Below are 1,148,002 nucleotides of genomic sequence, written 5' to 3' on the forward strand. Positions count from 1 at the left end.
CACAGCCACAACCTCCTGCATGTCGAGGAAGAAGCCTTTCTGCAACCAGGAATTGGACTACCTCGTGGACTACGTGCGGGACCACAGCCATGACATGCTAGTGGGGCCTAATTGTCAGACTACGGCTGCCCACCGTGATACCCACTGGAAGCAAGTTGCGGAACATGTGAATGTATTCGGCCATGAGGTGCGCACGGCACAAGAGTGCAAAAAGCGTTGGAATGACCTCAAACGCAGTGCTAAGGCTAAGCATGCCTCAAATTACAACTTGACTCTGGTGACTGGCAGTGGGCCTGCACCTGAGGAGGAAGACTTCAATCCGCACGAGTCACTTGTTGCGGAGTTCATACCACCTGAATCGGTCGAAGGAGTGGGAGAGATGCTGGATTTTGATGCCCAGTCCAGTGAGTGTTGCTGCGTGTTTGTTGAGGACATGTGTGTTTTACTTGTGTAATGTGTTGTGCATGACTGCCACTACATGTCATGTGTACATGGTCCTGATGTGCAAGTAATGCAATGCTTCACTGATGCATGGCTGCTCTGCAGGATGGTGGAATGGTGGAGCAGACGTAGACTGTCTGCATCACCACTATTGCGCCCTTCTCACATGCTGTTCACCAGGATGCCCCTCCGGTCCATGTTCCAGCTCACTGGCCCTTCTGCATGTAGCCTGGGGGGACCTTCCTCTCAGCTCTGGGACTATGTCATAGAATGACTGACATGCATGTGTCCTCTGCCTGCATGCGGGTACTCCACATAGGCATGCTCCCTTGCCCCTCCACCCCCCCTCTGCACCCCAATTTCACCTTTGCACTGGACTGCATCAATTTTGTGCCTGTTCATGCGTCCTGTCTACATGCTAACTTCCACCAGCCAACCTGCCAGACATATGCTGTGTGGTACATCCTTTGTACTTGATGCAGGGTGTCTCACTTGGACTGTGCAGATGTCAGATGCTCTGCAGGGACATGAGTGGCCATTCATGCTCCATGTGCATTCCATGCATGCCCCTGTGTGTCCTTGACTTGATGATCATTGTAGTACGTGTCCAGGGTGACCTACATTACATGGCATTTCACCAGCCTTCCCATGGCCACTGTGGCTCAGTCCTGCGTCGCACACATGTTTAGGGTGTGACAGTCTGTGTGGGTCACAGGCCTCAGCCTGTTTCATGCCCAATGACTCTGTCCAACTGGTGTAGTGTCTTCTTCACACGTGGGTGTACTCTGGAGGTTTCACCATGTGTCCTGCTTACTGTCCCATCATCTGCTGTGTTGTCACTTGACTCACAAGATGCAATTGATGCTAGTCAACACTGTCTGTCAATACACAGGTCTATGGTCATCCTTTTGATAACATGCAAGGCATCCCTGCATTTGCACTTGGGGGAGGGCTGGTTTGCTTGTAGCCATGCTACCCTTTGCATGCACATTGCACGTGATGCCTGAAGTTGACCTTGCACTGCCTTCACATTTCCTGATACACATCATGAAGTACTTGTACATGTAGATAGTGAGTAACGTACAAATTTGCTGCACTGCATCAACCCACTTCTGAGCGACATAACACCCTTCTATATGCCTAATCACAGAAGCAATGTCAAGTTGACCCAGCATGCATGGCAGGTTCTCTTGTGTGTGATGTGTTTGGGGTCTGTGTGATGTCTATGTGTGTTGTGCGCTTCTAACATGTGTAGTGACCTCTTCTCTCTCTACTTTTCAGATGACACAATGGAGCCAGAGGATGCTGTTGTCATGCCAGGCACAGGGTTGTTATCACTATAGCAACACGGCACAAGTGGGGGCCGTGGGGTGGTAGGCCACGAAAACCCACATGTGTTACAGTCCATCTTGTCTTTGGCTGGCAATGAGTCCAGCCCTGATGGCCACTCTGACGTGATGTCGAGTTGGATGTGCATCAGGTCCATATGTCAGGGGTGAGTGATTCTGATGTGGGCACTCCTCTGTCCGCGACACCTGCACTGAGGGGTCAGACAGTGTTGGAACCTCCGCCTGTGGTGGATCGGGACGCAGGGTCACCCTCCACACCAGTCACTGATGTGCCTGGGCCATCACGTCGACGGGGCATGTAGTAGTGCAGCCGCGGGCGGTGCCAATACAACAAGGACACCCGGTCCTTGGGTCCCGCAGGTGTCAAGCCCAGCAACGCGGTGGCCGCACGCTACCACGGTATACTGAGTGGGAGCAAGACATGACTGCCAATGCTGAACTCCAGGGGGCAGCATTGATGAACATCGCTGTGAGCATGGAGCGTGTGGCCCAATCCGTGCTCCCCCCCGCTAGGCAAGTGCTTCTCCAGCAGCGGGCGGCACGGTCCACGGCACGCTCGCTCAGGCTGGGCATGGCAGCCTCAGACAGGGCACGCCAGGCTGAAATGTTGTCTCTGTGTCAAGCAGTTGCTGCTCACGCAGAGGAACACATGGAGGCCCTGAGGGCTGAGTATGAGTCCCTCAGATCCACTCTGGGTGTCTTCTCGATGTCCCAGAGGGCGCGGTCAGAGGAGAGGTTTGAGCAGCTTGAGCGTACCATCTCGGCTGAGCTATGTGCTTGCCGGGAGGTGCATCAGTTGTCCAGCCAGGCCTTGCACGAAGAACTCTGTGTTACACGTGTTACCTTGCAAGAGGAAGCACGCGTATCATGGGAGGTTCTGCATGTAGACCTACGTGTCATCGCCACACAGAACCAGGCTCACCCGTCCGGGGCAAGCTGCGGCTAGGCGTGGTCCGACTTCTGTGCCACTTCCTCCTTTCCAGGAAGAGCCAGACTCGGACGACGAGGTATCTCCCACATAGGTCGGGCTGTGCAGGCGTTGAGCCCAAGGAGTTTTTTTTTTCCTCAACATCATCACATGTGGGTGTTGAGCAGCACCCTGTACCTCCCCCCTCCTGGGTGCCTCCCCCCCAGGTCATATGTGGCCTTTTTTGATTTTTCTTTTAGTTTAGTTAATTAAGTTTCAATTTGATAGTTTAATTAGGTAATGTAGGTTTTTCATAGTTAGTCTAATTAGTTAATATAGTTTAAAATTGCTTGTCTATTGTGCTTTCATGTGACAGTGAGGTGCTTTGTGGCTTTTGAAAGCATCCACTGTATGTTCCAGCTGGTCCCTTCAAGCTTGTCTCGTGTATGTGTTTGCAGCTTGGGGTCCTGACTCACATATGCCACTCCTGCTTCCCTTATCCATGGCTTGCAAGGATGGTTCGGTTGTTACAGCCTATTACACAAGGGATTTGGACTGTCATATCTGTGGCATGTCTGCTGCTGTACTACTTGTGTTGACACCCCTAGTGGGGATGATGGGGGTGATATTGACCACAGTTGTTCCTTTGCTAGATGGTTGGTTTCATGATACATGTGTGCATTAATTGCTATACATTGTATAGAATGTTGCTTATCTTTGCTGTACATGTGCTTGATGCAATTCATGCTGTAGACTGTGGCTAACACACTTTGCCTGTGAAAGTCGCACTGATGGAGTGATTTCTGATGTACGTCTGACATGGTCCAGTCATGACATGCCAGAGGAGACACACACAGGGAAATTTCATGCATTAATCCTTTTTTTCTGCCCTTTCTGCAGGGGGATGAGCCTCCAGACCACCTTTCCCAGCAGACATGGGCCATTGGACGTCTGGAAGATTACCACGTTTGGTGGTGCAGACATGCGCAAGCAGAGCCACAGGGATTGCGCTCATACATCCTACAGAAGCTGACGTGTTTCAAGGAACTCCAGGCAAGGTGAGCAGCACAAGGGGGCCACACCGCAGCCAACCGTCCACCGGGCCAGTTGCACATGCATGCTAAGTAGCACCACTGACGGTGAGCTTGGACAGATATTGGTGTTGAAGCGCACAGTACAGCTAAGATGCGTTAGTGGACTAATGACTAGTTGATGGGGAAAGTTGTCAGGGGCACATGCAGGGGCAGTGGCACATATCCTTCGGGCCACCAATGTCCATTGAGGCAGTTGTATTAGCCATGTAGCGTTCCAAGACAGAGAAAGAAGCAGCTCACAGGGACAGACAGCGACGGACAGACTCATGTGCAGTGCATTTCATTTTCAGGTTGAAATGTCCACATGCACTACCTACTTTATTTAGGTTATGCTCGAACACGACTTGTACTGAAGTCGTACCTTGATAAATGCATCTGGCTGCTTACCCAGGGAACATTGGATGTTTATGAATCTGGACACATTGGTCTTCCATTTGCCACGCACCCACCGGCACCTGACTTGCTGCATTGACTGTGTATCACTGGGTACGAAGCACCACACCAGATAGTTTGTTTGTACAGTATTTTGTTACTTTGGGGCATGTGTGGTGGTGTGTGTGTGTGTTATGGGCATGCACAGATTAGTAACTCTGGCTCTCTTTGCAGCATTGAACTGCTCATGTTACCGGACCGGAGAGTACGCAGGCAGGAGGCCAGCACTCACCCCAGAGATAAGTTTCTCTTTGCCTTCAATTTGAGTAATTTGGTACTATGTGCATGATTTACACGTTTGGTCTGATTGTGTATGTGTTAATGTGATTCTTATGTTTTTGTACATTTCCTACTTTCCCTTGTCAATCCTACTCCCCTCTCCTGCCCCTCATTCCGGTTATCCAGTATACCAATGCCTGTCCCGACTGCATATCCCTGACCCTCCTTCCTCACCAGGGTCTCAGAGGCCTGTGTGAGTTTGACCTTGCAGGCACCCAGACCACAGTGAGGGTGGTTGGTTCGTGCCACTCCTGCACCTGTACACGGGAGCTGTGACAGTACACATCAGTTCGTGGTGCATCATTCTATATTATGTACCACATGTGGTACACATCCTGTTGTGACATAGTTTTACTGTGCTACCTTGGTTGTTCCATCATTGTGCTAGTACTTGGCCTTTGTGACGTAATGCTACTTCAAGTCATCTACTGGAGGCTCTTCTGGTTTGTTTTGCTGCCTGCAGGCTTTTTGCTTGGCTTCTGTGTTTGCCTGCTTTGAGTTCTCTTTGATTTTGTGTTTTTGCAAGTCAAGGTGGCCTCTGAGGGTGCTGTACACTTTTTACACGCAAGGTGGAAAATGGAGACGAAGGGGAAGGGTGATCCTGTGGCCAGGTGAACTTCAAGGATGAAGGCTACATACCCCATGCGCAGTAGTTCAGTGGGTCATGGTGATATGTGAGGGAGGGGGGGTATTTTGTTGTTGGACAGTTGCCTTGCCCCACAGTGTGATGGGCACCCTGACATTGTAATTGTGGTATCCTATGTACATGATGTATTCTGCTGATCAATGGCTGTTCATGTGTTGTGTTTACCTTTCAGGTGTGAGGGTATAGTTGTGGTTTGACATGCTGGGGCGTACACATGGGCAATGTTCACATGTGATGAGGACACTGATGGTCACTTGATTGCACATGCATGTATGGAGTGCATGTCCCTACTGACACACACACTCGCACTATGATCCACAACATGTACAAACACCCTTCCATGTCCTTCCATTTGCCTTCAGGGGCCCACTGTGTCCCTGCAGCACATGATCTATGACCATTTGTGCATCCTGTACATGCATAATTTTTTTTAAATTTAGTTTGTCGTTTTCATGCGATGCTCAGGGTGTGCGTCATACACAATGGCTGGTCACTATGCTGTGTGCTGAGCAGTGTGTTGCAGGAGATGGACACAGCACATGTTCTATGCAGTGTTGATTTTGCCATGCATAATGTGCATGTGTACAGGCATTTGATTGTTCAAGCTACAACTGTTGTTATGCATTTGGGTATGACTTGCTTTGTGTGGGAGGTTGTTGGTCAGTAATTTCATCTGATTCCATGTCAGGCATCATTGTCTGACGCCACTTTGCATTTTTCACATGTCAATGTGTACATTATTGTTACTGTGTTGGTGTTTTGCTATTGCTTGCCATGTCATGTTGTGGTTTTGGTGGCTTTGTGTGACATACCAGTGATTGTCATGGCCTGTTTTGCCGGTCTGTGTGATACACACCTTGCATGTGTACCTTTTGGTCACACAGGATTGGTTAGGTTTGAGTAGCTAGGGATGCACACAATGTGGCACTTCCATGGCAACATTCTCAGGGGGGTAAGGTTGTGACAGTTGACTGTCTCCTTGTCATCATTGATTGTCACCTGGTATGTGCCAGGCCTGTGTGCACTCCGCAGGGGTGGGAGTTTAGGTGAAAAATGTGGCCACAAGCTGGGTCCGGGCTGCCTCGCCAAGTGCCCTATTCCCTCCCATGGGCAGCGCATGTGCCTGTGGTTGAGGATGTGGGGGCACCACCATGTCCACCGGTACGCCCTGCCATGTTGCAACATTGTGCAGGACACAAGCTGCCACAATGATCCTGCACACTACTAGGGGTGCATAGAGTAGCTGCCCGCCAGAGCTGTCAAGGGAGAGGAAGCGTGACTTGAGCACTCCGAATGTGCGCTCCACTATGGTGCTGGTTGCAATATGGGCAGCGTTGTATCTTACCTGGGGTGGTGTGGTGGGGTTCCGGCTTGGCGTCGTCATGTGGTTGCTCAGAGGGTAGGCACTATCCCCTGGAGAGGTGATAATGGTTGTGATTATTGGGGTTTGTGTATTTGTCTGTGTGTGACATGCATGCATGTGCACGGGCATTTGTACTCAACTAGGAGCCTTGCTGCCCAGCTTCCAGGACCCGGCTCAGGGCAGACATTCTGTATATGAAACTGTCATGGGTGGAGCCAGGGTAGTTTGCATAGACCGAGGTGATGATTCCCTTGGCATCGCATACCACCTGCACATTGATGGAATGCCAGTGCTTGCGGTTTCGGTAGATGTGCTCAGTGGTCCTAGGTGGACGTAGGGCCACATGGGTGCAATCTATGGCACCGAGCACTTTGGGGAAGTGTGCCACCCTGTAAAAGTCCTGGACAACGGCCTGCCTTTCTGCGGGTGTTCTGGGCATGTAGATGTGCCTGCGGACTGAGGGGCGTGCAGTCATGATTGCCAACACCTGGTGTAGGCAGCGTGACTGCGTGGCCTGTGAGACCCCCCCCCCCACTATGGCAGTAGCCTGCTGAAATGACCCAGTGGCCAAAAAATGCAGGACATTGAGCACCTTCTCCAAGGGCCTCAATGCTTGGGAGCAGAGGGTGGGGGATGTAAGGTCATCTTCCCACTCCCTGACCAGGTCTAGGATATGAGGTGGAAACCTATACCTGCCGTAGACCTGGTCGTCCGGCATCCCAAAAAGGCTAGTCCGGGCAGGAAAAAATGCGGGCCCTGGCTATTCTCCTCCTTCTGCGGTGTCCCACGATCAGTGCTGCGACAAATGGGGCATTCATCGTAGCGGGATGTACGTGTTTGTTGTTTGTGCGCACTTTTATACTGTGCGCGGGGACGCTTACGCCTGCCTTCCTGTGGCATCTTTTAGCGTGCGCTTGTACCCCAAATTCAAATCCATGAATACGAGTTGTTGGTGTGCCTGTGGGCGTTCCTTGTATTTGCCTGCAGTACTTCCCCCAGTTATGCCTTCTTTTTCACGCGTTGTTCCCCATTCCGTGCGTTACGCCCCATGTCCTGCCCCCTTTTTGGAGTGTGCGTGGACGTTGTGCGCTGTCCCTGTGCGCGACGCGCCCGGCGTTCGGGTTGTTGCAATGACGTGTGACCCCGTGTGTGTGCTTTCTCACGCTTGCACCACCTTGCGCCACTTTTTTCTGTGCATATTTGTTCCATGAATCGGCCTGTCGGAGTCTTCCACCATACTAGTTTAATGCCAGGATGGCAGTGCTCGGTCATAAACCCAAAAGAGCTGGGGCCTCATTACGGGTTTGGAGGTCTGGGTCCGTGGTCCCTGAATGGGGAAATACCGGGCCATTCCAACCTTGGAGGGCTCGATATTTCCCCATTCAGGGTACACATCCCCATTCCCATTTCAGCCCCCATAGGGCTCAATGGGAATGGGAAGGGAGCTAACAACGGGTCCGTTGTTAGCTCCCTGGTCCCCTCGCGGGACCCGCAAAGGACGTCTGGTCTGAACAGATGTCCAGAGTGGGTCCCGCAAGGGAACCTCGTAATAGGGCGGAATGGGATTAACGGCACCGGCACCTTTACCGGCACCGTTAAACCCATTCCACTTGCCTCGTAATGAGGCCACTGGTCTATTAGAAGAATGGAGCATATGGCTCCTAGAGTGGTTCTAGAATGTATCATGCAGGATAATAATAAACCCCTACTCAAAAGAACGAATGATTTGGCACTGTTGTGTGATATTCCAACATTGAGACTTATCACTTCACAGGACATTGAATTGGTAGAATTCCTAGATGAGAAACGTGTTGATCTGGTCTTCTTAGAAATACCGTCAAGGGATATAAGGGAGATGCTGCTGTCAGAAACCAAATGTTTTAGGTCTGTGAGCTGCGATATAGCTCCCTATTCTGAGGGTTTTTGGCAGCAGACAGTGCCCTCATGACAGCAGGAATATAGATGCACGGACCACAAGGGAGGGGAGGAACTGACAATTACCTGTACAAACTCTGCTTGAGGTTATAATAATGGTAGAGTTATCAATGTATGTAATAGTCAATTGAGGAGTAATTTGGAGTGGTCATGGCTTCTGTCTTGCCCTAGCGAACCTCAATAAGCAGAAAACCTCTGATATTAGTAGGCTTTAGCCAGGAAAAGTGTCTGAAAGTAGTGTCCTGGAACACGAGAGGGCATGGACAATTATCTACAAGTATGAGCTTATGTGAAGCCCTCTGTGAGCATCACATAATTGTCCTCCAATAAACATGGCTTCTGTAGCAAATTTACTTAGATGGTTTTCAGGTGTTTTGCCAATTTGCCATACAGGGCTCTGTGGGTCAGCCATCATGTGGCCTCTTAACAGCAATGAGAAACTGCTTAGGTTTAAAGGCACAAACATTTTGGAAGCTCACCAGGGTTTCCTGGCTACAGAATATAACTTTGTGTCAATATATACATTCTGTGATGTTATTGTACATTTATACTGGAATCCTACGAAAGATAATATTACTATCTATTTTAAGAATATAATAATGGCATTGACACATCTTGTTTTCCTGTACTGTAGAGATTGGTAATTTGTCTGTGAAAAGAGCTAAAATCATTGCCCCAGAGTATCCCTGAGCATTGAAGGTAGTACCTGACATTGGGTATTTTCCCTCACGGACACAGGAATGAATGACTCTCACTCACTTTAGTGTGCTTGATTGGGTGTTTCTGTACACATATTATCTTCTACTATATTTGGGAAAGCCTTCCCACTGAATTCCATGACTGCTGGATATGCTGAGCGAATATGAGAGAAAGTCTAGTTTTAAAATAAACTGGTTCAAGTCAGTCTTTGTGGAAATTATATGGTTAAGTACATTTTATGTTTATTTCAAGCTGCATATCATAAACAGATAACGAACCAAGATAAATTAATTTGTACAACACATATAAAATACCTTACTCTATCGCCCTGCTCTCCCTACTTACCAGCTGGTTGCATAAACCTGCACCACACGCTGGATGAGAAAGAAACATCTCAAAAAGAGGACTCGGGCACTTCAAGATAGGGCTGTTATGCCAAGTATCTCGCCAAACACGAGGCCCTGCCTCCCACCCGTGTCACCAACTGTCACCTCCCAGTTCCTGTTTTTCTGCCTTACGGGTTGGACGCCAGCAGAGCTTCCTATGTGTTCCTTCCCTTTTTGGGGATGTGTGCTTTCTCTTGTTGCTGGCTCCCCTTCTTCAGGGGTGAATGTCTCACTTTGATTGGCTATTTGATATAACACTTGCCTCCCTTCCCATTGACGGCAGGTTTCAAGTGGTGCACAGAATGTAGTAAGCACTTCTCGGCAGCGGATAATCCTAGGGATTGCCTAAATTGTCTCAGGAACATTCACCTACTGAGTTCCAACATAGGCCACTGAAAACTTGCCTGGTCTCTATGCTAAGAAGGGTCCGGTGTATCAGGTCATCGTGGACTTCATGGAGGGGAGGAAAACGTATCCTAATAGTAAGAGGGACTGAGGAAAGGAAGCAGTCAGTATGGCCTTTCCGTACCAGTGGTAAGGTCGTCCTCCAGTTTCCAAGAGACCGCCCACCCCCATTACAGAGTTCACTTTGGGCGCACACATTTGTGTGTACGTCTTACTTGGAAAGGACCAAGTCACAAACCTCTACCTGCAGTACTGGACAACTTTTTCACCCCAGATAAGGTTCAGAAGTTGCTGCAGAGGAATGCTCCTAATTCAGCAGTGTCCCAAACAGGTAAATTATACTCTGGGGAAAACAAACCCACTAAGATGGCGGAGCACAGCTCCCTTCCTCCAGAGGTTGAGACTTATCCTTTCTAGGGTCTTGGTACTGATGATCTGGCACCAAGGGTACCTAGTCCTGCTACTTCGGTACCAGGAAATTTGAAACCATCTATGCCAGCCTCTTTGGGTCATTCCCATTATATGAAGAAAGACCACAGCCTTCATTCGGCTCCGTCTTCAATGCCATCTGCAGCCCCATCTTTTGTATTATTTTATGGTATCGCCTCAGCAACCTTTCCATGCTCCAGTGAAGGAGGCGGCTTCAGCTGCCCCTCAGTTTTCTCTGGAAGATGATGATCTACATTCTGCTCAGTCATTAGTCCCGATTTTCTCAACTAATATTCAAATGTTAAGACCAGTTGCTTTAAATGAGTTTCATAACCCGGTCAATACTTTGATTATTCCTTCTTTGCCAGGGTTCACATCTTGGTCGACTCCTGTACCTCCCATATGGTTTCTATTAAAGAGGATACTGCTTCTGGACCATCCATTCCATCTCTAGGATTGGTCAAATCTATCACTAATTCAGACTGTCATTTCAGATGGGTTTCTAGACATTTTGGCTTCTAAACATAGTAACAAAGGTTTGCATCTGGTTCCTCCTCAGGCTCCAGTTCCATCTTTTCATCCTGTTGACATTCTGTCAGAATCTCCTCCCCCTTCTAAGGTACCAAGGATTCACATCAGCAATGATGAAATGTCAGATTTTGAGTGTGAGATCTCTGCCCTTTCATCTAAACAGTTTTATTTAGTGATTTCTAAGGGCATGCGGATACTGAATGTGTTACTTTGTGGGAAGCCTGAAATTTCTGGCTTTTTTTCAAGCCACACCCCAAACAAGCTCTTATTTGCAATGGTGAATTCTATCATGGAACAGGCACTTCAGAATTGGTCCAGGCCCCACTCTGAGCTTTCCATTTCAAAGTCTTTAGATGTAAAATATAACATTCCCAAGAAGAAAACGTTTATGTTGTGATGTGGTGAAACAGCACACAACTAGCCTCCTTACCATCTAGGCAAGCTTAGACGTGTTGCTGTACGGAAAGGAGCTATGGGCTACGGGCTTCTAACAAGGATAGGAAATCTACTCAGCAACCCATGGATGGGTAAAATGCTATAATGGCAGTTCCATCTACACCAGACGTTCCTAGAGAAGATGGGTGTGATCTATCAAGAATGAGGAAAGTGGCCAAAAACAAGGGCCAAACTATAGAGGACTAATGTGATTCTATTACTGTGACATCAGCTGCGCCAAAGGTCCCTAAACCAAATACTAAAGTCACAAGCTGAAAGGGGGGAATTCTAATAAAATCCTCCGGAATCCTTTTGAGAACCTTGACACTACAAACAAGCATGGGGTTGATTAGAAGCGTGTAACCCCTACAATCCCGGACCAACTTTATGAAGATCTAATGGAAAGGCAAAAATAAAAACAGTCGTCGCCGATGATGGACGCCATCGAGGATTGCTCTACTGAGATAAGTTTCCCAATGGATCATCCTGTTGTCAATAATAATGGGACTGTTGAGCTTGAACATCTGAATAGGGATGGTCATAAAGGATAGTGTCCCCAGGTACATCTAAGAGGGCGATATTTGTAATTTTTCTAACGCCCCCTGGACAGCACCTACAATGGCTAAAACGACTCAACTGTTATCTCAATCTTAGAAGATTGATATCCTGAGGATTTAATTAAGGACGGGGTGGTGTCATTAAATAAGTCTGACATTCAGAGTCTTCCAACATACTAGTTAAATTCCAGGATGGCAGTGCTCGGTCATAAACCCAAAAGAGCAAAAGAGAATGCAGCATATGGCTCCTAGAATGTATTGTGCAGGATAATAATAAACCCCTACTCAAAAGAACGAATGATTTGGCACTTTTGTGTGATATTCCAACATTGGGAGTTATCACTTCACAGGACATTGAATTTGTAGCATTCCTTGATGAGAAACGTGTTGATCTGGTCTTCTTAGAAATACCGAATTGTGGACAGTGGTGCACACCTAGTAACATTAGGTAAACATTTCAAATAGTAAATCTCAGTCCAGCAATGCTGGTTTAGGAATTTTCAAGTGCGGGGGAGAAAAAAAGGCCTTGGCACAAAGCCTAAATCAATAAAGAGAAATGAAAGAGGATTATTGAGGAAACCGAGATTGAAGATGTTTTTTTAATCTGATTCGGACCAAGAATCACAGGCTCCAGATGATGACAACTTACAGATTCGCCCCAAAAGTACTTTCGATCCACAGATTCAAAACTCGATTTTGGACCTCTTCGAGAAGAGTGTCATTAATGACCTTAAAAGAATCAACTACCATAGTACTAAACCAGTGAATATCAAGAATAGCCAACTAGAACATGTGGAACAACTGGCCAAAGATGAAGACCTTACTATCAAACCTGCAGATAAGGGTGGGGCTATTGTCGTCATGGATTCATCCTACTACACAAGGAGATGTCTGGAACTACTTAACGACACTGTCACCTACACAAAACTTGACAATGACCCATTACATAGAATCAAAGTCATTATAAGAGAGAGCCATTGATAACGCTTTGAAAACAATTGGATCGATGCAAAAACAAGTCCGTTCCTTATAAACAAATACCCAATCATGCCTGTGTTCTATGGCCTACCCAAGGTCCATAAAGACAATGTAAATCCCCCATTAAGACCAATAGTAGCAGGTACAGATAGCGTGTTTGACCCATTGGCCATCTATGTGGACCGCTTTCTTCAACCCTTAATCCAGGAAATACCAACTTACCTGAAGGACACTACAGACTTTCTCAACTGCCTACAGGAAATTATAGCCCTAGACACCCGCTGCGTACTTTTCAGCATGGATGTATGTAGCCTCTATACCTCTATTCCCCACATCGATGGGATAAATGCTGTACTTTGGCTCTTGTTGAATCACACACGTATAAGAGGGAATCATGAGTTTGTTGTGGAACTATTAGAAATAATACTCTACAACAGTTACTTTCGTTTTCAGGACCAATACTATGTACAATCCTCAGGGACTTCAATGGGGTCGGCCATGGCTCCGGTGTATGCGAACACATACATGTATAAATTTGAAAAAGAAAATGTTTTGGATCATCCACTGTGGTCACTTAAGATCTTGATCTGGAAACGATACATAGATGATATCTTCGGTATCTGGTGCGGAACACAAGATGAATTGGATCTCTTTTTGGAGCATCTGAATTCAGTGAATAATACAATCAAATTCACAATGGAAGTAGGAGAACCTTCATTACATTTTTTAGATGTGAGCTTGCAGATTAAGGAGGGCTACATCGAAACCACGGTGTATCATAAACCAACAGACGTGAACAATCTTCTACATTTTAGCAGTTTCCATCCAAAACCTATACTAAAAAGTCTCCCATTTAGTCAAATGTTAAGTTTGAAGAGAATTATCTCAGACCCAGCAGGCCTTGACTCAGAATGTTCACTCTTGGTTGAACGATTTGAATACAGGGTTTATCCAGATAGTCACAGGAGAAGCCCGTAATAGATCAGCTACCTTCATGAAGGAACAACTCCGCATTCCGAAAGTCAATGATAAGTCCACACCACTACTTTATATCTCTAAGTACTCAAGTCAGAGTTTCCAAATCAGCAAAACTATGCGTAAAAACTGGACCATTCTACACAACGACCCTGCTCTTTTGAAATTATTTCCCAAAGCACGGATGATGGCTTTTAAACGTGGGCACAATCTCAAAGACAAATTAGTGAGAGCGGAAAGACCTCCTAAGGACAAACAACTTATATTGAGCACTAGAAAGAAGGGCACCTTTCCCTGCCTGAACTGTACGAACTGCAACAGTGTCATAAAAGGGGAAACGATATCTCACCCACAAACTGGGAAGAAACTGAAAATCAGAGACTTTGCTACCTGCCACTCTGCAGGAGTCATTTACGCATTAAAATGTCCCTGCGGGAAATTATATATAGGTCAAACAAGAAGACCCGTTAAAGAAAGATGGTCTGAACACAAATCCACCATCAGGTGCAAGAACCTCAGATCCCCAGTGGCAAGGCATTTTATCGAACACCAGCATACGATTGCACAAATGAAATTTCAAGTTGTAGAAATTGTCAAACGACCACACAGGGGTGGTAATTTTCAATCCCTACTGTCACAGCGAGAGAAGTACTGGATTCACACACTGGATACTCTTCAACCTAAGGGTTTGAACGAGGAATTCTCTGAGTTGCTTTTTATAGATAATTGCTAAACTATAATCACAGGTCACACCGTCAACCACTGTATGTAAGTGATTGTAACCCATCCCTTGTTTTTATCTATGTCTTTCAACCCTTTTATTCCCTCTAACCATGGTGACTCTGCTAAGCATTCATGGGAGGTGTGATTTCCTCTGTATGACCTGTATATATGACCTGTATATATCCTCTTAACTGTTTGTATCTGCTCATGAATGACCAATTGAGGCAACCCTCTATCGGCTCGTACTTTGTATTAGTCATATGGTACACTGCAATCTGTTTATTTCTGTTTTCAATCTCCTTGTTACTGACCAAACTTGATTGACTATATAATGAGAAGCCTCTTGTCCCTGTATGATTTGTTCTGTATCACTAAGAGTAACCACATGTGCTATTTGCATTTTCTATCATGATTACAATGAATGTTGTTGTCTTTACAAATTTCTGTTTCATTAGGACTAAAATAATATGATATGATGCGATGCGGTGGTGAACATCAGAATTTCTATGGTTCACCATGGATACTATTCACTCTATATTTCTTTATATTTTCCTATATCTGTCTAGTTCTTATGAGCGCGTCTATATTCTTCACCCTTTCAAGATGGCTGCCCATTTTCTTATTGATCGGCATCTGCGCCTTTTTCTATGTCGATACCCCGATTCTTTTTCCTTCTTGGCGGCTTGAATCCAGCGCAGCACGTTTCCTAGGTAACGACCGCGCTGGGTCACTGTCTGCCGGGTCCAGTTTGCATACACCTTGTTCCTTGAACTGAACAGGTAAGCGACCGTAATCCGTTACTCTCTGCCCGAGCGGTAGGCCAATGGCATATTGCTAACCATAATATTAGACATACATGTGTTTTTATTTAGATGCTAGCAGTACGTGGTTTCCAACAGACGCCCTGCATCTGATCTTTGCTACCTCCCGACATTCGTTGTCCACGCGGATGCCTCAGTTGCCTAGGTTATTCGCCATGCAACCTGAGTGAGTCTATACATTAATCCGTGCCCGGTTTGAATTTAGCATTTTTTTTTAAATCTCATTGAGCACATATAATGCTTTTGATTAACTACATCCATACATAGGCGGCTTTTTGCCACTCTTAAATTCGCTCCCTATGCACAATTTTTCCGTGTCCAACACTTGTTCACGCCGTATTGTATACCCCTCCCCACAGGTGGACCTTACTCAACTCACCTCTTTTGGAATGGGTTCGTTTATAAGCACAAGGTGGTCATCTTGAATATATTAGTTCATTCTTTTTACTACACCGGGACTTTAGTATTCTGCTCTTTACCATCGCCCCAGCATCTTGCGATATGTATTGCATGTTAGTGTTCTACTGGCATTGAAATGAAATTTTTTCTTCTTTCTCCTTGAATTGTTGAAAATAGTCCAATTAGGCCCTTTTGAAGAAGAGGAACTCCTCGAAACGCGTCGGCCACCCCATAATTGGACAGCATTCCTTCTGCATCATCTATTGCTTCTTTGCAGTTTTTAAAATGCTAAATGTTACCAATTATTTCTTGCAAACGAATGTGCCTCTAGGCAAATGTTGTTCTTTTGCCAAATAAACTGTTATGCTTTCAATTGACAAACTACTGTTATGTTTACATGTTTGAATGCCCTTTGTGGCATCAGAAATTAATGTGCAGGGGACGGGAGGGCCCCACCTTTGGGTCCTCTTTCGTTTCTCTTCTTAGAAATACCGTCAAGGGATGTAAGGGAGATGCTGCTGTCAGAAACCAAATGTTTTAGGTCTGTGGGCTGCGATATAGCTCAATGTTCAGAGGGTTTTTGGCACCAGACTGTGCCCTCATGACAGCAGGAATATAGATGCACGGACCACGAGAGAGGGGAGGAACTGACAATTACCTGTACAAACTCTGCTTGAGGTTATAATAATGGTAGCGTTGTCAATGTATGTAATAGTCAATTAAGGAGTAATTTGGAGTGGTAATGGCTTCTGTCTTGCCCTAGCGAACCTCAATAAGCAGAAAACCTCCGATATTATAAATGCCTTACTCTATCTCCCTGCTCTCCCTACTTACCAGCTGGTTGCATAAACCTGCACCACACGCTGAATGAGAAGAAGTTACTTACCAACTGTAACGTTCTTTCGACTGGATGTTCCTCCCACGTATTCCTCATCTTATGATATTCATATCCTGCCAGCTTTGCTGCTTCCGAAAATAAAATTTCTCAGCAGAGGGCGCTGTGCACAAGGTAGTGGCATCGATGTCCCTCGACGGGCTCCGTACCGTGTCGACGTCACCATCGGTATAAAAAGCTTGTGCCGCACCCGTTGGCTTCAGTTCTGATTTTTCGAGGAAATATTCAAGGAACACCCAGTCATGCCTGATAGACCCTTCATGAGAGGGAAGTGTAACTAACATAAACTGTTCTGTGGGGTAGGATGGGAGGGGCGATGAGGAATACGTGGGGGGAACATCCAGTCAAAAGAACGTTACAGTTGGTAAGTAACTTGTTCTTCGAATGGATTGTGTCCTCCCACGTATTCCTAATTTTATGATAGACTACCATAGCACTGGTAATTTTGGAGGTGGGAGTACTAATTATTTTTCTCATGCACGGAATGAAGTACCGCCTTGGCAAATAAACCTTCATTGGAAGGAGAGGCATCTAAACAATAATGCTTGATGAAGGTATGCATTGATGCCCATGTTGCAGCTGAACAAATATCTGCTGCAGGGACTCCCCTCTTCAGAGCCGCAGAAGTAGCCATCCCCCTAGTGGAATGGGCTCGAAGCCCATCCGGTGGGTCCTTTCCCGCCAATCTGTAGCACTCAATTATAGCCAGAATGATCCAGCAGGATATAGTCTGTTTTGTCACGCTAATCCCAATTTATGGCCTGTATAACCTACAAAAAGTTGGTCATCCTGACGCAATCTTGACATTCCTGAAATGTAAAAACTGAGAGCCCTTTTAAGGTCCAGTATATGCAATCTCTCCTCTTCTTTGACCACATGAGGAGGAAGATAGAATGTTGGTAATATGATTTTTTGTGACAAGTGGAAGTCAGAAACTACTTTTGGTAAGAAAGAGAGTTTAACCTTAAGAACCACTTTGTCCTTGTAAAAAGTAGTATGTGGAGGTTTACACGAGAGAGCCTGTAGCTCACTAACCCTGCGGGCTGATGTTCAGGCCACAAGAAGGACAGTTTTTAATGTTAGAAGCCTCAAGGGACAGGAGTGCAGAGGCTCAAAAGGTATACAATTTAGAAACTTAAGTACCAGATTTGAATCCCAAGTTGGGACATGGAAGGGGACTGCAGGGTACACATTAGTAAACCCTTTCAGGAATTGAATTATTAATGCAATTTTGAAGTAAGAAACCTCTTCCGAGCAGCGCTTGAAAATGGACAGCACAGCTAGATATCCTTTAATTGTCCCAATCTGGAGCCCCAGATTGGCTAGATGCAATAGGAAAGAAAACACCATTGGGGTGCCACATTGAAAAGGAACCACATCCTTATCTTTGCACCAGTTACTGAACTTGTTCCAACGACACCAGTACTAGGATTTTGTTGCTGGCCTTCTGGCCGAAAGCAAAATCTCCATTAAGTCACCTGGGCGATCCCAATACTTGTATCTCAACCTCTCAGAAACCATGCGTGAAGGTTGATTGTTTTGCCCTCTGGATGGAGAACCCGACCTCATCTTGCGAGAGAAGATCCTCTCTTTGCGGAAGACGTATTGGAGGGTAGATGGACATGTCCAGAAGGTCCGGGTACCACGTCCTCCTGGCCCAATCTGGGGCAATTAGGATTATGGGTTTCCCGAACTTTCTCAACCTCGTGATTACATGAGGAATCACGGGGACTGGAGGAAACACGTACAGAAGTGTGAACTTCCAATCCACCACAAACGCATCTATTTGAGCTCCTCTCTGAGGAAATTCCCTTGAGCAGTACTGTTCGCACTTCTGGTTGACTGCAGTCGCAAACAGATCCACTTGAGGGGTTCCCCAAAGCGAGAAGATCTCCAGAAGGACTTCCTGAGCTAGTTCCCACTCGTGGGACACTGTGCTCTGCCACTCAGAGGGTCTGCCGCTGTGTTCTACTCTCGGCTAGGTGAACTGCCGACAGAGATTCCTTCTCATCTTGCCCAGAACCAGAGCTTCATTGCCTCTCTGCACAGTGGTAGTGATCCTATGCCTCCTCTCTTGTTGAGGTAGTACATTGCCACCATGTTGTCCATCATTATCAGGACATCCATTCCCTGTACAGAGGGCAGGAAGGCCTTCAGCGCTAGTCTGATTGCCCTCAGCTCCAAAAGGTTGATGTGTAGTTTGGACTCTGATGGAGACCAATGACTGCTGATTGTCAGATCGTTGGTGTGGGCTCCCCACCCCGTAAGTGAGGCGTCCGTCACTACTGTTATCTCCGGCCATGGTTGCCAAAAAGATTCTCCCTTGGGGATATTGTTGTTGCAAGCCCACCATAGCAGATCCTGAGCAACTGCGCTCGGCACTTGCAGAAGATCCGACATACTCCCTGAGAATTGGGACCACTGAGTTCTGAGGACCCATTGAAGAGATCTCATCCTCAGTCGAGCATCTGGCACCAGAGAAATGCAGGATGCCATGAGGCTGAGCAATCTCAGAAAATCGAAGGCCAGTAGATGTTGGGCATTCTGGAACTTTGTTACCATCTGCAGAATGTGGAGAGCTCTCACCTCGGGAGGCGAGGCTTTGCCCGGGGAAGTATCCAAGACTGCTCCAATAAACTGGAGCTTTTGGGATGGTACCATGTGAGACTTCTTGAAATTGAGGGAGAAACCCAGTTTGTGAAGGAAGTGACAGGTGATCGACAGATGTTCCTGAGCTTATTCGGGAGAACGCGCTCTGATCAACCAATAGTCCAGGTAAGGGTAGACATGAATTCCCCCTCTCCTGAGACTCGCTGCCACAGCCACCATCAGTTTGGTGAAAACCCTTGGGGCGGAGGTCAGCCCGAATGGCAGAACTCGAAACTGATAGTGAGAACCGCCAACTGCGAACCTCAGGTACTTTCTGTACTTGGGATGGATTGGCACATGAAAATAAGCATCCTGAAGGTCCAGTGATACCAACCAGTCTTGGAGTTGGAGAGCCTGCAGGATCTGAGAAAGGGTTACCATCTTGAACTTGTCCTTCCTGAGGAACTTGTTCAAGTTTCTTAAGCCCAAGATGGGTCTCAATCCTCTGTCCTCCTTTGGAATGAGAAAGTAAGGGGAGTCCCAACCCTTGTTCCTCTCCGCTACCGGTACATGTTCTATTGCACCTTTCTCTAGCAGGGTTAAAATTTCCTTCAACAGGAGCGGATCTGGAATTTTGACAGAGTTGGTTCCCGGTGGATGGTCCTGAGGCCTTTTTAGGAAGGGAAGGAAGGAACCTTGAGATACTGTCTCCAGGGCCCAAGCATCTGAAGTAATGCCCCGCCATTCTTTCAGATGCTGAGAGATTCTGCCTCCCACCAAGGTTTTGTGTGATACGGCCTCAGAGTGACTTAGAGGCAGCTGAAGGAGCCCCTGAGGGACCCTCGCATATGGAAACAAGGCACAATCACCACATACGAACTGATACGCCAGACACAAGGTTGTATTCCCAAAATCTAGGGTTTATTGCAAAGCAAATAGTCTCAGTTGGCCAACTGGGTGCCACGTCCCGCGACGTGTGTTACCAGACCTCGGGGGACGCAAGAGAGCGAGAATCGTACAACAGTTACATATGTACAAAGCAAGTATCTTGCAATCAGTAGCGACACATCCAATACCGTCCCTAATACATTTCCTTTGAATTGGGCACGATGATTGACAATGGTGACGAGTACGACACCTTCAAACATTCATTTAGCAAAAGTTTGCATTTTCGCAAGCCTACAGACATAAGTCTTTGTTTTAAAGAACACAATGCTTCTGTTTCTGCAGCAAGCTGCGTTCAGGGGAGAGAAACATTCCAGGCCTTGCTATCTCCTAGTTTCTATTTGTGTACTGGGGGTCAACTTGTTCTCCAGGGCTTCAGGAAAGGGGGGCCACAAAGAAGAGCATAATTCAAGTCATTTAATGTTCGTTCCTAGCATTTCTACTGTGTTTCCAAGACTAGCTGGCACCTGTTGTACTGATTAGAATGCCTTGCTGCTTACTTCCAAGGATATGTGAGGGAGGAGACCAGGCATTTCTGTCTGGGTTGCTGCGTTATGTTTCAACATGTCTCTCGCGGCCTTGCGTTATGCACTAGTGGAGCAGAATAATACTTCAGCAAAGCAGTTTTAACAGAAGGCAAAAAGCAAACTTTAGAGAAAACAAAATGGCGATTTCAGTCACCTTTAAAATGGCTGCACATTAGTCAAGCTTATGGCTACATATTTCTAATACTAAACACATGAGGCGGTTGGTCTTCGGACAACAAAGTACATTGCCTTACGATCGAGGGGTGTCTACTTTTTCTGGACTGACAAACCCTCCTTTTGGCCGTATGCCAAAAGCCTCATCCATACATTGCATCCTCTTCTGATCGAGTATCTGACTCTAATTCTGATTCTTGTATACTATTGGTCTCCTCATTGTCATCAATATCGATTGACATGAATTCTTTTACCGTTTTTTAATTTTTTTTTAAACTTGTTTTTATTGTTTTCACAGAAAAAGCAACAGTTACAACTTTTCAACTGTCCCCCTGCCCACCGTCCCCACTCCCCTCCCTGACCCACCCTCTGCCGGAACAGATCTCAATGTTCAGTAGTTCTCGGGACTGTCTGAGGTGAAAAGGTCCGTAATTCTAATGTTATGTGGGCACCGTTGTTCCATGTTGTCCGACTCAAGATACTCAGCCACTCCCCCCCCATTCCTTCAGGATGGTGTCCTGTGTTCCCTGGAGGTTATGCGTAATCTTCTCCATAGTCATTTGCTACCAGACCTTCTGTAGCCAGGTGAAGATTAATGGTGGGTCTTGCTTCTTCCAGTTCAGTGCAATTGTGGCCCAGGCCTCAATGACTAGGCCCATGAAGCTTCTCCACTGCGCCTTGGTGTATTTTTTTGCTTGATGCCCTTTCAGTCCACAGAGCCAGACCTTTTCCCCTAATTGATCCGTCTCTGGAAACATTTTTTTCATTTCCGTGATCAGTTCTATCCAGAAGCCTTTGACTCCCTGGCAGTCCCACCAGATGTGTCTCCAAGTGCCTTGGTCACTGCAGCCCCTCCAACAGCGGTTCGATGTTTGCAGATACATGCTGTTGAGCCTCTCGGGCGTGCAATGCCATTGTGTGATTATTTGTATCCACATTTCCCTGGTTTGGGCCGCTCGTGTTTATTTGGGGATGTCCGCCTATAACGTCTGCCACTGTAGGGTCGGGATTGCCTACCCCAATGTATTCTCCCATTTTTTCATGTAGGCCCATTTTGATTCCTCTTCCTGCGTGTTAATGAAGTTGTATAGCGTGGAGACTAGCTTCTTGCCCCCTGAGTTGGAGAGAAGGTACCTTTCAAATGTAGTTAGTTCCCGGTCGCCGCCTGGGTTATCTCGGGCGTTGTCAACCAGTGTTTGAGTTGTTCATATTTGAACTTGTCAGCAGTTGTTAGTTTCCACAAGGTCCTGCATTCTGAAAAAGTTCTTACTTCTTGGTCTAGGAACATTTCCCCTATTTTCCTGCAACCAGCCTCCCCCCACTTCTCAAAAGCACTGTGCTCCAATCCCGGAGAGAATTGTGGGTTCCTACATATAGGAGTGAACGGGGCGGTCTCCGTGGTTATGCTCCCTTTCCGCGTTTGCTCGCCCCATGCGTCCAGCGTTGCTTTCATGATCCCACTAATGCGAAGGTTTGGGTGGCTATGATGCTTAAGTTTCCATAACAGATCTTCAAGAGGGATTCTTGCTACCGCCCTATCCTGAGTCACCCAAATCGTTCGCTGGTCATCCCCTAGCCATTCTTTCAGAACCCAAAGTTGTGCCGCATGGTAGTAGTTTCTAAAGTGTGGAAGTGCAAGACCCCCTTCTCTGGTGAGCCGTGAGGACTACTCTGGCAACTCTTGGGGGTTTCTTGTTCCAAATGAACGCTGAGATTGACTTAGCGAGAGCCCTAAAGAACGTGTTCGGGACTGCAATCGGGAGGGCCTGAAAGTGGTACAGCAGCTTAGGGAGAGTGTTCATTTTCACTGATTGAATCCTTCCCTACCAGGAGATGTTTAGCGGGCACCAGTGTTCTAGGTCTTTTTTTATTCTAACAAGAAGCGGGGGGTAATTACTTTTAAATAGGGCTCTATTTTGTGCGTAAGAGTAATCCCCAGGTATTTGATACCCTCCTTCGCAATTTTGAGTCCTACCCGACCCACTTCCTCTAACAGATTTTCCCTATTCCCGGCTAAGTGCAAGATTTCCGATTTATTTTTGTTAATTTTTAGATCTGAGATGTCCCCAAATGACTCTAGCAACTGTATGACGCAGGGTAGGGAATTTGCTGGGTCCTCGAGTGCTAGCAGCATATCGTCTGCGTTGGCAATTACTTTATGCTGTCTGCCAGCCATCTCGATCCCCTTAATTTGGGTTGATTCCCTAATTTTAATTAGGAGCGGTTCGAGGAATATAGCATACAGGAGGGGGGAAAGTGGACAGCCCTGTTTCGTACCCCTTGTGATCATAACCCTCCCCGTAACTTCCCCATTTATCGCTATTCTAACCGCTGGGGAGGCGTAATTGGCCTTGATCATTTTTATAAACTGATCCCCAACTCCCATGTGTTCCAGGGTCTTAAAGTATGGACCATTCCACTCGGTCAAAATCCTTTTCGGCATCCAGTGATAAGAGCACTGCTGGGGTGTGGGTGAAGCCTATTTTTTCTATCAAGTGAAGTAGCCTCCTAAGGTTGTCATGGGTCTGCCTCCCCGGGATGAATCCCGACTGATCTGGATTGATTAAGGTGGGAAGCAGCGGGGAGAGCCTAGCTGCCAGAATTCTCGTATAGATCTTCGAGTCCAAATTTATCAGAGCTATGGGTCTGTATGAGCCTGGGAGGGAGGGATCTTTCCCTTGTTTGTGGAATACCATAACCTTAGCCTCGTTCATGGAAGGGGTCACGTTCCCATTGTCTTTAAAGGAGTTTAGCAATCTGGTGAGGAATGGGGTTAAGATGTTCTCAAATTTTTTATAGAATGGAGCTGTGTAGCCGTCTGGGCCTGGTGCCTTATTAAGAGGGAGATCTTTTATCGCCTTTTTTACTTCGCTTTCCGTTATTTGAGCATCTAGTGCCAGTTTGGCTTCTTCTGAAATTTTTGGAATGTGTAGTGACGGAAGGAAGCTCTCTTGACCTGACTCATCCGGGTGCTCTGATGTATATAAATCCTGATAGAATACCCTTAAAGTCTCCCCAATATCTTTGGTACGCGTGAGCGTATCTCCCTGTGCGTCTTTGATGTTCCGGATGGTCAGGGACTTTTGCTTTGCAGAGAGTTGTCTTGCTAACAGTCGATCTGCCCTGTTGGCTTTAATATAGTATCTTTGCTTAAGGTACAGGAGGGATCTCTCTGCCTTTTTGTTACGGAGGAGTTCGAGTTGTCCCTGCATATGTTTTAGGGCCCTCTTTAAGATTCTGGTGGGTCGAGTCATTAGTTCATCTCGGATCTTGGTCAGTTTCTTCTCCAATTCACGTTCCCATCCCATTCTTTGTTTGTCCTTTGAGGCTTTCAGGGCTATCATGTGTCCCCTGGTAACTGCCTTGAATGCCTCCCAGACTGTGCCTATAGGAACCTCTCCTGTGTCGTTGTGGTCGAAGAATTCTCTGATTTTGTCCCGTATTGATTCACCCATCACTGGGTCAGAGAGGAGTTCCTGTGGGAGCTTCCAGCGCCAAAGGCCTCTCTCCTTCCCCGGGGATGATAGGTCCAGCCAAAGCGGTGCATGATCTGACAGTGCTATGGGGCCAAGCTCCATCCCCTGAACCTTGCCTATAATCCCTGCCAAGACCCAACAATAATCTATCCTCAACGTCGTATTGTGTACCTGCGAGTAATACGTGTATCCTAGGTTTTGTCCTTTAAGTTCCCTCCATGCATCACAAAGCACCATACCTTCCATCCTTTTTTTGAGCTGTTCTGAAGGGGCGCCTTGGTGGTGAGGTCCCCCCGCGCTCCTGTCTGTCTGGTGGTGCCAGGCCATGTTAAAGTCACCCCCTATTATTAGATCCCCTTTCGCAAACCCCTCCAACCTCCCCATTGTGTCCCGCATGAAGCCATCTTGGCCCGTGTTAGGAGCATATATGGATGCCAGAGTCAACTTGGTATTATGTATTTTGACGTTGGCGAATGCATATCTTCCATCTTTGTCCATCTGTTTGTCTATCGGTGAAGCCTCCATTCCCCCTTTTACTGCTATCATTACCCCTGCTCGTTTCCCTGCTGCATTTGATTGTGTTAGTACATCATATCCTCTCGGGCAGATTTTCACCTTATCCAAGGTCCTGATGTGAGTTTCCTGTAGCAGGAGCACGTCAGCCTTTTCCCTCCTGAGCATGCTTTCCATCTTTTTCCTTTTTACGGGGGAGTTCAGAGTCAATATCCTAGTCTTCCCCATTTCAGATGGCTCTTGTGGGTTACCCTGTAAGCCCGAATGCTGTAGTCCCCCCCTCTCTTCCGGCTGAGTCCACCCCTCCCCCCCAAACCCCCCAACTGTCCCCCAACCATGAACCTACTATCAACTTTACTCCTGAGGAGGGCCCGGGTACCTATGGTAGCTATGGTATTCCGCCTATTGCTCCCTGCCCTCTGTAGACTCAAGACAAACTTTGCGGGGGGTCCTAAACCCTGCTTCATCCTCAGGCCGTAGTGTGAGTTGTTCCAGCTCCTCATCCGGGCCTAAAGACTATTCGAAATCTAACCCCTTCATCGGGTACTTCTCCATGCCCCTTGGAGGTGAGCATGGCCTTGTCGACTATCCGCCGGGTGTTACCACTACTCGGTTACTGCCGATTTGTACTTTCCCCGCCCGTTCCGTTTCTTATTCTGACGACTCCATTCCCACCCTCTCAGCCTCTTTTGGTGATCCCCCATTGTCTTTTCGCCTCCACTCGATGCCTCCTCCGCCGAAAAGTCCATGATGTGAAGCCCCTCTTCCCAGGTGGTCACTCTCCTTTGCTTCCCCTCCCACTCGAAGAGCAGACCGAATGGGAAAGTCCATTTATATTTAATTTCCTTCGCGACCAGCTCCTTGATCAGTGGGGCCATTTCTCTTCTCTTTAGGAGTGTTACGGCCGCCAGATCTTGATAAAGTTGAATGTCGACCCCATTCATCCTGATTTGGTCCAGCTGCCTCGCTCTCCTTAGGATGAGTTATTTTTGCGGGTACAAGGAAATAGCTACCAGCACATCTCTGGGTCTTTCCCCAGGTGCCCCTGTGCGCTTGGGACCCACTCTATGGATACGGTCTATCCCAATGTCCTCTGGTTCTAGTGCTTCAATTATGTCCATGAACACTTCCTGTACCGCTTTCTTTAGGTCCTTGTCCAGTACAGTTTCTGGCATGTTTTTTATGCGAATGTTCAATCTGCAGGACCTGTTCTCTAGATCTTCCCACTGAATCTCCAGATTGTGGGTCAAACGCACTAAATGCTCCTGAGTTTCGCTGTTCTGTTGAGCCTCTTCTCCTGCGTTTTGCACAGTTTTTTCCAAGGTGTCTGTCCTTTTTTCAAGCTGGGCCAGATCGTGTTTTATGTCTTTGACTGCCTGTTTCATGCCGTTCTTTATTGCCACGAACTGGTCCTGTACTGTCGTCATTAGCTTATCTTGTAATTCAACAAACCAGGCATGCATATCGTCCCTTGATGCGGGGTTGGTTGCCTGAGGTGACGTGGATAGGGTCTGTTGTGGGTACTAGTCTTCCTGTGACCTACCTCTGGTGGTCACTGGGGTGTCCGAGGCCCACATCTGTAGGATACTAGAGTCTTGTTTTGAGGACTGTGGGTTTTGTTGGGACCCCCCAGCCTCCCCTCCCTTTCACTTTGGACATGGCCCTTTCAAGGTTGCTTTGCCGCCGCTATGACCAGAATCTTCCTCTCTTTTATGAAGCGGCTGCGGGGCGCTCTCGTAGTTGGGGCCATTCTAGTCGCTCTGTGAATTCGGATTTTCCAGTGGGGTAACAGACCCACCTCGAGTGCACAAATCGCTCCCCCTTGGGAGGGAGCCCCAGATAAATGAGGCTTGCTGGTGGCTATTGATGGTGGGCTCTGATTCTCTTATCCTCTGCTCCGCTTTGCTTTGCTCCCTTTCCGCATGCGGGGCCCTGCGCCCTATGTTGGGGGAGGTGAGGTCTTCCCCCGATGGGATCAGGGATGCCCAACCTTCCTTATCTTGCTTGTGGGGAAAGAGGGTGTCCCCCCCCCCCAGCCTTCGGTTCATTGGGACCTTTCTCCTGCGTGCGGGGGCTATGAGGAAGGGGGGAGCCTCTCACCTGTCATTCCGCAGCCCACAGGACCGGCATCCACCGCTGGAGTCCCCGCTTCAGAGCCGCCGCGCTCACCCGTCTCCTGCGCAGCCTCTCCGCGACCTTCCCCTTGCCACTCGCAGCGTCCCGGGGATCTCCCGAGTGTTCTCCGCTTCCCGGGGCTCAATGGTGCTGGAGTCTCTTCGAGTCACCCGGGCCCCGTCTCCCGTGGAGCCTCTGCCGGTTTTCGTGGGGGGGGGGGCAAGGCAGCGTTCTCTCTGCTTGGTCGCGGCTCTACTTGCGCCCGGAGTAGCCCATATCCAGCTGCAGCCGCCGTCCCTCCGTGCCACTGGTGACTTCGCTCCCCGCTGTTCCAGCGTTGTCAGAGCCGCGGCCCCATCCGATTCTCTGCCGCGGGGGAAGAGTCTCTGACGCGGTGGGGGATGGGCGTCCTGCTCTGTCAGCGTTGCCTCGATACGGTCCTCGGGGATTTCACTTCCCCTGTAGTTCCAGTGTCTACGGAGGGTTATAGGTGCCATAGGTGAGACTGGTACCCTCGGGGTCGTAGCTAAGTGAGGAGCTGCAGACAGGCCCGGCCAGAGCGCAACTCACTCACGCCTCCCTGCGCTGGCGGCCATTTTGGATCCCCTTTTACCTTTTTAACTCCTCATTTCCATGGGTACTTGGTTTAATACTGCTCTTTTTTTCTATCATCTGTACACACTCCTGGCTTATTTCAGTACATATTATGAGTAAGCAATGTATGCAACAACATTTCATGAATATTCCTAGCGCTGCTACTAGGATCGCAAATAATTTCCATCCCCATGATCGTAATACTTCCCAGAACCAGGAGCTTATGTTTAAATCCAAACTCCCTTCACGGGGGTGAAGGTCACAGCTTAAAACGTGCAACTTTCTTATCGCTTCGAAAATCAATCGTAGGGGAGGAGTCGCTTACAAATACGGGACACGCTGATCCCACGATTTTGCCAACACCGCCGCGATCAACCAGGATTACATCAAGCGCCATACTATTTTGGAGGGTCATTAATCTAATTCCCTTTTCCTCTAATGTCATATTGTATAATATATCTGTTGTCCTATTTATCGTTTTCTCTAAAATCCTGGACAGTTGTCTTATATTATGAGTTTATTGCTTGGCCCCAAAATGGTATAAATGATTTTGCTATGTCCTCTGCAATTAAACCTCCTTCCTCATTCCACCGTGGTCTTGACCTGGCCAATTTGGCTATGTCCGCTGTGTTTGAAAGGAACACCCCTGGGAACAAAAATCCCAAGTAACAAGTACCTCCCCAGTTTCTAGGTAACCAGGGATACGCTTTTTCTTCACATATAAAATAAACAGGATCTCCTACATACACTGGCTCTACTTCCTTAACAAGTAATGCTATATTCATACATCTGGTGAATGTCCCTACCGAATAGGAACCCTTCTTCCTCAGGCAAAAAGAACTGACCGTGGACTGTAATTTACTGTATAGGAGGGGGGCACTGTATCTTTATTTCCTTCTGGGTTCATTTGAAACGTGATTACAGATGACTTACAGGGCATAAATAGTCTATCCTGCCGCCTCACCACTGGTGTAATCGGTCGTGCTTTGTGAAATATAGAACAAACAACGGGTTTCATAATGATCTCTTCAAATTCATTCATATTTGTTCTATCCAATTGACCAGTTTCACTTTCGTTCCATTTCCCATAATATAATGCACTCAACGAAGTGTAACATGCAGAACTCAATGGCAGGGGCTGCACATACCAACCAATCCCCTTACCAAGATGCTGTGGCAAGTGGGCACAAACCCAACAATTATTTTTTCTTAATATTGAGTGTGTCATATTCATTATTAGCAGTAATGTGTTACTCCCATAACCTTCCCTGTGTCTTTCTTCCATTGGCGACAAAGTGTAAGTAATCACATGGACCGGGATTTCAGTAGTGGAAATGTTTCTGACAGGCAAGAGCACTTCTAATGGGTGTATTTCTTCCAAGTACCATAATACCAGTACTGTCTTTATTGGAGCTAATATACTCATTATGCACATTACTATTGTTAAGATCAGCATACAATTTTTTCGACAAATTCTTTTTTGTAACCTTTCAGTCTCTGTTTAATTCATTATCAACAGTGGCGCAGGAGGGGGGCAGAAGCTGATTTCGGCATCTTTCTCTCGCTATTCTTCTTCTCCAACAATGTTCGTCGTGAATATCTCCTCTTGCTGCACTCGTTCGAATGTCAATAAGTTCGGTAATTGTCCACAATCTATTCTGACAGTTCTTAACAGCCTGGATTGCTATGCGGTGGGCAAGATCTCTGTGAATTTGCACATTGCTCAAAGAACTCCAGAGCAGTTATCATTTGCCTTCGTACCATGTGAGCCCCTCTTGTCCGTAAGGGGTGATCTGCACATCGATTTCTTTAGCACAGAGGAGCCTCGCTTTTTGGGCTGTCCGATTTGCACAACCCTCATGCCGCTCTCCTTTAGGCCTAGGCCTCTGGTTCCTACTTCATCCACAAATAGGAAACGGAGGCAACAAAGATCAAAAGAAATGACGATTTGATCACTCCTTCTTTCGGTTCCGCAAATTATATCGCCTTGCTCCTGGTATCGTGTGATCGATGAATGGTGCGGACGCAATTCCAGACTCAAGCTCGGAGTCAGCTTGTGGCGCAATGGAAGATGGTGGTGGGCGCCAAAGTGATGATGCAGATTTTGTTTCAGGCTGCGGCGCAACAAAAGATGGTGGGCGCCACAGTGGTACACGTTTTGTGTCAGTCAGCAGTGATGCAGATTCTGCTGGACAACGTTGGGGCACTCTGCCCTTCCTCTTTTACAGCAATCTTTTCAGGCTTCGTTTCAGGATCAGGCAGATTTTGTGGCAAAGAACTGGCAAACGCTTCTTTTGTTTCTGGGACCGCTGTCTCTTTCTGGTCGTCTCGATCAGGCAGTTTTTCAGACGGTGACGGGACCTTCTTAGCGTGCGTTGCATGAATCCACGCTTTCCTTCTGTCTACACGAATGGCCGTCTGTGTTGTTAGAAGTATCAGATAGGGTCCACGCCACCTGGGTGCAAGCGATGTCTTCCTTTCAACGTTTTTTATAAGTACCCATTCTCTGGGTTCCAGTGCATGCCCTGGACCAGTGTATCTTATTGGTAATGCCTCCTGCACCTGCTGATGAATCAAACGCAATTTTTGTATTAAGATTACAATAAATGCTGAGCACAGGGTATTCGAGCTCCCTTAACCGTTTCAGTTGCGGAGCACACCAAACATTTGCCGGTCTACCCATAATTATTTCATAAGGGGAGAGCCCAGTTCTTGCCTGCACAGATGTACGCATGCACAGTAACGCTAGTGGCAGTGCGTCCACCCAGCTTAACTTGCTTCCTGCACAAATCTTTCTTATTTTGGCTTTCAGAATGCCGCTGTGGCGTTCAATAAGACCGGCACTCATGGGGTGTCTAGAACAATGGAATCACTTGTCTATCTGGAGACCTGCGCAAACCTGTAATATTACTGCGCCCACAAAATGCAGACCGTTATCTGACCATATGACACGGGGCAGACCAAAACGGGAGAAGTACTCCTTCAACATTACTTTTGCAGTGCTCATGTCGGTACAGTCTTTTAATGGATACGCTGCCACCCATTTAGTGAATGCACATATAACCACTAGGACATACTTCAAGTTTTGGCATCTCTTCATCTCTATGAAATCAAAATGGATTACCTCGAATGGCATAGAGGGAGGGCCGAAACTGCCTGTTGGGGTCACCGTTCCCTTCCCCACATTGTGTTGTAGGCACGTGATACAATTCTGAACCAGTCTCTCTGCATTTTTCTTTGTGTGTGTTCTCCCAAACTGTGGCTAAATGCTGAACTATCTTTTTGGCACAAATATGAGTAGGGCTGTGGGCCATCGTGACCTTTGCAGTTACATAGGAGTTGGGCAACATCCAGTTTTTACTCTTCTTGTCCACCCAGCAACCTTCTAGATCTAATTCAGCAGAGCCCTCAGCCCACCCTTGTACTTCATCGGCAGTGGCTTCTGCCTGCATCTCTTTGACGGTAGAAATTCCATTTTCTATCATGCAGGGCACATCCTCAGACTGTACTGTTAACATTTTGGTATTCAAGTCAGTGGCAGTTTGTTTCGCAATCCTGTCTGCAAATGCGTTTCCTTCTCCCACTCTGCATGTCCCTTCTTTGTGACTCGCATTTCACAATTGCTAGGCACTTTGGACACGTAAGTGCAGACAGCAATCGTACAATCAAAGGGCCATGTTGAATTCTGGCCCCATGTGATGTCAAGAAACCCCTCTCAGGCCAAAGTTATGAACCACGCCAAAGGCGTATTGGCTGTCAGTATATATTTACACTCAGATTTTCAGAAATCTCACAGGGTCTGGTTAAGGCTATTATCTCTGCTGCTTGTGCAGAGTTGTAGGGTATTCTTTTACTTTCCACAATACTCTTCAATATGGTTATAGCATAGCCAGCAGTTGATGTGCCATCAGGTAGTTTAAAACAGGAGCCGTCACAAAACAGTTCTCCATCTGGCTCTTTTTGTGGGGTATCGCTTAAATCAATCCTCCCCTTTGTTTCTTCAACAGTAACCATTAAGCAATCATGGGGAGGTGTATCATTCTCACCAAGTTCTTCCGTGGGCAGTGGCATTCATTCTGCAGGATTCAAAGCGCTACACCTCATAATTTGGATATGTGGTGCAAAAAGGCCAATTTCGTATCTAGTCAATCTGGCAGAGGTGAGGTGTTGCGTCTGCGTTCTATTCAATAGAACGTCTATGGCATGTGGCACCATCAAAATTAAGGTGTGCCCCAATACCATTCCTTCGGTTTGTTTCACTGATGCAGCAGCCGCTGCAACAGCTCGCAAACATCGTGGTAGTGCGCGCGTGCTTCAGGGTCCAGCGCGGAAGAAAAATAGCCGCATGGCCTATTTCTTCCACCTTGTTCCTGTGTCAAAACGGACAACCCGCAGCCTTCACTCTCGTGTACAAACAATCTGAAAACTTTTTCATAATCTGGTGTGCCCAAAACTGGAGCAGAACACAATGCAGTTTTGAGCAGATCAAATGCTCTCTGACATTCTTCATTCCACTGCAAAGGCATCACAACATCCTTCTTTGTCAACTCCATCATCAGCTTCACAATCAATGGAAAGTTTACAATCCACTGCCGACAATAGGAAGCCATGCCTATTATGGCTGACTCCTTTCTGTGTTTTTGGAATAGGCATACCAGGAATGCTTTCTATTCTTTCTGGCGTCAGTCTTCTCCCTTCTCTCGAAAGTAGGTAACCCAAATAAGTCACCTCCTTTCGACAATATTGGAATTTCTTTAAGCTCGCTTTGTGGCCATGTGCTGCTAAGTATGTTAATAGTAAAACAGTACTCGTTTTACAAATCTCTTCTGTATCTGCAGCGATCAATAAATCATCTATATATTGTATCAATACACAACCTGCCGGTAATTCTAGCATATCTAGTTTTTCTTTCAATACTCTGCTGTAAATACTCAGACTCTCTGTGTAGCCTTGTGGAATGCGTGTGAATGTGAATGATTGTCCTCCTAATGTGAAGGCGAACAAATATCTGCTTTCCTTGTGTACTGGAATACTGAAGAAAGCATTTTTTAAATCTAATAACACTAAAGTATTCAGCTGAGGCAGGAATCATTGTCAAAATTGTGGTGACGTCTGGAACCAATGGGAATTGAGGATTTACTGCCTTGTTTAATGCACGCAGTTCAATTATGAAATGATACAGTACCTCATTACCTCCTTTCTTATACACCGGAAGAATGGGACTGTTACAGGTACTGCCTGTAATTTCTTCAATAACTCCCAAGTTTACCAAATCAGACACAATACTTTTCAATCCTTTCTCTCCTTCTGCTGAGATTTTGTACTGTGGAATACGCGGTAACGTTACTCCTTCTTTCAGGGCAATTTTCACTGGCTCTATCTTCAAGCATCCCACATCATTGTCATTCATTGCCCATATACAAGTTGGCACTTCACTCAATTCTCCTGGCAAAGGTTTGGACAAAAATTCAGATACTGGTACATTCTTTGGTGAAATGGTCAAAAATACTCCATCTGGCGTACAGTGGATAACTGCACTCAGTTTTTTCAATAGATTTAACCCCAAAAGATTCTCCCCACAATTCTCTGTTAAGAGAAATGGACAATATTCAATGAATGGGCCTAACGTCACTGCTACTGGTTGGGATACTGGATTTATCACTGGGGTGATAACCCTAGTTAAATATTTCTTTGCCCTGACAGTGGTATTTCTGGAACCAAGTGATGATCTATTGAGCACTTTTGTGCCCCAGTATCTACGAGAAAGCTTTGCTCTTTATTCCTGACTTTGATTTCTACGTAGGGTCCTTTCTGATTCACAGGAATAGACACTGGTTCCAACCCCTGTCTTGGGCTGTCCTATTGGGGAAACAGCACATCATCCGATGTGTAATCACTGCTGTTATTATAGTACGCGTTTCATTGAGTGTCAAAAATGTTCCCGCCCCTTACTCTATTCCCATTTTGCGTGTTTTGATGGCTCTGATTCTGAGTAGAGGCAGTTTGATTATGAGATTGGTTCTGAGTTTGGGCACCATTCCCTTGGCTATTTTGGTGCTGCTGCATGCTATTTCTATTTTGCCCATTAGTTCCTGGATGCCCCCTATGCTGTCTTCTCTGGCCATACCCATTCCTATTTTGCAGATGTGGACATTGCGCTCGCCAGTGACCTTCCTCCCTACAATACGCACACTGATTTAATCCCAAAGGCCCTCCATTCATAATCGAATTACCTCTGCCTTGTGCATTTCCTCTTCCTCTATTGTGTCCCGCCACTTGCTGAAGTAGCACCCTTGTTTTCAAATTTGCCTCTTTCTCTGTGTTCACTCTGTTCTCATAATATTGGGCCATATGTAATACTTCGCTCAACATTTTTGCTTGCGATGCGCTTTCTGATGTCATTATTAAGTTTTGAATTGGAAGTATTAACCCTCTCACATACTTGTCGACAAATAGTATTTTTCCTGCTTCTGTGCTTACATCCTGTCCATTAAAATCTGTGAATACTTCCTCAAATCTATTAAAATAATCTGTAGCTTACTCATCCTTGCCCTGAACGCACGCAGTCAATTTGTCCCATTGAATTCTTTTTTCTGGAACAATTCCTTTCAATTTTTGTATTATCCGTGCTGGTAACGCCACCATATTTGGCCCCTGTTTTCCACCCACTTCTTTATTCCTGTCCTCCAGTATTAAATTCGCCCAAGTGGCGCCATAGGCCGTTTCATCATCCACTTTTCTTATTTGCTTCCATATATCTGCTGGCAGGATTACTGGGAATATTAGATCTATGTCACCCATAGTGAGCACGGATGATTGCAGACAGGACTCTACTTCTTTATAAAATCCCCCGGGATTCTTTCTTATATCGGGAATCGTCTGTTTTATATTATTCACTTCCTGTCTGGAAAAGGGGACATGTACATATTGGGCTGTATAATGTGCTTCCGTTACCTGCGCTGTGCCCCCATTAACACCAGCAACACCAGGAATTTCTACTTTTGGCACAACGGTAGGTGGGATTTCTCTCATGGGAAATGCCGAACTCACTGTTTCTCCCCCTTCTCTCATAAGCAATAATATACCCAAGTCAAGTGATAAGGCTGTTTCTCCCAGGGGCGTAGGAGACACATACAATCTGGGGGGGACAGGGGACATCTTGGGGACTTTGCTTTATTTATTTATTGTGTTTTAGTCAAATAACTCGACTTTTCACAAAATTAGAATTAAAATAGCAGTACGTATTAAATTACAAATATCACTGTATAAAACAAGAGAAAAGAAGAAAAGAAAACCGAAGAAAATTAAAGGATGCAGCAGCAAAGAACATGTCTTTGTATGTTGCATTTCTGGATTTTTCATCTGACTATGAGCTCATGGTAAGAGAGAGGAAATTAAAATGACTTCCAGTGGGCCACAGCTAGGACGCCAGCTCGTTAAGAGGCAGATCACCGGAAATGGACTCCTGCCAAATAAAGGAGTTGCAGCCTTTTCTATCAACTGCAAGTTGCTACTTTTTTGTGTGGGGCAAGGAGACGTGTGTGTGTGTGTGTGTGTGTGTGTCTTGGAATGGAAAGATGGGTGTTTCAAAGAAAGAGGAAATCTTGTTTGTAACTCTGAGTAAGCCCTGTTATGGGAGTAGAGGGACCAGGTGTGTGATGTTGCTGCTCTGACTGTCCTCCGGGGGGTACAGCAAATAAAGAGGATGAGCGATCGCAAGCCCAACCCCTTATAAGCACTCCCCAGGTCTGCGGCCGGATGTGTCAGACCCTGGGGATGCCTAGTAGGTGGGGTGTATGTGGACCCAAGGGGGTGGCCAGAGGGGCAGCCCGCTATGTGGGCTGCCCCTCTAGCGCCCCCGCGAGGGCCAGGGCACCCTCTCATGAGGAGTCTGGTCCCTCTTATTCCATCTCATGCTGGCTTCAGAGCTTAGCCTTTCTTTGCCTTTGTTATTCTGAATGCAGAGCTGGACTCTGTTCCTTTCTCGTTTAACATTTGCTGCAAAGCCTGATCTATTTGATTCCCTCATATGTTACTAGGACGGCAGAGCATGGGTCCTCTGCCCTGTTACATTATTCCAAGAGCCCCTCTGGCCTTTCTTTGTCTCTCCCTTGTCTCACTGCTTGCTTAATACATACCTCCTTGTTTGAACACTCAACATATTCTCCCTAACACAGCAATGGCAGCAGCAGTCTGTCTTAACTTCTATTTGTTCCGTGTCTTGAATTGGCCTCTTATTTCCGCTTTTCTGTCTGCAGGGGAAAGGCATTTGCCAGTCACTGCCACAATGGTTCTACCTGGCCATAAGAGGGCAACAGCTAGCCAATATTGGAAGAACATGGGCATATTATGCCAGAGGCTGGCAACTGCCTTCCTAATGCCTACACAAGAGACACAACTCTTGCCTTTGTTTCTAACAGTAATTCAGTGGATGAAGAAACGCGAGAACACACATATTGCTTATAAATGAAGGGGATGATGTCACACTTGGTTAAGACATTTTGATCACGCCAGGAGCTAATTTCCAGCTGCAATTAAGCGATTACCTTTTAGACTTCTGGCTTTAAATAACTTTAGTATCACCTGGAAAGCACAGAGGTGGCTCAACAGGGTTCCTGGAGCATGAGGGGTACCCTACTCGTTGGCATGGATGATTGGAGGGCATTCTTGCCCTGGTTTGGAGCCTGGCCCTTACAGCCATGATGGGGGAGGGGCCTATTACTTTTGGTTGTACGTACCCTTTGAGGGTGGGCAGACATTGCCTCTGCTTTAGCCCACTACCAGCTCTGCTTTGCAACTTTATCACACATACCTGTCAGGTGGCATGTAACTCAATGCTACTAATGTTATCAGCCTCAGAAGTCTGGAATCCTTTGCCACATCAACTAGGGTACAGGCTTGCCACCTGAGACTTACCCAAGTCTGAGTCTGCATCTGTCGCCCTGTGGGGAAGACACACACAGAAAGAGCAGGGCACAGTGCCCTTGTGGGTTTTTCACACTTCTTCCTCTGGGTGGGCACAATTCACTCCGCAGAGAAAGTGGCACATGCTGGGCAACATTCTCCCACTTTTACAATGTCATCCAAAGAGCGAAATTGGCCATTTGAAATACCTCTGTCGACTTATTATTGCGCAATCCACACTGATGGGTTTAAGCACCTGCTTAACGCGAGGTGCCAATTAAGGGCATTTGGCCAACGCACTCAAGAAGCACAGGACACTCTCTTACCAGCGACATGCCATGCTCACTCATTCTGATCACGAATTGCCAAGTATCTGAGGTCATGTTAAATGTATTTATTTATTACATGTGTAGCATCACGCAAACCCCCAAGCATCAAGGCGCAAAGTAAACTGCATGGAGTGGACCACTTCCATTGGCGCACGTTTTTACTTTTCCGCCACAAAATGGAAGCTGTTAGCGTAAAAGGCAGGTGAAATCACATTGCTTTTCCACTTTGGAAGAGTGTAATTACCTTGCGCAATTAGTGATTGCTGGCGGAATTGACAATGGCTTCTTCTGGATTCCGCCCGCTTTTACCAGGTTTAACTACCAAGCAGATCCCAGAGGAATCCCTTTCCTTATTTCCAGCATGAGAATCCATGCTGGCATTAAGGCCGCATTTGTCGGGTGGAGCGGGAAATACTGGGGGTCCTGGTGTGTCCACTCGGCTCCCGAATTCCGCCCAGAAAATGCACGAAAATGTGGCCAATTAGAAATGCGACAGTAATAGTGTTTTCCACCACTTTTTCTGAACCAATTGACCTGGAAAATGCTGTTGCATCGGAAGCTGAATGCATTCACTCTGCCTATTATCCCACCGGAAGATTAAGCCAGGTACTGAACACAGGTGTTACATATTCCTGTGCACAATCTGCATTTGGAGCATTTACTAACTGAGATACCTTACAAATGATATCTCCTCTGGGGATTTACCGTCTTAACCCCTTAACTGCCATGGGTATTTCCCCCCAGTGCCAAGGCCTTTTTTGGTGATTTTGGTATGTTGTCATTCAATCCCTTGTAACTTCTTTGTTACATGAGATATCTTGGCCAAAGTTGTCCCTTTTTCCCCACATCTAGGCGGTCGTAACGCCTAGTTTGCTGTAGGGGTGTGAGAGAAAATGACCAAAAAAGAGAACATTTGGGTTTTTTTCAGGAAATGGCAATAAAATGTTGTACAAAGAAGCCTGTGGTGTTTTCCTTGTAAGAGCTTGGAACAAATGGTTTGCTGTGCTGGATTTGCCATTTTCCAGGCTTTCAACAGATTGAGTGGAAACCAAAATAACATATTTTGATATGCTAATCAGCCGTTTTGTGAGAGGTAGGCGATTTTGGCGTTTTTTTGTCCAATAGGACATGCTTGGACGGAATGGAAGAAAAGGGTAAGAAAGCTAAATGGGAAGCCAGAAAGGCATACATTTCTGAAAAGTAGACAATATTCCAAGTTTAGGAAGGGGTGATTTGCGCAGGTCAGGCAACAACTATGTAGGGAAAGATTCCATAATTTGGGGGGAAATCGGGAAAATGACAGAAAAAAAAACACAATTTCCGCACATTTCACTCTGGTCACCCACCGAAACACGCAGCCAACAACACATGGCCTACCTTCCTGAGTTTTCACAGGTTTCCCGATGAAAACGGTTCCTCACATGTGTGGGTGCACCTACCTGGGTGCAGAGGGAAAAGCCTAAAACACTGGTAACCCCAAGTCTTTTCGCATAGCAGATTTTCAGGAATTTTGCACATGTGGACAACCTACAGATTTGGGCATAGGGTGTCGAAGCCACAAAGAAAAACAGGGAACCCCATGTATTTCCGAAAAGAAGACTCCCGTGGGAATCTACAGAGGTCTGACTTGCACGAATCGCCCCATAATTTATGACCCACAATCCGTGACAAAGTCTGACATTTGGTGGAAAAAACACAATTTTCACTTTGTCTACGATTGTGGGTAAAACATTCTGGGCGATTCACGCAAGTCAGACCGATGTGGATTTCTACGAGTGTCCTCTTTTTGGAAATGCATGGGGTACCCTGTTTTCATTCGTGGCTTTGACACCCTTTGCCCAAATCTGTAGGCTGGCTCCCCAAACCCTTTGGGGGTTACTAGTGGTTTAGCCTTTTCCCTTTGCGCCCAGGTACGTGCACCCACACATGGGAGGTACCGTTTACATCGGGACACCTGTGGGAACGCGGGAAGGTAGGACATGTGGTGTTGGATGTGTGTTTCGGTAGGTAGCAAGACGGAAATATCTGAAAATTGTGTTTTTTTCACCAATCTTCAGAGACATTTCCCTCTGCCCACCCACCGAAACACACCGCCAACAAGAGATGTCCTACCTTCCCGCATTCCCACAGGTGTCCCGACGAAAACAGTGCATCACATGTGTGGATGCACCTACTTCGGCGAAAAGGGAAAAGGCTAACCCACTGATAACCCCAAGCCTTTCGGCAAAGCAGATTTTGCTCATGTGGACAACCTACAGATTTGAGCCTAGGGTGTCGAAGCCACCAAGGAAAACAGAGAACCTCATGAGTTTCTGAAAAGAAGACACACGTGGGCACCCCCTTTCCACTAAAAACATCCATGGTGGTTTAGTGACCCCCACACCGACCCAAAACAAGTTATGCTTTTTTTAAATTTTTGTTTTGACCCTTTCCTAGGGGCAGTTGGGCACATGTGTGTGGCTATCTTTCCCCCGGGGGGGGAGAACGTACTGCCCCAGGCTTGGGGGGTGGCTCTGCCAATATTTGCAGTGGCCTCCCCCTCACCCCAAATGGATGGGGGTATCTCATGTACCCCTTCCTAGGGGCAGAAATCTACCCCCAGGGAAGGCTATATAAGGTGCCCCCATCACCTTAGGGTTGGGGCAGAGGGCCACCCCCCCTTTCAAACACAAAAAATCCCGGTGGTCTAGTGGGACCCCACCCAAAACAAGTTAACATAAATATATTTTTGTTTTGCCGTTCCCTAGGGGCAGATGGGCACAAGTGTGTGGCCATCTGCCCCCAAAAGGGGGTCAAAACATACTGCCCCAGGCTTGGGAGGGGTGGCACTGCCAATATTTGCAGCGGCCTCTCCCACGACCCCAAATGGATGGAGGGCATCTCATGTACCCCTTCCTAGGGGCAGAAATCTGCCCCCAGGGAGGGCTACATAAGGTGCCACCCTCCACTTAGAGTGGGGGATGAGAGGACCACCCCCCTTGCAAAAATCCCTGGTGGCTAGTGGTCACACACGCACCCACCCCACCCAAAACTACGTTTTTGCCCCCTTCCCTGGGTGCAGATGATCACCCATCTGCCCCCAGAGTATTGCCCCCATGCTTTGGGGACCAGGGGGGAGAAGGCAGCTTACACAGTAAGCAGCCCTTCCCCCCACTTTGAAACAGATCCCTGCACCAAACACATATTCTGGGGGGGATAAATGACATCACATGCCCCCCACTTAAAATTGTGGGGGGGATTTAGCCCTGCTGCCCCCCCCCCCCATGTCCTACGCCCATGGTTTCTCCTGTTCCACGTTCTAGTGCTCTCTTATATACTGACTTTATTTCAGGGGGGCTAGCTTTCTTACCATTTATATCTTTGTCTATCAAATGTTCAGCCATTGTCTGCAGTACTTTTCTTTCATGGGCAAGGGGTATTCATCAAATATCTCATGTATTCCCATTGTGGGGATACTAGGATCTAAAATCCATTTTAACGCCTCTCGTATACATACTTTTAATTTATCGCCTGTCTGTCTTGATGACGGCAAAAATCGCTGCTGTATATAGGGCTCCACTGTTTCCTTCCTATCTCTCCTAATATCTTTACTCCTCTACCCTGATGTGGCAAACATTTCAACATATTCATCATGAAGTTCATTCTTAAATTCAAAAAGTCGGTCTACATGTTCCCTTATTTCTTCATCTCTCCCTCTACAACGTGCTAATGCATTCAAATCCAACAATCGTCGTGGCGGTAGCCTTCCAATTAACTGTTTCCATCTCGCCACTAAATATTCCCCCATGCATTCCAACACTACCTGTCTTTCATTGCTCCTCCTGAAGTCATACATCGAAGCTAGCGCTGACGTTTCATCATTCCCGTTTATATACATTTCGGCCTGTTCTTGCAACTCCCGTCTTCTCTCCTTGCTGATCGCACTGCGAGTCACTCTCGCACATCCACTTTGTCCGGCCCCTTCTCTTGTTTCAACGAGTTCAAGTTCAATTACGGGAGGGACAGAAACGATCTCTAGAGAGGGAGATGCAGATGGGACAACGGGAAAGGGAAGTGACTGTTGCGGCACTGACTGGCTAATGGGAGGCGCTGATTGTGTGGGCTGTGGCTGTGCTGGGATTTGGTCAGTTGGGAGAGGCTGAGCAACTGGAGGGGGCTGAACAATAGTTACTGATGCAGTCTTTTTAGTCTCTTCCCTTGGGCCTCGCTTTGTATCAGTCAGTATTTTATTTATTAATTCATCTGATGAATGCAATTCTCGTTGTGGATATATTTTTTCTATACTCAACTGGTCACGTCTATTTGACTTTCTCAAACTATCATTCCACTCCTCCTCCTCCTTTCACTCTCTCTGTTTTTGACTTATGCCTGCGCGCATGTTTCTCTCTACTTCTCCAACAAAGCATAGCTTCCCTTCTCCAGTCCCTAAGGATATCAAATGCTGCAGGGCTTGTTTTCTTTTTCATCAACACCTTCTCCAAGTTATCTATTCTCATGATCTCAAAACTCCCATGATTCGGCCACTGAAGATCTTCCTGTTTTCTGGTTTGCCTATGCCAAGTCTCACAAAACATTATCGCTCCCACACCAAATTTCACATACATCTCATACGCCGGCGTTCCCATGGGTGGCGCAACCTGGCCAGTTTCAAAAGATTGTCTACCGCAGCGGAAAAATCCTGCTAGGGTGGACAATACCCCAGGCATGTTTTAACCTTACCCTTGGCTAATCAACCTTACACTGGGTGTTTGATTTTGCAAAATCAACTCTCAACCAATATCAGGATTACTTTGAATCGGGGCACAACTCACCTGATCAGTCAAGTTGTCTTTCAAGACACAATTCGTCCGTATATTGACGCAACCAATGACGTCTTGTCTGCGTATGTTGGCTCACTCTGCCTCATTTCGGGACCCTCGCCTCCTTGTTCTCTGGCCAGGTACGTCGATCAGGGATCAGTTGTGTGCAGATCTGCAAAGGAGTCTCTCATTGCTTTGACAGGGGCGCCCTGAACACCTCTTGAATCCCGGCTCGATCGTCCCGTCCTCGCCGTTCTCTCCGCCTTCCTTATTTTACAACGTACACGATGGAACAAGTGGGGGAGTGTCCCTATTCGAGCGCCATCTTGAAGGGGCCCCTAAGGGACCCTTGCATATGCAAACAAGGCCCAATCACCACACATGAACTGATACGCCAGACACAAGGTTGTATTCCCAAAATCTAGGGTTTATTGCAAAGCAAATAGTCTCAGTTGGCCAACTGGGTCCCACGTCCCGCGACGTGTGTTACCAGACGTCGGGGGACGCAAGAGAGCGAGAATCATACAACAGTTACATATATACAAAGCAAGTATCTTTCAATCAGTAGTGACACATCCAATACCGCCCCTAATACATTTTCTTTGAATTGGGCACAATGATTTACAATGGGTCACCAGTATGGGTCACTCGTCAGAGTATGACACCTTCAAACATTCATTTAGCAACAGTTTGCATTTTCGCGAGCCTACAGACCTAAGTCTTTGTTTTAAATAACACAATGCTTCTGTTTCTGCAGCAAGCTGCGTGCAGGGGAGAGACACATTCCAAGCATTGCTATCTCCTAGTTTCTATTCGTGTACTGGGGGTCAACTTGCTCTCCAGGGCTCTACATGGCTCAGGAAAGGGGGACCGCAAAGAAGAGCATAATTCAAGTAATTTAATGTTCGATTCTAGCATTTCTACTGTGTTTCGAGACTAGTTGGCACCCTGTTGTACTGATTAGAATGCCTTGCTGCTTACTTCCAAGGATATGGAGGAGGAGACCGGGCATTTCTGTCTCGGTTGCTGCGTTATGTTTCAACATGTCTCTCGCGGCCTTGCTTTTATGCACTAGTGGAGCAGAATAATATTTAACAGAAGGCAAAAAGCAAACATTAGAGAAAACAAATTGGCGATTTCAGTCACCTTTAAAATGGCTGCGCTTTAGTCAAGCTTATGGCTACATATTTCTAACACTAAAACATGAGGCGGTTGGTCTTCGGCCAACAAAGTACATTGCCTTACGATCGAGGTGTGTTTACTTTTTCTGGACTGACACAGCTGCAGGAGCGGCTGAGGGCAAAGATGCCTTTCCTGAGGCTGGTTTTGCACTTTTTCCTCGTTCACCACGAGCAACATTTCTTTTGCCTCTTTGTATGGCCTGTCCTCTTCCTCTACCAAAAGAGGAGTAGTACCAAAAAGAACGACCGCTCCAGGAAGATGAGCCCGAATAAGGTTTCTGAGGCTGTCGCATAGAGGTGCTAAGAGATTTAGCTGCTGCTTTTGAGGTCTGTATTTTTTTAAGCTTTCATCAGCTTTACTACCAAACAGCCTCAACCCATCAAAAGGCATGTTGAGTAGCCTGGCCTGCACGTCTGGTGCAAACCCCGACTTCCTCAACCACGCAAATCTGCGTAACGCTGTGCTTGCAGCCATGGATCTGCTGATAGTATCAGCAGTATCCAGTCCAGACTGAAGACATTCCCCCATTGCCTCCTTTCCATCTTTGACAATATTCAGGAAGCCTTCCCTTTCATCGCCTTCCGGAATATGTTCAGCCGCTGCCGAAATGCAGTGCCACAGGGTATGGGTAAACCTGGCCAGGGTACAGATGACATTAGTTGACTTGAGAGCCATGCTACCCGAGGTAAAGACCTTACGGACCCAAGCATCCACCTTCTTATCCTCTCTATCCGGGGGGATAGATGGATAGGCTGTTTGTCTTGACGAAGTTGATGCCTGAATAACCAGACTTTCTGGAGTGGGATGCCTACTTAAGTAATCTGGGTCAGAACTAGAATTTCTGTACTTTTTTGGAAAATTACTGTTGACTGTAGCAACAGCATCAGGAACCTCCCAGTTTTTTTCCACTGTTCTCTGAAGTGCCCTATGGAAGGGGAGAACTGGGTCCTTCTGGGGGCCCTGATCAAGTATATCAGTCATATCATCCTGATCAAAAGTGGGTGAGGCTCTACCCCAACCCATGTATTCAACAACCCTATTAATTAGACTCCTGTACTCTGAATCTGCATGTTCTGCAGGGTCAGGTTTTGTGAACTCTAGCTATGGTGACATATCAATGCCACTAGCAGAGTGAAGGGTGTCACACAGGTCTCTCATTTTCGATTCTGGATCGATTAATTCTTCTGAAACCTCTCTGGTACCATATCGTACTCCAAAAGGAGAAACATCTTTTTCCTCAGAGACACTTTCTTCAAATATAGAAGACATAGGGCCTCATTACGAGTTTGGAGGTAGCCATGCCGCTATTTGCAGCATCGCTGCCTCCAAACTCTGGTCCGGGATCCCTGAATGGGGACTTACTGGGTCATTCCAACCTTGGAGGACCCGGTATTTCCCCATTCAGGGAAGCCATCCCCATTCGAGCCCCATAGGGCTCAATGGGAACGGGGAGGACGCTAATAACGGGCCTGTTAATAACAGTCTGTTATAAGCTCCCTGGTCCTTTAGCGGCTCGTCTTACCAGCCGTCCTTAGCGGGACCCGCTAAAGGACCTCGGAATATGGCGTAAGGGGTTAACGGCACCGGCATCCTTACCAGCGCCATTAACCCCATACCGCCGCACTCGGAATGAGGCCCATAGACTTAAAGAAGTCTGACATAGGTAAAGAAGTAAATCTCCTTTCCTGTACTTGAGTTTGTGTCAAAGGAATCTTCGATGGTATCGAAGGAGTCTTCGAAGACACCGATGACGTCTTCAACAAAGGTGTCGAACGCCTTTGGCTTCGATGTCGAAGCCGTCGGCACCGATGGTGTCAAAAAAGTCGTTGAGGGCTCCCACGTCTTATGTTTTTTAGTCGGTGTCGGGGAAACACTCGATTCTCGATGAATCTTAGACGATTTGACATTGACTCGAGATTTTCGAGGTTCACCTTTACTACTGGATCTTTCCACAGGAGGATTCTTTGAGGGGGTTGAGATCGCTTTCTCAAAGACCTTCATCATCTTCCTTCTAAATTCATCCCATTTTCTTGGGGAATCCGACTTAGTCGGACATCTTACCAATTCGGTAGACGTATCAGAGGAAGAGGAGGGATATCTATGTCTCCTCTTAACCTTCTTTGAAGAGGAAGATGAAGAGCGTCTCGATCTACTGCGTGATTGAGACTTCTTAGAATGTTTACAGCAATCCGATTCTTTCGAATCGCTTGATTTTCTATGCTTTTTTGATGAGGCCTTCGAGGAGGACTTGGAAGCTTCCCTTTCCACCGCCAGTTTACTTTTCCTCTCACAAAGGGCCTTCTCCGTCATCGACTGAGCCACAGTCGCCAGTTTGATGGTCTGAACCTAGGCACCAAAGACAAATGCAGTGAGGATCTGTAATCGACATTTTCGATCTGCAGTCAATACATTTTTTTAACCCGTCTTGGTTGTAGTAGAGGTGGACGAAGATGACATTTTCTGAAGAAAATTTCGAAGCGCGCCGTTCTCAAGTGCGAAACAATCAGAAAAACGGAATTGAAGCCAACGGGCGCGGCACAAGCTTTTTATACTGATGGTGACGTTGACACGGTACGGAGCCCGTCGAGGGACATCAACGCCACAACCTCGTGCACAGCGCCCTCTGCTGAGAATTTTTTTTTTCCAAAGCAGCGAAGCTGGCAGTATACGAATATCATAAGATGAGGAATACGTGGGAGGACACAATCCATTCGAAAGAAACATCTCGAAAAGAGGACGCAGACACTTCAAGGTAGGGCTGTTATGCACAAGCATCTCTCCACACATGAGGCCCTGCCTCCCACCTGTGTCACCAACTGTCACCTCCCAGTTCCTGTTTTTCTGCCTTACGGGTTGGACGCCAGAAGAGCTTCCTATGTGTTCATTCCCTTTTTGGGGATGTGTGCTTCTCCTTGTTGCTGGCTCCCCTTCATCAGGGCTGAATTTCTCACTTTGATTGGCTATTTCATATGACAATTGCCTACCTTCCCTTTGACGGTAGGTTTCAAGTGATCCACAGAATGCAATAAGCACTTCTCGGCAGCGGATAATCCCAGGGATTGCCTAAATTGTCTCAGGAACATTCACCTACTGAGTTCCAACATGGGCCACTGAAAACTTGCCTGGTCTCTATGCTAAGAAGATTCAGGTGTATCAGGTCATTGTGGACTTCATGGAGGGGAGGAAAACGTATCCTAATAGTAAGAGGGACTAAGGAAAGGAAGCAGTCAGTTTTGCCTTTCGGTACTGGTGATAAGGTCGTCCCGCAGTTTCCAAGAGACCGCCCACCCCCATTACGGAGTTCACTTTGGGTGCACACATTTGTGGGTATGTCTTACTTGGAAAGGACCAAGTCACAAGCCTCTACCTGCAGTACTGGACAACTTTTTCACCCCAGATAAGATTCAAAAGTTGCTGCAGAGGAATGCTCCTACTTCAGCAGTGTCCCAAACAGGTAAATTATATTCTGGGGGAAACAAACCAACTAAGATGGTAGAGCACGGCTCCCTTCCTCCAGAGGTTGAGACTGTCCCTTTGTAGGGTCTTGGTACTGATGATCTGGCACCAAGGGTACCTACTCCTGCTACTTCGGTACCGGGAAATTCAAAACCATCTATGCCAGCCTCTTTGGGTCATTCCCATTATATGAAGAAAGACCGCAGTCCTTATTCGGCTCCATTTTTCGATGCCATCTGAAGCCCCATCTTTTTCTAAGTACAAGAAGCATAAGCACAAACCTAATCCCTCTCGTAAATCTGGCGAGGGCTTGCCTTCCTTAGAGCTCATACATATACCTGATATGGAATGTGAGTCTTTTAATCCTTTGGATTATTTTATGGTATCACCTTAGCAACCTTTCCATACTCCAGTGGAGGAGGCTTCAGCTGCCCCTCAGTTTTCTCTGGAAGATGATGATCTACATTCTTCTTCTCGGTCATTAGTCACGATTTTCTCAACTAATATTCAAGTGCTAAAACCAGTTGCTTTAAATGAGTTTCATAACCAGGTCAATACTTTGATTATTCCTTCTTTGCCAGGGTTCACATCTTTAATAGAAATCATACGAGAGGTAGAGGAGTCGACTAAAGAGGATACTGCTTCTGGACCATCCATTCCATCTCTGGGCTTGGTCAAATCTATCACTAATTCAGACTGTAATTTCAGATGGGTTTCTAGACATTTTGCCTTCTAAACATAGCAACAAAGGTTTGCATCTGGTTCCTCCTCAGGCTCCAGTTCCATCTTGTCATCCTGTTGACATTCTGTCAGAATCTCCTCCCCCTTCTAAGGTACCAAGGATTCACATCAGCAATGATGAAATGTCGGATCTTGAGTGTGAGATTTCTGTCCTTTCATCTAAACAGTTTTATTTAGTGATTTCTAAGGGCATGTGGATACTGAATTTATTACTTTGTGGGAAGCCTGCAATTTCTGGCTTTTTTTCAAGCCACACCCCAAACAAGCTCTTATTTGCAATGGTGAATTCTATCATGGAACAGGCACTTCAGAATTGGTCAAGGCCCCACTCCGAGCTTTCCATTTCAAGGTCTTTAGATGTAAAATATAAAATTCCCAAGAGCAAACGTTTTTGCTGTAATGGGAAATTTTCCAGCCCAATCTGTGGTGGTGAAAACAACCTTAAGTAAAGGTAAAGGTAAAGGTCCAGTTTACAACACCTCTGTGGTTTGGATGAAGACTCCCAAGCTTGGGGGTCTTGAGGCAAAAAACACTACCAGAATTCTACTTTGACTCAAGGGCAGATGAATTCTGCTTCTGTTCTTACTGGATATAATTTTCAAAATAGCAAAGAGTTGGAACAGTTTGGTGATTTCCTTCATCTGGTCGCCCAAGAAGAATTATTATTCAGGCCTTCTGAGGGGAAAGTAGCATTTTTGTAACAGCTCCAGTTCAACAAAGAAATTACTGGTAGAGCTTCTACGGCATTAATTATCAGCATGTATGCATAGATTCACTTATTTGAAGACATCTTCTCTTCTTTTTGACATTTCCGACATTTGGGACAAGGTGATGGATCTCAATATGGTATTCACATCTACTTATCAACTTATAGGACAATATCAGATTTGAGGTGTAACAGCACACAACTAGCCTCCTTACCATCTAGGCAAGCTTAGACTTGTTGCTGTACGGAAAGGAGCTATGGGCTTCTAACAAGGATAGGAAATCTACTCAGCAACTTATGGGTGGGGAAAATGCTACAATGGCAGTTCCATCTACAGCAGACGTTCCTAGAGAAGGTGTGTGTGATCTATCAAGAATGAGGACAGTAGCCGAAAACAAGGGCGAAACTATAGAGGACTAATGTGATTCTATTACTGTGACATCAGCTGCGCCAAAGGTCCCTAAACCAAATAATAAAGTCACGAGCTGAAAGATCCTCCAGAATCCTTTTGAGAACATTGACACTACAACAAGCATGGGGTTGATTAGAAGCATGTAACCTCTACAATCCCGGACCAACTTTATGAAGATCTAATGGAAAGGCAAAAATCAAAACAGTCCTCCCTGACGATGGAAGCCATCAAGGATTGCTCTACTGAGATAATTTTCCCTATGGAACATCCTGTTGTCAATAATAATGGGACTGTTGAGCTTGAACATCTGAATAGGGATGCAGAAGTGATGGTCCTAAAGGATAGTGTCCCCAGGTACATCGAAGAGCACGATATTAGTAACCCCCTAGACAGCATCTACAATGGATATATTGCAGTCTAAATTGACTCAACTGTTATCTCAATCTTAGAAGATTGATATCCTGAGGATTTAATTAAGGACGGGTTGGTGTAATTAAATAAGTCTGACATTCAGAGTCTTCCATCATACTAGTTAAATGCCAGGATGGCAGTGCTTGGTCACAAACCCAAAAGAGCTGGTCTACTAGAAGAATGCAGCATATGGCTCCTAGAGTGGTTTTAGAATGTATCGTGCAGGATAATAATAAACCCCTACTCAAAAGAACGAATGATTTGGCACTGTTGTGTGATATTCCAACATTGAGACTTATCACTTCACAGGACATTGAATTGGTAGAATTCCTAGATAAGAAACATGTTGATCTGGTCTTCTTAGAAATACCGTCAAGGGATATAAGGGAGATGCTGCTGTCAGAAACCAAATGTTTCAGGTCTGTTGGCTGCGATATAGCTCTCTATTCGGAGGGTTTTTGGCAGCAGACTGCGCCCTCATGACAGCAGGAATATAGATGCACGGACCACGAGGGAGGGGAGAAACTCACAATTACCTGTACAAACTCTGCTTGAGGTTATAATAATGCTAGAGTTGTCAATTAGGGATGTAACGGTATAACAGTATACCGTTAAAGATACCGTGAACAACTTAATTGAACAATAATAACCACCACAGTGTTTATAACGGTATACCGTTTATACCATTAAGTGTGCTTTTCAATCTGATTTCAAACGACTCAGCCAGCAGGAGCAGAAATGTATCGATTCAGCCTGGCCCGGCATCATGTGCCATTAGTTCAGTAAGTTAAGGTCCTACAGCACTAAGCAAACACATTGGAACAGCTCTTGCTCTGGCTGTGCAAATTGTAAAAAAAAAAATGGACGGCCAGTGAAATCATGCATATCTAATTACTCTCCCCAAGGTTTAGATTCAAGGTACTTAAGTTTCTCATGGTCATCGATCGGATAGCCATCCAGTTCTGTTTTAGCTTAGAATTCTGGGATTTGTAGTTTTCCCACCAATTTGAAAGATGGGGAACTACACATCCCAGAAATTCAAAGGTGGGAATGAACTGGATGCCCTTCTGATGCATGTCCACAAACAACTTTAGCTCTGTAGATGAGGCATTGACTGGCCTTTAGGTCAATATGCCCATAGCCGAACCAAATAAGCAAAATGCTTGTGTGGGCCAGTTTTTTGGGTCAAAGTGGGGCACTTTTTTGGCCAAAGTGGGCCAGTTTGATGAGTGGCTTCACTATGCGGATAATAGTTTTGACCACTTTTGCTGAATAAATATTCTTTTAAATGTACAATTTGCATCACATTTTATCAAAAATCTCCCCCTTGGTTACTATTCAAACAGTGTTCCAAAAGGAATGAATTCCCATTTGCAACTGTGTGCCACATTTATGTTGGTGCCAGAGACAATTTTATGCCCCATTCTGACCCTGCTGTAGACTGTGTGAACACTGGGCCTATCAGTGCTTTCATCTAGTAAATAAACTGCCCCCTCACTGTCCTCTGAAGATTTGCACATTGGCACTAGAGTTATTGCTTCACTTGATCCTTCACCTACCTGCCTTCTGCATATGGCACTGGACTCAAGCCGGCAGGGCAGATTCTACATTCAATTTGAAGTATCTAGAGCAATGGGGGTGAAATATTGTTTAGGTCTATTCTCAATTTGTGACACCACCCATGAAAGCATTCCTCCCTCTGAACTCGCATCACAAGGGTCCTAATGCATTCAGACCTTGGGAAAACGGTAATGATGGGGCTTTGGTGAGGTGGTGGTCTATGCCATATGTGTGCCGATATGCATTTGAACTTTGTCATTTTCAAAGTTTTTTGTTATTTTGTCACAATCTTTAAGAAGGTAAATGAACATGTATTGCAAGAATCAAGAAAGAAATCAACAACGCCCACTGAACGCTGTACCTTTAAGATTACATGGTCAGTGGTGACTCCGACATCAGACCTTCATAATACACCAGGCAGGTGGTAAGCAAGCTATAGTGAGTAGATCACTATGCAACCTTTCAGTGTGTCTGTGTTGGCTATGGCATTTTGACAAAAGAAACACAATGACATCAGACCGCATACAAGTGACTTTTCTCCCTTTAATGGGATAAAGAGTTGCCAAAACAAACTTTGTCACAGCGAGGCATCATGATGGACATGTCATGTGGTTCCAAAAAAAATGCAAGTCGATGCCTATTTTCAAACCGATGACCTGTGACTGAGCAGCAAGCTCAATGCTCAAAATGTGCATTATAACACTTCCACTAGTCACTCTGTCATTCAAGGCAATCAACGAGTGAGCGCCATGAAAGACCAATTCTGCAGCCGCCTTAGATTCCTGGAGGATCGGCTAAATATGTGCAGAGACAAGTTTCAAAATGCTACCTTGCTACAGCTGGAAAATCCTGCCTTCGTATTCGTAAGATAACTAAAAAGCATTGACTTAATGGTAAGTTAAACAACTTCAAATGCAAAAAGGCAATGTAAAAATAAGTTCTTTTTTTTGGTACAAGTAGTTTCAGTTAGAGTAGTTTTTAATGCCATTCCGTAACCACACGTGCCTGACACAAAATCATTATGTTAGCAATAGGAAGAATAAATACAGTGCCAAGAATGAAAAGGATTTACTTTGGGTTGGTGGCTTTGGGGTTTATATATTTATAATGGATAATGTTTTCTAAACATATGACAATGGGGGATTTCGCTGCTTCTATCATTGTATTTACATATAATAAGTCACACCACGAAATTCACTCATCTCTTTGGGTATTCCCTGCTGCCATACCAAAGGGTAAAATGTCTGTGATTACTGAACACCTTTTGGCCCGCACGTAAACTAAAGGCTGTAAAGTAAAGAGAGAGAGAGTGTATGTGTGTGTATGCGCACAAGCACATACTACCGTCGGCCTCCATTGATCTGTGGCATGCAGATAATCAAGATGGCAACATGTTCATCTTCACCAGTAGCCAGTGGGGGAGCCAAAAGCCTAAATGACCCCTCCTCCTCTCAACACGTGTTTTTGTGTCTAGTGGAAGCAAGGGGTGGAAAGTATGTTGCAAAAAGCCCAATTCTGGCCCTGGGTGCCTGGTTTTGTTTGTGATGATAAATTCGACAATTTATGACCTTTTAAGAAAATATTTGTTAATATTAGTTAACTCCACCTGTTACACTGTGATAACCATGATATACCGTCATTTGGCAAGAAGGTTATCGTACCGCCATAAAACTAATACTGTGACACCCCTATTGTCAATGTATGTAATAGTCAATTGAGGAGTAATTTGGAGTGGTCATGGCTTCTGACTTGCCCTAGCTAACCCCAATAAGCAGAAAACCTCTCATATCAGTAGGCTTTAGCCAGGAAAAGTGTCTGAAAGTAGTGTCCTGGAACACAAGAGGGCATAGACAATTATGTACAAATATGAGCTTATGTGAAGCCCTCTGTGAGCATCACACAATTGTCCTCCAATAAACATGGCTTCTGTAGCAAATCTGGTTTTCAGGTGATCTGCCAATTTACTATACAGGGCTCTGTGGGTCAGCCGTCAGGTGGCCTCTTAATAGCAATAAGAAATTGCTTAGGTTTAAAGGCACAACGATTTTGGAAGCTTACCATGGCTTCCTGGCTGCAGAATATAACTTTGTGTCAATATATACATTCTGTGATTTTATTGTACATTTATACTGGAATCCTATGAAAGATATTACTATCTATTTTGTGGAACTTTCAACTATACTTGAATGGATTTCAGAGGTACATATGGCATATGTTCTGTTAGCTGCGGATCTTCACTCCTTTTGCATTGACCTAGATATGTCAGAGAGGTATTTGTGGCGAGATGATGACCAATAAACAGTGGGCTTGCATGGTCAGCCTTTTAAGAAAAGATGGGATCTCACAAAACTCAATGGGGATGACAAATTGGCATCAGGGGGCCCCCTCGTCCTGTACTGATTATATTTCCGTGAGATCCAATTTGTTCCACAAATGTAACAGCTTTAAGGCGATAACATTGGAGCTTAGTGATCACAATATGTTATCTGCAGAGTTTTTGATTTGTGTGTGGGATCAAGGGTCAAAAAGGGCACACATTAATTAATTGTTAATTTTTGTTGTATTTGTTTTTTAAAACCTTATACAATCTTCAGAAAACAAGAAATTTCTTTTTTTATTAAGTTATATGGTTATACAACAACCTTTATCCCAAACAATAGACACATTTTCACAAAGTAATAAAAACAACGCCATTAATACATTAAATTTCCTAAAATTCAAAAGTCAAAAACTTTAAAACAGTTTTAAAATCCATCAACCATTAATTTAAAAAAAAGGTTTTAATAAGTAATTTCAGTTAATTCATCTAAATATTTTAAAAGAATCAACCACGTTAAAATATTAAAATTCATCATAAAATAAGTTTTATCAACCATCCTCCCTTTGACTTTCCAAGTTCAATGAATAAAAAAAAATTGAGTGTCAACACATGAAAGGTGGACCTGCCACAAAGAACCATGAGCACCCAAATCTAAAAGCTCTGCGGAACGCCTAAAATATAGTTCTTGTTTCCCTTGAAGGGCTGAGCATAAGATTACAACGTGCTCAAGTGTCTCGACCATACTATCGGCAATACAATAACGATATGTGGCCAGATTATTAGATGTTGTACCACATCGTTCCCTGGTTGGGGCTAAGTTCCACCTGAATCTTGCAAAATCTCGTCGGACAGTCTGTTCTGGATAAATCAAAAAGTATGGTGCAAGTGCACAGCAGGTTTGTAGTCACATTTTAAATGTTTTAGAGATATATATATACGACTGAAGGGAATTAATTGTGGATGCCCAATCATGATCAAACAGCATACACCCCTTACACAGAGTATTGTATTTAAATCAGCAAAGAGGCAGAACTCATTCACAGGACATACAATCTTATAATAAAAAGATAAATATTTCCAAAAGCACAGCATTTAAATCAATATAATCCAAGCTCATTCCTCAATTCTACAAGGGGAATCCCACTCGATACCCACAAGAGCTTTCTCCACATCAACCCTTCAATAACAGGCAGCCAGTCCAAGGCTCAAAAAGGAAGGATTTCAATACCATACAGAATTTTTGTCACTATCTTCCCCTCAAAGAATCTCACACATGGGAGAAGAGAAAATGTGCCATACTTTACATCTGCCCCAATCAACTGGTTACTGAGTGCTGCACCTCTAGACATGACCAATTCCTTAATACATATTTTGCGCTGAATGTAAAAGATGGGAAAACCCAGGTAGATGAAGCTTTCGACCTTATAGAGGTAGTTCTGCCCTACTCAATTAAAAGACGTTTTTTTCCTCTTGGTAATTCTTTTTTCTAAGGATTTACCTTAAGATTATGCATCCATTCAAAATTTACAAAAGCATCAACCAGGCCCTGCAGACCGATCTGTGTACAATCGGAAATTAAACAATCCTCTGCATAGGCAGTCCAAAATGGTTTCAAATTATGGATTTTAGGCATAGCGAATGCAGCAGGACTTAAATATTCGCCAGACACTCCTATAGAGAACAAACAGGCAGGGCGTGACAACGCAGCCCTGCCTCGGCCCCCGAAAGGTCTAAATCCTACGAGACAGAGTGCTATTCTGATTGAGTAGTATCTGTAGGTTAGAATTAGAATATAATTCTACAATTAAACATAGCAAACCATAAGGGATTCCCCAGCTCTGCAATTTTGCCCACGAAAGCCCCTGATTAACAGCATCAAAGGCTGCTGAGAGGTCAATTGTTGCCAGGTAAATCAATTTGTATTTCTTGTGCCATACCTGGCTTAAGGTTGCTTTCAGGAGAAACCCATTCAAGGGGGTGCCAATGTGCTTACGTAGGCCGGTCTGCCATTTTTCAATCCTGCCTATTGCTTTTTCCCACCTTTCAAAATGCTGAACAGCAAGGCCGAGAAGACCTTGCTGTCTGCATTGAGAAGCGCTATGGGACGATAATTAATCGGATCAGACCGAGAGCCTTTTTTAAATATTGGAAGAATATGAGCAGATGGCCAGGACTCGGGAAAAGTATGGGTGATCACAATGTTCTGAAATAAAATGGTCAAGATAGAGGCCCAATCTCTTGGCTCCCCCTTGAATAACAAATTCAACAAATTGTACATCCTTGGTACACGAGAGGAGCTAATCTTCAATATTATATCTTTTATGTGATCACAGTCAACCGGTAATGTCCATTGGCAGACTGGAGCAGAAATGAGCAACTCCCGGTTGTCAACCCAGCCCTTAGGTTTGGCAAACACCTTTCCATAATGATTGACCCACTGTTGCTCGGAAATGGATAAAATGCAAAGTTCTGTCCGGCTAATTTCCAATTCAATCGTCAGGCTTCAAAAAGACCTGCTCAAGGTCTGCCTACCACAAAGCCAATTTTTGTATGGCGGTTTTATTTTTTTAATATGCAAAAGCATCATATCATAGGAAGTGCTCCCTTTAAGCTTTAATTTGTGCATGCATACACGTTTTCCTATTAGCAACCTCGGAATCAAAAAAGTGCAGGTGCTTCCTAGGAGGTTTCCTTATACGAAAGTGGGGTGGCAAACTAGATTCTATTAGGTCCTCCAGAGATCTCTCGTACTTCTCAACACGAAACGTGCTGTACTGACAATCATTAGAGGTGGCATTTGAACATGCTGACTTACTATCATTAAACATTCCAAACCGAGTCCATCAGACTCGGTTACCAGATGGATTGACAGTTAAGGCTCATGTGTCCTGTACCGAATCGAAGTTGCCACTCATCATAAACAAAAAGACTGCAGTAAGGTGGCAATGATCACTGAACTCGGAGGGGGGGGGAATCAGGAGGGAATTGCAAATATTGAGCAAACCTTTGCTCACAAAGATATAATCCAGTATTGAATTAGAAACACCATTGGACTAGGTGAATTTACTGGGAACATCTCCTTCCGTCGATCCATTTAATATAGAAAGATCGATTCCCTCCAAGCTCGTCAGCCAAACATAACATAATGCCTCCCACCGTGATCAGCCAAAGAAGAAATTGTCTTACAGTTGCTGGATATACAGAAAACATTCAGATCACCTACTAGGACAATTTGACCCTAAACGTTCTTATCTAACCAATCAAAAAATAGTCATGGGCGCCCCTCTGCGAGAACAAACACAGCTAAATTACCTGTTCTTTGGGAAGGTACCCACTCTAGAGTCCGCAGCCACACTTAAGCTCACTGTACCTTCACAGGAGGGAAACAATCCATTTGCATATCCGTCTTTGTCCTACCCAAAGTTGCCTAATATGCAAAACAAGGGGGGTTCTGGGAGTCCCTCTACCAGCACGAACATGGCCCATTGATCTGTTCTTGGGTGGATGGCCCCCGGGAGAGTCTCAACCAAGTCTTTAGCTCACTGCCCATTTCACAAAGGAGAAATATCCCTGCATATCAGTCTTTGTCCTGCCCAGGGGCAGTCCAGCACCAAAATGCTATGGCAACTCTCTTCTGAACAAGAGTACCAACAGCAACCCCAGACACGTGTTTCAGCTTTGCTGTGCCTCTTTGAGCACAGTGAGCAAGGGGTCCATGTCTGGATGAACCTAGGAAACTTAGGGTGATTAAACCTAAGTCCCTTAAACAATCAAAAAATAGTCAGAGGCACCCCTCTGCGAGAACTAACTTGGCTAAATGACCAGATGTGGACCCCTTGCTCACTGTTCTTCGAGAGGCATAGCTCCACCTCACTGATGAGGCCCGACTAGGCCGAAACACCTGTCTGGTGTTGCTGTTGGTACTCTTGTTCAGAGGAGAATTGCCTAGCATTTCGGTGCTGGACCTGCCCCTGGGCAGGACAAAGGGCCTCATATGAGTATGGAGGTAGCCATGGTGCTATTAGAGCCATGGCTACCCGCATACCGGGTCCCTTGAATGGGGAATTACCGGGTCATTCCAACCTTGGAGGACCTGGTAATTCCTCATTTAAAATACCCATCCCCATTCGAGCCCCCATAGGGCTCAATGGGAGTGGGGAGGGAGCTAATAACGGGCCCGTTATTAGCTCCCTGGTCCTTTAGCGGCGTCCACTAAGTGCGCCTGGTAAAACCAGCTGCCCTTAGCGGGACCCGCTAAAGGACCTCGTAATGCGGCGGTAAGGGGTTAACGGCACCGGCATCCTTACCGGCGCCATTAACCGTTTACCGCCGATCTCGTAATAAGGCCTAAAGACTGATAAGCAGGGATATTTCTCCTTTGTTAATGGGGCAGTGAGTTAAAGACTTGGTTGAGACTCTCCCGGGGGCCATCCACCCAAGAACAGGTCAATGGGCTGTGTTCGTGCCAGTAGAGGGACTCCCAGAGGTTACAGGTGATAGGATCTAAAACAAAAGGATCAAATGCCTTTTTATCGACACCAAACGGACTGGAAAAAAGGGTCTACTTTTTTTATGGGGGGTTCCCCCGACCCCCTGTTTTCTTTTTAAAAAAAACTTTTTTTTGCATACTAAACAAAAAAATATATACATAAATAAAAAAGCATTCAACACTTTTTTTTCGGTCCTTTTTGGTTTTGAAAAAAAGGGCATTCGATCCTTTTTTTTTATCCTTTGGCTGGACACCCTCCCAGAACCCCCTTGTTTTGCATATTTAGTAACTTTGGGTTTCAACCTTAGTTACCAGGGGAACCCAGACATGGAAATCTTGCTCACCGTTCTTAGAAAGGCACAGCTCCACCCCACTGATGAGGCCTGGCTAGGCCGAAACACGTGTCTGGGAATGCTGTTGGTACTCTTGTTCAAAGGAGAATTGCCTAGCATTTCGGTGCTGGACAGCCCCTGGACAGGACAAAGACAGATATGCAGGGATATTTCTCCTTTGTGAAAGGGACAGTGAGCTAAAGACTTGGTTGAGACTCTCCTGGGGGCCATCCACCCAAGAACAGGTCAATGGGCTGTCTTTGTGCCGGTAGACGGACTCCCAGAACCCCCTGTGTTTTGCATATTAAGTAACTTTGGGTTCACCCTTAGTTACCAGGGTAATCCAGACATGGAACCCTTGCTCACTATTCTTAGAGAGGCACAGTTCCTGAGGCCCGTTTAGGCCGAGACATGTGTCTGGAGTTGCTGTTAGTACTCTTGTTCAGAGGAGAATTGCCTAGCACGTCAGTGCTGGACTGCCTCTGTGCAGGGCAAAGACTGATATGCAGGGATATTTCTCTTTTGTGAAATGGACAGTGAGCTAAAGACTTGGTTGGGACTCTCCCGGGGGCCATCCACCCAAGAACAGGTCAATGGTCCGTGTTCCTGCCAGTAGAGGGACTCCCTGAACGCCCTTGTTTTGCATATTAAGCAACTTTGGGTTTCAGATGTGGACCCCTTGCTCACTGTTCTCAGCGAGGCACAGCTCCACCTCACTGATGAGGCCCGACTAGCCCGAAACACGTGCCTGGGGTTGCTGTTGGTTCCCTTGTTCAGAGGAGAATTGCCTAGCATTTTGGTGCTGGACTGCCCCTGGGCAGGGCAAAGACTGATATGCAGGGATATTTCTCATTTGTAAAAGGGACAGTGAGCTAAAGACTTGGTTGAGACTCTCCCGGGGGCCATCCACCCAAAAACAGATCAATGGGCTCTGTTTTGAGACACAACCCCCCCTTGTGTTCTTATTCAACCACTCATTAATACAGGTCAAAATTAATTCAATGAAGATAACACGGTCACAGACTCCAGCGTACCAATAAACATTAAGTATAAATATGTCACACACATGATCAAGCATTAACCTAATGTGAGTGGCCAACACACCAAAAGTATATTGAATGGATTGAATAATTGAAAAATGTATAGATGTGTGTACCATAGTCACTAAGCCACCAAACAGGCGACCAAAGCCACCTTTTCTCGCCTGCTGGAAACTGATAGTGTAACCATTGAATGCTGGCAAATGAACCAGCCACGTTTCCTGAATTGCAACAATACAGTGATTTGTTAACAGCAGTCCTACTGAAGGATTAATATGTCCCCTTGTATTCCAAGAAAATAGTGTTAAGAAAATGCTAGAGGGCTGAATATTAGGGAGAAAGATAAGTCAGCCCTCTCTTGGTGGTAAAGGTCCCTCTAGGTTAATCCAGACCACAATTTAGAGACGCAACAATCTCCTTAGGCAGGGGCTGGCAATGCTTTCCATCATTCAAATCTTCCCTGCAACCCTCCAGTCCTTAATGAAAGATCAAAGCCCAATGATCGAATTGTGTGCAATTCATAAGATAAGATCCAATACAATCCTTGATCGAAGAAATATAATTAGGCAATCACTTTTAAAGTGATCTATAAAATCCAGTCGATCTATATCCCTGAGGCTACTGTAGCAAGGGCAGGAATTGAGCAAAATAGGTGAGAAATATTGGTTCGATTTAAATTCACTGTTTTGTTTTCCGGGAAAACACTTTCTAAAAGTAATTTTGAAATGTGATTGTTGTTATAAATAGAAAGAGACTTACCACCAAAAGTGCCTATTCTGTGCAAAGGAGGGGGAAAAGTGGAATTAATCGGTGCGTGGGAGTCTCTAAAAGACTCAGCACCCCTAGAACCTCTGAGAACAGTATACAAAATATTGTTATGAGTAATTTCCCTAATGCCACCTTCAATTCGGTTAAATTCTTTCACTGATTAAAGATGTGGCACCAGCACCCAAAAAAGGATTGTGAGACGCAATTGTTACCAGGTGTTTCCCACAAGTCTACAATAGGTGCAGTACCCACTGAGCCCCTGCCAACACCGTAGCTGGTGGCTGCCGAGATTGTGGCTATTTCGGAAATGTTGACTATCCTCATCTGTGAGTCCGTCTGAACTGGTTGAGCAATTGCCACATAAGTGCTCAAACAAACAGCCTCTGCAACCTGACCCGCTTGAATAAGTGCCTCAGAGGGAGCAATTGCTGTCGAACAAGCAACTATACCTAAACAATGATCTAAGAGTGCACTAACATCATTTTCCACCTTTGTCTCATAGGCGATTAAAGTGGGACTTGCCCCCTTCTGCTCAAGTATTGCTTTAACTTCTGGTTGCTTTAAAAGGTACCAAAGCAAATGCTTGGATGCTTGTTTGTTATTATTTTGTACCACAACATTTTTCGTTTTTTTTAATCACTTTTCGATAATTTCTCTTCACAGTTCCATCAGTTAAAAGTGGTTTACCTTTGCCAAGAGCCTGAATGGTAGCTACAATTGTACCCTCTGTTTGTAGATGTGTAACCATAAAATAATCTAAAATAACCCCTTCAGGATTATTTGCCAATTAGGGGCCTCGACCTACTTGTCAAGTCTACTGGATCAGGGACAAGTGAATGAGATGGAGAATGATTCAAGGTATTGCCTAAATAATGAATTTCAACAATCCAATCATCTGCTGAAACCACAACAGCAAGAGCTGGAATGGGGACAAAAGGAAGAGTGGGTTCAATAGTGTGGCTTCCAGAGTCACCTTTGTGAGCCCCTTGGGCTGAAGGCACCACACGTTCGTTTACCACCATTTCTGTCACTCCCCCAAGTCTCACGACCGGCCTTTGATAGAATAAAAAGACCTTTACAGTGCTAAGATGTACATTCTCAAACCTAAATAGTAATGATTCTAACAAGACCGAGTGAGACTTGGATCCCTTTGTGCAATGAAACCAGCTCACATAAAACTTGGTTGATCTCAGACAGAACTTCAGCATTCAATTAATCTGTACATTGGTTAAATAGTTTGAGAGCCGCCGAAAGCTGCCATGGCGGCATAAATGGAGGAGAAGAGTAAATAGATTAAAAGGACGAGTCAATGTCTAAGGGATCTGCCAAATGAATTTCCGGAGTGTTTGGCATACAAATAGAGGCAACCTCCTCAGATGCTGCCTCTGACAGTTCCGCCAAAGAAGCAATAGTCCAACAGTCGCTTGGTCCATTTGGGCCGGCGTTTGCACCGACGTGTCACACAAAGTAGCTGTTTTACTCAGGCTAGGTAAAAAAGCAGTAATCTTTCCAGAATGATCCTGAGAGAGAGTTGCTTGCATAATGTTTGATGGTTCCCACTACCCAAGTGGGGAGAGTTTGAAGAAGCCACGACTGGGCTTAGCCTTTCAATAAGGGAACTTGCTCATTACTGCAGTTACTACCCTCCCACCGTGATGGAGGTAGAGGCAGAGAAAACTGCCAGCAACATTTCGTGATCTGAGATGGAAGCCTGATTTACACCCATCAACAGGGCAGGCCCCCTCCACTCCTCAGGTCACACATGATCGAACTGCAGTAGAACTTCAACATTTTAGCGAGAGAACTTACAGAGTTGGATGTGTGAATAACAAAGAAGAGCGGCACCCCAGAGAATTATTCTTCTCCCACAGCACACCGTGCACAGCAAAACTGCACACAGCTCGCTCACAGTCCGCATGCCGCACTGGGTGCAAGTTGTAAAGATAGGCAGGCCTCAAGCGCTGTAGAAACAGTAAACAGACCGCAGCACAGAGATTCTCCTGTTCCTCCACGAACTCCACAGCAAAACTGCACACAGCTCCATACCACATGCCTACTGTGCCGGGTGCAGGTTTTAAGGATAGGCACGCCTTAAAAGCTGTAGAAATAATAAACAGATAGCAGCACAGAGATTATCCTGTTCCTCCACGAACTGCACAGCAAAACTGCTCACAAATGCAACAAATCTTACTAAATATATATATGCAATTCATCATCAAATAAATATGCATTAAAATCAGTTACACACATACAAAAGGAGATTCCAATTGTTCATATTGAACCTGACAAATCCAAAAAGGCCAATTCATCGCTCAAATTTTAAATTGGTTAAAAATGTAGTTGCTGCAATCACCAGAGATACTGAACTCCCACCCATAATTCTATACCAGAAAGGAGTTTGATTTAAAGAGGATACATCATGTACAAATATGGCAAAATGTAACATTCTTTGTTCTTGTAGAATAGTACAGAAAACAAAGGTGTTTTAATGTCTAAACCTCCTTCTCACAAAATCTACAATTATTTTTCTTCATTTTCCTATAAAAAAAAGAATGTCCCCCGTTGGAAAAAGATTAAATCTTAATCTTAAATGCATAGAAACACCTAGTTTTATTTTCAAAGCATAGATCATTCTTTGTTTTGTATGCTCCTCTTGCATGAGACGTATCACACCAGTCGGCATCCAATATTTTATTTTCGGCCTTAACTGGGTTCCTTATGAGAAGATCCAAACTAATATTATATCTAGTCATTGCCTCAATACATGTGTATTTAAAATTAGATAAACACCCACTTGAAGCCATCTCCAAATCCTTCCCCAGCAAGTCATACAAAGCATTTTCTGATCCCACAATCATCTTCCTAAATAGCGATATAGCTCTCCATATAACTATACATTTCATGGATGTCAGTCCAAACTCAAAATTTATGTTTGTAATTGGAACACAATTTGGCAATTCTAAAGCTTTACATCATAGCCTTCCTTGTAGTCTACAAAAATTAAATGTTCCTGAGCAGGAAATGGTCTTCCAGCCCATAGAACAATGCAGATAAAACCTTGCGATTATAGAAATTGACCAACGACTAATGCAACAAAATTATTAAGATGGCCCCAGAGTTATGGGTCTCTATACTGAATTTGCTATTTTGGAATATCCGGAGTAAAAAAGCGACTCCGGAGTCCTGGAAGACATTAATTATAGTTCCAATTTTTAAGAAACGGGATTGCATGTTGCCTGGAAGCTACCGCCCCATCGCCCTCGGGAAGGCAGGAAGCAAGATTTATGCTGTTCTTCTGTTAAAAGAAATAGAGGAATGGATAGGTCTTGTTAATCGTCTTTAAAAATTCAAGACAGGGTCCAGGAGGGGGATCGGGACAGAGACTAATGGTGTATTAATAAATGGGCTAATTCAAAAAGCCATGAAAGCAGGAGCGGACCCATTGTATGTCACCTCTGTTGATTCAATTCTAGCATTCAACATGATCGATAGAACACAGTTATGGGAAAAATTAAGAAGCTGAAATTTCCAGAGTCCCCTTCTATCCATCCTGGTCTATTTACATTCTGAGACCAATTTAAGAGTACGATTTGACTCGCAGGTAGCGGTACCTCGTGTAATACCAACGGCAAGGGGTTTCAGGCAGGGGTGCGCGTTAGCCCCCTGCCTATTAATTTGTACATCTCTGATGTGGGTGATTCATTTGATCCAGATTCTTTTGTAACTCCAAAAACCAGTAGTGAAAAGTGCCCCTCGTTATGTACGCCAATGGCATCTTATTGATGGATAGGACACTGATGGGACTCCAACGGCTGCTATCTGGCTTCTCGTCTTACGCTAGTCTAAACAAGCTAAAAGGGAACTCCAGCAAAACAAGTATTTTATGTTTTAATGATGGCAAGCAGAAAGTACCTAGATTTACCTGGAAGGTAAATAGTGATTTACTAGTTGTTGTACAAACCACACCACAAGTATCTGAGCTTAACACTGGTCAGCACTTCACAAAAGACCTTCATAGGAAACTGCCTTATGGAAAACAGGAACGCAATTTGGAGCGCAAATGCAAGCTTTTGCAGCAAAAGTGTGTCGATTTACAGGGTATCATAAGCTTTGTGTATTGCCAATAAAATATTCTCCATGTTTAAATTGATCTCCCACGAACCCCCATAACCTACTTCAAAACACTCTGAGATTGTTGCCTGATATAGCTCCAAAAAATTAGCCACCTATGTAGGCTCTCTGATGGGATTAGTTAAGGAGTCTACATTATTAGCTCCCTGGTTCTGCACTGCTCCCTTCTGCTGTAGCCAACTAAGCAGCAACGTGGTCCCTTTGTCATGTAGACTTTCCCTGACACGCATCTCTCTTTGAACACGTTTGTTAGAAGTCATCCTTTTATTTCTGTTTTTGTTCCCCTATATGCCACTCGTATAATGACCACTGCATGTACCTATTGGTCTTTCTCAGAAGGAGAGTTCATTTCCTCCCTGAGTCAATCATCATTGTAAATGGCACTCTCTGTATGTACACTTTATCATTTGGGCCATCTTCCTCCCCTCCTACTGCAAATATTGCCTCTTCATTCTTCACACATTTCCTCTTCTAGGTTGTTTCCCACATTTGACCTACAGCATCTTGCTCGATGTCCCTTGCCTTTGCTGCTATAATATTTATTGCCAGACATGTTGAATACTGGAGATATGCCCTGTAGAATCACACCTATCATATTTGCGCGTTGATGCATCTTGACTGTTCACTTCACCAGGTCTTCCATCATGTGTGTTTACACATGTGCTGCGTCTTCCCACTGAATTGGGTGTCTTTATCGGCAGTATACTGTGGTTGTGTTGTTCTCACATTTGTGTCTGATGTGTTGTCTACACTTTCTTTCAGGCCATCAGTGTAATTTCTAAATACTTTCTTTCCTATGTCTTAATGCATTTAAAGGAATTCTCTACTTCCTTTGCTATGTGTAACACCTCCTCCAACATGGTATCTCCCTTAAACCATATTTGTTCTCTGATCTTGCTGTGCTTGCATTCCAACCTGGATTTCTCACTATTTCGCGCTGTGTGCCGAGGACTGGGCCAAGCCCCAACATTTTAAATTTCATAAGTCCATGGGAGTTAGTGTTTGGCATAGATGAAAATTGTTTATGCTATTAAGAGTAGCTAAAATGTTCGATCTCCGGGCCGTATCGGCCTGAGTAACCATGCCCTAAAGGCGAATTTTGATATGTGGGCCAGGTATCTTTCCCCAGAAAATGTTAAGTGGGGAAGTATTCTCATATTTTTCCCATTTTTAAAAAAGGGAACAAGCTTGCCCCCTCGATCTACCGACCAATCGTGTTTTTGGACGTTCATTTTCTTTTCAGCTCACTGGTACTGAGAGATCTTTCACAGTGGTCTAATGAGAAAGGCATACTAAAATATAACCAAGTGGTATTTAGGAAAGGTATTGGCACCACGTTACCGGGAGCTATTATGGATTATTTTCAGCACTCCGCTGTAATACCTGGTGTTTTACAGATTTATGAGGCAAGTATTGACCTTTCTCAGGCCTTAGACATGGTGAACAGGAGTATTTTGTGGGGAAAGGTAAGTGCTTGGGGTATTCCTGTCCAAAAACGGAACATTCTCATCGGTTTACATACAGACTCTGTTAAAAATCAGATTTAGGGGCCAATTCATTGAATCCAGCACAGAAGTCCCGCAAGCGCCTCGCGCAGTGAGGGAGCGTGCGCCACACATGCGCCAGGCGCAGCGCAAAACAGCTTTTTCGCGCACCACAAATTCATGGATTTCCTGAGCCATTACCGGCCGTGGTGCAGTGAACATCCAGCAGCGCCAGTTACGCCCCCAACCCCACCCCTTGCGCAGGAAAAAGCCAGTGAAATGATCATAATCGTGTGAAAAATCGTAGCGTACCCCGCTTGCGGCATCGAAATCGTGTGAAAATGGCCTTGCGCACACCCTTGAAATCCTGTACCCCGCTCGCGCCAGTCAAATCGCATGAAAAGTGCCTTGCATACCCCGTGAAATCACCTACCCTACTGGCGCCAGTCAAATTGCGTGAAAACACCCTTGCGTATTCCCGCGCCAGCCAAATTGCGTGGAAAGGGCTGCGTGTGTGGTGAAGGATGTTGGGTGGTCCTATGGTCATGGGTGTTGGGGGGGGGTCCCCTGTGTTGTGGGCTGCCTGCGGGGCATGGTCATGGGTGTTGGGGGAGGAGGGGTCCCATGTGGTGTGGGCTGCCTGTGAGACATGGTCACAGGTGCTGGGCTGGCTGCGGGGCATGGTCATGGGTGTTGGGCATCCCCTGTGGGGTGGGCTGCCTGCAGGGCAGGGTGACAGGTGTTGGGGGTCCCCTGTGGTGTGGGCTGCCTGTGAGGCATGGTCACGGGGGATGGGCTGCCTGTGGTGTGGGCTGCCTGAAGGGCATGGTCATGGGTGTTGGGGGGGTCCCCTGTGGTGTAGGCTGCCTGCGGGGCATGGTCATGGGTGTTGGGTGGGTCCCCTGTGGTGTGGGCTGCCTGCAGGACATGGTCAGGGGTGATGGGCTGGCTTTGGGGGCATGGTCACGGGTGTTGGGGGGTCCCCTGTGGCGTGCGCTGCCTGTGGGGCATGGTCATGGGTGTTGGGGGGTCCCCTGTGGTGTGGGCTGCCTGTGGGGCATGGTCATGTGTGTTGGGGTGTCCCCTGTGGTGCGGATTGCCTGCGGTGTATGGACACGGGTCTTGGGGGGTCCCCTATGGTGTAGGCTGCCTGAGGGACATGGTCATGGGTGATGGGCTGCCTGCGGGACATGGTCATAAGTGTTGGGGGTCCCCTGTGATGTGGGATGCCTGCGGGGCATAGACACGGGTGTTGGGGGTCCCCTGTGGTGTGGGCTGCCTGCGGGACATGGTCACGGGTGATGGGCTGGCTGCGGGGCATGGTCATTGGTGTTGGGGGGTTCCCCTGTGGTGTGGGCTGCCTGCGGGGGCATGGTCATGGTTGATGGGCTGCCTGCGGGGCATGGTCATGGGTGTTGGGGGGGTCCTCTGTGGTGTGGGCTGCCTGCGGGACATGGTCATAAGTGTTGGGGGTCCCCTGTGATGTGGGCTGCCTGTGGGGCATGGTCATGGGTGTCATGGGTGTCGGGGGGGGGGGTGCCCTGTTGTGTGGGATGCCTGCGGGACATGGTCATGGGTGATGGGCTGGCTGCGTGGCATGGTCATGGGTGTTGGGGGGGTCCCCTGAGGTCCCTGCTGCCTGTGGGGCATGCTCACGGGTGTTGGGGAGTCCCCTGTGGTTGGGCTGCCTGTGGGGCATGGTCACGGGTGATGGGCTGCCTGCGGGGTATGGACATGGGTGTTGGGGATCCCCTGTGGGGTGGGCTGCCTGCAGGGCAGGGTCACAGGTGTTGGGGATCCCCTGTGGAGTGGGCTGCCTGCAGGGCAGGGTCGCAGGTGTTGGGGGGTCCCCTGTGGTGTGGGCTGCCTGTGAGGCATGGTCACGGGGGATGGGCTGCCTGTTGTGTGGGCTGCCTGAAGGGCATGGTCACGGTGTTGGGGGGGTCCCCTGTGGTGTGAGCTGCCTGCAGGGCGTGGACACAGGTGTTGGAGGTCCCCTGTGGTGTAGGCTGCCTGCGGGGCATGGTCATGGGTGTTGGGGTCGTCTGTGGTGTGGGCTGCCTGCAGGGCATGGTCATGGGTGTTGGGGGGGGTCCCCTGTGGTGTGGGCTGCCTGCGGGACATGGTCAGGGGTGATGGGCTGGCTGCGGGGCATGGTCACGGGTGTTGGGGGGGCCCCTGTGGTGTGGGCTGCCTGCGGGGCATGGTCATGTGTGTTGGGGTGTCCCCTGTGGTGCGGGTTGCCTGCGGTGTATGGACACGGGTGTTGTGGTGTCCTCTGTGGTGCGGGTTGCCTGTGGTGTATGGACACGGGTGTTGGGGGGTCCCTTAATGGTGTAGGCTGCCTGCGGGACATGGTCACGGGTGATGGGCTGGCTGCGGGGCATGGTCATGGGTGTTGGGGTTCCCCTGTGGTGTGGGCTGCCTGCGGGGCATGGTCATGGGTGTTGGGCTGCCTGCGGGGCATGGTCATGGGTGTTGGGCTGCCTGCGGGGCATGGTCATGGGTATTGGGGGTCCCCTGTGATGTGGGCTGCCTGTGGGACATGGTCATGGGTGTCAGGGGGGGGTCCCCTGTGGTGTAGGATGCCTGCGGGGCATAGACACGGGTGTTGGGGGTCCCCTGTGGTGTGGCCTGCTTGCGGGACATGGTCACGGTTGATGGGCTGGCTGCGTGGCATGGTCATGGGTGTTGGGGGGTCCCCTGTGGTCCCCGCTGCCTGTGGGGCATGGTGACGGGTGATGGGCTGCCTGCGGGGTATGGACATGGGTGTTGGGGGTCCCCTGTGGTGTGGGCTGCCTGTGGGCATGGTCATGGTTGTTAGGGGTCCACTGTGGTGTGGACTGCCTTTGGGGTATGGTCATGGGTGATGGGGGGGGGTCCCCTGTGGTGATGGGCTGGCTGTGGGGCATGGTCACAGCTGTTAAGGGGTCCCCTGTGGTGTGGGCTGCCTGTGGGGCTTGGTCACGGGTGTTGGGGGATCCCCTGTGGTGTGGGCTGCCTGCGGGACATGGTCACGGGTGATGGGCTGGCTGCTGGCTGGCATGGTCATGGGTGTTGGGGGGACCCTGTGGCATGGGCTGCCTGCGGGGCATGGTCATGGGTGTTGGGGGTCCCCTGTGGCGTGGGCTGCCTGCAGGGCATGGACACGGGTGATGGGCTGCCTGCAGGGCATGGACACGGGTGTTGTGGGATCCCCTGTGGTGTGGGCTGCCTGCGGGACATGGTAACGGGTGATGGGCTGGCTGCTGGGCATGGTCAAGGGTGTTGGGGGTGGAGGGGTGCCCTGTGGTGTGGGCTGCCTGCGGGGCAAGGTCATGGGTGTTGGGGGGTCCTTTGTGGTGTGAGCTACCTGCGGGACATGGTCACGGGTGATGGGCTGGCTGCTGGCTGGCATGGTCATGGGTGTTGGGGGGACCCTGTGGCATGGGCTGCATGCGGGGCATGGTCATGGGTGTTGGGGGTCCCCTGTGGCGTGGGCTGCCTGCAGGGCATGGACACGGGTGATGGGCTGCCTGCAGGGCATGGACACAGGTGATGGGCTGGCTGCTGGGCATGGTCAAGGGTGTTGGGGGTGGGGGGTGCCCTGTGGTGTGGGCTGCCTGCGGGGCAAGGTCATGGGTGTTGGGGGGTCCTTTGTGGTGTGGGCTGCCTGCGGGACATGGTCACGGGTGATGGGCTGCATGCGGGGCATGGTCACGGGTGTTGGGGGGGTCCTGTCATGATCTCTGCTTCCAAAAGATCAGGACTTGCCCGACTCCCTTGGAAGCAGACCCATAACCCCGGTTCCGAGTGCCAGCCAGTCCCAATTGGGACCTTTTGGACCCTGTCCTGGCGCCAGTGGCACCAGGCTCATAAAGATTCCCAGTCCCAGCGCTGGAAGCGCCGGGCTCATAATGCTTGGGTGGACTTACCTGCAGCAGACCATGCTGCTTACTTACCTGCCAGTTGAACCCCTGATCCTCTTCTGTTTGGGACTACTTTTCCTGTTGGGTGGGGCAGGAGCCACTCCCTAGGTTCAGAACACTGGAACTCTTCTGGAAAGCAGGAACTCTTTTCTTACCTAGGCGTGGCTGTGGAAGGAGACACCTAAGCACTACAGGAGGCTATTTAAACCACACCCGATGGATGAATCTTGCTTTGCGTTATTCTGCATTCTCTGCAGCAGAACGCTCATCGTGTCTTCTGCTTCTGATACTGGGCCTAAGGGAACAAAGGCTTACCATCCTGGAATCCAGTCTTCAGCAGCACCTGTAAAGACAAAGAAAGAACAGGTTAGCACTACGGTCTTCAGTGGCAGCGCATCTCTTACCTGGTCCATCGGCTGTCACCAACGCCTCGTGCTGCATTCCGGCATCTGAAAGACAAAGGCTTACCTACTCTTCGCATGCTCCGGAGGTCTTCGCACTGCATTCCGGCATCTGAAAGACAAAAGCTTACCAGCTCTTCGCACGCTCCGGAGGCCTTCGGCGCGGCATCCCGCATCTGAAAGACAAAAGAAGGTGTGTTTAAAGACATTGGGCAACTTTATTACTCACGTGCCATTACTCCTTCCCACGCCGAATCCAGTGGGTACTCCAGCACCCTTCAGCTTCTCTAAAGCTCCGAACTTGTACCTGCAAGATAAAAGGGACAGTTAGTGCGCATCGTGAAGCAGGCTACAAGCGCTTACTTACGTGCTTCCAGGCGCTTCTATTCCTCACGCGGGTTCGATCCTCAACTCTCATCAGCCCGCCATCCGCCATCGCCGGAACCCTGCAAAACAAGAGATATCATTACAAAAGACTTTTAAGACATTTGAAGTGCCCAGAACTTACCGTTCGTGCAGTTAACGACGGACAGCAGTCCTCTGAGGTCAAGAGGCCTGCACCCTTATCCAGTGAAGAAACTGGTTACGGCACCCTGCCCCGAGGCAGATGGAGAGCTCGGCGTTCACTTACCTAAGGTGAGGGTGTTAACCTTTGGGGTTCTACAGGAGAAGAGAAAGGGAAGAGGAGAGAGGCACCCAATAACCCCAGTTCATTAATCCCATATTTTCTATCTGCAGACATCTTACTCTTCGAGTCAGACATACAGTGCACAGAGGTCCAGCCCAAAGAGCCAACCGTGTGTTACACACCACCTTTGAAGATACGGCATTCACCCAGTCAAGACCGGCGCCTCTGCGGGAATCAGGTGAGCGTTACAGAACGCAAAGCCAATCGCAAAACTCCCACCCAGGCGCTATGGAAACCTCGGATACCGACCAGCTTGCCCAGTTACTTGGGGAACTAAGAGCAGAAGTGCATGCAGCCCGTCAGGAAACAAATGCTCTAAGAAGGGAACTGATTATTTCCAAGGAGCGAACAGACGATCTCGCTAGAGAATTGCTACAGTCACAAGCCGGACAAACTCCATTACCCGCATCAGGGGCAAATCTTCCTTCAACATCCTCTACGAACCCAGTGCAGATCAACCTACCTGGGAATGTACCTCTGGCTCCGCCCGAACGATTTTCTGGTGACCCAAAGAGGTTTGCAGTATTTATTAATCAGTGCCGGTTGCACTTCTTATGCCGGCCAGCAGCCTTTCCAACTGATCAAGCTAAGGTAGCTTTCGTACCTTAGTGGCAATGCGGCAGACTGGTCGATCCCTCTAGTTAATCAAGATGATCCCGTTCTCCATGATTTTCAAGCTTTTCAGCTCAGTATGGAAAAACTGTTTGCAAGACATTCACAGGGGCAGGCCTTGGACAATGAGCTCCTTTCATTGCGACAGGGTAATCAAGACCTTTTGGCTTATATTGCGTCTTTCAACAGACTGATAGTGGAAACTCGATGGCCTGAGGACAAAAGGATTACGCTGTTTTATAGAGGTCTACGTGGAGAGCTCAAAGATGTGTTAGCCCAAGTAGTGAATCCCCCGCAAGACTGTTCGGACTATATTGACTTAGTCGTTCAAATTGACCACAGACTGCAGAACAGGAAGGCCGATCGTTCCAAGTTTGATGCTCGAGTATTTTCCAAACCACCAACTCCTACCAAAGGAGTAGACTCCGGGGAACCCATGCAAATACGGGGTCTGAAAGGACCACTAACACAAAAGGAGCGGGAAAGGAGAAAACAGCTGAAATTATGCCTCTATTGCGGAAACTCGGGGCTCTTTCTTCGAGACTGTCCGGTGAAACCAACCAAGAAGGCAGTAGGAGCTGCAGTTACCAGGGTCACAAACTCTGAGCAGGGAAACAACCTCGCCCGACAAGAATAGAGGTCCTCTTGCCGAGCGTTAAAACCAGTTCCGTGACCTCGCATTTCGTGATACCTATGGTCCTCATTAGCCCTGAACATCCGGATCGATTACATGCGATTGAAGCTTACGTCGACAGCGGTGCCATCGGCAATTATGTGGATCATGAAATGGTTTTGAGGATGAATCTGACTCTTTGTCCAAAGGCTGTAAAGGACGTCATTACTACGGTGGATGGTACGGAGATAGCCTCCGGACCAGTAACGCATACCACCCAAGAAGTGACGCTAGTAAGTCAAGATGGACACCATGAGAAGATCGTGTTCGATGTGATCAAGGCCCCTCAGTTCCAGATTATTCTAGGAATTCCTTGGTTAGAGAAGCACAATCCTCAGATCGATTGGCGAGCAAGAACGGTTCAGTTTCCAGAATGTGTCTCTACTTGTCACCCTCGACCTGGTGTTGCACTGGCAGCAATTTCCTCGGAGGCTCCTCAGTTACCTCCTGAATACCTAGAATTCCAAGATGTTTTCCGGAAGGATCAGGCTAACTCTCTACCTCCTCATAGGTCTTATGACTGCCAGATAGACCTGATACCTGGATCTACTCCTTCTTGTAGTAGAATTTATGCCCTCACCGAGCCTGAGAATCTTCACCTCCGACAATACCTGGATCTATACCTAGCGAATGGGTTTATTCGTCCTTCCAAGTCCCCTGCTTCCTCAGCTTTGTTCTTCGTTCCAAAAAAAGAAGGGGACCTTAGAACTTGTATAGATTATCACGCCCTGAACCAGATCACCGTTAAGAATAGATATCCGTTACCTTTGATCCCTGAACTCCTGGACCAAGTCAGAAAAGCATGCATATATACAAAGCTGGATCTTAGAGGAGCCTACCACTTGGTACGAGTAAAAGAGGGCGATGAATGGAAGACGGCCTTCCGCACCAAGTATGGGCTATTTGAATATCAGGTCATGCCCTTCGCACTTTGCAATGCCCCGGCCGCCTTTCAATATTTTATGAACGATGTCCTCAGAGAGCTCATAGATGTGTGTGTTGTTGTTTACATTGACGACATCCTCGTTCATTCTTCATCGGAAACTGAACATCGGAAACATGTGAAAATGGTCCTCGAGAGATTGCGTCAACACAAACTTTTCGCTAAGTTGGAAAAATGTGTTTTCAACGTGACTGAAGTTGAATTCTTGGGATTCATATTATCACCTAGCGGAGTGCGTATGGATTCAAAGAAGGTCGATGCAATTCTCAAATGGCCATCGCCATCCTCCGTAAAAGGTGTTCAAAGCATGTTAGGCTTCGCTAACTTTTACCGCAGGTTTATCCCCGAATTCTCTCGAATAGTCCAGCCCATCACCGCCTTGTTAAAGAAAAACAAACGTTTTGAATGGTCTACTGAGGCGGAACAAGCTTTCCAGAATTTGAAGACTAGATTTATCTCTGCACCGATCTTAAAACATCCTCGCCCAGAACTTCCCTACATCGTTGAAACTGATGCTTCGAGCCTTGCCATGGCGGCAGTTCTATCACAAAAGGACCCAGTAACCAATCAGTTGCATCCCGTGGCATTTTGGTCCCGCAAATTCTCGCCTCCTGAAATCAATTACACTATTACTGATAAGGAACTTCTAGCTATCAAGTCCGCCTTTAAGGCTTGGCGGCATTATCTTCTGGGGGCCCGACACACCGTTACTGTGATTACAGATCACCGAAACCTGCAATATTTGAAAACCGCAAAAGCTCAATCCTCTAGGCAACTCCGTTGGGCACTATTCTTTGCCGAGTTTGACTTCATAATTACCTATCGACCTGGTACAAAAAACGGTAAAGCTGATGCCCTTTCTCGGATGGGATTGGAAGAACATTTGATCAATCCTGAACCTGTACCTATCATTCCCGAACAAAGAATTCTAGGTGTAATCGCCACACAATCCATAGAGGAAGTTAAGGATAAAGCCAGGCTACTGGTAACTCCAGCAGACATACAGAATTGGCATCTGCAGGGAAAGGACTTTACGGTGAAGGACAACCTATTATATTTCCAAGAACGGTTATACCTGCCCAGCACAGATTTACAGAAAAAGGTAATCTCTTGTTATCACGATTCTTTAATGGAAGGACATCCCGGTATGACCAAGACCTCGGAAAAGATCAAGCGCTACTTCTGGTGGCCGTCTTGGAAAAAAGATATCAGAGACTTTATAATGTCCTGTGGAGTATGCGCCCAAAACAAGAGTCAAAAGGAAAAACCAGCCGGCCTCTTACGCCCTATTGACATCCCGCCTCGCCCTTGGCATACGCTTTCTATGGACTTCATCACCAATATACCTCCATGCTCCGGATACAATACGATCCTAGTAATCGTGGACCTATTCTCCAAGATGGCGCATTTCATTCCACTCAAAGGCTTACCAACAGCAGCAACTCTGGCCCGAGAATTTCTCGAAAACATCGTCCGACTGCATGGTTTTCCTTCAGTTCTAATTTCGGATCGAGGTAGTCAATTTATTTCTCATTTTTGGCGAAGTTGCTGTCGGTCGGCTCAAATTGATGTGAGACTTTCGACCAGCCACCACCCTCAAACCGACGGACAAACCGAGAGGACTAATCAAACTCTGGAACAGTATTTGCGCTGCATGCTACAACAAACTGAAAAAACTTGGAAAGATATCCTTTGGATAGCCGAATATGCCTACAATAACTCTGTCCACTCGGGAACTGGGAAGACCCCGTTTTTTCTTTTATACGGTAGTCACCCTCGAACCTCGGAGTTGGATCCACTCCAAGATCTTGGAACACCAGCAGTAGACCACCTGCATTCTACAATCACCCAAGCCTTTAAGGAAGCCGTTTCTCACCTTCAAAGGGCTAAAGAACAATATAAGAAAGGAGCAGACCAACATCGGAAGGAAGCCCCCAATATCAAGTAGGAGATCAAGTCTGGTTATCCACCAAATATCTACCTCTAAAAGGACCACGCACATTCAACCCAAGATACCTTGGTCCCTATTCCATCACTATCATAGTAAATCCAGTAGCGGTCAAGTTGGACTTGCCCCCTCACATGAAGATACATCCGGTCTTCCACGTCTCTCTATTAAAACCCGTGCAACCTCAAACCCGACTAGCTACATCTCCAAAACCTATTCTAGTTGATGGAGAACTCGAGTTTGAAGTCAAAAGCATCCTGGATTCCAAGATCTCCAAATCTAAACTATTTTACCTGATTGACTGGAAAGGCTACGGTCCCCAAGAAAGATCCTGGGAACCTGCAGAATATGTCCACGCGCCTCGTCTAATCAAAAGATTTCATCGAACATTTCCTAATAAGCCCAAACCCCCGGAGAAGCCTGGTTTGGGAGGGGCCTTGAGGGGGGGGGGGGTGCTGTCATGATCTCTGCTTCCAAAAGATCAGGGCTTGCCCGACTCCCTTGGAAGCAGACCCATAACCCCGGTTCCGAGTGCCAGCCAGTCCCAATTGGGACCTTTTGGACCCTGTCCTGGCGCCAGTGGCACCAGGCTCATAAAGATTCCCAGTCCCAGCGCTGGAAGCGCCAGGCTCATAATGCTTGGGTGGACTTACCTGCAGCAGACCATGCTGCTTACTTACCTGCCAGTTGAACCCCTGATCCTCTTCTGTTTGGGACTACTTTTCCTGTTGGGTGGGGCAGGAGCCACTCCCTAGGTTCAGAACACTGGAACTCTTCTGGAAAGCAGGAACTCTTTTCTTACCTAGGCGTGGCTGTGGAAGGAGACACCTAAGCACTACAGGAGGCTATTTAAACCACACCCGATGGATGAATCTTGCTTTGCGTTATTCTGCATTCTCTGCAGCAGAACGCTCATCGTGTCTTCTGCTTCTGGGCCTAAGGGAACAAAGGCTTACCATCCTGGAATCCAGTCTTCAGCAGCACCTATAAAAACAAAGAAAGAACAGGTTAGCACTACGGTCTTCAGTGGCAGCGCATCTCTTACCTGGTCCATCGGCTGTCACCAACGCCTCGCGCTGCATTCCGGCATCTGAAAGACAAAGGCTTACCTACTCTTCGCATGCTCCGGAGGTCTTCGCACTGCATTCCGGCATCTGAAAGACAAAAGCTTACCAGCTCTTCGCACGCTCCGGAGGCCTTCGGCGCTGCATCCCGCATCTGAAAGACAAAAGAAGGTGTGTTTAAAGACATTGGGCAACTTTATTACTCACGTGCCATTACTCCTTCCCACGCCGAATCCAGTGGGTACTCCAGCACCCTTCAGCTTCTCTAAAGCCCCGAACTTGTACCTGCAAGATAAAAGGGACAGTTAGTGCGCATCGTGAAGCAGGCTACAAGCGCTTACTTACGTGCTTCCAGGCGCTTCTATTCCTCACGCGGGTTCGATCCTCAACTCTCATCAGCCCGCCATCCGCCATCGCCGGAACCCTGCAAAACAAGAGATATCATTACAAAAGACTTTTAAGACATTTGAAGTGCCCAGAACTTACCGTTCGTGCAGTTAACGACGGACAGCAGTCCTCTGAGGTCAAGAGGCCTGCACCCTTATCCAGTGAAGAAACTGGTTACGGCACCCTGCCCCGAGGCAGATGGAGAGCTCGGCGTTCACTTACCTAAGGTGAGGGTGTTAACCTTTGGGGTTCTACAGGAGAAGAGAAAGGGAAGAGGAGAGAGGCACCCAATAACCCCAGTTCATTAATCCCATATTTTCTATCTGCAGACATCTTACTCTTCGAGTCAGACATACAGTGCACAGAGGTCCAGCCCAAAGAGCCAACCGTGTGTTACACACCACCTTTGAAGATACGGCATTCACCCAGTCAAGACCGGCGCCTCTGCGGGAATCAGGTGAGCGTTACAGGTCCCCAGCGGGTGTGGGCTGCCTGCAGGGCATGCTCATGGGTGTTGTGGGATCCCCTGTGGTGTGGGCTGCCTGCGGGACATGGTCACGGGTGATGGGCTGACTGCTGGGCATGGTCAAGGGTGTTGGGGGTGGAGGGGTGCCCTGTGGTGTGGGCTGCCTGCGGGGCAAGGTCATGGGTTTTGGGGGGTCCTTTGTGGTGTGGGTGCCTGCGGGACATGGTCACGGGTGATGGGCTGCATGCGGGGCATGGTCACGGGTGTTGGGGGTTCCCCTGTGGTGTGGGCTGCCTGCAGGGCATGCTCATGGGTGTTGGGGGGGTCCCCTGTGGTGTGGGCTGCCTGCGGGGCATGGTCATGGGTGATGGGCTGGCTGCGGGGCATAGTTATGGGTGTTGGGGAGGTGCCCAGTGGTTTGGGCAGCCTGTGGGGCATGGTCATGGGTGATGGGCTGTCTGTGGGGCATGGTCATGGATGTTGGGGGGTCCCCTGTGTTTTGGGCTGCCTGCGGGGCATGGTCTTAGGTGTTGGGGGGGGGTCCCCTTTGGTGTGGGCTGCCTGCAGGACATGGTCACGGGTGATGGGCTGGCTGCGGGGCATGGTCATGGGTGTTAGGGTCGCCTGTGGTGTCGGCTGCCTGCAGGGCATGGTCATGGGTGTTGGGGGGGTCCCCTGTGGTGTGGGCTGCCTGTGGGACATGCTCAGGGGGGATGGGCTGGCTGCGGGGCATGCTCATGGGTGTTGGGGGGTGCCCTGTGGTGTGCGCTGCCTGTGAGGCATGGTCATGGGTGTTGGGGGTCCCTTGTGGTGTGGGCTGCCTGCGGGACATGGTTACGGGTGATGGGCTGGCTGCTGGGCATGGTCATGGGTGTTGGGGGGGTGTGGGGTGGAGTCCCCTGTGGCGTGGGCTGCCTGCGAGGCATGGTCACGGGTGATGGGCTGAATGCAGGCCATGTTCATGGGTGTTGGGGGGTCCCCTGTGGTGTGGGCTGCCTGCGGGACATGGTCAGGGATGATGGGCTAGCTGCGGGGCATGGTCACGGGTTTTGGGGGGGTCCCCTGTGGTGTGGGCTGCCTGTGAGGCATGGTCATGGGTGCTTGGGGGTCCCCTGTGGTGTGGGCTGCCTGCGGGGCATGGTCCTGGGTGTTGGGGTGTCCCCTGTGGTGTGGGCTGCTTGCGGGGCATGGTCATGGGTGTTGGGGTGTCCCCTGTGGTGTGGGCTGCCTGTGGGGCATGGTCATGGGTGTTGGGGTGTCCCCTGTGGTGCGGGTTGCCTGCGGTGTATGGACATGGGTGGTGGGGGGTCCCCTATGGTGTAGGCTGCCTGAGGGACATGGTCATGGGTGATGGGCTGGCTGCAGGGCATGGTCATGGGTGTTGGGGGGGGGGGTCCCCTGTGGTGTGGGCTGCCTGCAGGACATGGTCACGGGTGATGGGCTGCCTGCGGGGGCAAGGTCATGGTTGATGGGCTGCCTGTGGGGCATGGCCATGGGTGTTGGGGGGGGTCCTCTGTGGTGTGCTGCCTGCGGGACATGGTCATAAGTGTTGGGGGTCCCCTGTGATGTGGGATGCCTGCGGGGCATAGACACGGGTGTTGGGGGGTCCCCTGTGGTGTGGGCTGCCTGCGGGACATGGTCACGGGTGATGGGCTGGCTGCGGGGCATGGTCATTGGTGTTGGGGGTTCCCCTGTGGTGTGGGCTGCCTGCGGGGGCATGGTCATGGTTGATGGGCTGCCTGCGGGGCATGGTCATGGGTGTTGGGGGGGTCCTCTGTGGTGTGGGCTGCCTGCGGGACATGGTCATAAGTGTTGGGGGTCCCCTGTGATGTGGGCTGCCTGTGGGGCATGGTCATGGGTGTCATGGGTGTCGGTGGGGGAGAGGGGTCCCCTGTGGTCCCCGCTGCCTGTGGGGCATGCTCACGGGTGTTGGGGAGTCCCCTGTGGTGTGGGCTGCCTGTGGGGCATGGTCACGGGTGATGGGCTGCCTGCGGGGTATGGACATGGGTGTTGGGGATCCCCTGTGGGGTGGGCTGCCTGCAGGGCAGGGTCACAGGTGTTGGGGATCCCCTGTGGAGTGGGCTGCCTGCAGGGCATGGTCGCAGGTGTTGGCGCTCCCCTGTGGTGTGGGCTGCCTGTGAGGCATGGTCACGGGGGATGGGCTGCCTGTGGTGTGGGCTGCCTGAAGGGCATGGACACGGGTGTTGGAGGTCCCCTGTGGTGTAGGCTGCCTGCGGGGCATGGTCATGGGTGTTGGGGTCGTCTGTGGTGTGGGCTGCCTGCAGGGCATGGTCATGGGTGTTGGGGGGGGTCCCCTGTGGTGTGGGCTGCCTGCGGGACATGGTCAGGGGTGATGGGCTGGCTGCGGGGCATGGTCACGGGTGTTGGGGGGGGGGGGCCCTGTGGTGTGGGCTGCCTGCCGGGGCATGGTCATGTGTGTTGGGGTGTCCCCTGTGGTGCGGGCTGCCTGCGGTGTATGGACACGGGTGTTGTGGTGTCCTCTGTGGTGCGGGTTGCCTGTGGTGTATGGACACGGGTGTTGGGGGGTCCCCTATGGTGTAGGCTGCCTGCGGGACATGGTCACGGGTGATGGGCTGGCTGCGGGGCATGGTCATGGGTGTTGGGGTTCCCCTGTGGTGTGGGCTGCCTGCGGGGCATGATCATGGTTGATGGGATGCCTGCGAGGCATGGTCATGGGTGTTGGGCTGTCTGTGGGGCATGGTCATGGGTGTTGGGGGTCCCCTGTGATGTGGGCTGCCTGTGGGACATGGTCATGGGTGTCAGGGGGGGTCCCCTGTGGTGTGGGATGCCTGCGGGGCATAGACACGGGTGTTGGGGGTCCCCTGTGGTGTGGCCTGCTTGCGGGACATGGTCACGGTTGATGGGCTGGCTGCGTGGCATGGTCATGGGTGTTGGGGGGTCCCCTGTGGTCCCCGCTGCCTGTGGGGCATGGTCACGGGTGATGGGCTGCCTGCGGGGTATGGACATGGGTGTTGGGGGTCCCCTGTGGTGTGGGCTGCCTGTGGGGCTTGGTCACGGGTGTTGGGGGATCCCCTGTGGTGTGGGCTGCCTGCGGGACATGGTCACGGGTGATGGGCTGGCTGCTGGCTGGCATGGTCATGGGTGTTGGGGGGACCCTGTGGCATGGGCTGCCTGCGGGGCATGGTCATGGGTGTTGGGGGTCCCCTGTGGCGTGGGCTGCCTGCAGGGCATGGACACGGGTGATGGGCTGCCTGCAGGGCATGGACACGGGTGATGGGCTGCCTGCAGGGCATGGACACAGGTGTTGTGGGATCCCCTGTGGTGTGGGCTGTCTGCGGGACATGGTCACGGGTGATGGGCTGGCTGCTGGGCATGGTCAAGGGTGTTGGGGGTGGGGGGGTGCCCTGTGGTGTGGGCTGCCTGCGGGGCAAGGTCATGGGTGTTGGGGGGTCCTTTGTGGTGTGGGCTGCCTGCGGGACATGGTCACGGGTGATGGGCTGCATGCGGGGCATGGTCACGGGTGTTGGGGGTTGTCCCCTGTGGTGTGGGCTGCCTGCAGGGCATGGTCATGGGTGTTGGGGGGGGTCCCCTGTGGTGTGGGCTGCCTGCGGGGCATGGTCATGGTTGATGGGCTGGCTGCGGGGCATAGTTATGGGTGTTGGGGAGGTGCCCAGTGGTTTGGGCAGCCTGTGGGGCATGGTCATGGTGATGGGCTGTCTGTGGGGCATGGTCATGGGTGGTGGGGGATCCCCTGTGTTTTGGGCTGCCTGTGGGGCATGGTCATGGGTGTTGGGGGGGGGTCCCCTGTGGTGTGGGCTGCCTGCAGGACATGGTCACGGGTGATGGGCTGGCTGCGGGGCATGGTCATGGGTGTTAGGGTCGCCTGTGGTGTCGGCTGCCTGCAGGGCATGGGTGTTGGGGGTCCCTTGTGATGTGGGCTGCCTGCGGGACATGGTTACGGGTGATGGGCTGGCCGCTGGGCATGGTCATGGGTGTTGGGGGGGTGTGGGGTGGAGTCCCCTGTGGCGTGGGCTGCCTGCGAGGCATGGTCATGGTGTTGGGGGAGTCCTTTGTGGTGTGGGCTGCCTGCGGGACATGGTCACGGGTGATGGGCTGAATGCAGGGCATGTTCATGGGTGTTGGGGGGTCCCCTGTGGTGTGGGCTGCCTGCGGGACATGGTCAGGGATGATGGGCTAGCTGTGGGGCATGGTCACGGGTTTTGGGGGGTCCCCTGTGGTGTGGGCTGCCTGTGAGGCATGGTCATGGGTGCTTGGGGGTCCCCTGTGGTGTGGGCTGCCTGCGGGGCATGGTCCTGGGTGTTGGGGTGTCCCCTGTGGTGTGGGCTGCTTGCGGGGCATGGACATGTGTGTTGGGGGTCCCCTATGGTGTGGGCTGCCTGCGGGACATGGTCACGGGTGATGGGCTGGCTACGGGGCATGGTCATGGGTGTTGGGGGCCCCCTGTAGTGTGGGCTGCCTGCAGGGCATGGTTATGGATGTTTGGGGGTCCCCTGTGGTGTGGGCTGCCTGCGGGACATGGACACGGGTGATGGGCTGCCTGCGGGGCATGGTCATGAGTGCTGGGGGGTCCCCTGTGGTGTGGGCTGTCTGCAGGGCATAGACACGGGTGTTGGGGGGGGTCCCCTGTGGTGTGGGCTGCCTGCGGGGTATGGTCACGGGTGTTGGGGGTCCCCTGTGGTGTGGGCTGCCTGCGGGGTATGGTCACGGGTGTTGGGGGTCCCCTGTGGTGTGGGCTGGCTGCAGGGCATGGTCATGGGTGTTAGGGGTCCCCTGTGGTGTGGGCTGCCTGCGGGGTATGGTCACGGGTGTTGGGTGTCCCCTGTGGTGTGGGCTGCCTGCAGGGCATGGTCATGGGTGTTGGAGGTCCCCTGTGGTGTGGGCTGCCTGCGGGGCATGGTCATGGGTGTTAGGGTGTCCCCTGTGGTGTGGGCTGCTTGCGGGGCATGGACACGGGTGTTGGGGGTCCCCTATGGTGTGGGCTGCCTGCGGGACATGGTCACGGGTGATGGGCTGGCTGCGGGGCATGCTCACGGGTGTTGGGGGGTGCCCTGTGGTGTGCGCTGCCTGTGGGACATGGGTGTTGGGGGTCCCTTGTGGTGTGGGCTGCCTGCGGGACATGGTTACGGGTGATGGGCTGCCTGCGGGGCATGGTCATGGTGTTGGGGGGAGTCCTTTGTGGTGTGGGCTGCCTGCGGGACATGGTCACGGGTGATGGGCTGAATGCAGGGCATGGTCATGGGTGTTGGGGGTCCCCTGTGGCGTGGGCTGCCTGCAGGGCATGGACACGGGTGATGGGCTGCCTGCAGGGCATGGACACAGGTGTTGTGGGATCCCCTGTGGTGTGGGCTGCCTGCGGGACATGGTCACGGGTGATGGGCTGGCTGCTGGGCATGGTCAAGGGTGTTGGGGGTGGGGGGGTGCCCTGTGGTGTGGGCTGCCTGCGGGGCAAGGTCATGGGTGTTGGGGGGTCCTTTGTGGTGTGGGCTGCCTGCGGGACATGGTCACGGGTGATGGGCTGCATGCGGGGCATGGTCACGGGTGTTGGGGGGGTCCCCTGTGGTGTGGGCTGCCTGCAGGGCATGGCCATGGGTGTTGGGGGGGTCCCCTGTGGTGTGGGCTGCCTGCGGGGCATGGTCATGGGTGATGGGCTGGCTGCGGGGCATAGTTATGGGTGTTGGGGAGGTGCCCAGTGGTTTGGGCAGCCTGTGGGGCATGGTCATGGGTGATGGGCTGTCTGTGGTGCATGGTCATGGGTGTTGGGGGGTCCCCTGTGTTTTGGGCTTCCTGCGGGGCAAGGTCATGGGTGTTGGGGGGTCCCCTGTGGTGTGGGCTGCCTGCAGGACATGGTTACGGGTGATGGGCTGGCTGCAGGGCATGGTCATGGGTGTTAGGGTCGCCTGTGGTGTCGGCTGCCTGCAGGGCATGGTCATGGGTGTTGGGGGGGTCCCCTGTGGTGTGGGCTGCCTGTGGGACATGCTCAGGGGGGATGGGCTGGCTGCGGGGCATGCTCACGGGTGTTGGGGGGTGCCCTGTGGTGTGCGCTGCCTGTGGGGCATGGTCATGGGTGTTGGGGGTCCCTTGTGGTGTGGGCTGCCTGCGGACATGGTTACGGGTGATGGGCTGGCTGCTGGGCATGGTCATGGGTGTTGGGGGATGTGGGGTGGAGTCCCCTGTGGCGTGGGCTGCCTGCGAGGCATGGTCATAGTGTTGGGGGGAGTCCTTTGTGGTGTGGGCTGCCTGCGGGACATGGTCACGGGTGATGGGCTGAATGCAGGGCATGTTCATGGGTGTTGGGGGGTCCCCTGTGGTGTGGGCTGCCTGCGGGACATGGTCAGGGATGATGGGCTAGCTGTGGGGCATGGTCACGGGTTTTGGGGTGTCCCCTGTGGTGTGGGCTGCTTGCGGGGCATGGTCATGGGTGCTTCGGGTGTCCCCTGTGGTGTGGGCTGCTTGCGGGGCATGGACACGGGTGTTGGTGGTCCCCTATGGTGTGGGCTGCCTGCGGGACATGGTCACGGGTGATGGGCTGGCTATGGGGCATGGTCATGGGTGCTCAGGGCCCCTGTAGTGTGGGCTGCCTGCAGGGCATGGTTATGGATGTTTGGGGGTCCCCTGTGGTGTGGGCTGCCTGCGGGACATGGACACGGGTGATGGGCTGCCTGCGGGGCATGGTCATGAGTGCTGGGGGGGTCCCCTGTGGTGTGGGCTGTCTGCAGGGCATAGACACGGGTGTTGGGGGGGGTCCCCTGTGGTGTGGGCTGCCTGTGGGGCATGGTCATGGGTTATGGGCTGGCTGCGGGGCATGGTCATGGGTGTTAGGGGTCCCCTGTGGTGTGGGCTGCCTGCGGGGTATGGTCACGGGTGTTGGGGGGTCCCCTGTGGTGTGGGCTGCCTGCAGGGCATGGTCATGGGTGTTAGGGTGTCCCCTGTGGTGTGGGCTGCTTGCGGGGCATGGACACAGGTGTTGGGGGTCCCCTATGGTGTGGGCTGCCTGCGGGACATGGTCACGGGTGATGGGCTGGCTGCGGGGCATGCTCACGGGTTTTGGGGGGTGCCCTGTGGTGTGCGCTGCCTGTGGGACATGGTCATGGGTGTTGGGGGTCCCTTGTGGTGTGGGCTGCCTGCGGGACATGGTCATGGTGTTGGGCGGAGTCCTTTGTGGTGTGGGCTGCCTGCGGGACATGGTCAGGGATGATGGGCTAGCTGTGGGGCATGGTCACGGGTGTTGGGGGTCCCCTGTGGTGTGGGCTGCCTGCAGGGCCTGGTCATGGGTGTTGGGGGTCCCCTGTGGTGTGGGATGCCTCCAGGGCATGTCATGGGTGTTGGGGGTCCCCTGTGGTGTGGGCTGCCTGCGGGGCATGGTCATGGTCATGGGTGTTGGGGGGTCCCCTGTGGTGTGGGCTGCCTGCGGGGCATGGTCATGGGTGTTGGGGGGTCCCCTGTGGTGTGGGCTGCCTGCGGGGCATGGTCATGAGTGCTGGGGGTCCCCTGTTGTGTGGGCTGCCTGCAGGGCATAGGCATGGGTGTTGGGGGGGGGGGGGGTCCCCTGTGGTGTGGGCTGCCTGTGGGGCATGGTCATGGGTTATGGGCTGCCTGCGGGCATGGTCACGGGTGATGGGGGGGTCCACCCCACAGCCAAATCGCGTGTAAAGTTCCTTGCGTACCCCACGGAATCCCGTACCCCGCTCGCGCCATTCAAATCGTGTGAAAAGTGCCTTGCATACCCCACGAAATCGCATGAAAACGCCCTTGCTTAAACGCATGCCAGTTAAATTGCTTGAAAATGGCCTTGCATACCCAACGCAAAATCCTGTGCCCCGCCCGCACCAGACAAATCGCGTGGAAAGGGCTGCACGTGTGGTGAAGGGTGTTGGGGGGTCCCATGTGGTGTGGGCTGCCTGCGGGGCATGCTAATGGGTGTTGGGGAGTCCCCGGTGGTGTGGGCTGCCTGCAGGGCATGGTCATGGGTGTTGGGTGTGGGCTGTGATGTGGGCTGCCTGCGGGGCATGGTCATGGGTTTTGGGGGGGTCCCCTGTGGTGTGGGCTGCCTGCCGGGCATAGACACAGGTGTTGGGGGGGGTCCCCTGTGGGGTGGGCTGGCTGCGGGACATGATCACGGGTGATGGGCTGGCTGCGGGGCATGGTCATGGGTGTTGGGGGGGAGGGGTCCCCTGTGGTGTGGGCTGCCTGTGGGGCATGGTTGGACTCATGAAATGGCCTGTCCCAGAATTCTGTGTATATGCACACTTCCCTCTGCAACTCTGCCAGACCTGTACTGTGTGGTACATCCTTTGGCCTTGATGCAGGGTGTCTCACTTGCACTGTGCAGATGGCACAGTCTCAGAGTGGCCATGAGTGTTCATTCATGGACCATGTGCATTCCCAGCAAGCACCTATGGGTCTGTGGCAAGCTAGTCATTCTACTGTCAGGACGCTGTTGCTGAAGGGTCCTGCAGGACTGAAGCTGGTCCTCTAAACCCCCTAAGCCTGACTGCCCAACAATCCAGTAACTATAAAACTACTGGACAGGCAAACCCAAGGGGAAAGGGGAATTGGAGAGAGAGAGACAACAATTCTGGAACTCCTACTGCTGGCACTTCAGTCTTTCTTCACTGGAATGACCTTGTATTTATATTTCAGTTGAGTTCCTAAAATAAAAGTTCCTAACTCTCTACAAATGACTAAACTTTCTAATCTACTAAATTCTATTACCCTTAGCCTAAGCTTGAATTGCCGTTAGGCTGTTTTATTTCCGTAAATTGTTATGTGGCTATATTGATGGTAGACTTCTGCAACTCTTTTCTTTGCGATTTGTAATGTCAAAATATCTTTTCTTTTAAAAGAACAATTTTTTCTTCAGAGGTTCTTTCAAGTAAACTCTTCCTCAAGAACCATGAATGAATGTCCTTAAAAATAAACACCAACAAATTTTATCACTATTACTATCCTAGTCTTAAAATTTTAACTTAGAAAATAGTCTTTCTTAATATTAAGTACCCGATGCCGTATGAGATGATGGTAATAATCAAAATTGTAGTATGGAAACTCAAAATCGGTATACGCCGCTTCTAAAAAGAAAAGTCTTCAGTTCAAAAGTCCTTTGAGTGATGCAACGCACTTGCAACGAAGAAAAAACGAAATCCAAGATGGCTGCGACGCACGTACGATGTTGTAAGGTCCTTTTCTCTAATCGCGCACATAAAAAATAACACATGGTACGCGCGGGCAAACGAACACGACTCGCATCCGTAGAAAAATAAAATTAGTTCTTCTAAAACATTCTATGTTAATACTTCGGCGAATTACAACCGCGCGTCTTGTTAATAATATTAAATACACTAAATCGCGTTTAAGCAATCTTAAAAAGTTAAAAACCAATTCACAAAATTTACAGTTTGAAAAGCAGTTGAAAAGACTAAAAAGATAAAAATAAATACACTTGAATCCAATATACAATTATTTCTGACGATCCAAAAGTTCACTTAGCTTTGTCTTTAGCTGGAGGACTGGAATCAGCTGCACAGCACCAGAGTCACTTAGAATTTGTTTCTTTCTTCTACTGTAGTCTTCACCTAAATTGAGTACTATGCTAGATGTAGTGAAAACTAAAATATAAGTTATCTACAACCTTTTTTAAATGAAAACGTAAACTTTATTTACTGGAGCTAACTATAACATGACCTACTCTGGTAGAAACTTTAATGAAAGGCAGTTTGGAACTGTCGAGAACATTCCAAACGACAACACAATGCTGCCTGCAGTAAACTAAACCAATCACTGCTGGGAAAGTGTTCCACCATCTTGGCTTGGGAGCATTTCATCTTTCTAAATGAAAGTTAGTTAAGGAGGAAAATAGATCAAACTTACAAATTAAGTTTTCTACTCTCTAACCACGTCTTATTTAATATTTTAACAAACCTCCCTTTCTAACTTTCCTGGAAAAATATTTGAAATAACCAATTCTCATAGAACCCATGCCAATGTGAGGTACAAAATGTGAAAACCTGACAGTACCCCCCCATAAAGCCCTGTCCCAGGGCCTGGTTTTAAGGGTTGTAAACAATGAAACTTTTTGATTAATCTAGGGGCATGAACATCCCCACTTCTAATCCAAGATCTCTCTTCAGGACCGTACCCTTTCCAATCCACTAAATATTGCAAATGACCTCGAAAAATTCGAGAATCCAGAATAGCTTGAATTTCATATTCACACATCAGAAAATACTGGACCAGGTACTCCAAACAATCTAGTGTCACTTCTACATGGCTTCAACAATTTGACATGAAATGTAGGGTGTATTTTCATATTAGATGGCAACTTCAGCTTCAAAGTAACTGGGGAAAATACCTTTTCAACTTCAAATGGTCCAATAAAGCGAGGACTAAATTTGTTCTTCCCTTTCAGAGCAAATTTTTTATTGGATAACCGTACCTTATCTCCTTCCTGATATTTAGGAGCCTCGCTACGTTTCCTATCAGCAAATTTCTTGTAAGTCATTTTGCTTACTTTCAAAGCTCGAACTGCCTTCTCCAAATTCTGTCTCATAGTTCTCAACCTGCACTCTACATCAGGAACCTCCACCTCTTCTAGAACTACTCCTCTCAGAAAACGTCGATGAAAACCCTGGTTTAAAAAAAATTGTGACATAGAAGTAGAATCCTTTACAGTGTTGTTATAACAAAATTCTGCCAACCACAACAACTCCACCCAACTGTAATCAGAACCCAAATAATAACGAATGTATTTTTCTAACTCCTGGTTTACCCTTTCTGTTTGGCCATTACCCTCAGGATGATAACTAGTAGTCAAATTCATTTCAATTCTCAATTCTTTACTGAAAGCCTTCCAAAACCTTGAGACAAACTGTGTTCCACGATCTGAAATCACTTGACATGATAACCCATGAAGTTGCACTACATTCTGCAAAAAGGCTTGTGCCAAAGACATAGCTGTAGCGGCACCCTTAATAGGAATAAAATGTCCTGCTTTAGAAAAAACATCTACTACCACTAAAATTGTTGAACATCCCTTGTCAGATGGCAACTCAACAATATAATCCATCGATACAGTATGCCATGGACGAGGTGGAATTGGCAGGGGTACTAATAAACCAGCAGCCTTTTGATGATCAGATTTTGCTCGAATACATACTTCACAAGTTCTAACATAGTTCTCTGTGTCGTCACGCATCGTTTCCCACCAAAATTCTCTTTGAAGAAGTTCTAAACTTTTCTTTACTCCTGGATGACCTGCCAATGGTGAGTCATAGCAATTCTTCAAAGCCTCTTCCTGTAATTCCTCAGAAGGAAGATACAATTTTGCATCTACATAAGGCAAACCTTCCTTAATACTTTGCACAGGATCTCCAGCTTCCCATTCTTCCAATTCTTCCTTAGATAATAACTGATGAATTTGTTCTCGAAAATCTACTTCCTTATGCACTTCACCCACTACAAAATTCTTTTTAGACAAGATTGATACTGGAGCACAATCATCCGTCTTTAAACTTACTGGAACACATTGAGATAGAGCATCAGCCTTTCCATTCAAACGTCCAGGCTTAAATGTTATTACTAAATCAAATTCTGCAAAAAACAGTGACCAACGCAGTTGTCTTGGTGTCAAGGTTTTGGTGGAACAAAGAAACGACAAATTTCTGTCTTTATTCCTCAAACGCAGATTTGATGGCCAAAAGTTCTGTCTGTAATTGTATAATTCTTCTCGGCTGATGTAAACTTTTTTGAAAAGAATGCTACTGGATGAATCTGTCCTGTTTTTGGATGCCGTTGCGATAAAACTGCCCCCATGGCACAATCGGAAGCATCTGCCTCCACAAAGAAAGGTTGATTCACATCAGGATTTAGCAAAATTGGTCCTGAAATAAATCTTTCTTTTACAAATTTAAAAGCTTCTTCGGCCTCCTCACTCCATACAAACTTCATTCCTTGATTCAACAATTTAGTAATTGGAGATACTACCTGAGAAAAATTTTGAATAAATCGATGATAAAAATTAGCAAATCCAATAAAACATTGAATATCTTTTACAGAACCTGGTCTCGGCCAGTCTCTAACAGCTTTTACTTTATTCAAATCCATCTCAAGACCCTCCGGAGATAGCACAAAGCCCAAAAATTCCACACAATTTGTGTGGAACTGGCTTTTTTCCAGTTTTGCAAATAGATGATTCTCACGTAATTTTGTTAAAACCTTCTTTACATGTTCCAAATCTTCTTCTTCTTTAGAAAAAATTAAAATATCATCAATGTACACAACTACAAATACATCTAAGTATTCGCAAAGGACTTGATTTATAAAAATTTGAAATGCCGCTGGTGCGTTGCAATGGCCAAATGGCATCACCTGGTACTCAAATAGTCCATAGCGTGTTCTAAATGCAGTTTTCCACTCGTCTCCTTCACGAACACGAACCAGGTGATAGGCCCCTCGTAGATCCAATTTTGTGAAAATCTTAGCTCCTTGAATTCTATCCAACATTACTGATATTAAAGGTAATGGATAGCGATTTTTGATAGTAATTTTATTCAGAGCTCAGTAGTCAATGCAAGTTCTCAGGGTTTTGTCTTTCTTTGGAACAAAGAACAGGGGTGAGGCTGCTGGTGATTGCGAGTGTCTAATAAATCCTTTAGCTAAATTTTCCTCTAAATATTCTTTTAAGAATTCGTTTTCCTTTTCTGTAAGAGCATAAATTCTTCCACAAGGAATTGGTGCTCCTACTTCAGATCAATTTTGCAATCAAAGGGTCTATGAGGTGGTAATTCATTAGCTTCCTTCTTATCAAAAACATCCTGAAAATCCTTATAACACTCTGGGAAGACTCCAGCTACAGCCCCCACTATATGCTCGTTCACCACCCCTGCTGCTAAACATACTCCAATAGATTTAGAAATTCCTTCCTGACCTTCCTCTACCAACCTTGTTAAGCATTGTTCCTTACAAAAACCCTAATTAAACTCTACTGTTCTTTTTCCCCAATCAATCATGGGATTATGTAAAGATAGCCATGGCATGCCTAAAATAATCAGTAACTGTGGTGCATCAATTAATTCAAACTCAATTTCTTCACTATGCTCTTCTCCAAGATTCATCTTCAATTTAGCTGTCATTTGAGTTATCAACCCTGATGTAAGGGGTGATCCATCTACAGCTCGTACTTGCTCAGGTACTCCCTTTTTACTACTGGAATTCCCAATCTACCTGCCAAACCTATATCAAAAAAATGTCTTGTTGCCCCAGAATCAATAACACACGGTCTACCACATTTTGGCTTACCTTCCCAAAAAAAGGATACGTTTAATGTGATACATGGAACTGCTGTTTGAACTGTATTCGCCACCTGTTGACCTTTTCCAGTAAATGGTTGAAATCACTTTGGGGCACGGGGACATTTTCCTACAAAGTGAGTTCTATCACCACAATATAGACACACATTTTCTTTTCTTCTTCTGTCCTTTTCTTCTTTAGTCAACGGTGATCTAACTGAACTAACTGTTTCATTCCGCAGAGAACCCTTAACCTCCTTAACTTGCTCTGTTCTGGGACGCTAATTCCTGAACCAAACCCTATTCTCAGAAAAACGTCTTCGCTTTTCTAATCTTCTTTCTCCCAATCTCATATCTTATTGCATCACTAAATTAATCAAATCTTCACTAAAGGCTGGTCTCTCTACAATAGTTGATAAAGCATCTTTAAACTCATCTCGTAAACCTCTATAAAAAATGGAAGCTCTTTTTTCTTCTGGCCAACCACTTTCCAACACTAATCCCCTGAACTGTGTGATATAAGAAATCAACTCACGATTTCCCTGGCGTAACTCTAAAAGTTCTCCATCTACACTCTGGGAATGTGTTCGTTTATCAAACATTCTTCCAAAAATCAACTTAAAATCTGACCAACTATGTAGCTCTACTGCTCTTCTCTCTACCAGAGGCACAGACCAAGCTGCCGCTTCTTCTGTGAGATATGAGATTAAAAATGCTACTCTAGAAGTTTCTGTGGGAAATGCCTCTGGTCTGCACATATAATGCAATTCACATTGCATAATGAATGATTTGAATTTCATGAAATCCCCTCCAAATCTTTCAGGTGGAGCTAAAGGTGTAGATACTATTGTTCCTCCCGAAGAAATATTTACTCCTCTTTCTTTCTGTGTTAGAATTCTGGGTTCTTTTTCTTCAACTTCTTCTGGATACAAAATAGGTGGTTCTCTTTCTAACCCAAATCTCAAACCTGAAGATCCTGCTGAATCTCCCTTTTTGACTTGACTTTTTAACTCCTCCATCTTAATTCCCAGGGACAAGGTCTCTTTCCTAGTCTCCCTTAATTCTTCTTTTACTTCTAATAAAATCTTTTCCAAAGCTACTAAACTCAACCCTGACTCAGGATCCATCTTCACTCGGGCAGGATCAATTTTGTGGGCCTTTCATTCTGTCAGGACGCTGTTGCTGAAGGATCCTGCAGGAGTGAAGCTGGTCCTCTAAACCCTCTAAGCCTGCCTGCCCAACAATCCAGTAACTATAAAACTACTGGACAGGCAAACCCAAGGGGAAAGGGGAATTGGAGAGAGAGAGAGACAGACAATAATTCTGGAACTCTCTGGAACTCCTACTGCTGGCACTTCAGTCTGTCTTCACTGGAATGGCCGTGTAATTATATTTCAGTTGAGTTCCTAAAATAGAATGCAACCTTTTAATACATTTTCTAACTCTCTACAAATGACTAAATGTTCGAATCTACTAAATTATATTACCTTTAGCCTAAGCTTGAATTGCCGTTAGGCTGTTTTATTTCCGTAAATTGTTATGTGGCTATATTGATGGTAGACTTCTGCAACTCTTTTCTTTGCGATTTGTAATGTCAAAATATCTTTTCTTTTAAAAGAACAATATTTTCTTCAGAAGTTCTTTCAAGTAAACTCCTCCTCAAGAACCATGAATGAATGTCCTTAAAAATAAACACCAAAGAATTTGATCACTATTACTATCCTAGTCTTAAAATTTGAACTTAGAAAATAGTCTTTCTTAATGTTAAGTACCTGATGCTGTATGAGATGATGGTAATAATCAAAATTGTAGTATGGAAACTCAAAATCGGTATACTCCGCTTCTAAAAAGAAAAGCCTTCAGTTCAAAAGTCCTTCGAGTGATGAAACGCACTTGCAACGAAGAAAAAACAAAATCCAAGATGGCTGCGACGCAGTACAACGGCGTAAGGTCCTTTTCTCTAATCGCGCACATAAAAAATAACACATGGTACGTGCGGGCAAACGAACACGACTCGCGTCCGTAGAAAAATGAAATTAGTTCTTCTAAAACATTCTATGTTAATACTTGGACGAATTAGAACCGCGCGCCTTGTTAATAGTATTAAATACACTAAATCGCGTTTAAGCAATCTTAAAAAGTTAAAAACCAATTCACAAAATTTACAGTTCCAAAAGCAGTTGAAAAGACTAAAAAGATAAAAATAAATACACTTGAATCCAATATACAATTATTTCTGACAATCCAAAAGTTCACTTAGCTTTGTCTTTAACTGGAGGACTGGAATCAGCTGCACAGCATCAGAGTCACTTAGAATTTGTTTCTTTCTTCTACTGTAGTCTTCACCTAAATTGAGTACTATGCTAGATGTAGTGAAAACTAAAATATAAGTTATCTACAACCTTTTTTAAATGAAAACTTAAACTTTATTTACTGGAGCTAACTATAACATGACCTACTCTGGTAGAAACTTTAATGAAAGGCAGTTTGGAACTGTCGAGAACATTCCAAACGACAACACAATGCTGCCTGCAGTAAACTAAACCAATCACTGCTGGGAAAGTGTTCCACCATCTTGGCTTGGGAGCATTTCATCTTTCTAAATGAAAGTTAGTTAAGGGAAATAGATCAAACTTACAAATGAAGTTTTCTACTCTCTAACCAGTTTTTATTTAATATTTTAACAAACCTCCCTTTCTAACTTTCCTGGAGAAATATTTGAAATAACCAATTCTCATAGAACCCTTGCCAATGTGAGGTACAAAATGTGAAAACCTGATAGTACCCTCCCCCAACCCCCCGTAAATCCCTGTCCCAGGGCCTGGTTTTAAACAATGAAACTTCATCTCCGGGATTTCATACGTCTCATGGTATTTGGTCATCCCTTTCATGCTCACTCAGGGTCAGTACCTCATCACGCCCAGTTTCTGGGTATCCTCGTCTGTCTCGAGTGTAGGACTCCATCTGGTACAGCCTCCCTGCCTCTATGCAACCGGTGTTGTAGCTTCTCCGTGTCTTTGAGGGGGTTACTGTATCCCGAAAATCCACTGCCAACACTTTGCACACGATGACTGCAATTGCCCTTACACTGCCATCATCACACAACATTGACATGACTGCGTTTGTGTTTCGATTGACAGTTGAGACCGTACACATATACTGCACTGTACCCACACACTTCTGAGCCCTGTTTCAGCATTCTACATGCCTAGTCACTTGTGTGATGTCAAGGTGACCTAGCATTTATGTACCCATAAACACACGGGCATTGTTGCATCCTGTGACACGTTGTGCTTTTTGTCGTAGTGATTGACATGTAATGTATGGTGACATGCTTTCTACATGAATGAGATGAGAAGCCACTCAATAATTGCGCCACACTTGTATGGTACAAACCTCAAAAGAAAGCCCTTTATTACTTGTTTACACGTGTTTCGGCTACTCAAGAGCCTTTCTCAAAACAAAATAGGGCATTGACAGGGTACACATCATATTCTATTTACATAATTATTTTTCAGTGTTCATATATTGTACCCAAAATGGTTCAGGAAAGATGAATTTTATGAGATTAATTTACATATATGTAAGAGGTGAATAATGAACATTACAATTGCATTTCACCGCAATACATTTGTTAGGTCAGTGTGCACACCCAAGTGTGCGAGGCGACGCAAGGAGACTGAATGATAACAAGCTCAGGGTAAGCTAACAGCGGTGCGTCCCGAACGAGGGGAAGGAGACGTCTTTGTATGCCCGCATTCAGGCGTTTGAAGTATGCACATGGGAGTCCATTTAGACCGGGGGCAATCTTCTAATGAGGATTATGCCGAACTGAATGTAGAAAAATCAGAATCATTATAAACAAGGTGCACTTACTTATAAAACGGGATTGCACAAAACTAACGCGGAGGGATACAATACGATAATCCGTAAACTAAAATGAAACACAATCTATGTGAGTAATAAGTCGGGAAGCTGTGCGCTAGTAAACAGGACCGCACTTTGCTTTCACGTTAGAGAGATAAACATATAAAAAAGAACGGGAATACTATGAGCACGGGATACAACATCCCATATAAAAAAAACGCGTATGAAAAATTCAATGATAAACATACAATTGGATTGGAAATCTTTTTTCTGCATTGTTTTGTATATAGGGATTTACCCGGGACTTATGGAAAAAGACGGGTAAGGATTTTCTATTCACCTATTTTGCCCGCACACGTGTACTTATTGCTAAGTGTCGAATGGAACATGCCTTCAATCCACTAGGAATAATATACTGTAGGCTTTAATACATGGTATAACAGATTGCAAGTATTAAATGAGAACTCATGTTAAATGAGGATGCTTGAACTGAAACTATAAATAATCAAATTTTGGACTTATTCAAGATTAATTATGCTAAAACAATTCTTCTTTGTTTCTCTGTTATTTTATATTTATTGTTTTTTTGTTTCTTTTTATTCTCATTGATTATTATCATTTATTTCTTTTTGTATATATTGTGACTTGGGTGTGCACACTGACCTAACAAATGTATTGCGGTGAAATGCAATTGTAATGTTCATTATTCACCTCTCACATACATGTAAATTAATCTTATAAAACCCTCCATCTTTCCTGAACCATTTTGGGTACAATATATAAACATTGAAAAATAATTATGTAAATAGAATATGATGTGTACCCTGTCAATGCCCTATTTTGTTTTGAGAAAGGCTCTTGAGTAGCCGAGACACGTGTAAACAAGTAATAAAGGGCTTTCTTTTGAGGTTTGTACCAGACAAGTGTGGCGCAATTCTTGAGTGGCTGCTCATCTCATTCTTGTGACCAACCAAGGAGGTAGGGGATTGGTTCCTCCAACAAGTGCCACACAGGATGCGACACGGCTGAAAAGCCAACAAAAGTTAATCTAGGTCGCCAACACAAGAGGTTGTACCGACAAATATCCCGAAATAACAATCTATGCTTTCAACATGGGCCACGACAGTACTATATGACTTCCATCTAGGGCTGGTTGACAGTTTTGCCATGCATATGCTATGTGCCATATGTTTGTTGGCATCCGTCATGTTTGTGCAATGTCTATGCAATGAAGGAGCTTGTGTGTGATGCAGGTGCTATGCAACATGCAGTACATGTGTAGGCTTCACATTTGACACGCATACATGTCTGCTTTCAGGGTCACCTTCCATTTCATTTCCACTGCATGCATGCTGGAGTTTCTCATGTGTGACATGGCTGCTTCATGTGTTGGCTGTCAATGTTGTGATGTCTGTGTGTGGTATATGCTGGTGACATGTGTGCTCGTGTTTTTGCAGAGGATGAGGACGAGGAGATGGCAGAGAGGCTGGAGGGTTCAGGGCACCAACCAAGCACCAGTGGAGGGCTTGGTGTGGTAGGCCATGAGCATCCATTGGTACTCCAGACCATCCTGTCCCGGACTGGCTCTGGGTACACCTTTGAGGATCTCTTTGACTCTGATGCTGATCAGATGTTCATCAATCCATGCCATTGCAGGTGAGTGATTCTGCAGTGGATGATGTTCTGCCCGACACACCTGTAGTGGGGGTAGAACCCTCAAGAGGCCAGTCAATGTTGGGATGTCCGCCTGTGGTGGTTACGAGTGCAGGGTCACGCTCCACACCAGTTGCTCCTGTTCCTGGGGCAGCAGATCAACGGAGGAATGCAGTCCTGCAGCAACAGGCAGCACCAGCGCAGCAAGGACCAGGGCTACTTGGGCAAAACAGGTGTGCTGTCCGGCAGCGAGGTGGCCGTGCGCCACCGGGGAACACTGTGTGGGAGAATCACACATATTCCATTGCACAGCAACAGGGGGCAGCTATTGAGATGATGGCTCAGGGCATGGAACGTGTGGCCGATTCCATTCTCCCCCCTGGTAGGCAGGTGGAGCTCCAGCAGCAGGCAATGCCGTCCACGTGACGCTCACACAGGCTGGACATGTTGGCTGCCAACAGGGACCGACAGGCTGAACTGGAGGCTCTGTGCACAGCCATTGCTGCTGAGGCAGAGGCCCACAGGGAAGCCCTGAGGGAAGAGAACATCTCCCTCAGACATACTCTGGCTACACTTTTGATGGACCAGGGTATATGGGCGGACCAGCGGATGGAACAGCTGGAACGCACCATCTCGGCTGAACTCCATGCAAGCCATGAGGACGTCCGTCTGTCACGTGAGGCCATGCAGGCAGAACTCTGTGCTACACGCGAGACCTTGCAGGAGGAACTCCGTGCTACACGTGAGGTGCTGCATGGGGACCTCCGTGCCATCTGCCTGCAGGACCAGGCTTACCAGACGTGCATGCTTGCTGCCATGGAGGGGCATGTCGGGGATATGCATGGACAGGCACCCTTACCATGCACACCTCCTGATATTTAGCCAGAGGGTGACAACAGCGACAACTGAACTCTCACTTCAGCCTAGCCGTGCAGACCATGAGACCATGGAGGATTTTTATTTTGTCTCAACATCAACGCATGTGGGTGTTGAGGTGCACCCTGCCCCTCCCCCCTATGAGTGTCCCCCCCGCCCCACCCTGGTCGACAATGGCCATTTTTATTTTATTTGTCCCTTTTTTGCCTATTGTGCATTCATGTCACAGTGTGTTGCTTTGTGGCATCCAATGTGTGTTCCGGCTTGGCCCATACAGGCTTGTCTCGTGTTAGGGTTTGTGGCTTTGGGTCCGGACACACCCCTTTGCCAAATTTAGCATCTTTCCCAAAAGATGAATCCAAAGTGTAATGCTTGCAAAAAGCATGTGGAGTAGCCCAAGTAGCCACCCTGAAACTTTCTGCAAAGGAGACGTGCCTAATAAAGGCTACTGATGCTGCCTTGTGTGATGAATCACAAGTGATTATTCCAAAGACCCTGGCCTAGGACTCTTCTCATGGGGCCAGGGAAAGGCAGAAGCTTTCTAATCCTTACCCTGGGGGTGGTGTTCTGCGGGAGAAACACATGGGAGGGGACTTGGGAGAACCTGCTAACCAACTTCCCAGATTACCCCACAGTTTTAATGGCCTATTGTAAAACTGAGGCCGTTAATATAAAAATAAACCAGGTAATTGGACAAGGAAGAGGGGCTCAGAGGCACAGAACTGCAGTATGCAGTCTAGTGTTTCTAATGGCCTATTACTAAGCAGGACATTTGGTTAGTTAAAGCCCCTTCAGGTGCAGTCCATGAAGAGAAGCAGGAGAAGAAGCAGTAGGAGAAGTAATAAGCAGCCTTGAATGCAGCCTGGGCAGAAGAGTGAAGACGCCAGGACCACCACTGTGTTCGTAGCAGATTATGGTGCAGAGGGAATTGCAGGAGTGAGAAGCCGGAACTGCAGAGGTTGCGCAGCGGGAAGTGTTCTTGTGACAGGCTGTCCTGTGGGAGAGAGAAGCTCGCTTTATCTCCGGTGGCTGGCGAGCATCAGAGAACGTGAGGAGCAAAGTAGGCTCCCGTGGTGAAAGGCTTGGGACACGGAAATACAACCGGAGCTGTCAAAAGCTCTGAACACTAAGTCACAGCAGCAGCGGGTTAAGTGGACGTGCAAGGAAAGACTGTGAGTTGGCCTTTGATAGGTGACCACGGGCGCTCTGCGAAAAGACTGCTGGCCGCTTATAAATGTTTTGTATGCCAAACCAATGAAAGAACGTTTTTGGGGAATAATTCTCATATTGGAGTGAAATCACGAGGAGGAGGTTTGCAACTATTATTACCCAAGTAAAGCGGGGGCAATATTTAACCCAAACTGTAATGGACATTGTCAAAGTAAAGAGAAGGCAATATTTAAGCCAAATAACAAACCGGTCATTACAGATAAAAGGGGAGAATGCTTTCTTAAAGAGAGAAACCTTAATAAGAGACCTTACCAACAGTTACCTAGTGTGATAGTAGGAACTCAAAGGTAGTAAGCAAAAAGGAACTTCCCATTGAAAGGAACTTTGGGTTGCCCTTGAGGCAGAATTTGACTATTATAAAGAACTTTGCTAACTGAAACTTTTATTTGCAAAATCCTGCTCAACTCCGGGGAAGGGAATCCGATCCTGGTTCCAAGGATATTTGGTTATATAGTGTGTTTAAGTATAACTGTTATTTTGTTAAGTTTGAACAGCCATATAAATATCTATATGCTTTTGTTTTATGTACAAGTGTGAGGGGCAGATACCTTTTGATGTTAGTGTTTCCCTTTAGTCTTAGTTTTACAGGGAGGGGAAATCCTTGTTAAGTTAGGGAAAGTGAGGTGTTTGTCACATCTTTATGATTTAATAAAATGGCTACTTACGAAATACCTTCATTAAGTTGTCCGCCTTCCATTTTTGACCCCTCACACTTGGCTCTTGTGGAGTGGGCCCGAAGTCTGTGTGGAGACAAAAGTCCCCTTTTTTATTTATTTCAAATGTTTAAAGCTCTCACACAGCCCGCAGGCATCGAGGCACTGTTACAGGAATTGTTTGTATTTTGGTTGCGTAATTGTTTTTGTCTTAGTTGCATATTTATAACGTGCTTAAACACCCAGAGGTTTCTAAGCGCGGACCAGGGGATCGAACTTGTGTTGTTTCGTGTCGCCTTGCTTCCAAGGCACGCACGTTGCCGCTGAGCTATCCTCTCAGGACCTCCCTTACATCATAAGCCTTTGCAATACACAAGACAACCTACCTGGCAATTGAAGCTTTTGCATTTTTATTCCCAGGAGAAAGGCCACCATAGGTGACAAAGGGTTGGTCTGTTTTTCGGAAAAGTTTGGTTCTTTCTAAATAACATTTTAGAGGCCGTGATATGTTCATATTATGGAAGGCCTCTTCGGCCAGTGAAGAATGTGGTCTGGAATGAAAGACCTGGAAGGACATTTTTTTGATTCAGATGAAATTCCAAAACTAATTTAGGTAGAAAGGAGGGCACCGTATGAAGGACTATCTTATCTCTATGAAAAATCAGATTAGGTTCCTTTGAGGACAAAGCCTGAAGCTCTCTCCTACTCTCCTTGCTGAAGTAATGGCTACTAAAAAAGCCGTCTTCCATGTTAAGAGATCCAAATCACAAGAAGCCATAGGTTCAAAAGGTTTGTGCATTAATGCAGACAGAACCAAATTTAAATTCCAGTGAGGTGAAGGATCACAAATAGATGGATGCAAATGTAGGAGGCCTTCAAAATGGCTCCTAATTGTCTCATTTCATAAAGAAAAAGATTGTTGTTCTCTGTTCAAATAGGCACCTATTTTTTTTTTTTTTTTATTATTATTGTTTTATCAAAATATGATTTTACAATACTGAACTTTTTGTAGTGAACTACAAAAGGAAGACATGTCTTTGTTTTCTGTTTTGCAGACTTCTGTTTTGCTATTCATTGTTCGCATTTAGTAACTTTGCATCAATATGTTCTAGTATTTTTGCAGTTGCTATTTGCCACGTTGTTTTGTCTCCCCCGATGAGTCTGCACCACCACAGTTGTTCTTCTGGCAGTGCGCTGAAGCCTGGTATCATTGGCAGATAGCACTGTCTAAGTGCTGCGGTCGCTGTGCATGTCATGAGTAAATTTCTTATCGTCTCCGTTGGAGGTTGTGTATCGTTGGAGCAGAATCTGCAGGTGTTTGACTGTGTTTGTCCTCGTACGTATCTTATTTCGTTTGTTTTGAACAGGTTGAGCCTAGCGCGTAGGATTAAGTTCTGTGCTTGCCTATTTGGAAATTGCTTTATATAGTTTTGTAGTTCATTTCTTTTTGCAGTGAAACTTGGCAGGTGAGCGATGAGTTTTAACGTCGAGGTGTCATCGATCGTTTTGGCCCAGTCCATGTCTTTTATCTTCTTTAGCACTTTGCATGGATTTGTGATGAGTTCGTCTTCATCTGAGTTGATTGCCTCTAATACTTTTTGATTTTGCCTTTGCCAGTTGGTTATCATGTTACACGTATTGTCATTCATTTCTTGTTTAATGAAGCTGAAGATTTTGTTTTTGCTGTCCATTCTGCATTTACGGTATAGCATGATTCCATTACAGGTTACGGCACAATGTTTGCAAGTGTCAACGTTCACTCCTGTTGATACCAGAAAAAACATAAAAGACATTACATCGTCTACCAATGCTTTCAAAGGGTTTAAATTGTGGTCCAAATCCCAATGGCAAAAACGCAACCAACCATTTGGTTCGGTATTGCTTCCTTGTGGATGCCTTCCTGGAAGCTGTCATAACCCTTAGCTTCTGTTCAGATAAATGAAAATGTGCCACGGTCAGCTCTTCAGGAACCAAGTCGCCAAGTTCAGTAATTGAGGGGAGGGGTGAAGCACCTGCCACTTCTGCTGAGTCAGAAGATCTTGTGAAATCGGTAGAAATACACTCAAGGACCCTGCCAGATCCAGAAGATCTGGAAATCAAATCTGATGTGTCCAGAACAGGACTATGAGGATCATTGGCGAGTTCTGGGTCGTTTTGAACTGAATCAACATCTTGTGTATCAGATGAAGTGGAGGAAACACGTACAGCATCTTGTTGGACCAGTCCAGCTGCAGGGCGTCCCCCAAAGAGTGACGTCACTGAAGCTCCCTCAATGCATAAAGAGGGCATAGGGCATTGCACTGGGTTGCATATAGGTCTACTGCCAGTCGACCCCACTTCTGGAAAAGTGTTTTCACCACTGATGTTCTCAGTTCCTATTTGTAAGGAGCAGATTGTAGTCTGCTCAGTTTATCCGCCAAGACATTCTGCTTTCCCTCTAGATGGGACGATATCAGAAAAATGTGGCTTTCCCCAGAACCAATCCCATAGTTTTTCTGCGAGAACACACAGACGGCGGGAGCAGGTGCCCCCTTGTTTTTTAACATTGTGGTGGTATTGTCCGTTAAAAAAAAAATATTTGTCACCTTTCCCTAAATAGAGGGAACAAATGACTTTAGAGCAAAAATTGCTCTCAACTCCAAAGCATGTATGTGGTCTCTCCTTTCCTGTTTTGATCAAATTCCATGTGCAGTCAATTCCTGACAATGGGCTCCCCACTCGTATTCCGACGAATCCGTTATCACAATTTGATGATGTGGGGTTTGAAACGGAAATCCAATCAACAGATTTTCTGATTTGTTCCACCACTACAGGTATTCTTGAATGTGGCTCGCTACTGGTACCTCAGTGCTCTGAGGCTCTAACAGCTGATTCCAGTTGCTGGCAAGATGCCATTGAATAATTCTAATCAGAAGTCTCACGAAAGGGTACTAGATGGATGCAAGATGCCATTAGCCCAAAGAGCCTTTGGAACCACCAGATGTAAGTATTAATGCTCTCTCTAAGCTTGGGGTGAGGTGATAAGTCAGGTGATTGGTTAAGATGTTTTGATCTCACCTTTGACTTGAAATGCGACGCAGAGATGGATGATTTGCTGTGGCAATCCTTTTTCGGAAATTGGGAGTCGTGCAGATAGGGGCGACTCTCTCCAGATGCCACCCTACCCGCTAGATGATTCACCAGGCAGGCAAAACACCCAGAGCAAGCCGCCAGGCAGGGAAAACCCCTCAGAAGACGGAAGAAACTGTTCAGATTGTCAGACAAATTATAGAATGCACTTCAATATGGGCAGCAGGATTCAATAGCAAAGTCCCAGGACAAGGACAAGAACAACAAGAGGGAGGAGAACAAACAGCCAGGGACCAGAACGGCAGGCAATCCAGGAGACAAGTGGACCCAGGAAGCCAGGAAAGAGAAGGACAAGAATACCAAGAAGAAACACAGAGGGAGCGCTGAGCTATGGCACGAATACCTTGGCGTTGAGATGCAGTGTTCTGTTCCTGCAGCAGCCTGATATTGCCTTCCGATGAGGAGTTGAAAGAACGGCTAGCACAGCGTCCGGTGCTCTCAGCACATCACTTTGTTGGACGGAAACCACAATCCAGAGAATGGTTGAATGGCAGCACCAACTTGAAATGGAGCGCACCAGCAATATTGCAGCTTTCATTTAGACCATACGGATCAATACATTTTCATGACAATAGGCTGATAGAGACCGATGTGTCATCAAAACTGCAATTACTTGAATTGCTGAGATCCTGTCTAGATGGGGAAAACCCTTTCTTTTTTAGAGTATTATCTATCACTGCTCCAATTAATTGAATCCTTTGAGATGGGATTAATTTCTACTTGGCCAGGTTTATCGAGAAGCCTACTTCATGCAACGTGTCGGATGTAAGCTGCACCTTCTGCAACACTTCCTTCGGGGATTGGGTTTTTATCAGCCAGTCATCCAGGTATGGGTAGAGGTTAACCTTCCTCAACTGAAGGTGAGCTGCCACAGCACCTAGGACTTTGGTGAAAACCTTGGGAGCCACATTCACCCTGATCTCAGACAGGTGCATTGCTAATGCATCTTCCCTATGGTAAACCTCAGCTATTCATGGTGTTCCTTCAAAATGGGAATGTGAACATATGTATCTTGAAGATCTAGAGATGCCACCCAGTCGTTGTGCTGGAGTGCTGTTAGGATCTGAGGCACAGTGACCATGTGAAATGTTTCCACTAGCAAAAATTAGTTCAGATCCAAAAGATCAAATGTCTGTCTTTTTTTTGGAATTATAAAATAGCGGGACTAGAACCACCGACCTATTTCTTTTTCTGGAACCAATTCTTTCGCCCCAGAGAGAGAGGTTTTTGAATCTCTTTGAGAAGCCTGAGATGATTTTGGAGCTTTGGTGGGGAAGATGGTGGTGTAGAAGGAAGGGCCAGTGAGTAACCATGCCAAATTATGTTCAATAACCAATACTCTTGCATGTTGTTCTCCCATTGATGTAGGAACCTTTCAATCCTTCCTGCTACCAGGGATGTATGTTCCTTGATGCAGATTGGGCAGATGGTTTGTACATCCCCCAATGGAAGTCAATTGGACTTCTTATCCTGAGAGGTAGAAGACGAGAGGGTGACCTCTGACTTTGCCTTTGGCCTGTGTCTCCGCTTCTTAATTGAGGAATAGTAAGGTTAATTAGTAGGTGCTGTACCATTATCAACCTGAGAACGTGGCTTAAAGGACCTACAATTTTGATGTTACGGTTGTTTCACTGAAATGGAACAGAGATTTTGCCGCTGTAACACTCACTTGGCATTTTTGAAGAACTTTGTAGGTCGACAGATCAAATATTGTTTTACCATGAAATGGAAGGTCTAACACTTTGTCTTGAATTTCTTGATGCAAGAATGTAGCTGATAAATATGCATGTCTATGCATGCACACCGCACTTGTTACAGCCTTGCTGTAGTGTCTGTTTGATCCTTGACCACCTGCAGTAGTTGTATCGCAGCCGCTTTATCTTTTGAGACCCATAAGAGAAATTCATCTGCAGCTTCCTGTGGGAGCAACTCTGTAAAATGATTCAGGTTTTCCCAATTCAAGATATTAAAACTCGCTAGAACCGTAGCCACATTGACCTGAGTTCTAGTGAAGCATTGGTATAAGACTTTACCTTGTGCCTCCCAGGCCTTAGCATTTTTATCCAGCACTGAAGCAGGAGAAGATGCAGGACCTTTACCCTTAGAACCTAAAGCTACAGAGACCAAAGATGATTGTGCAGGTAGATTTCCCATCAGACAAAGGGTTCCTCTTTAGGGATCTTGTACTTAGCATCCAAAGCTTAGGACAAATGAGGATCAGAATGCGGTTTACCCCAAAGATTTAAGGCCTGTTCCATGACAGACAATTCCATAGGCAATGGAGACTTGTTCTGTTGAGAATGCGTCAGTTTCCCAAAAACCCCATGCAGTCTCGGGTTTGGCTGTTGGCGCAATCTCTAAGGCCTGCATGGCCTTCGCCACGATGTCATGGAACATTTTTGAAGGAGACACAGATGAGTTGACGTCATCTGACTCTGAATCGGTATCTTTCGACACCTTCTGTTTCTTGTTAGAAGGGACAGCACTCTCTCCTTCAACTGTTATAGGTGCTGGCACCTTGGGATCTGCTCCTTGAGGAGGTCCAGGACACCCCATCTTATTCTTTATATGTTGGGCTAACACTTCCAGAAAAGATTCAGACAACATAGTCTCAAGAAATGTATTAGTAATGTCTTTAGCCATATCTGATGGTTCGCCTTGGATATCTTCTAGTCTCAAGGGAGATGTAGAAGAATCAAACCTGGATGATAGTTGAGCAGGATTGTAAATGTTGAACACAGCAAGTATGGGTACCTGTATATTGGTCAGCACCAACTGCGAAGTCGATTGAGTAGGTTCTGCCAAAATCAGCTCAGTCTCAAGAGAAAATTGGGGAAACATTTCTGGAGTCTTAAGCTGCACTGGAGGGCCATAAAGTTCCACAGGTGCAACTGTGAAATATTTTGATTAATCAAAATCCTCTTAGCCAGAAATGAGGCTAACATGCTCATTTGGACTTTCTGGTACTGATGCCACTATGGTGCATCTGTCTTTAGAAGATTTCCTTCTTTTCTTTGGAGAAGCTGGTACTGACTGAGAATGTTTATGCCTCTTATGAGAGCTTTTTCCGTCTTTCTTAGGTAGCAAAGAACCCAAAGGTTCAACTGCGGTAGCCAAAATGGGTACTGATGCAGTCATAGGGGAACCAGTTGGTACTGATTCAACCCTGGAGATTTTCGACTCTTCATCGCTAATCTTGCCTGTACTGTTAACTTGTGAGGCAGAAGAGCTCTTTCCCGGGACTGTAGCGATTATGTTTGGAGTGAAAAAATCTTCAGTTATGTGGTGCACCTTTTCAGATCCTTTCCCACCTGGAGGTTCTAACATTTTCCCACAAAGAGGTAATAATGTTTTCCCATCCAGAGGTGCTTGCAGCTGTAAGTGCTTGGGGTTTCCCCTAAACGGTCCTGGGAAGACCCCATAACTGGGGTGGCAGTTTTCACCTGCGTATAGAGGGCTGGTGCCAAAACACATACCCCACCTGCAGGTACAGTCTCCCTTTTACTGGTGTCGGCCTCCTTCCTGGGCCTTACGCAGTGTTTGGTCGCCTTCGGTACCAGTCCCAGCTGTGAATTGGAAAGAAGACCACTACGCAGAGACCTTGGGTGAATTTCACAACAGAAGACACACAAACTCGCTGCGTGATAGATCCCCAGGCATTGGATGTAGGCATGATGAGGATCGGTCGCTGAGAACTGCTTCCTACAACATATGCTTTGCTTGAATCCAGTAGTAAACAACATGCGTCAGAGTGAGGCATCGCGATGAAGAAATAATATAAAAATACACCAAACCAAATGGAAAAAGGGAGTGAACAGCCAAAAAGTAATGCCCCTAAAAAGTTATGTCACGCAATGCAGCATTTCCGACCCGCCCAGTAGGTGGACAAAACAGGAACAGGGTGTGGGTGGTTGGTGACGTAGGGGTGAAGGGAAGGACTGGCCCACTGAGGGGCGAAAAGCGCGCACTATAGTCCCATCATGTTAAAGTGGCAGCTCTCTTTTTGAGCCTGTTTCTTACAACTTGCCTGCCAGGATGCAGGCATTCCAAACCATTTGTGAAGGAGGGAGAGCAGGACGAAGAGAAATAAACATACAGCAGAGATCATAGCAGATGGGGCAAATTTCTCCTTATCCGCAGCACTTTCCCTCACCCGGGTTAAGATCAATTATGATGCAATTTCGATTTAATCTATTAGGGACAATTTAGCAAACTAAACTAAACTAAGGAACCTTAAGTGATCAATGTAGATTCTGGGCTGTAGAGAGTGGCTGGTTCTAGGGACTGGTTACATGTCTGATTAGACTCTTACCCACTCTTCCTCCAGGGCATTTACAGCGACTTCCACTTTGGCGAGAGCAGAAGTCTAACAACAAGGAGTGCTAAGGTTTAGTCCTACCTCCTCCCCAGTGGCACTCCATTTCTCTGGTAACTTGGCTGCACCCCACTTTAGGTGAGTGCTACATTTTTAACGTACATTTTTTACGTAGCTTTCCTAATCTTTGAGATTTTACCATATGATAATGTTGTCCTTGGTTTTTTTGCTCTTTTTAAAAAAGGCAAAAATGTGCGTTTTTTTGTATTAGATACACAGTAGGCTCGATTCTCCAGCCGACTACAACTTAATTGATGAAATTGAGAGCCCCCACAAGCTCCAATTAAGGTATTTTTTCCGACTTTTCTGGTCCTTTTATTCACCTTCATGTGACCACAACAAAGATATTAAGCTACTAAGAGCTGACATTTTGTCCTTTGTCTTATTGAAAACCCACAGGTTGCACCCTAACCAGCTTTCCTTTATAACTGGACTCTTTTGAGTGTACTAGGATCTTCGTAATTTTTCTTCTCCCGATGAATGTTCAAGACCAGGCTGCTTAACAACAGAAACATGTTGAGATAATTCTCTGGATTGAAACAGGGATTAAAAACTAAATTGTTGCATCAGACTAAGAACAAATTAAGAAAACGGTACATAAGGGATTTGTCTTGTGTGCATATATATCAATTTGTAATGATTATACATTGAATGTAATTCAAGATGTCCTGTTTTATGTATCTTACTTTGACGTATATGTTGGTTTTTGTAAACCAGTCTATTTAATAACCCTTTAATGACAATATTTGATAAAAAATGTGATTGTTTTTATGATGGTTTTTAGCTGTCGGTAAGTTTTCTTTGGTGCAACCTGTGGGACCGAGCTCTGTCTCTTATATATTGAAGTCTCAACGCCCCCCACCCCCGGGTTTAGACAGAGTAGACGCATCCCCCAAGCCCTTATGGTACTGTGTTTACCGGGGTTCCTCCTTTATAGTGACCTCTATGGTGGCTAAGCGTCACAGGAATCTATTACAAGTGGGGAACCGGTGTTCAACATTAATCATATGGTAACAATTTTCTAATCCTGTCGGAAGACAGAACACTCACCTACAGCGATGACTACGCCGCAGCATTGATGAAGGCCATTTCGATCCTTAATAAGAACGACATAGGAGACCCAACTCCTAACACAGATGAATGGAATGAGCTAGTACAATTGAAGAAACGACTTACACGCAGGGAACTACATGAAGCAATAATGTTAGAGTATCTGAAGAACAAAGCTCTACCACAGGGACTGACAGTCTTAAATGAACCTAGACTGTTCCTGTACAATGACAAATTATGCATATAGTGGAGTTACATTGCAAACCGCAGTGGCTGTGAGTGGCTGATACGGATTATAGATGCAGCAAAGGAAACGGCAACTAAAATTGAAATCGATCTACTTAAAATTGAAGAGAACATCAAAGAACTACAAGAAAAGGCTAGAAGAGATTGAAAAAGATGAAGGAATTCAAATTTCAGAACACTAATGAATAGATACAGCGTATGAAGAAAGATTTAGCTAGGTTCACACATGAAAAAGCTTTTCCCTATGTGAAAGACGACTATGTAAACAAAACGTTCCAACAGAATGCTCCAACTAGAAACAACAGAAGAGTAAGATTTAGAAATACATCTTACAGTACTAGTAACAATAGTAGTGATCCAGATGATCTAGGAGAAGGTACATCAGCTGTCCACAAACAAACAACTAAAGGAGGACGAGGCCCACCTGGAGACGTCCAGGGAATGGTGGAAGGAGGAGTAACCAGGGCTGTTTTTTATACCAGGGCCAGAACCGCAACCACTGGGATAAAGGAGCAAAACAAACCAGAAGCGGGAATAGCTTCTGATAAATCTCTCTGATTACCAACCGACAGATGCTGAAAAAGAAGTCCTCAATAAAGGACTAGGCTCTGTCATCAAGAAGGAACATGACCCCTTTGAATTCCGCATCGAGTTCAAAAATTTAATGAGGAAGATCCACCTGAGAGAGTTCTTTGCATTAGAACCGGATATGATGAGACAAACCCAGATCAATCATACAGGCCTGCGAAACCCCTCCACATTCTACCCTCCAGCTAGTAGTTTCTCTCCGGAATCACTCATTTTTGAGAAGAAAGTCAATGCTGACATTGCTGCCATTGAAGTTAACCAACATTAACGAACGTTCAGAATCTGACTAGATCAGAACAAGGAGCTTTAAAATCTTTAGCTGCAAATACCTCCATCATAATTAAAAAAGCAGATAAAAGCGGCGGTATCGTGATCCAGAACAAGAAAGACTACATTAGTGAATGTGAAACCCAATTGAGTAACAGAGACTATTACATGCCCCTCAGGGATGACCCGACTAAAGAACTACAACTTCTAATTGCAGAGAAAGTATCAAAAGCCAGAGAACGCAAATGGATCTCTAAACAGGAGGCGGACTTCCTTTATAACACCAAACCGACTGTCCCCACCTTTTACACCCTTCCGAAGGTACATAAGACTCTCACCAAACCACCAGGCAGACCCATAGTTGCGGGTATAAACTCTGTCCTTGAACCTCTTTCCATATTTGCAGACCACTACTTAAAATGCTATGTTCAAGAAATGAAATCGTACCTATAAGACTCTAGAGATGTGATCAATCTCTATGAAGATCGCCATTTCAATCCAGAAACTTCCTTACTTATTGGTCTAGACATAGTGTCAGTGTACACTAATATACCTCAACATGCAACACTAAAACCGTAGAAGAGACTCTGCTCACCAGGCTTGATAATGATCCGGTACCAACATCTTTCATTGTATGGTGTGTAGAACTAGCACTTAAACACAATTACTTTGAGTTGAATGGTACCTATTACCAGCAAGTTGAGGGAACAGCGATGGGAGCCACGATGGCGCCCAGTGTGGCCAATCTATATGTCGAAACTTTTGAAAAGGCCCATATTTACAGCAAAACTAATCCTTTCAAACATAACATTAAGCAATGCAACCATTTTATTGATGACATTCTAGTGATTTGGGAAGGTACTCTGGAAAATGCTAACAACATTTTCACATGGCTCAATACTCGGAACCAACACCTGCATTTCACCATGACTGCTAGCAATGAGACAACTAATTTCCTTGATTTGACGATTTACCATCATGAAGGGATACTTAAAATCAAGCCCTACCATAAACCCACCGATATGAACCCTCTCCTAGACTATACCAGTCATCGCATTAAACATCTATGGGATAATTTACCATTCGCTCAATTCTTGCGGCTTAAAAGGAACAGCTCGGACAATGCTACTTACGAATTTGAAGTAAACCTACTCAACAAGAAATTACATTAAAGAGGGCATCCTAAGAAGCTGGTTAAACGCGCAGCGAAACGTGCTTCCAACAATAACAGAGAGGCCTTATTGGAAGGTAAACCCAAGAAGCCAAGAGATGATAGAATCGTGTGTGTGAACACTTTCACAGACCAGAGTCTGAAAATCAAAAGCATCATTATGAAACATTGGAAAATATTCGCCACATCTAAAATCCTGCTACCTCCACCTATCTTTGCATATAAAAAAAGTAGCACCATTGGCAAAAGTGTTAGTAGCAGTAAATTGAAATCCAACTCTCTGCACACTATGAATTTGACTACCGTCTGGGGCTTACCGCCCACGACTGGCCACTATCCGTGTGGGAACTGTGGTGTTTGTAAATTGACTACTAAAAGCAAGGAGCTTCACTTGGGACTTGGAAAACCATGGACCCAAAGAAGCCTGACAAATTGTAACACCGATCATGTAGTCTACCTCATCAAATGCAACTGTGGATTTTTATATGTGGGTAAAACTATCCGCAAAGTTAAAACATGTATTATGGAACATCGTAGTTGTCTAAAAAATAAGACTGAAAAGGCCCCGATGGTCAAACATTTTGTGCGCTAAAACATGGACATGATGAGTTCACCTGGACAGTACTCTTAGCTCTAAAAGGTGGCAACCTTCAAATTCTGGCTAATAGATTATTTAGAAAAGAACAACAAATGATGTATATGTTGCAAAGTGATTCCAGGGGGATGAATGACTCTGTGGAGTGGCACAAAATTAAGCACTAAACTTAAGGGGTAACACACCCAAACCATTTCTTAATATGATGCCAAGTTAATGCCTGTTAGTCAGGTCATGGGCTGGGGGGCATTCTGTGATAACACCAAGATATGTTGTAACCCTTGTCTCCATTACCGACGGTATACCACACAATGTCCTGTTTATCCATGAGATGGAAGTCCTTGTGCATTGAACAATGAGAACTTTAGTGGTATTATATGCACAAGACTATCTAAATGATTTTCAATACTTTCGGAAATGTTATAATCTAACAGTAATATGACTATGGACAGATGGCTCATATTCATGTGCTTGTATCCTTACATTCTTGTGCTCACTTAGGAATTGTTATTCCATTCTCCCTAGTCCCTCTGGCCCACTAGGTAAATTTGACCGCCACCCCTAGATATAGACCTGCATCTATGCACTGATACCTGTGCACAATTATATTTATTTAGTATACTTTTATAGTTCACAGGTGGCCATCTGGATAGTGCCATGCTATAAGGCCTTACGAAGACAGCTACCTTTTTTTACTAAGTACCACTAAGGGGGTCGGTCCTCTGCTCTTGTGGCTGAGGTCAGCTACTTACAGACTTGTTCCATTTGCTTATTTCATGTACTTGCGTGTCGCCTTGGGATAAACAACACTGTTTTTAAATCTTTCCAAAAATTTAGAAAAAGATATTCATTTATAAAAATAAATTCTCCATATGTGGGACTCGACACTCAGGATAGTAGTCACCAGCTCACCTTTCAACAGGTCCAGCGCTCGGGTTCATATTGATTTGTACTTCAACTTCAAAGTAAACTTCACCACTCCAAGACCGCGGTCACGCTCCCGTTCCAACAGGAGGCTTGTAAACAGAATGGAAGGACTAGGTTACCTTGGCAACCCACTTATACACACTGACAGCCGCGCGTGCCCGATTGGAGACGCGCAGGGGACGAGACTCGCACTTCACTGAGCCTGACAGGTACGGCCGCAACTGTACGGACACTGTCCAGACACTGTCCAGCCCCATACTTTGCTTTACTGAACAAGCACCCGGTAAGTGTAGCCCTCCTTTTTTGCCATACAACGGTGGCGTTAGACTATAACATATTTAGGAGGCCCGCAATGAGGAGCGTACCTATTCGTCTTAATTTGACTTACAGAATGTACAGACTCCAGAAACGAGTAGCTGTAGTCTCTCACCACTATTTGAATAGCGTCATCTAAAGCAGTAGACGATTTCTACACCACTACCCCAAGTAATGGATTATAATTATATACCTTACCTTCCCACCTTTTATCTACACTATGTGATCTATACAGTGCGGTCAGACCCTGCAGGACTCCAATCCTACTAAGACCTGGTATAATCGCTATATTGTTACAGCTATGTGGACCGCCCTAACCTACAGACCTTGTTTATTGACCCCAGGGACTGTGTTTTAGAAGGAAGGCCTGACCTATGACCACGACTACTTCCACTTCGCGAACTAATAAGGTACTTGTTTTGTCTATACTAGAGTTCCATGTGTGACGGCTCCAGCAATACTGTTTCTAGGGGCTGGTTACATTTCTGATTAGACTCTTGCCCACTTTTCCTCCATGGCATTTACAGCGACTTCCACTTTGGTGAGTGCCGAAGTCTAACAACAAGGAGTGCTAAGGTTTAGTCCTACCACCTCCCCAGTGGCACTCCATTTCTCTGGGAACTTGGCTGCACCCCACTTTAGGTGAGTGCAAAATGTTTTACGTAGCTTTCCGAATCTTTGAGATTTTACCGTATGATAATGTTGGCCTTGGTTTTTTTGCTCTTTTTAAAATTAGTGCTTTTTTTGTATTAGATACACAGTAGGTTTGATTCTCCAGCCGACTACAACTTAATGCATGAAGTTGAGAGCCCCCACAAGCACTAATTAAGGTATATTTTTCTGGTCCTTTTGTTCACCTTCATGTGACCACAACAAAGTTATTAAGCTACTAAGAGCTGACACTTTGTCCTTTCTCCTATTGAAACACCACAGTTTGCAGCCTATCCAGCTTTCCTTATAACCGGACAATTTTGAGTGTACTAGGATCTTTGTAATTTTTCTTCTCCTGATGAATGTTCAAGACTAGGCTGCTTAAGAACAGAAACATTTTGAGATAATTCACTGGATTGAAACAGGGATTAAAAACTAAATTGTTGCATCAGACTAAGAACAAATTAAGAAAACAGTACACAAGGGATTTGTCTTGTGTGTATATATATCAATTTGTAATGATTATACATTGAATGTAATTCAAGATGTCCTATGTATCTCACTTTTACGTATATTTTGGTTTTTGTAAACCAGTCTATTTAATAACCTTTTAATGACTATATTTGATTAAAAATGTGATTGTTTTTATGATGGTTTTTAGCTACTGTCACAAAGTTTCTTTTTTGGTGCACCATGTAGAACCGACGTCTGTCTCTTATATATGGAAGCTGCAGAGAGTGAAACCTTAAAGCATTTGGTGCTATATTGCACTGAGCAAAATGATGTGCGGTCATTATGCTTTGGTTGTTTTGTGAACAATACTTTGTTTACCTTAAGTGATGTTTTGTGGGAAAGATTTTATATGACCACTTCGATAGCACTGAATTTTGCATTGCTGCATTTGTTACAAAGGATCAAATTAGTTACTTTTTAATGAGTGGGTTAGGGAGATTTTAAATGTTTGCAATGTAAAATTGTTAATATGATGAATGGGGATTAGTGTTGTGGTTTTGTTTATGGCTTTGATTTTTTTTGCTTGTTTTCTTTCTGCTTGTTTTTTTGTCCATTCTTGTATGTGTTATACCCCTTTGTGTAAGATTTATTAATTTAACCAAATGCACAAATAAAAAATAAAGACATTAATGGAGGGGGCGCTGCTAAGCAGCCTATAAGATGGCTGCAATATAGGTGAGCTCCACACCTCCACGAGTCACCTGCCACTCTGCACCCAAACAACAATTGCTGTTAGACGCCAAGCTTCGTTGGTAACTTCTTAGGAGGGGGACATCTGCTTGAGATTTGCTATTGCACACTGATGAGAGGATCAGCTGGTCGAAGAACAATCTTGCATCAAGCGGCAGTCTTCCGTGACACTGGCAATCTTGTGGCAATGGAGGGGCAGACTCGGGCTTCTGATTCAGCCTGCTGTTGCTGCAGCTCCTGCAGGCGCTGGTGGTGCAGGGTGCAGCACCGACTGTGATCCATTACTATTAACTGGCGTTCCGGACCCACTGTTATTTGGTATTGTGGCGGCCTCTAGGCGAGTGCATCCACACCAGGGGTGCCATCTTTGATTGGTCTGGAGCATCAGTGGTGGGTATCGCAGCTACCCGCTGATACGAGATAAGTGCTGAGGGTTGGAGCATGAAATAAACTACAGTTGCAGGGAAGGATTGCGACAGGGCACCCAGATAAGTTTGGCATAGTCTATTTTACAAGTGCTCTATAAACAATGTTGTATGCACATTATATCCTGTCTATGAATAATGAATATGTGCAACAGTAGCAATAAAAAGCAGGGGAAAATGGATACCTTCACAAAACAGCCCACTAGAATGCCAAATATTCACAACAAAGATCACACAGAACAGCAACTAGAACAGGAGGTGCTGTATGTACAGCTCCTACTTGCCAGTACGCAGGCTGGCGTTGCCTCAGTAAACACTAAGCTGGATTATATTGCTGCAAACAGCAGCATATTACGAGTCAAACTGAAAAAAGAAACAGTGAGAATTACAGGGGCCAAGTGAAGAATTGGCTCATTGGAGATGGTATGGTGCATGGATGCCAGAAGAGGAGGAAAGGCTTCTGTGCATTTGTAGGTATCGAAAGGCAGCCTCCATGCTGCTGGAGCACTGCGAGACCCTGAGCAGGCGAGCGGTAACCGTGAGGGGCACAGAAGCCACAGAGCAGAGGCAGCAAACCCAAAGAGAGGGAGGGGGATGCCGAATAGCTGCTGCAGGTTAGCCGCAAGGGAACCAACGCACTCCACAGAGAGCCTGTGAGTCCACCCAGGGGAAGCAGGGATACCGGGGCATTTCGGCAACTCTACCAAAGGTAAATAAAAGTAAATGAAGCATATGAGAGAGAACGAGAGAGTCAATATTTCTTAAAGAGACAGAACAAAATAAATATAAGAGACTTTCAAGTTTGTAAGTGATTCAAGTTGCAAGTATACCAGGCAGATTCAAGTTGCAAGTGTAATCATATGAGAAAAGCTCTGGCAGTAGAGTATACCAGGCATATTCATGGTGAAAGTGTATTCATTTGAGAAAAGCTCTGGCAGAAAGGTATATCGGGTAGATTCAAGTTGAAAGCGTGTCCATATAAAAAAGCCCTAGCAAGAGAGCATACCAGGAGTACATCACATGAGGACGTTCTGAAAAGTATACATCGGGAATAGCCAAAGTCGTCTGTTAAATTATATTAAAGAGGAGAAGAAACCTGGCAGGAGAGTACACCAGGTATCCTACCAAGATTCAGCCAAGTTGTTTTGCATACCAATTGTGCTGTTGATCAAAAGAAACTCAAAGCACTGATATTCTTAAAAGTATAAAGCAGAGTGAGGAGAAATCAAGGGACAGGGGACCATCCTCTGGACCTGTGAACTTTATCCTTCTGGAACTTTTGTGTTGGAGTTACGCATTTCCTTTTAGAACATTTGTGCACTACTCAAGGCCAAATATATTTTCCCTTTTCACCATAGAGTTGATTTCTTTTTAATGTGAGGGCCAGAAAAGTACGTTGGACACAAGACATTTTGCTTTGGATATCTTAACATTGGTCAGACCCCTTAGTTTTGTTTTAGGTATGTAAATACCTCTTGGAGTAGGGACAGAGAGGCATTTCCCAACCCCTTTTTGTTACAATAAAGGTTTAGGTCCAAAACCATACATCCCCTGTGTCTGTGTCTCATTCCTGGTTCCTCACAGTAACTAAACTATATAGCGAGACCTGCAGTGGTCAGGTGGTACAATGAGGGTGATTGCCCTGGTAGACATTTGTCCAGACTTCTTAGAGGTGAAAACAGGAGTACACAATCATACTGGGGAAGTAGTGTGCAGACTTCACAAAATGAATAATGTATTTTATTAATATTACTGTAGTCTATATAAATTGCAGGATTATGAAAATGGTCAAAGAAATTGAGGCTTTCCTGGATGAAATACTGTAGTGTCGAGCGTGACAAGAGACCATTTAGAACAACCATAGAAGAAAGATCTTCAGCCATTAATGACCTACCTACTGGACCCCTAGGGCCTGACAAACTTAATGCAGAATTGTACAAGGCGTTCCATGACTTATTTGCACTACACCTACTATCCTTATGGGATGAGACAAGGGTCACCAAAGTGCTCCCACTAACTGTCCATGATGGTACCATCAGATTGTTGCTTAATCCTGACAAACTCCCATTAGAATGTGGGTTGTCTCGCCCACTCCTTTTAATGAATACAGATACCAAAATGTATGTGAAAGTGCTCACTAATTGCCTTATGTCATACGCAAGACATATACTTAATCTGGATCATGCTGGATTTATCCCTGGTCGCTTTATTGCTTTAGGTTGTTAGGGAGAATTCTCAATAAATGGCTGTTTCCCCTTACCTAATGAGTCCCTCAGCAGCTTTGCTGGATTTCTAGGATTTATTTTTTTCACCTGGTAAGAGTGTGAGCCTTTTTCCCACTGTTACATGTGTTTTGCTGTGTGCGTTTTCACTTTTTGTGTGATCTTGGGCACTGGAGCCTCACCTACTCCAAGTGCACCACTTTTTGTGTGTGTTACACAGCACCTTCAGTGCACTGACACTGGGTTGTCTTTGAGACTTCCCTCTGACTCCATTCTTCTGGGGATGACTACTGTCCCCAGAAACAGTAAAGTTGCCATTCACTTTATATATATTATAGTTTAAATTACAGACCCAGTACACTCCATCCTACATGGGGTACTGGAAAGGGTTAAATCCTATCCCTTTTTGTTTGTGCCTCTTGGAGCCTTGTTTTGCTGCCTTAACGTTAAGACTTGGCTGGTGCAGTGGTATGTACCCGAACTTTTCTACCGCAATTATACTATATAAACGTGGTATTGTTTTAGGCTATTATAGTAGCCTCGAACATAAACCTGCTTGACCAAATACATTTTATTTTGGTTCCGGCTGGTGTTTTACTCTACGCGCCAAACTGGGGATGATTCCTTTGTTCGCTGTCTTTTCGCGGGCTTCTGCACAGAAGCCCTCCTTAAGGCGCCTGATAGTCTAGAAGGGCAGAATGTGAGGAGGGATCTTCGGACTCCTGCCATGGGTTGCCTTAGCAACCCAAGTCGCACTCTTTTCTGATTGGCTAAGGGGACTGGCCTTGCCAGGCCAGCCACCCTGCTGTGTGATTGACAGCCAGGCTGTATGAATGGGGGAAAACTGCATATAAAGCAGGTCTCTGGGACTGGGAGAGCAGAGTCGCCACTGGAACTAAAGAACCAACGAGGAACTGGAAGAAGAGGACCCCTACCACGACTGAACCGCCCGGCGAAGCCCTGCTGCAGGTCCGAATCTCCAAATCCGACAACAGAGAAGATCCTCCAGGAAACTTCTTCCCTTGAGCTGGTGGGACCAACCAGTTTTCCCAAACTGCAAGCCAGGACCCCTCCTCTGGTCAAATTCGTTGTAGAGAGCTACAGTGGGCCGGATAGCCAGGAAGGTCGTACCCTGCTTGGGTTTTAAGGAGTGCACCTTTTATTCGTTCTTTTGCTCTGCTGCTGGTTTCTTCCCTGGGTGGCGCAGAACCCCGCAGTCTTCCTACTTCTTGTCAGTCCGACAGTCGCTTCAGGAACCGTGAGCCTGCAGGAACCACCAGGAACGTCCGCCTCAGCTACAGCTCCCTCTCCGTTTTAAGAACACTGAGCAAATCCGGTTGTGCGTTTCGCTCAGCCGCAGTGAAAGTGTTTGAAATCTTTCTCCAATCCGAGGGCTTGTCCTTCTCTTCTCTTTTACCTAACTTTTCTACCGACCAACCTCGTCCAGAATCTGTGCCACAAACTTTACTGCGAACTACACGGATCCTATTATCTTGAGCAAAAGGCTTTTGAACCATTGACTTTGGCCCTAAGCCTTTTCTATCTGCTTTTACCCTTGTAGTCTCTCTTGTTCAGTTGCCCTGCTTACTTACCTGTTGGTTTTGCCTAATTTGTAATAATGTTGTCTTTCCCTCCCTTTTAAATTGCTGGGATGCCATTTTGCTCCCACTTCATTTTGTGAGCCTAACTTGTCTAGAATTTAAGGGAAGTGGTGTAGTGTATTTTTGATTGTTATTTTTATCTTGCTTATAATAGTGAAATGTTATACAACTGTTGAGTAAATAAATATATATTCTTTTACTTAGAAACCTTGAGTCAGTGTTCGCCTGAATCATAGTAATTGCTGTCCCTTGTGTAAACATGTGTACTGCTCACTTACTCTTGAGATAAGTCTGGCTGCTCCGCTACTGCTACCACCATAACTGTGTAGTACACGCTTGTACCAAAGGTGAAATTGTACTGTCACTTGTAGTCTTAATTGTGTGTAGTGTTCCCAAAGTGTACTGCATGTAATTCTGCCTAACATAGGTATTCACAGACTTTTCAATATTATGGTACACATTAATCCTTCGGTCCGTGCAGTGGCTGTGTTGATGCGCAAAACGCTTTCAATATGGTGTCATGGCTATTTCTTTTTGCTGTGTTATACAAATATGGACTTGGTCCCATATTCATTCACTACATTTGAATGCTGTACACCCTACTGTCAGCCAGTACGCAAAAATGGACAGATGTCAGAACCTATACACTTGATTTATCTTTTGCAATAGTCATAGAACGGTTGGTGGATGGATTAGACTCAAATACTCTCGTAGGGGCGTCTGTATAGCAGGAGCACCCAAAATAATGTCTTTATATGCAGATGATGTGCTATTGTACACCAGGAACCCACGAAGCAATCTTAATCCAGTACTTCTGGATGTTAAAAATATATGGATCCTACTCAGGATTGCGCATAAATCAATCTGAATTCTTTCTGCTTACAGATGTCACAGACCCCAAGCCAGAAGTAATTGTGATGAAATGATCACCGGATCAGATAAAATACTTGGAGATCAATTTTCGCAGGACACAACAATCACTATTCAATAATAACAACGATGGCGTCTATAGGGTACATATGACAAGTAAACTAAATAAACGGAAACAGTTACGCATGCCAATGGTGATGCATATCAATTTGATAAAAATAACAATATCACCCAAGCTGTTATATCTATTCTAAGATCTTCCTATTTGGCCTGGCAAGGAATACACTGCACAACATCTTGTACAATATCTGTGGGATTCGGGAGGAAGAACAAGCTACTTCTTACCTGGTAACGTTCTTTCGATGGGATGTTCCTCCGACGTATTCCTTATCGATGATATTTGTATCTCCAGCTTGCTGGCCTCGGAAAAAATGTTCCCAGTAGAGGGCGCTGTGCGTCGACGTCCGTCGAGTAGGTGTTCCTCGACAGCCACTGTATCGACGCTGACGTCATCATGCCTATAAATGGCCACGCGCAGCGTCCGTTGCTCAGTTCCGTTTTGTAGAGTAAGGTAGTTATTGTATGAATGGTTACTACCCTTGAAGGAGCGTTAGCTGCAACCACAAGGGAAATGTTACTGCAGGGATGGATGGGAGGGGCGATAAGGAATACGTCGGAGGAACATCCCATCGAAAGAACGTTACCAGGTAAGAAGTAACTTGGTCTTCGAAGGGATTGTGTCCTCCGACGTATTCCTTATCTATGATAGACTCCCATAGCAGTGGTATGTGATTGGAGGCGGGAGTCAGAGATGCCATATTACTCTTTAAGAATGAACAGAGTGTAACACAGCTTTGCCAAATCTAGTCTCTTGACTAGAGGAGGAATCCAGGCTATAAAAATTGGTAAAGGTATGTGCGGATGACCATGTGGCAGCCGCACATATGTCTCTAATTGGTACCCCTCTTTGAAGAGCTGAGGAGGCTGCGATACCCCTGGTCGAATGAGCCCTTAGATTTTGAGGGGGCTCTTTCCCTGCCAGTTTGTAGCATTCCAGAATGGCTAAAATAATCCATCTGGAGATGGTTTGTTTGGTTATTGGTAATCCCAACTTATGTCCTGCGTAACCTACAAAGAGTTGGTCTGCTTGTCTAATTTTAGCAAGTCTACTGATATAAAAACTCAAGGCTCGCTTAGGGTCCAGCCTGTGTAGTCTCTCTTCCTCTTTCGCCGGATGGGGAGGAGGATAGAATGAAGGTAAAGTAATCTTCTGAGTAATGTGAAATTCAGAAACTACCTTTGGGAGGAAGTTCGGCTTCACCTGTAGAACGACTTTGTCCTTGTGAAAAATTGTATGAGGAGGTTTACAAGATAGGGCTTGTATCTCGCTAACCCTTCTAGCAGATGTTAATGCTACCAATAAAACAGTTTTGAGGGTGAGAAACTTCAATGAACAAGAGTGGAGTGGTTCAAAAGGAGCACCCTTTAGGAAGTTTAAAACTAGATTTAAGTCCCATAAGGGAACTTGGAATGGTCTTGGAGGGTAAACATTAGTTAGACCTTTCAGGTATTGTATTACCAATGGAATTTTGAAATACGATGGCTCCTCTGCAGTGCGCTTAAAGATTGATAGCGCTGCGAGATAGCCCTTAATAGTGCCAACTTGAAGGCCTGAATTTGCCAAATAAAGTAAGAAGGACAACACTGCAGGTGTACCACATGAAAAGGGTTTGATATTCTTTTCTCTGCACCAGCTGCAAAATGTATTCCAACGGCAGCGGTATAGAGTTTTAGTTGCTGGCCTTCTGGCCGAAAGCAACACCTCCATGACGTCATCTGGAAGGTCCCAATCCTTGTACCTCAACCTTTCAGATACCAAGCGTGAAGGTTGAGGGTCTTGATGGCTGGATGGAGAACCTGACCTCTCTTCTGCGAGAGAAGATCCTCTCTGTACGATAGACGAATTGGAGGATGGATGGACATGTCCACAAGGTCCGGGTACCACGTTCTCCTGGCCCAATCCGGGGCAATTAGGATCATGGTCTTCCAAAACCTTCTCAAACTCCTGATCATTTGAGGAATGACAGGGACCGGAGGAAACGCATACAGAAGTGGGAACTCCCAGTCCACTGCGAACGCGTCTCCTAGAGCTCCTCTCGGGGGAAATTCCCTTGAGCAAAATCTGTCGCACTTCCTGTTGATACTGGTGGCGAACAGATCCACTTGAGGGGTTCCCCAAAGGGCGAAGATCTCTTGAAGGACTTCCTGAGCTATCTCCCACTCGTGGGAGACTGTGTTCTGCCTGCTCAGAGCGTCCGCTGTCAAGTTCTTCTCTCCGGCTAGGTGAATTGCCGATAGAGAGATTCCTTCCTGAATTGCCCAAAACCAGAGCTGCATCGCCTCTCTGCACAGTGGCAGTGACCCTGCTACTCCTCTTTTGTTTAGGTAGTGCATGGCCACTGTATTGTCCGTCATTATCAGGACGTTTCTCCCCCGTACAGACGGCAGAAAAGCCTTCAGTGCCAGTCTGATGGCTCTCAGCTCCAACAGGTTGATGTGTAGTCTGGACTCCAATGGAGACCAACGACCGCTGATGGTCAAGTCGTTGGCATGGGCTCCCCACCCCGTGAGTGAGGCGTCTGTGACTACTGTTATCTCCGGCCATGGTTGCCAAAACAGTTCTCCTTTCAAGATGTTCTCTGGAGAGGCCCACCATTGAAGGTCGTGGGCTTCCTTGTACGGAATCTGGAGGAGATCTGTCATCCTCCCTGAGAATTGTGACCACTGAGTCCTCAGTGCCCACTGAAGGGATCTCATTCTCAGGCGAGCCTCTGGCACAAGGGATATGCAGGATGCCATGAGGCCTAGCAACCTCAAAAAGTCGTAGGCTGGGAGACGTTGGGCATTTTGAAACCTGGTGACCATCTGCAGAATATCTTGAGCCCTTACCTCTGGTGGCGAGGCTTTTCCCAGGGACGTGTCCAGGACTGCTCCAATGAACTGGAGTCTCTGTGATGGTATCATCTGTGACTTCTTTAAATTGAGGGAGAAGCCCAGCTTGTGAAGGAAGTGGCAGACATAATCTAGTTGGATCCGAGCTTGTTCCGAAGAAACTGCTCTGATCAACCAATCATCCAGGTAGGGGTAGACGTGAATCCCTTCCCTCCTTAGACTTGCTGCCACAACCGACATTAGCTTGGTGAAGACCCTTGGGGCGGAGGTCAGCCCAAATGGCAGAACTCGAAATTGATAATGAGAGTTGCCAATTGCGAACCTCAGGTACTTCCTGTGCTTGGGATGGATTGGCACATGGAAATAAGCATCCTGAAGGTCCAGAGATACCAACCAGTCCTAAAGCTGGAGGGCCTGAAGGATCTGAGAGAGAGTTACCATCTTGAACTTGTCCTTCCTGAGGAACTTGTTCAATTCTCGTAAGTCCAGGATGGGTCTCAGTCCTCCGTCTTTCTTTGGTATGAGAAAGTAGGTGGAGTACCAGCCATTGTTCCTGTCCGCTACAGGTACCGGTTCTATGGCACCTTTCTCTAGCAGGTCTACAATTTCCTGCAAGAGGAGCGGATCCGGCACTTTCAGAGAGCTGTTCCCCGGTGGATGGCTCTGAGGGATGCGTAGAAAAGGCAGGCAGTAACCGTGGGCAACTGACTCCAATGCCCAAGCATCTGACGTAATAGCCTGCCATTCCGTCAGATGGTGAGTTAACCTGCCCCCTACAGGTGTCTTGTGATGGGAGACCTCAGAGTGGTTTGGGAGCGGCTGATGCAGTTGCCGAAGGTAAAGCGGCTCCTGCTCCTGCTGATGGGGCTTTCTTTCCTTTACCCCGTCCACCACGGGTAAATTTTCCTTGGCCTCTTTGAGCCGGCCGTCCTCTGCCTCTTCCATATGAGGAATAATAGCGAAAGGACCCTCCTCTCCAAGAGGATCCCGAGGGCCGAAAATTAGTTTGGCGGATTGCAGCTCCTAGTGACTTGGCTGCTGCTTTAGATGTTTGCAGTTTTTCCAAACTGTCATCCGCCTTTTTACCAAACAGGGAAGAGGCGTCAAAGGGCATATTTAAAAGTCTGGCCTGTACGTCAGAAGCAAAGCCGGACTTTCTCAACCACGCATGCCTGCGGATTGTGGTACTTGCCGCCATGGCCCTGCTGATACTGTCAGCAGAATCAATGCCAGTTTGAAGGGACTCACACATTGCATCTTTACCATCTCTGATGATATTTAAAAATGCGTCCCTTTCTTCTCCTTCCTGGAGGCAGTCGGCCGCTGATGAAGCACACTCCCAAAGAGTGTGGCTGAACCTAGCGAGCGTACAAGTCGCATTAATAGATTTTAAAGCCATGCTACAGGCAGAGAAGACTTTCTTAGCCATGGCATCATATTTTTTATCATCCCTATCCTGTGGAGCAGTGGGGTACGCAGATGTACTGCCTGATGAAGATGAAGTTGCAGCCTGGACCACCAGACTCTCTGGAGTAGGGTGCTTAGATAGGTATTCAGGGTCAGCAGCAGATACCCTATATTTCGCTGACAACTTCTTGTTAACCGCAGGGACAACTTCAGGAGTTTCCCAGTTGGTTAAAATCTTTCTTTGTAAAGCAGAATGAAAGAGAACCACAGGATCCTCCTGTGGACCTTTATCCAGAATATCTGTGAGGTCATCCTGTTGACCAACCCATGAACTCCATAATTCTTGACATTAGGGTTCTATAAGGGGTTTCAGCATGTTCCCCTGGGTCTGGTTTGACAAATTCCACTTCTGGGGAAGTGTCTAGGCCACTTGCTTCCTGTAATGCATCCTGAAGGTCTTTCAACCTTCTTTCCTCAGAAGCAAAGGTCTCTGGTTCAGGTGATGTGGTCCTCTGCAGTCCAAAAGGCCTTTCTTGATCAGAATCTTCCCTTTCTTCATTAATTAAAGTTAAGGGAGGATGCTCTGGCCTGTGAAATGGTATAAAACCCATCTCTAAAGCAGAGGGAGCCATCATCAGTGGCCTTGAAAAGGTCGATGTCGTCGACGCCGATGTAAAAATCCTCAAAGGCGCCGAGAAAACTGGAAGAGGCCTCGAAGAACTCGAGAGGATCGGAATCCTGCTCGAAGATGTCGACGACGTCCTCGACGTCGTGTCGGAGGCTCTCGGTGTAACCGTTGGCTGTGGAGTAGCCATGGGTTTTTCTTTTATCGGCGTCGATGTCGGCGTCGACTCGATCGACGGATGCGTCGAAGAACCCTTCGATAACGGCGTCGATGGTGCCGATCTATGCTTCGAAGGGGCTTTCGCTGATGGCGTCGAAGATGCTTTACTTCCCGATGGCTCATGGCGCTTTCGGGTCGACTCTTTCGCCGGGTGCTTCGACTCGCGGCGTTTAGATTTTCACCCAGGGTATCACCCTCAGCTGACTTCGAGGGGGTCGAGGCCGCTTTCTCGAAGACGCTTAGCATCTTTTTTCTGAATTCCTCCCACTCAGCCTGAGAGCTGTGTTTTGTGGGGCAATTTACTGTTTCAGGCGAACTAGAAGACGACGACAAAGGAGATCTTCTACGTCTCTTTTTCGAGTGTCTAGACCTCGACGAGTGGTGGGAGCCACTTCGAGACCTAGACCGAGAATGCTTTCGACGTGATGACGTCGGCGTCGATACGGTGGCTGTCGAGAAACACCTACTCGACGGACGTCGACGCACAGCGCCCTCTACTAGGAAAAACTTTCAGAGGCCAGCAAGCTGGAGATACAAATATCATAGATAAGGAATACGTCGGAGGACACAATCCCTTCGAAATGGCTATATTTAACCAGAACCTTTGAATCTGGTGGGATTTAAAGGCCCTGATTTCGAACTTGAATGGACTGGTGGAGGCGCAGTATGCATCTTACTTGTTCTAGACTGCACAACCTTCACCTCTAATGAAAACTGAGCCAGCTGCGGCTGGTGATAGTGATACTCGTACACTTTTCGTTCGTTTGCAATTAGATCAAAAAGGCCATTGTTTCCTAATGAACCCATGGATTACCCATTTATCGTATATATGGCAAATTCCCAAGTCTGTTGACATATTGTTTTTTTTTTTTTTTAATTCTTTATTTTTGTTGCACACAGTTGATACAAACACTTAGCTGTAATATTGATATGTTCATACATTGTGCAATTTCAATTACTGTTCAGAGTCAGGGTGTTCTTGCTCGGTCTTTTCAAGTAGGTACAGTTTGCATCTTTCCCATATAGTCTTTGGCCGGGAAACAGGCAGTACCGAGTCTATATATAGTTCCTCCATGTCATTTGCCCATACCATGTCTCTGTCCCAGTCCGCCTTGGTTGGGGGATTTGCAATTTTCCATTTGAGCAGAATCGCCCTCTTGGCTAGGAGCAGACTTAAGTTCAACAGTTTCCGCCATATCGGGTTCATTTTCTCGACTACCCCCAACAGGCACATCCGTGGGGTCCATTCCACTGGTTGATCTGCCATCCCATCCAATGCCAGTCACACCTCCTCCCAATATCCCCTCAGTTGTACACATGCCCATAACATATGGTAAATGTTTGCATTTTCAGCATTGCATCTCGGGCAGTTCCTGGTCATGGTCGGGTATATGCATTTGAGCTTCATAGGAGTGTAGTGTGTTCTTTGTATTATCTTATAGTGAATTAGCCTGTATCTAGAATTACATGAAATCTGTTTGGTGAGTGCACAGTGTCGGGACCATTCATCGTCTTCAATCTGCTCTCCCAAGTCTTGTTCCCACTTGGCCTTAGTTGTGCGTTGCTCTATCGGGTGTGTTTGGAGTATAATCTTATACAGTGCTGACGCCGTTATCTTTTGAGATCCCTCCGTGAACATATAACCCAATCCCATGTTCAGTGGTGGTTCATTAGGAAAGGTCGGACATATACTTTGTATGGCTGCCCGTATACGGGAATATTGTTGTCTGGGCCCGTGCGTATTCCCCACTACATCCTTGATATCATCCCACTGAATAAAGTGCCCATCCGTGAACAGTTGACCCCATTGTGATATGCCCCTGAGGACCAATGGCGGGCTACTTCCCCCCTCTATACTGAAGGGTGTCTGGGGCTCACCCCAGAGCGGCATACTCGGGTGGTGTATCTTATCCGTGCCAAGTATCTCAACTATTTTGGCCCATGCCGTAGTCACCACCTTTGATGGTTTCAGGGCGTTATAATGCTTGGGAGTTGGCCTTGTGAGTTGGCGGAGCGCCAACACAGCCTCTTTTTCGGGCTGGCTCGGTACAGGGCCCGCTGAATTAAGAAATATTGTGGCCAACTGGGCGGCTTGCTGTGCCTGTGCAGACAAATAGTACAGTTCGAGGTCTGGTGCCAACAAACTGCCCTTTGGGTAGTCATCATTTAGTACCCTCCAGCTTACCCTAGGGTGACCACCCCATACAAATGAGACACTGAGAATCTACCAAATCGTTCTACTTCTCTGCCAGGACCCTCCCCAATGTTCTGTCTGGGTTTTTTAGGTACAGCAAAATATCATCTGCATATAGATTTATGATGTGCAGTTTACTCCCTATCCTTAGCCCGTATGCGCTGTAGCGAGTCCTCAATATGTCCGCCAGTGGTTCTATTATTAGGGCGAACAGTAATGGTGACAATGGGCAACCCTGTCTAGTGCCCCCTCGTAGTTCGAGCTTTTCTGTTAGGGTGCCATTAACTCTAAACTCTGGCCTGGGGGCCTGTGTATAGTAGTTGTATCCATTTCAGGAAGTTTGCACCAAACCCATAATTTCGTAAGACCCCGAACAGGAAGGGCCAGGATACCGTGTCAAATGCTTTGCGCATGACTAGTGACACGGCTATGGCCTGCTGACCTGAGGGTGTTGTAGTCAGGATCTCATGGCATCTTCTGAGGTTAGTGGCCGTGGACCTGCCAGGAATGAACCCTGCCTGATCCTCGTTGACCATATATGGCATCAAAGGTGTTAACCTAGTGGCGAGTATCTTTGCCAAGACCTTTGCAACCGTATTAATTAATGATAGAGGTCTATAAGACCCGCAGTCATCCGGGGGCTTCCCTGATTTAAACAGTAGCGTTATTACTGCTTCTCTTGTGGTCTCAGGGAGCTCTCCCCTATCTAGGGCTTCGGTCCACATCGCCAGTAGTCCAATAGATGTTTAAACTCCTTGTAGAACTCTGCACTAAGGCCATCAGTGCCAGGGGCCTTCCCTTTGGGGAGTGCCTCAATTGCCTCCACAACTTCCGCCTCAGTTATCGGAGTCTCCAACAACTCCCTGGTATCCTCCCCCAGTAATGTCGTTGGGATTTGGGAGAGGTAATGTTCAATCTCTGCATCCGTAGCGTCGGATTGAGGTGAGTAAAGTTCTTCATAGAATGCGTGAAATGTGTCACGTATCTTACCCTGATCTGTGGTGACCAAGCCGTCCGCTGTTTGTATACATGGGATATCTGTTGATTCCCTTTCTCCCCTCACTGCTCTGGCTAACAACCTCCCCGGGCGTTCGCTTTCTCCATAGCGGCGTGCAGCTGCCGGTCTGTCAAAGTAGCGGATCTCTTGGTCCGCTGTGTCCGTATATTCGTCTAGCTTTTTCTTCATATCTAAAGAGAGTTGTGGTGTCGGAGGAAGCACATATTGGGTTTGTATTGATGCTATTTGTGCTTCTAGTCGTTGCAATCTATTCCTAATGTCTTTGAGGATGCCACTTTCCTTTGAAATGGATGCGCCCCTTATATACACCTTAAATGCTTGCCACAATACCGCGAGAGAGGACACTGAGTTCTCATTGAGATCAAAGTATTCTTGTATGTTCTGGTCCATTGCGTTTCTATAGACCAGATCTCGTAGCGCAGCTGGTTTGAATCTCCATGGGGGCCTGCCCACCGCGGCGCCGGGTATCCGCAATGCCATCAGTATGGGGGAATGATCTGAGTATGTCCTGGGGAGTATCTGAGTGTCTATGATCCATGATAATACTGTGTTATCCACCAACCAAACATCTATCCTGGAGTGCATGTCGTGTACTGTCGAGTAATATGTGTATCCTCTCGCAGAGGGGTGTAGTGTCCTCCATGCATCCTTCAGTCTCAAATCTGCCATGTGAGTGATAATTGTCTGAGCTGCTTTGGATAGTGCTCTCACTTGTGTCGAAGTACGATCGATATTTACATCAAGAATGGTGTTAAAGTCCACCCCGCATATTAGATGGGCCGTGGGGTAGTTTCCCGAAGATTGTGGAGTAGAATTCCGGGTCATCTATGTTCGGCCCGTATATGTTAAGGAGGACTATCTCTTTATCTCGTAGAGTACCATGTACTAACACGTATCTCCCCCCAGAGTCACATTCCACTTCTTTGCACGTGAACCGCAAGGTCTTGTGTAACAAGAGTGCTGTACCTCTAGCTCTTTTCGAGTAAGTTGTGTAATATTGGTGTGGTCCCCAATTCGGAACCAGCTGCCCCTCCTGTTGTGGCCCAATGTGCGTCTCTTGTAGGAAAAGAATCTTGGGAGTCTGTCTGTTAATGTATGCTATAATTTTCTGTTTCTTACTCTGGAGCCTAGACCTCGAACATTCCAGCTCATTACTTTAATATCATCAATGCCTGTTTCAGCCATTCCACACGAAATGATCGTAAATGTGTGTTTGCGAATGTTGCTTTACAATGCTTTCAAATTTTCCAGTGTACATTACCTGTGTGCTTTTTACTTTCTTCCCCACCATAACATAACTCCCGCCCAACGTGTCAAACTCTCCCCCTCCCCCCACCCTCACAGTTCCCCTAACTTCAACTATGCTTTTAGGATCCCAACCCTTCCCTCCCTCCAACTGCATGTGCGCCTGCTACAGGGGGGCCTGCAGCGATTCCCAGGGCCTATGCCTTTCCAAACCTTGAATAAGGGTAACCGGTACCATACGTTGCTCTCACACTTGTTATTGTCAGCGGGGGACATTGCAATGCAGCATATCACACTTATTGAGACATTCCCGCCCCCACATAGAGCTGCCCCCAAAAGGGGGGAGCCGATGCTACAGGACTTATGCATCATTAGTTGAACATTCTGTTAATGTGCACCCGTGAAGATTATTCCTGTTCGTTAACTTCAGTGCTTCTCGACGGAGTGGGGATATGTGTCTCTATGAAGCTGGCGGCTTCCTCGGGGAAGGTGAAGAAGTGGATCTTGTTTTGATATTGAATTTTAAGTCTTGTCGGGTAGAGCATGGCGTACTGAACCTGCCATTGCAGTTTCTTAACCCCATTGAATTGTTTCCTTTCTTGTTGCACCGCTAGTGTAAAGTCTGGAAAGATCCGTATAACGTTGGCTTCCCATCTCAGCTCCTGCTTTTCCCTTGCCGCCCTCAGTATCGGGTCCCTGTCCCTGTAGTTCATCACACGTGCTATGATTGGTCTAGGGATATGCTCCCGGCTTCGGGGCCAGAGACCTGTGAGCCTGCTCAATAATGAACATTGGTGACCACCCGGAGTCCCCCAGCAGTGTGCGCAGGAGGGCCTCAACTCCTTTTTCCATGGAGCCCTTCATCGCTTCCTCCGGCACCCCCACTATGCAAATATTGTTGCATCTTGACCTCGCTTCTAAATCCTCGCATTTAGTCTTCACCGTTCCTAGTTCGATCTCCATTGTGGATACCGTACTTTTCAGGGCTTCAATGGCATCTTCAGTGCCCGATATTCTTGTTTCCGCCTCCGTTATACGTGTTGTCGTTTTGTCCAATTTTGTTTTAATGGACGCCATGTTTGCGGTGATCCCGTCAAGTTTGTCGTTCAGTGTTGCAAAACCCTGTTGCATTGCGAGGAAGACCGCTTGCGGGTCCATCAACGTGGTTGGCGGGGCCTGCTGGTTGAGCAGGATCGTTACCTCCTCTATCTCGGGTGTTGGATCTTTCTGGATAGTCGTGGTGTATTTGTCGATAGCCCCCTTGTTCTTTTTATGACCAAAATTCTTGGGCATTATTCCCTTTTTTTTTTATCGATTGTTCAGCAGGATTAACGTGCTCTGCCTTCTCTGATGGGCGTATGGCGGCAATTGCAATGTGTGGTCGTGGCCCTCGGTGTGATCAGGCCAACACAACACTCGTTTTGCAGCAAGTCTTATTAGTGGTGGGGAGTCGATGCCAATATGCATTGTTGCAGGTAGTGCGTATTCGGTGTCGCAGCACCAGTGCCGTGGTAAGTGCTCGATACAGCCTCCTGGTCGCTAGTTGTGAGGATACAGTTCTGGGGTGTCCCTGAGAGGCCTCGCTTCCCGCTTTCGTATACACTGTCCGCCACGCAAAAACCAAAATTCTTTCCACTCATTTCTGTCTGCTCTGTATGTTTGTAATTCACCTCCAATTTATTGCGGGGGCCAAGGGAGTTCGTGCCTAGTGCAATGCTGCCACCTCCCTCTCGCCGCCCCACTTATCTGCGTTGTTTTCGCCGAGGAGTTCGTCGGTGGATTCTTGTTGCCGGGTATGGGCCGAGCACTGGCCGTTCAGCGGTGCTTGAAGGAGGGGGATGGCGGGAGCCAGTGGGGGGACCCGGCAGGCGCTCTACGAGGAGCAGAGCACCCGCAGCAGGCCCCGATGGCGATGGGCCTCCGGTGTCTTGGGCGCAGAACCGCACCTACTTCCGCCGAGCTCCTCCCCTCGAGTTCCGGCTCGACCTCAGGCTCCGCTCCCCGCTGTCCGTCGAGTTCGAGAGTCCGTCGAGTTCGGAGAGTCGTTCACCATCGGCTTCCAGGTTTCGCAGTCCTGTTCAGTAGTGACTGACATTCAATCCATGTTTCATAGAAGTAGAACCGGACCCGTTGAACAGTTATATTTGCATTACGGCCCTGGTTCACTCCGGAGCTCACACAAGAGTGGCCATTTTCTCCCGTGGTCAACAGCGCCCCGCTGTTGACATATTGTTAAAAAGCTTGAAGCCCATATGCAAAAAGCCATACCAACGACATTGGACAAACTGTGCAGCTGATGGGAGGTTGATTTGGGAGTGAGTATCACGTATGATGATTGGCACAATAGGTGTAAGCTAAAGGGCAGTGTATCACTTAACTCAAGATTTCATATACTGCAGTTCAAAGTGTTACATAGGTTACACTATACACGTGCCAAAATGAAACTAATCAGTGTAAACAATAATGGGCAATGTACCAGATGTAATACTGAAGATGCTGGATTTTTGTATATGATTTGGGCCTGCCCTGTTCTACATTATTTAAAGACGTGGTGGAGGAAATAAGAACGTCAGTCCCAGCAGTATGGCTACTTGGTGCGTTGGGTAAAATGCCACTGAATGTATGCTGCCTGCTGGCAAAAGCCCCCTTGGGTTGAAAGCTGGCTCAAGGATGTCACGTGCGCCAACAATAATGAGGAACTGTGCATCGCCATGGTGCCGCAAACTTCTAGGCGTAAGGACATTTGGGTATATTTCAGGAATTATTTTTTTTAAAGAAATCTAATAGTGTTGTTAGTACCTAGGTGTTCTCCTCATGGATGGCGTGGAGATACACTTTCTAGTATGGCTGACGGACTGTATAACAAATTAAACATGTCGGGTGGGGTTCTGGACTCTTTCACATGAACCATACTGTTAAGAAGTTTTGATTATGACTGTATATTCACTGATATACTGCCGCCTTTTTTCAGAAAATGTAACAGTAAAAGGTGACAAAAACAGTTGTTTGAAGTGGCCTATAACCAAGTGAATAAATACACGTTTTTAGTAGATAAATAAATCATGGCAAGTGTTGTAATTCCAAATAAAAACAAAATTACTAATGTCTCAGTATATATGAGGTACGCTTTTGGCATATGTGATGAAGACGTTCATAGAAAGAAATCTCTCAAAATATATGCCTCCGATGAAGGCGAGGCGCTAGCCCCAAAGGTTTCAGACAAGCCTAATGCAACAAAATTTTTAATTAACAAGGCTGTAACTAGTTGCTGTAATACAACAAGCTGAACTGAATACATGCTCTATTATTCTTCAAATTGCCATGGATATACAATTGGTATGTGGCTATTTCAGTTGATTGCGATTGGATAGTGGGTGAAAATGGTATTAAAATGTGTGGGTACAACGATTCAACAGTTCAGAAATGGGTGTTCATGAAAATAGAACAGTAAAACGTTATAATTTTGTAATTACTTTTATGGCGCTATAATGATCGATTATTGCTCTTTATAGACGAAACTTAAAATACAAAATAAAAAAATCAACAAGGGACATGTACTGCTGACAGATCTGACTCAATAGCAAACTTAGAAACTTAACATTTATATAATTTGAAATTAAAATATTGAATCGTGGTAGTCCAACCTTATGGTAGTGACTCTGAACGTATTTGCTTCCCACCAAGTACCTACTACTTATGGGGCAAGAAGTAGTGTTATAACATTCATGTTTGGGGTCCATATAGCACTGCCCAAAGAATCACTAATGATGATAGTCTACACACATCACAGACCCTATTTCTTTCATCTGATTGTGACCTCTTGGACACTATTGAAGCACCTCTCTACTGCAAATCAATAACAGGATGACTGTGGTTATAGCCTGTAATGCTTCACACGTCTTATGGTATTCCATTCGTACAACCTAGTAATTCCATTCAGTGTATATTCAAGAACGATGAACCCTGAGGAATAAAAGAACATACGTATAATTAGTAAAACCAAATAAAGAAGTGAGTGGAGAAAAAAACATCAAATCAGCCCATCTTGATCGAATGACATCTCTTATGGTGGAACCACACAAGCTATACTGCCATCATGGCTGCCAAGAGGCCCTATTTGATGTGTTACACTGTGAGAGAGTGCTAATCTTTTAGACAAACACAGTTTGCATTCTGGAACATATAGTTTTCTTTTGTTTTTTTCTTCAAATTATATTTATTCTTTTAAGACACATAGGGCCTCATCACGACCCAGGCGGTAACCATGGCGCTAGTAGCGCCATGGTTGCCGCTGGTATTTTACCGATTCCGCCATGGTGAATGGCGGAATTACCGCCCCATTCCAAGGTTGGTGGGGCGCTAATTCCCCATTCACTATTGGCCCTTTCCCATTCTTGCCCCCCTAGGGCTCAAAGGAAATGGGGAAGGCAGTAGTTACGGTACCGCAAATTGTGGTACCGTAATTACCTCCAAGGTCCCTTTGCGGGTCCAATCCCGCAAAGGGACCTCGTAATTAGGCGGTAAGTGGTTAACGGCGCCGCCACCTTTTACGGCGCCGTTAACCCCTTACCGCCTGGGTCGTAGTGAGGCCCATATAGTTTTCTTATTGTATAATAAGTATGTATCTATTAGTCTGAGCATACGAAGTACTGTTGACTAAAAGTTACTTGCTGAATAGGTCACATAAGACATTGGGCTGTTTGGCAACTGAACTCCCCATCCATCAATCGAAAGATGGGGTGCAGGAGGCAGATTTTTGTGGTATAAGCTCCATCATCACAATGAAGCTGATGTGTGCTATCATGTGAGGTCAATGCAGTATAGGGTGGGAATTTGAACCCTTACTGACCTGCCATTCTCTCGTTGTCAGGTGCTTGCCAGACCATTTCCTGTGCCCCTATGCCACTACTTTCTGTTAGACATTCGATGATTAAATCACGTACAACATGTGGAATGAAATGAGATTACCAAGATAAATAATTTTCATTGCTTTATTCATAAGCCCAATATAAGAATTGCCAAATTCCATATATAGCTGAATATATAAATAATTATGAGATGCCATTCCATAAAATGAGAACACAGTTAACAAAGGAAAGGTTTTATTTGCTTTACAAACAAACAGGGTAAACAAAGCAAGAATCGGATTCCTTGTCAGATTATTGCCAACTGTATCATCTGGATACCAGTCTGAAGAGGCGCGTGGGAGCAAGTACTGAATGTGTAGTAGCTCAGGGAGAAATGCACAATAAGCTGTTCTACAATAAAGGGATTCTCTTACAAATATATGCAGATATTTCCATCACAGAACATTTGGAGACACTTTTACAGAAAAACATTTAATGGTATAATCTTTTTTTTAAAATAGTTTATATTTGCTAGACACATTTCAATGAACTCAGGCTTCCATCTAACATGGTAATTAAAAAACAATCATGACCAAGAAAATGGCAACAGAGATTGGAAAGCAAAGGTAATGTACTATACAATAGAACTGCTTCATCTGCCCCTCTTCCCAGCATCAGTTTGGGGCAGGTGGAGAACATGATGGAAATCAGCTCAGACTGAGACTATGTTGCTGAATGTTTGGCCAAACCCCACCTGGATCACCACAACCTGGCATCTCAACTAGGGGCACAGGAAAAGAATTTGCATAGCAGGAGCACAGACGAGAGGGCACGAGGCCATGTACGTCTGTATACAGTACCAATCCCTTTTAATCATCAGTAGTAAAAGATAGGTCTGTCAGCTATTAAGAAAACACATGACACAGCCAACCAAACAAATACATAGGACGTAGTTGTTCTTTCCCTGAGACGGAAAGTCTCCCAAAATATGTAACATTGACATTTCTGCTGTATTCACATTACCGGTCACTTTAAAGAAAAACAAGTACAATGAACAATCTAATAAATAAGCAACATATAAAATATTAGAGTGAGTATCCAGATGTAATGTAAACAAACATGTGGGTCCTAAAGCTATGTCGGATCAAGTGAGCGGCTAATAAAACAAAATGCAGAAATGGCTATTTAAAAAATAAAAAAAACGTTTATTATTGCACTTGTGTAGACATAGTTGTACATGAGGACTTGCAAGCAATTGATGCTTCTCATTCAGCGAGCGGTGCCACAATTAGAGGTCTAGAGTTTCCATTCATTATTCATCATGACTACGAAATAGCCGTCGTTGTCGATAGAGGCGCTCACACCGCAGTAGTAGTTCAAAAACTCCTCAGCTGTCACCTGTGGTAAAAGGGAAAACATTCAAGTGTTGAGCACCAGAGGAAACAAAAGGCAGAGTTGCCAGATTGGTTTTTACTCTGATGTGGGAAAGAATACTTGGTGTATGTGTGGCATATGCCTGAGTTTTATTTTTTCAAAGTCAAAATGGAACAATCATACCAGAACTGCAATAATGTCCCCTTCCGCAACCTCCCACTCACCACCTTTTCTTCAGCTTGACACTTATTGTAAAACAACTGCCTAGCCTTCTTTTTTTAAGTACTTCTACATATACAAAACTTAAGAAGAGACTGCAATGTATGGAATCAGAAAATCATATAATCAAACATATTGATTTTACATGTTTTAATATGTTTTGGCGGTGTAACTCAATTTGAAATTGATAAATTAGTCAGGTTATTAATTGTTATGGCATAACAAAAGGCAGAATATCTCCTACTTTTCTGACCATTAAGCTAGATTAACTTAATCTAAAGGTCAAATATAAAATGATAAAACCTTTTCTTTTTAAATATAATGCTGTGAGAAAGCCCCATCACTGAGGTCCTAGGGGTGCGGGAAGGCCACTACTAGCTGTGTGATGCTAGTCCCAAAGTGGGAATAATGTGACGGGGCTGTCTAATTGCAAAATGGAAGACCCAATTATTACAAGCTGAGTGCAAGGACCATCAATTATTCAGACATTAGTGGTTACACATGGTTTGGCGGAAGGACTTACTTACAATAGTAGGACAAACTTCTAATCAAGAGAGAAGAACAAGTTACTTACCGACTAACGTTCTTTGGACTGGATGTTCCTCCCACATATTCCTTATCTTTGATAAATCCATTTCAAGCTTGCTGGCCTCGGAATATTTTTTTCTGTAGAGGGTGTTGCACGTCGACATCGCCCTCGAGTCGGTGTCCCTCGAAGGCCTCGGTATTGGCACCGACGTCACCATAGGTATAAATAGTCTTGTGCAGCTCTGTTGCTCAGTTCCATTTTGAGATGCTGTGTTTGTCCAGGATGAGATGGCTAGTCCCCTTGAAGCAGCGTAGGCTGCAATTACAAGGGAAATTTTACTGCAGGGAAGGATGGGAGGGGCAATAAGGAATATGTGAGAGGAACATCCAGTCTACAGAACGTTACAGTTGAAAATTAACTTGTTCTTAGAATGGATTGTGTCCTCCCATGTATTCCTTATCTTTGATAGACTCCCAAAGCAGTAATGAAAATTGGAGGTGGGAGTAAAATTAATGTGGTCTAAGTGTGCACAGAGTGCAATACAGCTTTCCCAAATTTTGTCTCCTGGCTAGTGGAGGAATCTAGACTGTAGAATGTGGTAAAGGATGTGCAGACAGCCATGTGGCAGCCGCACAGATGTCTTTTATTGGAACTCCTCTCTGGAGAGCTGACAAGGCTGTGATACCCCTGGTTGAATGAGCCCTGAGGTGTTGAGGAGGGTCTTTTCCTGCCAATTTATAGCACTCTAGGATAGTTAGAATTATCCATCTTGAGATGGTCTGTTTGGTGATGGCTAGGCCTAGTTTATGTCCTGCATACCCCACAAACAACTGGTCTGCTTGTCTAATTCTTGCAGGTCTGCTAATGTAAAAACTCAAAGCACGCTTGGGATCCAGCCTCTGCAATCTCTCTTCTTCTTTCCCCGGATGAGGAGGAGGGAAAAATGAAGGCAAGGTTATTTTTTGCGTGATATAGAATTCTGAGACAACCTTTGGGAGGAAATTAGGCTTCACTTGAAGAACTAATTTATCCTTGTGGAAAATAGTATGTGGAGGTTTGCAAGATAAAGCTTGTAGCTCGCTCACTCTTCTGGCGGAAGTTATAGCCACTAGGAAAATTGTTTTGAGAGTGAAAAACCTTAATGGACAGGAATGGAGAGGCTCAAAGGGAGTGCCCATTATGAATTTTAAAACTTAGATTTAAATCCCACAGGGGAACTTGGAAAGGAGTCGGGGGTAGACATTAGTCAACCCTTTCAGAAACTGAATGACTAGAGGGATTTTAAAATATGAAGATTCCTCAGCCGTGCGTCTGAAGATTGATAGCTAGGCAAGGTAACCCTTTATTGTGACAACTTGAAGTCCTAAATTCCAACGGCAGCGGTATAATGATTTGGTTGCTGGTCTTCTGGCCGAAAGCAACACCTACATTACGTCATCCGGAAGGTCCCAATCATTGTATCTCAACCTTTCAGAAACCATGCGTGATGGTTGAGAGTCCTGATATCCGATGGAAAACCTGACCCTCCTCTTGCGAGAGAAGATCCTCCCTTTGTGGAAGACGAATTGGAGGACAGATGGACATGTCTAGAAGATCCGGGTTGCATGTCCTCCTGGCCCAATCTGGGGCAATTAGAATCATGGATTTCAGGAATCTTCTCAGCCTCCTTATTACGTGAGGAATAACAGGGACTGGAGGAAAAGCGTATAGAAGTGGAAACTACCAGTCCACCACAAACACATCTCCTAGAGCTCCTCTCGGGAGAAATTCCCTTGAACAGTATAGTTCGCATTTCTTGTTGACACTCGTTGCGAACAGATCCACTGGAGGGGTTCCCCAAAGGGTGAGGATCTCTTGAAGGACTTCCTGAGCTAGTTCCCACTCATGGGAGACTGAGGTCTACCTGCTAAGAGCGTCCGCCGCTGTGTTCTTCTCACCGGCTAGGTGAACTGCCGATAGCGAGATTCCTTCCTGTATTGCTCAGAACCAGAGCTGCATTGCCTCTGCCCAGTGGCAGTGATCCTACGCCACCTCTTTTGTTGAGGTATTGCATGGCCACTGTGTTGTCCATCATGATCAGAATGTTTTTTGACTGTACTGATGGCAGAAAAGCTTTCAGTGCTAGCCTGATTGCCCTCAGCTCTGTAGTCTGGACTCCGATGGAGACCAACAACCGCTGATGGTTAAGTTGTTGGTATGGGCTCCCCACCCCGTGAGTGAGGCGTCCGTCACTATTGTTATCTCCGGCCATGGTTGCCTAAACAGTTCTCCTTTCAAGATGTTCTCCCGACAGGCCCACCACTGGAGGTCTCGCGCTACTCTGTTCAGGATTTGTAGGAGATCTGACATCCTTACTGAGAATTGTAACCATTGGTTCCTTAGAGCCCACTAGAGAGATCTCATTCTCAGGCGAGCCTATGGCACTAGAAAAATGCAGGATGCCATTAGGGTGAGCAACCTCAAAAAAGTCGAAGACTGGTAGACGCTGGGCATTTTGAAATCTGGTGACCATGTGAAGAATATCTTGAGCCCTCACCTCTGGTGGCAAGGCTTTTCCCAGGGGTGTGTCTAGGAATGCTCCAATGAACTGGAGTTTCTGTGATGGTATCATATGTGACTTCTTTAAGTTGAGGGAGAAGCCCAGCTTGTGGAGGAAGTGGCAAACATAATCTAGATGAATCTGAGCTTGTTCCGGGCACACTGCTTTGATCAACCAGTCATCCAGGTAGGGGTAGACATGAATTCCTCCCCTCCTTAGACTTGCTGCCACAACCGCCATTAGCTTGGTGAATACCCTCGGGCGGAGGTCAGCCCAAATTGCAGAACTCGAAATTGATAGTGAGAACTGCCAATGGTGAACCTCAGGTACTTTCTGTGCTTCAGATGGATAGGCACATGAAAGTAAGCATCCTGAAGGTCCAGAGATACCAACCAATCCTGAAACTGGAGGGCCTGAAGGATCTGAGAAAGGGTTACCATCTTGAACTTGTCCTTCCTGAGGAATTTGTTCAATTCCTGTAAATCCAAGATGGGTCTCATTCCTCCGTCCTTTTTCGGTATTAGGAAGTATGGGGCGTACCAACCCTTGTTCCTCTCCGTTACAGGTACTGGTTCTATAGCACTTTTCTCTAGCAGTTCTAAAATCTCCTGCATAAGGAGCGGATCTGGAAACATCAAAGAGTCGTTCCCCAGTGGATGACGCTGAGGATTGTATAGGAAAGGCAGGCAGTAACCTTGGGCAATTGTCTGCAATGCCCAAGCATCTGAAGTAATAGCCTGCCATTCTGTCAGATGTTGAGTTAACCTGCCTCCTACTGGTGTTTTGTGTGGTGAGACCTCAGAGGGGTTCTGGAGTGACTGACGCAGATGCTTGAAGGTAAGGAAGCGCCTGCCGATGCAGACTTTGTACCTTTTCCCAGTCCACTACGGGTGATTCGTCTCTGGCCCCTTTGAGCTGGCTGCCCTCTGCCTTTTCCGAATGCGTAGTAAAAACGAAAGGGCTTTCCCCTCCAGGACGTACCTTTGGGACAGCTTGGAGTTTGGCGAATTGCAGCTCCAAGGGATTTGGCCGCCGCTTTGGAGTTTTGCATTTCTCCAAACTGTCATCAGTTTTTTTGCCAAATAGAGAGGTGCCGTCAAAGGGCATATTTAGACGTCTGGAGCAAAACCCGATTTCCGCAACCACGCAAACCTGCAGATTGTGGTACTGGCCTCCATAGCTCTGCTAACGCTGCCAGCAGAGTCGAGACCTGTTTAAAGGGACTCGCACATTGCATCCTTTCCGTCCTTGATGATATTCAAGAATGTGTCTCGTTCCTCCCCTTCTGGGAGACGGTCAGCCGTCGTTGAAGCGCACTCCCAAAGGGTGTGGCTGAACCTCGCCGGCGTGCAAGTGGCGTTAGCTGACTTAAGAGCCATGCTGCATGCCGAGAAGACCTTTTTGGCCATGGCGTAAAATTTCTCGTCATCTCGATCCTGCGGTATTGTGGAGTATGCCAATTGTCTGCCTGATGAAGTCGCAGCCTGCACTACTAAACTCTCTGGGGTCGGAGGCTTTGCTAAATAGAGAGGGTCTGAAACCGACGATCTATATTTCGCAGAGAGTTTTTTGTTAACTGCAGGAATTACTTCCAGAGTCTCCAAGTTTGAAGTCACTTTTTTCTGTAATGCTGCATGGAAAGGAACTATAAGGTCTTCCGGAGGTCCCTTATTTAAGATGTCTGTTAAGTCATCCTGGTGAAAAGTGGGTGTAGGTGTTGACCACGCCATGAACTCCATTATTCTACCCATAAGTGATCTATAAGATACCTCTGCATGGTCACCAGGCTCTGGTTTGCTGAAATCTACCTCTGGAGAGGTATCTATGCCACTGGCCTACTGTAAGGACTCTTGCAGCTCTCTCAGTCTGACCCCTTCTGATATCAGCTCTTTTGGTAGAGCAGGTTTCATGGGCTGTAAACCGAAAGGTCTTTCAGAATCAGAGTCTTCCCCTTCCTCATGAATAGAAGATAAAGCTCTGAAATAATCTTTTACCGAAGTCGACGATGCAGTCTTGGGTTTCGAAGGTGCGTCGAAGAGGCCTTGTCTCTACTCGAGGGTTTGTGACACTCTCGAGGATTTTGCCTTGCCGAGGTCGACCACTCGCAGCGCTTATTTTTATTGGGTTTTTCCCCCGGGTATCACCTTCAGGCATCTCCGAGGGGGCCAAGGCAGCGTTCTCGAAGACCCTTAACATTTTCAAGCAAAATTTTTCCCACTTAGCCGGAGAGCTGTGTTTCATGGGGGGGGGGTGACTCTTTCTGGCGAATTGGAGGATGAAGAGGAGGGTGATCTATGGCGCCTCTTCCTGCTGTGTCTCGATTTAAATGAGTGGTGAGAACCACTGAGATTTCGAGCGGGAATGTTTTCTCCTTCAACGAGGAGACAAATGGCTTGACTCGCCCGAGGACAATTTCGAAGGGGTAGAAGATTTAATGGTCTTACCTTTTTCCAGCCTCCCCCTATGCTCCCTTAAGGCTTTCGCTGTCAGACATACATTCCTCACACTCCGCGCACAGGTTCTCTGGGCACAGGCACCATAGGCAGACCCTGTGAGGATCGGCCAAAGACATCTTTTTACCACAAACCCGGCATTTTTTAAAAGCGGATCAGGGCGTTGATGAAGATGACGAACATGCCATCGTAGATTGAAGATTTTCTTCACAGAAATTGGAAGTTTTTTTTAGATTCTCTGAGGAACCGAGAATTACGTCTCTGAGGCTTACGAAATGCAGAAAAACGGAACTGAGCAACGGACGCTGCGCAAGACTATTTATACCTATGGTGACGTTGGCACCGATACGGAGGCCTTCGAGGGACACCGACTCGAGGGACGTCAACGTGCAGCACCCTCTACTGAAAAAATTATTCAGAGGCCAGCAAGCTGGAAATTGATTTATCAAAGATAAGGAATACGTGGGAGGACACAATCCATTTGAAAGTCAGTTATTCTGAGTGGGTGGTCACATTGAAAAACTCATTGCCTAAATCCACCATATGGCACAAGTATAAGAAAGGTCTAGGGCCATGCCTGATTGAGGGAGTTTGAAGATGAGCCCACCACATGGAGGCATGCAGAGAAAACAATGAGAACAGTGTAGGGAGGTGGCCAAAGAAGGGAAGAGAAAGCTTTGGAGGGGGAAGATCAGGGGAGTTAGTGAAGGGGGAAAGGAGAGTCAGAGAAAGGTCAGAAAGTGGAGGTTGGTTGTTTTCATATGGTTGTTTTAGGAGGAGAAGGAAGGTGAAGGAAAGGTGATGAAGGAGGTTAGAGGAGAGGGATGTCGAAAGAAATGAGGGCACTGGAAGCAGAGAGAGGGTGGGGAATGGTCAAAGAGAAGGAAGTGGAGGTCCAAAGGAAAGTATACGCATGGGCCATAAGAAGAGGGCGAGACTAGGTGGTGCTAAGAGGCAGGTGGGGAAAACCAGGGGGGGAGGGGGGGCAAACAGGGAAGCAGCCAAGATACAAGTGTTAGGGGGGGCGTGTAGAGCCTTGCTGACCTGTGCCCAAAACTGATAGGGTCAGAAGCCTGAAGACACCAAGAGAGCCTGAGAGATTGAGCGAGAGGATGACAGAGGCTAGCTGGAAACCATAGTCTAGATTCTGGTGGTACTGGCAAGCCTAGAAGGAAAATAAATAACATTTGAGCAAGGAAGGCTCATTGAGAATCTAGTCCTGGTAGGCTCATTGAGAATCTGGTCCTGAAAGGCTCATGGATAATATGGGCCAAGTGGTTAATCGATATTCTGAGCCAGTGAGACTCACAAGACATTCCAGTTGAAGCCCTGACTCCAAAAGGGACTTTAGTCGGTGGAGGATGTCTCACCGTCCTTCATCCCCTTTGGCAGGATCTGTAATGAAAATCAACTCAGGACAGATGGAGAAGAAATAGACTGTCATCCGGAAGCTCAATACCCACTGTGCAGGAGGGCCACAATAAATTAGTAGCTGCAAGGGGTAGTTCCGGAAACATTGAAACCTTGAGACCGCCAGGAAAGCTTGCCCTGATCATGAACTGTGATATCATAGAACTTAGGAAATCAGGCCCACCATTATTTCAGAAGGCTGGCTCTGGATTCTGAACATTCCTCACACTTTCTTTTAAGGCAAATATCCATATTTGTTCATTTGACTCAAACCCTTTCTGTTTTTGAACCAAACAAACGTTTTCATGAAAACCTTCTATGAGTCTTGGTGCCTTTGTTTGGTATCTGTGTCTGTAGCACTGCATCAATTGTCTCTGGCAATGTGGTCCTTTTTGTCTAAATTGTCAAATAATTAAATCATTACATTTTGAAAGGTTGTACAGGTTTTGTGTCCGCATTATTGTATCCTCACGATATTCCTAAACGTACACTGATTTCATTGCATTCACATCTTTGAGAGTTCACATTTTTTGAAGAGCTGAACATTCTAGAAATGTGTTCAACCGATATTTCAGAATTGGCTCTATTAGATTTAACCATTGGTTGGGAAACAATCAGTTTCTAACAAATAGTGGTTGCAGTAAATACCTGGCTTTGAGGTTTCATAAGCATCTGCACAGCCTTTCGACTGATGAAAAATAAAATTAGAAATCTTGTGCGATCAATATCTATATAAGCTGCGTGTGAGCTGCATTAGAAAACATTTGGCCAGATGTACTGTGAGGAACCTGAGGGCGTCCTCACTTCCTTCTCCCTGAAATACTCTGCTCAGGTGGCCAGGGAAAGACCATCGCTTTTGGATCCCGACCCGGGAGGAGGATATGCGAGGGAGGATCACCTGGGTAGAGGAGACCTGGGGTATGGAAGGGGATGTCCTTGGGTGAGACGCAGTATCCCCCATTTCCATTTCATGATGAACCTTCAGTCCCAGTGTGAGGGTCATGCATGTCCAGAGAATAGAAGTAAGTGTGGTCAGGCAACTGAACTTAAGGACTCGCACCTGCAACCTGTTAACAGGTCATAGGTGCATAAAAGGTGGAGTCGACAGCAAGATTGGGAAAACCAGCAGGAGAGACGGGGCTGAGAGGGGAGAATTCCTTCCCAGGATGGGGCTGCCGAGGAGAGTCCTGCCTGGAGGCCAGCATAAAGGCTACTGTAGAGGAGAGAAAGATGCCTGAGCGGACCGTGAGAGGGTCGACGCCGCTACAGTGTCCTCTGCCTTGTGCCCACAGCCAGAGCTCTGGGGCATGGAAGACTCTAGAGTGCTGTAGGCCACCAGTGCGTCCGCCGGTGAATAGTGGAGTTACCGGCAACTCACAACGAAATTTACAGAAGGCGAGCAGTGCTCAAGTAGCTCCGGAGAAGTGTGCGTGGAGCCGATGAACGCCTGGAGAAATAAGAGCAAGGATGCCCGGAGGAGCAGCCATGGACCAGTGAGTGAATTGAAGGGAACACTTGTACCGGAGCGCTCCTTAGGCTACAAGTGGGCATATGGTAATGCCGGATGAACTAAAATATGGGTGCAGTTGATGATGAACCCAAAGTGAGAGGTTTTTGCACAACGAGCTAACTAGAAGTAAGGGAACTTGAATATAAAGCAAGCATTATTGAATACCGAACTAAAGGAAAGCTTTGAGAAGCCTACGAATAAAATAAAAGAAAGTGTGAAACACAGGTATTTGTATTTGTATTTATTTTATTTATAAAGCGCAGCCAGGCCCGGGGGCATAAGGGCGCGTAAATGTGGAGCTGGTTACAAGGAACAGTTAAATGAGTTACGTTACAGTTACATTTGCAGGAAGGTTACAGTTACATAAGTGTGCAATAACAACAATACAGACAACCAGGTTCCAAAAATGGTTACAGGTAGGAGCTGGCGTCGTAAACAAGTGCATATTCCGAGTGATTGGTCATGTTCAGTAGGTTAAGGTTTAAGCTGTCATGAGTCCATGTTATGGAGCCAACACTTCGTGCTATATTTGAATCGGTTAAATGATGGTTCTGCACGTAGATGTGGGGGGATGGTGTTCCATAGTTTAGAAGCTTGTACCGGGAAGCTAGCTCCACCCGAATTGTGGAGTTTAAATCTCGGGGTGGTCAAGGTGTTAGTTTGGGCTGCTCTAAGAGGTCTCGAGGCGGAGTGTGGTGTAAAATGGTTAGTGAGGTATGCTGGAGCAAGGTTAGCTCTAACTTTGTGTGTGAGGGCAAGCGTTTTCAGGGATATTCTGTGCTTGACTGGGAGCCAATGCAGGTTACGTCTGGTCTCAGATATGTGTGCTTTTTTGGGGATGTTAAGGGCAGCTCTGATTGCATTATTTTGGACTACTTGTAATTTATTGATATTTTTGTGGCTGGTGCCCAAGTAAAGGGCGTTACAGTAGTCTATTTTGGAGAGGACTAAAGCTCTCGCGAGAGTGATACAGTTGGGAGCGGATAAGAATGGTCTACATGCTGTAATAAGCTTGCAAGTGTAGGCAGCTGATGCCGCTACTGCGTTAGTTTGTTTAGAGAAGGATAAGGTAGCATCGATGTAAATACCAAGAGTTTTAGTATTGTTAGAGACTGAAATGAGGTTGCCATCTATGGTAAAGGCTTTGAAGGAAGGATTGAGATTTTTAAGTTTGGCGGGAGTGCCCAGGATGATCAACTCAGTTTTATCGTCATTGAGACACAAGCCATGGTGTGCCATCCATGCTTGTATAACTGAGTAGATTTCATTGAGGGTTGTGCTGTCAGTTTCATAGTCACCCGTGATAGGAAAGAGTATCTGGGTGTCGTCCGCATAGTTGGTATACGTAACACCCAGATAGTCTAGGATATCGAAGAGGGGTTTCGTGAATATATTATAAAGTGTCAGGGACACGCAGGAGCCTTGCGGGACACCACAGGGTACTGGGGCCGGCTCGGCGGAATCTGTGGGAGAGAAGACCCTCATGGTTCTGTTCGCCAGGAAGGAGCTGATCCATGCCGTGGCTGCATCTGAAAAGTGGGCTGCAGATTTCAGGTGTTGACAGAGTGTTTGATGGTTAACCAAATCAAACGCTGCTGACAGGTCAAGCAGTAGAAGGAGTGCTAGTTTGCCTTGGTCTTTCAAGGTTTGGATCTGGGTGGTGAGGTCAATAAGTGCGGTTTCCGTACCGTGTCTTGGTCGGAAGCCTGATTGCCTGAGCCCTAGGAGATTATTAGCTTCTAGATAATCCTGTATTTGTAGATAGGCTGCTCTGTCCAGTATTTTTAATAGGAATGGTACTGTCGTTATTGGTCTGTAGTTAGACGGGTTGGCTGGGTCAAGCGTAGGTTTTTTGAGGAGTGGAATGACCCAGGCGTCTTTAAGATTGTCAGGGACTATTCCGGATGTGAAAGAGGCATTTATGAAGTTGGTGATGAATGGCGCCAGATCGTGTGCTGCTGCTTTAACAATCGGGGCGGGGCAGGCATCCCCTTGGCAGTTTGAAGGTTTTAGTTTCCTGATGATGTTTTCTACTTCCTATGTTGAGAGGGGTGAGAAGCTGAAAGGTTTACAAGTCGTCTGAGAGGTTGGAGGTATGTTGGGAGGTTGTTTGTAGTTGGGATCAGCAGATAACAGGGATTTTTTAGCGGTAATTTTGGATTGTAGGCGAGCTATTTTATCTAATAAGGCTTTCTGGATGTTGCTACACCATAGTGCGTCAGAAATACCTTTGTCACTTGGGGCAATAGGTGATTCTAATTCTTTGAGTATTTTGAAAAGTTCTTTAGTGTTGGATTCAGCTTGAGTAATCCTTGTGTTATAGGAGTCTTTTTTGGCTACGAGTATGGCTGCTTTGTAGCTAGAGGATACTAGGGTTAGTTCAGCTTTGTTAGGAGCTGTGGGGTATTTTTTCCATAGTGCCTGAGCGGTTCTTTTGGCTTTACGTAATTCTCTTAACTGTGGCGAGAACCATGAGTTGAGGTGACGCTGTGGGGGCAGTGGAGTCCAGGGCTTTAAGTATAGCCTGGTTATAAATGTCCACTAGAGCTGTTGGGTCTGCGTTTGAATCAATATTATTCAGAATAGGGAGTAGAATAGGTAGAAGTTTGTCAGGAGTAATGTCTTTCTTGTTTCGCGTGCGGATGGCAGTGGCGATGATAGGTGCAAGGTGAGTAGATTTAGCTTTAATAGCGAAGGTTAGTTTGTGGTGGTCCGACCAGATGCATGGGTCATTAGATAGGAGGTCGATAGAGCAGTTGCTGTGTGAGAGCCAGTCTAGGGTTCTACCTCTGATATGGGTGGGTTCGTGGATAATGTGTGTGTGACCCAGATCAGATAGGGAATTAGCTAAGTCAAGGGCGTTGATGTCTTTGGGATCGTTGAAACCGAGGTTAAAGTCCCCAAGTAAGATAGTTTGCGAGTTGGGTTTGGTATTTATAGATATAAGTGATGCAATGTCCTCAGTGAAAGAGGAGATGGGTCCTGGTGGTCGATAAATGAGGTGCACGGTGGCCGTGTGGTTGGGTGAGAGAGGTAACTTCATTGACAGGGATTCGGCAGACGGGATTTGCGCATCTTGGATGATTTTGATGTCGAATGTATTTCTATATATGAAGGAAAGTCCGCCTCCCTTTGTTTGAGTAGTGTTTCTGTCAGATCTTATAATGGCATAATCGTTAGGTATTGCGAGTGCCAGAGATGGTCCGGATGCGGCATTTAGCCAGGTTTCCGTGACTGCGAGGACATCAAGGTTTTCAAAGGTTATAAAGTCAGCAATGTCGAGAGCATGGGCAGGAATGGACCTGGCATTCACAAGTGCTGCTTTGATGAGTTTATCTTTTTTGATATTTTTTTCAGATGTAGGCGGTGGGTTATGGGCTGGATTATTGGCGTCAGAGAGGGGAGCAACGTGGTTATGGGCAAGATGCAAGTGTTTCATGGTCCGGGCCCTTAGTCTAGTGTTCCTGTTTAAGATACTGGGGTGGTGAGAATATGGGGGGGGGTAGAAGGACTGGTTCGGATGTTTAGACTAGTATTTCTCTTCAGTGTGTTAAGGTGGATCGAACCTAGGTGAGTGGGTGGTCTAGTTCTGGAGTTCAGTCTGGAATTTCTGATGGAGATAGTACAGGGCTGGTTAGGTGTTGGTTTGGTGGCAAAGTGGAGTAACCAGAGTGCTGGATCGTCCAAGTATAAATTTGCAGGGGTCATGGTGCTAGGCCTCAGGGAGGATGTGGTGGGTGCCATACCTAGTCTGGTGAGGGTATATTGTTTAGGGTGTATAGACTGACTAGCCCAATAACTACTATAAGTATACAGTAGATGGATGAGCGTTGATATGTACCAATACATGATGTTTAAGGTGATGCTGGTACACAGGGCGACGGGGATGACCAATGCACAGCAATTGTAGATGTGGTCTGAGAGGCGACCAGAAGGCGCAACACACTAGTGAATGTAGTCAGATAGGCGACCTAAAGGCACAACACAGTAGTGAATGTAGTCAAATAGGCGACCAAAAGGCACAACACAGTAGTGAATGTAGTCAAATAGGCGACCTAAAGGCACAACACAGTGGTAAATGTGGTCAGATAGGCGACCAAAAGGCACAACACAGTAGTGAATGTAGTCAAATAGGCGATCAAAAGGCACAACACAGTAGTGAATGTAGTCAGATAGGCGACCTAAAGGCACAACACAGTAGTGAATGTAGTCAAATAGGCGACCAAAAGGCACAACACAGTAGTGAATGTAGTCAAATAGGCGACCTAAAGGCACAACACAGTGGTAAATGTGGTCAGATAGGCGACCAAAAGGCACAACACAGTAGTGAATGTAGTCAAATAGGCGACCAAAAGGCACAACACAGTAGTGAATGTAGTCAGATAGGCGACCAAAAGGCACAACACAATGGTAAATGTGGTCAGTTAGGCGACCAAAAGGCACAACACAGTGGTAAATGTGGTCGGATAGGCGACCAAAAGGCACAACACAGTAGTGAATGTAGTCAAATAGGCGACCTAAAGGCACAACACAGTGGTAAATGTGGTCAGATAGGCGACCAAAAGGCACAACACAGTAGTGAATGTAGTCAAATAGGCGACCAAAAGGCACAACACAGTAGTGAATGTAGTCAGATAGGCGACCGTAAGGCATCTAACATTACTAGCCATGAGCTAGGACTGCCCTGGCAAAGAGTTTGCGTCAGGCCACGATCGACCAACATGTGATAGACGGATGTGCTATCCGCGTGTTATGAGCGGGGGAATAGACATAGACACAGGAGGGGCTTTGTAAGTGTGCAAGAGTAGGGCACAAATCCTACCAGAGTGTTCACGAAGCTCTCGCCATACAAAGCCTGCTTTGCGGAGGGCAGCACGTACGCATTGTTCCGGAAGCAGCTAGGGTTCCTACGGGTCGCAATATGAGAAGCGAAGCAGTGTTCCGCGCCGTGCCGCTAGGTGCGGACAGGGGCAGACAGGAGGGGCCTTTGGCTCACGGGCCTTAGGCAGCTAGGGCCGGCTTCCGCCTCCGGTCGCCAGGCGCTGTCGATATGCAGATGAGGGTTGCTAGGCAACCATAGGGAGCGTCGGGGAGACGAACTGTGCGGCGGCCATCTTGTGGCCGGGATCTCGTCGGTTTCGCGTTGCCTCGTCGGTGTTGAAGGCCAGGTCTATGGCCAGGGGTGCACCGTGCACTACGGGTGCAGGCAGTCAGATGCTGCAAGTGAGAGTGCGCTCGGGATGGTGGGAAATGGCAGCGGATCCGTGTCCCAGCTGCTCCTGCAGCATGGGCGAATCGATGTGCCTCCGAGCACGATCGAGTGTTCGCGATGCGAGCGGGGCTCCAGCAGGGCTCCTGCCCGAGTGTAGAGTGAGCTGAGGGGCAGACAGGAGGGGCCTTTGGCTCACGGGCCTTAGGCAGCTAGGGCCGGCTTCCGCCTCCGGTCGCCAGGCGCTGTCGATATGCAGATGAGGGTTGCTAGGCAACCATAGGGAGCGTCGGGGAGACGAACTGTGCGGCGGCCATCTTGTGGCCGGGATCTCGTCGGTTTCGCGTTGCCTCGTCAGTGTTGAAGGCCAGGTCTATGGCCAGGGGTGCACCGTGCACTACGGGTGCAGGCAGTCAGATGCTGCAAGTGAGAGTGCGCTCGGGATGGTGGGAAATGGCAGCGGATCCGTGTCCCAGCTGCTCCTGCAGCATGGGCGAATCGATGTGCCTCCAAGCACGATTGAGTGTTCGCGATGCGAGCGGGGCTCCAGCAGGGCTCCTGCCCGAGTGTAGAGTGAGCTGAGGGGCTGACAGGAGGGGCCTTTGGCTCACGGGCCTTAGGCAGCTAGGGCCGGCTTCCGCCTTCGGTCGCCAGGCGCTGTCGATATGCAGATGAGGGTTGCTAGGCAACCATAGGGAGCGTCGGGGAGACGAACTGTGCGGCGGCCATCTTGTGGCCGGGATCTCGTCGGTTTCGCGTTGCCTCGTCGGTGTTGAAGGCCAGGTCTATGGCCAGGGGTGCACCGTGCACTACGGGTGCAGGCAGTCAGATGCTGCAAGTGAGAGTGCGCTCGGGATGGTGGGAAATGGCAGCGGATCCGTGTCCCAGCTGCTCCTGCAGCATGGGCGAATCGATGTGCCTCCGAGCACGATCGAGTGTTCGCGATGCGAGCGGGGCTCCAGCAGGGCTCCTGCCCGAGTGTAGAGTGAGCTGAGGGGCAGACAGGAGGGGCCTTTGGCTCACGGGCCTTAGGCAGCTAGGGCCGGCTTCCGCCTCCGGTCGCCAGGCGCTGTCGATATGCAGATGAGGGTTGCTAGGCAACCATAGGGAGCGTCGGGGAGACGAACTGTGCGGCGGCCATTTTGTGGCCGGGATCTCGTCGGTTTCGCGTTGCCTCGTCGGTGTTGAAGGCCAGGTCTATGGCCAGGGGTGCACCGTGCACTACGGGTGCAGGCAGTCAGATGCTGCAAGTGAGAGTGCGCTCGGGATGGTGGGAAATGGCAGCGGATCCGTGTCCCAGCTGCTCCTGCAGCATGGGCGAATCGATGTGCCTCCAAGCACGATTGAGTGTTCGCGATGCGAGCGGGGCTCCAGCAGGGCTCCTGCCCGAGTGTAGAGTGAGCTGAGGGGCTGACAGGAGGGGCCTTTGGCTCATGGGCCTTAGGCAGCTAGGGCCGGCTTCCGCCTCCGGTCGACAGGCACTGTCGATATGCAGATGAGGGTTGCTAGGCAACCATAGGGAGCGTCGGGGAGACGAACTGTGCGGCGGCCATCTTGTGGCCGGGATCTCGTCGGTTTCGCGATGCCTCGTCGGTGTTGAAGGCCTGGTCTATGGCCAGGGGTGCACCGTGCACTACGGGTGCAGGCAGTCAGATGCTGCAAGTGAGAGTGCGCTCGGGATGGTGGGAAATGGCAGCGGATCCGTGTCCCAGCTGCTCCTGCAGCATGGGCGAATCGATGTGCCTCCGAGCACGATCGAGTGTTCGCGATGCGAGCGGGGCTCCAGCAGGGCTCCTGCCCGAGTGTAGAGTGAGCTGAGGGGCAGACAGGAGGGGCCTTTGGCTCACGGGCCTTAGGCAGCTAGGGCCGGCTTCCGCCTCCGGTCGCCAGGCGCTGTCGATATGCAGATGAGGGTTGCTAGGCAACCATAGGGAGCGTCGGGGAGACGAACTGTGCGGCGGCCATCTTGTGGCCGGGATCTCGTCGGTTTCGCGTTGCCTCGTCGGTGTTGAAGGCCAGGTCTATGGCCAGGGGTGCACCGTGCACTACGGGTGCAGGCAGTCAGATGCTGCAAGTGAGAGTGCGCTCGGGATGGTGGGAAATGGCAGCGGATCCGTGTCCCAGCTGCTCCTGCAGCATGGGCGAATCGATGTGCCTCCGAGCACGATCGAGTGTTCGCGATGCGAGCGGGGCTCCAGCAGGGCTCCTGCCCGAGTGTAGAGTGAGCTGAGGGGCAGACAGGAGGGGCCTTTGGCTCACGGGCCTTAGGCAGCTAGGGCCGGCTTCCGCCTCCGGTCGCCAGGCGCTGTCGGTGATGAACACATAAAGATAAGACAAAGGATGATTATTTATGAATAAAGTAAAGCAAATGATTAGCACTTGTGAAGTTTGTGAAAGCAAGGTGGTGGAAGACAGTGAGCACCACAGAGTGATTTGCGTGGAAGAACACACTGTGGCAAAGCCAAAAGACTGTCAAGGAGAATCCAAAGTGAATATAAACCAAAGCACAGGTGCCGTGAGCGAGAAACCTAGGTGGGCAAGAATATCTAGGGTTATCGGTTGTGTGGCCTGTAATGGGTGGACCGTGTGGACCGACAACTGCACCCAGACCGAGGATACCCTGTCTGCAAAATCCAAGAAAAGTAAAGATAAAGAATCTTCACTTGTGAATTAGACTGCTGAGGTGAATGCGAAAGATGGCAATCTGTATAAATCATTGAAGAGTGTAGGGGAGGATTGGTCCAAAAGACCCCCCTCCCATGCATCCTCTCCCCCGGTGAGGGTCATGGCTCGTCAGGGGTCCCCTCCCTACCACCAGGGCCCAGGTGGTGGATGGGTCACCTGCCGAAGACATTGACCAAACCTGCTGAATTTAGCTAGGCCTCGGAAACCATTTTGTCTAATGAAGATGGTTTGAGCCCTGCGCACCGCAGCGCGGCCCCCACCTTTGGAGAGTTTCAATTATCCCTGTGGCCACAGCTCTCTGGCAGATCCGCTGTGAGCCCGTTCCCACGAACAAGACGGACATGAGCTAGTGTCAGATACCAACACTGTAACATTTCACCTTCCACAGTGTATCGCTGCTCCCAGCATGACCCGGCCAGCAGGGCCTGGGTGGAAAAAGAACTGTAAAATGGTCCTTTGACAAAAGCAAAGTTCCCAAATACTAATGAGAAAACTACCTGCGATGAAAGCGTTCTCTCCACAACTTCTCTGACTAAAAAACCTGTATAATGTATAAATATGGCAAAATGTGTGCTCATATGACATTAGGAATGAAGCACCCACATCCCTGCAGTTATGCGCAAATAGTAAAAACGTCCCGCGGGTTTTTGTGTTGTGTGTCATTGAAAAGATTGCACCCCACGGTCCCGCGCCATAACCGAACTAATGCTGCTAGAGTGCAAAGAAAGACAAATGCAACCATATTGAGGGCTCGTGTAAAGGGTGCACGAAAATGCACCATATGTGTGTGTCCAAGCCCACTATGTGCCACTGCCGTCAGTCTCAGTGGCGAGTTGTTTCTGTGTGCTCCACCAACCTTACTACTACCTCACTTACCGCGAATGTATAAGCATATAACCAAATATTGTAGTTGTCAAAAACATAGTGTACAAGTAATGTGCTCGGATTGGCCATATGAATGGCACTAGCAATGTTAAAACGTGAGCTTTGGAAAGACTCAATGAGTATTGTATATTATTTGAATGTTTATGCTTCTTCCACCTAAAATCGGCAACACACGAGGAAAATACCTTTGTGAACACATGCAAGGCCATTCCCCCTCCCTCCCAGCGAAGCCTGCCAGACCAAAAAGCAGAGGCCTGTGCCACGCTGCTCCACCTCCCCCAACTCGGCTGGAGCCGCTTCAAAGATTCGTAGTTCCCCCTGCAGCACCCAAGGCCACGGCCTGCCACCTGTATTATTTACAACCCAGCAGTAAACCCCGGCGCTAAAACACAGATGCAGAGGCGCCCTTTCTTAGGCTCCACGACCCACTGGCTCACCTTAGGTTAATGGCCCCTGTAAAATTAGGACATCTAATATTATGTCAACATTACAGCAACACATCCATAATGACTTCTAACAAGACATGATGACATGGACCGCCTGTCCCATGCCCCGAGACCCAACCCCATGACCTACGATACCCGGTCAACAGGACGCTGGTAACCATGTATTGATAAATCGCCAGCAGACCCCACTTTAGGTGCATTCCTCCTGTGTTGCATTAACCTGTAGAATAACCTATTGGAAGATTTACCAGGGAAGATAATATTGCAAATGGTTGAATGACTGCGGTGTGCATGGCCCTAGGGCAAAAAGTCAGGAAAAGACATTCATCTCTGACACTGGCCACAGTGGCACAACAACACCGCCCGGATGAACCCAGCTGACCTGCCAGGCCCAGCCCAACCCATGCGGGTAACCAGTGACATCCTCCAGCCGCGGCCAACCACATCGCAGCAGCACCTATAGCTAGTCGTCGCCACCCAATCCCCACGAACTTGTGCCCCCTATAGTATGTAGGTTCTGATGACGTTTTTTGTAAATATATACGCCTGTCTTTGCTATTGTCAGACAGAGCGCTCTCGGAGTTTTCAGAGTTCTTTGCATGCCCTATTTTGATTAATAAACTCCCATTTACGCTCACCCGCACTTTGTCTTGGCCTTATTCCCATCCTGGGAGAGTCCATTATTGTCTCTCATTGTGGGGAGGATCGTGCTAGCTGGGGACACTCGCCTACAAGAGCTTGAAAGATTATAATGTTGATCTGGAACTGGCTTTGAGAATTAAGAGACTTGAACTGATTGTGAGTTTAGAAGCTGGAAGAGCAGACGTCTTGGGGAGGGAAACCAGAGACTTGGTGATCCGTGTTGCCCCCTAGGGGAAGGGAACCCAGAGGCCTTTTTGGAACTGTGTTATCTTCATGGGGAAGGGGAACCTGAGGCCTTTTTTCTTTTGGAACTGTGTTGTCTTCTTGGGGAAGGGAACCCTGAGGCTTTTTGGAACTGTGTTGAACTTGGGGAAGGGGGGCTGGAGAGTAGGCAGAGAGCTGGAAGAAGCTCAGAACTTTATATGCAACACTTTTTCTTTTGTTGCTGACACATTGCTTAGCTTTAGTTGTGATGGTAAGCATAGCATTTAGACACAGACAGACTTTTAAGTTGAACTTACTGACTCAGACTATCCTTAGCTTCTTTAGGTAGGGAAATCCCACCTTAGCATAGGGCAAGTTAGGTCTTACACCATCCTGACATTTAAGAATATTAAAGTGTTTTGTTTGAACATTGAATCTGTTGTCTATGTCTTGCTTCATGATGCCTTCACAGTACACACATGAAGGAAATCTCCTTTATAAAATCTTTTTATATGGTACTTGATGCCAAATAAACTGAATATAATGTGCTCCACATTAGCAACAGTATATTGCTAAAATTGTCAAGAAAAGGGGACTAGGTTACATATCTGATGACCATATACTATAACGCAAATGTTTTGGAAAGAGCTGCTTTTGCAGATTAAACTGATCACTGTAACTGTCTAACCTGCAGATCCAAAGGTAATTGTACCAGCAGAGAAATATTTATTGCGCATTTGTAAGGCGCTTATACATCAAGTAAATTATGTTTCAAAGTGCCCACAGGGCAACAGGGAGGGAACATGGGAATGAAAAGCAAATATAACAATGAGGCGGCCCTACTAGGCCTTGTTAGCATTTCAGAATGTCAAAGTGTACAGAGAGAAGGGATGAGGGAATGGGGGGGATTGTGAACGGAGGATAGCACTGGGGCAGCGCTCTGATCTTGGAACAAAGACACGCAGTGCAACAGAGGTTTGAATCCCGGATCTGCACTTAGAAACCGAACTCAGGTACGGTATTAGGCGCGTTCTAAAAAAACTATTACAAAAATAAAAAAAATGATTGCTATGAGTATCACAGAGGGAAGTGTTAGGGAGTATGCAGCTGTTAAGTGATTAAGTGAGAGTGGTCAGCTGCCAATAAATAAGTGCAGGCCTGTGGTGGCATAGGCCAGTGGGTGTCAAGGCAAGTGCTGCAAGTGGGCGGAGGATGAAGGTGATTGGGTGTGGGAGGCCAGGACCCAGGAGGACACAAAAGGATCCTGGTCATCAATCTCTGCAACTGTGGGGTTTAGCAGAGGAGGGAGAAAGGGAAAGAGGAAGGTCTTGAGGAGCTTCCTGAATTTGGGGAGATCCTCAAAGATGACTAAAGTGGTATGCTATATAAAGAACATTGGCACAAACTAAAATCTAACTCAGAAATACACAACTATTTGTGGACTGCTTATTACAATGAATGTATGTGTCCAACACCTTTGAGGACACAACTATATACTTATATGGAAGGGAACAGTGCTAAATGGAATCCCTTTTAATAGTATAGAAAGTGATTAATCGGCATAAAGAAATGTTCTTTGAATTTCTGAAGAAAATCCTTGGAAAAAATAAAAGCATTTGTCATAATGTTTTGAGACCTGGCCATGTTATAAGCATGTGAAGGTGACCCACAGACGCTTGTCAGCATTTGTGATAGATTTGTGGTATTTACCAAAGGAAAATGAGGAGTAAAGAGCGATCTGATACCAGATGGAAGGGCCCAGAAGTGTGAATCTGATTCAACTGCCAACAAGTAGACACATTAGTTTCCTTTGTCAGGAATCCACTGCACATTCATTTTGGGATCCTGATTTAGCTTACGAATGAGCTCATGCTGACTAACAAGCCATGATTTATTGATGGCGGGTGAATCAAATCTGGCCTTCTGGGCCCTTCCACTCCCCATAGACAGAGAATAATCACATTATAATGTGAATTCTTGCAGATGAACAACAACTACCCGAGGAGTGTTTCTGCCTTGTAAATGATTACAAAGGAATAGCATAATTTGGAGTATTCCTTTTGGGCAACCCAATCTGGTTTAAACAATGTTTCTTAGGATTTGTTCATAGCCCCCACCTCCTAAACTTGAGTCATTTCCCATGTTCAAGACACAGCCTAGCCAAATTCATCCGATCCTGAAGGGGTGACACTTATGTTTACAATCCTTGTTTAGCCGAAACCGAAGTTGACCAGAACTACTTCTATTGAAAATTAACCTAGCAAAAAGAAGTCGGAAATTGATTAAAAAAGACATTTTCTCTTTGAATACATGTACATCTGATTTCTCTATGTTTGTACCACATGTTTGGAATTAGTATAATATATTATAATTGTATAGGATCATGTCATTATCATACATTATGTTGTCATACATCCAGGTATGTCTTAATTCTACGTATGGCTTTATTGAATTTCCACAGTCTATTTTTTTGATATTTTACATGTGATTCATACATCATTGCAAGTACTCATTGCTCCTTTGAGATTACATAAACAGAATCTTTTGAGTAGTTTTAACCTTTGCATCTGAATAAAATTCAGTACCCTAAGGATGTTGACTTTGGATTTCTTTCTTTCTCCCAAATCCCCCTACCCTTACCCCACACATGGCATCCCAGTAATTCTTTAATTGGTTGAACCCGGCGGGTCATGTGAGCTGGACTAAGCAAGGTTGTCCCTCCCCTTGAGGCTGCATTGTAGCATGGGGCTAATTTTGTTCTACACAGAGGAAAAGTGCCAAAGTAGACAACTAATTCTGGTGATTTTTTGGGTGAATCTTTAACCTGGCCTTAGCTTCCCCAGCTTGCACAAGCACCCCCTGCTCTTTTTCCAACACAAGTTGGTTGACCTGGGTGTGACTCATGACCTGGGCTGACCTGCCTACTTGCCCAGACGTCCTAGTCCACCCTTTCCCATCATAAGTTGTTGCACCACAGTGTTTTCTGCTCCTACATATCTAGATTCGTTTTTGACCCAGTGCATCTATTGCCTTGTATGCTGCATTAATTGCTGCCCCATTGTATTACTGCTCCATAGTGTCCTAGAGTATTTGTTGCCCCACTTTACTTTCTGCTCGTTTGTATTCTGGATTAATATTGACCACTGTATTTTCTGTTCTTTTGTATCCTAGATAGTTACTTCAGTTTATTTCTGCTTATTGGTATTGTAGGTAGTGTGGCAGGTCGGAAGAAGGAGTCGGACACACCGAGAACATGCTTCAATACCTTTATTGAACTTATAAGTAAAAGGCCTAACTTCCCCTATCATGAAAGGGAATATCTTACCTATCCAAGGAAACTAAAAGGTGCTTGTCAGTTGTTAGGAAGTGCAAAGTAAAAATGCCCTCCATCCAAACTAACTATCTGACCCTACGACTATATTCAACTAACTTAAATAGCCCAAGAGAATGTCATATCTTCGCCTGGTCTCTTCTTGGTCTTCCATAAGCTTTTTATTTACAGTCTTTCTCTATGGTAGAGATATTTCTCGACATAATCTCCCTGGATAGTCTTTGAGATCAGTTCTTAAGTTCTTCAAGAATAGTCTTGGCTTTCGTAGTTTCTGTAGTTCTATATCTACAATAACTTCCCCTCAGGTACTTTCTCACACTCTTGTCATCACTCGTAGACTCTTTCCTCTTTTTACATTCAGACTTTCGTGAGGTGTTTTTCTTGGTACCTTTTGTAATTTTTAATTTTTTTTTAATTTAATGATTTAGTTTGATTTACAAACTTTTTCATTATTTCCAAATACCATTTGTATAATTCATATACAAATCCTCATGATTACTTCTATAAAAAAAATGCTTATTTGCATCATTAAGTTATTTACAGATCTTCAGACTATTTACAATTGTTCACTATTGTCAATTATTGCATTCCAGATTGTATGATTCTGGAGATCAGCTGTTTATTTTCTTCCAACACGATCGAGGCCCAACTTTCATTTTGGGTATGTTGCGTTCTGGGCTGAGGTAACAAAGTCTTATAGCTGTCTCTTTTTTGTTGAAGCGCCTTGCAATCCATAATGATATGTTCAAGTGTTTCGATTGCATCTGGCTGTTTGCAGCATCAACAGAATATCTGTGTTTGTGGTATCTGCTTAGTTCTAACCAGAATTTCTCAGATTGGCAATACATTCAACCGTAATCGGAGAAAGGTGTCTCTTATATATCACACTGGAAAAAGTTGGAGGTATTGTGGAAGTTGATTTAGTGTTCTTGCCTCCAAAGGACAGTTTAATGCTAGTTGGTATTTTGCTTTCTTTTCAATCGTACGGATCCAGTCGTTTCTTTGGATGTGTATTTTGGCTTTTTGAGGTCGGTGCAGAAGCATTTCTTCAGTTCTGTTTTCATTTTTCATTATCGGTTTACATGCTTCTTTCCATCGGTTCAGCACTGTTTGGTTTCCAGGTTGATGTTTTCCACGTAGTATTTCAATCGAAGGAATGTCTTAGTTACTGATTATTTTCCTATATAGATCAAGGTTTTTCCAGTTCCTCAAGGATTCCAAGGATTGTAAAGCTAACACATAGCGAATCTGCGTCATTGGATATGCCATGGGTAGAGCAAGAATCTTGCGCCATATGATTCCTTCCAATTGTTCCCAGATATTAGATGGGATGTTCAGTAGAGCTTCACTACGATATATTAAAATGGCTGTTATTTTCTGTGTATAGTAGGTTATGATTGGTTTTAATGAAAATGTTCCATATTTTTGTGTAAAATTAGCTAGGGAACGCGCTTTGTCTTTCAAGAGAAGTTGCCATTTTTTTTGTTTTCTGATTGATTGATTTTTATCCCCAGATATTTTATCGAGTTAACATTCTCTAGTTTGTTCCCTTCTAAGAATATCTTCAGAAGTTTTTCTTGCACTCTTCCTTTTCTTTGATTGTTTAGGGACATTATTTGGGATTTCTGTATGTTTATGTTTAGATCATTCGTTTTTATGTACGCCTACAGCGCTTCAATTCTTCTTTGTAGACCGACCTGGGTTTTGTCCTGAATAACCAGGTAGTCTGTGTACATCATGTATGGTAAGTGTTCTCCATTTGTTTTTGGCGGATTTGTTATTATATTTTGCTGGTTCTCTGCAATGTCCGATGTATAAAGATTAAAAAGCGTGGCTGCTAGAGGGCATCCCAGCTATAGACCATTCATGCTTTGAATTTCTCTTGATAGGATTCCTTGTTGTGTTAGTCTGACTTTAATCGAGGTATTAGAATATAGTGCCTTCATTGTTTCCAATATGTCCAGTGGACAGTTGCAGGTTGTTCATTTTGCCCATAATTTTGTTCTATTCACAGCTTCAAATGCCATCTGTAGGTCGATAAAGGCTGCATGTGTGTTAGAATGATCTTTTTTTGCTTGAAATTTCCAGAATGTTTTTTGGAGGATGAAGTTGATATTAGTTCCAACATTTTTAACAAAGCCTGTTTGGCGTGGATTTTGCCTTCCATTTTCTTTGGCCCAGGTTGTTAATCTTCTCAATAGCAGTGTCGCAAAGACTTTACCCAGAGGGTCGAGCAGCGCAATCAGGCGGTAGTTATTTGGCAGTTTTCTGTCTCCATGCTTATAGATAGGAATAAGAATTGCAGTTTTCCATGTAGCCGGAATGGCTTTATTGTTTGCAATGATCTTGAACAATTGCATGCAAAAAGCGGTCCATATTTCTGGGTTTTGTCTCAAAGTGGCATTGGTAAGGCCATCAGGTCCCGGCACACGAGAGGTGTTTACATTTTTGATAAGAGTATACATTTCTTGCTAGTCCCATTCGATTTGCCATCTGGCATTTTTTCCCGTGGGATGTTTCAATTCTTGTACTTTTGGTTCCTTTTCTTTATATAGTGCTGAGAAATGGCTTATCCAATCTGATTCTCGGACGTCGGTGATAAGACGTTCTGATTGGTTCTGATTTTGGTTCAGTAGGTTCCACAGAAATCTGCTGTTTTTGTTTTTCATTGCTTTCAGGATTTCTTCTGCATCAGCCTGCATTAGTTTGATTTTGATCATTTTTATCCAGTTTTTGTAACGTTTAATTAGTGTTTTAAATGTATATTTGATGATTAAACACATGTGTATGTTTGTTTTTAGGAATAGATTTCTTAGAATCTGTAGCTTTGAATGGGATAAAGAGCCGTTCATACTGGAGTTTTTCCGTTTCAAGTAGACTATTATCTCGAAAAATTACAGGTAGTTCTTTTAATCGTTCATCTGGGATTCAGAGTCTATTTGTTTCCATATTCATTTCTAATCTGGGGATATACGCTTTCTTAGATTGTTCCAGTTCGTAAGGCACTATATTTGATTTTGTGATGATCGCTGTATATAGAAGTAGTATTGCTTATTGTATTCACCTTGTCCATGCTCCCATCAGACGTAAAGATATAATCCAAATATGCAATTGATGTGCCCTTCACCCAAGTTAGTTTGGGTTTTTCATTTTTGGACTGGGTATTGGTTATTAATGTAATGTTTCTTATAACCATTTCTTTTAACCCCGTTTGCCCTCTTGTTGGTAGTTTTCCTAGGGTGTTCTCAATTCCATTTTTGTGAAAGAGGTGGATTTTCAGATCTCTGCATATTATGAGTTCTATTTACACGTTTTTTAGTTCAATAGCTGTTAGAACTGTGTCGATGAAACAATAATCATATATCGCTGTTGGATTCCAATAAAGGTATAGGACTCCTAGTTTGATTATAGTTCATTTTTCTAGTTCATTCTTTTCCCTTTCTCGATCTTTATATTTTACATCAATGATGGTTAATTGGGCCCTTGGATTCAGATTAGTTGTTTTAATCAGATCGATGTTGCCATCTCATTATATTAGTGTTAACATCCCGATGAGGGCCGCCCCGTTTTTCTACATATGGCAGGTTTCATACATGTTAAATATCCCTCGCAAACTGGTTGTTTGTGTATCCAGGTTTCTTGTAAGCATATTATATTGTATTCCAATAGATCTTGGTTATCTTTTCCAAACAGATGCGTTGAGTCTGTTTCAGGTACAAAGAGAGTTTTCCTTTTGATTTTATAGTTGATTGTTAATTTTGTGGGTTCTTCCGTGGTCTTCGGGTGTTAGGCAGAAACCTGGACCACTGCAAAAGATTTAGGTCTACAGGTGGTTGGCAGTAAACCCAATTGGTAGCAGTCTCTACCACCCAGATTTACCTGGTAGCTGTGGCTGAGCAGTCAGACTTCTCTCAAGATGAGTTAGGCAGTATACAGTGTATACACAATAGGTACAGAGATACAGTAGCACAAGCAAACACTGACCAGAGCTTTGGTGTAAAAGTATATAATTATTTATTTAAAGACACACTTGTAAATTACACTAGCACAAAAAGAGGTAAGTAAATTCAACACCCAGTCACTATTATATATATACAACCCTGATTACTTATTAGACAATTCTTAATGAGAAACACCACTTATTTTCAGACAGAGGTGAGCGCTTAACATAAGATGGCACTCTAATAAGTTATAGAAAAAGGGAGGGAAAAGGTAAAGTTATGAAAGCACTCAATTTCAATACTTTTCAAAGAACCACAGTGAGGCAAGTTAGGCAGAGTCTACTGGAGAGCAAGGAAGTTCAAATGCCAGGCCCACTCTTAGAGAGAGCAAGCGAAATTTGTCCAGGATCACACAGTGGGGTTATGCCCAAAGAGTATTTGTAGATAGTTCATAAAAGAGTGAGATCAAGTCAGGAAAAGTTAGTTAACAGACCCCAGGCTAACCCAGGTTAGAAAGTCGAGGATTTACTGTCAGCCCGAACGATCTGTCGCAAGGGAAGCCAGGTGGGACACAGTACCTGAAATGGGAAGAACACTCCAGCGGGGGCAGTTGTTTCTGGCATCGGTTGCAAGTCGGTGTTTTCGTCCAGAGGAAGAGGTCTCAACGTGGAGGAAAGATGAAGGTCGTTGCACTGCCAGGGAAGCAACCAGCCGCGGAGTTCTCCGGTTACAAGGTACTACCCTTTCCTTCGCGGTAGTGGTAAACCGTGGTGTTCCGGTTGCCGGGGTGCTTGGCACAGGCAAGGCAGCCACGAGATGGTCCAGGAAGGCGAAAAGACGGGCAAACTGGTTATCCCCACCAGTCAGAGGAAGAAGACTCTCTGGACTGGAGATCTCCTCTGTCGTCGGGAAAAGTGGTGAGACGCTTCAGCAGGGCTCCACCGGTGGTGTCGTCGTTGCAGGTCGGCTCGGCTTCTCCCTCCTCGGATTCTTTAGGTCCTGTGGTGACTTCTGAATTTCCAGCCCCCAAAGCCCTGCTTTTATGCAGAAAACCCCCATTCATTCAGCCTACCTGTCACTCAAACATGCTAAGTGGGGAGCTGGGCGGCTCACCACTTGGGCCAGTCACACAAGAGTGCGACTTGAGTTGCCGAGGCAACTCAGTCCAGGGTGCCTAAACCCCCTCCCACACCCCCTGTGGTACCCAGAAAGAGTGGCACCACTTTTGGAGGCTTCTGTGGAGAAGCCCACCAAAAAGTGGAACAAAGGGCTCGACTTGGGTTGGAGTCACAGAAGCGAACACAAACGCCATTTTGGAACCAAGTTTCAGCAAAAAATACCAACCAGTGAATTTATATTAATTTAATAAACCAGCGGTATGTTCGAGGCTATATTAAAAAGTGGTAGCCTCGAACAATGGGAAAATCCCATAGGAATATATTTGTGGTCGAATATAAAAAGTAGTATCCACTGCCACCAGCCAAAACTCAGTCGGGGGAGATTGGACGGTGCCCCCTCGAACAACAGACCCCGGGGCAATCTAATTGCCCCGACCAGTACGTCCACAATATGATGGTTTGTATTGGTTCTGTTCACAATTTAAGACTAGTAAAGCCAATGGTGACTTTACATGCCCTGGGAGACAGTAGTCAGTCCCAGGGTATGGAGTCTATGTTTGGGGGACGCTACGACACCCCTGGGTTACTGCACGGAGGGTGCTGTGTAACTCACATATCAAAAACACATGAAATCCTATGGGGTAAAGGACCCCAAAGCCCATAGAAAACATACAAAGTCAAAGGAACACCTCAAATCATGTCTAAGAGTGGGAGAAAAAGAGTCTCACTCTTAGCAGGAGAAAAAAATAAACCCCAAAAAATCCAGCAAAGCTGCTGGGGGACTCACTAGGTTTGGGAAATTAGCCTTAACAGAGAATTCTCCCTAACATCGGGAGACTTTGCTGTCTTCTGACAGTCTTTTAAATGGGCATGATGATGCACGTCGTTCTTCTCTCATTTGATATGGCCTGGATACAGGAGATTTAAAGTTATAGTTTTCTGTTGACTCTATATCTGATATGGATAGTTGTTCTATTGAGTCTGCTCGATATGTTCTTCTCTTTTCACTCTCTTCTTCTGCTGTCTTTGTTTGAGGTAGATTTAAGTCGGAGTCTTTTTCGTAGTGTGTGCACCTAAAGTCCAATTTATGTAGCTTATGTGCGTTTGCCATCACATTTTCTAGCTTTTGCTTTGTTGAGAATTTAATCTGGACCTTATCCGTGATTTTTTCATGTATAAATTCCACACATTTTATATCACTGGATTTGATGGAATTTAGAGTCGGTATTGCATGGAGTAACCATAAGATATTCGTTCTGTTTGATATTAATTAATCATTTTCATGTTCAACTCTCTCCAATGTTATGATGTATGAAGGCTCTTTTCTTCCTGGGTTGATGAAGGTGGGCAGTTTAAAGCGCTCTTCATCCTTTTCTGACCAGTGTCCTGTTTGTTCGTCGGCAGAATCTGAATTTACAATAGTCTGATGGTCTTTGTCGTTTAGAAAATCTTCGTTATTGGTGTTTTCATATTGAGTGGCATCTACTTTGCAATCTGATATTTCTTCGCAAGAAAGGTTTATGCCATTGTAATTCTCAGAGTTTCCTTCTTCGTATTCATCTATTATTATTAATGACGGGTCATCTTCTTTTATAGTTTCCTCATTCTTTGAGTGAATTTGTTCGTGTTCATAAACTGATAGATTCATCATGATCTCTCGTTGGTTGGCTTCTTCTTCAGTTAGTGGTTTTTGTTTTTCGATTTTATTAGTTTGCTCTTGTTCTTTTACCTTTCCTTGCTCTTTTACACTTATTTTTTTCCTTGCCGTTGGTTTGTGTCGTACGTTTTCTGTTGTCAGGTATCTTTAAGTTCCTTAAGAACGCTCTCAATCCTCTTTTGCTTGCTTTTCCTTTGTTGGTCATTTGTTTTTTGTTGTTGTATTTTTTGCTGTTTTACATTGTCATTCTTTGAAACATTAGTATTGTGCTCATTTCTTGAGCGATCAAAGATTGGAAATGTATCCATTCCTTGGGTTTTGTTAAGTCCTCTCTGTTTTGATGTATCTTGGGCTTTCTGCTGTGTTTTAGTATTTCGTTCAGCTTTGTGTGGCGCTAGATAGGATGGGGGGCGTTGTCTTGAGTTATATTTTCTTGAGTTGGGTGTGCCATCTTTGCCTGCTTTTTTTCGTGTTGAATTCCATTCTGTCTAATATGCTCCTGGTATCGGTTCTGTTCTGTGCTTTCTTTATTGTAGTTGGTTCTGTTTTGCTTTTGTGAGAACATTTCTAACATTGCTGACATCATCATTGCTTTATCTGCGCGATCATTTCTGGAGATATTTTTTTTTTTTTTTTTGTTTTATTGGTTAGACAAAGTTAAACCTTTAACATTCCTTTAGCAATCCCTCCTCAAGGAGGTGGAGGCCCCCCAAAAATAGGGTAGAGTTCAAAGGTCTCTAAATGATCACCCCTAGGCCAGAGTCACCAGCTGTTTAGGTGGCGTCCACCTCAGACTCTCCCTCCTCCCACCCCAGGTTCAAAGATTCAACAAATTTCAATGCGTCCAAGGTACGGCCCACTTTCTCAGCTGTGATGAGCCTTTCCCAATACTCTTCTTCATTCTCCTCCGTGATCAGACTCGTATAGTTTCCCATATACATCAGACGAATCAATTCCAGGTTCGGACAAGTTAGCATGACATGCCTTATAGTTTCCAGTTGGCCCTTCTTTCTGCAAAATCTACAGTATGCTAGTGATTTATCAATTTGCCTTCTACGCCACCTTATTTCTCTCGACTGCCAGATGTTAAATCTACAGCGCATAAGCAGATCTCGATAGTGCTGTGAGGGAAATTTCATCAGATATGGCGGTAGCAGATTCAGGACTTTGCGTTCCCAGATGATGTTATGACATAAATCACGTGCTAATTTCTTTTCCTGAGTTTCCTCCCAGTCTTTTTCTCGATTTATTCTTTTAGCCTTTTCTGGATTATTTTTCAGAGTGTCATCGGAAATTGCCAGGTGTTTTAAAATTTCTTCAGAGCTCTTTTTCCAGTCTTGGAGAATTGAGTCACAACTGAAAACGCCTGGCTTTGCTAGGATTCTAAATGGCACAGGCGGATTGTCTAAAATGCACTGTCTGTAGAGTGATAATGATTTCCACGTCGTGATCGAGGAAATGGATTGCAGTCTTAATTCCATTCTTATAAGTTCCAAAGGTAGGGAATTTGGTAGGCGTAGGATCTTTCGCCAAAAATAGGCTTCGCAAAGGTTCCAGACCTCCCATCTTAGGGCTAGAAGGGCCTCGGCTCCATATGTGATGACAGCTATTACCTTTTGCTTATAGAAGGTTATAATCGGCAATAGAGAAAATTTCCCGTATCTGCGATGTACAAGTAGCCCTTGATTAACCAGACTTTTTAGTTTTTCTCTGATCAGGGTATAGTGATCCCGCTCATTATTGCTTCTATTAATTCTTATCCCGAGGTAGATCGTAGTATCGACCACTGCCAATTTTTCTTTATCCAACGACCAAGACTGTATTTTCCCTGCCAATTTCTTTCCGCGAGTTGATTTCATGGTCAAAATCATAGATTTTTTTGCATTTACTTTCATATCATTGGCTTTCAGATATTCATTGAAGGCCTCGATCCTGCGCTGAAGACCTATCGGCGTCTGATCTAAGAGCACTGCGTCATCCGCGTATAGCATCCATGGTATTTCTATGCCATTTACCTTCGGAGGTAAGGCCCGGATCCGATCTTGTGAGGATTTCATGTCAGCCATATAAAGTATGAAGAGAAAAGGGGCGAGGGCACACCCCTGCTTAATACCTCGGGATGTCTTAATCCTCCTTGATAGACCACCATCTGCATTAATCTGAACTTGGATTGAGGTACCGGTGTATAGTGCCTGGATTGCCTCCAATAGGTCCACAGGGCATCCCCAATTGCTCAATTTGGCCCACAGCCGTTCTCTATTTATTCCATCAAATGCCTGTTCTAGATCTATAAAGGCCAGGTAGATAGGTGTTTTTCCTTTTAAGGCCTTCGCTTTTAATATATTGATCAGGAACAGGTTAAGGCAAGTGCCCACTCCACTCACGAAAGCAGTTTGTCTCTCGTCTAGAATTCCGGCTTGAGCTGCCCAGTTCTTTAAATCCCGCAGGAGAATGGATGCAAAAAGCTTGCCAATGGAGTCTAGTAGCGCAATTGGCCTATAATTTCTAGGATTGCCGCGGTCACCTTTTTTAAAAATAGGCACGATGTAGGCCTCCGTCCACGAACTTGGTATTTGTTTGGTTCTCGCTACTTGTTTGAAGAGTGCGTAAATTAGGTCAGACCAGCCTTCCATACTTGCTTTTAGCATTTTATTGGAGATGCCGTCTGGACCGGCAGCCCTGGAAGAGCTTAATTTTTTAATCAGCATTTGAATGTCTTCTTTATCAAAGTACAATGACCACGTAGCGTTTCCTGGTCTTTTTTCAGTAATCTTTCCCTCAGTTTTTCCTTTAAACAGGGCAGTGTAATGGTGGAACCAGTTTTTCTCGGAGACTTGGTTAATACCTATGGCCGACTCATTAGAATCTCTGTTGTTGATTAGATCCCAGGTACTTTTTGTGTTATTTGCTGCTAAGGCTGCCATCATGTGTTCTGCGTCACTTTGAGTTCTTTGATATCTGGTTGACTTTAGCCAATTCTTGTAAGTTTGACGGCATTTTCTTTCCAGGTCGCGCTTGTCCAGGCTATGGGATTTTTTAATACGCCTAAGGTCAGCTCTGTATCTTTTTCGTCTAGCGACTACAAATTCGTTAAAGGCGTGTTTCTTTTTTATCTGCTTCAGCTTAGATGGATCATACTGAACCTCATAGGCTTTGAACAGCCATTTATAATCAACCACCTCCTCTCCCTTTTTTACAGCTTCCTGGAAGTTTTCCACCAGTGTAGGTATGATCTGATCTTTCAGTCGCAGTCTGTTTCTTCCCCATGATATCTCAGTTTCCATCACCTTTCCTCCCTTAGGGAGAGTTCTTGAATCCCATGCAAGCTCAGTTTCCAGGAGAGAGTGGTCACTATTGGCTTGCTTGATGACTCGAAACGAATTTATCCAGGCAAGCGTATCTCTTCCCACAAAACAATAGTCCAAGCAGGCTCTCAATTTTCCACTATGCCAAGTATCAGCCCCCAATAGGTCACCCTTTGTTTGGCTATTTAGCATCATCATATCCCGTATGCCCATTTCCGTCGTCCATTGGCTTTCTTTTCCTGTGAGATTTCCAAACTCTTTAATTTTGCCCCTTTTGTCTAGGAGCTTGATGTTTAAATCACCATTCAGCAATATGAGCTGATCGTCTTCCTCCGTCATGGACTTGTCAATGGCGTTCGTGATTGATTTTAGGTATGACCCTGGGTTTGGCATGTTTTCCCTCCAGTATGTATTGATCAATAGCAATTTAGTCGGCTCCTCCTGATTTTCTATTGTAGAGACTATTTTCAATATTTGGACATAAGGATTTGGGATTTCGTGCTTAAGTATTTGTAAGTGGCTATCGATTTTTTTTAGTACCATTAGGCCAGCAAACGGTCGGCCTCTCAGCCCCTTCTTTGCCGGATTGAAGTAGACTTCAAATCCTTCACATATTGGAGGTTCACACAGCCATGATTCTTGGATACAAATGAGATCATATTTGGTCAAGAAAGCGCTTTCCGTCGAGAACAGATGATGGAATCCTCTGGTATTCCATGAGGCACAGCGAACGGATCCATGCCCAGTTTCCTTATTCTATTGTTTCTTTTTTGAGTTACGATCATTTGACATGGGGGGCCAAACATTTGATTTATTTTCGAATTTATTTTCGTTTATTTTATCCTTCCTTGGGTTTTGTGAATTATCAACCGTGAATCTCAAAGATTTTAAGTTTTCGACATTTTCTTTGGTGCTGTGTAAATGGATTTCAGGGTTATTGTTGCCTTCTTTTAAGTTTTCATTTGGAATCTTCCTATTTTTTCCTTCTTTTGCTTGACCATTTTTTTCCCACCTTTTCCCCATAGACTCTTCTTCGATACGGGATGAGAGCTCATTTTTTTCTTTTCTTCTGTCCTTTGGGGATATATTGATATTATCATGCTTAATGTCATCCTCCAATTCTGTCAAGCGAAATCCCTTTTTTTTTAAGATGTCAGTTGCCTTCAAAAATTTCTGCTTAATGTCATTTGAGTTAAGATGCAATATAACTTGGTCCATTCTTCGTTCTCGTGGGAATTCCACAACTTTGATGTCTTCGGTAGATATCATGCGTAGGGCTGATGTTTGGTTGCAAAGCGAGACAACGTAGCTCCTATTGAGCAAAGCCCTTCTTGGTCCATTTAGTGTCGTCTCTAATTTCAAACAGCATTCTTTTTATGGAGCTGGCCTCAAGGGAGGGGCGGACACTTTCGTTCCTTTATTGCTCTTCTTTGTTTCTTTAATTCTGTTTTTTCCATCCTGTTTTGGGTGAGAGTTTTCGAGTTGAAATTGGACCCTCCTTTCTTTCGTAGCCAGCTCTAGTCTTTTTTGCTCTAGGGTTTTGAAGTTAGCAGAATTGTCATCAGCCTCACTGAATTCTTCCATTTCAAATGATTCGGGTCGGCTTTTTGTCTCCTTTAAGATTATCGGCGGGATATCTCGTTGGGAATTCTTACAATTAGAGGGATTAGAGCTCCTCTCCACCATCTCCCAGTTGTCTATAGTTTCCCATTCTGATGGGCTGATGCATTGCCATTCTTCATCCTCCCTATATTCTTCCATAATGTCAATCAGATCACTAAGATCCGCTCGTTGGTCTAATTCATCTCCATTAACCTTCAGGGCGGGAGTGGGGTGGTTCCGCCCTCCTACATCCTTACCATCAGTATCTACCAAAATGTTCGTGTCTCCCATTGCCAGTTCTCTCCTCGGCTTCTTTGCCTGTTGGGAGTTTTCTCGTCTTGGAGGCGTTTTTAGATTCCTTAAGAATGCCCTAGAGCCATTTGTTTTCCGTTTTAAGCCTTCATTTTTAGTTTTTTTACCATTTTCGTTAGGTTTTTCCTTCTGTTCATTTTTCTTATCTGAGGGCAGATCCTTGGATGCCCCACCTCTAAAGATGGCAAAGTTTGTTTTTTCTGGTAGAAGTTTAGAGTCAAAAGTTCCCGCCCCCTTACAGCCAGGAGAGATCAATATTACCTCTTTGGTCATTTGCTCAGTTTGCATAGGTTGATGTGGCTTATTTTGACTCAATTTCATGGGACCTTTGCCTCGACGCGGGTTTTCAACCAAACTTATCTCATCTTTTCTCTGTTTGCATAGATTTCGCATCCACTTACAGTCTTCCAGAACCGCCTCCATCAATAGGGACTTATCATTGGCATCTCTCCTTGCCAGATCCGTGAGGCGATTTTGCCATGTGAGCGATTTTTCGGCTTCTTTGTCCATTCGTACATTCAAATTCCTCAGGGACAATTGTGTTTGTATATTTGCCTCTTTAATTTGTGTGTTAGTAGTAGTCATTTCTTTCACAGAATCATTTATCATCTCATACAATTTTAGGTATGGGGCCAGTGTGATGTTCAATGAGGTCATGATCACTTGCTGAAGGTGTTTCAAATCCATTTCTCTGTCCATTTGGTAAGTGTCTTTAATTAGATGTATAATTTGGTCTTTCGTAAAAGTTTCACGACACTGCTCTTGGCCATTCAACACAAGCGGCTGAGTAATCTTTGTTATCACTTGGGGTTCTACAGAATGGCTTGTGGTTTTGAGCTTTACAGTCTATCTTCGAGACATGGATTTCTCCTATCAGTTAGAGATCTTTGTGGTAGGGTCAGTGACCTGAGGTCTCTTTGGGTTTTTGTTACGAGGAGCTCGGCCCCCCCTACCTCCAGCTCCAGGGAGCTCCCTTTGGTTTGGTCCTTTTCAAGTTCAGCCATTTTCTCGCTTATTATCGAGAAACTCCTCCTTTTTTCTCTCTCAATTTTCCCCGTCAAAAGGGTGAGGTCTTGCATGATTTTGCTAGCTAGATTTGAATTGCTCAGATTAGCTAGTGGCAACATAGTCGTTCCTTCGGTGCCTGTAGTTTTTGACGGAGTTTCACTTCCAAAATTCCACAGGGTTTTCTTTTCTAGTCTGGCCTTTGGGGGGAGCATCCCCTTAGGGTAGGGTGTCTCCGGCATATCTTTATGAAGGGTCCAAGGAGGAGATTGATGGGCCGTTAGGTCATTAGGTAACAGGGCAGTAGTCCCCTGCTGGGTGTTATTTTGGGGGTTCTTATCCTTGGGCCACTGACCTCTGTTCTCTTCCCTGTATGGCTGGAAGATATCGCTTATCGTTGTGGATTCCTCCATGGCTCTTAGATGTTGCTTTTTTTTCTCTATTTCCTTGTTGGAATCCAACGAAGCTTTCTCCCAGAGTTCTAGATCATTTGTGGCCCAATGATCCTCCTTTTCCCCGATAGACTCACACAGTAAAGATCTATTTATAGTTTCCATTAAAGTCAAAGTAGGGGAGGCCACTGCCGCATCCAGACTAGAATTTTCGTCCAAAATGCTTTCACACATGTTCCGTATAGGTGCAATTCCACAATTGGCTACCTCAAGAATCGGCATGTTTACAGAGTCAATTTCCTTTCTTGGGGAAATTACAGGTGGAATCAGACCACGTAAGTCACTCCAGTTATCAGGGTTGCTAGGTTGGTCTAGTATATCCGTCGTCTTTTCAAGGCTCAGATTCGCCGAGAGAACTGGACCTTTCTCGGATGACATCCCTACCGTCTGATTAACTTCAACTGAACTTTTTCCTTTGTCTCCTGGGGACACAGTATTGATCATTTTGCTCGGATAGCCTTCACCAGGAATTAGATCTGAGTTCTTAGCCTGATCGGTGTCCTCCTCATACAAGTTTGATGTTTCAAGGGGGGGGGGTGGCTTATAGGTGCTTCGAGAGTGAAAGCTGTGCAAGCCTTAGGTAGAGCAGGTGATTCTTCCCTTCCTCTCCTTCCCCCAGAAGCTCACTGTCTCCCGAGCCCTGGTTCTCTCAAGGCTGGACTACTGCAACAGCCTCTATCTTAATCTGCCTGCCTCCACTCTCCGCCCTCTGCAACTTATCCAGAACAGAACTGCGAGACTTGTCCTTGGCCTCAAGCCCAGGGACCGTATCTCTCCAGGACTGAAATCTCTTCACTGGCTCCCAGTGGCTGCGAGGATTAAGTTCAAAACCCTCTGCATTGTCCACAAGGCCTTCTGGGGCCTGGGGCCTAAATACCTTCAACTCTCTCTTCCTAAATAGCTTCCTTCACGAGCCCTTCGCTCATCCGTCTCCAACTCCCTCATGGTCAGCCGCTTCTCTAAGCAACGAGCTGGGGGTAGATCTCTCTCCGCAGCAGGGGCCTCCCTCTGGAACAGCCTTCCTGCCTCCCTGAAACTTGAGGAGAACCATCTCCGGTTCCGGAAGCACCTCAAAACCTTCCTCTTCGCTTCTGCCTTCTCTCTCCCTCTCCCCTGCTAAACCTGCTTAACTCCCCACTGAATTCTGCACTAAACTTGCATCTCGGCCACTCTCAGCGACCTCGGTCCAGGACCCAGCCACTCTCCACTTGCACTGCCTCCCTGGCTCCCCCTGCACTGTGGGACTGTCACTGTATCCCTACAGCCCCCTTCCCTGCACTTGCCACCAGCTGGCCCTTTTTATATATTATTTATTATTTATTATTTTATTACACTACTTACCTTGTACTGCACTTTCCCCCCCACCTCCTCCCCCTGCACTTTCTCCTTTTCCCCCTACCTCTGCACTTGCGCGATCTGAATGACACTTGGCCTAGTAGGATCGTTTGTCTGTCTTCCCCTTGTTTTCCCTCCCTCCCTGCCTCGTCGCGCCTTGAAACACCTGTGTATAGGCGCGTTACAAATACCATATCATATCATATCATATCATATCATATCATTTTGGGACTAATCGCACAGGGTCTTCTATAGCCATACTCAACCTTTTTCCACTACCTATATCGATCGTGGTGGCCCCCATAGATGAGCTTTTCCGCTTCTTGGGGAAAAAGGGTAGACAAGATTGTTTCAACGTCGGCATGTTCTGTACACACTCCGGGCTACCATTAGCTTCTGGGAGTGATGTAAATTTTTGCCTTACCTGCAGGCGAGTTCGCACGGCTGTTCCTGATGAATCCATATGCACAGCCGTAGGTTTCATCTTGTAGTGCAGCTCCTTGGTGTGAGCTTTATTTCCTCAGCTCTGCCTGTCGTAGCAGTTGGCTTTTGTAGTGTACTACTTGCTTACGCAGCCCAGCAGCCAAACAGCACAACAGCAGGATACTCCGTATGATCGATGCCCTTTGCGCGCTCGGGCTTAGCGCCGCAAGGGTGCTTGGGAAGATCCTTTATGGCACTTCCTGGAGGCGGTGCCCGGGGGCGGGAAAGGGGCGGAGCTAGAACCGCACTTCTCTCTCCTTCAATGCACCGCTCCTCGCTCTCCTCGTTCTCGTTCTCCTCACTCCTCCCAACAGCTGATTGTGGGTCGTAGATGCAGCCACAGCACAACAGCAGGATACTCCGTATGATCGATGCCCTTTGCGCGCTCGGGCTTAGCGCCGCAAGGGTGCTTGGGAAGATCCTTTATGGCACTTCCTGGAGGCGGTGCCCGGGGGCGGGAAAGGGGCGGAGCTAGAACCGCACTTCTCTCTCCTTCAATGCACCGCTCCTCGCTCTCCTCGTTCTCGTTCTCCTCACTCCTCCCAACAGCTGATTGTGGGTCGTAGATGCAGCCACAGCACAACAGCAGGATACTCCGTATGATCGATGCCCTTTGCGCGCTCGGGCTTAGCGCCGCAAGGGTGCTTGGGAAGATCCTTTATGGCACTTTCTGGAGGCGGTGCCCGGAGGCGGGAAAGGGGCGGAGCTAGAACCGCACTTCTCTCTCCTTCAATGCACCGCTCCTCGCTCTCCTCGTTCTCGTTCTCCTCACTCCTCCCAACAGCTGATTGTGGGTCGTAGATGCAGCCACAGCACAACAGCAGGATACTCCGTATGATCAATGCCCTTTGCGCGCTCGGGCTTAGCGCCGCAAGGGTGCTTGGGAAGATCCTTTATGGCACTTCCTGGAGGCGGTGCCCGGGGGCGGGAAAGGGGCGGAGCTAGAACCGCACTTCTCTCTCCTTCAATGCACCGCTCCTCGCTCTCCTCGTTCTCGTTCTCCTCACTCCTCCCAACAGCTGATTGTGGGTCGTAGATGCAGCCACAGCACAACAGCAGGATACTCTGTATGATCGATGCCCTTTGCGCGCTCGGGCTTAGCGCCGCAAGGGTGCTTGGGAAGATCCTTTATGGCACTTCCTGGAGGCGGTGCCCGGGGGCGGGAAAGGGGCGGAGCTAGAACCGCACTTCTCTCTCCTTCAATGCACCGCTCCTCGCTCTCCTCGTTCTCGTTCTCCTCACTCCTCCCAACAGCTGATTGTGGGTCGTAGATGCAGCCACAGCACAATAGCAGGATACTCCGTATGATCGATGCCCTTTGCGCGCTCGGGCTTAGCACTGATTTGATGTTTCAGCTTCTCGGTATAATCTAGTCTGGATTTTGTCAATAAATGATTCAAGATAGACTTGTTTGATATGTATCAGGGCCAGTAATGTCGCTTGGTGTTTGAGTTTCTCAGCCACGGTTTCGTATACTTTAATGAACGTTATCATTATGTGGGTTGTTGCTGTTACCAGCATGTTTTTCAAGTCATTCATGGTGGTGCGGATTCTTTCTTGTTGTGGTTCGGGCGGCAGGGTGCAATTGTTATTCTCTTCGGACTTAAGTTGTTGCTCTTTTTTATTTGGTGGCGATAAAAATTCTTGTTTCATTTGCGGCAGTGCTGGGTGCGCGTGATCAATATCCATCATTATTTCATTCACATGTTTGGGCGTCCAAGTATTTGGTGTTGAGTTCATTCCGCAGTTCATTGCTATCAAGTTCGATATTGGCAGTTTCTTGAAGACTTCTCTGCATTTTTCGTGGCTGCTCATAAGAGTTTCTATTTCCGTTATATCTAGGGAAAGACGCGTCAATCGTTTATGTTGTATTTCTGGTAGGGTTCGAGGATCAGCCGTAGTGTTATTCATGTTATCAAATTTGTGTTGCTACTGTTGTTTGGCTTCTAGGGCCCGCAGTTTTTGAATGATTGTTTGAGAAGTACCATTTTAGCGATCTCGGTTGTTGGTCAGTGCCTCTTTCGGTCGGTTTTCCTCCTTTCTTTTAGAAATTCTCTTTTCTTTATTTCTGTATGCAGAATTTTGTTTTTTAATATTTGCAAGTGGCCGCATAAGAAGATCAATCCCATTCCGTACTTTATTTTCCAGTATGTCTTTGTTCAATGGATCTTCCACAGAATGCGGCAAAGATTGGTCGTCCTCTTCGGGTTGGTTTGCAAAATCGCTGTTCGTCTTACATTTGAAATTAGCAGTTTGAGAGCCGCTGTGTGAGGGGTTTCAATTTTCAACAAATTGCGTTACAGTTTTGGTTGTATTCCTTTTTCCTTCTTCAAACGGTAGCGAGATGTCAAACTCTACTTGTGGAGGGTGTAGCTTATCAGCCGTTTGGTTGGTCTCTGCTGGTTCAAATGTTGGTTCTGACATCCATCATGTCTGATTGTTTTCTGCTGATAATAGTTCTGGAATGGGGTCATGGTAGGCGAGGAGGGAAGATTGCCTATAGATGAGATCTTTGTTTGATGTCTTGCTCGGGGTCTGTTGGAAGTGGCCATCTTCGATTCAAATCTATTTATTGGTAGATTTTATTCTTACTTGCCGGTTTGATCAAAGGGAACGTAGTCCCGACAGTCTCAGACCAGTCAGTATTTCCGCAAATTCTGATTCTCGTTAGCGTGATCAAAGGGAACGCCGTCCAAACAGTCTCAGGTCAATGAGGCAAGTTAGTATATGTTTTATTTTATTTTCCTTTTCAATTATTGCACCCAGGCTTGCTACACTCGCATCAGGTATATCCACAAGTTGCCACAAATTGCTACCGTTGTATCAAGATTGCTCGAGCATCTCACTGTTTACTATTTTGTCTTTAGGGTCTTATGCGAGAATCAGAGTGTTTTCGCGTTCTTTATTTTGCGGAAATCGTTTACGTGGCCGTTTGAGACAGGAATGCACATGTACACATGCAAGTAGATAGATTGCTTTGCATACCGTTTCCACAACGCACGTGATTCATGCAGACTACAATTCTGAATGTCGCGTTATATGCTCACTCTTGCTCACTCACCGCTCATGTTGTTTTGGTCGTCCTCTTCCGTATCTGCAGTCTGCAGACTGTGCCACTTGTCGATCCACTTCGCGGCCCGCTTCGAGTGAGTGCAGGGTTTTGTAGAGTTCAGCAGGCAGAGCCTGCTATGAGTAGAATCTGAAAGAATACTGCAAGTCAATCCAGGAAAGCATGTAGTAGACTGCAGACTGTGCCACTTGTCGACCCACCTTTTTAGGCTTTCTTCATCATAACTACTCGGTCTTACAATGTCTCTCCTTTTATCTTGTGCATTCAAGATTATGTACTGTTTCTCATTTTATATTTTTCTGTTAGAATTGCTCCGGTCTTCAATTCTGAGGTTATTGGGTTTCTTTAATTCATTGTAATAAGCTGGGAAAACTGTCATCTTCCTCGAACTTAAGAATTGTAATGTGACTGACTTGTTTTTATATTTGTGTTCTGTTTTGTTTGCATTTTTATGTTTTTATGTATAACTGTGTGTTATATTGTAGTGCTCTGAGGCCTTTGGGTGAGTCAGCACTTTCTGAAAATTAAAACAAACAAACAAACATCCCAGGGAACTTGTTTCCAGTCTCTGCATGTTCCCCACAGGGTTGCTTCAACCCCTCTGTTACAGGCTCCTCACTTCTTTTCTAAACTGGTTTCTCTTTTGGAGTCTCTCTCTGCGTATAATAACCCTTTTCACTATTCAGGCTATTCTTACTGGCTTACAATTCCAATAACAAAATCTTAATCTTATCTTCTCATCCATAAGACTGGGACAAGGTTCTTCAGGTTTATAACGATGCCCGGCGGCCTCCCGCTTCTCCTCGCTTTCCTCAGTAACTCTATCTCTGCCAGGGATGGTTGCAGGGTTCAGCTCTCACTCGGTTGTGCTTTCTCATTCTTCTCACCTGTCGGATTCTTGTTCCCAGTTCCTCGTCTGGTTACGGCTCGTGACTCGCATTGGCTACGGAAGCAGTCTGGTATTTTTTGTTAATAACTTATTAACAGATGTAATAGTATCTGTCTTCCTTCTTACTCTCAAGGCTGCATGAAATGGCAAAACAGCTTCTCTAATTGGCCCACTGTCTAAGATATCAGTGAGGTCATCACTCTACACAGTAGCTGCAGGTCTGGACCATCCCAGATATTCAGCTACTTTACCAATAACTGCCCTGTAAGAAGGATCAGTATAACCAGATATTTCAGCATTACCAAATTCTGTCTCTGGTGATGTTTCCCAGCTACTGGTTTCCTTTAATGTTTCCACAAGATTCTGCATCTTGGACTCATCTGAAATTAAATCCTCTGAAATGTTTGGAGCTCCATATTCATACCCAAAAGGGGGCTGATACTCTTCCTCCTCGTCTTCTTCAAAGATTGAACCCATCTGCCTAAAGATATAAGGTCTAGGAATGGGTTGGAAGAATTTCGGAATATAAGTAATAGACTTTCCAGTCTTCAAGAGCAAAGAATGCTCTGACGAAGCTGAAGGCATCGAAGGCTTTGACGGATTATTCAAAATTGTCGACCAATGTGTCAGCACTTTATGTTGCTTTGAAGGCTCAATATGTATTATAGGCCTGCAAGGTTCAGGTGACAAACATAAATGTTTCGATTCCTTCGAAGAAGGCTTTAATGCTGTTCGTGAATGTTTCGAGGAAACAGACACCAGCTTTTTCTTGTGCGTCGAGAAAGATTCCTTCAATTTATGTCGAGGAACCCCTCTTCTTGGGCTTTTAGGCGCACAAGAAGGGGACATACGGTACTCCCCACCGGTCTCAATTGACGCCGAGGAGTGCCCACTTTTCTTGGACTCCTTTAGAGCACACTCGGAGGAGCGTGTTTTTAAAAAATGTCTAAAACATCATTATTTTTTTTTAATGTGTTTATTGTTTTCAAATACAAACATAATAGTCAATATTGTGCAAAATCCCCCCCCTGACTGAAGATAGTCTTGGACCGTTCCCCATTCCTTTGTGAAAGATCCGCCCGTACCTTGGATTGTGCCCAAACCTTCTGGAGGCATGTGTAGACTAGTGGAGGGTCTCACTTTTCCCAACTTTGGGCTATTGCTATCCATGCCGCCATGAGCAGTCCCATAACACTCCTCCACTGTGACTTTGTGTATTTCATAGCCGCCTTGTCTTTCATTCCACATAGACATACCTTTTCCCCCAGTTGTTAAATTTCTGGAAACATTTTACCCTTCTCAGTCTTTATTTCCGACCAGAAACTTTTGATCCCCTTGCATTCTCACCATATGTGTTTCCACGTTCCCACCTCTGCACACACTCTCCAGCATAGGTTAGAAGTTTGAGGGTACATTGTGTGCAGTCTTTCTGGGGTGTAATGCCATTGGGATACTATTTTTACCCACATTTCCCTCATTTGGACTGAGCGGATCATTTTTGGATTTGTATCCACAATCTGACCATTGATGTCTTGATAATTCCTCCCCCAAGTGACTTCTTCGTCTTGGGAGTTTATGAAGGAGTATAGTGCCGAGACCCATTTCTTAGCCCCAGAGTTGGTAGTGACATAAGTTTTGAACGGTGTGAGGTTTCTTGTTGCCGCCCTTTTGATTTCAGGCGTCACCAGCCAGTGCCTGAGCTGGTCGTATTTACACTTATCACCCTCTGTGAGGTTCAGAGGAGATTTACGTGCCACGTACGTTCTTATTTCCTTGTCCTGGAACATTTCCCCTATTTTCGTGCACCCCGCTGCTTCCAATTTCTCAAAGGCCCCCCCTTCCATTCCGGGTGGGAATTGGGGGTTCCAACAGATAGGCGTGAAGGGGCTTTCCACTGTAGTCATTATACCATTTTGCGTTTGGTCGTCCCAGGCCTCCAATGGGGTCTTCATAACTTAGCTGATGTGGAGGTTGGGGTGCCTGTGTTATTTAGCTTTCCACAGGAGTTCCACCAGTGGGGATCTAGCGACTGCCCTATCTTGTGTCGGCCAGATTGTTTGCGGATCGTCCCTCATCCATTCCCAAAGCACCCTAAGTTGTGCAGCCTGGAAATATTTTTAAAAGTGGGGAAGGACCACCCCCACCCCCTCCCGAGTAGAAGCTGTGAGGACCGCCCTGGCGACCCTCTAGGCTTTCCTTTTCCATATGTAGGTCGCAACCGCTTTCGATAGTGCTTTGAAAAATGATCTGGGAACCCTGATTGGGAGTGCTTGGAAGTAGTATAAAAGCCTCGGAAGGATGTTCATCTTGACCGACTGTATTGTGCCCCACCAAGATACCGTCAGGGGGTTCCATCTCTCCAGGTCCCTCCTTATGTGTTCTAAGAGTGGGGGATAATTGCCTTTGTATAGTAGCCCTACCCGGTGTGTTAGTGTTATTCGAAGGTACTTGATCCTTTTTTCTGCGATCTTAAGGTCTAATGCTGGTGCTTCCCTTTCTACCTCTCCTCGTTCGCCTGCCAGAATCAGTATTTCTGATTTTATTCTATTGATTTTAAGTCCGGAAATAGCCCCGAATGACTCCAGTTCTCTAACAATTGCCGCCAGTGTCCTCCCCGGGTCTTCTAGGGCTATTAGCATGTCGTCCGCATAGGCTATCACTTTGTACTGCGTGCCTGCCATTTCTATCCCCTTAATGTGAGTGGATTCTCTTATTTTAATTAGGAATGGTTCTAGGATAATGGCATATAATAGGTGGGAGAGTGGACATCCCTGCTTTGTACCCCTTGAGATATCCACCCTTCCAGTGACCTCCCCATTGATGGCAATCCTAATTGATGGAGAATTATAGTTGGCTCTTATCATTGCTATATACTGATCCCCGAATCCCATACATTTTAGAGTTTTAAACAGAAGTGTCCACTCCACCTGGTCGAATGCTTTCTCGGCATCTACCGATAGCAGCAATGCCGGTGTATGTGTGATGCCTGTCTTTTCCAGTAAATGTATAAGCCGTCTGAGGTTATCGTGTGTTTGTCGACCCGGTATAAAGCCTGATTGGTCTAAGTTTATCAGGTTGGGCAGGGGCAGAGACAATCTTGCTGCCAGGACCTTTGTGTAGATTTTGGAGTCTAAGTTTATCAGGGCTATGGGACGGTAGGAAGCGGGGTATGTTGGGTCTTTCCCTGCTTTGTAAGACTAGTACCTTTACTTCATTCATTGTGGGGGTCACGTTCCTGCTATCTTTGAAGGGGTTTAGGAGCCTGGTTAGGAATGGGATTAAATTGTCCACGTATTTCTTATAGAAAGGGGGTGTGAAGCCATCTGGGCCGGGTGCTTTGTTGAGTGGGAGGTCTGCTATTGCCTTTTTCACTTCCTCTTCCCTTATCAGGCTCTCCAGTGCTAATCTATCCTCTTCTGATATTTGTGGGATAGGAAGGATCTGTAGGTAGGTGTCCTGTGCGTTACTATCCGGAGAGTCCGTAGTATACAGCATTTGATAGAATTCCTTAAAAGCCTCTCCCATGTCATGTGTGCGTGTTAATGGCTCACTGTGTGTGCTTCGGATGTTTTTAAACATCATTCCCTTCTGTTTTTCGCAGAGCTGTCTGGCCAAGAATATGTCGGCCTTGTTGGCCTTAATATAATAGCGTTGTTTGAGATATAAAAGTGATTTCTCTGCATTTTTGGTGCAAAGCATTTCTAGTTGACCATGTGTATGTCTTAACGACTTTTTTAAGCTACGGGTGGGGTGTGTCAGAATTTTCTCTTGGATGTCTGCGATTGTGCTTTCCAGCTCTTTTTCCCATCTGTCCCTCTGTTTGTCCCTTGAGACCTTTAGAGCTATCATTTTACCGTGGATCACCGTTTTGAACGCCTCCCAGTGGGACCTCTCCTGTGTCGTTTTGCGCAAAATATTCGTCCACCATATCCCTGATCGATTCTCCCGCTACGGGATCCTGGAGCAGGTCCTGTGGGAGCCTCCAATGCCAGAGGCGATTCTTTCAGGGGAATTTCACCTCCATCCATAGTGGAGCACGATCTGACAATGAGATTGACCCCTTTTTCTATTCCCTGTATCTTTATATATTTATTATTTAGTCCCACTGATGCCCAGAAATAATCAATTCTCGACACTGTGTTGTGTACATGCGAGAAATACGTATATCCCCTCTGGTCGCCTTTGAGTTCCCTCCATACATCACAGAGGGCCAAGTGTTCCATCTTTTGCCGGAGATGCTTCAATGGCGCCCCTTGGCCGTGGAAACCTCCCGAACATCTGTCTATTTGTGGGTGCTATGCCAGGTTAAGATCTCTTCCCAGAATCACCTCTCCTTTTGCAAAGTCTTCGAGCTTCCCTAATGTGTCCCTCAGAAAACCGTCTTGTCCTACGTTGGGAACTCCGATTGAAGCCAGGGTGAGGCGGTGTCCTATCACTGTGTTGGCAAATGCAAACCTCCCATTCTTATCTATGTGTTTTTACTGCAATCAGCACCCCTGCTTTTTTTTCAGTTGCGTTTGACTGGGCCCAGATCTTGTACCCCCTAATGTGAGCTTTCTGTTTGTCCCTGACTCTAATGTGCGTCTCCTGGTGTAGTAAAACATCTGCTTTATCCCTCTTAAGCAAGTTCGCCAGCTTTTTCCTCTTTGCTGGGGAGTTAAGGCCCCTAAGGTTGTATGTTAGAATTTGAAGTTTCGCCATGGCATCTTAGCCCAGGTCCAGTGTCCTTCTTGGGTTCCCCTTAATTGCTATGCTTCCCGTCGTCCGGGTTCTCCCCCCCTCTCCCCACTCCTGACAACTCCCCCCCAACCATTAACTGCAAACCATACAACTTTCCCCCGAGTAGGGCTCGGGTTCCTAAGGATGCTAGGGCGTTTCGCCCATCGCCCCCTGCCCTCCTTAAACTCGGGGAGATCTTTGCAGGGATTCCTAAACCCTGCATCTCACACTGTCCTTACCGGATTCCAATACCAGGGGTTTGCCCCGGGCCGATGTGTAGAATTTCTCTGGATGCCTCTGAATTACCACTCCACTCTTTCCAACCGGCGAACTTATCTGGGTCCCTGCGGAGTGACATCCGGTTCTGGCCTTGTCCGCGTTAGTCGTCCTGGGGCATCGTCCTGCGGCTCTCTTTTCCTGTGTTCTTCTTTCTTTGCCGAGCCGTTTCCCATCCTCTCAGCCTTCTTTGGTGCTCTCCCCTTGCTTTGCTGTCTCTTTCCTCCCCTCCGTCTGCATGTACACCCATCATGTTGACGCCTTCCTCCCATGGGGTCGCTCTTCTTTGTTTGCTCTCCCAGGTGAACAGCAGCCCAAAAGGGAACGTCCACTTGCAGCGGATTTGCCTCACCACTATTTCTTTGACTAAGGGGGGGGCATCTCTCTTTTTTGCAAAGTTACTAGGTCCAGATCTTGGTACAGCTGAATGTCTTCCCCATTCTTTCTTATGTGGTCCATCCCTCTTGCCCTCCTCAAGATTTGCTCTTTTTGTGGGTATGAGGAGAGGGCCACAAGTACGTCTGGCGGTCTCTCCCCTGGCGCTCCATTTCTCTTTGGGCCCACCCTGTGCACTCTGTCAATCCCAATTGCGTCTGTCTCTTGTGCCTCTAGGATGTCTCTCAACACCTCCTGGACTGCCATTTTGAGATCCTTGTCTAGAACTGACTCCGCCATGTTTTTTATGCGTATGTTAGATCTTCGTGAGCGGTTCTCGAGGTCCTCGCATTGTATCTCTAGATTGTGGGTTAGTCACACCAGATGTTCCTGCATCTCACTGATTTGTTGTGTTACTTCTTCTGTATTTTGGAGTGTTCTCTCAAGTATATCTGTCCGCTCCTCCAGCTTGGTCACATCCAGCTTCAGGTCGTGGACCACCTGCTTCATTGATTTGATTTGTATGTTTAGATTTGTATGTTTATAGTGCGTCGGTAGCCCGCAGGCATCAGGGGGCAGAGAGACAGATTCATGTTAAGTCGTGGGTAGGAGAGAAGCTAAGAGGTCATGTCATTCCTTATCGTGGCGAAGTGTTCCTGCACTGGTGACATGAACTTCTCTTGTAGTTCCGTGAACCAAGCTTGCATGTCATCCCTTGAGGGCGGCTGGTGGTGGGATACGGGGATGTTGCCTTTGCCTGGGGGATCTTCCTGTGCCCTTCCTCTGGTTTGTATTGGGGTATCTGCTGACCACATTTGTAGGAGGTTGGCGTCCTGTTTGGTGTTCTGAGGGTTTGGTTGTGCCGTGTTCCCTTTAACCTTGGCCTTTGACATGATCCCTTGGGCTTGTGGCGCTGTCTTTGGCTATGCCGGGGGTGTTGCAACATGTCTTTGCACTCCGCAGGCACTCTCCACTCGGTGGCGTGGGTGGGGAGGTCGGTTGTGTTATTTTGGGTGATGTCCGCTTACCGCAAAGTCTGCTGACCCTGCTGTGTCGCTCCTTTTACTATCTTGGGAGAGTTGCCCTTCTTCTTAGCCCCTCTTCATAGTCCCCCCCCATTCTGGCTTGTGTGGGGGAGGGGAGACCTCTCTTCTTGGCCCCCTTCTCACCAGCCCCGCTTAGGGGTGTCGGGGTGGTTGGTGGGGGCTTGTGTTGTCCCGCCTTTGATGCCTATTCTGGCAGGGGGGGGTATGCTGCGATGTGGGGGGTGTCCCGTGCCCGCCAGACTGTGGGGCAGAGGGGCGCTCACCTTCTGTGTACTCCGCAGTCAGCCGCCCTCCTCGGGTTCCAGTCTGGGCCTTGGGCAGGTCTCTCCTTGCGTCCACGTCGTCTATACTTCAATCCTCCCTCCTCTCACTGAAGTCGAGGGGGGGGGAGGTCGCCACCGCCGTCAGTATGTTCCCCTTAGAGAGCCGCTCCTCCTCTGTGACTATGGGGAGGAGGCGGGCAGTCTCCCTGCTTCTCGCGGGTGATCCGCCGTGTCCCCGCGTGTCGGCACTCTGATGCGGTCTGTTACTTCCAGGCCGCCCGCGCCTCTTCCAGCGAATGCCTCAAGTGTTCTTCGGTGGGGGAGGGGCAGTCTCCCCTTCTCCGTTCCGGGCCCTTGTGTGGTCGCATCCGCGGGGTCCCTCTGCCACTCGCGCCGGAAGTTAGAAGAAATGTGGGGCTCCTTCCAACCTTATTTTATTCGTATGGCATAGTTTAAGGTGCATCTTTGTGGCGGCCAAAGATGGAACACTTGGCCCTATGAAAATATCTACCATTTTTAAGCTGAGGTTTTCTAACTCTACTGAAGTCGAGTTATTTTTTGGGAAAGTAACTCTTTCAGAAGAGGAAGACGAGGACCTGCAACACCTTTTCTTACCTTTTTATGGGAAGAGGAGGACAAGCGTCATGTTTTGAATGTTTTTTTACAGGAGAGACATCTCTTGAGTCAGAGGAGGATTTCCTCTTCGAAGGGGTAAGGGCCGAGGATTCGGGGGAGGGCTTACCTGCATCGAGTTTACGCTTCCGTTCCCGCAAGGCCTAAACCGTCATCGATTGACACGAGCCACAGTCGTCGAACTTATGGCCCGATCCCAAGCACCACAGACAAATGCAGTGCGGGTCTGTGATCGACATCTTGGCCCCACAGTCTGAACACTGCTTGAAGCCCGTCTTTGGTGTGGAGGCCACATCGAAGTAAAACGCTATTTAATCGCTGAGGTGAGTAGCTCAGAAGCATGCAGCAATGCAGAAAAAACAGAACTGAGGTGACGGTCAGCGGGCGTGCCACTATATACCAGCGTCAATGTCACGAGGGACGCTACAGAGACCGACGAGGACCAAGATTCGAAAGCTGCACGACGCTCGACCCTATGAAAAAAAGATTCTGAAGCAAGTTGCAAGCAGACTTGGATATATCAAAGATGAGGAATACGTGGGAGGACACAATCCATTTGAAACTACCGTTACAATATTCAGCTTGTCTTACGCTTATTTAGGAGCTCAGCAAAGGCATCACTATACTTTCAGAGCTATCTGAAAACTGAACAAGTGAATGGTTTCTCACTGACTAAAACTGAACTCTGACATAACTGTATATTGGTTGTTGGGGTTGCACCGGGCACTTGGCATGCTTCCCTGGATTTCCTCTGAGCGTGGTGTTCACACCATCTACCTAGCTATCAGATTTTACTGTGAGCTTTCACTTGTCTCTCACACGGCTGTGTATTGCAGAAATGTATTTCCATATTAAATAGTTGCAGAATAACCTCCCTTTTCTTAACCATCACCCTCTATTAGTTGCTATAGCCCTCGTTGTTTTCCAGACTATGGCGATGCCATTTGTTTCTGTGCTCCTTGACATTTGTAACTAACTTTAAGTGGCATAGAACGTGCCAACCTACTTCTTTCAGGCGTTCAGAAATGTGGCCATATCACTCTGGTTCATTACAAGCTATGTGTGCTTAACTCAGAGCACATGTTTTAAATCTAGGCATGCTTAACACAGTACATGTTTTAAATTTAGGTGTGCTTAATTGATAGTACTTGTTCTGAAGCTTGGTGAGCTTAACTCACAGCACATGTTTTGAATCTATGGGGGTCATTACGACCTTGGAGGTAACCATGCCGCAATTTGCGGCATGGTTACCCCCTTCCCGGGTACCAGGTCCGGGTTCCTTAAATGAGGAATTACCGGACGATTCCAACCTTGGAGGACCCAGTAATTCCTCATTTGAGGAACCCGGACCCAGTACATCCCCATTCCCATTTGAGCCCCTATAGGGCTCAATGGGAATGGGGAGGGAGCTAACAACGGACTGTTGTTAGCTCCCTGGTCTGCTAGCCGGACCCACTAAGGGCACCTGGTTTTACCAGGCACCCTTTGCGGGTTCCGCGAGCAGACTTGCAATGAGGCGGTAAGGGGTTGAGTTCTCCAGCACCTTTACCAGCGCCGTTAACCCCTTACCGCCTCACTTGTAATGACCCCCAATGTGTGCTTAACTCGACATACAGATTTCGAATCCAGGTGTGCTTAGCTCAAAGCACCTGTTTTGAAGCCAACTGTGCATATTTCACAGTACATGTTTTGAATTAAAGCAGGCTTAGCTCACAGTATATTCTGAAACTAGCAGCAGTTGAGCACTGTCCTCACATTGTAACTCCAACCACAGTAAAAGCTACTGCACTCTTTCGCAACCAGCCGCATATCAGGTACTGTCTTTCCTCAGGAACATAGCTGCATTTTAGACACGTACCACCGCTCTGGTATTGTTACACGTCGAAACTACTCTCTTTTGCACATGGCGCCTCACAAGTAGCCCCTGTCTTAAACATTACTGCGCTTTCCAACAAGCCATCGTATTGAACCTTGATGTACCTCCTGGCTGGCCACTGTATTAAATCTTACTGCACCCTACAGATAGCCGTTGTGTTAAACCTTGCTTTGCTTTCTAGTTAGCCATTGAGTTTACCATGCTGTACTTTCTAATTTGCCACTCTGTTAAACTTTACTGTGTCTCATAGATGGCCACTGTGCTAGACATTGCTGCACTCTCCAGTTAACTATTGTGTTAAACCATACATCACTTTCCAGGTAGCCATTGTGTTGAACACTGCTGTACTCTCTAGTTGGCCACTCTGGTGAACCTTACTGTGCCTCATAGACACCCACTGTGTTAAACCCCGCTGTACTTCCTTGTAAGCCACTTGTTAAACCTCGCTGTGCCCTACGGAAACCACTTTAATAAACCTTGCTGTGCGTTCCTGTTTAGCCATTGTGTTGTACCTTGCTGTACTCTCTAGATACTCACTCTGTTAAACCTTACAGTGCCTCACAAATAGCCTCTGTGTTAAACCTTGCTGTGCTTTCCAGTTAGCTACTGTGTCAAACCTTAATGCGCTTTCCTGTCAGCCAATTGTGTTAAACCTTTATTGCACTTTCTGGCTAGCCAGTGAGTTGAACCTTGTTGTATTTTCTAGCTAGCCACTGTATTGAACCTTGCTGCACTTTCTAGTCAGCCACTGTGTTAACCCTTACTGGGCGTTAGAGATAACCACTATGTTAAACCTGCTGCGACCTCCATTTAGCCACTGTTTTACACCTTATTGCACATACCAGCTAGCCACTGTGTTGAACCTTGCTGTATTTTCTAGCTAGCCATTGTATTTAACCTGCTGTACTTCTAGGCAGCCACTGTGTTAAACTGTACTGTGTATTATAGATACCCACTCTGACAAACTGTGCTGGTCCTTCAAGCTAGTCATTGTGTCAACCTCACTGCAATGTACAGTTAACCATTGTGCTGCACCCTGCGGCAATGTTTAGTTAGCCACTGTGCTAAACCTTACTGTACTTTACACCCTGCTGCGTCTTCCAGCTAACCTGTGTGTTAAACCCTGCCTTACTTCCTAGCTAGCCACTATATTGAACCCCACTGCACCATACATAAAGAACCCTTCCTCCCCATCTTTTTGCCCCCCCCCCAACCATTCCACAAAACGGCCAAACTCGGACGGGTCAGGTAGACTTCAACCTCTATGAATCAATCAAAAGTGCACTACAAAGAGAGTCACAAGGAGAGACAGTAACTCGAGATCCCATAAGGAAAAAAGTAGCACCTCGGGTCAACAAAGGAACAGATACAGCAAGAACAAAAGTTATGATTGGAAAACGAGCATACAAGATCCATAAGAAACCAATCCACACAACCACAGAGAGGCTAACATCTCAGTGAAACAGATAGAACCAAACCCAACCAAGAAGACCCACAAGGAAAGACCAGCATGGAAGAAAACACACACATCCACAAGAAGCTAACCAACACACCACCATAGGGAGGCTAACGCCTCTGTGAGCCTGATACAGCAAGATCAACCCATAAGAGCACACACTGAAAGACAAGGAAACACGACACCAGAAGAGAAATTCTGACCACTGGAGGTGACTAAAGGTGTCACCCATAAGAACACACCTCTTAACAAAACATCTAATCGCCAAAGGACTAAATTAACTGAGTACATGGATAATAATGTGGGGCGCGTAGGAAGCTGGGACACGGTCTGGGAGGCACTGAAGGTTGTGGTTAGGGGGGAAGTAATTGCCAGCGCTGGGGGCATCAGGAAAACGCTGAGGAAAGGACTAGAGGTAGGTGAGGGGGAAGATAAGACAGATGCAAGCCAGGGCTCTGAGAACAAGGGAGGGGGAAAAGGAATTATCAGCTGTCAGGGACGAATGCCAAAATGCCTGGGCTAGATTAGCTAAGTTTGATTATATCGCAAAAACCACTAGGGCACACATGGAGGGTGACAAACCTGGTAGACTATTGTTGTGGCTGTGCAAGAGGAAAAACATGAAACATCCGATTACAGAAATTAAAGACCCAACAGGTCTGGTGCATACGTCGCAATCAGCAATTAATGACGTATTTAAATGCTTTTACTCTCAACTGTACTGCCACGAGACAATGGTACCCCAAGGTGATATACTGGACACACTAGAGGAGATAGGACTTCCTGCATTGAATGATGCCCAGCGGGATATGTTAACAGGGAACTGACAGTCAAAGACATAAGTGACGTGATTAAATCGCTAACCACTTGCAGGACCCCCAGGAGCGATGGGTTGAACCCTGAGTTTTACAAGGCATTTGACACAGAACTAGCTGCGGTCCTTCAGGAGGTATTCAAGGAGTCGTACGAAACAGGGGTCCTGCCGAGAAGCATTAGGGAGGCATACCTAAGCCCGGGAAACCAGTAGCTGAGTGCAGTTTGAACAGGCCGCTAGCCATGCTGAACTACGAATAAAAATCTTGACGACCATACTGGCCAAGAGACTGTCGAAAATTATAGGGACCATAGTACATGGGGACAAGAACGGGTTTATACCAGGTCGAAATACGGCGGCAAACCTGCGCAGACTGCAACATATTATCGTGCAAACAACGGACTTGCAAGAGCCGTATGCGGTAGTCTCCCTGGACGCCATAAAGGCGTTTGAATTTATATACTGGCATTGGCTCCTTGGTGTCCTGAGACAATTTGGGCTGGGCGACTACTTCCTCCGGTGGATCAGAATTCTGTATGAAACACTAGGGTAAAAACTGGGAGAACAGTGTCAGCACAGTGGGACATTCAAAGGGGCACCATACAAGGTTGCCCGCTGTCACCAATGCTCTATGTCTTGGGGTTGGAGCCAAAAGCCAAATACATCAGGAAGCAATTCTTCGATGCTGGCATCAGGGTAGGGGGTGAGTACCATGTTGTCTCCTTATACACAGACGATGTGCTGCTATACTTGAGACCCACACCTCAATGTGCCAGTAATCTTAGAGGTGCTAGGGAATTTTGCGCGAGTATCGGTGATCTCCTTCAGCGTGGAGAAATCATGCATATTCCCACTGGCGGAGCTGGCAAAGACCAAGGAAGTAGACCTCCCGAACGTAGGGGTCCGGTGGAAGCCACACTCGTTTAGATTCCCAGGGGTTAATATCTGGCACACCTGAACAGATGCATGGGGGCAACACTCAACTGGCAGTGCAGGGGCTCAGGAAGTCCACAAAGTTCTGGTCCAAACTGCCACTATCAGTGATGGGTAGGGTCGCAGTCATTAAAATGATAGTCCTGCCGAGGTTCCTATACTTTTTCCACAACGTTGACTACTATATAGCAGCCTCCTTTTTTCGACTGCTGGAGAAATTACTGAGGACGCTGCTGTGGGGCCCTGCCAGACACAGACTAGCTCTGAGCATGCTAATGCTACAAGAAAAGGCGGGCGGGGTCCAACTACCGGATCTGGAGAGGTATACCTGGCGGCTCAACTCAGCTTTGTGGCCAAGTGGCTTGCAGATGAGACCACCTTGGAAACGGGGCTACTGAGGCAGCTTGTAGCACCAGCGTGCCTGAAGGAAGTGCTGTGGGTCCCAATGAGATGCTTAGGAGAGGCTCCAATGATCATACAGCTAGGTAGGAGAGTTTGGGGCAGGGCCCTGAAGTTGGTGGGACGTGTGCACCCCTAATCCCCTGAGTCTCTGATCGCTGCTGATGTCTGTGTAGGAAGGGCAGATCTGGCGCCGGTAAGGCAATGGGAGGGACACGGCATCTATACTTGGGAGGATGTATACGAGGAAGGTGTCTTCAGAGAATTTGAATCCATGGGGGAGTAGGAGGGGCTACCTAATGGGCAATTTTTATGGTACCAGAGGATCAGGAAGGTGGCAAAAGTCAAATGGAAAGACTTGTCGGAGGAACCAGAGGCAGATCCAACACTAACACTTCTACACAACCTGGGCGAAGGGTGGAAACCAGTGTCCAGGCTCTACACCCAACTTGCAGATAGACCCAACCCTAAGAGTGACATGTTGAAGCACTGGTGACAGGCAGATCTGGGAATCCGCATAACTGAGAAGGAATGGGAGAGGATCCTACTATACCCCGGGAAGTGTTGAGAAACGCTCGATTTAGGCTGATCCAACTGAATATCCTATACAGAACATATATGACACTGAGCAGAATAGCCAAATTCAGCAAAAACACGAACCCATTGTATCCCTGGTGCAGATCGGAAGAGGAGGAATGTCGCACAGGTTCTGGGGGTGCCCGAAGATACAGCACTTCTGGGCCAAGATAGAACAAGCTTGTAGAAGGGCGGGAGTGACGCGGTATGAATGGTCACCAAAAGAATGCCTTCTGGGGCCTACCCACGAATAAGCAAAGTTAGGCACTTGTTAAATTTATGGACATGGTATGCGTGCTGGCCAAAAGGGACATTGCAATGGCGTGGAAAACAGCAGGGCCACAATATGCCAGATGGCACAGTGAACTGGAACACTGGACGGGGGCAGAAACCAGGGTGCAGGTAGAAGGGGTAGCTAAAGCAGGAGGGGATGCAAGCCCAGCCTATGAGGCCTGGAAAACTCTAATTTGGGATATGTTTCACCCATCGGACGATAAACCCCTGTGAGGGACCCGAGTCCACTTACAAGGTGGCCAGAGATCATTGGAGGTTGGGTTGTTAGGGAGAATTCTCATTTATGGCTAATTTCCCTTACCTAGTGAGTCCCTCAGCAGCTTTGCTAGATTTCTGGGGTTTATTTTTTCCACCTGGTAAGAGTGTGAGCCTTTTTCCCCACTCTTAGTGTATTTTTTGTGTGATTTGTACTTTTTGTGCTCATGCGCTATGGAGTGTTACCAACTCTCTAGGCATCATCTTTTTACTTATGTGTCACACAGCACCCTTAGTGCAGTGACACAGGGATGTATTTTAGACTTCCCTTGTGAACCCCATTTCTGGGGATGACTACTGTCCCCCAGAGACATGTAAAGTCACCATTGGCTTTACTAGTCCTTTTAAAATGCAGATCCAGTACAAACCATCTTACAATGGAGTACTGAAGGGGAATATCTTTCCCCTGTCCTTCTGTAACTCAAGGGGCACTTTGTGTCCCCCTTCCCGACTCGACATGGCTGGTGGCAGTGGTACTTATCATTTTTACACGGAGCCCCTGTTAATGTTCTGGCTGTGGTGACAGACACAGCATAAAACCTGCTACCCCATATCATTTTTATCGTGGCCTATTTCGTGTTGGAAAGGTCCTTGTTTGCTTTTCGCGCCAAACCAGGTTTGGTTTCCTTGTTCTGCACAGAAGCCATCCTTTGGCGTCTGGGTGTCTAGGTGGGCTGAATGTGAGGGAGGGGTTTAGTAACCCCCTGCACAGGGTCTCCTTGGAGACCCAAGTTGCACTCTGTGTCGATTGGCTGAGGTGGTTGTCCGGGCCGGACAACCCCCCTGCTGTGTGATTGACAGCCAGTCTGTGTGAATGGGGGATTTTGGCATAAAAGGCAGGACTCTTGGGCTGGAAGTCAGAGTCGCCACTGGAACTACAAGAACCGAAGAGAAGCAGAGAAGAAGACGGCTGCTACAACTCCTGGATCCCGGAGAAGCCCTGCTGCTGCTTCCCTTGAACCAGCTCACCTTCAACAGCCAGAGAATCCTCTTCTGGGACAAAATCACTGCACAGAACTGTAGTGGTCCGGATAGCCATCAGAAGAGCCGTCTCCTGTTTTTAAGGAGCGCACCTTTTATTCATCGTTGCTTTGCTGCTGCTGGCTTCATCCCTGGGTAGTGCAGATCGCTCCAGACGTCCTGCTTCTTGTCCCCACGACTGAAGCTTCAGGAACCGTGAGTCTGCAGGAACTACCAGGAACAACTGCTGTAGCACCAGCTTTCTTCATCCGAATAAGGTACTGTGTCCATTTGGTCGTTCTCTCTGTCTAACCTTGAGGAATCGGGGTGAACCCTTTTCCTTTACAAAGGCTTGTCCTTTCTTCTTTCCATCTTATAACTTTTGCTTCCCTTTGACAATATCCAGTACTCCTGGCAAACTTTAATCGTGAACTACTCTAACCGTGTGATTCTCGACAACAGATCCCCTGCTCCATTTGACACTGGTGCAGGCCTATTGACTTTTATCTGCCTCTTAGAAAGCGTCCTCTGATTCTATTGCCTTGACAAAAGTATTGCCTATGATTTTTATCTAATATTCCCTTGTTTTAATTCTATGTGCTAAGTGTGTTTGACTTCGGGTGTATTTCTTCTCAAGGGTACGCTTTATTTTTCATAAGACCGAACTGTCATTACTGTCAAAAAGTTATCGCGTATTAACCCACGGTAACGTCTTTGTTTCGAAACACTGGTCTGTCAAATTCTACTTACCTTGAATTGACCTGAACAAGAGGAATTGATTGTGTGTAGTATATTTAGAGTGTGGTTTTATTTAATAGAAGTGAAGTGTTTTGTGAACAGATGGTTTAAAAATAAATGTACTTATATTTTTTAACAGAATCCTTGAGTCAGTGTTTGTTTGAGTCACGGTAATTGTAGTCCTTTGTGTAATCCCTATTAATGCTCATTTGCTCTTGAGAGAAGTCTGGCTGCTCAGCCATCGCTACCACTTTACTGTGTAGTACAGGCTTGTACCAAAGGTGAAATTGTACTATCACTTGTAGTCTTAATTGTATGTAGTGTTCCCTAAGGGTACTGCATATGATTCTGCCTAACATGGGTCTTTACAATGAGGCAATCCGACCTAACGTGCCAGGTCCCCGAAATCCCCAGGGACACCCCAGGTGCCAGAACCATTCAGGGGACGGGGCTGTGAGCCCCCATGAGAGGACATGCAATGAAGACTATGTTTACTGTTATTGTACAAGTTATCTGTTGTTGCCAATTTATCTTAAGTACACGTTGACTAGCGATTGGAAATTGAGCAGTGAACTGTTAATGTACATTATAAATGCCAATAAAAACATTTAATAATAAATAAATCGCCACAGGAGAGGGCCTCTCGCCTTTTACAAGACCACTACAACAAATGTAAAAGACCAAAACCAGAGAAACACGGGAAGGCTTTCGCAATTGTGAACCCTAAAAACAACTACATAACCACAAGCCCTCTAAAGGAAGTCAAACCGAAGTAAGAACAGGAAGGCTTTTGCAACTGTGAACCGATGTATACACAAGTCACCCCAGGTAGAACGTCTCAACTGACAACTCATTACAGCTACCTCTACCCAATATTGGTCGAATATTCCACGCACCAGGAAAGACCAATGTACAAGAAACATCCAAAACAGAACTAATGAAATGGAGCATTCTGAGAAGACCACACCCTGGGACTACACACCAACACACTCAACAGAATTAAGCCCTTACATGGTAAGACCAAAATCGCTCTACCTCACACCATATATGTCAATCCACCACCAACTCGAACAATCTCCGACACTTAAGAACTACAAGCACATCAACAGAATAACAGAAGAAGTGGAAAGCTATGAAACACACTGAAAAAAGATAAAAAAAAAGCGACACGACCACACCGTTCATCACCAAAAACTGGCCCAACCAAAGGCACCATCAAACACGTCAATGAGAAGACCACGAAGAAGACATTAACCCAATCCGGAACCTTACCAAACTTCTCAATGATGAAACAGACTCTGCAGATCAAAACACGCAATCCAACAGCATCAACAAATACCGACATGAACATCAAAGGACACAGCCAAACAACAAACAGACCTCAACTGAAAAAAAGAGACTACAGCCTAACCCATGCCAGATCAATGACAGAACATACAACTGAAATCTACTATCGACGGAGGGTTAGACATCCTATCCATAACCGAAACCTGGCTGACTCAAAACTACAGGGTCATAGTGCACAACTGCTTACCCGACAACTTCAAAATCAAGCAAGCCAACCGAGAAGGAAAAAGAGGAGGAGGACTCGCTGTGGTCTAGAAGGACCATCTACAAATAACAGTTCAACCATTAAACATCTCAAACTGCGAATCTAACCTAACCTCAGACTCTCAAACAAATTCAACATTTGTACTCATCTACAGTCACCAACATGGCCATTAAGCAAGACCACCTAATCATCCTTGGACACTTCAACAATTGGTTTGAAGAGGAGAACATCCACTCACCGAAATCTCTAACCAATCCACTAGCAACAATGCAACTACTGCAAATGGTAAAAGGAGCGATGCACACAGCAGGCCACACGCTAAACGCAATCTTCTGCAACAAAAACCTGGCCACAACGGCACCACCAATGCAAATCCTTTGGAATGATCACCTCATTATACCCTTTGTGGTACAGTCCCCATCTAGAGCACTCAACAAGCCCTCTAACAATCCTCCGACCTTGAAAAGAAACTGGAGCAGCATTAACAGCATGGACCTATATGCCAAACTAGCGTCAAACCTATCACCCAGCACCCCAGACATAAACGGCATAGAAGAAAGAACAGACACAATCCTAAAATGAAGAATGGAAACAATTGAGGACATCACACCAGAAAGACCTTTCATCCCATTATGCAAAAAATCAGTGGAAAAATGGTCCATGCCGCACCTCACAGCAATGAAGAAAAAGAAACCGGAGATTAGAACAAAAATGGAGAAAAAACCTACGACCAACACAAAAAAACACATATCAAAGACAAATCAGATCATACAAAGCAGAGATACTCAAACAAAAAAAACCACTGCAACAAACCAGAGCAGACAGCGCCCAAAAATAAGTGTTTGCATAATAAACGAGATGAGAAACCCATCCATTTGCAAAAACTCACCGACCCCTTCACAAAACGATGCAACAACCTCAACAAAATCGTCAATATTCAGCAAATCATACTAAGCAGGCCAAATAACCCAAATTACCAACTCAGACAGCCAACACCAGAGCCAACGACCAGTCTAAACCGCCTTCCCTAACCTCAACAGATAAATTCAACAGTCTGGTAAGCAAAAGCAACAAAACGGCCCCCCAGCAGATCCCTGCCCACCAGACGTCTACAAAACCATCCTCTCCCACAAAACACCAGCAGAATACTATCTCAGTCTCCTCAACCTCTCACTAGAAACAGAAACAGTGCCACAAGTCTTCAAATCAGTTTACATCAAACCACTGCTTAAAGACCAGACTGAAGACTTGCAAGACCTTACCAACTACCGACCAATCTCGAACATCCCAAAGCTACTAGAAAACTATGCCTACGAATAAATTGTGGAATACGTGGAAAACAACCATCTCCTAGATTAGGCACAAGTAGGCTTCAGACCCATGAGAGGAACGGAAACCACCCTGCGGCCTATCTGGGAGGACCTAAAGACCAACAGTGACTCCAACACCAACTCAGCAGTAATACTACTCTACCTCTCAGCAGCCTTCGACACAGTCAACCACGACACCCTCCTCAAAAGACTAGAAGACATTGTGATTGGCAAAACAGCCCCCCTCTGGCTAAAGTCATTCCTGACAGAAAGAACCAAAACAACTTGGCTAGCAACTTTCAAATCAACACCTCGAAAAATAACATGTGGAGTCCCACAGGGTTCTTAGCTGTTACCGTTACTCTTCAACACCTACATGACACCACTAATCAACCTCATCAAAAGACATGGCCTCACCTGCTTCAATTATGCAGACGACACCCAAACTATCTATAACATTTTACGCCAACAAAGAGAAAAATACAACACAAACCGACTGTCTCAAGGAACTAAACCAATGGATGAGGACCAACAGCCTAAAACCCAACCCGGACAAAACTGAAATCATGATTACACCCAGTGACATAGCAAACAACCAGCACTTTCTATGTCTGACCTAGCTGGGAAAACCGCCAGAACCATCCAAGGTGGAATCCAAAATCCAAAACCTTGGAATCCTAATGGACAAAGAACTAACACTAGAACCACAGGTCAATGCAATAGTTAAGAAAAGCTTCTTCCACCTGCACACGATCAAGAAGATACTTCCATTCCTGCCCTTCCCACACAGAACACTCGCCATCATCTCCATCGTCATATCAAGAATATACTACGCCAACAGCATCTACGTGGAAATGCCAGGCTACCTGTTACGAAAGCTACAATGGATACACAATGCAGCAGCAAGACTACTATTTAAACTCACCAGAAGAGACCACATCACAATGGCACTAAGAATGCTACATTGGCTATCAGTCAAAAAGCAAATCTTCAAAGCACTGTGCATAACACATACAGCGAACCACGGCCAAGGAGTAGACTGTATACAAGAAAAATTCATGAACCACAAACCAGCATGAACGCTAAAATCCAGCAATTACATCCGCCTTGAACAGAAACAATGCTTAAAACAAAAACGTGGAGTGTCCGCGTTCTCCTGCATAGCAGCGAAACTCTGGAACTTGCTCCAAAAGGAAATACGAATGACATAGGATCACCACAACTTCTGGAAACTATTAGAAACATGGCCTTCAACAATCCTAACTAAGAACACCCCTTAATGACAAAACCCACCCACCACACAACAAGAGAAATTGACGAGAATAAAACTACCATAAACACATGCCGCGCAGACAAACTCCGAGAGTTGGCAATCTACTTGAGTCTAGCTGTGTCAGCAAGTAACCCGTATTTTGGATCTGGATGTGTTAGGGGAATCTATTATGTTAAACCTGGATATAGCTGAGGAAAAATCTTTTCCAAAATTCTGGGGCAACAGCGGGAGGGTGTGCTCTCCGACTTGACCCACCCAGATCAGACAGGCTTTATTGCAGGGTGCCTGACTCTTGACAATATTAGGAAACTAGACCCCCCCTGATAAATACTGGATGGACTTTGGGGGGTGGGAAAGGAGTAGCACTTAGATGGATTCTGGGGGATAGAAAATGAGTGACACCCATCTAACCAAACTAAAAACTCAATTTTCTGCATACTCACCCTCAAACTCTAAACTTAACATAACCCACCTCTACCGTACACACTTCACAACATCCAGCATGAGACCGAACACAAGCACACACAAAGCACTGTGAGGAATGTATGGCATCAAAGTAAGACACACAAGTGATTACAGTGCAGGGGTGTTTATTAAACTGTAAAATGGGTGAGATAAACGCCTAATCCAAACATAAATCTAAGATGGGAACAAGCTACGACCATCAAATAATAATAACGTACAAGTGGAGTCTAGTCAAATAAAAGGGCCTATACTAAGAAACCTTTTGCCAATCCTTACCGCTTTGTTACAAAATAGTGTGGGATAATGTTCATAAGAAAAGAAAGAAGTGTTCACAAAATTTTAAGTCAGGATGTTATGGCCGGGATCTCCTTCCCCACGTTTTTAGCATGGGACAAGGTGGGATTCTCGAGCACAGCACACTCCTAGGCTTCTCTGGCACAATCTTACAGTTCCTTTTCTCAGTATCAGGGACCACTGTGCCCAGGATTCTTCTCATCCGCAGCCTCTTGCTTCAAAGGGCCTAATACTCCAAAACAACAAAACAAAAGTTCCTTCTGTTAACCTTTACACTGGGTGATTACCCTTCACCCTTGGATCCCCCTCAGCCACGCTTCAATCCTTCTCTCAGTCATCAACCTCCCTCAGTTGGGCTCAGACCAACCACTCACTGTGGACATCCCTCAGTCAGGTTCATACTTGCCATCAAAATGTTGCTCACTTTTCAACAGAAAGTCCTTCTAGACCTCTTAGGTTCTTGGCTTTACCTAAGTCTGGATCTCAGCCCCCAGTCAGGCCTTCTCTAAAGCCCCCAGTCAGGCTTCGCACAGTTGTAATACTCAAAAAGTCTTAATGTCTTTTTAAACAATCCCTTTGGCTAAGTGCAGTCACCCTCATCCGGGCTCAGACCTTCCATGCACTGGCCAATCTTTAAACAGAGACTTCCGAAGGGTGATCTCGTCTCGCTGGGTCACTCTGTTAGCCTACGGCAAGCACAGACTTCATACCTTCACAGTTCGCACAGCGTTCTCCTCAGCCGGGCGCAAATGCCTGTTTCACAATATCAAAAGTTCTGCAATGTGTCAAGGACTTTCGATTGTACAAAGGATTTGGCTTGACCCTTGTATGACCACCTTAACACCTTATACCAGCCTTCCCCATGGCCTCTTGGTACTTGAGTTTTATTTAGATAAGTCACAATGTTCATCACAGTCTCTTTGCTCAGGAGAGGGGTACCAGCCAGAGACCTTCGAATGAGCGCCCACGTGGCACTGGACCACTCTGACTCTGGTACCAAGTTTGAGCACAAAAGACCTCTTGTCTATTTATCTTCTTAATGTTGCTACTGCAACCTTGAGCTTAACACAGTCCGTGTGACTATCAGGTTCTTCCGACTCACCGGTTGTGCTGAAATCGTTGGCGGTTCCTGTGCCTCTGGAGTCAAGAATGGTACCACAATGGCAACCACGTCTCCGCGCCCTGGCTATCAGTGCGGGAAGGAGCCACGTACCGCTGACATCCGTTTTACCATTTGCCAGCTGTGATTTCGGTCTTATGTTGCTTTCATCTGAGGCTTTGCGGGTCTGGGTTGAAAAGGGCAAGGGAACTTCCTCCTTGACATCCTTTCAGGTCTTGCTGCCTTTCTCCTCCGTATGAACTGTCGTCCTGGAATGGCTGCTTTCTCGTGCGTTCGGTCTTGCTCGGAGTGTGCTCTTGTGCCCTGCCTTTTATCCCTATGGGGAAGGGAAAAGGATAGTCACATGTGTGTAGTTGTCGGTAATTGCCTGACTCTGCCTGACCGTTGTGTTGGGACATGTCAGGTAAACGGCTCAGGTATAAGTCCATTGTCGTTCACGCTGTGAGACAGTGTTTGTGTTGGAAAACGGTGGGGTAGAGCGTTTAAGTATCTTACTGGACAGGATGGGGAAAATGTGTCACAAGGAAGGGGATACCATGTCTCAACCCTCAGGGCATCATCACGACTTTGGCGGTAACCCTTAAATCCGGCGGTAGCGCTATTACCGCCGGATTTAAGCGTCCGCCAAATCAGGACTTCAGCGGATTTCGCCCCAGCTCTGAGCTGGGAGGAAATCTGCCGAAAATTCACGCTATTACCGCCGGCGGGAAATCCGCCGGCGGTAAGAGTGCAAATTTTCTCCATTGAGCCCAATGGGGAATGGGGCATTCCCGAATGGGCTCAATGGGGAATGGGGATTTACTTTACCGCCGAACTCGTGATCCGGCGCTATTAGCGCTGGGGAATTCGGCGGTAGGGCTAATACCGCCGGCGGTAATACCACCGGCGTTACCGCCCAAGTCGTAATGAGGCCCTAAGTGTCCCACTTCCACTCCCAGAAGACCCCCCCATCCAGGTGATCCTCCCGCACTGGTCCACCCCCAGGAACTGGATCCAATAATGATGGCTATGCCGTGGCCACCTAGATGAAAGATCACCAGAGACTAGTGAGTGAGACGCCTTCAAGTTTCTCACAGCACCCATGCACATTCATACCCCAACACCACATGACGGCTAATGACCAAAAATGCACCAATGCTCAGTGACTGATTTTTCTGAACTGAAGCTGCCAACAGCACATCAACGCTCCCTTGCTCTTCTCCCTCTTAATCCCACTAAAAAACCACCCCCAACCTCCTTTCATTGCACCAAGAGACCACGCAAGTGGCACCGGTGCTTGGTACAAGACCACATAGCATGACATAACATAACCTGGATGAAGGACTTATTCCATAAAAAGCCTTCCGCCAGCACCATAGGAGGAACTAAAATACACTGATTTGCTAATCGATTATTGCTGCTTTTATTTTATTTATTTTTAAATTTGTATAGCGCACAAACAGCTCGTTGGCATCGCGATGCTGTTACAGAAGTAGGTACAAGCAACTTAGTTACAGGTATGCATAACATATCAGATATGCATGTGGCATCATGATGAAGCAGGAGCTGGTGTGAAGTGAGTTAGTTAAACAGCCACGTTTTGAGTGCTTTGCGGAAAGCAGGGTGGGACGGTTCAGATCTGAGGGTGAGCAGAAGGGAGTTCCATTGTCTGGCAGCAATGAATAGAAAGCTGGCGCCACCTGCTCTGGCGTGTTTGACTCTAAGGACCATGAGACTGTGGGTGTATGGGGTTCTGGTGAGTCTGGAGGAGCCTGATCTGACAACTTTTTGGGCGAGGTAGGGTGGGTCCGTGTGCGTGATGCACTTGTGTGTGATGGAGAGTGTTTTAAATAGGACGTGTTCTTTAATGGGGAGCCAGGGTACTTCCCTTCTTGCTGCAGAAATGTGTTCTCTTTTGGGGATACCAAGTGCAGCCCGAAGAGCGTTATTCTGGATTGTTTGCAGTGTGAGTATCCTTTTGGTTGAGGTGCCAGCGAAGAGGACATTGCAATAGTCCAGTGTTGAGCCAATTATCGCTCTGGCAACGGAGAGGCAGTTTTCGGTGGTAAGGAATGGTTTGGCAACGTTAAGAAGCTTAGTAGAGTATGCTGCAGATAAGGCGATAGCGTTGACTTGCCTAGACATGGAGAGGGTGGCGTCAAGGTAAATACCTAGGGTCTTCACCATGGGTGAGACTTTGATTTGTTTGAAGTCAATGGTGAATGACGAGTATAGGAGTTTGGTTTTGTCCCTGTTAAGGCAAAGCCAGTTGGCTGCCATCCAGGCCTGAATGGTGGAGTAAGCTAATTTAAGAGCTTTGGCATCTGTTTCATAATCCCATGAGAGTGGGAGGAGGACTTGAGTATCGTCTGATTAGTTTGTATATGCTATGCTGGTGGAGTCAAGAATCTGAAAGAGTGGTCGGGTGAAGATGTTATAGAGAGTGGGGGAGATACAGGAGCCCCTTGGTACTCCACATAGTATGGTGCTGGATCTGCGTGGGCCTGGGTTGAAAAAAATCTCATGGCTCTACCTTCTAGGAAGAAGGTGATCCAGGTGATTACTTTGGGAGAGAAGTGGGCAGATGTGGAGAGATGGTGACATAGGGTTTTATGGTCTACTAGGTCGGAAGCAGAAGATGGGTCCAAAAGGAGGAGTAGGGCTGGCTTGCCTCTATCTTTAATTTCATCCAACTGTTTTTTAAATCCAGTAGGGCTGTTTCCATGCCATGGGCGAAAGCCAGATTGGTGTAGGACAAGGATACTGTGTGATTCAAGGAATTGTTGGACCTGTAAGTATGCTGCTTTATCGAGGATTTTTAGCAGGAAGGGGACAGTTGTTATGGGCCGCTAGTTGCTAGGGGATGTCTGGTCCAGAGAGGTTTTCTTTTAGAAGTGGGCACACCCATGCCTCCTTAAGGCAAGAAGGGACGAGCTCCAAGGCAAAGGAGGCATTGATGAAGGCAGTGAGGAATGGGGCTAGGATGGCTGAGCAGTCCTTGATGATTGGGGCCGAGCAGATGTCACCTTTACAGTTGGATGGTTTGATATTTTTCATGAGTGTGAGAACTTCAGGTTCAATTATGTCCTTAAAGGAGAATGGTGGGACGTCTTGCTTAGCTATGTTCAAATTGGCTGTGTCTTTGGTTAGGTGTAGAGGTGTGGTGAGGAGGTTCAGGTTGGTAAGTATTTTACTGTGTAGTAGGTCTATTTTGTTGAACATGGACGTTTGTATGTTAGAACACCAGGTTCCATCCTTGACGGCCTGCAGGGATGGAGCTGGGTCTTCAAGTTCCCTGAAAATGGCAAAGATTTCTTTGGACCCTGAGCTGGCATTGGCAATCCTTTCATTGAAGGAGGTGGCTTTAGCTAGGATAATTGCCTTTTTGTATTGCTTGGATATCCTGTTGAATTCTAGTTTTGACGACTCTTGAGAGCTTGTTTGCCACGGGTGGTTTTGGCCTTCCGAGCGGCTAGAGGGGCTATGGCATAAACTGCCTGTTTTATGGTCGAGTTGTAGATGTCAGCCAGTGCAGTAGGATCATTGGAGAAGGGGGGTCTTAGCGGTGGGGTTTCGAGGAATGGGAGTAGGTTTTCTTTAGTTAGCTTCCTAGAACTCCTGGCTAGAGTTGGCAGTAGAGGTGGTGTTGTGGGTTTCGTCTTAATCTGTGGGGGGATGGAGATAAGAATGAGATGGTGGTCCGTCCATGGACATGGGACATTGGAGCCAATTGACGGGGGGCAGTTATGGTCCGCTATCCAGTCCAGGATGCAGCCTTTGATGTGTGTAGGGTTTGTGAGAGATTGTCTAAAGCCCATGGCATCTAGTGCTTTAGCGAGGGCCTTGGTTTGTAGGTCATTAGGATCGCTGAACCCTAAGTTCAAGTCTCCTAGTAGAATGGCCTTAGATGAGATTTTTAGATTGTTGGATAGGATGTGGAGGAGGTTCTGGTGGAAGTCCCCTATGGTGCCTGGAGGCCGAAAGACACTATGGGCCTCATTACGAGGTAGGAGGTAGCCATGGTGCTATTAGCACCATGGCTACCCCCTTACCGCATTCCGGGTCCGGGTTACCGAAATAGGGACTTACAGGGTCCTTCCAACCTTGGAGGACCCGGTAAATCCCTATTCCGGGAACCATTCCCCATTCCCATTCGAGCCCCCATAGAGCTCAATGGGAATGGGGATGGAGCTAATAACGGTACAGCAATTTGCGGTACCGTTATTAGCTCTGAAGTCCCTTAACGGGTCCCTTCCATAACGCCTGGTAAAATCAGGTGTTAAGGAAGGGACACGCTAAGGGATTTCGGAATAGGGTGATATGGGATTACCGGCACCGGTGTCCTTACCAGTGCCGGTAATCCCTTACCACCTAACTCGTAATGAGGCCCTATGTAGGGTGGTGGTGAAGTTGTGGGCGGAAGAGAGTTTGAGGGCTAGGTAATCGCTGTGGCCTTTCAAAGGAAGTGTTGATCTATCTTAGTGATATGGATTCTTTGGCTATGATGGCTACTCCGCCCCCTTTGGCCTGTGGGCAGTCTTGTCTATAAATGGTGTATCCTGGGGAAGAGCTAGGGAAATGGCTGGGCTAGAGGCTTTGGGAAGCCAGATTGCAGAGATTGCGGGTGGTCAAGGTTGTGGACAGTGAGCAGGTTGTGTATGTCTAGTGCATGCTCTGGGAGGGAGCGTGCATTGATCAGAGCGCATTTTAACGGGAGCTGGGCAGTGTTGGGTTTGTAAGGTAATTTGGGGAGGTGGCCTTTGTCCTTGGTTGGAGGTGTTGTGGGGGTGGTAGAGCGTGGGTTTGTCACCAGTGGAGTTACTATAGGGGTAGCCGGCATGGGATGTGGAGCACCAGTGCTGGGCTTACATACACGGGAGGGCGTTTGCAGGTATATCAACATTAGCAGCAGTCGCTACTAGTGATCAAGGTACACAAGAGGGCATTTACAGGTAGAACATCATTTACAGCAGGAGCAAGATTGCAGTCGCAAGCAATGTTCAAGGTACAAGCATCATTTACAGCAGTGGTACCATCACTTGCAACGCTCGGGGTAGCCAGGAGGGCAGTCACAAGGGAAACACCATTTACAGCAGGAGAAGTGGTACAGTTGCTAGCAGTGCCTGTGGTACATAATGTGGTATGCATTGTCGTTCCAACTTCGGTGGAGATAAAAGTGGTGCAATCGTTGGCAGTAAGGGAGTTTGGCGGTAGAACATTACCTAGTGCAGTGGCATGTGGACATTGGCTATTTGCATGGAGAGTCTTCAGATGCAATGGTGCTTAGTTAGCGTTGGGTATGGTGACAAGTAGGCGGGTAGATGCTGCGAGGTGTGAGGGAACACCTGGTGGCTTACGATGAATCTCTTCAACGGAAGCAGCAGTGTGCGGAAGAGTGGGTGCGCTTTGGAAGGAGAAAGGTGGGTTACCTAAGGTCATGGGGATGTTTCCTTGTTAGTTTAGGAAGGGACACGATGCAGGATTGGATGGCGAGTGCAGAGATGCGTAGGGGGGGTGGATGGCTTGTCTTAAGAGGCGAGCGGTCAGTGGGTGTGCTGTAGTGACTTAGTGGCTTGGATAAGTTTGAGGGCCTAGGTTGACATGAGTAATAGGTGGCTTGTTGTGATTCTGACAGTTGTATGGGATTGGTATAGGCCTTTGGGGGCCATGTGTTTGGAGGGAGTGGGGAGGTGTGGTGCGGCTGGGTGCTGCAGGGTTTTGTGAGTAGAGAGTATTACTCCTGCTACCGGTGGCTGAGGTCGCAGATTGATAGCCAATAGGGGTAAGTGCCAGTGATCTGGTGCAAAGGCCCAGAGAGCCGTTTCTGGATCCGGAGTCCCTAGGGCATGCAGAAGAACAAGTTACTTCTTACCTTGTAACGTTCTTTCGATGGGATGTTCCTCCGACGTATTCCTTATCTATGATATTTGTATCTCCAGCTTGCTGGCCTCTGAAAATTTTTTCCCAGTAGAGGGCGCTGTACGTCGACGTCTGTCCAGTAGGTGCTCCTCGACGGCCACCGTATCGACACCGACGTCATCATGCCTATAAATGGCCACGCGCAGCGTCCGTTGCTCAGTTCCGTTTTGTAGAGTAAAGTAGTTATTGTATGAATGGTTACTACCCTTGAAGGAGCGTAAGCTGCAACCACAAGGGAAATGTTACTGCGGGGATGGATGGGAGGGGCGATAAGGAATACGTCGGAGGAACATCCCATCGAAACAACGTTACAAGGTAAGAAGTAACTTGTTCTTCGAAGGGATTGTGTCCTCCGACATATTCCTTATCTATGATAGACTCCCATAGCAGTGGTATGTGACTGGAGGCGGGAGTAAGAGATGCCATATTACTCTTTAAGAATGAACAGAGTGTAACACAGCTTTGCCAAATCTAGTCTCTTGACTAGAGGAGGAATCCAGACTATAAAATTTGGTAAAGGTATGTGCGGACGACCATGTGGCAGCTGCACATATGTCTCTAATTGGTACCCCTCTTTGAAGAGCTGAGGAGGCTGCGATACCCGTGGTCGAATGAGCCCTTAGATTTTGAGGGGGCTCTTTCCCTGCCAGTTTGTAGCATTCCAGAATGGCTAAAATAATCCATCTGGAGATGGTTTGTTTGGTTATTGGTAATCCTAACTTATGTCCTGCGTAACCTACAAAGAGTTGGTCTGCTTGTCTAATTTTAGCAAGTCTACTGATATAAAAACTCAAGGCTCGCTTAGGGTCCAGCCTGTGTAGTCTCTCTTCCTCTTTCCCTGGATGGGGAGGAGGATAGAATGAAGGTAGAGTAATCTTCTGAGTAATGTGAAATTCCGAAAACTACCTTTGGGAGGAAGTTAGGCTTCACCTGTAGCACTACTTTGTCCTTGTGAAAAGTTGTATGAGGAGGTTTACAAGACAGGGCTTGTATCTCGCTAACCCTTCTAGCAGATGTTAATGCTGCCAATAAAACAGTTTTGAGGGTGAGAAACTTCAATGAGCAAGAGTGGACTGGTTCAAAAGGAGCACCCTTTAGGAAGTTTAAAACTAGATTTAAGTCCCATAAGGGAACTTGGAATGGTCTTGGAGGGTAAACATTAGTTAGACGTTTCAGGTATTGTATTACCAATGGAATTTTGAAATACGACGGCTCCTCTGCAGTGCGCTTAAAGATTGATAGCGCTGCGAGATAGCCCTTAATAGTGCCAATTTGAAGGCCCGAATTTGCCAAATAAAGTAAGAAGGATAACACCGCAGGTGTACCACATGAAAAGGGTTCGATATTCTTTTCTCTGCACCAGCTGCAAAATGTATTCCAACGGCAGCGGTATAGAGTCTTAGTTGCCGGTCTTCTGACCGAAAGCAACACCTCCATGACGTCATCTGGAAGGTCCCAATCCTTGTACCTCAACCTTTCAGATACCAAGCGTGAAGTTTGAGGGTCTTGATGGCTGGATGGAGAACCTGACCTCCCTTCTGCGAGAGAAGATCCTCTCTGTACGGTAGACGAATTGGAGGACAGATGGACATGTCCAGAAGGTCCGGGTACCACGTTCTCCTGGCCCAATCCGGGGCAATTAGGATCATGGTCTTCCGAAACCGTCTCAACCTCCTGATCATTTGAGGAATGACAGGGACCGGAGGAAACCCGTACAGAAGTGGGAACTCCCAGTCCACTACGAACGCGTCTCGTAGAGCTCCTCTCGGGGGAAATTCCCTTGAGCAAAATCTGTCGCACTTCCTGTTGATACTGGTGGCAAACAGATCCACTTGAGGGGTTCCCCAAAGGGCGAAGATCTCTTGAAGGACTTCCTGAGCTATCTCCCATTCGTGGGAGACTGTGTTCTGCCTGCTCAGAGCGTCCGCTGTCAAGTTCTTCTCTCCGGCTAGGTGAATTGCCGAAAGAGAGATTCCTTCCTGAATTGCCGAAAACCAGAGCTGCATCGCCTCTCTGCACAGTGGCAGTGACCCTACGCCTCCTCTTTTGTTCCGGTAGTGCATGGCCACTGTATTGTCCGTCATTATCAGGACGTTTCTCCCCCGTACAGACGGCAGAAAAGCCTTCAGTGCCAGTCTGATGGCTCTCAGCTCCAACAGGTTGATGTGTAGTCTGGACTCCGATGGGGACCAACGACCGCTGATGGTCAAGTCGTTGGCATGGGCTCCCCACCCCGTGAGTGAGGCGTCGTGACTACTGTTATCTCCGGCCATGGTTGCCAAAACAGTTCTCCTTTCAAGATGTTCTCTGGAGAGGCCCACCATTGAAGGTCGTGGGCTACCTTGTCCGGAATCCGGAGGAGATCTGACATCCTCCCTGAGAATTGTGACCACTGAGTCCTCAGTGCCCACTGAAGGGATCTCATTCTCAGGCGAGCCTCTGGCACAAGGAATATGCAGGATGCCATGAGGCCTAGAAACCTCAAAAAGTCGTAGGCTGGGAGACGTTGGGCATTTTGAAATTTGGTGACCATCTGCAGAATATCTTGAGCCATCACCTCTGGTGGCGAGGCTTTTCCCAGGGACGTGTCCAGGACTGCTCCAATGAACTGGAGTCTCTGTGATGGTGTCATCTGTGACTTCTTTAAATTGAGGGAGAAGCCCAGCCTGTGAAGGGAGTGGCAGACATAATCTAGTTGGATCCGAGCTTGTTCCGAAGAAACTGCTCTGATCAACCAATCGTCCAGGTAGGGGTAGACGTGAATCCCTTCCCTCCTTAGACTTGCAGCCACAACCGACATTAGCTTGGTGAAGACCCTCGGGCGGAGGTCAGCCTAAATGGCAGAACTCGAAATTGATAATGAGAGTGGCCAATTGCGAACCTCGGGTACTTCCTGTGCTTGGGATGGATAGGCACATGGAAATAAGCATCCTGAAGGTCCAGAGATACCAACCAGTCCTGAAGCTGGAGGGCCTGAAGGATCTGAGAGAGAGTTACCATCTTGAACTTGTCCTTCCTGAGGAACTTGTTCAACTCTCGTAAATCCACGATGGGTCTCAGTCCTCCGTCTTTCTTTGGTATGAGCAAGTAGGGGGAGTACCAGCCCTTGTTCCTGTCCACTACAGGTACCGGTTCTATGGCACCTTTCTCTAGCAGGTCTACAACTTCCTGCAAGATGAGCGGATCCGGCACTTTCAGAGAGCTGTTCCCCGGTGGATGTCTCTGAGGGATGCGTAGAAAAGGCAGGCAGTAACCTTGGGCAACTGTCTCCAATGCCCAAGCATCTGACGTAATAGCCTGCCATTCCGTCAGATGGTGAGTTAACGTGTCCCCTACAGGTGTCTTGTGATGGGAGACCTCAGAGTGGTTTGGGAGCGGCTGATGCAGTTGCCGAAGGTAAAGCGGCTCCTGCTCCTGTTGATGCGGCTTTCTTTCCTTTACCCCGTCCACCACAGGTAAATTTTCCTTGGCCTCTTTGAGTCGGCCGTCCTCTGCCTCTTCCATATGAGGAATAATAGCGAAACGACCTTCCTCTCCAAGAGGATCCTGAGGGAGGAAAATTAGTTTGTCGGATTGCAGCTCCTAGTGACTTAGCTGCTGCTTTAGATGTTTGTAGTTTTTCCAAACTGTCATCCGCCTTTTTACCAAATAGGGAAGAACCGTCAAAGGGCATATTTAAAAGTCTGGCCTGTACGTCAGAAGCAAAGCCGGACTTTCTCAACCACGCATGCCTGCGGATTGTGGTACTTGCCGCCATGGCCCTGCTGATACTGTCAGCAGAATCAATGCCAGTTTGAAGGGACTCACACATTGCATCTTTACCATCTCTGATGATATTTAAAAATGAGTCCCTTTCTTCTCCTTCCAGTATGCAGTCAGCCGCCGATGAAGCACACTCCCAAAGAGTGTGGCTGAACCTAGCGAGCGTACAAGTTGCATTAATAGATGTTAAAGCCATGCTACAGGCTGAGAAGACTTTCTTAGCCATGGCATCATATTTTTATCATCCCTATCCTGAGGAGCAGTGGGGTAAGCAGAAGTACTGCCTGATGAAGTTGCAGCCTGGACCACAAGACTCTCTGGAGTAGGGTGCTTAGATAGGTATTCAGGGTCAGCAGCAGATACCCTATATTTCGCTGACAACTTCTTGTTAACCGCAGGGACAACTTCAGGAGTTTCCCAGTTAGTTAAAATCTTTCTTTGTAAAGCAGAATGAAAGGGAACCACAGGATCCTCCTGTGGACCTTTATCCAGAATATCTGTGAGGTCATCCTGTTGAAAAACAGGTGAAGGCACAGACCAACCCATAAACTCCATAATTCTTGACATTAGGGTTCTATAAGGGGTATCAGAATGTTCCCCTGGGTCTGGTTTGACAAATTCCACTTCTGGGGAAGTGTCTAAGCCACTTGCTTCCTGTAATGCATCCTGAAGGTCTTTCAACCTTCTTTCCTCAGAGGCAAAAGTCTCTGGTTCAGGTAATGTGGTCCTCTGCAGCCCAAAAGGCCTTTCTTGGTCAGAATCTTCCCTTTCTTCAAAAATTGAAGTTAAGGGGGGATGCTCTGGTCTGTGAAATGGTATAAAACCCATCTCTAAGGCAGAGGAAGCCATCATCAGAGGCCTTGAAAAGGTCGATGTTGTCGACGCCGATGTAAAAATCCTCAAAGGCGCCGACAAAGGCGTCGAGAAAACTGGAAGAGGCCTCGAAGAACTCGAGAGGATAGGAATCCTGCTCGAGGATGTCACTGACGTTCTCGACGTCGTGTCGGAGGCTCTCGGTGTAACCGTTGGCTGTGGAGTAGCCATGGGTCTTTCTTTTATCGGCGTCGATGTCGACGCCGGCGTCAACTCGATCGACAGATGCGTCGAAGAACCCTTTGATAACAGCGTTGATGGCGCTGATCTATGCTTCGAAGGGGCTTTCGACGATGGCGTCGAAGATGCTTTACTTCCCGATGGCTCATGGCGCTTTCGGGTCGACTCTTTCGCCGGGTGCTTCGACTCGCGGCGTTGAGATTTTTTGGGCTTTTCACCCGGGGTATCACCCTCAGCTGACTTCGAGGGGGACGAGGCCGCTTTTTCGAAGACGCTTAGCATCTTTTTTCTGGATTCCTCCCACTCAGCTTGAGAGCTGTGTTTTGTGGGGCAATTTACTCTTTCAGGGGAACTAGAAGACGACGATAACGGGGATCTTCTTCATGTTTTTTTCGAGTGTCTAGACCTCGACGAGTGGTGGGAGCCACTTCGAGACCTAGACCGAGAATGCTTTCGAATGTCTCGACTCTACCGCGGAAATTTTCGAGGAAGTTAAAATTCCTCACACTCCGAACACTGGTGTTCGATTCCCAGACACCACAAACAGATCCTGTGAGGATCCGTCAATAACATTTTCTTCCCACAGTCTCGGCATTTTTTGAAACCGGACCGAGGAGTCGTCGGGTCGGAGGAGGAAGCCATCGAGTACGAGTCGGTTTTCTCGAGGAAATATGTAATATATATCGACTGATGAACTGAGCAACGGTAGTCGGAGGCACACGAAGCGCGGAAAAACGGAACTGAGCAACAGACGCTGCGCGTGGCCTTTATAGGCATGATGACGTCGGCGTCGATACGGTGGCCGTCGAGGAGCACCTACTCGACGGACGTCGACGGACAGCGCCCTCTACTGGGGAAAAAAATTCCGAGGCCAGCAAGCTGGAGATACAAATATCATAGATAAGGAATACGTCGGAGGACACAATCCCTTCGAATGGTGGGCTGTTTTGGTGCGGGCATGCAGTGTGTAGAACCTGCGGAATAGTACATTTCAAGCGGGTTCATTGTTTGAGTGCGCTTCGGTGGTCATGCCTGTGCATAGTTGGATAGATCTGGGACTCAGGGGGAGTGCAGCGGATAAAACCGGGTGAGTGCCGGAGTAATGGAATTACAATCCGGTTTCAGAGCACAATCACAGTCTGTGCAAGGTGATTTGTCAGCCAAACCATGCAGTCTTGCAGGCAGCTTACCTTCCAAGCTTGAATCCTTGGTTGCGCCGGCACGCACCGGTAAGCAGTGGAGAGCACCTGAGAGCTCCTGCTCTAGCCTTGGACAACGGCCTTTGATTAAGACCGGCTTTACTATCTAGTGAATATTCCCGGGCTGGTCATGTGCTGCACTCAGCCAATCATGTGCGCCCGACGAGACAGGCAGAAATCCCAAGTGGTTGGTGGCATCCATGGCGGCCATCTTTCTGTTAGCACGGCTGTGCTTTGCGTCTGGGATTCTGTGGATGCTTCTGGAAAGGTGAGGGATTCCAGGGGGCCCTGCTGCAATCAGTGGGTGCAGTGGAGCAGCTGAGAGCTCCTGCTCTAGCCTTGGACAACGGCCTTTGACTAAGGCCGGTTTCACCATCCGGAGAATGTTTCCGGGCTGGTCATGTGCTGCACTCAGCCAATCATGTGCGCCCGACGATGCAGGCAGTAATCTCAAGTGACTGGTGGCATCCATGGCAGCCACCTTTCTGTTAGCACGGCTGTGCTTTGCGTCTGGGATTCCGTGGGTGCTTCTGGGGAAGTGCAGGGTTCCTGGGGTGTCTGCTGCAATCAGAGGGCGCAGCGAAGCGGCTGAAAGCTCCTGCTCTAGCCTTGGACAATGGCCACGTTTATTAGACAGGGATGTGATGCAGATTATTATTTGCATTGCAATGTAATAAACTGACTCTTGCTGTACTTCCAAATTATTTGTGTGGTCTTTGTTTTCCTGGTTAGCACCGTGTTCTCTTCTCAATAATCGTGCATGCCCAAAAAGGAACTCCGGCTCTGTTTAGTTAGTGGTCTTACAATGGTAAAAAAAAACAATAATTCTGAAAGAATAGATCAGGGGACATTTCTCACCCAGCTCAGGTCAAGCAGATTGCATTTAAGCTACAAAAGGAAAGTAACATTCATAGAAAAATCTGGAACAGTACCATTAAACCAAGAAGAGGTTTACAATGCAAACTGATTGAAATACCCCTCCACGAAAGCAATTGATATATCTTTGCCTTGTATCACAGGGGAACGGTCACTGGAGAAAAATGTGCTAGGAACAAAGAGTTCACATCCTTGTGGTATCTAGGTACCACTATTTCATTCACACTGGACTGCTCTCCCTGTCGGAAGAACACCCTGTCCCTGCCTATATGGTGCCCTCTATCGCTAGGCTCTGAGTGTTGTAACGCCTATCTAACGGGGGATAGGAGAGAGGCTGAACCTATCTAGACTTCTTTCATACCACTGCTTGTCCATACACCGAGTCAGATGCTTAACCCATTCAACTACTAAAAAGACAATAACATCAGTATGGGCTGTTGGCAGATATGTGCATTATAAATATCTCTAATCAAATGGTGATGTGCTGTCCTCGCTTCAGGATTTTTGAGCGGATTTTAATTTACCATTTGTTGAGAGGCAGACACAACCATTATAAGCCCATCCTGAGTAATTGGCGCTATAAAAATGCCCTTGCTAAAGAGCATGCCTAAATAGGCTATACTAAATTTGCAGGATTATTATTTTTTTTTAAAACAATGTCATTCAATTGTGAGACATCCATATGCAAGTGGGTGGAGTATTGTCTACAGCATGAGGTCACTCATGCCCTGTGTGGTCGACTGGTTTCAATGATTCTCGTAACTTGGATCATCTTCTTCAGGACCTGTTGTTTGAGGTGGATCAATTCCTTAGAGACACTGGTCTCTGGAGCACTTCTGTTACCTAGGGGTACAGGCACAAAAGCAGGAATTCAGAGGTAGTAAATAACCCTCTGAACAAGTACCCGAAACTCACATGGTGACGGGTATGGTAGTGTGATTCGAATTTCTGTAAAATAGACCATATGCTATGAAAACTCCAGGACCCACCAATGGGCACCACGTTATTGCATGTTAAAAACAAAGGCACCCCGGGGTGCGAGGGGGGGCTTGGGAGTGTCCAGCTGGGGGATGTACCTAACACCAAGCTGTGACTGTGCTGTGATGATGTCAGAAGCTACTTATACCACTGGTGTATAGCATGCTGCCAGTGTAAATATCTGGGGCTCAGAGAGTGTTTTACCTGGTGGCTGGAAGAGCCACATCACTTTGTTGCTTAAACAAAAGTGTTGGGGTGCTGATGCCCAAATGTGTGGTGGGGAGTCAGCAGTACTTTCCTTCTAAATAGTAGTGAAATTAGAGAGACAATCCAATATAAATATATGGCCAAAGTGACTGCTGTCATTACAACTCAATCCCGCCAGTATTGCTACTTAGATTACCTCAATGGCAAGTGCCGTGAAGGCGAGGTAACCGGCTGGTCTATATTGCAGCCAAGCGTCTGTACTTCCTGCTTCGGAAGCACGTCTGTAGAGAAAAAGACACCGACAGAAATTCTCTTCTCTCATTCTCAAGCTATCATCCAAGGGCCCTTAGAGACAACTTGCCATTTGGACAATTCCTCAGGTACAGACGACTCTGCTTGTGTGACGTAGTCCTCTGCATTTGTACAAAGGAACTCAAAACACAACTGACCAACAGAGGATACCCCAAACAGATTGTCAATACCACATACAGACGTGTGCGGAACATCCCCAGAACTATCACCTTGCAACAACATCCTAAGCCCCCGGCACGAGAGACCATCACAGCAGTTTCAGCTATTCACCCCTTCTGAATCAAATCAAGTGCAAAATCAAAACACTTTGGCCCACCCTTAACAAAGGAGAACAGCCAGTACAGGAGCCCTCTTTTGCTCTGAAGCGCAGAACGAATGTCCATGATAAACTGGTTGAACCCCTAGCAGAACCACAGAATAGGAATTCCACACAAACAACACTCTGGAATACCGACCCTCCAACATGGCATTCCCCGTGTGGCAACTGCAATGTACGTTTACAAACATGTCGGAGTACACAGATTGATGTAGGGTTAAAAACTCCCTGGATTCAAAAGACGCTCACCAACTGTAACACCTCGGTAGTTATCTACCTTATCATCTGCCCCTGTAATTTACGGTTTGTAGGTATGACACTAAGGAAGGTTAAGAGCAGGATGATAGAACACAAATCGTGCATAAGGACCTACTGCTCCCTTGTAAATCACTTTTTACAAGCTGGACACAGTGCAGACCAGTTCAGATGGACAGTCATAGAGAAAATACACCTACCAAACGTGGAGGTAACTTACATGATAGGTTACTCAAGAGAGAACAAAGTTGGATTTTTAAACACAAAACCAACAAAGTTGGCCTCAACGAACAAATACAATGGAATGAACTGGCAGTGATGTATGGATAAGCATCTTGCTCTAAAACATTGCCACACATCTCGAAGTAAGTGCAGAGAATGTGAGTAATCTAGGGACACCAACATCTTGTCCCTAGCCCGGTACACTACCAGACTTAGCACAACGCAGGCACCTCCCCCCACTGTCATCCCCACGCACATAAAAGAGATAGTCCCGCAGCAGTTCACCTATGCCACATACTTGTTGATCCTCTGAGCTCTAGATGCTCCATAAGGCACCTTCGCACAGTGGTGCCCCTACACCACACCTTGCGGGGGACAAAGATATCAGGCAATTCCAGCCAGTGCAGATGGCCCTCAGCCACCTTAGTAGCCTATCCTCTAGCTAGGCAGTACTCTGGCCTCTACTTCCTATACCCGGACCTGGGCTATTTAGCCCCTATCACCCCCACAGGAGGTTCAGGTGTCACAGCTGACACAAGGACATTTTAATGATCCATGCTGCATCCTGGTATTTGTTCCAACTAAGTACTTTTTGCAAAGTACTTCTTGCACATATCTGCTTCATTTTTTCGCATCCTGCACACTGTTCATCTTTTTCACGATGCGCATGTGCACATCACTCTACATATAACAACAGCATGTAGACTGAACTAACGCCGCGTAATACAATGGCCGGGCAATGCGGCATACAGCACAGGATGCATTTCCCGTGCACTCCGCATCATTGCATTTGCTGACTTGGGCTCGACCCACACCCACCCAAGATGGTGGGCGGAAGCATGAGGAGGAATTCTAGCTAACATATGCTCCACGCTTCCTCCACCGTGCATGCCACAAGATATCAGAACGCTCCACTGCTGATGGGACATATGCAACGGCAGACTACGCGCCGACTTGGAAACGACAGGCAAGATGAACACCCAGCTGCGGGCACACCAGGCTCCCCCTGCGGGCCCATGAGACAGTCCGTAGACACCCACAGATTGAGCCCCCCCTCACTCTGCCCCTGTCCGTTTGTCCCCCCACAGGAGCCCTTTCAGACGTGCTTCCGAAGCAGGAAGTACAGACGCTTGGGTGCAATATAGACCAGCTGGTTACCTCACCTTCACAGCACTTGCCAGTAAGGTAATCTAAGTAGCATTACGGGCGGGATTGAGTTCTCATGACAGCAGCCTCTTTGGCCATATATTTATATTGGATTGTCTCTCTAATTTCACTACTATTTAGAAGGGAAGTACTGCTGACTCCCCACCACGCATTTGGGCATCAGCACCCCGACGCATTTGTTTAAGCAACGAAGTGATGTGGCTCTTCCAGCCACCAGGTAAAACACTCAGAGCCCCAGATATTTACACTGGCAGTATGCTATACACTGGTCGTATTAGTAGCTTCTGACATCATCACAGCACAGTCACAGCTTGGTGTTAAGTACATCCCCCAGCTGGACACTCCCCAACCCCCCCCTCCTCTCGCACCCGGGGTTCCTTTGTTTTTAACATGCATGAAAGTGGTGCCCATTAGTGGGCCCTGGAGTTTTCATAGCATACTGTCTATTTTCTTAAAAGAAGCACAGAAATTCGAATCACACTACCATACCCGTCACCATGTGAGTTTCGGGTACTTGTTCAGAGGGTTATTTACTACCTCTGAATTCCTGCTTTTGTGCCTTTACCCCTAGGTAACAGAAGTGCTTCAGAGACCAGTGTCTCTTTAAGGAATTGATCCACCTCAAACAACAGGTCCTAAAGAAGATGATCCAAGTTACGAGAATCATTGAAACCGGTCGACTACATAGGGCATGAGTGACCTTATGCTGTAGACAATGCTCCACCCACTTGGATATGGATATGTCTCACAATTGAAAATTGAATGACATTGTTTTTTAAAAAAATAATCCATTAAATTTAGTATAGCCTATTTAGGTATGGTCTTTAGCAAGGGCCTTTTTATAGCGCCAATTACTCAGTATGAGCTTATAATTGTTGTGTCTGCCTCTCAACAAATGGTAAATTAAGATCAGCACAAAAATCCTGAAGCGAGGACAGCACATCACCATTTGATTAGAGATATATATAATGTACATTATGTCTCTAGAGTATTAGCTGCCAACAGCCCATACTGATGTTATTGTCTTTTTAGTAGTTGAATGGGTTAAGCATCTGACTTGGTGTATTGACAAGCAATGGTATGAAAGAAGTCTAGTTAGGGTCAGCCTCTCTCCTATCCCCTGTGAGATAGGAGTTACAACACTCTGAGCCTAGGAATAGAGGGCACCATATAGGCAGGGACAGGGTGTTCTTCCGACAGGGAGAGCAGTCCAGTGTAAATGAAGTGGTGGTACCTAGATACCACAAGGATGTGAACTCTTTGTTCCTAACACATTTTTCTCCAGTGACCGTTCCCCTGTGATACAAGTAGTAGCATTAACGGTTGGATAATGTTTCTGGCCCTAAGAGTCCCCCCAATTATGAGCTCTTGGTGTTTTTGAGTATATCTTTGCCTTGCCAGGAATATCCTTTCCATCCTCAGTTGTCCCACCCGTACCACTCCACCTCAACAACTCTCCTGACTCTTTCCCCATTATCTCCCAAAATGACCTACGAGACAAATTACTGGCACCCACCATGCCTGTGAACATGTAGAAAAATTAGAACACATGCGGCAAAGGAAGGAAACATTTTTTATCTTCAAGCTTTGTACATTTCAAGATAAGGTAGAGTATGACTGTATAAAACCTGCAGAGACAATCATTGAACTGTAAATGCACTTCCTTGCTTGTTGCAATATCAAAAGGTTTGCAACAGCTATTATAATTTGTTCCAAAAAGAAAAAAGACATATTAGCATTTGTATGTAAAATATTATTCTTTTGTTATATACTACTTGTTAATTTTATATGTCAATAAAAGCAATCACTGTAAACAATAAGATTAATGAGATTGTATGTTCACTTCTAGTCTACAACTGAGTACACGCAAAGTAAAATTTCAAAATAATAGATACTGAGTAATGCATGTTTTTTGATTCTCTGTCTGCATTGACAGTAGCTTCCAGGAACCGTTCGTTACATGTGATAATGTCCGCTGGGAAAAGTCGCCAGGTAGGTGACTTTTTTCGATGTACCCCTAAAAGCATTCCCCACACATACATTTGAGAGGGTTTATACCACACCCCTGTTCTCCCTTATTTTAGTGTTTAGCTATATAATTATTGCTTTTGGCTATCCAGCTGGCTTGACACCATACCATTCCTGGTAAAGTTCCTGCCCTCCCCAAACAATTTAGGTTGTGGAGTTCTGGGTAGATGTATTATTTTTACACTTACATAGCATTTTGCGTTCCAGTTCTACTAATATTGGACACGTATATAGTATGTGTTTAAAAGATTAGGTTTCAAGGGCCTATGGGAATATGAAGTATTATAGTCACCTACCTATTCATCGGTAAAATATCATTAATACTAACCGAAAGATTTATTTTCCTGTCACCTTTTTGTTTTTTTAGCAGTACAAGAAATAACTGCTGTACACTCTTCACATTAAACATATTCCCCTGAACAAACTGACTTTCAGACCCTGAGGAACTTTGAAGCAATTTTGTGACCCATTGGTCGAAATTAGTTGATGTTAAAATCAATGTTTAGTAAAGTCCCAATGGTTAGGGAGCACAATTTGAAATATGCATGGCACTTATATTACGAAAGTACAGTTGTTTGTATTCACAAGATCAACTTTTTCTTTTGATTTGGAATTTTGGTATGAATGTTGGAGTGTGCAGAAGTTGCATTTATGGACGAGTAGTTTGGAATAAAATATTCAATGTTTGGTTGGAAGTGAATTATTGGTTTTCAGTGTAAGCAGAGCTTTTATTCTTTTCCACTCACTGTAACGTAACTCTTGCTCTTTAGAATCATGTCCTAAAACCCACATAGTCAGGATGCTTGTTATACTAGTGCTGATAGAGTATGCTCATACAGTGTTCTGGTTGCTGTGTCCGTTTCCTCATTAGAGACTTTATATGTGATAAGTGTTCCCGTAATGGTGCCACCTTCACTCCATTTGCTTGGTGCACTATTTTCCTTGGTTTCATGTGTGGTATATATGTCAATAACTGAGATCGGCCATGCCTGCCACCCATGGTTCTAGTTTATGACATGCCTATCTGCCATGATGTGTTCATGGCAGCCTGCTAATATCACTTGCTGGCTCCTCTGTATGGTACTGAGTTTCTTCTCCGAGTCTGTTAGGGAGAATTCTCTGTTTAGGCTGAATTTCCTAACCTAGTGTGTCCCCCAGCAGCTTTGCTGGATTTTTGGGGTTATTTTTTTCTCCTGCCAAGAGTGAGACTCTTTTACCCTCACTCTTGGACATGATTTGAGTGTGTTTCTCTGGATCTAGATGTGTTTAATGGGCTATGGGGTCTTTTACCCCATAGGGCTTCATGTGTTTTTGTGATGTGTGTTACACAGCACCCTCAGTGCACTAACATAGGGGTGTCATAGTGACCCCCCAGTATAGACTCCATACCCTGGGACTGACTACTGTCTCCCAGGGCATGTAAAGTCCCCATTGACTTTACTAGTCTTAAATTCTGAACAGAACCAGTACAAACCATCATATTGTGGACGTACTGGCTGGGGCAATTCGATTGCCCCAGGGTCTGTTAGTCGAGGGGGCATGTCTCCGTCCCCCCTGATCGAGTTTTGGCTGGTGGCAGTGGATACTACTTTTTATATTCAACCGCGAATATTTTCCTATGGGATTTCCCATTGTTTTAGGCTATCTTTATTTAATTATTTACGGTAGCCTCAAAAATACCTCCGGTTTATTTAATTAATATTAATTCTCCGGTTGTTATTTTTTGCCAAAACTTGATTCTAAAATGGCGTTTGTGTTCTCTTCTGTGACTCCAAACCAAGTCGAGCCCTTTGTTCCACTTTTTGGTGGGCTTCTCCACAGAAGCCCTCCAAAGTGGTGCCACTCTGTCTGGGGTACTTAGAAGGGGTGGAGGGGAATTTAGGCACCCTGGACTGAGTTGTGTAGGCAACTCAAGTCACACTCCATCCTGATTGGCCCAAGTGGTGAGCCGGCCGGCTCACCACTTAGCATGTTTGAGTGACAGCTAGGCTGAGTGAATGGGGGTTTTCTGCATAAAAGCAGGGCTTTGGGGACTGGAACTTCAGAAGTCGCCACAGGATCTAAGAATCCAACGAGGGAGAAGCTGAGCCGACCTGCCACAACACCACCACCGGTGGAGCCCTGCTGGACCGTCTCACCACTTTTTCCCCAACGACAGAGGAGATCTCCCGCCGGAGAGTCTTCTTCCTTTGACTGGTGGGGATAACCAGTTTCACCGTCTTTTCACCTTCCCGACGTACCTCGTGGCCGCCTTGCCTGTGCCAAGCACCCCTGCAACCGGGATACCACGTTTTACCACGGCCGCGTAAACAAAGGTACCACCTCTAACCAGAAAACTCCACGGCTGGTTTCTTCCCTGGTAGTGCAACGACCTTCATCTTTCCTCCAAGTCGAGATCTTCTCTTCCCCTTGTCGACGACGCAACTTGCACCCACTACCAGGAACAACTGCCACCGCTGGAGGATCCTTCTCACTTAAGGTACCGGGTCCCACCTGGCTTTCTTTGCTGCCGACTGTACGGGGTAGATTTAGCCCCCGGCTTCCGAACCTGGGTTAGCCTGGGACACTCTGGCTAAACTTTCCGAAGCCTCTCTAAACTCTTTTTGAACCCTCTGCAAGACTGTCTAAGCCTAGTGTAACTGTGTGATCTTGGGCGCATTTGTGCTCTGCTCTCTCTAAGAGTGGGCCAAGCCTTTGGACTTTGGCTCACCAGTGACTTTTGCTCTTCTGCCTTGCTAACAGTGTTCTTGAATCTTAGAGTGGTGTACCTTTCCATATTCTGTCTTTTTCCCTCCCTTTCTCACAAACTTATTGGAGTGCCATCTAGTTAAACGTTCACCTCTGTATGAAAATAAGTGGTGTTTTACAGTGACTTATCTGATAAGGAAAAAGGGGTGTATATATTACAATAGTAACTGTGTTTAGAATATTTTACAATAAGAGTGCTGGAGTGTTTCAAACCGTGTGTTTTTAAATAAATAATTATATACTTTGATACCAAAGCTCTGGTCAGTGTTTGCTTGTATTATTGTACCTGAGTGCCTATTGTGTATACTTTGCATACTGCCTAACTCTTCTTGAGGGAAGTCTGACTGCTCAGCCACAGCTACCAGGTAAATCTGGGTGGTGCAGACTGCTACCAAGTGGGTTTACTGCCAACACCTGTAGTCCTAAATCTTTTGCAGTGGTCCCTAAGGGAAATGCACAGGTTTCTGCCTAACACTGGTGTACAGCGGTGGGATTTGTATTGAGTATACACTTTAGAGTGCTTTAGGATACCTTAGTACAACTAACCACAAAGCTTAGCACTGACAAAGTAACCTTTCTAACATGTCAACTATGGAAACTTATAGTCAAGAGTCCCTTGCTACAAAAACTGCTGATTGTTTAAGAGTATTATGTAAGCATAAGAACCTCCTGACTAAAGGCAAGAAAATTGAATTAATAGAAAGGTTGTTAGCTAACCAAAGTCTGGATGATGGTTCTGAGGAACCTACCATGACAGAAAATGTAGATAACAGTATAGAAATTGATATTGATCACAATGTTGATAATCTTGAGGAAGAATCAGAAGAGGAGGGTGAGGCTGCTGTGTCTGTCCCCCCTAGGCCTCTGTCTGCTCTACCTGCTGTACCTACTGGGCCTTTGCCAAGTCCCACACTTAGTCCTCAATATCTCAAATTAGAGAAAATGAAACTTGAACTAGAGTTCAAGAGACTGAATACTCTGGCTGAACAGAGACATCAGGAAATGAATCAAGAACTAAGGCTAAGGGAAATGGAGCTCAAGCATGAGCTAGAAATGAAGAAATTATCTGTCGAAAATGCTTCTGTCTCTGGCTCCTCTAGAAGTTCCAGTCCTAAAAGACCCCGGATGCCTAAAGAATTGGTTGGTATGTATGAGCCTAAGTTGGATGTGTTGGATTGGTTGTCTCTGTTTGAATATAATCATGGGCTCCAGAACATCACAGGAAATGACTTACTCACCTGGTTGTTCTCTAGGCTTCCCCCTGTTGCAACTGATGTGGTAATGGAGTTGGGGGAGGAGGATAGGAAAGAGTATGAATGTGTGAAACTAGCTCTGATAGCTAGATTTGGGAAAACCCCTTCCCAGTATCTTAAGAGGTTTAGAACCCTCAAAAAGCATGATGGTACCCCTTGGGCTACCTAGGTGAGTGAAGGGTTGAAAAACTTAGAGGGATGGATTAAGGGTTACAAAGTGAACACTTATGAAGGTATGAAGAATCTTTTTATGTTGGAGTCAATTTATGATGCCTGCTCTCCTGAGCTCAGACAGCACTTGGCTGATACAAAGGAATTAGATTCCCGAAAACTAGCTAAGGCTGCTGACTTGTGGGTTGCCAACAGGGCCACTCACAAGGATTCTGGGGTAACTCAGAAAAAGGATGAGGGGAAACAGCCTAAAAAGGACTCCAAAGAGAATTCTAATACTGCAAATTCCAAAGAGGGCCCCAAACAAAACCAGAAGGGTAAGCCACCAGGGAAACCACAGCAGAATAGTGTCTCCTCTGGTGCCAAACCAGAGGGAGGTCAGAACAAGCCTCCATTCCAGAAGGCATTTGGTAAATGCTTTGTTTGTGGCTCTACTGACCATGTGAAAGGAGATCCCAGATGCAAGGGTAAACCTTCAGGGATCCAACTTGCCTCCTTAGCCTTCGCTCCAGAAGAGGAAGTCCCCATGGCAAGTGGAAACTTTCTACTGCTGGCTGATGAACCCATTGGTGTCTCAGCCAGTGTTTCTTTAGTCTCTCTGGGGTTGTGGGAACAACAGAATTTAGATGTGTATAATTCTATCCCAGATAATACTAAAGAGTATTATAAAGACAGTGTCCGGGTGAATGGTCAGGAGACTCCTGCCATTAGAGACACTGGGGCCAGCATAACTGTGGTGGATGAATCTTTTTTCAAGGCAGAGGATGTTGCTAAGGCACCCAAATGCCTCACCAAGTTAGCTGGAGGGCCTGTGCAGATATGTTACCAGTTCTCATCCAGTGTAATGACATGGCTGTAAAAATACCTGTCAGTGTACAATGTGAAGTGCCAGGTAGGGTTCTGTTGGGTAATGACCTGAAAGCTCTTGGAGTTGTGTCACATACCCCCAGACCACCTAGTAAAAAGTTACAGGAGCCCACAAAACCGGCAAGAGAGAAAACCCTGCAAGGATTATCTCAGGAGATGAAGACAGAGATCATTCCTTTACCACTGGAGCAACTCACTGCAGTAACTACCAGATCAGGAGCAAAGGGGCAACCCAAGACTCCTAGGAAAAAGTCAGCAGCAAGCACGCCAGTGCTTCCAAAAGTTACACTTGTAACTCCACCTCCAGCTGAGGCTGAGAGGGAGGTACAACCCTGTATGGTTGAACTAGACTCTGAAGAAGAGCTAGTGGGAGGCCAAGAACTTATTGGAGATCTAGACCCCGAGGACCATCCTGAGCTGCAGTCTTTACTGGCAGAAGGTGGGCCCAGCAGGGCAGCTTTCCGTAAGGGACAAAGAGAATGCCCAACTCTGGAGGGTCTCCGCCAACAGGCAGCTGCTCAGGCTGATGGGCAAGAGCCTGGGAAGTATAGGTTGCACTGGGAAGATGGCCTCTTCTACAGTGAACCAACTGAGTCTGAACCTGGAGACTACAAACGCCTTGTAGTACCTCAAGAAAACAGACAACAGTTCTTGCACTTAGCCCACGAGATTCCTTTGGCTGGTCACTTGAGCTTCAAGAAGACCAAGGAAAGGCTCTCACTCTACTTCTGGTGGCCAAAAATGGGGGCAGAAGTAGATAGGTTTTGCAAGAGCTGCCATACCTGCCAAACTTCTGGTAAGGTTGGCGCCAAGAATGTGGCACCCTTAGTGCCTCTCCCAGTTGTGGGAGTCCCATTTGAGAGGGTAGGGATTGACATTGTTGGTCCCCTTGATCCCCCTACCTCCTCAGGCAACAGGTTTATCCTTGTTGTAGTAGACCATGCTACTAGATACCCTGAGGCAATTCCTATGAGGACTTACAGCTCCGGCTGTGGCTAAGGCCTTCCTTGGTATTTTTACCAGGGTTGGGTTTCCTAAGGAAGTAATATCCGACAGGGGTTCAAACTTTATGTCCCACTACATGAAAGCCATGTGGAAAACCTGTGGAGTTACTTACAAGTTCTCAACCGCCTACCACCCCCAAACCAATGGGTTGGTAGAAAGATTTAACAGAACCATGAAGAGCATGATAGGTGCTTTAGAGGAACCTCTGAAAAGAAAGTGGGACCTTCTACTGCCATGCCTTCTCTTTGCTTATAGAGAAGTCCCTCAGGAGGGAGTAGGTTATTCTCCCTTTGAACTTCTCTATGGCCATCCGGTCAGAGGTCCATTGGCCCTGATTAAGGAGGGGTTGGAAGGCGCTCCTCCCCTCAAGCCAGTCAGAGTGACTATGTGATAGGTCTCCGAAGGAGAATGTCACACATGATGGCAGAAGCTAGTGATAACCTGAAAGCTGGACAAGCTTTGTTCAAGCATTGGCATGATCAAAAGGCTAACATGGTTGAGTTCACTCAAGACATGCTAGTTCTCGTTATGCTCCCAACAAGGCAGAGGGCCTTGCAAGACAAATGGATGGGACCCTTCAAAGTTGTGGGAAAACTTGGAGAGGTCAACTATCTGGTGGATCTGGGCAGACCCAGGGAAGCTCCTAGAGTCTTCCACACCAACCGACTGAAAGCGTACATCTCCAGACCTGAAGTAGGAGCCTTGCTTCTAGCTTCAGCAGCAGAGGAAGAAGAGAGTGAGACTCTCCCTGATCTCCTCAGAGGTGTACCTTTGGATGAAAAAATTGAAGGAGTCAATCTCTCTTCAGATCTGACACCTGAGCAACAAGAGGAGTGCAAATCTATGTTAAATCAGTTTGCCTCCCTGTTCTCACTCTCACCAGGCTTCACCCCTTGGGGACAGCATGAGATACTCACTGGTGACTGTCTGCCAGTCAAAAGCAGAGGATACCGAATGTCAGAAAATGTGAGAACCCATATCAAGGGGGAGGTCAAGAAGATGCTTGATCTCAGGGTAATAGAACCCTCTACTAGTCCATGGTCTAGCCCAGTGGTGTTAGTACCAAAGGCAGGATCCAAAGACTTGAGATTCTGTGTGGACTATAGAGCTCTTAATGCAGTCACCAAGACTAATGCCCAACCTTTACCAAGGACAGATGAGTTGGTGGATAAACTTGGTGCAGCCAAGTACCTCAGCACATTTGACCTTACGTCAGGCTATTGGCAAATAGCCTTGACAGACCATGTCAAGGAGAAAACTGCATTTTCCACCCCAGTTGGCTTGTACCAGTTTAAGGTCATGCCTTTTGGATTAAAAAATGCACCTGCTACATTCCAAAGGATGGTAAATCAAGTTCTGGCTGGGATGGAGGACTTCTGCATGGCATACTTGGATGACATTGAAGTCTTCAGCCACTCCTGGGAAGATCATGTGAACCACCTAGGACATGTTTTGCAGGTTCTTGGACAGGACAATTTGACTATCAAGGCAAGTAAATGCCAGATAGGTCAAGGTAAGGTGGTCTACCTTGGGCATGAGGTAGGAGGTGGAGAAATAAGGCCTTTGCTCAGCAAGATTGAAGCTGTGCAAAATTGGACAACACCTACTACTCAAACCCAAGTGAGAGCCTTCCTAGGCCTCACTGGGTATTACAGGAATTTCATTGAGAACTATGAGACCATAGCTTCTCCACTGAATGTAATCTCCTCTCCAAAATTCCCTAAAAAGGTCAAATGGAATGAGGAGTGCAATCAGGCCTTTGAAAAACTGAAGAAAGCTCTTTGCCAAGCTCCAGTATTGAGAGCTCCTGACTACCACCAAACTTTCATTGTACAAACTGATGCTTCCAATGTAGGTATAGGTGCAGTTCTAAGCCAACTGGATGAGAAGGGTAGGGAGCACCCCATTTGCTTCATCAGCCGTAAGCTGAAGGATCCTGAGACAAGGTGGGCAACAATAGAAAGAGAATGCTTTGCTATTGTGTGGGCACTGAAGAAGTTTAGGCCATACTTGTATGGTTCTACTTTTGTCATTCAGACTGACCACCAACCCTTGAGATGGTTAATGCAAATGAAGGGAAAAAATCCAAAACTATTGAGATGGTCAATCTGCCTGCAAGGGTTTGTTTTCACCATTGAACACAGGTCAGGGTGCCACCATCAAAATGCTGATGGACTCTCTAGGATGTATGTCATCGAGTAGAGGTATGAGGTTCATCCAGGAGTGGATTAAATCCTCCTGTCCCTTAGTCTGGGGGGGGGGGGGGCGAGTGTTAGGAAGAATTCTCTGTTTAGGCTGAATTTCCTAACCTAGTGAGTCCCCCAGCAGCTTTGCTGGATTTTTGGGGTTATTTTTTTCTCCTACCAAGAGTGAGACTCTTTTACCCTCACTCTTGGACATGATTTGAGTGTGTTTCTCTGGATCTAGATGTGTTTAATGGGCTATGGGGTATTTTACCCATAGGGCTTCATGTGTTTTTGTGATGTGTGTTACACAGCACCCTCAGTGCAGTAACACAGGGGTGTCATAGTGACCCCCCCAGAATAGACTCCATACCCTGGGACTGACTACTGTCTTCCAGGGCATGTAAAGTCACCATTGACTTTACTAGTCTTAGATTCTGAACAGAACCAGTACAAACCATCATATTGTGGACGTACTGGCTGGGGCAATTCGATTGCCCCATGGTCTGTTAGTCGAGGGAGCACGTCTCCGTCCCCCCTGATCGAGTTTTGGCTGGTGGCAGTGGATACTACTTTTTATATTCAATCGCGAATATTTTCCTATGGGATTGCCCATTGTTTTAGGCTACTATCTTTATTTAATTATTTACGGTAGCCTCGAACATACCGCCGGTTTATTTAATTAATATTAATTCTCCGGTTGGTAATTTTTGCCAAAACTTGATTCTAAAATGGCGTTTGTGTTCTCTTCTGTGACTCCAACCCAAGTCGAGCCCTTTGTTCCACTTTTTGGCGAGCTTCTCCACAGAAGCCCTCCAAAGTGGTGCCACTCTGTCTGGGGTACTTAGGAGGGGTGGAGGGGAATTTAGGCACCCTGGACTTAGTTGCCTAGGCAACTCAAGTCGAACTCCATCCTGATTGGCCCAAGTGGTGAGCCAGCCGGCTCACCACTTAGCATGTTTGAGTGACAGCTAGGCTGAGTGAATGGGGGTTTTCTACATAAAAGCAGGGCTTTGGGGACTGGAACTTCAGAAGTCGCCACAGGACCCAAGAATCTGACGAGGGAGAAGCTGAGCCGACCTGCCACGACACCACCACCGGAGGTGGTGCCCTGCTGGACCGTCTCACCACTTTTTCCCCAACGACAGAGGAGATCTCCCGCCGGAGAGTCTTCTTCCTTTGACTGGTGGGGATAACCAGTTTCACCGTCTTTTCGCCTTCCTGACGTACCTCGTGGCCGCCTTGCCTGTGCCAAGCACCCTGGCAACCGGGATACCACGTTTTACCATGACCGCGAAACAAAGGTACCACCTTTAACCTGACAACTCCACGGCTGGTTTCTTCCCTGGTAGTGCAACGACCTTCATATTTCCTCCAAGTCGAGATCTTCTCTTCCCCTGGACGACGATGACGCAACTTGCACCCACTACCAGGAACAACTGCCACCGCTGGAGGGTCATTCCCACTTAAGGTACCGTGTCCCGCCTGGCTTCCCTTGCTACCGACTTTACGGGGTAGATTTAGCCCCCTGCTTTCAAACCTGGGTTAGCCTGGGACACTCTGGCTAAACTTTCCGAAGCCTCTCTAAACTCTTTTTGAACCCTCTGCAAGACTTTCTAAGCCTAGTGTAACTGTGTGATCTTGGGCCCATTTGTGCTCTGCTCTCTCTAAGAGTGGGCCCAGCCTTTGGCTCACCGGTGACTTTTGCTCTTCTGCCTTGCTAACAGTTTCTTGAATCTTAGAGTGGTGTACCTTTCCATATTCTGTCTTTTTCCCTCCCTTTCTCACAAACTTATTGGAGTGCCATCATGTTAAGCGCTCACCTCTGTATGAAAATAAGTGGTGTTTTACAGTGACTTATCTGATAAGGAAAAAGGGGTGTATATATTACAATAGTAACTGTGTTTAGAATATTTTACAATAAGAGTGCTGGAGTGTTTCAAACTGTGTGTTTTTAAATAAATAATTATTTACTGTGATACCAAAGCTCTGGTCAGTGTTTGCTTGTATTATTGTACCTGAGTGCCTATTGTGTATACTTTGCATACTGCCTAACTCTTCTTGAGGGAAGTCTGACTGCTCAGCCACAGCTACCAGGTAAATCTGGGTGGTGCAGACTGCTACCAAGTGGGTTTACTGCCAACACCTGTAGTCCTAAATCTTTTGCAGTGGTCCCAAAGAGAACTGCACAGGTTTCTGTCTAACAGAGTCCAATGCCATACCATCGAGCGGGGTGATAGCTTTTTGTTTTCCTGTGCTGTTGTGGGAGTACCATTCTGCTGTGGCCCGTGCTCCAAGCCTGTGCTTGCGCAGCCAATGCACGCTGCCTGATATGTCTCTCTGTGCATGAAGCCGATGCTGGAAACTGAGTGGCACATTCAGCCAAAGTTTGTGATCCCTCTTAGAATAAGTCACCCTTTTCCTTGCCAGTAGGACTATCATGCTCTGCAGCTAATCTTCAAGATACAGTCTGGTACTACACTTCCAGTGTTTTAGACTTTGCTTTCTGCCAATGACCAGTGCTCTCTAAACCCATTTTTTGGTGAATATCTGAAAACAGTCCCAAGATGCAACAGAGGGAAGACTTAAAAAAAACAGGCCTAAAACCAGATCAACTTTCTGGAGTTAGTTGGGGGGGGCGTGGCTATCCAGCCATGGAGTAGGACGTGCTTTCCTGGGAAGCTCCTGCCGATACGGAATTGATCTTAATGAAAGTATGCTAAAAGCCAGCTGTGGTCTCCAAAACTGAAGGGAGGTGCGTCGAAAGATGTGCTGTACATAAGCTGAAGATTACGAGTGCCCCGGAAAGTGGATTTGTGTGATGTGGAGCTTTTTGAGATGCAGACGCTCGCATACAATGAAAACAAGATGGCGGACCCGGACAACAAAGGGACCGCATAATACAATGCAGACACAGAAGACTCGTGCTGAGGTCCGCGCGGCAGGAGAACTGGAAGAGAGGCCAGCGCATAATGCACATAGAGAGCACTGACCTCGGTTCCGCCTAATCGGCATAGAGCAGAGGTCTGCCGCATGCGACTGCAGCTGCGGCATCCGAAGACGAGGGAGCGCTTGCCTGGAGAGCGGAAGGGTCAGATTGGGAACCCATCAATAAGGACACACGAGACAGCAGCCCGCTTGCGCATCTGTGTGCAGAAGCAGAGTGTCCCACACTGGAGAGGGGCACATGAGACAGAAAGAAGCAGACTGGGGAAAAAACAAAATACACAAAAAAAACCAAAAGGGGGGCTGCGAGGGGGAGCAGGCTGTGCAGATGTGAATGCACATTGCCAGCTTGCCACTGAATGGAACGCACAGAGAGGGGCACACCGGGGAGATTGTGTGCATGGACCCGAACGAGCAGAACTGAGTTCCTCAAATGTAATCGACACCAGCCGTGGAATCTGGGAAACAAAATTGACTAGACGCCAAGCAGGATACATAGCCACGCGAGCGCGGCGAAAGAGCTGAAAAAGAGACAGACGTGCTCAAATAAGGTACGACGTGGGCCGGAAAGATCAGGGACATCTGTGTGTGTAAGCTGCGCTCCATAGATGCTATTGGAGGCAGATAAAAGAAACAAAATAAACGGACACTCTGCTAGATACATTACAGCAGACAAGCCAACGCGGCACATGATCTGGATGGAAGATAAATGTGCACAAATAGGGCACAACGTGAGCTGATGATTAACAGGTGACACCAAAGGCATGCGCAGGCCTGCAGGGCGAGAGGACACAGAGGTGGCCACAGGCACTACGGAGGTGGAGCGCGAGTGTGGCAGTGGCACACTGGAAGTGGTGTCTTGCAGGTGGTGAGATCATATGCTATAGGCATTAAGATACCTGATGATAAATGTGCACAACAGGGCACAACATGAGCTGATGAGAACAGGAGACATCAAAGGCATGCGCAGGCCTGCAGGGCGAGAGGACACAGAGGTGGCCACAGGCACTACGGAGGTGGAGCGCAAGTGTGGCAGTGGCACACTGGAAGTGGTGTCTTGCTGGTGGTGAGATCATATGCTATAGGCATTACGGTACCTCAACACCCTGGGGGAGACCTGGTGGACCATACAGAAACAACATTGAACACTCGTAAATTCCCCACTCAGTGGACTAGAATATTAAGAATTCACATGGCTGGCAGTGCAATAAGAAGCTCTGCTGCTACGAAGAAGAGGCTGAGGGGTTGCACAAGAACCCAAACACCACCGAGGAAACGTAGCCTGGAGCAGAGACCGGGTGGTGCAATGTCTTCAAAAGGGGGAAAAAGCTAAGGCCAAACAGCCAACAATGGACATATTCACCAAGTTGCAGCAGTCCCCGACCACTCCAGTACAAGTCTTGGCTATTACACTCGCAGATGTTGCCCTGCCGAGAGACGACCAGATGATCCTCGCAGCCATTACGGAACTAAAATCCTCGTGGGGAATAGTGATGGCGGATCTGAAAGCGGCACCGGAAACTAAAATTGACGCAGTGGGGATAGAGGTCAATCTATTGAGACAGGATGTGAGAGGGCTTGCAGAAAGAACAAGTGGCCTAGAGAGCGCTGTGAAAAGCAACACAGACACCAGCACCAATAATGCCAAGGAGGTCCACATACTAAAACAGGTGTCCAACCTGGAAAAACCAGCAGTGGAGGCCGAAGGGCGAGCGAGACACAATAACCTGCGCGTGGTCGGCCTACCAGAGGGAGAAGAAGGCCAAGACCCTACGGACTATGTGGAGAACATGATTATCCAGGAAATAGGAGCCAGCAAGCTCCCCCAGGGAGGTTCGCGATCGAACGTGCACACAGGGCCCTGACGAGAAGGCCGCAACCCAGGGCCCTTCCCCGCACAATCTTAGCAAAGATCCTGAACTATAGTGAAGTGGAAGAATGGGAGAAAAAGCTCCCCCCAATCTCCTCGTGACCATGGACTGGAGGATCGTGGCCCAGGCATCAACCACAAGATGAGTTCGTCTATCTACCAGATGACAAAATACCCTGGTTCAAGAACATAAGGATATGCCCACCAGCCTGTCCTACTCAAGCCGACACCTGCGGCATGGATGAACTCGACTAAGACTTTAACAACGAGCACCCACATCGTTAGAGATGCCATAACGACCTAGCCAACTGCCAAGAACACACGTGCCACCATGCACACTGGTCACTCGCGCACCAGCCTACACGAAGAATATATTCAGTGCTATGACGTAGGTGACGGATACACCTACTGACGCGCATCTTTATTATTTTTCACATAGGCCCCTTTATAGTAATGCAGAAACGCAAGACGCCTAAAGCACTCGCGTATACGCTTGCTGACGCTCCTCCCACCCCTCGCATCGTGATGAGAATATAATGAAGACGTAATATTGCTTATGAGGCCATATCAAACCGCAACACAGGTGCCGTGCATTACACATCCCCACCCATGAACCAGGCCCAAGTGGGCCGCAAGCAAGAGCCGCCATGAACACTGTATGAGCGAGAGTACAAGTGCTGATCACGCAGAACGAGCCCAGCGAGAGCTCATAGCCAAGGGCGCAGTGTTGCAACTCGTATGCTACCAGCCGGCGCCAAGGTCACACCTGTAAGCAAAGCCAAGCACACGGAAGCAAAATACAACTTTAAATGTGCAGAATTCCACCCCAGCTACAGTCTCTCCACACGTGACCAAGCCGACCTGACAAGGTGCCAGACCCACGAGGAAGAAGTCGCCTGGGTCCCACGTCTGGGACACAGGTTGCAACAGTGAAATGACAAGATGGACACCTACGGCGATGGGAATGGCCTGCTCTCAGGCCTATGAGCAAACCCGCACATTGTCTGCACAAACACATAGTTACACATTGTTGATAGTGACAGGTACACCGCAAGCTGGGAATGATGAGGGTCCCAGACTGGGGGGCTTGCGGGAGGCCCAATCAGAACATGAGGGCACTCATCACTGACGCCACTAACATTAGCCAATCATTAGGGGTCTTCGTGTAACAAATTTCAAGTATCTAATAGAAGGGACAGCCCAAGTATACCACCTGACTCATCCTTAACCAGTAATATTGCTCTCTATATATATACTATACTAACCCTACCACTCGATTACCCAATCTGAAGTGGCAATAGGTTTTTCGCTAACTTTCCCAGGTGACGCAAGTAGCGCGTCATACTGCGGTAAAAAGGGCCTGCGAGCCCCACGAATTTTGAGTCTGGACGGACGCGTACGATCCTAGACCCATCCCTGCCGTTGTTTAATAAACAGCAGAACCGCCTTGCTCCTTGTGTGTGTCTCATACTCATTTTTGGGAAGCACGGGAGGAGTTGGGGCCTCCCAGCCCGGAGGTCCGCGGACGGCTCAGCCGACCCCGGGATAACCACCCCGACAAGTTGGAGGCACTGCTGAGATCTCTCTTTAAGATCTACCTTTTTTTAAAAAAAATTCCGAGGCCTCTCGTTGCGAGGACTACAGGACCATCGCGGAACTGCGAGAAGACCGGACAGCGCAATCCGGATATTGGCCCTCAGGAGCCGGTTGAGAAGTATCCCGCCCGCAGTTGGCGAGTGTCCAGACGTGGTCCAGACGAGGGGAGGCGGCAAGCTGCTTGGAGGGGTGCACGCAGTCGAGCGGCCCAGCATCAAGAGAACTTGGTGAGTATGTCACACCCAACAAGCAATGTGAGATTGTGAGGGAGGAGGAAGGAGTTGGGAGGAGGGAGGAGTTGTAATAAGGGCGGGTGGAGGTGTTACTAAGGTGTGCGGCGAAGATTTTATCAATTAGTGTTGACGGTGAAGTGAGTGGTAGCGGGACAGGCGCGAGAGCCGTCTGCTGCAACGTCACGGAAGAAGGGTGGGTGGAGCAAAAAAGCACCACGTGCGGTTGCTCGTAGACACTGATTGGCCTAGGTCGTGGCCACCTGTAAAGAGTGTGTGTGTGTGTGTGTGTGTGTGTGTGGCTTTCCTACGAATTGGCGTTTTTGATCAATGAGTAGATGAGGATCCCTATTGATCGAGCAGTGAAGCTCGATAGATAGATGACGTTTTCCTGTAGGAGGAAGCTAAATTGTTGCCAAGTATGGAATATAATTGGCTGGTTAAGCCCTCCCGGCGAGGGGCGTGTCACACGCGAAGCGACGCAGCGTGCGCAGTCCGATTATACGAGTGTATTGTTGGTTACCTTGTTCCGGCCGTAACAAGAGGACAGCTGTGGGGATAACGGGGACAAGCAGTTAAAACTTATTGCGCGCTCTCTTGAAGTGTAAAAGATCTTACCAGTAGTTGTTGGAAGAGGCTGGTGACGTCACCCGTAGGGCTTTCATAGGACACCTTGACCACACAGCGTTGTTGAAGGGTGGTGGGGAAGTGAATAGAGGGCAGGGGCAGTGAAACAGAGGTGGGGGCAGGGGGTGCGCACGGAGACCGCCGGTCACCCCAAATACGGGACCGGTGGAGAGGGGGAAGTGACCGCGCACGGAGAACGCCGGCCACGCTGAGTGAGGTGAAAGGAGGAGGGGAGGAGACAAAGTGGGACGGCTGTATAAGCACGTCACACAGGACATGCAGCCGCAGGGGGCTTCGTGCGCCGTGGCCGCAGGGGGCCGTAATGGTATTAAGGAAGAAAACAAACACAGGAAAAGACTGTATATTTGCAATTGTTATATTTGGCTGTTTTCTTTTAGCGGACGGTCGAAAGTCCCCAAACTACGGGGCCAGGTAACGACAACTATACTGAAGGGAGCTAAAAACACAGTGTAACCATGTCATACGGGTTAGAATCGGGAGGGTGGGGGAATACCCTGACTACCCCACTCCAGCATATTTGTAAAACACTATCACCCATAAGAAAAAACTGATCAAATACAGCATAGAATGGACACAAGGAACAGATAACAAAATGACGCCACCCTGGCCGCCTAACGGCAGTTTCGACCCGTACGTCCAACACTCACTACTGACACACATACATAACACATACAAAGGGAAGAAGCTGGCGCATCACGTGGAGGTGTTTAACTTATGGAGGATGTTCCAGGGGTCCCGACCAGGGCCAACCGGGATGTTCACTGTGGAGGAAACGAAGGAGGGGAAGAAGATTAAGGAGGAAGAGGGAAACGGGGAACAGGAGGTTGATAGCGCACAGTGTGCGGGAAGAGACAGAAAGGGAGACGAAAAGCTTGGCATCGTAAGTGAAGTAGAAGTAAAGAAGGAAGGGACCGACGACATGCCCCTAGCGAAAGTAGTGAAGAAGGAAGAAGGGGGGTTATATCCTGTGACGGAACTACGAGAAGCAGCAAGGCAACAACTAATGGCAGCTGAGGGATATTCGAGCCCCGCGTACAGCCCACCACCATATACAGCCACAGGTAGCTACACATGGGGGGAGGAGGTGACAAGCACGGTAGGCCCAACTTGTACGAAGGTGCATGCAAGGGAAGGTAAGAACAGCGAAGAACCCATCCCAAATATAGGACACGACGAGTGGGTAGCAGCGCAGGTGCTGTTAAAATTGCGAGGGACACTAACGGGAGAAGAAAAGGAGGTAGTACGGAGAATGAACAAGGACGACGAGGGTAGCACTGAAATAAGAGGAGGAAGGTAAAACGAGAGAAGGGGAGCTGTCACGAGAAGAGGAGGAGATGTTGGAGGAACGATTGGCAGAATTATAGAATGAGCAAAATGCACTGATCAAACAGCTCGAGAAAGAGGCACGAAGGAGAAGGAGGGAAAGGAAGGAAAGTAGGGATGAGTTAGAGAAAATGAGGGAACGAACTGAAAAACGGAAGAGGAAAGCTGAGAGAATGAAGGCAATAGCAGAAAGGGTATCCCGAGCAACACAGCGTGACAGGAAAAGAGAGGAAGAAGAGAAAGAAAAGGAAATGGAACTATGGAAGAAGAAAATACTCTCCGAGAGCACCAGGAAATACGAAGAAGGTAAAGTCATAGAAAGCATATTAGAAAGGAAGAGAGAGAAATGGGAAAGGAGGAGAGAGGAAGAAAGGATATTAGAGAAGGTAAGCAATGAGGTGATGGAGGAATTGAAAAAGAAAAGAGAGGAAATAGGTGGTGAAATAGTGGAGAAGAGGGAAGAGGAAAGAAGAGAGAGGAAAGGGGGAGTGGGGTAAGAACATATGTACGTCGGGATGCAGAAGTAGCCACAACATCAGCGCGAAGGGGAGAAATTGGTAAAGGAGAACAGGAAGGAATGGATTTAATAGACTTAAAAACGGTGATGATTAGGGGGAAAAGGACAGATTGGGGGTTGTCGCTCCTGGATGAATTCTGCAGCGAAGAAGAAGAGGGAATGGGGGGAGAAGGAAGAAGCGGCGGTAGGGAAAGCTTAGACAAATTGTACATCACACGCACCAACTGGGAATCACCATGGGCATGCAGAAAGAAGGAAGAAGTAGAGGGAAGTGAGGAGAAAGAACGAGAAGTGGCGGGAGGGCAAACACGTGCAGTCACACCTGCATCATTCCGCCCAACATGCCCACCCACACCCGCTCCTGAACACACCCCCTATGCCGACAGGCTTAGAGATCTCCCGGGACGTAGGCAGGAAGAACGGACACACACACCTGCATTAAATAAAGAGAGTAATAAGAGGAGGGGGAGAAATGAAGGGGAAACTACAACAAGCAGCAGTAATATGGACATGACAGATGATATAGTTGACACAGAGGAAGAGGAGGGTTATACGGGCTCCACCCGCGACAACTGGGGGGGACAGATGGGGCACAATCTAATGCCGCTATTGGAGAGGGTGGGGCTAGACCACAATACGTCCCTTGGAAGCATGCCGATAAGGAAAATATAAAGTGCAGGCTCCCATCACTAAGTGGAGGAGCGGGAAAATGGATATACGAGATGGAAAAGCACACTGCAGGACAGAAACTAGCAGTAGGAGACGTGAAGGGCCTATTAATATCTATATTAGGGGATGCGGCAGATGACATCTGGAAGAGGGCAGGGTTCCCCGGGGTTACAATAACGAACACATCACATGACGGGGCGCCATTTGCGAATTGCAGGCATGCATTATAGCAAGCTCTGAGGATACCGTATCCAGACACCTCAGATATAGGAGCAATTACGGCACGCAAGATGCGTGAGAACGAAGATCCTGTTGATTATATCCAGGAGATTCAGGAGAAGTGGCGCATGGAAATTAGAGAGCAATGGGACAAGACAAAGGCAATCTTTTACCACATACTAATACAAGGGCTTCCGGAGGCAGTACAAAAACAATTGAAGAAGATAGTGGGGATGGAAGCCAAGGCCTGGCCGGAAATACAATTAACAATAGTACACCATTGTAGGATGTGGCAAGAAAAGATTAAACAAAAGGAAGAAGATAGAAAAGCGGAAGAGGCTAAATTAGTGCAGAAAAAACTGACCAAGTACACCATGGAAGGAGCACTAATAACTACACCAACAACAATGACACCAAACCCCACGCAAGTAGTGGCTGTACAGGATCCCTCACAACTACAAATAGCACCACTACGACAATCACCACGACTTATAACACAACAGATGCCACCACCCCCACCATACACGGATAACATAGGAGGAGGGTATATGGTACCGGGAAATGGATATTATAACAACATCAGGGGAAGGGGAGGAAAGATGAGGGGGAGGGGATATGGCCAACCTGCACAACAGCAAGGGGGAGGATTTCGGAGTTTCTACCCCAATGGGCAACCAGGGTACCAAGATAATGCTGGAAGTTTCCCATGGCAGACCAGGGAACCACCTGTATGTTGGGTCTGTGGGATGTTGGGACACATGTCGCGTACGTGTAGAATGAGACCCTCCACACCAGCATGGGGGGAACAAGGACAACAAGGGCCTATGAGGGAGCAGCAGGGTTACCATCAACCACAGGGAATACAACAGAGCAGCACACAGCAGCAATTAGCAACACAACAACAGTTGCAGACATACTCACTACCGCAACAACAGGTGGCAATAACACAACAACACCAAATACAACCAGTGCAACAGCTCACTCAAATACAGGACCATAAGTTAACCCCCACCGATACACAGCTACAACACACACAGTTGGGAAGAGTGACTATCCTGGGACACAACCCTTACACAGGAAGCGGTCAGTCATTGAACCCACAATAGGACAGCCCACAGACGTCCTTGGTGTGTCCCATCCTGTCGATAACACCTAATAGTGCGGAGGAACCACGCATTGAGGTAACGATAGGTGACAAAAAATGATCATTCCTTGTTGACACTGGGGCAAACCAGGTCTTGCATAAGGGAGGTTAGATTTAAAACGTCAAGTGAGGCCATGAACACCAAAGGATTTTCTGGGGTTAGGGGGTTGGTTCCCTTTACTGATAACATATTCTTATCCATAGGAGATTATGACATGTCTGTCCCACTCCTGTACTCAAGGGAGTCGCCAGTGAACATACTTGGGAGGGACATAATGAGCAGGTCAAATATGACAATCTCCTTCACGGAGAATGGCATAATTTGTTCCATACCTGGAATAAACATGCTTACTGCACGGCAAATACTGCAAGCGTACTGTGGCCAGACAGTAGCTCGAGCTGAGTCGGTGGATTGCGAACTGTTCCAGTACGGAACAGACATGGCATTTGCATGGATGCCAGGAATAGAAGGAAAGATTTGGAGGAGGCCAGCAGCATATTTGTTCAGGCCTGAGACACCAGCCAGTGAACCAGAAGGGAAGGTGATTTCGGTGAGCATCGAGAGTATTATAGCAACTGCTGATTACATCGCAGTACATGCCCAAGACAGGGAAGGGAGAGCATGGAGGGCAGTGATAGCCCTGGCTGAGGGATGCAGGCTCACCCAGGTGTCCAATGAAGAGCTCTTTTCAGAAGACAGGGAAGAAGGAGAGATGGTATTTATGATGAGTGTAGATATCTGGCTAAGAGTGACATACAAACAAGTGGCACAGAAAATGGCCATGGCACTCGAGGCACCCGCATCTACCCCAGTACCATTCTACGAGGAAGATATGGCTAAGGTTCCAGCATCACTGTGGACCACCAGTCCCTATGACGTGGGCTGCATAAAGAGTATCGGAGGAGTAAGAATAAAGCTGAAAAAGGGTGCAATACTACCTAGAGTGAAGCAATACCCACTATCAAAAGAGGCAGATGAGGGCATATATACAAAACCATAACAGCCCTGATAAATAATGGCATATTGGTACCATCAGAATCACCATGTAACACGGCCGTGTACCCAGTGCGCAAAGCTAAAGGAGGGTCTTGGCGTTTTATCCAGGACCTCAGGCCCTTGAATAACATTGTAGAGGCAGAATACCCCATAGCAGCAAACCCAGCCGTAATATTATGTGGAATTCCGGCAGAGGCCTCATGGTTCACCGTGATTGACCTCAAAAATGCCTTTTTCTCAATACCTCTGCACCCAGATTCACAAGACTTGACAAGCTTCACATACAGGAACACAAAATGGAAACACACCAGGTTACCACAAGGGTACTGCGAGTCACCCTCAATTTTCAACAGAGTCATACAGATGGATTTGGGGAACATCGAATTAGAAAGTACGGTGCTGCAATATGTTGACGATATAATAATTTGCAGCACAACTGAGAAAAGGTGCAGGGAGGACTCGATGAAAATGCTGACAGTGTTGGCTGAAAAGGGGTACAAGGTAGACAAAGAAAAGTTACAGTACTGTCAGGAACAGGTACTATACATTGGTCAACTAATATCCCAGCACGGAAGAAAGATTGCACCACAAAGAGCACAAGCTATATCCAACACGCCACAACCACAAACGGTGAGGGAACTGCAGCAGTTCCTGGGCTTATGCAACTACTGTAGAGCATGGGTTTTTGACTACAGCTCATACATAGGACCCCTACTTGAGGCATTGAGAGAAGCACACAAAGGGGACAAAACATTGGGATGGACAAGAGAAATGAAGGAGGCGTTTGATGAGTTGAAACACGCCATATCCAAAGCTCCGGTACTAGCCACCCCAGATTATGAATGACAGTTCTTCATCTTTTCACATTGCGACTCAGCAGTAATGAAAGCAGTATTGACTCAGAAAACCAGCATGGGACACAAGCCAATAGCGTTCTACAGCGGTCACTTGGACCCTATCATTCTAGGACATTTCCCTTGCGAACAGAGTCTCGCCGCAGCTGCATTTGCGGTGGAGAAATCATCATCGATTACAATGGGGTGCCCCACCACACTATTTGTGGAGCATGCGCTATTTGCAATATTGAATAAGCCTAAGTCCACACTAACCACACAGAGGGCGTCAGGTTATGAGATTATCTTATCTAGACCCGAATTGTCAATTGTCAGATGCAGTACAGTTAACCCAGCCAGATTTATAGCGGAAATTATTGAGGAAGGTGATTATGCTCACGATTGTACACAGACTATTGAAACGTACTCATGCACTAGAAAAGTTGAGGAGGATGCACTTAAAGGTGGGGCGATTTTGTACATTGATGGTTCATCAACCATAGACCAAAGTGATGGGATAAGGAGAACTGGTGCATGCAGGTGTAAAAATGACAGAAGATTTGATGTATGTCCCGGTGAAATGCATGCAGTTACCACAGCATTATTCTGCTCGAGCAGCGGAATTGGTTGCGCTGATCTTGGCGTTGAAGGAAAGCATTGACAAAAGAGTTACCATATATTCTGATAGCGCATATGTCACATCAACCGTCCACTCAGGGCTGATAAAATGGCAGAGAAGAGGGTTTAGGAGAGCTGATGGCACCCCAGTGCAACATGCTCTTTTATTAGCAGAATTAATTGAAGTAATTAATGATCCCCAAGAGATAGCTTTGGTTAAATGCCGGCACACACTAATGGAGACGACCATATCTCGAAAGGGAATGAAACAGCAGACGCACATGCCAAGCATACGGCATACTTTGTTGAAATATGGAACCCCCCAGAGGGAGAGGGAGGGGAATGGCAAAACAGATGATGATGAAAGAAGGGTACCTTATCTCCCCGCAACACAGATAATGGAATTACAGGCAGCCGCACCAATGACAGAAAAGGAACGATGGGTAAAAAGAGGATGTACGATGTCCCCAACTGACGCACTGTGGTGTCAAAATAACACCGGAAAAGTGGTCATGCCATTGGCACTGTTGAACACCGGCCTGGCCCAGCTCCATCATCCAGCACATACAGGAAAGGAAGTAATTGCACCACGAATTAGGGAAGATTGGTTCTGCCCCGAGTTAAATTCTCATGTCACCAATTTCATCAGCAACTGCCTCACATGCCAACAGTTTACGGCCGGTCACACGCTGCAAGTGATAAAAGGTACTATACCCCGGCCAGAGGGACCCTTCCTACACATTCATATTGACTACGTTGATATGATCAATGTATGTCAAGGACATAGGTATATGATTGTAGTGGTATGTTCATTCTCCAGGTGGATCGGGGCCGGACCCTGCTCACACGCGGATGCGTTCAGAGCAGCTACATTTTTAGTGAGAGAGGTCTTCCCCAGGTGGGGTGTGTGCGAAGTGCTGCGATCGGATAACGGCCCACACTTTGCTGATGAAATGTTTCAGCACATCACATCCTTGCTGGGTATTAAACATAAATTTGCATCTGCATACCACCCGCAGGCCAATGGTGTATGTGAACGCCTGAACGGCCTATTGAAAGAAGAGATCGCAAAAATTCAGCAGACAACCAAGAAGAGCTGGTTGTACTGTCTTCCGCTGGCTTTATTTGAGCTAAGGAATAGGCCAGGGTCTGATCACCACCTCACTCCCCACGAGGTGGTGACAGGACGTCAAATGCGCTTTCCTCTAACGCCTACATCAAGAGCATTCACGGACTATGAAAACACTGCAACTGTTCTTGGTGACGAAATGTATCAATATGTGTCTTCTTTGATTACTAGTGTTGCGTTTGTATCTCAACAGCTCGAGCGCACGCGGGGGGGGGTCGAAGAGTTCTCAACAAGAAGACACCAGCAAAGAACTGGGAAAGGAAGGACTATGCACTATTGCTAAAGGTGACCATGTGCTACTCCGCAACTTTAATAGAAAGTGGAACGGCCCACGTTTTACCGGCCCTCATTTGGTAGAAGAGGTAGCTACCAGTGCAGTGAAATTGCAGGATAAGCGCGCCTGGAATCACCTACATGACGTAAAGATCTACAAACTCCAGACCCACCCTAGCGTTAACGACAGGGCCATTGGAAGAACAACGACATCAACAGCATCGGCTACAGAGAAGGAGACATCGACCACAGCTGACGACAATAGTGTCACTACACTTGATCACCCCCCAGATTCCCCAGAAGCAACTACTGCCATAGACATTGGACGCTTGCCCACAGCCCATCCCATGGTCACGAGATCACAAAGTAAACAAACTTCTGCCCAGTAGAGCCCCAGCCCCCTCCCCCTCCCCTCAAAGGTCACCACCGATTGAAGGACGTTGCATAACAAACTTGGATATTGCACACATATAAAACACTTGTATGTTTTCTCTATTTTTTCTCTCGCACATGCAGGTACCGTATATAATTGTATTGTTTAGAAAATAAGTAACTAACAGTGTGCTCTGCCCAGGAGTAGATGCTGCCCACGGATGATCACACCCCTGAAGCCCTATCACACCAATGTGTATATCATATAAGAAGGCCAAAGTACCTAAAAAGAAGAAGGGTACGCGTATATTACACTGCATTTGTTTTGGCCATAGAACAATCATTTCCCCATCTACACGAGCACTTACCGGCTCTAAGAGATAGATCACTAAGATTAGCGTGGGAACAGCTCTTCGCCTGGGCACTGAACGATTACTTGGTAGGGAGAGCTTAATAACAACCACTAACAATAATAACAAGCATATTGAGGATTTTCAGGCGGGCACCTTTAACGTCGCAAGAATAAGCTGCCGGACTGCAGCAAGGTAAGAGCAAAATGCCGGTGAGACTAGCTCTTGTAATAAAAATGATAGGAATATTGGTTATCACTGGTTTGTTGGCTGCCTCTGTATGGCAGAAAAGTTATGCTATAAATATTATGGCTGCACCCAAAACTACAATGCATCCTCCCACGGCTGCAACAGGTATGACGTCAGGTGGTACTAGCAACCCTAAGGATAAGGGAAGTAGAGTTAAACGCAGCACATATACTGATAACAAAGGTATTGATAATTACATAACAGATTCAGCACACGTCTCAAACAACATGGGGTACCAGCACATGACCCAAATTGGTAAGCAGACAACGGAAGATAGCTGTTATGTGTGCTCATTGATCCCATACGCCATGAGCGCTTCACGGGCATTCGTCGCCACAGAAATACAGGAAAAGACAGCGCAATGTATAGTATATCTGGCACTATTTCAAACGAGAGGACGATTTCAAGGAACGGTGGTGAGAATTCAGTGGGAAACAAGAGACACATACCCATACGAAAACAATTTCCTCAAGTCATATTTGAGTTACCATAAGAGCAGCTTACACGCTGAAGCATTCAGATACATGACGAATGGCCCTGACAAGGGAGAACCGAAGAAGATAACACTACAATACCTGCCATGTGATTGGTACGCCACTGAAGTTCCTGGTATACAAGGATGTTGGGAAAGGCCACTGATGATAATAACAGGGAAGGTATACATGAACAATGAATGGGAAATAGGAGTGGTTGGTAGCAACATGATAACCAGAGAAAATATTACCACCCTACAGGAACACAACGACAGATGCTGGACGACATGTGGCAAATATGTACCCATACTGACATGGATGGAGAAGAATGAAGACCCAATAAGCATACTACCGCTGACCGCACCCAAGTTATGCTATCAACACAGAGGAGATGTGGAGGTGGGATATAACACCAAATGCGGAAGCATGTTAGAACTACCAGAGGGGGGTGCTGGAACGGCAGTAATAATGGATCACTATTGGGCCTGAGGAGATAAGGCATACTACACCTTGCCTCCGTTGTGGAATGGTATATGCATCAATGTACCATCACTAGTGGTGCCCCAAAAACATGTGAACATGGCCAATTTTCCCAAAACGGATGAAGGAAACAAGAGGAAGACGAGATCCGTACAATCACAAGAGGGAGAGAACAACAACAACAATAACATCCTAACAAGAATAAAAAGATAAGGAGAACCCCTGACAGGAAACTACCTGTGGGGAAGGTCGGAAACAGCACTCACTTCCATTCCACCAGAACATAGATTCAGCAGGGATGCAATGTTCTTCTCGTCAATAATACACCCAGGACTACAAGCATATGCGAATGCGAAATGGCTCCAGATCACCCGATGGGAACTAATGATGATTAATTCAACAGTAAACAGATTCAATGCCATAAAAGAGGAGCTGCGAGCGGTAAGAATGGTAGCATTGCAGAACAGATATGTACTGGATCTTCTCACAGCAATGGAAGGAGGAGTTTGTGCAAAAATAGGACAATCATGCTGCACATTTATTCCTGCTAACGATGCAGATAATGGAACACTTACTGAAGCAGTATCACAAGTGGCCCAGATGCACTCCAAAATGATGGAAGAAAGTAAAGGAGTAAAGAATGAGAATAGCTGGTTTTCATTATTATGGTCATGGATGCTATCATGGCTGTCAGACGGGCTGAAGGTAATAGTTGGATGCATAATACTGGCTGCAGCAGTATTAATTGTAATAAGGTTCTGGAAGGCCAGGAAGGCACGCACTACAGACGAAATGATCGAAATGGTTGGCATGCATCCCTTGATGCCAACTGATGATGACCAGCACACCGACGTGATAAAAAAGAAAAGGGAGAAACTGCGCAAACAGATCATCACTTAGACCCACCATCTGTAAAGCTGGAGAACCCAAGAAACTCGAGGAGCTATGTTGGAAGATGGGTATACTGCAAACCGGGAGGGAGCTGTGTTTATATGTACTGGTCATTTGAAGACCATGTCAACCACTATGGACACCTGGGCGGAATAACTAAAATATGGAGGGTAAGAGGAGATAAAGAGAAGGATATGTTTGTGGTCGACAAGTCGACCAGCCGGGGGACTGAAGTGGGAGAATGGGAGAAAAAGCTCCCCCCAATCTCCTCGCGACCATGGCCTAGAGGATTGCGGCCCAGGCATCCACCACGAGATGAGTTTGTCTATCTACCAGATGACAAAATACCCTGGTTCAATAACATAAGGATATGCCCACCAGCCTGTCCTACTCAAGCCGACACCTGCTGCATGGATGAACTCGACTAAGACTTTAACAACGAGCACCCACATCGTTAGAGATGCCATAACGACCTAGCCAACTGCCAAGAACACACATGCCACCATACACACTGGTCACTCACGCACCAGCCTACACGAAGAATATATTCAGTGCTATGACGTAGGTGACGGATACACCCACTGACGCGCATCTTTATTATTTTTCACATAGGCCCCTTTATAGTAATGCAGAAACACAAGACGCCTAAAGCACTCGCGTATACGCTTGCTGACGCTCCTCCCACCCCTCGCATCGTGATGAGAATATAATGAAGACGTAATATTGCTTATGAGGCCATGTCAAACCGCAACACAGGTGCCGTGCATTACGCATCCCCACCCATGAACCAGGCCCAAGTAGGCCGCAAGCAAGAACCGCCGTGAACACTGCATGAGCGAGAGTACAAGTGCTTATCACGCAGAACGAGCCCAGCGAGAGCTCATAGCCAAGGGCACGGTGTTGCAACTCGTATGCTACCAGCCGGCGCCAAGGTCATACCTGTAAGCAGAGCCAAGCACACGGAAGCAAAATACAACTTTAAATGTGCAGAATTCCGCCCCAGCTACGGTCTCTCCACACGTGACCAAGCTGACCTGACTAGGTGCCAGACCCACGAGGAAGAAGTCGCCTGGGTCCTACGTCTGGGACACAGGTTGCAACAGTGAAATGACAAGATGGACACCTACGGCGATGGGAATGGCCTGCTCTCAGGCCTATGAGCAAACCCGCACATTGTCTGCACAAACACATAGTTAGACATTGTTGCTAGTGACAGGTACACCGCGAGCTGGGAACGACGATGGTCCCAGACTGGGGGGCTCGCGGGAGGACCAATCAGAACATGAGGGCACTCATCACTGACGCCACTAACATTAGCCAATCATTAGGGGTCTTTGTGTAACAATTTTCAAGTATCTAATAGAAGGGACAGCCCAAGTATACCACCTGACTCATCCTTAACCACTAATATTTCTCTCTATATGTATACTATACTAACCTACCACTCGATTACCCAATCCGAAGTGGCAATAGGTTTTTTTGCTAACTTTCCCAGGTGACGCAAGTAGCGCGTCATACTGCGGTAAAAAGGGACTGCGAGCCTCACGAATTTTGAGAGTCTGGATGGACGTGTACGATCCTAGACCCATCCCTGCCGTTGTTTAATAAACAGCAGAACCGCCTTGCTCCTTGTGTGTGTCTCATACTCATTTTTGGGAAGCACGGGAGGAGTTGGGGCCTCCCAGCCATGAGGTCTGCGGACGGCTCAGCCGACCCCGAGATAACCACCCCGACAAGTGGGATAGGGAGAAGATCCTGGAATTTTTCAGGAAAGGAGGAACGATAACGAGGGCATCGACAACCATCACTGCATACCCCAACTACACTATGCTTGTGCAGAGACAACGCTACGGATATGCAGCGATAAAAAGGAGACTGCACACAGCCGGATTCAAATACATGCTCTTGTATCCCGCAAAGCTCAAGATTTTACACAGAGGCAAAACATACTTCTTTGACACCCGGAAGACGCGTCGAACTAGCTGGACGCCCAGGACTGGCCAGAGCGTGAAGATGAGCAGGAGCGAGACGAACACGATAAATGATATAATGATACGCCAGATGCAGTTCGGTGTTAGGGTATCTGGGGCGGAGACATTGGACAGGGATAATAATGGGCGCAGATAAACATGATAGTACTGATTGATTACAATGTGCAATATATGGACTTGTTGGACTGGAATATAGACTGCACAAATCAGAGGTTAGCGATAAGCGCGCTTAGTTTGATGGTTAATGCAGGAGACACAGGAAGGAGACGACCTACCCTCAGTAGATAGAGTAAGGAGAAGAGCCACTAGAGCGATATCTCCCTGCTGAGCCCTGAGTACGGGCAATTGCAGAGAAAAGGGCTAGATGCGGGGGTGCCTGAGATCCAGGGATGGAGCTGGGCAACAGTTGGGAGGGGGGAGGAGCAGTAGTGGGTTGAAGACTAAGTTGGGGCAGGGTAGGGAGGGGGGTGGGAAGGGAGTTGGGTGTGAGAATGTTAGTCGGGGACCGAGCCTATATCTATATACCAATATGCCAGTTGAAGGCAGAGTGGAGGAGGAGCGGAAAGTTATTGAATCATGGGGGACCTTAAAGTAATTACTTGGAATGTTAGGGGGCTCAATAGCTACCTAAAAAGGAATAAGGTTATGATGTATCTGCGCAGACAGAAAATAGTCCTAGCCCTGATAAAAGAGACTCACCTCACAAAAGAAAGATTAGAGGTGATCCAGAAAAAGTGGAAGGGGACTGTTGTCGGTGCAACATATTCAGCTTACGCAAGAGGGGTGATCACCTGGGTAGCACCGCATGTCCCATTCCAGTTACTACAGTCCACAGTGGAAGCATATGGGAGGATGGTTTCAATAAGGGGGCTGGTGGAAAATAAAGAAATATGCATCATAAATACATATGTCCCAAACCAGGACATACTTCAAGACTCTGTACACCAAAATATGCATGTACATAGGGGGGGGCAATGATCTGGGGAGGTGACTTTAACTGTACACTAAACCCGGAAATAGACAGATCGGATAACAAAATTAGACAGACCCACCCCGGCTGCCAGAGCGTTGCAGTCATTGTTGACGGATTTTATGTTTGAGGATGAATGGAGGATGCGCCACCCACAGGACAGACAGTATTCACATCACTCAGCCCCACGAAATTTGCACACCAGGCTAGATTACATGTTTGTCACACAGGAGCTAATGGCAGAAACAGTTCAGACAGAATACAAAGCAAGGGTCCTATCAGACCACTCGCCATTGGTCCTAATTTGGCAATGCCAACCTCCAAGAGCAAGGATACCAACGTGGCGCCTCAGAGCTGAGGCACTAAAAGATAGAATGTTCTGGGAGGATTTAAGAGAAGAAATAACAAGTTACTTTGAGACAAATTCTGGTAGTGTTGAGTCAGCTGGCACGCTATGGGAAGCCTTCAAAGTGGTAATGACGGGGGAGAGCCATAGCTAAGTCCAAGGGACTACAAAGAGGGTTATTAATAGAATCACAGGAGGCGGAAAAAATGCTAGAAACAGCGTTGAGCAGAGAGGGTAACACCAAGAAAGATACTGAAACCATACTCGGGCTGCAACAGAAATGTGCAGAACATTGGGAGAGACTGTGCAATCTAAACTATAAAAAGTATGTAGAGAGACAACATGCGGGTGGAGATGAACCAGGGAGGATGCTGGCATGGTTATATAAAAGCGAGACCCCCAGACCAACAATCAGAGCAATAATGAAGGAGGATGGGCGTATAGTGGACACCCAAGAGGGCGTGAATCAGGAATTTTTAAGGTACTATCAACAACTGTATGGGGATGAAGGAGGAAGTGACTGCAGGGAAATAAAGGAAACTCTGGAAGACATAGGCATGCCACGAATTAGCGAGGAGGAGTGAGAGGATTTAGATGCCCTGATTACCTAGGTGGAATTAGAAGAGGTGGTAGTGCAGCTACCCACCAGCAAGACTCTGGGGACCGATGGACTCCCTAGCAAATTCTATAAAATGTATATAAAGGAGGTGCTTCCCCCACTTTTAGCAATGCTAAATGAAGCATACGAAACAGGAAGGTTGCCAGAGTCCCTGAGAGAAGCGATTATCATACCGCTCCCTAAACCTAATGAGCCTGGCAAAGATTGCGGATCATTCAGACCGCTGTCAATGCTTAAGCAAGATAGCAAAATGCTCACTGCAATTCTGGCAAACAGAATGACACGGATCATTAACAAACTAATACACCCTGATCAGACAGGATATGTGCCACATAGGAATATATACAATAGCCTCAGGCGACTTCACCGAGTGATAGAGCCCACGAAAGGGGACGCAGGCGAAATTGCAATTGTATCGTTGGATGCAATAAAAGCCTTTGATTCAGTCAAATGGCCTTGGCTGATTGCAGCCCTGTACACTTATGGGATAGGGCCTGGGTATCTTAAATGGGTCAAACTGTTATATAGCGCACCGCTGGCCAGGGTCAAAACGGGAGCAATAATATCAGAGAGGTGGCAACTTAGTAGGGGTACTAGACAGGGATGCCCGTGGTCCCCTATGCTGTATATCTTAGCAGTAGAGCCCCTGGCGATATATATAAGGCAGCAGTTTGACATAATAGGGATTAACATTGAAGGGGAGCCGCATTTAGTCTCCTTGTATGCAGACGATATGCTGTTGTATTTATGATACCCTGAAGAAAACCTCCAATATGTTTTGGAAGTGATGGAGCGATTTGCGTCGCTATCAGGTTTAGCGGTAAACCCCAAAAAATAATGTATATTTTTGCTGGGTAGGTATGTAGGGATCCCGCGAGATCAATTACCAGTTCTACAAATACCATGGGAGGTCAGCAAGTTCAGAAATCTGGGGATAAACATTTACCATACAGTGGAGGCAGAGCACCAACATAACACAGAGAAAGTGGTCAGGAGCATCGAAAATAGCATGAAGTTCTGGGCAAAGCTCCCCTTGACGATGATGGCAAGAGGGGCAATGCTGAAAATGGTAGTTCTGCTGAGATTATTGCATTATTTCGGGAACATACCATATCTGATACCAAGGCGATTTTTTGCTAGGATACATAGCATATGTAGGGAATTTCTCTGGCACGGGAAGAGGAACAGAATTGCCCTTTGGAAGTTACAAAATTCATATGATAAGGGGAGTATAAAACTGCCAACCTACGAGATTTACTATCTAGCGAGCCAACTACAATATGTGGCAAAGTTGCTATCAGAGGACCCAACCTCAGAATCTAGGTTGTTTAGACTGGAATGTGCCCCATTCTTCCTGAAAGAAATGATAAGGCTGCCCAAATCCGATATGAAAGAGCACCCAGAGATGATGATATTGGGATGGAAAATATGGCATAGGGCCTGTCAGGTAATGGAGACCCCAACCCTGTGTTCCCCAGAAGTGCCACTTGTCGCATTGACGGGAAAAGAAGGCCAATTAATGAAGATGATCAGGAAGCACTGGGAACTGGTATGGATAGCAACAGTGGGAGACATATGGCAAGAGGGGAGGATAAAAGAATTTGGGATGTTGGTGGAGGAAACGGGGTTGCATAGGGGACAATATATTACATACCATAGGATGGTGCGGCGAATCCAAGAGACATGGTCCGAAATAGTACTAGAGGAACAACCGGACGCCGTCATAGAAATGATGTACGAAACAGCAGAAGGAGGGCACGAGATATCGAGGAAATATGAGCTGGTGATGTCCAAAGTGGGGAAGGAAGTGGTACAACTCAGACAGGACTGGGAGGAAGAAGTGGGTGCCCCTATGAGTGATGGGATGTGGAAGCGGGCCCAAGGGTACCACAAGAAGGTGTCAAGGAACGCAAGGCTACAGCAAATACAATTGTATCTAACCCACAGGGCTTACTTGACACCCCAGAGGAAAGTTACATTTAAAAATGCAGAACGACAAACATGCCGCAAATGCGAAGAGGAAAACGCTGGGATGACGCATATGTTCTGGGCATGCCCAGAAATTGAGAAATTTTGGGGAGAAGTCGCCCACAGATTAGAAGAAAAAGGGATTACGCTAACTGTTGAAATAGCATGGGCATGTCTGTTAGGTGGGTTTCCCAGACCACGTAAACCTTTTTGGCATATATACTTGCGAAGCGTAGAATTGCTATGGGATGGAAGGCATGCCACAGACCAAGGATAGAAATATGGTGGAAAGAAATGGGCGGAAGCCGAAACTGCAGTATGGCTGGGAGCTAGCAACACTGGAGGGGATGAAGAAGCAGAAACCCTGACAGCCTGAAAACATTTAATAGCCACTCTGTTTGGGCCCACTCAGGACTGGTAGAGGACAAGGACCCAGCAGAGAATACAGGAGAGGGAACCCCTCTGCAAGGTGAAGAAGCAGATCGTGAAGTAGTGTAGGCTCGGATGCGGGGGAGGGAACGGGAGACACAGTAGACATTGTTTGAGTTGCACAAAATTGAAATACTGTAATATGTACTGCAAGTTTGGTTGTTTGTTGTTTGTTGAAATAAAATCAATAAAAGTGGTTAAAAAAAAAAATAATAACTTTCTGGAGTTAGTTCCTCTCAGAATGTCACATTTTTTTCGCAATCCCAGAACACATGTAGGTTTGTCCCTTTCATGTTGGCCCAAGTCCTCTAGTCGTTCGAGGGAAGACGTTTGCTTTCCCTTTACATCTATGATGGCCAATACAAACGTATGCATAGTTCAGAGTTAAGCACCACTTGCATCTATATTTTGAAAGAGAAATTGGGTGACAGAATTACAAAGTTTAGGTTCTGTGGCGTTGCCAGAACAAGGACTTGGACTAGAAGACATGCTTTTTAATACATGAGTTTCATTTAAATTAAAGAACATGCTAACTGACCTTACTGCTAATAGGGATGCTCCCTACCTACTAAACTAAGGGTGCTCGTCAATGTTAGTCAAAATAATAGAGCTCCAAATACTAACCTCTAAACTGGCCCTACCACTTAGGACAAATAACTGTAATGAGAAATCGGACAATACAAGTTGCCCTCAATGTTATTTACTCTGTCGTCTCTGTGTTCCCAGGAACCTCTCCTGATTACGTGTCCACAAAGATTTAATAGGAGGCAGGTCTCCTGACTTGATCAGTTCCTGTCTATCTTGTCAAAGTTCCAAATAAAGAAAAGGTCTTTCCTCAGGTATATAACAAACTCTCAAGTTACAACAAAAAAGTCAATTGTCTCAGTGGTCGTAGATGAAGGGATACCTCTTTAATCTTCCTCCACAACCTACGGGATCTCCCTCCACGAGATTCCAGTTTCACTTGATTCTGATTTCCCCTTGGGATGATTCTTAATTTTACTTTATAGGGCCCTCTTGGCTCCCTTGTTTCACTTGTTCCCAGTTTCTTGCTTGATTTGCAAGGGAATGGGCATCCCCTCCTAGTATATCCTCCTCCACCAAGTACGTGGGTCTCTCCCCACACGATTCCAGTCTTGCCTGATTCTGGTTTCCTTTTGGGATGATTCTTTACTTGCTTTTGTAGGGCCCGCCTGGCTCCCTTGATTCTCTTGAATCTAGTTACTCCTTGATTCATAGGGGTATTTGTCTGCCCTCCTAATAGATCTTTCTCTTGATTTTAGTATATGGCTATCAGCCATTTGATAGTTTGAAAAAGTCAGGTTTGTAGGACTCTGGTAGTCACTTGAATGTTTATGTCAGTCTCCCTCTTTAGACCTTGTTATGCCTCACAATGATCTAGATTCATTTTACTTTCTCCCCTTCTCACAGTTTAGTCTCTGTGCCCCAATCTACTGTGAGCAACCCACATACCTTCTCTGTAGCAGGTCCTACACCAGCAGGGTGGCTTTGACTCAGTAACACTGAAGTTCTCCTCAGCTCCTGGGCGTCCTATCCTGAAGACAAGCGGGAGTGTTTCTTTAGTCACCGCTATGTAACTATCTAGTTCCACGTAGTGTGAGCAGAAGACTCGTTCCTCTCTCTCTCTCGCTGAATTTGGCTTGGTTTCCTTGGCTTCAAGCTTACCGTGTCCTACGCGTGGGCACACCTTTCCTCAGCCTTGCCAACCCGCACTGCCTTGTGCCCCGTCTGCCACGTCTCTCATTCCCTCAGGTTTCTTTCTCGGTTTCTCTCCTGGTCTCCATCCACACCTCCTTCTGGGTCCTTCTTCGTGCCCCAGCTGGCTGCGCTCGGTAGTGCGACTCTGCCTCCCAATGACATGGGTGAGTCGGCGGCTTGCATCTGCGTATAGCTTCTCCTCCTCATTTCAAGAAGCAACGTTGTGTTCTTCTTACCAGATACCACAGGGGTGTGTTTAACTGTCAAGTCCACTGAGAGGCCACCATTGCCTTATGCCAACTATTCCAATGCACTTTATACAGTATTTGGAGTTCCACAGCTGAAAGTCAGATCCACTTCTGGTAGTCCATATATGCAGACCATGTCTCAGTTGTAGGAAGTTCCTTACCGGAATGGTAGTGTCTGTCCCCTGGTGGCGTGTCACTCGTAGTGAGGTCCCACTTTTCCAAACCCCTAGGGGGTTTTTTGCTTAGCGGGCTCGCCTCCCTAGCCTCAATTGGGGTGTCTCCCCCCACAGAAGAAGGGACAAAACCTCCAGATTCATCACAATTCCTTACATTTCTTGTTACTGACTACAATGTATGTCTGTTGCCCGCTATCAGAGCAGTCAACCCAATACTATATCACCTGGAGGACGGGTAGAAGAGCACCAGTCAATGTTTCAAAGCTCCTTGCACAATGTGTACAACAGTTCACCTTGCCCGGATGGCTTGCTGTTTTTATATATTTAGTAGCAATCAGAATTTCCTCAATTAACATCTTTTTTCGACAATCATGTATGATTCTAGAAAAAAGCACCACATTCACAGGCAGAAAAGACCTGCTAGTCTGAACCAACATAGGTCTAAGAGAAGCAAGGGACTCTGTGGGGGCTTAAGGATGTTACCGCTCCTGTCTGCCTGTGAACAAGGTACTTATCGCTATTAGCACATACATCCAGGGTGCAATTGCTTTCTGAAAAGTTTTTTTTTAGAAAATTCAGCTGTGTTCCTTAAAAAAAACTACAAAGATGGCCACCATACAAAATAGTAAAGGGAGTACGTCCATGGATGGGCCAGGAGGATGCAAGACTGAGACAACAATGCTGCAGTGATGAAGTTAAGTGTGGTGGTGCTGTAGGGGTGGGGGTCAGAGGTCCAGGATGTTGTGGGAGGAAGTTGGTAGGTATGAGGAGGGGGAAATCGGTGGTTGCCAGAATAATACAAATGTTGGACCAGGTAAAAGGTGCCAGTGGGCAGAAGAGAACATTCAAGGTTACTGGGAGATTTCGATGCATTCCTAGCCACCTGATTAGCCGGTACCTCATTGAATCAATGCTATATCCATTGCACACAATACATTAATATAGATTATTGGCCCTAAACTCAAAAGTGAGCAAAGTGGCAAACTACAGAACAACTCACTGAAAACTAATTTAAAATGTCCTGCCCAGCCCACGACAGCTGCACAATCTAAGACATTTTGTGTACTGTAGTGACCTGATGGCTGCAGGTTTTCTTCAGCAACTGGAGCCAGCTAATCTCCTGAATCTCTCTCGACTATCCCTGGAAGCACCCCATTGAGTGTCAGCAGACCCAGGAATAAAATGGAACTATCCCTCTCAGCTATGTCAGGCACCATTGCTCCGTGGCTGAGAATGCAGGACAGAGTTTGTGAGGCTGTTGTGAGCAAGAAACACATGCAAGGAAGTGCTCCTCAAGCCTGCCGAAAATGGGCACATGCAATGCTGGAGATGGGATGTGACATCATAGACAAATGAGATAATGGCCAGACAGTCTGAGCTAAGGTTTTGTTTGAAAGGGCTACTATTTTTTCCAGAAATCCTATCTGGAAACGTACTTCATGTGAGGATATGTCCAAATATTTTTTTGCTTCTGACTCTTTTGGAGTAAAGGAAGAAAGAATAATGCTAGCCTTGTGTCTATAATGAAATCAGTACTCCTATGTGCAATTCAGTATCTGCAATCTGCTTTGTACATACTCACGTTCTATGTATAATAACCTACTCAATCTAGCCATTTATTATAATGCTAAGGGCTTTAGCGAAAACGGCCAGCTAGTCTGAGCCTTAATCATTACCGCCCAAGTCCGCCCAGGAACACAAAGCTTAATGCTACTGGTACCGGCCCGTTGCGTTGGGTGCTAAAAGTGTTCACAAAAAAATGTATCTCTTTAATGAATGGGCACATGCGCTGCAGCACTCATTCATCAAAGGGAAGAATAGGCCTTTTAAAGATGGCCTCCCTCATGAGTGAGTCCCTTCTCATCTTTCATGGCACCATCATGAGGCGGGCTGAGGGAGATCCCTGTAGAGAGACGGAGGCCGGGGAGAGCAGGTAAGAGAAAAGAGGTGGGGGCGGTGGGGCTGGCAGGGGGCAGGAGCAGTGGGTGGGTACAGGACAGAGGAGCCAGAGGTATTTCCACAAATCTACCCTATTTCAGATTTACTACTGACAGTTGTATAATGTCTGCAATACCTCCAGAGGTATTCCAAAAATACCATCTCTGCCAGATGTTTATCTTAAAGTGTATTTTATAACTATTTTTCTACTCATTACTGCCTTCAATGGGATGGCTGAAATGGAAAACGTACAATAGTGGGTTCATACCTCTACTGTGCATTTTTCTGTCAATACAGAAAATGGTAAATATTGAGCTTTTTTGTATTATATGAGTACGGTGGAGAGAGGGGGGTATGAGATAGTCCCACCTTTTCATCAACATACTCTGCTCCACAAGTGCTTCCCTTCTTTACAGAAAAGGAAAATGTATTGGGCCTCATTACAAGGTCTCCTCCTCCTTTGAGGGATGCTAGATGAAATTCTTAAACTACCTTAGGTCGAAAGGTAGGATGGACTCTCAAAACCAACTTCTCTTCGTAAAAAGTGGTAAAAGGAGGTTTACACAAAAGAGCCTGCAATTCACTGACTGATGTAATGGGCGTGAAGAAAACAGTTTTGAGGGTCAACATCCTCAGAGGACATGAAGGAAGAGGCTGAAAAGAAGCACACATGAGAAACTTCAGTACAAGGTTCAAGTCCCAAACTGGTATAATGAAAGGGACTGGAGGGAACACATTAGTAAACCCTTCAAAAATTGGACTACAATAGGTATCTTAAAATGGGACCCCTGCTCTGGCGAGCACTTAAAAATAGATAGTGCTGCCAGATAGCCTTTTACAGGAGGCCACCTGAAGTCCCTGATGGGCCAAATGAAGCAAAAAGGACAACATGACCAGTGTCGCTAACAGAAATATCCACATTCTTAGCTCTACACCAGCTGCAAAACGTATTCCAACGGCAGCGGTACAGAATTTGTTGCTGGTCTTCTAGCCGAAAGCAACACTTCTATTACGTCTTCTGGAATGTTCCAATCTTTGTATCTCAACCACTCAGAAACCAGGCGTGGAGGTTGAGTCCTGATCTCTGGGTGAAGAATGCAACCTCCCTCTTGCGAGAGCAGGTCCTTTCTCTGGGGAAGACAAATCTGTGGGCAGATGGACATGTCGAGAAGGTCCGGGTGCCATGTCCTCCTGGCCCAATATAAGCAATCAAGATAATGGATTTCCTGAAATCCCTCAACCTCCTGATGATATGAGGAATGACGGGTACAGGGGAAAATGCGCATACGAGTGGAAAGTCCCAGTCTACTACAAACGCGTCACCCAGAGCTTCTCTCTGAGGAAATTCCCTGGAGCAGAACAGGTTGCACTACCTGTTGACAGTGGACATGAACCGGTCCACTTGAGGGGCTCCCCAAAGGGCGAAGATCTCTTGAAAGACTTCCTGAGCTAGCAGCCACTTGTGGGAAACTCTGCTATGCCTGCTCATAAAGCATCCACCGCCATGTTATCCTCTCCGGCTAGGTGAATGCCTGCGAGAGAGATTCTTTCCTGCAGTGCCTAAAAACAGAGCTGTATTGCCTCTCTGCACAGTCGGAGTGACCCTACACCTCTCTTGTTGAGGTAGTGCAGGACCACTGTATTGTCTGTCATTATCCGGACATTCTTGCCTGTACAGAGGGCAGAAAAGCCATCAGCGCTAATCTGATTGCCCTCAGTTCTAAAAGGTTGATGTGTAGCTTGGACTCCAATGGAGACCAATGACCACTGATTGTCAGATGGGTGTTGTGGGTTCCCTAACCTGTGAAGAAAGCATCCGTAACTACTGTTATCTTCGGCCATGGTTGCCAAAAAGGCACCGAAGATCCTGTGCAACCTTGCTCAGGACTTGAAGTAGGTCTGTCTTTCTGCCAGAGAACTGAGACCATTGGTACCTTAGGGCCCACTGGAGAGATCTTATTTTACAAACAGGCTTCTGGGACCAGAAAAATGCAGGATGCCATGAGACCCAGCAACCTTAGAAAATCGCAGGCCTGTGGACGTTGGGTATTCTGAAACCTGATGACCATCTGCCGAATGTGTTGATCCCTCATCTCAGGTGACAAGGCTTTCCCTGTGGAAGAATTCGGGACAGCTCCAATGAACAGAAGCTTCTGAGAAGGCATCATGTGGGACTCTTGAAATTGAGGGGAAGCTTGTGGAGAGAGTGGCAGGTGATACTGAGATGTACCAGGACCAGTTCGGGAGAACGGGCTGTGATCAGCCAATCGTCTAGGTAGGGGTAGATGTGAATCCCTGCCCTCCTTAGACTCCCTGCAACTATCACCATCAACTTGGTGAAAACCCTAGGGGCAGAGGGGAGTCCGAGTAGCAGAACCCGAATCTGAAAATGAGAACTGCCAATGGCAAACCTCAGGTACTTCCTGTGCTTGTGATGAATAGGTACATGAAAGTAAGCACCCTGAAGGTCCAATTATACCACCCAATCCTGGAGCAGGGGATCCTGAAGGATTTGAGAAAGAGTTACCATCTTCAACTTCCTGAGGAACTTGTTCAAGTATCTCAAGTCCAAGATGGGAGTGGTTACCTGGTGGATGATCTGGAGGCCGCCTCAAGAAAGGGAGGCAGTAACCCTGGGCTACGTTTTGCAAAGCCCATGCATTGGAAGTAATGCCCCGCTATTCTCTCAAATGGTGAGTGAGCCTGCCCTCACAACAATCCTGAAGACCAAGGCCTCAGAGAGGTTTGGTGTAGCTGTGGTAGTAGCTGATAGCAAGGAGGTTGCTGCCTGTCTGGCCTTTCCACCACAACCTCGTCCACGGTAAAGAAATCTTCTCTAGCCCCTTTGGTTGGCCTGACTGCTTGTCCTTCCGAAAGAAGTATAATTGCAAAAGGACCGACCCTTCCAACCTTGAGGAGTCGGATGGGCCAGCTGTGGCTGTTAATTGCTGCACCACACAGCAAAAAAGGGGAGGCTTGGCCACATGTTATTTTAACTTCGACCTGACACAAGTGGCATCATAAACAAAGCAAAACAAGGTCAGTACAGGTCTGATAATATACGCAAAATGTATAATGCTCAAGATTAACATTTAAAAAAAAAATATATATATATATATATTTATATTGTTCTTTACACTAATCAAGATAAAATACCAAATATTCTTAAGGAAACATATTGAAAAATCAAACATTAACACAAATTACACATTCATCTAAAATACAATCAAACAATACCCAACCCGAAAGGACCAAAGCAAGCAGAGAAGAGAAAAAGAACCCACCACCACAAAGTGCCAACCGATGCCTGTGCACTAAATAAATCCAATTTAGTCAACAACCTAAAAAGAAGCATGTTTTAACAAAACAAAATGCCGAATTGAGTTTTGGCTTAATCAGCCAACCGTGTTGCAAAGGGCCAAGCCTTCCTCAGGGCAGCAGGAAAGAATGATGAACACTTGGGTGGGTGTTGTGCTCCTATCGAAAATACAAAAACGTAAACATTGGTTGGAACAAAACTGCTCTACAAGAGACAAATACTGACACAACAATTCAAAAGTAGCCATACTTAGTTAAGTGCTGTATTCTTTGTATATCTTTTCTCCAAAGCTAAACCAGTATTTGTAATAACCACGCATCACAAGCATGGCTTGGACCCCCTACTCAATTCATGGATTATCTGTAATCAAAGTGAAGGGAAAAAAAGGAAATCCCAATGAGCCAAATCCAAACGCACAAATGGACAGAAGGAATTTCAACGAGGAAGGGAAAGGTACAAGAAAAACATCCCATAGACACTCCAAATCTCAGCCAGCAATAGTATAGACATGTTACCTAAATTAGGCACGTCACATGAACTCCAGTCCAAAAGGACATCAAGACGAATCCTGCGTTGAAAAAAATTGTAAATTGCGACTAATTCTTCACATTATCTGGTTTGCACTCGCCGGTACTCAGTGGTTCACTAGAAAATAGAAAAAGAAACTAATGTGGCTATGTCACACAGCGTTGTCAACGTGACTGCTGCTTCGTGCAGTTGTGGAATTTCAATGCGGTGGGGCCGGCATCCCGCGGCGTACCCGTGTGGTGGTTTACTCCGACTTTTCCTTACATAAATTTGCAGGAGCCTCTAATATCTGTGGCAAGACGGAGCAGTGAACACGCCCGCCTTTGTTGCCAGAGGCTTATTTATGCTTCCCGTTTAGGACACGCGAGTCAGAATGGAATTTCTCAACCACCCTATGTTGAATGATGTAATGCCTGCCCTAACGCGTTGACTGGCAATTAGTCTAATCTAACCCCTAGTCAAAAGCACAAACAATTTAAATGTGAACACAAGGTTCGTTCGCCCGGCCGAGCAGAATGCATGTTGCCAGGGGGATGGCAGTCATCAGCCATGGATGTGATGAAGGAAACACACCAAATTTCGTTCAATGTACACAGCAGGACTGAATACATACTATAAAGGAACCAGCAGTGACCGGACATCAGTATTAAAAAGGAAAATGATCCGGGTTTCAGTTCAAAGCCCAACCAGATGTCTGGTGGGATAGTGGAGAGCAAAAGCCACCCTCTTGGGAGATAAACTAGAACTCTTATGGATAATCACTCTCTATAATAGGTACACTGCTAGGGTAGGCCTACTGAACCAGGTGAGAACACACTAGACCTACTGAAATAGGTGAGAACACACTAGATCAAACTTCAACGCCCTACCAAGGTGTATCTCTGTCTCTGCGCACTGGCAGGGCTTAGGCTTGTATAAGTGCACTCCACGTAATCTCATCATTGAGCCCATCTTCATGCGATTTCAGACAGAATATCAGTTTTTGCTCAAAATGGCACAACCTGTTATGTACTAAACCCACGAGCATCGCGGAAAACCCTGTCGATGACCATCTATTGAAGGTCATGCTCAGTGTGATTCAAATACTGGAAGTGCTGAACTAATGGAGCTAATGTACCTGTTCTGATTCAGGATCTGTGTTCCCCAATTCTGGTAGACACTCGCCTGGTGGTCATGCCTACATAGAGATTGGGGCACGGTAATTTGATGATATTTACCACATTGGTGGTGTTGGAATCTGTATGTGATTTTAATGTCCAAGTCACATATGTAAAGCAAAACACTTGATTTGTGATGCATGTGTCACATGCGGCACAAATCCCACATGGGAAATGACCCAAGACAGGTTGCCATGGCACATTCCAACAATCTTCCAAGGTGTTAGTATGTGGTGGATCTAATGTTAGTCGGGAGTGAACCAACTGGTCCCTGGTGTTGCTCCCCCGCTTTAGGGCAAACAGCGGTGGTTTGGAAGTGCAGCCAATGCTGCATACAAAATGTCAGTGCTTTTTGATCAGGCTCTTGAGTCTTTCAGTATCAGGTGAAAAGGTGCTAATGCATGCTAGTCGATCAGCACTAGAATGTTTCTCCCATTTCGTAAGGGAAACCTCACAGTCCGTTTAAAAAGGGCCAGTTTTGCAGAATTTTTAAATAATTTGAACGGGTAACCCCTATGCTCAAGTCTAGATATGAGATCATTGGAATGGGTGGTAAAATAGTCTTTAAAGGTGCAGTTACGTCTTATCTTTAGCATTGACTATATAGAAGGTTCTCCCGTAGGGCTTGTGGATGTTGACTACTGAAAAGGAGGCAAGTATATCAGTCTCCTTGCGATAAAGAACTCAATACAGGCTGCCATGGTCATGTTTTACAAGTAGATCCAAGAAAGGAACCTGCTTGGGACTCCAGTCATGGGTAAATTGGAGGTTGGAATTACAAATGTTCAGCCAGTCAATACATTCTGATAAAGTGGCTAAATCACCATGCCAAATAAACAGGATATCGTCAATGTAACGCTTCCAGTCAATGATGTATGCCTCAAAGGGATTATTGTTAAAGATGTCGTTATTTTCAAAATCTGCCATGTAGCTGGTCGCAAGGCTGACCCCATAGTCGTGCCTCTAATATGCATGAACAGATTCTTGCCCAAGGCAAATAAATTATTGCATAAAGCTATGCGGAGCAGCTCCATCAGAGAAGTGGTCGGGACTTCATGGGGTTGTGGACACTGGTTTAAAGAATGTTCAATCACCTCCAAGGTCGCTTCCTGGGGAATATTGGTGTACAATGCAATGATATCACAAGTAACCAATAGATCCATGGAGCTGTCAAATGGATGTCCCTCCAACCATCAAATTGTGGCAATGGTGTCCTTAAAATGTGACCACATCCCCTTAACCAGAGGTTGCAGGAAATAATCAAGGTATTTGCCACAGGGCTCTAGGACTGACCCACATAAGGATACAGTGGGACGTCCCAGAGGGTTCATCTGATCTTTGTGGATATTAGGTAGTGTTTATAGAACCAGTGTATGCACATCCCTAGGGGTGAAGAACATTGCTTCCTGGTGTGATAGGAAGACACCTTACACGCCTGCCGTACACAGTTGTTGCAATCTGAGCATGATGGAACCTGTGAGGTCCGATCTTATGCGAGTATAATGAGAGGAATTTGTCAATACAGAGTTTTCCATAGTTAAAGGTGTCCATCAAAACAATGCCTCTGCCTTTGTCGGCAGGCTTGATTGTCAATTTTCTTGTTTCTCTTGGACCTAAATTGTTGCAATGGTGAGGAGCACCCTACGTATGGTTCTAGGTAACCCTCTAAGCACCGTTCTTTTGAAAGCGAACATTTCTGGAGGGGTTTCTTTAACGGAGGTGTAAATTCTTAAGGCAGACAAAACAGGGAAAGACAAGTCTGTAGTGGCTCCATACGGTCACTGAAGAATGCAGCAAGTCTGATCTTCCCAAAAAAAAAACCACGTAACTCCAGCTCTACCCGACCTGTGTTGGTATATTGTGTAGAGACAAAGCTCAAACCCATGCAATCACATTGGTCTGTGCAGGGGTGAGCTGTTGTGAAGAAAGATTGAGTATGGGCAAGTTGCCTAGCAGGAATAATTCTGTCGTTGTGTGTCTAAAGTTTTAGAATGTGCCTGGTTCTGTTGATTGGATATGCCCTGTTCGGTCTGATTCTGCACTTCTGTCTTATCTTGTATAGACTTTCGGCATCCTGACGCCAAACCTTGTCCCAAAAAAGGCCTGGAAGACGTGCCCTGTTGCTCCAAACCATTGGGATTTGTAACATCTTCATTGGAAGAACTTGAAGTGTTCGAAAAGGACACCCATTTTCGTCTCGATTTGTCCTGTAATCTTGCTCCCTGTCCAGGTTATAAGGAAGGTGGAGGCCTGTAGTCTGACCTCGGGTATGAATATGCATGTTCTTCTGAAAAGTAGTTTATGTCCTACATTTCTTATGGAGATATAAATGTCCTCAAGTCTTCAACCTCTTTATTGATAGATGCAAGTTTATTAATAGCATCTGCAATAGCGTGTTTATCAAGAAGGATTGATTGTGTACTTCAAGCTCTACTTTGATCTGATCTGCAAGCTTGATTGGGTTGTTAATCGTGTGAAGCATGAGGTTGCGGCTACACTTTGTCGCAATCTGTGAAAATCCTTCTTTATATTCCTCGTCCTCTAAAAAAGGAACCGGAACTGTTTGAATTCTGTGCCCTAGAGGGATTACATTAACTTTTAATGTGGAGTTCTCTACAGAATGCTTTCTTTTTAAGCCGCAAAAGTCTATCTGGCGTGGTGACTTAATCACTATTGTTGACAGATGGCAGATTATCAAAAATCAAAGGCCCGCTGATGACTGCCTGTAGTTCAGCTTCTGAAAAGGATAGAGTGTCAGATTCAGCTTTACTACCGAATAGATGGGAACCATTGAAACAGATGTTCAACAATCTAGTCTGAACATCAGGTGCAAAGACAGCCATGCAAACCGGTGCAGAACAGTACTGGATGCCATAGCCCGGCTGACACTGTCAGCAGAATCAAGCCCAGTCTGCAGTGATGAGCACATGGCCTCCTTCCCATGCTTGATTATGTCCAAGAATCAATCCCTTTCCCCCTTCAGGGATGTGGTCCGCAGCCATAGTTATGGCATCCCATAGGGTGAATGAAAATTGAGCCAATGAACAAGTAGCATTCATGGATTTTAAAGCCATGCTACTGGCAGAAAAAACTGTTTTGGCCAAAATGTCAGAGCTTTTATCATCCCTGTGGGGGGGGGGGGGAATAGTCGGGTAGGCAGCGGCCATGTATGATGAGGTGGCTATCTGCACCACCAAACCTTAGGGCAATGGGTGTTGGGACAAAAAGTACAGATCCACGCTTGAAGGTTTAAACTTTCTGGTGAGATCTTTACTCACTGCCAGATTTGTATCTGGGGCTTCCCAATTGGCCATTACTTTACACTTTAGAGCTTTATGGAAGGGCAAGATATGATATTTTTGTGGACCCTTATCCAAAATATTAGTAATGTCATCCTGCTGATAAACTATGGCAGGCCTTCCCCATCCCAGATACTCCATAACCCTACTCATAAGTGCCCTGTAAGAGGCCCCTGCATGAGCAGTCGGTTGTTATGTGGCAAACTCCACTTCAGGAGAGGTATCAAAGCCTCTTGAATCTCTCTACAAGAGTCTATCAAGGGTTCCATCCTAGACTTCTCTGAAATCAGAGCCTCAGGAACCTTTGATGTCCCAAATTCAAGCCCAAAAGGAGGAGTACCTTGATCAGAAGGCTCATGCTGCTAAAAAATCGAAGACATCAACTTAAAGACTTTCTTCGGAAGAGGCTTAAAAATCTTCACAGGCTCAGTCGATGACATCGAAGAACCCGACCCGAGACTCGATGGAGTAACAGAGGAAGGAGGCATACACCTCTCCTTGTCTCAAGGCTTCAAGTATTCTGAAGGGGGCTAAGGCTTTGAGCTCGGGCTCGAGGGCGCACAAGCTGACACCTTGACAGACACCTTCTTGACCTTACGAGGCACGATGGGGTAATGTGTCGCCTTCAACTCTTTGGAAGGGGCGGGAGAAGCCGCCTTCTTGAATATTTTTAACATGTGAAGGCGAAAATCCTCCCACTCTGCCCCTACATTGGGAGATGGGAGAAGAGTAGGAAGACAAAGAGCTGGACCTATGACGCCTCTTATTTGCTTTCCTTTGAGAAGCCAAGGACAAAGAGTGGTGCGATCCACATCTAGACCGCAAAAGCGCTTCTTGGAGCGCTTCCCAGTCGGCAAAACACCCCTCAAGCTACTTTCATCTGAAGATCTGCTCTTTAAAGGAGTCGTTAATGGGGATTTGGATAACGGACCACTGGCAGCGAGTTTCCCCCTCTTCTCTTTTAGCACCTTTCCTGTCATGGACTGACAGGAACAACAGTCTTCCCTCTTGTGCTCGATGCCCAGACACTAGAGGCAAATGCAGTGTGGATCTGTAATGGGCATATTCGGCCCACGCTCGCCCCATCTCTTAAAGCCTTTTGTGTAGAGAATTTGTCAAGGAACAGGTACACATAGTGGCACTACAAGAGACACATCATCTAGCACAAGATCACAATAGGCTCAAACACAAAGCTCACTCAATTCATTTCCATTCCTCCACTGAAAGCAAGACAGGGGGAGTAGCACTATTATTTCATACAATCTCCTGATTTAAGGTGAACAAGCAGAAAAGGGATCAAAAGGAAGATATGTTATGGTGAAGGCTAAAATCTACACACAAACATATACATTTGCATCTCTCTATGCACCTAATGCAAATTCAAACAAATGTATTTGAATGTTCTTGCTCAAAATTAGGGCATTTGCAGACGGGAAATGCATAAAAGTGGAAGATTTGAACATGATACAGAAACCAGACTTTGACGGGTCATTGAGTAGAATGGGCCTGCATTCAGAGTTTGCATAAATTATGTTACTCTTCGTAGTGACTAACATACTCCTAGTCCATAGTCCCCTTTCCTCCATATTGTATGGGGCGTCCCTCACAAAGGACGGGAGACAGAACCTTTTTCACCCGAAAAATCATATTCCCCTTTAAATTTGGATGCGCGCGGAGGCACGCCCTGGGAGAATGCGCAACCCTGACTCCGTCCACAGGCGCCACTCCTCAGTCCCCTTTGACGCGTCGACAATATTAACATTGCCTCATCACACCAGTTTTATTAGGGGGGAGGATAGTGGGACGCATGGAGGAAAGGGGACTATGTACTCGGAGTACATTAGTTACTCCGGTGAGTAACTTATAATTACTCCTATGTCCCGTCCCCTTTGCTCCATACTGTATGGGCGATAACAACTGAATGTGGCCCCAGGGTGAAGAGTTGCCCCTCTTAAGAAAACAAGTTCCTTAACACTGCCTGACAAACTGCTGCACCCGACCTGAAGCTGGCATCCAAGCAGTAGTGCTTTTAGAAGGTAGAGGGAGTAGCCCATGTAGCCGCCTTGCTGATAACCCGCCACAGGATGTGCCTCTGGAAAGCAACCGCCATGGCTTTAGCTCTGATTGTGTGGGCATGCATGTTTGCTGGAAGAGGTTTGTGTTGCCCCTGGTACACCTCCTTGATGGCCGTAACAACCACCTTGAAATGGAAGGCTTGGAGGCTTGACAGCCAGGCTTTGACCACCCAAAGGTGACAAAGAGGGCGTCTGATTTGCGGAAGCGCTTGGTCCTGTCCAGGTAGTATCTCAGCGCACGCCTCACATCCAGACAGTGCAGTACCCTCTGAGCGTCATCCTTAGGCTCCACGAAGAATGCGGGGTGAGTTCTAAGCACCATCTTGTCCTTATGAAAAGTAGTACAAGGATCTGAAGCCACCAGCATATGGATTTCACTGATCCTGCGTGCCGAGGTAAGGCCCACCAGAAGGGCTGTCTTGATGGTGACTAGCCTGATGTCTCCAGATGCTATAGGTTTGAATGGTTTATGCGCCAGGGCGCCCAAGACCACAATGAGGTCCCACACCAGGTGTGGTTTCTTGATAGGTGGGTAAAGCCTAGTCAGGCCCGCCAAGTGTCTTTTACCCACTGGATTAGAGGATGAAAATACCTCCTCCTCCCGGTTCCTGTAAGCTCCAATAGCCGCCAGATACATGCAGCATGTGTCTACCTGCACCCCCGAGTGTTCGAGGTGTGTAGAGAAGGATAGCACGTCGTCCAACGTGCAGGTCTACGGATCGAACTCCTTTGATTCAGCCCAGTGACAAAAGCTGCTCCACTTGCTTTTGTACTGGCTCCTGGTAGCATTGATCGTAGCCCCTTGTATAATGTCTAGGCTAGCCAGTGACGAATGCAGATGCCTTTGTGTGACTTGTTCAGGAACCACGCTGCAAAGGCTAACTTCTGGGGGAGGTGGGGTGGATGACCGTGCCTCCCTGCTGAGAGAGCAGGTGTGCTGGGCCCAGCAGAAGGTGTATGGGGGCCTGAATCGACAGGCTGAGTAGTTCCGAGAACCATGGCCTTGCTGGTCACCACAGAGCTATCAGGTTGATGCGGATGTGCCGGACCCCCTGATCTTGCAGATTACTCTGTGTACCAGGGGAGTGGGAGTGTGAGGGAAGGCATACGCGTTCATGTTGTCCTACTGGATCTGCCTCGCGTCGCTCAGAGAGCCCTTGCCCAGACCCTGCCAGGACGTGAACTGTGGGCACCACCTGTTGGACCAGGAGGCAAACAGATCCACCTGAGGGTGACCCCACCTGTTGAAGATCCCCTGCAGGACCTGTTTGTTCAACTGCCATTCGTAGTTGTCTGCACCCAGCCTGCTGAGCATGTCAGGCTCTAGGTTGGACACCTCAGGGAGGTGGTAATTTGGTAATATTTATTTGTATAGCGCCTATACACAAGACACGTGTTTCAAAGCGCTCAAGGAGGGGTCAAGGGGATCAGGGGGAGAAAAACAACAGTCATTCAGGGATCTTGAAGTTTGCCTGCAAGGCAGAGCGAGAGCATAAATACATTTAACAGGGTAGAGAAAAGCAAATACGTCTGACGACGATTCTGCAGTTTTTCCAAGAGCATAGGGCACGACCATGCAGGAGGGAAGACAGGGGAGAAAAAGGTGGACGATCTTCAGGCATGGTACGATCAGATCATGCAAGTGCACAGCAGGTAATAAGGAGAGGGGAGGAGGGATGGGGTAGGGATGCAGTGGGGGGGGGGGAAACAGGTGCGCCTGTTAGTAAGAGTGCTGGTAGGTGCTGGGAGAAGTCGTTTTCATGGGTCAATGACCAACTGCAGTAGCAGTGGGGCATGTGCAAGCCCTGAGGCAGTGCTGGATGACTGGCGAGGGAACCAGGGACCTTTGAGAATCTGAGGTACCCACGGCAGCCAGTCGGTATGCTCTATGGAATGGGAGGGGGAGCGGAGAGGAGGGTGGAGAAGAGAAATGTCTTGAGGAGTTTCCGGAAATTAAGGAGATCAGGCTCAAGATGTAGGGCGGCAGGGAGGCTGTTCTAGAGGGAGGCGCCTGCTGAGGATAAAGATCTGCCTCCAAATCTCTGCTTAGAGAACCGGCTCAGTCGCAGAAGGTTGGAGGTAGATTAACAGAGGGCTCGGGAGGGACAGTATTTGGGAAGGAACTTATGTAGATAGGTGGGTCCCAGGCCCCAGAAAGACTTGTGGACAATGCAGAGGGTCTTAAACTTGATACTTGCAGCCACAGGGAGCCAGTGGAAGGATTTCAGCACCAGAGAGATGCGGTCCCAGGGCTTGAGGCCAAGGATAAGTTTCCCCTGTTGTGTTCTGGATGAATAACAGAGGGTGCAGAGAAGAGGCGGGGAGGTTGAGAAAGAGGCTGTTGCAGTAGTCCAGCCTTGAGAAAACCAGGGCTCTGGAGACAGTGAGCCTCTGGGGGAAGGTGAGAAAAGGAAGAGTACCTCTGAGGAGGTGCAGCTGTTAGTTGGACTTTTTAGAGATGTCCGAGATGTGAGTGGAGAAAGAGAGGGTGGAGTCGAAGATGACCCCGATATTTTTTGCCTCGCAGGTGGTTGCGGGCGCAGGGCCGAGGGAGGCCGGCCAGAGTGAGAGTGGGAAAGCGGGAGCTGGAGTCCCATTGTGAACAATCTCAGTCTTGCTGGCGTTGAGGCAGAGATCGTTTGCAGCACACCATGACTGAATTGCGGCCAGGCAGTCAGATAAGAGCGGGGTAGAGGAGGTGGCTGACGGTAGCCTGAAGGAGAGTTGTGTGTCATCCGTATAACACTGGACCCTGCAAGTTGAAAGAGTGATAGTAGAGAGAAAGGGCTCAAGTTCTACCTGGGATGGGCGGTCCAAGAGGAAGGAGGCTAACCACGCCAGAGCCTGACCTGTGATTCAAAGGGTGTCACAGAGACGTGCAATCAAGATGCTGTGGTTTACTGTGTCAAAGGCAGAGGAGAGGTCAAGAAGAATGAGGACAGAGGGAGTGTTAGTGTCAAGATTTGAGAGCAGGTCTTCACAGGTGTTCAGGAGAGCAGTTTCCATGCCTCTGGATGATCTAAAGCCAAACTGATGGTTGTGGAGGCAACCAACATATTCAGTGTGGAGAGAGAGCTGAGAGATAGACAGCTTCTCCAGAGTTTACCCAGGAAAGGGGTGATGGAGATGGGGCGGTAGTTAGCCAGAATAGAGCGGTTGGCCGAGGGTTTGTTAAGGAGAGGGTTTTCCAAAGGAGTGCGTGAGAGCGGTTGGGAAAACTCCATTGGTGAAGGAGAAATTGCAGATATCATCCAAGGCTGGAGCGTGAGAGTCAATGTATCTCCAGGTTCCTGGATTCAAGCCTCCATTTACCAATAACCCTGACACTCTCTCCACCACTTAAATCTCTATCATCTCTCAAGCCGTGGACACCATTGCCCCACTTACTCAAAGAAAAGCCAAAACCACTAAACAAACTAACTCTTGGTTCACCCCAGAGCTCCTCCAGCTGCGTACAAAAAAAGAGATCAGCCCTCTCATCATTGCAAACCAAACCCAGCGACTCCACTAAACTTGCTTTCAAAAATATCGCTAAACACTACAAATCCGCCATCATCACAGCTAAAGCCAACCCTGTCAATTCAAGGATAGCCAACGCCAAATCTGGATCCAGGGAAATCTTTGCAATGTTTACAGATCTGGAAACGCCCGTCCCCCCACCTAACTCCGTTACCAAAGACAAAGAATGGTGCAACAAAATCCAAGAAGCTATGCTCAACAAACTGAACACCTTACAAGAAAAAATCATTGGCCAACAAAGAGCCTTAAAGCAACAACTATCCAACTTGCGCCTGAAAGCCCCAGCGGAAATCCCAGCATTTTCATTCCAAGAAATGAAAGAACAGGACGTCCTGACTATACTCAATTCTATTAAGCCGTCAAATTGCAAGGGTGACACATGTCTGGCTCAGCTCATCAAGGATAGCTCTCCCACCTTGGGACCCTTCTTCACTGCCTTCATCAACGCCGCCTTCAAATCCAACCAAGTGCCCTCCTGCCTTAAAGAAGTCTGGGTGCGTCCATTATTGAAAAAACCTACACTGCATCCAAAAACTCCAAGGAACTACAGGCCCATTACCACGTTACCCTTCCTACTGCAGATTTTGGATAAAGCAGCATATCTTCAAGTCCAGAAATACCTAGAAACTCATCACCTACTGGGCCTCCGACAGTCAGGCTTCCGCCCCAACCATGGAACAGGGACTGCCTTACTGGATCTCAAGAACCAAATAGACGACCTCCGGGACGCAGGAAAACCTGCCCTCTTACTACTCCTTGACTTATCCGCGGCCTTTGATTTGGTCGACCATGACACCTTATGCCACCACCTCTCTACGGCTGGCAACTTCTCACCCAATGCCACTGCCTGGATCTCATACTTCCTCAGTGGTAGAGCAATGAAGGTCTTCTCAGACCAAGCCTGTGCCCAACCCCACCTAATAAAATGTGGAGTGCCACAAGGATCCTGCATCTCGCCCACCCTGTACAACCTATTTACTAGGTCATTATTCAACTATCTAGACTCCATGGGCATCACATACACCAATTATGCTGATGATACGCAGGTCCTCATCCCCCTCATGGGAGACTACGAGGCCGTCCAGAAAACCCTCACCTTCATCTACGCCACCATCCAGACCTGGATGGCTGAAAATTGGCTTTGTCTTAATAGGGAAAAGACAGAACTTCTACTCATCGGTTCACCGGACACTATCAGAAAAATGGGATCAAAATATGACTCCTTCCTCATCGACAACACTCGCATCCCTGTATCTCAGTCAGTCAAAACCTTGGGAGTATACCTAGACTCTAACCTCACCATGGCCAGACAGGTGAATGCAGTATAATCGGCAGCAGTGTACCACACAAAACTCATCACGGCTGCCAGCCATTTTTAACGCAACAAAATTGCATCACCATCTCAAGAGCCATTATTGGATCTCGCCTGTATTACTGCAACGCGCTCCTTCTAGGCACTTTAGCAAAGAACATCAAGGAACTCCAGATGGTGCCAAACAATGCCCTCAGAGCAGGCACAGGCATCTCCAGGAGAGACGATATCTCTGCAACAAAGAAATCTGTCCGTTGGCTACCCGTTAAGGAACGTATCCTTTTTAAGTCCTTGGCACTAACACACAAGTGTCTCCATGACACAGCACCTCGCTACCTCTCTCAAAGATTCTCAGCTCCTCCCTCGAACAGACCCACCAGATCCAACTACACTAACCGCTTATCCATCCCCAAAAGCGTCAGGGTCCGAGCAGGGGGCTCAAGCTTCCCAGTCTTAGCTGCCACCAACTGGAACCTGCTCCCTCCCACACTCAGATGCATTGAGTCCCACACGGCCTTCAGAAAAGCAATCAAAACAATGCTGTTTGTGTAAACTCTAAAGTGCCATGCTACCAGCACTTCACCTGCACATTATGTCTAAAGTATCACTGTAATGTACTACATCTCTAGTATCTCATCTATGTTTTCTGATGCCTGCACATCCACCTTGTAAGGCACAGGCCATATGTATCCCATGCATTGCCTCTCTACTTATGTAACTAAGGCACCTTCTTGGAACAGCGCCTCGATGCCTCTGGGCTGCTAGGCGCTTTACAAATGCAACAAATAAATAAATAAATAAATAAATAATGTTGTCCTTAATGGTTTTGGAGGGGCAGGGGTCCACCTGTTTGGATGAGGCCCTCATAGACTGAAGTTGTCTGGCGACATCATCAGGTGTGATGGGAGAGAGAGAAGAGAGGAGAAGTGATGGAGGGGCAAAGGAAGGCTCCAGGTGTGTAGGTAATTGATGTGGTGTTGGAGTGAGAGAGTAGAGTATGTCGTGGGTTTTTGCGGTAAAGTGAGAGGCCAGGGCCAAGCAGAGGTCCTGGGTGGATGTGACAGAAGAAGAGGCTGCTGCAGGATTGGCTAGTTCCTTGCAGACTTTGAAAAGTTCAGCCATGTTGTTTGAGGCCGCAGAGATGCAGGCTTGAATAAAGACTCTTTTCTTGGTGCGGATGCAGAGTCGATAGTGCCTTTGAAGGAGCTGGCATGCCAGTTTATCAGAGGGTCTGCCAGATGCATTCCATTTCCACTCAGCTGCCCTACACTTCCGTTTGAGGGCAGCCAGATCAGAGTTGTTCCAAGAGTTGCACTTTTTGGAGGGCTTCAGTCGGACCATCATGACAGGGGCGAGAGTGTCAAAGGTATTGGAGATTTAGATTAGCGTGGGCTGTGTCAGGGTGGGATTCAGCCTCAGGAGTAGGAGGCGGAGAGTAGGTGGAGCAAAAGACAGACACTGTCACTCCTTTCATGGGTTTGGTGACTTTGAAACCGAGTGGCTGCGATGGATGTGCACCATTTGAAAGGGGAGAGGAGAGCTCCTTGAAGAGAGAAGAGGGTGGTCTGTCCAGGAGAGAGAGAGAGGTGGTGACAGGGGTAGCGAGAGGGATGTCGGTGGACATGAGAGCATCCCAAGTGTGGCCGCTGTGTGCGTGGAGCCAGAGGGTAAGATAGAGAGGGAGTCGCAAAGGTTGCGGAAAGGTCCTGAGGAGTCGGGAGAGTCCAGGTGGATGTTGAGGACGCCCAATAGGAGGAGTTGATAGGAGGAGGATAGAAGAGAGGAGGCTAGGTCAGTCCATACTGAGAGGAAGAGAGTGGAATGTCCCGGTGGCTGATAGAAAGTGGCCATAAGCAGAGAGGATTTAGGAGAGAGTGAGAGCCTGCATACAAGGCAGATGAATTAGGAGTAGGCCTGAGTGGGGATGATGGACACAGGTATCCATTCTGGGAAGATCAATGCCATTCCCTCTCCGAACCCCTTGGGCCTGGAGACAGAATGGATCTTGTATCCTACAGGGAGAAGTGTGTCAAAGCTTGTTACAGAGCTGTCCTTGAACCATGTCTCTGTGATGGCGAGCACATCAAGGTCCATAAGTTCAAGGAAGTTGCAGATGTCAGACGAGTGCTTGACAGCAGAGCGAGAGTTTAGTGTGGCAATATGGACAAGCTTGTCATCTTTGATGGTCTTCCGGGGGGGGGTGCGGGGGGCACAGGGGACGGTGGTCCCCCCTGGGGGAGGCAGGAGAGTCAGAGGAATATTGGAGGATGGCGGGGGAGGCACTGCCAACAGGGGAGCCGGGACACCAAGGCAAGGGTGCCAGTGAAGAGGAGGAGGAGGAGGAGGAGGGCACAACAGGCAAAGGAGCCTGTGCTGAGGAGGAGGAAGGCACAGCAGGCAAGGGAGCCTTTGCAGAGGAGAAGGAAGGTACAGTGTGCAAGGGAGCATGTTCATGGGGAGAGGTAAGGTTTGAGAGTTGGGTTAAGAGCCTGTCAAAGAGAAGAAGGTTGTGTTGAGGGCCCTGCACCATGTCGGTACCATTCAGATAGACACTGATGATGACCCTGGAAATGGCTAAGAGGTCGAGGAGGACCTCCCAGCGGATGCCAACATTGATAGGAGGAGAGGCGATAGGAGAGAGAAGAACAAGTTACTTACCAACTGGTAGCGTTCTTTCGACTGGAAATTTCCTCCCAAGTATTCCTCATCTTTGACATGTGTTGTTCAACATTGGCTGCTTTGGAAAACTTTTGGCAGAGTGCGCCCTGCATCGATGGCGTCGAGTCCATGTCCCTCGAAAGCCGCCATCGAGTTTGACATCATCGAGGTTATATATAGCACGCACAGCGCCTGTTGGTCTCAGTTCTGTTTTTCCAAAATACAGGCATGACAGTACTCAGCCTTGTTGGAACGAAAGCTGTAATATCATGGGAAATTCTACAGAGGGGTAGGTTGGGATGGTGATGTGGAATACGTTGTAGGAACGTCCAGTTGAAAGAACGTTACCAGTTGGTAAGTAACTTGTTCTTCGAATGGATTGTGTCCTCCAACGTATTCCTCATCTTTGACAGACTCCCAAAGCAGTATCCATGAATGGAGGAGGGAGTAGAATTTGCGTATGCAGAATTTTAAAGGGCGGAATAAAGCACCACTTTACCAAAAGCAACATCCTGAGCATGGGAAGCATCCAGAGAATAATGCTTTGTAAACGTGTGTATTGAGGACCATGTTGCAGCATCACGCATCACATATGTTCTTAATAGGGACACCCCTTTGAAGGGCTGTCAATGTAGCCATGCCCTTGGTGGAATGAGCATGTAAACCCTCAGGAGGGTGTTTGCCTGCCAGTCTGTGGCATTCAGATATGGCTAAAATGATCCATCGAGACAAGGTCTGTTTGGTAACAGCCTATCCCAGCACCAGAAGTGTGTCCAAAGTGTGCTGTTTGGATGGTTCCCCTGTTGGTTCCTGTCTGGCTCTCTATGTGCACAAGGAAGTGACTGTATGCCGTTACACAGCAAAACTCTTCCATAGAACGGGACAAGTAACAGCCTTTACATTAATTTGTCTATATTACCTTTGGACTCTCGTTGGAACTTTAACAAGTAAGTTAAATATTTTTTTTTCTTTCTTTAATCTCACAGTTGCCGCACGGCCCCGCCCACCTCCTCCCAGTAGCCTTACATTAGCACCGGGGACGCGCACCAGTAGTGTGCCAAAAGTGTGCTGTTTGGCTGGCTCCCCTGTTGGTTCCTGTCTGGCTCTCTATGTGCACGAGGAAGTGACTGTATGCTGTTGCACAGCAAAACTCTTCCATAGAACGGGACAAGTAAAAGCCTTTACATTACTTTGTCTATATTACCTTTGGACCTTTGGACTCTCCTTGGAACTTTATCAAGCAACTTAAATCTTTTTTTATTCATTTTTCTTTCTTTAATCTCACAGTTGCCGCCCGGTCCCGCCCATCTCCTACCAGCAGCCTTATTTTAGCACTGGGAACACGCACCAGAAGTGTGCCCAAAGTGTGCTGTTTGGCTGTTCGGGTGAGCGGGGTACAGGTCGCACTGGACGTTTTATGCACTCTGTTACTTGTTTCCTTGTATTTGATTTTTTCAATCATTGGATACTTTGTAAAATAATTGCATATGCTTTCTTTAGGCATGCAATCTTCTTTTCTTTTGTGATTTTCTGTATCTGCTTTCACTTTGTGTGCTATGTAGCAACTCGTGAGCTCTATATATCAATGCGATAGGCTCCAATTGTTCTCTACCGCAAGGCACCGTCTATGTTTGTCGGCGTTGGTGTGGCATTGAATTCAGCCAATGGCACGTGCCTCTCTGACCGTGCCACTATACTTGCCGATCCACCCGCTCTGACTAGATGGGACGCCTCCCCATTTACTATTGAACACTGTAACCTTCCAATAGGTAGCCTTACTTTGCTAGCCATCATTTGTTAGGTAGCTCCTCTTAAAGCACATATAGGTTTAACAAGGTGGTAATTTGTTCTTTAAATCCCTGCGAATAGTAGATGGGACCCCCAGCTTTCAACTAGCGTACAGTGTTCCATCGGAATTCTAAGCTCAATCTAGTAGGGTAATTCTGCTGGGTGCTTTATACCTCCATAAGTTTGCCGAGCATGGTTGGTAGTCTTAGAAGGGGCAGAATCTGCAGAAATCACGACTGCAAAGATCCTACCATGCTTTCTTTCTCCTCCCAGCCATCGGCCATTCCGATGGCCCTTGACAACTCTTCCGAGTCTCAAAGCTCACGTCACCCTGCTCCATATGACCCGAATACTATTAAGGGCTCTAATCATAATGAGGATGAAGTTTCCGTACCTGACATAGTCTTTGCTCACATGCATGCTCAAATCCATTCACATCTGGATGCCGTGAAAAAGTCTCACGCTTCTCAACCACAAAAGGCCTTTGATATGGATCTCGTACAACAACACAGTTTCCTCTATATGCGCGAGCAATCATATACGTCGCCTACTGCTCCATCAATTGACCCATTAAACGCTCTGCCATCTGATGTATCCGTTCTTGCTCCCGTAGTAATGGCCACAAAGGAGAAACTAGTGTGCCTTTCTTTAGGCCCTTCCACACCAGCAGCGGCTGGCGGAATTTACAATGTGCACCTTCATCATCATAGGCCTGGCGCGCCTGCTGGCTCTAATACCATACTTATAGACTATGCTTGTCACGCCATTCCTCTCTGGAGGCCCACTGCTAGCACACTCCTAAGTTAAGTCCTTACAACTACTTACAGCAAACTCAAGACTGTATTCAACCGCCCTCTGGACTTAATAAGTCTTTGCAAACCCAGCAAATTTCACTGAATATGCACAATGCTGTGACGACCACACACTGACTAACCACTCACATTTAACTCAGGACTTACAGAGTCTGGAATCTTCATTCCCTATCCTCACAAGGATCTTAAACTTGTTAGATAAGGGCCATGATTTCACCCATTGAAAGCGAAGGGATCTAAAAACATCAATGTCCGACATCTTGGCTAAGCTACATAAGCTTGAAGGTTTCATGTGCACTGAAACAACTATAATGTCCCGCAAATCTGCAAGTCTGTAACCCACATCAGGAGGCCATAAGATCGCTAGGGTCTCAAACTCTTGCAACCCTAATCTCCTCAAAATAAACTCAAACATCTAGCCCCGAGCAAGATTGCATTTTAGCCCCTTGCTCTTACGCACAAGTTCTTGCGACCTACCTGAAACACCTGTAAGCCCTTCAGTTGACTATTTGAAACTATGTCAGAACGTCTCTCTCAACAAAGCACAAATTGAACAGCTGCAGTTATTATGCAAAATGTCTTCCTTTCCACCCAACAGTGACCTGCTTAAGTGTTGTGTGCAGCCCGAAGTTACCACCATAGAAGTGCTGCACACTTCTGATCATCTAGATAGTCCTTCAGTATTGACTAGCTTAATAGAACAGGACTCAAGACGAGCAAATACTGATACAGACACACACAATGCTTCTGTAGAGATGATCAAAACGTGCTCTGATAAGCAATTTCTCTCTCGCAAAGAAAAACGGCTGGATGTCCAAGCACTCAAACGAAGGGCTCTCAGACAAGGAACTCAAAAGGATGCAGATAAAAACAACATTTAAAAAATGATTTCAGTTAAGAGTAGAGGACACAAATCGTGTATCAAAAATATTTGCAATTCATCAAATGAAGAGGCAATGCTTCTTCTTAGCCAGCTTAATGATGAGAGTACGGTAGCTCTGCAAATGAAAGCAACATCTCCCAAGTCAGGAGACATGCCAGCCTTAAGAAAAACCCAAAGATGTTACGTCTAAAACTAATGAGACTTCATGGGAATGCCCATCGAACTTTGAGCCCAATGCTCATGTAACAGGTAAAAGCAAGGATATTGCAGCTATGGATACCTCTTTGGTCTCCAATTCTGCACTTGCAGCACCTTGGCAGTCTCAACTCTCTACATTTTTCCCTCAGCTTCCTAATAAAGAAATCACACACCATTCCTCAAATCTCCATAGGACCTTCTGTCAATCCACGCCCCTTTTCCAATGCATCGGATTCTCCTGCTGCTCCTCCATCTGTTCAGGTAGCAACCGTCATCTTGCCACCTGTTAATTCTTCAGTTTGCACTCCTACTGACACCAATATCACAAGCCAATTGCAATCTGGAGCCGCTTGCGACAGCTCCCCACAAGAACTCCCAATGAAGGAAAATCAGGAAAAATCCTAACGCCCTCGCTGTTACCGACTTTACGGCCAATACGTCCAACATCATTAGTTGGCTGAGCAACTCCTCTATTAATGAGGGAAAAAGACTCAATCGCTCCTCCATCCTCCAGGCTTTCCAAAACATTCCTGCATTAAGAAACTTCATCTCCGAAGACACTGACTAGGTTACACTTACCATTATCAATAATGACCGTATGACTTGCGAGTTTCATTCGCCAATCATAACAAAATTAATATGGGCACACAGATTAGACTTTATACACATTGTCCTAACGCCTCATTTATTTAAATCCAAAGCCGACGCCACCACCTTCATTGAAACCTATGACATTATTCCTATAGAACCTATTAAAACAACTTTTAGCAACCCAACCACATCTCTTCCAGATTCTTCTGTGATTGGACAACTTGCAGATCTGTCTGTCATCAAAGAATCAAAGACTGGTCATGGCTGACACCCTTGGCAAACAGTCTTAACACTGTTAAAGAACCGACTAAGCTAGCGAGCTAGCGTAGCCCATTTTTTCTATCGATCGCGTCATGGACTTCTTGCGGTTTTGCTAACTTATCTTCCTGGCTGACTTCTATTTCCTCCAATAACCAATTTTCTATTATATTATGTCATGAAACTATGGAACTTCAAAATGTTCATATAAATGGCTATACATCGTATTCTGTTACTGCTGAAAGGGGCCCTTTGGGGGAAGGCCCTATGGCGGTCTTGGTATTTTGGTGAATAAGGGCTTTCTGGCCTCATTGAAAATTATTATGACTTCGCCATACTTTGTAGTCATTACAGTAATCCCTGCTGATACCCCCCAGATAAGCTACCTAATAATTTCTCTTTACTGGAATCCTGCTCACCAACCGCTTGGGAATTGGACATTTGAATAGGTTACTTTAATGTGATGGGTACACTAACGGCTTTGACTTGGAATGTCAAAGGACTGAATTGCCCGCGTAAGCGTAGGAAAGTTATGGCGAGATTGTGGAGAGCGAAAGCAGACTTTGTGTTTTTGCAGGAGACATATTTGGTGAGTGAGGGCAGTCACTTTTTACTTAATTCAAGATATCGTAAAGAACGTTCTCATTTTCATTTGTCTAAGTCGAGAGGAGTCAGCATTTTGTTTAGAAAGGTTTACAATTCAGTGTTGATAAGGTGGTAATCGATAGGGAGGGCCGGATGATTTTTGTTGACATCCAACATAGATGCAAGAAAATCACTTTGGGGTGCATTTATGGTCCGTGCTCGCCGGGTAAGTTAATCTTTGATGGCATGTCTTGATTGCTCAGTGAAATGCATGGGAGACAGTTATTTTAGGAGGGGATTTTAACTGTGTTCGTGATTACAAAATTGATCGGACAGGTCTGTGTAAGTACCCGAATTTTGGTGTATGTAAAGAATTTGATTTTTTATTACAGAAGTTTAGCTTGGTGGATATTTGGAAGGAACTTCATCCATCTTCAAGAGAAGAACAAGTTACTTCTTACCTTGTAACGTTCTTTCGATGGGATGTTCCTCCGACGTATTCCTTATCTTGATAGATTACTTCCAGCTTGTTGGCCTCGGAAATTATTTTCAGTAGAGGGCGCTGCGCATCGACGTCCCTCGTGTTGGTGTCCCTTGACAGCCTCCGTATCAGCGCTGACGTCATTGTGCGTATAAATAGACTCGCACAGCGTCCGTTGCTCAGTTCCGTTTTGAAGCTTAAGAGTAGCAGTGCATGAATTGATTATTGACCTTGAAGGGGCGCAAGCTGCAACTACAAGGGAAGTTTTACTGAGGGGATGGATGTGGGGGGCAATAAGGAATACGTCGAAAGAATGTTACAAGGTAAGAAGTAACTTGTTCTTCGAAGGGATTGTGTCCTCCGACGTATTCCTTATCTTGATAGACTCCATAGCAGTGGTGTGTAAACGGAGGTGGGATTAAAATTGTAATATTTCCCTTTAAGAATGAACAGAGTGTAACACAGCTTTGCCAAATCTTGTCTCCTGGCTAGAGAAGGAATCCAGATTGTAGAATTTTGTAAAGGTATGTGCAGACGACCATGTGGCAGCCACACATATGTCTCGAATCGGTACCCCTCTTTGGAGGGCCGAAGAGGCTGCGATACCCCTGGTTGAATGAGCCCTAAGGTGTTGAGGGGGGTCTTTCCCTGCCAATTTGTAGCATTCTAGAATGGCTAAAATAATGCATCTTGAAATGGTTTGTTTTGTGATTGGCAATCCTAATTTGTATCCTGCATAACCTATAAACAGTTGGTCTGCTTGCCTTATCCTGGCTAGTCTGCTGATATAAAAACTCAAGGCTCGCCTTGGATCCAGCCTATGTAGCCTCTCTTCCTCTTTCCCTGGATGGGGAGGAGGATAGAATGAAGGTAAGATTATCTTCTGAGTGATGTGGAATTCAGAGACTACCTTTGGGAGGAAATTAGGCTTCACTTGTAGGACAACTTTGTCTTTGTGAAAAATTGTAAGAGGAGGTTTGCAAGATAGAGCTTGTAATTCGCTCACTCTTCTGGCAGATGTCAAAGCCACTAGTAAGACTGTTTTAAGGGTGAGAAATCTTAATGAACAAGAATGGAGTGTTCAAAAGGAGTACCCATCAGGAAATTTAAGACTAGATTTAAGTCCCACAAGGGAACATGAAACGGCTTTGGGGGATAGACATTAATTAACCCCTTCAGAAATCGAATTACTAGGGGTAATTTGAAATATGATGGCTCCTCCGCAGTACGCTTGAAAATCGACAGCGCTGCGAGGTAGCCCTTGATCATACCAACTTGAAGACCTGAATTCGCCAAATAGAGCAAAAAAAGATAACACCATTGGTGTACCGCATGAAAAGGGTTTGATATTTTTTTCTCTACACCAGCTGCAAAACTTGTTCCAACGGTAGCAGTATAAAGTCCTTGTTGCTGGCCTTCTAGCCGAAAGCAACACCTCCATGACGTCATCTGGGAGGTCCCAATCCTTGTATCGCAACCTTTCAGAAACCAAGCGTGAAGGTTGAGGGTTCTTAATGCCCACTGGAGGGATCTCATTCTCAGGCTAGCCTCTGGCACAAGGAAGATGCAGGATGCCATAAGGCCTAGTAACCTCAGAAAGTTGAAGTCTGGGAGACGTTGGGCATTTTGAAACTTGGTGACTATCTGCAGAATATCTTGAGCCCTCACCTCTGGTGGCGAGGCTTTCCCCAGGGAAGTGTCCAGGACCGCTCCGATGAACTGGAGTCTCTGTGATGGTATCATCTGTGACTTCTTTAAATTGAGGGAGAAGCCCAGTTTGTGAAGGATGTGGCAGACATAATCTAGTTGGATCTGAGCTTGTTCAGAAGATACTGCTCTGATCAACCAATCGTCTAGGTAGGGGTAGATGTGGATCCCTTCCCTCCTTAGACTTGCAGCCACTACCGACATTAACCTGGTGAAGACCCTCGGGGCAGAGGTCAGCCCAAATGGCAGAACTCAAAATTGATAGTGAGAGTTGCCAATTGCGAACCTCAGATATTTCCTGTGTTTGAGATGGATTGGCACATGGAAATAAGCATCCTGAAGGTCTAGAGATACCAGCCAGTCCTGAAGCTGCAGGGCCTGAAGGATCTGAGAGAGAATTACCATCTTGAACTTGTCCTTCCTGAGGAATTTGTTCAATTCTCGTAAGTCCAAGATGGGTCTCAGTCCTCCGTCCTTCTTCGGTACTAGAAAGTAGGGGGGAATACCAACGCTTGTTCCTCTCCGCTACAGGTACAGGTTCTATGGCACCTTTCTCTAGCAGGTCTAGAATCTCCTGTGAAAGGAGCGGGTCTGGAAACTTCAAAGAGTTGTTCCCAGGTGGATGACTGTGAGGGGTGCGTAGAAAGGGCAGGCAGTAACCTTGGGCAACTGTCTCCAATGCCCAAACATCTGACGTAATAGCCTGCCATTCCGTCAGATGTTGAGTTAACCTGCCCCCTACTGGTGTCTTGTGAGGAGAGACCTCAGAGTGGTTTAGAGGCGGCTGATGCGGCTGATGCAGATGCCGAGGGCAAGTACTTTTAACCCGTCCACCGCGGGTGAATCGTTTTTGACCCCTTTGAGCCGGCTGTCCTCTGCCTTTTCCAAATGCGGAATAAAAGCGAAAGGACCTACCCCTCCAAGAGGTTCCTGAGGGGCGATACAGAGTTTGACGGATTGCAGCTCCAAGAGATTTTGCTGCTGTCGTGGACGTTTGTAGCTTATCTAGGCTGTCATCAGCCTTCTTACCAAACAAAGAAGTGCCGTCAAAGGGCATATTCAAAAGTCTGGCCTGTACACCTGGAGCAAAACCAGACTTTCGCAACCACGCAAATCTGTGGATTGTAGTACTTGCCGCCATGGCCCTGCTGATACTGTCAGCAGAATCAATGCCAGTTTGAAGGGACTCACACATTGCGTCTTTACCATCTTTAATGATGTTCAGAAATGCTTCCCTTTCCTCTCCTTCCGGGAGACAGTCAGCCGCAGATGAAGCACACTCCCAAAGTGTATGGCTGAATCTTGCCAGCGTGCAAGTAGCATTAATGGATTTAAGTGCCATGCTACATGCCGAGAAGACCTTTTTTGACATAGCGTCAAACCTTTTATCATCCCTGTCTTGTGGAATAGTAGGGTATGCAGATCTACTATTCGATGAAGTTGCTGCTTGTACAACCAAACTCTCTGGAGATGGATGTTTGCTCAAATATTCAGGGTCAGAAGCAGACACCCTATATTTGGCAGATAGTTTTTTGTTACCTGCCGGGATAACCTAAGGAGATTCCCAGTTGACAGATATTTTTCTCTGCAATGCAGCATGAAAGGGAACCACAGGATCTTCCTGTCAGCCTTTAAGTAAAATGTCTGTAAGATTATCCTGTTGAAAAGAAGGTGAAGGTGTAGACCACCCCATGCACTCTATTATTCTGGCCATTAAGACCCTATAAGGGGTCTCAGCATGTTCCCCTGTGTCTGGTTTAGCGAATTCTACTTCGGGAGAAGTATCTAAACCACTTGCCTCATTCAAAGAGTCTTGAAGGTCCTTCAATCTGTTCTCTTCAGAGATAAATTCCTCTGATATAGGTGTAGTGGTCCTCTGTAACCCAAAGGGTCTTTCATGGTCAGAATCCTCCCCTTCCTCATATATAGAGGACAAAGCTCTGAAATAATCTGACCTTGAGTATGGTTTAAAACCCATTTCCAGAGCAGAAGGGGCCAAGCTTGAAGTCACCGGTTGAGAAGACGTTGAAGTTGTCGACGCAGAAGTCAAAGGCTTCGATGAAACCGAAAAAGGCGTCGAAAAATATGAAGAGGCCTCGAAGAACTCGAGAGGATTGGAATCCTACTCGGAGTCATCGAGGTTATCGACGACATCCTCGAGGTCATGGTCGAAGCCCTCAGTACATCTACTGACTGAGATGTAGTAACAGCAGTAGGTCTGTCCTTTATCGGTGTCGACAGCGGCGTCGAGGACGACGTCGATTCGACCGATTTGTGTGTCGACGGGCCCTTTGATAAAGGCGTCGATGACGCAGATTTATGAATCGAAGGAACCTTCAACGACGGCGTCGTTGACGCGACCTTACTGCCTTTGCTCAAGGTTTCATAATGCTCTCGGGCAGTTTCTTTCGCCGGGTGCAACGACTCGCAGCGTTTCGATTTTTCGGGTCTTTCACTCAGGGTATCACCTTTAGCCGTCTCCGAGGGGGTCGAGCATTTTTTTTACGGAATTCCTCCCACTTAGCTGGAGAGCTGTGTTTCGTGGGGCAGGTGACCCTTTCCGGGGAAGTGGAAGACGACGAAGAAGAGGGAGATCTACGACGCCTCTTTTTCGAGTGTTTGAATCTTGAAGACTGATGGGAACTGCTTCGAGACCTTGAACGGCAATGTTTCCTGTGACGGCGAGAAGACGAATGTCTCGACTCTGCCGAGGAAACCTTCGAAGAAGAACAAGTTACTTTCTTACCTGGTAACGTTCTTTCGATGGGATGGTCCGACGACGTATTCCATATCTATGACAGGTAATCACCACAGCTGTGCTGCTTCGGAAACTTTTTTCTGCGTCCTGCGTCGAAGACGTCGATGCGCCGTCGTCGAGGACCTGCTCCGACATCCGACATCATCCGATGTGATAAGTGGGACGCACGACGCCCGTAGCCTCAGTTGCAGTTTTTTCCCCCAGAACGTGTGACATTAGTCTACTGCCAGTCAGACACAAAGCCTTGTGGAACGTAAGCTGCAATCGCAAAGGAAATTCTGCAGCGGGGAAGGTAGGGAGGGAGCGATATGGAATACGTCGTCGGACCAACCCATCGAAAGAACGTTACCAGGTAAGAAAGTAACTTGTTCTTCGAGGGGATTGGGTCCTCCGACGTATTCCATATCTATGACAGACTCCCAAAGCAGTACCAGAGCAAGGAGGAGGGAAAGAATTTAGAATCAAAATTTAGAAATGCCAATCAAATAGCAGAGCAAAGGACCGCCTTGCCAAAGGCCAGACCCTGTCCTCGGATGGAATCGAGGGAATAGTGACATACAAATGTATGTACTGAAGCCCAGGTGGCTGCATCACAGATGTTGCGAATAGGAACACCCCTCTGCAGGGCAGTAGATGCAGCCATACCCCTGGTCGAATGGGCCCGCAAGCCAGGCGGTGGGTCCTTACCCGCCAAGCTGTAACACTCCGAGATGGTCAAAATAATCCAGCGAGACAAAGTCTGTTTCGTCACAGCTTGTCCCAAACGCTTTCCAGCGTAACCAATAAAGAGTTGATCGTCCACTCTGACCTGGGACATGCGTGAAACATAGAAGCTTAAAGCTCTTCTAGGATCAAGCCTATGGAGCCTCTCCTCTTCCTTACCAGGATGTGGAGGAGGATAGAACGCCGGAAGAACAACCTTCTGAGGACAACCCTATCCTTGTGAAATACAGTGAAGGGTGGCTTAACTGAAAGTGCCTGTAACTCACTCACTCTGCGAGCGGCAGTAACCGCAACTGAAAACACAGTTTTCAGAGTTAACAGCCTCAAAGGGCAAGAATGTAAAGGCTCAAACGGAGCACCCATAAGATACTTAAGAACATGGTTTAAATTCCAACCGGGCACCAGGAAAGGTGACGGAGGGAACACATTAGTGATCCCTTTCAGAAACTGTGAAATTAAAGGGATTTTAAAGTAAGAACACTCTTCAGACGAGCGCTTAAAGATGGACAGCGCCGCCAGGTAACCTTTAATGGTACCCACTTGCAAGCCCCTGTGGGCCAAAGAAAGTAAAAAGGACAGAACCATGGGGATGTCACATGCAAAAGGATCCACATTCTGAACTCTGCACCAGTCGCAGAACTTACGGCAACGGTACAGAGACTTCGTTGCTGGCCGTCGGGCCGAGAGCAACACCTCCAACACGTCTTCAGGGAGGTCCCAATCCTTATACCTCAACCTTTCAGAAGGCAAGCGTGAAGGTTGAGGGATCTGAACTCTGGATGGAGAACCTGACCCCCCTCCCGTGAGAGCAGATCGTCTCGGTAGGGAAGACGACGTGGAGGACAGATGGACAAGTCGAGAAGGTCCAGGTACCACGTCCTCCGAGCCCACGCCGGAGCAATGAGGATCATCTGGGAACCAAACTTCCGTAACCTCCGCAGCACTTGCAGGATGACGGGGACTGGAGGAAACACGTACAGCAGTGGGCATGACCACTCCACCATGAACCCGTCTCCCAAGGCTCCTTTTGGAGGAAATTCCCGCAAGCAGAACCTCTCGCACTTCCGGTTGACACTGGAGGCGTAAGAGATCCACTTGAGGGGTCCCCCAAAGGGCAAAGATCTCCAGAAGAATCTCCTGAGCCAACTCCCACTCGTGAGAGATCGTGCTCTGCCTGCTCAGAGCGTCCGCCGTCACGTTTTCGTCTCCGGCCAGATGAACTGCCGAGATCGAAACTTCCTGCTGGATGGCCCAGAACTCGAGCTGCATCACCTCCCTGCACAGAGGAAGTGACCCTGCCCCCCCCTTTTTGTTGCGGTAGTGCATGGCCACTGTGTTGTCCGTCAGGATCAGGACATTCTTTCCTCGCACAGTCGGCAGAAAAGCCTTCAGGGCTAGCCTGACAGCCCTCAGCTCCAACAGATTGATATGGAGTCACGATCCAACGTGATCCATCCATCACGATCGTCACCTCCGGCCAGGGAAGCCAAAACGGAGCCCCCTTCAACAGGTTGCCTTCGACGGCCCACCACAGAAGGTCCTGGCCGACCGAGGGCGGCACCTGAACCGGGTCCGACATCCTGCCGGAGGACTGCGACCATTGCATCTTGAGTGCCCACTGCAAAGATCTCATCCGCAGGTGAGCTTCTGGCACCAGAAGAATGCAGGATGCCATGAGGCCGAGCAACCTCAAGAACTCGAACGCTGGGAGCGTCTGGGCATGCTGAAACTTGTGCACCATCTGCTGAATGTGAAGAGCCCTCACCTGGGGAGGAAAACACTGCCCCAGGGAAGTGTCGAGCACTGCTCCGATGTACTGGAGCCGCCGTGTTGGCGTCAAATGGGACTTCTTTAAATTGAGGGAGAAGCCCAGCCTGTGAAGGGAGTGGCAGGTGACTGACAGATGATCCAGGACTTGCTCGGGAGAGCGCCCCCTGATCAACCAATCGTCCAGGTAGGGGTAGACGTGAATCCCCCCTTGCCTGAGATGTGCTGCCACCACCACCATTAGCTTGGTGAAAACCCTCGGGCGGAGGTCTATCCGAACGGCAGGACCCGAAACTGAAAGTGCGAGTCGCCAACCGCGAACCTCAGGTACTTCTTGTGCTTGGGATGGATCGGCACATGGAAGTAAGCATCCTTGAGGTCAAGAGACACCAACCAGTCCTGAAGCTGAAGGGCCTGGAGGACTTGAGAGAGAGTAAGCATCTTGAACTTGTCCTTCCTGAGGAGTTTGTTCAAACCGCACAAGTCCATGCTGAGTCTCAATCACCTGTCTTTCTTCGAAATCAAAAAATAAGGGGAATACCATCCCTTGTTCCTCTCTGCTACAGGCACCAGTTCTATGGCGCCTTTCTCCAGCAGGGATTGAATTTCCTGCGCAAGGAGCGGATCCGGACTCTTCAAAGAGAGGTTCCCTGGTGGATTGTCGTGAGGCCTCTGCCGAAATGGAAGACAGTAGCCGTGGGTTATGATCTCCAGAACCCACACATCTGAAGTAATGGCACGCCACTCTACAAGATGCTGCGCCAGCCTTCCCCCAACCGGCGAACCATGGGACATGGCCTCATGACTGAGTGGTAGCGGCTGCGCCGTTACCTGAGGGCAAAGAGGCAACTGCCCGAGCGGCCTTGGTCGTCCACCTCTGGTACCCCTGCGTTGGCCTCTTTGACTGCTAGCTCCTCTCGCTTTACTGAAGGACAAGTAATAGCGAAAGGAAGCACCCCTCCATTGCTGTCCCCTAGGACGGAAAGGCAGAGGTTGGCGAACTGCAGCGCCCAACGACTTCGCTGCAGCTTTGGAGGTCTGCAACCTCTCAAGGCTCTCGTCAGCCTTGCTGCCAAAAAGGTGTTCACCATCAAAGGGCATGTTGAGGAGCCGGGACTGCACATCAGGAGCAAACCCCGACTTCCGCAACCACGCAAACCTGCGTATCACGGTGCTCGCCGCCATGGACCTGCTGACGCATTCAGCCATGTCCAAACCCGACTGAACGGACTCACACATGGCATCCTTACCATCCTGGACCATAGCAAGGCAACCATCCCGTTCGTCCCCTTCGGGAATATGTTCAGCCGCTAACGCAACATAGTTCCACAGAGTGTGAAACGAGACAAGGCACATTTGGAGTTGGCCGCCTGAAGCGCCATACCACCCGAAGAAAACACTTTCTTCGCCCAGCCATCAAAGCGTTTGTCGTCCCTATCAGGAGGGATGGTAGGGTACGACGCCTGCTTTGCCGGGGCCGTGGCCGCCTGCACCACCAAACTCTCCGGAGTGGGGTGCCTGGTCAAGTAGCAGGGGTCGCTACTGGCTGGATGGTATTTTCGCGACAAGAACCTGCTCACCGCCGGGAGACTCTCCGGAGCAGTCCAAGCCGCCGCCACCCTTCTCTGTAGAGCCATATGAAACGGCATTACCGGGTCAGTTGGGGGACCAACATCAAGGATGTCCGTGAGATCATCCTGCACAAACTCCCCTGGGGGAGCAGACCATCCCAAGTACTCGGAGACCCTAGCCAAAAGGCGCCGGTATGAGGAATCGGCATGAGAGCCAGGCTCAGGCCTACAAAACTCCACCTCCGGAGAGGTTTCCAGTCCACTGGCATCATGCAGTGACTGCCTCAAATTGTCAAATTGACTATGGCCCGAGACCATCTCATCTGGAACCTGACTAGGAACCAGGCCATCAGAATCCTCATCCACCTCCGAAATATATTCCAGGTGGTGAAAAGAAGGCACCCGAGAGTGCTTGCTCTTAACCAGAGCCTTTCTAGGGGGTTCCCCCGTGCCACGGGGTACCTCCGACACCCCAGCCTCGAAAGGCATCGAGGGCGTCAAGTGAATTGGCGCCGGCGTCGAGAGAACAGGCATCGGCACCAAGAGGATCAGCGTTGACGTCAGATGCAGCGCCGCCAGCATCGACGGCATCGACACAGTCCTCAAAGCCGGAGCTCTGAGCGTGTCCTTCGACGACCTGAGCGTCGACGGCTTCGACGACTTCCTCTGAGCCGGAGCCTCGAGAAAGCCTGTCGCCTCCCTCGACGCCTAAGGCGTCGATGTCTTCCTCGAAGACATCACAGGTGCACACAGTCTCGAACGCGTCGAGGACCGGGACCTGGAACGGGTACGTCGAGAACGAGTCCCCTTGTCCGAACGGGACCTCTCCCGTGACTCGTGCCGACCACTCTTGCGAGCCGTGTCTCTCGACCTCTCACAGCCCACCCCACTCGGGGGCGCGGACGGCTTCGTACCCTGCGACACGAGAATCGCCAGCATTTTCTTCCCGAAGGAAGCCCATTCCTCTGGCGTCACACGGCTGGTGGGGTAAGCGACGTGCCGGGCAGAGTCCTCAGAAGAGGACCTGGAAGACGACCGCTGTCAGCGCTTCCGAGAATGCCTCGAAGAGGTCGAGGAGTGGCGAGACCGACTCCTAGAAGGAGACCCATGAGACTTCTGACGACGACGCGGAGAGTCACCTCTCAAATCATCTGTCGAAAACCCTGCAGACTTCGACTTCCGGGGCTTGGACACCCGACCTACCAACAACTTCTTCTTACGTTCCCGTAAGGCTTTGGACGTGAGCGACTGGCAGTCGATACAGCCATCCGTATCGTGGGCCTCCCCGAGGCACCAGAGGCAGGCATCGTGCGAGTCCGTCACCGACATCTTGGACCCACACTCCCCGCACTTCTTGAAGCCCGGACGCGGGGTCGAAGACAAAGTAGAAGACATCTTCGTCCGAAGGATTTTCTCACAAAAACGAACAGGTTTGAAGAACCGAGAAGAACAGAACTCCAAAGAGTCGAGGCGTAACCGAGATTCACGAAGCAACACGTTCGCGGAAAAAACGGAACTGAGGCTACAGGCGTTGTGCGTCCTACTTATCACATCGGATGACGTCGGAGGAGGTCCTCGACGACGGCGCATCGACGTCATCGACGCAGGAAGCAGACGCCGAAAAAGTTTCCGAAGCAGCACAGCTGTGGTGATTACCTGTCATAGATATGGAATACGTCGGAGGACCCAATCCCCTCGAAGTTGAAGTTTTAAGAGTCTTACCTCTTACTAGCTTCCCCTTACGCTCCTTCAAGGCTTTCGCCGTCATGGGCATACAGTCCTCGCATTCCGAACAGTGATGCTCCGATCCCAGGCACCACAAACAGATCCTGTGAGGATCCATCAACAACATTTTCTTCCCACAATCTCGATGCTTTTTGAAGCCGGACCGTGGGGTCGACGGTTCGGAAGAGGAAGCCATCGAATGAAGAAGATATCTTCGAGGAATAATAAGAAATACTTGAAAAAAGAACTGAGCAACACGATTCTGAGGCCCACGAAGCGCGGAAAAACGGAACTGAGCAAAGGACGCTGCACAAGTCTATTTATACACACAATGACGTCGCCGATACAGAGGCTGTCGAAGGACACCAACTCGAGGGACGTCGACGCACAGCGCCCTCTACTGAAAAAAAATTCAGGGGCCGGCAAGCTGAAAGTAATCTATCAAGATAAGGAATACGTCGGAGGACACAATCCCTTCGAATATACATTTTATTCTCCAGTGCATGATACATTTTCTAGAATAGATTTTGTTTTAGTCACTGATAGATTGTTGGATAAAACAGTTAATGTGGATATTAGGGAAAGGGGAAAAGAGAGATCTCGGATGATGCTATGGATAGGGAAGTTCCCACATTCATGAGGTGCCGTCTTAAAGTGGGGGTTCTGGATGATGAGGGGGTTCAGGAAAGCATTCAGACATTAATGGAGAGGTATTTTGGGGGGGAATGAGGGGTCGGTTGACTTTAGGGTGGTGTGGGATGGCTTTAAGGCTGTAGTGAGAGGGGAATTTATAAGTAAAACCGCATACTTGAGAAAGAAACATTTATGTGAATTGAAATCAATGGAGGATAGGCTATCGTATTTTCAACAGAAATTTGCACAGTCAGGTCGGGCTAAGGGTAGATTAGAGATGTTACAAACTCGCAGGTTGTTGGCGAGTAAGACTGACTTATTAGCTGAGAAAGGCCTAACACGCATTGTGATCATTTTTCCCTGTCCATATCCGCCGAGTTGTGGACGAAGTATTTCACTAATAAATTTCAAATGCTACCCAAATTCCAATATGTGACATTACCCATCTCCCTTAGACTTAATTTCTCTCTCTGCGCTTGGTCTGTTATAGATATTTTTTTTACTGTTTATTGGTTCAACTGATTTACATAGACATATAAACAAGCTTGAAGAAAAATCTTGAAATTGCACAAATATCCATTTAAAACATTGCTTTAGATCTCTATATCCCTTTAGACATGATTAGAGTAGCTTCTATAAATTGCAATACTTCTAAGCAGAGGACTATTCTCCCCGCCATCAAAATCCACTCCCACCATTGGCAGTTAAGTTCAGTGCAGTGATTGTTTTTCAGTTTTTTCAGATATTTCGAACATAGACTTGTGAGACGGGGGCAAGTCGTTACCCAATCATACAATGATTCCACGACTCCAAACTCATTGCAATGTCGGCAACATGAGTCTTCCTGTCGAATTAATTTTCTTTCTAGTCTCACTTCTCTGGTGTCAAGCATGTTTAATCTTGCCCTTAGCAAGAGATTACGGAAATGGGCGGATGGAAATTTCTTCAGTTGATTTAGTCCCCTTTTTTCCATTTCCCAGCAGGTCCTTAGAAGGTCAAGATTCCTTATACGTATTGGTTCGATCCAATCTTGCTCCTCTAACTGCTTTTTTATTTTCATGGGATTCATGAGAAGATCCTTTACATCAAGTTCTCGATCTACCATGATTTCCTCGATTCTGCCTTGCCATTTCATTAGAGATGTGTTAGTGTTTTTTTCTGTTGCAGAGAAAATTTCGAAAGGTGAGCCTCTTTCCGCCAACATGCATTTCCGGTACAAGGTTAGGGTTTTCCATGAAGTGATTTCCTCTAATGATTGAAGTCTTAATTCTTGCCTTATCACTGACATGGAAAGGGAATTGGGGAATCTGAAAAACCTCCTCCAGAATAGGCCCTCCAACAGGATCCCATTTTTCCAGGGCGTGTTCAGCATTCCCTCCGAACCACAGGTTAAGATGGGAGTAACCTTTTGGCGATAAAAGGTCATTAATGGCGTGAGGGAGAACTTGCTGTACCTATGAGAATTCTCATGCCCTTGGCTACCAGGCATTTGGTCGTCGATCCGAGAGATGTATAGTGGGCACTGTCAGAGTTTTTGTTGATGACAACACCCAGGTATATCATGGTGTCTACAACTTCCACCTTTTCTTCGCCTATCCACCAGGCTTGATCTTTGGGCTTATTTCTATGAGCGGATTGCATGTTTAGGATTTTGGACTTGCGTACATTAATTTCCATGTTGTTGCCATTCAAGAATTGATGGAAACACTTGATTCTCCCCTGAAGGCCTACTGTTGTCAAGTCCATAAATACGATGTTGTCCGCAAATGAGACACATAGTATGGTGGATCCATTTATTTTTGGTGGAAACGCCCTCACCTCTTCTTGTGATTCTCCCAGATCGGAGCTGTAGAGACTAAATAAGAGAGAGGCAAGGGCGCAACCCTGCTTCAATCCCCAGTGTGTCATGATTTTCTTGGAGAGAACACCTGTATTCGCCAGTCTGATTTGAACTGATGTGTTCGTGTAAAGGGCTTGAATCACTGCCAGAAGGTCAGCTCGGCAGTTCCATTTTTGTAGCTTGGCCCAGAGCTTTCCCCTGTTTACACAGTCAAAGTCCTGTTTTAAATCAAGGAAAGCCATGTGAATGCAGGCCCCTGACTCTAACGCTCTTGATTTGAGGATTCCAATTATGAAGAGATTTAAGGAGGTTCCCACCCCTTTTATGAACCCCGTTTGATGAAGATCCATCCTTCCTGAGCTGCTAGCCCATTCTGTTAGATCTCGCAGGAGCACAGAGGCAAACAGTTTTCCCATTGAGTCTAGGAGGGCGATCAGCCGATAGTTGCACGGATGTGATTTTTCGCCCTTCTTTTAAATGGGTACCACTATTGCCTCACACGAAGTGGAGGGAATCTGTCCTCTACAGAGGACTTGCTCAAAGATCTGCATCAGAAGGAGGCTCCATTCTTCCGGGTTTTCTTTTAGAAGATGTTTTGAGACCCCATCGGGGCCATCTGCTCTTGAGGAGCTGAGACCTTTGATCCTTGATATCAAGTCCTCTTGTTCCATTTCTATATCCCGGGAGTCTCCCAAATTAGAGAAGAGCTCAGAGTAGTGTGCTACCCAAATTGCCTCGCTTACTTGTCCCAATATGAGGTTAGCTCTGAACGACCCACCATTGTTTTATAGTTCCGAGAGGTGTCTTGTGTTTTTTCGACCTATGGCTTTCAACATCAGTTCTGCTTCATCTTGTGAATGTTGACATTTGTTGGTGATTAGCCAGTTCTTTTACTTCTGTTTCCGTTGTCGCCTCAATTCTAGCCACTCCAACAAGTTTTGGTCTTGATAGCTCTCAGGTCACTTCTAAGTTTTTTTTTGGCCTGGCTGACTATGGGATCACAGACGTGCTTGAGTGTTGTGCCAGCTTTTATACCCTTTTTCTTTGTTTTTGTGAAGTCCTTGAGGATCCAGTTGTACTCAACTCAGGTGTTATCAGCCTCTACGGCCTCCTTGAATTGTCGATTGATCTTTAGGATCTCTCTCTTTCCAATTTTCAGCCTATTCTTAGCCCAAGCCACTAGAAATCAGATTGTGAACGCTCGCAGATAGCTCTTTTATTTCAAGTCTCTTAATTCTGTCTTTTACATTTTCGGAGATGAAGTAATAGTCCAAACAAGACCTTGTCAGGCCACTTTCCCACAGGCACTTCCCTGGGATGTCTCCCTCCGTCTGTCCCTTTAACATGCGTACATTTCTTGAACTTGTTTCCTCGACCCACTTCCGGGCCCTTCCTTCTAACTCTCTCTTCTTTTGGGTGGCTCTTTGTTCAACAAGTGCATACTGAGATCTCCTCAGATGATCATCAAAGCTTCATCTCAGTTTGTTAACGTTTGGTCTATCTCTTCACATACAGATTGTACAAAAGCGATTTCTTTCTCCGAGTTCACTCTCCAATAAACATTAAATAGAACCAGATGTTCCTGTGTTTTGGCGATTTTCCTCACCAACTTTAAGACTTGCACATATGGATTCGGTGATAAATGAGCTATCCCTTCCAATTCCGAGTCCACCCTTACTAGAGTTAATAGCCCTGAAAATGGTCATCCCATGACTCCCTTCCCTGCAGGGTTCAGGAATGCTTCATATCCATCACAGCATAGTGCATTCCTGAGCCAGGTTTCCTGTAGACAGATGACATCATACTTGTTTAGGGTCCTCATTTCCTCCATAAATAGTGGTTTGAAACTCCTTGTATGGATGCAAACCAGGTTTCCTGGGGGGCCTTCTTATGAAAAGTCTATTTCTTGATCTTCTGTGCGAGAGTTTCGGCTAGCCACTTCCAGTTCTCACCCCCTTCTAAGTGATCTGTTCTACCATTTCTCTGGGAAATGTTCACTGTGAATCTGAGGTTGCTTAAGTCACTTTTGTCCATGGCTAGGGTCTTTTCCTTATCTTTCATTGGTAAACGGTGAATGGTTGATTTCTCTTCCATGGTTGTTGACAGTCTTACATTGTTGACTTCTGGTTTCGCATTTTTCCTCTGCTCAGGCGAGAGCCTCTTTATTATGGTTATTATGGTTTTAATGGTTCCCCCAAATCTAGATATGGGCGTTCTCTCTCTTCCTGTTGTGGGGCAGGTTTGTTGGTGAATTTTCCACTTGGGCAGTTCATTAGACACATCCATTTTGCGGTTGTCTCTGTATGGGGCTCTGTGGTTTTGTATTTTCTTATATCATAGCCAAGGGGCAAGATTTTCTCACTCTGTTCGAGAATTGTTGTCTTTATTTCCCACAAGGCTAAATGGAGAATTACCCAATCCATTGTTTGTTCTGAAGCAAATTCTATAATTTTGATGTCGTTGGACGAGACACATGTCAAACGTAGGATGTGTTAGAATAGTTTTAGGACATGCTTTCTGTTTAGAATAGGAGATCATCCCCCCTAATTACTCTTTCAAATGGATTTCTAAATTTGGGGGTTGTCTTTCCGATGATAGCTGGCTTCTGCACGGCATGGTGGATTTCATTTGGGTCAATTTTCTCAGCGTTTCCTCCATCGTGAGGACACTTCTGCTGGATTTGTCATTGGCTTCGGAATCGTCGGCAGTATTGGTTTGTTCACCTCAGGGTTACACTCTGTTGTTACCTGGGCAGCCAATCGTTCAATTTCATTCCATTCTGAACTGGGGAAGTTGGTCCAATTGGCATCTTCTCCATCCAATTCTATGATTTCTACAAGGTCACTGAGGCATGTGTCTTCCCAAGTTCTATGGAATTTTCTCTGGATAGATGATTTGCTCCTTTGAACATACTTAATTTCTTTTCCGTACAAGAGCCTTTAGTCAGAATTATTAATTATTTTCTGGCTCTTTTGGGTGATTGACTTTGTAGCAATGGTGGAGGGGTCCTTAGGTTACAAAGAAACGCTCTCGAACCGATGGATCTATTTTTCTTTGGAGGCGGTTGGTTTTTGGGTTTCTTTTCCTTTGTTAGTGATCTTGCTCTTTCTCCTTGCTTTCCAACCACATCTTTATCTACAAATATCGAGAAGATGTGTGTCTTCTTTTTCTTTCTCTTTGTTTGCTGGAATTCTGCTGGGATGGTCTCTTTTGGCTTTCGAATGGTAGGCACGATCACCTTTGGTAGAGGTGCGGGATCTAATTGTTGATCAGATTTCCACAATGCCCGCATCCATCGACAGTTTTCTAGGAGGGCCTCCATTAGAGTAGTTTTGTCAGAAGATTCTCTGCGGTCTAGGTCACACAGTCGATATTGCCATTGGACAGAGGTTTCAGCCTCTTTATCCAAACGGGACTAGACTTTGTTTGCTAGGTTTTCTAATGCCACAGTTTGACCTGCAGCATTGCAATCAAGGTTCCCTGATCTTGCATGGTTTCGTTGATGGTCTCATATCATTTTACAAATGAGTTTAGGGAGATTGCGAGAGACGCCAAGATGGTCCTTTGAATTTCTGATGCATCTAAGGTTGTGGATGGAGGGGCTGTCTTTCTGCTTCTATTAGCCCATTCCGAATCATTCAAACTGGAGTCTGAAGGATCAATTGAATTGTTCTTGGTCGAATTAGTAGAAAATGTGTTGACTGGGGATATTGTGCTTGCCTGGGCCTGTGTGATTGAAGGGAAGACCAAGCGATTGTTTCCACACTGCTCTTGGTCCTCATTTTCCTCAGCAGATGTTCTTTGGGGCTTTTTTGTCTCCGAGTGGGTTGAATTCATAGAGGTCAATTCTTCCAGTGACATGTTGGCCTCAATTTCAGAGAGTCTAGTTTGGATGGAAGCAAGGCTTCTTCTCTTTTGTGAGGACATTTTTTCTGTTAGGACTGACAGATCTTTAGCCACTTGGGCGGCAATATCAGAGTTTTTGCGCTGATTTTGTTGTTCCGGTTTAACACTTTCTCTTTTCTCAGGCTTCACAATTCAGCTCTTTCAATCTCTGTCAGGGGTGGCTTGTGCTGCAGAGACTTCCTGAGGTGTCTCTGAGGCAGTAAGAGGCGTCACTTTGTCCTTTGAGTGTTCAACGAACTTGCATTTCTCTATCAGCTCAATCGGGTTCTGTGCATCACTCTCTTCCTCTTCTGGATTGTTTGAGTCAACTTGTGTGTTCTTTTTTTTCCTTATGGTGCTGTTGTTGTGATCATTTTCAGTTTTTTCACTTTCAAAGGGATTCAGAACAGTCCACCAATGGGGGAGCTTTTGCCCTTGCTCAGAGTTAGGTCTTATTGCTCCGAGGCTTTGCTTGAGCACTTTATGGTTCAGTTAAGGGAGGGGGCATGTCCAAACTGTTTGATGTGTTTGCCCTTTCTCCTGATGGACCAACACTTTTAGTCTGGTGGCAGGTTTTCATGTTGTACATAGTTTTCAGATAGATTGAATGCAGAGGTTTGTCGTTATGAATAGTTGCTCAACATAGGCTGTGGTGGTCTCGCTGCGATGGTGTATGTTCTTCAAGGTGAGTGAGTGGTTTCCTCTTTCACATCAGACAAGGGATGTTTAATCAACTGGCAGGAGTGTTCTCACCCTTGTATGTCGGTTTCAGATTGCGTTGTTTTATGCGTCTGGCCGATGGGATCAAAGGGCTTCACCCTGCAGACTCCTCGCAGCATGCAGTCAAATCAGTGTTCTTGAGTAATAGACGGTTCAGGATAATCACAGACAATCAAAGGGATTGAGTAGCTCGAGAAGCTCACTTCATACGATGCAACGTTGCAGTACTTACAGTTTGTCGACTAGGGTTAGGATGTCGGACTGTCTTCAGGAACATAGACTAGGCGGCAGGTGGTCAAGCGGGTGTGGCCCCAGCCACAGCCGCTCTCCACTAACTGCCCACTTAACGACTGCCCGCTTAATGCCACTTTTCGTCGCTTCACGCCGCTTCACGCCGCTTCACGGGTAGTTGTGGGTTTTAGGCTGACTTGAAGTGGGGGGTGGAGCACAGCGTTTCAAACGGGATTAAAGGTGCAGTAACCTTTCTTCCTTTCAGCTCGTTCCGCTCCCGATACAGTTCAATAGAATGCAATCCAAGAAGCAAAAAAAAGCGAGCAGCAGAGTATCTGCGTTGGCTCCTGCCAACTGCCCAATTAAAGCCACTTCACGCCGCATCGGTTGGTTGTGGGTTTTAGGCTGACTTTAAGCGGGGGGTGGAGCACAGCGTTTCAAACGGGATTAAAGGTGCAGTAACCTTTCTTCCTTTCAGCTTGTTCCTCTGCTCATACAGTTCGATAGAATGCAATCCAAGAAGCAAAAATAAATAAGCAGCAGAGTATCAGCGTTTGCTCCTGCCAACTGCTCACTAAACGCCACTTATAGATATAATCTCCAAGCTTAATCACTCGAAAGCCCATGGACCGGATGGCATTCTCCCATGTGTGCTCAAAAAGGATCCTAGCTTTTGGGCTACTGTTCTTAAAACAAGATATGACAATATCTATCTTTCAACTACCTTACCACGACCTTGGCTCCAATCTATCATTGTTCCTATTTTCAAAAAGGGTAATCCGGCTGATCCAGAAAATGTCCGCCCTATTGCATTATGGGATGCGTTAGCCAAGGTCTTTTCTATTTTGCTTGTCAGAGAGATGGAAAGCAACATAAATCACAATCAAATTCTGTCCCGTTTTCAAATTGGCATTCGCAAGCAGATGGGTATGTCGCTAAATGCCAGCATTATGGCCCATCTACTTGCCAAAGGCAAATTATGTAATTTTGGTCTGATATACATGGCATCCATCGACCTTGCAGCAGCTTTTGACTGCATGATTCGTAGCCTATAGTGGGGAAAAATGTTAAAATGTGGCTTTCCTCCACAATTGATCACCTTAATAGCTAAACTGCATCAGAACAACACCTACTTGGTTAAAACCAACCAACACGATGCCATAACTCAGCCAATATCCACCAGCGTAGGTATAAAGCAGGGCTGTAATTTAGCCACAACCTAATTCTAAATTAGGGAATTTACAGGTAAACTGGTTGGCATTTGCGGACGACATTCTTATCTTTGTCCGCACACCTTTTGGGTTACAAGCCAAACTTGATCTCTTCACTGATTATTCACAGGCTCACAATCTTCACTTTAATTTGACTAAATCAAGAATTATAATTTTTAATAATCTCAAAAGGAAAATATACTCTTTTAACTGGGCCATTGACGGACTCAATGTTGATTGTGCAAAGTTGGTTAGATACCTGGGTTACGACTTAGGAGATTCAAACTCAGTAACTAGGTGGAAGCTTGCGCTCCGCAAGAAAATTACTCCTTTACTTGCACATATGTAAATTGTCTATAGCAGATACTGCAAATTCTCTATGTTGCCTCTAATCGAGTTTTACATATTGAAAGTAGAGGCAATTGGACTGGATATGTGCCTGAACAACATTGAAGCCACTCTTACTCAAATACAAGGCTCTTTATGGAAACTAACATTGAGAGTAGCAAGCTCACTACCCAATGCCATACTGAGACACAAATTGGGTCTCTCCGCACTGCCAGAAAGCTATCATTGGCGACTACTCAATAACTTTGCCAAGATGTTCCTCCTACCAACTTGTTATATGAGAATCTTGGTACTATGATAGCGAAGCCCAATCCGCCATCTGTTGCAAAATACTATGACAGAATGTTACAACTGCTTCAGTCAATTGCACTAAATGTTGATGACTTGCAACTCGGGCCAGCCTACATAAAATAAAAACGATATGAACGAGACTGGTGTCATAAGGTTGAACTGATTACTACATATCAGAGCTATAAGGAAATAACACAGTTTGCAAACAAAAGATTGCCTCGCCAACTTTACTTAATTCGCTTTCCTTGCAACAAAACACGTGACCTTTTCTCTGATTTAAATTGAACCAGATTGCGATCTATGAAAGAATCAGACACTGGTACGCCCATATGAAAGAGCCATCTAATGATGCCTGCAGATTCTGCAATTCCCAATCCCAGAAAGAGACCACTAAACATCAAGTTATTTTTTGTGATTTCTTTGAAGCACACAGAATTTATATCATTTTCCTTCATAAAATTGGCCTCACTCAATCTTCAAGGGACTGGCTATGGATAACTTGTATGTGGGGCACCAGTACTAGCTTGGTCCTTTCATTAACTCGACTGCTCGCAATTATTAAAGAAGAGCTTGCGCTTAAACTAGTACTACTTACAGAGGAATCCAATTAATAAACGTGGTGTTTCAATTGTGTTTGGCTAGTTACCATGAATCAGTTTCTATTGAATGTAATTCTACAATATGCACTTTATATCATGCCCAGTGCTTGCGCCTTTACATCTATCCATATTCGCCCTTAGTCACAGGCTTCCTAGCAAAGTTCTAACTTATTTTGCAAGCCTATTAACTAATGTTTACTGTCCTTGGTCCTGTAAAGATTAGTTATTCATATGGTCACTTACCTGTATGTTATGATATGTATGTCTACTCTCGAAATGACTTGCTAACTATTTTGTTACCTTCACTTGCTGTACGACTATCTATATAGCTATTTCAGAATGTACTTATGTGAGCAAAATGTATTTAGAAGGAACAAAATAACTTATTTTTTTTTAATCGTTTTAATCTGAATGTTATTCTACAAATATTCCTTTCGAATTTTATCGAACTTTGTGATGAGAAATACATCTGCTGTTTATATAATTTAATTGTATAATAAGCAAAATCTCTTTTACATTGTAAAAGTTTGTTTACAAACTGAAAAAAGGGAATAAAAAAAGAAAAAACGAAAAAAAAAAGAAAATAGCCTGTCCCAGCTTGGGTCTTGCATACCCTACAAAGAGCTGGTCGTCCACTCTCAACTTTGACATTCTGGCGATGTAAAAGCTTAACGCTCTCCTAGGGTCCAGCCTATGGAGCCTCTCCTCTTCCTTACCAGGATGAGGCGGAGGATAGAAAGCCGGTAGCATGATTTTCTGACTTAAATGGAAGTTTGAGACTACCTTAGGCAAGAAGGAAGGTCTTACCCGTAACACAACCCTGTCCTTGTGGAATATGGTAAAGGGTGGCTTGGAAGAAAGTGCCTTCAACTCGCTCACTCTATGTGCTTATGTTATAGCAACCAATAGTATTGTCTTAAAGGTTAAAAACCTTAACGGACATGTGTGCAAAGGTTCAAATGGGGCACACATAAGACATTTTAAAACCAGGTTGAGGTCCCAAACTGGATCCTGAAAAGGAGATGGGGGGAACACATTAGTAAATCCCTTTAGAAATTGAGTCATTATTGGGATCTTGAAATAGGAGCATCCCTCTGATGAGCGCTTAAAGATTGATAGCGCTGCTAAGTAGCCCTTAATGGTGCCAACCTGAAGCTCTTTATGTGCAAAAACCTCTGGAGTATTACACTGAAAAGGATCAATGTTCTTTTCTCTGCACCAGTCGCAAAACTTATTCCAACGTCAATGGTACAGAGATTTTGTGGCTGGTCTTCTGGCCAAACGCAACACCTCCATCACGTCATCCGGGAGGTCCCAATCCTTATATCTCAGCCTTTCAGAAAGCAAGCGTGAAGGTTGAGATTCTTGACCTCTGGATGGAGAACCCGACCCTTCCCCTGCGAGAGAAGGTCCTCTCTTTGTGGAAGACGCATCAGAGAACAAATGGACATGTCCAGAACATCCGGATACCACGTTCTCCTGGCCCAATCAGGGGCAATTAGGATCATGTGTTTGCCGAACCTTTGCAACCTCCTGATTACATGAGGAATGACGGGGACTGGAGGAAACGCGTACAGTAGTGGGAACTCCCAGTCCACGACAAACGCGTCTCCCAGAGCTCCTCTTGGAGGAAATTCCCTTGAGCAGTACTGCTCGCACTTCCGGTTGGCACCGGTCGTGAACAGATCCACCTGAGGGGTTCCCCAAAGGGTGAAGATCTCCTGCAGGACATCCTGTGCTAGTTTCCACTCGTGAGAGACTGTGCTCTGCCTGCTCAGAGCATCCGCCACCGTGTGCTCCTCCTTTTTCCTTCTTGAATAGCACAGTACCAGAGCTGCATTGCCGCTCTGCACAGAGCTAGTGACCCTACACCGCCTCTTGTTGAGACAGTGCATGGGCACAGTGTTGTCCGTCATTATCAGGACATTCTTTCCCCTTTACGGAGGGCAGGAAAGCCATCAGTGCTAGTCTGATTGCGCTCAGCTCCAAAAGATTGATGTGTAGTTTGGACTCCGATGGAGACCAGCGACCACTGATGGTCAGATCATTGGTGTGAGCTCCCCACCCCATGAGTGAGGCGTCCATCACTACAGTGACCTCTGGCCATGGTTGTCAAAAGGGTTCTTCCTTCAGAATATTCTCCTTGCAGGCCCACCACAGAAGATCTTGTGAGACCCTGCTTGAAACCTGAAGTAGGTCTGACATCTTGCCTGAAAATTGTGACCATTGAGTCCTGAGAGCCCCTTTGGAGAGATATCATTTTCAGACCAGCTTCTGGCACCAGAAAATGCAGGATGCCTTAAGGCCGAGCAACCACAAAATATCAAAGGACGGAAGACGCTGGGGACTCTGAAATTTGGAGACCTTCTGCAGAATGTCTTGAGCCCTCACCTTTGGTGGCAAACTCTTTCCCAAAGATGTATCCAGCACCGCCCTGATGAATTGGAGCTTTTGAGATGGTGTCATATGGGACTTCTTATAATTGACAGAGAAGCCCAGTCTGTGAAGAGAGTGGCAGGTGACGTTAAAAAGATTCAGGACTTTTTCGGGAGAACACGCCCTGATCAGCCAATCGTCCAGGTAGGGGTAAACGCGAATCCCCCATCTCCTGACACTCGTTGATACTACTGCCATCAGTTTGGTGAAAACCCTTGGGGTGGAGGTCAGCCTGAATGGCAGAACTCAAAATTGATAATGAGAACGCCCAGCTGCGAACCTCATGTATTTCCTGTGCTTGAGATGGATTGGGACATGAAAATAAACATCCTGAAGGTCCAATGACACCAACCAATCGTGGAGTTGGAGGGCCTGAAGGATCTGAGAAAGTGTGACCATCTTGAACTTCCTGAGGAACTTGTTCAAGTATCTTAAATCCAAAATGGGTCTGAGTCCTCTGTCCTCCTTGAATATTAGGAAATATGGAGAGTACCATCCTTTGTTCCTCTCCGCTACAGACACTGGTTCTATAGCGCCTTTCTCTATCAGGGTCAACATTTCCTGCACAAGAAGTGGATCTGGAACCCTCAAAGAATGGTTCCCCGGTGGATGGTTCTGAGATCTCTGAATAAAGGGAAGGCAGTAGAATTGGGCTATGGTTTTCAATGCCCAAGCATCCGAAGTAATGTCTTGCCATTCTTTCAGATGCTGAGACAGCCTGCATCCCACTGTTTTTTTGTGAAGCTGTGGCTATTGGTAAGGAAGCCCCTGCTTGAGCAGGCTTTGCATCTCTCCCTCGTCCACCACGAGGGAATCTTCTTTGGCCTCTTTGACCAGCCATTCCTCTTGCTCTTCCAACCAAGGAGTAGGAGTGAGAAGATCTACCCATCCAAGGCTGTCCACTGGAGCGAAAGGGCTGAGGCTGCCTAATAGCGCCACCTAAGGATTTCGTTGCCACCTTCGAGGTCTGCAACATCCCAAGGCTTTCGTCAGCCTTTCTGCCAAAAAGGTGATACCCGTCAAAAGGCATGTTAAGGAGTCTGGATTGCACATCCGGCGCAAATCCCGACTTCCTCAACCACTGATGCTGTCAGTAGAATACAGACCCGACTGAAGAGATTCGCACATGGCTTCTTTGCCGTCTCTAACAATAGCCAAGAATCTGTCTCTTTCCTGCCCCTCGGGAATATGCTCAGTTGCCATGGAAATACAGTCCCATAGAGTGAATGAGAACTTTGATAAGGCACATGTGGAGTTGGCCGATTTAAGAGCCATGCTCCCTGAAGGAAATACTTTCCTTGCCAATGCATCTATTCTCTTATTATCCCTATCTGAAGCGATGGTTGGGTAATCTGCCTGTTTTGAAGTTGGCGTAGCTGCCTGCACCACCAGACCTTCTGGGGTGGGGTGTTTTGACAAGTAGTTGGGGTCACTACTAGATGGGAGGTATTTTCTAGTCAGGTTTTTGTTTGCTACCGGACTTGACTCTGGCGTTTCCCAATTTGCTGCCACCATTTTATGAAGCGCAATCTTGAATGGTAAAATGGGATCAATTTGCGGACCCGGATCAAGGATGTCTGTTAGATCATCCTGCTCAAAGGGGAGGGTAAGTCTACTCCATCCCAAGTAATCTACAACCTTAGACATTAACTGTCTATATGATGCATCTGCATGCTCACCAGCTTCACATTTACCAAATTCTAGCTCCAATTGTCCACTTCACTGGCTGTTTGCAAGCTGTCATAAAGATCTTTTAGTCTTGACTCCTCTGAAGTAAAACTCCCAGGCACATATTGGTGTACCATATTGTAGCCCAAATGGTACATCGTTATCCGATAGCTCATTTTCCTCATAAATTGAGGTTATTGATTTGAAATAATCCTTTCCTGGTAAAGGAGTACATGTCTTATCTGGGATAGGCATCTAAGGCTTCAGAAATGTTGAACTCGACGCTCGAGCAGTCGTCGATATTTTTACAGAAGTCGTTTTCGGCTTCGACAGCATCGAAGGCTTCAATTGTGTCAAAGGTGCCATTGATGTAGATGGCGCCACCGGTGTCGATGGCGCAGCTGGCATCGAAGGCGCACCTGGCATTTATGGGGTCGATGATCTCGACTTATGCTTCGACTTATGGCTCGAAGGATACTTTGATGATTTCTCATTGCGTCGAGGCCTTGACGGCTCTCAATGAGGATCTGGCCTTCATCTCGGGCTCAAAGGCACGCAGGATTTGGCTCGAGCCCTTTCCTTACCAGCCTTACAAGGCGCGGTAGGAGCATGGCTTGTCGAGGGTTTTTGTTTCTCAAATATTTTTTGCATTTCTAACCTAAAGGCTTCCCATTTGGCAGGAGTGGAGGCCAAGACATAGCTCTCTCAGGGGAGAAGTCTGACGACAAAGTCGAAGAGGGCGACCTGTGGTGCCTCTTTCAACTTCGACAATGAGGAGTGGTGGAGCCACTCCTCGACCTGGACCTTTTTACCTTCTTCCTTTGGGGAGAGTCACCTCTATGCTTGTCTGAAGAAGGTTTTTTCGGCGGGGTAGTTGATGGGGATTTCTTGGCGTTTCTACCTACTGCCAATCTCCCCTTTTGCTCCTGAGCTTTTCCGGTCATCGACTGGCATTTCGAGCAGGCCGAGGTCTTAAGCTCCACACCAAGACACCACAAACATACTCAATGTGGGTCGGTTATCGAAATCTTGGAGCCGCAGCCCTGACACTTCTTGAACCCGGTCTTCGGGGTAGTAGGTGTCGAGGATGAAGACATTTTCACAAATTAACAATAGAAGCGTGCCGTAGCTTCTCGAAGCGTAAGCTCACTCAGAAAAACTGATCTGAAGCCAACGGGTGCTGCGCATGCCATATATACCTTCGATGACATCCTTCTTGAGACGGAGGCCTTCGAGGTACATTGAGTCAAGTGCATCAACGCACAGCACCCTATGCCAAAAATTGTTTCCGGAGCAGCACAAAAGCTGGATATCGAATATCAAAGATGAGGAATGCGTGGGAGGACACAATCCATTTGAAATGCGAGACTGACACAAAGGTATTGTTTTCTCGCGAGTTGCCATTCTATTCAATAAAAAGGGGTGAGACAAATGCCTATCTTTCCCTAACCTACCAAGGATGTCCCTGCCTAACAAACTAAGGCTAATGAAAAAGCCTTATATAAACTAGTGTCCAAAAAGTATCTTACCCTCACACTAAAATACACAACCCAAATTATACAAGGTTAGTTTGGCTGTCTTAAATTCCACAAAATAACATATTGATTTGAACTCAAAATCTTTCAACAGTAATCCCTGTGATCAGGGTTGGATTCCCTTCCCCTGGGTCAATTCAGGAATATCTAAAACAAGTTCCAAATTCAAGAAAGTTCTGTGCAATAACAAAGTTCCATTCGGTGTAGCTTACAAAGTCTTTTCCATTCAATATCCTTTCACTTGGCAAAGTAAATATCTCTCTTCCAGGGGTTTGTTCACAAATCAAAGCAAATGTAAATGTGTCCACAGTCTCCTGCTTGGCAAAACAAAAGACTTTTGCTCCCAAACACAAATTAATCAATGCAAATGTTCTTTTCTCAAAGGCCAAGCACTTGTTAGCATATCATGATTCTTCAAACGAAACACTTTAGTCAAGATAGCTCAATGATCACTTTCTGAAATGTATCAGTTTGACAAGACAAGGTGATGAATTAACACTTCCTCCTATACCACACCTTTTTACCATAACCACCGTACTTCAAATCATCTTCTTCTTTCCTGGTATACTCGCCTGTCAGGACTAACTACAATTGGTCCCTTGCCAAGACTAACTACAATTGGTCCCTTCACTCGTGTACTCGCCTGTACTCGCCTGTCAGTATAAAACTCCTACTGCTCCAATTGTACTTTGTGGTAATGTTTTTTTCAAAACTCTCCACATGAGAATCATGGCAGTGCCGGTTACAATTATATCCCAATTGGCATTCGTTTTTGCACCCTGTATGCCCTTGTATCAATCTTCTGCTGATTTGACAATGCAGGTTACGATTGTCTCCTAATTGCCCCCAGTTTGCATCAGCTCATTTGTTCGGTATTCGAAATAGTTACTTTCACCTAGCGGTCTCCTTTCAGAGCGCCCAGGGGTCACCTGCTTCAGGCGAACTCACTGGTATGCCTTGTTGTCTCCTTCTGACTCATTGGTGTTGCTGCGGTCCTCTTCAGGCCTCCTCTGCTACTGCCTGCTCTGGTTTCACTGCCACCACGCGTGCAGTGCTTCACTGGAGCTCTGATAGCTCTGTGTGATCTCCGGTGCGACTTCGGCATCCAAGCAGTTCACGGCAGAAGCTCCTCCCCCACACAGCGTGGCTTGCTTCAGCACTGCTTCCTGCTGCGCATTCTCTGCATGGCCTTGTTTCCCCAGCATCTACTGCATCTCCCACACATCGTTCTGCTGCCTCCACGACTGCACCATCAGCTTCCTCCTCCCGCTGCACCTTAAGTCTATTTATATTTTTAAAAGTCCCGCTCTGATGCCTTCTCTCCCATAAAACAGACCTCTCATGACTCTTCATTAAATGAGTCCCTCTTCCACGTCCCAATACTATGGGCATTATGGGACTTGGAGTCCATAATGTTCTTGTTGTTTTATAATCAGTTAACTTGATCTGATTGGTTACCTGAGAGTGTTCAAACTTATGGGAAGTTGGTAAAGGAGTTAACGGTTTACCCTTGAGTTTAGGACCGCCAATGTACCACTTTCATGCTGGTTAAAAGAACTTTCATGTTCTGTATTTTGGGTAATTCTGGGAGAGGGAATCGTACATTGAAAACATGCCATTAGATATTTGGGTATTAGGGGAACCTCATCCTCAGAAGAGGATGAATACTGCGTCTCTCTTAACAGAATCAACACTTCCCCCTTACAGACGTCTTCGCCCATGTGATCCTCCCTCATGTTACCACCCTCCGCGGCTGCCTTCCCCTGGCCACATGGGAGACATTAGGCTGGGGTTTAGTGATGACACTGCAGGATTCATCACAGCACACTAGGTATCCTATCAAAATCAAGATGAACAGCCAAGTTGTTTTGCAACAAGTTGTTTTGAGACCAAAAGAAACCCAAGGAAAACTCACATCCTTAAAAGTGTCAAGTGCAGTGAAGAGAAATCTTGGGGAAGGGAGCCATCCTCTGGAACTGTGAACTTTATCCATCTGAAACCTTTATGTTGGAGTTACTTTACCATTTTGAATATCTGTGCACTTTTGAAGGCCAACAACATTTCCCTTTTCCCCTTGGAGTTAATTTTCAGATTGTGAGGGCCAGAATAGTATTTTAGACACAGGACATTTTGCTTTGGACATCTTGACACTGGACAAGTCCTTCGTTTTTTCTTTAGGCAGGGAAATACCTCCTAGAATAGGGATAGTGAGGCATTTTCAAACCCCTTTTTGTTTCAACGATTATAATCTCGTAAATAATTCTTATTTTTTAATTAAAGTTTAGTGCCAAAGCCATGAGTCCTCTGTGTCCTTGTCTCATTCCTGGCTCCCGACACAGAACACACAAATGGGATCTACAAAATCCTGAATAAGCATTGGAACATTTTACATCTTGATGAGGAACTGAAAGACTACATTGGGGACAAACCAGATGTAGTACTGACCAAAGCAGGAACAGTTAGACAAAAAATGTGTCCCAGTTACTTGCCTATTATAACTTCAAACACAAATGAAAATTGGCTTAGTAGACCCACAGGTTTTTACAAATGTGGCACATGCAACTTGTGTAAATATGCACTAAACAAAATTACCCAATATAAACCCTACACCTATAGGATGGTTTACATTGAGGGATTTCTCAACTGCAAATCAACTTTTTTTATACAAATGACTATGGGCCTCATCACGAGTTTGGCGTTAACCCTTAAATCCGGCGGTAACGCTATCAGCGCCGGATTTAAGGGTCCCCCAGATCACGAGTACAAATACCGCCGGCGCAAGTACAGCCGGCTATAAAAGCGTTGGCTGTAAAAGCGCCAGTATCCATTTGCGCTATTACAGAGCAATCACGAGTCTGGAGTAGGCGCTATTAGCGCCAGAAAAGCGGAGCATAATCCGCCGAAAATACCCCTAGCCAAATGCTGGAGGTAAAAGAACACAGGACACAGCAATAAGGGCCCAGGTGAAACCAATGCAAATCAGAGGCCTACAAAGGACCCACCCATGCACAACACGCCCTCCCCAACACCATTACACCAGCAGGAGCAGGAAAGAGACAGCAATAAGGGCCCAGGTGAAACCAATGCAAATCGGAGGCCTACAAAGGACCCATCCATGCACAACACACCCTCCCCAACACCATTACACCAGCAGGAGCAGGGAAGAGACAACAATAAGGGCCCAGGTGAAACCAATGCAAATCAGAGGCGTACAAAGGACCTACCCATGCATAACACACCCTCCCCAACACCATTACACCAGCAGGAGCAGGGAGGAGACAGCAATAAGGGCCCAGGTGAAACCAATGCAAATCAGAGGCCCACAAAAGACCCACCCATGCACAACACACACTTTCAAACACCATGCTGCCATTTGGAGCCAGGAGCCTTGATGTGGACATCTACCTGCTGCGCCTGGAGCTACAGAGGCCAGCCAACCAGGCCAGGGCCCTGGGAGCGCAGGGGGTGGTGGGGATGAGGAGAAGGAGGAGGAGAGCAGCACCAGCAAGGTGGTCAGCCATCCCCAGGGTCAGGCCAACACCCTGGGCCATGACTGATGGCCAGTTGGTGACCGAGTATAGGCTGGACAGGGCAACTATAACCCAGTTGCTGGACACAACCCAGGCTGACATCGGCAGCCGTATAGCCATCAGCACTGCAGTGCCCCCGCTCGTGAAGCTTGTGTCCGTGCTACAATTCCTCGGGACTGGCAGCTACCAACACACCGCTGCCATGATGCATGGCATGACCCAGTCCACCTTCAGTGCCATGCTGGCATAGGTGCTGGATGCACTGCTGCTCCATGTGAATGAGCACATTGCATTGCCAGCCACACAGGCACAGGTGAACCAGCTGAAGGGTCACTTCCATGCCATTGGCCAAGTTCTGAATGCCATAGCCGCCCTGGACTGCACACATGTAGCACTAGTGCCACTCCAGGCACATGAGGTAGCCTACAGAAACTGGAAAAATTACCATTCCATGAACAGATGACATGTAGCCCTGACCTCACCTTCAGCCACTGCTGTGCCCGCTACCCAGGATCCACCCACGACTCTGTGGTCCTGCGCAACAGTATCCTGCCAGCGCACATGGAAAGGCACCGAGGCCAAAACACATGGATGCTGGGTGAGTACAAATGTAGTCCGTAATGCATGTTAAATGGCATCTGGTGGGACTGGGCATACACAGTGAAATCCCTGCATGCCAATAGGCAACACCAGCACTGCAACATTCCCATGTATGTACCTCGCACGAGAACCCTTGGACAGGTCCAACACAGCAGAACACACCCAGTCTGGATGGCAAAGACATGTGGCAGCACAGTCACATATGGAAGCCCAACTACCACAAAGCCTCCTTTGTGTGTTGCAGTATTGCTTCCCACCCTGACACAGCACAGACATCCCACCCTGGCCACCCGACAGTCATGCCAATGTTACACGAAAGTAGGCACATCCACAGAAGCACTACACAAAACTAGTTTGAATAACGACAATGTACATCCCTGAAACACTGACCCCTGATTGGCCAATCACATGCCTGGATAACTGTACATAATAGTGCCAATCAGCAAATGCAACAGCAGCCAAAGGGAATGCCAATGACACATGGGCTAACCACATGTTGCATGCACAAGCAGCTAGAAGGGTCCCCTCCTCCAGTGACAAGGAATAGAGTAGTGTTACATTTAGTAAAAGAGGTGTTGCAAGTTGTAAGTACTTCATTGAATCAATGCTGCCCCTAGCACAGCACACACTACAAGGGAATAGTTCCTTACCTGTAACTCCATTTCTCCAGCATTGGAATCTTTCATGGATTCACATGCTTATAATATTATCCGTCGTCAGACTGGGAACCCTCGGTACATTTATAAAGCCGTTTTTCCCTAGGAAAACTTCGACACTTTTGTGTCCTACCCACGTCGTTCCTGAGGCTGTCCACGCATGCCCCAATAGGACGTGGCCATATAAATGCCCCGCCCCCGCGGCTCCCTTCAGATTTTAAACCCTCCAAAGCAGCATAGGGGGAAATACAGTGTGTACATTGCATTCAGGAGAGGCCGGCGGGCGCATGTGAATCCATGAAAGATACCAATGCTGGAGAAATGGAGTTACAGGTAAGAAACTATTCCCTTCTCCAGAATTGGATCTTTCATGGATTCACATGCTTAGAATAGATTGCACAGCAGTAACTCTGATATGGCGGTGTGAATGCAATTAACATCAATTTTATCACATCCTTTATATACCCATGTGCCCACATATACACACACATGTATAAAAATGATATATATATACGTAAATATATATATATATATATATATATATATATATACAGACACACATAAACACTACCTGCGCTTAAGTACAAGGATATATCTACATATCTCTACCCATATCTACACATATGGAAAGAAGCACAAATATATATATATTTGCGTATAAACATATATATAGTCATTCCCGCTGGACGGGACTTACCTCACTGAAACAGATGGCGCAGGACTGCTCTTCCCATCTGCACATCGTCCGCATGCTGCCTTTCAAGGCAGTAATGGCGGGTAAACGTGTGTGGCACTGACCAGGACGCTGCTTGGCAAATGTCCGTCAGCGGAATCCCTGCCCACAGTGCCGCCGATGACGACGTTGATCTCGTGGAATGAGCCCTCGGACGTCCTTCCAGCGTTTTTCCCGCCTTGGAGTGACAAAAAGCAATCGTCGACGAGACCCATCTAGCTGGTCCTTGTTTTGAGATTGCCTTTCCTCTCGTCGACGGGCCATAAGCCACAAACAGTTGCTGCGTAGTTCTGAATTGCTGGGACCGATGAAGGTAGAATTTCAGAGCTCTCTTCACGTCCAAAGTATGGAGGGCTTTTTCCGCAGCTGACGAAGGAGTTGCGAAGAAGGTAGGTAGAACAATTGACGAATGTTTATGATAAACAGTAGGCACTTTCGGAATAAAATGAGGATTAGTCGACAGCACCACTTTGTCCTTAAAGAACCTCAAGTACGGTGGATTTATGACCAACGCTTGTATCTCCGAGAGCCGTCGAGCTGACTTGATAGCTATTAGAAAAGTGAACTTCCACGATAAGAACTTCATAGACGAGGAAGCCATCTGTTCGAAGGGAGCTTTCATTAGCCCCGCTAACACCAAGTTGAGACTCCATGTCGGTGGAAAGCGCTTAATCGGAGGGAATGTACGGAACAGACCCCTCATGAAGTGCTTTATCAGCCTATCACTAAACAAGGGAGACGACTGCCTTTTCCTCGTGAACCTTGAGATGGCCGCCAGGTGTACCTTTATCGACGAAAAAGACAATCCGCTCTCTGCCAAATGCAACAGATATGGTAGAAGTTGTTCCGGAGTTACATTCAAGGGGTGCAATCCTGGCTGGCTTTGACACCACCCACAGAATCTTCTCCACTTGCATGCATACGATGTGTTCGTGGAAGGAGCTTGTGCGGCCTGCAGGATTCTCTGACAATCCGACGAAATGCTTAGGGCACCAAACTCCGAAAAGTCAGGAGCCAAGCTGTGAGATTGAGACTGTCCGGGTCATGATGCCACACGGTCCCTTTGTCCAGGGACAGGAGGTCCAGGGTTTTCCGAAATGTTATCAGCTGCTCTACTGACAGTTGGAGCAGGTCAAAAAACCACGCTTGCCTCAGCCAATACGGAGCCACTAGGATGACCCGACAACTGTATCTGCGAATCCATTGTAGGGTCCTCTGTATGAGAGGAAACGGGGGAAAAGCGTAGAGAAACTTGTCCGTCCACGGAAAGGAGAAGGCTTCCCCCAGAGAGCCCTTCTGTGGCCACCTGCTGGCGTACTGTTCGCACTTCTTGTTCTCCTTCGTTGCAAAGAGATCTAGGGAGGGTTGCCCCCACTTCTCAAAGATCTTCGATAACTGAAGGCTGTCTATCTCCCATTCGTGTACCAGGTCCATATTTCTGCTGTTCTTCTGTTTGTTCCTTACTCCAGGGAGATGGTGAGCTACGATGGTTATATCGTGCTTCAGAGCCCAATGCCATACCTTCTGAGCCTTGGTGGAAAGGGTTCCGCACCGCGTGCCTCCTTGTTTTCTCATGTAAAACATTGCTGTCATGTTGTCTGCCAATATTCTCACTACTGAGCCTTTTATGTGTTGCAGGAAAGATTTTAGGGCCCAGCGCACTGCCCTCAACTCCAGAACGTTGATGTGCAGGAGAGATTCCCTGGGAGACCACAGACCTTCGGTTTGGAGAGTACCAATATGTGCTCCGCAGCCCGTCAGGGACGTGTCTGTCACTATGGTCACGCGAAATTCTGGTTCCTGAAGGGGTACCCCCTTGGATAGGTTCTGAAAGCTCTGTCACCATCGAAGAGCTCATACGAGCTTGTCGTCGACTATCAGTTTGTCCGACCAGAGACCTTGGGTCTGGGTCCACCGATCCACCAGGAAATCTTGAATTGGCCTCATGAACAGGCAGCAGTTGTTCACCAGAGGAATGCAAGACGCCATAGCGCCCACAATCGACATGCATTTCCTCACTGACACTTTGGTATTGAACCTCCACTGACCTGCCATCCGATTGAGTCTGTGGATTCTGTCGACGGATGGTTTTACTAACCCCCGACTGGGTTTCGAACTGTGCACCCAAGAACACTAAGTTTCTCGATGGAGTCAACAGAGACTTCTCGAAGTTTACTGCAAATCCCAGCCGTCGTAGCAGCTGCATGGTGGCTTGCAAACTTGAGTTGCCATAGGAGAGGATCCTCTCACCAACCAGTCGTCGAGGTACAGGGACACGTGATGGCCTGGCTTTCTCAACCAAGCTGCAACAGGTTCTAAACATTTCGTGAACGTCCTGGGAGAGGATTTTAGTCCAAACGGGAGCACTGTGAACTGGTAGTGAGTCCGTCCTACCCAAACCTTAAGAACTTTCTGTGTCGTCGATGCATTGGTATGTGGAAGTACGCGTTCTGAAGATCCAGAGACGCCAGAAAGTCCCCTCCTTTGATAGACCGGATCACTTCCTGGAGTGTTAGCATCTTGAATTTTTGCCTTTTCAACGTTTTGTTGAGGTTGCGAAGGTCGAGAATGGGATGCCATTTTCCGTTTGGATTTTTCACTACGAAGTATCGGGAATAAACCCCCTGATCCCTCTGTGATGCAGGGACCAATTCTATAGCCCCTTTTTGTAGCATAAGCGCTACCTCCTGTTGCAACACGCTCAGGTGGGGTTGAGCCAAAAACGCTAAATGTAAATAGTAGTAGATGTAATATGTAATATAGATGTAAGATGTAATATGTAAATAGAAGTAGATGTAAATGGCATAGCTCTCTTTCCTGGAACATGCAGAGGGTTGCTCTTGAATTGCAGGGAGTGTCCAAGCCTTACGGTGTCCAGCACCCACTGATCTGTGGTTATTTGCTCCCATTCATCGACACAATGCGATACCCTGCCTCCCAGGACGTTCTGACGCGCATCATTGTTGGTCTTTGGGCTTATCTCTCGACGACAACGAGTAGGCCGTCTTCTTCCTGAAGGTCTGGTAGACTCGGCGTCGCTTCGCCGCTTGCGAGGCCCGTCTGTAGCCCTGCGATGAATACATCAGTCTATTGAAAGGCCTGTCTCTCGATGCTGAGAAACGGGAGTTCCCTGATGCTCCCCTAAAGGGGCGAAAAGAACGAAAATTCCTTCCACTCTGGAGGGCACCCAAAGAACGCACCGTGTCAGAGTCCTCCTTCATGCCCTTTAAGGCCTCATCCACCTTTTTGCCAAACAGAAGGTCTCCCTCAAAGGGCATATCCAGCACCTTGCATTGCACCTCAGGTCTAAAGTTGATGCATTTTAGCCACGCTTGCCTCTGTAGAACCACCCGTTGTTGACTTGTTTAAATCCTGATTCTGCGAGGTCCACAGCGATGTTAGTAGAATGATTTGAGGCCTCCTCACCTTCTCGGACGAGTAACATAACCGCTTTCCTATGTTCTTCTGGAAGATGCTCTAGTATAGGTGCCAAGTGGTGCCACACCTCTCTATCATATCTGGCCATTATAGCCAGAGAGTTGGCGGCCTTCACTGTTGTCGCCCCCACCGACAACACCTTCTTGCCAAAGGCATCCTGTCTTCTTGCCTCGTTCTCCAGGGGGGGTCGAGCATTTGTGCTGGGACCTAGCTTTTCTCGCCGCCGCCGCTGACACTACCAAGTCTGGGGCTGGTTGGGAGGATAGACACTTGGGGGTGGATTCTGGAGCCTTAAATTTCTTCTCCAGCCTACCTTTAATTGCGGGCTCCGAGAAAGGATGATGCATCGTCTGTAAACCCTCCTGCCACACATGATCCAGGATGGGCACCGAGAAAACCGACCTCCTTCTCTTCCCCATGTGGTCGAATAGAAAACAGTCTTTTTTCTCTTCCTCCTGAGCTAATCCGAACTCGGTACATGCTTTGCTCATCATAGCATGAAACGACCCAATGTCGTCCGGGGGGGACGGTTGAGCTGGGCTCCTTGGGGACTCGAATTCTGCCTCCGACTCCCAGGTTGGATCCCTAGAGGGGGACAACGAAACATCCGATAAGGACCCTCCTTCTGAGTCTGACAGTTCCCCTTCCTCCTGGCGTGCACCTGCGAGGTCCTCACGCGTCGGTACAGCCGTCGACATCGTCGGAGTTGGCTGACGGGAAGGGCCAGGTTCATCGACAGTCAATTTGGTCAGAGTTGCCACCTGAGGTAATCTTTCGTCCAATTTCTTTAACAAGGTCTGCAATGTGGATAGAACTTCTAGTGATAGAAGAGACTGCGGGTTAAGAAGAGGGGTTGTAACTGGAATATTAGTTCCACTGCAAAGAGTTAACTTGCTAACCCCTTGTAACCCGAGCTGTGCAGGCCCAGCTATCCTCTCACACTCCTCTTGAACAGAGGACACCGGTAAGACGGGGTCGAATACCTCCGGTGGCCAGGCTTCCTGCGGGATATCCGTCAACGAGACTAAGATTGGGTCAGCCGTCGTCGTAGCCACTACCTGTGTTATAACAATCGACGAAACCAACTGCGTCATTGGTAGTGAGGGAGTCGACGATCTCCCCGCCGTCAACGACGGTGGTGCCTGTGCAGTTCCTTGAGGCGTTCCCGCCTTTCTGAACTTGACCTGTGCTTCTCAGACTCTCTACTTGAGGCTGATCTATGGTGATCACCTGAGGAGGAGGATTTCGACTTCTCCTTTCTCTCCTTCTTAGACGATGGTGATGATGAGGTTTTCTTCAGCGAAGACTCCCTTGCGGAATGGCTTCCCGACGACCTTTTCTCTGCTGGGCGTGGTTTCTTCACCGGGGGTTCGGCCGATGCCAAATGGCGGGGTGTCTCTGAGGATTTTGATGCCGAGGCCATGCTGCGCGTGGAGCCTACCTCCGAAGGAGGGTACGCACCCGCTCCATCGCTCAACCAGGCCACTAACCGCCGACTCCGGTCTTTAAGAGTCTTTTGGGAGAAGCCCTTACATATGTTGCACTTGTCTGCCGAGTGGTGAGGGTGTAGACAATATATGCAGTCCATGTGTTCATCCCCGCATACACTTTCTTTAGCCCGCACGTAGCGCACGGGCGGAACAGAGCTTTTCCAGACATTAGGAAAAAATACAACGAACAACCTTGACAAAACAATAGCTGATGCGAGGTGATCCCACTGCTTTGGAAGACGGTTGAAATCTGAAGGGAGCCGCGGGGGCGGGGCATTTATACGGCCACGTCCTATTGGGGCATGCGTGGACAGCCTCAGGAACGACATGGGTAGGACACAAAAGTGTCAAAGTTTTCCTAGGGAAAAACAGCTTTATAAATGTACCGAGGGTTCCCAGTCTGACGACGGGGAATATTCTAAGCATGTGAATCCATGAAAGATCCAATGCAGGAGGATCTAAGTGACTAAATGACAACTAGCCCACATGTAATACATGAGTGTAATGCACATAACAACTCACATAAACATAGATACACAGCTGCATGGCAACCTCACACCATGCATGTCCCGGAAGGCAAAGGGTGGCTGCCAACATTGCAATGGGATAGCATGACCTCTTCAACACAAACTTGATCCTGCTGCCAATGTCACTGATAACTGAGCCTTGTACACCCACTGAACCTACCTTGTCCTCATACCTGCATTCTCTCCCCTGCAGGTGATTCTGGATATCCCCAGTACACATGGCTCATGACCCCTGTGCGTCATCCACACACTGCAGCTGAGCAGGCATACAACATTGCCCATGGACGTACACGCATCTGCGTGGAGAGGGCATTTGGACTGCTGAAGGCACGCTTCCGGTGCTTAGACCATACGGGAGGGGCATTGATGTATGCACCTGAAAAAGTTGGCAAAACTGTACTTACATGTGCCATGCTGCACAACATTTGCTGTCGCAGGAATGTGCCACTGCCCCTCGATGCTCATGTGCAGCCACCTGAGGATGGGAGTGGAGATGATGATGTGCCAGAAGGTGTTGCACGTGTACACAGGAATGGGGTGTGGGAGGGGAGGTTGGCCAGACAGTGCTTGATTGAGAATTATTTTTGATACGGGTGATGGCTACATTTTGACATATCACTTGAACATTAAAAAGCACTTAATCATAATCATGACTGTCCATGCTTTGTATGAATTCTGAAAGTTAATTATTTAAAGAATGTCAATCCCCCTGCCCCCAGTGAACACCCAGCACACAATCCCACATCCCCCCATTGAACACCCAGCACACAATCCCCCAACCCCCCAGTGAACACCCAGCACACAATCTCCCCTCCCCCCAGTGAACACCCAGCACAAAATCCCCCCTCCCTCAGTGAACCCCCAGCACACAATCCCCCCTCCCCAGTTAACTCCCCACAACAGTGCAGGTAGGTGCATGTTCTCAGGGCACCCACAACAATGCCATGTCCATCTATGATGGTCGCGGGTGCTTTCCATGTCCTGGCCCCTCTGGTGTGTGGCATCTCAGGTAGCGCAATGAACGGCGCCTAGGTGAAGGCTCAAGGGATCCCTCTGTGGGTGTAGTGGAGGTTGATGGGACAGACCCGGTTGCCTGCAGATGCTGACGGAGAAGGTTGTTTGATTCCTACCCTTTGGCCAAAACCTGTCAGGGCTGAGGTGCATTCAGGGCTGAGGTGCATTGCTCCACCACTCTCTGTGTGCGCGCGTTGTCTCGGGCCATGTACTTGCAGCCATGCCGTATGGATCCGCTGATGGCCTTGATGTGCCGGCTGTGCACTTTAGCCATGGACTCCACTTTTGCCTGTTTGGCCTCAATTATGTCCAGACATCCCATCACAGCTGCTCCCGTGACGAAAGGTACCCCTGGTGCGGCGGGTACTGGGCTGGCAGCTGTGCGCTGCTGGGGGGTGGGAGGGCTGCATAGGGACATCTTGGCAGCTTGAATGGGGCTGCTGTGGTCTGAGTGCCGGTCTTCTGGGGTACCATATGATGGTGTGTCTACATCAGGCTCTGGCGTGCGGACACGATGCACATGCACACATGGGGTCTCTGCTCCCTGTGTGACTGGCCCTGGGCTCCCCTGTGGTGTGGCCATCCCTTCGGTGTCGCTGCATCTAGGGAAAAAGCAACAGTTCTGCCTGAGGCGCAGATGGAGGTGTCTGTCCCTCATCGGGCTCTGACCCACAGGTGACTCCCTCTGCATCGAGAGTCTGCATGATGGGTTGGGGCGAGGTAGGCGCTGACACCCTGCGGCCATGCGGGTGCTGCAGCCATCTGGTTGGGCTGTGGTGATGTGGGATGGGTCCGGCGTCAGTTTGCTTCTGGGTGGCCCCTTTGCGGGCTGGTGGTGCTGGTCGAGGTACGCTGCCTCGGGCGCTGTGAGGAAGTGGCCTCCTCACCGTCATCGTCATCCCGTGACGATCACCGTGTGTCTGTGGGGTACATAGGGTGTGGATTGAGTTCAGGGCAGCCTACATTAGTATCATGCAGTTCATGGCATCAAGTGGGATTGTAGGCAGTAGCGATTATGCATCGCACTTGCATTGTGTTCAATCCACATGTAGTGATTGGTGGAATGTGTCAGTGTGGAGGAACACTGCAGGGAAATGTTTGTGTGTCATCACATGCGTGATGGGGATGCACCATGCACATGGTCCTGGGGGTTTATTCATGCACACTCACACTCTACTTAGCTGTGCCATGGCAATGGATGTCTGTCCCCTGGCCCTTGTATTGATGCAGTGCACGTACATGGGAGTCTAGGGGGCACAATGGTTCAGTGGTTCAAAGGCTCAGTTATGGGTGTGTGCCTCACACACATTTCATGCACATTCATTCACTCAGGGTCTGCATGTGTGGTCCTTTCAGATGCATGCATTTGGGGTGGGACTCACCTGCAGCCGGCTGGATACCAGTGCCAGCCTACGCTCCACCAACTCCCTCTATGGTGCCCATGTCGATTAGCGCAGTCATCTTCTCCTCTCAGGGTGTAAGCTCAGGTGGTGGTGGCCCTCCTCCAGTGCCCCTGCTTGCACCTCTGTGCTGTGAGAGTATGCTGCGTACTCTGACACGCAAGTCATTGAGGCGCTTGCGACAGTCCTCCCCATCCTGGAGCACGCGCACCACTGCAGACACCCTCTGGCTGATGTTCCACCAAATCTGTGCACGACGCTGCCCGCTTGTCTTGCGCTGCTGTAATTCATCATGGTGGATCTCTGCCTCCTCCACTAGCACAGCCAGCTCCTGCTCACTGAATTCGGGTTTCCTGACCCTGTCCAGGGCTGACTTGCCCCTAGTGCACTCCAGTGACATATTTCACTCTTCCCAGGGGTGGATGGCTTGCAGGGGCTGTGATATCCGATGGATTGTGATTTCCAAAAAGGGCGCCGCTTTGTTTCCTGTTCCGGACGTAACGCATTTCCTGCACGCTAATAGCGCGCGCATATGGTGCACGCTATTAGCGCGGGATGGCGGAAGTGCACGGTGCTCTGGATTTATGGGTTCTTGGGCCATTTTTACATCGCCATGTCCCTCTGCGCGTGCACGCAAACTCGTGATCTGGCAGACTATCTGGTGGGGGGGTTGGCGTTAATACCGCTCGACGGGAAAACTGCCGGATTACCGCCAAACTCGTGATGAGGCCCTATGTGTCTGCAACATATTTTAAATCGGGAACTTTCCTTGAGGATCCGGAAACACCTGTATGCAATCAAAAGGGAATTTACAGTATCCGTTTGCATCACACTGGTACTCAGAACACCATAATGGACCAAAACTGGAAGACAGAGAAGCAAGAATGAGAAGAAAAGAGGCCAGATTCATTTTTGAACTCGGAGCAATCAAAGATGGCCTAAACCAAGACAGTGAACTGAATATCTTTATTTAATTGAAACCTGACAATTAACGTTTCAGAGTTTAACTTTGACTTCAGTCTAGCATACAATGAAATACGCATGTATGATAGTCTTAATCAGAATGAGCACTATTCACTGGCTCCTCGTTGTGACTGGTTCATAATGAACATAGTTATTTTTTCCACAAGTGACACTTTGAGATTATAGTAATTGGTACTTTGCTTTCATCTATCCTGTGATAGAATTACCATCTTGCACCTCCTGATATTGTTCCCCCCGTCCCCCATCTATAGACTTAGATCTAGCGGTTATTTGCCTGCCATTATTAACCACAATCTAATCCCAACTCCTAATATGATGTTTACAAAATATGCATATTATCACTTCAAAGGATGTAAGGTTCACAACCTTTGCTCTTCTCTCCGCATCACAGCTAGAACATGCAATATGATTCATGATAGTACACGAGCAAAAAACACACGGGGCACACCTATGATTTAACAAAAGAGTATTAGGGTATTTTAGAGTAACCTTTATAGAATTAGAGCGAATTTGAGGTGCGGGGGAGAAAAGACTCAACCTTGGCAACTAGGTTGGGAAAATGGAGGACAAAAAGTGGTTGTTCCTAAAGAGTTTAGGAACTCCCGTCCCCTGCACATGATAGTACACAACAGAATTATTTTTGGGGATACCTGACTGATAGCCTTTGTATTTAACATTGTGATTAAGATTTATTCAAACTTTCAATAATAGACCAATCCAAATCGATTGAACAGTTTAACTTTAATCATTAATATTTCATTTCAAAGGACTTTATACAAGTAACAGCACCGACTGATTCACTGCAGCAGCACGCTATGCACATTAAAGAGCATTGCTATAAAATGGAGCTCGCTTTTTAGATCTCAGCAGCACCCTCGCAATAGAAAGTTGTCTGTCTATCTTCACAATTAAGTGTTGCGCAGTTAACAACCTTGAATATAAGAAAGCACGAATATCTTTTGCGTCAAACCGAATAGCGGTCTGGATGGAGGACAGCTTTCTGCCCACTTTCAGTGAAGGGGGAATTATTGCTATGTAACACAGAAGAAACATAGTTAGGAATAAACTACTGTGCATGCATCTGGACCAGATGACAGAGACTAATAGCAATGTTTGTTAGGGAGAATTCTCTTCTAAGGCTAATTTCCCTTACCTATAGAGTCCCCCAGCAGCGTTGCAGGATTTGAAGGGTTTATTTTTTTCTCCTGCTAAGAGTGAGACCCTTTTTTCCCCACTCTTAGACAGATTGCTAGTGTGTGTTTTAGGCTATCTTGTGTGCTTATGGTCTATGGGGTTTTTCTCACCCTCATAGGAATCATCTTTTTAACATGTGTGGTACACAGCACCCTCTGTGCCGTACCACAGGGGTGTCGTAGCGACCCTCAAACATAGACTCCATACCATGGGACTGACTACTGTCTCCCAAAGCATGTAAAGTCCCCATTGACTTTACTAGTCAATACTTATGAACTAAACCAGTACAACCCATCTTACTATGGAAGTACTGGAAAGGGTTAATAGTTTTTCCCTAGTGTTCATTTTGGTTGGGGTACCGTACAGTCCCTCTCTCAAAAGTTTCTGGCTGGTGGCAGTGGTTACTACCGTAAATATCCGACTGCGAATATTTCCCTATGGGATTTTCCCATTGTTCGAGGCTACCACTTTTACTGACAGCCTCTAAAATACCGCCGGTTTATTTTAATATTAACTTTACTCCGGTAGGTTTTTATTGCCAGAACTTTAATAATATTTAATAATATGTCTTTCTCTATAATCCTAACCCAGGTCGGGGATCCTTTGTTCGTCCTTTTGGCGGGCTTCTGCACAGAAGCCCTCCTCTCAGCGCCACTGAGTCTGGGGTAGACAGGATGTGTGGGAGGGGGAATAGGCACCTTGGACAGGGTTGCCTACGCAACCCAAGTCGCACTCTGCCCTGATAGGCTGGGGGGTTCTCCTGCCAGGAGAGCCACCCCACTGTGTGAGTGACAGCTAGGCTGTATGAATGGGGGGTCTTGTTGCATAAAAGCAGGGTCCTGAGGCCTGGAGGACAAGACGTCGCCACTGGAACTAAGAAACCGAAGAGGAGAGAAGCTGAAGACATCTGCAATGACTGAACCACTGGTGAAGCCCTGCTGCAGATCCCCACCACTTTTCTCCAACGACTTGAGAAGCTCTTCCTCTGCAAGAGTCTTCTTCCCTTGAGCTGGTGGGGCCAACCAGTTCGCCAATTGCCTTCCAGGACCTGCCTTGGTCGAATCGCCAGTGCCCTGCACTCGGAGACCGGATAGCAAGGCACCCGTCCACCAGTGCCGCGTTTTAAAGGAGCGTACCTTTTATTCGTTTTGGCAGCACCACTGCTGGTTTCATCCCTGGGCAGTGCAGTAACTCGAACCTTGCTCCACGACGAGAGCCTCTCTTCCTCTGCTGGATCTTCCGAACTGCAGGAACTGCCAGGAACTACCGCCACCGCAGGAGCCTCTTCTACTTTAAAGGTACATTGTTCCGCCAGGCCTCCCGTTTCGTTGGGTATCGCTAAAGGTGTTTTCAATCCTTTACTTACCTACTGAGTTGGCCGCCCCTATCATCTAACATTGTCTTTCATCTTCTGCAACCGCCTTTTCGAATCGTTAAACAAAGCCTTGACTGCAGCTACTAGAACAGTTTGATCCTGGGCACATTGCCTTGTACCATTTACACTGGCACAGGCCTATTGACTCTCGCTAAATATGTTACAACTGCCTTCTCTAGATTGCTTCTCACCTAGAAATGTGTTGGTGCACCTAACTCTTATAACCACCTTTTTCCTTCCCCTTTTTAAACTTGTGAAGTGCCATTTTGCTCGGTTTTCACCTCAGTATTGCTTATGCTAAAGTACTGCCTTGCCTAACTTGTTCACAATCTACTTGCGAAGTGTTGCTGGTGTGTTAAAGAGTCTAAACCTGTATAACATGTCCTTTCCCTCCCCTTTGAGAAATTGTTAGAGTGCCATTTGTGCTTGGTTTTCACTGTGCCGTTTTGCTCAGTTTTCACTCTTTCTCAAACTTGTCTACAATTTAAATAGGGAGTGGTGTATACTTTTCTGGACTGATTTAACTTGCTTTAGTAATAGTGATTTGTGTGTGAACATCAGAGTGTGTAAAATAAATATATATATTCTTTTTGATACAAAGCTTTGGTCAGTGTTTCCTTGTTCCATAGTACTGAGGCCCTAATGTGTAAACCCTGAATACTGCTCATCTCCCTCTTGAGATAAGTCTGACTGCTTAGCCACAGCTACCACCTAAATCTTTGTGGTACGGACTGATACCAAAGGGGATTTCTTGCATATACCTGTAGTCTTAATCTTCTGTAGTGCTCCCTAAGGGAACTGCACAGGATTCTGCCTAACAATGTTAATATGGCGTTTCACCTCACTCAGGATACAGAACTGATCCGTGAAAATGCACACAGAGCACTAGCCAAATGGCCAACCAATACTCAACACAAAGCTGAATGATCTACTACTGTGCAATTTCAAAAAGAAGGTTGGTTTACCAATATCTATTGCACCTCTCTATAGTTCCTAGAAGTACACCAAAACATATACGTCATGTTTTCTAGTACATAACACAATATTTATCCCAGATAGAAACATCATATTGGAGGCGTAGAATTCGTGAAATGGATGAAATATTGTACAACGGGTAACCCGTCTACAACCTAATGCATGAACTTATGTAGAGCCTTTATTCACATCTCACGCATGTCTCCATTAGTAATTTCCACATAGCCATGCCAAATTACAACAAGAATTCACATTTAAACTTTCAACCATTAACCATTGTGCATATAATTACCCCGATTGGATTGGCTAAAGCTTTCCAAGAATTATCGCACCAGGCGTGTTCCAAGTGTATTACTCACGGGTGCAGGATGGTATTTCTGGGCAGTACTTGTATTTACCTTGAAGTAACCAACATAAAGAGCAACCACATTAGTGGAAACGATTTTTGATTACTTAGTAATTTATCTTGATCAATTTTCTGTGTTTTCTGTCTCTCCATTTCACATGCTATTTTTTGTTGATATCATTTCATGCTTATAATTTCTCTTTAACCTTATTCTTTAACCCATGCATGTATTGCCTTTTTCTTTAAAAATGCATTCAGTGACACTATACTGTTCTCCCACAATGGTGGACCCGATTATCGCGATACCATTGACTGTAGGATTTTTCTTGTCATTTTTAAATGTTCATTTTCCACAATAATATGCATGTTACAAACTAATGGATCGTTTAGTTTTCCCTGCTAACAGTAGCCATTCTTTACTATTAACACTTACTAAAGAGTTTAATGTGTTCGAATTATTTTTTTTAAATGCACATGTGTATTTTTACATTGTTCGGTCTCAGATAAATAATTCTTTGTGGTTCAGTTAACTATTTTTTCAGGAAATATAATGTAAGTTGTCAGCAGCTAACTATTGCAAGCCTTCATATACAAAGAGAAGAAAACTGCAAAATTGGACTGAAAACACAAAGCCACTGAACTGACTATTGTGCACATACCCGAGGAGCTGTGTAGATGGAGCTTCCCAAAGAAGCTCAACCCTGAAGCAGTTGCAAGGACAAGGATTTTGTTTAAAAATGCAACATCAATAGAAAAAAAAGAAAGACTGAATAGAGGTGGCCTTAGGCATATACGCAGAGTGTCGAGTGACAAGTACCCATATCATTAAATCACCATTTCAATTGATTGCTCCGAGGGCAGTCTATTTTGTCGGTTCTCAACAAACTGATGCCAAATGAAGTAAGATACATTCACCAGTATTATTTCACAAGATCATTCATAGATATATTTTATCTACAACAGCTCCACAACCCAACTCCCAGTTCCACGGCACAGTTACCTCGTGTTGATACAAATGTATTACATAACACTCAATTCAACAAAGTATCAGGAAAATGTTCTAGGACTAATGCGTTGCAATGAAAGTAATTTTATTCCTTACATAACATTATAGAGATTTGGCTTCTTGAGGGACTGTTTGCGAGTATGGGATGGATGAGGGTTTTGAGAAATGAGCTTTAGATTAGTAAATTAGCTCTACTCACAAGAACTACATTTATGATTTTGATGATATAAACATAAAATAACTTCCAGGAGAACGTGCATTCCTACCTTTCCATCTTTATTGTCTGGTGAATCAAAGTTGTCCAGAAAATTCTTAAAAACCTGATCTTGATTCCACTCTCCATTTTGGTACTTCTGGTGACTCTTTGGATTGTATGTTCCCCTAAGATCATCAATTGTCACAACGCCATCCCCGGTCTTATCCATTTTACAGAAGGCATCATTGATGACACGCTTTCTAGTCTCGGACATGGCAGGCTGCAAACATAAACAGTGTTACCACAAAACAAACATGCTAGTTGGCATGACATGTTTGTTTTTTGCAATAGCTTCTTTTCTCCCATCCCACACATTTCCCATCAACAATAGGACCAGATTATGTAACATTTGCATCAGTGAAAAGAACTCCTGGATTGTTCCCATGGCATGAAAAAAGGTTATGGCCCTCCTTACAAATCTGCCGGTAGCTCTGGACCTTAACGGCAAATTTTTCACTGAAGCACTGGCACTGTTACTAACTGCTTTGCCTCGCCTTTACTCAAGATGCCATGTATTAGGGTTCTAGGTACATTATAAGCAATCCCCATTTCCTTTATATCCAATCACCTACTGAAAACAACAGGCAAAACATTAGGTAATGTGCATGAGGCAATACAGTTTTGCACCATTCTGTAGTACACAAGCAGCAGAAATGGTGCTTAGTGCATTTACCCAATATTTGTGTCCGCAATCTTGCTCTATAAGTAAATGGTGTAATGTAAAACACAGAGACCAAAACATAATCTAAGTTAAGAAGACAGTTGGGGCTTTATCGCATGACTGCCAGGTTAGGACTATTATACAAAGATTATGCACTGCTGAAAGCATTTAATTCCCAAAAGGAGACTTTAGCAAGCATAACCATATATCGCACCACATTCTAATTTGGTCCGGACACAAATTTCATGTTGGGAAACAAGGATTGTGTGGTGATGGTAAACTTTTGACATAAAATGCATGTCAAGTTCACATACAGGTCAGTGCACAACATTATAGACCTGTTAACAAAGCTGGCCGTTTAAGTGCATATTTTATATTGTATTTATTTGACTATCACCACATGACACTGTCAGGGCCTATCCATAGTTGCAGTGAGTCGATCAAAAAGCCCTCAATTGCCCCAGGCCAGGATCATAGGACGCAGAACTCGAAAAGTAAGAAGGCACTTTGTCCCAGATGGGGATGCCAAATTCTCGGTCTGTAGAGGGCGGGGCTCCATGGTGGGAGAAATCTGAACACCTGGACCACTGAGGAATGTGCCAAGAGCCCTAGGAAAATGCTGTAGCGACGAGAATGAGACATGTAACAGGCCTCCTAGTGCCCCTGCTCTGCAAAGGCGACCAGCCAAATCAAGCAGCATGGCGCTCATAGCAGGCCTGCACTGTGGCCTACCTCATGTAAACAAGAAAGATACACGCACGCCACCAAAGCTCTCGGCTGTCCATGCTAATGATCACTGAGAACTAAGATGGGACCACCGGATCAATGGGAGGGGCAGGGCCATTGAATGGATAACCAGTCCCTTGCAAGTAGAAGTTCCCACCGACCCTTCTCCCCCCAAGTACACAGGGAATGCCAAAGGGAAATACTTCAAGAGCAAAGTCCCCATCTCGAGTGATTATTTGCATTTCAGACAAACAAGCAACAACAACGTGACAGGAAGATATAATCCATACCAGCTCTGACAAGAACCGGAGAGGAAAGCCGGCACTGAGATCCCTGTCACATGGGTCCAATATGGAGAGAGTTCAATAGCATCCCTTTGAATATAAAGAGTCATGAGTCCCACGAGTAGTGGAGGCTGTGGGATCCATGACCGCACCTTGCCCGATGACCAACACCATCTACAACAGATGCTACTGCTTCAAAGTCAACAATCCCAGGCAACTGCCAGGCTGTCCAACAGGCCATTTAGCTGCAGGAGTACTGTCAAACCACAGCTCAGGAGAATCACCACGGGGCACTGATACAGTTGAAGTCCACTGTGCCCTCATCAGTGCTACAAAATGTGGACCCCGACTATCTTTACTAATTTAGAAAGAGTAACCAGAAATACCAAATGGCATTAAGAGAGGTGGGGTCAGTGCATTCCCCGCTCTTAACCGGTCATATGCACACTGCAAACTGATTACTAGGCCACCGAACCAACCATCAATACAACTTACATGCACATTAAAAAGGCGATATTGGAGAGATGAAGTAATTTTGTAGGAGATCCCCCAAGTTGGCATAAGCTGGTATCTCAGGAACCAAACGGTCAAGTTCTGCAATGGATGGCAAGCATAAAGTACTGCACCCCCTTGCTGGACTAGGAGGGCCAGAGACTTGGGGAGAAACTGAAACCCTCCCTTTGATAGAAGAAGTAGGTCAGAGAACCACATCTATCCAGTGAGGCCAATAAGGTGCTACCAGAGTGAGAATGCTGTTGTGTGCCCTGATGAAAGAGCACATGGTTGGATGAAGAAGAGGGAAGAGCATAAATACATAAAGGGACTTTCTTGACCAATCCAGTTTGAAAATGTCCCCTATGGAATGGAGTCCCATTGACCTGAGATGTATAAGCCGGACACAGGTGGTTATTTTCCATCACAAACATATCTACCATCAGGAACCCCATTTGAGGAAGAAAGAACAAGTTACTTCTTACCTTGTAACGTTCTTTCGACGGGATGTTCCTCCGACGTATTCCTTATCTTTGATAATACGTTTCCAGCTTGCTGGCCTCAGAAATTTTTTCTGTAGAGAGCGCTGCGCGTCGACGTCCGCCGAGTCGATGTCCCTCGACGGCCACCGTATCGGCGCCAACGTCACCATGCCCATAAATAGCCACGCGCTGCGTCCGTTGCTCAGTTACGTTTTGTAGCATAAGAAAAGTCATGCCTGAATTGGTTATTGACCTTGAAGGAGCGTAAGCTGCGACCACAAGGGAAGTATCACTGCGGGTATGGATGGGAACGGCGATAAGGAATACGTCGGAGGAACATCCCGCCGAAAGAACGTTACAAGGTAAGAAGTAACTTGTTCTTCGAAGGGTTTGTGTCCTCCGACGTATTCCTTATCTTTGATAGACTCCCATAGCAGTGGCATGTAATTGGAGGTGGGAGTGAGAATGTTATGCATCCCTTTAGGGATGGACCGAATGTAATACGGCCTTGCCAAATCTGGTCTCTTGAGTAGTGGAGGAATCCAGATTGTAAAATTTTGTGAATGTATGTGCGGACGACCATGTGGCAGCCGCACATATATCACGGACCGGTACCGCTCTTTGGAGAGCCGAAGAGGCTGTGATACCCCTGGTTGAATGAGCCCTGAGCTTTTGGGGTGGCTCTTTCCCTGCCAGTTTGTAACATTCCAGAATGGCCAAAATAATCCACCTGGAGATGGTTTGTTTTGTTATGGGTAGTCCCAACTTGTGACCTGAGTATCCTACAAACAGTTGGTCTGCTTGCCTGATCCTAGCCATTCTGCTGATATAAAAGCTGAGAGCTCGCCTTGGGTCAGCCTATGTAGCCTTTCCTCCTCTTTCCCCGGATGGGGCGGAGGGTAGAACGAAGGTAAGGTAATTTTCTGAGTAATATGAAATTCAGAAACCACCTTTGGGAGGAAAGTAGGCTTCACCTGTAGGACAACTTTGTCCTTGTGGAAAACTGTATGTGGGGGTTTACAGGAGAGAGCTTGTAGCTCGCTCACCCTCCTAGCAGATGTTAGTGCTACCAATAGGACAGTTTTAAGCGTGAGAAATCTCAGCGAACAAGAGTGAAGTGGTTCGAATGGAGTGCCCATTAGGAAGTTTAAGACTAAGGGGTCGATTCATGGAATTAATGTGTGCCGAAAATTCATGCGCAGAGGTGCCAAAACGTGCGAATCGCAGGAAAAGTGCAAAAATCGCAGTGCAAGTGCGAAAATCGCAGGAAAACCAGCGCACAGCGATTCATGGAAGTCCGTGCGCAAGAAAAACATTGGATGTGCGCTAAAAATGTGCGCCGCGCACGCCGGCACACAGGTCATCCAACAGCGTGCGCCACGGCCACTGCGAAATCGCACATAGCGCGGCGCACATCACAAAAGTAGGCGGAACACGGGGCATAACACTCGGAATGGGGAACAACGCGTGAAAATATGGGCGTCACGGGGGAAGTACAGGAGGCAAGTGCGCGGAACGCCCACACGCTCGCCTACAACCCGTATTCATGGAATCGAAGAGGGCAAACCAGCGCACGGTCAAAAATGCGCACAGGGCCAAACAAGTACGCCACAAGAAAGCAGGCGGTAGCGCCCCTGCGACTGAAAAAAATGTGCGCCAAAATGTGCGCTAACAAAAAGCACCCATATACAGCCATGATGAATGGCCCATACAGTGGCCCTCTAGGACAAATGAGGTGCAAAGGGGCACCGACAAACACGGACACCCGCGGTGTGAAAAATAGCGTGTGCGCGTGTTCCTGGGTGCGCGGGAAGTTCCACACGCGATTAGCCTCGGTACGTGTACTTTGGGGTGTGCGGGAAGTTCCACACGCGATTAGCCTGGGTACGTGTACTACGGGGTGCGCGGGAAGTTCCACACGCGATTGGCCTGGGTAGGTGGGGGTGCATGGGAATTTCCACACGCGATTGGCCTGGGTACGTGTACTACGGGGTGCGCGGGAAGTTCCACACGCGATTGGCCTGGGAACGTGTATTCCGAGGTGCGCGGAAGATTCACACGCAATTTCTGCAGGGTACGTGTATTTCGGTAGTGCCGGGGAATGCTACATGTGATTTGGCCATGTGGGTCCCCCCAGGTGTTCCCTCTACACCCTCCACGGCCCCTGCAGGCAGCCCACACCACAGGGTACTACCCTGCACCCCTGCTCATGTCCCACAGGCAACCCATCCACCATGGCCATGCCCACCAGCCAACCCACATGTCACCTTGCACTACTGATCACCAACACATGTCTCCCACCACCCCCACCCCCCAGCAGTGCAGGGGCAGCCTCCACCAGGCCCCCACTCATGTCTCCCATCACCCCCACCCCCCAGCCACCAGGGGCAGCCTCCACCAGGCCCCCACTCATGTCTCCCACCAACCACACCCCCCAGCAGTGCAGGGGCAGCCTCCACCAGGCCCCCACTCATGTCCCCCTGCACCCCCACCCCCCAGCCGTGCGATTTGCCTGGGTACATGTACTTTGGGGTGCGCGGGAAGTTCCACACGCGATTGGCCTGGGTACGTGTACCTCGGGGTGCGCGGGAAGTTCCACACGCGATTAGCCTGGGTACGTGTACTTCGGGGTGCGCGGGAAGTCCCACACGCGATTGGCCTGGGTACGTGTACCTCGGGGTGTGTGGGAAGTTCCACACGCGATTAACCTGGGTACGTGTACTTCGGGGTGCGCGGGAAGTCCCACACGCGATTGGCCTGGGTACGTGTACTTCGGGGTGCGCGGGAACTTCCACACGCGATTGGGCCTGTGAGAGTGGGGTACATGTATTCCAGGGGTGGCCGGGAATATTTACCCGCGACTGTGCCTGTGAGAGCGTGCTACATGTATTCCTGGGGTGGGCGGGAAGATTCACACGTTCGCCTACGACGTGCCGAAAAATAAATGGTCCAATCCTGAGACACATACGCCAGCATGAAGCAGGCGTACGTCGACCCGCGCAGCATAAAAGTGCGCGCAAACAACAAACAAGCTCATACGCCAGGATGAATATACCATTCCTAGCAACAGTGGCCGTGGGTTACCAAAGGAGGAGGAGGAGGATAGTGAGGGGCCGAATTTTCACTCCCAGAACCAGCCTTTTTGGGATGCCTGATGACCAGGTGTATGGGAGGTACAGGTTTCCCCTACACATAATACTGGACCTGGTCAGTGAGTGGGAGGATGACCTCACATCACCCACCCTGTGCTCCCAAGCACTCAGCCCCCTGGAGAAGGTCCTCAATGTACTGCACTTCTTGGCCACAGGATCATTTCAGCGGACAAGTGCCATAGTGGGTGGGGTGTCACAAGCCACGCAGTCACGCTGCCTACACCAGGTCTTGAACATCATCACTGCACGCCCATCCGTCCGTAGGCACATATACCTGCCCAGGACACCTGCAGAAAGGCAGGCTGCCACCCTCGATTTCTGCGGTGTGGCACAATTCCCAAAAGTGCTAGGTGCCATTGACTGCACCCATGTGGCACTACGTCCCCCCAGGGCATCTGAGCACATCTATAGGAACCGCAAGCACTGGCATTCCATCAACGTGCAGGTAGTATGTAATGCTAAGGGAATCATCACCTCAGTATATGCCAACTATCCAGGGTCCACCCACGACAGCTTCATTTACCGAATGTGTACCATAAGCCGGGACCTAGAAGCTGGGCGGCATGGCGATACATGGCTGCTTGGTGAGTATGAATGCCAGTGCACATGCATGCATGTCAGATGCAGAGTTATGTCACTACCCCACTAATGATACCCATCACCTCCTCACCAGGGGACAGTGCCTACCCTCTGAGCACCCACATGATGACGCCAGTTCGGAACCCCATCACACCTCCAGAGGTAAGATACAACACAGCCCATATTGCAACCCGGGGCATAGTGGAGCGCCCATTCGGAGTGCTCAAGTCACGCTTTCGCTCCCTTCACCGTTCTGGCGGACAGCTGTTATATGCGCCCCCAGTAGTGTGCAGGATCATAGTGGCAGCATGTGTCCTGCACAATGTTGCAACACGCCGGGGCCTGGCTGTGGACATGGTGGTGCCCCCACATCCCCAACCACATGCACGGCCGCTGCGCATGGGAGGGGAGAGGGCACGGGGTGAGGCAGCCCGTACGCAGCTGGTGGCTAATTACTTCACATAGAAATCACACCCCACTGGAGTGCACACAGGCCTGGCACATACCATCTGATAAGCAATGATGACTCGACCTGACAATTAAGACGAACAAAGGGACTGTCAACTGTCAGAACCATAGCAGCCTGAGATTGTTCATGTGGAAGTGTCACAATGTGTGCATCCCTACCTACACAAACACCACCAATGCAGTGTCATGAAAAGACACTTCCATGCTGCAGAAATGAATACCCACTTGCAAAATACTACATGAAAACAGTGCCATGTCACCCATCCCCTCCCCGGCACAGCCACACAACACACCATGGCATGTCATGCAATGTGAGAGGAAAGAAATTAATCCCCACAACATGCCCCAAGTGTCAGCAGCTACAGTGTCCCTAATGGAAACATGTCCACACATGAAATGCTCACAGTAATGCAGGACCTACAACCCACATTACCAAATACTTACCAAGAATACCAATCACCTACACAACCTCCAACCTACCTTAAACATGACATTACAGACTTAAAAATTAGCTAGCCTCACCACCTGATGATGACAGCCCTCCGAACACTTCCAAGTATACAGTGTTAGCGCAACGCAAGAGTGTAGGTGCACTGCTTACAACATGGACTCCAGTTCCAAGGTGGACCGCATTGTGAAGACATGAGGAATGGACCTGCAAATATGGAGGATGAGATGGATGCAGAGGCACATATCAATACACCACGCAGTGTACAATACAACAACAATATGCACTATGAATGTATACACAGTATTGACTACAGACTGCCCACACAGCTCATGGGAGTCCAATGTCACCATGTACGTCAATGTCACTTGGGCACACCCTTTGCAAGCCCATGGAAACGGGAAGCAGGAGGGGTGTGTGTGACAAAAACCCAAGCATCTGAACCAAATCCATGACAAGCCTGCATGTGCCCAGCCACAATGCAGCGTATGCCCACGGGAGCCACACAAGGCAACACACTGTCCAAAAAAAAAAAATGGCCATTAATGGGCCCAGGGGGATGGGGGAGGCCACCCAGGAGGTCCGAGGACAGGGTGCACACCAAAACCCACCTGTGTGGATCTTGCGAAAAATAAACACCTCCATGGGCTCATGGCCTACACGGCTACCCTATTGTGGGAGTATCACTGCTGTCGCTATCCTCACCCTCTGCAGCTGCATCATGAGGGGGTGGCACTATGGGAGGCAGCCCACGCAAAGCCCCAGTCTGTTCCTCCATGGCTGCAAGCATGCGGGTGTGGTAGGTCTCATTCTGGAGGATAAGTGTGCGGAGGTCCCCATGCAACAACTCACGGGATGCCCGGACCTCCGCCCTAGTTGCCTGCATCTCAGCTGAGAGCGTACGGGTGAGACGCTCCAGATGCTGTTCTATCCTTCGGTTTGTTGAAGCCTCAAGCTCAACAAGAGTCGTCCTGAGGTGATGAGTTCCAGCCTCAGGGCTTCTCTGTGGCCCTGGGACTCTATGGAGATGGCTTCCTGCCGAGTCGCAAGTGCCGCCCGCCTGTCCCTGTCGGACGCCAACAGGTCCTCCCTGTGTGACTGGCAGATGGAGTCGGTTGCCTGCTGAAGTCGCTCCATCAGCCTTTCGGGGGGGACAATGGAAGTGGCCACCCTATCCCTGGCCTGAGCCATCATCTCTGATGATGCTGCCTGTTGGGTTGCCATACCGTAAATGGATTGCTCCCATGCGGTATTGCCAGGTGGCGTACGGCCACCACGTCGGCGGGCACCACACCTGTCTGGGGCAAGGCGAACTGCGCCTTGCTGTGCCGGCACTGCCTGAGGCTGCAGGACTGCATTCCCCCTCTGATCTGCTGGCCCAGGAACAGGATCAGATGTCGCGGAGTGTGACCCTGCATCCGTAACCACCAAAGGCGTACCTGCCAACACTGACATCCCAATTGAGGGTTCTAACCCTGGTGCAGGTGGGTCGGACAGAAAAGAATCCCTCCCAGGAACACTCACCTGCGACGGCACGTAGGTCTCATCATCCGAATCGACACCTGAGTACAGCTCGGGGGAGGTGCAGCCAGAGACACCCCTTGAGAGCACGACCTGCAGCAGTTGTGGGTTCTCACCCACCACCACACCACGTCCCTCACTGGTGGTCGGTCGGCCCTCAGACCCCTCCTGGGTCTGCACCATCTCCACAACCCCAGCAGTATCAAGTGCGTCTTCCCCTGCAAAGACATAAAAGAAAACAAATGGGAACAGGCATTAGCACTATGGCACACAATTAGGGCTGAGAGGCTACAGAAACAGTACTTGATTGACACATGTCCCACATGACTAAAACACTCCCATGCATGCACCGTCACTGCGTGTGATGGGGAGGCAGATGGCACACATTGATGACACCAAGATGGAAGATGAACACATTTGCTGCATGCTGCCTAGCAGTGGCATCACACATTGGCCAGTGATTGGCAGGTCAAATACACATGCCATCACACAGATGGCATGTACCCTAGCCATGAAGTGAAGAGGGAGAGGAGGTCACCAATTGTTCATTCAGTCCAGTTTGTTCATATAATTGATTATTTTCATTGTAATGGTTCAAATGTTTAACCTGCAGCTGCCAGTCAAAAACGGTCCTATAGCACAGGGACATGTCCAAACTAATCATGTCCACGAAACTGAGCCAGTCCACTGTACCATAGCCATGTCAGACATGTGACAATAGGACTGAGAAATCCTGAGTAAAAGTGGTGGTATGCAAACAATCTGCGTGAATAAACAGAGGTAAATAAGCAACCGTGTTGTGGCAAGATGACACTCCAAGGGCAACTGGCGTGGTGTTGGGCTGGATGTCTAATGTTGGCCGAAGGGATGCTGCTATACCCAAATGCTGTTGCCAAGAATGTATAGGAAGAGGCACATGGGTGAGCCGAACCACTCAGGCACACACACCCTCCTCTGGCACCCAAACAGAAGCCCTCCCACACACACCATGCACATGGATGACACACACATGCATGTGCACTCACCGGACAATGCCTCGTAATCTGCCAGTTCTCCCACGCCTTGGATCTGTTCCTCCGTGACGTAGGTCCCAGCAACCTGCTCATGTGGAGTGAGTTCTATGTCGTCTGCTGGAGACCCACCTCCAGTCACTAGAGTTGCGGCATGACTTGAGGCCAGCTTATTCTTTGCCCTGCGCTTCAGGTCATTCCAGCGCTTGTAGCATTCATTAGCTGTGTGCCTCACGATTCCAAGGGCACTTATGATGTCCGCAATGGTCTGCCAGTGTGCCTGACGTTGTGCAGGTGTGGTCTTGGATCCTGCAACAATCACCATTTCGCGGTCATGTGCGGACACATACTCTACAAGTGCATTCAGTTCGGCCTCATTGAAGCTGGGCTTCCTTGACGAGCCGGACTGTGTAGCCATGTCTGGGGCATCAGCCTCTACTGGACGAGCACTCTTCCTCTTCCGCTTGGAAGGTGGTGGGGATCCTGAGTGTCCTACGCCGCTCTGGACACTAGGGGCAGGAGCGTGGGATTGCACACTCAGCATGGGAGTTGGTGCAGGCATTATCTCAAGTGTGATGGTGTCAAGGGGAATGTCAACATGCTGGACTTGGACCGACACTGTCCTGGATGGGTGTGTGAGAGGTGGGGTGGATGGAGCCGCAGCTGCCCCTGCAGCCTCCCCAGCCTGCCTACGCGGGGCAGCAGATGACCTACCTGCCCCTGGTCCACGTGGCCTGATGACACCAACGTTCACCGGCGCACGTGGCCTAGACCTGCTGACCTGGAAGTCAGCCATGGAGTCACCCTGTGCCAGGTCTGGTTCCACAGTGGGCTGGTCCAACAAGGGCTGAGCATGGATGGTGTCAGCCACGGTAACCTCAACCAGGGGTGGGGGCATGGGTGTCCCTGACTGCTCCTCCACACATGGGGGGCTAGGGGCACCCTGCAAGTCACGGCCACGTCCCCTACTGGATCCACCACGGCCACCACTTGGGGCTCGGCCACCTTTGCCACCCTTACGGCTTGGTCGCCTCCCAGCCATGGCACTGATGTTATTGTGTATGGGAGTCGATGTGAACTATTGTCCTGGGCAATTGGGGGTCAAAGGGGTTGGGTACCAGATGGTAATCGTACCCTAGTGCTCTAGCAAGGCTGTATGTCACCCCTGGGTAAAGATGATGGGTCACGCAACGCACAGGCACCCCAAAAAAGCGAAGTAAGGTGCACGCAACCCCTCCTAGACCACGTGCATGGAAAAATAAACCTGCACTACGCTGTGGCACCCAGGAACACAAGAATGAAAGTATGCGTGTCACACGCAGCCTAGAATGACCTCTGAAGGGGTACGCGACACACGGGGCAAGCACAGATGTTAAATACGTGTGCGACTCACCGTCTGCCAGGATCAAAAGTGTGAAAAATATGCGCGTGTGCGCATTGGCAACACCCCCGCCAAAAGAAGAATTGTACGCTGTCTGAGGAGACAGGACAACAGTAGTAGGGAACGCTGTTTGAGGAAACAGGCCCAGGAAAAAGAGGAAAAGAGAAAAAGCTGTCAGAGGTAACAGGGAGTACGAACTGGAAACGCTGTGAAGTAAATCGCGTGTGAACCGACAAGAAGTACAGATTTCACGAAAAGCACATACAAGGAAATGGCGTTCTACACGTACCTTTTATACACACGTCACAGACGCGCATACGCGATGAGGCCATTTCCACCAATTACGCGCTTTGACACTCGGACGTGTATCTCTTCATTTTTACACGCGCCATTCTCTACGGCCATGCGCGTGACGTCACAGCTGCGCATGGTGGCCTTTGGGCCAATGAAATCGCATATGCGAGCACACGTGGTAAAACTGCACGTCCGAGTGTCATCGCGTGTAATCGGAGGGAAGTGAGCGTACACGCGATTGGCCTGGGTACGTGTATTTCTGGGGTGTGCAGGAAGTTCCACACACGATTGGTGGAAATCCACGTGTGCTCTGTCATCACGTGTAATGAGGGAAACACCCGTGCGCCTCACGTCACAGACGCGCTCACGCGCTAAGGGCCTTTGGTCCAATGAAATGGCATATGCGTGCTGACGTGCATACGCGCTAAGGGCCTTTCCTCGATTTACACGCAGACGTGCAGGATTTTCACGTGCCAAATCACTCCGTATCAAGCTGGCCACGCGTAAGCACACGGAAGACCACGCTCCTGCCCAAAAGGCCGAATTACTGCCCCCCAGAGCCCCGAGCAGCCTCCCACGAGCCATCTGCGGCTGCCTGCCTGCCTGCTGCCACCGTGCCCTGCCATTTGATGCCTGCACATCAGCCATCTGCAGGGTTCCATTTGCTGTGTCCACCCCTGCTGGAACAGAAGACTCCCGACTGGGATACCATCGCTCCACAGCCCACCCACTCCTGCCTCTGGGGTTGCCATGTCGGGCACTGCAACATCTGGCACCACTGGCAACCCCTGGCCAGAGAGGCAGAGGGGCACCAGCTTCACTGCCACCGAAGTTGGTGTCCTGGTGGAGCAAGACCTGGGGCAGTATGATGCCCTCTTCGGAAGTAAGCGCGCCAACAAGGAAGGACGGACTCGGATCTGGACGGACATCGTGACTGCCATCAACGCAAAGGGGGTGGCAGTCCGCGACTACCAACATGTCAAGAAGCGCTGGGATGACTGCAGGTCCAGGACCCTCTTGAAGGCCCGGCGCCTCGTGGAGGTGGGCCGGGGCCGCATGAGTACCTTCCAGATGAGGGTCCTGGAACGTGTAGGCCCAGCGCTCCATGCCCAGATCCTTGAGAGGCAGACCCGTCTGGAGTTGAGCGGTAAGTGGCCAAGCATTGCTGTGTGAGACAGGGCATGTCGCATTGTGCTGGTTGTCTGATACTTGCCTGTATGTGTGACATAGGCCATGTATGCATGTGTGTGTGCAGGGACGTCATGCATGTGAGACCAGTAATGTGTGAACCACACGGTTGGTGCATGTGTTCAAATGCAACATGGGTTGCCCTATGCGGAATGGCCACATGAAAGCATGCCAGTCTCTGTTCCTGGACATGGGTGAGGGATGGGTGCTGATGCCATGTACATGTATGCTGTCCATGTTTGTGTGTCTGACCTGCGTGTCTGTGACTTGTGAATGCCAGGGATGCATGACACATGTCTGTCGCAATGTTCAGGTTCACTGATGCAGCCTATTCATCCTTGTATCCACTGTGTCTGTGGTCTACGAAGCCAGATGGATGAAACTAGGGTGAAGTGTGTGCATGTGATAGGCATGGCCCATGATGCATGTGAGTTCCAAAACAACAGTGTATGTTTCAAGAATCACTTGGACATGTATGCTAATGTCCATAGCATGCGTCATGTCTGTTACCGCATGTGTTTTACCTGCACTGAGCCATGTGTTGTGGAGGGACATGATGGAAGTGATCTTTGACAGTGCCACTCATCTGCTATTGCTTCCTGTCTAGGGGACCATTGTACAGTACCCTGATGCTTGTGTTCTATGTCTCCCTCTACACAGCGCCACGTGAAGAAGAGGGAGGAGACGGCTCTGTGGAGCAAAGCGGCGGGGATGCCCCCACGGCTGCAGCGGAAGGGGTGGGTGAGCCCCCACAGGGGGTTGCAACGGCGGAAGACGGGGTGGAGCCATCCAGGTTGGTGGTTTCCACAGAGGAGGAGGAGGCCGCTACTGAGGCGCACATGGGGCCTGGTGGGGGCATCCCTGCTGGTGCAAGTGTTGCAGTCCAGGGGCAGGGGCAGGAGGCAGCACAGGTCGCCGTGGAGGGGCCTGTGCATGTCACTGTCCCTGACACTGTGACTGCACCACCATGCACCAGCAGGGATGCCCCCACCAGGCCCGTCCGCAGGTAGGGGGGATGTCCATGTCATCTGACTCCCCTGCACCTGCGGACGAGGGGACCCCTGGCCGTATGGAGAAGGTCCTGATTGGTGTCGCGTTGCGTGGTTCCCGGGAGGAGCATGCACGTCATCACGGAGAGCACCGTGCCGACGTGGCCCAGATGAGGTCCGGCCATGGTCGGGGGTTTCCTACATGTGACAGCCAATCTGGCGACCCTCTCCTCCTCTGTGGAGACTATGCACCAGTCGTTCTCCATGCCGTCTTCCGGCCCAGATGCCACCAGGGCCCACAGCAACTGGACCCCAGCAGATGGAGGATGTGACGGCATCATCGGGCAGGGCACGTGCATGACGGCGTCAGTGGATTCCATCAGCCCGGATGCCGTCGTGCTGGCACAGGCAGTTGCGTCGGAAGCAGCGGCAGGCTCGACGTGGGAGGCATCATGGCTCGGGCCATCAACATCAGGGGTGCAGGCATCGGCCGGAGGGCAGGAGAACCCTGGAATGGGAGTGGCTTCCGTGTGGGAGCGGTTGGGCCAGCAGATAGGTGCGGAGTGGCAGCGGGCAGAGGAGGAACGGCTCACAATGGTCAGGGCGGAGAACTCCATGCGGAGGGCGCTGAGGCGGGCTGAGTGCCTCGAGGGTCTTCGCAGGGAGTTGGAGCTGGACACTGCTTTATCCCTGCGAGACCTCGGGGCCAGGGAACATGCCCACCTCCAAGCCATTGAACAGGAGTTCGATAATGCCCTGGCCCATGACAACATCCAGTGAGCCGTTGGACTAGCCCGCTGCCCATGTAAATAGTTATGTAGTTAGTGTTAGGTTTCCTTTGTTTTTGCATTTTCTTTGGACCTTTTGGACAATGGGCCACATTTTTGTATATAGTTATTTTTTATTAGGTAGTGTTGTTAGATATGTTTCATTTCTTTTGTTGGGATCATGGACCCTGGCTTGTTCACCTGTACATAGTTCACTGTTGGATTTTCTTTTCTTTTTACAATTTCCCCATGGAGCAATGGCTTTCAATTATAATTTCCCATTGGATTTTCTTTTGTGGACTGTGACTTTGGACACCATTCCTTTGGATTCTGATTTTTGGCTTTGCATTTTTTCACGGACATGCTTCTTTTTACTTTTTTTACATTCCCATTTCTGTTAGTTTATTTTTGATTCAATTCATGTTTCCTTTAATACATATTTTTTGATCAAACTTCAATGTGTAGTATCATCTCATTGGTTTCATGCATATGATGATATGGGTTTTGAGATTCACTGACACCCATTGGGTGTATGTGAGGGACATGTGTTCGTTTCCAAACTTGCAATTGCTGTTCTATCATGTTATTGCCATTTCTGAGTGGGTGGATGCAATACTTGGGTGGGTGTTTTGCATTTGGAGGCTGACCATAGGGACCAGGGATCTAGATTGTGATGACATGTTGGCTGGGGAACATGAGTTGGACATGAGTGGGGGCCTGCTGGCAGGTGCCCCACAGTGCTGGGGTGCAGGGGAACATGAGTTGGACATGAGTGGGGGCCTGCTGGCAGGTGCCCCACAGAGATGGGGGGTGGGGGTGCAGGGGACCATGAGTTGGACATGAGTGGGGGCCTGCTGGCAGGTGCCCCACAGTGCTGGGGGGTGGGGGTGGCGGGAGACATGAGTGGGGGCCTGGTGGTGGGTGCCCCTGACTGCTGGGGGGTGGGGGTGCAGGGAGACAGGAGTGGGGGCCTGGTGGAGGCTGCCCCTGCACTGCTGGGGGGTAGGGGTGGTGGGAGACATGAGTGGGGGCCTGCTGGAGGCTGCCCCTGCACTGCTGGGGGCGTGGGTGCAGGGAGACATGGGTGGGGCCCTGGTGGAGGCTGCCCCTGCACTGCTGGGGGGTGGGGGTGGTGGGAGACATGAGTGGGGGCCTGGTGGAGGCTGCCCCTGGTGGCTGGGGGGTGGGGGTGGTGGGAGACATGGGTGGGGGCCTGGTGGAGGCTGCCCCTGCACTGCTGGGGGGTGGGGGTAATAGGGGACATGAGTGGGGGCATGGTGGAGGCTGCCCCTGGTGGCTGGGGGGTGGGGGTGCAGGGAGACATGAGTGGGGGCCTGGTGGAGGCTGCCCCTGATGGCTGGGGGGTGGGGGTGGTGGGAGACATGAGTGGGGGCCTGGTGGAGGCTGCCCCTGGTGGCTGGGGGGTGGGGGTGGTGGGAGACATCAGTGGGGGCCTGGTGGAGGCTGCCCCTGCACTGCTAGGGGTGGGGGAGCAGGGAGACATGGGTGGGGCCCTGGCGGAGGCTGTCCCTGGTGGCTGGGGGGTGGTGGGAGACATGAGTGGGGGCCTGGTGGAGGCTGCCCCTGCACTGCTGGGGGGTGGGGGTGGTGGGAGACAGGAGTGGGAGCCTGGTGGAGGGCGCCCCTGACTGCTGGGGGTTAGGGGGTGCTGGGAGACATGAGTGGGGGCCTGGTGGAGGCTGCCCCTGGTGGCTGGGGGGTGGGGGTGATGGGAGACAGGAGTGGGGGCCTGGTGGAGGCTGCCCCTGCACTGCTGTGGGGTGGGGGTGAAGGGAGACATGGGTGGGGCCCTGGTGGAGGCTGCCCCTGGTGGCTGCGGGGTGGGGGTGGTGGGAGACATGGGTGGAGGCCTGGTGGAGGCTGCCCCTGCACTGCTGGGGGGTGGGGGTAATAGGGGACATGAGTGGGGGCCTGGTGGAGGCTGCCCCTGGTGGCTGGGGGGTGGGGGGTGGTGGGAGTGGTGGAAGACATGGGTGGGGGCCTGGTGGAGGCTGCCCCTGCACTGCTGGGGGGTGGGGGTGGTGGGAGACAGGAGTGGGAGCCTGGTGGAGGGTGCCCCTGACTGCTGGGGGTAGGGGGTGCAGGAAGACATGAGTGGGGGCCTGGTGGAGGCTGCCCCTGCACTGCTGGGGGTGGGGGTGGTGGGATACATGAGTGGGGGCCTGGTGGAGGCTGCCCCTGGTGGCTGGGGGGTGGGGGTGGTGGGAGACTTGAGTGGGGGCCTGGTGGAGGCTGCCCCTGGTGGCTGGGGGGGTGGGGGTGGTGGGAGACATGGGTGGGGGCCTGATGGAGGCTGCCCCTGCACTGCTGGGGGGTGGGGGTAATAGGGGACATGAGTGGGGGCCTGGTGGAGGCTGCCCCTGGTGGCTGGGGGGTGGGGGTGGTGGGAGACATGAGTGGGGGCCTGGTGGAGGCTGCCCCTGCACTGCTGGGGGGTGGTGAGTGCAGGGAGACATGGGTGGGGCCCTGGTGGAGGCTGCCCCTGCACTGCTGGGGGTGGGGGTGCAGGGAGACATGGGTGGGGCCCTGGTGGAGGCTGCCCCTGCACTGCTGGGGGATGGGGTGGTGGGAGACATGAGTGGGGGCCTGGTGGAGGCTGCCCCTGGTGGCTGTGGGGTGGGGGTGGTGGGAGACATGGGTGGGGGCCTGGTGGAGGCTGCCCCTGCACTGCTGGGGGGTGGGGGCAATAGGGGACATGACTGGGGGCCTGGTGGAGGCTGCCCCTGCACTGCTGGGGGGTGGGGGTGGTGGGAGACAGGAGTGGGGGCCTGGTGGAGGCTGCCCCTGCACTGCTGAGGGGTGGGGGTCATAGGGGACATGAGTGGGGGCCTGGTGGAGGCTGCCCCTGGTGGCTGGGGGGTGGGGGAGATGGGAGACATGAGTGGGGGCCTGGTGGAGGCTGCCCCTGGTGGCTGGGGGTGGGGGTGGTGGGAGACATGAGTGGGGGCCTGGTGGAGGCTGCCCCTGCACTGCTGGGGGGTGGGGGTGATGGGAGACATGAGTGGGGGCCTGGTGGAGGCTGCCCCTGTACTGCTAGGGGGTGGGGGTGGTGGGAGACATGAGTTGGACATGAGTGGGGGCCTGGTGGAGGCTGCCCCTGGTGGCTGGGGGGTGGGGGTGATGGGAGACAGGAGTGGGGGCCTAGTGGAAGGTGCCCCTGACTGCTGGGGGTGCAGGGAGACATGGGTGGGGCCCTGGTGGAGGCTACCCCTGCACTGCTGGGGGTGGGGGTGCAGGGAGACATGGGTGGGGCCCTGGTGGAGGCTGCCCCTGAACTGCTGGGGGGTGGGGGTGGTGGGAGACATGAGTGGGGGCCTGGTGGAGGCTGCCCCTGGTGGCTGGGGGGTGGGGGTGGTCGGAGACATGGGTGGGGGCCTGGTGGAGGCTGCCCCTGCACTGCTGGGGGGTGGGGGTAATAGGGGACATGATTGGGGGCCTGGTGGAGGCTGCCCCTGCACTGCTGGGGGGTGGGGGTGGTGATGGACAGGAGTGGGAGCCTGGTGGAGGGTGCCCCTGACTGCTGTGGGGGAGGGGGTGCAGGGAGACAGGAGTGGGGGCCTGGTGGAGGGTGCCCCTGACTGCTAGGGGGTGGGGGTGCAGGGAGACATGGGTGGGGCCCTGGTGAAGGCTGCCCCTACACTGCTGGGGGGTGGCGGTGCAGGGAGACATGGGTGGGGCCCTGGTGGAGGCTGCCCCTGGTGGCTGGGGGGTGGGGGTGGTGGGAGACATGGGTGGGGGCCTGGTGGAGGCTGCCCCTGCACTGCTGGGGGGTGGGGGCAATAGGGGACATGAGTGGGGGCCTGGTGGAGGCTGCCGCTGGGGGGTGGGGGTGGTGGGAGACATGAGTGGGGGCCTGGTGGAGGCTGCCCCTACACTGCTGGGGGGTGGGGGTAATAGGGGACATGAGTGGGGGCCTGGTGGAGGCTGCCCCTGGTGGCTGAGGGGTGGGGGTGGTGGGAGACATGAGTGGGGGCCTAGTGCAGGCTGCCCCTGCACTGCTGGGGGGTGGGGGTGGTGGGAGACAGGAGTGGGAGCCTGGTGGAGGGTGCCCCTGACTGCTGGGGGGTGGGGGTGGTGGGAGACATGAGTGGGGGCCTGGTGGAGGCTGCCCCTGGTGGTTGGGGGTGCTGGGAGACAGGAGTGGGAGCCTGGTGGAGGGTGCCCCTGACTGCTGGGGGGTAGGGGGTGCAGGGAGACAGGAGTGGGGGCCTGGTGGAGGGTGCCCCTGACTGCTGGGGGGTGGGGGTGCAGGGAGACAGGAGTGGGGGCCTGGTGGAGGTTGCCCCTGACTGCTGGGGGGTAGGGGGTGCAGGGAGACAGGAGTGGGGGCCTGGTGGAGGGTGCCCCTGACTGCTGGGGGGTGGGGGTGCTGGGCGACATGCATTGGTAATCAGTAGTGCAAGGTGACATGTGGGTTGGCTGGGGGGCATGCCCATGGTGGATGGGCTGCCTGCGGGACATGAGCAGGGGTGCAGTGTAGTCCCCAGTGGTGTGGGCTCCCTGCAGGGGCCGTGGAGGATGTAGAGCGAACACCTGGGAGGACCCACACGGCCAATTCACGTGTAGTACTCCCCAGAACCCCTGAAATACACGTACCCTGCTGAAATCGCGTGTGGAACTTCCCGCGCACCCCTGAAATACACGTACCCTGCTGAAATCGCGTGTGGAACTTCCCGCGCACCCCTGGAATACACGTACCCTGCTCGCACGGGGCCAATCGCGTGTGAACTTCCCGCGCACCCCTGAAATACACGTACCCTGCTCGCACGGGGCCAATCGCGTGTGGAACTTCCCGTGCACCCCTGAAATACACATACCCTGCTGTAATCGCGTGTGGAACTTCCCGCGCACCCCTGAAATACACGTACCCTGCTGAAATCGCATGTGGAACTTCCCGCGCACCCCAGTGGGGGACATGAGTGGGGGCCTGGTGGAGGCTGCCCCTGCACTGCTGGGGGGTGGGGGTGGTGGGAGACAGGAGTGGGAGCCTGGTGGAGGGTGCCCCTGACTGCTGGGGGGTGGGGGTGGTGGGAGACATGAGTGGGGGCCTGGTGGAGGCTGCCCCTGGTGGCTGGAGGGTGGGGGTGCTGGGAGACAGGAGTGGGAGCCTGGTGGAGGGTGCCCCTGAATGCTGGGGGGTAGGGGGTGCAGGGAGACAGGAGTGGGGGCCTGGTGGAGGGTGCCCCTGACTGCTGGGGGGTGGGGGTGCAGGGAGACAGGAGTGGGGGCCTGGTGGAGGTTGCCCCTGACTGCTGGGGGGTAGGGGGTGCAGGGAGACAGGAGTGGGGGCCTGGTGGAGGGTGCCCCTGACTGCTGGGGGGTGGGGGTGCTGGAAGACATGCATTGTTAATCAGTAGTGCAAGGTGACATGTGGGTTGGCTGGGGGGCATGCCCATGGTGGATGGGCTGCCTGCGGGACATGAGCAGGGGTGCAGTGTAGTCCCCAGTGGTGTGGGCTCCCTGCAGGGGCCGTGGAGGTTGTAGAGCGAACACCTGGGAGGACCCACACGGCCAATTCACGTGTAGTACTCCCCAGAACCCCTGAAATACACGTACCCTGCTGAAATCGCGTGTGGAACTTCCCATGCACCCCTGAAATACACGTACCCTGCTGAAATCGCGTGTGGAACTTCCCGCGCACCCCTGGAATACACGTACCCTGCTCGCACGGGGCCAATCGCGTGTGAACTTCCCGCGCACCCCTGAAATACACGTACCCTGCTCGCACGGGGCCAATCGCGTGTGGAACTTCCCGCGCACCCCTGAAATACACATACCCTGCTGTAATCGCGTGTGGAACTTCCCGCGCACCCCTGAAATACACGTACCCTGCTGAAATCGCATGTGGAACTTCCCGCGCACCCCTGAAATACACGTACCCTGCTGAAATCACGTGTGGAACTTCCCGCGCACCCCTGAAATACACGTACCCTGCTCGCACGTGGGCCAATCGCGTGTGGAACTTCCCGCACACTCCTGAAATACATGTACCCTGCTGAAATTGCGTGTGGAACTTCCCGCGCACCCCTGAAATACACGTACCCTGATGGAATCGCGTGTGGAACTTCCCGCGCACCCCTGAAATACACGTACCTTGCTGAAATCACATGTGGAACTTCCCGCGCACCCCTGAAATACACATACCCTGCTCGCACGGGGCCAATCGCGTGTGGAACTTCCTGCGCACCCCTGAAATGCACGTACCCTGCTGAAATCGCGTGTGGAACTTCCCGCGCACCCCTGGAATACACATACCCTGCTCGCACGGGGCCAATCGCGTGTGGAACTTCCCGCGCACCCCTGAAATACACGTACCCTGCTCGCACGGGGCCAATCGCGTGTGGAACTTCCCGAGCACCCCTGAAATACACGTACCCTGCTGAAATCGCATGTGGAACTTCACGCGCACCCCTGTAATACACGTACCCTGCTGGAATCGCGTGTGATACTTCCCGCGCACCCCTGAAATACACGTACCCTGCTGGAATCGCGTGTGATACTTCCCGCGCTCCCCTGAAATACACGTACCCTTCTGATTTTCTGTGTGATACTTCCTGCGCACCCCTAATGCACACGTACACAGGACAATCGCGTGTGGAACTTCCCGCGAACCACTGAAATACACGTTCCCCGCTTGGCGTTTGCCAGCCCTGTGAACTGGTCCAGGGTTAGCGCAGCCCTTTGCGATTATTTGAGGATTTTGAAGGCTTTTCCTTGCGCGAGGGCGTTCTTGGGGGCGTAACTGGCGCTGCTGCAGGGTCGCTGCGCCACGCTGCGCCACGGCTGGTTTTGGATGCGAAAATCCATGAATACGCTGTGCGCGGAAATCGATTTTAGCGCACGCGGCTGGCGCAGACATTCGCACGGGCACACTGTGCGCCAGTCGCGTGCGCCACTTTTGTGCGAATTTCTATGAATTACCCTGTAAATTTAAGTCCCACAAGGGAACCTGGAATGGTTTTGGGGGATAAACATTAGTTAATCCCTTGAGAAATTGTACCACTAGAGGAAGTTTGAAATACGATGGTTCCTCCGCAGTGCGCTTGAAGATAGAAAGCGCTGCGAGATAGCCTTTTACAGTGCCAACGTGAAGGCCTGAGTTTGCCAAGTAGAGTAGAAACGATAACACCGTTGGTGTACCACATGAAAAAGGGTCGATATTCTCTTCCCTACACCAGCTGCAAAATTTGCTCCAACGGCAGCGGTATAAAGACTTTGTTACTGGCCTTCTGGCCGAAAGCAACACCTCCATGACGTCATCAGGGAGATCCCAATCCTTGTACCTCACCCTTTCAGAAGTCAAGCGTGAAGGTTGAGGGTGCTGGTGTCTGGATGGAGAACCTGACCTCCCTTCTGCGAGAGAAGAACAAGTTACTTCTTACCTGGTAACGTTCTTTCGACGGGATGTTCCTCCGATGTATTCCTTATCTTTGATAATACGTTTGCAGCTTGCTGGCCTCGGAAAATTTTTCTGTAGAGAGCGCTGTGCGTCGACGTCCGCCGAGTCGATGTCCTTCGACGGCCACCGTATCGGCGCCAACGTCACCATGCCCATAAATAGCCACGCGCTGCGTCTGTTGCTCAGTTCCGTTTTGTAGCATAAGAAAAGTCATGCCTGAATTGGTTAGAGACCTTGAAGGAGCGTAAACTGCAACCACAAGGGAAGTTATCACTGCGGGGATGGTTGGGAGGGGCGATAAGGAATACGTCGGAGGAACATCCCGTCGAAAGAACGTTACCAGGTAAGAATTAACTTGTTCTTCGAAGGGATTGTGTCCTCCGACGTATTCCTTATCTTTGATAGACTCCCATAGCAGTGGCATGTAATTGGAGGCAGGAGTGAGAGTGTTATGTATCCCTTTAGGGATGGATCCAATGTAATACGGCCTTGCCAAATCTGGTCTCTTGAGTAGTGGAGGAATCCAGATTGTAAAATTTTGTGAATGTATGTGTGGACGACCATGTGGCATCCGCACATATGTCCCGGACCGGTACCCCTCTTTGGAGAGCCGAACAGGCTGCGATACCCCTGGTTGACTGAGCCCTGAGATTTTGGGGTGGCTCTTTCCCTGCTAGTCTATAACATTCCAGGATGGCCAAAATAATCCACCTGGAGATGGTTTGTTTTGTTATGGGTAGTCCCAAATTGTGACCTGAGTATCCTACAAACAGTTGGTCTGCTTGCCTGATCCTAGCCATTCTGGTGATGTAAAAGCTGAGAGCTCGCCTAGGGTCCAGCCTATGTAGCCTTTCCTCCTCTTTCCCCGGATGGGGAGGAGGGTAGAACGAAGGCAAGGTAATTTTCTGAGTAATATGAAATTCAGAAACCACCTTTGGGAGGAAATTAGGCTTCACCTGTAGGACACCCTTGTCCTTGTGGAAGATTGTATGTGGGGGTTTACAGGAGAGAGCTTGTAGCTCGCTCACCCTCCTAGCAGATGTTAGTGCTACGAATAGGACAGTTTTAAGCGTGAGAAATCTCAGCGCGCAAAAGTGAAGTGGTTCGAATGGAGTCCCCATTAAGAAGTTTAAGACTAAATTTAAGTCCCATAAGGGAATCTGGAATGGTTTTGGAGGGTAAACATTAGTTTGTCCCTTGAGAAATTGTACCACTAGAGGAATTTTGAAATACGATGGTTCCTCCGCAGTGCGCTTGAAGATAGAAAGCGCTGCAAGATAGCCTTTTACAGTGCCCACTTGAAGGCCTGAGTTTGCCAAGTAGAGCAGAAACGATAACACCGTTGGTGTACCACATGAAAAAGGGTTGATATTCTCTTTCCTACACCAACTGCAAAATTTGTTCCAACAGCAGCAGTATAAAGACTTTGTTGCCGGTCTTCTGGCCGAAAGCAACACCTCTATGACATCATCAGGGAGATCCCAATCCTTGTACCTCAACCGTTCAGAAGCCAAGCGTGAAGGTTGAGGGTTCTGGTGTCTGGATGGAGAACCTGACCTCCCTTCTGTGAGAGAAGATTCTCTTTGAGTGGAAGACGGATTGGAGGACAGATGGACATATCTAGAAGGTCCGGGTACCACGTTCTCCTGGCCCAATCCGGGGCAATTAGGATCATGGTTTTCCGGAATCTTCTCAACCTCCTGATCATTTGAGGAATAACAGGGAGTGGAAACTCCCAGTCCACTACGAACGCATCTCCTAGAGCTCCTTTCGGGGGAAATTCCCTTTAACAGAACAGATCGCACTTCTTGTTGTTGCTTGTGGCGAACAGATCCACCTGAGGGGTTCCCCAAATGGTGCAGATCTCTTGAAGGACTTCCTGAGCTAGCTCCCACTTGTGGGAGACTGTGCTCTGCCTGCTCAGAGCGTCTGCTGTCAAGTTCTTCTCTCCGGCTAGGTGGACAGCCGATAGAGAGATTCCTTCTTGGATTGCCCAAAACCAGAGCTGCATCACCTCTCTGCACAGTGGCAGTGATCCTACGCCTCCTCTTTTGTTGAGGTAGTGCATGGCCACCGTGTTGTCCGTCATTATCAGGACATTTCTCCCCTGTACTGGTGTCAAGAAAGCTTTCAGCGCTAGTCTGATTGCTCTCAGCTCTAATAGGTTGATGTGTAGTCTGGACTCGCTGATGGTCAAGTCGTTGGCATGGGCTCCCCACCCCGTGAGTGAGGCGTCTGTGACTACTGTTCTCTCCGGCCATGGTTGCCAAAACAGTTCTCCTTTCAAGATGTTCTCTGGATAGGCCTACCATTGAAGGTCGCGGGCTACCTTGTCCGGAATCCGGAGGAGATCTGTCATTCTCCCTGAGAATTGCGACCACTGACTTCTCAGTGCCCACTGAAGAGATCTCATTCTCAGGCGAGCCTCTGGCACAAGGAAGATGCAGGATGCCATGAGGCCTAACAACCTCAAAAAGTCGAAGGCTGGGAGACGTTGGGCATTTTGAAACTTGGTGACCATCTGTAGAATATCTTGAGCCCTCACCTCTGGTGGCGAGGCTTTTCCCAGGGAAGTGTCCAGGACCGCTCCAATGAACTGGAGTCTCTGTGATGGTATCATCTGTGACTTCTTTAAATTGAGGGAGAAGCCCAGTCTGTGAAGGAAGTGGCAGACATAATCTAGCTGGGCCTGGGCCTGTTCCGTAGATACAGCCCTGATCAGCCAGTCGTCCAGGTAGGGGTAGACGTGGATCCCTTCCCTCCTTAGACTCGCCGCCACTACCGACATCAGCTTGGTGAAGACCCTTGGGGCGGAGGTCAGCCCAAATGGCAGAACTCGAAATTGATAATGAGAGTCGCCAATTGCGAACCTCAGGTATTTCCTGTGTTTTAGATGGATTGGCACATGGAAATAAACATCCTGAAGGTCCAGAGATACCAGCTGGTCCTGGAGCTGGAGGGCCTGAAGGATCTGAGAGAGAGTTACCATCTTGAATTTGTCCTTCCTGAGGAACTTGTTCAATTCACGTAAATCCAGGATGGGTCTCAGTCCTCCGTCCTTCTTTGGTATGAGAAACTAGGGGGAGTACCAGCCCTTGTTCCTGTCCGCTACATGTACCGGTTCTATGGCACCTTTCTCTAGCAGGTCTATAATTTCCTGCAAGAGGAGCGGATCTGGAACTTTGAGAGAGCTGTGCCCCGGTGGATGACTCTGAGGGATGTGTAGAAAGGGTATGCAGTAACCCTGGGCAACTGTCTCCAATGCACAAGCATCTGACGTTATAGCCTGCCATTCAGTCAGATGGTGAGTTAACCTGCCCCCTACAGGTGTATTGTGTGGAAAGGCCTCAGAGTGGTTTGGGGGTGGCTGATGCAGATGCCGAGGGTAAAGAGGCACCTGCTGCTGCTGCGGCCTTAGTACTTTTGACCCGTCCACCTCGGGTGGATCTCCTATGGCCTCTTTGAGCCGCTGTCCTCTGCCTTTCCCGAATGCGGAATAATAGCGAAAGGACTTTCCTCTCCCAGAGGTTCCTGAGGGGCGAAAAGGAGTTTGGCGGATAGCAGCTCCTAAAGATTTTGCTGCTGCTTTAGAAGTCTGTAACTTTTCTAGACTGTCATCAGCCTTTTTTCCGAATAGTGAAGAGCCGTCAAAGGGCATATTCAAAAGTCTGGCCTGTACATCTGGAGCAAAGCCAGACTTTCGCAACCACGCATGCCTGCGGATTGTTGTACTTGCCGCCATGGCCCTGCTGATACTGTCAGCGGAATCGATGCCAGTTTGAAGTGATTCGCACATGGCATCTTTGCCATCTTTAATAATGTTAAGGAAGGCTTCCTTTTCCTCTCCTTCGGGTATGCAGTCAGCCGCTGATGAAGCACACTCCCATAGTGTGCGACTGAACCTGGCGAGCGTACAGGTGGCGTTGATGGACTTCAACGCCATACTACAAGCAGAGAAGACTTTCTTCGCCATAGAATCGTACCTCTTGTCATCTCTATCCTGTGGGACAGTAGGGTAAGCGGTCCTACTGCTAGATGAAGTTGCCGCTTGAACCACCAGGCTCTCTGGAGTCGGGTGTTTTGATAAGTATTCAGGGTCAGCAGCCGCTACCCTATACTTGGCTGACAATCTTTTATTAACCGCAGGAATAACTTCAGGAGTTTCCCAATTAGATGTAATTTTTCTTTGTAAGGCTGCATGGAAGGGGACCACAGGGTCCTCCTGCGGACCTTTGTCTAATATGTTTGTTAGGTCATCCTGTTGAAAAACAGGGGAAGGCGCAGACCAACCCATAAATTCAATAATTCTTGCCATAAGGGTTCTATAGGGTGTTTTGGCATGTTCCCCTGGGTCTGGCTTAACAAATTCCACTTCTGGGGAAGTGTCCAGCCCACTTGCCTCATGTAGTGACTCCTGTAGGTCCTTCAGCCTTCTTTCCTCAGAGGTGAAATCCTCTGCAATAGGTAGTGTGGCCCTCTGTAACCCAAATGTTTCCTGGTCAGAATCTTCCCCCTCTTCATAAATTGAAGATAGTCCAGGGTACTCTGACCTCTGAAATGGTGTAAAACCCATCTCTAAGGCAGAAGTAGCCAAACTCGTCATTACTGGGTGAGAAAACGTCGATGTCGTCGACGCTGATGTGACAGGCTTCAAAGGCGCCGAGAACGGCGTTGAAAAAACTGGAAGGGGTCTCGAAGAACAGGAGAGGATCGGGATCCTACTTGAGGACATCGACGATGGTCTCGGCCTCGTGCCGGAGGCACTTGGAATCACCGTTGTCTGTGGAGTAGCCTTGGTCTTCTCTTTCATCGGCGTCGATGTCGGCATCGACGATGGCGTCGAGTCGATCGACCGATGCATCGAGGAACCCTTCGACAACGGCGTTGATGGCGCCGATCCATGCGTCGAAGGAATCTTCGACGACGGCGTCGAAGGAATCCTCGATGACGGCGTCGAAGATGGTGCCTTCTTACCCGATGGCTCATGGTGCTCTCGGGTGGAATGTTTCACCGGGTGCGACTCGCAGCGTTTTGATTTTTTGGGTTTTTCACCCGGGGTATCACCCTCAGCTGTCTTCGAGGGGGTCGAGGCTGCGTTCTCGAAGACGCTTAACATTTTCTTTCTGAATTCCTCCCACTCAGCTTGAGAGCTGTGTTTCGTGGGACAGGAGACCCTTTCTGGGGACACAGAAGACGACGAGGAAGTGAATCTTCGATGTCTCTTTTTTGAGTGTCTTGATCTCGACGAATGGTGGGAGCTACTTCGAGATCTAGAATGGGAATGTTTTCGACGGCGAGGAGACGAATGCCTCGACTCAGCCGAGGAGGTTTTTGACTTACCTCTCTCGAGCTTCCCCTTGCGCTCCTTCAAGGCTTTCGCCGTCATGGACATGCAGTCTTCACACTCCGAGCAATGGTGTTCGGATCCCAAGCACCACAAGCAGATCCTGTGTGGATCCGTTATCGACATTATTTTACCGCAGTCTTGAAATTTCTTGAAGCCGGATCACGGCGTCGTCGGTTCCGATGAAGAAGCCATCGAGAACGAGTAGGTATTATTCGAGTAGATATAGAGTTATCCTGACTGAACTGAGCAACGACGTTCCGAGGCCCCATGAAGCGTGGAAAAACAGAACTGAGCAACGGACGCAGCGCGTGGCTTTTTATGGGCATGGTGACGTCGGCGCCAATAAGGTGGCCGTCGAGGGACATCGACTCGGCGGACGTCGACGCGCAGCGCCCTCTACAGAAAAAATTTCCGAGGCCAGCAAGCTAGAAAGGTATTATCAAAGATAAGGAATACGTCAGAGGACACAATCACTTCGAAAGTGTGATTACAGACGTGTTCATCTCACATACATGTGGGGTGTGAAAGAGTCTGCTTAGGATATCCACTTTCCAGTTCTTTTCTCTCTCTAGATGGGATACAACAGGGTGAATGTGATTCAGGAGATACCACTCCTAATGTTGACCGGCTAGGAAACAGAGGGACGTACAATGTATTGATTCAAATTGTGAGGAACCTGAGGGTGCCCTCACTTCTTTTACCCCAGGATCCTCCTTTCAGGTGGTCATGGAAGGGCCATCGCTTTTGGATTCCGACCTCAGGGGTGGATATGCGAGGGAGGATCACCTGGGTGGAGGGAACTTGGGGAGCCAGGAGATGACGTCCTTGGGTGAGACATGGTATCCCCCTTTCCATTTTCACAATGAACCCTCTATCCCTAAAACCTTTGTGGGGTATTGTTACCCCGTTCCCCTTTCCTCCTTTCAAACTATTCCCCAGAAACAACACCTTAGTACTGGGACGAGGAAGAGACCAACTAGGAGGACACACGCTCATGTTACTGATCCACACACATATCAGAGACAAAACAGAGTTATGAATGCTCCTTTTATTAAATCACAGTTCAAAACACCACTCTGGTACTGAGACACAGAAGAGATTTAGGAGGCATACCAATGGAACAACCAGGCATGTCCGCCTAATGTAGGTTTCCATAGTCAGGTAATGGAACTCAATGACCCACACCTGCAGTCAGTTAGCACACCTGATGAGATATAAAAATGCCCGCCGCTTTGGGAGATGGAAAACGGGCTGGAGGAAAGGTAGCTGGAGACCTAGGTGCCGGGAGCAATGTTGTGCAGGAGAAAGACGCCTGAGCCGTGGTCGGCTGTTCGAGGGTCCATAGATCCTCTTACCTTCCAGAGTGTGTCTGCTTCATGGAAACTGGGGAACTCCCACTGACCCCAACGGCTGTTGCAGGAAGCCAGGAGAGTGAGCAGTACTCTCTGCGGAGGCTGCGAAGGAGTCTGGGGAAGCTGGGAAGCTGAAGAAGCCTGTTAAAGCCTGTTGCAAAGGACGCCAAAGAGAAGGGTGCTGCAGTGTGCGACCAGTGAGTGTAAAGCAGTTACACATTCATGCCAGGGCACTCCGGTGATGCATGACAAAGTCCTTTGCAAAAGTCAAGAGAATACCAAAAAGGGTATGAAATTGAGAAACTAAGTATTGGCCTCAAGCCAAGAGGGGACCAGGAATTGCAGACTAAGAGGAAACCTGTGATGGCAAGAGCCAGAGGAATACAGAAAAGGATAACGAAGTGCATAATTGTTGATGGAAAAAATAAGAAGGGGTATCGGTTGCGTGACCTGTAATGGGTGGACCGTGTGGTCCGACAACTGCGCCTAGACCGAGAGCCCTACATGGAAGAAGCCAATGAAAGTATGTCTAAAGAAGTTTATGTTTTGCAATAGTCTGAAATGGGAAATTGAAGTTAAGAAACAGAACTGACTAAATTAACTGGTACAAGATACTACTCTTAAAGGAACTGTGAAGTGTCCCAAGGAACTGTATTATTTTGGAACAGCTGGAAGGTTTGAACTCTTGGGGAAGGGAACCCCGAGACTTTGTGAACTGTGTTGAACTCTTGGGGGAAGGGATCCCTGAGACTTTGTGAACTGTGCTGAACTTAGAGAAGGGGAAGCTGAGAACAAGCCAAGAGCTGGAAGAAGCTTGGAACGTTTTATTTTTTTACCATTATTCAATTTGTTGCTGTCATCTCTATACTTTGTTTACAGTTATTTGTGAGGGCAAGTATAGGTTTTGGATACAGGCAGTCATTTGATGTGGACAACCTGACAGAGACTATCCTTAGTGTTCTTTAGGTAGGGAATTCCCACCTTAGCATAGACCAAGTTAGGCCTTACTCCATCCAGACTTTTAAGTGAAATAAACCTTTTTGACTATAAATTTGAATCTGTTGTCTGTGATGCCTTCACAAAATGAAAATCACAAAGAACCTTTGGGATTATGAATGGAACTATTCGAAGAACACCTCATACCTATGGAAGGTGATGAAAGGATCTTCTGGTGTCCACAAACACGCTACCAGAATCAGACTGCAGCAGTGTGCCCTCATAAAAGAGCACAGAAAAGGAAGAGGGGAAACACATAGAGGGACTTGTATTGTATTGGTCATTTATATAGCGCCCTTTCCCAATTTGTGTGGCCTCAATGCGTTTTGTGGTTGGAACGCCCTCAGTGACCGCAGACCATGTGTAGGAGGTTCTACGAGTTGAAAATAAAGATGTTTGTGTGCATTGCTGCTGGGTTAGGACTTGGGTGGGTAGGCTAGGCTTAAATAAGCAGCCCGGAGGACAGTCGCGTGGGTGGGTGCAGTTGGTGGGTTTGGATAGAGTTATTGTGCTGAAGATTCATTGTGTGCCCACCTAACCGAATTTTTGTTCGTTGGTTGTCACTGTATACTGATGGCAGAGGTGTTGACGTACGTCAGGAGTTTTTGTTTGGATGGCTATGTGCTCTGTGAGAGCGGAATAGCATAGCTGTAGATGCATTCTAGAGTGCATGGATGGGTGGCCATGCCTGTGTCCACAGATGTGGTCTAAGGTATACGTAGTATAGGTTTGGCTGGAGTTAGACTGCAGTGTTCTTTTTTTCTTGGTTGAGTGCGGTTTGCTGGTCTCGTCTCGCTATTCGTGGTTTCCCTGGAACGAAATAGTAGTGGGAGAGGGCATGGAGGGATGACGGGGCAGGGGTGGGGGGAGGACGGTAGTTTGTATTGGTGTGCCTCTGCAAACGCTGCTGGCATCCGTGGGTTATTGGTGGGTAGGAGTGTTGTTGTGTTTGGGTCAGCGTTTCTGTGAGTCTTTTGAGAGTGTAGAGTGGGGGAGGGCTTCAAGAGGAGGGAGGGAAAAGCCAGGTTTTGAGGGCCTTTCTGAATGCCAGGTGATTGTCAATATTGCAAATGTACAGGGTAGTTGCAGATGATCGGCGCTTGGACAGAGAAAGAGGATCCGCAGAGTCTGGAGAAGTTGTACTTTGGTACTACTAGGAGAGATGGTGTACCAGATCTGAGAGCCCTTGAGGGGTGGTAGCGGGTGACTTTGTCTTTAAGGAATTCCAGCCCTGTGTTGTGAATGGCCCGGTGGGTGATGCACATGGCTTTCAAAGGTAGTGCATCGGCCAATGGGGAGCCAATGGAGGACTCTCAGTGTAGTGCTGATGTGTTCTCTGGGAAGTAGGTTAATGAGCAGGCAGGCTGCAGCGTTTTGGATTCTTTGCAGTTTCCTTAGCTGAAACCCTGGTGCGCCTAGATAAAGGCAGTGTGCGTAGTCTAAGCAGGAGAGGATGATGGTGAAGAAACGTTGAGGATAGGTGAGGTAAGAGAAGATACACCTTAGGATGCGTTGGTGGAAGAAACAGGTTCTGGAAACAGAGTGCATCCAAGGTTTTTCACTGAGGTGGAGGTTGCCGGGTGGGGGTCGTAAGGATTGCGACCAGGGAATAGGTTGGGGGAGGAGCAATGTTTTCCTGCAGACTAGGATTTCAGTTTTCCCAGGATTGACAATGAGGTAGTTGTTCATCCAGTAGTCAATATCCGAGAGGCATGATGACAGATCTGGATGGTTGGGCCTGGCAATTTTGGGATTTTAAGGATGATCTGCGTGTCGTCTGCATAGTTGTAGCAGGTAAGATTGTGGAAGCGGATGAGTGCGGGCAGAGGGTTTAGATAGATGTTGAAGGGCAGAGAAGATAGGCATGCTCCTTGTTGGACACCTTTGTTACTGATTGTGAGGTGACAGAGTATGATTTTGAATAATTAGAGATGAAAGAAGAGATCCGAGACAGGGCTGTGTCTTTGATGCCTAGTGAGTGTCTAGGAGAATGCTGTGATCAATGGTATTGAAGGCGGCATAGAGGTAAAAAAGGATGAGTACAGGGCAGCCATTTGCATCAGCTGTTCTTTTAGGCCGTCCCAGAAAGACACTAGGAAAGACTCTGTTCCTTGGAGCGGTCTCAAGCCAGATTGAGCAGGGTCCAGGAGGTTGTTCATTTCAGTGCAAAGGCCAAGCTGCTTGAACGCTGTGCAGTCCACGAGTTTGCCCATGAAGCGGTTGTTGGAGATAGGCTGGCAGTTCTGGGGGAGGAGTGGGTCAGGTGTAGGTTTTTTGAGGAGGGGTTTGACATAGAAGGTTTTTAGGGCTTCCGGGAAAGATCCTGATGTTAGGGAGTGGTTGAGGATTGAGCGTGCGATACTGCCTGCACAGGTTGAGGCTAGGATGCTTTTGAGGAGAGTGGGCGGGCAGGGGTCGTCAGGGGAGACTGATGGGCGGTTTTGTGCTAGGAGTGAGAGGAACTTCTGGTGTGTGATTGAAGGGAAAGAGGCTAAAGTTTGTATCGAAGGGGCGTTTCGACAGGGCTTGGGCTGTGGGTGGGTAGGGGGTGGAGGCATGTGTTCCAATTTAGAGATGATGGCAGAGTGCCTGTCGATAGCGACATTGTGGAAGTGTTCTGATAAGGTGTCGCATAGGGATTGGGAGATGGGTGTTGGGAGGTTAGACCGGGCCGGGGAGTTGAATTTAGAAATCAATCTATGCAGTTCCTTGCTCTGGTTTCCATGAGTTTAAGATTCTGTTCCCATAGAATGCTTTCTTGTTTTTTCTGATTTCTAGTCTGTATGCTCTGCTTAGTCTTGCTAGGGCGGTTTTGTTCTGGGCGATAGGGATGGTTCTCCAGGTCCGTTTCAGCCAGTGCTTGAGGGATTTTAGTGATTTGAGGTTAGAGGGGTACCACCTGGGTGTGGGTCTTAATCTCTGAGAGAACCGTTTTGTTGGGGTGAGTGGTGTAAGGGTGTTCACTTGCGAGAGGTCAATCGAGTTTGATATGGGGTGGCCCTTCCTGGAGGGATAGTGTCGGGAGAGAGGAGAGGAGGGAGTTGGCTAGATCTGGGGAGATAATGACTTTATTCCATAGCGGAATGAGTGGTGTGGGGGTTGGTAAAGGTCGGGCATGACCTTGGGTGCGAGCCGTGGTGGTCAGTGGTACAGAGAAGAAGATTGCTGAGTGAGCAGTCCATGATAGGAGGTGAGGGAGCATTGTGGATATGTTTGAAGTGGTGAAGATCGCATCAAGAGAGTGAACTCCAGTGTGGGAGGGCATGGAGATGCGTTGTGTCAGGTTGAATGCTTCTAGGTTGTGTGTGTGTTAGGCAGGAACCTGTGCAGTTCCCTTTGGGAACACTGCAAAAGATTTAGGACTACAGGTGTTAGCAGTAAACCCACTTGGTAGCAGTCTGTACCACCCAGATTTACCTGGTAGCTGTGGCTGAGCAGTCAGACTTCACTCAAGAAGAGTTAGGCAGTATGCAAAGTATACACAATAGGCACTCAGGTACAATAATACAAGCAAACACTGAACAGAGCTTTGGTATGAAAGTATATAATTATTTATTTAAAAACACACTGTTTGAAACACTCCAGCACTCTTATTGTAAAACACTCTAAACACAGTTACTATTATAATATATACAAACCTTATTCCTTATCAGATAAGTCTTAGTTAACACCACTTATTTCCATACAGAGGTGAGCGCTTAACTATAGATGGCACTCCAATAGGTTTATGAAGAAGGGAGGGAAAAAGTCAGAATATGGGAAGATACACCACTCTAAGATTTAGGAACACTTTTAGTAAGGAGGAAGAGCAAAAGTCACGTGTGAGCCAAAGTCCATAGGCTGGGCCCACTCTTGGAGAGAGCAGAGCACAAATGCGCCCAAGATCACACAGTTACACTAGGCTTAGAAAGTCTTGCAGAGAGTTCGAAAAGAGTTTAGAGAGGCTAAGAAAAGTTTAGCCAGTGTGTCCCAGGCTAACGCAGGTTCGAAACCGGGGGCTAAATCTACCCCGTACAGTCGGTGGCAAGGGAAGCAAGGCGGGACACGGTACCTTAAGTGGGAAGGATCCTCCAGCGGTGGCAGTTGTTCCTGGCAGCGGGTGCAAGTCTCGTCGTCGTCCAGGGGAAGAGAAGATCTCGACTTGGAGGAAAGATGAAGGTCGTTGCACTGCCAGGGAAGAAACCAGCCGCAGAGTTTTCCGGTTAAAGGTATTACCCTTTATTTCGCGGTCGTGGTAAAACGTGGTATTCCGGTTGCCGGGGTGCTTGGCACAGGCAAGGCGGCCACGAGATGCATTGGGAAGGCGAAAAGACGGTGAAACTGGTTATCCCCACCAGTCAAAGGAAGAAGACTCTCCGGCGGGAGATCTCCTCTGTCGTTGGGAAAAGTGGTGAGACGGTCCAGCAGGGCTCCACCGGTGGTGTCGTCGTGGCAGGTCGGCTCAGCTTCTCCCTCGTCGGATTCTTAGGTCCTGTGGCGACTTCTGAAGTTCCAGTCCCCAAAGCCCTGCTTTTATGCAGAAAACCCCCATTCACTCAGCCTAGCTGTCACTCAAACATGCTAAGTGGTGAGCCGGCCGGCTCACCACTTGGGCCAATCAGGACGGAGTGCGACTTGAGTTGCCTATGCAACTCAGTCCAGGGTGCCTAAATCCCCCTCCACCCCTTCTAAGTACCCCAGACAGAGTGGCACCACTTTGGAGGGCTTCTGTGGAGAAGCCCGCCAAAAAGTGGAACAAAGGGCTCGACTTGGGTTGGAGTCACAGAAGAGAACACAAACGCCATTTTAGAACCGAGTTTTGGCAAAAAATACCAACCGGAGAATTAATAATAATTAAATAAACCGGCGGTATGTTCGAGGCTATCGTAATTAAATAAATAAAGATAGTAGCCTCGAACAATGGGAAAATCCCATAGAGAAATATTCGCGGTTGAATATAAAAAGTAGTATCCACTGCCACCAGCCAAAACTCGATCAGGGGGGACGGAGACGTACCCCCTCGACTAACAGACCCTGGGGCAATTGAATTGCCCCAGCCAGTACGTCCACAATATGATGGTTTGTACTGGTTCTGTTCAGAATTCAAGACTAGTAAAGTCAATGGTGACTTTACATGCCCTGGGAGACAGTAGTCAGTCCCAGGGTATGGAGTATATACTGTGGGGTCACTATGACACCCCGGTGTTACTGCACTGAGGGTGCTGTGTAACACAAATCACAAAAACATATGAAGCCCTATGGAGTAAAAGACCCCATAGCCCATTAAACACACCTAGAGTCAAAGGAACACACTCAAATCATGTCCAAGAGTGAGGGTAAAAGAGTCTCACTCTTGGCAGGAGAAAAAAATAAACCCCAAAAATCCAGCAAAGCTGCTGGGGGACTCACTAGGTTAGGAAATTCAACATAACCAGAGAATTCTCCCTAACAGTGTGAGAGATCCCCAACCAATAGAGCTTGAAAGCATCTCCTAGAGAATGGAGCCCCATCGCCTGTTGAGATGCATAAGCCAAACTGTTCAAATGGATTTCTGAACTCTGACCTGGTGGGCAGAGGTTCAGAAGGCCAGCCTAGTTTCTTGGAACAGGGTAACCTTCTGGACAAGCAAGACGAATCAAGGTAGCATTGACGGCGGTCAAGACTAAGGGGGTCATTCCGAGGTTGGAGATAAGGGAAAAAAGATGCTGGTAAAGGATTACCGGCATTGCTTACCGCTCTGTCCTATTCCGACCTGCCAACCCGCTATTAGCGGCACTCTAAATAACGGTGCCTCTAATAGCGGCATGGGCGCGGGCACGCGCCCCATCATACTGGCAATAGCGGTATGCCGCTAAAGGGAGTAAATCACAAGTCAGGAGGCCAAGCAAATACCAGCATCATTAAGGCGCAAATAGTGGATACCCGCATGCCGTAAATACCGGCATCGAAAACCAACCGTAAAATGGTATGTGCAGTGTTCCCAACTGCCACAGGTGCACACTATCAACACAGGTGGAGGCAATGGAGTCTGGGCCAGTACAAAAGGAGCACACCCACACACCACACCCCTTCCCACACCAAGATGATTCCAATAGTAGTAGCAATACTGGAGCTGGAGGACATGCTTGCATTGCAACACCACCAACAACAACAACAGCAACAGCAGGCACCACAGAGGAGACGCAGCAGGAGAAGGAGGGTGAGACAGGCCCAGCATGCCCCACCAGTGCAGCCAGCGTAACCACGCAGGCAGCCCCCAATCCCTGGCATCAGAGCCAGCCCTTTCAACCTAACCCCTGAGCAGATCCTCACCCTGTACCGTCTGGACCAGGACACCATCACCACCATCGTGGACATGATACACAACGACATAGTCAGCCTCATTGAAATATGCACCGCCACCCCCCCTCTACTGAAGGTAGTGCTACCATTACCAACCCATGTAGCAAGCAACGTGATCATCCAAACTCAAATGCCTATTACCCTTGATTGTGTAGATGATCAATTGTACAAATGTATGCATGATGCCATCACTAATGCCGTCCTCTCTTCGACCCCCACAGGTTCAGACCATGAGAGGGATGCGCAGGACTCACCCCCACAGCCAACCACACCCCGGAAGAGGGCCCTGATGAGGCCAACAGGCCTTCCACCTCAAAGGGCCAACCCAAGGCCCGCCATGCACCACCAAGGAAACCACCTCAAGTTGCCACGGCACCAGTGCTGCGAAGGGCCATCGAGATGGAAGCCCCAACACCTGTCACACTGCCACAGGACACAGCTGAGCACAATCAAGGTAGCATTGACGGCGGTCAAGACTAAGGGGTCATTCCGAGGTTGGAGGTAAGGGAAAAAAGATGCTGGTAAAGGATTACCGGCATTGCTTACCGCTCCGTCCTATTCCGACCTGCCAACCCGCTATTAGCGGCACTGTAAATAACGGTGCCTCTAATAGCGGCATGGGCGCGGGCACGCGGCCCATCTTACAGGCAATAGTGGCATGCCGCTAAAGGGAGTAAATCACAAGTTAGGAGGCCAAGCAAATACCGGCATCATTAAGGCGTAAATAGTGGATACCGGCATGCCGTAACTACCGGCATCGAGAACCAACCGTAAAATGGTATGTGCAGTGTTCCCAACTGCCACAGGTGCACACTATCAGCAGAGGTGGAGGCAATGGAGTCTGGGCAAGTACAAAAGGAGCACACCCACACACCACACCCCTTCCCACACCAAGATGATTCCAATAGTAGTAACAATACTGGAGCTGGTGGACATGCTTGCATTGCAACACCACCAACAACAACAGCAACAGCAGGCACCACAGAGGAGACGCAGCAGGAGAAGGCGGGTGAGACAGGCCCAGCATGCCCCACCAGTGCAGCCAGCGTAACCACGCAGGCAGCCCCCAATCCCTCGCATCAGAGCCAGTCCTTTCAACCTAACCCCTGAGCAGATCCACACCCTGTACCGTCTGGACCAGGACACCATCACCACCATCGTGGACATGACACTCGACGACACAGTCAGCCTCATTGAAATACGCACCGCCATCCCCCCTCTACTGAAGTTAGTGTCTGTGCTCCACTTCCTTGCCACAGGCACCTACCAGCACACAGTGGGGCACATGCATGGCATATCACCACCCTTATTTTCTCACATTCTGAAGCAAGTGCTGGATGCCCTCCTCAAGCACACAAGGGACTATATATCCCTAACACGGACTCCCCAGGAGATTTTTGAAACAAAAGTTGGCTTCCATGCACTGGCAGGCATGCCAAATTGTATAGGTGCCCTCGACTGCACCCACGTGGAGTTGGTGGCCCCGCATGCCATGGAGGTGGTGTACCGCAACTGCAAGCAATACCACTCCATCAAAGTGCAGATCGTATGCAACGCCAGCAAGATCATCACACATTGTTGTGCCCGATATCCCAAATCAACCACAGGAATGCTGCATGTCACCATGGGAAAAATCAGTGCTGAATGCCTAATATTGCAGAGCCTACTGCCAACGCTCCCAATCAGAAAATCCTACAGAACACAACACATCACTAAATGGACACGGACACAGCTGTATGCGTACACAATGCAGGAGCTACAAGACTGCAGAGCACACCGTGTATCATCTTGAAGATGCAACCCACACCATAATTCCATGGCACAGGACACATTGAGGGCCTAAAAATGGCGTACATACAACCAGGGTCATGTGCATGTGACCAATGATACTCTGCCGGCATGTGTGACTAGTACAGCTGTCCATCATCAATTGACTGACATATACCTTTTTTTGCCTCCCATGCAGGTGACAGTGGCTATCCCTTGATGCCGTGGCTCCTCACCCCTGTCCGATAACCCACAGAACAGGCACGAGGAGGACTACTATCGATCCCAAACCCGTACGGTCATTGAGCAGACCTTTGGCCTGTTGAAGGCATGGTTTCGCTGCCTTAGCCCATCGTGTGGGGCACTCCTCTACAGGCAGGAGAAGGTGGCTAAGATCATCATGGCATGTGTCATGCTGCACAACATGTGTATCCGACGCAACGTGCCCCTGCCCCCTGACATTGAACTGCAACCACCTGGTGGTGATGAAGGGGATGAAGAAGAAGTGGCTGCACATCAATGCGGTGCTGATGCACAGGAGGGACGTGCTGTGTGTCAGTCAGTGATTGCACAATATTACTGACACACATGGCTGCAGAGGGTGACATGATAGTTGGACAGAGGGCACTGGGTGTGGGGGTACATGTACACTATGCACTGTATATGAATAAATGACGCATGCTCAATGATGAATGTCCACTCAAGTCTTTCTATTAACACAACGGGTGTATTGAAATTTACAATGAAAACGAAAGTGCACTAACCCTCCACCACCCTCACACCCCTCCCCCTCCCCCTACAACTCCCCCACACACCCTCCAGCTCCTCCCCCACAACACCCAACACCCACCATCCCTCCCCCCACAACTCTCCCACACATGTCCCAACAAGTGTCTAATGCCTTCATCAGGCGGGCCAGTCTACTTTTTGGCACTCCCTGGACCTGCTGGCGGCATGTCCGGCCGGCGCAGGATGCACGACGACCTGCGGAATGGGCTGGTCTGGGTTGAGCTGGAGGACGATGGTGTGGCCGCTGCTCCTTCTGGGGTGCTGGACGTTCAGCCTCCATAGCATCAGCGATGCGGCCGAGGACCTGCCGCAGGGCGGATACCTCCTCGCACAGTCTATTAGTATTGTCTGCAAAGATCTTGCCCAGGGAGGCGATGTTGTCGGCAATTATCTTGCCCAGGGAGGGAGTGTTTTCACGCCATTCAAGCCTTGATTGGGCATTGTCATCCACAAACTGACGCACATTGGGCAATCAGCTCCTCATGCCGCTGTGGCCCCGCCGGTGCACCTGTGGAGGTGGACGGTGCTTGGGTGTCATGTTTGGCTTCAATGCGCTCCACTATGGGACTCATGGCCCCTTGATTATGCTCCCCACCAGACTGCTCTGAGGTGGTGCCATGGTCAGACTCCAAAGATGTGACCTGGGGGGATGGTAGTGGACTGGGTGTGCGGGGCAGTTCGGAGGAATCGTCCTCCACGGGCACCCACACCTCTTCCTGTGCCTCCTTCTCAACCAGGGGTGCTGTGGCTGCCACCTCCCCAACCGAACTGGACTCTGCTGAGTGTGGAGCCTCAGCTGTGTCCTGTGGCAGTGTGACAGGTGTTGGGGCTTCTGTCTCGACAGCCCTTGGCAGCACTGGTGCAGTGGCAACTTGAGGTGGTTTCCTTGGTGGTGCATGGCGGGCCTTGGGTTGGCCCTTTGAGGTGGAAGGCCTGTTGGCCTCATCCGGGCCCTCTTCCGGGGTATGGTTGGCTGTGGGGGTGAGTCCTGCGCATCGCTGTCATGGTCTGAACCTGTGGGGGTCGAAGAGAGGGACGGCATGAGTGATGGTTTGATAGGCATCATGCATACATTTGTACAATTGATCATCTACACAATCAAGGGTAATAGGCATTTGAGTTTGGATGATCACGTTGCTTGCTACATGGGTTGGTAATGCAGGCATACGTTGAGGTCACTCATGTTGGGGCAGACGTATGGTATGTGACATGCATATTTGTTGGGGCCTGCATGCAGTGTGACTTATGCCATTTACATCTTTGTGTGGTATGTGTCAGGTACGGCATTGCCTTGCTGCAGGCAACTGCATATGTCTGTGCTGTGTCTGACAACTTTGCTGGGAATGTGTGTGTATTGGCCCATGGCTTGCCTCTTTGGACAGACATATTGGTGGACTTTCATCAGACTCTGCATTACAGTGTTTTCTTAGGACAATCACCTCCATCCGCCAATGTTGTGGCGCAACATTGCATGTCTCTGACCCCTTCTATGCCCTCCATGCCGATCAGGCTAGCACAGATGTCCTCCCACCGGGACAGCTTTATGGGGAAGCTTGCTCCTCTGCCAGTTGACATTGCCCGCCTCCTGTTGGCAGAGAGTATGTTGCGGACTCGCAAGTCGTCCCACCACTTCCTGCAGTCCTTGATAGTGCAGGAGGTGTTACCGACCGCGCTTACTTTCTGCGCCACAAGTGCCCAGATCTCCTTCTTGCATATTATGGTCTCCCTCTTCACGCTCTGGGCAAACATGACGTCTGCATATTCTTGCAGGGTGTCAGCTAGCATGCTCAGCTCATCTTCATTGAAGCGCTCCTTGCGCTGGTGGGAGGCTCCCTTCTTCACAGCCTTAGCTATTGTGGTATGTTATAGGATGAGTTTTCACAAACAGCAGTATCCAACAGGTCCTGGCTGCTGAGGATGGCAATGGATTGTGTTTTTAAAGATGGCCGGCATGCTCCTTCCCGTTCCTGTGCGATGACGCTACTTCCGGTTCCACTTGTTTACGGTGACTGTTATTAGCCGCCACCGCTAATAGCGGTGAGCGCTATTAGTGGTGGCCGCTAATGCTGCATTGGTTCATGCCGGTAGTGCAATCTGCGCTTTACATGATGCCGCTAAGGGCCTTTTTCGGGCCTTTTACGGCATGGCGGTGATGCCCTTAACGGCATGGCACAAAGCTCGTGCCCGCAAAGTCGTAATAGCCCTCTATTAGCGGGCTCGTGACTACACGGACACTTTATTTGCTCCATGCCGGTAAGGATAGTTACTTACCTCCAAACTCGGAATGACCCCCTAAGTCTTAGGAGGTGTGAGGGTGACCGAAAGACCTCAATGACCAGAGTAAAGGACACTACAAATCAGTCCCAGTCAAGTGTATATATATTAAAAGTACATGTACATTTATTCAAGGCCTTTGAACTTCAACACAAAGCAATTATTCAATAGTAATACATGAAACCAATACAACACTACTATAACACATACATCCAATACCAAGTGGCCTAAAGGGTTAAAAGCACAGAATGGGCCCACAACCTAAAAGGGAAGGAAACAAACAGTGCAAATAGTCTTTAGGCAATTCTTCATGAAACTAACCCTAACTGAGAGGCAGTCTAGTCCCTACGAAGAGAGGAGCCTAGCGCTCAATGTACTTTCAAATGCTGGTGAACGCGATAGTGGAGAAGGGCGGAAACAGGGTCTCTTGCAGTGGCTGTAGCAGCTCAGGAAGGTGGGTGACACAATGAAGAATAAGTTCCCACTATTCGTGGAGGGTCTCCCCAAGAGGGCAGAACAGTTTCCAGGAGTTGGGAATGGGGCGGTAGCAGAGGCTACCTGTAGAAAGGTGAGTGGGCCTCAGGGGACACTTGTGCGTAAAAGTGGCTGGATGCCCTAGGGGCCACCGGTAAGAGTTGCAGGTAATGACTGACCCCGGCGCACTCCGGACCAAACTTCGGCAGTTGAGTCAATTTCGGTTGCAGGTTCAAATGTGGCAGTTGTGCGGCGCTGCGGCTTTCAGCTTAAAAATTACAGAGATGCTTCCATGACGGGACAGTGGCGATTTCTCAGCTCATGATGGATGGATCAGTCCAGTTTCACTGTAGCAGGCTTCAGGGCGCAGGGGGGCACAGTAGCAAGGCACCTGGGAAGTTAGTTACCACAGCCAGGCAACACAGCGCGTGTACTCCGGTTTGGGCGCTCTCTCTTTACTACAGACCTGGGAAAGCCAAGTGTATGAAATTCGGTGTGAGTGCAGTGAGCACAGAGCTTGCGATGTTCCAGGTTTCAAGGGTCTCCTACATACGGAGATGGTGTCAGAGCAAAGGTCCTGCGTAAACTGGTCAGCCCAATGGTTGGCCCAGGGACACTTCTGAAAAGTCTTACTTGCAGGGTTGATGAAGGTGCCAAGAATAGTTCGTCCCACTATTGCAATGGGTCGAAGCGTCTTTGCAGACCTTCTAGTTCAATCAGATGCAGAGGGGTCCAGCAGGACAACACCGAGGTCAGGGTGCCAGAACCCTCCAGCGGGTCACCAGTGGTTCCTCAACTTAGCTTCTTAGTTTCAGGATACTTGGATCCTATCCTAGGTTCAGTGAGAACTCAAAAGATCGACCTGGTGTGGGTGTTTGGGGCCTTCTCTTATCCAGAATCTCCTTTGCGCCAAAACAAAGAGGACCCAATGGGAGATCTGCTCACATACAGGCACACCAGATGTGGACCAATCACGGGCCACGGTGGTCCCAGTCATTCACATCACACCAGTCTCTCTGGCACCCAGGATGTGTATTGGACCTAGACAGTCCAGCCCACATCCAGGAAGCGCACACACACCAGGAATGCAGAAGCCCGCGAAAGCTTGGCGTTTCGTGGGAGAATGCATGCCCAAATAAGGACTGACCCGGGTCAGCTCGACCTGGGGAAGGTAAAGGGGGAAGATGGCCAAACGACAGGACAAAGAACCTCGTGGCATAGCCATTTTGGAGCCAGGCCACCTTCCTGTGCCAACCGCGGTAAATGTGGTTTGCATGGCAAGAAAGGGTTAAAAATACGCGAAAAGATAAGCTGCCACCAGCCCTGTCCAAGGCACATCTGCACTTCTCCTAAAAAATCCTTTGAGGGAGTCCATGGCCTTTGGAAATGAAAGGAAGACCCAAGCGCACTGTACTGTAAGGTACATTGTGCACTTGTAACATGTTGCAGAAAAGTTGCAACATTGGAAAGGACTAAGGGAAACAAAGTCTCCCAGTACTGACTGTCTTTAAAGGCATGTCAGTATCCCCATAGCAAAGTGAGCAAAAGCCCAGTGGAGTGCAGCGGAAGGCTGCACAGCAGCAAAATGTTGTGGAGTACACAACTGGAGGGAAAATTACACATCAATGGGAATCTTTCCTAACACAGACACAGATGGTTGTTCTCCATCGTGAACAAATCTACCATCAGGCATCCCCCTTTCTGTAAGAACAGAATGGGGTAATGGACGTACTTGTACATCTCCCATTCATGTGGGGTGTGACAATCTGAAAAGGGCATCCACTTTTGAGCTCTTCTTCCTCTCTAGATGGGATGCAATAGGAAGAATGTTTTTCCACAGGCACCACACCCAAAGTTGAAAGACTTGTAAACAGAGAGGGGGCATTTTGTTCCTCCCTGCCTGTTCAAATAAAACATGGCTGCTCTATTGCCAGTTAGCGCATGAACCACTTTTCCCTGGATGAGAGGAAGGAATGATTTTAGATTCAGAATAATGGCTTTTATTTACAATTGACGGATGTAGAGCAGCCTTTCTTTGAGAACTCCACAAGCCATGAGTCTGGTGATCCTGACAATGCTTTCACCATCAGGAGAGGTAAGAGTCTGTTGTCACTGAGATTTGATAAGAAGGTGGAAGAAAGGGGGTCCCTCTAAGACCAACCAACAGAGAAACCTTTGAAAGTCTTCAGAGACTGATAGCGGTGAGCGCTATTAGTGGTGGCCGCTAATGCTGCATTGGTTCATGCCGGTAGTGCAATCTGCGCTTTACATGATGCCGCTAAGGGCCTTCAGAGACTGAGGATCTGACAGCAGGTTCCAGTTGGATAGAAGATGCATCTGAGCCTGGCCTGGGGCACAATTAGAATGCATGAGACCATAAGGCTCTAGAACCAGTAGGCAGATAATGAATTGTATGTTTCAAGGCTAGAAACCTGTCAGAGGATGAAAGGACATTCCCTGAGAGGTATTTATTTTTTTTACAGAAAGTTCGTTAGTCTTTGAGTTTAATGCTTTAGGGTTTAGAGTCGGTGATTGTTTTTTTGTTTAGTTCCAATATAGCGCTTAGAAAAAGAACAATTGCGTAGGTGTACTTATTATTATGGCCACTGAGAAGGGTGGCCCACCTTTCTTCCGTGGACATTTGTTTGGTTGAAAGTTGAAAAAACGTTCCAAATTGTTTACGTTGTTGTGGGGAGAGTTCTTTGCATTCCATGACTAGGTGAAAGATGGTTTCAGTGATTTTTTGATCTTTGCAGAACCTACAGTAGTTGTTTCCAGCATCAATCTGTCTTGTTGTAGATAAGTATGATTTTGTGGGAAGAATGTTCAGACGTACTTTTAAGAACGTTGTTCGAATGGTTTGGTCTGGGAAGATTTGCAAGTAGGCTGGTGGTTCGTGGATTTTCCTATTATCATTTGTACATTGGAGATTCTGTTTGTAAGTATTCTTTTTTTGAATGGTCTTTATCCAGTCATTGTGCAGAAGTTTTATTTTTGCATGTTGTGGGCGGAGCGTGAGAAGTTCTTCTGTAATGTCTTCGATCTCCCTTTCATTTCTCATTGAAGATTTCCATTTTTGAAGTATTGTGGTATTGAAGGTGTTTTTTTTAGCTCGTAGAATTTGGAGTGCTGGAGTTTTTTCGTCTGTCAGTATTTTGCGGAAGATGTCTAATCTTTTCCATTGTACAAAGGATTCGATTGACTGAGTTGCCATTTCGTAGCGTATTCTTGGCATTGGGCATGTTTGTGGAAGTCGGAGGATTTTACGCCAGAAGATTGATTCATATTTCGTCCAGTTGATTTTTCAGGCATTCAGCATTGCTTCTGTTCCATATGTTAAGATTGGGATGTACTTCTGTCTGTAATAGGCAATAATGGGCTTGAAAGAGAACTTGCCATATTTTCTGTGAAGTATACAGCCTTGCCTTGATAGAGTTTGAGCTGCGTGGTCAATTTTGTCTATCCATTGATCTTCTGCTTTCGATTGATTTATTGGGATGCCAAGGTATTTAAAGGATGTCACATTTTCAATTTTGAAGGCGTTGATCATAAAGCTCGGTTGGTATGTTTTTTTTCCTGTATGGTTTGGTGAGGGTCATTGTCTTAGTTTTTCCAGTATAAATCGTTAATTCATTTGTTCCCATATATTGGCTCAGGGCTGTCAGCGTAGCTTGTAGTCCAGTTGGTGTTTTATCTAGTAAGACGATATCGTCTGCATATGCCATAGCCGGAACTGGAATCAAATTGATTTTTGGAGGGTTGGTTTTATTGGATGTTAGGTGCTCTTCGATGTCAGCAGTGAACAGATTGTAAAGTGTTGCTGCCAGAGGACAACCTTGTTTTAGACCGTTTGCTGGTGATATGGCAGATGTTGTGGCTCCTTGTTTTGATAGTCTTACTTTTATAGTGGTTTTTGAGTACAGTAGAATAATCGGTTCAAGAATGTTCGGTGGACAATTCCATGCTCTAAGTTTCGACCATAGTTTTTCGCGTGGAATTGCATCGAAGGCCATCTTTAGGTCAATGAATGCTGCATACTTAGAGTTGGAATTGATAGCTTCATGCTTGATTAATTGCAATAGTATCAGATTAAGGTTTGTTCCAACGTTAGCTGTAAAACCTGTTTGCCTAGTCGAGAATTTGTTGTTTTTTTGGCCCACGTGGTTAGTTGTTTTAGTAGTACTGCTGCAAATAATTTTCCTAGTGGATCGAGGAGGGCAATCGGACGGAAGTTTTGGGGATCTTCTCTTGATCCTTGCTTGTAGATTGGTACAATTATTGCTGATCTCCATGAGTTTGGTATTCGGTGTAGTGTATAGATCAAAGTTGTGATATGACACAAGAAGTTCGCCCAGGCAATCGGGTCTTCTTTAATGACAGCATTAGATAGACCTTCAGGGCCTGGTGCTCTGGAGGTGTTAAGCTTTTTGATCAGTTGAATGAAGTCTTCGAATTCCGCATGTACTTTCCATGTTGGTTCTATTGCAGGCAGTGTGTTCTGTAGATCTGTTCTACGTGATGCGTAGATGGTGGCAAAGTGAGTTATCCAAGTTTCTTGTGCTTGAGAGGTATTGTGTTAAGTCTGCCTAGGGAGGCGGTCAAGATGTCATGCTTACAATGTGGTGCTCGTCAGAAAGTCTTACTGATCTCGGATAGTTCTCTGTCACAAAAGCATAATCTAACCTGAGCGTTGGCCCAAACACTAATAAAGCAAACTAGAATAAGGTTAACCAGAATCAATCTCTAGCACCTTTCTCCCTAATGGCTGGACTAGTGGCTGGCTTCTGACCTCCACCCAATTGTCCATCTATATGTTTCAAGGTCTTGTGTTACATTGTATAGTTCAAAGGTGTGGTAAGAGGGTATTTTTAGTCTCTTGTGTTTTCTAATACAGCAGTATATGATTTTACCCTGGAGTATGATTCCTTTCAGTTGTTGTTGGGTTTGTGTAGCCTTTGCACCTTCTTGGGGTAGTTTGGCTTTCTCCCTGCCAAGGACTTTCTGGTTGCTCACCCCATCATGGGGTATGATATCTCTCACTCATTCTTTTTTTTTTCTTTAAACATATTTTTATTGAATTTTCTTATATGTGAAAGACCCACAAATTACCACCCTCCCCACGAACAAAAACAGAAATTAAAACATCAAAACTGCAGAGGGTACAAATTAAACTTGTAGGGTTACATTAATCCAAATGTGTAAGGCCTGGACCATTGATCAACAACTTGGGTATCGGTTTTCAACTATTAACATTTCCCCTTAAGAACTCAAGTCAAGATCATTCTGGTGCATGGAAGAGCGTTCGTCCCCTAGTACTGTCTCAGCGACTGCTCCCCCCAACCTTCTCACCCTTCAATCCCAGACCTCACCCTACAATTCCCGACTCCCTTTCCATCCCTCTGTCCTATTCCCCTCTCTGGCTCAACCTCCCAAAGGAACAAAATCCCACTCCCTGAGTTCCCCATTTCTCTGTGAATGGACCCCCTTCTTCCTCCAAGGATCCTGTATCATTGTGTGCCAAATACATCAATTTCTCTGTTGAGTAGATGTCACACCTTATTTAGCCATTCCTGCTTCTCAGGCACTAACTGATTTTTCCTTGTTTGGGCCTCTGCCAGCCTGCCCGCCCTTAACATGGCTTCCCACATCCTTGGGAACAGATGCAGGTCAATGTGGATCGGGGGAATTCCAAGTAGTACAAGCAAAGGGGTTCAATTCCAGCTAGACTCTCGGCACCTCTTATCTAGTTTAATAACTCAATACATTTAATAAGAGGACAAGACCACCACATGTCAACAGAAGACACCACCTGCATGCAGCCCCTAGCACATAACAGAAAGGCAGCAACATACATTTTAGATAACTTCCGCTGGCCTCTATTCCATGAAGTTGTGTTCCATTACATGAGTGAAGAGACTGCCATGAAACATAACCTTTTATATCTTTTGCCAGAGGGGCTCCAGGATTTTCTCCACAGCCAATGTATCCCAATACATTTTAAAGTTTTGTCAACCCTCTAGATCACTTGCAATAAGAACCCAATACATTTTCAAAATTATCCCTTTCCTTGAGGTTGATTGTCCAAGACCTTTTCAAAAGCAGTAAGATCCCTCCAATGTCTAATGTCCCTTCAAACGTAGATAGTTAAAAACAACAATAGTGTCCCATTCCACCATCTTGCAAACTTTGTAATATCCCTTCAACTTGCAGTTCAAAAACATCTGTCCAGCACTTTCTAAGCCCCTATCAGACCAATCTTGATATTTACGAAAGCCTAAACGCTTCAAGTCAAAAGGAGTGAACTCAGGGGAGAGGGCACAATGAACTCAGGGGAGAGGGCACAATTTCTAATTTTCTTCTAAACTGTCCAGAGTAGGATGGGAGAGCACCCGGTTGGGTACCATCTTCACTGGAGACCACAGCATATCACAAACCTTTTGGTGTGTGCTACCCAGTCATCACAGAAAGACCAATATGAACTGAGGTCATATGTTCCAGGAGGATTCTAAGTTGGGAAGCCCTATAATAATTTAATATGTTGGGGAATCTAAATCATCCTTGGTCCTTCGGGAGTTTCAGGGTCACCCTTTTAATCCCGGGTTTTTTCCCTGCAATATAAACCTACATATCATAAAATCAAATTCTCTAAAAAAAACCTCTCGGGTACTGGTGAAGAGATCGTAGTGAATAGAAAAAGCAAGTGGGGAAGAACATTCATCTTCACTGAGGTCTTCCTACCAGACCAAGAGACAGTGAGCACCACCCACCACTTAAGATCAATTTTCAAGGTCTCGATAAGAGGGTCATAATTTAAAGCACATAGTCTAATTAGGTTGTTAAAAATTCTTACAAATATGTAATTGACTCTTTCTCCACCTTCGTCCGATGGACCTCCCTCTTCTGCGCTAGGCTTGACCCATTTAGCCAAATTGCTAAAATGCACGACTTAGCCACATTAATCCTCAAGCCTACAAATTCTTCAAACCTTCTCCTAGTCCCCATCATTTTCCGAAGAGACTAACCCGTGTCATCCAGGTATCCCACAATGTCATCCGCAAATAGAGATCATTTAAATTTGACTTCACAACACTTAATCCCTCTGATATTGGGATTGATTCTAATAGCTACTGCAAGGGGTTGAATGGCTAAAGCATAGAGGAGCAGAGACAGTGGACACCCCAGTCTCGTGCCACGTGATAACTTGAAGGGATCTGTTAAAGTACCATTTACCTGTGTAAAAGCAAGGAAATATCGAAGCTGAGTACCACAAAAGGAAATACACCAAACACTGGCTATAAAGATTCACAGATCTTTAATACTGCACAGTTACAAAGAAACACAGATCTGATACAGATAGCTATCTGGCTCTCGACACCCCCCGCAATGAGTACCAGCCCGTCAGAGTGAGGAGGGAGAGTGCTGGACCTCTAAAAATTCGCATTTTTATACATTTCCTACAATATTGTCCAGCCCCTCTACAGGTTAATAATCTGCGGTCTAGAGTTTGTGCCAAGTTCACATATAGCTCATACAATAATATGCACATGGATTACATAGGTTTGTGTTTCCAACAAGTTACAATGGCGAAGTGTATTCCTGGATTTAGCGGTGAGCCTTAGTACATATACCTTCACAATGTAGTTCTGCGAGTGTCCACGCTCGACATTTGCATAACATTGTCCTCAATATGCATTTGTGGATGAGGCTTGTTAGTGCAGACAATCCTAGGACAACAAGTCATGCTTGGTGCAAGGTCTCGTTACCTAGTCTAAACAGTCGGCCCCCGGACAGTCTAACCATTTACAGAACTCAAAGGTCGGGAAGGCTTGGTTGCAAGTTAGAAACACAGTCCACCATTTTAGAACAGAGAATCACATAAGAACAGAAATTAAAATGGCAGATGATTCTAAAATGGCGGCGAAGTCGATCTAAAATCAGAACTCTGCAATGCGGTTTTCTTCGCAGAGCAACTAGGCTTAGGCCAATCTAAATCGAAAGGAGGCACGATATGATTTCCCGTTTCACAAACCCTCCTTTTGGCCTAAGCCAAGCGCTAAACTACAACTAGTCACTTTACTGAGTATCTCCACGTCTCAATTTCCATACAACCTGAATCACAATCATCAGAGATATCGATCACCATAAGGTCTGTAACAGAAGTTTCCTTCAACACAAATTCGTTGGTCATTCTTTACGGTGCGTGTACCTTTTGCCCTAACGTTCCATTAGTCTGTGCACAACATCCCACTAACATTGAACATATGGCAGGAAGACATTGAATACAGCAACAGCAGAACAACAGAATACCTAGAATAATCAATAAGACCGAAAGAAGCTTCCATCCCCAAGATCGTAAGTAGTCCCAGAACCAAGCGCTAAGATCCCAATTTCCCTCAGGAACATGCACTTCTGAACTAAGGACGTGCAGATTTTGTATAGCCTTAAAAATGGTTGGGGAGGAATCTGGTGCGAAAATGCAACAAGTGGTCCCCACTAATTTGCATACTCCACCACGCTCAGGCAGGATGACGTCTAACGCCATCCGGTTCTGTAGTGCCACTAACCTTATTGCTATCTGTTCTAGAGTCATGTTATAGAGTATGTCAGTGGTCCGATTGATGGTTCTCTCCAGTACTCTTGCTAGTCACCTGATATCCTCGGAGTTTAGTATTTGCCCCCAAAAAGGTACAAAGGATTTTGCTACGTCACCCAGAACTTGTGACGAAGTATCGCCATTCTCATCCCGCCTTGGACGAGCCCTAGATATTTCTGTGGTACTAGCTATAAATACCCCTGGCAACAGAATTCCTAAAAAACAGGTTCCCTGCCAATCCCTAGGCAGCCATGGGAAAGCTTCATTACCGCAAACGAAATAGACAGGTTCGCCTACATACAAAGGTCTGTCCTCACTGGTCAAGTTCGCAACATTGGTTCAACCCTTGAAATCACCCATTGACTGAGTACCATTACTCTGTATGCAGAAAGAAACTGAGTTGGGGCTATGGTTAACAGTATAGGAAGGTGGCGTGGCATCCCTATTGCCTATAGGAGCCATCTTGAAAGAGATCAAAGTTTGAAAAGGTCGAGACAGTCTATCAGAAGGACAAATGGAAGCGACATTTAGCTTGCTTCTATTTGCAAAAAGTGAGCATCCCAGGGGCGTTAGAACTCGTCTTTCAAACTTGTTCAGATTCGTTCCATCAAAATTCCCCGAGATGCTATCATTCCAAGGGCCAAAGAATAGTGCCCTTAGAGAAGCATAACATGCAGTAGTTAGAGGCAAAGGATGAATATACCAGCCCAACCCTTTGTCTCCATGTTGCAGTAAATGAGAGCAGACCCAACAGTTAGACCTGTTCAAAATGGCATGTGTTGCATTCATTATAAGAAGTAGTGTGTTATTGTGGTAACTCTGTCTGTGTCAAGAGTGTGCAGATGCACGAAAGGTGTAGATACAGTGGGTACATTTTCAGTAGGCAAAAATGCTTCAATCAGACGTATTTCTTCCATGTACCAAAATCCTAAAACAATTACTATTGTGAAACCGGTTAACATGATTACAAGAAAACAATAAGTTTTAAAAGAGCATGTATTCGATCGTCCATTGTCTTTGCTGGCCACATAATCACTCATTTGTTCCGTACGGGTAGAGGCGATAACAGGCATTGTTCCTTTGAAACGAAAACACCGTAGTTCATTTGCTGGTGATCTCCAGATCACGCGTTTCCTTAGTATTTCCCTATCCCCAGCCAACAACTTTCCTTTGTATGCAAAAGACAGGGCAAAGGGCAAGCCCTATGATGATTTTCCTGTTGGCACAGCCGAACCGTGCAGTAAGTTTAGCTCCGTGGACGCAGATTGTACCTTGTGACTCCTGGTACAGTGTGATCTGCGAACAGCGTGTCGTTGCTTCCTGATGGAAGTGATGAATTTGCAGCAGAACCAGATGGAGATGCAAAAGGATCTGTAGGAGAGTGTGGAGATAAAGCAGCTGTTTCCCCAGGCCCCACGGGCTCAGGGAGTGTCTCTGAAGCACTCTCAGTACTGCTCAATGCTGAGTGATCGATGGGAGCAGAGCAGGTAAGTTTCTCCGTATCTTCTCTGTCGTGTGGCAAAGGGAAGGGTATCCTCTTGACATGCGATGCATGTATCCAGTGCCTCTTGCCCTCCACCCGAATCGCCGTCTGTGTGGCCAGGAGGACCTGGTGTGGCCCTCTCCACCGCAGTGCGAGACAGGATGCTCTTTCGAATGCCTTAACGAGCACCCACTCCCCAGGTTGGATACTATGACCTGGCCCCTCGTATTTTACTGGGAGGGTTTCTCGCACCTGTTGGTAAATAAAAAAAAGATTTTTAGTTAACCGGTCACAGTAATCAGAAAGAAGTACATGCTCAATGTCCCTCAGAGCCCTAGGTTTTGGGAGGTTCCAAATGTTAGCTGGCCTACCCATGACCACCTCATATGGGGAGAGCCCAGTCTTAGTCTGTGGGGTGGTACGCATTGACAGTAACACTATCGGTAAGGCGTCCGGCCATTTCAAATTGGTGCCGACACACGTCTTAGCGAGCTTGTTCTTTAAAATTCCATTGTGTTTCTCTACCAATCCAGCACTCTGAGCATGTCTAGCCGAATGGAACCGTTAATCGATCTGTAATCCCGTACATATCTGCAGAATTACAGCAGCGATAAAATGTGGACCATTGTCCGACCAGATGACCCTTAGCAAACCAAACCTAGGAAAATATTCCTTAAGCATGGTTTTCGCCGTTGTCATTGCTGTGGCATCTTTTACAGGAAAGGCTTCAACCCATTTACTAAAGGCGCAAATAACAACCAAAACAAATTTTAAATTGTTACAACGCTCCATTTCAATAAAGTCAAAGTGGATCACTTCAAAGGGAACAGAAGGTGGACCAAAACTACCCCTTGGTCTCGATGTGCCCTTCCCCATATTGTGCTGTAGACAGACCATGCAACTCTGGACAAAACGCTCAGCTCTTTTCGGGATGTTATCGTTTACCCAAACTTTTTCTAGCATTTTGCAAATTATCCTTGCGCAGATGTGGGTGGGCCCATGAGCCATTGCGACCATCATAGTAATGTACGCATCTGACAGCATCCATTTTCCCTCTAACTTATCCACCCAACACCCATCATCATCCAACCTCACCAAACCCTCAGCCCATTGCTTAGTTTCCTCTGAAGAGGCATCGGCTTGGATATTCTTTACAGATTCAATACCCTCATCTATGGTACAGACATTTGTGGCTTCCCTTGTAGTGTACATATTTGAATAGAGATCAGTAGCAGTTTGTTTGGCTATCTAGTCAGTGAAAGCATTCCCTTTTCCTACATCATTTATGATTTTCTGATGCGCTGCGCATTTCATGATCACTAACTGAGTGGAAAGTGCAAGCGCTGAAAGTAACCGCACTATGAAGGAGCCATGTTGAATCTTCGTTCCATGTGAGGTCAAGAAACCTCAGTCTGCCCAATGTCTACCGAAGTTGTAAACTACCCCAAAAGCATACTGACTATCAGTATATATGTTTACTCTAAGCCCTTCAGAAAGTTCACAAGCTCGAGTCAATGTGATAATCTCTGCGGCCTGTGCAGAGTTATGCAAAATTCTTTTGGTTTCCACAACCGTACTTAGTGTAGTGATGGCATAAGCAGCCGTGGATGTACCATCCGGAAGTTTGAAACAGGAGCCATCGCAAAACAGCTCCCCTTGTGGGTCGTTCAAAGGTGTATCTTTCAGATCAATCCTGCCTTTAGTTTCTTGCTCTGTGGTGTAAAGGCAGTCATGTGACATTTCGTCACTACAAGCAGTACCTTGCGGGAAAGGTAACAGTTCAGCCGGATTCAACACACAACACCTCTTGATTTGTATATGCGTGCAAACAAGATCAATTCATATCTCATTAATCTTGGGGAGGTGAGGTGTTGTGTTTGCATTCTATTTAATAGAACATCTACAGAGTGAGGTACCAACAAGGTTAAAGCATGGCCTAAGACCATACCCTCGCTCTGTTTTACAGACGCAGCAGCAGCAGCGACAGCTCTGACATCTCGGCAAAGCGCATGCAACAGGATCAAGGGCAGAAGAAAATTAACCAAACTGCCTATTCTTCCCTCCATGTTCCTGCGTTAATACAGCCAAAGCACATCCATCACAGTCATGCACATACAACTCGAAGGCCTTTTCATAATTTGGTGTGCCCAAAACTGGTGCTGAACACAGTGCAGTCTTGAGAAGATCAAAAGCTTTCTGGTGTTCCAAGTTCCACGGTAATGGCAAAGAAATGCCCTTCTTTGTCAAAGCCAACATTGGTTTTATCACTAGTGAGAAATTGGGGATCCAGGGATCCACTGCCTACAGTAAGAAGCCATTCCTATCAAGGCTCTGACTTCCTTCTGTGTATTTGGGACAGGCATGCCAGAAATGATTTTAATCCGTTCAGGCGTCAACCTTCTTCCCTCCTTTGACAGGAGATAGCCTAAATAGGCGACCTCCTGTGGGCAATATTGAAACTTTTTGAGTGAAGCTTTATGTCCATGTTTTGCTAAGTGAATAAGCATCAACACAGTGCCCTCCTTACAGGCACTTTCTGAATCAGCAGCTAAAAGAAGATCATCTACTGACTGAAGCAATGTATAAGTGGTAGGCAACTCGAGTGTATCAAGCTGCTCTTTCAAAGCCCTACTATAAATGCTCGGACTTTCCGTGTATCCTTGTGGCGCACGGGTGAATGTAAACGAGCGTCCCCCTAGGGTGAACGCGAACAGGTATCTGCTATCCTTGTGTATAGGAATGCTAAAGAAAGCATTCTTAAGATCTACAACACTAAAATGAGTAGCAGAAACTGGGATCATAGTTAATATCGTCGTTACATCAGGCACAATAGGAAATTGTGGAGCAACAATCTTATTAATAGCGCGTAAATCAATGATGAAACGAAAAGGAATTGCATCATCTCCTTTCTTATACACAGGCAAAATCGACCTATTGCACAAACTACCTGCAATTTCTTCAATTACCCCACGGTGTACAAAATCGGAAACTATACACTTCAAAGTGTGCTCACCATCAACCGAAATCTTATACTGAGGAATATGTGGCAACTTCACTCTAGGTTTCAAAATGATTTTAACAGGCTCAATCTATAGAACACCAACATCGTTGTCATCAATCGCCCATAAACACTCCGGAACATCACTAAATTCCGGCACCAAAGGTCTAGTTAGGAACTGTGAGGCATAAAGTTGCTGTGGTGAAATTGTCAAACGCACTCCATCCGAAGAACAATGAATTACCGCATTTAATTCCTTCAACAGATTCAACCCCAGCAAATTCTCTCCACAGTTCGTTGTCAAAAGAAACGGACAGTGATCCGTAAATGGACCCAGTGTAATCGGTTACCGGCGTAGAAACTGGACTAACCACTGGTGTACCAGAAAACCCTACAGAGACATTGGTTTGCCCTGACAGTGGAATGCTTGGAACCCGTGAATGGTCAATGGAACACTTATGTGCTCCTGTATCTATCAAGAATAGATGTTTCCTATTTCCCACTATCATTTCAACGTAGGGACCTTTCTAATTATCATTTCAACGTAGGGACCTTTCTAATTAACGGGAATAGGTGTTGGTTCGAAACCCTGCTTCGGGCAATCCTAGCGAAACAATATATCATCAAAAGGAAGGTCTTCAGAAAGATATGCAGCAGAGGGATGATCAAAAATGTTTTTATTATCCACACTCGGTGACTGATTGTCTTGTGAAAAAGACTGTGAATTCGGAGAAAAATGGCTTCTACCAGGACCCCCTGCCTCAGGCCGGACTCTGGATCATCTACCCATGATACCAAATGTGTTATTCGACCTCTGCTGGAGGATTGGGCATTGTGCTCGCCAATGACACAGTAACTTGTGGAACATACTGTCCCCTAAACTGTGTACTACCCCCTCTAGGACCTCTAACAATCTGTTGCAATAAAACTTTAATGTTCAGGTCTCCCTTTTTCTTTTCAATCCTTTCTTTTTCATTATTGACTCGGTTTTCATAGTACTGAGCCATATGCAACACTTCAGACTGAGACTTAGCTTGCCAAGCGCTCTCGGAAGACATAATTTGCGACTGGATGTCAGGTAACAATCCACGCACAAATTTGTCTACAAATAGTCATTTTCCAGACTCTGTGCATAAATCTTGTCCACTGAAATATGAAAACACTTGTTCAAACCGATTAAAGAATTCGGTAGCACCCTCAGACTTTCCTTGGACGCAAGCAGTAAGTTTGTCCCAGACAATTCTTCTCTCAGGAATTAAGGCTTTCAGTTTTGTCACTATTCTATTAGGCAAAGTCAGTATTACCTGTGGCCGTCTCTCGCCAGCTGGTCTATCTCTATCCTGTCTAGCCATATTATTCCATGTGTCCCCTAGCCCTGCTGCATCACCTACTGTCCCAATTTGTTTCCACAAATCAATGGGTAGGAGCACGGGAAATAACAAATCTATATCACTCAGAGTAAATACTGACGATTGCAAGACAGATTCGATCTCTTTATAGAACCCTGTTGGATTCTTTCTACTGTCTGGGATGGATTGTCTAATGGTGTTCACTTCTTGTCTTGAGAACGGGACATGAACAAACTGCGATACATAATGCAGGAATGTCGTAAGCAGCAGTACCTGCTGCGGCATTAGCTGGAACCAGAATTTTTGGGACAAATGTCGGCAGAACTTCTCTCATAGGCAACTGAGAAGTAGGCAACTCCGAACGCTTACTGAGCAACAGAGCTAAATTGAGCGCTAAAGCAGCTGAAGGAGTGTCAGAAGAAAAAGCTCTCTTATAGACATTCAATAATTCTGCAGGAAAACAAATCTTTCTTTTCATACATTCATCCTGCAGGTATTCTACCATAACCTGTATCACTTTCCTCGGTATTTCTGGCGTATACGGACTATACGTGTCATATACTTCTACAGGAGATATCGACATGTCTGAAATCCATCTAATTGAATCTTTTGTGCAAATTCGTGTTTCCTCACTCATCGACTTACAAAGAGGAAGGAACCGTTTCTGTACAAAAATAGCGTTCAAACTATCACCATCAATTTCTTCATTCCATAATCTTTCCAACTCCCTTCTACACTCAAAAACCCTCTCAACATGCTCATATACTTTCTCTGCAGTATCTCTTGAATATGCTAAAACATTCAGATCCCTTAACCCTTGTGGAAGATCTACATCACTCAGTCTGTTCCACATTACGGATAAATGAATTCCCAATCCTTCGATAAAAACATTTTTCTCAGGAAAACTTTCTAGATTAGAGAGTGTGGCAAAAACATCAGATTGTTCACCCTTCCCCATGCACTATCTAGCCCATGCAGTCAAATCACGCTTTCTCTCTTTAGACACTGTATTGCGAGTTACAATCTTTGATTCCGCTCCCTTATCAACTACAAGCAGAACAGAACCACTCGTAAGAGAAAGAGTAGACAAATCTTGTCCAATCGGTAACAAAGGTGCTATCACTGGTGCAGAAGACAAATCTACAAAACCTGTAACAGTAGGCGGAGGTACAAGTGGAGGAGCAACGATAGGAGGAGGAACAATAACCGGAGGAAGAGGAGCAATAGGAGGAACGATAGGAAGAGCAGGAATTACTAGGGGAGGAGGAACGACAGCAGGAAGAGGTAAAGCAACAGGAATAGGAACATACGGAGGTGGCGCAGTGGCACCAGGCCTTCGTTCATTTAGAAGCTTGGCAATTAATTCATCAGACACATGAAAATCTTTAGACTGATATATTTTCTGAATACCAAGTTGAAAAGCAGCCCTGTCCATATTTCTAACTGACTCTGACTGTTTGTTTTGATCATATAATAATGCTTTCTCAGCGTTGGACATATGTCGGCGTGCATGTTTCTCTCTACCTTTAAGTTGCTGCATAGCTTCCTTCTTCCAATTTAGCTTTTTTCTTTAATAATATAGACTCTAAATATTCTATACGAGGAATCTCAAAGCTACCATTGATTGACCACTGAAGTTCAGAAGCATGTCTAGTTTGTCTGTGCCAAATATCATTAAACACTATACTACCAGTGACGTGCTTACAGTACATAGTACATGCAGGCGACCCCTCCTGTGGCACCGGACAGCCAAATTCCAAAGATTGTCTGTCTCTGCGGAATAATGCCCTGAAACAGGCAGACAATTTCTCAGGCATATAAGATTCCTGGTGTTACCTGGTCAATAATTGTGCTCACAAGTACAATACGCCAAAATCAAATTATCAGGATACTTAAGAATTGGGTCTCGACTCACCTGATCAAAGAACTAAAGGAGGTCCGATCGGATTACAAAGGATAACACAGGACCCTCGTGGTTGGTGATTTTGGTAAAACTGCCCGCCTTGATATATGGACCCTCGTCAAGATGGCTCACCGTCCAGGGATCGGGTCGTGCAGTACTGTTGAGGTATTGCGTCTCATCCAAGAAGGGGCCCCCTTTCTCACTGTCCGATCCTGGTCCGATAGCCGCGTCAACACTTCAACCAGATGGCATCAATCTTGAGGGTCCCTATTCGGGTGCCATCTGTAAAAGTAAGGAAATATCGAGGCTGAGTACCACAAAAGGAAATACACCAATCACTGTCTATAAAGATTCACAGATCTTTAATACTGCACAGTTACAAAGAAAAACAGATCTGATACAGATAGCTATCTGGCTCTCGACACCCCACAATGAGTACCAGCCCGTCAGAGTGAGGAGGGAGAGTGCTGGACATCTAAACATTCGCATTTTTATACATTTCCTACAATATTGTCCAGCCCCTCTACAGGTTAATAATCTGCGGTCTAGTGTTCGTGCCGAGTTCACATATAGCTCATACAATAATATGCACATGGATTACATAGGTTTGTGTTTCCAACAAGTTACAATGGCGAAGTATATTCCTGGATTTAGCAGTGAGCCTTAGTACATATCCCTTCACAATGTAGTTCTGCCAGTGTCCACGCTCGACATTTGCATAACATTGTCCTCGATGTGTATTCGTGGATGAGGCTTGTTAGTGCAGACAATCCTAGGACAACAAGTCATGCTTGGTGCAAGGTCTCATTACCTAGTCTAAACAGTCGGCTCCCGGACAGTCTAACTATTTACAGAACTCAAAGGTCGCGAAGGCTTGTTTGCAAGTTAGAAACACAGTCCACCATTTTAGAACAGAGAATCACATACGAACAGAAATCAAAATGGCGGATGTTTCTAAAATGGCAGCGAAGTCGAACTAAAATCGGAACTTTGCAACGCGGTTTTCTTTGCAGAGCGACTAGGCTTAGGCCAATATAAATCGAAAGGAGGCACAATATGATTTCCCATTTGACACCTGAACCCTGGCGGCTGGAGAGCTATACAGCAAAGCTACCCACCTTTGGAAGTTCAAGCCAAAGCCAGTTCTCACAAGGACATTCCCCACAAACTGCCATTCCACTCCGTCGAACGCTTTCTCTGAATCTAGAGTTATCATAGACTACCCGAGAGTGTGGGATATGGACTGAAAAGACCATTTTCGAATTTCCCCTGCTCTTTCAATTTCCAGGACAATAACTTATTTGCCTTTTCTCCCTTTTCATAGTATTTTTGTTTGCGGAATTGCAGCTTCCTTTCAGTTCCATGTATCAATAATGCCTTTAACTCTGCTTTATAAATCTTAAACTCCTTTGAGATGGCCAGATTGATGTAGTTTGTGACCGTCCTCCCAGCTAGAAATCTGTAATCTTAACCCTTATTGCTGCTTCCTTCATTTTTCGCTCCCTTTTTTTGTGTGATTCTATCCTAATTAACTCTCCCCTAATTTGACCGGCCTCCCGGCTAGAAATCTGTAATCTTAACCCTCAATGCTGCTTCCTTCATTTTTCGCTCCCTTTTTTTCTGTGATTCTATCCTAATTAACTCTCCCCTAATTGCGACCCAAGTTGTTCAAGTATTCTAGGTCGTAGGTAGTCAGAAATCTAACCCAAGCCATGTTCTTAGAATCCAGCGGCAGAAAGAGCTCCCAACACAGGTCAGAGGAATATTTTTTTATTTTGTATTATTGTATTAGGTGAAATTAATCAGCGTTTCAATAGAAACATTCAAATAATAACACATTAAAAAATGTATACATCAAAGAATAAATAAAACAATAATATACCTGTTATACTTAAAAATAAAACAGTTACCTATACATCACACTCAATACAATGTTACCATCATTTTCAACTAAAACTAAAACAGTGCATTATTAGCCTATATAACACAGGAAAACACACATTCCTATACATTCATCTACAAACAAAAGTGAACCCATTGCTTCCATTTCAATGCCATCTGATAACAGTATTCACACTGTGCTTAGTATTTTAGCAGGACAGCTATCATTACCCAGATTCAATGATTTCAGAAAATTTACCAACGCTGCCTGTATTATGCTTTTGTCAGAACATAAAAGAAAGGACCAGCGTAAGTCCTGTTCAACATGCTCTAGGATTGAGATAGCACTCGCAAAATGTGTTATTCTTGAGTTATTTAATGCTGGACAATGACACAGAAGATGTTCAAGCGATTCCACTACATTAGGATTTGTACAAAATCTACAAAAATGTGAAGCATTGAGTATTAGTTTCCTTCTGGCTTGTACTTGTCTGGTGGCTCACAAATCAAAGCGCGCTCTTAAAAAGCTGATCTAAATGCCACAGACGGTGATTTCAAAAGATATGATTCTATCATTTTGGCTTTTTTGGGCCAAAATCTGAATTTGCAAATCTGGTGAAACTTTAAACATTGTGTTCTTGTAGCTATCCAGTCACATTAATAAATTAATGTTTTTGCTTTTTCTGGATTTGTCACCAGCATGTCAATTGATATACTAGCATCACCCAGAATTGTCAAGATTTTCTCTACCCATCTCTTAGCAAATTTATTACATGAGGAGAACATATAATTTGCAATCACTTTCAACATATTTGTGTGCTGAGTTACAACCAGGTACTTTCGAAATAAGGCACAAAGTCGCCAGAAGTAAAGAGCATTAAGGGAAATCAAACCCAATTCATAACGCAACCACACCCCCGGTACACACTGTGGCAAGTGCAAAACTGATCTCCAAAATTTGGCTTCCATTCTATCAAAATTTGGTTCTTGCCAACTCAGTAGAGTTTCTGTACCATATAGGATTGTGGGAATAGTTTTCAAATTCCAAAAAATGATTGCTGCTTTTATCGTGAACTTGCCATATTGATGCAATAAGATTTTTGACTGAGGTATGGCTGTGTTCAATTTCTACTCCATGCTCTCTATCTGGCCCTTTGGATTAATTACACCTTCAAAGGTCATTCCCAAATAGGCATACTTGCTTACTACTTCAAGCTTAGTTTGATTTATAGTCCAAGTATATGTGTTCCAATTACTCTTGGAAGCTGTTTATGTCACTATTTGGGTTTTATTTGTGTTGATTTTTAATTGATTCATCTCCAAATACGAATTGAAAGGACAAAGCAGATTTTGCAGCCCCACTGGGGTTTTAGAGATAAGGACTATATCGTCGGTATATTTTAGATTTGTAATTATTTTACCATTAAGCATCAGTGAGTCAGATGTTATATGCAAATAATAATACTGGATATCTTGTATAAAATAGTTGAAGATTGCTGATGCCAATAAACAGCCTTGCTTAAGTCCACGAGCTGTCATGATTGGAGCGGATAGTAATCCTTCGAATGTAAAACGAATACGGATGGAGGTATCCGAGTGAAAGGCATGAATGATGTCCTGGAATGCTGGTGGACACCCATCTCTCTTTAACTTGGCCATGAGGAAAACACTGGAGATGGAGTCAAAGGCCGCGTGTAAATCCACAAAGGCAAAGAACACTGATTGTTTGGTTGTATGACATTGCGTTTTTATGGCATTGAGAGACAATAAATTGACATTTGCTCCTAATCCTGCAACAAAACCTGTTTGTTGTGGGTCTCTCAACCTGAACGACCTTGTCCAAGCATTAAATTTGCTTAGTATTATTTTAGCAAAACGGTCGCCTTTTTTATATATAGGCATAATAATAGATGTTTTCCAAGATGCCGGTAGCATGCGTCTTGCCATAATTTCCTTAAAGATTATAAAAAGGATTTTTCCCCAATACTGCGGATCCTCTTTAAACAGGGCATTATGCAGGCCAACAGGGCCCGCCGCTCTTGAAGAGCTTAGTTTTTTTAATTAGTTCTTCTAAGATCTCTGGCGAGCATTCAATTGACCATTTTGATGTTGTTTGTCTTACATAATCAGCTGGTTTGAATTCACTATCCTTAAACAAGGCTGTGTAATGAGCCACCCACTGCTGTTCCTGTACGGCGCTTGTTTGCGCATTTGCTTGGCTCAAATCGTTCACTGTCACGTCATTTGTTCACTGTCACGTTGGAAAACCAGAGATCGTCGGCCACGTATCCAATTAAGATATTTACATTTAGCTGATCTCAATGCTTGAATGGGATTACTTAAATTTGCAGCCATTATTAACCTTCTTTCCTTGTGATAGTCCGCTTTTCGAAGTTTAATTTCGGGATCAAAGGTATGAGTATGAATTCTGTTACTTTGCGATGCAATATTCGTATTCTTAAATGGTTCTAACAGATCTGTATAATGAATCAGAGCATGTGAGTTTGCATTAATATTAACTGACCGTGAAAACTTCAACAATTTGGTTTGTGACCACTTGAGTCGTGTTTTTGTATTATTAGTGGCCACCTGCTGCATCATCCACTCGCGCTTCAATTTCACTGTCGTCCATTGGATGTTCAACGATAGTAAATGGTGGTCGCTTTGTGTTTGAGGAATTACTTCAAATGAGCGGGTTTTGTCAAACAACTTCTGATCTACATACATCGATCGTACTCCTTCTTGTTTCTCGATACCAAGTGTGTTTTGATGGCATATCTCCTTCCGCTGCTCCATTTAACATACAAAAATGTCGATCACTCATGAAGTTAGTCCACATCTTTAGCCTTATGTTTAGATGTAGTAGATAAACAATCAAGATTTAAATCCCCAACTATGATGGCGTCAATGATTCCCACAATCATAGTTATCAAATCCAACAGTCTTGCCAATCCTTGATCAAATGCTTCATCTACCAACCCCACCGGGTTACGATATATTTGTTTACCAATGTAATGGCATGTTGTGAACATGTTATTTTCACCAATTGTAGGTACATACTTACATTCCCCCATGCTTCAATTGTAAGACCATGCTTTAGATTTACAGCTGCTAATAGCCCCGAAAAGGGACAACCTCACTGGCCCGCTCTTCGAGGCAGGAGGACCACATCATAGTTATCCCATGTCGCAGTCTCAGTAGACCATGTCTCCTGGAGAGCAATTATGTCATATTGTACTGGAAATTTTTTTTATGGAAGCTTGCAAATGACAGTGCCCTCAAGAGTTCCAACTTGCCACCCTAAAAGAGGGTGGTTGAGGGACCGTTGATGGTTATACTGTCGAGGTCAGAGCCACCCTGGTACAACCCTCATTGCGGGAGCCCAAGTAGATCTTATCTTGTGATTTAAACACTTCTGCTCTCAGCGCTAATCGCTCAGGGTCCTGTGCAATCAAAAACCCCATTTCAAACAGTGCCATTTTTGATTTCCATATGGCGTTTTAGACTACTCCCGATGGTATCCATAATCTCCCAATTGAGGTGACTGTATCTGAGAGATATTCTACCTGTGCAATGTCGCGGGGCACACTGTCTTCAAGCTCTACCACATCACCAAGACGTTAAGAACACTTTGTCTGTTCAAGTTATAAGAATCAAAGGGACCCACACGACATTTTAGAATTAGGGAATGGCAATCAGACTTTAAAGCAATTGAATGTCGTGACACGCCAGGAATCGGGTTCATTAAGGTGCTGTTTACAGCCCCGTTAGTAAGTTCTTTAGGCATGTACTTTGGTATATCAGCAACTTGGGGAGCTGTATTCTGCATTGGTCTTTGGTGTGTATTATCTGCTCTACTTGGTGCTTTGGAACAGTCATCCACCATGCTCGCCCAAGAGACCAATTTAGGATGCACTCCATGCCCATTCTTGCTCTGTTCAGCATTCACACCTTGCGCATGTTCATCCAAATAAGTATCAACAGCTTTACGCAATTCAGTTAGCATCGCTGATCTTTCAGAGATTAATTCCCTTGCACTTGGTGCCTCATCAGCTCTTATACTGGCCACTAGTGCTTCCTGAGGGCTTAAGGCCATATGAGAATTCAGAATGGCAGCTTGTTTCAGCTCACAAGCGAACTCATCCAAAGGCTTATGAGATGGCGTAGAGTTAATGGTATCTTTGTCCAGGAGTTTGGCTGCCTGCGGGACATTAGTCACTTGATCCACTATCGGATTACTGCAGTTTGTGTCTTCGTCAAGGTCATTTAAAAAAAAAAGGAATTTAGGGAAGCTTTCGCATTTCTTAGTGACAGCATTTTCTTTGATTTTTTTGCCATGGTTACATTCTTTTTTTTAATCAACTGTGTGGAGCCATGGTGGCCCTCTCCTATGGCTCTCAAATCGTCTCTGGTCGGAGGTCGCAGCGGACCAGGATCTGTCTCTCCGCATTTCACCGGCGAGTCCAACACACTGGTTCACGATGCATTACCCACCTGAGAGGACGGTAGTTTGACAGCATCCGTTAATGGCCTAATTATGTTCTCAATCGCTGGAAATGCTGTCAAGGTCATCTTATCCGTCTCCCTCAACACTGGCTCAATTCCAACGACTAAAGACTCATCTACCTTGAGGTGGAGGTTGTTTAGGGTACTTAGGCCAATTACCCTTATTTTGGAGCCAGGCCGATAGGGAATCTACTTGTGATGCTTGTTTGGAAATGTTTGCATCAAGAGTTTCAAACAGTTTGAAAAGCGGCAATGAAGTGGTGTTAATAGCGGTTAACACCGTTTGAATCAACTGGGTCTGCACCTCTAAACTCTCTGCTAAAGGCCTCAATGTGGGCCATCGTGGAGTAGGCTGAACGAAAGATACAGATTGGTCTTCAAAAGACGAATCTATTGAAGACATAGTTTTATGATTAATCTGAGAGCTGCGAATGGAAATAGGAGATTCGTATTGACTTGCATATAATGAAAACTCCTGCTTATCCGCACTTTGTGCTAGTTGAGGCTGTTAAGTGCGAGCTGATTGACTGGTGTCCCCATCTACGTGCTGGGATAGGACAGGGGGAAGGAAGCAAAGATGGTGTCATCAGATAAAACTTGGGGGACCCCACCCCCTCCCACGCTGCCCAGTGTACACTGGTTAATTGAAAAATCGGCATTATATCGATTTATAGCTGCACTGTCAAGTATGACCCTACCTGTATGAATGGGTTTTGGTGTATATAAACCATGAGGTTTAAAGAAAGGTATACCACCACAATGGAGTGGAGTAGGTGAAGGATTAAGAACAATTGACTTGTGGGTCACATGCAGTTTTTTGTTTAATGTTTTTTCTGAGATGTTATATAATCCAACCGCGTTCGGCATATCAGATTTTAGTGAATATGTTCTGCCGCGTGCATTCATTCTCGCTCACACAAGATACAAAACACTGACCTTTACACAACCAAAATGTCCCCGCTACCCACCAGCCGCCGGCTACTCGACTAAGCGGCCAAGCTGTACTTGATGCGAGTACTTGCTTGCGAGTGTGCACGGTGTGCGTGCGTACTCGTGTATTTGGGAAAATGTGTGGTTTGAAGAAAAGAAAATGCACAGGCAGGACCTAGAAAGATGAAACTAAAATCAATAGGTATCACGGCCAAGCAATCTCGTTGCCACAAAGTTGCAAGCGGCCAGCAGCCTCTTGCTTACTTCCTGCTCAGTCCAAGTCCACTCTCTTAAAGGAGCCGCAATGTTAATCCTCACAGAGGAGGCACAGTCACACAGGATCCGGCTCAAAGCAATCCACACGATCCAAATGCTAGTGTCTGCCAACAAGTCCACAGTCCAGGAAGGCAGCCAAGTGGTACTTGATGCGAGTACTTGCTTGTGAGTGCGAGTTGTCCGTTTTTTGAGCTGCAGTGTAGATACATTCAGAAAAGGCAGTTGACTTGTGCCCGAAAGGCAGCAGAGCTTGAGTAAGAGTTTGCTGATTAGGTCAGATGCTGTGAGAATTCTCAGATAAGATCATCAGAGGGTTAGTGACAGGATGTTCATGGGATCAAAGGGGCAAGCCCCCGCAGTCTCCCGGACACTGGTCTAGGTTATAGTTGTTTGCTGTCTTCAGTTGTTACTAAGAGGAGCTCCAGCAAGTATATGTTAGCACATGGGATTATGATATGATTATAGAGTTTCGCAGGTTGGAGATTGCTGGCTGAGTGTCACTGAGGCTGGTGGGGCTTTAGACCCAAGGGAGGTACGAGAGAGCAGACAGCGAGCATGCAACAAGCTGGACACGGGATCAAAGGGTCGAAGCTCCCACAGTTTCCCGGATGCCGCTGCTTTGCTGTCTGCGATTAAAAGTGTAGGGAAAATGATCTCCTCCCTGAAGCCATCTAGATGCCAGGGTGACAACTTCCCAGCAGAATTAATCAAAGATGCAGCGAGAGACTTGTCACCATTTATCACCAAACTCATCAATGCATCCTTTTCAACTAATATTGTCCCAAGTAACTTGAAAGTATCCTGGGTCCTACCTCTGCTGAAAAAACAAACCTTAGATCCAGCTATTCCAAATAATTACAGGCCCATCACGACGGTTCCCTTCTTCTTAAAGATACTTGACAGGGTAGCGCACATTCAGCTACAACAATACCTGGAATCTAATCACCTCCTCGGCACCCGCCAATCAGGTTTCAGGCTGCAACATGGCACTGAAACTGCATTGATTGACTTAAAAACACAAATCGAAGCACTCACAGACAAAGGAAAAACCACTATGCTGCTCCTCCTTGACTTGTCAGCTGCTTTTGACTTGGTGGACCACAAAGTCCTCTGCAAACACCTTGCCTCAGCAGCTCACTTTTCTGAGGACGCAGTAGCATGGGTTCAATCATTCCTCAACAATAGAACTATGCAAGTATTCTCCCCCTTAGACTCAGCACAACCTATCGCGGTGTTCCACAAGGTTCATGCGTACCCCCTACCATGTATAATATCTTCACGAAGCCACTGTTTGACAAATTGGGCAATCTGGGTGTCACCTACACAAACTATGCAGATGACACCCAGATCCTCATACCCCTTTCGGGCAATTACATCACTGACACCGCTCTTGTGAACAAAATCTATCTCCTCATTCAGGCATGAATGGCCACACACGGCCTCTGCCTGAATGACGACAAGACCGAACTTCTAATACTAGGTACCCCGGCCAACCTTAAAAAACTCAATAACGAATATTCCTCCTTCCACATTGATGGCAACTCCATCAAGGTTGTAAAGGAAGTAAAAACGCTTGGATTCTACCTTGACTCCACCCTAACCATGAGCAAACAAGTCCATTCCTTAGCATTCACATCAGCATACACATGCAAACTGATCAGGGCTTGCAGACCTTACCTATCCCCAACCAGCTGCATTACCCTCGCAAATGCCCTTATACTCTCAAGATTGGATTATTATAATGCTCTCTATATGGGGACTAACAAGTACATCTTAAACAAAATCCCAACGCTACAAAACAACGCACTAAGAACGGCACTAAATATCCCAAACAGAGGTCACATATCTGATCAGAAGACAAAACCATTGGCTGTCAATTAAAGACAGAATCATGCTAAAACGACTTCCCTGACCCACAAATGCCTCAACAATGCTGTACCTTTTAGACCGGATAGCCAAGAAAACTACCAACCGCCTGACTAGGTCCTCAAACTCATGCTACCTTAGCGTACCGCGTTTCAACCTAGCCAAATCTGGCGGCAGAAGCTTCCCAGTTATGGCAGCCCAAACATGGAACTCACTCCCATACTCACTCCAGGCTGATCAAACCTACCCCAGCTTCAGACGAAACATACAGAAATGGATCAGAACTAATGACGCTCACCCAATAACTTAGTGTCAACAACAGACTAAGCTAGTATCTGCCACCACATAAATCGACAACTGAAACTTTACCTATATTGCCCTCCGTAATGTAACTGTATATATTGTAATCTAATGTATATATATTTAACTGCTCACCAGTAACATTTGTCCGGTAACTCTATGACTGTAATTCTATGACTGTAATTCCTGTATCATCAAGCCTAAAGTTTCCTTGTACTGCTTGCGCCCAGTTACCTTTGGGTTTGGTGCACCATATAAAAACAATAAATAAACAAAGAAACAAACAAAACTCCAACAGGGGATGTTTTGCCCATTAACACCCTAACCACCATGTATTGTTGTTTAAAGGGTGAAAACTCTCAAGCTCAAGTTAAGGTTCCCTTTCACACCAAGAATCTTATTTCTGGAGACTCAACGCTCTTGGCCCGCAGTCGCCCCCGTTATAGGGGCAATTGATTGTGCAGAGGAACAAACATAGAAGGGAAAGAAACTGTTGTAATGCTGTGCAAGTGCTTAAGTGGACAAGGAAAGCACAGCCCGACACAACAGAGGCTTAAAAGAGACTTAAGGGAGTCTCGGTAATGCAGTACAGGAGCAAATTAAAATGTTAAAATGCTCACCGAAAAAAGAAAAAAAATGCACACCCAGAGTCCCTGCTTACCGTGTACCGCATACCGCTTACTGACTGCAGCACTTCCAACTTTCTGCTTGTGTTCTGCGGTCTCTGCCGTCTCTCACGAGCAGCAAGCAGCAATCAGCTACGATCAGCAGTAGGAATGTGTTAGAGAAAATAACCTCTCTGCATAGAATGTTGGGCGTCAAACCGTCACCGTCAGGGTCACTGAATCACTGAATCACTGAAACGATGGCCGCTTTCGACACCATGTGTTTCGGGTTAATACACACAAATCCTTGTTTCTGTACAGAGGAATATATATTAGATGTCAAAAGGTATGCACGCCAGCAAATGTGGGCATTAAAGCTGCTGGCAATAACAACCTTGCCACTTGCGCATGTTTCCATCCATCTAAATAGAATATTATCCAGTATGGCACGTAAATTTCTTGTAAAACAGACACCGGCAGGGTTATAGATGTTGATAATTAATATGGCACAAGAAGGATGGGATAGATCATTGAAAAAAAGTACATAGGGAGAGGCCATAGTAGTTGTAAAATCCTTCAACAAATACTTGGATTGGGCACCAATAGCAAGTCCATCAACAGGGAGACCTTTAGGACCTAGAGTAGCATTACAGAAAAGAATATTACAGCCATCGATATGGAAATGCGTGGTGGAACAGGTTTCTTGTAATAAGAAAACCCCACTTGAGTGTATATGTGAGATACCAACAGGATGTTCCAAAAAGGAGCGATGGCCACAAATGTTCCAGAAAACCAATTGGATAGAATAAAAAAAGTTAGATTGTCATTGCTTATCCATACTAGGTAGTTCAGGTAGCCATCGTGTGGTCTCTTTTACCATAAATGGTTTATCAGATGCTCTGACTAATGTGGTCAGCTGACTAGATCTTTCAGACAATTGGTCAATAACAGGGTTAAGCACTGATGGAATATTCGCATGACCTGTGGAATTGACGTCATCATAGATTTTAATTGTTTGCTTGCGACATACAGTAAGTTGATAACCCAGATTTTGTAGCAAATTGGAACACATATATAATAAGGAAGTTACCACTGGTGTTACAAATTCAATTAGTGCCCAATTCGTAGGACTGTACAAATTCGGTAGTTCTGCATGAAGTATGTCATCACCCGGAATCTGCTTCCATACAGCTAAAGGAAAGCTCGGTTTAGGAACGGCCTCTCGGCTTTGGGATTAATGTCATCAATTTGAACTGACTTCCCCAAAAGTGACGCATTATAAAATTCATTATAGGGAGGTTTCCTAGTCACATTTGGTATGTTCAAATTTGAGCATGGAGTCGAGAGAGGCAATCTATCCTTTAGTCACTTAGGACGGGTTACCATAGTAAGAGATGGTGGGGAAGCATTAACAGTGGGCTCCCAATTGGTTATCAATTTCCCATTAATCCGTTAGAGACGACACAGTCGCGGCTGATGCTGCAGTGGTAGTATCAGGGTGAAGCCATTTACCTATGGGCCCATGCATAACAACCTGCCTGAAAGTGCCATCAACTTGGTCCCCGGTAACCAATGTATACTCAGATGTAGTAATGCAAGATTTACAAGGAACCAGACAAGTGTGAAGCCGAGAGGCGATGGTATTTGTTAGTTCAAAGCGACCAACAGAAGAAGGCTTATTTATAAGCAACACCTTAATCATTTTTGACAAAATAACTCACCGTAGTGACTACCTTCCTCCTGGTCCATAGTCCCCTTTCCTCCATACTTGTGGGACATTCCGTCCTTCGGGATGGGACCAGAGCACTTTTTAAAAGCATAAAATAAATTAACTTTTTTGTCCTTCAGTCATTTTCTATCACCAGGTCCAAGACCATTTAGCAATAATAGAAGATACTTTTTAGAGGGGTCGGCGAATGGAGGAAAGGGGACAATGTTCTAGGAGTAAGGTAGTCACTATGGTGAGTAACTTTGTCATACTCCTACGTCCAGTCCCCTTTCCTCCATACTTGTGGGAGATTCCCAAGCACTGACCATAGGTATTACGGGTGGATGGGAATTTCCCTTATTGGAACAAATTCTTGAGAACTGCCTGGCCGAATTGGGCATCAGCCTAGGAGCTCAGGTAGAGACAGTAATGTCAGCAAAAAGCCGATGGGGAGGCCCACGTAGCCACCTTGGCAATGGACTCCCAAGGGACGTACTTTTGGAAGGCAACCGCAGCCACTTTGCCATGGACCAGATGTGCATGGATGCCCTTTGGTGATTGAAGGCCTTGAAGCCTTTAGGCCTCAGAAATACATGAGGCTATCCAACGGGAGATGGATGCTTTTGAGGCTGGTTTCCCTTTAGGGTCACCGAACGTAACAAAAGAGTTGTGAAGAGCTTCGGAGTTCACTCACTCTATTGAGGTAGAACTTCAGAGCTCGTCTGACGTCTAGGTTGTGCAGAACTCTCTCGGCCTCAGAGGCCGGGTTCGGGAAGAAGACTGGTCAAGATATTGACTGGTTCAAATGGAATTCAGAAACCACTTTAGGAAGGAAGGAAGGCTGAGTGCGAAGCACAACCATATCCTTATGGAAAGTTAGGAAGGGATGTTTCACAGAAAGAGCTTGAAGCTTGCTTATCCGCCTTGCTGATGTTACCGCAATCAGAAAAGCTACCTTCCAAGAAAGGTATTTGAGTTTGGTCGTGGCCATAGGCTCAAAATGTTTATGGCATAAAGCGGTGATGACCACATTCAGATCCCATTAGGGATGAGGGGTTCGAACCGGTGGGAAAAGATGAAGAAGACCTGCAAAGTGTCTCTTGATGACTGGATAAGTCAGTGAAAAGGAGCAACTGACAGTATATAGGTAAGCTGCAATGGAGGATAAATAAGTCCTGCAAGATAAGACATGTATGCCAGAGGCTGCAAGGTCCGATATGAAAGACAAAACAGTGTCGATAGAGGCATGCCTCGGATCAAGCTCTTTGGCTAGACACCAGTGACAAAAACTGTATGCCGCCTGTATTATACACATGTTGTCCTCGGAGAGGTTGAACTCTGCTAATGGTCAGAACTCAGGCACCAGGCCGCAAAGCTGAGTGATTGTGAGGAGGGGTGCCACAACTGGTGATGGCTCTGGTGAAGAGGGTCAGGAATCTGTGACAGCCTAATCAGAGAGGATATCGACAGGTGCTGCAGGTCTGAAAACCAGAACCTGGCTGGCCACCAAGTCGCTATGAAGAGGAGATTGCAGTTGGACACACTCCTGAGTTTCCAAAGTGACCGATGTATCAGTGGCAAAGGAGGGAAAGCGTAAACTCTCATGTTGTCCCACAGGATCTCGAGGGCGTACCACAAGGAAGACACTCCGAGCTAGTCCCTGGAAGCATAAAGAGGAAGTTTCCTGTTCGATGATGTCGCAAAGAGGTCCACCTGTGGAGTGCCCCATTGCTGGAAGATCTCAGTGAGAACATCAGTGTTAATCTCCCATTCAAAACCCGCCGCAGATTGGCAGTCACATTGATGTGGCTCGGAAGGTGCACAGCTTGGAGCTAAACATTGGGTCTCATTACAACCCTGGCGGAATTGGTTTAACGGCGCCGGTAAAGGTGCTTGTGCCGTTAAACCCATTCCGCCCTATTACGAGGTTCTCTCGCGGGACCTGCTCTGGACGTCTGGTCAGATCAGACGTCCTTTGCGGGTCCCGCGAGGGAACTAGCATGCTAACAGCTGGCCCTTTACTAACGGGCCCATTGTTAGCAGGCTCACCATTCCCATTGAGCCCTATGGGGGCTCAAATGGGAATGGGGATGGTCTGGGTTCCCTGAATGGGGAATTACTGGGCCCTCCTAGGTCAGAAAGGCCCGGTAATTCCCCATTCAGGGAACCTGGACCCAGACCCGAGTTTGGAGGCAGCCATGCCCTTATTAAGGGCATGGCTGCCTCAGAACTCGTAATGAGGCCATTGTGTTGGATAGCCCAATTCAAATTTGGATAGCAAGGTCCACCAGGAGGAGAGACTTGGTGCCCCCCTGTTTGTTGATTTAAAACATTGCTACAGAATGGTCAGTGTGAATTCGAACCACACTGTTGGTGATCGAGGGTTGAAAAGCCTTGAGCGCCAGAAAAACTGGGAGGAACTCCAGGTAATAGATATGGAAGTGCCTGTCTTGAGGCGTCCACAGATCGTACACCTCGAGGTGACGCAGTGTCGCACCCAAACCCAGAAGGGAGGAGTCTGTAGTAACCGTTACTTATGAGCAGGGTTCCTGGAAGGAGGTCCGCACTGAGAGGTTGCTGGTGGATGACCACCATTGGAGGTCCACCGTCATGGAAGACGGGACTGGAATCATCTTGGAATCCGGGTCCATAGCCTGGGACCAGCAGCTCCGAAGAGCAAGCTGAGTGCGTCTCATTTTCAGGCGTGCAAGAGGAAGAGCTAATACGCAAGAGGCCATGAAGCCCAGAAGTCTCTGGAACCACCAGGCCGACATGTGGGAGGACTGCAGGAAGAGTTGGCATGTGAATGAAAGGTCCGTAATCCTGTCCCCTCTGTTTGGAGGTCTTCAAAGCAATAGTACAAGTACCAGCAAATGCTTATCAGGACAGAAGGTATTAAGCAAGGGTGACGCAGAAAGCCACAGATCTGGCAGGTCAGACAGCAAACTCCACCGGAAAAGGAGCCACGCACACCGCTCACACCAGAAAACTCTGCACTCCGTAAGAGATGCAGTATACATGGTCCGGACTACGTTTGTTGCCGCGCCCCCGATTTCCAATCACGGCGATAGGATTTCCCGCGAGACCGGCTGCATTGCTCAGCCCTGCAGGTAGAACTAAGGAATCAATCCATTGCATCTGCGCCAACACGGCTTGAAAAACCAATACCGAGTGAACTCTGCTCCCTATAAACATAGAGCAAGTCCATTTTGGGGACGCTAAATATCAAGACACCACGCATTCCTGACCTTGTATAATTTACAACCACAACAAGTTGCGGTTCCATATTACAAGCTTCCACAGTAATATATACAGTATATACAGATCACTTGACTATTTGGACCAAAAGAACATTTGGCTATTGCTGTACTTTTTACAGCACATATCTGATACTCAACAAGATCTCGTCACCATTTAATGCATAGTGGGTTCTATTTTTCATAACAGTACGGTCAACAAGAAGTACTCAACACTATCAAGTTTCATATTTCTTTCTTCCTCCTGTCCTGAAGACGGCTACATTTGTATCAACAGACAATTGTTTTGTGTATTGCCTGATTCTTTTTGTTGCTATTAGCCGAAACATATGCCGACTTTCACAAAAACAAACCTAAGATGTCTAATAGGTTTTTTTGATAGAGCCGGTTCGATCAAGAAGTGCTCTACATTTCTGTGCTCAATGTTGTACATTTAGTGTCTACATGACACCATACTCACGTACTAACCCCACCACAGCTCCCATATGTGTTACATCAGATTTTTTTGTCTGGTTTTGCTAAATTTCTGTTTTCATTTTTACACTCGATGTGAAGATTGCTTCTCTTTTTAACAAAGACATTTTACACAGTTTTTTAGTGTGATTTAAAATAAAATTAGTTTTGCAATTATCTAGTGGTTGGTTTTGTAATTGTCTTTGTATTTTTTGATAGGCTGTGTGCCATTTCTATACGCACAGGCTTCTGCATGGTGTTTTAGTGGCTACGTCTTCCGACAATAGGCACATTGTTTACCTGATTGTGGCACTAAGAGACAGGGTCACCACCTCCTTTGTTCTTTTATCACGTTCCCTCTGATCCCCGAGGGTGGTGTTCCCATAAACTGGATTGTCCCGAACTGTAAAACAGACGCCTCGGAGTGGGCCTGGGAAATCTGGTTCGCAGTTTGCAGAGAAGGTTGATGATGTTATAAGAGGCTCTCTGGTGGGATGGGGAGGGGGAAAGGAATGTACAAAATGCCACAATGTTAGTGACTCTAGGACCCAGGATCAATCTTCTTCCCCCAACCATTGATTGATTACATTTTGTATTCTCCAAGCCAATTCCATAGGTGTTTCATTGGGGAGCAATTGGGTATTCTGGAGTTTCCTTTGAAGAAGAACAAGTTACTTATCCCTGGTAACGTTCTTTCCTTCCACGTATTCCTCATCTTTTGATATTTCCTTTGCAGCTTCAGCTGCTTCAGAAAAATGTTTTCCTCGACAGAGGACACTGTCCACTGGTCCTGTCGTCTCGATGTCCTTCGAGGGCCTCCGTTGGACGTCATCACCAGTATATGCAGCATGCGCTGCACCTGTTAACTTCAGTTCTGTTTTCCCCCTTTTGAGGAATTACTGGCAATCATATTAAACCGTAATAGACTGTAAAAGATCGTAAAGTGTAAACAAAAGTAAATTCTACAGCAGGGTAGGCTGGGAGGGGCGATAACAAGGATACCCACTGTAGTGCTTACCTTACGTCTAGTCCATAGTCCCCTTTCCTCCATACATTTGGGACATTCCGTCCTGTGGGATGGGACAGGAGCACTTTTTGTAAAAAAGCATCAAATTGAAAAATGTGTCCTCCTTCTCTTTTTATGCAGGGTACCGCACGCGGACATAACCCCGCCCTCCTTAGCTGTGCCCCGCGCATTGCCCTTCAGTCCTTTTCTATCGCCAGGTCTGAGTCCATTTAAGCAATAATAGAGGATACTTATTAAAGGGAACTGCAGGCAGGCGTATGGCGGAAAGGGGACTATGGACTAGGAGTAAGGTAGTCACTACGGTGAGTAACTTTGTTATACTTCTACGTCCCGTCCCCTTTCCTCCAAACTTTTGGGAGATTACCAAGCACTCCTCACAGGAAAACGGGTGGATGGAACTCCTTTACTGAAAGAGGTTTTTAAGAACCGCCAGCCCGAACTGAGCATCGGCTCTGGCGCTCAGGTCTAAGCAGTAATGCTTACAAAAAGCTGATGGGGAAGCCCACGTAGCTGCTCTGGCAATGGTTTCCCAGGGATCATATTTCTGGGAGACAACGGCAGCTGCCTTGCCCCGCACCAGATGGGCATGAATTTCCTCATACTGTTCAGGGCTGAAAGCCCTGAACAGTATACGCCTCTGAAATACAGGAAGCAATCCATCGGGAGATAGTTGCTTTCGAGGCCGGCTTTCCTTTCGGATCTCTGAAGGTCACAAAAAGCTGGAAGGAGCTCCTAAGTTTAGATGTTCTGTCCAAATAAAACTTTAGAGCTAGTCTGACATCCAAATTATGCGATACCCTCTCGGCATCTGAGGCCGGATCTGGAAAGAAAAACGAGTAAGGAAATAGACTGGTTCAGATGAAAATCGGATACCACCTTTGGAAGGAAAGAAGGATTATTCCGGAGGACAACATTATCCTTGTGAAAGGTGAGGAATGGATGTTCTACAGACTGTTGTCTAGTGAAAGAGCCCACCGACAGAGGTTCATTTTGGCAGACAGGTGCACCATGGTCTATGAAGCAGTCGGGAGAGGACATATAGAGCAGTGATTAATTAAAAAATAATAAAGAAAAATAAGCCAGCAGTACATTAGTGAATTGAAGGGGTACTGCAATTGGCATACGAGGAAGACAAGGTGGCCCTTCAGTCGAACTGAAAGCTGTCCTTGGTATGAAAACACGACTAAGGAGTACTTAGTTAGCCAGTGAGCTTGGTGAAGTGAGCTATGCTCTATTGCCTCTGGATTGCCACCCTTTGGGAGAACATTGGGGGTGGGGGGTTCTTAGAGCATCAGTTGCAGAGAATGAAGTGCATCCAGAAGGAGGTGGTCTGAGTGAGTTGGTAGTCCTTTCTCCAGATGGTTCAGTGGATGGCTAGCAAGGCGAACATGAAAGCTTAGTGCAAACATTTAAGTCCAGGAGCCGACAATCTAGCCGCTATGATAAGAGAAATAAAATCCATCCTGGAGGAGATCAGGGACATGACAGTGTGTATGGAGCTTAAAATGGAGGAGATGAAAAGCAGGATGGACTAAAGAGTACAGGTGGGTAGAGCTTAACTAAATGTCAATGCCCTATTAGAACCTTAGATTGATGCAAGATTATCTGTGATGGATGGGCAGGCTGAAGAACATTATCTCAAATGTGACTTGTAGAAAACAGGGAGAGGCAGTACAATCTGAAATTCTTTGGCATACCAGAGAAAGAAGAACAGAGCATACAAGATGTGGAAAAGGTAATACAGGAAATAGTGGACAAGTATAGCTGGGGCACACAAGTGGACATGGTGGAGGAAAGAGTCCATGGTACGAGGTGGTAAGGGTTCTAGTTCTATTTTGAAAAGTTGAGGATCTTGAATCAGGTTTGTGTCAAGATGCCAATAAACTTTAAAAAAAACGCATACATTGGGATGTGTCCACCTGCACGTTGATGAAACATAGACAGTGCAGGGACTTGATCCTGTGGATCGTAGGCAAAGGCTCCAATATCACTGGTAGTTTCCCTTCTTCTCAACGTTTGAATGGAAAGGGATGATATACTCTCTTGTTAAGGATGACGATATCCATCGAGTCACGACAGATCTGGTAGAGAGTGAAAAGGAAGTGTCAGGGGAGACGCAGTGGTTTAAGGGATACTGTTGGTTTATAATTAGGAATGGAAGAGAGTTTGAGATGAGAAAAGTAATCAGAAAGGGGAGGAGAAAAGGGTCAGAAAGGGAGAGGGAAAAGAAAGATTTAGGTGGTTATACAAAAGAATGTGGGGGTGGAGATCAGATGGGGATGACAGTGGAGGTAGAAAAAGGAAAGGGGTCAGAGAGGCAAGAAAAGGAGTAAAGAAGAGAAATAGGGCAAGGAGTGGATGGGTCATGGTGAGGGGGAAGTGAGTGGGGGAGAGAAAAAAGGGCAGAAAAAGGAAAACCATAAAAGGGGTCTGTTATAACGTTTGGAGCACATATAATTGGGAAGCTTAGTCCAAGGAGAGTTGGCTTGGATGAAATGCAAATTGCAGGGGAAAATCAGTGGAGTATAGGGGGGAGACGGCATAGGGATATTTACTCCGATATAGCATTCAATTGTGTTGGGAGGAGATGGGGTGGTGGGAAGGGCATGGGGGTCCTTAGTGGTTAGACGCTAAAGGGTGAAGGTGGGGAAAAAGGGATGAATGGCAGTTGTAAACCTATGGTTGAATTATTTAAAGTTTAAACTGTTAAGAGAGATGAAAGGGGACAGACAGAGAGGGGTAGGTGCAAGGGGAACTTTGTTTTTGAGGTTGTCTTGAAAATTTGCAGAGGGTCTGTTGGTGGTAGGGAGATTTTAATATGGTGTTAAACCCTCAGTTGTAGAGGCTAGAGCAGGGGTCTGAAACCTGCGGCTCTCCAGATGTTATGGACTACAATTTCCATGGTCCCCCATCAATGACTATGCTGGCTAGTGTTGATGGGAGTTGTAGTCCAAACCATCTGGAGAGCGAAAGGTTGTAGATAACTGGGCTAGGGGAACTGGGTCCAGAGAGGAAAGAAGCACGGAGAAGTGTGGTACAGCGGTTTGAGGAGTTAAACAGGGAACTGGTCTTGAAAGACACTGATGGGAGTGCAAGGCTGGTGAAAAGGGCAACGCATGTCATTCGCTCGTACACAACTCCCTTGCAGGCATTGAATTGATCTTAGTTGATGCTTGCACGGATAGAAGATGATGAGACCCACTCTGTACCAAAGGGCCTCATTACACGGATGGCGGTAAGGAAATAATGATACCGGTAAGGGATTACCGGTATCGTTAAATTCCCTTGCTGATTATGACCCGGCCAACCGCTATTAGCGGCACCGCTAAGAACGGTGCCACTAATAGCGGCTAGTCGCAAGGCGCGCGGCCCCTCATCCCGTAAATAGCAGCATGGCGCTATTAGCACCCAATCACAAGCCATGCGGACGTGCTAATAGCGGCATGGATCAGCCCCCAAAATCCCATACCGGCATGGCGTAAATACCACCATCGCGAACCACCCATTTAAGAGAACTGAGCAGTGTTCACACCTGCCACAGGTGGACACAATCAGCACAGGTGTTGGCAATGGAGACTGTGGCAGCACACAAGGAGCACACCACACCCCTTCACACACCCCTTCCGACCAAGATGGTTCCAATACTAGCAGCATTACATGGGCTGGAGGACATGATTGCATTGCAGCACCAACAACAGCAGGCAGCACAGAGGAGACGCAGGAGGAGGAGGATGAGGGCGAGACAGGCGCAGCAAGCACCACCAGGGCACATCAACAACAACATCGTGAGCCTCATAGACATCCGAACTGCCATCCCCCGTCTACTGAAGGTGGGGACTGTGCTCCACTTCCCGGCCACAGGCACCTACCAGCATACAGTAGGGCAGATGCATGGCATCTCAGAACCAGTATTCTCACGCACAGTGACCCAGGTGCTCGATGCCCCCCTGAAGCACACAAGTGAACACATATCCCTGCCACGGACTGGCCAGGAGATCGCAAACACCAAAGTTGGCTTCTATTCACTGGCAGGCATCCCAAGTTGCATTGGGGCCATCGACTGTACCCATGTGGAATTGGTGGTCCCACATCACAATGAAGTAGTCTACCGAAATAGAAAGCAATTCCACTCCATCAATGTCCAAATGGTATGTGACTCAAACAAGATAATCACACATTGCTGTTCCCGATATCCCGGATCAACCCATGATTCAATGGTCCTGCGGAACTCAACCATACCACGCTACATGGAGCGACAAGCCGGACAACGTTCGTGGCTACTTGGTGAGTAGCAGGGCAAGTACATGGCAGTGTGATGTGGGGTGTGATTTGGGGGGGGGGTGCATACTGTCACGCTCACCTGATTCCCACGGGGGCGCTGGCCTGGTTTCGAGTGCTGATGCCTCTTCAATGGTGAAGCGCAGGGCTCTGAAGATGGATAGGACGGGCCCCTCAACTCTGGCTAATCTGGCCCACAGGAATATCCTCCTGTACGTGAAAAGGGAGTATTACAATCTGGCGGAATAATGCTCGAGCCTCCCACTTCCTTCCAACCCTCCTCGATACCCTTCCACGATTCCCTGTGAAGTCTCACCTTAGGGTCTGAAAGGACGAGCTCTCCATCCTGCTTCTGACGCAGGGGCGCGTTGAACCCAGTTACTTCACTGGATTGAGGTTGGATGGGAGTTCAGGTAAGCTTGATTATACTGGTAAGGCGCTGTAAAAGTTCTGTTGCAAGTTCAAAAGTTCAAGCTTTAAATAATAATGTTCATTGTCTTTTTTCAGATGATGAATGAAGATTCCTTTGGAGACTTCTTGCAACAAAGCGCTAATGTTGATGTCTTTTCCCCATAGGGGCCGGGGTTCGGAATGCCGGAGATATGGCGCCGACCCGAAGTGAAACGTGCAGTTCCAGTAAAGATCTGGTAAATCCTAGATGAGCGCTCAGGTAATGTTTTTGCATTCGCTCATCTAATGTCTTTGTCTTTTTTCCCCATAGGGGCCGGGGTCCTGAAAATGCTTGGAAGCAGCAAGACCCGAAATGAAATGGGAATGACCCAACAGGTAAGTCTTAGAAGGAAACTGAGCTTTTCCTATTCCCTTCCTTCTCTCACCTTGTGTTCTTGTCTTTTTCTCTCTAGGCTCTGGGAAGTGGCTGCGGATCCGGATGATCGCTGCTGAAGATGGAGGCGCCCAAGAAAGGTGAGTGAAATGCAGCGCTGCAGCGATCGGAGCGAAATGCTTTAAAAAATGATGTCTTCCTTTTCAGGATCGTCGGTGAAATGTCTCCGTGATGTAGGTTTAGCAGGTAAGCCTTCTTCCTCCCCAATTCTCTTCTTATTACCCTTAGCAGGTGTCCCAGGATGCTGACAGGCGTGGCTGAAGTCCAGAAGCAGGAGCAGACACGGTGAGCGTCCAGCTGCTAGGTGCAGAACAACGCGAAGCACGTGTGGCTGTTCGGTGGGGTTTAAATAGCTTTGGAAGAAGTTCCACGTATGTATCCTTCCACCGATCAGGTATGTATCCTTCCTCGACCACACCCGGGTGGAAAGTAGTCCCACAGGTAAAGTAGTCCCATTCAGGCCTCAAGAGGGCCTGGATGTAGCAGCATGGTCTGCATCAGGTAAGTGCACACTAAAACACTTGAACACATGTCCAGCTTTATGAGCCTGGCGCCTAAGGCGCCAGGACTGGGGTCCAACATGAGCCTGGCGCCTAAGGCGCCAGGACTGCGTCCAAAGGGCCCCAGCTTGGGCCCGCTGGAACTTCCCTGGGGGGAATAATGCCTGCCTCTGGGGTTGCTGGGTCGGACCTGGCTCCTTGGAGGTAGGCATCATGACAGTACCCCCCCTCAAGGCCCCTCCCAAGGTTGTTCCCTCCGGGGCTTTTGGCTTGTTCGGAAATCTCCGGTGGAACCTTTGTATTAATCGAGGTGCGTGAACATGGTTACTAGGCTCCCACGATCTCTCCTGAGGTCCATATCCCTTCCAGTCAACAAGATAGAAGAGTTTCGACTTTAACACCTTTGAGTCTAAAATGTCTTTAACTTCGAATTCTAATTCCCCTTCAATTTGAACTGGGTCTGGAGGCTTGGACAGTCGGGTTCCTGGTTGTACTGGCTTCAAAAGTGACGCATGAAAAACTGGATGAATACGCATGTTGGACGGTAAATCCAGTTTAAAGGCCACTGGGTTGATTATAGCTTTGATGGGATAAGGTCCTATGAATCTGGGATTGAAGGTTCGCGGGCCCTTGAGGGGTAAATGTTTAGTTGCTAGCCATACCTGGTCTCCTACTTGATAAGGAGGAGTTTTACTTCGGTGCAAATCAGCGTTTTCTTTATACTTTTTCTTGGCTTGCTGTAAATGAGTTGCAGCTTCTTTGAAGGCTCGGGTTATTGTGGAATGCAGATGATTTACTGCGGGCATTTCCAGGGTCAGAGGTGGATCTAGGTCAGAGGTCCGAGGATGGTGACCATACAAAGTATAAAAAGGAGTTTGTCTGGTTCCAGAATGCACTGAATTGTTGTATGCATATTCTGCGATCCAAAGGATGTCTTTCCAATTCAACTCGGATTGGTGTAACATACACCGAAGATATTGCTCGAGAGTCTGATTGGTTCTCTCGGTTTGTCCGTCGGTCTGGGGGTGGTGGCTGGTGGATAACCGCACATCTATTTGTGCTAGTTGACAACACTTCTTCCAAAAATGGGAGACAAACTGACTTCCACGATCCGGATCTAATATGGAAGGGAAACCATGTATGCGAACTATATTCTCCAGAAATGCCTTGGCCAAGGTGGAAGCTGAAGGCAACCCTTTTAAAGGGATAAAGTGGGCCATTTTGGAGAATAGATCCACAATTACAAGGATAGTGTTGTAACCACCACAAAGAGGCAGGTCAGTTATAAAGTCCATTGACAAGGTGTGCCATGGTGCCGGTGGAATATCCAAGGGTTGAAGTAGGCCGGCTGGCCTTTTCTTTTGACCCTTGCTTTGGGCGCAAATTCCGCAAGACAACACAAAAGTCTTTATGTCTCTTCTCCAAGAAGGCCACCAGAAGTGGCGTTTGATTTTTTCCTCCGTTTTAGCGATACCAGGGTGTCCTTCCATTAATGATTCATGATGATGGGCAATAACAAGTTCCTGCAATTCTTTACTTGGCAGAAACAACCGCTCCTGGAAGTAGGGTAAATCATCCTTAACGGTGTAATGAGGACCTTTTTGACTCCATTCCAGTAAGGCCGAAGAGTCTAGAAGTTGTTTTACTTGCGTTTAGATATCCTCAATAGTTTGCAATGAAGTTAAGCCTAAGATTCTTTGTTCAGGTATGATTGGCACAGGTTCTAAACTCGAATTGGGTTCTTCCATGCCAATCCGGGATAAGGCGTCTGCTTTACCATTCTTGCAGCCAGGGCGATAGGTAATTACAAAATCAAATTCCGCAAAGAATAGAGCCCATCGGAGTTGTCGTGAAGATTGAGCTCTGGCCGTCTTTAAATACTGCAAATTTCTGTGGTCCGTAATTACGGTAATGGTGTGTCTGGCCCCGAGAAGGTAGTGACGCCAAGCCTTGAAAGCAGATTTAATAGCCAGTAACTCTTTGTCGGTAATTGCGTAGTTGATTTCAGGAGGAGAGAATTTTCTGGACCAAAAGGCCACAGGGTGTAGTTGGTTGGTTTCTGGGTCTCTTTGCGACAGGACAGCTCCCATGGCCGAACTGGATGCGTCGGTTTCCACAATGTAAGGGAGATCTGGGTGCGGGTGCCTCAATACAGGTGCAGAGGTGAATTTACTTTTCAGGTCCTGAAAGGCTTGTTCGGCCTCAAGAGTCCATTCGAAGCGTTTATTTTTCTTTAGGAGAGCTGTGATGGGTTGGACTGTTCGGGAAAATTCCGGGATGAATCTTCGATAGAAATTGGCAAAGCCAAGCATGCTCTGAACTCCCTTCACCGAGCTAGGAGATGGCTATTTGAGGATGGCGTCCACCTTTCGCGAGTCCATTCGGACTCCTTGAGGTGTCAGGATGAATCCGAGAAACTCAACTTCTGTGGTATGAAAAACGCATTTTTCGAGCTTGGCAAATAGTTTGTGCTGGCGCAATTTCTCAAGAACTGCCCTAACATGTTTTCTGTGATCGGATTCTGAAGAAGAGTACACCAGGATGTCGTCAATGTAAACAATGACACAGACATCAATAAGTTCCAAAAAACATCATTCATAAAGTACTGAAAGGCGGCAGGTGCATTGCACAAACCGAAGGGCATCACCTGATATTCGAAGAGCCCAAATTTGGTGCGGAATGCAGTCTTCCATTCGTGCCTTCTTTTATACGCACCAGGTGATAAGCTCCTCGGAGATCTAACTTGGTGTACACACTAGCGTCTTTCACCTGGTCGATAAGCTCAGGGATCAGGGGCAGAGGATAACGATTCTTAATCGTTATTTGGTTTAGGGCACGATAGTCTATACATGTTCTAAGGTCGCCCTCTTTTTTCGGCCCGAAGAACAAAGCTGAAGAGACAGGAGACTTGGACGGGCGAATAAAACCATTGGCTAGGTACTGATCTAAATACTGACGCAAATGCAGGTTCTCAGGTTCCGTAAGAGCATAAATCCTACTACAAGGTAGTTGAGCATTGGGTACCAGATCGATTTGGCAATCATAAGATCGATGGGGAGGTAACGTGTTAGCCTGTTCTTTCTGAAAAACGTCTTGGAATTCTTGGTATTCAGACGGTAGCTGTACAGAGGTGGAAGTTGCTGAGGCTAAACCCATAGCTGAATTTCTTGGATAACAAGTTGGTTCACAATCAGGAAAACTTATCTTCTTTGCTCGCCAGTCTGTTCTTGGATTATGTGTTTCTAACCAAGGAATTCCAAGAATTAATTGAAATTGTGGGGCCTTGATCACATCAAACACAATTGCTTCCCGATGTCCATCCTGACCCACCAGTGTCAATTCAACAGTGGAATGCGTTACAGGCCCTGAGGTTATTTCGGTTCCATCTACTGTAGTAATGACATCTTGGGTTACTTTCGGGCGGAGAGGGAGCTTAATCCTGGAAGCCAATTCACGGTCTACGTAATTTCCAATAGCTCCACTGTCGATGTATGCTTTTATAGCATGCAACTGCTGAGGCTGTTTTGGGTCCACGAGCACCATTGGCATGACAAAATGCGAGGTCAAAGAGTTTGTTTTCAAGCTCGGCAAGCGGACCCCTACGCTTGTCGGGCTAGGTCGTTTCCCGAATCAGGTGTCAATAAATCGTTATCAGTGGCTCCAACCACCTTCTTAGGTAGTTTAACTGGACAATTTCGAAGAAAGTGACCGGAAGCCCCGCAATACAGACAAAGTTGCATTTGCCGCCTTCTCTCCCGTTCCTTCTGCGTTAATGGTCCTTTAACACCACCGATTTGCATAGGTTTGGATACATCGGCACTCTTGGAGTTAGCGTGGGTTTTGATCGGTACTCGGGTTTCATACTTGAACCAATCTGCTTTTCTATTTTGAAGTCTGTGATCAAGTTGAACCACAAAGTCTATGTAGTCTGCGCAGACCTGGGGTGGATTTACTATCTGAGCTAGAACATCTTTAAGCTCTCCGCGCAGGCCTCGATGAAACAATGTGATCCTTTTATTTTCTGGCCATCCAGTTTCCACAACCAGTCTATTAAAGGTGGCAATGTAGGACAGGAGATCCTGATTACCTTGTCGTAAGGATAGCAGTTCGTTATCAAGGGCCTGTCCTTGAGAGTGTCGAGCAAACATTCTGTCCATGCTGGCCTGAAAGCTCTGAAAATCCTGGAGAATGGGATCATCCTGATTTACCAATGGAATAGACCAATCGGCAGCACTGCCACTGAGGTAAGATAGTATAAAGGCTACCATGGTTTGGTCGTTAGGGAAGGCCTCGGGTCTGCATAGAAAGTGTAAACGACATTGGTTCATAAAGACGGCATATTTCTTGGGATCCCCCGCAAAACGGGGGATCCCAAGAAATCCAGGTAGATTGATTTGTACCGGGTTATTCAATCCCATTGATGTGGAAGTACCACCGGAATTCGGTAAAGGAGTGTGCCCTGCCTGGGCCTGCAATAACCTTTTGGCCAGGTCATCTGTTCTTTCCTTGGATAGGATCAGTTCTCTTTTGAGAGCGTTAGTCTCCTGGCGGGCTGAGTGCACCTCTGCCCGTAATTCCCCCAAAAGCTGGGCCAGCTGTTCAGTCTCGGAAGTCTCCATAGTGCCCGGGTGGGTAATTGTGGGTAGTCTTCGCGTTCTGTCACGCTCACCTGATTCCCACGGGGGCGGTGGCCTGGTTTCGAGTGCTGATGCCTCTTCAATGGTGAAGTGCAGGGCTCTGAAGATGGATAGGACGGGCCCCTCAACTCTGGCTAATCTGGCTCGCAGGAATATCCTCCTGTACGTGAAAAGGGAGTATTACAATCTGGCGGCATAATGCTCGAGCCTCCCACTTCCTTCCAACCCTCCTCGATACCCTTCCACGATTCCCCGTGAAGTCTCACCTTAGGGTCTGAAATGATGAGCTCTCCATCCTGCTTCTGACGCAGGGGCGCGTTGAACCCAGTTACTTCACTGGATTGAGGTTGGATGGGAGTTCAGGTAAGCTTGATTATACTGGTAAGGCGATGTAAAAGTTCTGTTGCAAGTTCAAAAGTTCAAGCTTTAAATAATAATGTTCATTGTCTTTTTTCAGATGATGAATGAAGATTCCTTTGGAGACTTCTTGCAACAAAGCGCTAATGTTGATGTCTTTTCCCCATGGGGCCGGGGTTCGGAATGCCGGAGATATGGCGCCGACCCGAAGTGAAACGTGCAGTTCCAGTAAAGATCTGGTAAGTCCTAGATGAGCGCTCAGGTAATGTTTTTGCATTCGCTCATCTAATGTCTTTGTGTAACGCTCACCTGATTCCCGCAGAGGCGCCGGTCTTGACTGGGTGAATGCCGTATCTTCAACGGTGATGTGTAACACGGTTGGCTCTTTGGGCTGGACCTCTGTGCACTGTATGTCTGACTCGAAGAGTAAGATGTCTACAGATAGAAAATATGGGATTAATGAACTGGGGTTATTGGGTGCCTCTCTCCTCTTCCCTTTCTCTTCTCCTGTAGAACCCCAAAGGTTAACGCCCTCACCTTAGGTAAGTGAACGCCGAGCTCTCCATCTGCCTCGGGGCAGGGTGCCGTAACCAGTTTCTTCACTGGATAAGGGTGCAGGCCTCTTGACCTCAGAGGACTGCTGTCCGTCGTTAACTGCACGAACGGTAAGTTCTGGGCACTTCAAATGTCTTAAAAGTCTTTTGTAATGATATCTCTTGTTTTGCAGGGTTCCGGCGATGGCGGATGGCGGGCTGATGAGAGTTGAGGATCGAACCCGCGTGAGGAATAGAAGCACCTGGAAGCACGTAAGTAAGAGCTTGTAGCCTGCTTCACGATGCGCACTAACTGTCCCTTTTATCTTGCAGGTAGAAGTTCAGAGCTTTAGAGAAGCTGAAGGGTGCTGGAATACCCACTGGATTCGGCGTGGGAAGGAGTAATGGCACGTGAGTAATAAAGTTGCCCAATGTCTTTAAACGCACCTTCTTTTGTCTTTCAGATGCGGGATGCAGGGCCGAAGGCCTCCGGAGCGTGCGAAGAGTAGGTAAGCCTTTATCTTTCAGATGCCGGAATGCAGCGCGAGGCGTTGGTGACAGCCGATGGACCAGGTAAGAGATGCGCTGCCACTGAAGACCGTAGTGCTAACCTGTTCTTTCTTTGTCTTTACAGGTGCTGCTGAAGACTGGATTCCAGGATGGTAAGCCTTTGTTCCCTTAGGCCCAGGATCAGAAGCAGAAGACACGATGAGCGTTCTGCTGCAGAGAATGCAGAATAACGCAAAGCAAGATTCATCCATCGGGTGTGGTTTAAATAGCCTCCTGTAGTGCATAGGTGTCTCCTTCCACAGCCACGCCTTTGTAAGAAAAGAGTTCCTGCTTTCCAGAAGAGTTCCAGTGTTCTGAACCTAGGGAGTGGCTCCTGCCCCACCCAACAGGAAAAGTAGTCCCAAACAGAAGAGGATCAGGGGTTCAACTGGCAGGTAAGTAAGCAGCATGGTCTGCTGCAGGTAAGTCCACCCAAGCATTATGAGCCCGGCGCTTCCAGCGCTGGGACTGGGCATCTTTATGAGCCTGGTGCCACTGGCGCCAGGACAGGGTCCAAAAGGTCCCAATTGGGACTGGCTGGCACTCGGAACCGGGGTTATGGGTCTGCTTCCAAGGGAGTCGGGCAAGTCCTGATCTTTTGGAAGCAGAGATCATGACAGCACCCCCCTCAAGGCCCCTCCTAAGCCGGGCTTCTCCGGGGGTTTGGGCTTGTTAGGAAATGTTCGATGAAATCGTTTGATTACACGAGGCGCGTGGACATATTCTGCAGGTTCCCAGGATCTTTCTTGGGGACCGTAGCCTTTCCAGTCAATCAGGTAAAATAGTTTAGATTTGGAGATCTTGGAATCCAGGATGCTTTTGACTTCAAACTCGAGTTCTCCATCAACTAGAATAGGTTTTGGAGATGTAGTTAGTCGGGTTTGAGGTTGCACGGGTTTTAATAGAGAGACGTGGAAGACCGGATGTATCTTCATGTGAGGGGGCAAGTACAACTTGACCGCTACTGGATTTACTATGGTAGTGATGGAATAGGGACAAAGGTATCTTGGGTTGAATGTGCGTGGTCCTTTTAGAGGTAGATATTTGGTGGATAACCAGACTTGATCTCCTACTTGATATTGGGGGGCTTCCTTCCGATGTTGGTCTGCTCCTTTCTTGTATTGTTCTTTAGCCCTTTGAAGGTGAGAAACGGCTTCCTTAAAGGCTTGGGAGAGTGTAGAATGCAGGTGGTCTACTGCTGGTGTTCCAAGATCTTGGAGTGGATCCAACTCTGAGGTTCGAGGGTGACTACCGTATAAAAGAAAAAACGGGGTCTTCCCAGTTCCCGAGTGGACAGAGTTATTGTAGGCATATTCGGCTATCCAAAGGATATCTTTCCAAGTTTTTTCAGTTTGTTGTAGCATGCAGCGCAAATACTGTTCCAGAGTTTGATTGGTCCTCTCGGTTTGTCCGTCGGTTTGAGGGTGGTGGCTGGTCGAAAGTCTCACATCAATTTGAGCCGACCGACAGCAACTTCGCCAAAAATGAGAAATAAATTGACTACCTCGATCCGAAATTAGAACTGAAGGAAAACCGTGCAGTCGGACGATGTTTTCGAGAAATTCTCGGGCCAGAGTTGCTGCTGTTGGTAAGCCTTTGAGTGGAATGAAATGCGCCATCTTGGAGAATAGGTCCACGATTACTAGGATCGTATTGTATCCGGAGCATGGAGGTAGATCGGTGATGAAGTCCATAGAAAGCGTATGCCAAGGGCGAGGCGGGATGTCAATAGGGCGTAAGAGGCCGGCTGGTTTTTCCTTTTGACTCTTGTTTTGGGCGCATACTCCACAGGACATTATAAAGTCTCTGATATCTTTTTTCCAAGACGGCCACCAGAAGTAGCGCTTGATCTTTTCCGAGGTCTTGGTCATACCGGGATGTCCTTCCATTAAAGAATCGTGATAACAAGAGATTACCTTTTTTTGTAAATCTGTGCTGGGCAGGTATAACCGTTCTTGGAAATATAATAGGTTGTCCTTCACCGTAAAGTCCTTTCCCTGCAGATGCCAATTCTGTATGTCTGCTGGAGTTACCAGTAGCCTGGCTTTATCCTTAACTTCCTCTATGGATTGTGTGGCGATTACACCTAGAATTCTTTGTTCGGGAATGATAGGTACAGGTTTAGGATTGATCAAATGTTCTTCCACTCCCATCCGAGAAAGGGCATCAGCTTTACCGTTTTTTGTACCAGGTCGATAGGTAATTATGAAGTCAAACTCGGCAAAGAAAAGTGCCCAACGGAGTTGCCTAGAGGATTGAGCTTTTGCGGTTTTCAAATATTGCAGGTTTCGGTGATCTGTAATCACAGTAACGGTGTGTCGGGCCCCCAGAAGATAATGCCGCCAAGCCTTAAAGGCGGACTTGATAGCTAGAAGTTCCTTATCAGTAATAGTGTAATTGATTTCAGGAGGCGAGAATTTGCGGGACCAAAATGCCACGGGATGCAACTGATTGGTTACTGGGTCCTTTTGTGATAGAACTGCCCCCATGGCAAGGCTCGAAGCATCAGTTTCAACGATGTAGGGGAGTTCTGGGCGAGGATGTTTTAAGATCGGTGCAGAGATAAATCTAGTCTTCAAATTCTGGAAAGCTTGTTCCGCCTCGGTAGACCATTCAAAACGTTTGTTTTTCTTTAACAAGGCGGTGATGGGCTGGACTATTCGAGAGAATTCGGGGATAAACCTGCGGTAAAAGTTAGCGAAGCCTAACATGCTTTGAACACCTTTTACGGAGGATGGCGATAGCCATTTGAGAACTGCATCGACCTTCTTTGAATCCATACGCACTCCGCTAGGTGATAATATGAATCCCAAGAATTCAACTTCAGTCACGTTGAAAACACATTTTTCCAACTTAGCGAAAAGTTTGTGTTGACGCAATCTCTCGAGGACCATTTTCACGTGTTTCCGATGTTCAGTTTCCGATGAAGAATAAACGAGGATGTCGTCAATGTAAACAACAACACACACATCTATGAGCTATCTGAGGACCTCGTTCATAAAATATTGAAAGGCGGCCGGGGCATTGCAAAGTCCGAAGGGCATGACCTGATATTCAAATAACCCATACTTGGTGCGGAAGGCCGTCTTCCATTCATCGCCCTCTTTTACTCGTACCAAGTGGTAGGCTCCTCTAAGATCCAGCTTTGTATATATGCATGCTTTTCTGACTTGGTGCAGGAGTTCAGGGATCAAAGGTAACGGATATCTATTCTTAACGGTGATCTGGTTCAGGGCGCGATAATCTATACAAGTTCTAAGGTCCCCTTCTTTTTTTGGAACGAAGAACAAAGCTGAGGAAGCAGGGGACTTGGAAGGACGAATAAACCCATTCGCTAGGTATTGATCCAGGTATTGTTGGAAGTGAAGATTCTCAGGCTCGGTGAGGGCATAAATTCTACTACAAGGAGGAGTAGATCCAGGTATCAGGTCTATCTGGCAGTCATAAGACCTATGAGGAGGTAGAGAGTTAGCCTGATCCTTCCGGAAAACATCTTGGAATTCTAGGTATTCAGGAGGTAACTGGGGAGCCTCCGAGGAAATTGCTGCCAGTGCAACACCAGGTCGAGGGTGACAAGTAGAGACACATTCTGGAAACTGAACCGTTCTTGCTCGCCAATCGATCTGAGGATTGTGCTTCTCTAACCAAGGAATTCCTAGAATAATCTGGAACTGAGGGGCCTTGATCACATCGAACACGATCTTCTCATGGTGTCCATCTTGACTTACTAGCGTCACTTCTTGGGTGGTATGCGTTACTGGTCCGGAGGCTATCTCCGTACCATCCACCGTAGTAATGACGTCCTTTACAGCCTTTGGACAAAGAGTCAGATTCATCCTCAAAACCATTTCATGATCCACATAATTGCCGATGGCACCGCTGTCGACGTAAGCTTCAATCGCATGTAATCAATCCGGATGTTCAGGGCTAATGAGGACCATAGGTATCACGAAATGCGAGGTCATGGAACTGGTTTTAACGCTCGGCAAGAGGACCTCTATTCTTGTCGGGCGAGGTTGTTTCCCTGCTCAGAGTTTGTGATCCTGGTAACTGCAGCTCCTACTGCCTTCTTGGCTGGTTTCACCGGACAGTCTCGAAGAAAGTGCCCCGAGTTTCCGCAATAGAGGCATAATTGCAGCTGTTTTCTCCTTTCCCGCTCCTTTTGTGTTAGTGGTCCTTTCAGGCCCCCTATTTGCATGGGTTCCCCGGAGTCTACTCCTTTGGTAGGAGTTGGTGGTTTGGAAAATACTCGAGCATCAAACTTGGAACGATCGGCCTTCCTGTTCTGCAGTCTGTGGTCAATTTGAACGACTAAGTCAATATAGTCCGAACAGTCTTGCGGTGGATTCACTACTTGGGCTAACACATCTTTGAGCTCTCCACGTAGACCTCTATAAAACAGCGTAATCCTTTTGTCCTCAGGCCATCGAGTTTCCACTTTCAGTCTGTTGAAAGACGCAATATAAGCCAAAAGGTCTTGATTACCCTGTCGCAATGAAAGGAGCTCATTGTCCAAGGCCTGCCCCTGTGAATGTCTTGCAAACAGTTTTTCCATACTGAGCTGAAAAGCTTGAAAATCATGGAGAACCGGATCATCTTGATTAACTAGAGGGATCGACCAGTCTGCCGCATTGCCACTAAGGTACGAAAGCACGAAAGCTACCTTAGCTTGATCAGTTGGAAAGGCTGCTGGCCGGCATAAGAAGTGCAACCGGCACTGATTAATAAATACTGCAAACCTCTTTGGGTCACCAGAAAATCGTTCGGGCGGAGCCAGAGGTACATTCCCAGGTAGGTTGATCTGCACTGGGTTCGTAGAGGATGTTGAAGGAAGATTTGCCCCTGATGCGGGTAACAGAGTTTGTCCGGCTTGTGACTGTAGCAATTGTCTAGCGAGATCGTCTGTTCGCTCCTTGGAAATAATCAGTTCCCTTCTTAGAGCATTCGTTTCCTGACGGGCTGCATGCACTTCTGCTCTTAGTTCCCCAAGTAACTGGGCTAGCTGGTCGGTATCCGAGGTTTCCATAGCGCCTGGGTGGGAGTTTTGCGGTAGGCTTTGCGTTCTGGAACGCTCACCTGATTCCCGCAGAGGCGCCGGTCTTGACTGGGTGAATGCCGTATCTTCAAAGGTGATGTATAACACACGGTTGGCTCTTTGGGCTGGACCTCTGTGCACTGTATGTCTGACTCGAAGAGTAAGATGTCTGCAGATAGAAAATATGGGATTAATGAACTGGGGTTATTGGGTGCCTCTCTCCTCTTCCCTTTCTCTTCTCCTGTAGAACCCCAAAGGTTAACGCCCTCACCTTAGGTAAGTGAACGCAGAGCTCTCCATCTGCCTCGGGGCAGGGTGCCGTAACCAGTTTCTTCACTGGATAAGGGTGCAGGCCTCTTGACCTCAGAGGACTGCTGTCCGTCGTTAACTGCACGAACGGTAAGTTCTGGGCACTTCAAATGTCTTAAAAGTCTTTTGTAATGATATCTCTTGTTTTGCAGGGTTCCGGCGATGGCGGATGGCGGGCTGATGAGAGTTGCGGAGCGAACCCGCGTGAGGAATAGAAGCGCCTGGAAGCACGTAAGTAAGCGCTTGTAGCCTGCTTCACGATGCGCACTAACTGTCCCTTTTATCTTGCAGGTACAAGTTCGGAGCTTTAGAGAAGCTGAAGGGTGCTGGAATACCCACTGGATTCGGCGTGGGAAGGAGTAATGGCACGTGAGTAATAAAGTTGCCCAATGTCTTTAAACGCACCTTCTTTTGTCTTTCAGATGCGGGATGCAGCGCCGAAGGCCTCCGGAGCGTGCGAAGAGTAGGTAAGCCTTTGTCTTTCAGATGCCGGAATGCAGCGCGAGGCGTTGGTGACAGCCGATGGACCAGGTAAGAGATGCGCTGCCACTGAAGACCGTAGTGCTAACCTGTTCTTTCTTTGTCTTTACAGGTGCTGCTGAAGACTGGATTCCAGGATGGTAAGCCTTTGTTCCCTTAGGCCCAGGATCAGAAGCAGAAGACACGATGAGCGTTCTGCTGCAGAGAATGCAGAATAACGCAAAGCAAGATTCATCCATCGGGTGTGGTTTAAATAGCCTCCTGTAGTGCTTAGGTGTCTCCTTCCACAGCCACGCCTAGGTAAGAAAAGAGTTCCTGCTTTCCAGAAGAGTTCCAGTGTTCTGAACCTAGGGAGTGGCTCCTGCCCCACCCAACAGGAAAAGTAGTCCCAAACAGAAGAGGATCAGGGGTTCAACTGGCAGGTAAGTAAGCAGCATGGTCTGCTGCAGATAAGTCCATCCAAGCATTATGAGCCCGGCGCTTCCAGCGCTGGGACTGGGCATCTTTATGAGCCTGGTGCCACTGGCGCCAGGACAGGGTCCAAAAGGTCCCAATTGGGACTGGCTGGCACTCGGAACCGGGGTTATGGGTCTGCTTCCAAGGGAGTCGGGCAAGTCCTGATCTTTTGGAAGCAGAGATCATGACACTTTGTCTTTTTTCCCCATAGGGGCCGGGGTCCGGAAAATGCTCGGAAGCAGCAAGACCCGAAATGAAATGGGAATGACCCAACAGGTAAGTCTTAGAAGGAAACTGAGCTTTTCCTATTCCCTTCCTTCTCTCACCTTGTGTTCTTGTCTTTTTCTCTCTAGGCTCTGGGAAGTGGCTGCGGATCCGGATGATCGCTGCTGAAGATGGAGGCGCCCAAGAAAGATGAGTGAAATGCAGCGCTGCAGCGATCGGAGCGAAATGCTTTAAAAAAATGATGTCTTCCTTTTCAGGATCGTCGGTGAAATGTCTCTGTGATGCAGGTTTAGCAGGTAAGCCTTCTTCCTCCCCAATTCTCTTCTTATTACCCTTAGCAGGTGTCCCAGGATGCTGACAGGCGTGGATGAAGTCCAGAAGCAGGAGCAGACACGGTGAGCGTCCAGCTGCTAGGTGCAGAACAACGCGAAGCACGTGTGGCTGTTCGGGTGGGGTTTAAATAGCTTTGGAAGAAGTTCCAGGTATGTATCCTTCCACCGATCAGGTATGTATCCTTCCCCGACCACACCCGGGTGGAAAGTAGTCCCACAGGTAAAGTAGTCCCATTCAGGCCTCAAGAGGGCCTGGATGTAGCAGCATGGTCTGCATCAGGTAAGTGCACACTAAAACACTTGAACACATGTCCAGCTTTATGAGCCTGGCGCCTAAGGCGCCAGGACTGGGGTCCAACATGAGCCTGGCGCCTAAGGCGCCAGGACTGCGTCCAAAGGGCCCCAGCTTGGGCCCGCTGGAACTTCCCTGGGGGGAATGATGCCTGCCTCTGGGGTTGCTGGGTCGGACCTGGCTCCTTGGAGGTAGGCATCATGACACATACTACAACTGGGTGTGATTGGGGGAAAGGGGAGATGCATACTCCAACTGGGTGTGATTGGGGGAAAGGGGAGATGCATACTCCAACTGGGTGTGATTGGGGGGGGGGAGATGCATAATCCAACTGGGTGTGATTGGGGGGGGGGGAGATGCATACTCCAACTGGGTGTGATTGGGGGGAGAGAGATGCATACTCCAACTGGGTGTGATCAGGGGGGGGGGATGCATACTCCAACTGGGTGTGATTGGGGGGGGAGAGATGCATACTCCAACGGGGTGTGATTGGGGGGGGAGAGATGCATACTCCAACTGGGTGTGATGGGGGGGGGGATGCATACTCCAAATGGGTGTGATTGGGGGGGAGAGATGCATACTCCAACTGGGTGTGATTGGGGGGGGGGAGAGATGCATACTCCAACTGGGTGTGGACTGTCGTCTGTAGAACAAATGGACATACAGATGTACGCGAATGTCCATCAAGGAAGGCCACAATTTACTGGACAAGAACCCACATGCAATTTGAAGCTGCACAACATTGAAAACAATCCAAGATGCCAAACATGACACATCCATCCACATGCACATTTCACATCATGCCACAACACATATGACACAAATCAGCAACATGGCGTCAATATAGTAATAGAAAATTAGCGCTGCACAACATCAATACAGCAATGCGCCCTTGAGTGCATGCAAAGGGATCACCTCTAGCCATTGCACTGAACCACACCCCTATACCACCACTGAAGTGACGCTTCACAGCATGGCAACATCGATGTCAGAATGGCAGTACACTAGCAGTGTGGTACCAAATTTGCCTGGGCCCAGGGACACCTAAGACCAGTCCTCACCCAGGACATGTCAATGACTGTCTGAGGCATGCATGGGGCATGTCCACTTGCAGGGACAAGCTCACCTTCGCACATTGCAGTTACAAAGATCATCTGCATACATGCTGGGATTTGTGGATGCCAATCACAATGCAAAGTCGATTAGGGTGATATGTACAGGTTGCACTTGAGGTGAACAGTAACAAGTCCCCATTCTTCCACCCATGCAGGTGATGCTGGCTATCCCCTGAAGAGGTGGCTCCTTACCCCTGTACGGAACCCACAGAACAGGCACGAAGAGGAATACAATCGTGCACATACCCGTACCCGCGTCGTGATTGAGCAGACATTTGGCCTTTTGAAGACACGGTTCCGGTGCCTAAGCAGGTCGGGTGAGGCTCTCCTGTACGGCCATGAGAAGGTGGCCAAGATCACCATGGCATGTGTCATGCTGCACAATATGTGTATCAGACAGAATGTGCCACTGCCCCCTGACGTTGAAATGCAACCACCTGATGAGGATGATGATGGGGATGAGGACGGAGGGGACGGGGCTGCAGGTCATGCAAGAGGCGATGCCCAGGAGGGACGCGGTGTGCGTCAGCATCTGATCAACCAAATATTCTGAGACACATGGTTCAACTCTTGGCTGGATATGGGTATTAGTGCACTGGTGTTCGTGGTGAAGCACACAATGGGCTCTGTCCCCAATAAAGTACACATACACAATGATGAAGTCCAAGCCTGTGTTTTAACTAGTCATCAGTGTATTGAACATATCATGAGATGAAAAAGTGCATGTCCCCAACTATGTCACCACCCTTTCCCCCTCCCCCACAACACTCCCAAAACACCCTTTCCCCCCTGCCCCCACAACACTCCCAAAACACCCTTTACCCCCTCCCTCCACAACACTCCCAAAACACCCTTTCCCCCTTCCCCCACAACAACCCCATGTGTGGCTTGCACAACGTTGGTGTCCTGCTGCACATGTGCCAGCTAGACCCTGCTGTCCCTAATGCCCATTCCCACCACCACCATTAGGAGGTTGGGAGGGTGTGCATCTCATGGTGCGCAAGGAGCGGCGGCGGGGGCTTGTCTGCCTTGAACTTGCAGAGGATGAGGTGCCCGTTTGTCCCTGTGGTGGCGGTGGGTACTGTCGGTCCATCGCGTCTGCTATGCGCGTGAGGACCTGCCTCAGTTGTGCCATCTCCTCGCACAGCCTGTTGGTACAGGCTTCCATGGCCTCCCTCGACTGCCTAGCATTCTCCGTGACCTCCCCCCCTCAGACGGGCAGCCTCATCTACATGCTGGCCAACCAACGCTGTAATATCCTCCTGGCGCTGCCTGATGGTGGCCAGGTCATGGCCACTGTGGACGGCTCGTGGTGGGGCTGCTGCACCTTCCTCTAGGTCTCGGCCATCAGGTGAGGCCACCTGTGGGCTTCAGCACCCTGCCGTGGTCTCCTCGCCAGACTGGCCATGGATACTGGATGGTGGTGTTGTCCGTGGGCTTGCTTCTCAGGATCCTGGGGGTGTGCATTTGCATGGGGAACTCACTGGGGTCCTCCATGTCAGACAACGGCGCAGTGGCTGCTGCCTCACCAGTCGAATTGGTGGCAGCGAAGAGTGGGCCCTTCGTGGGTGTGTCCTGTGTTGGGGGGATCACAGCAGTGGGTGCGGCAATTGTTGCAGCCGTGGATTCAGGTCTTGGTGCAGTGGCACTCTTGCTATGTGTGCCCCTCTGCAGGTGCTCACTCCTCCCTGTGCCCCTTGATGTGGTGCACAGGCTTGTTTTTTGGCAGGGGGAGCCTGAGTCGCTGTGTCCTGTTCTTCGCTGTCGGTCTGTGAGCCTGTGGGGGACAAAGATGGGGATGGCATTGGTGATGGTTCAACGTGCTTCATGCAGATTCTGTTCATCATGCTGTTCTGTGCATTGGGACTTCATTAGTGGCCATTCTAGTCATGGGGCTGTTGAGTGGGTCATCCATGCATGGGTCAGTGTGGCACGTGTCTGTGGTGATGCGTGCATGTGTGTGTGTTGGGGTGTGACACTCACATGGGCAGGGTTGTGTGCATGTATGTTTGTGGCCGCATCCATGAGGTGATTCTGGGCTCACATTTGGGGGGTGCCTCACCTTTCACAGTACATTGTTTCATGTGTACACTCACCTCCATCTGATGTTGTGGCTGCACCACACTCCATGTCCCCGACTCCCTCGATGGATTCTACGGCAATCGTGCTGGCGCAGGTCTCCTCCCACTCCCTGAGTTTGATGGGAGAATCAGCGCCACCTCCTGTGGCCATGGCCAGTTTACGGTTAGAAGACAGTATGCTGCGGACCCGGAGGCGGAGATCGTCCCACCGCTTCCTGCACTCTTTAACGGTGCGGGTGGTGGTGCCCACCGCACTGACTTTCAGTGCCACCTCTACCCAGATGTCCTTTTTTTAATCAGGGTCTCCCGCCGCATGTCAGTAACAAAGACAACATCAGCGTTTGCTGCAAGGGTCTCCGTCAGCATTATCAGCTCCTCATTCGTGAATTTCTCCTTGCGCTGGCGGTCTGCGCCTTTCTTGATTGCCTTTGGCATTGTGAGGGGATCCTTGAGGCTTTGGGATGGCACTGGTGTGCAAACAGGTCCTGGGGGCAGAGGATGGCAATGGATTGTGTTTTAAAGATGGCCGCCGTGCTCTTTCCTGTTCCTGTGCGATGCCGCTATTTCCGGTTCCGTAGTTTTACAGTGACCGCTATTAGCGGTCGCCGCTAATAGCGGTGACCGCTATTAGCATGTTGCAGGAGGTCGGAAGTGCTATCAGCACTTTCGTCAGTGGCGCTAAGAGTCTTTTCGGGGTCTTTAGCGGCATGGTGGTAGGATCATTACCGGCATGGCGCTGTGCTCGTGTCCGCGTACTGGAGATGGCACGCAATTAGCGGCCCCTTCCCAAGGTGGACACGTTATTAGCGCCATGCCGGTGAAAGCCGGAATTTAGCGCATAACGTGTAATGAGGCCCAAAGTCGGACCATAACATGGTGTACACATCCTTGGATAACTGGACACGGTATCCCTTAGGGGGAAATGGATATGCATTAACTACCTGATCAAGGATGAGATAAATGTGAAGGAACTGGGACAGAAGACTCAACAATATTTTAACCTTAAAAAAGGCAGTCACTGGGGATAACCACAGCCTGGGGAGGGTTTAAAGTGACCACTAACAACAAACTCATTAGAATAGGTGCAACAAAAAAATGTGAAATAAGATTGACAGTGGAAAATTTAAGAATAACAATTGTGGATCTGCAAGTAAGAGTGGAAGGGGGAGAAGAAGAAAAAGGGTTGCAACAGAAGACATTGAAGGTCTGCAGGTCCGAACGTATTGTATTTGTATTGTATTTATTGTGTTTATATAGCGCTTTCATCCAAAGTTGAAATTAAATTGGGATTTCTTCAGCAGAAGTATTATGAGAAAGGGGGGAAAGCAGACACATTATTGGTATACAGCTGCAATGCCAGCAAAGAGCCCGAACTGTTTGAGGAATTCAAAGGGACAATGGCTTGCTAATGAGAGACAAGGAGGTGATTGCTGAGGAGATTTAGCAATGTTATGATAACCTATAAGCCTCTAGCTCAAAGGGAAATGTAGAAGGTAGAAAGCAGCACTTGGATACGCTTCATTGTCTGTGAATTAACTCTGAGGAGATACATATGTGAGACACCCAAATTACCTCTGAAGCGGTTGTACATGTGTGGAATTATAGACGGGAGACAGGCGGATGATGAAAGTATATTCTTCCCCATCCGGGCAGGCCTGAAGACAAGGTAAGCCAAGTGCGGCGTCATCGGTACTGTCGGAAGCGGGTTCCCCGCCTGCTTCTGTAGCTGAGTAAATGGACGGCGGGACCTGTCGGGAGGTCCCGTTACTATAGATCCCTGTGTCCCTGGGACCGGGTGCGTACGGCCCACGCCGCGGTTCTAGGCGAGGCGCGCTCGGAGCACGCCGTGGCTCCAGCCGAGGTGTGTTTGGTGTACGCTGCGGCTCTAGCCGAGGCGTGTCCGGAGCACGCCGCGGCTCTAGCCGAGGCGTAGCCTCACACCATGTAATAAAAAAGCATGCCCAGTGGGAATGCACAGGGAGAAGATGTGAATATGGCACATTTTTATGAGATCTTTTGGAGGATATTTGTCTCCCTTTCACACTAAATTTTGAAATGACTGAACTCGGGGATTGAGCCTTCCACGCTTGCTGCTACGAACTCTAATTTCAGTAATTCTGAAGTGGGGGAGATTCCCTATGCAATGCTAATCTTAGAGATCCATCTCTCTCTTAAATACTGATATCAACATTCTGGGCAAAATACTGGGGCATAGGTTATAGTTGTACCGAAGCCGATATACAGCGATTAGGTGGGCTTTATTCAGGGACATCCAAGAGCCGATAATATTAGAACATCTCTCAATTTGTTACATCTGGCTTAGGAGAGGGGTAACATTTCTGCCTCACTTCACTAGATGCCGAAAAGGTGTTTGACCATATGGAGTGGCCATTTCTGGGACCGTTCTGGATAGAACTGGGATGGGGAATAACTTCAAGTCCTCGGTGGCAACACTTGATCAGTGTACGAGCTCATGTCCAAGTTTAAGGGCATCACCTGAAAGGGTTTTCACCTGTCTCGGGAACCCGGCAAAAGTGCTCCCTTTCTTCCCCCCTTTTTGCCCATGTGGTCAAACCCCTAGCCAGTGTAATCCTTCAAAATAGCAAAGTACAGGCGTGAAGACCTAGAGTCCAAAATGCCACTTTTCGCATGATGCACTCTGATATATATTGCAATCAACATTTTCTCTAGGGACAGTAATAGACCAACTGTGCATATATGGGCATTTGCCAGGGCTCTGGGTTAGGAACAAGTTACTTACCTGTAACTGTTGTTCTCCAGCATGGGTCTGGCATGGATTCACATGCTCATGAATATTCCCAGTCGTCAGGCTGGGAATCCTCGGTAAAGAAAAAAATCAGCATCCGTTTCGTTTCTGATCTGTCTTTCTTAGTAGTAACCAATCACTGATCTCTGGGTCATACTGCCCCCAGCCAATGACTGCCCTCTCCCTAAGCCCCGCCTCTGGCAGCCTTCCTCAGATTTGGTAGCATGCCAAGTGGCAGTATGACCAAGTGAAGAGCCGCAGAGGGGTAGGTGGGAGGGTTCGCATGTGAATCCATGCCAGACCCATGCTGGAGAACAACAGTTACAGGTAAGTAACTTGTTCCTTCTCCAGCATGGGGTCTGGCATGGATTCACATGCTCATGAATAAAGAATACATAGCAGTATACACATGCACAACCACGGGAGGTGGCAAAGGCTCAACATTAAGCATTACATCCAAAACTCAACATTAAGCAATTCTTACCTCCTCACCAGGCTCACCTTAGGCGAACAGGTTTCGCAGCACTGCTTGGCCGACCCTGGACTCCTCCCTGGAGTCCCGATCGACGCAGTAGAATCTTGTGAAGGTGTGTGTCGACCTCCACGTAGCAGCCCTGCAGATGTCCAGCAGAGGGCACACCAGACAGGAACGCCGCGGTAGCAGCGACCGCTCTGGTCGAATGGGCTCTCGGACGGCCGGGCAGCGGTCGGTTTGCCAACCGGTGACAGTGCATGATGCAGCCGAGGAGCCATCTGAAAATGGAAGTCTTCGAGAGAGCCTTCCCTTGATTCACAGACCCAAAGTTCACAAACAGTTGTGACGTCTTCCGAAAACTCTTTGTGTGGTCCACGTAGAACTTCAGCGCTCTAGCTACATCCAGCGAGTGCAAAGTCCTCTCGGCCAGCGTCGAAGGCGACGGGAAGAAAACTGGTAACACCAAGGGCTCGTTGAGGTAGAAGTCCGACGGCACCTTGGGCATAAAGGAGGGGTGTGTCCTCAGCACCACCTTCGTGTGATGAAAAGTCAAGTATGGAGGCTTGCAAGATAGGGCATGGATCTCTCCCACTCATTGTGCGGAGGTGATGGCCACGAGGAAAGCTGTCTTCCATGACAGGAACTTCAAAGGCGCCAAATGCATAGGCTGGAATGGGGCCCCCATGAGCCTGGTCAGCACCACATTAAGCTCCCACGCCGGGGCAGGAGCCTTCACTGGCGGGAATAATCAGAATATTCCCTTCATGAATACTTTCACCAGGTGATGAGACCACAAGGACGCCCGTCCCGTAGTCCTGCTATATCGGAGATGGCAGCCAGATGTATTTTGATGGAGGCGTGAGCCAGTCCAGCTTTGGCCAGCGACAGTAAGTACAGCAGTACTTGAGGGGCCGCAATCCGCAGATGGTTAATCTTCTGTGCACGGCACCAGACAGAGAACCTCTTCCATTTATGACCGTAACACTTGAGAGTTGAGGACGCCCTGGCTTTTGCAAGAACCTATCTGCAATCAGCTGGTATATCGTACCCTCCAAACTCTAGTGCCGCAGGAGCCAGGCCTGCAAGTTCTTATTCTGTGGGTCGTGATGGAGAATGGCGCCTCCTTCCCTGGAGAGAAGATCCGCGTCCGCCGGCAGCTTGACTGGTGGGGACGTTGACAAGTCCAGAAGGTCCGGGAACCAGATCTGCCTCGGCCACGCCGGTGCGACGAGGATCATCCTACACCTGGACCTCTTGAGCTGGTTGATGAGGCGGAGCAGCAACAGCAACGGAGGGAGCGCGTATAGAAACAGGCCATCCCAGGGGAACGAGAAAGCATCGCCTATGCTCCTCGGCTGTGGGAACCTGCTGGCGAACCTCTGGCACTTGGAGTTCGTGGCCGTCGCAAACAGGTCGATCTGGGGTTTGCCCCATCATTGGAAGAGCCGATCCACTTGATCCTGTTGCAGTTCTCACTCGTGGCACGAGCGCAGATCCCTGCTGAGTGAGTCGGCGATGGTGTTTTTTATTCCTGCCAAGTGGAAGGGAACCAGAAACATCCCCTGGGCGACAGCCCAGTGCCACAGATCCTGGGCCTCCTTGGATAGAGCTGGGGATCTGGTGCCCCCCTGCTTCCGTATGTAGAACATCATCGTGGTGTTGTCGGTGAAGATCCTCACCACTTTGTCCTTGAGGGACGGAAGGAATGACTTGAGCGCCCAGAACACTGCTCGGAGCTCCAGGTTGTTGATGTGGAGAGACCTCTCCTCCAGGAGCCAAAGGCCTCTTGCGTGGAGATCTCCGGTGTGGGCCCCCCAACCCTCCAGAGAGGCGTCCGTCGTCACCGTCTCCTGAAACGCCGGGGTTTGAAAGTCTGTGCCTGTAGTGAGGTGAGCCCGGGTGCCCCACCATAGGATCGCCTGACGGAACTCCTCGTCGAGAGGGATCCTGTCCTCGAAGCAGCCCGTCGCCTGAAACCAGTGGGCATTGAGGAACTCCTGTAGCGGACGCATCCAAAATCTGCAAAGGGGTACAAGGTAGATGCATGAGGACCTCACCCTGGCCACGTCCGTGGCTAACAGGCACCGCACCTTGCCCAGGATGGTCTTGGTCCTCTCCCAGAAACAGTGCTACTTGCGATGGAACCAGGTGGGATTTGGGGTAGTTGATGGAGAACCCCAGCTCTGTGAGTAACCGGACGGTCCTTGCCGTATGTTCGACGGCGAGTTCCCTCTTTCTTGCCCAGATTAGCCAGTCGTCCAGGGAGGGGTAGACGTGGATCCCCTGCAGGCGCAGCCGCGCCGCCACTGGTGCCAGGCACTTGGTGAAAACCCTGGGTGCCGACTTTAATCCGAACGGTAGGGCTCTGAATTGGTAGTGGCGTCCCTGAACCACGAACCTGAGGAACTTCCTGTGCCTTTTTAGAATGGGGATGTGGAAGTAAGCATCCTCCAGGTCCAACGACGATAGGATGTCGCCTTCCTCCAGCTGTCCCAGCACGTGCTGGAGGGTGACCATCCTGCATCTCTGCACCTTGAGGTATTTGTTTGCCTTACCAAAAAGGTTGTTGCCATCGAACGGCATGTCCAGCACTCTGGTCTGGACGTCCTTGCGAAAGTCTGTCGCCTTGAGCCATCCTTGTCGTCGGAGGCAAACTCTGTTGCCCAGCTGTCGAAATCCGGTATCGGCAATGTCCGTTGCCACCGTTATGGCGTGATCCGACGCCACCTCGCCTTCCTGCAGAATTTCTAGGGCCTCTGCCCTTTTGTCATCAGGCAGGAAATCTAGCAGGGGAGCTATCTTGAACCAGAGCTCCCTGTCGTAGCGGGCCACGATCACTAAGGCATTGGCCGCCTTAATCGTCGTCGCCGCCGACGAGATGACTCGTCGTCCCATAGAGTCCAACTTCTTGCCCTCGCTGTCCGGCGGGGAAGTGGAAGTTGAAGCCGCCGCGCCCGCTGTCTTCTTCTTAGCTGCTGCCGAGACAACCGAGTCCGGCGTGGGCTGGGCCCTGAGGCACAAGGGGGCAGCATCAGGGACTCAGTACTTCTTCTCGTACCTGTCCCTCTTGGCGGGTGTCGTGGAAGGGTTCTTGAGGACAGCAAGCCCCTCGTCCCAGATGTCAAGTAAAGGCACCGCGAGGACCGTCTTCCTCTTGGCCTCTCGCTGTTGGTACAGAAACCCCTCCTTTTTCTGTTCTTCACGGCAGAGCTGGAAGAGCTCGGATGCCCTGGTTATCATGGCGTTGTCATGATCTCTGCTTCCAAAAGGTCAGGGTTTTCCCAACTCCCTTGGAAGCAGATCCATAACCCAGGTTCCGAGGGCCAACCAGTCCCAATTGGGACCTTTTGGACCCAGTCCTGGCGCCAGTGGCACCAGGCTCATAAATATGCCCAGTCCCAGCGCTGGAAGCGCCGGGCTCATAATGCTTGGGTGGACTTACCTGCAGCAGACCATGCTGCTTACTTGCCTGCCAGCTGAGCCTCTGATCCTCTTCTGTTTGGAACTACTTTTCCTGTTGGGTGGGGCAGGAGCCACTCCCTAGATTCAGAACACTGGAACTCTTCTGGAAAGCAGGAACTCTTTTCTTACCAAGGCGTGGCTGTGGAAGGAGACACCTAAGCACTACAGGAGGCTATTTAAACCACACCCGGTGGATGAATCTTGCTTTGCGTTATTCTGCATCCTCTGCAGCAGAACGCTCATCGTGTCTTCTGCATCGGATCCTGGGCCTAAGGAAAAAGGCTTACCATCCTGAATCCAGTCTTCAGCAACACCTATAAAGACAAGAAAGAACAGGTTAGCATTCCGGCATCTGAAAGACAAAGGCTTACCTACTCTTCGTGCGCTCCGGAGGTCTTCACACTGCATTCCGGCATCTGAAAGACAAAAGCTTACCAACTCTTCGCACGCTCCGGAGGCCTTCGGCGCTGCATCCTGCATCTGAAAGACAAAACAAGGTGCGTTTAAAGACATTGGGGAACTTTAATACTCACGTGCCATTACTCTAACCCAGTGGGTATTCCGGCACCCTGCAGCCGCTCCAAACTCGTACCTGCAAAATAAAAGACAGTTAGAGCGCATCGTGAAGCAGGCAACAAGCGCTTACTTACGTGCTTCCAGGCGCTTCTATTCATCACACAGACTCCATCTTCAACTCACTTCAGCCCGTCATCCGCCATCGCCGGAACCTGCAAAACAAGAGACATCATTACTAAAGACTTTAAAGACAATAGAATTACTCGAAACTTACCGTTCGTGCAGTAAACGACGGACAGCAGTCCTCTGAAGTCAAGAGGCCTGCGCTACCGATCCAGTGAAGAAACTGGTTACAGCACCCTGCCCCGAGGCAGATGGAGAGCTCGGCATTCACTTACCTAAGGTGAGAGCGTTAACCTTTGGGGGTCTACAGGAGAGCAAAAAAGGAAAGAGATAGGGACACCCCAATAACCCCAGTTCATTAATCCCATATTTTCTATCTGCAGACATCTTACTCTTGAAGTCAGGCATACAGTGCACAGAGGTCCAGCCCAAAGAGCCAACCGGGTGCTACACATCACCTTTGAAGATACGGTAGTCGCCCAGTCAAGACCGGCGCCTCTGCGAGAATCAGGTGAGCGTTACAGGCGTGGAAAGAGCCAACCTCGTCAGCTGGAGAAGCCCGCGGGAGGGGGGGGCGACGACGGGATGTCCTCTGTGTCATCGCCGCCGTCATCGTCCGTCCCCGTCGCTGTATCCGTCGCCGTATCCTCTCTAGGGTCCGGCGAGGGGGATGAGGGTTCCACCGGTCTCGCAGGCACGCAGGGCGGAGCGGGGTGGACTCTCCTCCGCTTGTTCGGAGGGCTTCCCGACGGGCCTGGTTCTGGCTCCTCCGTCGGGGTGCGTGGTAATCTCGTCCTTATCTCGGTACATAAGGATTGGATTGCCAACAAAATGGCCGCCGAGCTATCCGGGCAATGGCTGCGACGGACGGGATGGCCGCTCCACTGGGCCCTGTTCGTCATCATCGTCGCTATCTTCGATCACATCAGCAGGGACCGTCCCCTGGGATCGAACCTTCTCGAACCTCTCGTTGAGGCTTATGAACCTCTCGTTGAGGCCTATGGACCTTTCGTTGAGGCCCTTCTCGGTTTCCACCAGTTCCTCCTCAGAGGCTGATTCCGAGTCTGTAATGGCCACCGCCCCCCCCCCCTCTTTTTCAGCCAGGGGCTTCACGGGGGTCTTAGTGATGGGCTGGAAAGAGGGTTCCCTCTGCGGTGGCAGGGATACTCTGGGCCCAGAGGCCGTTTCCACTGGCGTAGTCTCAGCCGGCTCCGCCAGGGTCGCAGCGACCACTTCGGTAGAGGCCTTAGCCGGGTGGATCAAAGCCCTCACCACCTTAGGTGCGTCCTGGACCTTCGCCTTGGGGGGAGGGTCAGTGCCTCGCTCCCCCTTCGAGATCGACCGGGTCCGCTCCAGCGGCCTACCCGGGTTCTCGGACTTCCTCTTCCCCGAACCAGAGCGCTGGCTCGTGGTCGAACGTACCGGGGAAGTAGCGCCCTGCTTGCCAACCGAAGAGCCCGACCTTTCGGCGCTCCCTGTGCCCGCGGACTCGCAGTGCTTGGCCTTCTGTTGGGCCCCCGTCGCCGGGGCGCCCTCACAGGACTTAAAAGCCCGCTCAGATTTCTTCTTCGCCTTCTCACATGCTGTGCCCTTCTCCAGCCAGGTGGCAAGGCGGGAATGACGAACTTGTTTAGTCCGTTCCGAAAGGTTCTTGCAGAACGCACAGTCTTTCTCCACGTGCGTCTTGTTCTCATGAAGGCAGTAGAGACATCGCGAATGCTCATCCTCCTTGAAAACGTTATATAATCCGCATCCAGGGCAGTTCCTGAACAGCTTGGATCCGGGCGTCGAGCTTACCTTGTCCTGGGCCATGTCCGTTGAGGTAGGCCGCAGATCTTCCGGAATCCTGCAAGAAGTGTAAACTCGACAAAAACTTCACCCTTGAGGGGCGTAGAAGAATTCCGAAACGGGTCCCTGTTATCGGAAGTAGAAACGGTGCAGCTTGAGGCTCGATTAAACCGAAAAAATGAGAAAATCTCCTGAAAAAGCGTGAAAACGCAGTAAAAAAACTCGAGAGCTAAACCCGAGGACTCCCAACAATTGAGCGTGCAGTAAAAATCTGAGGAAGGCTGCCAGAGGCGGGGTTTAGGAAGAGGGCAGTCATTGGCTGGGGGCAGTATGACCCAGAGATCAGTGATTGGTTACTACTAAGAAAGACAGATCAGAAACGAAACTGATACTGATTTTTTCTTTACCGAGGATTCCCAGCCTGACGACGGGGAATGTTCATGAGCATGTGAATCCATGCCAGACCACATGCTGGAGAAACTGCAATACATTGTTTGTATTCCTGATAGATAGTGGATGGAAGTGATAAGCTGGGCTGTAGAAGTGTGTGGCATGGCTTTGGACCGCACTCACTAAAATACTTGGGAATAATCAAATCTTGGAAATTAAATAAATTGCATAACCTGAATTTCAAACTGATAGAAAACCTGGAGAACTGACTTAAAGGGGCGGGGCAGATTGACAATATCATAGCATGGTACATCTGACCACAGCTAAAGAACAAATTAATGACTTCTGGTAATGGTCTTTTTCTGGTGCATAGATTCCCCATCTTAGAGATATTTAACAGCTTGTTAAATTCATTATCTCGAGTAAAAATAGTTTCACCTATTTCTGTCTTGTATGGTTGCAAATGGAGCCTGTGCACAGGATTAGACACACATTTTGGGCCTCATTACCAGGCTGGCGGCCGCGGAATGAACAGTGCCAGTATGGTATCGGCACCGTTAATTCCAGGCCGCCACATTACGAGTTTGCTCGCGGGTGGCAGTATGCACGTCTGGGCCAGACCAGACATGCATACTGCCACCCGCGAGCAGACCAGGATGATAACAACGGACCCGTTATAAACGGGTCCATTGTTAGCATCCTCCCCATTCCCATTCAGCCCTATGGGGGCTCGAATGGTAATGGGGATGTACCGGGTCCGGGTCCTTAGAAAAGGGAATTACCGGGCCTGCAAAAGTCGGAATGGCCCGGTAATTCCCTTTTTTCGGGACCCGGACATTTCCTTCTCTGACTGCAGGATGTTGGATGTTCATTCTCCAATGTACAAGTGACTTCAGGAGCTTTAGGTCACTATTAAGAGCTCTTTCCTACATGGCCCCCTCCACCATAAAGGAAAACAGTTGGAGGCTCTACAAAAAGACTGCTAAAAACAAACAAAAATAAAGTCCAATAAGAATTGTGATATTCCCAGCTCAGATCAAGCAGGAGTCTCTGACTGGGCATCTGTTAAAAGGCATTTAACATCTTTGTTTGCAAATTTACAAAGGTTGTGTTTCAATGTGCGTAATACCAAGATACTTGCATGTGTCAAACAAGGACTACATGCAAGTAACTTTTACACAGGCTCTTCTGTATTGTAAGTCTGAAAGAAGTACAGCCCTATGTATGGTGGTTTGCAGAGTTCTTCAGCTGTGCCATGTCAAATGTGAAGTAATGTAACAGTCCTGGCTTTTAGTTTCACATCATATTGCATTATGGTACATGTATACCTGCATCTTTAACCACTTAACTGCCATGGGTCCCCGCCCGCCAGTGCCAAGGCCTTTTTTGGTGATTTCAGTATTTCACCATTCAATGGCTTCTAATGTTTTCTCTTTCATTAATATGCATACAAAATTGCATGTATATTTTTATTGGTTTTGTACATACATTGCATCAACTGTTTGCGAATCCATAAAGAGCGCTGCGCGCAGCGCGATTGAGTTTAGAGGTGCAAGTAGTAGAACAACAAGGACAATGTCCTTCATAACAAAACAACAATCATAACAGGTCAGAGGGCAGTTCATGGGTCGAAGCAAGCGTTTAGTCTAGCCCTGATGGGCAGTGATGGATTGCATGTGGGCGGAAAGGGATCCTAGTATGGGCTTTAGGTACTGAGTCATTCTTAGATTGCGGTGAGCGATAGATTATTCGGGCATTGGAGCATCATTCCTGAGTTCATTAGCAGTCCGGACCCTGGGCCAATCTGTACCTCTGCTCTGCTTTGTCCCCTTTGTGTTTATTCGGTTTTGTCCATCCATCGTAGGGAGGGGGGGTTGTCGTGCCAGACCTGGGAATTTCTGGGTGAAGTCCAAAAAGGGAGCCCATGTTTGGGAGAATTTGTCTCTGTTTCCGAACCGAAGGGCCGTAATTTTTTCCACTGCAATTATGTCCCAGCATTTTGTCCACCACATTTGTACTGCCGGGCCCTCTGGGTTTTTCCACAGCCTAGGTTTGGAGATTTTTGCGGCCGTTAACAGGTGGGAGCATAGCTCTGCTCTGTGCCCGGAGAGGGGGAATTGGCCCTCCCCGCTTGATCCCAATAGAACGATGACCGGGTCCCATGGGATAGTAAGTCCTGTGATTTTATTGATGTGATCCAGCACTGTTTTCCAGAATTGAGTAGCCTTGGGACATGACCAGAACAGATGAAAGAGTGTGCCTTTGTCCGGGCATCCTCTCCAGCAAGCCGGGGGAACTGTGGGGTTGCATTTATTGAGTGTCTCCGGGGTCCGATACCACCTGAAGCATACCTTAAATGCCCCTTCCTTGTTGGAGACGCATTTTGAGCTTCTGTTTGCTCTTGCCCAGATGTGGTTCCACTCCTCCACCTCGATAGGCCTCCCAATGTCGTTTTCCCACTTCAGCATATATGGCTCTTTGCGGGATGGGTCTGTTCTGTCCAAGAGCTTGTAGAGGATGGAGATTCCGCCCTTTGGCGGGGACCCTGTGAGGGTGAGTTCCAGGGCTGTGAGGGCTCTGCTTCCGTGACGTTTCATCTCCCTGCTCGAGAGCCAGTGGCGGAGCTGGGAGTATCTGAATCTCTCGCTCTCCGGCACATCGAATTTCGCCTTGCAGGCCTCGAAGTCTAGGGGGTTTTCTTCCTCGTAAAAATCTTGTATTCTCTCCAGACCTCCATTTTTCCAGCTCCTAAAATTCCTGGGGTTACAGCCCGGGGTAAATTCTGGGTTTCCCCAGACCGGGGTGAGTGGGCCCGTCGTGCCGCGAAGGTTCCAGTCGCGCCGCTTTCTTCCAGCTCCTTACTGTATTTTCAGTTGCCGCCAGGGGACCCCTGCCCTCGTTTGCGCTGGGTTCCTTAAGGTGTGGCAGCGAGGTTATTGGGCTTGGACTCCAGGCCTCCTCCAACTCCAACCAGCGAGGCTTAGATGTGGCGGGGAGCCAAGCGAACGCCGATGAGAGCTGAGCGGCCAGCACATATCTTGCAGCATCGGGCGCACCCAGACCTCCCGTCTCCCGACCCCGGAGCATGACCCTCCGCGGGATGCGTGGCTGTTTCCCCTCCCAGATGTAACTCATGATATTCTTTTGTAGCTTCTGGATCTCTTGTTTCGGGATTGTGGTGGGTATGGCAGCACATTGGTAAAGGAGTCTAGGGATGAGGTTCATCTTCAAGGCCGTGATTTTTCCGAACCATGAGATCTCCTGCTTTTGCCAGCGTATGAGATCGCCTCTGAGTTCTTTCAGGAGTGCCGGAAAGTTGGCTTTATATAATCTACTGGGAGCGCCGGGAAGCTGGACCCCCAGATACGGGAGGTTCTTTTTGGCCCAAGGGATCTGATATTCTTTCTCCAGGCCTGATACTAGCTGGCTAGGTAGATTGATGCTTAATGCTGTAGACTTGGTAAGGTTAACCTTAAAGCCCGAGGCTTCCCCGAATTCTAGTAGTTCCTTCCATAGGGCCTTCATGGATTCCTCTGGTTTGGTTAAGGTGAGGAGGACATCATCGGCGTAAAGGGCGGCTTTATATGTTTGGGACTTGATTGCCAGACCTTGGATCCTTGCATTGTGGCGAACTCTGATCGCGAATGGCTCCATGGAGAGGGCGAATACCAGAGGGGACAGGGGACAACCCTGTCTAGTGCCTCTTGAGATTTTGATCATTTCGGACCCGACTCCATTCATTCTGAGGCTGGTGGAGGGGTGCTGATAGTTTGCTAATGTCCATTTTATGAAGTTTGGGCCGAAGCCGAAATGTGAGAGTGAGTTTCGGATGTAGCCCCAGTCAAGCATATCAAAAGCTTTGTGTGCGTCCAAGGATAGTATCATCAGTGCCTGCCCCCTTCTATTGGCAGATTCGATGACGTTGATGGTTCTTCTTATGTTATCATGGGTACTGCGGCCGGGTATGAATCCCGTCTAGTCCGGGTGGATGATAGACGGAAGCAAGGGGGCCAACCTGTTCGCTAGGGTTTTGGTAAAAATTTTTGCATCATAGTTCAGAAGGGAGATAGGTCTGTAGGAGGCGCACTGGCTCCGGTCCTTTCCAGGCTTCGGCAGTAGTACCGTTATTGATTCTTCCATAGAGGGGGTGGTCGTGCCTGAGGATAGGAATGAGTTGAAGAGGGTGGCCAGGTGGGGAGATAGGATGTATGAACATTTTTTATAGAATTCGGCGGTAAGCCCATCTGGACCAGGGGTTGAATTTTTCAGTTTGGTTATGGTTTCACTAACTTCTTCTGCCGAGAAGGGGGCCTCCAGGGCCTCGAGTTGCGGGCATGGGACGGCTATTTGCGCTTCGGCTAGGTATTTGGCTTGTGCTGCTTCGGACGTGGGGACCCCCGACATAATCGTTCTGTGATGAGAAACCAGGATTTCCATTTTCTCTTTGATGGAGTAACGAAGAGTCCCTTGTGCATCCGCGAGGCTATGGATGAGGTTTCTTGTTTGTAGATTTTTTAATTTGTGGACCAGGAGCCGATTTGCTTTGTTCTGTGCACATAATAAAACTGTTTGGTGTATGTTAGAGCCCTGGCCGCTTTGTCGGCCAGATGCATTTCTAGGGAACGTTTCGCCCTCTGGAGCATGCGGCTAGCTTTCCTGTTCGGGCCTCGTTTAAGGATGCTTTCCGCTTCTGCCACCTCTACTTCAAGTGCGTCTTGTTGTAGCTTGCCAAGACGTCTGAGTCGAGCTGTGCAGTCGTTTGCCGTGCCCCTAATGACAGGTTTCATGGTGTCCCAAATCGTGGCCAACGAGGAGTCTTTGGTGGTATTTTCCCTGAAATAATTTTTAAGGGTTTCCGCAATTTCCGTTCTGATTGCGATGTCCGATAGAATGTGCTCTTGCAGTTTCCATTGCCTCTGGGGCGGCTCCGGGAGGCATGATACCCTCAGGTTCAATGTGACTGGAGCATGATCCGAGAGGGCTCTGAGCCCGATTTGGATGGATTCGACGCAGGGAATGAGGGCGCTTGAGATGAGAAGAAGATCGATCCGTGAGTGACCGAGGTGCACATGGGAGAAAAATGTGTAGTCCCTTTTTCCCCTGTTGGCCAATCTCCACACATCTATGGTGTCGGTTTCCCTTAAGAATTCCGCCATGGCCAGGGCCTTGCTAAAATCCTCTTTCGATGGAGGGAGCGATTTATCCAGGTTTGGGTCGGGGGTCAAGTTGAAGTCGCCCCCTATAAATACTCGACCTTCAGTGAAGGCAGCAAGTGTTGGTAGGAGGTTCCGAAGGAATTTGCTTTGCCCGGTGTTTGGGCAGTATATAGCGGCGATGGTGATGGGAAGTTCTACCAAGAGACCTTTTAGCAGGAGATAACGACCCTCGGGGTCCCGTTTGGTGGTTATATTGGTTAATGGTAAGTCCCGGCTTAGCAGGATGGCAACCCCTCTCTTTTTGAGATCCGCTGAGGCGAAGAATCTTTTGGTGTAGCGTTGAAAGGTTATGCGGCGTTCGTCGCTTCTGAGTAGATGAGTCTCCTGCAAGCAAATAATGTCGGGTGCCAGTTGGGCAAGCCTATGCTCCACGGACTTTCTTTTCCGGGGGGAGTTCAGACCCTGGACGTTCCAGGTCAAGATTGAGAGTTCCTTATCCGGCTGAGGCATTGTTGGGTGGGTTTGATAACAACTTTATGCTGCATCTTTTGGATTGTGGAGCTGGAGCCCCCACAGAACTGATAGGACCCTTCGCCGCTGCCTTGGGGCTACCGAGCAGGGAGGAGGGCGCTCCGACAGCTTGTATTTTTGACCTTCGTTTCCCCCACGCCTCCCGCTCGAGCCCAAGCTCCAGCTCCCCTTTTCCCCCTGACCAAGGAGAACCAACAACATAAACTAAAACATAACTTAAAACAGCAAACAAATAAAGGTATCCAGGCCAGCCTTCTACCAACAGGGCTGTCGGCTGGGCCACAGACGCCATCTGTGTCAGAGACCAAGGGGTCTCATGCTGTAGTGGTGAAGATCTTGTAGCTCAAGAGAGCGCTCTGCAGACTGCCTCGGCCCACAAGCTTGTAAGGTTAGAGGATCGTTCAACAGCAACCCAGATGGGCCAGGTAATTGTGAGGCTATAGAATTGACATCTAGACTCCCAGAGGGCGGACAGGCGGCCGCTGCAGGGCCCCGGAGAGGATAAGCTTGGAACTGGGGCGTTCGTGCTCTCAATGGGTGTTGGTGTTTTTCCCCTTTGCAAGAGGGCCTCGCATCCTGCGTCGCCCGACCACCCGGGACCAGGGGCGAAGAGCCCCCCCCTCAGCCCCTTCGGGAGAGCGGGCCGGGCTTCTTGGGACCTCCTCCTCCGAGTCCGGGTTCATAAATGCTGCCGCTTCCCGTGGAGATGGAATTTGCTGAGTCTTCCCCTCCCAAGTGAAGGAGAGGCCTGAAGGGAAGCTCCAGCGGTAGGGGATCTTGCGTTCTCGTAGCCAATCAGTCATGGGTTTGAGAGCTCTTCGTTTGGCTAGGGTAGAAGCAGCTAAGTCCTGAAACAGGGCAATCTCTGAGTCGCGGAAGTGGATCTGACCCATGGCCCTGGCCTCCTGCATGATCTCCTCCTTGAGCTTATAGAAATGATCCCTGACCAGGACATCAGCCGCCCCGCTGGGCCTCTGCCTGGGTCTAGCCCTGTGTACTCTGTCCAGCTCCAGGGGGGAGTTATCTGGGAGGGTGATAATGTGGCGGAGGAGATCGGAAACATAGGATGAGAGATCCTTCTCCGGGACTGCAGCCGGGATATCCTGGATTCTGATGTTATTCCGCCTCGAGCGGTTTTCGGCATCCTCTTGTCTAGCTTCCAGCGCCTCGCACCTGCACTCCAGGGCCCTAACCCTGTCCGCCCCCTCTCTGATCTCAAAGTTCTGCTCACACAATGTAGTCTCAATCTCCTCGGTTCTTGCTTCCACCTCCCCCACTCTCTTATCCAACTGGGCAATTTGGGTCTTAACTTCTTCAGTGCCCTTCTGGAATTCCCTGGTGAGGACCGATAGAAGGTCATGGAGGTCTGCTTTCATGACCGCCTGTGATGCTTGGTCCTCGGGGAGGCCGTTCCCCACCCCAGCGTCAATGCGTTCACCCCTCTTGCTTTTTCCCCCCCAATAGGCATAGTTAATAGTGTAGAAATATCCGTCTGCTTGGCGGCTTTACCCGATTTGGACATGGCAGCCCGAAGCCGCCCCTGCAGCTAAGACAGAGGCGGAGGGGCAACCAGCCAGGCCCGGAGGGCAGCAGAGCGTCCAGGCAGGGCGGGATGCGGCAGGTGCCGCCCTACCTTGTGGCAGTAGCTTAGGAAGGCTGCCTCCCCTCTCTGGAGGTGAGCCAGAAGCGTGTGGCGAGAGGGAGTCCAGGGGCCCAGAGGCGTGGAGCATTAGCTGAGGGGAGCCCCGGCGCGGACTCAACCTGCAGCGTTGGGAGCGTGGAGAGACCCCGGGAACCGGGTCTCCCAACTGCTGCCTCAGGGCACCGAGGGGGGGACCTTGTTGTGCCTCCAATGCTGTGCGGGGAGGGGGGCCGTCAGTTGCCAGGTTCACCTTGCTTCCGGAGATGAGCCCCCCCCCCTGGGAGGTATGCTGGATGATGGGGGCCTTCGTGGCCCTGAGGCGAGTGGGCCCCGTCCACACTGCAGCGGGCAGATCCAGGCGCCGGCGTGGCTGAAAGTTGGCGAGGAAAGGGTGGGAGCTGTTGAGGAGCCGGATCCCTCCGATCGCGGTGGCCGGAGGATGAAGCAGGAGGGGGCACGGTGAGTAGCGAATTGGTTGCAGCCCCTGGGCGGCTGTTAGATTGCGGCTTCTGTCCGGGCTCACCGCCGGAGGCCCCCGGAACGTTCCGCGAGGTTGCCGGCCTGGAGGCCGGGTCCCCAGATGACCCGCCGCGGCTAGCTGTCCTCCAGGTCGGCTCGATTTGCTGCTGGACTGCCCCCACAGGAGACCGGAGGCAGACGGGAGCCGCCGATGTAATTATCCGGGAGGAGGGAGGAGGAGGCGGGGAGGCCCCCGGACACCCAGCCCCCCGCTCAGGCACCACGGTCCAGGCCGAGTAGTTGGAGTGCGGGGCTGGTATGGAACTGTGGGCCGCCGATCCCGCCGATCTCCGATCCCCGGAGCAGGAGAGGTGGGGGAGGGGCTCCGAGAGCCGGGCTCCCCGTCGGGTGCAGCCGGGCCCCAGGAGGGAGCCGGCGAGCCTCAGGGGTGATGTGGTGGCCAAGTCACTGAATCCCGCCAGCCCAGTCCCGCCTCCGGGGTGCTCCACCACCAGCCCCCCGGCCCCGAACCCAGCGCCGGGCTGGGGAAGAGGCCGCCATCTTGTTCCGTCCCTCGCACCCTCTTGGTGTGTCGCAGGCGGCGGATCTATGCAATCCGCATCGGTGGGGCTTCGTTATGCAGCCCAGGCATGCTGCAGCATCTCAGCTTTCGATCGCTGTCGAGTGGATCGATTAGATCTGGCGTTCACGCGGGCATTTTCAGTGGCGACGTGACACCAGCCGGGAGCTCTCACAGAGCACGTCCGACTGCCATGGCTCCAAGCGAGTGAATTCAGCATACATTTTAAGAAACAGTTGTGTACATGAAGTATTGATGTTAGGTGAGAAGAACAAATGACTTACCCGTGGTAATATTCTTTCGACTGGATGTTCCTCCCATGTATTCCTCATTTTTGATATACTCATATATCCTGTTTGCAACTCGGAAACTTTTCTCAGCAGAGGGTGCCATGCGTCGTTGTCGACCTCTTGTCCGTCGAGAGCCTCCGTCCTCCTCGAGTGTGATGTCGACGCTGGTATATATGGCACTCACCGCGCCTGTTGCCTCAGTTCGTGTTTTTCCTCTCACCAGCACAGCAGTCTCAGAGATGAGAATACTTGAGCATAAACAGAGAGGAAGGTGTAAACTACAGAAACTCCTTCTTGACAGAGGGGCAGATTGGGAGGGACGATGAGGAATATGTGGCATGAACATCCAGTCAAAAGAACATTACCAGGGGTAAGTAATGTATTCTTCAAATGGATCGTGTCCTCCCCCGTATTCCTCATCTTTGATATTCTCCCATAGTAGTTGTGTTGCAGGAGGTGAGAAAGAAGAGTTTGATTTTGATTTAATTTTGGTTTATTCTGTGTAACACAGCCTTTCGAAATCTGGATTCCTGGCCCGAAAGGGATTCGAAACAGTAATATTTCACAAATGTATGCACAGAAGACCAGGTGGCAGCATTGCAGATGTCTTGTAGCAGTACCCCTCTCTCGAGGGCTGAAGAAGTAGCTACACCTCTGGTTGAGTGGGCCCTTAGACCTTCAGGATCCTCTTTTCCAGCCATGTTGTAACATTCAGATATACATAGTATGATCCACCGAGACAGAATTTGTTTAGTAACCGCTTGTCCCTTTCTGTGGCTCGCATAGCCGACTTATAGTTGGTCATCCACTCTTATCTTATAAACCCTGTTGATATAAAAGCTCAAGGCTCTTCTAGGGTCAAGTCTGTGTAATCTCTCCTCCTCTTTAGATGTATGAGGAGGAGGGTAGAAAGCTGGTAAGACAATCTTTTGTGTCAAATGATAGGATATGATATGATAGTTTATTGATATAGCGCCTATACACAATGTGTTTCAAAGCTCTTCAAGGCAAGGGAGGGAACAAGGGAAAAAACAATGACATTCTTACAGGCCATGAACAGTAAGGATGTGAAATTAACTATCGTACATTTCAGATGATGCAAGAGCTCAGACATAGATAAGGAAGGGAGGGGGAGAGTGGGAAGGAAATGGAAACAGACAGGTGACTACCGTACTAGGCATGACATTTCTGGTAGAGCCGGAAAAAAACAAGAGGTGAGGGAGAGAGGTGCAGAAAGGTAGGGGAGGAACAAAACAACCGACTATCATACTAGGCCTGACGACATTTAGATACCTCAGATAGTGCTGGAGGTGGGGTGGGGAGGAAAAAAACAGTAAGGGGAGGGAGGAGGAGACAGATGAGGTTGCTATCATACTAGGTCCAGAGACAATTCTGATAGAGTAAGTGCATAGAAGAAAGGAAGGGGAGGGGATAGGAAAAGGGAGAAGGGAAAGGAGGGGAGAATAGAGAGTTAGCAGTCAAAAAGAGTGGAGAAGCAAGAGGGGAGAGTGAATACAATCGCACAAGTCAGTAGAAACACATAATGTTGCAAGCCAGGATACAGGATGAAGATGAGAACAGCATGATTCAGGGCCACCATGAGTACAAGATGCAAAGGAAGTTCAGCATGAGAGTTGAGAAAGGGTGACGCACCATGAAGGAATGAAGTCCATAAAAGTCAAATCCAGCATTGGCCACAAGACAGTGATGGTGAAACCAGAATGTATCATGACAGACTCCTGCAGAAGTAGGCTTGCGTGGAGTGAAGGGGGAGCAGGGTAGAAGAATCAAGCAAAACAGGCAACAACTGTGTGAGAGAAAGGGGGGGGGGCACAAGGGAACATCACGGGGGGATCAGAGGGAGCAAAACATGTTGGTGCATGCTTACCTGCTGTCTGAGGTCCAAACAGGAATTGCCCTTTTCTTTGTCTGCCCTTCGCTTAGGACGCCCGGGCGAGAGACGCCCTTGATCTAATAGTTAAGAGCAGAAAGGAAGAGGCAGGGCTAAGAAGGTGGGTGGTGCTTGCTAAGTGGTGAAAAAGAGCGGCAGGCAGGAAGGCACCAGGTGGGCGGGGTTTAGGACAGGTGACCTAGATCCATTTGACCCTGCTCCCCAACTGCAATGGATAAGAGGCTGGCGGGCTCCTTAAGTAGGGAAAAAGAGCGGCAAACAGGAAGGCACTAGGTGGGTGGGGCTTGCTAAGTGGTGAAAAAGAGCGGCAGGCAAGAAGGCGCCAGGTGGGCGGGGCTTAGGCCAGGTGACCTAGATCCACTTGCACCTGCTCCCTATCTACAAAGGAAAAGAGGCTGGAGGGCTCCTTAAGTAGGGAAAAAGAGTGGCAAACAGGAAGGCACCAGGTGGGAGGGGCTTGCCAAAATGACATTTTGACACTATTTTTGGCAGAAAAGTGGGACGAACCCTCAAAACTACCCTGTCCTCATGATCGGGAATGGTGGTTTTGAAGACAAGGCCTGAAGCTCGCTCACTCTGCGAGCAGAAGTAATGGCCGTTAAGAATATAGTTTTCAAAGACAACATCCTAAATGGACAAGAATGTAATGGCACAAATGGAGAACCCATCAGGAAGCTTAAAACTAGGTTGAGATTCCAAACCGGAACAATAAAAGGATCCGGTGAGAAGATGTTGGTCAACCCATTTAGAAATTGGATGACTATAGGAACCTTGAAGTAGGAACCTTGTTCCGGAGAGCGCTTGAAAATGTACAGCGCAGCCAGATAGCCTATGGCTGTAGCAACCTGTAGCCCCTGATGGGTTAAAAAAGTAGTAGAAAAGACAAAACCGATGGTGTCTCACAAGTAAATAGATCAATTCCTTTATCTCTACACCAGCTGCAAAATGTGTTCCAACTGTAGCAGTATAAAGATTTTGTTGCTGGCCTTCTGGCCGAAAGCAACACCTTCATGACATCTTCCAGAAGGTTCTGATCTTTGTAGTTCAACCTCTCAGAAACCATGCATGGAGATTGAGGGTCCTGATCTCTGGATGAAGAATGTGACCCACCTCTTGCGAGATAAGGTCCTCTCTCTGAGGAAGACGTACTGGAGGACAGATGGACATGTCTAGAAGGTCCGGGTACCACATTCTCCTGGCCCAATCCGGGGCAATTAGGATCATGCGGTTCCCGAACCGTCTCAGTCTCCTGATGACCTGAGGAATGACGTGAATCAGAGGGAACGCATAAAATAGTGGGAAATTCCATTCCACCACGAACGCGTCCCCCAGTGCTCCTCTCGGGGGAAATTCCCTTGAGCAATACCTTTCGCACTTTCGGTTGATATCGGTCCCAAATAGGTCTACCTGAGGGGTTCCCCAAAGGGCGAAGATCTCTACAATGACTTCCTGAGCCAGTTCCCACTCACGGGATACTGTGCTCTGCCTGCTCAGAGCATCTGCCGTCATATTCTCTTCTCCGGCTAGGTGAACTGCCGTTAAAGAGATTCCTTCTCGAATTGCCCGATACCAGAGCTGCATTGGCTCTCTGCACAGAGGTAGTGACCCTACACCTCCTCTTTTGTTTAGATAATGCATGGCCACTGTGTTGTCCGTCATTATCAGGACATTCTTCCCTTTGACAGATGGCAGGAAAGCCTTCAGCGCTAGTCTGATTGCTCTCAGCTCCAAAAGATTGATATGTCGTTTGGACTCCGATGGAGACCAACGACCGCTGATTGTCAGATCGTTGGCATGTGCTCCCCACCCCTTGAGTGAGGCATCCCTCACTACTGTAATCTCCGGCCAAGGCTGCCAAAAGGGATCTCCTTTCAGAATATTCTCTGAAAAAGTACACCATAGAAGATCCTGACAAATTTTGTTCGGAATCTGGAGAAGATCTGTCATTTGACCTGAGAACTGGGACCATTGAGTCTTTAGAGCCCATTGAAGGGATCTCATTCTCAGGCGTGCCTCTGGCACCAGAAAAATGCAGGATGCCATGAGGCCGAGCAACCTTAAGAAGTCGTAAGCTTGAAGATTTTGGGTGTTTTGGAATTTGGAAACCATCTGAAGAATGTCTTGAGCCCTCGAACTGGGAGGCGAGCTCTTTCCCAGGGATGTGTCTAACACAGCACCTATATATTGGAGCCGTTGAGAAGGTGTCATTTGTGACTTCTTGAAATTGAGGGAGAAGCCCAGACTGTGGAGGAAGTGGCAGATGACTTTCAGGTGATCCAGTGCCTGTTCGACAGATTGTGCTCTGATCAATCAATCGTCCAGATAGGAGTAGACATGATTCCCCCCTATCCTGAGGTGTGCTGCCACTACTACCATCAATTTGGTGAAGACCCTCTGGCAGAGGTCAATCCAAATGGAAGGACTCGAAACTGATAATGTGAGTCGCCAACCACGAACCTCGGGTATTTTCTGTGCTTGGTATGAATCGGCACATGAAAATAAGCATCATGTAGGTCCAATGACACCAACCAGTCCTGAAGCTGGAGGGCCTGACGGTTCTGAGAAAGAGTGACCATCTTGAACTTGTCCTTCCTGAGGAACTTGTTCAAGTTTCTTAAGTCCAGAATGGGTCTCAGTCCTCCGTCCTTTTTGGGGATCAAAAAATATGGGGAGTACCATCCCATGTTCCTCTCCGCTGCAGGTACCGGTTCTATAGCACCTTTCTCCAGCAGGGTTAGAACTTCCTGCTGTAGGAGCGGGTCCGGAAACTTCAAAGGGTGTCTCCCTGGTGGATTGCTTTGAGGTTGCGTTAGAAAAGGAAGACAGTAACCTTGGGCTATTATTTCTAGAGCCCAAACATCTGAAGTAATGGCTCGCCATTCTTGCAGATGCTGTGACAGCCTGCCTCCTAAAGGTGTTTTGTGATGCAAGTCCTCAAAGTGGTTTTGTGGCGGTTGCTGCAGCCGCTGATGGCAAAGAGGCTGTAGCTGGAGCTGGCTTTGCACGTTTTGCTCGTCCACCGCGAGTGGCTTTTCTTTGGCCCCTTTGACTGGCCGTTCCTCTCGTTCTTCCATATGGGGAGTAGTAACGATAGGATCGTCCCCTCCAAGATTGATTTGTCGTACGAAAGGGCTGAGGTTGCCTGATAGCAGCTCCCAACGACTTGGCAGCTGCCTTTGAGGTCTGCAACCTCTCAAGGCTCTCGTCCGCCTTGCTGCCAAAAAGGTGAGACCCGTCAAAGGACATGTTCAGAAGACGGTTCTGTACGTCTGGTGCAAAACCCGACTTCCGTAACCATGCAAATCTACGCATTACTGTGCTAGTAGCCATGGACCTGCTCACACTATCAACAGTGTCCAAACCAGATTCAAGGGATTCCTGCATAGCTTCCTTTCCATCTCTAACAATGGCTAGGAATCCTTCCCTTTCTTCCCCTTCTGGTATGTGCTCCGCCGCCATTGCAATGCACTCCCAAAGAGTGTACGAAAACTTTGCCAAGGCACAAGTGGAGTTGGCCGATTTTAATGCCATGTTCCCAGCTGAAAATACCTTCCGCGCCTAGCCATCCACACGATTATCGTCCCTGTCTGGAGGGATAGACGGGTACGCAAGTTTGTTAGAAGCTGTGGCTGCCTGTATGACCAAACATTCGGGAGTGGGATGTTTAGACAGATAGCCGGGGTCGCTACTGGCAGGGCGGTATTTTGAAGTAAGGGATTCATTCACTGGAGGAATAGAATCCGGCGTCTCCCAATTTTTGGCCACCCTATTTTGTAAGGCCACATAGAAAGGCAGAATTGGGTCTTCAGTAGGACCATGGTCCAGTATGTCTGTAAGATCATCTTGGATAAATTGGGCTGTAGGCTTGGCTCAGCCCAAATAATCTACTACCATAGTCATTAACTGACGGTATGATGAGTTTACATGTTCACCTGGCTCTGGTCTACCAAATTCATTTTCTGCGGATGTATCAATACCACTTGGCTTTGTGTAATGATTCAACCAAATCCTTCATCCTGCTTTCCTCTGAAATCAGGCATTTAGGAACATTTGGAGTACCAAATTCAAGCCCAAAAGGTACATTTTCCTCATCGGATCTTTCTTCTTCCTCAAAAATGGAGGTCAAAGATTTGAAAAACTCCTTCCTAGGCAGAGGCTTGAAAACCTTCTCTGGAGGAGGTAGAGGAGTGCTAATGGGTCCTGAATGCAACCCAGGTGTTTTAGCCTTTTGTTTCTCTCTTCCTAGCTGATCTTGTCGAGCTGGAAGTTTTGGCGTCGAAGGCTTCGGCGTCGACATTGGCCTCGATAACGTCGACGTAGTACCCGACTTCGACGGCATCGGCTTCGAGGGCGTCGAGGCACTCTTCGAAGACATGCCCTTCGAGGTATGTTCGGCCTCGGACGGCGTCGGTGACCTCGAGCTGTCGACTCGACCAATCTTTTTCAATCGACGTCCTAGAAGGTTCCCTATCCTTCCTCCTTCCATCACCCGGGCTCGAGGGCGTGCGAGTGTCGGAGCGATAACGCTCTCGGCCGGCTTCCGAGGAAGGCGCGGACCGAGGCTTTGCTTTCTCGAACACCTCCATCATTCTTACTCTAAATGCTTCCCATTCCTCGGATGGTGAATGTTTTGTGGGACATTTCATCCTTTTTGGGGATTCATCCGAAGACAAAGTGGAGGGGGATCTGTGGCGTTGTTTCTTCGATTTTTCCGTCAAAGACGACGAGCGATGGGAACCGCTTAGGGACCTAGACCGATGCCTTTCGCGTCGAGGAGATTTCTCCTCACCGGACTTCGACTCGACGCTAGAAGCTTTTCAGTCGGATTTACGACCTACCTGCAGTTTTCCCCTCCTCTCTCGCAAGGCTTTCCCCGTCATCGCTTGACACTTCGTACAGGCCTCTATGTCGTGGCCTTCTCCAAGGCACCATAAGCACTCTCGGTGCGGATCGGTAATCGACATTTCTTGAAACCCGATTTCGGTGTCGGCGTTGATGACAAAGACATATTTTGTTTTTTATTCTTTCTTCACAGAACTCGAGGCGTGTCGAATCTCGGAAGCAACGTACACTGCGGAAAAACGGAACTGAGGCCAACGGGCGCCGCGCGTGCTACTTATAAACTGGATGATGTCACCCTCGACGGAGGCCTTCGAGGGACCATCGACTCGATGACATCGACGCACAGCGTCCTCTGCCGAAATTTTATTTCCAAAGCAGCTGAAGCTGATGGAATACATCAAAGATGAGGAATACGTTGGAGGACACAATCCCCTCGAACTCTATTTTTCACTGATATATGGAAGGGAAGGACTGGCTCCTTAAGAGGTCCCCTGTCCAAAGTATTTGCAAGGTCATCCTGCTCATATTCAACAGATGATCTACCCCGTCCAAGGTAGATGCATGATCTGGATCTTCAGCATGACCTGAACCTTCAGGAGTGCCAAAATCAAACTCTGGCAAGGTGTCTAGACCACTGGCACCATGCAGGGTGTCCACAAGGTCTCTCATGTTAGATTCTTCGGATGTTAGCTCCTCTGGAACACCAGGAGTGGCGTATTCCCTACCAAAACTATAAACAGGGCTTTCTTCCTCCACCTCCTCCTCATAAATAGAGGCCATGTACTTAAAGTCTCTTTTTCCCTGAGGTTTAAAAACGGACTTGCAAAAGGCCTTGAGGGGTCGAGGCCCTGAGAGGCACACAAGATGCCTTTGAGGTCTTCGAATCCTTCGACCTACTGTCCGGCCCTTCGGGCACGCAGTCAGTGGTTTTCATAGACAACACCATTTCGGCCTTTCACACGATGGGGTTGGGAGTCTCTAACGACTTCAACAAAGGGGCTGGCTTCGCCACCTTCTCAAACATCTTTAACATCTGCTAGCAGAACTATTGCAGTTCTGCTTGACTAGCCCCCTTTTTAGGAAATCTTACCCTTTTCCCTTCGGGCGAGGAATCCATAGAGGACGACCTGGAGCAGTGACCCTTTTCTTTGACCTCCACGAAGATGACCGCCGAGTTCTCGAATGCTTCAAACTTTTATGTGCCTCTTGGCCGGTATGGAGATCTCCTGCTTTGACTGTTATCCTGGGACAAAACTTTTCTGGGGGTCACCGAAGACAAACTCAGGGATGGTTTGCCCTAAACAAGTTTCCCCTTCCTCTCTTTTTTTAACTTCAATTTTTATTAGCATTTGTATGAATTATAACATTAACATCTGGTATAGCCACATAACTGCAATTGTTCCCCCCGCCCCCCCATTGTACCCCCCTCCCTCAATTGTCACAATGTGCGAGGGCCAGGCCTTGGGCATTTCTATGTTTTGGTCCGTTGACGAGAAGATGCTTTGCATGCGCTGTGTTCTCTTCTGGCGCTTGGGTACTTTCCTGGATGGTTTATTTCCGTCGTTGCTTTTAGTCATTAGACTTGTGCTTGGTTGAGGCCCCGCTCCCTCTGGGTGTATCCTTCTCGTTCCTGACCCCTTTGACTGGGTCTCTGTCGCTCCCTCCCCCCTTTCGATCCTGTCTGTTATGGTGTCTCGGTTTCAGTGAACCTCCCAATGCCAAGACTGTTGCACTCCGTCCCAGTTTGTTCTGAAGGTTTCCGGGTCATCATGGACCATTGCTGTCAATTTGTCCATGAGGAACATTTGTTTCAGTTTGTTCTGCCATTCCTTTTCACTGGGGACATTTGCGCTTTTCCATTTTTGTGCTAGGGCCAGCCTCCCTGCTCGTAGCATCGTTTCCCACATCCTTGGGTATACATACACGTCCAAGTCCATTTGCGGGAGGCCGAGTAATATGGTTAGTGGTTCTTGTGGTAGCCGTTCCCCAATAACCTCTGCCATCCTCCCCCTTAAGTCCCCCCAATACCTCTTTATCAGTGGACATGACAACCACATGTGTTCCCTTGTACCCACCTGGCCGCATCCCCTTGGGCACTTCGACGAGGCCCCTGTGAACATCTTTGACAGCTTTAGTGGGTCTCAGTGCCATCCCTGTAGGACTTTCAAATTGTGCTCCATGTTTGCCCTGAACAGATTCCTATGGAAGGCTATCCGGAATACCTTCTTCCACGCCTCCTCAGTGAGGGCATTCCCCGCCAGTTCCTCCCTATAGTGCCGGAACCCTCTCCTTTCTGTGAGTTTGTTGTTATTTAGTATTTTATACAGTTTGGATACCATACCCGTCCGAGAGCCGTCGTGTCTAATGCTTTCTCGAAGGGAGCTAGAGCTCTTGGAAGCTTTTGTTCACACTTCTGGTTGCATAGAATGCCCTTTAACCGAAGTTATTCAAATATATAAATCATTCCCGGGCTCAATATCTCAGCCTCTTCCTCGTATGACATGAACTTGCCTGCCTTGAACCATTGGCCCATCCTTTCCATACCTCCGTCCGACCAGTGCTGTGCTTTTCTGAATCCCTTGTTCCCTAGTCCAATTACTGGGCCCCACAAGGAGACCATCGGGGAGGGCCATGTCGTAAGATGCTCTGTGTGTTTCCCTTCCCTCCAGATTGACCAGAGTACCTCTACCTCTAGGGTCGGATGGTGTGCAAGTTTACTCCGAACAGATCTTTGTGGTGGCCATAGGCGGTCACGCACTTTAAGGGGGTGTGTGTTCATGTCTTGTAGATAGGTCCAGTATGTGTTTGTATTGTCTTGCATGTGTTCAAAGAGGACCTGCAATTGGGCTGCCCTGAAATATAAGTGGAAGTCAGGAAGACCAAAACCCCCTTCCTCCCGGGGGAGAGTGAGGATCATTCTCTTAGTCCTCAGAGTTTTCCCCTGCCATATGAAGGCCTGGGTTGCCTTCTGGAGATCGCTGAAGGTCCTGTCAGGGACCTGTATTGGGAGGGACGTGAAGAGGTAGAGGAGTCTTGGTAAGATGTTCACCTTAACCGCCGTCATGCGGCAGTACCTTTACATCCTTTTAACCCCCCCCGCCCACCCGAGTATTTTCGCTAGGATTTTAACATCAGTGTTCAAGAGTGATATCGGTCTGTAGGAGGAGCATTCGGAGGGGTCCTTTCCTTCCTTGGGTATAACCACTATGATTGCCCTCATCATAGTTTCCGGAAGGATGCTGCCATCCAGGACTGCAATGAATACCTTGGCTAGGTGGGGGGGCCAGTGTTGAACAATATATTTTGTAGAATTTTACAGAAATTCCGTCTTCCCTTTCATTCCCTTGATTGCCATTACTACCTCCTCCTCGTCTATAGGGGCCTCTAGGTTTTCCGATGCCTCCTTCGTTAAGCCCGGGAGTGCGTCTTCCCCCTCATATTCCGACTTGTACAGTTTCTCATAGTATTTTTGGAAGGCCGTCCCTATACTCTGGGCATCGTACTTCAACTCCCCGTTCTCTAAATTCGTGGCTCTCACCATCTTGCTTTTCTGTGCCACCCTGAGCTTCCACACCAGTATCCTGTCCGCTCAATCCCCTTTTTCGTAGTATTTTTGCTTGAGCAACTGGAGACTTCTCTCTGTTTTGCTCAACAGGAGTTCTTTCAACTGGGTCTTATATTGCTTGAGGGCTATCGCCTGTTCTGAGGAGATCCGGCTGCCTGGGGTGCGGCCCGGCAGGATCTCCCCTATTTTCTCACGGAGGCTTTTTTCTTATTTCTTCCTTTCCCTTTTCCTCTGCGCCCACCGTTTTGATAAGGACTCCCCTAATTGTTGCCTTAAAGGCGTCCCATACAGTGTGTGTGGGCTGACCTCTTCAGTATCGTTCAGGGCACAGTATTCCACTATGTTGTCTAGGATCTAGGATCATTCTCGCTGTCACCTCATCCTTGAGAAGGGCATTGTTGCACTTCCATCTCCCCCTGACTCCGTCTACCCCCCCCAACAGTGTGATCCTCACCAGGTCGTGATCTGACCAAGGGAATGGTTCTACTCTATGGTCTGTCACATAGGGAAGAAGTGCGTTGTCAATTAGTATGTAATCGATCCTGGAAAAGGACTGATGTATCTTAGAATAGTATGTGAAGGCGGGTCACCTGTTGTGTCGCTCGGAAGCGTGGTGTGTAGACCCAGCTCCTGATTAATACTGCAAAAGCATTGCAACGTGAGATCGCCAAGCACCTGGGGTCCGTGCGGTTTTAACTTCTTTCTATCCCTTGGGGGGTCTAAAACCAGACTGAAATCCCCTCCCACTATTAATGTACCTTGTGTGAAGAGTTGGAGTCTGTATCTCAACTTTTCCCAGAATTGTGCTTGGGCCTCATTGGGTCCATAGACTACTGCCAGGGTCAACAGGGTTCCCTGGAGTGTGCCCTTTACAAGGAGGTATCAGCCTTCCATGTCCTTAAGTGTGATTTCCGCTGTAAAGGCTGTTCCTTTTGCTATTAGTATCGCCACCCCTCTCTTTTTAGATTTGTGGGAGGCGTGTAGACATTCCGCTAGCACCCCCCTCGAGGAGGGTTATTTGCCTCTTGCCCAGTGTGTCTCTTGAAAAAATAGGATGTCCAGGCTCGCCCTGCGAAACACCCTACTAATCAGGGATCTCTTAGTGGGGGTATTCAGCCCTCTGACATTAAGGGAGCCTATGTCCAGCACTGGGAGTCGATCAACCATTGTTACCGCCCATGTTTCCCATGGACCTTTTCCCCAAAGCACCAGTTGGCCTTATTTCCCTGTTGCTCTTGGTCCTTATTAGAGGAACTTCGATCGGCTGTGATCCTTTGCAAAATATTGGTTCCCCACTTCACCCCTTTTATCCTCCTTCCTCTGTAAAAGGTTTGGACCCTTTGCTCCCCTCCCCGGCGCGTGCCCAACTGCCACCCCTTCTCACCCACAACTCCCGCAACGTAACCTTCGTCTGTCCCCCCACGCCCCTTCCCTGGCACCCGGCCAAACAGAGTGAACATTCCCTGTGCTCAGCCGGACCACCAATTTGCTCACCCCTACCGGGCCGCTAGATAATCCACTGTTCCCATGGAGCCCTCCCTGTCCCTTCCCCACCCATGCCTGTATCTTTTTCCCGCCTGAGTGGTCTTTCTTACTTGCTGCTCTCTAAAATTGTTATTTTTACCTCTGCCCACTGCCAGGAAACGTCTGGGCCAGACCGGCTTCTCTCATCCCTCCAGGTTCCCTCCGCCTCCGTCCCTCATCGGGGAGGGGGTGTTCAGTTTCTTAATTTTTCTGAAGCCTGTTATCTTCCTCCTGTCTCTTGGCCTCCCTCCCTGTCCCAGACGTTCCTGGTGCAGCGTCCCCCGTTGGGCCTCTCTGGGCCTCCGGGTCCTCTACGTAGTCCTGAATCGTTCCTCTAATGTCTTCCTCTGTGTTCAGGGTTGTTCTCTGTCCAATGTATTCGAACGACAGGGAGAACGGGTACCGCCACCTGTACCTCACCCCATTTTCCCTCAAGCTTTGGGTTAGAGGGCGGCAGAGCCTCCGTTAAACCAAAGTGTATGCAGAGAGATCTTGAAAGATCGTGATGTTTGCGTTGTTGTACGTGATGTCCCATGGCTTCCTGGCCCTTTGTAGCACCTTTGTTTTCTCTGTGTAATAATGAAACCGGACCAAGATGGAGCGGGTTGCTCCTGCCCTGCCCCCCGCTCTGTGCGCTCTGTCTATGGTGGGATCTGTGGTAGATTTGTTTCCAAAGAGGAGGCATATCACATCTCTAACCGTTCTGCCGTTCTGCGTATGTCTCTTTCCGTATACCCTTCTGCTTCCGGGACACCAATGAAGCAGAGGTTATTCTTTCTCTCACTATTTTCAAAGTCGTCCATTTGCCGGGCCCTCTCCTCATCTCTTTTCTCTAATGTTACTAGTCTCACTTCGAGCTGTGCTTCCTGGATAGATGAGGTCGATTGGTTGGTTTCAAGCTGAAGCAATCTATCTTCCACTTTATCCACCCTCTGGTCCATTTTCTCAAACTTTTGGGCTATGTCTGACGGCATGTCTCTTATTTCCTGCAGTTCTATCTTACTCATCAGGTTCGAGTTTCCTCAGGCTCCTGCTACCTCCTGGAATCTATACACTTGCAGTGCTGCCTTCCAGCTCATATAGTTCCTCTCTGTGTTGTGGTGGTGAGGCGGGGAGTGTCCTAGCGGTTTCTCTGTAATCCTCCCCGGCTAAGTACTGGGTTCCACAAAGAGTGACCGCTGAATCTAGGGCACTGTTTGTTGGGGGGGATTGTGTGTGTCTCCTATGTTTCCGCTCCCAATCCTGTGTGTCCAGGAAGGGGTGCGGGAGTCCGTGCTCCCGTTCCTGAGGTCCAACATGGTTCTGATGGGGGGCTTCCAGGAGAACTCACGCCCCAGAACGAGGTCCGGGGGCCACCACCCTTAGTTTCTGCAAGCTCCGACCCTTCATTGCTGTGTCACCTCCTCCGCTCTTGGGTCTACTCTCCTGTATGGGCAGATGGGTCACGTCTTGCAAGCCTCCGTGGGCAGGCACACGCCCCGGACCGGGGCCCAGGGGCCAACACCCAGGAAGGGCCAGGCTTCAGGAGGCTGTCTTCCCCCTGTTCGCTTACCCCAAACCTGTGGGGTCTCAGGCCTCCTCCTGTGCATTCCCCTTAGCCGCTGTTCACCTCTGGGGCAGTTTTTCCAGTGGGTACTGGGTCCCACCCACTCTCCTACCCCAGGGGTCCTGTTACCTGGAGTCTCCTGGCCCCTCTCCTTCCCTGGCGTTGTGGGCTGCTTTCTGTTGACTGTTTGTTGGTCCCTGCCACCTTGCTGTGTGGGGTGAGGTGTCCCCTTGCTCTCTTTTAACGTTTTTCCAGTCATAGACTGGCATGAGCCACTATCTTCGACGATGTGGCCGACCCCCAGGAACCAGAGACATGCTCGATGAGGATCGGTTGTGGACATCTTAGCCGAACACTCAGCACATTTCTTGAAGCCTGTTTTGAAGGTACAAATACACTTTTTTTTTGCAATGAACTCATAACTACGAAGTAAATAACACGCTGTGGCGAAGAACTGTTCCGAGCAGCTGTGCGGAAAAACAGAACTGAGGCAACGAGCGGGCAGTGTGCCATATATACTAGCATCAACCTTCTACTCGAAGAGGACAGAGGCTCTCGAGGGACAAGAGGTCGACGACGAGGCACAGCGCCCTCTGCTGAGAAAAGTTTCCCAGCTGCAAGCAGGATAAGGGAGTATATCAAAAATGAGGAATACGTGGGACGACACAATCCATTCGTAAGGTGACGTTCTGTATTACTATACTAAGTGGACTTTAAAAAAAGTTGTTTGCAGTTGCTTTGCATGCATGTTACTGTTGTGTGCCATAAGAGAGGATATGCAAATGCTCGATTCTGGCAGGACTGACACTGTGTTACCTATACATTGTCAATAAAAAGAATACTATTTAGTTGCATAATACCAACATGCAATACTTAAACTATTGTGCTACTTGCTGTGATGCAGCGCATTTCACTCCTTTGCCTGTGACAAGTCTTTTAGTAAGTGTGATTGTTTGGGCAATTCCCTCAACAAGCTGTGCATCTGGTCTCAAAGCCTCCACACACCACAATTAGCACTTCAACCTTCCAAGGCAACAAATTAACTCACAAAGTAAACTCCCTTTCTTTCTTAACTCCTTAGTTTATTTCCATAATATCTGCTTGCTAGATATACATAAACGGTTTGCTTTTTTTGTAACACCAAATCTTTCACCAGATCAAGGTGAACAAGAAGTTGCATGCCATTGTCAAGCAAAAATTACCATTGCCCTTATCACAGAGGTCTATTTGTTGTGTGTCTTGAAAGTAAAGTAGTAAATCTCAGGAGATGCTTTTTTGGGCTAAAATCACGTTGGTGCTCATTTTAAATGAAACCTGAAATAGCAGAGTGGATCACTTACAAATACACCAACGTTTAAGCAGTCCTGTACATGCTATTATGAGCAGCTTTGTCAGTGGGTGTAAATATAAGATGGAAATCCAGGTGGGCCTGGTTTCTGTGATATATTTATACCATTAACAAAACATTGTAAATGCTGGCTGGCAGATGGCATGGTAGATGGCATTTAGTTGGCTTCCTCTGGAATCCAGCTGTTTTTTGCTGATGCAAAAACATGGAAACTTCATCTGTCAAGAGTATCTCCAGCCATATCAAAATCGGATGCAGGTGGAGGGACACGGATTTGATAGGCGGAGTGGATGGGAGTAGAGGATTCGATCATTACAATCCATGATGCCTCCCTGACTCGCAAATACAATAAGAAAAAAAACACAGGTAAAACATTTTACAGATTGCACTGGGTCCACATGTATGATGTGCAGGTCCACCCTGGCAATAAATGCAGGTTACATCACTGAGTGGAGCAATCAGCAATTAGCAAAATGTTCTTTCAACTCTCCAAACCATTGTTCTACATCCTGCCAAGCCATTACAGAGAGGGGAAAGACAGTATGCAAATCAGGCTTGGTCGCACCACAAAATTAGAAGTTCAGTCCAAACTGCTTGGTCACCTCACTTCTACACAAGACTTCAGCCTCACCGGGCTTCATCAGTGAGGTATAGCTTGGGTCTCTGGGCCCATCAAGCAAGATGTTTTTTTTAAAAGTAGGAACTTCAGGTTCTTCCTAATGTGTAAGATGGATTGGGGGGGAGGTGAGACCTGCTTTGGTAACTTGTTCCAGAGATGTGGTGCATAGCAGGAAAATACCAGATTCCTGTTTCTGTTACCTTTTGAAGTTCTTTTTTTCAGTCTGACAAATGTTATGGCTTCTGGTGGTGTTCTGGCCTGGTGAGCTTCTCTGTAAGGTATAATGGTGTTTTGGTTGTGACTGCTTTGTTTTGAGAGACAGGTTGTCTCGAACATTATGCATGCTTGAAGGATCAGTCAGTGCCATTCCGTGAGGTTGGGAATGGTGTGTTTGAATGTTCTCAGTGCTTTGAGGAGATGTGCTTCAGTTTACTGCACGGCTTTGAGGGGCCAAGGAGGCAGCTGGGACTACTGTGAGTAGAGCAGTGTCAGCGTCCAGCTGGGAGATGATCAGGGCTTGAACAACTGTTATGAAATTTAAGTCAGGGATGAAAGGCTTGACTTTGCGGAAGATCGTAAGCTAATAAATTGCTGAGTGGGTCTTCTTGGCAATGTGCATTTTGAATGAGAGGCTGTTAGGGAGAATTCTCAAGAATGTGCTAATTTCCCTTACTTTTAGAGACCCCCAGCAACTTTGCTAGATTTCTAGGATTTTCATTTTTACCTGGAAAGACTGTGATCCTTTCTTTCCCCACTCTTTCATGCATTTTGATGTGTGTTTTACTTTTGTGTTCTTTGGATATGGTGTTTTAGACAAACTCCATAGGCATCATATTTTTCTTGTGTGTCACACAGCACCTTCAGTGTGTCTTTCAGACTTCCCAAGGTTTAAATACCTTCTCTGGGACTGACTACTGTCTCCCAGTGCATGTAAAGTTAAATTGACTTTGCTAGTCTTTTTAAATTCATAGACCCAGCACAAACTATCTTCCTATAGAGTGCTGGATGGGTTGCCTAGCATCCCCTATGTCCAAACCCTCATGTAACAGTCAAATGTTACCCTTTCCTCTTGAAATTGCTGGTGGCAGTGGACACCAGTGGACGCGAACACTGGTAGCTAAAAATCGGGTGAGCCATGTTTTTCAATATGGCACCCAAGACCCCATTCTGTAAAAAAAGACTCTGGTCATGTTTTTTTGCTGTTTATTTTAGGAAAGGTGCTTTTAGTGTTTAACTCTGTGCGCCAAACCAGGTTTGGTCCCTTTGTTCGATGCCCTTTGGTGGGCTTCAGTGCTGAACACCTCCTCTGGCACTTGAGTGTCTGGGGTGGATAGGATGTGAGGGAGGTGCCCCGAAACTCCCTGTGCTTAGTCTCCTAGGAGACCTGAATTCACTCTGGTGTGATTGGCTGGCTGACTGTCCGGCAAGGACAGCAACCCTGCTGGGTGAGTGACAGCTAGGCTAGAATGAATGGGAGAAAACTGTTTAAAAGCTGGTCTCTGGAACTTGGGAAGCAGAGTCGACTACTGGAACGAAAGAACCGAAGAGGAGCTGAAGGAAGACGACTACTGCAACTTCTGTACCGCTGGTTTGCCCGGTGAAGCCCTGCTGCAGGTCCGAATTGCCTGAAACTCCCTCGACAGAGAAGCCCCATCAAGGACGACTTCTTCCCTTGAGCTGGTGAGAACAAACAACTCACAAGCCACTTGAACACCGTATCCATACTGGTCGAATTTTCTTCAGCGTGCTGTTGAAAACCGGATAGCCAGTGAGAAGGATACCAGTTTGTGGACTAAGGCACTCACACCTTAAAACCGACATTTAGCCAAGCCTGTGGCTTCCTCCCTGGGCAGTGCATGAACCTCCCGACACCCTCCTTCTTGTCCCCACGACTGAAGCTCAGGAACAGCAAGATCGGCAGGAACTGCCAGGAACAACTGCCTCAGCTACTGCTTTTATTCATTCATAAGGTACTGTGCAAACATTGTGTGGAAATACTTTCTACCGCAGTGAAAGTTTGTGAAACTTTCCCAACTTTGGAGTCTTGTTCGCTCCTAATCTGACATATAACTCTTTTTCTGGCAAACTACTTCTAAGAACATTGGCAAAGACTTAACCGTTTACTACCAGAACTGTGCTATCCTATCCAAGAAACTGAACCATTGACTTTGGCCCAGGCCTATTGAATTGAATTGCCTTTTGTAGTGAACTGAAACTATTTGCCCTGCCTATGAAAGTAATTGTGTTTTGATTCTTATAACCTTTGTCTTTCTACCCCTTTTGAAAGTTACTGAAGTGCCATTTTGCTCCCACTTCAGGGGAGCCCAACTTGTTCAGAAACTTACTGGTTGTGCACTGTAGTGTATTATCGTGTGATATTGAGCTGCTTCTTACTAGTGGAATGTTTTCCAACGAAATGTGTAAATAAATGTATATTCTTTTACAAAGAAACCTTGAGTAAGTGTTTGCTTGAACTACTGTGATTGCAAGTCCTTTGTGTAACATCTTGTACTGCTCACATCTCTCTTGAGATACGTATGGCTGCTCAGCCACTGCTACCACATAACTGTGTAGTACTGGCTTGTACCAAAGGTGAGATTGTGTTCCTAAAGGGTACTGCATGTAATTCTGCCTAACAGAGGTTATTGTCGATGATAAAGCAGAGAAATTGATTCTATGGCCCTCATTATAGGTTTGCCGGTACACTGTGGATCATGCCTCCCTCATTCAAACACTTTCCATGTTTGGTTTCATGCCACTATACCTGAATACTCTTGTGCAACTGCATGAGCCTACTTCTTCATGCTACTTCTTCATGTAACCTTATACTCTTTTGCTCCTCTCAACAAAGTCCCCAACTTTATGACGCACCTTTTTCATCCTACTCAGATTCTTCTCCAACTCCTCCTCCTCACCAAGCTTGGTGGCTTTCCATGCAAAATTGCTCCCTTTTAATTCCGCTACTCGGCTATAAACCCATCCATCCATGCCTTGCCCCTCCCACCCCCCACTACCTTGCTGAGTGCATCTCACTGTAATCTCTGTTCATCCTCTCTTCACAACGTACTATCCCGGCACCTCTGTGCCTCATCCCGCTTTCACTTCTTTTCCCTACTTTCCCTACTCCACTGAAATGCTCTTACTCTAACCAGGAAAGCCATCCAACTCTTTAAAACGTGACTCAAATTCCACCTGCTAATGATGGAAGAAACATCCAAAACCCTTCTACCCTGAAATCTAACTAATGGCACAAACCCACCTCTTCTGCTTTCTACCCTCATGACCACTCTCTAATTTGAAAATATGTAAATACTAGCTGTCAAAGTTAAAAATATTGTTATGCCCTCCAGTCCCTATCAGTGGTGTATGCTCCCCCTCTGAATATTTCACCACCTGGTAGATGCAACTCAATTAAACAGTTGTCCGATTTAAAAGGTACCTTATCCTAGGACTGCCTCGGCTCTCTGTCACAGCCTACTTTGTAAGTCATTTCTCGTCAATATGATGACCTGTTTCAATAACTACAATAAAACCTACAATCAGATCTGTTCCAGGACAGGATGGCTTTTCCATCAAGTGAAACTGCTTCTGGATGTTGAAGTTGAACAAATATGATGCTCGGGACATCAAGATGCAAACTTCTCTCATCCACTAGTAACTTCTTGGGCATCTTCCTTAGGATGTTTGTATTCCCCTAATTTGTCTCATGTGATTTCCTCATCGTGGACTGCCAGACATCACATTTCTGTAGTCATCATGGGAGATGACCCCTTTCCCTTTGCTCAGAAAAAAAAGCTTTAGAGGCTTGAAGTGGTAGAACTGGTATATTCTTTGGCAGTGGCAAATGTATTGTTGGAGTAGTTACCAGAACCACCATCTGTGCTCTTAGCCCCCGTGGTACAAAAAGTGTGGTAGTGTGACTGGTCTGAGTGGCATCACCGGGAAATATGAAGCGGGTCAGGCAATGTTTATGATGCAGGAGGATGAAAACTGATCATATATGACTATTGTTTGCTCCCAAAAACAAAAACGTTCCACACAAAAGACTTGTGTCCCAGTCTTTGCTTTTAGTCAGAAGGTGGATAAATCAATACCACAGTATATCTGGTCAACACACTCCTCATCAACTTCATAATACTGCAATATGTGTTCAAACTACTTTTATTAGGGTCAATGCTGGTACAGCAGGTAATTCTCTGGTTGCTTCTGCCCTTTAGGTTATGCAGAAGCTACAAACAATGTAGACATCAGTCCATGGTGGTGGTAGATGACATCAATGCCAAAGACTAGCACTTGGCCAACATCGAGATCTTACTTGACATTAATCTGTTGAATACTGATGGGGCAGGTGAATATGCTTCTGATAATGCCACAGATTGCAGTGGCTTGGACAATGAGGAGTCCAGCGCAGAGGTTTTCAATTGTCGGGACAGCCAATGATAAAGTGGTGGATAATGACATTTTCATGGCATACCACTGTGGAATCCAGGGTAAGATATGATATGGCATTTATAACGCGCCTATACACAAGTGTTTCAAGGCGCAGCAAGGGAGGGGAGCAGAGGGCAGACAGAGACAACGATCTTACTAAGCCAGGTGACATTGGGATTGTGCAAGTGCAAGGGAGGTGAAAAGTGTGAGGGGAAAGGGGGACGAGAAGTGCAGTACATAGGATAAACAGTAAATAAATTAAAACAATAAATAAGTAGTGCAGCCAGCTGGTGTCAGGTACAACGGTAAGTGCAGTCATCAGGTGTTGAGTGGTGGTAAGGGCTCTAGGGATACAGAAACAGCCCCAGAGTGAAAGGGTTGTCAGGGGGCAGTGCAGTTGTGCAACTGGCAGGGAGGGGGGCCTGGGCCAGAGAACAGAGGGTAGCCAGGTGACCAGTTCAGTTTCAGGCAGGAGTTCAGCAGGGGAGAGCAGGAGAGAAAGCAGAAGCAAAGAGTAAGGTCTTGAGGTGCTTCCGGAACTGGAGATGGTTCTCCTCAAGTTTCAGAGAGGCAGGGAGGCTGTTCCATAGGGAGGACCCAGCCGAAGAAAGATCTACCACCAAATTTTTGCTTGGAGAGGCGACTGACCCTGGGGGAGTTGGAGGCAGATGAGCGAAGAGCTTGAAAAGGAAGATATTTAGGAAGAGAGAGTTGAAGGTATTGAGGCCCCAGGCCCCAGAAGGCCATGTGGACAATGCAGAGGGTTTTGAACTTAATTCCTGCAGCCACTGGGAGCCAGTGCAGAGATTTCAGTCCTGGAGAGATACGATCCGTGGGCTTGAGGCCAAGGACAAGTCTTGCAGTCCTGTTTTGGATGAATTGCAGAGGGCGGAGAGTAGAGGCAGGCACATTTAGAAAGAGACTGTTGCAGTAGCCCAGCCTAGAGAGAACCAGAGCTCTGGAGACAGTGAGTTCTGGGGGAAGGAGAGGAAAGGAAGAATACCTCTGAGGAGGTGCAGCTGGTAGTGTGACTTCTTATAGACATCAGATATGTGAGGAGGGAAGAAGAGTGTGGAGTCGAAGATGACCCTGAGGTTTTTAGCCTCGTAGGTGGGAGTAGGAAGAGGGCCAAGAGAGGCTGGTCAGAGAGTGACATAAAGGAGGGAGTGGGTGTGCCGATGAGGAGAATCTCAGTCTTACTGGCATTAAGGCAGAGATCATTGTCGGCACACCACTCCTGGATAGCAGACAGACAGTCAGAGATGAGTGAAGGAGAAGAGGTGGCTGAAGGCAGCCTGAAAATTAGCTGAGTGTCATCCGCATAGCACTGAAAGTTGGGGCAGAGAGCGACAATGCAGTGGGCAAGAAGTGCCAGGTATTGGTTGAACAGCCAGGGAGAGAGGTTAGACCCCTGGAGGACACCACAGGTAGAGATAGAGGAGAGGAAGGACCCAAGTTCAAACTGGGAGGGTCGATTTGAGAGGAAAGAAGTCAGCCAAGGCCTGATCGGTGTTACCCCGGTTATCACAGAGATGGTTGAGCAGAATGACATGGTTGACCGTGTCAAAGGCAGAGGAGAGATCAAGTAAGATGAGGACACAGGTGATGTTGGAATCAAGGTTGGAGAGCAGGTCTTCACGGAGAGCAGTTTCCGTGCTTATGGCAGCTATGAAGCCAGACTGATGGTCATGAAGACAACCAACAGATTCAGTGTGAAGATTAAGCTGGGAGATGGCCAGCTTTTCCAGGAGTTCTCCCAGGAAAGGGGTGATGGAGATTGGGCGATAGTTGGCCGGGCAGGACGGGTCGGCAGAGGGTTTCTTAAGAATAGGCGGTACGGGGGGCGTGGCTTGGAGCCGCCGCGAGTGGTATGGCTTTGTGAGAGCTCCTGCGTGGCTCATTGCACCATCACCGACCCTGCCACCTCCAGACCCCGTTTTAAGGCGCAAACAGAATGCCTCCTGCATGAACCTACCCTGCGGCTGCCGGCTGAGCGGATTCTCATTCCGCGGCCGAATTGCAAAGTTTCGGTGCTCTTTCCCCCGCGGGTCCTGCACTGAGCCAAGATGGCGGCCGCGGGGCTCCAGCAGAGGAGCGCTTCCATAAGGGGGAGGGGCAGGCGCACAATAGCGAACGAGGCCGCCTGATATTTGCAGCTCTTCGCCCCGCACTGGCTCTTCCAGCATCTCCCTCAGCATCTACCCCAGCAGTAAGCGACTGCATCCAAACCCACTTGCGGTGAGCGGCTCCGGGACCCGGGGCGGCGCGGGTGAAGCAACGGGGGAGAGTGACGCCACCTCTGTCGGAGGCCTCTCCGGTATCCATTTCGGACACCCGCTGACGGCGCACCTCCTTCTCCCCACGCTGCACAGGGACTGGGTCGGGCTCCGCTTCCCAAGCTCTGACTGAGCTGGGTCCTCTCCCCCTGGAGGGGGAGCTGTGAGTTTCTCTTCTCCGGCGATCGCACCACTGTAGGTGTCCCAGCCTTCCATCCGGATACTAGCCGCGAGCGGAGGAACCCGCCACATCGCGACATCTCCGGTTTGCTGCAGACGAATTCCACCTAGCCCTACGACCCCAGCAGACTGTCGACCGCAGCAACCCACCAGCAGCCCACTCTGCCTTGATCCACATCGTATCCGGAGCAGCATACCGGGCCTATTCATCTGGGGCCACGAGGGATCATGCAGAGTCCCCCTTGCCTTCTGAGGAGCACAACAGATCAAACGCTCTAAGGTGAGGAGGGGGTGGATCGGGGGAATCTCCATCTGTCACGACCGTTCTCCTTACCGCTAGTGGGCTCTCAAATCACAGCACCACGGAACGCTGTGGGCTGAGTGACCCACCTGGGCCCCGGGTACTCCCTCAAAGATCCTCGCCTCGGCACTCTACCGCACCTATCTACACCACTAGGATCAATCAGTCAATCCTTTGGATCTCGCCATATTCAGCAAAGGACCACTGATAATCCATTGCAGTTCAACCCCTCATCAATAACAGAGCTCCCCGGAACGTTCCTGGAGGGCGAAACACCCAAAGTAGATACCTGAACTCTCTCCCTGGGCTGAATACCAAAAACCTCACGTAGATAGCCTTACCTCTGTGACCCAACAACACCAAAATGTCAAAAAACAACAAGACATCTAAACAAGCGGATATTGTTTCCCTATTGTCTAACACTGCATCTGAAAGATCCAGAAAGGGGGACCCGCCGGAAGTCACACCCAGCAACCCTATGTCTACGGCTTCGGTACCAACCCACTGCCCATCCCAAGCGGTCACCAAGGCCGACCTACAAGACCTACGTTCGGCCCTGACCAAGGAAATTCAAAAAAGCACAGAAGAGGCCACAAAGAAAATCAACTTTTTGGATAATCGGGTGGGAGAAGTAGAACGCCGAACAGCCGAGCTTGAATCGGAGGTCTGTGACCAAAGATTTGAAGAGGAACAGGACAGGGACAGAATCACAGCTCTGGAGGCAAGGTGCAACCTTCTGGAAGCAAAACAGGAGGACGCGGAAAACCGCTCTCGGAGGAATAACATTCGGTTACGAGGGATCCCGTCCACAATCCCAGATACAGAATTGAAAGGCTATGGGCCTCATTACACGGATGGCGGAGAACCATGGCGCTATTAGTGCCATGGTTCATGCCGGTAAAATACCTGCACCGCCTTGGCGGAAAGGGGAATTACCGGCCCATTCCAAGGTTGGTGGGGCGGTAATTCCCCCTTCCACCATTGCCCTTCCCCATTCCCATTCTTGCCCCATAGGGCTCAATGGGAATGGGGAAGGCGCTAATTACGGTACCGCAAATTGCGGTACCGTAATTAGCTCCCTGGGTCCCTTTGCGGGTTGGTTTTTAATGCCTGCAAAAAGCAGGCGTTAAATCCCCCAACCCGCAAAGGGACCTCGTAGTAAGGCGGTAAGGATTTACCGGTACCGGTATTTTACCGGTACCGGTAAATCCTTACCGCCATCCGTGTAATGAGGCCCTATGTCTCTGACCTGCTCAGATTCATTAACACACTCCCGGACACCGCACCCCTGGAGCTGGATCGGGTGCACAAAACATCCCCGAGGCGAGAATCTACATTCCCCCCGGACGTCCTAGCTAGAATCCACTTTTTTCGTATGAAGCAGGAAATCATGCGTGAGGCGTGGCAAATGCATCAGATCATCTTTCAGGGATCAACGATTTCACTCTACCAGGACTTAGCTGCCTCCACCCTCCAGAAGCGAAAAAACATCCGCCCACTGACGGAATGGCTGCGTAAAAAAAAGACCCCATACCAATGGGGATTCCCAACCTCAGTGAAATTCAAGTGGGAAGGTACCATGAAGCAAATTCACACTCCAAAGGAAGCAGATAAATTCATGGGCCTCAGAAGGTCGGATGGGGAGTTGGAATCAGAGGCACCGGCCCGCCCCCCCGGGGGGTAGTTCTTCTGCAGGCGATTGGTCAAAAGCCAGCAGAAAACGCAGGCTGCGGGATCCCCTTAAGAAAATCAACAACCCGGGGTGACCATACCAGCATTATCTCAGTGGAGTCCTGGAACTCTGGGTTCAGGCTAGCACCCTTCGCAAGTATCCTGCTCACTGAAAAGGAGTATCTTCTCGCTTACAATGACCTGAGGTTCATGCATCAATGAAGCCATCTGAAACACCCGCTTACAAGCACACCACCAGTGCAGGAGTAATGTTCGAGCTCCAATGTTCTTCAGTTCAGCGGCCCAGTTGGCCAACGATTTGCGCTTTGATTTTGATGCCACCAGTTCCCCAGTGGCAGCAGGGCAATGGTTCTACTACCAGTTCAATCGGGAGGGGGGAGGGTGGCGGGACATAGACTATCAGGGCATTATGCCCAAAGATGGGCGCACCATACCCCGCGGGGTCCGGCTATACACTTATCACAGGACCTTGAAATAACAGCAACTAAACTCTCACTTGAACAATGCAGCAACCAATCTCCTCCAGCAGTTTCTCGGCCCCGTGGTGAGGTCATGGATCAAAACACATCTAATGCAGCAGCATATAGCAATGGCTGACGCTAGCGAGATAGTAATACTCTCATGGAACGTCCAAGGTCTGAACTCGCCAAGAAAGTGCAAGTCAGTTGAACACAGACTGGGACAATTATCAGGAGACATCGTTCTTCTTCAAGAAACTCACCTGCTGCAGGAAGACGAAAGCCGGATAAGATTCAACAGGTATAAAAACAGGGCATATTTCGCCTCTTCTGGACAGAAAAAAAGAGGAGTGGCAATTCTACTAAGTGATAGGGTCCCACTGTCGAAAATCACCATAAAAAGAGATCCGGAAGGCCGCTTCCTACTATTAAAGGGCCTATTTGAAGAACTTCCCATCACCATAGTCTCAATTTACGGCCCCAACACTTCCCAAGCCAACTTCATCACAAACTTAATCCCAACCATCACATCCTCCTGTGAGGGCCACCTAATCATGAGTGGTGACTTCAACAGCATGCCAAATTCCCAATTGGATAAAACTTTACCCCCCACGAATACTGACTTTGCACAAGCGCTAGCAATAGCCAAACTGCTCAGAGAAACCGAATCCGTAGATGTTTGGAGGCTATTCAATGGCACTGCAAGAGACTACACGCACTACTCCTGTGTGCATAAAGGCTTTGCAAGAATCAACCTCATACTAATGTCTGGAGTCCGGTTCCCGTGCCTCAACAATGCAGAAATTCACACCTGCGTGATCTCGGACCACGCTCCAGTATCAGCTAAACTAGCCATCTCAGGCAGAAAGCGCCCTGTCCAAAGGCACTGGAAACTCAACGATGCACTGCTATTAGATGAATGCATTCGACTGGAAATGGAAGAAACGCTCCTCAACTACTACAAAGAAAATACAACAGAGAACTCGCCCATCAACATCATTTGGGATGCCATGAAAGCAGTTGTCAGAGGCACACTGATTAGTGCCGGAACGGAACAGAGAAGGGTCTCGAACATCATGGCAGCTAAACTGGAGGAAAAAGTGAAACATTTGGAGGGTGAACTGAAGTCACGCAGCTCCAGAAAGACGGAGAGAGCTCTGAGGAAAGCCAGAACAGCACTAGAAATGCATTGCGCCGATCGCACGGCGAAAGCCTTAGCATTCACGAAGCAATTTTATTACAGCAAAGGGAACAAGGCGGATAAAGTACTGGTGCAAAAATTGAAAAAACTCCGGAGTCGGAACAACATTCTGAAACTAAGAGGGGAAGATGGAAAAATGTACTTCTCGGAGGCAGAAAAGATTGAAGAACTGACAAACCACCACAAATCAGTCATGTCTGGGAACCCCACGGCACTGGACAATTTACCAGAATACTTGAGCACATTCCCCCTCCGAGACACACCTCAACTCGAATCCCTAGAACTACCCATCTCCACCGAAGAAATCATAGACGCAGTCAAATCTCTCAAGCCCGCCGCGCCGGGCCCTGATGGCCTATCTGCAAACTTCTATAAAAGGTTCGCTAGAATCCTAGCTCCCCAGATGACAGCCCTATTTAACTCCTTCATTGACTCAAAATCAGTAACCGGATCAATGGCAGAATCACTCACTGTACTGTTACACAAACCTGGACAAGACCCCGAACTAGCAGCCTCCTATCGACCTATCTCACTATTAAACAACGACGGGAAGATCTTTGCCAAAGTACTGGCCAGTAGGCTGGGTCCAATCCTACCCACTCTAATTGATCAAGACCAAACGGGGTTCATCCCTGGGAGGGGAACATACGACAACATCAGAAGGACGATAAACATCATTGAAAGTGCCCACAAACTAAAAATAGGAATGGCCGCTATTTTGCTAGACGCACACAAAGCCTTTGACCTGGTTGACTGGGGGTACATCCGAGCAGTTCTGGAACACTTGGGTTTCGGTCCAAACTTCATCACGTGGGTAATGGCCAACTACCAATCCCCCACCACACAGCTGCGAGTCAATGGGTGCAGGTCTAGCAAAATCCACATAACTAGGGGCACTAGGCAGGGATGCCCACTCTCACCTTTAATCTTTGCTCTGTCTATGGAGCCCTTTGCCGCAAAAATCAGGCAAAACCCTCAGCAAAAAGGGGATAATGGTGGGGGGTCATGAATATAAAGTAGCGCTATATGCGGATGATGTCTTGATAACAACGACCAACCTGACAAAATCCTTGAAAGCGCCCCCTAATGCCTATCCCATGGCCCACAGGCCCAATCGATTATCTCGGGGTACACATCCCCAAAGACCCATCACGCCTATATTCGAGCAACTTCCCGCAACTGATCAGAGATCTCCAAAATGATCTCAAAAGATGGAAGCCCCAGGAAATATCTTGGTTCAGTAGGATCACTGCTGTCAAAATGAACCTAATCCCCAGGTGGCTGTACTATTGCACAGCACTCCCTGTAAGCATTCCGGGTCCGGCTCTGGCAGCCTTACAAAAACAAATTAAAAAATCCGTATCGGGGGGAAAAAGACCTCGCATAGCCAAACAAACAATGTTGAGGGGCATATCACAGGGAGGTCTGTGAGTACCAGATCTAGCAAGGTACACTCTAGCCGCACAGCTGTCTCACGCCATCACATGGGTCCAAGAGGCAGACAGACCGAAATGGACACATCTCGAAGAAGCTTGGTCTCCGGTGTCACCCTCAGTTCTCCCACACCTACCAACAATAAAACCACAGGCAAGCAGCGGAACCCTACTGGCAACGACAACAACAGTTCGCTGCTGGAAAGAAGCAGCCCGTAAATGGGGCATCTGTAGTCCCATGGGCCCCCTACCTCCCATCTGGAATAACCCTGAATTCACCCCAGGCCTTTTAACACACAGCTTCCAACCCGGGGTAGAGGGAGGTCTACGGACAACCTGCGACTTTCTTGAGGCAGGTACGCCCATCACATTTGAAAGGTGCAAAGTAAAATTCGGGGTGGGGCAACAGGAAAGATTCCACTATGCCCAAATCCGCCATTGGCTGTCCCACAGAGCAATCAGGGAAAAGTTCTCCAGAGAATTAACAGCTCTGGAACTCTCTTTAACAACTCCTATAAGTAAAGGCAGGATCTCAACTCTATCGACTTCTCGACAGAGCAGACCCCTCAAAAAAAGAAAGGTACATGCTTGAGTGGGAAAAAGATCTGGGAAAGGAAATTGCAGTCGAGGAATGGGGCAAAATCTGGGCCAGACTACATAAAAGCTCGCAATGCATTACAGACATAGAAGGGGGCTATAAAATTTGCTACAGGTACTACGCAACTCCGGCGCAAATTAACAAGGCCAATCCATCCATACCCGGAACTTGCTGGCGAGGATGCCCGATCCCCGGATCATTATTCCACATGTTATGGTCATGCCCGAAAGCTGAACTGTACTTGAGAGAGGTAATCAATCATATCAAGGAAATATCGGGCCTCTCCATCCCATGGGACCCTGGAATCATTCTCCTGGGCGACACAGGTGGGGGCGCACTCCCAATCTCAGGCCACATCCCCAAGCTATGTACGCATCTACTTCTAGCAGCAAAAATAGCAATGGCCCGGGTATGGAAAAACAAAGAAGGTGTCATGATCTCTGCTTCCAAAAGATCAGGACTTGCCCGACTCCCTTGGAAGCAGACCCATAACCCTGGTTCCGAGTGCCAGCCAGTCCCAATTGGAACCTTTTGGACCCTGTCCTGGCGCCAGTGGCACCAGGCTCATAAAGATGCCCAGTCCCAGCGCTGGAAGCGCCGGGCTCATAATGCTTGGGTGGACTTACCTGCAGCAGACCATGCTGCTTACTTACCTGCCAGTTGAACCCCTGATCCTCTTCTGTTTGGGACTACTTTTCCTGTTGGGTGGGGCAGGAGCCACTCCCTAGGTTCAGAATACTGGAACTCTTCTGGAAAGCAGGAACTCTTTTCTTACCTATGCGTGGCTGTGGAAGGAGGGACCTAAGCACTACAGGAGGCTATTTAAACCACACCCGATGGATGAATCTTGCTTTGTGTTATTCTGCATTCTCTGCAGCAGAACGCTCATCGTGTCTTCTGCTTCTGATCCTGGGCCTAAGGGAACAAAGGCTTACCATCCTGGAATCCAGTCTTCAGCAGCACCTGTAAAGACAAAGAAAGAACAGGTTAGCACTACGGTCTTCAGTGGCAGCGCATCTCTTACCTGGTCCATCGGCTGTCACCAACGCCTCGCGCTGCATTCCGGCATCTGAAAGACAAAGGCTTACCTACTCTTCGCATGCTCCGGAGGTCTTCGCACTGCATTCCGGCATCTGAAAGACAAAAGCTTACCAGCTCTTCGCACGCTCCGGAGGCCTTCGGCGCTGCATCCCGCATCTGAAAGACAAAAGAAGGTGCGTTTAAAGACATTGGGCAACTTTATTACTCACGTGCCATTACTCCTTCCCACGCCGAATCCAGTGGGTATTGCAGCACCCTTCAGCTTCTCTAAAGCTCCGAACTTGTACCTGCAAGATAAAAGGGACAGTTAGTGCGCATCGTGAAGCAGGCTACAAGCGCTTACTTACGCGCTTCCAGGCGCTTCTATTCCTCACGCGGGTTCGATCCTCGACTCTCATCAGCCCGCCATCCGCCATCGCCGGAACCCTGCAAAACAAGAGATATCATTACAAAAGACTTTTAAGACATTTGAAGTGCCCAGAACTTACCGTTCGTGCAGTTAACGACGGACAGCAGTCCTCTGAGGTCAAGAGGCCTGCACCCTTATCCAGTGAAGAAACTGGTTACGGCACCCTGCCCCGAGGCAGATGGAGAGCTCGGCGTTCACTTACCTAAGGTGAGGGCGTTAACCTTTGGGGTTCTACAGGAGAAGAGAAAGGGAAGAGGAGAGAGGCACCCAATAACCCCAGTTCATTAATCCCATATTTTCTATCTGCAGACATCTTACTCTTCGAGTCAGACATACAGTGCACAGAGGTCCAGCCCAAAGAGCCAACCGTGTGTTACACATCACCTTTGAAGATACGGCATTCACCCAGTCAAGACCGGCGCCTCTGCGGGAATCAGGTGAGCGTTCCAGAACGCAAAGCCTACCGCAAAACTCCCACCCAGGCGCTATGGAAACCTCGGATACCGACCAGCTAGCCCAGTTACTTGGGGAACTAAGAGCAGAAGTGCATGCAGCCCGTCAGGAGACGAATGCTCTAAGCAGGGAACTGATTATTTCCAAGGAGCGAACAGACAATCTCGCTAGACAATTGCTACAGTCACAAGCCGGACAAACTCTGTTACCCGCATCAGGGGCAAATCTTCCTTCAACATCCTCTACGAACCCAGTGCAGATCAACCTACCTGGGAATGTACCTCTGGCTCCGCCCGAACGATTTTCTGGTGACCCAAAGAGGTTTGCAGTATTTATTAATCAGTGCCGGTTGCACTTCTTATGCCGGCCAGCAGCCTTTCCAACTGATCAAGCTAAGGTAGCTTTCGTGCTTTCGTACCTTAGTGGCAATGCGGCAGACTGGTCGATGCCTCTAGTTAATCAAGATGATCCGGTTCTCCATGATTTTCAAGCTTTTCAGCTCAGTATGGAAAAACTGTTTGCAAGACATTCACAGGGGCAGGCCTTGGACAATGAGCTCCTTTCATTGCGACAGGGTAATCAAGACCTTTTGGCTTATATTGCGTCTTTCAACAGACTGATAGTGGAAACTCGATGGCCTGAGGACAAAAGGATTACGCTGTTTTATAGAGGTCTACGTGGAGAGCTCAAAGATGTGTTAGCCCAAGTAGTGAATCCCCCGCAAGACTGTTCGGACTATATTGACTTAGTCGTTCAAATTGACCACAGACTGCAGAACAGGAAGGCCGATCGTTCCAAGTTTGATGCTCGAGTATTTTCCAAACCACCAACTCCTACCAAAGGAGTAGACTCCGGGGAACCCATGCAAATAGGGGGCCTGAAAAGACAACTAACACAAAAGGAGCGGGAAAGGAGAAAACAGCTGCAATTATGCCTCTATTGCGGAAACTCAGGGCACTTTCTTCGAGACTGTCCGGTGAAACCAGCCAAGAAGGCAGTAGGAGCTGCTGTTACCAGGGTCACAAACTCTGAGCAGGGAAACAACCTCGCCCGACAAGAATAGAGGTCCTCTTGCCGAGCGTTAAAACCAGTTCAGTGACCTCGCATTTCGTGATACCTATGGTCCTCATTAGCCCTGAACATCCGGATCGATTACATGCGATTGAAGCTTACGTCGACAGCGGTGCCATCGGCAATTATGTGGATCATGAAATGGTTTTGAGGATGAATCTGACTCTTTGTCCAAAGGCTGTAAAGGACGTCATTACTACGGTGGATGGTACGGAGATAGCCTCCGGACCAGTAACGCATACCACCCAAGAAGTGACGCTAGTAAGTCAAGATGGACGCCATGAGAAGATCGTGTTCGATGTGATCAAGGCCCCTCAGTTCCAGATTATTCTAGGAATTCCTTGGTTAGAGAAGCACAATCCTCAGATCGATTGGCGAGCAAGAACGGTTCAGTTTCCAGAATGTGTCTCTACTTGTCACCCTCGACCTGGCGTTGCACTGGCAGCAATTTCCTCGGAGGCTCCCCAGTTACCTCCTGAATACCTAGAATTCCAAGATGTTTTCCGGAAGGATCAGGCTAACCCTCTACCTCCTCATAGGTCTTATGACTGCCAGATAGACCTGATACCTGGATCTACTCCTCCTTGTAGTAGAATTTATGCCCTCACCGAGCCTGAGAATCTTCACCTCCGACAATACCTGGATCAATACCTAGCGAATGGGTTTATTCGTCCTTCCAAGTCCCCTGCTTCCTCAGCTTTGTTCTTCGTTCCAAAAAAAGAAGGGGACCTTAGAACTTGTATCACGCCCTGAACCAGATCACCGTTAAGAATAGATATCCGTTACCTTTGATCCCTGAACTCCTGGACCAAGTCAGAAAAGCATGCATATATACAAAGCTGGATCTTAGAGGAGCCTACCACTTGTTACGAGTAAAAGAGGGCGATGAATGGAAGACGGCCTTCCGCACCAAGTATGGGCTATTTGAATATCAGGTCATGCCCTTCGGACTTTGCAATGCCCCGGCCGCCTTTCAATATTTTATGAACGATGTCCTCAGAGAGCTCATAGATGTGTGTGTTGTTGTTTACATTGACGACATCCTCGTTTATTCTTCATCGGAAACTGAACATCGGAAACACGTGAAAATGGTCCTTGAGAGATTGCGTCAACACAAACTTTTCGCTAAGTTGGAAAAATGTGTTTTCAACGTGACTGAAGTTGAATTCTTGGGATTCATATTATCACCTAGCGGAGTGCGTATGGATTCAAAGAAGGTCGATGCAATTCTCAAATGGCCATCGCCATCCTCCGTAAAAGGTGTTCAAAGCATGTTAGGCTTCGCTAACTTTTACCGCAGGTTTATCCCCGAATTCTCTCGAATAGTCCAGCCCATCACCGCCTTGTTAAAGAAAAACAAACGTTTTGAATGGTCTACCGAGGCGGGACAAGCTTTCCAGAATTTGAAGACTAGATTTATCTCTGCACCGATCTTAAAACATCCTCGCCCAGAACTCCCCTACATCGTTGAAACTGATGCTTCGAGTCTTGCCATGGGGGCAGTTCTATCACAAAAGGACCCAGTAACCAATCAGTTGCATCCCGTGGCATTTTGGTCCCGCAAATTCTCGCCTCCTGAAATCAATTACACTATTACTGATAAGGAACTTCTAGCTATCATGTCCGCCTTTAAGGCTTGGCGGCATTATCTTCTGGGGGCCCGACACACCGTTACTGTGATTACAGATCACCGAAACCTGCAATATTTGAAAACCGCAAAAGCTCAATCCTCTAGGCAACTCCGTTGGGCACTATTCTTTGCCGAGTTTGACTTCATAATTACCTATCGACCTGGTACAAAAAACGGTAAAGCTGATGCCCTTTCTCGGATGGGAGTGGAAGAACATTTGATCAATCCTAAACCTGTACCTATCATTCCCGAACAAAGAATTCTAGGTGTAATCGCCACACAATCCATAGAGGAAGTTAAGGATAAAGCCAGGCTACTGGTAACTCCAGAAGACATACAGAATTGGCATCTGCAGGGAAAGGACTTTACAGTGAAGGACAACCTATTATATTTCCAAGAACGGTTATACCTGCCCAGCACAGAGTTACAGAAAAAGGTAATCTCTTGTTATCACGATTCTTTAATGGAAGGACATCCCGGTATGACCAAGACCTCGGAAAAGATCAAGCGCTACTTCTGGTGGCCGTCTTGGAAAAAAGATATCAGAGACTTTATAATGTCCTGTGGAGTATGCGCCCAAAACAAGAGTCAAAAGGAAAAACCAGCTAGCCTCTTACGCCCTATTGACATCCCGCCTCGCCCTTGGCATACGCTTTCTATGGACTTCATCACCGATCTACCTCCATGCTCCGGATACAATACGATCCTAGTAATCATGGACCTATTCTCCAAGATGGCGCATTTCATTCCACTCAAAGGCTTACCAACAGCAGCAACTCTGGCCCGAGAATTTCTCGAAAACATCGTCCGACTGCACGGTTTTCCTTCAGTTCTAATTTCGGATCGAGGTAGTCAATTTATTTCTCATTTTTGGCGAAGTTGCTGTCGGTCGGCTCAAATTGATGTGAGACTTTCGACCAGCCACCACCCTCAAACCGACGGACAAACCGAGAGGACCAATCAAACTCTGGAACAGTATTTGCGCTGCATGCTACAACAAACTGAAAAAACTTGGAAAGATATCCTTTGGATAGCCGAATATGCCTACAATAACTCTGTCCACTCGGGAACTGGGAAGACCCCGTTTTTTCTTTTATACGGTAGTCACCCTCGAACCTCGGAGTTGGATCCACTCCAAGATCTTGGAACACCAGCAGTAGACCACCTGCATTGTACAATCACCCAAGCCTTTAAGGAAGCCGTTTCTCACCTTCAAAGGGCTAAAGAACAATACAAGAAAGGAGCAGACCAACATCGGAAGGAAGCCCCCCAATATCAAGTAGGAGATCAAGTCTGGTTATCCACCAAATATCTACCTCTAAAAGGACCACGCACATTCAACCCAAGATACCTTGGTCCCTATTCCATCACTACCATAGTAAATCCAGTAGCGGTCAAGTTGGACTTGCCCCCTCACATGAAGATACATCCGGTCTTCCACGTCTCTCTATTAAAACCCGTGCAACCTCAAACCCGACTAACTACATCTCCAAAACCTATTCTAGTTGATGGAGAACTCGAGTTTGAAGTCAAAAGCATCCTGGATTCCAAGATCTCCAAATCTAAACTATTTTACCGGATTGACTGGAAAGGCTACGGTCCCCAAGAAAGATCCTGGGAACCTGCAGAATATGTCCACGCACCTCGTCTAATCAAAAGATTTCATCGAACATTTCCTAACAAGCCCAAACCCCCGGAGAAGCCCGGTTTGGGAGGGGCCTTGAGGGGGGGTGCTGTCATGATCTCTGCTTCCAAAAGATCAGGACTTGCCTGACTCCCTTGGAAGCAGACCCATAACCCCGGTTCCGAGTGCCAGCCAGTCCCAATTGGGACCTTTTGGACCCTGTCCTGGCGCCAGTGGCACCAGGCTCATAAAGATGCCCAGTCCCAGCGCTGGAAGCGCCGGGCTCATAATGCTTGGGTGGACTTACCTGCAGCAGACCATGCTGCTTACTTACCTGCCAGTTGAACCCCTGATCCTCTTCTGTTTGGGACTACTTTTCCTGTTGGGTGGGGCAGGAGCCACTCCCTAGGTTCAGAATACTGGAACTCTTCTGGAAAGCAGGAACTCTTTTCTTACCTAGGCGTGGCTGTGGAAGGAGACACCTAAGCACTACAGGAGGCTATTTAAACCACACCCGATGGATGAATCTTGCTTTGTGTTATTCTGCATTCTCTGCAGCAGAACGCTCATCGTGTCTTCTGCTTCTGATCCTGGGCCTAAGGGAACAAAGGCTTACCATCCTGGAATCCAGTCTTCAGCAGCACCTGTAAAGACAAAGAAAGAACAGGTAAGCACTACGGTCTTCAGTGGCAGCGCATCTCTTACCTGGTCCATCGGCTGTCACCAACGCCTCGCGCTGCATTCCGGCATCTGAAAGACAAAGGCTTACCTACTCTTCGCATGCTCCGGAGGTCTTCGCACTGCATTCCGGCATCTGAAAGACAAAAGCTTACCAGCTCTTCGCACGCTCCGGAGGCCTTCGGCGCTGCATCCTGCATCTGAAAGACAAAAGAAGGTGCGTTTAAAGACATTGGGCAACTTTATTACTCACGTGCCATTACTCCTTCCCACGCCGAATCCAGTGGGTATTCCAGCACCCTTCAGCTTCTCTAAAGCTCCGAACTTGTACCTGCAAGATAAAAGGGACAGTTAGTGCGAATCGTGAAGCAGGCTACAAGCGCTTACTTACGTGCTTCCAGGCGCTTCTATTCCTCACGCGGGTTCGATCCTCAACTCTCATTAGCCCGCCATCCGCCATCGCCGGAACCCTGCAAAACAAGAGATATCATTACAAAAGACTTTTAAGACATTTGAAGTGCCCAGAACTTACCGTTCGTGCAGTTAACGACGGACAGCAGTCCTCTGAGGTCAAGAGGCCTGCACCCTTATCCAGTGAAGAAACTGGTTACGGCACCCTGCCCCGAGGCAGATGGAGAGCTCGGCATTCACTTACCTAAGGTGAGGGCGTTAACCTTTGGGGTTCTACAGGAGAAGAGAAAGGGAAGAGGAGAGAGGCACCCAATAACCCCAGTTCATTAATCCCATATTTTCTATCTGCAGACATCTTACTCTTCGAGTCAGACATACAGTGCACAGAGGTCCAGCCCAAAGATCCAACCGTGTGTTACACATCACCTTTGAAGATACGGCATTCACCCAGTCAAGACCGGCGCCTCTGCGGGAATCAGGTGAGCGTTACAGAAGGCCCTTCAGTGGCTCTCTGGTGGGCGAAATGTTGGGACACAGCGGTGGCCGAAAAAATCACGGCGATCCGTACAGGCTTCCTAAACAGAACCCTGAACATATGGGACCCGTTTATGGACTATGCTGCCAAATTCCAGGCCCTCACCAGGAGGCCCCCGCTGACCAGATGGCTCCAAGGTAGCCCGCTCTACTGAACCACAACCCTACCCCACTGCGTCCCATCACGCCGCAATATGTGTATCCCACTTGGCATCCGAGGACGAGATTGACCACGGACAATAATACTTCTTCCAGCACTAAGAGTCCCAACACACCGGTTTCTCCGATAGACACTGATGCCCTAACATATTATCGAATGCTGCACCATTACTGCTGTTATGTTCAATGTAACGCTCTTTGAAAATGCCAATAAAATGTTGTTATGAAAAAAAGAAGAGGGGGCACAAGGGAGTGCTTCAGGGGGGAAGGGAAGACTCCAGTGGCAAAGGAGTGGTTGCAGAAGTCGGCCAGAGCAGGAGCCAGGGTGTCAATGAGGTCCTTGATGGTTTTGGAAGAACAGGGGTGAACCTGTTTTGATGAGACGGTCATAGATCGGACTTGTCTAGAAACCTTGTCTGGGGAGATCAGGGGAAAGGCAGAGAAGGAGAGAGGAGAGGTGGCCGAAGAAGGGCCAGAGGAAGTGCAGGAAGTAGAGGGAGGAGGGGGAGAGGAAGAGATGAAATGAGAAGCCAGAGCCATGAAGAGAGCCTGGGAGGGGACAGGAGAGGTAGAGAATGCAGCAGGATTGGCCAGTTCCTTGCATATTTTGGCTTAGTAACACCAAGAGCTGGTCTTGGACCTTTTCTGTATTTCAGAATACTTTACGTCTGTGGGCCTCATTACGAGTCCGGCGGTAACTGAGCCGAAAAAAACAGCAGGTTACCGCCGGACCTGTATTAACATTCCGCCTCTGTGATTCCCGAAATCACTGGGGCATTACGACCCCGGTGGCCCGGGAATTCCGGAGGCGGAATTGTGTAAGTCCCCATTCCCATGGAGCCCCATAGGACTCCATGGGGATGGGGACAATGGAACCACCAGTTCCGTCTATGACAGAGCCAGTGTTTCCATGTCCGCCTGCAGGCGGGTGGTGTTAAACCCGCCAGGTCGGACCTGGCGGGAGTGACACCTCCCACCTGCAGGACTCTTAATCAGCCGGTCCGGAAAGAACGGTGACCGGCAGGGTCATAATGAGGCCCTATGTCTTGGTACTGGCTCACAGAGTGAGAGCTTTGGAGCGTACACATTAAAACGGCTGGTATCATGAGGAAATATTTTGCTCTTGAACACAACGAAAGGGCACTACCATGAACCGTTTCCTCATTTGAGGATAATAAAGAGCTCTTAGTCAAGAAAAATAATAATCTTTTGACCTTAGACTTTAAGATCCTGGTGGAAAAGGTACCACAAATTCACTGAGAGTGTTCCTTATTATCTGGGTACAAGCAATATATACAATCTGTATTTAAAGCATTTTGTCACGGGTAAATATATCAGGTTGTAAGCGACTAGCAGGAATAAAAGTCACTCACTACCTGACTGGAATGCCAGTTCACCACATGCGCAACACGCCGTTTCTTACTAGCTGAGAACTAATGATAACTTAACTATGGCTAGTGCAAATTAAGTAACTTGACATTGTCAAACATTCTTCTGCCCACATTTTTGACATTGCTTAAGGGAAGTTAATTTCCACTTGGTTTCTTCCGGGGTTGTAGACATCCTGTCAGGGGACTACTAATCTAGTGAGGAGACATGGCCAACGTAAGAACAAACAATTCAGATGTTCACTAGGAATGTAGAGTTAAAAGCTTTGCAGCAGCTTCTGCAATTGTACAATAGAGTTTTATGATGAAAATAATTTAAACATTGGGATTAAATGCCAGGCATTGCTAAGAAGGGTTCACCAAGAAATTCCTCTCTTGGCGTGTACTACCTGAATTAAAAAAGGGCCACGTTGGAGCAGAGCTTGCTGCTCATTTACCGACTGGATGGTGTGAAAACGACCCAAAATCATGGTGAGGACTACAGCTGAAAGAAATGTTTTCTACATTTTAACTGTTTTATATGCTATTGTACTGTGGCTATTACAGCCTGAAGGCAGGGAATAATAAAGCAATTGAATCTTCAAAAGGTTCTTTGCTGCAGAACCACTTCATGTCCAGAAGAACATAATGCCAAGCAGTTCAATAGGTTGCACCATAACACCAAAAATAGTGTAATTGAGTTCTAAGATGATTCCCCACTGACAGGGTACATTGTAACAGCTTTTCACCATACTGAGGTTTTCCATAATGGATTCAGAGTACAAATTAAGGATTGCAATTAGCCCATCCTGTATTAACAATCTAACAACATTGCGTGGTCAAAGCACTTGTGATATGGGCAAGTTGCAAAAATTAAATAAGAAAGTATACGTTTCTGAATGAAAAGAGACTGTGCTGTGCGCATAAACAGATTGAACATACCCGTAAAGCCTTCAGAAACTCTTCAAAGTTGATATTCCCATTGCCATTTTTGTCGAACAGCTTGAACACAGTCGCCACTTCATCATTGTCCAACAATACCCCATAATCATGCAAACCCTTGGAGAATTCCTCCATGTCCAATGATTTACTTCCATTATCATCCATGATTCGAAAAGCCCTGTAACAGATACCAAAGATGTTGAAAGGAGAATGTAGGGTGGGATATCCAAGGTGTTAACAAAGACATGTGTGCTGAACCCACTATACTGCCAAACTGTGCAAAATAGCACTATCAAAGGTACTGTGAGTAATTGTTTAGACATTGTGATTTTGAGTTTTCACCTTTCACCATACCAATGAGTCAAATATATGTCTCCACAGGGCAGAGCTCGTTTGAGGAAGAAGAGGGCATTACTGTTGATCTCCAGCATAAAATCAAGAAAACATTTCAAGTTGGCATGTGCTCTCATTTTACACAGAAGCAACACCCCACACCCAGAAGAGAAAACTGTTACTCCCTTTATGCTGACAATATCAGGCACCCTTCTGGACACTACCTGACCTTGAGCTGTATATATGAGCGATTTATTTTTTAGGATGGTTACTACTTATAAAAATTCAAGCCTTAAAATGTGGGAAAAACAAGCACCATTAAGGATACCATAAACAGAAAGGGTAAATGAATATTCATAAACATATATATTGTCCTTCACTCTACAAATGAAACCTTAACTTATCCTACCACTGCTTGACAACATTCACTTTAAATATGCAGCAATTAACAACAGGAGTATAGGCAGTGAATGTAAATTTTGACCTCACAGCACATCACTTATTCACAACACTCACCTTAACTATGGTATACGCCTGATGTTAACTGCATAGTATTTAAAGTGATTGTTGTGAAGTACTGATGCGGTGTGATCTAATGGATCACTTGTAGTAGGATAGACTATATTTATATTAATGTGATTTTATGTGACTATGCTTTTCTTTTTCTTGTTAAATCTTTTTTATTAGATACCAAACAACAATTGAAATAGCTTGATACATAGGGTGAGCACAAAAGATAGCATTTTGTTAACAATTGAATGTAAACATAGCATTTATCCTATTACCACATATGGCAGTGATGTAAATTGATTGGCTTGTCCCTTCCTTCATTCAGTGCTACCACCCCACCCTCACCCCTCCCTATCCTCCTGTAGGTCCCTGCCCACATTGCCCGTTAACCCTACCATCTCTTATTTGTCTAACCTGTATACTTTGATTATCGAATGTTAATTAATTAGTGCTCTATATTGCAGTGTTGCTGGTCTGGGCCCTAAATCCCCTGATTTGTGAATCTTGTGTTGTGCCCTTGCCACCAGTTGTATAGTTGTGGTGTATACATGCGTTACAGTCTTCCTAATTGGGTCCGTCAGTGTGGTGTCCTCGTCCTCTGCCTAGCGTCTATTAGTGTTTCCTAGTTATTTATGCACATGGCCCTTTGATTGCTTATCGTTTTATGTTCAAACTGTTCATGCGTCTGTCAATTCTTTAAATCGTGCAACTTGTGCGGGTCTAGCGCAGTGTTTGTATATGTTATATTCCAGGGAGAGTAGTTTGGAGAGTAGTGATTGCCACATAGAGTTGGTGGGTGGGTCGGCTGCTTTCCAATTAAGGATCAAAGTTTTACGCGCATCGAATAGCATTAAATGTACTATGCTACGCTGCATGGGGTCGGAGTGCCAGTCCTCGCAGAAGTAGGAAGCCTGCGGTAATCGTAATTTCCATCTTGTCAATTCACAATATCTGTCTATATACTTTGTCCCAGAATGTCTTTATCTTCGGATATGACCATAGAATGCGTCCTAGGGAACCCTGTCCCCCACATAGTCTCCAGCAGTCCGGGGAGTGTGTTAGGCCCATGCGAAACAACTTGCTTGGTGTATAGTACATCCTTTGGATGAGTTTGTATTGTATGTCTCAATTGCAAATGTTCACCGAGACCATTGGTATGGCTTCAAAACAGTCATAGAGATCGCCTGGGTCCAGCTGGATTCCCAGATCATCGGACCATTGAGAATCGAGGATGCAAATTCGTATTAGATTATTGGGGGTGCATATTGTGTAGAAATTGCGTACGTGTGGGTATGTTGCCAAAGTTCTGCACCATTTCTGATTCTCCCGTTGTCGGGGGAGGGCATACAGGATTGTTCAGTGGTGTGTTTATCAATCACTGATAGTAAGATCATGTATTGTAGCCAATCTGATTCGCCTAGCCCAAGTAGCTGCGTCCCGTCTGGAAAGCTAAGCGAGGATTGATCTTCGTGGAGGTCCATTACCCTGATATGTTGCCATCTTGTATCTTGGTTAGCATGTACCCTGTAATTTAACCCATATGAAAGCAATACCCTGACACTACTCCACTTTGGGGCCACCTGTGTTGAAGAGCCTAGTGACGCTCGGAGTCTATGCCATTGCGTAAGCGTTGGGCCCAGTACCGGATGTTTTTAAATTTTAGCCAGCAGTTTGCGTGGGGGAATAGCCAGGACCTCAACCGGTGTAAGCGGAGTCAGTAGGGATATTTGCATCATTTTCCAGCTGGTCAGGTCTGCTTCGTTGAGCCAACGTTTTACCCAGCATACCTGTGCCGCCTGGTAATATGATCTCCATTGCGGGAGTGCTAGAGGCCTGAAGGATTTAGAGTCTGAGCCGCGCTTTTTTGCCCCTCTAGATAAATTTGGTTATGTAGGAATCTAAGGGCCTCATTACAACCATGGCGGTATGGGGTTAACGGCGCCGGTAGAGCTGCCGGCGCCGTTGACCCCATGCCACCTCATTACGAGGTCCGCTCGCGGGACCCGCTCAGGATGCCTGGTTTTATCAGACATCCTTAGTGGGTCCCGCGAACGGCCCAGCATGCTAACAACGGCTCCGTCATTAACGGGCCCGTTGTTAGCATGCTTCCCATTCCCATTGGAGCCTATGGGGGCTCAAATGGGAATGGGGATGTACCGGGTCCAGGTTCCTTGAATGGGGAAATACCGGGCCATTCAGGGAACCCTTATTAAGGGCATGGCTACCCCGAAACTCGTAATGAGGCCCTAAGTCTTTGAACATCTGGTTAGTAGGGGAAAAGGGGAGCATCAAAGCCAAATAAATCAGTTTCGGGAGTAGAATGTTTAGTACAATCGGATGGTAGTTTCATTGGAGTATTACATTCAAGGTCTGGCATATTTTAACCCCCACGTACATGATATGGTGGAGATGGAGTATAAATGGGGCCACCCCGCCTGGGTCCCAAGGGATGTCTAGTCTCAATGGTAGGAATTCGGACTTTGTCCAGTTTATAACATAGCCTGCCATGGGGCAGAGGTGTTTCAGTAATTGATGCAGCCTCGGGAGCGCAGTCTTGTAGTCACTTCAGTATATAAGGAGGTTGTCCGCATAGAGGGCGACCCAGTTTTCCTCTGTCTTGCGTCGTATCCATGTCCATCCACGGCCTGTTCGTAATTTGATCGCTAGCGGCTCTATAGTAAGAGCGTAAAGGAGGGGGGACAGAGGGCATCCCTGTCGGTGCCCGAGTGGAGGCTGAAGGGAGCAGAAGTTATGCGATTCATCACCACTGCTGCTGTGGGGCCAGTGTATAGTAGTTTGATGAGTTTGGTAAACTCTGGTGGTAAGCCGAAGGCGTTCAGCACTTGGAACATAAAGTCCCATGGGACCTTGTCGAAAGCCTTCTCTACGTCAAGAGGATCCCCTCGTCTGGGGTTGTCTCCCCCGCCATGACGTGAAGGAGACAGCGGACATTGTTTGGTCTTTGTGGATAAAGTTAGGGAGTAGGCCCTCTAAGCGATGGGCCAGACATTTCGCTAAAATCTTTCCATCTGCATTAATTAACGATATCAGGCGATATGATCCGCAGTCCACCGGGTCTCTGCCTTTCTTATGGAACACTACTATATGAGCTGAGAGCATGGAGCGCAGGAGGGAGCCAGTGTTTCCGGCCTCGGTATAAACAGCTTCAAGGGTGGGTGCTAGGTGGTCGGCTAGTGCTTTATAGAAATCGATGGGGAGCCCATCGGGGCCTGCGGCCTTATCTGCCGAAAGGGATCCGATCACTCAAAGGATCTCATGTGCAGTGATTGGAGTGGTCAGGGTTTCTATATGGGTTGTCTTCAATTTCGTGAGCTCAGTGGTAGTTAGGAATTCATTAATATGTTGTGGGTCTGTCTTGGTTGGTTCTGCGTATAGTGCTTTATAAAATTGTGCGAACCGCTCATTGATCTGTTCGTCCCCCTTCAACGGGTTCCCGTTTCTGTCATTGATGGCATCGATAATTTGTGCTGCCTGCCTATTGCGCAGAGCAAGTGCCATAAGGTGAAGGGGTTGGTCACCTTTGCAGTAATACGTTTGTGACCAACTGGTGAATGATTTCTGAGCCTGGGAGGAGGAGACTGCTTTTAATTCTGTGCGGAGCCCCACCAGTTCAGTGTGTGTTTGAGGCTCGTGCAAGCGTTTATAATCTCTTTCCGTGATCAATATGTCGACCATTAGTTGTGCCTCCCGTTTACCCCATGTTTTTTTGTTTGTGAGCCTGGCGTGCTATACACCGTCCCCTAATGTATGTCTTATAGACGTCCCCACATTTCAGGGCCGTAAATTCATCGGACATATTGGTTAGCCAAAATGTGTTTGTGTCCTCCACTAGGTGTTCGAGGAAGTCCGGGTATCCCAGAGCTCTCAAATTGAGATACCACACCAGTCTCTTAAGTGGGGCTTCAGGGAGGTCTACCCGTAGTAGTACAGGTGAATGATCCGAACGGGTGGAGGCCAATATTTTACACTCTCTAATAAGGTGAGTGGAGTTAGAGGGAAGAAACCAATAGTCTCATCTGGAGTAGCTTCCGTGTCTACTGGAATAGAATATGAAGTCTCTTTGTTGTCCGTGAATGATCCGCCATGCATCTACAAAACAAAGCTCCCCAGGAGGGATCGAAGGGTGGTGAGTTTTCGTGGCATCGGGTGTGCTGTCGTAGCTGTGCTTTGGCGGTCAACTGATGGCACTAGGGCTATATTGAAGTCTCCCCCAGTCAGTGTGATAGCACTCATGTATCGAGCTTATGTACAAAAGGTGTGGGTGAAGAAGGATGGCATATCGGTTGTGGACCTATATATTTTAAGAAGTGTGACCACGTGGTGGGATATGTGGCCTTGTATCAATACGTAGCTGCCTTTGTTATCCATCAGTGTGTTAAGGATCTGCAAGTGCACCCTTTTGTGTATTAGGATAGATACTCCCCTTTCCATGGCATGGGAAGTGAACCGCTGTTCCCACCCATCCCTGACAAAGTTTCTCTGACTCGATTGAGTTGAGGTGCGTTTCTTGGAGAAACAGTATGTCTGTTGGCATATTGTGCATGTAGTAAAGCATTCGTTTTCTCTTTATGTGGTGGGTTAGACCCTGGATGTTAAGGTTGATACAGTTGAGAGTAGTCATATTAGTTTGAGGCATGGGAATAAACCCGGTCTGTGGTTAGGGACTGTTTTCTCATCAGTAATATGCGTCTGAACTGGGGCCGGGAGTTCATACAGAGGAATGTGCCCCTAAAGATACCCCAACATTTCAAACCATGAACAAACGGTGTTACAAACAGTTACAGTGTAACAATGAAACACTGGGGACGTAGAACTGTGCCACAGTACGGAAAGATAAAAGCCCATGCCTAGGGGTGGTTGGGGAGGCCCTGGGATCTCCTCCACTTTCCACACATACTAAAGTCCCCTTCCTCTGTGTATCGGTGTTGCCATGAACTCTCTTTATCCTCATGTCTCTCATCGTTCACCAGAAATGAACAGGGTGGGAGACAAGAGAACCATTCGAGAAAAAGAGTAAGAGAAAAAATGAAAAAACCTGGGTGGGGTAAATGAACTTCAGGCAGCGTAGCTGTTAACGCCATCCCGTCTATTGTTGAAGAGTCGGAGATACATACCCCTAGGGCCCAGTGTCTCTTCAGAGTCTGCTTCGAGGGAGATAAGAGCGAGACCATTTTGGTCGAGGCCTTTTAACAGGAGTTCAGCTTCTAAGGGTATTGCGCACCAGGCCAGTGTTAGTATAGAGGGCCAGGTTCAGGTGTCTATGATAATCATTTTGTTGGGGGTTCTTGTTGGTTTCCCCGGTCTATTGGATGTCTGCCCGTTTTCTTCCTGCAACCTTGTGGTCTATTGCAGCATTGAGGTCTAGGTAGAGACGGCTCCCTTTCTGAACAAGGGTTGCCTGTGCTGGGGAATTCTGTGGAGGCAATTTCTCTTTGTTGCAGGAAGTGCCGTGCCGCCATTAGGTCTTCAAATGAGTGCATTGTTTGTCCAGCTGGATGCACCACACGGCGGGAAACTCAAGTAGAATATGTGATCTGTGCTCTTCAAAGCTGGTCAGATAGCACAGCGAGTAGAGCACTTGCTTTGACATCTGTGCAGAGCCTGCTGGCGCAGGTTCGAAATCCCGGCAGGGCCAAACTCAGCCTTTCATCCTTCCGAGGTTGATAAATGAGCACCACACACTGTGGGAAATAAACAGCGCTCAGATGCCTGAGGGTTCGTAGTGCTATATAAAATGCAAAAAAAGATCGGGCTAAACTCTTTCCTGCGTTTGTAGACCTAGATGGAAAAGTCATTGAAAATACTAATATCAGCCCTGTCTATCTGTATCGCCGCAGCGGCTCTGTATGCCTTCAGAATGGATAGTTTGTGTTCGAAGTTTAAGAACCGTATTATGATGACCCACAGGCGTTTTCCGGAGGCGGGTTTGGGGACAGGGGCCCTGTGCACTCGCTCTATGATAAAGTTCTGCGGTTCTTGAAGCTGCAGCTTATCCTGAAAGAACCCATAGATATAGGCTTCCAGGTCGAATCCCTCGCTGTTTGCCGACAGACACACCAGGTGTAGGTTGTTCCTCCTAGACATGTTTTCCTGGTCCTCCATCTGTGCGCCAAGTCTTTGGACCTCTCTAATCAGGCCATCTATATCGGTGGTGGCCATCTCGACATTGTCTTTCAGGGAACTGATGCGTTGTGCATTGTCAGTCGTCCGGTCAGCTTGCACAGAGAATCTTGTGTGGACTTCCTGAAGGTCACGTTTAATATCTTGAAAAAGGTACTGGGGGTACCTCTGTCAACCCCTACCGCTGTCATTCGAAGAGGACTGGCCGTTTCATCTCTCAAGTGTATAGTTGAATGGAACAGACTTGCCTTGTTTGGGAAATGCTGTACACCTTCATGTCTTCTGATTCTGGAGATGATACACAGAAAAATGATGTCCGATCGTAACCCAATTCTGAATGGTTGGTGATTGAGAACAACAAAATATCTGGCAGAGTTTGGAAGCTCTTTAGATCAATTGGTGACTAAATCGGTGCGAGTAAAAAAAAAAAAGTAAAAGTGCACGATTGGATTTTAACTCTGGAGGCGGCCGGTAACTATCAATCCGTTGCCCATTTACCAGCAGAACATCTGAAACTAAACACGGTTTGTGAATACCTGAAGCAGTTCCCTAACAAGAAGTTTAGGGACCAATTCTTTCGAGCTCGTTTAAACCATCGCCCAACGAACGAAATTCAAGCAATCCGGGGTCAATCACAAGGAAACTATTGCAGGCACTGCAATGACGTTTCCAAGGTAGAAACTTTGCTCCATCTTGTTACAACATGCCTGGCATTAAGAGATGAATGATCAAAACACTTTAGACCTCTTTTTTCAGACTTCTTAATTTCAGACTCAGAAGACTGGTGGAGGTCCTTAATGGACGGATGAAAAAAAACGAAACATGTAATCACTGTGGCTAGATTATTGTCGGACGTTCTTCCAGAGGTTGGAACTGCTTAACCCCGGCCCTTATCGCTCGCTAAGGCTCAGATGCCATATGATAGTTATTATATGTGCTCTTTTTCTTTCTTTTTTTCTGTCGTCTTCTTTTTATATTTCTCTTTGGGGGTGCAAGAGGGCCCTGGTTCCTTCCCAACATTCCCCCCTTTTGTTACTTCTACAGTAACAAACTCATCCCCATCTTACATATCTACAACCCCAAAAATACCAGTTTGAGTTTCGCTGTTTATTGTATGGCAAGGTGTTTTCGATCCCGTAATTGATACCATCATCTTTGGACTATTCGGTACTATAATGACACAACATCGGAGACCCGATTGGCATGTGCAGAAGAGGACCAAGAAAAATACGATAACGGGCGCCAGTATTTCTACTGCTGCCCCCAGCCATCATGGGACCCACTCAAAGGCAAGCGTTAGCCAATCCGTGTTCTGAACCCCACCTTCTTTCTTCATTTGAACACCTAGATTGTGCACCACCTCGATGACGTGGGATAGTGATGCATTCTGAGCATCCTCCAGGGGTACAAAAGTGCAGCAGCTGCTTCCCAACTTTTTACACACTCCTCCTTCTATGGCTGTTAGCAAATCCAGCATGTAGCGGTTTTGCATCGTCATGAGTCTCAATGCACAAAGCTCTACTTTGATGGCGTTGAATCCATTCTCTTTGTCATGGGCCAGCTGGACTAGCTCCCATCAGATGAACTGAACTCACTTGGCGTTAGCAGCTGCTTGTACCCCAGGAGCCAGAAAAGATTAAAAAGTCTCTGCTGAACTAAAAAAAATAAAAATCGATGCTTGTCATGTATTCCTCTGAGCAGTGTGGAAGAGTCTTTCAAGACATAGTTTGATCTCTTCTCTCTTCTCAGCTGTTGAAATCGTTCTTTTTCTGGCAGCATATGAAATTCTGTGATCTGCAAGTTTCTTTCTGCTTATTTAGGTGCTGGAGTGGCTGTTGGCACCTTGAAGACATTTCTTTTCACTTCAGGTCTTCTTCCGGGATTACTAGTAGTACTGAGTGCAGGGTAGCCAGTGATGAACACTTGCCCCTCCAGGATGATTGGAGGTGCAAGAAGGCTTGTCGGCCACAAACCCAGTAGTAATCCATCACTGCTGCCGTACCTTTCGTCATATCAGGGATCACAAGAGTGTGGTTGCACTGTGTGTTTGTGCTAACAGGAACAGTTCCTTCATTGCTAGTTCATAGTCCATCTCTCTATGTATTCGTACTGGCTTCTCCATTGTTGCAATCCATGTCAGCCTTGTGATGTATTGGGAACATATTTGCGCACACATAGTCCTTACTTGGGCTATTGTTTCTTTGCTGTACTTGATCAGTCCTTCTGCCAGCCACGTCACTGTGGTGCCCTGCCATTTCTCATTGACATGGAACAAGTTACTTACCTGTAACTGTTGTTCTCCAGCATGGGTCTGGCATGGATTCACATGCTCATGAATATAAGAATACATAGCAGTACACACATGCACAACCACGGGAGGTGGCAAGGCTCAACATTAAGCATTTACATCAACTCAACATTAAGCATCTCTTACCCCTTCCCCAGGCGCACCTTCAGGCGAACAGGTTGCGCAGCACTGCCTGGCCGACTCTGGACTCCTACCTGGAATCCCGGTCGATGCAGTAGAATCTCGTGAAGGTGTGCGTCGACCTCCATGTAGCAGCCCTGCAGATGTCCAGCAAGGGCACACCAGACAGGAACGCCGTGGTAGCAGCGATCGCTCTGGTTGAATGGGCTCTCGGACGGCCGGGCAACGGTCGGTTTGCCAACCGGTGACAGTGCATGATGCAGCCGGAGAGCCATCAGGAAATGGAAGCCTTCGAGAGGGCCTTCCCTTGGTTCACAGGTCCAAAGTTCACAAATAGCTGTGATGTCTTCCGAAGGGTCTTCCTGCGGTCCATGTAGAACTTCAGCGCTCTAGCCACCTCCAGCGAGTGCAAAGTCCTCTCGGCCGGCGACGAAGGCGACGGGAAGAAAACAGGTAACACCAAGGGCTCGTTGAGATAGAAGTCTGACGGCACCTTGGGCATGAAGGAGGGGTGCATCCTCAGCACCACCCTTGTCTCGTGGAAAGTCAGATATGGAGGTTTACAGGGGAGGGCCTGGATCTCTCCCACTCGTCGTGCGGAGGTGATGGCCACAAGAAACGCTGTCTTCCACGACAGGAACTTCAACGGCGCTGAATGCAGAGGCTTGAATGGCGGTCCCATGAGCCTGCTCAGCACCACGTTGAGCTCCCACGCCGGGCCGGAGCCTTCACCGGTGGGAATGACCGGAACAGTCCTTTCATGAACTCCTTCATCAGGCGATGAGACCACAGAGATGATCGCCCCGGAGTTCTGGTGTAGCGGGAAATCGCATCTAGATGGATTTTGATGGAGGCATGAGCTAGCCTCGCCTGGCCAGCGACAGTAGGTACGGCAGCACTTGAGGGGCCGTAATCCGCAGAGGGTTAATCTTCTGTGCACGGCACCAGGCAGAGAACCGCTTCCATTTGTGTCCATAGCACTTGAGGGTTGAGGACGCCCTGGCCTTTGAAAGCACCTCCTTGCAATCCACCGGGATATCATACCCTCCAAACTCTAGTGATGCAGGAGCCAGGCCTGCAAGTTCAGCGACCCCGGGTCATGGTGGAGGATGGCGCCTCCTTCTCTGGCGAGAAGATCCGCGTCCGTCGGCAGTTTGACTGGGGGGGAGGCTGACATGTTCAGAAGGTCCAGATCTGCCTCAGCCACGCCAGTGCGACGAGGATCATCCTGAACCAGGACCGTCTGAGTTGATTGATGAGTCGCAGCAGCAACGGCAACGGTGGAAACGCATACAGGAACAGGCCGTCACAGGGGAATGAGAAGGCATCGGCCATGCTCCCCTGGGGAAACCTGCTGGCGAACATCTGGCACTTGGTGTTTGTCGCCGTCGCAAATAGGTCGATCTGGGGAATGCCCCATCGTTGGAATAGCAGATCCACTTGATCCTGCCGCAGTTCCCACTCGTGGCACAAGCGCAGCTCCCTACTGAGTGAGTCGGCGATGGTGTTCTTTATTCCTGCCAGGTGGAAGGAAACATCCCTTGGGCGACGGCCCAGTGCCACAGATCCTGGGCCTCATTGGATAGGGCTGGGGATCTGGTGCATCCCTGCTTCCGGATGTAGAACAACGTGGTGGTGTTGTCGGTGAAGACCCTCACCACCTTGCCCTTGAGGGACGGAAGGAACGCCCTGAGGGCCCAGAACACCGCTCGGAGCTCCAGGACGTTGATGTGTAGTGACCTCGCCTCCGGGAGCCAAAGGCCTCTTGCGTGGAGATCTCTGGTGTGCGCTCCCCATCCCTCCAGGGAGGCGTCCGTCGTCACCGTCTCCTGATGTGCCGGGGTCTGGAAGTCCATACCCGCTGCCAGATGCGTGAGGGTGCCCCATCACCGGATCGCTTGGCGGAAGGTCTAGTTGAGTGAGATCCTGTCTTCGAAGCGGCCCGCCGCTTGCATCCAATGGGCATCGAGGAACTCTTGCAGTGGACGCATCCGCAGCCTGCACAGGCGCACAAGGTAGATGCATGAGGACATCATGCCGAGAACAGACTTGATGGACCTCACCCTGGCCACGTCCATGGTCGACAGTCGTTGCACCTTGCCCAGGATGGCCTTCGTCCTTTCCTCCGACGGAGAGGTCAAATGCGCCACTGTGTCGAGCCTGGCTCCCAGGAACAGGGCGACTTGCGATGGTACCAAGTGGGATTTCGCGAAGTTGATCGAAAATCCCAGATCCGTGAGCAGTTGGACGGTCTTCTCTGTGTGCCTGATGGCGAGTTCTCTTGTCTTTGCTCGGATGACCCAATCATCCAGGTAGTGGTAGACGTGGATCCCCTGCAGGCACAGCCGCGCCGCCACTCGTGCTAGGCACTTGGTGAATACCCTGGGCGCCGACTTCAATCCGAAGGGAAGGGCCTTGAACTGGTAGTGTCGCCCTTGGACTACGAATCTGAGGAACTTTCGATGTCCTTTTAGAATGGGGATGTGAAAGTAGGCATCCTCCAAGTCTAGCGACGATAGTAAGTCGCCGTCCTCCAGCTGTCCCAGCACGTGCTGGAGGGTGACCATCCGGAACTTCTGGGACTTGATGTACTTGTTTAAATGACGAACGTCCAGGATGGGTCGCCAGCCGCCGTTCTTCTTTATTACGAGGAAGTATCGTGAGTACACTCCGGAGCCCCGGAGCCTCTTTGGGACAAGCTTGATGGCTCCATTCTTCAGCATCGCCCTTACTTCCAGCAGCAGTTGAGGGACGTGCTTTTCCTTCCTGGCCACAGGTGGAATGCAGGGGCACTTCTTTAGAAACTCAAGAGTGTGCCCGCGGGCCAGGGCATCCAGCACCCATCAGTCGCTGGAGATGAAGCCCCACACGCTGACTCTCACCGGGGTGCTCAGGTGGGGGCCCGACGCTACGGCCGGTTCAGTCCTGCTTGGCAGCGGCCTTGCCACCATGGCCTCCTTGGCCTCCTTGTCGATGATGACAAGATCCTCCTGACTTGCCGCGTCCTCTATAGGCCTCCTGCGACAAGGAGCGGGCCGCATGACGGTATGTCGAGGAGGTGCTGCCGAATCCTTTGGAGGCAACTTGCTTGCGTCCAGAGTTCCGAAAGGGCGGCCGTCGTTGCTGCAAAACCCCCAAGGCCCGAGCCGTCTCTGTGTCGGCCTTGATGGCCTGCAGTGACTCATCCACTGTCTTGCCAAACAGGTTGTTCCCGTCGAACGGCATGTCCAGAACTCTGGTCTGCACGTCTTGGCGGAAATCAATTGCCTTGAGCCAACCACGCCGGCGAAGGCAAACACTGTTGCCCATCTGGCAAAAACCGGTATCAGCAATGTCCATGGCCACTGTTATGGCTTGGTCTGACGCCACCTAGCCTTCCTGTAGGATCTCCAGGGCCTCAGCCCTCTTGTCGTCCGGGAGGAAGTCCAGCAGGGCAGCGATCTTAAACCACAGCTCCCTGTCATAGTGGGCCACAATCGCAAGGGCGTTGGCCGCTTTAATCGTTGTCGCCGCCGACGAGATGACCCGCCGTCCCATGGCGTCCAGTTTCTTCCCCTCGCCGTCCGGCGGGGAAGTCGAAGTTGAAGCCGTCGCCGCCGCCTCTTTCTTCTTGGCCGCCGCGGAGACGACCGAATCCGGGGTCGGCTCTGCCCTAAGGCACATGGGGGGGGAATCCGGGACCCAGTACTTCTTCTCATACCGGTCTCTCTTGGCAGGAGTCGTGGACGGGTTCTTCAGGAGCGACAGCCCCTCGTCCCAGATGTCGTCAAGTAATGGAACCGAGAGGACCGTCTTCCTCTTGGCCTCACGCTGTTGATAGAGGGAACCTTCCTTCTTCTGTTACTCGGGCAGAGTGTTAGGCAGAATCCAGTGCAGTTCCCTTAGGAAGCACTACACCAGATTAGGACTACAGGTGAGAGCAATAAATCCCCTTTTGGTATCAGTCTGTGCCACAAAGATTTAGTTGGTAGCTGTGGCTGAGCAGTCAGACTTATCTCAAGAGGGAGATGAGCAGTATTTAGGGTTTACACAATAGGCCTACAAGACTATGACACAAGGAAACACTGACCAAAGCTTTGTATTAAAAAGTAGTTATATTTTTATTTTTATTTTATACACTTCTAATAAAACACATGTATCACAGTTATCAAGCCAGTTAAATTTAGTCAAAGGAAAAATATACACACACTCAAGTTGAATTATACACCAAGTGAACCAGAGTGAAAACTGAGCAAAACGGCACAGTGACAACTACACACAAGGGATTCTCTAACAATTCCTCACAGGGGAAGGAAAACACAAGTTATCTAGAAATAGTTTCTTATACACCCTAGCAACACTTCGCATCAGTTTGTGGACCAGTTCAGCAAGACAGTGCATCAGTATAGGCAATACTTAAAATGAAAACAGAGCAAAATGGCATTTCACAATGTTTAAGAATGGGAAGGAAAGGGTAGTTAAAAGAAATAGGTGCACCAACACAGTTCTCAGTGAGAATCAATCTAAAGAAAGCAGAGCTAACAAATGCGACCAGAGTCAGTAGGCCTGTGCCAGAGTCAGTGGTACAGGGCAAGGGCTCAGGAGCAAAATGTTCTTGTAGCTGCAGTCAAGTCTTTGGTTAACGAATTTGAAAAGGTGGTTGCCGAAGTTGAAAACACAATGTTAAGAGAGAGAGAAAGGATTTAAAACACCTTTAGTGCTACCGCGAAGAAAGGGCGGCCTGGCAGGACAATGTACCTTTAAATGAAGAAGTGTCTCATGCGGTGGCGGTTGTTCCTGGTAGTTCTTGCAGTTCGGGTGATCCAGCAGATGAAGAGAGGCTCTCGTCGTAGAGGAAGGTTCAAGTTACTGCACTACCCAGGGATGAAACCAGCCGCAGTGCTGCCCAACGAATAAAAGGTATGCTCCTTTAAATCGCGGTCCGGGTGGACTCGTGCCTGGCTATCCGGCCTCCGAGTACAGGGTACGGGAGATTCGACCAAGGCAGGTCCGGGAAGGCGATTGGCAAACTGGTTGGCCCCATCAGCTCAAGGGAAGAAAGCTCTTGCAGGTGAAGATCTTCTCTCATCGTGTGGAGAAAAGTGGTGAGACGCTGCAGCAGGGCTTCACCGGTGGTTCAGTCGTTGCAGATGTCTTTGGCTTCTTTCCTCTTCGGCTTCTTAGTTCCAGTGGCAACGTCTTGCTCTTCCAGTCCTCAGGACCCTGCTTTTATGCAAAAAAAATCCCCATTCATACAGCCAAGCTGTCACTCACACAGTGTCCAGGGGTCCTACTCCCCCTCCCACACAATGGGCCCACCACAGACTCAGTGGCGCCGAAAGGAGGGCTTCTCGGTAGAAGCCCGCCAAAAGGACGAACAAGGGATCCCCGACCTGGGTTAGGAGTTTAGAGAAAGACACGAGAAAGAAGTTTTATTAAAGTTCTGGCAAATAAAACCTACCGGAGCAAAGTTAATATCAAAATGCACCGGCGGTATGTTAGAGGCTGTCAGAAAAAGTGGTAGCCTCAAACAATGGGAAAATCCCATAGGGAAATATTTGCGGTCGAATATTTATGGTAGTAACCACTGCCACCAGCCAGAAACTTTTGAGAGAGGGACTGTTGGGTACCCTCTCGAAAATGAACATAGGGGAAAAACTATTAACCCCTCCCAGTACCTCCATAGTAAGATGGGTTGCACTGGTTTAGTTCATAGGATTTGACTAGTAAAGTCAATGGGGGTGTAACGCTCACCTGATTCCCACAGAGACGCTGACCCGAACTGGACTGCTACCGTTTCTTCTATCGTGAGGCGCAGGGCCCGGAAGATGCTCTGGACGGGGCCTCCGAATTTGGATTGCCTGGCTTGTAGAGTAAGTTTTCTGCAGGTGGAAGAAAAGGGATTGATTACCAGCTGGGGTATATATGTGTTCCCACCAATCTCCCGTTTCTCACTCTTCTTGACCCCCAACTTGGTTTCTGCGAGCTCTCACCTTAGGTATTGTAAAGATGAGCTCTCCATCCTGCTTCAGGTGCAGGGGTGCGTAGCATCCAGTTAAGTCACTGGATGGGAAATAGTTGCAGACACTGTGTCCTTCGTTTCTCCTACGGTAGCCTTAAGTATGAGTGTCTTTTCTCCACAGGAGCCGGGGCCCAGAAACCTAAAGCTGGTAAGTCTCTTGGTGAGTATTTGTTCTCCGTGCTTAGTTAGTGCTCACCATGTATTCCTCTTATGCAGGTGCTGGGATGTAGCTGGCGTCGTAGCCGCGGTGGAGGAAGGTAAGTGAAAGAAAAGCGACTGCTTACTTCTAATGATTGTCTTTTTCTGCTTACAGGTGCTGAGATGCTGCCGGCCACACAGCCGCTGTCGCGCGTGATGAGGCACGTAAGTAAGTGGAAGAAATGTGGCCGCTTAAGAGCGGGCCCCTCTAATGACTGTCTTTTTCTGTTTTTCAGGTGCCGAGATGCTGCCGGCGTCGTGGCCGCGGTGGAGTTCGGCGAGGCCACGGATGGGTAAGGCAAGGCGGCGCGGCTGCGAGCGTTTGAGAGCGCTGCTAATCTTGTACCTTTCCTATGCAGGATCGTCGGAGGTAGGATTGCTGAGGCCGGATTCCGGTAAGTAATTTCGAATGCTCGCCTTCTCTTTTCTTGTCTGTTTGCAGGTGTTCCGGGTGCTGGCGGGCGTGTCAGGAGCCAGGATGCAGGAGCCGACTCGGTGAGCGTCCTGCTGCTGATGCAGAATAACGCGAAGCACGTGTATTCCATCGGGCGTGGTTTAAATAGCAGAGAAGTGCTTCAGGTGTGTGTTCTTCCACCGGCCCCACCCGGGTAAGAAAAGAGTTCCTGAATAGAGGAAATAGTTCCTCCCAGCCCTGATGGCTGGGGACTTCAGCCAGACTGGATTGTTCTGGGTAAGTATGCAGCATGGTCTGCCTCAGGTAAGTCCACCCAAGCATTATTACACAGTTTATCAATATGAGCCCGGCACCTATGGCGCCAGGACTGAAGTCCTTTATGAGCCTGGCGCCAAAGGCACCAGGACACGGTCCGAAGGGCCCCTGTAGGGGTCTGCTGGGTCCGTAGATGTGGAAGAAGGGTCTGCTTCCGGGGGCGCTGGGCCAGTCCTGGCTCCTCGGGAGTAGTGCTCATGACAGGGGGCTTTACATGCCCTGGGAGATAGTAGTCAGTCCCAGGGTATGGAGTCTATGTTTGGGGGTCGCTACGACACCCCTGTGTCACTGCACTGAGGGTGTTGTGTAACACATGTGAATAAAGATGGTTCCTATGGGGTTGAGAAAGATCCCATAGGCATTAAACACAAAAATAGCCTAGAAAACACATAGCAAAAATGCCTAAGAGTGGGAAAAAGAGTCTCACTCTTAGCAGGTAAAAAGAAACAAACCCTTCAAATCCAGCAAAGCTGCTGGGGGACTCTTTAGGTAAGGGAAATTAGCCATAAAATGAGAATTCTCCCTAACACAGAGCTGGAAGAGCTCGGATGCCCTGGCGATCATGGTGTGGAAGGAGCCAATTTCGTCGGGCGAGGAGGCCCGAGGAGGTGGTGATGGAAGGCCCATCCCGTCGTCACCACTGTCGTCATCCGACCCCGTCGTGGCCGTCTCGGGTTCCCGTGTCATCCCTCGGATCAGGAGAAGGAGATGAAGGCTGTGAAGGCCGTAAAGGCTGGAAGGGCGGGGGGGATGAATTCTCCTGCTTGCTTGGAGGGCTTCCCGACGGTCCAGTCTCCGCTGGATTGTCCGTTGGGGATAAGGGCAACCTTGTCCTTATCTGTGTACGCAAGGCCTGGATCGACATCAATATTGCTCCCGAGTTGTCCTGTGGCCCAGGTAACGGCTGCGACGGGCGCGACGGTTGGGGAGTGGAATCCTCTGCCTCCACGGTCTCCTCGTTGGCACCACCGTCGCTTTCTTCGTCCGCCTCGTCGGGATCCCTCCCATGGGACCAGACCTCCTTGAACTTCTTGTTCAGGATCTTCGCGACTCCAGCCAGCTCCTCTTCAGAGGCTGTATCTGTGTCCGTGATGGCCACTGGGCCCCCCCTCTTTTTCCATCGGGGTTTTATAGGGGTTTTATCGATGGGTTGAAAAGAGGATTCCCTCCGCGGTGGCAGGGAAACTCTGGGCCCCCGAGGTCGCCTCCACTGGGGTAGCCTCCACAGGCTTCGCCAGGGCCGCCACGACTCCCTCGATAGAGGCCTTAGCCGGGTGAATCAGGGCCTTCACGACTTTGGACGCGCTTGAGGCCTTCACCTTGGGGGGAAGGTCACTGCCTCTCTCCCCCTCGGCTGTCTCTGTCGGGATCGACCGGGACTTCTCCCGAAGCTTACCCGGGTTCTCCGATTTCCTCTTCCCCGAGCCAGAGCATTGGCTCGTGGTTGATGGCGTCGGTGAAAGTGCGCCCTGCCTGGCAACCGAGGCGCCGACCGATCGGCGCTACCGGTGCCCGTGGACGCGCAGTGCTTTGCCTTTTGTTGGGCGCCCATCGCCGGAGCGCCCTCAAAGGTCTTAGAAGACCGCTCAGACTTCTTCTTCTCACCTACCGCTGGGTTCTTCCCTTCCAGCCAGTTGGTGAGGCGGATACGCCGATCCCTCATAGTCCGTTCCGACACGTTCTTGCAAAACGCACAGCCCTTCTCCACGTGCGTTTTGTCTTCGTGAAGGCAGTAGAAGCATCTGGAATGCTCGTCCTCCTTGAAGACATTCTGCAATCCGCATCCAGGACAGCTCCTGAACAGCTTGGATTCGGGCGTCGTGTTTCCTTTGTCCTGGGCCATGTCCACGCGGGGTAGGCCTCAAAGATCTTCCGGAATCCTCCAAGAAGCGAAACTCGACGTAAACTTTGCCCTTGAGGGGCGCAAAAAATTCCGAAACGGGTCCCTGTTGATCGGAAGTAAAAATGGTGGAGCTTGAGGCTCGATTGTCCAAAAAAATGAGATTAAACTCTTTGAAAAATCGCAAAACGCAGTAAAAGCTTGAGAGCTATAGCACGAGGACTCCCAACACTTGAACGTGCGGTAAAAATCTGAAGAGGGCTGCCAGAGGAGGGGTAGAGGGCAGTCATTGGTTGGGGGCAGTATGACCCAGAGACCAGTGATTGGTTATTAGTAGAAAGACAGTTCAGAAACAAAACTGAAACTGATTTTTTCTTTACTGAGGATTCCCAGCCTGACAACAGGGAATATTCATGAGCATGTGAATCCATGCCAGACCCCATGCTGGAGAAGTGAGTGACCTCCTAAGGAAAAATATGGGGCTTGTAGACACTTGCTGCATTTCTTACTGCCATTGCATAGCGCTGGGTCTAAATCAATGCTCCTCACTGCATGCTGTGTGCCTGGAATGTGTCCTTTATACTACATAGTGCAAGATGTACCAGGCATTGTGCCTCTGTAATTGGGACCTGATGTGGAACTAAAACCTTAGGAGCCCGTGACGCATGCCGGATGAGTGCACCCACGTAACAGCTTTAAATGATCACATTTCTTCATGCAGTATGCATATCGTAGTACCAGCTAGTCAATGATTCTGAATGTCAGAAATGGCATCAAAGCCCAACCCCTTATATAAATCATACGTCATTCGTACTTCCCATTTTATTTGTCTAAGAAAACCTGTAGAGGTGGAAGGCAAAAAGTGAGACATTGTTATATTCTTTTTTATCATAGACATATTCATACTAGCATTTCCTTCCAACTCTCCCCCTCCCTTCCTTATCTATGTCTTAGCTCTTGCACTATCTGAAATGTCGTCAGGCCGAGTACGATAGTTAATTTCACATCCTTACTGTTCACGGCCTGTAAGAATGTGGTTGTATTTTCCCTTGTTCCCTCCCTTGCCTTGAAGCGCTTTGAAACACATTGTGTATAGGCGCTATATATAAATAAACAATCAATCATAGCATTATGTAACTGTCCATTCCCCCTTTATATGGCTACCCCATATAACAGACATACCTTCATACACTCCAACAACCAAGACCAGTGTCACACAAAACAATATAATACCAAAAAAGCATAATGCATAATTCCTATAACCAATCACATTCTTTTTAACATTATCCCTACATAACAGAGAAGTTTCAACACATTGGTCAGGCATCCTTGCTTATCCCTGGAGAGTAAAAAAAAGGTTACCAAGAAAGAGAGAGAGAGACAGAGAGAGAGAGAGAGAGAGAGAGAGAGAGAGAGAGAAAGAGAGTGAGAGAGAGAAAGACAGTGAGTGAGAGAGAGAAAGAGAGTGTGTGAGAGAGAAAGAAAGAGAGCGAGAGAGAGAGAGAGAGGGAGAGGTACAGGGAGAGGGAGAGGGAGAGGGGGAGGCAGAGGGAGAGGGAGAGAGAGACCGAGAGAGAGAGAGACCGAGTTCTGCACCTTCAAAATTTGAAAAAAGGATAAAAAATAAAAGAACAATGAAAAAAGAAAATGAAAAAAGAAAAGAAAGAAAAAGAAAATTCAGGCGTGTGCCACTACACACCACCCTGCCATGGATCCTTTACTAAACGTCTTCTTCTTCAATTATGTCCTTACTCTGTAGATTGAGCTTTTCCTTGTCTCAGGTGCTCTTCGGACATCCGAGAGATGCACCCAATATCGTAACTCCTTCAGGGGAACGGTGAGAGGCGTACAGAACAACGCCTCATATGGACCTTGAAACCCATGATTGTTCCATCAATGCACAATGTTTTTTACATAGGTCAACTCAGCTGGTAATATTGGTCAAGTTGTGGCAGAAATGTTTGCAGTTGCTGTCCCTTCCAGTGTTTCAGGTCCTTCGTTCCTGGGTGGCGCAATCTGTCAGAGATATATTTGATAGCACATGTTAGTGCTGTTAAATATTCCCTAACTTCCTCTGGTAGTACTGTCGCTGCTTGATGTGCATCTGATGCTTTCCTCACAGGGGATATAGGGGTTTGAATGTGTCTGCCTGTGACAATTTCATGTGGTGTCAAATGGTGGTCCTTACTAGGTTCTTTGCATAAAATGAAGAGGGCCAAGGGCAAACAGTGTACCCAATTTTTCTTCAAAGTGGAACACAATTTTGACAGTTTACTTTTCAAAAGTCCATTGATCCTCTCCACAATGCCTTTAGCCTGAGGGTTGTAAATTGAGCACATTCGATGTTTTATGCCCAATAGCGCTGCAACATGCTGAAATAGTGCATTAAAAAATGTGTGCCATTATCTGAACTCAATACTTTGCACACGCCCCATCGTGGAAACACCTCTCTGACCAGCAACCGTTCTGCACACTTCGCATCTGGGTGTGCACATGGTCCAACCTCCACACACCTTGAAAAGGGGCAAACCACCACAATAAGCTACCTATATCCATTGCACCTTTCCCCCATATCTGCATAATCTATATACAGTTCACGGAAGGGCCCCATAGAGCTCGGCAATGTACCTCTTAATGTCCGTAATGTCATCCCTGTGCTGAAACTTTGGCATGTCAGACAGTGTATTGCTTTTTCCGAAATGCTCTCCTTTAAGGTTTGGAACAAACCAGTCCTCCTGGATATCTACCACAATATGTTGTTTGGAGCTGTGGGAGGGGAAATGTAGTTGCTGAAATGCCACAGAGAGTAATTCTTGGGGCATCACCACCTTCCCAGAACTCTCCTGCCTCCACAATAGATCAGTGGGAGACTGGTTGCATCCCCTCCGCAATCATAGCTCCTTTTGCTCCTCAGGCGCTTTCCCTTGCAACTCTATGGTCTGTGATATGGGCGATGCCGTGTATAGAACTGTGGTCTCTCTTTTTAAGGATGGTCACTATACACTCTGTTAACATTGTATCTGGGAGACAGGCCGCCAACTTGCCACCTGGTCTACAGCTGTGTTGCCCTTAGAGATTTCATCTGTGGCATTAGTATGGGCAGCGCATTCGTCGATTGCTACAGCGGAAGGCCGTGATAAGGCTTCAATCAGTTCTTCCAACAGCCTTGCATGCTGCACTGGAGAGCCATCTGCCCTCCGAAACCCTCTCCTCTTCCACCGAGACAGACCCGCACGCACTGTTGTCATAACATATGCAGAGTCTGAGTAGATGGTAACACACTGCCCTTGAGAGGCTCTCAATTCCTCAATGAGAGCAACAAGTTCTGCTGCCTGAGCTGAATAATACATAGGTAATCTTTTCATGATCAGAACTTCACTCTCCCACCCTTTACCGCGCACCACTGCCGCCCCTGTATGCCTCTGTCCCGTCTCCTAGGCAATTGTTGATGAACCATCAACATATAGAATCTCTCCTTCTGTCAATGCACTGTCTCTAGTTTTAGGTTTACCCACCTGTTCACCATCAGATGTAGCATAGTCATACGTTTTAGGTCATCATCAGTGGATGCCTCTGTCAAAAATGTGGCGGGATTCACCGTCCTACACCTTACTATATGAATATGAGGTTTCAATACTATATTCTCATATGCAGAGGATCTTTGAGTTGCCAAGGTCGATTCAGATCTTTCCAAAATGGCAAATAGTGAATGTTCCACAAACAAGGTAACAGAGCACCCCATGACAACCGTTGAACTTTTCTCTATTGCAAATGCAGCCACTGTTTGTGCTTGTTCGCATGCAAACTGTCCCTGCATGACTGAGTCGAGCGCCCCACTATAATAAGCCAATGGCTTGTGGCCCATTGTACTCTTTTGGGTCAATACTGCAGCCATGAGCCGTCCATCAAAGTGGAAAAATAAATAAAACTCATGTGTATAATCCGGAGTTGCTAAAACAGGGGCCATGCAAATAGCTTCTTTCAAGTTCTCAAATTGTCTATCCATTTCTTCAGTCCATTCCAATGTATAATTTTTTGTCTTCTGTCCTTCTCTGAGACTTTCTAACAGCGGCCTTGTGTAGGCTGCATAGTCTAGGATCCATGCCCTACAATAATTACTGCCACCCAATCTGGTCATATTTTTTCCCTGTTTACAGAAATAAGTTGCCCTAAGTTTAGTACCTCCCACTGGCAGTATTGTAGCTTCTTTTTATCTGCCTTGTACCCTTTTTGAGCCAGCAACTGCAATAATGCAAGAGAATCCCTCCTGCATGGATGTTCATTTTCACTTCATACCAGCAGATCATTCACATACTGGATGATCGTGCTAGGCACCTGAATATTTCCCACGTTGGCATGCAGTACTCTATTGAAAATACTTGGACTTTCACAGTACCCTTGAGGCAATCTCGTGTGCTTGAAGCGTCGTTGACCATGTGTAAACGCAGTCAGATACCATGAATCAGGGTGGAGTGGGATTGAGAAGAACACATTCTTCAGATCCACCACTGTGAAGTACGTCACTGACTTGGGAATGCTAATATGATTGTCGCCAGATTTGGAACTACCGGAAACTACTTCTGCACCACGTCATTAGGAGGACGTAGATCCTGGATCATCCTCCAACTACCCCGTGTTGCTTTCTTTCAATAACTTTTTATTAGCATTTTAATACAACCAGAACAACTTTCAACAAGTGGTTTATCCCCCCCGCCCCCTACTGCCCTCCTCCTCTCCCCTCCCACCCCCCTCTTCCCACCCCCCACTGCCCCCTGTTCCGGGAGTTGTCCTTGCTGTTATCCTTTCCCTCCATGATTTCGGATTAACCGTCAGAGCCCCAAGAGCTGCCTTCTCGGGGTCCCCCTTTGTGTTTCTGGCTCTGTGTGGGATGTTACGGGTCGCTCTCTTCCTGCGGATCGATTATTCCCAGCTGGACCATAGCTCTGAGGCACCAGGCGCGGCGCACTGTTCTTTAGGTATCTTAGTAAGCTTGTTCAATGTGTTCTGAACCTTAAGTGTTTGCCTTGGATTGAGTATGTAAACCACTCCATTTCCGCTATTGACCAGATTTGTGCAATCCATTCGTGTTCTTGGGGAGGGTCCTTTGATTTCCATTTGCGTGCCAGTGCTAGCGCTGCTGACATCATCTTGGTATACAGTTTGCGGTCTGGTTTCGTGGCAATGCTTTCTAGTACCCCGTTCAGTCCTATCATTTCTAGGCCCCAGTTCCCGCCCAGTGTAATTCCCAGGACCTGGCCTATTGCGTCTCGTACTACTTTCCAGTACTGCTCCACTTTTGGGCACTCCCACTACACCAGGCACCTACCCCTCCGCACTCCCGCCCGCAGTAACGCAAGCTCTTGGGGTACATTCTGTGTAGTCTGGCCGGAGTTAAATCCCACTGGAGCATCAGCTTCAGCCAAGTCTCTCTAATTTGGATCAACCAGGTTAGTTTGGGGATTTGCGCCGATAGGGACTTCCACTCTGCCTCCTCTATTTTGCCCCCTGTTTCTGATTCCCATCTCTGTATATATGGTCGGGGGGTCTTCTCCTTCCTTAATGTGTTTGTAGATGGACGCCACCACCCTTCTATCTCCTGGTCTGTGTTAAGATATCTATCGAAGGGGGTGAGCTGGCGGGACCCTGCTTGCCTCATTGTGGGGTGTGAGAGCCAATACCTCAGCTGAATGTAGCCGAATCTCTGTTTTTCCCCCAGCTCGAAATCTGTTTTGCACAGTTCAAACAGTTTAACCTGGTCTCCGGTAACACTCTCAGCTTATGGCATCACCCCTTTTGCCAGGCCTCAAAGGTGGATGTTTTATGACCAGGGGAATATTGCAGGTTGTCGAAGAGGGGGGTGTGTGGTGAAGGGTATGTTGTGATGTGCGCTCTAGAACCTGCGTGGACCCATGCGTTCCCTACTGCTGAGAGTATTTGGCTGCAATAAATTTGGGGGGGCCTGTCTGATCTCGGCATCCACAACACTCCCTCCAGGTTCCCTCCGGCTACTGCCCTGTCCATTGGCCGCCATAATTTCTCCCTGTTGTCTCTTAGCCAGTCCCTGATGACTCTTGTTTGTGAGGCTTTGTAATATGTCTGGAAGTCTAGTTCCTCCATGCTCCCTTGGAAGGTCGGTATTCTCATTAGCCTGGTGGCTACTCTCGGGTGTTTGTGCTTCCATACAAACTGATTTGTAATTTTCTGGAGAGATCTAAAGAAGGCGGGTGGAAAGCCTATAGGGAGCGCCGTAAAGCAATATAGAAGCTGCATCAGCACCACCATCTTTAGGGCATTTATGCGTCCTAGGCAGGTTAAGGACAGCGGTCCCTAGTCAATTAGTTTAGATTTAAGTTTCTCTATAAGGGAAAGGTAGTTCGCTCGATAGAGTTCGCCCTCCATTTTGCTCAGGTGTATCCCCAGATATTTTATGGTTCTTGTAATAACACGCTGGACAGGTTGTAAAGTGTTTTCAAAACCAAGGTTAGTCTTTATTGACTAATAAGGAAATAGAAATAAAGGATAGTTTCTCCTTAAATGTAGCCCAAAATTGTCTTAGGTCTAGGGCTTCTCCTAGGATAAGGTAGGAACCTGGAATTAGTCATCGTAAGCCCACCGCAGTCCTGGTGCTCCTTCCTCGCCTTCGTGTCTGTTCTGAAACAGAAGGGAGAAGATTTCATTAGTCCCTTCTTGCTGTTGTCTTTATATAGGGGCTGGAGTCGCCTAGTCCAATCACGGATCACTTTACCAGGAAACTTTGATAAGCCCCCCCAAGCCCTGCCCCCTTCTTTCTGGAATACAGGTCTCCATAATGGATTCCACACGGACGACACGCGAGGACTGTCAGATGGGAACTCATGCTCCGGGGAATTATATAAGTCCACATAATCATTATCTAATCCTTCCGTGTTCTCTAACATTCGTAACTTCTTTGCCTCCTGCAACCGATGTTCTGTCGGCTCCAAGTCACCCACACAGCGCCACTCCAGGTCGACAGCTCTAGGCATTCCCCTGGGTTTCTCTTGGTTCCCTCAGCTGACCCGCTTCAGGAACTCTCCTCGCAGTAGTGGCCACACTGTCAATGTCCTCCTCCATACCGTTATGTAGGGTACCCTCATTCACCTTGAACGTAGTTTGTTCACTGCCGAGGTTAGCGTTCCCATTGTTCATATTTACCCCAGTGGTGTTTTCTGTCGGGGAGGCTGACTCGTATACTTCTTTCCCCCACCAGTGAGTTTCCGTGGCGCCTTCTCCACTATTCTCCGTTGTCGAGGTAGTGCCGGTTCGATTGGGTAGTGCTGTCCCGTTTTCTAAGGCGGGCCCCTCTGCCTGGCTATGGGTTTTACATACATCCCCCGAGGAATCGAGCCGGTCGGGCCGATCCATGCTTCGTGATAGATAGTCTGGCACAACCTGAAACGATGCCGGTTTGTTTACAGTCTTGAAGCAGAAGGCCTGTAGAGTAAGGAACCACCTCAAAACCCTCTGGTTCGAGTCCTTGTGCATCGCCAACCATGTAGCGGAGTGTGGTCGGTAAAAACCATGAAGGCTCTCCCCAACAGATAGTTTCTTAGGTTTTCGATGGCTCATTTTATGGCTAAACACTTTTTCCAGGGTTGAATACGCCAATTCGTGTGGTAGCAGTTTGCGGCTTATGAATGCCACTGGATACAGTACTTCGCCTGTGCCTTGCGACAAAACAGCTCCCAAACCAGTACCTGAGGCATCTGTTTGTACAAAAATGGATTCTCAAAGTTGGGCCACTGTAGAACCGGCAATGCTGAAAGGTGTTTTTTTAGAAGCTGGAATGCGGCTATTGCCGAGGTGTCTTGTAGGATGTCTCCTTTATATGAAGCTTTGAGGGCTTCAGTAAGAGGACTGGCAATACTTGAAAATAGAGATATAAACCGCCTATAGTACCTAACAAACCCTAAGAAAGCACGGAACTGTTTTCTGTTGCATGACATGGATAACCTCATGATTGCCTCCACTTTGTCCGATTGGGGTTTTAGGACCCCTCCACCAATAATGTAACCAAGATATCTTGTTTCTCTTGCGGCCAGGATGGTTTTCTTCGGGTTTATATGTAGCCTGGTTATTTCCAGCGCCAAAATCACTTGCTGCAGATGGGTTAAGTGTTCCTCCCATGATCGTCTGGAAACAACAATGTCATCCAGATAGGCAGAACTGTATGGTTCGTGTGGGGCTAGAACTCTGTTCATTAATGCCTGGAACGTTGCTGGGGCGCTGTGTAAACCGAAGGGTAAAACGGTGAATTGGTATAAACCCGAAGGCATTGAAAAAGCGGTCTTCAGTTTATCCTCCTGGTGTAGTGGAATCTGCTAATATCCTTTTGTCAGATCGATGGTGTTAATGTATTGAGCTGCTCCCAACCTTTCTAACAGTTCATCAATCCTTGGCATGGGGTAGGCTTGATACGTAGAGATGGCATTTAGCTTCCTATAGTCCATACAGAACCTGGTAGACCCGTCTGGCCCGTCTGGCTTAGGCACTACGCTTAGTGGAATCTGCTAATATCCTTTTGTCAGATCGATGGTGTTAATGTATTGAGCTGCTCCCAACCTTTCTAACAGTTCATCAATCCTTGGCATGGGGTAGGCTTGATACGTAGAGATGGCATTTAGCTTCCTATAGTCCATACAGAACCTGGTAGACCCGTCTGGCTTAGGCACTACGCTTAGGGATGACCAGTGACTAGTGGATGGTTCTATAACACCTAAACGTAACATCTCTTCTACTTATTTTTAAATGGTGGCTTCTTTTTTTTCTGATAGTCTGTATGGCCGTATTCTTAATGTTTGATTTGGGTCTGTGTTAATCTCATGTTCCACCAGAATGGTCCTTCCCGGATAGAAAGAAAACACGTGGCTCATAGATTGGAGGTGTGTCTCCAGTTCCTGTTGTTGTTTAGGGCTGAGTTGAGCCTCCCACTGTACCGCACTGAAAGCGGACTCTGAACAGTCCACGTGACTCACACTCCGGGCATCCATCTTGGGCTCTTTCCATTCCTTCAAGAGATTAATATGATAGTTCTGGGACTTTTCTTTTCTTGTCGGTTGTTCCACCAAATAATTCACTGGGCCTAGAACGGATGTGATTCTATAGGGACCTCGCCATTGGGCCAGCATCCTGTTATGGGATGTTGGTAACAAAACCAAGACTTTGTCGCCCACCTGAAATGTCGGAGCCCTTGTGTTGTTGTTGTAATATTTATCCTGAGGGGTTTGTGCTCTCCCCATGTTCTCCCGTGCCAACTCTCTCAATTTGGTAAGGTGCGTTCTTAGATCAGTCACATAGTCTGTGAGGTTTGTTTCTACCTCATGTTCTTCCCACTCTGTTTTAGATATGTCGAGTTTTGGGCCGATGGCCGAATAGCAACTCAAAAGGTGCGAACCCTGTGGAGGACTGTGGGGTGTCCCTCAATACCATAAACACCCAGGGCAACACTTGGTCCCAATCTTTACCTGTCGGAGCAGTGACCCTCTTCAGCATCGACTTGATTGTCTTGTTATACCGCTCTGCCAACCCATCGGTCTGAGGGTGATAGAGGTACGTAATTGTTTAATGCGTAGTTGTTGGCACACTTTGTGCATCACCCCTGAAACAAAGTTCCTTCCGTGGTCCGTTACAATTTCGGATGGTAACCCTACATGGGCAAAAAACGGAACCAGTTGGTGACATACTTGTGTGGAACTTATCCCCCTGATAGGAAAGGCCTCCGGGTATCTAGTGGCATAGTCGACTATGACTAGTATGTATTGGTGTCCGTGGCTATTAGGTTCCAGAGGACCAACAAGGTCCATACCAATCCTAGAGAAAGGTTCTTTTAAAAGTGGCATGGGAAGCAACAGAGCTTTTCTGGTCTGTTTGGACTGGTCTTCTAACACATTTGACACTCTTCACAGTATTTGGCCACTTCCCTATATACTCCAGGCCAAAATAATCTTTTTAGGAGTTTTTATTGGGTTTTATCTTGGCCAAGTGGTGACCTCCCACCACATCATCATGTGCTAATCTTAACACAGTGGGTCTGAAACTGACAGGAACCAATAATCGTTCTATTTCCTTTTCTTGTTGGTTATAGTAACCCGGTATATGAGGCCCCTATTTGCTTTGAACCATGGGTATCCAGTTCCTGGACCCGGGGTAGGAATGGCTTGTTCCCGTGCGACTCTCAATGTTTGGTCTGTTAATAGTTCACTCCGGAAGGTTGTCTTCTGATCTTCGGGTAACCAATCTATTAGTCCCATGTATCGGTTGGTTTCCGCCCATATTATTTTGGCTTCCCTCACTTCTCTCTGGGTTTTCATAGGAGTAGTTTTCTCTCTTGCCTCGATATCGGATTGACAGTATGGGGCTGTTTTTAGCCATTCGGTATCGTTAACCCATTTCTCAAAGCACGGGAGATCAGTCCCAACTAACACAGGAGCCGGTATATGTGGCATTATGGCAACCCTCATTCTGGAAAGAACCCCATTCACTAGGTCAATCTCTTAACGGGTATGTTTTTATGTCCCCATGAACGCACTTAATGGGTATGCGACATTCCCCACACATCACATCCCCACTTACTTCTGGTCTTATGGCGGACAGTTCGCTCCCAGTGTCGAGAAGTCCTTGTCGTGGTGTTCCATCCACTCTGACTTCCACTAGATATGGCTCTCTTCTTCTTCTGAACTCCCTTGATTAAGCGTATCCAACTTCCATTGGTTCAACTTTAGGTTTCCTTGGACAAAAACGGGCAATATGCCCCCATTTCCCACAATCAAAGCAGTGAGGCTGTCTATTGACTGTTGGCCATCCAGTTCCCCTGGTCTCAGGGCGTAGGAGTTTGGTCTCCGCTGGGCCTGGTCCTTGGCTTACCACCTTAGTTGACTCAATGGGGGTTAAACGGGAGGGCCCAGCCTTCTGGAAGGCGGTCGCTATGTCAATTGCTTCAGCCAGAGTAGTTTGGTGGTGTTGGCGGACCCATCGTTGCATTGTCGGTGGCAGGGCCTCTACAAACTGTTCTAGTTTGATTCTATCCATTATTTTCTGCACAGACCCAGTCATTGGTTTTAGCCACTTGTCGCTTAGATCGTGTATACGGTAATAGAGTTGTCTTGGCATTTCCCCATTGCGTAGTCTGGTCTCTCTCAGCCTTGCTCTATAAGCCTCCTCGTCAACACCCATCCTTTCCAATATGTTTTTTTTAATGTCCGTATAAGTGGAATCACCTGCTGGATTTGCAGCCTGGTATGCTCCTTGCTGGGGCCCGTCAATAAGGGTGCAATGAAGTGCCCCCATTTTTCCACCGGCCACTGGTAGTTGCGTGCCACTCTTTCGAAATTGGTAAAGAAGTACCCTGGGTCTTCTCCTTGTTGGTACTTCTGTAACACATTGGTTGGGGCTATGTTCGTACCCCTTGAAGCAGCCATGGCTTCAGTGACTTGTTTTAGGGCAGCCTGGTTTGCCGCCTGTAGTTGAATGGCCTGCTGTAGAGCCTGCCTGTCCGTCTGGGCTTGATGCGTCTGCACTTGCATCAGTTGTTGCAGCTGTTGTCCATCGGTCAGGGCTTTAATGATGTCCTCCATGGCGTTTCTCGATCCCACTGCTGCCACCAAATTTTGTAATGACACGCTGGACAGGTGGTAAAGTGTTTTCAAAACTAAGGTTAGTCTTTATTGGCTAATAAGGAAATAGAAATAAAGGATAGTTTCTCCTTAAATGTAGCCCAAAATTGTCTTAGGTCTAGGGCTTCTCCTAGGATAAGGTAAGAGCCTGGAATTAGTCCTCGTAAACCCACTGCAGTCCTGGTGCTCCTTCCTCGCCTTCGTGTCTGTTGTGAAACAGAAGGGAGAAGATTTCATTAGTCCCTTCTTGCTGTTGTCTTTATATAGGGGCTGGAGTCGCCTAGTCCAATCAGGGATCACCTTACCAAGAAACCTAGATAAGCCCCCACAAGCCCCGCTTCCTTCTTTCTGGAGTGCCGGTCGCCATAATGGATTCCACACGGGCGAGGCGTGAGGACTGTCGGATGGGAACTCATGCTCCGGGATATGAGTTCAGTCCACATAATTATTATCTAATTCCTCCATGTTCTCCAACGTTCGTAACTTCTTTGCCTCCTGCAACCGATGTTCTGTCGGCTCCAAGCCACCCACACGGCGCCACTCCGGGTCGACAGCTCTAGGCATTCCCCTGGGTTTCTCTCTTGTTTCCCTCAGCTGACCCGCTTCAGGAACTCTCCCCGCAGTAGTGGCCACACTGGCAATGTCCTCCTCCATAACGTTATGAAGGGCACCCTCATTCACCTTGAACGTAGTTTGTTCTCTGCCGAGGTTAGCGTTCCCATTGTTCCTGTTTACCCCAGTAGCATTTTCTGTTGGGGAGGCTGACTCGTATACTTCTTTCCCCCACCAGTGTGTTTCCGTGGTGTCTTCTCCACTATTCTCCGTTGTCGAGCTAGAGACGGTTTGATTCGGTAGTGCTGTCCCGCTTTCTAAGACGGGCCCCTCTGCCTGGCTATGGGTTTTACAGTTCTGTCAACCCATCTGCATTTATTGGCCCTTTTGTAAGCCTGCTCTAGTGATTTCGGTATGTTGAGGGGAAGCACTTCGGATTTGGTCGTATTCACTTTTAACTCTGCCACTTGTCCAAAGCGGGCTAGTTCCTCGCCCACCGCCCTCCGAGAGGTGTCCGACTGGGTAAATGTCAGCAACATATTGTCCGGGAATGCGGCTATATTATGGTTGTACCCACCAAATGGTATTTCTTTTATCTCTCCGTTTGATCGTATTGCTGTCAGAAATGGTTCCAGGTGTAGGGCGTATAGCAGGGGAGACAAGGGGCAGCCTTGTTTGGGGCCCCTCTCGACTAGGACTGGTTCAGATATCTGTCCATTGATTGCTATGTGAAGGAGGGAGTGTTGATAGTTGGCCTTGATCCTACTTAGATATTTGGGGCCGAAGCCCATCTTGGTCATGCTGACGAACAGAAATCCCCACTCCACCCTGTCGAATGCTTTTTCAGCACTGATTGCGAGCACGCTGGCGGGTATTTCCCTTTTTTGAGCCTTTTCGATTAGATGAGCAATCCTTCTGACATTGTCTCCTGTTTGCCTTCCTCTGAAAAAGCCAGATTGGTTGGGCTGTATTAATTTGGGGAGGATCCTGTCTAGCCTAGTTGCCATGATTTTAGTGTGTATTTTCGCGTCAACGTTTATCAACGCTGTGGGACGATAGGACCCGCATTCCGTGGGGTCTTTGCCTTGCTTGTGAATTAGTATTACTTTCGCCTCCTCCATTGATTTGGGGAGCGCTTTAGTAGGCCCTATGTGGTTGAAAAGGTTAGTGGGGTGAGGGATCAGGGTTTCTTTGTGTTTTATAAAACTCTGCTACGAATCCATCAGGACCGGGGCTTTGTTAGATGGCAGGTCATTTATTGCCTGCCTGACCTCATCGCCCGCGATGTCCCCTTCCAGGCTTTCTCTTTCCTCATCGGAGATTCTTTGCAGGGGTATCTTATCTAGATAGGTTTCCTGGTTTGAGGGTGGTGAGGTATTGGAACTATATCATTTAGTATAGGAGCGGACAAACTCCCTTTCTATATCTTTGTTATTGGTGCTCGTGCCGCCTCCGACCCTCATATTTAATTTTCAGAATTATTTTCTCCCTTTCTTCCTTCCTCAGCAGTCTAACTAGGAGACGATCGGATTTATAAGCCTTAATGTAGTATTTGTGTCGGAGACGCAGTAGATTGCGTTCCGCTGCTCTATTTTAATTGAGATTGAGCTGCCCTCTTACTGCCCTGTACTCTCTTTTAGTTGCTGCTATTTGTTTTGCGCCCATCTTTGCCATTATCTCTTTTAGCCTAGTCTCGAGTTGATCTTCCTCCAGACTTAACTCCCTGTCCCTTCTCGCCTTCGTTGCTATAATTTTGCCTCGTATTGTCGCTTTGAGGGCGTCCCACCATATCTGTGGTGTGGTATCTTCCATATTGTTAAGGGCTGTGTACGCCTCTATTTCCTCTTCTATTTCTTGGGCGAGGGTTGCATCTTTAAAGAGCGAGGTCGGGTATCCCCTGCAGAGCAACTGCCAAGTACCTCCTGTGATCATTCTTCTGCTTCCCTTTGATTGTCAGGTCTGCCCATCTTTCAGGGCTATTAGCACACACTTTTTTTTGTTTGGTTGAGTGGCTTGGAGGATTGTTGAGTAACCCCAAAAACGTACCTTATACATGTCACGGGTTTGTATGTGGGTCTCTTGTAGTGTCACTATGTGTGGTTTTTCCCTCCTTATGAATCTTTCGACCTTCTTCCTTTTAATCTGTGAGTTTAATCCGTTGACATTCAGTGATAGGAGTCTCAATTGATCTTTGTTAGCCATTTATATGTCTCTCATGTAGATCCCTCTCCCTGGCGAGCCCGGGGGCTCCTGCGCCGCCCCTTTCACAAGGGCTTTGAGATAGCCGTTGCAGAGTCCTTGCTTGCTTTGTACTGCTCCCAGATCCTGAATCCCCCCCATGGTACCCCTTCTCCCTGCACTGCCCTTTTCCCCCTGGGTGGGCTCAGCTGCCTCTCAGCCCCCATCTTGTTGTGTTGGCGAGAGCTGAGCCCTAGGACATACCCAGGCATTCCCCACACGGGATCTCCCGTTCCCATTCCAAGTTCCCACCCCCCCCCCCTGCTTAACTGCTTTTGGTTCTTATTGTTCTCCTGAAGCGCTGACCTTTTATTGTTGAAGCTGGTGCCCTCCCCGGGACCGCCGTCGTGTTAAGGCCCTTTCTCCAGGCTGCTTGCTTTCAAGAGGTACAGGACGGCGGGCTCTTTTGGTGTTCGGTCGTGAGGTTCTTAGGGTCATTTCTGGGTATGGGGGTATGAGTCCCCTTTTTCTGCCGCTTGGACCTCGCCATGGACCATTCCCATTGTTTACGGGGATTCGGTTGGGAGGGTGAGGGACGGGGCTCGTTGTAGGATTGTTTTACAAACCCAGGAGGCCCAGCCCTTGGTCGCAGGTTGTTACTTTGTGTTGCCTGCCTTGCCAATTAAAGCTCAGACCAAAAGGGAGGGTCCATCTATATCGGATCTGTTGGGATCTCAAGTGGGCCAGTACCGGGCCCATTTGCCTCCTTTTCACGAGGGTAATCTGTGCGAGGTTTCCACTCCATTGTAGATAATAGATAATGTGTTCCACTTTCCTGGTCCTCCCTCTCAAGTATTCTCTCTTTGATTGCATAGCTGTGGAAGGCCACCAGGACGTCCCTCGGCCTTGCCCCAGGTTCTTGTCGGCGCGGACCCACCCAATGAATCATATCGAATTGGAGTTCTGTCCCTGTGTCTGTCTCTAGGAGATCGCTGAAAATGCTCTTGAGTGTTCTTGTTAGGTCCTGATCTTTTATGTCCTGTAGTAGGGATTTGATCTGAATATTGGCCCTTCTGGATCAATTCTCCAAGCCCTCGGCTTGGAGAATTCCAAGTTAATTCTAAGTTTTGGGTGGCCAATGCCAGCGTCTCCAGCAAACTGTCGGCTTTCCTTGTGTCCTCTGTCAGTTCCTGTATGGCCCGCTCACTAATGTTGACTCTTTCCTCCATTGTATTGATGTCCCTTTTTATTTCTTTTATTCCCTCGGCCAGGTCTTCCCTTAGGGTGTCCATCTGCTTCTGGCTGGCCGTCGTGATTTTGTCCACCAGCTCGCCCATGAATTGTTTGAGTGCCGAGTGTGTGACCGGCCTATCTTGATCCACCTGCCTCGGGTCGGTGGCCCGATCCTCCGGCCAGTCCTCTGTGTCTTGTTCTCCGGCGGATTCGGTCTCCTTCACCCATATCTTTGTAAACGATCCATTCTGCCCTTTTTTAAGGTTCTTCACAGTAGCCAGAGTTTCTTTCATCCTGTTTCGTGACATTTCCAGCCTGGGTTTGTGGAGTTTGTTCAGTGTGTTCTGGGCAGCTTCCACAACCTGTTCCAGCTACGGTTCTTGGGTTTGTGGTAGTGGACTTGCAGACTTTGGGTATGGGGCTTCCACTCCCGCTAGTGGGCCCCCCCTTTTCCCAGCTCTTCTCTTTATCCATGATTCTGCTCCTTGATCTGGAGTTGGGGGGCCCCCAATGTTCTTGTCGGTGGGAGCCGGTGCAGTGACCCGTCCGGGTTGGGGTGTGGGCCTCTTGGCTTGGCCATTGTTGGGGGGGGGGTTCTCTCACTACATAGGTCCCCCAGGGATGTCGTGTTGTCCGTGGGTGGGTATCCTTGCTCTTCCTCTCCCACTGCCTTCAAACTGTTCCTGCTATGTGTCTCCCTGTCCTGCTCCTTGATTCTCTTACAATGGTGGACTATTATACTTTGTATCTCTGCCCACCTTTGGCTTCAGCTCCCACAATTGTATCTAGTGCGTACTGGACCTCTTTTGGGAATCCCCTCTTTACGATAAAATAGAAAAATGATACTGAGTGGTCCGATTGCCATCCTGTCTTAACTCTCCACATTTCCTGTAACTTAAGAATAAACCTAACTGGGTCCTCATCATCACCCCTTGTGCACTGCATTAAAGAATGTAAGTCAGGGGTATCTGGGTACCTTTTTCGTAGGGTATCCCATACCATTGCTCTTACTTCATTAAAGGCTGCTCCATCATGTTCATTGTCTGCAAGACTTATCTCAGAGTACCAAGCCCTTGCCCATATGTCCCCAGCCTGGTCCCCTACTATGGCGGCAAGTAAACTCCTAAGCTCTCCTAGTGCTAAAGCTACCCCTGCTGTTTGTTTTTCAAACTCATATATCCATTTACTGGCTCCGACTGTAAGCTGGAGGAGAGCTTTAATCACATTTCTTTTTCCATTTGAGGCCATGGGACATACTGCGTTATCTCAACTCCTTTATGTATAAGAGGCATATGCATGTCTATTTGGTTTTCTATCCCTTTTTTAGTATTTTTCTGATATTGTACTACCACCATTAAATTTGGTCGATTTCTTGGTATATCCCTTCTCACTGCCTCTTGTGGTGGGGATGGGTTTCTCGCCTCCTCCTCTCCTTGATCTCTTTCTTGCCCTACCTCTTCATTATTTCTGCCACCTTGATCTTCCCATTCATTTTCCCTTGCTTGTTCTACTTCTTGTCCCAGGACCGTCCATACCCTCTCCCAATCTTTTTCGACAAACATTTCTTATTGCCCCAGGGTTGAGTCTAACCAAAAAATCTACTTACTTCCAATCCCCTATTTTCTGCACCGGTACCCTTATTTCTGGTGTCACTTCTTTGGATTCTTGTAACCTGCCTAACCTTTCCCGCAATGTTCTTAACTCGTTTATATCTGCTTGTGAACCCCCTGAGTACACTGATGCTACGGGCATGTCAGCGATTTTGGATGTGTTATATGGAGGTGGAGGTGCAAAAGCTTTTGGGTTCCTCCCTATAGTTGCTATTCCTGATAATCCTGTTGTTGACACTCTCTCTACCACTGGAGCTTTATAGACTGGGTTTGTATACCCTACTACAGGTTTAGGCATTACAGGGTATATCTCCTTACATTGGATCCCTTCCAGATCCTTGAATAATTGCTAGAGATCTAAAATTCTTTTCTTTTTTGTAATTGTTTCCCTTTATATTTTGCTGCTAAAAAGATGGACATGTTTTCTAGCATGTTTCTGTTATGGGAGCCCTGCTCCTGCCAGGAGCAGGACATCCTCCCTTCTTTTGTTTCCAATACCCATTGTTTATGATATTCGTCTATCCACAGTACAGTGGCAGGACCCTATTTATGTGCCTTATTGGGGTTTCTTCCCCCATAATGTTGCGGGTGTCCCTAATGCTTCACTTAGACCTTACTTCTATGCTGCACACGCTGCTGCTTATTACACAAAAATACATATCAACCCACTTTTTCCCCCACCCCTTTATTCTTTTCCAATTTGTTTTTACACACACACCGCGACTCATCCACCTTCCTTCCTTTTTTACCACAAACTACATCAAGAGAAAATATACAAAACTAACTGACTAAAATCCAGGCTCATTCCTTATACCGAGTCATTACTTTTCTTTCCCAGCTTTTTTTTATATGCTGAGGATCCCATTGCTGTTATCGTCATAAAAGAATATTGCGTGGTACTACCTTCGCAACCAATTATGGCTGAGGATCCCTTTCCTCTCACTCTTTATACGCTGAGGCTCCTTTTTTCAATTATAAAAAGTAGAAAAACAGAAATACACGACAATTTCAATACATAACCTACCTCCTAGCCAATCTATACCTTAACACAACACAAAAGGTCCTATACAATCTATTGATCTCGTACTTCATCCATTCATACCAACATACTGGGCCTCATTACGAGGTCGGAGGTAAGGGAAAAACGATGCTGGTAAAGGATTACCAGCATCGCTTACCGCTCCGGTCTATTACGACCCGCCAACCCGCTATTAGCGGCACTGTAAATAACGGTGCCTCTAATAGCGCAATTGGCGCGGGCACGCAACCCCATATGCCGGCAATAGCGGCATGGCGTAAACAGGAGCTGAACACAAGTCAGGCGGACATGCAAATAACGGCCTACAGAAGCCAGAAAAGTACCTTACTGGCATGGAGTAAATACCGGCATCGCCAACCACCCGTAAACGGCCATGTGCAGTGTTCCTGACTGCCACAGGTGCACACAATCATCACAGGTGGAGGCAATGCAGACTGGGCCAGCACAAAAGGAGCACACCCCACCCCTTCCCACACCCAGTCACACACAAAAATGATACCAATACTAGTAGCAATGTTGGGGCTGGAGGACATGATTGCAGTGGAACTCCAGCAACAACAACAACAACAGGCAGCACAGAGCAGACGCAGGAGGAGAAGGAGGGTGAGGCAGGCACAGCATGCACCACCAGTGCAGGCAGTTGTACCACACAGGCAGCCCCCAATCCCTCGAATCAGAGCCAATTCATTCAGCCTAACCCCTGAGCAGATCCACACTCTGTACCGTCTGGACCGGGACACCATCACCACCATTATGGACATGATACATAACGACATTGCCAGCCTCAGACATCTGTACCGCCATCCCCCCCTCTACTGAAGGTGGTGTCTGTGCTCCACTTCCTGGCCACAGGCACCTACCAGCGCACAGTAGGGCAGATGCATGGCATATCACAACCATTATTCTCACGTATGCTGAACCAAGTGCTTGATGCCCTCCTGAAGCACACAGGCGACCACATATTCCTACCACGGTCAGCCCAGGAGATCTCCAACACCAAAGTTGGCTTCCATTCACTGGCAGGGATCCCAGGTTGCATTGGTGCCATCGACTGCACCCATGTTGAATTGGTGGTCCCACATGCCATGGAGGTAGTGTACCGCAACCGTAAATTATACCACTCCATCAACTTGCAAATGGTATGTGACTCAAACAAGATCATCACACATTGTTGTGCCCGATTTCCCGGATCAACCCATGATTCAATGGTCATGCGGAACTCCACGATACCACGCTACATGGAGCGACACGCAGGGCAAAGATCCTGGCTACTCGGTGAGTTGCATGTCAAGCTCATGGCAGTGTGATGTGGGGAGATGATTGGGGGGAGAGATGCATACTTCACCTGGCTGAGATGGGGGTGGGGGAGATGCATACTTCACCTGGCTGAGATGGGAGGGGGAGAGATGCATACTTCACCTGGCTGAGATGGGGCGGGGGGAGAGATGCATACTTCACCTGGCTGAGATGGGGGGGAGATGCATACTTCACCTGGCTGAGATGGGGGGGAGAGATGCATACTTCACCTGGCTGAGATGGGGGGGTGGGGAGAGATGCATACTTCACCTGGCTGAGATGGGGGGGAGAGATGCATACTTCACCTGGCTGAGATGGGGGGGGGGGAGATGCATACTTCACCTGGCTGAGATGGGAGGGGGGAGATGCATACTTCACCTGGCTGAGATGGGGGGGGGGAGAGATGCATACTTCACCTGGCTGAGATGGGGGGGGGAGATGCATACTTCACCTGGCTGAGATGGGGGGAGAGATGCATACTTCACCTGGCTGAGATGGGGGAGAGATGCATACTTCACCAGGCTGAGATGGGTGGGGGAGTGGGGAGAGATGCATACTTCACCTGGCTGAGATGGGGGGGAGAGTTGCAAACTTCACCTGGGTGAGAGTACCTGAGAGGATGGACCATGCTCATACCCCAAAGCAGGCCAGACTGGACCTGACACCTAAATGCAAGACGTAAGCTGCCCTACTATGAATATGAGGCAGTGCTACAACCATTCCATAGCCATGAACATGTACACTGCACATAATCAGACCGTAGCCCCCGCAACACAATGCAGCGACATGCATTTAGTATGGCCAATGCACAGGACCAAATTCCATCATCAAAAAGAACAGTTGTCCATTACTGCGTACAAGGGAGTCCCATGAGGGCAAAATACATGAACCCACTCCTACACCAACACAGAGGTCCAGCATAACAGCATGGCAACATCTGCCGTGGAAAGTGAGATCATCAAGATTCTGCCATCAATGGTGACAGGATGAAAGCATACAATTGACTACACATCACCTAGATCATGGCAACAACTGGCGTGGACTACCACAGTGCATGAGCACTCATAAGGTCTAGGACACCCCTGCGCCCACTAGACAATGCCACGCACACCTGTCGGTCAGATGAATTCACACATTGCAGTTACTTTATGTGGCTCTATTCATGCATGGATATGTGGATGAAAACAGGAAATAAATGCATGCTATTTTGTCATTGATACAGGTCCCATTTGATGTAATCACTTACACATAACCATTGTTGTACACATGCAGGTGATGTTGGCTATCCCTTGAAGAGGTGGCTCCTTACCCCTGTCCGGAACCCGCAGAACAGGCACGAAGAGGACTACAATTGTGTGCATACACCTACCCGTGTGGTGATTGAGCAGACATTTGGCCTTTTGAAGGCACGGTTTCGCTGCCTCAGCAGGTCTGGTGGGGCACTCCTGTACGGGTATGAGAAGGTGGGCAAGATCATCATGGCATGTGTCATGCTACACAATATGTGCATCAGACGCAATGTGCCTCTGCTCCCTGACGCTGAACTGCAACAACCTGACGAGGGGGATGAGGAGGGTGGAGATGGGGCTGCACTTCAGGGAGGTAGCGATGCACAGGAGGGAGGTGCCGTGCGCCAGACTTTGATTAACCAATGTTTCTAACACACATGGATGCAGAGTGTGCCATGAAGGTGGGACTCAGGGCACTGGGTGTGTCAGGGACATGGACACTGTACACTGTTCACCAATAAAGCACACGTACACAATAAGCAATGTCCTGTCATGTGAATTCCCATTTCACAACAGGTGTATTGAACAAATAGAACATAGAAAGTGTCCAAGCCCTCCACCCCACACACCCTCTCCCCCCTCCCCCTTTAACTTCCCCACACACCCTCTCCCCTTCCCCCTCCCCCCTCAACTTCCTCACACACCCTCTCCCCTTTACCCCTCCCCCCTCAACTTCCCCACACATGGTGTGCACTCGCATGCACCATTAGTCTTCATGAGTTCCGAATGGCAGGCTGCACCTACACCCCTTGTCCACTGCCAGCATCAGGTGGACCCCTGTCCGACCTGTGCAAGTTCCGTCCATAGCTACGCAGGGGGCTGGTCCGAGTGGAGCTGGCATTTGAGGAGGTGCCAGGTTGTTCAACCACCTGTGCGGGACGCAGGGCCTCCAATGCTACCACCATGTGGGTGAGGACCTGCCTCACAGCCGCCAATGTGTTGCATATGTCTTTGGAAGTAGACTCAATGGCAGATTTGAGGGACGCTGCGCATTCCCAGATATCCTCCCTTGCCTGGCCACATTCGATGATGTGCTGGGTCACCAGCCCTGTCAGCTCCTCTTGGCGCTGTTGGATTACCCTGATCCCCTCTTGCCTGTCCCGGACACTGGTGGATGTCGAAGGTGCATGCGACATGGTTGGTGCTTCATGCATGCTCACCGTGGGGCTGAGGCTCCCTGGCCATGACTCCAAAGCAGACAGCTCATAGCTGCTAGTTTTGTGTATGCTGGGTGGGGAGAGTTGGGGTGACTGCAGGGGGCCTGTAGCGATAGGTGTGCCAGGTGTAGGACTATGTGCTTCATCATCTGACACGGCTGCTGTGGCAGCTGCCTCTCCGGCAGTACTGCTGGCAGTGGATACAGTGCCTTCAGCCACTGGCTCCTGTGTGGTGGTGGCTGGCGTGGGTGCTGTGGTGGTGGGGATATTGCACATTGGTGCTGCAGGTTCTTCGGTTGTGTGGGGCTTGTGAGGTAGTGCTGGTTTCACTCTTGCCCTTGATGTTGAGGGCCTGTTTGCTCCCTCCATGCCCCTGGACTTCTTGACTGGTGTCGCAGGTTGCTCCCTGGGGTCATGATCATCGCTGTCTGATTGTGTGTCTGTGAGGGACGAAGAGAGGGAGAGCATTAGTGATGGGTCTACATGCATCAGGCATGCATTGGGGTAGCAGCATTTCTATGGAATGATGGGTATTTGCCGTTGGAGCAGTGACATACGGGTTGCTTAACTTTTGGGTGGGTCATGCAGGGATGCATCTGGGCTGACACATGTATGGGGTGCATCATGCATGTGGACAAGATGGTGCTGTGCACTGCCTGCAGGCAGGTTTGCATACATGTGTCTGGTGGCGCCTGCTTTGCATCATTACACTGTCAGTTCGGGGGGACATCTTCATGGTTTCCATTACACTGGTTTATTTGGGACATCTACCTGCATCAGCCTGTCAATCTGGAAAAGTGAATACCTTTCATTTGAATGACAGACGTAACTTGATGGCCAAAGGCCAACCGTCTTATGCACAGAATTATAGAAATACAGACTGCTATGCTTGACCAACAAGCGGCCATTTTAAACCTAGCAAGAATCGCCATTTTGCTTGTTAACCATTGCTCATTACTTTCTGTCTAAAACTGCTTTGCAGCTTGCAATTCTTGCGAATTCTGCTTACTCTGCTCAACTGTTAACATTGTTGTCTGAATATGAAAGGGCAAGGTCGCGGGACTGAGGAGTTCGTTGAAACTCCTCATGAGTAGCCCAGAAAGGAATGCCCACGCTCCCTCTCTGTAGCCTTGAGGGAGAGCTGCAGGGCATTTAATCATTTCACAGCTGCCAGCCAGTCTCGTACTGTGGTAGAATATGTTAGAATAAAGCAGCTAAAGGCTTGAATTATGCTCTTCTTACGGCCCCCCTTCGCAAAACCCTTTAGAGCGTGTCGGCTCCCAGGACACGAATAGTACCTCATAGATAGCAAAGCTTGGAATGTGGCTCTTCCCCCGTGTGCAGCTTGCTTCCAAGAACAGAACCACCGTGTTCTGTTCAACAACTAAAAGATGCCTCCGCACTTTCTAATTGCACATTGTTACTAGAATAGACATCGAAAGTGTCATAATTGTCATACCTGTTGGAAATGTCCATTGTCATCCCGAGTTCAAAGAAACTTAATAAAGGGGGGTGTTAAACATGACATAGCTGATTGTATGATATGCATTTTGTATATATGTAACTGATGTACGTAATTCGCTCTCTTGCGTCCCTCGAGGTCTAGGAAACTCACGCCGCGGGGCGTGAGACCACCGTTGGCCAATTGGGACTATTTTTGCTTGCAATAAACCCTAGCATTGGGAATTTGAACCTCGTGTCTGGCGCATCTTTTCGTGTATGGTTATTGCCTTGTTACCATATCGCGAGGGACCCCTAGGGGCCCCTTTCAAGATGGCACCCGAATAGGGACCCTCCCCCACTTGCCCCATCGTATACGTTGTAACGGAGTAAAGGCGGAAGAACGGCGAGGACGGGACGATCGAACCGGGACGCCCTGTAGAAGTGAGGAGAGATTCCTTCGCAGATCTGCACACATCTGATCCCTGATCGACGTACCGGGCCAGAGGGCAAAGGAGGCGAGGGTCACGAGACGAGGCAGAAGCCAGAGAAGCGCAGACATGACGTTGGCAGAGGTTGCGTTGGGACAGGCAACTTGTTTTATCAGGTGAGTCATTCCCCGAGTCAAACAAAAACCTGATTTTTGGTAGAGTGTTGATTTTGCAAATTCAAACGTCCAGGTAAAGGTTAGCTAACCAAAGGGGAAGGTTAAAACATGCCTGGAGTACTGTCCACTTTAGCGGGGCTTTTCCGCTGTGGTAGACAGTCCTTGGAATATGGCCGAAGTGCACCGCCTGGGGGAACGCTGGCTTATGACATGTATGCAAAATATGGTGTGGGTGCGATAATATTTTGTGAAATTTGGCATAGGCAAACTAGAAAGCAACAGGACCATCAGTGGCCGATTAATGGTAGTTTTGAGATTGCGAGGATAGATAATCTAGAATGGGTGCCGATTAGGAAAAAAGCGCGACCCGCAGCTTTTGAGACTGTCAAAGATTGGAGGAGGGAAGCAATGCTCAGACTTAGGAGTAGAGAGAAGCATGCGCGTAGGCACAAATCGAAGCTTGAGGTAGCAGAAGAAAAGGAGGAGGAGGAGTGGACGGCAAGTCTAAGACGGGAAGGGAGACGTGAGCAAATGAACATAGAAGGAGTATACCCGCAGCGGGAACTACACATAGCAGACGAATTAAATGGAACAATTGCTAACTAATATGGGTCGAGGCCCAAAACCAGAATCGAAACCAAACACGCCAGTAGTGATTGCGCAGGCCCAACCAGTAGCTCTCATACCCCCTCCCAAAGCCCAAGCACTTCCCCTCACGCAAGCATTAACCCAAGCCCCACCCACAGCTCAAGCCCTCCCACAAGCGCAGACCGCAGACACACAATTTCCCAGCACCCAGGAAGGCCCTTCACAGATGCCACCTGTGTCACTTGTCCCATCCGCACTTCCCGCTCCAGAGACAGATTCAGCACCATCCGCCCCTCCCGAAGTCGAAATTGAGACTGGGGAGGCGAGAGGCGGGGCTGAAGGGACAGGATTTGGACGGGTAACTCGAAGCGCGATCAGCAAAGAAAGAAAGATTGAATTACAGCAAGAGGCAGAAATGTACATAGAAGGAAATGATGGGACGGCAGCATTGGCCTCATTGTATGGGTACCGAAGAAGCAACGAGAGACAGGTAGTGTTGGAATGCATGGGGAAATGTTTGGTGGGAAAATGGAAAAAGTTACTTGAGAAATTACCGCCACAACGATTGTTAGATTTGAACCAATTAGCATGTTGTAGAATAAAAGATGAAGAAGTAAAGGAACATGTGAATGGACTTTTTGATCTTAAAAATGAGTTGGATAATGAGTATGCCGAAATGTTTGCTGCACCTGGATACAGGGGTTGGGATATTAGAAGAGATGGGAGAGGGACGGTAGAACCATACATACAGCGAAGACATTCAATGCCGTCTGTACAGAGGGGCGACAAGCTGAAAGTGTGTATACGAGAAGCGATAAAGTGGGTGTCAAATCCTAGTATCCCAACAATGGTCATACATGACATATTTGACGAATATTCCATGCCAATGAAAAGAAAGGCACTGCAATCGATGGCTGAACATTTGATAGACAAGGATATAAAAAATAATAAGGCCAGGCCACCTGAGATACTAGCGGTATACAAGAGAGCTTTCGAGCGAAGTACAGGAGAAACGGGCCTATCACTGGATTTAGGAATACTATTGAACCTAAGAGAAGGGGGAGGGATCGTGAGTGCGGCATTTCCAATGAGAGAGGTTCCGCCCACGTTTGTTCCAAAAGTAGAGATCCCTGCGACAGGTACAGTAGGAGCGCAGGTAACACCAGCCCATTTCACCGCCCAGTATGTGCATGTCCCTTTTTCCAGGCAAGAGGTGAATACTATAAAACAGACGATTCCCGATATAAGAAAGAATCTAGCAGGTTTCTACAAGGAAGTAGAGTCAACCCTGAGATCAGCAGTGCTTACTATGAGCGATATAGATTTGATTTTCCCAGTCATTTTGCCAGCAGATATATGGAAACAGATGAGGACGGTAGATGACGTGGGGGCTTTTGGCGCCACATGGGCGGAGTTACTATTGGAGGACAAAAATAGAAAAGTAGGGGAAAATCCGGGAACCCGCATGGCAGATCTACCAGAACGGATAATGCGGAGATTGAGGGAAATAATTCCAGAAAAAAGGATTCAGTGGGACAAATTAACTACATGTGTACAGGGCAAGGATGAGCCAGTAACAGATTATTTCAATAGATTTGAAGGAGTATTCACAGACTTCAGTGGGCAGGATGTGAGCACAGAGTCGGGGAAAAGGCTATTTGTTGATAAATATGTGAGGGGACTAATATCACCAATTCAAGATATGTTAATGACTTCGGAAAGTTCCTGGGCAGCAAAACCGGTGAGTGAGATATTACACATAGCCCAATATTACGAGAACAGGGTAAATGTGGCGAAAGAAAGAGAGGTGAAGGATAGAGTAAAAGTAAATTTAAAAACGAGGGTGTTACTACAGCAGGTCATTGTATACAAGAGGTAGAGGAAATGCACAAGGCAGGGGAAATTTGAATAATATGGACGGGGTGTCAATGGGAGTAAATCAATGTGCGTACTGTAAGGAGGAAGGACACTGGCGAGCGCAATGCCCGCACCTACAGAATAGAGGTGGGTTTGGCCAGAGAAGGCCTCATAGAGGACATCAGGGGTCAAATGGCCCAAGCAGAAATAGCATGCAGCAGCAACAGGGATATACCAATGGAGGTAATCAAAACCAATCCTATGGCCAAAACCAAGCGCAACAGAACCAGGCATTGAACCAAAGTGTTCCGAACCAAAATCAGGGCGGGCAGGGCCAACAGAGAAATGATCAGAGTGGAGGACACCTAGGGGGAAATGGGAATATTTTTGATACACAGCCAAACGCGTATTATAGCAGCAGCGGTGACTACACATTGGACAATGTGTTATTTTCGCAATAGGACAGCCCACGGTAAGGGTCAGAACCAGTGTCTATTCCCGTGAATCAGAGAGGACCCTACGTAGAAATGAGAGTCGGGAATAAGGAGCACCGTTTCCTTGTAGATACAGGGGCGCACCACTTGGTTCCGGAGATCCCACTGTTGGGGCAAAAGAATGTTTCTGTAGGGTTCGCAGGTACACCAGTAATTAACCCCATGTCCGAAGCTGTCCCAATTACAATAGGACCATTTACGGAACAGTGTCCATTTCTTCTGACAGAAAATTGTGGGGAGAACTTGCTAGGATTAAATTTGTTGAGAAAATTGGGGGCAGTTATACATTGTACGGCAGATGGGGTGTTCCTCACGATGTGGCCTCACAATGCACCGGTGACAGAATTTATGTCAAAAGCGTTACCAGAAGAGCTAAGTAGAGTACCAACCTGTCTGTGGGCAATGCATGATAACGATGTAGGATGCTTGAAAATAGAGCCAGCAAAAACAACTTTGAAAGAAGGTGTTACATTACCACAAATTCCCCAGTATAGAATTTCTGTTGAAGGTGAGAAGGGATTAAAAAGTATTGTTACTGACCTGGTGAGATTGGGGGTGGTTGAAGAAATTGCAGGTAGCACGTGCAACAGCCCGATTCTTCCAGTTTACAAGAAAGGAGGCAATGAAGTACCATATCGTTTCATAATTGATCTGCGCGCATTGAACAAAGTGGTAGACCCACAATTCCCTTTGGTCCCAGATGTCACAACAATACTGACAATGATACCGCCCACTGCAGAATATTTTAGTGTAGTTGATTTGAAGAACGCGTTCTTTAGCATTCCAGTGGATAAAAGCAGTAGATATCTGTTCGCGTTCACTCTAGGAGGTCGATCATTCACATTCACACGCATTCCACAAGGATACACAGAAAGCCCGAGCATTTACAGCAGAGCGCTAAAAGAGCAGCTAGACATGTTAGAATTACCCGAAGGTTGCGTACTCTTGCAGTACATAGATGACTTATTACTAGCTGCTGACACAAAAGAGATCTGCAAAGAAAGTACTATATTACTATTGACACACCTAGAGACCCATGGTCACAAAGCAAGTTTGAAGAAATTCCAGTATAATCAAAAGGAGGTGTCTTATTTGGGTTACCTACTTTCGAAAGAAGGGAGAAGATTAACACCAGAATGCATAGAAAGTATTTCTAGTATGCCTATCCCAAAAACTCAAAAAGGAGTGAGAGCTGTAATAGGCATGGCCTCTTACTGTCGGCAGTGGATCAGTAATTTTGCGTTGATTGTGAAGCCGATGATAAAGTTAACTAAAAAGGATGCAGTGATGCCTTTACAGTGGGCTGAGGAATGTCAGAAAGAGTTTGAGCAATTGAAAGCTGCATTGTGTGCTGCGCCAGTTTTAGGCACTCCTAACTATAAAAAGATCTTTAGACTATTTGTGAGCGAGAGTGAAGGATGTGCATTGGCGGTTTTGACACAGGAACAAGGTGGAAGAAATAGGCCGTCCGGCTATTATTCTTCCGCGCTGGACCCTGTACCGCGCGCACTACCATGATGTTTGCGATCCGTCGCAGCGGCTGCTGCGTCAGTGAAACAAACGGAAGGAATGGTATTGGGGCACACTTTAATTCTGATGGTGCCACATGCCATAGACGTTCTATTAAACAGAACACAGACGCAACACCTCACCTCTGCTAGACTAACAAGATATGAGCTCATCTTGTTTGCACCCCACATCCAAATTATGAGGTGTAGCGCATTGAATCCTGCAGAATTAATGGCACTGCCCATAGCAAAAATTGGTGACAACAAATCACCACCCCATGATTGTTTAATGGTCACTGAAGAAGAAACAAAGGGAAGAGTTGACTTGAGCGACAGCCCACAGAAAGAGCCAGATGGGGAGTTGTTTTGTGACGGCTCTTGTTTTAAATTACCTGATGGCACATCAACGGCCGCATATGCAATTACTACCCTAGAGAGTGTTGTAGAAAGCAGAAGAATCCCCTACAATTCGGCACAAGCCGCAGAAATAATAGCACTGACCCGAGCCTGTGAACTCTCTGAGAATTTGAATGTGAACATTTATACTGACAGCCAGTACGCCTTTGGCGTGGTTCATAACTTTGGCCGACTCTGGGCTGAGAGGGGTTTCTTGACATCACATGGGGCCAGGATTCAGTATGGGCCTTTGATTGTGCGATTGTTGTCTGCACTCACGTTTCCAAAGCGCCTAGCTATAGTGAAATGCGAGGCGCATAAAAAAGTAACATGTAAAGTGGGAGAGGGAAACGCATTTGCAGACAGGATTGCGAAGCAAACAGCCACCGATTTGGGAAATAAGAGGAAGTATCTTGTATGATAGAGAATGGAGTTGCCACAGTCAAAGAAATGCAGGCTGAGGCCACGACCGAAGAGATTCAGGGGTGGGCTGAGGGCTCTGCTGAGTTAGATTTGGAAGGATGTTGGGTGGACAAGGAAACAAAGAACTGGATGTTGCCAAATTGTTACGTGACTGCAATGGTTACGTTGGCGCATAGCCCTACCCACATTTGCGCGAAGAAAATGGTAAAGCATTTATCCACAGTATGGAAAAATGAGCACATAAAAAAGAATGCAGAAAGGCTAGTGCAGAATTGTATTACGTGCCTGCAACACAATGTAGGGAAGGGAACCGTGACTCCAGTAGGTAGTTTTGGCCCATCCTCTAGGCCATTTGAGGTGATCCATTTTGATTTCATAGAAATGGAAAGGTGCCAGAATTACAAATATGTGTTAGTGGTGATTTGTGCATTTAGCAAGTGGGTGGAGGCATATCCTTTAAAAGACTGCACTGCCATGTCAACGGCAAAAGTAATGTTGAAAGAGTATTTCTCCCGGTTCGGGTTGCCCCGTGTCCTGTGGTCAGACAACGGCCCACACTTTGTGGGCGCAGTAGTACTACAGATCTGTGCAGGTCTACAGATAGAGAAACGATTCCACAGTTCCAGGCATCCCAGTTCTGCCAGGCTTGTTGAGAGACATAACGGTATCTTAAAGTCAAAGATAGCTAAAATCTGTGCTGGGAGCAAGTTGAGTTGGGTGGATGCATTACCCCTAGCGCTATTGTGCATGCGCACGTCTGTGCAGGCTAAAACTAGGCTCTCCCCCTATGAAATTATAATGGGGAGACCGGCAAATGTATGGTGCGCACCGCAGCCCAAAAGATTATGTGAGGTCGAGCATCCTATGTTAAGCACGTACTGTGGCCTTTTAATGCAGAAGTTGCGTTTGATTCATCAGCAGGTGCAGGAGGCGTTACCAGTGCGATACACCGGACCGGGGCACTCGCTGGAGCCTGGAAGCTGGGTCCTGATAAAGAACTTTGAGTGGAAGACAGCATTAGCACCCAGGTGGCGTGGCCCCTACCAAGTACTTTTGGCGACGCAAACGGCCATTCGAGTGGACGGACGGAAGGCCTGGATCCATGCAAACATGCCAAAAGATTCCCAGGACTGCTGACAACTTCCGACGACCAGAGAAAGGGAACGGTCTCGGAAACGAAAGAAACTGTTGCCAGTCCACTGCCACAGCATCAGCCTGAGCGAGAAGTGAAAGATGAAACAAAGCCCAAGCGAGAAGTGAAACTCGAAACAGAGCCTGAGGAGGTTGCCAGTAAGGGGAAAGGGCGAAAAGTGCCCCAACGTTGCTCAGCAGAAACAACATCACTGCCGAGCGACACAAACCCTGCATTGCAAACACGAGCAGAAACAACGCGTGTACCCCTTTGGCGGCCGTCAGTCTCTGCAAACGCACCAAAGCCAAAGAAAGAAACTACATCATTGCCACGGCGCTCATCGCTACCTATCATTGTGCCACAGGCTGACACTGAGCCTGATACTGGAAGTGCGACGGCACTATTCACGGATCATACAATACCAGGAGTGAAACGGTATAATTTGCGGCCTCGACAGGCAAAGTAATCCACATATCTTTGGTGCTTTTCTTTTGCCTTTGGTTCCACCAACGGACTGAGTAGGAGCCAGGGGCGTAGAGGAGAGAAGTGTGACAGTTGTGCAAGTCGGACAATTCAAGACTCACGGCGCCTCGGTGCGCTTATAAAAAGTACATGTGTCAGGAGCCAGAGCAGGACAAGTTGGACGCACATAAGTACTAAGGCTGATAGAGTACATGTGTCCTAAGCCAGAGCGGGACAAGCTGGATGCACATAGTACTCTATCAATAAAGAACTGTTCAGAAATCGTCTGAGCAGTGGGAGAAAGAACAACTAATCTTGCTCGGAGTGGATAAGTGTTCTAGGCTGTGAAAGGACTGGCAGAATTGAACTGTGATATTTTCGTTGAACTTTTCTGGCATCAAGAACGAGAGACATTTGCGACGAACTTTGCCAGCAAGAAGAAGGACGATGAAGAACAAATCAAGACCGGTTTCAGCCTCCTCCTGCACCCCTGCTGAAAAGATGATAGTTTTAGAGACTGTAAATTTAGGGAAAAAGCATGGTAAAAGGAATAAGGTACTGATTTGGACATTGGTCCTGTGTTTCTTAAGTATGATAGTACCAACAATAACAGCTATTACACTATGGTTCCTGGAGTCCGCGCACCCATTAGAAACACTTTTGCCAAAAGCAGCTACTGAAAGCCCGGTTCATGTAATCACTGGTACTTTGCCCACAATGGAAGAAAGACATAGAGAAGGATATGGCAATAATACATTGTTGCTCATCATGAACATGACCCATGCGGTTTTAAAGAAAAAAGATTGCTGGGTTTGTGCCCATTTACCACAGCACGGTGGGAAAGGGATAGGCTGGTATGTACAACCGTTACCATTGGTTTATTCATGTGAAGTATCGTTGAGTGCAATGTTCTTTGGGAAATGGAACAAGAGTAATGCGGGTCAGCTAGATGAGACCAATATGAATGAATTTGAGGAAGTGATCATGAGACCTGTGGGTTGTTCCATATTCCACAAAGCTTGCATGTTTTCACCAGATCCCATGAGGAAGAATACACGAAAGACAACAAGACTAGATAGATTACATAGGCAGAATAGACCAACCCCGCCAGCAGAAGAAACATCAGTAATGACATTTCGAATGAGGGATGAATGGAATAAAGATGCTGTGCCCCCTGCCTATACAGTGGATCACAGCCCCGAAACTGCTCCCCTATGTTTACAGAAAAAAGGTTCCTATAAAGTAGGAACGTTTGGCAGCTGCCTGAACACAGTGGTTTTGAAGCACGAAATAGAACCCGTGTACGTAGGGGACCCTGTTTACTTTATATGTGGGAAAAAAGCATATCCATGGTTACCTAGGAACTGGGGAGGTACATGCAACCTAGGTCTACTGTTTCCAGGAGTGTTCCTCTTGGAGACAGCAGAAGTAGCCAGACGAACAAAAGGTAGAACTCAAAGGAGTAGCGAGGATGGAATGATAGCAATAGATGAACAAGTTACTTCTTACCTTGCAACGTTCTTTCGACGGGATGTTCCTCCGACGTATTCCTCATCTTAGATATCTCCTTCCAGCTCTGCTAGCCTCGGAAAATGTTTTCACTAGAGGGCGCTGCGCGTCGACGTCCTCCGAGTCGATGTCCCTCGACAGCCGCCGTTTCGACGCCGACGTCATCCTGGCTATAAAGGCCGCGCGCAGCGCCCGTTGCTCAGTTCCGTTTTGTAGCCCACAATAATGCTTTCTGGACTAAACTAATCACCCTGAAGGAGCGTAAGCTGCAACAACAAGGGGAAGTAGAACTGCGGGGATGGATGGGAGGGTCGATGAGGAATACGTCGGAGGAACATCCCGTCGAAAGAACGTTACAAGGTAAGAAGTAACTTGTTCTTCGAAGGGATTGTGTCCTCCGACGTATTCCTCATCTTAGATAGGCTCCCATAGCAGTATTCTATTATTGGAGGAGGGAGTACTGACTTCATGCTGTCTTCTATTGATGAATAGAATGCAGTACAGCCCTTCCAAACCTAGTCTCTTGACTGGAGGAGGAATCCAAGTTGTAAAATCGTGTAAAGGTATGGACAGACGACCATGTAGCGGCCGCACAGATGTCTTTAACCGGCACACCTCTTTTGAGGGCCGATGAAGCTGCAATACCTCTGGTCGAATGAGCCCTAAGGTTTTGAGGGGGCTCTTTTCCTGCCAGTTTATAACATTCCAGAATGGCTAGAATGATCCATCTGGAAATGGTCTGCTTAGTTATTGGTAACCCCAGCTTGTGACCTGTGTAACCTACAAACAGCTGGTCTGCCTGTCTTATCCTGGCTAGTCTACTGATGTAAAAACTTAAAGCCCTTCTAGGGTCTAGCCTGTGTAACCTCTCTTCCTCTTTCCCCGGTTGAGGAGGAGGATAGAAAGATGGTAGGGTAATCTTCTGAGTGATATGAAATTCAGAAACCACCTTTGGGAGGAAATGAGGCTTCATTTGCAGGACAACTTTGTCTTTGTGAAAGATAGTGTGAGGGGGTTTACAAGAAAGAGCTTGTAATTCGCTCACCCTTCTAGCAGATGTAAGTGCTATTAATAAAACAGTTTTAAGGGTAAGGAATCGTAACGAACAAGAATGGAGTGGTTCGAAAGGTGTGCCCATCAGGAAAGTTAGGACTAAGTTTAAATCCCATAGGGGAACTTGGAATGGTCTTGGGGGATAAACTTTGGTTAACCCCTTTAGAAATTGTATTACCAAGGGTAACTTGAAAAAGGATGGTTCTTCCGCAGTGCGCTTAAAGATGGATAGCGCTGCGAGATAGCCCTTAATGGTGCCAACTTGAAGGCCTGAATTTGCCAAATATAGTAGGAAGGACAAAACCATTGGTGTACCACATGAAAAAGGGTCGATATTCTGTTCTCTACACCAGCTGCAAAATCTGTTCCAACGGCAGCGGTATAAAGACTTTGTTGCTGGTCTCCTTGCCGAAAGCAACACCTCCATAACATCATCAGGGAGGTCCCAATCCTTGTACCTCAGCCTTTCAGAAGCCAAGCGTGAAGGTTGAGGGTTTTGATGTCTGGATGGAGAACCTGACCTCCCTTCTGTGAGAGTAGGTTCTCTCTGAGTGGAAGTCGAATTGGAGGGCAGATGGACAAGTCTAGAAGGTCCGGGTACCACGTTCTCCTGGCCCAATACGGGGCAATTAGGATCATGGTTCTCCGAAATCTTCTCAACCTCCTGATCATTTGAGGAATGACAGGGACCGATGGGAACGCGTACAGAAGCGGAAACTCCCAGTCCACTATGAACGCGTCTCCCAGAGCTCCTCTCGGGGGAAATTCCCTTGAGCAGAACAGATCGCACTTCCTGTTGATGCTGGTGGCGAACAGATCTACCTGAGGGGTTCCCCAAAGGGCGAAGATCTCTTGAAGGACTTCCTGAGCTAGCTCCCACTCGTGGGAGACTGTGCTCTGCCTGCTCAGAGTGTCCGCTGTCAAGTTCTTCTCTCCGGCAAGGTGAACTGCCGATAGAGAATTCCTTCTTGGATTGCCCAAAACCAGAGCTGCATTGCCTCTCTGCACAGGGACAGTGATCCTACGCCTCCTCTTTTGTTAAGGTAGTGCATGGCCACCGTGTTGTCCGTCATTATCAGGATGTTTTTCCCTTGTACAGCTGGCAGGAACGCCTTCAGTGCAAGTCTGATGGCTCTCAGCTCTAACAGGTTGATATGTAGTCTGGACTCCGATGGAGACCAACGACCGCTGATGGTCAAGTCGTTGGCGTGGGCTCCCCACCCCGTGAGTGAGGCATCCGTGACTACTGTTATCTCCGGCCAGGGTTGCCAAAACTGTTCTCCTTTCAGAATGTTCTCCTGACAGGCCCACCACTGAAGGTCTCGAGCCACCCTGTCGGGAATCTGAAGAAGATCTGTCATTCTCCCTGAGAATTGTGACCACTGAGTCCTCAGTGCCCACTGGAGGGATCTCATTCTCAGGCGAGCCTCTGGCACTAGGAAAATGCAGGATGCCATGAGGCCTAGCAACCTCAAAAAGTCGAAGGCTGGGAGACGTTGGGCATGTTTGAACTTGGTAACCATCTGTAGAATATCTTGAGCCCTCACCTCTGGTGGCGAGGCTTTTCCCAGGGAAGTGTCCAGGATCGCTCCCATGAACTGGAGTCTCTGCGATGGTATCATTTGTGACTTCTTTAAATTGAGGGAGAAGCCCAGTCTGTGAAGGGAGTGGCACACATGATTTAGCTGGATCTGAGCTTGTTCCGAAGAAACAGCCCTGATCAACCAATCGTCCAGGTAGGGGTAGACGTGAATCCCTTCCCTCCTTAGACTTGCCGCCACTACCGACATTAACTTGGTGAAGACCCTCGGGGCGGAGGTCAGCCCAAATGGCAGCACTCGAAATTGATAGTGAGAGTTGCCAATTGCGAACCTCAGGTATTTCCTGTGTTTGAGATGGATAGGCACATGGAAATAAGCGTCCTGAAGGTCCAGAGATACCAACCAGTCATGGAACTGAAGGGCTTGGAGGATCTGAGAAAGAGTGACCATCTTGAATTTGTCTTTCCTGAGGAATTTTTTCAATTCTCGCAAGTCCAAGATGGGTCTCAGTCCTCCGTCTTTCTTTGGAATGAGAAAGTAAGGGGAATACCAGCCCTTGTTCCTCTCCGCTACAGGTACCGGTTCTATGGCACCTTTCTCTAGCAGGTCCAAAATTTCCTGCAAGAGGACCGGATCTGGAGTTTTCTGAGAGCTGATCCCCGGTGGATGACTCTGAGGTATACGTAGGAAAGGTAGGCAGTAACCTTGGGCAACTGTCTCCAATGCCCAAGCATCTGACGTGATAGCCTGCCATACCGCCAGATGTTGAGTCAACCTGCCTCCTACAGGTGTCCTGTGAGGGAAGTCCTCAGAGTGGTTTTGGGGCGGCTGATGCAGATGCTGATGGTAAAGAGGCACCTGCTGTTGCTGCGGCTTTTGAATATCTACCCCTTCCACCTCGGGTAGTTCTTCTTTGTCCCCTTTGAGCCGGTCGTCCTCTACCTCTTCCGAATGCGGAGTAGAAGCGAAAGGACTTGCCCCTCGCAGAGGTTCCTGTGGGACGAAAAGGTGTCTGATGGATTGCAGCGCCTAGGGATTTTGCTGCTGCCTTTGAAGTTTGCAGTTTCTCTAAACTGTCATCCGCCTTTTTCCCGAACAAAGAAGAGCCATCGAATGGCATGTTCAAGAGCCTGGCTTGCACATCTGGGGCAAAACCAGACTTTCTCAACCAAGCGAATCTCCTGGTTGTTGTACTTGCTGCCATTGCACTGCTGATACTGTCAGCCGAATCAATGCCCGTCTGGAGGGATTCGCACATAGAGTCTTTACCGTCCTGTATAATATTCAGGAACGCATCCCTTTCTTCTCCCTCCGGGATGCAGTCAGCCGCTGTAGAAGCACACTCCCAAAGTGTATGGCTGAATCTAGCAAGGGTGCAAGTAGCATTAACAGATTTTAACGCCATGCTACATGCCGAAAAAACTTTCTTTTTTTTTATTTTTTTTATTATTAAGTTTATTGAATTTTATAGAAAATATACAAGCAACAAACTTATCATCATTGTAATCGTAGAACTCATTGCATAGAATCCACACCCCATATCCATCCCCAACCTTCACAGAATCTAAAAAGCAAAACAGGCCAACTTATTATCACATGTCATCCAAAAACCCACCCCACATATCATCAAACAATTTCAACTTTTTGTTCCTGCGAAGGATAACCTTCTCAATTCTGGCCACTTGCCTCAAGTCCTCCACCCATTCTGAACAGGTCGGTCTCTCATCACATTTCCATTTTCTCAAAACAATTTTTTTCGCAGAATTTGTAGCCCTAAAAAACCGAAAAAACTTTCTTTGCCATAGTATCATATTTTTTATCGTCCCTGTCCTGTGGGACGGTAGGGTAAGCCGTCTTGACATCGGTAGAGGATGCTGCCTGTACCACCAGACTTTCTGGGGATGGATGTTTAGACAAAAACTCCGGGTCTGTAGAGGATACCCTGTACTTTGTAGACAGTTTTTTATTTACTGCTGGTACGACATCTGGGGTTTCCCAGTTTGTCATAATCTTCCTCTGAAGAGCTTGATGAAAAGGCACCACAGGATCCTCCTGTGGGCCTTTGTCAAGAATATCCGTGAGGTCATCTTGTTGGAAAGATTGTGAGGGTGCAGACCACCCCATAAACTCTGTGATCCTGGCCATTAAGGCTCTATAGAGGGTTTCAGCATGTTTCCCCGGGTCTGGCCTAGCAAACTCCACCTCAGGGGAGGTGTCTAACCCACTTGCCTCATGTAAGGAATCATGAAGATCCTTTAACCTGCGTTCTTCAGAGGGAAATTCCTCTCTAATTGGGGTTACAGGTCCCTGCAACTCAAATGTGTCTTCCTGTTCAGGCAATTCCCCCTCTTCCATAATTGAGGACATAGTTCTGAACTCATAAAGGGTGTAAACCCCATTTCCAAAGCAGAGGGTGCCGAACTTGTCATAATCTGTCTCGAAAACGTCGATGTCGTCGACGCCGAAGGCTTCGAGCGTGGCGTCGAAAACAAAGGCGGAGGCCTCGAAGACCTCGACAGAATTGGAATCCTGCTCGACAATCTCGAAGCCATCGACGTCGAGGACCTGGGGATAGTCACTGGGTGTGTCGTAACCGTGACTTTTCTTGGCGTCGACACCAGTGTCGAAGCTGGCGTCGAGTTGACAGACTCGTGTGTCGAAGATCCCTTCGACAACGGCGTCGAAGACATCGACCTCGACGGAACCTTCGTCGACGGCGTCGACGGAACCTTCGAGGAAGGTTTGGAGGTCATAGTCCTACTCGAGGGTTCGTGACGCGCTCGAGAGGTTTCCTTCGCCGGGTACTGCGACTCGCAGCGTTTTTGACCTTCGGGTCTTTCGACCAGAGCATCGCTCTCGGCAGTCTTCGAGGGGGTCGAGGCCGCTTTCTCGAAGACGCTCATCATATTTTTGCGGAATTCCTCCCATTCAGCCCGGGAACTATGTTTCGTGGGGCACGGGATTCTCTTTGGCGAAACAGAGGAAGACGAAGACGGAGAAGGGGATCTTCGACGTCTCCTCTTCGAGTGCTTCGATCTCGAGGAGTGATGAGACTCACTCCGAGATCTGGAGCGCGAATGGTGACGAGGAGGCGAATGTCTCGACTTCGTCGAGGAAGAAGAAGCTTTAAAAGTCTTATCTTTCTCCAGCTTCCCCCTACGCTCCCTCAGGGCCTTAGCTGTCATGGACATACAGTCCTCGCACTCCGAACAATTGTGTTCAGCTCCCAAACATCACAGACAAACTCTGTGAGGGTCAGTCAGTGACATCTTTTTCCCACAATCTCAGCATTTTTTGAAGCCGGATCGGGGAGTTGTCGGTTCCGACGAAGAAGCCATCGAGTACGGATCGAATAACTCGAGGTAAATAGGTTAAACTCTGACAAAACTGAGCAACGGTATTCCGAGGCACTGAGTAAGCGCGGAAAAACGGAACTGAGCAACGGGCGCTGCGCGCTGCCTTTATAGCCAGGATGACGTCGGCGTCGATACGGCGGCTGTCGAGGGACATCGACTCGGAGGACGTCGACGCGCAGCGCCCTCTAGTGAAAACATTTTCCGAGGCCAGCAGAGCTGGAAGGAGATATCTAAGATGAGGAATACGTCGGAGGACACAATCCCTTCGAAATAGCCAAATCATTTATACCATTCTTGTCCCAAATAGAAAATTCCTACAATATAAGAAAACTGTCTAGAATATTAAAAAATACAATAGATTCAACAACGGATATTTTATTAAATATGACGTTAGAAGAAAAATAAATAAGACTAATGGCACTACAAAACATATAATATTAGTTGATCGTGGAGGAGTTTGCAAACTCGTAAAAACTGCATGCTGTGTGTGTATAGATGATTACTCCCCTACGACATTTAAAGCAATCCGGAAATTACATGTCCTAAGTTCCACACTCTCTACTGAAGAAGGGGGTTGGGGGATAGGATCCTGGTTGTGGGGACTATTGCGGTCCTGGGGATGGAAGTTAATTTCGATACTAATGGTGGTACTTGGTATATTCATAACATGTTGCTGTTGCATACAATGCTTACCAATAGTTTGCACTGAAATAACTGATGGATGTACTAAGGGATGTATGCACATGGTGGCGAGAGGAAAACAAACGCATGGCCGAAATAACAGACACTGAGCGTGTCGGCTCCCAGGACATGAATAGTACCTCATAGATAGCAAAGCTTGGAATGTGGCTCTTCCCCCGTGTGCAGCTTGCTTCCAAGAACAGAACCACCGTGTTCTGTTCAACAACTAAAAGATGCCTCTGCACTTTCTAATTGCACATTGTTACTAGAATAGACATCGAAAGTGTCATAATTGTCATACCCGTCGGAAATGTCCATCGTCATCCCGAGTTCAAAGAAACTTAATAAAGGGGGGTGTTAAACATGACATAGCTGATTGTATGATATGCATTTTGTATATATGTTACTGATGTACGCAATTCGCTCTCTTGCGTCCCTCGAGGTCTAGGAAACTCACGTCGCGGGGCGTGAGACCACCGTTGGCCAATTGGGACTATTTTTGCTTGCAATAAACCCTAGCATTGGGAATTTGAACCTCGTGTCTGGCGCATCTTTTCATGTATGGTTATTATCTTGTTACCATATCGCGAGGGACCCTTGGGGGAATGGTGGGTATTTGCCGTTGGAGCAGTGACATACGGGGGTTGCTTACCTTTTGGGTGGGTCATGCAGGGATGCATCTTGGCTGACACATGTATGGGGTGCAACCTGCATGTGGACAAGATGGTGCTGTGCACTGCCTGTAGGCAGTGCTGACACATGTATGACACACTGTTTGCTCCCTCCATGCCCCTGGACTTCTTGACTGGTGTCGCAGGCTGCTCCCTGGGGTCATTATCATCGCTGTCAGATTGTGTGCCTGTGAGGGACGAAGAGAGGGAGAGCATTAGTGATGGGTCTACGTGCATCAGGCATGCATTGGGGTAGCAGCATTTCTATGGAATGGTGGGTATTTGCCGTTGGAGCAGTGACATACGGGTTGCTTACCTTTTGGGTGGGTCATGCAGGGATGCATGTGGGCTGACACATGTATGGGGTGCATCATGCATGTGGACAAGATGGTGCTGTGCACTGCCTGTAGGCAGGTTTGCATACATGTGTCTGGTTGCGCCTGCTTTGCATCATTACACTGTCAGTGCGGGGGGACATCTTCATGGTTTCCATTACACTGGTTTATTTGGGACATCTACCTGCATCAGCCGATGACGGGGCTCCTCGCTCCATATCCTCCACTCCCTCAATTGCCTCCAATCCGATGGTGCTCGCACAAGTCTCCTCCCAGCGAGTCATCTTTATGGGTGAGCCACCTCCACCAACTGTTGCCATTCCCTGGCTACGGTTTGCCGAGATGATATTCCGGATGCGTAGCTGCAGGTCCTCCCAGCGCTTCTGGACATCTTTCACTGTGCGTGGGGTGGTGCCAACCGCGCTCACTTTACGCGCCGCCTCCGCCCAGATTTCTTTTTTGTGCAACAGTGCATTTTCTGCCAAGGTGTCCGTGAGCATGTTGAACTCTTCTTTGGAGAAGCACTCCTTGCGCATACGCGCAGCACCTGTTTTCAGGGCCTTGGGCATTCTAATATGCTGCTGGTTTGTTTTGGGACAGGTGTGTGGTGCAGAGGATGGCAATGGATTGTGTTTTTCAAGATGGCCGCCGTGCTCTTTTCCGTTCCTGTGCGGTGACGCTACTTCCGTTCCGCCTATTTGCGGTCACCGATATTAGCGGTGGCCACTATTAGCGGTCACCGCTAATAGCGGTCACTGCTAATGCCGGAGGCATGGATGGCGATGGTGCTATCTGCACTTTATTCGATGCCGCTAAGGGCGATTTTTGGGTCTTTTGCGGCATGGCAGTAAGGTCGTTACCGGCATGGCGCAAAGCTTGTGCCCGCGAAGTCATAATAGCCCTCTAATAGCGGGCTCTAGGCTACACGGACACAGTATTTGCTCCATGCCAGTAAGGACCGTAACTTACCTCCAACCTCGTAATGACCCCCACTGTCATACAAACATGTCCTCTTGTTGTTATCTCTTACAATGGTATACTCGCATGTGCGTTTTCACTCGAGTTTTCCTCAGTTACGAGGTCTCAATACTGGCCGGTCTTTCTTTCTGGAGTCATGCACTGCTTCAGTGAGCAGAGAGTATTTCTTTTAAAATGGCTTCTACTAAAACAGAGCAGGAAACAAGTGTTTTTTTGAGTTTGGGGGACTGGTCTCTGTAGATGGGCGTGACTCCTTCCTGGTGACTAGGCCTGGGCCTTCGCAAAGTACGGGGGAAAACTGAGATCATGTCGGGAAAGTCACCTCTTGTAAGGGTATCCCTAATTACGCTCACACCAGAATAAAAAACACCCCTATAGGGAAATAAGACCAAGCGTCCTTCTTGTAAGGATAACAAGTTTAATCTTACAAAAATGAGGATGGTAGCAAAGGGCTGCCTGAACAGTCTTCTCCTGTCTCTCTTCCGTTCCTTTCTTGCCACAGTGGTTCCAGGCAGGGGTTTAGATAGTCCTATCTTGCTGTAGTGGCATTACTGGATATGGGCCATACCTTCATCCCAAACCGTCCTTCCATACAAGGGGTGCTCCAAAGCCTTCTTTTTTTCATCATCAGCGGTTTTGTCAGAACACGCTGATCTACATTTTGCTAGCTTATGCAAGAATACTCTGTAGCTCATGCTTTCCTTCATTTTGCTACCTATGAACATTTTATGCATACAAACATTTTCCAGTCATTCTCTCCATAGTCTATTCATTATAGTCATGTTTTTATCTGGTCCTGTAATCTCATTTACACCTTATACTTATAATATGTCCAATTTATGTATTCTGTGCACAGAGCATGTATATCCCATGTTTAGCCTGCATGGACCCTTGACGGACAGTAGACAGCTGGTGAGTCACTACGTGTGCTCTGCCAGTGCTAGCCTTAGTGGCAAAGTTAGGCCACATTCTTCCTGGGAGGGAGGAGGAGTTTTTGACTCATACCACACTAAGATTTCACAATGCATAGGATCTGACATTACAAATCTATCCAACTAATAGTTACTTGCGGTTTATATTTAAACAATAACTGCCTTCTTCGGTGCCTGCCCATGTCCCATGTCTGTGTATGTGATCATATCTACATGAGAGAGCCTTCCCAGTGCCCCTCACCCCCCCAGTCCATTATAGCACCTAAAAGAGGTCTTGCCTGACTCTAAAGCAGTTGGGGGGGTGTGGCAGGTCACTGGTTCCTTCCCAACAATATTGAGGCCTTGTCCTTCTCAAATCAATGTACTCTTTACAGTTATATTAAATTCACTTACAATAACATTTCCCATCAACATACATGATTCCATGATAGTGGGTATGTGTGGCTTTGGCGAAGTATCAAGATAATACAAAAACCAATGGCTTTTCCAATGCCTGTTATATGGTTGTTCAGCTCTATGCATGTATATCACATTACACTTCATGAAATGAGAACAAAGCTATGACAATGAGTTTGTAAGGCTGTTATGCGGGTACACACGTGTTTGATGGCTAAGTGCTTTTTCAATACAATAAATGTTCTTATTTTCAATTAAATTTAATAATACAGTTTTACCTGTAATAGCATAAGATAACCCCTTCTAGCAACATTGTCAATTAATATATCTGGAACTTATATAGCGCAGACTCACCCAAAGGCATCATGCGCTCTTAAAGATGACCAGCGGAGAAGACAGGCAGGAACAAAAAAGAAAACTTCATGCGACCAAATAGGTTTTCAAATGTGCCTTAAACTGGTTGAAATCTTGAATGACATGAATGGAGAAAGTTTCGACCCAGTAGCAATGAAAGCACAATGATCATAACATTCTAAACAATAACAGGAGACCGAAAGGCGAGCCAAGGAAGCATAGGGCAATATGCGCCCAAGAACATAAGGTAGAAATCTTGTTGCAAAGATAAGCAGCCTTTATTTTGAAATGCCCGATGAATCATACAGAGAGATTTGAATTTTATGCGTGCTACAATGGGAAGACAATGAAGGTCCTGCTGAGCCACAGATACTGGATGGCTATAAGGAATACCTCTGGCCAAACAGACTGCAGTGTTCTGCAGCACTTGCAAATGATTTAAAAGATAGGAAGGTTGAGCCAACACAAGGGTATTACAGTAGTCAAGGTGTGGCGACAAGGAATGAAGAGGCTGACCAGGTGGTGCTGGGATGATTGCTACAAACGTTTATTCAAAAATAAAGATGAAACCTATCTGTCCTTTACTCTAATGGATGTCCCTACTGTAAGGGTATAGAGGTAGGACACTGACACATAGGTTGTATTCTTTTGTCTATAGAAAATATTTTTTTAAATAATAAAAAAAAGAATTATAATTATGTAAAATAAAAGAGAATACCCTACCTGACCCTATCACTAAGGTATTTCCCTGCCTCAACCAAATACTAAGGATTACATCAGGATCTCTGTCCAAAACAAGTAGTCCCTCACCATATGTCAAAACCTATTTTCTTCTCTCACACTCTAAACTAAGTAAATTGGCAATCTTCTTGGTCCAGAAGAATGTCTCCCACTTTCGAGTGATGAAAAAGAAAAGGTTCTTCAAAAAGGTCAAAACCAAAAAGTCTCAAAAGCTTTCTTGACTTGGCACTCCACCAACCCACATGGAAAAAGGAAGTCTCATATTTCAAAGTGTTAGGGAGATGACTTCCTCACCCCCTATCCTTCTTCAGGTTCCTCAATACTTTTCACAGCACCAGGATGAACGACTTCCCTCTCTTGGCCTTTACCATGCCATTCACAATAACAGGGGGAATGACTACCTTCCCCTGGTCTGTCATAGATTTTTCACAATGTCAGGGGAATGACTACTCTCCCTCGGTTTCTCACACAATGTTTGCAACCACCAGGGTGGGAAAATTCTCTTTTCCTGGCCTTTCTCCGACTCTTCACAATGCCAAGAGAATTACTCCCTTCTGGGATGAATCCAATGGAGTCATCAAGGATTAGCCGGCGGTGACATCCACCCTTGTGGCCAGGGGACGGCAGCCGCTACCTGATCCTGACCCTGGGGGTGGCTGTATGAAGAAGGATCATAAGGGAGCAGACAGCCTCCGGGGAGATGTCATTGCTTCATTGGATGAGACTTGGTATCCACCCATTTGCCCATGAAGAAACCTTGTGATACCAAATACCCTAATGGCCTACTGCCATGTATCTATACCCACCGCCCCTTTAGGGAAAATAGAGAAACCGTTTCCCAAAATCCTTTAGGCTAAACTTCCATCCATGGTCTAAAAAGAAAAAGCTCCATGAATACTTTTTCCAGTTCCAATTCCCCTCAATATAGAACTGGCTTATAATATGGAAACAAGTGAAGTGATTTACCAAGTAATCTGCATCAGTTAACAGCAATGGACACCCATTTCCGCAAACACCAAGTACTGGGATGAGGAGGAAGAAGGCAACGATGCAGAGCAGAAGGTGCCTCAAGCTCAATGTGTGTGCTAGTTGTTTTCAAAATGCATATGCGCACTGGACATTTAAAGATGGAAAACAAAGTCTAAGCAGCTGCTGTTTGGGAGAAGTCGTTACACTTCTATGTGAGGCGTGTGGATGCTGGAAGCATGAACCGGTGTGACAGAACCAATGGAAGATTCCTGGGCATTCGGCAGTCGGAGAAAGCAACGTTTCACCTACCAGGACCTGAAGCAAGGCAGGGGTGCAGTAGCAAATCCCCAAGAGAAACCACAACAACATAGAAGTAGTCCAGAGTGGAAAGCTGGCAGCAAAGCGGTTGCCGCGTAAGAACGAACAGGACCGAAGACGCCACACAGAGCCGGTGAGTCAAACCAAGCAAAGTGGGGACCTTGGGGTCAGAGACAGTAAGAAGATTGTTTGTAAACCAAGAAGGCATATTGCAAACATGAACCCCAGTCAGATATGAGTGTGTGGAATGCAAATATGGGGAAACCCAGACTGGATGTTGAAACAACCACATATAAAAAACCAAGGAAGATATATACAATTGTGGAGGTAAAAGAGGAACTGTTACCTATAGAAATAAGGCCTGGCAGGCGAGTAAACCAGGCAGCTACAAGTGCATGAGAAGTCCTAGCAGGGGAGTATACCAGGCCAGCACAAGTGCATAAGAGGTCCTGGCAGGGGGGTACACCAGGCAATTGCAAATCTACAGGAAGTGCCAGGAAAGTACTGTGTTTATTGAACAAAAAATTTACTTTTGAAAGAAGGAACTACAAGGCAAATTAGCTTTGTAGCAAAAAGGATTATTGTGGGCCAAGAAAGACACAAAGAACTGTTAGACCAAGAAGCATTGGCATAGTGTTGAAGAATCCAGGGGAAAGGAATCAGCCTCTGGAACCAAGGTTATTTTGCCACCAACTTTTATGTTGGAGCTCTTCTATTTATCATCTATTAACACTTTTTGCAATTACCAGGTTAAAGACAATTACCCTTTTCACATCATCATTTGGTTTGTAGTGTGAAGGTCGGGACAGAACATTTGGACACAGGGACAGTTTTGATTTTGACAACCTGACACGGACAGATCTTTAGTTTTTGGTTTTACGTAGGGTAATTCCTCTCAGAGCAGGGTAAGGGAGGCCTTTTCACAAACCTTCTTATGTTAATAAAAGTCTTTAACCAAAAACATGGCAACTTTGTGTCTGACTTTCATTTCTGACTCACATATGGTGTCAGGGGCGGGATCGGGCTCAGTTGATATAAACTGGGTGACCCTTAGATTTGAGAAACTCAGCAACCGAGCTTCCGATCCATCAGTTGCCACAGAGCACTCTATCAGGTTTGACTTGTGCAGTAGCAGGGGAGAATTGATCTAACCCGGGGACTGAGTTTTAATACCCACAGACGTAGTCCTCATTCCCCCGCCCAGAACTTACGTTAGACTTGTTTCTAATTTGGGTCTCACCTGGTGAAAAGGCTGGGACGTCATGGCAGGAGAAAGAGACCCCGACTATAGAGGTGACATAACAATCTTGATGCAAAATGATCAAAAAGAGGCAGATGTTTAGGAGTACGGCCGGAGACCGCAGGGAAAAATCTATATCTCACAGTATGCACCGTAGATTAGGGTAGATTCCTGAGGTAATGCTAGCATATAACAGAAGCAGGATGCATACCAAGCTGATATGAGTTGAGACAGATATTCACAGGAACTGCAGAAGCAGGAGCTGGATGTAAGTAAAAAGACAGAGAGAAAGCAAAGACAAGCAAATATACTGGGCAACACAGATTGATCAGAATAACCGGTGTACTGGAATATGATAAGGGGTATCCATGGATTTGGGAAAGCCCCTGGCATCGGTCCAGAAGATTACTTTTAACAACTGTCATACAGCAGCATCATGAGTTGGGTGTGCCAAAGATACTGTTGTACTCAGTGTAAAGGTAAAACTGGAGACCATACACGGAGGCAGGTAAGACTCCAACAGACTAGGCTAAGGCAACAGAAGTCTTTGCCTTATCTGATCTGAAGGTAGACCAACCCAGGGGGTCACACTGTAAATGGATACAGAGCAGAGGCACAACAGTGGACCAAGATGTAATACAGGCAAAAAGCAGTATTAGAATACACAGGGCAAAGGACTCTGACAAGATAGGTCGCTGCCAACACAGCGAATACGAGGGGTTCAGGAACCTCAGAGTACTTAAGAACAGCATTAAAAGTATGGACTGAAATGTGGTAATATCACAGGCAATGAACAAACAGGAAAACTTAAAAGAGGCTGGGATTGCAGAGAGGACAACAAGTTACTAGCAACTGTAACGTTCTTTCGATTGGATGTTCCTCCCACGTATTCCTCATCTAATGATAATCGTATCCCAGCTTCAGCTGCTTCGTAAAAAATGTTCACCAGGGGGTGCTGTGTTCGAGACCATGGAGTCGAAGTGCCTCGAAGGCCGCCGTCGGACGTCGATGTCACCCGCTGTATAAAGGGCTCGAGCAGCGCCCGTTACCTCAGTTCTGTTTTCACAGTGTTTATGGTTTCACCAGTTGATCAGGCTTTAAGTCTTCAGGCTCTTAAGCAAGTCAGAGTGCAACTGTCGTAAACTGTACGGAGGGGTAAAATGGTATGGTTGATGAGGAATACTTTGGAGGAACATCCAATCGAAAGAACGTTACAGTTGGTAAGTAACTTGTTCTTCGAATGGATGTGTCCTCCCACATATTGTGTCCCCCTCCTCTACTAGTACTTTTAGTACAAAGCCCACAATGACTACCTATGCGCTATGCCTACTAAACACCAGGTCTCTCCTGGCTCACGCTGGTGAGATCTGGAATCTGTTAGCAGATAGGCAATCAGACATCATATGCCTGACAGAAACTTGGCTCACTCCCAGCTCGGCACCTGCTATTGTCCAAGCACTCCCCTCAAACTATCGCAGCATCCTCCATCATGACCGTCCACCTCCTAAGTGTGGTGGAGGCATTGCAGTCATCTTTAAAGCTATATATATGGTTACCCAGATATCATGCCCACATACATTAAATATGGAAGCCCTCCTCTGTCGGTGTGTACTCTCGCCCTCGTGCATTAACCACCTCTTGCTCATTTACCGCCCCCCAGGCCCTATAGGCACTTTTGGGAAAGGCTTTGCCGATCTTATCGCTGATCTAAACCTGCATTATACCAATCTTGTGTTACTAGGTGATTTTAATCTACATTTCAGTTTACCTAGATCGGACAAACTCAATTCATTTTTCGATGGCCTCTCTGACCTCCACCTCCGCCAGCTAATTCAAGCTCCCACCCATCTGCACAGAAATATCCTTGACCTGGTATTTGCCAAAGATGCCCTGCTCCATCCGGGTCCGATCGAGCCAGTAACATGGCCTGATCACTACTTGGTTTCATGTTCATTTTTGTTAGCTACCCCCTTTTGTAAAGTACCTCCCCCTAAGACGTTACTCCGCTCCTGGCGCTCTGCGATCCCCAGGCACTTAGTGCTCATATAGCCTCTAATTGTGCCTCCCTGAGACCCCTATCATTAACCACACTCTCACAGTCATTAGTGTCTGCTGCCAACTGCTATGCCCCACTGAAACTGACTCAAGGCCGCAGACTACCATCTCAGCCCTGGTTCAATGATCTGCTCAAAAATGCCCGTCTTCAACTCAGACAAGCTGAACGTAAGTGGCGGATCAATTACAATCCGACACTTAGAGACTCATACAAGCTCAGTCTCTCTACCTATCTAGCTAATGTTAAGCTTGTTAAATCAACTTTCTTTGCTCAAAGAATTGAAACTGCTCTTCTTAAGCCAAAAGCTTTGTTCTCTATTGTTCATGCGCTCGCTTCCTCTGAACCTTTGACCTCCATGGTCAAGCCATCACAAAAGTTTTGCAATGACCTTGCCAGCCTCCCTTGGCCCTCCTCCCACCCCCACTTGCGCGGCTAAGAACCTTGGGGTTATCTTTGAGTCTACACTTTCCTTCTCCGCACACATCTCTGATGTCTCCAAAAAATCTATCTTTTTATTCCACCTCCTTAGAGGTACTCTACCTTTCCTCTCCTTCCCTCAAAAGCTCACTGTCTCCCAAGCTCTGGTTCTTTCCAGACTGAATTACTGTAACAGCCTCTTCCTAAATCTACCTGCCTCCACTCTCCGCCCTCTACAACTAATCCAGAACAGGACTGCAAGTCTTGTCCTTGGCCTCAAGCCCTGGGATCATATCTCTCCAGCCTTGAAATCCCTTCATTGGCTCCCAGTGGATGCAAGGATTACATTTAAAACCCTCTGCATTGTCCACAAGGCTTTCTGGGGCCTGGGTCCAAAATACCTTCAACTATCCCTCTGTAAATATCTCCCCTCTCAAGCCCTTCGCTCCTCTACTTCAAACTCCCTCAGGGTTAGTGGTTTTGCAAAAGAACGAGCTGGGGGTAGATCTCTGTCTTCGGCTGGTGCCTCCCTTTGGAACAGCCTCCCGGCCACCTTGAAACTTGAGGAAAAACATCTTCGGTTCCGGAAACTTCTCAAGACCTTCCTCTTTGCCTCTGCCTTTGCCCCCCTTCTCCCCTGTTGATCTGTTTCTTCTCATGGCATTGTGCACCTGGCCACCCTCTGTTCTTTCGGGCCCAGGTATCTGCTCATCCTGCCACCCTCCTGCACTGCCTCCAGGCCACCATCTGCACTAGAGTTCTGTATCTGTACCCATACAGTCCCCCTCCCACGTTTCTTCTGCACTTATCAGATATACCTTTCTGACTAACTTTCACATGCCACTTGCTTGCTGCACTACCATGGTTTAAAGCCCTTATTTATTATTTATTCTATTTAATATTTATTTATGTTTCCTCTTCTCTGCTTCGCACTTTCCACTCCCTCCACCCCCTGCACTTCTCCCCCATTTTCCTTTCCCTTGCACTTGCGCTTTCTTAAATGTCACTGGGCCTAGTAAGATCGCTGTTTTCTGTTTTTTCTTTGTTCCCCTCCCTTTCTGCCTGGTCGCGCTCTGAAACACTTGTGTACGAGCGCGATATAAATAAAATATCATTTCATTTCATTTCATCCTTTTTCACCACTAAAATCAATGTCATTCGATCAAACATCGTTAAATCCTCAACGACACTGCCTCCTGGTACCACCAGCTTTGTGCCATCCCCTCCTACTGATCCCCCTGCTAGTTGGTCCGCCTTTCCTTTGTTCAATGAGGCAGAAGTCCTAGCAGCCATTTTAAGGATTAAATCTTCCTCCCCTGAGGATACCATCCCCGCCATTATCATGAAGACGATCGCCCCTGATATCCTAGCTGATATCACCACGGCTATTAATAACTCCTGCCAATCCGGATTGGTCCCCCAGAACTGAAATCTGCGAGGGTTATCCCTCTCCTTAAGAAACCATCACTTGACCCTACCATCCCTGCTAATTTTCGCCCCATTTCTCTACTTCCATTCCTGGCTAAACTTTTGGAATCTTTGGTCACGCTCCTTCTATCCTCCTTCGTGGGATCTTCAAAGATTTTCAATAACGCCCAGGCAGGTTTTAGGCCAGGGAGAGGGACGGAGAGTGTGCTTGTCTCAGTACAAGACGATATGTCCAGACTAGTAGATGCGGGTGGAGTAGGGGCCCTGATCTTACTTTATTTATCTGCCACGTTTGATACGGTGGACCATCCTATCTTTCTATCTCGTCTCGCACAGATTGGGATATCTGGCTCTGTTCTCGCTTGGTTTACTTCCTTTCTTTCAGACCGCACTCAGACCCTTGCTATGCCTCCCTTCCTTTCTGCCCCTTGTGTTCTTAGTTGTGGTGTCCCTCAGGGATCTTCGCTCCCTCCGATTCTGTTTAACATTTATATTTCGGCACTAGTCTGCCTTATTCGTTCCTATGGACTTAATTGTTATTCCTACGCTGATGACACCCAAATCCTAATCTGGCTTGATCAGGACCAAACTGTGGTCTCAGCTTGTCTTCACGACTGCCTTAAAGCAGTCGGCGCTTGGATGGACCAAAACTGGCTCAAGCTCAATGGCGATAAAACAGAAGTAATGTTGGTGGGTTGCCCCCCCAACCTCTCGCTATGGACCCCTGCCTTTTGGCCCACATCGTTGGGTCCATTGCCTTATCCAGTCAACAAAGTTAAGAATTTAGGGGTTATTCTTTCAGCCTCTCTCTCCATGTCAAATCAGGTTACGGCTGTCTGTCAGTCTGCCCATCACCAGATCAGGGTTCTAAAGAGGGTCCTGCCTATGATCCCGGAAGCCATGCGTCCTCCCGTGGTGGCTGCGCTGGTCCTTTCACGGTTGGACTATTGTAACTCCCCTGTATCTATCTCAACCGATTGACTTGCTTCAACGGCTCCAACGTATGCAGAACCTGGCAGCCAGATTAGCTACTGGCTCCCCCTATGGTGCCCATATTTCACTGGTGCTTCGTCAACTCCACTGGCTACCGGTGGTGCAGCGAGTTAAGTTCAAGTCATTATGTATTGTCCATCGGGCAATCCATGGCTTAGGAGCGGAATTTCTCCAATCCAAATTTTCTCGTTATATTCCGGAACGTAATCTGCGTTCCTCGACCACTAACCTCCTTATGGTCCCCAGGTTTAACTGGGACAGACTTGGCGGCAGAGCCTTTTCCATTGCCGCGGCCAAGCTTTGGAAGACTCTCCCACTACCACTCAAATCTACCTCCAACCATTTGGCTTTCAGGAAAGCTTTGAAAACCACCCTGCTCTAGCTTTCTGACTTACTACTGATCTTCTCTAGCCTGTAGCTTCCTCACCAGCGCCATGATGCCTTGGGGCGACCGTGCGCTCTACAAATTCAGGTAACATAACATAACATATTCCTCATCTTATGATAGACTCCCATAGCAGTGGTAATTTTGGAGGTGGGAGTACTAGACATTTTAATTATGGACTGAATGAAGGCCAACTTTTGCAAATAGTCCTCCTTGGTATGAAGTAGAGTCCAAGCAGTAATGCTTTACAAAGGTGTGCATTGACGACCAGGTGGCCGCAGCACAAATATCCTGCACCGGGACACACCTCTCTGAAGGGCCGTGGAAGTTGCCATGTCTCTGGTTGAATGAGCCTTTAATCCATCTGGAGGCTCTTTCCCAGCCAGTTCATAGCATTCAGAGATTGCTAGAATTATCCATCTGGATAGAGTTTGTTTAGATATTGCAAGACCCAATTTGTGCCCAGTATATCCAACGAATACTCAGAGATTTTCCAATCTGGAAATATAGAAACTGAGAGCCCTTTTTGGGTCCGGTCTATGTAACCTTTCCTCTTCCTTACTAGCGTGAGATGGAGGATAAAAGAAAGGTAAGACAATCTTTTGTGACAGATGAAAATCAGACACTATTTTAGGCAAGAAAGATGGCTTGACTTTTAAAATAACCTTGTCCCTATGGAAAACGGTGTGAGGAGGCTTACAAGACAGTGCCTGAAACTCACTTACCTTGCAGGCTGATGTTATAGCAAGTAACAGAATTGTTTTAAGAGTGAGCAGTCTTAATGGACAAGAATGTAAAGGTTCGAAAGGAGCACACATGAGAAATTTTAAGACTAGATTTAAATCCCAGGTGGGCACCTGAAAAGGTGTTGGAGGGTATACATTTGTCAACCCTTTCAAGTATTGAATGACTAAAGGCATTTTAAAATAGGACACCTCTTCCGAGGAATGCTTAAAGATAGATAGCTCTGCCAAGTAACCCTTTATCGTTCCAACTTGGAGCCCCAAAGTGTAAAGTGTAAGAGAAAAGAAAGTACTGTTGGAGTATTACAAAGAAATTGATCCACATTCTTATCCCTGCACCAGTTACTAAACTTGTTCCAAAGACACTGATGCAGGGATTTTGTTGCTGGCCTTCTGGCCAAAAGCAAAATCTCCATTACGTCATCTGGGAAGTCCCAATCCTTATATCTTAGCCTCTCAGAAACCATGCGTGAAGGCTGAGTGTCTTGACATCTGGATGGAGAACCCGACCTTCCAATTGCGAGAGATGATCCTCTCTTTGTGGAAGACGTATTGGAGGGAAGATGGACATGTCCAAAAGGTCCGGGTACCACGTCCTCCTGGCCCAATCCGGGGCAATTAGGATCATGGTTTTCCTGAACTTTCTCAACCTCCTGATTACATGAGGAATCACGGGGACTGGAGGTAACACGTAAAGAAGTGGAAATACCCAGTCCACTACGAACGCGTCCCCTAGAGCTCCTCTTGGGGGAAATTCCCTTCAGCAATACAGTTCGCACTTCCGGTTGGCCCCGGTCACGAACAGATCCACTTGAGGCGTTCCCCAAAGGGCGAAGATCTCTTGAAGGACTTCCTGAGTTAGCTCCCATTCGTGGGGGACTGTGCTCTGCCTGCTCAGAGCGTTTGCCGTCGTGTTCAGCTCTCCGGCGAGGTGAACTGCCGATAGAGAGATTCCTTCTTGCATTGCCCAGAACCAGAGCTACATTGCCTCTCTACACAGTGGAAGTGAACCTCCGCTTCCTCTTTGGTTGAGGTAGTATATGGCCACTGTGTTGTCCGTCATTATCAGGACATTCTTTCCCTGTACAGAGGGCAGAAAAGCCTTCAGTGCTAGTCTGATTGCTCTCAGCTCCAAAAGGTTGATGTGTAAGTTGGAGTCCGATGGAGACCAATGACCGCTGATTGTCAGATCGTTGGTGTGGGCTCCCCACCCTGTGAGTGAGGCGTCCGTCACTACCGTTATCTCCGGCCATGGTTGCCAAAAAGGTTCCCCCTTGAGGATATTCTCCTTGCAAGCCCACCATAGGAGATCTTGAGTCACTTTGGTCAGGACTTGTAGAAGATCTGACATCTTCCCTGAAAACTGGGACCATGGAGTCCTGAGGGCCCACTGAAGGGATTTCATCCTCAATATGGCCTCTGGCACCAGAAAAATGCAGGAAGCCATGTGGCCTAGCAACCTTAGAAAGTCGAATGCCGGTAGGTGTTGGGCATTATGAAATTTCATTACTATCTGCAGAATGTGGTGAGCTCTCTCCTCGGGAGGCGAGGCTTTCCCTGAGGAACTATCCAGGATCGCTCCGATGAATTGGAGTCTTCGGCTTGGAATCATTTGTGACTTCTTGTAATTGAGAGAGAAGCCCAGACTGTGTAGGAAGTGGCAGGTCAAGGCCAGATGTTCCTGGGCTCGATCGGATGAACTCGCCCTGATTAGCCAATCGTCCAGATAAGGGTAGACGTGAATCCCCCTTCTTCTGATACTCGCTGCCACCACCAGCATCAGTTTGGTGAAAACCCTCGGGCGGAGGTTAGTCCAAATGGTAGAACCCGAAACTGATAATGAGAACCACCAATTGCGAACCTCAGGTATGTTCTGTGCTTGAGATGGATTGGCACATGAAAATAAGCATCCTGAAGGTCCAACGAAACCAGCCAGTCCTGAAGCTGAAGAGCCTGAAGGATCTGAGAAAGGGTCACCATCTTGAACTTGCCGTTCCTGAGGAATTTGTTCAAATATATCAAGTTCAAGATAGGTTTCAGTCCTCCATCCTTCTTGGGTATTAGGAAATATGGAGAATATCACCCCTTGTTCCTCTCCGCGACAGGCATTTCTCTAGCAGGGTTAAAATTTCCTAACAATGAGCAGATCTGGCATCCTCAAAGAGTGGCTTCCCGGTGGATTGTTCTGAGGTCTCTGAATGATAGGAAGGCAGTAACCATGGGCTATGGTTTCCAATGCCCAGGCATCTGAAGTAATGTCTCGCCATTCTTCTAGATGCTGAGACAGTCTGCCTCCCACTGGTGAGCTGTGACTCAAGACCTCAGAGGTTTTCAGGCGGCTGATGCAGTGGCTGATGGTAAGGATGCTCCTGCTTGAGCGGGCTTAGCGCCTCTCCCTCATCCACCATGAGGGAATGTCCTTTGGCCTCTTTGACCAGCCATTCCTCTCGCTCTTCCAATTGAGGAGTAGTAGCGAAAGGATCTACCTCTCAAAGGCTGTCCATTAGGACGAAAAGGCTGAGGGTGCCTAATGGCGGTACCTAACGATTTGTCTGCCGCCTTTGAGGTCTGCAACTTCTCAAGGCTTTCGTCAGCCTTGTTGCCAAAAAGATGAGACCTGTCTAACGTCATGTGGAGGAGTCTGGATTGCATATCCGGCGTAAACCCTGACTTCCTCAACCATGCAAATCTGCGTATTACAGTGCTAGTAGCCAGCAGAATCCAGACCCAGACCCGTGTGAAGAGACTCACACATGAATTCTTTGCTGTCTCTAACAATAGCCAAGAACCCGTCTCTTTCCTCCCCCTCGGGAATGTGCTCTGCTGCCATGGAAATGCAGTCCCATAGAGTGAATGAGAATTTTTTCAAGGGCACATGTGGAGTTGGCTGATTTAAGCGCCATACTCCCTGCAGAAAATACCTTTCTTGCCGCTCCATCTACTCTCTTGTCAGCCCTATTTGGAGGGATAGTAGGATAAGCTGCCTGCCTGGAATTTGCGGTAGCTGCCTGTACAGCATACTCTCTGGAGTGGGGTGTTTAGACACGTAGTCGGGATCACTTCTGAAAGGGTAGTATTTTTTGGTCAGATTTCTGTTCATTGCCGGATAAGTTTCTGGCGCATCACAGTTCTTCCCTCCGCTCTGTACCAACTCTGCAGAGTCTCCAACATTTGAACAAGCTCTCATGAAAAAGATTGTTGAACGAAAGAAACATATACCGTTCGTACAGGACAACTGTTCTAAAACACAACTGTCAGATTTGCCTAAAAACACTGCCATAACCAATAAACCAGCAGATAAGGGAGGAGCCACCGTGATTAAGGACCCACAAGACTACAGCAATATGGTCAATACACTCCTACGAGATGAGACCAGCTAAGGTACTCTTCCTGGGGATCCGACAGATACCTTGAAGATCCTGATAGGTACAGTGGTCGAAGAAGATGAAGCGGAAAGGTATATTAGCCACACAGAATTTTTTTTCTTATGCCTACACACCCAAGACTCCCAGTGTTTTATGCAATGCCCAAAATACATAAGGGGCTGACCGCCCCGCCGGGGCACCCCATCGTCTCTGGGATCAATTTCATCCTCAAACCTCTCTCTCAGTTCGTCGATGTCTTTATAAAAGACGAAATACCGAAAATGAAGGCCTACATAAAAGTTTCTACAGCGATGCTAACCCCTTTGGACACACTACAATTCGATAAAGACACTGAATGGTTAGTAAACATGGACATAGGGGGTCATTCCGAATTTGAAGGTAGCCATGGTGCTATTAGCGCCATGGCTGCCTCCAAACCCGGGTCCGGTCTCACTGAATGGAGACTTACCGGGTCATTCCGACCTTGGAGGACCCGGTAAGTCCCCATTCAGTAAACCATTCCCTTTTGAGCTCCCATAGGGCTCAATGGAATGGGGAAGGAGCTAATTACGGGCCTGCAAATAGCGGGCCCGTTATTAGCGCCCTGGTCACTTAGCGGGACCCGCTAAGGACGTCTGGTTCGCTAAGGGACCTCGGAATAGGGTGGTAAGGGTTTACCGGCACCGGCATCCTTATCGGTGTCCGTAAACCATTACAGCCCAACTCGGAATAACCCCATTTGTCTCAGTTTTAAGGCGAACAAAGGTGTCTGGATGGGATGGTCTCCTTTATTCAAAATCGGCCATAATCTTTCGATCTTCTTTTTGAATTTGTTGACTAAGGGCGATTAGCTGGACACGGCAGTAATATTTTCTCTAGTGGGAGCTTTTGGAAGTTGTTGAAGAGTAATTTCTTTTGGGATGTTAAGTGCCCGCTTGTATGTGGTATTCACTGTATGTTTAGGATATCTACGATTGATCAGTTGTGTTTTTAACATTTTACCCAGGGCCATGTAGTCCGATGTGTTCGTGCATATCCGTCGGTATCGTAGAAACTGGCCAAAAGGGAGATTGGGGGTCATTCCGAGGTTGGAGGTAAGGAATTACCGGCACCGGTAACGGTGCCGATGCCAGTAATCCCTTACCTCTGTATTCCGAGGTCCCTTTGCAGGTCCTTCCTTACCTCCTGCTTTTAGCAGGAGTAAAGTACGGGACCCGCAAAGGTACTTTGGAGGTAATTACGGTACCGTAATTTACGGTGCCGTAATTACCTCCTTCCCCATTCCCATTGAGCCCTATGGGGCAGAAATGGGAATGGGGAAGGGCAAAAGGTGAATGGGGAATTACCGGTCCCTCCAACCCTGGAATGGACCGGTAATTACACCATTCACCATGCAGGATTTGGGACGGTTTCGGAGGCAACCATGGAGCTAATTACTCCATGGTTACCTCCAAACCCGGAATGAGGCTCAAAATCTGAAAGATAGATTGGTAAAAATATTTCCCAAAGAAATGCCGGTAATCAGGAAACCCAACGCACACTATGGTCTAGTAAGCCACCAAAGGGACACTCTCATTGTGGACAATGTTCCATGTGCACACAAACTAGACAGAGTGAACAGATAGACATCGGTTGGCAGACCCTGTGTGTCCAAAAGACATTTACGAATTGCAATAGTTTGGGTGTCATCTATTTAATTACCTGCCTGTGGAACTTAAAATATGTCAGTATGGCGATAAGAGCAGTCAAAAAAAGAATGATCAAGCACAGATCTTGTTTACGGACCAAGAAATTAACGGCACCCCAAGTGCCACATTTCTTGGCAGAAGGACACAGCCCGGAGAAGTTTACCTGGACCATTATTGAGCACATCTATCCGCCCAGAAGCGGAGGCAACTACTACAACTTGCTCCTACGGAGGAAACAACAGTGAATTCTTAGACTTAACACACACAATACAGGACTGAACAAAGCTATATATAGACAGTGGCATAAATTGGCCAACATGCAACGTTGAACAAGTCAAGATGTGATCTATACTCTATCCTGGGGTAGACTGACCACACTGTACAAACATTCCCACTATATCACGAGACTACTAACTAACCAACCGATCCAGCACATGTAGATCCACAGAGGCTCCAATATCTCAGATGCGACCTTCCCAGTTGATTATCCAATGGAGTCCATAATTTCGTACATATGACTCCATTGCTTTGTCATTGGCCCCATGAGTTATCCAGAGGGAGAGAGGGATTCTTGTCACTTCAATATACCAACTGCCGTCTGTCAGCGGTGGCCATGCTTTTAGTCATGGACACGTGTTAGACCTGGGGTCCTGATACTTTGGCAGACTTCCCTTGCAATTTGTGCATCTAAGAACCGTTCTGGCACAGATGCCGGGTCCCCTTGTAAGCTAACTCCGAGATTTAGTCAGATCTGACTGCTACGGCATCTGTCATTGGACCATATCGGCCCTTTTCAAGAAACAGCTGTCGTGGACCATCGTCAACAATTGTTTGGAGAGGCCATGTTAAACAATGCCAGCTCTGAAAGATAGTCTTAGTTTCTGCATGTTTACAGTTGTTTATAGATGGACGCCGCGACAATGCGATACCACACAGTCATACGCAGAATAATGCCCAAAGACTGATATACAAATGGATATTTCCCATCTGTGAAAGGTACAGTGAGCAAAAAGCGTGTGCTGCAAACTCTCATCTCAGAACATGTTATCATGCCATGTTCTCTCTGGAGAGGAGCGCCTGCTACCTTTTTTGAAATATTTGCAAGGAACTTGGGGTTGGTCACCCTAAGTTACCTGGGGGCAACCAGACGTGGACTCCCTGCTCACTGTGCTCAGAGAGGCACAGCTTCACCTCACTGATGAGGCCCAAGAAGGCTAAAACACGTGTATGTAGTTGCTGTTGGTACTCTTGTTCAGAGAGGAATTGCCATAGCATTTCGGTGCTGGACTGCCCATGTGGGCAGGACAAAGACTGATATGCAAATTGATATTTCCCATCTGTGAAAGGTACAATGAGCAAAAAGCGTGTGCTGCAAACTCTCATCTCAGAACATGTTATCATGCCATGTTCTCTCTGAAGAGGAGCGCCTGCTACCTTTTTTGCAATATGAAAAGGTAGTATAGGATACTTCTGCGGACCATTATTCAGGATATCTGTCAGATCATCCTGTTCAAATGGGAGGGGAGTCCTACTCCACCCCATTTAGTCTACCACTTTGGACATTAGCTGTCTATATGAGGCATCTGCATTCTCCCCAGTCAAGTCTCCCAAAATCCAGCTCAGGCGAGGTGTCCAACCCACTGGCCGTGTGCAGATTATCATGAAGGCCTTTTAACCTGGACTCTTCAGAAATTAAGCTTTCAGGCACATTTGGTGTACCAAATTGGAGACCAAAAGGTACATAATTGTCTGAAGGTTCATTTTCCTCATATATTGAGCTGAGAGACTTAAAATAATCTTTCCTTGGTAAATGAACATAGGTTTTTTTCAGGTATAAGCATAGAGGGCTTAGTAAACTGTGGATTCGACACTCGAGGAGTCATCAAAATCTTTTTTGGCTTTGATGGCGCCATAGGTTTAAGTGGAGCGGTGGCGCAGCTTACATCGGTGGCGCAGCTGGAGTCGATGGCGCCGCCGGAGTCGATGGTGTCGCTGATGTTGAGGGCTTAGCCGGCATCGAGGACGCAGCTGGCTACGATGACGTTGATGGTGTCTACGACCTCGACTTATGTTTATGTTTACGGCTCGAAGGATCCTTCCATGACTGGTCATCGCATGAGGGCCTCAATGGCTCTCCATGAGGATCAGGCCTCGGTCCCAGGCTCGAGGGAGCTGGATTTGGCTCAAGCCCTTTCCTTACTGGCTTCTTTGGAAGGCGCAATAGGAGCATGGCTTGCCATGGGTTTTTGTTGTTGAAATATTTTCAGCATTTCTGCTCTAAAAGCTTCCCATTCGGCAGTTATGGAGTTTTTTTGTGGGGCAAGATACACTCTCAAGGGAGTTGTCGAAGAAGGCGACCTGTGGTGCATATTTTTGGACTTCCTCGACAATGATAAGTAGTGGTGGGGGCCACTCCTTGATCTTGATCTTTTAACTTTCTATCTCCGAGGAGAGACGCCTATCGACTCGTCGGTCGAAGGTTTTTTGGTCAGGGTAGATGGAGATTTTTTGGGGTTTCTACCTACCGCCAATTTCCCCTTTCGCTGCTTCAGGGCCTTTCCAGACATAGACCGGCACTTGGAGCAGGCCGAGGTCTTATGCTCCACCCCGAGACACCATAGACATATGGTGTGGGTCGGTTAACAACATTTTCGAATCGCAATCTCGACACTTCTTGAACCCGGTCTTCGGGGTAGTCAGTGTCAACGAAGAAGATATAGTCGCTAAGTAACAATGAAGCGTGCCGTATTTCTTGAAACAATAGCTTATGCGGAAAAACGGAACTGAAGCCAACGGGCGCTTTGCGTGCTATATATGCCTTCGATTACATCATCCTCGAGACGGAGGTCCACTAGGGACATGGAGCTGACTGCATTGATGCACAGCGCCCTCTGCAGAAAAAAAATTCTGAAGCAGCTGAAGCTGGATATCGAATATCAAAGATGAGGAATACGTGGGAGAACACAATGTTTGTTTGTTTTAATCACTTGTAATGCGCACCAGACCCAGAGGTTACCGGGTGCTGCAGTACAGAAAATGCAAGACTTAAGTTGCAGGTTACAGATAATGTACAGTGACGAAGATAAATATAAATTTATGAACACGTTACAATAATGTACAATCATATGCATGTCTATACAATTATATACAGGTTATGAGATGACTGGAAGGCAAAGATTATATAGGGCTGGCTGGCTAGTTGTAAGTGAAGCTGTTGAGCAATGGAGTGCGGTATAGGGTAATATACTGGCCGGCTACAGCCAAGCTAAATATACATAGACCGTGGGGTCAACTAGGGGCCAGATGAACTGGCGTAGAATAGGTCCTGGCAAGCTTACTAACACTAAGCGGGGGGGTGCAAGTGTAGTGGCATGGAAGCCAGGTGGGAACTGGCATGGATGCTAGTGGTGAGTGGCAAATCTGCACTAGAGGTATGGGCAATGGGTGGTTGCAGGTTGACTAGATGTCGGCAGCTTTTAGGAAATTGATGTAATTCGATCTAAATTTCAGAAAGGGCTGCTCTTCACGTAGGGTAGGTAGCAGTGAGTTCCAGAGTTGGGCTGATTGTACCTGGAAGCTGCTTCCTCCGGCCTTGGACAGTCTGAATCTCGGTATGATGAGGCTGTTGACATTGGAAGTTCTTGTTGGTCTAGTAGAGCATCTTTTAGTGAATTTATCTGTGAGATAGCTAGGAGCGGCATTATGCAGGGCTTTGCGAACCAATGATGCCGATTTTAGGTGAATTTTGTTAAGAGTGGAGAGCCAGTTATTTTGACGCCTAATATGCGATATGTGTAGTCTTTTGGGTACGCCAAGAGCAGCTTGCAAGGCGTTGTTTTGAAGGGTTTGTAGTCTGTGGATGATAGATTTATTGGCGGCAATGTAAAGGACATTGCAGTAATCCGGCCGAGATAGGATTAGGGCTCTGGCTAGGATGATGCAGTTATTCTTAGATAGGAAGTGTTTGCCACTCTAATAAGTTTGCAGGTGTAGGCGGTGGCTGAGGTCAGGGACTTCACCTGTTTGTCGAATGAGAGGGTGGAATCCAGGTAGAAGCCGAGCGTCTTCACTTCCTTGGACACCTTGATGGAGTTACCATCAATCACGAATGAGGCATAGTCATGGCCTAATTGTTTTAGGTTGGCATGAGTCCCCAGGATGATAAGTTCTGTTTTATCATCATTCAGGCATAGACCGTGTGAGGCCATCCATGCCTGGATGATGATATATTGCCTATTCACCAAGGCCAAATCCTTGTTGTAATCCCCAGAAAGAGGGAGGAGAATCTGGGTATCGTCTGCATAGTTTGTGTAGCTGATACCAAGATAGTCCAGATAATCAAAAAGGGGCTTAGTGAATATGTTGTATAGTGTGGGGGAGACACAGGAGCCCTGTGGGACTCCACATGAGATGGGGATTGGGTCGGCTGCTACTGAGGGGGAGAACACTCTCATCGTCCTATCGCTGAGGAAGGACTCTATCCAGGTTATGGCCTCTTTAGAGAAGTGAGCGGCCGAGTCCAGGTGGCTGCAAAGGACCCCGTGGTTTGCCTTTGTCTCGCATGACGTCAATCTGAGCCTTCAGATCGATAAGGGCTGTCTCAGTGCCGTGTTGTGGCCGGAATCCAGATTGGCGTACTCCTAGGAGCTTGAGTATTTCCAGGAATTTTTTTATCTGGTTATAGGCAATCTTGTCCAGGATTTTGAGCAGAAACGGGAATGTCGTGAAGGGGCGATAGTTCGTGGGAATAAGTGGGTCTAGGGTTTGCTTCCTGAGCAGAGGGAGTACCCAGGATTGTTTTAGATTAGTCGGTGCAATACCTGTCGCAAAGGAGGAGTTGACAAGTTTTGAGATAAATGGGGAGAGGTCTCTGGCTGCATCTTTTATAAGCTGGGCAGGGCAGGGGTCACCCTGGCAGTTAGATGGCTTAAGGGCCAGGATGACCTTCTCGACCTCAAGGGTGGTGACTCTAGAGAGCGTGAAGCGTGCAATGGTGCCCTGTTCCTTAGGAGGTAGTACTGTATTGACGTTGCTGGACTGGAGTGGTAGACTGAGGCTAGCCTTTTTCTTAGATATTTTGATTTGGAGCATCGTTATTTTATTAGAAAGTGCTTGTTGAATATTCGAGCACCATGTTTTATCTTTAGAGCATGTGTCTGGGGTGGGTATGGGGGACTCTAATGCCTTGAGGATAGTGAACAGTTCTTTCATGTTTGATTTGGCATTCGCTATGTGCGTGTTATATGAGTTTTGTTTGGCCAGATAGATTTCTTTTTTGTATCGCGAGGAGATTTCCGTGAGTTTGTTTTTATGGTCCTTAGAGGGGCATAATCTCCAAGCTGATTCACAGCTCCTTTTGAGGAGTCGTAGGTCTTTTAATTCCGGGGTAAACCATTTATTTAAGTGGGCTTTGAGTGACAATCCAATCGAAAGAGAGAAAGGCTAGGCAGAAACAGGACAAGTCTGAAGCAGAACTGCTTACAGAAAACAGGGTGTCACAGAAAGTCAGAAAGGCAAAGCAGACATCAGCAAAGAACTGAATGTCTAACAGGAAAACAGGACAAGGTTTCAGAAGTCAAAAGCTGGAATTCAAGGAAAAGGTTCAAGAACAGGCAGACTGCAAAAGCAGACTGGAAAGGTGCTCCAAAGCAGCAACAAGAAACAGGATTCAAAAGTCAAAATCAGGCTATTAAGAAAAGGTTCAAAAGCAAGTGGAAGCAGTTGACTGAACAGCTGCTTCTGTTCAAAGTGAGCTTATGAAGGCCCTCCCAGCCAACAGCCCAACAGGGTGGAGCTGATTACAGTCTCGGGAAGCTGTGTTCAATTAAGCCCAGCCCATGCTTCAGTATCCTGCAGCAGTGGATTGTAATAAAAGTATCTTTAGCTCTCAGCAGCCCAGCCTGCAGTGGCTTGGAACAGGTGAATGCAATTAGGGCCTCTCCAGCTCTTATTAGCTTGCTGCAAACAAATGTACTCAGTATGCCTCCTCCAGCCCTCTGCCTCTTGGACAGCATACATGAACCAGAATGCATCTGCTGGTTTAACCCAAAACCCGGAATGGAACATTAAATTAGATTAGTCCAAAACTGCAGCAGTAAAACAAGTAAATGAACGCAGTTGTAGGTTTTTACTGTGCAATTACGCCACAGAATCTCTGAATGCATGCATGTAGCAGTGCTGGGTGGCAGGCATAGGATGCTGACATTACCCCCCCTTCTCAAAGGGCACCTCCGGGTGTCCCAAAAGAAAGTAAAGTCCATGATATTCTTTAAGCTGCAGTAGCCAGAGTAAGGGTTGAAACACTAAAGTCAAAACAAGCCCATGGAAAGGTTCTATACACTGTCAATATATTACTTTGATTAAAAAAAAGCAAGCGGATGACTGATCTTTGCAGCCCACTTAACTGACTGACAAGGTACAATAGAAAGTAATGTGGATGCACAGGAAAATAGAACTGTAGACTGTAGCTTCTTATACTACTGCAATAGGGAATGGCACAGACATAGGAATTGCTGGTTTCAGGTTGTTCTTGGGATGCATCGGTTGTGAATGTGACTCCAAGTGTAAAGAAATAGTTTTACTTTCAGACGACTAGCAAAACTGAACTATCTTGATGGCTTTCAGGAAGGGCAAGTATTCTCTTTGCCACCAACAGTCGGTTTTCTCATGGCATTACTTCACCTGGCATGGGGATTCCTGCAGGCAGAATGTAGCATTGCACTGTAGATACCACACTCATGCAGTTGTTCACAGGATTAGAGTTTTCATGTATTGTGACAGGGGATATGATATTATAGTTTATTTAGATCGCGCCTATACACAAGTGTTTCAATGTGCGACGAGGTGAGGGAGGGGAACAAGAGGGAACAAGACAATCTTACTAGGCACAGTGACATTGAGACCGTGCAAGTGCAGGGGAGAGGGAAGGGGAGAAGTGCCAGGGAGGAGGAGCAAGTGCAGGACACAGGATCAACATTGAAAAACAAGAAGTGCGGCCAGCAAGTGGCAGTGCAAGGGCAGTGCAAGGGTTAAGTGCAGAAAAACAGGTGATAGATAAGTGCAAGTATGGGGGGGTTGTAGGGTTGCAGATACAGGCCCAAGAGCAGGATTGCCATGGGCAGTGCAGGAGTGCAACTAGGAGGGCAGGAACTTGGGCCAGTGGTTCAGAGGGTAGCCAGGTAGCCAGTGCAGTATAAGACAGGAGATCAGCAAGGTAGCGGAAAAGAGAAGGCAGAAGCAAAGAGGAAAGACTTGAGCTGCTTCCGGAACCGGAGATGGTTCTGCTCAAGTTTCAGGGAGATAGGGAGGCTGTTACAGAGAGAGGCACCAGCCGAAGATAGAGATCTGCCCCCAACCCGTTGCTTGGAAAAGCGACTGACCCTCAAGGAGTTGGAGGTGGAGGAGCGAAGTGCTCGGGTAGGAGGATACTTCAGAAGAGAAAGCTGGAGATATTTTGGTCCCAGGCCCCAGTAGGCCTTGTGGACAATGCAAAGGGTCTTGAACCTGATCCTTGCAGCCACTGGGAGCCAATGGAGAGGTTTGAGTGCTGGAGAGATACGATCCCTGGGCTTGTGTTATGCTCACCTGGTATCCACGGGGACGCCACCCAGCTGTGGGGACTCTGGTATCCTTCTCAGCCGCTCCCAGGTATGATCAGCGGAGAAGTTCTGCCTGGAATGCAGGTGGGCAATGTTCAAGACTGGGCAACTGGGGTAAGAGCCTCCCAACACCCCGTATGCCCGCAGCCCCTCCCCGGACCTTTCCTCACCTTGTTATGGGTTTTGGCGTGCTATCCGTCCTGCCTTCATGGCAGGGACGCGTTGTCCTTTGTGGGCGAGTACGATCTAGTTACTTCACTGATGCAGGCCCTTTAGAGTCTTTCAGGTAGGTCTTATTACTGTTATACTTGTATGCCTTTCTTGGGTTTAAGTAATGTCTTTTCTCTCTCCTTAGGTGCGCGGAAGTTCGCTGTGGAACGTTGGCTGAGTTGGGACTCGCCGGTAGGTGATGGTGCTTCGAGATTGTCTTGATGCGTTAAGTAGGCGCTATGCGCAGCGCTATGATGCCTTGCCTTTGCTAACCTGTTGTCTTTTGTTCCCGTAGTCTGCAGTGCTCACCCGGAGCAAGAAGTCCCAAGGCAATGCTGGTCGATGGGCGACTCGTGAGGTAAGCTGCCGGCACAATTGTAAAATGTCTAATGTCCTGTTTCTTTCCTTTTTGCAGATCCATCGGTCCCGGAGGTTCGCTGTTCCTTGGATGCTGTTTGCAGGTGCGGGGGGCAGCTAGCTGTGGAATCACAGCTAAGCTGCTACTATTAACGATGTCCTTTTGTTTTTCAGATGCTGTTCTTCCGAGGTTCGCAGGTGCAGCTGAACACAATGAGCGTCACGTTGCAGGATTGCAAAGTAACGCAAAGCATGTTCTTCAAGTCGGGTGTGGTTTAAATAGATTCAGAAAGGTAGTCCAGGTAAAGTATTTCCTAGGCTACCACACCCAAAACACTATACTGCATAGCTTGGTTCCAAGGGAACCAAGCTATGTGGGTGCCTCCATGTTGGCTGGCACTGGAAATAAAGTAGTCCCAAAACACAAGTCCTCACGAAGTATGAGCCTGGCGCCAACGGCGCCAGGACTGGCCCCAAGAGGGCTTCAGCAAAGGATGCCTGAGTTTGTTTGAGACCCGATCCAAGGCCCCTCCTGGCCCATGGGGTGGCCAGGGTGGGGAGGGGGGGGGTTTGATATGGGTCGTGACAGCTTGATGCCAAGGACAAGTCTTGTAGTCCTGTTCTGGATGAGTTGCAGAGGACGGAGAGAGAGGCAGATTTAAAAAGGAGGCTGTTACAGTAGTCAAGCCTAGAGAGAACCAGTACTCTAGATACAGTGAACTTCTGGGGAAGGGAGAGGAAAGAAAGAATATCTCTGAGGAGGTGCAGTTGGTGGTTCGACTTCTTAGAGACGTCGGAAATATGAGGAGAGAAGGAGAGCGAGGAGTCAAAGATAACCCAGAGGTTCTTAGCCTCGGAGGTGGGAGCAGGAGGAGGGCTGGGGGAGGCCGGCCAGAGAGTGGCGGGAAAGAGGGGTGCAGGTGTGTCGATGAGGAGGATCTCCGTCTTGCTTGCGTTCAGACGGAGATCATTGGCGGCACACCACTCCTGGATTTCTATGAGACAATCTGGGATGAGAGAGGAGGAGGAGGAGGCAGCAGAGGGGAGCCTGAAGGTGAGCTGGGTGTCATCCGCATAGCAATGGAAATTGGAGCAGAGAGCATCAATGCGGTGGGCGAGAGGTGCCAGGTATTGGTTGAACATCCAGGGAGAAAGGTTAGAACTCTGGGGATCACTGCAGGTGGAGAGAGAGATAGAGGAGAGGAAGGACCTAAGTTGGAGCTGGGAGGGTCAGTCACAGAGGAAAGAAGTCAGCCAGCCCAGAGCCTGATCAGTGATACCCAGGTTTTCACAGAGCCTGTTGAGCTGGATGGCATGGTTGACCGTGTCAAAGGCAGAAGAGAGATCAAGTAGGATGAGGACAGAGGGGAGATTAAAATCAGGGTTAGAGAGGTCTTCGCGGATGTTCAGGAGAGCAGTTTCTGTGCTTCTGGCTGCTCTGAAGCCAGACTGGTGGTCATGGAGACAACCAACAGATTCAGTGTGAAGATTAAGCTGGGAGATGGCCAGCTTTGCTAGTAGTTTGCCCAGGAAAGGAGTGATAGAGATTGGGCGATAGTTCGCCATCGGCTCTGGGTTTCTTGAGAAGATGGTGCACAAGCGAGTGCTTCAGGGGGGAGGGGAAGGTCCTGTTTAGAAGAGGTTTTCATAGATCGGACTGTTCTTGAAACCTCGCTTGGGGAGATGAGAGGAAAGGCAGAGAAGGGAGGGAGGGGGGGTGGCTGCAGTGGGGCCAGAGGAAGTGGAGAGAGCGGAGGAGAGGCAGGAGAAGCCACGAGGGTGGACAGGATGTCCTGGGTTTTAGAGATGAAGCGAGAAGCCAGGGCCGAACAGAGGGACTGGGAAGGGACAGGAGATGAGAGGAAGACACTGCAGCAGGATTGGGCAGCTCCTTGCAGATCTTAAAGTGTTCTGCTTAGTTGTTAAGATACTGCAGAAACGCAGGCTTGGATGTGAGCTCTCTTCTTAGTGAGGACAGAGTCGAAATTGCATTTGGAGCAGGCGGCAGGCCAGTTTGTCAGAGGATGTAGAAGATGCCAACCACATCCTCTCAGCCACCCTGCACTTGCGTTTAAGGGTGAAGAGGTCTGAGTCATACCAGGAATTGCACTTGATTTTAGGCTTCATGCAGATCCTCATGACAGGGGCAAGTACATGGAGAGTATCAGAGATAGAGTGGAGCATGGAAAGGGCTGTGTCAGGGCAGCCAGAGGTGCGGGAGGGTGAGAGAAAGATGAGGCAAAAGTCTTAATTGACACACGCTTCATGGTTTGAATGACCGAGAAGGAGGGTGGCAGTTTGGGGGTAGGCTTGGACTGAGGGAAAGAGAGAGATGAGAGGAAAGGAGAAAGGCTTGGACTGAGGGAAAGAGAGAGATGAGAGGAAAGGAGAAAGTGGCCACCCCAGGAGAGAGGAGTCGTAGTCCCTCGAGGGTCACCGTCGATCGTCAACGTCATCTGCAGTATTAAGGGCTTGAGCCGCGCCCGTTAACTCAGTTCTGTTTTTACAGTGTTTATGGTCGCATCAGTTGATCAGGCTTTCAAAGTCCTTCGGCTCTTAAGGGAGTTTGAGTACAACTGGCATAAACTGTACGGAGAGGTAGGTTGGGAGGGTCGACGAGGAATACGTGGGAGGAACATCCAGTCGAAAGAACGTTACAGTTGGTAAGTAACTTGTTCTTAGAATGGATTGTGTCCTCCAAGGTATTCCTCATCTTAGATAGGCTCCCAAAGCAGTAAGAAATTGGAGGAGGGAGTACCAGAGATTTCAATCATGGACTGAATGAAGGATGGCTTTTGCAAAGAGGCCTCCTTGATAAGATGTATAGTCCAAGCAGTAATGTTTTACGAAAGTGCATTGACGACCAGGTAACCACCGCACAAATAGCCTGCACCGGAACACCCCTCTGAAGAGCCGTAGAAGTTGCTATGCCGCTGGTTGAATGAGCCCTTAGCCCATCCGCAGGCTCCTTCCCAGCCAATTTGAAGCACTCCAAAATTGCCAGAATTATCTATCTGGATAGAGTTTGTTTAGACACTCCAAGACCCAATTTGTGCCCAGTATATCCAACAAAAAGGTGTTCATTTTGTCGTAAATTCGCTAGTCTAGAAATATAGAAACTGAGAGTCCTTTTTGGATCCAGCCTGTGTAATCTCTCCTCCTCTTTACTTGCGTGGGGAGGAGGGTAAAAAGAGGGTAAGCTAATTTTCTGTGACAGGTGGAAATCAGAGACTATTTTAGGTAAGAATGCTGGTTTGACCTTTAGAATGACCTTGTTCTTATGGAAAATGGTGTGTGGAGGCTTAAAAGAGATCACCTGCAACTCACTCACCCTGTGGGCTGTTACAGCCACTAGCAAAATTGTTTTCAAAATGAGGAGCCTTAACGGGCAAGAATGTAAAGGCTCAAAGGAGGCACACATGAGAAATTTTAAAACTAAATTTAAAATCCAGATGGGAACCTGAAAAGGTGTTGGAGGGTACACATTGGTTAGTCCTTTTAGAAACTGGGTAACTAAAGGCATTTTAAGATAAGAAAACTCTTCAGAGGAGCGCTTAACTATAGATAGCGCTGCTAAATATCCTTTTAGCGTACCAACATCGAGCCGCAAATTGGCCAAGTGTAAAAGGAAAGAAAGTACTGTAGGAGTATTACATAAGAATGGGTCCACATTCTTATCCTTGCACCAGTTACTGAACTTGTTACAATGACACCGGTACAAGGATTTTGTTGCTGACCTTCTGGCCAAAAGCAAAATCTCCATTACGTCATCCGGGAGGTCCCAATCCTTATATCTCAGCCTCTCAGAAACCATGCATGAAGGCTGAGTGTCTTGACCTCTGGATGGAGAACCCGACCTTCCTCTTGCGAGAGAAGATCCTCTCTTTGTGGAAGACGTATTGGAGGGCAGATGGACATGTCCAGAAGGTCCAGGTACCACGTCCTCCTGGCCCAATCCGGGGAAATTAGGATCATGGATTTCCTGAACTTTCTCAACCTCCTGATTACATGAGGAATCACAGGGACTGGAGTAAACCCAGTACACCATGAACGTGTCCCCTAGTGCTCCTCTCGTTAGAAATTCCCTTGAGCAGTACAGTTCGCACTTCCTGTTGACACTGGTCGTAAACAGATACTCTTGAGGGGTTCCCCAAAGGGCAAAGATCTTTTGAAGGACTTTCTGAGCTAGTTCCCATTCATGGGAAACTGTGCTCTGCCTGCTCAGAGCATCTGCCGCCGTGTTCTGCTTTGCGGCTAGGCGAATTGCTGACAGAGATTCCTTCTTGCATTACCCAGAACCAGAGCTAAATTGCCTCTCTGCACAGTGGTAGTGACCCTACGCCTCCTATCTTGTTGAGGTAGTACATGGCCACTGTGTTGTCTGTCATTATCAGGACATTCTTTCCTCGTACATAGGGCAGAAAGGCCTTCAGCGCTAGTCTGATTGCCCTCAGCTCGAACAGGTTGATGTGTAGTTTGGACTCCGATGGAGACCAACGACCGCTGGTTGTCAGATCGTTGGTATGAGCTCCCCACCCCGTGAGTGAGGCGTCCGTCACTACTGTTATCTCTGGCCATGGTTGCCAAAAAGACTCTCCCTTGAGGATATTTTCCTTACAAGCCCACCATAGAAGATATTGAACCACTCTGGCCGGAACTTGCAGAAGATCTGACATATCCCCGAAAATTGGGACCATTGAGTCCTGAGGGGCCATTGAAGGGATCTCATTCTCAATCTGGCCTCTGGCACCAGAAAAATGCAGGATGCCATGAGGCCGAGCAACCTCAGAAAATCGAAGGCTGGCAGAAGTAGGGCATTTTGAAACCTTGTTACCATCTGCAGAATGTGGTAAGCTCTCTCCTCGGGAGGCAAGGCTTTGTCCGAGGATGTATCCAGGACTGCTCCGATGAATTGGAGTCTTTGGCATGGAATCATTTGTCACTTCTTGTAATTTAGCCGGGAGAAGCCCAGTCTGTGTAAGAAGTGACAGGTCATGGTCAGATGTTCCTGGGCTCGTTCGGGTGAACTCACCCTGATTAACCAGTCGTCCAGGTAAGGGTAGACATGAATTCCCCCCCCACCCTGAGACTCGCTGCCACCACAGCCATCAGCTTGGTGAAAACCCTCGGGCGGAGGTTAGCCCAAAAGGCAGAACTCGAAACTGATGGTGAGAACCGCCAACCGCGAACCTCAGGTACTTTCTGTGCTTGAGATGGTTCGGCACATGAAGGTAAGCATCCTGAAGATCCAATGAAACCAGCCAGTCCTGAAGTTGAAGAGCCTGAAGGATCTGAGAAAGGGTCCCATCTTGAACTTGTCCTTCCTGAGGAATCTGTTCAAATTTCTTAAGTCGAAGATGGGTCTCAATCCTCCGTCCTTCTCGGGAATGAGAAAGTAAGGGGAGTACCAACCCTTGTTCCTCTCCACTACAGGTACATGTTCTATTGCACTTTTCTCTAGCAGGACTAAAATCTCCTGCACAAGGAGCGGGTCTGGAATTTTGACAGAATTGGCTCCCGGTGGATGATCTTGAGGTCTTTGTCGAAAAGGAAGGCAGTAACCATGGGTCACTATCTCTAGTGCCCAGGCATCTGACGTAATGCCCGCCATTCGCTCAGATACCGAGTGATCCTGCCTCCCACCGGGGTCTTGTGGGTCAAGACCTCAGAGTGGCTTTGCAGCGGCTGCAGCATTGGATGAGGAGGTAGTAGCCGCTGCTGGGGCTGATTTAGCATCTTTCCCTCTTCCACCACAAGAGGGTTTTCTCTGTTGGCCTCTTTGACTGGCCTGTCCCCTCCCTCTTCGAAAAGAGGAGTAGAAAGGGACGGCTCCTCCAGGAAGATGACCCAGCGTAGGAGTGTTGCTGAGGCTGCCTTATAGCAGCGCTGAGTGATTTACCTGCCGCTTTAGAGGTCTGCAGCTTCTCCAAGCTCTCGTCCGCCATGCTGCCGAACAACCTTAAGCCGTCAAAGGGCATATTGAGTAATCTGGATTGCACGTCAGGTGCAAAACCAGATTTCCTCAGCCATGCAAATCTGCATAGGACCGTGCTAGATGCCATGGACCTGCTTACACTATCAGCAGTGTACAATCCAGACTGGAGGCATTCCTCCATAGCCTCATTACCATCCTTTACTATTGCCAGAAAACCATCCCATTCCTCGCCCTCTGGGATGTGTTCAGCCGCTGATGTCAATCAGTCCCACAGGATGTATGTAAACTTTCCCAGAGTGCAAGTTACATTCGTAGATTTAAGGGCCTTGCTGCCCAAAGAGAAGACTTTCATGTCATCCCTATCAGGTGGTATCGAAGGATAAACTGACTGTCTAGTGGAGGTTGCAGTTGTACCACCAAGCTTTCTGGCGAGGGATGCTTTGACAGGTACTCAGGATCTGATGAGGATGGTCTGTACTTCCCTACGAACTTCTTATTTACTGCAGGCTCAGAGTCTGTGGTATCACAAGTTGCCATCACCCTTTTTTGCAATGCCTTATGGAAAGGGAGGACAGGGTCCCTTTGAGGTCCTTCATTCAGGATGTCTGTCATATCGTCCTGGTCAAATCTTGAGGAAGCTGTTCTCCATCCCATGAAATCAATGACTCTCTCCATTAGGTTTCTATACCCAGAGTCTGTATGATCTGAAGGGTCTGGCTTCTCAAACTCTACTTCAGCAGAAGTATCTAGGCCACTGGCTGTCTGAAGGCAATTATAAAGATCAGCCATTTTAGAGTTTGGGTCCATCAACTCCTCAGGAACCTCTTTAGTTCCAAATCTAACCCCAGCTGAAGTAACATCCTCTTCAGAGGATTGCACCTCGTAAATAGAGGACATAGATCTAAAGAATTCTTGCCTGGGTTGAGGATGGAAGATCTTCTGTGGTGAAGGGGGTGGCATTGATCTAGGCTTAGACAAAGGTGTCAATTTTGGCATCGGAATTAAAGAATGCCTCGACAAAAGGCGATGATTATAAAGAAGCTGGTTTTGATATTTTCGAAGGAGGCTTCGACGTCGTCGAGAGAGACCTCGACACGGTCGTGGACTGTATCAACGCCATCTTCGGCGGCGGCCTCGACGTTGTCCTTAAATGGAGCGGCAATAGCGTTACCACCGCATTTAAGGGCTACTGACCAACTCCAGATGGGGCCCAAAGTCCCATCCCACTGTACTGGGTTTGGCAGAAAGACTGTGCAAAATATTTGGCACAGAGGAACAAGTTACTTACCAACTGGTAACGTTCTTTTGATTGGATGTTCCTCCAACGTATTCCTCATCTTTGATGTATTCCATCCAGCTCAGCTGCTTCGGAATTTTTTTTTCGGCAGAGGGCTCCCTGCGTCAATGTCGTCGAGTCGATGGTCCCTCGAAGGCCTCCATCGAGGGTGACGTCATTGGGTGTATAAGTAGCACGTGCAGCGCCCGTTGGCCTCAGTTCTGTTTTTCCGCATTCTTTGGTATGGACTACACTATGCAGACTGTGTCGGTAGACAGGTACTTTGCCTTGCGAGAGTTGGAGTGGCAAAAGCCCGGGAAAAATCTACAGAGGGGTAGGTTGGGAGGGCGATGAGGAATACGTTGGAGGAACATCCAATCGAAAGAACGTTACCAGTTGGTAAGTAACTTGTTCTTCGAGTGGATTGTGTCCTCCAACGTATTCCTCATCTTTGATAGACTCCCAAAGCAGTAAGGACAATCCTTATGGCCGAGTATAGGACTGCTCTGCCAAAATTCAACCCTTCAGATTGGGAAGCATCTAGGTTGTAGAATTTTGAAAAAGTATGCAGCGATGACCAAGTCGCTGCTTCACAAATGGACTTTATAGGAACACCTCTTTGCAGGGCTGCAGACGAAGCAATGCCCCTGGTGGAATGAGCCCTTAAACCTTCTGGTGGGTCTTTCCCCGCCAGTCTGTAGCATTCTGAAATGCAAAGGACAATCCAATGGGATATGGTCTGTTTTGTTACTGATTAACCCAATCTTTTTCCTGTGTAGCCAATAAACAGTTGGTTATCCAATCTAAGCCTAGATAGTCTAGCGATATAAAAGCTTAAAGCTCTTTTTGGATCCAATCTGTGGAGTCTTTCCTCCTCCTTACTAGGATGGGGTGGAGGATAGAAAGTCTGTAACACAATTTTTTGATTTAAGTGAAACTCAGATATCACTTTTGGTAAAAAAAGAGGGTTTGACCTTCAAAACAACTCTGTCCTTATGGAACACAGTATAGGGTGGCCCAGAAGACAGTGCCTGCATTTCGCTCACTCTTCTTGCAGATGTTAAGGCAACTAGAAAGGCAGTTTTCCATGTTAGCAATCTCAATGGACACGTGTGCAGCGGTTCAAAAGGAGCACACATTAAGAATTTTAAGACCAAATTGAGATCCCAAATCGGTACTTGAAATGGGTGAGGAGGAAACACATTAGTGAGTCCTTTTAGGAATTGTGTTATCAAAGGAATTTTGAAATAGGAGCATTCTTCCGACGAGCGCTTGAAGATGGAAAGCGCTGCAAGGTAACCTTTTATTGTTCCAATATTTTGACCTCTATGCGCTAGGGTCAGAAGGAAAGATAGTACTTCCGGGATAGAACATAGAAAAGGATCGACATTCCTTTCTCTGCACCAGTTGCAAAACTTTTTCCAACGGCAACGGTATAGAGACTTTGTCGCTGGCCTTCTTGCCGAAAGCAACACCTCCATAACGTCATCTGGAAGGTTCCAATAACTGTATCTCAGCCTTTCAGATACCAAGTGTGAAGGTGGAGCATTTTGACCTCTGGGTAGAGAACCTGACCTTCCATTTGAGAGAGAAGGTTCTCTCTCTGAGGAAGACGTACTGGAGGACAGATGGACATGTCTAGAAGGTCCGGGTACCACGTTCTCCTGGCCCAATCCGGGGCAATTAGGATCATACGGCTCCCGAACCGTCTCAACCTCCTGATGACCTGAGGAATGACGGGGATCGGAGGGAACGCATAAAGTAGTGGGAAGTTCCACTCCACCATGAACCCGTCCCCTAGGGCTCCTCTCGGGGGAAATTCCCTTGAGCAATACTTTTTGTACTTTCGGTTGGTACCGGTCGCAAATAAGTCTACCTGAGGGGTTCCCCAAAGGGCGAAGATCTCTAGAATTACTTCCTGATCCAGTTCCCATTCGTGAGACACCGTGCTCTGCCTGCTCAGAGCATCTGCCGTCATATTCTCTTCCCCGGCTAGATTAACTGCCGTTAAAGAGATTCCTTCTTGAATTGCCCAATACCAGAGTTGCATTGCCTCTCTGCACAGAGGTAGTGACCCTACACCTCCTCTTTTGTTTAGATAATGCATGGCCACTATGATGTCCGTCATTATCAGGACATTCTTCCCTCTGACAGATGGCAGGAAAGCCTTCAGCGCTAGTCTGATTGCCCTCAGCTCCAAAAGATTGATGTGTAGTTTGGACTCCGATGGAGACCAACGACTGCTGATTGTCAGATCGTCGGCGTGAGCTCCCCACCCATTGAGTGAGGCGTCCGTCACTACTGTGAACTCCGGCCATGGTTGCCAAAAAGGTTCCCCTTTTAGGATGTTCTCTGTACAAGTCCACCATGCAAGGTCCTGTCGAACCTTGTTCGGAATCTGGAGAAGATCCGTCATTTGACCTGAGAACTGGGACCATTGAGTCTTTAACGCCCACTGAAGGGATCTCATTCTCAATCGTGCCTCTGGCACCAGGAAGATGCAGGATGCCATGAGGCTGAGCAACCTTAAAAAGTCGTAAGCCTGGAGATTTTTGGCATTCTGGAATTTGGAAACCATCTGAAGAATGTCTTGTTCTTGGGAAGGTGTCATTTGGGACTTCTTGAAATTGAGGGAGAAGCTCAGTTTGTGGAGGAAGTGGCAGGTGACTTTCAGATGATCCAGTGCTTGTTCGGCAGAACGCGCCCTGATCAACCAATCCTCCAGGTAGGGGTACACATGAATCCGCCCTGTCCTGAGGTGCGCTGCTACCACTACCATTAACTTGGTGAAGACCCTCGTGGCGGAGGTCAGCCCGAATGGCAGGACTCGAAACTGATAGTGTGAGTCGCCAACTACGAACCTCAGGTATTTCCTGTGCTTGAGATGAATCGCCACATGAAAATAAGCATCCTGGAGGTCCAATGACACCAACCAGTCCTGAAGTTGGAGGGCCTGAAGGATCTGAGAAAGGGTAACCATCTTGAACTTGTCCTTCCTGAGGAACTTGTTTAAGTTTCTTAAGTCCAAGATGGGTCTCTATCCTCCGTCCTTTTTGGGGGATCAAAAAATATGAGTACATCCCTTGATCCTTTGCGCTGCATGGTACTGGTTCTATAGCACCTTTCTCCAGCAGGGTTAGAATTTCATGCTGTAGGAGCGGATCCGAAGACTTCAATGGGTGTCTCCCTGGTGGATTGCTTTGAGGTTGCGTTAGAAAAGGAAGGCAGTAACCTTGGGCTATTATTTCTAAGGCCCAAACATCTGAAGTAATGGCTCGCCATTCTTGCAGATGCTGTGACAGCCTGCCTCCCACCGGTGTCTTGTGATGCAAGTCCTCAAAGTGGTTTTGTGGCGGTTGCTGCAGCCGCTGAAGGCATAGAGGCCACTGCGAGTGGCCTTTCTTTGGCCCCTTTGACTGGCCATTCCTCTCGTCTTCCCGTATGAGGTGTAATAACGATAGGAAAAGGCTCTTGCGCACGAAAAGGCTCAAGTTGCCTAATAGCAGCTCCTAAAGATTTGGCCGCTGCTTTTGAGGTCTGCAACTTCTCGTCAGCCTTGTTGTCAAAAAGGTGAGACCCGTCAAAGGACATGTTCAGGAGACGGTTCTGCACGTCCGGTGCAAAACCTGACTTCCTTAGCCATGCAAATCTACGCATTACTGTGGTAGTGGCCATGGACCTGCTCACACTATCAACAGTGTCCAAACCAGATTCAAGGGATTCCTGCATAGCTTCCTTTCCATTCCTAACAATGGCTAGGAATCCTTCCCTTTCTTCCCCTTCTGGAATATGCTCCACCGCCATTGCAATGCATTCCCAAAGAGTGTACGAAAACTTTGCCAAGGCACAAGTGGTGTTGGCTGATTTTAATGCCATGCTCCCGGCTGAAAATACCTTTCTTGCCCAGCCATCCACACGCTTATCGTCCCTGTCTGGAGGGATAGACGGGTACGCAAGTTTGTTTGACGCTGTGGCTGCCTGTATAACTAAACTTTCTGGAGAGGGATGCTTAGACAGATCGCTGCGGTCGCTACTGGTAGGGTGGTATTTTGAGGTAAGGGATTTATTAACTGGAGGAATAGAATCCGGCGTCTCCCAATTTCTGGCCATCCTATTTTGTAAGGCCACATGGAAAGGTAGAATTGGGTCTTCAGTAGGACCATGGTCCAATATGTCTGTAAGATCATATTGAACAAATTGGGCTGTAGGTTTGGCCCAGCCCAAATAATCCACAACCTTATTCATTAATTGACGATATGATGGATGAGCATGTTCACCTGGCTCTGGTCTGCCAAATTCGTTCTCTGGGGACGTATCAATACCACTTGCATTGTGTAATGTTTCTACTAAATCCTTCATCCTGCTTTCCTCTGAAATCAGGCATTCAGGAACATTTGGAGTACCATATTCAAGGCCAAAGGGAACATTTTCTTCATCAGACTTGTCTTGTTCCTCAATAATTGAGGTCAAGGATTTGAAGAACTCCTTCCTAGGTAAAGGCTTAAAAACCTTTTCTGGTGGTGGCATAGGAGGAGTGCTACTGGGTCCTGAATGTGACCCAGGTGCTTTTGTCTTTTCTTTGTCTCTTTCCAGCTAATCTTGTCGAGCTGGAAGTTTCGGCGTCGAGAGCTTCGCGTCGATGTCGACAAAGGCGTCGACAACTTCGACATATTATCCGACTTCGACGGCGGCGACTTCGACGGCGTCGACTTCGAGGGCGTCGAGGCACCCTTCGAGGACTTGCCCTTTGAGGTATGTTCGGTACAGGACGGCGTCGGTGACCTCGATCGGTCGACTCGACTTGAGCGGCCGCTCGGCGTCCTAAAAGGTTCTCTAGCCTTTGTCTTTCGACCACCCGGGCTCGAGGGCGCGCGAGTGTCGGAGCGATGGCGCTCCCGGCCGGCTTCCGAGGAAGGCGCAGACCGAGGCTTTGCTTTGTCAAAAACCTCCAACATTTTCATCCTAAAAGCTTCCCATTCTTCGGATGATGAATGTTTTGTGGGACATTTCATCATTTTTGTAGATTCGTCCGAAGACGAAGTGGAGGGGGATCTATGGCATTGTTTCTTCGATTTTTTTTGTCGAAGACGACGAGTGATGGGAATCACTTCGGGACCCCGACCGATGCCTTTCGCGTCGAGGAGATTTCTCCTCACGGGACCTCGACTCAACGCTGGAGGCTTTTCGGTCGGATTTTCGACCTACCTGCAGTTTTCCCCTCCTCTCTCGCAAGGCTTTTCCCGTCATCGATTGACACTTCATGCAGGCTTCCATGTCGTGGCCCTCTCCAAGGCACCATAAACATTCTCGGTGCGGGTCGGTAATCGACATTTTCGAGCCGCAAGATTTACATTTTTGAAACCCGATTTCTGGGTCATGGTCGACGTCGATGACGAAGACATATTTGTTATATTTGCTATTTTCACAGAACTCGAGGCGCGCCAATTCTCCGAAGCAACGCGGAAAAACGGAACTGAGGCCAACGGGCGCCGCGCGTGCTACTTATACACCCGATGACGTCACCCTCGACGGAGGCCTTCGAGGGACCATCGACTCAGCGACATCGACGCACGGTGCCCTCTGCCGAAAATTTGTTTCGGAAGCAGCTGAGCTGGATGGAATACATCAAAGATGAGGAATACGTTGGAGGACACAATCCACTCGAAATAGCCATTCTCTCCATGGAGGGTGTTTTCATTTGGGGTAACAGACTCATGTAACTGGGAGTTGGCATTGTAATCCGGTTGCATAGGATTGGCCTATTTGTTTCAATAGTCAGATTTGAATACCGGATTCACAGAAGCCCCAGGGTCTGATGCAGCAAAACACTAAAAGGAGGGTAGTTCTCTGGCTGTACTATTAGCTGGTGAAAGAAATCATTCTCCTCTTCAAGTTTATGTGCAGCCATCAGCACAGAGATATTCATTGTCTATCTAGGTTTTTGTGGGCTGTTTCCTTTGGGCAGTAGGTTTTTTATTTTTCATCAGAGGCAACTTGGATCTAGCTATGCTAAGCATTGCCCTATGAATCGAATTATGGGTTCAGTCAACAGACTGGCCGTAGACCACAAGGCAACAGCTCTTTTTCACAGTATGCACTGTAGATAAGGTAGATTCCTGAGGAGATGCTAGCATTTTAACTTACCTGGACAAATTCAGGTAACAGTGAATGCTAACATGAGGGTTACCTATTTGAGACTGCACACATGATCAGCACTGTCAGGTTATATGGCAATGGGGATTTACAACACTGTCTATAACAGTCTGGTGTCTACTTCCATTAATGGGGAACATATATGCCATAATCAATGTAGTGCTTATCCATGGTGGGCAATGTATATGTTGAGCTGTTTAACATTAGTATATTTTTGTGGGCCAGGTGCCTTCTTCATAGTGGATAGGGTTTTGTTTACATTCTCTGTATAATCTTTTGCTTATTTTTCATCTGCATTGGCGGTGGGAGGTTTTGTTATACCTTCCATTTAGCTTCTATGGATAATATTTCTTTCCCCTTTGTCATGGACTTCTATGGATTGATTCAGTGAATGTGCGCACATAGATGCGTCTATTATGCTGCGACCTCCTCCTTTTGGGTGTTGGTAGGGCTCCTCTGGAGATACTATTATGCTCTAGTTCTATTTCTGTCAGTATCTCATTTCCCATGTATTTAATCCGGTCTGGTTTATGAGGTATAGTGATTCAACGCAAACATGCCTATTGGACATGAATTCTGTGATTTGGGAATGGGTATAAATGAGCATTATGACACATCTAGAAGACATTTAAAATGTAATTGGGTGTATATAATTGAGAGTTATAGTTTGCATCTCATATGGGTATTACATTTGCAGAGCGCTATGCAACAGCTCCTGGTTTACCAGCAGTAGCTTGTGTTCTCTAAGTGATGACACACACCCAGGAGCTTCATTCAGCTCCTGCTAGTGAAATACGTATTACAATGTCTGCAAGATAGCTTTAAACCTGTATAATATGAAGCCTCCAGTCTTGACATAGAATGGCTAAACCCCCTCACTATCGTGAGCGGGGGTTTAGATTCTATTAAAGACACAGAGGCGGGTATTATCCCTCCCTCCCTCCCTCTCTTCCTCCCTCCCACATTGATGGCAGTTATTTTCACCCCAGGGATATGTTGAATTAAAGAAATGTAGTTGCAAAGGGGAAGGCTACCCTTTAGCATGAAGGCATTTCCCTTCCAGGTTTGCAATTTTTCGCACTTACCTGGTTTCAGCATTGTGTGTTAGGAGATAGATGGTTAGTTTCTCACCCTGTATGCCTAGGAACTTGTCTGTACTTGGGTTCCTGTGTTTATTCTCCCAGGTGTTTGCTTCAAATGACTTCCATTGTACAGTTTTGTTTCCCCTCAGAATACTGTTGTGCTCACGTCATCAAGTGGCCCTTATTACTGGCATTGCTTGGCAATATGGGATGTGTTAACTTTGAGGGAGGATTTGTGTGAGGTGTCCTGTCAAGAGATACATGGAACATCAATGGGTGTGTTAATTATCAGGGATGTAAGAAGGTAATAAGGGGTGGGCTTAACCTATTTTGTTCATGTTAGGGTTCAGGAAAATATTTTTTCCTCTCAAGGTATATTAATTGGAAGAAAGGTATCCTTTTATGATGCTATGAGGAATACTCCTATTGATAATTTTGTTGCAATGGCCGATTTGTTTCATCCAGAAGAACAAGTTACTTCTTACCTTGTAACGTTCTTTCGACAGGATGTTCCTCCGACGTATTCCTCATCTTAGATATATATCCTTCCAGCTCTGCTGGCCTCGGAAAATGTTTTCTCTAGAGGGCGCTGCGCGTCGACGTCCCTCGAGTCGATGTCCCTCGACAGCCGCCGTATCGACGCTCGACGTCATCCTGCCTATAAAGGCCGCGCGCAGCGTCCGTTGCTTAGTTCCGTTTTGTAGCCCACAGTATTACTGTCTGGACTAGACTAATCACCCTGAAGGAGCGTAAGCTGCAACAACAAGGGAAGTAGAACTGCGGGGATGGATGTGAGGGTCGATGAGGAATACGTTGGAGGAACATCCCGTCGAAAGAACGTTACAAGGTAAGAAGTAACTTGTTCTTCGAAGGGATTGTGTCCTCCGACGTATTCCTCATCTTAGATAGGCTCCCATAGCAGTATTCTATATTCGGAGGAGGGAGTACTGACTTCACGCTGTCTTCTATTGATGAATAGAATGCAGTACAGCCCTTCCAAACCTAGTCTCTTGACTGGAGGAGGAATCCAGATTGTAAAAACGTGTAAAGGTATGGACAGACGACCATGTAGCGGCCGCACATATGTCTTTAACCGGCACGCCTCTTTTGAGGGCCGATGAAGCTGCAATACCTCTGGTCGAATGAGCCCTAAGGTTTTGAGGGGGCTCTTTCCCTGCCAGTTTATAACATTCCAGAATGGCTAGAATGATCCATCTGGAAATGGTCTGCTTAGTTATTGGTAACCCCAGCTTGTGACCTGCGTAACCTACAAACAGCTGGTCTGCCTGTCTTATCCTGGCTAGTCTACTAATGTAAAAACTTAAAACCCTCCTAGGGTCTAGTCTGTGTAACCTCTCTTCCTCTTTCCCCGGGTGAGGAGGAGGATAGAAAGATGGTAGGGTAATCTTCTGAGTGATATGGAATTCAGAAACCACCTTTGGGAGGAAATTAGGCTTCACTTGCAGGACAACTTTGTCTTTGTGAAAGATTGTATGAGGGGGTTTACAAGAAAGAGCTTGTAATTCGCTCACCCTTCTAGCAGATGTAAGTGCTATTAATAAAACAGTTTTAAGGGTAAGGAATCTTAACGAACAAGAATGGAGAGGTTCGAAAGGTGTACCCATCAGGAAAGTTAGTACTAAGTTTAAATCCCATAGGGGAACTTGGAATGGTCTTGGGGGATAAACATTGGTTAACCCCTTTAGAAACTGTATTACCAAGAGTAATTTGAAAAAGGATGGTTCTTCCGCAGTACGCTTAAAGATGGATAGCGCTGCGAGATAGCCCTTAATGGTGCCAACTTGAAGGCCTGAATTTGCCAAATATAGTAGGAAGGACAAAATCATTGGTGTACCACATGAAAATGGGTCGATATTCTTTTCTCTACACCAGCTGCAAAATCTGTTCCAACGGCAGCGGTATAAAGACTTTGTTGCTGGCCTCCTTGCCGAAAGCAACACCTCCATAACATCATCAGGGAGGTCCCAATCCTTGTACCTCAGCCGTTCAGAAGCCAAGCGTGAAGGTTGAGGGTTTTGATGTCTGGATGGAGAACCTGACCTCCATTCTGTGAGAGTAGGTTCTCTCTGAGAGGAAGTCGAATTGGAGGGCAGATGGACAAGTCTAGAAGGTCCGGGTACCACGTTCTCCTGGCCCAATCCGGGGCAATTAGGATCATGGTTTGCCGGAATCTTCTCAACCTCCTGATCATTTGAGGAATGACAGGGACCGGTGGGAACGCATACAGAAGCGGAAACTCCCAGTCCACTATGAACGCATCTCCCAGAGCTCCTCTCGGAGGAAATTCCCTTGAGCAGAACAGGTCGCATTTCCTGTTTAGGCTGGTGGCGAACAGATCTACCTGAGGGGTTCCCCAAAGGGCAAAGATCTCTTGAAGGACTTCCTGAGCTAGCTCCCACTCGTGGGAGACTGTTCTGCCTGCTCAGAGCGTCCGCTGTCAAGTTCTTCTCTCCGGCTAGGTGAACTGCCGATAGAGAGATTCCTTCTTGGATTGCCCAAAACCAGAGCTGCATCGCCTCTCTGCACAGGGGTAGTGATCCTACGCCTCCTCTTTTGTTGAGGTAATGCATGGCCACCGTGTTGTCCGTCATTATCAGGACGTTCTTCCCTTGTACAGCTGGCAGGAAAGCCTTCAACGCAAGTCTGATGGCTCTCAGCTCTAACAGGTTGATGTGTAGTCTGGACTCCGATGGAGACCAACGACCGCTGATGGTCAAGTCGTTGGCGTGGGCTCCCCACCCCGTGAGTGAGGCATCCGTGACTACTGTTATCTCCGGCCAGGGTTGCCAAAACTGTTCTCCTTTCAGAATGTTCTCCTGACAGGCCCACCATTGAAGGTCTCGAGCCACCCTGCCGGGAACCTGAAGAAGATCTGTCATTCTCCCTGAGAATTGTGACCACTGAGTCCTCAGTGCCCACTGGAGGGATCTCATTCTCAGGCGAGCCTCTGGCACAAGGAAAATGCAGGATGCCATGAGGCCTAGCAACCTCAAAAAGTCGAAGGCTGGGAGACGTTGGGCATGCTGGAACTTGGTAACCATATGTAGAATATCTTGAGCCCTCACCTCTGGTGGCGAGGCTTTTCCCAGGGAAGTATCCAGGATCGCTCCTATGAACTGGAGTCTCTGCGATGGTATCATTTGTGACTTATTTAAATTGAGGGAGAAGCCCAGTCTGTGAAGGAAATGGCACACGTGATTTAGCTGGATCTTAGCTTGCTCCGAAGAAACAGCCCTGATCAGCCAATCGTCCAGGTAGGGGTAGACGTGAATCCCTTCCCTCCTTAGACTTGCAGCCACTACCGACATTAACTTGGTGAAGACCCTCGGGGCGGAGGTCAGCCCAAATGGCAGTACTCGAAATTGATAGTGAGAGTTGCCAATTGCGAACCTCAGGTATTTCCTGTGTTTGAGATGGATAGGCACATGGAAATAAGCGTCCTGAAGGTCCAGAGATACCAACCAGTCCTGAAACTGAAGGGCCTGGAGGATCTGAGAAAGAGTGACCATCTTGAATTTGTCTTTTCTGAGGAATTTGTTCAATTCTCGCAAGTCCAAGATGGGTCTCAGTCCTCCGTCTTTCTTCGGAATGAGAAAGTAAGGGGAGTACTAGCCCTTGTCCCTCTCCGGTACAGGTACCGGTTCTATGGCACCTTTCTCTAGCAGGTCCAAAATTTCCTGCAAGAGGAGCGGATCTGGAGCTTTCTGAGAGCTGATCCACGGTGGATGACTCTGAGGTATACGTAGGAAAGGCAGGCAGTAACCTTGGGCGACTGTTTCCAATGCCCAAGAATCTGACGTGATAGCCTGCCATACCGTCAGATGTTGAGTCAACCTGCCTCCTACAGGTGTCCTGTGAGGGGAGTCCTCAGAGTGGTTTTGGGGCGGCTGATGCAGATGCCGATGGTAAAGAGGCACCTGCTGTTGCTGCGGCTTTAGAATATCTACCCCGTCCACCTCGGGTAGTAGTTCTTTGACCCCTTTGAGCCGGTCGTCCTCTACCTCTTCCGAATGCGGAGTAGAAGCGAAATGACTTGCCCCTCGCAGAGGTTCCTGTGGGACGAAAAGGAGTCTGACGGATTGCAGCTCCTAGGGATTTTGCTGCAGCTTTTGAAGTTTGCAGTTTCTCTAAACTGTCATCCGCCTTTTTCCCGAACAAAGAAGAGCCATCGAATGGCATGTTCAAGAGCCTGGCTTGCACATCTGGGGCAAAACCCGACTTTCTCAACCAAGCGAATCTCCTGGTTGATGTACTTGCCGCCATTGCTCTGCTGATACTGTCAGCCGAATCAATGCCCGTCTGGAGGGATTCGCACATAGCGTCTTTACCGTCCTGTATAATATTCAGGAACGCATCCCTTTCTTCTCCCTCCGGGATGCAGTCAGCCGCTGTAGAAGCACACTCCCAAAGTGTATGGCTGAACCTAGCAAGGGTGCAAGTAGCATTAACAGACTTTAATGCCATGCTACATGCTGAAAAGACTTTCTTTGCCATAGCATCATATTTTTTATCGTCCCTGTCCTGTGGGACTGTAGGATAAGCCGTCTTGACATCGGTAGAGGATGCTGCTTGTACCACCAGACTTTCTGGGGATGGATGTTTAGACAAAAACTCTGGGTCTGTGGAAGATACCCTGTACTTTGCAGACAGTTTTTTATTTACTGCTGGTATTACATCTGGGGTTTCCCAGTTTGTCATGATCTTTCTCTGAAGAGCTTTATGAAAGGGCACCACAGGATCCTCTTGTAGGCCTTTGTCGAGAATATCTGTGAGGTCATCTTGCTGGAAAGATTGTGAAGGTGCAGACCACCCCATGAACTCTGTAATCCTGGCCATTAAGGCTCTGTAGGGGGTTTCAGCATGCTCCCCCGGGTCTGGCTTAGCAAAATCCACCTCAGGGGAAGTGTCTAACCCACTTGCCTCATGTAAAGAATCATGAAGATCCTTTAATCTGCGCTCTTCAGAGGAAAATTCCTCTCTAACTGGGGTTACAGGTCCCTGTAACTCAAATGTGTCTTGTTCAGACAAATCACCCTCTTCTAAAATTGAGGATATAGTTCTCAATTGTTCTGAACTCATAAAGGGAGTAAATCCCATTTCCAAGGCAGAGGGTGCCGAACTTGTCATTATTGGCCTCGAAAACGTCGATGTCGTCGACGCCGACGTCGAAGGCTTCGAGCGTGGCGTCGAAAACAGAGGTGGAGGCCTCGAGGACCTCGAAAGAATTGGAATTCTACTCGACAATATCGACGCCATCGACGTCGAGGGCCTGGGGATAGTCACTGGATGTGTGGTCACCGTGACTTTTCTTGGCGTCGACGCCGGTGTCGAGGCCGGCGTCGAGTCGACAGACCCGTGTGTCGAAGGTCCCTTCGACAACGGCGTCGAAGACATCGACCTCGAGGTCGACGGAACCTTCGTCGACGGCGTCGACGGAACCTTCGAGGAAGGTTTGGAGGTCATAGTCCTGCTCGAGGGTTCGAGACGCGCTCGAGAGGTTTCTTTCGCCGGGTACTGCGACTCGCGGCGTTTTTGACCTTCGGGTCTTTCGACCAGAGCATCGCTCTCGGCAGTCTTCGAGGGGGTCGAGGCCGCTTTCTCGAAGACGCTCATCATATTTTTTCGGAATTCCTCCCATTCAGCCCGGGAACTATGTTTCGTGGGGCAAGGGATTCTTTTTGGCGAAACAGAGGAAGAGGAAGACAGAGAAGGGGATCTTCGACGTCTCCTCTTCGAGTGCTTCGATCTCGAGGAGTGATGAGACCCACTCCGAGACCTGGAGCGCGAATGGTGACGAGGAGACGAATGTCTCGACTTCGTCGACGATGAAGAAGCTTTAAAAGTCTTACCTTTCTCCAGCTTCCCCCTACGCTCCTTCAGGGCCTTAGCTGTCATGGACATACAGTCCTCGCATTCCAAACAATGGTGTTCAGCTCCCAAGCACCACAGACAATTTCTGTGAGGATCGGTCAACGACATCTTTTTCCCACAATCTCGACATTTTTTGAAGCCGGATCGAGGAGTTGTCGGTTCCGACGAGGAAGCCATCGAGTACGGATCGAATAACTCGAGGTAAATAGGATTAATCTGACTAAGAACTGAGCAACGGTATTCCGAGGCACCGAGTAAGCGCAGAAAAACGGAACTGAGCAACGGACGCTGCGCGCGGCCTTTATAGGCAGGATGACGTCGAGCGTCGATACAGCGGCTGTCGAGGGACATCGACTCGAGGGACGTCGACGCGCAGCGCCCTCTAGAGAAAAAAATTTCCGAGGCCAGCAGAGCTGGAAGGATATATATCTAAGATGAGGAATACGTCGGAGGACACAATCCCTTCGAATGCTCATTTATCCCAACACAGGTGATACTCTTACATGGACGCATGTGATACTGGTTTTCATTTTAATCCACCCTATTTGGGTAGTATTGAAATGGGTATTAAGGTCTAGCCCTCTCTTTTCTTCCTCTTGTTTCTTTCAACATTCATTGATTTGGATAATGGAAGCTCATCATTCTTGTAAAAGATCTACTTAGGTCCTAGTGGCCTTCTAGGTTAGGGTAATTTATTTTCTCTTGCACCCTGGCTTTGAGTTTGTTTGGCCATTGAGTATCTACTTGTTGCACATGCTCATCTTAATAATTATGAGGTGATGTGAGTGGTGCCCTAGTGGTTACAAGTTCCATGAATAACCATAGACAGGTAGGTGGGGGAGGTTCACTTGGTTCCTGTAAAGATGGGGGTCTAATTACAGCCTTACAGCCATTATTTTGTTCCACCAATGATAATAACCCTCTATTCCCAAGAAAATCGTCAATCATACCTGGGTCAGTCGTTCTGTAAAGTCCTTCCTGGGAACACTTATTACCTTCAGGGAGCTAATCCTCCTGTAGTGTCGTTTCTCGCTTACACAGGTGTTTGCTTTTCCATACTTGTTGATGTAGATGCCACTCTTCAGTGGGTCATACTGTTCCCTCCTTCTCAGGGTACAATAGAGTGCTGCAATATACATGTAGTTGCTATCGTTATCTACTGCAGTTTGGATGTCAGGAGAATAAAGTATGTAATGTCACTATTACCTGCCACCCATTGGATTTTTTTTTATCTTGCCTCAGATATAGGACTGGGCCTCATGGATCTAAAAACGTTTCCTGGCGTATCAGGGATGAATGAGATGAAGGTTCTTGGAGGGCGTTCATTTCCATGCACAACATTGCAGAACAATGGCTGAAGTGGACAGTGATGCTGGGTTACATCTTGTTTGGACCCTTGATGTGGAGATTGCATCAAGTACATGTTTTCATTCTGAGCACTAAAGAAGAAGAAGAAGAAGAAAGAGGGACTAATGGTGCCGCCTTTTATCAAATGGGTCTGGCTGTGATGGGCTGTTACTGAGGTCATAGACCCAAGCTCGTTATGCTACTCCATTTCATGTTCGCACAAAACTGTTTCATTTGTCTTACACATTTTCTACTTAAAGTGTAATTTTTCTTTGTTGCTGGACGAGTAGATAAAGAAGTAAATCAATAATATTCACCTCTGTGTCTTTAATGGAATCTAAACCCCCACTCACGATAGTGAGGGGGATTAACCATTGATCAGAATAAAGGCTGTACTGGAATATGATAAGGGGTCTCCCATCGATTAGGGAAATCCCTTGGGATCGGTACCAGCAGATTACTCTTAACAACTGTCATACAGCAGCGTCATGAGTTAGGTGTGCCGGATAGACTGTTGCACTCAGTGTAAGGGTAAAACTGGAGACTATACACTGAGGCAGGTAAGACTCCAATGGACTAGCGAAGGCAACAGAAGTCTTTTCCTTATTTGATCTGAACAGAGACCAACCCAGGGGTCACATTGTAAATGGATACAGAGCTGAGGCACACAGTGGACCAAGATGTAATGCAGGCGGAAAGTAGTATTGAACGAATTAGCCAGGTGCAGGACAGGATAGAGAAACAGTAGAAAGCAGAGACTGGACTATCAGAATACACAAGGCAAAGGACTCTGACAAGAGAGTCACTGCCAACACAGTGAATATGAGGGGTTCAGGAACCTCAGAATACTTAAGAACAGGCACTAGAACTATGGACTGAAGTCTGGTAATAATATCACAGGCAGGGAACAAACAGGAAATCTTAATCAGACTGGGATTGCAGAGAGAAAGAGAGAAAAGCTAGGCAGAAACAGGACAAGCATGTGAAGCCGAAATGCTTACAGAAAACAGGGTGTTTACAGAAAGTCAGAAAGGCAAAAAAAGATAACGGCAAAGAACTGAATGTCTATAACAGCAAAACAGGACAAGGTTTTAGAAGTCAAAAGCTGGAAAACAAGGAAAATGTTAAAAAACAGGCAGACTGGAACTACAAAGCAACAACAAGAAATAGGATTTAAAAGACAAAATCAGGCTATTCAGAAAAGGTTCCAAATCATGAACTCCCAGTGGAAGCAGTTGATTGAACAACTGCTTCTGTTCAAAGTAAGCTTATAAAGGCACTCCCAGCCAACAGCCCAACAGGGTGGAGCTGATTGCAGTCTCAGGCAGCTGTGTTCCATTAAGCCCTGCCCCTGCTTCAGTAGCCTGCAGCACTGGATTGCAATTAAAGTCTCTTTAGCTCTCAGCAGACTTGCCTGCAATGGCTTGGAACAGGTGAATGCAATCAGGGCCTCTGCAGCTCTTAGTAGCTTGCTGCAAACAAATGTACTCAGTATACCTCCTCCAGCCCTCTGCCTCTTGGACAGCATACATGTACCAGAATGCATCTGCTGGTTCAACCCAAACCTAGAATGTAACATGAAATTAGATTGGTCCAAAACTGCAGCGGTAAAACAAGTAAATGAATGCAGAGGCAGTTTGTAGGTTGTAACTGCGCAATTATGCCACAAACAGAGTCTCTGAATGCGTGCATGTAGCAGTGTTGGGTGACAGGTGGCTAGGATCCTGGCACATATTAAGTAAAGGTGTGAGAGAGAACAGCCCATGGGATTCTGGAAAGGGCTCTGTTTCCAAACCCAAGGAAATGAAAAGCTCTAACAAAACTGAAAGGGGTACCAAGGGTTTTGGGGAGGCAGACATAGATTCTCATACCACATCAGAGGCAGTCCCACCTCAGATGTCGGGTAAAGAGGCCAAAGTTATTCCTGACCTAGCCTTTGGCCAAAGGAATGCTCCCTTACTTGCTGGACATTTCCTTCTGGTCTTACCTGTAAGAGGAGGGTAGGAAAAAAGTGGGGACAATTTTTCTCCCTAAAAGCTGGACTATTATACAGGGGAGATAGTGGGCCGGATGGCGCCTGTAGATCACACATAATTGTACCCAAAAGTGGAATGTAATGGATTAACATCATTCAAGGGTCAATGTTTTATTGAATGATTATCCACAGGTAGACTTGGCTTCTGGGAATTATGAAGGGGTAGCCCTGGGACAGACAGGCTTAGTTCCTCCTGGTCCGAAAGACAATACCCTGAAAGGAACCTGCATTCTTAGTAAGAGGGATCCGGTCCACCCTTTACAAGGGATGATGGAGTAGGGAACAGTATCCCTTCCTCTTCACTTTCTACTACAAGTGTCTCTTGGTTTTCAGGGGGCATGGATGAGTCTGATAGGGTATCTTCCTTCTCCCTCTCATACTTGTTGGAATTATTATCCAAGGTAGAAAGTATGACCTCTTTTGAGTGAGAGGTTTTGTAATTGTCTGTCTCAAATTGGAAAATCAGTATTACTTCTGACCAGGGTCCTATTATGGTCCCAGTTCTGTTGGAGGGTTGAGGGGGATATTGACACTGAATGCTTGGGTACTTCACTGCCTTCTAAAAGGTAGAACGATATTCTTGTTTAGTTTATAGTCCACCTCCCTTTCTAGTGGAAGAGGAAGGTTTTCCAGGGGTACTTCCCCTTAAGGTCAACTTTCAAAGTAATATTTTCCCCTTTTCCTGCGGACCTCATGGGAAGGAGGCTCTGCTATCCTCTCATACACTAGCCTTCCAAACAGCTTTGGATTTTAATCAAGGTTAGAGAAAAATGTAAGAGTACAAGCTTTAATTTAGGCCCACAGGACAAGATGACAAAGTTACTCACCGTAGTGACTACCTTACGCCTAGTCCATAAGTCCCCTTTCCTGCATACTTGTGGGACATTCCGTCCATCGGGACGGGACCGGAGCACTTTTTAAGCATCAAAAATAAAATGTTTGTCCTTCTTTTATTTTTACGCAGGGCCACCGCACGTGACCGTAGCCCCGCCCTCCTGAGCTCCGCCCCACGCATCGCCCTTCTGTCCTTTTCTATCGCCAGGACCATTCAGCAACAATAGAGGATACTTATTAGAGGGGACGGCGGGCAGGCATATGGAGGATAGAGGACTATGGACTCGGATTAAGGTAGTCACTACGGTGAGTAACTTTGTGATACTCCTACGTCCCATCCCCTTTCCTCCATATTTGTGGGAGATTCCCAAGCACTGACCATAGGTACTACGGGTGGATGAAAATGTACCTAAGGGAACAGGTACTTAAAAACTGCCTGGCCAAATTGGGCATCAGTCTGGGAGCTCAGGTCAAGACAGTAATGACTTGAAAAAGCAGATGGGGAGGTCCACATAGACGCCTTGGCAATGGACTCCCAAGGGATGTATTTTTGGAAGGCAACAGCAGCTGCTTTGCCATGGACCAGATGTGCATGAATGCCCTTTGGTGACTGAAGGCCTTGACCCTTGTAGGCCTCGAAAATTCAAAAAGCTATCCAACACGAGATGGATGCCTTTGAGGCTGGGTTCCCCTTGGGGTCACCAAATGTAGAAGAGAGTTGTGAGGAGCTTCTGAGTTCACTAGTTCTATCGAGGTAGAACTTCAGAGCTCGTCTGACGTCTAGGTTGTGCAGAACCCTCTTGGCCACAGAGGCCGGGTTCGGGAAGAAAAGCGGTAAAGATATTTGCTGGTTCAATTGGAATTCAGGAACCACTTTAGGAAGGGTGAGTGCGAAGTACAACATTATCCTTATGGAAAGTTAGGAACGGATGTTCCACAGAAAGATCTTGCAGCTCGCTTATTCGCTTTGCAGATGTAACCGCAATCAGAAAAGCCACCTTCCATGAAAGGTACTTGAGTTCGGTAGTGCCCATGGGCTCAAAAGGTTTGCGACATAAAGTGGTGAGGACCACATTCAGATCCCGGAGAAGGGGCCGAACTGGTGGGAAAAGATGAAGAAAACCTGCAAAATGTCTCTTGATGACTGGATTAGCCAGTGAAAAAGAGCAACTGTCTGATAAGCCGCAATAGCGGACAAATAAGTCCTGCATGATAGGACATGTATGCCAGAGGCTACCAGATCAGATACAAAAGACAAAACAGTGTCAATAGAAGCATGCCTGGGATCGAGCTCCTTGGCTAGACACCAATGACAAAAACAGAGCCACTTGCTCCTGTATTGTTGCTCTCGTAGAGGGCTTTCGAGCCGCTTGAATTATATGCATGTTGTCCTCGGAGAGGTTGAACTGCGCTAATGATTGGAACTCAGGCACCAGGCTGCCAAGCTCAGCGATTGTGGGGAGGGGTGCCACAACTGGTGATTGTTCTGGTGAAGAAGGTCAGGAATCTGCGGCAACCTGATTGGGGAGGACACCGACAAGTGCTGCAGTTCCAAATACCAGAAACTGGCTGGCCACCAAGGTGCTATGAAGAGGAGAGTGCAGTTCGACACACTCCTGAGTCTCTGAAGCGACCGATGAATCAGTGGTAAAGGAGGGAAAGCGTAAGCTCTCATGTTGTCCCACGGGATCTCGAGGACGTCCTCCAAGGAAGTCGCCGTCCCTGGAGGCATAAAGAGGAAGTTTCCTGCTTGCTTGATGACGTCACAAAGAGCTCCACCTATGGAGTACCCCATTTCTGGAGGATCTTGGTGAGAACATTGGTGTTCATCTCCCCCTCTGGTAACACGCCGCAGATTCGCGTCTGATGGAGTCTGTGGCCCGGAACGTGTACAGCTAGAAGCCAGACATTGGGCCTCATTACGAGTCCGGCGGTAAAACCGCCTGGTTACCGCCGGACTCGTATTACCATTCCGCCTCCGTGATTCCCGGAATTACCGGGGCATTACAACCCCGGTTTTCTGGGAATCACCGAGGCGGAATGGTGTTAATCCCCATTCCCATTGAGTCCTAAGGGACTCAATGGGAATGGGGATCATGGAAACACCGGCAGCATCTTGTAATGCTGCCGGTGTTTCCTCGTCTGCCTGCAGGCGGGCGGTGTTAAACCCGCCAGGTCAGACCTGGCGGGAACATCACCCCCCGCCTGCAGGAGTTGTGATCGCCCGGCATGGAAACAACAGTGGCAGCGGGTTTACCGCCAACGTTGTTTCCATACCGGGCGATTTGTAATGAGGCCCCTTCTGTTGGATAGCCCAGATACAAATATGGATAGCAAGGTCCACCAAGAGGGGAGACTTGGTGCACCTCTCTTTGTTGATGTAGAACATCGTTACGGAATTGTCCATGCGAATTCGAACCACACTGTTGGTGATAGAGGGTTGAAAAGCCCTCAGTGCCAGAAAAACTGCCAGGAGCTCAAGGAAATTGATATGGAACCGCCTGCCTTGAGGTGTGCAAAACCGTACAGCTTGAGGGTGACACAGTGTCGTACCCCACCCCAGAAGGGAGGAGACAGTAGTACTGTTACTTGTGGGCAAGGCTCCTGGAAGGAGGTTCCCACTGAAAGCTTGCTGGCGGATAACCACCATTGAAGATCCGCCGTCATGCAGGATGGAACTGGAATCATCTTGCAATCTGGATCCGTAGTCTGGGACCAGCAGTTCCGAAGAGCAAGTGGAGTGTGTCTCATTTTCAGCCGTGCAAGAGGAAGAGCCAACACACAGTCTCTGGAACGACAATGTGGGAAGACTCCAGGAAGAGCTGGCATGTGGTCAAGAGGTCTGCAATCCTGTCCTCCGTCAGGAACATTCTGGTGCTGACAGTATCCTAACGGAAACCCAGAAAGATCAGTTCTTGAGAGATTGTCAGACGTTTTCTGTCAGTTCACTGACAGCCCGAGATGGAACAGGAGTTGAAGCAGTGACTGTCAACCTGTGGGCAAGGACTGTGCAGGAGCCAATCGTCCAAGTATGGAAACACATGAACTCCCTGCAGTCTGAGGAATGCTCAGATGACCGACTTTATCTGGCAGGGCGTAATCATCTTGAATTTCTCTTGTGGTAGGAAGAGATTGAACTGTGAGAGGTCGAGGATAGTGCGCAGGCCAGGCACTGTAAACAGACGGGAATAATAGCCTCCCCTTGCTGCCGCAAGGGAACAGGTTCCACTGCTCTGAGGTCTAGAAGTTTCTGTACCTCAGCTCTGAGGGAGGGTGACCCGGTCTGTTGGAGAGGAGGGTGAGAGGGTGCGGTAGGGGGAAGGGACAAATAGAAGCCTGCCTGAGTTATTGACAAAACCCATCAGTCTTCTGTGATGGTCTGCCACGCCTCCAGATAAGACGAAATTCGTCCTTCCACCGGAGTCTCGTGCGACCGATCGAAAATATCATTTAGATGTTTTGTCGGCAGAGAGACCACACATTGCGGAAGAGGAGGCTGCTGGCCAAGAGAAAAACCGGCCACCTTGCCGTTGCTGCTTACGGCGGGCCCGCCAGCCAGAGCTTCAGCACGGCACGCACTGCAATCCTGAAAGCCTCTGAAACCAGAGAAGGACATCGTTTGAAAACCCGACCACTGAGTAGAAGGTGCCTCTGCTGGTGTTTTCACAAGGACTGACAATGACTTGGCAGTTTGAGTGCTTACCTTGGTCTTCGTGAGGTCCTCATCCGTGGAGGAGTGGAACAGCTCTTTTCCCAACGGAGGGGGAGATCAAGCACCTTGTCCTGAACTTCCTTCGAAAACTTTGTAGCATGCAGCCACGCTTGGCAGATGGCCCGCAGCCTCAAGTAGATCCTGCACCAGAACCCTGGTATCAGATAAGCCACCCTTGAATTCTTTGAAACTATCAGGAGGAATACAATCCTGAAACTCTGCAAGCTCCTTCCACAGCTTGACATTAGCAGCCGAAAGGATAAGCTCGGTATTAGCTTGACGCAGCTGAAAAGCTGAGAAGCTTGTCTTCCTTGTGTAAAGACTGGTAGGGGGTGTCTGTACTTCCGCTCTCTATATGGTAGAGGAGAGACACAGAAGACCCCAGCCAAGATTCTCTATAGGGTAGCAATGGACGAGCAATCAAGGCCTAGCTTCTCAAGAGGTGATGCAGGCTGGTTCTTAAGTACAGTGTAGTCCCCGAACCCCCACAAAGGAATGTCAACACACTGTATTACTGAAAACACAGTCTTTATATAATTAATATTCAATGGTATGTACACGATCACAATAACGCACTTTGTACTTGGAAGTCAATAATGATAAATATATAGAATTCTAAAGTGGTACCACTAATGTTATCGAATCTCATTAAAGTGCATCAACTGTACGGTTAAAATGTCACACAGATTAATAACGAGGAAACCAGCAATAGAGATAGGGAGGAACGTAAGATGGTTGAAACAATAGGCAGAATGCTGGCGCCGTTACCTAGACACAGTTCTGTGTGGAGATCCCCCCACCTGGGCAACCTGTAAAATAAGGATTTATCGCACAAGCCCAGTCCATAGGTTCAATAGTCTTACTTCTTCCTATTAAGGTTTTACCCCCCCCAATGTACTAGGTGGAGTAGAGTTCTCTGACGATGCGTCGACCGATCCTTCTTGAGTGCCTCCCTTTCAGGTGGGAGCCACAGATCGTCGAGAGGTGTCGGGGAACTTGGCGTTCGGTGTCGGGGAATCGACGGTCCTTCTTGAGTGCCCTCCCTTTAAGGCAGGAGTCACGGGTCGTCGAACGTCCGACGGTGAACAGGGTGAACTACGGCAGAGAAGTGGCAGCTTCGTTCCTAGCAGTGCTCGTCGACGACAGAGCGTTGGCGTCCTGCAAGGAAGAGGCATGCGGGGCACCTCGGTGACGATAGTTCTGGACCGCAAAGAGATGATGAAGAACTGTGGCCCAGCAAGGGCGTCGAGTCGTCGGCATCTCTGTGGTCCTTAGGTGGCGGGAAACCCACCGGTGGATGCTCCTCGGCGCGTCGACGGTCAGGTCTTCTCCAGCCAGAGACAAGCGGGTGACGATGCAGACGAGAGCGTCCGATGTTCTTAGGCAAACAGGAGCACGGCGGCTTCGGTCGGCGACGGCGGTCGTCGACAGTGGCGGACAACAGTCCGAGTGCTTCTCCTTGGAGTTCCGTAGCAGTCCCCGTATCGGGTCGGCAGCCTGTCGTAGGTCTGTCTACCAGGGAGCTTTGGCAAAGATCAGCTGTGCATGATGGTCCCTCGTAGCTCGGGAAGAGGGCGCCTTACCAGGTCCTCTCTGGGTAAGTCCTTGGAGGAACAGCAGCTTTCAGATTGTGAAGGAGAGCAACAGCAATTCGTTTCATCCAGCAGGGCTTCAAGGTCAAGCGTCAGTTAATCCAGTTACTCGTCGTAGTGGACTTCAGCTTCTGAACACGATACACGATTCCTAGCAGTGAGAGGTCCCCAGATATACTGTTGATCTCCCATTCATTCCGCTGGGTCACACTCAAGCATCCAATCACAACTACGGGCATTCATGCAGGCAGGCAGCCAATCAGGCACACGAGGTATTCAGGCCATTCACTTCTCTCCAGACACTCACAACAAGGTATGTGTATTGGGACAAGTACCGAGCCATTCAACACTCCAAGCTGCATTCATACCGGTTTCGGGCAGGGTTGTCTCAGTCATTGTGTCAACCACCAGATACTAGACACCCACAACACAGAATGCATATTCGTCACACACTCCATTCACCCAGGTCCCACCCACAGGAGGTACCCGCAACATACATCACCGGGAAGGCTCCAGCTAATCTGGCCGGGCCTTCACAACAACACCATATATGACATTTCCACCCAACAGCCAGTCAGGGGGAAGGGACAGAGTCAGGGCTTCTCAGGACTTTGGGAAAACAAAGTAATGGGTAATAGAAAGCAAGAGGCCACCGGGGCCATCTTGTTTTCCATCAGGAATCAACTGATCCCAATGGCAGGGCCGGGGTATCCTGAAATGGAGGATACGCCGCACACCTGTCAAACTCAGCATGGAGCAGCCACCAGCCCATACCCTGCTCTGCGGGCCACCCACAGGTGCCCAAAAACATACACTAGGGGCACAGGGTTGTACCCCTACCAATGGGTGCCATAAGGGGTCCGTTCACCAAACCAAAAGAGAGAGAGCTGCACCGCCAGGAGTCCCACATGAACTCCTGCGTGGAAAACACGACAGAACACACGATAAAAAGCAGTAAAGGACAAGGATACGGAGGCCCTGTCCCTCCGATGCATTTCCAGCATCACACCTTGGAAAGGATCGGAAATGCTGCTGTGGAGGATGTAGAGATCGGCTTTGACTGGAGCGTAGCTGTTGCCACCACCGTCGAAGAGAGGAGCGGGCATGCCAACAAGGATATGTCCTCAGACGCGTGAGGGATGTAGAGAGCGTCAATTTTCTGGTTTATGTGCTGCCAAGAATGAGATTTTTCCCCAGGCCTTACGGGCCTCGGCCAGGAGGTCCTTCTGAAGTAACAGGCCGGTGCACTCCTGTGTCGACAGAATGAAGACTCCCGAAAGCGCCTCCTCCCATGGAGCTGAGGGCTCGGGTACTAGGATGTCTAGCAACGCCATCATGTCCAGCACCCGGTCGTGAAAGGCTCGAATAGAGCAGGGAAGGTCATCACTGTCCTCGTCCGCCTGGTCCTCATCCACAAGTTTGATCCGCCGCACATGGCCCCTCAGGACCCGAGGGCGTGGTTAACAGAGCAGCCAGAGTCTTTTCCACAGGGGAAAGTGGAGGCAGTGGAGGAGGAGGTCCCACAGGGAGTGGTGGAATAGGCGGCACTACTGGAACCTGCATAAGGATTGTCGGAGAAGGGGCCGGTTCAGGCGGCTTGGGATACATTTCCATAAATGAATCCTTAAAGTACGCCTTCATGGGATCAGAATGCATAAGCGCCTGAAACTTGCCAAAAAACGCATCCTCAGACGAAGGTCTAGGAGCTGGTGTGGGCAGAGTCAGCTCGGAAGGGGCATACACCCAGGACCGCAAGGAGGATGGTTACCAGAATGGTCCTCCACCAACTGGATCCACATAGATTAAAGGCGCGGATGTAGGAGGAAGCGAGACTGCATGCAGCAGCGTAGTCCGAACACGCTAATCCATTGGAGGGCGGAACGGGTTCTTATTGTCCACAAATCTTGGAAAAGGCTGCTCAGCCCCAATAACAGAACCCTCAGCACCAGCCGTAGTGAACAGTGGTGCAAGAGAGGTAGTCAAAATGGCCTCTGTGGACCGCGGGGGTCGGACCATAATTTTGTTAATGCCTGAGGCAAACTGCATCACAGGTGTAAGTGAGGCCGTGGTCACCACAGGGGAGTCAGGGGTCTTATGTTCCATTTTAGCCTTGTGACAAGGAACCTCTGCGGAGCCGGTGCTAGAAGACTTATTGTGCTTGACCGGCTTCTTTGCCCCCTAAGCAGGATTGGTTCCACCACAGGTAGGAGTGTGGGAAGGCTTAGAGTCACCCCCTGAAGCCAGAACCCTGAAAGGGGGCCCCTCAATCCTGCTGGTCTTAGATATAGCCCCACACAGTGGAACCTCAGGGATAAACCCGGTCCATTTAGTCACCTTGAGAGGGACCTCGAGCCGAGGCTCGGTACACTTAGTTCCAGATGTGGAAACCTCAGCCTGACCGTGGTGATAATAGCCACAGAAGTACTGGGCCTAGATTTAGCCCCTAGAAGTTTAATTTCAGAAGAAGAACCAGTTTTGGCAGACCAGTTGCAGGGGACCTTTGGAGGAAACTCTGGAGCGCCTGTTAGATCCCTTCCGGGATACCTCAGAGGAATCCCAGGTAATAGGGCCACTTGAGCCTCTTCCGGACCACAAAGACCCCGGGAAGGAGTCCCCTGGACGGGGTGCCCTGAAAACGAACAAACTTTCCGGCCGTTTCCTTTTTTATTCGATGAACTGTTGTAAATGTGGTGGAGGAAAGCTTTGGAACTCCTCCTCCCACCTGACAAGGTGACGCTGGAGTGCACAGACGGAAAGGGAGTCACATGAGAAAAACAAGTCCCAACGGTGGTCTGGTTCCTAAGCACTCCAGGCAAAGAGAGAGGGGATCCGCCCTAGCAAAGCGACGTCCGCAGGATGAACTGGACACAAATCCCTGACGCTCGGGCATAGACGGAGGAAGAGATGACCGTAGAACTGGAGCAGGAATGAAGGACAAGAGAACAAAAATAAATAAAAAATCCCTGTGATGCAAGTGCATCTGACCCCGACCATGCGGAGAAAAGTACTGAATCTCTGACAGAAAAGGAATGGGTATGCATGAGGCGTAGCTCAAGAGGGCGGGGCTACGGTCACGTGAGGTGGCACGTGTAAAAGTAAAAGAAGGACAACATGTTTATTTTTGATGCTTAAAAAGTGCTCCGGTCCCATCCCGATAGACGTAATGTCCCAATAGTATGGAGGAAAGGGGACGGGACGTAGGAGTATGGGCAATATCTTCAACTCCTCTTTCCTACAATATAAATCATACATGACAATTTTAGCCGGGAAGTCCATACGTAAACCGAGCAAGACTATTATCTTTCCTTTTCCCTGTATCAGACAATCTATGGGACAAAAAAGCCGATAGATGTAACCCTCCACTGTTTCCTTCACAGGAAAAATAGCCTGTGAGGTCAAAAGATAAAAGGAGCCCAGATGTTTATGGGGTTCATCATTTCTTACCCAACTCTGCTTTTGTAGTCTTGACTCAATGGAACGGGGAGGATCAGTCTCTGTCTCTCAAGAAAATTACTCACTGGAGGAAAAGATGTTGTCAGTCTAGTTCTCCCCATATATAGTCACAGGGCTAGAGTTTCCCGTACTTCTGTGGCATCCCCAGTTTGTGTCAACTGAGCCAGATCACACTTGGAAACCATACGTGAGGAGCCAGGAATGAGACACGGTCACAGAGGAGACATGTTTGTGGTTACATACATTTATTTAAAAGAAATGGCGGTTGGAAAATACCTCACTGTCCCTATTCTAGGAGGAATTTCCCTACCTCAACCAAAAAAATGAATGAGTCTGTCCAGTGTCAAGGTGTCCAAACAAAAATATGTCCTTTTCCCGTAATCCAATTCGGGCCCTCACACTCTGAATAAACTCCACAGTGCAAAGCTGCCTCTTGTTATTTACAAGTGCTCAAATGTTCAGGTTAAAATCAAAAGTTCAAATCCAACAAAAAGGGTTCCAGTGACCAATGTTCACAGTTCCAGGGAACAGCTTCCTTTCCCAGTTTCCTTATGTCATTCTTACCAGTTCAAAAGGAATACGATTTCTTGTATGTCTTACCAGTACAAAAAGAATAATCAAGTTCCAAGAGGATAACTCTCTCTCCCCTTGGTCAAAAGGAGTTGCAATGAACAATGTCCACAATCTCAGGTAATGGCTTCCTTTCCCAGTCTCACCAGTTCAAAAAGAAAAAAACAGGTTCCAAGAGGATTACTTTCTCCCCTTGAGGTATTCACTTTTCTTGGGGCATCGAGTCCCTTCCCAAAGCTTTCTCTTCCGCTTTAATATTAGCAAATCCTAAGGGTATGTCTCTTCCTAAGGACTCTTCTTTCTTTTGGATTTGTTCTCAACAGTTCATAATTTCAAGGGCATGTCTTTCCTGGAAGTTCTTTAACATTGTGCACTATATTTTTCTTCACCTGGTATACTCTCCTGCCAGGACTTTATTACAGAAATGCTTAACTTCACCTGGTAAACTTACAGTGTTGTAGCGATAGTGCGCCTTTGATAAGTAAATTTGTTTTTTCAAAAGTCTGTAATAAACTAAATGAAAATAAAAAAATAAAAATGCTTTAACTTCACCTGGTAAACTGGTCTGTCAGGACCTTATTACATAAATTACTCATTCTTGAAGATTGGGGTTTAATAACTCATTAGTGGCTTTCTGTACTATTACTTTCACATCTCTGTTGGCTTTGCTGTTCACTTCGCGTTGCGTTTTCAAGAAGCGATTTACTTTTAGGCCATCCGGTAACCCACTTGCTTTCATTAGGTTCACCGTTGGTTTCTGGCTTCCCCTTGTTTCGTTTCCCTTCAGTTTCTGTTATTTCGATGAAGCGACATTTACATGCTGGCAACCCCCCAGTAACCCTCTTTCCTTCCCAGGGCTTAACCGTTGCGGTGTACGGTACCTTCTGCTCCCTCTCTTTCAGCCATGGACTGCCTGCACCCAGGCTTCTCCTCTCCTGCTCTGGATTCGGCTGCACGTCGCCTGCCACGGCATGTTCCTACCCAGCCTGGTGCTCAGCTTGGTAACAGGCGCACTGCACTTCAGTATCTGCAGCTCTCCTCTCTCCCTCTCAGTGTCAGCTGACATCGGCCCGTATTTGAACTTCCTAGCTTGCTTAATCATTTTCCAACAACTAGACCACTGCATTGGTCGCCCAGTCCTAGTGATCTTCATTACTCTGTTGTTCTTTTTCGTTTCAGTAGTTCTGGGACCATTTCCAGTAAGGCTTTGAGGAAGTGGATACTGAGCCTCCTTGGAAGTGATCTTCACTACTCCTTGCCTCTTCCTTATCCCAGTTGCCAATGTACCATCCCTAATGGGAGTTTGGGGAGCAAAATCAGTATATCTATCAGGAAGTTGCAGAGGAATGTGGCAATATGCCACTAAGGCAACCAGGACAGAGGAAACATCCCTAAAAAGAACAAGGGGGAAAGTGGTTTCCTCTGACAACACCCTATTACTCTCCCGAGGTGTACCTCCCCCCAGATGGTCCTCCCTCTTTTAGCAAGCGTTAGGAAAGATTTCATAATTGTATGTAATTTTCCCTCCATGTGTCAACCCCCAAACATTTTGCTGCTGTTTAGACACCATTGACTGACTTTCCCAGAGAAGCACAGCCTTCAGCTGCACTCCTCTGGGCTTTGGCTCACTTTTATGGGGAAACTGACATGCCCTTAAGACAGTCAGTACTGGGAGACTGTGTTTCCTTTAGTCCTTTTCTCATGTTGCAACGTTTGTGCAACATGTAACAAGTGTGCAATGTATCTTACCATACAGCACAGCCATACAGCACACTTGGGTCTATAGTCATCTTCCAAATGTCCTATATACTCTTGCTGGACTTTTTATGAACTGTGCAGATATGTCATGGACAGGACTGGGGGCAGTTATCTTTTCACATTATTTATAACCCTTTCCTGCCATGTTAACTGCGTTAGGCACAAATAGGTGGCCTGGCTGCTAAATGCAAAACCGAAAGGTGATGGCTGGAAGGTTTTGAATTAATCATAACGACGGGCAAAGCTCTGGGCAACCCTCCAGACCATCGTTTTTCAGCCTGCCAAGCCATTACAGAAGGGGAAAAACCATATGCAAATCAGGCTTGGTCCCACCCCAAAAGGGGCAGTCCAGCCCGAACTGCTAGGTCACATCCCGTCTGCACGAGACCACAAGCATCCCCAGACATGTTTCGGCCTTGTTGGGCGTCATCAGTGAGGAGTAGCTTGGGTCTCTAGGCCTGGCAGACTCGGGACCCACGTCTGGGCATACCCGTCCCACTCGGGGTGACTTTGGCAAAACAGAAAGGTGATGGCTGGAAGGTTTTGAATTAATCATAACCACGGGCAAAGCTCTGGGCAACCCTCCAGACCATCATTTTTCAGCCTGCCAAGCCATTACAGAAGGGGAAAAACCATATGCAAATCAGGCTTGGTCCCACCCCAAAAGGGGCAGTCCAGCCCGAACTGCTAGGTCACATCCCGTCTGCACGAGACCACAAGCATCCCCAGACATGTTTCGGCCTTGTTGGGCGTCATCAGTGAGGAGCAGCTTGGGTCTCTAGGCCTGGCAGACTCGGGACCCACGTCTGGGCATACCCGTCCCACTCGCGGTGACTTTGGCAAAACAGAAAGGTGATGGCTGGAAGGTTTTGAATTAATCTTAACCACTGGCAATGCTCTGGGCAACCCTCCAGACCACCGTTCTTCGCCTGCCAAGCCATTACAGAAGGGAAAGACCATATGCAAATGACGCTTGGCCCCACCCCAAAAGGGGCAGTCCAGGCCGAACTGCTAGGCCACATCCCTTCTGCACAAGACCACAAGCATCCCCAAACAGATACGGTCCCTGGGCTTCAGTCCTGTTCTGGATTAGTTGTAGAGGGCGGAGAGGAGAGGAAGGTAACTTGAGAAAGAGACTGTTGCAGTAGTCCTGCCTAGAGAGAACCAGAGCTCTGGACACAGTGAGCTTTTGGGGAAAAGTGAGAAAATGAAGAATACCTCCGAGGAGGTGCAGCTGGTAATGGGCCTTCTTGGCAACATCCGTGATGTGAGGAGAGAAGAAGAGAGTGGAGTGAAGATGACACCAAGGTTTTTTGACTCAGAAGAAGGCGAAGGAGGGGGGCCTGAGGAGAGCCCAACGAGGGCAGCCAGAGTGAGAGAGGGAAAGCAGGAGCAGGGGTCCCAATGAGAAAGAGCTCAGTCTTACTAGCATTAAAGCAGAGATTGTTGGAGGCCATCAATCCTAAATCACGGATAGTCAGGAATGAGCGAGAGAGGAGAGGAGACTGAGGGGAGCCTGAAAGAGAGAGAGTGTCATCCGCATAACACTGAAAGTTAGAGGAGAAGGTAGAGATAAGATGGGCCAAAGGGGCAAAGTAGACATTGAAGAGCCAGGGTGAGAGATTAGAGCCCTGGGGAACACCACATGTGGAGAGAGCGATGGTGGGGAGAAAGGACCCAAGTTGGACCTGGGAGGGTTGGTCCAGTAGGAAGAAGGACAACCATTGCAGGGCCTGATCCGTGATGCTCAAGTTCTCACAGAGTCGATTGATCAGGATGGCGTCATTGACCGTGTCAAAGGCAGAGGAAAGGTCTAGGAGGATGAGGACTGAAGGAAGGCTTGAATCGAGATGAGTGAGCAGATTATAAAGGGTGTTCAGGAGAGCAGTTTCCGTGCCTCTGGCTGGTCTGAAGCTAGACTGATGGTCATGGAGACAACCAACAGATTCAGTGTGCACATGGCTTCTTTGTCGTCTTTGTCGTCTCTAACAATAGCGAAGAATCCGTCTCTTTCCTCCCCCTCTGGAATGTGCTCCTCCGCCATGGAAATACAGTCCTATAGAGTGAATGAGAATTCTGCTAAGGAACATGTGGAGTTGGCTGATTAAAGAGCCATGCTCCCTGCAGAAAATACTTTCCTTGCCCATGCATCTACTCTCTTGTCATCCCTATCTGGAGGATCGTAGGCTAAGCCACTTGCTTTGAGGTTGCCGTAGCTGCCTGGGCGTTTTGATACGTAGTTGAGGTCACTACTAGGTGGCCGGTATTTTCTATTTTCTTTTTAATGTAGGATTAGCCTCTGGCATTTCCCAATTTGCTGCCACCCTTTTCTGGAGAGCGATGTGAAATGGTAAAATGGGATTCCTTTGCAGACCCTTATTAAGGATGTCCGTCAGATCATCATGCTCGAAGGGGAGGGTAAGCCTACTCCATCCCAAGTAGTCTACAACCTTAGACATTAAGTGTCTATGTGATGCATCTGAAAGCTCACCAGCTTCAGGTCTACCAGATTCTAGCTCTTGTTAAGTGTCTACCCCACTGGCTGTTTGCAAGTTGTCATAAAGATCTTTTAAATCTTAATTCTTCTGAAATAAAACTCTCAGGCACATTTGCTGTAGCATATTGAAGCCCAAATGGCGCATCAGTAGCTGAAGGCTCATTTTCCTCATAAATTGAGGTTAGTGATTTTAAATAATCTTTCCTTGGTAAATATATGTCTTATCAGGAATGGGCATTGCAGATTTCCGAGGAGTCGTAGATATTTTTACTGAAGTCGATTTCGGTTTCAATGGTGTTGAAGGTGCCATGTAGATGGTGTGGCTGGCGTCGATGGCGCAGCTGGCATTGATGGTGCAGCTGGCATCAATGGTGCTGCCAGTGTCGAGGGCGCAGCTGGCGTCGAAGACCTCGTTCTCGATTTATGCTTTGACTTACGGCTCGACACATCCTTGGATGATTTCTCATTGCATCGAGGTCTCAATGGCTCTCTAAGAGGATCTGGCCTTCGTTCCGGGCTCAAGGGCGTGCAGGCTTTTGGCTCAAGCCCTTTCCTTAGGAGCATTAGAAGGCGCGGTAGGAACATAGCTTGTCAAGGGTTTTTGCCTCTCAAATATTTGTATAATTTCTGACCTAAATCCTTCTTATTCGGCAGGAGTGGAGGCCTTTGTGGGACAATATACCCTCTCTGGGGAGGTGTCTGACAACAAAGTCGAAGGCGGCGACCTATGGTGCCTCTTTTTCAATTTCCTCGATAACGATGAGGAGAGGTGGGAGCCACTCCTTGACCTGTACCTTTTAACCTTCTTCCTTCGATGAGAGTCGCTTCTCGGCTCGTCCAAAGAAGGTTTCTTCGATGAGGTAGTCGATGGGGATTTTTTGGGGTTTCTACCTACTGCCAATTCCCCTTTTGATCCTTCAGTGCCTTTACAGTCATCGACTGGCATTTGGAGCAGGGAGAGGTCTTGTGCTCTGCATCAAGTCACCAACATTTGGAGCAGGCCGAGGTCTTGTGCTCTGCACCGAGACACCACAAACATACTCTATGTGGGTCGGTTATCGTCATCTTGGAGCCGCAGTCCTGACACTTTTTGAACCTGGTCTTCGGGGTAGTAGGTGTCGAGGAAGAAGACATTGCAAATAGAACAAAAGAAGCGAGCTGTAGTTTCTCGAAGCGTGAGCTTACTTGGAAACACGTAACTGAAGCAAATGGGCGCTGTATGTGCTTATATACCTTGGATGACATCACCCTTGAGATGGAGGCCCTCGAGGGACATCAAGTGGACTGCATCGAAGCATGGCACCCTCTGGCGAAAAATCAGAAGCAGCTGAAGCTTGATAGCATATATCAAAGATGAGGAATACATGGGAGAACACAATCCATTCAAAAGAGTGATTGCAGAAATCGGCCAAGGCTGGAACGAGGGTGTCAATCTGGTCCTTCATGGTTCTCGAGGAGCAGGGGAGCACCTGTTTGGATAACATTTTCATAGCTCTGACATGTCTAGAGACCTCATCAGGTGTAGTCAGAGAGAAAGAAGGGAGGAGGAGAGGGAGAGGGAGGGGTGGCCAGAAGTGGGGCCGTAAGAGGCAGAAGGATAGGAAGAGGAGAGAGAGGGCAGAATGTCCTGAGTTTTAGTGATGAAGTGAGAAGCCAGAGCTGTACAGAGGGCCTGGGGGGGAACAGTAGAGTTGGAGCCTGCAGAAGGATTCACCAGCTCCTTGCAGATTTTAAAGAGTTTGGCCATGCCATTAGAGGCCACAGAGACACAGGTTTGGATGTGTGTTCTCTTCTTGGACAGGACAGAGAGTCTGCATTGCCTTTGGAGCAGGCGGCAGACCAGTTTGTCAGAGGATGCGCCCAATACCCTCCACTTCCTCTCACCCACCTTACACTTGCGTTTCAGGGTGGTGAGGTTGGAGTCATACCAAGAGTTGCACTTGGAGGTAGGCTTCCGATGGATTCTCGTGACAGGGGCAAAGACGTCCAGAGAGTTGGAGATAGAGAGATGCAGGTTAGAGAGGGCTGTGTCAGAGTGAGAGTCAGCCGCAGGTGTGGGAGCTAAGGCATCCTCTGAAAGACACTTCATGGGCCGAATGACCGAGAAGGTAGGCTGCAGTGCTGGGGTGGGCTTAGCCTGGGGGACAGAGAGCATCTGGTGAGAGGAGAGCAGACAGTGGTCAGTCCAAGAGAGAGGAGTGGTGAAAGGCTTTGAGAGGGGGATGTCTGAGGCGATGAGAACATCCAAGGTATGCCCGGCAGAGTATGTCAGACCAGAGGGTAGAATGGAAAGATAGAATGTTGCGATGGAGCCCAGAGGAGGGATTTGATGCATTCAGGTGGATTTTGAGGTCTCTCAGAAGGAGTAGTTGAGAAGTAGAGGCAAGGATAGAAGAGGAGAGGTCAGCCCACTCAGAGGAAGAAGGCGACCTGGCCAGGTGGCCTGTAGATGGTGGCCACAGTCAGAGAGAGAGGCCAGGCGAGATAGAGAGCCTGCAGACCAGGCATTCAAAGGAGGAGTAGGCCTGCATAGGAATGACAGCAGCAGGTACCCACTCCTGAAAGATCAGAGCTACTCCCCCTCTGTGACGTTTGGTTCCGGGTTCTGAGAGGATCTTGTAGTCATCAGAGAGGAGAGTATCAAATCTCGTGACTGAGCTGACCGTGAACCATGTCTCAGTGAGAGCCAGGAGATCCAGGCCAAGTTCTTCGAGGAGGTGGCGATGTCAGAGGAATGTTTGACAGCAGAGCGAGAATTGAGAGTAGCGATGTGGAACAGATTGCCACATTTGAAAGACTTCTTTGGTGTGGTACAGGCTTGAAGTACGCCCTGTGGAAGTGGGAGGGGCCCGAGTGGGCAGAGGTGGTAGAAAGAGGTGGCATAGTAGCCAGAGAGGAGGAGGGGGTGCCAGAGATGCGGCGGAAGAAGGAGGTGGCAGAAGGGGCCATTGAGGTGCTATTAGGAGTAGTAGGAGAAGGAAGAAAGTTGATAAGACATGGGAAACGCCTATCGAAAAGGAGGAGATTGGGCTGAGGGCCCTGGACCAAGATGGTGTCATTTGGATAGATGTTAATGATGATCTTGGAGGAGTGGAAGGAGGCCAAGAGGGCCTCCCACCGAATGCCACCATTAATGCGAGAGGAGGAGAAAGGAGAGAGAACAGATCATATGAGGAGTCCATAGGTCTGGGGAGGGAACGACAAAGAGGATGTCAGTCAGAGTCTGTCTGGAGGAAGCACTGATGTAGGTATCAGTGAAAGGGAGGCCTGGTTTGGAGACCAGGATGTTTCTCTTGAACATCTCTCTTCCCAACTTAGTGAGAGGTGTAAGGAAGGCATGGTAACAAACAGTAAAACAGACACAAGTGAACACAGTTCTAGGGTGTTTATTGACCTTCAATTGTTTTTTTTATTTTTGTATTTGTATATGGTTACAAAACCTTTTACAAAAAAAAAGAAATATATAACAAAAGAAAAAAGAAAAAAAGGAAAGATATCTAAAAAAAAAACAAAGTGAGAAGCAACTAACATAACTCGTTTCAAAGTTTAAAAATATGGTAATTTATAAGAGTTTCGAAACATTAAGAATGTGGGTTCATAAAAACAGAGGAAACAAAAATAAAAAGGATTGCATATTGTAAGCCAAACAGAAGCAAGCGTACATCCGCCACTTTCTTTCAGGCATAAAACTTGAGCAAACCGTTCTTGGGCAACTCTTATAAACAAGAAGTGTTTTCAATGGACAATATTAGTTCTTTCCAAAACCTGAACCACAGAAGTTAATGCTGTGTTGTAATCAGAGGCAGTCTATCCCAGAACCGATCAGAGAGTATTCCCTCTTCTCCAACCATAAATCTGCTAAACGGGTCTGATTGTGCTGGCCAGGTGCTCACACACTCCATCAACAGATGTTTTAAGGATTGATTTGACTGATTTTTACATATGTCACATAATGTATTAGTGGCCTCCCCTTGCCCTCTTTTGGCAAGGACCTCTCCAGTATGAACCAGATTCAAACGAATTGTAAGAAGGTTTTTCCTAACCTTCCAGTCAAGAAACTTCATAAGATATCTTGGGAGAGTCCATACTTTCTTGTCAACCCTCAAGAATGAGTTTAAGGGGGCTAAAGACTGCATATTTTCGATTGTTGTGATCCAGTCCATCAATTCTAATGCCTTCTTTGCTTTTACAGGATTATTGATCAGTGTCTCTAGATCGGTGTCTGGCTTGTCAGGGATCTTCTTAACCTTTATATGTGGGTTTAACAGCATTTTTTATTTTGAGTGTTCCAAATGGGCCTCAATATCTGCATATAGCGTATGTTCCTGAGCAGTAATGATTAAAATGAAGAGGAAAGCCAGTCTCCAGTCTGCAAGTACTTTCAGGGACCTCAAGCCCAGCTCAAATCTTAGGCTGGAAGTACAGAGACTGATTGGAAGCCCAAGGACTCTCTTCCAAACTAAGCCCTCCAGTTTTTGCCAATTTATACTCCAAAGGGGGGGTTTAGCCTCCAGCCCGTACAGGATCACTGGAATAACCTTTGCTGTATAATATTTAATCAGGGGGAGGATTCAGAATTTATACTATTTGAAAAGTACCCTTTTCAATTGTGGTATTAACTGCATGATTTTCCCCTGCACATCCAACTCCACCTTACTTAAAGAGGGCGACGCATAGACCATGTATACCAGGTAAACTACTTCCTCCACTCTCAGTATAACCTGCCTGTCCAAAACAAAAATTGGGAATATTCAACCCTTTTGCGCGCATGCCTGAAAACAACCATTTTAGATTTTGCTGAATTTATGGAGAGTCCATCCACCTTAGCATAGTCACCCAGCTTATTTAGAATGCGCTGCAACCCACTGAGGTGTTGTCCTGCAAGGCGATGTCATCGGCGTAGGCCAGCCATTGAATCTTGGTCCCATTGATCACCGGGCTGGCCAAGGCCGATGATTCCAGGTGAATAACCAAGTCTGCCAAGTACAGGTTGAAGAAGAGAGTTGCCCCCAGGCCGCCCTGTTTGACTCAATTTTCCACCCTGATAGGGTCCGACAGATTTCCTTCGTCGTCAAGTCTCACTCTCAGGGTGGTATCCCTGTGTAGCTCGACTAACATTGACAGGATGCCATCAGGAATTCCCCAATTTCTAAGCTTGTTCCAGAGGCGAACTCGGTTACTCTGATCAAAGGCCCTTGAGAAGTCCACCCAAGCCCCGTACAGTTCTAGATCTCACTTTCGCCTATCTAACCCCAAATTTAAAAATGGGAGCAAGCTACGACCATCAAATAATAATAACGCAGTCCTAGTCGAATCTGTTAAAATAAAAAGGACCTATACTAATAAACCTATTGTCAATCCTTACTTCTAAATACAGAATAGTGTGAGAAACAATGTTATGCAAAAAAGAAGTGTTCAAGAAATGATATGTCAGGATTTTCAAGCAGTTGGGCTCCCTTCCCCACATTTTCAGCACTGGACAAGGCGGCACACTCGAGCTAAGCACAGTCTCTGGCTTCTCTAGCACGAGGATGCAGTTCAAATCTCAGTATCAGGGCCTTCTATGTCAAAGTCTATTTGCCATTCAAAGTCTCTTACTTCAGAGGGCCTGATGTGACAAACAAATATTGAAAAGTTCCTTTCCCCTCAGGATTCTCATGCACAGCTTCTTGGGTGATTTTCGGTTCAACCCGGGTCCCCCTGTGCCGGGCTCAGACCCAATTTAACACAAAGCTTTCAATTGATCTCCCTCTGTTGGGCTGAGACCAAATCCATGTACTTTTCCAAACTTTCTCTAATTCATCGAAATCGAAGACTTTCAACTGTGTGCAGGATTTGACTTGACCCATCGCAGGAACACTTTGATTCACATGTATTCGTTCTCTTTCAATTGATCTCCCTCCACCGGGCACGGACCAACTTTATCTACTTTTGTTACTTCTCAGCTGGATACCTTACAGAGACCTTCGATTTAGCATCCATGTAGTGCCGGACCATTCTGTCAAAGGTTTTGTAGCTTGCTTTACAGTTCAATCACTCATCAGCAGTTTAACTTCATTTGCATCTCTTATCACACACGTTTTAACAAGGTTCGTTCCAGCACTCGCCATACAATGTTTCTGCTTCCAACCTTGATTTCAACACAGACGGCCTTGTATCTGGTCTCCCCAGCTCACTGGCTGTGTGGATTTCACTGAAGCGGCTTTGTTCTTCAAGCAAAGGACAGTTCCACAGTGGCTGGAGATTCTCCCCACCTTGTTTACTGATGCAAGAGGGCCCTGGGTACCTCCGGCACACAATGCAGGATTCTTTGGCCTGGTTTCCTGGTCTTACGCGTTCTTTTCTCTGGGTTTTGTGAAAGTAACAGCTCCTTGTCGAAAAGGCCAAGGGAACTTCCCTCCTTGCGACCCCCTTCTGTTTCGCTGTCTTTCTCCTCTCGTTAAACTGCAATCTTGGAAGTGCTGTTTCCTCGTGTGCTTTGCCTCGCTCAGAGTGTGCTCTCGTGCTCCGCCTTTTATCCGTGTGGGGAAGTGTAATGAAGGTCAGGTGTGCGTGATGATCAGTAATTGTGTGACCTTGCCTGACCATTGCATTGGGACACGTCAGGTATACGGCTCGGGTGTTCGTCTGTTTCCTCTCATAGCGGGCTGTCAGTGAGAAAGTGTTTGTGTCGTAAAAGAGGGTGGGTAAAGTCAATATTTGACTTGGTAGGATGGGAAAAGGTGTTGTAGAGAAGGGGATACCACGTCTCACCATCCGGTGTCCCACTCCCTGAAGACCCCTCACCCAGGTGATCCTTCCACACTGGTCCAACCTCAGGAACTGGATCCAAAAGTGATGGCTGTGTCCTGGCCATCACTTTTGGATGACACATCCCCGGGGACTAGCTGGTGAGACACCTTCTGATGTCTCACAGAGGGATATGATAGGAGATAGAATAGCATTAAGGGAAGATGGGGGAGACGGAGAGCACCATAGAGGGGGCAAGGGGACAGTAGGTGGAGGGAGCAAAAGAGAGCGGAAGAGATGCACAGCCCAGAGCTGCACAGCACAGGATGCACAGAGGGGGGGAGTGGTAAGTGGGATGTATAAGCAGGATTCGGCTGCCATAAATACCATCTATAAACCATCCAGGCCTGGACGGCAGACAACTCACTCGTCCTTAACTGTAAAAAGACAGCTCTTGATTGTGGCATCTAAAGTTCGTCTGGGCAAATTAGATCCTGCCTATGCCAACTTTACTATTTCTGACAACACCTTCCCAGTATTAAAAAAAGGTCAAAACGCTGGGGGTCATTCTTGATGATGAGCTATCAATGCGGCCACATGTCTCCTTTATTTGTTCATCTTGCTGCCTTATCACTAAGCAAATTAATTAGATTTGCCCTTTCTTTCCACCAATAACTGCAGCTTGCTTGCCACCGCACTAGTCAACTCCAGACTTGACTATTGTAATAGGCTACCAGCGGGCACCTCACAATTTAACATTAAAGCCTTGCAAGTTGCGAAGAACAACACGGTTCAAGCAATTCAGGGACGGGCCAAATGTGCTCATATCTCGGAGTCCAGGAGGGCACTTCACTGGCTGCCTATACGACATAGGATCACTCATAAGATCTTGACCTTGTCTTTCAAATGTCGAATGAATGCCTGCCCGGTCTATCTTATTGACAGCAAAATCTCCAAGTAGGCGGAAGGAAGCTACACTCCTCCGCTTGCCCTACACTCATCCAACCTAGATACAAACTGCTGCGCTTTGGAGGTACTTCCTTCAATACCCAAGCACCGCTGCAGTGGAATCTTCTCCCAGGACATATACGCATGGCCGGAAATGTGGCACTTTTAAAAAAAGAAATAAAAACTTTCCTGTTCAACTTTAACCCGGGCTGGACCTAGCTTGCTTCCTTTCTGATGACACCCCCATGCTATTCACCTCTCTTTTGTCCCTTTGTTTTGTTTTTTGTGCGCTCTAAGGCAGACAGGCGTGTGGTGCTTTATAAAAATTGAAATAAATTAAAATAAATATAAAAGTGGCAGGGGGGTCACACAGTGTGAAAACACAGAAGGGCAGACAGGTACATTCAACAGTAAAAAGGCACTCCCATTGGGGTGGGGACTTAGAGAGTGAGGGAGAGCCTAATGAGACAAGTCAACAGTACCACAGTTAACACAATGCAAACCAATGCAAACATGTCTACTGGTCTTATTAGTCACCATCAGGATGGTGACAGGAGAAATGTGGCAGACACCAGCCTTGGTGGAGTCAAGGCTGTAGGAATATTTATGGATGCATCCTGGGAACACTCACATCAGATCCAACTCAGTCCAAAGGGATCAGTTGTGTTAGTGGGAGGTGTAAATGGACACCCTCCATCTTCAGGGTCAATAGTGGAATGCATGGTGCCCTTGTTCATGGTAGTGGCAGCCCATCATGTAAAGCTATCTTTCGGTTTGATTCTAACAGGCACTTTCCCATCTTATTGGGAATTCCACAGTTACGGGTTCACAACCCTTACGTGAAGAGGACAGCTGGTACGCTCTTCCTAAATTCTGAGTATTGCTGCCAGCATTGTACCATGGCATCTGTTGCAGGAGAACCTTTTGATAGTTTCATTACCCCTGTATTGCTGCAGACAGCTACTGTTCCCACCAAGTACTCTGAATGCATGAACCTATTCCTAGAAAATAATTAACGTAGTTTACTACCACACCGACCAGAACATGGTTGCACAGACCTGGTACCGTATGCCATCCTGCCTTTTGGACACATGTTTGCTCTGGGCGAAGTAGAATAAAAAGGGCACTAAATGAATATCCGGACACCAACCTTAGTAATAGGCCTATCATGGAAACATTATTCTTTGTGCAAAAAAAAAAAAGATACAGATGAATTGTGTCCTTGCCTGGATTTTCTGTGATTAAACCAGGTGACGATAAAAGACAAACACCAATTGACGCTGATCGCTGATATTTTAATTGGAGTATAGGGGTTGTGATCTTTACAAAACTGGACCTAAGAGGTGCCTACCACTTAATCAGGATAAGAGCTAGCTACGAGTGGAAGACGGACTTTAGAACCCCTTTCAGTCACTTCCAATACACAGGTGCTGGCCGGTTTGACGAACACTCCTGCAGTCTTCCAACAATTTATGGAACATGTTTTTTAAGACTTCATCGGACACAATATCATTGTGTATTTGGATAACACCCTGATCTTCAACAAAAAAAACTGCAGGCATATCAATGGTGTTAAAGGATTCCTATGAAGACTGCAAAGCCACCATCTACTAGTCAAACCCTAGAAGTGTAATTTTGATGTCCAGTCAGTCTTGTTTTTATGGTTCCATCTAGTGGCAGAAGGCATTTCCGTTGATACTCAGAAGTTTGAAGTCATTGTAAGGTGGTTGGTTCCTGCTTCTACCATATAGGGCCAGCGTTTCATTTGATTGGCACATTTTTACAGGCAATTCATCCCGCTCTTCTCTATGGTAGTGCTCCTCTTGACTTCCATTCTCAAAGGAAACGCCATATTTCAGTGGTCAGAGGATGCCAGACGTGCCTTCCAGTGTTTGAAGAAAGTGTTAAACACAGCTCCTGTGCTTTCTTTTTTGCCGAATATGACCTTTTTGGTACATGCATCCCAGGTTCTGAGAACATAGTTGCAGACTTCCTTTCACAATGAGGTGTGGTTGCTCCCGATGCAACTACTTATCCTGGAAAGGCACTGAAAGGTAAACATTTTGTTTACCAGGTTACCACCTTCTTTACTGAAGGAAGAGCAGCTCAGGAACAAGAAAATGCTGTCACACCAAATACAGGTCTACATATCCATCAGGATTTGCTTTTTAGAGGCAGCTGTTTATAAGTCCCTCCAGCCTCCGTTCAGCAATGTGTTATCTTTATGCCACGATTCCACTCTAGCAGACACAGGGGATATTAATCTATGTAGGACCTCATATATCAATACTTCTGGTGGCCTTAAGTTTGGAAGGATGTTCACGACTACATATCCTCCTGCCACATATGCACACAGAATAAGGGTTCTCTGAGTCTACCTGTGGGAAAGCGTTGTCCTCCTACACTACATTCTGCTCCCTGGAAAGATTGCGCAACAGACATTGTGGAATTAACCCCTTCTAATGGCTGCACTGCTATTATGGTCACAATTGACCACTTGACTAAGCTGGCCCATTTTTCACCCCGCCTCAATTACCCTCTGCCAATGTTATGGCCCAGTGTTAGTAAAGGGCATTTTCCGCTTAAATGGCCTTCCGGATTCCATGATATTGACTGTGGACCCCAATACACCAATCGTTATTGGGCAGCTCTCTGTAAACTACTGGGAATCACACGTCTATTCTCTGGGTTCCATCCCCAATCTAAAGGAGTTAATGAACGGCTCAATCAAACGCTGAAACAGTACCTTAGATGCTTCTCTTCAGCTAGACAGGATGATTGGTATCAGATGCTTCCTCTAGCAGAGTTTGCCTATAGCAACAGCAAACATAGTGCTCTTCGAGGTAGACCGTTTTACTACACTTAAGATTACCACCCCTGGGATTTCCCTTTATATGTGAAAGAGGAAAAATCTGTTCCATCAGTGGCAACCCACACACAATTTCTGCAATTTAGCCATAGCCATGCTTTTCTTTTATTTGTGGAAGAGGACATATCTGTTCCCTCTGTGGCAACCCATGTGAAAGTCCTTCAATGTGGCCATAGGAAACTTCTTAAGGAAGCTCGACAAAGGATGAAGACCGCAGCTGATGCACACCGTTCTCAGGAACCTGTATACCAAGTGGGTGACTGTGTCTGGCTGGTTAGCAAATACTTGCCTGCACCACTATCTGCAACCAAACTGGCATGGAAGTACTTTGTCTCTTTTTGGATCATGAAAAGGATTAAGGCTACTTACCGACTGCAATTGCCCCGGTCCTGGGATAGGAACCACTCTAGTTTTCATGTTTACCTGCTTCGTGAATTTGTGGAAAATAGATTTCTGGCTCAGAGCCCAACACCTCCTCCCCAAATCTACACATCTAGAGCACTGGAATATAATTTGCAGAACATCTATGACTTTCACTACCATCACGGTAAACTGAAGTACCTAATCTATTGGGAGGGTTATGGACCCTGTGAGAGGACCTGGGAGCCTGCCCTGACCGTCTGATGCTTCCTTGCCTGTTTTCATCTGAAATACCCTTAAAGCCAGATCCACAGGGCCTGAGTGGAGGCATGCTGTTATGATCGGCAGGAGACTTCCCTGGAAGATCAGCACTCGCTACTTCCATTCTAGCCATAGCAAACACAGTGCTCTAGTTCTGCACACATCATCATGTCTCTGATTTGTCCTCCTTAACGTAGAACCAGGAAGCTGCATATTTGGTACTACGGATGGCCTCGGGCGTCTCAATGCTCCATTTTCCTCAGAGCAGATGCTGTGTTACCAACCCGTAAGCCCCTCTTCTTCTTTCGTTCTTGGCTCCCTCTTACCTTAGCTTCTGTATGTCACATCCTGCTGTGTCCCTGGAACCTAGCTACATGCATCAAGGTAGATACTGTTTTTCTGCCTGGTGCCTTATGCATTTGTTTTCCTCTCCAAATATTCTTCAGCACTGTCTGCTCTTGAAGCTTTATCAGATTACCAACGCCTTCTCAGTTGAATCCCTGGAACATCTGGCGACTACATCTGACTGGCTTACTGGTGGAGGTTTTTTCCTGCCATTCTGCTTTTTCCAGTGGTCGAAGTGTACAAAAAGAAGTAGTGGCACTATGATCCCTACTGGCCCGCCCCTGCTCCCCACAAATCCCACCGCCATGCACTCCCCACCCCTGAGGTACAATACAAACCCCAAACACATGCACTTGCTGTTTAACATTCCTACACTTTTATTTAAAAACAAAACCATTCCAGAACAGTTTATTTTTAAAATAAAAGTATAGGAACAGTAAAAAGTAATTTTAAAAAGTACAAGAGTACCGCTCCCAACTACACAAGCCCACTTTGACCACTGGCTTTTTTGTACACCACCCTTTGCGATCTTCCTTACCACAACTTACCATCTGCATTTTGCAGCAAAGAAAAGTGGTAAAATAAAATCTGCCAAAATGCACTCAGCGAAAGTGTAGGTTGGCAAAGGTGAGCTAGATCACAATAAGGTTTACACTTGTCAAAAGCGTTTGCATGCAATGGGCCTCCTGGACACACAAACTTAGTGAAAAGGCAGGAGATTGTGGTGGGGATAGCAAGGATGGCCCGGTACGAAGTAGGATAATGGGGTATTCTCCTCTTCTCCATGTATATGGCAATAATAAGAAATTAGAAGTTAACACACTTTTCCCAGCTGTCAATGGCCTCATAGGAGTGTCGTTTTCTCTTTTGGTATTGTTTGTAATATGAGATTATGGAAATGTTGTTTCCCGCTCTTCTATTTATTTTGTAAGATACTGCATTGCATACCTTTCAAAAACCAATAAAACAATAGCATACAAAAAATATCTTCACTCAGACAATTGTCTTGAGCTGCCTTTTGGAGACTCGGACATGTCGGAATGAATGAGTTATCAACTGTGTCACAATTATTTATCAGTGATCAAGCGATTACTTATTTCTTGCTTTGTCTACCGTTGTGTATGTGAAAATATAAGTTGGTGGTTTTCTTGCCAAAGGTGGACATTATTTTGCTGGAGGGGCTGTGGGTCACTTTAATGGGCACTTCTTATATCAAAGTGCACTAAACGGCAACTGGCTTAAAATTATTAAGAGCCAGGTCTTCAGAGCCCACCTCATTTTGCAAAATCATAGAGGTATCCGGCAAGATCTCTGTGACCGACTGGCTTTGGAGGTTATTACCATCTGCATACATGCTGGAGAAAGGATCAGCAATCGGTTTGTCACCAAACAATTAGATAGAATCCAAGTATAGTACTGAAATAAAGTAGTGGCTGTAATTACTTCAAAATTAACGTGGCATAGAAAAAGCTCTTAAAAGACCTTGAGACTGCAACAAACTGATTAGACTGCTCCGACTTGGCTCGCCACTTGAGGTCATCATGTGATTCATGTTCACAATGACAGGTCCAAATGCGAGCACAAATCCAGTCTGATGGAGCAAGACTCCTATTCCAAGTACAGCAGACTTCTTACAGTGCTCACACTTACCTCGCCACTTCACTAAGGATAGAATTAAATCATTTGATGAGTGCAAGCTGGATTTTGGGGTTCATGAGAACAAATAGACTTCAGTACTATCAGATTTGTTATTGCGTATGGGAGAGAAAATATAAGAAGGAGCCATGATTCAATGTACTAGATATAAAAAATGTGTCTGGACCATGTCCTCAACGAAGAAGCCAATATCTAGCTTACAAACCAGGATGTGTGTCTTCTCAAATACATTGACAAATGAAATGCTGGCTTTAGTGAAAAACTTGATGAAAACACATGGGAATGGATAAATCCACTAATCGCCTTTTTATTAGCATTCAGCAAACTGAAAAAGCCATAAGATTTTTACAAGATGCTCTTTGGTCGCAACACACACTTCAATATAGATAAGACAGGGGTTTGTTGGAAAAGCTGTGGAGGAGCAGGTACCTTTTCAATGTTTTGAGGTCTTATGCCAATCTGATGAAATGTTGCAAGAATATTTTAACAGAACTAAAGCAAATCACTGGATTAGAATCATCACATTTTCCAACACAGTGCTTGCTATGTGTCTTATCCGAATTACTGCAGTTTATTTCCAGTGGGGTTAAAGCAGCAACACTAAACCTGCTATTGGCTGATAGACTATTGGTTGCCTCACCCTGCAAGTGTAAGCATACACTTTCAATTTCTGAATGGGCAATGAAAACATGGATTTTGCTTACGTATAAGAAAATGACTTGTGCACTACAGGATACAATTCCATCATTCCTTTTCATAATTTGGGGTGTTTTCATAAACTGTATCAAAAGCACAGACATTTTACGTGTCTCAATCATTAAAGGACACTTTGACTTTTAAAATGTTGATGTTATGCTGAGATGTCTTTATCTTTTATCATTTTCAAAGTAGTATGGTTTGAGGCAACGTGGATAGCGAGGGAGGACTGGGGAGGGAGAAATAGGGAGGTGGATTGTGGGAGGGGATGTAGACCTGATAATCCGATTTATGTAGCTGCTGTTTGGATATTATTTTGCTTTTTTGTTAATTAGAAAATGGCAATAAAATGATCTTGACCAAAAGAGCATTTCGTCTCCCAACTCCGATCCCTTTTTCTGAGAAGTGAGTCCCTGTCATTATGGTCCGGAAAGATAGGGATGATGAAAGTAAGGATTTGGCTGTTGGTGATAACTGGATGCGCTTGTTTTCTACTACGACTCAGATGATCTGGGAACTGCTGAAGCCTGCTCTCCTGGGTGACTGCAAATGGTTGATGTATTCTCTCTGAGGTCTGTTCCTGACCAGAGTGTGTTCTGCCATGCGAAAGGAAGGGGGTGGTAAGGATTTTATTTGATCAGACTGTGTTTAAGGTTGTGGATCTATTTCTTTCATCCTATCTCTGAACTCTCTCCTGACAAATTAACCCTTTAGATACATTATATTACACCAGCATGTACAAATCAAATTCAGTTTTGAGATCTACTGATCTCAAAGTTCAGAAAGGATTTTATGGGCAATGCATTTTCAATGTCTGTATTCGGTATGCCTGATCTGATTAATAAATGGCTGTTGTAAAACATGGATTACCTCTCACAAAACAAAACAGAACAGAACTGCAAACACAGATCCCTTGTATGATGTGGAGATGGTGGGGAAGGGGGTGCCTGCAGTCGCTACAGTAGCTCACTATTTACATGCTTGCTGGACTTAAATAACCGGTTTACTGTGATTGCAGTCTTGCAGAGAATAGCAAACAAGAGATCTTTGGGTGGATGCTCCATTGTGGATCAAGTTTTATTTGCATACAGGCCCTGTTCAGCAATCTCAGTTCCCACCTCCATCCTACAGAACCCTAACCACCACAAACACACACAATGTACCTTCTTGGAATACAGAGCTACTGTTGGCAGCTCACCGAACGGTTTAACCTCACCACACTGGACAAAAGCCAAGACAATTTAAGGTGCAGTACGTGGGCACACTGGTTAGCCTTTTGTTTGTTTTTTCAAGCTAGAGTTCTGTTTTTGAAAAGACTGTAACAATCCTAGAACATATAGATTTAAACGCTTTGGTAACATACAACATGTTTCCCAGAAATACTCCCTGCAAACCTACAGAAACTCATAATTGTAACAATGTCTTGTAGTTATGTCACTTTATTCACCAAATACATTTTACACTATAAAAAAGAAAATAAGTGCCTAATTAAGTTACCATTATTCAGTTTTCTCCACAGAAGAACAAGATACTTACCAACTGTAACGTTCTTTCGACTGGATTTCCTCCCACGTATTCCTCATCTTGTGATAGACTCCCATAGCAGTGATCAACTTGGAGGTGGGAGTGCTAGTTTTTGTTTTCATGGACAAGAGTGAAGTACTGCTCTGGCAAATAGTCCCTCATTGGACGAAGAGGCATCTAAACAGTAATGTTTGATAAAAGTATGCATTGATGCCTATGTTGCAGCCGAGCAAATTTCTTTTGCAGGGACACACCTCTTCAAAGCCGCAGAAGTAGCCATTCCCCTAGTGGAGTGAGCATGTAGCCCATCCGGTGGGTCTTTTCCTGCTAATCTGTAGCATTCCAATATAGCTAGAATGATCCAGCGGGATATAGTTTGTTTTGTCACCGCGAACCCCAATTTACGACCTATGTAACCCACAAAGAGTTGGTCGTCTTGACGTAATTTTGTCAGTCTTGAAATGTAAAAGCTAAGGGCCCTCTTGGGGTCCAGCTTATGTAATCTCTCCTCTTTTTTTCCCAAATGAAGTCGGAAACTACTTTCGGTAAGAAAGATGGTTTAACTTTCAGAACTAACTTGTCCTTGTAAAATGTAGTGTATGGAGGTTTACATGAGAGAGCCTGTAGTTCACTAACCCTGCGGGCTGATGTTAATGCCACAAGAAGAACAGTCTTTAGTGTTAAAAGCCTGCAGGAGTGCAGAGGCTCAAATGGTATACATGTTAGGAATTTAAGAATTACATTTAAATCCCAAGTTGGAACATGAAATGGTATTGGTGGATATACATTTGTAAGTCCTTTCAGGAACTGTATTATTAAAGGAATGGTTCGGTCAACATTTTTTATTGTCCCTACGGGACGGCCATGTGTTTTTAAGCCTAAGTCGCTCGATTTTAGAAAAATTTCCTATGGACCTTACCCGAGTTTTCGTCCATTAAACGCACGGGAAAACAGGCATCAGGGTGCTGCCATTTTGTGATAATCCTATCACTTGCCCCATCGCCCTGGCTGACCTGCTTTTGCGGCACTAAATCATATCCCCCGCCCCTGAGCCTGTCATCTGCAGACACGTACCGCCCATTTCACAACGCCAAAGCACGTCTCGTGTCAACATTCACTGCGCTTCAGCTAATGACGTGTCGCCATGGAAATGGCAGGACGTCTCTTTCCTCAATAAGTATAAACAGACCGTTTCACAACACACAGCAGCAGATTTTCGATTCCATTCCTCTCTCTGTGTTACTTTGAGTATTCTGTGACTTGTTTCTGTGCTCTGGTCAGCTACCTTCGTTGCTTGTAGCCCGTGTGAACAGATACCAGGACCATGGCTATAAATTATTTTAGTTTGTTTAACACACAATGACTACAATAATGCCCTACATGTACGAGCCCGAGTATACCGAGGAGGAACTACTGGAAAGGGAAACACGCGAAAACGATGGGTCTTCGGACGGCAGGTGGGAGGACGATTCAACAGCTGAAGAGCCTGGACCTAGTGGCATGGACAGTGTTTCCACCTGGTGCACATGCACTCGGTGCGAGCTAATGCCAACCAAGGACGAGAACTGCTGCTGCTGTGAAAACTCTGGATGCGTGGCCTACATTTCGAAAGGCGAGCCACGACCGCAATGCATCACCGAGCTGCCAGACTTCAGGGCAGCCTGCCTCACACGGTCCGTGTTGAGGATAATGATGGTGCTTATGCACAAACTTCGCGCAACTGTTCGTCCTCGTAATCCGAGTAACGAGTAAGTATACTCTGCTTGTCATGCCACTCCTATTTCATGGTCTTCTACTATATCCAAAATTACATATACAGATCATTGTAACGCATGAAAGTCGTTCAATAGTGTGCAGTGTCTAGATAGCATTTGTCCGAGCAGAATGCCATTAGTTACAAGAATTGTCATTGACAACAAACGTTTATTAAACTTATCTTGGTCATTTAAAAACAGTTTGTTTCATTCCTTTTCACAGGTGGTACAGGCTGGTGGCCTATCGTTCCTTTAAATGGTGGCTTCACGGGAGGCTTGGACACCGCGTTCGAAGAGTAATACCCGCCTGTGCCGTTCGTGCCATAAGAGACACTTTCCCAAGTGGCAGCGGTCAGAACAGGGTATTTTCTCTCGCTGTGCTGCAACCTGACCTGTACAATGTGTAAAGTCTTGTATTTTTGTGTCATCAAAATAAGATACAAAATAAAACACCACATATATTTTAACAATGGTTGTTTCAATTTTTTAAATGAATCAAGTGTGTCTCCATTCAAGGATGGACGTCAAACATCTGTGCTCCGAATGGGTGAAGGTCAGGTCGCTGTGAAGCAGGGTGGTCACTATATAAGCTAACATAATATATTCTCAATAATGCATGCACTAAATAACACTTGTTCAAAGTCTTTCAGTCGGTTATGTCTCTATAAAAGTCACACATATATCTATACTATCAATTAACATTGGATTATACAGGACTTAGGTTAAGGGTCTTGACCACTATAATTCACTGTTTGAAGTGTGGGTCTGTGCTCAAAAGAATCTCTGGTATGTGGCATTTGTTATTGATAGGCAACAATATACTGCAGTAGGGGTCTAATGTTAGTCGGGGATCTGCTAGGTGGGCATCATGGCGTGGTCAGTGGTCTGGCACATGAAGAGAATACCTTGCAGGGACACAGGGTCAGAATGGCAGTAAGTTTCCACTGGCGAGGGTGCGTGGGCCAGGACACGTTTGTGGAGATGAAGGAGCTATGTGCTTAGTTCTGGCTGGTTCACATGCAGGACAGTGATCTCAGAGGAAGAGTGATGTGTTACATTTATTAGCTGTTGCAAATACCTCTGGAGTTTTCCAGTCAGAGTGGGAACGAGGGTGGGGGCCATGTGCTCTGCGCATTGAGTCCTGGTCACCAAGGTGGAGTGGAAAGGGGGTACAAAAATGGATGCCCCGTGTCCTGCTCAGAGGCCCCATCTACGCGAATGTCAACCAAAGTTAACATCACATAAGGGCAAGGGGTGAACCCACTACTGGAGGCACTTGGTCCGAGTTTCTACTGAGAAGTAAAGGATGAGAGGGGCCTGATGGCCCCTCGCTCTCACACACTTGCCTGCACGCCCAACGGCCCATCCATCCCACCCCCCTCTATCAAAGGCGGTTCGCACCCGGGGATGAGCGCTGGCATGGGGGGCTGTCACGGGCGCAAACGGCCAAGGTGCCAAACAGCATGTACACTTCAAAAGGTATCCTACGCCCAGGGGCCATCGCTCACATGGCCTTCTCAGACCCCGTGTCTCCAGGCAGGCCTCCCCTGAGGCAGGCCACGCCCCTGCAATCCACATAAGTGTGTCTCCATTCGGCAGTCTTCCTGTGCCTTAACTGCACGCCCCAGGCCAATCCATCCCACCCCCCTCTATCAAAGGCAGTTCGCACCCGAGGATGAGCGCTGGCATGGGGGGCTGTCACGGGCGCAAACGGCCAAGGTGCCAAACAGCATGTACACTTCAAAAGGTATCCCACGCCCAGGGGCCATCGCTCACATGGCCTCCTCAGACCCGTGTCTCCAGGCAAGCCTCCCCTCAGGCAGGCTGCCCCCCCTGCAATCCACATAAATGTGTCTCCATTCAACAGTCTTCCTGTGCCTTATCTGCATGCCCCAGGCCCCTCCATTCCACCCCCCCTCTATCAAAGGCGGTTCGCACCCGGGGATGAGTGCTGGCATGGGGGGCTGGCACGAGGGCAAACAGCCAAGGTGCCAAACAGCATTTACACTTCAAAAGGTATCCCACGCCCAGGGGCCATCGCTCACATGGCCTCCTCAGACCCCGTGTCTCCAGGCAGGCCTCCCCTGAGGCAGGCTGCCCCCCTGCAAACCACATAATACCACAACATACACACGCCATTCATTCACAAACACACCCCTGTTTCTAATACTTTATAAACCACTTGATATGTCTCATGAGAACATCTTTGTGCTTTGCAAGTTAACTCCTGAACCTTCTACCTGAGAAGCACTGAGATCTATGCTAATCTGCTCGTCGTCGTGCTATTTGTGACCGCTTCGAGCAAACTCGTCAGTGTGCTACATGTGGCCATCTACCTGTTCTCCTGCAACATACTGCTCGGCCTGCTGAATCCAACTGTTTGTTAGTCAAGGTAAGGCCATGTATCCTAGTCATATTTCGGTCATTTTTACTTTTCTATCTATTTGCGATTACAGTACCCAATAGTGCTATGGTCATTGGTCTCATTGCTATTGACTTGAGTTTCAATTGTTATGCTATCAATAGATCTATTTATTTTCATCTGTGTCAATTGTCATCGAATTGCATCCTTCGGGGGTCCAGTCTATAATGTAAGCACGTTTCCTTCTCGTGCAAGACAGAACATCCAAGGGACGAGTCACATGTTCAGAGTTTAGTCACATCATTTAAAACATTTCTGTAACTTATGCAAATACTAAGCCGCACATGAGGAACTGGTATAGTTCCGGCGACCAAAACAAACCTTGCATTGAACATGGAATGGTTCATTTACTTTTTTATTACATTTTTATTCATCAAGGTTTTATAATAATCTTGATATTTACTTTTCAGAATTTTCAACAATGCCTCCCTGTTCGATTAGCGGTTGCCCTTCGAAGACACATGCTAAATCTGAAGGCACTACAATGCATGTATTCCCTAAAAGTGTTGATCGAATAAGAGAATGGGTCAGACATTGCGGATATCCACCGGAAGAGCTTGAAAGTAGAGTCCAGCAAGTCTTTGAGGACAAGAGGGGTGATCGAAACCGCATCTGCAGCCGGCACTTTTCATCGAACATGTACGCCACATCTTGGGTAACAAAGAAGAATAAACGGCGAAACGACACGAAAATTGCTCGCAAACGCTATTCGTCCACATTCCGCCACTGGTGAGTCAAGTGTCCGGATTTAGCTTTAGGCCTTGCGGTAGTGTGTAGGTAGCCGAATGGATTAATTGATATTTTAGGTGTTGTGTCCCTTGTAATACTTTCGATATTGATATGAGTGTATAGCTTTTTGAATAATGACATTTATCAATAAATTATTTTTCGATTTTATAACCCCCAAAGGAAATCTATTTATGGGCACAGGGAACAGTGCTATATTGCTCATTTTCAATAGCATTATTCTCAAGTAATCTGTCGGTTTACATGGCAATTTTTTAATATTTGCATTTCATTATCAAACAATAATTTACCTTTACAACTGCTTGACTATCCACTGAATCTGAAGCAAGAACATTCTACATCTGTGACGTGCCCGCAGTTATCAACCACTTCTAGCGCGTATCAGGTAATCATACTTGGCTATTCCGCTACAGACTTGTTTTATGCTTGTCAAGTAATAGTTTTTATGTATCTTTTGATTATTTTACCAATTGTTTGGTTAGTGCTTTCCAATTGATATACACCTTAGTTGTCGTCCCCTGGTGTTTGTTTTCAGTTATAATTAGTGTTATCCATACTAATGCAAGTACTGTCTTTCAGGGAGATGATGAAGCGTCCACCACATTGACAACAGCCCTAGATGTTCTTCAGCAGCACGAGGTATGGATACTGACAGCTCCATCAACCGTGATCATCAAGAATGGAACACTTGTCATTTGATTGTTCTACACCATGTTTCATTTGTGGTTAGCCATTGATATGTACCTGTGCGGTCGACCCCAAGTGTGTGTTGTGTTTTCAATATTGTAATCCTTACTAATGCAAATTCTATGTTTCAGGCAGTTGTTGAAGCGTCAACCCACGCACTTGGTGCGGAGCCTGACATTCAAGTAATTCCAGGGGAAGTGGAAGCGGGACCATGCGGATACGAATCGGCGCAACAGCTTTCGGAATTGCGCACCACATTTACAACATCCATAGATATTCTTCAGCAGCACGAGGTATGGATACTGACAGCTCCATCGAGAGTGATCATATAACGTGATTCCATGTGCTATACTTTCTTCCCTATTAACGCAAGTACTGTGTTTCAGGGAGACAATGGAGCTTCCACTACAATCACAAAATCCCATTTAGATGATGCAGATGTAAAGAAATCGGAGAAATAAGTCGATTAAATCTGATCATATTTAAATATTCTTTGATTCTTTTAGACAATGCATCATTTGTGGTTATCTCTTTATATGTACCTCTGCCGTCGACCCAAAGTGTGTGTTATGTTTAAAATATTGAAAACCATACTAACGCAAGTACTGTGTTTGAGGGGGTTGCTGAGGCCTCCTCTCCAATACAATCATTCATGGCAGTCCATGCAGAGCCAGAGGTATGGATACTGACAGTTCCATGGAACTAGGTCATCAGATCTCGAATACTTGTCGTTTGATTGTTCTACACAATGTTTAATTAGTGTTGAGCTATTGAGATGTACCTGTGTGTTCGTCCTCACGTGTCTTTTATGTTATCAATATTGTGATACATAGTAATGAAAGTACTATGTTTCAGGGAGTCGATGGAGCCTCATTGCGTGCTGTCTATGCGGATACAGAAAATATAGTCGTTGCAGCGCAAGAGGAAGGGAAGAGATGCGGAAACGAATCGGAGCTACAGCGTGCAGATGTTGAAGGTCGAGTCAAGAAAGTTGCAAAGAAAAGAAACAAAAATAAGGTTAGTTACAAACAGTTCATAACTTTAGAATTTCTTTGTGCTGGGGATTATTTTATGTTTTTTGCAGTAAATTGTACTATACTTTATCTTGTGTTTAAACTGAACATCCCTTTTCCAATCTGTCCTGTAGTTGCTCGTGGGTCTACGAACTATACATACACAGACAGTGAAGCGAATGAGAGATGTTGCTTGCCAGACCATTTACACTATGGAGGAACTATTAATTCAGACGCCGCGTGTTGAGACTAGAGATGCTCAAATCCAATGGCCAGAACATGAAATGATTGTGTATGGAGTATCCAGTAAAGTGAAATGGATCATTGCTACAGCGCGACTGCACCACCACAAGAAGATGGTACATACAGGCCGATTCATGGAATAATTAGCGCGGCGCAAGTGGGCCAAAACGTGCGAATCGCAGTGGAATAGCGAAAATCGCAGTGCAAGTGCGAAAATCGCACAAAAAGCAGCGCACATCGATTCATGGAAGTCCGTGCGTGAGAAAACCAGCGGATGTGCGATAAAAAAGTGTGCGGCGCACGTTGGCGCACAGGCCATCTAACAGCGTGCGCCAGGTCACAGCGAAAATCGCACAGGCCACAGCGAAATTCGCACATAGCGCGGCGCACGCAACAAAAGTAGGCGGAACACGGGCGTAACACTCGGAATGGGGAACAACTTGCCAAAACGTGGGCGTCACGGGGGAAGTACAGGGCACAAGTGCGCGGAACGCCCACACGCTCGCCTACAACACGTATTCATGGAATAGAATAGGGGAAAAAAGCGCACGCTCAAACCAGCGCACAGGCACAAACACGACCGCCACAAGAAAGCAGACGGTAGCGTCTCTGCGGCTGTAAGAAATGTGCGCCAAAAGGTGCGCCAACAAATAGCACCTATATACTGCCATGATGAATGTCCTGTACTGTGGCCCTCCAGGACAAATGACGTGCAAAGGGGTACCCACAGGCACGGACACCCGCTGACAAAAAATACGTGTGCGTGTATACCGGGGTGCGTGGGAAGTCTCACACGCGATTTCAGCAGGGTACGTGTATTTCAGGGGTGCGCGGGAAGTTCCACACGCAATTTCATCAGGGTACGTGTATTTCAGGGGTGCGCGGGAATTTCCACACGCGATTTCAGCAGGGTACGTGTATTTCAGGGGTGCGCGGGAAGTTCCACACGCGATTTCATCAGGGTACGTGTATTTCAGGGGTTCGCGTGAAGTTTCTCACGCGATCGGGCCTGGGGGAGCGTGCTACGTGTATTTCAGGGGTTCGCGTGCAGTTTCTCACGCGATCGGGCCTGGGGGAGCGGGCTACGTGTATTTCAGGGGTTCGTGTGAAGTTTCTCTCGCGATCGGGCCTGGGGGAGTGTGCTACGTGTATTACAGGGGTTCGCGTGAAGTTTCTCACGCGATCGGGCCTGGGGGAGCGTGCTAAGTGTATTTCAGGGGTTCGCGTGAAGTTTTTCACGCGATCGGGCCTGGGGGAGCGTGCTACGTGTATTTCAGGGGTTCGCGTGAAGTTTCTCACGCGATTGGGCCTGGGGAGCGTGCTACGTGTATTACAGGGGTTCGCGTGAAGTTTCTCACGCGATCGGGCCTGGGGGAGCGGACTACGTGTATTTCAGGGGTTCGCGTGAAGTTTCTCACGCGATCGGGCCTGGGGGAGCGGGCTACGTGTATTTCAGGGGTTCGCGTGAAGTTATTCACGCGATCGGGCCTGGGGGAGCGGGCTACGTGTATTTCAGGGGTTCGCGTGAAGTTTTTCACGCGATCGGCCCTGGGGGAGCGGGCTACGTGTATTTCAGGGGTTCGCGTGAAGTTTCTCACGCGATCGGGCCTGGGGGAGCGTGCTACGTGTATTACAGGGGTTCCGGGCCTGGGGGAGCGTGCTACGTGTATTACAGGGGTTCGCGTGAAGTTTCTCACGCGATCGGGCCTGGGGGAGCGGGCAACGTGTATTTCAGGGGTTCGCGTGAAGTTTTTCACGCGATCGGGCCTGGGGGAGCGGGCTACGTGTATTTCAGGGGTTCGCGTGAAGTTTCTCACGCGATCGGGCCTGGGGGACCGGGCTACGTGTATTTCAGGGGTTCGCGTGAAGTTTTTCACGCAATCGGGCCTGGGGGACCGGGCTACGTGTATTTCAGGGGTTCGCGTGAAGTTTCTCACGCGATCGGGGCTACGTGTATTACAGGGGTTCGCGTGAAGTTTCTCACGCGATCGGGCCTGGGGGAGTGTGCTACGTGTATTACAGGGGTTCGCGTGAAGTTTTTCACGCGATCGGGCCTGGGGGAGCGTGCTACGTGTATTTCAGGGGTTCGCGTGAAGTTTCTCACGCGATCGGGGCTACGTGTATTACAGGGGTTCGCGTGAAGTTTCTCACGCGATCGGGCTTGGGGGAGCGTGCTACGTGTATTACAGGGGTTCGCGTGAAGTTTTTCACGCGATCGGGCCTGGGGGAGCGTGCTACGTGTATTTCAGGGGTTCGCGTGAAGTTTCTCACGCGATCGGGCCTGGGGGACCGGGCTATGTGTATTTCAGGGGTTCGCGTGAAGTTTTTCACGCGATCGGGCCTGGGGGAGCGTGCTACGTGTATTTCAAGGGTTCGCGTGAAGTTTCTCACGCGATCGGGGCTACGTGTATTTCAGGGGTTCGCGTGAAGTTTCTCACGCGATCGGGCCTGGGGGAGCGTGCTACGTGTATTACAGGGGTTCGCGTGAAGTTTTTCACGCGATCGGGCCTGGGGGAGCGTGCTACGTGTATTTCAGGGGTTCGCGTGAAGTTTCTCACGCGATTGGGGCTACGTGTATTACAGGGGTTCGCGTGAAGTTTCTCACGCGATTGGGCCTGGGGGAGCGTGCTACGTGTATTTCAGGGGTTCGCGTGAAGTTTTTCACGCGATCGGGCCTGGGGGAGCGGGCTACGTGTATTACAGGGGTTCGCGTGAAGTTTCTCACGCGATCGGGCCTGGGGGAGCGTGCTACGTGTATTACAGGGGTTCGCGTGAAGTTTTTCACGCGATCGGGCCTGGGGGAGCGTGCTACGTGTATTTCAGGGGCTCGCGTGAAGTTTCTCACGCGATCGGGCCTGGGGGAGCGGGGTACCACTCACCGTCTGCCTTGCGTGTAGAAGAACGCGTAGCCAACACCCGCTGTGAAGTAATAGCGTGTGAACCCCAACGGATGGAAAACACACGCACCGCACGAAAAGCACGTACAGAACATAAAGGCACGCGGGTTCACCAAGCCCTGCCAGGGCAACGCCCGTGCGCAAAACGTCACAGACGCGCTTAAGCTGTAAGGGCCTTTGGTCCAATGAAATCGCGTACGCATGCTGACGCGCTTACGCGCTAAGGGCCTTTCCTCGATTTTCACGCTGACGTGCAGGATTTTCACGTGCCAAATCACTCCGTATCAAGCTGGCCACGCGAAAACACACGGAAGGCCACGCTCCTGCCCAGAAGGCCGAATTACTGCCCCCCAGTGCCCCGAGCAGCCTCCCACGTGCCATCTGCTGCTGTCTGCCTGCTGCCACCGTGCCCTGCCATTTGGTGCCTGCACATCAGCCATCTGCAGGTGTCCAGTTGCTGTGTCCACCCCTGCTGGAACAGAAGACTCCCGACTCGGATAACATCGCTCCACAGCCCAGCCCCAGGACCCAGTTGCCCACCTACTCCTGCCCCTGGGGTTGCCATGTCGGGCACATCAACATCTGGCACCAGTGGCAACCCCCAGCCAGAGGGGCAGAGGGGCACCAGCTTCACTGCCACCGAAGTTGGTGTCCTGGTGGAGCAAGTCCTGGGGCAGTATGATGCCCTCTTCGGATCGTCCCGCGCCAACAAGGAAGGACGGGACAGGATCTGGGCCGACTGTGTGGTTGCCATCAACGCGGAGGGGGTGGCAACCCGCACCATCCAGAAGGTCAAGAAGCGCTGGGAAGACTTGAGGTCCAGGACCCTCATGAAGGCCCGGCGCCTCGTGGAGGGGGGCCGGGGCCGCATGAGTTCCATCCAGTTGAGGGTCCTGGAACGCGCACACCCAGCGCTCCACGCCAAGGTCCTTGAGAGGGAGACCCGTCTGGAGTTGAGCGGTAAGTGGCCAAGCATTGCTGTGTGAGACAGGGCATGTTGCAGTGTGCTGGTTGTCTGATACTTGCCTGCATGTGTGACATAGGCCATGTACGCATGTATGTGTGCAGGGACATCATGGGAATGCATGTGCGACCTGTAATGTGTGAACCGCACGGTTGTTGCATGTGTTTGAATGCGACATGGGGAGCCCTGTGCAGAATGCACACATGAGAGCATGGCAGTCTCTGTTCCTGGACATGGGTGGGGGCGAGGGATGGGTGCTGATGCCAGATACATATGTGGTATCCATGTCTGTGTGCCTGACCTGCGTGTCTGTGACTTGTGAGTGCCATGGATGCATGACACATGTCTGTGACAATGTACAGATTCACTGATGCAGCCTACTCATCCTTGTATGCACTGTGATTGGGGTGTACGGGGCCAGATGGATGTGACTGAGGTGAAGTGTGTGCATGTGATAGGCATGACCCATGATGCATGGGAGTCCCATTACATTGTATGATTCGAGAGTCCATTGGACATGCATTGAAATGTCCATGGCACGCACCATGACTGTCACTGTGTGTGTTTTGCCTGGACTGACACATGTGTTGTGGTGTGACATGATGGAAGTGTACTTTGACAGTGGCACTCATCTGCTATTGCTTCCTGTCTAGGGGACCATTGTACAGTACCCTGATGCTTGTGTTCTATGTCTCCCTCTACGCAGCGGCTAGTGAAGGAGAGGGCGGAGACGGCGCTGTGGAGCAAGGCGGCGGGGATGCCCCCACGGCTGCAGCGGAAGGGGTGGGTGAGCCCCCACAGGGGCCTGCTACGGCGGTAGACGGCGATGAGCCATCCAGGTTGGTGGTTTCCACAGAGGAGGAGGAGGCCGCCACTGAGGCGCACATGGGGCCTGGTGGGGGCATCCCTGCTGGTGCAAGTGGTGCAGTCCAGGGGCAGGGGCAGGAGGCAGCACAGGTCACCGTGGAGGGGCCTGTGCATGTCGCTGTCCCTGAACCTGTGGGTGCACCACCTTGCACCAGCAGGGATGCCCCGTCCCAGGCCCGTTCGCAGGTAGAGGGGATGTCCATGTCATCTGACTCCCCTCCACCTGCGGACGAGGGGACCCCTGGCCGTGTGGAGAAGGTCCTGATTGGGGTCGCGATTCGCACGGCTGTGATTCGTGATGCCGTGCGTGCTTCCCAGGAGGAGCACGCACGTCATCACGAAGAGCACTGTGCCGACGTGGCCCAATTGGGATCGGCCATGTTCGGGGGTTTCCTGCATGTGTCGGCCAATCTGGCGGTCCTCTCCTCCTCTGTGGAGACTATACGCCAGTCGTTCTCCTTGCCGTCTTCCGGCCCAGATGCCACCAGGGCCCCCTGTGGACTTGCCCTGACCAATGCAGCCAGCTCGGTGGGGATCCCATCCCTGCCACAGTCGGGAGTCAGAGGTCCAGCAGGGGTGGACAACACAGCAACTGGACCCCAGCAGATGGAGGATGTGACGGCATCATCGGGCAGGGCACGTGCACAACGGCGTCGGTGGTTTCCATCATCCTGGATGCCGTCGTGCTGGCAGAGGCAGTGGCGTCGGAGGCAGCAGCAGGCTCGACGTGGGAGGCATCATGGCTCGGGGCCATCAAGATCAGAGGGGCAGGCATCGGCCGGAGGGCAGGAGAACCCTGGGATGGTAGTGTCTTCCGTGTGGGAGCAGTTGGTCCAGCGGATAGGTGCGGAGCGGCAGCGGGCGGAAGAGGAGCGGCTCACCATGGTCAGGGCGGAGTTCTCCATGCGTCGGGCGTTGAGGCGGGCTGAGTGCCTCGAGGAAGCTCGCAGGGAGTTTGAGGTGAACATGGGGTTATCCCTGCGAGACCTCGGGGCCAGGACAGAGTCCCGCCTCCAGGACATCGACATGGAGTTCGATGATGCCCTGGCCGGCAACATCACAGAGTGAGCCACAGGACTTGCCCGCTGCCATTGTATATAGTTCTTTAGTTAGTTAGTGTTAGGTTTCCTTTATTTTATGAGATTTTTTTGGACCGCTCGGACAATGGCCACTTTTCTGTATATAGTTTTTTTATTAGGTAGTAGTAGGTTTCATTTATAGTGTTGGGCTCATGGACCCTGGAATATTCTTGTGTATAGTTGGATTTTTTAAAATACATTTTTTTGATTTACATTTGTGTTCACCATGAGGCAATGGTTTTTCCTTATTTTTTTTCACCATGATTTTGCTTTGGACAACATTAGTTTTTGGATTCCTTTGTTTTTTTGATTTTTACATTACTTATCGTACAAGGTCAATTTATTTTGTTATCCCCATTGTTGTATGTTTGATTATTTTACTTCATTTTCTTCGTTAATACATGTTTTTATAACTTTCTTTTGTGGTATTTTGTCATTGGTTTCATGCATGTCATGATATGGGTTTTGACATTCACTTACACCCATTGTGTATGTGTGTGTGACGGACATGTGTTCATTTACATACTTGCCATTGGGGTTGTATCATGGAATTGCATTTGCTATGTGGGTGGATGCATTCCTTGGCTGGGTGTTTGTGCTGGGTATGCTGCCCATTACTGCCATGATTGTGTATCGTCAGGACCTGGGGGCAGGGGCACATGGTTGGGGGCCTGCTGGCAGGTGCCCCACAGTGCTGGGGGGTGGGGGTGGTGCGGAACATGAGTTGGACATGGGTGGGGGCCTGCTGGCAGGTGCCCCACAGTGCTGGGGGGTGGGGGTGGTGGGGAACATGAGTTGGACATGGGTGGGGGCCTGCTGGCAGGTGCCCCACAGTGCTGGGGGGTGGGGGTGGTGGGGAACATGAGTTGGACATGGGTGGGAGCCTGCTGGCAGGTGCCCCACAGTGCTGGGGGGTGGGGGTGGTGGGGAACATGAGTTGGACATGGGTGGGGGCCTGCTGGCAGGTGCCCCACAGTGCTGGGGGGTGGGGGTGGTGGGGAACATGAGTTGGACATGGGTGGGGGCCTGCTGGCAGGTGCCCCACAGTGCTGGGGGGTGGGGGTGGTGGGAGACATGAGTGGGGGCCTGGTGGAGGGTGCCCATGCACTGCTGGGTGGTGGGAGACATGAGTGGGGGCCTGGTGGAGGGTGCCCCTGCACTGCTTGGGGGTGGGGTGGTGGGAGACATGAGTGGGGGCCTGGTGGAGGGTGCCCCACAGTGCTGGGGGTGGGGGTGGTGGGAGACATGAGTGGGGGCCTGGTGGAGGGTGCCCATGCACTGCTGGGTGGTGGGGGTGGTGGGAGACATGAGTGGGGGCCTGGTGGAGGGTGCCCCTGCACTGCTTGGGGGTGGGGTGGTGGGAGACATGAGTGGGGGCCTGGTGGAGGGTGCCCCACAGTGCTGGGGGGTGGGGGTGCAGGGGGACATGTGTGGGGGCCTGGTGGAGGGTGCCCATGCACTGCTGGGGGTGGGAGTGCAGGGGGACATGAGTGGGGGCCTGGTGGGGGCTGCCCATGGTGGCTGGGGGGTGGGAGACATGAGTGGGGGCCTGGTGGAGGGTGCCCCTGCACTGCTTGGGGGTGGGGTGGTGGGAGACATGAGTGGGGGCCTGGTGGAGGGTGCCCATGCACTGCTGGGTGGTGGGAGACATGAGTGGGGGCCTGGTGGAGGGTGCCCCACAGTGCTGGGGGGTGGGGGTGCAGGGGGACATGAGTGGGGGCCTGGTGGAGGGTGCCCATGCACTGCTGGGGGTGGGGGTGCAGGGGGACATGAGTGGGGGCCTGGTGGGGGCTGCCCATGGTGGCTGGGGGTGGGGGTGGATGGGAGACATGAGTGGGGGCCTGGTGGAGGGTGCCCCTGCACTGCTTGGGGGTGGGGTGGTGGGAGACATGAGTGGGGGCCTGGTGGAGGGTGCCCCACAGTGCTGGGGGGTGGGGGTGCAGGGGGACATGTGTGGGGGCCTGGTGGAGGGTGCCCATGCACTGCTGGGGGTGGGAGTGCAGGGGGACATGAGTGGGGGCCTGGTGGGGGCTGCCCATGGTGGCTGGGGGGTGGGAGACATGAGTGGGGGCCTGGTGGAGGGTGCCCCTGCACTGCTTGGGGGTGGGGTGGTGGGAGACATGAGTGGGGGCCTGGTGGAGGGTGCCCATGCACTGCTGGGTGGTGGGAGACATGAGTGGGGGCCTGGTGGAGGGTGCCCCACAGTGCTGGGGGGTGGGGGTGCAGGGGGACATGAGTGGGGGCCTGGTGGAGGGTGCCCATGCACTGCTGGGGGTGGGGGTGCAGGGGGACATGAGTGGGGGCCTGGTGGGGGCTGCCCATGGTGGCTGGGGGTGGGGGTGGATGGGAGACATGAGTGGGGGCCTGGTGGAGGGTGCCCCTGCACTGCTTGGGGGTGGGGTGGTGGGAGACATGAGTGGGGGCCTGGTGGAGGGTGCCCATGCACTGCTGGGGGGTGGGGGTGCAGGGGGACATGAGTGGGGGCCTGGTGGGGGCTGCCCATGGTGGATGGGCTGCCTGCGGGACATGAGCAGGGGTGCAGGATAGTCCCCCGTGGTGTGGGCTGCCTGCAGGGGCCGTGGAGGTTGTGGAGCGTACACCTGGGAGGACCCACACGGCCAATTCACGTGTAGTACTCCCCAGAACCCCTGATATACACGTACCCTGCTGAAATCGCGTGTGGAACTTCCCGCGCACCCCTGAAATACACGTACCCTGCTGAAATCGCGTGTGGAACTTCCCGCGCACCCCTGAAATACACGTACCCTGCTGGAATCGCGTGTGGAACTTCCCGCGCACCCCTGAAATACACGTACCCTGCTGGAATCGCGTGTGGAACTTCCCGCGCACCCCTGAAATACACGTACCCTGCTGGAATCGCGTGTGGAACTTCCCGCGCACCCCTGAAATACACGTACCCTGCTGGAATCGCGTGTGGAACTTCCCGCGCACCCCTGAAATCCACGTACCCTGCTGGAATCGCGTGTGGAACTTCCCGCGCACCCCTGAAATACACGTACCCTGCTGGAATCGCGTGTGGAACTTCCCGCGCACCCCTGAAATACACGTACCCTGCAGTAATCGCGTGTGGAACTTCCCGCGCACCCCTGAAATTCACGTACCCTGCTTGCACGGGGCCAGTCGCGTGTGGAACTTCCCGCGCACCCCTGCAATACACGTTCCCCGCTTGCCGTTTGCTGTTTGCCAGCCCGGTGAACTGGTCCAGAGTTAGCGCAGCCCTTTGCGATGATTTAGCGATTTGGATGGCTTTTCCTTGCGCGAGGGCGTTCTTGGGAGCGTTACTGGCGCTGCTGCAGGGTCGCTGCGATTCTCTGCGCCACGGCTGGTTTGGAAGCCTGAAATCCATGAATACGCTGTGCGCGGAAATCGGTTTTAGCGCACGTGCGTGGCGCAGTCAATCGCACGCGGACACTCTGCGCCAGCCGCTTGCGACACTTTTCTGCGAAATTCTATGAATTACCCTGTGAATGTATTGAGGATAGCTCGGAAGTAGTCGCAGATCAATTCACACAATCTACACCCACCAAAAAATTGCCACCAAAAAAGCTGTCGACAATGTTGTGTTCTCCCATCAATCTTGAAGTAACAGATGTTGAAATGACAGAGAATGAACCAGCAGCAGCATTCACCGACGCATCAGAACCTGATATCGGCGATATTTCTTTCAGTTGTGGTGAAATGTCCTCAACGAGGCAGTCCGAAACAAGCGTTACACCGGATGACAGTCTAACGAAAGAGGGCAAATACATAGTATTCGACAGTTGTTTGATGGATATTATAAGTATGCTGAAATGTGGGCATTCCGTCAGAGGGAAAGTATGTCGGAGGCCATTGATTCATGTGACTCGTCAAAAACAAGGCAGTAACGTCAAAATACATGCCGCCTGTAGATTAAATCATGCGTTCTCATGGTCTGCACAACCGATGCTGGGGATGCTGCCAGCAGGCGATCTACTGTGTGCAGCTGCATCACTTTTTAGTGGGTCCAGTTTTAGAAAGTTAGAGTCTTTCTTTCAGTTTGTGGGACTTCATTTCATTTCTAAAACACAGTACTACAAATACCAACATGATTATCGGTTTCCGGCCATTAGTGATGCTTGGAAAATTGAACAATTGTCTCTAGCAAGTACATTTCAAGGGAAATGATTCAGGCTAGCCGGCGATGGACAGTGCGATAGCCCTGGATTTTCTGCCAGGTACTGCACCTACCACTTTCAGGACATTGATAGTAAGAAAATTGTGAGTTCGGTGGTCGTGCAGGTAACACAATGTACATCCTCAGTGGCCATGGAGAAGAACAAGTTACTTCTTACCTTGTAACGTTCTTTCGACGGGATGTTCCTCCGACATATTCCTCATCTTAGATATCTCCTTCCAGCTCTGCTGGCCTCGGAAAGTTTTTTCTCTAGAGGGCGCTGCGCATTGACGTCCTCCGAGTCGATGTCCCTCGACAGCCGCCGTATCGACGTCGACGTCATCCTGCCTATAAAGGCCGCGCGCAGCGTCCGTTGCTCAGTTCCGTTTTGTAGCCCACAATAATACTTTCTGGACTAACTAATCACCCTGAAGGAGCGTAAGCTGCAACAACAAGGGAAGTAGAACTGCGGGGATGGATGGGAGGGTTGATGAGGAATACGTCGGAGGAACATCCCGTCGAAAGAACGTTACAAGGTAAGAAGTAACTTGTTCTTCGAAGGGATTGTGTCCTCCGACGTATTCCTCATCTTAGATAGGCTCCCATAGCAGTATTCTATTATCGGAGGAGGGAGTACTGACTTCACGCTGTCTTCTATTGATGAATAGAATGCAGTACAGCCCTTCCAAACCTAGTCTCTTGACTGGAGGAGGAATCCAAATTGTAAAAACGTGTAAAGGTATGGACAGACGACCATGTAGCGGCCGCACATATGTCTTTAACCGGCACGCCTCTTTTGAGGGCCGATGAAGCTGCAATACCTCTGGTCGAATGAGCCCTAAGGTTTTGAGGGGGCTCTTTCCCTGCCAGTTTATAACATTCCAGAATGGCTAGAATGATCCATCTGGAAATGGTCTGCTTAGTTATTGGTAACCCCAGCTTGTGACGGCGTAACCTACAAACAGCTGGTCTGCCTGTCTTATCCTGGCTAGTCTACTGATGTAAAAACTTAAAGCCCTCCTAGGGTCTAGCCTGTGTAACCTCTCTTCCTCTTTCCCCGGGTGAGGAGGAGGATAGAAAGATGGTAGGGTAATCTTCTGAGTGATATGGAATTCAGAAACCACCTTTGGGAGGAAATTAGGCTTCACTTGCAGGACAACTTTGTCTTTGTGAAATATTGTGTGAGGGGGTTTACAAGAAAGAGCTTGTAATTCGCTCACCCTTCTAGCAGATGTAAGTGCTATTAATAAAACAGTTTTAAGGGTAAGGAATCTTAACGAACAAGAATGGAGAGGTTCGAAAGGTGTACCCATCAGGAAAGTTAGTACTAAGTTTAAATCCCATAGGGGAATTTGGAATGGTCTTGGGGGATAAACATTGGTTAACCCCTTTAGAAACTGTATTACCGAGGGTAATTTGAAATAGGATGGTTCTTCCGCAGTCACTTAAAGATGGATAGCGCTGCGAGATAGCCCTTAATGGTGCCAACTTGAAGGCCTGAATTTGCCAAATGTAGTAGGAAGGACAAAACCATTGGTGTACCACATGAAAAAGGGTCGATATTCTGTTCTCTACACCAGCTGCAAAATCTGTTCCAATGGCAGCGGTATAAAGACTTTGTTGCTGGCCTTCTTGCCGAAAGCAACACCTCCATAACATCATCAGGGAGGTCCCAATCCTTGTACCTCAGCCTTTCAGAACCCAAGCGTGAAGGTTGAGGGTTTTGATGTCTGGATGGAGAACCTGACCTCCCTTCTGTGAGAGTAGGTTCTCTCTGAGTGGAAGTCGAATTAGAGGGCAAATGGACAAGTCTAGAAGGTCCGGGTACCACGTTCTCCTGGCCCAATACGGGGCAATTAGGATCATGGTTCTCCGGAATCTTCTCAACCTCCTGATCATTTGAGGAATGACAGGGACCGGTGGGAAAGCGTACAGAAGCGGAAACTCCCAGTCCACTATGAACGCGTCTCCCAGAGCTCCTCTCGGGGAAAATTCCCTTGAGCAGAACAGGTCGCATTTCCTGTTTAGGCTGGTGGCGAACAGATCTACCTGAGGGGTTCCCCAAAGGGCGAAGATCTCTTGAAGGACTTCCTGAGCTAGCTCCCACTCGTGGGAGACTGTGTTCTGCCTGCTCAGAGCGTCCGCTGTCAAGTTCTTCTCTCCGGCCAGGTGAACTGCCGATAGAGAGATTCCTTCTTGGATTGCCCAAAACCAGTGCTGCATCGCCTCTCTGCACAGGGGTAGTGATCCTACGCCTCCTCTTTTGTTCAGGTAATGCATGGCCACCGTGTTGTCCGTCATTATCAGGACGTTCTTCCCTTGTACAGCTGGCAGGAACGCCTTCAGCGCAAGTCTGATGGCTCTCAGCTCTAACAGGTTGATATGTAGTCTGGACTCAGATGGAGACCAACGACCGCTGATGGTCAAGTCGTTGGCGTGGGCTCCCCACCCCGTGAGTGAGGCATCCGTGACTACTGTTATCTCCGGCCAGGGTTGCCAAAACTGTTCTCCTTTCAGAATGTTCTCCTGACAGGCCCACAACTGAAGGTCTCGAGCCACTCTGCCGGGAACCTGAAGAAGATCTGTCACTCTCCCTGAGAATTGTGACCACTGAGTCCTCAGTGCCCACTGGAGGGATCTCATTCTCAGGCGAGCCTCTGGCACTAGAAAAATGCAGGATGCCATGAGGCCTGGCAACCTCAAAAAGTCGAAGGCTGGGAGACGTTGGGCATGTTGGAACTTGGTAACCATCTGTAGAATATCTTGAGCCCTCACCTCTGGTGGCGAGGCTTTTCCCAGGGAAGTGTCCAGGATCGCTCCTATGAACTGGAGTCTCTGCGATGGTATCATTTGTGACTTCTTTAAATTGAGGGAGAAGCCCAGTCTGTGAAGGAAGTGGCACACGTGATTTAGCTGGATCTGAGCTTGTTCCGGAGAAACAGCCCTGATCAACCAATCGTCCAGGTAGGGGTAGACGTGAATCCCTTCCCTCCTTAGACTTGCAGCCACTACCGACATTAACTTGGTGAAGACCCTCGGGGCGGAGGTCAGCCCAAATGGCAGCACTCGAAATTGATAGTGAGAGTTGCCAATTGCGAACCTCAGGTATTTCCTGTGTTTGAGATGGATAGGCACATGGAAATAAGTGTCCTGAAGGTCCAGAGATACCAACCAGTCCTGGAACTGAAGGGCCTGGAGGATCTGAGAAAGAGTGACCATCTTGAATTTGTCTTTTCTGAGGAATTTGTTCAATTCTCGCAAGTCCAAGATGGGTCTCAGTCCTCCGTCTTTCTTTGGAATGAGAAAGTAAGGGGAGTACCAGCCCTTGTTCCTCTCCACTACAGGTACCGGTTCTATGGCACCTTTCTCTAGCAGGTCCCAAATTTCCTGCAAGAGGAGCGGATCTGGAGCTTTCTGAGAGCTGATCCCCGGTGGATGACTCTGAGGTATACGTAGGAAAGGCAGGTAGTAACCTTGGGCAACTGTTTCCAATGCCCAAGCATCTGACGTGATAGCCTGCCATACCGCCAGATGTTGAGTCAACCTGCCTCCTACAGGTGTCCTGTGAGGGATGTCCTCAGAGTGGTTTTGGGGCGGCTGATGCAGATGCCGATGGTAAAGAGGTACCTGCTGTTGCTGCGGCTCTTGAATATCTACCCCGTCCACCTCGGGTAGTTCTTCTTTGTCCCCTTTGAGCCGGTCGTCCTCTACCTCTCCTGAATGCGGAGTAGAAGCGAAAGGACTTGCCCCTCGCAGAGGTTCCTGTGGGACGAAAAGGAGTCTGACGGATTGCAGCTCCTAGGGATTTTGCTGCTGCTTTTGAAGTTTGCAGTTTCTCTAAACTGTCATCCGCCTTTTTCCCAAACAAAGAAGAGCCATCGAATGGCATGTTCAAGAGCCTGGCTTGCACATCTGGGGCAAAACCAGACTTTCTCAACCAAGCGAATCTCCTGGTTGATGTACTTGCCGCCATTGCTCTGCTGATACTGTCAGCCGAATCAATGCCCGTCTGGAGGGATTCACACATAGCATCTTTACCGTCCTGTATAATATTCAGGAACGCATCCCTTTCTTCTCCCTCCGGGATGCAGTCAGCCGCTGTAGAAGCACACTCCCAAAGTGTATGGCTGAACCTAGCAAGGGTGCAAGTAGCATTAACAGATTTTAACGCCATGCTACATGCTGAAAAGACTTTCTTTGCCATAGTATCATATTTTTTATCGTCCCTGTCCTGTGGGACGGTAGGATAAGCCGTCTTGACATCGGTAGAGGATGCTGCCTGTACCACCAGACTTTCAGGGGATGGGTGTTTAGACAAAAACTCTGGGTCTGTAGAAGATACCCTGTACTTTGTAGACAGTTTTTTATTTACTGCTGGTACTACATCTGGGGTTTCCCAGTTTGTTATGATCTTTCTCTGAAGAGCTTTATGAAAAGGCACCACAGGATCCTCCTGTGGGCCTTTGTCAAGAATATCCGTGAGGTCATCTTGTTGGAAAGATTGTGAAGGTGCAGACCACCCCATGAACTCTGTGATCCTGGCCATTAAGGCTCTATAGGGGGTTTCAGCATGCTCCCCCGGGTCTGGCTTAGCAAACTCCACCTCAGGGGAAGTGTCTAACCCAATTGCCTCATGTAAGGAATCATGAAGATCCCTTAACCTGCGCTCTTCAGAGGAAAATTCCTCTCTAATTGGGGTTACAGGTCCCTGCAACACAAATGTGTCTTCCTGTTCAGACAATTCACCATCTTCCAAAATTGAGGACATAGTTCTCAATTGTTCTGAACTCATAAAGGGAGTAAATCCCATTTCCAAGGCAGAGGGTGCCGAACTTGTCATTATCGGCCTCGAAAACGTCGATGTCCTCGACGTCGAAGGCTTCGAGCGTGGCGTCGAAAACAAAGGCGGAGGCCTCGAAGACCTCGGCAGAATTGGAATTCTACTCGACAATCTCGAAGCCATCGACGTCGCGGACCTGGGGATAGTCACTGGGTGTGTCGTAACCGTGACTTTTCTTGGCGTCGACGCCGGTGACGAAGCTGGCGTCGAGTCGACAGACCCGTGTGTCGAAGGTCCCTTCGACAACGGCGTCGAAGACATCGACCTCGACGGAACCCTCGTCGACGGCATCGACGGAACCTTCGAGGAAGGTTTGGAGGTCATAGTCGTACTCGAGGGTTCGAGACGGGCTCGAGAGGTTTCCTTCGCCGGGTACTGCGACTCGCAGCGTTTTTGACCTTCGGTTCTTTCGACCAGAGCATCGCTCTCGGCAGTCTTCGAGGGGGTCGAGGCCGCTTTCTCGAAGACGCTCATCATATTTTTGCGGAATTCCTCCCATTCAGCCCGGGAACCATGTTTCGTGGGGCAAGGGATTCTTTTTGGCGAAACAGAGGAAGAGGAAGACGGAGAAGGGGATCTTCGACGTCTCCTCTTCGAGTGCTTCGATCTCAAGGAGTGATGAGACCCACTCCGAGACCTGGAGCGCGAATGGTGACGAGGAGACGAATGTCTCGACTTCGTCGACGAAGAAGAAGCTTTAAAAGTCTTACCTTTCTCCAGCTTCCCCCTACGCTCCTTCAGGGCCCCAGCTGTCATGGACATACAGTCCTCGCATTCCGAACAATGGTGTTCAGCTCCCAAACACCACAGACAAACTCTGTGAGGGTCAGTCAACGACATCTTTTTCCCACAATCTCAACATTTCTTGAAGCCGGATCGAGGAGTTGTCGGTTCCGATGAGGAAGCCATCAAGTACGGATCGAATGACTCGAGGTAAATAGGATTAATCTGACTAAGAACTGAGCAACGGTATTCCGAGGCACTGAGTAAGCGCGGAAAAACGGAACTGAGCAACGGACGCTGCGCGCGGCCTTTATAGGCAGGATGACGTCGACGTCGATACGGCGGCTGTCGAGGGACATCGACTCGGAGGACGTCGACGCGCAGCGCCCTCTAGAGAAAACATTTTACGAGGCCAGCAGAGCTGGAAGGAGATATCTAAGATTAGGAATACGTCGGAGGACACAATCCCTTCGAAATTAGGATTTATAAAATCAGTGGAATATCTACAATCGAGGGGAATGCACATCGACCTCATAGCCAAGGACAGGCATGTTTCAATTGCCAAGACAATGAGAGAGCAGTTCCCACATATTAAACATCAATTTGATGTATGGCATTTTGCTAAATCAATCAATAAGAAAATCTCGGCTGCAGGGAAAAAAAAAGGTTTGGAAAGTATTTCACAGTGGTCCCAGTCTATCAGCAACCATCTTTGGTGGAGCTCCAAAACTTGTGAAGGGTCAGTGGAAATACTACTTGAAAAATGGCGGTCACTGAAGCACCACTGTACCAACGTTCACCGCTGGTCAGAAAACCTACATTTCCACCAATGTGAACATGGCCCTTTGTCCCCAGAGGAGGCAAGGAAGAAGAAGTAGTTGATTCCATCTTCACCGACACCGAAAGCCATTGAGAAGAGTGTTTTCGATAAAACTCTATCAAGAGATTTGAGGGGACTGACAGAATTCTGTCACACAGGAGGTTTGGAGGTGTTCCACAATACGTGCCTAAAGTACAGGCCAAAGCGCTTGCATTTCAGCATACAGGGCACGAAACATAGGACTCTACTTATGGTCTTGGCCCATAACGAGAATCTCTGCTGTGAACAATCTAGGACTACGGGTAATGTAAGGATGCCTCGCTACACTAAGGTGTTTTCTAAAAGAAGTAAGCAATGGGTCATCAAACCAGTCTATGAAGAAATGGAGTTCGACTTTGTAAAAAGCCTTATTGTTGCTGTACTCGAGAAGCACAGATATGGAATTTTGAACGTTTCTGTGGAGAGCTCTGATGCATTGCCACCAAACATTGCCACTGTGCCATGTCCACCCAAAGCAGAGCTGGTTGTAAAGTACAAATCCCGGTTTAAATAATTGTAATACGATTGTCTTTTTGTAAATAAATGTTATTGTATAGTGTACATACAAAGTATGCTAACCCTAACCCCTCCCTTCACCATCCTGGGTGGCGAACAACCTGGGTGTCATGTTTGACTTCTCTCTCTATTCACCTATATCGCTGACCTTGTCAATATGTGTATGTATATATTTTTGTTGCTGTAACTAAGTTTCGCAAGGCTTGCGTGTTGCAAATAATAAAACAAACAATAAATCTCACTTTCAACTCAACTCCTCGGGTACGTTATACTTTCCCTGACCTTCCCCCAAAAAGTCAATGTCTCCATAGTTATGGTTCTCTAGGGCTGCAAAGCACGCGGACAACAAGGACAAAATTGGGGGCCTCAGGACGCGCCAAGCGAGCCGTTGCAGATGGGAGAGAAGCCAGTTCACATTTGCACATTGAGGGATAGTACATAGATGGATTCGAAAATTCAAGTTCTCACAGATGGCTTTACTACGGGATGTTGCAAAGTAAGAATGTATGCTCGTTTAGAGTGAAGGTCAGCGGCTTTGATTTTCAGCTGGCGGCCTGAAGAGGCCCACCACTCACACTGGCAGTATAAGGTTCTATTGTTTTTTGACCTTGAGAGACAGGGACCATGCCGAAAGGACTTCATTTGAAGGAGGGGTGCAATAATGTAAAAGACGATAAGGCAGAAAATTCTGAAACTAGACCGAGTTTCATGTTAGTTTAGTATATGAAAAATCGTTGTCAAGAGCACAGTGGGATTTATGGACTGCATTACGCAGAGACACAATGGAAATTGCAAATATAATGTAAGTAACTCTTTAGACGCTTTTATACCGGTATGAAGAATTAATGAATGGATAAATGAAGAGCAAGTAAAACGTTTGTGGGATCGTCTTTGTACCGGGCACATGGGCATGCAGGTCCACATTCCACACGCATGTAGACAAACAGTCGTTTCTAATTGTGTGTTAACCTCGATTTATTTCGTTAGTTTTCGCATTGATTTTAGAGCCAAACATACTCCATTGCACTATCCTTGAAAGCAAATAGTTTCAGATCGGTCGTAATAAATAAAATGAATAATATTAATAAAGATCGGCTGGCGAGACTAATTATAATTTTTATGTTTTCAAAACAGGTATATCCTACCCTACTGCTACTGCCACCAGTTCCAGACCCCGGCAGATGGTTTCTTCAACCGCCAGCTGCAGCTTATCATAAACAACTGCACCACTTTGACGATCTTATGGGACGATCGCCAAGGGCCCATATGCCCTTACGCGGTATTAGCGGCTAGAAGCAACATATCAACCTTTACGCTGGCCTAGTGCCTAGTTGATAGAACAGCCTTGCGGTTCACCGTGCGACCAAAGTGCTTCTTTTAATGAAAACCAACACCCTGTGTACCATAAAGTAACAGCACGTGACTCACGATAAAACGGAACAGGATTTGCGGATAGAGAGAAAAGAAAAAAAACATTTCGATTTAATATGCCAATTGCTGAATATTCTATAAACATTTAATGTTAAATAAATGTACTTTACCAAATGTACCGTGTTGCTGTTTGATTTGAAAGTAGTTTCATATTCCGAATTGTGGCGCGCTGTGTTGTGAGTTGATCTGTGTTGGTTTCCGGGTTCTGTGTGAAGTCGCGTAGAAGACGACTGGGCGTGTTTGCCTACGCAGCACAGTAACGTCATGGAGAGAGGCGGGGAATATGAATGTTTTGATAATGTCAGGCTCAGGGGCGGGGGATATGATTTAGTGCCGCAAAAGCAGGTCAGCTAGGGCGATGGGGCAAGTGATAGGATTATCACAAAATGGCAGCACCCTGATGCCTGTTTTCGCGTGCGTTTAATGGACGAAAACCCGGGTAAGGTCCATAGAAAATGTTTCTAAATCGAGCGACTTAGGCTTAAAAACACATGGCCGACCCGTAGGGACAATAACATTTTTTGAAAGAACCATTCCTTTAATGGTATTTTCAAGTAAGAAACCTCTTTCGAGGACCGCTTAAAAATGGACAGCGCAGCAAGATATCCTTTGATTGTTCCGATCTGGAGCCCCAGATTGGCTAGATGTAATAGAAAAGAAAGCTCCATTGGTGTGCTACATTGAAAAGGGTGCACATCCCTATCTTTGCACCAGTTACTGAACTTATTCCAACAACACCGGTACAAGGATTTTGTTGCTGGCCTCCTGTCCGAAAGCAAAATCTCCATTACGTCATCCGGAAGATCCCAATCCTTGTATCTCAACCTCTCAGAAACCATGCATGAAGGTTCAGTGTGTTGACCTCTGGATGGAGAACCTGACCTTCCTCTTGCGAGAGAAGATCCTCTCTTTGTGGAAGATGTACTGGAGGGCAGATGGACATGTCCAGAAGGTCAGGGTACCACGTCCTCCTGGCCCAGTCTGGGGCAATTAGGATCATGGTTTTCCTGAACTTTCTCAACCTCCTGATTACTTGAGGAATCACGGGGACTGGAGGAAACGCATACAGCAGGGGAAAATCTCAATCCACTACGAACGAGTCTCCTAGAGCTCCTCTCGGGGGAAATTCCCTTGAGCAATACTGATCGCACTTCCGGTTTACCATGGTTGCGAACAGATCCACTTCAGGGGTTCCCCAAAGGGCGAAGATCTCCAGAAGGACTTCCTAAGCTAACTCCCATTCGTGGGAGACTGTGCTCTGCCTGCTCAGAGCGTCTGCCACCGTATTCTGCTCTCCGGCTAGGTGAACTGCCGATAGAGAGATTCCCTCTTGTATAGCCCAGAACCAGAGCTGCATTGCCTCTCTGCACAGAGGTAGTGATCCTACGCCTCCTCTTTTGTTGAGGTAGTACATGGCCACTGTGTTGTCCGTCATTATCAGGACATTCTTTCTCTGTACGGAGGGCAGGAAGGCCTTCAGCGCTAGTCTGATTGCCCTCAGCTCCAAAAGGTTGATGTGTAGTTTGGATTCCGATGGAGACCAACGTTCGCTGATTGACAGATCGTTGGTGTGAGCTCCCCACCCCGTGAGTGAGGTGTCCGTCACTACTGTTATCTCCAGCCATGGTTGCCAAAAAGATTCTCCCTTGAGGATGTTGTCTTTGCAAGCCCACCATGATAGATCCTGAGCAACTGTGCTCGGAACTTGCAGCAGATCAGACATATTCCCTGAGAATTGGGACCACTGTGTTCTGAGAGCCCATTGGAGGGATCTCATTCTCAGTCTGGCCTCTGGCACCAGAAAAATGCAGGATGCCATGAGGCCGAGCAACCTCAGGAAATCGAAGGCAGGCAGATGCTGGGCTTTCTGGAATTTTGTTACCATCTGCTGGATGTGGAGAGCTCTCACCGCGGGCGGCGAGGCCTTGCCTGAGGAAGTGTCCAAGACTGCTCCGATAAACTGGAGTTGTTGGAATGGTATCATGTGAGACTTCTTGAAATTGAGGGAGAAGCCCAGGTTGTGGAGGAAGTGGCAGGTGATCGACAGATGGAGAACGTGCTCTGATTAGCCAGTCGTCCAGGTAGGGGTAGACGTGAATCCCCTTCTCCTGAGACTCGCTGCCACTAGCGCCATCAGTTTGCTGAAAACCCTCGGAGCGGAGGTCAGCCCGAATGGCAGAACTTGAAACTGATAGTGAGAACCACCAACTGTGAACCTCAGGTATTTTCTGTGCTTGGGATGGATTGGCACATGAAAATAAGCATCCTGAAGGTCCAATGATACCAACCAGTCGTGGAGTTGGAGAGCATGAAGGTTCTATGTAAGGCCAGAAAGAGGGACAAGAAAGTGGTTGCTCTTCATAAGGGGCTACGGCGCCATCATGCACCTTTTTTCTCACGGTGGCAGCTGCCATGGAGAATAGCTGCAACAAACTACATTTCCCAGAAAACCTGCCATGGGTTGTAGTTCCCGGCATTAATACGGGAGCCTCGTTTTCGATTATGTTCCGCCTCCTTGTTGTATTTAAACCACAGCGGTTTCCAGAACGCCGCTTCTGTTTATAGTTACTAGCGGCATTTTCTGAAGTGCTACTTTCTGTACCTTAATTCCGGAAGTCTCCTATTTTCTCTGTGTACCGACCTTGCCTGCACACAGACTCCTACATCTTGATTCTACTTTGGTATTGTTTTCTGTCCGCCCGTGTACCGACCTTGACTGCACACGGTCTTCTAATTCCTGATCCTGTCTTGGTTTTGTTTGCTGACCGTCCGTGTACCAGACCCCTTGGCTGCTCCTGGACTCCTGGATTGTGATTTTGTTGTGTTTGCTGACCGCCCGTGTACCAGACCTTTTGCCTGCTCCTGGACCCCTGGTTTAAGACTTTGCTACTACTACTTCCTGTATGAATACCATCTCTCACTTGGCCACGGACTCTTGAACCCATTCCTCACAGTGCTTGCGTTCTTCTGGGGAATAACACTGGTAAGAACAATTCTTCATTTTGGGATCCTGTCTTCATCGAACTGTTACCTCATCTTTGGATAACATTGCTTCATTTCTAAAGTGCATTTTGGAACGCTTTGCGGTGGTGCACCATCCCGAAACCAGTGCGACCCTCGTTCCGTCCGGGGATAGCTTCCCTACTAACCTTCCTTTTTTTTGTTTTATACTTTCGTTGTTGCCCAGGATTCTTTGCACTACTCTTACCTCCACCAGTGGTAAAGTATATTTCCTTGATTACCATCATTGGGCAGTTTTCACATTTAGCTAGTATCTAAAGTCTCTTCTGCTTTATAGGTTGCTCCAGGTCCTTTTTTGTGGCTTAAGGGGAACTCACTCAGGTACTCTATTAAGGGTAATAGTCTTGGGGAAAGCCAGGGTTGAATCCGATAGAATGTTCATCTCTTGTCTTTTCTTTACAGCTGGGTCCGTGGCGGTGTGTTCTCCCCGCTCTTTTGATTGATCGTCCCCTTGTCTGTATAGTTCAGCAGGTGGTCATATCAGTTTAAAGAGTTCATTCCCTCACAGAGAGGAGGCTCGGGTGGAGGCTCCAACCCGAGCTCTTCAAGCAAATTCCCAGCACAAGAGGACCGGTCTGTTTTATACGCACTCCCCATACCGGTGAGTAACAAGTGCTCCCTAAGGGAACTGCACTGGATTCTGCCTATCAGAGACATTCCCCCATTGCCTCCTTCCCGTCATTGACTATATTCAGGAAGCCTTCCCTTTCCTCGCCTTCCGGAATATGTTCAGCCACCACTGAAATGCATTCCCACAGGGTATGTGTGAACCTGGCCAGGGTACAGGTGACATTGGTCGATTTCAAAGCCATGCTACCCGAAGTAAAAACTTTACGAGCCCAGGCATCAACCTTTTTTTCCTCCCTGTCCGGAGTTATGGCTGGGTATGCTGTCTACCTGGAAGTAGTAGCAGCCTGAATAACCAGACTTTCTGGCGTAGGGTGTCTATTCAGGTATTCTGGATCAGAAGTATAAGTTTTGTACTTCTTTGGAAGATTGCTGTCTACTGCAGCAATGCTATCAGGTTTTTCCCAGTTCCTTTCAACTGTCCTTTGGAGCGCCCTATGGAAAGGCAGAACTGGGTCTTTCCGGGGTCCCCGGACTATAATATCCGTCATATCGTCTTGCTCAAACGTAGGGGAGGCTCTTCCCCAACCCATATATTCAATCACCCTACTCGTCAAATTCCTATACCATGAGTCTGCATGTTCTGCAGGATCAGGTGCAGCAAACTCCAATTCAGGTGATGTGTCCACACCACTAGCAGAATGCAGAGTTTCACATAGGTCTCTCATTTTTGTTTCAGGGTTTATAAGTTCCTCTGGAACTTGTCTAGTGCCATATTTTACTCCAAAAGGAGTGACATCTTCATCTTCTGAGCCAGATTCTTCAAAAATTGAAGACATGGACCTAAAAAAGTCTGATTTGGGTAAAGGTGTAAACCTTCTCTCTTCCTCCTGATTTTTTGTCGAAGTAATAGGTGTTTTCTTCGAAGGGGTCGAAGGAACCTTCGACACACTCGACGACGCCTTCGAAAAAGGCGTCAAGGATAATATAGGCTTCGTTGTCGAAGCTGTCGGCGCCAATGGCATCGACGAAGTTGCACTCGACTTTGACAATTTCTGCCTTTTGTGAGGGATCGGAGAAACACTCGATCCTCGAGGATCTCTCGACAATATGTCGACTCGAGTTTTACAGGTACTACTGGGCTTTACCGTCGTAGTTCCAGACTTCCCTGCGTCGTCCTGTGGAGCGACCGGGGTCTGGCTTTTCTGAGGTTTCTTTGAGGGGGTCGAGGCCGCGTTCTCAAAGACCTGCATCATTTTTCTTCTAAAGCTCTCCCATTTTGAAGGAGAATCCGATCTTGTTGGACATCAAACTAATTCCGTTGATGTATCGGATGATGACGATGGAGATCTATGTCTCCTTTTTAGATTTTTAGAAGAAGATGAAGAAGATCGTCTCGACCTGCTACGAGATCGGGATCTCTTCGAATGTTTTTGATGACGTTCCGATTCTTTTGAATCGGACCATTTCTTATGTTTTTTTGACAAGGCTTTTGAAGAGCCCTTCGACGCCTCCCGCTCCACCGCTAACTTACTTTTCCTCTCACAGAGGGCCTTCTCCGTCATTGACTGACAGGAGCCACAGTCGCTAGTTCGATGGTCTGAGCCCAAACACCAAAGACAGATACGGTGAGGATCGGTGATAGACATCTTCGATCCGCAGTCGATACACTTCTTAAACCCAGTTTTGGGAGTCGAAGCGGTTGATGAAGAAGACATTTTCTTGACAGAAAATCTTGAAGCGCGCCGTTCACGAGAGCGAAGCAATCAGAAAAACGGAACTGAAGCCAACGGGCGCAGCTCAAGCTACTTACACCATCAGTGACGTCGACACGATACGGAGCCCGTCGAGGGACAGTCGATGCCACGACCTCGAGCACAGCGCCCTCTGCCGAAAAACATTTTTTTCCGAAGCAGCGAAGCTGGCGATAACGAGTTATCACAAGATGAGGAATACGTGGGAGGAGACAATCCATTCGAAATATAGGTATTATACTGTAAATTCCTAGGACAAATACTTTTTTGTTACAGCTGGAAAATCCTAAAAATACATTTGTCGAATCTTTGTGTGCAAGAGTTCAAAAAACAAAAATAATAAATCATGATACTTTCATACTTATTCCACTCATGCAATGTTCTAATAATGAATCCACCTGCACCTGATAAAATAAACAACTGCATATCAGCGTTCAGCAATGGTGTGGCACCAGACTATGTTCACACACTGCATGAAATTTGGCCAATCTAAAGATAAACTCTCCTTTTCTTTGTAGGAGTGAACTTCTAACTCCAAGATGGTCACCGACCACAGACCAGGCTGATACAAGCTTTTGTCGGTGAAAGATTAGTTTGCCAACTACTCCCACTCCATTGTATGCGCCTTACAGCTCTGCCCTGACATGCATGTTCCATCACTTATATACCTTAATAAAGGCTCCCAATCTTCTCCCACACATAGTAAACTCTCCTAATGTGACATTGTCACATTAAACCACCTACCACACTCAGGCAGGATTGGAAATAAATACTGCATTTGATAATCCTCACTTGCACTGGCACAAAGCAAATGAATGATATCTAAACAAATTAGTACACTGATTATTTTACATTTTCATTAGGTTTTTAGTGCAGTGTGCACATGATAATTTACATCATGTTCCAAATGCTGAATGTCATAGTCAATTGACATGTTTCTCATAATTAGGGGGTTTTCAAAGCCTGTTAAGCACTAATACAAATAACTCTGACTTATTGTCAGCTTATTGCCATACTTTAATGATTTTATATTCTCAGGTAAATGAACAACCTAATGGAAAAGCTTGTCCAGGCATCAAAGCTGATTTAGCTAAGGAAACCAATAAAAACTCTACAAAGCATTGAAATGTGCTGAGAATATGTGAAAACGTACCTCTGTTAATGTTTGCCAGTGCCAATTGCGCACAAAACATGTGTCAATTGTGCTTGAAGTTCTATATTTGTAACAACATATTAAAGCTTACTGTGTACAGACATCATTAGTTTGTCATGTGCCATCACAATCATTAATTTGCTACGAGTCAGCGTAAGTGAGGCATATCAAAAGCAACAATTATTTCTCACAGACACCAGACAGGGCTCTGTCCCCTCACATTCCCATTGATTCAGCATCAAGTACATAGAACTCAACACAAAGGGCTTGCATGGAGAAAGTTATTTCCTGCAAACCAAAACTATTTGAGATAAAAACAAATAATTGGTATCTGCCCATCTTGCTGCCTCCGTTTCGCTGAATTTGTTCAATATTGTCACCACATTTTATTGAAGTATTTTTAGGGGGTGCTGGGTCAAAGAGTAGTTCAAAAGGGATTTCGAGGGTGAAGGGGCGATAGAAGAGGTTGCAAGGGGTTGCCCTCTATAAAAATGCGGAATATAATGTGGTGAAATGCCCCGCCACCAGATGTGCCAGATCCTAATAATAACCATGAGGCCAGATTAATAATAACTATCAGGAAGAACTAGAAACAACGTCCAAATCCGACAAGATTATAAATAATATGTTAGCCTTTCCCAGGGTTCCATGCAGTACCCTTCACCTTCTTGGCCTTGCCAGATTTCTTCAAGATCCCATTGTTTGTGCCCTGCTCTTGCATGCCCCCTGCCCTCCATTGAGACCCAGAAGGGCTTTACCTGTGTTTTGAAGATGTCTGCCCCTTCTCCTATGCAACCTCCCCATGGCTCTTGGCAGTGTATTTCTGTGGGTCCTCTGTCCAGCCAACATGCAGCCTAATACAAATTGCGTTCCCAGCACCTGTGTAGCATCACAGGGGTTTCTAGGATGTGCTCCTGTATTGTCTTTCACTGAATTGTTCCTTGTGGCAATCTGGTGGAGTCAGTAGGTTTTCTATTTACCGTTGTTATGGCCTGGCCTCTTTCCATGGGACATATGTGCCTGTTGCACTGCAGCACCTTTGTGTTTCAGGTTTGGGGGAGTGAGCTAGGTGACAACAGTTCGAATGCAAGATCCTACAAAATGCCACTGACTTCTTGTGAACTATAGGGGAGTCCCCCACCCCTGCTGAAATACAACAGCAGATGCTGTAACCCACACCTAACAAGTTATTTTTCAGCAAGACATCCCTGAAGGATAAATGGCACCACAGCACAGGTTCTATAGAGCCAGCAAAGGCAAAATAAGCACCGGTTTAAGGGATTCCCTATCCCATTCCCTGTTTCTCACAGCAAAATACCTGTATGTATTCTAAAACGCTGTTTGTTGAGATTGTGGAGCTCTTCCAGGTGCTCTGGTAGTGTTCTGTTAAGAACCATGCGCCCACTGTATTGAGCCTCTGGGTAAGGATCCTGTTGGCTGCACAAAACCTTTCCTCAGCTGGGGTGGAACAAAGAGCACGTTTGTGTCCCAGTCACCCGATGATGACAGGGTTTGGGAGAATTTTCATAATCCTTGTTGAGTACATAATGGGCCCAGCTCCCATTATATTGACAAACAATAGGGGGTTGGTTTTGCTGGACTGTAAATCCATGAGTATAGACTGTGATGAAGCCCCCTGTCTTGCTCTGGGGACATTAATGGAGTGACCCAGGGAGCCAGGTGCTCCCCCAAACTAGAGCATGGTGGGCCTTATGGGGAGGATCCCCTGGTCACTCTACCTTAGTCCTCATCGGATGACAGGACACAGTCACATGCAGAATCTATACAGATCCCCCTCACCACTTTAAAGAGCCTGAAGGTCGCACTAGACAGACCCAAAGTCCCTAAGGGAAAGAAACAAACACATCAACATTCAGCTTTATAAACAGAATGCTTTTAAAATCCACACTGTTACTGTTGCAGAAGTTCCTGAGGTAAAGAAAAACTTGCTGCAAAGGACCAGAGAACATTTCTCTGAGCCTCAGATTCGATCAAGGCACACAATTCTGCCAGTTCACTGTTTACCAGCAGCATTTCCACACACATATGATACAACTTTATCAATCCTTTGCCTACTAGCAGTTATACAAAGTTGCAAATCTATCAAAGACAAGTCATCCTTTCACGCTCAAAAATTTTTTTTTTTAAAACATATCTTTATTATTTTAGTGAACAGCGTACAGTCAACTTGTACTAACTTTCCCCCCCCAACTCCCCCTCCCGCCCACCCCCCCGGGACACATGATATTTAACTCGGAAGGATTATTCTATGCATTGAATACGTCTGCAACCTTTATATTGTGGGGGCACCATTGTTCCATATAGTCCGACTGTAGGTGTTCCATGACACTGCCCCATTCTTTGACGAACCTGTCCTTTGTGCCTTGGATTGTGTGGGTGACTTTTTCCATTGTTGACTGTGCCCAGACTTTCTGTAGCCATGTAAATACTAGTGGTGTTTCCCTCTTTTTCCAACTCTGTGCAATTGTTGCCCAAGCCGCTATGAGGAGTCCCACAAAGCTTCTCAATCGTGCTTTCGTGTATCTTTTTGTTGTGTCGTCTCTCATTCCGCACATCCAAACGCCTTCACTTATTTGCTCCACATCTGGGAACATTTTGTCCATTTCTCCCTTAACTTCCTCCCAGAATGGCACTATTCCTTTACAGGACCACCAAATGTGTTTCCACGTCCCCACCTCTCCGCATTCCCTCCAACAGAGGTTAGACGTTTTTGGGAACATGGTGTGCAGTCTCTCTGGCGTGTAGTGCCACTGAGTCACTATTTGGGTCTTTTCTCCTTTGCTTTAGGACTTGTCTCCCTCTTTATTCTCTTCACTCTTCTAATAGTCTGAATTCCATATTTCTCAACATGCGTCTCGGCGCTTTGCACCCAGTTAATATCGTAATAGCATTTCCTACATAACTCGTAACATGTCAGCGTTGAATAATACGTAGCGCAACGGTGCCCACTTTCAACATCAGAAATCGTCTACATATGTTTTGTCCGGCAGCCGTTCAATTCGTATTAGAGCGGTGCTCTTTCTTTCATAGTATTAGCTTACCGCTAATCAGCTGGGTCACGTCAATGGGTCTTCCACTCGATCCTGCGGGGTCACTCCCCTGCTTGCTCCCTCGCATTCATCCACGTTGGTTTACACCATTTCCGAGGGTCGCCTTCTGTCCACTCTGTCAGCCTGTAACGACTTTCTCTCTCTCACCTCCTGGCAACTTCGGGGAATCAATCACGGTCGCGTCCTCTTCTTAGCCGTGACACACGATCAGCTGTTCGTCTTGGCGTTCCCCGCTGACCAAAAACTTCTATCCTCGGGAGGCTCAGCGAGTCATCAGCTGCTCGGCTCGGTGCGGTCTCCGTTGTTACGAGCTCCGCCGCAGCTACTCCCTTCGGCAGATCAGCTGTTCTGTCATACGCTGACTCTCCCTTTTTCCGCTTTCTCTCGGCCTCACATGGGACAAGCTCAATAGCGATTTCTAACTATCGCATATATTATTAGTTTCTTTAACTTCTGATTAACTCGGTGCAACGGCACAACTTCCCTCTTCTGTTCAGCTGTCTCAATACGCCCAGTTCCAACCGTCCTCCTTCAAAAGCTCCTCCTCGGTCTCCTGGCAACCAAAACAAAAAACAAAGAAGGGACAATTGTTGTCATCAAACTTCATCTCCCTCCAATCTTCTCTGTGATTGGCCCAGTGACCTGTCAATTACTCCCTTCCATTAGATATCATCAATTAACCCTTCATATGGTCTTTCTGCCTAGTATTAACAGAGCCTGAGCCAGCCGGTGTCTTTGTTACCAAATCTGCTCCATTTTTATCACATACCCTCCCCTCTAGTCCCTTACGTTTGGTAAGGGAATTGTTCCGGGATAAGAAATCTGCCTGGGCCATTAATTTTCCTGGACGATGAACTGTTTTGAACGTAAAAGGTTGTAGTGATAAAAACCATCTCAGTACTCGGGGATTAGTATCTTTGTTACGTGCCAACCATATAAGAGGTGCATGATCAGTCACCAGAGTAAACTCTCTTCCTAATAAGTAATAGCGTAATGCCTCTATGGCCCATTTCACTGCAAGACATTCCTTTTCAATTGTAGCATAATGTTGTTCATGTGGTAAGAGCTTCCTGCTTATGAAAAGTATGGGTTTTTCTGATTCACCTTGCCCCTGAAACAATACCGCTCCAAGCCCTGTTCCAGAGGCATCTGTGTGTAGGAAGAACGGAGCTGAGAAATCTGGACATTTTAAAATGGCTTTTTCAGATAAAGCATTCTTTAGGTTATTAAATGCATTCATTGTCTCTGTTGTATACCAGTTCTTCTTCTTGCTAGATGAGTTTTTCAACAAATCTGTCAGAGGTGTTGCTATTGTTGAAAAATGGGGGATGAACCTTCTATAGTACCCAATAAAACCAAGAAAGGCTCGCACTTGTCGGAGGTTTGTAGGAAATTGTAAGCTTTTTATGGCTTTCAGCTTGTCTTCTTGTGGTTTAATCATCCCCTGTCCTACAAAGTATCCCAAATATTTAGTATAGAAATTAGCCATGAACGTTTTCTTTGGATTTATGTGTAGACCAGATTCTTGTAATAGTCTAAGTACATTTTCCAAATGGGTTAAATGATCGTCCCAAGTTTGACTGAAGACAATAATATCGTCAAGGTAGGCTCCTACATATTCTTCCTGTCCTCTAAGGATTGAATTCATGAGCCTTTGAAATGTTGCTGGTGCCCCATGCAACCCAAACGGTAAGACTGTAAATTGGAAAAGTCCCGATGGTGTGGCAAAAGCAGTTTTTTCTTTATCCTCGGGGAGCAACGGTATTTGCCAATATCCTTTTGTTAAGTCTATAGTAGTTAGAAATTTAGCTTTTCCCAGCTTGTCTAGTAAATCTTCGATTCGTGGCATAGGGTAGGCGTCGAACTTGGAAATCTCATTCAATTTCCTAAAGTCCATGCAAAAACGAACCGTTCCGTCAGGCTTTGGCACCATTACTACAGGGGATGACCACTCGCTATGAGAGGGTTCTATTACGCCCATCTCCAACATTTCTTTGATCTCCTTATTGATAGATTGAAGTTTTGTCTCCGGAATTCTATAGGGTCTAATTCTTACTACTTCTCCTGGCTGAGTTATAATACGATGACATACCATGTTCGTTCTCCCCGGTAAGGACGAAAAAGTATTTGCAAATCTCCTTACCAACCCGAGGAGTTCTTTCTTCTGTAACTCAGATATATTTTGATTTATGTTTAACGCTTCCAGTCCCAGATCTTCTTTTAACCTTGGAAAAGGTTCGAAAGATGTCTCCTTAGTATTAATCACTGCCACCGCCGTTATAGGTTCTACCCATTTCTTTAGTAGATTCACATGATATGTCTGTGTTGGGAATCTTCGGTCATTTTGTTTCACCTTGTATGTTAGTGGACCTAGGACCTCTTCAATTTCATAGGGTCCTCTCCATGCTGCCAGCATCTTGTTCTCAGACGTCGGGAGTAAGACCAACACTTTATCTCCCTTGTTAAATGATCTTAATTGAGTGTTTAGATTATAGTAGTATTCTTGTTTGGTTTGTGCTTGTAACAGATTTTCTTTGGCAATGTTCTGTAACTTTTCTACCCTCTCTTTAAGTTGGTATGCATACTCAGTAAGTGAGATCTCTTGACTCGGCTCCTCTTCCCAGTTTTCCTTCAAAATATCGAGTAGCGTTCTCACTGATCTTCCAAACAGAAGTTCAAAGGGCGAAAACCCTGTCGACGACTGTGGTGTATTCCTTAAGGTAAGGAGTATCCATGGGAGCAACCTGTCCCAATTCTTTCCTCCTGGCTCTCCTGTTTTACGCAACATTTGTTTTATGGTTTGATTGTACCTCTCTACAAGGCCATCAGTTTGAGGATGATAGACAGCGGTTTTTAAATGCTTCATTTGTAGAATCGTACACACTTGTTCCATCACTGATGACATAAAGTTGGATCCTCTGTCGGTAACAAACTCCTTCGGTATTCCCACTCGGCTAATAAAGGGTATCAAGGCATCACATATACTTTGTGCACTAGTAGACCTAAGAGGAAAGGCCTCCGGATACCTGGTAGCATAGTCGACAATCACTAAGATATATTTATGACCTCTGGATGAAGGTTCTAAGGGGCCAACAATATCTAACCCAATCCGATGGAAAGGTTCCAACACGACTGGCATCGGCTGTAAAGGTGCTTTCCTCACATTGGCTTTATTTTTCTTCTGGCATTCTGGACAGGCTTGGCAGAAACGAGCCACCTGAGCATAAAGCCCCGGCCAATAAAACCTGGCAAGGATTTTCTGTGTGGTCTTCTCTGTTCCTAAATGACCTTCACCAATTTGTAGATGTGCCACTTCCAACACCGTTTGATAATATTTCTTGGGTACTAGCAACTGTTTCAGAATAGTTCCAGTGGCATCCTTGCTAGTTCGATAGTATAATCCTTTTTCTTTAACAAAAGAGGGACCATTTCCCGATACCCCTGAGTTAACTGCAGCCCTAGCATTTCCTAATAATGGATCTATTTCTTGTGCCATTCTGAAAGTATCTCCCGCTTCATCAATTTTCCAGTCCACTGCAATGGGACAAACATTTTTTTCGGCCCAAACTTCCTTTAACTTTCTTAACTCCGACTTCACTTTCCTTTCTTTATTTAGCGGCTCTGCAATGGTCTCATGGGCGAACGGGGCACTTCTTAACCAATTTTCTTCTATCGACTTTATGATCCGTGAAAAATTGGGAACATCGGAACCAATAAGTAGAGGCTCTGGTAATACTGGCATTAGGGCTGCCCTCACCTCCATCTGTTCCCCGGCTACTTTTAACCTAATCTCTTTGGTCGGGTAAGGTTTGACATCTCCATGGACACAACGTATGGGAATTAATGTATTCGGGTCCCCAGTATTCCCCACAAGTTCTGTACTTACAACCGTTTGCAAACTGCCGGTATCCACCATAGCTCTTGTAGGTTTCCCATCAACTTCTGCTTCGCAAATATACGAATACGAGGTTTTAGGGATTGTCGTTCCTTCTTGATATTCTCCTTCTCTGGGAACCTCCATGTTTCCCACGTCCATAGGTTCAGCCTTAACTCTTTTGGGACACATTCTTGCTAGGTGTCCCCACTCACCACATTCAAAACATTGTATGCCTTTTGGTACCATACTAGCGGGCCTGATGCCTACAGGGCTCTCACTCGTTGGTCTCCCTTTTGGAGCCTCCCACTCCGGCTTACGTAACATTGAGTTCGGCCATCTTGTCACAGTAGTTGTTCTGAGAGAATGGTTATTCCAACTGGGTGTGGGGGTTGGTTTGTTGTTTATCGCATATGTCATGGATCTGCTTTGTCCAGCCTTTTGATAGGCTGAAGCGATGTTAACAGCTTCAACCAGGCTGGGTCGGTGATGTTGGCGCACCCAGCGTTGCATTGGTAAAGGTAAGGCTTCCACAAACTGCTCCATAACAATTTTCTCTGACATCTCATGAGTGGTACTGGTGTTAGACTGCAACCATTTCTCTCCTAACTCTTTGACTCTATAAAAGAGCTGCCTCGGTGTTTCTTCGGCTTGTAGCTTGACTTCTCTAAATTTTATCCTATATGCCTCTTCATCATGTCCCAAGCGTTCCAGTACTACTCGTTTCATATCTGCATACGGGGTTTCCCCGGTTGGATTGGCTGCTTGGTAAGCACTCTGCATCTCACCTGTCATGAGGGGTGCTATGTAGTGACACCAGCTATCGTTTGGCCATTGAGCGTTCCTAGCCACTCTCTCGAAGTTCACAAAGAAGTGAGCTGGGTCCTCTCCTACTGCGTACTTTTGTAAGACTGATGCTGGAACCTGGGAATGTCGTCGTACGGTGGTCGCCTCCATTAATTGAGCTTGTTGTAGTTGTATGGCCTGTTGAAATGCTTGCCTATCTGCTTGGGCTTGTTGGTTCTGTAACTGTACCGCCTGTTGAAGTAATTGTTGCCCCTCACTTAGCGTTTTAATGAGTTCTTCCATGGTGTTCGGCTTTATATCCCACTTCTGACACCAAATTGTGAGGTTTGTACACAATATTGGTAAATAAACACAGTTAAACGGAGAATGTATATTCTTATTCCCAAGGTAAGTTTTATTATCAACGTATAACTCTTCTAATATTTGTTTTTTATGTTTTCTTTCAGATAACCAAATAAAAGGATACAGGTGGTCTCCCGATATCTTCTGGAGAGGACAGAGTTCTTTTTGGCCAAGCGGGACAGAATATTTCAGGTAAGTCTTTGTTTGACTTCGTGTCTTCCTTTCTTTGACGTCTACAATATTGTTTGGGTCTTTTCTCCTTTGCTTTAGGACTTGTCTCCCTCTTTATTCTCTTCACTCTTCTAATAGTCTGAATTCCATATTTCTCAACATGCGTCTCGGCGCTTTGCACCCAGTAATATCGTAATAGCATTTCCTACATAACTCGTAACATGTCAGCGTTGAATAATACGTAGCGCAACGGTGCCCACTTTCAACATCAGAAATCGTCTACATATGTTTTGTCCGGCAGCCGTTCAATTCGTATTAGAGCGGTGCTCTTTCTTTCATAGTATTAGCTTACCGCTAATCAGCTGGGTCACGTCAATGGGTCTTCCACTCGATCCTGCGGGGTCACTCCCCTGCTTGCTCCCTCGCATTCATCCACGTTGGTTTACACCATTTCCGAGGGTCGCCTTCTGTCCACTCTGTCAGCCTGTAACGACTTTCTCTCTCTCACCTCCTGGCAACTTCGGGGAATCAATCACGGTCGCGTCCTCTTCTTAGCCGTGACACACGATCAGCTGTTCGTCTTGGCGTTCCCCGCTGACCAAAAACTTCTATCCTCGGGAGGCTCAGCGAGTCATCAGCTGCTCGGCTCGGTGCGGTCTCCGTTGTTACGAGCTCCGCCGCAGCTACTCCCTTCGGCAGATCAGCTGTTCTGTCATACGCTGACTCTCCCTTTTTCCGCTTTCTCTCGGCCTCACATGGGACAAGCTCAATAGCGATTTCTAACTATCGCATATATTATTAGTTTCTTTAACTTCTGATTAACTCGGTGCAACGGCACAACTTCCCTCTTCTGTTCAGCTGTCTCAATACGCCCAGTTCCAACCATCCTCCTTCAAAAGCTCCTCCTCGGTCTCCTGGCAACCAAAACAAAAAACAAAGAAGGGACAATTGTTGTCATCAAACTTCATCTCCATCCAATCTTCTCTGTGTTTGGCCCAGTGACCTGTCAATTACTCCCTTCCATTAGATATCATCAATTAACCCTTCATATGGTCTTTCTGCCTAGTATTAACAGAGCCTGAGCCAGCCGGTGTCTTTGTTACCAAATCTGCTCCATTTTTATCACAGGATGCCTATGCTGTTTCTGTTTCCAGAGTAGTTCCACCAATGGGGTTCTAGCCACCGCCCTATCTTGAACTGCCCATAGTTGTTGTGGGTCTTCTCCCAGCCACTCCCGGAGCACCTTTAGTTGGGCGGCTTGGTAATACTTTTGGAAGTGGGGTAGCGCCATCCCTCCCTCCCTTGTTGTCGATGTTAAGACAGCCCTGGACAGTCTTGGAGTTTTCCCCTTCCACACAAAAGTAGAGATCGCCCTTAGGAGTGAGCCGAAAAATGAGCAGGGAATCTTTACCGGTAGGGCTTGGAAGTAGTAAAGGAGCCTAGGGAGAATGGTCATCTTTACCGCCTGAATCCTACCCCACCATGAGATCTGCAGGGGGTTCCATTTACCCATGTCTCCTCGGACGCTGGACAGTAGCTGCGGGTAGTTTTTGCTGTATAGTTGTTCCACCTTATGTGTGAGGGTGATTCCTAGGTATTTGATACCCTCTTCTGCTATTTTGAGGTTGAGTGCCCTTGCTTCTCTTTTTATCTTTTCCCCGTCTCCTGCTAGTATTAGTATTTCTGACTTGTTTCTATTGATTTTTAACCCCGAGATGGCCCCGAAGCTCTCTAGCTCTCCCACTGCTGCAGCCAGCGTGTGTTCCGGCTCTCCTAGTACCAGCAGCAAATCGTCTGCATATGCGGTTACCTTATGTTGCATACCTGCCATCTCTATCCCTTTTATATGCGTGGCTTCCCTGATTTTCATCAGTAGGGGCTCTAGGAAAATGGCGTATAAAAGTGGTGATAGTGGGCACCCCTGTTTTGTTCCTCGGGATATGTTTACCCTTTCGGTTACCTCCCCATTGATGGCCACTCTGCAGATTGGGGTGTTGTAGTTCGCTCTGATTCTAGCCAGAAAGTGTTCCCCGAATCCCATGCATTGTAGTGTCTTAAATAACATGGACCATTCAACACGATCGAATGCTTTTTCGGCATCAAGTGCCAAGAGGATTGCTGGGGTTTGCTTTACTCCTATCTTTTCCACTAGGTGGATGATCCTTCTGAGGTTGTCATGTGTTTGTCTTCCCGGGATGAAGCCTGATTGATCTAAATGAATAAGCTTCGGAAGGAGCGGGGATAGCCTAGCTGCTAATATCTTCGTATATATTTTGGCGTCGATATTTATCAATGAGATTGGTCTATATGAGGCAGGGGATGATGGGTCTTTCCCTGGTTTGTGAAAAACCAGGACCTTTGCTTCGTTCATTGTGGGGGTCACATTGCCGCTATCTTTGAAGGAGTTTAAGAGTCTGGTTAGAACCGGGGTGAGTTGATCCGCGTATTTTTTATAAAATGGGGCAGTGAAGCCGTCCGGGCCTGGGGCCTTATTTTTAGGGAGTTCATTTATTGCTTTTCTAACCTCGTCTTCCCTTATGGGATCTTCTAAGGCTTGCCTATCTGTCGTTGTGATTTGCTGGAATGTGAGGGATGCCAGATATGTGTCTTGTGCCTCAGGTTCCGGGTGGTCTGAGTTATACAGTTTCTGGTAGTATTCTCTGAAGACGTCCCCTATGTCATGTGTACGTGTCAGGTGTTTCCCTTTTGTGTCTGTGATGTTTTTAATTGTTATGTCTTTCTGTTTGGCGCGGAGTTGCCTCGCTAGTAACCTATCTGCTTTATTTGCTTTTATGTAATATCTTTGTCTTAGGTACAGGAGGCTCCTTTCCGCTCCCTTTGTGCGTAGCATTTCTAGTTGGCCCTGAGTGTGTTTGAGAGTCCTCCTAAGTTCCCTTGTGGGTTGTGTCAGTATTTTCCCTTGTAGCTCCGATATTGATCTTTCCAATTCTTTTTCCCACGCATACCTCTGCTTTTCCCTCGTTATTTTCAGCGCCATTAGTTTCCCTCGGATCACTGCTTTAAACGCCTCCCAGACTGTGGAGATTGATACTGCTCCTGAATCATTTTCGGTGAAGTATTCTTCTATCTCTACCCTTATGGTCTCCCCCATCGCCTTGTCCTGGATTATGTCTTCCGGCAATCTCCACCTCCACATGCCTCTAGATTTCCCCTGTAGCTTCAAGTCGAGCCATAAGGGGGCGTGATCCGAGAGTGCAATTGTCCCCTTTTCTACCCCCTGGATTTTGCCCATGAGGCTAGCAGATGCCCACAGGTAGTCAATTCGTGACATAGAGCCGTGCACATGCGAGAAATATGTGAACCCGCTTTGGTCCCCCCTAAGTTCCCTCCATACATCGCCCAGGGCCAATTGGTCCATTTGTTGCTTGAGCCGTTTTGAAGGTGCCCCATGGCTAAATGTTCCTCCGGCACTTCTGTCCCTCTGTGGGTCCCAAGCTATGTTCAGATCTCCTCCCAGGATAACCTCCCCCCTTGCGAAGGATTCTAGTTTGTCCAGGGTGTCTCTTAGGAAACCGTCCTGTCCCACATTGGGCGCGTATACTGACGCGAGGGTGATCCTCTGTCCCTCCAGTACTGCATTGACGAAAGCATACCTTCCCTCCTTATCTGTGATGGAGTCCTCTACAGTGGCTTCCATTCCTGTCTTCATTGCTATGAGGACCCCCGCCCTTTTTTCCGTTGCATTCGCCTGGGCCCATATTGTATATCCCCTTACCCTTGCCTTTAGTTTGTCTTTTTTCCTAATATGTGTTTCTTGGAGGAGGAGGAGGTCCACCCCTTCCCTTTTCAGTATTTTCTCCAGTTTCACCCTTTTTGTTGGATGGTTCATCCCCCTTATGTTATAGGTCACAATGCGTATCTTTCCCATTTAATATGGCACAAGTTCAAAGTCCATGCGATCCCTTCCTTCGGTGCTGCCCTTTGGCTGTGGTCCAGGTCCCTACTTAACGCCCCTCTGAGGTCCCCCCTCCCCCCCAACTGGTAACAATAACAGAACCAAACTTGTTGCCCCCGAGTAGGGCGAGGGTTCCTACTGATGCCTGGGCGTTGCGCCCCAAGCTCCCTGCCCTCCTTCCTCTCGGGGGAGATGTGCATGGGGAATCCTAAACCCCACATTAGTGTCATATCTTACCCGATTCCAAGCCGGGTGATCCGTCCCGGACCGCCTGCTCCGGTTCTAGCGCGGCTGTTTGTGTTCTCTCCCTCCCCCTCACCAGAGTCAGCACGATGTCGCACGGTTGTCCTCTTCTCCCTCTGTGACTTAACCTCCTTTCATCTTTGCTTCCTACGGTCTTCTCTTCCCAGGACCGGCCTTTTTTGCTTGATCGTTTCCCATCCCTTCGGGCTTCTCCTTAGTTCTCCTCTGGTTGCTGTTTGATCCCCTTCCTCCGTATCACCCTGGAGGCCCATTATGCTGAGGCCCTCTTCCCAGGTGGTTGCTCTCCTCTGTTTCCCTTCCCATGTAAACGTCAGCCCAAACGGGAAGGTCCATTTGTATCGGATTTCTTTCGCCTGTAGGGCCTTGACTAGTGGGGCCATCGCTCTTCTCTTTTGCAGTGTAGTTAGTGCCAGATCTTGGTACAATTGAATTTCCTGACCGTTCATTCTTATGTGGACCAATTCTCTGGCTGTCCTCAGGATTTGTTCTTTTTGCGGGTAGGAGGAAAGCGCCACCAGAACGTCCCTTGGCCTCTCACCAGGTGTTCCCGATCTTTTAGGGCCGACCCGGTGTACTCTGTCGACTCCGATTGAATCCGTTTCTGCTGCGCCCAGGATGTCTCTGAACACCTCCTTAACTGCCGACATCAAATCTCTGTCCAGTACTGTTTCCGCCATGTTTTTGATGCGAATGTTGGAGCGCCTGGAACGATTCTCCAAATCCTCACACTGTATCTCGAGGTTATGGGTGAGTCTCACCAGACGCTCCTGGGTTTCGCTAGCCTGCTGCGTTTCTTCATCTATCTCTTGGAGTGTTCTTTCCAATGTGTCGGTTCTTTCCTCCAGTTTCGCCACATCTACCCGCAGGTCTTGGACTGCCTGTTTCAAATCATTTTTCATTGTCGAGAACTCTTCCTGCACTGTGGACATGAATTTTTCCTGTAGTTCGTGGAACCATGTTTGCATGTCCTCCTTAGAGGGTGAATGATTGGGTTTCGCCTGTGCCATTCCTTCAAGCTGTTGGTTGTCCTGTGGATTCCCTTTAGGTTGTTGCGCAGCGTCCGTGGACCACAGTTGTAGGATATTGGCTTCTTGCCTCGTGGGTTGAGGGGTTTGTTGGGCTACGGTGCTTTTGTTTTTTGCTCTCGACATGGTATGGATGTGTCCTAGAGTTCACAGGGGCCGCTGTATTTCCCTCTTGAATCCTGTGCTTAGCCCCCCTTTCACTCACGGAGCTGTCCTCTAGGGTCTCCTGTGGGATCCGATTGGAGTAGTCCGTTAGTGTGGGTTCTCCCCCTTTCTCGGTCCCACCACCGGGCCCCCCGTAACCCTTTGTTGCGTCCTTGCCCTTCTTATTGAGCACCGTTGGGTGTCTTGTGCCGCATTCAAGGATTTATCCGTTGCCCCACCACCTTAGGCTCAGCCCTCCTTTCCTTGGGGAGCAGTTTCTTCCTGGCGGCAAACGGGGGGGGGCGCCGGGGGCGCACACCTACTTTGTGTGAGGCTTGATTCCGTCTTTCCTCCGCCGAGCCCCGCGGCGCTCTGCCCGTCGTCAGGTGGTCCGGTGCCGCAACAGTCCCTGGATCTCCACTGCAGGGGGGGGCCGGCACGACCCCGGTCGCTGCTATAGGTGAGCCGGTCCGGCTCCCGCGGCGGGGGGGGTCGCTCCGCGTCTCCGTAGCCGGGGCCCGCGCCGCCGCAGTAGTCCTCGCTCCCGCTTCGCCCCTGGGAGCCTCTGGGCCTGAGGCGGGGATCTCTCGATGGGGGAGGGGCGGGCGCCGCGGAGTCGCGTACCCTGCTTCCCGGCGCTCCTCCGCGATGCGCCTGGTGCCTCTGGTCTGCGGGAAGCTGCGGGGGGGATAACTGTATTCGGCGCTCCGCGTAGGCTGCAATATGTGCTATTTTTCGGCGGCCCGGGACGAGCGCGGCTTAGTCGCGACCCGTCTCCACGGCGGCCATCTTGGAATGATCACGCGCTCAAAATTTTAAAAGGTTTTTCCAAATTTATCAGCATCAGTTTCACACACTGGGGAAGCAGAAGAGCTGTGTCCTTCCTATTCAGTGCTCTGCAGTTACAGAAAAAAGAAGTGGATTACAAGATGGTGGACAGGCCAAATAAAGACTGACTAGTCCCTAAACCCCAAATTAGCTCAGCAGGGCCTACTGAGACAGCCAACCCAGCCACAAAGCAATTCCAGGACACAGGTGGATACCCTCCCAAACAGACAGCGCAGGTCAAGGATGCACAGTGTTTTAAAAGAGCACAAGCTCAGTCTGGCAGTGTGGGTCTTTGCCAAGAGAATGTTGCATTTTGGTAAAGGAACTAGAGCTGATACGAGAAGTTTGGCACAGATTAGCTAATACTGAGAGTTTATGGAGGAGGCTGGAGGAGAAGTGCTTGAGGCTTGGTGAGGCCAGCCATGGGAGAACAAGTGGTCAGTGAAGAATCAGGAGGTTTGGGTCCAGGAGGCCCGACGTGGCGAGATCAGGAAGAGTGACCCATTCTGGACAAAGACCTGGGAAGTTAGAAGGGAGACCCAAAGGGCTAGGTAAGGCCATGCCATGAAGGACTCCTTTAGGATAAAGACCCTGGAGGCTGGAGATTAGATCTGGAGATGGGAAGCAGTGAAGAGAGTAAGTAGGAGGTTGGTGAAGAACATAAGTAGAAGATTGGCAATAGTAAGGAGGAGGTTGAGAGGAAGAAGAGGTGGTTGAGGGGAAGACAAATGAGGTTGGAGAATATCAGGAGGTTCATAGAGATAGTTCAACTGAGGTTGGTGATGATACAAAGGAGATTAGTGGCAGGTGTCAGGAGGTTGATGGAGAAGGAGAACAGGAGGTTAGTGATGGCAAATGATAGAACAGACCTTAAAATTAAAATGGTCAAAGAACATTAGGAGGAAGTTGGAGTATATGAGAAAGAGGAAGTGGGTAAACAGCAGGAGGTTATCAATTATCAGGACATGTTATGTAGGGGGTGGAGACGTGCTCAGGCATTGGCAAAGTACGTTTTGGGAGGAGACTGAAGATTAGAGCGGGGGACAGAGACAGTTGAAGAGGATAGGTTGGAGGCAAGAGAATACCCGGAAGTGGTAGGAGGAAGTAAGGAGGGGAGTCAAGAGTATCAGAAAGTGGTAGAGGAAATTAAGGATGAGGTTGAAGACTATCCGAAAGAGGTAGAGGGACCGAGGAGCCTAAACAATAGGCATGCAAGAAGGGTTCCAGAGGGCCCGATTGGCCCTAGGCAGGTGTTAAGAGTTGGGAGGAGGAACAGGCACTTGGCAGGAAGCATGCATGTGTTCATAGTAGCAAATAACCAGGTTACTCACCATAGTGACCACCTTACTCCTAAGTCCATAGTCCCCTTTCTTCCATACTTATGGGACATTCCTCTGTCCTGTGGGACGGTACCGGAGCACTTTGTAAAAAGCATCACATTTCTCAAAAATGTGTCCTTCCTCTCTTTTTACGCGGGGTACCGCACCCGGCCGTAACCCTGCCCTTCTCAGCTCCACCCAGCGCATCGCCCATCAGTCCTTTTCTATCGCCAGGTCAGAGACCTTTAAGCAATAATAGAGGAACCTTATTAGAGGGGACGGCGGGCGGGCGTATGGAGGAAAGAGGACTATGGACTAGGAGTAAGGTGGTCACTACGGTGAGTAACCTGGTAATACTCCTACGTCCCGTCCCCTTTCCTCCATACTTAAGGGAGATTCCCAAGCACTCCTCACAGGAACTACGGGTGGATGGAAACCCCCTTACTGAAAAAGGGTACAGCCTGCCCAAACTGAGCATAAGATCTGGAACTCAAGTCCAAGCAGTAATGTTTACAAAAAGCCGATGGGGAGGTCCATGTAGCCGCTTTCGCAATGGTCTCCCAGGGGACATACTTTTGAAAGGCAACAGCAGCTGGCTTGCCCCGCACCACATGAGCATGAATCCCTTTAGTAGGCTGTAGACCTTGGACAGTGTAAGACTCCGTAATACAGGCAGCAATCCATCTGGAGATAGTAGCTTTGGAGGCCTGCTTGCCCTGAGGGTTACCAAAGGTTACCAAAAGTTGAGAGGAACTCCTATGTTCAGAAGTTCTGTCTAGATAGAATTTAAGAGCACTATTCACATCAAGGCAATGCAAAACCCTCTCGGCTTCCGAAGGCGGGTTTGGAAAGAAGACAGGCAGCGAGATTGACTGATTTAGATGGAAATCAGAAACCACCTTTGGCAAGAGGATAACCTCATCCTCATTGGCTTATGGTACAAAGCTGTAAGAACCACGTTCAGATCCCACGTCGGATGCGGTTTGCGAACAGGAGGAAAAAGACGCATAAGACCCACAAAGTGCTGTTTAATCAATGGGTTTGACAGTGAGAGACGAAGGACAACACTGTGTCAATCGTAGCCACCCTGGGGTCCAGCTGTTTGGCTAAGCACCAGTGACAGAACCAAAGCCACTTGCTCTTATACTGCGACCTCGTCGAAGGCTTCCTGGCTGCCTGAATTATGCGCATGTTGTCAGCAGACAGGTTGAGATGTTCTAAAGATCTGAACTCAGGCACCATGCTGCCAAGCTGAACGATTGTGGGGAGGGGTGCCATAGCTGTCGATCTCTCTGGTGAAGCAGATCGGGAACTAGCGGAAGCCTGATCGGTGCACACACCGACAGATGTTGAAGCTCTGAAAACCAGAACCTGGCCAGCCACCACAGAGCTATGAGCAGAAGAGAACAATTTACTGTGTTCTTCAGCTTGCAAATCATCCGATGAATCAGAGGCAGAGGCGGGAAAGCATAGGCCCTCATGTTGTGCCATGGGATCTCGAGAGCATCTCTCAGACAGGAAGCTCCCAGCCCGTTTCTGGAGGCATACAGAGGAAGTTTCTTGCAAAGAGGTCCAATTCCGGAGTGCCCCAACACAGGAATATCTGCAAGAGCACCTCCGCTTTCAATTTCCACTCGTAGCTGACCATTGTTTGTCGGCTGAGGGCATCTGCTGTGACGTTCAGGTGGCCCGGGGTGTGTACTGCCACCAGCCAGACACCATGCTGAACCGCGCATTACCAAATCAGAATGGCCAGATCCACAAGAGGAGGAGACTTGGTGCCCCCCTGTTTGTTGATGTAAAACATGGACACCACGAACCACTTTGTTGGCAAAGACTGGCCTGAACGTCTTGAACACCAGGAAAATCACCAGAAGCTCCAAATGATTTATATGAAGGAACTTGTCTTGTGGCGACCAGAGGTCGGAGACCTGAAGAAGATCCAACGTTACACCCCACCCCAGAAGGGAGGAGTCTGTTGGGATCGTCACCATTGGAGCGGGGTCCTGGAAACCCTCACCCACCGACAGGTTGCTGAGAGAAGACCACCACACCAGGTCCATTCTCATGAAAGCCGGAATCAATATTATCTTGGAGTCCGGATCCACAGCCTGATGCCAAGAACTCAGAAGAGCCATCTGCGTCCGCCTCATCTTGAGTCGAGCAAGGGGAACAGCCAATACACACGAGGCCATGAAGCCCAGAAGCCTCTGGAACCACCAGGCCGACATGCTCTCCCCGACTGCGCAAATATCTGACACGTGGCCAACAGATCCGCCATTCTATCCAAGGTCAGGTAAACTCTGCAGTCGATCATGTTCCAACGAAAACCCGGGAAAGTCAGGTCCTGAGAGACCATCATGGAAGATTTCTGCCAGTTCACCAACAGCCCAAGGCGAAACAGGACCTGGAGGAGAGACTGAAGATTACTTGACGCTTTCAGCGGACAAGGACTGCGCAGCAGCCAATCGTCCAAATACGGATACACATGTATACCCTGTAGGCGAAGATAAGCTGCGATAACCAACATCATCTTCGTAAAGACACGTGGTGCCGAGCTGAAGCCAAAAGGGAGCACTCAGAACTGCAATATAAAGTTTATTTAAAAAAAGCTCATAATAGAAAGTTAAATGATACATTAAAATGCATTTTACATATATTTTTGAGTCATGTGTTTAGCATCAGCAAGCATGTTGTTCTTCTTAATGGTTGCCCAGAATGATATGTGTTCCCATTAGGGTCTAAATAACCAGTGTACACTGAATTCTCCCTGTACAGCTCCTAGATTTATAGAGGGGAGGACAACCCCCTTGTTATAACCAGGAATCCCTGAAAGCCTGCAATGCAAGATTCATAAAACCCTGCAAGTGCACAATGGACACCTAATTCAGGTTTCAAACTTGCCAGGTGCTATGAGCTATTGGCACCTGCTTGTAGCATAGTAGAGCCTGATCAGCTTGACACCAACTACCAGGAGCTACTTTTGACACTCTATACCAACTTGTGCCATACAAAAATCCCAATGTGATAGCAACTCAAGTATTAGGCAATGTGTCTAAAGGAGCTATTGCAACACATGAGAAAAGCTATTTAAACCATAATGAGTCATATAAAATTAACACAAGGTTATAGTTTACCTCTCATTAGAAGTAAGATTTGCAACTCACTAAGTACTAGCACATTGCCCCAAGAGGTAGCGCTACTTACCAGGAGATATCCAACAACCAGAAAAGCCTTTTTGCTCAACAGATCCTTATTTCGATCCCTTGTAAAGGAACCAGGCTACAGCTCAGCTCAGCTCGTTATCCCATCTGTAAAAGCCCTGTGCCGGCGAGGTCCTTACACGGATTGTACCTCTGACGAACTCTGCTGTTACCTGCTAAACGACGTATGCGCAATAGGAAGTTTGCTGCGCTCGTCTTCAGCGAAACACGGACTTCTACTCCATGGACTTCAACACCCAAAAGCCAACTCACGTCTAAGCCACGCCCACCACTCCACAGCACCACCCAGCGACACGTTATAAGCCAGTGCGCATGCACATTTTGCACGCGCATTTAAGTGTCATTAAGTGTGGTGTTTGGTGTTGAGGTGCGGGGGATGTGGCAGACTCTCTGTTAAACAGTAAACTTTATGGTACGCAAACATTTGTCAATAAGGAATAAGCACATTGCTATAAAGACAAATTACGTTTTAAGGTTATCCAGATAAACCTTCATATTACATATATTTGCACTGAGCAGTGTGTGGCTCATGTCCCCAGATAGTCAACGCCCTTATTTACTTAGATGGAAGCAAAGTGCCCCCTTTTGACGAATCCTTTGAAAGTAAAGCCTGCGACACATCATTCTGTTTAGCAGCATAAGTCATACACAAAGATGGAAAGCACGCTGCGTAATGGAAAAAAAATTAAAGACTCTGCTCTAAAAGAGCCTTTAGGTACAAGCCCCTCAATGACTAAAAATAACAAAAAAAAACTAATTGAAAGTACGGCCTCTTTCTTAAAAGAAAAACGCTCCTTCCTCTCAATGTCAGTCCAAGTGGCTCAAGACGATCACCTCCTTGACAATGCTGGCGAAATCAGTCACAATACAGACACTCAAGAAGGTAAAGTTTTGTGCTCCCTGAAAGCAGTAAATGAAGATATTACTCACAACCCTTTTTCTGAAAAAGAAAACAAAGAAAACATATCCACAGGATATAGACACTCACGAAGACAAGTTTTTGCCTGCTGCGGATATATCTATGTTAGCACCTGTCATTATGGCAGACCTTGATAAAAGGGTACGTCTTTCATTAGGTCCATCCATGCCAGTGTCCACTTTTGGACACTTTTGAGAACATGTCCATTTTCACAAACCGAATATGAAAGAACATGGTAATCTCTCACAAAGCTTTTCTCAAAATGGAGAAGAATTCACTTCTAAAGATCCATTCCGATCTACTACCTCACCATCCTCGTTATTGGCAAACAAACACAAATCTACACCAGAGAGGTATATAGCAGGTTAATTAGAAGCTTCGGTCCCTGTATTTAATAGCAGCCACTCATCAGAGGTACCTGTTCAAGCAGAGAGGAAGTTTTCAGAATCCCTAGGGAAAGAAACGCAAGAGTTCCCAGTAATAACTAGAATTCTCAACCGGTTGGACAAGGGGCACAAACTCACGCATACTTTACTGAAGGATATAAGAAACAATATCTCGTTAAACTCAGAAAAACTAAGTAAAGTATAAGGATACATCCTGGCACAAGAAGCCTGTCACAAATTCCACTTGGAATGCCCTACAAGAGCTGCCCTGATAGTAAAACAGGAAGGCTTAGTATCTGAATCAATACTAAAAAACTCTATAGGGACACAAACGATAAATCATCACCTACTGCACCAAGGAATTCCTAGGTCATTCGCAAATATGGCAAAGAACCCGATTATATCCACAACCACTGGCGTTAATGGGGAATCGATTGACATAATTGAAATAGCTAAATTACAACATAAACGATTATGGCAGATTGAACAAATCTTGTATGAAACAAATCCTCAATTGCACCACTCTGAAACGCCACAAATGGTTGCACCTTTAATACCTGAGGTTGAAATGCAGAATTCCTCTCCTGATAGCCCCTCTGCGATATTAGAAATTATAGAGCAGGACATGGAGGTAGAGAAAATTTCTGAAGAAGCAGAGAATACACTTGCATCCGCCGCACTAAAAGAAGGCATAAGAAACAGGGAAGTGAGAATGGAACACATATAGGCTTGAAGAAACTCACAGTCTGTCCCAAGAAAGGCAAAACACAGAAACAACTCCCCACCTTAAATATAGACGATCATGCCTTGAATTTAAGCCAACTGAACGAAGAAAGCAAAATTGTACTTCAAATACCCCCACAAGATGCTAATGGGGAATCCAGGGTGGAAGAAAACAATCAACCGACTGCCCATGAAGAGCTGAAAGCGGCACAAATAACCCAAACTAAAATGAAGGCATATTTTCCTGAAATGCAAACAAAAAAAACAGGAAATCCTAAGAAAACAGAATGCCAGGCGGGGAGAGAATACTCTCTCCAAAGAGTGGTAATCTGAAAACCCCTGATATAGCGTCTGTACCAAGTATGTCAACTAAACAAAAACCCCTGACAGTTTGGATTTTACCACATGTTTGTACCAAAGTAGAAACAGCCCCTATTGAACAGCAAGCATCGAACCTTTCAGATGTACCAAATAATGCCCAGCCTCTACAGAATCCAGCCACTTCTCCTCAAGTGAGCAATCCCATCAACTTGAAATCGATTGCTACATCCATCCCGGTGGAAAATAAAAATAGTTCAAGAGCTTTAGTATCGTTCCCAGATGCATGAAATTTAGTAAATAATTTGCCACTGCTTGAAAAAATGCCCTCGCCTAGTGACTTAGTGTCTATTATTGCTGGGCAGGAAATAATTACTCAACCCTTGACTATTTCCGAATCAAGCTTAGTAGCATTTAACAATATTTCTGAGGCTATGAAACAACTATTGGATGAAAGAGCGATCCAACGATGAATGGAAAGGAATGTATTAATCGCTCCTTCCTAATGAAATCTCTATACAAAATTCCATCTCTTAGAAATTTAGTCTGTAATGATATTGAAAGCATTCGGCTATCCAATACAAACAATAACCGCATGCTCTCAACCATGCTTTCCCCCATTATTGCAAAATTATTATGGGAACATAAAACTGACCTAATGATGTTAGGTCTAGAATTGTATGCATTCTCAGTGGAAGATGCAATGGCTTTTCTTGATTTTCAGCCACCAATTGTAACAGCTTCCGTTAACAATATAAATCAGGACACTTCTAATAAAGATACCTCAAAACAAATGATGGAACATCTAGCCTCTCTTACTACAGTACTAAATGGCTTATCTTGGTTGGGTAATATAACAACGAACAGGGTATAGCTGTTGTAGAAAAAAGGGGGGCACGGGCAAGCTGTTGGTTTCCTTTGAGCCGTTAATAGGATAAGGCGTGGTAACACAAAAACAACGGTTTTATAGGAACATTTATTTGGTTCATCAGAATTAATGAAGCAAAGAACTGGAAATACAGTTCCTCAAGCTTGAGTGCAAGGGGTGGAGGGAGGGTGGCAGATCCATTTTTGTTGATACAGAGCTATCCAGAACTGGGGATTAGATTCTGTAGCGGTCTTGTTGTGATTGGAAAGACCTGGGCTAGGTGAACTGTTCGTATTCCGTTTCATGTGTGAATCTTTAATCATTCCTGTAGGTCACAGAAAGTTGGAGATACTTGGAGTTCAGAAAATGGAAATGCACAGTCTAAAAAGGCCATGGGGTAAGGGGCAGCTCTTCTAAAAGTTGCACACTCTTTCCATCTGGGTGTGCGCAGGAACAGTTGTTGTCTCACAATATCTTTTTCCTTTCAGTAGAGATATTTGATGTAGGTCACGAGAGCCCTCATGGCCTATGCGGTCGACCGGTTTCAATGGCACTCAAGGATTGGGCCATCTTCATCAGGACCATGATTCCATGTGGAGGTAAATCCAAAAAAGTTCAGAATGTCTGAACAGGGTCAAGCACCTCCTGCAGGGATACAGAAGGAGGGGAGGGGAAACAAGGGGGAACCAATGAATGCTAAATGGAGGGCAAGGGCTGAGCAAATCTGGCCTAAAAAAGAGGGGGGCAGAGTGTTCTTAACCTTACCACAAGAGTATGAGGAAAAGTGAAATTATTTACCCAATATAGTGGTAATATTAAATTGCAGGGAAGTACTGGTGCCTGAACACCGGTGTCCATGGTTCATCATAAGTGGGGGGAGTGAGGGATGGAGTAAAGGGGGGGTGATTGGGAAGTGAGGACCCCGATCCCTCGTGGGAACATGGTGGGTGGCTCAGAGGCATTCAAAGAAACAGACTCGTGGGTACCTCTGTACACAGGACGTGTGCTGAAGGAGGTCTGTCCCAAAGGTGGCAGGCAGCGCTGGAGAAAAACAAGGGTTAAAGTCAATCTGGCCTTAAAAATGGGGCGTGCTACATGGTAGGACAGTGAAAGCAGTATCAGATCCAGGTCAGTGTCTCCGAGCGAAGCGTCTGCTCTGTTGGAAGGAACCGCTCGAAATGAGCGCGATCAACAAACAAGGCCTATCGCCTATAAAAACAAAAGTGCAGAGCGCGCCCACCTAGCGTCGGGATGACGTAGGCGGGCGTCTAGACAATATCTGCGAAGAGCAGTATGGGCCTGCCCAGGCGCAACGTGCCCGATCGCCTCTAAAGAAACAAAGAAAACATGTGAAAAACAGCTGTTGAACCCGGGAGCTGTGCTGTGCAATGATAAGCTAAGGTAGCAGGCGGATGGCCCGACCTGTGTTCAAAAGGCAATGGGGCAGCAACATGTCCCTGGAATGCAAGGGGGGGCAAAGGAAGGAGAGAGCGGTGGGATGAAAGAAAGGGGAGTGCATGTCTGGCCCGGGGGTCCAGCAGAGCAGTGCAGAAGAGGGCAAGGGGCAAGGGCCCAATGGTGAGAGCCCAATGGAGTCAAGGTCATTGCTCAAAAATTGCAGGAGACAAGGACTGGCATCCGGGGGGCCTAGGGTAGCACTGCTAGGTCGTGCCACTGGATATTTACGTTTAGGCCTTTGGAGCACGTGTTAAGTCTGAAGATCCACTGCTGTTCCCTTCTAAACAGAATGTTGTTAAAGTTGCCCCCTCCCGCAGGTGGTGTGACCCTTTCCATTATGGTCCATTTGAAAGAGTCTGCAGTTTGTCCTTCAGCTGCAAAATGTTGGACTAATGAGGCTGTGAGTTTGTTAGTGCGTATGCATGACCGATGTTCGATCATGCGTATACGGACTGTCCTGGTTGTCCTACCAATGTACCTAAGATCACAGGGGCATGTGATCATGTAGATCACTACTTTTGAATTGCAGTTGGTCAATGTCATTTGCCTCCACGGTGTCTGCCATCCTATGTCGAACTCTGTGGTGCGTGATGTCTGGGGGCACATGGAGCAGTTACCACAAGGTGCATGTCCTGTGGCTGGTGCTGTGTTCCAGAAGGTCCGCTGGCTCAATTCTGTGGTCGGGGTGCTGTGTGTCAATGTTTTCACTACTTTGTCTCTCAAATTGGATCATCTTTTTAGAGCAAAGCGTGGGACAGGTATGGTGGTGTTCCCTGTGTTCAAGATGGGCCATAGTCTCTTTACCTCTTTCTTGATTTTGTTAAGAAGAGGCGAGTAACTGAATACTGCTGTGAGTCCTGTAGTGCTAGCTGGTTTGATGTTTTGTTGCAAGGTTACAGATCTGGGGATATTTCTAGCTCTCTTGTAGATGTCTCTAATGATTTTTTGCGGGTAACCCCTGTCTGACAATTGTTTGCGTAAAAGGCTAGACTGTGTGGTGTAGGTTGGAGTCTGGCTGCACAGCCTTCGGTATCGCAAGAACTGTCCAAAAGGGAGATTGTCTCTAAGTGCTTTAGGGTGGTAACTGGAATAGCATAGAAGAGAGTTTCTATCTGTAGATTTTTTGTAAACACTTGAGACAAGTCTTCCATTGTTTTCTGAGATGGCAAGGTCCAGGAAATGAGTGGTGTGTTTCTCTTTGTCTAATGTGAACTGTAGGTGTGGATTGAGTGAGTTGAGCCAGGCATGAAAAGATACAAGGTCCTGTTCAGTCCCTTTGAAGATTACAAAAATGTCGTCTATGTATCTACGCCATATGCCCAGTTTGGCAAGGAATGGGTTTGGTGGTCGGGTAGATATGTTCTTGTTCAAAAAGGTCGGCGTAGAGGTTGGCAAGGCGGGGGCAAAAGTTGCTCCCATCGCGGTGCCGGATACTTGTTGATAAAAGGTGTTTTCAAACAAAAAATAGTTCTTGGTCAATGCGATCGCTGCCAGTTGGTGAATGAAGGCCGGCGACACACCATATAGTTTAATGCCAGAATGTAGTAGACTGCTCAGCATGTTCAGGGTCTCTTGTTGGGGTATCCGAGTGTAAAGGGACTCGGTGTCTATTGTCAATAGCCATTGGTTGGAACCTTTGATAAAAGCAGCTTCTGCGATAAGTTCTATGCAAGCACCCTCATAATTGAGAGATCTAAAAATCATCAAGTGGAATTGTTGTGGTTCCAATAATCTTAGAAAATGGTTGCAGAATGCTCAGTGGACCATGCTATCACATATATTTTAATTCAAGAAACCATGTCTACGTTTGAAATGCACTTTGACGGTTTTACCTCCTTTGTCCACCATGCAGATGGTGGAAGAGGTGGTAGACCGACAGGTGGCTTGGCTATCCTCATTAACAACGCACTTTCCTTTAAGGTGAACCATACTTACCATTCACATTTGCTACTTTTAGCAGATGTGACAATAAATTCCCTGCACAAGCTCAATGTTTTTCTGATTTCATTATACTGGAATCCATCTCTTATGTCAATTTCAAAAGCTTGTGAAATTTGTGACACAGATCTAATGGAGGCGTATGAAAAAACTCCACAAGCAGAAATTCTGATTGGAGGAGATTTTAATGCAACCTTTCCATCTTCTCCCGTTCCCAAAACTAACTGCCAATCCAAGTATCACTCAAGACTCACGCATGAAAAAGGGGAAATGTGGCTACAATATTTAGAGAGCCAGGACTTATACACCATACAACCAGATGTTACTCACAAAGTATTTACAAAGAAAAGAGGCTTATATTCTTCGTGGATAGATTACTTGGTAGGATCCAAAACATTATTCTGGGTGGATGTCTCTTTCGAGTACTATTGATCCCGCATTAGGTGACCATTTAATGATTGCCTCCTCGATGGCATGCAAAATTACAAAATACGTATGTGACTCTCCACTGACTATGATACAGAGCAATATAACAAGGCTCTTGAATAATTGGAACACAAGTACATGTAGAAACATTTCATTTCTGGTTAATCGTGACTTATGGATATGTAAGAGCCTGATACCTAAAGAGATGGAATCTATCATGCAATGGAATCTGAAGATGATTGCCTTTCACTTAGGATCCATAGCTACTGCATATAAATGTCAGGATTGCACTAAATATGTAATTTCTCATGGCTCTCCTGAAATTATAGAGCTTAATCGTAAAAAAAACATGGAATTGAGGAAAATAAGGAAGTCCCTTATCCTCCATGATTCTAATTTCTTTGCAATTGCAAAAAAAAAAAATACTTATGCAATTTAAAAATGATTTATCACGTATTCGCTCTCTTACTTTCCTTAAACAAAATCAAAACATGGTTGTGATGCTATGTAAACGTAATATCAAAGACATATTGAAACATCTCAGACCCACAAATAAAGAACAGTATCTAGAATTCGATTCAGCAATCGACAGAGCAACATGGACCTCCTTTTTCCTCCACAAATATGCAATTCCTCCTGCTTTTTCTCACCTAGAAAGATCTCCTACTTGTATAAACATTCCTGACATTTGCCTGTGGGATAGCGATGATATCTTGTATCCCATTCACAAATTAAAAGCGTCCAAATTCTCAGGTCCTGATGGTTTGCCCCCATGCGTCATTAAAGACGATCCAGTATTCTGGGCACAAATTTTCCTAGAAAATTTCAAAGCAATATTTAGAAACAAAAAAATTCTGTCGTCTTGGCTCACATCCATTATTATACCCTTACACAAAAAAGGGCCCATTGACAACCCCAACAACTTCAGGCCCATAGCCCTAATAGATGTGGCAGCCAAAATATACACCATTCTGATCTTGCAAGAAGTAGAGATTGTGATTCGCAATACCGATTGTCTAAGTGCACCTCAAGTAGGCTTTCGAAAAGCTATGGGGACAACTTTAAATGCAAGTATTCTTGCCCACCTGATAGCATCCTGTAAATCATCAGACAAAAGCCTGATCTTTGCTGCATCACTGGACCTGAAAGCTACTTTTGATTGTGCTATTAGAGGGATCTTATGGCAAAAAATGATAAATGCTCCTTTCCGCCATACTTAGCAACACTAATTTCCATGCTTCACTATAAAACAAACTTTAAAGTAAGGATTAACCGTGAAGGCACTCTCACTGAAGCCATCCCCAGTTGTATAGGTGTAAAGCAAGGGTGTAACTTGGCAGCCATATTGTTTAATCTGTATATGGCTGATCTTGATAATATTTAGAAGGAAAAAAAATCCTTTGCAGTGCGATTGGGAAATCTCAAGTTATCATGGCTAGCCTATGCAGATGATGTTATTTTTCACAGAACTCAATCAGGACTACAAGCTAAACTAGAGAGCTTCTTACTGCAAAAGTAACAATCTCACGGTCAATCCTCAAAAATCAAACATCATGATCTTTTCAAATCGAAAGAAAGTACGCCATTTCACATGGAACATTGATGCAACACAGATAAAGGTGGTTCAAGAATTGTCCTACTTGGGTTACCATGTCTCGAATAACATCTCATTGGAAAAAGCAAAGGAACAGTTGATGGTGAAATTGCGACCTCTCAAAGGAAAAATGAAAATGATTTATCACAAATTGTGGAATTTCTCGCTTATCCCACTTCATGAATACTATAATAAGAAAGCTGAAGCGATTCTATTATACGGTGTGGAATTACATTTGGGGGACCTGGGACCCTTCTTCAACCGTTTACAAGGAATTCTATGGAAAAATGCTTTAGGCCTGCCTGTCTCGCTTCCAAATGCCATCTTAAGACACAAACTAGGGCTAACATCCTTAGAAGCACACTATCACTGGCGTCTGCTGTCACTTTACTTCAAAATGTTAGATCCTCCAAAAAATTCTATCTAAATAGAATTTGCCAAAATGTTAACTCAGAACAATCCGGTAACAGTTGCAAAATTTAAGGATAGAATGGATAAGCTTTTAGATAAGATCAATCTACGAGCATGTGATCTCGATTTGAATACAAACCTGATGAAAAAAAAAAACTAATGGATTGGGCAGAATGCATAACACAAGTACAGTCATATTCGTCCTTTGGTCAATATGCAGAATTCATTCATCCACAAACCCCTCGTCTGGCATATTTATTACTTTGTCCTGATAAAATGATTCGCAGAACATATATGCTATTTCAAATGGATCTGATTCACACTAAAGTTAGAACCAGATACTGGACTAAGAATCAAGACACTCGAATTGATGAAATTTGTAGATTCTGTAAAGAGACGGAGGAATCACTAAAACACCTATTTCTTTATTGTTCTCATTTTGAATAAATGCGTGTAATCATGTTGAAAGAATTTACAAATGACAATACGATTTTTGCAAGAAACTGCATATGGAAGCATTGCATGTGGGGTTCGAGTAATACGGCCATAAAAGCGACGGTCCGTCTTGTAAATTACATTAGAACCGAAATGGAAAAGGACTGTATTTTAGTACAAATGAATTATGAAAAATTTATATTTTAGATTTGAAGAATGTTCTTTGTTTTATTCTTTTTTGATATGGAAGGATGTACTTATGGAAATTAATTTGTAAAGGTGTTTTACACTTAAAACACATTTTTGAATAAAAAAAAAGGAACCAGGTCTCAGGCTTATCAGAGACTTTGGGTTGAGCATTTTATTTTATGCAAGGGACCCTTCCCTCATTAAGTTACCAAAACAGCCATGCATGAGCAAGTCCTCCATTGTTTTTTTTCTTTCTCTTACTTATAACAATCCATTAATTTCACTCAATATCATAATGGAATTACAGCCTGCATTGTCTATTCAATAATGGTTGCTATATGTCCTCCTCCTTTGCTAAGCACCTTCTGCTACACCCATAGCACCTACCTTCGGAGTAGGCCGAAAACATTTGTTACAGCTTGCCAAGGAGGTTTCAAATGTCTCAATACTGCATTCTGTTGAGTTATGATATGCATACTTGTATAGCGCACGTACGCTAGAGGAATCATGGCGCTGAAGATACAGACATAACTGCTAAAGTAAGTAGACCCAGGGAGGACAAAAACAGATAGTTCTTCAATAGACGTCTGAACTTTTCAGTTGCCCTAAGAGACAGCGGTAAGATGTTCCACAGTTTGGCTGCAGCGATAGAAAAAGGAGCGACCACCAATCCTGGTTAGCTGAAACCAGGGAACCAAAAACAGACAAGCATCCTGGGAGCGCAATACACGTACAGGAAGGTAAGGTGGACACTTCTCCTGCAAATATTCTGTGCCCAACCATAAAATACCCGATGAACTATACAGTGACTTGAAGAAAATGCCCTTAGACACAGTCACCAGTGTAGGGAACAGAGCATGGGGTAATTTTGAGAACCATAAGGAGTGTCAGTAGTCACACGTGTTGCCAAATTATTTTGAAGAATCTTAAGGCGATGGATGAGATACAAAGGGTGTGCAAGAAAGAGAGAGTTGCAATAGTCCATGCAACTCAAGATTAGACAGCAAATGACTGGGGCACGAAGATAAAAGGGGAGAAAGGGAAGAACTTTTTGGAGGACATTTAGCTGGAAATGGCCGGTCTAGCAGATGGAAATAACTTGCGCCTCAGTGGACAGAGAGCGGAAATGTGAAAGCCAAGACACCACAAATACTGGTGTAGGAAAGGGGCCAAGATCTAAAGGCCAAAAAGAAGAAATCCAAAAGGAAGAGGGGCGAGGAAGGAGGGGGCAACCTCCAGTACCTTAGTCTTGTCCCCATTTAATTTAAGCCAGTTGCCACTCATCAAACATCCGACTGCCGCCAAGCAACTCCTAAACTGAGATGCTGTGTCTGACTCAGAGATTAAGCCGGATGATGTTTTGCGTATCATCAGCAGAGGAGTAGCAGCAGAGGCCATTTGAGTGGATGAGTTGCACATGAGACTGGATGTAAACACTGAATAAATTGGGGGACCAGGCAGAGGTCTGAGGGACCCCACATGAAAGAGTGCAGGAAGAAGAATGAAAAGAGGGCGAGAGCAAAAATTTGACCCCCGTCGGGCAGGAAAGGGCTCAACCATGACATGACCGGCCCAGAGAGTCCAGCCAAGGACAGGCCGCAGAGCAGGAGGGAGTGGCCAACCATATCAAAGGCTGCTGACAGATTCAAGAGAATCAGGGTGCCGACTTCACCTTGTTAACCAACCGAGTAAGATTGTCCATTACCGAGACCAGCACGCTCTCCGTGCCACGGCCCAACCGAAATCCTGACTGAAAGAGGTCAAAGAAATTAGAGCTCTCCAAAAAGGAACTGAGAAAGGGGAGGGATCAGAGATTCTAAAAGTTTCATAATAAAAGAAATAAGAGAAATAGGGCGGAAATGAGAAGGTATGGCCAGATGCAAGGAAGGCTTCTTCAAAGGGGGAATAACAAGCGCTTGCTTTAGTTCAACAGGGATAGTACCGACCGTGCATGGAAAGATTCACTGCTTGGGCCACCCAAGGGGCGATAGCCGGCATAATCTCCTTGTGGACACTTAGAAGAATGGAATCTAACGGAGAGGATGACTTAAAACGGCCGGTAGCCAGTAAAATGTCATCAGGAGAGAATACCAGAAAAGAAGATCATGTGTGGGAAGGGCCAGCCACCTGAGCAATGCCTCCAGAGTTGCTGGCTCTTAATCCCACAGACAGGTTTTTCTTCCTAATATCCTCAATCTTCTTGATGAAGAAATCAGAAAGGGAGTCACAAAGTGATTGAGAAGGTGTGACCCCAGCCATGAGATTAGCATTGGATAGAAGTGACCGTATCAAGGAGAATAACTCCTTAGGTTGATTCAAGGCACTAACCACTTTATTGGTACAAAAGGAGCATTTGGATTCCTGAATAGCCAGACGGTACTGCCTATTGATAAGCTGAAACTACATCTTATCATGAGAGTAGGCGGAGCGCCACTTGCACACAGATTGCCTTTGCTTAAGCCAGAGATATTTAATATTCTCACTGAACCAAGGTTCAAATGGACAACAGCGAACCTTCAGAGACTTCAGAGTAGCAAAGTGGTCGGCTAGGGAAACAAGTGTCTGGTACAAAAAGGAAACATCCACTAGGTTAACGAATGAAGGAGATAATGTCATCCTTGGCCACAGTATGCCAATAGAGTTTAAGAACGTCCTTAGGTGCTGGAGCGAACGAGTGGCCAAGGTCTGGATTGTAAAAAGAATTCCAAAGTGACCAGACCGAGTAATTTGGAAAGGGGGAAAGGCAGTGGTGAGCGACTCATCCGAAAAGACGAGGTCCAATGAGTGAGTAGGTTCCACGAGTTGCTTCAAGTTCAAGTCATTCATAGCATCGAAAAACAGAGGCAAAGGGAGGAATGGGGGCATTACATTCTGAGGGCAGTACCAGGTGTTAATAGCCAGCAGACTAAGTAAATAGGCTCAAGTACAGCAAAAACCCTGGGTGCTAATTGAGCATTGTTACCCAACCTTTCAGACCTTCATGAGTGTTGATGACCCACAGATAAAGGTGGCAAATGAAGGGCCTTTAATCAGTGCAATAACAAGGTTAATAGAAACCACAAACCACAGTCTGCTTTTGAACCTTTCTCATGCCGTGTAGGGAACTATGCTACCAGAAAAAAAACATATCCCAAGATACACTAGTGAGCTACTGGAAAAACTCAAACTAGAATATGCATGGTTCAACCTTTTTGATGCTGTTATTTTGCCTATCATGCCATCAGCAGGTGTGTGGAATAGTTTTAAAAATCTAAGGGACAAAATGTTAAACAAATCTACTTGTCCTGTAAAAATAATCTACCTGTCACTCTGTGGCCTACGTTTATGAAATATGGCACACAGACACAACATGCTATTTTATATTTGACAACCGCTAAATATACCAGACAGATCCATGCTTAGAAATTAATGCAACAAAGAATGTTCAGCTGTAACTAAAACTTGACCAAAGTGTCTGGCTTTATACTTTACACTGGTGTCGTGAGGAGTTGGTGCTTCTTTGTTGCACTGTGCTTTACGACTTTCAATCTAAGCCGCAATATTTGCAGAGCATCGGAAGTCCTCTTTTCATCTCCATTACTCCTAAAAGGCCCAGCAGGAGCAGAGCGCGTCAGAGTGTTTGGTGTTCCAGGAGCGAGGCAGCAGCGGCAAGGTATTCACTTGCAAAATATGCAAGGTGAGCCGCAAGACTTTTACCCCTCCCACTAGCTCTCGCACTAAACCAACGTTCCGCTTTCAGTTCTTGTGTTCACTTTAAACTGGCAGACTCGTCTAGCCCAATCTTTGTACATCTGTTTTATGGTCCTGTGGTAGCAGTAACAGGTACCTGGACAATTACAAACGTTTTCTTTCTTTCTTTTTTAAATTTTTCCTGTGTAACTAACTTTATCCATCCATCCACCTATCGGACACAAGGTGGCCACAAAAGCCTCAGAAAGTGGGCTGCATTGGATTTAGGTGCCGGGGGCATTCTTAGCTTCATCTGATTGTTATTGCTGTTGAAGGGAAAGTCCTTTAAAGTATCACAGGCCTGCATCACGGGCTGAAAGAGCAACATCACTGCTATACACACCCAACTCAAATTCAATCCAACACAACTAATCCTGAGAGGAATTTCTGACATTGACATTCTGTTCTCTCTCTCAGGGAAGCGAAGGGAGCGAGGAAGTGCCTGTGGGCTATTAGAGCCTTTGAGCTTGCACTGATTTCAATAGCAGTGGTGGGGGTGACCCATATAGAATCGCTGCCAGTGGGAATACCAAGCACCTTTAATAAATTAACCAACTAGCCAATTAAGCGGACCTTTACGACGCATAACAAGGCACAGATACACGTGCCCCTCCACGTACTTGGTTCAACGCGGCCTGTGTGAGAAGTGACTGTGGGCATTTGCTTTGGAGCTTCTCAGCCATAAGCAAATGTGTAGAAACCTGATACGCCTCAATAATCTGGTGAGCAAACTATTACGGTACGATTTATAGCACATAATCAGGTGGAAAACTCAATGATGCCGCCTGTTCAAACAATAAAGAAACAACACTGACAGTCACGGTTCTGAGTAAGCAAACTAACAAGCAGAAAACTCGGACCAAGTTCCATTCCCTGGAATCAGTACTGTAGGCCCAAGCAGTCCAGGACGTGACGTCAGGGGACCTGATTAGTTTGGCTGATTCTGTGAATACAGCGTCAGCCTTACTAGAGCAAGAAAAAGTATATTGAATGCCATTTGTGCTGGCCTGGGCATTGTAGAAGTAAAACAACCATCTACTATCACGGGGAGTGGGAATGACACCGGTACTCAACGGGAAACAATGCAAACAACTCAAAACATACCAGTGACAGATAGCAATGTGGGAGAAAATCAATCAACTCCAGGTGCGTCACAGAGGCAACAAAGCTTCTTCAATCCCATGGGTGTGAGTACCTTAGTAAAGAATATCCGCCCGCCAGTCCATTTGAATTTAGATAGAGGCAGCATGAGTGACATTAGCTTTTTGGAGGGTTTAGGAGAACTAGGATGTGTGGAAGGAGATACCCGGGCCAATAAGAGCTTGTGCTTATCTGAACCTACAAGGAATGGGGGGGGGGGGTAGATGACAGCTGCGCATGGCCTGGTGAACATTATCAGGGCCCCATGAGAGGTTCACCATCGGAATTAGTGGAATTAATGTCACTAAGTAATCTTGCATAAGGTCCTGAAGCAAGTCGAACAAATACACTCCACAACACTTTACGAGAAGCAGACGAATGTATAAAACTCATCACCTTCAATCTCTGCACTGAATTCTATATGGAGCGCTCATGTTGCCCCATATGATAACATCAGGGATGAGGTAAGAGCCCACATACTAATTCTCTCAGAGCTAAAAGTAAAAATAAATAAAAAATGACATACTGAGTACTAGTTGCTTTAGTATGCAAAAAATGACAAAGAACTTAAGTGAGAAAGCAGTAGGAACAGACAACAGAGCTGAGGAAGTAAGCACTATCATGACAAAAGATCTCCCCTAGGAGAAAATGATATAACCATATAACCAAAGAATTCCAGAAAGGCTAAGAAAAAATCATTGAATGGTAGGAGGAACCAACTGAAGAAAGATTCGAGAAAGTATTTAAGAGATGTGATCTGACAGTCAAAGAAGGAAGTGGAAGTAAAGGCTAAAGGCGAAGGCACCAGTAAAGTAAGAAAACTACCTGAGCTGGTGTCCATAGCAGAGAAGAACAAGTTACTTCTTACCTTGCAACGTTCTTTCGACGGGATGTTCCTCCGACGTATTCCTTATCTTTGATAATACATTTCCAGCTTGCTGCTGGCCTCGGAAATTTTTTCTCTGTAGAGGGCGCTGCGCGTCGACGTCCGCCGAGGCTATGGCCCTCGACGGCCACCGTATCGGCGCCGACGTCACCATGCCCATAAATAGCCACGCGCGGCATCCGTTGCTCAGTTCCGTTTTGTAGCATAAGAAAAGTCATGCCTGAATTGGTTATTGACCTTGAAGGAGCATAAGCTGCAATCACAAAGGAAGTATTACTGCGGGGATGGATGGGAGGGGCGATAAGGAATACGTCGGAGGAACATCCCGTCGTAATAACGTTACAAGGTAAGAAGTAACTTGTTCTTCGAAGGGATTGTGTCCTCCGACGTATTCCTTATCTTTGATAGACTCGCATAGCAGTGGCATGTAATTGGAGGTGGGAGTAAGAATGTTATGTATCCCTTTAGGGATGGACCGAATGTAATACGGCCTTGCCAAATCTGGTCTCTTGACTAGTGGAGGAATCCAGGTTGTAAAATTTTGTGAATGTATGTGCGGACGACCATGTGGCAGCCGCACATATGTCTCTGACCGGTACCCCTCTTTGGAGAGCCGAAGAGGCTGCAATACCCCTGGTTGAATGAGCCCTAAGATTTTGGGGTAGCTCTTTCCTTGCCAGTTTGTAACATTCCAAAATGGCCAAAATAATCCACCTGGAAATGGTTTGTTTTGTTATGGGTAGTCCCAACTTGTGACCTGAGTATCCTACAAACAGTTGGTCTGCTTGCCTGATCCTAGCCATTCTGCTGATGTAAAAGCTTACAGCTCGCCTTGGGTCCAGCCTATGTAGCCTTTCTTCCTCTTTCCCCGGATGGGGAGGAGGGTAGAACGAAGGTAAGGTAATTTTCTGAGTAATATGAAATTCAGAAACCACCTTCGGGAGGAAATTAGAATTCACCTGTAGGACAACTTTATCCTTGTGGAAAATTGTATGTGGGGGTTTACAGGAGAGAGCTTGTAGCTCGCTCACCCTCCTAGCAGATGTTAGTGCTACCAATAAGACAGTTTTAAGCGTGAGAAATCTCAGCGAACAAGAGTGAAGTGGTTCGAATGGAGTGCCCATTAGGAAGTTTAAGACTAAATTTAAGTCCCATAAGGGAACCTGGAATGGTTTTGGAGGATAAACATTAGTTAATCCTTTGAGAAATTGTATCACTAGAGGTAGTTTGAAATACGATGGTTCCTCCGCAGTGCGCTTGAAGTTTGAAAGCGCTGCGAGATAGCCTTTTACAGTGCCAACTTGAAGGCCTGAGTTTGCTAAGTAGAGTAGAAACGATAACACCGTTGGTGTACCACATGAAAAAGGGTCGATATTCTCTTCCCTACACCAGCTGCATAATTTGTTCCACGGCAGCGGTATAAAGACTTTGTTGCTGGCCTTCTGGCCGAAAGACGACGTCATCAGCGAGATCCCAATCCTTTTACCTCACCCTTTCAGCAGCCAAGCGTGAAGGTTGAGGGTTCTGGTGTCTGGATGGAGAACCTGACCTCCCTTCTGCGAGAGAAGATTCTCTTTGAGTGGAAGACGGATTGGAGGGCAGATGGACATATCTAGAAGGTCTGGGTACCACGTTCTCCTGGCCCAGTCCGGGGCAATTAGGATAATGGTTTTCCGGAATCTTCTCAACCTCCTGATCATTAGAGGAATAACAGGGACTGGTGGAAATGCGTAAAGGAGTGGAAATTCCTAGTCCAGTACGAACGCGTCTCCCAGAGCTCCTCTCGGGGGAAATTCCCTTGAACAGAACAGATCGCACTTCCTGTTGGTGCTTGTGGCGAACAGATCCACCTGAGGGGTTCCCCAAAGGGCGAAGATCTCTTGAAGGACTTCCTGAGCTAGCTCCCACTCGTGGGAGACTGTGCTCTGCCTGCTCAGAGCGTCCGCTGTCAAGTTCTTCTCTCCGGCTAGGTGGACTGCCGATAGAGAGATTCCTTCCCGAATTGCCCAAAACCAGAGCTGCATTGCCTCTCTGCACAGTGGCAGTGACCCTACGCCTCCTCTTTTGTTGAGGTAGTGCATGGCCACCCTGTTGTCCGTCATTATCAGGACATTTCTCCCCTGTACTGATGGCAGGAAAGCTTTCAGCGCTAGTCTGATCGATCTCAGCTCCAATAGGTTGATGTGTAGTCTGGACTTCGATGGAGACCAACGACCGTTGATGGTGAAGTCGTTGGCATGGGCTCCCCACCCCGTGAGTGAGGCGTCTGTGACTACTGTTATCACCGGCCATGGTTGCCAAAACAGTTCTCCTTTCAAGATGTTCTCTGGATAGGCCCACCATTGAAGGTCGCGGGCTACTTTGTCCGGAATCTGGAGGAGATCTGTCATTCTCCCTGAGAATTGCGACCACTGAGTTCTCAGTGCCCACTGAAGAGATCTCATTCTCAGGCGAGCCTCTGGCACAAGGAAGATGCAGGATGCCATGAGGCCTAGCAACCTCAAAAAGTCGAAGGCTGGGAGACGTTGGGCATTTTGAAACTTGTTGACCATCTGCAGAATATCTTGAGCCCTCACCTCTGGTGGTGAGGCTTTTCCCAGGGAAGTGTCCAGGACCGCTCCAATGAATTGGAGTCTGTGTGATGGTATCATCTGTGACTTCTTTAAATTGAGGGAGAAGCCCAGTTTGTGAAGGAAGTGGCATACATAAACTAGTTGGATCAGCTTGTTCCGAAGATACAGCCCTGATCAGCCAATAGTCCAGGTAGGGGTAGATGTGGATCCCTTCCTTCCTTAGACTCGCAGCCACTACCGACATTAGCTTGGTGAAGACCCTCGGGCGGAGGTCAGCCCAAATGGCAGAACTCGAAATTGATAATGAGAGTCGCCAATTGTGAACCTCAGGTATTTCCTGCGTTTGGGATGGATTGGCACATGGAAATAAGCATCCTGAAGGTCCAGAGATACCAGCCAGTCCTGGAGCTGGAGGGCCTGAATGATCTGAGAGAGTTACCATCTTGAACTTGTCCTTCCTGAGGAACTTGTTCAATTCTCGTAAGACCAGGATGGGTCTCAGTCCTCCGTCCTTCTTTGGTATGAGAAAGTAGGGGGAGTACCAGCCCTTGTTCCTGTCCGCTACAGGTACCAGTTCTATGGCACCTTTCTCTAGCAGGTCGATAATTTCCTGCAAGAGGAGCGGATCTGGAACTTTTCGAGAGCTGTTCCCCGGTGGATGACCCCCGGTGGATGACTCTGAGGGATGTGTAGAAAGGGTAGGCAGTAACCCTGGGCAACTGTCTCCAATGCCCAAGCATCTGACGTTATAGCCTGCCATTCCGTCAGATGGTGAGTTAACCTGCCCCCTACAGGTGTCTTGTGTGGAAAGACCTCAGAGTGGTTTGGGGGCGGCTGATGCAGATGCCGAGGGTAAAGAGGCACCTGCTGCGGCCTTAGTACCTTTGACCCGTCCACCTTGGGTGGATCTCCTTTGGCCTCTTTGAGCCGGCTGTCCTCTGCCTTTCCCGAATGTGGAATAATAGCGAAAGGACTTTCCTCTCCCAGAGGTTCCTGAAGGGCGAAAAGGAGTTTGGCGGATAGCAGCTCCTAAAGATTTTGCTGCTGCTTTAGATGTCTACAGCTTTTCCAGACTGTCATCAACCTTTTTTCCGAATAATGAAGAGCCGTCAAAGGGCATATTCAAAAGTCTGGCCTGTACATCTGGAGCAAAGCCAGACTTTCGCAACCACGCATGCCTGCGGATTGTTGTACTTGTCGCCATGGCCCTGCTGATACTGTCAGCGGAATCGATGCCAGTTTGAAGTGACTCGCACATGGCATCTTTGCCATCTTTAATAATGTTAAGGAAGGCTTCCTTTTCCTCTCCTTCGGGTATGCAGTCAGCCGCTGATGAAGCACACTCCCACAGTGTGTGACTGAACCTGGCGAGCGTACAGGTGGCGTTGATGGACTTAAACGCCATACTACAAGCAGAGAAGACTTTCTTTGCCATAGAATCGTACCTCTTGTCATATCTATCCTGTGGGATAGTAGGGTAAGCGGTCCTGCTGCTTGATGAAGTTGCCGCTTGGACCACCAGGCTACCTGGAGTCGGGTGTTTCGATAAGTATTCAGGGTCAGCAGCAGCTACCCTATACTTGGATGATAATCTTTTATTGACAGCAGGGATAACTTCAGGAGTTTCCCAGTTAGATGCAATTTTTCTTTGTAAGGCTGTATGGAAGGGGACCACAGGATCCTCCTGTGGACCTTAGTCTAATATGTCTGTCAGGTCATCCTGTTGAAAAACAGGCGAGGGCGCAGACCAACCCATGAATTCAATAATTCTTGCCATCAGGGTTCTATAGGGTGTTTCGGCATGTTCCCCGGGGTTTGCCTCATGTAATGACTCCTGTAGGTCTTTCAACCTTCTTTCCTCAGAGGTGAAATCCTCTGAAACAGGTAGTGTGGTCCTCTGCAACTCGAACGTTTCCTGGTCAGAATCTTCCCCTTCTTCATAAATTGAAGATAATCCAGGGTACTCTGACCTCTGAAATGGTATAAAACCCATTTCTAAGGCAGAAGGAGCCAAATTCGTCATTATTCGGCGAGAAAACGTCGATGTCGTCGACGCCGATGTGACAGGCTTCGAAGGTGCCGAAAAGGGCGTCGAGAAAACTGGAAGGGGTCTCGAAGAACTCGAGAGGATCGGGATCCTACTCAAGCACATCGACCACGGTCTTGGCGTTGTACCGGAGGCTCTTGGAATCACCGTTGGCTGTGGAGTAGCCGTGGTCTTCTCTTTCATCGGCGTCGATGTCGGCATCGACAATGGCGTCGAGTCGATCAACCGATGCGTCGAAGAACCCTTCGACAACGGCGTCGATGGCGCCGATCCATGCGTCGAAGGGATCTTCGACGACGTCGAAGACGGTGCCTTCTTACCCGATGGCCCGTGGCGCTCTCGGGTGGAATGTTTCGCCAGGTGCTGCGACTCGTGGCGTTTTGATTTTTTGGGTTTTTCACCCGAGGTATTACCCTCAGCTGTCTTCGAGGGGGACGAGGCCGCTTTCTCGAAGACGCTTAACATTTTCTTCCTGAATTCCTCCCACTCAGCCTGAGAGCTGTGTTTTGTGGGGCAGGAGACCCTTTCTGGGGAAACAGAAGACAACAAGGAAGGGGATCTTCGACGTCTCTTCTTTGAGTGTCTTGATCTCGATGAATGGTGGGAGCTACTTCGAGATCTAGAATGGAAATGATTCGACAGCGAGGAGACGAATGCCTCGACTCGGCCGAAGAAACTTTCGAGGAGGTTTTGACTGACTTACCTCTCTCGAGCTTCCCCTTGTGCTCCTTCAAGGCTATCGCTGTCATGGACACGCAGTCCTCACACTCTGAACAATGGTGCTCGGCTCCCAAGCACCACAAGCAGATCCTGTGTGGATCTGTTATCGACACTGTTTTACCGCAGTTTCGACATTTTTTGAAGCCGGATCGCGGCGTTGTCGGTTCCGATGAAGATACCATCGAGAACGAGTTGGTATATTTCGAGTAGATGTAGATTAGTTATCTGAATGAACTGAGCAATGATGTTCCGAGGCCCCACGAAGCGCGGAAAAACGGAACTGAGCAACGGATGCCGCACGTGGCTATTTATGGGCATGGTGATGTCGGCGCTGATACGGTGGCTGTCGAGGGACATCGACTCGTCGGACGTTGGCAGCGCCCTCTACAGAGAAAAGATTTCCAAAGCCAGCAGCAAGCTGGAAACTTATTATCAAAGATAAGGAATACGTCGGAGGACACAATCCCTTCGAAAGAAGCGTCTATGGATATTGTCCAAGCAAGAGATTCCATAAGCCTCATTGAAGTGGGGGATTACATTACTTCTGATAGTGACTCCCTTGACTTCCCGACAAATATCAAAGGGAAGAACGACAGGCCATTGCCTAATCAGCAGTTCTCATCCAAAATGAAGGGAGTCGACCCCAGTACTGTTCGTTCTGGCTCTCCTTACCTAGAGCAAGAGCGGAACTATCAGGGGAAAACACGAATCCCGGAATAACAGGTGAAAGAAAGGTTGATGGCTATAGAAGCTGAGGAACAATAGGCTTCACTTTTTTCCATCCCTGCGACTAGTCAGGATTGCCTCAAACAAGGGCAAGTGGGTCCTCTAAACAGGGACCCATCGTAGGACCAATAATGGCAGTGCCCGAACAATCTACTGAAGAAGATAAGTGCAAAGAGGCTCTGAATAGACCAGAAGAAGCTGCTGGGGATGTTGAAGGTCAACCCAGGGTGGGTCCATTGGATCGACTAAGGAGTCTGTTTTCCACAACAAAAGCAACGCAGGAGGAAGACAATAATCATATCAGAAAGAGTATTATACAAAGGAATGTGACCCAGCAAACAGATAAGGCGGCTGATGGTGATTGTAGGGTGAAGCCGGCAAGAGACCAGAACATTATGTATTTGGAAATGTACCAATATGTTGACTTCAATATTGTGTTCAATAGATCAAACATTCTCATCTTATTGAGGCAGGCTAGTCACCTGGCAAAATTATCATCATGTGACATAACATATGTCAGCTTCCCATACGAAGACAGATGCGACCTTTCAGAAGTGGCCTGGAGGTCGTCATTTGTTAAACGAATGGTATTGAATGAAAGAGCAGAAAAAGTGAAGTATGGATGTGTGGTGTATGAAGAACGTCACAAGGTGAGAAGTATGCTCTCTGAACCCAAGCCAGGAGCAATGCAGAGTGAAATGGGGGTGTACAATCTGGTGTATTCAAAAGGATGATAACAAATAGTCCAAACGTGAAGGTAGTGACATCTAACCCCGTAGTAAGCGAGCAGCATGGGTTAGCTCTGACTGTTTTACAGTTATTGAAAAATTAATTACTGGGAGCAAGGGGTTGTCTGACTAATCTCTGACAGATGAAAAGCTGCGCTGCTTAAATTGGAACACAAGAGGCTATATGTCTTGGGTTTGAGGGGGAAAATCACATTTTGTAGGAGCAAGATATTATCACCTTTCAGGAAACCTGGCTTACCAGCAAATTATCCCGAGATGGGTTTACTATATTACTATACTATATTACAGCAAGAGGCCAAGAAAGAAACCCAATAGAGGTAGACCAAGGGCTAACAACAAAAAATTCTAAAATATCATCATCCTGCATTATATCGAATCAAATAGAAGTTATTTTGGCGGTCAAAATGGAGGTAGTATGTGAGGGGTTAAAAAGGAAGATGTTGGTGGTAAATATATATTGGAAAAATCAATTAGAAACCCTTCATAGCTACATTAATTATATCTCTGAACTGGTGGGTAAATGGCTGTGTGAGGGTGACTCATTTGTTATGATAGCCGGCGATTTCAATACTGACTGTGTTAACTATGAGCTTTGTCCAATGTCTGCTCGGAAGAATGGGGAAAAAAAATGGGACAATCTCTGTAAGACCTGGGACCTCCATATTCTGAACAAAGTGATGGCCACAAATAAAAAAATGGCCAATACCTGGAGGCAGGGAGAGTCGCACTCTATAATTGATTTTATTATAGTTTCTAGACCATTGCTAGACATTTGTAATTGCTTTGCAGTGAAAGAGACCACATTGAGCGATCATAATACGTTAGTCACTCAACTGTCTATGAGAACAAGCAGGGTGGGAACCCAAGGACCTACTGATTTGTCGGTCAATCCTGCTGGAAACCGGATTCGCAAATTTAGGTCCAAGGATAGACCACTGAATCAGAAGATAACAAATTATGTATCTTATGTTAGTAGAGAAGCTCTAGCAGAAAACTGCTCAGTTGAGTGCTTTATTGAATTCCTCTTGGAACGGAAGACTCCCAACACAATACATTTAGCAAACAACTGGCATAAATACACTTTTGATAAAGATGTTTGATTTAAAAAAAAAAAGAGAATGAACTATCAATTGAGACAGCTCAGAATTAATGAGCTTGGTACAGGAAACTATATGAGCAAGAAAAAGGAAGTTCTGTCGGCCTATAAGTGGTGGCTAAGGGGACACAGACAATTATTGAATAATAAATCCAGTGAGAAGATGCTGGAGATTCTCATCAAAAAAGATACTAGGCAATTTCGGTCCATAATAAATGAAAGAGTACCCTCAATGCGTGATCCAATTGACTGGTGTGACCGAGGACGCCTGGATCACACTGGAAAAATTGAAAACTATAAATGGTATGGGTACTGAAGGGTCCAGCCGGGTGGCCAATGGTAATGAATCATGTACACTAGAATTTGAGGCATCAGACAGAGAGAATAATAGTAAAAGCATCTACGTCTGCAGCGTGTGGTCCAAATTGATTATCTAATGCTGTTCCTAAAAATAATGTAAAACTATGGGCTGTGTTGTTGGACCTGCTTTTCAAGGACATTCTGAGGAAACGTACTATCCCGCAATCCTGGAGAGAATCCATTGTTGTTCCCATACACAAAAGAGAAACGGTCAGACCCATTGAATTACCGTCCGATCACCTTGCTGCACCCGGCCAATAAAATATTTGCCACAATTGTACTTGAAAAGTTAAATGACTGCGTGAAAGAAAAATGCCTCCTGCCCTAAGCTCAAACTGGGTTCCGAAAGGGAATGGGAACAATGCTCAATGGCTTAATCTTGTCGGTTATTAAGGACAAAATTGCAAATGATCGTGGGAGAAATCAAACAAGAGTCTTCGTGGCTTTAACAGACTTCTCTAAAGCATTTGATCTCGTGGCTAGGGAAGGCCTATGGACTCAACTAAAAGCATGGGGAATTCCCAGGTCATTACATGCAATACTTGAGCACATCCACCAAGAGACCTGGATTAAAAAAAGATTGAATTCTACAGGACCATTAACAGCACCAATCAGAACATATAAAGGCTTAAGGCAAGGATGCATATTTGCGCCATGCCTTTTTAATCTTTTCATGGCCGATTTTTTCAGGCAATGAAGGATGTTGGTCTAATCTCACCCAAAGTGGCCAGAGAAAAAATAAACTGGTTAGCATACGCTGAAGATTTGGCATTCATAGACTCTAAACCTGTAGGATTACAACATCTAATAACAAAAATGTCTGAATATGCTGAACTAAATGGATTGGTAATCAATCAGAAGTGCCTGATCATCCAGTTGTCTCATCTAAAGGTGGCCAGAGTAAAATACAATTGGCAGATAAATAATATCAACATACCACCCCAGAGGGAGGTGATCTATTTAGGGTTCCAGTTATGGGACTGAACATCCCGTGAGGGCAGCATTAAGCAAATATTAGATAATAGTGAACACATTATATATCAACTGAAGAAGGTTTATGCTACATACTGTAGATTCACAATTAAACAGTTGGTGATCTATTACGAAGGTAAGGTTAGCTCGAAGATAATGTATGGGATGGAAATTAACCCAGTGAGCCCAACTATTCCGTGGGTCAAGATTGAAGGCCACATATGGAAAAGGGTTTTGAATTTCCCCATGGGGACACCAATGCCATCAATTCGATTTGAATTGGGGATACTGTCCTAGGAATATTGGTACCAATGGAAAGTCCTGACTGTAGTAGAAAAAATATTTAATCCAATGAAAAACACACTCTTTGAGAATCTGGAAAGGGAACTAGGAGCAAGCAACTCACCATTCCTTACTGATATGGCTAACATCGCTGATGCTATTCTATTGGAATGTGACATGGGCAGAAGAGACTTACATGAAAATCCTAATTCGATCAAAAAAAGACTAAACGCGAGAGCCTGGATCAGGACAATCACCATGGTTAGAAATTATAAAAGGCATGGTACATGGGCCAGGATTGATAAGCCATTGGGTACACAACAAAAATATTTAAACGCAATTCCTGTGTCCTAGAATTAGGAATCACTTTTTCCAATTTCGTCCTAATCTATTGCCCACAGGGGAGAAGTATTGGCTATGAGATCAGCACAAATATGTGAAACCATAGATAGGTGTCGCTACTGAAAAGAGCATGAGGAGTCCTTGCGTCACATAATGGTAGAATGTGCTGCTCTGAAAACAATAAGAACACATTTTCTAAGTGGATTTTTCTCAATGGGCAGGATAGACCTGCAAAAGAAATGTGGGATAGATTGAGTGGAGGCAATGAGGTTTTCTTGACTGCAGAGGTGATCCGAATGTAGGATGAGTTTGGCTGTACTAAACTTAATTAAGGAGTGTTGCCTATGCTCCTCAGATGTTGGGATGAAATTATGATTTATTATATAGTCATAAAATAGGGATGCATTATTAATTAATAGGATGAATTGTGCTTATTTTAATAGTTGTATTGATTTGTTTATTTGTATGGATTTGCGGATACGTAAAGAATGTTAGAGTGTATTTATTTAAGAAGATATTGATGATGAATGAATGTTATTTGTTGTATAATGTTATGATTGATTTGATTCTTTTTCTCTCTTCTAGCCTTCTTTTTTGTACTGTAGATGTGTAAAAGTTCAAATACTGAACATAAGCACAATAAAAAAGTTAAATAAAAAATATGTTTAAATGTAGAGCCTTTCATAGGCAAAATAGATGTATATATAATTTGGAACTTAAGCTTAAATACTTTAGCTAAGCTGGGGAAAATAGAAAAAAAATGAATTCTTTTTTCACCAAAACTATAAGAATAATAAGAACAAGTTTCCAGATAAAGTTTCTAGTGCTTCCATGCCATCGTCTGAAGTTGGAGGATATTAGATGGTTTGATTCTCGCTTCATTTTGTTAGGTATGGGAGAAGCGAGAAACAAGCACATTGGACTTGAAGGTCAAGTTTGAAGATGTGTACATCACAATATATAAAATGATCCATTAAAACACAATTGTTAAATTTAAAAAAAAAATCCATTGCGCATCATGACTTCCAATAGTCACAAATAATGTTTGAGCTATAGGGGGGCCCATAACAGCAATGTACAAAGTGCAAGAGTTTAAGAATATAAAGACAAAAGTACCTCATTATAAAATCCATATTCCAGTAGTTCAGTGGGCGTTTTATACTATCGTTCTAAGATCATCACAACCAGATGTGCATGAAATCAATGTATGTAACGGTAAATGCAACCCATTAAGCATTGTAGCAATAATGTTATCCAGGTAATATATTTGTGTTGCAACTTCTATTGACAGTTACCTCATCCACTTCAATGTATTTAGTTTCCTCTCGATTCCAGCCAGGGTTAAATCATAGCTTATGTCATTGATCTACAGGAACTCATCAAACACCATCCCAGAATTGTTCTGACCTAATGTACTCAATATTGTGCATATATTTTCCCAGAGTCACAATATACCATGCCTGCAGGCGGTGGTATGATGTTAAAACATGTTGGTTGTTTTCAGGTGCATCCTTGTTCTTCATCGCTACACCCTTCCAAATCCACATACCGTCAGTGTGGGTAGTTTACCCAAAGGTAGGAGCATAAAATACCTTTGGTATTGCAGATAAGGAAATTGAGTGAGGTAGGGTTGTAGCTTACAAAATGTGTGCTCAAGACGCGCAAATCGTTTATAGCTCTTTAATTCGGCGAAGTACTGGTATGCGTTGATCCAAGTCCCCCGACTTTAACTGTAAATTACTTTTTTAAAGCATAAAAGTCCTTACTTCAATCTGGCACTCTTCCTATGCCAGCGAAATATGCTTAGAGTTCCTTAATAAAACAGCTGAGTAGCCATTTGTACCGCTAAAAGCTTTTGCCAGCAGACTCAACAGAGGGCACACTGGATGAGTCTTAGCTTTAATATATATGAGCTCTCTGTTAATCAAGACGCAAGTATGTATGGATGTTAGACTTAGCTCTTATCTTATTGCTTCAACCGGAATTCCTTGTGATAACCCCAGGACATGCCTCCATTAAGAGGTCTCAATTTATTCAGACAATTATCATGTTTTCTGTAATTCAATTCCAGACCATACATTACCATGACCACGAATCACTGTTTATAGGCCAGGACTTTACCTTTCAGACTGAATCTTGTCATTTTATTCACAATGTTTTTGATCACAGTCATCAAATTATTAGCTTTCCTATTTTTTTCTGCAATCAAATCGCTGTAGCCTCCATTACTAGCAACCTCCTGCCCAAGTAGATGTAAGATGTCACCTGTTCGATAGAACCCATCGGGTGATATTCATTGGAGTGTAGTTTCTTGAGTCAATACACATAAATGTGGTTTTATTTATGTTTATCATAAGGTCGTTAGTCCTGGCATATTCACAGAGCCTCAGAGCACTGCGTTTCAGACCTATGTATGTTTGATTGAAGAACATGATGCTGTCCGCATACGCCATCAACACCACGCGTCTACCTCCCAATTTCACGAAAAAGTATCTTACGGTAGACACATCTGGTAGGTCTGCCGGGTAATGATTGAACAGCAAAGGGGCAAGCACACAGCCTTGCTTCAAACCACGACCTCTGTGCATTTCTTTGGTCATTCTCCCCATACTGTCCATCCTAACCTGCACAGGTTAGGAAGTGTGTAGTTGAGCTATAATCGATATTAAACCCTTTGGCGTTCCTAACCTAACAAACAGCATGTATAATCGGGAGAACTTCTTAGATCTAGGATTGTACATCAAGGTATTTAAAACCAAGATGTTATGGGAGGTGGAACAGCCAGCCTGGAATAGGATCTGGAAATGACTTCAAATAGAGTGAGTGGATACCTAAGTTTTTAATTCTCTCAATATCAGAGAAGCAAAACTTTTGCTAGCCACATCCAGAAGTACCAATAGTCTATAATCAGCAGTATCATGGCCGGAGCCTTTCTTATAGACAGTTGCGATTACATCTTTTTTCCAAGAGATCGAATAGTGCTAGTGTACATGATATTAACAAGTAGCTGCATCAGAAATTATCCCAAAATTCAGCATGTTTCTTATAATTTATATACGCTCGACCATCAGGATCAGGGGCCCAGTACATTTTCAAATTAATAACAATTTCCAATATGTCTTCTCTATCGAACTTATCAACACAGAATGTGGCTTTTAGGGGAGTAATGCTATGCTTTTTCGGATCCCAGTACTTCTCCCCAATTAACGATTACCATTCTGCAGCTAAAATGGAGTTAGTTATAAATCCAGCCTTTGAACCTCAGGCCTTATTTAACATTCCCCAGAATGTCCTTGTATTGCCTGTTCAGAGAATGCTATACATTGCTTGCCATTCCGTGTTAGCAATAGAAAACCTATGCCGTTTCAGCCAATTATTAGTGTTTTTAGTTTTCCCACCTGAAGCGAGCCTGCAATATCAGTTTTAAATATCCTTTTACATCTCCTAACGTCTTGTCTCAGTGTTCATTTGCAGTCTGTATAGCACAGTGATAAACCTCCTGATTGTTAGTTTGTGTGCAGTGCCTCCGAAAGGAAAGAATTCAGAGGTTAGATGAGAGATCCAGGCTATATAATCGTCGGGATCTTGGAATCTCAATGCACAAAAAGCATTTTCATTTAAGCCATCCATGTGCCTACTTATGGCAATTATGTTGCGTTCTGTCCATCAGAGTCTATATGTATCAGATTTTACTAGGCAAGTTAGCATGAGAACCAAAGTTAAGTTCACAAAGTACCACTGCATGGTCGCTATAAACATTAAAAATGTATTACGAGCCAGCACTAACTCAGCACCAGCATTGTTAATTAATATATAATCACTGGTTGGCATGCTAGTACCTGACCTCAAGTGTAATTACCTGGTGTTCCCCCTTCAGACGGCCACTGAGCATAAAGAGATTCCAATCCGTCATAAAACCCTTCTCTTGTCTGTTTGTGATGGTTTGTTTCATCATATAATTGGCATGAACAATAGCAGGGCCGACATTAGCCATGGCACAAACCGAGCATGTGTTAAAAATCGCCCCCAATTATGCTGACATCGGTACCCATCATATCATAATTATTTAAAAAATGTCATAAAGTTCTAACATAATACTGTCACATTCTGCACCACCCAGGGATCTTACACATTCACAAGTAGCAGTTGCTGTTTGGTGTCTATACGCTGATGGACTACTCTAACCACAATAATGTGAGGGCTGGCCTTGGAGCCAATTTCCATCTCCATGTATTGACTACTAACACCTATCAGCAAACCTCCAAAAAGGTCGCAACATTGCTTCACACGTTTATGGAAGATCTTATATCCATCCCAACATAAGATGCTGGTTAGATAGCTCTCTTGTATTATAACTATGTCTGCCTTGTTTAGAATAGAGTGCCCGCCACTGCTACTTTTGTAGTGTCTGTTACCTCGGGTGTTCCATGATATATTTTGATATGATGTGGCATTTATAACGCACCTGTACACAAATGTTTCTAGGTGCGACAAGACAAGGAGGGGGAAACAAAGGGAGGACAAAATAACGATCTTACTAGGTCTTGTGTCATTCAGATCGCGCAAGTACAGGGAAGAGGGAAGGGGAGAAGTGCCAGGGGAAAGGGAAGTGCAGTTAACTCACAAGTGCAGCCAGTGGGTGGCTCATTAGTACAGAGAGAAGGGACCGTAGGGTTTCAGATACAGACCCTTAAGTGCCAGGGAGCCCAGAAGCAGTGCAAGGGCAACTGGACATGCAGGAGCCTGGGCCAGAATTCAGAGGGTGACCAGGTGACCAGTCCGTGGAGCAGTCAGTTGCATCAGCAGGGGAGAGGAAAAGAGAAAGCGGAAGAGAAAAGGAAGGCCTTGAGTTGCTTCCGGAACCAGGAGGTGGTTCTGCTCAAGTTTGACAGAGGCAGGGAGGCTGTGAGAGTATTATGCTCCAGAAGGAGGCCCCAGCCGAGGAGATAGATCTGCCCCCAAATCTCTGCTTGGAAAAGCGTCTGACCATCAGAGAGTTGGAGGTGGATGAGCGGAGAGCTCGGGAAGGAAAATGTTTTGGAAGAGAAAGTTCGAGATAGAGCGGTTCAAGGCCACAGAAAGCCTTGTGGACGATGCAGAGGGTCTTGAACTTGATCCTTGCAGCTACAGGGAGCCAGTGAAGAGATTTTGACCTGAGAGATACGAAACCTGGGCTTGAGGCCAAGGACAAGTCTCGCAGTCCTGTTCTGGATAAGTTGTAAAGGTCGAAGAGTAGAGGCAGGAGGATTTAGAAAGAGGCTGTTGCGATAGTCCAGCCTAGAGAGGACCAGAGCTCTGGAGACAGTGATCTTCTGGGGGAAAGTGAGAAAAGGAAGAATACCTCTGATGAAATGCAGAGAGGCATTAAGGCAGTGCTCATTGGAGGCACACCATTCCTGAATTGTGGCAATACAGTCTGGTATAAGAGAAGAAGCAGAGGTGGCTGAAGCAAGCCTGAAAGAGAGCCGGGTGTCAACCGCATAACATTGAAAATTGGAGCAGAAAGTAGTGATGTGGTGGGCAAGAGGTGCCAGGTAGTGGTTGAAGAGCCAGGGAGAGAGGTTAGACCCCTTGGGAACACCAAAAGTAGAGAGAGATATATAAGAGAGGAAAGACCCCAGTTGGACCAGAGAGTGTCAGTCAGTGAGAAAGTAGGTCAACCAGGCTAGTGCCTGATCTGTAATATCGAGGATGTCGCGCATGCGATTGAAAGGAGAACGAAGAAGGAGAGACTGCCTCAGACGGACTAGGAGTGGTAGAGGAGGAAGAGGAGGTAGAGGAAGAGAGGGTGGACAGAATGTCCTGAGTTTTAGTATTGAAATGAGAAGCCAAAGCCATGCAGAGAGTCTGGAAGGGAACAGGGGAGGTCAAGACTGCAGGAGTATTGGTCAGCTCCTTGCAGATTTTGAAAAGTTTGTCTGTGTTGTTAGATGCCACAGAGCAGGCTTGAATGTAGGCTCTCTTCTTAGAGAGGACAGAGAGTCTCTACAGCCTTTGGAGCAGGGGGCGGCAGGCCAGGTATTCAGGGGTGTGCCCGATGCCCTCCACTTCCTCACCACCACCACCCTACACTTGTGTTTAAGGGTGGCGAGATTGGAATTGTACCAAGAGTTGCACTTGGATTTGGGCTTCAAGCGGATCCTCGTGAGAGGGCTGTGTCAGGGTGTTAGTCAGCCAAAGGTGCAGGAGGAGGAGAGAAAGTAGTGGTGAAAGCCTAAACTGACACACGCTTCATGGGACGGATGACCGAAAAGGTAGGTGGCAGTGCTGGGGTCGGCTTTACTTGCGGGGGAAGAGAGAGAGAAAGAGAGAGCAAGAGAGAGAGAGAGAGAGAGAGAGAGAGAGAGAGAGAGAGAGAGAGAGAGAGAGAGAGAGAGAGAGAGAGAGAAAGTGATCACTCCAAGAGAGAGGGGTGGTGAGAGGGTTAGAGATGGGGAGGTCAGAGGAGATCAGAACATCCAGGGTGTGCTCTGCAGAGTGAGTCGGGCCAGAGGGAAAAATAGAGAGAGAATCGCAGAGGTTGCGAAAGAGTTCTGAAGAAAGGCTGGCAGCATCCAGGTGGATGTTCAAGTCTCAGAGGAGGAGAAGTTGAGAGGTAGAAGCAAGGAGAGAGGAGGAGAGGTCAGCCCACTCAGATAGGAAGAGGGCAACTTGGCCAGGCGGCTTGTAGATAGTGGCTACAGTGAGAGAGAGGCCAGGAGTGATAGAGAGTCTGCAGACCAGGCATTTAAAGGAGGAGGAGTAGTGCTGGATTAGAATGATAGAAGCAGGGATCCACTCTGGAAAAATCAAGGCTACACCGCCACTGGGATGGTTGGTTCTGGGCTCAGAGAGGATCTTGTAGCCATCGGGAAAGAGTGTCAAAACTCGTGACAGAACTGTCCGTTAACTAATTCTCAGTGAGACCGAGTACATCCAAATCAAGGTCTTCCAGCAGATGGCAGATGTCAGAGGAGTGTTTGATAGCTGAACGAGAGTTGAGAGTAGCGATGTGGTGCAGGTTGCCACATTTGAAGGACTCCCGTGGAGGGGTACAGGCCAGAGGTGTTGGAGGTGCCTGAGAATGGGCAGAGGAAGAAGGAAGAGAAGGCAGGGCAGTCAGAGAGGGAGAAGAGGGTGGCATAAGTGTACCAGATGATATGCCCCTCTAAGATCTAGCTTGGTATAGATTTGGGCATTTTTAACTTGGTCCAAAAGTTCAGGAATTAGTGGCAAGGGGTAACGGGTTTTAACTGTGACTTGATTTAATGCACGGTAATCGATGCAAGTCCTAAGGTCTCCTTCTTTTTTAGGCACGAAGAACAAGGGCGAGGCTGCTGGGGACTTGGATGGGCGGATAAAGCTGTTGGCCAGGTAGTGGTCCAGATACTTTTTTAAATGCAGATTTTCAGGTTCTGTAAGTGCGTAGATTTGGCCACATGGAATCTGTGCGCCAGGTACAAGGTCGATCTGACAATCGTACGATCTATGGGGAGGAAGATTATTCGCTTGGTCCTTCTGGAAAACATCCTGATAGTCTTGGTATTCTGGAAATTGTGGAGCCTTGATTAGATCGAACATGATCTCTTCCCGATGTCCGTCTTGGCACAAAAGTGTCATTCCTGTTGTCGAGTGTGTTACTGGTCCCGAAGCGATCTCAGTGTCCATCAACAGTGGTGACTAAATCTGTAGTTGCCTTTTCGCACAGAGGAAGATTCATCCTTGTAGCCAAATCGTGATCCATATAATTTCCAATGGCTCCGCTATCGATATATACGCTCTGGCTGCATGCATTTGTGACAGCTGTTGGCGATTTATGAGGATCATTGGTAAGACGAGGTGCGAGGTCTGAGAGTCCTTCTTTTCCCTCGACAAGCGGACCTCTACGCTTGTCGGGCGAGGAAGTTTTCCGACTCCGGCTCCGTTTCCACTTTGCCGGCAACTCCAACTGCCTTCTTGGGTGGTTTTACAGGGCAGTCTCAAAGGAAGTGGCCGGCTGAGCCGCAACACAAACATAGCTGTTGTTGTCTTCTTCTATCTCTTTCAGCCTTGGTTAACGGCCCTCGCACTCCTCCAATCTGCATGGGTTCGGCCAAATCGGAAGTCTTGGATGCATTCTCCTTTGGACGTACGAAAACCCGAGTGTCCATTCTAGCTCGATCTGCCTTACGGTTCCGTAGTCTATGATCAAGCTGAACCACTAGATCTATGTATTCCGCACAATCACTAGGAGGGTTGACCACTTGAGCTAAAACATCCTTCAACTCCCCTCTTAAGCCCCGGTAAAACAGAGTTGTTCTTTTGTCGTCTGGCCAATCAGATTTTACTATCAGTCTATTAAAGGTTGCGATGTATGTCAACAGATCTTGATTGCCTTGGCGCAGGGACAAGAGTTCTTTATCCAATGCCTGACCCTGAGGGTGGCGGGCAAACAACTTCTCCATGTTCATTTGGAACCTCTGGAAGTCTCGCAAGATGGAATCGTCCCGTTTGACTAGAGGTACCGACCAGTCCGCAGCACTGCCACCGAGATAAGACAATAAAAAGGCTACCCTTGATTGGTCGTTTGGAAAGGCCCCTGGCCTACATAGGAAATGTAGTCGGCACTGGTTCATGAAAACTGCATACCTTTTTGGGTCTCCCGCAAAGCGTTCTGGAGGTGCCAAAGGTACGACTCCTGGAAGGACAACTTGAACTGGATTGCTGGGTGTAGTCGGAACCGTTGACCCCAATCCAGGTAACGGTGTTTGCCCCGCCTGGGATTGAAGCAATTGTTTAGCAAGCTCATCGGTACGGTCTTTAGCCACAATCAATTCCCTCCTTAAAGCATTGGTCTCCTGCCAGGCCGAATGTACCTCGGCCCTGAGTTTCCCCAAAAGCTGGGCTAGTTGGTCTGTCTCTGAGGTTTCCATTACACCCAGGTAGAAAATTTGTAGAAGGCTTCGCGTTCTGTCACGCTCACCTGGTCTCCACGGGGGCGTAGCACGTAGTCGTATGACCGATATCTGTACTGGCGTAGTTTTATTGGTATGATGGTGTCCTTTTCCCTGTTATCTCCCCAGGAGGCGTTAGCCTGCAATGTTGAAACAAGCCGTTAGCTAATGAGTGGGTTGGATTGGTCCCACTTCCTGCAACCTCCTGATGCCCGACTCCTCTCCTGCTCACCTTTGAGTTTGGTGAGGTTGGCTCTCCGTCCTGCTTGACCTTCAGCAGGGGCGCAGTAGGCTCAGTCTTTCTCTGGACACAGTTACTTCACTGCTACTGAGTGGCTGTTGCTGTGTTTCGGGAATGCTTGGATTAATCAGGTAAGTCTCTATCCCAATGACAGCTTGGTATAGATAGCTCAAAGTCTTATTGTTCCAAGGTTTAAACGTGTTTTGTCTTTCTTGCAGAGGCGGTTTCGTACGGAAGGTTAGAAGAAAAATTAACTCTCCTAGGATGCTGAACTGGTTGCCTCCAGGTGAGTATTAGCGCGGATGAGTGGCGCTGGATGGCTGAACAATTGTTCGTTTTTGTATTGTGCGCGACTAACCTGCTGTTTTCTGTTCCCTTTTTGGAGGCGTGGCGCGGCCCCAAGATGAAGAATGGAAGAACCGCTCCGAAGTAAACCAGAGGAATGCAGAATCCCGGGTGACTATTGGATGCCTGCGCGGAAGTCCTTTCCCAACAGGGGCGGCAGTGAGAAGACCAGATGGAAACGAGACCGATGGACGGAATTGCAGGTAAGGCCTTTGTTGCTGTTGTAACACCTTTTCTTCTCCTTTTCTTCCTCCAGGCACCGATGGATGGGAATCTCAGACGCGCGTGGCTGTAGAAACTCGAGGGCAGAGCAGACACGGTGAGCGTTACGCTGCAGGAGTGCAGAATAACGCGAAGCGTGTTCTGCCTGCAGGGTGTGGCTTAAATAGCCTTGCAAGTAGTTCCAGGTAAAGTAGTCCCTTTACCACACCCTGTCTCTCAGGAAAAGTAGTCCCTCTGCCACACCCTGGATATACAGAAGGTTCAGCCTCACTAGGCAGATTAAGTAGTTCCATAAATTCAGCCCATTTCATGAGCCTGGCGCCAACGGCGCCAGGACTGAGTCTATGAGGCTCTGGGGCTCTTCCTTGGGGCCTGACAAGTCCTTCTGGGTGCCAGGGACTGGAGTGGGCCCAACAGTTCCAGGGGTTTCAGAGCACGCACCATGGACAATAGGGGTGGCGGAGGAGGGAGGCAACAGAGTGGCCAGAGTAGCAGCAGGGGGTGCCAAAGAGGTGGCAGAGGAAGTAGGCAGCAGAGGTGCCAGAGAGAGGTAAGAGGGGATATCAGGAGAGGAAAGGAAGTTGATAAGGCACAGAAAGCGTCTATCAAAGTGGAGAAGGTTGGCCGGCGGACCCGGGACAAAGATGGTGTCATTTAAGTAGACATTAATGATGGTCTTAGAGGCGTGGAAGGGGGCCAGGAGGGCATCCCAACGGGTGCCACCATTAATGGGGGAAGAGGAAAAAGGAAAGCGAACAGAGACATATGGGGGGGGGGTCCATAGGCCTGGAGAGGGAACAACAAAGAGTATGTCAGTAAGGGTCTGTCTAGAGGAAGCACTGGTATAGGTATCAGCGAAAGGGAGGCCTGGGTTGGAGACTAGGATGTCCCTTTTGAGCTTCTTCCTACCAGACTAAGTAAGAGGCATAGGATAGTCGATAGGAAAGCAGTAAGAAAAGATAGGTGAGACAGAGAGCACCATAGGGGGTATGGGAGAAAAGAAGGGGGTAGGGAGAGGGGAGCACAGGCAGGGTAGGAGGGAGGGGAGGTCACACAGGGGGCAGCAGACAGGAGTGAGGCACCTGGGGGACATGAAAGTGAGGGGGCACAACAAAGAACAAGAACAATGGACCTAAAAATCAGATGCAGTACAGAACCATCAGCAAAGAAAAGAGCACAACAGGGAACCTAGAAGTAGAGAATACAGATGCAATACATGACCAAAAGCAAAACATAGAGGTCAGCAGGGAACCTATAAGTTAATGATGCAGGCAATTGCATTGTGATGCCACAAACCGTGGATAGCAATACAATATCATGAACCGAAGAGAGCAAACACAAAGTCAAAACTGTCAACAAGACACATAACACAACAGAATGCAGGCAATGCAAAGTAATGCCAGAAAAACAGTGGAGCACGAGACAGTGTCAGAATAGTATACAATATATCACAGAAGGAAGGGCTGAGATGCAAGAGGAAGGAAGGGAAATGCAGGGGGGGGGGCGGAACAGGATGCAGCGACATACAATGTTAGGGAGCGCACGCAGCTAGAGAAGCAAGAAAGCGCACGCGGCCAAGTTGTGTGGGAGTGCATGCACGCAAACAGGATGAGGGGTCCTACGATGCGAGGGAGCGCATGCAGCTAGGGAAGCAAGGGAGCGCACACGGCCAAGCTGCATGGAAGCGCACGCGCGAGAACAGAATGAGGGGACATACGATTCGAGGGAGCGCACGCGGATAGGGAAACAAGGGAGTGCAAGTGGCCTGAAGCTGTGGGGGAAACCACACGGCTTGAGTTGAAGGGAGCGCACGGAGAAGGAGACGCAAGCTTGTGGGGGTGGGAGGGTCAGTGCATGGGGTGCAACGCGTTTGCAAGAGGGGAAGAGGCGCAAGGTCAGGGTGACTGGTTGGGTGAAGCAAAGCTAAGACTTCCCAAACCTTCTTACTTTGCGGCCGCAGACAGTAGGGTGAGGTCATCTGTGCTCACAGTCTGCGCCACTACCCCATTGCCGCTAAACACCTTCTTCACTCAACACTGCGGCCTTGCCCTGTGAGGGCTTTGCCACAGAGAGTGTGAAAACGTCCAGATTCGACTTTCCCAGAAGTGGGCAAAAAGGCATTTTTTTTAGCACAGGACAATACAACACACGCAGATTCGACTTACCTGATCAGTCGCAGCAGGTCAACAGCTGCAGGCTATCTGCTACCACAGCAGACACCGGCAGACACCACTGGAACGGTCCTTAGCCTCTGGTCCTTGGCCGAGGGGGCTGCCACAGCAGGGGGTTTCTTGGCTGGCCGATTTAAAGAGCCCGCCAACCAATGGGAGCACGATGGGAGAGAGGCCGAGGGCTATGAAAAATCAATGTGCATGGTCTAAGGTCACTGCAAAGACCTATTAGGCAGAAAGCCTGATTACCAACACCAACTACTCGCTGCACCCAACTTCTCTGGACCCTCAATGTCATAACGTGTGTTACACACCACCATTCTACCGAGTTCATTTGTCGTAATTTTGAGCACCATGTCATTATGTTTAGCACTTTGCACCCCCAAACCTATTGTTCGGGCGTGAGGGTTGTCCAGATCAAAACGATACCTAAGGAAACTACTTGTGCGGGCCTTAATCATATTTACTATCACAGCAGAGACATAATGTACCCGTGTAGTAGGAATAGTGGTTTTGTACAGAAATTCTATGTAATTTATATTCTTTGTGAGTACTCAAAGGGGAGGAATATAATGTAACAGTTGCAAAATATAACCGCGATTGAGCACTACACTGTTCTTGTCTGGGAATAAATTACTTATTGCAAAAGATAAAGAATTGTGCTAGGCAATACCGCAGTTGCCGAAGTTAAACTCCTTTTCTGAACTAATTGCGTTAGAGGGCTTCTAATGCTGTCCTTGTCTATCTCTGAAGAACTCTTCGGAGGCGGGCCAGCTTGATCATCAGCCTTCATACAAGTACTAGAGAGTGATGATTGTAGTTCTGATTCTTCGTTTAGAGTCCTGTTTGTCAGCATGTTATTGGGTTTAATTATCCAATTAGTCAAGTCTCCACATTGAAGGCACCTTTTTAGCCTTCTTTTGGGCCACTTCTTGGCTTTCCTATTAATGGTAGGTCCCTCAGCTGGGGCACAAAACCCTGTGCTTCTATTGATTGGAGTCCCGGTAGGCTTAGGTTTTTTGCTAAGCCCTTTTTGTTGCCTTTAATTTGTTGATAGGTTTCAGTCTTCTGCGCTACTTGTGTATGGTATATTTGCCTCTGTCGCTATGCACACTTTGCATATCAAGGTTTATAACAGGTTCAGTGCGAGTTCCTTCCTCCACATTGTTAGGTTCGAGCATATATTTTTTAGGGCACCTTTAGGTGTGTCACGCTGATATGTGGGTATACTTTGTGCACTTACTCTATCAATAATATAATCAGAAGGGTCATGAGCCCCAACAATATCAGTGTCCTTAGGAGAACTGGTGCCTCCCCAACCTATGTCCAAGCTTTGTAGTATTCGTGTATTCTGCACATGTTCATATATTTTACCGCACAACTGCAGCAATATTTTTAGTGTGAAATGGGTGGAATCATTATTTGCTGTAGCTTGAGATGTAATTATGGAAGAGGCACCCACACTGATATCTGTTAGTACTGAATGAATTTTCAGCCTTGTTTTATATTAGCACTTTGTTTTACTATGCACTTTATTCAACAATAATATGCTGCTATTTAGAGATGAGCTCGTAACAAAATGTAAAATTTAATATGTATGTTTTAAACAAATGAAATTTAAATAAAATATTCATGTTTTTCAATTATTGTTTGGTTCATACAGCCTGATCTGTGATTCCGAATCCGGGGGCCCTCTCTCTCCAACTCATTGCCGGTCACCTCTTTAACTTGAATCTGGTTTCCGCTGACAGACTCTCTATTCACTACATTTGCTATTTCCTCTTGGTTAGCGAAGTAGAGGTTTACCCATCGTTTGTTTTGCTTGTTCAGTGCAGTCTGTTGATTGCACGGGTTTACCTTTTCCGGTTTTTTACAGGTTCAATGTTTATTTAGCAGGGAGACCGTCGACGGCAGCCCTTCCTATAGTCTATTTATGTGGATATCTCTTCCTCTTTTTGAATTCTTTTATTTAATTTGTCTTCGTTTGGGATACTCAACGTTCATACTTCACAATTTATTATTTTTTCAGGATTAAGCGTTGTTTTTTCCTTTCTTAGATTTTCACGATGGCTGCTTCGGACATTTTTTCCTTCAGCGAGGAACAACTTGCTGAAGCGATTCGTGTGCCTTCCTTTTTTGATTCATGAATCCAGACAGCGGGCGAGGAATCAAGTGGAGGCATCACTAGTGAGAGTATACTCAAACGTAGGAAAAAGAAGTTTAGAACGGAAATGCATGGTCACTTACTCACGGAATATTTAAAGAAAAACATTATCCCTCAGGGAGTATTGGTGAGGAATGAACCATGCCTGTTCATTGACGACTTAGAGTACAAAACCGCTTTTTCAAGCATAGGCACCAAATGCAGTAGGGATTGGATGTTATTAACTATCAACACTGCCCTCAAAAAAAGTATTGCAGTTGGCAATGAAATAGACGAGGCGGAAGCAGCTTTCGCACTTGACACTACCATCTTGAACATAAAAGAGAAACTGGACCTCATTGACAAACACACAAAGGAAATCATTAAATTAACAACTACTAAAAAAATTGAAAAGCTTAAAAAGGACATCTCCAATTTTTCAAAGGAAAATGCTTATCCATATTGAAGTCCAGATTATATTGGTCCTGGGCAATGGCATGATTCAACTATGGCCAACCAAGGCCAGCAGAACTACTGAAAAAGGGTTACCTTTTCTGACAGTTCTTCAGATGGTAGTGGCTCTTACCCCAACCAAAACTCACGTGGTCAGAGAAGCCGCTCGTGGAACAGGGGCCAATACAGGGGGCGACGTGGACGACAAAACGGCCAATTTCAACAGTATCCTCTGATGCCCATGTATGCCCCCCAAGGCCCATACCCTGGGTTTCCTTCACCTAATCTCCCTTTTCCTCCCACCGATCTAGGGCACCCGCCCATAGAAAATGTATTCCAAACCAGGAGGAAGGCGTATCGACGTTGAACAGGGTTGGCACTAATCCTTCAGCCGTCTATAACATTTCCAAACGCATACTTTCTACCCAGGAAACTGAGATCCTAGAAAAGGGTTTTTCATTCATTCCCATGAAAAATCCCACTCAGATGGACTTAGAAATAGAACTCTGGAATTTTTTCCGAAAAGTTTGTCTTAAAGATTATATTGGTTCTATTAGTCCTGAGCCAATAGATGAGGAGAATACTCCATTCCATTTGAAGTCCACATTCACACCGACTTCGCAAATGGTTTCCCCTGAAACTGTTATTTTTGAACAGTCAGTACTCCGAGATTTCCATTCTATCTTCGCTTCTCCTAATGTTTCTAAACACAATAGGTCATACAATTTCTCTACGCGTGAATGGGAGTGTCTTCAAAACCTCAAAGGAGATCCCTCCATTATCATTAAGCAGGCTGATAAAGGGGGAGGGAGGGTAGTTTGTGATTCTACATACTATGACTCCGAGGTAATGAGACAACTAAACAACACCTCCTTTTATTTGAAACTTAGTGGAGACCCGACAGACCGTATACGGGACGAGATCCTTGCCCTGGCCACACGGGCACGTGATATCAACATTTTGAGCCCCAAAGAATTTCAATATCTTACTATTAAAGGCACTAGAGCTCCACTCTTTTACATCCTTCCGAAAATCCATAAGGATAGATTAAACCCACCAGGAAGACCCATAGTGTCTTTATGTGCCTCTATCTTAGAGCCTTTGGGCAAGTATCTCGATTTCTTTCTCAAACCTCTGGCTGCTGAAACTCCCACCTATCTGGCAGATACAACGGATGCCATTGTCCATTTAGAGGGCTTACCTTTCGATACTGCTATCAATTTATTCATCACTTTAGACGTGGAGTCTTTATATTCTAATATTCCACAGTTGGAATCACTCCCCATAACAAAATTCTTTTTGGACATGAGAGGTGACCCTCAGCAGGTGCCTAGCGAATTCCTCATTGACCTTCTTGAAATTGCACTTACAAAGAACTATTTTCGGTTCAAGGAGGACTTCTTTTTACAAGTTAAAGGTACCGCCATGGGAGCCGCATTTGCTCCAAATTTTGCTACACTTTTTATGTGGGCTTTTGAGAAGGTCTCCATCTTTGATGAATCTAATCCTTACCTTCAATCTATTATCTTTTATCGTAGATATATAGACGATATTATAATAATCGGGGACAGAACTTTGGGTAACCATGAAACTTTCCTTACATGGATAAATTCGCTGAATGACCATCTTTGCTTCACCATGTCTTCTGACACTATGTCAATACCCTTTCTGGACCTCTTATTGAAGGCTAAAGATGGGGCTATTGCAGTGGAACTATACTGCAAGCCCACGCACAGAAATACTATCCTCCACTTTGAAAGTTTCCACCCTCAATCCATTAGAGTCAGCATTCCCTATGGCCAGTTTTTAAGGGCCAGGCGCAATTGCACTGACAAAAAAGACTTTGCCAAACAGGCCGACATTATTGAAGATCGACTCATGGATCGTGGATATCCACATCATGTATTGCGTCAGTCTCGTAAGAGGGCACGACACCAGCATCGAGAGATTCTTTTGACCAAGAACACTCGCGAGAAACCCAACCAGTCTAGAATGGTTTGTGCAATGACCTATAGCACTCACCATTCGGCCATTAAGAAAGCAATTAGCAAGCATTGGCACCTTTTACAGTTGAACCATTCAGATCTGGCTCTTCCCATGTTTGCGTTCAGAAAAGGTAAAAACCTTAAGAGTTGGCTTTCTAAGGCCGATAGATCTGTGCCGTTGTCATGCCCTAGAACTGTTACTGAGATTTGGGGGATGAACAAAGTCCATGGTCATTTTCCATGTGGCTATTGTTGCCATTGTGGGTCCACCACAGCCACTACCACTGTAAACATCAACAACAGGATATGGAATCTCAGGGACCATACAACATGTAATTCGAAGAACGTCATATATATTCGATTACATGTCCCTGCGATAAGACCTACATAGGTAAGACATCGAGACCTGTGAAACTCAGAATTTCTGAACACAAGTCTAAGATTCGTACGGGCAACCGCACATCTCTTCTTGCACTCCATTTCGGAGATCAGCAGCATGATTGCAATGTTCTACGTTGGTGGGCGCTAGAACAAGTAAGAGGTTTTGACTCCAATACCTCTGCTAATAGACTATCCACTCGAGAAAACTGGTGGATTTACAACACCCAAAGTCATATAGTGGGCCTGAATTCACAGGAGGAGTGGGCTGCCATCACCCACACATTTGTACAAACCTAGAAGATTTGTTTTGGCAGTTTAGACTATTTTTGCTTTTATTCAGAAGAATTGCTGTCCCAGCCTAAAGCTTTAAGTTTCTAACTTTATTTGCATTATAAATGTTATGTTCCCATACACATTTCATAGTTTTTTCCTTTAGTTTGCGTGTGCTTTTTAGTCCTTTTCCATTTGTATAATTCAAATGGCTTCACTTATCAATTTGGCGCTTTCATTATTTGTGATTCATTTTAGTTTTGTCCATTGGGTTCCTTATTTCATTCCATTCATTCATTTTATTTAATTTTTACAACCTAGTCTGTGAGCCTTGAGCGAGCGGCGCAGTTGCCTCGGTTCATTTTGTTTATTTTGCAACTTGGGCTGTGATTTAAGACTTTACAACACCAGACACGGCTTGCTCATTAAAGCCAGCTAGAAACTGTCTGAGCTTGCACTGGCAATTAAGCACTTTCGTCTCAAAGCGTGATGCAGCACGCCTAGATCTGCCCCTCCTCCCTCTCCCCTCCCCTTCTTTGGTTATTTAATTCCGTTCAACCTATGTTCTGTGAGAGAGCCATTGAGGCTTCAGCGCAGGCGGGATGGTTCATGCATAGACTGACGGTGAGTTGGGATGTTGGGCCGTTTATTTGAACATTCAGAAATTATTTTCTGTAGTCGTCTGTTGCGAACTAGGACATAACTGGGGGGCCTTTTGGAGTGCTAACTTAGGCGCTCAACTAATACATCAGGTTTTAAACACGGCCGCAGCAGTTATCAGCACTGGCGTTCTGCCGGCAACTATGCCTGCCATTAATCAGCAGGGTTCACACTGACCTCGGCTACATGCTGGGACGGATGCTATTTTCCTGCATTTCCATTTTAGCTGCCAAACATGAATTATATTGGCCGCAACTTTCAGCATTTGCTGTTGTAGCTGTCTTTATTATATCAATTTTAGTACTGTTTCCATTAGTTTCCTTAGCATTGGAGGAATCAGTTTAACATCATGGGGCGAGTGATGCATTCCATGCTGTAGGACTACTTGCCCTGTAACCCTCAATATTGACTGCTCACACAGCCTGTTTATTTATTTAATTATTTATGTCACCACAGCTATCTGCGCACGTACCACAACGCGGTGAACAACACTAGATTCCAGTAGGACAGATCTTTCCAGATGCCTTATTGTGATTGGTCGACCGCGATACAATTGTGCGATTGAATTCCTATGCTCGTGGTCCGTTCCCATTTTAGGTGAGCACCAATTCTTGGGTTTGTGTTTACTTTTTTAGTTAGTTTTTTCTATTGCTATAGTAGGAAGAACTGCCGTCTGGCGTGTACCCTTGGCTTTTTGTTTTTGGAGTGGATATTAGCTATTGACTATCCCTCCTGTATTACAACATGTTCCTGTCTCTCTTTTCTTGCAGTTCTACTTGACTGAGAACTTGCCCTGCAGGTCCACATACATTTCCCAGGATGTACATTCGGGAATAAGTGGCCAGCTTCAAGGTTGAGATATTGGTAAATTTGATAATTTAATTGTCTAACCATGTTTTCTCCCATCATTTAGTAAGGAGGGTGTTTTTCCGGACAGTGTACCATGGGGATAGGGAGGGGGTTATCCTGTTCGCCAATCACAGATCAGTATGTTTTAACCATTTTGTCCTCTGTCTTTTTGATTTGATTTAGTCTTGCAGGTTGATACACAATGTATCCTCGGTGTTGATTATGTATTTACCGTTTATTATTTGTTTTTCACTCTTTTTTGTTTGTTTTTTTAGGTAAAACTATGGATTCAGTTTGCATAATTCTTTATTTCTGTATAAATTACTGCCTTATTACTACATTAAAATCTTCTAGTGGCAAACATTCCAACGGGAGTGCGCCGTCATGAAGAAGATGGGCATCAACTGTGAAACAGCTTAGATGCTCCGCACCATCGAAACTACTTCCTGTGTATATGCCAGACCTAGTGTATTTAGCAGGTCATGACAGTACAGTAGTCGACGTATGGCACCCCTTTTTCTAGTCAGGAACTAAATGTGGCTATAGCCTCTGACCATCAGCCGGGTGATCCCCTTCAGCCGACTTGAGGTTCAGACAGCTTGGCAACATGAAGTTAGTATTGACTGAATTTTCAGCCTTGTTTTATATTAGCACTTTATTTTACTATGCACTTTATTCAACAATAATATGCTGCTATTTAGAAATGAGCTTGTAACAACATTTAAAATGTAATATGTATGTTTTAAACAAATGAAATTTAGATAAAATATTCATGTTTTTCAATTATTGTTTGGGTTATACGGCCTGATCTGTGATTCCGAATCCGGGGGCCCTCTCTCCCCAACTCATTGCCGGTCACCTCTTTAACTTGAATCTGGTTTCCGCTGACACACTCTCTGTTCACTACACCCACACTGATATCAGCCATGTCATTCTGCTTGTTGTTGAAAAGATCCAGAGTAGCCGTAAGACTGCCATTCAAACCAGTAGCAGGGTTCTAGTAAATCGTATCAGGCCCCAGAAGTTGAAAGGGCTCAGCTTGTACCACAGGCCCCACCGTACACTCTGCAATGAATAACATAGATTTAAGAGAGAGTTATTATCAATTTAATCAGTTGTCTTGGAGGAGTTAATCATAGTGTGAGCAGGTTTTACATCTTGCGCCTCAGGTGCTTTTGTTTCCATTTGTGCTTTAGAAAAAGGCATTATTTGCCCTGTGTCATTGTTTGGGCGCAGAGCTTTCAATGCCTCTTTCACTGTTGATTAACTCCCAATTTCCAAATTCCCTTTTTCAGCTCCACTTCTTTGGTTATAGTTAGTTTTTAGCTCCCGCTTATCATGGATTAATGACAATAGTCAAAGGTACTGACAGAGCCTGCCTCAAAGAACAGTTACAATTCTTAACGGGATCCAGGTGCAGACCCAATAAATAGCGGCCAGTGTGTACAGGTAAATATTGTCAGTAGGAGGCATAAAATGTGTATCAGATAGCTTACTTTTGCATGCAGGAAAGGAAAGGGGTGGGGCCTTGTCTACCCGGTCTGCCCATCACTTGCCTGAGACTGCCACACATGTCCGCACTCAGCACATGCCTGAGGGCTTAGTGCTCTTTTGGTGTCGCTGGCAATAGGGATCGACCAGCAACAAGGAAAACTCCAGCACAGGGCCGCTCTGTGTCAGACTGCAACACTCGTCTGCACTCCGCGCAGTGGGTTTTTTACTTCCCGGTTGAAAGCACTGGGGTTTTCATGAAACAAAGAGAGGAATGGTCACATACCAGCGTGCAGTGAACTACTTCAATTTTCACCACTCGACTCCAACATCATGAAAACATGATGGCGTGCACAGTGGTTTACCAGTGCCCAGGATATTGTTCCACCTATGTGAGAGGGAATGCCTGATAGCTCAATCAGTATTTCTAACCATTTGGCTTGATAACAGTTAATTAACAGTTCATTAATATGGTTAATAATCGACCATAAAAAATATTTTAATAAGGTTTATTATAATTGTTACCATTATATATATTTATAGTGCAAATCCAGTGCGGAAGCAATAGATCGCTGTACAGGTCATATGGCAAACTAATGTAGCAAGAGTTTAACAATTCATCAAGTAAACATTAGTAATAATTACCACAGTACAATATATGGATAGGGTTGTGCACAACATAGTCGGAATTCAGGCTACACCAAGGTGTTGTTGGACAGGACAGGTCTTCAGCTCTTTGCCACACTGAAGGAGAATTAGAGTAGTTCAGATATCCACCGGAATGGAGCTTCAGAGGACTGGAGGGTAGCATGAATTGTTTCCTCATTTCCCGCTTGTAAGCCCATCTAGTTTGCCGTGTGGTGATGGTCTTGCTGTGTTCTGCCCAATCTATTTAGTTTGGTGTAAAATAGGCCAACATACCAGCAGTGGTTGCTTTGTGGGTGAGGTGCACACAGTTTTGAGCCAGATCCTAGCCGGGATGGGAAGCCAGTGTTTTCATACAAGGTGGGGGTGATGTGGTTGCATTTCCTACAGCTGGTGATGAGGCGAGCCAAGGCATTGTGGGCCACTTTGAGGGGGGCCAGGTGAGCAGCCACAAGCTCTCCGAAGGATGTTGCCCCCATGGATTATGCAAGATCACCAAGGCCTGCAACTCTGTTGGAAAGTCCTGGAGTGGTAGGAATGGCTTGATCTTGCAGAGAAGAGAGATCCGAGACTATGCCATTCAAACAATTTTAGTTTGAGCTATTAGGTGGTGCTTTAGCCGAAACAAATGCATTAGAGTACAGGCAGGGAGAAATGGCCTATGAAGAAGGACACAAAGGTTGAAGATGTTTGCCTACCCATTCACTGCAATTGTTGAGATGAAATTCTAAGCTCTGGCCTGGTGGACAGAGTTTAGGAGGCCACCCAAGTTATAGCGAAAAGGGGAAATCTAGGTGTTTAGCTACACCAATCAAGGTAGCATGGAGTGTGGTCAAGGCTAAGTCTCAGGAGAGGTGAGTGGGGTCAGGGATCCACAATGGGTCCACACAGTGAAATACACAATGATTACATTTGGACACTAAGTAACAAATACTATACTTATTATAGGCCCAAAAACACATGAGGAAAATGAATCAAGCCGGTAATGTTATCACACAATACTACTAAATATAAAACATCTACACAGTCACAGTTAACACAACGCATACAGTTCACCAATACCTGGAACGAAAGGAGCGATTGTATTAAGCAGTCCACAGGAATAGGAGCCCTAACTTGGTACGTCCAACCCCAAAGCACTTTTAGAAGTTGGGAACTTGGGGAAATGTTCCTGTGGATGTGAAGATTAGTCCAGAATACTTGCAAAGGACTAGCTGAAGACCATCGAAGTTCCAGGCCAAAACACGGAACAGCGGCACATCTAGCGCGGTAGCCCAAAAAGGTGTTGGTCAGTCCACCGGGTGGTCCAGGGACGCTTCCGAAGACTCCAGGCTGCAGTAACGTGAGAAGGCGTCAAGACTGGTTGGTCCCACCAGTCTAAAGGAAGCAAGGGTCTCCTGAGATCAGTAGTCAGACAGAGTTCCACCAGGATAGCAGCAAGAAATGGTCACCAGGTCTCTTCAGGATTCATCATCAGGTCTTCCGTCGTCTGCACAGCTATATAGGATACTTGGCTTCTCTTCTGATCTGGGGGAATGGCTGCAGGACTCCTTGTTTTATCCCAAATTCAGATGAGTGCTCAGACTCAGCCCTCCAATGGAAAGATCTGCCCCACATATGCACACCAACAGTGGTTCAATTGGGACTGCGCATGCGCGCCTGACGCATGCGTACCTAATCGCCTCGGCTCCCGACAGCCGCTACAATTATCCTGCAAGAACTCCCGTTAAAGTTTATTATTCCCACCCCGGCTGTGCCCCGGGGGTAGCGGATGCAGTAGAGAACCAGTGCCCGCAACCCCGAAGACAATCGGAGTAGGAGACGCGAGATCCTTCCCGAAGTCGGCAGACGGACGAGGCACGGCAGTTGAGGCCCTGACGCAGCGCTCGCCCCCTCCACGACACAGTGTGCGCGGGGAACCCTCCTTGAGAAGGCACACAGAGACAACCCGACTCCAAGAACCGGCGCCCTGTAGATACCGCTGGAGACCCACGGCGATCTCCTCTGTCGACCCGACACTGGGCGAATCCTCAAGGCGCTTCCCCAGCAGGACAGCGGCACCAGGGTCGAGCTGCAGCAGGACAAAGAGAATCGGGGGCTGCACTCCCCCGTGGCCGGAGATTCGCTGCCAACGAACTATATTAAGGCGCAGCCAGCATACGGACACACAATGGGCTCCTGCGCTGCTTGAGCACACCCGCTTGGCATACGCTAGCCCTTTTCCAAACCCTACACCCACCCCTTGGGTGAACACTTGAAGCGGCTGTGCCCACACTGCACGGGGCCGATCAACCGCCGATCAACCGCGACATGGGGAAGGAAAAGACCAAGCGACAAACACTGCAAAGCAAAATGGACCTCTACACCGTGGAGGCCTCTCCACGCCGTGGACCTCAGCCTCCAGAAAACAAAGGGGCCGGCGACGAGCCTCAGGACCCCCCCAATTTCCTTGACGGACCTCATGAGAGCGATTGGGGAATCAAGGACATCGCTGGAACGTAAAATAGGTGGCATATCCACCGAGGTGTCCCTCATACGCCAAGACCTCCGCAATCTATCGGCCAGGGTTGGTGAGGCAGAACAGAGAGTGTCGGACACAGAAGACATGGTGCACCGCTTGGAGCAACAACTTGCCGCGATCACCCAAAAAATTGCCCAACTGGAATACCGTGCTGAGGACAGCGAAGGGAGAGCGCGGCGCAATAACCTCAGGATCCTCGGAATACCGGAGGAGGAAGGCCCCAGCGCTGAACTGTTCCTGGAGGATTGGCTAACTCATGTCTTCGCCCCCAAAAAACTGTCCAAATTCTTCTCCATAGAAAGGACGCACAGAGTCCCCACCGGCCCACCTACCCCGGGCGCCCCACCTAGAACGATAATCGCACGCCTGCTGAACTACCGTGATCGAGATGCAATCCTACAAATGGCAAGGGCCTCTGGCCCGATCACATACAATGGCTATAGGGTCGGGTTCTACCCCAAGGAAGTCCAAAAGGCCTGCCAATCTTTTGACTCGGTCAAGAAGAAACTTCAGTCGCTTTCTATCAAATATGCTTTATTTTTCCCGGCATTGCTCAAAGTCCACCATGAGGGCACCACGCATCTATTTTACACTCCCAAAGAAGCATGGGACTGGCTGGAAACCCAAGTTCTCTCGGATTCCAGAACGAGGTGCACACCACCGGGCCCATCCACACAGAGGTTGCGACCCGAGCGGCTCTCACCCCCTCGATCTCCGGCCAACACAGACAACGACATGACTGTGACCCCCACGGAAAAGGGGTAAGGCCCACGCAGTGGGGGAGACTAAGCTGCAACGTATTAACATGGAAGCGCTCACCGAGCGGCCGCCGCTCCTAAGGCGACGCGGGCGCTATCGCAGTCAGGGTTATCCCGAGGAAGTTTACCAAGTTATAAGTTTAATGTTTGGGCGACAGGTGCTCCCAGTTGGGGGGGAAAAGTACAGGGTGGGGGGCGTTTGGGGGACCTAAGGAACCATGGGACAAGAAGGCTTGAAACCGACATACATAGGCAAGGAAAACAAACACTCTCTTTGGCCAGGACCGTGGACGCCATTATCAGCCACTCAGCAGGCACCTCAATGCGAGGCAACCCTCGGATGTCTCCCTTGGAAGGAAACCGCCATATGTCCCCAGAAAAAGCGCAATTGCCACTGATCCTTCTAGATGTCCCAACAAGAAGACTCACGCACATAGATTGAATTCCAACAAGGTAACCATACTGTCCTGGAACGTCAATGGCCTTGGCTCCAGCATAAAGCGAAGATTGGTGCTCCAGTACCTAAACCGACACTCGCCAGACATTGCCCTCCTAAATGATACGCACTTGATAGGCACAAACGCCAACTTTTTCAAAAGGTCCAATTATCCGCATACCTACCATGCCGGATTCACGAAAGGTGCCAGGGGCACAATGATACTCGTTCACAAACGAGTTCCCCTCCAGGTAAGGAAGATCAAGACCGACCCCCGATGCCGATATGTACTGTTGCTAGCTGATATCTGGGGCAAGAAATGGGGCCTCGCAGCAATCTGCCCTCCCCCCCCCACGCTGGCGAAAGAATTACTCTCCGAACTACAGAACTTGCTCCTGGAAGAAGAGGCCGATACTTGGGTGATTGGGGGGGCTTTAATGAAGTAATGGACACCACAGTCGATAGATCCTATAGGAGACCTGGAACCCGCCCCACCTCCACACCGCTCGCCGCGTTTGCCGAGGCCTTGGGACTGACGGACACATGGCGTTCGCTTCATAACAACATGGCTGGCTTTTCCTTCTATTCGGGCGTCCACAAATCGTTCTCCAGGATCGATTATGCCTTTATCCCCCGCAACATAAATCACAGGCTTCTCAACGCTGAATTCCTTGCAAGAGGAATTTCGGACCACTCTCCGCTCCTCCTAACCATGAAAAACTCCTGCCGCCACCCAGACCGTAACTGGCGCCTAAACGCATACCATCTCCGCCTCCCTGAAATCACTGAGGAGCTTGAAAAAAAGACAACGGAATATTTCGAACTCAATGAAGGCTCCGTGGACTGCCCGATCTCGAAAGACGGTCCTCCGGTGGGAAGCTATCTCAGCGGTTTCCGCCTATCAACAACGTCAAGTCCAGAAGGTCAGAGAAGCGGAAACACAAGTCCTGGAGTGTGAACAGCAAGTCCTAGTACACGGCACCCAAGAAGCAAAAGAGGCGATGCTCACGGCGCAAGACGCCCTTAGCAACCTATCTCTAGATAATGCACGAACGGCCCACCAATTAGTTCGAAGCCAAATATATGAACGAGGCGACAAAGCTAACAAGACTCTGGCCTGGTTAGAGAGACGCGAACAAAGCAGGGGACATGTACGGGCCATTAGATCTCCAGATGGAACACTGCTGACAGAAGACTCTGACATTGTCGAGGCATTCGCCGACTACTACAAAAATCTCTACACCCCTCCCACTGAGAACCCGCCAGTTGAACCCTCACGCTACCTCGACCGAATCGAGGTTCCGATACTCCCACAGCACCAATCAGATCTCCTGAATGCTGACATCACCGACACCGAGGTGCAAGAGGCGCTGGCACAGCTCCAGTCCGGGAAAACTCCAGGCCCCAACGGGTTCCCAACGGAAACGTGGAAATGCCTCGGTGGCACACTATCTACCCACATGCACCGCATGTTCCTACGCAGCAGAGAGCTAGGAGCACTCCCCCCAGACCTCAGGAAGGCATGCATTGTAGTCATACACAAGCCTGGAAAACCCCCGGAGGAATGTGCCTCCTACCGCCCGATATCCCTGATCAACGGCGAGGCCAAGGTCCTCGCCAGAACACTTGCCAATAGACTACTGCAGGTGATTGAGACCCTTGTCCACCCGGACCAATGTGGATTCATGCCCAATAAATCAACTCGAATTAACTTACGTAGAGTCCAACTGGCACTGAGCAGAGCGAAAGAAATAACAGCCCCACTCGCCCTCCTGGCGTTTGACTCCGTGGGGTGGGAAGCTCTGTGGGCGATCATGGCTAGGATGAACCTGGGGCAGACATTTATATCATGGGTAAAACTTCTTTATGCATCCCCAGAAGCCACAGTGAGGGTGAATGGCAGGTCTTCCAAATCATTCCCCTTGGGTGGGGGCACGAGGCAGGGGTGCCCGCTATCCCCACTCCTCTTCCTCCTGGCCATTGAACCGCTAGCAATTGAGCTTAGAGCCAATACCAACTGGACCGGTTTCGTTTGGCCGTAAGGGGGAGAGGACCATTGCCTTTCGCTCTATGCGGATGACCTTCTCATATACCTCAGTAACCCGTGCATCTCATGCCCGGCTGTCTCCCTCATTCTCAGGGAATATCAGAATTTTGCGGGCCTAAAGGTTAATGCAGCCAAAACCATCTTCTTCCTGATTCAGGGGGGCGAGTCTGCGATCCCGGAGACCTGCCCATACCATGTCTCTATTAAGCAATTTAAATACCTGGATATACGGCTTGACCCGACACTCGAGGAGTATTCCCGACTTAATCTACAACCAGTAATTGAGCGGTTCACCAGAGACACCCCCCATTGGCAATCACTTCCCCTATCGCTAATGAGTAGAGCCGCGCTATTCAAAATGATGACCCTCCCCAGGCTGTTCTATGTCCTTCAGAACGCCCCATTCCTCATCCCCCGAGAAACCTTCGAATTCATTGACAAGTACCTACGCACACTGCTATGGGGCGGGAATCAATCCCGGATCGCTCCAGAGATCAGTATGGGAGGGAGGCATCGGTTTACCCTGCATACGCACCCACATTGCCACACATCCGTATCGAACTGGAGATCATGGCCCCGTTGACACCGCTGCAAATCCTGTACGCCACCCATGCCCAACTCCCGGCGCTGCCCAAAATGACCCACCATATACGTCGCGCCTGGCGAGACGCACACAAACTAACCGGCTGGAAAGGACAGCCAAAGGTATCACAACCCATATGGCACAATGCGCTCCTACCAGAAATAGTGAGAATGGGCTCCTTTGGCCACTGGCATGAAAAAGGAATACACACACTAGCACAGGTGATACAAGGGGGTCACCTCCTGGGCTTTGAGACCATCCGAGAACAATTCGACCTGGCACCCATTGACCGATTTCGGCACGCACAACTAGCCCACGCTATCCGCACCCAATTCCCTGATACGACAATCATACACCCCTGCTCCCCCATCGAGACCAATATCCTCCCGCAACGCATCTCCTCTAAGGTCACCTCCACTCTTTACCAGGCCCTCAACTCCTTCGGGGCTACACAGCTAGACGGGCTCAAAGCAAAGTGGGAAAGGGACGTAGGTCACCTCGAACCTGAAGATTGGGTTGATGCATTAATGTCTCCTAGAGAAATTGGTATGGAATCCAAGCTTAGGCTAATACAGTTGAGAATCCTCCATCGCTCATACCACTCACGTGCTGTAATGGTCAGATGGGGTGGACTAGAAGACGGGACATGCATTCGATGCAAAAATGAACCTGCCACCTTCTACCACATGATATGGGACTGTCGGGTGTTACAGGCCTTCTGGGAGGACTGTATTAGTACAATCTCTGCCGCCCTGGTGACACCAATCCCTAGGGATCCCAAAATGGTTCTCTTAGGCATCTGGGGTGAAGTAGACCTGTCAAAATATGGGAAAATGTTTCTGGCAATCGCATTGGGGGCCGGCAAAAGACTGATTGCAGCTAATTGGGGATCTGCGGACCCACTGTGCCTGAACCGTTGGAGTAACGAGCTGGACAGGTGCGCAGCTTCAGAGCGCCGGATTTATAACGCACGGGGCTGCCCCCGTAAATTTGAAAAAATATGGGGTAAATGGCTAGATGCTCACTGAGATCCGCTGGTGGGGATAGATTAATATCACTGTTAGCATTGGTTACCTGCCTTGTTTTGTTATTGTCTCACGGTCCTCAGCCTTATGGGCTTCTTCTAACTGTTATTAATGCTATGCTGCCTTCATCCTATGTATGCCGATGATCCATGTTTGTTTTTCTATGTTGTGTTGTTCAAACTCAATAAACAGAGTTAAAAAAAAAAAAACAGTGGTTCAATTAGGGACCACTGTCGATCTGACTCATGCATGCACACCCAGACATACTGGCACCAGTATATGGATTGGGACCAGACAGTCCCAACCCACTTCCTGGGTCCCAACACACATGGCACGCAGTAGCCTGCGAAAAGCACTGCTTTCCCGGGGAAATGCATGACCATAAAAGGGAATTCCTGACATGAGAAGGCAGGAAGAAGGTCAAAGAACAAAATGGCCAAAGAACAAGCGAAAAATCTTGTGGCATGGCCATCTTAGGACATCAGCCACAGTTAGTAGCCAAATGTGGTAAACGAGAATGAGACAACTAAAAACCCTTCAGTATAGGTCTAGGGTGATACAAAAGATACAAAAATATCCCCATTGCACTGCATTGAAAGATGGTTTGTGCCACATGAACAGGTTACCCAAACAGATAACATGTAAAAAGACAAAAAGGGAAACATAGTTCACCATTACTGACAGTGTGAAGGACAAGTCAGTTTCCCCATAACAAATGATCAAAAGGCCCAGTGAAGTGAAGCTCAGGGCTTCACTTCACTATAAAAAGTCAGGTCAAGATGTAAAACAAAAGCTAAATGTTTTGGGGCCATAGAATATGGAGGAATGGTTGCCTAAAAGAGAAACCTTTCTAACATTCACCCCCACCCCCAAGGGACAGGGGGAACTAATCCACCACTGGGTGGGTCTCCTGTTCCAGTACGTTATACAGTCTGGACAACCCATCACAATTGCAATGTTGAACACCTGGTTTATGCTCAATAGTGAAGCCAAAGCCTTGAAGACTTATGGACCACCTGAGCAACTTAGGATTGTCCCCCTTCATGTTCATTAATCACTTTAAGGGCCTAGGGTCAGTCTGCACAGTGAAGTGAGTCCCATGGAGGTAGAATCTGAACTTCTTAAGACTCCAAACCATGGAAAAACATTTCTTCTCCACAGTAGACCACCTGAGCTCTCTGTCTTTATGCTGACAACTAATTAAACATATAGGATGTTCCCTGCCTTTGTCATCGAGCTGTGATAGTTCTGCTCTTATCCCAGTGTTGGAGGCATCTGCCTGCACTGTGAAAGGTCTCTGATAATCAGGGGCCCCGAGTACAGGGGCCTGACAAAGGGAATCCTTCAGGCCTGGAAAGTCTTCTCACACTCCTCAGACCAGGAAACGTTCTTTTGTTTCTTTGGAGTAGTGAGGGCTGTTAGTGGGACAGCTTTGTAAGGTGTGAAACAAAAGCGAAATGTTTGGGGGTCCATAGAATATGGAGGAAAAGTTGCCTAAAAGAGAAACATTCCTAACACTAATCCCTTTGGCCATTCCCATCCAGTCCCTCCCCGTGCCCTTCCAAACTACCTCCTTATGGGAACGCTTTGAGCTCGCTTTAATCACGCCTTACCATTAAAATTTGCACTCAAAGTGCCTGCCAGTGTTTTTATTAAAGCCGTCTTCTGAGAGGTAATGGCTTAATTGGAGCTTTAGACGCAACTACTGATGTAATAGAAAAGGTCTTATCCATTTCTGCCTTCAGTAACTCTTTATTTTTTTAAAACTTTTGTTTATTAGGTTTACAATAAAATACATCAGTTCCACATAGGTGTAAATTAACATTACAGTACTTATTAACATATGAAAGTCATGAACAACTAATTTAACCAAATCCTATAATAAAATCAACTATGCAAAACTTAAATAAATGAACCCCATCAAATGTTCTAACAATACACACAAAACATCACAAAGACAATACAAAACATCACAAGGAGAAGGAGAGTAAAAGAAAGAAGAGAAGAGAACAAAAGAGAAGAGGGAAAGAAAAAAAAAAAAGAAAGAAAAAAAAAATGGCTATGCGTGCCCTTCACTGAAGTTTTGATAATAACAGTATTGGCAAAGTCAACAGTTTTGGCTTGTGTATAAGTATTAGACATTTGCCAGACACTGCTGTTAGATGCCCAGGTAGTCTCACAATTCTGCACCTGCTACCATCAATGGCAAGTTAATACCACTACGGCAGTGCCTGGCAAGTGCCTTTCCCATGCCTACACAAAAGCCTAAACTGTTGGCATTGCCAATGCTTGTTTGCAATGTCTTGGTGGAAGAAGATTTATATATATTATCTGCAATGAAGACTAAGGATTTTGCTAAGTGGTGAGGGTTGAACCCATCCAAGTGCATTTTGTCCAGCCACCATTGAGCAGGTGCTTGCTTGGAGGTGTGGGCTGAGAGTACAAAGTCAGTCCTGGTGAGGTTAGGCTTTAAGCAGGCACTTGTTATTGATGTTTGAATGGCTGCCTGGCATGAGCGAAGGCCAGCAATATCTCATGGGCCCTTGACCTTTAGGTACAACTGTGTATCATCTACATTCTGGTGTTTTGCAATGTTGAGGTCCTCTAGAAGTGAGCCCAATAGTTCCATTGTGATGAATCAAATTCTGAGGCACCTGTGGTCCAGGGATGAATATCGGTTTCTAAACTATCAATCAGCCCCACACCTCTAGTACACCAGAAGGGATCTGAACAGATTGGAACACAAGTCAATTATAAACCTCCTTGTCCAATTTTGGTAACGTGGATGGAACGGCAGGCTTATCTCTGCAAGGTCGTGGATCGTTGGTTAGTTGCAACACAGCGAAAATACAATTATTACCCAATGATAAAAAGGGACTGTCCAGTCAAGGTTGTATAAAAAAAGATGTACTTTATTATTACTACAACAGACAGTTTTAGCACACTACAAAATACAACCCACCCTGTAAAGGAACACAGAGGACAGACAGTTTCACTAAGGAACGGGATGCATTCTGGATACTGACAGGAGGGTAGTCAGTAAAGCAATCAGTCTTAACTCTTCAAGGTTATTTGGTTTCAGCACCCAAGGAGCAAGGGGGTGTAAATGCCACTAGTGGCCTTCGGAGAAGGACCCGGGGGACAGAACCACAACGTACCTGGTGTTTGAGATGTTCTTGATGCTGGCAGGGTGAAGTCGGTTCCAGGACGCTGTGCAGCTTCTGCAGCAGAGTTCAAGACGGGAGACAGCTGCGGGTATCAGGCTGCAGGCAGTTTGGCAAGCGAGGTTGGAGAGGAGGCTGCAGGCAGGCCTACACAGCGGCTCAGATTCAAGAATCATTGTCTCAGTGCTGGTTGGCGGATCTGGAACACTGGTCGAGGCGTCTCGGCGGCTTGAGTGACTGCAGCATGACAACAGTCAGTGGTGCAGCCGATCGTGGTTCGAGGGCTCGACTGTCTAGAAAATGTCCTTAAAAGATGGAAGCTGGTTTATGCTTGTGTGGCACTTGTAAGAAACCTGAAGGTGTCTCACCCATCAGTCCCCGGGGATCTGTTGTTCAGGTGGCCAGGACACGGCCATCGCTATTGGATCCAGTTCCTGGGGTCGACCAGTGCGGGAGAATCACCTGGATGAGGGGTCCTCAGTGTGATGCTGGAAATGCATTGGAGGGACAGGGCCTCCCTGTCCTTGTCCTGTAGTCCTTTTTCATTTGTGTTCTGTATTGTTTTCTGCCCGGAGTGTTAGCAGAGTGTTTGGTGCCTGTGCCTGGAAGCTACCCTGCTGGACCTGAGTATCTTTTCTCTTTCCACTGCCTGGAGGTGGTGCCTGGAGGTGGTGCCTGAACATAAGCTCACTCTAGACGCGGAGCGTCCGCGGAGTGTTAGCAGAGTGTTTGGTGCCTGTGCCTGGAAGCTACCCTGCTGGACCTGAGTATCTTTTCTCTTTCCACTGCCTGGAGGTGGTGCCTGGAGGTGGTGCCTGAACATAAGCTCACTCTAGACGCGGAGCGTCCGCGGAGTGTTAGCAGAGTGTTTGGTGCCTGTGCCTGGAAGCTACCCTGCTGGACCTGAGTATCTTTTCTCTTTCCACTGCCTGGAGGTGGTGCCTGGAGGTGGTGCCTGAACATAAGCTCACTCTAGACGCGGAGCGTCCGCGGAGTGTTAGCAGAGTGTTTGGTGCCTGTGCCTGGAAGCTACCCTGCTGGACCTGAGTATCTTTTCTCTTTCCACTGCCTGGAGGTGGTGCCTGGAGGTGGTGCCTGAACATAAGCTCACTCTAGACGCGGAGCGTCCGCGGAGTGTTAGCAGAGTGTTCGCAGAGAGGGCGCAGAAGGCGACATGGACATAAGACAAACAGCGTTAAACCACCCAAAGAAACAAGCACCTCATACACGGAGCCGCTCAAAAATGACCGACGCCTTGTATGAAGTAGATGAGGCGCCTTACCCTGTGCCTTCTGATGAAACGCAGATGGACAAAAACAACACTCGGAATGAACGTGTCAACGGCTTCGGCATGCCAATATGCAATGGACCCCAATGCGCCAGTGTTGAACACAACAGAGAGCCAGTGGATACTATCTCCGCCCCCGCAGCTGGCCTGTCAGAAACAGGTGCCCTGCGGCTGGCGGTTTTTCCAAATACGGAAACTGCGGTCAATGGACCAAAAGGTACGTGTCAAACAATCTGTTCCCCAGTCTCGAAAAACTTTAAGGCCTCCTCCCTAACGGGGTGCCTCCCCTCCCCTGCGGCTGCCGTGCGGCTCGTTGAGTCTGGAGTGGCTTCGCTGGCCCACTGCTCCGGCCGCTCGCTGCGGGGGGCGGGTGGAGGTGCCTCTGGGAGTGTGGCCGGTGTGCCGGGGGGGTTTCTGGAGCCGGTGAGCGGGCCTCCCCTGCTGGGGGTTTGTGGGGAGTACGTCCTCAAGACCCTTGGTTCTAGGGTAGCTGTGTGCGCTCAGACAGGAAGGTCGAATGACCGCCCCCCGATCACCGGTGGTGGCGGTGTGGTGGGGAGAGAGGGAGTGGGTGTGGCTAGAAGGGCTGTGTGTTTGGACGATACACCTACTGACCCGCGGTCCGGAGGTACGGCCCCAACAGTGTCGCAAACGGAAGAGGATGGGATTCAAAACTCCATAGGAGTCGAAGAGACAGAGAGCGTGGGAAAATTTGTTTTCTGCGCTCCCCGTGAAGAAGCCTTTTTTACGCTTCCACAAACACAGCTAAATAAAGGAACTGAAGAGCTATGTGAAAGCCCAACCTCTCCTGCATATGTGGATGCCATGGGAGACCTCTGGAACGACAATGAACTTTCCCCGAACCCCCGTTTTCCCACTAAAAAGCAAAGTCTGGCTCTCTCTCAAAAAGTCCACGCCCCCCTGACCTTTGAAGAGCCCCCGATTCTAAAAGGACAAAATCAAAACTGCAGTTTAAAGCAACCAGCAAAATCAACCATGTGCAAAAGCACTAAATCAACAAGCCCACCAGCCGCAAAAAAGGACTTACTCAGAGCAAATAAAAGCCATACTCAAAATTTTACTCAAAAGAGTAAAGCAAGAGCAAATTCTCTCACGGACATAAAATCAATTAGATGGCACTTTAATAAAAAAGACCTCGGAACAGCAACAAAAGTAGCCTCCGGTATCAACGGAGAACAATGTTCAATGACAGCTGCACTAGAAGTTACTGATCAAGAATTACTCCAAGCGTCTGGAACCGGAGAACCAGTTGCAAGCGTAACGAACCAGACATTAGCAAAAGATGGAGACCGGAGGAGTCTTCTTTCAGAGAATCACAGTCCATGCAATCCTGCTTGCATAGAGCGACCGCAAACTGTAGCTGGTCCAGTCCCCAGCCAAGACTGTTCCTCGAAGCCACAAGACGCACAAAATGGACAAACATCAAACATTTCAATTACAGAAGCTGAGGCCCTGGCGGTGCTTACCAGCCCAACAAAAACCTCAACCCCTCACCCAAATAGATCGAAACGAGGCTTGGGAGAAGAAGTAATAACTCCAGCTAACTTCAAAACAGCCCCAGAAATAAAATCTAAATCTGTATTGACGCAGCCAAGTCAAATGAAAGAGTTCTACAATGAATTGCTGTTCTCAGCTACAGCAAATAGCAGTTTGCAGAAACAAGCAGGACAAACGAAAAGAAAGGACAGTGACATCGAGCCAACCACAATTGAAAGTACAGATGACGAACACGAGATTCCGCCTGCTAAAGCGTCTTCAAAGCGCAGCCAGGCAGAGATTGCCTACGACAAAATTGCACCAGCAATATTAAAAGCTAATGCAGAAGCCTGCGCTAACATGCAAGCTGCAGTGGGATCTATGATGACAATAACCATGGCACCGTTCCTCAAATTATATGAAGTACTTTATGAAAACTACAAGGATCAATCAACTCTTTTGGCTCTAATTCAATCCAAATTAATATACATAGAATCGTATATTACGACTATTAAAGAAAAGAGAGCAAGAGAGGAAGAAACAGAACATGTCATTTTCAAAACTCTCATCGATCTGATGAAAGATGCCAGAGAAGACAAGAAGGCGTTTCTCCACTGTTTCAGTGATACAATAACAATGATGAAACCGGATGTACTCAGGTATCAAGGCCAAACTATGGAAAAATATACGTCCACAGAAAACGCATGGAGTTGCACGAACGAAAGTGATAATATGTCAGATAAAACAGCGGTTATTGACAGTCATCCAGAACTAGTGAGGCCGGAGTCATCAATGGGACAACAAAACACCAGCTGTAAAGAAAGACCCGTGAATGCCCCAGCAACTGGTCCTGCTGCACAATCGGACACACAGGATTTGATAATAAATCCATTGACAGGCCATGTTGACAACTGTCCTAAGGTAGATAAAAATAAAGCCCTATTTCCTTTATTTTCCACAGAAAGTCCACTAGCAACAAAGGAAAAGGAAACGGGTGGCCAACCCAAACAAACTGCTGTGAAATTCTCCAAAAAAAAGGAAATTGCTTTGGGGAAAACAGCTAAGAAGTTAAAAAATCTTCCACTGCCAAAACACACCTCGGCAGAAGGAACCCGTTACTTCATTCGTAATTTGAAACCGATTGGAACCTTGCCGCATAATGCCGAAAGAAGTTTTCAAATAAACGGCTCCCAAAAATGCCAAAACTATAAAAATCGAGAATTCGTTCCAAAACCAATAACTGTAGATACAGAGGAAGACGAATCAAATACCAGCGAAGACATAGATGCCCTCCTGCAACTCTCGGTCCACGAGTGCGACAGATCTGTAGACTCTGCCAGTCAAGAAGACCTAGTGAACGCCGACCAACAGGACGACGAGAACGTGGTACTAAACCACAGCGAGACCCAATCACCAACATTCAAAACTTTACAGGAAAAAAGAGATTTGCTGGAACGCAAAAGCATAAACGAAATGAGACAAAAACAATTATTGGATGCTATGTTGGACCATTCAAATCAGGAGAACCAGAAAAAGAAAGATCTGCCTCGACGAGAAACCATAAGGAATGAAACAAAAAAACAATCTGATCGACTCGTGCGGAACGCGTCCATGGAAAAGCGAGCTAAAAAGGAGGAGAAAGGCCATATAATCATAGTCGAACGAGTGTTGAAAGCTAGAGATGGTCTGATCTTAAATAGATCAAATCTTATGAGACTTTTGCATAACGTACCACAACTACGAGTCATTGAGCCTAAAGACATCAAGATAGTGGCTTTTCCTAAAGAAGACGAAACCGATCGAATTTGCCTCCATCTGTTTTCAAAAGCAATCATGAATCTTATTTGGTTAGCTGCCGATGCACTCAGATCCCTTGGCTTTGACATCAAATCGGTTGAATCTAAAAACCAAGACCAAGGATTAAATCAGTTGCATAATTTGCCACGGTCCCCGAGCCACTCTCCATCAAGGGCCGCCTTGACAACAGATGATTTGAATGCAAAACCAATAAGGTTCTCTCCAACAATTTTGCGAGGACCCACCGCTCTCAGAATGAGAATAAAGGGAAACGTAGGATGCAAGGCGTTGTGCCCTTTAGCTGGTAGCGAAGCAGCTCTTGTGACAAAAATCGACACAACTAAACCTTGGAACTGGCTCGCTGGAACATTATCCACAAAAAACAACCTGTAGATCGACTGCGGAGACGTCTCAAATAACCTGCGAATAGTGTCATGGAATACTCGTGGGCATCGACATCTGCTAGATCATCTGAATAAGGAATTACAATCGTCAGACATTATCTGTATCCAAGAATGCTGGCTTCTAGAACCCCCAGTCATGGGGGGGTCCACATGTTTGCTTAACAAAGGATATAAAGGTCTGAAAGGGAGACCTTCCGCAGGACTGTTGACAGTGATAAAAAACGAATACAAAGGAAATATACTCCGGGTTATGACTCCCTCACCACTTATACAAATAACCATAATTCAAGAGTATATTGGAGGTTTTCATCAATCCAAGAAGCACTATCAAATTATTATTAATCTTTACTGGAATCCTAAAGCCAAGGACGGTGAGAAGTTCCTAGGAACTGTGCTTCAACACATTGACGAACTGAGAGCCGAATTTGAGAAACCCACACTAATCATTTGTGGTGATCTCAATATAGACTGTATAAAGAAGTCTCATGTTGAACAAAGAGGAGTCTCACAACAGAGAGCAACGCGTATGAAAAGATGGTTAGCGGAGATGAATAGTCGAGACCTCCTGCAGGTAAATGGAAATGTGAACGGCGACCGACAAGGAGCAGTCACATGGGCTTCAAATAATCAAAACGCAACCCTTGACTATTTCTTTGTGGATAGAGAAACGTTCAAAACAATCTCTTCGCTGAATATAATTCCAACAAGCAAAAGCGACCACAAAATACTTCTCCTTACGTGTGTATCTACAATCAAACCACAGGAAAGTGCATCGGCCTACCAAAAAAACTGGCCTTACAAGGTCGAAACGAACAATGGCCTTAACAGATTACGAATAGCACCAAATATGACATCGAAGCTCAAAAAAACCATAGAACGCTGGAAACTAACAACTAACACGGGAGTTGAATACGAAACATGTCTTTCCACCTTCAGAGTAAAATCGGGCCACAAGATACAGCGAAAAATTCCTCGACTGCATAAATATAACTCTGAACTGGCCGAAAGAAAATCAAAGCTAGCAATAAAGATAAGAGCTCTAAACAAACTGAACACCGAGGGGGCATGTGAAGAAAGGGCAATGTTAAAAAAAGCCTACCGGAATTGGGCCAAATCTCACAGGGCCTTATTGTTTCAAAGAGACTCTGAAGAGATGCTGTCAGCTACCGCCAATAAAAACGCTAAATTCATGTGGGCCCTAATGAATCAAACAAGTGTACCACAAGGAATAGAACAGATAAACCCGATTCACGAAGGAAAATGGATCCAATATTTCCAAAAAGCGTATAGCCAAGAGATGCTAGAAGAGACGCAAATAATTACGGACCAGACTCCGTGGAACATTCCATTCGAGAAATCGGAAATCATTGTACTAATCAACAAGGCAAGCAGTTCGCGGGCACCTGGGCCCGATGGTCTAACAAACGCCATATTAAAACAATCACCTGAAGTGTGGGCCGACATGTGCTACATACTGTTTGAACGAATCATCAAAACTAAACAAATACCGGAATCTTGGACTAAAGCGATTATTATTCCCATTCACAAAAAGGGAGATAGATGCAAGCCTGAGAACTATCGTCCAATATCTTTGTTGGACGTAATAGGCAAAATATTCGCAGGTATCCTCTTAAAGAGATTAAAGGAATGGATCATAGACTCAAGAAACTACGACCATCGGCAGACAGGGTTCGTTGAAAAAGTTGACTGCGGGCTAAATCTGCTCATACTCAACCTATTAAAGGCTAAAATCATCTGCGAAAAACAGAAACTTTACCTGGCGTGCATAGACATGGCTGCCGCCTTTGATAAAGTGGATAGACAAATCCTGTGGAAAAAGCTAAAGCAAAGGGGATGTCCTGAAGATCTCGTGGCTGCTATTAAAGCCATGCATACTGACACATGTATCCAAGTAAGGTTAAACCAAAAAGGTAACCTAACCAAACCGATCCCGACAACAAGAGGCCTAAAGCAAGGGTGCCCTATGGCAGCGATCCTTTATAACTTTTACATTCTGGAGATAAAGGACAGGCTTGTCATGCCGAGAGGCTGTTCGCCTAAAATAGGCACCTCAGCAGTGGGCCATCTGTTGTACGCAGATGATTTGATCATCATAGATAAGACCCCAATCGGTTTGCAGAAAAAACTGGAAGCCCTAGAAACATACGTCAAAGAAAATAACCAAGAAATAAATCCTGAAAAATCTGAAATCCTAATAATGAAAACATCAAGAGCCAGAGAGAAAAAGTCTTTCAAATGGTATGTTGGGAATAAAGTTATTCCAATAACAACGAGCGCAAAATATCTGGGAGCAATAATAAGTGCAGACTGGAATGACCGACCGTGGATAGAGCATATAATGCGTAAAATGAGTCAACTAACGGCACAAGCGCTTATATTGAAACAAAAATTCGGAAAGTTTTCGATCCAACCAACAGTTGACTTTTATAACACAAAAGTTATTCCGTCTGTTGCCTATGCCGGAGACACAGCACTCAGAATACCATCAGAATTTTGGGGTAAGGTCGAAGCTACATTTTGGAGAAGACTAATGAGACTACCTCAATGTGTCCCAATGATTATAATACGACATGAACTGGGCTTGTACTCCTTGCAGGCCACAATTATATGGAAAGCCCTATTAACATTCAGAAAGACACTAATCAAAGACTGTCCACCTCAATATGAAATCTTAAAGGACGAAAACATAAAAGCGCAATTCTGGCCACTGGCTAGTTGGAAAGAAAAATGTAAAGATCTCTTACAGAACTTAAATATGTCTGAGGACACACTATGCAATAACCCTAAAAGGGTGAAGATTGCGTTACTGTGTGCTGACTGGGATAAAACAGAAACTGCTCGCGCCAATTCCAAATCTCACACTCTTTCAAACAATCTCAGATCAGTACCAAAAACTCTATCTACCTATCTGAAAAAGAGTGGGAATCCTATTCATCGGGATCTAATCTTACGATTTAGATTAAATATCCTAAGAACAAAAACAAATTTGAAGAAATACGGCACAGTAAGTGATAACATGTGCCGGCTCTGTGAGAAGGAAGTGGAATCTCTAAAACACTTAATAATGTTTTGTCCTGAACTAAGATTAGCAAGAGATTTATTCCTACACCCAGCATTAACTCCGACGTGCGGGGTGGATGCTGATTTATGGTGGGAAACCTTGTACGTTAACCCTAATCAGAAAACCACGAGAGCTCTTGGAATTTTTCTCCAAACGATGATGGTCAAATTGGAAAACAAACCGGAATTACACAGTGAAATAGAAAAGGATCTCATGACGAAGGAAAAAGCATAACCTTTGATATATGTCTATACTTAGGCCAAACCAAACAGGACTTGAATAAACAATTAAAAAGTGGCAAGTATGGGAGGAATTGCGATAGAAATATAAAGAAGACTTCAAGATATGGTTTGGCCTTGTAAGTGAGCGAAATAAGCAAAAGTTTGTATTTATTTACTCTATATGCTTAATAAAAAAAAATAAAAAAAAAAAAAATTGTTTTCTGCCCAGGAGTCCATGTGGGACTCCCGGCAGTGCAGCTCTTCCTGTTTTTGGTTTGGTGTACAGACCCATGGGATACCCTTATGGCACCCATGGGTGGGGGTGCAACCCTGTGCCCCTAGTGTATCTTTTCTGGGCACCTATGTGTGGCCCACAGAGCAGGGTATGGGCTGGTGGCAGCTCCATGCTGAATTTGACAGATGCTCAGAGTATCCTCCATTTTGGGATACCCAGGCTCTGCCATTGGAATCAGTTGATTGCTGATAGGAAACAAGATGGCCCCTGTGGCCTCTTGCTTTCTATTGCCTGTTACCTTGTTTTCCCAAAGTCCTGGGAAGCCGTGACTCTGTCCCTTCCCCCTGACTGGCTGTTGGGTGGAAGTTCCATATATGGTGTTGTTGTGAAGTCCAGGCCAGACTGGCTGGAGCCTTCCCAGTGACTGTATGTTGTGGGTACACCCTGTGGGTGGGACCTGGGTGAATGGAGTGTGTGACCAATATGCACTTCTTGTTGTGGATGTCTGGTTTCTGGTATGAGAGACAAAGACTGAGACAGCCCTGCCCAAAACTGGCATGAATGCAGTGTGTAGTGTTGAATAGCTGGGTACTTGTCCCAATCCATATTCCTTGTTGTGAGTGTCTGAGAGGGAGGAGTATTGCCTAAATGCACTGTATGCCTGATTGGCTGACTGACTGCATTAATGCCCTTCTGTATGACTGGCTGCTGAGTGACCCAGCAGTGTGGATGAGAGAGAGAATAGTATATCTAGGGACCTCTCACCACTGGAAATTGTTCAGAAGCTGAGTGGACACTTGGAGAGTAACTGGAACTGCTTATCCTCGAGGCCCAGCTGGAAGACAAACTGCTGCTGTATTTGCTTCGACCCGATTCCGAAAGCTGTCGAGTTCATTGAGGACTAATCCGAGAGAGGACCTGGTTAGGTGCCCTCTTCCCGTGCTCTGAGGGACCATCGAGCACCGCTAACCTTCACCGTAGCTCCCTGGAAGTCAGACCCTCGAAGGGCTACCGACCGGAGACGGGGACCGCTGCGGAGAATGAAGTTAAGCACTCGGACATAGAGGCCGTCGAAGTCCACTGCCTTCGACCAGGGTTTGGAGTATCGCTGTAACCGCTGGAGGCCCGTCGAAGCCGTGTTGCCCAGAAGAGGGGACCACTTGACGCTGTGCCGCCGACGACCGGAGCCACGCGCTCCTTTGCCTAAGACTGTTGAATCGAAGGACTCCCTTGTCCGCACCGTCGACTGCTTTATCCCGCCGGAGAAAGTCGAGGACGCCGACGCACCGAGGAGAATCCGCCGGTGGGTTTCCCGCCACCCAAAGACCACAAAGATTTTGACGACTCGACACCCTTGTCGGGCCACAGTTCTTCAGAAACTCTTTGCAGTCCTGAACTATCAATCGCTGAGGTGCCCCGCACACCTCATCCTCGCAGGACGTCGCCGACGAGCACCGCCTGGATCGATGCTGTGGTCTCGGCACCCTTGAACCTTTCATCAACGCCGTTGACACCAAGTTCACCTTCTTCGATGCCTCTCGATGATCCGTGGCTCCTGCTTTAAAGGGAGTCACTCAAGAAGGATCCATCAACTCCTCTTTGAAGAACTCTGATCTATCAGGTACATTGGGGGGGTAGAAACATAGAAGGAAATAAGACTTATAGAACAATATATGGACTGGGCTTGTGTTATATCTTTATTTTTACAGGTTGCCCATGTGGAGGGGGGATCTCCACATAGAACTGTGTCTAGTGGTAGGGGCCAGTATTCTGCCAATTGTTCTAACCAACTGCTTTCCTGCCTTTATTAAGTGAGTATAGTTGATGCACTTTAATGAGATCTGATAATAATTGTGGTACCACTTTAGAACTGTATGCATTTACCATTGTTGATTTTATGAGTACAAAGTGAGTTATGGTGATAGTGTACATAACCTTGAATATTAATTATATAAAGACTGTGTTTTAACTAATACAGTGTGTGGACATTCCTTTGTGGGGCTTGGGGACTACACTATACTTAGGAACCAGCCTGCATCACCTCCTGAGAAGCTAGGCCTTGATTGCTCGTCCATTGCTACTGTAATAGAGAATCTTGGCTGGGGTCCTCTGTGCCTCTCCTCTACCATATAGAGAGCAGAAGTACAGACCCCCCCCTCCAGTATTTACACTCATCGAGTGGAAGTGGGACACCGAAGATGGCGACGCGGTACCCGCCCCTTCCCTATAACACATTTTCCCCATCCTAACAGGTAGGATATTTAGGAACTCAAGCCTTTCCCCCCCTTCCCGACATAGACACTTTCTCACAGACAACTCACTGTGGGCGACACCAGGACTACCCTCTCTACTCCCCTCACCCCCTGGCCCCCCGGCCCCTTTCTCAACAGTATTTTTCCAGATGTTCCTAAACTTACTAGTGAAAACTACAATCCACATAATTCCTCCCCTCTGTTCTTTTCTAAAGTCACTGAGATGACGAGGAGGAGAGAGATAGGGAGGATGAAGATTACCAACAGGGAACCACAGACACAGAAAACAGACGGCCCCCTTTCTACAGCAGACTGTCACATTAATGAGACCAGGCTAAGTCAGGCCTCCTTCTTTAATTACTCGCACCCGTCTCTCCCAGGCAGAAGAAAAGGCGGAGCAGGACAGCACACTTTGAATTAGTCGGGAATGCTGGAAGGTGCCGGAGAGAAGGAGAAAGCACTAGTCAGCTGCAGAAGCCCTGGAAGACCTGGAGGAGGAGAAAACAGCCCAAATACTGGCCCTGCTATTTGAGAGGAGACTGCAGTGTGGAGGAGGGAGCTGTAGCTGTACTTCCAGAAGTCAGGACCAGGGGCAGCTGGGGGTTGCCTGGCGGTACCTACAGCAGAACTCCTCCCCTGGGGCCAGACAGGCGATCCCAAGTACATGAGAGTCAGGAGGTAAGAGCCTGACCTCATTGAAACATCCCCCTTGTGGATCCTACAGCTCCCAAAACATGGAATGCTGTTTTGGGAAGCTGTGAAGAGGGAGCAAAATGATCACTTGGGAGTCCAAAAACATACTTTTGGAAGATTGTGAGCTTTGTGAGAGGGGTCTGAGTCTGACAGAGGGAGACCCATGGTGAACTTTGTGAGAAGGGTTTAAGCCTGACAGAGTGAGACCCTTGTGAGAGGGAGACCTTGTGAACATTTGCGAGAGAAACTGGCACCAGATAATAATGGTCCAGCGTCACGTGGGCCCTCTTTTGAAGGTCTCTGGCTGGTGCCCCCCTCTCCCGAACCAGGAGAAACAACAAGTACCAAGAGGCCTTAGGGGAAGCCGGCACAAGGTGCCAAGGTGGTCATACGAGGGTCAAACCAAACCCCTTGTACAGTCGAATGTCTTTGACACGTTGTGGAGGCAAATGTGAACCCGACTGAGGGATGCCTGTGAATTGGGGTGAACCCTAACACGCCCCAGAACATTGTGATGAATGAACTGTGTGAAGCCTGGCTGGGGGCTCTAGAGAGAGCTTGACTCGTGGCTAAGACCCGGACATAGGTAAAGGGAAGATCCTAGGGGGTCTAGAATGACTTTTTGTAGAAATGTGAACTTTGGAAAATGTGAACCCGGCGGAGGGATGCCAAGAGAAAGCTAGGGGAAGGGAACCCCCGCTTTCTGATAAGATTTAGAAATTGTGAACTGTGGAAAGTGTGAACCCGACTGAGGGAATTGTGGAACTGGCGTTTGCGCCCAGCTAAGGGAACGCCGTGCGAACTGTGATATTGTGAAGCACCCACTTGCCATAGAATAACAGAGTGACCCAGCGAGACGTGATCGCCCTTCGGAAGCCTCTGTTTGAATTGGCAAGTGCTTTGAGAGGCTAATGCTGAAAGAAGGATAGGAGCCTGTCTAAGGGGGATCCTAGGGTGAAGAGTAATCACCCAGTGTGAAGGTTACCAGAAGGAACTGTTTGTTTTGTTTCTTTTGGCATATCAGGCCCTCTGAAGGAAGAGACTTTGCATGAGAAGAGACTTGGGCACAGAAGGCCCCGATATAGAGAAAAAGAACTGTAAACTCGTGCCAGAGAATATCTGTGAGGTCATCCTGTTGGAAAGCCTGTGAAGGTGTTGACCACCCCATAAATACTGTGATCCTGGCCATTAAGGCTCTATAAGGGGTTTCAGCATGCTCCCCCGGGTCTGGCCTAGCGAACTCCACCTCTAGGGAAGTGTCTAAACCACCTGCCTCATATAAGGAATCATGGAGTTCCTTTAATCTGCGTTCCTCTGAGGATAACTCCTCTTGAACTGGGGTTGCAGATCCCTGCAACTCAAATGTCTCTTCTTGGTCCGATAGTTCTCCCTCTTCCATAATTGAGGACATTGTTCTCAATTGGTCTGAACTCACAAAGGGTGTGAAACCCATCTCCAAGGCAGAGGGTGCCAAACTTGTTGTAATCGGCCTCGAAAACGTCGATGTCGTCGACGCCGACGGCTTCGAACGTGGCGTCGAAAACAAAGGTGGAGGCCTTGAGGTCCTCAATAGAATTGGAATTCTGCTTGAGGATGTCGACAATCTCGACGACATCGTCATCGAAGACCTGGGAATAGCCACTGGGTGCGCCGCAACCGTGACTTTCCTTGGCGTCGACGCCGGTGTTGAGGATGGCGTCGAGTCGACAGACCCGTGTGTCGAAGGTCCCTTCGACAACGGCGTCGAAGACACCGACCTCGGCGTCGACGGAACCTTCGTCGACGGAACCTTCGAAGAAGGATTCGAGGTCTTTGCTTTATTCGAGGGTTCGTGACGCGCTCGAGAAGCTTCCTTCGCCGGGTACTGCGACTCGCTGCGTTTTGGACCTTTGGGTCTTTCGACCAGAGCATCGCTCTCGGCAGTCTTCGATGGGGTCGAGGCCGCTTTCTCGAAGACGCTCATCATATTTTTTAGGAATTCCTCCCATTCAGCCCGGGAACTATGTTTCATGGGGCAAGGCATTCTCTTAGGTGAAACAGAGGAAGAGGAGGACGAAGAAGGGGATCTTCGGCGTCTCCTTTTCGAGTGCTTCAATCTCGAGGAGTGATGGGACCCGCTTCGAGACCTGGAGCTCGAATGGTGACGAGGAGACGAATGTCTCGACTTCGTCGAGGAAGAAGAAGCTTTAGAAGTCTTACCTTTTTCCAGCTTCCCCCTACGCTCCTTCAGGGCCTTAGCTGTCATGGACATACAGTCCTCGCACTCCGAACAATGGTGTTCAGCTCCCATACACCACAGACAGACCCTGTGAGGGTCAGTCAGCGACATCTTTTTTCCACAGTCTCTGCATTTTTTAAAGCCGGACCGAGGGGTCGTCGGTTCAGACGAGGAAGCCATCGAGTATGGATTGAATATCTCGAGGAAATTGTAATAATTCTCTACGAAACTGAGCAACGATATTCTGAGGCACTGAGTAAGCGCGGAAAAACGGAACTGAGCAACAGACGCTGCGCGGCCTTTATAGGCAGGATGACGTTGACCTCGATAGGGCGGCTGTCGAGGGATATCGACTCGGCTGACGTCGACGCGCAGCGCCCTCTAGAGAGAAAAAATTTCCGAGGCCAGCAAAGCTGAATAGAGATATATAAGATAAGGAATACGTCGGAGGACACAATCCCTTCGAATTTAGGTTTAGATTAGTCATTTATCTCACCCATTTTTACAGTTTAATAAACAGCCTTGAACTGTGATCACTTATGTCTGTCTTACTTTGATACCATGTCTTCCTTACACTCTCCTCCTAGCTTCTTCGCAGGGTTCATGCGTCCTTTCAAGGAAGACGGCCCAAAGCTGGGGAGAGTGTTTGCAGGCAACAGCGTTGTCATTTATTCAGAGACTCTCTGGCACTTCCCACCAAGGAAGTTTGCTGGCAGAGCCTAGCAGGGCACTCTGTGTGCTGGCTGGGTACTGGTTCTGGAGCTGCTGGACGGGTCTTCTGAGTCCGGTATCTCCCTTTGTTCCCTGGGAGATGTTTAGGGAGGGATCTTGCAAATCTTGGAAATCCTGGTCTTCCTTCACTGGCGGAAGCTATAAGGCAGACTGTTTAGTTTATTATTTGTAGAGCGTACCTAACTCTGAGGTATCTGGGCGCTAGAACTTAGAAGGATGTTACAGTTACAAAACAAGTAGAGGTACATTAGAAATGGGCAGTGACACCTGTTACATATCGGTCAGCAAGCCGGCATGTACAAAGATTTACAAAGAGGAAACGATATATATACAGTTGTAGTTAATTTAAAACAATATAAAGACAGGTGTAAAGCCAAGTTGTAAGTGAGCAGAGTTCGGGGTGGTCGGTCCTGAATTTAATTTAATTTTGCTGAGCAAAGAGCCATGCTTTTACTTTAGATCTGAAGACCCAGAAGGACGGTTCAGCCCTGAGATCTACAGGAAGGGAGTTCCAGAGCTTCGCTGCTAGCACCAGAAAGCTGGACCCTCCTGCAGTTTTTTCAAGTTGAACTTGTGGATTTAGAGACAGTGTGAATATGCGGATATAGTGGGCCGAGTGGATTGGTTCCTGGAGAATTTGTCAGCCAGGTATTTAGGTGCAGAATTATAAAGACATTTGTGTGTGATTACTAACGTGCACAGAGAGATTCTGTCACGCACTGGCAGCCAGTGAGTGTCCTGTCTAATGGCAGAGATATGGTTGGAGCGTGGAATGTTTAAGAGCATTGTTCTGTAATTTATTCAAGTTTCGTTCAGAGGATCCTAAGAGTAGGTTGTTTTAATAATCCAGTTTGTATAAAATTAAGGCTTTGGCAAGAATAATGCAACTATTGGTGGATAGGTACGGTTTGCAGGAATTAATTAGTTTAGCAGTATATGCGGTGGCTGATGCTGTGGCATTGACTTGCTTATTGAGTGAGTGAAGTCTAGATAGACACCAAGTGTTTTGACCTCTTTGACGACTTTGATGATGTTCCCATCAATGTTGAATGCTTTGTACTGTGCGTCTAGTTTGTTTAGGCGAGCTTGGGAGCCTATGCTAAGTAGCTCAGTCTTATCATCGTTTAGACAAAAGCTGTGCCATCCATGCTCGAATGTGATGGTAGATATCATTTAGCATTTTAGAATCTTTGTCATAGGAGCCAGTGAGAGTGATGAGGACTTGGGTGTCATCTGCATAGTTTGTGTAGGTGACACCCAAGCTATCAAGATGATCGAAGAGGAGCTTTGTGAATATATTATAGAGGGTGGGCGAGACAAACGGGCCCTGTGGGACTCCACAAGTAATAGCTACTGGCTCGGTGGACAATGTAGGTGCGAAAACCATTGTTGTTCTGTTAGATAAGAATGATTCTATCCAGCTTGCGGCTTTAGGAGAGAATGAGGCACCTGTGGCTAGGTGTTTGGTAAGGATATGACGGTCAACGAGATTGAACGCTGCTGAGAGGTCCAACAAAAAGAGGATGGGGAGGATTACCTTTATCTTTAGTCTCGTCCATCTGGATTTTAAGGTCAAGGAGGGCTGTTTCAGTGCAGTGCTTGGGCCTAAAACCTGATTGGCGCAGGCCTAGGAGATTATTGTCCTCTAGGTGAGGAATGGGACTGTTGTTATAGGTCTGTAATTAGTTGGTATAATTGGATCCAAATTAGGTTTTTTGAGGAGAGGCATGACCCATGCCTCTTTAAGATTGTTAGGGCTGAGCAACTTTCGAAAGCAGAGTTAATCAGGGAGGTGATGAACGGGGCTAATTATTTAGCTCCTTCCTTCAGCCAGGGTCCAAATGAGTCATCCTTCTTACTCCTTTCAAAGTAGTCAAATGATCTGCTAAGTGAGGGATTCAGCCCTCATTTAAAGCCAAATGGGCCCCACTGATTGGCGCAGGCTATGTCTACATTAATGAACCAATCCGGGGTCCTGACCAACAATCTTCGGTTATGCGTGAGGTCCGAACCAGAGTGCTCTGCAACAGGAAAGTCCCACCCATCTTCCTGTCTGTTGTAGATCAAAGTGTCTCTCTGTTTAACTGAGCCTTCTGTGGCTCTTGATCAAAGCACAGGTCTCCCTTGACGTTTGTGACAAGAGCAGACTTCCTGTCTCCCTTAAATCACATACTTCTCCTTCTGTAAGGGGTCCGCTCTGCAGGGGTTGCCTACGGTACTAGTGTACTCAGACATGCCATTCAATGTCCTTCATACAGAGGGGTGGGAACTAGCTTCAAGTTGACAAAATGCATATCAAAGAGGTGTTAGCCCCGCCTTCGTGTTGTCTGTCCTGCGACCAAGCCCCTTCGCAGGCTTGCCTTAATTATTTCTCATTAGTATGTACTGCCACTAGCCAAACTAGACAACAGGGAGGCAGATCCATGGGGCCTTTGATATTTTAACTAGGCTGCTCATGTCTGGAGGAAGTTGTGCCTTCCCCCTTCTTGAGATGCTTTGATGTACCTGTGGCTGTCATATTCCAGCTGAAAATGACAGGGAAGGACAGCGTCTGTAGGCTGTGACTGCCCGCAGTACACGTGACTATGCATTTTGTGCAGTGAGCAGGGAAAATGTGTGCGGAATGGCCTCACTCATTTTCAGAGCTTGATATCCCATCATTAATGTTTATATCAAAAGGCCTAGGCATGGGCACACTCACCGTGTGGATGGTCAAATTCCTCACATCCATATAGAGGTTAAAGATGGATGGGGAGAAGATGGATCCCTGAGGGAACCCATAGGTGAAAGGGTGGTGTGCAGACCGAAGTGTGCACATCAGGATAGCCTGCCTGCCCGATAGGTAGAGTGTGAAACATTTCAGGATGGTGCCAGAGAGCATCATGTGCAAGGTGGGTGTGTAATGTGTGATGGCCCGCGGTGTTGAATGCAGCTGAGAGGTCCAGAAGCACTAGAAGCCATTTATTCATAATCTACATGGTGTTGTTGACCATCTGGATAGTGGCTGTTTCAGATTTGCATTTGGGCGGAACCTGGATTGGTAATCCTGGAGCAGACTGAGTTTCTCGATATAGTAGTTGCATAATAAGTACTGTGAGGGGTCAGAGTAAAGAGACAGATACAGTGTTGGATTGTTTCACAACGCTGTTATTTAAATAAAAAAAGGGGTGGAAAAAAGGCCTCACTATCCCTAACCCTATGAGGAGTCTCCCTGCCTCAACAAAACTAACTAATGTGACAGTCGTCAGGATGTCAAAATAAAGTTTGTCTTGTGCCAAAATCCTAATGTTGCCCTCGCACTCTATATGCTTCAGAACTGCCAAAAGGAAAAATAAAAAGTTGTTGGCTGCTTTTCTGCAGCCTTTCTCCCATTCCTTGTACCAACTTCTAATAGGTAAATTAACGAACCAACTAAAGTGTTCCCACACAAAGATATACAACTTTACTAGTTAGGTTCTCTTGCTTTTCAGGTAACCCACTATTTGGGAAGTGCTTTTCATCTTTGTAACGTGATTTCTATAGTGCCAGGGGCACAATCCCCTTCCCTGGTCTTTCCTGTCTAGTACTAGAGTAAACAGTTTGCAATTCAAAGTTCAAATACTAGTATACCAAGGGGAAAATCCTTATCCCTGGTCTTTCCTTAGTTTTGCTATTGACCAGTGGTGTCCACATTAATTGTTTTATAGACTGTGGCAGGGTGGTTTTGTTTTGTTCCCCAGTACTGCCTACTGTTATTCCCAATCTGATATCACTAAAAAGAGGACGAGTGGGGGTTTTAAGCAAGCGATCTCTGGTGTAGAATACTTAGTAGGTAAGTCAGTAAGCGTTTCACTGTATACTGTCGCATAGCCTGGGTTCACCTGCCTGCCCAGGACTGTGAACAGTGTTCTTGGCAAGCCAGTGGTGTACATCTGCCAAGTATAACCCAGTCCTCTTTCAATGTCACTGGGACGAGGAAAAGCGATCACGGATGATAAGTATACTGGTCACCAAGGAGTTTGTCTACTATTAATGGGGTATTTGTGGTTGCCTTTCTTTAGACGTCCCCTGCAACCAGTTTGTACAGTTAGAGCCAACTCTTCCCTTTCGATGTAGCTTTAATAAGCGCTGCAGCCCGGTTCCCGCTACAACTGGATTTCTCAGTGTGAGTACTGCAGGACACGGATCTCTTCTCTGTGTTCGCACACAAAGCAGCTGACGTTCGGCTCCGTTCTTGGTCGCAGGCAAAGCAGCTCTGCACTTGGGCTCCGATTTCCCACAGGCCGTGCATCAGCCTCAATAGGGGTGCTTTTTACTTTCAGGTGTGATGTTTTTTTCCACAGAGGCGATATCCCTGTGGCAAGCCCTGGTTTAAGCGTCTTTCAAGCTCCCCCAGGGATTTTCGGTCTCTGTGTCGGCAGGCCTGTTTATCTTTGAAATATCAACTGTATCCCTGACACCGGCAGGGAAATACTTTTCTCCCTCATTAGTCGTCGAACGCATCATGCAGCAAACTTCTCACAGTTTCTGCGTGCAACAATGTATCAGTGTCCTTCAAATAACTTTCATACAATTCCTTGTTCTTCCGCTGTGCAACAAAGTTTCCCTGCTTTCAATTCGTTCCACTACGGCAATTGCTTCTACTGCTTTTCGTTTAATGCCCACTGCTTCTACCACCACTACTACTGCCACTGCAACTGCTACTCCTACTACTCATGTTCCTGTTCTCTACTCCTCCTTTCACTGGAATTGTCTCTCTCCACTGAACAAACACTAAAATGCTGTTTAGACTTTTTCAGCACTTCTCTGTAGGGCCTCCTCGTCCCAGTACTTACAGTATTTATTACTGGTATTATTTTATTTAAACAGCTTGATTGAGATGTCTTGTGAGTTTCTGGGAAGGGAGTGATATTTTCTTGTGGGTGAAAGGGGATGTAACCTCTGGGTTCATCACAGTACCTTCATTATGACTTTGACGATAAATGGGAGGCTCATGGTCGGGGCAGTAGTCTTCTGGTTCAATTATGTTTTTTTCAGCAGTGGGTGCATAGGCCTTCTTAGGATGTCTGGCAATGTACCCTCGCTGAGGGAGGCATTGACTATCCTAAGAAGGTCAGTAAGAGCAGGACCAGTAGGTTTTTTGAGGATGGTGGCCGGGAGGATGTGGATGCTTTAAAGGGTCGGTTTTAAGCATGTGAGATTGTATGAGAGGGGTGAGAGGGGAGAGAAGTTGTTCCAGGGATGTGAAGTCCTTGAGGGGTATAGAAAGTTTGGTCAGAGAATTTGGAGCCATCGATGTGGAGCCTGATGGTATTAATCTTGTTGATGAAGAACATATTGATAGACTCAGACTTCTCCCTGGATTCTGGTACTTCTGGTGTAGAGTTTGAGCAGTGTTTGACTGCTGTGAAAGAGGGCGTTGCTCCTTTTAGAGGCTGCCATAATGAAGGTTGTGCATCAAGTAACCTTGGCTTTCAATATCAGGGTCCGCCGTTTGGAAATCAAGACCTGCAGGAATAGAAGGTCCTCTAGTTTGCACCAGCATTTCTCAAGAACTCTAATGGACATGTGTTGCTAGAGAGTTTATTTTTTTTTAAACATGTTGATTTTTGATCGACACACCAGAGAAAAGTAAATGACAACATACTCTTTCATGACAATCTGTGCAGCTCATTGATCATCTCCTCCCCTACCAACCCCATTCCCGTGTTGCTAGAGAGGTTTTATGTATATCAGAGGGTGGAAGGTTTGGTTCTGGTGTGGCTCAATTTTTCCAGAGCAAAGGTATCTACCAAATCCTTTGAGGTTTGGCCAAAGGTTTCTAACAGTGAGATTAAGTTCACAGAGGTGGGGAAGATGGAGAAACTGTTATCTAGTGCCGCTACTGGAATGTTTAAGGTGAGTCGTGTCCATGGGGTATTTATCCTGATCCTTGTGGACTGGAATATGTAGTTTGGACTCCGATGGAGACCAACGACTGTTGATTGTCAAATCGTTGGCATGACCTCCCCACCCCAGGAGTGAGGCGTCCGTCACTACTGTGATCTCCGGCCATGGTTGCCAAAAGGGTTCTCCTTTTAGGATGTTCTCTGTACAGGTCCACCATAGAAGGTCTGGTCTGACCTTGTTCGGAATCTGAAGAATATCCGTCATTTGACCCGAGAACTGGGACCACTGAGTCTTTAGGGCCCATTGAAGGGATCTCATCCTCAAGCGTGCCTCTCGCATCAGAAAGATGCAGTATGCCATGAGGCCGAGCAACCTTAAAAAGTCGTAAGCCTGGAGATTTTGGGCATTTTGGAATTTGGAAACCATCTGAAGAATGTCTTGAGCCCTCGACTTGGGAGGCGAGCTCTTTCGCAAGTACATGTCTAATACAGCTCCTATGTACTGAAGCTGTTGGGAAGGTGTCATCTGTGACTTCTTGAAATTGAGTGAGAAGCCCAGTTTGTGGAGGAAGTGGCAGGTGACTTTCAAATGATCCAGTGCTTGCTCGGCAGAACGCGCTCTGATCAACCAATCGTCCAGGTAGGGGTAGACATGAATCCCCCCTCTCCTGAGGTGCGCTGCCACCACTACCATTAACTTGGTGAAGACCCTCGGGGTGGAGGACAACCCGAAAGGCAGGACTCGAAACTGATAATGTGAGTCGCCAACTACGAACCTCTGGTATGTTCTGTGTTTGAGATGAATCGGCACATGAAAATAAGCATCCTGGAAGTCCAATGACACCAACCAGTCCTGAAGTTGAAGGGCCTGAAGGATCTGAGAAAGGGTAACCATCTTGAACTTGTCCTTTCTGAGGAACCTGTTCAAGTTTCTTAAGTCCATGATGGGTCTCAGTCCTCCGTCCTTTTTGGGGATCAAAGAATACGGGGAGTACCATCCCTTGTTCCTCTCCGCTGCAGGTACTGGTTCTATAGCACCTTTCTCCAGCAGGGTTAAAACTTCCTGCTGTAGGAGCGGGTTTGAAGACTTCAACGGGTGTCTCCCTTGTGGATTGCTTTGAGGTTGCGTTAGAAAAGGAAGGCAGTAACCTTGGGCTATTATTTCTAGAGCCCAAACATCTCAAGTAATGGCTCGGCATTCTTGCAGATGCTGTGACAGCCTGTCCCCTACAGGTGTTTTGTGATGCAAGTCCTCAAAGTGGTTTTCTGGCGGATGTTGCAGCCGCTGATGGCAGAGAGGCTGCAGCTGGAGCTGGTTTAGCACGTTTTCCTCGTCCACCACGAGTGGCCTTTTTCTGGCCCCTTTGACTGGCCATTCCTCTCGCCTTTCCATATGAGGTGTAGTAACGATAGGATCGTCCCCTCCATGATTGTCTTTGCGCACGAAAAGGCTGAGGTTGCCTAATAGTAGCTCCTAAAGATTTGGCAGCTGCTTTTGAGGTCTGCAACCTCTCAAGGCTCTCGTCAGCCTTGTTGCCAAAAAGGTGAGACCCGTCAAAAGGCATGTTCAGAAGGCGGTTCTGTACGTCCGGTGTGAAACCCGACTTCCATAACCACGCAAATCTGCACATTACCGTTCTAGTGCCCATGGACCTGCTTACACTATCTGCAGTGTCCAATCCAGATTGAAGGGATTCCTGCATGGCTTCCTTTCCATCTCTAACAATGGCTAGGAACCCTTCCCTTTCTTCCCCTTCTGGTATGTGCTCTGCCGCCATTGCAATGCACTCCCAAAGAGTGTACGAAAATTTTGCCAAGGCACATGTGGAGTTGGCAGATTTTAATGCCATGCTCCCGGCTGAAAATACCTTCCGTGCCCAACCATCCACACGCTTATCGTCCCTGTCTGGAGGGATAGACAGGTATGCAAGTTTGTTAGAAGCTGTGGCTGCCTGTATGACCAGACTCTCGGGAGTTGGGTGTTTGGACAGATAGCCGGGGTCGCTACTGGCCTGGCGGTATTTTGAGGTGAGGGATTTATTTACCGGAGGAATAGAATCTGGAGTTTCCCAATTCTTGGCCACCCTATTTTGCAGGGCTACATGAAAGGGTGGTACTGGGTCTTCGGTGGGACCATGGTCCAATATATCTGTTAAATCATCCTGGATGAATTGGGCTGATGGTTCAGCCCATCCTAAGTAATCTACTACCTTTGTCATTAATTGACGGTATGATGGACTGGCATGCTCTCCTGGTTCTGGTCTGCCAAAGTCGTTTTCAGGAGATGTGTCAATGCCACTTGCATTGTGTAATGATTCCACCAAGTCCCTCGTTCTGCTTTCTTCTGAAATCAAGCATTCTGGGACATTTGGGGTGCCATATTCCAGCCCAAAAGGTACATTCTCCTCTTGAAAACCTTCTCTGGGAGAGGAGGAGGAAGAGGTCTAGTACCTGGCTCTGAGGACAATACAGGTTTTGTAACCTTATCCTTCTCTTTTTCTGGCTTCCCTGGCTTGGCTGGAGCCTTCGGCGCAGAGGGTTTCGGCGTCGACGACACCGTGGTCGTCGACAGGGTCTGCTTCAAGGGCGTCGAGGCGACCTTCGAAGATTTTCCCTTCGAGGTATGATGGGTCTTGGACGGCATCAATGACCTCCAGCGATCGACTCGACTCGAGCGTTTTTCACTCGGCGTCCTGGAAGGTTCCCTATCCTTCCTTTTTCGATCACCCGGGCTCGAGGGCACGCGAGTGTCGGAGCGATGACGCTCCCGGCCGGCTTCCGAAGAAGGCACGGACCGAGGCTTTGCTTTTTCAAACACCTCCATCATTTTGACCCTGAATTCTTCCCACTCTTCGGTAGACTAATGTTTCATGGGGCATTTAATCAATTTTTGGAGACTCGTCTGACGATGAGGTGGAGGGAGACCTGTGGCGTAGTTTCTTCGATCTTTTTGACGAAGACGACGAGCGATGGGAATCGCTATGGGACCTCGATCGATGCCTTTCGCGTCAAGGAGAATTCTCCTCACGGGATCTCGACTCGACGCTAGAGGTTTTCCAATCGGTTTTTCGACCTACCTGTAGCATTCCTCTCCTCTCTCGCAAGGCCTTCCCCGTCATCACCTGACACTTCGTACAGGCCTCCATGTCGTGTCCTTCTCGGAGGCACCACAAACACTCTCGATGCAGGTCCGTGATCGACATTTTTGACCCGCTTTCGGGGTCGTGGTCGGCGTCGATGACGAGGACATATTTTGTTATTATATATTCTCACAGAACTCGAGGCACGCCGAATGTCCGAAGCAACATATACTGCGGAAAAACAGAACTGAGGCCAACGGGCGCCGCGCGTGCTACTTATACACCCGATGACGTCACCCTCGACGGAGGCCTTCGAGGGACCATCGACTCGACGACATCGGCGTACAGCGCCCTCTGCCGAAAAAATTTCCGAAGACCAGCAAAGCTGGATGGAATACATTTAAGTTGAGGAATACATTGGAGGACACAATCCACTCGAAACATAGATTACTGGATGTACATAAGCCAGTAATACCAGCCACAAATCATAGGTGGCGTTCTGAATAAACTCACTGGGTTCTCTGAAGTGTGATAGGTCTGGGGGTTCTCTACAGGTGACCAAAAGACATTCTAATAGAGAGGAAAGGTTTGTTTTATGATGGGGTTGTAGTATAAAAAACCATGCTCACCACTATACCACAAAAATAAGGTAATTCTGAAAATACCACAAAGTAAGATATCACTAAAATTACCACCAACACAAGCTAATATTATATTATCACCAAAATAGAGTAATACTAAACTATAAGTGTACGGCCAGTCTACCGCCAGTTCACCACCAAAATACCACAGTAAGAAAATACCACCAAATCCCGAATTTACCCCTAGAAGACAAAACCTCCTACAAAATGGTGAGTTGGGCCTGTGGGAACAGAGTGTAGAGCATCTACTAGGCGTGGCAAGTGTGTTCCACACTGTCATACGTGCATTAAAGGGAACTAATTTTGTGAGAGCAGTGTGAAACTGAAAGTGAATCTCAGAATGTCTCAAATTGATGCCACATTCCCAGAGTTGGTGAAATATTTGGAGGCAAAATTATATGCACATGGTCATCAAATAATGCCACAGAGTGGCAAGACCGTATCTATGGAGAATTTCAGAAAGTCCCTTGAATGGATTGTGCACCAAGTACAAAACTGTATGAAGTGCTCTACTGTCAGGGTAGAGAGGCCGATAAAAGGAAAGAAACAAGATCAAAATCTAAAGAAACCTAGGCAACAGTAATGGAGATCAGGTCGGCTAAAATGTCACTTGAGTCCACTCAAAGTCCAGGCAAAAATAATATGACACCCGAACAGAGGGGTACTCCACAGAGGTTGCCGCCCTCGGCACCGATGGTTCAGTCACATGATCCTAGTAATAGGGAGAGTTACATTAGCCCTAGGTACTTAGAAGAACGACCCCGGGCAGGATATCGACCCGATATGTCAGGCATGAACAACAATCAGAGACAAAAACAAGATCAAAGTAGTAATAGCCCCTACCAGACGTTGGGGACACAGAGCAGATTTTACCCCAACATCATGATATATGGTAACCAGGACAGACCACGGTATGTGGATCGATTTACTGAAAATGGGAATCAGTATAGGGGACAGTACTCACAAAATGAGAGACAGGACACGAGGCAGAATATGAACTATGCTCCACGTCAATATAATCAATCACTGCCACCAGGGGATTACAACCAAAGAATAGGTACACCCTCCCCGGTCCCCGCCCCACATGAATCAAGAGTTCAGAAACAATTCAAATAGGAATCACTCTCCTGAGAGATACCAGACTAGATTTAACCAGACTATGCTGATATTGGGGAGAACAACCAATATCAGCATAGGCCGCAAAGAGAAGATTCTAGAGAAATGGAAAGATTTCAGTGTCTCGAGGCCCAAGTAAAAATGTTGTCTGAACAAATAGGAAAACTCTGTACAGCTAAATAAAAAACAGTCATAAAATGAAGGGGCAGAAGGTCATAGGAGTGACCTGGTGGTTTCTGATAATAAGTGACTAAATATTAATGACACCTGCAATGATAAAAAGACAGATTCCCCTGATCCGGTTTTGCATAATGACCCTGAGCTGTTTAATAATTTAAAACCGAAAATACCTGCAAATGAACATGAGGCAGAAATTGCAAACACATCTAGAAAAGAGGTTTGGTTTAACCTAGCGTTTAATCAAATGTTGGAAATGTGTACAAATGAAAAAGGAACACGAGAAGAACATGAAATTCGAAAGGAACAAAGCGACAGATTCAAGAAAAACAACTCATGCACTGATAAAATAATTGATGAGGGAGTAGATGTGAAGGTTAGAACACCCTCCCTAGACAAACAAGATGCTAAAAAAATACAGGCAGGAAGAATAAGAACTAAAAAGGAGGCTACAGATCACTCACCTGAAGAGTTCTTTGAGCCACAGATTTTTGAAGAAATTAAAAAGACTGGTATCAAGCCAAATACCCAGAAATGCCTAGAATTAGAACATGACAACTTATCATCAGGTGATGTTTATACGCATATTCAGTTAGAGAATTGCAGTGTGAACTCTGATGATCCCAGATGACCTCGGAACATGGGGAGATAGGTAAAGTTTCTCAAATATAAATGGACAGAAAGGAGGGAAAAATGTCCTTTCATTTACCAATGTGCTTAGCCAAGAGTGAGAAGGGTCTGAGAAAAGTGAATCCTGAAATCAGTAAAAATTCACACTTTTTGTGTGTATTAGATGAAGTTGAAGACAGATATTATGCTCCCATTACTGTGGAAGAGAAGTGCAATACATTTGCAATGATTGACAGAGGTGCACATGCCACAATTATGTCCAAAGAATTGGTAAAAAGTATCAATGAAGGGAGATCTCCACAGAATCAGATTAAAGTGAGACAGAGTGAAGGCCCAGTACATAGCTAACGGTGAGGAGGTGCCTATCGAAGGTGTCCCTGAAGTTGACATAAAGATAGGAAAACACAGAATGAAACAGGAATTATTGATCACATCTATTTGTGAAATTCCATTCTTGATGGGAACAGATTGCCTGAAAAGAGTGTCTCCTCTCATTGATGGGGTAAATGGGGTTCTGTGGTCTTTAACTAAAAAACCCTTAAGGTCTAAGAAAATAAAGTCACAAAAAAGCAGCGTAAATGAATGCCATACTGTTGCCAAATCGAACGATGCAGTGGAGGTGTAGCTCCAGAATAGCTGTGTGCCTAGTGTCACTGTTATTTTGATGTTTCAGGACAAAATCCAAAGTGAAAAAGAAAAACAATCTGTGCAGATTTATTTGGATCCTAGGATGAAATGGCAAACTGAAATAGATGAACACACTTTGTGCTTCTATTTAAAAGAGAAGAAGTTCAAACAGAACACCATCCCTAAAGCAGACACAGAAAAACACATCACCACTCTTGCTGAAAAATCAAACACATCACCACTCTTGCTGCTTTTATCATTCTAAAATGATAAAAGCCACTTTGGCACTTGAACAGGAAAGGAGTTTTATTAATGAGAAACTGCTGCAGAGAATAATGGAAAGGGAGGAGATCCCGAAATTTAGAATTCAAAACCAATACATCTCTGGTTTGGACAATCCAGATTTTGAAAATCGAATTGCAGAAAGGTGCATGCTAAAGATTAATGTTGGACAAAAAAAAACATATACCACCATGTGTGGATAGTGAGTGGAACACAAAATGATTTTGATCTGGGCAATGATATCATGCACAGGATGTGCATAGCGTTAGCTTTCCTTAACCAAAAAATATGGTCCTGGCTAGGCGGGCCTGCACCCGAATTTGAAGACAAAAGAAAGGCTCATCATTGTGCACAATTGTTGCCATATGCAATTGAACTACAGGTGAAGAAGGATACTACTATTCCTGCATTCACCAAGCAGGTTGCTATAACACTAAAGCCCAAGAATGTACAGCAAATGAAGGATTCTGATGCATTTGTGTGCTTGAATGAATCCATGAAACAGCAATGGCTGGATTATGAATATACCCCATTGGTAAATATTGGGGAGGGGTCGGTCAAAATCATGATGGTTAATAGAGGATGTCAAGATGTTCATTTAGAAGAGAATTCCATGCTAGGAATGGCAATACAAAAATCACATACTGCAGATTTCAACAATATGGTGATTGGAAATATCCCTGAGAGATATGTAGATGCAGAAGGTGTGTTGCCAGAGTACCTGGATTCTCCACCCAAAGGGATATTCAAAATTCAATCTGTGTACCCTTATGATTCCAATGAGACAGTGTGCTGTCACCAGGAGAATTGTATATTATTTGATTTAAATGAAAATGAAACAGGAAATCAGCACATTGAAATGGAGGCTGATATGTCAAAATATTTAAAAGTGGCAGCTCTGCAGAGAGATACGGCCACACAGTTGGAAGAAAGCACAGAGGTTCCTCCATTGGAGGATTTCCTGGAATGTTCAAAAATGGTAGACGAGCAGATTCTGTTAGCAGATGCCTGTGATAGCGAAGAGGATAAGAATGAATTGAGAAAAATATTTATGGAATTTAAGGCAGTTTTTGCCAAAGACGCATATGATTGCGGCCTAACTGATTTACATGTTGCCACATTACCAGAGGGGTGTGGTAGAAATCCAGTATTTGTATGCCAATATCGATTGCCAGTGGCATGCTTAGAATCATTGGCAGAGATAATTAAAAACTTGGAGTCTAGGGGAATTATCAGACCCGTTCATAGTACCTCCAACACTCCCATTTTGGGTGTATTAAAGCCAAATGGTCAATGGTGTCTGTGCGTAGACCTTAGGGAATTAAATAAAAGAGTGGCAGCGGCCATCTAGACACTGGCATTCATTGATCAAGGCTCTGCTCAGGTGCATGGGTTAAAGGTATTTACCACATTAGATCTTACATCTGGGTACTGGTGTGTGCCATTGGCAGAAGACATTCAGAATTTATTTGCATTTTCATTTGATAAAACGCAATACGCTTGGTACAGAACACCATTTGGGTATGTCAATAGTGGGAGCGAATTTGGCATATTTTTGAGAAAAGCTATGCCAGATGCAGCGGAAAGAGGGACCATAGTTTATGTAGATGATGTCCTGATAAAAAATGAAAACTTACAAAGTAAATTTGATGAAATTAGACATGTACTTGACCAATTGCAAAAGGCGGGTGCCAAAGTATCTTTACAGAAAGCCCAATGGTGCAAGAAAAAGGTGAATTTCCTAGGCCATGAAGTAAATGAACACGGTTAAATCCACAAAAGAAAAAGGTGGAGGCCATACAGAAGTTGAAAGATCCTAGAAACATGAAAGGTTTAAAAAGTTTATTAGGAATGACGGGATATAACAGGAAATGTATTGAAAATTATGCTGAAATCACTCAACCATTGATTAAACTATTGAAGCTGAATACACCCTGGAAATGGGAAAAGGAGCAATCTGAGGCAGTTGCTAAATTGAAAGAATGCCTCATAAAGGCACCATGCTTGGTCTATCCCATAAAGAACAAAGATTTCTTTATAGAAATAGGATTCACTGAGCAGTGTATGTCAGCAGTGTTCTCAAAAACATGATTTGAACCATAAAACTATTGCTTATGCGAGTAAAGAATCTCAGGTTGAGACTAAATTCAGTGAATGTGAAAAGGCCCTTTTGACCACTGTATGGGCATTGCAAAATGTTCATCCCATTGTTTAAGGGGAGAAGGTGATCATTGAGACAAATCATCAACCATTGCAGTTTTTACAGAGTAAAAGGATTAGATTGGGCAATCTAGCACAGTCCAGAATTACTTCATGGACATTGGCATTGCAAAGCTTTCCTGTAGAAGTGAGATATGGCCAGAATAAAAAGAGCCCAATTGCTCAAGGGTTGGCAGATCTACATGACTGTGCAGCTGAATGTGTATCAGATGAGGTAGAGGTGGGGTCCAGTTTGCAGGAGTTTGAACAATCACCACACAAAGCTTTTGATGAAAATACATGCAAGGAATTGCCAATTGTGTATATCAATGGATGTGCTTTTCACATTGAAAATGACAGCAATAAACAGTTGGTGTCAGGGATAGGCAATGTCTGGTTGAGATGTGTTAGGGAGAATTCTCATTTATGGCTAATTTCCCTTACCTAGTGAGTCCCTAAGCAGCTTTGCTGGATTTCTGGGGTTTATTTTTTCCACCTGGTAAGAGTGTGAGACGTTTTCCCCACTCTTACAGTGTATTTTCTGTGTGTGTGTGGTACTTTTTGTGCTCATGGGCTATGGAGTGTCGCCAACTCCCTAGGCATCATCTTGAAACTTGTGTGTCACACAGCACCTTTAGTGCAGTGACACAGGGATGTCTTTTAGACTTCCCTTATGAACTCCATTTCTGGGGATGACTACTGTCCCACAGAAACAGGTAAAGTCACCATTGGCTTTACTAGTCCTTTTAAAAATACAGATCCAGTACAAGCCATCTTACAATGGAGTATTGGAGGGGAATATCTATCCCCTGTCTTTCTGCAACTCAAGGGGCACTTTGTGTCCCCCTTGCTGACTCGACATGGCTGGTGGCAGAGGTAACTATCATTTTTACACGGATTCCCGTGTTAGTGTTTTGGCTGTGGTGACAGACGTGAACATAAAACCCGCTATCCCATATCGTTTTTATCGTGGGTCCTAGCATGGTTTTTCACCATTTCGTGTTGGAAAGGTCTTTGTTGTTTGCTTTTCACGCCAAACCAGGTTTGGTTTCCTTGTTTGCCCTCCTTTGGCGTCTGGGTGTCTAGGTGGGCTGCATGTGAGGGAGGGGTTTAGTAACCCTCTGCACAGGGTCTCCTTGTAAACCCAAGTCGCACTTTGTATCGATTGGCTGAGGTGGTTGTCCGGGCTGGCCAACACCCCTGCTGTGTGATTGACAGCCAGGCTGTGTGAATGGGGGATTTTGGCATAAAAGGCAGGACTCTTGGGCTGGAAGTCAGGGTCGCCACTGGAACTAAAAGAACCAAAGAGAAGTGGAGAAGAAGACGGCTGCTGCAACTCCTGCATCCCGGTGAAGCCCTGCTGCAGTCCTCAGCTATCTACCCTTCAACGACAGAGAAGATCCAGTCCGGAGTCTTCTTCCCTTGAGCCTGGTGGGATCAACCAGCTCACCTTCTACTGCCAGAGAATCCTCTTCTGGGTCGAAATCGCTGCACTGAGCTGTAGTGGTCCGGATAGCCACCAGAAGAGCTCTCTCCTGTTTTTAAGGAGCGCACCTTTAATTAATCGTTGCTTTGCTGCTGCTGGCTTAATCCCTGGGTAGTGCAGATTGCTCCAGACATCATCCTTCTTGTCCCCACGACTGAAGCTTCTGGACCGTGAGTCTGCAGGAACTACCAGGAACAACTGCCATAGCACCAGCTTTCTTCAGCCGAATAAGGTACTGTGTCCATTGGGTCGTTCTCTCCGCCCACACCTTGAGGAATCGGGGTGAACCCTTTTCCTTTCCGAAGGCTTGTCCTTTCTTCCTTCCGTCTTATAACTTTTGCTTCCCTTTGACAATATCCAGTACTCCTGGCAACTTTAATCTTGAACTATTCTAACCGTGTGATCTTCGACAACAGAGCCCATGCTCCATTTGGCACTGGCGCAGGCCTATTGACTTTTATCTGCCTCTTAGAAAACGTCCTCTGATTCTATTGCCTTGACAAAATTATTGCCTATGATTTTTATCTCCTATTCCCTTGTTTTAATTCTATGTGCTAAGTGTGTTTGACTTCGGGTGCATTTCTCCTCGCGGGTACGCTTTATTTTTGTAAGACCGAACTGTCATTACTGTTAAAACAAAAAGTGATCGCGTATTAACCCACGGTAACGTCTTGGTTTCGAAACACCAGTATGTCAAATCCTCATGTACTTACCTTGAATTGACCTGAACAAGAGGAATTGATTGTGTGTAGTATATTTAGAGTGTGGTTTTATTTAATGGAAGTGAAAGATGGTTTAAAAATAAATATACTTGAATTTTTTAACCAGAAACCTTGAGTCAGTGTTTGCTTGAGTCGCAGTAATTGTAGTCCTTGGTGTAATCCCTATTACTGCTCATTTGCTCTTGAGATAAGTCTGGCTGCTCAGCCATCGCTACCACTTTACTGTGTAGTACAGGCTTGTACCAAAGGTGAAATTGTACTATCACTTTTAGTCTTAATTGTATGTAGTGTTCCCTAAGGGCACTGCATACGATTCTGCCTAACAAGATGTAAGGACATTCCTAGTATATGAATGAGAATTGGGGCTAGGAGTAGCCAGGTAGCAGAGTTAGCGGCCATTTATAAAGCAATTACTACTGCAGTTGATAACAAATTCAGTGGAATTGTCCTGGAGACTGATTCGGATTATGCAAGAAATAGCTTTGTAGAATATTTGCCTGGCTGGAAAGCAAGAGACATGCTCACATATAATAAAAAATCTCTCAAACATGGGGAAATGATTCAAGCTATAGACAAATTAGTGTCAGAGAATGATTTAACAGTATACTGGAGGAAAATTTGTAGACATTTGAAAACACCAGGAGAGGATAAGGAGGGAAATGATAGAGTCGATCAATTGGCCAAGATTGGGGCTGCTATGGGAGAATTGTTGCCTATTGAAAACTTAATTGGTAAAATACAAATAGATGCAGTTACACGCTCTAAAGCTCCAAAAGAAGATGAACAACCCGTAGTACAATGGAGTCATTATACACCAGATCAGGATCTGATTAAGGCACAAAAAGATTACCCTGTATTGGGGGTTTATTATAATCATTTGATAGACCCCGAGCAAAATCCTTTAACTGAAAATGATTGTACAGGAAAAGAAGAGTTGAGAGTGTTATTAAAGAACAAAAAAACAAATTAAACTACAGGCTGGTCTGATGATCAGGGAATCTATAACAGGACAGATACAGTGGGTGGTACCTCTTTCATTCAGAGGGATAATGTTACACCATGCACATAATGCGATAACTGCAGGACACAGAGGTTCCCAAAAAACTTTAGAGATACTGAAAGATTATCCTTACTGGCCGCACATGTCCCAAGATGTGGAATTATATACCAGGGAGTGTCTGGTATGTGCACAATTTAAACCTGCTTCACCAATGCATAGAGCTCCATTGATGAAGAGGTTTAACTCTTCCATGGTCGGATTTACAAATCGACTGTGTAGGGCCTGTAAAGAGATTGAGTAGGGGAAACCGTTATCTTTTGACGGTGGTATGTTTAATGTCGAAATGGGTAGAATGTATTCCTGCACCAGATTGTAGTGTGCAAACAGAAGCTCCATTGCTGGTAAATCACATATTTTCAAGATTTGGGTTACCACAAAGAATAGAGTCAGACAGAGGAAGTCATTTCATGAGCACCTTAATGAGCAAGGTATGGCAGATATTAGGGGTAAAAAGGAAGTTGGACATCGAATATCGGCCTGCCTCTTCTGGGAATGTTGAACGTTGCAATAGATCTGTAGTGGAAATACTGAAGAAGTTTGTATCAGAGGCGGGTTCTAGTTGGGATTTGCGATTACCTTTAGTATTGATGGCCATCAGGTCGACTTCTGCTAAAGCGACAGGTATCGGTCCTCATGAGATGTTGACAGGAAGTAAAATGGTACTGCCACACTTGTGAGTGCATCTACAGTTCACAAGTATGTGGAAGAAGTGAGAAGCATTTACAACATGCATTTGTGCAGTGAAATTTGGAAAGAGCTGCCGATAGTGCAAAGTCCTACTATGATAAAAAAAACATCTGTGAAAGAGTATAAAATAGGTGATCGGGTATATAAGTTTCATTTCAGGAAAGGTAAACATAAAAACTCAAAATTTCTTGCGGCATGGCAAGGTCCCTTTGAAATAATAGATAAAGTGTCCCCGGTAGTCTATTAAGACAGAGGGTGAAATGGTGACAGCACAGTTTGTCCATGTTAACCAAACTAAGCCCTGTCATCCGAAGCATGAAATCAGGAGACTTGAGCAGGTAGAGACAGGTTAAGTGTACTGATTACATGGAAAAGATGCAGTTGGCTATTTCCTAATGCATGTAACCTAATGACAAGGTGGCATATGTCTCACGCCATGAAAAACCAGATATATTGTTTAGTGTGGAGATAAATGCAAATGAAAGTGCCACATTTGGAAAAAGTGTGGTAATGTGCATTGATGGAAGGTTCTGAATCAGGTTAACTTACTATGGTACAGTGTGGTAAAGTTTTCTGCATGAAATGTGTTGTGATGTATAATAATGTGAGATGTAAATATTGTTGTTTTTCTCTAACATGTGCTTAATTGCAGGCATTGGAAAGTAAAGGATCATATGGGCTGATTCATGGAATAAAAGTGCGCCGAAAAGGGGAGCGCAAATGTGAAAATCGCAGCGCACGCGTGCCAAAGCCGCGCACATCGATTCATGGAATTCGGTGCGTGTAAATCCTGGGATGTGCGCTAAAATCGTGGGTGGTGCATGGGGGTGCACACGTCATTTAACGGCATGCACAACGCGCACAGGGAAAGCGCACATAGCGCAGCGCACACAACAAAAATGGGCGTAACACGGGGCGTAACACGCGGAATGGGGAACAATGCGCAAAAATGTGGGCATTACGGGGGAAGTACAGGAGGTAAATGCTCGCAACGCCCACACGCGCGCCAACAACACGTATTCATGGAATCGAACAGGGGAAAGGCATGTGCCAAAAAAGATGCGCTAATCCAGAAACACGTACGCCAGCAGGAAGCAGGCGTAAACGGCCCTGCGCAGCATAAAAGTGCGTGCAAACAACAAACAAGCTCAGACGCTACGATGAATATACCGTTCCTCGCAGCAGTGGTCGTGGGACACCGTAGGAGGAGGAGGATAGCCTGGCTCTGCATTTTTTTACCCAGGACCAGTCTTTTAGGGATGCCTGATGACCAGGTGTATGGGAGGTACGGGTTTCCACCACACATAATGCTCAATGTACTGCACTTCTTGGCTACTGGGTCATTTCAGCGGACAAGTGCCATAGTGGGCGGTGTGTCACAGGGCACGCAGTCACGCTGCCTACACCAGGTGTTGGCCATCATGACTGCACGCCTGTTAGTCTGCAGGTACATTTAGATGCCCAGAACACCTGCAGAAAGGCAGGCCGTGGTCCAGGACTTTTACGGGGTGGCACACTTCCCCAAAGTGCTAGGTGCCATTGATTGCACCCAGGGCCACTGAGCACATATATCGAAACCGCAAGCACTGGCATTCAATCAACGTGCAGGTTGTATGTGATGCCAAGGGAATAATCACTTCAGTATATGCCAACTATCCAGGGTCAAGCCTTGATAGTTTCATTTTCAGAATGTCACCCCTAAACTGGGACCTGGAAGCTGGGCGGCATGGAGACACATGGCTAATTGGTGAGTATAAATGCCTCTGCACATGCATGCATGTCAGAAACTGAGAAATGAGAAAGCCCCACTAATGACAACCATTATCACCTCCCCAGGGGACAGTGCCTACCCTCTGAGCACCTACATGATGACGCCAATTCGGAACCCCACCACACCACCCGAGGTAAGATACAACACAGCCCATATTGCAACCCGGGGCATAGTGGAGCACACATTTGGAGTGCTCAAGTCACGCTTTCTCTCCCTTGACCGCTCTGGTGGGCAGCTGCTATACGCGCCCCCAGTAGTGTGCAGGATCATAGTGGCAGCATGTGTCCTGCACAACGTTGCAACATGGCCGGTGGACATGTTGGTGCCCCCCACATCCCCAACCACATGCACGCCCGCTGCGCATGGGAGGTGCAAGGGCACGTGGTGAGGCAGCCCGTACCCAGCTTGTGGCAAATTACTTCACCTAAAATCCCCCCCCTGCGGAGTGCACACAGGCCTGGCACATACCAGCTAACAATCAATGATGATGACAAAAGGGACAGTCAACTGTCACAACCATACCAGCCTGAGATTGTTCACCTGGAAGTGTAACATTGTGTGCATCCCTACCTACTTAAAGACACCCAATGCTGTGTCACAAAAAGACACACATTCATGCAGCAGGAATGATTACCCCCTTGCAAAATACCACATCAAAATAGTGCCATGTCACCCAACCCCTCCCCATCTCAGCTACCCAACACACCATGGCATGGCATGGCACGCAATGTGAAAGCAACTAAATGAATGCACAACACATGACACAAGTGTCACAAAGTGCAATGTTCCTAATGTAAACAGTCCACAGACAATATGCTCTCAGTAATCAAAAAGAAACACCTCGCATGAACAAATACTTACCAGCAACACAAAACATCAGTACAGGACGAAAGCGTGGCAATATATGATAGTAAAAAATTAAAGTACTGCAAGTCTCACAACCTGACTAAGGCAGCACATTGACCCCTTCCAACTGCAGAGTGTTGCTGTCAGGCAAATGTCTCAGTGTACTGCATACAACATGAACTGCATCTGCAAAGGAGACGGCCTTGTGAAGACATGAAGAACCTACATGTATATAAGGAGGAAGACATGGATGCACAAGCACATATAAATACACGATGCAGTGTAGAATCCAACAACAATCCCCACTAGGGATGTACACACAGTTTTGATTACAGACTGCCCACACAACTCATGGGAGCCCAATGTCACTGTGTAAGTTACTGTCACTTGGTCACACCCTTTGCAAGCCCATGGAAAGGGGAAGCAAACCATAGGACAAGCCTGCATGTGCCCAGCTGGAATACACAGTGGATGCCCACAGGAGCAACACAAAGCAACACACTGTAAAAAAGAAATTGAAAAAAAAAACTAAAACGGCCATGTGTGGACCAGGGCGGGGGGAGGCCGCCCAGGAGGCACGAGGTACAGGGTGCATCCCAACACCCACATGCGTGGATGTTGAAAAAAAAAATACCTCCATGGGCTCATGGCCTCCACAGTTACGCTACAGTGGGAGAACTGCCGTCGCTCTCATCACCCTCTGCTGCTACATCAGGAGGTGGCCGTGATATGGGAGGCAGCCCACGCAAAGCCCTGGTATGGTCCTCCAAGGTAGCAAGCATGCGGAATTGGAAGGTTTGTTCTGCAGGATGATGGTACGGAGATCCCCATGCAGCACCTCACGAGTAGCATGCATTTCTGCCTGCATGGCCTCGCGTGATGCCCGGATCTACTCACCGGTTGCCTGGAGCTCAGCTGAGAGTGAATGTGTGAGCTGCTCCAGCTGCTGTTCTAACCTAAAATTCCGGGAAACCTCAAGTTCACCCAGAGTATCTCTGAGGGACCCGTGTTCTAACCACAGGGCTTCCCTGTGGGCCTGGGACTCTACAGATATGGCTGCACGCAGAGTCTCCAGTGCAGCCCGTCGGTCCCTGTTGGACGCCAACATGTCCTCCGTGTGTGAGTGGCAAATGGAGTCTGTTGCCTGCTGCTGGAGCTCCATCTGCCTTTCAGGGGGGAGAATGGAAGTGGCCACCCTATCCATTGCCTGAGCCATCATTTCACACGTGCCCCCCTGTTGTGCTGCAATACTGTAAATGGAGTTCTCCCACACAGTATTGCCTGGTGGCGCCCATCCACCACGTTGGCGGGCACTACACCTGTTTGGGGCAAGTCGATCTGCACCTTGCTGTGCTGGCACTGCCTGAGGCTGCAGGACTGCATTCCTCCTTTGATCTGCTGGCCCAGGAACAGGAGCAAATATTGTGGAGTGTGAACCTGCATCCGTAACCACCACAGGCGGACTTTCCAACACCGAAATCCCCATAGAGTGGTCTACCCCCGGTGCAGGTGGGTTGGACAGAACAGCATCCCTGCCAGAAACACTCACCTGCGAAGGCACATATGTCTCGCTGTCCGATTCAGCACCTGATTCATAGAGGTCTGCCGAGGTGTACCCAGAGACACCCATGGACAGTATGGTTTGCAGGAGGATTGGGTTTTCACCCACCACCACCCCACGTCCTCCACTGGTGCACGGTTGTGGCTGAGATTCCTCCTCCTCCTCAACAGCATCATGTGCCTCATCACCTTCAAAAACATGAAAAACAACAAATGGAAACAGGCATGAGCACCATAGCCCACACATAGGCCCGACAAGGCAGAGATCCAGTACATAAATTGTACATGTCCCACATGAATATAACTCTGGCATGCATGCACTGTCAATGAGTTGGAAGGGGAAGCAAAAAGCACACACTGAGGACTCCAAGATGGAAAAGCAACACATGTGCAGCATGCTGGATAGCACTGGCAGCACACATTAGCCTGTGAGTGGCATGTCCAATACACATACATGACACATGCCATCACACAGATGGCACGTAGCATAGCCATGGTACATTTGAAAACTACAGCCATACGGTACGAAATCAGTACTGTCACCCATCCATGTGAGATGGACATGATGAGATGAAATATGCAAAATAGTGTGACAAAACATGCATGTGCTACACGCTGCAACAGATCCAGTGCTCACTGATACAGTGATGGCAGGCAGATGAATACATCAATGGTTCGTCACTTCAACATGACAGAAGACAACAGTCATGTTCAACATACAAACAGGGCCAAAAAACTGATTGTGTGCAGCCCATTACTCAATCAGCCTGAATGGTTAAATCATTCCCATATCAAGGTAATATATGTGGGCCATTGTGGGGTGTAATGTATGACAGAAATGTGTCACATATGTGGCAGTACGTCAAAATAATGTGTCCTACAAATGGCAAGGATTGAAACAATCAGGATGAATGAACAGGAAAACATTTTGAACAATGTAGTTGCAAGATGACAGTTGAAGGGCAACTGCAGTAATCTGGTGCAAATTGGCAACTGTGGACAGAAGGGATACTGTCATTCCCAAACCCAAGGCCGGCGAATGGTTTTGAGGGACCACATGGGTGGCCCATACCAGTCATGACTACACAGCCTCACCTGGCACTCAATCAGAACACATTACCCAAGCAACATACACATGGATTACACACACATGCATGGGCACTCACCGGGCAATGCTTCAAAATCTGGTAGGTCTCCCACGCCTCGGATCTGTTCCTCTGTGACGAAGGCTCCAGCGACAGACTCATGTTCAGTGAGTTGGTCGTCCTCTGGTGGAGACCCACCGCCAGTAACCAGAGCTGAGGCATGATTGGAAGCCACCTTGTTCTTTGCTCTGCGTTTCAGGTCATTCCACCGCTTATAGCAATCATCAGCTGTGCGCCTCACAAATCCAAGGGCACTAATGTGGTCCGCGATGGTCTGCCAGTGGGCCCTATGTTGAGCAGGCGCAGTCTTGCACCCTGCAGTGACCGCTGTTTCGTGGCTATGTGCCAACACATAGGCCAAAAGTGCATCGAGTTTGGCGTCATTGAAGCTAGGCTTCCTTGACGTGCCGGAGTGTGTAGCCATGTCTGGGGTCCCAGCCTGTAGTGCAAGAGTACCCTTCTTCTTCTTGGAAGGTGGTGTGGATCCTGAGTGGATTACGCCGCTCTGGTTGGTAGGGGCAGAAGCGCAACTGGACTGTGTACTTGAAGTTTCCAAAGGCACAATGACCAAAGGTCTCACTGCAGGCATTGGCTGCAGGGTGATGTTGGCAGGACCAACCTCGGTGTGAAGGAATTGGGCCGACACTGTCCCGGCTGGGAGACTCGGAGCTGGGGTGGATTGAGGCCCCTGCAGCCTCCTCACGCTGGCTACTTGGGGCAGCAGATGACATTGCTGCCCCAGATCCACGTAGCCTGGTGACAGCAACTTTCACCGCCAAACGTGGCTTAGACTTGGTGACACGGAAGTCAGCCTAGGAGTCATCCTGTGCCGGTTAAGTTGACAATATGGGCCGGTTTAACAAGGGCTGAGCTGGGATGGTGTCAGCTACATTTCCCACAACCATTGGTGGGGGGCATAGGTGTCCCCAATTGGTCCTCCACACACTGGCCTCTTGGGGCACCCTGCACATCCTGGCCATGTCCCCTACCGCGCCCACCTTTTAGAGGTCGGCCACCTTTGCCTCCCTTACTGCTTGGTCACCTCCCAACCATGGCACTGATGTTGTTGTGCGTATGGGAGTTGCAGTAAACAATTGTCCTGGGCAATTGGGGTGAAAGGGGTAGGGTACTAGATGGAATTCGTACCCTAGTGCTCTAGCAAGGATGTCTGTGACCCCTGGCGGAAGATGACAGGTCACACAACGCACAGGCACCCCATAAACAAAATTAAATGTGCACGCAACCCCTGGTAGACCACGTGTGTGGAAAAATGAACCCGCACTACGCTGTGGCACCCAGAAACAAAAAAATAAGCATACGCGTGATACACGCAGCCTACAATGACCTCTGAAGGTTTCCGCGACACACGGGGCAACCACAGTTGGAAAATACGTGCGCGACTCACCGTCTGCCTGGGAAAAAAATGTGAAAAAGACATGCGTGTGCGCGTTGGCAACACCCCTGCCAAAAGAAGAAATGAACGCTGTCTGAGGAAACAGGGAGTACGAACTGGAACCGTTGTGAAGTAATCGCGTAAAAGCACGTACAAGAAAATGGCGTCCTATGCGTATCTTTTATGCCAGCCCACACGTGCCATGTCACTTACGCGCGTACGCGCTAAGGGCCTTTCCTCCAATTACACGCAGTGCCACCCGGACATGCAGTTTTTTCACGTGTACAATGAACATGCACCCGTGTTGTGGGAAACGCCTGTGCGCGTTACGTCAGAGATGCGCTTACGTGCTAAGGGCCTTTCCTCGAATTACACGCTGACATGCACTTTGTTCACGTGCCAAATCACTCCGTATCAAGCTGGCCATGTGACAACACACGGAAGACCACGCTCCTGCCCAAAAGGCCATTTTCCTGCCCCCCAGAGCACCGAGCACGCTCCCACCTGCCATCTGCTGCTGCCTGCCTGCTGCCCACGTGCCCAGCTATTTGGTGCCTGCACGTCAGCCATCTGCAGGGGGTGCAGTTGCTGTGACCACGCCAGCTGGAACTGAAGACTCCCGACTGGGATACCATCGCTCCACAGCCCAGCCCCAGGGCCCAGTTGCCCACCCACACCTGCCTCTGGGGTTGCCATTTCGGACACAACACCATTTGGCACCACTGGCAACCCCCAGGCAGAGATGCAGATGCTTCAGTGCCGATGAAGTTGGTATTCTGGTGGAGCAAGTCCTGGGGTAGTATAAGGCCCTCTTTGGAAGTTCGCGTCCGACAATGAAGGACGGAAGAGGATCTGGATGGACATCGTGACTGCCATCAACAAGGAGGGGGTGGCAGTCTGCGACATTCAACACGTCCAGAAGCGCTGGGAGGACGTCAGGTCCAGGACCCTCAACAAGGCCCGGCGCCTCTTGAAGGCAGTGGATTCCAAGGGGTGCCGGGTCCGCCTAAACAACAACCAAATCAGGGTCTTGGAACGTATACGCCCAGCGCTCCACGTCCAGGTCCTTGAGAGGCAGACCCATCTGGAGTCGAGCGGTAAGTGTCCATTCGTACTGAATGGACGCTGTGCGTGTTGAGGTGTGCCAGGAGTGTGCAGGTTGCATATATGGCTTTGCAGGGCCATGTATGGATGCGTATGTACAGGGACGTGAACCTGCCAGATGTGAGTCCTCTCATGTCTGAGACACATCAATGGTGTATGTGTTGGTAAGCATGCTGGCCAAATGCATGTGTGGGTGCACACATGTTAAAAAATGTTGTGTATGTACTGTGGCATGGTTGTGGTGTCACACATGGCTGCTTGTTCCAGCTGCATGCATCAGCACTATGTACATGTGGATGTGTGTGTATTTGACACGTGTGCAACTGATACAACATGGATGCATGTGAAACTGACATGTAGGAGGCTGATTGCCAGATGTGACATGGATGGCGATGTTATCACTGCGACAGGTGGTGGAGATGTAAAGATGCATGTAAGTCTGGTGGCGTGTGTTCATGTGTTCTGCACTCCCCGTGTTGCATGTGAGGTCAGGCTCACCTTCGGCTGCTCATGCTGTTGTTTGTGTGTGGATGGTGCTGCCTGGTGCATTCCGATTGATTTGCTCATGTGTGTGAGTTGAAATGACATGTGTGTTGGGGAGTGTGATGCCATGTCTGAAGTTTGACACTGCCGCTCATGTACAACAGTCATATGTGTATCAGACCATTGTACAGTGACCTGATGCCTGTGTTCTATCTCTCCCTGTCTGCAGCGTCAACTGATGACGGCAGGGATCGCACCGCCAGCCGGAGACGCAAGGCCCAGCTCCCCTCCCATGTTGTCATCTCGTCGGGGAGTGAGGAGTCTGGTGCCGCGTCCCAGGCCGCAGCTGCCGAGGGTAGGTCCAAGAGGTGGAGGTCGGAGGTGGACTCCTCGACAGCAGAAGGGGCAGCTGAGACCCCACAGGGTCCGACGGAGGAAGATGGCACAGAGTCATCCAGGTTGGTGGGGGGTTTGGTGGAGGAGGAGGCCCCGCTCGCACAAGGACTATCGCATGTGATTCTCCCCACGCACACCTAGGAATTCACGTACCACGCTGCCCAAGGCCTATCGCGTGTGATTCTTCACACGCACCCCCGAAATACACGTACCCCGCTCGCACAAGGACTATCACGTGTGATTCTCCCCGGGCACCCCTAGGAATACACGTACCCTGCTCGCCCAAACCCTATCGCGTGTGATTCTCCCCATGCACCCCTCAGAATACACGTACCCCTCTCCCCAAGGTCTATTGCATGTTATTCTCCACACGCACCCCCGAAATACACGTACCCCGCTTGCACAAGGACTATCGCGTGTGATTCTTCCCACGCACCCCTAGGAATACACATACCCCGCTCGCCCAAGCCCTATCGCATGTGATTCTCCCTGCGCACCCCTCAGAATACACGTATCTCGCTCCCCAAGGCCTATCGCGTGTGATTCTACATGCGCACACCTGAAATACACGTACCCCACTCACACAAGCCCTATCGCGTGTGGTTCTCCCTGCGCACCCCTCAGAATACACGTACCCCGCTGCCCAAGGCCTATCGCGTGTGATTCTCTACGTGCACCCCTGAAATACACGTACCACGCTCGCACAGGGCCTATCGCGTGTGATTCTCCACGCGCACCCCGCTCCCCAAAGCCTATCGCATGTGATTCTCCACGCGCACCCCCGAAATACACGTACCCCGCTTGCACAAGGCCTTTCACGTGCGATTATCCCCGCGCACCTCTCAGAATACACGTACCCCGCTCACACAAGGCCTTTCACGTGTGATTATCCCCGCGCATCCCCAGAAATACACGTGCCCCGCTCGCACGAGCCCTGTCGCGTGTGATAATTCCAGCGCACCCCAGAAATACACGTTCCCCGCTCGCGTGATTGCAGTGTAGCGGACCTGTAAGCTGGTCCAGGGTTAGCGCAGCCCTTTGCGCTGCATTGGGGATTTCAATGGCTTTTCCTTGCACAAGGGGCGTTCTTGGGGGTGTAACTGGCGCTGCGGGATGTTCTCTGCGCCCAAGCTCATTATGGCTTGGAAATTCCATGAATACGCGGTGCGCCAGAATGCTGTTTAGCACACACGGCTGGCGCACGATCCCTCTCTGCGCTGCTTGCGTGCGCTGCCTCTGCGCTGAAATCTACGAATTACCCCGATAATGTTTTGGGCCACATTTTTGTTTTTGCCCAGGTAGTAGAAAGGGTAAAATTGGTATTGTGCTATGTACTTAATCTATTCCTTTTCTATTTGATTTAGATAAATTTAACTATCATCTTGGCCTTGGGGTTGGAGGTCACAGGACCGGAGGATGCGAGAGATGATGGATTCCTGGAGTTTACGGGATGAAGCCCCAGGAAAGCCTCCGGACTGAAAAATGGAGGTGAAGACAAATAGACAGGGATACCAAAAGAGATGATTTCTGTGGAAAGACGCCCAAGAGCGCCAGGCTGGAAGAATTCCACTAAAGGGATGATGTAATGGAAGCTTGGTGATCAAGACATCTCAGAGGTGCGGTCATGAAGATGGTGAATCCCACCAATGAAACAGTAGTCAGTTGAACTTAATTTTGCAGCATTGCTGGTAGAGCATAGTATTGTCCTATGTGACTGAATATGGGAATAATGGAGACCCACAAGTTTATTTAATTTAATTGTTTTAGTTAGTTATGTTAGTCTTTGTTTTATCTATTTATTTTATTTTATTGTTTTGTTGTCATACATATACACTAATAAGAGATGTTTATTTCACACATAAATAAAGACTATGATTGAAAAGACATTCAAACATATCTGGACACTTTGGTTGGAAATATATACGTGTACAATGTTCCGTTATATGTGCACATGTGTGTGAGGACTGATTGGGCCCCATTTGGGATCTGCTTCACTTTTGTTATGATTAAGCAATGATTTGTTATGAAATATTTAAATATTTATTTTATTAAGATGCTGTTATTTCAACCGTGATTCATCTAACAACAATGGAAAAAAAGAGTTTCCTCCAATTATGGGTTTATTAGCCAGAATTGTCGGAAAAAGGATGGTATGTAAGGATATATTTGGGGATTTTATTGATAGTATGCAGTATGCCATATCTAAATGCAGCCATTTCAAAATAGGTGCACAATAGGTGCAAAATAGTTTTCAGCAACAGCCAGCAGGCAATTTTTTAGAACATTTAGTAAAATGTTTTAGCAGTGTGCTGTCTTTTTAAAATGAAGAGGTGCACATTTTTTACAAATTGGATATTTTCATGTGTGCAAACTGCATTAGAAATACATAATTAATTAACCTTATACTAACTGCCTTACTAATATATTAACTTCAACCCCTCTAACGTTATTAATGCAGTTTTTGTGCAAAATGAAATGCATTCTATTTTTTTACATGCACGGTTTGAAATTCACTTCATTTTCCATGAAGAGATGCACACTCAGTTCATGCGAGCATTTCTTTTTTCGTGGAGAACAGAAATATGCCACTGGAAGGAAGGAAAACAGAAACAGTTGCGTTGCAGAGCTGAAATCTTCATTGTCTTGAAACCTGAGGGCTGGTACAGGGCACATTCTTTTATTCTGCTTGGTGGAGATTGAGGGTGGATGGGCCACCTAGGGGTGATAGGCAGGAGGAGTTTTCTTAAGGAATAACCAGGGGGAAGAGTTCAGATCGTGCTGGGACAGAGAGACAGACGGTGCTATATAATAAATGCTGCTGGACTCCATGTGGGTGTGAGCGCTAGCTACGAACTTAACCAGCTGGGAGCTCCCCACACATGCAAAGAAGTTCTTGGCACTGGGTCTGCAAAGCGGCGAGGTCGTACAGATAAAATCCTGACAACAAGAGTTTGACTTCACTGGCCTGGGTGAGTTAGTGCCAAGTGAGGAAAAAGAATGGGAGATGACATAATTTGTTGGCAGTGCAGGGAGTAAAAAAATATATATAATACTGCATGTTTATCTTTCTCCATGTTTAAAAGTGCTGAATACCAAATTCGTTTTTTGCATTGTGTCTGCTGTTTTCTGTTCTCTTTTATATTTTGTAGGCGATGCTGTGATATCATGTGGTAAAATGTATTTCTGTTTATAATTGTTATATAATACAATGTACAAAAAAACCAAAGGCTGGGATTTTGGTGTCATTCATGCATCTGTGAATCATTTCTATGCAGGGGAATCACAAGGGTTTGATGTTCATACCAGAGCGGTAAAGCATTTGCTAATTTACCACTGTAGCTAAAATAGCAAGCAAGGAAAAGTGAATAAATACCTGCAAGGTAGGAAGGTGTGTGTAGGTGTTGTGAGTGATTCCTTCTTTGCATGCTGAAAAGTAGGCAGTGTCAGATGAGACACATAGATTACTGGATGCACATAAGCCAGTAATACCAGCCACAAACCATAGGTGGCGTTCTGAATAAACTCTTTGGGTTCTCTGAAGTGTGATAGGTCTTGGGGTTCTCTACAGGCGACCAAAAGACATTCTAATGGAGAGGAAAGGTTTGTTTTATGATGGGGTTGTAGTATAAAATACCATGCTCACCACTATACCACAAAAATAAGGTAATTCTGAAAATACCACAAAGTAAGATACCACTAAAATTACCACCAACACAAGCTACTATTATATTATCACCAAAATAGAGTAATACTAAACTATCTATAAGTGTAAGGCCAGTCTACCGCCAGTTCACCACCAAAATACCATAGTAAGAAAATCCCACCAAATCCCGAATTTACCCCAAGAAGACAAACCTCCTACAGGCCCTGCTCGAACCCCTGGATGCTCTCTACCTCTCCTCAGGAACTATGTGCACTGAGGACCAGACTGTATTCATGCACTCTATGATGAACTTGGCCTGCCCGACGGCTATATTTGCCCGCTACACAGATTCATTTCCTTGCATTGGTGGACCGACACATTGCCCTAATCCAGTCAATCCCATTTCTTTTTGTATGTTTGAGTGACGGGTATGCCCATTCTATTGTTGTAAACCAATAAAAAGAATTTATAAAAAAATTAAAAAAAGAATAGAGAAAAGCCATTCACTCCGTCAAAGCCAGCACCTACAACACCAGAATAAGCAAGGCTAAATCTAACACTCATGAGCACTTCGCCATCCTGTAAAAACTTGAAACCCCTGCTCTATTCCCACAGACCTCACCATAGATGAAACCTGGTGCTCTGCGGTACAAGAAGCCCCCATTGGAAAATTCTGCACCCTACAGGAGAAAATCTGATTCAAACAATCAGCCATCAATGCCAAACTTCCACCCATCACCCCAAGTGCCCCTAGCCCCCACCTTTTGAATTGCGCCCGTAACTGAGCAGGCAGTAACCAACATCATAAAAAGCCTTAAGCCACCATGCTGCAAAGGAGATGCTTGCCACGTTCCAATCATCAAAGATTGCGCTCAGACGCTCGTACTTGACATCACCGCAATCATGAACTCCTCCTTTACAACTAAGATTGTCCCAACTGCCCTGAAAGAAGCTTGGATCCTTCCGCTGCTCAAAAAACCTTCGCTCGACCCAACAATCCTGACCAATTACTGAACCCTGACCACTGTCCCCTTCATCCTAAAAATCATTGACCACACAGCCTACCTCCAGATCCAACAATACCTAGAAGAAAACCTCATCCTCGGCATCCGACAATCAGGCTTCCGCCCAAGGACCAGAACTGAAACTGCATTGCTCGACCTCAAAAACCAATTTGATGACATTAAAGATGCTGGCAAACTATCCTTGCTTCTCATGCTGGACCTATCCTCGGACATTGACCTTGTCGACCACCAAACCCTATGTAACCACCTCACCTCAACAGCCAACTTCTCCCCTGCAGCTACCGACTGGATCATACCCTTCCTGGCCGACAGATGCTCCCGTGTCTTTGTAGATGAATTTGCAGCCCCACTTATGCCAGTAACATGCGGTGTCCATCAAGGATATTGCATCTCCCCCACACTGTACAACATTTACACAAAAAACCTCTCTGACCATCTTGACGCCCTTGGCATCTCATATACAAACTACGCAGAAGACACCCAAATCATCCTCCCCCTTTCAAGTAACTATCCTAAACATGTCTCTGCTATCAATGTTGGCCTACGAAATCATTAAGGATGGAATGGCCTCTCACCTCCTTTGTTAAACTGATGAAAAAAACGGAAATCCTCATTGTAGGCTCCCATGCCTCACTCCGCAACCTCGACCCAGCCTACAAAGCATTCAACATAGATGTGATTCTGATCCAAACCTCCCCCACGGCTTAAACCCTGGGCATTTACTTAGATGCTACCCTCAATCTATCGTGCCAAGTAAATGCCATTGCCTCATCTGCTGCCTACACCTCCAAACTTCTCAACACCAGCAAACCCTTCCTCTCAACTACTAACTGCCTCACCATAGCCAGAGCTATCATCGGATATAAATTTGATTACTGCAATGCCCTCTTTGCAGGCACTTCTGAAAGAAACCTGTGAAAACTGAAAACCATACAAAACAATGCACTCCGGGCTGCCTTAGGACTCTCCAAACATTACCACATTTCTGATGCAAGATAAAATGCTAATTGGCTGCCAATTTGGGAAAGAATCAAGTTCTCTCCATAGCCCATCGATGCCTCACGAAAACTGCACCAACATACCTCTCCCAACACATCAAGAAATATATCCGAACTGAGATCAGCGAACTGCCACTCCCTCAAAGTACCCAAATTCAATCCCAAGTCTGCCGTAGGCTCAAGCTTCCCTGTCAGAGAGGCTAAGCTTTGGAACAATCTTCCCATTGCACTCAGAAAAGAACCATCCTACTGGACCGGCGACTGCCAGAAGAAACTTGAAAACTTGGCTCTTTAATTAAGTCGACCCTGCCTTTGCACTCGCCTGGAAATGAACACTCGTCCTGTATGTCTCCTCTGGACATTTTTCACTGTCACTGTAACTGTAACTAGCGCCTAGATACCTGAGGGTCCAGCGCGCTGTAACAAATGCACAAATAAATGAATAAATAATGAATAAATATTGGTCCTTCCAAAAACAATGAAAAACGTTATTTATTTATCTAGCAGACTATTGTACTGTCATTGCCTCTCCCTCAATCTGACCCGTATCTTACTGTAACTGGCGCCTAGTTGGCCCTGGGTTAAGCATGCTATCTATAAATGCAATAAATAAATAAATAAAGAGTACTAAAAAGAGGCACCAAAATATTAGCATTGATTAGCAGGTTTCGTGGGCAAAAAGCCACGTGAACTACATCCATTTGCATCAGTTGAATAATTGACAATTATCTTGCCCATGGCTGCAATTCAAAGGAGGTTACAAACACAGCACTATTGGCTGTAGTGCATTAGAGCAAAAAATAGGCCATTGCCATATGCTTCTTGGAAGTCCATGTTAACTGAAAGAAGCATTCCTAAAGGAGCTGTGGGTACAATCAATCGCCCTGTATGTATGAGCGCAGGTTCCACTGCAGTAGAACGACACCCCATTGTGTGTGGCCATCTCTCTGAATTCTGCTTCAGTATATCATGGTTTGCGAGCTGTAAGGGTGCAGAAGTAGGAAACTGACACACATGTGGAATGGCATACACTTTTATTATACCAGAAAATAAAGAGAAAACATACCTCTACCTAACTCTAAGGGCAGTGGGGGGATTCCCTACCTTAACTAAAATACTATGGACTTGGTCAAGATGTCTGTATAAATCAAAATGTCCACCGTCCTGTGTCCAAAACCCTACTTCGAATGGATTGTGTCCTCCCACATATTCCTCATCTTATGATAAATCGTTATCTTCAGCTTCGCTGCTTCGGAAAAAATGCTTCTCTGCAGAGGGCGCTGTGCTCGAGGTCGTGGCGTCGATTGTCCCTCGACAGACTCTGTACTCTGTCGATGTCACCGATGGTATAAATAGCTCGAGCCGCGCCCGTTGCTTCAGTTCCGTTTTTCCGATCGCTTCGCTATCGAGAACGGCGCGCTTGAGATTTCTGTGAAGAAACTGTCGTCTTCTTCGACTCCTTCGACACCCAAGACTGGGTTCAAGAAGTGCGTAGATTGTGGGTCGAAAATGTCGATCACGGATCCCCACCGAGTTTGTCTCTGGTGTCTTGGTTCCAGTCACCGGACCGACGATTGTGGTTCCTGCCAATCCATGACCGAGAAAGCTCTTCGTGAGAGGAGAGGTAAACTGTTGGTGGGGAGGGAAGCCTCTAAGAAGGCTATGTCCAAAAAACATAAGAAAGCGACTGATTCGAAGGAATCGGATAGCCATAGGCATTCAAAGAGATCTTGATCTAGGAGTAGATCGAGACACTCTTCTTCCTCGTCCAAAGAAATGAAGAGGAGTCATAGATCTCCCTCATCATAATCTTCCGAGTCGACCGAAGAAATTCGATGTCCGACAAAATCGGATTCTCCCAGAAAATGGGAAGAATTTCGTAAAAAGATGTTGGAGGTATTCGAGAATGCTGCCCGACCCCCTCGATTGAACCTCGGAAGAGCCATACCCCTAATGTCGCTCCATTGGACGACAAAGGGAAGTCTAATACTACCTTGGTAAAAACCGGTAGTGTCGAGGATACTCGTAAAACTCGAGTCGACGACAAGTCGTTGAGGACTCTTCGAGAGTCGAGCACCTCTCCGGTGCCATATAAAAAACCTAAATCGTCGAAGGCTTCGACGACTTCATCGACACCATCGGCGTCGACCGTTTCGGCATCGAAACCAAAAATAACCTTGACGCCTGTATCGAAGTCATCTTCGAAGTCATCGAAGATTCCTTCGACATCTTCGAAGGATTTTTCCATTCCTTCGACGCGTATGGTAGAGGAAGAAAGAAGATTTACTCCGTTGCCCAGGTCAGGCTTTTTTAAGTCCATGTCCTCAATTTATGAGGAATCTGGCTCAGAGGAAGAGGAAGGCACTCCCTTTTGGGGTTTCATATGGCACAAAACAAGTTCCTGAGGACCTGAGTGACACTCTACATTCTGCCAGTGGAATTGACACCTCCCCAGAATTAGAGTTTGCCAGACCTGATCCTGCAGAACATGCAGACTCAGGGTACAGGAGTCTTATGACCAGAGTAATTGAGTATATGGGTTGGGGTAACACTTCACCCGTTTTTGAACAAGATGACATGATGGATATAATTGTCAGAGGTCCTCAAAAAGATCCAGTTCTCCACTTTCACAGGGCTCTTCAGAGGAGGGTGGAGAAAAACTGGGAAAAACCTGAGAGTATTGCTGCTGCAGATAGTAATTTCCCCAAGAAATACAGACCAGCTGGTACGGATCCTGAATACCTTTTTTTTTTTTTAACTCTTTATTTTCCATTTTCAACAAGGTACAATAAATAACAGAATGAACATCCTAGGTCATTGAATTACAAATACATAACAGTGGAAAACAAAGTAGCACAGAATTCCAACCATAACTCAGTATTCCACCATATGAAACTTAAGACGAAACCAAAAAAAGCCAGATGTACCGAACAAATAACAGACCGTTTGTGTGGTCTTATTTGACGGATCCTGAATACTTAAACAGACATCCGACTCCAGAAAGTCTAGTTATTCAGGCAGCATCCACATCAAAGCAAACTGCATATCCCACTATCCCTCCAGATAGAGAGGATAAAAAAGTTGGTGCCTGTGCACGTAAAGTTTTCACTTCAGGCAGTATGGCCCTTAAATCGACAAATGTCACCTGTACCCTGGCCAGGTTTCCCATACCCTGTGGGACTGTATTGCGGTGGCGGTAGAGCATATTCCGGAAGGCGAGGAAAGGGAAGGCTTCCTCAATATAGTCAAAGACAGGAAGGAGGCAATGGGGGAATGTCTCCAGTCTGGACTGGATACTGCTGATAGTATCAGCAGATCCATGGCTGCAAGCATTGTGCTACGCAGATTTGCGTGGTTGAGGAAGTCGGGGTTCGCACCAGACGTGCAAGCCAGACTCCTCAATATGCCCTTTGATGGCTCGGGCTGTTTGGCAATAAGGCTGATGAAAGCCTAGAAAAACTTCAGACCTCGAAAGCCGCAGCTAAATCGCTTAGTGCCCCCATGCGCCAGCCTCTAAAACCCTATTCCGGCTCATCTTCCTGGAGGGGTCGTTCTTTTCGTTACTACTCCTCATTTGGTAGAGGAAGAGGACAGGCTTCTCAAAGGGGCAAAAGAAACTTCCCTCGTGGAGCACGAGGAAGAGGTGCAAAATCAGCCTCAGGAGCGGCATCTGTACCCTCAGCCACTCCTGCAGCCGCCTCCAAATCCCTCTGAGACCTTGTTGCACAAAACACCAGTGGGAGGCAGGATCTCTCAGCATCTGAAGGAATGGCGGGGCATTACCTCAGATGCTTGGGCACTGGAAACAGTAGTTCAAGGTTACGGTCTCCCCTTCCAAAAAAGGCATCAGAATCATACACCGGGAGCCAACTCTGTAAAAACTCCAGACCCGCTCCTGTTGCAGGAAATTTTAAACCTGCTAGAGAAAGGTGCCATAGAACAGGTACCTGTAGCGGAGAGGAACAGGGGTTGGTACTCCCCATATTTTCTCATCCCAAAAAAGGACGGCGAACTGAGACCCATCTTGGACTTAAGAAACTTGAACAAGTTCCTCAGGAAGGACAAGTTCAAGATAGTCACTCTTTCTCAGATCCTTCAGGCTCTCCAAGATTGGTTGGTATCATTGGACCTTCAGGATGCTTACTTTCATGTGACAATCCATCCAAAGCACAGAAAGTACCTGAGGTTCGCGATTGGCAACTCTCATTATCAGTTTCGGGTTCTGCCATTTGGGTTGACCTCCGCCCCGAGGGTTTTCACCAAACTGTTGGCAGTTGTGGCAGCGAGTCTCAGGAGAGGGGGTATTCACATCTACCCCTACCTGGACGACTGATTGATCAGAGCAAGTTCTCCAAAACAAGCTCAGGAACATCTTCTGATCACTTGCCACTTCCTCCACAAATTGGGCTTCTCCATCAATTTCAAGAATTCCCATATGATACCATCCCAAAAGCTCCAATTTATCGGAGCGGTCTTGGATACTTCCTCGGGAAAAGCCTCGCCTCCCGAAGTGAGAGCTCTCCACATCCAGCAGATGGTAACGAAGTTCCAGATGCCAACGTCTACCGGTCTTCGATTTTCTCAGGTTGCTCGGCCTCATGGCACCCTGCATTTTCCTAGTACCAGAGGCCAGGTTGAGGATGAGATCCCTTCAATGGGCACTCAGAACTCAGTGGTCCCAGTTCTCAGGAAATATGTCGGATGTTCTGCAAGTCCCGAGCGCAGTTGCTCAGGATCTTCTATGGTGGGCTTGCAACGACAACATTCTCAAGGGAGAATCTTTTTGGCAACCATGGCCGGAGATAACAGTAGTGACGGACGCCTGGTGGGGAGCACACACCAATGATCTGACAATCAGCGGTCGTCGGCCTCCATATGAGTCCAAAGTTCACATCAACCTTTTGGAGCTGAGGGCAATCAGACTAGCGCTGAAGGACTTTCTGCTCTCTGTACAGGGAAAGAATGTCCTGATAATGACGGACAACGGTGGCCATGTATTACCTCAACAAAAGAGGAGGAGTAGGGTCACTACCACTGTGCAGAGAGGCAATGCAGCTATGGTTCTGGGCAATACGAGAAGTAATCTCTCTATCAGCAATTCACCTAGCCGGAGAGAAGAACACGGTGGCAGATGCTCTGAGCAGGCAGTGGGAGCTGGCTCAGGAAGTCCTTCTGGAGATCTTCGCCCTTTGGGGAACCCCTCAAGTGGATCTGTTCACCACCGCGATCAACAGGAAGTGCGATCAGTACTGCTCAAGGGAATTTCCTCAAAGAGGAGCTCTGGGAGACGCATTCGTAGTGGAGTGGAAGTTTCCACTGCTGTACGCGTTTCCCCCAGTCCCCGTGATTCCTCAAGTAATCAGGAGGTTGAGAAAGTTCAGGAAAACCATGATCCTAATGCGCCGGATTGGGCTAGGAGGAAGTGGTACCCGGACCTTCTAGACATGTCCATCTGCTCTCCAATACGTCTTCCACAAAGAGAGGATCTTCTCTCGCAAGTGGAAGGTCGGGTTCTCCATCCAGAGGTCAAGACACTCAAGCTTCACGCATGGTTTCTGAGAGGTTGAGATACAAGGATTGGGATCTTCCGGATGATGTAATGGAAGTCTTGCTTTCGGCCAGAAGGCCAGCAACAAAATCTTTGTACCGATGTCGCTGGAACAGGTTTAGTAACTGGTGCAAAGATAAGGATGTGGACCCTTTTCAATGTGGCACTCCAGTAGTGCTCTCTTTTCTTTTCTATTACATCTAGCCAATCTGGGGCTCCAGATAGGAACAATAAAAGGATACTTTGCTGCGCTGTCCATTTTCAAGCGCACCTCGGAAGAGGTTTCATATTTCAATATACCATTAATCATTCAATTCTTAAAAGGGCTTACTAATGTATACCCCCCGGTACCTTTTCATGTCCCAACTAGGGATTTAAATTTAGTACTAAAATGTTTCACTTGCATAGCTTTTGAGCCTCTGCACTCCTGTCCATTGAGGCTTCTAACACTAAAAACGTTCCTTCTTGTGGCCCTATCATCAGTCTGCAGGGTTAGTGAACTTCAGGCTCTCTCATGCAAACCGCCATATACTGTTTTTTATAAGGATAGTCCTTAAGGTTAAACCTTCCTTTTTACCAAAGGTAGTTTCGGACTTCCATTTGTCACAAAAAATAGTACTACCAACATGTTATCCTCCTCCTCATGTGGGCAAGGAAGAGGAGAGACTGCACAGACTAGATCCCAAGGGGACTCTTAGTTTTTACATCTCAAGGATGTCTAAATTACGACAAGATGACCAACTGTTTGTGGGTAATACTGGAAATAAACTGGGTTTATCAGTAACAAAACAGACCATATCCTGCTGGATCATTTTAACCATAATTGAATGCTACAGATTGGCGGGAAAAGACCCAACAGATGGGCTTCGAGCCCATTCTATGAGGGGAATGGCTACTTCTGCGGCTCTAAAGAGGGGAGTTCCGGCAGCAGATATTTGTTCAGCTGCAACTTGGAAAACAATGCATACTTTTATCAAGCATTACTGCTTGGATACTGCCTCCTCCCCTCCAATGAGGGGTTATTTGCCAAGGCATTTCTGCATTCTGTCCATGAAAACTGTAATTAGTACTCCCACCTCCAAAATTGCCACTGCTATGGGAGTCTATCATAAGATGAGGAATACGTGGGAGGACACAATCCATTCGAAGAACAAGTTACTTACCAACTGTAACGTTCTTTCGACTGGATGTTCCTCCCACGTATTCCTCATCGACCCTCCCAGCCTACCCCGCAGTACAGTTTACGTTTTCTTACACTTTCCTCTCACGAAGAATGTATCTGTCATGGGGCACGCTTGGTGTTCCTCCTATATGTTCATCGAAAAAACAGAACTGAAGCAACGGGCGTGGCTCGAGCTATTTATACCATCGGTGACGTCGACAGAGTACGGAGTCCGTCGAGGGACAATCGACGCCATGACCTCGAGCACAGCGCCCTCTGCAGAGAAAACATTTTTCCGAAGCAGCAAAGCTGGAGATAACGATTTATCATAAGACGAGGAATACGTGGGAGGAACATCCAGTCGAAAGAACGTTACAGTTGGTAAGTAACTTATTCTTCTGTCTCTTACACTTATAACTAAACTAAAGAGGTAGTGGATCTTCTTGGTCAAGAAGAAGGACTCCCTTCTTCTGGACAATGGATCACAGTTCCAACTGTAGGTGAGACCTTTAACTGGGGAATGAATTACTTCCCCAGGTCTCAGTCCCTTTCCAAGGTACAAAACAAAGTTCCAGGTTGAAATGCCAATAAGCAGTAACGTTCTTGGTTCTATTCAAAGGGTAAAGTTCCAGTTCAAGCATCAACATTCCTTATTGCCCATTATTGTGTCTTGACTATTGTGTTCTTGGAGAATGCCTCCATTCTCCAGGTATCTTGTATACTCAATTACAAGGCACATTTCTCCCTTCTCCAGGTGTCTGGCTCACACAGCCAGGGGAATTCCTCCCTTCCCTATGACTCTCTCTTCACTTGGTTTCATGTTTTCACAATGCCAGGGGAATGACTCCCTTCCCCTGGCCTTTCTCAGGCTTTGTGTTACAATTCGCAACAGCAGGAGGAATGTCTCCCTTCCCCTGGCCTTTCTCAGACTTCTTATTACAGTTCACAACACTAAGGGGAATGTCTCCCTTCCCCTGGCCTTCCTCAATCATGCATTGCCACGAAGAAGATAGTTTACAAAAGTTCCTCTAGATTTTGGCAAACCTGGTTCACTCTCCTGCCAGGTACTGCAACGAAGAAGATGACTTGGATGACTCTTCTCACTTTTTGGATGCAGGCCCCAGTACCATATACGTGTCTCTCTCCCAGGGTTTCCCTCCTCACCCCTGCTTGGTATTTTTGGAGTTTTCCACAACTCTGTTACACCCTCACCAACCTTCCCAGCAACCAAGATACCTTTTGGGTTCCTGCTGGCTTCCTCCGGTTGGTCTGGAGCTCTCCAGGCTTCGCTCTTCCCCCGGGTTCTCTGCTTTTCTGGCTGGCTGCAGTGACTCCACAGCATAGTTCTTTGTTCCACATTGACCCTGTTTTCACACCATCCAGGCTTCTCGCATGGCTAGACCTTCTGTCTGCCGGGTTTCTGTTTGCTTCTGCCTCTGTGGACTGAACATGGACTTCTTGTCTGTACTATGTCAAACTGCTTCCTTCGCTGCAGTTTCTCCTGGAAGGGTTTCTCCCTTTGGTAAGTCCTTTGTCTGTATTTATTCTTAATGGACCTTAACAAGTAAGGACGTACATAGGAGTTCTCCTGAGAACTCTTCCTTGCTCCGCATATTCTCCTCTTCCCAGTACCTTCAAATGAAGTCTTCCTTAAGTCACCCCTACTCTTCCTCGTCCCAGTTAATCTCAGACTTTCACTACTACAGAGGCAAATGGAAGTGTGGGCTACATAGGGTTGAGTGAAGGGATATGAGGATGTGTAGGAGGTGGGTGGAGGTGATGAAGGGTTGGCATACCGCGTTTCCCTGGTTATCCTTGTCCCTAGAGGGGGAGTCTCTCCCCATGAGATCCTCTCACGAGTACCACCCCAAGGGGGACTACTGGGTAACAGCCTCACCGCCCTGGCCTCATGCAAGGGGCTTCGTCTCACAGAGAAGTGATGACATCTGCGGATTCGTCACCCAGCCAAGCAGCGTACACAATGTGGAAGAAAACACTTTGGAACAGTGAGGAAGGAGAGAACCCTAATGTGCATTTGGAAGTCAGTAGAAGAGCAGAAGTTAAAGTAATTTGGTCCCTAGTGTTGGGGCAGAGGTGGTATATCCCACCCCTCTGCATCATTCCCATGCCAGGTAAATGTTAAGTGAGCTAAGGGGGAGCCATCTCCGCCCCTCCTGTGCAGATTCACACCTCCCATCTTCTGTATACATTTACAAACATTGTATTAATCATTATAGTTTGAATCCCATTTTGTGTCTCTGCAAACGCCATCTTTTTCTAGGCCCTCTGCCCCTCTGCAGTTGTGTCCACTCTGCCTCTCCCAGCCCCGCACACACAACCAGCCCCCGTCACCTCCACCCTCTGTCAGCTCTGCGCGACTCCTGTTCTCACAGAAACAGGGCCATTCAAATTAGCAAGTATCAAGCCCTGACAAAATGTGCTCATCCTAGAATGTGAGACCAAGGCCTGTTCCAGCCCCAGTGCCCCATCCATCTTTTCTGACCGACTCATGCCCTCTCAACCCCTTCCCTGCCAGGCTGCAGTCCACTGAACCCTTGCCCCCCTATTCCCTTTGAATGCATCTGGCCATCAGACCCTTCCCCCAGACCACCTTCAAATCACCCACCATCTACCTAATTTAGAGTGGTCATATAATCTGCTAATACTAACACCTATCTCCTATGTGTTTGAAATCGTGAGGCCCTAGAGACTATCAATCAAAGATCGCCCCTCCAGATAAGGCACCTGAAGGAACGACCCCTAGCCCATGCCCACATAAAAAAAACAGGTCAGAATGTCCCTATTTCACACACACAGCCCCTTTTTGAAGTGACAAGTTATGCCCGTTATATTTCGTGCATGCCAAGTCTTGTTATTCAGCTTAGTTAGACAAACGCTACATCATCTCTGCAAACCTCACCTGATCTTCACCCTGCAAGGATGAGCCCAGCTGACCACGTGTCCTGTGTATGACAGAGATACACCAACCAATGCGACCCTATGCAGCTGGGGTTAGTATATGTGCCTAGCCAATCATGTTTTCCGAATTCTCTCTTATGTGTGATCTCACTTATGACGCATAGTGCCCTTATAATATGTTGCCCATGTATCTGTCAGCAGAGCGCTCTCGGGCAGCAGAGTTCTTTGCTTCAATTATTTGTTCATATAAATGTTGGTTTCCTTGCAATTACTCTCCTGGTCTCATTCCCTAGTTTGGTGTGTACTTTATTCTGTCTAATTGGACACGTGCATGCTTGGTGCCAGCCTTCACTAGTGAGGCTGGATCTGGTTCTCTGAATCTGGTCCTAAGAAGGGAGCAGCACATTTAAGTGTCCTTTATACAGGGACAAGAGCATCCAATTGCTCGGGGTGGAAACAGTATGGAAGCAGAGGCAATAGAGGACTTGACGGCCACCACCCTCTTTACGTTAGAGGTACTTAAAGTTGGTACTGCAGTTCAACAAAAGTCCTACAAAGTTGGCCTGATTTTCATCCAGCAGATTTTTTTAAAGGCACAACCTACCTTCAGGGACACGGTTACCAACAGCAATTTGGCATTGGTCATGGAGTGACGATCAGTACGATCAGTACTGTGACGATTGTGACAAATGGAGGAATGAGGATTACATGTAAGAACTATAAAGCAGTCCAGTCTTTCCCCAAATCCTATTGGCCAGAGCCAGTGTACAAGCAAGGAAAGACTCAGGTGTGATAGAGGCCCTCCCTGTAGGACCTGGTTGCAGGATTTGTTTGTTGCAGAATAAGGGGCCTTGGACTGCTCTTACAGAGGAGAAAAGGGCAAACCATTGCATCCCAAACACCCTTGTGGAGTACTGGGCACTGCTGGGGGAACCCCGGGAACCACTGTGGCCCCCAAAAAGGGGGTGAACCCCTTGGCACCAGCAGTGTGCCATAGGGAATCTGGAGTTCTCCCGCTCAAGGAGGGAGAAAGATACTAGGAAGTGAGAGACACCAGTGGGAGGAGTCTTATCCTCTCGTTGCCGACTGAGGGATCACAGGGCTGGTGTGAGGTCCGTGGAGCCGACTGGCTCGCTCACAGAAGAGACAGAGGAAAGCAGACTGCAGAAGATGGTACGCAGGTGGGGACACCACAAAAGAAAGAGGAAGAAAGGCTTCGTAGCGGACACCAGTATCGAAAAGCAGCCTTCATGCCATTTGAGCCTGAAGACACTGAGAGCAGACGAGTAGGAACTGCGAGGGGTACAGCAGCCATGGAGGAGAAGTGACCAACCTAGATAAAAGGCATGGACGTTGAAGAGCCGCTGCAAGCTTGACATGGGAGAGAAAACGCACACCATAGAAAGCCGGTAAGTCCACCCAAGGGAAGCAGGGACACTGGGGCACTTTGGCAAGCCTACCAAAGGTAAATAGAAGGGAATTAAACATATGAGAAAGAACGATAGACTCAATTTCTCTTAAAGAAAATCATTTTTGGAAGGCAAAGCCCGAGATAGGTCAAAGGGGAGGGTGAAGAAAACCCCTCACCTCGTGAACATTTGCAGAACCATATTAGTAGTGAATCTAGGACCCTCACCCAAGGGAGACAAAGTCAGAGAGAGGACAAAGGGGGAGAAGAAAACCCCTCACCTCGTGTACGTTTGTGAAATCATAACAGTTACGAGTCTGGAACCCACACATAAGGGGAGCAAGCCTGAGAGAGGTTAAGGGGAGAGAAAGAGATCCCTTCACCTCATGAAAGTTTGCGAAACCACAAGTCTGCAAGTGTGCGCAGTGTGCTTATGAGAAAGCCCTGCCAGGAGAGCATACCAGGCAAGTGCAAGTCACAGGTATGTTCATATGAGAAAGTCCTGACAGGAGAGTATACCAAGCAGATTCAAGTTACAAGTGTGTTCATATGAGAAAGTCCTGGCAGGAGAACATACCAGGCAAGGTCAGGTTAAACAGTGCGTAAAGTTGATCATAGGATGAGGTCCTGATAAGGATACATCAGGAATAGCCAAAGACTGTATTGAAATCTTATAAAGAAGCGAAGAAACGTGGCAGTTGAATACATCAGGCATCCTACCAAGATTAAAACCAACAGCGAAGTTGTTTTGCATACCAGTTTTTTGTTGAATAAGAGAAACTCAAGGAAACTGATGTCCATAAAAGTGTAAAGCACAGTGAAGAGGAATCATAGGGGAAGGGAGGAATCCCATGGAACTGTGAACTTTATCGATTGGGAACTTTTATGTTGGAGTTACAACTTTCCTTTAGAACATGAATATTTTTGCACTTTCAAGGCCAAAGCCATTCCCTTTTCACCTTAAAGTTAATTTTGTTACAATCTAAGGGACAGAATAGTACTGTAGACACAGGACAGGTTTCCTTGGACATCTTGACATCGGACAGACCCTTAGTTTTATGGTAGGTAGGGAAATACCTCTTAGAGTAGGGACAGAGAGACATTTTCTATTCTTTCTGATCAAAATGTGTTTCATCTACTACCAATGATTACACAGACACTACTACTGCAGTGCTTACACTCTCCCCATCAAACCCACCTTACCTTTCCATTTGTCTGTCTCATTTCTATCCTACTCCTGCTTCCTTAATCCTCTCACCAGGTTCCCATTTCTTTTCCACAGCAGACCATGAGCAGGTATGTGTGCAGGGCGTAAATGGACAGATTGCAATCTACCTCATCTTATTATTGCTAATTGCAGATGACGCAGTCATTATGGCAAGAATGAAAATCTCACTCTAGAATCTTCTTGCTGCCTTTTGTGCATAATCTACAACCAGGAAAAGTTTTGGCTTGATGGAAAAAGAAGATTATGAGGAACTTCTTAAGTATTGGAGGATTCCCTCTAGATGCTTTAAGAGCTATGATTACTTTGGTGTGTGGTAGGTGGTTCTGGCCTGGGTTGCTGGTGGGGCCAGCTAGTAAAAGTGCTCTTTCTCAAGCATGAATTGCTGGGGGCACATTACTAAGTAATCATTACCTAGCCAGTGGAAGCACCCCTTGAAAATCGCACCAGGGCTCTCACTACCAGTCGATGTGCATGCTGCTGAGCTATGAGATTTTGTTACCCCCAGAAGTTAATAAGTAATTAGTAGCAGACACATTTTAGGATCAATGTTTCACCTTTGGGATTCCCTAAGGATATACATATATATCATACATATCTGAGAAAAGAAAAAAAGTGGTATTGTTTTGCAAAAAGATTAAAAGATTATATATATATGTATATATATATATATATATATATATATATATATATATATATATATATATTCACTGAAAAAACCTTAGTTAAAGTGGAGTTAAGTTGTATAGATTTAACGCAACAAAAGTCATGACCAGCTTAACTTGGCGCATTCCCGTTGATGTCTCTGATAATGCCATGTCCCCCATAATGCCATTTTGTAAGTCAATGTGCATCCCTCCTCTTATAATGTGTATGTGCTGATGGGCTTTGCAACGGGAGCGCGCTGAAATAAGCTGGTCATGACTTCCGACATCCTCTGAATTTCAGGGTTTTGTTGCATTAAATCTGGGCAACTTAACTGCTCCTTAACTAACGTGTTTTCAGTGAATTTCAAGGATTTTGTTATACCATAGATTTGTATGGGCCACTAGACATGGCCTTCGGCCGTGTCCACTGTATATTTTAAAACCCTACTTGGCCCCCCCACCATGACCTTTGGTCATGGCGAGTGGCCCCAGCTGAAGGCCGTTTCCACTGTACATGTTCCCCAATATGCTTTTTTGGACCCCCTAGGTGGACATGGCCTTGGGCCCTTGCAACCATACATGTCTTTTGGGCCCACTAGCCAGGGCCCTTGCCTTCGGCCGTACCCACTGTCTATTTTAAAAACACTACCAGGCCTTCGACTATGGCCACTGTACATGTTCCCCCAATATGTTTCTTTGGACCCACTATACATGTTTTTCAGGCCCACCAGCCAGGGTCTTTGGCCCTGGCCAGTGAGCCCAGCATGTGTTGCTCACTGGGCAGAGCCATATTTTACCCCTTGATATGTTGCCCCAATAGGTTACTTCACACCTCACTGTAAAATTCCACTTTTTTTTGGTATTAATCTAATTTATTTTTATTTCAATTTTTATAGAGGATCACAGTACACATATGAAACAGTAGATCAGTAACCCAAATTGACATAGGCTTAACAGAATACAAAGAGAACAAACTATGTAAGTGCGTCCTTTGGCCCCCCCCCTTCCTCCCTCCCACTCCCACACCCTCCCCACCATATCAGCTGAACAAAAGAACGGCTCTCACATGTTCAACCATTTTTCGTTAAACCTCTGGGGGAATCCTTAGTTTTCTGAGCTGGTGTCAGTTCCAGCATGTGTATGCTAGTCTCAAAGTTGGGAAAGATGAGGCTTTGTGGCTCCCCCTCGCTGTCCTGAAGGGCAGGTATCCCCTGGTCTATTGGAAGTATTTTTCACAGAAATCAATCCATTCCATTTCGACAGATCCCACATCTACGCATGAATGGCGGCGGTTAAATGTTCCATCTGGTATATGTTCCGGGCTGTATTGATCCATTCGTTCTTTTTCGGAGGAAGCTCTCCAGTGTGGTGCCAAACAAGCCCTCCCAGCAAGGAGCAAGCTGTGAATAATTTTTGGTAACCTTATGTATTCTCCTTCCTGCTCTTGCAGAACAAATAGTATCAGCATCAGTGTTTACCCCCTCGTGACCCCGTCTAGGTCTTTCATCCAGCTAAGGACCTCGTCCCAGTTGGACTGGACCACCCTGCATCCCCACCACATATGCCAGTAGTCGGCTCTCGATCCACACTCAATCCAACAAAAGTGGCTCGAACTTTGAAACATCTTGGAATGCCTGACCTGATCACATTGCCACCTGTGAAGGAGTTTGATAGCATGCAACTTGTACTGACAGGAAATGGATGTCTGGGAGACCCCCTGATACATCCCCTGCTTGCCCGAGGGGAGAGTTCTCTCCCCAGATCTCCTTCCCAGCGCTGTCTCAACATGTCTGAGGATCCCCTTTTCATCTCCACTAGGGCCTTGTATAGCGCACCAATTAATCCCTTGGAACCTGACCCGCTGTTTAAAATCATCTCAAACAGTGCAAGTTCCCTCTGTAATTTCTCTTTCCAAGCTTCCCTCATCATCACCCCATTCAGCTGTAGGTATGAGAATACGGAGAGTGAGCCAAGTCCCAGTGCCTCTTCCAACTCCTGTATTGTAATAAAGCTACCATCCCTCCACAATTGTCCTGCCCTTTCCAGACCTTCTTCATACCAGGTTTGGAACCTCTCCGGATTCGGGATAGCGTCCCTGATCCCCGGAACCAACAGATGACCCAGTGGGACTGGCCACGTTGTAACCCCACTCCCTGTTACCAAATGTTCCAAATGGTGCCCGAAATGGGGTGCCCCCTTATCCTCCTGAGTAGCTTCGACCTGGGAACCCATAGCCATTCACCAACCATCGTCGGCCATAAGTGGTGGTTGTCAAGGCCCACCCATTGCAAATCTTCCCGCTGTCTGAGATGTGGGATAAGGACCCTAAACTGAGTAGCTTTGTAATACAGATGTATATCTGGGAGTCCAATCAGTGTTACATTCGAGATCCTGGGTTTCTTCCCCTGCCAGAGGAACCGCGAGAGAGTACCCCTGGTGGCTTTAAATAGGTGTTGGGATCTGTATGGGGAATATCTGGAACAGATAGAGAATCTTGGGAAGAACAACCATTTTAATCGTGTTCAGACGCCCCATCCAGGAGAAGGTCAGCTTGTTCCATTTCCCTAGGTCTTTCTCCACTCCCGTCATTAGGGGAGGGAAGGTTGCCTCATATAGGCCATTCAGTTCTCTTGTGACGTTGATGCCCAGCTAGCGCATTGTCCCCAGACTAACCTTCATATCCAGAAACAAGAAACACCCTTCATCTCCGTCCCTGCTTTTATAGAAAGGAAAAAGGACCGATTTGCCCGTGTTTGTTTTGAAACCTGCCAGTCGACCATATTCCTCAATCACACCTACGACGGCCGAGACCGAGGTCAGCGGATGCACCACATGGAGTAGGATGTCGTCCACATACAGGCCCATCTTGTAAGTCTTCCCGCCAACCACAACCCCCTCCACCCGTGGGTCCCGTCTCAGTCTAACAAAGTTAGTCACCGTAGTGACTACCTTACTCCTAGTCCATAGTCCCCTTTCCTCCATACTTGTGGGATATTCTGTCCTTCGGAACGGGACCAGAGCACTTTTGATAAAAAAGCATCAAAATTGAAAACATGTTGTCCTTCTCTTTTTATGCGGTGTACCTCACGCGGCTGTAACCCTGTCCTCCTGACCTCCGCCCAGCACATCGCCCTTCAGTCCTTTTCTATCGCCAGGTCTGTGACCATTTAAGCAATAACAGAGCATACTTATTAGAGAGGACGGCAGGCGGGCGTATGGAGGAAAGGGGACTTTGGACTAGGAGTGAGGTAGTCACTACGGTGAGTAACTTTGTTATACTACTATGTCCCGCCCCCTTTCCTCCATACTTGTGGGAGATTCCAAAGCACTTCTCACAGGTAATACGGGTGGATGGAAACTAATTACTCAAAAAGGTTTTTAAGAACAGCCTGACCGAATTGAGCATCGCCCCTGGAGCTCAGGTCCAAGCAGTAATGCTTACAAAAAGCTGATGGGGAGGCCCACGTAGCCGCCTTGGCAATGGTCTCCCAGGGAGCATATTTTTGGAAGGCAACAGCAGCCATTTTGCCACGTACAAGATGGGCATGAATGCCCTTCGGAGGTTGAAGGCCCTGAATGGTATAGGCCTCTGAGACACAGGTGGCAATCCATCGGGAGATAGTAGCTTTAGAAGCGGGTTTCCCTTTCGGGTCTCCGAACGTAACAAAGAGTTGGGAGGAGACCCTGAGTTCAGTTGTTCTGTCCGATAGAACTTCAGAGCTCGTCTGACATTTAAATTGTGTAATACTCTCTCTGCATCTGAGGCCGGGTTCGGGGAAAAAGACAGGTAATGATATAGAATGATTCAAATGAAAATCTGTCACTACTTTAGGAAGGAAAGAAGGAGGAGTGCAGATCACAACCTTATCCTTATGGAAGGTGAGGAACGGGTGTTCCACAGACAAAGCTTGAAGCTCGCTTACTCGCCTTGCAGATGTCACTGCAATCAGAAATGCCACCTTCCATGAAAGGTACTTCAGATCCGTCGTAGCCATAGGCTCAAATGGCTTATTGCATAAGGCGGTCAGAACCACATTTAAATCCCACTTTGGGTGAGGATTGCGAACAGGTGGAAAAAGATGTAACAAACCTGCGAAATGCCTTTTAATGACTGGGTTCGTCAAAGAAAAGGAACAGGCGTCAGTGGACAGGTAGGCAGCAATAGCCGACAAGTAAGTCCTCAAGGATAAGACATGAATGGCCGAAGCAGCCAGATGAGAAATGAACGAAAGGCCAGTGTCAATCTCAGCATGTCTGGGGGCTAATTGCTAAACACCAGTGACAAAAACTGAGCCACTTGCACATATACTGAGACCTCGTAGAAGGCTTCCTGGCCGCTTGGATAATGCGCATATTGTCACCCGCCAGGTTAAACTGTGCTAGGGATTTGAATTCAGGCACCAGGCCGCCAAGCTGAACGATTGTGGGGAGGGGTGCCGCATCTGCTGATCAACAGCAGTCTGATCGGAGGACAAATCGACAGATGCTGACGTTCCGAATACCAGAATCTGGCTGGCCACCAAGGAGCTATGAACAGGAGAGTGCAATTTGATGCATTCCTGAGCTTGCAGAGTGACCGATGAATCAGAGGAAGAGGCGGGAAGGCATCATGCTGTGCCACAGGATCTCGAGAGCATCCCCTAGAGAAGAGGCCATGAGATCGTTCGTGGATGCATAAAGAGGAAGTTTCCTGTTTGTGGCAGTCGCAAAAAGGCCCACTTCTGAAGTGCCCCATTGGCGAAAGATATTGTAGAGGACTTTGTTGGTCAGTTCCCACTCGTAGCTGGCCGCTGTTTGACGGCTGAGTAAGTCTGCAGCCACATTGAGTTGCCCTGGAATGTGTACCACCAGCAGCCAAATGACGTGCTGGATGGCCCATTCCCACATCTGAATGGCAAGGTCCACAAGAGGTGGTGACTTGGTACCACCCTGCTTCTTGATGTAAAAGATGTATACCGAGTTGTCTGTGTGGACGCGGACCACCCGGTTTGTGATGGATGGTTGGAACGCTTTTAGCACCAGAAAAACAGCCAAGAGTTCCAAATAATTTATATGAAACTGCCTGTCCTGCGGTGTCCATAGATCAAAAACCTGGAGATGATCCAGAGTTGCTCCCTACCCTAGGAGGGAGGAGTGTGTGGTAATCATCACTTGTGTGCAAGGCTCCTGAAAGGAGGCTCCCACCGTAAGATTGCTGGTCGAGGACCACCATAGAAGGTACGCCATCATGCAGGAAGGAACTGATATCTTTTTGGAATCCGATCACAAAGCCTGACACCAAGAGTTCCGAAGAGCTAGCTGCGTACGCCTCATTTTGAGGCACGGAAGAGCAAGAACGCACAAGTCCATGAGGCCAAGAAGTCACTGGAACCACCAGGCCGTCATGTGCTCCGACTGTATGAATAGATGACACGTGGTGAATAGATCCGCAATCCGGTCTGCCGTCAAATACACCCTGGAGTCGATCGTGTTCCAACGAAAACCCAGGAAGATCTGGTCTTGGGAGACCGTCATGGAAGATTTCCACCAGTTCACCGAAAGCCCGAGGCGGAACAGGAGCTGAAGGAGAGACTGGAGATTGCTCAATGCCATCTGTGGACAAGGGCTGCGTAGGAGCCAATCGTCCAAATACGGATATACATGAACGCCCTGTAGCCGAAGGAAAGCTGCGATGACCGGCATCCTCTTCATAAAGACATGCAGCGCCGAAGTGAGACCAAACGGGAGCACACAGAACTGGAAATGCTCCCCTCCCAGGGAGAACCGCAGAAACATTTGATGCGGCCTCCATATCGGGATGTGCATATAAGCGCCTTGAAGGTCCACAACACTGAGCCAGTTGCCCTTCCGAAGAGAGGACTTTGTGGCAGGGTGTGATCATCTTGAATTTCTCTTGGGGAAGAGAAAGATTGAACTGGGAAAGGTCGAGGATGGTGCACAGGCCAGTCAGGTTGGGTTTGGGCACCGTGAACAGTCGAGAGTGGGAACAGGTTCCACCGCCGGGAGGTCTAGAAGCTTCTGAACCTCAGTTCTGAGGGAGGGTGTCCTGATCTGTTGGAAAGGAGGATTGAAGGATGGGGTAGGAGGGAGGGGCAAGCGAAAGCCTGCCTGAGTGATGGACAAAACCCACTGATCGTCGGTGATGGTCTGCCACGCCTCGAGATGAGACGAGATTCATCCTCCCACCAGAGTCTCGTGCGACCGACAAAAAATATAATTTTGCAGATTTGTCGGCTGGGAGACTACCTGCTCCTGGAGAGGAGGCTGAAGGCCGAGAGAAAAACTGGCCACGTTGTTGTTTTCGACAGGTACCACTAACCGGAGGGTCAATTCTGTGCGCCTGGCGGTCCTGAAACCCTTTGAAGCCAGAGAAGGATCGAGACTGAGACCCCGACCTCTGAGTATACAGAGCCTTAGCTGGGACCTTTGCCAGGACTGACAAGGATTTGGCGGTTTGGGTACTCGCCTTTGTCTTTGTGAGTTTGTCATCTGTAGAAGAATGAAACAACTCCTTTCCGCCGAAGGGAAGGTCCAGAACTTTATCTTGCACTTCCTTCGAAAACTTCGTCGCATGGAGCCATGCATGGCAGGAAGTGTCAATTCCCACCATCAAGCCTCGAGCTGAAGTATCCACATGGTGTGCCGCAGCCTCCAGGATATCCTGTGCCAACACCCTAGCATCCGACAAACCAGCCTTGAAGTCGTCTAGTCTATCCATAGGAATGAGAAATAATCCAGGTTTCCGGGAACCCTGCTCCGCCAAGGGACAGCGCCAAGTTGAAAGAATGCTCCACACAAAGGAAAGGTGAGAAAATTAAAGTGTATTCAAAGTGCCCTATTTGAGACACGTGTTTCGACGATAACTCCGCCTTTTTCAATCAGGGTTATATATATTGAAATCATACATCACAGTGGCACACAAAATTTACATAGCATAAATAAACCAAAAGACACGAGCAAATAATCAAAGCAAACAGAAAGATTATACCATATAGTGTAGCACAGACAAAAAAGGAGGGGGTATGGGGAAGATTGTTTAAGGTACACAGGTAGAGAAAAACACAATGGGAAAAAGGGGAGAAATTAGATGTTTTTTAAATTTTAAGTCAAATGTCCATTGGTGTCTAAAAATCAGGCTAGGTATCATTGGCAAAAAGGCGTTAATTGGTAGCCTAACGTGTAAGATTGAGGATCTTACCTAATGGATGTCACTTTCAATGTTATATCTCGTTGGATTTGTTGGTTGCCCTTGTCATGGGTTAAATCCCACCTGTCGGAGAACATAATACCTTTAGGCTAGTGGTATGCCTAAATACACGGGAAAGCTGTATCCATTGCTAATATGCATGTATAGGCTGATATCCTTTTACTGTAGAGCTGTATACACACGTTATGTCCGGGGATTGCCGTCTTTATACGTTATAGCTTGTACTGCAAACTAGCGTTATGAATTTAAGTTTCATTTTGTAAATTGGCGCGTATGGCCAGACACTCTGGATATTGTAGCTCAAATGAGCATTGCCACTTGAATGGTTGTGACTCTTAGCATGATGAGGGTTATGCATTATAGAGTGTGTGCTATGCATTGTTTTGTTAGGGTAACTGAGATACTTCGCTTCCGATAGCAAAAATGCGGATAGTCATTTGATTCTAAAAATAATAGTGGAGCGGTTAGCAGTGTCCGGTCAAATGGTCAAAAATAAAAGATCGAATGACCATTTGATTGAAGTAAAACGGTCGCATTTATTTATTTATTTATTTTTAGTTTTGGTTGGTTAAAAAATATTTTTAATAAAGAAAAAGGGGTGTGGGGGGAACCCCCCATAAAATAAAAAAACATTAAAAAAATAAAAAATTCGACCTTTTTTTCCGACCATTTTACTTCGATCAAATGGTCATTCGATCATTTGGTTTTCGACCAAATGACTGGTAACCGCGTCTAGCGCGTTAGTATTACATGTAAAGGAGCTGCGTTCCTCCTAATGCTTGACAATGTTAACTATTCGTCTCGCGCGATGCTGTTTTCGGTACGCCATGTGTCATAGTCTATTCGGGCTGAAATAGATAAATGGATGTGCGAGGGGCTTAGGGCTTACCTCGCAAGATGCGAATCCGTCTGAACGTCGGCGTCGGCAATAGTAGTGCAGACGCCGCGTTCCACATTTGTGTTGTGCTGTGGTTGACGACCCGGCGGCCACAGTCATTCTTTTCTTGCATTGATTGTAAAAGCAGCAGGCTGGGCGCCATGTTATGGGAACCAGGATGTAATGTTTCAGGTTTCCAAACCGGTAATAGCCCAATGTAGACTTCGGTATTAGGCAAAGGTAGAATAAGAAACTGTCCGGAAATACCTTTTTAAACAACATACGGCTGTCTTTTGGTGCAATAATGATTATATTGGCCATTGTTGAGAAAAACATTTGTAAAAATAATGCGACAATGGAGTAAATTGAAAAAAGCAAAATTATAAAAGGTGCCAAATCGGAAATGCCAAAGGCATTGTAATAAAAAAATCTGTTACAGTATCGTCTTGGATTGGTAGGAATGCTCTCATGGAAATCAGCCAACTGCTTCCACAGCTTCATATTAGCTGCTGCCAGGATCAGCTCGGTATTTGCTTGCCGAAGTTGCAGTGCTGAGTTGGCAAAGACTTTTTTGCCCAAGGAGTCCAGAATTTTGTCTTCCTTAGAGAGAATCTGAGCCACAGTAGGAGAGGTCGCAGAGGATGGCTTGGATTGAAGCGTGGCCGCAGCTACCACCGTCGAGGAAGGGAGCGGACAAGATGCCAAGGCTATATCCTCGGAGGTGTGAAGCCTGTATCGGGCGTCGATTCTTTTATTGATATGCAGCCCAGTGTGGGGCTTATCCCAGACTTTACGGGCCTCAGCCAAAATATCCTTTGGGAGGAACAGGTCGGTACGCTCTTGTGGTGACAAGGTGAACGCTCCCGAAAGCACCCCTTCCTGTGGAACGGGGGCCTCCGGTACTGGAATGTCAAGGAGGGCCTTCATATCCAGAACCTGGTCATGGAATGCTCTGACAGAGCGGGGCTGCTCATCGCTATCCTGATCTGCTTGAGGGTCATCCAGAGAATCGGGAACAGGCGGCAGTGCCGCTACAGGTTTCAAAGTGCTATCCCGTTCTACCGGTGTCTTCTCTACGGGAGACAGCGGGGGTAGGGGAGGAAGCGCTGGGGCGGACCAGTAGGAAGAGGTACCACCACAGGCGCCTCTGGAGCCGCCAGGGTGAAAGGTGGAGCAGGAAGTTCAGGGTAGATTTCTTTGAAAAGACACTTAAAGTACTCTTTCATAGGATCAGAATGCATGAGCCTCTGAAATTTCCCGAAAATACATCCTCTGATGAAGGTTTAGGCGCTGCAGTAGGCAGAGGCCTCTCATATGGGGCAGGAACGCAATGAGGATGGTTGCCAGGAAGGTCCTCCACCGATCGGATCCGCATAGACCAGCAGAGCAGAAGTAGGAGGAAGCGAGACAGGATGTGGCAGCGGCATCCGAGCACGGCAGTCATAAGAAGGGCGGAACAGATTTTTACATTACACCTGAGGTGAAAAAGGCTGCTCAGCCCCAAAATTAAGATTCCCAGCAGCCGCCGTCGAGAACTTAGGTGTAAGGGAAGAATCTAAAATAGCCGGCGTGGACCATGAGGGGTGGGCAGCCATTTTATCAATGCCTGAAGAGAACTGCGTCACATGTACAGCTGAGGCAATCATCTCCACAGGCTGGTCAGGGGACTTAATTAATATTTTAGCCTTGACACAAGGATCCTCGGTCGAGCCGGTACTGGGGGGTCTCAGATGTTTGCTTGACATCTTGGATGTGGCCCCAACATTAGCCTCCAAGGAATGAACCTCAGCAGAGCCGGTAACAGGAGTTACGGTGCATGACCGCCCTCTTTGCCCCCTCGACAGAACCAGTATCACTGCGATGAGTGCGGGAAAACTGAAGAATCACCTTTACAGACAAGACCCTAGCAGGTCTCTCAGTTTTGTCGTTACAGACCTTAGCCTCAAGAAGAGGAACCTCAGGTTTCGTCCCGGTATGTATAGCTCCCTCGTGAGGGGCTTCAAGCCGTGTTTTGGTACAGAAAGCTCCAGAAATGGAGACCTCGGAGCGAACCCCGGTGTCCAAAGCCCCAAACGAACTGGATCAACGTTTAGCACCCGGCAGGTGAAACTCGGAACGAATTCCGGTCTTGGCAGGTCCGTCGTGGGAACCCTCGGAGAAAACTCTGGTACGCCTATTAGGCCTGCGAGGCACCTCAGGAGAAATCCTGGTAGTAGAGCTACTAGAGACCGAGAAGACCCCAGAAAGGAGTTCCCCGGCCGGGGATCCCTAAAAAGTAAGGAACCTACCAGGCGTCTCTTCTTTTCGTCGATGAAAAGCTGAAGATGAGGCAGAGGAACGCGCTGAAAAATGTCCTCCCACCGAAGAAGACGGTGCTGGAGTGGCCGGAAGGAGAGGGAATAGCAGTAGAATCACGAATCTCAGCGGTGATCAGGCCCGACACACTCCAAGCAGAGAGACTGGGGATCCGCCAGTGAAGAGATGTTTGCATTAAGAACAGGACACAAATCCCAGATGCTCCGGGATAGCCGGAGGATTACACGACCGCAGAACCAGAGCATGATAGAAGGACAACGGGAACAACAAAAAACTCCCAAAGATGCAAGGGCATCCAGTCCCGACCGCTCAGAGAAAAGGACTGAAGGGCGATGCGCGAGGCAGAGCTCAGGAGGACAGGGCTACGGCTGCGTGCGGTACCCTGCGTAAAAAGAGAAGGACAAAATGTTTTACATTTTGATGCTTTTTATCAAAAGTGCTCCTGTCCCGTCCCGAAGAACGGAATGTCCCACAAGTATGGAGGAAAGAGGGCGGGACGTAGGAGTATATTAGCTAGGGGTTGCAGTGAAAGCACAAAAAGATCTGGGGAAAGCAGGCAACCCTGTCTCGTTCCGCTTCCCAGGTTAAACCATCTCGAGTATCCCCCATTAACTGAAACACAAGCCTTCGGGGAGGAGTAAATTGCCTTAATACCCCGAAGAAGTCTCTTCCTCAACCCTATATTGGCGAGGACAGCCTCTAGGAAATCCCATTCCACCGTATCAAAAGCGTTCTCTGCATCAACAGAGAGAAGAGTATGGTCCCCCAGCATCCCATGGGCCTCGTTTATTAAATGCAGTGTCTTTCTCATGGTGTCTGCTCCCTGGTGTCCCCCCACAAACCCTGCTTGATCAGAGTGAACCAGTTTCGGTAAGTGAGCCTCCAATCTTGTTGTCAGAACCCTAGCATAGATTTTGGTGTCTATGTTCAGAAGTGAAATTGGGTGATAGAAGCCACAGGATCTTGGGTCCCTGCCCTCCTTAGGTATCACCGTAATGAGGGCCTGGACAAAAGAAGTCTGGTACTCTCCCTGTCTCCATAATATTGTTGAAGAGTAACGTCAAGAAGGGAAGCAGGACCACTGAAAAGGTTTTGTAGAATCCCGGTGTGAAACCGTCATCACCTGCTGCCTTCCCAAGCCAAAGGCGCTCTATAGCATTCCGGATTTCCTCCCCTGTAATTGGGGCCTCCATGGCCTCCGCTTTGACCCCCAGTAGACAAGGGAGATGAGACCCTTCAAGATATTCATTAATCTCCTCCGTGGGAGCCTTCCCATCCCTCCTATATAGAACCTCCTAGACCAGGGCAAATGTTTTCTGAATGTCTTCCGCAGTGCCTCCATCACCCCCCCTCGACCTCCATGACCCATCTCTCAGCCCGATGTCCCTGTAGTCTTGCGGCTAGGAGAGCATCAACCTCATCTCCTTTCTCATAACATTTCTGTTTAACAAACTGTAGGTTACAGACTATCTTCCCCTCCTCCAGCAATGTTAGCTCCTCTCCCAGACCCCTGGCTTCCAAAATACGGTCCTCCCTATCTGCGGGTGACGACTCAGCGAGCCTTTCCAGGGCTCCTATTTTTTCCTTTAGCCCTTTCTGTATGAGCGTACGTTCCCATTTCTTACAGGCCCGCTCACCAATCAGCAGGCCCCTCCATGTGGTTGTAGCTGCGTCCCATACTGTGCCCTTTCTCACCTCTCCCGTATCATTGATGCCGAAAGAATCTCTAATTCTATCTTCCATTTCTTCTTTAAACGCCTGGTCCTTCCATAGTGAATCATTACATCTCCATTTGGAGTTTCTGGGGCACAATCCGTCCCAGTTGATGTCTACAGACACCATGTCGTGGTCAGACCACGAGATTGGGTAAATTCCTGAGTCCCTTATCACTTCCCATAAGTCTCTTGATGTGTATAGGTAGTCTATCATCGCAAGAGTACCGTGCGGGGCGGAGAAGGAAGTGAATCCCCTCATCTGTGGGTGCAAGTCTCGGGAGGATAGCTCAGAGGCAATGTGCTCGCCTTGGAAGCAAGACGACATGGAGCAACGCAGGTTCGATCCCCGGGTCCGCGCTTAGAAACCTCTGGGTATAAAGCGCGTTATAAATAACCAATCATAAGTGTTGCCATATTTCCCTCAGCCCATAGAGCTCCATGGCCACGCTGAGCTCTGCATCTCCCTGTTTATGCGGTTCACCTTCACCTTCATGTCTGGCCTGCCTGTCCAGGTTCACCTCCATCCAGATATTGAACTCTCCGCCGAGTATAAGATGCAGCTGTGCCTCCCCCAATTTTTTCTCTAAGGTTCTCTGCAGGAATCTCTTCTGACCCGGATTTGTGGCATAAATTGTTGTAAAGGTAACCCTTATTTTCTTGATCAAGCCTGAGATCAATAGGGTCCTCCCCTCCGTGTCCGCTCATTTCTTTGTTACCTCCATCCAGACCCCCTTCCGCACCAGAATCCCCACCCCTGCCTTTCTAGACATTCCCGACCCCCAGTGTTCACCCCTATAAGGCCAGTGGGGATCTTCTGTTCATCGCTCCTCTGATATCTAGTTTCCTGTAGGAATAGGACATCAATCCCTGATCTCTTAAGCTCCCTGGCAAACAGAGAACTCTTTGTGGGGGAGTTGAGCCCTTTAACATTAACATTCAGTGTACATACACAGAGACTGTCACCCTTCCCAGCTCCACCTATTGCAGCCATAAGCAAGACATCTGCCCAAAGTGAATCTCCATCGAAAAAGCTGACCTCCTAAGCTCTACAAGCTCAATTACATTGGTGAACATAACAAGAGCCATCACACCAAATCTAACCCTCCAGAACCCCCATACACCCCACAATTCCCCCCAGCGCCCGGTCCCCCCCCAGTGTCCATCACTAGGCGAGTCCGAGCCACCGAAGAAGCCCGAAACCCAGACCTCAGCTCTGTGTCCCTCAATGTTGAGTGCCCCCACCCCAGCCCTCCAAACTCCAACAAACACGGTTTCAATTAAACATTTTTTAAAACTTTCTCAAACTTTCGTAGACCCCAAATCAAACCTTGGAGCACTTTGCAGTCCATAGAGTGTAGACTGTGTGCTCCCCTCTTTTCTGACGGACCCCAAAAGTTCACTCCATATGTATAAGGTTCCCTTCGACTGACTCCACATCACCTTGAGGAATATGCTCAGGAAGAGTTGGGTGTGGGGTTGGGGGTACTGAGATTCATACATTTCCTGGAGCCCAGGATGCTCATCCTTTTCGCACCCTTAATACGCCAACTTCTGTCTCCATTGTTCTCCATCTGGGGTCCCGGGGCAGGTTCTTCCTCGCTGAATAGCTTCCTCATGGCTCTATTTATTTATTCCTCCATCACAAACCTGTACTTCTGCCCATCAAGATCGAAGGATGGGAATCGCCATCTGTAACGTACACCTTTTCCATTCAGCCACTTTGTCAGGGGTAGGCACAGCTTCCTCTTTGCGAGAGTGAGGGAGAACAGATCCTGAAAGATGGTAATCCTTGCCGTACCTAACAGCACCGACCACCTTGCCTTCGCTTTGTCTAAGATCCTGAGCCTGTCTGGGTAGTTGTGGAAACATGCCTATTGCCTTTCTCAGGCGTCCTGTTGGGCTGCCGGCCCTGTGGGCCCTTTCAATTTTTGTTTCGTCAAGTGAGTCGTCCTCGAAGAGGAGCTTCGTGATTTCATGTATTGTTCCCTTGAGGTCCCTCTTGGTCTCCCCTCCTTCTCCAGCACCCCGAAGAACCGGAGGTTGTTCCTGCTTTCACGATTCTCAAAATCATCCATCTGTAGCCCCATTTCAGCTTCCCTTCTCTCAATGTCGCCCATCCAAACGTCCATTTGGGTCTCCAAGGAGTCCAGGAGGGATTGGTTGTGTTCTACTTCTTATAGTCTCTCTTCCATTTTATCAAATCTGACGTTGATCTTGTCAACATTTCCGCCGATGTCAGCTCTCATGCCCCAGATCTCCTCCATTAGTGAGGCGACATCTTTCTTCGTTGCCATCGAGTCCTCCCCACCTGCCGCCATCATCATCTCTTTATTGTGTGCTGTGCATTCCTTCCTGGCCAGGTATACAAATTCGGCCAGCTAAGATTTGGGCTCCATGCAACACCATACGTAGGTGGAGCACCACCCCATAGTAGACCCCCTCACCTCGCCCAGTGTCCCTGGGGCATGTAGCTGGGGGTGGGTTTCTGTTGTGTCTATGGGAGGATTCCTCAGTGTCTGTCAGAGTATATTAGGTCGACCTGGTATCTAGGAAGATGTCCACACCCCTAGAGATTCGCCTGTGCATTCATTTGTGACAACTGAATGCATTTACCTACACCTTTATTGTGGAGGTAATTGTACTGCGTTTTTGGCCTAATTTCCTCTGATTTTTTGAGGTAATTCTGCTGTTTTCTGATGATTCTTGGCGGATTTACCACCAATTCTTTTGTCACTTGTAAGTTGACGTAGTGGTACATTTTGCAGTAACATAATGAGGCCCGATTCCAAATAGATTCTCCTCTACATTTTTTTCTAAAAAGGCTATTCTGCCTAGATCAACCACATTACACTTGGTTACCTTCATGCCTGCCTAGGTTTCTCAGCCACTGTAAAAGATTTAAAAATAACAATTGTGAGCCTCTTAATCCAAAGCTAAATGTTTTATGCAACGTCTGTTAAAACCTGCAACAGTCAACATTACATAAAGTGTACTGTGTATGATTTTGCCTTGCAGGATTGGGTAGAGGATTGGGTAGAAGAGAAGGGTATTCCAGCTATTTGTCAATTAGGTTTTCAGAGGAAGAATAATACTGTAAATCAATGTCTGATTTTAAACCTGATTGTGTCAAAGTGCCTTTTTGGACCTAAATATGGATTTTGACTTGATCAAGGGAAAAGGTTATGGACTATTTGAGATAAATTGGGTGTTTAAAGAGGTCCATGCAATTCTACGCTATGAAGGTCTATCAGATTGTGATCATTTTGTAATCATTTTGGATGGATAAATTAGGGATTCAAAAAGGCAGATACAATTTCTTGAAAGAGTACTATCAAATCTAGGTTTTTGGTTAACAGTTTCCCCTTAGAGGTGTTGCAAACATTACACTATTTGGGCATCTGCTAATCATGTTGCATTGGCACGAATTCAAACTGGAATATAAAAAAATAAAAATAAAGAGTTGGTAAGCAGGAGCAAAAAGAGCATAGTGAGTGTAGGACATCACCAAGTTGTTACTTCTGGAGAACAGGAAACAGTTGTGTATGTGCGTGTACATAGATTGTGTGCAACATTTTGTTAGTGTTTCTGTAAAACTGTATGTAGCAAAGTGAAAATAAAGGCAAAACCTTCCAATCTAGTTTTTAGAATTGCCTGAAGAATTATTGGTTATCTTCTCATTATAATGGCTGAAAATCTGGCTTTGAGGTCTTGGGCATTCCAAAAAGCACACAGGCGGACTTACTAATCATATTGCATAATTGTTTGGTTATAGGTAACTTGTATAGTGTAACAACTGCCATGGCTGGGTTCCTGGCGTTCATTAAATAATCTATCCATGTAAGCATGAAAATCAGAACCTTTTGAAGACAATAAGTGAGTTTTCAGTGCATTTCTAAAGTGTGAGTGATCCTCAATAAAGTGACGGTTCAGGGGGAGTGTGTTACACCACTTAGCTGTAAAGACAGTAAGATGTTTTTCCCATTTAGAGTTCATATTAAAGTGGGGGGGTCTACAAGAGTCACTTAGTAGATTAGTGATTTGTGTGGGAAAGGCTGTAATAATAAACTTTTTCTGCAAGAAAACTGAGCTGTTGCCAGAAGTTGCCTGGTGAGCGATACACTGAACATGGAAATTCAATCCTTTTCTGTACTGGCGGCCAATGGTGTAAGCATGTGATGATTCAAGTGCAGAAGTTGACATTTAGGTGCATTTTGTAAGCATAGATAGACAGGTAGACTGATAAAAATGCTCTTGGTGTACTCAATTTTATAAATTACATGGGCCTTAATGCTCAAGCACAAAAGGTTGAAAGATAGGAAAGGGAAGCTTTTTCTCAGTGCTGATAAAACATAAAAGCCAGTAATAGTTGCTGCCACTTTCTGGGAAACCATGGGTAGAGAGGCATCTAATATGATTCCCAGATGTATGACCTTCTCAGCCAGGCTGTACACACATGCCTAATTCTGTAGGACAGATTGAGGCTGGCTAGACATCAGACAAGATGAAAGCACCTACAATCAGAACGTCTGTTTTCAAGGAGTTGGTGTTTTGCCATGCACATCAATTTGAAGACAAAATGCAAGCTGATTGTGGGCTGCTTTGTCTCTTGGCTGACGGCTAATCAACAACTATGTTTCGTCAGGCTAATGATACAATTACATGCCTGATTTTTCCAGGAGCCTTATTAAATAAAGAATATAGGTATATAGGTCATAGGAAGGAGCTGAGCCAGCCATGGCCTGACCATGAATCTCAATCTTCTGTAACCTGGTAATCTGGAGACCAGGATCTAGTGGTGGACAGCATAGAATGCCGCTGATGTAGGTCTAGGCTAATTAGACACTAACATTGCTACCATCTACCAGAAATCATAATTCATCTATAATGAATACCAGAATTGATTCAGTTCCCTGCATGGGACAGAAACTAGCCCGATTGGGATGTAGGAGGCTATTACTCTCAATAAAGTCCTGTAAGACCCCCCCCACATGTTCCTGATGTTTGGTCATAAACGATATATTGAATGCTGGTTTGTAGTTTGCTAAATCCTTTTGGCTTGCCTGAGGTTTCTTCAGTAGGGGTATCACAATAAATTGTTTAAAAAAAGACAGGGGGCCTCATTACGAGTCTGGCGGTAACCGTGCTGGAAAAACTAAGGCTACCGCTGGACCCGTATAACCATTCCGCTTCCGTGATTCCCAGAATCACCAGAGCATTACGACCCTGGTGACCCGGGAATTCCACAGGAGGAATTCTGTAAGTCCCCATTACTCCATGGGGATGGTGACAATGGAAACACTGGTCTATGACGGAGCTGGTGTTTCCATTTGTGCCTGCAGGCGGGTGGTGTAAATCCCACCAGGAGGTCAGACCTGGTGGGAATGACACCTCCCGCCTGCAGGACTCTTAATCAGCCGGTCCGGAAACAACGGTGGCAGCGGTTTTATCGCCACCGTTCTGTCCGGACTGGCAGGGTCGGAATGAGGCATAGAGTAAAAATCCAGGACACTGACAGATTCAGGATTTTGCAGACTATCTCTGCAACCCTGGGCAAGGTGATGATCTCTTTAAAGATATTAGCTGGTGTGGTGGCCGAGATCGGGCCCCTTCCCAAGGGCCCCTCGCCATCAGCTTCAGTTTGCATCAAATAAGGGGATGAGACACAAACTGACATGAAACCAAGCTTCTTGTATTAGAGCGCAAATACAAAGCATGCACAGACATCATCAGTGCAGAAGCAGGAAAATACAAAAGGACACGTGTCCCGGCAGTCAGCACCCGTAGCTCTCTAGGGCCCACCCCTAGAGTACCGGTTATATAGCATATCATAGGCAAACACTAATATGTTATAGCACTTTCACAAAGGGGGGTGTTACATGGCACCATATTGCAGACATTTGGCAAGAACCGTCGGCATCTCACTTGTTACCTTGTGGCGCAGCCCTGCAGGGACATCGTGTTGTATTATGGATAAGCTGCATTCGCAGAAATCCTACTGTTATCTCCCATATATAGAGCTAATGCTATACTGGTAGAGAATCGGTGGAAGAGAAGATCAGCTTATGTGGAATCTCCCACAGGAGGAGTGTTGGGCATGTCCGGGGTGCTGCGTGCAGAGGGAGGCAGAGGGAGGTGACATGGAGGGTCTGAGGCCTAACTGTATGGGAGAGCATAAGGTAGCCTCTTCACTGGGCATAAACCGAAAAAGCCAGAGTGTTTCCTGGAAGCCACTCATTTCTGAAAATATGCCCAAGTTCCAGGTGTAAAAGACTAGTGTATGTGATGGCACGGTTAACAGAGTAGCTTCTTCATTCAATTCTTAGCGTGATTTAGTTTCTATATCAATATGCATGTTTGTATTTTATCTTAAAATAATAGAGCTTATCGCACAGTTTGTGAGATCAGGGATTCTTAAATTATTTCCCTCTGGTTTCCTCAATTCATTTAGAATTTAAAACAATTCTTTGAGTGGTTTCAGCAGAGTATATTAGGTTTGGAAAGTGTGCCATTGTTTGCTAATTGGACCACCTTCTTATAGTTTCTGACTCTAATCAAATAGAAGACACAGAGTGATGTGTCTTAAGTGCTTCAATTGCTTTCCAGGGCCTTTTTTTGTTTTTAACTCTGCCAAATAAGAATGTAACCATTTAACTTTAGGATGTAAGATACATTTATGGATTTTATTTGTTTCTTAGGAAGAAAATTAACAAGGCAATACTCTAAAGACATTTTAAATTGAGTCAGAAGTAATTCTGGGGTTTCAGCAGCAGACTCAGAAAGCAGCGGCTGAATCAGCTCATGCATTTTAGAGAGAAGAGTTCCAATTTCTCTTGCTCAAAATTTGGTCTGTAATGTTGTAAGTTTTGAATTGTGATACTTGCCAGGAAAATGTAAATCAGTAAATGAGCCAAAAGTTCTACCGACATTGATGTTTCCACTGAAAGGTCAGGTCTAACGTGACAGAGAAATCTGTTCAAAGTCTGCCCTTTATCATGGGTGGGCCCATGGATATGTTTTTTAAGTTCACCATCCTCAAACGGAGATAAAATATTTTGGGAGAGCATCTCAGGTCTGCCCACACCCTAAATTATTTAAAGGTAATGATATTTCACTTCAGGGCTGGGAATGAATGACGTAGTCAGTGAGATCATGGCACTATAGCAGACATGAGAAAATATGAGAAAAGAGGGAAGTAAATAGGTATTCAAGACCTCAGTCCCATGACCTGATATAACCAGAAGGAGTTAATTTTGTCTATGAATGCAGCATGTCGAGGAGGATTTATAAAAAAAAAACATCTTTATTTGTTTCTATTCTACAACTTCATTTTACATCCAGATGGAACTAGATTGAAAGCAGGTGTACGGTCTTCTGACAGCCATTTTTTTCTCAAAAACACAAACTCTACTCTATTGTCTAAAATCAAGTCATGGATCGCTATACAATTTGTTTTTCTGTTTCCCTGTTCATTAGCCTACTGTGCGTCCTGGTTTGCGGCTGCTCTTATTTGATGTGAATAAATTTTGTGACCAGGGGCTGAGAGAGGACTTCTTAATTGAACAAATTCCAGCCTCAGAAATAATATTTAGTGTTATTTTATTTATTTTTGTGTTTCTATAGCGCCAAAGCCTGTAGGCATTAGTTATAGTTGGGATGTTAAGTGTGCTTGACTACAGTTGTAAAAGATATTCTCAAGAGTAACTAGGATTGACATGTTGGCACGTCCTGGCGCGAACAGATGCAAATAGGCCTGCCTTTGCTGCAACTTCAACTGCCTCGTGCCAGTGATAAAAACCGGAGAGTGGGTGTTGAAATCCGCAGAATGGTAAACCGTACTGAAGGGCGCTCATGATTTCCAAGACACACTGCCCAAATATATATCAGATAAACATTAAGGTTACATTTTTAAAAAAGTACTGTCCCTGCAGCCTTGGATTTACGGGGCAACTCTTGACCTACCAGAAAATGCAATGTACTCGTTACGAAAACAAGATATAATTGTCCAAATTGTTCAGGCTTTAGCAATAGCACTTACCTTGTGAAATCAAACTAGAAACTGCTTTAATAGATAGGAGTCCTATGCTATGTATTTGCATAGTTTACAAGGAAAATCAACCAAAAGTACGATTTCTAGGTAAACTAAGCTACAAGCAGGAGCCAAATTGGTGCTACATCTTACCTCCAGGTTTTTTTAATCTCTGCCACAAAGGTCTCAGTCCTGCATGATCAAGTCAATAAGTGCATTGATAGAATATTACTACTGGATGGGTGCATGCTATGCAAATGCTCCAAAGAGACCCTACTATTCAAAAGCAGTTTCTCAAGAAAAATAGAAGTCAGGGCTTTTGGGGTGAGGGTGTTCGGGAGAAGCTGGATAAGGTTAAGATAGCATTAACAATACATTCTTTATAAATATCTTATGTTTTAGTAATGCAACCATAATTCATCAGGAGTAGGGGCTTAACAGCATACATGATCAACTGTATATTAAACAAATGCTTTGTGAACAATGGGCTAAGTGAAGGCCTCAACGCCAGAAATATTACAGAAGGCAACAGGTGTAAATATTGTTAAGGTTGTTTTTACTACTGTACTTATTCTTCTAAGGTTTTACTTCTAACATGGGCGTGTCAGAATCAAATATATCTGAGGCTGCCAAGATATTGGCCAAATGTCTAGTTGTGTGATGGAAGTCTAAGGCCTGGGAAAGGTGACTTTCATGTTAACTGCTAGTCAATTAATAGTCACAATTTGAAGTAGGTGCTTTCTAGAAGGATATGAAATGCGTCTGACCAGAACATACAGAGAATACTGGTAATACTGCACCTTCCCAAGCCTTTAATTCCAGCAGATCCTCTGGCTAAACACTGTAACCTCAGCTTCTCCACAGGATCCTGGCATTTATCCATCTGCTTTTTGGCACGGGAAACCATGTCTCGCTCGAGGAGTCCTCTACCAGACATCTTAATGTTGGCAAGTGTAATAGGCACTAGAAAATATGAATGGAACTATGATGTGCACATTATTTGCCAATACATAACAGCATACAAAATATGTAGCTTTCTGGAGCAAGACACTTCTGTTTACATAAAGAAACCCTACTTGGATTTTCCCATCACAAAATGAAAACATGACAAAACTTTAGAACAGCATACATCACAACCATTACATTTTTGAAAATATTAATGTAAAAACAGGGAAAACCATCTGTCACAAGCACAGGTTCTGTTGTCTGGTTGCTTGAAATAGACCAGGAAAGTATCCAGACCGCAATTGGTAAATTAAAGAGAACAAGGGCTCCTGGCCCAAATGGCCTGGCAAGTGTGGTATTAAAAGAGACCCAGATACATGGGTTCAGTTATTAGACACTCTTGACACTAATGTCTGTCATAATCAAACCATTCCCTAATCTTGTTGCGATGCTTTGATGATCCTTGTGTATAAGAAAGGTCCCCGCTTGTCGCCGACTACTTACGATGTTAGACGTCACAGGGAAAAAATGTGACGCTTTTGTCCTAAAAAGGATCCAGTCATGGGTAGAATCAAATGTAATCCTTGATGTTTTCCAGACAGGTTTTAGACCAGGTTCATTAACTGCACATAACTTGAGATTGGTAGACAGGTTAACCGCCAAAGCTTTTTGCAAGGGCAGCCGTGTACTTTGTCACCTTTGTCAACTTTCAGGCTACCTTTGGTATGTTTAATCATGATATACTATTGGATAAGATGGAAAAGATGGGATGTCCTGCTGACTTACTGCAGATTATAAAGCTACTGCACTTTGATACCATGGTACAAGTAAGAATGAGTAGTGAGGGTAATTTCATGAAGTGGATTCCAACAAAAAGGAGGGTTAAGCATGGATGCCTGCTGGCCACCCGGCTTTGTAATCGATATCTAGCATTTCTTCCGGTTAGATTCCAGTCTGTGGCAAATTGACTTGGAAATTATCACATTATGTGTTTGCTTTATGCAGACGATCTTGTAGTTTCAACCACACGTTTAAGGGCATGTCAAGAACCATCAAAGAACTATGCCTATATGCTGAGGAAAATTATCTGGTTGTTAACTTTGATAAAACCAAAACTACGCAGTTCTCAAACAGACCGACAAAGAAGCCTATATTGTCAGTGGCTCAGGGTGTTATTGAGTATGTATACAGTTAAGTTATCTGTATCTGGGTGTAGAGATTAGCAGATCATCAAGTTATCCGAAGCAGACAAAATGCAGGAAAGCGATCCAGCTTAGTGCACTATTTAATGGTTTTGCAAGAAAAACTATGGGTTACAGTCTAAAGAGACTGCTATTATTATACAAACAAGGTTTTTGCCCCACAATCCTTATTGGCCAGGAAGCCATTACCCAAAAGGATTTGAGCCGGCTAAATATTATTGAAGGAAGATTCTGGGAGAACATTTAGAATATTCCCCAGGCTGTTCCAATGGAATATCTACGACTCGAATTGGGTTTAATAACTCTGAGCGATGGCTCTTAAAAGGAGAGGCGATTTGTATTTAAAGGCAAAGTGTGCCCCCATATGCCCTTTATTGTCAAGGTTGGGGGTGAACTTTGCTACTGAGGGGAAAAATAAAACTGGTAATTATGAGCACCTAAATAAATGTCTGCGCGCATTTCGAGCAAGGGCTGTTTAGTAAGGGCTGATTGTGCTGAGGAACCTCTGCCTGCTGTGAGACCCAACTCGATTTTGGAAATCTGTGTCTTCTGCTTCACTGATCACGGTACCAGTTCAAGCGAGGATTTGTAACCGCTCTTCTATATAAGGATTTAGCGCTTTAAAACAACTGTTTGAACATTATTTTATTTTATTTATTTATTTAGTAACTGTGCGGGCTCCTCCTCCCCTTCCCAGCAATCCCTACTTCAGCCCAGCACACGCGCGCGCATTTCCAGCAAGGGCTGTTTCGTAAGGGCTGATTGTGCTGATCGTGCTTGAGGGTCTGGAGGGTAAGCCACACTAATTTGTGCATGCACTCCGTGCTATTTTATTTTTCTTTTTCAATCAAAAACAGTGTAATACAACTATAGATAACTCAATCTTGATGGTTATACTGTATACCCTGCGCATTAATATGCCACCAGTTGAACTGTTAGCTAACCGTCCGTATGATTTGCATACCACACCTGAACAAATCTCGCAGAGCACATCCCTACGAGATTCTACCCGTGGCAGATCAATGTCGCAAACTAGCGACATTTGCAAATTTTATTCCGAGTACCTGCTAACAGTGGCGCAGGTAACCGCGAGCAAGACCGAAAAAAAATAGTGTGTGTTCCCAGCGATATGGCGGCGCCGGCTGCAGCGGTTGCGGTTGACACCGCCCCGAGAATGTTAGCAGTGGATTTATGTACGCCATCAGACTCATTGTTGGCAGCATTTACTGAAACAGACTTGCTGGGCGATTATGCTTTACCCATAAAACCTAAAACAACAATTGATGCTCTAATACACACAGAACCCGCACAAATCCAAGCGGCTGATACTATAGATCTCACGAGTCCCCCATCGGGGGGCAATGAAGAAATACAAGAAGTTGCACCACAAACAATAACTGTTCCGCCATTCCCCAGGAACGGCGAAATTGACAATCAATTAAGTGATCCGTTGGGCGGGGAACATCTATCACAATCACCGGTAATGTTTCCGGACTCTTCTCTGGAATCGTCGGTGTTGTCCATCTCTTTTACACAACCCTCCCCACAACAGTCAAAACATAACAACGCTATGCCTCCGAGTTTACCAATACCACACATGATGATACCCACCGAAACAACGCTGCAAGCTATGAATGTGGCGTTGTTTTCATTGGTGAAACTATAAGAAACTTTAGACTCAAGGATAACTGATCAGAATTTTCAATTAAAAGAATTATTGGAAAACCAGGCGACACAAACATCTGGGACTAAACCCTTGTTGACTTCCAATATAAGCAGGCATCAGGATAAAACGACAGATCTGGTATGTCCGAGAAGTCTAGCTATGAATTCTCCGGACGAAAAAATGTCCCAACAGAAGGAGGAAATGAAAAAGCTAACGCGAATGAAAAGAGAGAAAATGGTGTGAAGGAAAAGAATGTGCAGCAGGGGTGTGTAATACAAGAGGGTGGGGGGAACGAGATAACTGAGCCGGATGCGACTACACTGGTAGGATCTGCATCAAACCTAGAACCAGTAAATTTGCCATCTGTTTCGAGTGATTCGCTGTATAATATCTTCAGTGCTAAAACTAAAAACAAAAAACTCACTACTGAGCTCCCTATGGTAAAAAAGTCTAAAAATCAGAAATGAACGAAAATGCAAAAGAATAAAAACTCCAGGCAATTCGTTAAACTGTTGTCTCTGGCTGACAAAAAGGCGCAGGAAAAGAGTGCTGCCATCGTAGGTAAATACTCTGCAATATCACGAAGTAAGGCTAATTCTCCAGCGAAAACCCTGGCACTAAAAGAGACTAATACCAGTGGAAATAGATCTTCAGTATGACCCTCTGGATAACCTAGTTGACGAAGTGGCGAAAATAGAAAAACCAGGTGCCACGTTAAGGACTTACCCAGATGTGCAGGCGATCTTGAGCTCAGTGGGAGTCCAATCAAGTCAGATTGAATATCACCCATTTGTGACACTGGAAAGTAGGCGCGAGGATATTAAAAAATCAATAGGCCTTTTTATGTCACGGTTGAAACCAAGTGTCAGATTAAATACCACCGAGGAAAATGCTCTTAATAAGAAGTCAAGGTGGATAAACAAGTTAAACACAGATGATTCGGAATTATGTCAGAATAATACGAATTATGGTGAAGGGCTCTCTTTCACAAGTAGTACTTCAACAGCTCAGATCAAGAAATATGAAGTAAAGAACAATCCAAAGAATCGACATAACAAATGCAACGACAACTCATGTAAGTCTAATTCTACAGTTCCGTGGTGGTGAAATTGGACTATACGATTTGAATCGATCTTCGGTTTTGAAAATATATTAAATAATATCCCAAACTTACAAGACACCAAATCTGAGGACATAGCACAAATAGAATTCACTCACGACTATGACCGATCAGTGGTAAAGATTTGGATGCTGTCGGCCTTAGTGAAACAGGAAATCTGGAAAGCGAAAGCCGAAATATATCAGCTAAGCTTTCCTCTTTTAAAGCCAAAAGAAATACTGCAGGTAACGAACAGCTATCTCAATCTATACCAAAGAACGTTTCAAGACACAGCAACAATGCAAAATCCCTTAACAGTGGTGTGTTCTACAGGCAATGACAACCAAACAAGATCCGTGTCGTACCCTGTTAATGAAAAGGGGATGAATAGATGTTAGCTGAATATCACTGACACTAGCCAGACAACACAGTTAGCCTCCTGAAACACTCAAGGACACGTTCATTTAATAACATCCTCGGTGTCCCTCCTGGCGCTATATGACATCATTATGTTACAAGAGGTATGCCTTAACGTACCTCCTGTTTGGGAGAACCATCAAGTATCTTTGGTGCCTGCAAACAAACAAACTAGGGGCAGGCCAAAGGCCGGACTCATAATAGCAGTCAAACTTTCCAGTGGCCTAAGAATTGAACAATGGCTGGCTCCAAACAGTTTCATCCAGCTGGTGCGAATTACTTCAGAAGATAGGATAATAGCATGTTTGAACTTATATTGGAACCATCTAGTCATTCGGGACAGCCGCTTCTTTAGAGACTTAAACATCTGTCTAAATTTGATTGATAAAAATCCTGCTGTAAACCATATCATCATAGCTGGTGACTTGAATATGAACTGTTTGGTCGATAAAAGTGGGAAGTTGAAGGAGACGGTGCAGCAGTGGAATAGCCTGATGAAAGAGAGAGGATTTAATCTGGTCAACGGTGCAGTGCCTTCCGATATTCCTCCACAGTCAACTTGGCAACAGGGTTTTTGGGCCTCTACAATTGACTACATATATGTTGACAGTGCATTGTTTAACAAGGTTACTTTATTCAAAGTCATAAATCAGGTACAGAGCGACCATAACATTCTACAATTGAATTGGGCATGGCCTAAGACACTTGTAAAAAATGGTCTCCAACGGTACGACAAGGCGATGGCAATCTCTTCAAAAGGGAATCGATTTAACTGGACTCCAGCTGGTCTAAATGATTTACGACTGGCTATATCATATCCAAAGACATCCTGGAACCAAACATCTCCCACTTAGATGGAGAATATGTTGCCATTTTAAAAATATTTAAAAACAAAGGGCAATTAAAAACAGGGACAAAGCAGTTGCATTTGCACACGTATGATGAAGAGGTACGGAGTCAGAAAGCCAAGCTAAAAAAGGATATAAGGGCTTTGATGCAGCAGGATAACACTAATAAAATACAAGAGATTGCAAAATGTAAAAACAGATACAAAAATTGGATAAAACACCATAAGGCGGCTATGATCATAAAAGACGCTCAATCCATGCTGTACTCTATAGCCTCCAAGAGCTCAGCATTAGCGTGGGCCTTAATACAAACAATTTACAGTGGCAAACAATCGATACTGCAGATGAATGCAGTGCCAGAGGAAGTATGGATTCAATATTATGAATCTCTATATGCAGATGTTCTGTGGCCCAGTCCACTATCGGATGGGAAGGCCAACAAGAATGGTCAGCTGACCTTTGATGAGTTTGATATTGTGATGGCTTGTCTAATGTCATGCTGAGAAAGAATCCAGAAGCATGGGCCTCCATCTTGCGAATAATATTTGAACAAGTGATACGTAACAAGAGAATACCTCACTCCTGGCAAATGTCGATTATAGTCCCTATATACAAAAAGGGAGACAGATTAGATCCGCACAATTACAGACCAGTTGCCTTACTTGATGCCCCGGGGAAGATTTTTGCGCGATTTTTACTGAAAGATTTAAATGAATGGACCAACGAAGCAGGCATTAATGATCCTTTACAACGGGGTTTATAGCAGGCTTAGGCACCGCAATTAATTTGCAAGTGTTGCGTGCCATTAAACAGCATGTGTTGCAAGTAAAACAGGCAGTTTTTATGGCTTTTGTTGACTTCGAGACTGCTTTCGATTCCATATAAAGGCAATCGCTATTTAGTAAATTATCAAAAAGCTCTTGTCCCATCTACTTACATCATTGGATAATTGAATTCCATTCAAGTAAGAGTATCAATGGGTGGGACAGCATCAGGATCCATTAACACCTATAAAGGTCTAAAACGGGGTTGCCTATTGGCATCTACCCTGTTTAATTACTTTATATCTGATGTAACGAAGGAGTTCAAGGAAGTAACATCGGATGCGCCACATTTAGGACCCATTGCAGTCCCCTGGTTATTTTATGCTGATGACCTGGTGTTACTAGCTAAAACGCCCAGGGGTCTGCAAGCGCTGCTTCACCAATTAGGGAAATATGTTAATGATAACAACTTAATCATAAATGTGACAAAAACCAAGATCATGAAGATTGTACCCAACAACAAAAACAGGACATCTCATCAAGCATGGTCGTTACTGTCCCAGCCACTCGATATTGTTGCACAGTATAAATATCTATGACTAAATGTAATGTCTTGGCTTCTGATGTTCCTTATCACGATAAAGTAAAGACTAAAATCAGGACTGCCACTTCTCAGGCCTCGCTTATTAATCATAAATATGGCCTATTTTCAATAAAACCTACACTGATTTACTATTGCCAAAAGGCTGTTATCACGATAATATGTGGTGCAGAGACTAGGTCATGGAAAAATGAGATGTCCTGGTGTAGATTGGAAGGCGCTTTTTGGAAAAAATTATTACATGTACCTAAAGCGGTCCCTATGTGTCTAATACGATATGAAATGGGCCTCTCTTCTCTGTATACCATGTACATGTGGAATTGTGTAGTCTCTATCGCAAATGTATGATGAGCCTGTATGACAATACTATTCTACATGTTTTATCCACATACATGAAAACGACATCGCATGTGGCAATGGTTATTATGGCGGGAGAAGGTAAAAACCTTCCTGCTGAATACAGAGGTATCTGAAGAAATGTTGGTAACAAACCCTGATAGAGCGAAATAAGAAATCAGGATATGGGATTGGATCAACACGTATGAACAATGCCAGAACACCAAACATGCAAAAATGCACACCATCATTACAAAAAAATAAGGACACCGGAAACTTATGTGATAAAGTTTCCGAGAGCCAAATTTAGAGATCTATTTTTAAGATTCAGGCTGAATATAAGGCACACTAAAAATGTGCAAGCCAAAAGGAAACTGATTCCTTTGTAAGAGGATTTCTGCAGGTTTTGCAAAGACCCTAAAGCATCTGAAACCTTGTTACATCTAATTGCGGTATGTCCGATGCTGATAGATAAAAGAATTTAATATTTCAAATCTCACTTTGAAGCTTATAGATCCTTGTCTATTGAGCGGTTCTGGTACTATGTGTACAATACTCAATCAAATAAAGTAAGAATAGCCATTGTTAACTATTTGATATCGCTGAAGATACAAGATGATAAATTTGTGAATCTTGGATAATGATGAAGTCAGGAGATCGTCACCTCCTGCGGTTATTCACTAGTTAGCAATCTCTTTGTTTAAACAGCCCAGTACATCAGACTGTATAAATGAGATGCACATGTGCTTATGACTCTGCTGGTTCCTATTGTTCTTAGCCGATTGCTCATGGACTTGGTTTCTTAGTTGCTATTTATCTTCTTTGTTTTTTTTTCTCTTTTTTTCTTTTTCTTTCTTTTCATTTTTTTGTGTTATACTTAATGCAAACCACAGTAATCGGAAAAACGTAAAGAGTTTATATTTTTTCTTTTAGGTTGTAATTTTAAAATGACTAACTTTTGTATTTTTCATGAATTTGTATAAATGTATTGAAAAGTTGATCAACTGTATCAATAAAAAAAATAAAAATAAAATAAAAATGTCTATTTGCACAAATTGGCTGGACCAAAAGGTTAGAAGCGGTTGATGATTATTATCACTTGAAAAAAAGCTTTGATGAGAAAGTAAATTTATGGGATTGGAACCAAAATGATACCCATTTGTCTAAGCTGATAAATTATCTGGCTGTTTTGCAGGTGATTCATAAGTATACATTGGCACGGGCATACTTATTAATGTCTCCAGCTCCTGCCATTAGAAACCAGATGCCAATTCTGCATACTAACCAAATTCCTCTTTTGGCTGTACATGGCCCAATATTGAAGTTGCTGATAAATAACAGACAATGTTGCATCTGTAAACTTAAATATTTATTGGAAAGTGCTAAACACGTTTTAACTGAATGTAAACTTCCAGATCCTGTGAGAAACCTGAAGGTGTATCACCCGCTAGTCCCCAGCTGCTCAGTAGGATATTTAGATATTTATGTATATAAGTATATAGGATATAGTAGGATACCCCCGCCCCCTTTTCCAACAAAACACTTTCTCCCAGCGTGAGTGACCTGACATGTCCCAACACAAGTGTCAGGCAAAGTCAGGCAATTTCTGACAACTACACACGCCTGACTGTCCTTTCCCTTCCCCACTGGGATAAAAGGAAGAGCACGAGAGCATACTCTGAGCAAGACCGAACGCATGAGAAAGCAGTCATTCCAGGTCGAGAGTTCAAACGGAGGAGAAAGGCGGTGAGACCAGATAGTAAGTCAAGGAGGGAGTTACCCTTGCCCTTTTCAACCCAAACCCGCAAAGCCTCCAATGAAAGAAATGTAAGACCTGGAATCGCAGCCAGCAAGCGGTGTAGTGGATGTCAGCAGTACATGGAAACCTCCCGCACTGATAGCCAGGTAAGAGAAACGCGGTTGCCATTGCGGTACCGTCCTTGACTCCAGCGACAAAGTAACCGCCGACGAGTTCAGCACAGCCGGTGAGTCTGAAGAACCTGATGTGTTGGGCCCAGGGTTGCAGTGGCAACATTAAGAAGATAATGAGACACAAGGTCTTTTGTGAGCAAACTTGGCACCAGAGATAGAGTGGTTCGGTGCCACGTGGGCGCTCAGTCGAAGGTCTCTAGCGGTTACCCCTCTTATGAACAAAGGGACTGTATTGAACATTGGGAAGAAAGAAACTAAAAATACCAAGAGGCCATAGGGAAGGCTGGTATAAAGTGTTAAGGTAGTCATACAAGGGTGAAGCCAAATACCTTGTACAATCGAAAGTCCTTGACCCATTGCAGAGGTTTTGACATTGTGAAACCGGCGTTTGCGCCTGGCTAAGGGAAACACTGCGAACAGCTTATGTGTGAAAACCTGAACCTGCTGTAGCCTAATGGAGCAGCCCAGCGAGACAAGATTGCTCTACGGAAGACTCTGTTTAAGGTTGGCAAGTGCTACAGAAGGTCTGAACCCGGATGAGGGGGACCTCACTAACCCAAAGGGGATTGTTTAAAAAGACATTAAGACTTGTGAATATTACAAATAAGGAGATTGAGATTGAAGGGAAGTGAATCCCATATTGTGAGGAAGCTAAGTGAACCACATTGTGATGACAAGTATGAACCCGACTGAGGGATATCCACAGTGAGTGGTTGGTCTGATCCCGACTGAGGGAGGCCGACGACAGAGAAGATTCGGAGCCTATCTGAGGGAGATCCACGGGTGAAGGGTAATCACCTGATGTAAAAAGTTTAAATGAAGGCTCTTTTGTTTTGTTGTTTTGACATATCAAGCCCTCTGAAGCAAGAGACTTTGCATGAGAAGAGACTTCTTTCTCATGCAAAGCAAGAGACTTTACATGAGAAAGAAGGGAGAAGACCCTGATATTGAGAAATGGAACTGTAAGCTTGTGTCGGAGAAGCCCAGGAGTGTGCTGTGCTCGAGAGTCCCGCCTTGTCTCGTGCTAAAAAACATGGGGAAGGGAGATCCCAGCCATAAAATCCTGACTTATCATTTGGTGAACACTTCTTTCTTTTCTTGTGAACATTATCCCACACTCTTTTGTAATATAGCGGTAAGGATTGGCAATAGGTGTCTTAGTATAGGCCCTTTTATTTGACTAGACTCCCCTTGGACAGTATTATTATTATTATTTGATGGTCGTAGCTTGCTCCCATCTTAGATTTAGGTTTAGATTAGGCGTTTATCGCACCCATTTTACAGTTTAATAAACACCCTTGAACTGTGATCACTTGTGTCTGTCTTACTTTGATACCATGCCTTCCTTACAGTACTTTGTATATGTGCAATTGAGGCTCTTTTGAAAGTGAATATGACATGATTAGGAGCCAGGAGTTTTGGAATTATTGTTTGAACAGTAGATAATCGTCATTGCACATTGCATTTAACCGTGTATGGATTCAGATGTCTAGGATATTAATTACTAATCCCTTGTATGTATGTATGTGTGTGTGTGAATATATATATATATATATATATATCTCACACCAGTTTCTAAAAAGAACAGCGCTCAGCCTCTATAAGTGGGTGCCTCCTGGGTGGCTTCAGAAGCTAGCCACTAAAATACCAACACACTAATAACAATCACCTCCTGACATCTGCATACATTAAATCAGAATAGGTAGGTATTGAAACACAAAGCCAGGGCACTTGATCTGTTTTTTTTTTAAAAAAACATTCAAAATGTATTCATTTTCAGTTAAAAACATACCATCGTGGGATTCTAGAACTGTCAGTGCCTGTGATGGCAGCTTGAAGGCTGTGCTCCTGTGCCCTATCCAAGACTACATCTCTCATTACAATGGCTGATCCTGGCCCAGCTGAAGCATCCCAGCCTGCAAAAAGACAGAAAGGGGAAGACGATACTGAAAGAAGGGATGACAAACTTTTGGATCGCCTGACAAAGGTGACTTTGGACATTGCAGAAATCAAAACCAAGCTGATTAATGCAGAGGATAAATACATGGATCTTACTACAAAAGTGGTTGCTATAGAACTATGAGGCTGCATGATCAGATAAGGAATCTGGAAATCTAAAATGAAAAGCTGACTCAAGTTATCTGAGCAAGAAAACTTCTCTGGGAGCAACAACATAAGAGTGGCTGGATTCCCTGAAACTGTGGAGCGGGGCAATCACATGGCATTTCTGGAGAAGGCATTGATTTCTATGTTAAACCTGGACCCCAACACCCCTTTGGAAATGGAAAGAGCCCATAGGTCCTTGGGGCAGAAGCCAGCGCTGGGCCGCTTTTGAGATTACCAAAAAAAGAAATGATACTCAAAAAGTCACGTGAGCTAGGCAATTTGTCTTGGGGTGGAAATAAGATTATGATTTTTGGAGATTTAAGTAGAGATGTACTGGAGAAAAGGAAAGCTTTTAACACAGCAAAAGAAAAGGTGAGCAGTAAGATGTTACAATACTATATGGTGTATCCTGCAATACTCTGGGTGGTGATTGAGGGTCAGATTCATTCGTTTATGGATAACAGGAGCGCTGAGGCTTTTTTGTCTGACCTAGACATTACACCTATGGAGACTGTCCTATTTCTTAAAAGAGAGCACCACCGAAAAAAAAAGATAACTTTATTTCTGGATTAACATCTGACTATCCAATGTCTTTTTTGTATAATTCAAAGTAAGTGACTTTTGTTTAATTTGTTTATCAAATATATATATATATCTTTAATATGTGTGAGACAGCCGTTAAAATCAACGGTTTTCGCAATATAGGTAAATTTGGATGATGTACGAACAAAGGGGTGTAGAGTAAAGCACCCGGTCAACAACGGCGTACAATGTTACTACGGCAGCAACGTGTTTGCCCGAGAGTGCCGGACGTGCTCGATGCCAGTTCCATGTATCCGATTTGGTGTGCAGAGAACTCTGTGGCGTGACTGGAGGAAGATTGATGCTGGGGACGACTCACTCAGTGGGGGACAGTGAATGCCCACTTGGCTTGCCTCGAGATGGTGCTGCTTTTGCTGGCTTACGGACGGTGCAACGCCCGATCGCATTCAAAAGTTGAGATAACAGTGGAAGTGGTTATGACCAATATGCTTTGTGAGGATGACTGGTTAGACATCCAGTTTGAGTTGGGACAGTAACACAATGTCGGACCACGGACGGTGTGATTTGTGAATACACTCACACGGATGGAGGTAACGCCGAAAGTGGGTCCAATTATGAGGCTTTACAGACTCGCTACAAAAAATGAAGCCTGGACGAGCGTTAACATTGAACCCGGCTGGCGAGCGTCATACACAGTCCAACAGACACAGTCATTTTACACTAACCTGGTGTGAGGGAAGAAGCTTTTATCCAGCGGACTCGGAGCAAAATCTTTGGCATTAACATACAGAATAGTGGGAGAACGGATGTAGCATGTTTGACATAGCGTTTGACCATATGCTGAGTATTAGGGTTGGAAGTTTTTCGGAGACGTGCTAATGTTTATAGGTTAGGAAATGAATGCTAGAGCAGTGGTTTTAGGGATAATGCAATGCAGTTCATTGGATGTTTTATGTTTAAAGCGGCTTAGATCAAAGGACAGCTTAGGGACACCTGGGTGTTAGCCATGGATTGGTATGCATTAAGCTATGGAACAACAGGAGAATGAGGCGGTTGAGGCTTATAGATATTTTACTTAATAGGCGTGTGTGGCTGTGATGTTCAACGTGGCTATCTATGCAGTAACTAGTACTCATTGCACTAGTAATGAATGTGTTGTTTGGTTAGAGCACAGCTATGTGAGAATGACCAGAATAATAGTAAGGGGAAGAGGATGATTTATGGTAGAGTTTCAGTGGGTGATGTTAAATTTGAAGTGCATTAATCCTGATGTTAGTTCCTTATTCAAGCAGCTATCTGTAAGAGTCTATGGGAAGTTCTGACTGAAAATATTTTCAATGGGATTTGTGGCCATGCAAATACATATGTACATTCTACTGTAATGGATGCCTTGTTGAAGAAGAAAGGTGTAGCGTGGGGGTTGGACACATGGGTATAGAGGAAAGGGCTACTGAGATGAGCCTGACTTATAATAGTTTTGATTTAGAAAGTAATGGGGGATATCATAGAATTTAGGGTACTGGATTGGGCATGGGCTCTGGGAGTATAGTTCAGATTTGTGAAAGCTTTGTACATAACTGTTCTCTTAAAAGGTCCATTGTTTTCTGGACAATTTTCAATCAAGATGGGTTTTGTTTTTGTGTTTTGTGGTCTATGTGTTGTGTGTATGTTGGGGAAAGGGAGGGGTAACATACATACACTCGTTTACCACCAGCTGATGTAATAATGGGGAAGTAAAATGGTCCAAAGTTAGCCTGGATGACCTACTGCAGTTTGATTTAGTAATGCATTCTGTTAACTCTTTGGTATGGTTCATTAAAGGTTGTCACTTGGAATGTAAAAGGCTTAAACTGTCCTAAGAAAAGAAAGAAAATACTGGTCAGGCTCTGGAGGAAGAAGGCTGATGTAGTGTTTTTGCAAGAAACGCACCTGTTAGAACATTCAGAGACAATATGCAATAATTCTAAATATATGAACGTTTTACTAAATTGCTATTACTCGAAATCAAGAGGGGCAGCGATTTTAGTTTGCAGGATGCTGGGTATGGCAGTAGAAAATATGTCAATGTATGATGAAGGTTGGATTATTTTGGCAGATTTTAGGTATGAAGAGAGATTAATAACTTTGGGTTCCGTGTATGGACCTTGTCCTAGTGGCGATGGTTTTTGTAACGCCCTAGCCAAAGTTTTGCGGGGTATGAAAGGTGATTGTATTATTATTGGGGGCGATTTCAATTGTGTATGGGACCACAGATTGGATAGGTCATCTGATTGTAGATTAACAGGTCAAAAGTTGAGTAGGGATTTTCAGGGATTTATTGAAATGTTTGATCTGATAGATATTTTGAGGTTTTTACACTCGGGGGAAGAGGGAGTTTTCATTCTATTCCCCGGTCCATGATTCATACTCAAGAATTGACTATTTTTTTTATTTCAGATAGGTTAGAAGAGAGAATATACTGTTTAATGAGAATACAGTGAAAAATCGATGACTACCTTACTCCTAGTCCATAGTCCCCTTTCCTCCATACTTATGGGACATTCCTCCGTCATGTGGGACGGGACCGGAGCACTTTGTAAAAAGCATCACATTTTTCAAAAATGTGTCCTTCCTCTCTTTTTTACGCGGGGTACCGCACACCGCCGTAACCCCGCCCTCCTTAGCTGCGGCCAGCGCATCGCCCATCAGTCCTTTTCTATCGCCAGGTCTATGACCTTTAAGCAATAACAGAGGAAACATTAGCGTATGGTAGTCCCTACGGTGAGTAACCTTAGTATACTCCTACGTCCCATCCCCTTTCCTCCATACTTATGGGAGATTCACAAGCACTCCTCACAGGAATTACGGGTGGAAGGAAACTCCTTACTGAAACAGGTTCCTAAGCACAGCTTGACCGAACTGAGCATCAGCCCTGGAGCTCAGGTCCAGACAGTAATGCTTACAAAAAGTCGATGGGTAGGCCCACATAGCCGCTTTCGCAATGGTCTCCCAGGGAACATATTTCTGGAAGGCAATGGCAGCCGCCTTGCCCCGCACAAGATGAGCATGAATTCCCTTTGGGGCCCGAAGACCCTGAATGGTATACACCTCAGGAATACAGGTAGCAATCCATCGGGAGATGGTCGCTTTCGAGGCCGGCTTTCCTTGTGGATTTCCGAAGGTCACAAAAAGCTCAGATGTTATGACCAGATAGAACTTAAGGGCTCTTCTAACGTCAAAGCAGTGCAGAACCCTTTCGGCCTCTGAGGCCGGGTCTGGGAAGAAGACAGGCAATGAAATTTACTGATTCAAATGAAAATCAGAGACCACCTTCGGAAGAAAGGCGGGATTCATCCACAGAACAACCTTATCCTTATGAAAAGTAAGGAATGGATGCTCCACCGACAAGGCCTGAAGCTCACTTACATGCCTTGCTGAAGTCACAGCAATCAAAAAGGACACTTTCCACAAAACGTACTTAAAATCAACTGTAGCCATGGGCTGAAAAGGCTTATGACACAAGGCCGTAAGGACCACATTCAAATCCCACCTTCAATACAGGTTACCTACAGGAGGATAAAGATGCATCAGGCCCGCAAAGTGTCTTTTAATTAGACAGTGAAAACGAGCACTGGTCACTGGACAAATAAGCAGCAACAGACGATAAATAAGTCCTGCAGGACAAGATATGGATAACGAGACTCTGCCAGATGTGAAATAAAAGACAGGACCATGTCGATAGTAGTCTCCCTGTGGTCCAGCTGCTTAGCCAAACACCAGTGGCAGAAACAAAGCCATTTACTTCCATACTGAAATCTTGTAGAGGGTTTCCTGGCTGCCTGAATGATGCGCATATTATCCGCGGACAAATTGAAATGCTCTAAAGATCTGAACTCCGGCACCAGGCCACCAAGCTGAACGATTGTGGGGAGGGGTGCCACAGCTGCCGATCGCTCTGATGAAGCAGATCGAGGACCAGCGGTAGCTTGAGCGGCGGGCACACTGATAGATGCTGAAGCTCTGAAAACCGAAACCTGGCCGGCCACCAAGGGGCTATGAACAGCAGGGAGCAATTCACTGTGTTCCTTAGCTTGCAAAGTGCCCGATGGATCAGAGGAAGGGGCGGAAAAGCGTAGGCCTTCATGTTGTGCCATGGAATCTCGAGAGCATCCCCCAGTGAGGCGACTCCGAGCCCGTTCCTGGAAGTTTCCCGTTTGTAGACGTTGCAAAGAGGTCCACTTCTGGAGTGCCCCAACAGCAAAAAATATCAGAGAGGATCTCCGTGTTCAGTTCCCACTCGTAGCTGACAATTGCTCGTCGGCTGAGGGCATCTGCAGTGACATTCAGCTGGCCCGGGATGTGTACTGCTATCAGCCAGATACCATGCTGAATGGCCGATTCCCAAATTTGAATGGCAAGATCCACAAGAGGAGTAGACCTGGTAACCCCTGCTTGTTGATATAGAACATGGACACTGCATTGTCTTTGCGGATACAGATCACCTTGTTGACAATACCTGGTTTGAACGCTTTAAGCGCCAGGAATATCACCAAGAGCTCCAGATAATTTATATGAAGCTGTCTGTCCTGTGGCGACCAAAGATCAAAAACCTGAAGATGATCCAGCATTGCACCCCAACCCAGAAAGGAGGAATCCGTCGTGACAGTCAAAAGTGGGCAAGGGTCCTGGAAGGGTGCGCCCACCAACAGATTGCTGAGAGACGACCACCACAAGAGGTCCGCCCTCATGAAAGGTGGAACCAGTATCATTTTGGAATCTGTGTCCACTGCTTGAAGCAATGAGCCCCGAAGAGCCATCTGTGTCCGCCTCATCTTGAGACGAGCAAGATGAAGAGCCAGCACATAAGAATCCATGACGCCCAGAAGCCTCTGGAACCACCAGGCCGACATGCTCTCCGACTGCATAAACACCTGACACATGGCCAACAGATCCGCCATTCGGTCCCCAGTCAGGTACACTCTGCAATCGATCGTGTTCCAACGAAAACCCAGGAAGATCAAGTCCTGAGAGACTGTCATGGAGGATTTCCGCCAGTTCACCGACAGCCCAAGGTGGAACAGGAGCTGGAGGAGAGACTGAAGGTTGCTCAAGGCTTTCAGTGGACAAGAACTGCGCAGCAGCCAATCGTCCAAATATGGATACACATGGATACCCTGTAGCCGAAGATAAGCTGCGATGACCGGCATCATCTTCGTAAAGACACGCAGTGCTGAGCTGAGACCAAATGGGAGGACACGAAACTGGAAATGCTCCTCCCCCATGGAAAACCAAATGAGGATATGCATATAAGCATCCTGAAGGTCAACCACGCTGAGCCAGTAGCCCTTCTGTAGAGAGGTCTTTATCTGACAGGGGGTGATCATCTTCAATTTCTCTTGGGGCAGAGAAAGGTTGAACTGGGAAAGGTCTAGCATGGTGCGCAGGCCAGCTTGGTTGGGTTTGGGCACTGTAAACAGACGAGAGTAAAAGCCCTCCCTTCGCTCCCCTAGGGGAACGGGTTACACCGCCTTGAGATCCAGAAGCTTCTGGACTTCGGCTCTGAGGGAGGGCGTCTCTGACTGCTGGAAGGGAGGATTGAAGGGTGGGGTAGGGTGAAGGAGCAAGCGGAAGTCCGCCCGAGCAACAGACAAGACCCACCGATCCTCGGTGATCGTCTGCCACGCCTCCCAGTGAGACGCAAAACCTAATTTAGCGGGTTTCTCAGTGGCAAGACCCCCAGATCCTGAGGAGGAGGCAGAGGACTGAGAGAAAAATCGGCCTCGCTGCTGACGCCGACAGGAGTTTCCAGCTGGAGTTTCGACTCTACCTGTCTTTCGATCCAGAAACCCCTGAAAACCAGAGGAGGACCGAGGCTGCGAGGGAGTTCTCTGAGCCCTGAAGGGAGGTTTCACCAGAACGGACAGGGACTTGGCTGTCTGGGTGCTGTCCTGGGTGCTGTCCTTAATCTTAGTCAGCTCTACATCCGTTGACAAATGGAACAGTTCTTTGCTGTCAAAGGGCAGGTCCAGAACTTTATCCTGACCCTCCTTCGAAAACTTTGTGGCATGAAGCCAAGCCTGACGAGAGGTGTCCATGCCAATCATGAGGCCCCGAGCTGAGATGTCGACATGATGCGCCGCAGCCTCAAGCATATCCTGCTCCAGAACTCTGGCACCAGACATAAATTCGTCCAGCTTGTCTGCAGGAATGAACTCCTCAAATTCCATCAGACCTTTCCACATTTTCATATTTGCCCCCGCTGTAAGGCAGAATCCTGTGCAGTGCCCTTAGGGACCACTACACACAATTAAGACTACACGTGGTAATACAAGTTCACCTTTGGTACAAGCCTGTACTACTATGTTAAAGCGGTATCAGTAGTGGAGCAGCCAGGCTCATCTCAAGAGTATATGAGCAGTAGCAGAGATTACACAAAGGGACCACAATTACTGTGACTCAAGCAAACACTGACTCAAGGTTTCAGGTAAACAATATAACTACATTTATTTTTAAACCATCTGTTATAAAACACAACTCTTCTATAGATTCAAAACCACACATAAAATAAAATACAACCCACCAATTCTCTTGGCACAGAATAACCCAAGGTAAGTACCTTATGTTTTGGTGGACCGGTGTTGTGAAACAAAAGACGTTATCGAGAATACATATGCAATCACTTTTTAACAGCTCGGTCGTATTAATGAAACGCGTATCCGCGGCGAGAAATGTTATCGGGGCAAAAACACACTTAGCACCTGGTCTAACCAGAGAGAGTTGGGGGCAAAAATCATAGGCAATACTTTTGTCAGGGCAGACAGAATCAGAGAACACTCGTTGATAGAAATACAAGAGTCAAGAGGCCAGAGCCAGTGTCAAGTGGAACCGGGTTAGTGTTGTCGAGGATCACACAGTCAGATAGTTCAAGATTCAACGTTGCCAGGAGTACTTGGATATTGTCAACAGAGGAAGCAAAAGTTATAAGAAGGAGGGAAGACAAGGGCAAGCCTTGGATGAGGAGAAAAGGGATTCACCCTAGTTCCTCGAAGCAGAACACAGCACCTTATTCAAGGAAGAAGCTGGTGCCACGGCAGTTGTTCCTGGTTGTTTCCTGCAGACCCACGGTTCCTGCGGCTTTGGTCATGGTGACGAGAAGGAGGACGTCTGGCGGGGTCTGCACTACTCAGGGATGAAGCCAGCAGCAGGGTCGGTGAATAAAATGTGCGCTTCTTTAAAACAGGAGAGGCTCTTCAGATGGCTATCCGGACCACTACAGCAGTGTGCAGCGATTTCAACCACAAAGAGGATTCTCTAGCTGTGGAAGATGAGCTGGTTGACCCCACCAAGCTCAAGGGAAGAAGACTCCAGACTGGATCTCCTCTGGTCGTCAAAGGGTAGATCGCTCAGGACTGCAGCAGGGCTTCTCCGGGACGGGGGTAGTTGCAGCAGCCGTCTTCTTCTCCGCTTCTCTTCGGTTCCTTGTAGTTCCAGTGGCGACTCTGACTTCTAGCCCAAGAGTCCTGCATTTTATGCGAAAATCCCCCATTCACACCGCCTGGCTGTCAATCACGCAGCAGGGGGTTTGTCCAGCCCGGACAACCACCTCAGCCAATCATGGCAAAGAGCGACTTGGGTTTCCTAGGATACCCTGTGCAGGGGATGACTACACCCCTCCCTCACATTCAGCCCACCTAGACACTCAGGCGCCTACAGGAGCGATTCTTGGTAGAAGCCTGCCAAAAGACGGTGAACAAAGAAGGCAAACCCGGTTTGCCACGCAAAGTAAAGCACAAGAAGGACTAACAAAAAGAAATGGCGAATAAACCCGACCGGAGCCAAAAGAAAGAGTATTTGGTCAGGCGGGTTTATGTTCGAGGCTAATATAATAGCCTAAAACAGTACCATGTTTATATAGTATAACCGCGGTAGAAAAGTTAGGGTAGATACCACTGCCACCCGCCAAGTCTAAATGTTAAAAAGAGCAAAACAAGGCTCTGTGAGGTACAGATAAAAAGGGCTAAGAATTAACCCTTTCCAATACTCCTTGTAAAATGGGGTGTATTGGATCTGTGGTTAAATGACTATGTAAAGTTAATGGCAACTTTACCCTTTTCTGGGGGACAGTAGTCAGCCCCAGAAATGGAGTTGGTGGGAAGTCTAAAAGACAACCCTGTGTCACTGCACTGAAGGTGTAGTGTAACACACAAAAGAGTGGGGCTACTGAAGTGGTGTACTCCAGAGTCCATACTCACAAAAACAGACGAAATACACATGGCAAAACACTGGTAAGAGTGGGGGGAAAGCTCACACTCTTACCAAGTGAAAAAAATGAACTCCAGAAATCCAGCAAAGCTACTGGGGACTCACTAGGTAAGGGAAATTAGCAATTGAATGAGAATTCCCCCTAACACCCGCTAATATGAGCTCTGCGTTCGCCTGGCGCAACTGCAGGGCCGAATTAGCAAAGATCTTCCTCCCCAAAAGAGTCAAGCAGCTTGTACTCTTTGGCCAGAACCTGAGCCGCCGCTGTAGACGACGCTGAAGCCAGTCTGGATTGTAGCATGGCAGCCGCCACCACTGTGGAGGAAGGGAGCGGGCAAGACGCTAAGGCTACCTCCTCTGAAGTATGAAGCCTATAACGAGCATCAATCTTTTTGTTAACGTGCAGTCCAGAGTGTGGCTTATCCCAGACCTTGCGGACCTCGGCCAAAACGTCCTTGTAGAAGAACAAGCCGGTGAGCTCCTGAGGAGACAAGGTGAACGGGCCAGAAAGCACCTCTTCTTGCAGAGGGGTGCCTCAGGTACTGGAACATCCAGGAGAACCATCATGTCCAGTTCCCGGTCATGCAACGCCCTAACAGAGCGGGGCTGGTCATCGCCATCCTGATCCCCTTGTGTGTCATCCAACATATCCAGATCGACCTCTGTCACATCTGGCTCCGCCGAAGACTTGTCTATTGGAGACAAGGGAGGCAGGGGTGGAAGGGCTGGGTGGAACAGCTGCCGGAACAACGGGTGTTACGACAGGAACCGTCGGCACAGGATTCGGCACTGGAGGGCAGATTTCCTTAAAAAGACCTCTGAAATACTCCTTCATGGGGTCAAAGTGCATGAGCTTCTAAAATTTTCCAAAAAAGGCATCCTCCACCGAAGGCTTAGAAACTGAGGCGGGCGGAGGACTCTCATGAGTGGAGTAGCTCCAGGGCCGCAAGGGAGAGGCCTGCCAAGAAGGGCCCTCTCCAGTTGTATTAACATAGATCAATGGCGCAGATGCCGCAGGAAGCGAGACCGTGTGCGGTGATGGCATCCGAGCGTTCCAGTCATAAACTGGATGAAATGGCGCACAAGGAAAACGATGTTCACCTGAAAAAATGCTCCCAGCACCCAACGCCGATGGCGTAGTTGTAAGGGAAGAGTCCGAAATGGCCACCGTAGTTCGCGCAGGAATGTGCGCCATTTTGTCAGCGTCTGAGGAGAAGTGTGTCACATGTGTGAATGAGGCAGGGGTCTCCACAGACGGGTCAGTGGTCTTGACTTTAGCCTTGACACAAGGAACCTCGGCAGAGTCAGTACTGTGTGGCCTAGGATGTTTCTGAGACATACTGTCAGCCAAATTAGCCTCTAAAAGAGGAACCTTGGCCACGCCGGTAACAGAGGAATTACGGTCAGCGACTTCACTCTGTGCCCCCTCGACAGAACCGGTATCACCACCAGGGCGGGAACGATGAGGAATCCACCTCACCTACAAGACCTTTACAGGCCTCTCAGTTCTGTCGGTCACCATAGCCTCAGACAGAGGAACCTCGGACCCGGGTCCGGTAACAGCTCCCTCACAAGGGGCCTTGAACCTTGGTTCGGTACAGAAAGCCTCTAACGAGGCCTCAGGGCACGCCCCGGTGTCTGTATGGGAAGCTCCAGACAAGGAGACCTCGAAGCAAGCTCCGGTACCCCCAGCCTCAGTATAACTGGCCCGTTGAATAGCACCCACAGGAGGGGCCTCGGATTGTAATCCGGTGTAGGCAGGCCCCTCACGGGGGCCCTCGGAGAATACTCTGGTACCTTTTTTAGGCCTGAAAGGCACCTCAGGGGAAACCTCGGTAACAGAGCTTTTGAAGCCCCTCCCGGACCAGGAAGACCCCAGGAAGGAGTCCCCCAGTCGGGTGCCCTAAAAACGAAAGAACTTACCATGCATCTCTTCTTCTCGTCAATGAAACTCTGAAAATGCGGGGGAGGTACGTGCTGAAACACCTCCTCCCACCGCTCCAGACGACGTTGAAGTGCCCGGACCGAAAGGGAAGCGCAGTAGAAGCACGAGTACCACCGGTGATCCGGACCCAAACACTCTAAACAAAGAGGATGGGGATTCGCCCTAGCGAAGTGTCGATCGAAAGAAGAACAAGAAGGAAAATCTAACCGAAGCGGCATAGACGGACTACTACGCGACTACTCAACCGGAGCAGGAGAGAAGGACACTGGAAAGACATTTTTTTCCGAAGATGCAAGTGCGTCCAGTCCCAAACGTGCAGAGAAAAGGACTGATGGGCGATGCACTGGGTGGAGCTAAGGAGGGCGGGGTTACCGACCATTTAAGCAATAATAGAGGATACTTATTCGAGGGGACGGCGGGTGGGCTTATGGAGGAAAGGTGACTATGGACTAGGAGTAAGGTAGTCACTACGGTGAGTAACTTTGTTATACTCCTACGTCCCGTCCCCTTTCCTCCATACTAATGGGAGATTCCCAAGCACACGTCACAGGTAATACGGGTGGATGGAAAACCCCTTTACTGAAACAGGTTCTGAAGAACAGCCTGGCCAAACTGGGCATCAGCCCTGGAGCTCAGGTAAAGCCGATGGGGAGGCCCACAAAGCCGCTTTGGCGGTGGACTCCCAAGGGACATACTTTTGGAAGGCAACAGCAGTCGCTTTGCCACAGACTAGATGTGCATGGATGCTCTTCGGCAGTCGAAGGCTTTGAATGCTATAGGCTTCTGAAACATGAGGCAATCCAGCAGGGGTAGTTGCTTCAGAAGCTGGTTTCCCCCTTCACGTCTCTGAATGTGACAAAAAGTTGTGAGGAGCTTGAGTTCACTCGTTCATTTCAAGTTGTGTAAAACTCTCTCGGCATGAGATGCCGAGTTAAGAAAGCAGACCGAGTGGTTCAAATGAAAATCGATAACCACCTTAGACAGCAAGGAAGGAAGGATGAGTGCGAAGCACAACCTTATCCCTGTGGAAAGTACAGAACGGATGCTCCACAGAAAGAGCTTGAAGCTCACTTACTTGCCTCGCCGATGTTACTGCAATCAGAAACGCAACCTTCTGAGAAGGATACTTAAGATCGAAGTGGCCAGGGGTTCAAATGGCTTACGGCATAACGCCAGAGCGGGAAGGGATGAAGAGACCCGCCAAATGCCTTTTGATGACTGGATTAGTCAATGAAAAGGAACAGCTGTTCGTGGACAGGTAGGCCGCAATAGTGGATAAGTAAGTTCTGCATAACAGAACATGGATGCCAGAAACGGCCAGATGAGACACAGAAGATGTCGAACGGTCTCTGCTGAAGCTTGCCTGGGATCGAGCTGTTTAGCTAAACACCAATGAAAAAAATCGGAGCAATTTGCTCCTGTACTGAGCCCTCGCAGAAGGCTTCCTGCCCACTTGCACCAGGCCACCAAGCTGAACGATTGTGGGGAGGGGTGCCACATCTGGTGAATGCTCTGGTGAAGCAGGTCGGGAATCTGCGGCAATCTCATCAGGGGAAGCTCCAACAGATGCTGTAGTTCCGAAAACCAGAATCTGGCTAGCCACCACAGAGCCTTGAACAGGAGAGCGCAGTTCGATGTGCCCCTGAACCTGCAGAGCGACCAATGTATCAAAGGCAATGAAGGAAAATCATAAGCTTTCATGCTGTCCCACGATATCACCCAGGGAGGACGCTCCTAGCCCATCCGTGAACGCATAAAGAGGCAGTTTCTTGTTTGAAGAAGTTGCAAAGAGGTCCACCTCTGGAGTACCCCATTGATGGAAAATACTGGACGGCACAGTCCCAAATCTGCATGGTAAGATCTTCAAGGAGAGAGGACTTGGGGCCACCCTGCTTGTTGATATAAAACATTACCACCGAATTGTTCTTGAGAACATGAACTACAATGTTGCTGTAAGGGAGGTATTAAAAATGGCCACCGTGGTCAGACGTTGGGCCGTCATTTTGTCAACGCCTGGGGCGAACTGCGTCACAGGAGCAAGTGAGGCAATAGTCTCCTCAGGGGAGTGAAGGGCATTGTGTGTCATCTTAGCCTTGAAACATGGAACCTCGGCAGAGCCGGTACTGGCAGATCTAAGGTGTTTACTCAACACGTTAGGGACTGCCCTAGAACTAGCCTCTAGTGGAGAATCCTCGGCAGAGCAAGTACTGGAAGGCCTGTGGTGCGTGACCGCCTTCCTTTGCCCCCTCAACAGAACTGGTATCGCCACGGCCGTGCGCATGGGAAGACTGAGAGATATACCTTACAGCCAAGACCCTCGATGAGGGACCCTCAATTCTGTTGGTGTCCGATTTAGCCCCAAAAAGGGGAACCTCAGGTTTAACCCTGGTACACCTGGAGAGGGGCCTCGAGCTGAGACTCGGTACAGTTAGCTCCAGATGCGAACATCTCAGGGCCAACCCTGGTATCCAGAGCCCCAGAGCAATTGGGCTCAACCATAGCCCCCAAACGGGGAACCGCAGAAAAAGATCCGGTTTTGGCAGACCCGCTGCGGGGGCCCTCTGAGGAGTCTCTGGTGCGCTTTGCCGAGCTGTGACCACCAGCGAGTAATTGAAACTGGAATTTTTCCCTCCCAAGAAGAACCACAGATATTTCAGATGCGGCCTCCATATCAGGATGTGCGTGTATGCGTCCTGAAGGTCCACTACACTGAGCCAGTCGCCCTTCCGAAGAGAGGACTTTATTTGGCAGGGCCTTCATGTTGTGCCATGGAATCTCGAGAGCATCCCCCAGTGAAGAGACTCCGAGCCCGTTCCTGGAAGTTTCCCGTTTGTAGACGTTGCAAAGAGGTCCACTTCTGGAGTGCCCCAACAGCAAAAAATATCAGAGAGGATCTCCGTGTTCAGTTCCCACTCGTAGCTGACAATTGCTCGTCGGCTGAGGGCATCTGCAGTGACATTCAGCTGGCCCGGGATGTGTACTGCTATCAGCCAGATACCATGCTGAATGGCCGATTCCCAAATTTGAATGGCAAGATCCACAAGAGGAGGAGACCTGGTACCCCCTGCTTGTTGATATAGAACATGGACACTGCATTGTCTTTGCGGATACAGATCACCTTGTTGACAGTACCTGGTTTGAACGCTTTAAGCGCCAGGAATATCACCAAGAGCTCCAGATAATTTATATGAAGCTGTCTGTCCTGTGGCGACCAAAGATCAAAAACCTGAAGATGATCCAGCATTGCACCCCAACCCAGAAGGGAGGAATCCGTCGTGACAGTCAAAAGTGGGCAAGGGTCCTGGAAGGGTGCGCCCACCAACAGATTGCCGAGAGACGACCACCACAAATGGTCCGCCCTCATGAAAGGTGGAACCAGTATCATTTTGGAATCTGTGTCCACTGCTTGAAGCAATGAGCCCCGAAGAGCCATCTGTGTCCGCCTCATCTTGAGACGAGCAAGATGAAGAGCCAGCACATACGAATCCATGACGCCCAGAAGCCTCTGGAACCACCAGGCCGACATGCTCTCCGACTGCATAAACACCTGACACATGGCCAACAGATCCGCCATTCGGTCCCCAGTCAGGTACACTCTGCAATCGATCGTGTTCCAACGAAAACCCAGGAAGATCAAGTCCTGAGAGACTGTCATGGAGGATTTCCGCCAGTTCACCGACAGCCCAAGGTGGAACAGGAGCTGGAGGAGAGACTGAAGGTTGCTCAAGGCTTTCAGTGGACAAGAACTGCGCAGCAGCCAATCGTCCAAATATGGATACACATGGATACCCTGTAGCCGAAGATAAGCTGCGATGACCGACATCATCTTCGTAAAGACACGCAGTGCTGAGCTGAGACCAAATGGGAGCACACGAAACTGGAAATGCTCCTCCCCCATGGAAAACTAAATGAGGATATGCATATAAGCATCCTGAAGGTCAACCACGCTGAGCCAGTAGCCCTTCTGTAGAGAGGTCTTTATCTGACAGGGGGTGATCATCTGGAATTTCTCTTGGGGAAGAGAAAGATTGAACTGGGAAAGTCGAGGATTTTGCGCAGGCCAGCCTGTTTGGGTTTGGGCACCGTGAACAGACGAGAGTAGAAGCCCTCCCCTTGCTCCCCAAGGGGAACAGGTTCCACCGCCCTAAGGTCTAGAAGTTTCTGATTTGTCGGCAGGGAGACTACCTGCCCCTGGATAGGAGGCTGATGCCGAGAGAAAAAGTTTTCGACTGGTGCCGCCAACCGGAGGTTCAGTTCTGCGCGCCCGGTGGTTCTGAAACTCCCTGAAGCCAGAGAAGGATCGAGAGTGAGACCCTAACCTCTGAGTATAAGGGGCCTTAGCTGGGACCTTCGACAGGACCAACAAAGATTTGGCGGTTTGGGTGCTCGCCTTGGTCTTTGTAAGTTCCTCATCTGTAGAAGAATGAAACAATTCCTTTCCGTCGATGCGAAGGTCCAGAACTTTGTCTTGCACATCCTTTGAAAACTTTGTTGCATGGAGCCATGCCTGGCAGGCAGTGTCAATTCCCACCATAAGGCCTTGAGCTGAGGTATCTACATGGTGTGCCACAGCTTCCAGCAGATCTTGTGCCAACACCCTGGCGTCCGACAAACTGGCTTTGAAGTCGTCTAGCCTATCCGCAGGAAATCAGCCAACTCCTTCCAAAGCCTCACATTAGCTGCAGCCAGGATGAGCTCGGTATTTGCTTGACGAAGTTGGAGTGCTCAGTTGGCAAAGACCTTCTTGCCGAAGGAGTCCAGAATCTTGTCTTCCTTGGACAGAATCTGAGCCGCAGGTGTTGAGGTCGCAGAGGCGGGCTTGGATTGAAGCATGGCCACTGCTACCACCGTCGAAGAAGTGTTACCACATCACTTACCTGTTGTAGGGGGTGCTCCTCTTCACTTACCTGGGGTAGGGGGCGCACCTATGGGTCCCGGCGCGCCCCATCCTGGCGCTGCTATCCCCGATACCGGCTGTGGGGACCTCGGTCTTCTGCAGCACTCTGCGCTTCCGGGGTTTCTGTGTCTCGGGATTCACGCATGCGCGGAAGGCCGCGTTTTGTTCTTCGCGCATGCGCAGTCCACGAGACGCTTGGGAAGCCACAAGCTTGCTTCCCAAGCCTCGTTCTGGGCACGGCAGCACTCGGGGACAGCACGGCTTGCGTTCCAAGCCTCCCGGGTGCTGCCAGCCCTATTTAAGGGATGGAATCTTGAGACTCACTGCGTCTCAACGCGGTTTGTTTCCGGATCGTGTTTTTCGCTCCTGCAGCCTTCCGCTGCGTCCATTTTCTCCTTGTTGGATTCCTGTTCCTCCTGTTCCCTTCTGTTTCCTTGGTTTTGGTCCTCCCTTCCCTTGGTTACCTCAGGCTGCCTAGCTCTTCTCCTTCCCTCTCAGCCTTGCTTCTCTTCAGCCTTGCCTGCTGCAGCCTTCCTGTAGCCTAGCCATACCCTGCTATGGACTATTCACTCCTGATCAGCCAACTTGCCTGCTGCCTAACCTGAGCTTTGCAGCTACAGCCTCGGACTACTCTCCTCTGACCAGCCAACTTGCCTGCTGCCTTCCTTGTGCCTTGCAGTCACTGCCTTGGACTATCTACTCAGCTCAACTATTGGTCCCCAGCCATTTCCTGGAACCTTGCTACTTCTTTTGTGGACATTAGCCTTAAATCTTCAGCCTACTTTTGGGGACCTCTCAGAAGTAGGTTCCAGCATACAGTCCGCAAGCACCGGCCCTCCAGACTGCCCCGGCGCCACGAGAATCAGGGAGGTGCACACTTGTGGCGTTGGGAGCTGGTCCACCCCTAGCCCTGTTGACACCAGGGAGAGGGCTGCACCGGTTTCTCGCGTTACACCTTCTGCAGTCATCTGTCGGACAGCCTGGCGACCTCACCACGATCAACTACCGGAAGTTCAGGTACTCAGCGCCCTAGAGACGCCATCTTTAACAGATTGAGACGTCTACCTTCCGACTCCGAGATGGATGAGGCTCAAGAACTCCGGGAGGAGATGCGAGTTCTTCGGGCCGAAATGACAGCACTCTGTCAAGAGAACATTGGTCTAAGACAGATGGTGTCACAATCCTCTGGGGCAGCACCTCAGGGAGAAGGAGCTATGTCCCAGACCACGCCCATCAAGTTTGACGGAGATTCAAGACATGTGGCAGAGTTTTGCAACCACTGCAGAATACATTTCCTCTTTAGAGCCTCCTATTTCAATTCTGACAAAGCCAAGATAGGATATATTCTGGGACATTTGACTGGGAATGCCCTGGCGTGGGCCGCCCCATTGGTGTCCGCCAATAGCCCCATACTCAATGAATTCGCAGCTTTTGAAAAAGAATTTTTGGAGGTTTTTCAATCACCAAATCTGGCCTCCACAGCCTAGAACCAATTGATGGATCTGAAACAAGGTTCTATGGATATAATAGCCTACATTGGTCGTTTTCGTCAATTGGCAATCGACTCCCAGTGGCCTGAGATAACCCAAAAGACTTTGTTTCGAAGAGGATTGAGAGAGGAGTATAAGGACGAATTACTGAATATTCCAGAGCCAGACACCCTACAGCAATTAATTGAACAGGTTTTGCGTATAGACCACAGATTGGCAGAACGGAGGGGTGAGAGACGACGAGCTGAACGGATGTTCACAAGACCACCCAACGCTCAGGCCGGAAATTCCGGGTCTTTGGACCCCGGTCCAGAACCCATGCAGTTGGGAGCCGTTAGGGGTCCGCCCTCTGAAGCAGAACGAAAAACGCAGAAGAAGTTTAAGACTTTGTTTATACTGTGGGGCTGCTGGGCATTTCTTGGGTACCTGTCCTCTAAGCCCACAAAGGAAGTCGGAAAACTAGAAGGCCTGTCGTCAGTAGGAAGGGCAACGACAGGTCCAGACTCGTACTTAGTCCTTTCCAATTCCAATTCCTTGTTCCAGCCCATGCAACCGGCTGTTCTACTGGTTGTGAAGATCAAGCTATCATGGTTAGACAACGAGGCAGAGGTTCTAGGCTTATTGGATTGTGGGGCCTCCGGAAATTACATAGATGAGACATTTGCAGTCTGTCATGGAATACCTCTGTTTGCCCGGAGAAGTGTCCTGCCCGTCGAGGTGATCGATGGGACTCCTTTATCTTCAGGCCCAATTTGTCAACAAACCATGTGCCTACATATTCAGATTAAAGAACATGGGGAAAGAATCGCCTTGGATGTCATCAGATCACCCTCCTATCCTGTGGTCTTAGGTTTGCCCTGGCTTCTTCACCATAATCCAACCATCGATTGGGGAGCTCGCACTCTGGATTTCTCCTCTGCTCATTGTCTCCAAGTTTGTTGTTTGCCCGGCGTGTCAAGAAAGGAGATCTCCTCCATACCCCTCACGAGGGGTACTGGTCCTCCTGGGTTTTGTTCCCCGTCGTCTGTCCCACAGGAATACGCCGAATTTAAAACTGTGTTTTCTGAACCTGAAGACATACCACTGCCTCCTCATCAAATTTTTGACTGTTCTATAGAACTGGTACCTGGTTCTGTGATACCTCATGGGAAGGTATATGCCTTGTCCCTTACTGAGAAGACAGTCCTTCAAGAATACTTGTCAGACTGCATCAGGAAGGGATACATTGCTCTCTCAAAGTCACCAGCTGGTTTCCCGCTATTTTTTGTGAAAAAAAAGGAAGGAACCCTACGACCCTGTATCGACTATCGTCAGTTAAACGATATCACACGAAAAGATAGATATCCATTGCCTTTAATTCGGAGCATCATGGAATCCCTTCGAGCTGCCCAGGTTTTCACCAAGTTGGATCTGCGGGGCGCTTATCATTTAATTCGAATTAAAGAAGGAGATGAATGGAAGACGGCTTTTAAGACCCCTTTCGGGCATTACGAATACCGGGTCATGCCATTCGGGTTATGTAATGCCCCGGCTGTTTTTCTGCGTTTCATGGACAACATTTTTTGGCGACTTAATCGGGATATCAGTTTGGGTGTACCTTGATGATATTCTCATTTTCTCTGTCTCCCTGAAGCAACATGTGGAACATGTCCGAGAGGTGCTTCAACGTTTGTCCCAGAACCAACTGTACGTTAAGGCTGAGAAGTGTTCTTTTCATCAGAAAAGAATGGAATTTCTGGGTTACGTGATCAGTGGCACAGGAATCTTCATGGATCCAGCCAAGGTACAAGCCATTCAGGACTGGACTCAACCTTCCGATCTGAAGTCCCTTCAACGATTCTTGGGATTTGCCAACTTTTATCGGCAATTTATACCCCACTTTTCTCAACTCACGGTTCCCTTGACTCAATTAACCAGCAGTAAAGCGCCCTTTCTTTGGAATTCACAGGCCACCAAGGCTTTTAACATCTTGAAACAAGCCTTTAGCACTGCTCCCATTTTGCGTCATCCAAATGATGAAATGCCGTACATTGTGGAGGCCGACGTCTCCGATTTTGCTGTTGGTGCTGTCCTCTTGCAGAAGGAACCTGAAACTGATTTGGAACACCCTGTGGCATATTTTTCTCGCAAGCTCACTCCTAGCGAATGAAATTACGCAGTGATCGAAAAGGAATTGTTGGCCATAAAGGCTGCATTTGAAGAGTGGAGGCATCATCTCCTTGGGGGCCGGCATTCTGTGGAAGTACGTACTGATCACCGAAATCTACAGTATTTGAAGTCTCTTCAGTGCCGAACCTCTCGTCAAGCCCGATGGGCCTTCTTTTTCTCTCACTATGACTTCCATATTACGTACATCCCCATTGCTCAGAACTTAAAGGCCGATGCCTTGTCTTGATCCTTGGATATAGACGCGAAAAGTCAGTACAGGGATGAGCCACTAATATCCCCAAGGCATTTTCTGTTCACACTTTCACCTTATCTTCAGAAGATTCTACAGGACACAAGTTCTGAGCCTGCTCGGGAAGGCCTCCTGAGGCATTCGCAGGTTACTGAAGATAACGGGCTGCTTTTCTTCCGGAACAGGCTATATATCCCCACAACCTCACTTCGGACTCTTGTGCTTCATGGGTTTCACGACTCCCGAGTGGGTGGCCATCGTGGAGTGAGAGCAACTCGAGAATTGATATCTAGACAGTTCTGGTGGCCTGGCTGGGCCGATGATGTTGACCGTTATGTTAAGAGCTGTCCTGTGTGTGCTCAGGTGAAGACTCCTAGGAAGAGGCCCCTGGGATTGCTTCATCCCACTGAGATTCCTCCTTACCCATGGCACACCATTGCGGTTGATTTCATCGTGGAACTCCCTCCATCAGAAGGATATACCTGTATCATGGTCGTAGTGGACTGTTTTTCTAAGGCGGCCCATTTTGTTCCATTTTTCAAGATACCCACTGCTTCGCAGATGGCGTTGGCATTTCTTCAGGAGGTATATAGGTTACACGGATTATCGAAAAAGATCATATCCGACCAAGGGTCTCAGTTTTTGTCGTCTTTCTGGCGCCAATTGTGTAGCCATTTCGGCATTCATCGCACACTCAGTTCTGGTTATCATCCTCACACCAACGGCCAGACAGAAAGGACTAACCAGACTCTGGAACAGTACCTTCGCTGTTTTGCCAATGCCACTCAATCTAACTGGAAGTCGCATCTGGTTTTTGCTGAAGTCTCCTACAACAACACGGTTCATTCTGCTACTGGCCTGAGTCCGTTTTTCTGTTTGTCTGGTTTGCATCCTAGACTGGTGCCCTTTTGTCCCGTACTTTCTAGTGCGGTTCCCTCTGCTGATCAGCTCGTCACTTCCATCCAGGATCAACACTCCTTGGCACGCAGTACCTTAGCGGAGGCACAGGCACAGATGAAGCAACAGGCTGATAAGGGGAGGACCCCGGAACCCGCTTTCCAGGTGGGGGATTTGGTTTGGTTGTCCTCCAAGAATCTTCCCATACGTAATTTGCCCACCAAATTGGCTCCCCGATATTTTGGCCCATTCAGGATTACTAGGCGCCTGTCTGCTGTAGCATTTCGTTTGCAGTTGCCTCAGACATGGCGGGTGCATCCAGTTTTCCATGTCTCCCTTTTGAAGCCATACGTGGTTGACACCTTTGGCCGGTCTTCCCCTCGTCCCGCACCTGTTGATGTCCGGGGGTCCCCTGAATTTGAGGTACAGGAGATTTGCGATTCACGCGTAAGGCGAGGGATTCTCCAGTACTTGGTGGACTGGAAAGGCTACCCCGCCTGTGATCGTACTTGGGAACCACGTAGTTATGTGCATGCTCCCCGCCTGGTCCGTGAATTCTATCGCCGCTTTCCTTGGAAACCTGGGGCTCCTGGCCTTTCTGGGAGGGGGCAAAGTGTTACCACATCACTTACCTGTCGTAGGGGGTGCTCCTCTTCACTTACCTGGGGTAGGGGGCGCACCTATGGGTCCCGGCACGCCCCATCCTGGCGCTGCTATCCCCGATACCGGCTGGGGGGACCGCGGTCTTCTGCGGCACTCGGCGCTTCCGGGGTTTCTGTGTCTCGGGATTCGTGCATGCGCGGAAGGCCGTGTTTTGTTCTTCGCGCATGCGCAGTCCCCGAGACGCTTGGGAAGCCACAAGCTTGCTTCCCAAGCCTCGTTCTGGGCACGGCAGCACTCGGGGACAGCACGGCTTGCGTTCCAAGCCTCCCGGGTGCTGCCAGCCCTATTTAAGGGATGGAATCTTGAGACTCACCGCATCTCAACGCGGTTTGTTTCCGGATCATGTTTTTCGCTCCTGCAGCCTTCCGCTGCGTCCATTTTCTCCTTGTTGGATTCCTGTTCCTCCTGTTCCCTTCTGTTTCCTTGGTTTTGGTCCTCCCTTCCCTTGGTTCCCTCAGGCTGCCTAGCTCTTCTCCTTCCCTTTCAGCCTTGCTTCTCCTCAGCCTTGCCTGCTGCAGCCTTCCTGTAGCCTAGCCATACCCTGCTATGGACTATTCACTCCTGATCAGCCAACTTGCCTGCTGCCTACCCTGAGCCTTGCAGCTACAGCCTCGGACTACTCTCCTCTGACCAGCCAACTTGCCTGCTGCCTTCCTTGTGCCTTGCAGTCACTGCCTTGGACTATCTACTCAGCTCAACTATTGGTCCCCAGCCGTTTCCTGGAACCTTGCTACTTCTTTTGTGGACATTATCCTTAAATCTTCAGCCTACTTTTGGGGACCTCTCAGAAGTAGGTTCCAGCATACAGTCCGCAAGCACCGGCCCTCCAGACTGCCCCGGCGCCACGAGAATCAGGGAGGTGCACACTTGTGGCGTTGGGAGCTGGTCCACCCCTAGCCCTGTTGACACCAGGGGGAGGGCTGCACCGGTTTCTCGCGTTACACCTTCTGCAGTCATCTGTCGGACAGCCTGGCGACCTCACCACGATCAACTACCGGAAGTTCAGGTACTCAGCGCCCTAGAGACGCCATCTTTAACAAGAAGGGAGCGGACAAGACGCCAAGGCTATCTCCTCAGAGGTGTAGAGCCTGTAACGGGCGTCAACTCTCTTATTGATAAGTAGCCCGGCGTGGGGCTTATTCCAGACCTTACGGGCCTCAGCCAAAACGTCCTTCTGGAGATATAGGGCGGAGCGCTCTTGTGGTGACAAGGTGAACGCTCCCGAAAGCACCCCATCCTGCCAAGTGGGGGCCTCAGTTACTGGAATGTCGAGGAAGGCCATTATATGCAGGACTCGATCATGGAATGCTTTGACAGAGCGGGGCTGCTCATCGCTATCCTTATCTGCTTGAGGGTCATCCATAGAATCGGGAGCAGACGGCTGGGCCATCACAGGTTTTAAAGTGCTATCCCGTTCTACCGGTATCTTCTCTATGGGAGACAGCGGGTGTAGGGGAGGAAGAGCTGGAGGCGGCCCAAGAGGAAAATGTGGTACCACCACAGGAGCTGCTGGAACCGCCGGGGTGGAAGGTGGAGCTGGAGGATCAGGGTAGATTTCCTTGAAAATACCCTTAAAATACTCCTTTATGGGGTCAGAGTGCATGAGCCTTTGAAATTTCCCAAAAAATACATCCTCTGATGAAGGTGTAGGCGCTGGGCTAGGCAAAGGCCTCTCAAATAGGCATACCCCCACGAATGCAATGAGGATAGTTGCCAGGAAGGCCCACCATCAATCAGGTCCGCATAGACCAGTGGAGCAGAAGCAGGTGGAAGCAAGACAGTATGAGGCAGCGGCATCCAAGCACGCCAGTCATAAGAAGGGCGGAACAGAAGGTTCCCTGCACCTGTCATCGGGAACGTAGGTGTAAGGGAAGAATCCAAAATGGCCACCGTGGATCATGAGGGTTGGGCCGCCATTTTGTCGATGCCTGAAAAGAACTGCTTCACATGTGCAGATGAGGCAACCGTCTCCTCAGGCTGGTCGGTGGACTTAAGTAACCCCTTAGCCTTGACAGAAGGATCCTCAGCAGACCCGGTACTGGGGGTCTTGGATGTTTACTGGACATCTTGGAGGTGACCCCAAAATTAGCCTCCATAGGAGAAACCTCGGCAGAGTCGGTAATAGAGGAGTTACAGTTTATGACCACCCTCTTTGCCCCCTCTACAGAACTGGTATCAACACGTCCTTGAGCCCGGGAATGCTTAGGAATCCACCTCACAGACAAGACCTTCAGAGCAGGTCCCTCGGTTTGTTGGTACAGACCGCCTCAAAAAGAGGAACCTCAGGTTTCCTTTGGTACATGTAGCTCCCTCGTAAGGGGCCTCAAGCCGTGGCTCGGTACAGAAAGCTACAGAAAAGGAGGCCTCAGGAAGTACCCCGGTGTCTGTGTGGAAAGACCCAGAAACTGAGACCTCAGAGTGAACCCCAGTGTCCAAAGCCACAGATGAACTGGACTGAAGTTTAGCACCTGTCAGGTGAACCTCGGAACGTGGTCCTGTCTTGGCAGATCCGTCGTAGGAACCCTCAGAAAACTTTCGTACGCCTATTAGGCCTGCGAGGCACCTCAGGGGTACCCCTGGTAGAAGTGCTACTTGAGCACGTCCCGGACCTAGAAGACCCCGGGAAGGAGTCCCCCGGCTGGGGCACCCTAAAAAGTAAGGAACATCTCTTCTTTTTGTCGATGAAAAGCTGAAGATGAGGTGGAGGAACACGCTGAAAGAAGACCGTGCGGGCACCCACCGAAGAAGACAGCGCTGGAGTGCCCGGACGGAGAGGGAATCGCAGTAGAAACACGAATCCCAGCAATGGTCCGGACCGAGACACTCACAAGCAGAGAGCATGGGGAACTGCCCTAGTGAAGCAACGTTCGCATGAAGAACAGGACCCAAATCACAGACGCTCCGGCATAGACGGAGGACTAAGCGACCACAGAAACAGAGCAGAAGAGAAGGACAACGGGAACAAAAAATCTTTCCCGGTGATGCGTACAGCCCCGACTGCGTGGAGAAAAGGACTGAAGGGCGATGCACGGGGCAGAGTTCAGGAGGCCGGGGTTACGGCCGCGTGTGGTATCCCCTGTAAAAATAGAAGGACACACATTTTCCTTTTTGATGCTTTTTGACAAAAAGTGCTCCGGTCCCGTCCCGAAAGACAGAATGTCCCATAAGTAAGGAGGGAAGGGGACGGGACGTAGTAGTATGTGATTACCAGACTTACAGGGTTTGGTTATTTGGAGTTATAATAGATCAAATTTTGCATAATTAATGAAATGTTTGCTGGTTAAATTAAAATAAAGTGATACAAAAATAAAACAACCATAGTTACAGGCATGGACTTACTGAGAAAATCATGGGTTCAGGAGTCAGCACTCCTATAGTCACCACGTGTTTCACCTTTACATCAGGGCTTCATCAGGTGTAATTTCACTGTAACTTGTTCAGACTATATTTGTATAGCCTTCCCTTAAGGCACACCCCGATCACCTGACCAACTCCCTTAATCTACAGCTAACTATAACCAAAAGTAAGGAAGAACTGATATTTCTAGATGTCATTTTATTTCCGGAAAAAGGGCAGTTACATAGAAAACTCTATAAAAACATTAATCAAAAGAATTCCTTACCAAAAAGAAACTGCTCCAAGAAATCAGATTTTGATGAAGAATCTATAAACATTTCCACCAGATTCAGAGCAAGGGATACAAAGACAGACATCGACATTGCTCTTCAAAATGCTAATAACACTGACAGTGGACAGCTGCTTCTAAACAGCAAGACAAAATGGAAGCTGATGAAGAGGACACAGTGAGGTTCATTAGGCCATTTTCTAGAAAAGCAGGCAATGTCGCATCTCTTTTGACCAAACATTGGCCTATACTCCAACCAGATAAAGATCTAGCCAGATACGTCGGACCACATCCTATTATGACTTTTTCCAAAGCCAAGTCGATCAAAGAATGAATTGCACCAAGTGATTCTTTTAAGAATAATCAAGATAATTGGTTTGAAGTGTTGGGGTGGTTGATAAAGGTCCCAGGTATAGGTTTAACCAATCAAGTGTGGAGGGTTGACTTTGTAACAAAACCTCTGGGAGTGTTTTAACTGTTGCAAATTGTATAAAATGTGTGTTCTTTGTGTGTTTCAGGGAGACAGGTTAGTTTGAATCTTTGATGTCATCTATCCCCTCCCAACTGTTTGTACAATAAACTTGCTTTACGGACAAGCATGCACAAGCAGGGTGGGCCTGCTCTGGGTTATGGTGATCGAAGGTCCACGCCTACATTTGGCATGCCTGGGTGGGCCTCAGGCTGTCAGAGACATTGGGGGTCTCCAGTCCGCCCAGCGTGGCTGCGGAGCTTCTCTGCATGGTCCAGTCTAGGTGTTCAACAAGGAGGAGGTCTACAGGTACCATATTGGTTAGAGGCCTGTCTGCAACCCCAGAGATGTGGTACCATGGCCCGGCTGTGCAGGCCAGATCAAAGTAGAACCACGTCGGAGCACTCCAGGCTTCACTTTCATGTGAGTGCATCTTTGCCAGGTAAAGCAAGAAGGTAAAAGGGGAGAAGAAACAAGGAGTTTGTTTTGTTCTTGGATAGGGCAAGATAGGTGTGGGTACGGTAAGAGTGAATTAATTGTTCTATGTCAATGTTTTAACCTAGTTTGTTATTTTAGAGGTGTCTTCGGGTGAGATGGCTTCTTATGGTAAGTCTACCTGTAGATACCTTTCTGGAGTGTACCCTTTGTAACCCCTGACTTTGTATTGATTGTGCGGACAGAGCCTGTGCCTCGCTTTTTCTTGGTTAGTCAAAGTAGTGAAGGGTATCTTCCTGTAATCAGGAAAAGACAGCACTGTAGTTAAGAGTGTTGTACTAGTAAGGAAGAGAGAGATACAGCGGTGTTGTAGTGGAAAATAATTGCTTGGGTAAAGGAGAAATCTCAGGAGTAAACAGGATTTTTGGCCAGCGTATGTTTTGATAATATGCTGTCTTTAGTGTATGCCTGAAGAGTGTAAAATTCCAGAGACGGTTGTGGTGAAGGAGAGTAAGGAAAGTGAGTGCAGGAAATTATTTTCTTTTTTTTTAGAAAAGCGAAAGGAAAAGGGGATCTTTTGTTGGTAGTGTTTTTTTTGTGCTGAGGGTTTGGTTCTTGGGGTTTATATTGTGATTTTCTTTAAACATTTTGGAGTTACATTGGTTTTGAGAATGGAGACTCCATTGAATCATTTATCTCAGGTGCTCCTTGAATATAAGGTAAAGATTTTAAAATACCATTGAGAATGGTTGTGGAAAACGAAAGGCAAAATGCTTAATTCCTGGCCTAACGAAGGGTCTTATGATAATGGTATGTTGGAGAACATGCATAATTTCCTAGTAATTAAGTATAAAAGTTTGAAATTCGAGAATAAATTGAATATCTTTGAGTTATGGAGGTTGTATGAGAAGGACGGGAAGACCCATAAATGCATGACTGTTGAGGAGGGGACAAGAAAGGAGGGTGTAGGAATTTCTTCCGCACCACCCCCATATGGGTGCTATCCTTTGTCGCCCGCAGAAGGATATACCAACCCTGAGTTTGAACCTCTATACTCTCCGGTAACCACTCTGGTGGTTACAAGACAGACAGGGGCAACAGCTCCAATTTTTGAAAGATGCGATCATGAGGGGAACAGGAGGATAACACCTTTGTTAGTCAAATTTATTGATGGGTCTCGAATGGAAGGTGCAATGAAGGAACAAGAGCAGGAGAGAACTGTAAGAGCAAGGAGCAGTGGAGGCGGCTATCATAGGGCGGCAGGGCGCCGCCCCCCACCACCACCTAGGCCCCTGTGAAATTCTGAAGAATTTCAGAAGTTCTTCTTCTGAATCTGTTTGTATTTTCCACTTCGTGGGGGCGATGTGGCGACAATCACCTTCCTATTGCAGCCGGCCCATGAACAGGATTCCTATTCATGGGCCGGGCGCGTCTCGGTTTACATTGCTTTTGTTTATAGTAAAGTGCGTGGAGCTCATAGCTCCACGCACTTTACATAACCCTTTTAAGTAGGATGCTGGCATGTCGCTTGAGGGGTGGCCCCGCCAGTATCACTATGTGCGCAAACAGCGCAGAAAACACTTATAATCTGCAGGGAGGTAGGGAGTCTCCTTTCCTCCCTGCATAGATACAGTAATGTCATTGGTTGTTTGGCAATGGCTGGCAAACAGCCAATGAGATTACTGTATTTATGCAGGAAGCAGCCAATGACTTGAGTGTGGGGGTGGGGTCGGTGATGACTCAGGCTGCATGAGCCACCCACACTTCTCTCTTTCTTCCATCGTCCTCGTGTTGTTCGTCGTGAGAGAAAGAACAGTCCGCGCAAACAGAGCACGCCGAAGAAGTTTGCCCTCTCTGACTCCGTCCACTGCAGTAAGTACAACTGTTCTGTACTTTCTGTCTCTGGTGCTGCACCTCTCTCGTCTTGCGAGAGAAGTGCCCGACGGCTTCTCAAGGTGTACATTGTTACTGTCTCCAGCACCGCAAGGACAGTTTACAAGTTCTAAACTATCCGTGTGGTGCTGGAAACAGTATACCTTGAGAAGCTGTTGGGCAGGCCTGGGCCCTGATAGCGCTCAGGCCTGCAGCATCACATGGACAGTTTAAAAGTTCTAAACTGTCCGTGCGGTGCTGGAGACAGTACACCTTGGCTCGGGCGCATGGGGCAGGCCTGGGCTCTGATAGTGCCCAGGCCTGCGAGTGTACTGTCTGCAGCATCGCATGGACAGTTTAGAAGTTCTAAACTTTCAGTGCGGTGCTGGAGACCGTACACCTTGGCTGGGGCCTGAGGGGCAGTCCTGGGCGATTATAGTGCACTGTTTGCAACATTGTGGGGTGAGAAATTGATAGGGGGGATGTTAACGAGTGACAAATATTTGGGAGCATGGCCTAAGAATCGCTTGTTGCAAAGGGACTTTAAAAAACTTGAGGCCTGCGCAACAAGAAGAATGGTAACCTATCAGACAAAATCAACAGGCTTGCACCTGTCATGAAAGCGAGCAAGATCTATTTTTAAAAGTGTTTGCTATATAGTTATTTTGCTGCAAAAATCAAATCAAAATCAAAATAGGCCAATGCAGGTTCCAATCCCTCTGTTCTTTTGAAGGAGATTCATGATTCTTATGTATTCGTTAATGTAATTCTGCTGGCAAAACTTATATAAAGGATGTTGCAAAAATCAAACAATGTATTCTCTATATTATGTTTTCTCCTCACAGTATATGCAAAAACATCTAACTCCCAATGTATGAAGCTGAGGTTGTAATTGTAAACATAGGCTGATATTGGCATCTACTGGGTAAGAGTCCTACTGTTACTCATAGTCTTTCAATTGACATTTAGCCTATGTGGAATTCAGGACAGGGAGCCCGTGGGGGAGGGGGGGGGGGGGGGGGTTGGGCCCGAGCAATTTTTCTTTTTTTTTCTTTTTTTTTTTATCACTTTATTTATCAGTTAGAAAAAATAACACATAAAAGAAAGGGGACATGTACATATCCATCATATCCATGACATTGGAGATATGCATTTCAACTGCAAATTACATACAATACTAATAATCAATCCTAGCATAATAAAAATTCACAAATTCAAAACCTTAACACTCTACTGCAAACCCCATGTCATAGTAGAGTTCAACATGCAACAAAATCAGACAATACAACACCGACAAATTAAACCACAACATCAGACAGAATCACAATAACCCCCCCATCTATCACAAAATAATGCATGTGGCCAATAAACATTAGATATATAAATCATTAAAAGGACCCCAAATTCTAAGATAATGCTCATCTCTCTTCTGTTTTTTTAGCATTATTCTCTCATAGTCAGACAAAGTGCAGACATCAATCAGCCAATCAACCACCGTCGGCTTTTTCCTTGATTTCCAAACTTTTAATATTTATTTAGCTGCAACTATCAGTACTCTATTTATCCATTCCGCTCTAGCGCTAGCCATATCTTTCCTTTCTCTGTCGGACAATAAAATTGTCAAGCAAGATGTTCACGGCAATGAGTCTCCCAGTATAATGTCCAAAACATCACTCCAAAAAGGTACCCACCCTCGAACAATTTTTCAACCCTGCTGCGGCCTGCTTACAGCTCAGAGTCTGACACAGTCGGAACCCAGGCTTCATTACTCATCATCCGATGACGTTTTATGGGGCTTACTTAGTGTGTGTTCAGTCATTACAATGGACCATTGTTCCTCTAGTTTCAGCTTGTTGTCAAACTGCTTGGACCCGCTTCTCATTTTTCAGCGCTGGATTGCAAGCGAGTGCTTTTTCTGGCAGGTTTTGATTCCTGATGGTGATGGTGAGTGTGGTTTTAGCGTAAGTGGGGGTTTGTGGGAGCTGGTTATCCTTTCCAGTGACTGGAGGGGGATATTATTTTTGTTACTGTGGTTTCCTATGTGGATGCTGGGAAATTAAAACATATTTAGCTTAGTGGGTGACTTGGTTTGACGTCGTAGTTCATAGGGGCTGGTATTTGTTTTGTTCGCAGATAGATGGATGTATTTTAAAGTTATTATTTGTTATTGCATTGTTTGCAGGGTAGAGGAGTTACATTTTTTGTTCATGTATAAGTCAGCATGTCTCAGCATACATCTAAGGCTTCACAACTGGAAGTGCCATGGGTGTGCATGCTTGTCCTGAATTCCCACAAGGAATCATTGTAGGACCTGGATACTGCCGCAGTTACGTGTACAATCTATTCTGGTCTTTGACTTCCTAGAAGTCTTTTTTGGCAGTTTCTGGACGTAAAATTGCACAAAAGGGCTTAACTAAAACACTGCACTCACCCCCAAGGTTGTAAGAATAGATGGGCACTACATCAACGTAGAGTCTGAAGTCCTGTCTCTTCTGCCTGGCAGCACTCAAAGTTCCAAAGAGTAGCCAAGGGCTGAATGAGTGTGCAGACAACACCTCCAAAGGGGGGCCTCCCAGAGAGAGGGGCCTAGGACAGAATGCCCATGTAGGTTATCTCTCCAGAGCAGGCATTTAGTGACTGGTGTAGGAGTGCTGGAAGAGCGATGGCTGTAGTGACTGGTAAAGGAGTGCTAGCTTTAGTAGGTAGTGTAAGAGTGATGGCAGTAGTGAATAATGTAGGAGTGCTGGATGTAGAGACTAGTATACTAATGCTTTCTGTAGTAAGTGGTGTAAGAGTGATGGTTGTAGTGGCTGTTGCAGGAGTGCTGCCTGCATTAACTGGTATACGAGTGATGGCTGTAGTGAATGGTGTAGGCATGCTGGCTGTATTAAGTGGTGTAAGAGTGCTGGCTGCAGTGACTGGTGCAAGCATGCTAGCTGTATTAAGTAGTGCAAGAACAATGGTTGCAGTGAATGGTGTAGGTGTGCTAGCTTTAGCAGGTGGTGGAAAAGCTATGGTTGTAGTAAGTGCTGGCTGTAGTAAGTGGTGCAAGAGTGATGGTTGTATTGAAGGGTGTATGAGTGCTGACTGTATTACGTGGTTTAAAAGCAATAGTTTTAGTGAATGGTGTAGGAGTGCTGGCTGTAGTGGCTGGTGTAGGAGTTCTAGCTGTAATGAATGTTGTATGAGTGCTGGCTGCAGTAAGTGGCATAAGAGCGATGGTTGTAGTGACTGGTATTGGAGTGCTGGCTGTAGTCACTGGTGTAAAAGCACTGGCTGTAAGGGTAATGAAGGAACACTATGGGTCGGGCAGGATGTAGATGTGCTGGAAGTGGATGATGGTCCATGAAAAGGTTAGGTACAGGGTCCAACTGGGACAAAAAATAAGCCCAGGCAGCAGGAAGAAGAAGACCACATTAGCAAATTAGAATGTGTGATTTTTTTTCGGGAAAGGTGCAAGTTGTAGATATTAAGCCCATTGCACAGTATAATTAGTCAAATCCCGAAAGGCATTAGGTCATGAAACTGGCCCGCATTGACCCATAAAAGTGCCCCACACCAGCCTGTCAGGTCACCCTTAAGGCACTGCGAAATAGACCAGTCTGGATTTCTCTTGAAATGGTACTTGTATTGTATGCAATCCCAGAAAAACAATGCCAGTCGTTAGTCCAGTCAGAAATAACCAATGTGTTTATTGATATTCTTCATATAGACGCATTTTTTAATGTATTCATTTCATACATTTAGATCGTGATCTCCCAACACGTGTTTCCCCACAGTGTTAGCTGTGGTTCTTCAGAAGAGATACTAAACAAGAAAGCGAAAACGAAACAAATACAGTCTTATGATTGGTTTGATACAAAAGACTATTCCAATTTATAAGAAAAGATGAGAAAGAGTAGAAAAAGGAGGACTAGTGTCAAATGATTTAACAAATGCCAAAAACTTCCAAATGGCATTAACAACTTGTTGGAAACAAGAACCACACACGTATAATGCTTTGCAGAATGGGCGCATTAATTATATCTGGCAGACTAGCGAATTTGCCAATTCAAAATCGCCACTGCACGCATCGGAAAAGTGTGACGTCATCGCGCTACGTCTACGCGATGGCGTCATTACGGGGAGGATGAGGATTATAAAAAGCGGAAGCAGTCACAACAAGGATCTATCGCGAATCCTGGCGGTGACAAGGCAATCGGACCTTGTGGATCAGAACAACAAAGTTAAATTATCTAAAGAAACATCTCCTTTAACTTTTTACCTAGTTGACTGCCTAGCCCAAACTACTGCATGGGATTAATCAGAAAGACTTGTAAAACTGGTGATCCTGCATAGAGAATCTTTCATGGTTTACATGTTAACCATTTTTTCTACAAACAAGAGAAACTCATCTTAACCTGGCTTCATATATAAATAAAAGTGTTTTCTTTCAGCCAATATCATACAGAGGGTCTAGGAACTAACTTGACCTTTTGGCTTTTTTCAGATTTAATAATTTTGGCAGAAAGATTCAAGATTGCAAAATTGAGACTGGAAATTAATAATTAAACTACCTTTAAGAAAAGCATTCAAAGCAAAGGGTGAGTGAATGTACCCCATTCTATTAATGTAAACACAATACAAGAGAAATGTGTTAAATCCTTTGACACTAGTCCTTCTTCAACTCATTCTCTTTTCTTTTTCTACTCTTTCTTATTTTTTCTTATAAATTGGAATAGTCTTTTGTATCAAACCAATCATAAGACTGTATTTGTTTCTTTTTCGCTTTCTTGTTTAGTATCTCTCCTGAAGAACCACGGTTAACACTGTGGGGAAACACGTGTTGGGAGATCACGACAAATAATACAAAGAGCAAAAGATGAATGAGTATGATCTAAATGTATGAAATTAATACATGAAAAAATACATCTATATGAAGAATAGCAATAAACACATTGGTTATTTCTGACTGGACTAATGACTGGCATTGTTTTTCTGGGATTGCAAACAATACAAGTATAATTTCAAGAAAAATATAGGTTTTTGTTATTGTTTCAGTCACAATAAAGGCACTTGGAGTGCAGACCCCAGTACATATTAGCACCAAAGATTTGCCCTAAGAGAGGAAGTATCAAAAGCCTAAAAGGGCTGAAACCTAATAAAAAGAATAGACCAGTCTGAGCCTGGTTAGGCTAGTTGCTTGTAACATTGACAGTCAGTTTGAATAGAATCTTCTCTGGGGAAGGCCTTAGGATGAGACTCAAAGGAAGCAGAGCCACCGTGGCATAGAGAGATCGTAATGTGGTGTAGAAACTAGGTCAGGTGGCCATGATACTCTAGAATGTATAAAGTCAGACATTTATTTTGTAAAAGCAGCATATTTGTTAAAACAAGAGGAATACACCCTTCAACAATCCACGAAACGTGCATTGTGTGTTAGGCAGCATGGATGCTCTGTACCCAAGTCTTCTTCAACCCTTCACTCCCTCCATCTTGCCCATGTCCCTCCTATCCTGCAGTCATCAACAGATATTCCACAATCACTGCTGTCTTTCTACTCCCCACCTCTCTTAAAGATGCACTGGGCAATGTGTTCAGCAAGGCCTGGGATGGCAGTCGTGGGGATTGTGAAATGGAGCTGCCTGAAAAACTACCTGTTTTCCATTAGGGATATGGTTCCGAGGGCCGTGAGCTAATTGGGAAACTAGTGGGAGTGCTGTGCTGGGTGCAGACGCCCAGTCCCTTGCTTAGGATGCTGAAGCCAGACCGGCTTAAGTGTCATGCATTATCCGTCTTCTGTCAGGTCCAAGCACAGTGGTTAAGGTCTTGTTGCCATCAAGGAAATAGACCAGATGAGACAAGATTGGCGTTTGTCAGGCATTAATCAGTCAGGTTCTACTATGTTATTACAACAAAGTAAATTATTTAGTGGTAATTTACCTCGTTGCTATTAATGTCAGTTTAAAAAAAAAAAATCTTTTTATTGGGGGTCCCCTCCAACCCCTCTCCCCCTTCATTACCACCCCTACCCCAAACGCCCTCCTTCACGTCTGAAACCATTTTAATACTACTTTGAGCCTATGTTGCCCTTTCTCAGATGAGTGACAGTCTCTCGCTTTCTCTTGACAGACCATCGAAAACACCTTGCATGAACAAATCCAATCAGTCCAGGGTAATTGTGAAAGTTAAAACATCGGTCTTCAACCTCCATAGTGCACCTTCTGGGATTTGGTCTTCTCAGAACCTGAGAAGGAGTTCATCATTGCAGTGACCATTCTCCGGAACGACAAGACAGGTGAGCTAGCATGAGTCTTTTGTAAGGTTCGTTGCTCAGGGCACTCTGTTTGGGTTCTTTAGTAAAGAAGGCACATGGCCATCTTGCTTAATAAAAATTATTAAACAAGCCCATGTTTGTGGGTATCAAAAAGGTGGGGAAAATCAGATGAACAGTACAGACTAAAGAATGGTATCTATGGCTAGCTGAGAGGGTGGCATGTGAAAATGGAAAGTCATAAGGCATAATGCTAAAATGCCTGCTTATGGGTCAAGGGAAGCAAACTTATCGTCAATTTGGAAACTGTTTTTGGAAGAATAGGATTGGGTGGTTATTCCCACTTACCCTATGATATTCTGGTATCTTTCAGTTGAATGGTATACAGTGCTTTCAGTTTTAGAGCTGAACAAATCCCACAACCTTTGAAACATCAGAATGCCTTCTTTCTTTACCATAGCTCCCACAGTGCTTGGAAGGGGCAGGGGTTGTGATGCAGTCGGAAAAATCAAAATGCATTTCTCCCCACAGTGTAAACAATGTTTCTTAGAGCAGTATTAACAGAATAAAACTTGCCTCATTTCTTCCATAAGCACTCATACGCCAAACAAGCTGCAACACGTACTATGTGGCTGGTGTCACAGTTGGTGATGGGCATGTATTTTTATTCATGCATAGATAACATCAGCAATTATACCCAACTCAGCTGTACTGGTCAATGACAAGTACAGCTGTGTTGGGTATCATTGCAGATGTTAGCTATGCCTAGTACCGACAAATTATACTTCTGTGTTATTAAAGAGCATACCTTTGAACAATTACTACAAAATGCCATATACATATTAACATAATTCTGCTTATTAACAGGTGTCACTCTTGCTGAGAATGAATTCAGTGGATCAAATGCTCTCAAAACCATTTTCCGGACTCGCACACAGTGAAAAACTGGAGGTGAAAAGACTAGGACCGGATCGCCCAGATCTAAAAATTGAACAGTCTGCAAAAGATAGGGAAAGACCTACACACGCACATTTTCCATGGTTTGGTATGAAAAGAAGACATGGCTCACTGGTAGTGTTGCTAAGCGTTCTTTGTTCTGCTTCCCCTGCCTGCCGTTTGGAGGTGAAACGGGCTAGACGAAAACAGGAGTCACTGACTTAAAGCATTTGTCAGAAAAAAGCAAGAGACATGAATTGTGCAAATCTCATATTGTGAATATATTACAGCTGCACATGTTGGGAAGTGTAAATATTGCAACACAGTTGGACGATGCCCATCGCCAGAGCGTGATGAGGCATAATGAGGATGTGGATAAAAACCGATATATCTTGTCAAAGTTAATTGACTGTGTACGTTTTTGCATTGCATTTGAATTGGCTTTACGTGGCCATGATGAAACTGATTATTTTTTAAATCCTGGTGTATTGAAAGGCCTGCTGGATTTTGTATCCAGCATAGGCAGTGCAATGGAACTGCATTTAAAGAATGCAACAGTATTCAAGGGCAATTCAAAAACAAATCAGAATGATCTGCAGGACTGCATGCTCATGGTCACTCGACAGATCATTGTAGAGCAGTTAAAACACAGAGGTTATGTGGCTATTCAGGCAGATGATACAACCAATGTTTCCACTAAGACTCAGTCTGTGCTAGTCTATCGCTACATTGATGAACGATACAGAATTGTTGAATGGTTTTATGGGTTTACTCATCTGAAAGACTCTAGTGTGCAGACCATTGCTACTGCCATAATGTAAAAATTGGACAAAGTATTCCCTGAAGATTGCCACAAAAAAAGTAATTGCGCAAACATATGATGGTGCAAGTGTAATGAGGGGGGTGTCCAAAAGAAAGTAGCTGAAGTGTACACAAATGCCCATTATGTACATTGCTATGCACAACAGCTTAACCTCATCATGGAACAAGCTGTTTCCAAAATATCAGAAGCTCACATTCTTTGACTGATATCTCTGGCCTCTGGCTTCTGTACATTTTTTTCTCGTTCTGCAAAAAAAAAAAAGAAGTTCTAAATGAGGCATCAGATCAAAGACTTCCAAAGCCGTTTCGCACTCGCTGGAGCTACCATATTTGCGTAGTAGAAGCCATATATCAGCATAGGGATGCACTCCATAGATGCTTTGAGATAATTGAAAAACTGGATGATTTTGAAGAAGTTACTGTGCATGAAGCCTGGGGATTCATCCGAACTCTAAAAGAGAAGGAATTCCTTTTCTTACGTTTTTTGTTCAATGACATAATGCCCCATGTTGAAATTTTATATAACCAGCTTATATAACCAGCTTTCGAAGCGAGATATTGATTGTGTATGTGCAGAAAGCTACTGCAACTTTTATCAAGTGCATTGGCAGACTACGTGAAAGCACTGACAAGTGGAAGCTAAACTTCCACCAGAGGCAACTTTTGCAAGTCGCAATATAAATATGACCACTTTAAATTGTTTGGCAAAAGAAGTACGTGATATCATAGTTACACAAGCCCAAGAGCGCTTTGCATTTACTAAACACTTGGAGGGGGCCAAATTGTTGCAGAGTGACCTATTTCAAACACCTGGACAGTCTTTTCCCAATGATGCACTGACTGAAACTGTCCTAAACGTACCACATGTTAAACAAGGAAAGACTGCGCACTGAACTTTCAATTGTTTATCAGAGACTGGAATTCTGTAATGCAAGTGGGGCAATTTCTTTATTTTTATTTTACATTTTTTTTATTTGTCTATAATCTTAAAGATTTTTACAAAAGAAGAAAAACACTGAAAAGTTGAGTAAAAGTTCCACATTTCTCGCTGAGTAATTATTTCATCTTCAGGTCTGAAGGGTAAGCGCATGTTTATCAACCAACAGTTTGCCTGGTAAGTTGATGTGGTGCAGTATTTTATAAGTAGCTAACAGCCACTTGGTTGTGTCACCGCCAATCATTTGGCCCAGCATGTTGGTTCATCCATTCGAGCAAAGGTTGACAAAATCGGCCACAGATATCGGGCTCTAATCTGCTGGTTACCAGGGCAATGAAGCAAAAGATGACGAATGGTTTCTTTTTTTGTTGGGAATAGTACAAAATCGACAGTTGTTAGTGACGGCGGAATGTCCCATAATTATGGAGGAAAGAGGATGGGACGTAGGAGTATGAAGTAATGCGGTTAGTGTTGCAAAGAGATAATAGATCTCTTTGCAGTTTGCTAGAATCCTGTGGAGTCATGTTTACCAATTACGCAGATGATACCCAGCTGATTCTGGAAATCTGTGGGGACCATGATACGGACACCAGGAATATGAATGCAGTATACAGGATTATTGAACAGTGGATGACAGACAATTGGCTCTGTCTAAATGTAGCAAAAACCAAACTTCTGGTGTTTGGCAGCCCAGGGCGAGAGCAAATTTGGGGATTGAATATTTATGTTTTTGTGTTAAAGATTGCTGCATTATAGATGGCCTAAACAGTCAAGACCGTGGGGGTAGTTTTTAATGCCTCTCTTAGTTCTAAGGCACAGACCAACTACTTATCAAGAAATTGCAACTACTATCTAAGACTTCTTAGGAATATTAAGCCATTAGTCTCAGAGATGAATTGTGCCTCGATCGGCCGAGCCATTATACATTCTCGTCTTGACTATTGTAACTCCTTACTTGTAGGGGCCAGCTAAAAGTGCTTACAACAGTTGTAAACGCTCCAAAATGATGCAGTACGGATCATCAAGGGCATCCTTAGACAGGATCAGATTTCCTCAGGGAGGGCATCACTACATTGGTTGCCCATAGAGGCCTGTATTCATTTTAAGACAGCCACCCTAGTTCATAAGTGCATCCACGAAACAGCCCCAGTATACCTGAAGTCCCGCATTGCCCTCTATGGTCCGAAGTGTGCACTGAGGTCAGTTAATTTGGGAACAATCTGCTCCCTCAGGTTTAAAAGGGATGGGGGCTTGGTAGAGCCTTTCCCACGAGAGCAGCTCAGATGTGGAATTTGCTCCCAAACTCGCTTCGTCTGGAAACAAAATGTAACATCTTCCGGGCACAGCTGAAAACCTTGCTTTTCAAATAATTTAGTATCCGAAATGGTATGTAGCAGTTGGTGGATCTGAACAGATTACGCATGTCCCGTTTCCTAAAGTCCTCCTGATGTTTGTGTTGGCACCCTGATGCCTGCGGGTTCCCGGCATGGTACAAATAAATAAATAAAATACAACAATGCAGGAGTGAAGAACAGGAAGAAGGCAATAGGTAAGTGAAAGTGTTGAGGAAGGGAGATGGAGGAATGGTCAGATCCACATTAGGTTAGATAAATCAGTTATAAAGGGAGAAAATAAGGATTTGGAGGAAGGACGTGCTATGACAAGTATGGAATCGGAACAAGGACAAAGAAGCGGCATGCTACGGCAGTGCCGAATACGCTTCCGTCCCCATAGAAATATTAGGGGATGTGGTAATAGGGAAAGAGGAGGAAGAGGATGAATGAGATACAGATGGCGAGCGGGGAAGACAAGAGATAGTAGTTGTGCCTCCTTCTCCAGCAGTAATCAGGGAAAGCACACCATGGGGCCTTCGAATGTGCTGTGGGGCTCGCATGGCTGTAGGGAGCGGCTGAGGACAGATGGGGAAAGCCCCAGTAAAGGTAAGGGCAACTCAATTCCCATTACTCCAGAAGGGTCAGGGGAAGGCGAATTATGTCCCATGGTCATACATGGACCGGAATAATCTAATGAAGACCCTTCCTTTGCTCACTGCAGGGGCGGGGAAGTGGATTTATGCTTTGGAAAAACAAACCACTGGTATCATGTTAGCGACTGAGGACATGACAGATTTTTATACGCCCTTGATGGGGGAACGGGCAGGTGAGCTCTGAAAAAAAGCAGGATATCCAGTGGTTCAATTGAACACAAACACTCATGATGGAGCGACCTTTATTAATTATAGGGTACAAGTTTGGGGGGCACTGATAATGATGTACCCCCATACGCCCGATATAAACTCTGTCTTGGCGAAAAAGATGAACCTAGAGGAGGATACTACTGCCCATATTCAATTAATTCAAGAAATTTGAAGGGCAGAGACGGGAGAAGCATGGGACAAGAATGTGGCTATTTTCTACCACATGTTAAAAAAGTGACTCCACAAAGACGTCCATCACGACCTGGATAAAGTGGTAGGAATAGAGGACAAGAGTTGGCAGGAGATTCAAGCACACATTGTGCATTTTTGTAAAAGGCGGCAGGAAAATGAGAAGGAAAGCATGGAGCAAGCACAAGCTGGTTCAGAAAAAGCTCAAAAAGATCTGTTTAGAAGGAGCAATGATACCTAGCTCCACAGAGGGACAGCAGGGACAAATGGAAACCATAATGGGACAAGGATGGATGGACGGGTACGCACCTTGACCGAGACCAATGAGAGGGTTTACACGGGGTACGGGAGGATTGTCACGGGGTGGTGGGTAATTTGGTGGGTTTGGAGGGATGGGCCCTGGTTTATTGGCCGATGGGAGGAAGTTATGGAGGGTATGGAGTGCATTGTTGGGCATGTGGGAGAATGGGACACATCGCATTGGACTGTCGAAGCCGGACACAACATTTGAATGCAGGTCCGCCACAAATTAATCCCCCAACTTTGCCATACGCCCCAAGCTCTGTGCCATTGCAGCAAGTCCAGGATGATTAAAACCCAGGAGCTGGAATGGCACAGATCTATGCACCACCACCGACCGTGTCAGCCAAGGCACCGGTACAGGCATGGGAGAAAAACTCTCGACTCCACAGGACAGTCACCCACTACACCGGAGCAATTGTGTTCAGAGGAAATCCTTTTTTCGCCTCCTGGTGCTCATATGTACCAGGAATAGGACAGCCCACAGGGATCTCTGATGTGTCCAGTTCTATCGGTTACTATTGATCCTGAAGAGGAACCTCGGATAGGAGTAAAGGTAGGTGAGCAGATGTTTTCATTTATGGTCGATACAGGGACTACGAATGCATGCATCAAAGAAGGTGAGTTTCCCCTTTCAGGCAAAACGATGGACACACATGGATTTTCTGGGGTGGTGCTGTCGATTCCTTACACCGAAGATCTGCGTATCAAGGTAGTTAAGCAAATTGGCTGCCTTGTTATACTGTAAGAATACCCCAGCAAATATTTTGGGAAGGGACCTCCTGAGCAAGTAATATGTCGATTACTTTTTTTGAAAGACGGCACAGTATGCTCGACTCCAGGATTGTACCCTGTGATAGTGCGACCAGGAGGGTGCCAGAGCATTCAACATTGTTTCTGTATGGGGTGATAGTGTTGAGTTGGGTCCTGGGAATAAAAGATCAAACATGGTGTATACCTCTTGATTTTCTGTTTCGGCCTGCTGAGTTACAGAAGATAGCGCTAGGGACCATTGTTACCATTCTGTTAGAAGTAGTGGTTGTTAAGAAGGATAGGGTGGTTCTTTCAGGCACCGATGATGAAGGAGGCGAATGGCGCACAGTGTTGTGTATGGATCCAGACTCATTGTTAAGAGACGTGTCAGATGAGCAATTGTTTGAGGATGCGGAAGACACAGGGGAGATGGTCTTTGAGATTGTGGTGCATTGCCAGGTACCACAAACCATGCTTGTTGCTAGGGAAACATTGCCATATTGGAAGGAGGATTTGGAGAAAGTGCCGGACCACTTGTGGACCAGCAATCCTCATGATGTGGGGTTGTTGTAAAGTGTAGGAGCAGTACAGATTAAATTAAAACCAGGAGCAATATTGCCACGGGCAATACCCCATATCTAGGGAGGCAGATGAAGGGATGTTTGAGACCATTATGGCATTGTTAAAACAAGGCATTATACAACCATCTGCATCCCTGTGTAATACAGCCATCTACCCTTGGAAGAAAGCAAAGGGGCCAGTTGGTGGATGGTCCAGGCTTTGCAACCTCTTAACAACATTGTTGAAGCAGAGTTTCTGGTGGTACCAAATCCTGCAACCATCCTCTGTAACATCCCTACTGGGCAGACCCATTTTACAGTAATTGATTTAAAAAATGCCCCCTTCTCTGTCCTCTTATGCCCCGATTCCCAGTACCTCATGGCGTTCACGTGGTCAGAGATTTGAGCATACAAGGTTACTGCAGGGGTACTGTGAATCCGAGTATTTTTAATAGGGTCACTCAAATGGATTTGGGAAACTTACAAGTGTCCAATACCGTAATTCAGTATGTGGATGACTAATTGGTCTGTAGTGCTTCAGAGGAGCATTGTCAAGCAGACTCAATCAAGCTCTGCACACTGCTCGCGGAGAAGGGGTACAAAGTGGACAAAGATACATTGCAGTATTGCCAGACAGAGGTAGTATATTTGGGACAGGTAATAGCGACTGCAGGGAGCAAGGTGATGCCTGAGAGAGCCACCACAGTCCAGAATACACCCCAGCCAGCTTAAGGAAGCACAAAAGGAGAAGGGTCCAATAAAATGGTCAGAGGAAATGAGAACATGTTTTCGGGAACTCAAGACTGATCAGGAATGCTTCAGTTTTGGGGACCTTGAATGACCAGGAACCGTTTTTTCTATTTTCACATCAGATGGAAAGATAATGAAAGCAGTCCTGGCTCAAAAAACATAATTAGGTTACAACCCTTAGCTTACTACAGCAGGCAAGTTATGCAAGGTCAGTTCCCATCTGAACAAGCTCTTGCTGCAGCAGCTTTTGCGATACAAAAGTCTTCAACCATTACTATGGGCTGCCCAATGACGTATGTGGAGCATGCAGTTTTTGCTATCTTGGAAAAGTCTAAGTCAGGTTTGACCACCCAAAGGGTTTCAGGGTATGAAGTTATTTTGTCAAATGCTTCCATATATCCGGTAAGGAGTCATCTAGTCAATCCGGCGACATTCTTAGCTGAACCAGTGAAACCGGACGACATTGTCCACGATTGTGTAACTTATGATGGAGAAGATGAAGAGAGGATGAATATTAAGGAGGATGCCTTGGGAGAAGGCGAGGTACCCTTTGTTCGCCAACTATTGATCAGAACACTGCTGAGTGGCACACAGGGGCAGCTGTTGTAGGTCTTGTGGATGGGGAACACCGGGTTGGAGTAGAGAAACAGCTGCCTCCACATTATTCAGCGCAATCGGTGGAACTAGTGACACTCATCAAGGCGCTAGAGATAAGTAAGGGGAAGGCAGTCAATAAATAATACTCTGCCTATGTCACCTCCACAGTACATTCTGGGTTAACAAGATCGAAGAGAAGAGGGTTTAAAAGATATGACGGGACCCCAGTCCAGCATGCCGTGCTGCTAACCCGACTAATCGAAGTGCTAACATTGCCTGTAGAGGTAGGAATAGTGGAAGTGTGCGGCACATACTAACAGAAATTATTTAATAGCGATTGGCAATGATCCCGCAGACAGAGCGGTAAAGCAAGCAGCATATTGGCCCTTTTCAGAACCTCCAAAAATGATGTCCCAACAGGTACAATTGTAAGCCCCATATACTGCAGTCCCTTTGCTTCAAATACTAGAAATGCAGGGAAAGGCACCTCAAGAGGAGAAGGAGCTCTGGGCAAAGAGGGGAGAAGGTAGTAATGCCCGTAGAGCTGCTTCTTGTGGTTCTAGAGCAACTACATTACCCGTCATATATGTCCCGACAAAAAGGAATAGCAACAGAACTCCAGGTGGAGTGGTTTATATCAAACATTTACGAACAGGTAAGTAGGTTTGTAGGGAATTGTATAGTTTGTAAAGAATTAAATTCTGGTAACACCATGAAAGCTGTGATAGAGGTAATTTCCCGGCCTTCAGGTGCTTTCAGAGAGCTCCACATTGACTTTGTAGATATGATACAGATATTTCAAAAAAAGGTAACAGGCGCTCCTCTCCTGAAGGAACATGGCATGATAACCTGTTCTGAGATGAGAGTTTGCAGCACACGCTTTTTGCTCACTGTACCTTTCACAGATGGGAAATATCCATTTGCATATCAGTCTTTGTCCCGTCCACATGGACAGTCCAGCACCGAAATGCTATGGCAATTCCTCTCTGAACAAGAGTACCAACAGCAACCCCATACACGTATTTCAGCCTTGTTGGGCCTCATCAGTGAGGTGAAGCTGCGCCTCTCGGAGCACAGTGAGCAGGGAGTCCATGTCTGGTTTCCCCCAGGTAACTCAGAGTGACCAACCCCAAGTTCCTTACAAATATTTTTTTTAAAAGGTAGCAGGCACTCCTCTCCAGTAGGAACATGGCATGATAACCTGTTCTGAGATGAGAGTTTGCAACACACATATTGAGCTGCCTGGGAGGGTAGCTGCAGGGGGACATGTTGCCACCTTGGTTGGGGGTGCTGAGGTTAGAGTGCCTGTCATCAGGGGTACTGTAGGATAGTGTGCCCACGTCTGGCTCAGGTGTGTGGACACAACACAAACACACATGTGGAGTGTGTGCATCCTTTCTGGCTGGCTCCGGTCTTCCCTGGGGTGTGCCTTTCTTCGTATGCGACACTGAGGCTTGGTGCGATCAACAGTGCAGTGTCACACGCAGCTGTTGATGTTTGTTCCACTTCAGGCTCTGACCCACTGGTGGCTGTTTCAACATCCAAGGTTTCCATGGTGGCTGGTGGTGAATGAGGCGCTGGCCCCCTGTAGCCTAGTGGACGCTGCACCGGTGGGCTACGGTGGGGTGATGGCGGGTGTGTCGGCGTCGAGTTGTTACAGGCCGGCCCCTTTGCGGGGTGGTGGTGCTGGTAGAAGCACACGGGGTTAGACGGCTGGATGTTGAGGCCTCCTCACTTTCATCGTCAGCCTGTGATGTGCGCTGTGTGCCTGTGGGGCACAAAGGTTGTTGTATGAGTTGAGGGCAGCTTAGATTTGTATCATGCATGTCATGCCTTACAGTGGGATTGGACAGGGTCATTCATGCTTCGCCATTGCATTTTGTTGACTCCCCATGTTGTGATTGGTGCAACTTGTTACTGGGGAAGGACACTGCTTGGACATGTTGGCGTGACATCTACAGATGTCTGCTGGGGATGCACGGCACACATATTGGGGGGGTTCATGAACACTTACACATCACATTGCTGTGCCATGGCCACGGATGTCTGTCCCCTGGGCCTTGTGTTCATGCAGTGTACGTACTCGGGAGACTAGAGGGCGCTACCGTAAGGTGGTATGAGGGGTCAGTCATGGATGGCTGCGGTGCCTTACGCACATTGCATGCACAGGGTCTGCCGGCGTGGCACTTATATGTTCATGCAATTTTAGGGGCGGTCCCACCTGCAACCTCCTGGGTTCCAGTGCCAGCCTCCGCTCCTCCCACTCCCTCTATGGTGCCCATGTCGATGAGCGCTGTCATCTCCCTTTCCCAGGGAGTGCGCGCCTGGGTGGAGGTGGTGCTGGCCCTCCTCCAGTCGCCATGTTTGCACACCTGTGCTGGGAGATTAGGCCACGTACTCTGACCCGCAGGTCATTGAGGCGCTTGAGGCAGTCCTCTCCATCCCTGGGCACACAGCCCACCGCAGACACCCTCTGGCTGACGTCCCTCCATATCTGCGCTTGGCGCTGCCAAGTTGTCTTGCGCTGCAGTGTACCGTAGAGCTCTTCCTGATGGGCGACCGCCTGCTCCACTAGTATGGCTAGGTCCTGGTCACTGAATTTCGGTTTTCTAACGCTGTCCATGGCTGACTTGCCCCTGGTACACTCCTGAGACATTTTATGATGTTCACAGGGGTGGATGGCTTGCAGGGGCTGCGATTTTCAGCAGATTGTGCTTTCCAAAATGGCCACCGCTTTATTTGCCGTTCCGGTAGTGATGCGTTTCCTGTGCGATATTAGCGCCGCGCCTCACAGAAGCGCAGAGTGCCATGGATTTACGGGTTCCTGGCCATTTTTTCCGCTAAGCGGTATTTGCGTTAATGCCATGTCCATGTGCAAACATGTGATCTGGCGGACTTTCCGTCAGATAGCGTGGCGTTAGCGCTTGACGGATAATCCGCCAGGAATACCACTCAACTCGTGATGAGGCCCTGTGTCTTCACAGGTTACAGCATCACATCAGCAAACAACAGGAAAAGACAGCAAGGAACAAGAAGATTGACAGAAACTATTGCTACTCACCGGGGGCTTGGTCTATGTGCGTTCCTTTGTGTGCCACTGAAATGTATACCATTTCCATGGCCCACAAAAATTCTAAAGGGTACCTGGTAAAAATCTATGGTCCTCCAGGTAAGTGTACAATGAACAGAAAGAAATGGACCATTAGCTCGTGGATGACAAAATATTTCCAACTAAATCTTCATACAGATAATTTTATCAAATACAGACCATATTTCATCACAGAAATAAAAAAACACATTAATTTACATGTATGTGTATAGACTCTCACAACCAATTTCCACACGGCTCATACACATTCATACAATCAATCATAACTCTCTCATCCGCGGAAGACACTAAATCAGGACGCACACCACTGAGGATTTCAGTTGTGGTATTGCTGCACGTGCAAAAAGATCTAGAACACAGCATCACCCCTACGGACAATCGAGGCATAGGTAGATTTACCCGACATCAATTCACATGTAAATAAACCTTAAATAAGGCAACTGATGAAGAGGATGACGGTCCTGTCACTCTATGTCGAGATACCCGCACATTGTTGGGACACTGGACTTTTTGACAGAGGCAATTCCAGCTCTCATAAGGTTTTTGAAGACATACTAGCTCGCAGTCTGAATATCCGTTATTTGTTTAAGTCTACAATGGACTATGCCCAGTTTAGTTGGACTTACTCCACAAGTTCTAGACTGGAGAGTAAGGCTCTCACCCATGCCATCAAAGAAGCAAGGTATATTAAGCACTGAGCTTTTGTCCTGACGAAGGTCGGATCAACAAAGGGGCCAGATTTGTAAAGCCTGAGACAAACGTCCGAAACACGTGTCGACTTTTTGTAAACTATCTGTGGTACTCACAGACTAGTCACACTTGTACTAAAGAAAATGTGTGAGAACTTTGTGTTAGACAGTTTTTGTGAGAAGGGTATATGTATATCAATACCAGTTTATGATTTAGAAAGAGAGAGAGCTGATTGAATGTATCAATGCGTATGAGCGGTGTGGACATTTTTTGAGAGAGTCTATACACATACATGTAAATTGATGTGTTTTTTATTTCTGTGATAAAATATGGTCTGTATTTGATTATTTTATTTTATCTGTATGAAGATTTAGTTGAAAATATTTTTTCAACCTCGATCTAATAGTCCATTTCTTTCTGTTCATGGCATTTCCATGGGCCTCATAAAGTGATCTTCGCTACAGCGACTGCAGTCAAAGTGGAGGGCAACAAAACTTGGATCCATTTCCATGACGTGCAAAGGGGCACTGGAATCCCTCCACTGACACCTGGGGAAGAGCAGTACTAAAAAGATAAGTGTGCCCTAAGGAGACGCAGTTCATGCCAGTAAAAGGGGCAAGGGGCGCACAGAGATCGAGAATTATTATTCAGACTGTAAAACAAAAGAATGTTTTTAAAAATGTGAATGACAATGTGTAGATCTATTTCACTCTTGATTTCTGTGGTATATGTTCTCAATAGTCGGAATGTAAATGGATCTGAGTTATCAAGTACTATAGATACGGCAGAACAATTATTAAGAGCACAATAAGAACTTGAAATAGATTTTGTAAATGGTGACGATGATATAAATTTAGAAACAGTAAATGATGCACACAGCTTCGTATCAGATCATTTGTTGTATAATTATATGAAGAGGGTAAGGATAGCGAGAGTGACAAGAGTTGTGTTTTATTTGCTCTCTTATCCCTCAAGCTTCTTGTGTCCCTAGATTATTTAATCCCTGACGAGGTAGAGGTAGCGGAGGCACCGCGTCTGGTGCACCTAGCAGGGGGTCCGAGGGCAGTTTCGGGGGCAATTTGTAGCATCTTCTATCCTCCGGTCAAAGAAGAATGTTTACCATCAGAGGGGGAAAAACAGAAGGATGTCCGTTGCATGCAAAGAGTACTGTTCAATCTTGAAGGACTAATCATCGTGAACAATAAATGAAAGCAAGGGGTGAAGAGTTGCAGAGCAGGAGGATTGGTGGGACTTCCTGAAGAAGTGGTGGCACAACTAAACCGAGTATGTAGAAGTGTATGGAAAAAGTATGTGAACTTTTTAACATGGGTCAATGAGCCAGAGAAACTTGTTAAGATCCAGTTACTTACACATTTTTCTCTGTGTTTTAAGGGTGAAGGCACGGTGCCTGTAGGCACGAAACTCAAAACTGCAGCCTCACGCTTCACATTGCTGATCTGGCTGGAGGTACGGCAACACTTCTCAACTTGTACTTTTCCTGTGGACCCTTTTCCTACAAGCAGTTACCTCCGGCCTGGCGAGGCGTTTGCAGTCTCATCACCCTGCATGTGCCCGTCCTTGTGGTTCCCCAGAGCCACTTGTCATTCGCAAATTCAAAATCTGAATCTACATTTGTGTCCCCTTTGTTAAACGGGAAATCATATTGTGCCTCCTTTTTGATTTATATTGGCATAAGCCTAGACGCTCTGCGAAGAAAACCGTACTGCAAAGTTCTGATTTTAGATCGACTTTGCCGCCATTTTAGAATCATCCGCCATTTTGATTTCCGTTTGTATGATTCTCTGTTCTAAAATGGTGTACAGTGTTTCTAACTTGCAACCGAGCCTTCCCGACCTTTGAGTTCTGTTAATGGTTAGACTGTCCGAGGGCCAACTGTTTAGACTAGGTAATGAGACCTTGCACCGAGCATGACTTGTTGTCCTAGGATTGTCTGCACTAACAAGCCTCATCCACGAACACACATCGAGGACAATGTTATGTAAATGTCGAGCGTGGACACTGGCAGAACTACATCGTGAAGGGATATACACCAAGGCTCAGTGCTAAATCCAGGAATACACTTCGCCATTGTAACTTGTTGGAAACACAAACCTATGTAATCCATGTGCATATTATTGTATGAGCTATATGTGAACTCAGCACAAACTCTAGACCAGAGATTATTAACATGCAGAGGGGCTGGATAATATTGTTGCAAATGTATATAAACCCAAATGTTTAGATGTCCAGCACTCTCCTTCCTCACTCTGACGGGCTGGTACTCATTGCGGGGTGTCGAGAGCCAGATAGCTATCTGTATCAGATCTGTGTCTCTTTGTAACTGCGCAGTATTAAAGATCTGTGATTCTTCATAGCTCGTGTTTGGTGTATTTCCTTTTGTGGTACTCAGCCTCGATATTTCCTTGCTTTTACAGATGGCGCCCGAATAGGGACCCTCAAGATTGATGCCATCTCGTTAAAGTGTTGACGCAGCTTTCGGACCGGGATCGGACGGTGAGAAAGGGGGCCCTTCTTGGATGAGACGTGATACCTCAACAGTACTGCACGACCCGATCCCTGGACGGTGAGCCTGCGATACGAGACGGCATCTTGACGAGGGTCCATATATCGAGGCGGGCAGTTTTGGCGAAATCACCAACCACGAGGGTCCTTTGTTGTCCTTTGTAATCCGATCGGACCGTCCTTAGTTCTTTGATCATGTGAGTCGTGAACTGATTCTTAAGTATCCTGATAATGTGATTTTGGCGTATTGTCCTCGCAAGAACAATTATTGACCAGGTAACACCAGGAATCTGGTACCCCTGCGAAATTGTCTGCCTGTTTCAGGGCATTATTCTGCAAAGACAGACAATCTTTGGAATTTAGTCGTCCGGCGCCACAGGAGGGGTCGCCAGCGTGTACTATGTACTGTAAGCATGGCATTGGTAGTGTAGTGTTTAATGATATTTGGCACAAACTAGATATGCTTCCGAACTTCAGTGGCCAACCAATGGTAGCTTTGAGATTCCTCATATAGAATATTTAGAATCTATATTGTTAAAGAAAAAAGCTAGACCTGCAGCATTTGATGTATTATAATTGGAAGAAAGAAGCTATGCAGCAACTTAAAAGTAGAGAGAAACATGCACGCCGACATATGTCCAACGCTGAGAAAGCGTTATTGTATGATCAAAGTAAACAGTCAGCGTCAGTTAGAAATATAGATAGTGCTTTTCAACTAGGCATTCAGAAGATATATCCGTCTAAAGATTTTCATGTGTCTGATGAATTAATTGACAAGCTTCTAAATGAACGAAGGCCTGGTGCCACTGCACCACCTCCGTATGTTCCTATTCCTGTTGTTTTACCTCTTCCTGCTGTCGTTCCTCCTCCCGTAGTAATTCCTGCTCTTCCTATCGTTCCTCCTATTGCTCCTCTTCCTCCGGTTATTGTTCCTCCTCCTATCGTTGCTCCTCCATCTGTACCTCCGCCTTTTCCTACTATTACGGGTCTGGTAGATGTGTCTTCTGCGCCAGTGATAGCACCTTTGTTACCGATTGTACAAGATTTGTCTACACTTCCTCTTCCAAGTGGTTCTGTTCCGCTTGTAGTTGATAAGGGAGCGGAATCAAAGATCGTAACTCGCAATACAGTGTCTAAAGAGAGAAAGGGTGATTTGACTGCATGGCTAGACAGTGCATGGAGAAGGGTGAACAATGTGATGTTTTTGCTACACTCTCTAATCTAGAAAGTTTTCCTGAGAAAAATGTTTTTATCAAAGGACTGGGAATTTATTTATCTGTAATGTGGAACAGACTGAATGATGTAGATATCCCACAAGGGTTGAGGGATCTGAATGTTTTAGCATATTCAAGAGATACTGCGGAGAAAGTATATGAGCATGTCGAGAAGGTTTTTGAGTATAGAAGGGAGTTAGAAAGGTTACAGAATGAAGAAATTGATGGTGATAGTTTGAGCGCTATTTTTGTACAGAAACGGTTCCTTCCTCTTTGTAAGTTGATGAGTGAGGAAACACAAATTTGCACAAAAGATGCAATTAGATGGATTTCAGATATGTCGATATCTCCCGTAGAAGTATATGACACGTATAGTCCGTATACGCCAGAAATACAGAGGAAAGTGATACAGGTTATGGTAGAATACCTGCAGGATGAATGTATGAAAAGAAAGATTTGTTTTCCCGCAGAATTATTGAAGGTCTATAAGAGAGCTTTTTCGTCTGAGACTCCTTCAGCTGCTTTAGCGCTCGATTTAGCTCTGTTGCTCAGTAAGCGTTCAGAGTTGCCTACTTCTCCGTTGCCTATGAGAGAGGTTCCGCCGGCATTTGTCCCTAAAGTTGCGGTTCCAGCTAATGCCGCAGCAGGTACCGCTGCCTATGACATTCCTGCACATTATGTATCACAGTTTGTTCACGCCCCATTCTCAAGACAGGAAGTGGACACCATTAGACAATCCATCCCAGATATTAGAAAGAATCCAACAGGGTTCTATAAATCGTCAGTATTTACTCTGAGTGACATAGATTTACTATTTCCTGTGCTTCTACCTGCCGATTTGTGGAAACAGATTAGAACAGTAGATGATATAGCAGGGTTAGGGGACACATGGGATAATTTGGCTAGACAAGATAGAGAAAGGAAAGCTGGTGAGAGGCCGCCACAGGTAATACTGACTTTGCCTGTAAGAATAGTGACAAAATTGAAAGCTTTCATTCCTGAGAGAAGGATTGTCTGGGACAAACTTATTGCTTATGTCCAAGGGAAGTCTGAGGGTGCTACCGAACTCTTTAATCGGTTTGAACAAGTGTTTTCAGATTTCAGTGGACAAGACTTAAGCACAGAGTCTGGGAAACTACTATTTGTAGACAAATTTGTGCGTGGATTGTTACCTGACATCCAGTCGCAAGTTATGACTTCCGAGAGCGCTTGGCAAGCTAAGTCACAGTCTGAAGTGTTGCATATGGCTCAGTACTATGAAAACCGAGTCAATACTGAAAAAGAGAGGATTGAAAAGAAAAAGGGAGACCTGAAAACTAAGGTTTTGTTGCAACAGATTGTTAGAGGTCCTAGAGGGGGCAGTACACAGTTTAGGGAACAGTATGTTCCACAAGGTAATGTGCCGTTGGGTCCTGTACACGCGAACCAATGTGCTTATTGCAGACAAGAGGGTCATTGGCGAGCACAATGCCCGATCCTCCAGCAGAGGTCGAATAATACATTTGGTATCATGGTTAGACGATCCAGATGCCGCCCTGGGGCAAGGGGTTCTGGTAGAAGCCAGTTTTCTCAGAATTCACAGCCTTTTTCACAGCGCATCAGAAAATCTCAAATGATGTAGGGAAAGGAAACGCTTTCACTGACCAGATAGCCAAACAAACTGCTACTGACGTCTATTCAGATGTGTACACTACAAGGGAAGCCACAAATGTCTGTACCATATATGAAGATATTGAATCTTTAAAAAATATCCAAGTCGATGCCACTTCAGAGGAAACTAAGCAATGGGCTGAGGGTTTGATGAAGTTGGATGATGATGGGTGTTGGGTGGATAAGTTAGAGGGAAAATGGATGCTGCCAGATGCGTACATTACTATGATGGTCGCAATGGCTCATGGGCCCACCCATATCTGCGCGAGGAAGATTTGTAAAATGTTAGAAAATGTCTGGGTGAACGATAACATCTCGAAAACAGCTGAGCGTTTTGTCCAGAGTTGCATGATCTGTCCACAGCACAATATGGGGAAGGGCATATCGACACCAAGGGGTAGTTTTGGTCCACCTTCTGTCCCCTTTGAAGTGATCCACTTTGATTTTATTGAAATGGAGCCTTGTAATAATTTGAAATTCGTTTTGGTTGTTATTTGCGCCTTTAGGGTTGAAGCCTTTCCTGTAAAAGATGCCACAGCAATGACAACGGCGAAACCCATGCTTAAGGAGTATTTTCCTAGGTTTGGTTTGCCAAGAGTCATCTGGTCGGACAATGGTCCACATTTTATCGCTGCTGTAGTTCTGTAGATATGCACGGGATTACAGATCGATAACGGTTCCATTCGGCTAGACATGCTCAGAGTGCTGGATTGGTAGAGAGACACAATGGAATTTTAAAGAACAAGCTCGCTAAGACGTGGGCCGGCACCAAATTGAAATGGCCGGACGCCTTACCGATAGTTTTACTGTCAATGTGCACCACCCCACAGACTAAGACTGGGCTCTCCCCATATGAGGTGGTGATGGGTAGGCCAGCTAACATTTGGAACCTCCCAAAACCCAGGGCTCTGAGGGATATTGAGCATGTACTTCTTTCCGATTATTGTGACCGGTTAACTAAAAATCTGCATTTGATTTACAAACAGGTGCGAGAAGCCCTCCCAGCGAAATACGAGGGGCCAGGTCATAGCATCTGACCTGGGCAGTGGGTGCTCATTAAGGCATTTGAAAGAGCATCCTGTCTCGCACCGTGGTGCCAAGGGCCGCACCAGCCCCTCATGGCCACACAGACGGCGATTCGGGTGGAGGGCAAGAGTCACACGTTAAGAGAATGCTCTTCCCTTTGCCACACAACAGAGAAGATACAGAGAAACTTACTTGCTCTGCACCCAACGATCATTCAGCATTGAGCAGTACTGAGAGTGCTTCGGAGACACTCCCTGAGCCTGCAGGGCCTGGGGAAACAGCTGCTTCATCTCCACACTCTCCTGCAGATCCTTTTGCACCGCTGTTATGTTCTGCTGCAAATTCATCACTTCCATCAGGAAGCAACGACACACTGTTCACAGATCACACTGTACCAGGAGTCACAAGGTACAATCTGCGTCCACGGAGCTACACTTACTGCACAGTTTGGCTGTGTCAACAGGAAAATAATCACAGGACTTTTCCTTTGCCCCATCTTTTGCATACAAAGGAAAGTTGTTGGCTGGGGATAGGGAAAGACTAAGAAAACGCGTGATCTGGAGATCACCAGCAAAACAGACTACAGAGTTTTTGTTTCAAAGGAACAATGCCTGTTATCACCTCTACCCATACGGAACAAATAAGTGACTGTGTGGCCAGCAAAGACAATGGACGATCAAATACATGGTCTTTTAAAAGACCATGAAGTGCATGGGAAGTGCCAAGGCTGTTTGGCTGGGACCGCTGCTCTACGGCATCTGATTGCTTTTCCTCGCTTTTCGTTCCTCGTCTGATGCCGCGAGTGAAGCCGTCGGCAAGAGGAAGCGCGAGCTCCGCCCTCCGACCCGCCCACTTGCAGATCGCGTCTTCCCTACATCATCTCCGGTGCCCGCGCATCTCGCGCGCGCATCCGGAAGTGCATGGGAAGTGCCAAGGCTGTTTGGCTGGGACCGCTGCTCTACGGCATCTGATTGCTTTTCCTCGCTTTTCGTTCCTCGTCTGATGCCGCGAGTGAAGCCGTCGGCAAGAGGAAGCGCGAGCTCCGCCCTCCGACCCGCCCACTTGCAGATCACGTCTTCCCTACATCATCTCCGGTGCCCGCGCATCTCGCGCGCGCATCCGGAAGTGCATGGGAAGTGCCAAGGCTGTTTGGCTGGGACCGCTGCTATACGGCATCTGATTGCTTTTCCTCGCTTTTCGTTCCTCGTCTGATGCCGCGAGTGAAGCCGTCGGCAAGAGGAAGCGCGAGGTGTGTGGAAACACCTTAACCAACATTGTTTAGATCTTTAGTAAGATCTGCTGGACTTGTGCTGGACTTGTGTGCAACTTCTGCATTTATTTCTCTGTAGATACGCGCCAACCTTTTTTTTTTTTTTTTCTCTCTCCCCCTGGCTCCGCCCTCCGACCCACCCACTTGCAGATCGCGTCTTCCCTACATCATCTCCGGTGCCCGCGCATCTTGCGCGCGCATCCGGAAGTGCATGGGAAGTGCCAAGGCTGTTTGGCTGTTCGGGTGAGCGGGAGGGCGTCCGTGGATTGATCTAGGACTAAATATACGTTCTTTTTTTATGTTAGTACACCTGTAGAGTCCTCTATTGTATTCTAGGTAGGATCTTGCTATTTAAAATCCATAGCTATTCTGTGATTATTATAAAAATAATAAAAAAAATAAATAAAAAAAAAAATGAGTTATTCTATCGGGCACTTATTTTGTCATCATATATGATGGCCAGTGGTCTGAGGAGCAGAAAATGCTCAGAAATGGCGATCCCCTCTAATCTTACCGACCAAACTAATAATGGGGCATTTTCCATGAGTACTGCCGATATGGATATTACAAGACTTGTCTCCAGGCACTACTAATGAATCGCAGCCTTGTAATAGTAATCTAGATCTCGAAACTCTGGCTGATTTGGACTCCCGTATTAGGCTATCTATCGGTTTATTGACTCCACTAATAACAAAAAATCGTGACTCGCATATGAATGCAGATAATTCTGATGTATATTTACCATCAAACTTACATCTGCCATTGTTACCTGCAAATGATATAGCTTTAGATAATGCCTCTCACTCAGAACCTCCGATAAGCCCTGATCTCCATGTTCCATATTCACAAAATATTGGGAGTGAACTTAATTCATCCCCTATTTCCAAGGACCAAGAACCATTCACTTTCCCAGTGATAATTCGGATATTGGATCTGTTGGACAAAGGACATGATGTCACTCACCTAGAATTAAGGGATATAAAATATTCTATGAATGAGATTATGTCCAAAGTGATAAGGATGGAAGGATTTATTCTTGCTTTGGAAGGGCTTAATGTAGGGGTAAAAAATCCCAATGAGGCCAAAGATATCATTTGTCATGAACAAAGCACACAAACTGAAATCAATGACTCTTTTCTTTCTTTTGCCAATCAACCCTTTAAAGGATTTGACTTGCTCCTAGGTGAACTAGGAGCTATCAGCTCTACAATAATTGAACTTAAAAATAAAATTGAACCTCCAACCCCTAATATATTACCAGAGATAAGTGGGAATACTGCTGATAGCCCTTCAGTCCTAATTAAACTCATAGAAGAAGGACAAGACAATGATGGTATTGTCGATAGTGACATTGACTATAAAGGCTACTCTTCTAGAAGATTTCGCAAAAATCAAAAACTGTGTGTTAAACGTGCTGAAAAAAAACGGAGATCTGCCAATGAAAAAATGAAAAAATCAAAAAAAGAAATCTCTGCGTTATTAGAAAGCGGGGGGAAGATGTGATTGATGTGGAACAGCTTTCTGTAGAATGCCAATCACACCTTGGGGCAAAGAATATGGAGGCGATAAAGACAATAGATACAATACAGCCTTCTACTTCAAACAATCATGTTAAAATGGTTAATGTTGAAGTACATTCAACTTGTGTAAACTCATTAATTATACCTGATACTCCAACTGATCCCGTTAAAACAACAGTAGATGAAATAGAAGTACAGACAACTCAAAAAATACTGCCGACCTACTTTAAAAGTGTATGTAGAAAACAGACATCAAAGAGAAATGGTCAATCTCATAATTCTCCTATTGTATTGAACAAAGGTATTAAATCTTCTTTTGTTGTATTGCCTAAAATGGCCCCGTCTTTGTACTCTGAAACCTTGAAAAAACCTGTCTTTGAGACAACTATGACAATGGGTAACGCACCAGTTATCCAAAACGGCGGAGGAAAGCTTACCACTATTCATAAACAGTTGCATATTGAGAGTTTACCTCATCAGTATTTGGGAGAAGGTAATAGTGACATTTATGATACGCATGAAAAAAATATTCAACTAATACCATGCATAAATAACGATGTAATCAATGTTTATGAGTCTACGATGAATATACAAAAATCTGGAACCCCATCATGTGCGCTGACTGGTGATATTAATGAAAAAACTAAGCAAATTTTGCCTTGTATAAATAAGGATGTAAAGAATGCGCATGATTTTGTGCTTAATGCCTTAAAAGCTAGTATCCCATCATTTGAAATAACTAACCAGTCTTTGAAGTCCCAAGAATGCGTTGATGAAAATGTTGCCCAGCCCAATTCGTTTTGTCAATCATTTGTAAGTATCCCTTTATGCAGAGAACTTAACTCATCTGAACTTGCAGATAGGCATTATAATGAAACCCATATCAATTTGAAAAGTGTGTTGAATCTAGATGATCATACGGTAAAGTTAAATGGTTCAGAAAATGCTAATGAGGGTAAGATTACTGGACATTTGCCCTGCCACACTATGGTAAATAGCAAGAAATGCATTAATATGTTGGGCCTGGAAGGTAAGCAAGAAATTCTAGGCGATGCACGTATTAATAGAAGATATTTCTTGGATCTTCTATATACAATTCCATCATTAAGGATAATTGCGTCTAGTGATATTGACTGTATTTCTTTGGCTCCAACTAATAATTACTGTATGACATGTCATTTATTTTCTGAACATGTGCTGAAACTTATTTGGTCTTTTAGAAGGGAACTACATGAAATGGGTTTCTTGCTATTCACATTTAATGATGAAAAATTGGCAGGAGAATTCTTGTTTGATAATCAAAAATCCGTACTTTCTGAGCAAAATACAAATGGAGAATTATCATCTAGCACAGGAAATCAAAAAATGTGTATTTCCCAGTTATTAACGACTGCTCGAACAAATAGGGAAATGGCGTGGATGGAACCACTATTGAAAACGTTATTTGCGGCAAGTCCTAACTTATTTTCTTCATAAGTAAAGGATAAGACAGTACTTACAGTACTGTCATGGAACTCATGTGGATTTAAAAACATTGAGACTTGGCTGCCCACTCTTGTTAAATTGCCATCAATTTTCTTGTTTCAAGAAACAATGAAAATTGAACCACTTGCTATCCCTGATTATTGTTCATATTGTTCTCCAGCTAGTAAAGGGGTTGAAGGAAGACCTTTTGGTGGGTTAACAATTGCTGTCAGTAACTCCATCGCCTGCACTATAACTCTGGTATACTCATCCATACATGTTATAGCGGTCTTCTTGAATCTAAACAAACATGACAAAAGGATTATTTTAGTTGTGAATGTATATTGTAATCATTTGAAGTATAATTTGTTGGACATACTTGATGATATAGATTGTTGCTTTGACCAAGCGTCAACACTTTACCCCGAATACGACATTATTATGGGTAGTGATTTTAATTCACATTGTATTGGAACACCAGTGTTTTATAAAGATCACAAACAGGCAAATTCAAATAGCTTTAAGAGAGGAAATACATATCGGAATTATTTTGATGACTGGGGTATGTCGTTTGTGAAGTTCGCTATGGATTCTAACAATTATACTTGGAAAGGGGGCGATACTACATCAATGATTGATTTCTTCTGCGTCTCTGATTTGTTGTTACCATGCATTGAATCTGTTATAATTGGGGACATTATTTATAGTGATCATGCCCCCATTACTCTTAACACTTCTATGGTTACGAATCAATGGCATGCTAATCAGGGCTTGCAAGCCTTAGAGACGAAAAGAGAAAATATATCACTTAGATGGAATCCTACCTTATGTAAGAGATTGGTGGAGAATGTTTCAAACCATCTAAAACATGTGGTCAATCCTTTAATGCCGGAATTATACTCTATAGAATGTTTAAATCAGATGATAAATGAGTGTATCAGAGAAACTCTTATAAAACTTGGAATAAAACAAGCTTCTACTGTGACCAATCACAAACACAGATTTAATTATAAGATTAAAATTCTGAAAAGAAATAAAAATCGTGATATACGAAAGCTAGAATTAGCGAAACTACCTGTCAAACTCTACATACTAAAAAAGAAGAATATAATCCAAGAATACAAATTTAATGTAAAGGGAGTACATATAGAGCAATATAACAAAGAAAATTGTGAGATGATTAAAGCTATTTGTAGTAGAAATTCCCGAGATATCTGGGCTGCCCTAAAAAAAGGGGATAAGGCGGATTTATGCAATGAATCTTTAATCAACGCTGAAACCTGGATAGCTTATGTTAAACAAAAATATGAATTACCAGAACGCTTTGCAATAAACCAAGATGAAGTAGAGTTATTATTTACTGATATACAATTTGTATGGACTACTTTTGATATTATGTGGGCTATCAAAAAACTATCTAATTCTCGTGCCCCTGGTCCCGATGGGATTCCATCTTGCGTATATAGGTCCGATCCAACTTTTTGGAGTATGATCCTAAAAATTAAGTTTGATAGTATCTTAGTGAGTGGCACTATCCCGTCTTCATGGGTTACTTCCATTCTTATTCCATTGTATAAAAAGGGCGACCCTCGATTGCCCGAGAATTATAGACCGATATCGCTAACAGATGCGGCGGCAAAAGTGTTCGCTATACTAGTTATCTATGAGCTTGATAAACATCTAGCAACTTATAAGATATATTCGAAATGCCAAGTGGGATTTAGACGACAAATGGGAACAACACTAAATGCAACTATAATGAAACATCTGATTGCCGGAGTGAATAAGAATGAACTGAGCACAATTTACATTGCATCCATTGATATGTCTTCTGCGTTCGACACTGTTGTGCGCAATGTTTTATGGACCAAAATGCGTAAGTTTGGAATTCCTGAATATCTGACCTATTGGATCAAGAAATTCCACACCAATACATCTTGTAGAATTCGTCTAACTCAGGGCGGTTCTTTAACTGAACCAGTGCAACTTCATCTTGGTTTGAAACAGGGCTGCAATTTTGCAGCCCTGCTGTTCAATCTGTATCTTTCTGATATAGATAAACTTTGGGAATCTACACTCACGATACCAGCAAGACTTTGCTCATTAAGAATACACTGGTTAGCCTTTGCAGATGACCTCATCTTTTTCGATTTAACTCCTGCTGGTCTTCAGGCTAAGTTAAATATATTCATAGATTTTGCGTACGAACATAATCTTCGACCTACCCCATCCAAGTCATGTATAATGATTTTTAAATCAAATAAGAAACTCAAAAAGTTCAACTGGAATATCGGGGAGACTCGTCTGTGTGAACTACAAGATTCTACTTATTTAGGATATCGCCTGAGCAGTGCGAATAGCATAAACTTATGGGTGGAATATATAAAGATGAAAGCCAGACCACTTAAGCCAGATGAAATTTATCTTTCATAAGCTGTGTAAGTTTTCAATGACTCCGCTATTAGAGTTTCTTACATTGAAGGTTGAGCCTATTCTTCTATATGCCATGGATATTTGTGTCAGTAATTTGCATAGGCAACTTGATTCCATACAGGGTACTTTAGTGAAGAGAGCCTTATGTTTATCTATATCAATCCCGAACTGTGTTATTAGACATGAGTTGGGACTGATTTCCTTGTCCACTAGGTTTACCTGGCGGGCTCTCTCAAACTATTCCAAAATTCTTAACTATCCTGATAATTCTTTATATCAGGATCTTTTTGAATTTACAAAGGGTTGCTCATCCAGTTCATTCACCAGCTACCTTGAAACCGTGGCCAAAACTTTAAATAACTTGGGCACCGATAATGATGATTTGCTTATACGTCCTAACTATGTTAAACATAAATTGTTTGCGAACGACTGGTGTAAAACTCTAGATGAAATATCAACTCCGAGTACCTATAAGGAATATGCAAAATTCCTTCACAAAAGAGATGATTGTTGTGATTATATAGCGATGTTTCCGTGTAATAAAATTAGAATGTATTACATGAGATTTAGATTAAATCAATTTCATACCCTTGAACGAACAAAATTCTGGCGAACTGTAGGAACTAATTTAGGCGTCACTAAGTGTCGCTTTTCGAGGTGTACCGAACAGAAGGAAACTCTAAAACATTTAATTTTAGAATGCCCACATTTTAGAGATATGCGTACAAAGCATTTTCTACGTTTCATAAATATAAATTACGAAGACTGTATGATATCTCTTTGGACTCGATTGATGCAAGGAAATGAGAGAGCATTAATCTTTGCCTTGGTTGAGTTTTTGAAAGTAATTGAGAAAGAGATTTCGTTATTTCAGTGTTAAAATCATGTCTTTATTGGGTTGTTCTCATATAGAAATTGTGCTAATGCTTTGTGCTATTTTTATAATTTTAATGAGATGTTCTGTATTCTGTTTGGTCTTGTGAACTTTCTTTTTTTTCTCTCTGTGTCTTTTTTTTGTGTGCTATTTTGTAAAGGTTCTTTGAACTACAAACAAATAAAAAAAAAAAAAAAACGTATTGCTTTCTTGTAATCATGTTAACCGGTTTCACAATAGTAATTGCTTTAGGATTTTGGTACATGGAAGAAGTACGTCCGCTTGAAAAAATGTTGCCTACTGAAAATGTACCCACTGCACCTACACCTTTCATGCATCTGCACACTCTATGTCCTAGAGACTCTCAACACAGACAGAGTTACCACAATAACACACTACTGCTTATAATGAATGCAACACATGCCATTTTGAACAGGTCTAACTGTTGGGTCTGCTCTCATTACCGCAACATGGAGACAAAGAGTTGGGCTGATATATTCATCGTTTGCCTTTAACTACTGCATGTTATGCTTCTCTAAGGGCACTATTCTTTGGCCGATGGAATAATAGCATCTCGGGGAACGTTGATGGAACGACTTTGATTAGGCCTTCTGATAGACTGTCTCGACCTTTTCAATCTCTGATGTCTTTCAAGATGGCTCCAATAGGCAATAGGGATGCCACGCCACCTTCCTACACTGTTAACCATAGCCCCGACTCAGTTTCTTTCTGCATACAGAGAAATGGTAATCAGTCAATGGGTGATTTCAAGGGTTGCATCAATGTTGCAAACTTGACCAGTGAGGACAGACCTTTGTATGTAGGTGAACCTGTCTACTTCGTTTGCGGTAGTGAAGCTTTCCCATGGCTACCTCGGGATTGGCAGGAACCTGTTATTTAGGAATTCTGTTGCCAGGGGTATTTAGAGCTAGTACCACAGAAATCTCTAGGGCTCGTCCAAGTCGGGACGAGAATGGCGATACTTCGTCACAAGTTCTGGGTGACGTAGCGAAATCCTTTGTACCTTTTTGGGGGCAAATACTAAACTCTGAGGATATCAGGAGACTAGCGAGAGTACTGGAGAGAACCATCAACCGGACAACTGACATAATCTATAACATGACTCTAGAACAGAAAGAAGCAATAAGGTTAGTGGCACTACAGAACCGGGTGGCATTAGACGTCATCCTGGCTGAGCGTGGTGGAGTATGCAAATTAGTGGAGTCCGCTTGTTGCATTTTCGACCGGATTCCTCCCCAACCATCTTTAAGGCTATACAAAATCTGCACGTCCTTAGTTCAGAAGTGCATGTTCCTGAGGGAAATTGGGATCTTAGCGCTTGGTTCTGGGACTTCTTACGATCTTGGGGATGGAAGCTTCTTTCAGTCTTATTGATCATTCTGGGTATTCTGTTGTTCTGCTGTTGCTGTATACAATGTCTTCCTGCCATATGTTCAATGTTAGGGGGATGTTTTGCACAAACTATGGGAACGTTAGGACAAAAGGTACGCGCACCGGAAAGAATGACCAACAAATTTGTGTTGAAGGAAATTTCTGTTACAGACCTTATGGCGTTTGATATCTCTGAAGTTTGTGATTCAGGTTGTATGGACACTGAGACGTGGAGTTACTCGTAAAGAGACCAGTTGTAGTTTAGCGCTTGGCTTAGGCCAAAAGGAGGGATTGTTAAACGGGAAATCATATCGTGCCTCCTTTTTGATTTATATTGGCCTAAGCCTAGTCGCTCTGCGAAGAAAACCGTGTTGCAAAGTTCTGATTTTAGATCGACTTCGCCGCCATTTTAGAATCATCCGCCATTTTGATTTCTGTTTGTATGATTCTCTGTTCTAAAATGGTGGACAGTGTTTCTAACTTGCAACCGAGCCTTCCCGACCTTTGAGTTCTGTTAATGGTTAGACTGTCTGAGGGCCAACTTTTTAGACTACGTAATGAGACCTTGCACCGAGCATGACTTGTTGTACTAGGTTTGTCTGCACTAACAAGCCTCATCCACGAATACACATCAAAGACAATGTTATGTAAATGTCGAGTGTGGACACTGGCAGAACTACATTGTGAAGGAATATGTACTAAGGCTCACTGCTAAATCCAGGAGTACACTTCGCCGTTGTAACTTGTTGGAAACACAAACCTATGTAATCCATGTGCATATTATTGTATGAGCTATATGTGAACTCGGCACAAACTCTAGACCGCAGATTATTAACATGCAGAGGGGCTGGACAATATTGTTGCAAATGTATATAAACCCAAATGTTTAGATGTCCAGCACTCTCCATCCTCACTCTGATGGGCTGGTACTCATTGCGGGGTGTGGAGAGCCAGATAGCTATCTGTATCAGATCTGTGTTTCTTTGTAACTGTGCACTATTAAAGATCTGTGAATCTTTATAGCCCGTGTTTGTTGTATTTCCTTTTGTGTTACTCAGCCTTGAAATTTCCTTGTTGCATTGCAGAATCGGTATATCCTCGACCTCCTAACGGCTATGGAGGGAGGTGTTTGCCAGAAGATTGGGAGTACGTGTTGCACATAAGCACCTGCCAATGATTTAGACAATGGAACTCTGACCCGAACGATTGGCGCTTTGCACAACCCGAGTAGGGCCATGAAAACAGAGGCAGGAATTGCTAATTACTCTTTTTGAGCATAACTAGGAAAATTCTCATACACATTGTGTTTTTTTTAATTATCTTTTGTTCCTATCAACTATGTCTACTGTGCTGGATAAGACGTGTCTCCACAGAGCTCCTGCAGATCCTGTAAGATCCTTCAGCACACGGAAGAATAGAAGAACGTACAAAACTTAGGAATAAGCTCACAGCTGGGGGAATGCGTCAGGCATGCAGGCATGCAGGGATGGTATCTATGAATAAGACGGAGCTGCTGTTCCGAGGCAAATTCGGAAGGAAAATTACACGGACGGACAGAGTGTCCAATAAAATGGCAGCCACACTGGACAAAGGGAACTGCTAGCAACCTGCACCGCAGGATGGATCAGGCTGCAGCCAACTTGACAAAAGAAAGTGAAACCAGCCGGGAACCCAGACGTGGAGCTGCGGGAAGCGAGCAAACCACATTTCAAGGACAAAAGAAATGGAGCGCTGCCGGCGGACAATAACATAACACAGCTTACAGCTGTGGTGCCACGTGGGGCACACAACATGACTGTAAATTTGGCACTGCAGAAAGGAGGCGGTGCCCGAGCGCCCACAGCCGCTGCACGCATGGAGCCCAAGGGGCATTGAGAATCGCTCTGACAAGGGAGGTGTCTATGGGCGTAGCGGGGCACAGCCCGACTAAGTAGGTGAGCGCCCGCTACACTTCATTGATAGGAAGCAACAGCAGAGACACCGGACCAAACGTTCCGAAGTGAGAGCATGGGACTCGCTACACAGTAGCAGAGTAAATAAGCGAGATGATAGCCCTGGTCCTGGAGGCAAAGCAATTGACGAGACGTACAAGCGAGGGCACCCGCAGTGAAAGGGCACTCGGTACGTACATAACACCAGCATATACTGTGGAGTAAAGAGGATAATCACGCGAGAGAGGGCACGTAGCTGTAATTCTGCAGGGCAGTGCTTCCTGACTGGACAGACGGTGTTGGAGCAGCTGAGGAGGACTCAAGGGAGATACCCTAGCAAACGTGAGCAGCCACAAGTAAGGGACAGTATGGGTGGTAAGATCTGCCAAGGGGGCCGGCTGGGTCACAATAATGGGCAGTGAATACTAACTTTGCATAGAGGAGACAGCAGGAATATTGTGACATTTACAGTGGCGGTGAACGGGCACTGGAGAGATTATTGGTGCCGGCACTTAAAAGGAGCAGCGAGCAACGGGCGCGAGAGGCGCTGGCAGCGAGGGCTGAATGGGCGAGAGGAACGGAACACTCAGCGGAACGAACATACGCTCCTTGCCTATAAAATAAAATGCATTTACAGGAAAGCGCAAGACTATGGGTTGCCCTGCAATAAGAAAAGAGGATACGACAGCCGTTCACCGATTGGGAATGCAGTGAACTGTGCAGCGCTATGCACGGTGCATGCACTCTGACTAGAGCTTGATCCCCCAGGAGGACCGGACAGAAAGCAGTGAGGCAGTCCGTCTGCCCAATAGGACAGTAAGGAGAAAGGAGTCACTCAGCGGGAAGGTAGAAGAGCAAGTATTGCCCAGTGATTGAAGGCCTGCGGACACGCGACCTTCTGTGAGCTGTCTCAGGGAGCAGAGTCAGGAGCACAACGAATTGCGGTTGCATGAGAAGTTATACACAATCAGCAGTATGGGCATACAAGGAATCCTGTAGGTAGGCACGATGAGCTGCGAGGATTGTTGCCCCATCGTGTTTTGACTTAGCTGTTGGTGAGAGGGGAGAGGCTTGTGAGACTTGGAAAGCGAACCCGGACCCAAGGGTGAAAACAGCCAGGACGGCCCAGGTCCAGGAGGGCCTGACTGTAGAAGTGAAGGCTACAAGAGCCTTGCGGAAGTGTGGGGCAGGCAGATTGGCCCATATATGACCCCGGGCCGTGCAGAGACACTGGAGATAAGGCTGGGGTCTTCGGCGTTGACTGTGGTGCGTGAGCCGCAGGAAAACGGAAGTGTGCGGTGCACGGAGGGCGCCCAGCTGTTGTTACAAAGGAGTTGGCAAGCATCACTGCAAACATCAGTAGGGGGCCTGGGAGTTTGCTATCTCTGGTGGAATTCAGGGGCATACGGAATTTGTTGCGGGAACCCAGCGAGTAGCACCAAAGAACTGGTAATATGGAGTAAGGGCTCCAGCCACAACAAGACTTGCCAGCCAGGATACCATACAAGCCCCTGGAGACACCTAAGTCTGCATGTGTCCCCCTATGAGCGAATGACCCTGGGACGCGGAAGATCACAATACTAACATACCCGTGAGAAGACAGGCCTCAGTGCGCGTCCCCTGTTCCGAGAGGGTGTGCCGGGACATCAAGGAAACCGGGAATTGAGACAGTAACAGACCTACGGCCCCTCCTATAAGCGAAGATGGCGTCCAAATTGCCCAAAACCAAAGGGAAACAATCCACCATGGAGGAGTTTGCCAAATCACCACAAGTTGCTGAAGGAGCCAGCAGGAAAGGACAAGGCGCTCGAGACATTGGAAAGATGGCACCCAACAACCAACAGATATTGGACGCCATAACTGAACTGAAGACATCTTGGGAAAGTAAGATGAACACAGCTATTACGGACATAAAGATCGCGCTGGAGTATAAAATAGACGCTGTGAGCATAGATGTGAACTTATTGTGGAAAGATGAATGGTCATTGGCAGAGTGCACAGGGACCCTCGAAAAGGAAGTGAAAGAAAACACAAGCACATGCACGACTAATGCAAAAGATGTTCAGGTGTTGCAACAGCTGTGCAATTTAGAGAATAGAGCCGAAGAAGCAGAAGGAAGGGCTCGGAGGAACAATGTGCGCATAATGGGGCTTCCAGAGGGCAAAGAGGGATCTGACCCGACGGACTATGTTGAAAACATGTTGTTGCAGGAGATTTCAGGAGGAATGCTAAGCCAAAGTTTTACAGTGGAAAGGGCGCATAGGGCCCAGTCAAGGAGACCGCCACCAGGAGCTCCACCGCGACCTATCATTGCTAAGATTTTAAACTATAAAGACAGGGAGAAAGTCCTGGAACACTTGCGCAGAGGGGGGACGATCAGCAGAACGTCAGCAACCATCACTGCATACCTGGACTACACGCTTCTGGTGCAAAGGCAACACCTGAATTATGTTGCGGTGAAAGGAGAACGTGTGAGGTGGGATACAGATACATGTTTGTATTTGTATTTATTTTATTTGTATTGCGCGACTTGCTTGCCCTGGGGCATCTGTTTCTATACCCGGCGAGAATGAAGGTGCTCCTGAAGAATAAAGCTTTGTTCTTTGAAACACCGCAGGACATGACTGCGTGGCTTGATTCAAGGAACTGTCCGACAGGAGCAGATGACCAGAGGGAGACTGCGACGGAGAAATGAACTGGAGCCTCGTACGTACAGCATGCACAAACGAGATGCCTTTTGAGAGATAGGTACTGTACAAATGGTGGCATTGGGACTGGATTATAGTAGATTGCATAAGTGATCAAGGGTTAATTTATTTGGTCCTGTATTAAGAAGCGCAATCAGTGCATAGCATGAGCCATAGCACCTGGAGAACACTACCGATGAGTGAATGAAAAGGGACAGCAGGAGAAAACCAGACAAGCTCCTGTAATACAGACGTGCACTAAGCAAAGTGGGAGCTAAGGTCCGAACTCTTGGTCCATAGTATATATAGAAATGTGGTTTGCCTGAGATGTGAGAGTTATGCAGTGCTTAGAACATATAAATGGATGACATACTGTGGCATAAATGCAGGAGAAATGGAAGAGACGAGTCTTCAACCCCCGGTAGTTAGATTAGTTAGGATATTAGTAATATAGTATCCCCCTGCTGAGTTCTGAGTATCGGCTAGGCCGCAGAAAGGGACTAGATGCAGGGTAGCCCGAGATCCATAGACGGACCTGGGCAACTGTTTGGGGAGTTGGTTTGGAGGGGATATGGGGGAGTTGTGGTGGGAAAGGGGGGGAGGGAAGGGAGATGGGGAGTTTGAAGAATTAGTTAGGGAATGCGCTTACACCCACGCGTTACTGCCCATGAAGTGGAGAACAAGGGAGGACAGAGGTGGGACTGGGTACGGATGAGAGATGGGAGACCTTGAGATAGCAACCTGGAATGTCAGGGGGCTTAATAGTTACCTTAAGAGGAATAAGATCATGATGTATCTAAGGAGGCAGAGAATAGACATCGCCCTATTACAAGAAACTCACCTTACGAGAGAAAAACAGGATGTGATAAAGAAGAAATGGAAGGGACCACCATAGGGGCAACGTATTCAGCAAAAGCTAGAGGGGTAATTACTTGGATAGCACCACATGTCCCCTTTCAGTTGTTACAGTCCACTGTGGAGTCTGACGGGAGGATGGTGGCGATACGAGGATTGATAGAAAATAGAGAGTTGTGTATCATTAATACATATGCCCCGAACCAAGATACTGTGGTCTATTTCAAGACCTTATATAGCAAAGTTAGCCCGTACCTCGGGGGTGCAATTATATGGGGAGGAGACTTCAATTGCACGCTGGATCCCAGGGTGGACAGATCAGACAGGAAGCTAGATAGGCCTACCTCCGCAGCCAAAACATTGAGGACCCTGTTGGGAGACTTTCATCTGGAGGATGTATGGAGACTGCACCACCCACAAGAAAGACAGTGGGCCTCATTACGAGTCCGGTGGTAACCGTGCCGGAAAAACTGACAGGCTACCTCTGGAACCGAAATACCATTCCGCCTCCGTGATTGCCGGAATCACCGGGGCATTACAACCCTGGTGACCCGGTATTCTGGAGGTGGAATTCCGTAAATCCCCATCCCCATGGAGTCCTATAGGACTCCATGGCGATGGGGACAATGGAAACACTGGTTCCGTCTATGACGGAGCCGGTGTTTCCATTTCTGCCTGCAGGCGGGTGGCGTTACTCCCGCCAGGTTAGACCTGGCGTGAGTGACACCTCCCGCCTGCAGAATTCGGAATCAGCCGGTCTGGAAACAACGGTGGCAGTGGATTTACCGCCACCGTTGTTTCGGGACCGGCAGGGTCATAATGAGGCCCAGTATTCCCATTACTCGGCGCAATAAAACTTGTATACACGGCTAGATTATATGTTTGCTACTCCGGAGCGGACAGGGGAGCTAGTGCTGTCGAAATACAAAGCGAGGGTCCTCTCAGACCACTCACCACTGATCTTAACATGGCAATACCTGCCTCCTAGAGCTAGGATCCCAACTTGGCGTATCAGAGCCGAGGCATTGAAAGACACAGTGTTCAGAGGGGACTTGAGGAAAGAAATTGTAGAATATTTTGAAAATAACACTGGAAGCGTAGAATCGGCTGGTACTCTATGGGAGGCATTTAAAGTGGTGGTGGGGACCAGCTATATCTAAATCCAAAGGCCTGCAAGAAGATCTGACGCAGGAGTTGGAAAAGGCACAGGCGAAATTAGAGGCGATTATGCAAAGTGGAGAGAACTCCCCTGAAGAAGCCAAAAGCGTAAGTCAATTGCAGCAGGAGTGTGGAGCGCACTGGGAGAGATTATGCAACTTGAACTACGATAAATACATAGAGAGGCAGCATGCTGGGGGGAGGGCAAACCGGGGAGGTTGCTAGCATGGCTATATAAAAAAAAAAAGACACCCAGATCAACGATCAGAGCAATAAAGGGGGAGAATGGACAAATACTTGACACCCAGGAGGGCGTGAACGGTGGGTTCTTTGAGTTCTACCAGCAATTGTATGGAGCTGTGGATGGGGACGAATGGAGTGAAATGGTTGAAAAACTGGAGGATATTGGCTTGCCTAAACTGGAACTGAAGAGAGGGAGAACCTAGAGGCCCCAATCACGGTGGAGGAACTAGAAGCAGTGATTAAGCTATTACCTACTAGCAAGGCCCTGGGATCGGACGGACTCCCCAGTGAGTGCTATAAAACTAAGACGGAAGTGCTCCCCCCGTTACTGGCAATGTTGAATGAATCACTAGAAATAGGGATACTGCCGGAATCCCTGAGAGAGGCAATTATTATTCTGCTTCTCAAACCTGACAAGCTGAGCAGAGACTGCAGGTCGTATAGACCGCTATCCATGCTAAACCAGGATAGCAAGATACTCACGGCTGTTCTGGCATATAGACTGAGACAAGTTATTCACAATTGTTTCATTAGACGCAGTGAAGGTCTTTGATTCTGTCAAATGGCCTTGGCTGATGGCAGCCCTAAAAGAATATGGAATTGGGCCCGGGTATCTGAAGTGGGTGAAACTTCTGTACAGTAAGCCACCATCTAGAGTCAAGACGGTAGCGATCATCTCAGAGAGGTGGCAACTTAGTAGGGGCACCAGACAGGGATACCCTTGGTCCCAGATGCTGTTCATCCTAGCACTGGAACCCTTAGCAATATATCTGAGGCAACAATATGAGGAGGTGGGGATCTACACGAAAGGAGGGCCACATTTAATATCAATGTATGCTGATGATATGCTGTTATACTTGAAGTATCCTGAGGAAAACCTGCAATATATCCTAGAAGTTATGGAGCGATTTGCGCAGCTCTCTGGCATTACTTTCAATGCTAAGAAATCCCCTGGGGAGATACAAAGGGATTCCGCGGGAATACCTACCAGTATTACAAATACATTGGGAGACTAGAACCTTTAGATACTTGGGGATCGATATTTATCACACGGTAGAGGATGAATACAAACATAACACAGAGAAGGCAGTGGCAAACAGAGAATAGTATGAGATTCTGGGCTAAACTCCCTTTGGCCATGGTAGGGAGGGTGGCATTTTTGAAGATGGTGGTATTGCCGAGGTTGTTACACTTTTTTGGGAATATACCATATATGATACCCAAGAGATTCTTTGTTAAACTTCAAAGCATATGCAGAGGGTTCATATGGCACAACACCAGGAATAGAATAGCCTTGTGGAACTGCAGAACATGCATGATAAAGGGGGCATAAAATTGCCCAACTTTGAGGTCTATTATTTGGCCAGTCAACTACAAAATGTGGTTAAGTGGTTAACGGAAGACTCAACATCGGAGTCCAGACTGTTGAGATCTGAATGTGCCTGTTCTTTTTGAAAGAATGGATATGGCTGTCAAAACCGGAATTAAAAGGGTGCACGAGGATGTTAGAACTGGGATGGAAGATGTGGCGGAAGGCTTGCCAGGTCATGTTGAACCCACCCCGTGTTCTCCGCAATTGCCACTAGTGGCATTGACCGGCGTGGATGAGCAACTGAGGAAGACAATTCGTAAGCACTGGGAATCGGTGGGCATTGCAACGCTGGGAGATGTATGGCAAGATGGGAAGGTAATGGAATTTAACGCACTAGTGGAAGTAACAGGTCTCCACACATTGCAGTATATTACTTACACCAGACTGGTACAGTGGGTGAAAGAGACATGGTCCGAAATAGCGCTGGAAGACCAACCCGACACGGCCATAGAAACGATTTATGATATCTCAGAGGGTGGGCACGAGGTCTCTCGGATCTATGAACTGCTGATGTCCAGGGAGGGAAAGGAGGTGACCCAGCTGAGACGGGACTTGGAAGAGGAAGCCGGGCAACCCATGAACGACGGGTTGTGGGTGAGGGTTCAGAGATACCACAAAAAATTGTCCAGGAATACGAGGCTGCAACATATCCAGCTATATATTATACACAGAGCGTACATGACCCCCCCAGAGGATCGCTCAATTCAAGAACGCAGGAATACAAACATGTCCCAAATGTGGGGAAGTGAACGCAAGGATGATACACATGTTCTGGGCATGCCCGGAAATTGGAAAATTCTGGGGAGAAGTAGCCCACTGCCTAACCAATAAAGTGATCACGCTAGATGTGGAATCTGTGTGCTCATTGTTAGGCAGAATCCTGTGCAGTTCCCTTAGGGAGCACTACAGAAGATTAAGACTACAGGCGAGAGCAATAAATCCCCTTTGGTATCAATCTGTACCACAAAGATTTAGTTGGTAGCTGTGACTGAGCAGTCAAACTTATCTCAAGAGGGAGATTGAGCAGTATTCAAGGTTTACACAATAGGCCTACAATACTATGGCACAAGGAAACACTGACCAAAGCTTTGTATTAAAAAGGTAGATATATATATTTATTTTATACACTTCTAGTAAAACACATTTATCACAGTTATCAAGCAAATTAAATAAGAAAAATATACACACTCCCTAGTTAAATTGTCGACCTAGTGAACCAGAGTGAAAACTGAGCAAAACGGCACAGTGAAAACCACACACAAGGGATACTCTATACATTTCTCACAAGGGAGGGAAAGCAAAAGTATATAGAAATAGCTTCTTACACACCCTAGCAACACTTCGCATAAGTTTGTGAACCAGATTAAGCAAGACAGTGCATCAGTATAGGCAATACTTAAATGAAAACTGAGCAAAATGGCATTTCACAAGGTTTAGAAAGGGGAAGAAAAGGGTAGTTATAAGAAGTAGGTGCACCAACACAGTTCTAGTTGAGAATCAATCTAAAGAAGGCAGTTCTAACAAATGTAGCCAGAGTCAGTAGGCCTGTGCCAGAGTCAGTGGTACAGGGCAAGGGCCCAGGAGCAAAATGTTCTTGTAGCTGCAGTCAAGTCTTTGGTTAACGATTTTGAAAAGGTGGATGCAGAAGCTGAAAGTCAATGTTAAGAGAGAGGGGCGGCCAACCCAACAGATAGGTAAAGGATTTAAAACACCTTTAGTGCTACCGCGAAGAAAGGGGGACCTGGCGGAACAATGTACCTTTAAAATGACGAAGTGGCTCCTGCAGTGGTGGTTGTTCCTGGTAGTTCCTGCAGTTCAGGTGATCCAGCAGAGGAAGAGAGGCTCTCGTCGTGGAGGAAGGTTCGAGTTACTGCACTACCCAGGGATGAACCAGCCACAGTGCTGCATGACGAATAAAAGGTACGCTCTGTTAAATCGCGGTCCAGGTGGACTGGTGCATGGCTTTCCAGGCCTCCTCGTACAGGGTACGGGAGATTCGACCAAGGCAGGTCCGGGAAGGCGATTGCCAAACTGGTTGGCCCCACCAGCTCAAGAGAAGAAGGCTCTTGCAGAATGAAGATTTTCTATCGTCGTGTGGAGAAAAGTGGTGAGACGCTGCAGCAGGGCTTCATCGGTGGGTCAGTCGTTGCAGATGTATTTGGCTTCTCTCCTCTTCAGCTTCTTAGTTCCAGTGGCGACGTCTTGCTCTTTCAGTCCTCAGGACCCTGTTTTTATGCAAAAAATCCCCATTCATACAGCCTAGCTGTCACTCACACAGTGGAGTGGTCATCTTGGCGGGAGACCCTCCAGCCTATCAGGATAGAGTGCGACATGGCTTGCTGAGGGATCCCTGTCCAGGGGTCCTACTCCCCCCTCCCACACAATGGACCCACCCCAGACTCAGTGGCGCCGAAAGGAGGGATTCTCGGCAGAAGCCCGCCAAAAGGACGAACAAAGGATCCCCAACCTGGGTTAGGAGTTTAGAGAAAGTCACGAGAAAGAAGTTATATTAAAGTTCTGGCAAATAAAACCTACCGGAGTCAAGTTAATATTAAAATGCACCGGTGGTATGTTAGAGGCTGCCAGAAAAAGTGATAACTTCGAAAATATTTGCGGTTGAATATTTATGGTAGTAACCACTGCCACCAGCCAGAAACTTTTGAGAGAGGGACTGTACGGTACCCTCTCGAAAGTGAACATAAGGGAAAAACGGTTAACCCTTTCCAGTACCTCCATAGTAAGATGGGTTGTACTGGTTTAGTTCAGAAAAAATTGACTAGTAAAGTCAATTGGGACCTTTCATGCCCTGGGAGACAGTAGTCAGTCTCAGGGTATGGAGTCTATGTTTGGGGGTCGCTACTACACCCCTGTGTCACTGCACTGAGGGTGCTGTGTAACACATGTGAATAAAGATGGTTCCTATGGGGTTGTGAAAATCCCATAGACATTAAACACAAAAATAGCCTAGAACACAGATAGCCAAAAATGCCTAAGAGTGGGAAAAAGAGTCTCACTCTTAGCAGGAAAAAAGAAACAAACCCTTCAAATCCAGCAAAGCTGCTGGGGGACTCTAAGGGTAAGGGAAATTAGTCATAGAATGAGAATTCTCCCTAACACTCATGCATGGTAGGGTTTTTTTCTAGACCCTGCAAACTGAAACACGTGAGTAAACTCAAGGACTTGACTTATATACTTGCCAAGTGCAGAATAGCCATGGGTTGAAAAGCAAACAATAGACCAAAGGTAGAGGTTGGTGGCATGATCTCCAGAAATGGACAGAAGCGGAAACAGCGATATGGAATGAGGCGGCCAATAGGGGGTGGGGGTGGGGGTGAGGAAGCAGAATCTCTGATTGCCTGGAGACACTTAGTGGCAACGCTGTCTGGGTCCACCCAGGCCTGCTTAAGCGAACATGATTCCTCCGAGAATACAGAGGGGGAGGTACCCCTAGAGGAAACACCAGCGGATGGCGAAGTGGAGTAGGCTTGAGTTAGGGGGGAGGGTAATGGACATTTCACGATATTGTATATGATGCTTGAAGTTACATGTCATGCACTGTTGGGTTTGTTATTTGTTGTTGTAAAAGTTAATAAAAATTGCTTAAAAAAAACTGTCTACTGTGCTGCTCTGCCCAAATGCCTAGAGCTGGACTGGGACACCTAATGGCGAGAAGCGGTATCGCCCCCTGTAACACCTTCACCCCATCCTACTAGGTTGGATACCTGGGAACTTTACCCCTCAGCCCCCTTTCCTACACAAATACTTTCACACAGACAGCCCGCTCTGGAGAAACCAGACTCCTACCCGAGCAATGCACCAGACATGTTCCACTACTATGGTCTTCCATTAGGCTTCTCCACACGGATAAAAGGCTGAGCATGAGAGCACACTCTGAGAGAGGCAAAGCACACAGAGGAGCAGTACTTTACAGGCAGCCGCTGAGTCAGAGTAGAAATATGGGAGATCGAGAAGGGAAATCGAGTAGGGAAAGGCCCTTGACCCTTTCGGCGAGAAAGTGTTATTCTCCAGAGGACTTCAAAGCCATTTGCATGAGCCAAGGAAATACGACTGAATAATCCTGCATTGTGTGTCAAAAATACCAGGGGTCCTCCTACAGGACTGACCGAGGCGAGGAGGAGCAGCAGCTGCTGCAGTATCGTCATTGGCTCCAGGATCAAATAAATCAACACAGCCGCTGAGTAGGGGAAACTGATGCCAGACCGGACTGTGTTGAACCGAAGGTTGCAAGCAGGAACATTGTATACAGAGAGATGAACCTTGGCGCGTGTGATGAAGGACGCGAGTAAAGCTTAATTGCTGATCACTGTATGAACTTTGATATGAATTGTTGCAGTAAAGCCGCAGACAGAGTGGTCCGGCACCGCGAAGGTGCTGAATCGAAAGTCTCTAGTGGGGTTTAAGCCACAGAGAAGTGGCGGGCATCAAAGGAAAGGAAAGGAAAGTAGAGGAAATTCTTAAGTAAGAAAATTGATGTGGTCATGCGATGGTCTATGGCAAAATACTTGGCACAATCGAAAGTCTTTGATTCTATGAGAATACCGGAAAAGTAATAGTGTGTGGCCCGAGCCCTACTGAATGAGGACTTTGTGAAGGAGGAAATCTTGAAGAGAAGAGAACTGTGATATTTTGTTAGTTACTCCAAGCATTCTCTGAATAAGAGACTTTTGAAGGGAAAAAGACTTTGGCGCAGAAGGCCTGGATATTTGTATTCTGAACTGCATTCTCGTGCTGGAGAAGCTAGAGTCTTTCCTAAGCTTGAGTGTGCCACTTTGCCCCATGCTGAAAACTTGGGGAAGGGAAGCTAATTATCCACCTGTCGCGATATATTGTTTTTTTAACACTTTTTCTTTAGCATACACCATTTTTCCCACACCATTTGCATTTAGAAGTAAGGATTGGCAATAGGTTTATTAGCATAGGCCCTTTTTATTTTGACAAGACTCCACTAGGACTGTGTTATTTTTACTTTGATGGTTGTAGCTTATTCCCATCCTTAGATTTATGGTTAGATAGGCGTTCACCCAACCCAGTGAAGTTCAATAAACACCCTTGAACTGTACTGTGATCACTTGTGTCTGTCTTCACTGTTTGATACCATGCCTTCCTTACAGGACCCTATCTAAGGCTACGGCCACTGCCATTCCATCTCACATGGGTACTCAGACTGATTCTGAAATAAATGCATGAGTGGTCTTGTGTCCTCCAGCAGGCGGGGGTGAATATGTAAAATGGGTAGATTGCAGAATTGGTGGAAGGGCGAATTAGCATTGTCCAGCGGAGGAGCATGGGTACGAGGGGACTAGTATGAGAGATGGCTGTAAGGTTTCACTCCCCCGAGAAGGTGAGATCGATGAGCTGGAAATTGGTTTGTTGGTTAATGTTTTAACTAAAGGGGCAATATTGGGGTATTTGATAATGGTCCCATGGGTAAAGAGAAGTTTGAATTGCCCATGGCATATTGGTAGCTGGGGTGACAGCGATGTTGACATGATGTTGCAATTTAGCATGAATCCAGTATAGCTAATGGGAATGAGATATGTGCTATTTTTAGTGTTGTTTGTGTTGTAGTTGATACATTTTGGAATTGCCTGTGCGCTGCAAGATAAATGTCAAAACTGCTGATACAATGTAAATACAATATAGGTGTGTTGTGCCACATAGCGCCTCACAATCAGGCAGCAAGGAGCTCCACATGTGCATGCGAGGTAGGAGATTTGCAATGGGAAAATCAATGTGAGAGGATGCGGTAATCCTGAATATACATGCATAGATACATATACATGGGAGTCTCTAGGGAAATAGGTTTTGGGCAGTATGTATACACAGATCTGTTTTGCTGCAGAGTTCTCTGATAAGTTAACAATTGTGCTGGCTGAAAACCTGGGTTGGGCAATTGGACTCTGTGTGACTGAGAAACTAGTTTTACAAGGTTGGGAAAGGGCAGCATCAGTTGCGTGGAATATCGGATGGTCAATTTCGGGCATGCCTCTTTATGGCCTGGTGCATTGTGAAGGGGAGATGCAATCTCTGTAAGTATATGGGAGTCTGTCAGTGAATGAGAGAGGGATTTTCGGTCACCTGGTAAGGCTGGATTTGCTTACGGGGAAAGGTGCACCGATAGATCATGGATTTTCAATTGAGTTGTCAAGATCTGGGTTCGGACCATGTGGGCTGGAATGGTAAATCGCACAGTTTAAAATGAAATATGGACACCAACATGTTTGGGCGATAAAACCAGCAACAATAAATCAAAAGGACATTTGTTTGTTCCCCTCCTCTTCATATCAATGGAATTTCCATAGAATAGCTGTGTGCGTCACAAGTAGGAGTAAAGGTTTCCAACCAGATGGAACATTGTTTGTAAGTTGTGTAAACTGTGCAACTAGGAGATGGGGCTATGACCAAATATGGAAGAGCCCCAGAGAGGGGTGTAGTGTATATATGAAACATGCAATTACAAGTTAAAGAGGATGGTGCTTAGATCTATGTATCCAATAAGAAGTGTGGGAACAGAAGGGAATATGGTTACATTGTATAGGTATACCAATGATGTGTGGGGGGGTTGACTTTGTAACAAAACCTCTGGGAATGTTTAACTGTTGCAAATTGTATAGAATGTGTGTTTTTTGTGTGGTTCAGGGAGACAGGTTAGTTTGACTCTTTGATGTCATCTAACCCCTGCCGGCCGTTTGTACAATAAACTTGCTTTACGGTCAAGTGTGCACTTACTCTTTAAGGGTGGGCCTGCTTTGGGTTACAGTGATCAATGGCCCACTCCTACAAAAGTTAAAAGAGGATTCGACAAGTGCCATAAATACAAAATGTGAAAGCAGATGATAACAGGGACAGAGATTGGATATGGCAAAGACAACAAACACATTTGAGAAATTAAAGAGTTTGATCACCTGTACCACAAGGTTTGTGATGTATGCAATACTCTGTCCCTGTAACCTCATGTACATTGGCTCCACGATTTGTCCACTAAAGATAAGAATCTTACAACACTATAGAGCCATCAAGAACAACGATGTGACTTATCATTTGGCTATACACTTTGAAGATAAATACTGTAGTGTTGCTTCTCGGTTAAGATACACTGCCTTGGCCCATATTCCAGAACAACGAAGAAAAGGAAATAGAGGAAGACACTTAAGAAAATTAGAATCTAAATTGATTATTAAATTGAATACTCAAAAACCTAGAGGCCATAACACAGGTGAAGAGCTGGTGGTACACCTGATGGACAATTAAGATTTATGAACTATATAGTCTTGGCTCTATCACTTTGTTTGAAAGGGATGATTACCAGACACTGAGCAGAGTATATCTACAGTAGCGGATCTAGCCATTCGTGTTTTGAGTTGTATAAGTCAACATGTACTTTGTTTGCCCACCTGGGCCAGAATTAATAAGTAGAACAGAGAAATTAAAAGCCTACTGGGGCTTTTGAGTATTTGGCAGAAGCACAGCACGAATGCTGGCATCCACAAGCATTATTTGGCCCCTACAGGGTCCAGGAACCCGTGATCCGAATGTCTTATTAACCAGCATGTTTATATGAACGGCTAATGAAATGTAGCCACTTGAAATTATTTTACATTTTCTTCAGGCCAATAAGTCTAAATGTATAATATGATTCCTTTCAACACCCCGATCCCTATATTTTGGGATTGACACACTTTTAGTTCTCATATACTTTTACATTTTGAGTGGCTAGAACTTTTTGATTGACATACACTGTGGAAAGCTCATTCCAAAATGGCACTCGTTTTAGTAGTAATTAGAGCGCATATTAAAATTGGAATCATGTGACCGCAAATTGAACTGGTCAGGTGATCGGGGTGTGCCTTAGGGGAAGGTTATAAGGAAAGGAAGGGATACAACAAGAGTCCGAACAGGTTACAGTGAAATTACACCTGATGAAGCCCTGATGTAAGGGCAGAACGCATGGTGACTTTAGAAGTGCTGACTCCTGGACCCATGATTGTCTCAGTAAGTCCATGCCTGTAACTATGGTACTTTTTTAAACTGAAAATGAATAAATGTTGAATGTTTTTTTTAAAAAGCGCAGATTGAGGGCCTAGTTTTGTGTTTCAATGCCTACCAATTCTGAGTTAATGTATACAGATGTCAGGAGGCAATTGTTACTAATGTAATCATCCATCCAGTTGCAAGAAGAGCATTCCGTACGGTGAGTTTATTTGCTATCGTCAGAATTGCACAGATGTCATCCAATTTGATCGTAGCTGTGCTTTGGCTGCCTCTGACTTTTTGGCGCAAGGTTATGCCAAAAGGATCATTGAAAATGTCTATATTAAGGCGAGAACATTACAGAGGGATGTACTTCTACATTGTGTTAGGCTGTGTAAATCCACTCCTAGTAAAGATTCACGCCTCATCATCACTTATGATAGTTCTACGCGTCCAGTTCTAACTTATAAACGGGCGCCATCCCTCAAGGACATGTTGTTGTCTAGCTTTCTACCCCCATTGGGGAAATATTTTGTTGCCACCAATTGGCTTGGAGAGTCTGTTTCAAGTTTTACCAAGTGCTCAAAATGTAAAGTATGTGTCCATGCACATGTTCAAAAGAAATCGTCCCAAGGGAGTGGGGGCCGCTTTCTGGCCATGCCTGGGCTGGTTTGGAAAGAAAAATATTTTTTTTCTCTCCAACATTAAAAAAAAAAAAAAAAGCCTTTCATCCTTCTTAGGTCGATAAATGAGTACCAACACAGGCTGGGTGATATTGTATGCATATTTGTTCTATAAAAAAAGAGCTTAAGCGCAAGTGCTATACAATAACATATTATCATTTGGCCTTGGACGTCTGCTTGGATTCACAGTAATTTACTGTACTTCGGGTCCAATGCTATTTGATGCCACTTCCTGTTTTGTTAAGGGGTGAAAGGTCGTGTTTCATCGCTTCCCGGGATGTCAATTTAGGGTTGGGTCAAATGACATCACTTCTGGTGATGTCATCAACGGTCAAGGGTCATGAGGTGAGGGGCGGGCCACTTTTTTGAGTCGATGGGTGTGCCACTTTTTTTTTGGTTGACCGGGCCTATTTCTTGTCCGAGTCCGACCCTGGTCAAGAATCGACTACGCAAACAGCCTCTACCTTGGGATGCCAGAACACCTGAAGAAATGACAACTCATCCAAAATGCAGCAGCTAGACTCCTCCTCAAACTATCTAGAAGAGATCACATCACTCCAGCTCTAAAAATGCTACATTGGCTTCCATTCAAACAACGTATCACTTTCAAAATAATGTGCATAACACACAGGGCAATCAACAGACAGGGAGCAGAATTCCTTCAAAAGAAAATAACAATCTACAAGCCAACGAGACTCCTCAGATCAAGCTATGAAATCCGCCTGGAACCAAAACCATACGCCAGGAAAAAACTAGGGGGCTCCTCTTTCTCCCACCTGGCAGCAAAAACCTGGAACAACCTCCCAAAAGGAATAAGAAATACCAAAGACCACCTAAAATTTAGAAAACTACTAAAACCCCAGCTCTTCAATACCTCGGAACCAGATGGAAACAACTGAAACAATCAAACAGGAAATACAAACCGACTAAGGGAAACTCCAACAAAAACAAAGACAATGGTAGGTGGAACCGACCACGAGCGACAACCCTATCAGGACAGAACAATAACAAACATGCCAAACACAAAAGGTACAACTTCTAACCTTACCCACTCAGAGAGGGCATAGTTCGCAAGTAGATTGATCTGTGAGAACCAGTTTGCACCAACCAACCAAAAACTGGGATGTAGGGGCTGGACAAAAATGAAGATGGAAATGCAAAGACTAGCTAACTTGAGAGATGAGAGACAGCCTTATGCTGAAACTAGATCACTGAAAGGAAGAAAACCTTGTCTAAATCCTGAAAGACACACAACAGGAGTGTGCATTTCTCGGTGCAACAATGCGACTAACCCACCATTCAAAAAACCTCTAAAAACCTCACCCTCTTCACACACCACACAACCACACCTCTTAAACCGCAGCAACCTACACACACTGCACCACACCAACAAACACACCACACGGACCCTCACACAACAGCACATGATAGACTCTGACCATACACCACACCAAAAATCTCAGCGAACAGTGTTAACCGAACTGAAGCTGCCAACAGTACATCACAGCTCCCTTGCTCTTCGTCCTACTAACATGCCCTAACTTACCCCCCTTTTCTTTCAGATCTGCCAGAGCGCCAGGGGACCACTCCGGTGGTGAAAGTGTGCGGTACAAATATCCTTGAACATTAACATTAACAGTATGTGTGATCAAACAGTTGATTAATTGTGAGACTTCCTTTGTGGTTTATGTTCTCTGCACCCCGTGTCAGAAATGGTATGTTGGTAGTACTATCTGCAAATGAAGTTGAGAATACTTCAACATTTAAGGGCCATAAAAAACTTGGATCCATCATACCCTATGGCAAAACATTTCAAGGAAGAACATGACAATGATTTCCAACTATTGACTTTCTTTGCAGTAGCACACGTTTCCAAACATGCCAGAGGGGGTGAACGTGTGTTAAAATTGCGACAGTTGGAAACAAAATATATTCTTGATTTTGACACCGAGGTTGCCCAGGGGGCATAATGTTGATGAGGAACTGTATTCTTTTTTGGAAGTCAAATTAATTGATGTATTTTACCTTACAGGTTACTTTTCTTTTTCTCTCGTGTTCGGTTGTATGTTGGTTGGGTTGGATATTGCGTGTATTTTTACTATTGACTGGGTGTGGAATTTCTGCTTCCACTCTGTTTCCTTTACTATATTTGGTAGCTGCATTGTTGTATTTGGCATGATTGGTTGGGCTTTGAGTGTATTTGCATGTTGACAATGTGGTGGTAGACAATGCGGGCTACATTCGGAGCATTATATCTCAACGGAGGACAAGTTTGCGGGGTGTTCTTCTTCCCCATTGGTCACGCATAATGTGTTTTTGTGATTCTGCCTATTGGTATCCTGATGTTTGTATCCGTCTATACTGTTTGTCTGGCTATATCGCATAGGGATTTTTATAGTATAATATGTTTGATGTATTTCTATTTTATCTTGCTTATTTAGCTCAACATCTATTTATAATTCTTGTTCGCTTTTGCATCAATTTCTAATACAGCTGTTAGCTTTTGCAATTTTATATCATGCAATTTTTGCACTAGTGTTACCAGATACACTCACACTTTATTCTGCTGGTTTGCATAAATTACTGTACCATTTTGGTCGGATATTGCACAGGCATTGTAATAGCTGCTAGCATTGACATTTATAGTTGTTCAGTTTTTGCTATCCATTAATGCATTTTATCAATGCTTTTTTGCTATTTGCACATGAACTTAACGACCCCTGTTGTTCACAGACTCAGTGACATCTCTGGTTCCATTAGTTAGCATTGCATAACCATGTCATGTACTAAATGGATACCATTTCGCCATTCAAAAGCTTACTAGTGTTAATAATAGTTCATATGGAAATGAAAGAGTCCCTAGAGAAATGATACTCTATCAATAATTTCTTTTTCAGTTAAATCAACATAGTTAGACAGCACATTAATGCATCTAAATCGGTTGCACTGTTGATAACGATCCCATATGGATAACAATCACATATCCCAACCATGTACAGCCTTCACCCCTCTTAACCCAAATGCTCTTGCCTAAACTCTCACCCCACTTAAGCTAACCTCTTACAGCAATGACATCCCACTTTCTGATATATTAAAAAAGAGCACAAGACCGGTCCTCACCGCTCTCCTCCAAACAGCTAACACCTCACTGTCAGGTTTATTGTTCACCTTAGACTTGCCGCACAGTGGAGACGTAGGTGAAGAGCTGGTCCGGCATCTCTGCCGAAATCAGGAGTCTTGGAGAAATGGCCGATCCTCTCTGGACACCACCCTGCCTGGTAAGGGACAACACAGACTGGGTAACATCTGCAGTGAATTTCCATAGAAAAGGAAAAAAAACAGCAGGCCCCGACTCATGTCCCGCAGCACCCCCAACCCCCAGCAGTGATGGGCACCTGCCAGCAGGCCCTGACTAATGTCCCCCAGCACCCTCACCCCCCAGCAGTGAGCCTCAGGCCCAGACTTATGTCCCAACAAACCACATGTCCTAATAAAAACAGACCCATGTCCCGAAAGCCAACCCTAATCCCCCTTGCTCCCCAAACCAAGCATGCAACCATCCACAGAACCCACTTCCAAATTACCCATGACATGATAGATGAAATGAACCACCATGCCCATGCAGGAATGCACAACGTAGCCACACAGTGGCAACACGTGACTGAGGAAATGTTTAATGATAGATGCACAAAACCAATTACAGAACACAACACCAATTCTGAAGTAATAACAAATGTATTAAAAACATAAAGAACTGACTTTGAGGAATAGTGAACTGAAATTCAATGCACAATGACTGAAGTAGAAAAAAATTATTGTAAATCCAATGAAGTTAAAAAAAAAGAAAAATCACGTAGAATAAAAAAGTGGTCCATTGCCAATTTCCATAATAAAAACAATCCACATTTTTAAAAAAAACCATTGATCCATGAAAATATAGAAAAAGAAAGTATGTACAAGTCTGCAACTATATACAATGTAAGTCCAAATGGTCCATGATCCACAAACAAGAGGAAACTTACAAAAAAGTCCTAGGAAGAAAAAACGATATACACACAAAGTGGAGCAATGGCCATTAACTCCACATTAAAAGAAGAACAAAGGAAACCTAACACTATCTAACTATATACAATGGCGGCAGGCAAGTCCTGCGGCTCACTCTGATGTCCCGGGCCAGGGCATCATCGAACTCCATGTCGATGTCCCGGAAGCGGGCCTCTACCCTGGCCCCGAGGTCTCGCAGGGATGCACTCATGGCCTGTTCCAACTCCCTGTGAGTTGCCTCGAGGCACTCTGCCCGCCTCAACGCCCGACGCATGGAGAACTCCGCCCTCACCATGGTGAGGCGCGCCTCTTCCGCCCGCCGCCGCTACGCATCTACGCGTTGGCCCAACCGCAGCCACACGTAAGACACACCCATTCCTGGGTTCTCCTGCCCTCTGGCCGATGCCTGCCCCTCTGATGTCGATGGCCCTGAGCCATCATTGCTCCCACCTAGAGCCTGCTGCTGTTGCTGCTGTCCATCTGCCCTGTCCGATGCCTGCACATCCTCCATCTGCTGGAGTTGTTGGGGTGTCCACCCCTGCTGGACCGCCGACTCCCGACTGTGGCAGGGATGGGATCTCCACCAAGCTGGCTGTGTTGGTCAGGCCAGATCTACAGGGGGCCCTGGTGGAATCTGGGCCGGAAGACAGCAGGGAGAACGACTGGCGCATAGTCTCCACAGAGGAGGAGAGGTCCGCCAGAGTGCGTGACACATGTAGGAACCCACCGACCAGGGCCCCTCCCAACAGTGCCACGCCGCAACGCTGCTGTTCGTGATGGCGTGCGTGCTCCGCCCAGGAAGCACGCACGTCATCACAAATGTCATGTGTGCGCAACGCGACACCAACCAGGACGGAGCCCATACGGTCGTGGGACCCCTTGTCCGCAGGTAGTGGAGAGGCAGATGACGTGGCACTCCCCCCTACCTGCGGACGGGCCTGGGACGGGGCATCCCTGCTGGTGCAGTCACAGGGTCAAGGACAGCGACATGCACAAGCCCCTGCGCGGTGACCTGTGCTGCCTCCTGACCCTGTCCCTGGACTACACCACTTGCACCAGTGGTACTACCCCCACCAGGTCCCATGTGCGGCTCCGTAGCGGGCTCCTCCTCCTCTGTGGAGACCACCAACCTGGATGTCTCCACACCGTCTGCCGCCATTGCAAGCCCCTGTGGGGGCTCACCCGGCCCTTCCACTACAGCCGTAGTGGCAGACGCAGCACCAGCCCCCTCGCTCCCAGATGTTGCCAATTCCTGGGAGGATGGCTGGGCCTTGCGTCGCCGCCCGGTAGAGGCATCCCCGCCGCTTGGCTCCACAGCGCCGTCTCCGCCCTCTTCTTCACTTGACGCTGCGTAGAGGGAGAGATAGAACACAAGCATCAGGGTGCAGTAAAATATTCCCCTAGACAGGAAGCAATAACACATAAGTGGCACTGTCAACTGTCACTTCCATCCTGTCCCTCCACAACACATGGGTGAATGCACGCAACACACATGCAGAAACAGTCCTGACGCCTACAATCAACATCAGCATCCATGTACAAGGGCCTCAGTTAACCAAAATGTTGACTTCAAACTCACATGCATCATGGCGCACACTGGTCCCATGCACACACATCACCGGAGGGTCATGCATCATGGCTTGTACACCACAGACACATTGGATAGACACAGTGGATACAACGGTGACCGCACTGCATGAGTGAATCTACACATCATCACGGACATGTGTCATGATATGATATGGCATTAATAACGCGCCTATACACAAGTGTTTCAAGGCTCGACGAGGCAAAGGGGGGAACAAAGGGAGGACAGATAACGATCTTACTAGGCCAGGTGTCATTCAGATTGTGCAAGTGCATGGGAAGGGGGGACAGGAAGAGTGCAAGGGGGGAAAGGGAGAGGGGGAAGTGCAGTACATGGGAAGTGGAAAAAATAAGATAAATAAAACACATAAAATAAAACAGGCAAGTGCAGGAAGTGCGAACAAGTGCTGGAAAGGGGACTGAAGGGATAAAGAAACAATCCCCAAGTGCAGGCGTTGCCAGGGAGGCAGTGCAGGTGGGCAGTTGACAGGGCCTGGCCCAGAGATCAGAGGGGTGGCCAGGTAACCAGTGCAATTTCAGTCAGGAGTTCAGCAATGGAGGGGAGGAGAGAATGGAGAAGCAAAGAGGAAGGTTTTGAGGTGTTTCCGGAACCGGAGGTGGTTCTCCTCGAGTTTCAGGGAGGCAGGAAGGCTGTTCCAGAGAGAGGCCCCTGCCGAAGAGAGTGATCTGCCACCAACTCGTGTGACCTGCCACCATGGCGTTTCAAAGTCACACACTTCTCAGACACACACACGTGCACCATAAATGTACATGACAGCAGCACCCATCCCTCACCCCCCTCCATGTCCAAGAACAGAGACTGGCATGTATTCATGTGTGCATTCCGCATACAGCTCCCCATGTTGCATTGGAACACATGCACCATCCATGTGGTTCACACATTACTGGTCTGACATGCATGACCATGATGTCCCTACACACATACATCCATACATGGCCTATGTCACACATACAGGCAAGTATTAGACTACCAGCACACTGCAACATGCCCTGTCTCACACATCAATGCTTTCCCACTTACCGCTCAACTCCAGTCAGGTCTGCCTCTGAAGGATCTGGACGTGGAGAGCTGGGGCTACGTGTTCGAGGACCCTCATCTGGATGTTACTCATGCTGCCCCGGCCCCCCTCCGCGAGGTGCCGGGCCTTGTAGAGGGTCCTGGACCTCAGGTCCTCCCAGTGCTACTTGACGTGCTTTATGTCGCGGGTTGCCACCTCCTCCGCGTTGATGGCAACCACTGCGTCCTCCCAGATCCTCAACCGTCCTTCCTTGTTGGCGCGTGATGTTCAGAAGAGGGCATCATAATGCCCCAGGACATGCTCCACCAGGACACCAACTTCCTTCTCACTGAAGCTGGTGGCCCTCTGCCTCTCTGATTGGGGGTCGCCAGTGGTCTCAGATGGTGTTTGCCCCGACAAGGCGACCCCCGAGGCAGGCGTGGGTGGGCAACTGGGTCCTGGGGCTGGGCTGTGGGGCGATGTTATCCCAGTCGGGAGTCTTCTGTTCCAGCAGGGGTGGACACAGCAACTGGACCCCTGCAGATGGCTGGCGTGCAGGCACCAAACAGCAGGGCACGTGGGCAGCAGGCAGACAGCAGCAGATGGCTGGTGGGAGCGTGCTCGGGGCTCTTGGGGGCGGGAAAATGGCCTTTTGGGCAGGAGCTTGGTCTTCCGTGTGTATTCGCGTGGCCAGCTTGATACGGAGTGATTTGGCACATGAAATAATTGCACGTCAGCGTGTAATCTGAGAAAAGGCCCACAACACAGGTGCATAGTGAATCAGCATGTGAGAAAACTGCACGTCACTGTGCTATTGTAGGAATGGGCCTTAGCGCGTAAGCGCGTAAGCGACTTTTCACGTGTGGGCTGGCTTAAAAGGTACGAGTATCACGCTATTTCCTTGTACGTGCTTTTTGTGGAGAGCGAGCGGGTGTATCTTGTACTTCTTGTCGGTTCACACGCGATTACTTCCCAACGTTTCCAGTTCGTACTCCCTGTTTCCTCAGACTGCGTTCTTTTCTTCTTTTGGCGGGGGTGTTGCCGAAGCGCACATGCGTGTCTTTTTCACATTCTTTTTCAAGGTAGACGGTGAGTCGCGCACATATTTCCCAACTGTGATTGCCCCGTGTGTTGCGTACCCCTTCAGTGGTCATTTTAGGCTGCGTGTAACACGCGTAATCTTATTTTTGTGTTTCTGGGTGCCACAGCGTTGTGCAGGTTTATTTTTACACGCACGTGGTCTACCAGGGGTTGCGTGCACGTGTGCTTTTATTTTTGGGGTGCGTGTGCGTTTGCGTGACCCGTCATCTTCCTCCAGGGGTCACATACAGCCTTGCCAGAGCACGAGGGTACGAATTCACTCTAATACACTACCCCTTTCACCCCAATTGCCCAGGACAATTGTTTACTGCAACTCCCATACGCACAACAACATCAGTGCCATGGTTGGGAGGAGACCAAGCAGTAAGGGAGGCAAAGGTGGCCGACCTCCAAAAGGTGGGCGTGGTGGGTGCGTTAGGGGACGTGGCCAGGATTTGCAGGGTGCCCCTAGACCCCTGTGTGTGGAGGACCAATCAGGGACACCCATGCCCCCCCCATGGTTGTGGGAAACATAGCTGACACCATCCCAGCTCAGCCCTTGTTGGACCGGCCCATTTTGGCACCTGAACCGGCACAGGATGACTCCCAGGCTGACTTCCAGGTCAGCAAGTCTAAGCCATGTGTGGCGGTGCAAGTTGCTGTCACCAGGCCACGTGGATCTGGGGTAGCAATGTCATCTGCTGCCCCAAGTAGGCAGGGTGGGGAGGCTGCAGGGGCAGCTGGAGCTCTATCCACCCCAGCTCTGAGTCTCCCAGCCGTGACAGTGTCGGTCCAGGTCCATCAAACCGACGTTGGCCCTGCCAACATCACTGTGCAGCCAATGCCTGCACCAAGAACTATGGTCATTGTGCCTTTGCACACTTCTAGTACCCAATCCACCTGCGCTTCTGCCCCTACTGACCAGAGCGGCGCAAGCCACTCAGGATCCGCACCACCTTTGAAAAAGAAGAAGAAGGGTGCTCTGGCACTACAGGCTGAGACCCCAGACACGGCTACACACTCCGGCACGTCAAGGAAGCCTAGCTTTAATGATGCCGAACTTGATGCACTTGTGGCCTATGTGTCGGCACACAGCCGCGAAATGGTGGTGACTGCAGGGTGCAAGACCACACCTGGTCAACGTAGGGCACACTGGCAGACCATCGCGGACCACATTAGTGCCCTTGGATTTGTGAGGCGCACAGCTGATTGCTACAAGCGGTGGAATGACCTGAAACGCAGAGCAAAGAACAAGCTGGCCTCAAATCATGCCTCTACTCTGGTGACTGGCGGTGGGTCTCCACCAGAGGACAACCAACTCACTGAACATGCGTCTGTTGCTGGAACCTTCGTCACAGAGGAACAGATTCAAGGCGTGGGAGACCTCCCAGATTACGACGCATTGTCCGGTGAGTGCCCATGCATGTGTGTGTAATCCATGTGTATGTTGTTTGGGTGACGTGTTCTGATTGAGTGCCAGGTGAGGGTGTGTACTCGAGAGTGGTATGGGTCACCCATGTGCTTTCTCCAAAACATTCAGCGGCCTTGGATTTGGGTATGACAGTAACCCTTCTGCCCACAGTAGCCAATTGGCGCCACATTACTGCAGTTGCCCTTGGACTGTCATCTTGCAACAACATTGTTCTGAATTTTTCAGTGTTCATTCAGGCTGATTATTTCAATTCTCCTATTTTTGCAACACATTTTTCAGCCCTAATGCCACATATCTGACATGCTTCTGTCATTGATCACACCCCACATTGGCCCACATTTGTTACCTTGTTATGTGAATGATTAGACCATTCAGGCTGATTGAGTATTGGCCTGCTCACATTTCTTTGTGGGGCCTGTTTGAATGTGGAACATGATAGTTGTTTCCTGTCATGTTGAAGTGACCAACCATTGATGTGTACATCTGCCTGCAATCACTGTATTATTGTACACTGGATGTGTTGCAGTGTGTGGCACATGTGTATTTTGTCACACTATTTAGCATTTTTCATCTCATCATGTCCATCTCACATGGATGGGTGACAGCACTCATTCACTGACATATGGCTGTACTTGTCAAATGTACCATGGCTAGGCTACATGCCATCTGTGTGCTGGCATGTGTCATGTATGTGTATTGGACATGCCACTCACAGGCTAATGTGTGATGCCAGTGCTACCCAGAATGCAGCAAATGTGTTGCTTTTCCATCTTGGTGTCCTCAGTGTCTACTTTTTGCCTCTCCTTACAACTCATTGACAGTGCGTGCATGCCAGGGTTATTGTCATGTGGGACATGTGTAAATCATGTACTGGATCTCTGGCTTGTACAGCTGGATAACAGCAATTTAATGACATTAAAACATGGCTCTTCCTCTGAAATCAACTCTTAACTCAAACTGGTTAACAGCAATTCAATGACATCAGCCCATGTGTGTGCTATGGTGCTCATGCCGGTTTCCATTTGTTGTCTTTCATGTTTTTGCAGGTGATGACGCACTTGATGCTGTAGAGGTGGAGGAGATGGTGCAGACCCAGGAGGAATCTCAGGCACGACCGGGCACCAGTGGAGGACGTGGTGTGGTGGTGGGTGAAAATCCAATCTTATTGCAGACCATACTGTCCAGGGGTGTCTCTGGTTGCACCTCCCCAGACCTCTATGATTCAGGTGCTGAATCGGATGATGAGACTAATGTGCTGTCGCAGGTGAGTGTTTCTGGCAGGGATTCTGTTCTGTCCAACCCACCTGCACCAAGGGTAGAACCCTCTATGGGGATGTCAGTGTTGGTAACTCCGCCTTTGGCGGTTACGGATGCAGGGTCACACTCCACAACATCTGATCCTGTTCCTGGGCCAGCAGATCAGAGGGGGAATGCAGTCCTGCAGCCTCAGGCACGGCCGGCACAGCAAGGTGCAGATCGCCTTGCCCCAAACAGGTGTGGTGCCCTCCGACACGGTGGCCGTGCGCTACCAGGCAATACTGTATGGGAAAACTCCATGTACGGTATTGCAGCACAACAGGGAGCATCAGTTGAAATGATGGCTCAGGCAATGGAGAGGGTGGCCACTTCCATTCTCCCCCCCTGAAAGGCAGATGGAGCAACAACAGCAGGCAACAGACTCCATTTGCCAATCACACAGGGAAGACATGTTGGCGTCCAACAGGGACCGACGGGCGGCACTGGAGACTCTGCGGGAAGCCATTTCTGTGGAGTCACAGGGCCACAGGGAAGCCCTGAGGTTAGAACTCCAGTTCCTCAGGCAGACTCTAAGTGAACTTGAGGCTTCCCAAAATTTAAGGTCAGAACAGCAGCTGGAGCAGCTCATACGTTCACTCTCAGCTGAGCTGCAGGCAACTCAGGAGGCGATCCGGGCATCACGCAAGGCCATGCGTGCAGAAATGCAGGCAACCTGTGAGGTGCTGCATGGGGATCTCCACACTATCATCCTCCAGAATCAGACCTTCAACACCCGCATGCTTGCTGCCATGGAGGACCATACCAGGGCTTTGCGTGGGCTGCCTCCCATAGCACCACCACCTCCTGATGCAGAAGCAGATGGTGAAGAGAGCGACAGCAGCAGTTCTCCCACAATAGCGTAGCCGTGCAGGCCATGAGCCCATGGAGGTATTTTTTTTTCGCAACATCCATGCAGGTGGGTGTTGTTGTGCACCCTGTCCTCGAACCTCCTGGGTGGCCCATCCCCCCCACCCCCTCACATGGCAATTTTTAATTTATTTTATTTTTTTTATTTTTTTACAGTGTGTTGTCTTGTGTGGCTCCCGTGGACATCCACTGTGTATTCCAGCTGGGCACATGCAGGCTTGTCCTGTGTTTGGGTTAGATGCTTGGGTTCCTGACACACACACACCCCTCCTGCTTCCCTTTCCATGGGCTTTCCATGGGCTTGCTAAGGGTGTGACCAAGTGACAGTGACTTACACAATGACATGAGCTGTGTGGGCAGGCTGTACTCAAAACTGTGTGTACATCCCTAGTGGGGATTGTTGTTGTATTGAACACTGCATGGTGTATTGATATGTGCTTGTGCATCCATGTCTTCCTCCTTATTCAGAGGTACCTTCTTCATGTCTTCGCAAGGCCGTCCCCTTTGCGGATGCAGTTCATGTTGTATGCAGTACACTGACACATTTGCCCGACGTCAACACTCTGCAGTTGGAAGGGGTGTATGTGCTGGCTTATTCAGGTTGTAAAACTTGCACTACTTTCATTTGGTACTGTCATATTTTGGCAATGTTTTATCCTGTGTTGCTGTATTGTGTTGCTGGTAAGTATTTGGTCATGTGTGCTGTTTGTTATTGATTACTGGGAGCATATTGTCTGTGGCCTGTTTCCATTTGGGACAGTGCACTTTGTGACACTTGTGTCATGTGTTGTGCATTCCTTTGTTTGCTTTCACATTGCATGACATGCCATGGTGTGTTGGGTAGCGAGATCGAGATGGGGAGGGATTGGGTGACATGGCGCTGTTTTCATGTTATATTTTGCAAGGGGGTAGTCATTCATGCAGCATAAATGTGTGTCTTTTTGTGACAGAGCAGTGGTTGTCTTTGGGTAGGTAGGGATGCACACAATGTAACACTTCCAGGTGACCAATCTCAGGCTGGTATGGTTGTGACAGTTGACTGTCCTTTATGTCATCATCATCGATTGTCAGCTGGTATGTACCAGGGCTGTGTTTACTCCACAGCGGTGTGATTTTAGGTGAAGTAATTAGCCACCAGCTGCGTACGGGCTGCCTCACCATGTGCCCTTTCCCCTCCCATGCGCAGCGGCCGTGCATGTGGTTGGGGATGTGGGTGCACCACCATGTCCACCGGCAGGCCCCGGTGGTTTGCAACATTGTACAGGACACATGCTGCCACTATGATCCTGCACACTGCTGGGGGCGTGTATAGCAGCTGCCCACCAGAGTGGTCAAGGGAGCGAAAGCGTGACTTGAGCACTCCGAATGTGCGCTCCACTATGCCCCGGGTTGCAGTATGGGCTGTGTAGCTTACCTCGGGTGGTGTGGTGGGGTTGCGAATTGGCATCATCATGTGGGTGCTCAGAGGGTAGGCACTGTCCCCTGGGGAGGTGATGATGGGTATCATTAGTGGGGTTGTGACATTACTCAGTATCTGACATGCATGCATGTGCAGAGGCATTTATACTCACCAAGCAGCCATGTATCGCCATGACGCCCAGCTTCTAGGTCCCGGTTTCGGGTTGACATTCTGTAAATGAAACTGTCATGGGTGGACCCTGGATAGTTGGCATATACTGAGGTGATGATTCCCTTGGCATCACATACTACCTGCACTTTGATGGAATGCCAGTGCTTGCGGTCTCTATAGATGTGCTCAGTTGCCCTGGGAGGACGTAGAGCCACATGTGTGCAATCAATGGCACCTAGCACTTTGGGGAAGTGTGCCACCCCGTAAATATCCTGGACGGCAGCCTGCCTTTCTGCAGGTGTTCTTGGCAGGTATATGTGCCTGCGGACTGATGGGCATGCAGTCATGATGGCCAACACCTGGTGTAGGCAGCATGACTGCGTGGCCTGTGACACCCCCCACACTATGGCACTTGTCTGCTGAAATGAAATAGTGGCCCAGAAGTACAGTACATTGAGCACCTTTTCCAAGGGGCTCAGCGCTTGGGAGCACAGGGTGGGTGATGTGAGGTCATCCTCCCACTCACTCACCAGGTCCAGTATAATGTGAGGTGGAAACCTGTACCTCCCATTCACCTGGTCATCAGGCATCCCAAAAAGGCTGGTCCTGGGTGTAAAAATTCTGGCCCTGACTATCCTCCTCCTCCTGCGGTGTCCCACGACCACTGCTGCGAGGAACGGTATATTCATCGTAGCGTCTCAGCTTGTTTGTTGTTTGCGCGCACTTTTATGCTGCGCGGGTCCGCGTACGCCTGCTTCCTGCTGGCGTACGTGTTTCCGGATTAGCGCGTCTTTTTTGGCGCACACGTTTCCCCTGTTCGATTCTATGAATACGTGTTGTAGGCGCGAGTGTGGGCGTTCCGCGCATTTGCCTCCTGTACTTCCCCCGTAAAGCCCACATTTTCACGCATTGTTCCCCATTCCGCGTTTTACGCCCCGTGTTCCGCCTACTTTTGTTATGTGCGCTTTTGTTGTGCGTGTAGCGCACGCCGTTTGATGACGTGTGCGCCCCCGTGCCACACGCAGGATTTTAGCGAACATCCCAGTATTTACATGCGCACGGACTTCCATGAATCGATGTGCGTGGCTTTCGCACACTTGAACTGCGATTTTCGCACTTCCGCTGCGATTCGCACGCTTGCGCAGAGATTTTCGGTGCACATTAATTCCATGAATCGGCCTGCATATTTGTAGACCTTAGCCTTCTCATATGTCCTTACTCTCCTTTCCTAACGGTTCAGTCACATCATATGATACATACACATAGGGGAAGAAGCAGGCCTGAAACATAGCAACCATTTCTGTGCATGAAGACAATCAGTTAGGTTATGAACACTTTCTGGTAATTCTGCTGCTTTTTTGCTTACCTTTCCCGGTACATGGGCATATTTATGCACGTTGTGGTCTCTTTATGTTTTCTGTGTAGTAGTACAAATATGTAGTAAGTGAAGGGGTATTAGCTACTTATTACAGTACGCGAAACTCTCAAAATAAAGCATTCATCATTATACTATCTAACATGGCAAAGTTTTGAATATTGGACCTCTATGGCGCATGCTGCAGACAATGCCTACGTTTCTGCATGAGTTGATTGCTATACTGGAAAGACGTCTGTAGTGCAATGGTGTTTATAGCAATGGATTGTGTAATGAATTATGTATCTCATGATAGTTCTCCCAATGACCTCTGATAGTTTTGTGGCAACATTATATTGACAATCCCTTGTGGAGGCTTGTTATGAAAACTAAAGGCACATGTGATGGCATCATTGATGTCACCAATGACATTTGTAATGTCATCTTTGAGGTCCTGGGTGTTAGTCCGTGCAGTGCACAGTTGTAGCTTGAGTTATGGTTGCGTACCTTATCATAACTGGCGAATTTCTGGGGGTTTTCGGTTTTACCTGTAACCATAACGTCCCTGTAACAACGTTTTTTTTGTTAGTGAATTTCATAGGTTTTTAGTAGGGCACTTTAACCATAATGTTGCTTTATCATAGTTTTTTCAGGAAAGGTTGTAGGATTTTAGGAGCGCATCTGAACCATAACGTCCCTTTAATAATGTTTCTTTCACTGAATTTCATTTGTGTTTAACAGGACACACTTAGTTTGTATAGATGTACTGTACAGCATACTGAAGCCGGTAGCTCTATACTAATAGCCACAGTGGTTGGGAACAGTGTGTCTGTTCGCGGACATCGGGTGGAGTCCTACGTGCCGAGAAAGGGAGGGGTGGTCATAAAAAGTGGTAACATGCAGGAAAGACAAAAATCATATAGAAAGAGCAGCAAGTGTGTGAATGGGAAGGGAAAATGCAGTAGCTGTACAAAGTCTTTACTTTCGCAACAAAGAGTGCAAAGGCATAGGGTATGCAGCACAATGGAAAGCACCAACAAGAGAAGTGACGTTTGCCTCCATCAATCTTACCGCACACCTAATTCACAATCTCGCACGACGAAATGAGTGAGCATAGTAACCCCATAGGTAGGGAACGCAGTGTCAAGATTAAGACAATTACAATATAGTACTTCATGTAAATTAACCACATTTGTTCTTTAACAGAACATACAGGAATACAAATGAGTACACCAGAAGCGGCAGCTTTTGCACAGCAACATGTGGCCACCGAAACTGAAGGAAACGCTGCACATATAAAAGCAGACCACCTGGATGCCAAAATGCATCAATTGCTTCTCAAATGTACAGCCTTGAAAAATGTTGTAGAACAACATATTATGGGGAAAATAAGATATCACTGCCCGACTTGCACATGCCCGCCTTCCACATTTTACAGCCTTCCATCCCTGCAAATTGCATGACATGACGCTTCGATGAGACCTCAATCCCTTCTTCCCCTCTACGGCAGCTTGTCGAAATGGCGAAATCCCCGGTATATGTATCTGTTTCTGGTTCCCTTTCCGAATAGTGACTAGGAATGTTATGTTATGGTACTTTACATTTATATAGCGCCTTATGTACCATTGGTATGATCTCAAGGCGATGGTAGGTTGAACGCCCTCGGGAACCGTGGTTCAAGTCGAGAGAGAGAGAGAGAGAGAGAGAGAGAGAGAGAGAGAGAGAGAGAGAGAGAGAGAGAGAGAGAGAGAGAGAGAGAGAGCGCCATAAGGTGCGTGTGAACACCGGAAATGTGTGCAGCAGGTCGTATGATAGCTGCTTCTTAGCGGTAGGTGTGGTGGTTGGGAGATCATGATTATGTGTTCGTTCAGGCAGGTTGTTATCCAGACCGATTCTGGCTGCGTTAGGCCTGAGGAGAACGCGTAGGCTGGCGGGTGTGTAGCCAGTAGTGTTTAATTAGGATGATGGGGAGTATGAGGCAAGTGATGGTATGAGAACAGCTATACTGAATGTGTCATTGTATCGCTGTGTTCTAATTGAGTGGTGGTGTATAGAAGAGAGTAAGCATGGAGTTGTGATATGGTGGTTTACATTAGGTAATTGTGATCGAGCACACTCCAACCGTTCCATGCACTCCAACCGATTCCATGCACTCAAACTATTTTTGTACAGTGTCCATTCTGTGCCCTCTATCTGTTCCATGCATTCCATCTGTTGCATGTACTCGCTCAGTTCTATGCACACTATCTGTTCAATCAGTTCTATGTATTCCTTCTGATCTATGCGCTTCGTCCGATCTATGCATGTTACCCCTTCATCCTCCGGTCCACCCTATTCATCCGTTCTACCCACCTTACCAGTTCTACAAGCATCATCTGTTTCACCCACTTCACCCGTTCTACCCACCTTATCTGTTCTATAAGCATCATCTGTTTCGCCCACTTCATCTGTTCCATCACATACTTTACCCATTCCATCCACCTACTTTACCCGCTCCATCTACATACTTTACCCACTCCATCCACATACTTTACCCGCTCCATCCACATACTATGTCCGCTCTATGTCTGCTCCATGCTCTACGTCCGCTTTACGCTCTCATCCATTCCACGCTCTCATACGCTCCACCGACTTCATACGCTCCACCAGCTTCATACGCTCCACCAGCTTCATACGCTCCACCAGCTTCATACGCTCCACCAGCTTCATACGCTCCATCATCTTCATCCGCTCCATCATCTTCATCCGCTCCATCATCTTCATCTGTTCATCCTGCATTATCTGTTCAACGCACGTCATTTGTCGCAAGCACTCAATCCGTCCCATGTACTCCATTCGTCCCATGCACTACATCCATCTCATGCACTTGTATTTGTCTATCCCATTTGTTCCGTTTATTCCATGCTCCGTTTATTCCATGCTCCGTTTATTCCATGCTCCGTTTATTCCATGCCATCTATGCGTTATATGTATTCTATCTATTCTGTACACTCTGTGCACTCATCCGTATCATGTATTCATCTTTTCCAACCTTTCGTCCACTTTATTCCTCTCGTCCACTTTGTTCCTCTCGTCCATTCCATTTGTTTCATCCGTTTCATTAATTTTAACCACTTTACTACTTTCATGCAATTATGGTTTTCATCTAATTCACTGCTTTGATCCACTTTACCCGTTCTATTCTGTTTGTCATTTTTAATTTACATTAGTGGTTATTAGTTTGATTTCTCGCTTGGATCATGATGGTGGAATGTTATTTGTGATCTAGCAGTTTGTTCCTCTCATCCATTACATTTATTTCATCCGTTTCATTCATTTTAACCACTTTGCTGTTTTCATACAATTTATTCTTTTCATCCGCTTCACTGCTTTCATCCACTTTACTATTTTGTTTGTCGTTTTTAAATTAAATTTGTGGTTATTAGTCTTCGGTTTCTCGCTCGGATCATGATGCTGGAATTTTATTTATGATCTAGCCGTTTGGGCTAATGTCATTGAATTGCTGTTAACCAGTTTGAGTTAAGAGTTGATTTCAGAGGAAGAGCCATGTTTTAATGACATTAAATTGCTGTTATCCAGTTTGAGTTAGGAGCCAATTTTAGGGGAAGAGCCATGTTTTCAGTAATTTGCGGTAAGACATGAGGTCCTCGGTGAGTCGGCTGTGGGGTGGGAGTGCGTTCCAGAGAGTGGGGGACAGGGCCTGAGAATTATGATCCACCTAACCTGACTGAGCCAATAAAGATTGATATGTTCATTTTTACTGATTGTATATGTGCCTTTTCCTTAGTTTTAAGAAGGCCAATGTAAGTGTGAAGGGCAGAGCACTGGTGGGATGATTGCAAATGAGGCAAATGGAGGAAACGTACCACCGCCGCACCTGGCTGCCCTATGCACAATCACAATGGAAGCATCATTAGGACGTGACTACAGGCTGCATGTTTGCATGCACAGAAGCGCCTGTAAGTAGTTGCAGGACCGTAGGTTTATCGGTCGAACAAATGTGCACATGCGTATCTTGTCCAGGCAACACCATCCCTGACGCCTGGTAACACCATCCCTGGGCAACATATGCAAAGAAACATGTGATGCAGTTGTAGTAGGTGGAAGAGCGCACCCACGTCCTGCGAGTACCTTTGGACATAAACATTCCACCTACTGTATATTGCACACACCAACCTTATGTAGAAATGTTCAATGCATGTGTGCCGTACATTTAAGTAGTCTGGGGATGGCAAGGGTATCCGTAGGAGAGCTATGCACGTGGCCACAAAGTATTACAGGCAATATACGTGCTGCAGATAAGCGTCCAAATTGAGAGCAATGGCGATGTCACCATGGTAACGGAACAACGCTGCGCCTGGGCCCTTATTTAGCAGACACAAGCCAGATCCGTGGACATCGAGAAAGGACAATTTCCTGCAATGTATGGAGTGTTACAGTGAGAGTGGATCCTTACAGAGATCCTACACTCTTCCTTCTGCATGTAGGTATTGTAGGGAAAGACTTAGACCCACTTTCCGGTGGCACATGCTCCACAACAGTCCTATAAAAGGGCACACCCCACAAGTGCAATGCAATCCCTCTATGGCTTTCCAGAGAAGAGCAGCGGTGCATATTGGTTCGTGCAGAAATAGCTTTCTCACCAATTGAGTGCCTGCAAAGTACCTCTCCAAGTAATGACCACCAGAGCTTCTGCTACTACCTCTAATTCAGGAGCACCCACACCCTCACCACCAACACCTCCTTCTGAAGGTCCTGAGCAAGGGAACAGGTGTCATAATGTGGAGGGACATCAGAAAGGAAACGAGGATAAAGTAGAGGGAATCCACATTGCCTGCAGCCAGTTTGAGTCGTGGGTGTGGAAACTATTTAGGACCGTTGGAGATGTCCCAAAATCGCATGCAAACCAGGTGCAATGCACTGAGTGAGTACTCAGTCACGGAAAACCTCCTCTTTTCCGCAATTAGTATTGTACAGCTACGGCACCACCTCCATGCGGCGGCACCTGAAAGCGAACCACCAGGCAGCTGTTCAGAGGGTTGTCCCTTCCAAGCAGGCAATTGGTTATTTACCTCTGCAGCATCCTCCACGTCTGCTCCTGACACCACTAGGCACACTCCAGTGGGCCAGCGCATCCCACAAGCAGCCTTGCAGGACATACGCACTGTAACAGACCCATACCTTTCAAAGGTTACTGTATTGTGGATAAACTGTGACACAGTACTGTGTAGTGGGTGCTTTTGAGGCTTCGGTCCGGGAACATGACAAAGAGTGCCCTCTACCCACATCTTCTGCTCTCCACACATGATTTCATATCCCTGTGGTTGGTACCCTTTGCCAAATCTCCCTTCCATTTCTGACTTTTGTAGCATGTCATATAACAGGAAAAATGCTCCACAACCAGAAGGAGGGTCTGGGGGGAAACAAAAAGGCTCTTTTCAGGAGCCACCTTGCACTGTTGAAAAATAGAAGTTCAATGAAAGCATGCAGGCGGTGGCGCAGCCGATGAGTGCCGCGTAGAGGGATGGCAACTATGGGCGGCGGGACTCCGTCAAAAGCAGTGTATGCATTTGCAAAACAAAGTGGTGGCTCTGAAAAGTGCCTTTTTGTGCTGTTTGTGTTTGCAAAGTTGGAAGTGGTGAACAACCACAGGGAAAATGCTTGCTAAAGTTGTAGGAAGCGCTGCACTGCATTTTGGATATTGCGCAGAAACAGCTCATTGCCAGCATCTGTCAGATGAACTCCATCTGAACGAAAAATATTGCTACAACGAAACCTAATGTTTTCATTGTGGAAGGAGGACATGCCAAAGTCTCGCAAAAAAGGGCAAACAGCCTTGTTCACATTGCGCTGCACTTTCTCCATTTGTGGCCCACAAGGATGAATGCAGCCACATCTGTCTCTGGGCAATGCGAGAAAAATGTATGTGTAATTTTGGAAACAGTTCCATGAGTTGCCGTAATGTCTCCTTCATCGCAAACTGCAGTGAGATGCCGCTAACATGCCCTAAACTGTTCCCGCCACAATGAACAATAATAATGTCTGGATCAGCAAGCTTCACCAAACTGGCACAAAGAGGACCCACATGGAGCCACTTCATCCAACGTATTCCGTACCAATGCACATCAACATTATGGAACCCAAGGTGTGCTGCCAGTGCACAGCGTTCTGTGTAAACTTGTACCCAATGTATCCAGGAATCACCCAAAAGCCATATAGTCCGCCTACTGAATGGCACAACCGTCCCCATACACATCTCCACTCCTATTTGCAAACAGACGTTCTGGCACATTCTGTTGCTACACACCACACTCAGAAAATCGTATTGACCATTCCCAACTCCTGCACAGTCCCATTTCCATTGCAGCCACCCTGAAAATACCCGGATGTAGCACGTGAGCACCTCCAACTGGTGCGGTTTTCGCGAACATATTGGCATGTGTGGGGGGGGCTGCGCAAACACATTTTAAGCATCATAGAAAATGGGCGTCTTGGTGGTAGTTGTGAAGTGTTTTTTTGTAATTTTTGTAAAGCAACGTGTAACGGAACACCTTTTTGTGTACTAGTTATTAGGGATTGTTCTCTGCTTTTCCTCTGTACATTATTACACGAGTGTCTGCAACGTACATGTGGCACATGCTGCCATTCACAATTCCGTCTTGGTGTGGGACATGCTGGGACATGCTAATATTCACATTTCTATCCAGATGCGACTCTGGCTATTGCTAATGATTTCATCTGAGTGTGGCACATGCTAGCATTCACAATTCCATCCAAGTATGGGACATGTTAACAATCACATTTCTATCTAGTTCCGATCAAAGTAAAGTTACTAAATTCATCTAGGTGTGGGACATGCTACCATTCACAATTCTATCTAGGTGTGGGACATGCTAACATTCACATTTCTATCCAGATGCGACTCAGGCTAATGCTCATGATTTCATCTAGGTGTGGCACATGTTACCATTCACAATTCCATCAAAGTGTGGGACATGCTGCCATTCACAATTCTATCTAGGTGTGGGACATGCTAACACGCACAATTCTATCTATATGTGAAGCAGGCTAATGTTCACGATTTCATCTCTAAGTGTGGCACATGCTACTATTCACAATTTCATCTAAGTGCTCTACTCCCACCCGTGCCGCACTTACTTGTGTCCAGACTGTTAGGTCAAAGGGCCGTAGCCATGCACACACAGCAGTAGAGGCTTGCCACTCCCAACACAACATAGTACACCAATTACAGAAATCCCAATATCATCTGCAATACACTCCCCATCCCCAATGGGCTCTGAAGGTAGTCGCCTGTACAGCTACCCAACAATTAATTATATGTCAGAAGTTGCGTATATGAGCCATGTCGCAAAAGTTATGCGATAAAGAAATCCTTTCATGTCCCAATTTCTTAATACACTCCCTCAAGCAAGGCTCTGTTCACGGCTACACAATTCCAAAACGCAAATGGTGTCTTATCTCACCAGTGCTGCTGTAGGGACTATAACATGTCCTCCACAATGATTCTACAAAGGCGCATACCTTAGGACACTTACATATTTAAAAGTCTATGGTATGTCACAAGGTATGGTTATAACAACTTATGCAAATGACCTAAGGCAAAGGGAATGCACTCTTTGTACATTTGTGTCCAATCCACATACCAATACATGGCAGCATTGCTTTGCGGGTTTGTGCCCAACAGCCTAGTTCTTTGCCAGACCCACTACAAGGCAATACAGCGATGCATGGGAACATGCGGCCACGTACCTTTCATGCCTACAGATACGTATGGGTACAGTAAGGCAACATTCTGAAAGCTACTTTCAACCAGTGGCCAGACTGTTATGGCCAAGGGCTCCAGCCATGCACAGAAGCCAGTAGGGGTTTTTCAGGCACACCACAACATAGCACACTGACTGCAAATATCCTCATAGAGCCAGTCTCTTCCATCTGAGGAGGAATTTCAAGATGAGATACTGACCCACATTGGCAATCTTTACACAAAATTGAGACTCTTACAAGTAATCATTTGCGTCAAACTAAATCTCCATCTGTTCCAGAAAGACAAGAATAAAATTCCTGATACAAACTTAAGTGAGAAAGCTAAATCATGGTCAGCCGCACTTCAGAGGCAAAACTTTAGAATGCTGAATGGGAACATAAGAGGAGACATCCCTGCCAAGTCGACCTGGCGCAATGGGAAATCAAGTGGACATCTTGACTACGTCTACACCTCTCCCAATTTATACCTTAACATTTCAGAATTGAAAGTTAAGAATGATAAGAAGAGCAACCACGTTAAACTCCAGATGACCTGGAATGCCCCACGCCAACCCATGGACAAGATAACAATTCCGAAACTATCTATCAACACTGGCCTCAACCGATTACATATACCAGAAGACAAGATTATAGGACTGGAAGACGTATTTATATCATCCAACAAAGGTGACAAGGAAAACATTAATTATGAATGGCTCCTAACACCTTACTTCCAGAAAAATGCCCTTGGTCGGCTGCCTAAGCTAGCCCACACCCATGCCTATCTCTAGGCAATCGCAGTTGCAAAGAAACAAATGAGGAAATCTCTGAGAATAGTCAAGAAAACGGGCTCCATAGACAAAATGACAAAAATCCTAAAGTATAAAACAAAAATTCAGAAATTGGCTCCAGAACATCCGATTTATCATCGCACAAAACGACACTGAATCCATGCTGACTGCACTGAATAAAAGGAATACTAGGGATCTCTAGTCACTACTCAACCCCACTCAAGCCACCGAACAACGATTGATCATGGATGTTTCCAAAGACGTCTGGATTGCCCAGTTTCGCTCCATATACAACACAACCTTAGAACAAGAGAGCGACAACACCTTCGGCAACATGGACAAGAATGCTTGGTATAATCAATGGCATTATGAAGAGATCCTCTCTGACATCAGACGACTTAATTCTTCAAGAACCCTGGGCCTGATGGCCTTAGCAATAACATCATTAAAAGTCAACCTGAAGCCCTGGTAAAAACTAGGTGTGCGACTCTTCACCCTTATCTCTGAAAACAACTATATACCCAAATCTTGGAAATTGCCGATCATCGTTCCAGTCTTCAAGAAAGGCGAGAGAAACCAACCTAAAAACTATCGCCCGCTGGTCATGCTATACCCACTCGGAAAGATCTTTGCATCAATCTTGGTCAAAAGATTTAACAAATGAACCAAGAAAAACAACCAACAAGATCCTCGGCAAACCGGATTCGCTAGAAATGTGGGCACTAACATCAACCTACTAATACTTAATATCTTGAAACAGGAGTCGATCAGAACCCAAACCAATACTCATGCTATTTTTGTCGACCTCCGGATGGCATTTGACAGCATCAATAGAAATAAATTGTGGGAAAAACTTTTAAAACAAAACTGCCCACACAAGCTGCTTGAACCCATCAAAGCGCTCTACAACAACACGATCATCCGAGTCCGACTCACAAAAGACAGAGGGCCTCATTACACGGTAGGCGGTGAGCCATGGCGCTATTAGCACCATGGCTCATGCCGGTAAAATACCGGCACCGCCTTGGCGGAAAGGGGATTTACCGCCCCATTCCAAGGTTGGAGGGGCGGTAAATCCCCCTTCCGCCATTGCCCTTCCCCATTCCCATTTCTGCCCCATAGGGCTCTATGGGAATGGGGAAGGCGCTAATAACGGCACTGCAATTTTGCGGTGCCGTAATTAGCTCCGAGGTCCCTTAGCGGGTTGGATTTTAACGCCTGCAAAAAGCAGGCGTTAAATCCCCCAACCTGCAAAGGGACCTCGTAGTAAGGCGGTAGGGATTTACCGGTACCGGTATTTTACCGGTACCAGTAAATCCCTACCGCCATCCGTGTAATGAGGCCCAGAGTCTTGTCTTATGTGATTAATACCACAAAGGGACTCAAACAAGGGTGCCCGTTGGCTGCCATACTCTTAACTTCTATTTGCTGGACATTGCCGAAAATCAAAAGATTCCAACATCTAATCCGCCAAAACTAAACGCAACTCCCGTCCCTTACATCCTATATGCGGACGAAATCAGAATCCTCAACAAAACAAAGGCTGGCCTCCAAAAAAGGCTGAATAAACTTGAACATTTCATAAAGAACAATAATCTAGAAATCAACCTGGAAAAAACTCAAGTCATGTCCCTTGGGTTCTGCTCAAAAAAACAAAATGATCTCTACGACTACACCTAGCAGGGCAAAAACTAGAAGTAGTCAAGAAGACCACATATCTCAGTGTCTGGCTCTCGCAATTCAAGGTCGAACAGCCCTGGTCCAACTATCTAAGGCGCAGAGCACTCACCCTAGCCAGACAAGGCCTGATTATCCACCGGAAATACGATGAATTCACCATGAAATCAGTTTTAGCTTTCTACAAGCAGAAAGACATTGCTATCCTCCTGTATGGGAGTGAAACACTAATCAACATTTCTCCTGAAATTTGGCCTACGGTGTAAGTCCACTTCTGGTGGAAAATACTCTCCCTGGCCCCGTCGTACCCAATGCCGAGAATACGGTACGAATTAGGACTTCAATCATTAAATTCCATTAAAAGCTGGAAATAACTGGATGTATATAGAAAGATTATCAACAATGACTAAACGCCGGCAACCAAGATCTTCACTCAAGGAAAAGAAACCCTAACCCCGACTACCTTCGACCTTTGGAAAAAAGTGTGTCTTCTGATCTTGAACCAAAACGACATCTCTGTTGCGATGCTGCTGAACAGAACTTTGAAGGCTAAACAGAAAATTAAGGACAATGACTGGATAAAGACTAGTATTGACAAGGCAGTGTACAAAATGAACATAATGTCTGACACAGAAATAAGAGCCCTTAACAAACTTCCTCTCTACTTGAAAAGATTCACTTCAAGAATTATTTGCAACCTGTATCTCAGATTACGTCTGAATATTCTTCCCACCAAAGAATACTTAGCGGAAACCAAATAAATAACAGCTGAAGAAAACGTCTGCAGATTTTGCAAAATTGACAACCAAACCAAAATAATCTACCACATTCTCATGAAGTGCCCTCTGCTGACCGAACGAAGGAAGCAGTTCACCAGCATGATGAACCCCCAGAGGCCCAGCTGAGAAGAAAAAGAAATGTGGCTCCAAATAATTTCTGGTATCAACCGGAAATTGACTACCACTATTTTCCAATTCTGCACCTTTGTCATGACCAAACAAGAATGTAAAACATCATGCTGCAAGCCCCTAAAGATAACGCACATTTTATATGAAAAATATGAATGTTTTGTATAAGGAAATCAACATAATGTAAAAGATTGTAAATGCAAACTAACAATTTAAAAAAATATCCTCATATTGTCTGCAATGCACTCGCCATTCCCAATGGAGTCTGCCTGCACTCACCAAAAAAGGATAGTCACCTGTACAGTTGCCCGCCAATGAAGTATATGCGAGTACCTGCGTAAAAGGTCCATATTGCAAACCTGTGATGGTAAAATATTCCTTCCATGTGCCAATGTCCGACTGCCCCCCACTGACCCAAGGCTGTGACCAAGCGCTAGCCTCTGGGTCCCATGCACCCAAGAGCCTGGTCCTTCAACCCACCCACTAGAAGGCAATAGAGGCATGCAGTCTACCATATGGCCATTTAGCTTTCCTGACTACCGGTACATATGGGTACACTAACGGACTCAAACAAGGCTACATTCTCCAACCTACTTCCAAACAGTGGCCAGACTGTTAGGTGCAAGAGCCCTAGCCATGCACACAAGCCAGTACGCCTTTGCAGGCACAACACCGCATAATACAGCGACTGCAAATACCCTCATATTGCCTCCAATGGAGTCTGCCTGCACTCACCAAAAATGATAGTCGCCTGTGCAGCTACCCCCAAATGAAGTATAAGTGAGTAGCTGTGTAAAAGGTCCAAAACTGTGATGGTAAAAAATCCTTCCATGTGCCAATGTCTTACTGCCCTCCCTGGAGCAATACTGTGGCCAAGCCCTAGCCTCTTGGGTACATCAGGAGGCCTAAGGCCTCAGCCAATGCACCCAAAAGCCTAGGCCTTGCCCACTACCACTCCAAGGCAATGGAGGCATGCATGGGAACATGGCGCCCCACACCAAACTTGACACACGTACCACAGCCAGCGACAATCCTACCCACCGCCACAACACAATGGTAACCCACAACGGCAACATCACCAACGGCACCCCTAGCCAACAGCGGGATGTCAGAAGGTATGGGTTTAATAACTTATGCAAATGAGGCAAGGCAAAGTGAATACACTCTTTGTACGTATTTGTGCATTGCACACACCATTATCACAGTGGTCCCATACATGCCTGCATTGCGTTGCGGATGTTGTGCCGAAGACCTACGCTCTTGGGTACATGCGGTGGCCTACGGCCTCCACCCATGCCCCCAAGAGCTTAGTCCTGGTACACACCCACCGGAAGGCAATAGAGGCATGCATTGGAACATGTGGCCACAGAGCTTTCCTGACTAGAGGTACATATGGGTACACTCTCGGGCCCAAACAAGGCAACATTCTCCCACCTACTTTCAACCAGTGGCCACACTGTTATGTCCAAAGGCCGTAGCCATGCACACAAAGCAGTAGTGGCTTTGCAGGCACAACACAACATAGTACACTGACTGCAAATATCCTCATAGTGTCTCCAATGCACTCCCCATCCCCACTGCAGTCTGCCTGCACTGACCAAAATAGGATAGTCGCCTGTGCATCTACCCGCCAATAAAGCATATGAGAGTAGCTGCGTGCATGGTCCATATAGCAAAACGCTGCTGCTAACAAATCTTTCCATGTAGCAATGTCACCCAGTCTCACGGCAGCAACCACACCGTCGCCACAGAAGGTACTCGCCGGATGACCTACCCGTAAATTGCCTCACTGCTCTCCCATGGAGGCATTGCACTGCGGGGGTGCTGCCTAAGCCCTAGGCTCTTGGGTACAAGGGGAGGCCTACGGCCTCTGCCCATGCACTCAAAAGCCTATGCCTTACCCACAACCACTACAAGGCAAGGCACACAAGCATGGGAACATTTCGCCACAAACCCACTGCCATAAAACAATGCACACACACAAAGTCAACATAACCACCGGCAGCCCTAGGCTACAGCACTACACACTGGCAATTTTTCTTTTTGCCCTCTTTCACCCACCCGATCCTGCAAACTATGTTTTGCAACCCTTCCGGCGCAGCACTATCCTCCGATACACCATGGCGGGATTTTCCAAAAGCTTTGACGCACAGCACGCTTCCCTCCAGCCAACCACCGGCCGCGTCAAACGTTCGCCGACATCACAGTGTACTACAGGCCAATGAGACTTCGATGCGCGGAGCGAACAGGGAAATGGGTCCGCAGAGCGGACCCAGATCTCACAAATTTTTTGGGACATACATGTCAGGTCTTTGTAACAAATGTACTGTTCGGATTTCCACCAAACACCCAAAAGCACACTTTCTGACCCAAGCCCCTGCTCCTGCTGCAAATTTGGTCTATGGAAAACAAAAATGTGCGTCCCCCCTATAACTTTGTCCCCCTTGCCTTAAACCTCACACAACTTCACAAAGAAATTCCAAGCCGGCCATATACTTTTTTGCAAAGTTTGTTGATAATTCCTCCAGGGGAAGCAAAGTTATAAGCCGCCGGAAAAGTGCTTTTCCTATGAGTTTAGCAACTTAACAATAACTACACAGCCGCTACTGCGGGCCGTGTAATATGATTAAACTGGTTTAGCTAATAGTTGATGATCTCGTGATCTGTGAGACTGGAAGAATAAATCAAAATGTCTTCAGGATAAATAATGACAAAATGAAAAAACATGTCTGAAAATGTGCAGACAATAATCCTCTGGAAAACGGCCACGGAATTCATTAAGCCAAAGGGCATCACGAGATATTCCGTAATGCTCAAAAGGTGTTCTAAAGGTCGTTTTCCACCGGTCACCTTCACAAATACAGATTAATTATAAGCTCCTCGAGGATCCAATTTGGAGAAAACCACAGTGCCTCGTAAGGCCTCTAGAATATCTGTAATAAATGATAAGGGATATTTATCCTCAAGAGTAACCTGATTTAAACCTGGATAGTCCAGACACGGGCACAGTTCTGTTGTCCCATTTTTGGGCACAAACAATAAAGAAGCACCCCCGGGAGACTTGGAATGTCTGATAAAGCCACTGCAGAGGTTTATTTCTAGGTATTCTTTCAGGGCTGATTTCTCAGGTGATGAAAGAATAAACCTCCTGCTAAAGTGAATAATAGCATTAGTAAGAGTGTCCATAGCACAGTCCTCCAGCCTGTGTGGAGGTAAGGTTTTTTCCAGTGATTCAGAAAATACATCCAGGTAATCTTGATACTCTAGGGGTATGTTCTGACCATGTGAAACCAATAGGTGTGTGTCTTGCGGGTGGTCACTGGAGTGTTGAATCTCAATGGTTGTATCCCCCTTGGCAAAATGGTCTACCGGCTGCCCGGTTTATATAGGGATTGTCCCACTGCAGCCAGGGTATGCCCAGAACTATCAGAAAATTGGGCATCCTTTATTAAATCAAAAAAAAGAGATTCTCTGTATGCTGGGCGATTTCCATTGTCAGGTTCTCAGACTGTTCCACTGTGGCACCAGAGGACAAAGGCTGGCTGTCGATACCCTCGGAGGCTTGGATTATTTATTTAGGTTGTTTAGGTATATGATGCTCCTGGGCCCCAAGACATGTCCATAAAGAAACCTGATGCTCCACAATCCACTGCTAAAAAAGCCAAAGCTGATATCTGTTCTTGTGTTGCCGGAATGATGGTGATCTTCAAGACCACTAAAGGGGGTCCATATATATATAATGGCCACGGGTAATGGCTTTTTGGAGCTTTCCTTCCTCTCCAGATTTCTTGCTCCCTCTAGGAATGGGAGGCAGCGTTTCCCGGCTGCCATGGGGGAACAATCAGAAATTCACTAAACAAATGGTTACGGGAAAGGCAATACCTACAAAGCCCTTGAAAAGTTTGATGAATCCTTTTTTCTGGGGACAAAGGACCACAAGCAGCTCCCAATTTCATAGGCTCAGGATCTGGTAAAGAGCTAGCTTGAGGTCCTGAAAGTAAGGGAGCTGACTTCGAAAGAGGTAGCCAATTCTTGCGCCTTTCAGCTCGTCTTTCTTGTATGCAGTAATCTATTTGTAGAATCATGGAATAACTCATCTAAGAGAAGGTTTAGGGCAAGGGACAAGTGTCAGGGCACATGGAAGATGCAAGTTTATAGTTTAATCTTTTGTGGGTTTCTGTGGGCTATAGCCAGATCTATTCCTTAACTATTCTGTCAGACACCAGGATGTATCCCAATCCAAGATGGTGATCCTGCTGAAAAGCAGTGATTGGCCAGTGAGTATTGTAAGGTAGTTTGGAACCCCTGGAAAGGTTCCAAACTGCCTTGCATTCAAGCTAAGCACCAGAGAGGTCACATCTATAGGAAGCTGCAGAGGAAATAATAAAGAAATCAAAGTAACTGACGTCAAGAAGTCAAGAGTCAGTGAGATCCAGACTCAGATAAGGGCCTGAAATAATACTAAGAAAATGCCATTTTTGTCATGACACCCAAAGGAAAGTTTAAAGCGCTGTAATCTAAAGAACTGCCAAACTGAATATGTTCAGAAAAGTAAAATACAATATTGTGGAAGCAGAAGTATTCATTGGAAAAATGTGATTTGTGGAAATATTACTTTACAGTGAAGTAATACGTTATTTGGCACGCGTTCATCCGTTGCTGAGGTGGGTGTTGTTAAATAAGGCCTTGCACACGTTCGAGGAGAAGTTTGTATATCGTTGGCGGAGTTCGTATTACAAATACGCACGTGAAGCAGTATGTAAATAGTTGGCAGAGTTCTTGTTGCAAGTGCGTGCGCATAGCTGCATGTCAGCGTCAAAGGAAAGGACCTACATACGCGTCTGTGCGTCTAGTCAACAATTGTAGAGAGACCGCGTCAGAGGTTTCAAGTTCTTTCATCTAGCAAGCCGCACAGCTACAAATAACGCAAGGCGGGCCACAAGCGTCGCAAGAGTTTTCAGAGGAAAAGGAAAGCTGACAGCTTGAAAACACGCGGGAGCCCTGCACAATGTGTGAAATGGCGCGTGATGAAATTGGGGATTAATTACTCTCTCACGTTTGGGAGATTTTGGGTAAAAAGACACTGAGTTATCTAAAGAAAACAAATCTTGAGAGACTTAAGGTGAGGAAGTAAATTAACTAATCACTATCAACCAAGAGAGCAGTGAAATTCCAATTTATAGACTTTATGTTAGTTTTTTAAAGTAAAAGGACCCAAGTTAAAGAGTTCATACTAAGGCATCTAGAGTTACAACACACCATTCCTTACCCTCCAGTAAGTTGCCTCCAGGCTTTGGGCAGAGGTAGTCGGGTAAAGTTGGGAATAAGGAATAAATAATCAAGGGAAGTGTCACAGTAGTATTAAGATGTTTAACCATAGATGTATTTGTTGCAGGTTTCCTGAATACTGAGAGATCAAGGAGTTGGAGGTTATCAGAGGACACCTGATTTTTTGTTATTTTATCCACTTCCCCATTCCCACGGCGAGGTCAGTTCAGTAGTTGTACTAAATAGACTGCTGGGTGAACCAGACTAAGGGGGCTGGAGGACTATTTGTCTGCTCCTGCAGGACTACAGCATTGGGACCTGATACAAAGTTACCAAAGCATTAGAGGTGCCGGATGGGGGAACACTGGCCAGTTCATCTTTAAGGACTTGATTCAGGCCCCTCTGGTACAAAGTAAAACAAGCATAATCGACCCAACCCGTCTCTGTAGCCAACTGCCTACATCTGACATTATATGTCATTAAGTCCTGCAAACCTTGAGGAGCACTAATGACCATATCAGATCAATCGACATTGCCTTTAATGCAATAAGGAAGGCAGCATAATTATCCAGCAATGGATCCCATCCGGTAACCAGAGGGGTGACCCATGAAAGAGCATTGCCTGATAAATTAGATATTAGAAAACCCACTTTAGCCCTGTCAGTAGCAAAACGGTTGAAGTAGTTTGGGGGAATCCATCGTATTTCTCTGATACCATAGCAAGGGAAGGATTTTCTTGAGATAATACGTCCTGAGTCAAGACCATTTGTTTTAGGGCAACATTTTCGGCCTTAAGTCCCTTGACTTCAGTGGTCAAGTCTTGCATGGCCCTAATAAGGTCTTGCGTGGGATCCATGGATGTAGAAGTCTGTTGGTGTCTTAAACGGACTTGCTGTTGTGATGAATCAGAGGTGACCATACCGAAAGCTCTGACCTGGACCCCTTCTCATGTGGCCAGGGAAAGGCAGCCGCTACCCGATCCTGACCCTGGGGGTGGTAAAATGCGGGAGGATCACGTGGGAGGAGGGAGACTCAGGTCAGGAGGGATGGCTGATTGTAAAATTGAGGATTCTGATGTTAAAACAGATGAACAAGTTACTTCTTACCTTGTAACGTTCTTTTGATGGGATGTTCCTCGACATATTCCTTATCTTTGATAGATCATCTCCCAGCTTGCTGGCCTTGGAATTTTTTTTCAGTCACCACGCGCATAAATAGACTTGCGCAGCGTCCGTTGCTCAGTTCCGTTTTGACGTTAACAGTTGTTTTACATGAATTGGTTATTGACCTTGAAGAAGCGTAAACTGCAACCTCAAGGGAAGTATTACTGCGGGGATGGATGGGAGGGGCGATAAGGAATACGTCGGAGGAACATCCCATCAAAAGAATGTTACAAGGTAAGAAGTAACTTGTTCTTCGAAGGGATTGTGTCCTCCGACGTATTCCTTATCTTTGATAGACTCCCATAGCATTGGTGTGCAATTGGAGGTGGGAGTAAAACGCCATGTTTCCTTTTAGGAATTAACCGAATGTAATACGGCTTTGCCAAACCTAGTCTCTTGACTAGAGGAGGAATCCAGGTTGTAAAATCTTGTGAAGGTGGCAGCCGCACATATGTCTCGAACCGGAACCCCTCTTTGGAGGGCCGAGGAGGCTGCGATACCCCTGGTTGAATGAGCCCTAAGAATTTGAGGAGGCTCTTTCCCTACCAGGTTGTAACATTCCAGGATGGCCAAAATAATCCATCTGGATATGGTTTGTTTTGTTATCGGTAGTCCCAACTTGTGCCCTGAGTAACCCACGAACAGTTGGTCTGCTTGCCTAATCCTAGCAAGTCTGCTGATGTAAAATCTTAAAACCCGCCTTGGGTCCAGCCTATGTAGCCTTTCTTCCTCTTTCCCCGGATGGGGAGGCGGATAGAATGAAGGTAAAGTAATTTTCTGAGTGATGTGGAATTCAGAAACCACCTTTGGGAGGAAATTAGGCTTCACCTGTAGGACAGCCTTGTCTTTATGAAAAATTGTATGAGGTGGTTTACAAGATAGAGCTTGTGATTCGCTCACCCTTCTAGCAGATGTTAAAGCCACTAATAAGACAGTTTTAAGGGTGAGAAATCTTAGCGAACAAGAGTGGAGTGGTTCGAAAGGAGTACCCATCAGGAAATTTAAGACTAAATTTAAGTCCCATAAAGGAACCTGGAAAGGTCTTGGAGGGTAGACATTAGTTAATCCCTTTAGAAATTGTATTACTAAGGGTAATTTGAAATATGAAGGCTCCTCCGCAGTGTGCTTGAAGATCGATAGCGCTGCGAGATAGCCCTTGATAGTGCCAACTTGAAGGCCTGAATTTGCCAAGTAGAGTAGAAAGGATAACACCGTTGGTGTACCACATGAAAAGGGGTCGATATTCTCTTCTCTACACCAGCTGCAAAATGTGTTCCAACGGCAGCGGTATAAAGACTTTGTTGCTGGCCTTCTGGCCGAAAGCAACACTTCCATGACGTCATCAGGGAGGTCCCAATCCTTGTATCTCAACCTTTCAGAAGCCAGGCGTGAAGGTTGAGGGTTCTGATGTCTGGATGGAGAACCTGACCTCCCTTCTGTGAGAGAAGATTCTCCTTGAGTGGAAGACGAATTGGAGGGCAGATGGACATGTCCAGAAGGTCCGGGTACCACGTTCTCCTGGCCCAGTCTGGGGCAATTAGGATCATGGTTCTCCGGAATCTTCTCAAACTCCTGATCATTTGAGGAATGACAGGGACTGGTGGAAACGCGTACAGGAGTGAAAATTCCCAGTCCACTACAAACGCGTCCCCTAGAGCTCCTCTCAGGGGAAATTCCCTTGAACAAAAAACAGATCGCACTTTCTGTTGGTACTGGTGGCAAACAGATCCACTTGAAGGGTTCCTCAAAGGGCGAAGATCTCCTGAAGGACTTCCTGAGCTAGTTCCCACTTGTGGGAGACTGTGCCCTGCCTGTTCAGAGCGTCCGCCGTCAAGTTCTTCTCTCCGGCTAGGTGAACTGCCGATAGAGAGATTCCTTCTTGAATTGCCCAAAACCAGAGCTGCATTGCCTCTCTGCACAGTGGCAGTGATCCTACGCCTCCTCTTTTGTTGAAGTAGTGCATGGCCACGGTGTTGTCCGTCATTATCAGGACATTGTTCCCCTCTACACATGGCAGAAAAGCTTTCAGGGCTAGTCTGATTGCTCTCAGCTCTAACAGGTTGATATGTAGTCTGGACTCCGATGGAGACCAACGACCGCTGATGGTCAAGTCGTTGCTATGGGCTCCCCAGCCCGTGAGTGAGGCATCTGTGACTACTGTTATCTCCAGCCATGGTTGCCAAAACAGTTTCCCCTTCAAGATGTTTTTCTGGCAGGCCCACCACTGAAGGTCTCGAGCCACCTTGTCCAGAATCTGAAGGAGGTCCATCATTCTCCCTGAGAATTGCGACCACTGAGTTCTCAGTGCCCACTGAAGAGATCTCATTCTCAGGTGAGCCTCTGGCACAAGGAAGATGCGGGATGCCATGAGGCCTAGCAACCTCAAAAAGTCGAAGGCTGGGAGACGTTGGGCATTTTGAAACTTGGTGACCATCTGCAGAATATCTTGAGCCCTCACCTCTGGTGGCGAGGCTTTTCCCAGGGAAGTGTCCAGGACCGCTCCAATGAACTGGAGTCTCTGTGATGGTATCATCTGTGACTTCTTTAAATTGAGGGAGAAGCCCAGTTTGTGTAGGAAGTGGCAGACATAATCTAGCTGGATCTGAGCTTGTTCCGAAGATACAGCTCTGATCAGCCAATCGTCCAGGTAGGGGTAGACGTGGATCCCTTCCCTCCTTAGACTTGCAGCCACTACCGACATTAGCTTGGTGAAGACCCTCGGGTCGGAGGTCAGCCCAAATGGCAGAACCAAAAATTGATAATGAGAGCCGCCAATTGCAAACCTCAGGTATTTCTTGTGTTTGAGATGGATTGGCACATGGAAATAAGCATCCTGGAGGTCCAGAGATACCAGCCAGTCCTGGAGCTGGAGGGCCTGAAGGATCTGAGAGAGAGTTACCATCTTGAACTTGTCCTTCCTGAGGAACTTGTTCAATTCTCGTAAGTCCAAGATAGGTCTCAGTCCTCCGTCTTTCTTCGGTATGAGAAAGTAGGGGGAGTACCAGCCCTTGTTCCTCTCCGCTACAGGTACCGGTTCCATGGCACCTTTCTCTAGCAGGTATACAATTTCCTGCAAGAGGAGCGGATCTGGAACTTTCAGAGAGCTGTTCCCCGGTGGATGACTCTGAGGGATGCGTAGAAAAGGCAGGCAGTAACCTTGGGCAACCGTCTCCAATGGCCAAGCATCTGACGTAATAGCCTGCCATTCCGTCAGATGTTGAGTTAACCTGCCCCCTTCTGGTGTTTTGTGAAGAGAATCCTCAGAGCGGTTTGGAGGCGGCTGATGCAGATGCCGAGGGTAAAGAGGCACCTGCTGCTGCTGCGGCTTTTGTATTTTTACCCCGTCCACCTCAGGTGAATTTTTTCTGACCCCTTTGAACCGGCTGTCCTCTGTCCTTTCCGAATGCGGAATAGATGCGAAAGGACTTACCTCTCCAAGAGGTTCCTGAGGGGCAATATGGTGTCTGACGGATTGCAGCTCCTAGGGATTTTGCTGCTGCCTTTGATGTTTGTAGTTTTTCTAAACTGTCATCCGCCTTCTAACCAAACAAAGAAGAGCCGTCAAAGGGCATATTCAAGATTCTGCTTTGCACATCTTGAGCAAAACCAGACTTTCGCAACCAAGCATATCTCCTGGTTGTTGTACTTGCCGCCATGGCCCTGCTGATGCGGTCAGCAGAATCGATGCCAGTCCGAAGGGATTCGCACATTGCGTCCTTACCATCCTTAATGATGTTGAGAAAAGCTTCCCTTTCTTCTCCCTCCGGGAGGCAGCCAGCCGCTGATGAAGCACACTCCCAAAGTGTGTGGCTGAACCTTGCGAGCGTACAAGTAGCATTGATGGATTTCAATGCCATGCTACATGCGGAAAATACTTTTTTGGCCATAGAGTCATATCTCTCATCATCCCTGCCCTGTGGAACACTAGGGTAAGCCGATTTAATACCTGCTGAAGTAGCTGCCTGAACAACCAGACTCTCCGGAGTTGGCTGTTTGGATAAATATTCAGGGTCAACAGAAGACACCCGATATTTAGCTGATAATTTTTTGTTAACCGCCGGGATTACCTCAGGTGTTTCCCAGTTTGCCAATATTCTCCTTTGTAATGCCGGATGAAATGGCACCACAGGATCCTCCTGTGGACCTTCGACCAAGATGTCTGTGAGGTCGTCTTGCTGAAAAGCAGGTGAGGGTGTGGACCATCCCATAAACTCTATTATCCTTGCCATCAAGGTTCTAGAAGGGGTTTCAGCATGTTCCCATGGGTCTGGTGTGGCAAATTCCACTTCTGGGGAAGTGTCCAACTCACTTGCTTCCTGTAGGGATTCATGGAGGTCTTTCAACCTACCTTCCTCAGAGGTAAATTCCTCTGGTGCAGGAGTTGTAGATCCCTGCAACTCAAAGGTATTTCCTGATCCGAATCCTCCCCTTCTTCATAAATAGAAGATAAGACTCTGGAGTGATCAGGTCTTGAAAATGGTATAAATCCCATTTCCAGAGCAGAAGGAGCCAAATTCGTCATGATTGGCTGAGAAAACGTCGACGTCGTCGACGTGGACGTTAAAGGCTTCGAAGCCATCGAAGCCAACGAAAAAGGTGTCGAGAAAGGTGGTAGAGGCCTCGATGAACTCGAGAGTATCGGGATTCTACTCAAGGTTGTCGACGACATTCTCGTGCTCGAGGCTCTGGGTATGGCCACTGGCTGTGAGGTGTCCGTGGGTTTATCCTTTCTCGGCGTCGACGTCGAAGACCGCGTCGACTGGACTGACCTGTGTGTCGAAGAACTCTTCGATAACGGCGTTGACGATGCCAATCTATGTGTCGAAGGGATCTTTGACGACGGCGTCGAAGACGCAACTTTGCCTTTACTTGAGGGTTTGTGACGCTCTCGAGTGGCTTCTTTCGCCAGGGTACTGCGACTCGCGCCCTTTTGATTTCTCGGGTCTTTCACCCAGGGTATCACCCTCAGCAGTCTTCGAGGTGGTCGAGGCCGCTTTCTCGAAGACGCTTAGCATCATTTTCCTGAATTCCTCCCACTCAGCCTGAGAGCTATGTTTTGTGGAGCAGGAGACCCTTTTTGGGGAAACAGAAGAAGACGAAGACGAGGAAGGGGATCTTCGACGTCTCTTTCTTGAATGCTTAGATCACGAAGAATGATGGGAACTGCTTTGAGACCAAGAACGAGAATGTCTTTTGTGATGGCGAGGAGACGAATGTCTCGACTCTGTCGAGGAAACTTTCAAAGAAGTTTTAACTGCCTTACCTCTCTCGAACTTCCCCTTACGCTCCTTCAAGGCTTTCGCCGTCATGGACATGCAGTCCTCGCACTCTGAACAATGGTGCTCGATTCCCAGGCACCACAAACAGATCCTGTGAGGATCCGTCAACGACATTTTCTTTCCACAGTCTCAACATTTTTTGAAGCCGGACCGTGGAGTCGTCGGTTCGGGTGAGGAAGCCATAGAGTACGAGTCGGTATTCACGAGAAATAATTCATATATTCGACTGAAGAACTGAGCAACGATATTCCGAGGCCCCACGAAGCGCAGTAATACGGAACTGAGCAACGGATGCTGCGCGAGTCTATTTATGCGCGTGGTGACGTCGGTGCCGATGCGGAGGCCGTCGAGGGACATCGGCTCGAGGGAAGTCGACGCGCAGCGCCCTCTACTGAAAAAAAAATTCCGAGGCCAGCAAGCTGGGAGATGATCTATCTATCAGGCTAGCAAGCTGGGAGATGATCTATTAAAGATAAGGAATACGTTGGAGGACACAATCCCTTCGAAAAGAACATTATGTACTTCAAGTTCCACAATGCTCTTAGTACTGAGACGAGGAAGAGGGATTCAGAGTTGTTAAACCGTAGTTAGTGGTTCAGTTGTTGTAATGACCCATACTTAAGCGGAACCTTTAAACATTTAAAGGCCTCCCAGATGCAGGTCGAAAGGAAACAGCATGAGTAAACAGGAGTTGTAGCCGCTGCCGTGCTGATAGCAGAACGCTGTGCAGAGAACGTGGCGAAGGCCAGGATTCCTAGCACATGCAGAAGACGCACAGAGGGAAGCGGTATTGTGGCCAGCTACCCCATTGGAGAGGGAAGCTCTCCACGTCCTGTGAAACGCTCCGGTGTGAGGGTTTCACCCGTGAGCGTTTGAAGCTGTCGAAGCTCCATTGAAATTCAGTGCGAGCAGTGGCCAGCTGATGGGAGCTGTCAAATGCTGTGGGAGTCCAGATGAGTGGAGAAGCAGAATGTGTGAGTTGGAAAGAGACACCAGCATAGACCAGTGAGTTGGCCTACTGCAGGTGACCCCAGGGCGCTCCGAAGGAGACCGCCGTTTAAGAACGAATATTTTGAATACCAAACATTTGAAGTTGTGCAAAATGGGCGCAACTCTCCTATTAAGAGATATCGAATGGGGAAAAATTGTGGCCCGCATTGCCAAAGCCAAAAGGGGGCAATATCAAAGCAAAGTAAATATAACTTGCCAAAAAGGGAATATCCAAGAAGGGGATATTGTAAAACGCATACCCCAAGCCAAAGAGGGGCAACAGTAAAGCCAAAAGACTACAATTTTCCTAAAGAGGGATATTTTGGCCATCTAGTTTGGGCCCTTTTCCTTCTCCTGTCTCCTCAGTGAAGGATTTAGGTGTAAAAATGTTGAACACCTTATCAATGTCGGACCAGATATCCGGAATTTACAAATCCGGTCATTTTAAGCTGATGGTCCACCGTAAGGTTCTTCCTTATGTCCCTGGACATTTTCATGCCCCTGTAGTCTCTTCTTTGGTAATGAGCGGCATTGACTACTGCAATGCACTCCATTTGGCACAACCTGCCTATCTATTACTCCGACTTCAGTTACTACAAAACATGGCTGCTAGACCGGTCACTCACCCTCCCTATGGTGCGCACAGGTCTCCTATTCTTTGTCAATTGAACTGGCTTCTGGTTGAGAAGAGGGTGTACTTCAAGTCTCTATATTGTGCATAAAGCCTTCTACAAGCAGGGGGCTGGATATCTTCATGCTAAATTTCTCCCCTGTACTCCATCTAGAGCACTCCACTCTCAAACCTCTGTGAACATCCAAATTCCCCAGACAAAGCTCTCCCGTGTTGGTGGACGCGCCTTCACTGTGGCTGCATCAAAAGCTTGGAACGCCCTACCCTATGTTTTATGCGAAAGGGAGGATCATGTCTCTTTTCGTCGTGCGTTAAAACCGATCTTTTCTAATCTTTCTGCTACTTAGTCCGTTCCATTTCGGCTCTCTTTTCTGGTCAGCGTCATGATGCCCTCTGGTGAACACATCACTCTACAAATTACTACAACATAACATTCAATAAGGGGACATTATAACCTGCATTGCCAAAGACAAACAAAGCTGGCACCAAGGTAATTTGAGCCCAATAGTCCCAGAATAAGATACCTCGAGGGAGGAAGTTGTATACCCCATCGCCACTAGCCAAAATGAGTTGGAAGTAGAAAACAAAGACTGCAGGAGAAAAGCCCTCTTTGTAGAAAGGATCAAGGGGGAGAGAAGTGTGACCTGCACTGCCCATGGCAAACAGACCAATGCAAGAACTTTTATCCTTTTGTACAGTATGGTTGTGAAAAAAGCTGTAAGCAAATATTGTTGAAAGTCAAGAAACTAAATCAAGAAGCAGTTGTTGATTCAAATTTACCCATTGAGGATTTAAGTGTGGAACGTTTGGAACAAGCCTTACCACAGATTACAAGTTGTAGTAGTACAGGTTATCCTGGCAGGAGAGTAAACCAGCAAAGGGACAATGGTGACATGTGTGAAAACTCAATCTATGTGTCCGTTTCGCATTCCTAACACCTCACACTGTGCAGTGAAGACGTCGATGAAGAGCTGCTCTGGTATTTCTGCCGAAAATGGGAGTCTTTGAGAAATGGGCGATCCTCTCTGGACGCCACCCTGCCTGGTAAGGGACAACACAGACTGGGTAACATCTGGAATGAATCTCCAAAGAAAAGGAAAGACCCACAGTGGGAAAAACCTTGGAAAGTTTGAAGGTCTCTCCAGAAGAGTAGCAAAAATAATGCAGGATCCAACAAGGTTGAAGGCTCAATGAAACTGGATCCGGATTCCGCAGACGGGCAAGCGAACTGAAGACAGAACGGGGCTAGAGAGGGATTCCACAGAAGGGTGAGGAGACTGAAAACAGCACAAAGCTGGAGAGGGATTCCACAGGAGGGCAAGCAGACTGAAGACAGAACAAGGCAGGTGCGGCCAGACACAGAAAGGAAGGGATACAATGAGAGGCCAAATCGAAGGCGGAGGCAGATAAGGAAGCAAGACAATTCTCGTAGCAGAACAGGAAGAAAAGGCGGTGAGCTAAGGCAGCACTATACCTTAGCATTGAGACGCACGTGGAGTGTCCATTGGTACCTGAAATACTCAGCAGAGCGGGATCCGGTACTGCAGCCGCCACCTCAGTTCGAGGATACATGCCCCTATGATTTCTGAGGCATGTACAAATGTACGGCTCATAGTGGGCGCCATCGTGGAGATTAATGCTCTGATTACTTACCAGTAATCTTCATTACTCCTAGTCCTACTCTTCCTCGTCACAGTACTTACTTCATGAGGCCCCTGCCTCTGACACAGGACCTTCTTTTATTTCTTTTAATCCCTATACCTCCTCCCCCATAACCACGTCACTTAGTTTTCATATTACCAAGCCGGAGCATGGGACCTTCCCCGCAGGGAGAGTGAGGAGGGTCATCAGTACTGTGATGAGAAAGAGTAGGACTAGGAGTAATGAAGACTACCCGTAAGTAATCAGAGCATTACCTCCACATCCACACTTCCTCGTCCCAGTGCTTACTTCATGAGGCATACCATAACAGCAACAGGGAAAAAGGTCCCAATGAGGCAAGAAGCCAAAACAGTGCAGAAACACACACCTTTAATGACTCCAAAAGCACATCCCCACCGATAAAACCCCAACACCAAAGGGAACCTTCCCTGAATGGGAGACATTCAACCAATAGTGGTTGACAAAAGTGCTCTGATCAGCCCAGGTGGCAGCCCAACAAATCTCTTGCAGAGAAACCCCCCGTGCATCATCCCAAGAAGCCGCCAAACCTCTGGTGGACCATCCCTGAATATGCACCGGCACAGAGAGACCCGCCGCCACATAGGGCATGGAGGCAAAAACTCTGATCCATGGCTAATGGAGAACACTGAGGCCTTGCGACCTGCACCCGCAGGGCCAAACGTAACCAGGAGGCTATCGGATTTGCGAAAGAGGGCATCCGCGCCAAATACTCCAACAACGCCCGCCGCACATCAGTGGCATGGCAGACCACCTAATGTGCTGTTTGTGGATTCTGAAAAAAATGCAGGGAGAACCAGATCCTGAGAGGAGTGAAAACGAGACACAACCTTAGGAAGGAACTTCGGATCACACCTCAGTACCACCGAATCCGGCAGCACCCTCAGAAAAAGGGGGATGACACAATAGAGCCCCAATCTCCCCCAGCCTACGGGCAGAAGTGATAGTAATAAGAAAGGCAGTCTTCAGCGTAAGATGTTTAATGTCAATCTCAGAAATGGGCTCAAAAGGAGGCCCTTGAAGGAATCGCAAGACACGAGGGAGGTCCCAAGGGGGAAGCCCCTTATAAGCACAGGGCCGGGAAGAAGAAAATCCCTGGAACAACTTCCCCACTAACACCTCCTCATCCAGGTGACCATCAGAGACCGCCAAGAGGAATTTAATGGAAGCCCATTGAGAACGCAGAGTGGAGACCGCTAATCCCTTGTCAAAACCTTCCCGGAGGAACTGGCGGATAAAAGGAAGACTAGCACTCAGGGGAGGGATCCCAGACCGCCCACACCAGTCCCAGAAATGGCCCCAATGCCTGCCGTATGCCTTCAGAGCGGAGGGTCTAAGAGCATTCATTATGGATTTGACTGCGGGACCCGAGAACCCCTGAGACATCAACCGACACTGGGCAATAGCCATAATGCCCATTGCATCCAGGAGACTTCCAACCGCAGATCCCCTTGAAGGGGACAAGGCCACTTCGGAACCAGCCAAGACGGGCCCAAGGAACCAGAAACACGCAAGACGCCATGTGCCCCTGCAACTTCAGCAACAGGGGAGCTGAGACATACTGCCTCCTGAGAACCCTGCCCAGAACAGCCAGCAAGCGACTGACCCTCTCTAGGGACAGGAAAACCCTCCCCATTCTGGTGCAAATCTGTTCCCCGATGAAAACTAGATCCTGAGAAGGCTCCAGCTGAGACTTCTGCCAGTTCACCAGGAAACCCCAGTCCTGCAATCCCTGGCAGGCCAATCAGAGATGAGTCATGACAGTCTGCCGGCAGGATGCTTTGATCAACCACTCACCCAGGTAGGGAACAATCTGAATGCCCCGCAGATGCAAATGCACCACCAGGGGCGCTACCAGTTTGGTGAACACTCTGGGGGCTGATCGCAGCCCGAACGGGAGCACTCTGAACTGAATATGTTGTGATCCCACTACAAAGGGGAAGAACTTCATGTGCCAGGGGCGGAGAGCCCCCTTACCTCAGCCCGGGTCAGTTTCCAAGGACCTGGGCCGCAAAGCCCTGCGCCGGCCACAGCCCAGCAGAAACCCGGCAAGGCAACCTGACTCAACCGGGCCCCGAGCCCCGCAGGGAACCCGGGAGTATTGCCGCACCTGAGGGAGCCGAAGGCCCCACCACAAAGCCCCACCAGGGGGCCAGCAATCGTCGTTCCCCTGCGCCCCGCACCAGGAAAAAAACAGGCCAACCTGCCAGAGGCAGGAAAAATTAAAACTAAGTGACGTGGGTATGTTATAGGAGTTATAGGGATTAAAAGAAATAAAAGAAGGTCCTGTGTCGGAGGCAGGGGCCTCATGAAGTAAGTACTGGGACGAGGAAGAGTGGACGTGGAAGTAATTAAGTATTAGCAATGCGCGCTACGCGCAACAATGTTTCCATCTCTTCCATACGGATCCGCAACGGGCATGGGGAACCAAGACACTTGCTCAGTTAGGCTGCATTCCAAGCAGCCTAAATGCAGAACTGATCCAGCGGCTCCTTTAAAAAAACCACCATGCACCTAGTGGACATCAGAGGACCTCCCCAACTGCCCACCAATCACCAGCCTCCCATTTATCATATAAATCCGAAAAGACAGTAGGCAATCAACTCCATGAGCAAATCAGCTGCCACAGCCTGCTCCTGGATTTCCAATCTGGGTTCCATCCCAAATGCAGCACAGAAACAGTTATTATCCAGGTGTTTGACAGCGCTCTCTGGATAATCAACAAAGGGTACTTTTGCCTCCTGGTTCATTTGGATCTTTCCAACACCTTTGATATGGTTGACCACCACACTCAGACCAGCTTCCTTGAACAAATAATGTGATTCTTAGACACATTTCTTAATTGCTACTCCTCTTAACTATCAGACAGACAGCAAACTATTAAAATTGGTACCTTCAGATTAGACCACCACCCAGTAACCTGGGGATTTCAATAGGGTTCAGTACTCTCAGCAATGTTTTTCAACCTGTACGTGGAACGGATAGGTTCACTCCACAATGATCCAAACATCTTGCTACACCAATGCCGGGACGATACCCAGCTGTACATGAGAGTGAACTGCTCCCACAACATCACACTCTTCCAGAAATGCCTGGTCACCATTCAAATGTGGATGAGAAGTGCACACCTAAGGCTCAAGCCAATAAAAACGGAATTTCCTAGGTCACCCATTAGAACAGGAAATCATCCAAGGATGGCTGAATTACAGGCATTTAGATGGATTCTCTCCTGATCCCATCCCCTCTGCCAAATCCCTGAGGTTGATTGCAGACAGTAACATCTGCTTTAAGCAGCATATCGACAAAAGGATTCGGACTGCTTTTTTCAGCTCACACTGCCCTGCAAGATGCAGCCCGTTCTCAAATGACAGGTTGTAGGGACCATGGTACAGGCCATCATGAACTACACAATGTCGGTCGAAGCGCTCTGCTCACTGGGGACCCTCTCAAGGTGTTCCATCACGCAGTGGCTTGCCTCATGAAATGATCCAAGAAATGAACACACATCACCTCCATTTTGCGTTATCTATGCTATCCCCTCCAGGGTGGTCTTAAAAATCTCCTTTATTTCATACAAAGCAACCACCACCTGAATGCTTTCCTACCTGCTGGAAAACTTAACATCTCTGGTAGCACACGCTCCTTCACGAGCCAGGCCATCGAAAGGCTTGAAATAAAATGGGCACTCTGGGAGAATGCCAGGTAACAGTCCATCACCTGATATAGCCCCCTTTATTGATATACCATCTTGGTTGCGATCAGGACCACTCCAGAAGTCATGCAGTTCAGTTTTCCCCTCTTTGCTGATCCTTCCCTCTTACAAGGTGCCATTCAAAGATGGCCAAAAGAGCGTGCACGCATGTGGATGCGAACATACTCAAGGTGTGGCTTACTGGCTTGCCTCTCCTGACCGTGCCTGGTCTTCCACTACCTTTCGACCGTCTACTTGCTGCCATGGCCACAGGGATGCTGGATTTCTCTGTGCCTTGTTCCCGGCAACTGCGGCGAAGGATTTGAGGTTGCCGGCGGTTGATTTTCTTTCTGCTACTTTGGTTTCAGGAATTTGCAGTAGGATGTTGTTAGGAGTCCGTTCGTTCATTGGGTTGAGCTGCTATTTCATGCAAGAGGCATGCCATTCTAAGCATGTCTTCATCCCATGATCATGTCAGTGCAGCAACTCAGTACAATACAATATTGGGGTCAGTTAGAGCAGGTGGAGACTACCGACAGCTCTTTCCTCAATCAATTTATGTCAGCTAGTTAATAGCTGTCAATATTTTATCACCAATAATATCTGCATGCTGATGGTTATACATTCTTACTGTTATGTATCCTTACTTTAACCTTTGAGAGTGATGTGTGATCGATCTGGGTCAGGGAATGGCCTTCTGTTGTGCAGTATAGGGGGGTTGCAGACAGGTATGGAGTTCCAAAGGAGAGGGGCCTGAACCGAAACACACCGGCCACCAGAACTTCTCATCTTATGCCAGAAGACAGAAAGTTTAAATTGCTTGCTGGACCTCAGAGTGCAAGTAGTAGTTTTCTTTCTTAATCTATTAGCTATGTAGCTGGGTGCTTGGTTGGTAAGGCATTTGTATGACAATGCGATGGCAAACAGGCAGCCAGTGCAAGTCTCGTCTTGATGGAGTGACATGGTTGCGCAGGCCTAGATTGTTCTGACCGTATTGTTTTTACTACTTGGAGACTATGAAGGTTTTTCTTTTAAGTGCTTGTCAATAGGACATTACAACAATCCAATCGTGAATTAACAAGTGCTGCAGGTAATGAAGATGTTCTAGAGACAAATAAGGTTTGATCTGTCTCAGAAGTTTATTAATGTATGAACATGAAGGTTTTATTTGTGAAACATGTTGATTCATGGTCAGGCCAGAGTCTAGTGTGACACCAAGAGTTTTACGTGGAGGCTGACCGCAATAGGGCAGTTAGATATAATAAAATTGGAATACCGTGCTTCAAGTTTCGAAATTCTTTGAGGCGATCCTACAATCACAAATTCTGTCTTATTCAGGGCTAGTGAGTTAAGAGTCATCTAGTGCTGAATAATTTCATAGACGCTATTTAGGCGAAGAAGATCAGTATCATAATCTACATCAAGTTCCAGGATAAGCAGGGTGTCGTCTGCATAATTAGTGTAGACGACACAAGCAGTATCAATCATGTCGAAGAAATGTTATATAGAATAGGTGAAAGACAGGCACCCTGTGGCATCCCACATAAGAGGGGCTCCAGAGGGCCCTTAAAGTTGTCAATAGCCACCTGTGCTGTTCTAGGGCCAAGAGATTAGGCAAGCCAAGAGCCTGTGGATTCTGAGTAGCCGACCTGGTGTCTCGTCTTGTCCAGTAGGAGGGAATGATCCACCAGGTCAAAGGCAGCCGACAAATCTAGCAAAACCAGAAGTGCAAGCTTGCCATTTTCTGCTATTTGTGCCAAGTTTGCACATAGGTCAAATCAGGGCTGTCCCTGTGCCATTCATGGCACAGAATCCAGATTGACTTGAGTTTAAAAGGCCATGTCGTTCAACATGTTCGTGAAGTTGTAAATAAGCGATCTTGTCCAGTATCTTCGTTAAAAATGGTACATTGCTTTTTCACAATAGGTGTTATCCACACATTTTTCAAGCTAGAGGGAAGAACAAGTGTTCTAAAGGACAAGCTAATGATTTTAAGCAAGACAGGGATAAGCAAGTGAATAGAGTCCTGAATGAGACTTGAAGGACAAATATCTGAGACACATGGGGCCTCATTAGGAGTGTGGCAATCGCGGTAACAACGGTGCCGGTAAGCTACCGGCAACGTTGTTACCGGACCAGCACACCCCGAGATCTGCGGGAGGGTGCCCTCCCGCCTGCCAGGTCTGATCTGACTGATGCACTGGCACTGTTACCGGTGCATCCGTCCTCACCAACCCCATTGAGTCCAATGGGACTCAAATGGGAATGTTTCTTTTTCCCGCGCCTAGCCGCACGGACCGCCAGGGCTGTAAAGCCCCAGTGAGTCCCCATTTCCAGACGCCGGAAAAAAAGCTCAACTCCGGCCAGCTGCAGCCTGCCGTATTTTTATGTCCTCCTCTGATGGAGCAATAAAATCATGGAGAGGGACTGTACGGGTTGTATCATTTCGACTAAAAATGGTATTTATAGGGTTTGGCTGCACAGAAATAAGGTTCTTCTGCCCATTAATGATGTTAGTTTGGTGGCATTATTTTATTTATTTCATTTTATTTCAAAATGTTTTATTTCATTTTACTTCAAGTTCATAATAATTTAAAGAGTACTCTTTTGTCGGATTTGGCATTAGCGATTCTATTTTCAAAGTAAGATTTCTTATTAAAGAGCAGTTTTTTTATAATGGAGGGCTCCAGCTTTGTACTTAGCATGTGTGTCAGGGCATGGGTCTTTCCTTCACATTCTTTGCAAAGATTTTTTCTGTTTCCGAGCATCAAGTAATTCTGTGGGAAATGTAACCTGATTAGAGATTCCCATTTTCTTTTTTTTCCAGGCAAAGAGGGGAAAGCCTATTAACAGCCAGTGAAGTGGTGTCGATAAATTGTTGTACTAATATATTAGTATCATTAGTCAAGGTGCATGAACTCTGCTGGTCTATAATAAAAGCCTGAAACAGGGACTGAGACATGCTACTAAAGTTCCTCGACATGTGTTCCAAAGCAGGTGAGGGGGTAAGTCTTTGTTGAGGCTGTGATGGCAGGTCAAAGAAGATACAACAGTGGGCAGATCATGGACACAGCTCTATTATAGGTGAGAAAACTATAAGATTGAGGGTTAAAACCCAATCAAGAATGTGGGCAGCAGTGCTTATGATTTGAGCAAAGCCAAAGGAGTCAAGCGTTGTCATCAATGAAGAGGCCTTGTTGTCAGAATCATCCTTATCCCATAGGTTACAATCACCCAGGATGAGGGTATGTGATGCCGGTTTAAAGGAATCATTAATAAGCACAGTTATTTGTTCTTCAAAAGCCACAGTGCAAGACGGTGGATGGTATTTATTTCTTTATTTCTTTATTTTAATTCTTGTAGTGCGCCAACATGCCCGTAGGCCTCAGGGCGCACATAAAACTGAACAAAACAAAAAACACACATAGCAAAGAAAGAAGACGTGTCAAAGAGTTATTCCAGATTGAAGAAGTGGGTTTTTACAGCACGTTTGAATACAGTGTAGTCCTAGATCTGCCGCATCTGGGCTGGGAGTTTGTTCCATAGAAGGGGACCTTGAGCATCAAGAGTGGTACCTCCAAATTTGGCTGTCCTGTATTTTGGATGCTTGAGAATAGTGGTAGAGGATGAACGAAGGTTCCTCGCATTTGATTTAATGTTAATTCGGGCTGACAAATAAGTGGGGCTACAGAGGCTGAAGCATTTTGTGGGTCGTGGTCAATATCTTGTGCGTTATCCGATGTTTAACGGAAAGCCAGTGAAGTTTTTTCCTAAAAGTGGAGATGTGTGTACGACGGGACTGATTGAAGATGTTACGAACAGCATTATTCTGAGCCACTTGTAATGATTGGATGTTGGAGGCTGTGGTGCCCGCTAGGAGGCTGTTGCAATAATCCAATCTTGAATTGATCAGTGCAGTGGCCAGAAGGGCACAGTTATCTTCCGAAATGAATGGTCGAATATAGCCTATTCTTTTATTTATAAGACCGCAGCTAGATTTAATGCTGGAGACATGGGACTTCATAGAGCTTCATAGAGAGTTCTTCGTCAAGAACGACGCCTAGGGTCTTGACTTTCTTCTGGACGAGAATGGTATTGTGGGCAATATGGAAACTAGCATAGTTGGAGTCGAGTTTCGCCCGGGTGTTTTTTGATGCCACGATGAGGAGTTCAGTTTTTTTGTCGTTCAGGGCAAGAGAATTGCAGGCCATCCAGTCTTGTATGGCTTTGTATATTTTATTGATGGTTACTGTATCGCTGCTATAGGAGCCACTCAGCTGTATGACCACCTGAGTGTCATCAGCGTAGTTCGTGTATTGCACTATTAATTTGTTTAAGAGGTCAAGAAGGGGACGGATATAAAGATTAAAAAGCAGAGGCGATAGACAGGAGCCCTGTGGAACTCTGCATGTCTGAGATATTGGAGAAGATTGATTATCGCCAACACAGACCCTCACCATTCTGGGACCCAGAAAGGAAGCAATCCATCTGGATGCAATTACGGAGCAGTTGGCGACCTCTCCGAGCCTTGACACCAGTAAGCTGTGATCAACTAGGTCGAAGGCTGCAGAGAGGTCTAATAACATGAGCAAAGCAGCTTGATTATTATCAGCTATGCTAGCTAAGGTAGATTTAAGATCTAGCATTGCTGTCTCAGTCCCGTGAGGAGCCCTATAGCCCGACTGACGGGTACCCAAGATGTTATATTTTTCGACATGGGCTTGTAACTGTAAATAGGCAAGTTTGTCAATTATCTTGAGAACATATGGCACGTTGGTAATGGGCCTGTAATTGTTGTTGTTCGCTGGGTCAAGATTTTCCTTTTTCAATAAAGGTGTAATCCACGCTGATTTTAGCAGTTCCGGTACCAGGCCCTCATCAAAAGAGAGATTGACCAGTTTGGTAATCCATGGAACCAGAGTTTCTAAGGACTCCTTAAGAGTGCTTGTGGGGCAGTCGTCAGCGTATATATTTAAAATGTTAATGGTAGTATTATCGTTTGTGACAATTTTTAACAATAGAGATTTACAGTCTTCCAATGAAGGTGTGGGTGAGATGTGGATGTAAAATGTAAAATGGCAGGATAACATGGTCCCAATTATGGAAGTCAAACGAGTTACGTAATTGTAAACGAGGTTCTGCTGTCATAGGTTTCCTCGCAAGTGTCTTTCATGGCCTGGTAATGCCATCATATCTTTTCTTTAAAACCATCCATGTTAAGCACCTTTGGTGCGGACCAAATGATCATCTAGTAGGATACTAAAGAGTGGCACCCATACAGTGATCGTTGTATTTATTCCACATTGTTGTGTGAGTTTAAATTACCTGTTCTTTTTTTATGCATCAATGACTGTAAACCTGATGCACCAAACGGCAGCTGGCTGAAGTGTGCTTAATTAAAGAAAAACAAAATAAACTTCATGCATTCTAGAAAATAAATGAAGACCCTGCTTTTTTCGAGAATTTCCAGGTGTAACTTAGAATCCACTGTACCCAGATTACCACTATTACTAAATTGTCTTGTAAATGTACCCATCTTCTTGTATAGCTCCCTGTTGTTCTCGAGCTAGGTTTGTTTTATATAAAACACAAATACAAGAGACACAATTTTCAGGTAGCAACCTACGAGCAAAGCCATAAAATGTCCCTTGCCACTTCAATTCTACACATACCCACATCAGACCATTTCTTATTCGTCAAGAGTCATTTATCACTAGCCAATGTATAGTGCACATTTTGAACCCTACAAATACATAAAATACATACGTAAGAAAGTCTTGGGCTGAGTGGCTGAAGCGGAATAGTGAAGAATGAGAAATGGCTATGTTAATATTTTGAAAATGCCAGTTATTCTCAGTGTACGATTCTCCCAACAAGGAGTGAAGGCCAGAATGTATTGGAATGTATTGGGTCAAAATGTAAATGTTGGGAGTTAATTAGCTCTGATCTTTGCAGAGCATGTGAACGTTTTATAGTAACATTTTACAACATGCTCTATATTTGTAAAAGAGTACATAAATATTCTTAGACGTCAGCGTAGATCTTAATTTTGTGTAAATACCACATGTAATGCCTATTTTTCCAATTCTTGGCTGCTCGGTGTATGTGAACAAACTGGGTGTAGATAGTAACTAAAACACAAGTACTTAAGACTTGGCTATCTAAAAAACAACCAAAATATAGATGACTGGGGGATGGTAGACAATATTCTCAAAGTACAAAAAGATCATGTTCAATGGGAGGAGGATGCAAAATGCACTGTAGTCAGACTCCAAGGCATACGTAGAGTCGAGTTTTGTAGGGCCATGACAGGCGAGGACATGCCCTAATATGACTGGACAGTGGTATGATGAGCCAAGAGAGACAGCCATTCAGAGAACGCAGACCTGTTGTGTCCAGTGAAGTTCCAGGTGTGCTGAGAGGTAAACGCCCAAAACAAATCACTTCACCATGTTGGAAGGAATTTATTTGTGTGATTTTTCTGGCCTGGCTGATATAAAGGCCACCCAAATTATCTGGAGGTAGTAGTTGTCTGCAATTTTAACATATATTTTAATTTGTATTTTGTAAATCCTTTATTATTCAAGAGAACAAGTAAGAATAATACAGACTTAATACATTAGTGACATTATAACAATATCAATAAATACATTCTTAGGTGTGTTTTGTCCTCCTCCCACTCTCCTACACTCCCTCCTCCACACCCCTACCCCACCCAAATGTATACCACTCTTTATTGTTCAATTAGTAACTTTTTATAATTGTCCGCCTCACCCTCTCGTCATTTAAAACATATCTTGTGGAAGTCCACTTTAGAACGAAAGAGGAAGGCAACAAAAACAATCAATGGTAAGAGTGAAGTTGTAGGAGGGAAAAGAGGAAGAAGGAAGAAAAGAAAGGGGGGAAAAAGAAAATATAGGACAAAGACAAAGAGAAAACGAGAAGAAAAAAAACTAAAAAGGTGTTTTACGAATACAAATCATTGAAAACATCCCATATGGCACCATATTTTTCGATTTTTCTCAATCTCCGATACGTTAATTTCTCCCTGCTTGAAAGGATAGAGAGGTCAAGTAGCCAGTCATCAATAGATGGTCTTGCATCAGTCTTCCACCATTTAAAAATGTGCTTCTTAGCAACCATTAACACTCTATAAGTGCAGAGGAGAAAATCAGCAGACACCCGGAGATCCAAAGGAAACAAACCAAGCAAACATATTAATGGAGTATGATGGAGCGAAATATCCAGCACTAGGTCTATAAGCTGAATGACAGCTTCCCAGAAACCTGGAACTTTTGCACATGACCAAAACATGTGTAACCCTGTTCCAACATCTAATTTACAATTCCAACAAGTATCATCTTGGGTATGTTTGCAGCGTTTCATCTTTGAAGGGGACCAATAAGTACAATGTATCTAAATCTTTTTTATAACTACATGGTCCTTCACAGATCCGGTTCCATTCGCTATCCGAAAGACCAAAACCTAAGTTCGGACTCCATTTCCCCCTTCCACATTCAGGTGCCACATTAACTTCCTTTGGTGTAAGAAGCTTATACAAAGTGGAGGCCGAAAGAGGTTACATTTTAGACAAGTGCAATATGGGGGGAACAGTACAGGAGCATATAATGGTGCAAATAATAATTCGAAAATTCCATAAAGTACACGATAATAGCGTACTTCTGACAATTTCAGCTTATATTTAAATCTCAGGAACTCAAAACTAAGCATGGACATCCCATCGAAAATGTGACCAAATTTTCCAGACAGCCAAAGACTGCCAAGAAGGCCACGATAAGGAGCGATTATTAAATTGAATTGATGAGTTCCCCCAGATAGGTGACTCCAAGCTCAGAAGGCATTTTATCCCTGAGGCCTCACAGCTTTTCTTCCAATCTTTCAGGACAAGCCAAACAAAAGGGCAGGTTTTATCAATATTTTGTTTCTTATCCATACTTAAGAGACAATCTAGGGGAACTGGACTAACAGAAGATTTCTCTATTCCAACCCAATTCTGACTAGTCGCCGCATCAACCCCTCAGCCAGATGTGAAATGTGCACATGGAAAAGGCTCTTTGATATAGAGGGATATTTGGAAAAGCAAATCCTCCCAAGCGTACAGGTTTCCTTAGTATATATCTCTAGGGATCCTAGATCTGCCCCCCTCTCCCAATAGAAAGTCCTGAAAAACATTGTCAATGTCACGTATTAAGCTTCTAGATAACAGGAGTGGGAGCATACTGAACACAAAGTAGCTTTGGAAGTAGAGTCATCTTAATAACATTGATTTGTCCTGCAACGTCAGGTTCAGTCTACTCCATTTTAGACACAATATGGTTATTTCCGCAAGTTTAGCACAGATATTAAAAGTCAACAGTGCATTTACTTGCCTAGAGATTTGTATACCTAAATATTTAAATCCATTATTTGCCCACACATCCCGTTCAACACCCAGGAGCATGCAGGCGATATAGAAAAAAAATCAACATCTTGGAAACATTAATTTTGTAATTGGACACATGGCTGAACACCCGGAGAGTTGATACTAATTCCTTAAACGATGAATCAGGGTCAGAAAGAGGCCAAGATGTTCCATTTTGGTTAAAAAACACACACACGCTGCACGCACTGGGTGAAACGCATGAAATTACCAATGAGTGATTGAGTGTTAAAAGCCCGTAATGGGGGAACTGTTAGGGAGATTTTTCATTTTAAGACAATTTCCCTCTACCTCTGAGACTCCCGGGATGTTTTGCTGGACTCCTGGATCTTTTTGGCTGTTCTCCTGAATTAGTGGGAACCTTTTCTCCCTCATTCAATCATTTGCTCAGGCTATGAGAACCCTTGTTCTTTATGTTTTTACTTTATTTTATGGAATCATGCATTCCTCCATATTTCCTAAGGCATCTGAAATTTATTTTTGCAGCACACAGCACCTTTTATGCAGTGTTGCTGGGAGCCCTTTGGGCTTTCCTTTTTATTTTCATTGTGAGAATTAATGTTCCTAAGGATAGGGGGATACTTTTTATCCTTCTTACCTTTTCTTTTGTGAGATGTTAATGTTAAAGGTATTTATATAGCGCACCATCACCAACAGAGTTGGTCTCCAGGCGCTCAGGCGGATCTGTAAACAAAGAGGTGGGGTTGGGTTAGTGGGTGAAGAGGGCGTAGGAAAGTGAGAAGGTGGTGTCCTGTTGGCAGCTTCAGTTCGTTGTTCACCCTGTGCTAAGCTTGGGTGTGAATATAGGATCAAAGCGAGTCCCTGTGTGCTGTTGTTGCGATCTATGTGTTGATTGTTTGTTGTTACAGTGTGGTGAAGTGTGTGCCGTTTGCTCAGAGAAGTGGTTGTGTGGGTTTTTGTGTGAGTTAAGTATGCAGAAATGTAAGGTTTTGGTTAGTGGGTTATATGTCTGTTAATCCTTGTAGTTTTGTTTTATGTATCCAGTTGCCATACTGGGTAGGTATATTCTTTCTCTTTCTTTCAGGACTGTCTATTTTCTAGGGCAATGGTGTGGCTAGTGCCTAGCTAAGTTATTTGGGCTTAGTACACCGGTTTGGGCGATCATTATCCCCTAGTTCGATAGTGGTGTTATATTATCATTCCCCCGCTCCTTCCAATCTATTTACTGTTGGTGGTCCATTGGGTGGGTATATTCTTTCTCTTCCCTTTCCTGACTGTCTAGTTTCTAGGGCAATGGCGAGGGTGGTCCCCAGCTAAGTTATTGTGCTTAGTACACCCGAGTGGGCAAGTTTTATCCCTACTTAGGTAGTGGTGTTATATTATAATTCCCGGCTCCTTCATATCTATTTACTGTCGGTGGTCCATTGCTGCCTGTGATTACAAAATGCAATAATGTAAAAATATATTACTTGATGTATAGCAAGGGTTGAGTAACTAGAGAAGAGTTATGGGTGCTACTTGTTACAATACAGACCTGCTGAGACCTAGCTCCCAACATGGAGGTGTCTTGGGAGTCCCGGCACCACCGCCCGCTACCTGGTTTGGGAGCCAGGTGTGCTATGTTATGTTATATTATTTGGCATTTATATAGCGATCTACATATCATTAGTATGTCCTCAACGCGCTGGTAGGTTGAACACCCTCTGGGACCGTAGTCCAGGTCAGTTGAGAGAATAAGGTGTTGTAGGGTGCTTGGATGCACCAGTTATGTGTGCAGCTGATGTAATTGCCTGATGGTATCTGCATCCTAGCATTAGGTGTGGTGGTATTTATATTAGTTGAATGTGTGCAGTCTGGCGGGTGGACACCAAGACTGGGGTCTGGCTGCGTTGGGCCTGTAGGTGTCATATCTCACAGAAGGAGATGGTCATTGTGGCACCGTTGGTCCCAATCACGGGTGGCGGCCATTGTTTCTCCCAAGATGGCGGCGTCATCCGATTGCAGTTGTCCAGCCTTGCAAGGGATGTTGGCAACTATGGCTCCACCCCATCAGCAAAGATCCGGTTATCTTGCGGCAGGCACAACGCTCGAGTGTGTTGCTACTCTCCCGAGTCAGTGCTTCGTAGGTTCGCCTCTAGGCTTATACACTTACTTAATTTCTCATTGTACTTTGCTAATACCTTCCACTGTTTCTGTCTTGTAGAAGCTTTCTTGTCGTACTCCAAGGGCAGAGACTCCGCCTCCTAACCTCTGTTTTGGAGCGCCAGAACGGCTCGGAACAGATCCTTTTCATTCCACCTGTAACCGCTTTCAATCATATCGGTCTGAACACTTCGCATACATTGATTCGATTCGGCCTCTAATTCATTTCCCGACAGTGTCATTCAGAAGGCTTTTTCTCTTGCATCACGATCCGAATCTGCTGTCAGGTACCCTTTTCTCCTTCTCATTTTTTCCTACGGCATTTCAGAAAGGTCAGCCAGTTCTAACTTCAGGTCTTTCTTGTTTCCCTTACATATCATGTTAGATTCCCGAAGTTACATCACGATATCCACGAGTTCACACTCTCCGTGTCTCCCAGAAGGAATTCGTACACATGCAATCCTGAGACATTATAGGGCACAATCTCCTCTCTAAAGGGTAACTATTTGGCAACTGATATTCTGCTTTTAGTCTGTCCTTCAGTACAAACTTACCATTCTCTAATCTTCACTTTAATTATTTTCTTTGTGGTCCCAACCTGCTTAACAGAGAAGACGTACTACAGCTGAGGCGGTCAGGGTTTTCTTCCCCAGAGGGTTTCCCTGGGGAGCTCATTCCTTCCTTGTGCAATCAATCACTGGATAGGAAGAGATTCCCCCGGGGGGGCTTCTCATATTCAACACATTCGAGCTACTGGATCAGGTCAGTGGGTGCATGTTTATAGGGAACCATTATTATTCATGGAAATTATAATGCAAGAACAGTATTATTACAGTTAGCAACGCCCAGAAAGATTTAATAAGGAATTACCTTAGTTCTTTTCTAGATTTACATTCGGTTTCCAGGAATAATTATTTTCCCCTTACGCGCTCACTGAAATGGATCCGGCTCAACAACAGCAATTATTTGCGGCAGTTCTGTCGCTAACGGCCGAAGTCCAAGCACTTAAACAAGAGAATGCTGTATTACGGCAACACATGGGGAGGTCCGCTAGTTGTTCTGAACTTCCTCCTGGACCTTTACCAGGGGGACGTTTTGATGGAGACCCGCATAAGTTGAGAGAATTTTTAGAATCTTACACAGTGCAGTTTGCGTTTAAGACTGCATTTTTTCACACTGATAGGGGTAAGGTGGGACATATGATTGCTCACCTTACCGGTCCCGCTTTAGCCTGGGCTACCCCTTTAGTTACTTCAAACAATCCAATTCTGTATTCGTATCCTGCCTTTGTTAATAGTCTCAAGACCATGTTCGGGAGGCAGGAGGTCACAGTGTCAGCTCAGGAACAACTATTGGATTTCCATCAGGGTTCTTTGGATCTCTTGGCCTATATTACTCGTTTCAAACAATTGGCAGCAGAAACGTCCTGGGCGGATGACGCCTTGATTACGCTTTTTAGGTGAGGTTTAAATGAAGAACTAAAGGATGAGGTCTCTAGAGTTCCCCGCCCGCCTAATTTGGCCGAATTATTATCGATGGTTATGCAGATGGACTACCGAATTTTGGAGAGACGTCAGGAAAAGAGACGGCAAAAGAATTTTCGGTCTCTGCCTGACAATTCAATTGTCTCCCCCAAGGGAAACATCTCTGATGAACCAATGCAGATAGGTGCTGCCCGTGGTCCTTTGTCCGCTGAGGAGCGACTTCGACGTTGCACCTTAGGGTTATGCATGTACTGTGGTTCCAAGGAGCATTCTTTACAAAATTGTCCGATCATTCTCTCTCGGAAGCAGGGAAACGCTCGAACCCGACCGTCAGGGGAGCCGCGGTTAGGCAATCAGTGAGCGGTTCCCCTTCTTCCTCCATTTCATCCCACATTACAGATGTCCCGGATACCCCTATGTTGGTTCTAAAGGTCACCTTTTCTTGTGATTCCTTGGGTTTAATTGAGGTTCCAGCATTGGTGGATAGTGGGGCAGCAGGTAATTTCATTGATGATATTTGGGCGGCCAAATTTAGAATTCCTCGTTCTTCCAAATCTATCGCTATTCCCGTTGAGTCAGTGGATGGGGGTCCTTTGGTCTCGGGTCCCATTAAGGAACAGACGGTTCCTCTACGGATGTCCATTGCTACTCATAGGGAAGTCATTACATTAGACATTATCCGGGCTGCCCATTACCCCGTGATATTGGGATTACCTTGGCTTCGGGTGCACAACCCCTACATTAATTGGTCAGCTCGAACCTTTTTTCTGGGTTCTGTTCATTGTCAAGCCCACTGTTTTCATCGCGGTACTGGTGAAGTTCTTTCTGCCTTGTCTCACGGGGGTGAGGGATCGAGAACTACTGTGCTGAATCAGATTCAGGGATTCCTGAGCCTTATCACTCTTTCCATAAGGTTTTTTCCAATAATGAATATGCTTAACTGCCACCTCATCGTAGGGATGACTGTGCCATTGAATTACTTCTGGACCACCCTATCCCATTTGGTCGCTTGTATGTGCTATCCGCAAGAGAAAAGGAGGTTCTTAAGGAGTATCTTCACAAGAATTTGCACAATGGTCTCATTGCTGAATCCACCTCCCCTGCAGGGGCTTCCTTATTTTTTAGTCCCAAGAAAGACTCTGCTGAACTTCGACCTTGTGTTGACTTTCGCGGATTGAATAAGATTACGGTCCCTGATCGTTATCCTATGCCCCTGATCGCGGACATCCTTGAAGCCATTAAGGGTGCCAAAATTTTCACCAAGTTGGACTTGCGGGGAGCCTACCATCTCATCCGCATCAAATCTGGGGATGAATGGAAGACGGCTTTTAGGACGCCATTTGGACATTATGAATATCGCGTAATGCCATTTGGATTGTCTAATGCACCTGCTGTCTTCCAGCGCTTTATGGACCATCTTTTCTCTGACATTCTCCTACACTCAGTTATTGTATATCTTGATGATATTTTGTTTTTTTCTGCTACACCCGCTGAACACATTGCTCATGTTACAGATGTGCTACAGCGCCTTCTAGACAATCATTTATTCTGTAAGCTGGAGAAATGTGAATTTCATCAAGACAGTGTGGCATATTTGGGATTCATTCTATCCGCTTAGGGGGTCTCTATGGATCCCCGGAAGGTTTCTGCTATCCGAGACTGGACCTCTCCTAATTGTGTTAAAGATATCCAGCGCTTCCTGGGTTTTGCCAACTTTTATCAGCGATTTATTCCTAGATTCTCTGAGATCATTTTGCCATTGACGGCTCTCCTCAAGAAAGGGGTTCCGTTTCGTTGGTCCGTGCAAGCAGAAGAAGCCTTCACCTCCCTGAAGGACTGTTTCATGACGGGGCCTATTCTGCTCTCTCCTGATCAAGGAAAGAAATTTATTGTAGAGTCGGATGCCTCCCACTTCGCCCTTGGAGCTATTCTTCTTCAGGAAAATGAACAAGGGGTGGAGTGTCCCGTTGCATATATGTCTAAGACCCTTTCCCAATCGGAACTGCACTATACAGTCCTTGAGAAGGAGTTGCTTGCCATCAAACGGGCCTTTGAGGAATGGCGACATTTGCTACTAGGAGCCCAGCTTGCGGTTGAGGTTCGGACAGATCATCACAATCTTCGAGCCCTTCAGAATGCACAAACTCGGAATAGCAGACAAGCCCGTTGGGCTCATTTTTTTTCTCCATATGAGATTGTGTTTACCTTCATTCTTGGCAAAAGTAATTTAAAGGCTGACGCTTTATCTAGGAAGGAATCTACTGAGTGGGCTCATTTCTGGGCCGAACCTTTATTTCCCAATGCTCGTTTTGTACATGTGATTTCTAGTTTTCTTCAGTCCGTAGCCAACGCCATGTTGGTTTTTCAACAGGAGAACCCTGACGTTTTTCGGGCGCTGGGGCTCACTATCTCTCAGGGTTGTGGTTACCGGCATCGGAAACTGTTTTTGCCTTTGGCTGAACTCCAAAAGACTATTCTTAATATGTGTCACGATTCGCTTATGGCTGGTCATTGAGGAGTCAACAATACTACGGAGCTGGTCCGCCGTAACTTCTGGTGGCCTAATTTAGTGGAGGATGTGAAGCAATATGTGGCTGCCTGTACCATCTGTTTACAATCGAAGGCACCTCGATGTCCCCCCTTGGGTCTGCTCACGAGAATGCCCGTGCCGGTTCGTCCATGGCAGATCATTTCCACGGACTTTGTAGTGGATCTTCCGAAGTCAGCGGGATGTACGACCATTATGGTCACTATTGACTACTTCACAAAGATGGCCCACTTCGTGGCTTTGCCTAAAGTACCTACCTCGGCGCAGATGGCAAGGATCTTTATCACGCATATTTTTTCTGTTCATGGCTTACCGGATACGATTGTTTCTGATAGGGGTCCCCAGTACACTTCTAGATATTGGCAGCAACTGTGCAGGATGCTTGGTGTTACCTGTGCTTTGAGCTCGGGATTCCATCCTCAAACGAATGGACAGATGGAACGGTTAAATCAGACCCTTGAAGGTTATCTCAGGTGCTATGTTTCGGCGTCTCAGGACAATTGGACGGAGTTGTTGTCTTTGGCAGAATTTGCCTATAATAATGCACATCACGCTTCACTGGGATCCAGTCCGTTTCACTGTTCCTATGGGTTCCATCCTACCTGCTTCCCTGTGGGTTTGTCGTCTGCATCTTCTTTTCTGGATGTCGTCAGTCTGCTGCAGGATATTCAACAGGGTCATCGGAAGGCTCGGACTTCTCTTCAGAACGCTCAGGAACGGATTAAGCACTTTGCTGATCGCCAACGTTCTCCTGCTCCAGTTTTTGCATCCGGGGACAGGGTATGGTCGGCCTCCAGGTTTCTTCCTCGGCACCTGGTGCCCTCCAAACTTTCTCCTAAGTACTTTGGTCCATTCCCTCTGCTTAAACGTTTGGGCGAGGCGGCCTATCGTCTACTACTTCCTCCTTCTTGGTCCAGGATTCACCCAGTTTTTCATGTTTCTCAACTTAAGCAGGATATGGCAGATTGCTTTTCTCGTCATCTGGTTGCTCGTCCTCCTCCTGTTTCGACTCCTTCGGGGCCGGAGTTTGAGGTAGCCGGAATTTGTGATTCCCGTTACCATCGGGGCCGTCTTCAGTACTTGGTGGATTGGCGTGGATATTCGCCGGCTGAACGGTCCTGGGAACCGGCTTCTGCCGTTCATGCTCCGCAGCTGGTTCGCCGGTTTCATCGTTCTCATCCCGGCAAACCGGGTACTTCTGCCCTTTGGAGGGGGCATACTGTCATATCTCACAGAAGGAGATGGTCACTGTGGCACCGTTGGTCCCAATCACGGGTGGCGGCCATTGTTTCTCCCAAGATGACGGCGTCATCCGATTGCAGTTTTCCAGCCTTGCAAGGGATGTTGGCAACTATGGCTCCACCCCATCAGCAAAGATCTGGTTATCTTGCGGCAGGCACAACGTTTGAGTGCGTTGCTACTCTCCCCAGTCAGCGCTTCGTAAATTCGCCTCTAGGCTTATACACTTACTTAATTTCTCATTGTACTTTACTAATACCTTCCACTGTTTCTGTCTTGTAGAAGCTTTCTTGTCGTACTCCAAGGGCAGAGACTCCGCCTCCTAACCTCTGTTTTCGAGCGCCAGAACGGCTTGGAACTGATCCTTTTCATTCCACCTGTAACCGCTTCCAATCGTATCGGTCTGAACACTTCGCATACATTGATTTGATTCAGCCTCTTCGCTCATTTCCCCGACAGTGTCATTCAGAAGGCTTTTTCTTTTGCATCACGATCCGAATCTGCTGTCAGGTACCCTTTTCTCCTTCTCATTTTTTCCTACGGCATTTCAGAAAGGTCAGCCAGTTCTAACTTCAGGTCTTTCTTGTTTCCCTTACATATCATGTTAGATTCCCGAAGTTACATCACGATATCCACGAGTTCACACTCTCCGTGTCTCCCAGAAGGAATTCGCACACATGCAATCCTGAGACATTAAAGGGCACAATCTCCTCTCTAAAGGGTAACTATTTGGCAACTGATATTCTGCTTTCAGTCTGTCCTTCAGTGCAAACTTACCATTCTCTAATCTTCACTTTCATTATTTTCTTTGTGGTATTTGCATCCAGTCACCTGGGACTGTGTCAGAAACTCGTCCCAACCTGCTTAACAGAGAAGACGTACTACAGCTGAGGCGGTCAGGGTTTTCTTCCCCAGAGGGTTTCCCTGGGGAGTTCATTCCTTCCTTGTGCAATCAATCACGGGATAGGAAGAGAGGGGGCTTCTCATATTCAACACATTCGAGCTACTGGATCAGGTCAGTGGGTGCATGTTTATAGGGAACCATTATTATTCCTGGAAATTATAATGCAAGAACAGTATTATTACAGTAGGACGCTTATGTGTGCAGCTAGGCCGGTTTGTCATGGGATATAGCTACGTTTTATGAGAATGATGAGGTGTTTATGTGTTAACGTTGGTATGTGAGCAGCCCGTATGTGAGCAGCTAGGCCAAAATTGATCGAGGGCTATAGCTGCACTCTAATTGAGCATTGGTGTAGAGAAGAGAATAAGCATAGTGATATGGGAGTGAGAGCTTGGGTTGAGTTATGATCTAAAACATAGGTAAGTAAATTACAGAACCATCTCAGGCGGTACTTTCTAGTTGTGAGTCGAGCGAGTGAGAGCTATTCTAACTGTGCATCGCATGCAAGTGAGTCACAGCGCTATCTCAGGGGGTACTTTCAAGATGAGAGTTAAAGTAGCTTTCTAGATGTGAATCAATCTCGCAAGAACAATTTCTAAGCGTGTAAATAAATCACAGTATCATCACAGGGTGCACCCTCTAGATTTAAGTCAATTGTAACAAGACCAGTTCCAGGAGAATGGCACTGCAGGCGACGCAGACTAGTAGATTCACAGTATTGTTCAGAGTGGGCCCCTTCTAGGATTGGCTCAATGCAATGCTAATAATTTCTAACCATTTTCTAAGTGTGAGTCAATGTAATGCTAATAATTTCTAACAATTTTCTGACTGTGACTAGTAAATTCACAATACTATCACAGTACTATCACTGATTTTGAGAATCCTATTTGATGGGGGAAAGAGGCCCAGGTCTCACAATACACCACATTTCACCATACAATAGACAACGATATAGGCCACACCTAGGCTTGAGTGTCCTGACAAGTCGTGAAGAGTCCTATGTTTCATAATACATTACGTTTCACCACATAGCAGACAAAGATGGAGGCTATACCTAAATATGAGAGTCCTATATAGTGGGAGAAAGGTCTAGGTTCCACAATAGGTGGGTCTCAACATAACAGACAGAGACGGAGGCCACACCTAGATTTGGGAGTCCTGCAGAAAGGGAGAAAGGCCTAGGTATCCTAATACATTACGTTTCACCATACAATAGACAAAGGGGTAGGCTATATCTAGATTTGAGAGTCGATGTTTGCTTAACATTCACAATTCCATCTAAGTGTGGGACCTTAGATCAGCACACACCACCTTATGTTACACTGTATCCCCTTTTCTTTTTAACTACTCCTGTAACATTTCTGTTACAGTGACATGCATACCTGAATGGCTGGTGACAGTGGATTTGTTCTACCAACTTTTGTGTCATTTTTACTCGCAGGCTATGTTCACAGCTGTGGTAATCCATAGAAGGAATGAACACAATGACCCAAAATGGTGGCTTTATTCTTTGTTCGCCATTTCTTGTGTGCTTGTCCTTTCTTGGTCCTTCTTCTGCCGTGCTGGGTGGGGGAGGTTCTGGTTTGACTTTTGTCTTCAGTGGGAATCCTTTGTGAAGCCTGCCGAAGTTTCACTGTGTCTGTGAGGAAAGGAAGCAAGCGAGGAGTCAGAAACTCTGCTGTTCCTTGGCTTCTGGAATACCTGCCTGGAACCGGTTCAAACTGGGAGGCTGACTGTCCTGACCAGACAGTCTGCCCCCAAAGTTTGAGTCTAGCATGAGTGTAGACTGGCTGGGTTCCTGGATAAAAGGCGAGGATCCTGAGGCTGAAGACAAGTCGACCACTGGAACTGAAGAACCGAAGAAGATGACCAGACATGCCTGCAGCACCCGATAGCGACCGGAGAAGCTTGCTGAAGTACTGCTGCTGTCCTGACCCCGTTTTCAAATCGACTGGGAAGCTCTAAAGAGGAAGACTTCCTCCCTTCGACTGGTGGGCATAATCAGTCCTAAGACGACCTTCAATTTGGGCCATCTCTCGATGTGCTGCGACCTTCTTGGGCTGAAAAATGCTGATACAAGTGGACCCGTGACCACACTGCGATGCATTGTCTTGCCAAGAATGAATCCTCCTGAAACTTCGGTGGACTTCTTCCAGACCTCCAGAAGCAGGATCCCCCCCCCCCTCAAAGTCCCCTAACCAGAGTGCAGAACCGAGCAAGCGAGGCAAATCGATCGGAGAAGAACCGTTTTACATTGGTGTCTGTGAAAAGGTGCCAAAACCACCCACCTGCATTGGAGCATGAAGAATCGTTTGCTGTGAGTCCCCTCTCTTGACTGTTGCTGTGAAATCCCTTCCAGCGTCCCTCCTTTCATCACCACGACCAAGGAGGAGACCGGGCCTGCAGCTGCTGCGTCATGAAAGCATTCAGATTAATTGTCTTCATCACTAAGGTACTGTGAGACTCATGGTAATACTTACATGGAGTAATTATGTCGCTCCTTTGTTGCTGGAGTGCTGACTCCTGTGTTTGGGTGTTCACCCATGCATGTTCACCCCGGCCTAACACTTGCGGGCATTCATGGAGCCTTCTTCAAAGTTCCTAAACCCTTTTTATCAACAAAAACTGCCTACTTACTTGTAACTGAAGAATTCTCTGGAACTTTGACTTTTTACAGCTTTGCCTTACATGCTTTCCCCTCCAATTTGACTTTGAAGAACTCATACCTAGATAGGGGTGGACTGCTAAAGACTCTGAAGTCTTGAAAAGTGGTTAACTGCTATTGTTGGCTTTGTTCTTACATTTTATTCCTACAACAGAATGTTTTAAGTTACTATAATAGTGGTTTTACCTACCTTTGAATTGCATTCATAAGTTTTACACTCTGGTTTACTTACCTGAATTATTTCATTGGTTTTCATATTGTGTTTATTAGCTTTGAAATAGTACTTACGTATCTGAAAATGTATCTTTGCCTTGTGTATAAATAAAATACAAAACTATTTTGATATAACTCCAGGTGTGTGTTTCTTTGGGCCTATGTATACACTAAATTCTCTGTACTGACCTAACACACATTTCCCTCCTTAGGTAATCCTGGCTGTTCTGCCATACTACCAAAAGCTTGAGTGGTACAGACTTACATTAGAAGTTGGGGCTCTTTATACCAATCGGACAGTTTATAAAGTCCTACCATAGGTAGACTTTAGAAAAGCTGCCTAACAGAAACCCTGCAATCCAACTGTAATGTTAATGCACAGCAGTATATAGAGTCAAATAAACTGTTCATCCGACACATATTTCGACATTAGGAAGCTCATTGGAGTCGTTTTAACACTCGGAATAAGCCCCATGGCCTTCCATTGACTTCAGTAAGTTCACAGAAAACATTGTCAAAGGCCCAATAACTTAAATTAAATGAGACCCCCCCCTTTTATATCTGACCACACCCATCACTCTGCAGGGTTGGTCTCATTACATGATGTCCGTCAAACAGAAGCCCCTATTTTGGAGTGTTGGCACAAAATACAAGAAACACCAAAACGGGGAAAAAAAGATGAGGGCCATGGTCAGCAACAAAGCAGTTATTTTTGTCCGATTGGAAATGCGTCTGCCTAGAGGACTGTGGAGTACGGGGAAAATGATGCAAGAAAAATTACACGAGGGACTCATTTCTTTGACAATGACAACAGTCGTTCTCAGTTTCTAATTCCTAGAGGAGCGTGCAGGCAGTTAAATTGCTACAACGTGGAATAGCGCAAACATAAATAGACTGTGCTGCAGCAGGGGCACCTTGTGCCTTTCTTTGGAATAGCACACAAACAGGGAGACTAGTAGATGAAGGCAGTAACAGGATCAAGAAAAATGAAAATATAAGTAAAAACAACCCTCCACCTCACCCTGCCACTCCCCTTAGTCCCTACCTCAAACACGCAACACGTTTATTTATGTTTAAGTTTTTAACAAGCAATTCAAGCGATAATTGCGAATTTTGGCACGGCATAAAAGATGGTAGTGGCGCACCGGCCAAGTTAATATTGTCCACCAAACTCATCATGACGGTTTGCACCATGGACTATCACCCTTGGTGCGGTCGCTTTTTTGAGTATGCAACCCATGCTTCTGCACAAAAAAGATGCTCGAAATGGTAGGTGGACGCACTGCCTGGACCTTGAGATGATGATGGTACAAAAGAGAAATGGAGAAGTACGGAAACAGTGGCCTAAAAGTGAATGCCGCACTGCCATTTTCTTTTAGTCACAGTCTCCTGCCACGCCCTCTGCAAATGTTTGCCTGCAATGCACCTTTGCCAAAAAGAATAAGGAGGTGGGAGTTCTGTGGAAGGCTGACCCTCAGCTTTCATGTTGTGGTCAGCTCTTTGGTGCGAGATAGATTTTAAACTTCTTCAGTTGCCCGAGAGACCTTCCTTTCATCCCTGCAGATAGTAATACCTTATTGATTTTAGACTACACTATGAGAACTTCTTTTACATTGACCTACCAGATTTTGAAATCCAGTGCAGAATGTGGCTGTCAGACCAGTGTTTTGCCTCATGATGAAAGGCTCTTTTATGCCCCGTGGACAACCAATATTATCTTTGAGGTTTTATATTTAGTGTTTACGTGCCTCCACGCACTAGCACACTCTTACTTGGACACCAAGAGCCACCTCTACTCCATGACTAGACCCTTGCGATCTTGGGGGCAACATGTCACATTTATTCCCCCCACATTTATTCCCCCAAACTCTCTGGAACGCAACCCAGTAAAGATCTGTGCGCTCTCAGAAGAGCTTCATGAAGGAGGTCAAGACAAATGTATTCAATTTAGTCGGCCCAACTTCCCTTTAGGTTGTATTTCTAAGCCTAAAAGTAATTTGGTTTGCAGTACAAATTCTCAGTCAAATCAAATCATTTAAATAACAGCAGAAGCACTGGAGAGTGTCATGAGGGGGGAGCAGAGAGCACTGAGCAGGAGCAGATGGCGGGGGTACATTGGCGAGAACCAAGCAGCTGGCCGGGCTGCTTAGACGGGAGGCATTTACCTGTAGGCAATGCGTATAATGTTGAGCAACCTGATTGGCTGATCTGTTGTGTCGTAATATCGCTATGCAAAGGAGTAAAATGCTCCTATGCCTCCCTTATTGCCAGAGTCCATGCACCCTCTCGTTAAATTCACGGGAGCATGCGTAAATCACATGAAGGGTGAGTGTGTTGACATTGGAAAATAAGGCCTGGGCACTCAGGCATCACCAGTACACACAAAGACTTGACATGTTATGTTTTACAGCTACTAAGTGTCAAGTGCCTAGAGGAGATTCAGCTCAAAGTGTGCTCGGTACAAAAAAATACATTGATGTTTTACGGCATATTCTCAAACGTTCTCTCCACATTGCATACCGTTGGTGTGCTAGATCCCACTTCGGACGGCTTGCCGAGATCTGATGCTCCCAGGGAGAGTTGTTGTTGACTGTGCTTGTCATCCTGGACCAAAGGTATTTTAATTTGAGTTATCTCCACTCCTTTGTTCATTGGTCAACTCCCCCCTTTTTGTGTTGTCTTGTAATTTTGTGCTGCCCCCTTTAGTTACTAAGATTCAGGTTGCATTACATTAGAGTCATTTATTAGCCGTCTTACTACACAATTACGTTTACTTGCTTTGGAATGCACATTTATGGGCAACCTGTTTTATTTGTGAAACTCTTCTGTATATTGTAAAATTATCAATCAAAAAAACATGTTTTTTTTAAGGTTCTCCAAGGCTATAGCCATTTTCAGGAGCAATTAAAGACTCCCTAATTATATCATTGTTAGACAATGACAGTTTTCATACAAACATGCCAATGCTCAAAATCCGACAGAAACAGTTTTAAAATAATTAAAATGTTTCACCCATTCATATTACTCAATACTTTAACAAAACACATTGTTACATTGTTCTTTTACCTCCAGTTCAGGAAAAACTATACATTGATATTGAAAAATGTGCACCATACGTAACTATTAGTGTACCATTAATTGACACGTACACGGGTGAGCTTGGCTGGTAACGCCCTGCCACCTTAAGTCATGTCAGGCCCGGTCAAGTCCATCTGCACATGCAGCAATTAACGCTATTAGCACCTTGGCATGTTGTGTGGAGTGCTAATAGTGTCATTGCTAGTGATTAATAAACAGCCCCTTTGATGAATGGGTGCATGCAGCTGTGCGCCCATTCATCACAAGAAAAGCTGCCCTGGCTTAAAATGGCTGTCGTGACATGGGCGTGGGTCTCTGGGGTGACTCCCTTTTCAGTGCCCATGGCAGCATTGAGGAAGTAGGCGGCAATTCAATGTGCAGGGAGGGTATGCACAGGTGACACGGGCTGCAGTAGTCAAATGGGCACGTGGGAAGAGGGTACATATGGGGAAGGAAGAGTGAGGTCAAACGCACCTTTCAATGTAATCCAACACTCAGGGTAGAAGGAGCACGTCCCTCTAAACCAGTGGTATTCAAACGTTGTGATGCTGAGCCCCCCAATGATTAAAAATAAAATTGATATGCCCTCCCTTGAGTAACATATTTTGTCCGTGCCCCCCAAGATATCATATCTACTTATATTTTCTATTAAAAGCAGTCATCGTACTTCCTTTATGATGAGCACCTTGGGCAATAATAAGCAGCGCTCAGATACCTCAGGGTTCGTAGCGCTATATAAATACTACATTATTATTATTATTATTATTATTATTATTAAGAGCCTCGTGCACCCTCGGACATCCTTCAGGCCCCACCAGACTTTTACTGGCAGTTCTAGCCCAGGATTGAAGCGAGCTACTTGGTTGGCTGACTCCCCAGCACCTGGTGCTAAAATAGCATAACCATACTAAAATGATGTTATACATCCTGTAACCAAACTAGGCTACTTTAAAAAAACACCCTTTTTAACAATGATATAATCCCAATTTAAAGTTGTAATTCAAAATTAAAATAATGCCGGGCTATGTGATGAGAATCCAATTAATTGCACTTTTTCTGGGCAGAGGATAGGTTCTATCCTCTGGTTACATTCAATAAAAATGAATCGTTTACCAACACATTTTTCACACTTTTGGGTTAATTTTGCTTATCCCAAAGTATGTGCTTGTTCAGGGCCCAACCGATATTTTTACGAGTTGAATAGCTTTATAATAAGTTGTACACATGGGCTATGGGGGACACTTGCAGGTCGGATTGTTTTCCTTCGCTCTTTGCCTTCCCAATGAACATTTTTCGATCTTGTCTGTCGTCGGGCCTTTTACTACACTTCGAACACTCGAATACATATTTGCCAGACTAAAACAGACAAACATCCTATGATTTGGTTATTTTTGACATCTGCCGGCACAGTGTATCTGCATATTCGAACTTTAATTTACGATTTTCACATCCTTGTAAAAATCCGTTTTTCTTATTTGATTATATACAAGTAAATAAAAAATAAAAAAATAAGTTGCACAAATTCGAATTCAAAGTCATACATGCATTGGTTCTACGTTACTAAGTGCTTCTGTCAAACTTTCCATGCTATTCCCAGTTTGTCTTTAAAATGGATTTAGCAATCTATAGACATTAAATGTTTTGTATACTTTTTTTTATTTTATTTAAAACGAAAATAACTGGCCAACATTAAAGATACACAAGAAGATGGCACACGGTCTGCACGGTCGTGCTGCATAAATTAAACATGTGGATGGCGTACAAATCAGGTGTCTGTGGGGCGACTGTGGGGACGGGGGAGGGGAGAGTTGCCTGTGGCATGGGCTTCAGCCACAAAGGGTCTCTTTGAGATGTTTTGGGCATGTCAGTGAAGCGACATGCCAGGCACTTTTGGTCTCAGTTTGGTGTCTGTGACGGCAAATTTTCCACTAGGAATGAGTGCAACCATGCCCAGTTAGCATATTGGGTCTGGACAAGGAGCTTGCATAAGGTCTACTGACCATAGCCTCATGCCTTGGCCAGCGAGCTGTAGTGGTGTGTTTGAGGTGCCGAGGATGGCTAAAGGCACTGCACTGAGCACAGGGCCCACTGGGCCTGGCTGCAAGCCATGCTCATTAGGCACTTTGCCATGCATACTAGTATACAGATGTTTTGTTTCAAATCCCTGAACTTTTTTGTTATGTATAGTTATAGATAACGTACATTAATTAAAAAAACGTACATATTTACTAAAAAAAGACTATATTTGAAGGAGCTTTATTGACCGAATACACAACACCAGATGCACAGATATGAAAAGTTTACTTTCTATGTCAATCAGCGCAATTTTGTGAGGTTGTGAGCAATACACGGCGCATGCCAAGTTACGGTTGCTTCAGGGATCATAACTGACACATTTCTGGGGTTTGGTTTTTCGTTCTGTAATGGTAACGCCCTATCAACTAACGTTTTTTCAGTGAAAATAACAGAGGTATTGTGGTGTCGCCACTGTCTAGTTATGTAGAGGATGAGTCCTCTGTTTATTGCTATGGTTAGTGGGCTGCGTCCCACGTGTGTGAATGGGTGGGGCTACCGCTCAAACGGCAGTTCGTATTAGATGTTGATACAGTAAAGAGGTGTTGCACCCCAGCTCCTGTGTCGTCTCATCATTGCGTGAATGAGAGGGGCTGACCGGCAGCGTTAGGCGGTCCACTCACTGGACATCATATTGGCGACGAGGCGGACACGTTCTCCACGGTGCCTGCAGCCTCAAGTCTGAAACGCTCGTGATGTGCAGTCGGGCACCACTGGAGCCGCGGGACCATCACCCGATTGAGGGATCCCGGAGAGTGTGAGTTGGAGCGAGAAGGCTCTCCACCGTCAGCACGAGCTGTGTGCAAGCTCTATTGAAGCTCCAACGCACGTGGGCTACGCGGGTGAAGCAGTCGTAGCAGCTCCCCGCGTACTATCCACCCGGGCGGAGAGGATGGAAGCCTCTCCCGCCAACGGCACCGCCAGGCGCATCAAGTCACCGGCAGGTGGAGCAGCGGCTCCCTGCTCGCAACTTCCAGGCGATTGAGGAGCACTGGCCTCCCGACGACGGCAACGAAGGGACAAGCGACTCCAGGAGGAGCGGCGGAGGCACGGCCCTCCAGCTTCTACACTTGAAAATAAGGGTAAGATCACACGCCCCAATGAGAGCCACAAATAAGGCCCAACATCAAGCAGCAAGGTGACTCCTCCTGGAGGGTCAGCGGCACCAAACACGGTCATCCCACGTATTAAAAATGTAAGGCCCGCAGTGCTGCAGACACGTGGTGCTGCGCCCCGCCTAGCACCACAAGCCCCAACACGCGCACAAGGGGATTCCCGGACTCCCACACCACAAGACAGCGGGCCATACCTTCAACACAAGGCCCCACAAATCTGTCACCACGTGGCACAGCGCCCCGCCAGACGCAAAGACCTTCGCCACGCCCAGAGAATGGGAGGCCCAGCTCAGCACAACAAGCGGCAGAAATACACCTAAAATCGGCCCATGAGTGGATCGGAAGGGGAGTCACTGACAGTCCCCGTGACTCCAGCCAGACAGGAGCGCACAAAGATGACAGACAGCCTCCTAGCCCAATTGCCAGCAAATTTTGACCTCACTGACACCGGCACCCTCGGATCAAGATGGAAAAGGTGGCTGAGGGATTTCAAAGTCTGCCTGAAAGCGGCCAGACCTCCAGAGGATGAACAAAAACTAAACCTCCTGAATCATGCTGTAGGATCCAATGTGCGAGACATCCTCGACGAAATACCGGAAAACACCATAGACACTTACGCCAAGTTAAAGACATCACTCACGGACTATTTCACGCCCCACACAATAGTGGACTATGAGCAACATGTATTCCACACCACTAAGTAGATCAAAGGAGAGTCCATAGATGCATTTGTCATGAGGCTACGGTGAAAAATGAAACACTGTGACTTCAACAATTACTCCAATGAGGAGGCCCTCAGGTCACAGATCATTGTGGGATATGAAAGCGCTGATTTGAAGGCTAATACAACAACCGAGAAACCTAGAGGAGATTCTACGTCTGGCACGATCAGATGCTGCCCTCGCGGCGCACGTAGAGGGCCTAGATGACTTAAAAATCACGCACGGAAAGCACGAAAGTCTCAACAAGTTAGAAGGGACAGCGAGAACCAACAGTGACCCTTTCTGCTATCGGTGTGGACACGAATACCCCCATGAAGGAACATGCCCCGCAAAGGGCCAGACCTGCTCCGCATGTGGTGGTGACAACCACTACAAGGCTGTATGCTTGATATTCCGCAGCAAGGTGAAGGGGGCAGGAAGAAGTGGAAAACCCACAAATGAACTGGAGCAAAACCCACCCACCCAACACCACCAGGTCGCCCACCAGCCCCATGAACAAGGGCGTCACAGATACAGCGACGAATAAACAGAAAGAAGACAAGACAAAAGGGATTGGAGGGAGAGCAAAACCACACCATCCAAGACAAGGAGAAGACCCCGGAGATATGTGCGGTGCCTCATAGAACAGTCACAATCCAGCAGCGTGTCAAGTGCATCATCGGAAGAGAGCCCGCAGACCGGAAAAACACCAAGAAACACCGAGGAAGAAGAGATACTTATATGCCCTTGGAAACAACACGGCAAAAGAACACAGCCCAATACTGAGGATACAAATCAATCAAACAACTGCTGAGTTCCTGACAGACATGGGGGCAACCGTGAACGTAATCAGTGAGGAAGTTTATGAAAGCATACCAAACGCCCCTCACTTACAGCCTACACGAGCCCTCATCTACCCATACGGCTCAAAATCACCCCTGGCATGCAGAGGATTCTTCATGGCCTCATGCCGATACAAGGAACACGAGAAAGGCATCCCCATGCACGTGCTAGAGGCCGCCACCGAGAGCGGGTGCATACTCAGCTATCAAGCAGCCATAGAAATGGGACTCATTCACGTACTATACTGCCTCATGGTACATAAATACTTAGACCCGACAGCAAGCATTGACCAAGTCTTCCCATCACTGTTCAAAGGCCTTGGCAAACTGAAAGACAGGCAGATCGAACTCCACATCAACACCCGTGTCCCACCAGTAGCACAACACTACAGGGGTATCCCCATCAACATTCAAAAGCAAGTTGAAAATGAACTGACCAAGCTGCTCGAGGCAGATATCATTGAGCCGACAGAAGGCCCCACACCAGGGGTCTCCCCCATAGTACCGGTGCGCAAGAGAGACTCCCCCGACATCCGGATATGTGTAGACATGAGGAGACCAAATGAGTCCATCCTGAGAGAACGACATCAAGCTCCTTGAATAACAGACATGGTGCATCTCCTAACCGGAGCAACAGTATTCTCCAAACTGGACCTCAACAAAGGCTACCACCAGCTGGAACTCTGCAAGAGCTCCCGCTACATAAAAACTTTTGCCACACATCTAGGTCTGTTCTGTTACAAATGACTCAGTTTTGGGGTATCCTCCGTGTCGGAAATCTTCCAAGCAGAAATCCACAACGTTATCAAACACGTGCGCAACTGTTTGAACTATAGCGACGACATTCTGGTCTTCGGCCAAACTCAGGAGCAACATGATGACACGCTCATGAGAGTATGCATGGCCTTAGAAGAAGCCCAACTCACCCTCAACAAGGAAAAATGTGAATTTCGCAAAAGGACAATCCGATTCTTTGGACACATATTTTCAGAGAAGGGCATGACGCCAGACCCAGAGAAAGTCAGTGCACTCTGTGAAGCTGAGCCACCCACCACCTCCTCAGACCTCAGATCCTTCCTAGGTCTTGCAAGCTATTGCACAAGATACATACGAGACTTTGCAACCATCAGCGAACCTCTCAGAGCCCTCACCTAGCTCAACACTGAATTTGTCTGGTCACCCAAATGCCAAGAGGCATTCCAAGTCATCAAGAACCGCATCTCCGACGCCCGAAACATGGCGTATTTTGACACTAAGAAGACCACGGAACTCCTAGTTGACGCCAGTCCCGTCGGCCTAGGTGCCATTCTCACGCAACAGAGAGGGAGGTGGAAAACACATAGTATCCTACGCCAGTCGAAGCCTCTCCAAAACTGAGCAAGCCTACTCGCAGGCAGAGAAAGAAGGACTAGCAGTTGTCTGGGCCTGCAAGCACTTTCAGCTTTTCCTGTATGGAAAGCCTTTCGTAGTAGTAACAGACCACCAGGCACTTATCTTCATTTATGGCAACCCACAGGCAAAAATGCCACCAAGAATAGCCAGGTGGGCACTTCGACTGCAAGACTACCAGTTCACCATCACACACCGGCCAGGGAAAGAACAAAACCCTGCGGATTTCCTCTCCCGTCACCCAAGAGAAAGGTGTGGGTCAGAACCGTCCATAGCTGACCAGTACATAAGATACTTTATCCACAGCAGCACACCACAGGTGTTTGACATGGAGCAGATAATGCGTGAATCCAACACGGACCAGGGAATACAAACCATACTGAGATGCCTTGAAACGGGGATATGGAAACATGCAAAGCCAATCTGCGAAACAATGAATGGTGACACGAAACAAGTCATCACATGTTTTCTGGCCGTAAAAGAAGAACTCGCAAAGTCAGAAGAAGGACTATTACTAAAAGGGACGAAGCTGGTAATTCCGCGAAATTTGCGACAAAAAGTTTTAGAACTAGCACACGAAGGGCACAGGGGCATTGTATCCACAAAAAGGATGCTAAGACAGAAACTATGGTTCCCCCAACTAGACACATCAGTGGAAGAATTACTGCAGAACTGTCCTACGTGTGCACTTGTAAAACCGCATACATCACCTGAACCGCTGAGCATGACAGCACTGCCCGAAGGAACATGGGAGGAGATAGCTATTGACCATTTTGGGCCCATGGAAGAGGGTGAATACATACTTGTAGCTGTGGACGAATATTCAAGATATCCTGACCTCCAGATTGTCCCGTCCACCTTTGCACATCACACCATCCCAGCCCTGGATCGGATGTTTGCAACCTACGGAATACCCAAGGTAGTCAAGTCCGACAACGGACCCCCGTTCACTGGACAAGATTTCCAAAGATTTGCAGAATACATGGGTTTTCGGCACAGGAAGTTGACACCCCTATGGCCACAGGCAAACGGAACAGCAGAAAGATTCATGAGTAACATTAAACGCATGACACAGATTGAACGCATCACAGGAGAACCGGTTGAAAAACTGTTATACCAACTCATGCGAGATTACAGAAACACCCCACACAGCACCACGGGAAAGTCACCATCCGAGGTAATGTTCGGGCGAATAATCAGAACGAGACTACCACATGTGGCAGTTTAAGAAGATCACTACGAGAACGACACCGAAATGAGAAAGAGGGGCACACTCATGAAGGAGAATATGAAAAGAGCAGCCGAAGCCACTCGCAGAGCTAAACGAAGTGACCTGACGCAAGGGGAGCTGGTAGTTGTCCGGCAACCTCAACAGCGCAAAAACATAGCTCCTTTCAATGAAGAACCAACCACTCATCATTGTCAAGAAGAAAGGATCACTCATCACCGCGGAAGGAGACCGCAGGTCCATCACAAGAAACTCTTCTCACTTCAGACGGATGCCTGGCACCAAATACTCAGGTGACACAAGCATGAATGACACTCCCTCTCAATGGGACGCTCCCTATGAAGGAGACAAGGAAGATTCTGAAAACGACATGGTGCCCGAGGCATGGACAGAGCCATCGGCAAAAGTGGATTGTCGACCCCAAAGAACAAGAAAGAAACCCCATCGCCTCTTCGAAGAAATGAACTGAGAGCACAACTAAATGTTTAGTAACAGGAGGGCGTGGTGTCGTCACTGTCTAGTTATGTAGAGGATGAGTCCTCTGTTTATTGCCATGGTTAGTGGGCTGCGTCCCACGTGTGTGAATGGGTGGGGCTACCGCTCAAACGGCAGTTCCTATTAGATGTTGATACAGTAAAGAGGTGTTGCACCCCAGCTCCTGTGTCGTCTCATCATTGCGTGAATGAGAGGGGCTGACCGGCAGCGTTAGGCGGTCCACTCACTGGAATCATAGGTATATACATGGTTTTAAACTATAAACCAGGCGGTACCTACTATAGAAATATCAATATAATTTAGGAAACAAAGATTTTAAATTTCTATTTCAGTGATATCCTCATTCTGATCTAGGGAAGCATGAGGCATGTTATCAAAACATTCATATTGCAGTTGTAAAGATGTTCGTGTATACTCGATATGGCAACATGGGACGCTGTGTTCTAATCCTGGCTTGCATTCAACTTTTTTAAAAATATTATTAAGTGTGATTTAGTGAATCATTTACATTTTCCACATTCATGATACCATATTCATTCAATATACAAAATAAAAATGACATTAATTATAAAATCCAGTTCATCAGAAAATATATAAAAGAAAAACACATTATTACAATCACTCTAATCCAGAAGATATCTATAAATCAAAATAAGTTTGTGCTTCCAGGCAATTCGCTTGACCTGCTTGAATTACTTTAGACATTAACCCTTGCACAAACAACATATATTACAATATCACACTGTTCTATTTACAGTTCTATTTACAGTACCTGGCGCATCTGTCTCCAATTAAAAAAATCGCTGGAAAGCGATGCCCTGTTCTTGGGAGCCAAGTCAATACAAAATCATGCGTAAAAAATAATAGTCTTAGTATTACAGTTACATTATCATTGCTATTCATTTAACTTCATCAACTTTAATATTCCTATCCTATTTAAAATCATACTGCCTCGGGGCTCTCACCTCTGGCTGCAGCTGATGCTTCAAGTGTATCCTTGCTCCCTGCACCTGAGCTTTCGGCTACTCCGCCCTCCTAGTCTTGAGGCCACACCTCTCAACCGCAGAGCACCCGCATCAAAGGGTTACGTCAAGATGCAGTTGGGTGTTGCCGCGAGGCCTTAGCAACGGCTTTTCTGGAAAAATAAGTGAGTGGACGACGGACCACGGACCAATGTAACCACTCGTTCTAGAGGATTCCCGCCATCTTGAAGTAAGTATGTTATCAAGTCGTTTCGTCAGAGTTACCAAAAGAAAAGTAAACATTTCTCAAAATATAACTTAAAAACGTGAGATGTATTCTTTAAACCGAAAGGAGCACCTGTACGCGGTGATATAAACAAGAAATAAGAATATAGAAATATATGTTGCCGAATATGAATCTTTTTAATTGAAATCAAAATATATTTTTATTTTACATAATGCAAATTAAACTTGAAAGATTCGTCAACTTTTTAGTCCTGTTTTCTGCGATTCCCTGGTTTGTCTCATTGTAAAACGATGAGTATCTAAAAAACCATGATGGCCGCCTTGTCGTTGTCTGAGTCTCATTTCCGTGTTTATCACGTTCAGAATTTAGGTCATTATTATCGACGCTTTGACTTTGGCATGTCTGCATACCTTCTATTGAAATAATGGCCGCGTCCTGGAGACTAAGCTTGTATGCGTGCAAGTGGAACGCCGCTATCAGTGGGGCTCGCGGCTTCTTTTGGTCGAGCACAAAGTTCATCAGCTCATGTCCTCCCGCAGGCAGAAGACCCTCGTTTACCGACCCTGAAGTTCAGAGTCTACTCTTCAGAATGACGCGACTGAACGTGGAAAAGGTGTTTAGTCCCGTTCCGCAGGAGCTCAAAGAGCCGCAGTATAAACTTATGACGGACCAGCAGCTCGCTGAAGCCAAAGAAAGGGCCGTTGCAGCGGCCGAACAGCGTTTAAAAATGCCCCCGGTGCTGGAGGAACGCCTGCCGATTGACGATGTGCTGGCAGAAGACAAGCTCCTGGAAGGCACGGAGAATGCCAAATATGTGTTTACAGATATTACGTACAGTACCCCACACAGGGAGCGCTTCATCGTTGTGCGAGAGCCAACAGGTCGGCTTCGTAAGGCCACCTGGGAAGAGCGAGACAGAATGATACAGGTCTACTTCCCACGTGAGCGGCGCAGGATCACCCCTCCACCTATATTCCAGGAGGAACATCTGATGGTGGTCTTTCGACAGAATAGACATGAACATGTTCTGGACCTCGCCCTTGCCCAGTTTGAGCCAGATTCCCCTGACTATATCAGGGTGCACCATAGGACGTATGAGGATATAGAGAACGCTGGCAATTATGATATCTTACGGTCAACACGACATTTTGGGGGGATGGTGTGGTATTTGGTGAGCAGGAGGAGGATAGATGGCTTATTAATCGACATGCTCAACAGAGACCTAATGGACGATGCCACAGGTTTAATTTATCTTTATAACATGCTCCACCCGGATACGCAGTCTTCGAAAGAGGCTAACGAGAGTGCGGCTCATGGACCAGACCTTATTAGCATCTTTGTAAAACATGACGCCCAGAAGCCTGGCTACATAGAGCTTGCACTACAGGCCTACCAAGAAGCAACAAGTCGTTCATCTTCCTGAAATTTAGCACATAAGTCAAGAAATGCATTTTTTTTTATCGTGGTAGCTTGTTGTAACGGCATATAAAGCCCACGAATTTGCCTAAACCACATCAAGAATAGGTCCTGCCATGGCAACTTTGCTGAATGTTATCTAGTTGTGGTGTGGGAACTCCATCATGTCCGTCCCCATATTATGGCCACCTTCTGTTCGTGTATCAGTCACGTATCATGTACCCCGATGTTCATCAATGATGCGAATGGTTTAAGGTGTGCAATTCTGCGTTCTGAGTCTACTGTACATGTACATTTTTCCTGTGGTGTAGTTAACGCCTAAGGATCCATATGGTTGACTTATTGAGTAAAGTTATCCTGCTAGGGCTTTGAATTGAAAAGATGGAGCACGTTGTTCTATTCCAAGAAAGTTCACAAATGTGTATTGTACCGATTCAAAATAAAATCTTTATGCATATAAAATGGAGAAAAACACACACAGCGTGGTTGATTACCTCATTTTCCAGATGTGCAGACCTTTACTTTTATTAAATGGGGCGGTCCTTATGATGATTTGATGACCTCACAGGCCTCTGGGCAACTCACTGTCCAGCCCTAATGCAGCTTTGTTACTCGCCAAAACGAAAAGGTCCCAGGTTAATTTAAAATATGACAACTGGCATCACTTTGGGCAATCTTCCTACCGTAATTATTTTAGCTATTTGGCACCACTACAAAAGGGGACCAGTCATTTGCAGTCCAGTCTTTTGTCTATCATCAATAGGAGGAGCCCAGTCAAAACTGCTAGGCCATGTCCCTTCTCCACAGGAACAAATGTCATTAACTCCAATAGGGCCAAAACTATGACGTGTAGCTTGATGCTCTAGGTCTGCCAAGCAAGAAACCCACGTGTGAGCATACTCTCCCTCAAAGAGACAATAAAGATGGATGAATGGTTTGGTTTTGTATTTATCATAACAACCATCAGTCTTGGTTGTGCAACCAATGTTAAAAGTGTGACGAACTGCCAGACCATAAGGCTGATGCATGACTGGTTTGCTTTTGCTTTTGTGTAGAGGGCACGTGATCTGGCAGTTCAGTAGAGCTGCTCCTTCTGGACAAAAACTGTAATTTATTTTTACATTTATAGAGTGCAAAACCCACAGGCATCAAGGTGCTCTACGTTTAGGGTGGGGGAGGCAGAAGGGTTGGGTGGCAGGGAGGGAGAGAGGCAAAGGGTTTACTGTTAAAATGTTTTTTTGAAGTTATATAGTGGCAGGGCAGCAGTGGCATGCCCTAAGATCGCAGTCAATTGAACAATTATATTTTTAATTGTTTTCTGAAAGGTCAGTATCGAGGCTTGGCCCGCAGGTTGGGGGGGTTGTACCAAAGATGAGCTGCGGTGACCAGGAAGCCGGATCCTCCAACTCTACTATGTTTGAATCGCAGGGTGGTCAGTTGGTCGCCATAGGGCGTTCTTTTAGGTCTGGAGGACTTGATCTTGGAGATCCTCTGTGTGACGTAGGACAGCACTGAATTGGTGAGACAATGGTGTTACATTTTGAAGTTGATCCTCTCTTTGACAGGTAGCCAGTGTGCAGCTTTTATATTCTATGGGCTGAGACATGTTCACGTTAAAGGGATGGTCTAGTAAACATTTTTATTTAAAAAATAGGCCACATAAAAAAATACTAGCATCCTCCGTTTTAAAACTTCCTATGTAAAATTTTGAGCTATTCAAGCTCAAAACTCGAAAAAGCAAGCACAGGAGCGCAGCCATTTTGTGAAATGGAGGCCCTCCTGTGCTGGCTTTTGCTTTTGCGGCACTAATGAAGGAAAAGCCAGCCAGCTGTAGTAAACAAAGTCTACCGCTGGGTGGCTTTCCCTTCATTAGTGCCGGGACTCGAAGGACGCGGACCGGAGACCAGAGCAGGAAAGCTGCAGCTGAATCTCGGTAAGTGCCATTTATTTTTTTTTTTACAAAAAATAAGCACTAGCTGCGGTTTTTTTTCTAAGTTTTCCGGGCTGGAGGAGCCTGGAAAACTTAGAAATAAAACCACAGCTTTAAAAACGTATTTATGTTTGCGGTCGCTTTTGAAGCGACCGCAAACATAAATACAACGTTATTGTGTTGGAAAACGCTGCGGTTTTTCGTTCCAAGTTTCTCAGGCTCCTCCGGCTCGGAGGAGCTTGAGAAACTTGGAACGAAAAACCGCAGCGTTTTCCAACATAACCGCGTGTGTTTCTGCCTGCTGTGGCTTTCACTTTGGGTCTCCGGTGCAGCACCGGAGACCCAAAATGAAAGCCACAGCAGGCAGAAACACACGCGGTTATGTTTACATGCCGCGTAGTGTTTCTACCTGCAGCTGATTTCCCATTTGGGGCTCTCGAGAGCCCCAAATGGGAAATGCTAAATGCTGCGTTGTCTGCCTAAATCTGCTTTTCCATTTGGGGCTCTCGGGCTCCCCACGGGGAGCCCGAGAGCCCCAAATGGAAAAGCAGATTCAGGCAGACACAACGTGGTTGTTTTCCGCAATGCCGCGTTGTGTCTGCCTGAATCTGCTTTTCCATTTGGGGCTCTCTGGCTCCCCATGGGGAGCCCGAGAGCCCCAAATGGTAAAGCAGATTCAGGCAGACACAACGCGGTTGTGTTGGAAAACGCTGCGGTTTTTCGTTCCAAGTTTCTCAGGCTCCTCCGAGCCGGAGGAGCCTGAGAAACTTGGAACGAAAAACCGCAGCGTTTTCCAACACAATAACGTTGTATTTATGTTTGCGGTCGCTTCAAAAGCGACCGCAAACATAAATTCAACGTTTTTAAAGTTGCGGTTTTATTTCTAAGTTTTCCGGGCTCCTCCAGCCCGGAAAACTTAGAAAAAAAACCGCAGCTAGTGCTTATTTTTTGTAAAAAAAATAAATAGCACTTACCGAGATTCAGCTGCAGCTTTCCTGCTCTGGTCTCCGGTCCGCGTCCTCCGAGTCCCGGCACTAATGAAGGGAAAGCCACCCAGCGGTAGACTTTGTTTACTACAGCTGGCTGGCTTTTCCTTCATTAGTGCCGCAAAAGCCAGCACAGGAGGGCCTCCATTTCACAAAATGGCTGCGCCCCTGTGCTTGCTTTTTCAAATTTTGAGCTTGAATAGCTCAAAAGTTTACATAGGAAGTTTTAAAACGGAGGATGCTAGTATTTTTTTTTTTATGTGGCCTATCTATTTTTTAAATAAAAATTTTTACTAGACCATCCCTTTAAGCTCAGTGCAGCTCAGATGGCATTGCTCTGGATGGACTGGAGTTTGTTGAGATTGCATTCTCATGTGCGGCAAAGAGGGAGTTGTAGTCCAGCCGGGAACCAATTATTGCCCTGGCAAAGGTCGTGCAGTCTTGTGGGAAGAGGAGGTACTTGGTGGTGTTCAGTAGTTTATTGGCATCTTGGATTGAAGGTCCGACAAAGCAGATTCAGTTCGTGAGCTCTTCTGAATCCGGATTGTTGTGGGTGGAGGAGGTTGTTATTGTGAACGTAGTCCTGGAGTTGACATGTAGCAATTTTATCTAGTATTTTTAAAAGGAAATTGCAGTTTGTACTTGGCCGTAGATTAGTGGGGTCCTGTTGATCAAGGCCTGTTTTTTTAATTTCTTTTTTTAACCTGGGGTGTGACCATCAGTTTTAATTGCTGTCGGAACCGTACGGTCCCTGAATGAGGTGTTGACCATTCTGCGGAGGTATAATGTCTGCATGATCTAAGATTAACTTAGGAGGCAGTACATTCTCTGGACAGGAGGTACAATTGATGGTAAAACGTACTTTATTCATGTCCCCCAGAAAAATTGGAGTAAACTGTAAGTTGGGTCCATGAGGTTGGATGGGTTTTACAATTATAAGTGGACAGGGTGAAGGATTGACTTTGTATCTTGTTATTGATTTCTGAGCTTTTAAGATATTATTTTGAAAAGCTGTTTGCACCTTTTTCACAGTCTTCTGTGGAAGGTTGAAAGGGAGGGGAAAGAGTTGTTGTTTTTTCACTTTGGAATAATTTCCCAGTGGAATTAGCAGCAGCAGATATCTGGTGGTTGTAGTGATTTTTAGTTCTGTCAGTTTAGTCCTATAAGTATGATCCTTATGTTTCCAGTTCTTTGTTTGTCTCAGTGGGATCTTTACGCCACTTCCTTACTAATTTTCTTTTGTCTTTTTTAAGTTTGATGGTTTCTGCATTAAACCAACTTTGATGGTTGGAGTTAGGGCGGACTTGTTTTATTTATTTATTTATGTATTGGTGCATAATGGTCATGGAACTCCTGAAAGTGGTTGTTAAGGTAGGCACAATGTTGTCAAATGGGTCGTCATCTGGTGATGTTCATAATATGGTTAATTCCTTGTGATAAGATTGAGACTGTGATTTCTGCCTTGGACAGTCTTAGCTGTATTGTTCTTTGTGATTTCGTTTCTTAATGTAAGTCTGGCTTAGACTTTGTGGTGGTCTGTCCATATGCAGGGTAGGGACATGTCCACGTTGTTTGTTATAATCCAGTCTAGTTGGTTTCCTGACTTGGATGTGGGATCTTTATTGATCACTGAAAAATCAGTATTTTGTAGTTCCCTTTCTAAGTTTATGGGCTCCTTATCTATGGCGTTCCCTCTCCATCTGTTGAGGTCGCCAAGGAGTAATGTCCCTGTGTTAGGGCCTTTTAGGTTGTTCAGTATGTGACATAGGTCACTGTTGAAGTCTGAGGTCAACGAGGGTGGCCTATAGATAACAATTTAATTAATACAGTTGTGAGTGGGAGAATTGTCGTGGAGGTCTTGGTAGTAACGGATGGCCACTCGACAGATCTTACTGTCAGAGGTGAGCCCCAAATTCCTGTTCTATCCTTGTAAGGTATTCTGTTGTATTCGTGGAAACACTAATGTTGAACTTTGTTTAACCACAGAAATTATTTGTTGGATAAAGTTGGTGAGTTGATCTTAATAACCCCACTTCTACTAAATTATATACAGTAACCACCAGGGTGCAAATCACATATAGATCTACTGGTGATTTGGAGGATGCTAAGACTTCAGAGCACATTGAAATCCCTTTTGAAAACATTACTAGGCCTAGGATCATGAATATACACAAGTGTACAGTTGAAAAATGGAACTGGCAGATCACACATGGCACAGGGGGTAAAGGAGCCATTGACTAAGAGCACTGGCAGATTTTAATTTTAGAATGTATATGGAACATAATCGTACATTGAAATTCAAGCATGAAACATTAATGACTGATGATGAAATAAGGTTTAGGTACTTAACCCGGGTTTTGTTTTGTCCATTGCAATGTGATTTAGTACAGCATTGGTGCATAATTGATGGAAGTTTTCTGTTCTGTTTTTTCCTTTTTTGCCCTCCTCATCTGTTACCACTCTATTACGGGTAAGTATTAACAACTATTGTAATCACAATTAATTGTGTTTTGATAACACTCTAATGATTTGGGCATGTAACATTGGAATTCATGTGCATCGATGTATTACTCATACAGTACATTGTGAAATTAACATCTTAACAGCTTGAGGACGACCATAGGTCAAAACACATGTCGGCTGTGTTGGATCTCCTTATTAAAAATCTTGAAGTGCACACTTTAAACTGTTTTGGACGGTTTCGACGAAATGTCCAAATAAAAATTACCGACCCCACCAAAAGACCTAAAACGCACACCACGAAAAGTTCTAACTACTAAAAGTTTGACCTTTTTGTGGTATGTGTTTAGGTGTTTTGGTGGGGTCGGTATGTGGCTGGGGGGGTGTCCCCCCGCAACACCGCCCCAGCCCCCTGCCAGAAGAAGGAAAAGAAACGCTGGGGGTTGCAACGGTGGACATTGCTGCAGCTCACCCGAGCAAAAAAAAAAGAAAGAAAAAGCCGGGGGCGGCAGGGATGTCCCCCGCAACGCCCTGTTCACTATACTGTATAGCATAGTGAGCGGGGTGTTGCGGGGGACACCCTCGCAGCTCACCCGAGCAAAGAAAAAAGAAAAAGCCCGAGGCTGTGGGGATGTCCCCTGCAGCTGCCGAAAAGAAAAGAACCCTCCAGCGTTGGTTCCTGATCACGGAAGTGAAAGGGAACCGGTGCTGCAGGGACACAACACAACGCGAAGGAAGGAAAGATAAGTGGGGGGCTGGGGGTGTGTTGTGGAGGTGTATGTATGTATGGTTTTCTATTGGATGTTGGCATGGGAAATGTACAAACATTTGTAGGGTGTACATTTCCCATGCAAACATTTCCGTTGCTTATTTTAACGTGACGGAAATATCACCCAGATCCGTTTTGGACAACATATCATTGAGAAAGATGTTACTTTAATATAGTAATTTAGGGGCACAGCGACGTTTGTCAGCATTTAAATTCTCTTTATCCAGAATCAATGCTTCATTTTATAAAAACGAATCGAAGACCAAGAACAGTTCTTTGTACCATACATTTGAAAGACCCACATGAATGGAATATTTCTCATGTATATTTGTAAAATATACCACTTATGTGAATTACTCAGGTTGGGTTCTTCCATACGACTGGGGTTTTCCAAACTCAGTCACTATCCATTGTAGCTTCCAATACCCCATAGTGCAAGTGGGCCTTTTCTGGCAACAGGACTAAAGAACACCTAGAAAGTATCCAATTACAAAAGTCGCAGACTTTCAAATTGATGTTAAATACAATAACCACTGTGGTGCCCATTCAAAACAGAATGACTAAAACTGGTATTTATCTGGTCCGGTACCTACATTTCAAATGGGGCTCAAATCTTGTCTTCACCATGTGATCCTGGGCAATTATTTAACCACACTGCGGCTAAACTTCCAAACATGCGAGTCTCTAGAATTCATACAGTTAGTTTAGTAGACTGCAGTGTAGCACTGGCAAAGCCAACATTAATGGCTTGAGGATATTGAACATGTTTTTTCTGCAATGTATTTAGAATACAAAGAACAACTGTATGGGTTGCCTGCCCCCGTTCCCCAAAAAAGGGTGATCTATGGGTGGCCCTTACCACACGACCCCTGTAGGCCACGCCAACAATCTTTGGGCAAATACCCCTTGTCAAGAGCCCCCCTCGATTTCGCATCTCACTTAAAGCACTGGCTACAGGTCAAAAGTTTGTATCCTTGATGAGCTTTCAAAGCTTTTACTCTTTCTAAGATTGTGAATTGGCTCTTGTCCTTATCAGGGTCGAAGGGAGGTGAGTAACAAACAGCTCCTAGCAGGCTTAATTAAGACCGAGGGACACTTGCCCAACAAACATAAGTGTGAACAGAAGATGGCACCACATGTCCTGGATGGTGGGAAACGGAGAACAATGAAAACTGTGGAAGGTGGCGACTTTCAGGTCTAGGCCAGTGTCCTCCCTTCCAACTCATCACTCACAAAGTGTGTATTAGCTGAAGACCCCCTGGCTTTCTAAATCAATAAGTACCCTTTTGGGATGGCCCAAAGACACTTCCTAGACCCTCAGGTGACTTTAGTAACTAGGACAGACTTCAGTAACTAGGACACTGTGGACATTAATATACCACTGTTTGCATTTAGATTTAAGAGTTTGTCAAAGAAAAAGGTTATTTGAACAGAACAAGAAATCGCACAAATATTCTGAAGCAGCTAAGTACTTTTAGTAACCCCCAATGCAAAGTTAGTTAACCCCTTCCTGGAAGGAAGACCCAACACAATGTCAGAGGGAAGACGTCATTCAGGGAGCCAGGCTAGGCTAAAGTCAATTGGGCAAAAGTCTAGGTGAGCTGAAGCACTTCTTGCAGGTGAGTAAAAGTGTTGCACAATGTTTTAGAAGTCTTTGTAGAAAAGAAGAATTCAAAGCTGGGCCACAGACTGTTTAGGCTTGTGAAGTAAAGAAACTGTCAGCAACTCCACAGAACAACCACAAGTAGTCTCACCAACAGAGAACAAATTCAGTTACACAACAAGAGGTAAGTTCTCTTAGACTGTACAGTATCTTTAGGTTAAAGGAAAGTGCAGCTGATGGCTTCTGTTCCTGTGCAGCTCTGCAGATCCTGGTGTTCCTGGGCCTCAGTCGTGGGGACAAGAGGGAGGACGTCTGGGGACTTGTGCACTGCAATGGGACGGTTACCGACTGCATCCGGCAATATTCAAACAAGTGGTACTTTGGTGTTCAGCTCCTCGCGTCTACAGCAAATGGCAACACCGCGGTTCCTGGCTGTCAAGATGGGCTTTCCTTGCATCTGGGGCCCAGCACTCTGTTGAGGTTGCACAGGCTCTGTCGGTCCTGCTTTCTGGGAGTCCGGAGGATCTTCCTGGAGCTCTTCAGAAGCTTAAAAGCAATGCACACAATCTAGTGTTCCTCTCCCTGGCCATTAGGTTCCAACAGCAACTGCAGTGGAATTTCAACCTCCGAGAGGATGTGCAGGTGGCTTACTTTGGAGTTGATTGGTCCCACCAACTCAAGGGGAGAAGTCGTCTTTGTAGGGCTTCTCTAGTCAAAAAGAAATTGGAGTTTCAGTACAGCAGAAGGGCTTCACCGGGCAAACCAACGGTCCAGGAGTTGCAGCAGGCGTCCTCTTCAAGTTCTTCTTCGGATTACTTCATCCAGTGGTCGACTCTGCCTTAAAAGCCAAAAAGCCTCGCCTTTTATGCAGGTTTCTTCCATTCATTCAATCCAAGCTGTCAGTCACCCAGCAGGGTGGCTGTCTTTGCCGGACAGCCAGCCGGCCAATCACCTAAGAGTGCATTCCTGTCTCCCAAGAGACTAAGCACAGGGAGTTTCTGGGCACCTCCCTCGCTTCCTGCCCCCGCCAGACACCCTAGAGCCAGAGGCGGGCTTCACTCGTGAATCCCGCCAAAGGCAAAACGAACAAAAGGACCAGACCTGGGTTGGCGCGCAGAGTAAATCTCAAGAAGGACCTTTCCACAAAGAAATGGCGAAAAAGACCAGTGCCATTTTGAGAAAAATGGCACCCTTGGGTGCTTTACTGCAGCTGGGAACGCAGCCCGCTGTAAATACACACCCCAGTAATTAAGTTAAGTAAACCACTGCCACCAGCCATTCATCGAGGAAAGGGTAACATAAAAATGTTACATGAGAAGCTAGACAAAGGGGATACTAAGTAACCCTTCCAGCACCCTATTGTAAGATAGTGTGTGCTGTGTCTAGAAATTTTACAATGGAAGTGAAGTCAATTTCACTTCATTGCTTTTGGAAACAGTAGTTTATCCAAGAGAAGGTAGTTAAACCTTGGGAAATCTGATAGACTTTCCTGTGCCACTACACTGCAGGTGCTGTGTGACATAATGTACAAAGATGATGCCAGTGGAGTTTTGTCAGACTCCACAACCAAAAGAAACACAGAGTTCAAAATCACATTAAAATACATGAGAGAGTGGGGAAAAAAGGGTCTCACTCTCTCCAGGCAAAAAAAGTAAAGTCCTAGAGTCTAGCAAAGGAGCTTGGGGTCTCTCAGGTAGAAAGGAATTGGCACATTTTGAGAATCCTCCTTAACACAAGCTAGGACATGACATCAGTAATAGATACAGGATCTGAATACAGCAAACCAGTGCCCACCACCCAGGCTGCTCTCAGTTCAGCTTCTCCCAGTAACTGTCACACCTGTAACCCTCACTGAAAAGATGCACCCTAGATTTCCTGTAACCTAACGCATTGCATCACAGCCACTACACACATTCCCCCTTAAGGCAAACAAAAGAGCAGCTAGACAGTGGAAACATTGGCACAATGAGGGAGTACAGGATGTGCAATAGTCGGAGCAGTCCTGATACATATTGCATGATTGCATATGTGTGTACTCTGCTTTTAACACACTTCCTAACCACCTCATACACAGCACATCACTATAAGCACATTACTATTATGTATTTTCACCAGAAATTCCTTTACTACACACAACACCTCTCCCACTTCCACAGAAAGCTAAGCAAAAAAAATGTTGCACTCCCTTAAAACCTTGTATAGTATCTAATTATCTCTAACCATAAAATTGCTCGCAAGCAAAAAAACACCACATCAAGGACAATGCAAAATGTGGAAAGATACGTTTACACTAATACAACATTCAACATATCACAGAATAACAATGCATCACACCTGTGGGCCCTACAGAATGTGACAGTCTGATATTGTACTGATCACAAAAGACGGGATGGGACAACATCCAACACACCACTACAATAATGGATGTAATCAACAAGAAACCCTTTAAACATCCACGCACTTCTCAACTGGATGAAGTCCCTCAAGAATGAATCTGCAAAAATTGCAAGAACAGGCATAGAAACTGCACAACCAACGAAAAAGGTAAGAATGTATGAGAAGGCATACATACCCCCAACAGCCATTTTACAAATGTACTACCAGCTCACGCACTAAACATGTGCACACTAGTAGCAACGCCAAACCTTCACAGAAAACTAGTTTCCTTCCGCTTGAGACTGCCTCTCCCTAAGCCTCAGCCATGCCACGACTGAGTTTTCCGGTCTGCTGCTGCCCCGCAGTTCGTCTGCACAATATAGTCACAGTTAGAATATTAGCGAGTCAACTCAGAGAGGAAGAACACATCCTTTGAGGTACCCAGCATATGAATACCGATACAAGCTGGGTTCGACTGTACTGTTGAGAATCAACGTACATCTAAGGTCACAGATGAAGGTTCAAGATTGTTATAGAACAGTGAAAGCACAGTTTATAGCCCTGAAGATGAATATAACGACATAACCGAAACTCGTTGACATTTAATAACTGAAATTTCGGAATTCATATTTCATTTATTATATTCAAGCTGTACTGTTTTGTTCAAGTCTTTTTGCTTTTTACTACTTTGAGTTCAAAATGGTTTGAGAGACATTGGCCATGTAATATGCACATAAACCCAGGTATTGGGTGTTTTGTTTAAATGTATAGCACGATACTGTTTGGGAGAATGTGATTAAAATCACTCATTGATCTAGACATAATCTTGTGTAGATTTTCTTGAAGGATTTAGTCCATTTGGAGTACATGTGGGTTACCCGTTGGCAATAACAGGCTTTTCTACTGTTTTCAGATGAATGTCTCGTTAGGCCTGGGGACAAATGGCATGACATCCACACGACCCACACGTACAATCCAGACCACCCCGCCTGATACCTGCTCCAGACGTTCTACGTGGATTCGCATCTCCAGAATCCACCACGCACGGAGTTCCGCGCTGGGAAAACATCAATCAGGCTCCTGGCGATTGTGGCCCCGATGGCGATGGGGTGCATCACGAAACGCCGGCACCACTTCCTGGTCACGTGCCATCCGATACCGGTCACGTGATACTAGGAGATTTCGCCCAACGAATCCTGTTGCCGCTTCCTGCTCCTCTGTATCACGTGACACGCCATGCCGCCCATGTGACCTGATGGAGATGCAGTCACATGATCTGGTCTCCGGCATAAAGGAACACTGATCACGGACTACTCCGCTTCTCAGCTGTTCAACAGTGTTCGAGTGGCGTTTCGTTTTGCTTGGATCCCGTTCTTCTGGCTATTAGACCTTGAGTTTCTGGAATTGGACTGCTTTCCTTTTTTCCCTTGGATTTGTTGCTTGGAACTCTGTTTTCTTGGATTTTTGACCTTGTCCTTCGTGTTACTGGACTGCCTTCGCTTGTACCTCGGAATTGGTGTTTTGGAACTTTTGCTCCTCAGGATTTTGGAACTTTGGCTCACGGACTTAGGACTGCCTCTGGATACCATTTTGCTTTTGTGGACTCTGTCCTTTGAACGCTGAGCACTACTTCAGGTGCTTTCATCAAGGGGAACCAGGTTACCCGTCGTCCTCTGGGTGTTCTATTATTCTCCACCACCTGGGGACTACCCGCTCCCTCCTCACACTGCAACATTGGTAGGTTCTGTTCTTACTTCCTTCCTACTATTGCCCTTCGTGATTATTGACCTTGTATTCACGATTTCCTAACCTGCTTCCCTTGCAGCTACCTGGTGCCCGCGCTCCTGCCTCTTGTGTACCTGTGGTCTCAATAACTGATTAGGGAGTATTCTTTGATTTGTCCCTGACCGGTGCTTGGGGACGGAGGTGTCCATAGACATCGCAGTAATCTCGGCGTGACAGACTGAGAAGCCTTTCTGCCTTGACTATGGATACTGCCGCCGGGGATCGGGTGGCTGCTTTGGTCCAAGCCATCACAGTTCTTAGAGCAGACATGTCAGCCGCCACAGCCGCCATCTATCAGCGGCTGGACACAGAGCGAACGTCATGCGCTTCCCCCTGACCCCGAGTTCGGGGATGCCCCCCAAAGAGCCCCACCTGTTCCTACTCCAAACCCTACGCCTGTTTATGTCCCGACTCCTTTTCCCTTGGCCCCTCCCGAGAAGTTTCAGGGCGATCCCCGGAAGTTCCGAACCTTCATAAATCAGTGTAAGCTCCACTTCCTGTGTCGCCCACAGGGCTTCCCAGACTCCACTACGAAGGCAGCATTTACACTTTCACACTTGGGGAGAATAGCTGCCGCCTGGGCCAACCCATTACTTGAGACCAATAGTCCTGTGCTACATGATTTTGACGTATTGATCACGGAAATGACCAGGGTTTTTGATACCAGGCATAAAGCACAGGCTCGGGACTTAGAACTGCTTGAATTGAGCCAGGGTAAAACAACACTGGTTGACTATATTACCCGTTTCAACCAGTTGTCGATAGAGACACCATGGCCAGAAAACAAAAAGGCTGTGGTGTTTTATCGTGGTCTCAATGATGCTATGAAAGATGCATTAGTTGTAATACCATCCTTACCAGACCAATACCACGAACTTGTGGATTTATCCCTACAAGTGGATGCCCGAAGGGCCGAGAGAAGACACGAGACCGGGAAGTCCGTGCCCTTCTCAGCCAGCCTGCCAACTAACAATACTCAGGGCGAACCCATGCAAATAGGTGGTATTCGCAGTCCTATTACAGCCTCAGAAAGAGAGCGACGTAGGTCCTCCAATGCATGTTTCTATTGCGGCCTGAATGGCCACTATGTCAGAGAATGCCCCTGATGCCCGAAACCTAAGTCATCGGTTTTTCAGAGAGCCCGTCCCTAAATGAGGGGGATCGGACAGGTTCACCTTCTCTCCCCTCCTCGGAAACAGTCTCAGGACTCGTCGGTCCCTTACATATTCAGGCCCTTCTGATTTCAGTAGACAGCACTCATCACCAAGTACGCTTAGTCATCGACTCTGGGGCTACGGGTAACTATGTAGACATAACATTGGCCGTTTCTCTCAATCTTCCTCTATTAAACAAGCATCGACCGGAACCTGTGCAAGCTGTTGATGGGTCTTCATTCATATCAGGTCCAATAAAACAACAAACTGCACCTTTGACTAGTCATACAGGAAACGCACAGAGAAACCCTTTCATTTGACCTGATTACTACCCCACAATTCGGGCTTATACTGGGTCTCACGTGGCTACGAACTCATAATCCTGTCATTGACTGGGCACATGGTAAATTGTTTTTTGAGTCAGACTATTGCCAAAATCACTGCCTGGTGACCACTGATCCAGTGACCTCTCCTTCACAGGTATTAGGTGCATTGGCCCATCTCCAGCTCAATGACGAGCAAGCCATGGATTGCGAACCTCAAGGCCACGTTGTGGGGGCCACTGTTTCCGGTATTCCTATAGAGTACCAGGATTATCTTGACGTCTTTGATAAAAAAACGAGCTGAACATCTCCCACCACACCGGTCGTATGACTGCCCCATCGACCTCATTCCAGATGCTGTCATACCTTGTGGTTGAATATATTCCCTATCCCCTACGGAAGACCAGGCCCTGAAACAATACCTTCATACCGCCCTGAGGATCGGACACATTCGCCCATCCCAGTCTCCTGCTGCGAGTCCCATTTTTTTTGTGCCCAAAAGGGAAGGCGACTTACGCCCGTGTGTGGACTATCATCGCCTTAACCAAATCACTATAAAGAATCGGTACCCAATTCCTCTTATTACTACACTCCTGGACAACCTGACTGATGCAGTTATTTTTTCCAAGCTTGATCTCAGGGGTGCCTACAATCTGGTATGAATAAAACATGGGGATGAATGGAAAACGGCCTTTTGTACCAGACATGGACTGCTTGAATACACCGTCATGCCCTTTGGTCTCTGTAATGCCCCCGCGACGTTTCAGAGATTCATGAATGACATATTTCATGATATTATGGATGCATATGTTATATCTGGATGATATCCTAATCTATTCTTCATCCCCCACAACTCATGTATCCCATGTCAAAGAAGTACTCCACAGGCTCAGAACCAATGCCCTGTTTGCCAAACACGAGAAATGTTTGTTTCATGTCACAGAGGTGGAATTCGTAGGGTTCCACATTACTTCCAAGGGTCTCTCCATGACTTCAGCTAAAGTCGATGCTGTTCTGAAGTGGCCAGTACCTACAACAGTCAAAGCTTTACAATCATTTCTTGGGTTTGCAAAATTTTATAGGAGATTCATTGCAGGATTTTCCTCCATCGCAGCCCCCCTGACTAACCTTACTAGTCCATGGGCACCCTACATATGGACTCCATTACAAGACAAGGCATTCGAGACACTGAAAGCTGCCTTTACGTCTGCCCCTATCTTGCAACACCCAAACCCTGACCTACCTTTTGTGGTGGAAGCAGACACTTCCTCTTTCGCTTTGGGAGAAGTCCTGTCCCAGAATTGTGCTGCTACGGGATTGCTGCACCCTGTTGCTTATCACTCACGTAAATTCACTGCTACGGAACAACACTATAATGTCACTGAAAAGGAACTTTTAGCAGTCAAGGATGCATTGCAGGTATGGAGACACCATTTATTAGGGGCCAAACACCAGATCACAGTGTATTCTGACCACCGTAATTTACAGGACCTAGCGACCCTTAAATGTGTGAACAGTGGGCAAGTCCGCTGGCATTTGTTCTTCTCTTCCTTCAATTTCATTATACGGCACCGTTCCGGTACAGGTCACGGCAAGGCGGATGCCTTGTTGCGTCTGCCGGGTGGTATATCCCTTCCTGTTTTTCCTGAGACTTTGCTTGACAAACATGTGATCTGTCTTTGTACCCCTCCTGTCGACCTCCTTGAATCCATCCGCCAGTGGGTACTCCTTCATGACCATGACACCAACGAATGGGACTTAACGTTTCATGAAGGATTACCTTTCATGCAGGACAGGTTGTACCTTCCCACCCAGGACACCCGTATTCAGGCGCTTGAGTGGTCACACGATGCTCCAATTAACGGACATCCTGGGCAGAAAAGAACTCTTGCATTGTTGAACAGATGGTGTTGGTGGCCTACCATGCGCAGAGATGTAACCACCTATGTCTCGAACTGTTCCATCTGTGCACAATGTAAAAACAGGAAGGGACGCCCCTTAGGACTTCTACAACCTTTACCCATACCTCTGCGCCCTTGGCATACGGTTACCATGGATTTCATCACTGACTTACCGAAAGTCCAAGGCCATGATACGATATGGGTGGTGGTAGACACATTCACCAAGATGGCGTGGTTCATTCCTTGCACCGGTATCCCTACCGCCCCGACACTAGCCAGGTTGTTTTTTCGATCCATTTTTTGTCTTTTTGGGTTGCCCTCTGTTATAGTGTCCGATAGAGGTTCGCAATTCACCTCCCGATTCTGGCGCACCCTCACCAGTCTTTTGGGCATAGATGCCAGGTACTCATCCTCTTATCACCCCGAAACTGATGGCCAAACAGAGCGCGTTAATCAAACATTGGAGCAGTATCTCCGCTGTCTCTCTTTGCAGCATCAATACACCTGGTAACAAGTATTACACTTAGCGGAGTTTGCATACAATAACGCACCTCATACTGCCACTGGGTTCTCCCCGTTTTACTCCATGTATGGCCAACACCCCCGGGTTTTACCCATACCTGATTTTTCCATGGCTCTTGCTCCGGCCGCGGCCTCTTGTCTCAGGGACTTGGAAGACGTGCATGCACAGACCCTCACTCACCTGAGAGAAGCACAGGCCACTATGTGCTCCGCTGCCAATAAGAAGCGTGCAGATGTCCCTAAGTATTCGGTTGGTGACAAGGTCTGGTTGTCCTCTAGACATTTACGGATACCGGGTTGTCGTAAACTCCTTCCTTGTTTTGTAGGCCCTTATCGTATCACCAGGGTCATCAATCAGGTGGCCTTCCGCTTGTCTTTGCCCCCTTCATGGCGCATCCACCCGGTATTCCACACCTCCCTGTTGAAGCCCTGCCTTCCTCATACCAGACCGCTTCTGCCACCTTCTCCACTCGTGCAGGGTTCCTCTACCGAATATGAAGTCAAGAATATCCTGGGCTCACGCCTCCGAAAAGGGGTTTTGTATTACCTGGTGGATTGGCTCGGTTTTGGTCCTGAGGAACGATCTTGGGAATGCCCCCCTCCTAGTTGCAAGGTTTCATCGGGATCATCCATCTTGCCCACGCGGTCGTGGGCCCTTGGGGGGGGGGTTCTGTCATGACACCCACACGACCCACACGTAGAATCCAGACCACCCCGCCTGAAACCTGCTCCAGACGTTCCACGCGGATTCGCATCTCCAGAATCCACCACGCGCTGAGTTCTGCACTGGGAAAACATCAATCAGGCTCCTGGCGATTGTGGCCCCGATGGCGATGGGGTGCATCACGAAACACCGGCACCACTTCCTGGTCACGTGCCATCCTATACCGGTCACGTGATACTAGGAGATTTCGCCCAACGAATCCCGTTGCCGCTTCCTGCTCCTCTGTATCACGTGACACGCCATGCCGCCCATGTGACCTGATGGAGATGCAGTCACATGATCTGGTCTCCGGCATAAAGGAACACTGATCACGGACTACTCCGCTTCTCAGCTGTTCAACAGTGTTCGAGTGGCGTTTCGTTTAGCTTGGATCCCGTTCTTCTGGCTATTAGACCTTGAGTTTCTGGAATTGGACTGCTTTAATTTTTTCCCTTGGATTTGTTGCTTGGAACTCTGTTTTCTTGGATTTTTGACCTCGTGCTTCGTGTTACTGGACTGCTTTCGCTTGTACCTTGGAATTGGTGTTTTGGAACTTTTACTCCTCAGGATTTTGGAACTTTGGCTCACGGACTTAGGACTGCCTCTGGATACCGTTCTGCTTTTGTGGACTCTGTCCTTTGAACGCTGAGCACTACTTCAGGTGCTTTCATCAAGGGGAACCAGGTTACCCGTTCTCCTCTGGGTGTTCTATTATTCTCCACCACCTGGGGACTACCCACTCCCTCCTCACACTGCAACATTGGTAGGTTCTGTTCTTACTTCCTTCCTACTATTGCCCTTCGTGATTATTGACCTTGTATTCACGATTTCCTAACCTGCTTCCCTTGCAGCTACCAGGTACCCGCGCTCCTGCTTCTTGTGCACCTGTGGTCTCAATAACTGGTTAGGGAGCATTCTTTGATTTCTCCCTGACCGGTGCTTGGGGACGGAGGTGTCCATAGACATCGCAGTAATCTCGGCGTGACAACAATACCCACATGCACCTGAAATCAGAGATAAGGGTTTGGTTTTGAGATAGTCTGAAGTGTGAATAAGTTACGTTAGCTGAAACCCAGCTGTTGCTCCTCCAATCCGTTGTACGACTGAGCACAAACCAGCTCACCCGTTGAGCAACTTAAACACAATTCAAAAATACCATATATGCCAAGGTGGAAATAGGCATCAACTACAAGACTCGCACCCCCATGGCAGACTACTCTATAGAGCATGTCACATTTGATCTTTCTCTTAACACTATGCTCAAATTACATTAGCAAGCCAGATTGAAACTTGCTAAAATGCACTAACCAACTGCTTGGCTCAACAATTAAAATACCTATTCTAACCGAAGAATTGAGAATCAAGTGCCCCCATGGCAGACTGCTCAGAAGAAACTGTGCCTATTTTTAGGATATCGGCAAGCACATTTCGGTATTCCAATGGCAAAATGAGTGCCACAACGGCGACTGACCATCAAAAGCGCATGTTAATGAGAGAATGCCCCAAACCTCCATCAAAAATAGGCAATTCTTAACCCACTGGCAGACTGTAAAACAAGGCCAATTCGGATAATGCCCCAAACAATCCCTAGTACATTTGATCACAGAAATTCTAAAATGAACCTCACACCACCTCTAATGTTACTTCTTTTTCATTTTCTTTGATTCCTAAAAAATAGAAGTCACTGGGTACTTCCCACTTTTGTGGTCTTGGGGGTGGGGCTGTTTCGAAAAGGAAAGAACACAATCAAGACTACAAAAACAGGAAAGCAGGCTACCCCTCTCTTATACGCATTCACTAGTAAGAATTACAATTTCCACGGGAAGGAGTCAATCAATATCTGCTAGTGTGCTGGAATATCTGTTAAAAAAAAACGATTTATTGATCCACTTTTTCAAAAAAGCATAAAATCATCAATATATCACAAGGAATACCAAAAACCTTGGCAGTAACCATTCAAATATGTTTGCGCTGTAAAGCAATTAATGCACAGTAAATAGGTGAGAAGACAATGTTCGCCCCAGGGGGTTAGTACACCAAAAAACGTGTGGTAATACACTTTTGTATACCAAATATAAACATTAGAAAAGAAAATGTAATAATAGACAGGTCACACATTCCACAACCCGATTTACCAGACATATCGTGCATAGTGATATGCCAGAAATTGAGACATGGGGCAGATTTACGGCTGTCATGTGGATAGAAACAATTTAAGTCTTCCAATGAAGGATGGTAGATCTTACAGTACAACAGTGTGGTTCGTTGTGACTTGGGAGTTCAGTCTTAAAGGAAACAGACTAGCAAGAATCCAGTATCTAGTCAAACAAAAGGTCGACACACTGTGTTTCATCTCCACTTTTGAGATGCATCCACCCTAAAACGACGTTATGGTTCTTTCAGTGCTGAAATAGGAGACCCCGTTTTCCTTTAGAAAGTGAGAAAAAGAAGAAAAAAGACAAAACAAATTATCTGTGGCCTGCCAGAGGAGCCTTCAGGTATTATTATGGTGGAATATGTAACTTAAGACTAGCCTTTGTCTTAATGTAGAGCATGTAGGCCTGTGATTTTTCTTCTATTCTTTATTTAATTAAGAGAGCTGTTGTCTTCCGCTCAGTAAAAAATAGATAGCCTATGACTATACTGTGGATTAAATCTCACCAAGTATGTGGATGTGGACCTATGTGGTACCAATCAATGCTAGTATCTACTGACCTTACATCTGTATTGTCAGGGCATGTTCTTATCCTGTATACAGTTAATATAGCATGATTCGCAATGTGAGGCTGGGTGTCGCAGTCTGTAAAAAGTCAAGACAGACCAAACCGATTGGCCTTGTTAAATGCTCAGCGTCTAGTACTTGGACTGAGAATTCTAGAACGACTCTAAATCATGATATACATTTTTGCTAAACACGCTCTGCCAATGAACAGGTGGTCACTTGGATCATTTAATAGGGTGTTTAAGCAATATTAGGGCATGCTACATTTAGCAGATATAACCTGGCGGTCTACTAATGAGTTTATAACAATGGGTATTTGTGGGTCTGTTATGCCAAGGGGTCGAGCAATCTATGGCGTGTGCCAAAACCAGTTGCCACATCTGCCTAGAGGGACAGAAACTAGATAATGAAGTGACTGCATATTGGACGCCGCACTGGGTGCAAAAGCATGCCCCTGGTTAAGCAGCTATTACACATATTTGAGAAATATAATCCTTTCTCTGTTATGAAACGTACATTTTCAGTTAGAACAACGCTTCCTGCATGGTCCAGTAGGAAGATCTAGGGGTCGTAAGTGAACAGTGCGCTGGTTGGTACCACCAGTTTTAAGTAATATTTGGGCCTGCTGCGTTGGCACCCTTCCACTGATGCCCCTTAGTAAGCACCAGGATAAGTAAATTAGAAACTAAACAATGAAGGTGAGCACAGTGCGCAGATCCAGAGATTTAGTTAGGAAGTCCATGAGAAATACATATTCATTAGCTTCTATGCACAATTTATTGTTCTTGGAACAGCAGACACGTGTTTTTCCACCTATCCGGTCATTATCAAGGCTGTACAATGAACCAAATGATAACATAATATAGTGATACGGTCATGTATGCAAATGAAAAAACATACAGATTGTAAGGGTAACAACTAAATCATACCAGTGTTCAGTAATTGGTTGAAGCCAGTAGAAAAGAACCATAATGATCCAAAAACAGAAACAGAAAATAAATTCCAGTTAATAAAATCTCATTGGAGATAAGTCATATTAAAGAAAAAGTAAAAATAAAATGTGGAATTGTGCATGTGGGAAGTTGCTACATACCGTGTGTTCTGATGCACGAAGAAACAAATTAGTTTGTGAAAATGATATGATTGCTACCTGAAAAAATAAAATAAAAAAGCAAATCTAAGAAGTGAAAAATAAACCAGGTTTGAGGTCTACGTTTGAATAGGCAAATGTGAAGCCTATTCACAAGTATATGTATTAGCAAAGTAAGTATGTGGCCCAAAGCAATGCATAATAAAAGTAAGCAGACTTACCATCTGGTCGAAGTCTTGCTTGTAAAAATATCCAATTCTAAAAAGTAAACATTTTTTGGGCAATTGGTGAGGAAAATGAACAGTTACATATGTATTTATAATGGTGTTTCCCAAAGGAACAAATTACCTTTACCAGTATGCTCTCAAGAGTAATGGGGTCAAATCCCCATGCAGAAGCGTCCAGTCCGTGTATGTGACTCAGGAGAATCACATATTAATGGCCGCAGAGTGCAAGGCGGCTGTCTTGCGCACGTGACGTCACATGCACGTTTTGCACGTTACGTCACACGCGCACGCCCTGCGCATGACGTCAGTGCTCGTCATTCAGTGCGGCACGCGAGCTAAGTAAACAATGGGCTTGCCGCGATAAATATCATGATGCTTGAATGAATGAAAAAAAATACAAAAATAATTTAAATTGGTCAGATAACGGGCAAAAGTCACTGTGGTAAGTAATTGTAAGCAGCATAACATGTAGGCTAGATCTAATATTGAGCAGAATCGTGGCACATTGTGGCTAAGGTGGTGCATATCTAAAGTAAAGTGTCATGTGACTAGGGTCCCTATAGAAGTTGAGAGTGGCAAAAACATGTGTGAAGTGAATAAGCACATTCCCACATCACATTGTGAAGTATGAGGCAAATCTCCAAGTAACAATGATTCTCATGACAGAGATTCTTAAAAATAACAGGGGCTGGCAGAGGGGTCAGTATTACATAGATGAACTAACAGAGATAGTATTAATATCAACGAGTACAATTTTGAAAATTTAAAAGGGCATATGAGGCAAGCATTGGTAAGAGTCCAATTGTATAAAATACATCAGATATTGACAAAACAATATACAGATAAATACATTATTAGTAAGGGCAGAAGTAAAAAATTGCTAATGTCACACATTAGTGGTATAGGGTAATTACCAAGATGTGCAAAGTTAGTTCACAAGCATGTTGATGGGAGATATTGTCTATATGCAAATGTTGAATAGAAAACATAGATGAATGGATGGTTCATAGAAATGCAAAAAGAATGCAAGGAACAGTGGAGATCAATAAGAAGCATGCTCAAAAGTAAGCACAAAATATGAATAGCTCCTGGCAAGGCAAAAGGGATGCTGAATACAGAGATTTGTCAGCCATCGATATTGTGAATAAATACAACGTTAATGATGCAAAAGGATCAATGGGATGCTGAGTACAGGGATTTGTCAGCCATGGATATTGTGAATAGGTACAATGTTAATAATACAAAAGGATCAATGGGATGGTGCAAATGCTCACAGAAAAACATGCATTTCATGATCCGAATTGAGGCCAACGGTGGTGCATCTAAAGTGGCAAATAAGCTTACATTCGAGTTGCCTCAGTTTCATGCAGAGATTGCCACCGCATTTGTTCATTGAGGCTCTTGCCAGACCCAAAAAACGTATATCCGATTTGTTATCTAATTGGTATTCCATTTGCCAGTGCAAAGCTAATGGTAAGTTGACACCAGTTTTATTGAGGCTAGCAAGATGCTCTCTAATGCAGATTCTCAACTGCCTGATCGTGCTTCCTATGTATAGTTTATTACAGACGCAAATGATTGCATAAACCACATATTTGGTTTTGCAGTTGATGAAGTCTTTATTTACAATTTGAGTCCCATTGTGATCCACAAAATTATGGCAATTGGGATAAGCGTGTTGGCACTGGTTGCAGTTGTCACATTTGAAAAAACCCACTGGTTGTTGTAACCATGTTGTTTGTGTAGCTGCATTTGAGGGATCAAAGAAGGAGGGACTGAGTCTGTTACGTAGAGTATTGGCTTTGGTGAAAATGAAATTGGGCCTCTTAGAGATATAGGGGGTAATTCATAGAATTCAGCGCACAAGTGGCGCACGCGGCTGGCGCACAGTGTGCGTGTGCGAATCCCTGCGCCAGCCGCGTGCGCTAAAATCCATTTCCGCGCACAGCGTATTCATGGATTCCAGCCACCAAAACCAGCCGTGGCACACAGTGGCGCAGCGACCCTGCAGCAGTGCCAGTTACGCCCCCAAGAACGCCTCTCGCGCAGGGAAAAGCCATCAATATACCCAATCCAGCACAAAGGGCTGCGCTAACCCTGTACCAGCACGGCAAGCGGGCTACGTGTATCACTGGGGTGCGCGGGAAGTACCTCACGTGATTGGCCCAGTGCGAGCAGGGTACGCGTATTTCAGGGGTGCGCGGGAAGTTCCACACGCGATTTCCGCAGGGTACGCGTATCCCAGGGGTGCGCGGGAAGTGCCACACGCGATTGCAGCAGGGTACGTGTATTTCAGGGGTGCGCGGGATTTTCCACACGCGATTTCAGCAGGGTACGTGTAGTTCGGGGTGCGGGGCAAGTTTCACACGCGATCTCAGCAGGGTACGTGTATTTCAGGGGTGCGCGGGAATTTCCACACGCGATTGGGCCCGTGCGAGCAGGGTGCGCGTATCTCAGGGGTGCGCGGGAAGTGCCACACGCGATTTCAGCAGGGTACGTGTATTTCAGGGGTGCGTGGGAAATTCCACACGCGATTGGGCCCGTGCGAGCACGGTACGCGTATCTCAGGGGTGCGCGGGAAGTGCCACACGCAATTGCAGCAGGGTACGTGTATTTCAGGGGTGCGCGGGAATTTCCACATGCGATTTCATCATGGTACGTGTATTTTGGGGTGCGGGGAAGTTTCACACGCAACATCAGCAGGGCACGTGTATTTCAGGGGTGCGCGGGAAGTTCCACACGCGATTCCATCAGGGTACGTGTATTACAGGGGTGCGCGGGGAGCACCACACGTGAATTGCACGTGTGGGTCCTCCCAGGTGTTCCCTCTACACCCTCCACGGCCCCTGCAGGTGGCTCACACCACAGGGGCCTACCCTGCACATGTCCTGCAGGCACACCATCCACCATGGCCATGCCCCCCAGCCAACCCACATGTCAACTTGCACTACTGCCCACCAACGCATGTCCCCCTGCACCCCCAGCCACCAGGGGCACCCTCCACCAGGCCCCCACCCATGTCTCCCACCACCCCCACCCCCCAGCCACCAGGGGCAGCCTCTACCAGGCCCCCACCCATGTCTCCCACCACCCCCACCCCCCCAGCAGTGCAGGGGCATCCTCCACCAGGCCCCCACCATTGTCTCCCAGCACCCCCACCCCCCAGCCACCAGGGGCAGCCTCCACCAGGCCCCCACCCATGTCTCCCACCACCCCCCCACCCATGTCTCCCACCACCCCCACCCCCCAGCCACCAGGGGCAGCCTCCACCAGGCCCCCACCCATGTCTCCCACCACCCCCACCCCCCAGCCACCAGGGGCAGCCTCCACCAGGCCCCCACCCATGTCTCCCACCACCCCCACCCCCAGCCACCAGGGGCACCCACCAACAGGCCCCCACCCATGTCTCCCAGCACCCCCACCCCCCAGCCACCAGGGGCAGCCTCCACCAGGCCCCCACCCATGCCTCCCAGCACCCCCACCCCCCAGCAGTGCAGGGGCACCCACCACCAGGCCCCCACCCATGTCTCCCACCACCCCCACCCCCCAGCACTGTGGGGCACCTGCCAGCAGGCCCTCACCCATGTCCAACTCATGTTCCCCACCACCTCCACCCCCCATCAGTGCAGGGGCAGCCTCCAGCAGGCCCCCACCCATGTCTCCCACCACCCCCACCCCCCAGCCACCAGGGGCACCCACCACCAGGCCCCCACCCATGTCTCCCAGCACCCCCACCCCCGAGCCACCAGGGGCAGCCTCCACCAGGCCCCCACCCATGTCTCAAAGCACCCCCACCCCACAGCCACCAGGGGCAGCCTCCACTAGGCCCCCACCCATGTCTCCCATCACCATCACCCCCCAGCAGTGCAGGGGCAGCCTCCACCAGGGCCCCACCCATGTCTCCCAGCACCCCCACCCCCCAGCCACCAGGGGCAGCCTCCACCAGGCCCCCACCCATGTCTCCCACCACCCCCACCCCCCAGCAGTGCAGGGACAGCCTCCACCAGGCCCCCACCCATGTCTCCCAGCACCCCCAGCCCCCAGCAGTGCAGGGGCACCCACCACCAGGCCCCCACCCATGTCTCCCACCACCCCCACCCCCCAGCCACCAGGGGCAGCCTCCACCAGGCCCCCACCCATGTCTCCCACCACCCCCACCCCCCAGCCACCAGGGGCACCCACCACCAGGCCCCCACCCATGTCTCCCAGCACCCCCACCCCCCAGCCACCAGGGGCAGCCTCCACCAGGCCCCCACCCATGTCTCCCACCACCCCCACCCCCCAGCAGTGCAGGGGCAGCCTCCACCAGGCCCCCACCCATGTCTCCCAGCACCCCCACCCCCCAGCAGTGCAGGGGCAGCCTCCACCAGGCCCCCACCCATGTCTCCCACCACCCCCACCCCCCAGCCGCCAGGGGCAGCCTCCACCAGGCCCCCACCCATGTCTCCCACCACCCCCACCCCCAGCACTGTGGGGCACCTGCCAGCAGGCCCCCACCCATGTCCAACTCATGTTCCCCACCACCCCCACCCCCAGCAGTGCAGGGGGAGCCTCCAGCAAGCCCCCACCCATGTCTCCCAACACCCCCACCCCCCAGCAGTGCAGGGGCAGCCTCCACCAGGCCCCCACCCATGTCTCACACCACCCCCACCCCCCAGCAGTGCAGGGGCAGCCTCCACCAGGCCCCCACCCATGTCTCCCACCACCCCCACCCCCCAGCAGTGCAGGGGCAGCCTCCACCAGGCCCCCACCCATGTCTCCCACCACCCCCACCCCCCAGCCACCAGGGGCACCCACCACCAGGCCCCTACCCATGTCTCCCAGCACCCCCACCCCCCAGCAGTGCAGGGGCAGCCTCCAGCAGGCCCCCACCCATGTCTCCCACCACCCCCACCCCCCAGCACTGTGGGGCACCTGCCAGCAGGCCCCCACCCATGTCCAACTCATGTTCCCCCCCACCCCCCAGCACTGTGGGACACCTGCCAGCAGGCCCCCACCCATGTGCAACTCATGTTCCCCAGCCAACATGTCATCACAATCTAGATCCCTGGTCCCTATGGTCAGCCTCCAAATGCAAAACACCCACCCGAGTATTGCATCCACCCACTCATAATTTGCAATTACATCACAGAACACCAATTGCAAGTTCCGAAACAAACACATTTCCCTCACATACACCCAATGGGTGTCAGTGAATCTCAAAACACATATCATGAAATGCATGAAACCAATGAGATACCACACATTGAAGTTCACCAAAAAAAATATGTATTAAAGGAAACATAAATAGAATCAAAAATGAAGAAACAGAAATGTGAATGTACAAAAATTAAAAGAAGCATGTCCGTGAAAAAAAGCAAAACCAAAAATAAAATTCCAAAGTAATGTTGTCCAAAGTCAATGTCCACAAAACAAAATCCAATGGGAAATAAAAAAGAAAGCCATTGCTCCATGGTTAAAATGTGAAAAAATAAATACAATCCAACAGTGAACTATGTACATGGGAACAAGCCAGGGTCCATTATCCCAACAAAAGAAAGGAAACCTATCTAACTACACTAACTAATAAAATAAACTATATACAAAAATGTGGCCAATGTCCGAAAGGTCCAAATAAAATCAAAACAAAAATGAAACCTAACACTACCTACATAACTATGTACAAGGGCAGCGGGCTAGTTTGACGGCTCACTTGTGGATGTCCCGGGCCAGGGCATCATCAAACTCCTCCTCAATGTCCTGGAGGCGGTCCTCCTCCATGGCCCCGAGGGTCCGCAGGGCCGTCGATGTGTCCACCTCCAAACCCCTGCGGATTGCCTCGAGGCACTCGGCCCGCCTCAGGGCCCTCCGCATGGAGTTCTCCGCCCTGACCATTGTGAGCCGTGCCTCTTCCGCCCGCTGCCGCTCCGCATCTATGGCGTGGCCCAACCACTGCCACACGGAAGACACTCTCTGTCCTGGGTCCTCCTGCCCTCCGGCCGATGCCTGCCCCTCCGATGTTGAAGACCCCGAGCCTTCATGGCTCCCACCACGTTGCTGCTGCTGCTGTGCCTCTGCCCGTGCACTGCCTCCTGCTGCCTGCACATCCTCCGCCGGCTGGGGTGCAGTCGTAGATGTGGCCACCCCTGCTGGATGTCCGACACCCGACTGTGGCAGGGATGCCTCCTCCACCAGCCTGGCCGCACCGTCAGAGGCAGCTCCACAGGGCACCCAGGTGACTGATGGGTGGGAAGATGGCACAGAGGACGACTGGCGCGTAGGGGCTACGACCCCCTCCAGTTGAGGAGGGGGTCGTAGCAAGCTCCATCAGACGGAGGAATCCGGCCTGGGTGACCTGTCCCAGCAGGCTGACCTGGTCAACGAGCCATTCGAGATGACGTGCAGTCTCCTCATGAAAAGACTGCAGGTCACCTCGCATGGCCCGTTGACGCAACGCCACACCAGCCAGGACAGGCTCAACCCGGACCCGGATAGCCACGTCCGCAGGCAGAGGAAGGCCAGTTGACGTGAGCTCATCCCCTGCCTGAAAACGGGTCTGGACGTAGGCATCCCTGCTGGTGCAAGATGATGCAGGGACAGGATCAGGGACAGGATTGCACACAGGCACCTCCGCGGCGGCCTGTGCTGCCTCCTGTCCCTGGTCCTGCACTGCACCACTAGCACCAGTGGGATCCCCACCTCCAGACCCCGTCTCTGGTGCTTGCACGGCCTCCTCCTCCACCAAACCCCCCACCAACCTGGATGACTCCGTGCCATCTTCCCCTGTTGGGCCCTGTGGGGTCCCAGCTGCCCCTTCTGCTGCCGAGGAGTCCAACTCCAACCTCCGCCTCTTGGACCTCCCCCCGGCAGCTGCGGCCTGGGACGCGGCACCGGACTCCTCACACCCCGACGAGATCACAACATGGGAGGGGAGCCGGGCCTTGCGTCTCCGGCTGGCGGTGGGATCCCCGCCGCTGTGCTCCACAGCACCTTCTCCGCCCTCTTCATCAGTTGACGCTGCAGACAGGGAGAAACAAAACACAGGCATCAGGGCACTGTACAATGGACACATACACACATGACAGTTGTACATGAGTGGCATTGGCAAACCTCAGACATGTCATCACAATCCCCAACACACATGTCATTTCAATTCGCACACATGAGCCATACCACAGCCATATCGCAACTGCCAGCACCATCCATACACATACAACAGCATGAGCAGCCAAAGGTGAGCCAGACATCACATGCAACACAGGAAGTGCACCACACATGTACACACACCACCACACTTGCATGCATGTGTACACCTCTTCCAAGTGTCGCAGTGTTCAGATGGGCATCCATGTCACATCTGCCAATCAGGCTTCCACATACCGCTGTCACATGCATCCATGTTGCATCACTGTTGCACCCTTGTCAAATACACACACATGCACATGTACACAGTGCTGATACATGCAGCCGAAAACAACATACATGCGTGACATCACGGACATGTCTACTTACATACACATTCATCCAAACATGTGTGCGCACACAACTGCATTTGGCATGCAAGCCTACACACACAAGCACCATCCATGTCTCACACATACCAGCCCTCGCATGTGTTAGCCCCATGGCCCTGTACACCCCCACCCATACTCGACCCCATACAAACAGATGTGCAACCTGCACACTACTGAATAATATATGCGTTCCAGGACCCTCATCTGTTCTTCCGACAAGTGGCCCCGGCGCCCCTTGGCATCCGCTGCCTTCAAGAGGCGCCGGGCCTTGTTCAGGGTCCTGGACCTGAAGTCCTCCCAGCGCTTCTTGACATGTTGTAAGTCGCGGACTGCCACCCCCTCTGCGTTGATGGCAGTCACGATGTCAGTCCAGATCCAAGTCCGTCCTTCCTTGTCGGCGCGGGAACTTCCGAAGAGGGCATCTAACTGCCCCAGGACTTGCTCCACCAGGACACCAACTTCTTTGGCACTGAAGCTGGTGCCCCTCTGCCTCTCTGGCCGGGGGTTGTCAGTGGTCTCAGATGGTGTTTGCCCCGACATGACAACCCCAGAGGCAGGAGTGGGTGGGCAACTGGGTCCTGGGGCTGGGCTGTGGAGCGAAGGAATCCCAGTCTGGAGTCTTCGGTTCCAGCAGGGGTGGTCACAGCAACAGCACCCCTGGCTGATGTGCAGGCAGCAAATGGCAGGGCACGTGGGCAGCAGGCAGTCAGGCAGCAGCAGATGGCAGGTGGGAGCGTGCTCGGGGCTCTGGGGGGCAGTAGTTCGGCCTTCTGGGCAGGAGCGTGGTCTTCCATGTGCTTACGCGTGGCCAGCTTGATACGGAGTGATTTGGCACGTGAAAAATCTGCACGTCAGCATGTAATTCGAGGAAAGGCCCTTAGGGCGTAAGCGCATCTGCACGCATACGCATTTTCATTGGACAGAAGGCCCCTCAAGCGCAAGCGCCCCTGTGACGTGACGTGTACAGACGTGCATGGGCATTTCAGCGCGCGTGAAAAACTGCACGTCCGCGTGTAATACGAGGAAAGGGCCCATGCGCGTAAGCGCGCGTGAAAAACTGCACGTCCGCGTGCAATACGAGGAAAGGGCCCATGCGCGTAAGCGTGGAAAACTGCACGTCCGCGTGTAATACGAGGAAAGGTCCCATGCGCGTAAGTGACGTGACGCGTGCGTGCGTTTCCCTCAGCACGGGTTAAAGGTGAGCAGGCCCAGCAGTTCGCTGTACGTGCCTTTCGTGGAGACCGACGTGTGTTGCTGCTTCCTGTTGTTTCGCGCGCCATCACAACTTCACAGCTATCAAGGACGTATCTCTTCTTTTGGCGGGGGTATTGGCTACGCGTGTTTTTCTGCATCGCGCTAGTCAGACGGTGAGTTGCACGCGCTCTTTTTCCCACTGCGGGTGCCCCTGTGTATCGCACCCATTTTCGATGTCATAGTAGCCTGCGTGTCCCACGCGTACGCGTTATTCGTGTTACTGGGTGCCACCGCGTACTGCGGGAGGTTGAATCCACGCACGTAGGCTGCAGGGTTGCGTGCACGGTTTTACTGCAGTTTTGGGGTGCCTGAGCGATGCGTGACCCGTCACCACATCACCGGGCCTTGCAGGTGCAGGGGGGCTGTTAACATCTTGCTTCCCACCCCCTTCACCCCAATTGCCCAGGTCAATTGTGGTGTACACCTCCCATTGGCACCACTCCATCTGTGCCAGCACTACTACATCTGTGCCATGGTTGGGAGGCCACCAAAGGTGAGGGGCGCCTCAGCTGGGCGTCCTCCTCGTGGCAGGCGTGGTCGGGGACGTGGCCATGGTGACCAGGGAGTAGGGGGTCTCCAGGGTGTCCAGGGCAGCCACAGAGGGGGAAGAGGCAGGGGTGCGCCACTTGAGCACAATGCTGTGCCATGTGTCGGTGCAGCCATGCCACCACCGCCTGTGGTTCCGGCGGATGCAGCTCCTGCATCTGGCACTGGCACCCGTATGACCCGGAAGTCCGTTCCATCAACTGCCACGGGCCCAAGGGTAGTGGTAGCTGCAGGTGCAGCTGTGGACACCGCCACCCAGGCTCAGGGTCTGCCAGCGCAGGCTGCGTTGGCACTTGAAGAGCCCTTGGTGGATCTCCAACAGGCCAGGGGGGAAACCATAGGGGCACGCCGGGCTGCTCAGACCAAGACACGTGTCCCTGGGGCAGTCATGTCATTTGCTGCCCCGAACAGCCGGGTGTTGGCAAGTGCAGGGGCAGATGCACCCAACAGCACCCCAGTTGTGAGCTGATGTTGCTGCGCAGGGTCCATTAGTGGGCACCCAGCTGCCACTGACACAAGTCAGGCCTTTGGTCATCCCTCCACCTGCCACTCCCTTGGCTCAATCCACCGAACCCACTGGCCATACTGGTCAGGGCGGCATTAGCCAGCCAGGGTCTGCGCCACAGTCCAAGAGGAGGAAGGTTGCACCTGCAGCACAGGCTGGGACCCCACACACAGCCACGACCTCCTGCACGTCGAGGAAGAAGCCTTTCTGTAAGCAGGAACTGGACTTCCTCGTGGACTACGTGCGGGGTCACAGCCGTGACATGCTAGTGGGTGCCAATAGTCAGACTACGGCTGCCCAACGTGACACCCACTGGAAGCATGTTGCGGAACATGTCAGTTCATTCGGCCATGAGGTGCGCACGGCGCAGGAGTGCAAAAAGCGTTGGAATGACATCAAGCGCAGCACTAAGGCTAAGCGTGCCTCAAATTACAACTTGACTCTGGTGACTGGCGGTGGGCCTGCACCAGAGGAGGAAGAACTCACTCCGCATGAGGCTCTCGTTGCGGAGTTCATACCACCTGAATTGGTCGAAGGAGTGGGAGAGATGCTGGACTTTGATGCCCAGTCCAGTGAGTGTTGTTGCGTGTTTGTTGAGGACGTGTGTGTTTCACTTGTGGGATGTGTTGTGCATGATTGCTGCTACATGTCACGTGTACATGGTTCTGATGTGTAAGTAATGCAATGCTACCGTCATGCATGTCTCCTCTGCCTGCATGCGGGACTCCATGTGGGCATGCTCCCTTACCCCTCCTCCGCCACTCTGCACCCCAGTTCCACCTTTGCACTGGTCTGCTTCAATCTTGCCAATGTGTCGTTTCTTGTTCATGTGTCCTGTGTAGATGCTAACTTCCAGCGTAGAAACTGCCAGACATATGCCGTGTGGTACAGCCTTAGTACTCGATGCAGGGTATCCCACTTGTACTGTGCATGGGTCAGATGTCCCACAGGGACATGAGTGCCCATTCATGCTCCATGTGCATTGCACGCATGCCCCTATGTGTCCTTGACTGGATGATCACTGTAATATGAGTCCTTGGTTACATACATTGCCTGCCATCTCATCGGCCTCCCCATGTCAACTGTGGCTCAGTCCTGCGTTGCACACATGTTTAGGCTCTGACAATCTGTGTGGCTCACAGGCCTCAGCCTGTTCAATAGCCAATGACTCTGTCCAACTCTTGTTGTGTCCTCTTCACACGTGGGCGGCCTCCGGAGTTTTCATCATGTGTCCTGCCCACTGTCCCAGCATCATTTGCAGTGTTGTAATTTGAATCACGTTAAGCTTTTGATGCCAGTCAACACTGCCTGTCAATACACAGGTGTATGGTCAGCCTTTTGATACCATGCTAGGCATCCCTGCTTTGGTACTGGGGTGGAGGGGTGCTTGGCTTCTAGACATGGTACACATTGAATGCACAATGCACGTGATGTCTGAATTTGACATTGCACTGCCTTCACATTTCCTGGCACACACCATGGAGTGCCTGTACATGTAGGTAGTGAGTGGCGTACACAGTTTCTGCACTGCATAGACCCACTTCCATGGAAACTGCCACCTTTCAACAGGTCTGATCACAGAAGCTATTCAAAGTAGACCCAGCATGCATGCCAGGTCATATGTTGTGTGTCACATGTCTGCCGGGTGCCTTTGCTGTCGGTGTGTGTGTGTGTCGTGTGCTTCTGACATGTGTAGTGACCTTTTTCTCTCTATTTTTCAGGTGATGACGCAATGGAGGCGGAGGATGGTGTTGTCATGCCAGACACAGGGTTGGTAACACCACATCAACCTGGCACTAGTGGGGGTCGTGGGGTGGTAGGCCACGAAAAACCCCAAGTGCTGCAGTCCATCTTGTCTCTGGCTGCCTATGAGTCCAGCCTTGATGACGACTCTGACGTCCATGTTGAGTTGGATGAGCATCAAGTCCATGTGTCAGGGGTGAGTGATTCTGATGTGGACACTCCTCTGTCTGCGACACCTGCACTGAGGGATCAGACAGTCTTGGTTCCTCTGCCCGTGGTGGATCAGGACGCAGGGTCACCCTCCACACCAGTCACTGATGTGCCTGGGACATCACGTCGACGGGGGCATGTAGTCGTGCAGCTGCAGGCGGTGCCAACACAGCGAGGACCCCCGGTTCTTGGGTCCCGCAGGGGTCAAGCCCGGCAATGCGGGCGCGCGCGCAACCGCTGTATACTGAGTGGGAGCAAGACATGACTGCCAATTCCGAACGGCAGGGGGCAGCAATGGAGAACATCGCTGAGAGCATGGAGCGTGTGGCCCGATCTGTGCTCCCCCTGCTAGGCAGGTGCTTCTCCAGCAGCAGGTGGCACGGTCCACGGCCCGCTCGCTCAGGCTGGGCATGACGGCCTCAGACAGGGCACGCCAGGCTGAAATGTCGTCTCTGCGTCAAGCAATTGCTGCTCACGCAGAGGCGCACATGGATGCCCTGAGGGAGGAGTATGCTTCCCTCAGATCCACTCTGGGTGTCCTTATGATGTCCCAGAGGCAGCAGGCATAGGAGAGGTTTGCACAGCTTGAGCGTACCATCTTGGCTGAGCTACAGGCTTGCCGGGAGGTGCGGAGGTTGTCCAGCCAGGCCTTGCAAGAGGAACTCCGTGTTACACGTGCTACCTTGCAAGAGGAAGCACGTGTATCACGTGAGGTTCTGCATGCAGACCTATGTCACATCGCCACACAGAACCAGGCTCACCCGTCCGGCAGACTTGCTGCCGACGAGGGGCAAGCTGCGGCTAGGCGTGGCCAGGCTACTGTGCCACGTCCTCCTTTACAGGATGAGCCAGACTCGGACGACCATCTATCTCCCACATAGGTCGGGCTGTGCAGGCGTTGAGCCCATGGAGGATTTTATTTTTGGCTCAGCATCATCGCATGTGGATGTTGAGCAGCACCCTGTACCTCCCCCCTCCTGGGTGCCTCCCCTCCTCCCTGGGTCGTATGTGGCCATTTTTGATTTTTCTTTTAGTTTAGTTAGTTAAGTTTCTGTTTGATAGTTAGTTTAAATAGGTAATGTAGGTTTTCCATTGTTAGTGTAATTAGTTAATAGTTGAGTTAGTTTAAAATTGCTAGTCTATTGTGCTTTCATGTGACGGTGCGGTGCTTTGTGGCTTTTGAGGGCATCCACTGTCTGTTCCAGCTGGGCCCTTCATGGTTGTCTTGTGTATGTGTTTGCTGCTTGGGGTCCTTGACTCACATATGCCACTCCTGCCTCCCTTATCCATGGGCTTGCAAGGATGGTTCGGTGTTACAGATTATTACACAAGGGCTTTGGACTGTCATATCTGTGGCATGTCTGGTGCTGTGTGACTTGTGTTGACACCCCTAGTGGGGATGATTTAGGTGTCATTGTCCACTGTTCAGCTTTTGCTAGATGGGGTGTGTCATGATTAATGTGTACATTGATTGCTATGCATTGTGTAGTATGTTTCATATATTTCCTGTACACGTGCTTGTTGCAATTCATGCTGTAGATAGTGTTCCACACTTTGGAGGTGAAAGACGGACTGATGGTGTGATTTGTGATGTGACTCTCTGACATGGTCAAGTAATGAGATGCCTGATGAGACACACACAGATGACTTTGAAGCATTAATCATGTGTTTCATGCCCTTTCTGCAGGGGGATGAGCCTCCAGAGCACCTTTGCCAGCAGACATGGCCCATTGGACGACGGAATTCTGGACCCGTTTGTTGGTGCCCACATGCACATGTGTGCACAAGCAGAGGCACAGTGATTGCAGACCCACATCCTAGAACTGCTGACATGTTCCAAGGAACTCGAGGCAAGGTGAGCATCACAGGGGGGCATCGACACAGCAAAGCTTGCACCAGGCGAGTTGCACATGCAGGCTTAGTCACAGCACTGAGGGTGAGCTTAGACGAATATTGGTGTTGAAGCACACAATGCAGCTCAGATGTGTTTGTGGACTGATGGCTGTTGATAGTAGGGTTGTCTGGGACACATGCAGGGGCAGTGGCACATACCCTCCGGTACACCAAGGTCCATTGAGGCACTTGTATCAACCATGTAGCCTTCCGAGACATGGAAAGGGGCAGCTCACAGGGACATACAGCAAGGGACATACTCGGGTGCAGTGCATGTCTTTTCCACGTACTTCATGATAAATGCACTGCCAACTTTGTTTTGGTCATGGTGGTACGCAACTTGCTCTGTAGTCATGGCTTGCTATATGGGTCTGTCTGCTTACCCAGGGAACATTGCATGTTGTGTGAATTGTGACACATTGGTGTTCCATTTGCCACGCACCCACCAGCGGCTGACTTACTGCATTGACTGTGTATGACCCGTCACAGGGGTGATGTTATATATGGGTACGAAGCATCGACCACAGATTGTCTGTTTGTAGAGTAGTTTGTTGCTATGGGGCATGTTTGGTGTTGTGTTTTTGTGTAATTGGCACGTACAGGTTGTAGACTGTGGCTCTCTTTGCAGCATTGCAGTCCTCCTGTAACCGGACCTGAGAGTGCGCAGGCAGGAGGCCAGCACTCAAAACCAGAGCTAAGTGTCTTGTTGTTTTTCTTTCGAACTGCTCTGCATAGGCTTGCTGGGGAGTGTACTGATGCATGGATGTATGTGTGGTTCAATTTGGTATGTTTTTTCTCCCTAATCACCCATGATCCTATGCAATTTTGAAACCTGTACCCTCTACCCGGTGTTCCTGCTTCCCGTACCTATCCAAGCAACGTTCCCTGACCCTCTTTCCCCACTGGGGTTGCGGATGCCTGTGTAAGCCCCGAACCTGCAGGTGCGAAAACCCTAGAGGGGGTGGTTGGTTCGTACTACTCCTGAGCCTGGACTACAGAAGGCCATGACAATGATGTCCAAGTTTGTTTGCATTGTGTATGTGTTCATGCAGGTTGTACATTTTCGTGCATTCCCTAGTTTCATGTGTCATTCCTCCTCCCCTCTCCTGCCACTCATTCAGGTCATCCAGTGTGTCAACACCTGTCCCGACTGCATATCCCTGAACCTCCTTCCCCACCAGGGTCTCAGGGGCCTGTGTGAGTTGGACCTTGGAGGCACCCGGGACATGGTGGGGGTGGTTGTTTCGTGACACTCCCGTGCCTGTACAGGGGACCTGTGACAGTACACATCCATTCATGGTGCATCATCCTATGTCATGTACCACACATGTCTCACATCCTGTCGTGACATTGTTTTGCTGTGCCACCTTGGTTGTTGCATCATTGTGGTAGTACTTGGCCTTTGTGAGGTACTGCTACGTCAAGTCATCTACTGGAGGGTGTTCGGGTTCGTTTTTATGCCTTGGATTTTGTGATTTTGGAAATGAGTGTGGATTCTGAGGGTTCAGGCATCTTTTTACACACAAGGTGGGAGATGGTGACGAAGGGTAAAGGTGATCCTGTGGCCAGGTGGAATTGAGGGTTGGGGGCTCCATGACCCAGGTGCAGTTGTTCAGTGGGCCACGGTCATTTGTGAGGGAGGGGGGGGTTGTTGTTGATAGTTGCCTTACCCTGCAGTGTGATGGGAACTCTGACATAGTAATGGTGGTATCCTATGTACATGTTGTGTTCTGCTGATCAATGCCTGTTCATGTGTTGTGTTTTCCTTTCAGGTGCGAGGGGATAGTTGTGGTTTGACATGCTTGGGTGTACACATGGTGGATGTTCACACTTGCACTCTGATGCACTACATGTACTCCCACCCTTGCATATCCACGTGTACACTGTTTGCCTTCTGGTGCCCACTGTGTCCCGGCAGCACATGTTCTGTGACCGATTATGGATCCAGTACATGCCTAATTTGATGTTTGATGTGGTCTGTCACTTAGATGTGATGCTCAGGGTGTGCATCACACACAATGGCTGTTCACTGTGCTGTGCGCTGAGCAGTGTGATGCAGGAGTAGGACACTGCACACATGAGCTGCAGTGTTGATTTTGCAATGCATAATGTGCATGTAGACAGGCATTCATTGTTATGTTACGTCTACGACTGTTGTAATGCATTTGGAAATGACTTATTTTGGGTGGGAGATTTTGTTGGTCTGTCATTTCATCTGATTCCGGGTCAGGCATCATTGTCTGATGCCACTGTACATTTAGGACATGGCAATGTGTAGCTTATCGTTACTGTGTTGGTGTATTTGTATTGCTTGCCATGTCATGTTGATGTTTGGGAGGGTTTGAGTGACATGACAGTGATGGCCATGGCCTGTTTTGCAGGTGTGTGTGATGCACACCTTGCATGTCCAGGTCATCCGCTTCTCAGAGCAACTAGCTGGGGGTAGATTTCTCTCCGCAGCAGGGCCCTCCCCCTGGAACAGACTTCCTGCCTGACGTGAACTTGAGGGGAACCATCTCCAGTTCTGGAAGCAGCTCAAGACCTTCCTCTTTGCTTCTGCTTACTCTCTGCCTCTCCCTTGCAGAATTCTTCACTGGAACTGCACAGGAGCTGCAACTGGGCCACTCTCACCGACCTCGGTCCCTGGCCCAGCCACTCTCCATTTGCACTGCCTCCCTGGCAACCCCTGCACTGCAGTACTGTCTCTCTATCCCTACAGCCCTCCCTTCCCAGCACTTGTCTGCACTTACCTTTGCAGTTGCCACCAGCTGACCTATGTATTATTTTTTTGGGCTACTTCCCCTGTACTGGACTCCCCCCACCCTTCCCCTTGCACTTTTCCCTTCCCCCTACCCCTGCACTTGCACGATCTCAATGACACCTGGCCTAATAGTACCGTTGTCTGTCTTCCCTTGTTCCCCCCTCCCTGCCTCATTGCACCTTGAAATACTTGTGTATGGCCCATATCATGTCATATGTCATATGTGTGCCTTTTGGTCACACAGGATAGCTTGTGTTTAAGTAGCTAGGGATGCAGACGATGTGGCACTTCCATGGCAACTATCTCAGGGTGGTAGGGTTGTGACAGTTGACTGTCTCTTTGTCATCATCGATTGTCACCTGGTATGTGCCAGGCCTGTGTGCACTCCGCAGGGGTGGGAGTTTAGGTGAAAAATGTGGCCACAAGCTGGGTCCGGGCTTCCTCGCCACGTGCCCTGTCCCCTCCCATGGGAAGCGCCTGTGCCTATGGTTGGGGATGTGGGGGCACCACCATGTCCACCGGGACGCCCTGCCGTGTTGCAACATTGTGCAGGACACATGCTGCCACAATGATCCTGCACACTACTGGTGGTGCATAGAGTATTTGCCCACCAGAGCGGTCAAGGGAGCGGAAACGTGACTTGAGCACTCTGAATGTGCGCTCCACTATGGCCCTGGTTGCAATATGGGCGGCGTTGTATCTTACCTGGGGTGGTGTGGTGGGGTTCCGGATTGGCGTCATCATGTGGTTGCTCAGAGGGTAGGCACTGTCCCCTGGGGAGGTGATAATAGTTGAGATCATTAGGGTTTGGATATTTGTCTGTGTGTGACTTGCATGCATGTGCAAGGGCATTTGTACTGACCTAGGAGCCATGTGTCACCATGCTGCCCAGCTTCCAGGGCCCGGCTCAGGGCGGATATTCTGTATATGAAACTGTCATGGGTGGAGCCAGGGTAGTTTGCATAGGTGATGATTCCCTTTGCATCACATACCACCTGTACATTGATGGAATGCCAGTGCTTGCGGTTTCGGTAGATGTACTCAATGGCCCTAGGTGGACGTAGGGCCACATGGGTGCAATCTATGGCACCGAGCACTTTAGGGAAGTGTGCCACCCCGAAAAAATCCAGGACAATGGCCTGCCTTTCTGCAGGTGTTCTGGGCATGTATATGTGCCTGCGGACTGAGGGGCGCGCTGTCATGATTGCCAGTACCTGGTGTAGGCAGCGTGACTGCGTGGTCTGTGAGACCCACTATGGCAGTGGTCCGCTGAAATGACCCAGTGGCCAAAAAATGCAGGACATTGAGCAGCTTCTCCAAGGGGCTCAATGCTTGGGAGCAAAGGGTGGGGGATGTGAGGTCATCTCCCCACTCCCTGACCAGGTCTAGGATGATATGGGGTGGAAACCTATACCTGCCGTAGACCTGGTCGTCAGGCATCCCAAAAAGGCTTGTCCGTGGTGCGAAAATGCATGCCCTGGCTATTCTCCTCCTCCTGCGCTGTCCCACAATCAGTGCAGCGACAAATGGGGCATTCATCGTAGCTGTATATACACGTTTGTTGTTTGCGCGCACTTTTATGCTGTGCGCGGGAACGCCTCCGCCTGCCTTCGTGTGGGCGGACGCGTTGACGCCTGTGCACGTCTTTTGCCGTGCGCGGGTTTCCCGTATTCGGATACGTGGTAAGACTGTAGGTCTGAGTGTCATCGCGTGTGATCGGAGGGGAGTGAGCGTACACGCGATTGGCCTGGGTACGTGTGTTTCGGGGTGCGCGGGAAGTTCCACACGCGATTAGCCTGGGTACGTGTGTTCCGGGGTGCCGGGAACTTTCACACGCGATTGGTGGAAATCCACGTGTGTTCTGTCATCACGTGCAATGAGGGAAACACCCGCGCGCGTCACGTCACAGACGCGCTCACGCGCTAAGGGCCTTTGGTCCAATGAAATCGCATATGCGTGCTGCCGTACATACGCACTAAGGGCCTTTCCTCGAATTACACGCTGACGTGCAGATTTTTCACATGCCAAATCACTCCGTATCAAGCTGGCCACGCGTAAGCACACGGAAGACCACGCTCCTGCCCAGAAGGCCGAACTACTGCCCCCCAGAGCACCTGCCATCTGCTGCTGCCTGACTGCCTGCTGCCCACGTGCCCTGCCATTTGCTGCCTGCACATCAGCCAGGGGTGCTGTTGCTGTGACCACCCCTGCTGGAACCGAAGACTCCCGACTGGGATTCCATCGCTCCACAGCCCAGCCCCAGGACCCAGTTGCCCACCCACTCCTGCCTCTGGGGTTGTCATGTCGGGGCAAACACCATCTGAGACCACTGACAACCCCCGGCCAGAGAGGCAGAGGGGCACCAGCTTCAGTGCCACCGAAGTTGGTGTCCTGGTGGAGCAAGTCCTGGGGCAGTATGATGCCCTCTTCGGAAGTTCCCGCGCCGACAAGGAAGGACGGACTCGGATCTGGACTGACATTGTGACTGCCATCAACGCGGAGGGGGTGGCAGTCCGCGACTTACAACATGTCAAGAAGCGCTGGGAGGACTTCAGGTCCAGGACCCTGAACAAGGCCCGGCGCCTCTTGAAGGCAGCGGATGCCAAGGGCCACCGGGGCCACTTGTCGGAAGAACAGATGAGGGTCCTGGAACGCATATCCCCAGCGCTCCACGTCCAGGTCCTTGAGAGGCAGACCCTTCTGGAGTCGAGCGGTGAGTGTACATGCATCCTGATTGTGACCAGTGCGTGTGGTGATTATTCAGTAGTGTGCAGGTTGCACTTCTGTTTGTATGGTGTCGAGTATGGGTGGGGGTGTACAGGGCCGTGGGGCTAACACATGCGAGGGCTGGTATGTGTGAGACATGGATGGTGCTTGTGTGTGTAGGCTTGCATGCCAAATGCAGTTGTGTGGGCACACATGTTTGGATGAATGTGTATGTAAGTAGACATGTCCGTGATGTCACGCATGTATGTTGTTTTCGGCTGCATGTATCAGCACTGTGTACATGTGCATGTGTGTGTATTTGACAAGGGTGCAACAGTGATGCAACATGGATGCATGTGACAGCGGTATGTGGAAGCCTGATTGGCAGATGTGACATGGATGCTCGTCTGAACACTGCGACACTTGGCAGAGGTGTACACATGCATGCAAGTGTGGTGGTGTGTGTACATGTGTGGTGCACTTCCTGTGTTGCATGTGATGTCTGGCTCACCTTTGGCTGCTCATGCTGTTGTATGTGTATGGATGGTGCTGGCAGTTGCGATATGGCTGTGGTATGGCTCATGTGTGCGAGTTGAAATGACATGTGTGTTGGGGATTGTGATGACATGTCTGAGGTTTGCCAATGCCACTCATGTACAACTGTCATGTGTGTATGTGTCCATTGTACAGTGCCCTGATGCCTGTGTTTTGTTTCTCCCTGTCTGCAGCGTCAACTGATGAAGAAGGCGGAGAAGGTGCTGTGGAGCACAGCGGCGGGGATCCCACCGCCAGCCGGAGACGCAAGGCCCGGCTCCCCTCCCATGTTGTGATCTCGTCGGGGAGTGAGGAGTCCGGTGCCGCGTCCCAGGCCGCAGCTGCAGGGGGGAGGTCCAAGAGGCAGAGGTTGGAGTTGGACACCTCGGCAGCAGAAGGGGCAGCTGGGACCCCACAGGGCCCAACAGGGGAAGATGGCACGGAGTCATCCAGGTTGGTGGGGGGTTTGGTGGAGGAGGAGGCCGTGCAAGCACCAGAAACGGGGTCTGGAGGTGGGGATCCCACTGGTGCTAGTGGTGCAGTGCAGGACCAGGGACAGGAGGCAGCACAGGCCGCCACAGAGGTGCCTGCGTGCAATCCTGTCCCTGATCCTGTCCCTGCATCATCTTGCACCAGCAGGGATGCCTACGTCCAGAACCGTTTTCAGGCAGGGGATGAGCTCATGTCAACTGGCCTTCCTCTGCCTGCGGACGTGGCTATCCGGGTCCGGGTTGAGCCTGTCCTGGCTGGTGTGGCGTTGCGTCAACGGGCCATGCGAGGTGACCTGCAGTCTTTTCATGAGGAGACTGCACGTCATCTTGAATGGCTCGTTGACCACGTCAGCCTGCTGGGACAGGTCACCCAGGCCGGATTCCTCCGTCTGATGGGGCTTGCTACGACCCCCTCCTCAACTGGACCCCCTACGCGCCAGTCGTCCTCCGTGCCATCTTCCCACCCATCAGTCACCTGGGTGCCCTGTGGAGCTGCCTCTGACGGTGCGGCCAGGCTGGTGGAGGAGGCATCCCTGCCACAGTCGGGAGTCGGACGTCCAGCAGGGGTGGCCACATCTACTACTGCACCCCAGCCGGCGGAGGATGTGCAGGCAGCAGGAGGCAGTGCACGGGCAGAGGCACAGCAGCAGCAGCAACGTGGTGGGAGCCATGAAGGCTCAGGGCCTACAACATCGGAGGGGCAGGCATCGGCCGGAGGGCAGGAGGACCCAGGACAGAGAGTGTCTTCCGTGTGGCAGCGGTTGGGCCACGCCATAGATGCGGAGCGGCAGCGGGCGGAAGAGGCACGGCTCACAATGGTCAGGGCGGAGAACTCCATGCGGAGGGCCCTGAGGAGGGCTAAACGCCTCGAGGCAATCCGCAGGGGTTTGGAGGTGGACACGTCGACGGCCCTGCGGACCCTCGGGGCCATGGAGGAGGACCGCCTCTGGGACATTGAGGAGGAGTTCGATGATGCCCTGGCCCGGGACATCCACAAGTGAGCCGTGAAACTAGCCCGCTGCCCTTGTACATAGTTATGTAGGTAGTGTTAGGTTTCATTTTTGTTTTGAATTTATTTGGACCTTTCGGACATTGGTCACATTTTTGTATATAGTTTATTTTATTAGTTAGTGTAGTTAGATAGGTTTCCTTTCTTTTGTTGGGATAATGGACCCTGGCTTGTTCCCATGTACATAGTTCACTGTTGGATTGTATTTATTTTTTCACATTTTAACCATGGAGCAATGGCTTTCTTTTTTATTTCCCATTGGATTTTGTTTTGTGGACATTGACTTTGGACAACATTACTTTGGAATTTTATTTTTGGTTTTGCTTTTTTTCACGGACATGCTTCTTTTAATTTTTGTACATTCACATTTCTGTTTCTTCATTTTTGATTCTATTTATGTTTCCTTTAATACATATTTTTTTTGGTGAACTTCAATGTGTGGTATCTCATTGGTTTCATGCATTTCATGATATGTGTTTTGAGATTCACTGACACCCATTGGGTGTATGTGAGGGAAATGTGTTTGTTTCGGAACTTGCAATTGGTGTTCTGTGATGTAATTGCAAATTATGAGTGGGTGGATGCAATACTCGGGTGGGTGTTTTGCATTTGGAGGCTGACCATAGGGACCAGGGATCTAGATTGTGATGACATGTTGGCTGGGGAACATGAGTTGCACATGGGTGGGGGCCTGCTGGCAGGTGCCCCACAGTGCTGGGGGGTGGGGGTGGTGGGAAACATGAGTTGGACATGGGTGGGGGCTTGCTGGCAGGTGCCCCACAGTGCTGGGGGGTGGGGGTGGTGGGAGACATGGGTGGGGCCTGGTGGAGGCTTCCCCTGGTGGCTGGGGGGTGGGGGTGCTGGGAGACATGGGTGGGGGCCTGGTGGTGGGTGCCCCTGGTGGCTGGAGGGTGGGGGTGCTGGTAGACATGGGTGGGGGCCTGGTGGTGGGTGCCCCTGCACTGCTGGGGGGTGGGGGTGGTGGGAGACATGGGTGGGGGCCTGGTGGAGGCTGCCCCTGGTGGCTGGGGGGTGGGGTGGTGGGAGACATGGGTGGGGGCCTGGTGGAGGCTGCCCCTGGTGGCTGGGGGTGGGGGTGGTGGGGAACATGTGTTGGACATGGGTGGGGGCCTGCTGGCAGGTGCCCCACAGTGCTGGGGGGTGGGGGTGGTGGGAGACATGGATGGGGGCCTGGTGGAGGCTGCCCCGGGTGACTGGGGGGTGGGGGTGGTGGGAAACATGGGTGGAGGCCTGGTGGAGGCTGCCCCTGCACTGCTGGGGGGGGTGGGAGACATGGGTGGGGGCCTGGTGGAGGCTGCCCCTGGTGGCTGGGGGGTGGGGGTGGTGGGGAACATGAGTTGGACATGGGTGGGGGCCTGCTGGCAGGTGCCCCACAGTGCTGGGGGGTGGGGGTGGTGGGAGACATGGGTGGGGGCCTGGTGGAGGGTGCCCCTGGTGGCTGGGGGTGCAGGGGACATGCGTTGGTGGGCAGTAGTGCAAGTTGACATGTGGGTTGGCTGGGGGGCATGGCCATGGTGGATGGGGTGCCTGCAGGACATGTGCAGGGTAGGCCCCTATGGTGTGAGCCACCTGCAGGGGCCGTGGAGGGTGTAGAGGGAACACCTGGGAGGACCCACACGTGCAAGTTACACACGCGTGCAATTACCCCTGTAATACACGTACCCTGATGAGATCGCGTGTTGAACTTCCCGCGCACCCCTGTAATACACGTACCCTGATGGAATTGCGTGTGGAACTTCCCGCGCACCCCTGGAATACACGTACCCTGCTGATGTTGCGTGGGATACTTCCCCCGCACCCTGAAATACACGTACCCTGATGAGATCGCGTGTGTAACTTCCCGCAAACCCCCGAAATACACGTACCCTGATGTGATTGCGTGTGTAACTTCCCGCGCACCCCCGAAATACACATACCCCGCTCAATCGCGTGTGTAACTTCCTGCGCACCCCCGAAATACACGTACCCCGCTCAATCGCGTGTGTAACTTCCCGCGCACCCCCGAGATACACGTACCCCGTTCAATCGCGTGTGTAACTTCCCGCGCACCCCCGAAATACACATACCCCGCTCAATCGCGTGTGTAACTTCCCGCGCACCCCCGAAATACACGTACCCCGCTCAATCGCGTGTGTAACTTCCCGCGCACCCCCGAAATACACGTACCCCGCTCAATCGTGTGTGTAACTTCCCGCGCACCCCCAAAATACACGTACCCCACTCAATCGCGTGTGCTGCTCCCCGCGCACCCCTGTAATACACGTACCCTGATGAGATTGCGTGTGGAACTTCCCGCGCACCCCTGTAATACACGTACCCTGATGGAATTGCGTGTGGAACTTCCCGCGCACCCCTGGAATACACGTACCCTGCTTATGTTGCGTGGGATACTTCCCCCGCACCCTGAAATACACGTACCCTGATGAGATCGCGTGTGTAACTTCCCGCAAACCCCCGAAATACACGTACCCTGATGTGATCGCGTGTGTAACTTTCCGCGCACCCCCGAAATACACGTACCCCGCTCAATCGCGTGTGTAACTTCCCGCGCACCCCCGAAATACACGTACCCCGCTCAATCGCGTGTGTAACTTCCCGCGCACCCCCGAAATACATGTACCCTGCTCAATCGCGTGTGTAACTTCCCGCGCACCCCCGAAATACACGTTCCCCGTTCAATCGCGTGTGTAAGTTCCCGCGCACCCCCGAAATACACGTACCCCGCTCAATCGCGTGTTTAACTTCCCGCGCACCCCCGAAATACACATACCCCGCTCAATCGCGTGTGCTGCTCCCGCGCACCCCTGTAATACACGTACCCTGATGAGATCGCGTGTGGAACTTCCCGCGCACCCCTGTAATACACGTACCCTGATGGAATTGCGTGTGGAACTTTCCGCGCACCCCTGGAATACACGTACCCTGCTGATGTTGCATGGGATACTTCCCCCGCACCCTGAAATACACGTACCCTGATGAGATTGCGTGTGTAACTTCCCGCAAACCCCCGAAATACACGTACCCTGATGTGATCGCGTGTGTAACTTGCCGCGCACCCCCGAAATACACGTACCCTGCTCAATCGCGTGTGTAACTTCCAGCGCACCCCCGAAATACACGTACCCCGCTCAATCGCATGTGTAACTTCCCGCGCACCCCCGAAATACACGTACCCCGCTCAATCGCGTGTGTAACTTCCCGCGCACCCCCGAAATACACGTACCCCGCTCAATCGCGTGTGTAACTTCCCGCGCACCCCCGAAATACACGTACCCCGCTCAATCGCGTATGTAACTTCCCGCGCACCCCCAAAATACACGTACCCCGCTCAATCGCGTGTGTAACTTCCCGCGCGCCCCAGAAATACACGTATCCCGCTCAATCGCGTGTAACTTCCCGCGCACCCCCAATGTACACGTACCCCGCTCAATCGCGTGTTTGACTTCCCGCGCACCCCCGAAATACACATACCCCGCTCGATCGCGTGTGTTGCTTCCCGCGCACCCCCGCAATACACGTGCCCCGCTCGCACAGGCGCAATTGCTGTATGTTGCCACTTTTGTGATGCGCTGGGACTCTACCGCCTGCCTTCGTGTGGCGGATGTGTTTCAGCTTGTGCGTGTCTTTGGCTGTGCGTGGCTTTGCCCTATTCGATTCCATGAATACGTGTGGTTCGAGTGCGTGTGGGAGTTCCGTCGGCTTCCCTGCAGTACATCCCCAGTTCCGCCCTTATTTTTGCGCGTTGTTCCCCATTCCGCACGTTACGCACCGTGTCCCGCCCACTTTCTGGTGTATGCGCCGAGGTTGTGAGCGTCGCGCACGCCTTTCGGGATGTTGCAGTGACTTGTGCGCCATGCACGGGTTTGGCGCACATCCCGAGGTGAACACGCGCAGGGACTTCCATGAATCGCACGCGTGCGCGTGCGCCTGTATTTTTCCGCTTGCGCCTGCTTGCGCCTGCATGCGCGAAGATTTTCGGCGCACGTTTGTTCCATGAATCGGTCCCATAAGGTGTTAGGTCTGAATCCAAATGTAAGAGATGCCAATGTTTGGAAGCAAGTTTGAACAAGGTTGAGGAGTCTCTTGTGAATTGAGTAATTATAGAAAGGGGCCTTTGCTTAATGTCAGCATGAGGTTTGGTGCCCAGTAAGTCCACCTGTTTCACTGATTGGTATTTGTGGGATGCTTTATGCAGTGAAGAAGCTGGGTAACCTCATTGCCTGAAATGAGTAGTAAGTTGTATACATTCAGATTTGAAATCAGTATCCTTTGAACAATTCCTCCTCGCTCTATAAAATTCACCACTAGGAATATTAAGTATAGTGGCTTTTTGATGAAAACCTTTGGCATGCAATACAGCATTAACAGTTGTGGGTTTGCTCAAGGTTTGAGTTTGAAGTGCATTGTTTTCAACAAAAATCTCCAGGTCAAGGAAAGTAATTTTGGTTGGACTTGAATGACCAGACAGAGTGATTCCAAAGTTATTGTTGTTAATATAGGTAACAAAATCAAAATCATGAAATTAATTGCTAGTTCCTTGCCAGATAATAAGGATGTCATCTATATATCTTTTCCAACATACCAGGCTGTTTTGGAATTCTGGTTTATCAAGTATATGGGTTTCCTCAAAGTTTGACATAAAGAGATTTGCCAAAGAAGGTGCAAACCTGGGACCCATGGCAACACCTTTGGACTGCAAGTAGTACACATTGTTGAAGAGACATACATTATTTGTAAGTGCAAATTTGAGAAATGATTTGACCATTTGGATATGACAATGGTAAGATACTGATGTATTTCGAAAAATATAATCAATTGCTTGAATGGCTAGGTCATGATTGATATTGGAATATAGAGCTGCGACATCTAGCGTAGCCAAACGAAAGGTGGGTTGCCATACTATAGTTTGCAGATATTGGAGAACTTGTGTAGTGTCCCTAAGATAGGTGCTCATTATGGTGAGAAAAGGTTGAAACGCCTCATTGAGATATTGAGAAATGGCTTCAGTGACCCATCCGACGCCACTCATAATGGGCCGAACTTCTGGCAATTCATTGAAATGTTTATGGATTTTGGGCAGAAAATAGAGAGTGGGCATCGTAGGGTCAGTGATGGTTAGAAATTGTTTCTCATTGTCAGTTAAAAATCCTGAGGCATACCATTGGTCAATAAAAGATTGCAAGTCCAATACAATTTGCGTTGTAGGATTTTTGGTAAATTTGATGTAGCAATCTGGTGTTTCTAAGTGATTCAATCCCAACTGAATGTAATCATCTGTGTTGAGTATGACAATATTACCGCCTTTGTGGGCTTCCTTAATCGTAATAGTGTGATCTTCCTCCAGTTGTTTTAGAGCTTGTAATTCTTGTGAATCCAAATTGTTGCGGTGAGATAATTTAGATGGTCTATCCAATAGGCTGTGCACATCTTTAATCACCGCATTATGAAAAGTGTCAATAATATTGTCACTGCCAAAAATGGGTGTGAATTTGGATTTTTTTTTTTTTACATTTTTTTTATTGAAACTTCAGCTATAAGATCACAACTTAAGAAAGAAAGTCGGTCAAGCATAACTTTTGTTACATAAAAGAGAAAACCTTAAACATCTGAAAACTTCTTACACCCATCCATCAAAAAAAAGCATTAACAAAATGACATTGAGTCATGTTTCCACGCAATATCTTGGTTGTTTTGGACTGAGAGAATACATAAACCTGCAAGGAACAGGTCCAGTTATCAGATAAAGTCTTGATCAGCAGTTCGAGTGCTAATAAACTTAAACAACTAGATTCAAATTTTATAAGTGCCAATGCAAGGAAGAATTGGTTAGCTAAGCCTCGAGACGCAAGCAAAGAGAGTCCAAAAAGTTGACAACAGCACATGTCATTTGTATATCATGTCCAGCAATCACACGGCCCCACCAGTTTGCCATGTCACCGTCAAGTGGGGCATATTTCCCAAGATGGCATTGTCGTTGAATATTTAGCCCTGAGCATGCCGTCACCAGATGTTGCGACGATTCTATGGCATCAAAGCAAAATTGACAGATGTTATCTATGGTATCCTTGTTCCTGCGTTTCCACAGCATTTCTTTAGTCTGGATAGTATTTAGCCGGAACTTCAAAAATGTTTCACGGTAATGTGAATCAGGACATTTTACCAAATTTCTACAAGGTTTTTTCAACTTGTGGACACTAGTTTCTGATTTCAGTGTGGATTTCAATGTGCTTCGATGATCTAAATTACAGATCCAAGACCAATTTTCAAATTTCTTTTTTGCCAACTGTGGCAAATTAATTAGATCGTCGATTGATATATCTGCATTGGTTAGCTGGTTGGCCAGGGCTTGTTTCCAGGCATCCAGCAGTTGATTATTGGCAGCTTCATGTTTCCCAACTAGAATTTGGTAAGCAGGTCTTGGTGCAGCAACGCACATTTTCCTCCATGCGCACAGTGATTTCCAGGTTACCACAGAGTGTAGGGAATTCAGAGATAATTCATAACGGATCACAATAATGGATACGTAGTTTGGGAGTCTTAGAGCGCGCCTCCAGAATATTGCTTCAAGTTTGTGCCACGTCTGTTCATTTAAATTCCAGCCGGCCTTAGCACCAAAGGCAATTGCTGGGATTACGTTTTGGACATAGAATGTCAAAACTGGAGACAGACTGAATTTTCCGTATTCGCTGTTAATCTTGGCTCCTTGAATTGCAAACTGGTTCATCCGTGCAATTAAATCTTGCCTCCAATAATGTTCGTTTATGGAGTTATTAAACATGACGCCAAGATAGCGAATAGACTTCACTGTTGACAAGATTTTATTCTCGATAGTCCATTTGAAGGCTTCGTCTTTGCGAGATGTTATTGAACCAATAGCCATTATTTTGGTTTTGTCAACATTCAGTTTCAGATCGTTTTGTTTTAGATAGTCGCTGAGGTTACTCAGCAGCCGTTGAAGGCCAATCTGGGTGCGGTCAATTAAAACAAGGTCATCTGCATATGCTATGCATTTTATTGGAGTGTTATTGATCTTAGGAGAAAAACACTGAACCTGGTTCAAGCTGGCTGGGATGTCTGCAATAAAGAGCTCAGCTGCCATTGGGCAGCCTTGCTTCACTCCTCTATGTGCAAAGATTTTTGGTGACAGGTCGCCTTGGTTATTTAGCTGTATTTGTATTGATGTGCCCGAGTGTAAGACTTGTATCGGCTCTAATATGGATCTCGGGCAGTTCCAGTTTTTTAATTTTGTCCAGAGCAGCTCGCGGTTGATCATGTCAAATGCTTGACGTAGATCGATAAAGGCAAAGAATAGTTTTTTTCCTGTCTTCACGGTTTCCAGCTTTAAGATGGTTAGTATAAGTAAATTGACATCAACACCCACTCCCTTAGTAAAACCTGTTTGTCTGATGTCCAAAATGTTTTCGTTTGAAGCCCATGCGTCTAATTTTTGACGTAGGTGCGAACCCAAGATTTTCCCAATAGTGTCCATGAGGGCAATCGGGCGATAGTTGGTTGGTGTCGCTCGATTGCCCCGCTTGAATATTGGAACCACGATTGCCTCCAGCCATGAATCAGGCATTTGCTTTGTTGTTTGTTTCGTTTTTAGCAAGGCTTCAATTAAGATGGCCCATTTCCGAGCATGTTTTTTCAACATGATATTGGTGATCATGTCGGGTCCTGCGGCAGGAGAGTTCTTCAAGTTCTTAATCATGTTTTCTATTTCAAGAGCAGACATCGTCACCTCCCAAACAGATCCGGATAGCTTTGTATCCGTTTGACGTTCTTCTTGGGGCAGCTGATAAACTTCAGAGAAGTGCTCTACCCAGGTTGCACTATTTATTGCATTAGATATGTGCGCCGAGCATCGAGAGTTACCAGAGTTTAAGATGTCCCATATCTGACGGGTGTTTTTGGTCACCAGTATTTTCATCATTAATTCGGCCTTGTTTTGTTGAATAATCATGTTATGAGATTTCAGCCAGTTACGATACACTTGGCGTCTCTGTTTAATTTTTTTTCTTCTCTGCATTGTTAGAGGAGCTGGAGAGCCTTTTCAGCAGTCTTATGTCGGCTCTCATCATTTTCTTTTGATCAGAAATGATTTTACTTGCCATATGTTTATGGGACATTCCCATTGATCTTGCTGCAACTATGGTAGACTTCATTTTGCTAACCAATGGCGCATAGTTGACATTTTGATCTTCATAAAGATTGAAAAACTGTGCACTCAATAATTGGAGTTTAGGTCCGTTTATTCGCAAGCGGTTGCCCGCAGCATTAACTGAAATGGGGATTTCATAGTGTCCTTCTGAGAATGACCACGCCATCGTGCATGAAAGGCGTAAGAGGTCATGATCGCTGTTATGCATTTTCTCAACATTCAAATTGGTTATCTTGTCCACCATATTTTGAGACACCCAAAAGTAATCCAGGATACTGTGAGAGGTGTCACGATGCCAGGTTGCAGATGGGGGCACATCGCCCTTGACATTTCCATTCACCAAATGGCAATTTCGATTTTGAAGGGCCTGCGACCATGCCTTGCTTCGGCTAGAGAGCTCATGTTCGGCCAGTGGTAAGTATAACTGTCGAATGAAATCAAAGCCAAACCAAGAGCAGTTAAGATCCCCACAGCAAATTATAGACACATTTTTGTATGTTCTGACAGCATTGTCTATGAGACTAGTAATGGCTTTTAAGAAATGAGCTGTGCTGATTTTATGAGGATTCCAGTATCCATTGATGATCAGAAGGTTTTGCCGATCTTCTTTAATACCTCGAGATGTTTGCATGATAATCCCCTGAATGAAAGAATTTGGATTGGAGACTTCCAAAGTTTTCCAGTAATTAGTGACTTTGATCATTGTAAGTAGCACAGAATAGGGGCGACCTTGTAGGTTTTTTACTGCGGGGTTTAAATGAACTTCATAGCCGTCTCTCGTTGGGGCCTCAATAAGCCACGTTTCTTGTAAACATATTACAACCACTCGTCGAAGATCAGCGTCAAAGGTGTTAAAAAGATGCGTGAACCCTCTCGTGTTCCATGATAGGAACTCGCACTAGGGTTCACGGCTAGTTGGTCATGGCTATTGTCTCATGTCACGGGAACGTGAGTTTTGGTTATCCCATTTTGACTTTCGGCTACTCTGGAGGTTTTGATTGTGCCTTGATGAAATTTCAGCAAGCGACTGCCTTAGCTCATTACGGCTTATGGTGGCATTGGTCTTTGATGGTGGCGAGAGAGTGCAACCATTGGAACTCTTTGTCTGTGCCGGAGGTTCGATTGAGATGTCGAAACCAAAATCCAGTAGCTCATCAGAGGCACGCATGATGGTATTGCGAACAGAGGCGGAAGCAATGTGTAAAATGACCTGATTAGCCGTACGTCCTGTTGGATATTCGACAATCTTGATGTCGGATGATTCAATTGTGCGTAGTGATGGAATACATTTGAATAGTCTCATCACATTGGCACGGTTTAGATTAACGTCATTGTCATCATCTTAAATATTTTGAAGGCGCAATTTCCCAGTTTGGGCAATTAAAGAAGAAGAGAGAGTTTGATGAGCTCTGGATACGTAGTGCACCTTTTTACTTTGTTGATTTTGGGTACATTTAGGGTTCCATCTTGATAGGTGTTCAATTGGATGCACACGTTGTTCTCGAGCTCTAGAATCTTCATTTCCCACACAAAGAGAGAGGACCGCAGGCTTGGACCTTTGATTTATGTTAAGTTTTGACGGACCCTGGACATCAGTTGGAAGGAAATGTGAGTCTTAATTTTCACTCGCATTATGTCTCTCAAGTAGGTTGTCCCGGTGTGAATAGGTAGAAAGATCACAGAGGTCTATTTCAGAGCTACTGTCTGTACGCTCAACTGTCCCACTCTCAGACTCTGTTCTTCGCCTTTAGTTTGCGAGGCGAGTCGCTGCGCGAGTTGGTCTTGCATGTTTCACTGATGGGGCGGAGATTTTGGCCACAAACTCTTCTGGTTGGGCTGTTCGAGTGAACAGCCCCAACTTTTTCGGCGATGATAAATTTCTGATACATTTTTTTACTTTCGATTTATCAATTGCAACACGAGAACGTTTAGGATTGGGCTTATTAGAGACCCCTGAGCTCTTCATAGTTTGTGAAGTTTTGGTTAATGCATCGAACTGAGACGCAGTTATAGATTTCGCAGTTCCCATGAAAATGCCAAACGAGTTTGACGAACACTGTGGAACTGAAAACACAGAGACCTGACTCTTGTCTTTTGATAGAATTACTGCTGATTGTTCCGCATTAGAAGGTGCTCCTTTTGGGCTCTTATTTGGAGTAGGGATTTCCTTCTCGGTGTTGTCCTTGCTATTGTTTAAATTTTTTTGAAGCTCGTCAGGGTGCGACTGACAGCCTGGAAGATTAGAAGGCGGAGTTGGTTGGTTGGGATGCCCATTTTGAGACACATTCAAGGATGCTGGAGACGTAATATCCGAGCTAGGTTTTTGCCTGGCCGACGAGTTTGTGAGATTGTCTGTCGCACATTCGATTTTAGACTCTGTTGTTCGCTGCCCTGACGTTTTGGCGGTTAGTGGATTTTGCGGTACTGAGTTGGAGGAAGCAACATCAACGTTATGCCGCATCCACTTTAGGGCGTCCAATAGTCCTTCCGACAAGGTGTCATTTTGGCAGTGGTGACGTGCGGCTAAGTCAGTCAAACGTTCCTGCCACCGAGTGGTAAGATCGGCTTCTCTCGAGATCTGGTTTTTAAGAAAATTATGAAAGTTTTCGGTTTTCACCATTTTGTCGGATAAGGCTGCAATTAGAGCTGTCTGGTCTTTTAGAGCATCATGGGTCGATTCATAAAGTTTTGTAAAGGGACTCATCGCCATCGAGGTCGCAGCAAGCACATTGTTGTACAGCTGTGTGGCAGCTGCAGTCGAAAGACTAGATTTTTGGGATGACGATGAAGAGCCATCAGTACAAGAGTGTAGGCTCGAGGAAGTGTCCTCATGTGATGATGGTTGGGTGCTCGATTGAGCTTTTTTCGAGTGATCAGGCAATTGTTTCTTCAACAAGGAAGCGCTAGCTCTGGGAGTGCTTGAAGATGCTAAGTTGATTATTCGACGACCTTCGACCACACTGATATTTGAAGCTACATTCTGATTTGTTTCAGAGTCTCCATTGGCAAAGCCAAGGGAGTGGGTAGTCAGGTCGATTCCTTCAACATTTGATGGTGAAAGGTCTTGCCGAGGATGAATTCCCGGAGTGACCAAGTCAGTTGATTCACTTGGATTGATCTGTGGCATTGACCGAAGACAAGATTGATGACGTTGATCATAATATGTTATTAACCTTTGCTTTGCAGTGGCATAATCAGCATCAAGTTGTGCCATCAGGCGTAGTTCACATCCTTCAATACTGAAACTGCTACTGTTTTTTCCAATATTGACATTTTTTCCTACTGTGTTTAACTTAGTGGTCTTGATAGGTAACTCAGATTGGACTTCTTTGGGATGACCATTTTTTTGCCCTTTAGAAGTTAGTGGAAGAGGGTCAAGATCTTGATGATTAACAGGTTTTAAAGGTTCCTTTCGAATGTTCACCACGAGTGTTGGTCTAAATATGTTGTGAGTCTTTGTCCTTGACGCAGAAGGTGTAATCGACGTTATATTTGAAATAGTACAGTCCGTAAATATGCGGGTACCTATCGGAGCACAAGGTTTACTAGTGTTTTCTGTGATCGTTGGGGTGCCATCATTTGACGACAGGGTAGTTAATGGAACCAATATTGCTGACGTGTCGGGGGAAATAGACAAAGTTTCACTCAGGTCGGATGTTACAGGTCTGCTGATTGCAGCACTAGGAGTGGCTATATGAGCAGAATAGAGGTCGACTGAGATATTCACAATTGGGGGTTCGGCTTCAATCATTTCGACATCCGTCAGATCAAAGGGCTAGTAAAAAACTTCCGGGCTAGTTGCCAAAGGAGGTATGTGCATATTGTTTTCGTGCAAGGGTAAGGTGGAAAGCTGTGCAACTGGTGTAACTAGTGTTAAATTTACCTTGTACCCAACAGTCTCATTTTGCTTTATAGTTTCACCAAGTGCTGATGCTAATGCTGGAGACAATCGGGCAGGAGAAGGAGGAATTGAGTCAATTGGGTCAGCCACCCAAGGAGGCTCATCGCAGGGCTCATGTGGTTGTAATTGCATGTGAGTGACGGGAACTTTGTTTGCAATGTTAGTTTCATTGTATCCGATAAGTTTGTTTACTTCAGCCGCTACAAGGGGCAAATGTGCGGCTGATGACGAGCTTCTGTCATCGGATGTTGGATGCATGTGTGAGAGAGAGGGGGGGAACGCAGTCGTCTCCACAGGGCCAGAAAGCCCATCACCCCGCTCACTTACCTGAGCCGTTTGGGAACCGGTCGGCGCTTTCATTGCAGTCCACGGATTTAACATCCGCCGATGCTGGAGCGTTTTCCTCCTGGTCTGTGGTCCTGAGTTCGCGGTCATCAAGGGCACCGCTCTCCGCTCTCCAGCCAAACAGCTTAACAGCACCAGCCCTTCTGCCACCAGGGCTTACGCCGCGAGGGCGGTTTGGCCAGCAATTTATGTTCTGATGTGGTCACGTGATACGTCACGTGCGCGTGATCAGCCCCGCCTCCTCCAGGAAGCAGAGAGCAGCAAGAGCTCCTGCTCGCAATGCTGCTGGGCTCACAAGGTTAGAAACAGCCTTCACAAACAAACGATTTCCAAAGCGCACTTTCAATGGTAGCAGGTACTCGCCCCTCGGGCGGTTTTGCCAGCAATTTATGTTCTGATGCGGTCACGTGATACGTCACGTGCGCGTGATCAGCCCCGCCTCCTCCAGGAAGCAGAGAGCAGCAAGAGCTCCTGCTCGCAATGCTGCTGGGCTCACAAGGTTAGAAACAGCCTTCACAAACAAACGATTTCCAAAGCGCACTTTCACTGGTAGCAGGTACTCGCCCCTCGGGCGGTTTGGCCAGCAATTTATGTTCTGATGTGGTCACGTGATACGTCACGTGCGCGTGATCAGCCCCGCCTCCTCCAGGAAGCAGAGAGCAGCAAGAGCTCCTGCTCGCAATGCTGCTGGGCTCACAAGGTTAGAAACAGCCTTCACAAACAAACGATTTCCAAAGCGCACTTTCACTGGGAGCAGGTACTCGCCCTCGGGCGGTTTTGCCAGCAATTTATGTTCTGATGCGGTCACGTGATACGTCACATGCGCATGATCAGCCCCGCCTCCTCCAGGAAGCAGAGAGCAGCAAGAGCCCCTGCTCGCAATGCTGCTGGGCTCACAAGGTTAGAAACAGCCTTCACAAACGAACGATTTCCAAAGCGCACTTTCACTGGTAGCAGGTACTCGAATTTGGATTTGGGTTTGAGCTCAGTGATATCTAAATGTCTGGTTTGTACATTAAGATCTGACATTACTTGCTCCCTGTCAGGAGGTGAGTCTGTAGTGAGAGATAACAAAGTTTCAATATGATCAATGTCCCGCATGGTATGTTGGCTAAGTACAGGCAATGGTGGTTTAGAAACATGTTTTTCACATGACTAGCAAATTATTTTTTTATTTCAATTTCCTGGTGAACTTAAAAAGGTCTATCTGAAATTGAACATAATCCGTACCCTTAGAAGGGGCAAAAGAGAGTCCTTTGTTAAGGACCCTGATTTGGTCATTTGTCAAAATATGATTGGATGGGTTAACAACTAGGTTGGGATGATTCACCTGGTCAATTTATTCCTGGCATTGGTCCTTGTTAGAATTGGTTTATTTTTCCCTTCTTAGATTTGCTTTTTTATTTTATTTTTTCAGGTAGCAATCATATCATTTTCACAAACTAATTTGTTTCTTCGTGCATCAGGACACACGCTATGTAGCAACTTCCCACATGCACATTACCAATTTTTTTTTTTTAAACTTTTTCTTTAATATGACTTATCTCCAAATAGTTTTTATTAACTGGAATGTATTTTCTGTTTCTGTTTTTGGATCATTATGGTTCTTTTCTACTGGCTTCAGCCAATTACTAAACACTGGTATGATTTTGTTGTTACCCTTACAATCTCTTTCTTTTTATTCTTTCGTAACTTGGTTGTCATATCATTTGCGTATGTTTTTTCATTTCATACATGACCGTATCACTATATTATGTTATCGTTTGGTTTATTGTACAGCCTTGATAACGACCGGATAGGTCGAAACACGTGTCGGCTGTTCCAAGAACAATACATTGTGCATAGAAGCTAATGAATATGTATTTCTCATGGACTTCCTAACTAAATCTCTGGATCTGCGCACTGTGCTCACCTTCATTGTTTAGTTTCTTCCTGCATGGTGGACTCTGCGTCTAGTCTGGAGTGCGTGTGGCAGCACAAGTTAGAAATAACGACACGTGCTGGCATCGCAGTGCCTTGTAGAGTGGTCATTGCACTCACGTGCCTCTAAAGACATGGTGGCCATCTTAGTGTGTACATACTGCGGCCTGGTAAAAGAGGCTCAGGGTCTTCATTGTTCGACTTAGATTCAATTTCAAGGAGCCGAAACATATGACTACAGTGGGAATGTTATAACAAAACAGATTAACCAAAAACTGGGCATCATGCGGGCAGCAAAGCTTTTTATATGAATGGGCTAGGTACCACACGTGGCTATCGTGCAATAGGCAGGCTAATTAGTGAATAAAGAGACCCCATTGGATGGTCATATTGAGGCCCCTTCTGACGGAATCCAATTTGTGGATCCATTTATGTTCTGTTTTACGAAGGATCGTATTACAGTAACCTCCCCTTGGGGGTTCATTGATGGTTTGGATGATACTCTTTCTACTCTTTTCTTATTATTTACCGCCCTCTTGGTCCCCTCAGAACATTCTTTGATGACTTTGATTATCTCCTCAGCCTTATCTCCCCTAGTCCCACCCCATTAATAGTACTAGGTGACTTTAATCTCCATCTTCCCTCCAACCCTCCTGACTCTCCCCTTCTATCCATTCTGGACTCCTACCTTCTTACTCCTCTCCCATCCCCTCCCACCCACCTATCTGGCTCCACTCTTGATCTCATCTTTACCTCTTCATTCACTGCCTCTCCAATATCAACCCTACCTAACTATCTATCTGACCAGTCCTTACTTTCTCTCTCCCTCACTCCTCCCACCTCTCCCCATCCCTCCCCCTCTTCCTCTACTTCCTTTTATCGGCGTGATCTGCGCAACTTTGACCCCTCTCTTTTCCTTGCCTCCTGCTCCTCCTCCCTCCCCCTCTCTCTGAATTCTCCTCCCTCTCTGCTGATGATGTGTCCTCCACCCTAACCTCTTCCCTTCTACTCTAGACCTTCTCTACCCTCTCTCCTCATTTTTTCCTTCTCGCATACCTGCCCAATCATGGCTCACTTCTCACCTTTCCTCCATGCGTTGTTTCCTCAGACGCCTTGAACAACGCTGGCTCAAACACCCCTCCCCTTCTAACCAATCCACTTACGTTTCCTATCACTCTCTCTATGATAACTGTCTTAACTCTGCTAAACGTACTTACTTCTCTGACCTCCTCCACTCTCAATCCTCTCACCGCCGCCGAATCTTTCAAACTCTCACTCGTCTTCTCTCTCCTCCTACTCCTGATCAATCCATTGCCTCTCCTCTCTCTGCCTCTGATCTTGCCAACTTCTTTTTTAATAAAGTCCTCAACCTTCGTCAAGACATCCTTTCCTCCCCTTCTTTCTCCCCATCACCTCCTCCTTCCCCCCTCCCTCTACTATGTCCTCCTTCATTCCTGTTGTTCAGTCTGAAGTTTCCCTACTCCTATCTAAAACCCATCTTCCTCCTCCCACTAACCCCATTCCTACCTCACTTAATCCCAAAATCTACCCCCTCCTCATTCCCTACCTTACCTCCTTCTTCAACTCTTGTCCAGCTACTTCTACCTTCCCATCCTCCTTCAAGCACCCCACTATCATCCCTATTCTCAAAAAACCTTCTTCTGATCCCCATCTAGCCTCTAACTATCGCCCCATCTCCCTTCTGCCTTTCTCTCTAAACTTCTCAAACGCATTGTCTATACTCCACTCTCCTCCTTCGTCTCCACTCTCTCTCTTCTCCCCCTTACTCAATCTGGTTTCTGTCCTCACCACTCCACTGAAACTGCCCTCACGTCTGTTTTTAACTCTCTCTCCTCTCTGCTCACTACTCTAAGCACTCCTCCATACTTATCCTTCTCGACCTCTCTGCTGTCTTTGATACTTTTGATCACTCTCTACCCCTAAACTCTCTCTCTTCCCTTGGCCTCAAATACTCTGTCCTCAACTGGTTCTCCTCCTATCTTTCCAACCACACCTTTGCTGTTTCCAGGGGTGGTAACACCTTCCCTATCTATCCTCTCAATCATGGCGTTCCCCAAGGCTCCGTCCTTGGCCCCTTTCTCTTCTCACTCTACACTTCCTTCCTAGCTCCTATCATCTCCTCCTTCAGTGTATTTCACCATTTCTACGCTGATGACACCCAACTCTTCCTCTCCTTCTCTTCCTTCACCTCTGACATCCACTTTAAGCTCTCTTCCTGCTTTTCCGCGATTAAATCTTGATGTCCTCTCACTTTCTAACTCTCAATGCGGACAAAACAGAAGTCCTTTTCTTCCATGCTAAGACACATCCTCCTCCCTCCCCCCACCATCTATTCTCTTCTCGCCTTCTCATCTCTCCCCATGCCTGCAATCTTGGCGTTCACATTGATTCTAATCTCACCCTCTCCCACCATATCTCTCTCACTGCCAGATCTTGCTGCTTCCACCTTTATAATATCTGTAAAATTCGTCCCTTCCTAACCTCCCATGCTACTAAACCACTAATCTCCTCCCTCGTCTTCTCTAGACTCTTCTATTGCTCCACTCTCTTTTTTGGTATTCCTTCAGCTCACTTAACCCCCCTTAAATCTATATACCACTCTGCTATCGGATCCCATTTTCTTCTTTCACCATATGATTCCATCTCCTCTTCTCTCTCCTCCTTAGGCTGGCTCCCCTTTCACTCCCAGTTTAAATTTAATTTCCTCTGTCTCGTTTTCAAATCCCTCTATGGTTTTGCTCCACCCTACCTTTCCTCTCCTCACTTTCTACACCCCTTCTCGCCCCGTCCGCTCTGCCGATCTTTTCCTACTCACTCTTCTTCCATCACCATGCGCCTCATCCCACTTCCGTTCCTTCCAACTTCATGCTCCTTACCATTGGAATCGTCTCCCTCTCCCTATCCCCTCTATCTCCTCCTACCCCTCTTTCCACACTCCTCTAAAATCCCATTTCCTCCAATCCCCACCATGACATCTTCTACTACCTCTCTCTCTTGGTCCTACCACCCATCCAAACTCCTTCTTGTTGCCTCTCTCACTACAGTCTTACACCACTCATGTTACACCTCAGAATTCAAGTAAACTGTTGTAAATTGTTGCATGTACTGCTTTCTGTTACTTGATTCACATGTTGTTTTACAATGCTTATTGTATTCTTTTGGTCCTCATGTAAAGCGCTTTGGCGTAAAGCACTATATAAACATGTAATATATACAAATACAAATAGACCAAAATAACTCAGTTGGCTTATGGTTTTCTCGACAAAATGGACAACCATTGGTTTTTCTACCAAATGTTTTTTTCAAACAAGACTTGTGTTCGCAAATTCTGAATCTAATCTTGCATTTAGTTTTCCCAATATAGATTAGTCCACATGGACACTTAATCCCATAAATGGCCCATTGTGTTTCGCAATTGGTAAAAGTTTTGTGTTCCCAATTCAGGCCATATAACTCAATGTATTTCATTCCACTTAGTTAATTGCGCTGCTAGATCCAAAACGTTTTTTTGAACAGACAACAAATATGTTACAGAGCTAATGTCAATCAATCAACTAGCTGAAACGTAGGTAGTTGTGTAAGAGTATTATATTTGAATTCTTCTGTTAAGAATACCAGAGAAGTCTGCCGACATGTGTTTCGATCTTCAACAGTCTTTCTCAAGGCAAGACTCAAACTGATTTTTCCATCGTCCCGTGTCTCGTTGTAAACTTCTACTAGTTTGACCAATTGTATTAAGTGGTCCGGTGTGCCTGTTGCTTTCTCATATTATTGCTTGAAAAAGTTGGTGTGCGACGTTGCGTGAAAAAAGTGCATCAATCAATTGGGGTGGTCTGAAATATTCTGCAGTCGGTGCTCCAGCGTCTGGTTTCTTCTACATCTCGGTACACGCGGTTACGCAGTTACACAACTACCTACATTTCAACTAGTTGATTGATTGACATTAGCTCTGTAACATATTTGTTGTCTGTTCAAAAAAACTTTTTGGATCTAGCAGTGCAATTAACTAAGTGGAACTAAACCCCTCCCTGTTAAACTTTGTTCATTTGCCGTAGGCCTGAGGTTCCTACTAGTTCCACTACTTTGCAGCAGCTAGTGGTGTTTGTATAGGCAGTTCCAACTTTCAGCCTTTTTTGCTCGAGCGCTTCCATTAACTGGCACACCTCATTTCTACTGTTCACTCAATGTATTTCATGTCTTTTGTAAGAGGGCAGACTGCGCATCAGCCGCATCTGAAGTGTCCAATGACTGGCGCGAGTGCCCATTGAGTGGTCTGAGTATAGGGTGCCTGGCTCTGATGTTCATATGTATGGACAAGCATTTGTTTGAGGTTGCTCTGTCTTTTAAAGGCAAACGTAGGTGTTTCTGGGTTGAAGTCTGGAGTTTTTACTATGTTCCACTTTCGTAGAATAGTTCTCCTGAGTGCATTACTAATCGGGCTGAAAGTAGTCACACATGTAATTTTGTCTGCAATCGTTCTAGGCTAAATAATCAAGCATTTGTCTCTGTTGGTATTGTGAGCTCGTTTCTTTGCATCTCAGATCACTTTGTGTGGATAACCACAGTGTTTAAGTCATGTAGGGAGTTCTTTGCTATGAGTGTCAACATTTGTGATTGTCCTGCAGTTTCTGCGAATTCTTAAAAATTGTCTGAAAGGGAGGTTGTCTTTGAGACTAAGTGGGGGAAAGCTCTCGTAATGGAGCAAGCAGGCTATTTTTGTCTGTTGGTTTTCTGTATAGTGTAGTTTCAAACATCTCAAATGTGGGGCCGAAAAACAGTGTGTTGACCTTTTGTTTGACTAGATTCTGTATTCTTGCTAGTCTGTTCCCTTTAGGAATCATCTCCTAAGCCACAACGAACCACACTGTTGTACTGTGAGATCTACCAACCCTCATTGGAAGACTTAAATTGTTTCCATCCACATGACCGCCCTGAGTCTGTCCCACGTCTCCATTCTCTGGCATATCACTATCTAGTATATGTCTGGTACAAGAGGTTGTGAAATGTGTGACCTGTCTATTATTACATTTTCTTTTGGATTGTTTATATTTGGCGTACAAAACTGTATCACTACATGTTTTTTGGTGTACTAACCCCCTGGTGTGAACAATGTTTTCTCACCTATTATCTGTGTTTTCATTGCCTTACGGTGCAAACTTAACATTTGAATGGTTACCGCCGTTTTTGGATTTCCTTGTGATATATTGATGTTTTTATGCTTTTTTGAGAACGTGGATCAATACATTGTTTTTTAACAGATATTCCGGTACACGAGCAGATATTGTTTGGCTCCTGCCCGTGGAAGTTGTAATTCATACTAGTGAATGCGTATGAGAGAGGCGTAACCTGTTTGATTCCTAAAAGGAAATTGTGACAAGGAATCTAGTCACAAACACACACTTACTCTAACATATGTTTTCTATTCACAGATTAACATCAATACCCCCTTGGCTGATTGCTATTATAGCACAAAATGTGAGATAGTGTCAAATTTAATATACCAGGTTGATGGCAACATTAACGCCCCCATGGCTAACTGCTTTTAAAGCATGTCAAATGAGATGATGTCCCACAATGTATACACACGTTACAATGCAGGATTTACCCACACATACAGGCAAAATCAACGCTCCTGTGTCTGACTGCTTCTAAAACATGTCATATGAGATATTGCCAAGAACACAATCTAATGTTGAAAGATCTCCGTTCCATACACAAACACACGTCATAAATGTTAATGCAGTGTACTTTCTCTTTTGGCTGCATTTCTTTTTCCTAAATGTTGTATAATGATCAGACCGTGGGTAGTGTTGTAACCTTAGCTTTATTGGTAAGAACAAGCGGCAGCATAAGTAATGGTATTCACAGGACACAGTTAGCTTCACTGCATTGTGACGGCCAAGTCTCTGGGCTTTCTTATAGTCTCTAGGGCTAAGGTGGGTCTCTGGCTCCACGTGCAGTAGGAGCGCCGGGAGCTGCTTCCTGCAGTTTTCCACGTTTCTCGCTTGAAGTCTCGCGAGATCTCAGCGGTGCCGTGTCTTGCGAGTAGTCCTTCACTAAAGACATTCTTAATGCATTTAAAAACATATTAAATGTTTTCTTCAACAAGTGCTGCATTTCTACAAGATCAAGACCATTACGTTTTACCACAGCATGATAACATGGCACATTGATGACACGTTTTACACCTTTTCCCTCTATGGGATTGCTTACTGAGTCGCGCACATAAACCTGCTTTCCCCAGTATGTATCACTTCAGCCAAATGCCTACAGCACACGCACAAATGCATGGATGGCAAAATACAGTATAACCTAATAGACAGGATGAGCTGCAAAGCATCCAAGCAATGCGAAAGGCATCTAAATTGACAACATCATTATAATGAAACGGATATACGCTCCGTGCAGAAACATCAACGAGCGCATAAGCTATACACGGGAAACCTCTCCAGCCTGCGCCGGAGAACTCCTTCCTGAGCCTCCTCCAGTTCTTCAATACTGTTGGAGCCCGGGCCGCCAGCACACCCGAGGTTCTTTCCTAAAATCGCTCAGAATGTGCAAATCCTGACGTCATCATACCCCAGTCAAGGGCGGGTGCGAACAGAGCTCTATCTCCGTCAACTTCACCCTGTGCCTGCCAGGCGTCCTGTGCCTGCCAGGATGACCCTAGCGCAGAGACACAGAAACACTCTCTCTGCACTGGCTTCCTTGCCAGCATAAGCATGCAGAGGCCGCCAGACTGCGGTAGGTCTTGTTGGGAGTTGGTCGGGGCCCCCATGCGGTCCCGTAAGCCCACGCACCGCACAGACACACACACACACACGCGTCTTTGCAGTTCGGGCTTCCCGGTCGCTCTGATGTGGCCGGGAACGCCCTGTTTATTTATGCAGCACGCAGCGGCGTGCAACGTCACGCCGCCATGTGCGTGTTACTTCCCGGGGCAGTGCCACACTCCTCCTTTTTCGGGAGAACACATAAACACTTTTAACACACACTGCAAACTACACAAACCCATAAACTGTTCCACTTCACAACACAACTTGCCCAAACCCCTTTATTGTCAACCACCCGGATCCCCTTACTCAGGTTGATCAACCAACTGTCCCAAAAAATAATCGCTGAGGTAAGCGGGTTTCCCTCGCCCAGCCCTCTGGGGGTACCTCCCGCTCACCTCCGGCACGTGAAGTCTTTCAGCAGACGTCTCCTGGGCAGGGGACGCAGGTGTGCTGGAGGGACCTCCTCCGTCCTCCGGTATCTCCATTAAGTCCGGTTCCAGCGGCGGTTCAGTTCTTGAATCACCCAGTTTCTTGAAGAAGCTGACATTCCGGGTGACAGCGGACCTTCCGTCGCATCCCGTTACCAGGTAAGCGTGTTTCCCTCGCCCAGCCCTCTGGGGGTACCTCCCGCTCACCTCCGGCACGTGAAGTCTTTCAACAGATGTCTCCTGGGCAGGGGACGCAGGTGTGCTGGAGGGACCTCCTCCGTCTTCTGGTATCTCCATCAAGTCCGGTTCCAGCGGCGGTTCAGTTCTTGAATCACCCAGTTTCTTGAAGAAGCTGACATTCCGGGTGACAGCGGACCTTCCGTCGCATGTCGTTACCATGGATCCCTTTACGGCCACCACATCCATCGGCTCTGGCTCTTAGGGGAGCGAGAGCTTTCCGTGAGGGTGTCGATTACAGATGAGGACTTCATCCCCCGGTTCTAGCCGCTGGGGCCGGAGCCCTCTTCGCAGGTTTTCCTGCTCAATCCTTACCCGCCGGTCTACCTCAACCTGTTGACTGTGAATCACCGCGGGCTCCTTCTCCCCAACCTCGGGTAGTAGACCCCGGGGGCATCGCTTGAACAGGGCCTCTGCCGGAGCTTCCCCCGTGGATGCATGTGGGGTGTTGCGGTATACCCTTAGAAACTGATACAGGGCTCGCTGGAGTGGCTGTCCTTGTCCCTGTGCGATCCTGAAGGTCTTGTTAAGGGTCCGCATCAGTCTCTCAGCATCTCCGTTTGCCCTGGGCCACAGTGGGGATACCTTTCGGTGCTGGACCCACAGCTCTCCATGAGTTCCGCAAACCGCTCACTCTGGAACGGCGATCCGTTGTCTGAGCACAAGGTGTGGGGAAAACCATGAGCTGCGAACACCTTCTCCACAGCCACGACCACATGCTTGAAGGCCACCGATTCGACAAACTCCACCTCCGGATATCGTGAATATTCGTTGACGATTACCAGAAAATGGGTGCCCACAGATGTCGACCCAAAGTCAGCCTGGACAACCTCCCACGGCCGCGTGCCCCGGGACATCGCTTCAATGGCGGGCTCTCGCTGTAATGGAGACGCTGCCTGGCACCATATGCAGGCCGCCACAAAGTCATCGACCCTCTGCTCCAGTTCAGGAAACCAAACCTTCAGACACAGCCTGGCCTTAGTCTTAGCGGCGCCCTGGTGTCCATGGTGAGCCAGGGCGATCACGTCCTTTACCTTGGACTGGGGGACCACGATCCGGTCACCTCGCAGCAGCAGGCCAGACGCTGAGAAGGAGAGTTCTTCCTTGACCTTCCACAGCTGCTCGAGTCCGGTCTTGGCCTCCTGGGTCCGCCCCGCCAAGGATTCTAGGACAGACTTCCAGGAGCCCTGCCGCATGGAGTGCTGGAGGATCTTGAAGCACTCATCCTCGGCAGCTGCCGCCTCCAACCCTGAGAGAGGCATGGCGTTCGGCGTGACCGCCTCCACCACCTTTCGGACATGATCGTCGGCCTCCTCCTCACAGGTGTCATACTCCTCTCCCCCACGCACTCCCGGATGTCGGGAGAGATAGTCTGCTGCGTTGTTGGCCCCTGGCCGATACACCAGCATCACTCCGTATTTGAGAAGGGCGAGCATCCACCTCTCGATTCTGGCTGGTGGCTTGGAGGATGACCCTGCCAGAATGGGCAGCAGGGGCTTGTGGCCCGTCACCACCGTCACTGGACGCCCCAAGACGTAGAGCCGAAAATGTCTGCAGCCCCAGAGGACCGCCAGTGCCTCACGCTCAATCTGCGGGTATCTTTGTTCAGTTTCAGAGAGCGCTTTGCTGCCATAGGCCACTGGCCGGTTGCTCCCGTCCCGGTCCACCTGTGTTAGCACGGCCCCTAGACCAAACGGACTGGTGTCGACAACGATCTCAGATGTTAGCGCCGGTTCGAAGAACGCCATGGTGTCCTCAGCTGTCAGGGCGCTTTTGATGTCTTCAAAGGCCGCCTGCTCGAGCGGGCCCCAGTGCCAGACTGACTCCTTCTTCGTCAGAGCCCTGAGCGGTTCCGATCTTGAGGCAAGGTTCTGGATGAAAAGCCCACAGTATGTCACCATGCCAAGGAAACTCCTTATGTCAGATGCCGACTTTGGAGGTTGTGCCTTCTTAATGTCCTGGACTTTCCTCGGGTCTGGTGACACACCCCCTTCTTTAAAAACAAATCCAAAGAATTCGATGGAAGGGTGCAGGAACACACACTTGTCCCTGTGGAGGGTGAGACCTAGCGATTGCAGTCTCTCAAAGGTCTTTCCCAACTTCCTCAGATGGTCCACCTCGGTCTTTGCGAACACCAGAATATCATCGCTGATGTTTAAGACACCCTCCAGATCTGCGAGGGCACCCCGAATAATGTTCTAAAAAACCTCTGCAGCCGATGACACTCCGAAGCTGAGTCTCTTGTATCGGTAGAGCCCCCGGTGAGTGGTGAAAGTGGTGATATACCGAGACTCCGGAATGGAGAACGACCTGATGGTATCCTGCTCGGAGATCTTATTTGGAAAAGAACTGAGCCCCCTGCACTTCCGCAATAATGTCATCGATGGTGGGGGTGAGATGTCACTCCCTCTTAATGGCCTTGTTGGGGAGCCTCGTATCTACACAGATGCGGACAGAGTCGGGTTGCCTGGGCTTCCTAGCCACAACAATCGGGGACACCCAGGGAGTGGGGCCCTTTTCAATAATGTCCAAATTCACCAGGTTGTCCAGCTCCTTATCCACCTGCTCCCTGAGATGGAACGGTACCCTCCGGTGTTTCAGGGTAACTTGGTGCACAGAATCATCGATGTGCAACCTCACCGGGTCACCAGTCATCCTTCCAATGCCATTGAAGAGGGCGGCATACTTATCGAGCAAGTCATTGATGTCTTCGAGATACACAGAGTATGCGAAGCTGACAATTCTGAGGTTCTCAGCAGCAGCACAGCTTAGCAGAGTGTTGATGCTCACAGGCGTCACGTATAATCGGGCTTTGATCTGCAAGCCCTCATGCTCCACCTTCGCTACGAAGGCACCGTCCAGTGGTATTGGTTCCAGTCCTTCAAACGCAAATATGCGGGCCCTCGGTGTGAGCAGCTTCGGGGGGGAATCAAGGGCATCATAGTGCCCCCTGGCCATTACATTGACCGAGGCTCCCGTGTCCACCAGAACCCGGACCGGCAAATGATTGATCTCAACCACACACCTCGGCTGCCTTCTGTTTTTTCCTTTTAGGACCTCCACACTGGAGACAAAGAAAATGTTCTCCTCATCCTCCTCAGCCTTGTCCTCCCGGGCATCCTCCCCACCCTGGTCCACCTGGGCCACATTAGGTGATCGGTTCTGGTGCGGGACCCAAATTCGAGCCTGTCCTCTCGGCACCAACACGGGCAGGGCACCCCTGCATACTCTTGAAAAATGGTCAGGCAGGCCACACCTGCCACATGTCTTTCCAGCTGCCGGAAACTCCGTCGTGTGAGGGAGGTCGTATCCACACTTCTGGCACGATTCCCCCGCTCTCCCTGCTCTGTCCCGGGGTCCCACCCCAGGTCTTCTCACTCCTCTACCACCAAGCCACATAGCACACACCTCCTCAAACTTTACTGAGCGGGACCCCGCCTCCATCTTGGTTGCTCGAGCTTCCGCCACCTCATGGCAGCGGCCCAGTTCCAGGATGCGGGCAGAGTGATACCCGGCTCTCTCAGGACCTCCCTCCTGAGTTTTCCTGAGGAGCACGCCTGAATTAGCATTGTGCGCATCATGTCCTCTGCATCTCCCCACGCACAGCCCTGGGAGAGGTGACGTAGGCATCCATAAAAAGTGTCCAATGTTTCATTGTCCTTTTGCTTGGCCGACAGCATGACAAACCTCTCATAGTCCACGTTGGCAAGGGGCAGGAAGTGGGTCAGGAGTGCCGCCTTGGCTGCATCATAACTGCCATCCCCTGCAGGAAGTGACTCAAAAATGTCCTGGACCGACGGCCCAGCGGAGTACAGCATCGTAGCCACCCTGCTGTCGTCATCCGTCACCTGGGCGGCCCAGAAGTACATGTCGAGGCGACCCGGGCCCGATGCATCAAATTCTGGGATGGGCTGTAGGGCTGCATGGGCTCGCGCTTGGGCCATGATAGGAGGTCCTAGCTGGGCAACTGGCTGCACCACCAGTGGCCCCTGAGGCACAGGAGCTTGACCGCCTGCTTGGGGTTGATGGGGTAGCTGTGGAGCGGCCACTGGCTGTAGAACTGGAAGCACCGGAGCCTGAGGAGCCTGCTGTTGACCTGCCGCTTGGCCGCCGTCCTGGGGAAGTGGTGCGGCCTCAGGGCACCCACCGTCCTGCCCACCAGCGCCACTCATGGGCCTGAGCGCAAAGGCACCCCCACACTGGGACTTGGGGGCCGCAACTCAGTCACCCACCACCACTACACACCTGGATACCCCCTCCACAGGCACAGCAACAGTCCAACCTGGGGAGGGGATGGTGGAATCTTGCCTCCAGCTTTGAAGAAGTAGAAAGAATACGACCGCCAACTTTAGGATTCACTACTTCAGTACTCCGCCCTGATGATGAAGAGGACAAAGAAGAAGCCATAGCAGCCTGATGATGAAGAGGATGAAGAAGCACAGTGCCCCTCCACTGCAGCAACACCAGGAGCTGTAAAAGTTCCAAAAAATGACTGAAGAAGAAAAAGATCTGGGCTAGGCAGGCCCTGCCATTTTAGCCCTTCTCCTTGCTCTCACTCGACGTAGGAGGCCCAAATGTGGAGTAAAAATCAAAAATTGGGAATGTATATGTAGGTTAGACTGCCTGCAAGCAGTGTGTCCAAAAATTAGACCTGGATCACCTTCCCCATCCAAAACAGAGCTTGGAGAAGTTCCACGGCCCTGCTGACAAAATGGCCGCCAGCCGCGTGTGCGATCCACAGCCACGGCGTGAAACGAAATGTCGTCCATTCCGTTTCCATGTAAAAAAATTATGACATTCATCACCACCGGGCCCGGGTATCCGCATCCACCCGTCACCACTGTTGGGGGTCGGTCGGGGCCCCCATGCAGTCCCGTAAGCCCCCGCACAGACACACACACACACGTCTTTGCAGTTCGGGCTTCCCGGTCGCTCTGATGCGGCCGGGAACGCCCCGTTTATTTATGCAGCACACGGCGGCGTGCAACGTCACAACGCCGCGTGCGTGTTACATCCCGGGGCATCGCCACAGGTCGTACACAGACTGTTCATTCAACCGTTGGCTGCCAAACAAAGCTAGTCTTCACTCCTGGCCTCAGGATACATCGGAACTAAACAGCCATTACACAGACGGCCACACCTTCTGCAGCTGTCACTTCTGGAGACAGCTCACACTACACTGCCTCACTTTGTTGTGTAAACAGCAGGCAACCTAGATTACAGTGCCTCTGTCAGCCTTTTGAGCCGGTGGGGTAAACGCCTGTTCCTTTTGCGCTGGGTGGTGGGTCTCTCTTCTGGGGGCGGTAGCCGGGTGCTGCTACTTCCCCCCCACAGTAGTTCAGGTTCTTTACCGCTCGTTGCCATATGTTATGTCTGGTCCTAGGGGTTGTTCCTTGGTGTACTTCTGATAGAATTCTGACAGGAGTCAAGAAAGGAGATCAATTTGATCCAGAGTAGGCTGTGGTAGTTTAAGCTCCCTCTCCTCAGCTACAGGCTAGGACATGGCAGAGGTAATAGATACAGGATACCAAGAACGATATAGATATGGATCTATGTTTAAAAAAACGAATACAAATAGCTTGAATTACAAAATTGCAAAGGCCACTTGTTCGTATTTTGTAATTCAAGCTTTTTGGATATCGGTTGTTTGTCCCCCGCTGGGCATCTAATGTATGCGGGGGACACTGCTGCGACCCCCGCAGACTTAAATGCCGAACTTGGGGGTGGGGGATACCCCTGCAATTCCAGCTCCCCGTGTTCGGTATTATGGGATTCGATCTTTTGTAACAGGCCGGATGCACACTAATTGTGCATTCAGTCCTTTTTCCCCAATATTTTGGGATAAATGCATAGATAGAGGAGACTGGGTCCCACGACTCAGGCTGCTCCCATTAATGGTTATACCTGGAACCCTCACTCAGATGTTGCACCCTAGAATTCCACAAGTGGCATCACACATATCATAGCAGCCAATTCACTAGCCACTACAGGCGGCTTTTGGTATACACTAAACAACTGATCAACCTAGCCAACACTGTTTTCTGTTAAACCATGCCTGGGTGGCACTGTTTTTTGTAGTGTTCACATCATAGTATCACTTCTAGGTGGTGCCAAGCCAATTTTGACAGCCAAAAACAAGAAAAAAACTTGTTTAAGTAGTGATTTGCGATTCCTTGCATGTATTGGTCAATGGAGGAAACTTGCCTGTGGGCAGTCTGCAATTGTCTAGGTTTCAGAAACATTCTCCCATTGTATCATGGTAGCTTGGCAAATAAACTAGTCATTTGTGTGTTGGTGGCAACTAGCAGGGTTTCTGTTTAGTAGTTCAAACTTAAATTGCAACCATTGGCTTAGCAGGCAATGCCCTCATCACAAAAGGGCCATCTGTCTTTAAAAAAGAAGGGTAAATGGAGTTAGGGGGTGGATGTGTGCTAGGGTTTTTAAATGTGTCAGCTTTTAAACTGGATTTAAAAACGCAGTTTTTTCCTCCGTCATGTCGGCGCCAGATATCCCAAAAGTCTGAAGTAAGGGAAACTAGAGACTAACCCAACGAGAAATACAGAATATTTACACTAAATTTAGCAAAAATATGTAGAAACAAAGCTTCCTGACCAAAGCTTTGTTCTGCGTACGGAGTGGGTGTTTTTCTTTTATCTCACGGCCTTCTCTATCCTTTGTATTTCCCACTTTAAAGAATGGAATGTTGTGGGAGCCTAATGGCCAGGAGCTGCTGAGCCACTCTCAGATGACACTGGACAACTTAAATTGCTTTTAATCTCTCTCTTATGGGTTATTCATGTGCACTTATTCAACTCGTGACCCAATTCTGTATTCTATTGGTATGCACAACCTGAAAGCAAGTTGGATTGTGACAAAGAAATGGAAGTGAATATTAGGAACCTAATTTCAGTGTTTAAAGACAATCTCCAGCCCAGTATTGTAAACATTGCTTACTTGTTAAAGTTTAAAATCGGTAAGACTGCAAATCTCTGTTAATGAAAAACAAAATATGTTTAATTCAGTGCAGTGCCGCTGCCGCATCATACTTAAGCTATTATCATCTTAACATGCCACACCCATGTTTGCATACCATTTACTAGAATAAGATGATTAAGGTTGCATTATTCTCGTCCTTCAGAATTCAGAAGCCTACACCCTATCAGCTTTCTGTGCACTGGTTGGAATAGATTTGGCACATGGATGAAGTCACATCTTTTCCTCCAAGTGAAAGGGACTATGTAAAACAATGACGCTTGGCATCTGTGGCATCCCACAAGAGGTAGTACACCAGAGCCACCAAATGTGTTTTTACCCCGGAGTCCTTCCAGAGAAATGCATACCAACTCTGGGTTTCCATGGCATGAAAAGAGAAAAGCGAGTGGCGGGAGCAGTGCTGCTCCTACTTTAAAAAAAAGTTTTAGGTTTTACTGTTCCTATACGTTTATTTTCAAAAGAAACCGTTCCGGAATGGTTTTGTTTTAAAATAAAAGTGCAGGAAGAAGCGGACACTTGAGCCTCAATGCACTGCACTCAACGTTCCCTTAAACAGCAGGTGAGTTTGGGGGGTTGGATTGTGCATGGGTTGGGGCCTGGCAGTGGGGTTTTTGGAGACCCGGGACAGGCCAGCAGGGAATATTTTTCCACTACTTCTTTTCGTACACTTCGACCACTGAAAAAAGCTAGTTTGGTCTGAGCTGCACCAGAAAGTGCTCTCACCATTACTTTTTTCGTCGCTGGTGGCCTGCTCGTACTCTTAAGGCGAGGTGGGACTGTCTTTGTAAACCGCAGTGCTGTCTCTGGACCGAGACCCAAAGGTGCCAATACAAGCCGGGCCAAATGAGGACAAGTTGTGACGGGTTTAGGGAGAGTTGCAGCCAGTGGTGATAAAGATGCAAAACCAGAAGCAAGTACAATATAGTAAAGCTGTTAATTGAATATTTCAAGCATTCAACAAAATATTGGACATATTTTTCAGGACATTTGGATATAGACAGAGTGCAGGCTGATCTTAACAGTGGTACATAGCTCATGTCCATCCTTGACCTCAGATTCATTTTGTCAATTTGTACGTTTCTTTTCTCCAGTTTGATCAAATCTCTTTATTGGGTTGAAACAAGAGTCACAGAGCAAATACAGCAAGCAAACATATACAGCAAGCAAACATGTGCCCCAACTGGGTGTATATATATATATATATATATATAGTATTCACACACCAACTCAGTACTAGCATAAGGGCCTGTTGGTTGATGTAGCGGCTAAACACTTTTCAATAATCATTAACAATAACCACAACTTGTAAACAAGTAATAAAGGGAATGGCACACGATGTCTGACGAACACTGGGAAAGACAAGATGACAGACTAGTTAGGGAGGGATAACAATCTGAAGTTGCAAGCTACTAGCTAGGCATACAAAAGCCACTCATCCCCTCCATTCTCCACATGTGCACATCACACCATTTCTTACTTGCCAAGAGTCAATTATCATTCTTCAAAAGCTACTGGTGAGTGCACATTAGGTGTAAACTTCATTTCTAAGTCAGCATACATGACACTTTCTTTTTCTGATAGCAGCAAGTCTTGTAGCCAATGAATGCAGAGGGTTTCATAGTTTCTTTCAAACAATTCATTATCTCCATTTTCGCTACAATGAGGGTTACGTAGCACCACAGTTTGAGCTTCTTATACTTTGTGTGAGCGAATATCCAAGAGATAAAAAGGGGGGGGGAGTAGCCTGGGGTAGTTGAGCGCCAGTAGACATGTCAATGCTTAGAAGAGCGAGTTGTTGGACCAGAATATAAGAAGTAACCCCTTCTGGAGTGCCATCACTGGTTTGAAGTTTATAACTTGAATTAGTACATTTGAGTCAGAGACTAGTAAAGCCTTTTCTGAGAGTCGCATACAGGTAAATACTGCAATTGAAGAAAATATCATAAGTGAAGAAAAAAGGAGGCCCTATAGTGTGTTACACCGAGATGCAGTTTTGGCTTTTTGTTTGGTGTAATATGTTGTTTCTTTATTTGAATCCGAAGTGAAATGCTAGGACTTGCGCAAGGTGTGCTGCATGATATGCTGCTTCATGTCTATGAGCATGTTACCTGCAAAGAAGTACCCCAAAAAGTCAACTAATTTGTGGGTGAACTGCATCACTCGTCGTCTCTCTTGTAGAGCGGTGTGTAATTCCTGTTTAGTGTTGCCTAACGTCAAGGAACCATTTTGCTTTAAAATGTTCAATTCAGGATTCCAAGATGGCCGCCAATCTGTGAGGATGTACCCTCCTGTGCTTCTTCCGGGTGGGATGAATAAGGTGACATAAGCAGCTCAAAAGAAGGTGGATTACACATTCTCCTCACCCCTCAGGACCCACCGAGAAGGTGGACTGCACAGCGGCAGGAAGAACCTCACAGAACTCGGTTACCACGCATCTCTGGCAGCAGCCCGCAAAGCAGAGCCATGGCACAGAGTAGGCGGCATAACGGGGCCAGCTTGAGAACCCAGGAAGGGAAACAAGCAGAGGGAAGTTGCTTCAGCCCGTCAGCAAAGCAGCATAGAAGAGACGGGCAGTGAGGGACAACGTGACAGCCCCCGAGCAAATCCACATCTGCAGACGGAACTTCGGTGAAGGTGGGAGCCCACGTCAGTGCAGCGGAGGCCCCGGAGAGAGAAGCAGATGGATAATCCTACGTGGACCAGCAGGAAACCGAAAGAAAGCAGAGAGGAGAAGCGGCTCACCGGTGACGGTCCACTACCAAAGGAGGCAACATGGAAGCTGAGACGGGCTGCAGCACAATCCAAGTAAGCCCGGGAAGGTGCGGGGAGAAAGGACGCATATGAGCCACAGAAAGGTTGCTGAGGCGCAGCGAGTGTGGAAGGAGCAGCGAAGGAACTGCAACGGGCGCCCTGCCCGGCGGACATAGAATGCTGTGGAGACGCAGCAGTGAAAGCTTAGCGAAGAGAAGTGTGGGAACTGCAGCAGGGTCCCGCTGACGGACATATAGCAAGCGCATAGTCACGGCAGGGGGGGATCATAGCAGAGAGGCGGTAGCGCAAAGAAAAGGAGAAGCCAGGCACTATTATAACACAGCAATTGAATAGACAGCCCAGACATAAACCCTGGGCTGACACTACCGATAGGAACCACAGAGAAAGCAAGGCACGTGGGGAGAGGGGAAGCCCGGCACAGGATACCAGAGAAAATATGCAGTAGAGCAGCAAAGGCAGCAGGCAGGCTGGAGGAAGCATACAACAGAGACATTGAATAAGGGACAATACTTAAGGTGCAACACCCTATAATAAGGGGCTCCAGACCAGGCAGAAGGGAAGCAACCCAGGATAAAACAGCAACCAAACATCAGAACTGTGTGGTGCCAGCAAACGAGGGGCACATGGGACAAAAGAACATAGTGTGCCCTGAGAGAAGAACACCATGCACGATCACGCCAGATCTTGAAAGGTATACACAACTAAATAGTATGGCGTGCCAGAGGAGAAGCAACGGAGCAGAACTTAACCCTTGACCCAGGGAAACACACCCAGCAGCGCCTCAGTGAGAGGGTGAAAGAGGGCGTCACAAACAGGTGCGATCAGTCCTGCTGTAGCAAGTACCCAGGGTCAGTTGTACTAAGGCTGGCGAGATATCAGATGTGTTGACTGAGGGAAGGGACCATACACAAGTCAATAGATAACATTGAAACCCTGGCAAAGAGCTGAACTGCGCAGAGAAAACTTGAAATTTGCCTTCCTCGCTCCCGTAGAGAGACATGACACCGAAAGTGTACAAACTGACAGTGCTAGCCACCTGATGCCAGGGGCCAAGCCCAAGAACACCCTTGTGGGAGTCAAAGGCACATGAAGAGCCCTAGGGGGACAGCTGGAACAGTGTTGGAGGCAGCGACTGCAGGAAGAATCACAAGTGGCGGAATCAATAGAGGGAGTGGAGAGGAGCTGAAAGACAGAGGAAGAGTCCACAATGGCACTAAACAAGGAAGAATTACAGGACTGCTTGAGAGGGTTGGAGAATAGAATGCTGGAATCTTTCCAGGAACAATTTGGGAAGATGAAAGAGGAACTCAAGATGTCACTACAGGAGGTTAGAAAGGAGATTTCTGAGTTGGGAAACACAGTTGATGTAACGGAAGACGGCTTACCGGAAATGACAGAAGAAACTAAACAGAACACCATACTCCTCGAACAGATGGCCAGAGCAATGCACAACCTGGAAATCCAGGCAGAGGACCTTCAGAACAGATCCTGCAGGTCTAACATTAGGGTCAAAGGCCTGGTAGAGACAATCACGGATAAGGATCTAAAGGACGCAATGCAGCACTTCTTCAGCAGCCTCTTGACCGGTACACAACCGGAGGATATATTAATTATGATATGGCATTTATAACGCACCTATACACAAGTGTTTCAGAATTGACAGACTACATAGAGTGGGACCTAAGAAAAGATATCCAGGAGCAAGACCTTGTGACATCTTAATAGCATTAACCTCCTACACCATGAAAGAAGAGATACTCAGGGCAGCGAGAACGCAACAGGAGGTATCAATCAATGGGACACAGGTTCATCTATACCAAGACCTGGCGCTAACCACATTACATAAAAGGAGAATGATGCAACCGGACACTACGGCACTAATTGCAAAATGGATCGCTTACAAATGGACATTCCCCTTTGGCCTACTGTTCACTTGGGAGGGCAAACAACAGAGGATTTCCACGTGTGAGGAAGGTCTGGCGTTGTTGCAGATAGAAGATGAAGATCGGGAAGATCAGGGACTAAAACAAAACACAACTAGTGACGGTGTCAGAAAGTGGGAATGGTCGACGGGCAGCAAAAAGAGACAGAGAAAAGAAGTTAAATTAACAGGTCCCCACAGAAAATAAAGATGGGGGGGAAGAGACGAACATAGAATACAACTATGTCTCGTTGATGGTGCTGAAAGACTGGGTGGGGGAGGAAAGAATGGTGAAATAAAGAGCGGGGGAGAACATGCCCGGATAGGGACATGAGCCGGGGGCAGCTTGGAATTCAAATCAGGGTATGGGAATATCCTGGCGTAGTGAAAGCCTGGGGATGTATAGGGCCCAACGCCTCGGAGGGGTACCCACGGAGGCTCAGGAGAGACTTGGCCAGAAGGGAGATAAGGGCAGAGGGAGCGGTTGGGAAAGGGAGGGGTAGGGGGGTTTGGGGGAGGACATGGGAAGCATGGTGGTATGGTTCGGTGCGTAGAAGAGGGAAGGACGAGGAGGGGTGGAAAAAGGATGATCAGAGATACAGATAAAATTAGATGTATAGGATATGGCTGAATTGAACATTATAACCCTGAATGTACAGGGCTTAAATTCGCCGGCGAAGCCATTCGCCATAATAGGGAGACTGAGGGACCTTCAAGCATCAATCGTGTTCTTACAAGAGACACATCTACTCTCCGCAGACGAATGGAGGATGACACATAAAGCGTTCCCCAGACAGTACTATGCGACAAGTGGGGAAAAAGCCAAAGGGGGTGGCAGTACTGTTGGGTGCCAATTTGAATTTCCAAAAACAATCCCTGTACAATGACACAGAAGACAGATACCTAGTAATCAAAGGTACACTTGAGGGCCAATTATACACATTTGTTACAATATATGCCCCCAATGAGAAACAAGTCATATACCTCGGGGAGATATTACTAAAATTGGGAGGGCTGATACTGAATTGGTGTGAAGGGCAGATAGTGATCCGCAGGGACTTTCATTGTGTAATGGACCCCGCCCTAGACAAAACACTCCCCGCCACTGCTATGGATGGGAAAAACAGGCAAGCATTGGAGACATTTTTTAGGGATCTAGGAGTTATAGAAACATGGAGGTTCTTTCAGGAACAGGACAGAGAATTCACACACTACTCAGCGGTACACAAAGGTTACTCAATAATTGACATGATCCTAGTCTCGGCTACATTGATCCCTCAGGTAGGCAGGGTACATATAGGGGTGAAATATCTTTCCGATCACACACCAGTGATAGTCCAAATTAAGATGGCAAATGGAAGGGTGAAAACACAGAAAAATTGCAACCTGAACTAAACGATATTGAGAGACGTAGCTCTGCGAGAACATATGGAGAAAGCAATCAATAATTTCTTTAAATACAACAACAATGGAGAAACAGACTGGAGAATAGCATGAGATGCGGGAAAAGCGGTGGTTCGGGGTAAATTCATATCACAGGCCACAGCATATGTGAGGAAAAGAGGGCTTATCACAACAAATCTGGAGACAGAGCTTAAGAAAGTGGAAGTGCAACACAAAGCTAGGCAAACGCAAAAATAATTGAGAATGCTCTGGAAAGTTAGAGCCCAGTTAGAAGCACACATGGCAGATCGCACGGCACAGGCATTATTAAGCGTCACACAGACATACTACACTCAGGGTGGGAAGGCCAATAGATTTCTGGCTGCTAAATTAAGAAAACAAAAGTCCCGCAATTACATTGCCCAATTAAAAAATGAACAAGGGGAACTGTGTGTAACAGAAGAGGGGAATTTGGAAATAATGGAGAGATTTCATGAAGGGTTATTGAAACAGGAAGGCTTGAACCTACAGCGACAAATAAACTATATGTCGAAACTGCAATTACCCCAAATAAAAAATGAGGATAGAGACACACTGCAAGGTCTCATAATGACACAAGAAATTAGCGACGCAATAACGTCCCTTTCGTGTAATAAGACCCCAGGCCCGGATGGGCTAGGGAATGGGTATTATAAAATGTTTCTGACCCAGCTATTAGGCCCATTAATGAGGCTCTTCAATCACATAAGGGGAAAAGACATGGGAAGGTCAATTACAGTCCTAATACACAAACTGGGTAAAGACCCCACAGACTGCGCTAGTTACCGTCCCATATTCCTGCTTAACAGCGATGCAAAAATGTATGCTAAAGTATTGTCAGCAAGCGAATGAAAGTACTACCTGGGATTATTCACGAGGACCAAGCAGGCTTTATAGGAGGAAGACATACGCAGGACAATACAAGGCAGGCTGTAGACATGAAAGACATGGGGTCCAGGTAGGGCAGAGGTTCTGCATAGCAGCGCTAGATGCACAACGTGCTTTTCATAGCCTAGGCTGGGAACACCTGCGGGTGGTTCTTGAAAGGTTTGGGTGCGAACCCAAATTCATTAAGGTGGTTCTGGCGAATTTTCAAATACCGACTACAAACTTCGTGGTCAATGGGCAAACTTCAGCACAGATTAGAATACTGTAACGCTCACCTGGTATCCACGGGGACGTCACTCAGCCTGTTCTGACCTCTTACGACCTCAAACCCTTCCCTGGAGTCTACTTGACTGGACACTGGGCCTGAAACACAGGATTGGTAGAGTCTAACTCCCTATTGTCTCTGTGTGCTTGAACCCCTTCCCTTTGATGCACAGCTCACCTTGTTTTCTTGGAAAGTGTGCTCTGCGTCCTGCTTTCAGCACAGGGGCACGTTGATTGATGCAGGCTCGTTGCTGCCTAGTTACTTCACTGGCAAGAGTCCGACAGGTAAGTATAATGAGTCTTTTGAACAGTTCTCTAACTTCGCTCCTTTCCTTCCTTAGATGATGGCCGGGCGTCCAGGGATGGCGACGTGCTGCTGAGATGAGTAGCGCTGAAGGTGAGTGAGAGCGCGATGCGCAATGCGACCCTTTCGTATTTGTATTGAACTGAGTTCTTTTTCTGTGTCTTTTAGGTGCCGCGACGTTGTCACCAAGAGGGCCTGGAACAGATAGAGAAGCTAGGGATGAATAACCGTTTTGACTGTGGCCAGCTTGCCCAAACAGGAGGTCAGTTGTCAAGTCTAAGAAGGGATGAAAGGGACATTGTATGTCAGAGTAGCTATTTAATTGTTATGTCAGCTCATCGCGGATGACGAGCCATACAGAACCCACCTGAATGAAGATGAACAGATGAAGATGGACCAATGGCCTGGCATCCCATATGGAGCAGGCCCCATAGTTATAAGCCTCCATCCAATCCGCAATAAAGAATTGTACTATATATGAGGACGTCACTAGTGACGCTGTTTGTACTTATAATGTATCACACATGCCAGCGGACCTCAGAACGTTCCATGGCAGGAGAGACTTTTGATGATGCATTCCTCTTTTTATAGAAATTAATACTTGTGATGCTTGCAAGAGTGTCCTGGGCCTTTTTTCCCTAGTGGGCTTTATTTCTTCTGGTGTGAGCGTACAGGGGCGTGCCTTCAATGGCCAGGCTGTGCAGAGAAAGCATAAGTGGATTCCTGCTGAAGCTAGCAGAATTTGAGTTCCCTTGTTGCTACTGTCTGTTTTTTGGTTATTCTACGATGCACACCATACCTAAACTCACTTTAATCCTTGTACAGCTTTCAATAAAACCTTTATTAGACTCTGGGCCTCATTACGAGAATGGAGGTAATGAAAAAAGGAAGGCGGAATGGTAATAGCGGCATCGTTAACGGGTCCGGATCATTACGACCCGACAACCCGCTAATACCGGCACCGCCGGTACCGTGCCCCCTCATACCTGCATGGGCGCGTACAGCCACCCCTTCACAGAGTAAATACTGGCATGTTGGTAATTGGAGGACATCACAACCCACGCGGGCATGCAAATACCGGCCTCCCGAAGGCGGTAATTAGGGGCTGCACGATGGCGGCCATACAGGCATCGCGGACCACCCATAAACAGCAATCAGCAATCAAGGCAACTGGCACAGGTGCACACAATCACCACAGGTGGACTCAATGGAGTCTGGCCCAGTATAAAAGGAGTACACCCACACACCACACCCCTTCCTACACCAAAATGCTACCACTAGCTGTTGCAATCATGGCGCTGGAGCACATGCCTATACTGCTACAACTACAGCAACAACAGCAACTACAACAACAACTACAGCAGCAATAACAGGCAGCACAGAGGAGACGCAGGAGGAGAAGGAGGGTGAGACAGGCCCAGCAATTACCACCAGTGCAGCCAGTAATTCCACAAAGGCAGCCGCCAATCCCACGCATCAGACCCAGCCCATTCAATCTAACCCCTGACCAGATCCACACCCTGTACCGGTTGGACCGGGACACCATCACCACCATAGTGGACATGATAGGCAACGACATTGCCAGCCTCATAGAAACACGCCCTGCCATCCCCCCGCTACTAAAGGTGGTGTCTGTGCTCCACTTCCTGGCTACAGGCACCTACCAGCACACAGTGGGCCAGCTGCATGGCATTTCACAACCACTATTTTCACGCATGCTGACCCAAGTGCTGGATGCCCTCCTGTAGCACGCTAGCACCCACATATCCCTAGCACGGACTGCCCAGGAGATAGCCGACACCAAAGTAGGCTTCCATGCACTGGCAGGCATACCCAATTGTGTTGGTGCCCTGGACTGCACCCATGTAGAATTGGTAGTCCCCCATGCGGTAGAGGCGGTCTACCGCAATCGCAAGCTATACCACTCCATCAATGTGCAGATGGTATGTGACTACAGCAAGATCATCACACATTGCTGCGCGAAATTTCCCAGATCAACACATGATGCCATGGTGCTGCGTAACTCCATGCTACCCCGTCACATGGAGCAACATGCTGGACCACTTGCCTGGCTGCTGGGTGAGTTGCCTGAGTGGGCCATGGCAGTGCATCGGGGTAGGGATGTGCTGCGATGCATACCCCACCTGGGTGGGAATGGGGGGGATGCATACACCACCTGGGTGGGAATGGGGGGAATGCATACACCACCTGGGTGGGAATGGGGGGATGCATACACCACCTGGTTGGGAATGGGGGGATGCATACACCATCTGGGTGGGAATGGGGGGGATGCATACACCACCTGGGTGGGAATGGACGGTGAGTGGAGAATGCACGCAGAGCTAATGACACCTGACCTGAACCCCCCAACCCCACCAGGACACATCATTGGCACACATCTGACCATTATCGCATATCAATGACCACATGTAAGACGCACAACCTGACCACCATGTGTATGTCAACCAATAAATGACTAAACAGGATTGCAACTGTGCCAATGTGACTAGTGTGTCCATGCACAGTGTAGTATACACAGCATAAATGGGAGGCTAAACATTGTCGTACAACCACAGTACATCGGCCTCAGCATGCATTATTTCACCCTGCATCATCTATTGAACGCCATCCAGACTACCACAACTCATAGCAGTATAGTATGCATCTAGATGACATTCGTGCATACATACAGGGACATGTGCATGTCCACACCAAATAGCTGTGGCCATGACGGTGATTCCTGAAGGTGGCAGCTCAGAGTGACACACACCTATTTGTATTTGCTTGCAGGTGATGAAGGATATCCCTTGAAGCCGTGGCTACTTACCCCTGTGCGGAACCCGCAGAACAGCCATGAAGAGGAGCACAATCGGGTTCACACCCTTACCTGTATTGTGATTGAGCAGACCTTTGGCCTGTTGAAGGTGCGGTTTCGCTGCCTAAGCAGGTCTGGTGGAGCACTCCTTTATAGGCCTGAGAAGGTGGCAAAGATCACCATGGCTTGTGTCATGCTGCACAACATGTGCGTCCGGAGAAATGTACCACTGCCACCTGACATTGACATGCATGTACCGGGTGAGGATGATGAGGATGGAGACGGAGGTGAAGCAGCACCCCTGCCAGTACGTGATGCACAGGATGGCCATGCAGTACGCCAATCACTGATTCACGAATACATCTGAACCACAGGGACTTTGATAGGCATGTGTCAGTGACACACCGGGTCCATGTGGACATGCACACAGGGAATGTTGGGATTTGGGCACTGAACACCGTCATACATTAAATGGATACTGTTAGGCAGAATCCTGTTCAGTTCCCTTGGTGAACACTGCAAAAAGATTAAGACTACAGGTGCAAGCAGTAAACCCAATTGTAGCAGTCTGCACCACCCAGATTTACCTGGTAGCTGTGGCTGAGCAGTCAGACTTCTCTCAAGATGAGTAGGGCAGTATACAGAGCATAAACAATAGGTCCAATGATACAGTGGAGCAAGCAAACACTGACCAGAGCTTGGTATCAAAAAGTATATAATTATTTATTTAAAACACCATTTAGGAAATACACTAAGCACTATAGATCAAAGCAAGTTCAAACACAATCAGAAAAAGTATACACACCTCCTTTAATAATTATTAGACAAGTCTAGGTCAAAACACCACTATTTGTAAAACAGATGCGAGCGCTTAACTCAGATGGCACTCCAATAATTAAGTTAGAGGGAGAGAAAAAGACAGGTCATGAAAATAAAACAGGTCCCAACACTTTTCTGAGACCACAGCAAGCTAGTGAAGGCAGAGTCTACTGTACAGCCAAAGTTCATAGGCCAGGGCTTCTTTAAATGGAGCAAGGCGAAATGTGCCCAAGGTCACGCAGTTTAAAAATGCATTCAAGTCTGTGCTAAATGTTCAAAAGAGGTTGGTTTGATGCAAAGGATGAAGTTAGAAGGTCTGCGTCCAACCCAGTTGGAAAGCCAAGGATTTAAGGGTCACCTTTAGCAATCCGTGGATAGGGAGGCCAGGTGGAACACAGTACCTTTAAAAGTGAGGAAGCTCCAGCAGTGGCAGTTGTTCCTGGCAGCGGGTGCAGTTCGTGGTTTCGACCAGGAAGGAGAAGATCTCGTCGAGGAGGGAACTTGGAGTCGCTGCACTGCCCAGGGATGAGACGAGCCGCGGAGTTGCTCGATCGGTCTAAAGGTGCGTTCCTTTTATTCGCGGTCCCAGTGGACTGAAGCTTGGCTATCCGGCCACCGGGTGCTTGGCACTGGCGATTTGACCAAGGGACGTCCTGGAAGGCGAATGTCGAACTGGTTGTTCCCACCAGCTCAGATGGAGAAGACTCTTGCAGCAGAAGATCTTCTCTTGTCGTCGGGGAAGTGGTGAGGTCGTTGCAGCAGGGCTCCACCGGTGGTGTCGTCGTTGCAGATGGCTCAGCTTCTCCCCTCTTCAGATTTCTCAGGTCCAGTGGCGACTTCTGAAGTTCCAGTCCCAAAATCCCTGCTTTTATGCAGAAAACCCTCCATTCAACAGCCTAACTGTCACTCATACATGCTAAGTTGTGAGCCGAGCGGCTCACCACTGGGCCAATCAGAACAGAGTGCGACTTGGGTTGCTAAGGCAACGCAGTCCAGGGTGCCAATTCCCTCACCCACACATCCTGTGAATCCCAGACAGAGTGGCACCAGTTGGAGGGTTTCTGTGGAGAAGCCCGGCAAAAAGTGGAACAAAGGGCCCGACCTTGGTTGGAGTTACAGAGACGGACACATACGCCATTTTGTAAAAGAGTTCTGGCGAAAAGACCCAACTGGTGATTTTATATTAATTAAATAAACCGGCGGTATCTTTACAATGCACCAAAAAAAGTGGTGCATTTAAAATGAATGGGAAAATCCCATAGGAAATATTCCCGTGGAATATTTTGCGTGCTAACCACTGCCACCAGCCAGAAACTCGACAAGGGGGGACTGGACAATGCCCCCTTGGAAACAGACCCAGGGGTAATCTAATTAACCCCTTCCAGTACTTCCACAATATGATGGTTTGTACTGGTTCTGTTCACAATTTTGGACTAATAAAGCCAATGGTGACTTTACATGCCCTGGGAAACAGTAATCAGTCCCAGGGTATGGAGTCTATGTTTGGGGGTCACTATGACACCCCTGTGTTACTGCACTGAGGGTGCTGTGTAACACATATACCAAAACAGATTATACCCTATGGAGTAAAAGACCCCATAGCCCATAAGCACATACCTAGTCAAAGACATACCTCAAATCATGCCTAATAGTGGGAGAAAAAGAGTCTCACTCTTAGCAGGAGACAGAAACAAACCCCAAAAATCCAGCAAAGCTGCTGGGGGACTCACTAGGTTTGGGAAATTAGCCTTATAAGAGAATTCTCCCTAACACTCGCCCCCCCTGGACTAAGGGACAGGAGGATTGAATCCACTCCTGGATGAATCTCATATCTATAGTCGGTTACAAACATCCTAGAGAGACCATCAGCATTGTGGTGGTGACACCCTGACCTGTGCTCAATGGTGAAATCAAACCCCTGGAGGCAGATTGACCATCTCAATAGTTTTGGGTTCTCCCCTTTCATTTGCATCAACCATCTGAAGGGTTGGTGGTCAGTCTGAATAACAAAAGTAGAACCGTACAAGTATGGCCTAAACTTCTTCAGAGACCACACAATAGCAAAACACTCTCTTTCAATGGTTGACCACCTTGTCTCAGGTTCCTTCAGTTTCCTACTGATGAAGCAAATAGGGTGCTCCCTACCTTTCTCATCCAGTTGACTAAGGACTGCACTTATACCTACATTTGAAGCATCTGTCTGTACAATGAAAGGTTGGCGGTAGTCAGGAGCTCTTAGTACTGGAGCTTGACAAAGGGCTTTGTTCAGGTTTTCAAAAGCCTGATTGCACTCCTCATTCCATTTGACCTTTTTAGGGAACTTAAGAGAGGAGATCACATTCAGTGGAGAAGCTATGGTCCCATAGTTCTCTATGAAATTCCTGTAGTACCCAGTGAGACCTAAGAAGGCTCTCACCTGGGTCTGAGTAGTAGGTGTTGTCCAATTTTGCACAGCTTCAATCTTACTGGGCAAAGGACTTATTTCTCCACCTCCTACCTCATGTCCAAGGTAGACCACTTTTCTCTGTCCAGTCTGGCATTTACTTGCCTTTATGGTCAGATTGGCCTGCTCAAGAGCCTGCAAAACATATCCTAGGTGGTCAACATGCTCTTCCCAGCAGTGGCTGAACACTGCAATGTCATCCAAGTATGCCATGCAGAAGTCCTCCGTCCCATTCAGAACCTGATTTACCATCCTTTGGAATCTACCAGGTACATTCTTCAGTCCAAAAGGCATAACCTTAAATTGGTATAAGCCAACTGGGGTAGAAAATGCAGTTTTCTCCTTGGCATGGTCTGTCAGGGCTATTTGCCAATAGCCTGACGTTAGATGAAATGTGCTGAGGTACTTGGCTGAACCAAGTTTATCCACCAACTCATCTGTCCTTGGCAACGGATGGGCATCAGTCTTGGTGACTGCATTAAGAGCTCTATAGTCCACACAGAATCTCAACTCCTTGGATCCTGCCTTTGCTACTAACACAACTGGGCTAGACCATGGACTGGTAGAGGGCTCTATTACCCAGAGATCAAGCATCTTGTTGACTTCTCCTTTGATGTGGGTTCTTACATTCTCTGACATTCTGTACCCTCTGCTTTTTACAGGCAGACTGTCACCAGTGAGGATCTCATGCTGGCACCAAGGGGTCAAGCCTGGTGGAAGTGAGAACAGGGAGGCAATGCCAAGTCTAAGAAGGGATGAATGGGTTTCAACCCCCCTCTCCCGAACCACAGAAGCTGAATAGATCGACCCTCCCACCGTGGTTGGTACGGGCGTCTGAATGTAAAAACACAGATAACCACGTGGCAGCCAATGGGATGAAGATGGAGTTAGGGAAAGGGGGTGGAATGACAAAGGGAAGGTAGGGAATAGAGAACATGCCTATATATATATATATATATATATATATAAAACAGAATACTAAAGCCTGAAACCCCTGTATAGCTGTCTATTGCCTGAATGTACTAACGTATGAACTTGGGTTCTTAATTACCCTACACCATAGCCCTGACCATACCCATGACTCTGACCATGGAGATATCACATATAGCAGACATAAAGCAACATCAACTGTATGGTACACACAAGGGAATACTCCCTACATGAATTCAACATGACACATGGCCCTGTGGGCTGACATTTAACATAAGCAAACAGAATCAAAGCACATAAATAGTGACATTCCTGTCCTAATAGGACTGGACCACCTTGCCCCTTCCCATTAATAGAGAATCTTCTCTGCACTGAGAGTATTGCCTCTTACTCCCAGTGTAACCCGTGTAACTTGCACTGGTTTACATTAACTCATAAGTCTCTCAAACTTAGCACACCATATAGTGTTCTCAAGATTCACATGAATACTAGGATGTACTTATCTTAGTGTGCCTCGCAAGAACACCCGGACATCAGGAACTGTCGCAGTGAAGTGCCGTAGCCTCAGCGTGCTACTGCTGCGCATAAACTGCAGGCAGCGATAGGAATGAAGTCACTGCCGCGGCCCGCGTAGAATACAAACTTGCAGGAGGCTGCTGCGGGACTCACATGAACACTAGAGTCAGACCGCAAGGGTCCGCGAGTGCGAACCGGCAATGCTTGCTCTCCCTATCATGTTGCCTTCCGTGAACGCTTCTTCCCCGCTCACCATCAGCGCGTCCAATGCTCCTCAAACGTCGTCATGACCGCCCGTGCTGCATAACCTTAATTATCGGCACCCGTGGCCGGGCGGTCAACGGCTAAATACTCTCTTAATGGCTCAGCCGTTCAATGGCGCGAAGTGCATAGACTACAACTCACCCCTTAAGCATGCTGGGAATCGTAGTTTCTTCCTCATTTTCTCATATACTGTCTCCTGGGCTGGCCCCAGACCCTACTCCTGACAGGCAAACTGATTTAACAGAGATTTGCACTCCTCTTGTTGCTCAGGTGTCAGATTTGAATAGAGATTAACCCCTTCAACGTTTTCATCCAAAGGTAAGCCTCTGAGGAGATCAGGGAGAGGTTCGCTCTCTTCTTCCTCTTGTGCTGAAGCTAGAAGCAAAGCTCCTACTTCAGGCCTAGAGACATAAGCCTTCAGTCTGTTGGTGTGGAAGGCTCTGGGAGCCTCCTTGGGGTTGCCCAAGTCCACCAGATAGTTCACCTCTCCAAGTTTTCCCACAACCTTGAAGGGTCCCATCCATTTGTCCTGCAAGGCTCTCTGCCTTGTTGGCACCATAACAAGAACTAGCTGGTCTTGAGCGAACTCAATGTAACGCTCACCTGACTCCCACGGAGACGCTGACCAGGTCTGGGCTGATGCGGCCTCTTCTAAGGTGATGCGCAGGACTCAGAACTCCGACTGGGCCGGACCCCCAAACCTCGCCTGTCTGATGCGCAGGAAGATCTTTCTGTAGATGGGGAAAAGGATTTTAATCACCTGCGGAGTGACAAGTCGAACCCCTCCTTTCCCCTTTTACTCTCTCTTCAAACCACCTCTGAACCTTCCCGTTAATTCTCACCTTAAGATTTGAAATGATGAGCTCTCCATCCTGCTTCTGGTGCAGGGGTGCAGTAGAATCCAGTTACTTCACTGGTTAGTGGACGGGCATTCAGGTCCAGTTGCTTCACTGTTTTTTTGGATGAATAAGGCGCTTTCGTAAGTATATGACTTATTAAGTTCAAGGGTTGTTCTCCCTTCCTTTTTGGCCTTTATTTTCAATGGACTGCTTTTAGTCTTTTAGCGCAGGTGCAGAGCGAAGATTCCACGTAGAGAAGACAATTCGCTGTGGATAATTCAGATGAGCTTATGTTGGGGTGGTTTTTCTAATGTCTGTATGTTCACCCACTAATGCGTGTGTTCTTTTTTCCCCATAGGGGCCGGGGCGCGGTACTGCCAAAAGACGTGCCGACCCGAGATGAGGAAGGATTCTCCCCCACCAATCGCCAGGTAAGCCTTCTGGCAAATCAGTTTTTTCCCAATGTTTTCTCTGGCTCACCTTTTGTTCTTCTCTTTTCCTTCCTAGGTGCTGGAATGCAGCGGAACGTGCGGATGGTCGTAGGAGTACGGAATTCCTTGTGGACAGGTGAGTTGAGCGCAGCGCTGCAACGAGCAACGCGAGGAATCCAAAAATAATGTCTTTTCCTTTAGGATCGTCGGCGTGTTGGCTCCGGATCCCATGCAATATCAGGTAATGTCCTTTATTCACCTTCTCTTCTTCTCTTCTTCCTTTTAGGTGTTCCAGGACTGAAGCAGGCGTGGCTGGAGCAGGAGCAGGCACGGTGAGCGTCCAGCTGCTAGGAGCAGAGCAACGGAAAGCGTGAGCTGCTGTCTGGGCATGGCTTAAATAGCCTCCAAAGAAGTCCCAGTATGTATCCTTCCCCAATCAGGTATGTATCCTTCCCTGACCACGCCCGAGTGGCAAAATAGTCCCACAGGTAAAGTAGTTCCTTTCAGGCCTCAAAGAGGTCTGGATCTGGCAGCATGGTCTGCATCAGGTAAGTCCACCAAAGCACTCCCTTTATGAGCCTGGCGCCTATGGCGCCAGGACTGATGTCCAAAATGAGCCTGGCGCCTACGGCGCCAGGACTGTGTCCAAAGGGCCCCTATTTGGGGTTGCTGGACCTTCCCTTTGGTACCTGATGTGTGCTTCCGGGGCTGCCGGTCTTGGACTGGCTCTCCGGGAGTATGCATCATGACAGCACTCCCCCCCAAGGCCCCTCCCGAGATAGTTCTCTCCGGGGGTCTCGGTTTGTTTGGGAAATTCCGGTGGAACCTTTTGACTAACCGAGGTGCGTGCACATGGTCACTAGGCTCCCAGGATCTTTCTTGAGGCCTGTTTCCTTTCCAATCTATTAAATAGTACAATTTGGACTTTGACACCTTGGAATCCAAAATGTTCTTCACCTCGAACTCGGGTTCTCCATTTATTCGGATAGATTCTGGTGACTTGATTAGTCGGGTTCCAGGTTGCACCGGTTTCAAAAGTGATACATGAAAAACAGGATGAATACGCATATTAGCTGGTAGGTCGAGTTTGACGGCCACCGGGTTGATGATGGCTGTAACTGAGTAGGGCCCCACATATCTTGGGTTAAAAGTTCGAGGTCCCTTGAGCGATAAGTGTCTGGTAGCTAACCATACTTGGTCTCCTACTTGGTATTGAGGTGCTTCACTTCGATGTAGATCAGCATTCTGCTTGTACTTTCTCTTGGCTTGCAGTAAATGCGCAGTTGCTTCCTTGAAGGCTTGAGTTATTGTAGAATGTAGATGGTTTACAGCGGGCATTTCGAGGCTTTGAGGTGAATCAAGGTCTGAGGTCCGAGGATGATGTCCATATATGGTATAAAGAGGGCTTTGTCCAGTTCCTGAGTATATCGAATTATTGTATGCGTATTCAGCAATCCAAAGGATATCTTTCCAATTACTTTCGGATTGATGCAACATACACCGTAGATATTGTTCAAGGGTCTGATTTGTTCTCTCAGTTTGACCATCGGTCTGAGGATGGTGACTGGTCGACAATCTTACGTCAATCTGTGCCAGCTGACAGCACTTTCTCCAAAAATGGGAAATGAATTGGCTTCCTCGGGCAGAGACTAGTATGGATGGGAATCCATTTAAGCGAACAATGTTTTCCAGAAATTCCTTAGCTAGGACTGAAGCTGAAGGCAAGCCTTTTAATGGAATGAAGTGGGCCATTTTAGAAAATAAATCCACTATAACAAGGATGGAGTTATATCCACAGCAAGGAGGCAGGTCCGTAATAAAATCCAGTGACAAGGTATGCCAAGGTTTGAAGAAGACCAGCTGGTCTCCTCTTTTGTCCTTTGTTTTGGGCGCAAAAACCACATGACATCACAAAACATTTAATGTCCTTTCGCCAAGAGGGCCACCAGAATTGTCGTTTTACCTTTTCTTCCGTTTTGGCAATCCCTGGGTGTCCTTCTATCAGGGTATCATGATAACGAGAAATAACTAGTTCTTGTAGTTCTTTGTGTGGCAAAAATAGGCGCCCTTGGAAGTAAGGTAGGTCATCCTTAACAGTAAAGTTGGATCCCTTTAAAATCCAATCTTGCAAGGCTGTAGAGTCCAGGAGTTGCTTAACTCTAGTTTGAATGTCCTCCAGAGTTTGTAAGGTAATCATACCCAGAATTTTTTGTTCGGGAATTATTGGTACTGGTTCTGTGCTTGTATCTATTTCACCCATTCCTATTCGGGAAAGAGCATCAGCTTTACCGTTCTTGCTGCCAGGACGATAGGTGATTACAAAATCGAATTCAGCAAAGAACAAAGCCCATCGAAGCTGACGTGATGACTGAGCTTTGGCAGTTTTCAAATATTGCAAGTTCCGGTGGTCTGTGATCACCGTGATGGTATGTCTAGCGCCAAGAAGATAGTGCCTCCAAGTCTTAAAAGCGGATTTAATGGCCAATAACTCCTTATCGGTGATTGCATAGTTAACTTCAGGTGCTGAGAATTTTCTGGACCAAAAGGCTACGGGGTGTAGTTGATTAGATTCGGGATCTCTTTGAGACAGAACAGCTCCCATGGCTAAACTGGATGCGTCGGTCTCAAGTATGTATGGAAGATCCGGGCGCGGGTGTTTCACTACTAGTGCGGAGGTAAATTTGGCTTTCAGTTCCTGAAAAGCCTGTTCGGCTTCCCCAGACCATTCAAAGCGTTTATTTTTCTTCAAGAGTGCAGTGATGGGTTGAACGATCCACGAAAATTCTGGGATGAATCTGCGGTAAAAGTTGGCAAAGCCAAGCATGCTTTGTACGCCTTTCACAGAGCTAGGCGATGGCCATTGGAGGATGACATCCACTTTTCGTGAATCCATTCGGACTCCTTCAGGTGTCAGGATGAAACCAAGAAACTCGACTTCTGTGGTATGGAAAACACACTTTTCAAAGTTCGCAAATAGTTTGTGTTGGCGCAGTTTCTCGAGAACATGCCTTATATGTTCAGATTCCGAAGAGGAGTATATCAGAATGTCATCGATATATACGACGACACAAACATCTAGGAGTTCTCGAAGGACATCGTTCATGAAGTTTTGGAAGGCAGCAGGGGCGTTGCACAATCCGAAAGGCATTACTTGGTACTCGAATAGTCCATATTTGGTACGGAAGGCGGTCTTCCATTCGTCGCCTTCTTTTATTCGCACCAGATGGTAAGCCCCCCGGAGATCTAACTTGGTATATATGCAGGCCTCCTTTACTTGGTCAAGAAGTTCGGGGATCAGGGGCAGAGGGTACCGATTTTTAACAGTTATCTGGTTCAATGCGCGATAGTCGATACAAGTTCTGAGGTCGCCTTCTTTTTTTGGCACGAAGAACAGGGCCGAGGATGCAGGAGACTTTGACGGGCGAATGAAACCATTGGCTAGGTACTGATCTAAATATTGTCGCAAATGAAGATTTTCAGGTTCCGTAAGAGCATAAATTCTGCTACACGGGGGTTGCGCACCCGGTATCAGATCAATTTGGCAATCGTATGGCCTGTGAGGGGGTAGCGTGTTGGCCTGTTCCTTCTGGAAGACGTCTTGAAACTCCATGTACTCAGGCGGTAGCTGTAAAGTGACAGGGGTTACTTTAGCCAGGCCTATCTTTGGATAATAGGTTTGTGCGCAATCAGGAAAGGTTATCCTCTTCGCTCGCCAATCAATTCTAGGATTGTGTGTTTCTAACCAAGGGATTCCTAGAATTACTTGAAATTGCGGGGCCTTGATTACGTCAAACACAACAGCCTCCCGATGCCCGTCCTGACCTACTAGTGTCACCTCTGCAGTGGAATGTGTTACTGGCCCAGAGGCAATTTCGGATCCATCGACTGTGGTGATGACTTCTTTAGTGGTTTTTGGACGAAGAGGGAGGTTGATCCTAGAAGCCAATTCATGATCCACATAGTTCCCAATAGCTCCACTGTCGATGTATGCCTTTATAGCATGCCACTGTCCAGGCTGTTCCGTATTCACAAGGATCATTGGCATGATGAAGTGCGAGGTCTGACAGTTTTCAGGCTCGACAAGTGGCCCTCTACACTTGTCGGGCGTGGTCTTTTCCCGAATCCGGTTCCTTATGATTCTTATCCGCGGCTCCTACCGTTTTCTTGGGTGGTTTCACCGGGCAATCTCATAAAAAGTGTCCAGAAGCCCCACAATAAAGACACAATTGCATCTGTCGTCTTCTTTCACGTTCCTTTTGAGATAACGGTCCTTTAACCCCTCCAATTTGCATAGGTTCAGTAACATCGGCATTCTTGGGGTTAACGTGGGTCTTGACTAACACGCGAGTCTCAAACTTGGACCGATCTGCTTTTCTATTTTGAAGCCTATGGTCTAATTGGACCACTAAGTCTATATATTCCATACAGTCTTGGGGTGGATTTACAACTTGGGCTAGAACATCTTTAAGTTCCCCATGTAGACCTCGATGAAATAACGTGATTCTCTTATCCTCTGGCCACCCAGTCTCCACTATCAACCTATTGAAGGTTGCGATATAGGCTAATAGATCCTGGTTACCTTGTCGTAAGGACAGAAGTTCGTTGTCCAGGGCTTGTCCCTGAGAGTGCCTAGCAAATAATCTTTCCATGCGTGTCTGAAAACCTTGAAAGTCTCGGAGTATCGGGTCGTCTTGAGTGACCAGTGGAACCGACCAATCTGCAGCGCAGCCGCTGAGCTATGATAATACGAAGGATACTTTGGTTTGGTCGTTAGGAAAGGCCCCCGGTCTGCAAGGGAAGTGTAATCGGCATTGATTCATGAATACAGCAAATCTTCTGGGGTCCCCCGCAAAACGTTCAGGTGGGGCCAATGGCATATTTCCCGGCAGATTAATTTGCACAGGGTTGCTTGAAACCATTGGGGCGGGAATACCCCCCGAACCTGGTAGAGGAGTTTGTCCAGCTTGACCTTGCAACAACTGCCTGGCAAGGTCATCAGTTCGTTCCTTAGATACAATTAGTTCCCTCCTGAGAGCGTTTGTCTCCTGACGTGCGGAATGCACTTCGGCCCGTAATTCCCCCAATAGGTGGGCCAGCTGATCGGTTTCGGAAGTCTCCATAGCGTCCGGGTGGGAAATTGTAGGAAGGCTTTGCGTTCTGTAACGCTCACCTGACTCCCACGGAGATGCTGACCAGGTCTGGGCTGCTGCGGCCTCTTCTAAGGTGATGCGCAGGACTCGGAACACCGACTGGGCCGGACCCCCAAACCTCGCCTGTCTGATGCGTAGGAAGATCTTTCTGTAGATGGGGAAAAGGATTTTAATCACCTGCGGAGTGACGAGTCGAACCCCTCCTTTCCCCTTTTACTCTCTCTTCAAACCACCTCTGAACCTTCCCGTTAATTCTCACCTAAAGATTTGAAATGATGAGCTCTCCATCCTGCTTCTGGTGCAGGGGTGCAGTAGAATCCAATTACTTCACTGGTTATTGGACGGGCATTCAGGTCCAGTTGCTTCACTGGTTTTTTGGATGAATAAGGCGCTTTCGTAAGTATATGACTTATTAAGTTCAAGGGTTGTTCTCCCTTCCTTTTTGGCCTTTATTTTCAATGGACTGCTTTTAGTCTTTTAGCGCAGGTGCAGAGCGAAGATTCCACGTAGAGAAGACAATTCGCTGTGGATAATTCAGGTGAGCTTATGTTGGGGTGGTTTTTCTAATGCCTGTATGTTCACCCACTAATGCGCATGTTCTTTTTTCCCCATAGGGGCCGGGGCGCGGTACTGCCAAAAGGCGTTCTGACCCGAGATGAGGAAGGATTCTCCCCCACCAATCGCCAGGTAAGCCTTCTGGCAAATCAGTTTTTTCCCAATGTTTTCTCTGGCTCACCTTTTGTTCTTCTCTTTTCCTTCCTAGGTGCTGGAATGCAGCGGAACGTGCGGATGGCCGTAGGAGTACGGAATTCCTTGTAGACAGGTGAGTTGAGTGCAGCGCTGCAACGAGCAACGCGAGGAATCCAAAAATAATGTCTTTTCCTTTAGGATCGTCGACGTGTTGGCTCCGGATCCCATGCAATATCAGGCAATGTCCTTTATTCACCTTCTCTTCTTCTCTTCTTCCTTTTAGGTGTTCCAGGACTGAAGCAGGCGTGGCTGGTGTCAGGATGCAGGAGCAGACACGGTGAGCGTCCAGCTGCTAGGAGCAGAGCAACGCGAAGCGTGAGCTGCTGTCTGGGCGTGGCTTAAATAGCCTCCAAAGAAGTCCCAGTATGTATCCTTCCCCAATCAGGTATGTATCCTTCCCTGACCACCCCCGAGTGGCAAAATAGTCCCACAGGTAAAGTAGTTCCTTTCAGGCCTCAAAGAGGTCTGGATCTGGCAGCATGGTCTGCATCAGGTAAGTCCACCAAAGCACTCCCTTTATGAGCCTGGCGCCTATGGCGCCAGGACTGATGTCCAAAATGAGCCTGGCGTCTACGGCGCCAGGACTGTGTCCAAAGGGCCCCTATTTGGGGTTGCTGGACCTTCCCTTTGGTACCTGATGTGTGCTTCCGGGGCTGCGGTCCTGGACTGGCTCTCCGGGAGTATGCATCATAACACTCAACCATGTTAGCCTTTTGATCATGCCAATGCTTGACCAAAGCTTGACCAGCCTTCAGGTTATCACTAGCTTGAGCCATCATTTGTGACATTCTCCTCCGGAGTCCTATCACGTAGTCAGTCACTCTGACTGGCTTGGGGGAAGGAGCACTCTCCAACCACTCCTTAATCAGGGCCAATGGACCTCTGACTGGATGGCCATAAAGAAGCTCAAAGGGACTATAACCTCCTCCCTCCTGAGGGACTTCTCTATAAGCAAAAAGAAGGCATGGCAGTAGAAGATCCCACTTTCTTCTAAGGGGTTCCTCTAAAGCACCTATCATGCTCTTCATGGTCCTATTAAACCTTTCTACCAATCCATTTGTCTGGGGGTGGTATGCGGTAGAGAACTTGTAGTTAACTCCACAGTTTTTCCACATGGCCTTCATGTAGTAGGACATAAAATCCGACCCCCTGTCAGAGATTACCTCCTTAGGAAACCCAACCCTGGTAAAAATACCAAGGAGGGCCTTAGCCACAGCCAGAGCTGTAACAGTTCTCAGAGGAATTGCTTCAGGAAATCTAGTAGCATGGTCTACTACAACAAGTATAAACCTGTTGCCTGAAGAAGTTGGAGGATCAAGGGGACCAACAATGTCGATTCCTACCCTCTCAAATGGTACTCCCACCACAGGGAGAGGCACTAGGGGTGCCACGTTCTTGGATACACTTTTACCAGAAGTTTGGCAAGTGTGGCAACTCTTGATATGATATGATCCTTTATTTATATAGCACCTATACACAATGTGTTTCAAAGCGCTTCAAGGCAAGGGAGGGAACAAGGGAAAATACAACCACATTCTTACAGGCCATGAACAGTAAGGATGTGAAATTAACTATCGTACTCGGCCTGACGACATTTCAGATAGTGCAAGAGCTAAGACATAGATAAGGAAGGGAGGGGGAGAGTGGGAAGGAAATGGAAACAGACAGGCGACTACCGTACTAGGCCTGACAACATTTCTGGTAGAGCCGGAGAAAAACAAAAGGTGTGGGAGAGGGGGGCAGAAAGGGAGGGGAGGAACAAAACAAGCGACTATCATACTAGGCCTGACGACATTTCAGATAGTGCTGGAGGGGTAGTGGGGAGGAAAAAAACAGTAATGGGAGGGTGGAGGAAACAGACAAGGTTGCTATCATATTAGGTCCAGGGACAATTCTGATAGAGTAAGTGCATAGAAGAAAGTAAGGGGAGGAGATAGGAAAAGGGAGAGGGGAAAGGAGGAGAGAACAGAGAGTAAGCAGTCAAAAAGAGTGGAGAAGCAAGAGTGGAGAGCGAATACAATTGCAGAAGTCAGCAGTAACACATAATGTTGCAAGCCAGGATACAAGATGAAGATGGGAACAGCATGATTCAGGGCCACCATGAGTACAAGATGCAAAGGAAGTCCAGCATGGGAGTTGAGAAAGAGTGACACAGCGTGAATGAAGTCCATAAAAGTCAAATCCAGTTTTGGCCACAAGACGGTGATGGTGAAGGAAGGCACCAGGTGGGCAGGGCTTGCTAAGTGGTGAAAAAAAGCAGCAGGCAGGAAGGCACCAGGTGGGCGGGGCTTAGGCCAGGTAACCTAGATCCACTTGCACCTGTTCCCCATCTGCAAAGGAAAAGAAGCTGGAGGGCTCCTTAAGTAGGGAAACAGAGCGGCAAGCAGGAAGGCACCAGGTGGGCGTGGCTTGCTAAGTGGTGGAAAAGAGCGGCAAGCAGGAAGGCACCAGGTGGGCGGGGCTTTCTAAGTGGTGAAAAAGAGCGGCAGGCAGGAAGGCACCAGGTGGGCAGGGCTTAGGCCAGGTGACCTAGATCCACTTGCACCTGCTCCCCATCTTGCAATACTTATCTACCTCAGCCCCCATTTTAGGCCAATAAAAGTAGAGAGAGAGAGCCTTTCCTTGGTCTTCTTGAAGCTCAAGTGACCAGCCAAAGGAATCTCATGGGCTAGTTGCAAGAATTGGAGTCTGTTCACTTGGGGCAATACAAGTCGTTTGTAGTCTTCAGGGGTAGACTCAGTCGGTTCACTGTAGAAGAGGCCATCTTCCCAGTGCAACCTATACTTCCCAGGCTCTTGCCCATCAGCCCGAGAAGCTGCCTGGTGGCGAAGACCTTCCAGAGTTGGACATTCTCTTTTCCCTTTACTGAGGTCTGCCCTGTTGGGTCCACCTTCTGCCAGCTCAGGATGGTCAACAGGATCCAGATCTCCAATAAGTTCTTGGCCTTCTACTAGCTCTGTCTCTTCAGAGTCTAGTTCAACCACACAGGGTTGTACCTCCCTCTCAGCCTCAGCTGGAGGTGGAGTTACAGGTGTAACTTTGGACAACCTAATTGGAAGCACTGGAGTGCTTGCTGCTGGTTTCCTTCTAGAAGCCTTGGGTTTCCCCTTTGGTTCTGGTTGCTCAGATATAGCAGTTAGTAGCTCCAGTGGAGTAGGAGTGATTTCTGTTTCCATCATCTCCTTAGGAGAACCTCTCAAGGTTTTCTCCCTTGCAGGTCTGGTTAGCTCATGTAACCTTTTACTAGGAGGTCTGGGTGTTTGTGACACTACTCCAAGAGTTTTCAGGTCATTTCCCAACAGAACCCTTCCTGGCACCTCACATTGTACACTGACAGGTAACTTCACAGTCATATCATTGCACTGGATGAGAACTGGTAACTGGGGAAGCATCTGCACAGGCCCTCCAGCTAACTTGGTGAGGCGTTTGGGTGCCCTAGCAACATCCTCTGCCTTGAAAAAAGATTTGTCCACCACAGTTATGCTGGCCCCAGTGTCCCTAATGGCAGGAGTCTCCTGACCATTCACTTGGACACTGTCTTTATAATACTCTTTAGTATTATCTGGGATAGAATTATAGACATCTAAATTCTGTTGTTCCCACAACCCCACGGACACTAAAGAAACACTAGCTGAGACTCCTATGGGGTCTTCAGCCAGTAGGTGAAAGTTTCTACTTGTCATTGGTACTTCCTCCTCTGGAGTGAAGGCTAAGGAGACAGTGTGGACCTCTGAAGGATTACCCTTACATCTGGGATCCCCTTTCACATGGTCAGTAGAGCCACAAACATAGCATTTCCCAAATGCCTTTATGAATGGTGGCTTGTTCTGACCTCCTTCTGGTTTGGGACCAGAAGGTACACTAGCCTGATTCGGTTTCCCTTGTGGCTTACCCTTATTGTTCTGTTTGGGGACTTCTTTTGAATTGGAATTATTGGAATTCTCTTTGGAGTCCTTTTTAGGCTGTTTCCCCTCATCCTTTTTCTGAGTTACCCCAGAATCCTTGTGAGTAGCCCTGTTGGCAACCCACAAGTCAGCAGCCTTAGCTAGCTTCTTGGGATCTATTTCCTTAGAATCAACCAAGTGCTGTCTGGGCTCAGGAGAGCAGGCATCATGAATTGACTCCAACATAACAAGATTTCTCATCCCCTCATAAGTGTTCACTCTGTAACCCTTAATTCATCCCTCTAAGTTCTACAAACTTTCACTCACCCAAGTAGCCCAAGGGGTACCATCATGCTTTTTGAGGGTCCTAATCCTCTTAAGGTACTGGGAATGGGTCTTCCCAAATCTAGCTATTAAAACTAGCTTCACACATTCATAATCCATTCTATCCACCTCCCCCAACTCCATTACCACATCAGATGCTACAGGGGGGAGCGTAGAGAACACCCAAGGAAGCAACTGATTCCCTGTGATGTCCTGGAGCCCATGATTATACTCAAACATAGCCAGCCAATCTAACACATGCAACTTAGGTTCATACATACCCACAATCTCTTTAGCCATCCAGGGTCTTTTGGGACTGGAACTCCTAGAGGATCCGGGGAGAGAAGCATTTTCCACAGACAGTTTCTTCATCTCTAGCTCATGCTTGAGCTCTATTTCCTGGAGCCTTAGTTCTTGGAGCTTTTGTTCAGATTGGGCACTAATTCTTTTGAACTCTAATTCAAGCCTCATTTTTTCTAGTTATATGAATTCAGGACTTGGTGTGGGACCTGATAAGCGTCCAGTAGGCAAAGCTTGAGGTGGCAGAGCAGGCAGAGGGCCAGTGGGACAGTTACATTAGTCTCACCTTCCTCTTCTGAATCTACAACAATACTATAAAAACTTTGATTCATATTAACCTCATTACTGTTGGCTACATTTGCTGGGGAGGTAGGCTCCTCTGAACCACTACCTAGACTTTGTTTCTCTAATAATCTTTCAATCAATTCTATTTTCTTGCCTTTTACAGGAAGACTCTTATGTCTATAAAGGGCTCTTAAACAATCAGCTGTATTTGCAGAAAGGGACTCCTTGCTGTAACTTTCCATAATTGACTTGTTAGAAAATAAGCTTTCTAGTGCTAAGCTTTGTGGTTTGTTGCACCAAAGTATCAGAAGCACTCTACAATGTATACTGAATACAAATCCCACCGCTGTACACCAGTGTTAGGCAGAATCCTGTGCAGTTCCCTTGGGGAACACTGCAAAAAGATTAAGACTACAGGTGCAAGCAGTAAACCCAATTGGTAGCAGTCTGCACCACCCAGATTTACCTGGTAGCTGTGGCTGAGCAGTCAGACTTCTCTCAAGATGAGTAGGGAAGTATACGGAGCATACACAATAGGGCCAATAATACCGTGGAGCAAACAAACACTGACCAGGGCTTGGTATCAAAAAGTATATAATTATTTATTTAAAACACACTTTAGGAAATACACTAAGCACTATAGATCAAAGCAAGTTCAAACACAATCAGAAAAAGTATACACACCTCCCTTAATAATTATTAGACAAGTCTAGGTCAAACCACCACTATTTGTAAAACAGATGCGAGCGTTGACTCAAATGGCACTCCAATAATTAAGTTAGAGGGAGAGAAAAAGACAGGTCATGAAAATAAAACAGGTCGCAACACTTTTCTAAGACCACAGCAAGCTAGTGAAGGCAGAGTCTACTGTAGAGCCAAAGTTCATAGGCCAGGGCCACTTTAAATGGAGCAAGGCGAAATGTGCCCAAGATCACACAGTTTAAAAATGCATTCAAGTCTTTGCTAAATGTTCAAAAGAGGTTGGGTTGATGCAAAAGGTGAAGTTAGAAGGTCTGGGGGCCAACCCAGGTGGAAAGCCAAGGATTTAAGGGTCACATTTAGCAATCCGTGGAAAGGGAGGCCAGGTGGAACACAGTACCTTTAAAAGTGAGGAAGCTCCAGCGTTGGCAGTTGTTCCTGGCAGCGGGTGCAGTTCGTGGTTTCGACCAGGGAAGGAGAAGATCTCGTCGAGGAGGGAACTTGGAGTCGCTGCACTGCCCAGGGATGTGACCAGCCGCGGAGTTGCTCGATCGGTTAAAAGGTGCGTTCCTTTTATTCGCGGTTCCAGTGGACTGAAGCTTGGCTATCCGGCCGCCGGGTGCTTGACACTGGCGATTCGAACAAGGGAGGTCCTGGAAGGCGAATGTCGAACTGGTTGTTCCCACCAGCTCAGAGGGAGAAGACTCTTGCAGCAGAAGATCTTCTCTTGTCGTCGGGGAAGTGGTGAGGTCGTTGCAGCAGGGCTCCAACGGTGGTGTCGTCGTTGCAGATGGCTCAGCTTCTCCCCTCTTCGGTTTTCTCAGGTCCAGTGGCAACTTCTGAAGTTCCAGTCCCAAAAGCCCTGCTTTTATGCAGAAAAACCCCCATTCAACAGCCTAACTGTCACTCATACATGCTAAGTGGTGAGCCGCGTGGCTCACCACTTGGCCAATCAGAACAGAGTGCGACTTGGGTTGCTAAGGCAATGCAGTCCAGGGTGCCAATTACCCCACCCACACATCCTGTGAATCCCAGACAGAGTGGCACCAGTTGGAGGCCTTCTGTGGAGAAGCCTGCCAAAAAGTGGAACAAAGGGCCCGACCTTGGTTGGAATTACAGAGACCGACACATACGCCATTTTGTAAAAGAGTTCTGGTGAATAGACCCAACCGGCGTTTTTATATTGATTAAATAAACCAGCGGTATCTTTACAATGCACCAAAAAAAGTGGTGCGTTTAAAATGAATGGGAAAATCCCATAGGAAATATTCCGGTGGAATATTTCGTGTGCTAACCACTGCCACCAGCCAGAAACTCGACAAGGGGGGACTGGACAGTGCCCCCTTGGAAACAGACCCAGGGGTAATCTAATTAAGCCCTTCCAGTACTTCCACAATATGATGGTTTGTACTGGTTCTGTTCACAATTTTGGACTAATAAAGCCAATGGTGACTTTACATGCCCTGGGAGACAGTAGTCAGTCCCAGGGTATGGAGTCTATGTTTGGGGGTCACTATGACACCCCTGTGTTACTGCACTGGGGTGCTGTGTAACACATATACCAAAACAGATGATACCCTATGGAGTAAAAGACCCCAAAGCCCATAAGCACATACCAAGTCAATGACATACCTCAAATCATGCCTAAGAGTGGGAGAAAAAGAGTCTCACTCTTAGCAGGAGAAAGAAACAAACCCCCAAAAATCCAGCAAAGCTGCTGGGGGACTCACTAGGTTTGGGAAATTAGCCTTATAAGAGAATTCTCCTTAACAGATACACATGAAATTAACAATGTCCAGGCATTATGTTTTTTCTCACAACGGGTGTATTGGTTCAAACTGCAGAAATGTGACAACCACCCCAAACCCTCAGTGAACTCCCAAACCCCCCCAGTTAACTCCAAACCCCCACAATAAACTCCAAAACCCCCCAGTGAACTCCCAAACCCCCCGATGAACTCCCCCAAATGCTCCCATTCACCCCCAACACTATGTGACCCACTCCCATTGTCCTCCCACACTATTTGCGAGACTTCTTGCTGTCCGGAGGCAGCATTTCAGTGTGCCTCACACTCCTTCTGGTAGGACGCACAGGGCTGGTGGGGACAGAGGAAGCAGGTGTGGTGGCTGATGAGGAATCGGTGGGGATTTCCACGCCTGCTGCAAGTCGTGGCTGCTGCATGTGCAGCAGGATGGATGTCAGTACCTGTGTTTTGGCCCCCAGACAGTCTCTCATCAGCACTGCCGAGGCATACACTGCGGCTGTGTTGGCTGTAATGGCGGCTTTGGTCCCCGCTATGGCTGTGGCTATTACCCGCCTGGTGTCCTCGCCATCCACTATGTATTGGCGCAGGAGCTCCAACATCGACTCCTGTTGGGCCTCCACCCTCACCAGCCGTGACTCGAGTGTGTTGGTGGGAGCAGAAGTGGTGGGGTGTGCTGTCACGGGGCCTGCATTTTCAGTGCTGTCCTCGAGGAAGGATCTCAGGTTCGAATCATGCAGGCAGGGATCAGTACTGCTGTAGGTGGGTGAGGGCTGAGTTTGGGCAGGGGGTAGACACGGGGTTTGGGGTGGGTGGACATGCCACTTCCTTGATTCCTTCCTGGTCCACATTCTCCTCCAAGTCATCCTCGGTGGTTGCCAGTGCTTCTAGGGATTCCCCTTCCACTGGTGTGGGCGTGGGCAGCTGGGTCTCGACATTGTCAGGCGCACTGGCTGTAGGTGTGGGCTGCGAAGCTGCCCCAGAGGTGGTGGTGTCAGTTGCCCTTTTCTGTGGCCGGGACGTGGATGCCCTCGTGGTGGTGTCCTGGCTGGCATCTTCTCCATCGGTGCCTGGGGGGGTAGAAGAGATGCAGGGCATCAGTGATAGTGTTACATGCCAGATGCATACTATGGTGCAGTGCAGTATTTCATTAATCATGCATTCATGTCTTACAGGTGTGTGACACAGGGTAGTCTGAGGGGGCATTTTGGCATTTGCTGCATGGCAGGTGGCATGCCATTGTATTGGGGTTTGTGTGATGTATTACATGGGCACAGTCCATGTGTGTTGGCTGTGTGTTGGTTATGGGAATGGCACTCTGCATGCATTTCTGTCTGGCAGGGTTTGGCCCTCCATCTGGACTTGGATATGTTCATGTGGGTGTTGGGACATGCATTGTCTTGCCTAGACTCTCTTCCACATCACTTGTGCTACGTCATTGTTTCCCCTACAGGGATCTGCAGGGTAACTCACCTCCTTCTGGGGATGTTGCCGCACCCGTCTCCATCTCCCCAAATCCCTCGATGGACTCTGGATTTATGAAGGTGCTTGCCGTCTCCTCCCAGGGGGTCAGTTTGGCAGGAGAGTGGGGACCCCCGCCTGTGGCCAGGGCCTCCCTCCTGTTGCTTGCAAGAATGTTACGGACCCTGTAGCAGAAGTCATCCCACCTCTTCCTGCAATTCTTGACACTCCTCCGTGGGGTGGTTCCAACAGCAGAGACCTTGCGGGCTACCTCCTGCCAGATGTCTTTCTTCTGCTGTTGCACCTCACGCTTCAGGTACTGTAATTTGATGACATCAGCATGTGCGGTAAGGGTGTCCGCAAGCATGTTTAATTCAGCATCTGAAAAGCGCTGTTTCCGCAGGCGGGGGGCGGTCTCCCGGGTTGCCTTAGACATAATGAAAGTATTGCCACTGAGCTCTCCTGGAAACGGGTGGTTTGGGAGGATTGCAATGGATTGTGTTTTTAAAGATGGCCACCGCAGCATTTCCCGTTCCGACGCGATGACGTTACTTCCGGGTCCGGTATTACGAGCCCGATATTAGCATGTTGTTATTACCGAGTCGGTATTAAGGGGTTCCTCCTAGGCGGAGGCAGTATCGGCGGGTGCCTTGATGGTGCTATAGGGGGGGTTCGAGGGCCTTTAGCGGCATGCCGGTATGGCCATTACGGCATGCCGGTATGGCCATTACCGGCATGGGGGTTTGCGCGTGCTCGCGCACTCGTAATCACCCACTATTAGTGGTGTCATATGATCACAGACCCGCTCGTACCTCCATGCCGGTAATGACCCCGTTTTTACCGCGCTACTCGTAATGAGGCCCTCTGACTTCATCTTTTCTTGTGTTTCCCACTTGGCATAGTCTGTGACAGGAGTCATTGAGATTAGGAACTCACACGTATTTAATGGAGGAGCATTGCAGATGAAATGGGCCATTAACACAATGGTCCCAGGGAATGTTTAGATGGGTTTACATTAGTTCAGATTTCTCAAGTTTGACTCTGTGGCCTGTCACGGGGCACTACTCATGTAGAATTCTGAGGAGGGCTTGGACAGCATTTTTATTATCTGGAAAGTACATCCGAACATTTTCAGCATACAACGAGATTTTCTATACCTCCCATATTTAAACTTTGAAGTAGGCTAGATTGCATGAGTTTGCATGAATACATCTCTATGGCTAAGGAGCGCAAAAGAGATGAAAGTGGTCCCCCCTGTTAGGTTGCACTATAAAAGGGGAGAGAGGGACACACATATCCATTAATCAATACAGAAGCTTTGAGGTTCAAATACAATAGTTGGACCAAGTAAACAAATCGATGTACCAAATCTCTCAATTACATCAAACATATAATCACATGTGATTTAATCAATCACCTGCTTAGCATCGGGTGACACGATTGCCTCAGATGGACCATTGGAGGAGGTAATGGCATTTATCAAGCATTGGACATTGCTAACTGAGGATCTGCCTAGAATAAATCCATGTGCAAGAGTGAGAAGGATATCTTCCAGTCGGCACGAAAGACACTTAGCTAAAATCTTAGCATAGGAATTTGTTACGAAAATAGGCCTATGGAAGCCATATTTGCATGTGTCCCTCCCAGGCTTATGAAACATATTAATTGTGTCATAGATGGAGGGAGGATTCCAGACTGCATGCTTAGTGAAGTGCTCTAGAGCTGCATGATCTCAGAACTAATATGGACGTCTACTTAAACTTGCTTAATACCCAAAGTAATGGAGTGCCATATTCTGAATTGCTTACTTACTTGTAACAATAGTTTTTCCGAGTTGTTATCTAGATTCATTTTTTTTAATATTCCACTTTGTAAGCCATGGGATACTTGGTGGTGTAAAAATATGCATAGTAATTTAAAATACATCAATCTGTAAGCTTTGGCCCATCCACCTCAGTATAGGTTATTTCCTCCCATAACAGTAAGTGGATGTTAGTAGGGTGTCCTGTTGTCAGTGTTTGTCTATCTAATTCTGGTGATTTTTCTAGGGTTTTCAAAATGTTTCAAAGTCTGCGTTTATCAGTGCTAACATATTCTTTCCCCCAGCCATGTCATGAACAACTATGTTTTGCCAGTGTAGATAAAACGGTGCCTTCTATTGCTGCATGTATCTTATTCAGAATTATTTTAAACCAAAGAAATCACAGTTTATGTCGATGCAGATCTTGTTATCTCTTTGGTTTCTAAGACTTGTAGTACTGGATATTTAATGGAAAATTAAACTACACATACACAAATCCAAAGAATCAAACAAGGGTTTGGTGTGTGCCAGTTGCTTGTCATGGGGCAAGGGACCAGCTCGAATTAGTTTTGTAGTGAACGTGCACTACCCAAAGTTGAAATAATTCATGGTGTACAGGAGGGAGGGGAAAGTGCCTGGGAGGACTGACGTATCTGAATATTCCTTTTTAAAGCTATATGCAGGACAAAGAACTGCACACCCTTTAATAAAACACTAGTGGAGTTCTAAGCTTCTCAGCACTCAGTTTATATTGCCATCAAGGGCTTCATTGTAAAGTATGTGTATTTACTAAAGGGATGACTAAATAGATTCTAGAAAAAGAGCAGGGTATTTAAATCAATGGAAATTAGGGATCCAAATCAGAGCCATAACTCTACTGTTCTTTAACCGAACAGGTATAAACAAATGACGCTGAACACGTTGCATTATGGGAAAAGAGGAGACCTTACCATGGTTCATTTCCACAATAGATCTTGAATGGACTAGTGTTTTGATGGAGGATAATTGGAATATAAGGAACCATTTGATCAAGTACACCATTCAGAACTTCTCTGACAAGTGGCTAACTGAAACAGGTCAGCCCTGCTGCATCAGGAATCCAATAATTAACTCCAAACTGCTACATTTTAAAAATACATGGTAGGTACAACAAATGATTACTATGGGGAACACACCATATGGTGTATTTAGGTTTGAATCATATTCAGGTATGAAAATGTCTGAAAATGTATACTAAATGACTTTGCGGACCCTGCTTTCGATTTTCAATTTAATGCAGAAATCCATGTATAGCTTGGTCACTGCTGCCATCTAGCGGACAGTTATGGACATTTCAGATAAACCCCTAGAAGGGAACATTGTTTCTGGAGAGGAAGAAATCAGGTTAAATCCGATTTGAATTAAATTCAAAAAGCCTATTCATGAGCCCTGTTCCCTGATGAGCTGATCTTCAGATTCTCGAGAACAAAGATTACCCATCCATAACTGATTTCATTTCTGGCACGGAGGGTAGGTCACCTGTGAATCATGAATCTACCAATGCTGAAGGACTCTTCTCCTGCAGTGGGTGTTTCCTAGATTCCCACGCTGGAATAGAGTACAGAACACTGAATGCCGAGCTGGCAGGCAATGAGGTATCATTGAAAAACATATCCAAAATTGCTTGTGATTCAAATCTCACATCTGTATCAAGGCATCAAGGCTTCCTGAAGATATACAGTGTTTTCCAGATCTGAGATCTACACATTTCTTGCAATATATTGTTTGCATGTGGGGCTGCCATGTGACCATGCCTCTAACCGAATGAGTTGAAATTGTACGACGGATGGAGAATTTCACTTTAGCATAGCACTGACATTTAAGTGAGTGCCCTAATGTGACACATGGGTGTTTTGAAGTCCTAATCGCTTTAGTTTTGTCTAAGTAGTATTTATGAGCTTTTTTATGTTTAGATTATGCAGAACCTTTTCAGCAATTGTGATCACATTCTAGAAGGATAAAGGAAAGACAACATATTTGCAAGGAATCGTGTGGCCTCCTTTGCAACAAATGTAGGGTGGGTGAGCAAGTACACTTTGTAGAGTTATAAAGAACGTAGTTAATGGTTAATCGCATGATGAAGCTTGCACCTCCCACACTCATCTGGAAGAAGTGATGTCTACCAGAAAGGCATTTTTCCAAGTTAGTAATTATATGTAAACCCAACACATGCATTGGAGTGAATTGCGCATATACAAGGTTAGGCAGGTCTGAGCTGATCCCTCAGTAAGGAGCAGGTTTTCTCCTATGTGGGAAGACCCTTGATAAGCCTACATCAAATTGCTTACCAGAACACCAGTAAATAAGGATTTTAATAGGCAACTCTCAATTATATTTGACAACAGCTGACCAATAAACATGTACTGAAAATAATATGGATTATCTCTGCCCAGTACAGCAAATAGGGTAATACTTGCTGAGGACTGAGAGGCAATACTTGCTGAGGACTGAGAGATAATAGGTGTAACCCATAGGCTGTACATCAAACACAACATCTTTTCCACTTTTTAGACTATTTTCATGTACTGGAACATGACTTGGAGTGCCTAAAAAGACTCATGCAGATGCCTCCAATACCCACGTAGCAGCATTCAAAGGCCCCAGGAACCGGTTTTAAGGACAGAGTCATGGTAAATGACTTGATCATTGTTTCTCAATAGTAGGAGAAGCAGAACCTTACATTTAACAGTAGGATTCATATGTGACTCTATTGGATCTCAACTATGTTGAACACATTGGGATCATTGTGCATCGATCTTCACTGTTTTCTGCATTTAAAGAAAAGGAAAAACGAAGTTATAGGTCAACAGGGTCATGAGTTTAGCCCTGGCAGGTGAGGGGCTAATGACCCCCTATCAACATTTAGTAGAGAGCCTACCAAGGCCACGCCAGTGTCAGGCCTACAACAGACGTGGTGCGGAGGAACCCCTGCTCCCCAGCTCTCCGGTCTTCATCATGCTGTGCATGGATATTGGTACTTCTTTACCTGAGCCAATGCCTAAGAGCATCTGTCCTGGCCAGGACTCATTCTCTGCTCTGCCACTATGTGCCTGAGAGACTACAATTACCAACATGAACCAGACTGCGTCAACTTCTGGGATGGGTAATGGTCCACGGGAGGCAGTACCATACAAAAAAAGTTCCCACGGTAGCTGAGCCCAACAGACAAGATGTGGCCTGGAACAGGAGGAACAGACTGATTAACCAAATGCGAATGGACTAGGTTTCCCTATTCAGTAGCCAAATAGAAGACCAAACACCCACTGCTCAGCATGCTACCATGGAGCAAGGTAGTAGCAGTGACGGAGCTGGAACTAGCAGAGAATGATAAAGCCATAGAGTAGACCAGGGAATACTCCCCAAATCATTGGTGGTCATTGACTTACTTGAGCCAGGTGAGGAGCAGAGAGCAGTAATGCCTGTGACTGCATGGCTGGCTGGAGGAAAATGGAGACTGGAAAGGGGGCAGGCTAAGGGCCCTTATAAAGATTTGCTGGGGAAGTTCCAGCCCACAAAGGGAGGTGATGGGAGGAGTTGTGGTTAGCTTAGCTAGAGATGGACCTCAGGAAGCAGATAACGCATGTTGCAGTTGGGAGCAGAGAGTAACTTCTAGGCAGAAAGGGTAGGGCTATACAATTCAGGGAAGTCAGTACCCAGTGCGAGGTGTTTGGGTGATGTCAGCGAAGGACAAAGTGGACCATGAAACCAATGAGGACTGTGCAGCAGGTGCAGGAGGAGTTGGAGGAGTCTTTTGGTGTATTTGGAGAGAGTGACAGTAAGGTGTTGGGATTGCGAGAGTGGAGCCATTTCTTGTTATATACTTAGGGGTGAGTGGGTGAGCGATTGAGAATGCTTTAGGAAGGAGATTAGGAGAAATAAGGGTTTTGAGAGTGGTTGAGAGCGAGAGAAACAGGTAAAATCAAGAACGTTGGGTGGGATAATGAGGTAGGAGGGTAGAGGAGAACAGAATTAGGAGTAGTGAGGGGAGGGGTAAGATAAGGAGGGCGGGGGAGACAAGAGAAGTGAGAGAAGCAATTAAACCAAGAGGCAGAGTGTAGAGTGGTGGAGTGAAAAGTAGAGAGAACAAGAGAGATGGGTGGTATAGTGAAAGAAGAGAAGAATTGAAAGACTGTCACCCGGAACCGGGTACAAGTCAGCAATCAAACTAATCCTGACAAGGTCCCTCGGGGAGGTAGACTGATAAGACTACGGCCTTTAGCTCGCCATCCCCATAGAATGGCCAGCCTAAACAGTAGAGGTACCCTGGCTGTAGTTTAGCAGTATTTTTCAAGACCTTTTGAAAGAAGGGATGCCTGGGCTAAGGGGGTGGGAGTTCCCTTCAAGGTCTATAGAAAGAGTATAGTGACCACTGTAAGGAAAGGCTTGGTATCATCAATGAAGACCGACACAAATGAGACACAGTTCAATGGTGTTTATTGAATTTCAAAGGGTTTGTTAAACGCCTATTTAAACCTAAATCTAAGGATGGGAGAAAGCTCCAACCACCAAATAATAATAACACAGTCCTAGTTGAGTCTGTCAAAATAAAAGGGCCTATGCTAATAAACATATTGCCAAATGATGTGGGACAGTAGTGTATGCAAAAAAGGAAAAGTGTTCAAGAAATAATATGTCAGGACAGTTGAGAAGTTGGCTTCCCTTCTCTACGCTTTCAGCACGGGACAAGGCAGCACGCTCAAGCTTCGTGCACACTCTGGCTTCTTGGGCACGAGGACACAGTTCAATGGTTCAGCTGGTCTCACACCAGTCTGGCAAAGTCTTTAAGAAACAAAAAGGATTCTCAAAAGAAACATCTCTTATCAAAACACAGGCTTCCTCTGCCATGAAACAAAGTTCACTTTGCTTGTCAAACACAGATTTCCTTTGTCAGAATACAGGCTTCCTCCGCCTTGAAACAAATGTTCACTTTACTTGTCAAAACACACAGACTTCTCTTACTTGTCACTTTGGGCTTTCCCTTCTCCAAGCTTTTATCGTTGAAGGTTTTCGAGACGGCATGGGGTTTTACTTAAGCCATGCCTGGCCACTTCGACTTTCACGGTACTACCTTCTTTTCCAGTGACTGCTGGTACTTGTAGTTCCTTTTGTTACTCGTATAGTTTAATATTCAATATTTTACAATTCTCAGTGGCTTCCCTCCATCGGGATGAAACCAGTCTCTTAATTTGCCTCTTGTACTTCAAATGAGCAGTTTCAATGTTAACATGTCTCCTCAATTAAGCTGTTTGTATGGAGCAGAGCAGACATTTCCTCAAGGCCTCAATGAAGGACAAAGCAGGTTTCTCATCGGTGGGTGGAAACAGGATTGTTCTCCTTTGCTTTCCTGGAGTTTCTCTTTTTCACCTACAGCCTCTGGACCCGTCGATTTCCTCAGCTTACACTGCCGCGGCTAAACAAATGCCGCTCCTTCTCGCCACAGTCTCTCTCTGTCCCACAGCTTCACTTTGTCACACAGCTTCACTCTTTTGGAATATAAGTCTCAGAATGCACATTCAAGGTTTTGTTCCCATTTTGCCAGTTACAGGCCCTTTTGGGATTTACACAACATTCTTGACACAACAGGTTATCCAGCCTCAGCTTCCCTCGAATCACAGGGTCTCCATCTTTTACACTCAGTGATAAGCTGTTAGCGGGTCCTCAATGGGGGATTCACTTGAGGTCAGGGTCCCAGCACCTGCCCCTCGACTACCTGGGTTTCTGGAACTCAGCCATGGAGCAAGCACTGATTTAAAGACTACCAGAAAAGTGTAGCTGAAGTTTTGTCACACTGGGGGGCGGCTTCCCTGCCACACTGTAGCCCCCTTTGTACTCACAGGCATCAATGTCTTGGCAGTCCGTCCCCTTGTGGCTTCCAAAGGTTCTCCTTCTAGTCTTCAAGGTTCCTTCAGCATTCCCAGCTCGCTCAGAGTGTGCTTTGGTGTCTGATCTTTTATACTCTTTAAAAGAGTTGATTGGAGTCAGGTGTGAGTAGTTTTCCCTCCCTGCCTCTGCATGACCTTATTATCAGGACAACATGGAGACTGCCCATAGGAATCCATTGCCCATTGAGTCCTATCGGCAATGGCAATCCTCATGACTCCCATCTGCATACATGCCAAACATCCTGTTTTTGTCAGTAGACTTCTGATTTGTCAGTGAAAAATATTGCTATTTTATATTGCAAGCGGCGCAAGAAAGCACAATTCGAGCACGGCAGACAGCACGAGGAGACGGCTAACACGTGGCAGTTCAGGAAAAGTAGAAAGGCAACAGGAATCGAGAGGGTGGCGAGGAGAGAATTGACCTTGCCCTTTTCATCCCAGACCCGCAGAGCCTTCGTGAAGGAGAGCCCAAGACGGCGAACAATAGCACAAGTTTCCTGCAGCAGATGTCAACGGTACACAGGGCAAACCTATGCCAATAAGCAGGAGCGAGGGAAGCTCCCACGCCCATGGTACCAGCCTTGAATCAAAAGAGGCAACAGCCAAGCAGTTCATCACAGCCAGTGAGTCGAGGGGAGAGCCGATAAGACCTGGGCTGTGTTGAGAAGGAATCACCAAGTGGCAACTATTGAAACAAAGCTGATGAACTTTGAATGAACTGGTAAAAGTGTGAAGGGGAGACCAGCTTCAGAAGGGAAAGTGGCACCACTTGGGTGCTAATTCAAGAGTCTCTGGTCGAGCCCCATATGAGGGAAACTACAAGTACCTGAAGGCCGTAAGAAGGCCGCCAAAGGGAATTCAAAGTGGTCATACGTGAGGGTCGAGCAAAAGTCCTGTACATTTGACAGACTTTGATTTGTGAATTGGCATGAAAGCAAGGGAAATGAATCCCGTATGGTAAATAAAGAAAAGGGACGTGATTCCCATGAACATTTGATACCAGTAGAAAGCACAGAGAAGTGTCTGAGCCCAGACGAGGCAGATCCGGGGTGAAGCTGAACTCAACACTTGCAGTTTGAGAGAGGTCTGAGCCCGAACGAGGGAGATCCCGGGGTGAAGCCGTCACCCAAGGGCTGGCAGCCGAGAGAGGTCCGAGCCCGAACGAGGGAGATGCAAGGAGTTAAGCTATCACCCAAAGCTTAATGAGAAAAGAATAAGAGACGCAATTAAATACTAATTGAGAAAGGGTCAGCCAAGAAGAGGGCGACCCCAGGGTTGAAGCTGTCACTGTTAGGGGGAATTCTCCAAAATGGCTAATTTCCCTTACCTACTGAGTCCCTCTGCAGCTTTGCTGGATTTCTACGGTTTATTTTTTTCACCTGGTAAGAGTGTGAGCCTTTTTCCCATTCTTACATGTGTTCTGCTGTGTGTGTTTTTACCAATTGCGTGATCTTGGGCTCTGGAGCCTCACCTACTCCATGAGCATCATTATTTTTGTGCGTTACACAGCACCTTCAGTGCAGTGACACAGGGTTGTCTTTTAGACTTCCCCCTGACTCCATTTTTCTGGGACTTACTACTGTGTCCCAGAAACATGTAAAGTTGCCATTAACTTTATGTAGTCTCTTTAAATCACAGACCCAGTATCCCACATCTTACATGGAGTATTGGAAAGGGTTCATTCTTATCCCTTTTTGTCTGTTTCTTTTGGAGCACTGTTTCACTCCTTTTTCATCAAGACTTGGCTGGTGGCAGTGGTAACTACCCTATTTTTCATACCGTGGTTATCTTAAATAACCATGGTATTGTTTTAGGCTATTTTATTATCCTCGAACATAAACCCGCTTGACCAAATATAATTTATTTCGGCTCCGGCTGGATTTATGCGCCATTTCTTTTTGTAAAAGTCTTTCTCGTGTTTTACTCTGCGCGCCAAACCAGGTTTGGTCCCTTTGTTCACCGTCTTTTCGCTGGCTTCTGCACAGAAGCCCTCCTTAAGGCACCTGAAAGTCTGGGTAGGCAGGATGTGAGGGAGGGGTATTAGGACCCCTGCCATGGGTTCCCTTGGTAACCCAAGTCGCACTCCTGTTTGATTGGCTGGTTGACTGTCCTTGCCAGGACAGCCACCCTGCTGCGTGATTGACAGCCAGGCTGTCTGAATGGGGGAAAACTGCATAAAATGCAGGTCTCTGGGGCTGGAAAGGCAGAGTCACCACTGGAACGGAAGAACCGATGAGGAGCTGAAAGAAGAGGACCTCTACAATGACTGAACCGCCCAGTGAAGCCCTATTGCAGGTCTGAATCTCCAAACTCCAATGACAGAGAGGATCCTCTAGGAATCTTCTTCCCTTGAGCTGGTGGGACCAACTAGTTCACTCAAACTTCAAGCCAGGATCCCTCCTCTGGTCGAATTTGCTGTACAGAGCTAAAGTGGGCCGGATGGCTAGGAAGGTCGGACCCTGCTTGGGTTTTAAGGAGCGCACCTTTTATTTGTTGTTTCGCTCTGCTGCTGGTTTCTTCCCTGGGTAGTGCACGACCCTCCAGTCTTCCTACTCCGTGTCAGTTTGACAGTCGCTTCAGGAATCATGATCCTGCAGGAACTACCAGGAACGTCCGCCTCAGCTACAGCTCCCCCGCCGTTTTAAGGTACTGTGCAAATCAGACACTTCCTTGTCCCAACCGTGGGGGTGGTGTACTGTGGGAGGATCACCTGGGAGGAGGCAGTGCCCAGGATGGTGAAGAGATTCTGTAGGATGAGACACAGTATTATTCCTCTGACAGGAAGATTCTTACCACTGTACCTAAAGAGATGATGGCTTATTGTCATTTTAATGTTTCTCAACCATATATAAGATCTAAGGTTGTGACCCCTAAATTTAGAAAATCAGAACAAACTATACCGAAGGAAAGATCTTTTTTGGTATCCCAGAATAAAAACCTTTCTGAAACCCAAGGGTACAATGTAAAGGATTATGGAAATGTTGTCGTCACTAAACCATCTTCCTCTATAATAGCTAATTCCCATAGCCCCTCTGTTAAAAGCCTTAAGGGAATTAAATCTACCCTTATAAATAATGCATAAGTTGAAAAACCTAACTTTAGTGGAAGAAACAGTCCCAGAATCCTAGGGGTACTGCGAGGAGGAAGAGCACTGCAGAAACATACAGATGTAGTAGTCAGGCAATTGAGCCTAGTAGCCATTGCAGAAGTCGGGCAACTAAGGCTAATGGCCACACCTGAAACCTATCACTGAACCTGTGAGGCATAAAAGGCTCCAGCAGGAAGAAGGAGTAGAAGGAGCTGGAACGAGAGCTGGAAGGCTGGCTGTAGTAGCAGTAACAGAGGAGAAGCACGAGGCGGGAAAATCACAAGAAAGTGGAAGAATAGAAGGGACACCAGAATGTGGTGACAACAGATTTTACCTACAAGCTCAGAGAGAGTCATATTCTCCCAAACTCTTACATGCAGAGGCTGCGCAGCGGAAGACGTGCAGGAACCTGAGTTGTCCCCATGTGAGCCATGTTGCAGTGATTGAAGAGCCGTGAGTGTGCAGGAGACTAGGGCCAGAAGCAGAAGGCAAACAGAGGGTCTCACTAGAAAAAGGAAACTCCCACATCAAATGGCTGGACCGAAGACACATGTGATGGAGAAGGGTGTGGCTCCCGAGTGAGCCAGAAGTAGTAGAAGAGGCAAAGGAAGTCGGGAAAGCAGTGCAACCCACAAAACCAGTTCATTGAAGCCAGTGAGTGAAGCACAACGTTCAGATAGACTGCGCAAGCCTTGCCGGTAACGGTAGCCAGCTCTTAAGTGACTCACTTATGGCTGAAAGCGAGTAAAAGCTGTTCGGTATAACTGGATTCTTGTTAAACAATGGACTTGTATCACTCACACTTATCGTGAAAGCTTTAACGCTCTTGTGAGAACGCAAAGGCATTTAAATCCATTGTTGAACACTTTAAAACTTGTTGCTGAGGAACAGAGTGGCCGTGTGTCTTTATTGAAGAAAAGGAATGCTTTGTAGACCTTTACCGGATTCCTAACATTGATGTTATACAAGTTACAAGTAACAAAGAGTGAAAACTCCATCAGAAACAGGGCACCTGCACCCATTTATGTCTCCCAATGGGAGTTAGAGTGGCATCCTTTACCATTACACGGGAATAGAATCCCACATTCAACTTTAAACTTTAAATTCTATCTTAAAGAAAGGTTGCTTGTGCCTAATTGGGTTTTCACTTGAAAGATTAAACTCTAGACAGTATCCAGATGTGACATTCTTTCTGTTTCAAATAAGTAAAAAGTCTAAAACCTTGAAGAGCAGCACAAGCATTACTCAAGCCAAGAGACATTCCCTTGTCATAGTGAAACCTGTCTTACCAAGAGTTAAAGAGCCATCTAACTATCTTGTGAAGTTGTTAACAGTCAAGTGGTATAAGAAACAAGTAAACCATTGCTACCTGAAGCTGAGAGAGGGGCACATAAGCCTCTGGGTAATAACTTGGGCTGAGAACTGGCAGAAAGGTGGGAATAAAGTTGGGGAAGGGGAACCAAATGCTTAAGAAAAACATTTTGAAGTAATATACAGCCTGTGGTGCGAAAGACTGCTGTAGCTCGAAGGTAGAGAGTCATGTGGGCAGAAGCAGGCTGTTCTTGTGGTAGTCAGACAGATGGAAGAGGCAATAAAACTGCCCCTTTTAAGAAAGCCATTAAAAGGAAGCATGCCTTGCCTACCTGAAGAGGTTGAAGGTAAAATTCTACCTAATAAATTCAAAAGAACTGAAGCACTAGTAGTAATAGTTGAACTATGGCAGCACATGAAGTTGTCAGCAGATGTCACATTGAAGTGGTTGAAGCAGTAACGCACTGTGGGACAAAGGTGATTGTTCTCATAGTAACAACACTAGAAGATTGGCTGTTGGCAGCACAGAGAAAGCATCCTGACAAATATAGCAAATGTAAAGTTGTAATTGAAGAAGTCCTAAAGAATTGTGTATTATTGGCATTTGAGGAATATTACACCTTCTTTTGAAATCTGGCAAATTATCATGAAGAAGAGACAATTTATCATCATAACCATGATTAAAAGTGGTGGTATTTCTTTTCTGGAAGTTGGAAGTTGGAAGGGGATCTTTTCATCCAGGAACAAAAGAGTTGTTACAAGTGGATTTTTGTTTGTTGACATTTGTTTTTACTTTGAACTTTCAGGAACTTGTTCAAAACCGTTCTTTCCTTTTATTGAATATTTTGGAGTTGACTTGTATACTGGGGAAGGGATGTTACCCAGGACAGGAGAAGTGCCATTCAGATATTGTGTTGATATTGTTTATTATACTGTGTTGCTATATAATTTCCTTTGTTTGTTTGTTGTTTAGTGTAAGGGCCAGTTTACCCATGCTACAGAATGTTGCCTAGCCTCTAAACTAGATAGGGAATTCCTCTGTAGAGTAGGGCAAGCATGGCATTTTCGTATTATATTTTCTTTAATAAAATGGTGTATTTTGAGAAACCTACAAGCAGTTGTCGGTCTTGCATTGCTAACCCCTCACATATGGTGCAGGATTCAGTATGGAATCAGCTGATACAAACTGGGGATCCACAATGTATTTGGCATACTCTGATCAAACTGAGGCTGAATCAGAGAAGGTTGGTTCTGAGCCTATTCCTCCTACTCCTGCCACTTGCACTTCCCATTCAAAACCTGGTTCCAATACCTCCCTTACTAGGGAGGAAAGGAGCTTTGATTCCATTGTTAACAGTTTTACTCATGGTGGAGGTTTCCGAGTGCCCTGCTGTAACCTTATATGCATTTAATTGCCATTTCACCAGCTTGGCATACGGACATCGGTTTCGTAGTTTGTTGAGTCTGAGACACTCACCATCCTTTTAGATGACAGGGCTGAGCCAAAGGGCACTGGGTTGGTCCAGCCTATGTCAGATATGCCTTCAAGAAGGTGGAAGTAGCAGAATTCCCTTGGCTTACCCTCCCGTTAGCGATGCAGTATTTCCTTAGGGCTTAAGGATCTGTCTTTGTCTGATAAATTGGTTCGGGACTACCGGTCCCTGCATGCCTCAGAATGGACAGAATCTAATAACATGAAACATGGCAAATCGGAATGCTTTCCAACGTATAGGATAGGAATACAATTAAGAACCTTCAGTGCAGAGAGAGCTGTTGTTATAAAGAGAACTCTAACTGCATCCAGTTAGCATATCAGAATATCAAAATAAAAGCAAATGGCCAAGCATGGAAATAAATTAATCTGCAAGAACATTAGGAACACACTGTACGATTCATGCAGATAGCGCATGGTCGGGTGAAACAGAAAGCACTTCCTGCAAAATCACAAGTTGTTGCTGCTTATTCTGGGGGTTAATGATTGTGTCATTGAGATAGCCGGATAGAGTCACAGGAAAACTGTATTTGTATTCATTTGAAGAACAGTGATGTGAAATTTCAAGCAGAAATTACTTACAATTACTGTGCCTGTACAATAGCACAACGAGGAGAACAAGTGGTGATCCAGTTTATGAGGGTATAAAAAAGGGGAACATATACCACGGACAGAACAAAACAAACAGAAATATATATAAAAGAAAACAGGGAACTTACAAAGCTAAATGGAACACAACCGTGATGAAGTGCTGAAAGGCAGCCAGTGAAATGCAGAATCTGAAAGGAAGGTGGCCACATTTTGTTTTGAAGGTGGTCTTCCACTCATCTCTTTTCCAGATTCAAACCAGATTATGTGCGCCCATAGGTCTAATTTAGGAAACATAGAGGAATCCTGTACATGCTCAGATCATCAATGAGAGGCTTGACGGTAATACAATTTAACTCATGTAAGTGGATACAGGGCTGGAATTCTTCTTTACAAAAAATATCAGGATTCCAGTAGGTCAGGTGGATGGTTGAATGAACCCTTCTTGAAGGAATTTGTCTACATAGGTTTTAAGCCTACCTTTGGCATTCTAGATACAACAATGTGGGATATTCTGGTCTGGCACTAAGTCCATGGGGCAACCATACGGTTGTTATGCAGGCAACTGGTCAGCTTTAATTGGTGAGAAGATATCCACATATGCTCAGTACTCAAGAGACACACGTTCCAAAGGCATTACTTCTACAAAATTGGTTCTGATTTACTGGACGTTTGTTTTTTGTTCTGGAAAACGGGTGTGATTCTGGGTAAGTGTTAGGATTCAGGTTGTTGGCACTATTCCTTTTAGTTTTATGACTTGAATTTTCCTTTTTTCAATATTATTTTTTACACACTCTGTTCTTGCAAGTGTACTATGTTGGTATATACAAGTTTATTATAATTTGGGCATATATATTTGGTTATTCGGTCTGCAGGATTCACTTAAAGATTTTTTGAGTTGATTGTAATAGAGGTAGGTAGCTCTAGTAAAACTAAAGTAATCCTAATATTATTATCCTTCAGTTCTGCAACTGAGACCATTTATTGTGTCACATATTATTGTAAGAATCGCAGTATTATGTTGAAAAGTGATAGAAGTGCTGCTTTTTATGTTGTCTTTTTGGTTTGAATACGTATATTTGTTTGCATATATAGCAGATAAATGCTCTTGAAAAAGGGCCAATGGTGCGAAACGCATCAAGCAATATAACAGATTCCTTCACTTCAAGTGTGCTTCTGTAAACCTTGCTGTTTAAAGCATTGTGTGTTATTCTAAATGTTTTCTGAATTACTATGTTTGATAATTATTCAACTACATCTGTTGTGAAACACTAGTGGTTCGGTTTGTTAACCACATATATGGGTGCGGACCCCCAGTGGGGTGACCCCCTACTCAATTCAGGATTGCCCCGTTCCAAAGGCACCACCCTGGCAGTAAGTGCAGGAGCCGCCACAGGATTCTCGTTACGTTATTGAAACCATTAGTACGACAGACTTACTGACAGTGTTGAGATTGAAATGTCAGTTGTTAATTGAGACAGTCTATGTTAGGATTGGGGAAGGACAACCAGGTATTCACAGGCTATCCGCTAGGTTTGATGTGCAATGAGGTTTAAGCAAATTCCCTTTTAATTGTCTTCAATGTGCATCTGTCAGAGACCAAATTGAGCTGGAGCTAACGTGAATTGAGTTCCACTAATTTTATTTTTTACTGTTAACAGTTCGACTACTTTTTACCAATCCAGAACAATTTTTTGTATAGCTTAAGGATACTTCTTAATTGTACCACCATACAGCAGGCACCGCTGAATTGAGATCTCTTTGACTGTACACTCTTGAAGCCGGGACAGGATCTCAGTCTGCATGAATTGTAGCTGGCTTCATCCTAGCCAGAGGAAGGTGGAAGAGGCCTTTCTAACACTTTGACAGAATCTCTTCTCCACCTTATCGCCCCATGATTTTTGGAGAATGTGTCAGGTTGTTCTCTTAGGTTAAATGCTTTGCATCAAAGTTAATAAAGAACCATTTGCAAGGGATGCTAGTTTAATATCAAGTGGCTACGTAGGTTTTGTCCCTTCATGCCACTTGACAAGTGTGCAATTGTAGAAGGAACATTCATGATTTACGGCTTGGATTAATGTAATCCATTCCTGGGGGATACTTATTAGCAGATTCCAGGTGAGTCAAAACTGATGGGTTTCTGGACTTAGGAAAAGTCATAATGCCAAACTGTTCACATGGATCTCCTATGGCTTCCAGTAGAGCAGAGAATGTAGCTTAACATTGTCTGAATCATTTTCAAATGCGTCATTGGGGCTGCTCCAGCCTACCTTAAGGGTTGCAGCACACAGTATACGCCAGGATGGAACCTTTGGTGGATGGAGGATCACAAACTATTTATCCCTAGAACTCTCCATTAGACCAGAGAAGAAACTAATTTCAATCTTGGAACCCAGGCTTTGGCTAAAGTACCAAATTCTGTTCATGGCAGCTGAGTCTTTTCTAGTTCCAATCCCCTTTTGAAGCAGCATCTGTTTGGGTAGGTGTTAGGTGTGGGCTCCATCAAGTTGTGATCAGCGAGTAGAGGCAATTGATTTAAAAAAGGCGATTATATATACATTTTCCACCTGACTGAACAACTGAGAGAACAAAATGGAAAATAATATAGGTAGACCTTCTTTTTTGGTTTCGCCCACCTGGCCGCAATCCCTTGACACGTGTTTCACCAGATTCCCAACTACCCATGTGGTCACAGCTTCACAACCTTTTTGATACAATTGTACCAGTGGCATATGTAAGGCAACAGCAACATCAGTGATGTCCCCTTACGTCAATGGGAATTTACATCGGAATTGATATTTTGTGGACATGATTTCAAGTACATGGGAATACATAGTTCCCCGGCAAAATGGAGATCCATGTAGTTGCTGAAAGTAGTCAACAAAGGTAACAAACCTCACGGGTGGGAGGTTCCAGGAACTCAAAAGGTCCATAAAGGAATAATATTAATAATGAGACTGCACAGGGCGAACACAGGGGATGCCTGGATACACGCAAAGGAGAGTTCCATTTTATTCACAAGCTTTGGTGTTTCCTGAACTTGAAAGTGTGCAGTGACATTCAAAAAGCCCCCCCCACCCCCACAGTACATACACAGGTTCTCAAGGCTTCTTTTGTTTTTCTCATCAGGGGAGAGTGGGCCCTGTAATCTTCCTATCACCCTGGGTTCAGTTTCGGGTTTGTCTATAATCACTTGTTGAATGTGGTTTGGCAGGCTGGTGCTGATGGGGGCGGGGAGGGGTCATGTTGCCATGTTGCTTCTTTCTTCTTCTATTCGGTGATCAATTCAAAGTGCCCCCTCAATGACATCTTCAAGGGAATCCTGGGCATGGAAGCCATGCACTAAAGCATGCTAGATTTCATCCCGAAGTGGAAGAGAGTGATTTGGGGTTCATCAAAGCAATCAATAATAATTTTTGGACATGTGCAATGTATTCAAAAAGATCTAAATCCAATAATTCAACTCCATTAGACAGGAACGAGGAGCGTCATGCCAGAATTTTCTTGAACAGGGAACTAAAGCCTAAGGGTGGAATCAGCCATGCTTAGAGATGGAGCGGCCCAGGACAGAGCATCACCATCCAAGAGCACCTGGGGACCACTCTGGTGGTGAGGGTGCGCGGTACAAATATTACCATGTATGAAATCACTAATATGCCCTTGGACTGATCATTTGAAATATGGAAAGATTTCATGAAGATGTATAGCAGACGCTGAGTCTGATAGCCGTCATATTTATAAGGGTCATCATAGAAACTCTCAGGCATAAGAAGGCTGTCGGGAGTTTCTAGGTTTATCACTCTCAGCCTTGGTGTTAAGGTAGTGTGGTATGTCAGGCTCAAGAGGCAGACAAGAACCCATTTCACACACCAGGTTTCATTAAATAAAGAAAGTAAAGTCTATTCTAACCCCATCTCCCCCTTAAATGCCAGGCTGTTATTGAAGCCTATGTAAAAAGGACGAGTATACTCGTCCTTGGCACTCCAAAGGGTCTTTCCCTTAACTTATAAAGAAAATAATAAAGGTTGCTTGTCAGGATGTCTTACAAGCAAAATGCAGTCCTCTGTCCAGCATCTAATCTATGCTGAATCCTTTCCCTAAAACTATCAAAAAGGATTAGCACAACCTCGAACACAACAGGTCTGGCAAGGGGTTTCTACTAGACTTAAGAAGTGGTGGCTGGCTTCTGACCCCCAACCAGATGCCCCTCTGGTTTCTCCCAGGCCACTTTCGAAAAAGGTTCAAAGTTCAGCATGGCCCAATGTCTCTTTATTCTTCCTCTCCTCCTTGGATAATAGTATCTGCCTTTTGTATTCAGTTCATTATTACTCAGTCCTGAAATATATTATCTCCCACCGCTGCATGGGGTATTACGTCCTTCGCCCTGCCTGAGGGGAGTGTTGCTTACTCCTCGCCTTGGGATCATGCTTCTCACACCCCACCTTGAGGTCCTGCTTCTTGCACCCAGCCTTGGTGTTCTGCCTCTCACAACTTGTCTCGGAATTTCCTGTCTGTCACCGTGCCTTGGGCTGTCTTGTCTCTCGCCCCTACCTTGTTTCTCATCCCATCATGGGGTATCTTGTTTCTCATCCCATTTTTGGATGTCTTGTTTCTCACCACGGCTGGGGTATCTTGTTTCTCACCCCGGGTTGGGATATCTGGTTTCTATCCCGTCTTGAGGTATGGCCGGGCCTTTCCGCCCTCATCCCGGTTCCATGGAAGCACTGCGTAGCTTTTTTGCTGCAGTGGCATTCCTCGGGGGAGGCAGTCTCCTCAGCCAGTGCGGTACCGCATAGGTTAGGCTGGATTGGTTCTTCCCGTCAGGGCTCGACATGACTTTGGCCTTGGCTCCAGCAGGCGCCGGTTGATCACTTGCTGCGCAGTCATGTTTCCTCTTCATTCGGTGGGTTGGTGCTTTTCTGGCACCTCCACTTATCACGCTGTGTGCATGGTGCTTCTTTCTGGCTCGGCCTTATAGGGCGATGTTCCCTCCTCTGCGTTATTCTGCAGACTTACGTATCTCTTTTGTGTCAGTTTTGCAGGACCTTTATGTTCGTCCCTTCACCGAGATGGTAAAATCCATTGGTCCTGTACTTCATGCAAGGATGGCAATGGTAAAGAGTCAGAAGCCATACTAGCCACTTCTCAAGGGATTTCTCACACAGAGAGAGGGTTGACTCTTGTAGTGCCCATATAGCCAACAATTATATTAGCTCACTGAGACAATGGAGGATAGCATACATCCCTGCTTAGGGATTTCCATTCTCCTAAATGTGGGAGGTCATCCCCAGTGGGATTCCACTTGCCATGTCCCCTATGGGGTATTACACCTAGCAGGCTTACCTCCCTAATCCAAATGGGGGTGGCGTTCTCTTGGGGAGAGTGGACACATTCCATGGATTTGTCATAGTAGGCTGGGAGAACTGGGAGTTAGGGGTAATGGCTTTGGATCCCCTGAACCCCTGTCTATACCACATTGTGCACAGTTTAACTGTGTCGCTCATGGTCGCTCAGAGTATCCGGCTGCAACCTGCAACTGGCTCTGCCCTAGTTAAGCCATTGCAACATGGCGGTGAGATCTTCTGTACAGGTGTGTTAAGTAACATTGCAATCTGTAAGGCTCAAGTGAGCTATACAACACATGAACTGATGGAACAATGGCACCAACCCTCTCGCCCTCCCAGCACTCCCTGAAAGCGTTATTAAGTGCATAGGAAATGCAGATAGAGGGTATGGGCAAGCTGTTAGGCATGCAGGTGTGACTCTTGCATGATCTCGTGATGGCCCTACAAAGCAATAGATCAAGGAATCCTGTGGGATACCACTAGGACCAAACATACACTCTCTAGCCATGTGGCCACAAATGATCAGCATTGCGGAGTGGAGGTCCTGTACAGCAGAATGGAGACCAGAGTTGTAATGTGGGTCCTGAGGAAGAGCATATTCCTAAGAATGGCATCTGGCCCCTGATAGCACAACTGGCCCAGTTGACACCAGCAGGTGGTAGATTGAGGAGGGGAGTCATCAGTGTCCACCCTGCCTCAATTTACTTATCTCAACTGGTGGGTGGTTCAGTGGAAATAGCCATGCTAGTTGTATGATAACCACCGCCCCTTGAGGCCATCTCCATTCCAATGTGGTGGCCAGAGGTCAGTGCCCTGTCCTGACTAATGCAGACAGACTGCTCTTTGGGAGAGTGTATTCAAGAGGTGGTGTGCCACTAAAAACTAGGGTCAGTTTGCTCTGGGGAGGGGGAGCAGTGTGATGTACAGTGGGCTAGTCTGGAAATGGTGGCTGGGCCCCACTTGCCCACCTCATGCTCCAGTCTTGATGACTGGAGACCCCAAAAGTATGGTGATGGCAAACACCTTTAGTAGACCACAGGCACAATGTCTCGGTAGGATAGCTCAGGGGCAACGCGCTCGACTTGGAAGCAAGACGAAGCAGAGCACCACAGGTTCGATCCCCGGGTCCGCGCTTAGAAACCTCTGGATATTAAGTGCGTTATAAATAACCTATCATATCATAATATATCATCATTGATTAGGCTTAGTGTGACACACTGGGGTTGCTTTAGGAGACGACAGGAGTATTCCTATTATCTGGAAGATTATTTGCAGGGTCATGGCTAGATCTTGCCACAAAGCACGCAGCAAGCAGTTGAGGAAGGAGAAGGAGCTCATTTTTCGGATAGAGTGAAGTTGCGGAGTCTTCCCTCACTGGTGTGTGGAATGACAAAGGAGCATGCTTAGTGACTGAAGGGACCCTTTCACACTCAAAATCTACTATGGATTTTGGAATCATGAGAGCAAGTTACACAGGCCCCGAGTTACCAAAGATTGAAGAGCAGAAGGAAAGGATGGAGAAAGCTTGACCAGATGACCAACAAAGAATTCCAGCAATTTGCTACAGAGGGATATGAAACAATTGCTCAGTGACTTCCTCAAAGACTGTAATAGTGCCGGGAGTGTATAGGGAAATGACTCACGGAGACAACACACAACCAGTGAGTAAGAAAAACTTTGCTCAGTTGCTTTGCGGTCTCAACCAGATCTAGCAGCTGACACAACCAATATTTAAATGCAGCAGGGGACCTGATGAAGAGTGTCTTGTCTTTCTAACTGTGTCTGGAGGAGACAGGGAACACTCTCTGGATTCCTTCTCATGACCTTTTGAGCAAGTCTTGTAGCTGGAGGTTAACTTTCACTCGCTTATGAAAAGGTCTACACACCAATGAGATCATAATGTCCAAACTATGTGTCAGCATTGTTTTTAAGCAAAACCGAAGGGTGATGGCTAGAAGGGTATGAATTAATCACAGGCATTGCTCTGGGCACCTCGCCAGACCCTCGTTTTTTTAGCCTGTCACTTTATGATAGAAGGGGAAAGACTATATTCAAATCAGGCTTGGTCCCACCTCAAAAATTGCAGTCCAGCCCGAAATGTTAGAATGCATCCCTTCTGCATGAGAGCGCAGGCCACCCCAGACATATTTCATGCTCATTGCTCACCATCAGTGAGGTGAATCATGAGATGTCAGGATTTCCATCATACCCTGCATGCCATAGCCAACCCTCTATCCTGAAAGCGTTCTAAAGAACTCACCTGGGCCTGTTGCAGGTTTTGCAGCAGAGAATAGGGCTTTTCTCAATGCAAGACCCTGGAGAGAGGTGGGCTTTAGAGCAAGATAAACCATTACCCCTGAGCACTTGATATGTTAACTACTGGACATTAATGTTGTTGTGGGTGTAAATCTAGGACTTCTAGGAACCAATTCCGGTTTTGGGAATAATACACGTTAGAGGTTACCAATGTCTTCTTTATACTGTTTTATCACTAAAACAACAATATTTACACTTGCAATATAGTGCCTTTTTATACTCCTAAATAGAAACACATTACGAATGCTCCCCTATTTTTGTATAACATGTATGTAGAGCTATGCATATAGAATATATGAGCATTGAAGACAGCATATTTAAATAATATGCAGGTCCCAATATCAGTCATAATATAGTTAATTGAGTCCTAGGCTCTTACTCTTCCCCTATTCATGTATAGAATGTTAAAGCAACCTACAACAATAAACAATGTGTGTAGCCATCTAAAATAGTGGCACTGTGAAAACCTGACGTTGTGCTCACAGTAGTGATGTCAAGGTTATTAAGTCAGTGCACAGGTGAGGTTATACCAACCCCTACAAATCCATTAAATGGAAAGAGCTAAAAAAAACAAACTCTGTCAAATGTCCATGGCATCTAAGGACAGTTTACATAAAAACAACCTAAAAACAGTCCAAAAACATGGATTTAAAAATACAGGTAGAGCATTTTAAATCCCCTTTTAATGATTATTTTCTTTCATCTCCTACGGTTTGATAGATCCACTTATCCTGACCAAAGGGGCAGCACAGATCTTAATGTGTTGCGCCAAATCTTGGTATCACAATAAACTATGTGTTTTACAAGCACATGGCAGCGATATTTGGAAGGCTTCCTGATTAAAGAAAAGTAATGTTGTCTCTTAATGGTCTAACAATGGAAAAAAAATGGGTAAATAGTGGTTTATGTCAGCCCCCAAATATTAAGACAGACTAACAGGCCGATTCATGGAATAATTTGCGCGGCGCAAGTGGGCAAAAACGTGCGATTCGCAGTGGAATAGCGAAAATCGCAGTGCAAGTGCGAAAATCGCAGTGCAAGTGCGAAAATCGCACGAAAAGCAGCGCACATCGATTCATGGAAGTCCGTGCGCGAGAAAACCAGCGGATGTGCGATAAAAAAGTGCGCGGCGCACGTTGGCGCACAGGCCATCAAACAGCGTGCGCCAGGTCACAGCGAAAATCGCACAGGCCAGAGCGAAAATCGCACATAGCGCGGCGCACGCAACAAAAGTAGGCGGAACACGGGCGTAACACTCGGAATGGGGAACAACTTGCCAAAACGTGGGCGTCACGGGGGAAGTACAGGGCACAAGTGCGCGGAACGCCCACACGCTAGCCTACAACACGTATTCATGGAATAGAATAGGGCAAAAAAGCGCACGCTCAAACCAGCGCACAGGCACAAACACGACCGCCACAAGAAAGCAGGCGGTAGCGTCTCTGCGGCTGTAAGAAATGTGCGCCAAAAGGTGCGCCAACAAATAGCACCTATATACTGCCATGATGAATGTCCTATACTGTGGCCCTCCAGGACAAATGACGTGCAAAGGGGTACCCACAAACACGGACCCGCTGACAAAAAATACGTGTGCGTGTATACCGGGGTGCGCGGGAAGTCTCACACGCGATTTGGCCGGGTACGTGGATTTCAGGGGTGCGCGGGAAGTTCCACACGCGAATGGGCCAGTGCGAGCAGGGTACGTGTATTACATGGGTGCGCGGGAAGTTCCACACGCGATTCCATCAGGGTACGTGTATTTCAGGGGTGCGCGGGAAGTTCCACACGCGAATGGGCCAGTGCGAGCAGGGTACGTGTATTACATGGGTGCGCGGGAAGTTCCACACGCGATAGTCCCAGTGCGAGCAGGGTACGTGTATTTCAGGGGTGCGCGGGAAGTTACACACGCGATAGTCCCAGTGCGAGCAGGGTACGTGTATTTCAGGGGTGCGCGGGAAGTTCCACACGTGATTCCATCAGGGTACGTGTATTTCAGGGGTGCGCGGGAAGTTCCACACGCGAATTCTGCAGGGTACGTGCATTTCAGGGGTGCGCGGGAAGTTCCACACGCGAATGGGCCAGTGCGAGCAGGGTACGTGTATTACATGGGTGCGCGGGAAGTTCCACACGCGATTTCATCAGGGTACGTGTATTTAAGGGGTGCGCGGGAAGTTCCACACGCGAATGGGCCAGTGCGAGCAGGGTACGTGTATTTCAGGGGTGCGCGGGAAGTTACACACGCGATAGTCCCAGTGCGAGCAGGGTACGTGTATTTCAGGGGTGCGCGGGAAGTTCCACACGCGATTCCATCAGGGTACGTGTATTTCAGGGGTGCGCGGGAAGTCCCACACGCGAATTTTGCAGGGTACGTGCATTTCAGGGGTGCGCGGGAAGTTCCACACGCGAATGGGCCAGTGCGAGCAGGGTACGTGTATTACATGGGTGCGCGGGAAGTTGCACACGCTATTCCATCAGGGTACGTGTATTTCAGGGGTTCTGGGGAGTACTACACGTGAATTGGCCTTGTGGGTCCTCCCAGGTGTACGCTCCACAACCTCCACGGCCCCTGCAGGCAGCCCACACCACGGGGGACTACCCTGCACCCCTGCTCATGTCCCGCAGGCAGCACATCCACCATGGGCATGCCCCCAGCCAACCCACATGTCACCTTGCACTACTGATCAACAATGCATGTCTCCCACCACCCCCACCCCCCAGCAGTGCAGGGGCAGCCTCCACCAGGCCCCCACTCATGTGTCCCACCACCCCCACCCCCCAGCCACCAGGGTCACCCTCCACCAGGCCCCCCCTCATGTCTCCCACCACCCCCACCCCCCAGCATCCAGGGTCACCCTCCACCAGGCCCCCACTCATGTCTCCCACCACCCCCACCCCCCAGCAGTGCAGGGGCAGCCTCCACCAGGCCCCCACTCAAGTCTCCCACCACCCCCACCCCCCTGCCACCATGGCCAGCCCCCACCAGGCCCCCACTCATGTCTCCCACCACCCCCACCCCCCAGCCACCAGGGGCAGCCTCCACCAGGCCCCCACTCATGTCTCCCACCACCCCCACCCCCCAGCAGTGCAGGGTCACCCTCCACCAGGACCCCACTCATGTCCCCCTGCACCCCCACACCCCAGCATCCAGGGTCACCCTCCACCAGGCCCCCACTCATGTCTCCCACCACCCCCACCCCCCGGCAGTGCAGGGTCACCCTCCACCAGGCCCCCACTCATGTCTCCCACCACCCCCACCCCCCAGCAGTGCAGGGGCAGCCTCCACCAGGCCCCCACTCATGTCTCCCACCACCCCCACCCCCCTGCCACCATGGGCAGCCCCCACCAGGCCCCCACTCATGTCTCCCACCACCCCCACCCCCCGGCAGTGCAGGGTCACCTTCCACCAGGCCCCCACTCATGTCTCCCACCACCCCCACCCCCCGGCAGTGCAGGGTCACCCTCCACCAGGACCCCACTCATGTCCCCCTGCACCCCCACCCCCCAGCATCCAGGGTCACCCTCCACCAGGCCCCCACTCATGTCTCCCACAACCCCCACCCCCCGGCAGTGCAGGGTCAACCTCCACCAGGCCCCCACTCATGTCTCCCACCACCCCCACCCCCCTGCCACCATGGGCAGCCCCCACCAGGCCCCCACTCATGTCTCCCACCACCCCCACCCCCCGGCAGTGCAGGGTCACCCTCCACCAGGCCCCCACTCATGTCTCCCACCACCCCCACCCCCCAGCAGTGCAGGGGCAGCCTCCACCAGGCCCCCACTCATGTCTCCCACCACCCCCACCCCCCGGCAGTGCAGGGCCACCCTCCACCAGGCCCCCACTCATGTCTCCCACCACCCCACCCCCCGGCAGTGCAGGGTCACCCTCCACCAGGCCCCCACTCATGTCTCCCACCACCCCCACCCCTCGGCAGTGCAGGGTCACCCTCCACCAGGCCCCCACTCATGTGTCCCACCACCCCCACCCCCAGCATCCAGGGTCACCCTCCACCAGGCCCCCACTCATGTCTCCCACCACCCCCACCCCCCAGCAGTGCAGGGTCACCCTCCACCAGGCCCCCACTCATGTCTCCCACCACCCCCACCCCCCAGCAGTGCAGGGTCACCCTCCACCAGGCCCCCACTCATGTCTCCCACCACCCCCACCCCCCAGCAGTGCAGGGGCAGCCTCCACCAGGCCCCCACTCATGTCTCCCACCACCCCCACCCCCCGGCAGTGCAGGGTCACCCTCCACCAGGCCCCCACTCATGTCTCCCACCACCCCCACCCCCCGGCAGTGCAGGGTCACCCTCCACCAGGCCCCCACTCATGTCCCCCTGCACCCCCACCCCCCAGCATCCAGGGTCACCCTCCACCAGGGCCCCACTCATGTCTCCCACCACCCCCACCCCCCAGCAGTGCAGGGGCAGCCTCCACCAGGCCCCCACTCATGTCTCCCACCACCCCCACCACCCAGCAGTGCAGGGTCACCCTCCACCAGGCCCCCACTCATGTCTCCCACCACCCCCACCCCCCAGCATCCAGGGTCACCCTCCACCAGGCCCCCACTCATGTCCCCCTGCACCTCCACCCCCCAGCATCCAGGGTCACCCTCCAGCAGGCCCCCACTCATGTCTCCCACCACCCCACCCCCCAGCAGTGCAGGGTCACCCTCCACCAGGCCCCCACTCATGTCTCCCACCACCCCCACCCCCCAGCAGTGCAGGGTCACCCTCCACCAGGCCCCCACTCATGTCCCCCTGCACCCCCACCCCCCAGCATCCAGGGTCACCCTCCACCAGGCCCCCACTCATGTCTCCCACCACCCCCACCCCCCAGCAGTGCAGGGGCAGCCTCCACCAGGCCCCCACTCATGTCTCCCACCACCCCCAACCCCCAGCAGTGCAGGGGCAGCCTCCACCAGGCCCACACTCATGTCTCCCGCCACCCCCACCCCCCAGCAGTGCAGGGGCAGCCTCCACCAGGCCCCCACTCATGTCTCCCACCACCCCCACCCCCCAGCAGTGCAGGGTCACCCTCCACCAGGCCCCCACTCATGTCTCCCACCACCCCCACCCCCCAGCATCCAGGGTCACCCTCCACCAGGCCCCCACTCATGTCCCCCTGCACCCCCACCCCCCAGCATCCAGGGTCACCCTCCAGCAGGCCCCCACTCATGTCTCCCACCACCCCCACCCCCCAGCAGTGCAGGGGCAGCCTCCACCAGGCCCCCACTCATGTCTCCCACCACACCCACCCCCCAGCAGTGCAGGGGCAGCCTCCACCAGGCCCCCACTCACGTCTCCCACCACCCCCACCCCCCAGCAGTGCAGGGGCAGCCTCCACCAGGCCCCCACTCATGTTTCCCACCACCCCCACCCCCCGGCAGTGCAGGGTCACCCTCCACCAGGCCCCCACTCATGTCTCCCACCACCCCCACCCCCCGGCAGTGCAGGGTCACCCTCCACCAGGCCCCCACTCATGTCCCCCTGCACCCCCACCCCCCAGCATCCAGGGTCACCCTCCACCAGGCCCCCACTCATGTACCCCACCACCCCCACCCCCCAGCAGTGCAGGGTCACCCTCCACCAGGCCCCCACTCATGTCTCCCACCACCCCCACCCCCCAGCAGTGCAGGGTCACCCTCTACCAGGCCCCCACTCATGTCTCCCACCACCCCCACCCCCCGGCAGTGCAGTGTCACCCTCCACCAGGCCCCCACTCATGTCTCCCACCACCCCCACCCCCCGGCAGTGCAGGGTCACCCTCCACCAGGTGCTCACAATCCCCAATCATGTGCGTAATGGACAGCCTCCACATCCAAAAAGCCCTACCAAGTAACCCATTCACCCACATGGAAATGGAAATCACATGTCACACCCCCAATGTTCATGAAGCTAATGAACCCATGTCCGTCACACACAATGGTTGCAATATAATGGGAAAACACACAACATGACATGCATGAAACCAATGAGATGACACCACACAGTGAAGTATGCTAACTAAATTGTATTAAAAAAAATTAAGAATGCAAAAGAAAGAAAACTAACTACAATGTGAATGAGAACAAAAAACATGCATGTCCGTATAAAAAACTACCAAGTGTCCATGAGCCCAACTGAACAAAGGAAACCTACTAAAAAAACCTACCTAAAAATCAACTATATACAAAAAGTGGAGCAGTGTCCGTCGACTCCAAATCATAATTCGAAAGAAAGGAAACCTAAAACTAAATACCTATATACAAAGGCGGCGGGCTAGTCCAGCGGCTCACTCCGTGGTGTCCCGGGCCAGGGCATCATCGAACTCCTGTTCGATGTCCCGGAGGCGGTCCAGTTCCATGTCCCCGAGGGTCCGCAGGGACGACGCTGTGTCCTCCTCCAACCCCCTGCGGATTGCCTCGAGGCACTCGGGCCGCCTCAGGGCCCTCCGCATGGAGTTCTCCGCCCTGACCATTGTGAGCCGCGCCTCTTCCGCCCGCCGCCGCTCCGCACCTATGGCGTGGCCCAACCGCTGCCACACGGAAGACACTCTCTGTCCTGGGTCCCCCTGCCCTCCGGCCGATGGCCGCCCCTCCGATGTCGAAAGCCCCGAGCCTTCATGGCTCCCAACATGTTGCTGCTGCTGCTGCTCTGCCTCTGCCCGTGCACTGCCTCCTGCTGCCTGCACATCCTCCGCCAGCTGGGGTGCACTTGTTGATGTGGCCACCCCTGCTGGACCTCCGACTCCCGACTGTGGCAGGGATGCCTCCTCCACCAGCCTGGCTGCACCGTCAGAGACAGCTCCACAGGGCACCCAGGTGACTGATGGGTGGGAAGATGGCACAGAGGACGACGGGCGCGTAGGGGGTCCAGTTGAGGAGGGGGTCGTAGCAAGCCCCATCAGACGGAGGAATCCGGCCTGGGTGACCTGTCCCAGCAGGCTGACGTGGTCAACGAGCCATTCGAGATGACGTGCAGTCTCTCCATGAAAAGACTGCAGGTCACCTCGCATGGGCCGTTGACGCAACGCCACACCAGCCAGGACAGGCTCAACCTGGACCTGGATGGCCACGTCCGCAGGCAGAGGAAGGCCAGTTGACGTTAGCTCATCCCCTGCCTGAAAACGGGTCTGGACGTAGGCATCCCTGCTGGTGCAAGATGATGCAGGGGCAGGATCGGGGACAGGATTGCACACAGGCACCTCCGCGGCCGCCTGTGCTGCCTCCTGTCCCTGGTCCTGCACTGCACCACTAGCACCAGTGGGATCCCCACCTCCAGACCCCGTCTCTGGTGCTTGCGCGGCCCCCTCCTCCACCAAACCCCCCACCAACCTGGATGACTGTGCCATCTTCCGCTGTTGGGCGCTGTGGGGTCCCAGCTGCCCCTTCTGCTGCCGAGGAGTCCAACTGCAACCTCCGCCTCTTGGACCTCCCCCCGGCAGCTGCGGCCTGGGACGCGGCACCGGACTCCTCACTCCCCGACGAGATGACAACACGGGAGGGGAGCCGGGCCTTGCGTCTCCGGCTGGCGGTCGGATCCCCGCCGCTGTGCTCCACAGCACCTTCTCCGCCCTCTTCATCAGTTGACGCTGCAGACAGGGAGAAACAAAACACAGGCATCAGGGCACTGTACAATGGACACATACACGCATGACAGTTGCACATGAGTGGCATTGGCAAACCTCAGACATGTCATCACAATCCCCAACACACATGTCATTGCAACTGGCACACATGAGCCATACCACAGCCATATCGCAACTGCCAGCACCATCCCTACACATACAACAGCATCAGCAGCCAAAGGGGAGCCAGACATCACATGCAACACGGGAAGTGCACCACACATGTACACACACCACCACACTTGCATGCATGTCTACACCTCTGCCAAGTGTCGCACTGTTCAGACGGGCATCCATGTCACATCTGCCAATCAGGCTTCCACATACCGCTGTCACATGCATCCATGTAGCATCACTGTTGCACCCTTGTCAAATACACACACATGCACATGTACACAGTGCTCATACATGCAGTCGAAAACAACATACATGCCTGACATCACGGACATGTCTACTTACATACACATTCATCCAAACATGTGTGCACGCACAACTGCATTTGCCATGCAAGCCCACACACACAAGCACCATCCATGTCTCACACATTACAGCCCTCGCATGTGTCAGCCCCACGGCCCTGTACACCCCCACCCATACTCCACCCCATACAAACAGATCTGCAACCGGCACAATGGCGAATGATCACCACACGCCCTGCTCACAACCAGGATGCATGTACACTCACCGCTCGACTCCAGACGGCTCTGCTTCTCTAGGACCTGGACGTGGAGCGCTGGGGATATGCGTTCCAGGACCCCCATCTGTTCTTCCGACAAGTGGCCCCGGCGCCCCTTGGCATCCGCTGCCTTCAAGAGGTGCCGGGCCTTGTTCAGGGTCCTGGACCTGAAGTCCTCCCAGCGCTTCCTGACATGTTGTAAGTCCCGGACTGCCACCCCCTCCGCGTTGATGGCAGTCACGATGTCAGTCCAGATCCGAGTCCGTCCTTCCTTGTCGGCGCGGGAACTTCCAAAGAGGGCATCATACTGCCCCAGGACTTGCTCCACCAGGACACCAACTTCGGTGGCACTGAAGCTGGTGCCCCTCTGCCTCTCTGGCCGGGGGTTGTCAGTGGTCACAGATGTTGTATGCCCCGACATGACAACCCCAGAGGCAGGAGTGTGTGGGCAACTGGGTCCTGGGGCTGGGCTGTGGAGCGATGGTATTCCAGTCGGGAGTCTTCGGTTCCAGCAGGGGTGGTCACAGCAACAGCACCCCTGGCTGATGTGCAGGCAGCAAATGGCAGTGCACGTGAGCAGCAGGCAGTCAGGCAGCAGCAGATGGCAGGTGGGAGCGTGCTCGGGGCTCTGGGGGGCAGTAGTTCGGCCTTCTGGGCAGGAGCGTGGTCTTCCGTGTGCTTACGCGTGGCCAGCTTGGTACGGAGTGATTTGGCACGTGAAAATCCTGCACGTCAGCGTGAAAACCGAGGAAAGGCCCTTAGCGCATAAGCGCGTCAGCACGCATACGCGAATCCATTGGACCAAAGGCCCTCAGCGCGTAAGCGCGTCAGCACGCATACGCGAATCCATTGGACCAAAGGCCCTCAGCGCGTAAGCGCGTCTGTGACGTGACCCGCACGGGTGTTTCCCACACACCACGTGATGACAGAGCACACGTGGAAAGACTGCACGTCAGAGTCTCATCGCGTGTAATTGGACAGCACGTCAGAGTGTCATCGCGTGTAATTGGACAAAAGTGCGTGTACACGCGATTGGCCTATGTACGTGTATATGAGGTGTGCGCGGACACTTACACACGCAAGTACGTCAGCGCACCTGTATCCCGGTGTGCGCGCCAATTTCCACCCGCTATTGTACTGGGCACTGGATTGGAGGGGTGCGCGGGTCACACGCTCGCCTACAACACGCGCAACGCATTAATTTGCGCGCTAACAAAATAACTAGCTCAGACCCAGGATGAACATACCGTTCCTAGCAGCAGTGGGCGTGGCCTACCAAAGGAGGAGGAGGAGGATAGTCAGGGCCAGAATATTCACACCCAGAACCAGCCTTTTCGGGATGCCTGATGACCAGGTGCATGGGAGGTACAGGTTTCCACCACACATCATACTGGACCTGGTGAGTGAGTGGGAGGACGACCTCACATCACCCACCCTGTGCTCCCAAGCACTCAGCCCCCTGGAGAAGGTCCTCAATGTACTGCACTTCTTAGCCACTGGATCATTTCAGCGGACAAGTGCCATTGTGGGTGGTGTATCACAGGCCACCCAGTCACGGTGCCTACACCAGGTCTTGAACATCATCACTGCACGCCCATCAGTCCGCAGGCACATATACCTGCCCAGAACACCTGCAGAAAGGCATGCTGCCGCCCTGGATTTCTACGCTGTGGCACGATTCCCCAAAGTGCTAGGTGCCATTGACTGCACCCATGTGGCTCTACGTCCCCCCAGGGCATCTGAGCACATCTATAGGAACCGCAAGCACTGGCATTCCATCAACGTGCAGGTAGTATGTAATGCCAAGGGAATCATCACCTCACTATATGCCAACTATCCTAGGTCAACCCACGACAGCTTCATTTACCGAATGTCCACCCTAAGCCGGGACCTAGAAGCTGGCCGGCATGGCGATACATGGCTGCTTGGAGAGTATGAACGCCACTGCACATGCATGCATGTCAGATACTGAGCAAGGTCACAACCCTACCAATGATACCAATCACCACCTCCACAGGGGACAGTGCCTACCCTCTCAGCCCCCACATGATGACGCCAATTCGGAACCCCACCACGCCACCCCAGGTAACATATAACGCAGCCCACATTACAACCCAGGGCATAGTGGAGCGCACATTTGGAGTGCTGAAGTCACGCTTTCGCTCCCTTGACCGTTCTGGCGGTCAGCTGTTGTACGCTCCCCCAGTAGTGTGCAGGATCATAGTGGCAGCATGTGTCCTGCACAACGTTGCAACACGCCGGGGCCTGGCCGTGGACATGGTGGTGCCCCCCCATCCCCAACCACATGCACAGCCGCTGCGCATGGGAGGGGAAAGGGCACGGGGGGAGGCAGTCCGTACACAGCTAGTGGCTAATTAATTCACATAGAAATCACACCCCTGTGGAGTGCACACTGCCCTGGCACATTCCATCTGACAATCAATGATGACTCAACCTGACACTGATCCTGAATGTCTGGAGAAAGAACCGTGAAAACCATATCAGCCTGAGATTGTTCACCTGGAAGTGTCACAATGTGTGCATCCCTACCCACACTGACACCACCAATGCAGTTTTGTGAAGTTACAAATTCAAGCAGCTGAAATGAATACCCACTTGCAAAATGCAACAAGAGGACAGTGCCATGTCAGCCAACCCAACCCCAGCACCGCCACACGACACACCGTGCCATGTCATGCTATTTGCACGTACACAAATTAATCCCCACAACATGACACTAGTGTCACAATGTACGGTGTCCCTATTAGAAACTTGCAACACCTGAAATGCTCACAGTAATGCCGGACCAACAACAAACTTGAGCACGTACTACCATTAACATGACATCACTGATGTATAATATTATGAGTCTCACCACCTGGAAATGCCTGCACTCCCACCACTACCAACTGTGCAGTGTTGGCGCCTGTAGAGTTGTAGGTGCACTGCTGCCAACATGGACCACATCTCCAGACTAGAGGTCCTTGTGTAGACATGAGGAAGGGACCTGCAAATTTGGAGGTAGACACAGAAGATGAGTTACACATCAATGCAACATGCAGTGTACAACACAACAGCAGTATGCACTAGGAATGTATACACAGTATTGACTACAGACTGCCCACACAGCTCATGGGAGTCCAACGTCACTGTGTAATTCACTGTCACTTGGGCACACCCTTTGCAAGCCCATGGAAACGGGAAGCAGGAGGGGTGTGTGTGACTCAAACCCAAGCATCTGAACCAAATACATTACAAGCCTGCATGTGCCCAGCCACAATGCAGCGTATGCCCACAGGAACCACGGAAGCCAACAAATTGTCCCAAAAAAATTGGGAATAAAAGAAATAAAAATTAAAAAACAAAAAAAAAAAAAAAAAATCAAAAATGGCCATTGAAGGGCCCGGGGGGGTTGGGGAGGCCACCCAGGAGGTCCGAGGACAGGATGCACACCAGAACCCACCTGCGTGGATCCTGGGAAAAAAAAACACCTCCATGGGCTCATGGCCCACACGGCTACCCTATTGTGGGAGTATCACTGCTGTCGCTATTATCACCCTGTGCAGCTGCATCCGGAGGTGGTTGCACTATGGGAGGCAGCCCACGCAAGGCCCTAGTCTGCTCCTCCATGGCTGCAAGCATGCGGGTGTGGTAGGTCTGGTTCTGGAGGATGAGTGTGCGGAGGTCCCCATGCAACAACTCACGGGATGCCCGGACCTCCGCCCTTGTTGCCTGCATCTCAGCTGAGAGCGTACGGGTGAGACGCTCCAGCTGCTGTTCTGTCCTTTGGTGTGTAGAAGCCTCAAGCTCAACAAGAGTCGTCCTGAGGTGAAGGAGCTGCTGCCTCAGGGCTTCCCTGTGGCCCTGGGACTCAATGGAGATGGCCTCCTGCAGAGTCGCCAGTGCCGCCCGCCTGTCCCTGTTGGACCCCAACATGTCCTCCCTGTGTGACTGGCAGATGGAGTCGGTTGCCTGCTCTAGTCGCTCCATCAGCCTTTCAGGGGGGACAATGGAAGTGGCCACCCTATCCATGGCCTGAGCCATCATCTCGGATGATGCTGCCTGTTGGGTTGCCATACCGTAAATGGATTGCTCCCATGCGGTATTGCCAGGTGGCGTACGACCACCACGTCGGCGGGCACCACACCTGTCTGGGGCAAGGCGAACTGCGCCTTGCTGTGCCGGCACTGCCTGAGGCTGCAGGACTGCATTCCCCCTCTGATCTGCTGGCCCAGGAACAGGATCAGATGTCGCGGAGTGTGACCCTGCATCCGTAACCACCAAAGGCGTAGCTGCCAACTCTGACATCCCCATTGAGGGTTCTGACCCTGGTGCAGGTGGGTGAGACAGAACAGAATCCCTCCCTGGAACACTCACCTGCGACGGCACGTAGGTCTCATCCGAATCAACACCTGAGTACAGCTCGGGGGAGGTGCAGCCAGAGACACCCCTTGAGAGCAGGACCTGCAGCACTTGTGGGTTCTCACCCACCACCACACCACGTCCCTCACTGGTGGTTGGTCGGCCCTCGGGCCCCTCCTGGGTCAGCACCATCTCCACAACCCCAGCAGTATCAGGTGTGTCTTCCCCTGCAAAGACATAAAAACAAAGAAATGGAAACAGGCATTAGCACCATGGCACACAATGAGGGCTGAGAAGCAAGAGAAACAGTACTTGTTTGACACATGTCCCACATGACAAAAACCCTCCCATGCATGCAGCCTCACTGCGTATGAAGGGCAGGCAAATGGCACACACTGATGACACCAAGATTGGAGATGAACACATTTTCTGCATGCTGCCTGGCAGTGGCATCACACATTGGCCTGTGATTGGCAGGTGAAACACACATGCCATCAGACAGATGGCATGTACCATTGCTATTGAGTGAAGATGGAGAGGAGGGCAGCACCTATGCATACTGTCCAGTTCCCGCATGTAATAGCTTTTCTAATTCTAACAGGTCAGATTCTTCACCTGGAGCTGCCAGTCCGAAATGGTGCAATTGCACAGGGACATGTTTGAACAAATGATATCCAGGTAACTAAGTCACTCAACTTTACCATAGCCATGTCAGACATGTGACTAGAGGACTGCGACATGCCTAGTAAAAGTGGTGGAATGGTAAATATCTGACTAAATGAACAGTGCTAAATTTTGCAACAATGTTGTGGCAAGGTGACACTTCAAGGGCAACTGGCGTGCAGTTGGACTACATGTCTACTGTTGGCAGAAGGGATACAGCTATGGCCAAATGCAGCTGCGCTGGATGTATTGCATGGAGCACATGGATGACCCATACGACTCAGGCGCACACACTCTCACCTGGCACACAAGCAGAAGCCCTCACACACACCATGCACATGGATGACACACACATGCATGTGCACTCACCGGACAATGCCTCGTAATCAGGGAGATCTCCCACGCCTTGGATCTGTTCCTCCGTGACGTAGGTCCCAGCGACTGACTCATGTGGAGTGAGTTCCATGTCTACAACTGGAGACCCACCTCCAGTCACTAGAGTTGCGGCATGACTTGAGGCCAGCTTACTCTTTGCCCTGCGCTTTAGGTCATTCCAGCGCTTATAGCAATCATTGGCTGTGCGCCTCACGATTCCAAGAGCACTTACGATGTTCGCAACGGTCTGCCAGTGTGCCTGGCGTTGTGCAGGTGTGGTCTTGGATCCTGCAACAATGACCATCTCGTTATCATGTCCGGACACATACTCGACAAGTGCATTCAGTTCGTCATCCGTGAAGCTGGGCTTCCTGGACGGGCCGAACTGTGTAGCCGTGTCTGGGGCATCAGCCTGTGCCGGACGAGCACTCTTCCTCTTCCGCTTGGAAGGTGGTGGTGATCCTGAGTGTCCTGCGCCGCTCTGGACACTAGGGGCAGGAGCCCTGGTGGACTCTGTATCAGGAGTGTGGGATTGCACACTCAGCATGGGAGTTGGTGCAGGCATTGGCTCTAGTGTGATGGTGTCAGGGGGAATATCAGCAGCATGGACTAGGACCGACACTGTCCTGGCTGGGTGTGTGAGGGCTGGGGTGGATGGAGCCGCAGCTGCCCCTGCAGCCTTTCCGCCCTGTCTACTTGGTGCAGCAGATGACCTTGCTGCCCCAGATGCACGTGGCATGGTGACATCAACGTGCACCAGCGCACGTGTCATAGGCCTGCTGACCTGGAAGTCAGCCATGGAGTCAGCCAGGTCTGGTGCCACAATGGGCTGGTCCAACAAGGGCTGAGCATGGATGGTGTCAGCCACATCAGCCTCAACGGGAGGGGGGGGGATTAAGGGTGCCCTTGACTGGTCCTCCACACATGGGGGGACAGGCTCACCCTGCAAGTAACGACCACGTCCCCTACCGGATCCACCACGGCCACCACTTGTGGCTCTTCCACCTTTGCCACCCTTACGGAATCCTCGCCTCCCAACCATGGCACTGATGTTGATGTGCGTATGGGAGTGGCTGTCAAATATTGTCCTGGGCAATTGGGGGTCAAAGGGGTTGGGTACCAGATGGTAATTATACCCTAGTGCTCTTGCAAGGCTGATTGTAACCCCTGGGGAAAGATGACGGGTCACGCTACGCACAGGAGCCCCAAAAAAGGGAGATGACGTGCACGCAACCCCTTCTAGACCATGTGTGCAGAAAGAAAAACCTGCACTACGCTGTGGCACCCAGTAACACAAGAATGAACGTATGCATGTCACACGCAGCCTAGAATGACCTCTGAAGGGGTAGGCTACACACGGGGCAGCACAGATGTTAGATACGTGCGTGACTCACCGTCTGCCAGGTAAAAGAGCGTGAAAAAGGAGCGCGTTTGGTTGGCAACACCCCCGCCAAAAGAAGATTTGTACGCTGTCTGAGGAGACAGGACAACAGTAGAAGGGAACACTGTTTGAGGGAACAGGCCCAGGTAAACCAGTAAAAGAGAAAAAAGAGAAAAATCTGTCAGAGGTAACAGGGAATACGAACTTGAAACGCCGTGAAGTAAATCGCGTGTGAACCGACAAGAAGTACAGAATTCACCCACTCGCTCTCCACGAAAAGCACGTACAAGGAAATGGTGTTCTATGCGTACCTTTTATACAGGCCCACACGTTCAACGTCACTTACGCGGCGTGTACGCGCTAGGGCCATTTGCACCAATTACACGCTTTGTGACTTATGCGTGTACAGCCATTTCCACCAATTACACGCTTTGTGACTTATGCGTGTACGGCCATTTCCACCAATTACACGCTTTGTGACTTATGCGTGTACGGCCATTTCCACCAATTACACGCTTTGTGACTTATGCGTGTACGGCCATTTCAACCAATCACACGCGATGAGACTCTGACGTGCAGTCTTTCCACGTGTGCTCTGTCATCACGTGCTGTGTGGGAAACACCCGTGCGGGTCACGTCACAGACGCGCTTACGCGCTGAGGGCCTTTGGTCCAATAGAATCGCGTATGCGTGCTGACGAGCTTACGCGCTAAGGGCCTTTCCTCGGTTTTCACGCTGACGTGCAGGATTTTCACGTGCCAAATCACTCCGTACCAAGCTGGCCACGCGTAAGCACACGGAAGACCACACTCTTGCCCAGAAGGCCGAACTACTGCCCCCCAGAGCCCCGAGCACGCTCCCACCTGCTATCTGCTGCTGCCTGACTGCCTGCTGCCCACGTGCACTGCCATTTGCTGCCTGCACATCAGCCAGGGGTGCTGTTGCTGTGACCACCCCTGCTGGAACAGAAGACTCCCGACTGGAATTCCATCGCTCCACAGCCCAGCCCCAGGACCCAGTTGCCCACCCACTCCTGCCTCTGGGGTTGTCATGTCGGGGCAAACACCATCTGTGACCACTGACAACCCCCGGCCAGAGAGGCAGAGGGGCACCAGCTTCAGTGCCACCGAAGTTGGTGTCCTGGTGGAGCAAGTCCTGGGGCAGTATGATGCCCTCTTTGGAAGTTCCCGCGCCGACAAGGAAGGACGGACTCGGATCTGGACTGACATCGTGACTGCCATCAACGTGGAGGGGGTGGCAGTCCGGGACTTACAACATGTCAGGAAGCGCTGGGAGGACTTCAGGTCCAGGACCCTGAACAAGGCCCGGCGCCTCTTGAAGGCAGCGGATGCCAAGGGGCGCCGGGGCCACTTGTCGGAAGAACAGATGGGGGTCCTGGAACGCATATCCCCAGCGCTCCACGTCCAGGTCCTAGAGAAGCAGAGCCGTCTGGAGTCGAGCGGTGAGTGTACATGCATCCTGGTTGTGAGCAGGGCGTGTGGTGATCATTCGCCATTGTGCCGGTTGCACATCTGTTTGTATGGGGTGGAGTATGGGTGGGGGTGTACAGGGCCGTGGGGCTGACACATGCGAGGGCTGTAATGTGTGAGACATGGATGGTGCTTGTGTGTGTGGGCTTGCATGGCAAATGCAGTTGTGCGTGCACACATGTTTGGATGAATGTGTATGTAAGTAGACATGTCCGTGATGTCAGGCATGTATGTTGTTTTCGACTGCATGTATGAGCACTGTGTACATGTGCATGTGTGTGTATTTGACAAGGGTGCAACAGTGATGCTACATGGATGCATGTGACAGCGGTATGTGGAAGCCTGATTGGCAGATGTGACATGGATGCCCGTCTGAACAGTGCGACACTTGGCAGAGGTGTAGACATGCATGCAAGTGTGGTGGTGTGTGTACATGTGTGGTGCACTTCCCGTGTTGCATGTGATGTCTGGCTCCCCTTTGGCTGCTGATGCTGTTGTATGTGTAGGGATGGTGCTGGCAGTTGCGATATGGCTGTGGTATGGCTCATGTGTGCCAGTTGCAATGACATGTGTGTTGGGGATTGTGATGACATGTCTGAGGTTTGCCAATGCCACTCATGTGCAACTGTCATGCGTGTATGTGTCCATTGTACAGTGCCCTGATGCCTGTGTTTTGTTTCTCCCTGTCTGCAGCGTCAACTGATGAAGAGGGCGGAGAAGGTGCTGTGGAGCACAGCGGCGGGGATCCGACCGCCAGCCGGAGACGCAAGGCCCGGCTCCCCTCCCGTGTTGTCATCTCGTCGGGGAGTGAGGAGTCCGGTGCCGCGTCCCAGGCCGCAGCTGCCGGGGGGAGGTCCAAGAGGCGGAGGTTGCAGTTGGACTCCTCGGCAGCAGAAGGGGCAGCTGGGACCCCACAGCGCCCAACAGCGGAAGATGGCACAGTCATCCAGGTTGGTGGGGGGTTTGGTGGAGGAGGGGGCCGCGCAAGCACCAGAGACGGGGTCTGGAGGTGGGGATCCCACTGGTGCTAGTGGTGCAGTGCAGGACCAGGGACAGGAGGCAGCACAGGCGGCCGCGGAGGTGCCTGTGTGCAATCCTGTCCCCGATCCTGCCCCTGCATCATCTTGCACCAGCAGGGATGCCTACGTCCAGACCCGTTTTCAGGCAGGGGATGAGCTGACGTCAACTGGCCTTCCTCTGCCTGCGGACGTGGCCATCCAGGTCCGGGTTGAGCCTGTCCTGGCTGGTGTGGCGTTGCGTCAACGGGCCATGCGAGGTGACCTGCAGTCTTTTCATGGAGAGACTGCACGTCATCTCGAATGGCTCGTTGACCACGTCAGCCTGCTGGGACAGGTCACCCAGGCCGGATTCCGCTGTCTGATGGGGCTTGCTACGACCCCCTCCTCAACTGGACCCCCTACGCGCCAGTCATCCTCTGTGCCATCTTCCCACCCATCAGTCACCTGGGTGCCCTGTGGAGCTGCCTCTGACAGTGCGGCCAGGCTGGTGAAGGAGGCATCCCTGCCACAGTCGGGAGTCGGAGGTCCAGCAGGGGTGGCCACATCAACAAGTGCACCCCAGCCGGCGGAGAATGTGCAGGCAGCAGGAGGCAGTGCACGGGCAGAGGCAGAGCAGCAGCAGCAGCAAGATGGTGGGAGACATGAAGGCTCGGGGCTTTCAACATCGGAGGGGCAGGCATCGGCCGGAGGGCAGGGGGACCCAGGACAGAGAGTGTCTTCCGTGTGGCAGCGGTTGGGCCACGCCATAGGTGCGGAGCGGCGGCGGGCGGAAGAGGCGCGGCTCACAATGGTCAGGGCGGAGAACTCCATGCGGAGGGCCCTGAGGCGGCCCGAGTGCCTCGAGGCAATCCGCAGGGGGTTGGAGGAGGACACAGCGTCGTCCCTGTGGACCCTCGGGGCCATGGAACTGGACCGCCTCCGGGACATCGAACAGGAGTTCGATGATGCCCTGGCCCGGGACACCACAGAGTGAGCCGCTGGACTTGCCCGCCGCCGTTGTATATAGTTCTTTAGTTTTAGGTTTCCTTTCGTTCTTATTATGATTTGGAGTCGACGTACACTGCTCCACTTTTTGTATATAGTTGATATTTAGGTAGGTTTTTTAGGAGGTTTCCTTAGTTCAGTTGGGATGATGGACCCTTGTTATTTTTGTACATAGTTCTTTGTTGCATGGAGAGTTTTTACATTTCACTTTGGACAAAATTTTTTTGATTTGGATTTCCAGTTTTGTGTTTTTATGCGGACATGCAGCTTATTTTTTCACATTTACATTGTAGTTAGTTTTCTTTCTTTAGCATTCGTAATTTTTTTCAATACATTTTTGTTGCCATTGTTCACTGTGTGGTTTCATCTCATTGGTTTCATGCATGTCATGTTGTGTGTTTTCCCATTCAATTGCAAAAAATGTGTGTGACGGACATGGGTTCATTAGCTTCATGAACATTGGGGGTGTAACATGTGATTTCCATTTCCATGTGGGTGAATGGGTTACTTGGTAGGGCTTTTTGGCTGTGGAGGCTGACCATTACGCGCATGATTGGGGATTGTGAGGACCTGGTGGGGGCTGCACATGGTGGCAGGGGGGTGGGGGTGGTGGGAGACATGAGTGGGGGCCTGGTGGAGGGTGACCCTGCACTGCCGGGGGGTGGGGGTGCAGGGGGACATGAGTGGGGGCCTGGTGGAGGGTGCCCCTGCACTGCCGGGGGTGGGGGTGGTGGGAGACATGAGTGGGGGCCTGGTGGAGGGTGACCCTGCACTGCCGGGGGGTGGGGGTGGTGGGAGACATGAGTGGGGGCCTGGTGGAGGCTGCCCCTGCACTGCCGGGGGGTGGGGGTGGTGGGACACATGAGTGGGGGACTGGTGGAGGTTGACCCTGCACTGCTGGGGGGTGGGGGTGGTGGGAGACATGAGTGGGGGCCTGGTGGAGGGTGACCCTGCACTGCCGGGGGGTGGGGGTGGTGGGACACATGAGTGGGGGCCTGCTGGAGGGTGCCCCTGCACTGCTGGGGGGTGGGGGTGGTGGAAGACATGAGTGGGGGCCTGGTGGAGGGTGGCCCTGCACTGCCGGGGGGTGGGGGTGGTGGGAGACATGAGTGGGGGCCTGGTGGAGGCTGCCCCTGCACTGCCGGGGGGTGGGGGTGCAGGGGGACATGAGTGGGGGCCTGGTGGAGGTTGACCCTGCACTGCCGGGGGGTGGGGGTGGTGGGAGACATGAGTGGGGGCCTGGTGGGGGCTGCCCATGGTGGCAGGGGGGTGGGGGTGGTGGGAGACATGAGTGGGGGCCTGGTGGAGGCTGCCCCTGCACTGCTGGGGGGTGGGGGTGGTGGGACACATGAGTGGGGGCCTGGTGGAGGGTGACCCTGCACTGCCAGGGGGTGGGGGTGGTGGGAGACATGAGTGGGGGCCTGGTGGAGGGTGACCCTGCACTGCCGGGGGGTGGGGGTGGTGGGAGACATGAGTGGGGGCCTGGTGGAGGGTGACCCTGCACTGCCGGGGGGTGGGGTGGTGGGAGACATGAGTGGGGGCCTGGTGGAGGGTGACCCTGCACTGCCGGGGGGTGGGGGTGGTGGGAGACTTGAGTGGGGGCCTGGTGGAGGGTGACCCTACACTGCCGGGGGGTGGGGGTGGTGGGAGACATGAGTGGGGGCCTGGTGGAGGGTGACCCTGCATTGCCGGGGGGTGGGGGTGGTGGGAGACATGAGTGGGGGCCTGGTGGAGGGTGACCCTGCACTGCCGGGGGGTGGGGGTGGTGGGAGACATGAGTGGGGGCCTGGTGGAGGGTGACCCTGCACTGCCGGGGGGTGGGGGTGGTGGGAGACATGAGTGGGGGCCTGGTGGAGGCTGCCCCTGCACTGCTGGGGGGTGGGGGTGCAGGGGGACACGAGTGGGGGCCGGGGGGTGGGGGTGGTGGGAGACATGAGTGGGGGCCTGGTGGGGGCTGCCCATGGTGGCAGGGGGGGGGGGGTGGTGGGAGACATGAGTGGGGGCCTGGTGGAGGCTGCCCCTGCACTGCTAGGGGGTGGGGGTGGTGGGACACATGAGTGGGGGCCTGGTGGAGGGTGACCCTGCACTGCCGGGGGGTGGGGGTGGTGGGAGACATGAGTGGGGGCCTGGTGGAGGGTGACCCTGCACTGCCGGGGGGTGGGGGTGGTGGGAGACATGAGTGGGGGCCTGGTGGAGGGTGACCCTGCACTGCCGGGGGGTGGGGGTGGTGGGAGACATGAGTGGGGGCCTGGTGGAGGGTGACCCTGCACTGCCGGGGGTGGGGGTGGTGGGAGACATGAGTGGGGGCCTGGTGGAGGGTGACCCTGCACTGCCGGGGGGTGGGGGTGGTGGGAGACATGAGTGGGGGCCTGGTGGAGGCTGCCCCTGCACTGCTGGGGGGTGGGGGTGCAGGGGGACATGAGTGGGGGCCTGGTGGAGGGTGCCCCTGCACTGCTGGGGGGTGGGGGTGGTGGGAGACATGAGTGGGGGCCTGGTGGAGGGTGACCCTGCACTGCCGGGGGGTGGGGGTGGTGGGAGACATGAGTGGGGGCCTGGTGGAGGCTGCCCCTGCACTGCCGGGAGGTGGGGGTACAGGGGGACATGAGTGGGTGCCTGGTGGAGGTTGACCCTGCACTGCTGGGGGGTGGGGGTGGTGGGAGACATGAGTGGGGGCCTGGTGGGGGCTGCCCATGGTGGCAGGGGGGTGGGGGTGGTGGGAGACATGAGTGGGGGCCTGGTGGAGGCTGCCCCTGCACTGCTGGGGGGTGGGGGTGGTGGGAGACATGAGTGGGGGCCTGGTGGAGGGTGACCCTGCACTGCCGGGGGGTGGGGGTGATGGGAGACATGAGTGGGGGCCTGGTGGAGGGTGACCCTGCACTGCCGGGGGGTGGGGGTGGTGGGAGACATGAGTGGGGCCTGGTGGAGGCTGCCCCTGCACTGCCGGGGGGTGGGGGTGCAGGGGGACATGAGTGGGGGCCTGGTGGAGGTTGACCCTGCACTGCTGGGGGGTGGGGGTGGTGGGACACATGAGTGGGGGCCTGCTGGAGGGTGACCCTGCACTGCTGGGGGGTGGGGGTGGTGGGAGACATGAGTGGGGGCCTGGTGGAGGGTGACCCTGCACTGCCGGGGGGTGGGGGTGGTGGGAGACATGAGTGGGGCCTGGTGGAGGCTGCCCCTGCACTGCCGGGGGGTGGGGGTGCAGGGGGACATGAGTGGGGGCCTGGTGGAGGTTGACCCTGCACTGCTGGGGGGTGGGGGTGATGGGAGACATGAGTGGGGGCCTGGTGGAGGGTGACCCTGCACTGCCGGGGGGTGGGGGTGGTGGGAGACATGAGTGGGGCCTGGTGGAGGCTGCCCCTGCACTGCTGGGGGGTGGGGGTGCAGGGGGACATGAGTGGGGGCCTGGTGGAGGGTGCCCATGCACTGCTGGGGGGTGGGGGTGCAGGGGGACATGAGTGGGGGCCTGGTGGGGGCTGCCCATGGTGGATGGGCTGCCTGCGGGACATGAGCAGGGGTGCAGGATAGTCCCCCGTGGTGTGGGCTGCCTGCAGGGGCCGTGGAGGTTGTGGAGCGTACACCTGGGAGGAGCCACACGGCCAATTCACGTGTAGTACTCCCCAGAACCCCTGAAATACACATTCCCTGCTGGTATCGCGTGTGGAACTTCCCGCGCAGCCCTGAAATACACGTACCCTGCTCGCACTGGGACTATCGCGTGAGGAAGTTCACGCGAACCCCTGTAATACACATAGCCCGCTCCCCCAGGCCTGATCGCGTGAAAAAATTCACGCGAACCCCTGAAATACACGTAGCCCGCTCCCCCAGGCCCGATCGCGTGAGTAAGTTCACGCGAACCCCTGTAATACACGTAGCACGCTCCCCCAGGCCCTTTCGCGTGAGAAACTTCACGCGAACCCCTGAAATACACGTACCCTGCTGTAATCGCATGTGGAACTTCCCGCGCACCCCTGAAATTCACATACCTTGCTCGCACTGGCCCAATCGCGTGTGTAACTTCCCGCGCACCCCTGAAATACACGTACCCTGCTCGCACTGGGACTATCGCGTGTGGAACTTCCCGCGCACCCCTGAAATACACGTACCCTGCTCGCACTGGGACTGTCGCGTGTGGAACTTCCCGCGCACCCCTGAAATACACGTACCCTGCTCGCCCTGGGACTATCGCGTGTGGAACTTCCCGCGCACCCCTGAAATACACGTACCCTGCTCGCACTGGGACTATCGCGTGTGTAACTTCCCGCGCACCCCTGAAATACACGTACCCTGCTCGCACTGGGACTATCGCGTGTGGAACTTCCCGCGCACCCCTGAAATACATGTACCCTGCTCGTACTGGGACTATCGCGTGTGTAACTTCCCGCGCACCCCGGAAATACACGTACCCTGCTCACACTGGGACTATCGCGTGTGTAACTTCCCACGCACCCCTGAAATACACGTACCCTGCTCGCACTGGGACTATCGCGTGTGGAACTTCCCGCGCACCCCTGAAATACACGTACCCTGCTCGCACTGGGACTATCGCGTGTGGAACTTCCCGCGCACCCCTGAAATACACGTACCCTGCTCGCACTGGGACTATCGCGTGTGGAACTTCCCGCGCACCCCTGAAATACACGTACCCTGCTCGCACTGGGACTATCGCGTGTGGAACTTCCCGCGCACCCCTGAAATACACGTACCCTGCTCGCACTGGGACTATCGCGTGTGTAACTTCCCGCGCACCCCTGAAATACACGTACCCTGCTCGTACTGGGACTGTCGCATGTGGAACTTCCCGCGCACCCCTGAAATACACGTACCCTGCTCGCACTGGGACTGTCGCGTGTGGAACTTCCCGCGCACCCCTGAAATACACGTACCCTGCTCGCCCTGGGACTATCGCGTGTGGAACTTCCCGCGCACCCCTGAAATACACGTACCCTGCTCGCACTGGGACTATCGCGTGTGGAACTTACCGCGCACCCCTGAAATACACGTTCCCCGCTTGGCGTTTGCTGTTTGCCAGCCCGGTGAACTGCTCCAGGGTTAGCGCAGCCCTTTGCGATGATTTAGCGATTTTGATGGCTTTTCCTTGCGCGAGGGCGTTCTTCGGGGCGTTACTGGCGATGCTGCAGGGTCGCTGCGATTCTCTGCGCCACGGCTGGTTTGGGAGCCTAGTATCCATGAATACGCTGTGTGCGGAAATCGGTTTTAGCGCACATGCCTGGCGCAGACAATCGCACGCGGACACTCTGCGCCAGCCCCTTACGACACTTTTCTGCGAAATTCTATGAATTACCCTGTAAATATAGAATTTGGAAAAAGGGCAACGTGCCCGTGTTTAGTTCAATAAGCAGATTTACCCTGTCATGGTGAATGCCTTTGAAATCTATTTGATTCTTCCCAGTTCACATTTGTGTTCAGTTCTGGCTATGGCAAATGCACTAAATTAGCTGCTTGCTTCCTCCAATCCAGTTAGTCCAGACTTGTGATTTACCTAGGCCTTCAGCCTTTCCTCTCCTGGCTTCTCATCAGGATCCTAACAACTGTCTGCCTCCGTTTTCTTCTGTGGTTAGATTGCAGCTGGATGGTCCAACTAGCATTCATATTCTGAAGTCAACTCTATCTAAACCACTCCTATTTTCTTGCCAGCCAATCATGAATATCCATCGAATTGCCACTGATTTCAAGAATCAACAGCGCAGAAGTCAATCATGTCTGTAATCTGTATTCCTCCCAAAAAACTGTAATATTCTCTCCTCCCAAAATTGAGCCAGCCATCATCACAAACTGAAAAGTGACTATTTTCCATAGACTTGCCTTTGATTTACAAACATGACTCTGTGCATGTCATTCCAGAGAATAATATAAAAGTGTCCTCCCACAATACAATCTTTGCCACACCACAAGGGAAAAAGCATAATACAATGTAATGAAACCTATCAGACCCAAATGAATTCTTTCTTTTAAATTAACACGTTGGACCTCATTATGGGTTTGTTGGTATTTCGATTAACGTTACTGCCACTTGGTTCCGGTGGTTTAGCATGGGATTACAAGTGGCGGTAGGGCAGTGTAATTTCCCATTTGGTGGTCCATTGGACTCCATGGGGATTTTAGGTGGATTTACCATCAGTGGTATTACCGCAACGTAAATCTGCTGATTTTTGGAGCGAACCTGGACGATTTACTTCCAGCAACAAGCTGGAGATCTTTCCGTTGCTGTTTCTCCACAAATCACTAGATTTATCACACGGTAATACCGCTGGCAGGAAAGCTGACAAATCCTATAATTTGGCGGTGGGGGAAAACTGTGGTAATTCTATTACCGCCACAAAAAGTGGCAGTAATAGAATTACCGCCTCTTTTTTCCCGCACTGCCAAACTTGTATTGAGGCCTTTTGTGTAATGAAATAGAGATTCATATTTACATTGTGCAAATGACAGCTGTGTGTGAAATTAATTATTAATAATGAGTTAATTTTCTTGTAGGCCATGAAAATCACGTTTTTGCACATTTGTACATTAGTAACATTGATTTAGTATTTTAAAAACAACATAGATAAAGGCACTCTGAGTGTTTTGTTGACAGAGCTGCACAGAAATGTTTAAATTTCACACGGCTTGTTCAGAAGTGCAGGCCACTGCATGATTTTCTTGTGAAACACTGCTTTTCAAAACCGAAAGCAAGCCTTTAAACGCATATTCACTGCGTTGCAAACATAATGTGTGTCAAATCCAATAGCAAATGCTTGTGTGTCATTTGTGTGTGCTAAAATGTGTTGAACCCAATAGTAATTAATTCATATATGTTCTAGGCTTGAATACCTTGCCTTGCATGTAAATCATTCAAGAGCATATGCATACAATGTGCAACAGGGTCTATAGTCCCAGCAAGTCTGAGACCCAGAGTGGGCCATACCCATACCACTCAGGATGACTTTAAGCTAAATAGAAGGGTGATAACTGGAGGGTTTTGACTTAATCATAACCACAGGCATTACTCTGGGAAACCCTCAAGACTACCGATTTTCAGCCTGCCAGTAGGACACCATCCATATGCAAATCAGGCTTGGTCCCAACCCAAAAGGGACAGCCAAACCCAAACTGTTAGTCACACCCCTTCTGCACATGGCCACAAACAACCCATACATGCTTCCGGTTCATTGGCCAACATCAGTGAGGTGTAGCTTGGATGTCTAGGCCCTGCAGGCTCTGGACCCTTGTCTGGACATGTTATCATTATTTTTCAGCCTGATAAGGGGAAAGACCATTTGCAAATCACGCTTGGTCCCACCCCAAAAGGGACAGTCCAGCCCAAACTGCTTGGTTGCATTCCTTCTTCGTGTGACCAAAAGCAACTCCAGACATGTTTCAGACTCATTGGCCAGCATTTGTGAAGTGTAGTATGGGTCTCTAGGTCGTGCAGGCTTGGGACCCACATCTGAAGCTTTTCTGTCCCAATCGATTTTAAGCAAAACTGAAGGGTGTTGGCTGGAAGATTTAGAAATAATCATAACCACAGGCATAGCTCTGGGCACTCCTCCAAACCATAGTATTTCTGCCTGCCAAGCCATTACAGAAGGGGAAAGACCATATGAAACTCAGGCTTGCTCCCAACGCAGAAGCTGCAGTGTAGCTCAAACTGCTTGGTCACATCCCTTCTGCACAAGATAAGCATTTTTCGGACTCACTTGCCATCCTCAGTGAAGTGTAGCCTGCGTCTCTAGGCTCAGCAGGCTCAGCACCCACATCTGGGCATACCTGTCCCACTTGTGTTAGCATTGTACCTGCTGAGGATAACTTTTCTTCAGGAAAAGGATTGGCCTGTCCTGCTTTGCTTGCTTAAGGGGTAGAGAAGGGGGGCAGAAGTGATCCTCTAGTATGGAGTCATCATAAATCTATCATCAGCTTCCCATTCCCAGAGCACCTCTTGCCTGGTTTAAGGACCACCCCTGGAAAGAACAGGCCCTCTTGCAGCTGTCCCTTCTTCTTGATGGCACCAGCGCATAAAGAACAATCTTTTTCCATGACAATCTGGCACTAGCTAATTGCGAAATATCTTTTTGTCAATGATGCGGCCATGTCGCACCCCTCGTTGATAATGGTCTTGATGTCAAAGTTGCCGCCATCAGGTGAGAGGTGGATAAGAAAGACTTCATCAATGGCAGACTGTATTGTAACAATGGGGCTGGTCAAATGAGAATTTAGCGAGTAATGCTGTTAGTGGTAAATACCTGGATAACAAAGTGTCCACAGTCAAGGAAGTTATTAGCAGGAAGTTGGCGGGTGAAGCTAAGTCAATGCGGACAAAGACCTTTGCATGACCACAACAATCTAAAGGGAGGTTTTAAGAGGCTTAGTGGTAACAAGATCCCCAGGCCTGAACCCGATCTTTGAGCTTTTGCTCCGTTGCTTGCCACCCTTTCTCTCTGCCTCTGTCCTTGGTGTTGCAAAGGGCATTGTGAAGCCTCTGTTTTAAAGGGGCTTTAGATAAACCTATCTCTTGAAAAGAGAAAAATTTCCGTTTATTCTTCTGAATAAAGATAACTGACCTTTTTTGGGGAAAAAGAAACCTTCTTTCCCTGAACATCAGGGCACTGGTTTTCAAGCCACGAGAAATTGTGCCAAAGTCTACCTTATGAACTGAACACATGTAGTCGAGGCCATATGTGTGTAGATCATTCTTGTACACATTTCGATGTTCACATTTGTGACAGGGCTTAAAAAAAGGGCTACTCTTTTCTCCTTTTGACGCTCGCCTTCGAACTATGGATAGTATACAGCACCTGCGGGGGTATCCACCAAAATAAGGTTTATGTAAGGGGCCCATAGCATATTAGTGTTTAGAATTCTAATATTTGACTCCCTCCTAGATCTGTAACGTTTGGAATTGTAATTACATACTTTATAGTGGTGGTTGTTTGCGATTGTGCATATTTATTTATGTGGAGCATGGCTGGGGGACTAGATGGGTCTGTCTCTTTTATTGGTGTTTTGTTGTGGCCGGCCGCCATTGTTCTTTTAGATCAACTCTCTGATGTGCCTCTTTGTACCCGTGAGGCACACTTATGCCTTTTTCTACACTTTAGCACAAACACCACTTTATACGCCCCTTAGAAGCACTCTTTACTAATATGGCAGCAGAACGTAGATTTAATTTGCTAGAAGGGTCACTATTGAGTGATTAAGAACAATGTTGTGGGGCACCTGAAGACGAGCAAAGGACAAGCATCCGCAATGCACACGTGATTGTGATGGGAAGTGGAACTAGGGGCTATGATTTGATCACCTACCTGATATCTGTAACCTTAATCCAAGTTTCAAAGACCTTTCATCAAGTCCTTGTTCTTGTTTAACCCTCTTGGATGTGTTTCTACCCGCCATGCAGGTACCTTAGTAAAGGTGGTCTGGCGGTCCTTTATTGCTAACTGAAAGGCGCGAGGTAGACACAAAAATGAAGGGATTGCTTGACGTAATTTTTATTTTTTATTTATTTGTGTTGCTAAGACAAGTTTTTTTATATTCACGGGTCGACACCCTCAATATGTAGAGAGACGTTAGGTATAGAGAAGGACCCAGATTTGGGAATGAGATGTATGTACCTTCGGCTACCACACAAAACATATGTTGAAAGCCACAGGTAGATCATTATGCAGCTGCTCATAAAAAACACAGGTGTTTTCTTCAGCAAAGACTTGGGTTCATGTGTGTGCTTGGGTTGGTTCTGAAGTCAAAATATTGATGTGGTTAAGGTGGCTTTTGGCACTGGAAGATTGCATTTGTTAAAGCATAACAGATGCTTGTATTGTTTTGGGCATTTAACGCTGTTAAATGTAACAACAGTACATACTGGTTATACTTTATGAAGAACAACAGGTAACTTGATACATTCAGTAAAAGGAAAGCTCAGTAGGATAATGCACCACGAGCACCACCTTAGCTTTTACTGCGCCTGAAGTGGAGACGGTGAGGACAGAAATCACCTGGTAAATACCAATGAAGAACTTGTTACTTGAGTGCTAAGGAAACCTCTAATAAATAGGGACCAATACGAATGGAATAATATTCCAGCAGTTTGACTTAATAGAGAGAGCTCCTTGCTTTGCAATAGCTAGGTAATTATGATTGCCATGTTGCATATTGCTCATCGCAGCTGATGGTTGAATACATATATTAAAAGCATTAAGGCTTTTTGTGCTCTGGTTAACGAAGCCCTGAACACTGTTTAAGCAACATTGGTGCCTAACAGTCTCACTATGAGTCTTTCGATGTACTTTACCGCGAGGCATAGCGGCATAGCTCTTAACGTTTTGCCGTCCCGTGGCGGGTGAAAACACCCGATTTTGCTTTTGGCAGGTGAAAGCTCATTCATTTATATGGAAGGATAGAGAGATTGGTGGGTGAGAGAGCTGCTTTCTGTATGCCGTGAGGATGGTAAACGTTCACAGGTGGCCTAAATAATACGTTCTGGCCGATTCATTCGCCACACAGTGGTGGAAATGGAAAACAATTGGTGGGGGATCCCACAAGAGCCGGGGTGGGGGTTAAGTGGGGCAGAGCTCGCCGTTGACCTCGGATCAAAGGAAATGTCCAAAATAATAGTTTAAAACGGCATTATTTCTTTCATGCTGCTTTTTTTCCAAACTATATATCAATTGCACTTTAAACCACTTCCATGGCACTCGTGATGAGTTACTTCACTATGCGGAAAATAGTTTTGACCAGTGTTGCTGAGTAAATATTCTTTAAAATGCACAATTTGTATTCCATTTTATAAAAATAAACTTCTCCTTGAGTACTATTGAAACATGTTGATTTCTGTTCGCCATAAGCAACGTTTTCCTTTACTTGAACCACACCCCCACAGCTCCTGCAGCTCCCCTCTGAAAGCAGTTGGGTGGGTGCAACGTGTGTGATGTTAATAGGGGTATTTATTTATGCAATGTTTGTCGGACACCTGTATATTTATTTATGTATGCAATGTTGGTCGGATACAAGGATCCAACAAACATTGCCCAAATAAATAAATAATCCGGGTCCATGTATCCGACAAACATTGCATAAATAAATAAATAAACCAGGTCATGGCTGAGGACTGTAACTTCCTCTTGTGACTGCCTGCATGGGGTCACCAGAGGAAGTTACAGTTTGCTGCGTGCACTTTTTTTTCTTCTCCCCAGCGCAGAGCAGGGGTTTGGGGTGGCTGACTCTGGCGGGATCCCAAGATACGGCTACAGATCTGTTGCTGGAACTTGGATCCAGCGAGAGCCAAACCAATAACCAACCCTGTCCCCACAAACGTACTTGTCAATCGGTCACTGTGCAACATGATACTTCCGGTTTGCTTGTCGCAAACAAATCAGCTGGAAACACGGAAGTGGTGAAAGATGGATCAGGATGCGGACCATAAGGAAGGGGACTGGGGTTAGTTCTGTGTGTGTGTTGGTGTATGTGTGAGTGTGATTGGGGGAAGGAGGGTGGAGAGGAGGGACAACTGGACGGAGAGCAGGCTGGGGGTGTCCTCCACAGAATACAGGGTTAGTAGTGGGGGAGGAAGGCAGGGGAGATTATGGGTGTAGCAGGGTGACCATACATAGGAGGATGGGGAGGGCGCACGCAAGGGAAATTATGTTTCCCTGCAGCACCGTGATCAGTCTTAGTGAACCAGGATTCGATCAAATCGGTCTGCAGGGAAACATCATAGAACTAAAGAATATACCAACTCACAGATGAGGTTCAAGAGATTTTATTGTCAGATTAGCAACAGCCTAGTGGCCGTTCCCCTCTCTCTAACCTAGGGTTGGTTAATCCTATCAGAACCCAGACTTTCCTCACTCTCCAGACTGATACTAATGATCGGCAACTCCTACTATCTAAACGCTGTCTATGTGTGATGGCCTAAAAGGAAATGCCTTCTCTATCTAGTCTTCCTCCGGGAACAATATAGGTGACACCTATCAGTGACCCCAGTTGGAAAGTGCTTTCCAGTCACTCAGGGAACTCGCACGATCTACCACACCCTTCTTACTCCTTTCCCTGTCTCTCCCCCTTCTTCTTTCTACACTCTCCTCCTCCCTTCCTACACGACCAACTGTCTTCCCTCTCCCTATCTCCCACTCTCCTTACCACTTCTTTTCCTGTCCCTCCGATGATCCTCCCTTTGATACTCGCCTTCAACCTCTGATCTTACACCCTTCTATCACCACCCTCTCTACTGCCTTTCTCTTTACACTCCAATGCTACTCTCTCTGCTCCTCACAACTTCTTCTACACTGCCACTCCTCCCACTTCCACACTGTTCCTACTCCACCTCCACATTTCTGCTTCTCTCACCTCTAAGCTCTCACTCCAACTCACCTCTGCACCACTACTAATGTACCTTCACACCTCTAATACTCCCACCGCTACCCTGCCACCACCCCCACCTTCACACCACTTCTACTCCACCCCATTTTCTCCACAATCACCATCCTTCCACTTCCTTGTTCCAGTGCTTCCCTGCCCGGTATGTATTATGGACATTGGAATACATATAAGGGGGTCTCAGCCGCAGTACTTTCTATGGTGTGGGACTGCCGCAAACAAGCAAATGGCAGCTTGCTATCATCGAAGCTCCAGTTCTTGTGAGGGTCCAAATCTGTTGCAAGATAGTCTTAGTTAAAGAGCCACTCTGCGGCTATTGTGTCGATAAGCAGTAGCTCTTACCCGAGCAGAAGACAGTCTGTGCTACAACTCCGCTCTTTGTCTATGCTGCTGGGGAGTGTGCTTGCTATATGGAGCAGATGGCACCATTTCGCCCACCTGCTGACTCTTGGTATTGTCTGTTCTGTGTCACCTTGTGGTTTCAGGCTGCAGTGCTGCCGGCTGGAGATTGCCAACACTTGGTACCTCTGTGGGCGGTTGACTCTTTATATCATTGCTGGGGCAGCTGGTATTTGTAGTTTCATAAAACAGAGGGGAACTGGACAGCATTTTGAAATGGAAGTATGGGGTGAGTTAGAGTGGTACCATTTTCAATCACAAATGCACGCGGGCCTTCCCAACTGCCACCTTTCCTCTCTGGGATAGGACTGGCTCTGCCTTCCACCATGGTGGGTCGCCCACCGCAGGCTGAGAGGAATCCCCACCCCTTCTTGACAGGATCAGTCTACTGACATTGCCACATTGAGGATTTCAACATTTACGTTTTTTGCACCGTCATCAAATCGATTATGAAGGCTCCAAAATTAAGACATGCTCCTGGCCTATGTGGTTTTGCTGGAAGTTCTGTTAAAGTTCTGATATTTGTTATACTTGTTCTTTTATAATAACGAGGTATCTAAGCTTGAGCCCGGGATTCGAACCTGTGTTGCAATGCATTGACTTGCTTCCGAGACACATGCGTGGCCCCTGAGCTATCCTCCGGCCTAAGCTAGTAGTAGGCAGGCTTTCTTCACTGATTAAAGAAAGATATTATTAGTCATTTTAAGTCAGCTTGTAATCGTACAGACAGGCACATTCATGGCCTATGTTGTCTGATCTGGGTATGCCATCCCATTTGTTGCCTTTGGTAGGTACACAAGCACACTTTGTGTTAGATGAGTCTTGTGGAATGGAGGCCAGCACGCAAGAAATACACTTGCAACAGATTCAGTTAGTGATGTGAGAGGACTCCTTTTCAACATGTAACTGTGCCATCCAGTGGTGGAGCCTGGCTGGGGCACAGTGCAACCACTGGGCCAAAGCACTTTTAGCGATTTTTCTTTTATCTGCTATTGATTTAAGGAAGTGCAGCGCCCTGATATATATATATATATATATATATATATATATATATATATATATATATATATATATATATATCTTTTTATTGTTTTATAACAAATAAAGCAAAATTCAAACAACATTCAAACAATCCCCCCATCTCTTCCCTCCCCCCCAACCACCAGGCACTGGAGTTCCCATTTGTCCGTAACATTCCCAAGGAAATAATCAACACAAAAGATCCAGCAGTTTCAATCTTTGCGGGCACCGCTGTTCCCTGAATTCCCCTTTCAAATAAGTCAGCGTCGCACCCCACTCCGCTGCAAAGTTCTCCAAATTATTATTAACCACAAAAGAGGCCCATTCCATGGCTACCAGATCCCACATTTTTCTCAGCCAATCCTGCTCCGTCGGGATCGTAGGCCCCTTCCACCTCTGTGCAATGAGGGACATTTCCGCTAGCGTAAAGATGGTTCTCACCTTTGCTAGGCCTCCCCCCCCTGCCCCTTCTCCCATCTCCTGCCTCCCCATCAGTACCATCCAGGGATCCCGACTCTCTCCCTCTCTGAATGCCTGTTCCTGTGCCTCTAGAATGCTATTCCAGAAAGGTTTGATTTTGGGGCAGTCCCACCAAATATGGGCAGCCGCCCCGTCCTGACCACACCCTCTCCAGCATTCCTTAGATGCCGCTGGGAAGATCGCTTGTAGCCGAGCAGGTGTGTAGTGCCAGCCGAAGATGTACTTGTACCACACCTCCTGCAATTGCGCTGCCCTAGCCCACTTCGGTAAGCCCCTCCACAGCCTCTCCCACTCCTCTTGCTCCAGTCTCATTCCCAGAATCTCTTCCCATCTATCCATGTCTGCCCAGACAGTTTTAGGGGAAGTGTCCCCTAAAAGTCTATAGAGGTCCGAAATTAACCCCTTAGCCCCATTGTGCGTGAGAAGAAACCTTTCGAACTGGGTAGTTGCCCGCGTAACCGCGCTTTGTATCTCCTCCGTCATCACCCAATGTCTGATCTGAAAATACCTGAGCCTTTCCCCTTCTCCCAGGGCGAAGTCCTGCTTGCATTCCAGGTAAGTTTTCACCTGCTGGTCCCGGAACATATTCCCTATAACCCTACACCCGCCCTCCTCCCACTTCCTAAAGGCCCCTCTTTCCAAACCAGGGGTGAAGTCTTTATTGCCAAAAATCGGGGTAAAAGGGGATGGGTATGTCGTAATCCCTAACTTCCTCACAGCCCCGTCCCAGATGTCCGCCAGTCCCTTCGTTATAGCACTAAGATACATGTGTGGCGGCCTAAGGTGGCGCGGGAGACAAAGGACCTCCCCCAAATGATGCTGAGCAACTGCCCTGTCCATTTGAACCCACTGTTTCCTATACTCACCCGAAAACCACTCCCTAGCCACCCTTAGCTGTGCCGCCTTATAATACCAGCGAAAGTCCGGAAGCTCCTGGGCCCCGTCCTTTCTCGAGTCATTAGGCGTCGGACCATCCGCGGCTTCTTACCCTCCCATATAAATTCCTTCGCCGCCCTGTCCAGTTCTCTGAAAAAGCTTGGGGGACCTGAAGCGGGACCGCCTGAAAAAGATAGAGCAGCCGGGGAAGAGTCACCATTTTTGGAGCTTCCCTTCTCCCCAACCACAACACTTTGAGGGAGCTCCACTTCCTCAAATCCCTTTTGAATGCTTTCAGCATGGGGGCGTAATTCGCTGCATACCACCCCTCTAGCGCCGGGGTAATTTTCACCCCAGGTACCTAAATCCCCGGGGTACCACTTAAAAGAGGATCCCTCCTTAAGCTCGGTGGCCTCCCTAGGTTGTAGAGACAGGTTAATAAACTCAGACTTTTGCCAGTTGACCCGCAACCACGATACTTCAGCAAACCTGGTCAAGTGGTCCATGATCGCCTCAATAGACCGCTTCGGATTTGTAAGGGAGAGAAGCATATCGTCCGCGAAGGACGCCACTTTGTGCTGGACCCCCCAAATGGTATGCCCTGTATAAGCTCTGCTTCCCGGATCGCCTGCAGTAGGGGCTCGAGGTAGATTGCATAGAGCAAGGGGGAGAGCGGGCACCCCTGTTTTGTTCCCTGTCTTAGGCTAAATGGGTTTGAGATCGCCCCGTTGACTGAAATACGAGCTGAGGGGTTTTGGTAGTTGGCCCAGACCATCCCAATAAAGTCCTCCCCCAGTCCCATCCTCTCCATAACTTGGAACAAGAACGACCACTCCACCCAGTCAAACGCCTTTTCCGCGTCTAAGGCCAGGAGCACCACCGGAGTGGCCGTCTTTTGGGTTTTTTCTACCAAGTGGGCTACACGTCTGATATTGTCCGAGGTCTGCCTCCCCAGAACAAACCCTGTCTGATCCAGATGGATCAGCGCCAGGAGATGCCTCTCGAGACGCTTCGCCAATATCTTCGTGTACAATTTCGCATCCGTATTAATAAGCGCAATAGGCCTGTAAGCAGTGCACTCTTTGTGATCCTTCCCAGGCTTATGAATAAGGGTGATTTTAGCTTCCTCCATGGATGGAGTGATTCTGCCGGTCACCCTGAAGGAATTGAACAGTTGAGTTAGATGAGGAGTGAGAATCTGGGAGAAAGTCTTATAAAAAGACGCGGGGAAGCCGTCCGGCCCCGGGGCCTTATTGCGCGGCAGCGAAGCTATCGTGAGTCTCACCTCGTCCTCTGTTACATCGCGGCCCAACTCTTCTTCTGCCGCACAGGGTAAGCTAGGTAAGTACAGAGCCGCCAGGAAGTCCCTCTGTGGTTGGGGCGGGGGAGCCTGAGAGGAGTAAAGACTACTATAAAAGCCAACTAAACAGTCTGCTATATCCTCTGTTCGAGTGAGTCGAACCCCCTCCTTATCCCTCACGGCCGAGGAGGCGCGCCAGCAAAGAGTCAGCCTTGTTAGCTTTCGCATAATGCTTTTGCCTGACCATGAGCATGGCTCTCTCTGCTTTCTTAGTCCTCAACACCCGCAATTGGCCCTCGGCTAACCTGTATGCTCTGAATGCTTTCCTGGATGGCGCTTCCCCCAACCCGAACCTCGCTGACTCCACCTCCCGCTCCAGCTGTGCCTCCAGCTGCCTAAATTGCCTGTTCCTATCCCCCTCAGGGCAATAAGCTCTCCCCTCAGCGTCCCCTCAGCGTTGCCTTGAAGGCATCCCACCTCGTGCCCAAGCTCGTGTCGGTACTATTGTTTAGCTCAAAGAAAGTCTTCATTTTCCCTCCGATCTCTTCCCCCACCACCGGATCCCTCAGAAGATCTTCGGGAAATCTCCACTTCCATACGCCCCGGGTACCTCTCCCCAGGCCCCGCTTCATCTACACCCGCCCTCCTCCCACTTCCTAAAGGCCCCTCTTTCCAAACCAGGGGTGAAGTCTTTATTGCCAAAAATCGGGGTAAAAGGGGATGGGTATGTCGTAATCCCTAACTTCCTCACAGCCCCGTCCCAGATGTCCGCCAGTCCCTTCGTTATAGCACTAAGATACATGTGTGGCGGCCTAAGGTGGCGCGGGAGACAAAGGACCTCCCCCAAATGATGCTGAGCAACTGCCCTGTCCATTTGAACCCACTGTTTCCTATACTCACCCGAAAACCACTCCCTAGCCACCCTTAGCTGTGCCGCCTTATAATACCAGCGAAAGTCCGGAAGCTCCTGGGCCCCGTCCTTTCTCGAGTCATTAGGCGTCGGACCATCCGCGGCTTCTTACCCTCCCATATAAATTCCTTCGCCGCCCTGTCCAGTTCTCTGAAAAAGCTTGGGGGACCTGAAGCGGGACCGCCTGAAAAAGATAGAGCAGCCGGGGAAGAGTCACCATTTTTGGAGCTTCCCTTCTCCCCAACCACAACACTTTGAGGGAGCTCCACTTCCTCAAATCCCTTTTGAATGCTTTCAGCATGGGGGCGTAATTCGCTGCATACCACCCCTCTAGCGCCGGGGTAATTTTCACCCCAGGTACCTAAATCCCCGGGGTACCACTTAAAAGAGGATCCCTCCTTAAGCTCGGTGGCCTCCCTAGGTTGTAGAGACAGGTTAATAAACTCAGACTTTTGCCAGTTGACCCGCAACCACGATACTTCAGCAAACCTGGTCAAGTGGTCCATGATCGCCTCAATAGACCGCTTCGGATTTGTAAGGGAGAGAAGCATATCGTCCGCGAAGGACGCCACTTTGTGCTGGACCCCCCAAATGGTATGCCCTGTATAAGCTCTGCTTCCCGGATCGCCTGCAGTAGGGGCTCGAGGTAGATTGCATAGAGCAAGGGGGAGAGCGGGCACCCCTGTTTTGTTCCCTGTCTTAGGCTAAATGGGTTTGAGATCGCCCCGTTGACTGAAATACGAGCTGAGGGGTTTTGGTAGTTGCCCCAGACCATCCCAATAAAGTCCTCCCCCAGTCCCATCCTCTCCATAACTTGGAACAAGAACGACCACTCCACCCAGTCAAACGCCTTTTCCGCGTCTAAGGCCAGGAGCACCACCGGAGTGGCCGTCTTTTGGGTTTTTTCTACCAAGTGGGCTACACGTCTGATATTGTCCGAGGTCTGCCTCCCCAGAACAAACCCTGTCTGATCCAGATGGATCAGCGCCAGGAGATGCCTCTCGAGACGCTTCGCCAATATCTTCGTGTACAATTTCGCATCCGTATTAATAAGCGCAATAGGCCTGTAAGCAGTGCACTCTTTGTGATCCTTCCCAGGCTTATGAATAAGGGTGATTTTAGCTTCCTCCATGGATGGAGTGATTCTGCCGGTCACCCTGAAGGAATTGAACAGTTGAGTTAGATGAGGAGTGAGAATCTGGGAGAAAGTCTTATAAAAAGACGCGGGGAAGCCGTCCGGCCCCGGGGCCTTATTGCGCGGCAGCGAAGCTATCGTGAGTCTCACCTCGTCCTCTGTTACATCGCGGCCCAACTCTTCTTCTGCCGCACAGGGTAAGCTAGGTAAGTACAGAGCCGCCAGGAAGTCCCTCTGTGGTTGGGGCGGGGGAGCCTGAGAGGAGTAAAGACTACTATAAAAGCCAACTAAACAGTCTGCTATATCCTCTGTTCGAGTGAGTCGAACCCCCTCCTTATCCCTCACGGCCGAGGAGGCGCGCCAGCAAAGAGTCAGCCTTGTTAGCTTTCGCATAATGCTTTTGCCTGACCATGAGCATGGCTCTCTCTGCTTTCTTAGTCCTCAACACCCGCAATTGGCCCTCGGCTAACCTGTATGCTCTGAATGCTTTCCTGGATGGCGCTTCCCCCAACCCGAACCTCGCTGACTCCACCTCCCGCTCCAGCTGTGCCTCCAGCTGCCTAAATTGCCTGTTCCTATCCCCCTCAGGGCAATAAGCTCTCCCCTCAGCGTTGCCTTGAAGGCATCCCACCTCGTGCCCAAGCTCGTGTCGGTACTATTGTTTAGCTCAAAGAAAGTCTTCATTTCCCCTCCGATCTCTTCCCCCACCACCGGATCCCTCAGAAGATCTTCGGGAAATCTCCACTTCCATACGCCCCGGGTACCTCTCCCCAGGCCCCGCTTCATCTGCACTATTTTGTGGTCCACTATACCCAGGGGGCCCGACTCAACCGTCTCCACTCTCCCCACCAGACTTGCTGAAACCCAAATATAATCAATCCTAGATTGGGACCCGTAAACCCCGGAAACTAATGTGTGACCCTCCTCCCTCCCTCGGAGGGCCCTCCATACATCCCGCAGCCCCGCCTCCTCCATCTGACCCCGGAGTTGGGGTGAGGCTACCGCCCCTCCCCCCAACCCCTCGTGCACTGTTCTGTTTAGGCGTCTGTCCCAAGCCAGATTTAGATCCCCCATTAGAATGATTTGTCCCCTCGCAAAGCTCTCCAGGACACTCAAAGTTTCACGTAAAAAATGATCTTGTCCCATATTCGGGGCATACACTCCCATATTCGGGGCATACACCAAGGCTATACTGAAGGGCATTCCCGCATGTTCCCTTCGGACCAAGAAATATTTCCCGTTCCTATCCCTGAGGATATCCTGCATTCTAAAGTTGAATCCCACCACGAAGGCTAGTGCAACGCCCCCCGCTTTCGTGGGTCCGGAGGCGAAATGTATCTGAGAGAAGCCCCTCAGCTGCAACCGCCCCTGGTCCTTTCTCAGGAGATGAGTCTCCTGGAGGGCAAGTACGTCCAGGGTGTGCAATTTGACGAACCTTTCCAACTTAGCCCGGGGTGTTAAGCCCCCTTACATTATGAGTTATCCATCGGAACTCAGCGGGAAGGAACTAAAGCAGCTCTACTCCTTGCCCCTCTGCCCCCTTCCCGAGGACTTTCCCCAGCATCAAACCCCGCCATCCCCCCGCCCCGTCCTCTTGCGGCTCTGCTGCAGTGCTCTACACTCGTTAGACTCCAGTCTTTGAGACACTCCGGTACATCCCAACCTCCCTCCTACCCCCCCCACACCCCTGCCCCCAACTTGGAGTGCGCCCAACCCCCCCCTTTCTAAACCCCGTAGACGTAACAGTCCTTTCTTGATCCAACATATTTTCTGCTCCACACTCCTTGTCTCCATAGCGTGCCCATTCCCCACCACCCCCCACTAATCAAATACCAAGGCTCATGCCTAGAAGCTCAACCAGATCCTTTACCCGGTACCTCCAGTCCCCCTTGCACATTCCCTCTCACTGGGGGCCCCCTCAAACAGGCTCTTCTTCTGTTCCTTTCCCCCGCCGATGACCATGCCCACGTTCTGGGCCTCTCTCGAGGCCCCACCGCAGCCGAGAGACTGCCTCCGGAGGCCTCCCCTTCCCCCTCCAACTCCAAGTGTAGTATACTTGCCACCTCCTGAGGCGTGGTCACACGTTTCTGGGCCCCCTCCCATTCAAACAATAAGCCAAAGGGAAATGTCCATTTGTACTTGATTTCTCTCTCCAATAGTTCCCTTAGAACTGGGCCAATATTCCTCCTCTTAACCAGCGTGCTATTTGCCAAGTCCTGAAACAGGGAGATCTCCTGCCCCTTGTAATGGACAGGTTCTCGCTGCCTGGCTGCCCGCAGCACCGCTTCCTTCTGCCCATATCTGGTGAAAGCGGCCAAGACGTCGTGAGGCCTAGCATTGGCACCCCGGGGGGGACGCCCCACTCTGTGCACCCTGTCCAATTCTATCGATTCAAGGCCCCCCTCCCCCAGGTGGTCCGCAAAGACCCTCTGGACCTCCCCCTTCAAGTCCTGGTCTGCCACTGATTCCGGAAGAAGTTTTATCCTTATATTGACCCTTCTTGATCTGTTTTCCAGATCCTCCACCTGAGCTTCCAGGTTTCTTGTTGCAATGTCCAATTGCTCGATCGCTTCGCTGTTAGCCGATGCATCCTTTTCAGTTTCCTGGAGCCCTCTCTCCAGCAAGTCTGTTCGCTCCCCCAGCTGGGCCATTTCTTGCTTCAGCTCCCTGAGTGCCACGTTCAGATCAGCTCTCATCAGCTGAAATTGGTCCTGGAATGTTTTAGTTAGAGTCTCCCCCAAAGCAAGCATTTCCCCTCTAAGGTCCTGCTTCATCATATAAGCCAGGTCTGCTGCTTCCTCCCACTCCGGCCGCCCGACCCTCCCCTTCTCTGTTCCGTTCCCTGGCCTCCATTGCTCGCCACAGCATTGGGAGGGTGCCTTGGAGGTCGCTGGGGCGCTGGCCGGGCTTTGCCTTTCTCCCCCTGGCCCTGGAGGACATCCACCACCTTTACAAAGTCTTGCCGGAATGTGCACGCGTCCCAGACCCCTACGAAGGGCAACCCGGTTCCTGCGTGCCTGCCCATAGGGAGATGGGAGAGCTCCCAACTGTCCCCCATCACTCTCTCCTGTCACTCAGAGGGGTTTACCCTGTGGATGTCTATACAACCACAGGTTGCTGGGCGTGGATGTGCTTTGCCGGGTTATTCCTGGGCGGCCACAGATCTCCTCTCAGCGGCCCCCAGGGATAGAGGTGACTGCCACTTCCCCCTCCTCCCTTAAGATGGTGGCAGTAGGGGGGTGCTACGCCTCACACACCAATAGTCTCCTCCTTCACGCGTTGCAGCCCTTCAGGCCTGTCACGTCCGGCACCAACTTCAGGGCCCTGGCACGCACTCCTCTCTCAATCAGGTTAGGGGGGCTCTGCCCGCAGCGCCACGCACTTAGCCCACTCCAGAAGGCACGTGCACTGCAGGAGCCGTTGCTCACCCCAACAGAGTTCACACTGGGGCCGGCCTGCCCCGGGTTCTGCCCAATGTCCCCGACCCACACTTGCCCGATGCGGAGAGGGAGAAGAGAGGAGAAAAAGAAAAAAAAAATATATTTTTTTTTCTTTTTTTGGGGGGCGGGTCTGGGGCGTCCCTCTGCTCTCCTACCGGGGCCTCCGCCCACCACACCCGCTGCCCTCTCTAGCCAGGGAGTCGGCGTCTCCTACCTCCACTCCCGGCAGCGTGGCACTGTAGCTGCAGCTGTTCAGGGTGCACTGCTGTTACAATTCAGAGTTAGGATTCTGTTACAATAATAAGGTATAACACTAGCACAACACCCAAAAGGATACTCAGAAGTACAAAAGGATACAAGTTGAGTTCCCGTAAAGCTTCTCCCGATTGGCTATTCCGGGTGTCTTCTAAGGAGAAGATTTTGATGATTGAAAACCTTCCAACCAATGCCACTCTCAGACTATTGATCAACAGACACAGCCTGATAGAGTAATTAGTGGAAAGGTCCAGATATTTGGATGGATACCCCCAGTCTGTTGGATAAGAATGATACGTTTTAGTAGCTAGTCAATTAACCTAATTACTAAGTAAGTGTTAGATTGAGGATACACTAACCTGTGGTTGTATGGACTGAAGACTGAAGATTGAGTTCCAGGAATACAATCCGAAAATAAAAACCAACGAAGGAAAAGGGGAGGTTAGTAAGGTGACTAACCCGAACGGAACTAGGGCCGCACTAGAGACGGGTTGATGCACACCGGATAGCGTCCATAAAGTTCAGTGCACTATCCTTGTAGGAAGTAGTTGGGAGAGGAATTGGATGGAGAGGAAATTCCTAGAATTTGATTGTCCAAATAGACTGGGACTGGTTGGGACCTTTGGAGGTGAAGACCAGATGTGAAGACAGCGCGGGTCCTGCTGGCAGAAATGAAAGATCAGTTCAGGAAACCACCAGAAATAGCAGCGCGGGTCCGGCTGGAGCAAAAAGGGAAAAAAGCAGTTTGGAAGCTGCTTAGTAGCAAGGTAGAAACCGAGCTCCAGAACGAAGATCAAAGAAACAACGATCAGAAGCGCCGATTAGCGGGAGGCTTCCTGTTTAAATAGGAGTCAGCTGACGTGAAACGCGTAAGTAGCGCATTGACGTCTGGTCATGTGATACTCGCGCATACCTGTGGAATGAACTGGTAATGTGAATGGTATGCGCGGTATGATTAACAAAGAATGTTCGCCCCTCCGCAGAAGATAATAAGGTCTGACAATGGACTAGCGGAAATGAAGGCGTTTGCCAGGAATCTTTCCCCAGAGTCGCCACCGAGTATAAAATGGTCTGGCTGATCTCTGGGCTGTAGGTGTAGGGTGCTGACCTCGAGCGTGAGAGGACCTGGCAGGCATGACAGTGCCATCCCCCAAAGGGCGCGCCACCCCCCTGGAATCGTGGAAACGGCGCAGAAGGGCGGGAGCATGGATATTAGCGAGTGGTTCCCAGGAGCGGTCCTCTGGACCGTAACCCTTCCAATCAATGAGGTAATGTGGAACCCCTGCACGCATTCTCATGTCCAATATAGCCTGTACTTTGTACTCCTCGGAACCCCTCACAGAAAGAGCCACAGGCCGAACAGGTAGTCGAGTTCCGGTCACGAATGGTTTCACTAAGGATACGTGAAACACTGGATGTACTCTCCAATGCGAGGGTAGGTTCAAACGTATAACCACCGGATTCAACACCTTCGTGATCTTGTATGGTCCAACAAAACGTGGAAGCAGTTTCCTTTTTCCCGGCATTCTCAGGTTCTTGGTGGACAGCCACACCGACATACCCACTTTATAAAGAGGAGACGGACGTCTGTTTTTGTCCGCGTATTGTTTGGAACGAACCTGCGCTTTCTCCAGATTCTTTTTAATTGAAGAATGCAAGGATGACAATTCCTTCAATTTATCGTCAGCCCTAGGAACCAGGCCGGAAAGTTCTAAGTCCACTGGAATGGACCTAGGATGCTGTCCGTATAAAGCGTAGAACGGAGAAGTCCCCGTTGAAGAATGTACCGAATTATTGTATGCAAACTCGGCTGCGGGCAGTACTTCCAGCCAGGTAGACTGGAACTGTAAAGCCAAACACCGTAGGAATTGTTCCATTGTACCGTTGACCCGTTCCGTCTGTCCATCTATCTGAGGGTGGTAGGAACTAGACATGCGTTCATCCATTAGGAGGGCTGTTGACAATGCCTTCCAAAAACGAGACGCAAACTGTGACCCCCTGTCGGTGATGACCACGGAGGGTAAACCAAAAAACCGGAACACATGTTTCAAAAACAGATCAGCCAGAATAGCTGCTGAAGGAATACCCTGACAAGGCAGAAACAATGCCATTTTCGTGAAATAGTCCACCACAACCCATACTGTGTCGAACCCTTGAATAGGAGGTAATTCAACCACAAAGTCCATGGATATCATAAACCAGGGTTTATGGGGTACTGGCAAGGGATGCAAAAGCCCCATTGGTTTCTGAAGCGATCCCTTACTTTGAATGCAAATAGAGCAGGAGGTGACGTAGTCTATCACGTTCTTGGACATGCCCGGCCACCAGGCCCACCTCTGGATTAATTCCAGAGTTTTCTTCTGACCTGGATGGGCCGCGACCAACGAATCATGACCCCAGTTTAGCGCCTTGGCGCGGGTATTTTCTGTAGGTAGATATAAGAGGCCATTGTAGTACGGGAGACCGTCACGTATATCTAGGTTCAAGCGTAGAACCTCTTGAGGATTCCGAGAGACCCAATCTGCAACCTCTTGTTTCAAAGACGGTCGAACCGAGCAACTACAGATCACCTTTTCAGCCAATAAGGTCGGCTTGCTTGAATCTTCGGTAACAACCGTATGGAGCCGGGACAAAGCATCAGCTTTGGTGTGTTCTCTGGCAGGGCGATATGTGATCCGAAAATCAAACTGGGCAAAAAATGAATGCCATCGAGCCTGCCGTGCGGTCAAACACTTCATTGTTTTTATGGCTTGAAGGTTCCTGTGGTCTGAAAAAACACACACCGGATATTTAGCCCCGAGTAGATGATGTCGCCATGTCAGGAAGGCATCTTTGATGGCCAAAAGTTCCTTCTCCGTGACTGTATAGTTCCTTTCATAAGGGGCCAATTTGCGGGAGAAGAAGGCGACAGGATGTTCTGCTCCGGTGGATTTGCACACCTGGGAAAGGATAGCACCGATGGCCATGTTGGAGCCATCTGCCTCCACTATAAAAGGCAAATTAGGGTCAGGGTGCTGCAGAACCGGGGCAGTGGTGAAGGATTCTTTTAGCAGATCAAAAGCTTTTTGGACCTCTGTCGTCCAGCGGAACGCAACCCTAGAACTTGTTAGTGCAGTGAGAGGAGCTACTGTCTTAGAGAAGTCGTGTATAAACCGCCTATAAAAGTTCGCAAAACCAAGAAATGATTGCAAGGATTTGACAGAGACGGGTTTAGGCCAATCCAGAATGGCTTTGACTTTAGACTGACTCATTCTAACTCCCAGACTGGTGATATCGTAACCCAGGAACTCAACCTCGGAAGTGTGGAAGATGCATTTTTCTGTTTTTACGAATAGGTGGTTTTCTCTCAGTCTCTGGAGAACCTTGGTGACATGTATAACATGATCCTGGAGGGAGGTTGAATATATCAGTATGTCGTCAAGATAGATGACTACAAACTGATCGATGTAATTACAAAAAATGTCATTCATGAAATACTGGAAGGTTGCGGGGGCGTTGCACAGGCCAAACGGCATAACAAGGTATTCAAAGAGACCGTACCGGGTCTTAAAGGCGGTCTTCCATTCATCACCTTGTCGAATACGCACGAGATTGTACGCCCCCCGCAAATCGAACTTGGTAAAGATGACAGAAGCACCCAATTGGTCCAGAAGGACGTTGATCAGAGGTAATGGGTACTGGTTTTTTACTGTTATGGCATTGAGGGCCCTATAATCAATGCAAGGCCTGAGGTCCCCCTCCTTCTTTGGGACGAAGAACAAAGGAGAGGCCGCCGGGGAGTGAGAAGGACGAATAAACCCATTGGCGAGGGCCTTGTCGATATAGTCTTTCAAGACTGCATCTTCCTTTGGAGTAAGTGAATACACACGTCCAGTTGGTATCTTGGCGCCGGCCACTAGGTCGATGGGACAGTCGTATTGTCTGTGTGGTGGCAATACCTCCGCTTTACCCTTATCAAAAACGTCGGAATACGCGTTGTATTCAGTAGGTACTAGGATGGTGTTAGAGCGGAGTGCTCCAATGCTAGGAGAACTGTCCAGGAAAGCCAGCACAGGTGTGGACACCACATTTGGCTCCAGAAAGCAATTCTTATTGCAATAAGCCGATGGGTATTGGATGTGACCGGTTACCCAATCTACATGAGGGTTGTGCAATCTGAGCCATGATAAACCCAAAATCAAAGGGTACTGAGGCGCAGCTATCACGTCGAAAACCAGATCTTCAGTGTGACCATCAGGCAGGGTTACCTTAATGGGAATAGTTTCTTCCGTTACCAAACCAGAAGACAAAGCTGATCCGTCAACAGTGTTGACAGATTCGGGTACTGTTTTAGCAACAGTGGGAACACCTGATTGTGTAGCGAACGTGATATCTATGTACTTGTTGGAAGCACCGGAATCTAACATCGCTTTGGAAAAAACGGTGATTCCGTTGAACTCCAAAGAAACCGCTACCTCTATGGAGGAGGCGACATATAATGCGGAGTCCTGTTTGGTACTCGACAAAGGAACCCCTGCTATTGCCGAGCTTTGGCGTTTCCCGCTTTTCTAAACGGTTTCTTAGGGCAAGAGACCAATAAATGTTCAGCGGAACCGCAATACATACATAGGTTGTTCTTGCGGTGATTCTCACGTTCAGCAGGTGACAATCGTCCACGTATAACGCCAATCTGCATGGGTTCAGGTTCGCTAGAAATAGGTTGCGACACACCAGGGTGACCAGAAGCTGACGTAAAGGGTTTCTTCTCCCCTTTCCTTGCAGATCGCCGTGCGTCTATTTGGAGGACTAAATCCAAAAACTCTGAATAGCCAGCAGGAACCACAGGAACCGTTGACAAAGCATCTTTTAGCTCTTCTGACAGTCCTTTGTAAAATACAGCCGTTTTCTTGTCTTCAGGCCACTGGGTCTCTGCCGCCAGTTGATTAAAGCGAGCGAGGTAGGCCAAGAGTGTCTGGTTACCCTGTTGTAAACTTAGTAACTCCAGATCTGTAGCCTGGTTAGCATAGCGCATATCGAATACCTTACTCATGGCAGACAATAGTGCGTCACAATCATAAAGTAAAGGACTATTTGACTCTAATAGTGGATTGGCCCAGGCTGCAGCAGAACCGCCTAAATGGGACAGCACAAAGGCCACTTTAGTAGTCAAGTCCGGAAAGGAGTTGGGCTTACAGAGAAAGTGCAAGCGACACTGGTTTACGAAGGTACAATAGCATTTGGGATCCCCCAAAAACCTTTCGGGCGGGGCCAAGGGGAATTGTGTAGGCATCAAGACCTGTAACTCCCTGGAGGGAGAAGGAAAACCCGAGCCGGAAGCCACTGGTTCCCCACCTGTCGCTCCCTGTGGTGTAGCTCGTATAGGGTCCTGCATTACGTCCATGCGGTGACGGAGGGTATCCTGAGCGGATATCATCTCGTGTCTTAAATCGGCTATGAGCTGTGTGAGGACTTGTAAGGGATCTGTACCTTCCATCTTTTTTGGCTTCTGATTCTGTTACAATTCAGAGTTAGGATTCTGTTACAATAATAAGGTATAACACTAGCACAACACCCAAAAGGATACTCAGAAGTACAAAAGGATACAAGTTGAGTTCCCGTAAAGCTTCTCCCGATTGGCTATTCCGGGTGTCTTCTAAGGAGAAGATTTTGATGATTGAAAACCTTCCAACCAATGCCACTCTCAGACTATTGATCAACAGACACAGCCTGATAGAGTAATTAGTGGAAAGGTCCAGATATTTGGATGGATACCCCCAGTCTGTTGGATAAGAATGATACGTTTTAGTAGCTAGTCAATTAACCTAATTACTAAGTAAGTGTTAGATTGAGGATACACTAACCTGTGGTTGTATGGACTGAAGACTGAAGATTGAGTTCCAGGAATACAATCCGAAAATAAAAACCAACGAAGGAAAAGGGGAGGTTAGTAAGGTGACTAACCCGAACGGAACGAGGGCCGCACTAGAGACGGGTTGGTGCACACCGGATAGCGTCCATAAAGTTCAGTGCACTATCCTTGTAGGAAGTAGTTGGGAGAGGAATTGGATGGAGAGGAAATTCCTAGAATTTGATTGTCCAAATAGACTGGGACTGGTTGGGACCTTTGGAGGTGAAGACCAGATGTGAAGACAGCGCGGGTCCGGCTGGCAGAAATGAAAGATCAGTTCAGGAAACTACCAGAAATAGCAGCGCGGGTCCGGCTGGAGCAAAAAGGGAAAAAAGCAGTTTGGAAGCTGCTTAGTAGCAAGGTAGAAACCGAGCTCCAGAACGAAGATCAAAGAAACAACGATCAGAAGCGCCGATTAGCGGGAGGCTTCCTGTTTAAATAGGAGTCAGCTGACGTGAAACGCGTAAGTAGCGCATTGACGTCTGGTCATGTGATACTCGCGCATACCTGTGGAATGAACTGGTAATGTGAATGGTATGCGCGGTATGATTAACAAAGAATGTTCGCCCCTCTGCAGAAGATAATAAGGTCTGACAATGGACTAGCGGAAATGAATGCGTTTGCCAGGAATCTTTCCCCAGAGTCGCCACCGAGTATAAAGTGGTCTGGCTGATCTCTGGGCTGTAGGTGTAGGGTGCTGACCTCGAGCGTGAGAGGACCTGGCAGGCATGACAACTGCTCCCAGCATCCTCGCGCGCCCACAAGCTCCCTGCCGCCTCTCGCTGGGTCTGCCCAGTCGCAACACCTCTGCGGCTCACCCCGGTGGGGGGGGCTCACTCGAGAGCACTGATGCCTCTCGGAGCGCATCCCCTCGGACGCGCCACACCTCCTGCCGGCCCGGCCCAGCCCCTAGCAGCACCAACCTCCACGCCGGGGTCTCCCGTTCTCCTCGCTCTGGGGGGTTCACAGCCAGGGTGCTCTCCCGCGCGGTCCGGTGCTGCCAAGCCCCCTGGGACACGGCAGCAACAAACTGGGCGACTCAGGTGCGCGAGACACCCCCGTTTCACCGCTGCGTGACTGGGGGCACCACTGCCAGACTCCGGACCGCTGCATCTGAGGGGGGGCGGTGGGGGTCCCCAACAATTAGGCCTCGGAGCCCTGGAGCAGCTGTCTGCACGTCTACTCAGTGCCGGTGGCCATCTTGAATCCCCTGATATATTTTTGACATTTCAGAGCCCACCCATGTGCTGTTTATGGGCTCGGAAACACGGCTTCCTGGTTTCGTGCAACAGCGTGCTTACTCTGGTGAGAAGCAGATTCTTGCTGGAGGCAGAGCAGCAGTGGGACTGTGCCACGTGTTAGGTCATTTTAACTGTGTTTGCGCAAGTGTGTGAGCCTGGAGGTGAAATGTGAGAATTGTGTGTAAGCCTGAGGGAGAGAGCTGTGGATGTCTGTCTGTTTTTATGCATGAGCAACTGTGTGTGAGCCTGAGGATGAGAATTGTGTGTGGGTGTGTCTGTGTGAGCTTGAGAGTGAGAGGTGTGGCTATCTGAGTGTGTGAGTGTCTGTGGGTTTATGTCATGTGCGCGGGAGGCAGGAATGTGGGCCCAAGCAAGGCCAATTTTCTTGTCCATGGACATCAGGAAACTATCGTAAAGTGCCAATCATGATATATTGGGGGCACAAATGTTATGAATGAAATTTAAAGTGGCAACGATGACACATACGGAAGGCTGGAGCGGCCTTCTGGCATTATTTTGGGGAAGTCTGGTACAAGTGATAAAGCTTAAATTGTGTTTTATTGCAGTAAAATGGAAATGGTTGCCACTACCATTAAATTGGTTTGAGACCAGAAGGGCGGTTGCATTCACCTAATGAACTAGAAGTGCTTGGGAAGTTAAAAGACCTGCCACATGAGGTTGCTTGAGAGCAGGTACAATAAATGGTCAGTTCATAGATGCAATGGTCGATTACGCATGCTAGTCCACCTATCCTGTCACAGTCCTTAATACATGAAGGGGGAATGCCCAAAAATATCACCTATATTTGGGGCGCATGTCTCATGAAAACGAAGTTGAAAATAGCGAGGCCGAAAAAAGGCTGAATTGTTTAAATCGAATTTTTGCACCTTTTTCCCAAACAAATATGTGTGTGGGAGCAGGGGTCGTGGGCGTAATTGAATACATTTTGTTTGGGAGGTGTGGGTGGTGCGGAAGTCTCCTCCCACATTTAAAATGGAAAAAAGTGCAAAAAAAGGAAAGCCATTTTTGGAATTCAATTCATAAAAATCGCTTTTTTCAGCCTCGTTATTTATTTTTCAGTATTATAACATAGATACACATGAAGGCACCCTGCCCTCCCAGACAGAAACCAACGAAGTTGCCACAAATGTCCTTGTCCTCTGCCTGTGTTTTTACTATCCCTAGACATGGAGGCAGAAGAACCCGGGAAGGAGAGGGAAAAGAGAGGTAAGGGGTTGGACAAGATGGCTGGACGAGGGGTAATGATGATTATTGTAAGTAATATGCCATAACCTTACATCCACTCTTGTCTCATCACAGTACTTACTAAATGTTATTTGCAAAATACAAGTTTAATTTCAAACAGTACTCACTAAATGAAGATATAGAAAAGGAGATATAGAAAGCAGACATAGAAAGCAGAATACCATATAATTAATCTGTAGATGCTTATAGCTTATATGCACCACAGCACTGTTCCACTGTAACCAAGGAACATACCTTTAATCTTTCTTTTAACGTGTATCTCCACTGTTTGTTTTTGTTTCATCACTGTATTTTATTGTCTTCACTGTCATTTATCTGTACCACTCCTGCAACTAAGTAAGTCTACTGCAACAGCACCACGATGCCTAAGGGCCGTTTGTGAGCTTTAGAAATGTAAATAAATAAATATACTTTTTCTGACTAAACCAGGGATACAGTACTCAGAGGAAGCAATATATGAACCAGCACCTTATTAAGGGTTTGCACGATGAATGAGTGAGCCTAGCATTTGAGAAGGAGTCTGTAAATGATAGCTCCACTACTGTATAAATATACATAAATCTACCCACACATGCTGGTAAATGCGAGTGTGAAGAGGGATGACTACCGACCTTACTCTCTAAGAATGACAAAGGGATACTAATTCTACCAAGTCTTTAAAAAATGGCAACATAGACCCGGCTGAAAAAATACCTTTCAATGCAGATGCCCTGGGTAGAATGTCGTAGTGATCAACAAAAAATACTCTTAGCCCTGAGAAGCGGGTATGAAATCTACTCACCCATCAGCTTTTTCACCAGTGATAATAAGGTATGGCATACAATTCAATGATATCCAATACCCACTGAAGCAATGGGTGCCCTGGACTGGCCACCCCATGGCCCCATACCTGAAGTCAGTGTTTTCCCCTGACAGTTGACAAGGGCTTAACACATGCATATGCATTTGAAGAGTAGCCATGGATCACCAAGCGACCCATTCGTAATGACCCACACTTATGATTCTGAACAATATTAGGATCAAGGCAGTATGGAAAAAAATAACAATGGATATGATACATTAGACCCTCCTGGGAGACTCTGTTTAATTATTGGCAGAAGCCAGTTAGTGTAAAAAGAGAGATGTAATCATGGTTAACAGGAGGAAGTTGAACCTGTGTTCAGGCATTAAAAATCATATACATGTAGATAAATAAATTAGTGTTAGAAATAGTCTAGAAACAGCACAGACGATGCTCACCGTGACCAACTTTGACTTGTGAAATGTCACTGTGCCATAGCCCACCAGGCCGGTATGGCAAACACCTTGTCCCTGAATTGGTACTCTTCTAGTAGACTTGAAAGAGAGAACCAACACTGCAAGGAGACAGGGTGTCCTTTTCTGATCCACGCTTAGCATACCAGTACTTGAGGGCTTAATATAAAACAACACATCAAACATTATGCATGCAACCATTCATGAAGGTGGACACATCACACTCGGCTTGACAACAGAGTACCATAGAATGGGATGACTTATCTGAAAAGAATATTTGGGCATGGATTTGGTGTTCCAACACACCAAGGAGGAGAATTGGTGCAGCACCAAAGCACAGCAGCACAACATATGAGTAGGAAAAGACTCATCCCCTGTTGGGAGATATTACAGAAGGCAACCACCATCCATAAAATACCCCATCAGTGCAAGGACCATTGATGTTGTCTACCCTGCAACAGGTTTGTTGAAAGAAACAGTGTTCACTTTACCAAGCTCTACAGGATGCCGATAAGTGACTGATCGATAGATTAACAAAGGACGCAACTGGAGATGGATCCGTGTAGGGGAATTCATTTTTTAAACAAGTGACATCACTATGTTAGAAAATGCAACTTAAAGAACAAGCCATCCGACCGATTCTTATTTCTGAAATGGCTCCTTGCTCATTCATAACAAATACCCTATTGATGCCCCAACTACTGGTCTAATGGAGCACAGCACCTTGGCATGGTTTCTCTGTCTGCACTGCATGCCAAACCCTGATCTGGTGAGATAAAACATCTATAACTGGAGTAGGATCTTGGCCCATTCCTTGCTTTAACCCTTAGAGGGAATAAAGACTGTGTTTGCACATAAGAGAATTGCCCCATTATACATGACCAACATATCTGAGGGTTGTTGCTATGTACTTAAGCTCTTGTTTGCCAGGTGTACCCAGCGAAGGCCAAACAGAGCACTAATGTAGATTGTGTGTACCTACACTTGGGGCCTTAATTTCTCCTGACTTGTACACCTCTTATAGGAGGAACAACCACCCATAGCCTAGTCCACCGTGCAGCTTGTTTCCTAGAGCAAGGATGTATGATCAGGAAAAAACACTATTTCATGGAAGGAAGCCCATGCTCTATCTACAGCTCTATGGATTTCCATTCAGTTTTTCAAATGAGACATTATTAAAATGGAACATTTGTTTCTCCATGTGCCGACTATAACACCTATAAGGGAAAATCATCTGCTCCAGCAGGAAGGAAAGGGTTGTCACATTAAGGTGTAAGTCATGAGCGTTTGTCGGAACCCCATGCCAGGTATTGTTTAATATTTCCCCTCTTTGTTCACCTATCAGTATTGATTGTGGTTGGACGGGGGAATCACCCAATATATGCAAGAAGAAGCGTATTCTTTCAAGGCAGTCTCCCATCCGTACTAGCAAGGCCATGTTCAGCTGGTTTGGCCAAGCCTTGGTGCATGTGTAACTTTTGCTTTGTGGCCAAATTCATAGGGCTGAAAAACATGTGGATATTATTTGCGTGATCCCTGAAACAAGGGGAGGAGGGCTGCCCTCGAGCCTGCAACCCTGCTAAAACCAGGCAACTAACCACATAGGTACAGACCCATTTTATATGTATTCTTTGCGTCAACAAAAAGAAAAATCCTGTCGTAGCATGGTACCAACAATTAATACATCATAATGCATACATTGGAAACAGTGATACCTGTTTTAAGGCATTTAGAATTTAAACATTGCATGTTTAATAAAGATCCTGCTTTTTTGGAATTGGGCACTGGAACACTGAAACTTAACACTGGTGCCATGTTCTATGCATTGAGCTATTTGGTTCTGCTGGGTCATTGCTACCGGAACAGTGATTCTAGTGGTGTTCACTGGACCACAAAAAAATGCTAACATTAGGCAACATTGTTGGAAATATGAATTTGTCAAAAAAACGAATGAGAGGTTTTATTCTGAAAAACCACACTGCCTTTGTTTTGGCAAGCTGTTTGTGTACTGTCTTGCTACCCAAGGCACACCCCACTCTCAGATTCAGGAGGCCAGTATTGTACTTCGACAAGACATTTAGCTATTTGAAAATTTAGCAGGAGCTACATCAAATCGAAGCACCCATGAAGCCTCAGCAAATAGTCCACCCCAATGACTGCGCAATGGAAGCCATTATGTTTACCCTGCAGCCCATTTGCCTTGGTATGCAAGCTATAGTCTATGCACTAAAGAAACACACCTATTCACCATGCAGTATGCATGATCTGGATCTATTGCAAACAGAGAAAAAAACAGTGTCTGATGCCTGAACATTAGTAGTGGATTAACATTTTACCTGTATGCGATCTGCTGACAGCATTCACACAGTAAGTCAGTTTGTAAGGTATGTGCTGTGTTCTTTGACTGAAGCTAGAACCGATGGAAAATGCATCCAAAGCCCATTTCATCTTTAAACCAGTAGCAGCTGCTGTCCAGACAGGCGTGCCATGGGCGATTGCTACTGCCAGGAATCCCATGATTTACAGCCAGATGTCCAACCTTCCAGGATCAGCAGAGATTGTGTGGTTTCGCTATAGACTGCAATCATGTTTTTTAAAAAAAATGCGACACACCTGACATGCGCAGCAGCGCGACTCAGAGTATTAATGTCTGCAATCGCGTGAATGCATACTGTGAACTGCAGTATTTTCCCTTTGTATATCATGCAAAAGCGCAGCCTGGATAGGTATTAGGGGATAGGAAAGACCCCCGTCCCCAAGTGTGCAACAGCAAAGCCATAGGGGAAGGCGGATGGGAAGTTTGGGGGTTTGAGGTTTGAAATAGCACCACCTCCTCTGACCCCTTCTTACCTTTCTTAAGTATGCAACTGAAACTGGCAACAGCCTGGTCCAAGCCTCTTTTTTTGTCTTTGCATGGAGACAGAATAACACAGGCAGGGGACAAGGAAGGGCGGGGCTTTATTCTCCCTTTGGGCTGTGGGGGGAAAAGTCTAGACATTTTTGGAAACTTCATTGGTTGCTGTCTGGTATGGCAGGGAGCTTCACTTAGTAAGGGCTGTGATGAGACAACGGTGGGCGTGAGGCAATGGGGCATCCCCTGTGACTCTCATTTGTCGACTTAATCTGTCTGAGCAGCATATTTACCAAGACTGGACCATAGCTAGGTCACTCTGGAATTAGACCTACGAAAGCAACACTTGGCTGTAGTTTTAGAGATGTAAACTCATGGGCGCAATTTTAGGGGGTGAGGGGTGTTTGCCCCCCCCTTCTTTCATGGCACAGCATTTTGTCCCCACTCATTTGGCTGGGGCACCTTTTCTTCAGCTGTCATGTCCCCCCCAACATTTTCCGCAAAGTTACTCCACTGTGTAAACTTAACCTGTGTTAGGCACTTTCTGGACTTTATACAACAAAAGACTATCAACTAATGTTTTACTTCCAGCTTTAAAGTTATACCTCAAAAATGTAATTTCCAACTGACTATGCAATGTATGATTTGGAAGGCATTGACCATTGAATGAACACATACACAATAAATAAGAGCCCATATGAAATACTGTGATGGCTGCATGTATTTCCTTGAGCTTCCTCCGAATACTGTGATGGCTGTATGTATTTCCTTGAGCTTCCTCCGAATACTGTGATGGCTGTATGTATTTCCTTGAGCTTCCTCCGAATACTGTGATGGCTGTATGTATTTCCTTGAGCTTCCTCCGAATACTGTGATGGCTGTATGTATTTCCTTGAGCTTCCTCCGACCGTTTCTTGTCTTTTTTATGTTACAAAAAATAAAATATGTATAAATATCTCATTTGGATATAGAACGTATAACCACCGATTGCATTGTGAGGTGTATTACTTAACTACACATTTTTTGAGAGAATGTAGTTGTGTGTAATTGTCGAATACACAAAGACCTAATTCCCAGAAGCGTTATGGCGATGACCCATGTGCCATGCAAGGGAGACTTGCCTTCTTCGGTGCTGTCTTTCCCATACACCCCAGGCTCATAGCAAGTGCTGTTGCCCCGCACGGCTGTCCTTGACCTGCTGTCTCTAGGAATAACATTTGGCATCCCACCCACAGTGTGCCCTCCACTCATACAGTTTTGGTTCCTGGAAACACTTTGAACGGCCCCTTCTGTATGCACACGACTTGCCAGACCCGGATTCTGGCTGTGGGGGGCGTACATTTGGGCGAGGGAAGCATTGCTCATGGAGCACCTTCCACTACTGGACGTCACTTAGTTGAGAAGTATTTCTATGGGTGACCACTGATTTCGGTTGAAAGCCCATGGCCCTGTAATAGTTTAGCACTGACTATCCAGGAGATTGAATGCTACCTCATAGTCTGCTCATTTCCTTCTTTTTCCTGTTTCTTTTCCCCTTTTTATTCACGACCAGATGCAGTTAAGTCTCTCCAGTTTAGCGCATTTCAAATGCCATTTTAAGAGATTTTGGGGCTAGGGACATAGAGAAAGTTGCCCCTCCACACCAACCAAGTAGATGCCGGGATCCAAGAAGATCTTGTCGGGACTCATACCCCACCCTTCATCAAGACCACAGCCCAAAACTCGATATTATGTCCTGTCAAAAGAAGCGTGGGAACTGCCCTGAAATGCTTCACCCTTTTCCTGAATCAGAATAAGCAAGTGGCCTTTCTAGGGCAAAATTAGCAGTCCACGGTGAAGATATTTGTGTTCTAGGAAGGACACAGGGCCCATTTTAACGACAGCAGCCATAAGGAAGGCATATATTCTGTATTAGTACCCGGCGATGGTCAATCAGAATGTAACAAACAATCTGATTGGCCCTTGTCAGGGCTTTACCCGACTGGGAATCCCTCGCCCGGGATTCCTTTTCTTTGTTCCTGGTAGGGGGCGTGGCAGCCCCTCAGCCAATGCAGAGGCTCGAAATGGGGCAATCCCCGCACTGAGCCTCCACACGGCTGGAGGCTGCCATCCTCCCCCCGCCGGGGATTCAGGTAGGTGTTTTGTCCCTCTCCCTCACCCCACCCTCCAAACAATCCCCTACCAACCCCACTTACCTTCTTTTTCGTCCTTTTTCAGGAACAAACGCGCTGGGAACACTTCTGTCCCCAGCGCAGCCGCTCCTGATGGCAGCCATGGAAAGGGAAAACTGACTGTTTTCCCTTCCCGACACCCCCCTTTTTTTCTGCTCCGAAACGCTGCAGTGTTTCGGAACACAAAAACAATACTATTAGTACCCCGGTTTTGCGGGCCGGGGTACTAATAGCAATAAGCCTTGTACCCCGGTGTTCTGGGCCAGGGTACTAATAGCAATAAACCCCTCGCCACTGGGGCATTACCGAGCCAGGTAATGCCCCAAGGCCTTCGTTAAGGCCCTCACTTCGCTCAGGCCTGTAACTATTGGCCCATGGGCATCACCTCACTCGGTAATGCCTCTGTGGCTCGGGGTTTATGCTTAAATATAGATGCAGGACACAGAGCAGTAGCCTTCTGAAAAAGGTGCACACACTCAGATTAGCAGCCTCACAGAATGTGGAAATGTACAAGCACGGGCACAGGAGACAGATTGGAAGCAACGATATAGGGAATGTGCATTAGAAGTTGCTAGGAATGTGCATACATCCAAAAACTGGGATTGAGACTGAGATTAGAAGAGCGACATGTTTTTCAAGTGGCTGCCACAAGTGAGCAAAGAAATGAATGACTTTGTGGTGGGAAACACTATTGCCGGTTAAATCACAAGTGAGGCTTTTTTGAAGAGTATACCGTGAGAACAACATCACTTTTGAGGCTAGCAATTTTCACATTTTAAAGAGATTAAATGAGTAGCCCTAGATCTCACACTTGGTTAACTTTTGATTTCAGTTTTGGGTCCGGTCTGCATTTACAGCATGACCACAGTGTTTCCCAGTTACTGTTGTACAGCGAGGAGCAATTTTTTGTGCATGTTTAACTTTCAGTAACTAAACTGATTTTCTTTGCAGACTAGCTTGGTACACAAATCACATGATAAAACAAAAGAGCAATATTTTTTTAAACTCCTTCTAAAAACGTTGCGAATGAGCATGATTGCAGCTTTACTTTATCCATCATAAATTTAAGTCTACAAGTACTAGATTTCTAACTGATGTGAGCTAAAGTATCTCATCTGGATTTACTATTGCATTACAAAGCTTTAAATCCACCTAGCCAAAGAAAATGTGTGATACTGTCACCGCTTATAGTCATTGTTTGACACAGACTTGCAGGGAGATTGTTATTCGTGATGTGAAGAAGAACATTTGAAATTGTAGAAAAGGCAAAGGTTTTTGTTAATCATGTAAGCAAACCAGAAAATACATTTTCCGGCGACCTCCGACACTTGGCTGTATCTCTTGGCTAGAACCCCTCCCTTTCAAACAGCTTACATGAAAAGCATCGACTTTGGGCTAAACAATGCAACGAGAATGTAAGAGGGCAATTATTTTCACAGACAACAGCTAAGTAGTACTTAACAGTGAGATGATTTGTCCAGCATCACATTATCGAAATGTCTGAATATGAGCCTTAACAATTTGGTCCAGAGTCCTGAATTTGACTACCTAACCACTTATGCTGACTAAAGCTTTGTACTCTTCATTTGTGGTGGCTGATGCGTTTTTAAAACTCTTATTTGCATGGACCGAGCTCTAGACCTGCACCATACTGATGCCATCTTGATTTGTATAACTACCACTTTCTTTGGTTGGTACATTGCTTGGTAGCACAGTAGGCATTACTCAGGTCCGGTATAAGCACTCAGCAAACTAGATGCTTCGTGGGGGACTGGGCAACGGGGGTTGCCAAACATACAGTTTTTTATTTCTTTTGTTATGAGTTATAAAATAGAATATGTAACCTAATGGGAGATGGGGTACTGTACGATGCCCTCCAGCAAATAGGGAGCACTCTCCTGCAAACCATAGTGATAATGTATGTCACTTGATATCATATGGCATTTATAACGCGCCTATACACAAGTGTTTCAAGGCGCGACGAGGCAAGGGAGGGGAACAGAGGGATGACAAAGATAGCGATCCTACTAGGCCAGGTGACATTGAGATTGCTCAAGTGCAGGGGGGGAATGGGAAAAGTGCAGGGGTAGAGGGGAGGGTGCAGTGCAGTACATAGGATAACAGCAGAATAAATAAGGCAATAAATAATAGATAAATAAACAATAGATAAAAGTGCGGCCAGCTGGTGGCAAGTGCAGGGCTAAGTGCAGACATCAGGTGTCAAGTGCTAGTAAGGGGCTGTAGGGATACAGAGACAGTCCTGTGTGCAAGGGTTGCCAGGAGGGCAGTACCTGTGTGCAACTGGAGGGGAGGGAACCTGGGCCCGAGATCACAGGGTAGCCAGGTAACCAGTGCAGTTTCGGATTCAGCCAGGAGATCAGCAGGGGAGAGGAGGAGAGAAAGCAGAAGCAAATAGGAAGGTCTTGAGGTGCTTCCAGGAACCAGAGATGGTTCTCCTCAAGTTTGAGTGAGGCAGGGAGGCTGTTCCAAAGGGAGGCCCCAGCAGAAGAAAGAGATCTACCACCAACTCGCTGCTTGGAGAAGCGACTAACCCTGAGAGAGTTGGAGGCGGATTAGCGAAGAGCTCGAGAAGGAAGATATTTAGGAAGAGAGAATTGAAGGTACAGAGGCCCCAGGCCCGAGAAGACCTTGTGGACAATGCAGAGGGTTTTAAACTTAATCCTCGCAGCCACTGGGAGCCAGTGCAGAGATTTCAGTCCTGGAGAGATACGATCCCTGGGCTTGAGGCCAAGGATAAGTCTTGCATTCCTGTTTTGGATGAGTTGCAGAGGGCAGAGAGTAGAGGCAGGCAGAAAGAGGCTGTTGCAGTAGTCCAACCTGGAGAGAACCAGAGCTCTGGAGACAGTGATCTTTTGGGGGAAGGACAGGAAAGGAAGAATACCTCTGAGGAGGTGCAGCTGGTAGTGTAACTTCTTAGAGACGTCAGAGATATGAGGAGAGAAGGAAAGGGTGGAGTCGAAGATGACACTGAGGTTTTTTGCCTTAAAGGTGGGAGCAGGAAAAAGGCCAAGAGAGGGGAGGATAGTGTATGGTGTAGTGATAGTGTAAGAAGGCCTAGTTCTTGTTGGTGCCTTTCTTTGGGTTGCAGCACACAGGGCTTGACTGGTTGGGGAAAGCCCAGGCCTGGCAGGAAGATGTCACATTTTGACATAACAACGTCAGGACCAGGTCACTGGGGAGGTGCTATTGCTTCCTCTTGTACTTGGAGCTTCTGGGGACAGGTGGCATATGACCAGGTGTAATTGTACACAGCATGTGTGCTTTTAAAGTTAGCAAAAACATGAAGTAGTAAGGTTACTTGTGGGCAGCAGGCAATTGCTGATGAAGCTGCTCCCTCCACCTCCTCTTCGGTTGACCATAGCTGACAAGCTCCCCTTCTCCTTTGTCAAAATGTCACTTTCTTTTTCAAATGCTTGAAAATTTGCAAGCACCCATCATAGTATTGCAGCACTAGAGACACCGCATGAAGGCAGACTTGGGTCAGGCTGAAGATTGATCACAGGCTTCAAATCCCAAACAACGCCAGCTCTGTACACGTTCCCTGCCCCATTGGCCAGGGAATGCACGGTCAGGGTCGAGTACTGGCATTAGCATCATGGCCTGCTGGTGTCAAGTCAAAGGAGGGCTGCCTGTGTTTCTTCATGCTGCTTGACTTTCGTTTCACATATGTGTAAGCCACAAGCCCAGAGCAATGCCAGAGGGTACGATTAATTCTAAACCTTCCATGCATCACCTTTTGTGTGTTGCTGTAGGCACCACAAGTGGGACGTGGTCCTGCTTGGCTTAGAGACATAAGCTACACCTCATTGATGATGCCCAATGAGGCCGAAACATATAGGTGGTTGCTTGTGGTCTCGTGCAGAAGGGATGTGACCAATCAGTTTGGGCTGGATTGTCCCTTTTGGACTGGGACCAAGCCTGATTTGCATATGGTCTTTCCCCTTTCTGTAATGGCTTGGCAGGTGAAGAATGATGGTCTGGAGGATTGCCAGAGCAATGCCAGAGGTTACGATTACTTCTAAAGCTCCCAGCCATCACCTCTTTTGTGTGGCTTTGCCCATGATGTCAGTAAAACATGCAATGCATTTGTGAGAACACATAGCCATACTGGCTGCACCAATGTAGGTTGGTATGCCCACACAATAACACACATCATGTTGGCTTTGCCTATAATGCCAATAAAATTGTCTACCACTGTAGGAAAACATGTCTATGCCGGCTACACCAATTTAGATAGTAATCTCAGGTAAGAACACTTGGCATGTTGACTTTGGCCATAATGCTAATAAATATGCTATGCCACTGTAAGATAAGATGTCCATGCTGCCGGGACCATTGTCACCCAGTATGTTCATCGTGCAACACTCAAGTTGGATTTGTCCATACCACTAGTAAAAATGCTATTCCACTGTAAATAACATGCCATAGTGGCTGCATCCATAGAGTGGAGTATACCCACATAAAAACACTCATTTTGGTTTCACCCATAATGCCAGTAAATGAGCGATGTTACTGTAATAAAACAATATAATAAGTCATTATTGGCTGCACCAATGTAGCACCCCTACTTCAGAACACTCATGTATTTGCCAATAATGCCAATCAAAATACAATGCCCACTAAAAAAGAAAATCCATACTGGCTGCCCCAATGTAGCACCCATCTACGTAAGAACTGTCATCATGTTATTGCCAATAATGCCAGTAAAAATAATATGCCCACTATAAGAAAACATGCCTATGCTGGTGGCCACTATGTAGCCCCCTGCATAAGAACACTCATTTTGCCTGTGCCTATAATACTTTCTTCTGCCCCTGCATGGTCATGCATTAATTAACATCTGTCACATACATTTGTATTCTTTCACATACATTATTTCTCACTTAAATGTACTCGGCTGACTCCCTACTGCATTCACATGTATTAATTCTCACTCATTCACTCACATTCACCAGTACCCATCCATGTCTGCATACGAGATACAATCACATTCAAATACACATGGCACTCACAGACAAGACACACATCCACATGTGCATGCATTCACACACACACATTTTTTTGTTTACTTATCTCATGATGCAGCAGCTTCACACTCTATCACGCCACCTGCAACTCCTCTGGCTGGCCTGCTTTGTGCACCTTGGAAGCAGGAACCAGAAAGCCAGTGGAGGCGTCAATCGAACACCTCTCCGAGTTCTGTCTCCAGATGTTAGTGGGCAGCGGTAGGAGATCACTACCCCATGAAAACCTAAACTGCAAGGCATTTTTCAGCATGCAGTACCTCAGTCTGTGTGGCCAATGGGCCATGCAAGGCTGGTAAAGCAAAATGCCCCTGATCTTGCGTGGCTCATTGGACATGCTCATCTGGGTTACTCCAGGCATAGGAACACCTTGTTCACCTAACAATACAGCCAGCCCAAAAGCACGTATTCAGCTGCACACTGCAGCAGACCCGACTTTGGCTCGTCTATAATGGTCTCGGTTCGGTACCCCGTCACTCATTTTGGACGAGACATCAGTGCCTCAAAGGCGCATAGGCAA

The 1,148,002-nt window shown here is 47.5% G+C and overlaps 2 protein-coding genes across 4 annotated transcripts; one reads left to right on the plus strand and one right to left on the minus strand.

Annotated features, from left to right (window-relative positions):
* Positions 1–131,603: 131,603 nt before the first annotated feature.
* CAPS (calcyphosine) lies at positions 131,604–961,947 on the minus strand. 3 transcript variants are annotated; one of them, XM_069649586.1, is made up of 6 exons: positions 961,764–961,947; positions 808,022–808,145; positions 797,220–797,382; positions 471,836–472,013; positions 319,082–319,291; positions 131,604–132,871 (listed from the first exon to the last, which is right to left on the minus strand). In XM_069649586.1, the coding sequence occupies exons 3-6, from the start codon at positions 797,354–797,356 to the stop codon at positions 132,770–132,772; spliced, it is 627 nt and encodes a 208-aa protein (XP_069505687.1). In that variant the 5' UTR covers positions 797,357–797,382; positions 808,022–808,145; positions 961,764–961,947; the 3' UTR covers positions 131,604–132,769. The 3 variants fall into 3 exon arrangements, with proteins under 3 accessions (XP_069505687.1, XP_069505688.1, XP_069505686.1); XM_069649585.1 differs by lacking the exon at positions 808,022–808,145 and adding an exon at positions 317,756–317,861 and having other exon boundaries at positions 132,760–132,871; positions 961,764–961,916; XM_069649587.1 differs by lacking the exon at positions 808,022–808,145 and having other exon boundaries at positions 961,764–961,943.
* A 415-nt stretch (positions 961,948–962,362) lies between these two features.
* Positions 962,363–963,899, plus strand: MRPS22 (mitochondrial ribosomal protein S22). Its single transcript, XM_069649584.1, has one exon. It carries the CDS (start codon positions 962,432–962,434, stop codon positions 963,428–963,430), a length of 999 nt encoding a protein of 332 aa, XP_069505685.1. The 5' UTR covers positions 962,363–962,431; the 3' UTR covers positions 963,431–963,899.
* Positions 963,900–1,148,002: the final 184,103 nt, after the last annotated feature.

This window comes from Ambystoma mexicanum, chromosome 1p (assembly GCF_040938575.1).
Source record: "Ambystoma mexicanum isolate Mex_15411 chromosome 1p, UKY_AmexF1_1, whole genome shotgun sequence".
Lineage (NCBI taxonomy): Eukaryota > Metazoa > Chordata > Amphibia > Caudata > Ambystomatidae > Ambystoma > Ambystoma mexicanum.

What these genes read in the sequence shown, in the direction of transcription:
- MRPS22 (XM_069649584.1), top strand. Translation starts at nt 962,432, where the DNA reads ATGGCCGCGTCCTGGAGACTAAGCTTGTATGCGTGCAAGTGGAACGCC.
- CAPS (XM_069649586.1), bottom strand. Translation starts at nt 797,356, where the DNA reads ATGTCTGGTAGAGGACTCCTCGAGCGAGACATGGTTTCCCGTGCCAAA. An exon ending in GGAATTAAAGGCTTGGGAAG is followed by an intron (nt 472,014 to 797,219) that starts GTGCAGTATTAC and finishes TATCTGTTACAG; the next exon opens with GGCTTTTCGAATCATGGATG. An exon ending in AGTTTCTGAAGGCTTTACGG is followed by an intron (nt 319,292 to 471,835) that starts GTATGTTCAATC and finishes TTATGTTTGCAG; the next exon opens with CCTGCCATGTCCGAGACTAG.